General features: G+C 38.2%; 40 protein-coding genes and 1 pseudogene across 114 annotated transcripts in view; 17 read left to right on the forward strand and 24 right to left on the reverse strand.

Moving 5' to 3' along the window:
- Window positions 1-34178: 34178 nt before the first annotated feature.
- On the reverse strand, window positions 34179-75372 carry mctp2a (multiple C2 domains, transmembrane 2a). Of its 2 annotated transcripts, none has more exons than XM_055040623.1 (23): window positions 75297-75372; window positions 73830-74780; window positions 72677-72736; window positions 72480-72591; window positions 69282-69424; window positions 69080-69156; window positions 68840-68954; window positions 68743-68763; window positions 64964-65137; window positions 64158-64288; window positions 63217-63403; window positions 63040-63133; window positions 62847-62949; window positions 62666-62768; window positions 62465-62566; window positions 61238-61312; window positions 60880-60999; window positions 46135-46254; window positions 44831-44872; window positions 39340-39449; window positions 38929-39038; window positions 37766-37863; window positions 34179-35027 (listed from the first exon to the last, which is right to left on the reverse strand). In XM_055040623.1, the coding sequence occupies exons 2-23, from the start codon at window positions 74766-74768 to the stop codon at window positions 34968-34970; spliced, it is 3096 nt and encodes a 1031-aa protein (XP_054896598.1). In that variant the 5' UTR covers window positions 74769-74780; window positions 75297-75372; the 3' UTR covers window positions 34179-34967. The 2 variants fall into 2 exon arrangements, with proteins under 2 accessions (XP_054896598.1, XP_054896593.1); XM_055040618.1 differs by having other exon boundaries at window positions 64964-65140.
- Window positions 75373-79222: 3850 nt separating this feature from the next.
- Window positions 79223-150713, reverse strand: mef2aa (myocyte enhancer factor 2aa). 13 transcript variants are annotated; one of them, XM_055040629.1, is made up of 12 exons: window positions 150479-150713; window positions 125777-125989; window positions 116965-117168; window positions 98760-98891; window positions 98556-98690; window positions 96489-96711; window positions 94212-94271; window positions 88473-88657; window positions 86505-86528; window positions 83853-83982; window positions 83557-83680; window positions 79223-83374 (listed from the first exon to the last, which is right to left on the reverse strand). In XM_055040629.1, the coding sequence occupies exons 2-12, from the start codon at window positions 125828-125830 to the stop codon at window positions 83038-83040; spliced, it is 1608 nt and encodes a 535-aa protein (XP_054896604.1). In that variant the 5' UTR covers window positions 125831-125989; window positions 150479-150713; the 3' UTR covers window positions 79223-83037. The 13 variants fall into 13 exon arrangements, with proteins under 13 accessions (XP_054896604.1, XP_054896610.1, XP_054896617.1 ...); XM_055040635.1 differs by lacking the exon at window positions 150479-150713 and adding an exon at window positions 146981-147153; XM_055040642.1 differs by lacking the exon at window positions 150479-150713 and adding an exon at window positions 143797-143905.
- A 30696-nt stretch (window positions 150714-181409) lies between these two features.
- Window positions 181410-193851, forward strand: ttc23 (tetratricopeptide repeat domain 23). 3 transcript variants are annotated; one of them, XM_055031789.1, is made up of 11 exons: window positions 181410-181714; window positions 182167-182335; window positions 182593-182716; window positions 183306-183465; window positions 183561-183686; window positions 189076-189247; window positions 189361-189466; window positions 190219-190292; window positions 191041-191187; window positions 192798-192880; window positions 193059-193851. In XM_055031789.1, exons 1-11 carry the CDS (start codon window positions 181665-181667, stop codon window positions 193168-193170), a joined length of 1323 nt encoding a protein of 440 aa, XP_054887764.1. In that variant the 5' UTR covers window positions 181410-181664; the 3' UTR covers window positions 193171-193851. The 3 variants fall into 3 exon arrangements, with proteins under 3 accessions (XP_054887764.1, XP_054887743.1, XP_054887754.1); XM_055031768.1 differs by having other exon boundaries at window positions 181411-181714; window positions 190165-190292; XM_055031779.1 differs by having other exon boundaries at window positions 181412-181714; window positions 182167-182320; window positions 190165-190292.
- Window positions 193353-200690, reverse strand: synm (synemin, intermediate filament protein). The gene is made up of 4 exons (XM_055031756.1): window positions 199723-200690; window positions 198786-198910; window positions 196715-196794; window positions 193353-196587 (listed from the first exon to the last, which is right to left on the reverse strand). The coding sequence occupies exons 1-4, from the start codon at window positions 200521-200523 to the stop codon at window positions 194585-194587; spliced, it is 3009 nt and encodes a 1002-aa protein (XP_054887731.1). The 5' UTR covers window positions 200524-200690; the 3' UTR covers window positions 193353-194584.
- Window positions 200691-201224: 534 nt separating this feature from the next.
- Window positions 201225-202798, forward strand: pgpep1l (pyroglutamyl-peptidase I like). The gene is made up of 5 exons (XM_055031858.1): window positions 201225-201349; window positions 201424-201476; window positions 201552-201668; window positions 201967-202193; window positions 202265-202798. Exons 1-5 carry the CDS (start codon window positions 201319-201321, stop codon window positions 202443-202445), a joined length of 609 nt encoding a protein of 202 aa, XP_054887833.1. The 5' UTR covers window positions 201225-201318; the 3' UTR covers window positions 202446-202798.
- Window positions 202725-291661, reverse strand: igf1ra (insulin-like growth factor 1a receptor). Of its 3 annotated transcripts, none has more exons than XM_055031801.1 (21): window positions 290435-291661; window positions 277992-278555; window positions 229938-230238; window positions 228001-228137; window positions 227402-227546; window positions 226072-226280; window positions 224249-224375; window positions 223864-224099; window positions 223622-223789; window positions 223301-223508; window positions 220002-220288; window positions 219774-219916; window positions 219056-219221; window positions 218373-218475; window positions 218112-218182; window positions 217777-218006; window positions 217127-217231; window positions 216134-216293; window positions 215794-215923; window positions 213542-213676; window positions 202725-210241 (listed from the first exon to the last, which is right to left on the reverse strand). In XM_055031801.1, the coding sequence occupies exons 1-21, from the start codon at window positions 290532-290534 to the stop codon at window positions 209716-209718; spliced, it is 4251 nt and encodes a 1416-aa protein (XP_054887776.1). In that variant the 5' UTR covers window positions 290535-291661; the 3' UTR covers window positions 202725-209715. The 3 variants fall into 3 exon arrangements, with proteins under 3 accessions (XP_054887776.1, XP_054887795.1, XP_054887786.1); XM_055031820.1 differs by lacking the exon at window positions 290435-291661 and adding an exon at window positions 250777-250807 and having other exon boundaries at window positions 277992-278010; XM_055031811.1 differs by lacking the exons at window positions 277992-278555; window positions 290435-291661 and adding an exon at window positions 250350-250506.
- Window positions 291662-293458: 1797 nt separating this feature from the next.
- Window positions 293459-304816, reverse strand: LOC129361130 (high-affinity choline transporter 1-like; annotated as a pseudogene).
- Window positions 304817-305198: 382 nt separating this feature from the next.
- LOC129361137 (high affinity choline transporter 1-like) lies at window positions 305199-312130 on the reverse strand. Its single transcript, XM_055031845.1, has 9 exons — window positions 312098-312130; window positions 308787-308977; window positions 308584-308697; window positions 307971-308126; window positions 307589-307737; window positions 307308-307454; window positions 306912-307065; window positions 306512-306729; window positions 305199-306432 (listed from the first exon to the last, which is right to left on the reverse strand). Exons 2-9 carry the CDS (start codon window positions 308968-308970, stop codon window positions 305917-305919), a joined length of 1638 nt encoding a protein of 545 aa, XP_054887820.1. The 5' UTR covers window positions 308971-308977; window positions 312098-312130; the 3' UTR covers window positions 305199-305916.
- A 1981-nt stretch (window positions 312131-314111) lies between these two features.
- cfap161 (cilia and flagella associated protein 161) lies at window positions 314112-321100 on the reverse strand. Its single transcript, XM_055038365.1, has 8 exons — window positions 320515-321100; window positions 318528-318617; window positions 318221-318438; window positions 318073-318154; window positions 316379-316414; window positions 316170-316292; window positions 316005-316078; window positions 314112-314827 (listed from the first exon to the last, which is right to left on the reverse strand). Exons 1-8 carry the CDS (start codon window positions 320584-320586, stop codon window positions 314662-314664), a joined length of 861 nt encoding a protein of 286 aa, XP_054894340.1. The 5' UTR covers window positions 320587-321100; the 3' UTR covers window positions 314112-314661.
- cers3b (ceramide synthase 3b) lies at window positions 320903-327687 on the reverse strand. The gene is given in 15 exon segments (XM_055038379.1): window positions 320903-321250; window positions 321346-321499; window positions 321580-321686; window positions 322492-322620; window positions 322856-322948; window positions 323046-323096; window positions 323294-323351; window positions 323445-323563; window positions 324183-324300; window positions 324446-324622; window positions 326853-326898; window positions 327133-327183; window positions 327435-327501; window positions 327641-327666; window positions 327669-327687. Coding segments are annotated over 15 exon segments (1344 nt in total). The 3' UTR covers window positions 320903-321121.
- A 1934-nt stretch (window positions 327688-329621) lies between these two features.
- LOC129363576 (anoctamin-1) lies at window positions 329622-350921 on the reverse strand. Of its 4 annotated transcripts, XM_055035778.1 has the most exons (30): window positions 350831-350915; window positions 348493-348612; window positions 346748-346885; window positions 346503-346672; window positions 346061-346366; window positions 344540-344635; window positions 343599-343771; window positions 343326-343380; window positions 342359-342410; window positions 342017-342072; window positions 341434-341481; window positions 341143-341207; window positions 340653-340787; window positions 340394-340554; window positions 338560-338642; window positions 338139-338150; window positions 337837-337911; window positions 337680-337736; window positions 337112-337186; window positions 336135-336336; window positions 335707-335818; window positions 335567-335624; window positions 334931-335031; window positions 334327-334490; window positions 334073-334225; window positions 333796-333848; window positions 333045-333223; window positions 332747-332852; window positions 330909-331458; window positions 329622-330820 (listed from the first exon to the last, which is right to left on the reverse strand). In XM_055035778.1, exons 4-30 carry the CDS (start codon window positions 346629-346631, stop codon window positions 330168-330170), a joined length of 3909 nt encoding a protein of 1302 aa, XP_054891753.1. In that variant the 5' UTR covers window positions 346632-346672; window positions 346748-346885; window positions 348493-348612; window positions 350831-350915; the 3' UTR covers window positions 329622-330167. The 4 variants fall into 4 exon arrangements, with proteins under 4 accessions (XP_054891753.1, XP_054891746.1, XP_054891737.1 ...); XM_055035771.1 differs by lacking the exon at window positions 346748-346885 and having other exon boundaries at window positions 348493-348591; window positions 350831-350921; XM_055035762.1 differs by lacking the exon at window positions 346748-346885.
- A 1363-nt stretch (window positions 350922-352284) lies between these two features.
- Window positions 352285-376682, reverse strand: vwf (von Willebrand factor). The gene is made up of 53 exons (XM_055036817.1): window positions 376580-376682; window positions 376409-376460; window positions 376151-376294; window positions 375806-375908; window positions 375498-375706; window positions 374871-374992; window positions 374010-374229; window positions 373817-373939; window positions 373624-373735; window positions 373495-373541; window positions 373270-373406; window positions 373014-373152; window positions 371878-371978; window positions 371598-371793; window positions 371305-371520; window positions 370318-370564; window positions 370129-370223; window positions 369837-369988; window positions 369658-369761; window positions 369445-369583; window positions 369215-369349; window positions 367885-368031; window positions 367647-367787; window positions 367311-367409; window positions 367078-367234; window positions 366539-366706; window positions 366300-366435; window positions 365906-366215; window positions 364115-365264; window positions 363924-364028; window positions 363234-363377; window positions 362954-363097; window positions 362714-362878; window positions 362555-362601; window positions 362293-362470; window positions 361889-362130; window positions 361406-361595; window positions 360935-361276; window positions 360620-360858; window positions 360031-360133; window positions 359878-359949; window positions 359510-359614; window positions 359204-359409; window positions 358980-359129; window positions 358791-358907; window positions 358481-358661; window positions 355459-355499; window positions 355264-355380; window positions 354863-354961; window positions 353100-353228; window positions 352967-353006; window positions 352788-352885; window positions 352285-352633 (listed from the first exon to the last, which is right to left on the reverse strand). Exons 1-53 carry the CDS (start codon window positions 376583-376585, stop codon window positions 352448-352450), a joined length of 8547 nt encoding a protein of 2848 aa, XP_054892792.1. The 5' UTR covers window positions 376586-376682; the 3' UTR covers window positions 352285-352447.
- Window positions 376683-378594: 1912 nt separating this feature from the next.
- Window positions 378595-387646, forward strand: cd9a (CD9 molecule a). 2 transcript variants are annotated; one of them, XM_055032561.1, is made up of 8 exons: window positions 378595-378800; window positions 382727-382829; window positions 382915-383012; window positions 383889-383963; window positions 384479-384580; window positions 384954-385043; window positions 385249-385332; window positions 386366-387646. In XM_055032561.1, exons 1-8 carry the CDS (start codon window positions 378732-378734, stop codon window positions 386429-386431), a joined length of 687 nt encoding a protein of 228 aa, XP_054888536.1. In that variant the 5' UTR covers window positions 378595-378731; the 3' UTR covers window positions 386432-387646. The 2 variants fall into 2 exon arrangements, with proteins under 2 accessions (XP_054888536.1, XP_054888543.1); XM_055032568.1 differs by lacking the exon at window positions 378595-378800 and adding an exon at window positions 381213-381815.
- A 63-nt stretch (window positions 387647-387709) lies between these two features.
- On the reverse strand, window positions 387710-394185 carry bbs10 (Bardet-Biedl syndrome 10). 4 transcript variants are annotated; one of them, XM_055032531.1, is made up of 4 exons: window positions 393754-393815; window positions 392497-392702; window positions 391457-392407; window positions 387710-390098 (listed from the first exon to the last, which is right to left on the reverse strand). In XM_055032531.1, the coding sequence occupies exons 2-4, from the start codon at window positions 392685-392687 to the stop codon at window positions 389324-389326; spliced, it is 1917 nt and encodes a 638-aa protein (XP_054888506.1). In that variant the 5' UTR covers window positions 392688-392702; window positions 393754-393815; the 3' UTR covers window positions 387710-389323. The 4 variants fall into 4 exon arrangements, with proteins under 4 accessions (XP_054888506.1, XP_054888497.1, XP_054888523.1 ...); XM_055032522.1 differs by lacking the exon at window positions 393754-393815 and adding an exon at window positions 394119-394185 and having other exon boundaries at window positions 387711-390098; XM_055032538.1 differs by lacking the exons at window positions 387710-390098; window positions 393754-393815 and adding an exon at window positions 394119-394185 and having other exon boundaries at window positions 391484-391619; window positions 391712-392407.
- A 1384-nt stretch (window positions 394186-395569) lies between these two features.
- syt1b (synaptotagmin Ib) lies at window positions 395570-401941 on the forward strand. The gene is made up of 10 exons (XM_055033061.1): window positions 395570-395719; window positions 396275-396371; window positions 396765-396928; window positions 398719-398900; window positions 399251-399373; window positions 399458-399625; window positions 400111-400278; window positions 400565-400682; window positions 401389-401522; window positions 401604-401941. Exons 3-10 carry the CDS (start codon window positions 396796-396798, stop codon window positions 401808-401810), a joined length of 1233 nt encoding a protein of 410 aa, XP_054889036.1. The 5' UTR covers window positions 395570-395719; window positions 396275-396371; window positions 396765-396795; the 3' UTR covers window positions 401811-401941.
- Window positions 401942-403811: 1870 nt separating this feature from the next.
- Window positions 403812-433299, forward strand: otogl (otogelin-like). Of its 2 annotated transcripts, XM_055041336.1 has the most exons (58): window positions 403812-403956; window positions 404790-404832; window positions 405100-405145; window positions 405414-405492; window positions 405582-405674; window positions 406771-406925; window positions 407934-408055; window positions 408180-408385; window positions 408804-408928; window positions 409399-409505; window positions 409599-409705; window positions 409813-409938; window positions 410019-410127; window positions 410203-410249; window positions 411731-411876; window positions 412179-412305; window positions 412430-412607; window positions 412681-412805; window positions 412890-413099; window positions 413258-413426; window positions 413562-413636; window positions 413807-413850; window positions 414034-414199; window positions 415400-415507; window positions 415692-415830; window positions 416438-416572; window positions 416672-416818; window positions 417096-417215; window positions 417425-417541; window positions 418990-419146; window positions 419945-419971; window positions 420083-420262; window positions 420341-420619; window positions 421010-421127; window positions 421219-421298; window positions 421399-422048; window positions 422597-422774; window positions 422849-422991; window positions 423071-423094; window positions 423903-423995; window positions 424082-424271; window positions 424551-424768; window positions 425004-425145; window positions 425591-425776; window positions 425916-426128; window positions 426222-426326; window positions 427157-427264; window positions 427352-427453; window positions 427529-427633; window positions 427771-427811; window positions 427899-427962; window positions 428072-428250; window positions 428371-428475; window positions 428557-428676; window positions 429739-429784; window positions 430518-430589; window positions 432416-432495; window positions 432629-433299. In XM_055041336.1, exons 1-58 carry the CDS (start codon window positions 403884-403886, stop codon window positions 432827-432829), a joined length of 7650 nt encoding a protein of 2549 aa, XP_054897311.1. In that variant the 5' UTR covers window positions 403812-403883; the 3' UTR covers window positions 432830-433299. The 2 variants fall into 2 exon arrangements, with proteins under 2 accessions (XP_054897311.1, XP_054897319.1); XM_055041344.1 differs by lacking the exon at window positions 430518-430589.
- Window positions 433300-435195: 1896 nt separating this feature from the next.
- ptprq (protein tyrosine phosphatase receptor type Q) lies at window positions 435196-480833 on the forward strand. 2 transcript variants are annotated; one of them, XM_055036330.1, is made up of 60 exons: window positions 435196-435327; window positions 435465-435752; window positions 435860-436077; window positions 436550-436727; window positions 437323-437697; window positions 437782-438087; window positions 439424-439717; window positions 439805-440101; window positions 441686-441816; window positions 442076-442205; window positions 442303-442456; window positions 442600-442706; window positions 443236-443333; window positions 443732-443900; window positions 443991-444251; window positions 444382-444542; window positions 449850-449961; window positions 450570-450678; window positions 451287-451401; window positions 453420-453489; window positions 453574-453773; window positions 453861-454089; window positions 454208-454336; window positions 454419-454565; window positions 454648-454808; window positions 455852-456353; window positions 456441-456602; window positions 456692-456871; window positions 457008-457115; window positions 457318-457599; window positions 458444-458725; window positions 459155-459275; window positions 459385-459539; window positions 459648-459793; window positions 460537-460708; window positions 461940-462260; window positions 463105-463380; window positions 463493-463644; window positions 463965-464106; window positions 466948-467223; window positions 467309-467677; window positions 469313-469422; window positions 469608-469794; window positions 469881-470119; window positions 471063-471132; window positions 471476-471634; window positions 471748-472039; window positions 472147-472220; window positions 472586-472685; window positions 472799-472927; window positions 475645-475671; window positions 475848-475929; window positions 476513-476603; window positions 476724-476800; window positions 476882-477016; window positions 477132-477257; window positions 477892-478037; window positions 478150-478285; window positions 480023-480146; window positions 480229-480833. In XM_055036330.1, exons 1-60 carry the CDS (start codon window positions 435243-435245, stop codon window positions 480264-480266), a joined length of 10512 nt encoding a protein of 3503 aa, XP_054892305.1. In that variant the 5' UTR covers window positions 435196-435242; the 3' UTR covers window positions 480267-480833. The 2 variants fall into 2 exon arrangements, with proteins under 2 accessions (XP_054892305.1, XP_054892311.1); XM_055036336.1 differs by lacking the exons at window positions 435196-435327; window positions 435465-435752; window positions 435860-436077; ... (7 more) ...; window positions 442303-442456; window positions 442600-442706 and adding an exon at window positions 474930-474974 and having other exon boundaries at window positions 443124-443333; window positions 480229-480831.
- A 1462-nt stretch (window positions 480834-482295) lies between these two features.
- On the reverse strand, window positions 482296-523984 carry iqsec3b (IQ motif and Sec7 domain ArfGEF 3b). Of its 2 annotated transcripts, none has more exons than XM_055034066.1 (15): window positions 523255-523984; window positions 513170-513244; window positions 506932-507049; window positions 505617-506018; window positions 504009-504730; window positions 503166-503327; window positions 500832-500954; window positions 493773-493939; window positions 489367-489506; window positions 489112-489243; window positions 488885-488984; window positions 487956-488114; window positions 487762-487854; window positions 487587-487633; window positions 482296-485687 (listed from the first exon to the last, which is right to left on the reverse strand). In XM_055034066.1, exons 1-15 carry the CDS (start codon window positions 523776-523778, stop codon window positions 485268-485270), a joined length of 3384 nt encoding a protein of 1127 aa, XP_054890041.1. In that variant the 5' UTR covers window positions 523779-523984; the 3' UTR covers window positions 482296-485267. The 2 variants fall into 2 exon arrangements, with proteins under 2 accessions (XP_054890041.1, XP_054890049.1); XM_055034074.1 differs by having other exon boundaries at window positions 485540-485670.
- A 1059-nt stretch (window positions 523985-525043) lies between these two features.
- On the forward strand, window positions 525044-534096 carry wash1 (WAS protein family homolog 1). The gene is made up of 11 exons (XM_055030551.1): window positions 525044-525172; window positions 527215-527355; window positions 527964-528075; window positions 528158-528304; window positions 530851-530987; window positions 531090-531225; window positions 531671-531866; window positions 532011-532178; window positions 532343-532501; window positions 532733-532804; window positions 533535-534096. Exons 1-11 carry the CDS (start codon window positions 525165-525167, stop codon window positions 533675-533677), a joined length of 1419 nt encoding a protein of 472 aa, XP_054886526.1. The 5' UTR covers window positions 525044-525164; the 3' UTR covers window positions 533678-534096.
- ddx11 (DEAD/H (Asp-Glu-Ala-Asp/His) box helicase 11) lies at window positions 534080-544123 on the reverse strand. Its single transcript, XM_055030540.1, has 27 exons — window positions 544018-544123; window positions 541594-541954; window positions 541430-541516; window positions 541202-541338; window positions 541056-541113; window positions 540822-540929; window positions 539680-539767; window positions 539380-539582; window positions 539202-539276; window positions 538602-538679; window positions 538483-538529; window positions 538319-538398; window positions 538196-538237; window positions 538038-538105; window positions 537906-537944; window positions 537676-537814; window positions 537396-537530; window positions 537172-537284; window positions 537020-537092; window positions 535898-536001; window positions 535275-535424; window positions 535110-535178; window positions 534921-535024; window positions 534743-534827; window positions 534582-534657; window positions 534352-534506; window positions 534080-534257 (listed from the first exon to the last, which is right to left on the reverse strand). Exons 1-27 carry the CDS (start codon window positions 544032-544034, stop codon window positions 534225-534227), a joined length of 2724 nt encoding a protein of 907 aa, XP_054886515.1. The 5' UTR covers window positions 544035-544123; the 3' UTR covers window positions 534080-534224.
- fkbp4 (FKBP prolyl isomerase 4) lies at window positions 543386-549821 on the forward strand. The gene is made up of 11 exons (XM_055030559.1): window positions 543386-543805; window positions 544242-544386; window positions 544472-544614; window positions 545581-545701; window positions 546941-547097; window positions 547397-547487; window positions 547566-547649; window positions 547749-547934; window positions 548054-548197; window positions 548544-548639; window positions 548752-549821. The coding sequence occupies exons 1-11, from the start codon at window positions 543713-543715 to the stop codon at window positions 548836-548838; spliced, it is 1347 nt and encodes a 448-aa protein (XP_054886534.1). The 5' UTR covers window positions 543386-543712; the 3' UTR covers window positions 548839-549821.
- A 2995-nt stretch (window positions 549822-552816) lies between these two features.
- On the forward strand, window positions 552817-573654 carry b4galnt3b (beta-1,4-N-acetyl-galactosaminyl transferase 3b). 2 transcript variants are annotated; one of them, XM_055036758.1, is made up of 20 exons: window positions 552817-553322; window positions 559616-559665; window positions 559851-559934; window positions 562657-562752; window positions 563329-563419; window positions 563509-563609; window positions 563700-563767; window positions 564768-564846; window positions 564964-565030; window positions 565187-565321; window positions 565449-565558; window positions 565946-566046; window positions 566123-566193; window positions 566283-567474; window positions 568093-568352; window positions 569193-569346; window positions 569439-569511; window positions 569604-569757; window positions 571154-571280; window positions 571564-573654. In XM_055036758.1, the coding sequence occupies exons 1-20, from the start codon at window positions 553187-553189 to the stop codon at window positions 571673-571675; spliced, it is 3261 nt and encodes a 1086-aa protein (XP_054892733.1). In that variant the 5' UTR covers window positions 552817-553186; the 3' UTR covers window positions 571676-573654. The 2 variants fall into 2 exon arrangements, with proteins under 2 accessions (XP_054892733.1, XP_054892742.1); XM_055036767.1 differs by having other exon boundaries at window positions 553237-553318.
- Window positions 573655-575907: 2253 nt separating this feature from the next.
- c2cd5 (C2 calcium dependent domain containing 5) lies at window positions 575908-606177 on the forward strand. Of its 23 annotated transcripts, none has more exons than XM_055026635.1 (32): window positions 575908-576195; window positions 576647-576749; window positions 578000-578086; window positions 578218-578389; window positions 578472-578567; window positions 578746-578901; window positions 578991-579222; window positions 582232-582392; window positions 585346-585570; window positions 585831-585919; window positions 586224-586259; window positions 588398-588506; window positions 591299-591394; window positions 595460-595574; window positions 595667-595765; window positions 595857-595968; window positions 596076-596155; window positions 597419-597605; window positions 597701-597865; window positions 598220-598264; window positions 598615-598755; window positions 598841-598904; window positions 598992-599053; window positions 599149-599247; window positions 599374-599463; window positions 599564-599630; window positions 599878-599970; window positions 600413-600445; window positions 600738-600869; window positions 603087-603280; window positions 603370-603516; window positions 604516-606177. In XM_055026635.1, the coding sequence occupies exons 2-32, from the start codon at window positions 576660-576662 to the stop codon at window positions 604633-604635; spliced, it is 3594 nt and encodes a 1197-aa protein (XP_054882610.1). In that variant the 5' UTR covers window positions 575908-576195; window positions 576647-576659; the 3' UTR covers window positions 604636-606177. The 23 variants fall into 23 exon arrangements, 21 of the variants coding, with proteins under 21 accessions (XP_054882610.1, XP_054882650.1, XP_054882662.1 ...); XM_055026675.1 differs by having other exon boundaries at window positions 600738-600839; XM_055026687.1 differs by having other exon boundaries at window positions 600768-600869.
- A 947-nt stretch (window positions 606178-607124) lies between these two features.
- lmf2a (lipase maturation factor 2a) lies at window positions 607125-614262 on the forward strand. Its single transcript, XM_055036586.1, has 14 exons — window positions 607125-607303; window positions 607738-607991; window positions 608080-608108; window positions 608881-609074; window positions 609171-609349; window positions 609797-609941; window positions 611154-611282; window positions 611365-611470; window positions 611547-611643; window positions 611739-611921; window positions 611995-612163; window positions 612429-612540; window positions 613404-613512; window positions 613650-614262. The coding sequence occupies exons 1-14, from the start codon at window positions 607210-607212 to the stop codon at window positions 614013-614015; spliced, it is 2166 nt and encodes a 721-aa protein (XP_054892561.1). The 5' UTR covers window positions 607125-607209; the 3' UTR covers window positions 614016-614262.
- A 99-nt stretch (window positions 614263-614361) lies between these two features.
- miox (myo-inositol oxygenase) lies at window positions 614362-618949 on the reverse strand. The gene is made up of 10 exons (XM_055036593.1): window positions 618805-618949; window positions 618630-618704; window positions 617442-617522; window positions 617113-617275; window positions 616970-617037; window positions 615995-616104; window positions 615528-615595; window positions 615062-615111; window positions 614837-614949; window positions 614362-614744 (listed from the first exon to the last, which is right to left on the reverse strand). Exons 1-10 carry the CDS (start codon window positions 618820-618822, stop codon window positions 614636-614638), a joined length of 855 nt encoding a protein of 284 aa, XP_054892568.1. The 5' UTR covers window positions 618823-618949; the 3' UTR covers window positions 614362-614635.
- A 1601-nt stretch (window positions 618950-620550) lies between these two features.
- adm2b (adrenomedullin 2b) lies at window positions 620551-627226 on the reverse strand. 2 transcript variants are annotated; one of them, XM_055034281.1, is made up of 3 exons: window positions 627185-627226; window positions 626879-627030; window positions 620551-622712 (listed from the first exon to the last, which is right to left on the reverse strand). In XM_055034281.1, exons 2-3 carry the CDS (start codon window positions 626968-626970, stop codon window positions 622313-622315), a joined length of 492 nt encoding a protein of 163 aa, XP_054890256.1. In that variant the 5' UTR covers window positions 626971-627030; window positions 627185-627226; the 3' UTR covers window positions 620551-622312. The 2 variants fall into 2 exon arrangements, with proteins under 2 accessions (XP_054890256.1, XP_054890245.1); XM_055034270.1 differs by having other exon boundaries at window positions 627104-627215.
- Window positions 627227-630316: 3090 nt separating this feature from the next.
- LOC129365431 (MOB kinase activator 2) lies at window positions 630317-635879 on the reverse strand. The gene is made up of 5 exons (XM_055038635.1): window positions 635414-635879; window positions 632922-633061; window positions 632742-632838; window positions 631784-631908; window positions 630317-631694 (listed from the first exon to the last, which is right to left on the reverse strand). The coding sequence occupies exons 1-5, from the start codon at window positions 635494-635496 to the stop codon at window positions 631456-631458; spliced, it is 684 nt and encodes a 227-aa protein (XP_054894610.1). The 5' UTR covers window positions 635497-635879; the 3' UTR covers window positions 630317-631455.
- A 156-nt stretch (window positions 635880-636035) lies between these two features.
- Window positions 636036-654256, reverse strand: ppp6r2b (protein phosphatase 6, regulatory subunit 2b). 9 transcript variants are annotated; one of them, XM_055030435.1, is made up of 26 exons: window positions 654027-654256; window positions 651510-651645; window positions 651240-651395; window positions 651035-651133; window positions 650599-650785; window positions 649481-649618; window positions 649329-649394; window positions 649075-649187; window positions 648890-649003; window positions 648603-648723; window positions 648338-648499; window positions 647420-647671; window positions 647260-647324; window positions 647064-647179; window positions 646894-646979; window positions 646720-646797; window positions 646540-646637; window positions 646401-646458; window positions 646147-646268; window positions 645472-645617; window positions 645220-645376; window positions 644745-644827; window positions 643258-643468; window positions 643038-643061; window positions 641763-641900; window positions 636036-640460 (listed from the first exon to the last, which is right to left on the reverse strand). In XM_055030435.1, exons 3-26 carry the CDS (start codon window positions 651365-651367, stop codon window positions 640427-640429), a joined length of 2796 nt encoding a protein of 931 aa, XP_054886410.1. In that variant the 5' UTR covers window positions 651368-651395; window positions 651510-651645; window positions 654027-654256; the 3' UTR covers window positions 636036-640426. The 9 variants fall into 9 exon arrangements, with proteins under 9 accessions (XP_054886410.1, XP_054886385.1, XP_054886365.1 ...); XM_055030410.1 differs by having other exon boundaries at window positions 644745-644824; window positions 645472-645644; XM_055030390.1 differs by having other exon boundaries at window positions 645472-645644; window positions 651510-651580; window positions 654027-654255.
- Window positions 654257-657235: 2979 nt separating this feature from the next.
- On the forward strand, window positions 657236-663722 carry dnaja2b (DnaJ heat shock protein family (Hsp40) member A2b). The gene is made up of 9 exons (XM_055037397.1): window positions 657236-657552; window positions 659149-659208; window positions 659513-659739; window positions 659830-659910; window positions 660521-660654; window positions 660773-660969; window positions 661095-661239; window positions 661984-662111; window positions 662207-663722. Exons 1-9 carry the CDS (start codon window positions 657475-657477, stop codon window positions 662393-662395), a joined length of 1239 nt encoding a protein of 412 aa, XP_054893372.1. The 5' UTR covers window positions 657236-657474; the 3' UTR covers window positions 662396-663722.
- A 793-nt stretch (window positions 663723-664515) lies between these two features.
- LOC129364620 (uncharacterized) lies at window positions 664516-669945 on the reverse strand. Its single transcript, XM_055037384.1, has 13 exons — window positions 669812-669945; window positions 669529-669667; window positions 668937-669047; window positions 668557-668676; window positions 667989-668481; window positions 666999-667240; window positions 666624-666918; window positions 666177-666544; window positions 665844-666086; window positions 665154-665336; window positions 664976-665080; window positions 664808-664899; window positions 664516-664739 (listed from the first exon to the last, which is right to left on the reverse strand). The coding sequence occupies exons 6-13, from the start codon at window positions 667113-667115 to the stop codon at window positions 664667-664669; spliced, it is 1476 nt and encodes a 491-aa protein (XP_054893359.1). The 5' UTR covers window positions 667116-667240; window positions 667989-668481; window positions 668557-668676; window positions 668937-669047; window positions 669529-669667; window positions 669812-669945; the 3' UTR covers window positions 664516-664666.
- A 2916-nt stretch (window positions 669946-672861) lies between these two features.
- kcp (kielin cysteine rich BMP regulator) lies at window positions 672862-692437 on the reverse strand. Its single transcript, XM_055039238.1, has 46 exons — window positions 691885-692437; window positions 690438-690964; window positions 689712-689784; window positions 689065-689369; window positions 688811-688985; window positions 686879-686952; window positions 686636-686729; window positions 685930-686012; window positions 685751-685844; window positions 685592-685671; window positions 685382-685467; window positions 685137-685227; window positions 684649-684748; window positions 684450-684535; window positions 683874-683967; window positions 683646-683795; window positions 683448-683554; window positions 683282-683375; window positions 683016-683189; window positions 682829-682911; window positions 682665-682758; window positions 681940-682122; window positions 681680-681850; window positions 681423-681596; window positions 681244-681326; window positions 681076-681166; window positions 680919-681001; window positions 680673-680846; window positions 679439-679618; window positions 679074-679338; window positions 678246-678328; window positions 678062-678155; window positions 676924-677097; window positions 676758-676840; window positions 676547-676667; window positions 676387-676469; window positions 675911-676010; window positions 675613-675701; window positions 675240-675342; window positions 674984-675126; window positions 674523-674695; window positions 674189-674300; window positions 674012-674113; window positions 673758-673922; window positions 673368-673662; window positions 672862-673157 (listed from the first exon to the last, which is right to left on the reverse strand). The coding sequence occupies exons 1-46, from the start codon at window positions 691988-691990 to the stop codon at window positions 672937-672939; spliced, it is 6315 nt and encodes a 2104-aa protein (XP_054895213.1). The 5' UTR covers window positions 691991-692437; the 3' UTR covers window positions 672862-672936.
- Window positions 692438-694339: 1902 nt separating this feature from the next.
- On the forward strand, window positions 694340-703757 carry LOC129363559 (uncharacterized). 2 transcript variants are annotated; one of them, XM_055035729.1, is made up of 17 exons: window positions 694340-694576; window positions 695127-695230; window positions 695316-695530; window positions 696421-696477; window positions 696569-696661; window positions 696747-696833; window positions 696915-697025; window positions 698046-698216; window positions 698350-698440; window positions 698515-698621; window positions 698712-698912; window positions 699716-699847; window positions 700025-700103; window positions 700188-700378; window positions 700960-700980; window positions 701576-702509; window positions 702590-703757. In XM_055035729.1, the coding sequence occupies exons 2-17, from the start codon at window positions 695167-695169 to the stop codon at window positions 702631-702633; spliced, it is 2598 nt and encodes an 865-aa protein (XP_054891704.1). In that variant the 5' UTR covers window positions 694340-694576; window positions 695127-695166; the 3' UTR covers window positions 702634-703757. The 2 variants fall into 2 exon arrangements, with proteins under 2 accessions (XP_054891704.1, XP_054891711.1); XM_055035736.1 differs by having other exon boundaries at window positions 698518-698621.
- Window positions 703758-703850: 93 nt separating this feature from the next.
- On the reverse strand, window positions 703851-708826 carry calub (calumenin b). The gene is made up of 7 exons (XM_055035750.1): window positions 708761-708826; window positions 706713-706955; window positions 706386-706579; window positions 706119-706285; window positions 705975-706035; window positions 705373-705572; window positions 703851-705180 (listed from the first exon to the last, which is right to left on the reverse strand). Exons 2-7 carry the CDS (start codon window positions 706931-706933, stop codon window positions 705076-705078), a joined length of 948 nt encoding a protein of 315 aa, XP_054891725.1. The 5' UTR covers window positions 706934-706955; window positions 708761-708826; the 3' UTR covers window positions 703851-705075.
- Window positions 708827-710951: 2125 nt separating this feature from the next.
- On the reverse strand, window positions 710952-714613 carry gtf3c6 (general transcription factor IIIC, polypeptide 6, alpha). Of its 2 annotated transcripts, none has more exons than XM_055035620.1 (6): window positions 714467-714613; window positions 713656-713736; window positions 713474-713537; window positions 711977-712021; window positions 711769-711876; window positions 710952-711591 (listed from the first exon to the last, which is right to left on the reverse strand). In XM_055035620.1, the coding sequence occupies exons 1-6, from the start codon at window positions 714488-714490 to the stop codon at window positions 711467-711469; spliced, it is 447 nt and encodes a 148-aa protein (XP_054891595.1). In that variant the 5' UTR covers window positions 714491-714613; the 3' UTR covers window positions 710952-711466. The 2 variants fall into 2 exon arrangements, with proteins under 2 accessions (XP_054891595.1, XP_054891543.1); XM_055035568.1 differs by having other exon boundaries at window positions 710952-711594.
- Window positions 713829-746374, forward strand: LOC129363185 (zinc finger homeobox protein 3-like). 6 transcript variants are annotated; one of them, XR_008606317.1, is made up of 14 exons: window positions 713842-713898; window positions 720404-720931; window positions 723245-724940; window positions 725031-725569; window positions 725697-725910; window positions 727959-728063; window positions 728179-728312; window positions 728509-728619; window positions 730083-730233; window positions 730418-735087; window positions 735169-735837; window positions 735927-736673; window positions 736779-736837; window positions 746357-746374. XR_008606317.1 is itself a non-coding variant. In XM_055035152.1 (13 exons), the coding sequence occupies exons 4-13, from the start codon at window positions 723281-723283 to the stop codon at window positions 736041-736043; spliced, it is 8370 nt and encodes a 2789-aa protein (XP_054891127.1). In that variant the 5' UTR covers window positions 713842-713898; window positions 720404-720695; window positions 720797-720931; window positions 723245-723280; the 3' UTR covers window positions 736044-739830. The 6 variants fall into 6 exon arrangements, 3 of the variants coding, with proteins under 3 accessions (XP_054891283.1, XP_054891208.1, XP_054891127.1); XR_008606312.1 differs by having other exon boundaries at window positions 735927-736837; window positions 746357-746372; XR_008606316.1 differs by lacking the exon at window positions 746357-746374 and having other exon boundaries at window positions 736779-739830.
- A 2833-nt stretch (window positions 746375-749207) lies between these two features.
- Window positions 749208-756056, forward strand: si:ch1073-390k14.1 (deoxyribodipyrimidine photo-lyase). 2 transcript variants are annotated; one of them, XM_055039250.1, is made up of 10 exons: window positions 749208-749503; window positions 749747-749788; window positions 750794-751445; window positions 751558-751869; window positions 751959-752131; window positions 752337-752421; window positions 752518-752750; window positions 752841-753035; window positions 753475-753700; window positions 753787-756056. In XM_055039250.1, the coding sequence occupies exons 1-10, from the start codon at window positions 749282-749284 to the stop codon at window positions 754329-754331; spliced, it is 2685 nt and encodes an 894-aa protein (XP_054895225.1). In that variant the 5' UTR covers window positions 749208-749281; the 3' UTR covers window positions 754332-756056. The 2 variants fall into 2 exon arrangements, with proteins under 2 accessions (XP_054895225.1, XP_054895229.1); XM_055039254.1 differs by lacking the exon at window positions 749747-749788.
- LOC129365790 (glycine cleavage system H protein, mitochondrial-like) lies at window positions 756053-758301 on the reverse strand. Its single transcript, XM_055039266.1, has 5 exons — window positions 758132-758301; window positions 757898-757980; window positions 757756-757819; window positions 757265-757396; window positions 756053-756593 (listed from the first exon to the last, which is right to left on the reverse strand). Exons 1-5 carry the CDS (start codon window positions 758280-758282, stop codon window positions 756496-756498), a joined length of 528 nt encoding a protein of 175 aa, XP_054895241.1. The 5' UTR covers window positions 758283-758301; the 3' UTR covers window positions 756053-756495.
- A 1711-nt stretch (window positions 758302-760012) lies between these two features.
- On the reverse strand, window positions 760013-778196 carry fam107b (family with sequence similarity 107 member B). Of its 3 annotated transcripts, none has more exons than XM_055033638.1 (4): window positions 778022-778196; window positions 763782-763935; window positions 761015-761171; window positions 760013-760916 (listed from the first exon to the last, which is right to left on the reverse strand). In XM_055033638.1, exons 2-4 carry the CDS (start codon window positions 763907-763909, stop codon window positions 760797-760799), a joined length of 405 nt encoding a protein of 134 aa, XP_054889613.1. In that variant the 5' UTR covers window positions 763910-763935; window positions 778022-778196; the 3' UTR covers window positions 760013-760796. The 3 variants fall into 3 exon arrangements, with proteins under 3 accessions (XP_054889613.1, XP_054889603.1, XP_054889593.1); XM_055033628.1 differs by lacking the exon at window positions 778022-778196 and adding an exon at window positions 777133-777184; XM_055033618.1 differs by lacking the exon at window positions 778022-778196 and adding an exon at window positions 765119-765956.
- A 14521-nt stretch (window positions 778197-792717) lies between these two features.
- Window positions 792718-805839, forward strand: elapor2a (endosome-lysosome associated apoptosis and autophagy regulator family member 2a). The gene is made up of 22 exons (XM_055038541.1): window positions 792718-792992; window positions 795004-795124; window positions 796756-796945; window positions 797029-797176; window positions 797278-797367; window positions 797864-797969; window positions 798098-798250; window positions 799022-799110; window positions 799201-799381; window positions 799460-799588; window positions 800233-800323; window positions 800411-800513; window positions 800602-800739; window positions 801069-801332; window positions 801430-801603; window positions 801704-801887; window positions 802371-802467; window positions 802576-802677; window positions 802807-802933; window positions 803340-803518; window positions 804099-804267; window positions 804362-805839. Exons 1-22 carry the CDS (start codon window positions 792906-792908, stop codon window positions 804428-804430), a joined length of 2991 nt encoding a protein of 996 aa, XP_054894516.1. The 5' UTR covers window positions 792718-792905; the 3' UTR covers window positions 804431-805839.
- Window positions 805840-808521: 2682 nt separating this feature from the next.
- grm3 (glutamate receptor, metabotropic 3) lies at window positions 808522-851202 on the reverse strand. 5 transcript variants are annotated; one of them, XM_055031439.1, is made up of 14 exons: window positions 851096-851202; window positions 848254-848314; window positions 838485-838541; window positions 833286-833831; window positions 832419-832562; window positions 828642-828911; window positions 827645-828245; window positions 819299-819541; window positions 819014-819203; window positions 817940-818249; window positions 817629-817822; window positions 817393-817525; window positions 814292-814469; window positions 808522-812275 (listed from the first exon to the last, which is right to left on the reverse strand). In XM_055031439.1, the coding sequence occupies exons 4-14, from the start codon at window positions 833595-833597 to the stop codon at window positions 812199-812201; spliced, it is 2652 nt and encodes an 883-aa protein (XP_054887414.1). In that variant the 5' UTR covers window positions 833598-833831; window positions 838485-838541; window positions 848254-848314; window positions 851096-851202; the 3' UTR covers window positions 808522-812198. The 5 variants fall into 5 exon arrangements, with proteins under 5 accessions (XP_054887414.1, XP_054887382.1, XP_054887400.1 ...); XM_055031407.1 differs by having other exon boundaries at window positions 833286-833834; XM_055031425.1 differs by having other exon boundaries at window positions 838485-838595.
- Window positions 851203-903429: 52227 nt separating this feature from the next.
- sema3d (sema domain, immunoglobulin domain (Ig), short basic domain, secreted, (semaphorin) 3D) overlaps window positions 903430-937500 on the forward strand; it is a 34626-nt gene continuing 555 nt past the window's right edge. The window contains exons 1-18 of one of the 2 annotated variants that reach the window (XM_055037146.1): window positions 903430-903688; window positions 912825-913073; window positions 917276-917436; window positions 919353-919415; window positions 919586-919705; window positions 919807-919900; window positions 920819-920947; window positions 923116-923252; window positions 925795-925909; window positions 926103-926172; window positions 926256-926400; window positions 927053-927275; window positions 927529-927617; window positions 927844-927885; window positions 929457-929614; window positions 931908-931972; window positions 932138-932277; window positions 936981-937500. The exon at window positions 936981-937500 is cut by the window's right edge and continues 555 nt beyond it. In XM_055037146.1, the coding sequence (XP_054893121.1) occupies window positions 903562-903688; window positions 912825-913073; window positions 917276-917436; window positions 919353-919415; window positions 919586-919705; window positions 919807-919900; window positions 920819-920947; window positions 923116-923252; window positions 925795-925909; window positions 926103-926172; window positions 926256-926400; window positions 927053-927275; window positions 927529-927617; window positions 927844-927885; window positions 929457-929614; window positions 931908-931972; window positions 932138-932277; window positions 936981-937436 (2583 nt within the window). In that variant the 5' untranslated portion in view covers window positions 903430-903561 and the 3' untranslated portion in view covers window positions 937437-937500. The remainder of the gene's footprint in view (window positions 903689-912824; window positions 913074-917275; window positions 917437-919352; window positions 919416-919585; window positions 919706-919806; window positions 919901-920818; window positions 920948-923115; window positions 923253-925794; window positions 925910-926102; window positions 926173-926255; window positions 926401-927052; window positions 927276-927528; window positions 927618-927843; window positions 927886-929456; window positions 929615-931907; window positions 931973-932137; window positions 932278-936980) is intronic. The other variant, XM_055037156.1, reaches the window with a different exon arrangement.

Consider the following 937500-nt stretch of genomic DNA (forward strand, 5'->3'; position numbering starts at 1 on the left):
TATGTTGAGAAGCTGTGTGTATACCATGACTTAAACAGTGCCCAGCAGCAAGAGTTGAGTGCTGACATTATGAAAGGGTCAGCATAGCCTGTCTAAAGCTTTGATATTTTATCAATAAGGCTTTATGTTTCCACACCTGTATGTCCTCTCTGCTGTAATGATCAACAAGGGGTTGCCTTCAGTCAATAGAGTATTACAGCTTCTTCCCAGGGCAAGATTTGATAAAAGCATTGTCTCCAACCTGTGCCTCCAGTCATCGAAATACTTCAACAAACCCAGTTACTCATTCTTCCCCCCCTTACCATTCACTACAAAAAGGTTAAACTCAAGCATTTTGTATTTGAGGATTTGCTCATGTTTTTGATGCGCTTGAGAACATGAGCTGTGTGGGGTTGGTAAAAGTAGGGCCTCTCCACAGCTTGATTCAGCAAATTCACAAGGGTTTTATGTTTTTTTTTTTTTTTTTGGTTGTTGTTTTTTGTTAAGTATTGATCTTAATGTTGCACTTCATATCTGACTTCCATCGGGGAAAAAAAGATGAGCAAAGAGAGCCTTTATTAAATCAGAGGATCCTCTTTGGAGCGGGGGCATCCCAGTTCTTTCTTCCCCTCCTTCCCACTCTTTTGTATTTCGGGAGCCGTTTTGAGCAAATTATTGACAGCGCCTTTAGGGAAGTTGCTTGCTGAACCTTTAAGTTGTTAGACAAGCATATACAAGAGCCGCACTTGAAAATTCAAAGCACTGTTTGTTCATCTTTGCTCCTTCCACACTTTACCATGTAGGGTGTGTCTTCTTCACAACACTTTTATAGTCATGCTCACTTTTGGGCCTCAGCCTCTTTTCCCATAGGAGCCTATTATCCTTCTTAACATATGCAAAAACCTGCTGGATTGTGCATCATACTCACTTAGGGACTTGACACACTCGTAGCGTGATGCTCAGGGTTCTTTGCGGCCTGTTTAGCATTTCGGTGGGGGTGCTTCTTATTTAGAAAGCTTTCGCTCTCTTCACGTTGAGGGCTTTCATCAAAAAAGTCATCATGAACTCTGAGAGAACATGAAGGACCATACATCTGAGAGGAGGCCTTATTGTTCCCTGTTATAAGTCTGAGCTTCTTGTAAACTCCAGCATAAAAAAGCAATTGATAACTGCTCAAGAGTTTATGTTTTTAATTTTACTTTTCTTTAATTTAAACTTGTACAGCAACCTGCAGAACGTCCATTCCTTTCATTACCTCTATTGCATATAATTGGAATTTTATCTGATTGAGTATGGAACAGCCATCTTTACAATACAACGAATCATTTTTGGCCTCTGCAGAGTTTGATTAGAGCTGCAACAGAAACCCTCAAAAAAAAAACAAAAGGAAGAAAAAGGAGAATGATGCATTTTTACAAATATCTACAGCTGGAATTTTTAAAACAGTTTTTAAGTTAAGTTATTACAATTTCCATTTTCAAAATATAAAAATGTTTACAGAAAGAGAATGGTTATATATTTTCTTCTGTAAAATGTCCAGCGTTTACAATGAATCATAATGACATTTTAACGCGTTATTAAAAAATTCATTGCACTACTAAATGTCCCTGTGCAAGGAAAAGTGAAAAGTATATGCATTGAAACACAAAGAAAAATGTGTTTTTCTCCCATTACTTTTTAAAAACCATTCATTACCTCTCTCAAGTTTGTGCAGAGAGTCTTGCAACGCCACGTTTACAAGTTGTTAAAACCCTTTGGAACATCCACACAAAGTAGCATGTGACAGCAATGTGAAAGGAAAAGATGACAGGGCTTCCCAAATGTTTTACAAATACTAATCAAGACTAAATGTTCCCATCCCCCATTAATCTAGTGATACCATTGCCTCTAGAATTGCAGATTAGCAAATAAACTCTACCTCTGTGTAATTTGTTCTTACAGTCATGATGGAACAGTAACATAAAAAAAAAACAGGAATACATCAGACCACAAATAAAACTTGAGGCCTGAAAGAATTATCCCCATGGTGGTGGCAGCTTCATGATGTGGGGATGTTGTTCTTCAGCAGGAACAGAAAGAAGATGGATGAAACTAAAATCTCTTAGATAAAAAAAATGTATTATGTGTCTCCAAACCTGGTGATGAGAAATTAGCAAAAATTTCAGACTTTCAATGTGTAAAATGTGTAGACATAATCCAAAATAGTTTAATTGTCTCATAGTGTAAGGTTGTTATTAATATCAGTATTAAGTATTAATTCAGGTAGGTTGAATACAACTGAAAGACACATGTTTAGATTTTTTTTTTGTGAAACATTGTGATAGACATCATAATGTATTTTCAAATTCAAAACCATGCCTTACTTTGTGTTGATCTATTAAATTAAGCCCAGGCATGTCCAATTTTGTTGTTGGAATAAGACAAAAATGTGAAAAGGTTCATGGGTACATGGGTACAAATACATTTGGAAACAACAATATAAAGTGCAACCTTAAATTCTTTATTCTTGGATAAGGGAGGGATTTTTATACAGTCTACACACCATTTTCTTATTTCTGAGGAGCAAATGTTGCAACAATTTTTAATTAGATTCAAGGACACTAGAAATCCAACATTTCTTTTTCTTGTCATGGTGTCCTTTCTGAAAGCAAGTGAGACGGGGCACCTCAGCGACTCTTTGATTTCAGCTATGAAATTTTAATTTAAAAAAAGAAAGGAGGGAACATATTGCTCTCATTTAAATCTAACTTTGTTCTTTCAAACTGGAAGATTGGATTTTCTTAATTAAATTATCCCCCTTGTTCACATACTCAAGGGGGCCATTGGCTCAAGGCAGTGAGAAAAATGTGTCTGGGTTTTTGGGGATGCTTGGCTGGGGTAATGCTGGTTTGTGAAGAGAATGAAATGTTTTGTTCTGGTTGGACTCCTTTTTTCCATTCCATTTGGACTCCTTTTTTCTAACTGGACGTCCCTGCTTTCTTCTGTGCTCCTCTGTGTTGTGCCAGCATCAGCCCTGAGCCTCTCACTGAGGGAAGGCTTTGATGTGTCCCCACTGTGCCGCCGCCCCCTTGTGCCCTGATTGGTGGATAGCAGGCGGGGCTGGCAGGGGCAATGTGGGAGTGGATGGGGGATGAAAGGGAGCGGGGCAGTGAGGGGGCACCTGCACACAGAGCCCTGCCTGTGTGTCTGCTTCATCTTCAACTGCTTCCCTTGACCGCAGACTGAACTCCTGTGTCAGCGACCATCACACGGTCGCTGTGACCTCCCTCTCCCTTTCTCTCCCTCACCCTCAATTCATTTTCCTTTCCTCTCCCACCATATATCCCTCTTTTCTTTGGTTCCATTTAGGCTGTCTGCCTTAGAAATGTGTCATGACAGAGTTGCAGATGACAGGTGAAACTCTCTTTAAACAGATTTTGAGCAAAACGCATTTCCTTCTCAATTCAATTTCCAAACCCAATTTTTTCCCTCTTTCAGAGTGTCTAGCATCAATATTGTGCTTAGAAAGTGTTCTGAAGGCTTTTGTAAGTTTTACGAAAATATTACAAAGTTTTTTCTAATAACTTCATGTGTTATGAGGGTAATACTTTAATTTTATGTTCAAGTTTTTTGTTTGTTTGGTTTTTTTTCTTGTGGGAATCTAATTACTATCAGTCTGTGCTATTTAGAATTCACTTTTCACAGTATGCAGTGAGACAAAACAAAAATAGGTGTTTAATTGTTGCTATGGGCTTACACTTTGATATTTGTGAATGTGTTCTGCTTTCCCACATAAAGCTACAGCCATAAACTCAGAAAGGTGGAGAGAGTATAAATTATGAAGAAGAAAGGACAAGAAAACATAGGAAGACTTTTTTTCCATTATGGAAATTATAAATCCAAGAAATTGTGTTTTTCCCAAATATAGCTCCTCCCTGCCATATGGTTCTTTTCAAAACCCACCATAGGCCAACTTAGTGAAAGGAAATCATGCATACAGTATCTTTTATAATGCTTTACAAATATATAATGTAAAGCGTATAGTATGCATTCGTATTAAACCCCTCTTAATCTGATATCCTAAAATATAATTGTATAAAATAATCTTCAAAAGTTACCTCATTGGTAATGTTTAATGAAATTGGCCAGTGAAGAGTAGCACATATTATATCTTTCATGGTACACAGTGGATTCCTGGCATTTGTGGGGATTAAGACCACAACTGCCCACAAAGACTAACATTTGCAAATATTGAGACCCCCTCAAATACACTGACAACTGACTGCCCATTTTTATTAGCAAATACCTTGTATGTATTAATATGCACAGTAGAAAATATCTTAGCACCAAAGCAGAAGCAAACTCAACAATCTTTGTTATCTCTGCTAGTTCAGTCAATCAGCACAAAGGAAAATTAATTGAGCTCCTTGATTCACTCTATACAAAACGCCAGTCCATAATACATCCAGTGGCATTAATCCTAGATATTTCAACTTCTCAAGTTGCATTTCCTTTATTTTATTTCTTAAGTCATGCTCTATGTAAAAATCAGTATTTCTGAGTCATGTTCCACTGTAAAATCTAGAAATCGGTGAGTCTGCGAATAGGCAGATTTGCTCCATGCCAAAATTCTGTCTAATTTATGTCTATCAATTTACACTGAAAGGCTGAAAGACAAAATCACAAAAGAATTGTTCATTTTAAATATAAAAATAAATATTTTCCATGAAACATTAAACGTTCTTCTTGAAACAGAAATATATTCAGTTTACAATGTTTTTCTTTTAAAATAAAAGATTCCAGTTTATATTTGAAAATAGGACAAGAATATAAATAAACAATGGCTGCTATTTTGTGTATTTCTGTTTTATGTCATTACACCAAATTCTTAAAAAATACAACTTGCAGTGCAATCTCATAAAAATGAGGTATGATTGACTCTTGTCAGATGGATAACCTGTCATTCAATAATTTGTCACAACAACATGGGAGTCATGAAAATGACAATCAAATTCACTCTTACACACATGAAATGCTAAACCAACTGCATAACTGCTGTGCTCACTGTAGGACACTCAATTTTCAGCAGACTATTTCTGCTGCATAATATGTACTGAGTAGGAACACTAACTTCTTGCAGGAACAAATGTTTTCTAGTTAAGTTGTAATTTACTATAAAATAGCAAAACAACTAGAAAATTAGTCAAGCTCAGGTAGCATACTGTAGTTCACCCTCTGTAAAAAAAGTCACTTTTTCAGTCATAGAAAACTCAACACTCGATCTCAGCACCATCTGAGATTTATCATTAGTCTGTTTGTGTTTTATTATATATATATATATATATATATATATATATATATATATATATATATATATATATATATATATATATATATAATTTAAAAAATTGCATCTTTTAAAACACTTATCTATTTGTATATCTTAACTTAAACATCAGAAAAAAGCATACAAAGGGCATGTCATGCGTACTGCTTCTTGCTTGCAGAAGCTACATACGTACTCAATTCCCAGGAAACACAAAATGATTAAGATCTGTAAACTTCTTAGACCTGTTTGGTGTACACAGATCTAAGCTGACCCTTTGTAAATGCAGTTGTTGCAGAGGTGACCTGCTTGTAAATGAGGGTCATGGTTCAGGTGCAGGAGGTCATATGAGCTGGCCCAGAGCGTGGATGGGGGCATCTCTGTAGCTGCCATGGCTTCGACCCCTAAATGCTGAACGTGCATTTGATTGTGTTAGGGCCAATAAAGCGTGGTGCTCCAAGGCAACAGAGAGGTCACCTTTGGGTCCGTCGAGATGTGAAAGGTGACAGGCAAGCAGGATCTAAGCCAATAGAACTCAAAGAGCATCTGTCAGATGTCTTCGACAGGAGTGTTTGCTCAGCAGCTAGACACCTTTCATTGTAAAGAGACACGAGTACCCTGTGGATTTTTATGTTTTATGTCTTAAATTCACTTGGAAGTATCCAAACAAGAACTGATGTAAAAGTCTACATTTTGGATTTTTTTTGGATAGCACCATCTTCATATTTACCAGAAATCTTGATGAGATTGTTAAAGAAGTGTAAAATACTTTCAAAGCTGTCTATGCTTGAGAATTTCAGAGCAAAGCATGGCAACACACAGCACTTAGGCCAAATCCCAAAGGCCGTGACTGGCACAGCATGTCCCACATTAGCTCAACCGCAGCTCACTGAAATGGACTCGCCTGAGTGGAATGAAACCCATAAGGCACCACGCACACTACACCAGCGGCTTTATCAAACAAAGATCAATGGACGGCAGTATTCACTCTGAGCACCCAAGCTGCAAGAACAAATACAGTATCATGGGGGAGGGTCTGTGGGAGTCATTGATAGGCTTAAGCTGTGTATGTGTACGTCTTGTCCCCCCCTTTAATCAGGTTTTCCAACCGCAAACACTGGGCGTGAAGTGATGCGTTTCAGGCAGCGAGCCTTTCAGGCAGGACAAAAGGTGGGAGAACCAGTGGGACTCAAGACCCAGCCCTCTCATTCCATGAATGTGTCTTAGCTTTCCAGTGGAGCTCAAAAGGCCTTTGCCCTTCCAGCTGTAAAATTGGTAGACAGGGAGCCTCTACAATTACCCACTTCTGTGAATCCACACAAAACTACAGCGTTTACTGTGAAGGAGCCAACCAACCGCTGTCGTGGAAAACATTGGATTGCGAAGAGAACAGAAAACTAAATATTTTACACACACACACACAAAATGTTTTCATTGAGGAACCTGGCTCAAATAAGGAACTAACATTTTAAATTCCTGAGTTTTTTAGTTTGTATTGAAACAAAAGCATAAGAGGGATTGAGCTTGAAAAATGTGTTCAAGACTTACATCCAAACATCTTGTAGCTTCTCTCTTTGCATGCTGTAAATACTACTAGATGCTTGGATACACATGGAAATATCCTGAATAGATGGAGATCATCTGTGAACAGAAATTTAGAAGTTTTGCCACAGATTCTCAAACTGGTTTCTTGTTTAAAGTCGGTGTCCTTCTGGAAGGTGAACCTCATTATTATGCTCCAGTCTTCTGCTGCTTCTAGCATTGATGGCCCTGTATTTAGCTGTGTCCAACTTCCCAGAAATGCTGTAAATCTTCCATGATCTGCTGAAGAAAACTACCTTCAAAGCATGATCCATTCACCACCGTGTTTCACTGTGGGAATGGTGTGTTCAGGGTGTTATGCACAAAGTATTGTGGTCCAGAAAGTTTAATTGTATTCTTTATATGACATGCTTGCTGTGTCCCCCTCATTTTGAATATATCAACAGCATTTTGCAGTAAATGTCATAATATAGTCATAATAAATGTCATATGAGTCATAATATAACAGGGGTCCTATTATATAACAGGGATCTGTAAGTCCAGTCCTCGGGTGCCACAGTCCTGCAACGTTTGGATGCATCACTGCTCCAACACACCTGAACTACCCAAAAAATGGGGTTGCATTCTTTTATTGTCTTCTTGTCTCTGTCTTCTCAGAACTCCAGTAGGTTTGGCAGAGGCCAGGTTCTGCTGGAGATTTCCTTTGGATATAGATGAGATTTTTCTCTCCACTGTTGCTACATACTTGCTCAGTATGTTACTGGAAAGTCAACAACACTACGCTAGTGCTTCTCTGTGAGCTCGTCCAGGAGGAGTCAGTGCTGCAAGTCAATGACTCGATCCAGTTGAGTCTGATCCAGGTATGTCATTATAAGTTGTCAAGATGCTGACAGTTTAGAAGTATGTATGTCTCTCTTGCTACTAACCAACAGGTTCATCATGTTAATTAAGATAAAATACATTGCAAATGCTTGTTCACCTTTTTTTTCTGCAACTTATTCCATCTCCAAGGAGTAGCGCAAAAATACAACTAAATGATTACTAATTAGAATTGTGGGTGATCTTTCTCAACCTTTTGTAAATTTTCCAAAACTGGCAAACGGCAAGGTTAGAGCACAGGTTCCAGGTGTCTTTGAGAGGATCCCGAAGATGATATGTGCAGTTGACACAGAGCTCATCAGTCAGTGCCTGGCTCTGTTGTTTACATGATACAGACGACTTGCTGCTTATCACAGCCCATGGCTCTCTGTTAGAAAGAGAGAGAAAGGATTGTAACTTTGGCCCTATTGTTTAACAGCTCACAAAGACGGAGGACACAGAAATTATTCTGAAGAGCAGGAGGCACACGGTGGAAAATGACCTTTAACTGCACTTCCTTAGCTGAATCTCATCCAATTAGAGCACTGTATATTTTCCCTAATAGCAGCTGATGAGGCAGGGCGTATGAGCGAGCACGCCCGACTGGTGTTGCTATGCAGCGAGATGGCTGCTTAGCACCGGAGGAGCGCTGGGGAATAAGTGAGCAGAGAGCTTTAATTTGATAGGGTTAGAATCCTGCAGGCTCGAGGGTCGTGGGTCACCAGGAGCTCGTCTCACACTGAATATGAAGAAATCAGAAGTAAATTGCTTACATCTGCTGCCAGTGGCTGTGAAGGCTGTGATTGGCTCCCAGAGGTGTGCACTATCTAACACAGGCAGTGGAAGAGGAGGTGGATGGGGTGGGGGTGGTGCTTGGCGCAAAGACGGGTTGTAATTGGAGTAATTCTGCATTAATAGATGTTAAAAATCCTCCAAGCAGCAGATTTGAAAAGCAATGCCCTCATGAAATGCTGCAAGACCATGGGGGCGTTTTTTTTTTTTTTTTTTTTTTTTTTTTTCAGCCATTTTTTAGGCACTACAATGCAATCACAGCAGCCATCTGTAAAATGCCAATTCCTCTGATGGAAGCACTGATGCCTGTATCAGACAGATGAACAGATAAACAAGGTAAACAATGGTGTCATGTAAAAATTACTTTCTCTCCACATTGTCCACATTCTTGATTGAGAGGAAATAGCATGCTGTATTACAGCCAATGAATAATGTTACATCAGGTCAAAGTTGGAGATGTTCCATATTGCATCCTCAATATCTGCGTCTATAGATTTCATTCTGGCTAACTGCTTTGTTTGTCTGGAATCCATTGTGATTTCTGCCGAGCTGCATCCCCGTGCTTCCACTGCTTTATTATGATTCTCCCTTGTCAGTGTGACACCGTCTAGAGGTTCATGTTGCTCATCACAGCTCCTTACTTTGGGACTGTGTCCAACAGCAAATGGGACAGGCTGTGAATTATCACAAATGCTTTGGCAAATGACACTTCATTGGAAGGTCTTTGTCACCAATTACATGTCTATTAAGAAACAGTCAATCAGTCAATTTGCAAATAGCTAAACCTCCCAGGGCTTAGCTATTGACAGGATGTTGTCAATAATCCATCTGATATGATTTAGATATCGAGGAACAGTGTGATCACCACAGACACTTGACAATTCTGCTGAATGTTAAGAGACGCACTTCTGTGCAGGGCAGTTTAGTGACAAAGAAAAATATTTTGATATACAGTTATATGTCTAAGTATTTTTCTGTTCTGACACCCTTGGCTGACTTATGGTGGGGGTAATTGTCCTACAATGTTGGGGAAAATTTGTTCTGCAACAGGCAGAAAAAGACCTATTACACTTTAAAAAAGAAAATGTACCACGAACAGCATCTGCTTCAGTCTGTCAAAATTATAGAATTACAAGAGGAGAGAAAAGGGGTGGAAGAAGACAGTTGTAATGACAATACAATGGTAACAATAATAATAGTTTTTGTAGTTTTTCTTTTGATATATTTTGTTAAAACCTGAAGTGGAAATGGGACAAAGTTTATGGATATCCACAAAATAATTTAATAACATGTTATCATGACAAACAGAAACAACAGAGGAAAAAAAAACTAAATTGTGCACTTTTTCCCGAATAAAAAGTACAATAAATTATAATTTGAGAGCAAATCACAACAAAATACACTAGTAGAGTTGAGTGTGAAATTTCAAGAGGGAATCTGTAGCTAACGTATTAATCTTTCCATTCTAGCATCAATCCGATACTAATACTTGGGATCGATATTACTAATATTTTGCTTTGATACGACAACCAAAGCCTGGAGGTAACTGAGCACAGACCATGCTGACTGAACATTTGGATTACAAGATCCTCAGGGTAAAGTTTTTATTTCACATCGGTAGCTGCCCGTTTTGTGTTATGTAACACAAATGAGCCACTTTCCTGTCATTTTGTGGCCTCCAGAATATTCCTCCACTGCCACATTTGACTAAACCAAAACGTAAATTGGATGTCTGGCAGACTAATTTGATTTCCCAAAAATCCCTGAAACTGGAAGCCAGTTAGTTACCTCAATTTTTGGACGCTAATATTGTGTTTTCAGCATGTAACTGCAGCTCGGCAGACAGTCCCATCCTAATCAAAACAGTTGCTTCCCAAACGTTATTACATTATGTTGCCATTTTCAGATAAATGACTGTAAAACGCCTCGGCACTGATGTCTGACGCAGAAGCACATTATATTTACTGGCTTACTCTGGTTTCACACAGTCCCACTGTCTCATTTTGGTAACTTATACACTGGAGATAATGTGCTATAAGAGCCATCAGTGTGAATTAAAAAAGCATCTCTTAGCCACAAACTGCATGGACATGGAAGAAATATTGTCTCATCATTTAAAATCAAAATGCAAAATCCCCAAATCCCTGTCTTACTGCAGGTAAAACTAAGTTAATGTAGAATGTTTTTATGCTGCTCTGAAAGCTTTCACCAGAAGGGCAGAAAGAAGAAAACATGCATAACTTCTGCTGGATATGGATTTAGAAACTGACAGAGTTTTCTGACATCGCATGAACTACATTTGGTAAGATGTTTGTAGAAGAAATCCACATAAACAGTACAAGCATTTGTTAAAAAATTTAAACTTGTAATGTTACTAATAATTTGGCTCCACATTTTATTTATTTATTTTTGTAAACAACCAAAACTTCTTATTGTTTTATTACCTAGATAAAAAGGTTGCTTTTTTTTTACTTATGTGGTCATAATTTCTTTAAAAAAAAAAAAAAAACTAAACTAAAAACACTGTAAAAAGTCTATTCGTTTGAATTTTGAAAAGTATTGAGCTGTGTACCGAAAAATGTGTGCAGACTCTATTATTCTCTATTCAATGGCTAATTAAGCACAGGTGTCAAAATCAGAAATTAAGCTACTACCATTGAGTCTTGTGCAATTATCCCATGACGTATATACCCATGATTTGTCTCAGCGATTGTGATAAGTGCATCTTTTCAATTTCCCTCAAACACACAGGAGACTCTTTATGCCCGGGATAAATCAGACTGACCGTACCCAGGATAAGGACCTGATAGTCCTTAACTATCCACCATAATTACCATGACAGACTCATTTAAGATTCTTTTCCATCTCGCAGCTTACAGACAAGAACTGCTAGGAACCTTATGGTACATATAGCTGCATACAAACCAAAGTAAAAATACAAGAAACATTGCAAGGTGGGCTGAATTCAATCCACAGGAATCCTGTTTGGGGATTAGATTAATTAGTCAAAGACTTGGCGGGGGAGTCAAGTACATTGCAGACTCTTTCTATTAAAAAAAATTAAAAATCTGGCCTCTAGAACTTTAAAAGGAATAAAAACAACAGTAAGAAATCAGCTTCTAAATAAACCTATCAAAAATCATCCCTTCCAGAGATTCAAATATATTTTCTCAGTTTAACTTTATTTCTAACATGTGTTCCCTCTAAAAAGGCACAGGTTTAAAAATCCTACTATTCATGGGATTTTTATTTTTTTGGCACATTTGATGATAATATTTCCTTGTTTCCAATTTGATTTGTGTGTGAGAAAGAGTGAGAGACGGGAAAAAAAATAAACAGAAAATCATTAAAAGCAGAGAAATCTCCTGCTCATAAATCAGTGGTGGGTGTTCCAGCTGAGGTAGCTCAATAAGCTTTCCCTTAAACATTGGCCCATGGTAATGGGAATATCTCAGGGTCAATCGGGGTTACGCAGTCTTCCTCGACAGGAAATGAGCTTTTGGTGGGCTGTGTTCCCAAGGTAATGAACAATGTGTGTGTGTTTAATCTCAGCTAATATTGTTATAATAACCGGATGAATTATTAAAAACAAGCAAATGGCAACACTCTAATGACCACCAATGTGACTTGATTTTGTTGTTATTTTGCAGTCTTTTACGCTAAACAGAAGCTTTTGTGTAACGGAGTTGTCCGCTTTCTTGTCAGGATGACGATGTAACACCTGAAAAAGGTCAAAGGTCGATAAGATGCTAGTTTTAAGTAAACTTCCTCGCCTCCTCCTGATGAAATTCAATTTCATGCACACGCTCGCATTTACATGTGAGACAAGTGAGACGTCTTATCTTTGTGCTTTTCAGCTGCTGTAAGGTCATTATTGCTTCAAATCTGCCATAAAGGAGCATTCGTGACGGTGATTGGGGTGTGTGGGGTGGGCGCAGGAAATCTATGTCCTGATATGCAAATTTATTCAAAAGCGCTCCATATTGTATAGCGGCATGCATCTGTCGTGATTGGACAATGTGGGACAAAATGTCCACAGTCAAAGCATTTTGATACTCAGCAGAAGCTAATGTTGAGGGAAGATGGATTCCCAGTTACATTAATGAAGCTGAGGAAGGACACGGCATGCAAAAGGGAAACTTTGGTTAGCCCCTCCCCCCTCTCCTGCTCCATATAAACTCTGTGTATGCTTAGTCCTAAAATCACAGAACAAAATGCATCAAATAAATACTTTATTCATGTGGAGCTGCTTTCTCCCCTCCATTTTGATCACGTCATTCCCTCTGGAAAATTGCAATTAAGTTTGGAGAGATAAAACATGCCAACTACTCTGCATTTCAAGGCTTGATTGGCCTATCAGCTAGTCAGTATGCTGCCATGGTTTTCATCACTGTTAATTGATCCTTTCTTTAATTAATCTGGAAAGGAAAGCCCATATCTCTATCCTGTCTGATCGTCCCCTCTGTCTGTCATAACACAATAAAAGGCCTTATCCCGCTGCTAGTTACTCTGCCTGAGCTTCTCCTTCTGGCTCGTTTCCAAATGGACTATTTATGGCACACCTATCTAACTACAAGTCGGCTGTGTGGAGTTGAATGGCTTGGGGTTCATTAACGGTGCTCTACCCGGCTACTTCTAATTTGCATGCACTGACACCTTGCTTTTAATATGGATGTGAAGGTTAGTGTGAGGCCATGGCTCTTTCTAAACTGCAGCAGTCCAAGTGCATCACTACAGCAATATTTTAGACATGTTTATTCTGATTAAACTGAACACATTTTTGTTTCTGTTTATCTGCTGTTGCTAGTTGAAGTAAAACTTAATTCCATATTCTCATCTAATTACTAATCTGATAACAGAAATAACGGCACAGTGCAGAGAATAAGTGAAAAAAACTGACTACTGGAAATAAAAAATAAAGGAAAGATGAAAAGCTTTAGACATAGTAGCCTTCTGTTTTAAGTGAGACAGCGTTATAAAGCAAGTTTTGTTTACAAATGCACCATAAAAGTTTTTAAATTCTAAATGGGAATAATACTGTCATGAAATGGTGGTGTTTGCGGTGGTGAGGCAGCACGCTGGAGACCCAGGTAAGTGAACGGTGGTGTAATTTAATAACAAAATAAGTCCACAAAACACAGTCAATAGACGGAGTCCGCGGCCAGGCAGCACGGCTGAGCAGAAGCCAGGGCTCACACCGGTAGCAACTGGTCTTAAGGGCGGCACACAAAAAACAACGACAATCTGACAACAATACGACAATCTGACAAACAACGACAATCTGACAAACAACGACAATCTGACAAACAACGACAATCTGACAAACAACGACAATCTGACAAACAACGACAATCTGACAACAATACGACAATCTGACAAACAACGACAATCTGACAAACAACGACAAGGACCCGACGAGGAACAAAGGACACAGGAGGGACTAAATACACTGAGGGTAATCAGGGGAACAAGACACACCTGGGAACAATCAAGGGGAAGACAGGACAACGAGGAGACTCAGGACACAGAAACTCGGAATTAAAACACAGAAAAACACAGAACCTGACAGTACCCCCCCCCCCTTAAAGGGCGGCTACCAGACGCCCAAAAACAAAATTCAAACCCAAAAACCAGGGTGGGCGGAGGAGGGCCAGAGTCCAGAAAACAAAAAACTACCCACAAAAGGTGGGCGGAAACGGAGGGGCCAAGAGTCCAAAACTAAACAGAAAGTGGGCAGAGGCGTCGAGGGGGATCCGGTGGGCGTCCTCGGCGCCCGCGGCAGACCCCACAGGGGAGGTCCGGAGGGCGTCCTCGGCGCCCGCGGCAGACCCCACAGGGGAGGTCCGGAGGGCGTCCATGGTGCCGAGGAACACTAGGGGGCACTGGAGGAACACTAGGGGGCACTGGAGGAACACTAGGGGCACTGGAGGAACACTAGGGGGCACTGGAGGAAACACTAGGGGGCACTGGAGGAACACTAGGGGGCACTGGAGGAACACTAGGGGGCACTGGAGGAACACTAGGGGGCATTGGAGGAACACTGGGGGGCACTGGAGGAACACTGGGGGGCACTGGAGGAACACTGGGGGGCACTGGAGGAACACTGGGAGGCACGGGAGGAGCACTGGGGGGCACGGGAGGAGCACTGGGAGTCTCGGGAGGAGCACTGGGAGTCTCGGGAGGAGCACTGGGAGTCTCGGGAGGAGCACTGGGAGTCTCGGGAGGAGCACTGGGAGTCTCGGGAGGAGCACTAGGGATCTCGGAAGGAGCACTAGGGGGCACGGGAAAAGCACTAGGGATCTCGGAAGGAGCACTAGGGATCTCGGAAGGAGCACTAGGGATCTCGGAAGGAGCACTAGGGATCTCGGAAGGAGCACTAGGGATAGAGGCTGCCGGAGCAGCGGCACGAGGAGCAGTCCACGGAGGCCGGAGCGGAATCCGGCGGAGCAGGAGCAGGAGCCGGAACGGAATCCGGCGGAGCAGGAGCCGAAGCCGGAGCGGAATCCGGCGGAGCGGGGTCCGGCGGAGCAGGAGCCGAAGCCGGAGCGGAATCCGGCGGCAGCCGGAGCGGGGTCCGGCGGAGCAGGAGCGGCAGCCGGAGCGGGGTCCGGCGGAGCAGGAGCCGAAGCCGGAGCGGGGTCCGGCGGAGCAGGAGCGGCAGCCGGAGCGGGGTCCGGCGGAGCAGGAACGGCAGCCGGAGCGGGGTCCGGCGGAGCAGGAACGGCAGCCGGAGCGGGGTCCGGCGGAGCAGGAACGGCAGCCGGAGCGGGGTCCGGCGGAGCAGCACGAGGAGCAGAGGCTGGAGCTGGGACTGGGCTGGCGGAGCAGATGTCTGGCCTGGGAGGCAGAGGTTTTGCATCCCACGCCGCGAAGGCTGTCCGGCGTATCTCCTCTGCCTCCCGCTGCAGCTCCACCAGCGCGGGGTGCGGGAGACGAGGAACCCAATAGTCCAATAGCAGGCCCAGGCGTATCGCGAACCCTGGCCGTCTCAGGGCGAACGTGGACGTGCTCTTTGACTCCTCATACTCCTGGATAGTACGGAGTAGCTCCTCTAAACCCTCTGGGTCCATGCTGAATTCAGCTAGCCTCACCGTATTCTTGGTCGGGTCCTTCTATCAGGAAGTGGTGGTGGTGAGGTGGTGAGGCAGACGCTGGAGACCCAGGTAAGTGAACGGTGGTGTAATTTAATAACAAAATAGTCCACAAAAACACAGTCAATAAACGGAGTCCGCGGCCAGGCAGCACGGCTGAGCAGAAGCCAGGGCTCACACCGGTAGCAACTGGTCTTAAGGGCGGCACAAAAAAACAACGACAATCTGACAAACAACGACAATCTGACAAACAACGACAATAACCCGACCAGGAACAAAGGACACAGGAGGGACTAATACACTGAGGGCAATCAGGGGAACAAGACACACCTGGGAACAATCAAGGGGAAGACAGGACAACGAGGAGACTCAGGACACAGAAACTCAGAATTAAAACACAGAAAAACACAGAACCTGACAAATACTGTAAATTACAGCAATGCTGTACTGAAGACTTGAAGCCATTAAATTCAACCTAAGTGAATTGGAAAAGCACCAAAAGAGGAGGTTTTTCCTGTGCAAAGTTGATTTGTAGGGGTCTGGATAATTACAAAGCCAAATTTCAAAAACTTTACTTAGCTTGTTACTCAGAGGTGGATTTGTTGTTGATTTTTGGATGAGTATTTTGTTGCACAACTGTAACATGTTTGATTTTAATGTCAAACTGATGGTCAAACATTCTCCTGAAGGTTTTTTTCGATAAAGAGCATATTTTGAGATTCCGTTGATTATAGCAAAGTAATCCAGCTTCCAAAGCACCAAATCAGTCCCAGATGATCACACTACCGGTGCCATAAGTGTCTGTTGGAATGATTTTTTCTCTTTCCTGAAAGTTTTACAACAAATGTTGTCAACCAAATATTTTTACAAAAGTCTTGAGCATTTTTAAAAATTGTTTTAGGCAAATATGAAATGGGTTTTTTCTGCATTCCAGCAGGGGTTCTGACCTGTGAACTTTGCCATGAATGCAGTTTTTGATTGACCAAACTTAACTGAGGCTGGTGAAGTTAATAGTCTTGACATGTTTTCCTATGTTTTTTGTGATAATCCTCAAAGCTCTCTTGGACTAAATTTAGAAGGCAAGTACCTCTGTGGAAAGTTTACCAATCATGATTTCTTTTTGTTTTTTATTTTTTATTTTTCATTTGTGAACAGTGTCTCTCACTGCAGTTCACTGAAATTTCTAAGTTTTAGAAATGGCTGTTTAGTCATTTCCATACTGACGTCAGTTCTTTCATTTCTTCTTATTTCTTTAGACGTGTTGCTTTTTGACCTTGATTAGCCTACTTCATCCTGTCAGTCTTGAGTCTTGAGTGAGGCCAGAGTTTGGCTAGAGTTCTTGAGTAAAACTTTTGTGGCTGGTGGAGGGGAGACTATTTTTTGTTTCCCCATAGTTTTAATCCAGGAAAATTTAATCATAAGTTAACTGCTTTTTGCATTTACTCATATTAGCTTTGTCTCAAACTAAACTTTGTTTTATGATCGGAACCCTGGTAAAAAAAAAAAAGAAAAAAGAAAAAAAAGAGCAAAAACAGGGGAAATCTATACGAGGTAATCTACTTTTCACAGTGGTGTGTTTTTTGGCAATGTTCTCGGCGCAGATGAATTAATATAAAACAATTGATTCTGTATTAGCTCATATAAAGGTATGTTTACATGCTTCAATGAGGGGCATGGATGTGGTCTGGAAACATCCAGACTTTTTGGGAAACACTTTTCTTTTGTCTACAAAAAAAGAACAAAATCAGTTGGCCTGTGATGCTCACAGCTCTACCTGCTGTAATGGTTGCCTTTAGAAAGTGTGAAACAAGGTCTTGGCTTTTCACAATGAATGCATGCCTCTTTCTGTGCTCACAGTTAAAGTTACAATTGGACCATGAAGCATTTTTTCCTCCCCTCAACAGACTAAAGAAATGGATGGGAGGCAGCTGAGAAATGAACATGTGAGTATCTGTTTCTGTCTAATTAAATCCACAGAACAGCCTCAAGCCTGCCTCTGCCAAAACTGGAATCAGACAGTTTGAGCGTTGATGTAGCTCCTTTCTATGGTAGCACACTGCCACCTATTGTTCAAAGCACCCTGCTTTGCCTCTGAAGCCATTGTCTTCTCCTTCTCTCTTGATTGCTGAAAAGACAAGTTAGCTGGTAATAGATAACTGATGATAGTGACATCAGTCATGTCTTTTAAGATCACATATCTCTTTTGAAGGCTTCTTTATTACTATTTGTACAACACATGGGCTACCTCTAATGGCAGAAATCTTCTGAGCAGGAGAGTAATGCAACCCCAGCTCTTATGTGTTATCACTGTGAAATGTGTTTTCTTAGTGTGGGATTCTGTAAAGGCCCATTTGTTGTTGTTGCTCTTGAGAACAAAGCAAAAAGAAAAGAAGTGGCAGCTGGAGGAGCAATTTTTGTCCATCAAGGGCTATTGAGAGTTCAATTATTTATCTTGTGAAGTGTTCCAAGGATGTGGTCAGCTCATCAGGGTTATAATGCATGGAGTGAGAGGACATGTGCACAGCGCGCAGGGAGGAGGATGTTGTTGTAGTCTGAGAAAAAAAAAAAAGTCAGCTAAAGCTTGTTTCCAGATACCAGCACTCCCACGCTCTCTGCAGCTAATGAGGAAGTCTTTAGGAATGGACATTGTTCCTATCTCTGCAAGAGAGGAGGACAAAACCAGTGAATCTTAAACACTTGTCAACCTTAAACTGACAATAACTCAAGTAGATAGCGAAGATTTTCTTCATTTCTTTCAAGTTTTCTCCTTTGCAAGCCTACACTGGGAACATCTAAGGCAGCAGATTATTTGCTCTTAAATCTCACGACATTGTGTTGATTGTTTGTTCTATGTCTTTAAAAAGATGTTTTTGATTGCAAAAGACTTGAATTTGTAATGAAAAAAGTATATCATGTACGATGGAAAATAACAGAAAATAATTTGGCATCTTAGCTTGATATATCAAAGCAATTCTTTTTTGAAGAACAACAAATCTGGCAGATTTAAAGAAGGGCTTGATTTGCACATTACTGTCATGATAAACTGATACAGATGTCTGTGTGGTGTCTGAAAATATTTGTATGAGGAGTAATTAATATCTAACAGAAATTAATCAACTCAAATCCTATGAATTTTTATCTTTAAAGATGTATTTGATTCCCCCCCCCCTTCTTAGTCTGCAACTAGAGACTGTGTTATGGTAGAAAGTTTAGATCATTAAAGTAAATTAGCTAATTGTGATTTCAAAATTTGCAATTACACATATGTATTCAATTACCTTCATAAAACAGCACAGAAAATGGCCATAAGAACTGTATGTGAAAGTAACAAAGCCATCTGCAATTTATTTTCTTATTTATATGTAGAATTTCATTTTACACATTATTTTATAAAATACATTTTAGAATTTGTGATGTGAGATCCTGAAGGATAAATCAAAACAGTTGTCTACTTTAATTGTAGTAAGTAAAGCTTTACATGATCCCTTCTCAGTTTATATATCTCATTAGAAGATTGTTGGGTGTGGACCACCACCTTCCTTCATTTCTCATTTAAATTATTATCAGTCTTTGTGTAACACTGCAGTGTAAACATCAGAGAAATTGCAAACACTGATGTGATGTTTTGGACAACAGAACTTAATGTAAAAGTCCACTTTAGTCTCGGCCTTTGAAGATAGTTGTTAGCTTTAGACTGTCAGACCAGCTAATCTAGATTTATGCTATACGAGGCTGCCAAAAATCAAAGGCACTGTTTCACTGCCTTAAATCAACACTAGTCTGAAAAGCATCATGGTGATTTATGCTAGTATTATTTTATGAGCCTCTAAACTATCATCACACAAGCACTGAGCAGTTATTTACTCAGAAGCCAGTGATTATTCAGACAGGAAATGGGATTTGGAGGCAGTGTGGCATCAATGATCTTCCTGTGTGAAACACAAGCAGAAAATAGGACATGTAAGGTATTTCCATTTAAAAATAGTGTTTACTTAAACTGCCACAAAATGTTTGCTTTTTACAATAATTTTATATCTCAGTAATAATCTCTGTTTTTTAGTGTTTTTTGTTTGTTTTTTTGTGAATAACCTCTACCGCGGTTATTCACAGGGTTTTATTAGCCGTCTCTCCTTTTTTCCAAACAAATTCAAGAACTTGCATTGAAACTTTTAAAACCTTTTGAAGAAAGACAAAGTAAGTACAAGTAAAATCCAGAGGATTTGGGGGCAAGTGAAATCCATCATTTGTTTCTTCTAGGGAAAATGGTGCGCTTTCAGAATTTCTGCTAATGTTCATCCATTTCTCCCAGTCAAATGGACTCTGGAGGAGTGACTGATTCTACACCAAACCTAATAATCCAAACCCTGCGCAGTACCAGTCGCGCAGTTTCCAGCGTGCCTATGTTAACGCCATTAAATCACCTCAAAATGTCCACATGATTCAATTTTTTTCCACAGCGGACGACAACTGAATTGAATTTCCCCAAAGTGGCTGTCCATTTCCTGTCTCCGTGTGACGAGTGGCCAAAGCTGCTGGGGGAATTCAGACTCACTCTCGCGTTTACTTAACTCCCATATTACATTTAGTCCAAAGTCTAAAGCAATTCAATAAAAAAAACATATAAAAAAGTAATCATGTGAGAGTGAGCCAAACATACTTTTAAAGCAGACAAATTGCAGGGATTTTACATGCAGAGATTTTTTTATTTGTTTGTATGGCCATGTTTCCATGATGGATTTGTTGTGTGATGATACTTATTCTGCTCCTAAGCAATCAAGCACATTCAGAGTCTAAATTCTGGCTTTGCAGCCAGATGAGGCTGTGTGGCCTTGCACAAGCCTGTCAGTGGCACTCTATAGCATAGCAGCTCTTAGTGGCCGTGACTCTGTGACCTGCTTTTCCGCTCCATCGTGAATAGCTGCTGGCACCTCTCTACAGCCTGTCTGCTAGATGAAGCGCAAGTTTAAAGGGATAAAACATTTTTTTTGGTGCCATTACATTTTTGCTTTGATTATGTTATTATTATATATGCTGTCTCTGCCCAGCTTTTGAACATTTTGACAATGCCCTCTGGGTTCATTCGCAAAAACTGCCATCCTTTTCTGTGGCTCTCAAACGCTGTCTATATAGGAAATGCATACTACCATTCACCATTCAAGAAAAAAGAGAATTTGTGTGGCATTTTACACGTAAATAGTCAAAGGTGCCAAAGAAATGTGAAACCAAATGTGCATGAAGCACAGATATTTATTTGCACTGCTTTTATTTCTTGCATATCATTCAGAAATATGACCTATTTAATCAATACTACATAAAGCCTTAAAAGAATAAAAGAATAGCTGAAGACAAGCTATCACAGATGATTTTCACATATTCTGAGTCCTTCTAACATCCAAGGCCTCTTTGACTATCTGCTTAATCCCCAGCATTTTAAAACTGTGTTTGAAATAAACAATTTAAAGGGAATAGAGTACCTAAGAGCTGAGAAGATGCTGAGAGCTCAACACAGTTGATTGGCAGGTTTTTGTCAGTGAGTCTCTTCCAGTAAGAGGCACCTGCCTTTCAATTCTTGTGGGATCCTCCCCAGCCCACCCCCCCCTACAAAGTGTAGCACAAAAGCATTGTCTTAATTATCCACCACCAAAACCCCTCCCTGTGCAACCACATCTCAAAAAGAATGGAAAAAAAAAAACACACAATTAACGGTAAGCGTTTAGTAGAGAGAGATTATTTACTGAGGCTCATCCAGTGGAGACAGACGCTCAGCGGTCCTGGGAGACGAGCATGTCCATCAGCTTGTGGAAGACCAACAATCCAATTAAAGTAGCAGCCTTTTAGGAGGTCAGTGTTGGCCTTTGATTTTTTTTTTCTTATTTTACTGTAATTTATTGTGTTTTTGGATGCAACAAAATGCACAAAAAGATCAACGCCTCCAATATTTAAGGAGATGTGCAAAACACAGGATTGTGTTTTGCACGGCATTAGACATGCCTCCCACTTACGGCATACATGAAGCCCTGCAGAGTGAACACACACTGCTGTAAATTCAGTAAAAACAATTCAGACATGGCCGCCCACCTAAACTGACAATGCAAGCAAGGGGAGGAATCATCAAAGGAAGAGCCAGCAGGAACACAGTAACTCTGGAGGAACTGCAGAGATCTGCAGTTCAGGTGGGAGACTCTGTTGGCAAGACAACTACCAAATCTCTCCTTTATGAAAAAGTGGGAAGAAGAAAGCCTTTTGTTGGAATAAAGCCATTTAAAGTCCCTTTTATAGTTTGCCACAAGCCACTCCTCAGACAACATGAACGCCCAGCAAACAGTAGGAAGAAGGCGCTCCAGCACATCACACATTCTGGCTCAAATCCCTGCAATGAAACATGGCAGTGGCAGCATCATCCTGTTGGAAATAGTTTTTTTCAACCAGGATAGAGATGGTGATCAGAGTTAATGGTAACTACTCTGCTCAACTACTCATAATTGCTGTTCACTGATGTTCCCAAGGCCTTATTTTTTTCTGATTTATTTTATTTTATTTGCAAAAAGATATGAAACCATACATCCTTTTACTTTTACTTCACAATTATTCATAATTTTGTGTTGCTTCATCACATAAAATCATCCACAATGCATTTAAATTGTGAATGTAATCTCATAATACGTGAAAGTTCAAGGGATGTGAATACTTTTTTGCAAAGCAGCGTGACTACTTTGTTTCAAACGGGAGGACTGATTTTTTATTTATTTTTTTTCTACAACAAAAGAAAAGTGAGGATGTGTCTTTGGCAAGATTCCTGTGATCCCTATTGTATGCTGACTTCACTGCAGACCCTCCAGGCTGAGGTAAGAAAAAAATGCTGCAATTCAAAGAACAGGACTTTACTCGGAGAGGCAAACCAAATGAGAGTCTGGGAGTTGGGTCCCTAGGTCAGCGAGCAGGTGGGAATGAGATGAAGCAGAGCGGGGTGGAAAAAAAAAAGAGAAAGAAAACAGGATGGCAATGTGGGGACGTCACATCTGGGCCGAATTAGAAAAGTAATACAGAGGGCCCAGAGAACTGTTTGAGGATTGGGGAGGCAAGATCGCCTTTCTTTAGGAACAGCAGGTTAGTATGTCAGCGGGGAGTCCAGATGAGAACGATTAGAGTTGCCCTTTGAGGAGCAGGTGCCTCCTCCACCTCTCCTCTTTAGCGCTGAATGGACGGTCATTAATCTTACATTGTCATAAGGCATTTAAGCAGATGATACTTTATGAGCTTGTCAAATCCCCCCCTCGTATGTGGTTTGTTTCAAATGCAGAATTTCCTATGCATGGGCCATTATGAAGCTGCGCTTCATTACATTCAACAAGCCTTGAAGTTGGTGCAATAATCTGGTGCACTGCGATGACGGAAAGAGGGAAAACAGGGCCTCTTAATCATTGTAAGTGGATTACCTCACCTACATTACATCATGGCAGATTCTGCGAACATAAGATGCAAGACTGTCGCAAAGAGAATTTCTCGTGGCCTTAACAATGCCGCCCCGTCGCTTCCAGCCGGAACATCCACTGGCCAAGTCCCACAAAAAGCCAAGACAATGTCTCCTCATACTCTCATAATTCCCCCTTTGGCTCTGTAATGCTCTCCCACCCAGCCTGCTCGGCGTAACAAAGACAGGCACGGTTGGGAATTGATTCAGCGCTACATTAAGTAATCAAGTAATCATTTACACCAAATGTTTTTCGGAGGGAGCACATCAAACGGGCGTAGATGTCACTACGGGGATAGCCGGGCGGGTTGGGTGCGATGGGAGCCTCTGTCCGACTTGGACAGCACATGCTGGAGTCTGGCTCTCGGTTACCTCCTGGAGCGATACAACGGAGTGGAAGATCTCCTCTTTCAAGGCACAATTTCCACCTCATTTCTTCGCAGTTCATTGCAATCCTGTACTCCGAAACAATCCATTCAGTCGCCAGGCTCCGCTCAAAAGAGCAAATCGTGCATCAGCTCGCAGGCAAGTGGAAAGAGCAGCTGTAAACACAGACTGCATGAGAACTGCAGCGTAGGTGTTGGTCAAGATTACAAGGCTCTGGACAGACAGCGATCCTGTTTCACAACTCTAAGATCCTATATTCACAAGGGGACTAGCTTTATGTTATTTCACGTCAGTAGCGCATTTATCTGAAACAGACAAACTTTATATGATGTGCAAGAAACCGAAAATGCTTCTATAAGAATCTAAAGCCTGATGTTTGTAGCAATCTCAGGCCTCAAAGTGAGATGGGGAAGAAATCCAACGCCAAAGGCAGTTAAGTTTGTGAAGCTCTACAGACTTGCTTCAAGTGCATAGTTCACATTTGGAGATGTAAAAACAGTGGGGAGAGAAATAGGATTCTTACATAGCAAGGTTGTTAAAACTAGATAATTGTGCTCTTTCAAAACTGTCAAATACTTGTAAGTGTCCCTCTTTTTATCTAAATATTTGTTTTGTGATCTACAAACACAAATACAGACAATATAAATGAGAAATATTTGATAAACTTCAGCTTTGTGTTTGTAAGACACTTGACACAACTGGACCCATCATCACTCTGCAAAATAACCCACATATTTTTCTAGTCTGGAACTTATTCAGGCATTGAAGCAAAATCTACTTTTTCAAGTATTTTTCATTAACTTGGCACAGCCCAAAACTTTTTGTCTGGCTGGAGCGCATTCCTCTCCTTTCGAAGCAGGTTTGGGATGAAGGTGTGGGTGGCTGCGGATCAGTAATGATTTACAAATAGTAAGTGGAGGAATGAACAAATCAATAAATCAGTAGATCTCTGGATATTTGGTGAGGCAACCTTATTTCTTTATTTGTCTCTGTGTTTTATTTGTTTTCGGCTCTCCAAGGCAGGAGCAGGAATCCCAAATTATCCAGGGGGTTAGGGGGCACCGTGCCCCTGAGCCCCGAGCCCCATAGCAGAGGTAACGTATTCAATGGCCTGGGGCGAGTGGAGGAGAGGAGTGGTCCTGCTGCATACTGATGGCAGAGAAAGGAGCCAGTAATTGGAGCTGTAGAGGAGAAGGGGAGAGAAGGGGAGGGGAGGCAAGCGCTGGGAGATGATGGCTTTGTTTTTCCCTCTCTTCCTGTCTGCACAGCTCAAACTCCTCCTCCCAGACCTTGCTCTTTCCTCACACTCGCTAAGTAGAGATATGGAGAAATTGAATAGAGATAGTTGCTAATTGGTCTCTTGCTGCTTGCCTAAATGACCATGGACATTCTTTTTCATTTGTCTATTGAAACTAATAAACTATGTCTTTCTCCCTGAGTGTGCGTGTGTATTTGTGAATGTGTGTGTAGTAATTCGGGGCCTATAAAAAGCACTGCGCTGTTGAGAAAAAGAGGAAGGTGTGAATGGCTCCTATTACAGTGGTTTTAGGTGTGGTTGTTATTAAGACAGAGAGAAGAGGCTGAGCTCCCTGAAATGCACAGGTTCTTAAAAATACGAAGACACGTTTGTTTATAACATATCAGCGCTGACATAAGCATGTCATCTTAAACACTGTACTGCTTCATATGTTGCAGGTTGTTCAATACTATCGTAATCAGAGCACATCATGGATAATGATGAAAATTATGTTGACAGTTAAAAGTGTTGCAAGAACAGATTTGTTGTTTGTTAACCCCCAAGTTGTTTGGCACATATGAATGTTTATAAGTCACGCGTTGCTTTTCTGATTTACAAAAAACAAAACATTTTATAGACAGTGACTCATCATGAAGTATGAGGTGTTATTCTGCACAGTATTTTACAATAATGTTCATTCGTATCTTCATTGCAATGCTTGTATTTGCCACAAATGCATACATGACAATGCATTCCAATAGGAGTTTCTATGACACTCAACAGCGCCAAGAGAAACATTTGATAAATTTAAAAAACAAAAATTTTCCTGCAGAATTGTGCACTTAGTGTTTTGTCCTAATAAAACAAATTTTTTTTATGTGTTTTATTAGGACACATAATGTCCATGGTTACAGATGAATTTATTTGCATGTGTCCTTATAAAATGAGATTGAAAAAATGATTAGAATTGTTTTGTATTTTAGATTTGGATATTGAAATTTCAAAGAGCTTCTGCCTTTCATAACATAATAAATTTTAGACAGTTATTAGTTAAAGATATTGACTATTTAAAACTACTGATGAACAATTTCTTGACCATTTATAACAAAAAGAATGTCAAATTTTCTTATGTTAATTTAATTGAGAAGTGCTTAATTTTTTTTATGCAGGCGGAAAAGTTTTAAGAGGAATTGTTTTTCTTGTCCTCTTTCAAACAGACCTCTGCAGCAGTAGATAGGTCTGAATTAAAAAGGTGAATAGCTAACTTTGGAATGTTCTATTCATAAAATAAACAATGAGTCACGACTTAAAAGTATATATATATATATAATATATAATATATATATATATATATATATATATATATATATATATTCTGGAATCTATAATATATTTTTCAAACAAAAATCTGTATTCATATGGGTTATACTGAAAATACACATAAACAAAAAAATAAATAACTAAATAAAAATAAAGAATAGAAAACAGAAACCAAAACATCTCCAAAATATTAACATAAGTTAATATTTCTGCTACCCAGAAGTTGGGTAGCAGATGTTTTTTTGTTTGTTTGTTTGTTTGTTTGTTTTTTTTTCTGGAGTAGAAGTTGCAAAGTCTCATTGGAATTACAGAAACTCTGAAACAGTTTCTGGACACTCCAAAGACATTCTCAGCTCAGCTCCCTCCACTATCGTCTGCAGGGTGATATTTTCTCTTATTTTGGAGCTGGAGTGCCACACTTATGCCGAAACTCTCTCAACCAAAGGAACAACAGTCTTTTCCCCTGATTAACTATAAACACAGTTCAATTAAGCTCAACTCAGTTTATTTATGTAGAGCCAATTCACAACAAATGTCACAAAGCACTTTAAAAAAAATAATTTGAATTTAATCACACCAACTGATCCAGTTGATCCAAATGTCATTTGGTCCTAGTTATCAAACAGCACAGAATGCTAAATTCATTATTCAAAAAAATAAATAAATAAAATAAAAAAAGTTTGTATATAATTAAACTTAGAACATTGCATCAAACCATTGAATTGGCGCATTCATTCCTCCTGGACGAGCACGTAGCAACGATAGCTTACATTGCATTGTTCAAGTATTTGCACCCCTCTCTTTATATGGACCATGGGATCTATGTAAAGAAACTCTTAAATGCATGCAGTTATATGTTAATTTATTGAATAATGCACATTTGAGTGTAAAACAGTGGTTTAATTTTGGTGCATCTATTAAGTAAAAGCCTCAAAACATTAGTAAGTCTGAGAGCACCTACTTTGATGTTCCCTTATGCTCCTGCAGCATAAATCACGGAACATCACCATCAGTAAGGAAGGGGATGGAGGTGAATATTTAGCCTAAATACTTTTGGCACATCATCATCACTGGCTCTTTTGCTGATGCAATTAAATGATATGATATAGCTACAAGAGGCAAGTGGCCAAAAAAAAAGAGAGAAAGGAGAAATGAGAAGGTTTGGGGACACGTTCAAGTCTGCCCATCACATGTTTGCAGCCCACAGGTCAGTGGAAGGACAGAAGCAAGAGGAGCTTTCATTTCCTGTCAAAGAGGAGCCGGGAGAAGCTTTCCAAGGCATCAGTCGCAGGCTAATTAGGCCCCGGTGGGTGACAGTGCATCATCATAAATAAAACAAACACAGTTGTGGAGTTCCTGCCACTGGACTCTTTAAACCTTCATCACAGAATAAGCGGTTCCGATGAAACACCCAGCCTAATTACTCTGGTGCAGGGCTGTTATCTTTTCTGCCTCGCTGTAATTGATCCTTTTTTTTTCCTTCCCCCCCGAATGCATTTATGCTTTTAATCAGAAACAAGAGTGTATGCGATGCCTGGGAGCCTGAAGACCTTGCAGGAGTCGATAATTAGCTGCTGTGGTTAATGGGCCTGACTGTGCTTATGTTGTACATGGCTCGGCGGTGTCGTGGCGCGACAGAGCTCGGAGGAGACGGTGCTCGGGGGTGACATATTTGTGATTAGTCTCCTCACTTCGCCCTTGCCCTCCTCACACCTTAGCTTTGTGGATAGCACTGCGAACCTCTGGTGTGAAAAATTACATATATGAAACTGTACTCCCTAATCAAATCGAAACCTCTGACTGATCTATGACCAATGTTGCTGTTTACCTATCCAAAAAGGAAACTAAATCATATTGATGAGAAAAAGTCTGCTGCACTTGAATTTCTGTTGAAAGTCATATATTATAAGATGAAAACATATATAAGGACATAAATCAGCTTAATGACAAAAGTATTCATAGCACTTGAACTTTTTAATAGTTTCCAACTGACAACCAGAAACTACAATATATTTATTGTGACTTTAAGTAATAGAAAAACACAAAAAGTTGCTCATAGTGAGTATATTTGAAACAGGAGATTTAAAAACTGTAGCGTACATTAGCATTTAGCACTCTTGACATAATATTTTAAAGAACCTATTGTCTACTGGCTTTGCAAATCCAGAGGCTGAAACTTTCAAATTGCTCATCCTTTGGCAGACTGCAGAAAGTCAGTGAATGACAATCTTGAACGTCGGCCACAATTATTTTAAATGGATTTAGGCCTGGACTTTCACAAAGCCATCAGAATCAACAACATGCTAAACTTGACCTAAACTATAGTTCCAGCTGCATATTTTGAATTAGTAATACTTAGGACCAATAGAAAGAATGTGAGAAATGCAAACTGGACTTATGGCTTTATTTTAGCACCTTACTTCTTTTTGCACATATGTAAAGGCCAGATTTGTTGAGTACAAAACTAAAAGGTGTCATGTCATAAGTCTCTGCAATGTCCCCAGAGTCACAATGGGGCTCTTACCTGCTTCCCTAATTAATGCTGTCCTTGCCCATGCTGTCAATTTAATTGGATTAGGATGTCTTGTTAGGCTTACAGTTATGCCTAACATTACTGTTAGGCATAACTGTTTTTTTCTGTTTTCAGATTCCAAACTGAAAAGAGCTCAGAGAAATGTTCTAACCAAACTCTTTACAATTCTTCACAACTTCCTCCCAGATCTGTCTGCTGTGTTTCTTGGTCTTCCTGATACTGTTTGTTTACTAAGGTTCTCTAACAAACATCATATTTCTTCAGGGGACAGTTTTATTTATCCTGAGATTAGATGGCAAACCCATGGACTTTTTAGAAATTATTTTATTTTATTTCAAGGAAGTTTGTGATTGTTATGTAATTGTGAAATGCTTCAAAGAGAGTAAATACTTTTGCAAAAAGACTAAACGAACACCTTCAAATTCCACTTTAATGTATCGGTCACTTGTGCTTTAATGTCACGCTGCACATTGTTCAGGTTTTCACTTTGTAATTCAGCCAGTGGTCCCATCCAAGGGACCAAATATCCATATTCATCCTGACCCTATAGAATGTGTCAAATAGAGGTGTCCTAATTGTGTCCTTGATGAAAGCCTCTTAATACTGAACACTTTAACATTCCCGTGTGTGTGCCGTCACAGAGGAAATATGTTTTCTTTTTTTACAGAGACGAAAAAAAAAGAAAAAGGAAAAGAAAAGCGTGGGTCTGTTCGTATCTCTAATGATAGCTGATTCCCCAGGGGCTGGTGGCAGGACTAGCCATGGCTTTAGTAGATTCATCAAACAAAATATGGCGCTCTTTCCTCAGGAGGCTTGGAGTCACGTTGCATTATATCACTGTTAATTATAATGAAATATGCAGGTCGCTTATTCTTTGTATTGTTTCCTGACGGATGTGCTCATGCTAACTATAGAGCACTGATTTAACACCAAATGTTAGAAAGCTTAACAGTTTATTTCCTCTCATTTTTTTTCTTTCAAAGCATCTGTGGGTTTGTTTTTTGTTACCTTTCACAGTTCTATTTTTCAACATATTATTCCAAGAGGGAACAATAAAAGCTGAGTTTATATTAGACTGGCTGCTCCTATTGTTTCGGTTTAAGTATTGTTGTCATGATTTTGGCAGCACACCAGTCCGGACTGACTGGCTTTTGAATGTCACGTGGCTTTGCTGCTGCCAGTGTCAGAATCAAATAACCTCTGATCTGGGAACAGTGACTGTCAGGCCTGCACCTGTAACACAGAGACCTGCAGTCACCTTTTGGACGGCCGCACGTAGACATGCTTTGCATCTTGTCTGCGCTCACTGGCCCAAGCAATGCTCTGGAGACTGGACACGATCCCAGCTGTTTCCTTCATTTTAATGCACTCTGAATAATATTAAAGCAGAATCAGTTGAATTTATTAAGGCAGCTCGCTCCTTGGAGAGATGCTTTTAAAGGCCAATGATTTAATTTCAACTCTTAAAGGCCATCTTCTGGTCTTAATAGTATGAAGAATTATGGCTTTTGCCATGTTTTAACACCATTGTGTACTGTGGGCAGCAGAATGAATTATTAGTAAACGGGAGCCAGTGAAAACAGCTGCTTTTAGTGACTGTTTTTTCTCTCAGTTGTTATCTCTGTCATATTCCCACACCTACTCTCACAAGGACCATCATGCCTGGTTATTATGATTTATATCTGCTATTAGGAGGATGGACAAACAATCCTTGCGTAGATGTACTCATGCAGGGCAAAACAATATCTAGCTGCTGCACTAGTGTAGTTTATTTCTGTGTATACTGTATTTATAAAACCTTGTCTTAAATCAAGGTCAGCATCTGACATATCAAATGTCTCTTTACTGTTTAGATTAGAAATAATTTAAATAATTTCTGTTAGTAGGTTGAATAAGAAAAATTAATACATTTTTTTAAAATAAAAAACTGATTTGGGAAAAATGAACAGTGAAACCTTGGCGCACTCATTTTTGAACAAGAATAGCTTGTTTAAGGTCATGCCACACCACCAAGTCCAGGTTCTTACTAGGCCACGTAAAAAAAAAATCTTCATTTTTATACAGGGCTGTGGTTCTTTGTCCACATTTGATTTTTATGTATTGATTGTTCCACTGATATCATTAACTAGCAATTCTATCCAGATATTGGTTTAAAACACAGAAAAATAGTTACATTTTGCTTTTATGTGCCCTCTGTATTTCAAAATTCTGATCAGGTCTTCATCACTTTTTGCTAAAGTTTTGAAGAGCAACTGTGAAAGATCTGCAAAGCAAACAGAGCTTCACAACTGCCTGCTACAGACAACTGGTCTACACTTTTGCCAGAGTCTTGTTAAGAGTGTCGCTGTTTCTTCAGCCAAACAACATCCGTGTTACTAGTTACTATCGCTGCCAGCTGTATCACTTCTCTTCAGCAACAACTCATCAGTCTGCTTTAAATCCACAAAGATTGGACTAAACTTTTGTTTTTACAACAAGGTCTCATCAAGGATGGTTCCTGTGCTTCTGCACATCTTGTTATTTTGAAGCCATCCCACAGACTCACAATCAGATAATGAGGCGAAATGAGACAGCTGGGATCTTACTCCAGTGAAACTTTGCGCATTAACATGTATCTTGAGGAAGCAGTGTCAAAGTTAACATCGGTCTTTGGTAAATATAGAGTTGTATCCCCTGGATGTGAACAGTTTCAGTTTCAGTTGTTTTCTAGTAGCTTAACTGAGCTAAAACGTCAACAACCAACAAAACTAGCTGTTTGGATTTCTTCACTTTCCTATAAACACACTATAACAGTCTTTCTGCAAGAGGATGGAGCTATCTTGCTCCATACAGGAGAAGATTTTCGGATCATAACGTGTCATCACAGAACCTCAAATACTTCTTTTTTTTTGGCCAGTTGGGAGTTCTGATCTTCCTGGCCCGCTTCTCAGGTGGTACAAGTAGATCTCTAACACTTGTAAGTCAACTATGAGAGCTGCTTTTGTTACTTTGTCCCACTGTGTGCATTATGCCTCTCAGAGAGGAGGTCAGAGAACCTTAACAGCAACGCACATGTAGCAATTACTAACGAGGTGTTGAGAACACAAGCTTATTTAAATGAGGAACTTTTTTTTCTCTTCTTCTTTTTGCTGTGCATCTCCTCGTAAAGCCATGCAGAGCTGCGACAAAGAGAAAGAGCACAGCGTTCTCCCTCTCTCTCTCCTGTTCTGCGCTTGGTAGTTTGACGCCCGCTCCGGGGCTCAACATCAGAGGAGCGGCTGCTGAAAAAACAGGTTGTACGGGTCCTTGCACACAGCCTGCCTGTGGTGCTGCCTGAAGGACTGCCATGGAAACAAGGAGTGTGACAGGCTCCGGGGGGATCCGCCACAGCTGCAGGCACTTCCTTTCTGACAGCCTGATGAAGACATCACTGCCACACCATGCACAACAACAACTACTGGAAGAAATAAATACGATCAAACAATGTTAACTGCTGTGTGGCTGAAATGTTCATTAGCAAGCTTGTAAAACATCCAGGGATTTCCCCCCCACCACATTTGGGGACCATATTGAACAGTGACTTCTTCTAGTGAGATTCCTAAGTAACTGTCCCAGGAGAAAATAAACAGACAAATAATTCCTTAAATATGATTACGCCACGTCGAAGAGGAATTCATACGTGTTTGTGTGTGGGACATATATGTGTAGGTATTATAAGTGTGCACTCACGCGTGAAAAGTCAAATCAACAATTGTTGAAACCCTGTCAGAGTCTTGCCTATATTCCACTGAATATGAATGATGCAGGAAACATCCAAGAGCATAACCTCAGTGTCACAAACTGAGAGATGTGACAACTTGGAGGGAGGTAAATGTATTCCCACAGGAACTCCCAGAATGTCATTCACAGAATTGGCTTCAATAAGATATCTATATGCACGTACGTATACCAACGACATTTCAAAATAAAACTGAAGTGACTAAATCATTTGAAATTAAATGGTAAAGTAGCTGGAACTGCATTTCAAACAGCTTTTTATACATTAAACCAAGAACATTATTTTTTAAAAACTGATAGTGATTTAATTTGTGTATTGTGAAAGTAATTGAAAATATACCAAAAGAAGACAACATAACTAAATACATAATGTAGTTTTTAATTGGTAATCTTATTTATTAAGTGAAAAAGACTTGCTAACACCAAAAGGGCTCTTCATGAAAACCGAATGTGCCACTCTTGGAGAAAAAAAAAGATACAATTTGAGAAAAATGGCAATTAAACTTTTACTTTCCTGGGAAAGTTTGCCACTGTTGCCTGTTCTTTTTTTTCCCCATTTGGGTATGATGGATCTTATTGTGGTCCCTGGAGTCTCAAGCCTCCAGAAGCAGAAAACTTTCACTTGAAATAAATGAAAACATAATTTATCTATTAGTTAATGTAACTAAAAGCCAAATCAGGGACAGACTTTACAACATAGTTTAGGGCATAGATGTTGAAGTGTACCTTTCTCTTTAATTTCGGGAGTCTCGTTAGACCTGGAGAGCTTGATTATATAGTTGTTTGTTGATATGTCAATTAAAAGTACCCGGGGAGTCTTGCTTAATTGGTTTTACCTCTTGGGGACACTTCATTGCGTCCTGTGAGTGCTTGTTCTGTTGTACCCACTCCCTCCTTCCTTTCAGCACAGCCAATACCACCACCACCCTCTGGAGTCAGACCCGAAGGAGCCAAGAATGTTGGAGGCTTTCAGCCTGTGTGTGGGGGGGATTGGGGGGATGGATTTAGCTCCTCAGAAGCTCAGGGTCACCTCCACACCCTCTCACTTTGAAACGGACCCCTGGTGGCAGCTCCTGGGAGATCCGAGTGATGTCTCTATCAGCCTGTCAAAAGAGATAGCCCGGGGCTCCACCAGGTCCCCCTGAGCCAATCAAACCCCTCACAAAGCACAGATGGATGCTCTTTCACCAGCGTGCTGCTCCTGAGGAGGGGTCACCCGGCCACGCTGCTCAGTCAACCAATCAGAACTCCCATTGCAGGGGCCCATTCCTTAGCTCAACTTCAATTATGACAAAGTAATTTTAAGTACATTTGTTTTTACAGATTGGGCTGCATGCACTTTACCTAGTTAAATAGACTTTGGCTGCTGAATGTCAGAACAATTAAATTTTGCTTCCAACTATTCTCCAAAAATGTGAATGTCAAGAAGTGGCTGAACATTTTTAAACGTTCGTTATACATGCAAGAAAACCCCGACAGACTGCATCCGTCACACTCTGGAAAACCATTGCGGGAAGACTGATGGAAAAACCGAACACATCTGTGTCTATGTGTAACCATTAGACCAGGCCAGGTGATTTTAGTGGAAATATAAAGCACTAAGTGCTGAGGATGGAGAGAGAGAGAGAGAGAGAGTACTCTCTGTGAGATGAGCTCTTCTCTCTCATCTGGACCCTGTTATTGTGAGAAGGCAACAAAGCGATGCATTAGGAACCACACTGGAGCCACACGGCTTTGATGTGAGCTCGGTAACCAAGGCACAGCGGTGGTCGGCGTGTGAGCTCAGTTTCAATGGCTGTGTTGTGTAATCAGATGTGTTTACTGTGTATTCACGTAAAGAAGTGGTGTAATCCATCCTTGTTGGGATGGAGTTATTGGAGGAAAAAAAACACAAGAAAAACAAAAGCTCAATTTGATCAAGATTCTTTATTCAAATTATCCATTTGATAGTGAAAAACCTGATACTTTCATGTGAAGTTAACATAAATCATCAGAGAAACTCAAGTGCAAGTAATTAGAATTAATATACATTCAGAACATAAATACATGTTTGTTTCTAACATAGAGTTAGGAAAAGTGGCACCATTAAATTATACATGTAGAAACCATACCACAGATTGTACTCTAAAACTCAGTATTCCTTCTTGAACTAAAACTGATTTTCTGTGATTGTAAAATATAGCATTTCATTACATTAACTGATGAAGGATAAAAAAACTAAATAAAAATATTGCAGTCACTTGTTAAGGTTGTATTGTCTTTATCTTGAGGCAAGTTTTTCAGTTACACAAAATAAGAAAAAAGAAAAAAAAAACAAACCAACCCCGATGTCTTTCATTCCTGTTCTAAATTATTTTCAAAGATGAAGCTTGAGCCTTGCAGAGCTCCCTTTTTCTTTACCTCCAAGCTTGTGATTGACAGCACCATGTGCTGCCCTCCTAGCTGCTGCAGTTCACAGCCCCTGTCAGGGGGGTGGCAAACACACAAGGCAGAGAGCGGCTGGCTGCCCCTCGGCAGCAGGGGGCAACGTTGGGGTGGTGTGGCCGGGTATGCGGGGTCATGGATTCAGCTGGCACTGGAGCATTGTTGTCAGGTGGACTGCAACGTTACGCATTAAAAAAAAGAAAAGAAAAAAAAGAGAAAAGACAGGAACAGAGAAAGGAAGACCAGCCTTTCATCCAGCGTGTCCATTGAGCTTACTTCTTCTTGCGTGGCTGGTTCTGTCCAGTGGGTGCTCTCAGCACACTGTACTGCACCTGTAAAAACAAACAGGAGTTTGGTCAGAGGCAGGTAATCCGAGCTCAGTGGAGCGCACGGTAATGGCTCCCCTGAGGAGAGCTGGTGCAGAGCAAAGCGAGGCAAGCTCGCCTGTAATGAATCATTTTTTAAACACTGGAGCAGAGGGGATTAATCACAGGGAGGAAGGATTTGAGAAGTCAAGGGTTCTATACCAGTGTATCCCCCCTCCTCACTCTGCACCAGAATCCCAATATTAGAAACAGCCTTCAAATGTTGAGATGACCTGCCAGGCCAGTGAGGGAAGGGAAACCTGCATAATCACACTTATGTCTACTAAGAAAAACTTTGTTCATGGTTGCTGTTGATTCTGATGAAAAGTTGGCAGCTGTCTACATCTAACTTTCTTCAAGACTTTGTAAGTCTCTGCAGTTTATTTCTCAGGCTGAAATCAGGGCTGCAGGTCATTTAGGGTCTCTGGTTTTGGCCTTCTACTGGACTCACTGCATAATCCAAATGAGCCTCAGCTCACTGTCATGCATTAGTCAGACATTTTCCCTTAGGACTTTCTCTTCCAACAGTTCAAGCCTGGAAAACGTACAACAGCTCTGGACTATTACCGTCACCACGATGCTTAGTAGTTGGTGTGATGTTTTGTTTTCTTCTAAAATGCTGCTTGTTGAACACCAGATGAGCTCTGGTACACCTTCCAAAGTCCTTCACTTTTGCTTATTTCTCAAAGGTAATTGAATTATCAAGATACTTTATTGCAAATCTGATGCAGCTTTTGGATTCTTTCTGCTCAGAAGTAAATGCTGTGCCAGCCAAATGGCCCATGCAGCATAAGAGCCACCATTGATCAAAACAGAGTGTGACACAAAATCTACAATAAAATAGTATGCATAAAACTTAATTGAAAGTTTTCTAAGATTTCAGCATGTTCACAACCATCTCCTTAATTTTTCACAAAATTAAAAATACCAAACAATCAAAGCTTATGTGAAATGCGGGGATTACAGGTTCAAAATAGGAGAAAGTTGGGATGGAGGGTCAACAATTGGGTACAAAATAAGTTTACAAATTGGTAAAGGACTGAATTGACCCCAAATTATTTTTTTCTCTTCTCTTTCTGCTACTGACATATGTAGAATTGGAATTAATATCAAGTTTCACTTATTAGATCAACTATTTCAGAATGTACCATACTATTTTTCCTTAACTTTTGACACGGGAAAAGTAAGCATTATTTTCCTTGTCCTAATTGCAACCACAATCCAAAGAAGACAAATCACATTGTTTAACAGGAAAAAGAGGCCGTCAGAATTTGAAAACCAGCTTTTGAAGTTCACTTTCCGAGCTCAAACAATACAGTGAATCTGTTAAATAAAAAAGGTAAGAACTCTATGCTAATTAGCCGCTCTCCATTATTAGAATGAGAGATGGAATGTGGGAACAAAGTGACTGCCTCCTGCATCAGCACATGAAACTGTCCTCAGAACTGACAGATGCTTCTTATTTCCAGACAGACACGGCATTGTCAGAAGTCCCCGTTTGAGGCACACTTTGTAGATGTGCAAAGGCACTAATTGCCAAGTCACATTTGCAAGAAAGACAGGAGTCAATTTTCCATCTTTTTGCTGTTTTGTGTCCACACCTATCTGAAGACTGAAGTTCTAAGTCAACAAAAACAAAACAAAAAAAACGTGGTGTATTGTTTGGATCTCCTGTGTATATGATGTTAAGATTATTTTTCACAGGACGTAATGAAACACACGTATGATGAATCTTAAGGGTGCTTTGTTTTTTATGATTGGAGCCATTTTCAAGATGTAGTTTCTCTTTTAAACCGGGCTAAAAAGTATTGTTTCCATGGGATTTGAAAGCGAATCATTTTCAAAGCTCAAACGCCACATCCCAACGGGGGAAGGGGACATACAAAGGATTCCGAATCAAAATGCATTCGCCACCTTGTTTTGCCAACTCAGTCAGCCAAATCTCAAACAACACAGGCTTCCTCCAACATCACAGAGGAGTCAGCGCCGGCTTGCTGCAGGAGGACATCAAGTGTGCAGCTGAGAAACAGAGCAAGGTGAGAGTGCCTTGCCAGATTCAGACTGTCAGGATTTCTTGCTCTGGTGAGCTACCTGCGAGATGAAGGCATTGTGTTGGCACTTCATTTCCTGCCTGCGGAAAATCCTCAGTCAGTGGACGGCAAGCAGCCTCGGCGACACTTATAACAAACCTGACAGCTCTTCTCGGATCCGAGATGTAAATGCAAATGACATATCAGCCGTGGCTAATATGTAATCACATATGACACCCACCAAGACGACCGGGGCTCACGAATATATTAATTGACTCCACCACCCTGAAGTGACTGAGGCCACGTCAGAGTTTCTGGGCTGACACAACAGTCGGAGTTGTCAGGAACTGCCTCTGCCTGCCTGCACTCGGCCAATCGCCGGGTTTTCGCTGCTTCAATCAAACACGCAAAATTGCTAATAACGGACGAGGCTGCAGCCAGATAGCCGAGGAGAGATCTGAGTGCCTCCTCGTTCAGGCACGGCGGTGACTGAGGATGGGGAGTTGCACACTGAGGAATAATTGGGCCAGAGCTGCTTTAAAGGCGAGAGTCCATTAATAATCAAACAAAGCCAGAGGATATATTTCTGCAACACTTGGGAATTGTGGTACAGCAAATAATGCAGACATCTTCAGGGAATTCCATCCCTATCTGTATGTAAAATTGGACCCTTACCTTCTGAATATCAGAAGGCACCCTCTGGAGGAAATCCAGTATTTCATTACTGTCAATACAATATGGGTTGCGCAGTTTCATGGTAAATTTGTTAATGCCTGTGAAAGTAAGCACAAATAAACACATTAATAAATAACGGTGTCATAACAAGCAGTGTTCTTTTACATAGTTATACCCACTAGGGTTTTAATAATTATATCCTAAGATGCTGAGCTGTTTCAAATCAATGAAATTAAATGCAGATGAAAACAACTAAATATGTCATCAATAAAAGTTTGACTTGCAAAAACTTAGCAACTTGTCTTGCATTTTTGCTACAATTTCCAAACTTCTTGTGTATCTGTATTTACTTTACAGATGGCTGCAGAGAGGAGAATATCTCCAGGGCCTTGTAATGGGACCATTAAATTCACAGTTCAGTTCTGTGAGCACCTTAGCATGCAGACAAAGAACCTAAGGACTTAAATATGTGCAAGTAACTTGAAAGACTTGCCTTGCAACCACAGAGATGGGGGTTAACTGGGGAGACAGAGGAGAGTCTCAGATTGTGAGTTTTGTGTTTGATATGTTTTTTTTATATATATATTGATTGTGTTGAAGGCAATGTGGAAGTACTGTGGTTGTGGGCTTATACAGCTGGAGGAGGAGAGCCTGGTGAGGGCAGTGTTACTGCCTGACCACTGAGACAACAGTGTGTTGCTGTATAACTACAGCAGATAATGAGAGGCTAGACTAGGAGCTTACACACTGCCCAAGGACATAATGTATTATATACGGCTTGCTCTTCTCTGCCTTGGCTTTGTTTTCACACAAACCCTTGGTCATGCCTCTGCTGGGCTTTGCTGCATCAGCCCACACTGAGAAGAGTGAACCTCTGCAACTGTCTGATCTATGTGCATCTGCAGAGGTGTAGACATGGCAGAGTTCCTAAATTACGGCACTGCATGAATCAGATTTCCAGTTGGAAACAAACAGAAAAAGTTAATCCTGGTCAAATTTAAAATCTTCTTAGGATACAGTGATTGCAATATTGAATTGGTCCACTTTTTCTTAATATTATTAATAATTTTTTTAATTAAAGTGTGTGATTTCTAAAAAGTAACATAAAAGCATAAACAAAACAAAACACACACACACACACACAAAAAAAAAAAAAAACTTACCCCACACCAGAACAATATATCGTAGTGGGATTAAATACAACAGTGATGCAGTCACAAACAGCACCAGGCAAGCCAAGAATGACATGAATGGCACAGACCAATTGAAGATGCTGTAAAATAAATTTTCAGTTTTCATTAATTGTGAGCCATAATCATCAAGATGAATAGAACATTTGAAATCTACCACTTTGTGCATAATGAATACATGAGTTGGAGCTATATATATATATATATATATATATATATATATATATATATATATATATATATATATATATATATATATATATATATATATATATATATATGATTTTAATCACTGAAATAAATGAAGGTTTCTTCTATAATGTTCTAATTTATTCAGGTGAACATGACTCATCAAAGAAATTGCTCCGTATTTGTGGTCATTACTTCTTGACTCGCTCCCCGATGTTGGCGATTTCCTCCAAAACATTCTGGACCACCAGCACCACTTCCTGCACCATATGTATTTTATCCATCAAACCCTTTTTTCCAGGTTCCTAAAAAATAACAGACAAAAAAAATAAAAAATGCACAGACCCTGGTGAGGTGCATTGCATGTCAAATGTTGGGCAGAGTAGACAAAGACCAGCTTAGCCCTGCCATTGCTATCATGTGTAATTTATCTATTGAATGGTGCATAATGAGCAAACACTGTACATCTTTAGACTATGTTTTTGAAGATGAGACAGACTAGGCGCTCAGGAGCTGTTATCCTGGATGCGATGTAAGATTTCAGCTTTTGTTAGCTGTGCACAATGGAGCTGTTGCACAAGTGCAGCATAATCAAGACTCCAGGGTAAGATGAAAAGTACACAAAATGGCCATCTGCAATCAGGCAGACTAGATGACTAAGGCAAGGAGAGTAGGGGCCTCACAACTTCGGAGCGTTTTCATTCCAGCAGCCTGCACAGGAGCAAGATGGAACATGTTTTAACAAATATGTCAGGTCTGCCTATCTAACCTTAGCCAACATTCCCTCAGCGTGAGAAAAACACTCCAGTCTGCTTTGTGCAGTTAGATATACACTTATTATTCTTTAAGAATGCTTTATGCACATGATCATTTTTTTCTTTAAAAGCACTGATAAAACAAGTATTTTGAATCTGTATTATTTATTTTATTTTATTTATTTTTTAGGGTCTTTGTCCAAATGTAATAAACACAGTCACATCAAGCTGGGGAATAACGTCAACTATGAAGCGTTCCAGGGCAGGGGAGTGTGAGATAACACGAGGAACTCAAGCTAAAGAGAGCTGAGAATCCTCACATCAAAAGGAGGAAATAATGACAAGAATGATGACAGGGAGAAGAGTGGGAGAAGAAGAGTAAGAGGGGAGGGATGAGAGTGCTGGGGAGGGCGCTCGAATGGACCCTAACAGGAGGCTTGAGGATGTCTATGTTTGTGTTACAAGTCAGCTGAAGCCGCAGCCTGTGTGCACTGACAGGGCCCAGACAGAATGCCTTTATCAGAGCTTCACGAGGCAGCCCCTGGGAACACACTGCCTGCCAGCACTGAGAGATTCCCCACTGCTGGGCCCACTCTGCTCCACGAACGGTGCAGGAAGAGAGCAATTCCCACACTAGCGGAACCTCCCCCGCTGGGCTCTGATCTGGACAGACACTAAAGCCTCAGTGCTGTCCAAAAAAGGAAAAAAAAAACATCACAAATATGTTTTCTTCCAGATTAACATCTCCTGGTCTCATCATGTTGAAATACAGACTGTGTTGCTGCATCATCTTGCTTTGCTCTCTACTCTGAAACAAGAGGTAAAGTTATTTTCTGAGCTCTTCTGCAAGGCTGAAAAATGTTGTTAGTCTGATGTGTTTGATGCACCCAAAAAATATGTGTGATCCCTGTGTGAATTGCAAGTACAATACTTTAATTAAAGGCAATTTAACTGACATCACATGGAAATAAAATCAGTATGGCACAGCTGCAAAGCTACCAAAACTCAACTGTCTACTTAAACTTGCAGGCCAGGAAAAGCAACCAAGATGCTCATGATAACTCTTGAGGAACTGCAAAGATCCATGAATAAGACAGGAGAAGCTGTTGACTTGACAGCTATTAATCTTTAGTATCTATATATCTGGCCTTTGCTAAAGAGTGAAAGTCATTGTCATCATGTTTGTTTCTAGACAAACATGGTGAAGACAAACCCTAAAAGAAAGGGAAAATAAACTATGTAAACTTCTCCTCCCACATCACAATTAAACTCCACTTACTATTGAGCTAGCCTCAGTTCAAAGTGTTCAAGTTTGTGGTGGTAGTGTGACAAAATATGGAAAGGTGCAAGGTGCAAAAACACCTTTTCTAGGCAATTTTTAAATCCAGCTTGAAATACAACTTTGGCAAAAGAAAAGCAAATTATTCTCTAATTATAACAAAAAAAACCCAACTGTTTAAAGTAGATCTACTTTGAAACATTCGTCCAGCAACACCTGCGTTACGATTCCCCAAATCAAGTACTACCGTACAAAAATTTAAGCCCTTCCTACATTGATCATTAAATGGTAGTCTTTGTTCCTTCTTTTCTTTAATGTATGTTACTGAGTTCAGAACCAAACAAAAAATACATGAGATCTCCTGCTTAAATAGAAAAGGATGAGTAAACTGGGGATGGACTAAATAAGCTCGAAATTTCACCTGATTAAAAAACCTGAGCGAAATCACATTCTCATTTCAGATAAATTGTAAAAGCTTCCTTTTAAGGTGCAGTAATGGAGAACCAATTTGATCTCCTGCAGAAAGGTAAATACGGTCCTGCAGACATGTGTGCCGTTATCAAAGGCAGGAAATAAAAGCTCATTTAGCATAATTTTAATTAGAATGAACTATGCCAAATTTGAATTCTCAGACTGAATATTTATCTTGTGACTCTTTCAGATGAAAATACGAGTGAAAAACACCTGTGTTCAGAGTGATTTATCTCCTGGAGCTAAAATAAACCAAAGCGTTTATGCTGCAGTAAGGTTTTAGCGTGTTGCTGCTCCCACGATGCACGCCACAGATTATGGGCAGCATGTCTCACAACTGCTTTCAAGGAGACAGAGTGGTGACCGCGGTGTTCGTTGAGAGATGCAACCCTAAAGCCCAGACTGGCACCCCCCATGGCCACAATCCCAGCCCTCGTCCACCCCCTTAACTCCCACAGGCAAAAGCTCTGAGAAGGACTCAAACTCAGACCAGCACCAGCAGCCGGAGGGCAACAAAAAGCGGTCATTTCATCTCCTCTGCTAATTTCAGCTGGAGATCTATGGACTTGTTTTGGTTCTCTGTTTCTTTATGTTATGATTAAATATCGTCTATCTGCTCAATTTATACCCGAGGCCAAAGGGAAGTCACTTTGCCCACACATAATCTGTAAGCTGTCTCCTTCCCTGAGGACAGATTTGTTCACAGGCAGAAAATCTGTTCTGCATTATTCTGCTGCAACAGCGCCGTGGCTTTCGTCTCTCTTTAACGTCATGCCTTCACAAGCTTACTGCTCCAGCAGAGGTTTACATATTTCCCTCCTCAAGGGGGGGTAGAAACATATTTGAGTGGTAATCATAACCTTTTCAGAGGAAAAAACCTTTATTCATATGCTGGAGGAGAAACTAGGAAAGGAACGCAAGGCTTTGAAGTCATCAAATTTAACGCTGATCACTCTTTAACCCCAAATATTTTTTAAGAAGACTTTGATAGGCCGTGTAAAGCTACACTGTTTGATCACTCTGAATGATATCACATTCAAGTGACAGCAAGACCATAACAAGAATTTCAAATAAGCCACTTTAAATTAAAGCTGACAGCTTAAAACAAACACTGGTGAGTGCTTAATTAGTAAATGAAAGAAGATATTTCATTTCCAGGAAGTGTGAAAGGGCTTAGATGGCTCATGGAAAAGCTTTCAAAAAGCTTTAAGAGGCAAGGGTTGAGTTTGCAAACATGTGGCACAAGGAAACCCAGGAAGCAAACACACTGCCATTTCTTACATGTGAAAAAAAACAGATCCTCTACTATGTACTGAAGTTTCAAGGTATGTGGAAGCATGATATTAAATTCCGTGAATCAAGGTAATCCTTGCCTATTTAATATTCATAAAACCCTGCATTTTCTTGTCCCTGCTGTTTGCTTAAGCACCAGTTTTCTTTTTGCAGATAGAAAGTGTGGCTTTGCACCGCACAGACATATCACACAAGTTTCATCTACAAATTAGCTCATTCCTTTCAGACAGGATTTGGTGGATATGCCTTTGTTTTGTTTTTTTTTTTATTGTCTTTTTAAAGGAATCTGGCTCTTCTGTAGCCTCTGGTCATCTGCAGTAGAATATATTGAACGCATTATGGATATGAATCCAGGGCCTAGACACACAGAACAAGGGGTCAACGCTTGGAGGCTCAGTGTTAGTTCCACACTTCATTGCCATAAAACAATAATGCGAAGTCCTGTTCACTCCCCCTGCCCATTCTTTAGCAAAAACAGCGGGATGAGTATAATTGAATGTTGTGTGCTGTGGGAAGTATAATTTTCAGGCTACTTAAAGATTTCCTGTTTTGTTTTTCAAGAGACACTAGAGAGTTGGAGTCAAAATCAAGAGGGGAAAAGTATTAGTCACTGTTGGATCCCCATTTTTGTTAATATGTCCTATAAAAACTTGCTAGAATAACTTACTTGTTACCTTTGCTGGAAATACTGAATCCAAGTCTGTTAAGATATGTCTCTACCACCTTTCCATAGTCTGAAACCGTTGTAAGTCTTAAAAGTGGCTCTTAATTGTATTATGTTTGGACTTTTTAATTTACTTTGAATAATTAATTGCGCACACTGTTTGATAACTAGAATCAATTGCAATGTATGTGTGACTGAATTGAAATTATCTTTCTTGTAAAGTTCCTTGAGATGACATTTGTTGTAAACTGGCTCTATATACATAAACTGAATTGAATTTACTTTGACTGGGTCACATGAATATGCTTTGATCTAAACCATGTCAGTGTATGTATGGCTGCATCTTTAGGGTTGATTCCCTATGTGGAGAACCTCTGCACCAGAGCACATGCTTAGTTGTACAGGTTTGCTGTACCTCCTACAAAACATGCTGCAAACTGCAAGCAAGCCTGCAGCTTTTATTTCGCTTTCTTTTTGCCTCTGTTCTGTAAAGGTCAGAGTTTGCAAGTGTACAATTAATAATTATTCTGTTAACTGATTCTCCAACCTAAGATGTGGATCTCTGCAACTCTTCCAAAGTTTCAAGGACTTCTTGGCTGCCTCCCTAAATATTGCCCACCATGGCTTGCTTCCTTATTATGTAATCCTTTCCCTTTGTCAGATGTTAGACTGGACAAAACTTGAAACACTCCTACCTTCACCACAACTGTACCCCTACCCCGCCAACTGGGTTCCTTGATGTAATCCTGTTCGTTCCCTAAAGCTTTTCAATAAACTTCTGAGGACTCCACAGAACAGCTGGGTTTACATAGTGAATAAATAACACACAAGTGGATCCGTTTACCCATTTGGATTGCATCTACCTCAGTGCAACTGAATTTTATTTGGGGGTATCAGAGTATAAATGTTGTATGCAAAAGCTGCAATACATTTAAGGTCGATTTGTAAAACAGTGCACCACTTCCTTCCAGTTCACAATTTTGACCAACTTTGTGTCAGTTCATCTTGTAAAATTCTGACTAACTGAAGGGTGACCACAATCATGCTCTTGTTATGTGTTTGAATTTATCATTGATGTTCATAAAGAACTATTGTGTATATTTTCTTTCAAAATCTTGTGGTGACAAGTTAAGGAACTTTAATTATATTTATAGTGGAGATACCAATGTGAGAAAATTCAACCAAATACATTTGAAAATTTTAGAGTTAGACAAAATGCACTACCTTTTCGTCTTCCTCTTCGTCGTCACCCATGGCCATGTTCACCTACGAGAAAATAAAGGGTATGAGGTGATTTCCAACGAATGAGACGTGGGCACTGGAGCATTTTTAACAAACACCTAGTAATGAAATTTTCTTTGAGCACATTCACCCCTATTGGGAGAGGCTTGTTTCCATAGAGACTGCATCACAGGGGTGACCTCACACAAAAGGAAAGGTGAAGAAGGGCCTTCCTCGCAAGAGCAATGTCACACCAAAAGCAATCTCTTTTCTCCACAACATAGGCACACAGAAAAACAGAAAGACGAAAGAGGAAGAAAAAAAACATTTAATTTAGATGTTGTTGCCTAGATCACTTTATATCAAGTCATCCCCAACCCTGCTGTGCTGCACACTGTGACATTGCCCCGGTGCAGAGCGGTGACATTGCTGGCCGTAGGGTCTAAGTGGGGTGACACAGTCTCAGAGCTGGATATAAGGGTGAGTCTGGACATTTCCCAGAGATGGCATCTCATCCAGCAGTCACAGCGAGTGGGCCATGAGTTTGACTTTGGGGAGGGTGTGGGAGTGGGCTTGGCCTATGTCTGGTCAGTGAAGAAGGCCTACTGGATGGTGAAATTGAGGCCAGTCAGTTGTGTGAACAGCATTAAACTCAATAGACGTGTAGCGAAAGTATCATTCCCAAAATGATAGGAGGTGAAAAGGCTATGGTGATAAAAAGAGAAGGCCCGGATTAGTAAATGTAAAGATTAACACAGACTCATGTTTTTTTCTTTTGATGGCTTCCCCCTCTTTACTAGATAAATTGCTATATAAATCTTAGTAAGATTGGAGTTGCATACTTTGCCATTACAACTATGCCATTACAATGTTATCTATTGCTGCCTAAGTGCAGTAGGGTCACTATTCAGTCCATTAAAACTGACTTTAGCTCACTTCTTTTCTTTAGCACTGTTTTTATTTAGTTCCTAACACATATTTACTTCAGACATGTCAATAAATCTGTCAAACTAAAATCTACATCATTTTTCCAAAAAGTTCACTATTCCAGTTTATTCTCTCATAGTTCCTAAAGATGAAGGAACTAAAACAGAAATGTAATTAAAGTTTGCTACACTCTAAAATGTAGACTATTATTTGTTGATGATCATTCATTTTGTCTTAATGGCACAAATGTCACTCCAGACATAGCAGGAAGACTCACGTAATATATATGCTGAATGCAGACTGAATAATGTATGGAGTTGATATGCACTGGAAAAACAAGCTTCTATATGGCTACATACTGAAGATTCATCATCACTCACCAGGTCTTGGTTAGAGTTGGCCTTTTCCCTGGAGAGTTGGATGTAGTTCCAGCCGATGAGCAGCAGTAGGAAGAGGGGAAGCATGAAGAGCTCCCAATGCCACACAGTCACCAGGAAGATCTGAGGAGAAAGGAGATGACAGTTTAAAGCAAAGCACGTCATGCTGCACAACACTCACCAAGCTTTCAACAAAACCTGTTCCCTCAAAAAAACATCATAATACGGAACTGATATAACCACGTTGTAAATCTCATGAAGAGCATTACAGGGCTCTAAATCCTCTAAGATTTATTGCCAGTGGCAACAGATTTTACTCTTGGTAGTCTGAAAGTAAGAGGCATTCAACTTTTTAATATCTTGAAATCCTATTTGCTTTAGCACAGAGCTGGCAGCGTGCCCTACTGCTGGAAAGAAAGTACGACATGGATAGGCACGATGCTGTCATTTTAACTTGAACATCAAATCCTCTTAGATTCAGAGGCAGTGATACTCTCTGACAAAGCGCATATGGCAACTGGGGAAGCATGTGCAACCATTACCCCCTCCGTGGCAATGATACTGAGAAAAGTCAAGACCCCTGGTAGAAATAAGATGGCTCACGCTGAATGAGTAATCCTTTATAATTCTGTAAAAGGAGTGGTGCTAAGCACATTGCACAACACCCACTGCATTTCACAGCAGAGCGCTAATTGGACGGCTGCATTTAAACCCATTTACTGACAGCCTAATGAGTCTGTCTCTAACTGAAATGATCAGGAATGTGTGAGGGGGGCATCACACTAGCAGGTTGATGGGGATGAACTAAAAAAGTCCCCCACAGCAAGGCAAATTTTAAAGCTATTATAGTGTGAAGAAGTGCCAACACCTCCAACATATGGTCAACTTTATTTACCAGGCATTTTCCTTCTCAGTTTCTCATACATTTAATATAATCATCACATCTTTTGCAAGAATTGGTCATTAAACTTCCCTGAGTTAGACAAGTTTGAAGATGCCCATAATCATTAGATATTCAGCTTTTCCTCCAACTAATCCTGTGGGTGCCACTTAAGAGTCCACTTATATTTTCCAAACAATAATTGCAGCATAGGTAATCAGCATAAAAAAATAAAACCAAACAAATAAAAACAAAGAAATCATATTTCTTCCAATCTATTAGCCAAAGCTAATTTGATCTAAGAAGCTTATTACATGATTATAGCCATCAGTAATGGAAGAGTGAAGATAATTCAGCTCAAAAGATAAGACAATTTAAGAGATTGTGACACTAAGACAACATGAAAAGTTATTTCCATTTTTTTGAGTTAACAAAACAAAAATTGTATTTCCAAGGACCCACGCTCTCGCTGCTCAGTCCAGATTTGATTTCTCTAAGTTCTACATTTTTAAAAGAAGATGTATTCTAACCTGCTCCTCAAGACAAGGGGAAGCCAAGCAATAAATTTCATAGAATATCAAGTAAGTTTTTTTTTTCCTTTAAAAAACAAAACTGAAACGGTTACATTCAGTAACCGTTCAGAAACGTTTGGTGAACCCAAGATCTTTAAAAAACAAAACTGAAACGGTTACATTCAGTAATTGGCATTTTTTGTATTTCTACTTCCAGAAGGACAATTCAACATATAAAATTGCGTGAAGTAGTGTTTCATAGTTGAGTTTTGATTATGAACTAGAAAGAGGAGGCAGCAAGATCATAGTCAACTTCAGCATCATTAGCCAGCCCCAGAGTGCGACCATATTTCCTTAAAGCACTTGCAACTGATTTAGGTGACTTAGCCATGGCTCATGTTATGTTGTCACGCAAACAACTGAAAAGTGCTGGGGCTTCTTTTAATGCCATTTAGCCTAAGTAAGTCATACCAGCTGGAGTCTAATGAACAACATGAGGCCTTAATTAAAGTAAAAGAGGTTTAATTGTTGTTCACTTTGCAGCTCAGTAACAAACATACTAAGGTTTTACATCAAAGTACCAATTTGAAGTATAGCTAAAAGCACCATTTAATATTAAAGTTTTAGCAGTTCTGATATTTAGGCCTAATTTTTCTGTTTCATAGCAATAAAATGATCAACTTAACACTTGTTAATGATGCATCAGATTTACTTTTCTTACTTATAAAATTTTGGATGTGTGCAATTTCTTTTTAAATTAAATCCAGTCTGAAACCTATGAATAAGGTGAACTGTAATTAAATTTTTTTTTCTTGTTAGATTTAATTGAGATATCCCTTTGTCCATTGATGATATGCCCAGTGAATACACTGTTAAAGTTTAATTATGAACACAAAGTTTCATCGAAACGTTACTTTGAGCAAAAAGTTATTGATTGGCCATCAAGTGCAGATTTTAGGGAGACATTAGTCAATTAAAATAATCGGATGAGTTGTTTAAAATATATACCAGGTACAGTGAGCTGACAGTGGATAGTCCAGGTTGAAAGAGCTTGAGGGTCGAGAGTTGAAACAATATGTCTGAGTTAAGCTTTAAACGGGACGAGAAGCTCTGAGGCCTTCGGGCTTTCAGCAGCAGGCCTGTAAACGGCAGACGGCTCCTGTCATAGCAACAACGTAGAGTTCATGCATTTTGCTCTGGGGGCCACTCTACCTACTGCCAGACCAGGCTTAGGTTCAAGCAGACACCAGGGAAATGTAATACAGACAACACCGTGGCCCACTGCCCTAGGCTTTACCACTGTACTGCTTATTATCCCAGAGTGTAACCTGGGAAACGTTTGGTGAACCCAACATCAGACAGTTACACAGTGGGATTACCACTATGCAAGAAAGTGGACAATATGAACAATATGTTTAGCTAATAGGATCTCATTTGAATTACGTATATAGCAAATAACTAGAGCTGGTGAGGGACGAAGAAGGTAAACAATGAATATGCATGATGTGCAGAGATAGCTGCACTACGTCTCCTCTGTGTTATGAATAACTTACGTCATGTGTTGTCACCTCAGTTCCCATGAGGCATTCTAAAACGACGCTATCCTCACCCCAGAGGAATTCTGCTGGCTCGTGGACAGGTAGCTTGTCATATTCCCAGCATTCTTATATAAAAAAAAGCAAAAAGACAAAGGGGGGAAGTGTGCCTGGAAACTGACATGAGCCCAGCAGGAACGCTGAACCTCCTTGCCCTTCCCGCAAAAGCTGCTACATTAACCACTAAAGTCTAATTGCTTGGTCTCTGTCTTCCTGTGCAAGTCAACAGAGGGAGCCAATTCATTTCTGCCCAGGGAGCCAGCAGATAGAATCTGTCACAGGTATTCATAATCGCCCACTAATGCAAATTTCTACTCACCGTGTTCTGGCTCAGTGGAGAAGATGAAAGCCCACAGAAATACAATGCTTTATGTCTAAACTGAGAGCCCAAATGGAGGGAATAGACCAAAGATGTCAGAAATATCTTCTCAATCCCTCCCTCATGGTATGTTGAACCAGTATAGTCAGGATATATATGCTTTATATTATCCATCCATCCATCCATTTCCTTACACCCTTTTTCTAGTGCGTTTGGGAGGGGTACTGGTGCCTATATCCAGGAACATTTCGGGCGTGAGGTGGGGTACACCCTGGACCAGACGCCAGTGTGTCGCAGGGCAACACAAGTATAATATTCTTTTCTATCATTTCCATGTTAGAAAAGATGCATCTTTATTTGTCAACAAATTTAACACATCAGGTTGAGTTCTTCAAGTGTAAACTGCTGTCTGATCATCCAAGAATGCAATAAGGTGCATCTCAATTAATCATAACACCAAAAGAAAAATCTAAATTTCTCTGTTTCTATTTGCCCAGCAAACTGCCTTGATCTAAATTTCATGAAAAATCTCTGGAGTATGTCACGAGAGACACCAGAGTCAACAATGATGTACATTGACACCTCCTGAAGGCTGATATTAGAGCAACCTGGGCTTCCCTAACATCTCAACAGAGTCATAATCTGACCACTTCCATGACATGAACATGGGTTTGTGAAATTCGTCTTAAATAATATTATATTTTTATAAAAGTCATTAGTTTGTGTGTTCCATAAAATTGATCAGAAATAAACATCTAAAATATGACATTATCTGTAATAGAAGTTTCACTTCTTGTACTGAATTACGATGTAAGATAACAAAAAAAGTAAAATGGGTAATACTAATGATGCATCCAAGTATTTTAGTTTACAGTGCGCATTAGCTAACAAGCACTTATAATTGAAGTGTTGGTATGTGTGTCTGGGAGGAGCGTTTCTAATGTAGGAAACCTCCCTTGGCAAACACCATTTAGCTGAAAAATGTCTGTATGATTATGCAAAGGGTGCCTAGGGGGTAAGGAAAAAAAAGGAGAATGAATTAATAAAACTATTAACACACGGTGGAGGAGATGATGGAGATGCACTCTCCTTAGCCACCTGTAAGCGCTCAGAGAAGGGGCCGACCTCGGGCAGAGCGTCTCTGCCAGGAGGGGTTAAGAACGGCCTGACAGGTTTGTTTTATGGCGCCATTAATATGATTCCACTAAATGCGTCCTGCGCCTTCTCATGCAGATCCCCTGGCCAGCAGAATCCGGTACCTAATAATAAAGCACTCAGCGATTAAAAGTGTGAATAAAATAACTTAAAGCTGAGCAAGCATGGCAGCTCCCACCACCCACACGCTCCCAGGAGAGGGGAAAAGGGATCGTAGCGGTAACAAAGGGACAGAGACACCTTCCATAAAAATTTCCACTATTCTGTAAATTGATTAACAAGGGGTGGCCCCGATCTTCGAACTGAAAGCACCGACTGCCAGACTACAGAGATGCCAAGCATTCTCATTTTACACTATAGTCGGCGAGCTATAAAAACATGCATCACATCAGCACAACACAAATAAGGTTGTTGACGAGCCAAAGAAGTGTAATGCCGTGGCACATAGGTCTACATTCATAACAATATGTGTTAGAAGAAAATTCCACTTTGTTTTTGTGTGGTATATAAAAACAAATACTCTTATTTTTTAACTATGTACCAACCAAAAACAAAAGATTTAATCTTGGCTCTCTGTCCTCACTGTTTCTCTTCTGTTGCACTTGACTTGGAAAGCTAAACAAAGCGAGAAGAGTGCCAGCCAGCATTATGAGGGTCAGTCATGGGGGCTGTGGACGGTTGCCAGATTACGTGAACGCGAACTGAAAGAGTTTAAGACTGACTAAAGGCTGCAGGGTTTGTGTCTCAATGTGTGTGGTTGTTTTTGTGAGTGTGTGAGGAAGAGACAGAAAAAATAAAAACGGAGTGCACATATATTAATAAGCACTCCATTAAAACAATGTAGGACCTTTTACAATGAATATTTTGAAAATTCAACATATTATAATTTGCTTAGTAGTAGGAGTTATAATTTGACTAGTAAAGGTTAGCACAAAATTAAATTCCAAAAATGGATATTCAAAACACAAAGGCGACAATTTGGGTTTAACAGTAGCTTTTCCAATGCCTTTTTCAAAGAGTATTGCCTCTTTAAAGTGGATCAGAAGCACCTTTTAAATTTTTATGCCATGACTTTATGTTATTTCTTTGAAAAACATCTCCAAACATTCAGAATTGTCTTTCTTGTAAGAGAGAAAAAAAAAATATGTGAGTCTTCTTTCACCCAACTGACTAACATTGTGGAGCCACAAGTGCGGTGGGTGAGCGAGTCTTTACTATACACAGCTGGAGAAAACTCCAGTCACCCTCACTGAATAGACTTTAACTATCAAGAACCATGGGCCTTTTGTTTGTGGTTTTGAATCCAAGGCATTTATCTATTGTCATTTTAAATTTGACTAAAAATGCCACAGATTCAAAGAATTAGCATAAAAATGTTAAACAAAAATATGTGTAATGATGTAATTGCTGTCATTTAAAATGGAAAACACATGGTTAATCCTTTGGCTATAAAACTGAAAGGTTCTTTTTTACAGCTAAAGCTATGTATTTGTGTTTTTCATTTCCTTTAGGCAAAGACATACAATAAACATTTCCTAAAAATAGTAATTCTTGCTGCAGAAAATATTACATTTTTTTTTTTTTTGATCTTCAAAATTACCACTGGGAGTGTAATGTGACAGTTTATGACTCACTCAGCTTGCAGGTAAATGTTTTTTTAATGATCAATGCTCTTTAGTTTCTAAATTATCACATTTAAGCAAGTTAAGCAGCAGTGTGCAAGACAATATGAGTGAGGGAGAGGAGGTGACGGAGGTGAAACAAGTGTAGCACTGCATTACTTTGTGGTTCTGGGAGTCAAAAAATATTGTTCACTCTGACATTTCATTAAATCAACTTTAAACTGGAGGAACAGCATGGTAAAATATTTTAGTCGTAATGCTAATAATAATCATGATTGGAGGACTGCTCTGTTTCCATATTAGTTTGTCTTCGTGGTTCTAAACCGGAAACTATATTTGTTAGGCTTTAAAAATAACAGTCTTAAAAGGCATCAGGGGAGGCTGAAATCATGCTTTTATTTTCTGTTTGAGCTGAAACTGAGTCTGCATGAGAGGGTTGATGCTGGGGACAGAAGCGGCAGGCTTTAAAGTAGCTGTAAATGCAGAGCAATGAGACATGTAATTTGTGTTGAGCTCGGGCCAGTGTGGGGGGACAGGCTTTCAGGGGGTGTCGGAGTCAGAGGAAGCGCAGATAAGATTTCTCTCCGGGGCAGGTACAGAGAGCATGTGTGTGTATGCCTGCCTGTGTGTGTGGGCAGTCGCAGTGCTCTGAGCTAACGCTGAATAAATATTTCACATACGCTCAGCTCATGTCTTATCAACTGAAAGGGAAGAACAGAAAGAGGGAGAGCGGGTGAAAGAGAGAACCTTCACTTCACTGGAAACAGACACTTCAGCAAGGTTGTTTGAAAGTGTGATGCAATTACTATTTTGTCATGTTTAAGAAGAATAACGACTTGCTAACACATACAAATGCAAATACTCCATGAGTAGTTTTCTATATCATAAATGTGTATTTTCAAAGGGTGATCTATAAAATCTTAGACTTTATATAAGCTATTTTTTTAAGTTGCAAAACAAAAGATTACTTGCAGCAAAATGACAGGCAAATTCCACAGCTTCAAAGTGCTCCCACACAGTCCAGACCAGCACTGATAGCTCTTTATTGAAGGACTGAGGAGGAGCAGCTGCGCAAGGCACAGCATTAGCATTTGCTCACAGACCCAGTTCTGGTTGTTGTCTCCCTGACTGTCTGACACATCAGGAGCACCAGTAGTGCGAGGCTGAAGCAGGGCAGTCGGAACGGGCCCCCGTGGTGCCTGTCAGTGGTGGCTACACTGACCCCGCACTCCGGCACTGGCCACTAGTGTTTAATCCGTGTCGGGAGCGTTAACACTGAGCGACCTCCTGGGTGACAGATCTGCCATGTGCGCCTTTTCCCCTGAGGAGGTGGGGAGTAGGGCAGAGGGAGGTGGCGGAGAAGTGGGAGTTGGGGGTTTGGGGGAGTGGCATGGACTCTCCCTGTCAGCTCAGCTCACACACGCTAACGCGTTGGGGCCAAGACGGGCCTTGAAACAGCCACACCACACACACGCGCACATGGAAGTGGACAGGTCGCTGCCTCAGCTGCACAAAGAGAGGTGTCCTCTGTGAGCAGGAAGGTGGTGAGTATGTTAAAGACAGACATTGTAATACGGCCCACACACGGAGGTCAAACACAGAGCACACTTCAAGCGGGCTTCAAACAAGCCAAATACAAAACAAGATATAAGAGATAAAAAAGCCACACATTTACTTCTTTTTTCTTTTTTTTTTTTTTAAGTTTTGGTTATATTACACCACAAGCAAATTTACAGTGTTTAAAAGCACTATCAAATAAATATGAAATAACCTACATATTGTGAGGAAGTAAAAATAAAAGCTTATGAGTTGATTGCTTAAGGTATACAAAGGTTTTATGTTATGGTCTCAAAATCAAATCATATGTTCATGTGGTTTAAATTCCTTTACAATAAAATCTCAAACCTAGCATTGGGGAGACAAAGTTTTTTCTTGCTCTCCTGCTGTAGTGCGGCCATACTCCATCACTTCAAAATTTTGTTGTATACCGCCTGTCAGCGGGTTGAAAGAAAGTTACAACATATTACCTTTGCTTGCAAAAAAAGATGAATTTGGCTGCGTGGAAATGTTTGTAGTGCTATTCATCAGTGTTCTAAAATTGCAGTTGCTAAGCTACAAGTGACTAAGTGGCCAGCTAATATCAGCTTATCCTCCCTCTGTTATTCTATGAAGAGAATGCCAAAAACATGTAATATTCTGCACAATATTCATAATAAAAACTACTTCTAAATTTAGGAGGTATAAAACTTTGCTTCAGTGTAGATATTTCCTGCTTTAAACTAAAAGTAAAATAAGTATTATTAATAGCACTGTTATTACAGTAATTGTGACCATGTTCATTTTTAGCAGAGACAGGGATAACTGACACATTCTCATTTTGTTCAGGTGTTTTGTTTTAAATCCTTGTGTAGAAATGGTCAAAGTTTTGTACTTTTTCTTAAAGTTACCATGAGAGTTCACCAACTTGGTTCTGCAAAATACTCAAAGACTTGACTTTTCATTTATTATTTTTTGAAAACTATGGCCTCTAAAAGCATCCAGAAATCAATATGCGCTTTCATCCATTTTGCTTTGTATTTTGTTCAGGCATATATATATATATATTGAAGCATTTAGATATTGTTATCCCATTATTTTCTGTCGGTTTTAAAACCACTATATCCCTACAATACCTATAGCACATCTTTTATCCTATATTTTATTCTTCCTAAGAAAGAAAAAAAAACATGTATAGTTAATTTAGATCTTTAAGAAATTTGGAAATTGGTATCAGCTACAAATGGCCAACAAACCTCGTCAGTGCATTTCTAGTTGTCAAATTGTGTCAGTTATTTATTAATACCACTAATAGGGTGAAATGTCCCCCAGATATGCACTGTATTCAGCCAGCCTCCGGAGTTTTCAACTTACATTTATTTGAGGAAAGCTTGACAATAATACTGTTTTAAATCAAGAGGAAATCTTGAGGGGTTTTACATATTCTCATTAAATAATTCATAGATTTCTGACTAGAAGAAGAAACATACAAGCAATTCTGCATCATTTTTTCCTCCCTCGTAGACACACTCGCACTGCAGAGCCTGTTAAAAAGTGCTACTACCATGACAAAGGAGAGCATAGCCCCCCAGGGACTGAAGAAACCCACTACTCGAAGGCCTTCAAACTTTTTACAAACAGAAAGAAAACAGATGCAAAGCAGAAACATCGAGACAATTCACAGACGAGCCGTGCTCACTAAAAGGCTCAGCCATACTGCAATGCAGCAAGTAACAAAGACACAGATCCAACTCTTACAAAATATCTCAATTTCATGGGCAGTGTTAACAAGGACAATTATGACAACTCCGATTATGGCCTTGATCTCGGCCTGGGCCGGTGTTCTGCCTAATAGAGCCGACCGCAGCTGACTCCACACAGGTGGTCTCCTGAGACCTCTGCAGCCTGATCTGACCCTGTCCTGCCCTCATCTGGAGAGACGGCAAGTCTTTCAGCACCGCTGCAGCTGCCAGGCGTGTTTACAGCTGCGCCGCATCAAACATTCATCAAATGCCATCTTTACAGTGTGTGATGTGAGGCAATCAGCATTTCACAGGCTGTCAAATGATGTCTAAACCACTTGCTACCTGGCAGTGTCAAAAAGAAACACTCACAGGAGGTGTACAGGTTTCTTTTTAGTGTAACTCTTGACAGATAAAGTACCAAATATGCTAAAATATTAATTTTGACTAAATACTTGAAGCAGTCGAACGACAGCAAATCTCAAGATCAGCTTTTAAGTGCAAATGATCTTGTTTTCTTAAGCCACTTTTCACTTCATCAAAATCAAAATTGTTCAAGTTCTGAGGCAAATTGTTCAAGTTCTGAGGCAGATTAATTTGGCTGGCTAATACTCACTTTTTTTAGGCGTTCTTCATCTTTTTAGGGGGGGGTAAGGAAGAAGAAACATGTGTCTCCTGTAGTGCACATAATGGAGGATTTCATTCCAAAGTTGTTCCCACAAATGGCTGCTGTTAGGGAGAAGTAACTGACCTGATCTCTTTATTGGGCTCAAGTTTGGTGTTTTCAGAAGTGCTGTAGCACCATCTACAGGCAGCAAGACAGTGTGCAGCAGAGAACTCTGGGTGACCCCATTCTGCAGTCACTGCTGATGTATAGCACATTTATCTCGCTCAGTCTTAGCGAAAAGCACATCTAAAAGGTGGTTATTTTATGTAGAGTTTTAGCTGTCACATTTTCTCTCTCACAAAGAAGGAAACATGCTGTTGTCAAAACCCTTGAAAAGTGTAGCTCTTCAGCTCATTACTGTGGCATAAACAAGGGGAAGAGAAGTAAAAAAGAAGAAAAAACATGGACCATTTATTGTTTGCATTTGGATTCACTGATGAAAATGTTTACAAAAATGTGCGAGAACTTTGGTTAAATGTTTTTTTTATTGTTTTCTTTATTGTTTTTTTTATTATATTCGCTAATTAGAGATACCATTTTAGAACTGTAACTCACGAGCAAAAAACTTAATGCAACTTTAAAAAGTTAAGTCAAGTGACCCCCTGCACTCACAAACAGCAAATATTTTCACAGATAAACAAAAGCACATAATAGAGGCATAAAACATCAAGCTATATGATTTTTATTTGTTGCCTCACATAAAAAAACATCCTCACATTTCAATGTAAAACCCTTCACTGAAGATAAACCACGGCGGTGATCCTGTATGGAAAATTCAAATGCCTTACGTCCTAACAACAATTTCATAATGCACACAAGAATCAGCATAAACAGGGTAGCACTGTTCTATACATGCTGTGATGAGGTCAGGAGATTGGTCTCTGGGACAGAGTGAAATAATGGCTTTGTTCCTGGTAAAGCACTAAGCATCCCACAGTACCAGTGAGAACAAGAGGGAAAAAAACAAAACAGCAATATATATAATATATATATATATATATATATATATATATATATATATATATATATATATATATATATATATATATATATATGTGCGGGTGCGTGTGTGTGTCAATAGAACAGAAAAGTAGGATTGGCCAGTCTGCATGATTAATAATGTATTGTAATGTATATTAAAGCTAGACCCACCACTGCAGCATTTGCTGCTCCGAGGAGCCCCGCGCTGCCTGCCTGCCACTGTGGAAAAGAGCAGACACTGGTGGCATAATTACGCACATCTGAGAGGCAAGCAGAGGCCATCTGTCAATGTCTGAATCAGTTACCTTATTACCACTGCCTAAAGATGTAAAGATAGGAGTGGGAGCCGCTTTCATTAGAGCGCACGGTGGCATGCTGCTTTAGACGGCTCCAAAACACTATCCTAATTGGAAATGATGACTCGGAGGAGGAGAAGAGACTACATGGTTGACGCCCTAGGAGTGGGCAGGGGCACGACTATGAAAAAGTGGCATGGCACCGGGCTTGTAATAATTGTCATACAACACCTCATTGCTGCCCTTGCCTTCTCTTGGCTGGCAGCATACGTTCTGTTGCAATATTTACATGCGATTTGCATCTTTTATTATGCCAATTGCTAGTCAAGGATATGATAAATAATTGTCAAAGAACTTTTCACACAGTGAACTTTTAGTCTGTCGATGAGTGGCTGATGAATAACTGAAGCAGATTCAATCTGGGCAACTCTCACCAACCACCTTTGACACTTTGAGTACTTAAAGCTCTCCTCATCACAGACAAAGCCATACTCTGACTCCTCTCTCATTGGCTTTTTCGGCATTTTAACTGCAGTTTATAGTTAAGCAGTATGGACCAGTCTGGGAATATTACTGAACTGAGTTCACTCATATAGTAACAATAGCCTGGTTTCACCGTATCACAGTTTAAGCAATTCATTTGCATTTATACTGTTAATGCTAATAAGTGTTTTAAAATAAATGCATAAAATAGCTTTTATTCAAAACAGAAAAGCAACACTGTGGATACAATGATATAAAAGGTTAACATAAAATAATAGCAACTATTGTTAAGTTGATATATGGCAAAAACATGCAATACCTCCCCCTAAAATTTAGTTGTAGTAACCAAGTATCAGAATATCAAATTATTTAGTTCTGTGTGTAGTAACTTCTTAAAAGAGGTGACAATAAAAGCTTCTAAACTGATTTTTTAAGAAAGTATTACATTAATAAGAGTGTACTCATTTAGGGTCCACATCACAAGTGGTCATGTTTTTTTGTTTGTTATTTTTACATCCACATATATTTCAGACAGCCACACTTATTTTTTTATTCGCAAACGAAAAACATTATTAGTGAAGGACTTTACTTAGCCAGCTAAATGGTAGGGCACAGCAACAGATGAGAGACAGTGGGGTTGTGTTACTCTGCACTAAATACAGTCAGAGAAATTATCAGACACTCGAGCAGTTTTTCTTGCATGCCATTAAAAATCTTAAAAGAACATGAAGTGGTTCATTTATTGTTATAAATATTTTAACTGAAATCTTTGCTAAAACAGAAAACACCTGCTGAATTTATAACTAGTTTTGAGTTATAAAGGAAGAGGGAATAAAAATATTATTCCCTCTTCCCATTCTGCTCTTTTGAAAGTAAGAGAACAATTTTGCATTCTATGGTTAATTTGAATCTTAACTATCTGCAGTAGAGCATGTGGTCAGCAGCTTAAGGCCTAGTGTACATGGGAAATTTTTTCTCAAATTGACATTTTCAGAAACACTTGTTTTAACTCAGGACTCTCCAGAAAATTTTTCCAACAGAAGAAACATGTCGCTTGTAAAAAGGCAATTTTAGTTTTAAACAAGTGAAAAAAAATGCTAGCCCAAACATAGCAATGTTAACACTAACTGATTTAGGGATGCTAGTGCAATATAGTGACCTTGAATGACCTCTGTATACTTTTATTAACATATTTAAAATATCAGCACATCAAATAAATTTTCCTGCATGAATGAGGACAAACTGTTAGAAACATCTTTGTTAGATTTGAAGAATCTCTACAGATCTCTACAGCTCAGGTGCTAGACTGCATTCAACTGCTTACAAACATGCAGATGATAAGTTGCTCGTTCTCATTTTGGCCCAGTGATGGATCTTGCTTCTTAAATACACAAATCATGACTGCCCAATTTTTTAGAATGGAAAGCATTTCTAAATCTCTGAATAAGCGAATTTCCCTCGAGGATTAATAAAATGTATTCATTCATTTATATGCTATAGTTGTTTTTCATGTCAGACATAGAAAAATTTAGTGGTCATCTTTCAAACAGCTGACAGGAAGTGTGCAGCAACATGTTGGAGAGGGCATGTGAGTGAGAGGTACTCTGTACTTCATATAAGAGAAAAAAACTTTGGATATCTCAGCATTCTCGTTGGTATCTCCTTTAAAGAACAGCACGAGGAAACATTTTTGTGATCTGAAACTATAAGTTTTTAAACCTTCATAGAAATGACAGCCCCATGCTAATTAACTACTTGAAGTCCAACTTCACTACATCGATAAAAATAAAGGTACAATGCAAGTCTTGTCCTTCTCTCTGAAAAAGCTCTATTTGCACAATGTACTCCTAAAACAGCAGGTGGAATGGAAGTGGAAATGAGAGATTATAGTGTTTTACAGCACGTACACCTTGCCTGCGGAGGATCTAATTATAGGTGGAGAAAGAAGGCCCCATCCCGCTGACCTGTCACCTGTCGGACTGCAATCCTGCCTGCATCCAAGCCTTCCTGTCTGCCTCCGAGTCCCCTGCTATCTGCCCCCCACTCTCTCTGAGCCGTCTTCCTCTTTTTGAGCTCCAACTTTCTTTTCCAGATAGCAGCCTGCCTCCCACACTCTATCCTTACACAATTGCCCGCATTGTTCTCCATCTTCCTGTCTGTGTGTCCGCCTGTCTGTCTGTATGCTGTGCTGTTCTAAAGGCTGTGATACACTGAGCCCGGTTGGTGCCTGAGGGGATTTGCACCTCAGTATCACTGAGCAGGGCTTATAGAATACACCAGGTATGAATTGCATGTCATCCTGAGACGCACTAGACAGAAGAAAGGCGGTAAAAGGAGAGTTTCTTCACACACCCTGTCTGTGACCGCTTCCTCACCCTGACACAGTGCTGGCAGGGCTTTCATGGCAATTGTACACTCTTAATCATGACATTACATGCACTGTGCTCTGGGAGATTCACTAGGTGCTTTCAGATTATTTAAGCTTAGGACCTAAGATCACACACCCTCATTAAAAACAGCTAAACAGAGACATTTAAACAAGGTTTAAACCTCAGAGGCAGACTGTCACTACTCCAACAAAGGAAGCTCAGACTGTGATCCTCCTTACACCATCCCCTGGGTTAGGCTTTGCGAAGAAGTCAGATGCACAAATGCCCAAACCCCACCCTTTCAAATATACTCTAATGTCATCAGAACTGAAGAAAAGCCAAGTGCGGTTTGATTCAAAGGATAAATCACATCCATTGCATACGCACGGCTAAAACAAAGTAAGCCAATGCTGGAGTTTTTTGGGTTTTTTCATGGGAAAAAGACCAGTACAGAGAAAATGGCTAAAGCAAAGATTTGCCTCGACATCTCATTCGCTTGAAAAGAGTTAACGGCGATCTGCAGTGAAACGAGACAAAACTTGCTCGCCTCAAGGCTCGAAAAGAGTTCATTAACATAAGACAATGACTTACCAGAAAGGCTATTAGACTCCGTTGTCTGTTCTCCCACTGAAAACAGCTTTTAATGTACTGTAACGTGTACAGAACTGCTGTGCTGATTTCTCGAACTCGATATATATTCCTGGCAAGGATCTGGAAGAAAATAATTTGAAAAAAACAACAGTTAGAATCATTTGTTACTGAACATATAGTTCATGGGTTTGAATTGCAGTTAAATCAGCCTTAATAATCAAAGACAATTAAACAAATTAGTTTGATAATCATTTATAAAAAATCCTAAATATCTGTAAGTTGGAATGTGACTGTCTTGTCTATTTTTTTCCTAATTTGTTAAGAATAGCAACAAAAAAAAAAGAAGCTGGGAGATCACCTTCTTGTTGAACTTTGGATTTTGCTCGATTAATTTTGCCTCCTTTGGTTGGAAGGTTTTGACCCCAGCTCTGACCTGAGACCAGAACAAAAATTAATGCAGTACTTTTACCACATTCTCTTTATTCCACAGTGTACATTTTGCACTATATATTGTTGAAATCTCAAACAAGGGTCATTGTGACAAAAAATATAAACACCACAATTTTCTAGACACAGTACTTAGCAGTACTTAACGCATTCACACACATGCCTGTGGATTCCATAAAATGAAAAGGCAACAAATCGGAAATCAAGTAAGGTGGTCCATTCTTTTTATTTCTAGCTGCTGTCTCTGTGTGTTGACGTGTCCCCAAGACTTTTGATTTCACTTTTCTTTCATGTTAACATCTTGGATTTAAGTTTTAGAATCCACAATTGGACCATAAATCAGTCTTCCTTTTAGCTTCCAAAATACCAATAAACTAAATGGTAATTTTAGATTATTCATCAGAAACACTGTAAGTAGACTGCACTATTGAGTTTGCTCGCTGTTTCTTTCTGAATGTTTTGTTTCTTATGCTTAGATTATCATTAGGGGGTAGATTTGTTTTGCTAATAAAGTCTTTTTTTACATTTCATTTTTGCACTGAAAAATATATACATTCTAAATCCAGACAATTATAAAGCAGTCTTCCTGTTCTCCTTTAGAGTGATCAAGGTCCCTTATCAGAAAATCATTACCTGATCAGACTGATTGGATTAAGTGTAAGGTGGCTAATTAGTCTGCTTTGGTGGCCAAGATGTAATTTCTCCTAATAAACATGTTGCTCATAATTTGCTAACTCTAGTTTTATTTTTTTTTAAATGCATTATTGCTTTCTGCACTTTTTACCATCAGAAATATTTCCAAGCAACAAAGCTGTCTCTCATAAGCCTGGAAAAATAAAAACGTATCCAGTTGTTTGTTTAAAGTGTTTTATCTCTTTCAGTCAGCTGAGCAGCAATATGCAGAAACAAATGGCAAAGGGCCAGTACTGCCTTACTCAACATTCATTGCAGTTCTAAAAAACTTTGGTCACTCCAGGACTTTAAGAAACAGACCATTTAAAATCACATCCTTTATGTCAGATGTCTGCCTTCCTGTCTAAGATGGAAGAGAGAAGAACATTCCATCCTCCTTAAAACCGAGGGATACCTTTTATAAAAATTACTGATTCATCTCCAACACATTCAAATTGATCCTCACTTTGTTATAGATGACCTCTAGCACCAGTGTGATGGTCCCTTTGGAAGTTCTTTCAAGGCTTTCTTTCTTCAAGAGCAGACACATCTGCTCACCGTTCTGAACCTTTCAGAATTTAAAAATACAGTTAATGTGTGCATTTTGTAAATGTATCTGAGACTGTATTTATATTTAGTGTTTTACACATAAAATTCAGAGACTTACTGTCAGTAAAGGGATAGCTACTTTTCCCAGAAAGTTTGAGGATTTGTCACCATTTTCATCAAAGACAGTCACCTCCACAACATCATGAATGTCCTTTATTGGGCTTTAAAAAACACACACACACCTTTAATATAGTAACAAAAATCCAAGGTGATGGGATCTATTTGAAAAGTTTTCTTACAATGTAAAGGTCTTGTACCACTCTGGATTGACGCTTCTGCTAACAGTGTGAGTTTGAAGTTTGCAGTTCCCAAGTTCAACAACCACAAAAGGATTGCTTTTTCCTGCAAATCGCAAAGGACGTTCTATTGTCTAAGGCAAAGAAGAGGCAATTAATATGAACACAGCAGATGAAAAGATAAATGGATTTTTACCATTAATGTCTGTGGCTGGAAGATCGTTTGCTTTTAGCACACTGATCTGAAGGAAACCAACATCTTGTAAACACTTGTGAGAGTTTTTCAAACTCTGAAAGAAACAAATTGGAATTAAAAAGTAAATGATAACTTGAAAAAGGCCAACATTTTAGTAGTCTTGATATTGTTACATACAAATCTTTCCATCACTGCGTCTCTCTCATCTTGATTCGCCAACGTGGGTTTTTCAGCATCAGAGATGGAGACGCCCCAGCAGGGTCTCAGCGTGACCAGGAAGACCAGCTTGCCTTTTCCGGGGTTCAACACATAATTGTGATCCATTCTTTCATTAAATGGAAGCTTCCATACCTCAATGTCCAACCTGAAACACAACAAGACTTATGTCAGTTTTACGGCTGTCACATTTACAATTTTTGATACCATTTTCACACCGTTATGATTACATTTAAAACAAATGAGTCACAAAAAATATGTTAAAATTACTACTGTACAATACCACCATCTTTTTCAACTATAATTATAAAATTGGAACTTAATTCAAAATTAAGGGCAATTTAAGACCCATTTTGGAATCTGGCTACATTATGGACTTTATAAGATAAAATAATATTAAAGGATATATGTTATATAATATTGCCAATAATTTTTTCAAGAAATATTTGATAGACAAAAAGTGTGCTGAGATCACAGCAAAACGTTAGTGAATAATGGTGTTTGGAATATTAAGCTCAGGTAATAATGCAATGGTCACCAAACACAGATATAATGACTGTAAGAGCTTCAGCAGAAATTTTAGTTCAGAAAGAAGAGTGATTTGTCCTCTGAAGAGGTCAGGTTTGTCTGAGTGCAGTAGCTAGTAGATCTAGCAAACCAGCACCCTATGGAGAACTTTCAAGTACTTTTGTTTTTACTGGGATGGACTCAAAAAACTTTTGTTTATTTCAGAAAATTTGCTTCATTACCTATTACTATCACAACATTTTTGAGTTTTGTAGGTTTTCTGTCTCTAAAATATAATGCTATGTATTTTGGTTTTAAGAGCCTGCAGAGACTGAACAAAATTCCGTAAACAGCAAATGTGGGAAAGTTACCAGTATCAACAAGTAAATACTCACGCCCCCCATGATTCTGTACCCTTCCGCCCTTTCTTTGCGCACACCTCCACCTGTAAAGGCTCCATGACGTCTTCAAATTTATTGAAGTCAAACTGCTCTCTCCACTGGGGATTTGGCTGAATGCAAAGGTTCTAGAAAACAGTAAGGGACAGTTTTTAGCTAATATACAATAACACAAAAACACAGATGCTTAATGGAATGATAGGTTTATCACATCAGGTCTTTGTTCAGCCTGATCCGAATGAAGCAGGAGACAGGGGAAAAAAAGAGAGGTGTGCTGTGTATGTGTATCGAGTTGTGTGAGCTTGTACGGGTACACCTTGGTTGCCACTCTGGGATTGTAAACACTGACAGCTTCCAATTAGAATCAGCTTTGTTCAACAAACAAACAAGCAGAGAGGAAAGCAGAGTGGTTTACAAAGAAATGACACGACAACACGAGACAAGTGCACCATAGAATCATCGGGGGGGTAAGCCAACAAATACAGGTAAGACGAATAGGGCATGCTGGGTATGTAAATGAAGGCAATGAAGCCCAGCACTTTGCAGCACAGTAAGAAGCGAGTGGCAGCCCTGTCTGGTCTAATGAGCTGACTCTGCCATGGCCCAGTGAGCCAAGGTGCAGGTGAGTCACTGACGGCCACCTGCTGGGAGAGAGAAGCTGGGAAGTGGAGAGATAGCAGCTGGAAAAAAAGTAAACCGGAAAGGCTAAAAAAGCAATAGGAATAGGGAGAGTAGATGTGGGAAGAAAAAAACAAAACAATATAAACAAACAACAACAAAAAGAAACACAAAAAAAGGCCAACCTTGCTTTTGTATTTTTGATCCCCAAGGCGGAAGCAGACATAGACGTCACCATGACCACACCGTGGCATGTGTTGTCCCTCCACCAGAGTGACCTGGAGTATGCCTGTCCACATCTGGCTCTTCAGCTGATTTTTTGGTGGGTCATTAGTCCATGGAGTTTGGCCCTGGTTCTGCTGCTGTAGAACAAAAGAAGGTCATGCTTTAAAGAGCCTCAAAGTAAATATCTATTTGCAGCATAATCTCACTCTGATAGTTTAAGAGAATCCAAATTTTAATATTTATTCACTGTAGAAAAAAGGAGCAACAATTTAGGTTTAATAATATCAAACCAAAGAATAAACTCTTGGGTTATGTAACTTGAAAGAAAATTGCAAAGTTGACATGTTTATTGAAGGTTTCATACTACAAAACAAGACAGCATGCTGGTGCTTCGCCTTTTAGTAAACAAGGCAAAACAAACAAGTACAATTGTACAGTGACCAAAATGGCACCATGTATTGAATATTTAATAATCCAAAGCTAAAGTTTAAATAACAATCACTAATTTACAGCAAAGTTAATTTCTTGCACTTTATTAACTAGTTTTTACATTTTGTTTAGTCAAAAATAAAACATCAAGAAGAAATGTGAAGGTTGAAATGTGAGCCGAGAGACTTAAAAGACCTAAAAGAAACAATATTTAAACTGACATTTTAAAAATTCCAGCATATCTACAACATATAAGCTCACAGATTCATCAGCCTTTAAGAATGCTTTTTTGAATGTCCATATTTATCCTCGCCATCAGAGGGAGGAACATAGCAAAGAAAGTTAAAACTTCAAAGTTCATCTTGGCCTCCCCAAGTCTTAATCAAACACAATCAATATGGTGATGGTGGAAGCACTGCCACAAGCAATTTTCCACCAACAATCACAAAAATAAAACATTTGGAGTTTTCTCTGGGCAGCTTGAACTGGAATTCCATGCTTTAAGATTAAAATGTCTCACTCTCTGTGGATTTGGCATGTCACTGATTAAAAATATATGGGAAAAACCCTCCTTACCTAAAGTAAGATGATCTGTGGTTCTGTGACCACCTTTCCCTTGCTAGCCTTCTTAGAAAGTGTGGAATCATTAATTCTTTGAAATAGCAGAAGATTTCAAATAAATATTTAGTGACCTCTGCAACAAAGCCAAAAATGTATTTTAATTTGGTTTCTCAGCAAGATTGTGATCCAAATCGACTGGCCAAGAAGACAGAAATGGTTCACCAGTCGCAAAAATCAATCATCTACCATGGCCATAACAGCTTACTTTAAGGTTTTATGCATCTTTATAAGATTTGTATGTGCCTGTACATAGTTAGAGCTTTTTTTATTTATTTATTTTAATAATGATACTTCCTCAGCCTAACACTTTATCGCGTTAACTTCCTGCCTGAAAGTAGGACAAAGGTTTACATTATATAGGGCTATCTCTATTGAAGCACATTAGCACGTCTTTACTGACATGCAAGGCTTACACCATGGAGGTTTCCAGGAAAGGCAGGAAGAGAGGACCGTCAGCGAACAGCCAGATGTCCCTGGCTGTGACAGTCCCACTCATCACTGGCTCCCAGACTGAGTGTGGGGAGGCAGGACACTTGGCATACTGCAGCAGAGACAGCAGGCAGCAGTGAGTAATGATGCTAACCATACAGCTCTCTCATCAGCAAATTATGCATACATGCAGTATGTATGGCCGGCATCAGAGTTTACTGCACACTGTCTAATATATCCAGACTTAATTTAACAACAGGGTTCCTATATACTTTCTCATGTCAAAATTTCAACTTTTTTACATTCAGATTTCTGGAGCTCTCAGCTCAGATTCATTCTGAATTTAAGGCACATTTTTGTAGAAATATAAGACCTTAAATTTGGAATTGGCAAAACCCACAACTGTATATGGAGAGATGGAACCTTGATTCAAGCAATATTTTTCACAAGTGCCGCTTTAAAAATAAGAGTAGTTTTAAAACACTTAAGAAGATAAAGGAAATAAAAAAACAGCAAACTCTCTACTTGTGCTATGTGCCACAGAGGATGTAGAGAGGAAAGGAGGCCTTGATATGTTTCCATGTTGCAGTTCCCGTGAGGCCATGCAGTGATAGGCCAGGGCTGTAAAAACAAACAGCACAGAGGTTGTGTAGAGCTGACTGTAATTAAAGAGCAGGAGCGTAATCTGCTCTAGCCTCTTTGATTGCCTCTCTCCTTCGGCTGCCCCGGCGATGCCGCTTCAAACGGCCTAGCTGCAACTCCCCCTGCCACTCGGGGGGCCCCTCCTCTTAGCTAGAGGGTCATAACCCACATTGCCACCCAATCCAGAGGGGATCAAAGCATATCTCAGGGACCTGAATTAACATGGAATACCACAGCACAGCCCTATAAATATCAGCCCCTTCAAAAGAAGAGGAACAAGAGGGAGTAGAGGGAGCGATATAAAACAGGCCTCAGCCAAGTCATCCCAAGTGTTTATCTTGGACACATTTCTATCTCAGCGGCCAATAAAACAATTCCACTTAACTGTAAGTGGCCCCTAAAGAGAATCTATTCCTGGTCCTAAAAGGGCTGCACGATTGCTTCCATATGGTGGGACAGCATGGGGACAAGCATGATGAGCTCAGACCCAGGTCCATTTGGCTGGTACCTCAGCACTGTCCATCCACAGCTGTGATATTACATTCTAACATCTGGGTTATTGCCCACCATGCCTGGGAATTATCAGCCCTACCGATCTAAGGCATCTCACATTGGCAACGTGCCTTGAACAGCCCGAGCCCACCACCACCCACCCTTCGCTTTTCCGCTTCTCCCACACGCCCCCTCCTGTTTGAAACACTATCACACAGCAGAGTTTTACTCAGGCACTTGCCATTCTCGGTCTCTGTGGTGGTATCATAGAGGGAGAAAATGATGTACCAACGTAGGGGGAGCTGAGCAGTAAGACCACAATAGGTGTTAAATGCAATAAGATACTGTACGTTTCTCAAAAACAAATCAGGGGGAAAATTCTGCATTGCTACATTGTTAAATTAGCAGGCTGATTTAAATGGGTAGAACGTTGTGTATAGTCCCACTGCGCATCTCTGCCTCCCTTTGAGTATCTTTAACCATCTGCAGCGGATAACCTACAACATTGAAGGAAAATGGCATTCATTTCTTTGTCATCTCATTTCAAATTGAGATTGTCTGCTGGACCATCAAGAGACTGAACAGTGGCAGATGTAGTGACAGCATAGGTGTGAAGATAAACCCACTCGCTGCAGAGCGAGTCCCAAGCAGCAACCCTCTAATTTCACTCTGAATCTAATTACAGTATTGGTGTATTGAAAACCAGTTGAGGGGGAAATTAAACTTTGTTTACTGCTAAACAAAATACTCCTATGGAATACTTAGCAAAAACTTCCGGTGACAAATTCAAGGTGAAATATTCAGATTCTGAAATGTACAAGATTTTGCCACAGTTCTTAATTGCTTAAATACCATATAATCATGGCTAAAAGGTTAATTAAACATCCTCTGAATAGAAGTACATATATATTGGCTCTGGTGAAACAAGGTTACACACAAAAGCCAGGGTCCATAACATACTCATAATTCTTTGTTTTACTATTTCACAGTGAGCTACTGCCCCCTACTGCTTTTGTGGGTAAGAACTTCCCAATAAAAGAAAAGCTTTATTTGAAGAATACTACAGTAATCATACTCAGAACAAATTTAATATAAAATAAAATGTGAAAAACATTTAAGTAGTTACCTTCTTTTTTGGCAGAAATCTCTAAAATAAGAAAAAACATTCATTAGTATTAGAAAATTCAATCTGCAAACATTTTAAATGCCAGGCATATTCATACATTGCCTCTTTTCACTGTAGCATCTCGGAAATTCAAGCGGACTTCGAGAACAATAACTCCCATGTCATCTTCTTTGCTCTTAGGGTCCTCAAGAGGCAACTCGAGTTCATGTGTTCTGGAGGACAGGTTACAAACCATAATCACTTAAGATTATATATATACATATATATAATTATTATTTTATTTTTACTTTTAATTAAATCATAAAATTCACATGAAATGCATCGATCAAGTACTCACTTGTGCAACTCAAGGTTTTTCAGAGAAATAGTGCTTGAACCCATGAAGTCATCAGCTGTGAGATTTTTATCATAGACCTGCAACATTGTTCTAATCTATTTAATACATCTCATAAAAAATAAATGTTTTGAGTTTGAACTGTATTGAGTTAGTAATGGCTACTAATAAGTCTGTGCCTGTGCTTAAACAAAAAAATGCCTACCCGAAGTTCCACATCATGGTGTCTGTCTCGAAGCGGATGAGAGAAGGATTCGTTCCATCGTGGATTCAGGTTCTTGTAAACCACTTTGCTTTTATAGAATTGCTTCCCTTCAATTTTGAACTTCACATATGGATCACTTGAAGCTGAAATTAATTACATAAAAAATTTTCACCACACTAATAAATGAATGTGCAACTTTCAGATAATATTAGAAGGGATATTTTTATGCAAACATTTTCAGAGAGTGTATTTTTACCATGCATATGCACTATGTGTAGGACAATACACACCCTTCCCCCACGACAATTATGTGAGGTACTGTCATTTGGGGGCAGGATGTGCACACCACACATGGCGAAACCAGGAAAGTAGCCGTTTAATTGTCAAAAGAGTAGAAACACTCGCCAGCATGAGGCAACCAGAACCCCAAAATCTAGAAGCAACCAGTGTTAATCTCCCAAGCCTGTTAAGAAAGTCCGTCTGGGAGCGAGGTGGGGGTATCGGACTTCTTTGTTTCTGCAATTGCACGCAGATTGGCCAAAAAAATGAAAGCCAGCCCCATGCCTTCATTTGTATAGAGGGGGAATAAAGGGGTGCTTGAGAGAGCCTGTGGGGAGGCTTGAATCACATGACAAAGGCCCTGTGGGGATGGGCTGTCAGGCCTGTCAGCTCCCCACTCCAAATGAACATCTCGCAAAGGCAGGCAGGACCCACAGCAGCTCCACCCTGCCAGCCCATGACAGGGAAACCTCCAGGCAACTTGACAGGAGGAGAATGTGGCAGCTAGCACGGCGAAAAAGCTCTGGCATGAGTGAGAATGGTGACGATGGAAATTAATGGGGGGAAGAAAGGAAAAAGAGGGGAGAACAAAAACCCCAAGGAGTGGGGGGCTGGTGGTGTGGGTCCCTTTCAGAATATGTAATGACAATGTATGTGCCATTGGTGGCCCTTTGGCACAGTGCTGATTGTTGGGCAAACAGTGCAGAGGCAGGGGGCGTGTATGGGCATTGCATCATCATTGTGCCATCTTGTCATGAAGTGTAAGATCTCAACTAACACACGACGCTGGGCTTAGAGGGTCTCCTTTTACCCAACAGGATTAGAAAAATAAAAGAGAAAATAGCAATAGAGTTGATGGTCAACAGCAGAGTAGCCTGAAACTTTGTAAATGAACTGATGTAATTATATTTAAAACATTAAATAAATATTTTAAATACAATTTAAAACATTTTAAAATGTTTTAAAAATAGTTTAAAACATTTTAAAATATTTTTAAAATAGTGGAAAAGAAATATTCACATAACTCCAACAACTATAAACAGTAATTATTTTTAAAAAATATATAAATAAGTAATGGTTTCTCAACTGTGCCATCTCCTCATGTCTCAACAACTGATCACAATGTGAAGAACACAAAGTCCTTATTTCTTCACCACCTTTTCCAGATAACCAATAAATCTTCTCAGGTTGATTTTGATGTTGTCCAACACGCACAGCTGCTGAGGGCTGTATTTGCCCCGGCCTTCTTTACGGATCTTTGCCTCTAAACATAAGTTTAGATAGTGCTAAGTTTACATCTGAGTTTAAATTTTTTAAAGAAAAGCAAGTCCCCCAAACACTCAAAATATATCAGCAATTCATCACGCTTGAGACCGCACAATTTTTTTCAGTATTTTTGTTTTGCTGTAGTTTTGTTTTTGGCCACCAGAGGAAGCTGTTGTTTTGAAGTATAAATATTAAACTGATCTGAATGGAATCAGAATTATTGTAAAAATCATCATGTAAGGTTTCCCTGTCTTTTCTTCCTTAAGGTAAATATATTTTTAAGTCAAAAATCAATGTATATAAGATAGATACTTTTTAAAAAATTAAGGATTTAGGTCAGGCCTGAGGGGTCAATAATGCACATTGACTCCATGCTTAGTAATCCAGATATTGGTACTGTGGCACTGTTGAAAGGTGCCAAATTCTGCTATAAAATGAATAAGCATTTCCATGAAGCTCATTGGCTGAGAGAAGCATGAAATGTTTTAAAATTCCTGGTGGTCTACTGCTCTGACATTAGACTTGATAAAACACATGGAACCAACAGAAAAACATCATCCTTTACAATAAGTCACACAACAAAGGCATTCTTCCAGGGATGCTTAAAGAAACTTAATTCAGAGGATTAGGATTTCATTAGCAATGTGGAGTAATCATCAGTATTTAATATATTCTGAACTGAATAAGAGAATTAGAATAACTTTACAGACACTATAAATTATTATGTTGGTATTATTGCTAAAGCAGAGCTTTAAATGTAAACTTTCACAACATGTGACCTTTTTTCATTAAATGTTACAAAATGAATAAATAAAACAGAAAAATATATTTTCAGAGTTTGTTTTTACTTTTGGTCCTTTCAAAATAAATAAATAAATGTATAAAAGCTATTCATGAAAAATCCTTTCCTTTTTAAATCCAGCAGGCAATTAAAGAGGGGTTACTACAACAACTGCAGTTTTTGTTTTTGAAATACAGGCTTCCACTGTAGTGCAGTCTGCTTTGTCATACTGGTCTAACTGCATACTTCCTAATGTTTTTTTTGTTGTCATTCTCATAGCAAAGGTGTATTAAAGCAAAACCAGAAAACACACCCCATTCTTCCTAATCACACTAACTCTTTCCCAATATGAAACTTTACATTGTTTTGTGCTTAAACATTACAAATGTACGCAGGTTTTATGCAACCTTCCATTAAGGCCTCACCCTTTAGCTACTACAAATGGCAAAACACAATGGGCTGCATTCCTTAACCGAAAATGGGACTGGCTTCTTTGAATAGCTTGAGCCAGCTGCATCTCAGTCTGCCGTATTGCTGTAAGAGCAGTTTCAAAAAATGTTTGTTTCTAAGTTTAGCAGGTTGCAAGAGAGTTCGAAACTCTCGAGGTAATAAAATACTCGTTTCCATCTGTATACCAGCTGTTAAAGTAATTTACAATAAAGTGTACGTTTCTATTATTATTCTTTAAAAATCAGAAGCGTTTTGTACTGTAGCTTGGCATTTTGAAACGACAAAAAAAAAAAAAAAATTACCTGCTGGATTTTTTTTTGTGTGTTTTTTTACACAGGAAAAGATATTTTTCAAGCGGTAAAACAAGCTTATATTGTGGGTTTGCAACAGTTAAACAATTCTTAAGTACAAATGGTACCTACCGGCACGCCTGCTTCTGGCGACCAGATTCCGACCGTATTTTAAGTTGATGTTCAGGAGGTACCTCTGGAACCGGGAGGGTGTCGGAGCATCAGAGCCTGGCAACAAAGTGTCCTGTGGAAAAACCAAAGTTAAACAAACATGACTATTCATAGAAGCTGCTTGGCATATTTTCGTATTTTAGTGTCCAACTACTCACAGTCCCTTCTGGGTTATTGTCATCAAAGTCATCACCGTCTTCAAATGTTTCTGCAGAGTTCTAAATTAGAAATGTTAAAAATTATTTTTTATTAAAAAATATATTTCTGCATGGAGTTTGTGTTTAAATACTAATTCTCAGAGGTGCAGCATGTAACTTTCATAAAGAATATCTTTCATACATATTTGTTAAAATGACATTTTGTTATGAAACAGATCATCTGCGAAAAGATGGCTCGCTTCCACCTCCTCCCTGAGCTACCATTGTCTTCTGAAGTGGAAAAAAAAAACAAAAAAACAATCAGAGCCAGGAATGTCTTAACACCGTCAGTCAATGCTCCTAAATGTGCGAGCATTGAGAGATGGCAGAGGAGTCCAATTATTTCACAGATTATCTGTTTCATACAATACTATCACAATATAGTGACCATTTCAAAAAAATATGTGAAAAAATTATTTTTAACTTTAACTTTTATCCTAAAGCTGCACATAGAAGTTACATATCTGCAGCTTTAGGGGGCATAGTGTCAACAGTGCATAAATCTTTTTGTTCACATTGCAGGGAGATTTAAACTATACTGTGTAACAGACTTGTAACACGGGTTTGTAACTGGTTTTGTCACTCTACTTCAGAGCTATTGAAGAGCAAAAACGGTTGACATCATATCCCAGCGAAACCTCAGCAGGTCATTGCAAAAACCTACAGAGGATTTTTCATATATCAAAGATTGACTGATGCCGAACAAGAAAAAATTAAGCACATTTCCAAAGTAACAAAGTGAATTAAAATGAATCTAAAATTCAGTTAATAAGAATTACCTTTTGCCATCTCTCATCAATTCTTCTTATTGGCAAAAAAGAAAGTCACACATGCTATTTGCTTGTTAGACCAACTATGCAAACATTCAAGTAAATGTGCTCAAGCTACCATCCCAATATCAAAACATTTGAATTAATTCCTAATTCAAAAGGAAATAATAATAAGTTGGAATGTCTTGGATGAAGTTGTTACTGCAGAATCAGAATATAAGAAATTATTTCTAGTGCGAGCTATTGTACAAATTTTACATTTAAGCTAACAAGAGTTATCTAGCTTGATATACATTTCAACAAAAAAAATGGAATACAAAAAAAAAAAATTCCATATTACTAACCTCCTCTAGAGACTCATCCGGGTTTTCTAAGTCCAGAAGACTGTCATCCATGGACATTCCTCTACCCAGAGAGGAAGAAGACACTTGTTCAATATCTTCCTCATCCCAGGTCGCGGGCCATAGCATGTTGACTTTGTCCTCACTGGGAGTGACACATGCAGAATATAAAGAGAAAGCATCTGCATTGTCAAACTGAGCCTCTAAGGACAGCCTATCTGCAGAGGAGTTTGGCTGGTTGGTTTGTAGAGTCAAGTTTTCTAATGTCGGCTTTTTTGTCTCGAACATCACGGTTTTCTTCCCAATGTGAGGACGTTTTTCTTCCCCCATTGAGCTCGCTTTGGGGAGGATGGCTGCAACAGCATCAGACATCCTTCTGCGAGTATAGGGCTCTTCCTCGGGTACACTCTCCTTCTCCGTCTGGTCGCTTTCTGGTTCTTTAATGGGTTCGAATGTGAACTTGGGTATGTTTTTCTTGGGTTTTTCATGCTCTTGTGGAGAAAAGCCTTCAATATGGACATTCCTTTTGCTCTCTGGGCTTGAGGTCTTCAAGTAAACCTTATCCTCATAGGCCGGTGGAGCACTCAATCTTTTTGGTGATGGATGATCAATGTTATGAATCCTGTACTGAATGTCTGACACTGAGTGAGTGAGTTTCTCTGGAAAAAGTGGTCCTTCATTGACTGACCCACTAGCAACAGAATCTGTATCGCTCTGACCAGGAGAGGTGCCAAAGTTGATGACCTCAGAAGGGGTCCTCAGTGCATCAGTTTCTGCAGAGCTCTCTTCGCCTTGAAGTGCGGTAAGGTCTGGCACTGATATGCTGCGCCGATTGGCCAAATTCCTTGGCTGCTTGGCAAGCAGCTTTTTACGCGGCTTCTTGATGTTGGGCAGCTTAGTTTTTAGACGAAGATTCTCCAGAAATGTCTTTTTGCCTTCCATCTTAAGTCAAACCTGTCGGGAAGTAAACAAAAAATGTGAAAAAGAAATCCGTTTCCCTCACACACTATTTACATAAGAATGATAAGAATGAAGAGATCAAATACATTCCTAAAAGCCCCAAAACATTGATTAAAGAAGGTGTCTCTGTTATCAAAGCAAAGGTTATACGCACATTATAAAAGAAGACTTGAGTGGATTCGCCATAGATTATTTACTAAAGCACGCTTCAAACCTTTATAGATTTAGACTAGTGATGACCGAAAAACTATTTGGACTGTCAATATAGCTGCTTACCGATAATCTTCAAAATAATACTTCTATATTTCAAAGGAGAGACTTTTAACATAAATTTACATTAATTTCATTATTATGTATTTTCCATGTCTTTTTGTGTTACATAATTATTCATACAAGTAGTTATTGTATTTATAGATGATGATTGTTGGAGCCACCCCATTCTACCTAGAAACTCTAACAGAAAAATTAGACTTTTTTCCATCAAATTCAGACAAAGAAAAACTAATTTACCTGCTCAGTCGTCCTCTTCTACACACTTTGACAGAGACACACTGAGTCTCTACAACTTCACAATTTTTGTTTCCTGCAGATATCTCAACTATCCTAACTATGATGAACAACAGGATATGCTTCAGTAGCCATGTCAGTTGATTGGTGGAGAAGCCTCGTGGCTGAAACTAGCAATACCAGTCACACAAGTCCTAGTTTCAGTGACTCAGAGAATGCCACTGGTAAACTTGCCGAGGGCTGTCCAAGTCGCCAATGATGGACCGAGCTGCATATGACTCATAGGAGATCAAAAAGTATCTGGTTGAGTAAATGGAGACAAATGCAGAAAGAGATTACACTGACACCGAAACAGTAAAATGTTTGCTCAGAGTACAGCAGCCTGTTTTGTAAGTCTGCTGTTGATTTGTATACTTGATGGTTTATTTACATATGAGAATTTGTCTGCTTTTAGCTGCATATACAACATGTTTCTTTGAATTGTCTCATAGGTCCAAGTGTTTAAAAATATACTTAATGCTGTAATCTAGCCTAATTCTGCAGCAGAACTGTCCAAAACAATCCCAAAATACTTCAGATTGATTCTGCAACATGACTGAGGCATATGAAATGTCAGCACTCATCTCGCACTCCGTTTCACACAGATTCATATTTGTTTACCGAGGAACACAGTTAGCCTAAGCTCCTTAAAACTGAGCATTTGTGTTTGTTGGGTATAAACTTTAGCTTTGTGTCCACACAGAAGCTAATGCAACAGACCCACTGCTGTTTCCTCTCTCCCTCTCTGCTTGTCTCTGCTCTAACGGTGGAGGCTAACATGACAGCAGATGTGTTTGATTCTGGGCAGAGACTTGTTCAATATTTGCTGATGTCTTAAGGAGATCAGGCCCACATGAAAGAGCCACAACTTGGCGTCTAGTTAAAAGGCAGGTTTTGGTATCGTCACAGGGCAAGATCCCCTACGGCAGGTGGCCTCAAGGCCTGCATATCACACAAATCAAACAATCCAAAAACCTTGCTCGGTTGCTCTACACATGCACACTGGATCTCATCCAAGCCCCAACACAGCTGGTCTCATGGCCAGGAAGCCAAAACATTCTGCATTTTAGGGGAACATGGAAGCACACAAACAACATGCAGGGGAACAGGGAGGTTAGAGGGCACATATTTGTTAGCATATCATTTATTATTTGCTTAATGAATCACTAAAAGCTACTGTAAATAAATATATGTCAGGTGTCGACATTTCTTGAAGTGAAGACCTTTTTTTTTTTTTAATCTAATGTAAGACATACATTTTTTTTCGTCTTAACATTTTGAAACGCCAACTACAGCCTTCTTATAGAAAGGCTTTCACAAACTGAATACTCACGTGTACTCTCAAGTCAAACACTAACGTTTTCCAGCATGAGCTGCAAGCTAACTTTACCTGTTGATCAGGTTTCTGACGTCATAGTGCCGTTTTTATCAGGTCCCATCTCCTCTGAGATTACTGATTGGCCATCTATTAAAAATGCTATTAATGTTTATTTCTTTCGCTGCTTAGCTTTTATGTTTATTTATATCAGCTCACGCGTGGTAGCTTTGGCTTCGACTCCACATTTTGCGTTTTGTTTTGTTTTTGTTATTTTTATTTTTATTTATTTTTTTATTTTAATTATTTTTTTATGGAATATTACCTGAAATTAAATTGTTGTTTCAAAGGATATCTAAAAATGTTTAGCAAAAAAATAAATAAAAAATGATATGTTAGACTTTGTGTTGTATCATTTTTAATCTAATTTAATGTGTAAAGTGCAAGTCACCGCTAGGTGGTGCACTTGGTCCTGTTTTCAATCAATCGTGTGACATTAGCTTGTTTTTCAGAGGGAAACTCGACTGGTCCTCAAAACTTGCAAAGATCACTGCTACAGTCTCAGTTTTATCAGTTGGCATAACAAGTAATGTCTCTGTGAAATGTCTGAAATATATTCAATACTGTGGTAGAAATACTTTTGGCAATGAGAAATCCATCTCATTGTTTGCAATTATTAAGCATTAAAAGTTAATTAACACATTGAAACATGGGTGTTTTTCCTGATGAATTTGTTTTCTCTGCAAAATGTTAGCTGTTGGTAAACACAAGTTTTATAAACCATTTTATACTTTTTCTGAGTAAGGTGGAGCCAAGAAAAATTGTCGGCTTGCGGACAATTTAAATAGATGTAAGATCCATTTAACTTTCAAGACATTTTGTGAGAAAGCCTATTTTAGCTTCAATCAAGTAGTTGGCCTTTTACTCACTCTTGCATAACTGATGATTGGTATAATGGGAATGAAAACACAAAAATCTTGATTGTTTTTCTGAGTGTTTCTAAGCACAGAACTGAAATATAGGATTTCTGCATCTATAGAAGTACTATATTCCCTTAATACTCTCAGAAAACCCAATTTTGGGTCAAAAACACTGTTCCTCAAAAACCCATGTTGTTTGTAACCTTTATTTAACCAGGAAGTAAAAAGACTGAGATTAAAAATATTACCCTGGACTGTTTTATATCATTGTTTTTATGTAAAAAAAAAAAAAAAACTGTACACCCACATACATTTGATAGCTATTTATACTACTCTAAAACATCTGACTCTAATTTCCTATTCAAATTTAACCCTTTACCTAAAAGTTGACTTTTTTTCCCCCATGAACAAAAATATAGAATCGTATGCAAAATTAATGAAAAATGTTCATGGCAACATGAACACTTTTACAGCATGACAAGGATTCATGCCTACCTATTAAAAAGCTGCAGATTATTCTTTTTTACATGTTGTGATGAATGTTGTCCCATCACCTGTAAGTGATGTGCTTTGCAGCAATTGTTCTTTTCCATAGTAAATATTTTTTTTAGTTGTCACCACTGGAAAAACACAAGTAAAACTTCTCAGTGCAACAATGACACGGAAAATATTGGACTTTAAGTATTTCTGCAAGACATGACAGTTAGCAAGCATGTATGACAAAAGGACCTCCCAAATGCGGAATGCAGTTTTGATACACCCATGCTGTTTGTGCCATGACATGTCCAAGTACATGTGGCAAGACCAGGTTTTCACGATAAAATGAAGGATCATAACAAGCTCAGAATCCATGTCATAATTCTCATGTAAGTTGCTTAAAAGTGACATATTTGGAAAAACATAGTTCCATTTGTTTAACTAGTTCATCAGAAGTGCAACTGTAACACTGAGAACTTAGGTTGCTTCCTTATGTTCAATTTTTAATTTGTTTCCGTTTTTGCCTGTTTTTAGACATTGGAAAATACTTTACATTCTTCAGTATTTTTAAACTGCCTTGCAACTGAATGAAAGCATTGTTCCTTACAGACATGTCCAAGAAATTCTAAAGCAAGCATAAATGACTGTTGGCCAGAACTCCTTTCTAACCTACATGATCCAACCAGGAAGCCAGCGACCTACTACGTATACTTTTAATTGTACAACAACGCCTCCTTCTGGTAACAGTGCGGAAATACATAGACGTATGCAAAATCAGAATATACCAAATCTTACCATTGAAAGGCTACTGTATGGTTTCCTTTGTTTTTTGTCGTTTAATCCACAGAAAACCTTTATATTGCAGGTCATTATGAGAAAGTCCTCTGCATGTTAAAACTGCTGCTGTCTTTGAATACTCAATTTGAGGAATAGTTTAGATGTCACTGAAAAGTAAATGTACTACAATAAATATATTGATTCATTACATTTAGTGATCTGTTAACTTATTATTACCATTATTATTTTGTTGACTAATCTTTTTTTTTTTAAGACAAAAGCTCATTTTATTTGTATTGCAGAGATGTTGCAATGTGGCCATTTTTTGCCTAGTGTTTTGACAAAACTTTTGAAAATGCAGCATTAACCAAGTACATAAAGATGAGCAGACAGAGGTCAGATGGAGCATACACTGAGGTGTTTAATAAAGTTGACAGTTTATACTGTTTGGGACTTCACAGAAGAACAAATTCTATGAAAGAGTTGTTTACTTCATTTTATACAGAATAAGAGAGAGAAAAAAAATTACACATGAAAGCCAATATTTGCACTTTTTGTGTAGAATACAAATTTTGTACAACATCTAGCATAGTATCTTAATTGTTCAATAAAAAGTTCACTTGATAATTATTGTATGTTGAAAATAAAATAACACATTCAAGCGAAAACAAAAATGCAGATTAACTTAAACTCTATTTCAATTTTAAAACAAATAATTTTATTATTGGCAACAAAGTCCAGCTTGTGCCGCCAAACGGTCTGAGCACTCAAACCGAAAACAGCTTCTTTAGTTACGTGAACTATTAACTACAGACACTTACCAAACACTTAGTTCTGTTTATAAAAGCCATGAAGCAAAGCGGTGTGCTCTTGCACAGCAAAGTGAAGAAAGTCCTCTTCAGAGGTTCATTGATTACCCTTTCCTTTCACATTCATTAGTTATGCACAATTTGGACGAGGACGAACAGAGCAAATTGTATCACTGTGCATTCACCATGCAATACCTTGTGTGAGTTTGCAGTGGAGAGGCAGGATCTGCTCCCGCCCAGATGATGTCTGCATTGTCTTTTCTTTACAGGAATGAGAATAAATGTGGTGCAATTTCTCTTTGGAATAAGGCATTTCCTAACTGTGCATATTGGTAGAGCAACTACAAAATTCCCTGATTTGTCATCAAGTGCTAAAAAATGTGCTCAACTATGAGGCGGTGCTGCCAAGAGATGCTGATTTCTGTTGAAGTCATTTATTATTGCTATTTTCCTCTGCTGTGTTAAACTGGATTACAAGAAGGGTAATTAAACACTATGGTGTATATTTATGGGTCATAAAGTGTCTCGCAAAAGCAGTCAGTTGAACTTTTCCAAAATTTGTCACATTACAACCACAAACTGCAATTAATTTTATTGGGATTTTGTGTAATTTTTACAAGCTAAACAGTAAAAATTGTGGCCTCAATTTGTATTTGCTTCTTTTTCTTCAGCGGTGAGCTTTTTCAGTTTATCTGCGTGAAATGGAGGAGAGTCTTAATCAGAGAAGCAGCCACTCTGGAGGAGTTGAAGATCAAGAGAACACTACAAAGAGTGCCAAAAATGGCAATTATTGTAAGAAAGCCAGAAGAAGGGCAGGCGAGGACAAAACTTAAGTTTTAGCTCTCCACCCATTATTGTAACAGATGACAGATAGCAGGGCAACCAAAGACATATATCTATGCTTCTACAGGATACCAAGACATGGGATCAATGTCTCTTGAAGTCTGTCTATCCAATCTGACTCAGGTTGAGGTGTTTGGTAAATAACATGGGGATTAAGGTTTATTACATGCCCTCAAAATTTGTGGTTGCAGTCATGGCTAGAAGCAGAAAACACATGCCACACTTTCCAGATTTTTGTTGGTTAATATAAAATAAATTGTCTTGCATTTCATAAGTATTGAGTTGTATCGCTATCTCATGGACAATCTCAATAAAATACATTAAGACTTGTGGCTGTAACGAGACACAGTGTGGAAACGTTCAAGCTGTATGAATACTTCTTACGGGAAAATGAATATGAGGAGATGGCCCAAACGAGATTGATGATAATAAAATTGTAGTCCAGTAACTTCCAGCTGTGGCACTTCAGAATAAGAGGCTAACAGTCTGACACTCTTTCCCCTGACAGGCTGTGGACTGAATATGTTTAGCAATGACATCATAGTATTTATATTTCATATGAAGTGGGGTTAAATCTGCATAGATCTGCAATGGTGTAAACTGTGGGAAGGTTAGGGGGTTGAAGGATGCCCAAGGTTACTAACAAACATAAGACATGCCATGGAGAATGCACAGTGAAATCCATCTCATACAGAAAAATTTTCATACAAATGTGTGCCTCTCAGCAGGAAATATAGAAGTCAGTCAGTGTGCTGTTATCTGATGAATGTGTTATTTCTTTTGAAATAGAGAATTTCCATTCTCTATACAGCCACAACCCTGTTTTTCTCAGTCATTGTTACAGTGTAACACGCAAGCTGTATGCCAAAACAACTTTCAATTTCTTTGCAAATTTCTGGCTCCTATTGTTCCTACTACAAGGTTACAGCACTGTCACTAAATGGGGATAAACTTGTGATAAGATCTCTTCAGCCAATTGGGTTATTACGGGTATATGCAACCACATGTGGGCCCAAATATATGATTATTTTTATCCCAAAGTCACCAGCAGCTCTTACGTGTTTAAATTTGTTGAGTTAAATTCCAAAGGCTAGTGGCAGGATGATCCAAAGGGTCTCAGTGATGGTTTTCATTCAGTTGAGTTAGAAGCAACAATAAAATATTCTCTGTTGTGTGAGATAAAACGGTGGGCTTGAATTGTGGCAGTAACTTCAGCACCTGATGTTAGAGCACAATAGGTAGGAAGAAACCCTATTTCCCCCAGCCTTTTGATCATCCTTCAAAGAACAGAAGAAAAGTTTGACCTTACTTAATTCATCATAGAGTGTATTCAGGGCAAACAAGACAAAACCAATAATCTATAAGCAAAAATTTGTCAGAGTTTATGCAGAAATGACTGAACAAAACCTTGAAATATGGACCAGTGACTTTTTTTAAGGGTCCACTCCTGTAAACTCAGCTGTAAACCACAAAAATATACTTTTTTTTTGAAAACGGTGTACTCACCACCCTGGCAATATATATATTAAAGTTGCTATTTACACAACAACAACAAAAAAAAGACAAAAACGCTTGGCTCATGTTTTGACATTGTACAAATAGAACAGCAAACGCCCATGGCTTTTTGATTTCGGATTCAAGAATCAGCCTTTTGTGATTTTCACACCGCAACAAAGTACGATGAAAAATACAGAGTATGATGAAAAGGAAAAAAAAAGAAGACAGGCAGTATTTGAGCAAACTGTAGAGAGATTACAGCAACTGTACAACACAAAAACCCCAGCTTTGGCTTATTTAACTAATGAACTGTGAACATGTTGGCTTACTAACCAGCTCAACTGGACAGGTTTGCATTATCTTAACTGTATATTTATACACTTAACTCTTTTAAATTATAAAATGAATTATCATTATTGCAATAAATTCTAATGTTATTTTACTTCCCATATTATTGTTTTGAAATTGTTTTAGCCTATTAAAGAGTCTTGAAAGACCTCGACATGATGTGCTCTGTGTCAAAAAATCATATGGATTTTAAAAAAATTTAGAGAGGCCCCCTTTTAGACCAAACTTGAGTGATTGATTGCATTGTTGTATTTGGACATACTTTTTGAAATGAACATCCTATGTAATTAGAGAGTCCTTAGCCTGAAAGCAAGACAATATTCTGGGATTGTTTGCAAACTTGCGAGCACGATAGCAAAACAGCAACTACATGTAAGTGTCTGACTAGACCAGTGGCTACAATATTCTACCGCCTATCGCTTCACAATTTTCTCTCATCTGCAGACGCCTTCTGAACTGCACCAAGTACCTGATACCACCTGCCAGTGTCCGAAATGTATTTAGATTATTTAACCTTCCTGTATCAGTTTTAGAATTGACTTAAATATGCCCTGACATCTTCTAACGTTACATCCCAGAATTACAAATCGAAGTGGAGTTGAATAGTAGAATAATGTTGACAGCTCTAAGGACCCTCACTCCGTCTTTTATCCCCAAGTCTAATCTCTCCCTTTCTCTCTCTCTGTCTGGCTGGTGACTGCAGACCGGATCAGAGCTCCTTATGTCACCCATGTATCCATGCGCAAGCGCTTGACTGACGGGCTCTCCCTGTCCTCGGAGCCGGCAGGGGGTCTTCCAATTCCAAGCGGAGAATGGAAGTCCGCCCGGTGGTCCTCCCGGTCGCTGCCGTCATATGAGCTGCAGGACGAGCTGAGGCTGTCAGCGGGCGAGCGTCCCAGGACTTCCTGCCGGCTGGACCCTTGCTGTGGCTGCTGTGGGGGGAACCCGGATGGGGTGACCCGCTCTCGGGGCGGGGAAATGGGCTCAGATTTGATGTTTATGCTCTGGCTGGTGCTAATGGATAAGTTGGAACCCTGAGGTAGGTGACTTCCACCACTGCAGCAGAGACAAGAGGAACATCTCATGTTCAGTTTCCAAAAAAATACCAAAAAAAGCAGTGTTTAAAGCCAGGGATATGCAAGTGAATGATTCAGAATGATATCACAGAGCACCGTGGGTGTTGCTTTAATGCGAGGGTGTCTGTAGAGTGTGCCTTTGTTTCTAAGTGTGTTACTTACACCAAAGAATTAAGAGCTGCCTGGCCTAGTTGATGCTGTTGCCATGCAGACATGGAGCCCAGAGAGAGGCCGGGAGAGCTGAAGCCCTGCAGGGAGGAGATATCCGCACTGCTCAGCGAGTACTCTGTTAAAACAAAAGCAGTCACACACTCACAAACTGAGAACTAACTCACATTTCACCTTCATAACAGTGTGCTAGCAAGAAAATAGCAGGAACAAGGAACGTGAACTACAAGCGGTCCCAGCTGAGGGGGCTGCTTTCAGTGTAGGGATGAGGGCAGAAGGTGCAGACTCACCAGCAGGATTGTAGGCGGTGGGCATGCCTGAGTAGACCAAGCCCTGTGGGGGCAAGCTGGGGGTGGTAACAGACACAACAGGAGTGGCAAGCGGCTGGGTGGACTGGGAACTGCTTATCCTCTGGGTGTTCTGTAGGACACAAAAGCAAGACGGAGAAAATAAATGCAACAAGTATACCAGTCCAAATCCAGAAACAAAACACTTTGAGCATACTCTCATCACAGAAATTAAAAAGTACTTGAAAATATTCCTTTTTCTCTTAATATTACAGCAGACTTTGCCTAACCACAAGGTGGCAGTGAAGCTGTGCAAGTTAGCAAAATATATAACAGTATTTTGAATTGTACAGTTAAAAATACCAAGTCATAATCAGCATATGTCCATCTCAGTAAATTATAACAGAAAATTCAATTTAATCCAGTGATTAACTTTATAACATTTTGAATTGTATAAATTCACCTCACACAAAAAGACATATTTCAAGTGTTTGGTTGCTATTTTGATGATTAAGGGTCACAGTTAACAAATTCCAAAAATAAGATTCACAGAAAATTACAATATTACTAAGACCAGTAGAAACAAAAATTTCACCCTATTGTGCAATATGTTTATGTAAGGTGAGGTACTTCATGTGGACACAGTATTTAGTCAGGGCTCCTTTTGCATAAATTACTGGATTAATGCAATGTCGTATGCAAGCAGCCTGTGTTCCATCTGAGGTGTTAAGAAAGCCCAGGTAGCTTTAGTAATAGCTTCAAGTATTGTACAGCTGCAGTATCGGTCTCTCATTCTCCTTTTGATTGTCGCGAAAAGGAGAATGAGACTTCGATTCAAGTCAGGCCTTTTGCTGGCTATTCAAACACAATGATACAATCAAAACTAACCAAGTTATCAGAACTTCTGGCAGTATGTGGATAGATGTCAAGTCCTGCTGAAGAACCAAATCAGCCTCTCCAGAAAGCTAATCAGCAGGTGGAATCATGAAGTGCTCCAAAAGTTCCTGCATTCACTCATGAATTCATAAAACACACCAGTAGATAACATGACTCTCAAAATCCTCACTGACTGTGAAAAAGTGGACCATGTGCCACTCAACTGATATGCCAGACTCTGGGGCCTTGATTTCAAAATGAAATGGTATATTTACTTTCACCTGAAAAGATAACTTGGTTTACTAACCAACAGCCAAGTCCTTTTTTTCTTTGGCTAAGGTAAAAAAAAGAATTCTGATGTTGACTCTGGTTCTGTGGTGGTTTAACACAAGTGATGTTGCAGTCAAAGCCTTGAATACTTACATATATATATATCAGACTGTTGCTTCTGAAATTATGCCTCCAGGTGCAGCACACACTTTGTAAATCTCCCCCAAACTACTAAAGAGGCTTTCCGTCAAAATATTTTAATGGCTCCAGTTGAATTTGCATGTTTACATTTTTCCTTCCTCTAAACTTTCTATTAGTATTATTGGATACGGTACTCTGTGGGCTGTCAGCTTTACTAGCAATAAAGCTTCAGTTAAATTAGTCAATGTAATGAACCTATACAATGTTTTTACTTTTGAAATTGAATTACTGAAATTACTTAACTTATATTGTTCTTAAAATTGAAACGTTCCAGTAAAATCCAAAAGTTTAGTCTAAAAAGCACATGTGCAAATGTATTCACAAAAGACATCACAATTATAGATTCCCTGTAAAATCCACCTTTTCTTAATATAGTTTTTTTCCTCTAATATCTCAAACATGAGGGTAAATCCTAATGTGTAAATAGTGAATTGGGATAGAGAAAACTCTCAAGATTTACTCAATCAAATAAACATTCAGAGCACGAAAAGTCAGCGCAAGACAACAGATCGCTTTTACACTCACATAACACCCGAATGAGATGTTGCAAGAGGATAACGCAAATGACACATTTCAATTCCCAGAGTGACGCACAGAGGAGCTGCGGTGGTTTTTCAGTGTAGTGGCTGGCATGCATCCACACAAACACACCTACACAGCTTGGTGCGGTCATGCAGTGAGCTTTGCTGTGAGCTACAAAATGCACACACGGCCTAATAATCAAAAGCAGACACGCTGCAGTTTTTAAAACAATGCTATGACAAACCCTCCGTGTGTAATATAACAAACATATGCGCAGCTGCCAACGGTTGCGTTTGAAGCCAGATTGCATCATAAAGTTGATGGCTTCCTTGAATTGTTCCAACACTATCCGGCCAGATGACTTCACCAAACCCCAAGTATCTCACAGAGTGATTTCATTTTGGATGATGTAATCTTCTCTCCCTCGGAAAAAGAATATATGATTTATGTTTTTCTCATTGCTCTTCGATTGTTAGACATCAAACTATGACTGTAATATAGCAATGTGAAAAGGATTAGCATTAGTTCTCTTTCTATCACACACTCCTGCACACTGAAACTCCTGGTGACTAATATTCACATGTTTGGAATAAAGGAGCCAATTTAATAGGCCAAGGCAGTCTTTTTCACCAGCCAAACTTAATCCATGCAGTGACAAAAGCTGTTGTCTTTTACATTTTTTGAAGGAAACGTGTCTCCTCTTTGAACACTGCCTTCAGTTCAGCATGTGATTACTCGAAGCGTGTTAACATTTCAGCCATTTGCCCAGGCATTTGTCAAACTCACCAAATCCATTTCCTCCTCTTCCGACTGCCCTCGACAGAAGGAAAGAAGAGAGTTACGGAAAAAGGAGAAGAGTGATCAGGAGGGGGGAGAGGTGATAGCTATCAGGATTTTATTGTAAAAGAGACACAACTGAAAGTAAAACTGCTGATGAGTTGTGCCACCAATGCAAAATCTTACGTTTTATAAGCATTTATGAACAGCTGTGCCTTAAAACCTTTAAGCAGAATAAGAAGTAACTTATTCTGATACAGGATACAAACTAAAAACATTCTCTAACATCAAGCATCATAAACTACAGATTGTTTTTTTGTTTGTTTTTGTTTCTGTTCACCCTGACTCCTCTCTGAGCCAGAAAGTAGAAACAAGAAACCCGTCTTCCATCTTTCCTTTGCTGTGGGACACACTGTGAGCAGGCCAGGGCTCCTAATACTCATCCTCAATCTATAGCTGTGGGAAGACACGACAAGGGCGACAAGATATTATCTGGCTCACACCCTGGGCCCATGATTAAGTCTTCATCTACACTCTGTCACACTGAGATGTGATTAATTTAATACCATTATGGCCTAATGACAGGCTGTCTGCAGACCTGCCACGGCAGCCACCTTCCACCGCCTCTATGGCTCAGGCAAGACTGAAGCAACCTCCAGACTGAACCTGTTTCAGATCTCAAACAATTTGTCCTGTCTGTTCTTGATGCATGCGAGGCGCAAGAATGTTCCTTCACAGGAACAGTTCTCCATCACTGAAGCACTTGCAACATGTCACCCCTCTATTCTACTTAACAGTACCTTTGAAGACCACTCATACCATTGAGTCATTACTTCATGGAACCAGTGTTTGTGGCAAATATACTCTAACTTAGACCATTACCTTATGGCTATGACTGTATGTCTAAGGTCTTTGTACTGCTGAAGCCCTTTTTTCCAAAATTGCCCTTTTTTTATTCCCCACCGTCTTCTCATCAATTCTGACTAGCTTCCTTGTTTTCTGTTAGGAAGAGAACATAATGCTGCCACTACAAAGTTTTACTATCAGGATGATCTGCTTGAAGTGTTTAAATCTGCCACAGTGTATTCCAAAATTGGTTGGGTGCTCAGAAGATATGTTTTAATGTCAATAGGTTCTCACACTTGAGCTGTGGATCAATGCAGCTCCTCCAGAGATTTTCTGAACAATGCTGCTATCTATTACATGGCCGGTCAATTTAGGAGGACGGCTGTGTCTTGCAGCCATCTCGAATATGTTAAATTTTGGGATAAAAAATTAGACAGTGCTGCTTGAGATGTGCAAATATTAAAATATCTACTGATATAGTTTTAATAATTATTCTATGATTTTAACTTCCCCATAACTTTATTGTTGACCTGGTTTGTTTCTTGGTCTGTATTGTGCATTTGGTTAATTGATGTTTATTCATGAACCTTTACAGAGAAGCTGCATTTATTCAGAGATTACATGATTAACAAGTGTGGCTTTTGAAGCCAACTGTGCCTTTATTTAAAGGTAACTGACTCTCGGGAGCAGAATACAAATGCATGTCACCCATTTTAAAATTTGTACTGTAAATGTTTTGAAAAGTATGACTTATGTTCCTTCCACTTCACAATTATGCAGCACTTAGTGTTTCCTATGAATACTTTTGCAAAGCCCTGTATGAACCCAGAGTTCATTTCTAAAGGGTTATGACATGTTTACAACATAAGGCTGAAGGAATCTTAAAGGAAGGTTTCCTAAAGTGCAAAAAGTTGATTTCACAGAGAATGTTGCTGTAGCAAGTTTAATGCAGATAAGCAAAGTCCTAAATGAGGTGATAACCTCACTTGCAAACCATGATGTGCTGCGATGATAACATCAAAGACATGTGCAGGGAAATTCTGCACGTGCTTCTGCTATGAAAGTTTTCATGCAGTCTCTCAGTTCCTCGGGCGGATGAGACTGGTGTGCAGCGATGTGCTCTTTACTCACCAGTGGGGGCATCATCCCTTTGCTCGATGGAGGGATAACAACCCTGAGGTCTGGCTTGCGGCTCCCCATTCCCATGTTCCCTCCAGGAGGCGGTGGAGACTTGGTAGGCATGACTTTACCCAGGCCGTTGCCGCTAGGCGTGCTGAGGAGGCTTGGTGAGCCCCTGGGGTTAACGAAGCCGTTCCCTGCAGAGACACATGGCAACAGCAACGCATCATAAAACCAGAGGGCTGTGACTGACAACACTCCCGGCCATATGAGAAACCTCTCACGCCGTCTTGTTCCGCAGCTCGCGTGCAGCATGCAGCGTTAAGTGTTTCCAACCCTCTGGGAAGTTTTAATCGACTCGGATAATTATCCTGCGCGTTTACAAAAATAAAATGTCCATTTCAAAATTGATGAGCCTTTCATTTTTTATTGTGAATGATTACATCAAAGGCAAGTCTTTGCATCTTGGGGATGAAGCATATAGTTCACTGGCAAATGTACTGTGACCACTAAAAAGACACAACTGACTTTACAACAGTTGAATAAATGTTCTGCTATGTGGTTTTGATGTGCAAACAACAGAAACAGTGTCTTAATGTTTGCACCTTGGTGATTGTAGTCATTAGTCATTTCCTTTATTATTTTATTTAAATAAAACATAAATTCACACCTTTTTTCAAAACTCTTTTTCTGTTGCACAAATACTGAACTCCTATAACTGAAGAATTTCATTATTGGTAGAAACAAATACGAGTTGAGAAAGAACATTTTTACAGAGTTCCAGTTCTTAAGAACTCTGTTTCATCTCATAAGGTGCATCTTTACAGACAGCAACACATTTAACAAAACTGTCTGAAACAGGAAAGTAACTTTGAGTTTCACTTTACAAGGACTCACTGTCCAAATGTGTTAAATTGTAGCAATGCTGTGAAACGTCTGCATCTGCTTAGTTTAAACTGATGACATGTTTTAGCACGTCTCATTAAAAAAAACAATCTTGTTCCTGTTTTGCAAACCTACAATACTTTAATTTTGTTGCTCAAGTGCAGAATACTAAATAACTCCTCTGAACAAGGTCTGCAGTTCTCTAATAGAAACTGGGCACCCAGCTGTTGGGAAAACTGAAACAAAGCAGAAGTCATATTTGAAGTTCACTTGGATTTTAAAGGCACTGTGCTGTTAATGTCTGAGTGAAATTTGTCTTTGCAACCAAAGAAATGTGCTTTCATTTCTGAAAACGATGAGAACAAAAAGAAGAAATCACATTATCTTGCAAAATGTCGACAGATCATTAACACTTCAACAAGTTGCAGACTTGTTCATTGTCTTCAGCGGACAGAAACACAAAGTGTGTACACGACAAAGAGGCTTGGGCGTAAAATACATAATGGAACAATGGCCCCCGCTGACTGCAGATAAGGAGAGCAACAATTCATGGCCAAATAAACAGTTATGAAGCCTACAATAGTATCTCACAGCTGAATCAACAGTGTGTACAAGCAGCTATCGCCATCAGCTCTGGCTTTGATCACACACAAGACTTGGCTGCCGCTGCAAGAAAACAGTGTTTACAGAATTAGCAGGGTAAATGTCCAAGGCTCCAAAAATAGCAAGCCTGATTAAAAACAGCCAGGATGTCATTTTGTGGGAATGAGAAGTTAGTGCAAATAGGATTTCATGTAAAGGAATGGGAGGCAATGTGGCAATTTGGCACGTAAAGACCAATCTGATAACAACTAGGGAGCTGGTGTTCAACTCCAGCAGAAGGCTGCACTGAACACAAAACATGAAGTTATTTTTTGAGAGAAAACAGGACAACAGGGATGACAAATAGGCTGTTTTCACAACAGGCATTTTGACTTACAGGAGGAGGGAGCCAACGCTCCCGTCATTCCTGGGCTGTTTGTTTTAGCTCTGGAAATCACGTTGCTGTTGTGATTTGTAACATCACTCCTCATATTATAAATGATTCATGCTCAGCAGGCCAGGTTACTCAAGGATCTTTTTACAGTGCATCACAAAATTATTCAAGCCATTCAAATTCCTCCACATAGTTGGGGTATAACCATGTCTGGGTATTTTACTGTGATTTTAAATGACAGGTTTACACTAAGTAGAGCATAGTTGTAAAATGTTTTTACTATAAAATCTGTAAACTGGTGTACATTTATATTCAGCTTCTTAACACTAGTTGAATTACAATCCACTGCAATCAACTCTGTCAGAAAGCCCCTGAAGAAAAAAACAAAAAACAAACAAAAACAATATAAGAAATCTTGTCAGCCAAAACCAAAACGCCATGCATGGAAGAAAATTGAACATTAACTTGACTACACCATTCAATCACTACATGGTAGTGGTAGCATCATGCTGTGGGGATGTTGTTTTTCAACAAGAAAAGTACTAGAAGTCAAAGTTGGTTTGCAAATAAGAATGAGCAAAATGACAACCACTACATGAAGAAAGTGACAACCTAAAACACAGGCAGTTGTTCTGAGATTTGAATCAAGAGGCTACATACCAATACTCTCTATACGTTTTGCATTTTTATTTGGAAAACATTTTTAAAACTTCATGTCTAACACTGTCATGTAGACTGGAACATCTTTGTTGTGCAGATAACAAGAGGAAACAACTAGGTAAGGCAAATATTATTAACTTTTAATATTCTGAAGGAAAGCATTATGTCAATTCTTTGTTTTGACTTGTACTAACAACCAACATAATTATAGCACTGCTATTGAACTTTTTATACAACAAAACTGTACATGCACGGTAAAAAGTCAACCAAAGAATTCCCAAATGCAATCTTTAATAAAACCCCAGCCTATAAACCAATAGACACCAAAGATTTAATACCCACAAAAAGTTCTCTGTCTGCTTGATGTGTCTGAGGTGTTTCGGTTGTTTTCATTTTTTGCTTGAATGATGTCAGTTGTTCATCTCCAAAACCAAAATGACAGGATGAATACAATGGGTGTTGTTTTTGTTATTGCATTATTAGTGGGATGTATTGCCGGGATCAATTATTATCTTACTCATTTTGAATGTTTGTGTGCACTGACATCACAACTTGAAGGCAGTTTATCACATGGCCATCTTTCATTTTATTAAAAGACAAACACAATTATTTTGCTGTGCTTTTACAAACTGATTTAGGCTTGAAGTTTCCCACTAGACCAGGGGTGGGCACTCCAGGTCCTCGGGGGCTGGTCTCCTGCAACTTTTAGATGTATCTCTACTTCAACACACCTGAGTCAAATGATGAGGTCATTAGCAGGACTCTGGAGAACTTGATTGCATTTAGGAGGTGATTCAGCTATTGGATTCAGGTGTGTTGGACCAGGAAGACAACCAAGAGTTGCAGGACACCGGCACTCGAGGACCTGCACTAGACCATGTTATCTCTGGCATGTGCCCGTAGATGTCTGATAAGGATTGAGTAAGACAATGATTTTAAAGCAAATGCAAGACAGGTAACACGTCTTAACAAACAGCTAAACCTCAAAGTTAATTCAGAGCCAGGAGCCATCGGAACCAACCACAAGTTAAGACGTAGCTTGTTTCCAGCTTTTGCCCTCAATCTTCATCATTCAGATTTTGCCTGCCTTAAATCCTCTGCTGCTGAAACCTGTCAACACTGGAAGCAGTTTGGTTTATGATCATTGTTCTGAATTATTAACATGGTAAGGAAAAAAAGAGAAGGCGGTGGGGGGGGTTATTACATAAGGTCCTGTGTTTACAAATGAAGCCTTCGGTTTTTATTTTCAAGATCAAGGAAAGAAAACACGGTGAGTTATTGTGCCCAGCAACCCACGTGTGCCCAGCAACCCACGTGTGTTTCTGTCAATGAGAAGAAATAATGGAAGCCAATCAAGGACAACAAAACACAGCTTTCGACTAACACAAGCCATGCACAGATCTTTCATTGTATCTCAGAGGAATAATTCTGGGGAAGAAAAATGTTGCATCACTCATCAGGCTGGAATACACATTTCTCATCCAACTAATCATAGGTAGATAAATCAAAACCCACTATAGAAGAAAATGACTTTCCTAAAATAAAGGCAACATGACAGAGACCCCACCCTGCTCTTGCACGATTCCATTAGCCAGTATTGAATCATACAGGGTGAAGTATTTTAATGCAGAAACAAAAGTTCAAAAGCTGCCTTAAAACTATAAGTGAAGTTAAATCAATATTAATTTGACTTTCAGAACTATTTAAAATTATAAGTGAAGCACTTGACATAAACTTATATGTGTAAAAACACAAACATTAAATGCATTAAATCTGCTCTGTAGATACAAGTATTTTGTAGATATATTTCAAAAGCTTCTACTTCTTCCACATCAGACAATATGTTCAGGTTAAAGGTACATTACATGCTCTTTTAAATCTTTAATCTCTACCTAAACATTCAGACCAGATGGGGACCAGCACTTGAGGTTAACTGTGTGTGTACAAGTTGTAGACAGAAAGCACATATTGAGAAATAGAAACTGGCATCCACACCGATGTATAAAATATAGCTTGAAATCAACTTCAAAGAAAAGTTGTGTTTTTAAAGGTGATGATGAGCCATTATCTCTGCCACAGACAAGAACAACAGATGGCTTATTTCAGAAAATTCAGTAGCAGAAAATAGTTTTCAAGTGAATGTGGCCAATAATGCTCACAGTACATGTGAGAAAGAACACTTGAACACCTAGCAAACAATCTAGCAATTAAAGCAGTAATTACTGAACAAGAAGTGCTTGGAAATAAAAATATATATATATATTCCTGAGCATTGTCTTCTGACAGTTGTGACACTGTCTGAGTAGAAATGAAATATCACACAATTTGTCTCCCTTCTGTCCCTTTTGAAACACTTTTGCTGTGCTCAAGACTGTGACTCGTAAAAAATCAGAAGTATGTCAGGAACGGTCATCTGACATGGGGGCCGGTGCGGTTTGTTCTGCTTGTGGCCTCGGCTCCTCTGCAAACATAGTACAAACAACAGCTGCAACATGTTCACACTTTGCCAAATGCTGACGACAACAACCCCCCGCCCTCCTCCTGAGGGACAAGGTCTTGGCCCCAATAAGGAACCAAAACCTAAAATGATCACAACGTTTTTTGATCAAATTTACTCTTTGAAGTCATTGGCCCAATGTAATAGCTCCAAAAGGATGACGTCCGTGTCAAACTATTCTTACCGAATGTCATACTGTTCTATGAGGATATGTTGCGTTTCACCAGCAATTCTGCTGAGTCATAAGGAAAGAGTTAACTGCACCTGCCTCAACAACTCACAGAACACATTTCAGCTATGACAGCCTGTCCGGTCATTGTGTACTAAGGACTTAGTAGGATGACATGGCCAGAATAGCTGCAGGGTTATGCTGCTCTAGGCATCTTAGCCACCTTCTACAGCCTTATAGGGGCCTCCGGGGGAAGCAGATGCACCTGTTAACAGAGGTCTCCATGCAATGTCAGAAGACAACTAATTGCCGTACTTTTTCAGTAAAACGTTTTAGCACAAAGGAACAAAAACAAAGTAAATTTTATTCATGCTTTTAACATTTATTTTTTTGGTTTTGCATGATATAAAAATATTAATTGGCCAATGGATGATCCATTAGACATGGTGACAAGGGTTTTGAAGCAATCTCAAATAAAAATGCATCTACCCAGCCAGTGTGCTAAGCAGGAGGCCTATTGGGCAGAGGAACAGAGAGCTAATGAATGTCTCCAGGAGGACTTACCCGCTGGGCTGGAGCCCGCACCACTTGGCACTGAAAGGTCTGTGGTATCCAGCATGCCACCTAATGAGATGCACAGAGTGGATATGATTAACCATCTGCATCTTTTCTGTAAGCGAGCAGAGCATGTGATGGAGATGCCAGACCAGACGTAAGAATGTCAAGCAGAGCTCATCTTCACAGCACATGAAAGTGTGGTGTCTGTGTCCTCTTGGCAGGGGGGGAATTTTAAAATATATGGTTAAGGAGAGCTACATCAGCATGTTGTTTGAATTTGCATGCCTATAGGAGCTGAATTGATGAGCATAGCATTTTAGTTTTGACAAGACCTTTGTCAACCATTTAAGTGTCCTTTTGGAAAGCAGATTTTCTAACAGTTTTAAAAAGGAATAGATTCTGTTAAAAGACTCTAGGTAGTTGATATCTTAGATATAGTACATAACATTGTACACATTGTAAGTTTCTTCACATAGTATACATACCGATAAGTTATTCCTGAGGACTAAAGCTAATGGGCCATCAAGAAGGGGCAGAGACTAATGTGGATTGCTATTACTTTATAAAAACCCAAATCTCTAAAATGTCATAGCGGTCTAGTCAAAACTGTTTTACAAACATTTATACTATTGCCATGTTTGAATTAGGTAGTTATTTATATTATCAATTGTTCATAGAGAAACTGAAGAAAAGAGGTGGTGGTACATTCATTATCTTCTTGTGTAGAAGAAATAGAGCATTTTCTGTCAGACCAACTCGGTAAGAAAAGTAAAGCTTTTTCAAAAAACTCTAACTGAATGCTGTTTAAAAACTAGTTTTTATCCTCCATTATTTTCTGTTTTGTTTTTTGTTTTTACTTCATTGGAAATTCCTCATCCATTCAGTTTGTTTCAAGTCCTCCCAATTCACTTTCTTGTATAAATAATGATACAGTTCCTTGAAAAATTTTCAAAGTTTAACATGATGTTTGTGAGTAGAATTGATTTAAGCCAATACAAACCAGAGCTGCTCTTTCCACCCACTTAAACCAGCCATTAGCTTACACCTCCAGGAACAACTGATATGGACTTATACCAAATGAGAACATCAAAGGAGTTATTAGGGGCAGGTAAAACATTTACTTTGTTTACATTTCAAACCCAACCTCACTATAAAAATCACTATAGTTTTCCAGCTATTGAAATGTTAGTGAGACGCAAAATGAGAAGAGAACAGTAAAGTGGTGAAAGAAGCAAAAGACAAAAAGAAAATGTTCTGAAGAACAGCCATTTAGTACATGGGGGTTGCTAGCCAATTCTAATGTGTGGTTAAAGCTCATTGAGTTATTTCACACCTTGTTGAGTGCACTTACTCTGTGCGCAGTGCAGAAAAACCTTATGAGAGCCATTTTGATCGACTGAATCAGACAAGTTATACAAGTAGTAGTTCATCTGACATCATTTTTCCACCAAGCTGACAAAGTAAACTGTGACAATGGGAATTTTATAGAGTGAAATATCTACATCTAAGTCTGTATCTCTGTGCATATGTATATGCTGTATATATAGACATCTATATCGAAAGAGAGAGATTTTTGGCAATATTTTTTTCATTCTTTGCAATTTTGTTATGATGCGTAACAGTAGCAACAGGGAAGAGCTGATTAACATGGTAAAAGTTGAAATAATATCACAACTGAAGCCAGAAATCCCAGAGAAGTTGAAAAGGAGGCGTTTTGGATGCAGAGCAGGAGCAAAGAGGGGAGAGAGATGTTCAAACCTTCCCTTCAATCCATCATAAAGGGCAATGTGATATTGTTAGCAAACAAGATGGATGAACATTTAGCCCTGACAAGAACTCAGAAAGAATATAGGGAATGCAATGTAATGTGTGTTATTGAGACATAGGTGCAACGTCTGTCTGCCAGTCCTCCTAATTATACTGTTATCTATCTGTCTGTCTGTCTGTCTGTACCACTGACATCTACATGAGAAAATCTGGAAAAAAAAAACAAAACAAAAAAAACAAGAGTATTTTTATGAGTCACAAAGCTACAGCTAACAAATAGTTAGAGCCCACTAATTAACACAGCATATGTTATTCATGACACAGTCTGGGAATTAAGAAATTAGTAGTACTGCAGATAATCACATTCACTTTTTCCCAGGCTTTCAGTATTTATGCTTCTAAATTAAGAAAGAATTTTATCACTGCCACAACCAGAGTGAGTAGTTGAAGTGAAAATTAAAAACTGAAAACATCTATCGGAACTTGATTCACCACTGAAGAAATATGTTCACTAACCTGCACTTCCTGCACTGGTGGGCCTCTGAGATCCTCCACCGGAGACGACATTCCTGTGCAGGGAGGCCTGCGGAGGGGACAGCATCCCGCTCTCATTCAGCGAAGCTGTTGCTGCTGCCAGGGCCTGGCTGCCCAGATTCCCTCCCGCCTGGTACATGGCATTAGGATTGGACACGGGCACCGCCACATGCATGGAGAAGTTCTGCTGAGGCAACGCCGTGGGCTGGAGCAGGAGACACACAGATAAATATTTACACACAGCACATACCAAATCCAAGTTCTGATGGGAGGTTGACTGTCAGTTCTCATAGCAACATCAACAGACAGCTCCTGCAAAGAAGGGGAATTAAAAACCTAATAAATTTACAAAGATCAGTGAACTTCCCAAAAATGACTAATGTAAATGTGCTCCATTAAAATGTTTACAATCCTCTGCTAATCAATAATTAGGTAGAAAGAAGAAGCTCAACAAACTGGATTTATCTTTCAAAAGTTAATTTGCTTCAAATATTTACTAGAAAACATCAAACTTTTAAAGATGTATTACTCAAGTAATATATTTCAAATGTGTATTTGTTAGTTTTGATTAACAGCTAAAGAAACTAAAAAATAAGTTTCTTTGACAATTATAAAATGGCTAGTGACAAGAAAGATGCTGAAATGTTAACCTATTATAAGTGTATGTCCATGTAATGCACCACATGCATTCCATACTTCGCTGGAACCACCATCAGTGTATGTATGAATGGTGAATGACTGATTGTCGTGTAAAGTGCTTTGGACTCTTCTGACTTAATAAAGCACTATACAAAAGCAGATCATTCAACATTTTTAGCAATAACCTTTTGTGTCAATAAATGTTAACTGGACAACTGTCGAAACAGTACATGTGTAATCGATAACAGAATAAAATAACATATTTATTATTGGATATGTGTCATATTCTAAATTCCTCACTTTTCATTAGAATCAAGCATTAATCATCAAAATACCTGGAAATAAGTAGGTGCAATATATTACTCTGTGTCTAAATTAATCTTTAAAATATATATAAATACTACATTATTAAAATAAAATAACATTTTCCTGATTTTCTCATTTTTATACTTGTGCCTAAATAAATACATAAAAATCATGATCTTTTAAATACAGATGAACTCTCATAGGACCATGACATACACACACACAAAAAACACACAACACAAACAAAAGAGAAAATACAAAACCAAAGTCATGCATTCTGTAACGACCGTGGCATTGCAGCAATCAGCACTTCTGAAGTTACCTTACCTTTTAAAATAAAAATAAAAAACATCTTTCTTCAGAATGTTTTATTTTCGCCACAACAGAAACCAACTGCAGAGGAGACTATAACGTACAAGAATCTCAATTCATTTGCATCGTCTTCCGAAGTGCTGACTTTGCAAAGCCTTGAGCGGAAAAAAACAGGTGCATTTCATCACAGTATCATCCAGTGAGCCGGGTGGGTGCTGACATTAGTTTGTTAATAGCAAAGTAAGAATTTTTAAATAAAATAAAATAAATGGTCGTTTAGTAAAAAGGAATATGTTCTTGCTCAGTCCAAATATTTATGTATTTTTTTTTTATAAAACCCTGCCTCTTTCAAGAATTTTACTGCTTAATGTTATTTTGCAATCTTGATTTGTATTTTTAACTAGCATGCCATTGATATTATAACAGGAGTACTTGGAATACATATTAATTATTTAAGTATTTATAGCACGTTGTTATGTGTTAAAATAGTTAGTGCTCTCTCAAATTTATAGGAACCATCCCCTTGATAATAGGCTGTAATCTTTTTAGCAGAAACATGCAACATTTCATCTGCTAATGAAATGCAATCTGGTAAGGGTGTGCCAAAACATCAGCTGTAAAATAAATCAACTGAAGGAAAAAAATGCAACCCCATAAAAGGGTATTAGTTTTAAGGAAGTGTAGTTCTGACACAAGTTAACTAGAGAGCAACAAAAAGTTAAATAAATAAAAAGGAAAAAAATCCTTTTGTGCCACAAAGCCAAGCAAGAACGTTGCATTTACAGTACTTACGATTTTATGATTTCTCATCATATTATCAAACTCCTCATTAATTTTTTTATACTTTTCTTCTGTGTGAGGAGTGAGGACATATGAGGCATCGGGGTCCGGGCTATCACAACCTCTGTGTTCTTTCTTGTTTAGCGCCTGTGGTGAACATCAACATAAAGACAAAAAATCAACACAAAATAGCAGGAGACAAAAAGAAGTACTTACACCACAGCGCTTGTACATTAAATCACTGTCTTCGCTTAGTTTGCCGAAATGGTCATCCATGAGGGGGCTGTGCCCGAAACAGTCATCAGCATCGGGACTAGCACAGTCATTTTGGCCTTTGTTTCTCAATTTCTGAAATGAAATTGCACAGTTGAACAGACATGGTATGCAAGATGCTTATGCTGTGATTTTTTTTCTTCTATTATTTTTCAGTTACAGTGCTGTGCATAAAAAATAAAAAAAATATGGGGCTTCTTATGCCTCAATATCGTTACAGAGGCGTCTAATCTGAGTGGAAATAAATTCTGTAGGCAGAAACATACAGAAGGAATAATGAAGCACAAGATGGGCGACAGATGGTGTGACTCCCACAGAGGCCTTCTTTAACAGCATTATTGAGCCAAGTTGGGAGTGCACTAAGACGCAGACTTAAATTTTAAATCACATGAGAAGCGAAGAATGTTGTCTGAGGTGCTTAAGACATCTGACCCAAAGTCTGAGTGAACAATGCTTTTAAAAGTCGAAAGGTTGCACACAAATATGATTTTTTTTAAAATTCTTTTTGGTTTTTCGCTCAATGCAAGTTGAAGTTAACAATTCTCACTTCTAAAACCACAGCTGGCACTTCTGGGCTGTCCAATGCTTCAGCCTCAATGTTCTGGTCCAAAGCTTTTTAGTTGCAGAAGAACAAAGGCCACAATGCTGTATTTTTTGACAAATGTTTTATACCTTTACTTAGAGTCTTTCACAAGTCCATAATTAAATAATGACACCACTTAAAGACTAAAAACACAAACCTCAATGCATTTTACTTTTGTTTTAGACAATTAAAGAGAAAATGTGTTGTCCATACTTTTGCAAAGACATCTGACTCAATCTAATTCAGGTGAAATGTGGAGCTATTCTGAAATCTGTAAGTTATGTAATAGCCTTCTAAAATACTTTGATCTAATGCATCCAATTGTACAGCTGCAGATTTTCTTCCAGGATCGTCCTGAACGCCCTTGTCTGTTTTTTCTTTAACTACCACCCATTGCCTTGTTTATACTGAAATAAATTGCATCCCCTCAGTATTCAGGATGCCCAAAAAGTTAGATTTAATGATTACTAATGCTAATCTTTCCATTTTTAAATGATGACTTGAGTGTTAAAGAAAACTCTGAAGGCAGTTGGTTCAAAATTAGTGCATTTAGCAGAATCTGCATATGTACTTTTTATTTCACTTCATAATTATGCACCACGGTATTTTGTTTTGGTTTGTCACAGTAAAACGCATTGTATTGCACTAAAGCTCGTGGTTAAAAGTTGTCAAAACTTAAATTAGTTCAAGTCATAGCAGTACTTTTGCAAAACGTTAAGAATTTGCATTTATGTCAGCTACAATCAGCCCATTGTAGCTGACTTATTGTGTATAACGTACAAGAATCTCAGCTACAATTGGGTCACTCTGATCTGAACTGTGTATAACTTGCATATTATGAACGTTAATCTTATGAAAAATTCAATTATTGTATTTTTTCAACAGATTTAGCTAAGAACCGATTTACAGAGTTAACATCAAATTTAAAGAGTTTGTTGAGTGCACAATGTGGTAACATCACAAAGAGGCTTCTGGCGAGTGAGAAACATGTGGAACAAGTCAACAAATATCCCTAATGTTATGTTCCCATCCTCCCCTTCGTACAGACTCGTCTCTGCTCCTCATTACAGCTCTGAATAGCAGTGTTAACAAGACTCACTGACAGCATATGACAGCTTGTGATATCAAGGAAGTGTACATCAAAAACATGATTTATGTGCCGCTCTCAAGACTCTTCTATCAGGCGGCTACAGGTCCACGGCAGGGCTCTGCCCTGTCTGCATGCTGTCTTGGAGGCCACATCTCTACAGGAAGGTCACCAACTCCTCTGGATGCGGGGGTCGGAGCGCAAGCCAAGAAAGGGAAAACCTACAAGCTCTAATGAGACCTCACTCTCTGTTTCTGGTCCTCATCACCCAGCGACGTTGAAAACGTGTGCATGTGTGCGTGAGTGTATGTGTGTGAAACAGAAACTGTATATGTGGTGCACATGTGTATGATATGTGTGGAAGTTGAAGGGGGTTGGGGGGAGTGCCTCTACAGCTGCTGCATCCTGTGACAAGCGATGTAGGTTTTAGGTTTGAGCAGACAATGCGGCTAACCCAGCTCTGCTCACCACAACCTCAGCATGAGCTGCATTTCCTAAAACCTGTTCCTTGGCTCTGTTAAACTCCTGCATAATTCCCCGACTCTTTATGGCTGGAAGGTGCCAAAGTCTCAGAATGCTCCCTTCACCTCCATTCATTCTGGTGCATGAGGGTTTTTTGAGAGCTGTGTATTTTCGGGGCACAATAAACAATGTTAATATGCATACTGCGCATGGAAAATATGCTGCTGTTTGACAGCTGTGATAGAAAATAAGGAAGTTCAGAGAAAAAAAAATACACCCACATAAGTGTCCACAATGCCCAGAGGACCGCAAGAGAGAGAAGCCCTCTGGATAATGAATGACCATTGCTGTACCACAGATGCATTACTGTTTGGTGTGGTACAGAGCAGAGGCATTCTTCTCATTCTAAGAAAACGCCTTGCTGGTTCATTTCCTGTTTACTAAAACGGCCCTCTTTAGTTAGGGTCCTGAAAGGCCTGTGTTTACTGAAGTCAAACTATGCACTTTCACCACCAGTGAGTCAAATTTCTGGTCTCAACCTGCAAATTTAGGTTTCAACCTGCTCATTATGCGAATATGTTGGTCACATTGGTCGAGATGGGCAGATCTGCTCTGCTTTCACAACAAGTCTGGCCAGGCTTCAGCACACCACACCCATCGGCAAAAGCCATTTGGGGAGGTGTTGTTAGCAGTAGTTTGAGTGAGTCCCTACCAAACCATAGCAGTCAAGGGTAAATCTGTTCATAAGGTTGTTCTGAACAGTTTTCGCTCCATTCTTATTTCTTTTAATATTGCATATAATGATCTAAAATATGAGCTAATCTTTCAAAAAGAACTTGTGAAATATTTCTCCAACCTTTATCAAGTTTCTACTTTGATCTTTGTTGCCTTTAAAACATGTAACACAGACCCAAAAAATATTCAGGCATTATTCAGACATGAATAATGCCTGAATTATAATAATGCCTGAACCAATCTTGGAGGGAAAGAACCAATCCTGTGTCTTTTTAGTTATCTTGAGTAGCACTACTCTACTGCTACAAAATTAAATCAGTTGAAACATTTCTAAAAGAGGACTTACTCATCTGGAGTGGATCTGAGCCTTCAAGCTAATAGATTTCAATTTATGTACCTTTGAAAATAAGTTTAAGAATATCAACAGTAGATGATCAACTAAAGATCCATCTCTCTTGTCAAGTCCTGTTTCCCAAAAATACAGTCACATTAGTCAGCTGATTGAAATATTTTCTTTAGACCTGCAATTTCTCCAGCTTCAACATGTACAGCTTTCTTTTTATATAAGGACGTTCCACATATGCTGTCATGTTTTGGGACACAACTGCAACTTTTCACTACAATCTTCTCATTGCTTAATCAGAACTTTATGTGTTCAACAAAATCAACTAATGATTTGATATCCTTGAAATGCATGCCGCTCCTTCTCACCCAGCCTGACATTTTCCACAGCTTCTAGTAAACGGATCACTGAGTAAGCACATGGCCAAGCAGGTGTACATCTTCCAAACACCTGTCAAGACCTCGCTCCACATGCTTGGCCAATCACTGGCAACCCTGCAGAGACATGACCAAAGCAGGGGGCAGCCCTAAAGCCCAGCCTAACACAGAGCAGGGCTGTTCTCACACATCAGAGCTGTTTGCTGCTCCAGATCTCCGTTCCCTTGTTTTCACATTATGAAACCAGCTTTCAAATAGCTTTTACATGTTGAATGTCACTGTGGGGAATTGCACTTTCTAAAGTATGTTCAGCTATACATGAATAGAGCTCTGACAAGGATTTTTAAGCACCATGTCCAGGAAAAATATGCATGTGTAATAAGGAAGAGACACAAATACAAGAAAACACGGGTCGTCTGTTCATAAGGCCCTAAAAGACTCACAAAGATGGGTTAGAACAAGGACAGCTGGTATTTTCTCAGAGCAGCGTAAACGGGCTACGAAATTTGTTTTTTTTCCATTAATAAATAAAAGCTACACTTCATGCTTCTGTCTATTAGTGCATCAGTGCAGGTCCATCAGTTTGCTTATACTCATACTTCAGTCTTCCTTAAAAAATATTTTCCATCGCACAAGGCCTTGAAGTTCTCTCATCCAAAAGAAAACATCTTTCTCTCATCTCGGTCTGAGCCCTGGTTATTAACCTTGCTGTTGCCATGGGAAACATTCGGCACAGTAATTGCCTCCTTAGGTTTTCAGTTTGGACTCAGGACAGAAGGCTTTAGAGCAGCGTTTGGTAACCTTGGATGCCACTTTGATTTAATTTTAAGATAGACTATTACCTTTAAACAGTAAAATGAGCAATTCAGACAGTCCATATATGTAATCTCAGGTCACAGCACATGATTTTGGAATCTTTTTTTTTCTCTACAATTAGTCACATTTTACCTCATACTTCACAAATTTGCTTAATTTGGAAGCGTGACAAGAAGGACACCAGAAGGAGTAGAGGTAGACATTCCCCATAAATGGAAAACAAAAGAAGGTGACCTGGTGACATTAAATCAAAGCTAAATTTCTTTGCCTACATGGAAAAAATTTTGCATGGTGAAAATCTAATACAGCACATTACCCTGAATACATTGACCCCAAGGTGAAACATGGTGGTCGCAGAATCATGCTTTTATTCTGAAAGGACACAAAGGCTGTTTCTGGCAAGAGTTAATTGATGAAGGAAAGCAGCTAAATACAGGAAAATCCTGTCTGAAAGAGGTTTACAAGACAATAATTAATCTGACATCAATATCTGTATTGGTCCCGATATTGAAAAAAATCTTGATTGAAATCTAGATCTGAATAAAACTAGATGGCTACATTTAATTTTGTAAAATAATACATGTTGCCATTCTTTTCAGTTCACAACTATGTTCTACTTTGTGTGTCAACTGTTCCACAAAATCCCAATAACAGATTGCAGCTTTGTTATAAGTTTTGCGGGGCACTGCACTTACACTGACCTATGACTGGTACGCCACAGTTCAGATACAAACCCACTTCTTTTCAAAGCAACCTGTAGTAATAAAGTGGTGCACATAATGAATATTTAATTCATGCACTGTTGGTTCCTGCCTTCTCTTCAGTACACAAGCTATATTTTAACCAGTTGTGCAGCAGCCAGGCCCCGCCTCGTTTTCCCCTTCCCTCTTTGCTCTGCAGAGCCATGAATTACCCCTTATGCCTGCGTCCACACCATGCAAGGTAGCGTGTTAATCCTTATGACATCACTATTGTGTCCGGGCTGTTCCATATAATGTGCTTATCAAAGGGCTTCTTTGAGTGTGAACGCACTGGGAAATCATCACGGGGAGGTGGCTGATAGGAAAGCTTTTATCTGCTGAGAAATATTTCTTCTCTTACATAATATCTTAAGAGACTTTCACCACCATCATGTTCTCTTTCCCCTGCGGTGATGCAGTCCCCACTTAAGGGGAATAAAAGCCTCTTTGGTTTGGTTTCTATGCACAGTACGGCATGGTCCAGCACTAGGTTGCTGTAATGAAGAAGTCCTACTTTCTCCCTCCATTCCCCACTACATGCTGTGGATGAGAGCAGCGGCCAATAAGACAAGGAGACTGCTGTAATTCCCAGACATATCTTGTTTAATCTCATGACCATTCCACATTACAGAGCGGACTGATACCAGGATATGAGGCTGGCTTCATATCCTTCCTTTAGCACACTCCATTGTCTAGTTACTCAGAGGACAGGAAGCAGCGTGAAGAGAAGAAGGAGGAAGAGGGGGTGGAGGGAGGCCCTTAACTTGACTGTCTGCTTTACATGTTGATGCTGTTCTCTCCAAGCTCTCAGTAAAATTTGCCGTAACTTGGTTAAAAGTTCAGTGATTATAAAGGCAAGATGATTTCAAGAAAGCAGAGAAAAGATGGAAAGAACATATTACTTCCATTTTTAAAAAATTATGTACTACTTAAAATGGCAAAAATCAATAAATGAAAAAAATAGTGCCAAGCAAAGGTTAATGCATCATCTGGCTGACTTAAGAACATATTAACATTATGTATGAAATAATTTTTCATTTTAGCGATGTTTTTACAGATGCGCTAAAAGTTCAAGTCGTGATTAGAATCACGCAATTTTCAGGCTGATCGACCCTGACTGACATACGATACCATGTCAGTCAGGTATTAGACTGCTATAGTAACAACACTTTTTGGTAAGGAAGGTGTTAGTGAGGGAGGAAAACTTAAAGTTATCCAGTTTCAGTTTTAGTGAGGTATTTGAGAATAGAGCTAGGGATGTAAGAATTTCTAAGATATGTGTGAGAATAATTCAGGCTGTTAAAGAGCAATACTTTCTTTAGACAAAAGGAAGTCTGACTGGAGCACAGCAAAGTTGGTCTATCATTCTTTTGAGCTTTCAACCTTAATTTGTAATATAATGTGCTGGACTTGGAAAACATTGGCAGCCCATGGAAATGTCCAAAGGTCAAGTTCAGATCTCAGGCTAACAAAAACTTGAGATCAGAACTTGCCCACAAAATTCTGTTTGGTTCAACTACAAATGTTTTATGCATGGATGGAATATTTTGTTTATTTTTATTAGTTGCTAAAGATTATGTGCATCAAGAAATGTCACTTTTAAATGGAGTCTTATATCACACGTATGTTGTGATTTCACAAAATATGTGACAACTTTTTTGCATGAGTGAAGTAGTCAAAAGAGCCTTAGCTGGTAGACCAAGGAGAGGAAAATATCAAATTAAATTATAAACTTAAAACAAAGAAAAAGCAAGTAGTAAAAATGAAAACACATAAAATCCAAACTGCTCAAAATGAAAAGTGAATACATCTAAAACTGATATCATGTTGATGTACAGCTTGTTGGAACTCTTCACTCTCTTCTTTCCCATCTTTCTTACTCTCTGGTCATTGAATGGATCATTGGCTGTCAGGGCCATTGAAACCATACCCTCCAACCCTGGACTCTCATTCCTGCTGGCCTCTAAAATATTCATAAGGACAATTAGGAGTTCCGATAAGACGAGTGCGGAGGGCCGGGGTAAGGGGAGTGCGCAGCAGAGAGGGCAGGATGTGCCAGCAGGACGTCTGTTCTGCAACACTCTATACCCTGACCACAGACCTGTCCTCATCAATCTGAGACACAGCAGCCACCCTCTTTGCCCCCAGTCAGGCCATGCAGCCAGGAGAGGATGGCATGGTTCCAACAAAACCCCCCAACCTGAACACCCCTATCCCACCAGGCTTTGCTCCATCATCGCCTTCGGGCAGGAGGGGCTGGCCACGCAGCTTGAACGGTAGGAGGAGGGGGGCACAAGGGCAATCTGACTGCTGTTCGAGCTAACTCACATACGCTGTTGTGCACAAAAGAAAGAACTTGATTCAGCCACACAGCAAGGTCACTGAGCATAGACAGAGGACTCATGGTTTGTGGTTCAAATATTTGTTAGTCTAACTTGCATCTCTTTTGGTTGCAAATAGATCAAACTGCATTAGGCCGGTGACCTATTTCATGTGGTTCATGCCACAGATGAACACGGAATTAAAATAAATTATTGTTAAATGCAATTGGACACACTGCAAAACTTTGAATTCAGATTAATTATTACAATTTCTCTCAGACAATAATAGAAAACAGCACTTGAAATATTTAGTTCAGCTTTTCTGGTGTTTGCAGATATTAATTAATCATAATCACATTAGAATCAAAGAATACATTGTGCTGGTTTTACAAAGGGTTTCACTATTGTGTTAAAAATAAGACAAAATTCTTATGGAATTATTATTATAAGTCGTGTTTAGCTCTTACAGCAGCAGCTAGCATGATTAGTGCTACAAGCATGGCTAGCATCACTGAAAAGGTCTTTATGTTTACTCCAGAGAGAGCGTAGAATATTTACTCGGTAAACTACTTATGTATCTTTCAGAAACAAAATAAAGTTTTGGTTTTAGATCATTTTTCATCCCCATCTTCAAAACATTTTCATGCTTCACCATTCTGTCATCAAGAACACGTTGGCTTGATGGTGAAGAGGTTTTAAGAACACAATATATTTTTTGCTTGTGTTTTAGATCTATATTTCAAGATTGACTGTTGTTATGTAAGAAAACAATCATACAAGTAATTTCAGTTCTGGAAAACAAATGGCTTAAAACAACGTTCATTGTTCATGGCCTGTACTGTTGAGTCTCTTTTCATTGTAAGCTCTTTGAAAGACCCTCAGTCTGAAATGAGACATACGCGATGTAGCTGAGAGGGTAGGAAAAAAAAGGCTCTGACGTCAATGAAGCATGACATGTGCCAAGCAAAAATCTCTTAGCAGTAACCTGGTAACAAGCAGCATTCACACACACACGCGCGCAGACACAAACACACACAGACAGCGGGAACATAATAAAACAATGAGATGCAGCACATGATGGGTTTCAAACTGCACACAAAGCAGGCCTGGTAATAGAGTTTAGCCATTCAACAAGTTAAAGGGGACAGGAAAAACAGAAAAGCAGATTTACTCTTCAGTAAACTAGAAAAATGAAACAAAATCAACTTAAGCTCATTATATTAGATAACAAATTTTACAGCAGTATGCAGTAATATGATTTAACTAAACAAAATTTCAACCAAAGGTTTCATTACGCTCACATGGAAGCTGGGTGACCCTTTTTTTCCTCTAAACACTCAGAGGAAAACGAGTCCTCGTCCTATTAAAAGAGGCACTTTGAAACCCAGTGTGTTGCTATCAATGGAACAATTAGCTCTGCCCGTTTTGGAGAAGATTTTTCTAAAAACTCTCAGCAGACAACTTCAAAAAAGATATCAGCTTGAAGATGTAAGGTTGTAGGTTGAGCAGAGAGAAGTGAATGTAGCATTGAAACAACTGTGTACAACTTTTGGTGTTTCTCCATGCAAACTAACATCACCACATATTATATGTAACTAGTAGACAGGCTGTCAAGAAAAGCTCCTGATTCTATTTGCCTACAATGTTTGTGGTCTATTTTTAGACTGTCTAGTACAAAATTCCAAAAATACACACCACTGCTGTTTGAACTGAAAGTATTTGTTTTAACTTGCAACATAACCTAACTCCAGAGCTGACCTGAACTGAAACACTGACCCATGGGTAAAATGTCTTGTCTCAGGTACACTGAACACTGAGGTCACACATTAAATAGGAAGTGTCTCATTTTTACAACACTCAGCCCAGAGGAAGACGTGGTAAAAGGATCACAGAAACATTAACAGTTGTATGTTGCTGCATTAATAACGAATTATCTCAAGAAAAAAAAAACAACAACAAAAAAAACAGCTTAAGCACAGCAGAAAATATGATTCTAGTTCAAAGGATCTGGAGGAATGGATCCAACAAACTCTTTTGAAACACTTTTTAAAGCAAAGAAGTACAGATGAAACATTGACTGACTTTAGAGTACATAGTGATAGAATCCATACTGTGTTGTCAATTTAAAATGAAACAATAATTAAAACTGCACTTGAGTCTTTTGTTTGTTCATCAACTGTATCGTTTCAGATGCGTAACCCCAGACACAAGCGGAAAGCACTGAAAGTAAAGCAGCTGTTTTAACCTCCAAAAAGCACATGTTAACCATAGCTGTACAAAAGTCTTCTCAAACTGCAATGTCTTTTTTAATATCTTATTGTCTATAACTTGCAAAAGGAAATGACATAAATCATGTCTCGCAGTTATTGTTGGGCTTACTTATAGATGAATGCGCTCAGTTTTTGGTATGGTCTGGTTGGCCTTTTCAACTTGTTATGTTTTAGACTTTGTTCATGCATGTTAGGACAGCTAACATGCATAACATAACTGTAACTAAAACATAAGCTTTAAAATGGGGACCATAATCCTCTTCAGGTCCCTCTCCACCAAACAAAAGTTTGAAATGCTTGTTGTGTATTGTGGGTTTGTTCATTTGTCTGTGACACCGATTAATAAAATACCATTAACAAAGTAGCTACGTTTGTTAACAACTGCTTGTAAAACACTCAAAATTAGCTCGTTAAAACGTATTATGATGACATGGGTTAAATAAAACTTTTTAATGATTAAGCATGTCACAAATTGCAATGCTTAAATTTAATTTCCAACTTTTTATGTTTTAGTTTTGCACTACTATTTGAACTTTGTGGTGTTAGTGTTTTTCTTTACTTTTGTACTGCATGTACCTTTTAATCCTAGTCTACTGTCTGGACTGTGTAACTGTGAACTATAAGACCAATAGAGGACTGGATGTCTGCAGGACACTTTGTCAGCTAACAGTCAAGAGACTAACTAAATCACTTGACATCAACTATTAGGTGTTACTTTTACCTAACATTTCAGACACTGTCCAAATTGTTTAAATCGTGTAGCTAACATAATGCTGGCTTAACATAAGATTAAGCCAGAGTTTTTGACCAGTAAAATAAAAGTTTCTATACATATTATCTATTTAATATGAATTTTATCTAGGTTAACAATACATATACCATATAGATATATCAGATTTTAAAGTATATTTATATATCTGAATTGCATTGTTTACAATCAAACTTTATATAAAGCCAGTAACTTGTGGAAGAATGTGATTGTATATAAAAATAAATTTAATATAAGTTCAATAAGTCAGAGAAGCCAAAAGTACACATATATTTTCAGTAATATTAAAAACGGGTAGCTAGACATTTTCATATATATTGAAAGCCTCAGAAAATCAACATCAACCTAATAAATCTATGTCAACAGTGGTGACATTTGATTTAGTTTTAAAGTGGAAATCTCATCTCTGCTGCTTAGAGCTCTACTGTGAAACATAGACAGCGATGGTGACTTTACACTCAGGTGAATGAGGGAAGAAGAGTAAATCCTGTGAAGGTGGAAGTTTTAAAGAGACCTGACATTATGTCCATTTAACCTACTGCTCTAATTCATCAAAAATAAAGTACACTCACAAGTTTATTTCTACTTTTAAATGAAGACTGGGCTTTGTTGTTCACAGCCTATAGAAACCTATCAGAAAATTATGGACAATTTTAATAAATATCTGTAAAGAATTGGAGAGTTGAAGTTTTGGCCTGCCATAATAGTTGTAGGTAATGTGGGCTTTATACTTTAGAATATTGTAAATAAATTGAGTCTGGACAATCCAAAAGAAGAAGGAATAGATGGAATTACAAGAGCAAAACACCAGAAAGACTTGATATCCTGTAAATTAAAGTATTTAAACTGTAACTGAATTTAGACACATTCTATCATTGTGATGAATGCAAATCTAAATAAAAACAAGTTACAGATCACATTATTATAAATAATAAGCAACATCCTATATTGCTTTATGAACAGTGGGGTTATGTCATTCTGTGTTAAATAAGTGCTTTTTAACTTTTTCTTAACTATTTTTGCGTAAATGCTACTTTGAAGAGATCATATTTTCATTTCCTTTGTGTGGCCCAGTTTGTATAACAATGGCATATTTAAATTCTCAAAAATGTTGTCAAGATATAATCTGCTCCATCTAGTTGGAGTGATCTCATCAGTGTGCTATATAATATGCAAGGATTTTTACTCACTGTTCAACAGCACAAATAAACTACATCAGACAGACTTCAGAGTTGACTGAGTGCTGATCTATTAAATATTTGCAAGGCTGGAGCTCTTTTTCTCTACTACATATTTGATCAGAAATTCTGCTGATGACAGGAGGGAATAAATTAAAAAGCAAACAGTGTATTTGTTTGTGCAAACAAGACGGGGGATGCCAAAACACAAGACGTATTAGGTAATGTCATAATTGCTCAGCAGCAGTTGGAGCCCTCTGATTTTAGATCAGCTCATAAAAACAATGTGAGAAGAATTTAAGATAAAAAATAAGTATAAAAGCATAGAGCTTTTCTGAATTCTATTGGGATCCATATTTGTCTATTCAACAGAGATAGAAATCAGATTAATGAAGCGCATGTTTTGGAGTTTTTCTTTCCGTATGCTCTCTCATCTCTTTTCCCAGCCCCCACACCTCACCCATTCCCCAGCCTCCACTTCTAGTGAGCCACTGGCATGAGGATAATTGATCAATCACACTAATTGAAGAGTCTGGACAGCTAGACCACCATAGCAGATGTGCCAATTTGCATTCATTAAGAGAGAAATGAGCCTTAATCACAGCTCAGTCTTTGATTGACGAACATAAATGTCTCCTGTCTGAAACTCATGGTGCCTATTGAGCCCTAAGATTTCAAACAGATTCCTCCCATCCCTGATATTAATGTTTACTTTTTCTTTGAGCTGCATGTCTCATTTAAGGCATTGATTGTTACCCACATCATCTGACAAATATCACGCAGATGATGGAAAACAGTTTGACTCAGATGACATTCAACAACAGTCTGCATTTGCATAAGTTATTAATGCAGATCTTTTCCTAACAAAAGTTGACGCTGACAATAATATAAAAACCTGATGGAAATCACCTGATAATTTTATGCTCATTTCCTCTCACCGTGCTGGTCTTGTGAGACCGGAAGTAAGCCTGTCATAAGAGCACAGACAATTCTCTGCTCTTCTCAGTCATATCAACAATGGCCGAATCTCCCTATGAATGACCTCAGGGATGTTTACTCTCACAAATCATCAGGGTAAAAACACAAAAGAGACCAGTGAAATGTCAATTCTCTGCATCTATCGCAGTCTGGTTGTTTGAAAAAGCCATTGGTATTTCACTGAAATTGGGTTAAAGTCTATTCACAACCTTGATTTCATGCAATTTTAATTAAGTGTTGCCTTAATGTTCATCCCGTGTGCATGCAAACCTGATTAATCCTAACCGGTACAATGTACCTTAATTGTACCAAATTGCTCAAAGAGAGGGCGGAGAGATGCCAAATGGTGCTTATGAAGTTACCATCTTTTTTTCAGACATCCTTCTTTCCATATGCAGGAGAACAGTGTGAGGATTTAGTGCAGCTCAAGCAAAATGTCATTAGTTGTGAGAAGAGAGGCAAGGAAGGCTAAATATTATTAGATTAATCTAATGGCCAACAGCAGCATTTTCATTTGTGAAATACAGAGAATTCAATAAAAGTAATACAATAGAAACAAATGTAAAACCTTTCATATAAAATTTGCTCAAATGTGATGCAGTGGCTTTAAAATTCCACACAAAGCCTGTTAAAATGGTGGGTTTTTGTGACATCCTAAAGATAAATTTTAATAAATCATATTTAATATTATATCCTGTTCAGTTCACTTTTAAAAAATAAACAAATAATGGGAATACTTGGAGAAAACAACAACAGTAACAACAATAACCTAGTTTTATAAACATGCACATTATTAAGCCTTTCATTTAATAATGAAACATTGTATTTGAAAAATTTTGTTATAAATGACCCCAAAGATTTTGCCCTGAAAAGCTAAGATTATCTTTTAATTTAAAAGATAATTTTCATACATAATGAAAAATGTTGGTAATTTAATCTACCTTGACAAGGAGGAGGATTTCAATGCATGAAGAAGCAGTCCCAGACTACTATGTCACTACCACCATGTTTCACTGCAGTCCTTAAATGCATTTCATCAGGAGATAGCACATTTTTCCACAAACTTTCGAAGATTCAAGCATGCCTGGAAAAATGTGTAACCCAGGCATACAGAAAATACAAAACATTTTTATCAGGTATTGAACAGAACTAATAGCTGACAGAAATTTCTGCAGCTCCATTAATGTTGTTGTGGGCCTTCGGGAGTCTCCCTGGTACAATGTCTGTTGTCCTAATTTTATCCTATTGTAGACAAATCTTTTCATTCTGCTTCGTTAAATGCGGTGAAACTTTTGCACCCTTCTCTTGACTAATACATTTTTACAGTGAGATCTGTTGATCCACTATGTCCTCTCTGCAAACTTTATTTATAGCTATAGGATGCAGATTGGTACATGTCCTCCAAATCATTCTAGTAAAGCTAAATCTTGTTCAGGTTAGTGAAATACACAATAAATCATTAGATCTGTAGCCAAGAATACATACCAACTATTGAAATTTCTATTTCAATAGTTGGTATGCAGATTTCAACTGAGAGTTGAAATTTGCAGATTTCAACTCTCAGTTGCCTCATGAAAGGTGGAAAAATATTTAGATTTTTTATTATGGTCTGTACTGCTGTTTTGACTGTTAAAACAGATCCAGCTTCGAACAGAAATGTAAAGAAATAGTTTGATTTATTTCCTGTAGTGTTGGTAAGGTTAACCACACATTTAGGAAAATAATATGAACCTACTGCTCTGCTTTGGACTGCGAGCCAAGTTTGAGACAAAGTCCACAGCCCTCCACTGGGTTATCAAACTGTGGCCAAGGCATTCATCCATCTGTGGAAAACATGGACACTGTTCTCCCACACTGCACAGCTCAGCCTTTATCTACAGATGGTACTACTGAGCAGGAATGTGACCTTTGATTTGGTTTCTCGCACGGAAAAGAGCTTACTGGCGAAAAGAAAAGGAAAAGAAAAATGTGAGAGGGAATAGCTGTTGCCTCCCAAACTGGACAAATGAGCACATGCTTGCAGGCGTGGATCGGATTGGTTTAACCCAATTTAAGAATTTAGATAAGTGTCCACTGTAAGTGTCCCCATGTGAGGCCCATTTCACCAGATAAATGAGGGAGCGATGGACTCTTCCCATCACTACACGTGTGCCAGCTCTTCAGAGAAGTGTACAGAGATGTTTACCATTCTGAAGACGCACTAATTTTGGAAAGATGTGAGAAAATGAGCAATTGGTGAGCAACTGAGCTAAACAGATTGTCGCTGACAAAAAAATGGAAAGATATGTATGCCAATGTTGTCAACTACACTTCTTGGACTTCTTCAATTCTGAACATTTACCACAGACGTAGCAGGCAGAGGTTAGTTGTCCATATTTGCAAAGATGTTTGCTGAGTGAGCTGAGACAACAGCAGCTTGTTCTCTCCTTTTTATAGATAGGGGCCACTTCCTCGAGAGCAGCCAGCAGTAATGAATGACGAATCAACTCGGGGTCACTGGTGCAAAATCATCCCCCATGTACATTCCAGCTCCGCCATGTGCTTCACAAAAGGATACAGCAGATGAGCATGTGTAGAGATTTGGTGCATATTAAAGTAGATATTTTTTTCATGTAAGATAAGGCATTTCTCCCAGTCCATTACTACAGTCTCTCCAAAATATTTTTCCTGACAGTAATGTACATTCTATAACAAGCTGAATTGAAACAGGAAAGTCTCAGTGTGCAGCTCAGATAGAGGGTTAACTAGATTTAGACAGTAACTGCAATATACTGACAAAACGCCACCTGAAGCTGGCACACCATTGTCAATTGTTATTTCAAAGTGGTTCCAGCTGAGAGTGTAAGGACAACATTTAAACAGACTGATGTAATTCTCCTTTATGAATGTATTTTTTTCGGTTTAGTTATGCAGAACACTTGTTTCAAACTGCAGTCCTCAAGGGCCAAAGTGCTGAATATTTTAGATGTCTCTTGTCCTACACCTTTGAATTAAACAATAAAACTGCTTCACTAACATGCAATAAGGTTCTACAGAGCTCTGCTAATGAGCTAATTTTGGAGCCAGACATTTCTTCAGCAGAGCAGATATATCTAAAAGTTGCCGTGCACTGGCCCTTTAGGACTGGAGTTTGAGGCCACTAAAGTAGAAGCAGCCAATACAATCTTACCTCTGCTGCAATGTCATTGTAAAGCAGAGGTCTTCAACTCCAGTCCTAAAGGGCTGGTGTCCTGTAACTTTTAGATGTCTCTCTGCTTCACCAAATGAGTCAAATGATGAGGTTACCAACATAACTGTGGAGAACTTGATTTCATACTGAGAAGGTAATTCAGCCATTTTATTCAGGTGTGTTGTATGACAGACACATTTAAGTGTTACAAGACACCATCCCTCAAAGTCTGGATTTGAAGACTAATGTTGAAAAGATTGAATGGTTGAAAATTAAATATTTATCCATATTCTGAATAGCTGGAATATGCCTCCATTATAGCAAAGGAAGGATAATCTGATTTCCAAAATGGAATAAAGTTAAAGGGATTATTTAGCAAGCAAATTTTAGGTCTATTATTTTTGTGATGCATACACACATATCTAATCACAAACAGTATGACAGTTGATAGATAGAATGACTAAATAAACTTGGGCACTTTGTGAGGTAATTCTACTTTTATTTTGCAAATTAAAAGTATCATGCACTTAGCATTTTTTTAAATATAATCTAAGGTTGAATACTTTTGTGGAAATGAAAGAAATGCAAATGATTGAGTTTGTGTGGCTTTTGGTAGTCTAATGTGGGTTACATGTAGTGATTACAAGTGATACGTTTCAATGGCTAAAAGCTGCTGAAATGTTTTGCTTTCCATTTTCTCTGTGAAAAGTTTCTGTTGCAGCTAGTCATCATGTAAAACAACAGCAACAAAAAACCATGACTGATGCACATGATATTCTTCAACATTTTCTAGGAGGCTTAAGCTGTTTGAAACTCAGACATTTAGTTTAGTGTGCTGTTGAATTGACAGTGAACACCATGATTAAATCAAGAGCTGTCTTATGAAATCTTAGAAAGGCAGGACATCAATATGTGAATGTTTATTTTGAAAGAAGTGCATATTTAATGAGACGTCTTATTTTTTCCATGACTGCATACAGAGAATAAATATTTACATCTTCATCGGGAATACACTGAATCTTTCTATAACTATATAACTCAATATCGAGCAAATGTTTTCTTAAAAAAAAAAGGTTTTAGAGTCACAGCAAAAACAACTTTGTGGTCACTGTTACGTAAGGCATGTGTCCATGTATCTTTTATGCAGGTGAGCCTCGACTCTGCTCAGAGGGCCCCTGATGGAGAAGTGACTACATGAGGATGCCAGAACACTCTTCTGCAGCTCTGCCAAGCAGGTAATTCACAAGCAGAAGCGGCATAAATAAAAGATAATGGGCTGCAGCTGACTTCTTTATATTGCATGCAATTTCACTAATTCCTCCAAGTGAGAGTCTTTTCAAACCAAGGATTCTTGAATTTTTTCCTTTTTTCAAATCTCAGCCATCTTAAACTCTCAAAGTCTGTTAATTGCGCCGCAGCAATACGAGTTCTCCACGTGTAGTGGGCAGGTGGCAGTAAAAACAGTGCAGGCATAGAGCAGCATTCTGCATCTAATAGAAAGTATCTTACTCCACACTCGTAGGGAACTTGAGATAATGGCAATAAAGATTAATCCTTAATTTAACACTCACTGTCATGATTTTATCAATAGGCAATAACATTCATTGTGTCTTCTTTCATGCAGTCAGAATGAAGCTATCGGCCCCTTTAAAGAAAGCAGATCTTGAATTGAAATGATAAAACCACACGTGCCAGTGCAAGATGTTTGGAACAGTATGTGTCCCTAATTATTCTTATTTACTCTGGCTTTAAGACTTTTGGCTGACAATTCTGTACACTGGCATAACAAGTGGCTTACTCTTCCGGTAGTCACCAGGCAGGCAGGAGTTGCCAGGAAACCCAAGTGCTCTCCACAGAGCATTGAAGAATATGCTATAAAGTGTGTTTCTGCTAAAAATACAGCAGCAACTGGTTTGATGACTAAGTGTGCTGAGAAGCTGCCTGGATCCTGAGCTCTAAAGGTACAATATCTATGGGAAACACTGGAGGTCAGCACTGGTGGTCAGGAGCGGCTGTGTGCATGCCTGTGCAGATAGGTTTTTCTTGTCCGTTGACTCACACAAGAGAAGCCGAACTTATCAGGGAGCACAGACCTCCTGTTCCCTATCTGTGTGATGACTAGAAGGAAATTGTTACTTCTTCCTGACTTGTTTATCTACTCCTGCAGTATTTACACAGCAAGCCATGCTCCAGAAATGAACATATTTTAAAATCGGATTCCAGCCCTGAAATTATTAATGTGGTCCCAATCTAATGTGTCTGAACGCAGGTTTTGAGTAATAAATCATAAAGGGGGAAAAAAAAAAGAATTCCCACTCACCTCTACAATGTCAGAGTTGGTTCTGCTCTCATGGGGCTCATTGTACTCTGTGTATTTCAGCAACACTTTGTCCATGTCTGTGCTGGCATACTGGAACAGTTTATTAGAGCTGTTGAAAATGATGAGGGCTATCTCGCAGTCACACAGTACGCTCAGCTCGTAGGCCTTTTTCATCAGGCCGAACTTCCTCTTTGTGAAGGTAACCTGCAGAAGGGACACGAAACAAATCCATCCATCAGAGAGAGAGAAAAAAACAATTTATCTCAATGAAAAGAAGGACCAAAGTAAATTTAATCAAACAGACAAGATGTATCTGTAAAATTTGAACAGGTGTAAATATGTTTTCATACAAACGGAAGCAGAAATTTTTGTTTATAAGGAATAATAACATATTTAAGCAAATGCAGATATACAACCACACCACTGTCCAGTGCATTCAAATTATAATTCGTCTAAAGAATATTAATCAAAATATCATTTCTATGTCATAAAAAAGTCATATAAATATAAATTCATTACACAGAGTAAATTTTTCCAAGAGTTTATTTCCTCCAACACTGAAAATTGTGGTTCATGGCTAATAAAAACTCAAAATTCAACTTCTAAGAAACTTCAATGTAACATATTGACAATAAGTGGATTTTAACCATTCAAGAGCTTAGAAGAGTCAACGGAGTGGGTCGAGAGTGAAGTTTTCACAGTCAGTAATGATTTGAGGGACAATGTCACACTCCAGATGTTGGTGCTCCATGTTCTGTGTCCAGAGTCACCACAAGAAAATGTGTCTCCTGTGACAGGATTTTTTCAGCTGGACTTGCCATCTGCCCATGCTGCCAAAAGTACTGATATCTGTCACAATGCCAGTATAAATGAGAGACCGTGGAGTACTTTCACCAGGAATATGAGACAAGACAAAGGCTCCATTAGAGTAGGATTGGCTTCTATTACACCTCAGCAGGGCCACATGTTGATTTCCTCCAGCAACACCCTAAGGCAGTCATTTATGAAAACAGGAATCCTACTTAAGTTTTTATAAGAATCAAACATAAACATCTAAAGCAAATAAATCAAAATCTTGTGAATTAAATTACTGAACTAAATTGATTCTTTGTTAGGTGCCCCTGTGTGTAGAAGACATATTACTGGAGATTTCTCCAACCTGAATGTGAAAGCCACGTCTATCTATGTAACTGATAAAGATTTTCTGAATTTGTTATTCTTTTTAGACAATATTATTATTGCAGGTCATCATCTAGAGATGTTTTGAATGTTAAAAAAAAAACATAATATCTGCACTCACATAAGATAGAAAAATTTCTAAATTACATTTGACCATAATCAAATTTACAGCAATACTGCAGCAAACAAGATGGCCAGTAACAAGTTCATCCATGCTTTGCTGTGATAGGAATAACATATTGCATGTCTGAAACATCTAGTTATCAGGCCAGAGGTCAGAGTAAGCAAGCTGAGTCAGACCTTTGGCAGCATCACGGGTCCATACATTACTGTGGCCCCTGACTCCATGTACGGAAAGCTATCACTGTAGTGCAGAATAAGCCGTGTAACACGAGCAGTCAGATGGGACTTTGGGTCATACATCACTCTAACAGTAACGCAACCCTTTCTGCAAAGTGATTCTCCGTTCTGTATCTCTGTAGCTCTGTGGTTGCCTCTGACCCATTCACATATGTCATTATGTTACACCACCTCCTTACAGAGAGACTGCATTCATTTCTAAAACCAGAAACTAACTTACAAAGATGGACAAGGCAAACAACAAAGTTGTTTTCTCCTTCAGCTGTTACACACACACACACACACACACACACACACATATATAGAAATATATATAAATATATAGTCTGTACTCCATCATATTTACTGACCTACTAATAGAGGGGTTGAGCAGATGATCGGGCTTTGCTTGACCTTAATTGGCTGCAGCTTCCAGTTTTTCTCTGTTTTCATAACTAATATAAAACACAATGTGGACTGTGTCACAGAGTTTGTCTACGACCGCAGAGGCAGTGGGGTCAGTCCAGCTGTGATAAACGAATTTCAAATTTTCCACACCGCAGGTAATTACAAAGCACCATTATTCCTTTTTGGGGACACAGAAGAGCCTGTGCTTTTATCATTTTCTATTCAGTGTACTAATCTGACGAACCAAATTCTAAAATGACATTTGCTGAACAAAAACCGAACTGTGCATTTTATTCTGCTGATGCTTTTAAGGAGCACATAGCATGAGGTTTGGGAGGGGGTCTCATACAGGACACAACACATCGAGTTTCTGCTCTGTTTCAACCTACTAAGTGAATCTCCCGCTCTCACACCGACAGTAATGGGGAATCTTAATGACTTAAACTAGAATCTAAAGGTAATTTTTTTTATTACAGTAATTTAATTCAAGAAATGATACTCATATCTTATGTTTAATCATTAAACACAGACTGATACATGTGATGCCTTTGTGTATGTTATTTTTTTATGGTTATGGCCTACAACAAATGAAATCCCAAATTAGTTTCCTCAGAAAATGACAATATCACATAAACGATTTAAAAAAGATTTGAACTGCTGTATTGGAGTAAAGTATTTCCATGTGACTTCGAACTTCAGAGACATTAACAATATGCTGCCTTAAATCATCAGTGACTATGGAAGCTTCACACAAGAAGCTTGGATTCTACACCCCTTTATTTCCTAACAAAATAAAAAATGCTTTTACTTTGAGCAACAGTCTAGTCCTTTTTTCTCCTTAGTCTAGACAAGAAATGTTGAATCTGGTTGCAGTTGCAGTCCATATCCTGGATACTTCTGTCTCGTGCTCCTGTGTGAGTCTTTTGAACCAAAGACTCACACAATAGTCCATGGTTTCTGAATCTTCCACAAGCTCTCAAATAAGCTTCACGATCATCTTAAGCCTGTGCACTGTTTTTCTACCACACTTTTTTCACTCCCACTGAACTTTCCAGTAATATGCTTGGACACAGGAGTCTGTGAAGAGCCAGTTTCACTTTGAAAACATGGACTTTTGAGAGCCCAGGAGAACTTGGACTCACACAGGGTAGGTTGACAAATTTACCAGATGCTAACATAATCAGGAAAACCTTTCTGCTTGGGGTCTCTTACAACCTTTGGACTAACTTTGGCTCTGACCTCTAATCTCTTCTAACTGAACACTGGAGCTACCAACTCGCTCATTTGTCTGCTTGCAAATTTGTTTATTTGCCTAACCAACTAGAAAGCAGGGCCTGCCATGTGGGGAAACGATTAACAAATTGTGTGCTCTTTAGTAGATGAATGCTGCCGTTAAGCCGAGGAGATGTCACCTTTCAGCAGAAAGCCCAGGATGAGACACTGAGAGAGGACTTTGTTCCACCTGGATGCATAGCAGAGTGCTGAGCGCAGGGTTCCTGAACCAGGCACAGCTCCATTTTCACCTGAGCAGTTGCTCTGACACCTGCTAATTCTTAATTCTTTACCGCATCCTCAGATATTCTACCTGTACAAAAATTTTGTTTCTGGTAACTGTGACACGAAACATGAATGATATTACTCATCTACAGCTATGTAGTTACATTATGCTGTCTTCATTTGCCTCAGTTTTTCTCATTCTGAACAACTGTCTAAGAAGTCTGGCTTTGTTTCATCAAAGCTCTCCAACATTTGCAAATATAACCTCCATCCACCCCCATCTCACCTCAGATGACTGGTGCGACAGTGGAAAACCACAGACATCCTTGAGGTCAAGTGGGAGGTTTACTGGTAAAGCTTTCCTATGGTTCACCAACTCAAAGACTCCCACAGAGACGCTCGATGTGGTTTAACAAAAAAAACTGAGTCGCCCATATGCAAAAAATGTGGTGCGAATGTAGTCGAGCTCCCTGACTAATCCATGTAATTTTACAAAGAAATGTTTGGCTTCAGGATTATAAAGTTCCACCGTGCAGATCTTGCGCAGCTTACATTTGACTTCTGGGAAGTCAAATGTCACTGCAAATTAGAAGGGAAAGATCACATTCAAACTTACAATAAGCTCGAGTGCTTCCAACTTATGGTCATTATCAGTGAGTCGTGAGGCTGAAAGCTCAAAAACATTCAATTTCAAGATAAGGTGGTATTTCTGCTTTTAATTCACACGTTTTCAAATTTCTACCATCTTCCCAAGTTCCAAAACACCACAAAGAGCTTTTACAGAGATTTTTTTCATATTGGTAGTTTGTTTTAGAGCAGATTACAGGATGTTTGCATTTTTGTCAACGTCTGTATGCAATAGATTTTTCTGCAGTAGTTAGGAGTCTTGTTTCTCTCTAAGGATTTTTTCCTATTTTTTTTGAATGTAGTAATTCATATACACCTTTACTTTCTACAAATTAAGATATTCTAAAATCTGACACAAATCTATACACACTCTTAAAGAGATTCTGCCACCAGAAAACAATACATATACCATACACTGCAGCAAACCCGCACACACATTCACAGAAAACTGATGTGTCAATCAAAGGGTCTATCAATGTCTATCCTTGAGCAACGGTGCCAAGATGACAAACAAGACATCTGGGACTGAGAGTGCCGCTGTGATAGGGGCATGGCAGGGGATGCCTGATTCACTAACACCTACAGAGAGGGCAAGGAGCTAGCAGCCTTATTAGAACCTCATGTCACCTTTGACGACCCTGACGGCAGACAAGAGAGGAGCTTGAGAGACAATGAGATCTGGCACCAGCTGGCAGGGTGACCTGGACCCTGTGGCTGCTGCCCTGGCTCTGCAACGCCAGAGCATGCACGCTTGGGAGACAAGCCAGGGCCACCGTGAATGTCTGCCCTGATCAGATCTCTCTGGGAGAGAGGACAGCCTCAGGATCCCCATGTGGACAAGTGTGGACTCGGAGGCCCTCAACCAGAGGGTGCTATTAACCTTGAAACCTACAGTAGCTCTGGCCGATCATGTACACAGGAGAGGATGACATGCGAGCTACCCAAGTGTTAGCAGGATTCCTGAAAATATTTTGGATTTGGATCAAACGCAGATGATGCAATTTAGGGATCACACACTGGCAATAAGTAGATGTGTTAATAATTAATTTATACATTTAAAAATAAATGCATCTTGCCAATATGCAAATTTCAGAAGAAGAATAATGGTTCTATGTACTGGCATGATTTGCTTTCTTTTTGGACTTGTCATATCTCCTCTCAAATACTTCATTATAAAAGCGTGTAGAAAATGTGAAAGATTTTAAATGTGGGGTGTCACAGGGGCAACCCACGTATAGAGGCCTCAGTCCTCATGGCGGTGGTCACAGGTTCGATTCCCAGCCTTGCAACATTTATCATGTCTTCCTCCTCTCTCATTACTCTTTCATGTTGGATTACTTTTTATTCTGCATATGAATGGAGGAGACTAGCAAACTGAATACAGTTAATTTGTTTGATTTGTATTTCTCAATGTGACTAAAAAAAAACTCCATAATTTTAGTCCTTTGACTATACTCAGTGTTTCACAAGGAAAAGTATGGTTTTTATTCATCTTACTTTCAGTGTTCTAAAACACAAAACAACACATATGCATGATTCTTAGATTAATGTGTGCTTAATCACACTTGCATTTGTATTCATATACTTTTTTTTTTTTTTTTTTTTTTTTGCCATACAGAGACACCAGCTTTATCAGCACAGCTTTACAGACCAAATGTATATCATTAAAAACACTCACAATAAATGTAGTGGTTGTCACACCTAACATTTTGTCTATGTGTTTTTTTTTTATCTATTTTATTTTTTTACCTGTCATGCAAAGAACTTTGAGAAAAGGTGAAAGCTGAGAATCAGGAGGTGTGTTCTTTGTTGCTCCCTCGAGAGTGAGTAAGAGAGAGCAACCCTGAATGTGCCACCAGGGAGCTGCCTTACTGGAGCAAAATCCAAAATGAGCCCCAGCAAGGGCAGGCAACCCACCACCCAGAAGCAAAATCATCAAACTTTTAATGACTTGGACAATTACCCCCAGTGAGCCAGCTTAATGGCATCCAGAGGACATCACTAGACACTGCTCACTAGGCTTCACCAACGTTTACTCTAACTAAGAAGACTAATGACTCCTCTGCACCTCTCCAGCATTATTTCTGCTTTAAAACAGATTCAGACATTGACATGCCCTCCAGAATTTATGCATGGTGGAAAACACCGGATGTGTGGTTGGTCCTTCAGATTCCGCTTAAAGGACAACGATGTTGGACAGGGTTGGACTCTCTACGGCTGTGAGAGTCCCCACTTGAGTGTAATGCTGCCCTTCCTGAGGCTGGAACTGTGTCTGATTTTATTTAGGACTGTTCCTTTAGGAGGAAACACTAATTCTCAAAAGAAAATTGACAAATTAGAGTGCTCTGATTGTAGTAATTGATTGAAAGAAAAGTGAACCTGATATGACTCTTATCTGGTATTAAGGCCAGCGGATGAATTTGGTGCCTTGACATACAGTCCCATCACGTTTGCAGTACCCCGCCATATGCAGTAGGAATTACCCTTCATCAACTACCATTACCATTATTGTGAAATGAGTTTGATCATCAAAGTAATTTTATTTATCGTGACAAGAGCTGCAGTTTGCTGTGCTGTTGGTGCAGTGCTATTGTCGACAGCATCTTGTATGCAAAATGAATACAGCACAAATGGCCTACTTAAGTTTTTTTTTTTTTAATTTAAAGTGCTGGAATAATAAAAGTTAAAAGCAGAGAGGCAAAAAGATTTAAACTGTCTTCAGACACTGAAGACCGCATGCAAATGGCTTTCCCCCCTGGTAAGGAGCATGCCCCAGGGAGGTGGCACTGTGTGCTTTATGGCCCACAGAGAAAAAAAAAAGGAGAGCAATATGCACACATACATCACTTAATACCAAAGCTTTATTTTAGCACAGTAGCCTATTGTCACGGCCAACTTTCTGCTGTGCCAGCTAAAATTACCTAAATGTGAGCTGAATTGCCTGCGTTGTGCTGATTATACACCGAGACATTTAAAATCTGATGAAAATACTAGACTTTTGGAACACATTAATAATAAGCAATTTCTTTTTTTTTCCTCCCTGCACATCCTATTTTGGGTGAAGCAATACAGAAAAGTGTCTGCACTTTCCTCATAAAAACTGCCTGCAATAAATGAATCAACAGAAGAGTTAATTGGCTTCCTCAGCAATTAGATACCAACCTGTTTTCCCATAACATTATCTCCTTCCTGTTTGTTTTAACATCTCACAGGTCTCTGCATGAAGTATACCGACTGAAGCCAGGTGTTACACTGATAATTGAGCCACATTGTATATTCTTTGTGACACATTATCACACCATTTCTTTGAAAATGGTTGCAGAAAACATTCTGGTCAGAGAGGCATTCAAGCAAGCTGTAAAATGCTGCATATTGGTCCTGTTAATGTCTGAAATATTTAAATACAAAAACAAATGTGTTTTTTTAAAAATCGATATTAAAACAGCATCTGTCCCCTAATCTTCATCTTAAGCAAAATTGCCTGTAGTTAAACATTGTTTTCTTGCTGTAGATATCCAAAAAAATCTTGTTTTTATGCAGTGCTTTGCTGTTGAGGATTTTATATTTATCATGAGCGGACAAGAGAGAATTCCAGCGTTCCCTTCCTTTGTGGCCAGCCAGAGCCAGCCCAGCCAAGACAAAGATGGGCGCTGCGTGTCCCTCTGACCCCACCCTGCAAATGAGAGGGTGCTGTGCTACAGTGGCTGCACCTAATTGCTACCAAATAGCTTCAGACACATAGAGTTCCAGCAAAGATGGGGCCCAGCCACGCTGCCAGGACCTGGGGGACGAGCCCAAAAGAGTACCCACAGTTCATTCCTTCACCACGAGGCCCCCTCTGCAGCACGGCAGTCCTGCTGCCTCATCAAGTTCTCCAGTTGAAATTGCAGAGTGGCAGGGGAATCGAGTCTGTAAATACGACCGCACTGACAAAGAAATGTCATGGTTCCTGTTCAACTGGCTGGGACGTTGGGGAGGGAGGTTTGTCTGTTTAGATACACCGTGACAGCTGCTGAACTCTGGTCCAAGGTGGCAAGGCAAGCTGAAGAAAAGGGTGACTTTCAGACAGTAAATTAAAGATACAGATGTATACTGAGAAAATGAAAGATTTTTAATTTTTCCAACATAATGAAATAGAAATTTTTTGAATACTTTTTTACACATTCTGGAAAGCAGTCTGCTTGCATTTTGAAACAACAGAGATATATGTGTAGATCGTAAAGCTAAAAAAAGGTTAATGCTTTAGACAACTCATGTTTTATATGTATACAGCTAAATCACCAAATAGGTCATATTTGACAACACGATATGACACTTTGCTTTTCCATGATTTGTCACTGAAACATTATTTATTTCAAATAATTAAGAAAGTTGTAGAACCCTGTTGTGAGGCTAATAATCATGTACAGTTTTCTTTAATATATTAAAAAGCTCCTAAGATCTTGCCAAAATAACAAAACACTCTTCTGCAAAAGAACAGCAGATTAGCAATGACAGGTGTCTGGAAACCTGAGATGGATTTATTTATCAGCACCTTCTGTGAAACACCTGATTCTACGTTTGTGAGGCAGAAGGTGTGATAAATATACTCACCTTTTTAATTTGACAAATTTGAATTACACTGATTTTTTTTTATTTTTTTTTTTTTATTAATTTAAATATATCATTTAAAAATAAGCAAGGTTTCAGACAGAGAGGTTTGTTCATCCAAATATGGTTGAAATGTTTCGAATGAGTGACAGAATGGTGTTTTCCCACTTACCTGCCTGTTCCTTTCATCCATGATCCGGGTGATCTGTATCTTCTTCCGCCCCATGGCTGTGCCCTTTCCGGTCTCTCAGACACGTCAACAGTATCAAAACAACACACTTTCTTCCCCCACTCCCTAGAACATTGTGCAACAGGATCTCTTGTTGTTTGCTCGCTTTCACTCTCTTCAGTACACTTCTTGCTCCTCAGCACACCACACCACAGTCTGAAAAGAGAGGTAAAAAAACGTAATATTAACTTGACACTCAACGATGTCTCTTTAAGTAATCTGAAGCACCAGAGGGTTCTGTGTTCTGTTCTCAGGCAAACCAAGAAAGTGTTAGATACACATGCAATAATCTCTCCTTGCGCCTGTACTTAACCTTTAGTTCAAGTAACTGAAAGTCAGCAGTACATTTTTGGCAGAGCAAAAGGACTTCAAAATCCAACTAATTTCCTATGGAAAAATCAAACCATGAAGTATGGGCTGATATTTAGTATGTAATTTTGAGATAAATGTACAGTGGCAATGTCTTACAAGTGTTATACCTCTTATTACTGTTGCTGAAACAATTCAAGACAGCAGTGTCTGGATAGTGGACAATGCTTCAGGGTGCAGGGCCAATGATCCTTTTCAAACCTGTTATATTTAGGATCCCGAATGCTTTTAAATAAAACATAAAGGGAAATGCATCTATATTCTAGCTTCCCTAGCTGGTCAACATTCCCAATTTGGAAATATTTCTGGTTGCAGAAAGCACTGACCGTCATGGAGTGAAAACTTTACAGTAGGGGAACAACCATCCATTAAGGTCAACATTGTTTTAAATGTTGGCAAGATATGAGCAGCATTCCTGCCAGATATACAGTGGTATTTTTACTTAAGGTTATCAAACAGTGCGACTCTCATACCATTCTATGCCTGGATATTTGGTTCTAACCCATTCTGGTGTGATGAACTTGTAGCCTAATCCTATTGTGCTAAAACAACACAGCTCTGAATCTTTCCACATTGTACCTAAACATAGGTTAGGAAAAATAACCCAAAGTTGATTTTAACCCAATAACTTTGACTTCATGCTGTATAATTTATGAGTTAGAAAGTGTTTTTACTTTAGATGAGAATTCAATGGTTCATCTGCTTCAGCCGTTTTTGGGGGGTTTTTTTTGTTTGTTTGTTTCCTAAGCAGACCAACACTGACGCTTGCTCTGCTCTTAAGATGATTAAGAAGGTTTCCAGTTCAGTGTTCACATTAGAGTAGCTGAATTCTCCAAGGTTGGTAGAGGAGCCAGCAGGGACGAGAAGAACGAGGGGTATATTCTCACAGGAGCTAGTAACCTGGCCAGTAGTTTAGGGCACAATGTGCCCCAGGGAGCATCTAACAATGCCCTGTCTCTGCTTCTGTGCAAAAAGAGATACTGTCCACTCCCTAGAGGCACATCCATCACTTCCACCTGGCAAATAGAAACTGTCCAAACAACTATCTCCCATACAGTATGAAAACAAATGTGGAAAGGTTAACAACTCCAGCCATGAGATGCAGTCAGCATTTGCGCGGTGAGCGAGACAGGGGGCTGACCTGGCAGGGGAAACGAAAATGACCAGTTCCAGTCACACGCAGTCATTATGGGTTACAGATGAACGGGCATTATGGTGTCTGGCTGTCTGAATCAGGGCTCCACTGTAGGCAAACTTCATTGAGCTCACCTTGCTAACTACCCACACACACTGCTGTCAGAGCCAAGGAAAGGAACTGCATGAAACCCCACAAAGAATTTCATCAAACCACATCACAACAGACCGCAAAATAATGACAATGTTCCCTTTCTTTTGCCAATTGAAACATGCAGACTGACAGCCGTGTTTAAATTAGAACAAGCTTGTGAATATTAGGTGCTCTGCAACAAAAATATTTTTCCTACGGATGAAGTGGACATCACAAAAATAAAAAGTAAAACTAAAAATACAGTGAGAAAGTGTATTGTCCCCCAAAAGAGTCAAGGCATCTTTTATACCCATCCTCGGTGATATATGTGCCAGTTTTCAGGTGTCTGTTAAAAGGCTGAAGGACTTTATATTTGAACATATGAGTTACATCACACATCCAAATACATATGACAGACATTTTGAGAGGAATAGTTTAGCTCTGAAATGCCGAAACCTGAAATCCTGTAGCCAGAGGTGAAACTGTCGCCTAAAGAGGTGCCACATATGGACAGGATATCTCCTTATAATGACAGATTTCGAAAACCTTTGTGAGGGGGTTGGGAAAATATTGAAAAAACATGACCTAAAGTAAGGTAAGACTCCTTAGAAATAAAATGGGATGCTGCGATTAAATAAAAATGTACCGTTTCATGGTTTTCTTCTCTTAGCTTCCTCTAATAAGCATATTATATGTGGAAAAGTTCTGAATGATCTGTCTTGTCCTTTTTTATTATTTTAACAAGGTTGTGTTCCTTTTTGAGTGTCATTGTATTGATAAGGGTTTTGAAATAAATCAGTCAGAATCGAGGTACTTTATTAAAATTATTAAATTTCTTGTCTTTCGGCTGTCAGAGCCAAGCAGCTCAATGTATGAGGCATAGCAGATTGGGCCCAGACAGCCTACATTCACAGATGTGAGATGACAAACCGAGAGGGCCTTCGAACTCCAGGTGTGCCGTGATTCCAGATGATGTCTACTGTGATCAACCCCTCTCAAAATGTAGAGCTAATAAGACTGTTGTCTCAGGGTTTCACATTTTAATTTCTACAACTATGTTGAAAATGTACTGCTTGATTACTTTATCTAAAGAAATATATTAGAAGATTTCATCATACAAATCTTACGACTATATGTATTGCTGCACATTTTAAGCATTACATTACTAATACTTAAAATGTGGACAGAGATGTGATTTATTTAGCAATATACCTATATTATTTATACCAGAGATGTAAATATTAAGAGCTATGTATTAGCTGATTTGTGGAATGCAAAGAACTGCATCTTCAGAGCAATCAGGATTAGACAAAGCATTTCAAGCTCATGGCTAGAGAGCTTTTAAATACTGTAATTTCTAATGCACAATTCTGATTTGTCACAAAGTTATTCACCATCTTTTCTGGAGTATTGAGTTATTTGTTATTGTTTTGGGGGGTTTTTTCCACCACAAATCCAAAATTTAATTTTCATGACTATAATAAATACAATGACAATGAAACACAATGAAACACATTGGTGTAAGTTACATGAATAACATGACATTTTTAAACCCTTATAAAAACTCTGTTGAAGACAAAACCTTTTTTTATGTTTACAGTCCAGTGATTGTATTTTTCTGATAAAAGTTGAATTACTGAAGAGTCTTAAGCATATATGCTGCATAGCTGACTTCTAACACTTCACTGTTGTTACATGTTTTGAGAGCCAGAAAGTGTAAAATTGTATTTTAATCAAGAGTTTCACTGGCACTATAGAAAATCAACAAATTTTCATCCAGTTGCAGACTGAATTATCAAACTACCAAATACTAAGTGTTGACAATGTAAAAGCTGTAAGTCTCTCGAACACATTTAAATTATCAACCTTAATATGGTAAGCAGTATTGAAAAATAACTAAGATTTTAAAAATGGATGCAAGGTCCTGTATTGGCTGTCTGAGTATCGGTACTGAAACTGGTGCTGCAAGACAACTTGTGAAAATTGTTCCATTAAACTACAGCCAAATTTTTGCACCCTCTACTGCAAAATATTTTTTCCTGTGGCAATAACAATTTAACCCAGACGAGCTATAAAAAGAATCTGTATATCATTTAAGTTATAACTGTTTTGAATCTCTACGAAAACAGCAGATATTGTTTTTGTGCCCCACATTTAACCGAAGAAAGGATTAAGTTCAACCTGCATGATCTTGGATTTGCATACAAAACCCTCGAAAACAATCGCTTAGAATGAACTACTCTTAAATCTTAGATGTTTTAGTTCTTCGATCAGAAGTCATGGGAGGAGAAAAACAAAATCAGGAAAATTGAGCCTCAGGGGAGTTGTTTCAGTGAAGCTGTAGTCATATATTGATCTGAATTTGTCAATGGCAAAAACAAACATTTTTATTTTGAATAATGTCAAAACTGTGGAAAGAGTAAAGGGTTTTCACTGAATATTAGAAACAATCTAAAAAATGATTATCTCTATTGTTAGTAAAGCATCATTTCAGAATGCTAGTAGTTGCTTGTAATTTAAATAGTATTTTTTGTTCTGACTGATTACTTTGCAGTCAGTTTATAGTACAGGAGCTCCTCTGCTTACATCACAGCAACATTATAAAATCTTTAAAGTACAAAAATTAGGAAACCCAAAATAACATACTATTACTAAGCAGATTGATTTTAAATTATTAGCACATTAAATTAGTTTTGTGTTTTATCTTTTTTATGAATGAGGTGAACCACTAGGGTCATCATTCAAAGGACTCTTGGATATATTGTATTTATAATCCCAACTGCATCTAACCATGAAGTTATTAATTTACTACTGTTTCTCTGAGATGACAGACTACCTTATATAATATAATGCAAAACAATTGTTCAATCTCAATCCAGGGTGAGAGTTTTTCCTAATCTGGAAATTTCCTAGGAAAATTCAAAGCATATTATGTTTATTTGTGGGTCTAAATTGGTGGAAGATGTTTTAATGTGTGTCTGTGATTGACAACCTTTCCGTGGAAAACTTCTGACTGTTCCTCTCACATGATCCTAGCCTACATCTCTTTTGTGACTCAGAAAAATATAAATACAAATAAAACCTTGAAAGAAATATTTGTTCTGAACTTCAAATTTTCAGATATTCTTCACATATTCTTTTTAAAAAATCACAAAAGGATGTTAGATGGAAAAAAAACCATTAGCCCAGCATCTTTATGACTTGAACATAGCAATCTGCATATAAGACCATTAAAAAGACCTTGGTATTATCCAGTGTACCTGACCCGCTCTGATATAATCACATCTAGCACTTCTGAAAGATGCTTACCTAACATTTGCAACACATAAATCAATGTGCAAAGAACACGTCACCATAGAAACGGCCACGTCAGCTTGACAGAAAGTCAATAACACACGACTAACACAACAAGTCCTGGTCTTACTGAAGTGTGTCCCCTGTTCAGCACACATGCAGCTTGAAGCATGCTACACAAGTAACACAGCAAGATAAGTGACAGGGATGCTGGTTTGCTTTTGTCTCTTCACTTAAAGAAACAGTTCAGGATTTTTTGAAGTCACATTGTACTGGTTTTAAGCAATTGTCAAGTGCAGGTAACACACTTGACTACTCTTTCAAAACCACCTGCAAGCCTGAGATTGGTCCGCCAAACGATAAGACATAACTTTCTTCACTGTTGCCTTACGTAGACTCTAGCATAAAATTACATTGAACAATGGTTTTACTACCACTTGTGATCAATTAAATTATTTATACATAAAAATCTAACTAATTTAGGTGCAGAGCCAACAAGAACTAACAGCTAAAACAACTTATTATTCTCATTAGAGCAAAATGATAGAAAAAAATACATCTTACACAATCTGAAGAGTATGACCATGAACCCGGAGTGAGCTCTAATGCTACGTTGTGTTCCAATAAACTCAAAACAAAGAGCTGGGAATAACAACAAGCTCAATCTGAGAGTGTTAAAGTTTTTAATTAAAAAAACATTCAGCTTTGCTATTTGATGTCCTAAGTGATTAGCTAACTATATGAGCAAAACAAGTAAATAATTTAATTTGCATAGTTACATAGTACTGTGAATTAGTTTACTGCAGTTATCACACAGTTTCATAATGCTCGGCAGCCATATTGGAGTTTGAGACGGGGGTCTGATTTTTCCAGTTGAATTCCAGCTTCAGAAGACTGTTTTTGGAAATACTTTTTCAACTTGGAAAATGTCTAATTAAATATACAATTTGATTATTTCTATGAGATAATGCTATTAACTGAGAAAACAAGGTTATGCTATTGACTTTGAGTATGAGTGTTACCTGAAAAAAAGACTAATATTTACCGAGGTGCTACTTGCTATAAAAACTACTGACATATTGCAAGTCTCATGAGGTCCAGCTAACAAGCAACAAACTAGGACAGGGATATTGAACTAAATTAACTGAAAGTACAAGACAGATTTTTTTTTTCAGTCAAACTTTCGAAAATAAAGTAAAAGCATAGAACATGTATTTGTTTTCTGATTTTGGAAGGCAGAGGGCTTAAAGAACCGGTGAGTGATTACTCAGCCGTGCTGCAGCCGTAAGGGAACATGAATAGGGACAACTGAGGGGAAATTACTAATTAAACTTACAGGGGGGAATCAAGTAAATAACCAAAGAACGACAAAACAAACTAAAACCTGGGTAAGTAATGGCTAAATAAATGAACTGAACTAAATAAACTAAATAAATGAACTGAACATTCAAAGCAACGTTTCCAGCTTAACTAAAGTCCTACAGATCATGTCTGCACAGTGTATGTTAGATTTAAAGAAGCAAAATCTATGCAGCTAAGATGTCTGTGCTTCAGTAAACGTGATGGACACCAGCCAAAGACTGAGCAAAGCCGTGACAGTTGTGCTTCCTGTACAAAAAACAGAGTTAGCCTCAGTATCCTACCACAGGCCGTGGGCAGAGAAGACTTAACTTCCTGCCCCTACACTTCCTGTTATTCAGGACTCTTCTGTGCCCTCAGCAGGGAGAGGAGTCAGGGGGAAAGGAAGAAAGGGAGGGACCACGTCAGGACTCCCTGCCCCGCTTATCCTTCCACTTATTACCTTCCTGAATGCAAGTCCGAGACTAAACAACAACAACTGGCTCATCTCCTGTGGCCACGCTCAGCGATTACAGTGTGGATCATTACACGGGCTGGACAATCTGCACATTAGACTGTCAGCCCCTGCCTTTATAGCAGACAAAGAGAGCTTCTTAGGTTATTCAAACACTCCGCCAGTTACATAAGAATGAATCATAACTCGTGCAACACCAGTTAATATACAGTGAAACAACAAGATTATGACTGAAACACATTTTGGAGAATCCAACTTTCACTTGTTGTAATCCCCAATATAAATTGATAAAAGCATTCAGTGAAATAATCCATGACACCGTTTTTAGGAGTATCAAACTCAAAGTGTCACCGCCGTTACTTCTTTATGATCAGCCTTCAGGCAGTCTGAAGACTCAAGTGAGCCAGCCCTAATCCATAGTTGTGTTTAAAAGGCGCTTTGACATGGCTACAGTAGAAAGGGAACATCCATCTCTTTGTTCTTGTGTTCATCAGGAGGTGCTGTACCTGTAAATGGGGCTGCTGGCCTGAGGGGAGTGGAGGCAAGCCAAGCCTCTCTCGTGTTCTCCCTCTTGCTCTTTTGTGAGAGCGTGCTTATCTCCCTCTCCAGCAGTGAAAGGCAGGATTGTGGCCCTCTCAGTATCACTAGTGTTAATGTCTCCTGATGCTAATCTGACATGCGGCTGATCCCTCAACAACCACTTTCTCCTTCCCTTATTTCTTCTTAGCTCTCACCCTTTCCTTCTCTCTTTCTGTTTCTTTCTTTCCTTTTCACATGATTTATTTCTTTCTTTTCTTTGAACTCACGCTATACGTTCCTTCACCTCCGTTTCCAAGGCGACTAATGAGATATAATTAATAAGAGCTATTGCAAGGGCATTTGAACAAAAAAAAAAAAAATTAAACAAGAGCCTTTGAGAAATGTAAAAGGGGGCATGTCTGCAAAACCTGGAGATTCTGCAGCACTTCCCCTTTCTCTGTAAAGCAATGCTCAGGGTGCCATTTCTCATACAGAACAATGATTTGAATAGCATTTCAAGGAAAGATCTGAATGACTGTGGTATGAATATTGTAGGTGTTAAACTGTACCAGAGATGCACCGATAAATACTTTCTTCAGGTTGGTGCTATTATGCGGGTTTCTTTGAAGTCAGGCTTGTCTTTTAAGGACTGTAAAACATAAAAGAGATAGAAAATATGCTGCAGGTTCTTCAATACAATTTGTTGCTTTTCAATATCAGGAAATTACTTTATCAGATATTATTGCTGAATCTTGTAATCTGGAGTCAATGGTGACTAAGTCACGATTTTCTCAGTCTACTCATTATTTCCAGAAATTAAAATATCTCAATCTTTTGTTAAGAACCTTAGAACAATATACTCATCAGGTGTTCGCATATGAAGTAAACGTCGATCCAACTGTCCAAATATATCGTTGGTCTATAGAAATTGAACATATATATATTGCATTATATCAGTACTTCATGTTTGTGATATTGCTTTGACTCACATTGTATTGACAACATACCCTCTCAACCTGTCTGAATTATATAAAATAAAAAAATGCACTAACACTATCCAGTAGTAATAGTGCAGTGAAAATGAAAAATGGCTGATCAATTGGTGGATCTCTGGACTAATCAGTAAGAACTAGTCAGTCATAAAGAGGTTGCTTTTAGATTCCAATTATACAATATTTGTTCCATGCAATGTCCTACAGCCGATCTGCAACAAATTCAATGAAGATGCAAAAATGCATTGTTCAAAAAGGAAAACTGCAGGGGTGGCCAAAAAGCCAGCATCTAGAGCCTGCACTGAAATGGCAGCCAAGCAGACAGCGAGTGGTTAATCTGCCCTGATGACTGAGAGCTCGTCCAACTCTCCGATGACCCAGCTGTAATCCCACATTGGATCAATGCAAGTTCAAACAATCCTCCATGCTGCTAGCACCTTGCTTGGACTGGGGGATGGTGCTGTAAGACAGGGACCAGGAGACAGAAAGCTACTTAACACCTCCAAAATGACATGAAAAGGGAAGAAAACCCCCCAGGATGAACCTTGTCCCACTAAGAAAACGTTTCATGGTATATGTGTGGGCCACATTATGCAGAGAGCTGAATGGAAATGATGTCGTTTCTCCAGATAAATAACATACATGGATCCAATCTAGCAAATACGAATGACGATGAGTGGATATAACAACCAATAACCAAAGGACATCGTATGCTGACAGCCTTACCAGACAGGCATCCTCCATCTCACTCTCAGAGTACTGTCAGGGGATGAGAGGACTATGCAAGGTGACTTTGACTAAGTGCCTTGGGGGTTTCATGAGAAAACGCCATTGACATTACATTAATTTCATGTCTCTTTTCCAACTGACTTAGAGACACAGAGCCCCAGAAAGCAGGACAAAAAAATGAAAGACTTTTTTTCTGTCCCTTTAAGGCACTGGGAACGGAGATCTAGAGTGACAAATAGGTAAAAAGAACAGCTACAAACTTACTCCTATTTTTAAGAGTCAACAGAGATGGATAAATGCCAGTCAGAAATGTTCCACTGCAGACAAAAATGTTTGGAGCTGATGGCAGATGTTTGCAAGAAAGAGAAATGGAAAGAAGATGAGAAGAAAGTAGAGGAAAAGAGAGTATTAATGTGTTAACTATGTAGAAGAACGTAGGAGAGACAAGACTAAAAGAAGCCCCCCTACTCATCCCATCCCACCTCTGGTAGTGTGCGGTAGCAGCGTTGTAACATAATTACTGCTGGGACACTTCTATTCCCAATGATCCATTTGCGTCAGTCAGGTTTTCAAGCCCAGCCAATGAATGGATTCTTAGTTTCTCAAGGATAAAGAGATGACCCTCACCTAGCAGTTATATCCATTTCATGTAGAAAAGCAACTCCCCTCCTCAAGGTAAATCCCTCGATGCGTGTTTGAGTGAAACTTTCATGAACAGAGAAAAGGATGATAACTTCCTCGATGCAAGGGCAGGGGATGAGTGATGTCATAATAAAGATGATTGCACAAGAAAACAGATAAATCGTAAAGCACTTCAGTTGGTACAGAACGGGTGCACAGCATCCCCTTAATTTTGTTGCTCTGTATAAGTTGCAGAATCAATCTTAATGTATTTCTGAGAAATCCTATTGATGCATTAAACAAGAGTTGGGCAATTCAAGTCCTCGGGGTTGAAGTTCTATATTTTTGGGATTTGTCCCTGTTCTGACACACGTGAAAGAAGTAGATGATTTAACTCCTTATCATGTCATCAAGTTCTGCAGGAGTCTGATAACAAGCCATTTATTTGAGTCAGTTGGAGTCAAGTAGTGAAAACATTAGCACTAAAACACTTGGACGTTCTCACCTGTTTTCAAGGGAGCACTGTTAACCCCTTAACTGTCATTTTCTAAATGTTGTAAGTCAATGGGGCCATGAAGACACTGGGGCCATCACAACAGTTAAAGGCTTAAACTTTCAGAAAGCTTTTCAATATTTACACTTGGGCCTATTATCGATCTTTTTCCATAAACTATGATTGCATTGTATGTGCAATTCAGCAAAAATATTATTATGAAGAAAGTAGGAAATTAAATAAGCATAAACTGCTTGGGGAAGAATGGTACTCCTAAACTCTAAATAACAACCCCCTAATTTAAAAAAATAACTATAACTTTCTATTCCTGTCTAACCTTTCTGACTGTTGAGAACATTTTGCAATCAGCCAGTTTATATTTAGTAATGGACAAATTAATATCCAACAACTTTCTTCATAGCTTGCTTTTTTTGTTTGTGTTAACTATCATCTCGGTGTTAGTTAATAGCAGTCCACATGACCTTTCTGTTTCAACTTAACAAAGAACGAATACTTCTATCACACTTTGCTCTGGTAAATTGTGCTACATGTTACATGTTTACCAGAGTACTTCTATGTTCCTTTTTCACATTTGCAGTCAGAATTGTCCTTTTGGCAGCTGCACACCAACATAAAGATGCATGCACAAATAAAAACTAATGCATGCACGGTCCTAGAGGTTTATAAATTTGCATAAAATTACAGTGTGGTGCTGCTGTCTGATACGGGATGACGGCATTTGTCCATTTGCATGGTTGTCGATCATGAGTTGGACTTCTCACCAGGGAGCGATAGTAATGCCAACCCCATAGGGAGCCACAATCCTCCCCACACACATAAACACCCCACAGGAACCCTACAGTCTGTGTTAAGTGTCATGGCGGGCTTTTGATGTTGCACAGACCGTAGCTGAGAAATGGTAAACAGCAGCGATGAACCAAGATCTTCCTCCAGGGGGAATCCACACCGTGAGGATATTAGAGACCTTATGCATAATGTGTCTCAGCAGTGGTGCATTTACCCAATCACAGCAATAAGAATATGAATTAAAAGCTAGGATACTCATTTTATCTGCACATTTTATTTATTTATGTGTGTGCGTTCTATACTATGTGAGAGTTTCAGCCAGAAGTCGCCTGTTCTTAATGGAAAAAGAAATCCAAAAGTTCAGAATAAATATTTGATTTTCTCTTCCCATTTTTATCTTCCACTCGATGCCTCTTTCCCACAGTGTTCCATTACATAAAAGGTTTATGCAATCTGAGGAGTGAGCATGGCCATGAGTCATAACAACAGCAAAAGGGACTAGCTTTAGCAGCACTGATTTTTCTTTTCGAGAATTTTTATGCCACACAAGGCCTGTTATTCACATTTTACATTTCATCAAAAGTGATGATATTAAAGCATGCACTCTCTCATTTACACAACACAATGTATGGCTGAAAGATGTTGGAGGTCTTCCATCAAAGTCTTTAAACTTTTGGATTTTGAGTAACCCTGATTCAACAAGGTCAAGCAGGAAAGCAACTTTTTAAATTAAAAGTAACATACTGAAATTTAGGAGAAAAATACAAGAAAATGAGCACAGCAAATTATTATTTATTTATCACTTATGGAAAATACTGAAAATAATAACCTCCAATAAAAACATCACGGGAAAAATTAAAATAATTTTTTGCAAGATTTGTTTTAGTCAAAATAGTAAAGCATTACCATACTTGTTGCACAGAGTAGGAACACTTCCTGCCATTCTGCAAATCAATTTGTTGGATTGCGTTCCACTTTCATTTTTTAAACAATAAGGCAGGTAAAGGCTGAGTGACGGTCTTACTGGATCATAGCTGCAACAATTGAACAGCACTAGTTCTATAGCTGTTGTGCACATGTGTGTCATGTGGAAATGCAGGGCTCATGTGAAGTGGAATTTTTAGACCTATGCAAAGAAATCAGCAGACTGGTTTATCTGTTGATCAAATTGATCAAAGGCTGATACACCATTATGTGATTGGTTCATTTTAATTAACAAAATGCCTAACTTTTTTTTTTTTCAATCGAATTTGTCTATTCTTGATTAAGTGAAACACGTAATAAGCTTTTAGGAGAGAGTTACCTGGCAGTGTGCAGCAACAGGTGGGGGCACACCAGCATTGTGTTATATTATACAGCTTGCTCCAGACTTAAGTTCCTTGAATTATATACTTGAATTTGCTTCAAACAAGCCAAGGTGATGGGTGAATACCACTAATGCGTTTGATGCATATCCAACCCAAACCAATGAGCACCAATGAGGAAGCATTTTGCAGCCTTCTTCTAGCTGGAATGCCTACATATTTTATCTGTTGTATGAGCTATAATTAAATGATCAATTTCTACACAATTTATCGTTTGTATGCAGACTTTTTTTTTTTTATACAGTAAATCAATTTCACCAGTAAGTGAGACTAAATCATAGGAACATTCATGGCTGTTGAGTGCAACAAACACTGTTTACCATAATCAGAGTATTTCTGCAGCTCAAGCCCACAGTATTTCACAAATCAGATGATATGTATTAGCTGTCACATGAGCACTGTGTGGAAAACCTGAGAGAAAAACACACGAACAAAGAAAAACCCACAGGCCCTGCTCATCTCTCTGAGAATCTTTTTTGATTCTTTGGACAGCCCTTGGATCTTGACTCCTAGCCTTTTTAGATTATAGCTGCTGGTTCTGAGATCCCAAGTCTGGCGGTTGATGATGAATGTCCCCCTTTCCATAATCACCGTGTACAACGTGAACACTCCAGGCAGCTAAAACACAGGCCGGGGAGTGATGGTGGTGTGGGGAAGGGAAAACAATGTGAAGAACACAGTCTGACATAAAAACAGGACAGCAACAGCTCACTGGTGGAAACACTACACCATTTTCACCTAAATCTGCAGCCCGCAGCACACAGATGGAAAGTGGACAGGGAGAAAAAGGAAGAGGACAGACGGGCTGCTGCGCAAACAGCGGGCAGGCTCGACACCTCTCTCGCAGTCACAGTCACACTGAGAGAGATGGAGAGAGATGGGATCTGGAAGCAGGAGATGCAAAGTCAATCATTTCTCAATGCCTTGGATTCACAAAGAAAGTCTGCTACTGACACGATCATAACAAAACTATACAACTACAGGCATTGAAAAGAGGAATGATAATATTTAGATCACAAGCTTTAGAAGTCAATGCATGATAAAAATGTATACTTCCCTGAAATTAAGCAAGGTTTGAGAGTCAGATTGTAATCTCTTAAACTGCAACTATGCATAGATGTATTACAACATAACCCGGAAGCTCCATGCTTTCGGCTTTCACAAAGCTGTTCTCAGGCGACAGAGAGAGAATTTCAACTGTAAGTCAGATCCATATGGTGGACGAGAGGAAAAAGGAAAGGTGCGCATGACGGGACAGGGGGTCACTTCCCTATTGTGTTCACATGAAGGATCTACTCCAGATAAATGGGAGGAATCACATCCCCCTCAGCTGTCCCGGATCTCAAGGCTTCTCTGACAGACAGAAATCAAAGGATGTTAACAGACCAGGTCTCCTTCCTGCAGCACCAGAACGGTCCAGCAGCTGGAGATCCAGCTGGTATTTCTAGTAGCTCCTGGAGGTTTACTCAATGGTCTTGATATATGAGCTGTGACACCTAAGTCTCACAGCTCTAATTACTATACCAACTACTGATAAACACTTCTACATGCATTATACTTTGTGCTATTGTGGGTAGCGTAATGGGAGGTTGGATTAAAAGGCAATAAACACAATGATTTACAGAGTCTATTTTAACACTCTATAACTGCACATAAAGTGCTTCATCAAACAGAGTCTTGAAAAAGTTTACTCTGTGTACGCTTCAATTGTTTATCTGTTGTTCACTTCATAATCGACTCTGGAAACAGGCCAAGAAGTTAAACCTCTGGTGAGAGATGCTTTAAAGGTTCTCCAGCAGAGCATCAATACAGCAGGGTATATTAGCAATTATGGGAGATCTTTTGATCTTGAAAATGATATTATAATATATTCCTTTGATTTATGTTTTCTTTTCTTTTTTTTACCAAAGTCTCATTAAGATGCAGTTAAAACGCAACTCAGCAAATTGATGTCTTTCTTAACTTGAGTTTTGCTTCATGCAGAATTCAGCTTGATTATCTGGTCACAGCACCGTACGCATCACTGAAATTACTTTAGGTTGAAGAAGGGTATATGGACAACTAAGCTAAATTAAAAACAAGAACTATTTACTCCCCTTTCTCACATTTTGACAATTGCTCTCAGTTAATCTCTGTATGAACATATGTTCAGTTTCTCAAACTTCCATGTTTTTTTGTTGGATTTTAAGAGACAGGCCAACACAAAGAAGAGTAAAATTTTGAGCTGGAATGATGTGGTTTTCAAAATTGTTCACATATTTAAATCTGAATGTGACAGGTATTTTTATCCAGCCTCTTTATCATGACACCCATTTATAAAATTATAAGTGCAATCAATTGTTTTGGAAGGTTATAAAATCAGTAAATGCAGTCACTTTGGTTATTGAGTCTCAGTATGAATACATTGTTATTGTGAAGACTTCAGATGTTGGTTAAAAAAATGTAACACATCAGTGCTTATCAAAATTGACAGGAAGAACATAAAGTACTAATCAAAGTAGCAGCTTAGGGAAACTAAATTTGAAGGAGAAGCAGAGATCCTGAGCTCAGGTGAGCGAATCAGTTGACAGGACATTTAGTCTATGTTTCCCCTACAGTTGTATAGAGTGCTCCCCCGATGCACACACACCAAGTTAGCAACAAAACATTATTGTAACTTCTCATCGTGCTGATCTTACACAGTAAAAAAAAGAACTTTATGGAAACCCTTTGTGACATTTGATATGAAAAAAACTTTTCTTCCTGATGAGGAGTATTTCAGAGTTGCATTTTGAAAACCTTTTTAATGTTTTAAGTATTAAGTATTGGTTTTTATTAATACACACTGAAATTTGTGGGTTTACTTAACAAAGAGCAAAAAAGATTGAGCTATATTAATACTTTTACAACACACTGCATTTTCAGTCTGGGCGATTAAGTTAGATATAACACACTTTGTTTAATTCTGCGGGGTTTTCTTGCAGAAACAAACAGAAAGAGGAGGGATCTTAAATGTGCAAAATGACTTGACTTGTTAAAGTCGTCACCTTTGCTCCACCGCATGCTCCCATCAGTCTGGCTGCGCAAAACCACACAGCATGCATGTGGAGGTTTCCTGCTCATTTAAGAAAGCAAAAAAACAAATTTAATTATGAAGTTAAAGTCAAACATCCTAAAGTTCACAAATACAGCCAGCAGGTCACTTCTTAACGTCAGGTGGAAGAGGTGAAGATGCTTCCTGCTTAGGCATGTTTCAAAGAGCAAACGAGAGAAGAAAATATGGAGCTTAAGCTGCTCTGCCCTGCTGAGCGGCACATGTGCTGAGTGAGCCAAACACGGTGGCTTACCACCTGAGGTCTGAGTCAAGGGCAGGACAGTTGAAAGGTCACTGCTGGCTGTTCTGCCATACAAACAGCACCTCAACGAGTAATGCTTTCACCCTCTGAACCTACATCAGACAGTTAGAGGGATTAAAAAATTACCAGTGTTTATGAGCTTGCCACTGAGCTGTAGTTATACATTTAGGGAGCTAATGGGATATAGTCTGACTTGCACTTGTGTTGTCATAAAAGTCTTTGTTAAAACAGTAAGAATCTTAGCATTAAATAAAAAGAAGTGAGTGTTAGATTGGAAGGTGAGTACTTTGCGCTTTGCACTCTGAATTTATGGATTAACCTCCTACTGGTTGACTAAATATAAAGTAAATTTAGTCAAAAGTAAATTTAGTCAAGTAAATTTTGCTTTCTATGTGAAGTCACATAGAAAGCAAAACCCTCCACTGGAACCACATGACCTCCATTTTTGTTGAAAAGAAGAAGTCTCCTTTGGTGTTTATCAACTTGTCCCACCTTTCCACACAATAATTATTATTTTTTCTTTAGGTCAAGCAGTAATCATTCTGCATGAGAGTTTATTTAGTTTTTCTCATTGGTTTCCTAAAAAGAATATATTCCCATGCAGAAATAATTGAGATACCAAGATAGAAAAGATTTGTTAGTGGTAGGAGAAAATTATGTTCCACAGCTGTCAAACTACACACAGGTTACCATCTGATCTTTATCTTCCTATGTGAACCAAAATAAAGGATTATTTCACTATTTAAAACAAACAAACATCTGGTTTGCATTTGAACATTTCTGGCTTAAATGTAAAATACTGGTAAAAAATCTAAACCAAAAAAGGATATGCTGATTACTTTCAGGCAAAACAAAAGAGGAGCATGTTTAGTTCTTTAGGCAGTAGGATCACCCTAAATTCAGACATACATGATAACTGCAAATTTTAAAGTCATTATAGATTCTGTAAAACACTGTTTTTGAACTTTTTACTCTATAAAAATGAGAAAAGGTGGGGATTTCTTTTGTCTCTATAACACAATTGTGTATTGGCTTTGCACTTTAGTAGTGCAGGAAAACATGACTTTATGTAAATAACATTCAAACATTGCCTTCATGCATGTTTAACATTGTAGCATTAGCTATGTGTAAGCCAGACTGCAACAGATTTCTGAGACACAACATGATGACTTGCCAATTTCTGATTAAGTTGGTTAATAATTAACTGACCACTTGGAGGCCTTGAAATGTAACTATTAGCTGGTTAGGTGATCCTTATGTATGAAACTAATATTTAAAAATAGTGGCATTCAGCATAAATAATGTAACCGGTCCTGATGCAATAGATCACTGCAAATTCCACATCCTTGATCCCAAAACACATGCACTGTTCAAAACAGGATTGTATCAGAAGCGACATACATACTTCAAAGCTGTGACAACACTTGATGTTTCACAAAATCCTCTTCATTTTCTCATATTTAGACCAAAACACTTTTCAGTGTGACACCTTATTTGGGCTATCAAGAATATTGGGAATTTATTTTGTTTGGATTACCCAGCAAGCAAAATTAACTGAAAACAAACCATAATATATCCACAAGCGTGGCATTCACAACCCATAATATATGAATTGAGCTGTATAAGTGTTTAAAAATCTGTCCATATAAGTGCTATAAAATCATCTAAAATCATACAAATATTTCAACAAATCAACTATTTGTTAACAAAACATGTAAGGCGTTGACATATCAAAATAAAATATTCCCTCTTTTGTTTACAAGGAACAGTCTACAGTTAACTGCGGTCCAAAACATTATCTGTGAGGCTCAAGATTCTGCATGTAACCTCCAGGTCTCACAGGGGAATGCTGGAATCTCCATATTGATGACGGAGCTCCAATACACAATGATTCATGTTACTAAGACGCTCCGGTTAAACAAGTGGAAAGTTAAACAGAGACGAGTGTTATCCTTCCTCTGACAGCTTGTTTTATTTTGAGTTCAAATAGTGCCCGAAACTTTTAATTTTACGACTCGTACAAAAGAAAAAAAGGAACGATGAGAACATTTGGCGTCAGGGAGAACACAAACTCTCTGGTCATTTGGCGTCTCACAGCACAATTATCTGACCAAATAACTGAATGTTGCATTTACTTTTAAATAAAGCTCACTTGTGCAAAAGTTCAAATGTGCAGTACGAGACTTATCCAAATGCTACAGCATGTTTTTTTTTTCTATTGTTTCTTTTTTTTTTTACAGAAAAGCCAAGAAATTCAAATAATATGCAAAAAAGCTTCCATTGTACACCATTGTGAGATATCTTGCGAGGGTTTTAAATTTCTTTTTAAAGCTGCAGTATAAAAGAACATCTTGGCTTACCAATCAGTCAGAGAAAAAAAAAACTATCCTCTTTATTGGACCAGAATGTTCTGCATCTATCTCTTTTGTGCACTCAGTGCATCCTTGGCGTGCAGCTCTCTGGTGTTTTGTCCTCCTTGGGAGAAGAAAAAAAATGTCCTGGGAGGAGAGGAGTGGAGGAGAAAGACTTTCACTCAGTGATTCAGAGGCATGGTGTAAACGCCAGCGTTTTCTTTCTGACAACCGGCGTTAATTGCAGATCCGACTCGCCCACACACTCCACATTTCTCCTGGAAGGAGAGGCTGAGACACTGAGATTCAAGAGGGACGAGGAGAGCGGTAAAAGATGCTGCAGCTGCCCATTCCTCACACCATCACCACCTCTCATTCCTCCCTTTTGACTGAGAACTTTTGCAAAGATGCTGACAAGCAATTAGACACATTTGAGGTGACATGCAGGGACTCCACAAATGCAATGTATAACAAGGCTAAGATGTTTCACAAACATTAGTGATCTACTACAAAAGTCATCTTGTGTTTAATAAAATGTTGCTGGATGCAATCTAATAATTCCATCTGGAAGACAGAGGAGTTAGTGCAACAGTTCAAAGCAGGCATGTGAAAGTAACATCTTGTGTGCCTTCACAGTCATCCCTTTGACTAATACTTGACACAAACTGTTAACACAGTATTCATCTCAGCCCAGTAAAAGTACCCCTCATCCACACATTAGACATAAGAGCTCACGTGACGCAGATCATCAGCAACGAGACCCATTACTGATGAGGCCTGGGGCAGCATACAAGCTAATGACTGCAGATTGGATGGTGCTTTAATGCTTTGCTTAAGAAATCACTGGCAACCAGCTGGTATGATAATGTGCATGCCATCAGGATAGTGGTAACATAAAAAAAAGCACAGTAAAAAAACTTGTTTGCGTTAATACTGCTGCAGCAACTCAGGTGGCTTAAGAACTTGTCATTGATTTCACTCTGTGTAAAATACACAGCTTAGTAAAAAATGACAATTTTTACTAGCTGTGCCGAAGCTGACTCTGTTTGCTTTTTATAGATACTCGATTAAAACCAATGTTTTAAAAAGCTGCATTTATAAAACCACTAAAATTATTTGTCATACTATTCCTGTGGTTAATATCCTTTAATTGACATATCACAGAAAGTGCCAGAATGACTTAAGAAAAATACAATTAAAAAACAAAAAAAAATACAATGGGATTGCCCCTCCCCTATCTGTTCCTGCTTTGTCAGACAGCTGCATGTTGGATACAATTTTCCCTCACCTACAAAGTGAGAAGTGAAAGGTGTATTCCCCGTCTGTAGATAGCAGACTGTTGCAAAGCATTGCCTGTCAGCTTTCCACAAGTAACTTACTATACTCTCTTGTCCACAAGAAGACAAACTAATCTGTTTGGAAAAACTTCCACTTGCAAAAAAACACAGACAGAAGGTTAAAAGAGTTCCAACTTCATTCATATTAAGGTGATGTTTAATGCCATTTATCACAAGCAGCCTGGCTTATATTAGCTCATCAGACTCCCTGTTGTAATTGTGTTTAATCTAAAAGTTTGCTTAGCCTGTGTGTAAGTATCAAAATAGTGAGAATTAAATGTTTTTAATCTCATGGTATGATAATCATTATATTAAATTATTTTATTAACAGAAGGGATAATTGATTATTTTCTTAACAAAAGGAAATTACAGCAAATTAATGTTTCTGTAATGTGACACTATATATTTTTCTCAATAAGCTCATGCACTGAAAATGCTTGTTGTTCAATTGTAGTTCATAAAATTACTAAACATTAACAACTTAAACATCTATGACAGTCAAGCTTTAGACACATTTTAAGCTTTTATCTCCACAGTAACAAGTAAAATGAGAACAAGCATTTTACACTGGCATTTGTAATTCAAGCGAATAAAATCTAGAGAGGTGCTAATCAGTTCTTTTTCATCTCCCAGAGGACAATAACGAATAAAACTGAAAAATATCGCAGCAGCTTTTTGCATTCAAGCGTATTTCCTTAACCTTCATCGGATGTGATTTTTAACAAACTCACATGAATGCATTAACAGATATACTTATTTAAACAAAATATGAGAAAGGTAATTTTGATATATTTATTAAAAGAGTAACAATTTTTGTCTTCCTTTTTTTTACATTTGACCTGCTGATCAAGAGCAATTCTTGATCAAGCTCAAATACTGCTCATTAAATAAGAAGACATGTAGTGTGCCACTCCACACTAGAAACAAACATCTGAGAAGGTCAGGTTACTGCTGGCTACTCTCCTCTCTGGCCGGAGATTAAGGTCATCTGGGAGACAGAAATTCACAGAACCACAAGACTATGCTAGAAGCTCTTCACCAAAAAAAAAAAAAAAAAACTGTCTACAACTTCCCACTTGTGATGATAAAATGTGAGACCTTATTTACAAGTGAGAAGTAAATCATATAAAGATCACTTCAGCCACACTTCACTTGAATTAACATGATTAGGTTCAAATCTGATGGACTAGGTTTGTCACCTTATTAAAAATACATAGGAAAGTAACCCCCTTTTTTTTATAAGACTGTCAAATCAACTCAAATATGCACTAAAACCGACTTTATTACACTTTTTTTTATTTTTAAGGGCGGTTTTAATTAATGTTTTTTCCAGCTGCATAACATTAACACACTAATTTGCAGCCAAACTCCTCGTCTGACAACTTCTATTATCACGATCAAGTCACCGTGTGAGCAGGTCTACAGTGGCTCAACGGTGTTATTACATACACAGTGATTACTATTTAGCGACGCTTGTACAAAGCCTTGCGGACAAGATGACTTACTTTGATGGATTTTTTTCCCCCCCTTATAATAACAGTTCGGGAATCTTACAAGAAGCTACAGGAGAACTTATTCCCGGTGTGTAATGAACACAGCCAAACTCTCATAAGTGACAGATATCAACAGCAGCCTTTAACCTCCCACTTGAACATTTTATGGCTTTGACAGCTCACTGTTACTCGCGTGAAACATCACGAGTTTTACAATGTTGTGAAAAGGCAGGTATAGATAGGTGGAAAGATGTGTCCCAAATCCACTCTACGTCTCCCTCTTGCGCTTCTCCCCTCTCCCTGACTGTAGCTTACAGTACCGCCGCCACACTCCGCAACATTGTTTCTATTTCCGTTACTCACCTTTACTCCCGAATCAGTCGCTGTATATAGACACTCTATATCGGTGACTCCAGTGGATAAACGTAATTTCAGTTCACATTTACACGCTGACTGCTATTTTAGGGGGAGCCGACAAACTCAGAAAAAGCCAATCTCCCTCTTGTCAGTGCGAGACTCCTCCCCATCTGACGAGCTGCCTGTCCCTCCTCTGCCCTCCCCGCGGCCCTCCCCTCCTTCCCCTCCCCTTCTCTCCCTCCCTCGGAGTTTTCTCTGGCTCGTAAACTCTGCCGAGGAAAAACGTGCAAAAGGAATAAAAGTAACGTTTACCTTTGTTCACCTATAGCTCTTACTGCATCCACTGGGCGTGTTATTGTAATATAATATGGTATAAAACATAATATAACTTTAAATAAATTTTTACAATGTAATGATATTTATAATATAAATATACAAGTAAAGTCATTCACTTCCCAAAGTTTCTCCTCAGGATTTTCAGTAATCAGTTTCACCAACAACAGCAGTCATTTTGTTTGAAGGCCACGTCCTCAGGCCAATGCTGATCCGCAGCGTCTGTTCAGCATCCAATCAGCAGAAGAGGGCGGGATTTGTGCAGTACGTCACGTGTGTGAGGGAGATTGCCCTGTCTTTGCTTTCACTGTACCTTGTATGTGAAAGCAGGTGCGGGTGAGAAACCACTGTAATCACAGGGGTGCATCCAGACAGTTTCCTAAAGGGTGGTCATCCAGATGGGGGGCAGAGATAATCACTGGGTCGCATACTAAAATCAAAAGTCAATAATATATTTTTCTTAAAATTTATTATCCTTCAATGAAGGAGGTGGTGACATGGGTATCTGCCCTGTTTATGTGCTAAACCTCATCATTCAGTGCTAAAAGAAAATATGCCTTCTAACAGAATCTTTTAACAGCTTAGCACTTTTCTCCATTCTTATTTATTTAATCTGTGAAAAACCTTTAAAGAAACGTCTTGAAAAACTTTGTCCACTTGTTAGAGCCTCATGGTTTCAAGCATGTCAGTAGAAATAATCCAGCCTCACTGTGTTTGTCTCATTCTAACCCCAATTTAAATGTATTTTCCCATTCCTTGTATCACAGATGTAAGTAGCAGCAAAATTTTTAGTAAGTGTATATGAATTACAACACATTTTTTCCACAATTCAGCTAGCTATCTTTTGTCAGTGCTCTGTGCTGTTTTATAACACAGGGAGGACACCCAACTTAACTTTTTTCATAAAACATCTAATTGTCAGTCATTAAATTCAACTTTATTTACAATAGTTAACAAGGTCTATTAAAAATATCCTTAAGTGCTCAGAAAGAAACACTTAGGCCCGATATAGATTATAGAGATCTGAACAGCAACAATCTGTTTTGTGCTATTGATTGGTGCTACTTTCCCTCCTCTGTGCAATGTAAGATACATATAGGTCACACAAGTCTCAGCAGCTTCTGCTTATGAGCAAATTAGGCAGCTTCTTGGTTTTAACAATTTGTACGGATGGATTATGCTCTAACCTTTCATGCTGCTTTTTTGGTGTGTCTTTTAGAAATCTGGAAAACGTTTTGCCTCAACATTAATTGATGTTCAACTTGATTTCAAATTACAATTTGTCGTCAAAAAAAGACATAAGACACAGGTTGTGCCTCAGCAATATTTTCTCCTCCTTTCTTGTGCTTGACATTTCTGCCGTCCTAAATCTAAGAAACTCCAAGGTGCAAGAGAAATTCTTCAGGCCAAGTTATCAATCTTGCCTTGAAGGAGTAGTGTCTCTGACAGGAGCGGTAAAGACATGGCATTTGAAATAACAGACTTTCATACACATTTTTTTTTACTTCCATTGATCTACTGGGCTCTTGAAGAAGGACGGCTTGTTCAGACTGTTTTGCACAGTGACTTATGAAGCTACTCAGACTTTTTCATGTTTCTGTTACATTGTCACTACAAAAGTTAATGCATTTCATTTATTTTTTCTTCTGATTTTACACTATCTAGTACTTGAGTTCAAGGTAAAATGCATATGGTTTTTACATTTTTAAGATATTGTTTTATCAATAAATATTTGATTATGGGACCCATTGTGCCCCATTCAGTCAACAACTTGCAGAACTGTGTTTTACTGCAGTTACAGATGTACATTTTGGGGAGACATGTCTTGAACAGTTTTGCACATTGAGAAACTCAACATGTTCCTGTCTTCTATGAAAAATATCTGAATGTCAGTCATTTTGGATGGAGTGAGCTTTTCAAATCTTGCCACTGGCCTCCACTCTAACCTCTTTCAACAGATTATCCCAAGATACATTAAGGATTTATGCAGCTTCTCCAGAGTTACTGCAGGACTGTTGACTGCTTCTTTGAACAATGCTCTCCCTGGCAATTCATTTTGATGGTCATGTCTTAGTTTGCCACTCTCTTTTTGAAAAATGAATTAAACAGAGGTTGTATAATGCAACAGCTTCTAGCAAGGAGGACTCGGTTTGGAATTTTATGCATGGAGGTTGCATGTTCTCGATCTTTGATTCTCTGAAGGCATTCTGGTTTTCTCCAGCATACTAAGAACGTGCCAAGTCAATTAGTCTGAGAGAATGGAATGTATTTTATTTAGGGGTGTCATAGCAAAGATGAGTGAATACTAACGCATACCATGTTTTCTTCCCCCCTGCGGTGTCGACCCTTTCTTACACAAGATAACTCGCATTCTAAGAAAGGAAAAACAGCTCAATAGTGGAATCTCTTCTCTTTCTTACTGAAGTAACCAGCTTTGAAGAAAGTGGAAACTGCACATGGGTTTTCTGCCATTTTCACTGAACATGTTTTCTCCTGTTTTGTGGCTAGACTGGGAGCTTCTCGTTTTGTAACATGCAGCTTTCCGTGTCTTTACTTTCCAGGAAGTAGGGGGAGTGTGATTGTTCTTGTGCCCTTTTAGACCCTAAAATGTATTTACTCTGTTCTTTTCATCATTTGCACTTTGTTTAAATGTGATCATTCAGAATGCTGTAAAAATTAAGGATTCTTTCTAAGTTGTACACTCAAATTGAGAAAAATTCTGAGAGAATTCCCATGACTACCTTGCAATTTCAGTCTAGAAGCCAAGAATTGTTGGGTCTTTTGGTAAATTTCAAACCCTCATGCTACTTAGCTGTTTTGTTTCTGGGGTTACCATGAAGAAGCGTGTGTGTTAACATCTGCCGCCAACAGGCTCCTCAATGAGGTCACACCACTTGCCTCTTTCTGCATCTTTTAGTTTCCAAAACTGACATTTCAATTACTTTCATGTCACACAATGTCAGAAACATGTCACAGATTCTTACTTTCTTTTCTAAAATTTTACATCAAGACGTAAGTAAGGTTTTGTGCTATAACACACTTGTTTGCTAGACTTATTCTTGTTGGTGATTAGTAAAAGTTGAAAATGAGTTTTTCAGACGACATCTACATTATATTTTTCTTCAAACCCTTTGTAAGAAATCAAAACCTTGTGTAGCAGCAGCTTCTTACCTGTTGTTGCTCCACAAACCGTTTCACAGTCTGCTGAAACCACCACCTCCCTCCTTTATGTGCATTCACTTTCCTTATCTTGCCTTTTAGTTCACTCTACAGCTTTCCCCTTCTTTCTGTTGCCTTTCTGTCTCTCACTCCATTGATCATCCTCAAAGCCAGACCAGCTGGCTTTGAATATGTCCCCTCAAGTCCTGAGAGGGCCCGTCTTCACACCCTGTTTCTGCTCTTGTCCCTTGGCTTCTCTACAGGCAGAAAGCAAAGAGGAGGAGCAGTTTGAAGAGTTGGACCCCTGATGGACGGCGACATGTCGAGCATGCGTTACGTGACGGGACTTGGCTCCGGGCTCCCTGGATCAGACACAGCTGTCATTCATAATTCCAGAAGGTGTTGCTTCTTCTTTCAGATGTGTGAACAAAAACTTTTGAAGCAATTGTAAAATCTTTTACAAGTTATTATGTGAAATTAAGGTCTGGCTAGTTGAGCAAGTTCATGGTGCACAACATGTTTCAATATTCTATAATTTCTATCAGCATCAAGGTACTTGTTGCAGTGCCAAAATGTTGCATTATAAACATAGAAAAACCTTAAATTTTTATAAATTTATCAAGCAATAAAACATCCACGTTAAGAAACAGTTGTTAAATCACCAGCCTGACCCTTTTTGATAGCCCTGCTTTTACAGCTCCTTTTTGCAAACTGGGCAGCACTCTCATTCTATAATTTATAAGGTTAGAGCAAAAGGAAAAAGTGATCTGTGTTCATTTCTCTTTGGACAATTTCTCTACATCAATCTAAACAACTTAACACGTGGGCCAAAATCAACATTTTATTAACTGAAAAGCAGTTAATGATAAATAAAACTGACACAGAATTGAAAAGTAATCTGTACAACATCATTAGTCCAAAATTTAAAAGTCCCTTACTTGCTCCTAAGCCTTGGGAATTAAAAATTACATTTTTGAATTGAGTTCTACAAGCCACACAGTCATTCCAAGGCCCACAAGTTGCAATTTGGACACTTATGCAGGAGGTGAAATGTTCTGGATCTCTGCTTATGTGCTTTTCACCCACAAGTTTTGGATAGTTCAGGGGACCGAAATGGAAAAAGAAAAAAACTGATTTTGTTTCTAGCTTTCTGTTTCAATGTTTGAGTTGGTGTTTTGTTTCAAGATATTATTCTGTAAAAAGATCAAATAATACCACTTTTTCAGATTTAATCTTGTTTAAATTCCTTTTACTTCAAAATGTCTACACTGTCATCAGTCTGGCAAAGTTCACATGACCTTGTCAAAGCAATACAAGCCCACAGCATCACTGATTGTATATTGCACTAATCAAGAAGCACAAGTGTTCTTTCAGACTGTATTATTTTTTTCTTTTTGCCAGATATTCTGGTAGTTTTGTTTTTTTTTTTTTTTTGTATTTTCTGTAATGTGACCAAAGAACATTGTTTTAGCTGAAGCCACAGTTCATAAAGATCCACATTTTAACATGCACTGTGGAAATTCAGAAATACACACCACTTACTCTCCTTTCCCTGCATGGTAATAATTAGAATCCAATCTTGTTTGCCAATTTGTCTAATTATTTTAAACTTTTTTAACCAGAGTTCTGATAGTTTGAATGGATTATCAGCTATTTTCTTTTAGCTTTTCCCTGACTGACTTATGAATGAGTACATTCTTTACTGCATGGCATATTATCGTGTCTTTTCCATCTTGAGTGAGTGGCTAAGAGAAATGAAAAAAACTTCTTTGCCATGTCTTACGTAGCCCACAACGTCATGGATTAATACCTAAAAGTTCCCTGACAATTTATTTCAGGACTTGTTTGTGGTACAAATGAATGATAAAATGAAATGATTATTTTTTTTGATGTATTTCTTTAATATGTTGATATTATGATATTATGCTGCTGTATTAAAAGAGTGGTTGATTTATTCTAAGGAGATTTTACATGTTTTTAAAAGGCTTGCCAATAATTGTGAAGGGTTATGTATGACACAGTAAACGATGAAGCCTATTTCAGCAAACTGTGGGGATGGGCAGCATAATGGTTTGTTCCAGCAAGGCTTTGATGCAGAGCCGACAGCTGGCATTTCCAACATTGCACCAGACCACAAATAGACCCAGACACTCTTTTCTGTCCAATTAAAAGTGCTTTCAGCAAGCTTAATTTTAGAATATAAAAGTCAAGCTTGATCCATAATATTAGAGCATGGGAAAAACAAGATATTTAGTCTGGAAATGAGAAAGTACAATGGCTTGTGATTTTCTCAGTGAGTAAACTGATCATCAATCTAAAATAACATTTCATTAACCAAGGTTGATTAAGAAAACTTTACTGAAAATCCTGCAAGAATCCAGCCCACCACTTGCTGCTCATTTATATTAACTTTAATATGGACTCTCTAAAAACACCATGACTTTTACCCAAAGAGTCAAAATTATGCTCACCAACCACAATTCAGAGAGCTTCTTTATAAAATAAATATTGACCAATTTAAGTAATGCTTTAAGATTAATTTTAATCATGTCATGGGTACAAAGTCCTTGAACAAAGTTGTAACAGAATCAACACCAGCGATGTGTTAGATAATCAAGATGGAGGTCTAAAAATACTCCATGAATCACAGACTGAAAGTCTTCTCTCATTACCCGCTGTAATTAAAAGTAACCAAGGCCTCCAAGCTCCGAATAGCGCACAAGTGTTAGGGAGTGACACTCGAAATGTTGCAAGTTTCCTGAGAAAAGTGGAGCAGTGAACTGGAGCTGTGCCTGCCCCAAAAAATGTGGCTCAGCAGAAAGGAAACTGTTGGAAATGTCTATGAGAATAAAAAGTACCAGCCACAGCAGATCTTAATGTATTTGTTAAGTTGTATTGTGTTAAAAAGCTAACTTATCATTTTGCCTTATGATGTTTTTGACTTGTTTCATTTCTCTTCTGCACAACTTTTGACTCTGGCGTGAGTGTCTGAGCTCTTCCCGCGGCGTGCAAAAGTCTTCATGACAAGTTGATGATTTCTCCTGAGATTACCAGTCCCCTGGGTTTCCTAATGCATTCGCCTCTGTTTATCACAACGCTCAAAGCTTATCAACTGCAAGGGGAAGTCTTCTAAACATCCATCCCGTCTTGTTTGCTTGATGGCCTCCCTCATCCCCCCAGCATACGTGCTGAGATTCAAATAATAACATAAGTTCTTTAATTATCTGCCAGATTCACACGAGTTCATAATTCCTTTTATAAAATGGAGTTTCTGTCAAAGTGAGCTCATTAAAAATTGAGTGAGGTCGGGAATTAAACCCCTCTTACCATTATTCATTTTCTACCTAATTTCAAGCATTGTTTAATTAATCACCTGTAATGACTTAAATTATTCACAGCCTGAAAAGTTGCTGACTGAAATTAGCAAATTTTATACTGACAGCTATACCAGTGCATCTCAGTAAATTAGAACAAAATCATCAAAAGATTAATTTATTTATGTATTTTAATTCAAAAAGTAAAACATATTTCAGATAGATCTATTTCAAGTGCTTATTTCCGTTAATTATGATTGCAACTTAAAGCTAATGAAAATATCACATATTACATAACAGAAATATTACCTTACACCTATATCTTTACTTGGCTAGGACATCTTTTGCATGAATTTTGGCATTAATCAACGTAATATCTGTTGCTTTCCTGAGATATTAAGGAAGATCAGTTTGCTTAAAATGGCCTTCAGCTCATCCGTGTTAGACCTGGTGTCTCTTATCTTCCTCTTGATAAATACCCATAGATTCTGTGTCAGGGTTAGGTCAGGCCAGATGGATGGCAAATCAGGCACAGTGATGCCATGGTAAAAAAGCAGGGATAGATGCTTTTGGGAGTGTGTTTCTAAGTTCCACTGGAAAATAAAATCAGCATCTCCAAGAGCTGTCCTGATAGATGGCTATGCTGACTTTGCACTAGATACTCAATGGATCAAGACCAGCAATTCACAGGTCCTCAAATCATCACTATAGAAATATCTCCCTGGATCTCAAGCAACTTGGATTTGGTGTTCATATGGTGTCCAAATCCAAGTTAAATCTAATCTGTGAATTAAACTTTCAAATTAAGTACACAAAAAGGATTTTTATCTGGAAGGACGACTTCGGACCTCTGAGCAACAGTTCAATTCTTTTCCTCCTTGGCCTTAACACAAGAAGGGTGATGGCTATATTCACCATAGTGCTCTGAGTCTAGATGCAGTCCAAATCATATGAATCTCTCTTAAATGAACGGGCTTTAACACACAAGCCTCTCAAAGTTGTGGTTATTCCAATTGTGCAGCCTTACCTAATTTTTTCCATCCATTCATTGTGTGAATAGAACTCTCTGTGATCACTTAGCTTCTTGACCTATTATGGCACTGTCCTCTTTTTGGAGAGTCAATGACTGTTAGACAACTATTAAGAGACAAATCTTATCCATTGTTGTTTAGGTCAAAATGCATGTATAAAATAGCTTTTTAATGTCCCAGTAGTACCCAAATAATCCAGTAAACTGAATTATGAGTTGTCATTGGTCATTAGCCACAATCATCAAGGTAAATAAAAATAAGCACTTCAAATAAATCATTATGTGAGTAGAGAATCTACATGTTATCGAAGATTAACTTTTTCTACAATACTCAAATTTACTGAAGCATATCTGAACTATTTCAGTTGCACAGAACAATTTTCTAATATTGAATGCCAGTCAGTATATTTTTGGGAGAAAGTCAACCAGATTCTGTGGCATTTAAATGGTTTTCCAGCGGATTTGTTCTGACGGTACATAATACTGAGCTATCGTTTTGTACATTTCACTGTTGGCTACTTTCACAGATTTTCTGACATGTTGATTGCGTCATATGCAAAAATGTGTCTGAATGTGTCTGTGTAAGTGTGAGTTTCAAGCATTGGCAGCATCGGTGAGCAGGTGCCATCACTTCTCATTCCCACCATTTACAGTGAAAAGACATGTCGAGGACAGGCTGGATTAGGAAAGTCTGCGAAAAGACGTGTGTGGGAGAAACCACTCTAATTTTTGCCTTTCAGCCATTTCTCTTTTGCATGCGGGTACAATGACAAATCAAGCTATGCTAATTCAGCTTGTCAGGTTTTGTTTGTTTGCTTACCAAGAAGGCAGAGGATACGAGAGTCTGCTGTTGTGACATATGGACACATTAAAAAAAAACAAATGGGGGGGGGGTAATTTCAGTACCAGAAGCTTCATTCCTTTAAAAAAGAAGTTAAAATCAGGTCACAAACTAGATCTATTTGGTATTACAGTGAACTTTGGATGAATTTTAAGGGTGAACATAAGGAGCACACAGTGCAAAAATCCAACTGCCAGTATAATTTAAGAAAAAGAAATTGGGCCCAAAAAGTAGTCTTTAGCATTTTTTAACAATTGGTTTTCATGTTTGTTTGTTTGTTTGCTTGTTTTAATACCATATATATGCTCATCCTGCAGCTACATTAACACAGCATGTCTTGATGTTCAATTAAAACTTTTTCTGTAGTCGACTTTTGGAGGTGTGAGGGGGAAGGGGGCTACAGAGAACTATTTACCGACCTAATATTTATGAATTATGATGCACACGTCACATCAGTGACCTAAATGTATGTTAAAATGTAACAATAATGTTTAAAATGTGGATTCCTTAAAAGAAAAATAATACACGTCCAATTTAATATAACATATGAAAAGATTAGAATTGGCCTGTTCAGATATCCACAAAACAGTCGGACATGGGTAGTAAATGGGCTAAAAAAAAATATAATTGCTTGCTGTGTAAACATAGCCTAATACTGTTTCAGGGAGAACTCTAAAAGCCTTACCTTAAACTGACAGTTGTAGTTACGGCATGTTCTTAGGTTCACATAAGCATCGTAAGAAAAGGCAGGCATAGACCTTGAAATATAATTCAGAATTCATGTTGTACAAATGTGCTCAAGAAAAATCCAGAAATCTTCTGGCTAGTGCAGCTGAGAAAGTCATGAGAGCGCATCATCACCCGGAGAAAAGACCATAAGACGGTGAGGGAAAGCAAGCCTTTGTTTCAAGGATTTCACTGAAAGACATTGCCATCATCAGCTTTCTTTGTTGCACACTTTGTCTCTCCAGATTTTGTTGGTCTCCCGAAGGTAAATAGAGGCTTGACTCATGGAGACACATGCAGTTTTTCCCCACAACAGGTAATAAATTTGCGTGTCAAGCCTGTGTGTCACAGATTAAACATGCTTTGTTTTGGATGATTTATGAGTGCGGCTGCACTTGGCGGCAAGAAGCTGGAGGTTTGATGGCGTGGAGGGGGTAGCAGGTGAGTCAGTGAGTTGGTGAGTGTCAGATTTGTCTTACAGGAAGACTGATCTGTAGCTCCTCTAAGGGTGCCCACTGCAACACACACCTATGTCATTAATCACACACAGACTCAGAGTATGGGGTGCTTTGTCTTCTCCTCCTTTCACACCAATGCTGCAAGCTGTCACTGTCCTGAGAAAAGCTTGTTTTTTTACTACTATAATAAACTAGAAAAAAAATCTATGTTCCTTCTTAAATGACAGCCAAAAACATGTAAAGTTAACATTTTTAAGCAGTTATTTTGTTAGCTTTAACTTTTTACAGAATTTAATATCTCCCAATGGAATATGAGACCCTGAAGTGGACGACTCCTTTACCCATCCCCTCCTTGAATAAGGTTACCTGGATATACAGGATTAGGATCTTTCAGTGTCCTCTCGAAGAAACCGCTGATTCAGCAGGCAGCGCAGCTAAAAGCATGTTGACTTATAATCCGAATGCAGCTGACTGCTGATGTCCCACTTTCTTCTGATTGCACACACCGCCTTCTTCTTTTTGCAGGCCGAGTTTGAGAAAATTAATCACAGGAGGAGTAGCAATAAATCCTCTTTAAGGACTGGCTTGGTTTTTGACTTCAAGTTGAACATCATGGGGAAAAGACAAACCTGTTGTACACTTTTGAACCCTTGTTAACTTTAGTCCCTTTAATGTGAATCTGTGAGGCTAACAACTAAACATCATGAAACAATGAAGGCTATTTTGGCATAAAAAAGAAAACTTTTGTTAACTGTCAGCTTTGTGGTTAGAGCTCTGTCTATTCTCTTGTATTAATTGCATTTATTTCTTCTTGGTGGAGTAATTATCAATGTCTCCAGACGTTCCCTTTGATATCTGCCCATTTCTGTTTATCTAAAATGTGCCAATTTTGTAACAAATTGACAACATTCTTGTGCAGTACATGTACATGTTGATGTGAAACTACTGTGGACTGTATTCTGACAGTTCCAAGTTTATGGTTAACCCTTTCTAACTGAGTATCGTATTTTTTTTTCCTTTCTTTTCTTGGTGATAATTTGAGTAAAATGGATGAAATTATGATGTAAAACAGCAAATTTATCCCAAACACACATCGAAACTGGCTAGGGGCTAGAACAGGCTAAAAATCACATTTTTGGGGATACCTTCCCGAATCCTGGCCTCAACGCTATTTAATATATCTGAATTGTGTTTAAATGAAAATCATGTCAGAAAACTCTTAGCCAGTTCTGCTAAGCTAAATAGCCAGGGAATATTAAGTTTGTTAGTAACATCAAACTGCATGTTTCTAGTTAACAAAATCAACTTTAACGTTTGATACATAAGCCTTCCTTCAGTAAATATTTCAAGCTTAGTTGTATGCTCATCCAAAATGGAAAGGCAAACAAAAATCCAAAATGCAGCTCATGAACACAATTTTAATTGGCAAATAAGAACAACTCACAGTTCCATTTTTGTCAGCAGGAATGATTACAGACAGTGGCAAAAGTCCCAACTTAGGTCTAGTTCTATTTTTTTTCATTAAAAGAAATATTTGAGACATTAATGGAAAAAATAATCTGCTGGAAAGTTTTGCAGAAGACGATCTTCAAACACTGCCATGTAGTTGGTTGCACTCTACATTTTCTTCTCCAGGATGAATGTTTTCTTTGCACTAAAATATGGCCTAAAATTAGCCATCCACCATTGATATCCATAAACAGGTCATTTCTGACTCTGACCCTAGGTGGCCAGGAAGGATCATAACGATCTGTCAAAATAGACCTCAGGTTTACAAGGCATGCTTTCAGTGTGCACGGCTAAGCATGTGAAGTATATAATTGCGCACACTGTTTAACATTTATTACATTCAGTACACCATTGCGGTTTGTTTACCATAACATACCTAGTAAACAGAGTTAATGTTCCTGAGTAAATATTTGCTGCACTATATCAAATTCAGCTCCCAAATTAAGGCTATCAGAGAGGCCAAATAGGGTCATGTGTGAAATAACAGAGTTGTTAGACTGTTCAGAGCTCAATACACAGATTGCCCTATCTCAAGAGTGGTTCAAGTGTTTGCACACAGATCTCTGCTGCCTGCGGGCTTATATATCACACTGTGCCTTATTAAGAGCTTTTATAAAATCTGGCTTTCACAGTCCCACATTACTCCACACTTTCAAGGCAACAGTCTTGAGGACCTCAGATTGCACGCACACCCAGCTAAACATTTAGTCCCCTTGAACGTACTGGGTCTGAGTACATGTGTGAGGTAGATAAAAGGCAAGGAAAGAACATTTTTGATGTCTCATGAACCTTGAGCTAATCATGTTTGTGAAGAATTGTTGGATGTCACGGCTCAATGTGATTCAGTCAGTTTTCACCAAATTCAATTACTTACTTAGGCCGCAACATTTCACTATACTTTACAAAGTTCTCATAGTGACCCACATTCAAAATATTTTTTGCCCTTTTAAAATGACATTTGTAAGCATATTTTGCTGAATCCAAGTAGAATGCATGGTATTTGTTCCGCAACGCGAGATCAAATGTCAGACAGATGAGCTATTTCCCTTTCTGGAGTAATGAGCAGCGGCCGCAGAAGCATAAATTAATTATCCTGAACTGCATGGTATGACTTCACTGTAATTGCTGAAACTTGTGATGTGATTCTGGGTGTAGCCGGACTCTGTCCCATTCCTACAGCTACCAAAATAGAGAACTCTATTTTATTACAGCATGCTGGGAATTCCCCACCATTTCCTTGTGCTCTTGACCTCCCACCCTCCATTGTATGTACAAGGAGAGGGTCTTAGTCTGGAGTGGGTCAATGCAGCTCTGCCAGGCTGACAGATCGGCTCGTTGTGCCCTCTGCTGCTCCGTCTGCACTGTGACTCCATTGTTCTGCCCTCTCAGGTGGAGCCCCGCAGCAACTCCTCACCATTGTGTCTGACAGACCAGCAACCTGATACCATGGCAGTTTTGGCGCCTGTCTGTGTCCCTTTGGAATAATGGTGCCATTAGTTCTGAATATACTTGCCTGCATTTGTTTGCATTTGAACATAATTTTTGTGCATATCACAAAACCAAAAGAGAATTATAAAACAAATAATATTTCTGTCAATTAAGGCTTTGTTTCTCCAGTTGATATTTTTGAAAAACTACAATTTTCTGATACATTTACAGTTGCTGTCACTTTTTAGCTATTCGTTTTTGATGACAAATGTTAAAATCCTCCTAAAGACTTTCAACAGTTTTAACTATAAGATACAGCAATGTAGAATAATATCTAATAACTTGTACGACTTACTGTTTGGTGATCACAATGTATTTCTCTCAGTCAGTTTTTCTATTACAAATGCATAACAGCTTACTTGTTGCATTTGTAGCTGGGAAATTGGAAAATTCAGCACCAGAGTGCAAATAAAGTGCATCTTTAAAAATAATAATGAAGAGGCCCACTTTATGCTTGCGTGCTACCACCAGCTCTGTGCTCAAAACAACCACAACAATAAGGCAAATTTTAAAGTCTTTTTGGAACATCTGTAAGTAAAATCACAAAGTACCTCATAAAGGCAGAGAAGTAAATTAAAACATTATTGAATTAAAACATGATATAAAAAACAAAACCCAAAAAATTAAATGCAGCATGCACTGCTTATTGTTGCAGGGTCAGTGAAGAGTTGGTGCCTATCTTCAGACTATAAAACAAAGAACAAACAGCCATATACACTCACTTAAAAACAATCATAGGCCATTTAAAGTAACAGACAGTTTTTGTAAGCCGGCCTAATCAGGAAGAACACACTCACACACAGGCAGAAAATGCAAACTCAATGCAGAAAGATTGAGGCACGGGTTGACCTAGAATCTGAACTTTTTTGCCACAAAGCAACATCACTAATGACTACTCCACTGTCTAGCCCTAACCGATGCACTTAAATAAAGATAAATAAAACAACATTTGAAATGAGCTCAAGGAAAAGCTTGTGTGAACAATTTCCATTTGTGACTATATTAATTTAGCATTAGACACATTAAATAAAAAAATAAAAAAAACTTTTTTGGCCAATTGCACCGGTTTTCCAGTTTGGAATGGTACAATCTCTTTTAATCCCAGTATGATTTACACCAAAGCCAGTCTTCTGACTGAGAAAATCTAAGGCCCAAAACTGCCCTGAGTTCAACATTCAAAGTGACTCCGTCTAATCAAACCAGGGGCACAAGTCCCCTCAGTGTTTGAACACATAAGAAATAATTACGTACTTATCACCTTGTATTGGTACTAATAGTTAGCATTGAAATAAATAACAAGCATGCTGCTTTTTCAAACTTGTAACTAGGCTGCTCTGGTGTGGTGTCCTTTTAGACTAACTCTGTCATCTTTGTCAAATTAAAAACTGGCCTTATTATCATCAATGCTGAAGTTGCCAAGGTCATCACCCTCTTCTGGCTTGGTGTGGACATTATGGTATTCCTGAGTGGAATTCTTGCAAATTTGGCCAAGATTCAACAAAAGCTTTTTAATAGTGTTAATAGTGGGGAAACAGAGGTCTTAATAAGGACATTTAAAAGTGAGTAACTTATGTGTTTACTACACATAAACAATGACCGTCTAGGTGCTACTAAATAGTGCTCTTTTTTAGCAGCACACTGTACTACAACTTTACTGAAAGGAGAGGAAGACTGACATCCACAAAGTAATGGAAAAAGTGAGATAGAAGAAGCCTACAGCACAGACACAACACAACAGGCTGTGCACATCAAAGCGAGCCCCAACCTAACTGAGCATGCCGTTGTGTGTCACTGAGGAATAGTCCCCTTTTTATGTAACACACAGATGATTAAAGAGTTCAACACAGCAAGCAGACTAATGACTCCACTGGGTTGCAGGGGAACTCATGAGAGAAGAAGGCAGGGGCCTCTGGAGGATACTTTCTGAAATGGGGATAGGTTCTAAAATATACAAATTTATTCATCAGAACTCAGTCTTTTTGTGTCATGGAAGTGTACAGATGTGAGTGTGTGCAGGTGGCAGAGAATGAATGTGAGTGAAGACGATGCAGGGAGACGAAGATGTGAGAAAATAATTCTGTGAGTTTGACGGTATCTGCCTTCTGAGAGCAATAAAAGATCAAGAAAACCATAACAACTGCACTTTCAAAAAAAGACAATACAAAAAACAGTTACAGTACCATAAGCACAGGTTTAACTTCTTTTTTTTTTCAGAAGTGTGTTATTAGATATAAGTGTTCATGATGTGAAAGAGTTAAATCTTAAAGTTTATAAGTAAACTTTAAGATTTATATAGACATATATAGTATCAATATTATATCATAGCAATCAAAATCTTTAGTTTAAGTAACTGTTTGAAGAAAAGGTTTACCTTAAGCAGTAACTATCCCTTAAATATATTGTAGCTCTGTTATCTGCCCCTGCTACCAAGTGATGAATTTTTTTTTCCCAAAACAATCCTGAAACATTTAGCCTAATTTAAACTGGTTGCTTGTGAAGTTTAGAGTCAAATTGTGGAAACTGTTGATTTATTTGAAATTAAATGGGCTGCCACAGGTCTAATTATTATCTTAATACATTTGTGCAGGCCATGAGTTCTTTGGTCAGCTGATCACCTGCTGCTCTATATTTTAACTTCTTCTCTAAGACAGACAACTGGGAAATACAAATGAAGATATGAATATCAAAACTTTATTGCTCATGCATGTGGAAAGTTGATTTTGATTTTCACCTGTCAAAGAAAACTGGATGGTCCAGAGTATGACATAACTTTCCTCTCCATGTGCACTGTGTCCATATTCACTGCATAATATACATATATAAAAAAAACATTTTAGAAGGTTCTTAATATCTGTATTATTTTAATCTTTTTACAATGACAACATAATTTCATATATTCTGCATGTGTCATTAAGTGTGTTAATTTATTAAAGTATATCCAATATTTAATGTATCCACTTACATTTTTATATTTTCATTTCATTCTGTAAACTGCCTTTATTTCTGTTTTACATCCATATGAGCTTTTGTAAACCTTCTCATTGCTTCCGCCTTTCAGAAATAGAACATAATACCCATGGCACGTATCACTTGGAGGAGGGGGTCTTCATCCATTGTATAAGGCCCTGAAATAGTAAATGCAAATCCACTAAAATGGTTACTCCTCATGAGTACGATTCAGCAGGGATGACAACATAAACAATGGTGCAGTTAGTTGTTAAAACCAGCTGCACAGTGCTATTGTTAGGATTAGTGGGGGTAATCTCCGGGCTGGAAAAGCTCACAGCGGAGACACCTGATCAGAGAGAGTAGATAAGTACTCGTTCCTCTTTTATTCTGGACTGTAATTGCGAGAAATGTTCAATATTGCATTTATTTAACATATTATACTTTACTTGATTTGATTAAGTTTTTGGTAAATAGGGATTAGTAGTGAGATTCCAACAGAAAAATCAAGTAGCAAGATTTAAGAATGTTCTCAGAAAAACAATCTGGATGAAAGCTGAAACTAGTAAATAAAATGAAAGTTCAAAGGAGAATAAAAAGCAAGACAAAAAAGGAGTGAATGCTTGTGTTTGTCTGGATGGGCAGAAAGCCTGCAGAGCATGGCAGGAGTCCTGCATCTGACAGCAGCTGTGGCCTCAGTTTTGTATCTTAAGGTGGTGCCTTGACTCCGAACCAGTCTTTCCTTCTCCATCTCTTTTCAATCAGAAGGGACCATAAATTATTGTCAGTGGTAATCACAGCTGTCCATTGTGGGCCTGCTAAGGGCTCCCAGCCTGTCCTGGCGCATTAAGTCATGCTACATGGTGGCACCTCTGATATGGGCAGTGAGATGGACCTGCTAGCAAGCTTAGACACATGACAAAAGTTGAGTGGATGTGCCAAGAAGTATCTGTAGCAAATGATGATGACCTGCAGGATAGATATGATTAGGCTGGATTTTAAACCAGCTCAATTCAGGGGAAAATGACAACTTTGGCGACATGTCAGACACATAAAGCTATTTGTTTGGGAGCTGAGAAGCATAGAAAGTAAGTCTGGCTTCTTTTGCTTTGATCCTGAAAATAGGATTGTGAAATATTTTTATACTCTAAAGCTTTCTATGACCTGATTGATCACCAACGTGACTTAATAATCCATCATTTTCATGGAGATCTTATCCATAAACATATAAAAAACAAGTGACTTTTGAAACTTTTGTATTTTGATATCAAACCGACATACAAACACTGATGCATTGAAATGTTCTCTATCCTAATATAAACAAAGGGTAGTTTTTATGTTTGAGAAACAAAATGTCTCATTGTTCTTGGGTATTTTGCATATCACTGACATGAATAAATTATGGGAATTTATACATTTAGGTTTCAGTAACAGTCTATTTGAAACTTTAGAACACAATATAATGGATTTGTTCCTGATAGAGAATATTGGGTGAAATCATTCTGATTGATAAACTCCTTTTGGATATTCACTAAATGCTTTTACAGCTTTACCCCCAAAGTCATAAAGCATATAAGCATATCCCCCTTCCTTCTGAGCTCGGAATCATCTGGTTCCTTTGGCAAGCTGCCAGGCGGTTGTGGCACAGACTGTTTTTCACAATAGAGCTGTTTTTCTTTTTTTTTTCTGTGAACATTCTCAGCATGGGATAGCACACCTTCCTCTGGCAACACACTGCTGTCAGACCTGATCAGCAGAGAGCACCCTTCCCTTTCAATTAGCCTTGCCTGTCCAAGAACAGGGCCAGGAGCACCAGCACACAGCCACACGGGCCGCCAGTGGAAGGAACAGCAAGAAGAACAGGTGGGAGAAGCAGGGAGAGCTTCAGAAGTATGCCCCAAAACTCCAAACGGGGACTGAAATACCCTCCACTGTTGTGCAGTAAGTCCCTGTGTAGCAGGAAAGGCCTTGCCATTGAACGACACAGTAAACAGAGGCAGGCTCTATGGAAACACAGCCATTTGGCACAAAGGCAGGGGATGAGATATGGCACCAATGAGGCAGATAATTCCCTAAATAACTATATCTTCCCCCGCGTGTGCTATCACAGTGATGAAACGTGATAGTTTATGTGGTGTGTGAATGGGATGCAGGAGGAAAAAAATATGCAGGAAACAATCCATAGTGCTATTTTGGAAACAACACACCACAGTTTATAAGCCACTAATCAAGAGACAAATTAGAGGTTGTTTGGAGAACCCGTGGACAGCGCTGAAGGAGCTCGAAGAGGAGTGCTGGGAGTGAAAGAAGCTATGCCTCTAGGCTGTTTATTAGAAATGCCACATCCAGGTGGGATTTGCTGAGTTGCACCCTAGCCAGCATCTTCCTCTCAGTGGAAAGAGCCTGAGGAGGAGGATGGTAAACATGAGCAGCTGTAACACAAGTGCATGTTGCATGCATATGCTTGATTGGATGTTATAATGCTCCTCACAGGAAGCATATATCGAGAAGGTCAACCTTCTGAATACCATAAGCCGGTTCAGTTGATCATCAGCAGCGTCTTTACTTGTTGCCTCTCGTGGCGTCATGAAGAATTAAACCAGAGTTCAGTCCAACACAGCCTTTGTTGTTGCATTAATGACACCCTCGGTGAGTCTCTCTTTCTGCTGCTCTTCAACAAATCAAAATCTGGGAAATCGTCTACATATCTGGATTGATGCAACAGAGTTCCACAAAACACACATTGAATACACTCCCTATTCTCAGAAGCCAGTAAGGGAAGTAAACTCCTCAATGATTGCATAAGCACAAAAGCCATGAAAAGTTGTTCAAGGCACAGTCAGTGAAAATCCTTGTCTGTTTATAAGGTCAGTTTCCACTACTAGGTAAAACTAGCTTCTGTCTTATTTATGTCAACATTAAACAGATATTAAAGTTAAAACTAAATAAATATCAAAAAATATGTGTTTTATGCATAATTTGGTCTGGTTCAATAAAGCATTATTACAAACTCGCAAACTTTTTCTGACCTGCTTTTCATTAAAACATTGTCAAAAAATTAACCTTCAATGTAAAAAGAACAAATATTTCATTACTGTTTCTTGAATGAAAATATGCTGTATAATTCTGATAATTGTACAAAACAACCCTTTTTATTTGCTGTTACATCAGTCAAGTCACAAAGGAGAAATGTTCCAATGCTGTTACAATTTGTAATGTTTATGATGAGCTGCTTTGATGCAACATGGATCATGCTTTTCTGTTTACTCTTTTCACCGTGAAAAATCAATAATTAACTCTTCTGAATATTGTCATTTGCTGTCAAGACAACACAAGAACAATAAACAAATAATAATAATGTAATGCTTAACATAACACTTGTTCAAATGGAGTTCTCCTGTTAAAATAGTAGTGGACATTCTCATTATTATCTATGTCACCACACAGTCTCAGTTTTAACAATTGTTAGGAAGCTTTGTTCTTTGTTCAAATTGGGTCTGGAATCTGCCCCAAAGCACACTTTCAAGCAATGCCAAAGCCTGAAAATAATACTGTTCTCTCTTAGCTTTGGTTCCATATGTATGCAGTTCAATCCATATGTAAGTGAGGATGTGACTCCATTCCTTTGTTCTTTTGCCATTCATGAAATAAATCTGCAGAGGGTGTATTGAAAAGTTACAGTTATTCTTAGATGAACTAATATCCTTTTTGAGGGAAATGCTGCCATACCTTTCTTTACAATGATCACAGAGTTAAGGTCAACATACAGTTTTGGTGGTGTCCTGTAATGAGCATTTAGCCCAGCCATAGTGTATGTTAATGCAGATAAATATAGATAGTTAATTCTATTAAGTAAACACTGCAAACCAATTTTGGCCTAAATGTAAAAATAAATAAATAAATATCTGAAACAACTGTCATTTAGTGTTTATGACAATCACCAATGAGGTTTTTTTTAAGCAGTTCTGAAGAATTTCAGCCAACTCCGCTTCGCAGAATAGTTTTAACTTTGGCACATTGGGTGATTTTTGTCCACGTATACCCTGTTTAAAATCTCAGTCACATTTATGGACAAACTCTTACTCTGCAATTTTTAAGCTGCTCAGTGCACTTACTTGTACACTTTGGATATTTGCTCTGCTGCATACCCCACATGGATTTGAGCTTAAAGAAGCAAACTGATGGCCGAAGATTTCACTTCAAGATTATTGGCTAAAGAGAATAATTCATGGTTGCATTGATTTATCAAAAGAAGCATTTATATCACACTGCACTTCCTTTTTCTGCACAAATTGCTAAAGTAACTTTCATTCACTTTCAGTGAAAGGTCATGATGAAAATAAATAAAATTATAATATACTGCAAAAAGTAATGTGTTGCTGGTAAATTTTTATATATACAATCCTTATAGAATCGAATATTCTATAACTAAATCATGAAATTGGAATCCTTTTTAATCAAAGCTCTTTTTATTTGATTATAGTTACATTTTGACTGTAGGACACTAGTAAAATCTACTAGTTTCTACTTTCAAAGCAAAAACCTTATATTTCACTATTTCCTATCTCATATCACATCAAGTAATTCAACCAAACATGTAGATTTTCTGAATAGTTGAAGACCATTGCCATCCCTTCTGCTATTTCCAACAGCAGAAGGGAAACAAAAAAAATCAAAGTTGAAAAAAAAAATTCAAAAGAGAAACAATGTGATTCAGAGGGAAGGGCAACACCCTTGTTTCTTCTCCTACTGAACTATAGGATGTGGACCCCTTAGGTGAGCGCTGTTGTCAGCCGGAGACAAACTGCAGCTCCTGGGAGTGCCCCAGATCTGACAGAAACCTTCTCCTCCATCAGTCACGTCATCTGAGTCAGTGAAGGAGTCTGTGCCCTGCTCGCGGTCACACCAACCAGGAGACACAAGCTGTTCCTCTCCAGGTGCTCATTAATGTACTTGTCCTTGATAGCTTCACCATACAACAACGCAAAGACAAACACGAGCCCGCCGTGTTCTAATTACACTGCTGCTTGCAGACGCTTACATGGACGAGCATCATACATTTCAGTGGCAGAATAAGAAATGTCACACAACTGCAGACGCTCCTCCACTTTCACCCGCTGTTTTTCTTTTCTTTGTTCAGTTTCCTCCACACTGGTGGCAGAGTGGGGGCTGAGAGGATTGTAATACAGAAGTAAAGAGCAAATGTAGCGCTATGTAAAGATGGTTAACGCCTTTGAAGTTGGGGACGTCAGGGACAGCTTATTATAGAGGCGGTGCTGGAGTGGAGAGCTTCACTGACGGAGAAAAATCATCAAGCCTGCACATATATTAGCATATGGGCCTAATTATCATATGAAACCAAGTCTCCATAACCAGCCTTGGCCTCCAATATGACTTTCTATCCATCTATATTATCACCTACCCAGCTGAAAAGTAGAGAGCATATATGACCCTGGTATTGTCTTATACCTCTCCGCTCTGTGGCTTGCTTCAATAACTACCATGCCTCCGATGTTCCTTTTTCCATTCTACAGTTAAGCCAGACAGTTAATTATCCAGTAGCAGGGAGGCCAGGTCTCTTTGCTGGCTGAGATAACGATATGCTTTGCTGGGCAGAGAATGAAGAGGGCCGGCCCATGGGGAACCAAGCTGATGTCAGGCAATCTTTCAAAAAAAAAAAAAGGCCCAGGCAATTAGATGCACCACTGCTACCAGGGATGACTTGTGTTATTGAAGATACTGGATAGCCTCTCTAATGGGGGTATTTAGGGCAATTATGATAAAGATGTCAGGGCGACCTCCCTGTGACTGTTGCTTTTACTCGAGGTGCCTCTTAGTGCAAGATCACAGAGCAGAAATAAGACTAAAGACGTGGCCAGTCCCACATGGAAGTCTAGCCACCAGCAGAACAGCACTTAAGACTCAAGTCTCATGTGGAAGTTACTGTCTAGAGGTACTAAATGGGCTAATCTGCCATCTTAGTTGTGATTTATGGGAATTTTTGGGGCTATTATGACAGTCTCCAGAAAGTAAACATACCATTGCTCAGTTAAAAGCATAACGCCCCACAGATTTGTTTCCACTTCACAATGTACCTATTTAGCTCATTCATTCCAGGGAGACATAAAGCACTGTTATTATTTAATGGACCAGGGAAGATGACCAGCAGGAAGGAAGCAGAACCCCGCAGAGGGACCTTTTATGTGGCTACTGTAACACTCTCTCCTTCCACCTGAATTGTTTTGATGCCCACATTCACCTTGACCATCAGATTTCCGTTTGCAATATCCATTTATTCTTGAAATTGCAGCTCAGTGACATAATAATAATAGCTACTGGTCAATCTATACAATTTAAAAGCAGCCGGCTCATTTAGAATTTCAGCATATGCCATGCACATTGCTGGCATGACACTAAACACAGACTAACTAATGTTTGAAGTCAGTTCAAAGAGCCAAAAGTAGAGGAAAAGAGCAACGTGGATCCTGTCTGTGTCTTCCTTCTTTATTTAAAACAGTCAAACAGCTGGCTGGGCTCTCACAGAGACCTCGTGATTGTTTTTAACCTATGTCTGTGGATCATAAAACCTTGCTCTGTGCAATAACTTATGAGGACAGACAACAATCAGAAAATAGCAATTTCATCATCCAGATGAAGGACAGATTTACAGTCAAGCAGATTTGCAAGAGTAAATATTTCAGTTGCTCATATTTCAGTATGGCAACCCTGTTCCTCAGAGATGACGGTAGAGGAAATACACTTGCAATAATGTTGAATTTGTTGTAGTGCAGTAACAAAGCTATATTACTCAAAATGAGCGATACGTATTACACCGATTCACCAAGTGATATCAAATTTAAAACTTATTACAATATTACAGCTAATGATAACCACATAAAATACTTTATAATTTGGAATATTATGTTTTTATCAAGCTCTGGTCTATCAAAGGGAAGTCATACACTTTATATTTGCATAGAATAGATAACCTCCCCAAAGATCATAGCCACAATGTTATGTTGTGTTAGCTTAGCGTTCACCGTGTGAACGCTAAGCTAAAGGAAAGTTAAGTAGACGAAAACAACAAGGTAGACAAAAGGTGCACAAGCTGCAGGGATAACCACAGCCTTGGGAAGATTGGAATATAAGACTCATTCAATAGTTTACAGGAGGTAAATAGACTGTAGATAGAGCCAGATCTTCAAAAGTCAAAACACATTTATGTATCTACAACATATACAATTATTAAACCACCTGTGAACCACGGAGGAAGAAAAAGTGCTTGATGGCAATGCTGGTGGCATTGTCCGTCCCTCCCTCCCTCCCTTTCTCCCTTCCTTCCTTTCTTCCTTCCTTCTTTCCTTCTTTCCTTCCCATAAATTCCCTCAAGCAGAGTCAGTGTCTGCCCTGCTATCTCCTTGCCAGTGTGACATGCGCCCAGGAAAAATTCTAATCAGATGCACAAAGCACCTCAATTGACTTCAGAGAACATTTTGTGGCACACTGACATAAATTTTGTGAGATAACTTGACAACTTTTTCAACATATTTGTGGATGCTAGTAGTGAATATCTATTACAATTTTAAATGTTGTGTCATGATCTCTAAGAAAATGGAAACATGTAGATTTCATTCTAAAATGTTGGGACTAAATACAAATTTAAAGGTTGTTAACATTGGGATGTTTACGGAGTATACTGTTGACACTAGTGAAACAGATGTATAATTCAGTTCCACATTTACATCAACTGATCTTATATGAATATTTGTAAGATATCCACACCCTCTCAATATTATTTCTGTGATATACCTTCTTGCATTGGTTTGTTCCAGATCTTAAGTCATTTACCAGTGGCAGGTGTATTTACAGAAATCACTGCAACATGCAAAACATTCCCATCATGATTGAATATTTGAACTCAAGCTTCACTCTAACTTGTGTTTTTTGTTTTTTTGTTATTTTTAATCAGGACAAAAGAAAACAGAAAATTATAATTTTGCCTCAAAAGTATCCTGATTAAATTAAATCCAGTGACAGTATGAGTTTCTATTTTGTCTGAAACAACATACAACATGGACAAATTAAATGCGTTACTTTGTGTATGATTGCTGTATATTGTTACACATAGATGTTAAATTTAAACACACAACTTTTAGCAAAGCTGGCAGTTAAAACACCAGAATTATAGGGATGCTGTAGTGGAGCAGGAGTTACATACAAGCCACATAAGGAGGCCTTAGTCCTCGACTTGGCCATCGCAGGTTCGATTCCCAGCCTGGTGACCTTTGCCGCATGTCTTACCCCTTCTCTCATTACTTTCCTGTCAATTCACTATCAAATAAAGGCCACTAGAGCCAATGAATCCTTGAAAAAAAAACACCAGAATTTTTTTCAAGGATAAAATAGATAAAATGTAAGAAATAGTTTTTACAGTATATATACCAAAAATGCAGTACCATATATTCAGTTAGAACAAAAATTAAGAAGTCTATAGTGTCATTCTCCTCATATCCTCATTTACATTGGGTTCTAATTATATTGACATAACGCTACCCACATACACTAACATGGGGCGTCGCTGGAAAAACAACCAATCAATCAGGTCAGGTTTGCCCTTCCACAGCAACAAGCCCCCGTGCTTCCCAGCCATCAGTCACCACCACCTTTCTATGTCCTCTTGCCTGATTTTATGGCATCTCTTTTACTCCACAACAAAAACAATGACTTACGATGTTTGGATGAAAGTCGTTTTGCACCTTTTCCCTTTTCTTCCACTGCATGTGAATCACAAATCCACATTTTGTTTTCCTCTTAATAGCTGAAAAATTACCCCGAGAATTTCAGAAAGTAGCTGGCATGTAACAACAGTTTAATAAATAGGTCAAAAATGAACACTACTTAGGATTTTTGACCTATTTATTATTCAGTTATTCTCTCTATGTTTTGGCTCTCCTGGTAGAGATGTATGACAGAAGAAATTTAAATTAATGCTCTAATGCTTTAGCATAATAGTACCTCCAAAAAGTTGTTGTTTTTTCTCAATAGTACAAATGTTATCGTTACTTTAGTATCGTTCCTATATTGTTATATTTTAATTTGCACCTTTCAAGTCTGATATTGTTTGGTGCCAAGTGTGAAATAGGTAAATAATTTATTCATAAATTTATTTGCTCTCCTCATCCAGTCAGTTCCAGTTGTTTTAAACTTTTAATTATTGTTTTTGAAAAGTAGCAACATTTTTATTGCTATTTCCTGACTGTAAAATGTTAACAAAAATCAGCCATAGTTAAAGGAGAGAAATGTTCACTTATTTTTCCCATATTCAAGAGATGCTAAGGCTGTGTCATGTCATATTTACAGTCATGAAGCCCAGGAAGTCATGACTGTTGGATTACTAATTAAAAGTTTCAAAACACACCATATCTACCAAAGAAATTTTAGCTTAGAGAATTAGCTAAATTGCTTACATGTGGAGAAAAAAATTGTGTCATAGAGCAAAGGAGTTGGTAACACTTCATTTGACGGGTTGTGAGGAAGACTGTCATGACTCTGTCATAAACATGATATAACACCTGTCATATTTATGAGTATGTCTTCATGAATATTTATGACTGTTGTTATAAAGTGTCATTCAGTAAATCATGACACTTTTATTACAAAGTTGACATTAAACAAAATGTTATGACAACTTTTCATTAACAAAGAAATTATGATCCGACATAAATTTATTGCAAAAATATTACTAATTAAACGTTAAAAATTATGTAGCTTTATAATATTAAAGCTAAAGCTTAATCCGTAATACTTTTATAAACACATTTATGTCAGATCATGATTTCTAGGTTAATGACAAGTTGTCATAACGAAGACAGTTTGAATAATGTCAACATTGTATTAAAAGTGTCATAATTTACCGAATGACACTTTATGACAACAGTCATAAATATTAATAAAGACTTAATCATGGTCATGACAGGTGTTATATCATGTTTATGACAGTGTCACGACACTCTTATTCACAACCTGTCAAATAAAGTGTTTCTGAGGATTCTAACCTCAGTCTTCGAGAGCTAATGTCCTGCAACTTTTAAATGTATCCCTTCTTCAATTCAGCAGAATCAAATGGTTGAATTATCTCTTTAGCATGCCATGAAGCTTGGCCAAGGTCTGGTGACAAGTCATCCATTTGATTCAGTGTTGGAACAGTGTTGGTACTAAGTTGAAGGACAGTAGCACCCTATTCTAGAGAGTCTAGCAATACTGCAAAATTAAACAAGATTTTTTGTCTTTGTTTTAATTTGTTTACTTTATTTCAAACAATCCATTCACCCAATGCAATTTTTACAAAATATTTCCTCTCTTACTCGTCTTGTGTAATCACACTTCTGTTATAATAAATGGAAAATTAAGAGTTGTGCACCAGGCCTCAAAGCTTGATGTGGCGAGAAATGACAGCGTGACAGAGTGACTCTGTGCTGTAGTAGAAGAGGATCACTTTGGCTCCCCTCCACCTTCATACACACAAATGTCTCATTATAACATATGAATCACTTTTTACAGATGCTGACTTGAAGGTGAAGGTGGAAATCATGTGGCACCTAGCAGCGCAATTGTATGTTTACATCAATAAGAGTGGAAAAAAGTCTCCTTCCCTATTCCAGATCCTTCTCTCAACAGTTTTCGTCCCCGTCTGTCGTCAACAGAAGGACAAAGAAATTAAAAGCAAACAAAGAGAAAGAAAAAAAACAGGAACTGCCATCTCTTCATGAAGGATCCAGAAGGAGTTGGAGCACTTGAAAAATAAGGTCTAATTTGAAGGTCATATAAAGAGCGCCCAGGTGGTACTGCGCAGGAGGGGGGCTTATGAACAAATGCAAAGGGAGATGCTTGGCTTGCACTGCTGTGAGGTACAAGCTCTCCTATACTCTCCCTGGTACTCTTCATCAATCTCTCCCATACACCACCAGCTTCCACTGACCCACATAACACAGCAGGAAGGAGGAGGTTGCCTTTCTTTCATCACTGAAACACAAGCTAAAGCACAACTGAGCCAAGTCACCCAAGGTGTCAAAAGAAGTTGTAAATCAACAGGTACAGATTTAGATTTTCTCTTACATTTAGAGTCAAAGGCAGGTGAGAAAGCACAATTTTCTATCACTTCTATTTTACATAAACAGCTCTGGCTGAACGCACTCAAGTCTGAAGCAACATCTCCAAAGAGAGAGCATTAGAGCTCCTGCAAGTTAACAAAAGACTCAAAGAGTTCTGAAGGTCATCAAAGATATTTTAAAAAAATATCAAAACCACCTCATTAATAGTTTTTGTCAAACCAGCTAATAGAGTCAGCTTAAATTGGATGTGTCAAAGAGTTGGCAAAAAAACAGCAAATACTTGTAAAAGTATATCCAACTTCAGGTCAGCCACATCTTGTTATGTTACAGTCACAAATGCATCCATCTTAAAGCAATTTCATGTGATGGATCAAAGCAAAGCAGCGCATAATTGTGAGACAGGAGGAAAATGTTACATGGTTTTCAACAATTTTCACAAACAATCCAGAGAGTCTGAATTCTGATGCATTTAGTTACCTCGATGTTTTATGAATCGACATATGAAAAGTGAGAGGCATTTGTATCCGGTCTCCTTTTATTCTAACACTCTTAATAAATTTCAATACAAACAAATGCATTTTGAAAAAAAAGTCAAAAAATGTGGCATGGTATTTGTTAGTTATCGTTCTAATTTAAAGGCCTAAACCGATGTCACCAGCATCATGTATGTGCACAGTGCTGTGTGTATCTGACCACAGTTTTATGCATTTGCTTTGATGTTACACCAAGACAAATGATCCACCATTGAAGATGTCTTGCAAATAGCTGCAGATCCTTGTTTTAGCAGTTGAAGCTTGATTGCAGACCGTGGAATGAGATGAAACCCCGCACTATGCATATTCTCTTCCTACAATGCAGCTAAAACTGCAATTATAAAGAGGAATATACATCCTATCAGCGCATAAAATGCAGTTATTGGTTTTAGCCTGCTATTGTCTGAACAAAGAATGCCAACATCACCTCCAAAGCAGTCCATAATCTTTGAATGTGACATTGAATAGAAAAGAGAAGATCTTTAGCGCCAAGACAATGCCGGATTTGTTGTCTGCATATCCTTCAAGTGTTTAGCTAAGGATAAACCCAACTTTGAGTCATTCCAAGTTTTTTTTTTTTTTTTGAGAACGATTTACGTTTGAACACGAAGCTCTTGTTGTACAAAGCACTTGGAACTGAGAGGAGCTGAGGGAAAGAGAGCTTATCTCGTTGTAATGCAACTATCACGTCTGTGCTGTGAACGGCTTCAGTCAGCTCAAAGGAACGGGTGCCTAGCTTAAGTGTCTGGTTTTGTTTTTGCCTCCCTAACAATGGCATTACTTGCACAAATACTTTGATTATTGTATTGACTTCCATCCCTGCAACAAACCTAGCTTTATCTGAAGTGCAGCAGCTGGGAAGACATTTGCATATTTGCTGTGAGTCAGGAGAGGGGAGCTCTGTACTACTTGTTCAGTTGAATAGTTATGATTAGTATTTGAACAATTACTGTCAGAAATTTTAGTGTTCTATAAAAATCCAATAAATTGCTGCAAAAGGAACACACAGATCCAAAAACATGGACACATTTGCTTATGTGACAGACACAGAAATACCGTGTGACTGATCTGGCAGTGCTCTGAACAACATTTGTGAGACCCGGACTTCATGTTCATTGCCGAGGGGTGGGCGCCTGTGGGTTAACTAACACAGGAAGTGGGGACAGCTGTCTAAAAGATAGGTGCTAGTTTGTGGTTTTAACAAATAACTGTGACATATTTGCCAAACACAAGCACAAAAATGATTGATGCTTACTGCTGATTGAATTTAACTGCAATAAAACTTTGTAGGTCTTCGTTCTGCTGCGAATTGGCCCCATAAACTGCTCTCCGCTTGGCAAAGATATGCGCATTCCTGTGCAGAAAGCTGAAGCTGAGGAAAAGCTGTAAATTTACACATTTTGGTGAATAATCTTCTTTGATTCATTTCTCCATTAAAACTATAAAATACAATTCCATGAGACTCATTAAAACTTTTGCATTATTATAATGTTAAGAAAAAAGTTCAAATCACGGAACTTACTGTCTAAATCACACCTACTGATTTTGCAAACAAAATGAAAACATTGGATGTTTTCATCTAAAACAGGATCAGTAGGAGATTATTGTTCATTATTCGTCACTCATATGGAGAATGTCTTGCACATGCTGAAAAAAATGTGGCTTCATGTGTTGGGGGCTAGTGACCGCAGAGCTGTGTGGCTAAAGTTCAGTTTGCAACTAGAGGGAATCCACCCGTGTTAAGAGTCAGAGGTTTCAGATGCCATTCAGCAAACAAGCAGGTCTTCTGTTTTACAAGTCAGCCTTGCCAAGGGGTCTCAGAGCTGAAACAGGAAATGCTACTATAGCGCGTTTGATAGCAGTTTTCCACAGTGAAACATGTTGACAAATTTAATTGAAGTAGCTGAATGTGTAATTTGTTTTTGATCCATGTTTCTGAAACTGTGGTTCCAGGAGCACAAATGTACCTCAGACAGACGTTAGTTGTACTCTGAAGACATTTTGCCATCAACTATTGCACTGTGTGATTGTGAGATAAATGTAGTAATATTTTCTCAGCTGCACAGTGGAGCTTGAAGTAGAAACTAGCAAAAAGATGAGTTTAAGTGCAATGATGTCAATCACAAACAGTTTGTGGGTCTGTGGGAAAATAAACCCACAAACGCATGCCAGTGTATGAGAAAGGGCTGGTGGCTTATTTTTCGCTTTTTTATTTAGCCCCAAACACAGCTCTTGGTTTGACATCACATCAGACTAATGTCTGATGTTCCTATAAGTTGGAAAACAAGTGGGGTTTGTGAAACAATATATTGGGTTCCAAACACAATGTACTTGTCATTAAAGATTTGAATACCACTGTCCTCAGTACAGTACGTGCAACGTTAAGAAACACCAGTAAACCACTCAAACTAGTTAGCGAAGCACAAAAGAAGAAGTCTTTCCACAATTAAAAAAAAGTAATTTATGACTGATGTGTCTGAAATAGAAAATTGTGAGGCTGGAAAAGCATATTTTGTAGAGTAAGCATACATGAAAGGCATGTTTGTCTCCCACTGCATGCAGTCTGTAAAGTAGCTCCAGCAATAGGTGGGCAAGAAGCTCAAGTAAAAAGTTACTCAGAAAAACACTTTAAAGAAAATATCGTAAAACTGAGCAGAGTACAATGTGGCAACATTTCAACATATTGTTAAAATATATTTAATAATTGCATTTTTATTCCATTAATGTTATGATAGCAACTCCTGTTTCCACCATGTTTGTGATGGGAACATGGTGGCAAAACAATGTAACATAATTTTAAAGTGGAGGATGACTTAAAATCTGAAAAGGTATGGTTTCCATTTGTTTTCAGCCATTCTTCAATCATTTCAAGCCACTCCAGTGCAACCAGTTGCTTTCAGAAGTCTCCTAATTAGTTAAATACCATCCCATTCAAGTAAGAATATTGGTTGCAAAGATGCTTTTCTCTCTAATAAAAAAATATTTTGAAAATAACTATCTTTAAGTCAGTATGTTTAATACTGGCTTAAAAGTAATTTAATATGAAGCCCCAGTTTCTGTATTATGAGGGAAAGTCATTGAAATTCATTGAGTGAACTGAGTTACTGCAATCACAACATTTTTTTATTTGATGAAATGGTCCTAAGACCTGGGGCTAGAACACTTTTAAACTTTCTATCTGTGAAATATTGTAATTTTTTTTTCTTTCAAGATTTACAGTGCATTACTTTATAGCACAACCTCAAAAATGGGAATAAATGCACAAAGTTTGAGACGCTTCTGGGAGAAAATCTAAAAATGTTCAACAGCTATTAATACTTTGGTAAGACACTGTTAACAGTTGCTTAAGAGTGTGACAAACAGCCAAATCACAGCTCAAATATGTATATTTATATTTTCTCTGAAAAGCATATTGTTTTCAGTAATCTGCAAATTTACTCAGAATACAGCAGGAAATTGTGCTTAAAAGACTGGAGGTTGGCAAGGGTGAAAAATTTTAAGCACTACTACTCACCCTGCACCTCTCATCACACACCCAACCACCCACACACACACACACACGCACGCACACTCTCCTCTTGAATGTCTGCACACACACACAAACACTCAGATATCAGTGAAGTCTGAGTGACTCGATCCCTGTCACCGGTTGCCTGCTGCGAAAACAGCACCACCCCACTCTGCTCACTCCCCTTCTCTCTCGCTCTTCCTCCACTCTGGACGCCAGCCTGACATACCAGACCTCGTTCGTTAGCGCATATTTTTACCCACCGTTACTAAATTAGGAAGCCAGAGGGAGCAAATGGAGTGCGGCTGCCAAGGCTGAAAAAGAAGGGTCTGATCAGGCCTGGGTTTGCTGAGGGGCCCATGCCAACCCCACCAGCTTCATTAAGAGCCACTTGGGTTTCAGAAATAGAAGCCCAACAGGGACTGAGGCCAAACAGATCCCTGGATGGCCAGCCAAAAACTCATGGGACAAACAAACAAATAAACGAGTTGTCTCAAGGCCTGCCAGAACCAACCGGCAGTGGCCATCCCAAGGAGCCAGCAGAAGTTATCTTAGGCAGACTCGCACACAAAATGTGCCGTGACCCGAGTTTAAAAGTGGTGATGCTGCGTACTCTGCCAGCCCAGTACAGAATAAATTAACCTAGAAAACTGTCTCCGGAGACCAATTTCTCAAAGCGGCCACAGAGACATAACTTCTTGTTTATGTGGCGTGGATGTTGGGCACTGATGTGAGAAGGAATATTTTTACAAATAAATGTACATTTCCTCTACTTTCTCTATGAATATAATGCAGCTTTTCTGTGAAATCCAAAGATGCTTTTATAGAACGAAATTCCTCATTTTTGTTTCATTCTGGAAAGATGTCAGTAATTTATTCAAGTAAAATTTTCTTCAATTACCGGTAACTATTGCAGAAAATAAAATTTAGGAGTGAAAATAGGAAGAACTGTCTTTGAGTGACACCTTTCATCCTGTGCTCTACACTGACTTCATCCTATTTAATAACCTTCCTTTATAATAACTATAAACATACTGATTTAACCCTCTCCAGGCAGGTGTTGCAGATTTGCAACAACTTAGCCAGTCTTTGCAAGTAATTTGAGCCTGAGAGGGTTAACTACATGCATTTTACAATGGATAGGCTAAGATTAGAAACTGCCACCCAAAAATGTTCACACATTCTCCATCCTTACCGTTTCCATATTTAGTCACAGACGGGTCAAGGTTTTCACAATACTTGCAAAATTGTATGTATATTACATTGACCAAAGCATTTCTTCCAGTAGAACTAACATTAAGATTTTGAAGTGGCCCAGTCAGATACCCAACATGAATCTAACAAAGAATTTGTACAGTGAGCTAAGGATCAAGGGGACGGCTAAAAGGCCTTACTCACTAAAGATAAATCTCATATACCAGTAGAAGCAGCCAGAAAGATGTTCAGATACGTTAACCATCTGGGGCCCCCTCAGAAAAAACTTTCACTAAGGACCTTTAAGATCCAAATGTCTCTTTTTTCAAATAAAAGAGGGAAACTGATAAAAGTCCTATACACCATGTTCCAAATTACTATGCAAGTGATATTTTCTCAGATTTTCTTAAATGGTCAATGCAAACGATGGTCAGTATAATTTTGTACTATTACAGTATAAATCAAATTTTACTGAACAAAGCTCCCCATGAGAACAGTATTTTTTTAAAAAAATAAACTCAAAATGCACCGTTCCAAATTACAACAGATTTTCTAAACATTTTATGGATAAAAAGAACTGCAAACAGTCATTCTTTGACTGTGCAGCATTAAGTGGTCACATGTACTATTTCAATCAAAAACATCTTAACAGACCAATGTTTTCGATCTGACCGAGTTACATGTTAACATAGGACCCCTTCTTTGATATCGCCTGCACAATTCTTGCATCCATTGAACTTATGAGTTTGTCGATAGTTTCTGCTTGAATTTCTTTGCACAATGTCAAAATACCTTCCCAGAGCTGCTGTTTTGATATGAACTGCATTGCACCCTCAGATCTTCTGATACTCCAAAGGTTCTCAATAGGGTTGAGGTCAGAGGAGGAAGGTGACCACACCATGAGTTTCTCCCCTTTTATGCCTATAGCAGCCAATGACATATTCCTTGCAGCATTCATTGTCATGCATGAAGATGATTTTGCTACGGAAGGTACAAAATCCCAACCACCCACACACACACACACACGCACTCATTTTCACACCTTCAGAGACTCAGAAGGGGCCTACCAGTTCTCTCCCCATGATTTCAGCCCAGAAAATGACTCCATCCACCACCAATCCCCTACTGCATCCATCTGGACCATCCAGGGTTGCACAGCAGTAATCAATGAACAAATCTGTTTGAAAATGAATCTTTGTGTATGGCTGGGCCCACTGCGACCGTTTCTGCTTATGAGCACTGGTTAGAGGAGGCCGAATAGTAAGTTTGTGCACCACAAGCCTCTGGAAGATCCTCCACCTTGAGGTTCCAGAGGCACTAGCAGCTTCAAATAACAGTTTGCTGCCTTACAAGGGCATTTTAACAGCTGGCCTCTTAATCCGATGAATTTGTCAAACAGAAACCTTCCTCATTCTTTCTTTATCTATACAAACCCATCTTTGTTCTGAATCAGCCACAAATCTCTTCAGAGTACAACAATGCTTCATTTTTTTAAAAAATATCTAATGTTTTCATACCTTGTCATACGGCACTATCTGATGATTTTCGTCAGCAGAGAGAACCTTTCTCTTTCCCATATTGCTTGAAACCTGTGGCCTGCTTAATAAAGTGGAACATCCTCCTTAAGTAGATTTTCTTTAAAATATGGTTTCCAAACACATCTTTTCCCCCTGTCATTAAGTTTCATTTGTATTTGACGAGTTGTTTTTAAGAAAAAATATATGACCAACCTATTACACAAAAAATGGGGAAAAGGTAAAAGGTTGTAAATGCATTCGTATGGTACTGTAAATGATTTTGATTTCAAGCAGTGTGTGTGTTTCTTCTAATAATACACAGGATTTGAAATTAAAGTCTGGGTAAGTTAACAGTTATCAATAGATACAACATTGTAGTCCTAAAAGCACTGCTAAAGAAATAACATCCGAGAGCATCATGTGCTTCAAACTACACAATAGGTGTTTAATAAAACCATCACTTCATAAAGATCACAACACTGACATAATTCTTCCCAAGGAAAGTGAGGGAGACAATTACATTTGTGTAACTATACTGACATCTTGTGGAAATAAATTGAATCACAACATTTGAAAGATTTATTTTTCGTGTTTATTTACATTGGCCTACCAATAAAATAATGATCATGATCTGAAAAATATTATAACTCACTTAAAATCAGATAAAGAAAAGGCAAAGAAAATGAGAACAATTTTGGTTCCACATGCCAAAAGCTTCGGAAAGCCTTCAATCATAACAGTTTTGAGCTGTCAGTGTTCTTGAATGTAGCCCACTTCTTTGTGCTTCCGTAGCAGTGAGTTAGCCACTGAGTGGCTTCAATAAGAGACTATAGGCGGCGGCGGCTGCAATAACAACGGATATCCTCAATTATAATTCAGAAGCAATTTATGTTTAGGACCTATTAACCTAAACATAAATTGATGCTGTTTTATATCAGTATACAACAGCTGCTGGACAACAGTCAGCACAAAAATCGGCTCTGGCAGTGTAACCACGGCAACCGCCTTCGACGTTAGTTTACGATGGAAGACGATCAAGCAGAAAGAAGAGAACGGAATCATTCCTCGACTGCGTGAGTATTCTTCCGATGTTTCTGACGGATCGCCATAATACGTTAAAAATTGTAGTTCTCCAGGCAAACGGGAGACTTAACAGACATGGCAAAATTCATGGAAACAATCCACTGAGGAAAATGGAGAAGAAAAACTTTAGCCAAAAATGCTAAGACAAAGAGACGTCCTGCAGTTTTGTGTTAGAGAGACTTTGGTCAGGCAAAATATATATATATATATATATATATATATATATATATATATATATATATATATATATATATATATATATAAAGACATATTTATTTTACCTGAATTTCCTGCACTATAATTGTTTTTATTTATTTATTTATTTTTATTGTGCGCCGTACTTGAGTACAATTTTTGGATACCCACTTCTGCTTGTAAAAACAACAACAACAAAAACTATAGCATTGTAATGCCAATGTGTTTTCTTCCACCAAATATTCAGGTCCCTTGAGAGTAATGAAAGTACCAACAGTGGTCGATTCTACGACAGACCTACAGAAGCAAAATATGACAAGGATGAGTTTTTGATGATGTCTCCAGAAGAAAAACTCAAACACTTCAGATGTAGAGCTCAGACAAACGAGGACAACCAGAAGGTAACAAGACGAAATGTATGTATGCTCTCTCTCTCTATATATATATATATCTATACAGATATATATATATATGTGTGTGTGTGTTTTATGTGTTTAGAACAATTATGGAGCGTGTAAAGAAATAATTTGAGTCTCAGCTTCACACTATATATTTTTTCATATAGATATGTTAAAGGAAAAGATGTATTTGATTGTTATGATGAACAAATTTTTGCCTCACGTTTGGTGAATTAGACAAATGGCTCTAATATTATTGAACTCTGTGTGTTCAGTTTGATGCGTGCATCCAGGACTTGGTGCGATGTGTGGCTCTGACACAACTTGTGTGTGGGGAGAGACAGTTAAAACTGGCACAGGCTCATGCCAGGCTGGCTAAAGCATACTTTCAATTCAAAGGTAATATTAAATGATACCTTTTGTATCAGTGCAGCAAAAGAGTGATTGCATCCCACAGATTTTTTTTTTTTTTTTTCTGTTTTTGGTTGCATAAATAAATGCAGAAAGCAGTTTTTAAATGATTTGATTTATTATGCAAAAGGTATTCATACATTCTTAAACTATTTTTTTGCGAAGTAATTAATCCCTAAAACAAGTAGCCACCTGGCAATAATTAGGAATTTGCTGTCAGCCTTTCACATTCTGTGGAAGAGTTTAGGTTCACTCATCTTTCTTGAATTATTACAGTGAATCTACATGGCTATGGTTTTCAAACATAAAGTCATTCCACTGCATCATTTAAGTCTGGAGTTGAAGTCACTTCAAAATCTTTTCTTTGTTTTGTGTCAAAAAAACAAACAAAAAAAAAAACATTTCACATAAAGCTTTTCCACTCATATTTCACATCAGTATGATAAAGTTCCTGTGTGATTGTCAAATCATTCGTCAACTTGTGCTTTTTGTTTCCTCTTCCAAACACCACATATGAATTATTATCAATAATAGCAGTTTCTTTTTAATAACAGCATTAATTCTGCTTTATTTTTAGGTTGGGGACTCCAAGCCCTGGAGCATTTGGCATTTGCCAAAGAGTTGCTTCTTTTTCGCTCCTCTGTCTCGGCCTACAGTGAAGATGAAAAGCTAGAGGTTCTCGCATGCCATCTAAGCGTGCACCTCACAAAGGGCGGGGCTTCACTTCTTACAGACAAATATCCTTTAATAAAATTCTGGGAGGTCAATAATACAAACTGTATGGTAAAAGTAAACTCAGAATAAAAGTTCAAAAAGACCTTGACCTTTCAACTTTGGAGGAGGCGGTTTCATCTTTCCAGGAGGCAGAGAAAGTTCTGATGGAGCTTTATCAACGTGGCGTTATGGACCTGGAAGAGAAGATAACGACTCAGCTGGAAATCACCAGCGGTCTATGCAGGTACAAGATATCGAGAAGAGAATCATGTATGTGTGTGGTTTTGTTATTTTTGGCTGGAGAATACAAAAAATGGTTTCTTTGTTGTTTTCTAGCTTTTACATTAAAATAAAAAAATATTAAAGTGAAACTCACCCCCAAATCAACTTTTGCTGATAAACTGATTATTATTATTTTGGGGTTCTGTCTTTATCTTTCTGTGCAATTTTTGACATTTTTGTGCACTTCTTTTAGTTCTGCATTATTTGACCTAAAATCGCCTCACTATTTGCCTCTTTGGTCAAATGGTTCTTAGGCTCTTGAACGTTCATGCTGGTTGCAGCAGTACAGCTTGATACAACACAACACTCTTCCTCCCTCCTCTTTTGCCCCCAGCCATTCTCTGGCAAGTCTGGAGTTGGAGTAGCAGTATTGCAATGGCAACTGGCGAGCATTGATCAATGACCTTTACTCGGTTTTACCAATATGAGATTTATTGCAATGTGGACACAGAGTGGCATGAGTCTCATGTGCTCTAACTATTTATCACTATTTTGAAAAAAAGCTACTAGAGTTATCTGAAAAATTTATAAATCTAGCAACACAGTGAATATGTTGAGAACGTTGCTTCTTTCGTCCTCCTCACAGCTCTACTCGGCCCCTCCGCTCATCCCCTCACACTTGGCCATGTTTCTTGGCTCCGTCCACCTTGCTGGAACTTTTCAAAGTTTGCCAGGGTTTGGGTTTTGCTTTCAGAATGGGGTTAATTACACTTTTATATAAAAAACTGTTTTATAATTACCTACCATATGTGTATAATATGAACTACTGCATGTTTTATTAGTGTCCTGAAAAATGATAAATTGCTTATGCATTAAGTTAATAATATTGGTTTAAGATAAGTTAAACCTCACAGGGTGGTTGATAAAAAAAATAAGTTATTAAATCCAGTGGAAGGTTCAGGTCAATATGGGTAAAAATATGTACATACACATGAGTTTTTGATGCATGTAATTGCGACTTTTTTTTTAAAGAACAAAATAACGTATATAGGTAAATAGTTTATGTAGCCACTAGATGGCAGTATGTTACTGCAAGTTGGAAGGCGTGTTTGGCGAGTTGCTGTGTGGCATAGATGTTTGTATTCGCATTCGCTTGAACAAAACTTTAATTTTCCTCAAGCTTTGGTCTCTAATGCTTGCAGATGCTTTTGGGTGGGTTGCTGCATTTGTATTTAATGATTAATAATGTGTTTTGTTTGATATGATTTGGCTTCCATCTTTATTTTTGAATCTTAAACCTCACAAAGCTTGTCTGTGCATTTTTCTTTTTTTTTTTTTTAGGCTTGTGCAACTTAACAAATGTTGAATTTACGTTTTCTTGCTTTGTTACCTTTATTTATTTTTAGTTAACAACAGAGGTACCAAAGCTGGTATTAAATGCTCAGGAAAAGATTAAAGCATTAAAGGATCATGGTGGAGACAGCGAGAATGTACATCATGAGTTGCATAGTGAGACAGTCTGTTGTGGTAACATAAGATATGGCAACCACTTGTCACAGTTCAGTCCACTTGGGATAAAGATAGTAGCACAACTGGAAAAGAATACACAACTGTTTTCTTTTTTTTTCTTTGTTTTTTTTTTTTTTTTTTTTTGCATTACTGAATTCGATTCTCTTTGGAGAAAAGAGAATCAAACAAAACATGAAAAGCCCTGGAGAAGTCTGATCTTTGTCCCAGCACTTTTATTTCAGCCAAATATTGTAACTCTAGTTCATTGTGTCCAAATTAATTGGTACTGAAGTCTTAAATTTAATCTTTGTGAATTTTAAATTCTGGTGTAAAGTTCTGTTTAGAGACACAAAGCTATCCTGACAAACAAATCCTCCTTGTTTACTCTCTTTCTATAGTTATTGTCAAAAACCTCAACATTTCAAATGCTAAATAACCTCCAAAGAGCATCAGACGGATTTGTTTTTTAGGTATTTTGTACACAGTGTACCTAGAATTTCTTTAAACCTATTGAGGAATATGAACTAACTGTTATAATCTGCTGTGTAAGCTTACAAAATAAAAGAATGTGTGTGGTCTCTCTTTTTGCAATGATTGTGTTTGCAAAAAGATTTACATTCATCCTAGTACTTAATGGTGATCCTTACTTCAAGTCAAAAGCTGTGTATATATGTGAGCTATACTTAGGGGAATTTTTAAATGATACCATCTTTATCTGTTTCTGAGAGTCAGTGTTTGTTGACATGTGTGGTTGAAAAAATGTGCAGACTGGCTGGTGTGTGTAAGCTAGCTAAATCTCCTTTGTTGGATGATGACTAAGAATTTGGCACGGTGCTAAAAGCTCTGTCAGTCAACACTGTTGTGATGGAGGGGAATGTTCCCACAAAAGCCTGGAACAATAACGTAAGCTCCGCTCTATTTGTGAATCCTTGTTCCAAATATTCCATGAAGTTTCAGGTTCAGCCTCAAGGTGTGCTTTTCCAGCTATTAGGATGTGATTTACTGTTCAAAATTTTAAAAAACCAAGATCAATACATGTTGTGAGTCGGAGCATGTATGTATACAGCCATTGACTTAATCTTTCCCCAAAATACATAACCACATAATCTCATAATTTCATTATTATGTGATCATAATAATAATATTATAGCAACAGTTATATTTTACTGAAATTATCTTACATGGAAAATATATGCAATGTACTATCTTTATTAGACGTTTACCTGCGGGTGGATGTGCCATATAATCATGGTCCGCAGTAGCATCTTCAGCCTGGCTAGCTTTCTGAGAGAGGACAAACTGCCGTTTCTTAGTCCTCTCAAAAGCAGACTCTCTCATTGCCGGTGCAGAGAAGTTATTCCAGGCAAACAGGGAAGGAACAGCTCCACTTTTAAGGCGGCTGGTGGTGGATCCGCTAACAAAATCCTCCGATGTGAAGTGACGGCTACATACGAAAGTGCTTCCCATCTTTATGCAAAAGTCGGGACTTTCATCTCTTCGGATCGCCTGGATCCGTCGGGAACGCATGATATGACAGATAAGGCTGTTTTCTTGCCCCACATGAACAACCAGGGACTGACCAAAAACAACTGCGGCGAGACTGAGTCATTTTCCTAGCCTTTTAATGCTAACGCTACAGCCACCGGAAGTTGTCCAACTCCACTTCCGCTTTAAAACCCGGAAGCGTGAAAAAGGTCTATTAAATAACTTTTGACATGTTTTCTGTCTCTCTTTTTTCTTATTACTTGGAGAGAATAAATCAACTGGTTCTCTCATCAGTGACTTCCAAGTTTGCTTTTTACGACACATACAATTTTCATCAGTCTGGATGTACATGATTTATAGCTCTCCAGATGTATTAGAACAATTTTTTGTGTGTTTTGTCCCTCTGGTTTGTTTCATTTATCTAAGGAAAGTACAGGAAAACTCACATCAGCCATGTTCTGGAAACATTTACAAACAGAACACTGTGGCTTGCTTGGCAGCACATGTACACAGTCTTACTCCCTGCTTTTTGGCCTCTTGATATTTTTCAATACAATTTGTCATGTTGCCTTCTGGTCAGGAAGGATACAGAGTGAATGAAAGGATAGAAAGACCTTGTTTTACTTTGCCCATGCTGACAGATGGGAAAGACTCAATGTGAGAATTTAGCTGTAGCTCCAGCCTGTGCTCTGCCATAATTGGATCTGAAGTTAACTTTAATGGGTGGGGACCTTCTGCTGCCCATCAATTCATGCAAGTGTAGTCAAAAAAACATTGGAAAATTTGAAGAAATTGGCTTTTATACTGTAATCTGCAGATGCTCCAATGGATCCAAATTCATTCACTCCAGAGAATGAATTTGGATCCATTCCATGCTTCAGTCAACACTGGCAAGCATGGAATCTTGGTCCCCCACATTCTGGCTCTACTGATCAAAGTGCCTTTGATCAAAGCTTTTATATAACAAGTGTCATACAAATGGATTTTATTCTAAACTTTCACTTTTGTATCAGATGACCAGAAAAAACAGAGTTTCTGTAATGCTTCTGTTAGTAATGAAGCCAAACACTGTACAGCTCTGAGTCTTTTTCCCTTCCCCTGCACTAGAGCTAAATTAAATTTAGAGTCCATTAGATAGTTTGAAGCTGTTAACGCTGTAGCTTTCTGGATGCGTTGTCCTTCTGGTGGTTAACTCAGCCTTCATATATCACTGTGTAAAAGGAAATTACTTACAAAAGAATGGGGACCTTAAGAAGAACAAATAAACCAGGAATTATAATAGATGCAGTTCACATTTCTCTTGTGCCATTTGGTCCAATTCCAGATGTGCTTAGGTGGTTTCCACTGACTCACCAAGAATGTCCCCTAATTTAGGCATCCTGGAAGAAAAAACCAAACACAGATTAGGAGCTGTGCAAGTCAGTAACCTTCAGAGGAAACAGCTGGAAAGTTGGACTGATGGCATAAAGAAAGTATACAGGGTTGTTTCTCTACTTACAGTCTTTAATGGAACACTAATTACCTGCAGAATACTACTCTGCAGGATGCCAGCTTGTCTGGACTATAGTTGCTGTAGGAACCTGATTTAGACTTATAGTGATGACACAAGTGTTATTGTGTACTTTCAACTAAAAGTAGGACAAAATGTGAATTTAAATTTTTTAACAGTTTTCTTTAAATATATTGCAGTGAAAATGCAGTTACCTCCCTTCAAATTTCTTCAATTATTCATTTATCATTCTAAAATGTTTCAGAGCACACTGCCATCTGAAAGGAATCTGTATGAGCATATTCTAAAGAAATTAGGGTACAGAAGATACACAAAGTCATTGATACCCATCAATCTGGAAAAGGTTACAAATCTACTTCCAAAACCTCTGGACCTCAAAGGAACTTTTATCCATATAGAGAAAACATGGAACCTGAAGAAGAATATCCCTCGGTTTGTGATGTAAAGGTTTAGTGCATGTTTGGTGCACATGGGGCAATGATTTGAAGTACAAGTCCTCTTGTGGTTTCATCAAAGTTTGAGCTTAACTGTAACTCTAACAGGGACAAACTTAAATAGTTTATCCATGTTCAAAATCCCTCCTGTCTAGATAAACTGAAACAAATCTGTAAACAAGAGTTTTCCAGAATTCCCTCACAGCCATGTGAAAGACTCATTACCAATAGTTAGTTACTAATGCTTGGTAGTAGCTGCTGCTAGCACAGGTGGCACAACCAGTAGGTGAAGGTTTATTTTTTTGTTTTTAGAAATATTCTGCAAGGTTGGTGTGGAAAACTTTGCCCTTTATAAATTATAATTTTAAAACTTTGTATGAGAAAAAAGCAAAAAGAGAGGAAATCTTTTCCACAGCATTGCAGAATTTCCACTCCATCATTATGGTTACATCGCAAGTGTGTTTGTGTTTCAGAGTTTATGCCAGGCAAACTCAACCAGAGGAGGCATTAAGCCAGTGTGAGAAGTCTTTGGACCTACTGAAGAATTGCAATAAGCATGAGAGGATGTGTGCTGTTTATAAAGACATGGCTACCATTGAACAGGATAGAGATCACTTGGACAAAGCTATAGATTATCTCTCCAAGGTCAGTAAACTTCCTTTGATCCCTTTTAGAACTTTGTCAACCTTTGTTATGTAATCACCCTTCTTATTTGGTGGTTAGTGATCTGCCTTGTTTCACTTGGTTGCTTCTGCTAGGCACATACCATAGCTATGAGTCACAGTCCAGAGGGTCTGGAGGGAGCTCAGATCTCCCACAGCCTGGCCATGATCCTTTCTGCTGCACCAGACCAACATCACAATGGTGAGTGTGTTGATAGAAACTGGCTAGGTCTGTCAGAAGGGAAGGACTCAACGAGGCCAATTCGAATTTGAATATAATTGATTCCCCAATATGCCAAGTTCTTTAAGATCATTTTTTTAAAATTAAGAATCAGTTTGAAATGAACATAAGCCATATGGACCTAGAATGTATGTATAGAAGGTTCTAAGTGACCCAGAAAAATAAAATCATTATAAAAACATTTTGAAAAAAAATATTTCGAGGGATACTTCTCTGCTATAGAGAAGAATGCTTTAAGTAGCTTAATTCAGGATTTTCTTTAAGAACTTTTTCCTGTAACCTGTTTTGTTTTTTGATAAGTAGCCTATCAGAATTTCTTCTAAGTAGGCAGTTGCTGAGGTTATCTGCATTACCTTCTGTCTTAATCTGATGTTATGAGAAATATTTTGATCTGTCAGTTTTATTTTAGTTGGCACTCCTTTAAAATTCGTCCATTGTTTGTGTTGAGAGACCCCAGCTGTGAGAGACATGGTTTGGTTCTGACTTATAGGCAAATGCAATGTAAAGTCTAATGTCTGAAATTATTTTTGTTGTTGAAAAATCAACATCAATATCAATTAATATATTGATATTGGATGCTTATGCTAGGATGCAAACTGCAAATCAGAGATTCTTCAAACTGTTGACTTGAATGTCTTGTTTACTTCATGTTCCTGTAGAAACTGCGGGTCACTATTTTGAGCAAAGTCTTCGTGCTTACAAAAACTCTGTAGGTCCACTTGATCCAGCTTTTCTTGCTGCCCAGGATGACTTCTGTCGATACCTCTTGATTAATGGACAAGAGAAGGTTAGAAACGGTCTTCATAACACTATAACTCCTGTGTAAAACATACAGAATAATCCTCCACATGCAATTTTGATACATACATTGCTCTGAAAAGTATTTGCCCCTCACAAATTTTACCTGTTTTTCTACTTTTTTGTCACACTGATATGTTGTTGGACATTTAACACATTTCATTATCAAATAGATCATTTGAATAAATACAAAATGTTGTATTCAATTGACTACAACATTTTGATGCAAACCAACTCAAATGCTCTATATACCCTTTGGCAGCCTCTGGGGTGAATAGTTGATGGGCTCTTAGAGTAAATAAGTGGCAGGCCACAGGGTCCTCACTTTTCCATGTGTTTCCTCTCTTTGATTCTCATTGTAGTTTCTTGAAGTTCCAAAGTCTTACAAAGGGCTGTCTATCCATTTTCAGATGAATGGATGTCTATAACTTTGGTTTTCATCTATTCTTAAGAGTTCTTTAATTTGAGGCATGAAGTGTTACTTTTTAAGATCTTTTGGACTTCTTCCTGTTAGCAAACAAGTTTTATTTAAGTGATTTCTTGAGTTTTCTTATAGGAAATAGGCATATGTGCTGGTGGTGAAACTGAATCACAAACTTCTTAATCACAGTAACTCCATAATTCTACAAGAGGAGATGGTTTTGAAAGATTTTCCCTCAGTTTTTCTTAATAAATTGAATCACAATTTGAAAAATGTTGTATTTTATGCTTATTTTTAACTTGTACAATATCAACAGAAATGTGTGGAGATCCAGAGAGCCTCCCTTGAGTCTAAAATATCTACATTTGGTGACCTGAGCTCTGAGGTGGCAGAGACTCTTCAGCTGATTGGAGGCTCTGCCACTGAGGGCCAGGTGAACCAAGCCCACAGGACCATGACAAAGGTAATCATGTGATACATTGCATACAATTTCTGTAGAATTGTCAAGATAGGAGAAGGTGACATAGAAGGTATGTACGAGAATGTTATAATTACTGTCATCAAATATGACGTTCGTATAAACGTCGTTTGATTAAAGGTCAAGAGTCTGCATGTTTAAACACATTTAAACCAGTAAGATGATGACAAGCCAGTCCAGAATACACACAAACAGTCCCTGTCATTTTGAGACGAGCTATTTCCACTGTCTCTGAAGAGCTGAATGTTATCAGAGTTATAAGCTAATCTTGGAAGAGGGCAGTGTGCAGAGCCAACTTCCTTGGTGTAAAATATCACACAGAGTGACTTTGTTTTTTCTCAGTCTAGATAGATACTGACAGATGGGCAACAGAAGTTCAATGGCAGTTCGCTATCTGTTGCAGATTGACCCCAATTTGTTAAGTCCCCTGAAACAAACCTGGAGTTATTGTGCATATTTCCATAAATACCTACATATTTTATTAATTTAATCGATCTTTATTTTTATGTACGATAGTTTCATTTACTTCATATTATGTAATGAGTGGTGTCATTTTTACATACGGCATGGCTGCAGATTTGCTGTATGAGCTCACTTGTCCCATCATGGTTAAGCTCTCTAAAGGACCTTATATGATTCTTGTAAGAACGTGCCTCTCGGTGAAGCACCCCGGTTGCTATGTTGTTTTGTTGTTGTTATCTGAGCAAAGAGGGGGTCCAAGAATGACAGGGTAGATCAAGGCTCACTCTATCTCCCCCCACGTCGAAGTTGTAACCTTTCTGAAACACTCTAACCCACAGCGGATATGTCAGCAGGAATTATTTTCCAATGCTGTCATCATGAAACTGCTTCCAGTCTGATTGAGTAACTTGCTTTTGCAAAGGACCTCTGGCCTATACAGTGGATAGAATGCAAGGGAACGTCTAAAAACAAAGAACAATAGTTCATACAGACACAAAGTTGACTCCACCTCCTTCCTCCTCTGCAGCATTGCTGAAAAAAACAGCCTTCCATTACATCAACCTTAGCAACCGTAAAAACATTCAAAAGGCCAAATGGATCTCTTCCAGATTAACACTGTTTTGCTTTCCCCAGTACAGAGGGGAGCTTTTCCCTCCCTCTTTCCTGGTTTGAAACATTTGCTTCTTATTTATAATGACTGCAGAAAAGAGAGTCAAGTTTTTTCATCATATGTCAGTTTATGTTATCATATTCAGATGTTTTAACTTTTCTCTACTTTCAGTTTGCTAAAAGATTACTTTACAGATCTGGACAATACCTCTGTTTTCTCTTCGTTTGTTCTGCCAGATTACATACTGTAGAAAAATGTGGCTGTCTCACCGTTCACTCTCTCTACCCTTGAGATTACTGAAGCGCTATCAGTAACAAGATGACAGATCCATCTTGTTTCATTTGAATCTCTGAGTGGTCAGCACAGGTGTTATGTAAACTTTGGACAGCTACAGGGGTTATTTCGGTATGTTTAGTGCTTCCAGTATGTTGCTAGGATGTCAGTTTATTTCCATCCAGATTGAGTTGCACTTTTATTTTTTAACTACCTATATCACTTTCATTGTTTTATGTTTCAATTTTAGTGCTTGGATGTTCACAACTTGCTGTATGGTCCTCAGCACAAGAAATCCAAAGCAGTACAAAAAGCTGTGGACATGTTGGCAAGGTAACTCCTGGAGACGAAGATTAATTTACTGCTACACTGTGTTAAATTTTAAGACAGAAGTGGATTTAGTTTGATTTGTTCCCTTTAAGGTATTCTGACTCTAAAGAATGGCGTTATATACGCTTTAATGTTAATAATTTTATGTTAGTACATCAACTATGTCATGTTTGCTTTTCAGGGCACCTGAAGTTGTTAAGAGACAACAGCAAAGAAGAAGACAGACAAAATTAGACATATTTCCAGTTATACCACCCAGTGGTAAAATTGATGACTCTACATGTGATGCTTGAAGTCTCATTCTTCCCCACTTCACCTTTGCACAAGGTTATTGTGGTACCGCTAAAGGTTGAGGCAGTAGTTAATATAATTGTTTGTATTTTGTTAATTCAAATTTCATTTGCTAGTGTTATGTAAGCAATTAGTTTGTCTGGCCTATTATGTGAATCTACTGAACAATAATACACACGAAACATTCCAACAATATATATTTTAATATTGTTAAGATATTCATCAATGAAATTCAGAAAGCCCCATCAGCCAAAGCAGTTGTATCATTTGTTTATCAGAAATCAATAAAATCAAATGCAAATAATTTTGTTTGTTCCACATTTATTAAACATTGACTCATATCCTCTTTATAAATCAATAGATTTTCTATAAATTGATCTTATTGAATAAAATGTGTTGGCACATGGTATCCAGATACCAGTTTGCATGAAGATGTAATCCAAATGTATAAATGTTAATAGAGAAACGATCAGAAAATATGTGAAACCCGGATGTATCTCGGCACTTAAATGCAACAAATCTCTCTTCTTCTAACAGATAAGTGTGTTCATGCTAAATATCTCATATCTGTGCTACATAACATAATGACAAATTGCTATTTTGTGAGTGAATTGCTGTGTAAAGTGTGGTAATCAAACATGCTGAAAATGTCTGAAACAAATAAACAGACTGAATGCATTGAACTCTAATTCTGCCTTGGCAAACAGCACACAAGACAACAACCCCTTGTGAACATTCAATGCCACTAAGCTGATGATCCAAAAATAGTCCTGAACACTCTCAGGTCAGAGCAAAACTGAATCCCTCATGCCAACACTGTGATACCTGACATATGTGCACAAACATACACAATATGTCTCGCAACCATATTATCACCAATGGTGAATCATTTGAATTTTTGAATGTGTCCCGCTTCTTCTAATTATTGCCTTCATTTATATGTAGATACATTTCTTTAAAGTTATTGATTAACTTGACCCCATCATCATGGTAAGGTGCTCAAGCCACAAGTAGTTCCAATCTGCAAATGGTGCACAGCACCCATAACTCCCAGTGCCATGTTGATCTGTAATAAGTGCTGATCCAAAAGATTCAACAACATGGCACATGATGACTGAGTTAGTGGTCTGCTGTAAACTGTGAAATAGGCTTTTTAAAGCACCACAAAGAAGTTTAATACCAAAAAAAATAAAGTGTATAATCCAAGCTATATGAAAGTAAAAATGAAGTTAATACAAAGAATGTAACCAAAATCCACATTTGTTATTATGGGTTGACTGAGGTTTGTAGTCCTAATGTCACCTTGTCCACATTTGTATGTCATTGTTAAAACATCTGTTAACAGTGCCACTGCGATGTTGTATAACAACTTATGTATAAATTTGTACATTTTCTAAAAAAAAAAAAAAAGCCTGATCAGTCTTCTAAGGGCCTTTCAAGGTAAAGTGTTGCAACTCTTTTTTCAGTAGAAATCTTCTCTGGGTTTTCAAAGAGTTGGGACTGCACTGAGCTCTTCTCACCATGGTCACCCTGCTCCTCCAGCTGGAAGGTGAAGGACTTTTCTGATGGTTCCAGTTTAATGTGTTTCTCAATTATTTTAGATGCTGACTCGTCAATGCTGCCAAAGCCTTCAAAGCCCTCTGCATATGCAACCCCCTCTTCTTTGGACACTCTGATGCTGTACCCTGAACCTGCTCCTTCTTGGAAGGCTTTTTCAAGATCCAAGTTGGAAGATCTGAGAGCTTTCATTATCTGCTCTTCGGAAATATCATCTCCTTCCTCCAACAGCCCAGAGTCTTCAAGGGTTTGTGAGACATTTAGCTCTGCAACTATAGTCATGGTTCCATTATCGCTTGACTGCTCGACTTTTTTGATTGCTACGTTTTGTGGACTTTCGCTGCTCACTTTTGTGAGAAAAGCCAACTCTTCCCTCAGGGGACCAGACACTGAACTGTGTAGTGTCTCCAAGGCTCCCTTCAGCTGCTCTTTAGGTTCCAAAGAATCCTCTCTCAGGAACTCAAGTATGGATTCTTGCACTACAGGCGATACCCGAACTTCTTCTTCAATTATGCACTCTGGAAAACTTTCCTTGGGGAATGAGTGATTACCTGACTTGTACTGGTATTCCTCACTTTCCTCTACTATCACTTTTCTCTGGGGCAGACTTTCGTCTTGGTAATACCTCTCATCAGACAGATCATCTACTATGCCATAATGGCCATATGACATTATTCCTCCACCATCTTCAGTTTCAGAAAGGTTTTCATTTGGTGTGGACACAAAGTACTCATGAAACTCCTCCTCATGGGAGAAATTAGGAGATTTGTTTTCTGTAGAGAATTCCTGAACATGCACAGATCCCCCACTGGGCTGGTCGGTGCCTGTTTTGAAAGCTATTGTGGCATTATCACGCTTTTCTTCTTCAGAGTCATGACTTATGTTTTCCATCTCCTCAATTTGGAAATATCTTGAGGGCTCATAAGAACTTGATTTTCTTTTAATTTCAGCTTCAAGCTCCTCATCACTGAAAGACTCAATGGGTTCTTCAATAATTTCCACATTGACTGACTTATTTTCCATGTTTCCTCCTCCTTGAAGACTACTTAGAAGGTTCTGAATCATGTTTCCTGTTGCTGTATCTTCTATGTCCTCCAGTGATACCTTCTTCACACCCTGGCTCAGGATTTCATCCAGGGTGGAGTCCTCGGAAAGATCTATCTCTTCTTCAAATTTGGACTCCAGCACAATCTGTGTCTTAGTGGTGCCGTCTTCCTGCTCACTTTTCTCCACATGATACCTGACCTTAGAGTCTCCTGATGAACATGCCTTGGCTTCTAAACCTGCAGGTTTGATCACTTTCTCAATAATCTCTTCTACAGATAAAGAGTCCAGTATCTTTTTTTCAGTTATGGGTTCTGCCTTCTCTTTGTCTTTGAACTCATCTTGAGCATAACCTTTCTCTTTCTCATTGGACACCTGCCTTTTGCTTTCTGTGACAGTTTGAGCAATACTTTTTTCTGGTGGTGACACCACTCTTACAGATTTTGTCTCTGGTGAAAAACTGGCTTTGCTTTCAGAAGGGACCTGTTTGAATCTCATGCTTTTCTCCTCCGCTACCGTTTTCTGTGCAGGCTTACTTATTTTGTTTTTATCCTGGCCAATTTCGGTACTGGTAGTAGGCACGGAAGAGGCAGCACGAGCTTTGTTGAACGAGATCATATCCCTTCTGGATGCTGGACTCTGATGCCGAGCCCTTCCTGCAGCTGAAATGGGAATGACCCTGGAGGGACTTATAGACCCAGAATAGGTCACAGGTGGTCTTCTCAGGTTTGTTGGTGATGCATACCGCATATCGACATGTCTTCTTGAGGTTAAGGTTGAGGTTCTTGGAGAGTAATGTTGGGCAGGCACCTTGATGTCTAAGCCAGAAAAGAAATAATTGTAAAAAATTTCTGTATTAAGTGTGTTGCAAGCAATCTCATTTATCACAGTATAACATTGATAAAAAATAGCATTTTTACTGCAAATACTTTAATGGTACTATACCTATTATTCTCTCTCTTTGATGTTGGGTCATCCTCCTGTGAGCATCTTGCATACCAACTCTTTCACTTTCCAGGAGAGCCCTGAAGACAGACAAGAATAAATATCTTACATGAGTGCAAATGATATCAATGAGAGATGTCAAGGTGTTCTGCAAGGTTATGACTTCAGGACGAATACCTCACAAAGTGATGCACATCATTTAGATCTGCCATTTCATCCCCCTCAAACTGAATTCAAGACTTACAGAATGGTATGTATCCTGAACCTGACCATATAGGGTAATAATAATAATAAAGTTATGATGCTAAGCCAATGTTATTTAAAATGTAAAAAAATAAGACATATTGTATTTAGCTGAAACGACTTACCTTTCCTTGGCCACTCTTCAGGAGTTAGCCAACCAAAGTGTCTCTGAAAAGAACGACCTCTCTGGAGCTTGCCTTTCAATAGACTGACCTAAAAATAACAACTACAATGTTTGGCTGTCCATGCTCTATGCTATAAATCCCACAGCAAAAGCTGACTCGTGACACTTACAGAAACACATGGTGCTGTTGCCACATCTCCAAGGGAGTGTTCTGTTTTCCAAATGTTTTATACAGACTAGATTTCCAAGCAGAGATCCATATAAAGTCATAATGACTGAGTGGAGGGAGTGTGATCATTAATCTTGTGAAGGCATTATTTGTAATGTATCGATACAAATTAGGTAATTATATTACAGGAAAATGTACTAAACATTTGAACAAGAACAGCTGAATATCTACAGAAATACACTTTTCACCCCTGTGTTAGGGGTACCTGTTCAGCTGCTTGTTAACACAAATGTCTAGTGATTAAATCACAAGGTAATAGCTTAGAGGATTTTGGCTTTTATATGATGAAAATACAAATATTCACCAAAAGAATACCAGATTGAAAAAAAATGAGTGACTTTCAACTGAGACATTAAATTGCTTGGGTTCGACATTGGTGTAAACAATATGAACACATTTTGTTCTGCCATGCATTAATGGTTTGCGCTGCTGGTGGCGTGACGGTGAGATGTTCACTTGGCACAATTGAAGCCCCTTATTTCCATTTGACAATTGTTTTAACACCATGGCATACCTATATACTGTTGCTTTATCTCACAAAGTTTAGCTCTGGTTTTTAGAACATGACAATGAATTGACTTTACTCCAGTGGTCTCCACAGTCAGCAGATCTCCGTTCAGTACAGCACCTTTGGAATGTGTTCCTGTCCAGGCCAGGAACACCCTGGACAGGTCACCTGTCCATCTCAGAGGAGATGCACAAAATGACTGACAAATTGAATGTTAATTTGAAAATTAAATTGTCGGTATGAACCAGTGCCGCTAGAATGTTTTTGACCCATAAGTCAAAGAAGCACAAAGAAGGTTATTTTTTGGAATGTCTAGAGATCCAGAAATACAGTCTCAGGTTATTAGGTGAATAAAAAAATTATAACCGTGCATACTCGTATACTGGCCCAGTAACTGAAAAAAAATAAAAATAAAATAGACAGAAAATGTGAAGTCTGTACCGGGCTTCTTGCTACAAAGCATGGATGGCAACCGTCTTTCCAGCAGGAAGTCCCCTGTGAGTCATTTGTTTATGCAGGGTGGCCAGATCTCTGGTCCAAAGAGCATGACACTTAAAGTAAAAAAAACTTTTTTTCTGTTTTTTCAAAATTCTTGATACACCTAAAATTTACTCTCCAAAGGGAAACCTTTATATTTGAACTGGGTTTATATTCACATGTATTTTTACTCCAAATTATATTTGACTCTGAAAAAAAATTTACTTGAAGGAGTAATTTCTTGAACAACAGTTTTACTTTTAAATTGTCATTTTCAATGAAGATTACATTACTTTACCCTTTTTTTTACTATAATCTACTTTGCATTAAATACAGAAAAAATATGGGGCCTGTAAGCTAGTCTTTTTTCATCAGTGAAAAATAAAAGTGTTGAAATAAATAAGAATCTTCTACTCAGTGCGAATATTTAAACAAAGTCATTATTTGTTTAGAATTTGAAAACAGACTTTAAAGCAAAGTGATTCATCACCTGTATGCTGCCACCTCCATGCCCAGATCCATTTTCACTTGGAGAAGGTGCTGATGTTCCCTCATTTTCTCTTCCATTGCCTCAGCCAGAATGTTTCTCTCCTGTTCCAACTGCTCAATAAGTATCTGAAAGAGAAAGAAAAAAATATGTTTCCATCATTTTAGTTAATTATGATATTATTAAAATCTTTTTATGGCTATTTATGTTGCAGTCCAGTTCATGCAAAAACAAATAAGAACACAGTGAGTTAATCACAAGGTAATTATCGTCTAAAAACTGGGTTTATTTTTTTTACACTTATTTTTGTTGCACTGAAATGCACAGTACGGCCATCTTGTTTAAGCCCCCAAGACCTTTGGGAGTCTAGTAAGGATTTGTCAGTCTGACAGCTAATTGGTTTAAGTGGCTGAAGTCATTTAGCAACTGTAAAGTGCTTTGGAGGAAGATTGTGTCCTAGCGTTTTAAGCCTTTTACCAAGGTCAAATGTTACATGCAGGATCCATATTTTTTGTACATATTTTACCTCAAACTTAAATTAATTAAATCTGATATTTAGTCTGAAACATGGACTTTGGTTTTGCATTTCTTATGTATGAGACAACTATTTTGGAGTTCTTCAGGCTTATTCATGTCTCACATATGCATGATTTATTTGTTGCAGGCACTGAAAGCTGCAGCTGCATCAGAGCCATAATGGACTGTGGGTGTGGCTGAGGGACCATGCGGCCTCACCCCTCTCCCCTGGCTTGTTGGAATAAGCAGCAGATTCTTCAGTTTGAATTCTTTGAAATTGTATATTGCTTTTTATTTTTTGTTTATTTGTTTGTTTGGTTTTTGTTAGTTTTTTTTCTGGGGGGATGGAGGGGAATTGAACAAATAACGCATTTTTAATCTTGTTGATAAATGTTTTTTGCAGTTTTGTAACAGACCAACTCACCTGGTGTTCACTTAAATCCACTCGGAATTTGTCCTGCATGTGCATGAGCTCCTCTTCCAGGCGCATTTGAATCTGGCCCTGTTTTTCCGCCTCCGTGCGCAATTTGCCCAGCTCGGATGCGTACAGCATCTTCTCCTTCTCTAGGTCGCACAGCCTCGCCTGGTCCGCTTTGATCGACTGCTCCATCTCCTCCACTTTCTGTTGGTACATTTCAAACGTCTCTATCCATCCCTCGGACAGCCCGCGGGCGTACTCCTGCACCTCCTCAACGGAAACCACCGGGGGCCCGTGATAAGTTTGCGTGATGATGGGCACGACCCGAGACTCCACCTGATGCCGGAGCTTGGCCGTCTCATGCCTGTGCGCGTCTTCTAAGCGCTTGTACTCGCTCTCCAGTTGAAGGAGCCGCTGCTGCAGGTCACTGTTAATTTTGTGCGCCTGCTGCAGCTCCTTCTCGCAGCCCTTCAGCTCGCCGCTGATGTCCCTGCACGCCTCGGTCTGCTCGCTGCACAGAGACCGGGCCGTCTGCAACTCTCGCCATAGCTTCTCCCTCTCCATCTCCGCCTGGGACTTCTCGAAGGAGATCTGCTCCACCATTCTCCTCAGATCCTTCATATCTGCTTTGTACCGCTGCTCCCATTCCGCCGTCCCGCTGCCGCGCTTCAGTTTGTTAATTTCAGCTATAAGATGCGCGTTTTCCTGCTCCAGCTGCTTGGTCCTGGACAGATACTGAGCAAGTCTGCTGTTCAGCTCTTGCAGTTGCTGTTTTTCGCTGTCAAAAGTTCTCTTGAAAGGAAGCATCCTGATCTGTTATAATTAAAATTTGGTTTAAAAAATGCTGCGTGCAGTTGGGCTATTTGCGTGTGCGTCGGTGGGCTGAAGTGTGATGTAATTTGCGATCGGTGCCCTTTGACAAGTGCAGGAGGAGGAGGGCGGGTCCTGAACGCATCACAGTCACAGGAGCGTCCCAGGCTCTATGGAACGCCTCGGTCTGTGGCCATGGCAGATGTGACGCTGCATTCATGTGCAGTCACAAATATGTACAAACAGTTGAAGCGTTTTAATTACCGTGTTGCAGAAAATGTTTCATAGAGATCTTTAGGTATATTTTTAAGAAAACGTGCCTTCTCCTATTTCTTATGATTGCAGTAGCCTACTATCATTCATTATTCATTTGCAATATAGCATTTTTTTCTTTCAATGCTTAATCAATAGCATTAAACATTGGTTTACATCAAATATTAGATGTTTCAATAAATTATAAACCTTTTGTTGGCAATTCTATTATAGCCTATATATGTAGCCTACATATAAAGATACGTAGGCCTATATTTAAAAAAAGAAAGTAAGTATAGGCCTATTACTAAATATCTGAGTAACGATCTACAACTTTGCATTTCGGTATAGCCTACTTGTATATTACCCAGGCTCCTTTTGTCATTAGTTTACCTGAAGTACATGAACGCACCACTACACCACTACTTCAGTTATTAAATGGAATGGCTCCTCCTGGCGGACGCATCGTAACTTACGAGGAACATAAACGTTTCCCCCTTGTTCACTCTGTTTACTACCCTCTATTAGCTTGGACACGCTATGAGCGAAAGAGAAATTGTTGTTGTAACAGGTAAAACAAGAATTTTCTCAATGATATGTCCACTCTTCATGCTTTTAAAAACACGTGTTGAATACACTTTGAAGGGTTTGGACCGTTCAGACAGTTCTTGGTGAACCCCAGCTGGATAACAGCCCAGGTACGGGCTAATGTCTGCAAAATACACTCCTGTTTACCTCTGGTTCATTTTAGCTGTGCGTTTCGTTTACCGCAGGGATTAAAGTTGGCCGGAATGGGACAGCGCATCGATGTTTACATCAAGGAACTGCCAGTGAGCTACAGTTCAACCCAGAGGATCATTGCTGAGCTTTGGCAGACCCTTAAACCAAAGGTAGACATTTTACACACCTAAAAAACCTAATAGAAAATCATCATGCAAAGCATTCAGAATGCTTTGCAGGTCTGTACTAATTTTTTTTTTTTCAATATAAGAGGATATTATATTGATAGTTGTTGGCGTTATTTGCCTTGTTTTTTTTTTTTTTTTGTTTTTTTTGCTCCTTAGGGTAACCACAATATACCTATGAAATAAGACATAACACTGTGTGTAATTTTTGCTAGAGTATCTATAGAGAATGCACATTTTTGAAACACAAGGAGGTGAATCGCGTTTGCATGCTTGTTCCCAGTTTGCTGTTCACCTGGGCATAGCCAGAGGTTCCAGTCTTGTCATTTTGGAGCAAACTGGTAAAAACAGCGGCTACAGCACCCAAGACTGTTGCAGCTGCTGCCCCACAGATCACCGCTGCATTGAAGGCGGCCCCGAGAAACTGGACTCTGTTGTTAACATGAGGGCCATTTCCAAGCACTTTAAGCAAGCAGGGATGGATGTGGTTCATTCTAGAGATGCTGGCAGGTAGGCAGCCAACCCTTTTTCTGATCTGCATTAACAGACGCAAATAAAAGGCCATGCTTTCTTCTTTTCAGATACTTGTGTGATTTTGCTTATTACTGCTCACTGTATCATGGTGAGAGGAGAGCAGCTTTCATCCATATACCCTCAACTGGCAGCTTATCCTTGACTGAGAGACTGGTACCTCTTTTGCAGGAAATAATTGCCATGATGCTTGATCAGCTGGAAGAAGCAAAATATCACTTGGAAACGTAGGCAGATTTTCACTCAGCATGCCTTGAACTTTTCCACTATTGTCACATTGCAGCTATAGTGTGGGATGATTCACTGAGATTTGAAATGACAGGTTAACAAAAAGAATCTGTGAACTTTATAACTGAAATTTTGCCACAAAATTGATTTAATTAAGCTCAGGGCCATTTCTCACTTCATGAATATGCTTTGATCTAAACTTATCTTTTTTGCTCAGTCTCAAGTATTTTACAGCCTTCCAAGAGGATCTTGTATGCAAAAAAAGGAAACAAAAAAGCATAGTTCTCATTTACTTATTTATTCAAAATTTCAGAAAAAAGTAAAATACAAGAAATTCTCTTATACACATTTTTGAGACGGCTTGTCAAAAATACACCATCTCAGCTATAATTGTGAAAAAACAACTTTGAGGCCTCAGATACAGAGCTTAAAAAGAAGACAGACTAGAGAAAACAGTTTGATTATTCTTCCCCCGTCAAGTTATGAACACAGAATTTAATAAGTGTAGTAGCAGTAGAAGACCAAGGCCCCTCCGAAGGTTTTAGGAATGCAGATGAAATAAAACAAAAACAGACATGTGTGGATCGATACACCTCAAACCTAATTATTGCAGGAGACTGCTGTGTTGCCTTCTCCATAAACCTGATGTTTTCTAATGAGAAAATTGAAAAGAATGTAATTATGATTATGGTTACAGTCTACAGTAAATAAAAGAGTGACTTGTGAAACTTTAAATTATCTTTTTCTAACTATGTTGTTCACTTGTTACCTGAACTACCCGTAATTTATGCAACATCCCTGTCCTGGCTCTGTCCATGTTGGAAATGTTACAGATTTGACAGGTTTCGGATCTAATAGTAACTGGTAGCTCCTCCCTCAGCATATCAGTGACTGCTAAGAACTGAAAAACAAAAACATTTAACGATTTCTGGACAAACATAAACACACAGATATGTTAACATCTCGACCTTTTTTGCTTGTCAGTGGTGGTTTCTGTAAAGAAATTCAGCAGCAACTTGGCTCTTTAAAAAATATGAAAAGATTGTTCAGTTGCATGATTAAGAGGACTGAGCACCAAACTTTTACATTAAAAGTTACCCTGTGGGTAACTTCTAATTTGAAAAAAGGAAAAAAAAAACAACCACTTTCGTCCAAGTCCATCAACAAGCCAATGGCCATGAGTAAAACGTGCAGCTGAGGCTTTGAAGGAGGTTTTGAGGTGTTGGAGCTGCTTCGCTTCCTTGGACAGATAACATTTTTGGTGATGCTGTAAGATCCACTGTGGTGACTAAACTGGCAGCACTAAAAGTGGTGTGTGTATAGATACAGTGGAAACACAACCCCTGTTAAAATGCCTGCTAATATGTAAAAAGTGAAATCATGATAAACCATATCAGAATGTTTTCCTCCTTTAATGTACCACAAACTTGAAAAAACAAACCAACAATCTGGAGGGAAGAGAGAAGAGCACAAAAGACTTTCCAAGGTTTTAGATATTCCATCAAGCGCAGTTCAAAGAGTCAACATGAGGTTGAGAAATCGGGGCGTAACAATGACATTACCAGAAACTGGGCAACATCTGAAGTTAGTGGAAAAACGAGAAGAAAACTGGTCAGGAAGTCTGGCAAGTACTGACTGTGTAGCATGTGAGATGACGATCTCCTGTGTTCTTTATGTGTCTAGGCTAAGGAGTAGAGTGACAAACTGGAATCCAGTCCAATTTTTCAAAAACACATTTGACATTTTCCTAACACATGACATGAGGGGGGGCTATGTTTTTAAAAAGGTGTTTATAACAAACAAGGCACCATAGTAAAAAAAAAATATATGTATATATATATAAAAAAAAAAAAACGTCATACATACTGTGATGCAAAATGGTGGTAGCGTCATGCCTTGAAGCTTTGATTGAATGGTCCAATACAACATAGTTTAATGGGGACATATTTACATTCTAATAGTGTTTTGAGTGGGTCACTTTAGAGAGGGTTAAAACTCTGAAATGGTTTATCTTGGTCCAACTCTTGAACATGTCAGAAATCTGGCATTTTACCAGCGGCGTGTAAACGTTTTATATCTATTGTAATGTCTGAAAGATCAAAACTAAGAAAATCACATGGACACAACATTTCTAATTGATACATGACAAAGAACCACATGGAGTTTACAGAAATGATAAAACTAAATAGTGGCTTTTTAGCTCTCTGCCACTAATCATTGAAAAGTGTTTCTTATGCTTACAGAAGGTAGAAACAGGTACAAGGTGAGATTTTCCTTTTTCTTAGATGCTTTGTGTGAAACTACATATCTGTCCTTGTTACATTCACAACACTTATCGATACTTCAGGCAGAAATTAAATGCTGTCGGTTTTGGAATAAAGTAAAGGTTTTAAAATGGCATGTCACCTGCAAGTCGAACCGCATATATATGTAGTGTGTTTTTTATTTATGTCATTCGTGGAGGTAAATAAAACATTTCCCTTTCGTAATATTTCCTGTGTCATCTTTTTAAGATTTCTTTAGAAATACATTTTCAATGAGATTCTGATGGTTGTGGTTTGAGGATTTGAAGGTTGTGACAACAGGTCGGAACTCAGTGGAGATGGAATGTTTGGCTCTATTTCATCACATACTGATCCACACTGGTTGCTTATGATCCAGCTGAAAAACAATGACGTTTTGTCAGCCTTGTGGTGTCTTTATTCTAAGTTTGAGACAGAAACTTGCTTTTTTTTCGTAAAACCAGTCATGTGGGCGTTCACGGGCCAAACTCATTCCACCTTCTGTCCCAGTCTGCTTCATATGAGGTTTTATCTAGAGATCCCTGTGGACTTTTTAAAAATTTAACTAGGTGAGGTTTCTCCTAAATTTTAAGAGTGAGATGTATTTTTTTTTATACACACATTTAAAAAGAGTGAGGTAGATATATGCCTGAATGGAAAAAAAAGAGGAAAAATAAAAAAGTACCCTCGCCATAACATCAAGGACAATGCATACATAAAATAATAAAAATAATAAACCAAGTTTGTACTTATGTATGGGGCGTTTTTACAGTGATTTTTACTGGTATTCAAAAGGAAAATACAACAATAAATAAATAAACACTCCTACAAGGAAAATAAGTTTAAGAGGAGAAAAAATAAAATAAAATCACCAGGCAACATTAGAAATCCTTCAACACACTTTTTACTATTCAGCCATTTTAAGACCTTTTATTTTCAATTGTGACATTGAACCTTGTTCCCTTCCCTGGACTTTAACCCATCCTTTATTTGGCTTTCAGATGCGGCTTTTGAACTCTCATCTTGAAATTTTGATACTAGCAGGAGTGATGTCATTTTGTGCTTGAGAGGATAAAATGAAAATTGCAAACTTTAAATGCTTAGACTATATGGTTGACATATTTAAGGCAAACGAGAGAACCCAGTTAGCCCTATTTACTGGGGATTAGGCATGAGATGGATGGGTTTACAAAACCAGATCTGGTCTGAAGTGCCGTCTTGTATGTCGGAGCTAATCCTGACTTTGAAAGGAGGCACAGGGAGGGAAGGTTCGCTGTTAGAGACCAGCAAAGGGAAGGGAAGAGGAAACTGTTTCACTTTAGAAAACATGAGAGGGATGACTTAGAAAGGGGCAAAAGGTGAGGCAAGTAAAGGAGAGGAAAGTGTGTGGGGAAAGCAAAGCCTTTACTTTAACCTGAGATTAAATCGTACCTAGGGGACAACACTAGGCACAGTGCTAAACAATAATAATAGAAAAAAAAACAAAGGGTGCAGAAGTACAAGCTCACACATCGAGCTAACATGTTCATCTCTAATAATTATATATATTGACAAAACAACAAGAGACATAGTCTTTAGAAAAGGCAATGAATGAAATTTAGTGTTACTCAAAATCTTGAGGGGTAACTTTTCTCTTTTTTTTGTTTTAAACAGCTTAAAGATATAAAAAGGGACTGCTGTGGAGATCATAAAATAGCAAACCTGAAGGATTTCTCTATATATAGATATATTTATATATATATAACATCCAAAAAGAGAAAAAGAATAAAATAGCAGCTTTGTTCTGTACAGACATAGAGGCAAACATTTTTAAAAGTATAAAAAAAGCTTTATTGTATTTTTTTTAAAGTGACAAAACCCAATGATGTGTATAAAAAATTATTCTGCAGTCTAAAATGCAACTGTAAGACCTTTCCTGTGTGTTTGAAATGCAAGAAAGACCAATAATGACCATTTTTAGAGACTTGAACGTTTGCCTCTAGGCTACTAAATCTGATCCAACAGCCTCTTGATTGATGCCTCCAGTTTGTTGCTGCGGTTTTGATAGCACTGGATCTGAACACCGTTTATCTCAAAACTGTGAGAAAATAAAGCAGGGTGATAAGCTGGGTTATCAGCTCTGGAGGACCAATGATTTGCACTGAAGCATATTTCAAACTAAAAAATCGGCTGAGATAGTAATTCAGAGTTGTTGTTTTTTTTGGACCAAACATATGTGAAAAGGGATTTTCCTGAGGTGGAACAAATTTTTAATTGTGGATATTTTTTACCCCCTGCGAAAAAAAAATCTATTTTATAAAATACACTAATCAAAATGGTACAAGAACTTCATTTTTTATCTAGATTCAAGAACTGCAGGTACAATTGGTAGTTGAATGCCACTAGTAAATTATAATCAAATTTTCAAATGTTTCATAACATGATTTCAGTGCATCTGGACCATGCTGATATGTTATATTTTTTTGGTTCATTCTGTCAGAAGCCCCATTTTTACATCAGTTGGAAACAATGTAATGTCACAGCTGTACTTTCTCTTTGTTAAAGAGCACAAGCTATGCTGCATGATGTGAGGCATGTTACAAATACTAGCACAGCATTTTTCTCTCCTGTTTATATTAATTCTGTCTTATTACTGAGTTTCAGCCACAATAATTTTGGGGCTCATTTGAGATTGCTTTGTGAACTGATTGTTTAATTGATTAGGCGTAAGTGGTTTCTGGTAATTCGACTTGGGACTGGGTGATAAATACGTTTTTCTACAGGTTGTGACAAAGGTGAAAATAACTGCCCAACAATTTAGTTTTTAGTGACAGATGCTAAATTAACAAATGCATAGGTTTGCAAATGAAAACAGCGGTGATAGACTTGAAACAACTCTGACATTTTATCATCTGGGTTTAGGGAGCCATCAGCTCATTGCAACAAAAGCAGATCACGTTTTGTTGAAAGCTAAATTTTGGCTAATGCTCTTGCGAAAAAGGAAAGACTCTTTCCTACTTGAGGGCTGCAGCACAAAGATCCGTCAAGGCACCGTGTCTTGATGGGAATGTCTAAAACACAACACTAGGCAGCCCGCAAACAAAAGTAATTCTACATGACCTTTCTCAATACCATGGTTAGGAATTTGATGCCTTTATGAAACAGCCTCTTTAAATTTTTATTCTGCTATCTCTTAGCCTGTCCCAGCTGTAAATATTATGCTAAACATTGCTTGCATAATCAGTTTCTAGATAGATCGTACTGTATTGTTAACTTGTAATGATTTTTCAGAGATTTTCCATTTATTTCCCATGCGTTTAAATTGCTGATGTGTCAAAGCATGTCTGGTGTTTAAACAACTGTGCAAACAGTTGTTTATTCAGATATTTTGTGTAGTAGTTAAAAATTTTGCAATCTTGTCAGCTGTCAGTGGCAACAGTGATTTGTATTTTCCCTGTAATATCAATTATCATGTCTTTTGCAAACATAGTTGCCAGACAAGTATAATCTTTTCAAAATGAGACCAAAATAATATCTTAACCTTTGGAGCCAGACTCGTTAAGTCATTTCCAGTGCTGGATTATATGAGAGGACAGCTGCAACTTTCATTATCTTGATAAATCTGAGTTGTTGTTTGCCACTGAAGTCAGAGGTTGACCGTAATTAGAGTGATTACGAATGAATTTACATGTCTCGCTATCTAGTGCTGTAAATCCTAAAAATATAGAAATACTTTTACATTTTATCACCCAGCCCTGTGTCTTGTTTTATGCCTGAAATATGAATTTTTAAAACCTTGATTTACTTTTTGTTTAATTAATGTGGAGGAATAAAATATTTTTAGATAGCAGTTGCTCAGCAGTTGCTAGTTTGCATTTATTAATGCAATGACCCAGCAATGCATACATGTGGTTATTTTTAAATGTAGAATTGATTGGAGTGAATATTGTTCTGAAGTACTGTAGTTTTAGTTTCAATGTTTGTTTTTGAGGATGTGACTGTGTAGTAACAGATTTACAGCCAAAATGATTTATTTATTATCAGCTTTTATCGCTATCAACATAAATAGCACAAAAGAGTGTGATCCAGTGCAAAGTCTGCATTCTCCATCGCCAATCACAATATTGTGGCTGCTTATGACTTGACAGTCACTTCTTTAAGTAGAGTCTTGTACTTGGTATTGTGTTTGGGCTGGCTTCTGCTTATGATGTGTTATTTGACCCAGCATAATCTGGAAACCCTTGCATTTAAATTTAGTAAAAACATTCTAAGTTATATGGCAAGTAATTTTTTTTTTCTTTATTGCACAGGAGGATTTGATTTATCATTAACTCTGAATCACAGTCTTCAACAAAAAAGAGGACACCCTTAGGAGACTGAAGGAAAAGCTTGATTTGGCAAAAGTTTGGCAGATACAAAACAGGCCTACCAATTTAACCCACACCTGAAAGGATCACGTAGAAAATAATAATATTTAAGAGTCTTATTTTTAAAGGAGATGTTGCCACACAACATGAACCCGGCTGGCTCACAAAAAGGAGGCGCTTTACCATAATGTAGAGAGAATGATCGAATTCTATAAATAGACGCTCAATATATTCATCACATCCTCTCTGAAATCCTCAGGACAAAAGTGCTCTTCTGTTGGTTTTGCTGGCAGATATGCTAAAAAGATTTTTTCTTGAGTTCATGTAGAAGTCTGTGTGCCAATATACATCCTTATGTTGGTTTCCTTCTTGAAGGGCTTGTATGTAACAATGTAGGCTGCACAGGAAGGAGTCCCCAGTGTGTCTGAGCCACCAAACACCACATGCCACAGCAGGTTTCTGTGCTGTTTTACCGTTCTCAGAGTTTGTGTTCTCTGGTCGTTCCATGCCTTAAATGGAGTAGAGAGCCCATCTACTGGCACACAGTAGAAACAAAGTAATTTTCTTACCTCGCCCAACTCTCGTGAAGAGACTGAGAGGTTTTTGTTACCCTGTGTGAGAGGAAGAGGAGATGCTGGACTGATATCAGCAGGCCGACGACTGGGGCAGCGGTAACGCCCGCTCGTTTTTTCTGCCTCCGTTCATGTGTGCGTACGGCTCCAACTCATCAAAGTTGGGTCGCAGGACCACCACAGGCCCGTTGGCCAAAGCATGTCCTGAGTGCTTGTCCAAGCCCTGTCCCGAAGACGTCATGGCCGAGGGCAGAGGCCCCGGTGGCGAATGGGACACAGATCCTAGTAAGGGAGTACTTGGGCCTTGTAAGGGAGATAACTGCTGCGAGGAAAGAGGTGACCTGCTTCCCATGCACCCAGACAGGGGAATGCCAGCAGCTGAGGGTTGCCTGGTAGATACAGGGTCCAGTGGAATGTTCTCCATGTTCTCCACCTCCATGTCGAGCTCCTCCATGTCCGGCGGCTTGTTCTCCTCACTGTAGAAGAAACTCACCTCCTGGAAGTGGGGATCCAGATCCCCTTTGATGCTGCTGATGATCTCCAAGAAGGACGGACGCATCTTGGGGTTGTACTGCCAGCACATCCTCATCAGCTCAAACCTGAAGGGAGCACATCATATGAATGCCATGACAATTAAAGAATTTGCTCCTTAAATTTTGAACTTTTGTAAAGAGAAAAATCTCAGCCACATGTTTTATTTTTGACCTGATAACACCACTTTGGATTTGGTGTTGTGGCAGAAATAAGTAATATGGTCCTGTGAAGTAAATTTTCAATCAAAGTTGAGATTCATTTTGCCCTCTGACAATCAAAGCAGAAAGAAATGTGAACAAGTGCAGATTTATGGAGAATTTTGCCAAATTAAAATGCATTATATGTGTGCAAAGAGAACAGAAAAGTGCAAACAAATTTAAAGAACTTTACAAAAAACAAGATTATTAATGCTGCACGATAAAATAAGATTCCTAAATTACACTTCAGTGTCAGAATCCAACATTTTTTGCAAAAACCTGAATAATGAGACAGAGTAAGTTGATGCATAGAATGTTTTAGGGAGAGAACTACTTGCACTGCTGTGGTTTAAGCAGTTTGGAGGAATGCCTGGATGCAGCGTTTAATCATTGCGAGACTGTTTCTCACCAGCAGGTGGCAGGAGAGACTGACATTTTAAAATTTTTGTCCTCTTTTGACATTTAAGCTCAGTTTGCTGACGTGTTTTGATTTTAAAGTTGTGTACAAACAAATTATTAAAGTTATATATTACAGTAACAAGTTAGAGATTTACATAAATAGTCTTAGCTGCTGTTTTTCCATCTTTTTCTACAGGTGTGAATACAAAAAGCATGTCCCATCTGTTATAAATCTGCCTTTTTTTAATTCACTCAAACGCTTCAAATATGGTAATGAGTACATCTCCTCTCCCATAATGTCTAGTTTTCTAACAAAGACTAATCTTTGGTGCAGAGGCATATTGACACTGCTTGTAAATTTAGAAGTTAACTTTATGGCTGCTTCAAAGATTTGTAATTTTGATGTTTTTCTACCACAGCACAATGCGTGCAGTTAGATCCGTTATGTAAAATCCACTCAGTGGAGCAGTAAGTCTTCCTTCAGGTTGCTGTGCCAGGCCAGCAACCGAGCTTTGGGAATGTCAAAACAACACCATAAAAAGAGAGAATTATTACAGTTTTGTGTGGTTCTGCACCACATGCCGCAACTTCAATTATACACAAACAAGCTAAGAATACTCTCTAAGGCTCACTGACATAAACACCTCAGCCATCTCAGGCTCTGTTACCGCTGTTCCCCCTCAGTCTTGTTTGTCTTCTCTCCTTGAGGCCTTCTTGGCGTTCAGAATCAGTCCTGCAGCTAGGTGCCAGCTGTTCTACTCCCAGAGAAATTTGAGGTAGAGCTTGCCTAAGCCCAGGTCTAACTTTTTATTCTGGAGAAGCAGAGGGGATGGCTGACTGTTTTTTTTTTTGTTTGTTTGTTTTTGCCAGAATTGCAGGAAGCATCTCAAAGTTGACATGTGATGTCCAAACCCACACAGAGGAGAGTACTAATGAAAAGAAATCTAATACTTTCGGCTGTGCTGACACACCACAGTAACCTGCCTTCTGCTTCGCCCAACATCTGGTGTCTAGTACACTTGTTGATACTAATTTATAAAACAGGTTAAAAAGCTGACTTCTTGTCAGAATCTTGTCATTCATGCTATTAGTGGAAACTCACTTCTAACCTGTCAAAATTAGAGTTGTTCCAATTGTATATGCCATGTAAATGTAGCCTCAGCTATGCTACCTTATACTTTGCTGTTTATTCCTTCTGTCAATGTTTTGTTTAGCACTCGGCTGGTGTCCATTACTATCCTGAAATTCCTCACCAGGGTTTATCAGTGCTCATCTCAGCCAGTGTTTAATTTCAGGCACTGATCAAATAACACAGGGTCAGTGATGCAGATTTTAAACTGTTGTGACCAATAAGATGCTGAGTGTCACATGGAAATACGGTGGAGGTATTGCACTTGGTGAGCCCAGGTTGTCGCTCTGTACATCTCTGTTGCACTGAGATTTTTTTTTAACATATTTTGTTCATAGCTAATATAACTATGGGCCCTCTTCCAGTCTGGTGACCAGTTTTTAAGAACAATCTGTCACTCTGTCATATCATATCTATAGACCATGGAAATAGTTAATAAATATGACTATTTATTAAAGTTGTTAATCCACCTTTAAATTTGGATTGACAAATTTAAAGTTTACTGAAACTCATAGACTTGATAAGAAACACAAACATAATTTTAAACACATTATTAGAGCCCTACAATGCCGCAAGCAGGTATAATGGATGAAAAATCCATAATAATTCTACTGCAATAATAAAAACTGATTTATTTTAAGTTTTGTAATACATCTTTTACAGAGTTGTCAATAAAAATGACTGGCACAATGTAGTCTCTTTGGTTCGTATCCCAGCTTGAAAGAAGCTACTTTAGTCTGTAGGCAAGTTGTGTGACTTACAGCTACATGAGGAATACTTTGCATGGAGACGTTGAAAAACATCCAAATATGACTCATCTTACTGCATGTTTTCCTCCCTACTTCCACTTTGTGTTATCCCATCTATTCATCACTATTTGTCTAAATGTCTGGCTTCAGTAGTCCTCCTCAAGTCTCCTTTAAAACACCAAAGCACAGGCGGCCATGAGCAGCGGCCTGACTCCACTGCATGCCGCTAAAAGACAAAAAAAAGCTAAGCCCTTACTCCAGCACCACCTCTGAAACACAATCCACACACTCCTGTAATCAGGACAAAACTGTTGGGGCTGCCATAGAAACCAGAGGTTTGTGCCTGCACAACACTCAGCCCTATTTTTTGTTCTGCTTGCGCTCTTTCTAAGGTGAGGTCAGCCATGTGGAGCAGCAGGGGAGAATGCAGAATGCCTTCTTATTGAGGTCAAAGAAACGCATACAGCGTGTGCAGCCCTACATGCTGAGAGTCATCAGTCTTCTATTTCTGCCTCTCAAAAAGCAGTAATGTTTTCACAAATAAGTCACAAATATGTTAATGGCTTCTGATGCGCTTATTCCTGTTGCTTGTCCCTCTCAATAACGATTCCCACAGGCGGAATGACTGGCATTTTTCACACACCGGTTGTGGCATTCCTTCTATGGGCCGATATCGACGAGTGAGGAGGCTCCCGGCTACCAGCTGACCGTCTAAGTCATGCCGTCAACCGACTGTTTTTAACCGCTGACGTTAATGTCAGCCCTCACTGCAGTGTACGCACGCGGTATCTCTTACCCTTAAAACCTCAACCTAAAATAGACACGTGGTAAAATATTGACGGGACAGAAGAGGCACAGAGAGCAGTTCATTCTTTCAATCACAAGACTTACAGCATGTCCGGGCAGTTGTCGGGTTTGTCCAGGAGTCCCCCTTCCATGACAAAGCGCAGCACTTGCTCATTGGACATGCCCTGGTAAGGCTGTTCAGCTAAGGTGGCGATTTCCCACAGCACAACACCAAATGACCTGGAGAGTTACATCAAAAAACAAACATGAAACCAAAGGTTTTGTTTCTGGAGTTTAAAAAGAAAACGTAAAAATTCTTCCACATTCTCATTTAAAGTCAAATAAATACTTATTAAACTAGTGGGAGTTTTTGTTTTCTTGTTTATTATAGAAAAAATACACTGCAAATTGACTGGGATTAGCTGCAAGCTAATCTCTGAAGGATATTGACTACTTATAACCTCTAATCTAATACACTATTAAAAAAAATATCAGAACTACACCTTTATGAAATAAAAATTTATTCTTGCCAAATTAAATAAGTAGAACAGAGATCTTAAATAAGGCAAGCATGGGCTTGATATTTATTTGGAGCAAAGAATGAACAGAATGTGAACATCTTCATAAAATCTCGATAGAATGAATAGACAATTTCTTTCTAGCTCAAAATGTAAAGCACTCTTTCACCAACACTGGTGAATAAATATATATATATATATATATATATATATATATATATATATATATATATATATATATATATATATATATATATATATATATATATATATATTCACCAACAGTCAGAATTAATTAATAAAAAATTAATAAAAAAGAAAAAACAGTCAGCGTTGTTGGTTTGAAGCATAATGCAAACAAAATTAAGTTATATTTTTGTCCATCTTAAATCCTGCCCTCTTTCCAGCTCATTCTTCAGACTGTTTTTGGTTATGAGAATACCAAACAGACAGACCTACATGTCCAAAATATGTCAACAAGAAATCATGAGGGTAAACTGAAAAACAAGTCTTAATATAGACTGTTTACAAGTCTAAATTTAAGTTAATCTAATTCCTGATGTGTTTGACAAGTTTAGCTAAGGTTTTTTTGATGAAGAAGAAAAAGAAGAAGAGAAATTGTTACTCAGTCACTTATTATATGCGTAGACCCAAGAAAGCATCTGGGTTTAGATTTTTAAACCTACTGTCCCTCAATACGAACAAGAACAGGATTCTGTCTTGAGGCTCATATTGTTCTAAAAATAAATATTTTAGCAAAGATATTCTGTAGGGTTTACCAACTTTCTCCTGGTGTTTTTGGAGATTATATTTAGCTATTTTGCTCTTTCAAAATAGAGGACTACAAATTGTCTTCTATAACCAATTGCTTGATGACCATCAAGCAGTGACTAGGTTAAAACTAATTTGTACAAGAAAGAAATGCATTATAAAACTTCAATAAAATTGTGACTGTTTTCTGTTTTTTAGTTTTAATTTCTTGTTTAATGTCTTAAGTTTTTGTCTTGTATGTCTGCTTTATTTTGTGAAACACTTGTTTAATTCTGTGATAGGTGCTGCTATATAAACAAATATTATTTTCTGTAAAAGAAAATGTTTGCATTCACCTAATGTTTATTTACTCTTTGAAAGTCTTATTTTCAAAGTGTTCCTTCAAATTACCCAGATTACAACACTCTATATGTTTCAGGAAGTGTTTCTTCTCTTCTTATTAACACACCACTCATGAAGCCCATAATTGGTTTGTCCCACACTAAACTTTAACATCAAAGAGGAGCAGGATGTAGTACACATGATGTGAAGGTGGGTTTGTGGTGTAAACACAAGCTCTCATTTGTGAACATCTGGAGCAGTTTATACCCACTCGTGCAAACTAATCCGTGGGACACTTTGAGTTGGGGAACAAAAACTTGCAGGGGAGCTAGTAAACAGTGAGACTGCCACAGCGGTAGAAAAAATGTGAGATTGCTGTAGGCTCAGAAATAAAAAAGAGAGATATAGTGTTTTGTAGAGCGGAAGGAATTTGCAAAGAGCAAGCCAGCAACCTAAATAGAAAAAAAAAAAAAAAAAAAGAAAAAAGGTTTTGATGTTTTGGAAATACAAGCTGTCATGGCAGGAAACTCATGTTCAAACTGTTGAGTGAAAATCTTGTAAAGAATCCTGGCTGTGAAGTGAGCTGTAGGTTTATACAGTTGTGACCCCACAGCGTGAACAGTTTTAGAGTATTATCCAACACAAAGAGAAAATATGCAGGCGGTTTAAAGCCCCCAGATTGAAGCAGGTTCATACATGTATGAAGGAAGGCAGTCTTGTGTTTGTGTGAGCAGTTTGTTTCCATACCAGACATCAGACATTGTGGTGAAGACGCCATCTTTCAGTGACTCTGGAGACATCCAGCGAACTGGCAGCAGGCCCTTTCCTCCTTTTCGATAGTAATCCGTCTCATAAATGTCTCTGGTCATGCCAAAATCTGACGGAAAACAATGCCAAAAAACAAACAGTTTGGGGGAGCCACTAAGTATCGCTTCAGAGGAAACTCCCGAAAGCAAAACATTTCCCTCTCACAACCTCCCCCTTTCTGCCTGTCTACATTAAGACTCCACTGCCTTAGGCATTCACTTAGAATCAGTTCAGCCTTGAGCAATCTGGGAGAGGAACTCACAACATTTATGAGACCCACCTCCTATCTTCACCGTGAAGTCCTCAGCTACCATGCAGTTCCTGGCAGCCAGGTCTCTGTGGACAAACTTGTTGGCGTTCAGGTAAGCCATGCCGTCTGCAATCTCCCCCGTCATCTGGATCATCTTTTTCAGCGGGGGCAAGACCTGAGAGGTGGTGTTCTGTTGCACAGCAAGACGAGAAGATGATGAGACCTCATAAGCAGCCCCAATGCTTTTAACAAAATTAATTTTATCCATTTAATTAGGCTGTTTTCAGAAATTTAAAACAAATTTCATACATCTATCCACAAAGTCTACATTTAGAAAGCTATTAATATAAATATTGTTCTGATCAGAATGATAAAATAAGCCCTATATTGTGCTGTCCTTGTTTTTAATACTTTATTAAGGCCTTATGCTTACAATATACAAAAACTCAGATTATAAAAGTTTTAAAAAACAGACAAACTTAACAAAACAGCTAATTGAAAAAAAAAACTTGCTGTTCTTTTACCTGTTTGTTTTTTTTTTTCAATTTGGCTTACTTTCAAAAATTGAATCCTCAAAAATTTTCCACAAAGGTCAGAGTTGATGCCACATCTAGTAGCTGTCCTGTCAACAGATACTCCAGCCTGAGCTCTGGACTTTTGCAGTTCCTCCAGAGTTAATATTGGCCTCTTGTATGTTTCTCTGACTAATACTCTACTGCCTGTCCTGTCAGTTCAGGTGGTCAGCCATGTTTTGCAATTGTCTCATATTCATCCCAATTCAGGTAATGGATAAGACATTAATCCATTACCTGATTCAAGCTCAAAATATCATTACCCTTATCCCACTGTAAAATTCTCCAGTAACTATATTGGTGTGTCTTAAACACTAAATAAAATCCATGGTTTGTGTGGTAGAAAAATGTAAAACGGTTTGATTTTCATTTCTTTACCAATGTACTACTACAAATTACCTTCGAGCCCTTGGTTTTTATGTGAATGCATTGGTTGGGAGGCATTGCTTACTTCATTACGAAGAGAGCGGAGGTGGCTCTTGAGATCCCCACGGGTCATCAGCTCCATGATAACCAAGGATGGCTGTCCCTGAGAGACCACACCCAGCAGCCGCACCTACATGTCAACAGCAGCAGAAAATAAGTCAAATTCAGAGAAACCAACATCATGTTACAAAGCTAAAATATTCATAATATTATAGTGGAATTGTAATGCATACTTAAGAAGCACACAGTTTATCTTTAACTAGCTCTGAAGATCACAAAAGGAAAAACAAGCTTTTACATTATTCAAAGTGAATTTAATTACGGAGCCCTTGACTTTTTATCAGTGAAACATGAACAGAAACCCGTGGGAGCGGCGTTCTAAAAGGGGAATCTTTACCACTTCCATTTAACGCAGTTAATGAGGCTGTGATCACATTGATGTGAGAATGTAAAGAATCTCCAGGAGGCAGTTCCTTTGCCTCGGGCTACGGCTGCAGAAAACTACAAGCTCCGAGTCCTCATGCCCTGCTGGCCTCTCTCTCCGTTTGTGTATATGCAGATTAATTAGGAAGTAATGATAATGGTGAGCACTGTGACATTTCCTGATCCATTATGAAGTTATTCTTAACCATTTGTCAGTGTTTTTTCAGCTGTTTTATCATAAGTCCACCTTACCACATGATGACAGTTGAACTCTTTCATCACGGACGCCTCGTTCAGAAACTCTATCCGCTCCCTCATGCTTGCTGACTCATTCACCGTCTTGATCGCCACCCGTGTCTCAGGTTCATCCTTGATGACGCCTTTGGCTGTGCCTTCGTACACCATGCCGAAGGAGCCCTGCCCCAGCTCCTTGTGCATGGTGATCTTTTCCCTGGCTACCTCCCACTCATCCGGAGTGTACACTGCCGCAGCAAAAAAAAAAAAAAAATACGCCGGGTCAATCCAACATGCACAAACATCCAAACAGTAAAGCTGAGAAGTCGGGGAAAGAAGTTTGACATTCTTACTTTCAGCCGCACTGACGTACTCTGGGTTGACAGATGCATAAAGGACTCCATTCCCAAGTCTGTTGTTGCTTCTGGAAACACAAGGCCGGCTCAGTGAGCTGACAAGCAAACTTTGGTTTCTGATGCAATATTTAATTCTCAATAGGACGTCTGCTCTTCCCCAAAGGGGGATCTAAATGAATACACCTATTAACTCTAAATAAAATTACTCTCATCATTACGCTTCATGGGCAATGCAGCTTAATAAGTGGAAGCACTTGCCTCTTTTTGTTGATGATGAAGAGAATGGTGGTGAGGCTTGCGACTACGAGAGTCGCTATAATGGGCAGGATGATGACCAAGTAGAGAGTCGCAAGATCATCTCCTGAGAAACAAAATGAAGAAAAACGACAGCTGAATTTGGCGTATCTTTGGAAATTCTACTTTTATTTCAGAAATTCAATTCAAAAAGTAAAACTTAATTCATTACAAACATAGTGATACATTTCATGCAAAAAACTACTGCAATAAAATATTGCACCAGATGAATTGCGAACAATTTTTTTAAGAATGAAAATGACCAACAAAAACTGTGTCTATCCTTGATCTTTTCGCATGACTCACTGCACACTGCAGTGATGCAGTGATTCAGTAATGCAGCAGTAATGCAGGTAAGCTGCACAGCATAGCAGATCGCTTGCCTCCCTAAAGCTTCACTGAATGTGGAAATTTCACACTGAATCAACCAACTTGGGATTCTGTGTCTCTACGCTCTTCCTTAGGACTCTCAAATCTTGATTTCCAAATAAAATTATACAATTCAGACCAATGAGCAACAGTCTAATAATTTTTGTCATTATCACAAGTAAGATAGTTGTGACATTAAAGTTCTGCATGGGCTAAGGACAAGGAATTTTACTAGACCCATGCACACATAATCTTAAAATGTTGTAGTGTTGCTTTACGTTTAGGTGGAGGCACGTAGAAGTAGATGCTCTCTGTCCATGAGCCATTTCCTGCCAGAGACGTGGCTCTCACTTGAGCAGAGTAGTTCCCGGAGCTCAGGATCGTCAAGCGAACTCCATTGTAGTCGTGGTACTGCTGATGCGACACACACGTATGCTTTTCAGGCTGGGAGAAAAGAAATTAACGGGTCACTTTTCGTAAAACACAGCTTTGCATGTTTACATCCTGATTCACTTTCACAGTGTATTATTTTTTTTACCTTTATTTTTCACTATACAGCGTTGTGGAGAAAACAAATGTTCTACTTATATCAGGGTTTAGGTTCTGGAAGACTGATTTCAACAGTGGTTAAGTTTCAAATACGGTGGAGGATCAGTGTCGCTATTGGCCTGTTTCTCTTCCAAAGCCCCAATAAATCTTCACAAAGTGCACAAAGTTAAACACTTTGAAATACAACAAGACTTGAAATAACATTTGGTGACCCCCTAACAGAAACTGTAAATGGGATCCAGGACTGGAGGATTTAGGAAAACATTTTGTAAAAAGGAAAGATGAAAGATCACTCACTCTGTATCTTGCAACTTGCAAAATGTTTTTAAAGACTAAAAGCTTTTCTTAAAGTTTTTTTTTTTACACATCCTTATCAGAGGTGCCACTAAACATGGCAAGCAACATATATATAGTAAAGTGTCTGTAATTATACCCTGTCAGAATTACCTCATTCCCCAGACGGTACTTGATCTCATACATCAGAATAAGTCCGTTAGGTGTGACGGGCTTTGACCAGTGCAGCACCACACACCCCTCAATCTTGTCACACATTTCATAGACAACCTTCCCAGGGATGTCATCTGCTTTGGCTGCCAAACACATTTATACACACAAGACAATAACATAACTATCTTTAGATTTTTCACAAAACTCACAAGATTGTCCTCTCCTTACCAGCAGGTTTAGTCCTAGAAAAAACAAAAGCTCCGATGCTGCAGTTGTAGCCCAGGTCCTCGTTGCAGGCGTGGATTTCAATAAGGTACAAGGTGAAAGGCGTTAGGTCAGAGATTTCTATAAATTCTGCTGACGTTCTGTCATCAAGGAAGGAATATTCAATGACACGAGGGATGACATTTGTGCTGTTATCCACTGAGCCAAGGCTAGTATTGCCCTGACTGCTGTCGTGAAACTGAGTGTTGTTAGCAAGACCAAAAAGGTCTCTGCGACGACGATCTGCAGGTCTAAAACAAAGGAACAAAACATGGAAAAAAAATTGTAAAGTTGGGCAACAAAATAAATACCTTATAATTCCACTTTTGCAACTGTGTTTTATTAACTACCAATGCTTTATGGTCAAAAGCTTAATAAGGTTTTGCCGAAGTATGCTGGTTCTATTAGTGTTTCTATGGTCTCCAATGAGTCTTAGCAGTGCTTTGTCAAAGAATGAGGTCAGATGGATCATTGCAAAGTGGACAAAGGAAAAAAAATAAATGTTTTTTCCACATTACTTAAAAAATAATATGAAAAAAAAACACATAGTTTGTGGACATGTTACAATAAAGAATAAAACCAGCCGGAGAAAACTGTCCTGACAGAAATTTTTAGTCTTCATTTCTAACGCTCAGAGCTCAGTTGTACACAGAATGTTACAGATTTTTGACTCTCAGTGCCAGAATTCAGATGATAAGCTGCAGAGCCTCCTGGAACTGCACATCATCACCACTGAGGGTGGGGAGGTGGTGACAGCTGTGAAGGCAGCACCATCAGTTGTACAAGACAGACAACGGGACATTGAGTCCACAAGTTAAACTTGTACTGATCTCAGTTGATGAAGCAGAAACAAAAAGACTTACTTTTCCGTTACTTGGAAAAGTATTTTAGCTTTTCCAAGTATATTACATTATAAGAACAATGTTTTTTTATTTTTTTTAAAGAGATTTTATGTGATAGACCAACACAAAATAGGAGACAGTTGGTATTTGAAAATCCAATAAGGATTTTCAAAGTTTTTTTTAGAATTGAGTATTTGAAAAGTGTTGTATGTTGTTGCTTCTGCCCTATTTGCCTTGAAACCAAAATCCAGCACAAAACAGATCCAACATGCTGGAAAGGTCAGGGATAAAAGCTGGGATGATGCATAAAGCAGGGTTGAGGTTTGAAGCTGGATCTCAAACTTCATACATCTCACTGAGCAATGCTTAATCAATCCATCATACTAAAATGAAGAGTAAACTAAACTAAGTGAGCTTACAGGAGCTGTGAAGTACAGCTTCGCTTACCATTCAACATCCCTACAGATTGATGTCTCTTCAGCAGCCGAGCAACCAAATCCCAGCACATGAGTTTCGCTTTACAATACATCGTACATATAAATAAACAGATATGGGAGTGCAAATAAAAGCATAGACAAGAGTCGAACTGACCCTGATTGACAGTCACTTTTAAAAGCAGACACAAAGTAAAATAGGTAATAAAAGAATCATATAAACGTAACTAAGAGAAATATCCTTAGCTGACTGAAGCAGCTTGTTGCATTATTTGTTCTCTTCCTCCCGTTTGGCTGATTATCGAGAGAGAGCGAGAGATTGAAACAACAAAGTCGGACGGGGCAGTCATGATTAAACATTAAGGCTCCAGTGAGTAAAGCAAATTAGATGTGGCAGCATCCAGGAAATCCCTATCAATTCATCTGTATCTATTCATCACCACCCACGACAGCAGGTGATTACAGTAACTAAACGCTCCCGTCTGCCGATGACAGGTCTTTGAGGTCTCTGAAGCAGATACTGCCAAAGCATTTCTCTTTTTCATCCCGTCTCTCCTCCTGTAAATTAGTCTGATAATGCTACTTTGCTCACTGTATATCTTCCCGGTGGGGACTCTTCCCCCTTTCATTTAAATTCCAGATGGACTCCCTGTACATTTCCTGGCAGCTGTTTGACTCCAGAAAAAAAGCGTCTTAAACAAAGCAAGCATGCAAGAGGAGCCGTGGGGTGGTGGGGGAGGAGGAGGTGTGTGTGTGTGTGTGTGTGTGTGTGTGGGGGGGGGTGTGTGTGTGTGTGTGTGTGTGTGTGTGTGTGGGTGTTGGGTACGGGGGGAGGCTAAATGGAAAACATTTCCTCTCCTTTCTGTTTCTTTTTTCGAGGACGCTCTTTTCCCCCCTCCTGGCGACTAAACACTGAACTTTTGAAGAGAACAAAATCCTCCCGGATTTGGAGTAAAATAGTGGTGGCCCCATTACAGAGGAGAGCCTGTGCACACTTTGGCTGCTCAAGGCAATGATTTTATGCTTCTTAGAACAGTAGAGCTATATAAATCAAACAAAGCAAAACATGTTCAGAGTGCTCCATGTCCCAACACTCCCAAGGTCACAGTTCACAACTAATACAGCATGAAGCCCTGGAAAGTGTTCAGGTTAAGTTCATTTGATCTATTCAGTTCCATTATGCTTGTTCAGCCTACCTACAGACACAACCCCTTTTATTTCAATACCCCTTGGTACTAATTGTCTTCAGAAGTCACTAATTAGTAAACATACAAAACACCATACATTAAAGAAAACTAATCGTGTGCTGTCTCTTGCTTCTCTTGCTTTTTTTGCTTTTCGATCGTGTAACTGAGGCAGAAATTCACTTTCCAGCATGATAGTAGCCCTAAGTATACAGTCAGAGCTACGGTTAGAATGGCCCAGTCAAAGTCAAAACATAAAGGCACCTGAGAATCTGTGACAAATAAAAAAATTGTGTTCACAAAATCTCCCCGTACAATGTCAATTGAGATAGTTTGGAAAGAAGACTAAGCATCGAGGCAGACAGTATCTAGATGTGCAAATGAGATAGAAACATATCTCAAAATGACTAGCAGTTCTAATTACAGCAAGCATGATTCAACTTGCTTCTAAACATAAAATGAACATAAATTCCTGTCACGGCTTTCAAATATCTTTGGTGAAAATCTTTGAAACTGATGTTCTGTCCATTTTGCAATTATACACCACATTTTGTTGGTCTGTGAAATAAAATTCAAATACAATCAAATTTGTGTTGTGTTGTAAGGGTTGTGAAGGGTTTTGCAAAGCACACCTAAAAGTACCTATTTTCTGTAATAGTCAAAAAAGCAACTGAAAATGTTTTAGAACACAATTTGTCAATTGGTATCCAATCCCAATCCTACATAGTTAATATCCTGCAATTTTATGCATTCCTGGTCCACATATCTTTCCTTCAACAACCAACAAGCACAAATAACCTTACCTTGGAAGAAAGATGACATTATGGAGGAAGTTCTCAAAAGCTTTTAAATAGTAGTGGTCATGCTTGTTCTTATCCTTTTCTTCGGAAGTGTTCTGGCAAGGACAACACTGTTCCATTTTTTCCCCAGGCAGGGTAATTTTGGGGGGGGTTAGGTGATCTTTCCCCTCTGTGGGCTCTAATGATGGGCTCCGGATTGGTAACTTCAGCTCTGTTTGAAAAGTAATACCAATGTGGAACGACCTTTAATAAAAGGCAGTTTTCAAGTCTCTCAAGTTCAAACAGCAACAATTTGCATATTTCATAGGAATTTTGTGTAATAACCTTTGGAGCAGTAATTATGCTTGTAGAGCTCCTGGTCCTCATGCTGCCGCTGCCAGCGCACCAGGTAGTAAATGTGATTGCCATTGGGAAAAACTGGAGGTGACCACTTCACTAGCAACTTGGTTGAAGAGTTGGCATATGCATGGGCATCTTTGGGCACAGACGGCACTGTAACAAACCAAAGTCATGTTGCGTTGTCTGTGATCACTGAAAAAATGAGAAAGACTGCTGTTCAGACTTACATGAAGGTCGCGTGCGGATATAAATGATGTCGCTCTTCGCCCCAGAGATGTGTTCGTCCTTCATCTGCAGGGTGGTGGCTTTCACATAAATGGCGTACTGGGTCCAGGGCTTGAGATATTGAAGAGTAAATTTGGGATCTGTATTTTTGTCCTGTGGAAGGTCTACGTCCACCATGTGCCAGCTATTGGAGCCACAGCCATCCTGGCCATCAAACTCTGTGATATTCTGGGAAGGTCTGAAAGAGAACCAATTCAAATCTTTGGTACAAATATGCAAAATGTCAAATTAGAATTTGGCAATCAAAAGTCATGACACACCCTGTACAAACCGATGTGTGATGAGGGGTTTTTTAAAAAAATTGTTATGAAATTGTTGAGCACTTACGACTCCTTGTAGTAGACTATGAAGCTTAAGAGATCTCCACGGTCGGAGACTTGGTAGCGTTCCCACGTCAGCGTGATCGTGTTGCTTGTTGTAATGTTAGACTTGAACTTCAAGGTGTGACTTTCACCTGTAATGACAAAGCAGACCCCCCTCTCCCAGTTAGACAACTTAAACTGCAATATGACTTGTTTCTCAGCTGTTTTTCTCAAAAGTCTCAAAAAAGCAAGAACTCTGGACAATAGAACAAAAGCACTCTTTATCTGATTATAACACTATTTGCAGTACAGCTTCATCACTTATCTGTAGTACCCTGCAAAACATTTTCATATGGTATGGATAGAGGCTAGTTGGACAGGCTTTAAAGAAAGATTAAACTGCTGCCTCACACTCCACAGTTTTAAAATTGCCCGTGTCAACTGGAGCTTTGTCAGAGGAGCCTTAAGGAGACTGCAGCAATAGCAACTGTAGCATTTGCAAATAATGAATATATTACATCAACTCTCCAAATTAGAACTAAGCAACCATGGAAAATAAAATCACTGCTGATGAGAAGTGCATTGGATTTCATACAACTGGAGGAGAAAAACACAAATCCAAAAAGCATGAAACAAGCACAATGTAATTTAGATGAACATGAACTTTGGCTGATAAAACAACACAAGGAAGAAAACAGATGTGGTATCTATTAATTTGGGACCAAACATCTGAAATTGCAGGGCGTTTTTTTGTGAAGAACAGCTGAATATAGCTGTAATGAGTTTAGCTCAGTCTCAGTTTATGTATGGCAGACAACAGGTGCCATACATAAACTGTACAACCCATAATTATTATTTATGTGCCTCTGTGCTTCTTTAAAACAACACTGAAAGAAACTGGACAAAAAAATAGTTCACTTGATGCATGCTAACTAGCAATTAAGCAAACCAAGCTGATTGCTCAGGAACCCCCCTCCCCCCAAAAAAACCGTGTTTTAGTTAAAAGAAATGCAAACCAAACTAGGCATTGCATTATATTATGGGAGAAGAAATTAAAAAATTCATTTAACCTTTTCAGGTTTGTAGTTTTAAGAAAATATAAAAAACACATCCTCCTTTGGATGATACCTAGTTTAAATAACATGTTATTTGCTCACACAAATTCATTCAAACATGACTTCTCCATATATGATATGAAACTGAAATAAAGGCAAGAAAGCAAAATCATCATGTAGGTTTGAAGAAGGATCCAGACATTTTGTCTCAGAAACCTTAAAGACAAAGATCAGGGAAAAACTCTTGGACAAGAAACCTTCTTGAGAGAAATCTAAATCACCTAAAAGCTTATTCATAAAAAAAATAAATAAAAAAAAAGTCATAATCACAATAAATATATGGAGTCAACCCAGATTTCTCACTGCATTGCGATTGCACAAATCAAGCAAGGTAGACTTACGGAGAAAAATACCCCTAAATGATTATTACTACTAATTATTTTGAGTTGTTGAGAGTTTAATTTGAAACTAAATTACAAATTTGATTAATTGCACAGCTCTAAGGCAGTTGGATGTAGTTATAAGCTAACCTAGAATCCTTTTAGTCTTAGCTTTTCAGTTATAACATTAGCTAATGTAAAACAGGCCAGAAGTCTAATCTCTGGTGTTCTTGGTGATCTAATATGGATTATTTTTTTAGGCTTTCCAGGTCACAGAGATATGCAGAAACACTGGAATATCCTGTCATGCAAGCCTCCTTTAAATAAGTCCTGCAAAATGAAAATATGACTGTAAGGAGGCACAATATGACATTTTTAACACATTTTTTGACTTCAGCAAAATGTTCACTCACAGCTGGCCCGTTCACCATTGTAGCGGAAATCACCCTCTTCTGGCTTTACAGTTATGCCCGTTTTTTCCCACATGGCGTGAATCTCAGACTTGCAGAGCTTCGGGTTTCCACGGAAGAAGAGACGCCCTGCCTGAATAGTCAGGTTGTGCTGGGTCCAATTCCACAAGGACTGCAGATTCTGGTTGTTGACGGCGGAGAACGAATATGTGCTGATAATGAGAGAAGATAAGCAGACGATCACAAACATGTTGCAACAAGTTATTTTTCTTAAGCAACTTGTGTGTAGCAACGGACAGTTCAAATGGTAATGAAATATCGTTAAACGTAACAGTGTTGTGCACCAAAATGGAAGAGCATAAATATGGGCTCCGAATCGTGTGTCTTCCTAACAATGAGTGTCATGTCAACACTATTAGCAGCAGCGGTCCAAGCATAAAGGTTCCAGAGGGAAGGGAATGTCTGCCATCCTCAACAGCATTCCTTGGAGAGAAACTTAACACCGGGAGAAATGATAACAAGAGGGACACAAGGCTTTCCCATGACCCCCTCAGCTAAAGAAAAAAAGCTCTGCTCTGGATCTAAGGCTGCTGCTGATATCCAAATAGAGACATTAGCAAACGTGAGCCTTTCCAGTCTGCTTAGTTGCCACTTATAATGTTTTCAAACACACATCGCTATCTGGAACCAGACACGAAAAGCTTAGTACGAAGGTTAGACTAGCCTGATAAAAACGAGTCCCTTGTCCTATTCTTTTTCCTCCAGAGGGATCGTGGTCTTTACTGTTGAGAAATGATTTCTTCCTGGAGGCGTGGACTGTATGGAAGTTTTAAATTTTACCCAATTGCTAACATTTGTCTGTGACGTATGCGATGCTCCAATTCGACACTTACCGGAAATTGCCTGCACTTGTAAACTACCATCCTCTACTGCAAAGCGAGAAGTACTAATCCGAACGAGGAGGCTATTAATGTTAATTCAATATTTGGAAGCGTGATCAACATGGACAGAAAGAGTAGAAAATCACTGTCATTGTTCACAACTTCTCTCTCTATTTGCTGACTGGCCTAGTTTTACTTCAATAAAAGTAGTCTTTTCCCTCATTATAAAATGTTTTTGTTGGTTTTAAACAAACATCTACCCAGCCACATGTAAAAATGGATAAATAATGTTGATATAAAGCTGTTAAATGTTTGAGGGCTCCACACACATTAATGCAAAAGTAAAACACTGTTTTTGGACAGTACTGATTGCTGCCTGAGACAATGGAGAACATCCTTTGCTCTCGTATTTTTAAAATTGTGCATAGATGACCAGGTTCACACAGCCTTACTCTTCAATAAGCTCCTTCCCGTTGATGTATCGGAGGCTTTTGAGGAAGGACAACGAACTGAGAGAGTGAGAGTGTCGAATTTTCACATAGCCCATCACTGTCTGGATCAGTCCCATGAAGGTCTCCAGCTCAGAGGCTATATTAACTGTAAAGAGTAGATACAGAAAGCAAATATGCACTGAAATTATTCCCAGATAACCATTGCAACTAAACCATATGAAAATGAAATGCAATTAAACATCTTTTTAAAAATTGACAGCTAGAAATAGGTTATGACTGGATTGATTTAGGGAGGGCTGAATATATATGCACACCACACGACTCAGTATATATATTTTTTGAAATCATGTATTATTTTCCGTGCAATTCACAATTATGCATTACTTCATTGACACAAACTCTCTAATTCTAGAAAACAAAGGCAAATATACAGAGTGAGAACATAATGTCTCTACAAAACAAAACAGAGACAATATGTTTTCTCCTCAAAGAAAAAAAAAATCCTCTTTACTGTGCTCAGTTACTTTTGTAGCATTTCTAGAATTAACCACCAAACACTGCTGTTGTGTAAAAGAGCACACGGTTTTAGAATCACTCACTTCCGTTGCGGATGTTGATGACCAGATTGCCTTCGATGACAGTGCACTCCTTCAGGGACTGAGCAGCATCCACAGAATCAATAACAGACGACGTACAGAACTTGTCACACAGACCATTGCAAGCGGTGCACAGCATGCTGCACACGAGAAAGCCAAAAGGAGAGAAAAGGGATTGGGGTTGGGGAGAAAGGAATTAATACAAAAGAAAGAAAGAACATCTTTTTTGTGACATTTTCTACCTCGCACTGAAATAATTTGTCTTCTCTCAGCCCAAAAGCATTCCAGAGGATTCAGGCAGATAAATTCAGGGAATGATAAAAGGTCACTTCTCACACGGACAGTTTAATCTTTTATAGAGCCTCAGCTGAACTGTTTCGTGAGAGAGTGACTCACTGTTTCAACCTTTGAGACAAAACACATGCAATGGCTAGAAACAGATTCAGCAACTAAGAGACAGGCCCAAAAGACAAATCAGCAAGAGAAATAGTGAAAAATGAAAGTTTTTTACAAAAGTACTTACACCTTCACTGTATTTTTTGGAAACTTTATGTGACAGATCAACACAGAATAAAATATTATAGTGAATGGAAGGAAAAGGGCACATGGCTTACAATTTAATATGTGTTGCTGCAAGTAGGGGAGGATATGGGTTGGACCTGGCAGGTCCAAACGTATTGTGAGGGTCTGCAGAGAACATTTGGCAGAGACTCCTGTCAAAAGGACCTTCAACTCCCACCCCCGGCAGAACTTTGAACACTTCCCGGGGAGGCGGGGGACCTTGAGTTGGAGAGGGCCATGTTCCGTGCTTCCATTGTTGAGGTGGCTGACCGGAGCTGTGGGAGCTGTAGGGTTACTTGTCGTTGCAGTAACCCTACAACCCGCTGGTGGACACCTGCTGTGAAGGACGCTGTCGAGTCTTATCAGGCCTTTTTGGCCTTTGGGTCTCTTCCAACAAAATATGACACCTCTGGTCCACCATTCAGCATTTCAGGAAGGTGAAGCAGCAGTTCTCTCTCTATATTCAGGATGTCATGGATCAGTGGACAGAACACTGTGAAGACCTCCTCAATCTCACCATCAGCTCTCCTAATGACAAAGTGTAGTCTGGTGACCTGGGATCAGGCTCTTCAGTCGCTGAGGTCACTGAAGTGCTTCTCGTTCGCAACATCCCAGGGGTTTATGAGATTTGCTGTGCTGTGGGATTGTGTTGGTTTATGTGGCTCTGTAACATCATGTTGGCTACCACCCCAGTCTGCAAAGGGGGACTGCAAGAACCACTTTTTTGACTTGTATTTGTAAAAATATTTAAAACTATATGTGAATTACCTCTCACTTTGCAAATTTGTGCCACCTTCTGCTGGTCAATTACATTAAGAGATTTAGTGCGTGTGACAAGTAAAAACTGAGGACAAAGTTCTAAGTTCTGGGTTTGCATGCAAAGGAAGTAGAATAAGGTGTCCCTGGTGAGTGTTTGTAAAATCTACCAGTGGTGTGAGAGTTGAGAACAAGGCTCTGTGCTGAGGACATTTTACTGTACAGACAGTCTAACCATGAATCTTTAATAGTTCAGCACCATGTTAACTTCCTACGTCATGAACTACTTTAGGAAAAGATCCATGTTAAGAGTTGGGGTTAGGTAAAGTTCAAGTCAAGGATGCCTTATGCAAAGAATGTATAATGCAGAAGTGCTTATTGGTTACAAGTTCCTTTAAAGTCTGAATACATCAGTGTAAGCACACACCTGTTCATGGGAAATTTCACCAAGAAGCAGTTCTGTGTGAGATTCAACAACACAGCAATAGAAAAGAGATGTTGTTCATACCTTAAAAGATTCTTTGGCAAGGCTGAGCCATGTATTTAAAAATCATATATTACATATGTCACCTCTCTTGGCATTACCCCGTAATAAGAAACAAGTCGGAGGTGTGTGTCCTTACCGGTCAGTTTCATTGCGAGTGAAGCCAGAGGGGCAGTCATTCATACATTCTCTGTTGTGGATGACAAAGGGATTGTCGTTGGAGAGGTGCACTTCAGAGCACTCCCTCTTGGTGATGCAGCGCCAGCCCTCGAACATGAAGGTGCCTTCAGGACAGTCCGACACACAGCGACCCTCGTGTTTGTAGTGGACGCACGCCGAGCAGGCCATGTCGTTGTTGGGTTCGGAGCAGCCTCCCAAGCACTGACTGTGGCAACACTCCCCATTGTCCATACAAGCCAACTTACACTGCTGAGGACACACTGTGGTGGACATAGACATACATGAGAAGGAAGTTAGTATTAGATGAAACCAAAAAAAAAAAGTTGGCACAATTAAACAACAAATAGACAATGTCAGACAATCTGTGGCAATAGCCTAAGTAAATATTTTTATACTGCTTTGAATATCTTCTAAGCTTGTTTTATGTCACTGTACTCTAAATGACATATATGTTTGAGAAAAAAGAGATGTACCATTGTAAGAACAACAAATCAGCTACACAGACAAGTGTCAGTGATGTGACATTTCTTCAACCACTTTTCTCACTTTTTAACCTAATTTTCAAATATATTTTGATAAGCTCACCATTTCATATTATTTCAATGCTGAATGGTCCCATATTAGCATAAGATCACACTTTAATTTGCTTAATTTCTTTTCAATATTACTTAACGTACATCATTAAAAGTTACAAAATGTAAAAAAGAAAAATCAAATGAAACGTTGACGTAGTTTATTGACAAAATCCCGAGCTTGTATTGCCACAGTGCTGCCACTATTATAATGAGAGCAATTCTGATGTTTGGCTCATTCCCTTTACAAACATGAAGAAGGAAGAATAATCAAAAACATGCCTAACTGGAACCGCTTCACTGTCACATCTGTAAATCTGCTTGTACATGCATTTTTTTGATATGAGGACAATCTTATCCTTTAATAATGACTCTCTCTACAACTTATTGTTTGGAGGTTAGGGACACAACAAGTAAAAAGGGTTTTGTCAGTTAAAGTTGTGGGAACTTACATGTTGCAAATGACATGGAAAACCATCAAGATTAAAGTAAAATGAAGACATTTTTTTATAAAAATGGATGCATATTTGAACAAAAACAAGGTCAAAAATTATCATGAGTGTTGCGATAGCTTCTGAAACCATTACTCCAAAATAAAGCATGGACATCAGCATGGGAAAATGTGTAAAATTCAATATTTTTTTCCTATTAGAATAAATATTTAGCTATAGGACAATAAAGGCTTGAATAAAACTGTTTCTTTAAAGCAAGAAAAATGGCATCTTTCCTGATTTAGAGAAAATAAGTTTGGGCTGTTTCAAATTAGGTTTGAGCAACAGAACTATTAAGATGTTCCTCAGTGTTTACTGAACATCACTGAGAACAGAAGGTATGCAAAACTAAAGCAGGTGATTGACAATTAGTTTTTGTAAAAAAAAAAAAAAAAAAAAAAGTCCAACCTGAACCTTGAAAGGATTGAGCGTACACAAATTACACTTGATCTTTTCTTTATTTTTTTTTATTTTTTTAAAAGCAAATAAGTGGTGTCAAAAAGTGTTTTCTGGTACACAAAGACCATGTTGAGTCACACCTTCTGAAGAAGGAATCACTTTGGTTGTTCTCTAAGTAGATGGCCATATGAAAAAGATCTTCTGTTCTCATATGGATGAAAACAGAAGTTCTTCAAACATTAGCATGCTCTAATTGTTGTCTTAATCACAGATCAAACTGTGTGGTTTTCTTTTCATATGGATGCAGCAACACAGAAAAACATGATGATATTAATTGTGCTGCAAAACCAAATTTTCCATGTGGCCAATAAGACTAAACTACATTGAAATAACAGATTTTCTGGTTACTTAGAAACTGCGTTCATGTTCAAAACAAACTTTTTTTAAAATCATTTTCCTAAAGTATGTTGTTGACTTTCTCCCAACCCTCTATAAGGTGAATTATGATGTGCATGTGATGCATACATGCCCAACCTGCTTGGTTTTACAAGATTTCATACAGATCATAATTTAGTTCAGACTGTAAATCAGTCCAAGACATGTTGCCCGTTATTGTGTATCATCCAATACAACAATCCAGCAGAACAACTGCGCCAAGGAGCAGAGCCAGCTGTACTGCCGTTTCACAGTACAGCTTAGAAAGATATCAATCACCTTCACTCCCATTCTCAAACACTTTACGTTTTTTTTCTCCTTACGTTCTGTCAAATTTAACAATACTGAGGTACAAAAAAACCCAAATCAGTTTCTTTAGGCAGTTGTAAACTTGTTGTTATTGTCTTTTTTGGTCTTAAAAGTTGAGTTAGATAAAGACTAGTTTGACAAGTTTGGTAGCTGTCCAGTTATTATGGATTAGATCCACTGCAAAAGCCAAAGACTTTTCTTTTTTAAACAACAGCATCAGATATCAACACATGCTAGCTCTCGCATAACAGCTGGGATCTGATTGGAATTACTATGCTGACGTTAGTGCGGTCAGCTTAGGAAGAGTAGTGTTGCACATTTGCAAGCGCTGAAGGAAAAAAAAAAAGAAAGACAGAATGGGGTTCATTTTCTTGGAAATCTACCAAAAGGGGGCAGCCAAAGCAAACTATAATGAGCCTTCTCCTTAAAGGATGTCTGCTCCCTCAGAATCATTTTAACAGATTCCTCAATGCGGAAAAATTCCAAACATGCATGTCTTCTGCCAAAGGAGAGCGGAGCAGGAGTGGGTGGGGGGGATCACTGTCTTAAATCCATATAAGTCAACCGGGTTTCGCTGCCCAACCAAACAACCCCATGGTATCAAGGATACAATCTCCTATTTATAGATGCTCCTAATGCAGGCCTATTTCCACACTTCTGCTCACTACACATAGCTATGCAGGTCATTATAGGTTTCCACCTCTTTAAAGAAGTGGGACTTCCTAACAAGGGGTTCCTCTGAACGGTAGACGTCAGCGTCCCGGTTGTTCTCTAAGTAGATGGCCAAGAATAAACATGATGCATCAGAAGGCTTGAGTTTCAACCATGTGTAAGTTCAGACAGTGTTGTGTTAAAAAAAAAAAAAAAAAAATGCTGAAAGATGGGACCTCAGACTCAAACGGTGGGAAAAGAAACCATCACTATAATCTGAGCCAAATACGTCAAACTGCGGAGAGTGGGGGTAGGGAGGTTCAGCATGTTGTTCTCCTCATACAGTAGTTACACAACTCCTCTCCCTCCTGCTCTCTCCCTGAGCAAACACAGCCAGGTCAGACACCAAAACCCAAGCATCAGCTTGCCCCGGCTGTTTACCAGAGCGCTGCGACACAAGGATCGACTGGGTACATTTCATCCATAGTAAACAAGAGAAGTCTCCACACTCAGTTTGCTGCTGCTGGTAAATATACCAGCAGCAGAAAGTGACTGAAGGACAGACAAGTCTATAACATCAGTGGTTGTTATCCCAAAAGGTGGCAGGACTATGTGAAGAATGTCCAAAATGTTGGAGGCCACAGAGTACTTAGATAAGTTGCCATAGGAATTAATATTAGCTCCCAGCTAAATAGTATGAAACATTTTTTTTTACCAACTGCCTACCAGACTAACCTTGAGTTCTTTATTTATAAAATAGGACTTTTTAGCACAGATCGCAAGATTCCAACGCTGTCGACTATCAATTGCTTGATTTCTTCTTTTAATAAGGTCTTTACCTGCTACAACAACATCCACACTTTAATCTCTGGACACTGTCACAGGAGTCCTGTATATTTTGCAGATGCAACTGTAAATCTAACAAACCTGTCTCTTTTTGAAGAAAAGGGGCTTTATTCTGGCAGTCTGCTGTCATTAACTTTAACATCTGACATGCTAACTGAGTCCTGCAGAGTCCGAGATGGAGCTCTTGGGGTTTCCACAGCGTCTTGAAGTGCTAAAGGGTCTGACCCTGAGGTGAACTTGGTGGGATGTACTCTCCTGGGGAGCCTCTGACTGTCTTAAATGACTTTTAAAGAATAATCTCTCTCATTGTAAAGTGCTGCACAGAAAATATCCGAAAATGTCCTCAAAGGGATATTTGAGGATTTCCAAAGCGAGATTTTTGTTATGCTAAGAGCAACTAATAATATATCTTATAAGCATCTTAGTGTCTTTATTAAGTGTACATCCTGATTAGTTGGCCATGGAGGATATAGCCAGCAGCTATGCAGATAGAGGCTTAAGGTCAAAGCAGACTTCTACTATTTTAAAACTCTTTAAGTTTCAAAAACGTCATAGAAATTTCTGCAAATGCCATTTTTTAAATATTTAAACTACTATCATATTTGCATATGTTCCGTTATGAACTTGAAAATCAATGATCATTTACACAGGAGCTGGAGGTAGGAGGCAGTGTCCCACCAAAGAACTTCCTGTGTGAAACGGGTACTGAGAAAGACGCATTTATAGTATTTACATTTTCCCTGCATGAAAAGCAAGGAGCTATTAAAATCAAGAAATTTCTAATTACTTAACCGCTGTAAACGTTTTTATTGTATTTCTCAAAAAATATGCTTATTGTATATTACATACAAGGTGCATCAAAGAAAATGCACAAAATAAATGATCAAAATGCCAGTCAGACAGTCACATCAGTCAATGTCAATGATAAAATCTGACATACCTTACTGACTATTAAAGCTTCAATATATTTTACTGTAAACAGGTAATAACTACATGTTTGAGAAAAACTGGGAAAATGTAAAAGATATGAAAGTTATTCTATTTCGTTTGCTCTGATAACATTAATACAGTGTGAGGAGAGCAATCTGTTCTCCATAAACAATATCCATTTACCTTTGATTACACCAAGAACAGTAAATACTCTAGAGCAGGTATGCATGACATTAGATAAAGATATTTTTACTTTCAACATTTCATCATTATGTGATGTGGGCATCAGTTTAGACACCATTCAACAGACTGAATATCTTATCAATATGCAAAGTTTAAATGCATCACAATTCAAGATAATAACCAAATGAATCTTGGTTTCTAAGCATTATGATCAATACACATTCTAATTTAGTGATATGTTGAGTAGTCCTCACTTTAAATTGATTCTAATTTCTAATTGATTGTTTTTGTGAGAATTAATTACTATTATTATGTTGTCAATATATTGCACGGCCAGTCCAGGACATCTTTATGTCAAAGGTGAAGTATTAATACATATTCTGAAGCTACAAAGGAGCAATCTGCCAAAAGTTTATGTAGAATTGCTCGCTTGCTGTTGAATTGAAGTGCGCAATATGTCTATGAAATAGCTGCAAATGAAAGGATGAAGATACCAGTGCAGCAAAGCACCTCATAAAAATTCAAGTCATGCCCTGTTTGCTTAAGTGCATGCTGTCTTAAGTAGTCTGCTACACACTGCTTTCACGTAGATGCTGGCGACATGTTTACTGCCAGCATGCCACTGCCACATCTGCACGCGAGGTGTGATGTGCAAATAGAAAAGATGCTCGAAATTACACAGTTTTTCTCGAACTGAACAGTTAGAGGTGTCAGTCACAGTAAAACACAAAAAAGGCCTGATGGAAGATTAAATGTTTCATTCTTCGTGGCACGTCAAAGCGCAGCATGTTTTTCCCGTGTCATAGAAGGTAAGTAGGAAGCGTGACAGACTGTTGGGAAGTCATTCATTATTCACACTGGGACTCTGGGAGTGAGGGAGAGAGAAAGAAGAGAGTGCAGAGGAGAAGAAGAGGGAGGAGCTAGGTTTAAATGATTGGTATGTGTTGGACCAATAGTGGCCGGGCAGGGGAGGTCCTAATCCCAGTGACTGACATGTTATTGAGTCTGAAGCAGAGATGGTAAACAAGTCCTCTCTTGAGCAGGCGTTGGGAGGGGGAGTCGTAACCATAGTGATTAAGCATTGCTTTTCCACGGATTCAGAGGAACCATAACTTACGGAAAACCTTGAACAGTTCGTCACAACGAGCTCATGCCACTACAAGCTTTCATGTTGTTATTCCTGCAAATACGGCTGACATTTCCATAGAGGATTAGTTAATTAGTTCTATTTGTAAAAAGACAATATTCATTTGTCGTATCCTGTATCCTGTATTTTATTCTATTATAATAAAATACAGGATAATTCATCTACATTTAACTGATAATTTACTAAAATACAGTATTTAAAAAAAAATGGGAATATCACTGCTGTGATTAATTTGCAAAAATATAAATAGTAGCCCCCTAAAGATTTCTTCTCTTTTTGCTTTATGTACCACACTTACATGCTTCAGATAATCAAACAAATGTTAATAGAGAGAGAAAAAATGTTTTAAGTTGAGAAATTCAAAGAAATCCGGCTCTGTGTGAAAAAGTAATTGCTACCTAAACCTGTTAAGTAGCAGGTCACTCTTGATGGAAACAACTTCTAATAAACAACTGCACTAACTAGCAATTAGTTTTGTTTACATTACTGTTACCGCTCTTCTTTGCAGAGTTGTTTTAATTCAGCCACGTCACAGGCTTTACTTGCAGGAAAGGCCAGCCACAGCATCAGATTTTAGTTCAGACTTTAAATAGGCCCTTTTTAAATCTTCATTTTGTATCCTTATTTTGGTTCATTAATTAGTTAGCTAATCAGAAGTAGATGTTCTGCTGGGCTTTGAATCACTGTCCAGCAGCACAGCCCAACTGCACAAAGCAAATCCAGACCATCGCACTACAGTTTGAGTTTGAATTATGTTTTTTTTTTCTCCAGATCCTGAATTAGTTTTATTCCAGATGCAAAGGGAACACACTACTTATCGACGCCTCCATGTTTAAAGCTTTGTAAAACGGGCCGAGCCTTTTGTGTGTTTCTTTGTTAATCATCTCTGAATTTCAAACTTTCAAGGTTGGAGACAAACCCATTACCCCTAATCTATACCAACATATACCCAGCATTTCGAAGGTCCAAAATCACTGTACTTTTTATTTTTTTATATAATTTTAAAGTTTGTATCCTGATCTGAAACATTTAAGTGTGTCAAGAAAAGCAGAAAAAGCATCTGTATGGATGAAGATAGAATTTCACAGTCCTATAGGTCCATTAAGACTTGATTAGATTTATCCCCATTTCACCCCCCTTCCACAGTCTATTCCCTCTGCTGACCACCACACATGCTCTGTGAGGACAACAAGAAGCTGAGGTCAGGTTACGACGTTAGTAGAAGAGGTAGCACAGCAGACATGCAGTAGCAAACATCAAGCCCACTACACGCTACTGCAGATAGGATCGTGGGCTGACTCCTATCACCATCCAAGCCCAAGTCCCTGAGCTGCACAAGTCCACATCCTGATCCGGCAACCCGATCTTCCCCAGGAGCACCCCTACCCCAACCCCCGCACTGGTGGATCACTCCAGACACTTGTTTAAACCACATCGGCCCAGACAAATGAAGAAAAAGATGCTTTCTCCAACTCACAGCCAAAGGGAAACCGCATCACAGACTCGTAGTACTGCTACAGTGATAACAGTCTCAAGTGCTGGGATGGGCTGATTTAATCTAAGATTGTGTTTTTCACATTTAGGGCTTCGTTCACCTGCCTGAACGAGTTCAGCCAGATTTACCGTTCTGCTGACTGGAGTGGGTTTTATTTGGAAGGCGTAAACGAAACGTGATTTTCTCATGCGGACAGCTGGCTGAGATGAGATGAACTGTGCACAGAAATGTGTGTGACTGTGTTTCCCAGTCTCTTCCACTCCCGTGCCTTCTAAAGAGCAGCAATGTGTTTTTCACACAACTATGTGCTGGTCTGTGTGTTCAGGCATGCGTGGCATTTCCCCCCCTCACTTGAGCTCAGTCACAACAACAACAACACGCACACCTTCCTTTTGGGCCTTAGGGCTTGGTCCAGAATGCAGCTGCTGTTGATTGAGTGTAGTTACTAAAAGGGCAAAGGTATGCAGCACCTCTACATCTGCCAGAATGTTGAGCTTTTGTCTCTGCAGAAAAGCATTGCTAAAACACTGGAAAATGTGACTAAGATTGGTTTGAATAAGTCTGTTCCAAACATGGTGAGGAATACAATCCTGACAGATGTTCTCATAATCTTTGGCACTAAAATCTAAGCAAAATCAAATAGCACTGTGAATGAATGAATCTGTTCTCATCTACAATAATGTAAAGAAGCTGGTCAGGTAAAAACTGAAAGACTGTGTTCAGCACTGATTAGAGAATTCAAATTGGATCAAGCTGTTTAAGTCTATTCGGACCTGACTTTTGCATGTTGGAAATACCTCCCTTTTAGCTCATTTCTCCATGGAGTCTTATCTGCAGCTGAGATGGCTCTCGGCCGCAAAACCCTTTGTTAAACCAGGAACCTTTCCAACTTATTTTGAAGATTGACACAGGCTGTAGACCCTGTGCAGCATGAAGTCACAAGAAACTGCTGTTCTCTCAGCTTTTCCCCTCAGTGTTGGTGCTGCCTTGGTTAGCAAAACAACATCAACACTGAATAACCAGAAGAGTACAGAGATTCAAAATGTGTTCCTGTATAGATCATCATCAAAATATTAGAGTTTCCAAACAGCTGAGGACTGTTTTGGATGCAATATTTGCAAATTGGTATATTCACTGTTTCATAAGTTTACATTTTGTCGAAGAGATGTGTATTTTGACTGCTGCATGGAGTCTTACTGTGATAGATGCTCACACCTGACACAGACTTTAGCACCTGGGATAGTAAATGTAAATAAGGATTTGAAAGATTTATAGCGACACACGAGAAAGAGAGCAGTGAGAGAAATGTAGATAAATCACAGCTGATATCATTGTCATTATAACACGCACATTGCATGATTTTTTTCAATAAATACAGACCATACAAATCTTTCCATTTTCTGACTATACATTTAAACCATACTAATGATTTAATGAATGATTAACTTATGATAATATCTTTTAAAAAGGAATGTTGTATGTATTGCCATATGTATATGACATAATTTTCCGGTTTCTTCTCAGCGATGAGACAGCATTTTATTCTACTTCAACTCCCACACGCTAACAGAGTTTTATTAACAGGACATGTTCTTCAAGTTTTCCTTGCATATTTTTAGGTGTTTCCTTTGTTGAAAAATGTTTTTTTAAAAATACCTCACTTCCGATATTTGCTTTATTAAATGCAGCATGTTTCCTGGCAGCACCGTGTGAGCTTGGCTGTTGTTGTTTTTTGTTCTGTTAAATGGGTAACTGGTTGGGAAATTATGAGAGAGCGCTAAAAGGACCTCCAGAATAGGCAGAGTCTTAAAAATACGACACTCCAGAAAAACATAAAATTAACAACTTATCGCTCAGTTTGCCTTTGGTTCCGGATATTTGAAGATGCGGTGAAGCAGCTCAGCGGAAACCTTCAGCCTCTAATAGCAAACACTAATTTCTCATCTACCGCAGAACTTCAACAAGCATCTTTTTGGCTCCTCTTGTTTCAGACAAAATGTTTCAGGAGACCACATGCATCACTCTGTTTTACATTTTTACTCTGTCTTAAAAAGTTAGCCTGTAATCGTCAGAGCATCCGAATAGTGGTGGCTCAGATGCCAGGGCCTATTTTTGTAAATGATCATGTACAACTTTGCGACAAATGTTGCCCAGTTTTTGTCTTGGCACGCTGTCTGGCACCGATACTCTCTGCTGGCACGACGTCTGGAGCTATAATGACACATCTTTCTTTAACATCGACTTCAAGGAGGTCCTAGTTGTGCATAAAAATAGCAACATTTTGCCTTAAGCAAAATTTTAAATAAATAGCGGGAGAGTTTTTTACTCACTATTTATTCCAGTTTTAAATTTTTGTTATCCTTATAATAAATTACATTTTTTTATGTACTTTAAATATGTAAATGTTGCCAGATAAGTGGCACCACCAACACAATTTACATAGTAATTTCTGTCTAAATGCAGTTTTCATGTTCTCAAGTAGCAGCGATTGGCTGGTGGTACACACAGACCACAGTGATATATTTTTGCTCCCTTGTTCTTTCTTGAACATGACAGTTGTTTCGCTTTTTATGGAGAAGTGAAATTTAAATGTACACGACCCTTGTAAGGAGAAATAATGTACTTTGCTTCATGTACTTTACATAATGTATTTAATGCGAGACTGTAAATTAAAAAATCTCACAATAATTAATTTGATTATTTAACTCCAAATGTACAACTTTAAGTTAATTATTGTACAGACAATAATTAACAAGTTCTTATTTTTGTTATTTCTGATTATTAGAAATTACAACTAATAAAGGCCTGAATTAATTTTATCAGAAAATTTGAATATCAATTACAATTTACTGAATTATCAAAAATAAAATGAATAAAAATGCAGAATTTTTTGTTATGGTCGTGCAACTCGAAACTTGTCAAGCAGACAGTTATGGATAATCTATGGATAAGCAACAAAATGTTACTGCTAAAAAAGTTGTATGCTTACCAAAGTCAGTATCAAAGTTTATTGATGGACAGTTGAGTGGAAAGAAGAAGTGTGTTAGAAGAAGGTACACATACAAAATGGACAACAGTAACTTTAGCCAGATTGTGACGCACAGCATATTCATGGCATGAACTGCAGCTGGAACCAGTGATTCAAGATCCACACACAGACATAGTCAGATCTTAGGCTACAGGTGTTGCATTATATGTAATGAGGGGTATAGGTTTTAGTCTTCCCAATGACTGTTTAAACAATAGCTTCTGCACTAATAATATATTTTTAAAACATTTTATTTAATGTACTTTACTTTTCTGAGAAACCGTATTAGCTGGGAGCCTCAATAATAAAAATTAACAGAGATAAACACATCAGTCTGTGTGCAATGAATCCATAATAATGTGTTTAACTTTTTAATGATAACAGCAAAAAGCTTCATAATGATAATTTGATTTACTGAGATGCAAAGAGTTAACAACCACTACAAGTCATTGAGATTATTCTCTTTAAAGTGATAGCTTAAAGTTTCTCTACAGGCACTCCAGCTAAAGTTCAATAACCTGATGATAGAGTCCCTGGCAGCATCAAACAACACCAAGGAACTACTAAAAGGTTTTCAAAATCATGAGAGATTTTTAATTTTCTTTCTTTTCAATGTTGTTTCTAGTTCCAATTTTCTCTATTGATAAAACATCAAAAGGACTTGCAGGAACTGCATGGTCAGGTAAATAAATGAAGCTCTCACTGTCAACATGCAAAATGTTAAGGCCAAAGAGGAGTGACTGGTGATGAAAAATACTTGGCAGCATTTAGCACTGACCTGGCTTTTATTTGATCTTTTAACATCAAAGACTGAATCTGAATACAAAATGTGCAGGCAAAGTGACCTAAAGCGTCCCTTTTTATTCAACAGCAAGTCTACGCAGCACAGCAAACCATAAACTTGGAAACAGCTTAACCTTATTAGAAATCAGATAACAGCACTATGCATCTGGATAAAGGTTTGAGCGTAAGAAAAGTCACTGCTTACAAGTTCTTGAATAAACTGGAAGTTATGTCAACTTTTGGTAAGTTTTACATACAAGCACAGCATGAACACAGCTCTGTATTTTCAACCTAAGTTATGGTGTTAATGAGATTTTACCATGACGCAAGTCTCCAATTCTCTTCTGGCCCCAAAGACAAACACTGTAGTCACTCAGCAGAATGCTGAAACCGTAGGAGTGACGAACTGCAGGCCACAATCTAATCTCTACCATATTTGGTTTGGGACAGATGCAGATCAACTACAGTAACAACTATGAGCTGGACTCAAGGGCTTCAGAAGCCAGGCATAAACTGTGAGGTTGGGTATCTGCAGGATTTGGACAGGTCCATGATTTAAAGTTCAGAAGTTGGAGAGGCCAGTAATGGAACAAAGTGTCAGAGCGTGGATAAAGTTTTTCTTTTGTCTTTACTTCCACAAATAGCAAAAGGGGACAGACAATATGGACGAAGCAGGACAGCTGATGAGCTTTAAATGGTCCTGGACTTTGTAGTCTGCGGGTGATGTCATGATTGTATCGTTTATCAATGCTTTTTTAAAACATTGTCTTTACAAAATGGGCAAAGAGGTTATTTATTCCACCTCATTTATTTCTCTAAAGACCGCTTGTCTCTGCCTTACCATCTTATACATGTTCACTTTGTTTTGTCCCTTTTTACCTTAAAAAGTTCAGTCTGAGTGAGAGAGAATGAAACAACATCCATCCATCCACATATTTTTGGTGTGGCCTTTTGGTTTGAGATGCATATGCACTGAACAAATGCAGTGCTGTTTGAGCTCCAAGTGTGTAACTCCATATTCCACCACAAAAGTGTCAAAACATATGAAGCAGCACTTCAGTGAACCAGCATGGGGGATACTTTGTTTGGCCTGTGTGTGTGTGTACATTTTTCGTTTTCAAAAAAGAGCCACGTTCTACTGGAACTTTATTCCTGTTAAAGGGGAGTTTTTTTTGTTGTTGTAATTTTACAGCATGTATACTTGGCATGAAGAATTGCTGTAAAGTCAAAGACACAATGTGGTAATTGTGCAGGAAGAGTGAATGCTGTAACTTAATGACTCGATGCAATCTTTTGAAATTAATTTGAACTGTTTGATAACTGGGATCAATTGGATTTTATGTATGACTGAATTGAAATGACTAGTTTGTAAAGTGCCTCAAAACATGATCTGTTGAAGACTGGTCTCATATAAATAAACTAAATAACTGATGAAATCGGGCCCTTAATCTCTACAGTGCCATATTTTGATGCCAACTCCTCTGCTATGTTTTCCTAAGAGCAGTTGGAGTTCAAGAGTATGAATTATGTAACAGCTTTTGATAAGAGACTACACTATCGCTGGACATAAATATTCAAATAATCTCATAGTTTGACACATTCAGCTTACAATGTATTTAGTCAACGCTGGTGAGGAATTGACGGGAAGCCAAACAAAAAGTGGCCTTTATTTTTACTCTACAGAGAGCCATTATCACAGTGAGCCTTAGGAGAAGCATGTGGATCCAGGGCCAATGGTTGCAGAAATCAGGCCAATTCAAATCCAGACAGGAGCGATACAGTACTTCTATTTTCCAAATAATTGCAGGAGTTATTGTAAAGGGATTGCATCATTTTTTTTTTTGCCACATAAGTCCTCATGTCTGAAAAGTTCAGAGGCCAAGAGATAGAAGTGCTGTTCCGTCCATGATCGCATCCCTCCATGAGAGATTAGCTCTTAGTCGGCTTAAGGAGGAGTCAAGGCACGCACTAGAGGCAAAATGTCATCCCTGCACTGCAGGAGGAAACACGAGATAGGAAATGCAGATCATCATGAGGTGATTCAGGAGTGATGGGCAAAAAGGGGTGGACAGGTTTGATATATTTGATGTAAAGCAGTTCAGAAAAGCACAATAAAAGCTGTGAGGTACAATGTGTGTACCTCACACATTGTCCAATGTGTGAGGTACACAAGAGTTATTAATTTAATTAATAACTCCACCTGTGTGATCATTCAATGAGAATCACAGCACTGAGGGAAACAGTACACAGGCCAGAAAAGACAAATACCAATGTTGATGCAGGTAAATGGGCATAAAGAACAAGCTCCCCTTTGATCACATCAAGTGCTAATCCCCCACCATGTCAAACATAAAACTTACAAAAATTATCAAAAGAAAATTGCCACATTTTCTCCCCCACACCCAAACAATGGACTTCATTGTAAAACATTATGGTGCATTCATAGGCAGAGGGTAAAGGCAGTTTAAAAATAGTGGGCTTTCAATCTTTCTCTCAAGGCGGCAGACAACCCTAACTCTCTCTCTTCGTCTCTCTGTGTCTCTTTCTCAGTCATCTGGGACATCCAAACAACATCATGGTGTTCTTTGAACTCCCTGCTGTTGCTACAAACTCCAAAACAACTCAGGAACTCCAACGGAGTGAGCAACACCAGTTTAACATGTTTTAAGAAAGAAAACAGGACGTCATTCGTTCACTTTTTAAGAAATAACCATTCCTCAAACAAATTTGTGGAGTACTGCATAAAGACGATACTACTGCACTCCAGAAGAAGCAGAGAGCTGTTATACCACTGCTGTTTGCAGCTTCAGCTTTTATTAGAGCCATTTTATGGGTTTTCTGTTGACTGTGAATGTCTTTGAAGCAACCTGGACATCAGGAAGTTAACCAGCTGGAGGAGGTTTTCTGTTTCATGGTTTTAATGAAATACAATATTCTGTAGTCAATTTTATCACTGTACATATAAGTATGTATGCAGTGAAACTTTTACTCTTTGCTATGTCACAGGAGACCATATTCTGAATCACAGCATATGGGAACAGGATCAACATTCAGATGTACAACAGCAAAAATATAAACCACATAAACTAAGCAGTAATTACTATTATTATAAAGAAAAACTAGCAGTTTTGAGTCCCAATAAACAGGCTTTCTGACAGAGGGCCTGAGAGGAGTTTTACTGGGAAAGTTCATGTTGTGGATTTGGTTCCCCCATCTTTGGGTCAGAGTGGAGCTCTACTGAACAAAATAGCACATGTGTGAAATGCCTATGCAAAAGATACAGCACATCACCCCAGTTCTAAAGTCCTTACACTGGCTCTCTGTAGCTCAGAGGATAAACTATAATATACTTAAAAATCACTGAACGGTTTAGCTCCACAATACATGAAAGATAAGCTGTGGTTATACCAGACTTTCAGACCTCTCAGGTCTTCTGGTTCTGGTCTGCTCTGCCCAGAACCAAACATGGAGAACCAGTATTCAGCTTCTATGCACCACAAATCTGGAACAAACATCCAGAAAACTGCAAAACAGCTGAAACACTGAGTTCCTTTAAATCTAGACTAACTCAGTTGTTTAGGGTTGCTTTTGAAACATAATTATGAAACATTAATCAATAATTTGATGTAAAATGACGATAAAATGTAATGTTGTTGACTGTGTGCTCTATGACTTTGAATTGTTGTGTTTTTGTGATGGAAAGCATTTTGAAATGCCCTGTTGCTGAAAGGGCTGAAATGCCTTTCAGCAAGGCATTTGATTTGATTGAAAAGGCTAATGCCTTTCTCCAGCAGTCATTAAAAGATAACTGGGCCGCCAGACCGTATTGGGGTAACAACCATGCAGTCATGCATCCACACACTCATATCTAAGGGCAATTTAGAGAAGCCAATTAACCAAACAGTTATGTTTTGGACTGCGAAAGGAAGCAGGAGTACCAAGAGAGAACCAATTCATACATAGAGGAAAACTTCATGCAAAAACACACACACACACACACACACACACACACACACACACACACACACACACACACACACACACACACACCACACACACACACACACACCGCACACACACACAACACACACACACACACACACAGGATGCCGTCCAAACTCAGGACCTTCTCTCTGCAAGGCAACTGTGCTACCCATTAAATCACTGAGCAGCCTCTTTTTCTTAGAAAAATAAAATAAGTTACCAAATAAAACAAAACAAAAAAAAAAACATAACTAACTGATTTAAAAATCAATCTTAGAAAATCTCCTCTAATTATACAGCTGTGGTTGTGGCCTTAAGTGGCTTGGGTAAGGGCATACATATTGAATTAAACATTTCTTGTCCTCAGTTTTAAACCATTCCACAACAACCTGATGGAAAGAGGAGGAATCACACCTGTTGGATCAGTGATTTCCACCAGGCTGCCTTCCAATAAACACGCACAGTCACACGCTTCCCAACAGCTGGCGATGGATCGACCAGCTACATGTAGTTAGGGGACAGATAGCTGGCTGAGAGAGGGAATGGGAGCCCACAGCTCAATCAATGAGCAATCAATCACACACAGCAAGAAGGAGCAAACACAGGAAACAGGAGGCCATATCCTTTAACTACCTCTCAAAGGAAAGCCATCAAAGTGCCGCCTCTGACTCTAGGCTTTTTTCCACGGCCAACTATTACTCTTGTTATGACCCCTCTCAGAGGAGAGTTCCCCGTTTCTGTGTGTGTGATTGCGGCAATTTGTTGCTGTTGGATCCAGAAAACTCGAGCAAAGACGAAGCAGAGATACTTGTTTTTGGTCCAAAAATTCAGAGAGAGAAATGTATTCCACATTTTGTCTTTGTTAGCAACTCAGACCTTTTACAAGTATTTTAGACACTCCTCTGAGTTTTTTCAAATAGCAGAAAAAAACACTTAAGCAACTGTTTAAAACTTAAATTTGCTGTAAAAGTCTCCAAATGGAAAACTTGGTTGAAAATGAAAAATATATTGGGTAATGCAAATGTTTTCGTTATACGAGACCACGCAGATAGCATTTTCAAACTAAGCCAAAAAGAGGAGAAGAGCAGCTTCAAATGATTAAAAATAGAGCAGTTGGACTTGCCTAAAGTTGGACCATATTACTACTACCGAAGTTAAGCCACTATCTTTGGCTGCAGAAATGTGTGACGTGTGTTTTCCTGTCAAAGAAGAAATTCTACATTTATTCTTATATGAGCATACATACTCTACTGCCAGGTTTCTGTTCCATGTTTCTATTTCGGTTTGTTTTTACAGTTTCTATCTTCCTTTTTGATGCTTGATATATTTAAAAGCACACTTGGTTTATGTTTCATAAATAGCAAATATAAGCACAGCTTTTACTAACAGTAGGTTGTTTTTTTTAGTTGACAGATGCACAAGAAATTTGTTGGTGTCAAGAATCAGAGAAGGTTTTTGCTCAATCGGCCCTGACCAGCAACCGGCCAATCAGAATTTTTTTTTTTTTCCTTTTTCTTTTTCTCACTATGAATGCTGAAGGCAGCTTGAACAAACAGGAACAATTTTCAGGGTATAGAGTTCTACTGAATGAAGAGGATTAAATGTTATCTATTTCAATATGAGTGAGGTGCTTCAAATAGTCAGTATAAGCACAAAGATGTAAGAAGCTTTTTAAAAAGCAAGTTATATTTTCTACAAATATTCACTCTCTAAGTTACAAGAGAGAGAGCACAACTCTGATATCCAAGGAATCTTTGGTCCTTGAATATCACCTACATTTTGTTTTGTGGAGAGAGTGTAATCATTTTGGCCATCATCTGCCGGGATAACAGCATCAGAGCCAGTGACTTAAAGACATGACAAAAGAAAATGCATACATTTTCCTTTTGGATTAATTAAGTGAATTGTATTTGAATCTATCTACTTTACCGTTGTCATGGAAAATGCTAGATTTGGAAAAAAAAAATGTTGGAAATCTCACAGATTAGGTAAGGTTGTACATTCTTCAGAGGATACAGACACTGTGGCTCTTCATTTAGTGCTGCTAATCACGTCAAAGGAAAACATGAATTGCTAAAAAAAAAGCTTGAAAATTTAAGTCTGTAAGTCTGAAAAAACACATTTATGTGTTGTTGTTCTAGTATATTAATGCTCAATTTTCCCCTTATTTGTCTTATGTATATCCATATCAAAAGAACTAAGATGTTAAGACGATAATGTTATATGTATTTTAAAAAACTGCTATTTCAATGCAGTTTTTCTGCTCCCAGTAGTTAGGCAAATGTTTTTTGAAAAAAAGCTGTCAAGAAGGCAGGAAAAGCTCAGTTTACTCTACATTTGATAACTTAATTCAAACATTTAAAAGGTTTCTCCTGAAAAAAATAGGGAATTCGGCTCCTAGTGATCATTAAGAGTAATGTCTTTATTGAATATAAATATTCTCTTGGATACAAATGGACAAATTTTTAAATGTGTAAAAGTGCACATTTAAAATAAAATGATAATAAAAAATCATGTTATCTTTTCATTTCATTCTTGAAAAAAACAGGTAAAAAGGAAAATGTACATACAAGATATAATGATAATAATAATAATAATAATAATAATAATAATAATAATAATAATAATAATAATAATAATAATAATAATAACAATAATAATATTCTGGGTGTTTTAATAATAGTGAGTAACAGCACCAGATCATTTTGAGCCTGATTTTGCTTGTAAGCATTCATGTCACATGTAGGGATAATTCAGTTCACCTAAAACTGGGGATTTGCCAACTCCCAGTGTGCATAAATTATTGGAGAAAAGGGTGACTGGCAGAACTAATGCGCACAGTGAAGAATAATAAACACAAAGGACATCCTTGCTGCCTTGAGCTGCAGTGACAGAATGCCCTTCTGTCTTTACTGTCACTGTGAGTCAGCTCTCATTACCTTTAGAGCTGGATGACCCGTGTTCTCTTACTGACATATGGTACTTCCTACCTACTGCTTCATAGACAACAGTTAGATGATGGGATGCCATGGTGACAGAGGATGAACTATCCTTGACCTCTTTTATATCAGATTAATTCTGTTCGTAATAAATTAACAATGCTTCTTCAGATCTAACAAGCTCACATCAGTGTGTGTTAACTAAACTCACAAAATGATTCATCCACTGGTATAAGATAGTTGAACAACAGTGTCATACATTGAATCAAAGTGTATGACACCAAGGAGTTGACCCTTCTCCTTGGACCCTCTTTCATGCACCTTGCAGCAATGAGATGCATGAAGGAACGGATGCTGCAGGCTAATCAAATATGCACAGGAACTGAAGGACAGCCATGCCACCATTTTTTGGGGGGCATAACAATTGACATTGGACAGATGACAATGAACTCTAACAATCAACATGTTAAAGCAGTTCAAGGCCTCCCTATGCTTCCTTTGAAAAGGAGACAAACGATACATGTAGTGACCTCAAGAATCAAAACACTGCAAAGTCCAGCACTGTGTAGACATAAACGTACATCTAAGGATGCAGCTTTATCAAGCTGTATCGGCACCACTCTGAATTTTGCAGCTAAATTTCTAATCTGCTTAGACCTGCTGATGACTATTTTAGTTAATGTGAATCACAGAAAAATTCACCAAAAAATTGGGGGGTTGTTGAAATTGATTATCTAAAAGTGCTTTTGAGTTCTTGACTCAATGACATCGTTCACATTAAACAGTGTTGTGACTATTATGACCTGGCAGGCTACATGGCACATCCACTGAGGAATTTTCCGATCCTCTGATCACCAGCAAGATAAGCCAAGTTTATCTCTGATGACAAATCACAACTCTAAAACATATCCCATCTAATTAAAAACCTCTTCATTTATAAGAACAACCTGGATATCTTAGTGCTGGAGAAAGAGAAAAATGTTTCGTGAGCTTCTCCATTAAACCTCTGGAACACGAAGTAACAATGGATTTTCTTGTGTGATGGGACAACAACAATATCACTATGACAACACAAAGCTGGATCAGGAAGTCTCTTCACTGAAGCCTTCAAAGACGTTAAACAAAGCGTCAAAGTCGTCCTGTTTTCTCACCGACCTCACAGCAAAACTGTGGTTGCTGCTGTGCATGCAGCCTCAGGTGGAAGCACAACTAAAACCTGGTCTTTTGTTCCAGACTGCAAAGTGTTTCATCAGAGGCACTTACAATACACACACTCGCACAGCTAAACACACATATACTCAACTCCACCACAAGATCCTCTGAGCCGCGTCTTATACACCCACACACATGCACCAAACACAACCTGACCCGCCTCCCCTCTCCCTCTCTACTTCCTTCTTCGTTCCTAACACTCTGCCTCACACCCTCATTCATAAAATGGCCGCTTTGCAATTCCAGCTGCTGGCATGGAATTTATGGATGAGGGGTCAAGGGCAGCAATGGGTCAGGAGGGTCTTGCTACTTTTGTTTCTTGTTTTTTTTTCCCCTCTCACTCTTTCTCTGTCCATCTTATCCCCAGATGTGTCTGACTAATTCCTGTTGTTCATGTGTGCCAGTCTTCCTCAATTTGTTTCCTTCCCTCTGCCTTCCTCCAATAACCTGATACCCTGGTGGCCTCGGAGAGAAACTGAAGCTATGTGTTTGACAGAAAAAGGCTGTCGAAAAGCAGTTTGGGGGCAGGAGTAAAGTGCTGGAGACTCCTCCTTAGAGGCCAGGGAGAGGGGGTACGGGGACATTCTCAAGTTCTATCCCTTGAACACGAACTCAGTGTTCCTGCAGTTTTACCACATCACACAGACTTGCATGCTGACTCATGTGCCAAGTTTTTTTAAGTGGCATGAGGTTCCTTTTTGTTGTTTATAACATTCTTAAAAGAGATCTTTTTGTCCTCTAATGCAGAAACATTTTGAAATCTATGTTTGAGGAGCACGTCAATCAAACAGGACAAAAACAATACGTTCAAAATCACAGCATAGCTTAACAGTTGGTGTCAGTGTTTGTCCTTCTGAACGTGACAAAGACGTGCATCTGTCCCCCCAGTCACACCCCCCTACAGCGTCTTCTGATGTACACAAATTAAAACACACTCAAGCAAGAACTGCAGCTGCCCCTCACGCACATGTGCACTCGCCTCCTTCTTCCTACTCCTCCTCCTGCACACCCAAGCAGATGAGGGCACAAGCACAAAGGAGAGAGAGAGGTAAGAGCTGGGGTCGCCTCGGGCTGGAATGAGTTTTCAATTGAGGAGCTTGAACGACACCTTGGCTTTTGTTATAACATCATGAAAAGCAAGCATGTTTCACATGCGTGTGAAACACTCGCATGCGTAAAGGCGAGGTTAACAATCGCTTTTAGAATAAGGCCCTGGCCAGAACAGCAGCATGCGGCAGTTTTTAGACACATGCAACCCAAGCATCTTCAATTAGATCCACTTAGTTCTACATTCTCTAAAAACTCTTCTAATGTTATCAGAGCAACAAAATAGTGGAGATCTAAGACATTTTGCAATTAATTACAGGCAGATGGAGCAACCGATTGCAACAGACCTTTTCCCCAGTTCACTTTGGACCCTTGGAACTGTGAGAAGGTAGAAGTTCTTTAAGTAAAGATAGCGATATCCCACAATATTTTAGTTATTATAGTTTAGTAAGTATATTGATAGAATTATAAGAACTACTTAAAGCTTAAGATGTACACCTGCCATGTCCTCTCATAAAAAAACAGAAGAGGTTAAGAATTTCTGAAATATGTTATTCATCTAAAATCACATGGAGCGATAGTATAGAACAATATCAATACACCTTCATAAATGATGATATAATCTAAAACCATATTGTTTTAAAGTCTTATTCAAAATGTGTGTCCACTCATTGTCAACAGCAGAAAAGGTCACAGTAACCTTTTACTACAAAGATCATTTATGCTGGAAGTCATTACTGAACTCCGTAGTAGAAAATAGTAAAAGACACCAGGTTTCTTTTCATGCACCAAAAATAGTCTCTATCTTGGAAATACTTTTGGCCCTCATATTTTGAAACAGATGTTGTTGTGGATATGAGGAAAGCTTCAACTTCGACTGAAGGTAGAGTACACAACACAGTTTATGCTAAGGCTAAAGCAGATAACTCCCATGGCAGTAGATAAGATGACCTCAGCTGTTGTTTGTGAGCATAAAGTTTATCAGCAGAGTAGTAAGAAAATATTTGTTTTTTCCTACTGAAGTTTTACTTTATTAGGTTCTCTATCAGTCCACTGTCGATGTGAAGGCTGTCAGAATTTTATATTTTGAGTTGCAGTTATTTGCAACACTCGTTTATTGTGGCCACATTGGGCTCACCAGAGACCTTTTAAATCCTTGCATAGGATTTTGGTACCACCTTTAGACATCAGTGTGAATTCATACGTTTAGGTGTGTGCTATTCATCAATACTTTAGGTCTCAAAGTATTCATACCTAACAATTCCTAACAAGTCAATTTCCACTCACATTTTTGTAAAATATACAAATTTTATTAATCCAAAAAGAGGTGTTAAAAGAAAGGGGTTAAGAGTTTATCAATACAAAAAGGGACATTATGGTTTGCAGTGTATCATTTATGAATTACAAATGTTTTAGCTAGAAAACAACGACATGCTGCACAGACATATGTGTGTGATTTGTTTAAGCTCCAGTTGTATCATCAATGAGCTAGCAACGTGATTACTACTGTTGTTCAGCTACAAGCAGGATTTTGCTTTCACTCTCCTCTGCCCACATGTCCCAACCCACGCAGGCCACCGTCAGCCCACCCACCAGCCGTACTCCGGTCACTTGCTTGCTTGCATTTCTATCCTGGCTTCATTTCACTCAAAATTTCCACAGATGGGCAAAGGAGCTGTGTGGATGCATGTTCAACTTTTAGTGTATGTACATCAGTCGCACCACAACTTGGTGATGAAAGCATCTGATTTGGAGTTGAGGGACACAGGAGCTGGGGTTTGGGCAGGGGGAAATGCTGCATCTTTAGCCGGCAGTGCAAAGAAGGGTTAGCGGTAAACAAATGCACTAACATCCAGGCTGCTCTGCTTGGTGTGGTTATGGCTGCCTGGCTATTTATATGTGTCCCTCCTTTAGAGAAGGAAGCTGCTCCTATTGGATCCAGATGTGAGAGAAAAAAGTGAACTGAAAGGTGATGGCAGGGATGAAACAGAGGTTGTGCTCATGTGCTGCTATATATATATATATATATATATATATATATATATATATATATATATATATATATATGAAAATTAGCAATATGTACTATAAGATAGACAAAGACAAGATTTCGATCAGCCTTTTAAAGAAAAGGTATTTTCTCCATGACTCATTATTATAGCAGAAAAACCAATAGAGGGATTTGTTGGATTGTGCACCTTTTTGTTTTCTCTGCAAAAACCAGGCATGTCTTCATTTTTAGGATGCAGCATTTACAGATACCAAAGATCCAGTAACTTCTTTCATGCTGTCATTTTTTTGACACTGCAATTCCCTCCAACAGTTCAGAGGGAGATGTACTAAGAAATTCACTGACCAAAATCAATTGTTTTCATTCTGATTTCCTTCAAATAGTGATATGTAGATCAGAAACTCACATTTTTCTCACCAGTAGGTGCCACAAGGTTACTGACAGCATCACTCTTAACTCTTATTGAGTGAAACACAAACAAAAGTGAGTCCCACGTTTAAAGAGAACACACAACTATTTAAAAAGAAATTAAATGATTATGATGGGTCATGTCTACAGTTCATACAAGGTTTAAGAAAAGCAATAGATAGAATATAGTGTGTGAAATACAGATAAAATACCAGCTTTGTATTTGTTTTGTCTTTGTTTTAAAATATAAGTAAGCCATTGTTTTTAAAATACATGACTGCAAGAAAAAAAGTATTTGCAATGTATCATTTTAGTGTCATAATTAAAAAGAAATTGGAACTGAACCAATCCTGAATGAAATAAAAACAGAATTCTGATCAGTCCAAGTCGAACTTTTTTTAACAATAACAATTTTTGTTCTTAGTAAAAAAAAATCTATCCACTAGGCATTTCAGTGGAAAGAGTAAACACATCTGAATTGAATAACACTTTAAAAAAGTCACACAGTGAAAAGGAAAAATGTAGGTCAGATGAAATAACTGTATGGATCTGCTTCTGGAACTTTACTTTGCATAAAAATGTTTCACTGGCTCGAGTGGAAGTGCATTGGTGAGACGTGGGATGTGGGATGGAGCAGGAAAGGTAAAGCACTCTTCTGACAAACTGAGGTCAAGGCCTCTGTAATTGGATAGTCAGCAGCTGGTCACAAGTCAGCTATGAACCCACTGATCTGCTTGAAGATCTATAAATGGATATTTAGGCTGAACTATCTGAGATGTACAGATGAAGACAAAGTGTGGGAGGATACAGAGGAGAGTTCTGAATAGTTTCCCTTTAAGTAGCCTAAAATGACAGAATCTCTCTTCCTGTCCATCAGTTTCCAAGGATGTGACTCTTAATACTGTCACATCTGGCTCTACCACCCTCTGCACAGTTAATGGGATACAGATAGGGATGGCTATTCTAAGATATTACATACTGATCACTTGATCTGCTTTTGCGTTAGATATAGCTGGCATGAAGTGGTTGACGTAAGACACACGCGAAATCACCCACACATGGGTTGGTTGCGGTTTTGGGTCATGAGGTCTGAACAAGAGCCATTGTGGACCGCACTACCCAGCAGCCACACTGGCTAGGGGCTCTGCTCACCCCCTGATATAGCTCAAGTTTGTACACTGACGTCAGTCCACAAGCAGCCCGTGTGACGTCAGCATGCGTGTGCTTTGACCATAGCCATGACATGGCTTCATGCAGCGAATGCAAGGAAGACCGAAGGAGAAGAGTACGCTACTGATGTCATAGCCATTTGCAGCACCCCCAAGGCCAAAACCAAGATTGGTGTTTCTTAGAACAAGCAAGATAAGACTTTTGCATTTTGTTATGCATATTTGCCGTCACCCTAATGGTATAATTATATGTCTGCTCTCAAATAACTCCAAAATGCCTGATGCCCACAGTAAGGCTAGTATTCAAATAAAAAAGCTCTGGCTGGTTGACCAGCAGTTGCTGGCTTGTATTTAAAGAAAAAAGTTAGGGTTGGCATAGGGTGGTGAAATGCATGTAAATAATCTCAGTTGAAAGAAGATCATCAGATTGGATAAACAAGTCAGATTGGATACAATCTAAGTCTTGCATTTCTCTATTTGTTCATAATGATGATTTAAAACTACTGTTTTACTGTTCAGTTATAGATAGCCTGTTATTAAATTATCTAATAAAAGAAACATCCTCATCCGGCATTAACTGTGTTGTCTATTTAACAAATGTGCTAGTTAAGGTTGTGTGTTGATGTTGTTGTGGGCTATTTAACCTCTAAGAGCATCTTAGAATGGATCTATCTGTATGTCTTTCTTCAAAGGTAGAGAATAAATTGCCCCAAAATTGTAATCTTCCTTTCTGTGTCCCAAACACAAAAACACCCATTCTAAAGCACATTCCACTGATCCCCAAGAGCTGCCCACCGAACCCTCCCGGTAGCCACTCTGCTGGCTCTCAACGCTAAGGCCACCCGCCGTGAGGGAAGTGGAGAACGGCCTGGCATTCCACAAGCCTACGTGCAACATAACACAACCGCTCAACAGCATGCATAGAGGGTAGAGGGGCATGGCCGGAGGGAACGGGTGCTTGTACCCTCAGAGTACACCCTGTCACATTCAATGACAACAATACAGACAGATTTGAGGAGAGCACGCTTCGGCACAGTGTGTGAAAATGAAAATCCTCTGTGGTTTCATTGGAACATCTGTTGCTACTGTTCTACTAAAAAAGCCCCTGCACCTGGAAACCTGTCCTCAACATGATCAAAACAGGGACTGCAGACCAGTAAGGAATGAAGTGGGTCTACTGGGTCTAAGTCAGTAACCAGACAGCCCACTCCTCTCCTAAGCTTGTGTGGCCAGCTGTCTGTCTGCCTAAGCTTTGAGAGCACATGCCTTACACAGTTCAGGGAGGGTGCAGTGGAGGCTAGTAAACACCCCTCCTATATTCTGCACCAACCGCCAAAATGAAATCAGGAAATATTTGGCTTCCCTCATTAAAATCTCAAGATGAAAATGCGTATTTTTATCTTCAGAGCTATCCAAGGTTCAAGCAGAAGTAAAAAAAATATATTTTTAGTGCTAATGTTTAATCTTCTAAATTTTGGATATTATTTTAGACTAGAGGCCACCACTATAAGATTTTCGAAGTAAAGAGTGTAAAACTCTTTACTTTAAGAATAGGTGGTAAAATGTATCCAATATTGATATGAACGATGCACAAAGAGAATGTTGTCACAAAGCCAAAAGAATGTTTGTATCCAAGGTTGAAGTGTTATCTTTACACAATGATGTGATGGAGTGATGGTGTACCGTCTGCCAACAAGAACGTAAATCACAGATGTTAGATTCTCAATTCCTACTTGCACACAGCAAGTCGGCTTTCATTTAAAGCTCTGATGAACCCCATTTTTCTAAAAGAAAAAACAAAGGAAAACAAGCTATTCTTATCTCACGGAACCAGTTATGTAAGAGGGTACTTAGAGCACCTTGTTGAACAGGGGTGTACACAGTTGTTTTATGAAGATTGCTTACTGTTGCTTACTGTCGCTGGGTAATAATGACCACAGAAATTCTGTCGATCTAATCTGTAAAATAACAAAACACATTTATTTTCCTAAAAAAAACTGCACTTTCTGACAGTGAGCTCTGTATCTGTCTGACTTGTTGCTAATGTGTATTCTTTTTTTTTCGTTTAATTACATTAACACTGTCAACTATTTCACTTCTGTGCACTTAAACTATTACATATCATTTTAATCTAGTTTGAGTATGGAAGCAAATGGAAAAAAAAAAGTTAAGTCTCATGTATCTTTTAATTTATTACATGATCTTTACTATTCTGATTTTACATGATCACCCCCATCCCACCCGATCAAACCAAAATAGCTGATTAATGAGCAGTACACTCATTAGATATAGCAAAGCAATGATAGAAGTAGATTAAATGATAAGTAGCTGATGAAAGAAGGTTCACTTCAGTGGTTAGAGATTTGACAGACATCATTGATAAAATGACATGTCAAAGAGGCTGAGGTACAAGTCAAGCTTCATTTGAAGCCATGGTTGCATTGCTAAAGGAAACATCACTGTGATACTTGGCAGGTTTGTGTGAATAAAAATGGAAATCTTCTTTGTTCCTATGTTGCCAAACCAGAGTGTGAAGTAAAAATTGAGCAGCACTGCAGTTCTGTCAAAAAAAAAAAAAAAAAAAAAAAACAGAAACAATGCACAAAGTCAGATGAAGTTCCCCTCTGGTAATTCACTTGTTTAGGCTCCTTCCTTCCCTGTTCCTCTCATTTTCACAGAGAGATAAATGACTCCATTAGTTGTCTTTGATAGATCAGGGATCAGCCTTGGGCACAGGATGTGATAACCAGGGTCATTGACTGCAGCAGTGCAAGCATGCCTATCTCCAAATGAGAACAAGAACTAAGGCAGTTCACACTCCTTGATGGACAATTTGTCCCAATGTAGTCAGCATTTATTCTTGCAAGTGGAATACATGAAAGAACATGGCAGTGCACTCTTAACCCCACTTTGTCATTTGGGCACATGGCTGTTTTTGGTCAGAGGTGAACCCCATGTTCTCATATTGCTGCAGCTGTCAGAGACGGGCCAAAGGATCCCACTGAGAAGACACTTATCTGACTATCTCACACAGACATATTTTGTTTGCATGCATGTGGGTAAGCTGTGAAGTTGTAATGCTATGTGCAGGTCAATGAATAACTGTGTCAAAACAGCCACAGGTGTCCACAAGTGGTATGTGCTTTTAAAACTAAAGGAGCTTTTTATCATCACAACAATCAGGAATTAGATTTGAGACTTGCACAAGAATGGTGTCGGGGGATTAGGGTGTGGTGTATTGTCGTATTAGAATTTCTAAGGACTTGAATTAAAACCTCATTGACTGTGGAAACTTCACATTGGAATTCAAGCCTTGGGCACAGGATGTGCATCTTGCATTCTGAGCTAATGCTCAAATAAGCTGAGAAAAAAAAGTTATTGACTTCCCATGACACTGAGCAGCATTCCAGTGATATTTTTGGTCTTTAACCCAAGTAAGACGGTTCTAATTTTCAGCTGTAGTTCACACCTAATGAATCTTATCAGTTTTTTGATTAGACCATCTCCCATATTTCTCTCAAGGCTGTGCAGGTGCACCGTTTATTACCAAGTTTTTTCCTTGCTCTTAACTTCCCATTTGCTTGGATACAGTACAGTTTAAACAGCCATTTTCTGATGCCAGGATACTTTGAGTCACATTAATGAGTTTTCATTGGACAACTGTTAGTTCAGCAGTCCTGGCCATGACTGATCAGGCCATTGCATGACCCTAACAAAAAATGTATGGATATATTTATGTAATAATCTCAAAAAGTAGTCTACTCTTTATAGTAGATGGATTTTGAGTTTTCATTAGCTGTACATTTTCTTCATTTGTATTAAAAGAAATAAACACTTGATATACAAGTGTTTGTTTTGTTTTTACATAAATCTATACTAGATTGTGTATATAGTACTCAGTCTAGTATAGACTGTGCACTATAGAGTATAAATGAATTAATTCAGTGATATTTTAACTTCAGAAAATAACAGCAGTTCTTTAACACCCAAGCCAAGCGTGAACACAATCCATTGGCATGTTCAACTGTAACTAGTCCAAACTTGAAGGAATTGTGTCAGAGCATAAAAGCTCAAAAAGTAACACAGAAGATTAGCTGTATCCCTGGTCCTATTGCATGTATTAGCTTTTACAATACAACTCAATAATATTATCAAAGACCGAAAGAAACAAGGAAGAAAAACGTGACATCACTAATCACGGTTACAAGGACTAAGAAGCAGATTTTTCTAAAAATACTTAATTTGCTTGAGTTTTATTGGCTGACCACCAAATGTTGGAGGAGCTTAGTGAAAGTGTGACGTGTGAGCAGCTCATGTACCTTCACACATTCTTTATTTGGGCTGTTCCTGTAGAGCCCCCTGTTAAACTCACAAACAGGCTCAAAAGAGCTTAAAGGAAACCAAGGTTCCAAATTCGTACTTGAACATTTATAGACTTTTAAAGCAAAATAAAACAGCAAAAGCGTTATGAAATAGAGCTCTAATTGTCAGCATGGGATCTTTGGGACTTGTTTTACTCTTTTGTTGTTGTTTTGTTTGCTTGTTTTGTGGAAGAAGCTGTTATTTTGTTGAGTAATCCTGTTCTCACTGATGAGTCATTTTAATTATCAGTAAGCAGGCTTAAAGAGCAACACCAAGAGATGGTCTTCCAGGTCAGCAGCTGCTTTTAGTAGAATCTGAAGATGGATAAGAAAACCTCCTTCTTGAGAGAAACAGTGTGAAAGAAAGCGAGCCAGTTAGTGCCAACAACTTTTCAGGGCGCTATAGAGTAGGCCAGAGTTCATCAGACAAAGCATGGAATGAGGAAACAATAGGCATTCTTCCAGATCTCCCTGCATGGGTCAGACAGTGAAAAGAACAACGCCCCCCACATGCTGTGTCCTATAAAAGCACTGTCTGTGTTTTGCACAAGCTTCAACTACCAAGCATCAGGAACAAGAATTTCACGAGGCAGACATGACATCATCAAGAGAATAATACCAACGCTGTCACAATATGTGAGATGGATTAAGCCTGAGTCAATAATCAACTGACTCATTTACCAGAATCCGCCCATTGCCTGTTCTCCAGCACCCTTCACTCCAATATACCATTGTATCCATTTTTCTTATCTGTCTCATTGCCAGAGGAATCTTTAGCATGTAACAAACAATGTCAACGGAGAACTCAGTCAGCAGGATTAGCTTAAAATGACAGCAAAATATTACAGAAATAAAGTAAAGACAGTAAAAGTCACTGTTATCTTATTGGAAGATGCCTGGTTAAAGAACCGTTAAGTTTATTTGCAGCACTCTGCAAATAAACTTCAAATAAATATTAACAGTTGACCATGTTAATAAAAATGTATAAAAAATTATAAAAATTAAAATTTCATTGTAACCGGCTAATTTCATATTTTTCTTTAACATGATGGACTGGAAGTAAAGACTTGAAGTGACATAGAAAAATGTTTCATTCAGGAGTGAATTGCTGGTGTCAACTGAGAATTTCAGACAAACTGTATCTGTTTTATGTAGAAAACAGTTGCTAATATTTCTCTTTGAACACAATGAATGAAGTTATCCGCTGTTTGCCACACCAGATCTGGCTTACAGAAACTACCCTGAAAAGTCATTATACAAGCTTTCTCATCATTGCACATTTTTTTGTTACTGGAATCATTGGATAATATTTTCTATTTAGAATTGTTCTCTGTTTACAGGAATACAAAAAACTGGATTTGGATTCACTACAAACATGGGGTTTGTGGTCTTTAAATGTAACTGTATTTGGTCATGATCAGGCCCAAACATATTCACACTCATTTTCATGTTAGCTGTGTATACAGATAGACAGCCTAGTGTTCAGGTTTAGACTGTAAAGCAGTGAGTAATAATTTGATCAGTTTTGATAAGTTTGAGCTGAATTTAGAACTTGCTCCTGTAAACCATCAAATGACAAGTGGGTGATGGAGGCTCTAAAAATATCAGAAGAATGAAAAATATGAACCTAATAAAATTTTGCATTTCCTTTCCAAAATCATCTGCATGCTCAACTTTCATTTGTTTAAGTACAGCCATTTATATCAAAGCACATTATTCCTGTTAACTAATATTTTGAGTCTTTGATGCATTTCTTTGTTAATGATTTTGTGTAAATGCAAGGAGGTTATGTAACCATGAGTACTTCAGCAATTGTGGTAAACAGCCATTTAGAATGTCAACTAAGGCTATCTCCAGTTCTGCAACTGTTTTAATACACAGGTGGAAAACTAACCCTGCACATCCTTCTTAACACCGGATTAAAACAATGATGGTGGTGGAATTGCCAGCAGGCAGGGAGAAGTTCAATTCAGGGCAATCTTGCATTAAAAAACTTATTAAAATCTTAAGACAGGAAAACAGGTTCCCCTTCCAGCAGAAAAATATACAATCAAAGTTAAAATGAAAACATTTGCATCAAAGAATAGTCAGGATAGCCCAGGGAAAGTTCAATTAAACTGTGATACTGTGATAAAATTCTCGTTCCCAGGGGTTTTCTGTCCCGTCTCACTGAGCTCAAGCTATTTTGTGAGGAAGATTGTTACATGTATCTGAAGATCTGCAAAATTCACAGATAAAACATATCTGTGAAGCCCTACAGCAAAAAATGTTTTTACAAAGTATCTGGTCAGTAGTATTGAATACAAATTCATGACACACTATTCAGATTTTTATTTGAAAATAAAAAAATGGCAAATTATTTATTTTTCACTTCAAAGTTTTATGCCCCTTTATGTTGATCAAGCATGCAAAACTGCAACAAATTATATTGAGGTTTGTAGATTTAACTTGACAAGATAAGATAATGTACAAGAAGTATTTGCAAGGTACTATACCTACTGTTCTACTCCACTCCAAGTTGAGGAGATAAAATGTGTATATTTGTGAACTTAAAAGACCACTATTGATCTTTCAGAGGTGGTTATGAATACCAGAAGTAATTAAAGGAGTTTTATTACACATTGGAAGCAGGGCAGATGCAGCACAAATGAATCAAATCCTGCTCTGAACGACTGTAATTGAATCGAATCATGAGGATCTGCCAAGAACTCACAGCTGTACAGTCTCAGGGAGCATCACACTTGAGAAAACTCAGTTAGCAGGTTTATGATCATTTATTCAGTATTTACGGGCACAAAAAAAGAGAGAGAAACTCAGTTAATGGAGAGGAAAGGCTACTCAGATGAGCAATAAAAGATTCTGGATCTAATAACACAGGGGGCTTTACGCTCCTATTACCTCCAAGAAATCAATTCAAGAATGATATCAGAGAAATATTATCTGGTTAAATAAAACACAGATGAAGGAATATCTCATGAAAGAAATCTATTTAAGCTTTTAATGCAAGTTCAAATTCACAGACAATTTTAGAGAATGATGTGAGTCTTAACTCAGGGTCACAGGTTTAACAGTGAGTCAAATGTCGTTTAATTGCTACATATCCTTTGTGATTCAGCTTAGATAGAGTCAGAACTACTCCAGCAAACTGTTAATGGCACTTGTAAGTGGCCATTGGCACAAAAAGCCTAATTCATTTCTGTTGAAGAGAGAAGCTTAGTCAGAACAATGACACAAGGCAGCAAGGGTATGAGGCAAGAAGTCTATGATCTTCACAGTTAATCAAAGTCAGGGGCCATCAGGAGGGGGATTGTGGAGAAAATCTAACAAAAAACAGAAAGATAAACACCAACGGTAGATAAATTTCTACCAGAAAGCCTAATTCTCTGAAGATGCCCGCAGCAGACCAAAGATGGGGAAGGATGCCAAAACATTAAGTGGAAACTCACTAGTTCAACAGTCACGGTCTGGAACCGTTTTAATAAGCTGGAAACTATTTCCAAAATAGTTGATGGTTCCGATGCAGAACAGAGACAAAGACCTGCATTGTAAAGGCAGAGCATGTATTTTCCTTCGCTGATCAAGTTTGCTGCCAAGAGGCAGAGTCCAGGCGACAGTCTTAAGAGCAGTCGCTGCTGTTTCTTCAGGCCCCACCTACTGCCCCACCTCTTTACACACAAACACAGTCTTTTTTTTTCTTTTTTTTTTTTACCACAAAGGCAGACATGCAAGACCTCCTCTATCGAACATTAGGACTGCAAAACATTCCCAAAAGTGGCTCGTCTACTCTCTTTCCCGAATCAGTCTGCAGGATGATAAAGTTAATTTGGGCCATTTAGACGTTCAGCATTTACATGAGAAAGTTCAGCAAAACCACCAGAGATTCTTGGAATGGGTGTGTCAGTTAGTTGACAGGAAGAAAAAAAATGAAAGGAGTGTAGAAGAAAAAAAAATCACATAAAAGCACATTTCCCAGCAGGATTGGCTTGTGTTTCATGCTCGGACAGCGGCCCTATACTCCAGTTGGCTTATTCAGACACAAACACACGTTTCAAGAAAAAACGTTCAAGAGCTTGACAGCTCTGCTCTGTTTGTACTTCAACCGGAGATGATCAGTTGAGTCCTAGTTTAGCCATGTGGTAAGATGGGACCCTGCAACTGTGTGGACATTTTTGAAACCTTGTTGCTCAAGGCCTTGACTTGAGTCCCCCACACACTCATTCTCTGCTTCCAGTAGCTGGCCTGTCTTAGCCCGCCTAGCTTCTACTCACGCCATAAATCAAGGGCTTCATCTCCGATGTTGTACTTAAAGCGGGGGAAAAAAAGAGACAATGAAGGCGGCAGAGGAGGATCTGTTAAGCCGTGTTCCGAGAGGCCGCTTCCTCCCACTGCCTCAGAGCCAGAGGTTTTAAACACACGCTTATGTGTAGCGTTTTCTTGACAGCCGCAGGCACTAAGTGATGGATGCCGAGGTGTCTGTCTCCATGGCAGCGCCGGAGAGCATGCCGGGAAGAGCACGCTCTCCCGGCATTACTATATTCTGAAACCAGAATATAGTAATGACTCTCTTCGATCTTCTCACGATACTATCAAGAACATAGATCTTGAAACATAATAAAATGAAAAAATATATAGTTACAAGGCATTATAAAAGTATTAAGAGCTCAAATCTTTTCATGATTTGTCAAGTAGCAACCATAAACCTCTCTTCGTCTTATTGAGATTATAATTTTAAATTAAATTGATTGTACTATACTTGGCAATTTCCTATAAAATTTGTTCTGGATTGATTAAGTAAACTGACTGAATAAACAATCCTTTACGAAATAGAAACATCACTAGTTATAACACATAATTAGATTAGAAAATACAGACAGTTGTAAGAAAAATATATATAAAAATGGGAAAAAAGAGTTATACAAAAATCTATATTTGAAAAATAAAAATGCCTGAAAAAGGAAAGAAGGAAAAACAGGTTGCTCTCTCATTTATGGAGTCTCACACTTCTTTGTGCAGCGGTCAGTGTTTGGACTCCCTAAACACTGGACCTTTGCTGCACATCTTCCCCCCTTCACTCTCTCTGTGCTTTTCTTGTCTGAAATATTCAAGACCAGAGGAACCACAAAATCTAAAACTAAACAAAATCAAAACCAAAGATAATAATAATATTTAAAAAAAAACATGCAGAAAAAATAAAAACAATGAAAAAATTCATTACAACTTCATAGTACATGTAGCAACATGGTCTTCAAATGCTTGCTATTACTTTATGAATAATACTTCGCATTAGCTATTCTCATCAAAAATGAAAATAAATGGTTTTGAAAAATGCTTTGATTCAAGCCTTGGAAAATTACTGCATCATGTGAATAAAGAAGACTAACAAAAATATATTAGCTTCAAAATGCTGCAATTTGCTAAATGAATGTGACTTAGTGAGCTGTGATTCTGCACAAATATCCAGTATATTGGTATGAAAACTATACACTGAAAAAGGGTGATGTACATGTCTGCTCATGCACTTTCCAGCTGCTAATTGATGTTCAGGTTGACATAAGTGGTGTAGGGTTTTGTTTTTTTCTGAACACTAAGCTTGGTGTTTTGAGTCAATCTCCATCCCTTTAAAAGGCGCTGTTGACAGAGGGCTGTGCCATAATGGCAAAGAAAAAAAATAAAACAACCTTTTGAGTTGGCTCTCAAACAAAAAAGAGAAAAGAAAAGTTATGTAAATATTTAAAAACAGAGACTCAAATCAGCTTTTGTAAGTTTCCAATAGAAACGTTTTGCATTCCAGAAAAGGAGACAGACGAGTTTATCCATGTAGTAAATAAAAAGTACAGAAAAGGAGGAAATGAGAAACTGAGCGCTCTTGTTTTCAAAGACTTGGAAAAAAAAAACTAATATCAGTACAAATACGGGGAATAACAGATTGGTCTTTGCTTCTTTTTACATTCTGTCTACCTAACACCACTACTGCACACATACTGGATGGGCATTTTTAATACATCTCAGAAATGAAACCAGAGGCACAAAAAAACAAGCTGGAGAAAGTCAAAGCAGGACAAAATGTGAGGGGATTTCCTGAACAGGAATGATCTGTGTCATTATCCCATATACAGGAAGGGAACAAGAAAGCTAAAAGGTCGGCATGATAACACCATATATTATGCAGGCAGGTAGATGGAACGTAACAACAACCCTCTAACAAGCAAGTGCATGTCTGCTGTGGAAATCTGCTAACAACAACAGGGCACACAGGAGCGGATAACGCCTAACAAGGGTTAAAGATCGAGACAAACATTTAATTCACTCCCAATGTTGAAGTAGACACGTTGAAAAGCAGAAAGTTAACGGGAAAAAAAAAACAGGCACTTAATAAAGTCTGACAGTAAAACTGAAAAATTGTGAGTAATAACATGTGATGACAATGTTTATATGCAGCCGGGAGGCTAGTGCCTTTCCTGTTTTTCAGACCGCCTGAGAGAGAAAGAGCAGGTTCCTGATTCACAGTCAAGCACAAACAAGCCTAGTGAGCTTTGTTTTCTGTAACTGATGCACTAACAGGAGCAGGCTGGTGGGGGTGATTCACACCGTACTTATGTGGGAAGGGTCAGTTCAGAATGGATGGTTTTCAACCATTGCCTTCTCATGGGGATGGAAGAGATGAAAGGTACCAATGTGGCTCTGCTCTCTTCCGACCCGCATTAAGCCTTTTTTGTCTTTTACTTCATCAGCAGAGCCTGACTGACACAGGAAGATGCACAGTAACACAAAACACAGTCAAATCTGATATTTCACACCAGACATCTTTTAATGACTCCCAGGGTAAATGCCCACATCACCCACATAACCCACATCAAATAGACTTTGCTATCTCAATATCAGATATCAGTATTGAGCAGAAAAACCTTCTCTGGTCTCTGTTTTTGAGGAAACTGCCAAGTTGAGCTATATAAGTGCGAATGAAAAGAGACAGATATTTTGCTTTGACTCGTCTCTTTCATTCCAGTTTATTGGGAGTGAAGGTTGGTGCTTCTTGTAGCATCACATCAGATAAAAAAAAAAATCTAAATAAATTACCAATATCCCTCGTCTAGACTCAACGCTTGCCAAAGCAACAAATCTCTCTGCTGATCTTATTATTGGGTCAGCATTGCGCTGTCATCCAGGCAGCCTAGGGAGGTTACGGAACAAGAGTAACAAAATCGTCCGGTCACCTTACTTTACCCCCATCTGTCACGTCAGAGATGGCAAAATCTTTAATGCCCTGTAAATCTAAAGCCAATTTAATGAGGATGAATGAGGATAGCGACAGCTCCCAGGTGACATGGCCTTCCCCTCCTCTCAAGCAAAGACAGAGCTGCAGAGGGGAGCTCCAGAGACCTCTATATTTATCTGACACAGTAACAAGCTGCTGTCTGACTGCCGCATGGTGCGACACGGTTTGTCTTCATCAAGCCCTTCTCTAACCCCCTCATCTCCATTCACTTTATTTTTTGTCTGATCCACTGCAGCCAATCATGAGGGGTCCACCACTGACCCAGAAAGATGTCATCACCACGAGAGTTGTCATGAATGACACTGTATTTACGTCCGTGGCTAAGAGGGAGAGACATACGCAAGATTCTGATCGCTACTTCACACTCCATTGGATTCCTCCACAGGAGGAGCCATATTTCAAAGCTGAGAGCAATAATTCATCGTGGGCCAACCCGATGTTAACAAAGCACCAACTGGTGATTATAGAGTTGGAGTGGCCCATTGAGGCGAGCAGCCAAGGAGCTGCTGGTCTGCCAAGAGAGCCATGCCAAGAGGGCAGGCGAAGTCAGAGCAGACTCAGCCACCTGTGCCTGTTAGGCCGCGCGCTGACAGCTACGCCGGCCTTCAAAATCCCACCCAAACAAGATAAACAGAGAAGGAGAGGCTCAAGGTCATTATTATTGTTACTGACAGAGAGCAGACATACGAGACTAACGGAACAGCACCCCATGTTAGTAAATTAACACCGAGGACAAGGACTATTATATCTACGATATTGTAGAAAGTCACAGTGGTATAAAAATATATACACATTTTTTATTACAATAATTGTTTACATTTACAATTTTTTCCATCTTTACCAGAAGAAAATGTTTATTAAGATTTGCGACAATCCTAAAATAATTTTAATGTCAGACATAATGGGACTGAACGAGAAAAAGAAAAATAGGCCTTAGTTTGGGGATGATTGCTAGTTCAAATAAAAAAACAATTTGTTTTTCGTACATCATTTCTATCAAATGTAATTATGTAATCTGCAGCTTTAGAATAACCAGAACTCGTTATAAACATGTGTTTTTATAATAGTTTCTAGTTTAAATGTCATTAAGTCAGACAATTCAGACAGGAAAATTAAATTTGATTAAAAACAGGAAAAAGTTTATTTATTTTAGTCAACTGTTTAGTCAACTGCACATAAACACATGCAAGCACAGGAACAGTCCGACCTTTACTCTGTTTCACTCATTTTTAAGTAACATTTCTGCTTCTATTGCACGTTTTCCTGCACTGCACGCATACTGTCTTGTAAACTGTCTTTTTAATGTTCAATACACTTATGTAAATTTAAGAAAAATATCATTCTATCCGCACAATCCTTGCATTGTCAGTATATTTTTATGTCTACCTGTTTTTTTCATGTTATAACCTTGTGCAATATATTGAGATTATGATTATTATTATTATTGTACGTATATTTTTTTTTAAACACATGTTTTTTCTTTTCTTTTATCTTTCTAATCTTTTGCATAAACCTACATTGAAATGCAGCAACCTGAATTTCCCCAGTGGGGGACAATAAAAGAAATGTCTATTCTATTTATACATCTAATTGTTCAACATTTATCATTGTGTCTCATAGCTTTGAGACAAAACACAGTAGTTTTGCTTTTTTCTAGTTCCAGAGAAGCCCAGAGATCCTATCCTTTCTTTTCTTTTCCTTTCTTTTCCTATCTCTTCATCCATCAAGTCTGTTCCGCAGTGTTGAGCATCCAAACCCTTGTTTATTGTGAGCTAACTTCAAGTACTTCCATACCGCTTTGGCAGTGGATCAGTTGTTTTATCTGCCATGTTTGGTTCGAAGGTGTCGCTCAGACGACAAATGACATGAGTCAAAAAACAAACTAATGTATACAGCGCACTCATGAGCAACCAGAAGATTCGTTGTGCTCACAGCAATGGAGACGAAAACAGCTACAACTCGTCAAAAATAGAAAGTGAGTCAAATGTTTAAAAAAATGATATTGATGGAAGGGTCATTATCAATAGTAAACATCATTAATTATGTTACTATTCACAGTAGACCAACCATTATAACAAAGTATCTGTTTCCAGGGACCCGTTCTAAATGAACCCTCCCAGATGTTCCCAGGAGAAAATGATCCTTTGGACAAATCAATCTACAGCTGGTAGCAGCATGTCTGCTCCAATCCACAGAAATATCTTCAACACTATGAAATACTAACAACAGAATCTCCACAAAGTTAAACATGTCACAACATATTTTGAGTAGGTTAGCAATTATGAATCAGAGGGATTACTTCTACATGAGTCGTAGGAGTCTTTCACAAAACAGTTTTTCAATATGCCCACAAAGAGACGCCACTCTTCATGCTGCCTCCGGCTGTTCATAAATCACCAATAAAGCTGGCCATGTCAAACACCGATCTGAGCGTTTATAAACGAAGCATCACACAAACAAGGCGGCACGGAGTGGGACTGAGAGGTGTATTGATATAAGTACTACAAATAAAATGTGTGTCCGATATGTCCTCTCGTATTATTTTCAAAATAAATGGCTAAAGAACATGGTGAACCGCCACCAACCTACCATGTCATTACATTAATCAGACCTAGATAGTACGAAGACTTCTTCAGCCTTCATTAAAGTGTTTTTCAACTTTAAACTTTGCTTTTTTTTCCGTCCTTGAGTGGGCATGGTAACTTTATTAATTATTCACAGTAAAAACAACACGAAGGACCATTTGTACAAAGTTGGCACAATTCAAACTTTACTTGGAGCAAACATAATGCAACTCCTCATGCTAGCATAAAGGACAGAAAAGAAAACTATTTGAGGGGAAGTGCGTGGTTGTCAAAGGCATTTCATCTAGCTGTGTAATTCATGAGGTTTTCTTTGTAATTTTATGATGCCCTTTCATCTCCTCATTGTGCACATGCTACAAAGAAGAACAGACAGCAGATCACTGCTGGCACGCCGAGGCGTGTTCAGTATGCCTGTCACAGAAAAAAGTTAACCCAAAATACACAGAGAGACACAAGGAATAAAAGTATAATTCACCCTTTGCTAAGCAGCCACAAGATACAATAACTATAAGCTACAAAGCCATTATTTTTATGTATCCCCTATATGATGCTGCCTTTTTATGACCAGAACCATTTGATAAGGACACAGTCACATTACATCACTAACTGAGTTGAGGAAAGTTTTTATCCTTCACCTTTTTCACATTGTCACAACCATAAACTTCACTGTACTTTACTGGAATTCAACCTTGTGCACAATATCAGTGTAGTCACACTGCTGTTCTCTCTGCAGGAGACTCCTTGACCAAAAACAAAACCTTTAACCAACTTTAAGAATGAATATAGAGCAGAGATGAACTGATTTAAAAATTTTGATTGTTGCCATCATCCAATATTAAGATTGCAGAGATTGTCAATTTACCATTTTAATACATAATATGCATATTTGCCCAAAATCTTGACACAAAAAGGAAAAATAAATAATCTTGATTCAGTTAAACAAACAATAATCCTGTATGACATAACTATCACTGTTACAATCAAATGCCACATGATCAACCACCTACCATGTCCTTCCTGAAACGCATTCAAAACTGGCAAAAAAAAAAGAAAAAAAGAAATGTAAACATCAGATATTAATACAGGTACAGTTTTACTTTTTGTAACTGAGAGCGATATGTCAAAATATTATTAGCAACCAACCAATACCGATGTTTATGCTGATATGCGTTGCATTGCTGTTTGTGGTAAAGATGCTCTTTACCACAAACATAACTGGGCGAAAATAAGGAGCAGTATTTCAATGACCTCAGTGAACCTGACAAACTATTCTGGCAGAGCAGAATACTCTCCTCTGTCTGCGGCTCGCCAGTGGACATCCTCACTTCTGCAGGAGAGATTTGTCAGCATGAGATTTCTTTTTTCCGCTGTGGTATTAACCCATGCTCTCAGAGCTTACTTGCAGGCATGGCACATTATCTCCCAGGAGTCTCTGCCAAGGCAGCCAAGCTGTGAGTAAATGGCTGCTCTGGCCTGATCTGAAGAGAGAGAGAGAGTCAGAGAGAGAGAGAGAGAGAGAGAGAGCTGGAGTAGGCAGCAAGTCTGAGGTGCCATTTAGGTGCCAAGGGGAGGCACAGGAAGCAGCCGAGGGCACACTTCTTTCTCACCTCTGTGGGGGGCATCACAGAGAGGTGGCACTAGACTTCACCCTTCCCTTCCTGCAGTGCAAAGCAGGACAGAGAGGAAGCCACAACACAGCCTGAGCTGGAGTAGGGGTGGTGTTACATGGAAGTTATAGTATTCATGCAGATTTATGAATGAGTGGTGAGAGTAAAGGATGAGTCACAACTTCTGTACTGCACAGCCAGAAAGCAGCAGGCAACCTATCACCAGAGGCAATGGGTGGCTTAAATACATTACACACACAACTTGATCTTCCACAAGCTTAAATGCGTTCACACTTACACATCATGAAGGCTGGCAAAATAAAAACAGATATTTACATACATTCTATTTAAAATTATAGCTCTTTTTTCCTATTATCTGTCAGTAAAGTAATGTAAATTCCTCCTGGTTAGACTCAAGAAATTGTTTTTTTTTTTTTTTGCCAAATGCCAGAATACCGAGAAACTTTTAAAGATATTTTCTTTTATATTCATGTCCATTAGACATATTTAAAAGAGTCTAGTCAAAAAGCGTAACATCAAGTAGATACTCTTATAACATTTTACATGAAAAACATTTGCAGTGGATGTATTTTAATGTAACTCCTCAAATACTCTGAGGAGTTACATTATTTGAGAACCAAAATGCCATATGTTGTACTTTCTTTTTTTATAGCCACTTGCTTTTGGTAAACTGTCCTTGCTGAAATGAATCAAAGGTGCAGATGATATAAACAAAATGTCTAGACGGTCACTTTGCTACCCATTTAGACCGGGAGACTCCTGTTAGTGAGTGCTGACTGTCAAACAAAGGCCACAAGAGCCGAAGAGTCCAAACAAAGAAAAATATTAAAGCAATATCCCAAGACATTAGTTAAGTTCAAGACTGGGAACAAATGACACCAAGCTAGTTAAAAAGTGGCTTAAAAACACCAGTCAAATGTTTTGGAGTGGCCATCACAAAGCCCTGATCTCAGTCCTCTAGAAACGCATGAGCTTAGTTGAATAGGTGTGTTTGACCAAAGCGGATTACAAACCTGATTCAATTACACTAGTTTTGTCAGGAGGAATGGGGCCAAATTTCCAGAAAACTATTGTGAGAAGCTTGTGGAAGGCCACCAAGACCACAAGTTAAAAGCCAAAACAAGCAAGCAAAAGAAAGGAAAAAGGAAATGTATATGAACTTGCAAGTTCATAAAAATTATCTCTCATTATACTAACATTTTGCTAATGGAATCATGTTGGTACTCCAAACTGACCTAAAACTATACAAATTAATTGTAAGTGGAGAAGAAAAAGTTGTGTCTTTTTCACGTGTTACATACCTTTATTCATTCTTTCTGTCTTCTTTTAATGTCTGTATGTGTGAATGCATGTAAGCCTTATAAGCATTGGTTGTGTGTGTAACATGTTTGAGTCATCCAGTACCAACAGTGATAGGCTAAGTTATCTCGCTAAAACGGAACAACCTGGGTACTTTAAGCAGAAGGGAAAATCTGTATTCAGTGGGCTTCCTTGTGTATCTGGATGAGAGCACAAGTGTGTCGGTCCGTCTCTTTGGATGATGGCAAGAAGTCACACGAGTCCTATTTTGGTCAACGGAGTTGATGAGAGGAAACCTTGGAAAAAAGGGGCTAATTTGTCGGTGCCTTGAGAGAAGACCTTTATAGGCCACAGAGGACATGAGTCGGATAAACTCGCACAGGCCAGCCATCAATGGACAATACAGACTGCTGTTCAGACATGGACAAGAACACACTGTGCGACCATGTCATCATGAATTGGAAAAACTGTGCCAGCTCACAAGTTTAATCCCGCCAAAGGAAGGACACTGTTAGCAACATTAAATGTTAGTATTAGTGGTCAACGTGTGTCTGTAATTTTTCCACCACACACAGCTTGAGAGCAGCAAGACAAATTTCGTATTTTACAATTCTGTATTTACAAGAAGCATATAACATATTAGAAGTGTGGGGCAAGAAAAAAATAATATCCAACCCAGCCTCTCAGGAAGTCCAAATGCAACCAATAAAACAAATTAAGGAGAAAAACTATTTGTAACCGAGCAATGTTCCCCCCTTATTTTAAGAGAGCTCATGTTCTGAGAACCCAGTGAAGAAGGTTTTTGTTTAAGGCTAATATATGACGAACTTCTATCATTTCTGAAAGGCATCCAGAAGCAACACATGCAGCAAAGGCCCTGAAGAGGAATGGCTGGAATGGATGGTTAGAGGATGGAGATGAGATACATAAAAAGAAACACAGAAACCAATGCAATAAATGTGCTTGACTGTGGGTTAAAGAAACTTAGAATTGACTTTCCCTGGATTTGACAAATGTGTCACATGCAGAAGCATGATGGAGCATGTATTTGTCTGCTAGAGTTACATATATATGTATGAATACATACATACATATATGTTCACAATGGCTTGCTAATGACTGTTGTTTGCATCTAACTTTGCTTCCTTCCCATTACTAAATTAAAGAGCCATTTAGTTATTTTTTAAGGAATCAAGATTCTACTTAAGTTCAACTGTCTAAAACACTTAAATTGGTCAAAGCTAAATATTCTCACATTGAATATATTTTTTTAAAACACAGTTTGATGCTTATTGAATATTTATTTTATTAAAGAAAATCCTAAAATTAGTTTTTTTTGCTGATATTTTTGGCAGTTGGTCCACCTCGGATAGGGTCCTGCTCAAAAACCTCACTTCTTACAGAAGTCCAAATTAAACAAAATTTCCTTGTGGATGATCTAAGAATAAACTGAACATATTTGTTCAATACAAATCCATGAAATTACTTCATCTGTGATTGGAACTATTTACATAAAACTAAATTATATGGAATTGAATGCAGGTTAAAAGTTAATTGAACGAGACTTTTGTGGCTGGTGAGTTGTATCAATCCGCCTTAGTTAAGGTCTCCATAATGAAATGTCTTTGCAGTAATAATGCCTGTACACCTTTCTCCTTCCCACAGAGCTGCAGTTATACAGAAAAGAACAGGGAACAGTGTGTTGCATTTAGGTGTGACAGAGGTTGATCAACATCTGTACCATCTTTAAAGCATTAATGCTGGAGCCCCAGTATTTCTTAATGAAAGCAAAAGCAGGCGAGCAGAAACAGCGGATGTATGGGCACTGAGTCATGGCACAAGATGTGCCCCGAAGAAAGCACCATACTACAAGTCTGAAATTTGAGCTCCTTTGAATTTCCTGTCCCTGAAACCGCAGGACTCTGATAAGGTCCAGAGATTCCACTAACTATTTTAAAGCCTTCTGTTATCTGTGAACTGAGCCCACCCAGGTACTTTTAAAGGAACAACAAGTCCAGAAAAACAAAGAATGGACCACAGATCAATCTCTTTTACTCATAATTGCAAATAGAACACAAGCAGTTTCTGTATGACCAAGCACAGACAGTCTTCACATACCGCCTGTGTGGTGCATTTCCCCCTCTTTATCCCCTCACACGTGCAATGAGTAAGCCAAGAGGAATTTCTGCCTTATATCCTTAAAGGGGCAGAGACATTTTATCCAACATACATTTTCTATTAGTAAACATCATTCTGGCTTTCAGCAAGTAAAAATTAGCAGCACTGAAATCCAGCTTATTCTTTGTGAGATAAAAGTTAACAGTAGATTTTCGATTTTCAAGAATAGAATTTGGAATTTGGGATATTTTCTTAAATATGTTTTTTTTTTTCCTGAATATTTTTAATTAATAAAGTGTTAATAAAAAATAGCAGAGTGGGCCACATTTGAAACTCAAAATGCATCTTTAAATAAGGACATAAAGAAACATTGAAATCTTTCTGTGATACTGATTGGGTTTTTTTTTGTTTTGTTTTGTTTTGTTCTTTTTCGGTTTCTGAATTCCAACTTGAAACAGCAAACTTTGGGCTTTGAACCTCATAGCATTAAGGTATCACTTTCAACACGGCACATCTCACAAGTTCCTTTGCACGATGCAGCCAAAGAATTCTGCTGGGCACTTATTTGCCATATGATCTGCTATCTATAGCAATACAACAGATTGCATTAATAAATATACAACCCAATGGTGTCCAAATGTTATCATGAGACTTTCTTTCCACTTTCTTTCCATTGTCTTAACATACTGCATCTTTAATTTAGCAATGGGAAGGAAGCTAAGTTAGATGCAAGGGTTTTCATTTTCTATTTTTGTTCAAAGACTGCAAAGTAACTGAAAGAAAAAGGAGACAAATTTTTGGTCTACAGCTGCAGCCATTTCTTGCACACATTGGACAGCAAAAGATGTAAAACAGCTAAGATAGGTCTTTCCAATTGGGGTGAAAGACCTATCTTTTTCTTAACAACAAATTTGCATAACTAGAGATGCATCAGTCTACTTTGCAATCGACTGCGAAGACAGAATAGTGTACTTGTTGAATATATAAATATATATATTCCAATATATATATATATAACATTGTCTAGGAAAATAAGTTATCTTATAACAAGTAGTATTTTGATTGGCATAAATAAATATGTTACACTTTGGTGATGTATAGTTTAAGAATCTTCTATACGTATTTCTTCAGCGCGTTCACAAATAAACCAACGGTATGAAAAATTCGATAGAAAGTTGCTTCATTCCAATAAACCTACTTATTAAGCCAAGGTCAATAAATTGTATCTTCCTCCTCCTGATATTCAGTCATATTCAATAAATTCAAATAAAAATCAGAAGTTTATGTATTTTAGTAACACAGCTCACAAGTAAAACACATTATATCAACTAATTGCACATAGACTGATGTTTTAAATCTTTTTTAAGGCTGATAATTTCTTACTTGCAGCTGTTTAAAACATGACATTTAAGATTAGAATATAACATCAGACCAATTAATAATAAGCATTCTGAATGTCTCATGAAAACTATGTGTGATACCGCCATAAAGGTTGTAATTTTAAAAAGCCACTTTTAATCTGACAAATAAATCTCATCGGAACCCGTTTTAATTTATTGAATGTGGCTGTAGTGAAATCAGGAGAACAGAAAAGACAAGAACAAGTCATGAGTCAGGCATGTTTTCTGCTTCCATTGTCTTAAAGTATGTTAATATGCAAACATGCTGCTTACTGAAAAGAAAAACTTTACATAACTGGTATTCTTTTGCATGAGATAGCCTTAACTGAATGTGCCCTCCAGCATACCAAAAGTTAATATTTGATTCCATGAAGAAGAAATGTGAGCTCTGTGAGAACTTGTGAATCAGAGAATGTGTGCCTCCCTGTGGAGCTATGAAGACCAACCAGACCTGAAGCAGGGCAGGCATATAATAAGACACAATCTGCCTATCTGACTAGCTGTCACAAGTCTTTTTTATTTATTTTATTTTATTTTTTGCAGAGGGCAAAACACAGACACAGGCCATACTCCTTTTAAGTCCTTTGAAAAACACTAAAAGATTCAGGGGCCAGTCAAACAAGAGCGAGAGAGAGAACATCTCTGACAAGTTCACAGTGAAAATATCTGACAGCCGGGGTTGTTAGCCTCTGATAAGCCCTGCGGAAAAGAGTGAGGTGAAAATAGAGCAGGAAACACCAGCAGAACCTCTGACAAGGACAATCAGAGATGAGACTAAGTGAAGTGGAGAGGAAGAAAATGAACAGACACAGTGGGGAAAAGAAACGGCATTGAAGCTAAAGGAATGGATGTTTCAAAAACGAGGAAAACACAAGCAGGGAAAGATTGTTCTCAACAGCTATCAAAACTGCCTTTCACTCATAGACTGCAGTTGAGTCTGTATACTTGACATTTGTCTGACATTTTTGCCTTTATGCCCTTCCTCCTGTGTAGAACCTCTCAGAAGGGGCCTCTCTCCGCATCACTGCTTGCCCATTTCTCCAGTCCCCATTTAGCAACTAGTTGACTCCCACTCACCTTCTTCTAACATTAACCTGGAATATTCCCCTCAGCTCCACATTACCATTAACATTTTCTAATCTAACACAAACCAATAATGTCTAAAGACCAGAAGAAAATGAAAGAAAAAAAACAACTTTTTTTTTTTTCAGCTCTGAAGAGAACTTGAAGCCCCAGAGGCTACTGTAGTTAGCTAGCAGACAGCGCTCCTCCTCATGTAGTGTAATTAAAGAGAAGACCAGGCTGTATTGACTAGAAAACCACTGCATGCCCTTGAAGGAACATCTGTACCGGAGAAAAACAAGGCAATTATACAAAGGGGTAGAGAGGGGAGAAGAGCGCTCTACAGAGGGAAAGTTCCAAGAAAACACACCATACCTAAAAAAAAAAAAAAAAAATCCCAACACAAATTCTAACATATTAAAGCACAACCCAGTTTGATTTTAGCTTCATTCTGCTGCCTTATTGCATAAAAAATGCTTCACACTGCCTCTATGCCACCCAACCTTTTTTTTTTGTTGTTTTTTTCGTATCCAAAGTGTAGCTTCCTGAAAACCTTTATCTGCGGTCTTGATACCTCAGGGCTCTCCAGATGAATGTGTTTACCCTGAACTCAGCCAGGTCCTTTGAGAGAGGCAAACTGTTCTAAACAATACTCCTGCTCTCAGGTCTGTTGTGTGAGGAAAAACTCTGCAAAACACCACAAAATAATCAACTTTTCAAAGAATGAAATTGTGTGACTATGCCATTCACAATGTGAGAGTCTTTATGAAACTTTTTTTTCCTTTCACAAAGGGATTTAAACACTTTTATTTTACAGGGTCAGTTGTGCACGAATTGAGCAGCTGATAACATTGCGGGAAACTCCCGATAGATAAACCCGTCCAAGAATAAACACAGACAAACAATAAACGCTGCAGAGAAAGATGTGGTCACAAGGGGAAAGACGCAGGTTTTATTTCCACTATTTGTTCTGCAGGTTCCCACAGAGACCCCAAGTTTGTTTGTGAATCTAAACTGACCCTTGGAGCTGCACACAGGTCTTAAGGGCAGTAAAAAAAGAAAAATATGATTCAGGCCTTTGGTATCTGAGGCAACGTATTCCCACTATTATTTAACGAATAGTTTCTTACAAACACTTCTGCGTCTTTTGTCAAGTAACAACTACAAACCTCAATGTATTGGGTTTAAGTCAACAATCTTGCCATTCATCTATGAATGAGTACTAGCTGTCCTTTGAACTGTTGTGGATCTGTGCAGATGACTAAAACATGTAATTGTTTACACTTGACTTTATTTTAGGGTATTAAGAGTAAAAAGGGTGAAACACATTTGAGTATTATCCTTTTTCAAATGTTTACTTGTAAATAATTTTTTCTTTTACTTCTGAGTGGCAACTACTAGACTATCGAATAAGACTCAAATAAAATTTATTGAATTATGGTGGTGTAGCAAAACAAAATCTAATATGGATTGAAGCATGTTATGTAGCTTGGAGAAATAATGAAAGCAGAGTATACTTTTACATAAATATTTTTAGAACAGAATATCTCTGTATCTTTAAGTTTTGGCACTACATGTCTGTTTTGACTCCACATGTGGTACTCAATGTCAAACCTAACGTAGTGTCAGAGACCTGTGGTCACATTTATCACCTTGGGCAACAAGGAGTTTCAATGTACTTTCAGCAAGTTTTGTTCAACTTAAAGCATATGTTGTCCTTGTTCGGGTGCCATCAGTGTGCATAACTGTCCATCAATGTTATCTCTATTTGCCTTATTTGCTGTTATATGACCTCCTTCTGAACTACTTTAATGAAAAGTGGCCAACCCCACCACTGGGCTAAAGTTCAACAAGGACAACCCTCCCCCAGATCCTTCAATGAACCCCTTTTTTCAAAAATTTCTAAATGTCCCTCTGGCAAATATTTAGCTGACATGCTCCAGACTGCTAGACTACCTCATTTCTTGGCAGAGCTCCTTTAACCTCAACCAAGTATGTCTCCTTCATACCTGGTGCTGTGTATTGCCGCCATCCTTTCCTTCATAAATAGCCTGATCTAAAGAAAAGGTCTGTGCAACGAACAAAGAGGAAAATGTTTGTACTGTCTGACCAAAACAAAGGAAAATCTCTACATTGATTCATTGGATTAAGTGTTGAAGTTCCATGCAATTGTAAAATGTCTGAAAGGCAGTAAACTTCAAAGATCAAAGTCATTCTTTAATTAAAAAAGCAGAAATTGGTTTACCTTTCTGACAATGCTTCGATGTCCAGCAGCGGTAGTCATTGTTGCCTTTGACCAATGTCCTCTGACATGTAGGGCTGTCCTCCATTGTGCCTGGGCAGACATCATCACACTCCTTCGACTTCTTGTTCCCAGTTATAACATTATTAACATTGCTGTCCATGATCAGAGACCAGTCCACCGTGTCCAGGAAACAGAGCTCTGGGTTCTTTTCAATCTGCACTGTCCCACGGGTGATGTTCATCAAGTTGTAAAGGCCAATGTCCTTTAGGTTGGTCATCTCATAGATCACCAAAGCATTTCCATATAAGAGATTACGGCCCCGAATGACGCTCAAGTTGGGGAAGAGCGTGCTGAGGCTATCCAGGCCAGGAACGCGGAACAGCAGCAGATAGTCGGTGATGACGGTCAGCTTCGGGAAGCTGAGGGTGCGGAAGACCTCTTGGTTGATGTTGCTTGTCTTTTCATTGATTAAAACGATTTGTAGGAAACCTTCCAACACTGTGCAGTTCTCAAGAGCCTGGAATTCACTTATGTAATTCCGGATGTCAATACTCGGGCTACAGACTGAAAGGGAAAAAAAAAACAAATAGATAAATGCATTTCTGAATTGATAACAGTATTATTGGTAAACTGCAAGCATTCTACATGTGTAGCAAAAAAAAAGAAAAGAAAATAGGGTCCTTATTCATGATTTTATTTCAACAATTAAAATCTCCAAAGTTAACAACTATTTAAAGGCAATTTATTGAATTGTGGATGGATAGATGGTTGAAAGGACAGATAATGAATAGATATTTGCATGGTGAACTAATGAAAGGATGAGTGGATAATGAACACTGAGCCAACAGATTGATGGACAGAGGGAAGATAAGAGGTATGACTGTGGAACAGGATAGGCCATGTAGTATGATTTTATTTGTATAAATTATCTGTCTTTCCATTCATTCCAGATCTGGAACATTCTTAAAAAAAATTCTGCATTTTCACAGCCTTTGCAGAAACACTGAAAAAAGGTAGTAAAGCTACTTGGCCAGATTTTAAATAAGCATGTATTCATTGACCAAAAATAATAATTTCATCAATCTTCTTGAAGCATATAATCCTTATATCAAGACAGTGAGCCTGACAGAATGTTTTCTCGCTTTCTGGAAGCCTGTGTGCTGCACTAGGACATCCTCTTTCAACACTCTGTAAAAAAAGGTTAGTTTGTTCTCAGTAATAAGAAACTATTAGCAGAGCACAGAAACTCTCACTTATTTTCCCACTGAGATGCACAAGTTAACAGGTTCAAAACTTCTTTTTTGTATAACCTCAAACACAGCACCTGTGTTTTACAGTAAAATGCTTTGTCTTTCACCTCAGATAACCTCAATGTGTACATGAGCCAATTCTCTGAGCTCGGAAAACAACACTTGAAACCACAGTGCTGGGAGCGCCCACTGACAACATTCACATTGACCTTTTATTTTTGATGACAATCAGCTCTGCCAGTAAACATGTAATTGGTAAATGTAACTATGTGCCGCTACATCAAATGCAAATCTGAACTTTCACACTTAAATAAACATAATCCTTACCCATAAACCTTAAACTTGTCTCGATCTGCCAGCCAAATTCTAGCTTTGGTTGTACTCAGGGATGCCAGGCTATGACATGATCACTTCTGATGCTACCTTCCAAGCACGCAGCGATGCGTGAACAAGTTTTGACAGAGAAGCAGTGACAAACTTCATGCCAGAAGTTCCATAATAACAACAACAACAATATAAACTTTTGAGATATAGATTTAATGTAGTGACATCATCCAGTTTCCCAGGCATAGCCAGTGATCCACACGTGTTCGCCATATGAAGAGACTTTTCTTTTAATGTTATTTCCAAAAATGCTGCGACTACATTAATATAAACAAAAACAGATGATCTACAAATCATTCTAACCTTACATTTAAATTCATCATGGATCAGCCTGACTGGTTTATTCACAAATGTGCTTCAAAGCAACCCCACTGTTACTGCAGAGTGCTTTTCCTTTCCTTTGTTGAGTGTGGAGGATGTGATATCCAGGTTTACAACATATTTACTTGTAAAACTACAGCTGTCTATTGATCAAAGTCCATTTCAAAGTATCCTTTTCCATCTGAGAAAGCGATGGCCTTTCTAGGACTGTTTGGAGTTTCCCATAATTTCCTTAAATTTGCTTAGGAAATAGGTGCATTGTTTTCCTGATGTAAATATGAGACATAGAAGAGAGACGGTTTGTAAAGTGTCTTAATGTCAATATTATTACCTTGCTTAGCTACTCAGATGAAACATTTCCAGTAAAGTTTTGTTGTAATTTATTTGAAGTTCTTGTAAATGGCTTCTCATGACTTATTCAGGCTTCTTTTGTGGTTGCCTCCTTTTTTATCTGTTCCATCACAAAGAGCCATCACTGTTTTAGTAATCTTGAATTGTGGTTTCAAGGGAGGCCCATGAACGACTGACTGTAATTAAATCAGTGTCTCCTAAAATATTACTTTGGATAATTGCAAAGCAGATGGAAAACTACATATAGGTTCCAATTATTATTATTTCTTTAGATGAAAAAACATGAAGTGGGTTAATCCAGAGCCACTCTGAATTACCCACATTTTCCTTTCTGATCAGAATGTTAACTTAGGAAAGGTCACGTATTGCTATCTTGCCCATTATTAATGAGCATATACTCATCTAAAATGCATCTGCTGTAGTTATCAGATTGTAAAGGAGTAATGGGTTTGAGTAAAAGAACAAGAAAAATCTTTAACTAAATGTTTTACAAAATACATTCAGCTTGCTACAAGAGTGGAAACTGAAAAAACTTCTTATTACAACTTTTTGCCATGCCACTCTATAGAGTGACACATATGCAACAAACTGATATTAGCTGGTTAATCAGTCGGCCTAGATACTCTGGTGGCCAGGCTGCAGTCAGCTGCTTAACAAGACATTTTAAGCTTCCCAGCTGTAGTTTTTATAAGAGGGAGGCCTGGGGCTTATTTAGTGTCCACACAATGACTGTCCATGTTTTGTGTCACCAGATTTTTTTTCTAAGCAGCCTTGTTATGTCACATATAAGTAAGGGAAAGTGTGGCAACCTTCTTTCAGCCAGCTGGACTGCAGTGCTCAGCACCAGGTAGAAGAGGGAAAATTCTAGCTGAAATTTTCACGAGCTTTGAATTCTTTTAAAATTGTTTTACATCTCATTTAGAGCAAGCAACCCATGCCTGTTCTACTCATAAATTTACTTTTTTTGCCTGTTATAAATTGTTTTTGTTGTTCACGTGTTTTCAAAGTGCTTGAATGAAGGAAATTGCACAGAAAGTAAAGTGGTATATAAAAAAAGAAGAAAAAAAAAACACAAGACCATAAATTATAAGCGAAAAATTATAAATTAAATCTGGCCTCTGTAACATTACTCTTTCGCATATGTACTGTTCCAATAAATGACGCTTTACCACTCTTTGTAATAACTAGGAACAAAACCAGCACAGATTTTAGGTCGTATTTTACATTATGTCGCTATCGCAATCAGAATAAACATCCAGATGTTAAACATTTCCTGTTGACTTTTTTTGACATTTATCATTTTATCAAAGTATTTTTTATTATCATTATAATTATCAATGTTAAATGTTTTATATTATTCCATCTTAATTTCTCACTTTAAATAATCTATATCTTAAATCTTCTATTTTCAAAGTTCCCACACAATATTTATTCACTTAATGCAAAAACCTTTTCCTTATAACTCTTTATAGTTATTCCAACAACTTTAGTCTGTTAAGCTTAAATGTTGGACATTTAAATTACTATCGCATTTACCTATCCTTTATTTCACAGCAAACAAAACATTATAAGTAGTTTATCTGTTAAGTGGAGGTGTGAATAGTAGAGAGAACATTGTTAATTGTGGTCTGAAAGGAGGTTTAGTGATTGGTACAGGAAATGCCTTGACATATGAGCTCTTTGGTTAAACCTGTTATGTTCTTACAGAAGCTTAGGAGGCAGCCATAGTTACACTGCTGTAGTCCCTGTCCAATAAAAGTCTTCAAAGTATTTCTCTGATCCTTGTCATACTGTGGAGAAAAGCAGATAACTGAGCTGCTTTAGTTCAACACAAATGTTGTACCCATGGAATGATTTTTTTATTTTATTTTTTTTTGCACAACAATGATAATGGAAGTCTCTCATGAATTATGTTTTCTGTGTAAATACATGCATTCAATCTACACATCAAAATCACTGTTTTATGTGCTTTGCTTCAGCCTTTTTGCTTAAAAATAGAAGTCACATTGTTTTTGAAGGGGATGAATGGGTTACATTAGCCCCCGGTGGGATGTTTCACTTGCCCAAATTTAGAACGGAAACAATTACTCCCGAAGAAAATAGTATTTGCCTTATCCAATCAAAACCAATGCCCCTGGGCTCCACATGTGAGCCATCGAGCTGCATGTCTTCTTTGTTTCATTGAGAATTTTCTTCCAGCTTCTCCAGCAGCCGGGGAGCGAAGGAGGAGGGGTGGAGCCACTCCAATACAAAGGCTAATTTGTTTGTTAGTAAAGAGAAGCTCTGGGCTCCACTTCCTGATGAGGGCATTAATAAAATCAGGGGGCGTCTGGCCAGCGGAAGATAAGATTTCAGCCAAGCCAAACTATGGAGAGGCCACACGGGTACAGAACTCCTGCAAGCAGAAACTGCTACCTTCTGAATGCGTTTCTGAATGTTGTGAAGACTCTTGAAAAAGAGAGGCTGGAATGGGAATACAACAAGGGAGAGGAATGACACAGCCTTCCTCTTTGTGAGGCTCTTATTCTGCCCATTAGGCATGTTAAGTAGCAGGAATTCCGATCATTTTCTCACACAAAAGCTTGAGAAAGATTTTGCCTCCAACTGAGGCTGCTGGCTTTCCTTACTCCACTTGTTGCAACAAAAAAACACTTAAAGATAATGTAGTTACCGTTATTACATTACATAAAGGCATATGTCAGCCGCCCTGTCCACACAGACTGATATCCTGCATGCATGTGTCCGTCTCTTCCTCCTGGGCCTCTTTGCTCTTCACACTGCTGAGTAAACACACATATCTGCACAGCGTAACGGGATCCATGAGCTTATGTTTATGATTGATAAACCCTGCCCCTCACCTCTGTGGAGATGTCAACACGCAAACACATACACAAGCGCACCTGCACCAGCACACACACAGGCAAACATGACCCCGCGCACCTCCGTTAAAATTAAACCACGACTCTAACAGCCAACTCTTGCTGAATCCATAGAACATGCCAGGCTTGTAAATAATAAAATTTATTTCGCACTTAGATGGAAAATATTACTTTCACAGCATTTGCTTGTTTAATTATTCTAAGAAACATACCACCTGATCATATTATATTTTGTTTATTTTTCAACTGTTAAACTGTATTATTTATGAAATTTGTAGTTATGTTTTAGTTGAAGCAATGTGTTTTGTTATTTTTGTTTTTTTACAAACACAACATTTTGAAAACATGGAAATTGAAAACCATGAAACATGGGAGAAAAATTAGTAAATGAACGAGCAATCTGGAAACACTGAGATGGAGATCTGTTAATTCCAGAAAAGTTTACTAAGATTCTTCTTCAATGACATTGCAGTCATTTTTAACCTCAGAAATTTGAGAATTTACAACACCTACACAGAGGACATTTTAAACCCTTACTGGGTCTCTAGTCAACTTGATCAAACACATTAAATCAATGTTTAATCATGTAAGAAAGTTTGGTCTGTAAAGTTAATTTAGTTGCATAAAAAGACATCACTCAGTCTGTCTCTGCTAATACTAATTCTGAGTGTTTTTTTTTATCGCTAACGACTACAACACTTACAAATTCACTGTGTATTATATATAATTTCTCTATATATAAAATTATGAATCACTAACCTGTAGCTTATTTTCACTCAAAAGTGAATCACAGTTAATGCTGCTGGTTTATCAATTTATGGGCCAAGAATGTTTGGAGTTTTAACTTATTAAATGTAGTTAATGAGCCAGAAAGTGTTTCATATGTAGATATTTAGATGTATCAGATTTTCTTTTAAAGATTCCATGAAGAAAATTAAATCTACAGTTGTAAGAGTTAGTGTCACTTTTGTTTTAACAATAAATAGAGCAAATCTATCACTAACACTGCAAGGCCACTAGATCCACAGTAGTCCTTGTTAAAGCTGCCAGAAATCACATAAAAACAAAAAATGAAAACTAAATGTATATTCTTTGAAGTCTTGCATATTGTTTAGAAAACAAGCAATTCCACCTTCTTCATGGCAATGAAACCAAATATTTTGCTCAAAATTTTAGAAAGCAAACAGATTTCAAAACTTCACTTGAAGAACAATGATTAGGATATTGACTTAATATCGTAACAATTTTCATTCCCCTTTTTTGGGATGATGATAAAATTAAGAAGAAAAGAAAATACAAAAAACATTATCTTTTTGGCTATTAAAAAATTATGAAAAAAAAACAAGCAAGTCATGTGCTATAAAATCAAAAATTCAATTTCAAAATAGGCTACATTACTACACCACTAAAATTAAGCACTGTACACGTACATAGCTGCACTGGATCAATATTTGTTTTTTAAATATACTTCCATGGAATTTTATCCTGGTAATCCTTGCTGCATTTACCAGCAAGAATTTAACTTGAAATCGAGCCAGAAAGCACTTGTTATGCATGTCACGTCAACTTGCACCTGTCACATCAACCGGCTCTAATCCACCGCATACTGGAAGTCATCTGACCAGTGTTCTGGTGGGCCACTTCCCCTCAGTGGACCCAACTTCAAACACTGTGGCTCAGATATCACCGAAACCCCAAACAGTAACTCTACACTCATCATAACAAGTCCCAAACAAAGACTGCCTCTCACTCAGGAGGGCAGGAGGCGAACAGCATTACAAGCTGCAATGACCTGATTTCTATGAAATAGTTGCTTTGATAATAAATCAATAAGGAGAAGGGTGCTTGTGGGTTGACAGAAATCAGAAAAAATGAAGAAAATAAAAACTGTTCTATTCATTATGTTTCTATGACATTACTTAGCACTTTCAGGCAGTTTTTAATTTTTTTTATTTTTTGCAAAATCCCATAAATATTAAGTTTTTTTCCTGATAAAAAGCTATTTGTGAAAAGCATGAAGTAAAACAAGCTATTGAACAAATATTAAGGTGTTATAATCCCTAGAATAAGCTAGTTTACAACAATTAGACAAATGGAATTACTCAGGATCCCTTAATCTAGAGCTATATAAACAAATTTACTTGTCGTTTATCCTTATTACAACAACTCCAAACCACCGGTGCCCTGACTTATAGGATGCAACAAAAGGATTTGTGGTACAGATGCACCGATCCAGGTTGGCTGGTGACAGCCAGATCAAATGTATAAAGACTTTGTTTTTCACTTAAACAAGTCAGTGAATGGATCATATCACAGGCAATTAGAGCAAAAGCAAACCATCAATGAAAGTTTCTAATGTGATTTAATAGACTGCATAAATATATAGCAACTCGTCTCAAACACTTTAGAAAAGTCTGTTTGCTCGTTCACACTTATTTCATATTTAAATAATGTATGCTGAATTAAATCCAAGGATGTACACAGATTTAAAGTAAATTAGATACGTTCCAATTGGATCCTGGTCATAAAGACGGTCAAGCTGAGTTTATTGTGCAACTTGGTAAAAAGAAATAGGTCCAGATTTAAAGCTACGAAGCAAACTGTGTTGATTCACTGAGTCTGCAACAACTGCTCTTCTGGTGCAAGAATGTGCCAATAGAGGACAGCCAAAAATGTAACAATAATAAAAAGTAGGATGGTCAATTTTAATTGTTTTCACATACATACAATATGTATGTTTAGATGTTTTTGTTTACTTTTTCTGGTTCATTTTGTAAAATGTTGCTGCAAGAGTCTTGACTGACACAGAGAATATGGATCACACCACAACAATCTTTAACTCACTGCAGTGGCTCCATGATTTTCTACAGCTAGATTTTGAAATCATATTAATGATCTCTAAGGCAACCTCTAGCTACATTTCTACAGCTGTTTTTCAGGTTTAAACCATTTCAACGACACAATGCAAGCAAGATGGAGTGAATACTGCAACTCAATGACTCAGAACAATCTGCTGGGTTTTCTTTGATTGAAAACTTTAAACAATTTGAATAATCCCTTGAATTTATAAACATTTGATTTCCATCTGAAAGCAAAGAAACGTCAATATGTTTTTGCCGAGGAATCTGAAATTGTCCCAGAATACAACAATCATTGCATCTCAAGATAGCATTATCCTTGAACGTTTTTATGTGCAGACCACTTATTTGATAAGACAGGTGGCATGCAATCAAGGAGCTAACATTTACAATCATCATAGAAATTGTAAAACACTCTACAGGCTATTAAACCCACAGCAAATGATGATACGCACACGGTTGGACGGAAAAACTATAACTGAACAAATACACTGACATGCCACTTGAAATTCTGCGTTTGATTAAAGCTTTGCAAACCAAACCTCAGCTGGCAGACCGGAAGAACTACGGGACAGCGTTTTCACTGGATGCTCACAAACCAGCCCAGTGACACACTTTCACATTCATACCCAGGGGCATTCCACTGACTCAGACTAACACACCGAGTTATACACAGTAATCACAGAGATAGAAGGCCACCCAGCCAGCGTGGAGGTCTTATGTCACCACTGTCACGAGGCAAAACGGGGCACCTTGGATGACAGTGACAGCAGTCATAGCTGAGGTACGTGCCCTACCAGAAAAAGGAAGAGCCGACCCGCAACAAACCCAACCCAGTCGGACACGAGAAGAGTACTTGTCAAACACGATTCCCAATGATGCTTGATCATTTGTCTTTGCCAATCCAATGTTCCAAGGCGACAGGAACAGGAACATCGTTGTGGCCTCGTGAGACAGGACAGAGAGTGCCTGTGCTCTCACAACCTCTGCACCAGTGCTGCTGGTGACAGTTTAAGAGCTGCAGGTGGAGCTGCCAAGTGATGAGGTTTAGAGCAGCTCAGAAACTGAAATCAATAAAACCAAATCCGAGTCTCCTGCAAGTGTTTTATGTATGACTTCCAAACACCAACTATTTTCCCAACAGTCTCTCTCTGCTCTCTTTTAAGAAAAAACAGCTACGTACTTGAAAGCTGTGGCATGGAAAGTCTGTTGCGGTGAGTTAAAAGGGGGCTTAATTACATTTTATTAGTGCGGACAGATTATCAAAACGAACAGAAAAATTTGAACCCCAAATGGAGCTCTGAGAGGTTTGTGATTTTCCGCTAAGTGATGACAGCAGCTGGAAATTCTGAGGCTCTCCAGCCCGAGTAAAGTAAACACCATCTACCAGTGGTGAATCAGTGACACGGCTCCTTATATTCTCTGCAGGCTTTTGTCACCGAAGTTTCTGTGCTCTGGAAGGTCTGATGTATTATACAGCACAGAGGCTCAAGATCTAAGAGCGACTCCCTCGCTCTGAGACCTCCCAATTGCACTCACAAGCCTTTCAGGGAACTCAGAGAGGTTCAAAGAACGTGGCTAAGGTCGGGCCACTGGTCAACAGGGATGAAACCATGTTTTTTTCTGTTCTATTTGGATGCTAATATAGGTTATACTGCCTGTCCCCTTCACATGCAAAGATGTTTCCACTTTAAGTAACAAGGGAATTGATGTGATGGGGTACAGCGGGGTAACATGCAGTGTTTGTGTTATGGACACAAGCACAATCTCTACGTAGAGGGCAGAACGATCCACCCGTAGAAGTGCTTAATGAATGAATAATGCCTGCTGTTGTAATAACTTAAAATATGAGTGAAAGTAAGAGGGAAGTCCTAATAACAGAGAGAAATGCAGCCTCAAAAATTACAACTAAATGTACTAGTTAAAGAAAGCCACTGACGCATTAGTCCATCAGATTGTAATAGACCTGTTTTGCCCTGATTGACTACGATTGATACTAGAACATCACATTTCTTCTTCTTCATTAAATGCGTCAAAACTCAAAATAAAAACACAATTTCGATTCCATAAACATAGGTAATAAAGCAGCATGTACTTATATGCTTTTTAGTTTAATAAAAATCTGAAATACCAGGTAAATACACTCCTTGGCATTTCTGCATTTTCAACAATGTTTATCAGAGAAGTTAAACTGTATAAATATAAACAGTACTGATGAACACTGTTTCAGTATTGGCTGCTCTTTGCTAAACAAAAATGGAGCACATTTTTCTTCTGTCAGATATACATTAAGAAATAAAAATTGTAATGGTCATAAAAATATGAATTGTCGTGTCAGACCACAATCAAAACTGGAAATTGGTACTGGCCATCACGATACTGATCGGCGTATTTCTTGCTACACTGACTCTAATAATTAAAAAATAATCTGCAGCTAATTTTTTCTCTTTTTTTACGACATACGTAAGGGGGGAAAAAATAAACAAAATCTGAATGAGCAAGAAGAGGCCTGATCAGTGCTTCCCATGCAGCAATGACTTAATTTTTATTTTTTAAAGACTGAAGCAGGGGTGAACTTTTTGCTTTTGTCTAAAATAGGGCTTAGGGGAAGAAAAGCAAAATTAACAGGACGGATCTCAAAGAAAACCAATGATTAGAGTTTGCCAGGCTGAGCTGATCGATGTATCCCTGAAACTGAACATATTAAGATCAGACAAAAAGCAAGAAATTGACAAATAATTTAACATAATAGTTTAATTACAATTAAATGATTTTGTTTTATTTTTAGCATAGTACAGTGTTTTCCAGCACTGGAAATCGGGTCTCCTTTTGGCGCCGCAAATCAAGAGTAAGATGATGACTGCTATCACTTATACAGCTGAAAGTAATGCTCTACACCAATAAAATCATGTCCCAAATGAATAGACACCCAGTTTTCTGCATCGTCCTGCAAGAAATAGAGGCGTTTTGAGTCTCAACTAAGTCCTTTAAATTTTAAATATAAAACCTATAGTTCACCATGATTTTATGGAAGACATTTCTACAGAGAAGAGGCTTTAAATCTTTTGGAACACAATGGAGGTATCGAAGAAGAAAGAGGAATAACAGAAGGAAGAAGAAAATGTGGAACACAAGAAAAACACAAGAAAGAAGGAAGTAAAAATGGACTTGAGGAAGGAAGACAGGAAAAAAATAAATTACACATGCAAGGAAAAAAAACAAGCAAGGAAGAAAGGCTGGACCAGAAAAGATGGACCAGGGAAAGTAGGAAAGAAAGAACATAAAGAAGCAAAGAAGCGATAACCTGTAGAGACAAGAAAGGAAATAAGAAAATTGGTTGGAAGAAATTAAAGAGGGATACAAGGAAAAAAGGAAACTAGTAAAGGACAAAAGGAAAGAAGGAAAAATGGAAGTCATGAAGAAAAGTGATGGCATATGAACCCTGCATCACTCAAAAACAGTCAACTACGATTAAAGTGGAGCCCTGCTTTTAGAAAGTGAATCAACAACTTGAAGAACTTAAAAATGTGCAACACGTTGGATAAGTTCATGTTTAAATATGGCTTAGAAGGTGAAATCACTAAAACGTCCCTAAAATAGGTGATACTCCCCCCCAGCGTTTTCTTGCCATTTCCCAGTGTGGCATACCCTGTTAGAAAATGTTTCCATAACAAAGTCAAAAGAATTGCCCATGTCTGTGACTGAGAGCCACCATCCATCTCTTAAGCTTAATTAGCACAGAGCACACAGTGTTAAAAGTCGATATGGAAAACAAGCTGCGCTCTGAAGCTGCTCGAGTTAAACATTCATTGACTGACGCACAAAAACAAGAGGATAACTGGCTTCTCAGATACAATTTTCAACGGAAGATAAGTGTAATTTCCTTCGCCTGTTTTTGCAGTCATATAAAATAAATAAATAACAGGGCTAGTAGAATTGTCTGATGAGGGGGTGGGGGGGCTTGTTGTTGTTGTTGTTGTTTTTGCGCAGCGACGCACTACGAAATGCAAAATGGCCACATGGTCGTAGTAACCTTCAGCTCTGCTCTCTGGATCCATCCCTCTGACTTGTGCGCCTTCAAAACAATGCGTCGGATGCCGCTGTTGGATTTCCTCCCTTTGGGTTCACGTTGAGAAGAATGCATGGGCTTATAAAATAATACTACGTTATTTGGGTTATCTATGTGGGCACACATGGTGTAAACACACTGCTTCAATAACAGGCGCGCGCCAAGCCTACACTGGCGTATTTAATTCAAAATAATCTTAAAGTAATAATTTATTCACTGTTGATACATTAAAAAAAACTGTTTATATTGCTCGCAAAGATTACAAGCTTTCAGACATATTGAGAGTGGAGGAATAAATAATAGCATTTACTCCATCCATCCTAATACTTACTCTCTCCATGAGTGGATCGCACGCAGACAGAAGAAAAAAACAGCAGCAAACCCCAAAACAAGGTCAGGCTACCCATCGATGTTTCTGCTCCCACGTTCATTATTTTCCTTTCAAAAAACGCGAAAAAAAAAATCTGAAACGAAATAGCAGGTCCGTACGCGTCCGCCCCCCTCGCAAGAGATCCTGCACATTCAAAATACAATCAGGAATTAAAAAAAAAAAAAAAAAAGGAAAAATAAATGTCTGTAGCCCGAAAGGCTACTACTCTTTAGCAGCCTCCAAACGTGCGTGCAGATCTACTTAAAAATATAAATAAATGCGATCTGATTGGAGAGGGGAGGCGTTTTTGATCGCAAAGAAAAATCCCCAAAATGCAGTCTGCTATTTTCGCCGATCACTGCACACTTTGGCTGGTGTGGCACGCGGGCCAGTGATTTTCCTGGATAAATGATGGTAATCCCCATCTTCATTCTCCATTTCTTAAAAAACAGCAGTGCGCCTCCAGTGTGTTAAGGCCTGGCGTGGAAAATAAAAACACAAGTCTGCCTAGATTATGATGATGATGATGATGATTATTATTATTAATTATAATTCCACAAGCAGCCCAATAAATCGTTCACAGCATTCCACTCGTGAACAAGGCTGAATGATGAAGAGGAGGGCGAAAAAAAAAAACAAACAAACAAAAAAACAACAACACACGGACAGATCCACAGGGGTGGTGGCTGAGAGGGGCTGAAAAATGAATGAAACCCCCCACCCCTCTCCACCGTTTTTGCCTATTCCATCCAGCAAGCACAGGCTATATAGTAGGATCCCCGCAGAGCAGTCCCGGCTCGGTTTGGAAACCAAATGTCTCCCGTTCGCTCCTCTCGGACTGATCCCCCTCCGTCAGTCTGGGTTTACAGCTGAAAGAAAATACCAGACTTGTGCCACGCAAGAGAATGGATGTGCAGCTAGACGAGCTCGGCTGGGGTGGGAGGGAGAGCGTGGCCACGCAGTTGCCTTTTTTTACGAGTGATTCTTTTCTTTTCCCCCGTTTTTGTTTCTGCTCTGATCCCCACGCCAACGTGAAAACAACTAAACAAACAAACAAAAGAAAAAACAACGCAGAAAAAAATTGATAAAATAAAAAATAGTCCGGTTGCGCGTAAAATCCAGAGGATGAAACGGTTCAGACTCGCCCTCGGTTCGCGCAGGCTGTTGCGGGTCTCAGTCCCTCCGTGGAATCGCTGCTCCAAACAAGAGTCGGCGTCTCTCACACAGAAAACACATAGCTTTACGGATGAAGTGGGGAGCGTCGTGAAAACCCGGAGTGGATCGAGATCCAGATCCCAAAAGAGCACCGCGCCAAACGGAAAACAGCACAGGTACAGTGGTGAGATATTAAAATATCGTCAAAAGATTCTATTGTATTCTTATTTCTAAAAGTGATCGCCATAGATAGTCGTTACAGATAGAGCTGAATATTTCAAATTTATTTCTGGCCATTTGAAATTAAAACCAAACTTCAGTGTCTCTGAAAATTGGAATATTGTGAAAAAGTGTAATATTTGAATTATATGGTAGCACACCTTAATCAGGTGATAAACTCAAAGCATCTGCAATTGCTTCATTGTGCTTTCTCTCTCAGTCTGGGTCAGGAGGAAACACAATGATGGGGAAGAATCCATATCTTCCCCATTGACAACCTCAGCAAGCCAGGAAGCCACAAAGGTCACTGCTAAAGAAACTGGCTGCTCACAGAGTGCTGCAGTTTGGTCAAAAATCCTCTTTCCAGATGGAAGTCAAATTTGCAATTCCATTTGGAAATCAAGCTCCTAGAGCCTGGAGGACGACTGGAATTCATGCTGGTTGAAGTTGTATGTTTTATGAAGCAAACTGATCTTTCCTGGAACCCACAGTATTATCAAGGCAAAGATGAGAGACACCAGACCCAACAAGGCAGATGACCTGAAGGCAGCCATCAAAGTAATCTGGGCTTTCATGACAACTGAGTTGTCATGAAAGAATGGCATGGCATTGTTAATAAGTGCAACGATGCCTTGCCATGCAATTATTGATACAAAGCCGGCAAAACCGAGTAGTAAATGTTTAGAAATGAACCTGGCAATTCTGTTTAAAATATCATTCATATATTAATCATCTGTAATATTCCAGTTTTCTGAGACTCTCAATATTCAGTTACACAATTACACAATCAAATTAAATCATATATGACTTTGTACCCCCAGAATAGCTTTATTGCAAAGCTTTTTTTTTCCCAAAAAAACATATTTTGCATGACAAGATCTTATCATTATGAACTAGACAAATTGTCTCATATTGGCTGCATTTTGTCAGTAAAGTATTCACCTATCATCTCGCACTACTTTGGAACTGCAAGCACAAAATAACATCTATAATTGCGTATCGTCTCATCTTAATTGAATCAGAGTGGGCAGCTTTTAACAAAACACTAAAGACTAAAAGTCAAAACTAACATTTTTATTTACATTTGTGAATCAGAGATCATTAAAAATATGTGTTGTGTCTTTGCTTTGCAAATAATGCCAAACTTCCCTATTTTTCTGGATGTTCACTGGATGTCCAGGTTGTGTCAAGCAAGCTGTGCAGAAAACACAGATTGCTGAAAGGTTAGGGAGAAATGTTGGTCTGATTAGTAGAAATGGTATTCATACCACTTTGGGTGGGGCAGCTCTCATACACACTCACTCTTAAAGTCATTTCAGAACCACTAATTAACCCAGCATGCATGTTTTTGGACAGTGGGAGGAAGCCCCACAGCCACTACTGGCTGCGTAACTTAACGCCGAATAAATGGAGAAAATCGGAAGGCAAGGGACATTCCTCTAATTTAAAAGAAGTTTATTTGGTCAGGAAACAAGGCTCCAACAAATGCAGAACTGATTTTGTTTCACACATAACAGAACAAGAAAGCCCCAGATTTAAATTCAGCTCTGATTGACAGAGCTCTTGTTTATTCACATAAAAACTCAGGAGGAAACAAAAGCAACCTTTCACGACCTTCTTCTATTTTTATTGTAACAAACTTTTGAGGCATTCTTTCAACTTCTTATGCATCATCACATAAACCAGTTTCTTAAATAACTGTAAAACCTGGTCAGCAGGTAGAGGATTTTATAGTATGGTGTGACAATGGTTTTAATTGACTGAAGTTTTCCCCGTGAGTTTTCTCTTTTCACTACCATCAGTAGTGAAAAAAGACAATGAAATGTTCGTAATGACCTGGCTGTTAGAAAAATGGTCAATTGGTGTGTAAAAACCGGATTGATCTAAAAAGTCTTACCAGACATTTTGCTGTAAAAGATTTTGAATGAAATTGTTTCTTCAACAATCAGATTATATCTAAGGAATTTGGCTTCATTTGCTGCATGAATAAGGACCTGATCAGGTGTTTGTTTTTTGCTCTTTGTTTTTTGTTTATTTATAACATTTCCATATGAATATATTATCTTCTAATACCACTAATAGTAGTCGATAAGAAAGGAATAAATAAAGGTTATATAAAACTTTAGGTAGAAAATAATGCTGTTCACTGAAGGTGAGGGGAAAATCCCAAAAAGGAGCAACAACATTCTCTTCTTGTAGAAAATATGATGGTTTTGTGGATTTGGTTTGACCCACTGTTCTTTTAAACAGTACAGGTTTTCAATTATTCTTCACCACGGCTAATGTTGTTAGCTGTGATGTTCTTCAGTTCAAGAAAAAGGAGAAGCATACTCTGCATTGTACTACAATGAGTATATTACTGGTTTCTTCCTCTAAGGGGAACTCTGCTGCCAGCTTCTGTATATTAATACACATGAGCTGCAAATGTTGATGTGTAATACCTTACACATTGCAGAGACGTCTTGCAAAGTCTCAGTATCTTTTGAAAAGACAGCTATTTTAAGAAAGACTCAGTTATATTTTGCAATAGCTGGTAGGTCCATTTCCATTTTACACTATTGCTACGTAGAAAGGAAAGTGGAGGATTACAGCTTTATTGCTTGATTAAATTTGGAGAATTTTGTTGGGGAAAAAAAATATAAACCATTTTCAATATTGAGTTATTTAATGCACAGAATACACTAAAGTGACACTGAAAACCCTCCTTGTTGGCGTGAAGGAAAATCTGGCATGGATCTCTGGCTTCAACGGCACGACCAACTCTCCCTTCATCCCACACAAACAGCAGAGACATCGCACTGTGTTCATTCTGATGCCTCCATCCCGATACAGGTTTGCTTATAGTTTTTTTTTTTTCAACAGAAGAGAAACTCAGCCAACGAGTCTAATTTTTAGATCGCTTTTTACTACTGTCTCTGACCCTGAACCCATTTAAAAATAACCGTCATAGTTTCCAGTTAGTGTTTCGGTTGTGCCCCCTGCTGCTCCACCAAGCACGTTACAAAAAACGCAGACAATTTTCAACCGATCCCGGGAAAACGAAAAAAAAAAAAAGTCACAAACCAAGTCAATAATGTACAAACAGGAATAAGTAAAAGAAAGAAAAAAAATTAGTTACAATGCACAGTACTATAAAATGTCCAAATAGGAAGTAGAAAATGTAAATGTGAACTGTTCAGAAAAAATATGTTTATAGAAATGAGAACACCCTTACAATTATTATGTACACAATTTGAGCATTGTGAGCTTTTTGTGTGTGACATCTAAAATTATTTTTACTTTGAATGTACAGTAATAAGAACATACCAAATCAAATCTTATTTGTGTAGCACTTCTCAGCAGCAACAAGGCATTTCAAAAGTGCTTTACATCATAAAAACACAAACTCATTGAACACACAGTCAACAACTGAAACATTACATTTTGTAAAGAGTCATTGTTATGTTTAACAATCAACATGTTTGTTAAACATAATAATCAATGAAACACTGATTCAAAAGCAATCCTAAACAGGCAGGTCTTTAGCTTAGATCATTTAACAACAGATCACAGTTAAACAGTTGGAAAACCATCAACTTGCTGGGTATTTTCATGCAAGCTCTAAATTTTGATGAGCACCCTTGAAGTACTTTGAGAATGTTTTTTTTTTTTTTTTTTGGTACAGACTGACAATTTCATCAAGACTGACAAAACCAAACATTGATTCATTACAGCTTGAACTCCTCTGGTTGAGACGTTTTAAGAAACTCGAAGTGCTTTACTTCTCAATTTACCATCTATCTGACTCCTGTTCTCACATGGCTTATTTCCTATATCTGAGCACCCATAATCAGATCTCTCCAAGTACAAGCAGTTCAAGAAAGTCACAGTTGAAAAAACATTCTAAGATAGGTATGACCTCAGAAACTGGCTTGAAAATACTTGTAGGTGATTTCTTTTCTTTGTGCAGTAGCACTGAATAATAAAGCGCTGTGTAACATACCGAAACTGATGTCTATTGGGATGGACATTCAACTTTTAAAGAAATCCTGCAATTTAATGATAGAAAAAATTTAAAATACTACCACTGGATATACTTAAGCTTATGCTGAGAGCTATTTTTCTAGACTGCTATGAACATAAATTAATATTTTTGATGGAAAAGACTTCCTCCCTTTCTCTGGTTTCATAAGAATGTTCATCTCATCTGAAACCTAAAGCCCAACAGTGTCAATTTAGGAGTCTGAACTTCATTGCTTTTGTTTAATAAGAAACCAATATGTAACAAGTATCATTTAAATAGCAAATTTCCTCCTTTCTTACTGATTTAAAAGCAGAAAAATATCATGTTCATTCCAATGGGCTTGGGGTCTGAGGGCATTAATTGTGATAAAATTATGCAATTAATTTTGCTGCTCAATTTAGTGTGGTTCAGTTAACAAAAACATAAGCCCTAAAACCAACTGGGAATTTCAATCAAAACAGACATTGGTGTTTGCAGGTACTTTCTGTTCAGACTGACTGACCTGAAACTGGATTTTTTTGTAAAAAAGAATCAACATATTAGCTGAACAAAAGTGCTTTTCATAACTTTAGGGTTTTTATTTAACCTAAAAACAAATTTTAAAAACCTATGCTTTCCTTCTACTTTGAAGGCTTTCATGCTATACATCATGAAAGCCTAAAACATACACTGAAGTTTGTGATTGGAAACTAGAAATTGGAACCATTTATTCTTCAATGACTGCAAAACAGTTTTCTTAAAAATAAAAAGGTAACTACAGATGGAGTTGCCTTGACAAATCACAAAACCATCGGCAGCATGTTTAGGCTTATTCTTTGGTTTACATTAAAATTTAGTATGGAGAACTTGGTTCATTTCCTCACTAGAGTCAGGTGCTTCATCCTCCTCTATCTGATTTTTCTTTTTAAAAACCTGGAGAAAATCCCACGTATGAGGAATAAGTTGGCGAACAAAAACCAGCTTCAGCAGACATGAAACTGCTAGAATACTTACCACAGAAAACAACATGGCAATAGTTCTGTAAGGAAAGTACTGTATGATCACATTATCCTCCTCCCTCAACCAGGTACAGGAGAACAGGAGGGATCCCAAGTATGGCTCCCCGTCAGTCCACGCAGCAACAAACCCACCACGAAACCAGAAAAAGCACCATAAGTGTTTGCACGTTGGAAGTGGAGAACACAAAGCAGCTGTGGGAAAATCACACAGTATAGAGCAGATCTCCACTTAAAAAACCAGAGAGCGGCCACACTGTCATCTCCAAAAGCCAGACCTGTTCCAGCCAGGCCCACGACCAGAACCCCAATACGGATTACCCACTGGAGCTCCCTCTCTGAGGCCTGCAGGGGAGGAAAGACAATAGCAGATGATAAAAACTGAACATCTTCATTTGATGAAGGATCAAACTGAGATAAACCCACCGTTTTCCTCAAAGTCGTCTTGTATACGTTTTGTGTAAACATGGACGCAGAGGATAGAAGCACAGAGTCCATGGAGGACATAACAGCTGCAGCTATAGAACCAATGCCGAGCACTGCCACCCAGGTGGGTGTGAGATGTTGCAGAGCGAGAGGCAAGATCTTCCCTGCATCTCCACGCTCAAAAGGAGGGGGAAGACCGTATGCAGTCTGGTTCCAGTCTTAGGGAGAAGAGGAATACATACAGTTGGAAAAAAAAACCCAAAAACACTTATATGCACTGTATAAAGACATCTAATCATTGTTTTCTTTACTAGCTGTTATGAAATCAAACATTTTTTTCCCTGTTATATATCAGTTAGAATTATCTTTTTTTTTTTTTTTATCAAAAATTCCAGAATAGAGGGGGAATTGTGTAGAGGACACAGACAAGTTTTGCAAACATCCTAAATATTTGATTTCAGTGTGTAGAAGCAGAAATGGTTTTGATGGCAACCTCTGGACCATCAAGGATGTAGGTTGACCCCTATGTTCTAGAGCTGGGATCTCCAACTGTAGTCTTCCCAATCTAGTGTCCTGGAGGTTTGACACAACGCAGCTGAGTCAAACAACTGAATTACCTGCTGCTGCCGCCATGGCACCAATAACAACTGAGGGGATTCCTGTGATAAAAACTGTCCCAGCAGCAGCAAAACAGGTGACCTGAGCCTGAGCAGAGGAGGCTGCAGAGAGTATTCTTTGGTACAGAGATTGATATGACAGTCCCCCTAAAGCCTGTAAAACACAAAACAGATTGAGCTTACCAAATTAATTTACAATTATCAAGGAATGTTTGAAAGACTCCACTTTGTCAAACCAAACTGAATCTAAATGCCGACTCAACATCCGTGCTCAGGTCCAACACTGGGAGAGAGATCAGCTGAAAAATAAAGGCGAACAAGACAAGACTGCTGTTCCTCAAGCTGGGAAACAGTAAAGAGAAAGAAGCATACCAGCTGAGACTTATTCACCATCACATTTGCCAGAGTCTGCCTGATTCAGATACAACTTTACAACACAGAAATGGCTCTAAACACCAGCTCTGGATTCTGTTATTGAAGCAATAGTGGTTCCTCATCTGGCAATATTTAACTAACCCAACCCTGGTCCTCAAGGCAAACTGACCTGCATGTTTTAGATGTTCCCCGACTTCAACACATCCCATTCAGATGACTGCAATTCAGCAAAACCCAATTAATCAGCCATCAATTGAAATCATGTGTGCAGGGGAATACCAAAAATGTGTGCCTTGACGACCAGTGTTGGAAAAACACTGGATTAGACCTTGACATTTGATTGTCTGATGGTTGACACACCATAAATCGTTTACCTTACCCATAAATTCAACCTTTTGGATCATAATTCAACATCTTTTGCAAACATATTAAAGCATTTGTTAAAACTGCTTTTATGTGTTTCTAACTTATTAAAGCAGACTGTAAACAAGCCAGTAGGTAAGAGGATGTGTGGTTGGGACATACCGCTCATATAAATAGGGGGGATGGATTGCTCAACTCCATGTAATGACTTGTAGATGTTTTTGGTGACACATTGCAGCACAATCCATTAACCTCAGAAGTGCTTAATTTAAAACATGATTAACCCCAGTCCAATAACAAAATGATCTCACGCAGAGCTCAAAAAAGACGAGATGAGGAGACAGTTCAACAAACAGCATACATTGATTCAACATTAGAATTCAACCACAAAACATTGATTCAATAACATTTCTTCAACATTATTTAATTGGCTAGAATTGATCCACTGTCAATTGTCAACATTAACCAAAAATCAACCTTTTTGAACATAAATCAACATTGAATTACCATCTCTTCCTATTTGGGAAGCTTCATCACAAATTTATACTGTCAGTTATAAAATAAAGGTCACAAATAAATTTCCAGGGATGCTTCATATATCTCAAGGCATGGGTTATAATTAAGCATATTTTATTTCTTATGCAAAACTACACTGACTGCTGTCATTCATAGCCTTAGCACATCTTAATAGCTTTATTGTAAAAGGGATTCAATGCAAAAATATTTACTCTGGTGTCAATCTATCAAAAACAAAACCCTTTATTTTGTAAAGGGAAAAAAATATTACTTCTCATACTTTGTCTTCAAAAAGTGAGCTACTGTTTAACTTGCACTATGTATATTTGTTGGTGTCTAAATTAAACTTCTTTGTATTTCACCTACAAAGCTGCTTGACCTAAAGTGAAATGTATGAATTTATTTTTGTTGTTGTTTATTTATTTATTTATTTATTTATTTTTACCAGCAGCAGCATCTCATCAACCCATATTCCAACATCTGCCAGCTCCAGGTGTCCCATCCATGCATGTTCATGTGTTTGGTTGAGTGGGAATGTTTGTGAGATGGCAGTAACTGCTGGACTAAGCACCATAAAAGGAACACAGATCCACTGAAAAAGACAAAACATGGACTTAGTAAAAATAATTAACACTGTCAGATTAGCGCATCAATATTGAATTTTCTTTAAGCCAATTTTTTATTTTAACTATAAACTTTGAACTATTTCTAAATCCTACTCTTCCTATTTTCCGTCATATAAACTATAATCTATGTTTATTTTTATCTTTATTTACCTTACTTTTGTCACCTCTAAGTCACAGGCAGCAACTATAACAATACAACAAATGGAGATAAAAAGCAAATTTAAGACATAGCATTGTTGCTTGAGTTTTAAGATACTGGTTCAGTAATTTTAGTTATTCATTTCAACGTCACATTACATTAATTTTATTAGCAATTTTATTTAATTCTTAAATTGGCCTTGTGAAAATTTTAAATAAATGTATTTGGTGAACTTTTTGGTTTATTTTAATGCTGTGATTAACAAATTGTTACACCAGTTTTAAATGTAGATTTAATATAACTTACATCATACCTGTTAAAACTCAATTCCTTCTAGAATTCTAAAATTACAAAATACCTTACGTATTTCTGTGTTGAGCATAAGAAGTACTCTAAAAAAGACTGAGTGACTTATAATATTTAATAGATTGACTAAGGACTGGGACGTAGAGCCCATCATATTATGTCTTATTAAAGAGTAAGAGGTGGCATTGCTAACTTTGAAAAGTTTTCTAAATTCCCCAAATCTCAAAATGCTTTTCAGATGGTGGAACAGAGGATCTACTTGTTCCACAAAAAGCTGCCTTTGTGCAAAACTTTTCTTGAAAAAATAAAAAGAGATTTTATATGGAATCTGAACAGGTATAATTTCTTACCTGCAGAAATAAAAGCCAAACTTTGACTTTGACTGAAGCAGGTTTTTAAGAAAAAAGAATAATATAATCAGGAATGCCACCTTTCTATTAATCAAATGGCATTGTGCTTTATTAATTAATTTGTATTTGCTTTGTAGACCTTTTTAATTTCATTCATATTTTCTGAAACTAAAAGTTCTATTAGGGAGGATTATTGGAAATTTGTGTAGTTAAAGTGTACAGTTTTTACATAGTAATACTTAGAATGTATTATTATACAAATAAGCTAATATGAAAATAGTTTGTTTTGCTTCTTACCAGGCTCACAAAAATAAAGCAAAGCTGGAAAATATCAGTGTATGCAACTGAGTAGAGGCCTCCTAAAAGTGTGTAGCTGATGGAGACAGCTGCTGAGATGATGATGCAGAGGGCAGTAGATAATCCAAGAATTATGCTCATTGTGCCACCTGAAACAAAATCATAAAATAGTTAGTTAGAGATAATGTAATCCAAAATTTTTTAAAACTGACAACAATATTATATTCACTTAGACTTTTTCTTACAAGTTAAGAATAGTTGCACCTCAAAATATTGAACACAGACAACAAGAATGATCAATACTATTGTCACAAAAACTATGCAAGAAAGTATTAAGAATTACCTTGTTTTTAAATTACACATTTTGTCAAAAAGAAAGAGACAAAGGGTTATTTACCTAAAGCAGCAAGGATGCAGGCAACCCATAATACATCACTGAACAAAGCAGGAAGCATAATTATTGCAGTGAATATGTTACCATAGCGAATCTGAAATGGGTCCAGCATTGTCACGTAACGCTTTGACCTCATAGGTCTTGCAAAGAACAGTCCACCTAAACCCAAACATGAAGAGACAAACAACATTCACAAAGCTAAATTTGTTTAGTTTTTAAACAAAAGTTTATAAGACATGTCTTCTGTTTAAAAACATAAATATGCATCCTCCTAAGTTCTACTAGAGTTCTACGTAAGCATTGCCACCACCTCTATCCGTTCACAATGTAAAAACTGATTGACCAAGAAGAGATTTAACCCCAAATGCTACTCTGGTCAGATTTTACTGCTTTGGATTTCACTAAAAAACTTCAAAGTAAAGCTCTATGGAGTGAGAGTGCAAGGCTCTTTTAATTGGTTGAAGATTCCCAGTATTATATTTCAGCAATCTCCCCATTAAAGTCACCCATAATTATAATTTTCTAATGCTCGTTATTTTAACAGATTGCACAATCTTGTTGCAAGCACTGACATTTGGAATCAAAACAATAACATTTAATGGTTTTGACCAAGACTTATGGACTTATGTAAGTGTAGGTCCCAGTTTATTACTTCTCTGTTTGTAGCAGCAACATTCCTGCAAGAAGCAGGAGAAGTGATCTGTACAATCAGAGGAACAATTAGACTTAAACTGCATTGCATTTGAATCATACATGGCAGATCAGGGTAGTTAAAGGACTATGGATAATTAATTATTTAGACTTCACTCAAACATTATCCTTCTTATTAGTAGTTTGATAATATATTCATGCCAGTCATGCTAACCTTCACTTGTGTGTCATTATAAAGATGTAATACTGATGGGTATGTTTACTTACTCAGCAAAAAATTTAGAGCAAATGCAGGGGGTCCCAGTGCCCAGACAAGACCTTTTGAAGGTGAATAAACAGTCTCAGCGGTACCCATAATGTAACCGCCACCGACCCAGGTTGCTAAAAGCAAAGAAAAAAATAAGAGGATGAGAGGAAAACATGAAAAGAAGCATGGAGCATATACAATAGTTACCCCTTTCATATTTAAAATCAAAGACTACCTGTCATGGTAAAAACACCAACCAGGACACTGATGTTGCGCCCGCCAATGATGGCGATTTCGCTCGCTGGGCCAGCACATGTCTTCTCCACTTTCTTGGCTTTTCGAGACCCCCACACTCCAATTCCCAGGATTAAAATATAAAAAATAATGACAGACACAAGTCCAGGGACATCCACTGCCATGATGATTCTGGTAACAAGACTCTTGTGCACAACCTATAATGACATTTATATATTTATATTAGGGCCATTGTAAACAAATATTCTAGTAATCAAGTAATCCATTGATTATTTTTGTGATTAATTGAGTAATCGAATAAAAATTTTTAAAAATAAAATATTGATAAATACACACAAACATTTCGATAAACATGAAATTATTGTTGTTACTGAACAATAAATCTGATAGCTTAAGGTGAGTGAGGCATTCAGCAAGACAATATGAGGCTACAACTGAGTTCCTTTGTGATTTTCTATTGAATTCGGGTCTAAATAGGAAAGTTGGAACCTCTTAGCAAAATGTTTACTCATGACTGAAGAAGGGTTCTGTTATTTTCACCTGCAGATTTTTCCCCCCACCAAAATAATATCATTCTTCATGGAAGCAGTTTTCATATAGTCCCTGAAGGAGAAACTTGTTTCAGTCCCCACTTCTGAATTAAACATTTAAAGTGAATGGAAACAGGGGGTTGGTTTAGAAACTTGGATAATGCATTTGTTACTGACGGCCTCTTCAATCCAATAATCAATGCTATTCATTACATTTTCAAACATAATTTACAATTCCAAAGCATCCATTAAACTCGGACTGAAAACTGTGGGTGGGTCGTTTATTTTTAGGATATGTGCCAACATTGACCTTTACACAAAATAAAAATGACATGTTATCAAAAGGAAACTTTCAAGGAATAGCGTGAAGGACAAAAACGTCGGCGAATCTCTCTTATCTACATTTGATTTTAATTACAACCCCACTGCAATAGCAGCAACAACGGTGTGTTCCCATATTAATATTTTCACCTTAGATTTTGTTAACATGCCTTAACGTGTTTTTCTGAGCCACTTTCAAAGGTAACTGAGCCGCAGGCGTTACTTTAACACCTGCTTCTACACCTGTACTGCTGCGGTGGAGACATGCTGCTGTGCAGAGCTGCGCAGGTTTGTGTTAGAATCATGCCAGGATTCTTAAGATTTCGGCAAGGTATGATATTTATGCAAAGTTGAGCATAATTGCTCAACATTTAATTTATTGTTAAATAAATTAACAATAAATTAATTGGGTGTGGTTAACGTTACCTTTAACCACACCCTCTCCTCCCAACCACACCGTCCCTCGCTCTGATGGCTGCCTGGGGGGAGGAGGGTGTGGCGCAACAATTTCCATATTCTACAGTCCAAACCTTGACAGGTGTACGTCCTCGTAGCATCGCTTATGTTGCAAAAGGATTTTGCTGGTGTGTTCGCATCACCGTCAGGGACACATACATTTCCAATAAGATGGTCACTTCATCCACCGAACCTGTGTCTCCCCTTTTTCCTGCAGACTAGTGTGAGCCATTTTGTTTCAGCAGGCAGAATGTCAAATGAGCCACGCGACACAGTTGAAAATGAACAGAAAGGGAGATGAGATATTGAAACACGCGAATGTGATGCAGTTGAAAATCGACAGAAAGGGAGACATGCAGTGGTACCGAGGAGTACCGAGCAATCTGTTGACGATACCACATCCACTTCAACCCACATGCTCTTGATTAAACCCAGACAGTAATGCCAAAGTGGGGATGAGTGGCGTTTTCATTATATTTTTTTTATTTCTATTAATCGACTACCGGAGGGAGAAGATGAATTGGAATGGAAAATACTGGACGTGGCTATACTTGGAGTATTTTTTAATCGGATAAACTGACGTGGAAGACGATTATAAGAACCATAACATTAGACAAAAGTCTATTGTTATTAGTTTAACACACCACAAACAGCGAGTCACAATCGCCTTCTGCTTCAACACCATCGCATCTCTTTCAGCTACGAAGACGAATAACTACCATTATGAGGTGATTCTAAATATAAGACTAATTCTGAATGCCGGTACATATTTTTTCCTCTTAAATTTGTCATATTGAAAGCCCTCCTTCCTTAGCCAAACACTTATTTGAAAAGAAATTGGGTTTAACTTACCTCCCCATAAATAATGTATGAGGTACCTCAGAACCCGGTCTTGCAAACAGACACAGTTGGCCAACTTATAAAACTGTCTGAACAGGAAGTGTTCTGTTCAGATCAGGCGGCACGCGAGAAGGACCTATCTGCAGTAAATAGAAAGGGGGAGAAGGAGGTCGCTGCAGCAAACAGAAAGGGGCGGGGACGAACCACTGTCAGTCTCATACCTTCTATGGAAATGGGACTATTGCATTCCGGAAGTGAAGGGGGCGCTATTTTCACAATCACTAGTATAAATACCTTAAAGAAGCGGGGTTAAGAAGTCGATTGGAAGAAGTTTGAGGTTTCCCCACTGAAGATAAGCATATTACTTTTATTCACAATGGAACAACCACAAAGTCAGCAAAAGGTATTTTCTATCTTATTAAAACTTTTTTCACAGAGTAAATCAATACGCTTTTCTAGATTAGGTTGAAAATGTAATTGACAGCTGTAAACGAGTGAAATACGTAGTTCGTACATGCAGGGGAAGGCTAATTTTAGCATGTAGCATAGCAAATTATTTCCGTGCAGGGCACTATAGAATAGTAAGGGTGTGTCAGAGTGGGAAAGAAGAAGTAAATGCATTTCAAAAATAAAAATAGAAACGAAACCTTTAAAAATGTTTAGAAAGCAAAGTACAATTAACAATGGCTGAATATGCAGTTGAACATTGGTATAATAAAATATGAATGTATAATTATAAGCATATTACTTTTATTATCTTTAGGTTATGAAAACTATAACTGATAAAGTGGAAAATAAGAAATTGAAAAACACAAACCTTTGAACTTTTCTTTTGCAAGTAAAAACAAAACCTTGCTTTAAATGGAGAAAAAAAATAAACCTTTCAATTTGAAAATGCAGTTCACACACTGTTCTTTTTCTTGCCATTAGTTTTACCAATATCGTTATTGCATTATTGTTTCAAAAAAAAATCTGTGATTTTGTAATTACATTGTAACAAATGCAAATGTATCAAGAAAAATATCAACAAACCGAAATTTCAAGAATATAAACTTTTTAGGAAACATGTTTATTATACTTTAACACAAAGACATTTCATCTACTTAGACTGTATGTTTTGGATTCAGTTAAACTAGTAAAATCTAATAAAATATTTACTTAAATCCTGATGGTCTTTCAGTGGAGATCCCTTACTTTGAAAGAGCCAATATGTTGAACACCAAATAATACAATGTTTTTTTTTTTGGGATACCATTTTTGCTTAAAAAAAATAGTGGTTTAGTTCCCTAGATAAATCACAAAAACAACTTCTGGTCAAAAATTGTGTGTGCTTTGACTTATTCTTTAGGTTTGAAGTTTAGCTTAGAATTTAGTATGGAGAACTTGGTTCATTTCCTCACTAGAGTCAGGTTCTTCATCCTCCTCTATCTCATTCTTTTTTTTAAAAACCTCCAGAAAATCCCAGGACTGCGGGATAAGTTCATGCTCAAAAACCAGGTTCAGCAGACATGAAACTGCTAGAATACTTACCACAGAAAACAACATGGCAATAGTTCTGTAAGGAAAGTACTGTCTGATCACATTATCCTCCTCCCTCCAACCAGGGTACAGGAGAACAGGAGGGATCCCAAGTGTGGGCTCCCCGCTCAGTCCACGCAGCAACAAACCCACCACGAAACCAGAAAAAGCACCATAAGTGTTTGCACGTTGGAAGTGGAGAACACAAAGCAGCTGTGGGAAAATCACACAGTAGAGCAGATCTCCACTTAAAAACCAGAGAGCGGCCACACTGTCATCTCCAAAAGCCAGACCTGTTCCAGCCAGGCCCACGACCAGAACCCCAATACGGATTACCCACTGGAGCTCCCTCTCTGAGGCCTGCAGGGGAGGAAAGACAATAGCAGATAAAAAAACACAGTCTCTTTAATTAAAGTGGATTCAAATTGTCTACACACACCGTTTTCCTCAAAGTCGTCTTGTATATGTTTTGTGTAAACATGGACGCAGAGGATAGCAGCGCCGAGTCCATGGAGGACATAACAGCTGCAGCTATAGAACCAATGCCGAGCACTGCCACCCAGGTGGGTGTGAGATGTTGCAGAGCGAGAGGCAAGATCTTCCCTGCATCTCCACGCTCAAAAGGAGGGGGAAGACCGTATGCAGTCTGGTTCCAGTCTTAGGGAAAACAAGAGGAGGTTACCAAGGCAGACAAATACATGATGGCAAAGCTGAGATTTTGGATATATTAAAATGCAAAACAGAAAACAGACATATCTATGGTGCTATGAAATGTACTATGGTCAAGATTAAAGAGTGTAACGTGTATTGTTTTCTGATGTAATAGTGTCACAGGTCACCTGCAGCAGAAGCCATCACTCCAATGACAACTGAGGGGATTCCCATAATAAAAACTGTCAAAGCCGCAGCAAAGCAGCATATCTGAGCCTGAACAGAAGAGGCTGCTGAAAGAATTCTTTGATATAGAGCTTGATAAGACAGTCCCCCTAAAGCCTGCAACACCAACAAAACAGGATTAGAAAATTAAACTACTTTACACTTATCACACCGACCATTTCTCACTTCATGCGAAGTGAAGCAGAACTGGGTCTATATATTAACAATATGTCTTCATATGCACTGTACTCTTCCTTAAATGATAACTAGAAAGTAATTATCAAATAAAATAATTTTACTGAAAATTGGAGGTTATTTACAAAAGCCTAAATATGATTTTATTGCACATAAATTTTTACCATAAGAAGCATGTCATCAACCCACTTTCCTGCAACTTCCATGTCCAGGTTTCCCAACCATGCATGTTCATGTGTTTGGTTGAGTGGGAGTGTATGTGAGATGACAGTAACTGCTGGACTAAGAACCATAAAAGGAACACAAAGCCACTGAAAGACAGATAAAAAAAATGGCTGTCTTCCAAATTTTAGCTCAATCTGTAAGATTGCAGTTTCATATTTTTGGCCTTTGCATACATCTCCTTAGTTCACTTTTTATTCCCACATGAGCTCAAAATTCTTACCAAGCTGACAAAAATAAAGCAAAGCTGAATGATATCAGTGTATGCAACTGAGTAGAGACCCCCTAATAATGTGTAGACAATGGAGACAGCTGCTGAGATGATGATGGAGATGGTAGAAGACAACCCAAGAATTATGCTCACTGTTCCACCTGAAAATCAAAACAAATCACCCACCAGTTTGTTTGGACAGACCATCATAGCAACATTAACAAGATGCAAGATTATTGGCAAGATTACGGAAACATCTGAAAACCAAAAGCGGTAAATAAAAAAAAACAAAAAAAAAACAAGTATTTTATAAGTATACAGACAGAATTATAGGATAGTTATTTTATTCACATTACACATCATGCCATTAAGATGCAGAAGAAGCTTTATTTACCAAGAGCAGCAAGGATACAGGCCACCCATAATATGTCGCTGACCAAAGCAGGAAGCAGGAGTATTGCAGTGAATACTTTGCCATAGCGATTCTGAAATGGGTCCAACATTGTCACATAACGCTTTGACCTCATAGGTTTTGCAAAAAACAATCCAGCTACAGAAAGAACAGAGAGAAAAACAAATTTGGGGTCTGGGCATGGCTTCAATCTTAAAGTCTGGTCTCAGTCATGATCCTTCTAATTAGTGAGAGTTTTTGTAAAATGACTTTCTCATAGGTAATTCTTCTGACAAGAATGAAGGGTCAAGATGGCAAAGGCAAAAATGAAACGCATTATAGTACTTCCCATTAATTAGTTCAGCAATATCTCTACAAATGAAAGTCTTTGGTTTTTAACTAATCTTACAGATCATACAAATATTTAGTTTTTTATGCTGCCTGCACAGAATATTTGGAAACATTCTGTCAAGTACATGGACAATAGGAGGAACTTTATGTGACCTGGTAAAAATACAAGCTTACAAAATTTAATATTAGGCATGTGCAAACAATAAAGGAAACTATAACCTTCAACTGTGCGTCATACAGAAAGAATTTGTTTTTGACTACTTACCCACAAAAAAACACAAGACATATGCAGGGGGGCCCAGAGCCCAGACAAGACCTTGAGAAGGAGAATAAACAGACTCAGCAGTTCCCATAATGTAACCACCACCAACCCATGTTGCTAAAAGTAAAGCACAGAAACAATGTCAGTGGGTATGAAAACACAAACAGTAGTTATAGCTTTAACATATAAAATGAAACGCTCTCCACCTGTCATGGTGAAAATTCCAACCAGGATGTTGATGTTGCGGCCACCAACGATGGCAACTTCACTCTTTGAGCCGGAGCACTTCTTCTCCACTTTCTTGGATTTTCGAGACCCCCAAACTCCAATTGCCAGGATGCAAACATAAAAAACAATCACAGAGACGAGTCCAGGGACATCTACTGCCATGATGATTCTGGTCACAACACAGATACAATGCCTGACTCTTACACATGTTTTAATGTGTAAAACACAATAAATAGCACATGACTTTGATAAAACAAAACAAAGCTTTTTCCAATCTGTCAGTGGTGGTTTATGGTACAGATTATGAGATCATTATGATGTCCTGAGATCATAATAATAATAATAATAAAATAATTGTTTTGTTTTTCGAGGGGTGAATACCCACAGGGGATCAGAAGGAAGGAATCATCAAGAACTCCCACTGATTGGAGCAGAAGATAGTAATTTAAACTTCAGATGCGTAATACTGTCATCTCCTGGAGCAGTTACCGCTTGTTTTTTTTATTTTTGTTTTTTATATTGATAAAAAGCTATAAACTGAATACTCCCTTCATCCATCTACCTGTCAGCTTGACTTCAACATGTTATTAAAACTCTTCAAAGGCTGCAAAGGTGAATTGTTGTAACGCAAGTTTTGCTTACAGCTTCAAACAAATGAGTTCATGTCATCCCTCCTTCTGGGTTCACCACAACAGTAAAATTTAATCAATAATTTAACTGAGAAAATTGTGAACCCACACAAAAAAGAGAGGTGAGGGTGGGGGGGGGGAGGGGCTTTGTTCACGACAGTTGGAAAAGAAACAAGAGGCATAGGCCCAGGTGGAACTTTTTTCTCATGAACCCTGTATCTTAAGCATCCATGGGAGAGAGATTGTTTCTAATATTTTTAGGCTTAATGATTTTCCACCAGGATGCTTTATTTATTATAGAACTTCAAAAACAATGAGAAGGCCCTAAGGAAGAGATTAATGCTCATTCCTTTATTAAATAAAATTAATACCAAATAAATTTAGGAGGTAGTTTAGTCAAGCAAAATATTATACCCATTTCCCAGTAAGGATCATAAAATCATTCCATCTCTTAGTGATGTTGTTTTATTTTTTTTATTTTGAATTAATTGCAAACTGAGCAGAACAACTTTGCTGTTTCGGGATCACAACTTGCCATAAATGATGAAACCAACAAATTTCCTTTGTTGGAAATTTGTTGTAACAGAAAATCCTAAAGGACAATGTTCAGCCATCAATTGGGTTATGCAGCAGGGTAATGCTCAAAAGATCATTCAAATCTAAACGGCTCATAGAAAACAAAGGGAAAGTTTAAGAAAAGACTAGTAAAGTCTGATTAAGATGCTATTCTAAGGTCTTCAACAGCCCTTTCACTTTTAAAACATGTTTGATGTGCACTATTCTGCAAAGATAGCCATGATGTGGGACAGTGATGTGAAAGACTTGTTCCGAATCAACACAAATGCTTTAGGGCAGATGATGAAGCTTATTATAGCTCACAGTTGCTTTGGATTGTATTTTTTCCCCGAAAGAATTAAATAAATCATTTTAAATGTTCTCTTATCTTTTATCTTTCTGTGACACTGAAGTTTGTGATAATCAGAAACATTTGTGACAGAAAAGCAAAAAGAAAAGAAAAATCTACAAGGGAGAAAACACTTTTTCAAAGCGTCGTAGGTTTGGAGACAATGGCCAAAAAAATAAGATCCAAGAAGACTGGACCTCACAACTTCAAAGTCTTGAAGAATCTGCAGTTAACATATCAGGGCCAAAAATCATAACACACCTTCTGGTGTGAAGAGGAGCCAATAGATTAACAGGTACAGGCAGGTGCAGTACTGATGTTACACCTCTATTGTGTAAGGGTGAGCTATGCTAGTTTTAAAGCACAGACAAATTTGGAAGTCTTCCAGTTACCTTCATCACAACAAGGCAGTGGTTCTCAACTGTTTTCTGTCATGCTAGAGCACATTATTTTCAATTAGTCTATCTATGACGCTGATGTTATCAACTGTCTTTTCATTCAACTTTTGTTTATTACTTGTAATATCAGAAATACATTCAAAAATGCAAGTAAACAAATTATTGAATTACTTGAAATGCAATAAAACAACATTCCCTTAGTGTACACAGGTTGTGCAAAGGATGCATCTTTAGATAAGACATACCTCTAACAATGCTGTCAGTGGTAAAGAAAGGCAATGGTAGCCAACATTGGCCCCCAAACTATTTGAGAAGCACTTCCCACAGACCAAGGAACCATATGAGGTTGGACTGGATGCCACAGAAAATTAACAAGGTGTGGGTGCTGATTGTTGCTTCCATATACAAATGTAGCTTATCATGCAAGTTGATGAAGAACATCCCAGGGTGTTTGATGTGTTGTACATCCCGGAGTTCACACCGCCGACATTTGAAAATACAATTAAAACTGAAAATAACCAAATTTTGAAGACCCGACCTCACAAGACATGCAGTCAAGTCATGTCTCGTCTACATGTCTTGCTTGTTTTTTGTTGTTTTTTTCACCATATACTGTATGTTTATTATCAGACTCAGCGGCTGATTCACAGAAGAATTTGTAGATGCTAAATGTTCTCATTCTGAATCTAAAGCCAAAGGTAAATCTATTCCTAAAATAGTTTAGGAACTATTTTATTCCTAAACAGTGTTTAGTTCCCAAACACTGTTAAATGCATGTGTTTAAGTAAAAACCTGCATGGTGCCCTGAAGGTTAGAGGTCAGAGAAGGTTCATTGGGTGTAAATTGTTCAAATCTTTTGTAGTTTTTGGTAGGCTTGCTCTTTAGTAGTACACATAAGAATCTATAGCAGAAATGAAGCAAATGATACAAAAGAAAAAGTGGAGGACTTTGCTTCCCATGGTGTTTGAGAGCCTAGGGGGACTTTTTCCTTTGAGCGCCTGACAATGTGTCAATGCGCTGTCCGACTGAGAGAAAGAAGGAAGACCAATAGAAAACCACAGAACCTGGCTTTAGGAGGCTTATCTCGTCCTTCTATTTCTTTTGCCATGTGTTTTTATTAAACTGCATGCAACGACAGAAATGTACAATTTGCTCACTTAACGCTCCTTAACATAGCTGCCTGTCACGGCGTGAATTCATAGCGAGTAACAAAACGAGGAAAAAAAAGGATCATAAACAATGATTCACCTGTCTAACTCTGCTGCCAGTTATGAATGATTATTTCTGTGCAGGCTCTTCGCCTTTCTGCTCAATCCGTCATCGGAGACTTATTTGGGAATAAATCGGGTAAAACTCACCTCTCAGTAAAGCAGAGATCCCTCCTCGCTGAAACCTCGCTCTTATTAACTTGAACTAGTTGGCAGGTTGTAAAAACCGGGATGTCATGATGAGTTCAGGGCCCCGCCACAGAGCGTCGTTATGTTCAGTGCGCCTTTTCATATTCGCTGACGCTTCAGTTCGCCTTCATCGTAAGTCGTTGCACAAATATGTGATAGTGCACAAGAAGTCACGCTGCTTAGTTCACAAAACCGAGACAAAACGGATATTTTGGGTTCCACTCAAAGAAACCCAGTAAAAAAGTAAAAAGTATTCTATTTTACTTTTTTACTTGAATGCACCTCGCAGTTGGAGGCGATGAGCCAGTTTGACTGCTACCTCCGACATATTTATAATTGGATTTTGGTAAAATTTCAAAAGGTTCAGTAGGAACAAACAAAGATATTTTTAAGAGCAATTTTGTGTGGGTCGGCACAGTTAAATATAACTTACAATGTGGTTAAAAAAGTTTTTAATGTGTTCAAGCTGCAGAACCAAAAATGACTAGCAATGCTCAAACATGTTTTTCTCATTAAGCAAACCATTGAGACGCTTAAAAGTTAAATAAAAATGTAAAATCTCGTACACCTTTACAAAGATGGAAGGCTATAAATAAAAACAAGTTTTAATAAGTGACGCCACTTGATAAAATTTCTCATAAATATTGATTTATTGGAGTGACTCACAAGTTATGTGTTATTTAAATTATAACTTGCTAAGTTGCTTTATGTTCAAATCTTTTTAAAATTTGCCAACAACCCAGTTGCAGTGTTTAGTCCCTGAAAACTCTTCTCAAAGTTGAAGAGCTAAATATAATTGAGAGATTTGCTATCTTCGACAAAAAAAAGTTTAAGTCTATCAAAACAATGTAGCCAGTTTTAATTTCCAAGGCATAATGAGGCAGTTTATCAGCCAAAGTAATAAAAAAATAAAATAATAAATAGTCTGATTTTTATTGTTAATCTATTTCTTCCTATTGAACAGTGAAAGTAAATAATGTTACATGTATTTTGCTTTAAGTATTAAGTTATTGGATGTTTTTTTATATTAGGGTTAGTGCTACAGAGCCACAGTTAGCTCCTCTCTTCAGAGGCTCTGATGAAGCCTGTGCTGATCGCAGTGCTGCTGTTGCTGCTTCCACACTTAGGACACATTTTGTTCTAACAATGGCTGGGGTGGACCTAAATTCATTTGTATTTTTGTGCCAGAAGTGAGAGCAGGATCACATTTGAACTATTTTGTCAATTTGTGAAAAACACTGCATCTCTTTAAAGCTCTCGTTTCTGATAATGGGCCGCATGGCAAACCACCCAGGGCAGCATCTTGTGGAGAGCAACATAAGCTGCCTGAGCACCACCCGCTCCTACTCTCACAACCGGAGGATCTGAATCTGAATCTCAGCAGTGCCTAAAGTAGAGCACAATGAAAAACTTTGGGTGTGTTAGGCGAATTGAGGGACACCAGAGAGATGGTTTGCCCAAACCGGCTAGAAACACCTAGCTGGTATGTGCACTGCTCAGCTTGGGGCGAAGTGCTTGCATTCCAAACTAATTACACATTCCAATTTTACTGTGCGTACAAATGCAGCTTTGTAAATTTTAACACTACACGTCATTGTTGGATTTCCCATCTTCCTCTACTGCCTATGATGTACGGATTTTTAATGATATCAAACACTGGGCAAAAGGCAAATAACATTGGCCTCAAAATCACCAATGACTACAGTTACCTGTTTGAGAAACATGAGTGAATTTCAGTTTATACGGAATTAAGCAATTGCTCTATGACTATATCTGTCACCAGTCAGTATATTCTAGACCAAATGCTATGGAAAAATTCCACTTAACAATTGCAATGGAAATATTCAGCTGCTTCATCTTAATAAGGGAAGAGACAGTGCATTTAAATCTGGAGAGACTCATACAGAGAAGAAAATAGCAGTTAAAGGATTTAATGGTACAAGATCTTTGGCGCTTGGACCCGACAGAAGACTGTGCCGAGGATCACTGCGAGCAGGAGATCGGCTCGGGCGAGCTCGGGATAGTCTTCCCCGGGGACCGAAAACTGGTGGTGGAGTGGAGCCCGGAGATGGAGGAAGTGCTTCTGGAGGAATTCCATCAGGATGAAGGTGGAGATGGGGAGGAGGTGGGTCAAAGCGCGGCTGATGAGCAGGCAGACCCAACGTAGCTTGAACTCTTGAAGGCGTCCTTGAACGATGATTGGCTGTAGCGGCACGGCGGTCCGGTCCTTGCTGGCTGCGGCGGGGTCGTGGTGATTAGATGATGTGGAGAAGCTGGATCTAGTCTCCCAGCTTTAATTTTCGCCTAGGCTCCATATGACAAAGCGTTAGTGCTGGTTTGTGGTTGTGAGTATCATAGTATCATATAACCTTATCACAATGGTCAGAGTCCAGCCTCGAAGCTTCTTACGTATCAAGTAAAAGCACTGATTCAGTTAGAAAAGGTCGTTTTTATTGTGGAAATTTCAGGTATTGTTTATGATGTTTGTGCCCATTACAATTAAATTGGAGGTAGTGACCCGGGGTCTAGGTGGGCTGCTGGACGTGTTCTAGTTGCAAGTGCCTCAGGAATAGAAGCCCAACCCCAGCAGGATCACAAGTACCCAGGATCCAGAAATTAACATCTTGTTCAGCTCTATGGGTGTCCAGGAATGTGTGAGCGACCACTTCATATTCTCTGCCGTAATCTGTCCTGTAAGGAAAACAAATCATTAAACATTTGGTTAGAGCAAAAATGTCTCAACTGCCAAACACAAACTTTTGGACTCACAGTATGACCCCTTAATCTTCATCTTTCCAACACACACAGAAGAAAATTGTAGAGGAAGTTTAAAAAACATATAGCGGTAAGGAGAACAACAAACAACAAAACTAGTTATGTCATTACACTGTATTAATGCACCTTTGTAACTCTGAATAGCATTGTAAAATAAGTCAGCAAATAATTTTACTAAACAGTGTTTGAACTGAATACTTGACCCATGTTAGGTGAACTGCATTCAGCTGGAGTTTAATTACTGTATCAGTGAAGTAGCATAGAGGAGATGAGCGTTTGCCAGTTCTGAAGTGCTAAGGAAGCTTATATTGCTTTAATAAAATCTGACCTCTCACATTCATCAAATCTCCATGACAACCATGAGACTTTGCCTGCATATCCATCAGTTGTGTGATGCCAGATAGAGGACTTTACTTTCCTAATTCTGACTCTCATAAATGTGAACACATGGCGTTCGGACAAATTCTTCTGGAACTTTGGCTAGAAAAATGTGCTTCCATCAATTTCCTACTGAAACCTGATGTTTGTTAAAACCCAGAAACTGAATGTGCACCAAAAGTACTGGTGTACAGATGTGTAGACACACATTAGTTTAAGCACATTTCCTTTGCAAATCCCAATCAAATTCCACATTTGGACACACCTTACTTTACATATGCAAGAAGGTGAAAATAATTCATGTTTTTGGTTTGGGTCCATTAGGAAATCATCTTCAGCTTTGCTGTATACTTTTCAAGGCAATGATACATACTAATCCAATGTCAAAGGATCAATGCCAAATCAAATATATCTGAATTCACCCTGTGGGTATTGCACAGTTCTGCCCTGGGCCATATTCTAGATCTCAAGTTGACCAAAATGTCTTTCATATTGTCAACAGTATCCCTGTATGCTCTGCAGGTGTCGCCAAAGGGACAAGTATCTGTAGATTTTTTGTGTGTGTGTATGAAAGAGATGATGCTGCTGTAGTAAAAGCTGGATTTTCACCAGCAGTGTAAAACCACCACCTGTGAAATATCAATATCCCATTCAGCTGGAGTTTATAATAAAAGTTAAAAAAAAAAAAATAAAAAAAAATACAAAGATAGAATACCAGAGAAGCTTTTCACTCAGAACAGCAAGGCCTTCATTTGTCATGCAGTGGACGACCAGCACCTTCTCGTTAGCCTGCAAAAACATATAAAGGGTAGTTTTTGTTTTACATAACATTTCACATGCTGTCTTCAGTAGTGCACGTATCTAACTGTTAATAACTTACAGGAACTGGCAGACCCTCAGATTCAAATCTTTCCTGGGGGTCAAAGTGCGATATTTTCCACCATGACAAAACACTTAAGGTGTCATCCAGATAAACGTCTTGGAGTCCAGACTTCTTTGCACGCTTTAAATTAAACATAATAGGTGATAGATGCACATGTTTTCATCTCAGTGATTTTCACTTATTATTTGTGATAAATGTGGATGTACCTTTAGGAAACGCGGTTTATCACTGGTCAAGTAAAGCTGAGGCAAAACATTAACAGAAAAAAAGCAGTGATCAAATGACAGATTAAAGATAGTGTTCAAGAAGAAATGTTGACTTTTTTTTCTGTTTTTTTTAACAAAAAATAATACATTCAATGTTTTATTTCTGGAATTCTCTTTTTTTGTGTTAAGGAATTTTGCAAAGAACATTTTAACCTGCAATAAGAAGACTTGTAAATATTTTTTTACTTTTAGGTTAAAAATTCTCAACAGAAGCTCCAGAAAGCTGATAAAGCCCACTTAGAAAGTAAGCTAACTTACTCTATAAAGAGCTTGTTCTGTTCTGCACTACAAGGATTTGTAAGGCAGAGTAAACTCCTGTTTTTGTGTCTGACTGGCTGCTAAGAGATTACTCAAGGCTACCCTGCAGGTGGTGTACAACTAACTAAATTATGAATGAGTTCAAGTGCAACAACAACCATTTCCAGGTGAAACGAAGGTCAATAGAAACTTTACCTGACTTCAGGTGTTAATTATTAAAAAAAACTTTTGTCACAAGGCACTTTGTTCTTGAATAAATTTGCTCACAAAATATGTATATTTCCAAGAACCTGAAGATAATTACTTTTCTACTTTCCTATAACACACCAAAATTAGTATTAAGGACCACTCTCCTGAGATCTTTACATTATATTAAATATATTACAGGACAGTGTAGAAGAAAATGAAACTAAGCTGCTTTTGTTTTAACTTACTTGAGATGAAAGTATATAACTGATTTAAGTCATGCGTGATGTACGTCAAACTGCATCCTGATATAATCTGTGTTTTCTGTGTTTAACACAGAACAGAAAATGAACATTTTAAATTTAACTTATGTGGAAATATTATTTCCTGAGGCAATAATAACTCACTAAACCTCATTCAGCTCCTTCTTAACAAAATGTATGAGGCCTGTAGGATTGCATATTTGACCAGGTCAAAATTATTTACCAAAGTCAAATAAAAATTGTACATTATCCTGTTAAATGAACTGAAAAAGGCAAAATAAAAGTCAAAATAAGAGACATGAAAACCAGCACAATTCCCTTTTGAAGCTGTAATATTGTGTGAGCTCAGTTTAGATTAATTTTCTTGGTTAGTAATCTGCTCCAAACTCTAATGATCACAAACCAGTCCAAAAACTATAACTTTGGGGATTTTTTTTTTTACTGCCACATGTTTACAATATTGTCTTTCAAGTTTGTTTTAACTCTTTTTTTGCATGTATTGCTATCTTACTAAGGTTATTGCTTTTTGCAAACTTTTTAATGGTCATTTTTAAAAATAAACATCTAGAATTAAATTTAAATGAAGAATTACTCATCAATTTTGACAACTCGATACAATCAGCTGAGCGGCTGTAGATTTTTTTTTTTTTTTTTTACCAACTCCCATGATAGAGTGAATTTTACTAAATTTATAGCAAGGTTGGATTTGCAATATGTGCAGTTGAAGTTATATCTTTTTTTATGAATAGACCACACTGACTACATATTCTCTATATGTATTGCCTTACAAAACTTGATGACATCTATTGAATGCCATCAAAGCATCATAACTTTCCAATCAGTTCAGATACACCTAGATTTTGTGAGAACATGTACAAACCAACTAACACTAAAACAAATAAAGCTTCAGGAAAAGGTTTTACTTACTCCTTTGGCAAAGCCACTTGTTGTTCTGAGAGCAAAACTCTGGTCAAAATGCAGAGTTGATCCTTCAGGACTGCCATCAACACTGCACCACACAGACAATGTCAGCTAGGTGCTCACTCTTCAGTTTCTGTTAAAGTAATTTTCTTACCTGGTGATGATAAAAGCAGTGCGAATACAGGGTTGAATTCCTTTTCCTGCGCTGAGCCCGCATGGTAACTTAATGCTCGGCGTGGGTGTCTTTATCACATTGTCGACATTGGCGTTGATGCTGAGAGCACTGTGCTCCCTGTCTTTTCCTCCCACATTCACCAACATCACAACATCTCCAAAACGTACCTGTCCGTTGACTGTCGCAGAGAGATTAACCTGCACATAAAAACAGACACTCTCATCACCACTGATGCCTGTTGTGCATCTGTGGCTAGAGCTTTTAAATCAGCTTAGATTTATGTTACCGGCTCCAAAATGTTTTGTTTGAGAAAGTCCACTTTCTGAGAAAGAAGCTCTCCCCGCTCTCTCTTGTGAAGAAATTCTTTTATTGTATCCTGGAAAAACAACGGCAAATAAAATTTTTCTCTGCAAGCTGTTATTTAGCACTACAAACTGTGAGTTTTTTTTTTTTCATTATCACAATGTCTCAAAATAAGAAGAGATAAGTACTTGTTGCGAGAAACATGCGCCAGTCTTCTGACAGACTGGGAAGAGCACAGAGAGAGATAAGAGAACTATTTTTACCTCTGGTCAGCCCAGCATTTCACTGAAACTTCCCAAATAAGTCTCCTATGACGGGTTCTCTGGTCAACAAACACTCTAAGTTTGTTTAAAACTTAGAGCGCTCTTTTGCTTATATATTTTGCTTATATATGTAAAAACTCCATTATGTTTTTTATGGTGTACAGCGCTTTCAACTGCTTTGCTAAAATGTGTTTTACAAACAAACTTGATTTGACCTGACATATTCTATTTCTAATTCCACAGATGTCTTAAAAGTACTCTTAAAATGTAATGTTAAAAAGTTTTATGTGACTTGACTTTCAGATAGATGGTAAAATATTAAGCGACATAACACAGAATTTTCAACAGGAATAAGAAAAAACCTTTAAAAGTATGAAACTTGAAGAGAGAAAAAAATTCTGAACAAATCAACTCATTCACAAAGCTTTCCTGCTCTCCCATGTTCTTCTTTTTTTTGAACACCAGCTGAACATTTTTGGTCATTATCAGATAATTATGTTAACTAATTTCAGCCAAATAATTTCTGATGACAATTTAATAATAATGTGAATACTCGTTATATAATAACTTCATTTAATTGTTTTTTTAAGTTATTGTTTAAAATAACTTGCTATTTCAAAATACAAAACTTTGTTTTGTATTCTGAAATAGCAAGTTTTTTGTGTGTAATTCTCCTCTAGATACCTTCTGCAAAGATCCAGCAGATGTTGTTAAGCTCAAAATGATTCATACTCATGGCATTGTCAAATTCAAAATAATTTCTATTCTATTCAATCAAAAATGTATCACTGAGAATGAGGTGGATCTCTCAAGAATAATAAAATCCATTAAAATTCTAATTTGAAAAAAAAGTATTGTTTTTATCAAAATTTTATTTTACTTTTTCTTCTTTTGTCTTCATCATCTTCTTATCGTTGTTAATATTTATTTGAAAATTTCATGCCGAAAATTATTCCATCTTTTTTTTCAATGGAAAAACCTTTCTTTGCATTGCAGCAATCAAGCTCTTTTTATTGCGAGAGTGTTTTGCATGTTTCCAATGTTTTCATAATTTATCTTTAGGACAAGCTCCAGTCATTGAAGTTGGAAGGCCTCTATGCCATTTCCACAAAAATTCTTTTAGCTTTAAGTCAGGACTGTTAACATCCTTTCTAGTCAGAAGAAACTTGTTGGTCAAATTTAAAGAAAATACTTTATACCTATATCTACCACGAGCATGAAAATTTTAAAACTTCATCATAATAAATGACTAAGAACTTTAGGGTATTTACCTTCTGCTTCCTGCTTTAACCTTAGGTCAATAAATTGATAAAAATAAGTCAATTATTTTATATTGCCACACAAGGCTATATAAGACAACAATAAAAGCAATTTGATGCACTGGATTTTATTTTGGGGTGTAAAATTAAAGTGGAGTAAACACAAATGTACACTTCATATTTGTATCAATAAAACATTTTCACAACTTGGTAAATCAAACTGAGTTTAAAAGAAGAAGAAGAAGAAGTATTTAGGAGACACTTTGATCATGCACAAATTAAGCTATGAGGTTAACTTTCATGAAAATGCTAAATGAAATAAATTAAAACCCTTTTAGTTTACTGTAAATTCTAAACTCTTATTTTCATGTTTCTTACTGATTTAGCTAAACTATGTCAATGTGACGGCTGGCTCAGATAAGATGTCCTCATTTTCTTTTCTACAAACCTCCTTTAGGACCAGGTCTTCTACCCAGTTTCCGATTTTCACCTTAGGCTGATACAGTCGCCGATAAGTCATTTTGACGATAGCTCTGAAACGCTAACAAACACACAAACGCAGCAGCCAGTATGCTAACAGATTTCGATAACCATAGCTTTAAGCTACAAGCGGTTTCTATAGAGACGGTTTCCCTAGGTACGAGCTTTAACCGCGTCTCACCAGCTGCCGCTAGGGGGCGTGCTGGTATTACACATGAGGACATCGATCTTTCATGGCCTGCCTTCCAAACAATTAACAAGACACAAATAAATACTGATTTGCAGCGTTCTGAGAACACCAACACGGTCATAAAATGTGATAAATACACAAAGTTTGATCAACTGCTGCATGAACAGGTTCATATAACTTCAAGTGTCAAAATCAGTCTTGTATTTTTTTTTTTTTTTTATGATCGCGCCAATTTGTACCCTCATAAAATACAAGTAAACTCATGAACGAGCTAATCCTAAGTTTTAATTAGGGCTAAAATTAAATCACACTATTTATGTTCCTTCACAGTTCAGTAGAAAGTGTCCATCTGTCATGGGTGATGCTCCTCTTTTCTCTGTGTAAGTCAGTGGCCGTTAGCTCGATCTCTGGCACCATTCATGGCACCATTAATATGATTCATTTTGCGTCTTATATTCTTTTGCGAATCACTGTCGTCCTCCTCTTCATCGCTCCGAACATCGCCGTCCAGTTGCTGGGTGAAAACATGCCACAGAGAAGATTTAGGACCAAGAGGCAGACATTTAGCCAAGAAACACTGCACTTACACACAAACCATTTTGAACACACCTTGTTGAAGACAAACTTGTAAGCCATTCTTGTTATTAGAAAAGCCCAATAGACATGTAGAATTTGTAGAACCAGTAACATGACGTTGAAGAAATAGTAGCCAAAGAAGGGGTCAAACCTCTCCATTGGGTACACCCATGTACAGTGGATGAGCCTGTAGATGTACTTGTTATTCTCCCTTAGCTGTCAGCTGTAATGTGCCACACAAACACATTTTTTTTTTTATTTACTCACCAAAAAGGAAAAATAACAAGTCTTGTCACCATGAAGACAGTTGTAAATATCACAAACATAACATTAGCAGTCTGGTCCCATTTTGCGTAGTTAAACAACTTTCCTCCCTGTAAAAGAAGCAAAGACAGGGATAAGAGCCTTGTTTTTCTTGGAAAAAAAACAGAGAAGCAACAGAATAACAAGTATACTTTTACTTCAGGAGAAATAACAAAGCAGACAGGGAGTAAAGGGAGGAGAATAGATATGCATCCCAAACCTTTTAGATTTTTATTAATAAAAAATGTCTTTTTCCATCCACTTCCCTAATACACATGGCTATATGTTGATATATTGGTAATATACCTGATATTGATGACTATTCTAGGTTCAAGTCCCTTAGTTTATAAATTTATAAGTAATAGACCAACATAATGTCATGCAGATAAATATTTTTATCCATCCATCTAAAATTGTATACAGTACCAACTTTTGTTTCTAAGACATTTTAGGCAATTACATTATAAGCATATGTGTTGCAGCTTTCTGCTTTTTAAAGTATTCACAGATTTAGATAAATAATAATAAAAAATACAAACAATTTTTACTGTAAATTGTAAAAAAACAAAGTCTGTTATGTAAATAAACAGGCATTATTGAGCCTGCAGACATTTGTTATGGAAAAAACATGCAAATTATGGTGCATAAGAGAATGCATCTAATTTTTATACCTACGCTGGTCCTCCTATTCACTTAGTCATGGCTCTCTTTGTTGTTTCTTTGTCAAACACATAAATATCTTCTCATTGGACTTTTGTTTCCCTGAATGTCAGACGTAGACAATGAATAACCACTGCTTTATCAACAAACAGTCTTTCTTATAGCAACAACTATAATTCAGAATCATTGCAACTGGAACATTACAAGAGCACTGACCTCAAGCAGTATGTCAGAAGAGTCGTGAACAGCCATCACAAGAGTTCCAATGCGGATGTAGTTAGAAATCCAGGAGAAACTCAGAAGTGTCAGTGTGGCTACATGGTGAATCACCTGCTCTTTAAAGTCCTGCCAGCATGCAAACCACAGGCTAACATTACTCCATTTTGTACAACTCTAACATTGATTTTATTGAGTCAGTAGTGGTATGTGCTACTCTTTTTTTTCTATAAGTCATGCAATCCTTCAAAATGATCAGTTTATGAATGTAATAGGAAATGTGATTTAACTTCAATATAAAATCCAATAATAGTAAACAATAAAGATTTGTTAAGTTTGTACTTCAGCACACTTGTATACTCACTTTTCTTTTTACATCAAACGTTAGGCTGAGGAGCAGAGAAAGGTAGAAGCCCATTTCCAAGGTATAATACCAGTACTGTGATGGGAGCATGGACTGAAGGAATATTTAGCAAACATAAAACATTTTCATGAATCACGCTGTTTACACTCTTGTACAGCCTATGCTGGTACAAAAAAGGGAATAGAGTTACCTGTTTAGGAAATTCTGCCCAAACCTCTTTTAGATCATAAAACCAAGGTTTCTAAAGTCGACAACAGGACAAAGAAGAAAGTAAGAAAGAGCTGAACCAAAAGCAAAAAAAAATATTGCTTATTTGCTTGGTAACTTGTGGTCTTTGGATTTTACATGTTTGCCCAAGCAGCTTCTAGCATAATAACAAATAAATTCACATTAAAGGTGGAAAGCGAAAAGAACAATAAAAAATTTCTGAGAACTTACATCGTAAAGGGCGAAAAGTCCTCCAAGGAATGCACAAAGATAAAAGCTGCATCTCCAACTGGCCGAACACAGGAGCAGTAAAGTTAAATGTTTACATGGAGACACTTATTGTCCTACTAGTACAAAAATCTTTGTGTCCACATCCACCCACCTGGCTTCACAGAACCTCTTCCGAAGCCCAGGTCGATCTTGATTCCTCCTCCTCCTGAACCACACTTGTACTCTCCTTTCTGGCCAGCCTATCTTCTTACACAGGGACCGAACATCAGCCTGAGACACAAAGCAAACAGGTCAGGTGTTCAGGACACAATCAACAGCAGTTGTTTGGGTTGGCTACATACAGAGACACAAAAGACAAACAACAATGCAGACATGGACACTTCACTCCAAAGGTCAGTTTCCGTCCAAATCCTGAACTGTGAAAGGAAGTCGCAATCACAAGAGAGAACTCGAGCATGGTGGAGATAATATGACAAGCAAAATCACTGCCAAAAGGTCACTGTCTGGGACTTGAACCTAAAATAGTCTTACTGCTCAGCCAAACAGCTCATGAATTGTCTTTTTATCAACAACATGTTGTATTTGCATATGAAGTTTATCTTTTTCATGATCTCAGACTTGAAAATATGGCAAAAAGAAAAAAATATTTAAGGGATAAATGCTTCAATACAACACTGGAGGTTTATTTTAAAACACCTTATTGAGATTCTTAGTCTCAATATATCTTTGTTGCTGTATTCGAGCAGCAACATTGTAAATTTACTTTCTTTTTAATTTCTTCCACAATAAGTTCTTTTATTTATTGAAAAACATCAACAAAAACTACAAAGCACAACACATTTCTGCTTGTGATTTAAGTGTGTAAGAAATAAACTGTCTTTTAACTTACCTTTGAAGGATTCCGGGTTTGGCTGTAGAAGTACTTCTCCAGGGTTGAGTTTTGCTCAGCTGTGAGACGTACCTTGTCTCTGATCCCTAGAGCATCAGCTAGTGGTGTGGCCAAGAACCTGAAACAGTATACATAGCTCTGTGACCCTTCCTTATAGCACAACAGCAACAGCTTTTTAGAATCTCTTAGATAATAATCCCAGTATATTGAAATTAGACGATGGTGCTCTCAGTCACGATTACTCTTAAGCTGTGTAGTCTTGCCTTTCAAAGAGGTATCTGACAACTAGCAGGCAGAGAGCACAAGGCACAGCTGCATAAAGTTGAGAGGCTTTGGCATAAGTTCGATCTTCTTTGTCTTCGAGATCTGCCCAGGAGACTTTCTCTGGAAGCCACAGACGTTCCCACCATAGCCAGTCTTTGATCGTCTGCAACATGATGCTAAAAATTTGGAGGGAATAAACAAAAACAAAGCAAGCACAAGTTAAACAATACTTATTGTGGTCTTCTTTTTACATTTTTCTGGAATAACATAAAGAAAGCATTTTTAGGGAGAAGACTATACTGGATTCATAATTATTTTGTTATTATGATTTTGTACAATTTTCAACATATTTTAAAAAATCTGACCTGAGGATTTAATCAATCAGAACATAAAATTACATTTTTTGTTTTTGCTATATCGCATATTTTGGTCCAAATAGATTTATGACTGAAAAAGGTCATTTCTTCTTTTTTTAAATCCCAAATCAGGAAGGTTTATCTCAAATCCATACAAAGTGTGGCATGTATATTTGTTTAGTGTCATTCATGTGTGCGCTCATTCAAGGTACTTTGCATCAATATAAGGGAAAATTGGTGTAGAGAATTACATTAAAGACAAGAATGACATTAAGAGAATAATTATAAAGATTCAACACAAAAGGAAAGAAACTGTGAAAGGCAATTTCATACAGAACAAATAGCTATAAAATAGTGGAAATTAACAAATGAAATAATCTTTGAATTTCATGTGAAAGATGAAGTAAACATATTTTCAGTCTCAATTTAAAAGAGCCATTTATTTCTGAATTTCTCATGTTTTCAGGAAGTTGGTTCCAGGGCTGAGAAGAATGCAAACAATATATTGCTCTCCTTTGTTTGGATATGTTCTGATGACCTGTAAAGTTCAGATGATTCATAGCCTAACCTTCCATGCTTTATAGATTATTGACAAGATTTTAAATTATATTCTTTAACAAACAGGGAGTCCTTCCAGTCAGTGCAGGACTGATGTGAGATGATCAGTTTCTCTCTCTTTTTTTTTTTTTTTGGTCAGGACAAGTCCTTGAGCTTATTGTTTACTCATGATTCCACAAAGAAAGTACATATGTTGGTGTGACTGAGCTTTTTCTGTGGCCGCGCTTTGACTCCGGAATCAACTCCTAATTAGTCTTTGAACTACAACTGAACTTCTCCCTTTTTAAATTAAAACTCAAGACACTTTATTTTTAAACAAGGAAGGCTTTTAATGCTTAAAAATGTGGTGGCACATTTGTTTTTGTCTATTATGTTTGCTTCGTTTGGTTTGATCGACCTTCTTTTTAGCCTGTTGATGTTTTCATTTATGTATTGATTTTGGTCACCAGTATTGAAGATGTATAAATGATTGCTTCATTGACTGACTGAGTGATTGAAGGTTGCACCTGCTCTGTGTCCAGTTTTGACGACAAACCCTTTATCCTGGCAATGATTTTTGAAAGTGGCAGGTGAATTTTGCAGTAGACTTGATATAGATTGTAAAAACTAGGACTAAATCCATGACTTGTTGAGTATGGCAGAATGTAGAATTCTAGCCTTAGCATCTTTGAAATCAAAAACAATTCTGTAATAGCTTGTGGTCATGTGGTGACAAAAAAATTAAAAGCTGTATATTATTAGCACACATATGGAAAAAATAAAATATTGCGTGACTTGGCAATCTGAACTGGGGGAGCAAAAAGATGTTAAATAAATCTAGTGCAAGAGCTGAGCCTTGAGGAACCCCACATGTGATTTTTGTTTGTTCAGTCTTATAAATACCAAATGAGACAACATAATGTGACTCGGGCAAAAATAAATAAATAAATAAATCACTCCCACACAGTAGCAATCAATCCCACTCAATTTTCCAGTCAGTAATCCAGTATGCTATGATCAACTGTGCCAAATGTATTACTGAAGTCCAATAATAGTGTTTATATGGGTCACCATGATCACTGGCAAGTTAAAACTAGAAATCAGCCTGTAATTATCTATTTTTGAGGCATCCAGTGATCTAGAATAAGTTACCAAATCTATGCGGTTAGAACCTGAAGTTATAAAAGAAGCCAGCAGTCTGGAGACAGAGAACCCCACCAGATATCAAAGGGCAATATGATAAAAAAGGTGAGGAACAATTCATTGAAGCAGAGATTAAAGAGAAGTAAAGTCCTTCCTCTTATGGACTCTGCCCATAACAAGAGTACAGAAAAAATATAACAAGCTAATTAAACAAACTGGCCTTCATATCTGAATTCAGGGCTTCTTAACAGAACAGACAATATGATCAATGCTTAATTAATTGTATTTACAAAGGCAGTATAAGCCGTATGAAAATGTCCCTGAAGCTCAGCAGTGGTTAATAAGTCGGCATGGGAAAAGGCAAACCTACCTGCAGGCGGTGTTGTCTTGACAAGTTTCAACAGTGAAGAGAGAAGCTGAAGCAGATATAGAGTGGGTTACCAGGTCTGATGAAAGTCAAGAAAAACACTACGCAACTCAAATTGCTCTTTACATAATCATTTCTCTCACAGTAAATCTTTTAATTTATGCTCTTATGTCTTTGATGTTATTGTTCTCTTCACTGACTTGAAAAAAAAATATATATATATATATCAGCAGAAAGAAATGAGCAGCATAGCAAATATTAAACTCAAGATTCACACACTTACCTTTACGCTGTGCCCAGAGCAAGCAATGCTGGGTGTTGTCTGGGAATCTGTCTGAGTGAGGTCAGTCTATTACTCATCCCCCTCATATACTGCGCTTAATAACATGAGATAACAGTTCTGTTAGATCCGAAAGCATTCAGGCTATTAAAAGGTCTCTTCAAGGAGAAGTAGGAAATCAAAGTAAAAAAATATTTGCTTGAAAATTAGTAATCGTCCTAATCTGAACAACGTGCATAACTGTGCTTGGGCTGTCTCCAGTGAGCATGTCAAATAGATTAGTAGATCTGTGTTTGGTTGCTCACCTGATGAAAAAGTCCTGGGTCCTTCCCTCCCACGTTGCCTGCTCTCTTGATCACACCCTTGTTGTTGCTACAAGTCGTTTGAGATGAGAAACGATTAACAGCTTAGTGCTCTTAGAACATTTTGGCAATAATTCTTTTAGTTTGCAAAGACTAAACTGCAACAAGTCATCTAAAGGACAGGATCAGGATCGTTTGCGTACCCTCACCTGCAAGAATTCCCTTGGAATGCCAACAGCCCCCACAAAGGCCCCATTCACTGGAGGGGCAGCAAGGGAGGAGGAGCCAAGCGAGAAAGAGGAACTCTCTCACACAAGAACAAAGAGTGAAACATCATGCTGCAAAGATAGCTACCTGAGTTAATAATAAACATTTAAATGGAGATTGAGCTACCCTGGGTGCGGCACACAGTCTCCAATTTCCTCAGTCTTTCTCAAGGCGAAGGTCATTATCAGGAACTAGTTTATGGCTTTATTTTGCGAGGTATTAGTTGTCTTGAACATACAGCTAGAGGGATATAAAAGTACAGCAAGTCGATGATACTCAGAGATTTCTGAGTCTTTGTTTTTTTTAATCTGAGACACATTTTGTTGTGTTATACCTGTGCCAGAGGAAGGCAACACAGACAACAAATGTAAGGCTACCACACATCTATCTCGACAAGAGGCTGAAAAAAAACTGCAGTTCATTTAATTTAAACATACACATTTTTATCTTACAGTGTGATGTATTTCAAGTAATTATTTCCATTAAAGTTGTTGATTATTGTTTCAGAATTTATAAAAATCTTAAAGTCAGTTGTTCAGAAATTAGGCTGTATTGCAGAAAACAAAATTTGAAGGATTTCTAAAGTCATAATGTTATAGTACAGCAAAATTAAAGTGTATGCAACAATGGGAAAATCTTAGATATTCTCCACCAAGAAAGTAAGCAGCAAAAATCCATACAAGAATCACCATTTTGCACAGAGAACAGTATTGAATCATTGCTGAAACGTTAAGCAGAAGGGAAAAGAGTAGTACGAAAAGTGCAAACGCATGAGTGATTGCACTCATACGTAAAATGCTTGAAGTGGTCAGTATGGCAAGACAAGTATTGATTGAGTATTTAGTCCATTTATCATTCAGAACATAATCTTTAGTAATTGAAAGATAAGAATAATCTTGCAATACTGGAGTAGGAGAAACAGTATGGTAAACAAAGGTGAGCATGGAAGAAGATTGGATATAAGCTACAACTCACATTCCTTGTGTTAGGTTCCTCCTAACACAAGTCATCTTCTAAGGTTAAAGTACATTTTGAATTTAATTCAGAAATCAAAATTCAAGTCTTAAGAGAGAGTTAAAAAGACAATCTGAGTTACTTGAGTATAATTGTAGCCTTTTAACACCAGTGAGGACCTTCGGCAACAATGCTGTCCATATAATGTTGGTTTGTGGTTTTAATGAGTTTATTTATCAGGAAATCTCAAAGCACTTCATGCTTTGATGAGTTTACTTTAAAGCACGACTCGTCACCTGCCCACATGGCCAAAAGTATTAATTCCTTCTGTATCACCATATTTCCTATGAGCTTTATTGGCCATCAAGCTGGTCTAACCTAGCCTCAAAGTATGGTTTCCTTGGAAAAACTGGATTTTTGTCAAGACGAAAGTGTGAGATTCAACAATGCCGACGATCTGAAGGTTGCCATTAAAGCAGTCTGGGCTTACTTGAGACCTCAGAGCCGCAGGTTCTGTGCTACACTGCATGGAGGCTCTACCTTACTAGTAGTGCACATACTTTACAGTATTGAAAATCCTTTCTTTTTTTCTTCATCTTTAATATTGTGATTTTCTGTGAAACTGAAAACCAGTTTTACAGGAAATCACATCATCAGGGAAAATCATTATTTCCAGGAAAATGAATTACGGTTTAGTTGTAACAAAAAAGTTTCTGAAATAAATCACCCTGAGTAATGACTTTGTATGATATGAGTGTTAGTTTTTGAATCAAAACTTTAAAATAAATATCATAACATCTAATTTAATAAGATGAATTTAATAAACAACTGATAAATGTATGTTACTTTTAAGCAGTTTTTTTTAAGTTATATTGGTGTTTCAAACAAAACAGCCCCTTTTGTACAGAACAACACTTTAGTGCAAAACAGAATAAGCAATGTCAAAGACAGAACAAAATGAAGAACAAATCAAAAATATGTGGTTGTTTTATTATAATTTTACATCTTTTATTTATCAAAATCTCTGAAAATAAACAAAAACGCTACAAGCAGAGCTCTTGTTTCTAGGTGTCACCTTCCACTGGTCTATACAGTAGCATTGCTGCATGTGTGTAAAACAATCACAATAAAAAATATATGCAAATAACAACATCACTGCGCCTTATGAGATATGCATGTGATTAAAATAAAACAACTTTCAAAAATGAAGTAAAATAGAAATAGAACAACTTGAGTCTTTATTTTTCATGGCATAAAAAAAAGAGTTTGAGGAACTTTTCTCTTACCTCTTCAGATCTAAAACACTTTTTGATATAAAAAAAATTGATATAAATAGTATTACATGTGAAGTTAAAAGATATAAAGTTTGTCCATTTGACCTGGATGCTCTCTCTTTAGAGCCCAGGTGTATGTAGGTGAGAAGGGCAGCAGGAAGGATGCAGCCTCAGGCACAAGCAGAAGAGGCTGATCTGGTCTGTTCCCCCTGCAGCCTACATCTCCCACTCCTTGGTCTCCCTATACAGGAGTGTTATTGCGTTTCAGTTCACTGGGTGATGGTGGTATGCGGTCTCCAAGCTTCACGCAACTGGACGAATGACTGAGTCCTGTGGTCGCCTCCTCGGGACCGGGTGCTCTCTGCCGGGGAGGCAGAGTGGAGCCGCGGGTTTTGCCCCTGGAACGTGGCAGCTGAGGTGGAGGGCCTTTCAGCATGAAAAGTTCACTTGAGGCTTGGGGGTGTTGGGTCAATGGTGACTGTGGAGATGATAGGGACAGGGGGCTGTGCAAAGGAGAGGATGATTTCGGGGAAATGGAGCACAAAGGAACCAGTGGAGTGACCAAGGGTTGCTGCTGGAGCTTTGTGAGGCTGGTGGATTGGCTCGGCCGGGGCAAGCTGTAGCAAGTCTCAGCCACTCTGTAGCGGGAAGGAAGGGTGGAGCATCGGGATTTTACCCTCGTGTCTGGCTCTCTGGGGGGTGGAGCAATTAGAGTCAACATCCGAGTTTCAACATTTGATTTTGTAATGTCTGGCCTGGAGCCTCTCAGACTCTGGGATGAGACTCTTTGGGATGAGGGATGGGACGTAGGTTCGCTGTCCTTCTGTTGACTTTGCTTGGATTCTGAATGAGGAAGCTCTTTTTTCTCAATCATGCTTGATGAAGGCTCTTCATCTAGACAAATAGAAAAATAGAAACATATCAGAGCACAACATAAGAAGTGTCATGTAAATGATAAGCAACAACAGTTTTCTCTTCTCACCTAACAGGCCCAGCTCACTCATGAAAGAGTCTAAATCCACAGTAAAATTTTCCTCCTCAGTTGCCTTTGCTTCATAAACTTGATCTTCATTGCTCTGTCTGCTGTCTTCCTTTTCTTCTTCATCCTCTTCCTTCACTTCTCCACTTTCTTCCTTTTCTTTACTTTCCACCTTACCAATTTTGTCACATTCTTCACCTTTTGGCTCATCATCCAAGTTAGTTTCATCCTCTTCAAATGATTTATATACCTCTGGGTTGGTATCAAACGTGCTAGGTTCATCCAGACTGATCTCTACCCTCACTTCTTCCTCTTTCTCCCCCACTTGGCACAAGTCCTCCTCCTCTGGTGCCTCCTCCACAACAATGTCTATGTTGGCAGGAAAGCAAGGGCTTGAGGATTTTTGGGAGAGAGTTTTGGCACATGCTTCTTGGTCTTGTCCAAGCAAGAACTCCATCAATGCCATGTTCTCTTTTTTTAGCTGTTCCCGCAGTGACCGTGGGACATCTGGGATCATCCAAGCCACCAGCATACTGAGGAACATGGCAAGGTTCTTTAAGGAAAAAAAAGAAGAAACCAAGCAGTTTTTCTTTTGTTATTGTCATGCTTTTGTGATAAACTCAGGCAAAGTCCACACTTGTATCCAATTAATAATCTGAGAGAGGATAAGAAAAGAGACACTACGGTTCCTCATCTTATCTGATTTTGCTCAGAAGAAATGACAAAAAACTTAGTTTTGAAGTCTGAAAAGCTATTAGAGACATATTTCTAAAGACATGTGAATCTGAAGCAAAAGTTGGTTCTGCAATCTATTCTCTTGGGTGGATGTGCTGAATAGAAAATGCATGCTACAGTTTTCAGATTTTTATTTGTAAAAGAACAAAAACAAAAACCACATATTTTATTCCTCTCCTAAATTATGTGTTGCATTGGTTTATGAAGTTAAATTTCACAAAATTGCATTTTGAACAAGTGTAACATTGCATAACATGAAGTTGTTGTAGCACCATAAGCACTGCATGAATTCTCTTCATCCCATTCCTAATCTTTTGTTTAATTGGTCACTGAGAGTTAGATAGACTAAAATCCAGGGCCAGGAAAATCTTACGCAAACACCATTAACGTAGAATTGTCAGACAGGAGCCAAGTTTCACCAAATGCACATGCTGGGAATTTGCCAGAAGGCATTGAATTAAGCTTAGATCTAAACCGGCTTAATCCTCAGGTGTGATCTGTTCTAACTGACCAAAGACTGAGCCATTACCCATTTGGCCACAATTCAAATAAGTTTGTCTGGAGAAAAGCAGGAATTTCCCTTCATTGCTTTGAAGCAAACACTCAAATCAAACTCAATAATATGAGAGCTAGTGGTAGGAAAAAAAAAGAAGCTTTATGAAAAAAGATGTCAAAGCTCTAGATTAACCCAGTTAGCTCTTGGGTCTGAACCCATTGGAGCATTTTTGTTGGTACCTCGAAATGACATTCTCTTTCCAACCTGGCTAAGCTGGAATATCCCTGGCAAGAAGAAAAAGAATCTCCCAAAGGAAGCCTGCCAATATAGTAGGATCACTCCCCAGACTTTAGGCTGGCCTTGCTGCCAAAGATACTTAAACACTTGATTCCATCAATATTAAACTAACAATAAATGTAAGAATAGGTAAAAATACAAAGAGTAAAATTGTTTTTTGGAGATAATTATTAAATAACCTGACTGGCACCTAAGAAAACTCTATTTCAAATAAATGGTAATGAATTCATAAATTTAAAGACAATGACCTCAGAAGTCTGATATTAAGTATTTCAAACTGAAATAACCATTTAGCAAAACATTTTTTTGGTACCTGGAAGAATATTACAAAAGCCAGTCGAGCAGCAAGGACAGACCAGTACTGTTTGGAGAAAGTGTACGCATCCGATGCCCATGGTGGATCTCTGTAGTCCTTGTATCTAATAGAGAAAAATTGAATAAACAAGAATCTTAGCTCACTGCACCTAAATGCAAATATATTCTGGTAATGGTGCTTTGCTCTCAGCAGGATCCTGAAATCCTTGCCAAATTTTACAGCAAAGGAAGCCTTAAGCTTCTGGCTGAGGGATTAAAAGAAAGATCAAGGTCAAGGTTAGGAGAATCACTCTGACCTGCACATGGAGACACCGGTGATGAGTGTGGTGGTTGGTGCTGTGCCAGGAGGAAAGTTGCTGACATTAAAGTAAGACAGTGAGTGCTCTGTGTAGCCACTCATGGTGCCGTTTCCACTGTACATGTACTGGTAGACCATTCTTGGAACAAACTCTGATGTGAAGGAGATGACGAATGCCTTTAAAGACAAACATGGAGGAAAGGTTTGACACACTGCAGTTATGGCTGAAACACAATGATCTGATTTTATTTTTCAAATGAGGAATCCGATACCAATTCAATTTTGGGTTTCGAGAGATGTCATAAAACAACCACCTATGAGAGCCCTCAGTTAAGAGCACTGCGCGATGTAAAATATCCACACAGCCAACAGAGAATCTACCTGAAGTGTAGGTAGGAAGTGAAGGAAATAGCTCCTTAGTTCATGGTGAAGTCTTGTCCAATGTACTATTTAGAAAATATCTCCACTGTAATCTCCTTGTAAGGTCTTTAATATTAGAGGACATCAAGAGTATCCAGATGAAAATAAGTCAGAAAACAAAATATTTCATCTTTTAGCTTATTGTGTATTGCATTCTATGCCAAGTCCAAATTAACATGTTTGAAGTTGTTTTTTGTTCTGGCAGTTGATTTAGAGTGTAAATACATCTGCAAGTTGTCATCTTAAAAATCTATGGAAATAAACATGTAAAATAAACCACTGATGACAGGTTACAGACAGAGAGTCAGAACAGACACATGCAGACTTACATTGGTAATGACAGAGAACTTGCTGATTCCACACAGAATGTTGTACCAAATCCCTGGGAACAGCATGCATATAGAGACAGACAGGGAAAGAGAAGAGTGTCCATTCATATGTGTGAATGGACACAGTGGGTTTTTGGGTTATGAAAAAGATATGTAAGTTCAGCATGAAAAAAAAGAAAAAAAAGAAAAATGAAGTGAATACAATGAACTACACATTATTTCTACACATTTACAGAGATTGAAAGAAAATAGGTCCTGATTTAAAATGATTCTGTACCTATATCTTTACACCTGACTGCATCTGGTCGCCGGATCTCTGTGACAAATTTTGCAGCATCCAGCCGAATCTCAATGACGTTGTTGAGCAGAGCAAGTGCAGGTGCCAGTGGGAAGGAAGCCACAAATAGAGAGACAAATCCATACTGGATAACTGCGTGAAGTATTGAGACACAAATATACATGATTAAAATTACATTGTGCTGCTGAGATTTTGTGAAAATCAGTGTATAAAAGAGACAAAATTTTACTCACTCATCTCCATGTACTCTGGACTAACACCCTCAAATGGTTCAAGAGCAAAATCTTTGTCAAACTGTTGTTTTGGTCTTATCTCTTCTGTTTCATTCTCCTCGTTCTCTGCCGCTCTTTTCTTTCCCTTTTCTTCTTGTATAGTTCGATACATCTTTTTCATTTTACTAACAAAGTGAGCATAAATAGGACAAAGACAAAATAAAAGTCAAAAAAGAAAATTTTCACAATAGTCAGGATGTTAAGGTGTAAATGAAAACATTATGCTAATTATTTAAAATTTTATTCTTGTTCAAACATATGGATTTAACAACAAGAATTGTAAATAGGCTGTGTGACCCAAAGTTTTGATAACAGAGGCCCTAATTGCTGATTACCTAATTTTAGTGGAATGTGAACTCTTTTGTTTTTTTCAGAACTACAACAGAACTTGTGGGTTCTGAAATGTCTACAGGAAGTTATAGAAAAGCAAGGTGAACTGAGACAAGCTTAACACCCCACTCAGAAATATTTCAAATATCTTGTGAACTGTGTTTTAATTTAACCAGAGCTTAGTAAGCTATTATAAAAATAAATACGGTATGAGAAGACACTGGTGTATACGTACGGGATAAGAATCTCAAAGACATTGTTTTGAATGAGCTGTTTTCCGAGCATAATCATGCTGAGCTGGATGCACAGCTCAATGAGGCAACCTGGAGGAGCACACTGTGGAGAACATACACATACATTCATCAGGATTGTTTAAACCACAGTGTCTAAATAGAATTTATTTTCAACCAGTAAAATAAACTGGTTTATACACATTTAATTATTTTGTTATAAAAGCAAAGTCTTGGTTGTTAAGCTAGTACTTTACATTGTAGCTCCAAAAAAAACCTTACTGAAAACTTATGATATTATGCATACCACAGAATCAAATGTGTAGAAAGTTGCTGCTTAAGTCTAATTTAATTAAATTTGCATATGTAAGTACATAATTGACACAGCAGATACACAAAAGATTAAAACCAATAATAACCTCTCTTAAGTTTACAAATTAAATTAAATTCCCTTGTAATTTTTTAACTATATTTAAAAGTTATATAATTTTCAAAACAAAAAATATATATAAAATGAAAACTTTTTAAAATTAATGCCAACCATGTTACAACACTGTTGTGGCTTTTACTATTACTTTACAACAGAATTCCTGTTTTGTGAGAATGTACCAATATTAAAAATCAGCTACATATTTCCCTACCTCCTCCATTCTGTAGTCTCCAAACACGTAAACATAATCACCGGGCCGCCCAGCAAACCTGTATGAAGACAGGACCAGGTTAGTTGAATAGGACTTAAGGCCGAAAGCAGATAATTGAGAAAAAAAAAAGTGACACACACCTGCCCTTGAAGAAGGCAACATAGAAAATAGGGGCAAAGGCGTTCATGGATTTCAGAAAGAAAGACTTAAAGATTAACCTTTCTTCAAACTCTTCCTCTGTCTTTGGAAGTTCTGTTGGAAATTGGACAAAACAATTACCAATATATCAACACTACAATCAACACTGATTGTGCAATAAACTTATAAAATATAACTATCCAACTAAATTTCCTAAAATTGTTGATCACCTAATTTTAGTGGTAATCAACAACTAAAATTAATCTGTCAGTAATGTGGGCTAATCTCATAAATATGCTGGCTGATTGCTACACAATTAGTGTTTGATTCATTCCTCTGAACTGTCTCCTTTTAAACAAATGCCTCATAGGAAAACCATTGGGAATTATTAACTATCCTTGATTAGTGGTTACTCTAACAAACACATTACCAAGCTCAGTCAGCCACACAGCGATTGCGCCATAGACCTCTTCCAATACCAGAACAACCAGCATGTTGAGGATGATGCCTGTGGTGGTGACTGTCATCCTCACACTGGCCTTGGCTTCTGGATCCGGGTTCATGGACCACACACTTAACATGCAGATGCGATAAATTACCACCCCAAACACTGCAGAGAAGGTGACAAAAATCTACCAAAGAAATAAAACAAAATAAAAAGGTTAAATAATACCAAGAGAGAATACAGCTACAGTTGTAGAGCATTTGAACTTATTTATTCTGTGTTGCGCCAAAGTTATAGGCAAAATTCTTCAAAGTTTCCATAAGAAGCTAGACTTTATTGTAATCTGTCAAAGAAGTTTTTTGAGTGGATCAAAAAATAAATGACTCCACTAATTATTATTGGAAAATGGCATTGGTTAATGCAAGAGATAAGGAGCATATTTTAGCCAATAAAAGCCAATATTATTTAAAGATTTGTTTAGATAATGAAAATGAAATAACACTAAAGCAGAGTCCCAGGGAAAGATAAGAAAAAAAAGCCTATCACTTGTATACAGTGTATTTGTTGTGAAAAAAAAGGTTTTTACTCTTGATAGGTTTTTTTGGGTTTTTTTTTTATCTCAATGAAAGATAGGTTAAAAAAATTTTTAAGATTTTAAGAAAGGACAGGTCCTTGGAAGCTAACAAATATTGGCTGACCTAACCTTGAAAGACCCCATATATGGATGAGTTTGGAGAAAACTAAAATGTTATGCAGACAAACCAGTAGATTGACAGAAGTGAGAAAAATAAAACAACCGAATTCTGTGAACTACCTGCAACGTCATGAAAAATAACCATAATGACCCTCTGTCTGTTAATCCACCTCATCCTTCTGTTAATCAAAAGATTAACTAGAGGATCGACAAAGAGACAGATGGCAAATGGAAAAGTGAGAACATGAATAGAGTCTGAGTGCAGTACCAGCAGCAGCAAGGTGGACACATTGATGACGTAACCTGACAGGTGATCCTCAATGTCCAAGGACTCGGGCTCTGGCTGTCAAGGCAAAGATACATGTTACGTGGATGCACAGAAAAACAATTGTTTCAGATGCATCCTTCACGTTGCATCACAGTCTGTGATGGGTTGTTTGTTCTGCATAGACACACACAATGTTAACAGTGGGGAGGGTACATGTTTGCCATCTGAAAGGACAGAAATCTCCTCCCCTTCCTCCACTCCCTCCTCCTCTTTATGTCTCTGTCAGTAATCTGGGCTAATCTCAGGCAGGTAATCTTCTTTGGACGCAACCACACACAGCGCAGAAAGGGAAGTTCATTATGTACAAACATAATGTCATGCAAGCAGAATTAGTTCACAGTAACTTTATTTTTACACTCACAATGTAAACAAACAGCACTGTTTGTCTCAATAACAAAAGCTACATTTCACAGTTGAGTAATATTAATTTAAATAGGTAATTTATATATGTATCTATGTGCTTCATGAAAAGGGTCCATCTTTTTTTTAATATACAGTTTAATGGTACCTGGGAGGCCAGCATTTGGTCGGTTTCTCCATCCACACTTTCTCCAGCTTGAGTCAACTAACACAGAGGGTATACAAATTTTTTGATGTTAACAAATAAAATTTGCCTTAAGAGTTCAAAACTGAACAGAGATCTGAACATTTAAATGTAGACTTACCTTCTTTTTAGCTTGTGCTTTCAATTTAGCTTTCTTCTCCTGAAGAGCTTCTTCATATTCAGGTCTCAGCTCATCCTGCAGTATGCATCCAAAAACATGCACTTTAAAATACAATCACCATATCTTGAGGATTTACATTTTGCGATTTCTGAACATTGCTAGACACTATTTTGCCATTCCAGAACGTGTGTGTATACTGTAGTTTCATTTTCAGTGTATCCACATTTCCAGTGATTATCTTGTTTTTTGTCTTGTTTTTCTAAAATCTATTTTGTTCAATTTTTTTATACAAAGTTTCCTACCTGAACTCGCTCCTTCAGGCATCAAGAGACACATTAAACACAGAGAGAAGAGTGGCGTTAGTTGGGATTGTTTGTGCTGCGACCTTGGTATGTCATTTTATCCACCAACTGTCCTTTAAGGCCAGGACCAATCCCATTACTGTGGTTCACAGAGTAACTGTCTGGCAGCAAGCATTTTGGTTTGTTAGGGGAACTTAAAGGTCAAGTGCTAATGAGAGGCTTCCAGTAAAACCAGTTTTCCTTTTGTGCATGGCTTGGGCCATAAAATGATCTCTGTCTGGGTTTGGACTTTAACAAACTCCAGTGCAGAAACACAAGTATGATAATTCATTCTTAAGTGACACAATAAATATATAAATAAACATCTTCTTATTACAACCACATGTGTCCACAAATGGTTTTCTTGAGCCAACTTCATTACCTCTTCATGTTCCAAGCTTGTAAGGTCCCACGAATGCTTCAGACACATCTGTCTCCTTTTCCAGTGCTCAAGAAAACATGCAGCTGCAGGACAATACGCACACAGAATAATTTTTAGAAAGAGACAAAAATCAATCTTATAATTTTGTCATTTACATCAAGCAAACAGAATGTGAAGCTTAAAAACATCTCACTGGACTGGTGTTTTCAAAAAGCATTAAAAGACAAATTATTCTCTTAAGTTAAGAAACAAGCAAACATAGGTGAAAAAATCTACTTACTTGAAACCTAATTAGAAACTATAGTTTCTTACTTTAAGACATGCTATTTTTATCTGATTTTTATGGTATATTACATTTTGTCATGTTACCACCACAAATGTCAATGTTTTCTATTAGGATTTTATGATAGTGCAGCACAAGGCAAAGCATGTATGGAAAATGAACATATGGTTTATTTATTTTATTTTACAAAAGAATATTTGAAAAGTGTTGCATGTTCAGTATTTCTTTAATTCAGAAGTCAATACTCTAGAAACATCGTATAAAAACTGCAAAGATTTAGAGTGTGTCTCTACCAGCTTTGCACATCCAGAGACAAAACATTTATACTCTTATTATACTGGATGGAGAGCTTCTATAAACAGCGAATTTCAAGTCTTACCACAGATTATAACCGAGACAGAGGTCTGGACTTTGCCTGGGCCACTCCAATAAATGAACTTGGCTTGATCTAACTTATGATAGAAGTGTACCTCTTTTCCTTTCTCAGTTTTCTTTCAGGATCAACCTGTTTTTAAATGCATCTATTCTTCTTTTTGTGTCTATCTAATGAAATTCCAAAAAAACAGCTTTAAAGTTTGTGGGTCCAATGGTACAAAAGGTGAGATAGATCCAGGAGTGAATGCTACATTTGGTGGTTCTAATGATAAATGTGATCTGACAAAATCTCTTGAACTAACAGTAAAGTAACAAAAAAAAAATTGCATAAAAATTTATTTAACGTATGTTCTATATGTTTTTCGTCTCCAGACGGTAGCAAGTTTTCACAGAGAGCCTCACAGTCATTGAACCAAATTAGACTGATGCAACTATATGATGTAGACAAGACACTAAACTACATGATAAAGTATTGGCATTTAGATAAATTCCCTGCAAGACATACATTTTGCCCACTATTAATAAATATACAGCTATGGAAAATGTAGGAGACCACTCAAAATGATCGGTTTCTCTGATTAAACTTTTTATAAGTATATGTTTGAGTAAAATGAGCATTGTTTTTTAATTCTATCACCTACTAACAACATGTTAAATTTGATATTTCTTTGCAGAAAATGCGAAATGGTCAAAACGTCCTGGATGCACTGCTTTCAGACCTCAGAAAATGCAAAGAAAACAAATTCACATTCATTTAGAAACAACATTACAAATGTCTTAACTCAGGAAGAGTTCAGAAATTAATAATTGGTGGAATAACCATGGGTTCAGTGCAGTGGTCTCTTATTTCTTTTCCAGAGCAGTATATGTACACTGCTCTGCTGTATATGTCACACTTTGTGACTATGCCGTGGTGAAGAGTAATTAGATTATCCTCTTAACACCTTCTCTCTGGTTTGCAGCCAACATAAAACTAAAGGGAGCAGACATCTTCTGTCCTGGATCCTTTTCAAATAATGACCTGTAAAAATTATTCTCGTTCAAGTCTCTTTTGTAATCTTGATCAAACAATGAGTTGAAGGTGTGGGAATCTTTCTGTCTTTGTTTAGCTAGTTGAAGTGTGTGCTGCTTTTTAAAGCATTCAGAGTGAAGTCTGTAGTTGGTGTATATAGTTACCCCAAAGGGACATGAAGATAGCAAAGAGAACAGTAGCTCCATTGTCGAATAGGTATGAGGCTTGGGCCAAGGAGCATACTGAACTCAGACGCCAGTAATCACACACGGCATCACACAGTGGACACATTGTGATGTTCAGGTTGTCATCACATGTCTCCTGACTGAAATATGAGTAGAAACACATAGCAAAGTTTGTTACTTCTCTCTCTCTTTGATTAGACTGATTAGTTTTGATGAGCATTGACAAGTGTTTGCCTACCTTGGCACATTGGTATCTACGGTAAGTATGCCATACAGGAAGACAATGATGCCCAGCACAGAGGGTGGAATGAGAAGCTGAGTATAAACACCCAGCCAGGCAAAATATAACCCAATTTGCTCTCCAAAGTACTTCCTGTAAACATGGAGACAGAAGGTAAATCAGCTGCCTTCATCAGCAGGATTCAACTTATGTTGATAGGAAAAGCTACAAATCATTCTTACAGCAATCATCAAACAATAAATAAACTTAAAATGTATTAAATATAAATCTAATAAGATCTTCACTGGAATGTATCTGAGCCTGTCATAAGGCATAATTTGTCATTGAGTCTTAAATCATCTTCGTAATGTACAGTAATAATCAGGGATATTTAAAAAATATTCGCTTTCTGTAATACTGTAAGTGTATTTCATCACAAGCATTCTGCAAACAGCAGTCACAACTAATAGCTGAAAACAAATCGTAGTTTGCTAAAAGATCTTGTTACCTGATCAGGTCAACAGGCTGATATTTGAACATGACTCCATAGTTGGCCCACTCTTCATGAAGCAGCTAAACAACAACGACATACATCATACTGGGTTAATGTACTCATTTATGTCTGGTATTAGGTTCAGTTAAAAAAAAAAAGCTAATGATTGTCTCTCAGTACCCTATTGTAATGTTTTGAAAGAGTGACACAGTATTTTTATCTTGACGGGGTCTAAAGAATGTAATCTACCAATTACCTGCAGACATTTTAAGGAAGACAAACACCACTGTTGCCCCTGTTACACACCTGTCTTTCGTTTCGTTGATCTTTTCTTCCTCTCCGTGTGAATGGACCCTAAAGAAACGCAGGACTAGAGTTTTATCTTATGCATGTAATGTAGCAAAGTTTGTTGATCATTTAACACACCCTAGTAAACCCCTGCTTAGTCACAGTACATAATACACCTATAACTACAAATTATTTGTGAATTTTTAAAAACTATAACACAAGTGCAGCTTGGGAAGCTAAAATACCTAATCACAATGCTACTTCACATGCCATTGGTTGCCAAAGCATTCAGTCCAGGTGCACCATTCATTTTCCTTGCCACTAATTGACTGTACCCCAAAAATGGAAATAAGGAAAGACTGTAGACATTAGCTTCCGCATTAGTTCTAAGGCGGTTTCCTGCATGTATTAATACACACAAAGGTACATTTTGAACTCCTAAAACATACAGTCAAATCAGGCTGTTGTGATCCCTATGCCCAGTTGGTCTACTGTTTATGTAATTAACATTAAGGTAGAGGTAACATTTGCTAAGAAACAGCATCATGTGGAAAATACAAAACAAAAAAAGTTGCTTAATTCAGGTTTCAGTTTTACTTACATCATGCAGTGGAAAGGCAGAAATGTAAACACCTCGAGCCAGTAATGAGCTGATGCCTTATGACACAAAAAACAGAGGATCACAAAATCTGTTTGGAGACCACTTGGAATAAACAAGGAAAACATATAAGATTTCTAAAAAGTTTTTAGGCACTTGATGCATATCTTGACACATTCTGATACCATATTGCCTGTTTTGTTGCTGGTTTATGGCCAATAAAATAATTTGGGGTTTAAAGATTTGGAACCATTACCTTTACAACATGAAAAAGCTATGTTCGACTGTGTTTGTTTTATGAATTGCATTCCCACGACAACTTGGAGAGACACTAAATCCACTCACCTGTGGTTTGGCAAGTGCGTGTGCAGGTAGTGCGTGAAATAATCTCAGCAACCTAGAAGCAGACATAGCATTAGTCACCTATTTAAAGTAAATAAAAAATTTCCTGGAACTTAAGAGGTTGCTTTCCACTGACTTTTTCTTGACGTAGCGGACACTTTAGTGCAGTTTACTGGTTAACCTCATAAAACTTACTAGATAATTTCCAAAGATCATCAGGTCCTTTCATTGAACTTGCCAAATACTTACAGCACTTTAACTTAACATTCAGCTATTTAACTGATTATTGCTAAAATATTCCTAGAACTCAGTAGATATTTTCGATTACTTTCATGGAACTTTCATAGAAGCTTATCTGGAATTTTGTTAGTTTCTGATAACTAATTTGCTTTCTGAAAACTTTGTGGAAAGGAACTGACCTAAGTTCTATAAAGTACTTGATAAGACCCCTAAAAGTTACAGAAAATATCTTGTAAATTCCATGAAAGCAGCTAGCAAGTTGTGGAAATGTTCATCACAAAACTGCCTCCCAAAAATCTCTAGAAGTTTCAGATATAATTGAGTAACTTCAAAAAAGTTCAGTGAAGTACATGGTGAATTTCATAATAGTACCTATTCGTTTTATGAAAAGTTCCTAATACAGTAAGTCCCATGAATATTACATGAAACTTACTGTATTACATGAATACTAAGAAAGTACCTTATATGTCCCTTAAAGGTGCCAGGAAAGTTATGTCAAAAAACAGCAGTCTAAATCCCAGTTCCTGATAGTACCTTGTAGATTCTATATCAGTAACAAGTAAGTATGATATCACAAATGCCTTGTAAATACAGGCATTCTAAATAAGTTCCTGGAAAGCAACCTCTTCTTTCAAGGAAAGTAAGGACTATAACATTCGACTAATATTATGTAGTTCTACAAAATACTCTTAATAGATGACAGTTGCGAGAAATCATCTCGTAGACTCACTATTCTGCTCCGTGTTGCGTTGTCAAATAAAGTTGCTGTTGACTTGATGTCATACCTGCAGGAAATTACAACATTACAAACATAAGCTATCGGTTGAAGTAGAAATATATATTAAATTTAGATTTGGCATTTGGAAGTTGTGGACATTGTAGCAGAGAAAGCAAATGACCATTGAGAGATTTTGATGTTAGCATATTGTCTAAATCAGCAAGGTTACATCAAATCACGTCTAAAACACATCAAGTCATGGAAAGAGCTTGTTCATGTACTCACAGATGGAGCTTATCTCTGATGAATGAGTGTTTGAGAGTTTTGAAATTGACACGTGACTGGGAGTCTTTGTGGATGTCGTTGTCAGGGACATCAGGCTGAAATGGTCTGTTTAGTTGGGAGATGACAGTATCCCACATTCCAGCAATGCCTGTCCTTTTCCGCAGTTCACATTTCTGATCAAAAGAAACAAATTAAAAAACTTTGATCACTGCCAGTCAACTGGATTTTATAGTTCCCTACAAAGTAGACATTCATTAGCTGTAACATTATTAACATGTACGTGTTAATTATGTATATGTTAATGTATATTAACATATGTTAACATATTAACGTTAATATATGTTAACTCTCCAGGTAAGTTAACCTGGTGAGTTGCCCAATTATATAATAGTGCATTTATAATGGAAAGGACAATTTGGACTGTCAGAATTGTTGGCTAATATATTCCAATTGTAATGAAGTTGCATTTTAAATTATGATTTAATATTTATCAGAATTTAAAATGGGACAGAGCCTCACACCGAACACAAATGACATTGTCCATAGTGCCAAAGGTCCCACAGTGCAAGAAGCACCAAAGACAGGAAATAATAAAATAGGCATATATTGCTTTGTCACCTACAATTTTTCCAAAAGCTAGATTTCCTAATATCACGCAGCCTGATTACCAACTATTTTTACCAGTAATGACGAGTTATCTTCAAATACATATGCTGAGTTAGATGTCAAAATTATATTTTTCTTCAAGTCAGAATTCTGGCTTTCTCAGAAGAATTACAATTTAGCAAACTGCAAGGTGTTGCTCTCTTTTCCTCACAGTGGTCAAAATATTATGGCGTATCAGTCTATTTAACTCTTCCTCAAAGTGAAGATCTGCAAATGGCCAAAAAGTGCTGAATAAATCTAATATTTTTACCATTAGGAGAGTAAAACAGACTTACCTTTTTCACAGCTACCTTGATCTTCTGTAACTCTGCCTCACGACTGAGAATTGACCATGGGATGTGCAGTCGAATGAAGCTGATGCCATTTAACTTCTACACATTAAGACACACATGAAAATGGGATAAAAACAAATATGGAAAGTCATGTTGACCCATGATGAGCCCAATTCAGTACCAAAAAAACACACTGCTTTTGTCAAGTCATCATAACAAACTTGATATTTTCACAGTTTGCTGATCTGGAGTAAATTACAATGCCAAAAAGGACAAACATCCAGAATAACCTGAAAGAATGGATTGTATGTTTCCAATAATCTGGAAAACAATTTGAAGTCAATCTTTCTCAGTAAGAGAGATTATTCATGAGTGAAAAATCATTGAGAACAGCTGCTAATCTTTACACTACTCAACGTTCCTGGAAATTTGACCCACGGTCAAATACAGCAATGCTCAAATAAATGTCAAAGTTGTATATCTCAATTGCAGACTTTATGGAACTCAGATACGTAGTATGTAGGTCTGCAGTCGAGTTAACTGAAAGACTTCTTGAAGATCTTTTTTTTTTTGGACACCCGAATACAAAGTCAAGATATCTGATTATAATAAGCTGTGTTATTCTTTGAAAAAAAAAAAAAGATTATCAGTGAAAATACTTTATTTCTATTATGAAGCATCCAGGAAAGAGATGAATTAGGCTTTTTTGCAGTTGCAAACTCTGTTTGCCGTAGGTCAAAGAAGAGACCATCTGTCTAACATTTCAAGCTAAAAGTCAATTGCAACAATGACTCTAAACTAAAGCAATGAATCTAAAACAGAGTGGCCAAAAACAGAATGAAGGAATTGAGTGACTTAGTTCAGAAATCCACACCTCAAAATATATACTATTTTCAGAAAGGACAGGTTTAGATAGCTTTTTCCTATAATAAATAAAAATGTCTTTTTTTATAACAGATAATTTTTGTTTGATGAGAGAGAACACTAAGTGCAAAAAAATATAAGACATCTGTTGAGTGTAAAATGTTTTCACTGCACTGAAGATGCTGATTGTGTATTTACAATATGTTAACCATAGATAAAATAAGAAAAACATTCTTTGTTTCAGAGGCTATAGATTATGTAAAAAGTAACACCTATTTATTAAAATAATATTTGATTTTGTATCCATTACGTACTTGTTGTCAAATATATTATTTATTATGTACAATCTTTGTAACCACATACAGGAATCCTAAAGAGACTCTCAAATGGAATTCCCATCCAGTAAACAAACTTCTCAGTAGTGAATGACTCTCTAAGAAGGTCTTGTAATCCAGCCCTTGGCTCAAGTTGCTTACAGTGTTTTTAATCTGCAACCAAAACAGCAGCTGATTTAATACATGAGCAAATGGTGTGCAGAGACTGACACGCAAATCACAAATTTTCCTTCAGAAAGAGAAAAAATGCATTCATGTAAACACGCTGGAAAACAAGATGCAAAAAGATTGCATGTTATCAGAGTAAGGACATACGGTTACCTACTTCTTTGTCACGTTCAATCTGTAGTCCAGCCTCCAGCAGACCTGCTTCAAACTCCTCCCTCATCAGAGCTTTCTCCTCCTCAGTAAGCTTTGAGTCTTCCGCATCCCCTGCTGCTCCCCCTGCCTCCCCAGATTCTGCTTCTGTTTCCAGTCGAATCGGTAGAATTATTGGCAAATTTCCATTGGAAGAAATGGACAATCGGGGCTTAGAGCTTCGCCTCTTTTTGTATTTATAACAAAGTACGTAGTCCACTTTTCTCTTGCCATCAGCAAAAAATAGTCCAGGCCCAAGATCAATGCCAGACTCCTAACAAACAATCAAGCACATATTTAGGTTATGATTACTAAAGCATGTAATCTAGAAATAGGGGGAAAAAAAAGTTAAACCATTTTTTAAAAGGAAAGACAATCTGTTAAAGATTTATTCTCAGCAGTAATCTTACCGGTGGTGGGGGCTCACTGCTGTCAGGGAGGGTGACAGGTCCTCCATTGGCAGCATCAAGTCCAAACCCAGACAGAGATCGCGCCAGTGACACAAGCTTTGCTGAGTGAAAGGATGATGACTCACTCATTGCTTTGGTGAAGGATATATGCCCTTTTCCGTTTCATCCCTCTGAAGGAAAGAAAACAGATTTTTGTTTTTCTTTGAGCCTTAAAAAGTCTTTAGAAGTATTAAAACCGTCCACACCTTTTATTGTTGTTGAAAAATATTTTTTGGGCCATTTTTACTTTTGGAGATGAGCTTGAAGTCCAGTCTTCCTTGCCAGCATCTTAATCTTAAGCTCCCCATAAATTCATTGTCAGATTCAGCTCAGAGTTGGCCCACCTCAAAACAATAAAAATGCTTATAGTAAAAATCTGAATTTACACATACATTTCACTTTCTGTCAGGCCCTCAACGTCTTATGGCCATCCTGAAGGTAATAGCAAAATGCTTTTTGTCTTTGAATCATGAAAACACAGGTGGCCTCAACCCAAATTAAGGCCCTTAATGACACTGACTGAAGTCAAATAACCATAAAGTAGCAGTAGTAATAAAAGGACAGGAAGAATAAACAAAAAATCTCATTTGAAAGCCACTGATTCTCACATACCACAAACATGTCCATTTACACATTGCAAGGGAACACCAAATGGAAACGCCATTCTTAAGTGAAAAAAACCCAAGAATGTCATGTCAAGCTTAAACTGTTGAATATGTGTTCTACATGTCCTTGAGTGTAAAAATACAGCTTCAGGATGTCCAGAGCTGCTGAAATGTTTGTGAAGAGAAGATTTAACTGACCATCCCTCTCAACTCAGGGTCTTTGTCTGTGAAATGATGAGTGTCTTTATTATAAAGTTCATTCTTTAAAATAGAATGAACTGTTCGTCCCAAAAAAAAAAGGGTTTGGACTTCAAAAGGATATCAATTTTATTTACACCATCTACATCATTCAGTGTAGATACACAGTGGTAGTCTGTTTAGGCAGCCATAAAAACTAAAGCAAATTTAATCTGTTCTGTCCATGTCTTTCACTAATTGAAAGCCACAGTCAGATTAAGCAGTGCAGCACAGTGAAACCCAGATAGCACAGCTTCAATCTGCTGGGGTAATTTGGTCAATGGGCTCATTCTGCAAAGAATGAAATACGTTCAGAAATTCTTAAGCATTAAACTATGAGAAGCAGATGGAAATCCCTAGATTTAATTCTACCGAAAGAAAACATTAAGCATGGTTCAACATGGCACACAAAAACGACAAAAATTCCCAGTTTCTCAAATATTTTTAAAGATCCAACTTACTGTAACACTAGAATTCAAATTCAGAGCAGCAATTAAGTATACTTTCTTTTATTAATTATTTAAAGACTTTTACAGTCTGTTCACATGATGCAACTGAGAAAAGTCTTTAAAAAGCTTTCAACATGAATGGAGATGATCTAAAAATAGTGTGATGTATTAATAAGACTAGAAGGGATGAACTAATCAATGAGCCATTTTTTGTCGATAAGCTCTAATTGGTAAAGCACTGAAAAATATGCATTTATTATTGTATCAAAGCAAAGAACTCCTAAGATTTCCAGTCTATGAGAGATTCGTCAAAATCTGATTTACTTTTTTTAATGTTTTGGGAAATATTGATTAAGGGTTATGGATATTTCCTTTGGTGCTTTACTGGGGACTATCTTGAAAGTAATTTGTTTTTGTGGCACTTGAAAGTGGTCAAATAAACTGCCACACATTTATTTTCTCTTTTATGTCTTTAAGTGCTTAAGGGGAAAAAAAATTGTATTTTAATCATCTTTTAATGGTGAAGTGATTTTTTTTTTTTTTAAACAATCTCAACAAAAATATGTGTTGTTCTGTCTGTTGGAACTGAAACCAAGAAATTCCACAAACTCAAACGTAGAATTTTCAGTCAAAAATTATGAGGTCTGCAGAGGCACTTACTTAAAATAATTGATGGTGAGAAGAGCCTACAATCTGACAATACTCAGTTATCCACACACATAATGGTCCCAGGCCAGGCCTGCACATAATCCGTCCGTCCTTTTGAGAAACCAGGAAAAACTGTGAGACATGTAAACACAACAACAATCAACCAAACTGCATGTTGACAGTAAGCACATTGCTTTGCCTGTCAATCCTTCTACACATGTGCACCAACTTACTTCATAATCTCAGTTAACCAAGCATTAGGAAGCGCAGTGCCAAGATGCAAGTGGAGATTATTTATCCCCTCAGACTCAACCCTTTACACCTCAGCACACTGAGATGGCTGCGGAAGGGGTTTTAAAGATGATTGCTTGTGATTCGGTCTGTTTCAACTTGTGTTGTTGAGACCCAATGTTTGCATGCAGACTCTTAGGTGGGAGAATTTCATTCATTCATTTATTTTCCACAAGAAGTCCAATGGAGGTTCTGTATAAGATGGCTTTAGCTTCCAATAGAAACAAGGGACTCGAGGTATTTTTGACAAAATATCTCAGTTTTTTGCTTTGTTTTAGTTTACATTTTATTTTCTTTGATTTATTTACTTTATTCATTTGGCATTTAGTATCTTTGTGAACTTTGTGAACTTCGTATTGATATTGTTCTATCGCTACGCTTTCTGCCTTTTTTATTCTAGAATGTTTTACTTTTTTTATTTTTGCTTCCTGTAGATCTATATTCTTAAACTATGTTTTATGCCCATAGAATGTAAAATTCAGAGATATATTCAATGACAAGTTTATTTTATCAAAAGTATTATTTTGACCACCTGGCAGGAGTTTTGCATTTGGAATATTGCTACCGTTTCAAAACAATATCTGCAAATATCAATTCTGTGTTTATACATTTACTGACTTCACTCCGTTTTAGTAAAAGTTGTATTTTTTAGACATATTTATGTTGCTTTCTCATTGTGGTACAGAAATATGTGTGACAATTCAATGCATTTTGATACTGAAGAATGTTGAATGAATTCGAAAGCAAATTACGCTGTATTAAAAGAGAGCGAGAGAAAGAGAGTGGGCGAGAAATAGAGAGAGAGAGATAGAGAGCTGTGTGTTTAACCCATCTGCCACACATTCCTTCTTGGAGAGCAGAGGTGATTGACCCAGAAATTATGATACAATTCCTTTAGGCAATGATGCTCGTATTGCTTCTTAGACTGATAACACTGATGATGTACGTCATGTCACATTAAATTCTTAAGAAAAAAAAGTGCCATGCTAAATTTACTTTTTATTTTTCAGATTGGATACTCTTTTTAGGTTTACACCCCAGGGAAATTTTTCTTAAAAAGTGAGTTTTGTTAACAAAGACCTACTTTAGTGCTGACTTAGTAATTTCTGATGCTTTTGTCTCAGCTGCACAATTGTCTCCGTCACAATTCATGCTAGTTGTAGATGTTTACATGAGTATTTTGTCCCTCCTTTGTTTTTGATTTTTGTAATTAACTTCACATTGATTCTAAAATTTGTGATAGTTTTAGCTGCATGTGGGACCCAAAATGAATTTTTCCTCCTGACATTTTTTTTTTCACAACTGCAGTTTCTTATTTTGGTTTTTTAGTGCTTAAAAGGTACAAATTGCGTTCAGTGTTTATTTATTTATTTTATTCTGCCCCGTGTTCGTTTTGGAGAAGACACTGAGAAGAGTGCGCCACTGCATGTGCGCCTCAGTACGAGGCTTAAAAGCTTGTAAGCCTGCAGTCAGCGCAATCACAGAGGCTGGACTGCACTCTCACACTGACAAACATGAACTGCATCACCAATTCCAAGCAGATTACACATCCTGTTTAAAATATATTGATGTGTATCATCGCATTGTGCCATAGCAATAACACTAAAGCATGTATGTAGAGTTTGACAGAAACTACATTCACTCTTAAATGAGGTTTTTGAGAAGTTTGACAAAATAACAGTTAGGCCTATGCTCCACATTTCATAATGTCCACCTTGGCTAATTAATCCCAAAATAGATGGGATTAATTAGCTTGTTTGTCAAGCAGCGTGATTAATTAAAAGCAACAGTTGTACGCATATATGGATGGGTGGAAAGGAAAAAAAAAACACTCTTAGCACTCCGTTATACCGCTTTGGAGGCAGCATTTAGTAAACATTATAAACCCTGAGTTATCTTTATTTATCTCTCTGGCTAAGTAAAGATTGGTCATCTTAAAGAAAATGATGTCTACGTAAGATGACGCTGCCAGAGCACCACGGGACATAAAAACTCCAAAAGATGCGGGGGGACAAGTTAAAAGCTCCTAATATCAAAGAAGAGTAAACAGAAAACTCACCAGTATCCAGGCGAAAACAGTTGTTTGTTAGGGGGATAAATGTTAAGACATGACACCGCCCGAAGCGCTGAGATGGTGGACAATCCGCGCGCGCTCTCGCAACCACTGGCTTATTGCGCGCGAACAGAGCGGCTAATTCCCCGAGCAGTCCACGCAGAGGAGAAGGAAGGTGTGGGGCATATTACTGAGCCATGATGTGTGTGTGAAGCAGCAGGGAAAGAAGAGCTTATAGGTGATCAGACTCTACTTTCGCTTCCATATCTATCTATCTATCTATCTATCTATCTATCTATCTATCTATCTATCTATCTATCTATCTATCTATCTATCTATCTATCTATCTATCTATCTATCTATCTATCTATCTATCTATCTATCTATCTATCTATCTATCTATCTATCTATCTATCTATCTATCTATCTATCTATCTATCTATCTATCTATCTATCTATCTATCTATCTATCTATCTATCTATCTATCTATCTATCTATCTATCTATCTATCTATCTATATCATCAGTTCCATAAATTGTTAGTTCTGTTGCTAATAACTATTTTTACAGCCCCCTTTAACCAAAAGGTCAGCAGTTATTATTGTACTTCATTTAAGAAGGATAAAGAAAGGACTATTCCAACACAAGCCCACATCATTGTCCATCCTTTAATGTACTTAACAGGGGCCAGGAGTTGCTTTTCTACAGCCAGACTTTAATAGACTCATCTGTTTAAAGCATAGGGTTCAAGTAAAAGTCCAAGTAGGGCTCACCAAAACTCTTACATGTCCACATTTATGATGGTATGACCAACAAAGCTTTTGCTATGACAACTAGTTACCATTTGCTGTACTTTTCTAAATATTTCAGTGAGCGATAACACCGCTATTACATTTATTATAAAGCCTTTTACACAACTTCACCAGGATTTCTATTAAATGTGACTGGAACGTATAAGTTAAATATATTTGAATGAAAAAACTTCAGTTTAAAGATTGCAGTAAGCCTATACCACTTCTGTGTTGGGATGTTTATTTGACCAAATTAAAATAATCTTAAATACAAATAATACTAGAGGTAGGGCTGTACAGTAGCTTAGTTGGTTGCACTGTCATAGTCTGCAATATTAGCTTCTTTCTGCATGAAGTTTGCATGTTCTTCCATTCCACGTGTCGGCTTCGTCCCAAAGATACAGAAACATAGCTGTGTCATTACTCTGAATTTTTATTAGATTTTAATTTGTGTATGCATGTTGTTTTTCCTCTGTGTCTCTCTGTTCCCTTGTGGTGGAATAGCAACCAATCCAGAGAGTACAAAGTCTACTGCCCAATGACCCCTGGAGAATGGCACTATTACCCCTACAATCCTGCAAGGACAAAGGGGTAAAGTCAATGGATGGATGGTTGGTTGAAATATCACGCATCTCTAACTTATGTAATATCATAAAAACACCCAGCATGAACTTTTACAAACATATTTTAAAAACAAATCCACAATGCAACAAGCTAAACTTGCAGAAACTGTGAGGTTTGTTTTATTAGTATAGTATCTGTGTTTCTCGATGGGTACATTTTGCTTGGTTACACACAAAGCATCTACATTCAGCAAACTGTTATTGTCTCTCTAATTGCAATGTTTGGAGACGCAGTCGCATGTCGTTACAGACTGGACAGTGTGGTGGCTGCGTGTGCCATTGGCGCACAAGACGGGCACGCTGAGAGGCTCTGTCTTCACGGCGGCACAACACACACACTCCTGCTCTACGGCAGCACTCTGCAGGGAGTACATAGACTTGCTGCGACATTTGCCCTGAAAGACAGACAGACAGATAAACAGGATTGACTCATGCATAAGCACCACGGGCCAGATTGAACAGGTGGGAGAACGAAGGAAAAAAAACAAACTTTAAAGGCCAAACCAAGGGCAGAGTGGCAGAGTGTTAAATCTGTCTATCGTGTCTCACCTCACAGTAGTGCAGCTCAATCTGTTGCTCTGATTGGCAGTCATCCACTTTGACATAGTTGAGTGTTCCCGCCGTCCTGCGGCACTCTGGCTCATTACCTGTGCACATGTATTTTTTTTTTAAAATCTTATTATTCAAATTTTCTCATAATAATCCAGTCTTGAAAAAGAATCACTTACAAGTCTCACAGCAAGTTTTACCAATTTGGCTGACTTTGCCCTGTCAAAGACAACACACAAGTAAAACATTTGAATGTAACTTAGTGTTGAGAAAGAAAGAGTAATTGTGTAATTAAAGGTCATGGAGCTGTACCCCTTGATCTAGGCAGGCTTGGCGGTTAAAAGGAGGGCAGGTGGTCTGTTTGGTCTGCAGGACAAGATCTCCTCTGCTGTTCACATCACAAGCATACAAGAAACAGCCATCCTCATGGGTTGAGTTGACCTGATAAGTTTATTACAGATGTATATAAGATCAGGCGTTTTGATTCATGTCCTTTCCTATAAACAGTTCATGTGCTTGTTGCCTACACCCCTAAGGTTGTTTTATGTCTTTAAATTTATGTGAAGAAGGAAAGGAAGGTGGCTTGCAGGAGAAGCCACAGTGGAATGAAAAAAGTATTTGCTCCCCTACATATTCCTTTGTTTTTAGCTTTTCTGTGAGAATTAAATATTTCAAATCATCTAAACAAATTTTATTGTCAGAAATAGTAAAGTCTGTAAAGCAAACAGAAAAAAGCAGTCAACATAGGACAATTTTTGTTACACTCAGGGTAAAAGCTGTTTAAACCAACCTGCCCCTAATTATGTAGTGTAATAAGTTCTTTGTCACTCATACCAGAAGAATTTTGGCCAACTCTTCTATGCAGTATTGTCTTATTTTATCCAAACTGAAGCTTCTTTTCTTTTTTTTTTTTCTTGAACAGCTTGTTTAGAAATCCCACATCTCAGTCGGACTTGAATCCGGGTCACTCCAAAATCTTCATGTTGTTTGCTTGCTGATGTGCTTTGGGTCATTGCGATGTCCTGATCCTTAAGACAAGCCTGTTACAGGACTGGACATTCTCTTTCGGAATTTTTTAATTTTTCCAATAACGCAAGTAGACTCTGCCCTGAAGAAGCAAGTCATCCCCCTTTTCATACGTAGATTCAGATTTGGAAGTTTGGCTGTTTTTGCTACTTTGACCTCTATGATGTACCAAACAGTCAGTTTCCTGTCCCATTCTGGTGCATTATGACAGGAAGAAGATCAGGAGGTGTAAACATCTCCACATCTGATTTATGATTGAGCAAAGACAAACCTTCACTGATTTTCCTGTTTGTTTATTTTTTCCCCGACAATAAAATAATTTCTATTGTAAATGTAAAACTTAACAGATAAAAAGGCTGTAGAACATTAATAGGGGTTGTTGAACTACTTTTAGTTGCAATGTGGTTATGGTGGAAGTTGTAAAACTGATGCAGACAGTAAATAATGTCAAGGAGGTGAACATTAAAAGTCAGTAAATATAAATCAAATAAAGAGCACAATTCTGCAGGGCAGAGGAAATGTGCACAACAAATTGTGAAGCTGAGATATGGAGCTCTGGGAATAAAAATTTAGGAAATCATAATGGACAAACGACTACAGCACTGTAATAAATTTTAAGCCCTTTAACTTATAAACAAAAGTAAAAAAGCTGTCTTAAAAATATGAGTGAATTCAGCTTTCAGACATGAGTTAAATCCCTACTGACAAGCTTAAAACAGTCAGGAGAACAGCCTACATCTGTAAGTTCAACTTGGAAAACACATAAACCTGCTTTGAGTAAACAACTCATTATAGCAAGTTAAGTTGGAGAGATTAAGTAGGTACATTTGACCTATGGGGACTGTCAGTTTTACTGTTATCTCTCTTTCATTCTCCTCTTCAACTTGTTTTTCCAGGTGTGAGTGACAAAGAAGTGGGGAAAAACATCCAAATTGAAAATGTATTAAAGCAAAAGGTTTTAACAAACAAAACTTTATCTAAACATTTTTTTGTTTATTATATACTATGCAGTGCATATATTGACACCATCTTCTCCGTATAATACCCACTTGCAGACTGGTAAGTTTTCCATCTGGCTTCTGTATGAAGCAGGAAGTGGCAACACAGCGCCCACAGCAACTGTCTTCCTCCTTCTGCATTGCGTATCCCTTGTGAAAAAATAAATAAATATAAAATGTTAGTTGTTATTTTAATGACATCACACTGCAATTTGTGTAATTTAAAAAAAAGATAGATCTTTGATTTATTTTCTGTCAATATATCATGATCTGAGTGAATCATAAAACAATGTTAAGGGCAGCCTCTGTTTAATGAGGAGCAGAGAGGAAATGTAGCCAGAGTCTAAAAGCACCTCTTATGAAAGCAATGGACATTTGAGTTTATTAATAAGTTATGTAGAGGACGGGAAAGAGTGATGGTCAAAATGGAAAATGATGACGTAAGGAGTTACCCTGGGGCAGGATGGACAGCTGGTTCGCTTGCACGACAATTTGTATTTCTTCACTGCTCCGTTCTCCACTGTGCACTCACAGTGTGTGCACATATCCACCATCACTCTTTCGCCTGCCTTTATAAATACACATATAGTATTTAAAACTAGAGTACAGAAAGCGCTGTCCACATTTCATTGCTGTGGATGACTTACCCCTATCACAGTGTGATTGAGAACACAGGCATCCATTGGTGCTGGTGAGAGAAGAGCAGTAATGCATATTTCTTTCAGTTCTCTGAATGTTATGTCAACTCTGTCAATTCATAAGGAGTCTAAGTTACCTAACTTGATCCGTAAAAGCTATTTAAGAGGTCAAATCAGGATAACTGGCTTTAAGAATGGAGCAATGAAACGGAGACATCTGCAGGACACCGCATGCCACTGCAATTTAACCAGGCGAGTTTCAGTAAATTAAATATTTTGAGAAGATATCTAAGACCATTTACATTTTTAACATGCATTAATTAAAAATAACTTTAATTAATTTAGTGACTTGAAAATTATAACCAAATATATATATCTTAAGCAAGATGACAAAAAACAGCGAATTTGATGTGCAATTTACTCTGCTTTTACACCCAAGGTACATAAATTTAATGAGCATAACCTTAATTTTCAATCCCACTATTAATATACTAAAATTCCTGCTTTCCAGATAAACCTTATTAAATAGCACATTTTTTAACATAGATTGTCTGAACATGCTACAATCCCCTTTCACAATCATATAAACAAAAAGACTTTTGTTTACTGATAAACATGTATGTATGCTGTTCCATTAGATCTGGTTTAGAACTTATAGTAATTCAGAAAAAGAGCATTACACCATTATTCAGACAGGTGCTAGTAGTGTGATGATCTGAGGCAGTCTTATTGTTTCATGACTTAAACCACTTGCCGTATTTTAAGGAGGCATGAATTCTGCTTTCTTTTAGAAAATCTTAAAAGAGAATGTAAGGCTATGAGTTAGGACTTTAAGCTCAAACGAAACTAAGAGACAATAATCCAAAGCACACCAGAAGGATACCTCTGAATAAAAAAATAAGGTTTTATTATGTTGTTGTTAAAGTCTGAATTCAAATCCTGCTAACTTTCTGAGAAATGACTTTTAACAGACCACGAAAGATCCAACACCCTTCAATGTTTCTCAATTGAAAAGTAATATTGCAAAGTAGAGTTCTTCCTCAGGAATAACTATTGCCAGTTAACTCAATTGCTTGATTGCACGTGTGGCTGCCAAGGTTTATACAAGCACTACTTATGTTAAACTGGCCATTACTTTTTTCACTGCACTGTAATTTTAAATCTAGTATGGAAAACAAGGCATTTTAAGTAATTGGGGCCTATTCAGAGGGTTAATGTGTAATATCGCGAAATAATTTGCCTCTCTTAACCACTATTGGAGCTTTGAATGAACACTCGCTTTGGACCCACAATGAATCATCGAATAGGGTGGGCCATGAAGGACACACCAGACTCATCCTTCAAATCTTTTGAAAAGGAGGATACATTTGAAGGCCGCATTTGAAGGAGTCTTCAAATTCGGACAGGCCTTGTTGCCGCTCTATGAAGTAATCGGCCTACAAATCCGGCCATCGAAGGATGCAGTCTTTGAATTCCAGGTTCACCTCGATGCAGCAAACAGAAAGAGGCAGGGATGGACCACTGTCAGTCTCATACCTTATTTGGAAATGGGACCATTGCACTTCGGAAGTGAAGGTTGCGCTATTTTCTATATTATCTGCTGCCTCCCGTTTTTATTTCCTTTTGAAATTTGTGATACATTTTCACCTTTAGGAAGGATTTTCTCTCTTGGCATGTATTTGAACTTCTCTCTTTTGTTTTCTTCAGCACAGTTCAGTTTTTAATGAGTTCTGTAGCTTTTGCTCCTTAGTCACATCTTTTTGGCCTCTAGTGGCATCTGTTATTTAGTAATGTAATACAACAAGATTACTGAATCAGAATACAACAGTTACATGAAGAAACAAAAATTACTAATAAAAACACTAATGAGGTCATTTACAGAGCAGCATTTCAAAAGAGCTTATGTTTTATAAACAATAATATTACTTCTTTTGAATTTGGTGTTAAGAAGCCAGTATTTTATTCTGGTAATGAACTGCCAAAAATGTATAAATCAGATTTTTAGTTTTGTATTGAATGTTTGTTTGATATATTCAGCAACTATAACAAAAAAGAAGTAACTTTTCTGAAGAAATCACTAACAGCAAAATTCTTGTTATAAGATGAAAAGTATTTCAAAAGAGAATTTGAACAATAACAATACTTGTTGTTAATCTGTTGCTAAGAAATTAGCACGTTTTCTGGTAACCAAATGCTACAATTTTAACATCTGATTTTTACTTTTGCAAATTTACAAACTGTAAATTTCTTGTTTCTAAGCAGATAAGCAGTATTTCAAAAGAGCTCATGTTTTACAAACAGTAATATTACTTATTAATTTGGTGTTAAGAAACACAAATTTTATTCTGGTAAAGAACTGCTATGAAGTAGAAATCAGATTTTTAGTTATGGTTAAATGTCTGTTTTATAATATATTCACTAACTATGACAAAAACAAAAAATTACTTTTCTGAAAAGTCCACTAACGGCACAAATCTTGTTATAAGATAAGTAGTATTTCAAAAGAGAAGAAGAAGAGAAATATTGTTATTTTTGAACAATAACAATATTTGTTGTTCATCTGTTGCTAAGAGATGGCCGCCCTTCCTGGTAAAATCAGAATTTTTATTTTTGCTAAATTTACCAACTGTAAATTTCTTATGACAAAGCAGATAAGCAGTATTTCAATATAGCTTTTGTTTTATAAGCAATAATGAATTTGGTGGTAAGAAATGTAAAAGTCAACATCAGAAGGCAGTGCATTAACATTAGCACAAACATTAGCAATGCACTCACTGCCCACATTAGCATTAACTTTTCCCCTAAAATAAGCTTTTTAGCTATTGTGTTTATCAGCCACTTTTAGCACAATGAATGGAGGAAGTCAATGTAAGACAATATGCTAGTTATACCTCACATGCCACTGGCAGCATTTAACATCAGTTTACATCAGCTACACAAGTCATTCATTTGCAGTTTCACAGATGATCAGAGTTCTAACTCATATTTTTTGCCAATGTTTCCCTGTATGCGTGCGCGTGTGTGTGTTTACCACAGTGGCAACGGGGGCAGCAGTCCTGAGTGTCACAGCGAAGCTCACTTCCCAGCAGACAGCTTGTGGTCTCCATACTGCCACAGCTGACATTGGTTGTAGAGATAAACACCTCGTCTTTCACTTTCTTACACTCATGTTCCACACATTTATTATGTGCAGACAGCCACCTCTCACCCACCTACAGACAGAGGAAGTGAAGCAAACCAATCATAATATTCTGCATTATATTTGGGGGGAAACCACTGATTCTTTTCAGTAGAAAGACAAGGAAGCAAAGTTTTTTAAAGTATTTAAACAACCTTCATACCCTTCTGAGCTTTCCTCCAGTGACTGTGTCCCCTCGCATTGCTCCCTCAGTCTCTATGCAACTGGCTGGTGTACAGTCTCCACAGCAACTCCCTTTTCTCTCAGTGTATGTAGATCCCTTAAATGTATTAAACATTTTTAGAAAACATTCATTAACTGTGCATATTTTTCACACTTAGTGTTCCCTGACCACAGGACAGTTCCGATTGCAGACTGGTGGGCTGCACTGGGCGACATGGAGCGATGTGTCTCTGTCCTGCAGCTCTGTGCATCTACACTTCTCGCATCCTTCCTCCCACTCGCTGCCCACTGGGTGAACCACTCCACCAACCACACACACCTGGAGGCACACATTGGCCACACAGAAAATGAATCCTCCAGCGTGTCCGGGAGAGCCACATTCAGACAACTCACCTTGTCAGGTTGGCAGAGGATTTCTGTGCAACCGCAGTCATTGGTAAAAGATGATGTGACAAACCCGGTAGGGCAGGAATGGGTGGAGTTCTGGCAGTTACATGTACATTCAAAGGAGTCACAGCACTTTGTCTTTTTTGTGGACAGCTGGCGGTGGGCTGGACAGTCAGGAGGGTCTTGTTGGGAACACTCTTCCTTTTTGCACACTAGATCAGAGAGAGGAAAGAGTGGCATAGCAAAAAAATTCCACCGAGAGTGCCATCTGTTCAATGCTTGCATGTGCTATAAAAGAGACCATCAGCCTACCACACTCATGAATAGGCTGGCATTCGCCGGGGTTTTTCAGAACCACTGTTTGACCGTCCTCACAGCGAGGGACATCAGGCAGATCACAGCTCACCAGATCACACACTGAGGTCACAAGGTGAGACTGAGGTCAGCAGTTAATACATTTGTCAAAACCATATTATTTATGGGGTATTCCATAATTAATTCATCATTAAATATTAGTTGGTCTAGAAAGGTCTTAATATCCATGCTCTTCACAGAAGAGTTTGATATTTTGAGGATACCATTTCTGTTTTCAAAAGTGTATCTGCGCTACTTCTCTTATTTTGAAACATCCCATGCTGAAATAAAAACATATTTTTATATACATGAATATGCATGCATACCGCATTCGTACTCAGGGCAGCATTTGGATTCTTTCTTCTCCTGTAGGATCTCACAAGGTCCGCACACTGGAGCTGAACACACAGCCATGCTAATTAAAAAAGCTGACAAAAGTTTAGCTGATGAAGCAAGTGGAAATAAAAGTAAATAAGAACCTTTGACATCATTGCATGGCCTGGCAGTGCAGTTGATATGTTGCTGGTCCAAACACATGCAAATCAAACACGGGTTGTCATCTGGCACCCAACTTTGCATATGCTGTTTAAACAGAGGGAAAGCATGTTTTTCTTCCATTTAGAAATAAACAGCAGAGGGCAGTAGGATCACACATTTGGGATGTGAACTTTGCTGTAACAATACCTAATGTTCCAGCGGTGCAAAAATATTATGACAAGATACAATTACAGTATTATGGGTGAATATTGTGGTTACTATATCTATTGCAATCAAACAAATGTTTGTTGATTGTTATCTTCAGAACTCTTCAATCAGAACACTTCCTTGTTTCAATCTTTTTAACCCACCTGCACATTCCTTCAGGTTTTGAACAAGAAAGACAGCTATTTTCATCCAACTAGGCAATCATGCTTTTTCCTACCTTAGTTTGAGCTTTCCTTTACAACTATGATATTGCACAGATTAAACCAGGGATTCCAATGATCACTAAATATTTCGTCCAGTTTTACCATATCTTAACGATGTCTGATTTTTCTTGGGCTTTCAGTCATATCCTTCATGTATCACCTCATATGTGTGTCCTTGATGATCCACACACTGTCTGCATGATTCTGGAGAGATGCATTTTCCATGATTCAAAACCTTCCCTCCAGTGCAGAAGCAGCCCTCAGTAGGTGTCTCCATACACGATGACTCGTTGTGCCGCGTAGTCGACCAGTCGCCTGGCAAATTCTGTATGCTGCCACAGTCCTCCACACATCCTGTCCGACATGCATCATACTCCATAGAGTTTGGACAATGCAGTGCTGCGTCGCACAACAGAAGAAGGAGTTAGGATCCACCTCCAAAGGTTAAGATGTTTGTAGTAAACTAAGGACTTACGGCAAAGATGGGGGCTCCTCCAATCCACACACACACCACTTTGTCTACAGAGGCGTGCATAGGCTGATATTAGCTCACACACATCTGACTCATCACACGCCTGTTCCTCACACTTGATGAGGAAAACCTGGACAGCAATATAGGCGTGGCATTTTTCAAACACCTCAGAACGTAAGGCTTGACATCCCATCGCTACTCCAGACACGCACACTGCCTTCCGTTTGGGCAAACACACACCACCATCTGCGGCCACAGTCCAGTCTGAGATGAAGGCCGGCTGGTTGGTGGTTGTGCTGCCATTACGGAAAGACAGGACATTAACCTTCGCCTCCCCACATGCACCTGTGAGAAAGGTACAGACAACACAGCTCAAAAGTAACACGGCCAAAACCAAAAGGGACAGGAAGAGACACTTTTCGCTTCCAATAGTTTGCATAAAGCTGTGAGCAAATGGCTCGCCGGTTCTGTTACCGCAGAGTCCAGCAGTGTGCCCACTGGTTTCCGAACTGAGCAAGGTGATGGTAAATTCATTGCTCTGAGGGGTAAAAGTCAAAACATAGCCTTGATCTGATTTCAGCTGCAGCATCACTCCTCCGTAGCGTACCACCTCCAGACCAGAATGTCGCCAAGGCAAGGCAAGCTCTTCTCGACCAATCATGGCCTGTTTGTGGAGAGAGCAAATAAAAGCTTTTGGATGAAGTGCAAACATTTTGATAAACTACAAAAAGTCATTATTTTCTTGAAGTAAGAATCAATAACGCAGATTGATTCTGTATTGTCAATGCATGGTTTTGAAAGCTATGCATCTTTTTCCATTTTCTACATAATTATACATTCCTTTGACTATGCAACACATATACATAAATAAAATTAAGGTTCTGTTTTAAATTGAAAATAATTGAGAAATAGAATTGTTCTAACTATTGTATTTCAAACACATACTGTACAGATTACCGTAATGTCATCCTTCAGCAGCAGTGTGTATGGTCCATGGGTCACCTCCATGGATTTCATGCAGATCTGGCTGTATTTTGTTGAGTCTTGACAAGGTCCAGTGTGAAGTTTGACCTCTGAGCCTTCACTGTTGCCTTTACTGATCGTTAGAAGTGTATAGGAGCACAATCCCTCTTCTTCCAACCTGAGAGCCAGGCCATCGAACCTCACTACGTGGTTGGTGGAGCTGCCCATACATATGCCTATATACACACACAAGGAAAAGGGGGAAGAAGGAGTCAAATATATGGTCCATTTTGGCATGGGATGGTTGCCCTTTTTATTAACAGTTAGCAGGTGGGAAATAATGTGCTTGTTATACACAGAGGCAAAATAACAAAGTGAAAGTTCTTTATTACACATACAAGGACATTCCCAGCGGCAGCCGCAGGCCTCCTCCACTCTGACTGGGGGCATGTGGTTTCTGCATGCTGGCGGCTCCAGTCTATCACAGCTGATTTTGTGATTCTGAACTGTCACCGCTCCACTGGGGTGGCACAAGAGAGAATGGCAGCCATCGTCAAGCAGCCATGATTCACCAGGCTGCAACAAACATACGACTGATTACAGAAATGATTACAAGTAATTGTAAATTGGCTTTGAAAATGATCCAGCCATATTACAAACCTTCCTCTCATTTCCGTTGTCATCAACACACACTCCTGGTGGACCAGCTAAAAATAACCAAGCACGCATTTTTATTACTGCCTTCAGTTATTACTATAATCTAAAATGCAGACTTATTTTCTACTAAGAAGAAAAAAACTGTTCATGCTTGGTGGGCACCTCTGCAGATTCTCTCCATGTAGCTTTTGTCCAGAGTTAAAAATATTCTTAACTGGTCCATGTTGTTTAGATGCAGAGTATTGTCTTGGTTGCCGTGATGACCGAGTACACTAAGCTCATTGCTGTCATAGTTTGGTCCAACTCCAATGGGGAACACTGACACACCTGGAAAGTGACTCCAAGCAGTGAGACTTTGTCATGTCAGAAAGATTTTAATTGTTTTAATAGTACCCAGATTACCTGCTGCAAGAGCCTCATTAGCTGCCTCTTTAAGATCATCAGCTGATTTTTCTGTCATCACCATCACGACTACCTTCGGGACACCTACTCTCCCACCGCTGACAGATGAGATGGATGCCTGCACAGCGAATTTTACAGCTGACCCTGCAAATGGAAGGAACAGTTAGTGTATGTCCAGCTTGACCTGTTTCCAGTCACCTCCAAAACCCTCAGATGCCAAACAATGGTTCCACGAGGAAACTGATGTCCTCATGACTGCACAGAGGTTGATGTTAATTACCTAATGCAGGAGCTCCAGCGGTCCTGGTTGGGATGCTTTCCACCTGCTTGAGAAGGTCTGACTTGCTTTGATGACTGGTCCACTTGAACTCAGCTGTGTTTATGTCTCCGTACTGAATTAAGCTGACCTGAGTGCCACCTGGTCCTGCGCATGGAAAAAAACAGTGAGACGTTTACATAATTGCCCTTTTTTTGTTTAAACTCAATACCATTTGCTCCTAAGTACTAAAATAGTTGGACTATATTCAATCATGATAAATAAATTGAGCAAATTAACTCAATAAACAATAAATAAAAGGAATAAGATAAAGCATAGGATTCCATGTGTGTTTATTACAATTGTAGATGTAATATTATTTACCCAGAATATGTCAATTATAATTGAAGAACTGTGTATGTATAATTTAATAATAATGTTTGGCATCCTGGAAATACATACCTCTTCATAAATTTTCAACTACTGAAAATAGTTTTGAAAGTAATTTCCTTTCACAATTTGTTCAATAAAAAAACTTGCTATTCATAATTACAAACATACAGTAAAGTTATTTATTGTTTCTGGAGATGATTTAACCTGTGAATTTTAAGTAATCGGATGTTTTAAAATGTCTCTAAAGAGGAGAAACTTTTATAACAGACTGTTATGATAACAGTTATCTCTGTAAGTACTGAAGGAACGCGTCACACCCACCTATATCAGCATTACTAATGAAAGTCCTGACAAAGGTCTTCATGTCCTCAAACTGCTCTCCGGCCTTTAACAGGAACATAACATCAAGAGGCTTCTTGCATGGCACTGTGTGATGATACATTGTTATGTTAATGTGGCTGACAGACCTCTACTGGAAAGATACTTGAAAACTAGTCCGTTTATGATACAACCTGTGAGTGGCAGAGTGGAGTGAGTTGGGATGATGAGGGGTGGCAACGTAGGAGAGAGGGGCCTGACTGTGGTCTGTGTGATGTTGACCACACGATGGACTAGAGACGTCAAACGGCCGTAGTCCTCAACCATCATTGGACGCTGAGGGTGGCTGAATTGCATCAAATCCGTTTCATGCACCTTTGGTCCAACACCGATGGGATAGACACGTGTTTGGGCGCTTGTAGTTGATGGACGTGTCACTGTATCAGTGGGGGGATTTTCAGTCACAAGAAAGACGAGTTGAGGTGGGGAGGGGACATGAGGAGGATGAACTGTAGCCATTTTCTGAAGAGTCATAGTGACAGCTGCTCCGGTGTTTGTCTTGCTTCCTCCTCTCCAACGAATCTGCCGCAGTCGTTGCAACAGGTGCTCTCTCTGCTGCCTCAGCTCCCAGCGGCTGATTTCCACAGTGACTGTTACAGAGTACTGGATCACTGTGATGCGGATAAATTCTTCCTTTTCTGTCAACTGAGAGATGACTTCCTCCAGAAATATTAGAGACTTATTGAAGTTGCCCTCACCAACAGAATCAGAACCTTCTATGATGAATGTCACATCTGTGGCTGGAGGGTAGTATGGTGGTATTGTGGCGGTAGGAGACAGGCCAGAGGGTGCAGTGGATGCCAGAGTGCTGGGTACATGTTGAGCAGGTGTTGTTTTCATATAAGACACAGGGGAAGTGGTGGGAGAGGCCTGACGGGCTTTACTTGGTGTAGGTTTTGATGTCTCTGGTTCCATCCCCAAGGTGCAAAGGTAATCTGTTAACTCCAGTAGACGATCAGACAGTTCACCTGTGCTGCTCAGCACATAGGCCCTGTTGTCTGGGTTGGCCTTGGTGATGTCATTAATCTGACCCATGTTGACACCAGGACCAAGCGCCACTGTCAAGGTGGTGATGGCTTTCTTACGGAGCATCTTCACGATGGCACGGACGGGTCGAGGGTTACCACTAGCGGTCAGGATAATTGCTACACGGCCAGCATTGTCACGCTTGTTCTTGTCATAGATGTTAATGGCAAGATACTTGACAGCTTCATCCAAGAACGCTACATCTCCCCCTGTGTAATGAAGCTCATGCACAGTCTTCTTAAACAGCCATTTCTGAACCTATGGGTTTCAAAAAGCATAAGAAACAAGCATAAGGCAGACAGGTCTGAATGTTTCATATGTCATTCTATTGAAAAGTATCTTTATATACTGTGCCTTCATCTCTTGAGGATGTGGCTCCTCTAATGTATTGTGTAGTTATACTTGTTGCTTGTGCTGCTTTGTCTATCACACTTCTTTCTTCTAAAACAAACTTTTCAGATGTTTTGTGAACAGCCAGCTTGTTTGGTTATAACCCTTGGTGCATCGCATCACTACCCAGGGACAGCACAGGCTCCCATAACCATCAAGCCATAACCATCAAAATGGATAGAAGTAGACACTTGTGAGTAAAATCCATGAGCTTTATGTTTTGAATTGAAATACTGAACTGAATAAAACCTTTCTTTAATATTTTAATTTGAGAAGATTCATCTGTATTTGTTGGAAACATAACTCTTAGTGTTAGCAATTGAAATTGATTTTAACACTTTTTGTTGGCTTTTTGATTTTGGGTTACAAGTTCATCTTTTTAACATGTTAACATGTTAAAGTGATAATAGCTATGCCAGTAGGTGTAAAAATTAAGCTGTTTTGCTTTTGTTTTATTCTGTATTCCTAAAGCCATCAGTGATTCACATGGTCAATATTTGCTACTGTACCTGCAGGTCATATGTTTTAACTCCAGAGTGGTAAAGCAGCACTGTGGCTCTAGTGTGAGCTGAGCCCATACGGAAACGTTCAACCACTCCGACTATGAATTCCTTGGTGGCTTGAAATTCATCTTCAGTCAGTGCTTCTGATCCATCCAGTAGGAAAGCCAGATCCATTGCACGGTCACACATGCCCTCAGGCATCAAGGTGGTGAAAGGCATCGTGGTAAAAGTGCCGTAACTCGGTGTTGGTATGGGAGTGGACAGCATGTTGAGGGAGGCGCAGTCTTCACAGCTTAGAGTGTTGTTCTCACAGTGGCTTTTATAGGAAAAAATAGATTGACTTTAAATGAAGCACACTTTGGTTCCATTTTATAAAACTATTTGCTATTCTGTACATTACCATATTTTGCATTGTGTTGGGTCGTCATGATTCAGGATGACCTTGTTCCCATGGGAAATCCTCTGACCCTCGTGGATACAAACCTGACACTGAGAGGGATCTACGCATTGCATTGCCACCTCATCAAGAATTTGACCTAAACAGATTAAGTTTAGACTGACACTAAATCACACTATCGTTATCGTTACAATATCATTGTATGTTTGATTGTAAAATAGTTGTATGTTGTGTCTTGGCACCTGGTGGGCAGTAAGCGTGGCAGCCTTCCACACACGTCAGTGAACAGTGGAGGGGATCAGGATGCTGGCAGGTAATTGGACAGGCAGGTCCGCAGGTGTTATACCTCCACTGGCACAACTCCTCCGCTGTACCTGCGACCTTAGGGTTCAGCTCTTCACAGCTCATAGCTAGGATTTAGTGAAACAACTTTAGTTCAACACCTTCATTTTAGTGAAGGTGTTGATTCTAAATTTGATGTTCAAAAAGACAAGATTCTAAATTTGATGTTCTTAGTCTAAAGAAAATCAGTCAAAACAAACTTTGAGATCTGTTTTGCAGATTGACTGAAATCAGAAAAAATAAGAAAATCACCTAAAAAAACATATACAAATGCAATTATATTGACAAAGATGACACAAATAAAAAGTAGTAGAAATAAAAAAAATGTCCAAAAGATTCTATTCAGCTTATCCAATCTCTTACCAGCTTCTATTAGAAACCTCTATAAAAAAAAAAAAATGAGGACATGTATTATCAGTTTGATAATACTTTCACTCACGGCAAAGTTCATTGGATCTCCACATGACAAACACTCCCTTCTCTGAACAAGCCTGCGCGTAAGCAGCAATGGCGTCACAGAAACATGCACAATCCCCCACAGACGTACATGAGCATGCTGCCTCAACACACATCTCTACATACGCCTCTGCATCCACCTGGAGACAACAGAATGAACATTAGAGGAAGGAAGTGTTAATAATGAGCAACTTTGGAGCTATTACTTTCACATACCTGGCTGTTGCATTCTTTGAAGAGCGGACCAGTAATCACACGACATGATTGCTCCACTGTAACCAACTTTACAATGTTGTCACTGCAAGGAGCAAGCATCTGAATATCCAAGAGGAAACATACATCAGCAGCATGTATTACTTTGTTTATTAATTGTATTCATTGACCGATAGAAGGGAATACTTGAAGTTTTGCAATGTAACAGCAAGTATCTTGGGAAGCTCATTTGCTTTCAACCAGAAATAATTTAGGTTTATTTAGATGTATTGTCAATCATTGAGTTATTAACATACAGACTGTACATGTGCAGAAATAGTGTAAACCCCTCAGCATTACCTCAGTTACATCAGCACAGCTTGGAATGACTTTCCAGGAATTGCCAAAGTGTGAGGCATCCACCTCCAGCTGGTTGTTACTGCTCATCAAATCATTGTTGACATTTCCATCAAAATTCCCACACAGACCACAGACCCGGCCCTTCACATGATAAAGTAATCATGACAAAGAAAATTGTATGAATTAAACAGATGAGAGTAAATCAGTTCAAACTGAAGTTAGACTAATGCAGTAGTACCCGGTAGGAAGCTGAGATGTGAACAAGGAGGCGAGTTCCTCTGTCCCAGCTGAGGGAGATGTGTTTCCCCAACATGACGGTATAAAACTGACCAGATCTGACAATCTGCACTTGGGAACTTTGCAGCACAGGCCTCTTCATCGTCACCTGGATGGATGCATAGAGGACACACAAAGGTCATGTCTGAGGCACTTTGGTTAGGATATTTGCAAAGGGGCTGAAGAAAATTAAAGTATAGGAATCTATTTAATGTTATGAATAAATATATTGAAAAGTAAGCAAAAGGTTTGATATTGTGAGGTGGATCTGAATGTAGTGGGTTTTGCACATTGTAAGATTTGTATTTTTTGCAGTGCCCTGTCAAAGTGCTCATACCTGTAGAACAAAAAAGCACTTATTTTTCTATCATTAAAACACATATTCACTTGGATTTCACTGGGAATGTTTTGCAGTTGAACAACTTAAAGTGACACTAGACTGTAGCGAAAATAAAACAGAAAATAAAACAGTACATATGGTACAAGCTACAACCGAGCTTTTAAGCTTACATGCAAAATGGAAAATGTGGCCAAATCTAGCATTGCACATCACCTTGAATGCATCATTTACACAGTGAAACATGGTGGCAGCAACAGACTGTGGTTTGGTTTTCCAAATGACTCCAAACAGACTCCCAGAGATACTATGAGGACATGTTGGAAATGTCAAACTCTAGTTCAACGTTTCACAACTTTCAAATCTATCCCTGTTCCAACACACCTGAGTCAAATGGGTGTACTGCCTCCTCAGCATGCAGGTAAGTACTACAGAGTCTTGCCAATGGTCAAAAGACACATTGGTCCATAATGCAACATTTTTCTGAGTTTTATTTATATTTATTTGTTTACCATGACTGATTTTCCATTTATTTTGTAACCAAGCTCTACTTTACATTAATCAATCACTTTAAATCTACATTTATGTGATTAAATATGAAAAGGTGTGTGAGTTCTGGAAACTTCTGCAAAACATTCCATGAAATTCTTGACATAAAGAGACTTAAAAATTTATGGGAAATATAAATGAAGAAAATGAATAAATAATAATAATAATAATAATAATAATAATAATAATAATAATAATAATAATAATAATAATAACCTTTATTTAGCCAGGTTTCTCCCATTGAAATCAAAAGATTTCTTTTACAAAAGAGACTTGGCCAAGACAGGCAGCTTACAGAGAGAGGAAAAGAAGACACAATTCGACTTTTTTCCAGGTCACAGTTAATACCGCCCTAAATAATAATATCTATTAGTAGGTTTAACAGTTTGGACTATTTGTGTGTTACCTCTCCATCCTGCATTACAATCAAGCCGCCATGGTAGAAGATAGAGACAGCTTTTGCACAGCGATGCCCGACAATTCCACACGCCTCATTCTCCACCAGCACTCTGAACGAGCCTTCGTCTGCGTGGCACATATCCTGTTCATAGTATAGGTGGAGAAAACACACTGATCAATACAAATTTACTAAGATCCAGCTTACAGCAATCTGGAGTGGGACTCTTTGCATTATACCTGAACCAGGACATATTGGCATAGGCCAGGAAAGGAGTACTTAAGGCCATCAAATGTGATGTAATGCCCCTCCCCCATGGTGCGGCACACACCATCACACAGCTTCTGTGTGCAGCGCCACTTCCTGTTCTCACACACACTGGAAAATATAGGAGAAACATGTCAAGCAAACTGCTTAAGGTTTTCCTTGTTATTTACCAATTGTCATTATACCAGGTGTTGCAGTCAACGGTGATACTCTGTCCTGCGGAGTACGGCCTGTTGTTATGGTAACAGGGACACTGCGCTGGTTGGATGCAGTCTCTGCTGTGGCGTACCTGAAATCAATCCATCAGTCAATCTCTTTGCTCAGTTTAAGTGTTTAACCAACAAAAAGCAAACACAACACTTACTGTGCCGGGTGGACAGAGGCAGCCAGGGAAGCAGGCAAGACTCACACATGGCAGGTCCAAATTCTGGCAGGTCCTGGCACACTCCAATCCCCTTTCACCTGAACTACACTCTGCACGAACAAGGGGAGGAGGGCACTGGGCTGACCGTCGCTCTGCAAACAAAAGTTCATTATATAGACCAAATAATTCTCAATTTTGAGGAAAAAATAAAATAGTGACGCCCAAAAACATGTTGACTAATAGAGAAGTGCATGACTATAAGTAGCAAAAACAGAAGAATATAAGAGAGTACCTCTTGATGGCACTGTGTCATCATCATAGAAGAGGTCAGAAAGAAATGATGTAATCTCTGAGGAGCTGCACTGCATGGCTCCATTCTCACAGTAGCTGCAAGGTCAAATATAAACAACTATTATTATAATGCGTTAGAATCATGCATCTTCTCAGATCATTTTCTACAACTGCAGATGGAGTCACATACCAAATGCTGTTGTGATCAGCATAGACGTCACTGGGCTTATACAGCTGTCCATCGTGGAGGCAGGGGCACATGTCCGCAGTCACACACTCACCAGAGGGGCTCAGGTATTTCCCAGCTGGACAGAAACAGCCCTCCTCACACACTCTCTCCCCCTCACAGCCAGGCTCAGCGCCCGAGAGAGAGCGGCATGTCCGCTCACATGTACTTCCACAGGCCTCGTACACCTGACCGCCAGGACATTCCATCTCTGAGAACATCAAATCAAAAGGAAATTTACAATTCTTGGTTAGTTTACGTTTTTCCCCATCTCCTTTTTAACACAAGAGTTTTAACAGTGAAAGAACCATTACAAGTTTGTTGATTTTTATGTAAAAGTTGTTCACAAATTCACTGTACACACTGACTATTAATGTGTCACAATGTCTTAATCTTGCATGGATGCATGTACATGTATTGACTGATGAAAATTCATCTTTAAAATCAGCCAAACTCCAGAGAAGTTGTAATAGCTGAGTTAGTCAGTCGGGCGTCTTTTGATCATAGATTGTAATACAGTTTAAGCTTGTGGTAGCTTCCTTTGATCAACTTCATGACAACATAAACAAACACGGTTGTTGGTGACAAAAGAGATGAAGTTTGTGAATGAGTAACGTATTTCAGATGAACATTCAGATCTTAGACTCCATGAAAATGTGGCTGAAGAACCTATTAGGACCTATAAGTTAGACTATTTGACTACAAATAATATTTGTTTTTAGAAAAAAGGATTTTTGCATTTGCAAAAAGGTAAGTCAACTTCAAACACAGAGAGATTAAAATGTATTTTGTGGCTGTATGACTTCTAAGAATTAAGCAACATAGATACATGACAGTGTCAAAAACATTGCTCTTTCAGTTTCAGAAAGGATCCAAAGCAAGCATTACATCAAATGTTTGTCTTAGAGACAACTTTGAATAACTGGAAACTGAATTCAAAATGAAAGTTACCACAGAGTGAATGGGATCTCCAGTTGAGGAGTACTCCTTTTGCAGAGCAGGCTGCTCCATAAGCAGACAGAGCCGAGCAGAGGCACTGCTCACCGTCTCCACAGGCGCACACATCATACCGACAAAACCGCTGGAATGGAGCAGGATTCACCAGAAAATGGCACGAGCTGAACACATCTGACATGATCACTGCACACGTCTCTTCTGCATAACGCACTGGAAGGGCCAGATGAACATATGTTGATATTTGTTATTTTTAAAACAACGGGATTCAATGGATGCGCAGATGATACCTCTTTTGGGATTTGTTGCACATGGATCAGTGTCATGCTTGTGAGTGGATTCACAATCGCCATTGATCCTCCAGGCCTGCCCAAAAGCTTGGGGACTTGCTTCAACCAGTCCAGAACCAGACAGGAAGTCATCGCCATGGTTTGCATTGTAGTTCCCACACAGACCACATGTCTGCCCTGCCCATCGTGGCCCCAGCTGGGAAAGGTTTACAGGATTCAGTACTGTTGGCTATTTGAAACGTTACAACAGCATTATCACTGAAAACATCTATAATCCAACCTTCAGAAGAACACGACCCCGACCGTCCCAGTCCAATCGAAGGTCATCACCAAACCTCACTCGAACAGAAGACTGCGACGATCTCGCAATATGCAGATGGCCTGTAAGATTGCATACATAACAAAGTGTAAATGTGAACTCAAAATAAATGTAGGCCTTCAGCTTTGGGAGAACTAATGTTACTCCTAAAGCTCGTCCCAGAGTGAAAAAAAAATCCCCATATATCTGAAACATATTGATTAGCAATAACACAGAATATATACACCTTCTACAAAATGCAAATGTGTGACAAATCAGAATGAAAAGCAAAAAAATACATTGGGTAACATATATGCTGAAATGAGTGCAATTTGCTTTTACATTGAGAATGAGTGATATATTACAAAAAGTAAATAAAAAATAGGTTGTCTGATTTTGATTTGACCTGTAAAATCAAGCTTAAGTAGTGGAACCTGTCTGACAAAATTAGGTAGACTAAAATTTCTCTAGAAGCTACACATATAATGTCTTGATTAAAAAACAAACAAACAAAAACAGATGGTAAACAGTCACCACCTAACACACTAGAAAAAGTTACAAAGCCATTTCAAAGGCTCTCGGACTCAAGTGAACCACAGTGAGATCCGCTGTATAGATAGGAAACATTTGTGAGCTTTCTGACGGCTGGCCAATTAAACTTATTCCAGAAATACATTAATGACTCATCCAGAAAGACCTTAGTTAAAGTCAACATTTCTGATTCAGTTTTAAGAAAGACATTAGATGTAAAGTGACACCAACAAAAGCACATAGAGTGCTTGGCCACATAAAGTGCTTGACCACAGGCACTTTATGTACTTGTGGCCAAGCAAATACAGTGAGAAAGTAATTACTTTCTTACATAGGAGCAGGTTAGGTTTGGAGCTACTCCTTCATTAAACAAAAAACACTGATTTAAACAGCATTTTGTATTTACTCAGAGAATCTTTGTTTTATTTATTGATTTTTATTTATGATGATCTGAATCATTTAAGTTTGACAGAAAATAATAATCAGAAGAAATTTGTAATTGGGCAAATGTTTGATCACACCACACTACAGCATGCTTTGATTGATTGTGAAATGCAGTTCTCCACCCACATACCAAAAATACACACCATGATTCATTGGTGTCTGGATGTCTATACTGTTGACAGACACAACTCCTCCATGCTTCAGCTTCACTGTCATGTTCTCCAGAAAGGGCAGACTGAGTGTCACTGAGCGTGTGCACACAGCATCCTGATCATCTGCACACTGGAACATAAAGCAACCAAAAAATGTTTCAAACTATTCAAACCTGTTTTTGTCAGGTGAATGTTGCATTACAGCTAAAAAAAAAAAATCAAATAAAAACGTAAAATCAAGAATTACCTGCACATTCTCAATGATGACAGAAAACCCGTTATTTGTGCAATCCTTTGCCAGGAGATACTGACAGTGACCAGTGAAGGTGAAAAACTTGTTGTCAAAAGACTTGAAGTGAGACTGCCCAACAACTAAACACTCACCTACACAAAAAAGGAGATTTAACACCTGAAATTGGCTCCACAGAATGTCAACAACATACTTGAATGTGGTGCTGGACATGTGTCTCACCGGGGCAGCCTTCATTGGTACATTCCCAGGACCCGTGGCGGCACACACTAGAGTGGCAGATAAGATATTTGAGTAAAGGATAATTTGGATGCCTTACATGCATATCTGTGCGTGCTTACTGCTCCTCACCATGTATTACAGTCCTGAGAAATGGTAGATCCTGGGGGGAAATGTCGCCCCATGTGTGTGCAGGAACATTGAGATACCTCCACACAGCGATTCCCATCCAAAACCTTTCCAGCTGAAACACATGTACAAGTCATGTTCCTGCTGGCAACACTACAGCTGGGGTAAGAGTTATATTTAGTCAGTGAAAGCTTACTGGGGCATGTACAGCCATCCACACATTCCTCCTTGCAGACCTCCTGTATGTTGAGACTGTGGCAGGTTGTAGAACAGGGTTTGGTGCATTCACTGTACTGCATACCAATTGGACACTTGGGAACTGCAAAAGCACATGGTATGTTTTACTTTACAAACTTTTTTATTGCTTTTTTCAGATTTAACAAACTTACAGCACCGGCTCTCTTCCACCCAGCCGTGCAGGAGCACCCCATGAGCATGGCATGTGCGAGCGTATTCCAGTAAGAAAGGACAGGAGCAGTCTTCTGGGTTTTTCTGGTCACAGTAGCAGGCCTCTGCCTGACACAGAGACAGGAACGCATCGGGAGAGACCAGGTGGGAGCAGTGGAGAAAGACACTAGAGGTCTGCAGCACGCTGCAGCTGGTCAATACCTGCACAAATAGACATGCAAATGATCAACTCTTTCTGTTTGAATGGAAAAACTACACGTACCATTTATGTTTTAGGCTTCATGCAATTAAGGCTTTCATTTACCAATTTATTTGTTACATTAGTTATTAACAAAATCTTGTCTTTTTTATCTTCGGTTGAAATGGTACATTCTCTGTAAGGCCAAAAATACAAACATAAGATGTATCCTTATAATGTAGGGATATCATAACAATGTTTGAGTGAAATTATTCTAATGAAATGAGTGACTTGAGTGAAATGATCTACTTCACAAATCAGATGTTAGATAATTACATTGTACTGAACACTGTTAGTCCATTATCATCATTTATTTAAACTCCATTTAAAACACAATCAGTCATTTTCTTCAAAATGACTTATCATGTGTGGTTAGTAATGATAATGATTTGTCAGTCGGGATCTTACAAGTAAAAGTCAGCTCATTTCTTCTGAAGTGATGTACACTTTATGAATGTTGCAATAGAGGAAGGGATTTAGAAAGGGAAAGACATAATCATGTGGGGAAGTTCAGATGGTGTTAGACTTTCCTGTTGTCTTTCCACATTCCTCTTGACATCAAGATTTAGTTTAATATTCTCAGAACTGCTCATGTTTGTGTTACCGCTGCAGTTCCCTTTGTACTGTTACAGGATTGGGTGGGATCCGAGACGCGTCGACAAGCCTGGTCAGCTCCCTTCATAGCCCAGGAGTTTGCAAAATCATAACTGTCCTCTGTCAGAAATCCTGAAAGCACACAAACATGAAAAATGACACTCATAAGAGCTGACAGATTCTCCTTAATCTCATCCTACCACAAATGTCTTTGCTTGCTTTAACCCTGTTATCTTTTCCTGTACTCAGTGGCTACTCTTCCTGTTGCTGAGTTCTGGTGACTCAAATCATTTCCTAAATTCCAGTGATATTGAACTCTTTCTTGTTCAGCTCCAAAACTCCCTGACATACAGGTGACTTCCAATTAAATATCATCAAAAAAGAGACTCTATAATGAATACATTTATTATAGATAGTGATATATTTTATGGATTTATTTAGTTAATTGTTTAACTGCTTTTGTTTGCAGCTCATGAAAACCCAGATTCCACTTCTCCTAATTTCAAACTATTACATGAAACAAAATTTATACCATCCATTCATCCATTCATTTTCTTACTCCCTTGTCCCTGGTGGGGTTAGGAGGGATCCTGGTGCCTATCTCCAGTGAACGTTTCGGGCGTTTCGATGCACCTACCCTCCTGAGCAGTGTATTCATCAGATGGGATTGCATTAAAGTTGCCGCAGAGACCGCAGGTGCGATTGGAGTGGAGTTTGGTCAGAGTCACGGCGATATTGGCCGCATTATCAATGGTGACAGCGAAGCCAAACTCTTCACTCCAGAGTTTATAAAACCCAAGCTCTGAGCCCACAAACACAGCATGAGATGCATAGGGAAGAGACAGTCTGTGAAAAGGAAAATTTATTTGAAGCTGTTATTTCTGTCAGTATCAATGATTTGATGATTTTTTTTGTGTGTGTGTTTTAGCTTTATTATTTTTTCACCTTTTTCCTCCTTGTGAAAGCTGCCCATTTACAGATAGGTGCAACTCGAAGGCATCCCCCAGAAACAATGTTATTCCTGTTCTTTTGCCATTGTGAAAATCACCTAGAGCGATCCAAAGCATATGTTTACATCAATGATACAGCTACTTCTGCATAAAAAGAATGACATTGGAATTTAAAGCTAATAATGAGGGTTCCTAAATAAAAAAAATACCATACATTCTGTATCAAGTAATGTTTAATATAGCACTTGCTATCAGTTAAACAGGAAATGAATGTTAAATTTTAGTGGAAAGCCATTAAACTTAACAGTTAACTTAAATAAATTGTCTTCATGTTACTCACCCAGCAGAGTGAAGGAGTGATAGTTGCAGTCCCCAGCCAGAAGGTAGCTGCAATCTCCTGGAAACTCATATATAATCCCATCAAAGGTGTGAATATGATGTTGTCCGAAAAGACTGCATCTCCCAGTTATGCTTGCCACACAAGCTGGACACAATAATATCCAATGAGTATGAAAATAGCAATGTGCAACATTAAATGCAGGCTATTTTATAGAAAGTGAGAGTTAACAGAAATGTAAAACTTGATATATACACACACCAGTAAGCTGGAGGAAAACAAAAAGTCCTTGCAGATGCCTCTTCATGTGCAACTGAATTAAAAACATAAAAGTAACTATCACAGTTATTTACATTATTGGCATTCCTTAATTATTAACAAATATGCAGGTTTGTTTAACAAGCTCTTCCTCAATTCTCAAACTAGTCCTACCTCCATTGTTCCAGATGCCAGAAAGGGAAAACAAAATTCAGAACAAGGGGGGAAAAAATACACATTCAGATGTTACATAGTCAAGCGATACTGTGATGGTCAAGAACTGGTTTGGTGGGAAAGATTTGCAGCTATTGTAGGAGATTTGTTTTATAACATAGACTGTACCCCCGCCCCGCTCTTGTGGAGTTTCCCTGAAGGCCACTCCCCTCACCAGGTTATGTCAAAAAGGAATAGCATTCTGTCTGCAATGTGGTGCCTGCAGACTGACACCATCAAATAAACTCAGCAAGACAATGCCAGGATATGCCTACTGATCGCCGGGCTGAGTGATTAGTCCACACATAACGTATCTGTGCCAGCGCCAACCCAAACAATAATAGTGGAAAACACTCTCACCAGAGATATCTCACGCAATAACACTGCGTCTGCAGTGCTCCATGCTTGGACACTTTAGTGGATTGCACCAAAATCTCACATGAACACTGAGAACAAGTGTTGATAAAAGCTCTCAGGTCAAACGGTTGGCAATTGTGTAGAATTTAGATAAAGAAGGGGAAACTAAATATTCATTTCTGCCAAAAAGTCTCTCAAATGTAACTAAATCCATTGTGTGATCCATGATTGCTGAACTTTCTGTTTTTTATTGTTTTGCAGGACCTTATACAAACTTGACTTTGTTACATTTGGTTTAATTTAGTGACTCACTGATGTTGACATATGTTTCATACTATGTAAATGCTTCTTATGTCTGAGCATTTACATAGGAATTAAATGTTCAGTAAGTAAATAAGTAAATGAGATTCAATTGTTTGATTTGAATAAGTAAATCTTGAATGATTATAAAAACAACAACAAAATTTATTATAAGATATAGTCACCATTCAATGACTAACATTGCCTACGTATTCGTATTTGGTGTTACCTTTGTCGTGATGTCACAACATCATTGCATTTCATGAAAAACATTTACCCATTCATACATCAATTGACAATCTGAGAGTTAAGTTTCAAAGCTCTTTGAGTGCTAATTATTGATTAGGATAATTAGAACATGAGTCATGCCACAAGTTTCATTTTTGGCTTCAAACATCAGTATCTATGAGTTGTGTACTTTTTCATCAGCACAGTAACTGCACAGGAGTTCATGAGACTAAATAATGTTATGTCTCTCACATTTGTGTCACACTTGTGTTAATTTGAAAGCAGACAAGCACATCCACATGATGTGTGAGAGATGCACTCATGTGGCAAAAGTACTTTTAAACCACAGATATGGTGAACGTTTTTCTTCTTGTGAGGTTAATTCATTTATTTGAGATATGTTGTTCTTGGAGCTGACTTACTAAGTTGATCACAAAGTATTTAAAAACAAAACAAAGAGAGGCTACAGTAAAAAATACTGGAAAGCTGAAAGACGTTAGTTTCTAGATTATATGTAATGGCTCTGTAAAATGCTGTTTCACGTTAGAATTATTTAGTCTTCCTAATTATTTCTATAATTAGATGCATAAACGGTCCAACTCTGGTTTCACAAGGTGAACAATTAACTGCTGTTAGGTTCAATGCAGACAGCAAAATATTAACGTCAAGCTAAAAACAAAAATAGAATGCTCGAGCACCATGTTCATTCATGTGCAGTATATTAAATGCATGAACGCGCATTTCTTATTCTGGGAGAATTGCGTCATCGCACCTTCCGGGCTTCATTTTGTTTTGTCACAGAAAACGCAAAAAGCTGCGACAGCTGGCTTTATATAAGCTGCATTTAAAACAATGGTTTAAAGTGTATTTTAGAAAACTATAGGGTACTATAGTTTAAAAAAATACTGAATCATTAAACAGTTTTAAGAAAATGTCAAAATGATTGAAAAGTCTCACAAAATATGACACAGAAACGCATTTGGTGCGTCTGTTTGCTTTTCCAAATTAATTTAGGAAATTAAAAAGAAATGAAAGGTTTTAGTCTCGTGGGGGCGGACCACTACATGCGCGCACTGCACAACGAGCCAGCGCGAGCGCGTCGACGAATTCCTGTTTAGTCCGCTGACTGACTGACTGTTATTTAGAGGAACCACTTCTCTAGTCTTACCCTCTATTTTAACACCTATTCCGTTAAACAGTCGGGAGGATTTGAAGCAGAGGAATCGCCATGGCAGCGCTGTCGGGTGGAGAGAGATGCATCAAGTATCTGATGTTCGCCTTTAACCTGGTGTTTTGGGTAAGTGCGAGGCGAGAAAACATTTATTCTCACTCGCGTCGTGCATCCTGTTGTTTAAGAACGCGCGCGGAAATGCGGGGGGCTTCACGTGCGCGCGGAGTCGTATGAGAGCAGGTTACTAGACTGTGACTGAAATGATAGGGGTGTCCCCAATCGTGCAGAGCACCGAGCGGGTCTTAGCGCAGAGGTATGATACAAAGCACTGACCGCTCACACACACTCGCGCGCGCGCGCGTAGAACCCCTCACACACGCGAACGTGCGCTCAGTGTTTGTGGATCGGTCTGGAGAATAATCCCCAGTGGCCAAGTGACCCAGTTCCACGATGCAGCGTATACTTTGGACTGTGCCTGCGTGACATTTTAATAAACGAGACCAAGTAAAGATTACACAGGTGATCCATGATTGATTTTTTAATTCGTCACGTTGTGTTTAAAGCTGCAGCCGTGCGTTGGTCGTGGGTAATTTATATTTGAGACCCACGCCTGCAGGGTGTGTCGTGTTTTATGTGAATGTGGTTGTAGATAGATGTTTTTTCCCTCTGAACATTTCTAATTTGTGAAGCTATTTATAGTGGTAGGAATAGCCATACATTAGTGGGAAGGCAGGGATTTCCCACCGTGCGTGCGCGTGGGCCTTCATGCGTATACGTGTGCTTCGTATGTATTTGCAAATGTTACAGATTTTCTTCTTCTAAAAAGCAAGTTCATTTTATACATACATATATATATATATATATATATATATATATATATATATATATATATATATATATATATATATATATATATATTTATATATATATTTATATATATATATATATATATATATATATATATATATATATATATATATATATATATATATATATATATATATATATATATAATAAATTCCCTTCTCACCCACCGCGGGTGGTTCTTATCCTCTGAGCTCGGGTCCTCTACCAGAGGCCTGGGAGCTTGAGGGTTCTGCGCAGTATCTTGGCTGTGCCAAGGACTGCACATTTCTGGACTGAGATGTCTGATGTTGTTCCTGGGATCTGTTGTAGCCACTGCTCCAGTTTGGGGGTTACTGCCCCGAGGGCCCCGATGACCACAGGCACCACTGTGGTCTTCACCTTCCAGGCCCTCTCCAGTTCTTCCCTGAGGCCCTGGTATTTCTCCAGTTTCTCGTGCTCCTTTTTTCTGATGTTGCAATCACTTGGTATTGCTACATCTACCACAACGGCTTTCCTCTGATGTTTATCCACTACGACAATGTCTCGTTGGTTCGCCATTACCATTTTGTCTGTCTGGATCTGGAAGTCCCACAGGATCTTAGCTCTGGTGTTCTCCACCACCTTTGGGGGTGTTTCCCACTTTGATCTTGGGGTTTCCAGTCCATATTCTGCACAGATGTTTCTGTACACTATGCCTGCCACTTGGTTATGTCGCTCCATGTACGCTTTCCCTGCCAGTATCTTGCACCCTGCTGTGATGTGCTGGACTGTCTCAGGGGCCTCCTTGCACAACCTACACCTATATATCTATATCTATATAGATATATATATCTATATCTATATATAGATATATATATATATATATATATATATCTATATATAGATATAGATATATATATCTATATAGATATATATATATAGATATATATATCTATATAGATATATATATATATATCTATATAGATATAGATATATAGATATAGATATATATATATAAGATTCTAAAGTACACTGGGTAAATTGATTTTAGTTTGTTTAAAACCTCAGATCGTCATGTGACTGCGGTTGTGTCATAAAGGGGAAGTGGGAGAACGATCTGAAAATGTTATAATCAATTCTTTCAACATCAAATCAGAGGAAGTTAAAATGTTCACCTTTTTGTGGCTGTCAGAACAAGGCTGATGTTATATCTCTGGGATTCAAGCCAACCTCTGTGAGCTCCAATGTCCACATATAGAGAATACATGAAACAGGGGTGAGTCTGACCGGTAGTAGGCAACCGATCAAGATTATTCCAGGAGAGCATCAACAACTCGTAAAGGGGAACTTCAGGTACCTCAGCTACCTCAGTTCAGGTCATAATTCAGTGACACAGAAGAGGCTGGGCAAAACAGAATGCAAATAATCATCAGAACACAAAGAATTACATTTTCAAAAATTAAAGAAATAACTTGATGACCCTCACAGCAGTTTTGGCATTCACATTGAAAAGCAATTTTGCAAGGAAAAGTCGTTTAAATTGTGACATATAATATTTTGACCTCACGTGAGTTTTAGTATGTTTGGAGAGTATTTTTACTATAATATACAAAATCATCAAAACCAATGTTGGCAGAGTGGAAAATAAAAAGGACTGGAATGCTTCTCTTTGGGGGCTGTCTTTGGGGGCTGTCTGTTGATTTCGGGCCATAAGCAGATGCTTATGGCCTGATTTAAGCCATTTTTGTGTCATATTTTGTGAGACTTTTCAGTCATTTTGTACCTCAGACTGCCTCCAGTTTCAGACCATAACAATCAAGCTTCTCAAACCAGGATAGTCACGTTCAGTTTGACAATGGAGCAGTAAATATGCTGCCAAGCAGGCATCTTAGAAAATGCTCAGAAAATGTTGACGTGCCTGAACAGGAACCCTCTGAAATGCAGTGGGACTATTAAATGCCCACTGCATTTGTATGTGTGACTTAAGCAAATGCCATTTTTAGACAACACAATGGAAACACATGTGGAAACGTAGCACAATGAGTTGGAAAAACACAGACCAGTCCTCATTTGATTAAACGAAGTGTGAAGGTTGCTTTCTGCACCTGCTCTGCCACTCCTGACTGTGTAATCAGGTGACTTAAGGTGTGGTGTCCCAAACGTTTCTTTCCTTTTACCCCACGCAGTTCAGCTTTCTGTTGGGCAGAAGCTAAATTCTCAGAACGGTGGATTGGCTCATACTGAGTTACTATGGCTCTTCCCAGGGGGATCAAGTGTTTAAAATATCTCATATTTATCTTCAACTTTATTTTCACGGTAGGTGCACTTTATTTTTCTACATTGTGAGAAAATATCAGACGGAGATGTTAACAATATATAGAGTCAGCCATTTTGCTGGAGTATACTGAGACCAAAAAGAGGTTTAGAAGCAAAGCAATACATGCAAATCAGGTGGGAACGATAAAACCTCACAAAGCTGCACTTTTCTCACTGAAGAAAATACAAGGTATTACACTTGCAAAAGTCAAACGTTTACTCGTCTGTCTGTACTCACATAGCTTCTTAGTGCATCACAATGTGGTCATCTTGGATTGGTAAAACATTCATTCTTTCAAGGACAATTTAAGCCATCTTTTCTTCACAGTTTGAGAAATAGAACTCCTGCAAAGTGGTCCCGGATGCCAATTTCTTGTAATTGTAACATTTATCATTTACCATGCAAATATTACATTCTTATTCTCTCCTTATGTGACTCTTAGCGTAGAGGTGAACTTATATTCTTAAATATATTTTCAGTTCTTTTCATGTGTGTCTAACAATATATAGACCTGAATCAATATACAAAAGAGACTTTAGGAACGAGGCGTGCTGATTAAATGAGCAGTTTGTGCAGTGGTTTCATCATGTACCATGTGTATTTACCACAAAGGACTCTAATGTTTACGCAGGCTTGTAAACTAGCACTACAGAAACATTTCTGAAGCCTCAAGAAGAAAAGAAATGGAAGAGAAAGACTTTAGAGAGGGCATGTCAGAGCAGATTTCAGCACAGCTGCTTGGACTTGTTGCAGCTTGTTCTGAAAGGCACCTTGATGTCAGGAAGATTTAAGATATGCCCTTAATATGGACGAGACCATTATATTAAAAGCTACAGTAGAGGGAAGCATGCAGTGTTAATTTAGTGCTAATTGTAGCATTGTGTTAACTGAGGTATGTAATGTGTGTCAGCTTGCAGGCACTGCTGTACTGGCTATAGGTCTGTGGCTGAAACTGGACTCGAAAACCAATAGCCTGTTACAAGGAGAAGATTCTCCATATGTGTTATACTCAGGTAAGACAGATTCATAAAATAACAGGCATGCCTTAAAGTTTGTATTATGTGAACTCATTCATGCCCTATGTCATATGATGTTTAGGTGTTTATGTCCTGATTGCCGTTGGAGCGCTTATGATGGTTGTGGGCTTCCTGGGATGTTGTGGAGCAATCCAGGAATCACCATTGATGCTGGGGCTGGTTTGTAGCACTTATTATAATTTTATTACCCCCCTATGGCTAAATTGGGCACCAAGGACAATGGGTATTTTGCAATTAGGGTCTTAAATGTGTAAACAGATTTGTTTTTGATGAGGAAATGAGAAAAGTTTCACTTCTACCATCAGATGCTGCTTATGTTTAACAACAAATGTGTAAATCATCAACCAAAACCTGAATATAAGATAAGCAAAGCAAAGTGATAATGCAACAAGCAAATATGTGATTATAAATTGATAACTAACATATTTTTCCAACACTATGCATTAGCCCATTTAATTAGATTGACACAGAACATATCTGTCATGCTCGGGTGAAGGAGAGTTGATGAGATAACTTATTCCCCAAAAAATTACAGATAAATTCTGTGTATACTCAGAAAAAGAGATAAAAATCATTTTTAAAAAAAGAGATAAAAATAAGTATTTAGTGACAATTCAACCTTTTCATTCCATACCTAAGTAGCAGCATTCAAAACAGTAATTTCCTTATATATAGTCAGGTTTACGAACCTTTGCATCCAGGTTTTATATATTCTTTTTTTCACAGACTAAATTCAATATCCATAACTTGTGAACTCCCTATTCAAGGTATGAGATATCTGCTTTTATCATTGTTTACTGAATTGTCTCAAGGCCACAAGGGAGTCAGTAGATTTTCAGTGCTTGCTCCCGCCTTCTTACCCAGTGTGGTCATAATCTGCTTGCACTAAATCTCACTGGAGGAGGAGCTAATGAAAACTGGGTTTGGCCACACTCCACTGCCTTTGCATTGTGCAAATGCACATACAATACCAGCACACAAGCATGCATGGAAGACAATCGTCAGCTGAGTTTAATTTTGTATTTCTCTGTGCAGTTCTTTTCATTCCTGCTGATCATATTTGCCATCGAGATAGCAGCTGGATTCTGGGGATTTTCAAACCAGAACAAGGTAAACTAACGACAGTGTGTTTTCAAAATGGATGCCATGATATTTAAAGACAGAATAAAAGTAAAAGCAAGAGCTCTTCAGATACAGGGGAATCTCAGTTTATTAGATTATCATTAATAAACTGAATTACTGCAGTAATTCAGTTCAGAAAGCAACACGTTAGACAGATTTATCAAATACCCAGTTTATGTATTTATTACGTTAGACCAATGCAAATACTTTTAAATGTGAAAATGTCATGTTATGGTCCACACAACAAGACAACTGCTGACATGACAGCTCTCCAGCCGACACTGCTGGCCACAAAAGGAGATTGCAAAAGAAGCTGGTTGGTGTATTCAGACACATTGAGTCATTGAGTACTAGGTCTTTATTTTGGGTAAAAACACAATTATTTAGTACAACACAATGGACAACAAATAAAGGTTATTTTAAAAACATGATCAAAAATGAACATTTTTGACTTAGTTGGAACATAAGTTTTTTAGTTTACCATGCTTGTGGTTGGGTTGCAGGTGTTGGATGTGATCAATGGATTCTACAGACAGACATATGAAGAGTACGATAAAACAAGAGATGAGCGCCTAAAAGAGACTCTGCGTCTGATCCAAAATGAGGTGAGACATGTTGGACTTAATTTTCTCTGACTGACAATTATCTGGACCAATGCTAATTTATCACAAAGAGGGGATTTTGCAAATAAATGTTTTACCTAAATTAGATGAGTGTTTCTTACAGCTGGAGGAGAACTATTATATCTCAGTTGTGTTTTTGTAAGACCTGTAGCTTTATCTGCATAACTATGAAAATGAAGATACAGAAGCTAAAATGGAAAATTCATCAATCATATCCTCAGCTCAGGCTTGCTGGGAACATTTCCATGATTCCAAAAAATTGAGAACTAAAGAACAAGCCAGTATTTTACAGTATCTCTTCAAAACACATAGACTGATTAGGTTACATTGCACTATGTTATCTGTCTGTTTCCAGTTATACTGCTGCGGTCTCAAGGGTAGGTTGGGAGAAACTCATCCTGATCTTTGTCCCCCGGCAGAAGATCTTGAGGTGTTCATTATTAAGGTAAAACCACAAGCTTAATTTTCCAACAAATGTTTTATCTCTGTTGTGACTGTATAATTTGTGTTATTAGTGCCCAAGTATTGTTATGGAAACATCTGTTTGCAGGAGTTTGCACAATCTTTGGCTCTCTTACTTTTATCGGTATATATCGTGTTGTTGAGCATGCTGTAAAGCAAGGGAAATTAATTACTCCTGTCTATTACAGAGCTGTCCTGATGTCATTGACGAGGTGTTTAACTCCAAGTTACACATTGTTGGAGGAATAGGGATCACCATTGGGGTCATCATGGTGAGTATGAGTGGGGTCATTAGTGACACATTTTAATGTCACTAAAGTGTGATTAAGCAATCACATTTCAGTGACACTTGTTTCAGAAGGGTCTCCAACTCAAGGCACTGGAATCACTATGCAAAGTCCCTAGGAAATAACAAAAAGTGTTTATTTTAACTGAAATATTCACATAACAGGTTTCGGGAATAGCACATGTTATTTAATAAATTTATTCCATTGTATTTTCCTTCAATATGTAAAGTAAAACAGGTATTGATGTGGTTAATTTACAGTGACTTGCAGAAGTGTTAATACCACTTCTTACATTTTGTATGTATGTGCAATGTATGTATGTCTGCATGTGTATGTGCAATTTAAGCTCAGTATGAATACAGCTGTTCTGTGAGAGCCTTAATGTACAAGCAACATCATGAAGACCAAGGAACACAACAGAAAGGTCAGGGAAGAAGATAAAGTAGAGGGTCAGATGTTTCACAGAGTCATTTTGGTTCACATGTAAAATACAGAAAACTAACACCCTTAAATTGAACACACCACGTTAACAAAGAAACTTGGTGGCGGCATCAACATTATGCACAGGGGATTCTTTTCTTCAACACAAACAATGAAACTGGTCAGAGTAGAGGTAGCGACAACAATCCAAGACATACAGCCATTCACAGATATGGAAACATTCACACATACTTTTCATCTAGTGAAACTGGTTAGAGGCATATCTCTATAAAATGTGCAGCTGCGATTGTGGCATCAGATGTATCTACAAAGGATACATCAAGAACACATGATAAGCATGTCATCCCTTTTCAGATTTTTATTTGCAAAAATATTTTGAAAACCATTTTTTCTTCACCTAACAACTCATCTTGACTACATATTGCTTCATAAGCAATATGTTTATCACATGGCTTGTTTGTAATTCTAGACTATTTTAATCAGAGAGAGCCAAATAATTCAGCCGATTGCAAAGGTAGCAGATACTTAGGAACAGATAATACACACACATAACATACCCTTTGTATTTCTCCAACAGGTGTTTGGGTTGATCTTTACCATGCTCCTGTGCTGTGCCATCAGGAAATCTCGGGAGGTGGTGTAACACCCACTGGAAGTCATTTTTAATATTGCATGATGTCGTTCTCAGAGTCTCCACTGCCAACAAAAATAGATCACTGCTTTTTAAGGAGGGTGCTAACCTAAGCTAAAGAGGGTTAACCTAATTTTGAATGTAGAGAATGTGAAGGTGTGATACACTTGATTTTGGTCAATCTGGTTTATTTACGTACAGGGTTTTAAGATTTGTGCTACGACACAGCATAAAACATTTCGTACTAACCTTCTGGTCAATGTTTTTTTAATGTACAGACTGGCCTTTCTGGCACAGTAATGATCAAGTTCCAGCATTGAGCCAAATAATTTTAACAACATAGATATATGTAAAGCCAAAACAAATTCTATGGAGACTAAAATTAATGTTTTTTTTGTTTGTTCTGTTTTTTACAATGCTACAATTGGCTTAGTTTATAAATATGGTCCAAAATGAAAAAAGAATTTTGTCAGTAAACAGATTTTGGAAGAATGTTTGCTTGTTTGTTTCTGAGCTTTTTTCTCCTCTTTTATTTAAATGAGACCAAAGCTAACCAGATGCTAGAAGACGTTACCTCAACAGACAGAGTTCATGTCCCAACATATTTTCACATTCTCTCAGTATATCAGTAAATCAGTGACATCTTTGCTCCTAAGATAGATGCAATGTTTTTACTATGTCCATGTATGGAACGGGTGCCATCTGCGTCAGCAGCAGTGTAGTACTGAAATGTGTAAATTTGTGGTTATTTGAAATCAGCATTTGTGAGCTTCTAACTATCTAAGCGAAACAGCATGTCAGTGTGTATTGATGATATTGATTTGTCGATGGCGACCACTTTAGATATCATGCTAATGGAAACACTTCAGTGCAACACAGAAGTAAACAAGGCAACAAAACCGATGATGGCTAGCAGCAATGCCAAGCTAAAATTTATGAGATATTTGTGATTTAAACAAGCTTGGTGTAACAGTAGCATTCAGCTCCATTTTGTCTGTCATTTATTTTTTTAATTTGTCCCTGTTTGAAACGCCTTCTTTGTTTTTTTCAATTTTTGTATGTTTTATATTTCTGTTTGTAAATTTTCAGATTCTTGCTGTGTATATGTCATATGCAGTTTAAACATTTTGCAGTGTTGTCTTGATTTGACAGAATAATTTCATTTATACACTATGCACTGTAACGATGTTAACAAGAGCCAAATACAATAAAGTGATTTAGGATGAATTTGAGGATTTTTTTTTTTTTATCTGTCTTGGACTCACAAGCACATATTCCAAAAAATAACATTCTCACAGGTTGTTTTTAATCATGATACCAAACATTTTTATGATAAGATACCATACTTTTCCATACTATTCCCCAGAGTTTCTAGTTTTTTGTGTTCACTTGGAAAAAAAATCAAGTATTAAAATTCAACATGAATTTATTGTAAACATGTCTGCAGTGCAAATGCTTTAAAACCGCAATTTTAAAAGAGAAGGCAGACAAAAGGAGGAATAAAAGGGACATGAAAAAGGAGATATGGAAAATGAGAAAAATCTGTTACAGTATGGAGCATTCAAAGTATGTATGCAAAGTGAAGAATGCAAAACATGAAGGAGGCCGCTTGGAAGAGATTCTAAGGAAGCAAAGATGAACACATGAAGGAATGAGGGAAGGACTCAAGGGAGGGTGGGAGAAAAGGCATTAGGACAGAAATGGAAAGAAGGATGGACACCATAAAGTAGGTTAAAAAACAGAGACTATTTGACTTTTTCATGTTCCCAGATCTAAACAATGTAAAATTCAATTCAATTCTTTTTCCAGACTCTGCTGGAACTCTGTTTAATCGTATGGACACCAAACATGAATAATTTACTACTTCACTGCCAGGATTAGAAAAGCTGAGGTGTCCTGATAGCACAATAACATTTTCAGTTTGTTCCCTAGTGTGCAGAGAGAGAGAGAGAGAGAAAAAAAAAACACCCACTCCTTCAGCTTTTTCCACTTTGATTTTGGTGACAATCAACAGTGACTCATGGTGATCATAAACAAAGAAAAGAGCTGCCTTTGATTAAGACAAAGTGATTCTGAGTCACTTTGTCTTAATTAAATTGTGGAAAATTTGTCTCAAAAACTAAGGATGCAGAAATAACAGTAAACAGAATGTGTAATAGATTAAGAGTCTAATTAAAATCCAGATGACTCAGTTTCTCCCAAAAGCAGAGGTGAAAACAGCATTTGTGTTCCTTTGATTACAGTACAAGGAAGCAGTCTATGATTTGGCTGATGAAAGTTGGGTGCTGCCAAAGCCCCACTATGTAGATAAGGCTGATTGCAAAAAGGAGAGTACCGGTACTCACTTGTATGGCCATGTTTCTGTGCTATTACAACAGTGTGTTTCTTTTCTTCACACCAAACTGTGATGTTCAAAGGAATGTAGGAGAACAAAGATAAGAAAGAAGCATTTTGAAAGACAAATAGTGACGCAGATGAGTTTTTCTTTTTTCCTAAGAGTAAATTACTTCATGGACGTATTGTGCTGTGAAAACAATTTCTTCTGGGTTTTTTCTTTTTTTGGTCATACTTAAATATTTTAAGTATGAGACAAATATGTCACTATGTCACTTTACTCTGTGCAATGTGAAATTACAAGATTTTTTCCTTATTTTATATGTTTGGCAAAACCTTATCTCACTTCATTCGTTTCCCTATAAATACAGTCATCTCTTATGTTTTCATTTACATATAATAGATTTTCACAGATCAAAAGCATTAGTCTGACAACACTGCAATGAACTATCAAGAAAAAACACATTGAAAAAAATGACAGTGCAATTATTTCATCCAAAATTAGATGTTCTTTTTCTGAATGTTGCCGTAAAAAGTGCATTTCTGGTTTCCAGTTAGAGCAACACAACATCAGTCTTCAACCTCGTCCTCTGAGCTTTCTGAGTGAGCATTCAGGGAATTGTGGGACTTTGTGTGTAATATAGTGTGTGTCCGCAGCACCATGTTCATACGGAGCAGAGTTGTGAGACACTGCAGCACAGCCAGTACCAGCTGATACTTACAAGAGACGGATTCAAGGCCCAAGTCCAAAAGTTTTAATGACATGTTCCCCTTTTTACAAGAGCATAAGTTTAGTTTGCCATCTCCAAGAGGACCTTCGGTATGTATGAGGTTTGTGCTGAGGGCTTTGGGTTGTTTTGGAATCAAAGCCGTAACCCTGGTTTGTGCCTGCAGGAAATGTTTTAGGTTGTGAGAGTAAATCTGCTGGGGCACGCTCAACAGGGCCTTTGCCAAGAGCTGGGAAACTGCACTTGTGTTAACAGAAACTGAGCAACTGTGGCCATATTGATGAAGGGCACGGTGCAGCAGAAACTCAAATGTCCCACCAGCAGATATTACACAACCTGTGTCTATCATACATTTTTGATGAAGATGCACTCTGCATGCAGTTTCATTACTTATATTGTCTGCATGTAAAGATCTGCATTTTTCTGATGGGATGGTTTTCTTTAGAGCCGTCTGAATCTTGTGCAAGGGCTCCAATGCTGTCAGTAGCATTCGAAAGGCGTCTTGAAATGCACATGCATGCTGATCAGCTTGACCTTCGCTTGGGGCACAAATCACCAGGCTACAAGGTTTAACTCTGAGTCTTTCCTCACAATCATGGAAGTCCAAATGAACGTATCTGTCAAAAACAAAATGACAATAGTTAACCTGAATGTTGTACAGTAGATGACAATGTCTTGAAACGTTACACATATACAATGAGTTTTTCTCACATTCTACAATGTTACATTCATGAAACATTAATGTATATTTCACAATAACTCTAGGTCCTCCTACTTTTTTCATGCTGGACATTTTAGTTTAGCAGTAGCAATAGATTAAATGACTTTTAAAATTGATCATACAAAGTAATATCTAAACTCAACAGTAGAATCGAACTTCAATATAATTAATGAGGTTGTGTATTTATGTTTTGTGTCATAAAAACCTTGCTTTAATTATATTTCTTTTTGCAATCAAATCATAAAAAATCAGTCATTATCACAGGGAGAGAGAGAATGCTGCCAAGCCATGAAGAAGGAACACCAGGATTCCTGAAAAAAGAGGAAGTTCCAGCCTGCAGGAAGTTTTAAAGAATTAAGTCTAAACACTTTGAGTAATTGAATAAGAGCCAATGCAAAATATTTATATTAATACTGTTTTAATGCTGAATCAGAGAAGCTGAAAGAGGTTATAGATGTGATTTTGAGAATTAACTTGAAATGATGTGGAATGTGTAACAGCAATCAAAGATCACTGATGTTGTGTTGGTAGATATTACATGACAGATAGAAAGGAAAAGGAAGAACTGAAAGTAGAGCAAATGTGACTGGTCTGTCCTGGGCACAGTCCAGGACAAAAGAAGAACCAACGGAGCAGAGTTTACTGATCAGGGAAATAGAAAACAGTTGGAAGAGACTCAGATGGCTGAGAGAAGGCCTGTGTGTGCAGGCGAAAGGATGGCCTTGAGCAGGCCCAGAACAAAAACACAGACATCGCATAATGTCTCCAAAACAAAGTTGGCTCAGTCAATAAAACTAGCGTGGCAACAGTGCTAGCCAACGTGATCACGTTCACAGCGTGGCCAACGTGATCACGTTCACAGCGTGGAAACCCCTTTAAAAACTGATGAAAAAGAGGAACTGTTGGTTGGATCCTCCAGGCAGCTTGGAGCCAAAATCAAGACAAACAAAGAACTCTGCAGCTGAAGAAGTGCTCCACCTCCTACTGGGACACATTCTTCATCATCAAGCCAAATAAAATTTCTCTTTGGTTATATTAAGATGACTGATTTTTTTTGTCATATTTGATTATTTCTGTTACTGAATAGAGCTGTGCTGACCCTTGCAAACACTGCCTTTAATAATAAAATATTTAGCATAAACCCTACAGGATATGGTGGACATCCAATTAATGTGTCACCTCAAAGTTCTGTGATAGGTGCAATTAATCATGGTGCTTGACTTTGAAGAAAGAACCTAAAATATATGCACCTACCTGTGGGCTCCAAGCAGTAATGGTTTACAGAAAGTCAGTTTTGCAATATGCTCTGGATGAATCCTCCTGCAGTCTGAGATGGGTGTTACCCCACTTAGCTGCGTAAACAGAGAAATTTCTTCTTCACTGACACACTCCACAAGGCACATCCCTGCCTGTGTTGCTGCAGCCAGGACAGCAGAGGACTGTTTCAGTGCACACAAAAGGACAGAGACACCAAAACTCTGCAGAGTTGCAATTATGCCCTCCACTGACCTTTCTGTCCAAGAGCTAAAGTGCACAATACCCCTGTCCTCTGTCACTTTGTCTCCACAAAGCAAATCAAGTACATCTCCTGTGTTGAGTAATTTCGGCTGCAGGTATCCATTGAAAACTACAGCTTTGAGTGGCTGCTTTCTTACTTGGGGGCAAAGCGTAGCAAAGTCTCTGTGAATTATCTGCCCTTCAATCAAACGTGAGCAGCTGACAGGCATGCCTGATACTTGGGTATGCAGTGCTGGGAAGCTGTTATTTAAAAGTTGAATGGAGAATGAGGGTTGGTCATCTGCTACCTTCCAGTGACTGAGTAGTTCACAGAAGAGGTTGCGGAAAAAGTCACAATACGCATAGCCCAGGCGTGTGTGAAAAAACGATACCAGAAGAGTTTGAAAACTGAGATTATGTTGTGTTTTCACTGTGAAATTCTCTAATGAAACACAGAATCCATGTGGCAGCACATTCAGCACAATGAGTTCATCCAACTCAGTCAGTGCAAATTCTAGCAGTCTGTCAGCCAAGTGCCTGGCAGTGGCAGCTTCTGCTGCTTTTGTGGAGTTATGAGGCTGAAACATATGAGGCTCCTTAGTGGTTGTTGCATGAATTATTCGTAGTAATGATGCAAGCAGAAGAACAAAGGTTTTGGATCCATCACCCGTTATTGTGCTGTGCTTCCAGGCGCACCTCACCACCATCCTAAGAAAAAAAAACAAATAACATTGCAGAACAATTAACAATTAACCAAACAGAGCAGAACTATTCACATTTATGCCATTTGTTCTAACCTGGCCAGTGGGTGATCCAAATGTAGTGCAGTGAGTATGCGTTTTCCGCTTCGGCTCAACATTACTTGTCCTGTATCTCTTGTGAACAACACCTGTCCTCCTTCAGGTCCAAAACTCCGAAGGATGATGGACTCCAGTGCAGACACGGTTTGTAAGACGTGATTGAGGTGGAGTTGCTCCAGTGGCACCATCTTTACACGCTGTTACTGAAAATTATAAAGAGGGAAGTGCTTTAACTTTAGATCCTGGATTTGTAAATTCACATTAGTCATCTTACCTTCAAGCTTTATTCTAAAAAGACAAGGTTTACATTTAGATTAGGTGTTTTTTAGATTTAGTATGCCATGTACTGAACACATCAAGAAAACGTCATAAATCGTCTGTGCTTGGTCAAGAATAAATCAGAACAAAGCAGACATATAATGAGTAGGGCTGAGGATGGTTTGTAGAACATGATCTAATTAAAGGATCTGGGACTTCCTCCCAGACAGTCGATCTGTCAGCTTTGAAAGAAAACCCGAGAGGAATACAGTGGAAGGAGTTGAATATCACCTTAGAGACAGTAGTAGGACAAATCAGGATGAATGGGAAGGCATTATTAATGACAGCAGAGGCTTAAGATGTGAAAAAATGCAATGTGACAAAAAGACTTTCAGTCAAAATGCATCAAAAATAAAGGGTTTTCTTTTTGAGTTGAATATAATATAATATAATATAATATAATATAATATGCATGTCTTTTGCTGCTGCAGCTTATGTGGAGTCCAAACAGAGACCATGAATGTTTGGGGACAATTATGGAAATTCCAAGAAGAAATCCTTCTGTCAGGTTTCAAACTCAGGCAACAGTGTCAACAATTGTACCACCGTGCAACTAATAAATTATCTTATTTCTTGGGATTTTTAATTATCTTTATTAAGAGTGCCAATAAATGTGGCTAATACTGCTTAAAATACTTTCTGAAATGTAAAATGTACAATATCTTTAAGGTATGTGTAGAATATGGATCACCACGATTAAGAGCTATCTAATCTTTATTTTTAAAAAGCAGAGAAAACGTTCACAATATAATATAGAACAAGTTTTACGTCGTCTCAATTGAGTCATAGGGTCAAGTTTTGTGATATTGAAATTTTGCTTCAACTTAAGAACGCATGCAGTTTCACGATTGCAAATATAATTTTAACAAAATCTTTGAATCAGTTTGTCGATAAATAAACATTGAGGAATCCAAACTAAATTTTTCTTGTATTCACCTTAACATTTAGATGAGTTCTATAGAGAGCACGGTCTTTGTTTAAAACAGCGTTATTAAACAAACACGGTTTGTTGTTTCTGAAACAAACACTGTCTGCTTAAGACCGGAAAATGAAAAACAAATAACCACAGTTTCGTTGTGAATGTGTGAGCAGCTAATCCTGCTGCCTCGAAAATCATTAACGATGAAAACTCGACGGCAACGAAAGACTAACGGTACCACGGTAGCATTTACAAGCTAGCTCTTCACATGACGCCACCGAAAAGCTTCACAAGCGACCTTAAATTTATAAACTACAGTTATAAACACATAATAACCTGAGTAACTTAAGAGAAAATAAATAAAATGAACGAGAAAACTCACACGCCAGTCGAACAGGAAGGATTTTTGTGTTGCCTAGAAACAATCCTTACTCTTTGATTGATAAAACTCGCCTCAGAGTAAATGATTGCCATCTAGCGGATCAATGAGGAAATTGCGTGACTTTTGTTAATTTTTTATCCCCCAACTCTCGAATATAATGAACGTATAAATACTATTTTCTACAGGCTTGAAGCACACATTAATAATCTTACTTTACACCGCCCTTCTTTCTCCACTAAAAGTTTCCATTAAATTAGATTAAATTGAATTAACTTAAACTAAAATAAATTAAGCACAGTTCAGTTCAGTTAAATTAAATTAAATTAACGAGCAATTTGTTGCTTGTTATAAAGAACTGTATAAATATTTCATTACAATCTGTATTTAATTTTGTAATTTTAATTTGATCAGGATTACAGTGCCCTGCAAAGGTAGTCATAATCATCGAACCTATTCAGATGTTGTCATGTTCAAGCGTAAGAATATTTCATTGGGTTTTGTGTGATTGAGTAATTTAAAGTAGCGAGGAATTATCTGGTGGAAGGAAATGATGACTTGTTTTCAAAATGGTTTGCAACTAAAATATCTTAAATATGATTTAAGGTATTTCACCCTTTTCATCACTGGGTCCATGAGAACACTACTGTCCCCAAGACAGTTATAGTGTTAAATGTGTAAAAGTATGTTTAAATTCCTGGCTTCCTTGTAATTTTGAAAAACGTTTCCATCACCAATCAGGATGTCTAAGAAGTATCAATGCGAGTCTGCAGACTTAGCAAAAAGAGAAATGACACTTTAAGATGCAGAAAATTTTGAAAAAGAAGATACACAAGAGTATGTTTCTATGTGTTGTTTCATCTGTTTTATCCCACAGGAGGCGATAAGTCAGCCCATTCCCTTGACCTGTCTGCTCCCCTTTACATCTCCTATACAGTAACACTGGAACGTCAAGGTGAACTGATCAGCATAGGAACCTGATCGCTATGTTACTGCAGAAACCCCATCCCAAGCTTCTAAATCAGGCTACAACATCTATACATATAATATGAGGCAGTTCTGCAGCTTCTACTGGATGTACACATACACACGAACACGCACAGCTGTCCACGCTGAATGTAAATGCCCTCCACTGCTGAACTCTCAGTATGCTAACGAGCTTTAAAAAGCAGTGTCACTACTCTAATGAATATGCATCAGAAGCCCGGTGAGGGTGACCTGTAGGGATGGGACAAGAGGTCTCGAGAGGTGGGGCGGCAGGAATGCACACCGCATCTCTCACGAGACCTGATTGGACAGGAAAAAAACATATTCACCACAAAAGAACACTCACGATCTCTCACATCCACACATCCTCAAATAAACACACACCCTCAACCCTATCATGCCCCACCCTCCCCGTTGTTGCCTCTTGATCCAGCTACACACACCTGCTCTGCTTTGGTTGATGTCTGAAGACTAGTACGATGTAGAACTCCAGGGCAGCGAACTGATCCACACATCAGAACATTTCTTTTTGCTTCTCTGAGTTCTTCAACTTCCCTCAACCTCTTCAAATATTGAAGGAACAGAAAAATCTGAAATTTGGACATCTTTTACCACAGGTATGGATTCAATATTTTTTTTTCATTATATCATTAGAAAGCCATTGTAACAATTTCAGAAAATGTATAGATTTACAAAAAAGTGCATGTAACAAACCACATAAATGAGATGTAAGCAGGCCTGCACCAAAAATGTGAATATGTTTAAAAAAATTGATAAAAATGACAAAGACTATATGTGTGATTTCAGATTCAACAGCAGATTTTTAAGATTAAGAAAAAAAAATTGTTTTATAGGTACAGTATGTTGCAATCTTTGCTACAATGAAGTAGTGCAGTTAAATCAGGCATATAAAAAGGTGTAGTTATTTTTATTTTATTTTTTTTTGGCAGAACTTACACAGATAATCAATTTCATCATTATAAAAGATGCAGTTTAGTTAGTCTAAGATATAAGTAGCATTTATCAACCCTCATTACTGACTTGAAGCTCAAAAAAATCCTTTGAAAGTGAGATAAGTGTCTGCATGGATGTGCTGATTCAGCCCCAGATACTCAATATCTGTGATGTCTGCAGAATTGAAAATAACAACCCAAAACATTTCCTGTGCTCAGGAGTCAAGTTTTGGCAGCACTTATTGCACTGGCGTGACCTTGGCACATGACTCTGACCTCTGGCAGCTGAGCGTGGAACAGCGGAGATCCACACGTGGTGCTTCACACACTCCCTACCACCCTTCACCAGCCCCCCCGCCCAGCTGTACCTCTTTAACTGCATTTCAGCAGCTTTGGCAAAGACAGCAGCTTTCATATCCTGTGTTTGAGTGTTTTTGCAATGCCAGCAGAAACAAGAGAAGTTATTTGACACTGGTGTCTATACTCCATTTATAAGCACGTTATTACATCAAATATTTGATCAACACTAAGGAATCTGTCGGTGATCACACCGTCTGCGCTGAAGGGCTCTTCAAATTATGTTACATAACACTACACACTTTATGAGATTTATAGCTGTGGCAGTCTCTGCCTTGTTTGAAAGGTGATGTTGCAGATTGGTGCTGAGCCTTTTTTTTTTTTTTTTGCACTGTTTTCATTTTTCTGACAGTGAAGTCCCTGATCTGTCACTGCGACCGATAATGAATCGACAAGCTGCACCAAGTACCTCATTCAGCCCCACTAAGATCCCAAATGCAGCAACTACACCGGGCAAAAACCAAACTGGAAGCCACGGTGCCAATAAATTCATGAATGAGCTGCGGAGCATCCACAGTGAGTGGAATGGATTTCCTTTGGATCACAGTCGTATTTCAAAACTATTGTTGTATGTCAGCACTTGTGAAAAGGACTAGTGATCATTGCTTTTGCTCCAATATGTTAAATATTTAATATACTACTTAAATACACGATATTGGAGGAAGTAAATGCCTGGATTTTGCAACAGTTTTAGTAGGACATCCTGGAAGCTTTCAAAGGGGAAGGTAGATTGGAGCCACAAATAAATCAGAAGCCATAGTAGAATTTTATTAATTTTTATAATGCAGCTTAATATTAAAGGTAGGTGGGAGACAGCAGAGAGTATATAAATTATAGACATATAAATGTGAAACCCAGGGAAGAAAGTAATAAAAATATTGACATTAAAACTAAGAATAACAAAAATAAGTAAATAATTAAAACATACTCTCCTATCTTATAATAATGATAAAAATACATATGAATGTCTGTCTGGGTATATGGCAGGAGGGAAGAGGGCTTGTTGCTGTTTTTGCATACAAATTACAGGAGATCCGTATTTATCTACACCACAGCTTTAATATTAGGTTTAGGCTCTGTCAATATCAGTGTAGAGGATCTACACCCTTTCTGAAAAAAAGTCTATCAAGATGACAAATTTTTTGGAAAGATCTTGGAAAAAAGAATTACTCCAATTGTTCCTGTGACTTCACCAGGCTTAAATGACAATGTAAAGCAGTCAGTGAAACAGACCAAAAACAAGTACGATGTGCTTAAGGCCAAGAATTACATAACGTCAGAGGTGCTGCAATGATATTTTCAAACAGCCTTATATTGATTATTCAAGTGTAAATTGGGGTAATTAAAGCACCTTATTTGATATGTGTTTCTTCAAAAGAAAATTACCTCAGATGTAATTTTTGAAAAAGCTTGCTTAGGGATTTAAACCATTACGACTCCTTTTGTGGTTATTTTAATGTAGCTATGAGCAAATAAAGTGGTGACAAAGTGAAAAGATTGAGGGAGCCCGGGGAAATCTTAGAGTGGAGAGGCGAACACTGGAAATCTGTTTTAATGTGCGTGACCTTCAGGCGCTGAGGCAGCACAGCATGAGAAAACATTATGCCACCATGATCAATATAGTCACTTGAGACAAGGAGTGCCTTGGAGACCCATTATCAATTAATGGTGTTTACTGCTTCCTCCATAAAGGCCATGTGTTATATAAATACAAAGTCATAGATAAATGCTGTTTAGAAACATTCTAAAGTTCTCTGGGTGCAGAAAACATGATAATGAACATTTTTTTTCTACTTTCAGAGCATCATTGTGAATAGGAATTTTATTTTAGATACATTCAATTTTTTCAAAACTCAGAACAACTTATAGAGAGATTGTAAATTATTTACTACAAGCTAATAAAATATTTTACTCAGCAAGAATAGACACATTTCGCAATAATCAAGATGCAGAAAATCAGAAAAATTTACCTTTTCTCAAATTCACCAAAGAAAATATCTAAACTGATCTACAATTGTCATAAAACATTCTACAAATGTATTACCCCAAAATCTCATGGTAATGAGTTATCAAAAGATTTTTTAAAAAGTGTCAAGTCGTCTGCAAAATTTAGCACTGTGGGAGGAACATTCATAAGTCCTGTAATCCAAACTTTATTTTTGTTAAGTTAACCAGGGTGTCCAGGGATGTCTAATTAGAAATTTTTTACACATTTTTACCTGTTAAGAAGGTAATGTTACTAAACTGGACCAGATGCAAATGCTTTATTATTTTCTCCCATACATTTTATGTTTGTGATTCTGTAGAGCCATCCTGGGCTGCAGCTGCCCTTTGCATCGTCAGTTTGTGCATGGTGCTGTCATGTGTTCTTTGCATCTGGAAAAAATGCTTTACAAAGAAGGACAAGGACAAAGAAAAGGACAAGAAGAAAGGAAAAGAGAAAATCAAGGGAGGTTTTGACACTGAAATGGATGGCGGTCACAATGAGGTAAGCCAGCGCACAACAAACACATTCACGGACAGTCACCTCATGCAGACACATTGTCCTTGTAATGTATCATAGCCCTGACGTCTGGGTCACCCAGGACGAGTTAAACTGTCAGTGCACTCTAAGACTAATGGACATGCTGCCCATCGCTCATGTTAAATGTAAAGTTAAGGTGAAGTGATGAAAGTTGCTTTGAAGGAGATGACTGCCTTATCTGAACAACAAATGTCTACTGTTACATTGCTTAATGCAGAAAAATAGCACAAACTAGTCCGTTTCCATGTTAAAGAAAAGGCATGTTTAAATGCATATTCAGCACTTATGTTGAATCTGTGTCTGTCTGTCTGCAGCCCACAAGAGATGAAACAGTCAAAGAAACAGAGATTTCAAAACATGAGCGCAAGGAACTCATGCCCGAGGAGAAGCTCGGCCGACTTCACTTCACATTAGACTACAACTTCACCGAAAATTCGGTGAGTTTCTGCAGCTGTTCAATCTTCCAACTGGTTATCAGCTGTGTCTTCATCCTGCTGCCATCCTCTGTGTTCACGCTCCAGCTAGTGGTCGGCCTCCTGGAGGCATCAGAGCTTCCTGCAATGGATGTGGGAGGCAGCTCTGACCCTTATGTTAAACTCTACCTGCTCCCAGACAAGAAGAAAAAGTTTGAAACTAAGGTCCACAGGAAGACGCTGGAACCACATTTCAATGAAACCTTCACATTTAAGGTAAAACATTCGAATAGGCAGCCTATTTAAAAGGGCTGGTTTGATAATAATAGTGCTGACATAGTCTACTTATGTTTTTTTTTTATTTTTTTTTTATCAGACATCATTTTTCAGATCATTTCACAAATGTTGGTATCAGTAACATATGACCTGAATAAATTCAAGATGGAAATTTTAAATAAGAATTTTATGAAGTAAGTAAAGCAATCCAAACCAATGTGAGCCTTTGGGGAAAAAAAAGTTGCCCACCTTGCCAGCAACAATCACTATCAAGTAATAACAGGGAGGTTTTTACATCACCATGGAGAAATTTAAAATTTTGAGCCATCATAATTCAACCAAAAAGACACATCAGACATTGAAATTTGTTTTATGATCTGAAACATTTAAATGCAACAAAAAAAAAAAAAAAAAAATAGAAGAAAAGGAGGTTGATACTTTTTTCACAGCACTATAGCAATGTGAATTTTTGCTCTCCTGTGAAGGTACCATATACGGACTTGGGCGGAAAAACCCTTGTGATGACTGTGTATGACTTCGACCGATTCTCAAAGCACGACGCAATTGGGGCAATAAAGATACCGATGAGCAGTATAGACTTCAGCCAGTCTCTGCAGGAGTGGAGAGATCTGCAGAAGGCTGAGAAGGAAGAGGTGGGAAGATAACTTTACAGAGATCATTGCACTTGGATCTTGAAATTATGCATAATGAAAAGCCTGAGGGTTTTAAAAATGACCTGTTAGGGAAAAATCTTTTTTAAAAGAAATCATTTCTGTTAGAGCAGGGTTAGGTTAACCCTAATCAGACAAAATTATGCTAATTTAAATTATTTGGAGTCCAGCTGTTCTAAAGCAGATACCTACGACCATTATATTAAAATATCATAAAATATCCATTATCTGACATTCTTCCAACTTGATCTTCATGTTTGTGAATCAGAGCGAGCGGCTTGGAGACATATGTTTGTCCTTGAGGTTTGTTCCAACTGCAGGGAAACTGACTGTGGTTGTCCTCGAGGCCAAGAACCTGAAAAAAATGGATGTGGGTGGATTATCAGGTGAGCCTATCTGCAGAGTTCATGCAAATTTTGCATTTTAAAACTGCAATTAACAGTAAATGCTTTCCGTTAATTACTAATGAATAATGATGCCTCTCCTTTACAAAAGTCTCAGAAAATAGGAAGTTCTGTGATTTGTTTAGCATCTAGAACCTGTTGAAATTCAAACTTTTGGGTCCAATTGAAATCCAGAAATGAAATAATCCACAGGATATAGGTAATGAGATTACTTTTCCTTGCTGAACTTGTCTTTATACAAAAATAACACAAAAATCAATGAATTAATAAGGTGAACCACAATTCAAGTTGTGATGTGGCTGAACAAAAATAAACGTCAAAATCTAAACATAAATTCATGTTAAAAGCCTTTTCTTCGTAAGAAATCCAGATTTTTATGTTTTGCACATTGGGATAAAGAAAAAATAAAGCCTAAAAACTTTTTATCGTATTTACCCAGACTTGGAAAATAACAAAATAAAAATTCCAAACTCTTCCTGACTTTTTAGGAACTTTGAGTTCATCTTAGATTCCCATCACTAAAATGTTTTAACATTTAAAGTAGCTGATATGGGTCAGTTCATACCACTTGGATCTTAAATAAGGAATCACTACAACTAATGTTGCTTTTCATTGATAGAGTTACAGAACGGGTGCCAAGCTTTTGGTCTGCTGCTTTAACATAAAACACCCCTGTTCTCTCTTGCAGACCCATATGTGAAGATCCACTTAATGCAGAATGGCAAACGACTGAAGAAAAAGAAAACTACTATAAAGAAAAACACTTTGAACCCTTATTACAATGAGTCATTCAGCTTTGAAGTGCCATTCGAACAAATAGAGGTACGCTAAAGCGGTATTTGGGGATACATAGACGTGAATAATGTTCAGCATATAATTCTTCTGCATAAACTTTCTTTGCAGAAGGTGCAAATAGCAGTGACTGTGCTGGACTATGATAAGATTGGGAAGAACGATGCCATTGGAAAATTGCTTCTGGGCGGTAACAGCACTGGGACTGAACTGTGCCACTGGTCAGACATGCTGGCCAACCCACGTCGCCCAATAGCCCAGTGGCACAGCCTTAAATCAGAGGATGAAGTCAACTCATTACTTTCCAACAAGAAATAAACCAGTATGCAGGAAAATCAACGATTCATTTTAGGCTTATTTACCATCCTTCCTTTTATTTATCTTCCCAACTATACTAACCATGTAAATATTTTTGTTTAAACATATATGTTAAAATAATTGATTGTAAGATTTTTAGAGTTACTTTTTTATGCTTCATCTTAAAGATTACTTAAAAAATACATAACTATATAATGTGCAATAAAACAAAAAGATAAAACATTATGTTACATCTGTTTTATGTTCACTGCACTAACACACAAAATCCACCAGTAGAGGGAGACAATTTAAAGTTCTTCAATGAATGTTTGACAAAGTAACACCTTCTTACCTTCTTACCTCATTAGGCAAGAAGAGTTGACACAGCTATAACATAATAAAGAAAATGTTCCAGCTTACATTTAAGGTGCATTCTTCTGTATGGGCTCTATAGATGTCTTAGCTTAATTTTGAATAATTTGATAATCTAATCTAAACTTTTGGTGAACTATACATTGAAATGACGAGTTACATATATTTGTTTTCCTTCAACATTTTCTTGTTATATTTTAGATGGGTATTAAGCATTCACTCACAGTTCTGTTCTGTGTACATTCATGTCAAATTATTTGTGAAAGTTGTGACCACATTTCATATAAAGTATTTTAGGATGAATACAGACATTAGATTTTTATATGTTACTTTTTATGTTAGCATCTCATAAAAGTAAGCAGTTGAAAACGGTAAAAATTGACAATAAAACACAACTATCCCAAACTACCAATATTTCAAACTTTTAACACAAAATAAAGTAAAGAATTAAGAATTAAAACCTCACAAACAATGTTTAAAAAGAAAGCTAATTCATACATAGAATCACTATAACTTGATATTATTTTGAAAGCAAGAAAATTATATGATAATGGTGATGGTATATGAAAGAATACTATAACTAGATTAAACACATGTATCTTTAGCATACTCTGGTAGCCTACTTTGGTAGGCTAAAGATAAGCTAAACATAGAAGAACTAAATCTTTAGTCACTCATCTTATGATGTCACATTGACAACCATTTGTCAAAATGGGAAAAAATAATATTTTCTTACTTTAAGGAAATACACCCTTTAATGAAGGCAGATGTATCTTGATCTTCATCAGTCATATAATGGCTACAAAACATTTACTGGCCTCAATCTGCCTCCATCTATCTTGCTGCTTACTCTTAAAAGCATCACCATGCCAAGCTGCATTGATGCAGTAATTAATACAATAGCCACAAACGGCGTGTATAGATTGTTTTCATAGACTAGACCAATATTGTAGAAAACTGAATTCTTGGTTTCATCCTCTATTAGGTGTAACAATAAATAATAAATAAATAAATAAACAAATAAATAAATTGATGCTATGTGCAATCTTTTTTCTATTTTTTTGCTTCTTGAATAAAAGTACAAAAACAAATACATTTTCAAAATGTGCTACTCGATGTACCTGTAAATGAAAGTTAGACTGGTTAGAAATGTCTTACAACATACTAGCTAGATTAATAGACTCATTCATAATTCAAAAATAAATACATTATTATGGAAACTGAAATAATTTTCTTCAAATCAAAGAGAAATCTCACAGTGTTGACAGTGTAATGCCAACACTGTTAGTAACCGAGTATTTGCTCTGCTCTTATGAGGTCATTTCAATCATGATATACCAAAATATGACATGTAGTTGGTTATTTAGCGTTTGTCCTCTGCTCAATATAGGGAAACTAATGCTCTTGGTCAGAGTATCACAGTCACAAAGGCCTCCTCCACAATTTCCCTCCCTAAATCACAGTATGAGAAAGCTGACCCGTGCAGTCAGAATGGGGGTGTTGGTGTAACACAGCGCTCACTGCAGGCTCACCTGTGCACACGGGTGTGGACAAACCGCTCGTCATCCTCCCCAGGAGGGGCTTTCGTCTCCTCCAGGTGGCTTTGCAGGTGCAGCTGGGTTTCATCCCGCTTCCTTCTTCCAGATATCCTAAACCCTTTCCTCTTGGGACAGCTGAGATGCACCGTTAACGTTTCGGTGGGACTTCCTTTCGACCTCTGAGATGAACGTAAAGTGGACAGTGAAAGGATTTCTTCTTCTTTCGTTTTCAGTCTCCCACTTGCTGTTACTTGAGGGTAAGTTAGAGTTTTGCTTATCCAGAATGTCATCACCCAACACTGCACATTGTCATTTTTTATTCCATTCGAGAAATGATTTTAGTTTCAAGTTTCTTTTTAAACGGCAATACTTTGCCTGTCACTTTAACATGAAATTAACTCAATTAGAAGTGACTTGTTTTTTTTATACTTGTCATATAAAAAAACAGCTTCCTTAACTTTCTTCCACAAATTTAGATTTATTTCATCCAGTCAAATTTGTTTCTGAAAGGAAATGATAAGGCATCTGTCAAAAAAATGAAATAATGCACACAACTGTATTATCAATTATTATTAATCAATTTCAGTCAAATTTTAATTAACTGAAATTAAATTTATCCATGCTTTAATTAATATGGATAAATTCCATGTCAGTAATTATTTTGCTTTAAAATTTTAAATAATCAATGGAAAACATACGTTGGCTTTACAACAAACAAGTACTTTGGTTATTTTTATAAATGCTGTTCTCTCGTCTGATTGCTCCAGTGTGAGGTTTGAAGGTCTCCTTGCCATCAAACTGATCGTTTTCTCCCTCTTCAGATCCTTGTCAAATTAAAGTCAACATAGGGATTGGGTCACTCCAAAGCATTGTTGTTACTGCTGTAGCTTCCTGTCAGACGGAATGTATTGCTGAAATTAAAAGATTGCCTTAAATCTTTTAACCTTTATTGTAACATTTTTTATTGCAAAACTCAAAACTGATTTGTCTTGCACACATGTCAGCCTATGAAAATAAGTTTGTTTTTAAAAAGGAGCCTCACTTTTTAAGATTTAAAACTCTAATACTGATGTTGTGTCATTTTATTTAGGAGGTCAGAGCCGACTTTCAGTGGCAGAGGGAAGATCACAGAGGTAAATGAAAGATGTGGAAATGTTTTGTTGTGGGTTTTTTTTTCCACAAATGATTCCCACCCAAAGCCATAGGAACTCCATGATAAATGCATGCTTTCAACCAAGACAATGTGTGTGACAGAACCTGATTGAATGTGAACTTGCATTTTTTTGTGTGGAAGGCTTGAGTGAAGCAGTTTGGAGACTGGATTCAAGTGGTGTAAAGTGCACTTAAGTCTCCCCTCTGACTGTTTCTATCCACTAATGTGCATGTTTGTGTGTGCACAGGAGGGCTAATGCACTTCGGAGGAAACGGGATCTCCTTGGGGAGGAGGTTTGTACACTACACCTAAGAGAACCAGAGGAGGTCAGGGCACCCTCATGCGCATAACACCTCATCAGGCACAAAGCCGTCTTTGTAACCAACTGGACACAGTCACAAACACGCACACATTTCACCCACTCAGTCTGATACAACTTTTAACTTAAAGCAGCAGATACACAACTGGTGTAGCACAGAGTCAGTGAGGCTGTTAATGTATGAGAATTTTTACAGGAAATGATCTAAATGTCTTTTGTATGTTGTTTTTTTCCCCCCCAAGACATATAGGCCATTGTTGCCAGAAAGCTCACTGTCACGCAACGTTTTGCACAACTATACAGCCAGAGATGAATCTTCAGGTAGATACGATCTAGAAATTCACCCTACGTTTACAGAACATAAAACTCTGTGAGGAAAGAATTTCAGTTTGTCTTTCTGTCTGTCTCAGAATATTGTGGCTGCCTTAATGGAGGTTGGTGTCAGGAGGACAATGTGTGTGACTGTTCTCAGTTTCAGGCATTGGGAGACCGCTGCCAGATCAGTAAGTCATTCACTCGCATCTTCACACATTCATATCTTCCTCTTATGTCAGCTCATGTTCGTGTCTGTCTTGGAAATGCCTTCCTAACAGATTCAGACTTTATGACAGCTGCGATGAGACTCTTTCGAACATTAATGATCTAAACACTTAACCGTTGCATTTAGTAGAGGTTTCTTAGTCTGTTGGTATTATTATTTCTTGTCATAATTCCAAACCATGTTCAAACACACCCACTCAAAAAGATCTGCATAAAAGATATGACCAATAGCTATGAGGTTTAGTTGCTAAGTCAAGGGTGACAAAGTTTGTAGCCTTTAAATTTGAATGTAATTTCTGGTTCTGACCTGTAGGCATCCATCCAGATATCCAAGTAAATATTCTTTTTTCAATTTGAAGAACTAAATTCAAGACTGTATTTCTAACTGAGTTCATTGAAAATCGTGCGTCCACCCAGCTATACATTGAGATTTAAAGTCTCACGACTTACCAAATACCTGCCAAGAGCCTTTTGAATTTAGGCTTCAAACATTGGATAAAAAAACAATGAGAAAACAATGAGAAGCCTGGAAATTTGAGCATACAAAAGTGTGAAACGTGTAGGGATGCAGTTGGTGCTAAAATTAACTAAGTTCTGTTGTGATCTATGAAGACACTTCGATGTTTGACAAAAAAGTTAAAGAAAAATGCAAGTTTTGTTTAAATATAATTGTCAAGGTTAAAATAGTTAACATACTTAGGAAGCGTTTCTGATTGAGACACAAATGAGTGCCCAAAATACCACTCACTGATAAAATTACAGGATGTGAATCACTGTAACCGCCATCCATGCTCTCAGATTATGGGAAGGGTCTTGAGCAGCATTTTGGCAAAGCAAGCCATGGGGATTTTCCAGCAACAAAGGGCTTTTACAAAATTCAGGTATTCGTTTTCAACTGATAAGTTTAATTAAATGCAAAATGATGAAATATGATAACCAAGATCAGATGATGTTTGCCCTCTCAGTTTAGTAAAAAAAAAAAAAAAAAAAAAAAAGGACAAAAAAATCCTTCCTCTTACAAGAACGATTTCCAAATTAATTAAACCGTTGTCTTGCTAGTACCTAACCAAGGCCAGACCAGAGATGGGATCTGCAGGTCGTGGGGTCAGCATCACTTTGAAACATTTGATGGGATCTACTTCTTCTTCCCTGGAACCTGCTCTTATATTCTGGCTCAGGACTGTCACTCATCTACTCCAGAATACACAGTGTGGGTAAGGCCAATATACAACAATATTTAATATTCTGTTATTTTGGTGTGAATGAAAATGCTATGTGTTGTATGAGGTATTTTAAAGCAAAATGCCATAAATTTGAAACAAAACATACTAAAGAACCTTTTACTTGGGTTTTGCACATTTTAGCATCTTTCCTCTTGTCTTGTAGTATACAAAGACAAATATTAAATGGTGGCTAAACTTTCCCAGTATTTGAACTTTTTACTCATGCCAATCACTCCTTTAATTAGCATCTCAAATGATGACAAAATCACTGAACGGTAAATGTATTTTGTTGTTTCTTTAATTCTAACAGCAAAATTCACTTATGCATTTGTGTGAATACAGAATGAGAGATGTCATATATTTATGGTAATCCTTAATATAAAAATGTTATGCTATGATAAAATGGAAAGGTCTTAACAGTTATCCTGTAGAACCGTTGAGTCTGTCCACAATGAGAGTACCTCACTGAAAGTCATTGCTAAAGGTTGTTGACCGAGTGTTGTATGCAGGTATTTATTTCAAAAATCTGTGGAAGAAAAAACATGGAGCAGAAATAGTGGCTGAAGCATCATGGTAACCACAGCCTTGAGTAGATTGCAAAGCAAAGTTCATGTCGCATTTAATGTGTTGCTATTACATATCAGTGTGATTATTATTACAGTAATAGGACTGGACTGCTGCTCAATACTCTAAAGTAATTTTGTCTTTTGAGGTTGAAATCATTCTGCCACATTTATGTTGAAATTTTTCCTTACAGAATTTTTATGCTTTATTCTGTTTTATATATTTTATATTTTATCTTTGTGTGAACCTACTTTCATTACCTGTTGCTTTGCTGCAGTTGCACAAAAACTACAGCAGTGGAACAATAAAAAGGAATGTCTAACAATCTAACATTAAAGTTTCTCCTCTTCAATTCCATAATTAAAACAAACTCTAGCAATAATCTAATGCATTTAAACCCATCTCTCTGGTCCATATTTTTGCTTGCCTTCTCAGATTCACAATAGCAGAGCGTGCGAGGGAAGTGTGTATTCATGTCCAAGAGCTCTCAGTTTGTTCTTCCCAAACGAGGAGGAGATCCATATCTCTGGATATCAGGTGCACCAGGGAGGCCGCAGGTGTGAAGAGAACAAAACAACCTAATAACATTGACCAAATAAATGCCAAAGCCATCAACGTTGCTCAATGCCTGACAGTATAATTTGTGGCTCTTTCATTTTGTTTGTGTTCATGAAATGTCAGGTTAAGTTTGCCTCAGACTGTAGGTGGGGTGTTTATAGAGAGACTGGCTGATTACCTGCTTGTCAAGAGTGTGTTTGGCTTCTCTTTGGCCTGGGATGGAGGCTCTGGCGTCTACCTGAAGATGAGCGAAGAGCACCAGGGCACCCCTTGTGGCTTGTGTGGGAACTTCAACCACATTGCTGGTGATGACCTCACCACTGCTCGGGGTAGGACTGGGCAAACTGGCCCCTCATCCGTTTTTCTCCTCACTCAGCACCCACTCAGTGCAATTATTGTTATTATACACTCAGCGCTGATTCTGGTCAATTATAGAAGGGGTGGGACTATCATACACCAGAACAGAAAGAAAAGAACTGTAACTTTGGTTCTAAAAGCCTAGAAGAAGTATGAACATTTCCTCATATGGCCAGTGATTTTAATAATGATCTGTTTTTTTGGTAGAAAACTTTCAAAAATAATTAGGTCAAACCCTAAATATCTAAAATATAGACATTGCAATGCCAAGTTTTGTTTGAATTGGCTTTTTGTTTTACGGATGAGAAATGAACATGTACTTGTCATTTTCTAAGCTCTTGATATGAACCTGTTGGTGACATACTGTCATGTGTTCACTCTGCATTTAAGGCATTCGAACAGATGAGCCTGCGGTGTTTGCTAACAGCTGGACAGTGGACCTTCCTCACGAGAGAGCGTGTCCCTCTGTAGACCTGGACTTTAATGGTCCTTGCCACTCTGAGTCAGACATGGATGTAAGAACCATAGAATAATGTTTCAGCTTTGTATTTGTATTTTCATTGTAATGTATTTTATTTCCTTTTTGTATAAAAACTGGCAAAAAAGAACATGTTGAGTTTAGACATGGGTTGCTATGAGATTGTGATGCTATCATAACCTTGAGGACAAATAGCAGTGCTTGACAATATCACATTATTAACACAAACATTTAAACGAAAATGTCCAATATGGCCTATTTGTTTTTAGGACAGAAAAGCAACAATTAATTTATTAGTTGATTAGTTTCATGATAAAACAGACAATCTCATTAAAAATAAAAATTGGCCAGAGAAATAAAATATTTGCAAGTCCATCTTTCGTAATTGCACAAGATTAAAATTACACATACAGGTTTAAGTAAATTTGGGTCTTATGTGTTCAACATTCAGGTAAACTAAGCCGTATGGTTTCTTTCTAAACTTTCTCATTCTTTGCAAATCTGCAGGATGCCATTGAAAAATGCAGTGCTCTTCTTTTCTTTCCATTTCTGTCCTGCCACGAAAACATCAACCCAAATCCCTTTGTTGCCAGCTGTGTCTCTGACCTCTGTGTGTAAGTCATAACCCGATCACAGCCAACTGTATGCATTCAAAACTTTTATTTAAACAGAATCTAAATTATTCCAAAATGTTCTCTCTCTTTTAGGTCCGATGATGAGGAAACATTTTGCCGAGCTTTGGTTGAATACACCAGAGCCTGCTCACATGTTGGATATCCTGTAAGAGAGTGGAGGGACAGTTTTCCATCGTGTAGTAAGGGTCCTTCACTGCTTTCTACTGAGACACCTGTTAAATAGACGCATCCTCTCAGGCCCTCATGTGTCATTGTTATTGCTTGTTTCCTGTTTGTGCTATCACAGACGATGGCTGCGAGGAGAGCTTTGTGTATAGAGACTGTATCAGTTGTTGTCCGCCTACATGTACATTTGAGAAAGAGTGTCTGGGAACCAACCTGCACTGCCTGGATGGTTGCTACTGCCCTGATGGTATTTTAAACCAAATAAGAGGATGGCTTGGTCAATAAAATAAGACAAGATAACTGAATATAAGCCCTCTTTGCACACAGGTCTCATCCTACAGAATGGAACATGCATCCCTGCATCTCAGTGTCCTTGTGTTTATCATGGAACTTCTTATGTGCAAGGACAAGTGCTTCAACAAGGCTGCAGTGTCTGGTATGTGCGAACCGTCTTTTGTTGGAACATATGACATAATTAACTTGCCCATTACCTAATTGTTTTTTTTTTCAGTGTTTGCATGGGAGGAGTGTGGAATTGCACAGAGAATAACTGCACAGGTGAGTCTACTGATCAGGAAATTCGATAGACATGTGAAAGAAATTAGGATAACCTACTGAATATTTGTTGTTTTAATAGGGAATTTTCACATAACAATATCTAACTTCATTTTTTTCTGGAGGACAAACTGAACAACTGGATTAAACAAACCAAAAGGAAAAAAAAATCTAATTTTACTGACTAGACAAAAAATGTCAAGAAATATTTGTATTCTCACTTTGAATAAAGTTTGGACATCGTACTTTCTAATGTATTTTATTCACCCTATTTTGTTAAATTAATTTTGCTTTGTTTATCTCACTCCTCACCTACAACTGTGAAATATTTGAGAAGCTACGTGAATGTACAGCCTGTTTAGCAGTATAATATTATTACCTGGTCTTTGCATCTGTCGGAAAATTATTACTTTTCTGAAAGCCCTTTGATGAATGTTTTGGGTCATTGTTATGTTGCAGGATATAGTCAGGTTTCAGCATTCTTCTTTTCTTTTTAATGCTGATCCAACATTGATTCAGAGGAGAATTCATGATGAATCTTATGATTGTGAGCTGGCTTGGTTTATGCCAATTATGTTTTTGTAATGATGTCTAAGTAATTTTAATTCAGTTCAAAGAACATTATTTCACAAGTACTGGTCTTAGTCTATGTCCTCTCTGACAAACTGTCAACACTTAACCAAGACAAGCCTTCATATTTGGCTGATTTAATATTCTTTTGAGAAATTCACTATTAAACTCATAAACTGCCACTCTTTTTCTGAAGGCAATAGACAGATGATCTAATCCTATCATGAAGTTCTCCCTTTTCAACTCAAAGGTGAACTATAATTTTTGAGCTTCAAGCAGGGACTACTTCCTTGAAAATATCTGCTTTTATGGGAATAAATTCATTCCTATTTGGAAATGACACATTTTAATTAAAATTTTGTGAAAATTTTAGAAGGTTTTTTTTTCTTCAGTTTTATTTATATCAATGGATTTTTATAGTATTGTTAAAATTGATATTGAACATCTATATGTCCAAATACAGTGAACTTGCAGTATTCCTTGGGGTCGAAGACTGCAGGCACCTCCAAATAGTTAAAATGTGTGAATCCCAAAAACACTATTGATAAAGATGTATAAATATCTATTTTTCTTTTATAAAGAAGCCTTTTTATGGAGCTTATTTGTTCCCTCATTCTGGGAAAGCTGTTCAGATTGAAAGACAGTGCTTTCAGTTGTCTACTTTAATAGGTCACACTCCATAAAACATAACATGCATTAAAATACATAATGAACACCGTCTTAAACTGTGCAATTTTTGAGCTGATTTATGTTCTACAGAAAAATACACAAATAAGTGAATCCACCAACACTTAACCAAGAATAGGTGTGGCTGTTAAGAAAAACACACTTTTATGCTATCCTAATTTTTTGTGATTGCGAGCAACAATTAAAGGAGATTAAAAAAAGCTATCTTTCTATTTTTTCCGTCACAGCTGAGTGTTCAGTCGTAGGAGACATGTTTGTGACAACATTTGACGGCAGGATGTTTCTCCAGCCGGGGGCGTGTCAGTATGTGCTGGCAAAGAGCCGAGGCAGCAGCAAATTCACCATCACACTGCAGTATACCACCTGTGATGAGGTAACACACTGTCCCTTACATATGCAGAATAAAGAACTATACTAAGAAATATATTTTCTTTTCCCTTTTTTTCTAGCTGATTGAGACAATTGTCCTGTCTTAGCAAACTTCCACATCCACACTTGTGCTTTATTGTCTGGACTTGTCAGAGCCAAACCCAGTGGTCATGTCGCCATGTCAGCTATAAAAATGTCTCTTTGTATAGTTTATTTTAAGTTTGTGGATATTACATAGTGCAATATAGTGTATTTCTGTGTATGTTCTTTACTTGACTAGTATTTTGTCACTCTGTTTTATGACAGCATCAGCTGTGCATTCAGTCAGTGACAGTGGTATTGGATGAAGATGCAAGTCATCAGATCACCTTGACCAGAGAAGGGGAGGTGATAATCGGTGTCAACCCATCACCCACCCTGCCCTATGTTGACGGTAGAAGCTGCAAATAAATAATGACATCAATTGAAACTAGAAAAAAAAAAACCATTGCAAGTATATAATATTTTAGTTATGGAACATAACTTTTAAAATCGAATCATTTTCTCTGGATGTACAGATGCAGTAAAGGTGCACAGACTGACCTCTGTGGTCACACAGCTAAAAACAGGGACTGGTTTACGCCTGCTTTATGACGGCCAAGGAGGGCGGCTGTACTTGCAACTCAGCAGCCAGTGGCATGGACACACGTTGGGACTTTGTGGAACCTTCAACGGAAACCTACGAGACGATTTCCTGTAAAGATGTTCTATCCGTATGTATATAAATGTCAAAAATGTTTTTGTGAACTTTATTTGGGGTTTCTTGCAGGTCTCCAGCAGGGATGATAGAAGGTACTCCTCAGCTTCATGCCAATGCTTGGAAAGTGTCGTCTGCTTGTGTCGCTCCAGTTAATCTGCCCATTGTAGACCCATGTGAGATGAACCAGCACAATGGTAATTCTTTTCACAAATTTTGCTGTTAAAACTTGTCTGTTCCTGGTCACTCAGTCCATGATGATCTTTTTGCATGTGGCCCAGCATATTACGCTTCCCAGTGTGATGTGCTTTTGGAGAGTGTGTTTGCTCCATGTCATGGCTACATTAGTCCAAACATCTACCAGCAGCAGTGCCGCTACCAGGCCTGTCGCTGTGGGAGCAGCTGTCTGTGCACTGCACTGGCTCACTACACTTACCTCTGCTCCAAACATGGAGTCGACGTTAATTTCAGGTCGCACGTCTCTGAGTGCGGTAAGGAGCCATCTATTTTCTATGATTTTGTATGGTTGAAAGCCATAATCATCAACATTAATAGAAGAAATCGCTATTCTTATGTGTTTAATCAATGAAAAAGAAAAGTTTTACTGATATTTTATGTTGAGCTTTGTTTGTTGTTGCTGCTGCTTTAGGAGTTGTATGTCTTGGAGGAATGCAGTACCACTCATGTGTGTCTTTCTGTGGCCGATCCTGTCGTGCACTTGCCAACATCGAGACCTGCAGCCCAGCTGACTGCGCTGAAGGTTGCGCCTGTCTAGATGGCAGTTACTATGACGATGTGCGCAGGCGCTGTGTGCAGTTGTAAGACTGATGTATCTCCTAAACTATTTCTAAAAACAAGTGATTCTGACTGCAACTGAGAACTGGCTTGCACCAGTTATTTTCCTGTAGGTCAACATGGAAAGCATCAAAATAATGCATTGAGTTTCTCATCAGGTCACAGTGTCACTGCTACTCTATGGGTGGCGTGTCGCAGCCAGGAGAAGTGACCTTCAGTGCATCTGGCCCTTGGTATGTCACAGCTGCTCTCTCCTATCTCCACATTGTCATTCCTTTTCTTTGAGAAAGAATAAAAGCTTCAGTGACAATCAAATGATGAAGCTATTAAACTACGATTGTGTTCGATAACATTATTCCCTTTCACAAACACTTGATTCTTTCTGTCCCACGTCCTTCACTAGCCTGTGCAGAAATGGAAAGATGGAGTGTGAGCTAGAAGAAAAAGGTAACCTCTCTGCTCCCTTCCTTCTCTTGTTCACCCCAACAACAAAGTGCTATGCATTGCTGGCTGTAATCAAGAGCTTCATTTCTGAAGTTGAAGCTTGTTTCTCATGACTGGCAGCTGTTGATGAAGTTTTAAGCAACTCCTGCATTGATTTTGCTGAGTGTGTGTTTCTGAATATTGTAGAACCAGACAGCGTCGAAGAGGGAGAGTGTCCAGAAGGAAAAGTGTATCACAGCTGCACGGAGCAGAGAGGAGGCGTGGCTTGTGCACCAACCTGCCGTAACCTGATGTTGAACCTCACCTGCCCACCCAACACCCTGTGCATACCAGGCTGTGTTTGTCCTCCAGGGTAATAGAAGGGATTACCTTCTTCCAGTATTTTGCACAATTTTTTACAGGCTATGATCTGTGAAATGATCCATTACTGCTTTTCATAGACAAACACAAATTACATTTTATCAGGATTTTATGTGACAGATAGACCAACACAAAGTAGTGCATAATTGTTGAAGGAGAAACATGCATGGATTTCAGAACTTATGGACAAAAGTGTGACATGCATTTTTACTCATTACTTTATTGAACCATATGTCACTACAGTCAGTCAGGTTGTGTCCTAGTCAGCTTTTTCCATCTATAGACTAACCTTTGTGCCAATTAACTTTGTACTTGTAGTACAGTGTAGGACTCTACAAGCATCAGTTGTTCTGTTTCCTTTTCTACGGTATGTCTTAGGTTTATAACTGGGTCATTCTAACACATGAATACCTGATCAAATTTCAGTTCTCAAACATGAAGTTACTTGGGCCATCTTTCATGAAAGTGTAATTTAGCAGAATAATTGAAATCAATTTAATTGATTAGGTGGAAGACAGTGAATAAAAGAACAATTGATGATGGCCTCATGTTGGAGTTGGATCTTAAAATAACATCAGGCAAACTTGACTTCATTCTAGTTTCAAGTTTGAATTCCATTGAGATTTGTTAATGATCAACTCATCGATTGATCTAACTTCTCTTTTTGTTCACTAATGTTCTGGAACTGACTTCTGACAGTCTAAGCAAAGCTAAATTTATCTAGATATTATTCACTAACAGAACCTGTTTGTGTATTAGATAATTTCTGGTTGTGTTGCATTTTTGTAAAGCTATTGAAAGAAAATGGGGCTGGATTTGGTTGCTTTAATAACAAAATATGATGAAGGGGGTTTGAAAACATTTGTGAAGCACTATATGTGTGGCACATTACTATCAATGAACAATGTCTGCTTACTATCATGACAGTCATTTGTCCTAATGACCACTGAGTCAGTTATTATGATCTTGTGTAAATTTAATTTGTTCATCACTCAGCCGAAAAGATTTTGACCTCTATTAGATTTCCTGGATTTAAAAGGCTTACCAGCGAACATTAATTAAAGCAGTGGCTGCCTGGAAGCTTATCTGAATCTGTAATCAATTTTAATTAATGAGCTAAAGTGCAGCATTAGGATTTAACATATTTGCTTGCAAGGTGTGTGCATTCCACTGGTGTTTTATCTGTTGGAAGGCTCGTGCTGCACCAGGGGGAATGTTACTATCCAGAGAACTGCCCCTGCGTGTGGCTTGGACTTGAATACCTGCCTGGACAAGTTGTGGAAACATCTTGCTACAGATGGTAAATATGTCACCTGTACTTGTTATTTTCTCTCTTTAATGTAGTATATATTAATCACTAAACCCTCAATTGTAGACTAATGGTTCAAACTTAAAATCTATTAGAAAAACAAACTCATTTAATTCACACATCTGCTCCATCTTTTTCTCCTCTCTGCTCTTCACTGGTGCACCTGTTCTTCAAGTGTGTGCCATCGGGGCTATTTCAACTGCAGCTACTCTCCATGTCCAGCTGTGTGTACTGTGTACAGCGACAGACACTATCACACCTTTGATGGCCTTGAATATGACTACCAAACCGACTGCCAGGTCTACCTGCTTAAAGTGAGTCTATTCCGCTTGCATCACTAATGATACAGGATTCTAGCAGTGAGTTAGCATGTGGGGAGGAACATCGTTTCAGCATTTCCTGGCCCCAGCCTGATTTGAACCTGGGAAACAAGATCTAAGGACATTTCTAATCTGAAAAGAAATAGTTGGTTTTAATTAGAGCAGATTAAAGTGTGTTTGTGTGTATTAGTGGGTGGGTGAGAACGCAGCTGGGTGTGGACCACAGTAACGCAAGCAGACATTGAGCAAAGCTGAAAGTGATACAAAGAAACCAGTGTTCACATCAAACCCCAGGGCTCCTGCGCTCCCAGGGATATAGAATTAGAATTAGCAGAACAGACATTCTGGTTCAGACCCAACCGACTGCTGGCCAGTGCTCAGGCCTAAAAAAAGAATTGGGAAACAGGTCAGATTTGCGTCTCAACACTATTTCCTTGTGTTGCCTGCCCCACATTATTCAAATTGGACAAATGCTTTTGGCTTTTTCACAATTCTTGACACACAATTAAAAAAATTTTACCTGTAGCTGCTTTCTGAATAAAGTCAGACTGGAATGAGAATAATCGCAGGAATAATATTTTTTCCCCTCCTCTCTTGCTAGAGTGCTGGAGAAACCGAAGTATCCATTGTTGCCCAAAACAAGGACTGCTATGAGAGCGGCATTGTGTGCATGAAAATACTGGTCATTCATGTGGGACTGACCAAGATCTACTTCACTGACAACTCTGGCAATCCAGTACACTCTTTACACACAGAGTAACCGTTTAAACTTTTTCAAAGAACCCTGTTTATTTTTTTATTTTAAATTGTGTCGCATATTTTACTCCCCTTTTAGAGTCCTTCTACTGTCGTGGGTCGAGGGTCAGAGTTTGAGATCTGGAATGCAGGTTACTACACCGTGGTCCACTTCTCCAGTCAGGATCTGACCATCCTCTGGGACCGCAAGACCACGGTGCATATAAGAGCTGGACCCCATTGGAAGGTGTGAAAAAAGAACATGTTCTTTTTCAGGTTTCAGAATTTCTCAGGTTTATGAGAATGTGGTCTAAATCAAACAGTGTGGAATGAAAATTGATTGTTAGATTTGTAAGAAAAATAAAAAAAAAAACATTCACAATTATGCTCTACTTTGTATCAGGCCTTCCCAAATAAATCCCAAGAAAATACACTGAAGTTTGTTGTTTTAATGTGAAAAAGGTAACGGAGTATAGAAACTTTCAATCCTTACTTCTCTTTTTGTGTTTGTTTTTTTCCTCCAGGGTCTCCTCAGTGGCCTGTGTGGAAATTTTGACAGTGTGACAGTGAATGATATGACCACATCTAGCCACATGGAAGTCAATAACGCACAGACATTTGGAAACAGCTGGGCCCTGGGACAGGTATGACTCAGCTTATCCATACTGCATTGATCTTTCCTTCATCTCCTTTCTTCTCTCTGTCTTTGTCTATAAACGTCTCCCTGACTCGCTCACTTCTCCCTTGTTCCCTGTTGCTCGTGAGCTGGTCTCCCTCGAGTCCACTGTGATATTTAAGAGTAATCAGACACTTGATCTCCCTCTGTGTGTGTTTAAATGTGTGTGTGTTTTAGTGTGAAAGTGACTACATGGTTGAGCGACCGTGTGAACGGGACTTGGGGAGACAGCCGTACGCTAAGAGGGAGTGTGCTCTCCTCTACAGCGACGTCTTTGCACCCTGTCACAACGTGGTAAGTGCCACTAAAACGGACACAGTCACCAACTCACATTCATGCAGAGTAAATGCTGCAGTGGAAAGGTTATCTGGCTTGTAACAGGGGAGAAGGGGTTCAAAAGGGGTTATGGGAACGACTCTTAACTGATTCCCGGCAAATACACTTTTTGTTATTTAAGAGATAAACCGCACACCAGCTGCTAGGCTCCACAATCTCTCTCTCTCTCTCTCTCTCTCTCGGTGTCACAATTTTTTTCTGAGATTGAAGTACTGTTTATTTGTTTATTACCAGTAGATGGAGCCATGTTTGCATAAACAGAAACAGACTATGGGCCATGAATGTGAATGTGGCACTTACCTTGCTTGGATAACCAACCAATTAAATGCAAACAAATCATTTTTAAATAGATTTGCTTCTTGAAAGATGAAAGAAAATCCTGAATATTTGAACATGGAAGCTCCTCTTAGTGCTGAACGTTCCTATCTAGTTCAAATCTGTGTGGTCATGGCAATCCTAATTGAGCAAATTTTTTATCATTAACCAGGTGCATACCGTCCACAGAAATCTAAACTAAAATTGATTAAATTTTAGTTTAATCATTTTTCAAATAAATTTTTAATCAATTTAGTTTCAATGTATATTATTTGGATTTTATGTGCACATGTACATTCCCTGTTTAAAAATACTCACAGCACCTGTTTGTCTTGTGTTTGACATTGAATCAAACTTTACTTGTTTTAGGTCTGCTGTGTTTAAGAAACATTACTTCTGTTGACATGCAGCACTGGCAAAATATGAATTTTTATTCTAATACTGCTGTTATCTAATTCATGTCTACAGTCTACATAATATTAATATGTTGTGATGTAATGTAAACCAGTGGTTTCAAAAATTGGGTTTTGAAACTCGCAATGGGTCATGAAACAACATGCATTACCATGTCTATAAAAAAGTCAACAAACAAAAGATTATCTTGGTTGTTTCATACCAGATAAGAACAATGATGATAATTTCTTTTATTATGATGTTATTAATTATATTATTTACAATGCATGTGCTTAAATAATAGCTATCTTCCAAGCCTCTCCTTCTTGTTTTTGCAACACTAACAAGTTTAGAAACTACCCTACCCTAACCCAGATTAAAGTACTATGGGATGAAATGTGCTGCTTAAGTGAATCATAATACTTGCTGTCAAAGAATGAAGGTCCAGTTAATCTTGCCTGGGGTATTTTGGCTGTTCATCTTAGCACCCATCCGATATATTGCACTCGAATCCGACCCACATTCTCTTTGTCCTGATATCACATCAATCCTTTTCCTCTGAATTATTAAAAAACTACTCATCCCATAAACAAGACCTCCCCCAGCCTCTCCCAGAGAGCATTGGCCTGGTTCAGTCTATGATTATGTGTGTGTTTCTGTGTTTGTGACCGTGTATGCTTGTTGTGTGTGCCCTTCAGGTTGATGTGGCCTGGTTTTATAGGAACTGCCTAACAGACACTTGCAACTGTAACCGCGGGGGAGACTGTGAGTGTCTCTGTACGTCCATTGCTGCGTATGCACACAAATGCTGTCAACAGGGGGTCACGATACACTGGAGATCTCCCTCTGTGTGCCGTGAGTATGCTCACATAGACAGACCGTAGCAAATGTTTAATTGCCATACTTCTTGAATATTTTCACTGTCTTCAACTTCAATGGATATTATTTGGATTTTATGTAACAGATAAAAATGTTTAGGGATTGTTAGAGCAAACTAACCATTGTTTTTAAATATTGTTGCATTTTAACTTGCGCCATCCATCTATATTCAGCCCCAATACTTTCAATTGTTATTGAACTGTATGTTTAGTTCCTTTCAACCTTTTCCTACAGTTACAGTAGTTGCACTGGAAAGAAGAAAGCCATTATTGTAAGAATGTCATATGAAGTCTAATTTGGAGTTTTCCAGTAGTCATGTGGTGATCATATCAAACATATGAAGGAAGGTGCATTGGTCACATAAGGTAAACATTCTAATTCTTGGCCTACATTCAAAGGGATATGTGTAGTGGAAAAGTAACTCTGTACACGTAGTACAAACTTGGTGATGGCAGCATTGTGCTATGGGAATGCTTTTCGACAGGGAAGTTGGCCAGAGTCGATGGAAAGATGGAAGGAGCGAAAAATAGACCAATTCTGGGCTGAATAGAAATTAAAACAGTTTTCAGATTTTTTTATTTTTTTATTTTTTGGAAACCCATGCATCACGTTTCTTTCCATTGTAAGGCATGCTTTGTGTTGCTTGATAACATAAAATCTTAATAAAACATATTGAAGTTGGATGTGAAAAGTTCGAACAGTTTAGGAAGAAATTGTGAATTCTGGATGTTGCTAGCTCTGAGATTTTAAACACTTCTGAACGGTCTCTTTCAGCCTATGACTGTGAATACTATAATCAAGGTGCGTACAAGTGAGGACTTCCTTTTCTTCTTTTGTTTATGTGTTTACGTGTATTCCCAGAGGGGTTGTTGTCAAACTCATTTCCTGTTATTCTGCCTCATTTCCCCAAAGAGCTCGGCGATGGCCCATTTTCTTTGGTGAGTGCTGTCTTTAATGACACCATGTTTGGAGTGAATCGTACCAGCAGCACAGTGTTTCCACTTACAAGAGAAAGACCGGGACAGTTGCCAGCTCCAGGCATTATGTTCAACTTTATGATCACAACAGGGCTATGGAGGAACAGGACATCACGTAAGCATCCACTGCATAAACTATCAGTTGTTGGTTTTGTGAAGGTCTAAATTAATCAGAAATGTCTTTTTTTTTCAGGTGTTCCTGTAGTTTCCCTTGAGTCTGCAGAGAGGCCAAACTACTTTCTCACAGTGTCAGGACGCAGCCGTCTTCAGTTGGAGCAGTGGAGTCGAGGGCCAGAGTTTAGCCGAAGAGCCACCTTCATCCAGCACCAGGGTCTGTTTCTACCAGGTTACGCTTCATTCGAACTGGTCAGCCAACCTGGAATCTTTCTGACGCTCACACGCGGAGCGGCTCGAGCGCAGAGATACGGCACTGCGGAAGGCTTCAAGACCAGCAGCAGCTTCACACTCGAGGGTCAGGACATGCTGTTGCAGTCACATGAAGTTAACTATTTTGGAATATAATATGAGACACAAAATGGAGCATTGTAAAATGTTAGATATACATAGTTTTCAAAATGCTTTTTTTTTTTCAAATAAAAATCCAAGAACTGAGGCATGCTTTTGTGTTCAGTACTTTGTACAGAACACAAAATACTGAACACAAGTACACTATGCTGTACTTTGTAGACCATGTCATTATATTTTAACATCTTTTTGGTAATTTCTGCTGAAAATTTTTCTGCTGAATTTTGTGGATCTGACTCAAGCTTACATATGCAAATTGTTATTGGGCTCACTGTCTGTGCACCTATTCAAACTACACAGAAAAGCTAACTAATATGTTTATCATTTGTTTCTGCAGACAGTCCTTTTGTTATACCGTACCGCATGATGTGTGAATGGCGTTATCAGGCTTGTGCAAGTGCCTGCGTACACACATGCAGTGATCCAGATGCAACCCGCTGCCAGTTCCTGCCTCCGTAAGAAGCTTGGCTCAACTCGGGCCCTCGCTGTACTACCAACATAATCTATGATCAGGTCTGGCAATGCAACTGTTTGTGTGTGTTACAGGGTTGAAGGCTGTTTCCCTCGCTGTCCAAAAAACATGGTGCTGGACGAAGTCACAAGACGCTGTGTCTACACAGAGGACTGTGAGTGCCTCAGTGTCTCGTGTTCTCTGATTTTGTCTTTAAATCATGTAAAAGGTTATGGTTTCTGGTGCATTCATGTGTACTAACTTGCGTCCTGTAGGTGTTACCCTCCCCTTAACTCCAACACCTTTTGCATATGTAACACGGTCCAACAGAACCACTACTCCACCACCAACTCCAACTACAATCACAAGAGCAACAACAATGTCCTCCACTACTGTTAGTCCCACCACATCTGCTCCCACCACCACCACACCGACTGTTCCCACCACAACAGTGACCACTGAACCAATCACTACTCTGCTTACAACAGCTCCAACCACAACTCCTGCTTCTACTACAACCATTGTTACCACCACTCCATTTGAGACTTCCACCCACAGTACAACCGTAATGACCTCCACTCCAACCACAGAGATCATCTCAACTACTCCCTCCACCTCACCCACTACAGTCCCTACAACTACTCCCGAGGTTACCACACCAACTACACCTCTTGTGACGTCCCCAACCACCCTGCCACCAATGACCACTGTCATCACAACTGTCCCCACCACAACTGTACCTGAAACCACACCCACTACACCACAACCAGAAACAACAATCACCACAGAGATTTCCACCCCAATGGAAACAACCACTGCCCTTCCTTCAACTGAACCCACCACTGTTAGCAGCACAGAAATAATCACAAGCCCCGAAACCGAAGAAGTGTCTACCAGGATTCCTTGGCCCACTGGTCCATGTACAGTAAGTGTTACTTCTCGAGTTAAATTTATGCCTATAGACAAATAGTCAATCTTGTTGACAACATTTTCAAATCTAGGTTTTTTCAAGATCGATGCATGTAATAGGTGTCTTCTATATCTGAGTAAGGCTGAATGGATTAAGCTCCATTCAGCCTTATTGTTATCTCCTCAGTGTCTCGTGTTCTCTTGAACACTAAATAAACCTCTGACTTATTATAAAAACTCTATGTATAATTCTTTTTAAGTAGCATCTTATCTGGCAGTAAGAAGCCACATAATTTATGGTTTGGTATTGTGAAAAGATAATTTATGAATCCCCAGAAAGAATATTTGGAGGAAAGCCAAAAACTGAGACTGTTGGCATGATTTAGTCATTAAATCGTTTATTTTAGAAACACAATGAGCTTCTATGAAGTGTGAACTTGCATACATAGGAATATCCTGTGTGATGTCATGTTGACACTAAGACAGCTGCTTAAAAAATAAACCATTTAATGTTAAAAAAAAGAAAAGAAATAACCACCCCAAATATGTAAACTGTGCCCACAGCCTCCATTCTCCTACCGTATTGATGAGTGTGCCGAGCTAATTTGTTTCAACGGAGAGCTGCTCTTTCACAACTCCTCTCTCCACTGTCGCTACAATACGGCCCCACCTCAGTGCAGTCTGCTGGGCCTGCCTATCCTCATCAACACAGACCCCTGTTGCCCACTGTGGCAGTGTCCATGTAAGTTTTGTTGTAAATTTTAGAAGAAGAAGAATTGAGTCACCTTTTTCCTGAAAGCTCTCTCTCTCTGTCAGGTCGCTGCACTGTGATGTCAGATCTACGTGTGATCACATTTGATGGTAACAATGTGGCCTTGTATGACAATGGTTCTTACATTTTGGTTAACCTGCCGAGAGAGATGATTATTGGTACAGTGGAGAAATGTCCAACCAGCCAGGTAAAGTATCAAAACATCTGAGAGAAATAAATTAAATTTGAAGAAGTTGTCTCAGGTTTATCCTTTGTTTTGCTTTTAGAGCGTAAACTCCATTAGACGAACTGTAAGTGAACGACGTCATCTGCCAGCAATTACATCTGCTGCATCTGGGCAAAGGCAGCTAATTTCTCTCTGCTGAAATGGTTCCAAGTGCCATGCAGTAGTTTTCATACCCTTGTCACAATGTGTCACATTAAAACCGCAAACTAAAGTGTACTTTGATTTTATTATTATACACCAATACAAAGTATGGCATGTTTTTCATTTGAAACAAAAAGGATTCCAAAGGGTTTTGAGAAATCATTGGGTGCATTTCTATGAAGCTGCTTTTACTTCAATTGCGTCTGTATAGAACAATCTTCAGTAGTCACCTCTTTGTTAAATAGAGGTTGTTTTAGTTTAAATACAACTGTTCTGTGAAGGCTTGAAAGGGTTGCTAGGAGCTACTTACCAAACAATGTGAATGAGTGGCAGCAGACAATAAAAGCACAATACCCTGAACTCCATCCCCAAAATTAGATATAGTGGTGCCAGCATCATGCTGTGGGGTAGTCGGTTAAAACTGACCGAAATGGATTTAATTAAAAACAGGCCGATACTAAAAACAAAAATTGTTATAGCCTTCTACATATTAGATACTGTAGTGGAGGTTCACCTTTCAACATGACAATAATTCTAACATTTATCAGGGCTTCAAGGCTGTGATTTATATCAAATCACATATACGAGTTATAATTTACATCAGAAAAACAACAAAAAAACATTTCACTTTCTGAATATATCACGTAATTTGAGAAAAGATTGAATATGTGTAGAAACTTTTGCAAAGCACTGTTAATGTCATTGCCGTCTATAATTTCCATTCTCCACAGAGTCCTACTGGTGGTACATCTGGTCTTTGTTTCAAGAAGCTTAACATCACTACTTCCAACTACAGAATCATTATCAACAGACTTGATCGCAAGGTTCCCCTCTTTACTTTATCTGATGCACGAGCAACTGTTGAATTTTCCTTCAGAAATGAGTGATTTTTAATTGTATGTGATTGAAGGTGACAGTGAACTACAGACCTGCTAAGCTCCCATTCTCACGTCACTCCCTTTATGTGGAAGATACAGGCAGCATGTACCTGATCCACACACCTGGCAGCATCAGCATACAGTGGTATCATAGCACAGGGATTATGGTGCTGCAGTACAATGCTCCAAGTCATGCATTCATCCCCACTCGTGGCCTGTGTGGTGAGTCCATGCACACACACAATGCTCATCAGCTCCAACCTCATTTATCTAAGTGCTGTTTTTCAGCACCTAAAGGCTTAATGTCTGCACCGCTGGATCACATTGACTAGAGCCATTATTGAATGTGACAGTTTGAGATTCTAAAAGCCATTTAGACACATTACACAGTTCCAGACAGGCAATTATCTCACCTTTAGCTTTCTATTGCTCACTGTCTAAGCAGCAATGAAACTTGAATGCACCAACAGCAGCAAAACAGCTGTCTGTCCAATCTGCCAGGTTGCTGTGATGGGAATCCAGAAGATGACCTGAAACTCCCGAACGGCACGGTGGTCAGAGAGGTGGGAGACATGATGCTCTTTCTGCAAGCGTGGAGAGTCCATTTGACGGATGAGACCGAACACACACGCAGGGTGGGAGACAACTGCACCACAGGGGACTGTTCCACCTGTCTTTCTATGCTTACCCAGAGAGCCTTCACACCATGTCATAGCAAGGTACTATCAAGGCTCCACACAGTATTTCACACAATTCATTTTGAAGTAGGTGCTGACTTAATTTGAGGAATCAAAATGGACACAAGTCAGTTTATAAATTAGGCAGATGACAATTGATTCCAAATAATTTGCCAAACATTTTATGTAATTAAAGTGATTTATGTTGTTATTTTTTGGGGGTTTTTGAGAATAAAATGAATACATTATAAATTTGACATCTAATACAAATATGCAGGTGCCTCCAGAACAGTTTTGTGACATCATGTGGGCAGGAGACTTGCATTACAAGGATCATCAGTGTGACTTTCTGGCTGCTTATGTGGCAGTTTGTTACACACACCAAGTCTGCATCAGCTGGAGGCGGCACAATTTCTGTCGTAAGAACACACAGGCAAATAAGTCTTATACAGTAATTTTCAAAAGTGTTCCTGCCTCTTTATATTTACTGTTTAACCACAATTTTCTGTGTTCACAACAACCACAAGCATCAATGTGTTTAATTGGAATCTTGTGACAAAACCAACACAAAGTCAGACATAAGTATGAACGTCTGTTCAATCAGATTAAGCTTTGAGTATTTCGCAATGTAGAATTGCCAAATGTTTCATTTTAGATGTGCAAATCTGGCAGATGCATACACAAAATGACTTTAAGTTGTTATTGCAGCAAAATGTTGCTTAACCTACTGTTGACACAGGGGGTCTAGTAACTTACAGAATGTGGAAAAACCCACTTCATATGAATACTTTTGCAAGGTACTGTATGTGTAAATTTGTGCTCACTTATGTTTCTCTGATTGCTCACAATCCTGTCATCTTGCAGCATTAAGGTGTCCGCCTGGTAAAGAGTATCAACCCTGTGTAAGCACCTGCAACAGCCGCACTTGTCTGAACAAAGACTACTACGAAGAAACCACCTGCTCTTTCATCAGGGAGGAGTGTGTGTGTCGCAGTGGAACCATCCTGCATCGAGCCGACTCTCCCTATTGTGTCACTGAAGATCGATGTGGTGAGTGAACAGGCTTGTAAAAGCATTCTTTGTGATGAAAATGGCTCTGTCCAAGATTCTGCTGTACTTTTATGCTTTATAAACATATGCATTCCCATACAGTCGCTGTTCTCTATTTAATTAATTGTGGTTCATTCAGTCTGCACAGACAACGAAGGTAACCCTCGGGCCCCAGGAGAGGTGTGGAACGGCTCCACTCGAAGCTGTTGCCTGTACAAATGTATGGAGAACGGCTCTGTGGTGGCGGTCGAGCCAGACTGCAGTGCTGTCCCAACTCCGCTGTGTGAGAGGGAGGGAGAATATGTGCTAGATGTACTGGAGGAAGGATCCTGTTGCCCTAAGAAGATCTGTGGTGAGTTCATTATTAAAGTCAAGAGAAGTACCTTTGGTACTCAGAGGTCATTTTTCAGTGAACTCTTATATTATTGTTTTCTTTGCTTGTCAGAGTGCAACATGACCATCTGTGACAGTGAAGCTCCTCCTTGCGATAATGGAAACAGGCTGGTCATTGGTTACAGCGCACTATCCTGCTGCCCAGAATACCGATGTGGTAATATGCCAACTTTATTTCTGCCTTCTTTTGAATGATTTTGCTTCAAATAAAATTCCTTCGTCTCGGCTGATTTAGTTTTCAGATTTTCATAACGAATGTCATATCATGAAAAGCGGATGTAATTCATTTCCAGCTATGCAGAGTTCAGCTATGCAGAGTTCAATTCAAGTCAAATGCAACGGATCTAATCTGATTCAGATCAAATTACTTACAGTAACAAAATAACTTCCTTTTAACAGTAAGAACCAGAAGCAGAAGCAGATTCTGTGGGAAGTTTTCTACAATAGGGGTTGAAAGAACTGAAAGCAGACACTAAAATACAGAAACACTGTTCCATTACTTTTTTAAGCAGAGGAAGCCAAGGAACACAAAGAAACAGAAAAACACAAAGCCATGAGTGAGAAAATTGAACATTACTCAAATGAGTAATTGCAGCAATATCTGGGCTAATTGCTTTTATCCAGAAAAGATAGTACTTAAGTACCAAGCCAGGGATACTCTCTATTGGAAATAAAAAACAAAGGGCACTCAGTTAGTTCAAACCATGACTCCTTTGACCAGAAAATAGACATCATTAAACTTTGAATCACAGGATCAAGGAGAAAAATTAATTAAAATAGTTAAGTTAATGCCTGTAATAGGTTTGTTTATGGCCTCTTCCAGAAAAGTGACAACGAAACACAGAAACACCTGGGTAGACATGCTGTCTGTGGGCAGGAAAAAACACAAAGACATTTCAAAGCTGTTAGTAGCAAGACTGGCAAATAATTCATCAAATGAAACATGTATTTGCTCAACCTTCTCCATCTCTGCCTTATCTTCCTCAGAGTGTGACCCTATGGCGTGCCCTCCTGTCTTTGCTCCTGACTGTAGAGAAGATCAGTTCCTTGTCGAGGTCAGGGGTCAAAAATCCTGCTGCTACTCTTACCTTTGTGGTAAGTTGTAATTGCCCGTCAGATTTGACTTATGTCATTATCCTTCTATAAATTAGTCGTGTAATTGTCCATTTTCTGTCCGAGTAGTATGTGAGTCATGCATTGAACCCATTCCAAGTTGCTCTCACGGAGAAATTCTGGCTGTCGATCCAAATTCCACCAACAGCTGCTGTCCTCAGTACCACTGTGGTAAGCATTTTGGCTTGTGTATCCGTGTGTATTTGTGTCTGTGTTTTTAATACGTTTACCCACGTTTTTTCGCAGCGTGTGATGTTAATCAATGCCCTAAATCATCTCTGAGCTGTGCACCTGGTCTCTCTTTGGTTGAAACTGCTGCACCCGATGACTGCTGTCCCCAGCATCACTGTGGTAAATGGATGGCAACATATGCACTTTATTTGTTACTTGGCTGATATGCGCAGTTGTCTGAAGAGTTGCTATGCTTGTCACGTATTTATAAAGTTTCACACGACTGCTCTCTTTAACTTTGTTTCCCTTATGCACAGAATGTCAATGTGAAGACCTCGCTCTCCCCATATGTCAGCTGGTAAGTAAGCAAAGCGCTGTATCAGAGGTCGCTTTTCGCCAGAAAGCAAGCAAATTCAGTTAAGTAAGCACTTTGTTCTTTACTCAGGGGGAGGTGCAGGTTGAAGTTCCTGACAGCAGCACCAACTGTGGCTGTCCTCAGTATGCATGTCGTAAGCATAACCTCTGCTCAAAGGGTCAAAAGATTCAAGTTACAAAAAACAGACTTTTATCATTTTCATTATGCTCATATATGACATGTTTATTTGTATTAATTTGTAGAGAAAGCTGAGGTGTGTCTTTTCCAAGGAGTCACAGTTCTGGGTCCAGGTCAGTCCCTGGTCCAGTATTTTGAAGGAGAGCTGTGCTACACTGTCCAGTGTCTTCCTTACAAAGACCCACAGACTGGCTTTTATGCAATGGAAATCACCTCTGTTAACTGTTCCCAAAAGTGTGGATCGGTATGCATGGTGCTTCACAACATATGATGGATCATATCAATGCTAACCGCAATTCTGTGGTTTTTCTTCTCAGCTAGGGTAAAACTCCTGTTTATTTTTTGATTCACTTCCTGGTCTTAGCACCAGGCATATGTCCCTTCTACAGACCCTCAAGTGTGCTGTGGCTCCTGTAAAAACATCTCTTGTACTTTCACCAACGAAAATGGGACAGCAGAATTTTTCACTGTAAGAACAAGCAAAGCTGCATGTGCCAACCACTCTTTCATTGCAGGGTCTTTTGAAATGTGCTATTGTGTTTGTGTGCAGGCAGGGAGTTCCTGGGTGGAAAACTGTACGCGTTATGATTGCGTGGAGACAGCAGTCGGAGCGGTGATACTTGCATCCGGTGTTATCTGCCCTCCTTTTAATGACTCAGAATGTATTCAGGTCAGAGCCTCTAAAATCTCATATATGTTGTTGGATGTTTCTTTAAAGGCGTGTCATTGTTTTGTATGAGATTCAGAAACAGTCTATTTTATTTTCTACCCTGATAAAGATGTTTCAAATCTTTAAACAAACTTGTTCATTGCAGTGGAATAATCTCATTCAGAAAAAAAAAAATATTCAGTTGGGAAATTATTACATTTAGCAAAATCACAGATGCTCTAATTATTGGTACCCCCTAATCGTCCTTCTGATTAGTAATCCATGACTTTCTACCTCCCTGTGGTATAATTATGTTTTGACAAAAATGCCTTTAGACCCTCTTCAAAATTAACGAGATAAGCAATCACTTGTGTTTCAAACTTCAAAAGTTGAAACACTATATATATATATAGATAGATATATATCTAGATCTATATAGATCTATATATATATATATATATATATATATATATATATATATATATATATATATATAGATCTATATATATATATATATATATATATATATATATATATATATATATATATATATATATAGATCTATATATATATATATATATATATATATATATATATATATATATATATATATATATATATATATATATATATATATATATAATTTCAACCTCTGATATATATATATAAAATTTCAACCTCTGCTTTGACGATCAAATATGTGGTCAGCACAGAATTGGTTCAAAAGCACAAAGCCCTTCTTATATAGCCATATTAGTTTCCAAGTTCTAAATCCAATGAAACCCTAGTGAGATGCGTGTGTACGAATGATCTAGAGATTATGGAAACAGAACTAACCAAAGATCCTTCTTCTTTATCCCCCAACCTCAGACAATGTTACAGGTGAATACTGATTCACGTACTGTTGGTAAAAGTGACAAGGTTTCAGAAGTAGATTATTCTATGTAAAAGAAAAAAAGATTAGTATATTTGAGATCTTTTATACATCTTCACCAAAGGTACTAATTAAACTGTATGTTACTCTAGCTTCCTTTGAATAAACTCTAAGATTTTTTTTTTTTTTATCCTCTTTTCTTCTTGCAGAGTGGGGGTGTAGTTCAGAGCTATGTTGACGGCTGCTGCAAGACATGTGAGTCTCCAGATTTATTTGGGGCTGCTGGTAATGCTTTGTGCAGCTGATTAGAGGGGTGAGTGCTTTGTTGCCTGGCAGTGGAAGGGGTTATTGGCTGAATGGTTGATGGTTTGGCGTTCGTAGAGGGTGGAGATGACGGCTGGCAGCCTACATTTCAAAGGCCCCTGGGCTTCCTCAGGTGACCTCAGAAACTTCTGCTCATATTTAAAGCGATAACACGGCTCAGGAAAAAAAAAATGGGTGAAAATGTAAGAATAATGCTGATAAATTTGGCTGAAAATAAACTCTGCCTTGTAAAATGTTTTCTGAACAAGAATATTTTCTGTCTTTGTGGATTTAGTCTTAAATAAAAGTGGTGTCAGTTTTTTCTTTTTTGTTCAGCATTGCACTTTCAGCTGCTTGCCTTCCTTTGCAGTGTCCTTTTAGTTTTGTGTTTTGGGCTGCTCGACGGTGAGTGTTTTTTCCAGTGAGGATGTGCGATGGTGAGGGTTAGGGTTCACCCTGCGGAGCTTTGTAGTTCATTAAGTGTTACTGTGCGACTGTGTTACTTGGCTGGCTGCCTCGAGTTACCTCCCTGAAAAGGAAAACATTTTTGTGCATGCGGTGACTGATTTGATCCACAGTGTGTGTGTGTGTTACATGCAATTGCCTTTTTTTTTGAATAAGTCATAACTTGTGTTCTCCTGACGCCATTTGAACCGGACGACTGCGGCCCTGACGATGTTCCCAGGTTCTGGACTGGGTGTTTTACCGTTTACCGTTAACCCTATAACACCCACTGGTAGTACTAACTGTGATACAGGTACCACCACTTTGCACTATTCCACTTAGTTACTTTTTGACTTATCTCTGACATTTATTTAAATTTTTGTTTTGTAAATTTGTGTGTTTAGTTTAATTTATCTTCTTTTTAGAAATGCGATAAAAAGAAATTGTCATTAAGTTAAATTGCTAACATTTTTTAGAAGTAATAAAAAGTTCTAGTTTTGCATAAAGAATACCAGAATTTAGCTATGTATGACTTTTTTTAGAAGATTAGTCAAACACCATTCAGTGGTTATTTGTGAAAAGTATATTGCCTCCCCACCAGCCAAGTGACAGTCAAAACGAACACCTACTGCTGGGCAACAAAAAGCCCTTCTCTGTAGGAAGGAGCCAGGATGTGGGTGCAAAAAGTTGCAAGAAATGTCAATCTCTTGGAATAATGTATTTATTTATTTATCGATCAATTTATTAGAACAATTATGTGTTTGTAGGCATGGGCTGTAGTTGTAGGCAAACTGCGGTACTTACAAAAGTATTGCAGTGTTGGAGAAGGGACTCTCTGGAGTGACAGGCACTAAGCTGTGACTCCAGAGAAGTTTGAGCCTAATTATTTTCATGTAAACCAACAATTATTCCAATGAATGTCAAAATTATGTAGCAGATTATTAAATAGTAATTGATCCTCTGCCTTTCATTACTTGTTAATTTAAATTTAAAACATACAGTTGAAAAGAGTACACAATAAAAATACATTAAATTTAATTGTCATGTCTCCTAATGGTTACAGCACCAGTTCTAGCTTTAGCTCTAAGAGGCACTACAAATCGATTTTGTACAGATGCACATACTTACGGCATATTTATGACTGCAACCAAATTATTCTCACCAGTGAGTCACATTAAGCCCCTTAGGTTGAGTCACAGAAAGTCACATGCTCAGGACAAACAGTGCGAGGATTGTTCTGTCCCATGAGCTGCACATCACTAAATGCACCTTCTGTGGATGAAAACATCTGGTAAATGACTTCACAATTTTATCATTTACTTTTATTTTTCAGTAAAGTGGAGAATAGTCATTCTCTGTCCTCTCTTGATAAACATTTTCCCTTAAAGGACATTGTTTAGGACCATGTGATAAATATCATCACTGTTCTGAGTGAATTCATTAAATGGAATTACATGACAAAAAATATCTTCAAATTAAAATGTAGCTTCAAATCTTAGGCCTATCACCAAAAAACACACCTGAATGTTTCACATAGTAATCAAGATTAAAAGTTTGCAAGAGTCAGTCCAGTGTTCTTGTTGTGGACCATACATGTAACAAAGGCACACCGCTTAATGTGTCCTGACAGCAGTATTGACACTCATCTGTCTACCTCTGTTTAAATCCTGGCCATATTTTAACTGGTGGAATTATGTTGTAAAGCAAAAAAAACAAAACAAAAAAAAACACAGAGCATTAAAGAGAAGCGCAAAGTGTCGTTCGTTAAGGACAATTTATGTATTACTTTGGTTATCACACCATCCTTGTCTGTTTTTCATGACCATAAATAACTGAATTTGTCTCAGCAAACATGGGAGAGTTACACTTATCCTTTACTCCAATAGCTTGAAAAAGCTTTGCTCCCTTCACGACTGTATTTGACCTCTTATAAAATAAATTTAAATCATAGGAGGAATACACCGGAGACAATTTAACTAATTTATTTTAAATCTAACTTTTGAAATCCTAGGTATTACAATGACACTGGTACCAGTTCATGCCTACACTTCTATGGTAGTTATTTGATCCAGATTTTTATATGATTGGTTTTGACCACTTTCTGATGTATGAATATGAACTCCCTATCAAAATACCCAGGTAAAGAGGATGGAAAGACATGTAAGCGTGTGGCCATTCGGACGACCATTAGAAAGGACGACTGCAGGAGCAACGCACCAGTAAGATGCACTAAATGAAACACGCAAATATAGAATGAGACGTAGTGATTGGTGAAAAATATTTTTACATAAAAGCCATGTGTTCCCAACTTTGCACTTGTGTCCTCATCAGGTTCTGCTCCTTTCCTTCTAGGTTACAGTGTATTCATGTGATGGAAAATGTCCATCTGCCACCATATTCAACTTTAACATCAACAGTCACGCAAGGTTCTGTAAGTGCTGCCGTGAGAGTGGACTTCAAACACGGACCATCTCATTGTACTGTTCTCGGAACGCCAGCATGGTGGACTACAACTTCCAGGAACCTCTTGACTGTTCCTGCCAATGGAACTAGAAATACGATTAAGTGTTTGACCAATACAAAAGAATTTTTTATGGGGTGCATTTGAATTAATATTGTAAAACTGGCCAACCATGAAAAAAACAGCCATTTTTCTTTTATTTTCTTTTGTTTTTTTATGATAGCTGACTGGACAAAACTGATCTTGAGTAGCAGTTTTGATAGAAAATACTGATGTGAGACTTCCAGTAGTTTTGTCTGCACTTTAGCTGTCTATTTTATTAAAACCCACTATGTGAGTCCCTGTCAGTTTTACTTGGGCTTCCAGATTAGTTGTACATTTTTTCTGCATATCAACAGCTAATAGGTTAAAACAGCAGTTCCTACATTGACAAGCTGTTTATTCAGATTATAAAGTGCATTTGCTTTGCATTATCTGATAAATATAACTTTGTGGTGTGGTTCTATAGAAAATTTAAGCTGTTGTTTTTTTTTGTTTGTTTTTTGTGAAGTAACTCTGTGTAATAAAGGACTTGATAGTGCTTATGTCTCAGTTAATGAGCCCAGATGACACTTTTTACTTCATGCATCTGCTTTATTATACACACACGCACACTCACGCACACACACCCCCACACACCCACACACACACACACACACAGATATATATATATATATATATATATATATATATATATATATATATATATATATATATATATATATATATATATATGTTCCAACTTAGCAGCAGCAGAAAACATGTGTTTTATAATTTAACTTCTGAGAGGTCATTATTAAGTGAAAGTTGCTTTTTAATAGCAGAACATCACAGTTAATATTTCTTTTTTTATCTGTCAATTATTTCTTTCTCTTTTTTATCATTACTGTCATTCAGTATGGGTCACCAGTTCTAAGCCAAATTATTCACATTTCAGATAGGATGACAGGATGACATAAATTCAGCAAATTTCAACTTTAGAGGCTGAATAATATTGTAAAAACAATACCTGGACTAAATACAGCATTTTCCAGCGAGGACATTCCAATCCCAACGCAGCTCAGCACCCTGTGTCCTCCTGGTTGTCATGGTGAATTGTTTTTAATCTCAACAAGGAGGCAGGGTGAATTGGCTAAGACTAACAAATTCTCAAACTCCCACTTTCTTGTATGCATCCTCCACCTCCTCTTTTTTCTCCTCCTCCAGCTAATGAGAAACGTTTTGCTTCTTGTGTAAAACTTTTACTCCTTGTACATGCTAAATTTAAAATTTAGATGCTGCATATAGATAAGTTAGAACAAAGTGATAGCTTCCAAACAGTTTCAGAAAATAAATCATTCCACCGAGGAGACACAGGAGATGCTTACATACAACAACTTTGGGTTTTCATATAAAGGCCATCAATGGCTGAAAACACCATTCTTGGATTGGATGGATGAAGGCACTCTGCTCTAGGTGATTGATAATGAAAGGAGACTCTTTTGTGGGATGTATGACATTTTAAAACCAATTCCCAATGACTCAAACAAAGCATTTTTTGCTGCTTTGCAGTTTATGGCAGGTAAGATTATTACGTTTATAGATGTTTGTGCTTCTTTGCCTCAAAATTTTCTAATGTCAAAGAATTAGTTTGCACTTTTTCCAAGTTGTTTTTCACAAGTTGTGAACCACATGTTTTGTGTGTAATTTTTGTGTGCAATTTCTGTGGACATATTTGATTACAAAGCAGTAAATAATCAGCTAAAATTGTTCTGAAAGAGCTAAATTAATACTAATTCTGAAAAGGACCCAACATACCTAACACAGACATAGCAGATTGCTTGCTTAACACTGAAAAATGTGCTGCAATCTGTGAACTCTACAACAAAATAGGATTATAAAATGAAAAGTGAAGACTGGGGGGAATCAATCTGGGGCTCAAATCCTAACCTTGCTGTTTCCTTCTCTGCTCATTATCTGTGTGATTTTTGTCAATAGAGGCTGCTAGTGCTATAAAATCTTAAAGAAAAACCTATTTTTTCCTTCTACTCCACAATTACATACTACCTTGTGTGAGTCTATCAAATCAAATGTTGAAATAACAAAGTTGTTGTAATGTAGTGGAAATGTGACAAACTGCTCAAGACCTTTGCACGGCTTTGTACCAATATTTACTTTGTGAAAATTGCAGGTAGTTTTGTTGACTTGTGACCAACGTTCACATCCTGTTGAGATTGAAGTGGCATTTGAATCGTTCCCCTCTGACTCAGAGGTAGACAGCTACACAGCCACCTGCAGCCCTGCAGATAGCCCATTGGTAAGAACAGCTATTTAAAATATGGAATCCAGCATCTCTGTTTGTCACATTTACACGTTTTACGATGTGGTATTTTAATTTCTTAATCTCTGTCTCAGTATTTTTGGCAGATCTTCTCTAAGCACATTGATCGCTCAGCATGCTCTCCTGACTGCAGGATACGATTGCATATGAGTGAAGATCATAGGAGGTATAGTATCGTGCTGAGCGCAAAAAGGAATGATTCAGTGCTGGAGACAAAGAACTTTCACTTCAGTGAGTGTCTCTAAACTATAGATTTAAATAAATGTTTGCCTCACATTTAATTGGTTTCTACACAGACAGTCGTTTTCCTGTTAAATAAGTTTAGTTTATTTGTAAAGATGAGGTTAATCATATTGTTGTCTCCCCAGTTCCGGTATCCCTTTCCTCCTTTTGTGCAACAAGCACCACCTCGACTGCCCAGCTGAAATGGGAACCACTTCACAGACAGCAGAGCATTTCCACCTTGACTCTACACAACATGCACACACAGTCTGTCACTCGAATCAATAGCATAAGCTCTTCAGCGATCCAGTCCAAGTTAACAATAAAAAATCTCCAGCCTGGCACACATTACATGGTTGAAGTCATGGTGGCCATTTTCCTCCCTCAACCTGGCATCACATTAATGCAGAAACTCAGGATTTTTATGGAAACAGGTACTGTACTCTCCAAGAAACACAAGACAGCAGCTTTATCTTCAGACAGAAAGCTGACTGTTAGGAGGCTTTCCACTGTACTCCAATCTGATAATGTCTGGCTGCAGATCAGTGTCCAGACGGCTGGTTGGCCAATGGGAGGAGTTGCTACACCGTGAGGAGATCGGGTTTGAGTTGGAGTGATGCGATGAGCAGCTGCAGACAGCTGGTGGGGGAAAGCCACCTGGCTGACCTGAAGACCATGGAAGATCTGCTGTTTGTATCTTCTTACCTTCAGAGCGACAACAACCTGCTGCTGCTGTGGACAGGTCTTAATGACCAACAGGTAACCAGTTTTACGTAAACATGGTTCTGGAATGTGGATAGTAAAAACATAGGTTTGTTAAGAAACCTACAGCTTTCTTCACATGGAGATTGAGTGTCTTACAGTCCCTCTCTATAAAATCATCTAAGTCACAGCAGTTGTAGATTTGCATGTCTTGCTATATGTTCTTAACTGGACTTAGGTTCTCAAAGATTATTTCTAGTCAGTTTAAGCACAAAACAAGCACTTATTTTCTTTCAAAATATCAGCTATATAAAATTTAATTACTAGACATTTAAAAATTTGATGCTGCCATTTTGAAAGCATCAAAAGTAGTCACTGAAGTTTTAGTCAGCAGGTAAAATTAGTTTACTTTACAAACTGTAAACGCTTCATGCCATCAGTTCCTCCTTAAAGAGGAGGTTTGTTTTTGATGCATTAATTAGTGGTTAGGTCTATTCAGCACATAATGTCTACCCTCATCTCCCAACAGGAGGAAGGCCTCCCACTCTGGTCTGATGGTTCGCCATATAATCAAACAAACACAATGACTCTACTGCCAGCCAATCAGACGGACTGTTTTGCTTTTCAGAGGAATGCTACAGGAACAGGATACTTCCTGACTCCTTTCTTCTGTGACATCACTTTGCCATTCATCTGCCAATACCAGAGTAAATTGCTTACACAGTACATCTCTAGTAACCAGATCCTGCTGATTCTATTGAATGTCACTTAACGATCTGTATCATCATTTTTGCAATTTTCCTCTTCAGATTTGTTCATGCTTGTTGCTCGTGATACTTACATTTATTTCCATGTCAGGAATTGAACAAATTTGGGGGAAAAAAGCAATGATGCCTATGTCTGGAACCTGAAACATAGGCATCATTACATGATAGTCTCCATCCAAGACAAAAGGAGAGACAACAAAGTCTTCAGCTCCAAGTTGATTTTAGTCTAAACAAAACATTCAAATAATTATTGTGCTCCAAATCTTACCAGCACACTAACACACTAACTCTCATGTGGTTGAAATGTTTTGCTTCAAAAAGTTTGTTTTGAAATGACCTATGACTCTTCTTTGATTTATTTGGATTATGTTGTAGTTTTTTGTAGTTTTTCTACCTCTAAAATATGATGTGTATGTACTTTGTGTCACTTAGAGTTAATAAGAACTAAGAACAACACTTAGCTGTAAAAGGATTAACTCTTATGTGCCTTAAATGCCACTTTAGTGTTTCATGTACCTATTTTTCCATCTAACAGCTCCTTTTACTCCTGCATCATTTTCATTCGACCTGGCTCAGGTGACAGACCAGCATGTAGAGTTTCGATGGAGTGACTTTTCACCCCTGCTCTCTACTCAGCCTTCATCTTTTGAGATATTCCTCCAGTATAGAGAAAGTGAAAATGCCCTTTTGGGTCATGGTGAAGAAGATGGATGCAAGGAGTCAGAGGGGAAAAACAGGAAGAAAACCCAATTGAGTTTCAGAAAAACAGTAAAAGTTAAGATTCTTCACTCCTCCAGAGGGGTAACTGTGACAGGTTTGACCCCGGGGAGCATTTACTTTTTCACCCTTCAAGTCTCTCACCATGCTGGCCCCAGCTGGATTTTGGGACAAATACAGACCGCATACATGAGTGAGTCAGCTGACAACTTATCACAACATACGTAACAAACTCATTATGCAAACATCTCATAAAGTGGAATATTTATGCCTGCAGGGCCGCTTCATCCTCAAAATATTTCTGTTGGATCAATAACAGCTGGTCAGATTACTTTACACTGGATGCTGCCGAGCACTCAGTGCACAGCTGGGTGGGCATTTGCTGTACACTGTGAAGATGTGTCCTTGAGACAGGAGAGAGGAGTTAGCAACATCTCCAGGGTCTATGGGACCAACAGGAAGTGGTTCTACACAGCTATGATTGGAGGACTTGATGCCTACACAAGATACAGAATTCAAGTCTTCACAATTGCACAGTTTGGAATATGGAGCTGTGGTCAGGCACCTCTAACTGTGCGCACTGGTAAGCATGTTTGAAACAAAGGCAGTAACTGTTACAATTTTTAAAGATTCAATGACATCTAAGAGTCTTTTGTGGAAAAAAAATTGTTTAAAAAAAAATTGTGACAGCTTTAATATTGCTCAAAAGCACTTCAAAATACTATGATTGTGATTCTTGGAAGCAAAATGTCAAGAACTGAGGGATGACTCAAGAGTTTTGCACAGAATTTTATTGTAACATAATGGATATCTATCCAGAATTAAATTTCTTTACTTTTGAATTGTAATTATTGCTTTGAGTAATGTCCATGTTAAAGAGGGTCTTTACAATTTCCAATCTCAAGGTTTGTAAACCTTTGACCTGCAGACTTTAGCCAATCTAGAACAACTATATTGTAGAAAGACATAAAAAACACTATGTATAATATTTTTAGTCAAGCCACAGTGATGTGTTGACCACCAATCACTAGAATCAGGGGAAATGTGTTGTTTGTTAGAGGATGTCATTAAAACATTTTATTTTTACTGTTATTTTATAATAAGAATATTTGATATATTCAACTGCTATTACTATTTTAGTAATTAGCATCACAAGCATAACTACAAAACAGTGCCTATAAAACGTATTTTGATCATAAAATTTAAAAAATATCCTCTTCAATTTCAAGCTGAAAAGTAAGTTCTACAAAATTAACTTAATCTTTAAACAATTAACTCAAAATTAAATATTGCATAAATGTTCATATTAAATGGTATTTAGTGGATGCACTGTCCTGTGACAGCACAGGGTGGTTGTGGATAGGCCTCAGTCAGACTTGTGTATTTAAATTGTGCAATGTTAGTCCATTCTTCCTTGGCTCTGTCAGGTTGCATGGGATCTGCTGTGAACGGACCTTTTCAAGTCCTGTCACAAGTTCTCCATCAAATCGAAGTCAGGGCATTGACTCGGCCACTCCAGAATATCCACCTTGTTGTCTTCAAACCCTTTCTGTGTAGCTTTAGCGACACGCTTCAGATCATTGTCTTGCTGGAAAATTGCCTGTCAGGATCTTCCTACATTTTGATCATGATTGATTTGTGAAAGAAACATGAGGATAAAACATGCAAGAGGGCAAGTACTTTTTATAGGCACTGCATCATTAATTTTTTATTTTAAAAGTTCTTTTTTCTTAGCAAAATCTTACACTGATTTTTTTTTTTTTTTTTTTTTTTTACTAAATAACTGCAGTCCAGATGGAAAAAAAAAATCAAGTAAACATTTTCAAACAGAGTTTACTTTTAGATATTTACATTTTCTTATGGTTAAATTTACTGTTGGGGGAAAATAAATAGAATAATGCTTTATTTGTATCCCTTAGCAATAAAGCCTCCTGCTGATCTGGTGATGTTTAGCAAGAATGACAGCCTGTCAGCTTGCTGGATGGTTCCACCTAGCAGTCCTCCAGATGCATATTACGTGACAACCCAATCGTTTAATAGTCCTGCTTCTTCTTCGCTATGGATAAACGACTCCAGCGCTGATGGACTCAGAAAAGATGAATCCATTTGTGTTAATTTGGGCACATTTACTCCTAGTCACACATATGAAGTAGCAGTCGTTGCCATGAGGGGAAATGACAGAAGCGAGAGGTCCATTACTGTCTACACCACAGGTGAGAGAAATAAAAATACAACCCGTGATAATACAAGGCATTTTTAAAATGTGTTTTTAACTCCTGTGTTTGTGTTTGTGGATGCAGCTCCGATGCCTGTGCAGGTTGCAGTCCCTCTTGCTGTGGGGACAAACTACACGCAGCTGTATGTTCTGCCTCCACGGGTGGGTCTGATTGACGGGGTCAAAGTGTGTTCGTGTCTTGGCGTTTGCAACAGGACATGTAAGGAATTGTGTGCCACTTGTGACTGGCATTCCCTCCCCGCTGGCATTTTCATTGCAACCATCAACAACCTTACTCCAGGATCACAGTACCAGCTCAGTGTGTACAGCACTGTTAAAGAGAAAGTGGGGCCACCATTCTACACCCGTCCCATTAAAACAAGTAAGTTGCCTCCCAGTGATAACAATATTTAGGTTTTTTTACTTTGTGTGTTTTTTTACTTAAAAAAAAAAAAAGATGACAAGACTTATTTATTTGATATTTGATTTCACTAAATCCTTTTCAGAGTAGAGAACCTTCCCAGTCAATATTAATTTACTTTTTTGTTGTTGTTTTTTTTTTCACTTTGCCATTAGTGAAAAAAACTTCTAACAAAATGAACAAAGCTTTATGGGCAGGTGGGAGAATTATATAAAACTTTTTAAATTTATGTCATGATACAATAATATTCTAATATCAAAAACATACCTGGAGTGTGGTTTTGATTCTTTCATGTGTGTTTGAGGAATATTTGAATCTCAGAATGAGGGTAGAATCATAGTGTGGTGCTCTCTTTCAGAGTTGGGCTTGACCTATCTTTTTCAGAGTGGAGAGAACTTAATGTTTCATCATACATTGGTATGCTTTTAGGCAACTTTGTGAATGAGTCTTTCCTGTCTAAAGTGACTGAGCATGAAGCAAGATTCAAAAAGACATGGATATGCCTGTTTGGTCCACCCAACTCAACAGAACACCTTAGAGATTAATTGCAATGGGAAATGAGAGTTTGTCCTTCTTGTTAAACAGTCTGAGCGCACAAATGCACTTCTACAGGATCGATAAAAAATGTCCATAAAGACTCTCCAACACCTTGTGGAAATTGTTCCAAGAAGAGCTGAAAATGTTAAAACTACAATTGGATGGCAAACTTCTTACTTGAATGGGATTCAAGTGTGCGCAAAGGAAGTCAAGCAAATATGTTTGGCAACCGAGTGTAAATCATTTTGGAGTTAACACGTAAAACTATAGTTTCTGCATAAAAGCTTGACGTGTCTTTGTTGAGACCGGTGAACTGTCACAATATTTGTCAGTTCCATTAAACTTAAAAATCTCACCTATCCTGTAATTAGAAAGAAGTCTCATATCATATGAAATTAATTGTGATATGAGACACTTCTTTTTGCAACATTTGATTGATACTGTGACATTTGACTGAGATTAAGTGTCAAATCAAAATCTGTTTTATAGTTTCTACGTGTGCTTTCATGACAGCTAAATAGAAAAATAAATTGCACCCGATACACTGTTGTCACCATCCATATTTGGCATCAGTCTTTTTTTTTTCTTTTTTGCATCATCATTTCATGCAACTGTCACTAACCAGATTTAAAATTTAATCTGGCCTAATCTTGGGAGCGGATCACATCTGCTTCATATCTTTGAAGATTTGGAGTTTAATGATACATTGATTTAGAAAATAATAGAAGTCTGCATTTTTTTTAGGTTTTGCTACGCATAGTAAGGCTTAGCAGTAAAATTTACAAGATATGTCTTATTATAAACCATGGGGATGTTTCACAGACAAAATGATTTATTTTCTTTAAACATGTAATAAGAGTAGTCCTTAACATCACTCATTTTGCTTGAAATCTTGTACAAAAAGTATTTATTCTCTCCTGTTTGTGTGTCCTTTCATGTTTTTCATTGTGTTATAAGAACAAGTACAATGCTCTAGTGCATGTTTTGTGATAATATGTTTGATTTTAGGTCTGGTTCCACCTAGCAGAGTGAGGGAAGGAGTAGTGACAGAAACATCCATAGAGCTGCTTTGGGATCCGGCACCAGGAAAGGGTCAGAGCTATGAGGTCATCTGCCACAACTGTGGCCAGGCACTCAAGGTGAATAAATAAATTAATGAATGAATGAACAAATAGAAATGTAAATGTTTTCTCATGTTTGGAAGCAGATACATCAAAATTTATTATTACCCACATTATGCAATGCCCCTTTGGTCATTGTTGGATTGCTATGATTAGCTGATTGCATGTTTTTATGCATAACATTTTAATATGGACACCAGTACAATGTTTTGTTCCTCGGTAATTAATGCGCTACTGTAATTATTACAGCATTTGCCTATTGATTTGTGTGTTACAGGTGCAGAAGGTATTCAGTCAGAGTGCAGTGTTTTCTGATTTGATACCAGGTTCACTCTATCACTTTGCTGTACGTGCAGAGAAGGAGTCCTTTGCTGACAGTTCACCGGTCTCAATCAATATCACTGCAGGTAAACACACACGCACATGCACCCACGCACACACACATTGTAACAGTTCATCTTTCTTTTCTATAATGACCACATGCTTTGCTTTTTGATGTGGCAGTTCCTGGCCAAGTGGAGGTTTCACTCGTCAATAAAACAACATCATCCATATGCATTAGCTGGAGTACCGCCAGAGGACTGCTGAGCTCATTCATTCTGTCTATCAAAAACACAACAACCATTCAGGAGCTGATCATTTCTCATCAGGAACACAGGCCAGTCTCTTCTCATTCTGCCACAATCAAAATTAATATGAACCCAGAGTTGTTATCGCTGACTGAAACCTGCTCCTGAAAAGACTGACTGCCAAAGCAATGCATGTGTGCTCATGTGTGTGCTCATGTGTGTGTGTTTGCAGATCATACAATTTCCAAGGTCTTGTTCCTGGGACTAAGTATACGATTGAGGTATTTACCATCAATGGGGAGAGGAGAAGTAAACCTTCGACTGTAATTCTGTATACACGTGAGTTAAAATGTGTCTGTAAAAATCTGCAGGTGTCCTGCAAAGCCCAAAATGATGTATACGTGTGGCAGTTTTTGGCTTTAAGCAATCTTGAGATTTTACCAACATGTTTTGTCTGACTGGAATTTAGAATCAGAGAGAGAATCTTTGGAGGGAGCTAAAAATTAGGGTGATGTAAAGAAATTGTTGAGGCTTCAACAATTTATCTTTATCACTAAAGATAAATTGTTCAAATTGTTCAAATTGTTCATGTGAAAACATGGGGAAAAATTTAGGAGTTGTCTGTTTGCTGTAATCTTTTTTTTTTTTTTTTTTTTTTTTACAAAATTACATCATTTTTACCTTTTTATTATCTTATGAGAGATAACTTTCATATTCTAGCCAATACAAACTTTTTGGTTCAAGGGTGATCATTTTAAATCTAAATTTGCCAGAGGTAAATGTCTGCCTGCACACTGTCTGGCAAACTTATTATTTTTTGCATTTTCATAGTTTCAGTATCATTAAGAAACATACTTCTTGTCTCAAGTTCCAGGGATGCCAAAGCAAGTGGTTACATCGGAGCACCCAGTGACGTCTGTATTTGTGACCTGGAGGCCACCAGCAGGACAGGTAGACAAGTACAAGGTGAGATGTTGAATCTGCCAAATCTGTCCAAGAATTCACTTGCATTTTACAAAAGATAATCCAACTTTATGACTTCAAAAAAAAAATAATCCTGGCGTACTTGATATTTCTAAACATCTATGTCAAAATATAATACTCAGCTGTGACCTGCATTTATTAAGTGGTTGTCAGGTAACCACTGTTGGCACACTAAGGATCTGGTTACAACCCTTTAGAGATAAATGACATTCAGATTTAGCTCAGAACAATAACTAAGCACAGTTTTGAAAAATACAATTAAAGTAAAGGGGGATTGTTCAAAACATCTTGAATCAAGAATTCACAAAACTAACATTTTCATTGTTATTTATTAAAGATTATTTTTAATAACATTTTAACACTGACGGTCTCTTCGGCAGCTTGCATCTGGTCTCTTGTCCGTGGACAGGGAATTGTGGACTGGAGTGTTTGTTGAGAGCACAAGCTATGAGATCAGAGAGTTGATCCCGGGGTCAGACTATGGTGTCAGCATTCAGAGTATCCTGGGCTTAGACAGCAGCCGTGCAGCAAAGAGAGAGTTCAGCACACGTAAGCAACAGAAATAATCTATCGTCTATATTTCAGGGCATTTCCCTAAAAATATTTGGAAAATTTCCTAACTTCAGATTCGTCTTCCAGGCCCTGCAGGATTCTGCCGACTTCATTTAGATAAAGTGGATTCTTCGTCCATATCTGTGCATTGGGACGAGGCGCCTGGAGAGTTTGACTTTCACAGATTGACGGTGGCCGGCGCTTCGATCACACAAACACTCATAATACCAAAAGGGGAGCAGGTTGCTGTGGTTACAGGGCTACTGGATGGCTGCAGCTACAATGTGAGCATCAGGAGAGTGAGAGGGGAGACAGCAGGAAGTGCTGCTTTTGTGACTGTCACCACAGGTGGTTATTTCAAGGGCTTCACCAATTAGACTCCCAGTTAATCATGCCCAAACTCAACGAGTCTGTGTTAAATTATAGAAACATTCTCCTCCACTCTGACTCTGTTTCTTATTTTTCTGTTTCTTATTAGTGCCAAAGCCTGTGAGAGGTGTCCGGTTGGTCAGCATTTCTGGACGGGCATTCTCACTACGCTGGCTGCAAGCAGAGGGATGTGTAGATCGCTACCAAGTTAACTTGGTGCCAAACCATGGCAGAGTGATATTTCACCCTGCCTATGATGGATACATTCAGGTACACACACTTTAAATGAAATCATAGGAAATATGCAGTCTTTTTTCTAGTAGGACACCATCAGGATGGTGTTAGCACAGTTACTTTGCTGAAAGTTAAGGTTTCAAGTACTTTTTTTTTTTTATTGTGAGAATTTAGTAGCATCTCCCTATGTACATTGAAGCATCTCTCCTCCCATTCAACCAAGTCCCACCCCATACTGGCTGCCAGGTATCCAGTATCTCCCAAAATGTAACCTTACACACCGCACACATACATACACACCCATGGAGACAAAACACAGTGCAGGGTTGAGTAATGGATCACATTATTTATTAAGTTAGCTTCATGAGCTCAGTTCTGAATCATTCATTAACTTAAGCAACTCTCCCAAAAGAGGCAAAGAGACAAGCGGTATAGCTTTAGCTTTGTGCCAGTCAAAGGATTTACTAAAATTTTGGAATATCTCAAGATCAAGATATTATTTTCACCCAATGTCTGGATGATCAATGCTTTAAATTGTTCTCAACTGCTAACTTTTATTCTCTAAGACTGGACACAGAGAAAGCCTCTCACCGGCTGTGGCTAAACAAAAACTAACTCCAAAACTCTGCAATATGTTGTTCTTCTCAGCAATTTTAATGCTCACAATCAAATTCGGAAAGGTGTATTCACAGGTAAGAATTCCCCTATTAATATCTGCAGTTTTTCACATATTTCCTAATTTGCAAATTACAGTTTTACTGAAATGAGTTTTACTGAAATGTGAAATGTTTTACTGAAATGTCACAGACCAAGACCTCATCAAGTACAAGATTTAGATAGTGTAAGGACAATGTTTTTGACATTGAGTTCAAGCCTTTTACTTTGATAGCCCGAAATATATTCAGTATAAACAACTGGCCTCAAAAGTGACTTAGCCCGTGTACACCTCAGGTTTGTTAGGGAACATTGGAGAATAAAACAGATAGACACAGCAGATAGGTCAGGGATACAATAATAGAGTGATTAAATGAAGGATCAGGATATGCCTACATGTATGGAGGACCAAAACTGACATAATTAGAAATAATTAATTTCTAATTAATTCAAATCATAATGGAAACTCATAAGCTGTACATTTGTAATAAAACAATTTAATTGCCATTCCTAATGTGTGAATGTTCTTTATAAGTGAAAGTAATTTCCCAACCCAATTAAAAATACATGGCAAGACAAGTTCTGTTCACATTTAGATTTTATTTAGATTTTTCTTGTCCTTTAGTTTTGTTGTCTTCAAGAAATGTATATTTTGTTTTCCCTTTGCTGACATGTGCTGTCATCAAAAAATTTGTATTAATTTTACTTTTCCTTACATGTGTGTTTTCATCAAGAAATGTTTTTTCTTTTTCATTTCCCCTAAACATGCAGGGGTTTTTTCAAGAAAAGTAAATATTTTGTTTAGTGTTTTCCTAAGACAAGCCCTCCTTTTTTGTCATTGCCTCCTCTCCTTTTTCTAGTTCTCCTTTATCTGGTTCTCCTTTTTCTAGTTCTCCTTTTTCTACTTCTTGCTCTGCTCCGTTTTCTACTTCTTTGGGTGCACCTTTATTTTAATAAGGAGATGTACCTTCCATGTCCAGCTCCTACTATTGGCCAATAAAGCTTTGGGACCAACGTCAATGCGTAAGACAATGTGGGGCATTTACGTCTTATGCAGTTGCTAGGTGCTTTCTTTACAGGCCACAGAACAAAACAAACTTTAGCATTGTGTTATTATTGTGTTATCGACTGCAGTTGGATAGTGTTTCAAGTTGGATAGTGGAAATTCTAATATCCGTGGAGCAAGCAGCTTTTAGATCAAGGTTGATCTGATTTATGAACGCTAATTTCAACCAGCCGTTCTCAAATTGTTTATCAGTCATTCCAAAATGGAAACTCATATTTTACATGGATTTATTATACATAAAATTAAGTATTTCAAGCCTTTATTTTTTTGTATTTTTATGGAAATTCAAAATTCAGTCTTTCCAAAAAATAGAATATTGATTAAAAATGTTCAGAGCATAGCACTGAGGCGATCACCCTATGGCTGTGCTGATGTATTGGAAGCCCAGATTGCTCTGATAGTGGCTTCTGCGTCATTTGGGTTATTGGCTCAAATTTTTCTCATCTTCCTCTTTGTAACACCTCAAAGGGTCTTTATTGGATTCCAGGCCAGGCCACTAAGCTAACCAATCAAGCGCAGTTGCATGGTCATTAAACCAGTTATTGGTACTTTTGGGAGTGTAGAAAGGTGAAAAGTCCAGTTTGAAAATTAGTTTAGCACCTTAAGAAAGCTTCTCTACAGAAGGAAGAAGGAAGATCTATAAAAGTCCCTCATAAATGGTTGTGCTTACTATGTACAGTACAGTGGACATGGTACATCAAATTACACACAAAGAAGGAAAGTGACTTTTGTAAACCTATGAATCAATGAAAGAAGAAGCATTGTTTTGATGACGTGCTGAAGTGGGAGAGTCAGACAGCCGTTTCTTCAAAGAGAAACGGCTGATTTGTTTTAAGATATGTTTGACATGCACAACATTTTCATATCAAGGGAAGGTAAAGTTTCTTGATTGTGCTATGAAATGGCTAAGATATGCTTAAAGGTTTTGATGTTCAAAAAGGTATTTTAATCTGACAAATCAGCCTCATTGGACAAATTTGAATTATTTGAATATAATTGTACAGTTCAAAGTTTTTCTTCAGTCCTTCTCCAGATCTCCCATTTTGTTTTCCTCTTCAGCAGGGCCTTTTTGAAATAAATAATATTCTTTTATCTTTTACAGTCTTCTTCCTTCCTAGTCTTAGGTTATGCTTCTTCTCCTCATAGATCATAATATTCCAAAACATATTTTATCTTAAGATAGAGCTGTTACATACAGAATGTTCATGTAGGTACTAATTTAGAAATGCTTAGTTTAAGTGTGGTTGTTTAGATCTAAGAAGGGAATATTGAAATACTGATTACTCTTGGTTAGAACATTAAAAACAAGCTACACCTGAATTGGTGCAAATCTTATTTTTTTCTACAAAGCTTTCCACTTATATATTGCCAGCTTCAATATCCAGGCCTAAGTGGGCTCTGTAATTGAGAATGTATGATGGTCATTTATTTAAATACAAACTGCAGCTTTTATTTTTGATCATTTTAACATTTCTTTTCACCAGTCTAAAACACACCCAACCTAGAAAAGAAGAAACAAAATACTAATAATAACTTTAACAGCTGATCTGATCTTTATTTTTTTGAAATATGTCTTTTTTAATTTATGCAACTTTTAACCTCTTCTGTATGCAACTTAGAATGAGTTTATTATGAGCTTTACACACCATCAATGCAGTACTGAGCTCGACTAAGTCAGAAAAATTTAAACTATGAAATTTAAGAAATGTTTCATTGGATTATATGACAATAATCTGATGTGCTTAGAATTTTCATATTGAAGCAGATAGGTTTTAAAGATTTTTTCTTTGTCACATTAATTGTAATCATGCAAATGTTATAATCTCAATTAATGCAAAAAATCTTATTGATAAAAGAGGAAACTGTAATTTAACCAACCTGAATAGGTGATTGCCCCAAAACCTGAAATAACTGGTTCTGTGATTGTTAACAGTAAAAACTATATTTACTGTAAGCATTTGCAATGAAGTCTGTTTTATAATATTTCACATTTCTTTTGGCCACTTTTTTTTTTTGCAGAGTTGTTTTAATTCAATGTTCATGAATGTTTAATAGAATAGAATAGAATAGAATAGAATAGAATAGAATAGAATAGAATAGAATAGAATAGAATAGAATAGAATAGAATAGAATAGAATAGCATTTATTGTCATTGAACAGGATTCAACGAAATTCCTATTGCAACTCCCGTGCAAAAAGTCAAAGGTGACAGCAATGTCTCTCAATCAGAATGATCATCTTCTAAATATGCTGAAGTTTAAGTGGTGACTGGACCCGTGATACACAGGCAGCAAGTGTCTCTTAAACATTTCAATAAGAATAGTTGAGCAGGTATTTAAAGGAACAAAGGGATAATAGGCAGGCAGGGAGCAATGGGGGAAAAGTGGAGGATGGGAGTAAACAGTAAAATCCAGCAAGGAGGGAAGAAGAGAGAGGAGTTTAAGTACTGTGGAGTCTGATTACTGACCAGTGACAGGTGACAGATTGGAAACAGACTGCAACTGAGAGTGGAAGCCAGACCGGCTGATGAACAGAGAGAGTGCAATGGTGTGAGAGGAGCAGAGGAGGAGTAAACAATGTGGGGAAAAGGCAAGACAGAAATCCAATAACACTAATAAACAACAAACTAAATGCAAAAGAAGGAACTACCACAGAGAGATCAAAGCATCAGTTAATAAACAAGAGATAAGAAAAAAGTAGGCAAGGATGACAGAAACAGAAAAGAAAGAATAGCTCAGACTGAGCACAAATAAACAAAAACTGATCAAAAATGCAAACACTAGAAAAACCCAAAAACCCAAGTTGAGCAGGTACTTACATCATCTAGATGTTTTTTTGTTTTTTATTTTTAATTTACAAAATTTGGGGGGGTTATGGACAGTGGCTTTCTTCTTGGGGTTTATTTATTGCTCAGTGTCTTTCTTATTGTGGAAATATGACCACAAGTGAGACATGCAGGGCTTTAGATGTTGTTATTGGTTCTTCTTTGACCTTCTTGATTAGTTATTGATTCACTCAGATAGACCAAAGTAGTGGGATGGTTTCCCACGACTTTGTGTTTTCTCCTCTTGCAATCCTCTCATTGCACTTCACTAAAGTCTTAAAACTTTAAAATTTGCTTTGTAGCGAGTTCCAGACTGCTGAAGATCAATGGGTTTGCTTCATAACTGTTTTTGAATTTCTTTTCACTGTGTACTGATCTGTTGCTTTTGTGACAGTTTTTATCTATCTCATGTTATCCGAACAGTTCTGTTTTCGACTTTTCTTATCAGGACCCAGTAGTAACATAAAACTCAGGTTTTCCAAGAGAAGTGGAATGATCATTTATCATTTATTCATGATTTAACAACTTAACTGAAGAAAAAAAAATAGCATCTTGTTTTTACACCGGTTATGTTTAATAGCAAAATTGGTTTAATTAAATAATGAAGATTTTGAATTGTGAAATATTAATTCATCATTTCGTAAATCAGAACATCCGCACACAGACAACACATAGTATTTTTGATTGACACAAAAAAACATTTAGAAAATAACACACTGAAACCCGAATGGTACTGCAGCTGTAGGATGTCTGCATGCACAGACAGCAGAGGACCAGGTGTGTTTTGTTGTTTCCACAGGCTGACGTGGTGGATGTTAGTCCTGGGACACAGTACTCGGTGACGGTCTCTGCAGACTCTTCTTCTAAAAGCAGCTCTGGAGTCAGTCGCATGATCATTACAAACGAGAGTGGTGAGATGGTTTTACAATCAGTGCTCATTGTTGGATTTGTCTGATTTATTTAAGTGGTTTCAAGTACAATCAGGCTCTCCTCGTGTTGTTGCCCTGCTGCTTCATTTATTCGCTGCACATGGCACACACACGAGGCAAACGGATGAAGTTGAGCGGTAGAGAGTGCATGAGGATGTGTGCACTTCCTTCACTATTTAATTCCTTTTAGGTAACTTTAGCCGGAGCTTTTGAACCCCTGGATGAATGCGTCTGGAGTGAATGTCAGTGAAATGGCACTGCTGTGTGAAGCCCTATTCATCAGACTTTAACCACATAGAATGTACATGTTTAAACTCCCACACACACACCACCTCCACTAAGACCAGATGAACTACTCTAAACAAAGCTGGGACTTTGTCAGTAGGCTTTGCTGTAAGGATACTAATCTTTAAAATTTGCACCAAACACTTTCTAGGGACAGTAATTTATTAGAAAAATTGAGAGTGTATAGTTCTAACTACATACTTAACTTTGAGACCCAACTTGAGTTAATTCACATCTGGGCTTGTTAATGACACACTGGGTGCTGCTGTTCTCCACTTCACACGCTCTTCCTTTCTTTCCTGTAGTTCCCGGTCCTCCGCTGACCCTTGAAGGAGAAGCTGTTGGTTCTAATGGGATTCTGCTATCCTGGACCATGCAATCAGATGCAAACAATATCGATGGATATGTCATCAGGTATTTTTTTCCCTTCTGTGTTACTGAGCATTTGGTTGACATACATTTTTATTTTTCTAAAATCCAAGACACTATTTGATGTTATACACTTCACCTGCTTTGCCTGATGGTGGTGGTCAGAGGGTCTGGTGGTTCTGGTGCATGGCACTTCTGTTAGCTTGCCCCAGGGCAAATGTGGCTACAATGTAGCTTACCACCATTGGCATATCAATGTGTGCGTGAGTGGCTAAATGTAGTGTGACGTTATTTGGGTCCCCAACACGGTTGTTGAGCTCAATCTATCAGATTATATTTGCAGTGTCAGGAATACTTATTGCTTTCTTTAATAAACAAATACAATGAAAAATTATGCATTTGTTGTGTGTGAAAAACCATATTTTATAGGACTACTTACAGAAGATTTATTATAAATTCAATTGAGTTCAAATATAAAATAGAATTCTTAAAATGATCACATAAAATGATATCCAGTGGATCGGCAACTGCTTCACACAGCAGTAAGATCATCTTGGAAATCCAAATTATTTTCATTTTTGCATTTTAAGTTCATGCTTAAAATGAAATACAGAAATGTGGCATTGCTAAAATGATGTTTGATTTTTTTATAGGTACAAGGAGGTTTGCCCGTACCCCGATCCCTCTTTCACACAGGTGACCAAGTACCTGGATGTACCAGAGACATTGATCACCGACTTTACCTCAGGTTCAACATACCATATCCAGGTAAGAGGAACAATGTTTTTATCATTTGTAGATTGATTGATTTTGAGGGACATGAACATAAGACAACATTAACAGAAGCATGTTTGGATTAGTAGAAATATATCAAACTAATTTAAAAGTATGAATTAGCCTTACTAGTTTAAAGATGTAACTATTCTTGTTGCCTCTGTTCAAACATTCCTGGGAATTGCCCCACTATACTTTTTTACTTTCCACTGTGGCTTTGTGACAGAGATCACAAAAGGAGCAGTCTATCCTCTTGATCTGGCTGAATGCAGGTAATCAAGCCTGATTGCATTATTAATCAAGTAAACAGATCTATGGATCAGCCCAGGCTCTTTCCACTGCCTGTTGTCACTGAACTTGAATGTGATCACGCTTATTAGTTTTCAGAATCCATTAACCCACCATGACCTTGATACAAATGGACGCAGAGATGACACACTTCCCGCACACGCAGGATTTGTTTGAGGGCTCGCATGGGATTATGAAAGTGTGTTCATGTATTGGGTTACTACACCTCCCCTGCATTTGTGTTGGCTCTCCAATTTATGAATCCAACAGAATACAATTCCTACTGGATCTCTGAGAGGGGTTTACCAGTTCTACTAGCAGAGGTTATTCTGAAGGCCCATTAAAACATTGTTTTGTTTATGGAAGCAGAAAAGTGACACAAACCACACTCCCTTGGAGTGTTCATGTTCTCAAAAGCTTTTTAAATTTTGCCACATTGCAACTTATTCTACATAACTGACCAACACAATGTAGTGCATTATTTGGAAGTGAAATGAAAATGATACAAAAAAAGTTTCTTTGGCTTGTACTGTCAGCCCCCTTTACTTGGAAACCCTAAGAGAGATAACTAAGGAAAAACAAATATAATAAAAAAATAAAAAATAAAATAAAGGACTCTGTGAAGTCTTGCTCGAGAACAAACAGTATCATGAAGATCAAGTTTAAAGCACAGTTAAGTTATAAAGCAGTACTGATAAATCATTCATAAACTGAAAGACTTTGGAGCAGGTTTTAAGCTACCAAGACATGTTTGTCCACCTATTGTGAAACATGGTGGTGACAGCAACATGCTGTGTGGCTGATTAGCTTGAGCAAATATTGTGAAGTTTGACAGAATTGATGATGGATGGAGTTAAATACAGGGCAGTCATGGATGAAAGTATGTTAGAGCCTGCATTGTCAATAGACAAAAGGTAATGCAGCTTCATGGATGTGGAAGGCAGGGAAGCCTATCATGCAATTATCATAAATTAATGGACTTTAACATAAGTTGCAGTTTTAGTGAATGATTTATAGTATTTGTTTGTTCTTAAGTTAGATTTTCTTTTATTTACTGGTTTGGGGTATTAACGCAAAACAAGAAATAAGAAAACTGCCAATGACCTCCTGAACACCATTTCTACTCTCCACAAAAATAAATTCCCTAGAAAAAGCTCAGACAGTTTTAGCTGAACCTGTCCAACCCCCTGTTCACAGTTTTTCCTTTTACTCTCAGGATGCAGATTTGCTTTAAAAAACCATAGAACCAAAAGATTTAAGAATTCATTTTTACCTGTCATCACTGTCCTTTTAAATATTTCAAGTGACTGCCAGTAGTTATGGTTTTTATGTTCTTGTATTGTGTATTCTGCGGTGTTATTTATTCTACTACTGTGTTTATTTATTATTGGAGAATTTATTTTCACCAATAATGGCTGGCTTATTACAGCCAGCAGAATTTTATTTTCTGCTGGCTGTAATAACAATTGCCAATTCAAGGTCAAAGAAACCTTGACCTTGAATTGAGTCTGGTGGAGGTTCACCTTATCAGCCTTATGATCATAAACACACAGCCAGACCTACACTGGAATGATTTAGATGAGGAGCCTGCATTATACTGTCAACTGCCTAGAAAAATTGCCTCCGTGAGTCTTCGAAAAATTATTTAGACAAAAAAAAAAACAACAACATAAAAAAAGATAAACAGAAGGATATTTAACAGTTACAATTCTCTTTCTCTTTAGGTAGCAGCTATGTCTCCAGCTGGGACAGGGCCTTTCAGCAAACCTTTGTACATAAAGACATCTGAGTCACGTGAGTAGTAGAACATATTCTGACCTGTTTTCATCCAAAATGAAACATGTGCAGTAAACTTGTGTTTTCATGCATTCCCTGCAGCCCCTGGACTGGTGACCAATCTGACGGCGTATGCTCAAAACCACACTTTCGTCGTTGTTACCTGGTTCCTGCCACACCGCATTAATGGCCTCATCACAAAGTTTGCCGTCAAAGCAAAACATGCTCGAACGGGTCAGACGGTCCGCATACTGGAAGTCAACGCAGAGGAAATCATGACTGGAGCTCTCCCTCACTGCAATGTACTAGATCATTCTGGCACAAAAAATGGATATATCCTCAAAAACAATTCTTCCCTATTTAATTTATTCATAATTTTTTGTCTTCAGGATGCAGCTGATATTTTGTCACGAGCAACTCCCAGCCCTTTGGAGATAACTGCATCGTCTCCAGCCATTACCCTCTCTGCTGTGCCGCCGGCAGCCTCTTGGAATGTGCCCATATCAGTAGGAGTAGATCAGCTGCGGCCTTACACAGCCTATCTATTTGAGGTTTCTGCATTTACATCTGATGGAGAGGGACAAGTAGCCTCCACCATGGTCCGCATGCCTGAATCAGGTGTGGATGAACAAAAAAAAAAAAAAAAAAACTGCAGAATTGTTGCATATTTGACCATATGTCAAATATCGAGCAGAATTTCATAATATTTCTGTTCTTTTGTGTTTCATGATGACAGCACCCGAGGATCCACCTGAAAACCTTTTAGTGTTGAACAGGACATCCAGGTCAATTTCTGTGTCATGGAACTCTCCCAGCAAGATCACTGGAAAGTTCTCCTATGTGCTTTACCTTTATGGACCTTCAGGTTGTTTATTATTTTAAACATTTTATCAAATTCGCACATGTAAACAATTAACACAAAACATATGCTTCTTTCTTTTTCCCAGGTTTTTTGTATGACAACAGCACATGGGATATGCGTTTTCTTTTTACTGGGTTGACTCCCTACACAATGTACAGAGTAGTTGTCCGCGCAAAAGCTGCAGGAGAGGTGGGACCAGCAGCTCAGAAGGTCGTAACAACACCAGCTGAAGGTAAAATGCGCTCTCATACCTGTCTTCCATTCTCGTGAAAGCTTTCACAGAAATAAGTGAAAAAGCTTTTGTTCTTTTTCAGCACCAAGCGCTGTGCAAAACCTGGAGGCAGTAGCTGAGGATTCAGTTTCAATTCGTGTTAGCTGGAGAAGCCCTGCACAGCCCAACGGTCCCATAACTCAATACAGACTGCAAGTCCTGGCTGATGATACTTTGCTGCAGGACATCACCCTCATATCAGGGGTAAAGCAAATATAACTCTTTCCACAACTTTTTAAAATCTGAGATACTAGCAACTCAGTCCTTCAACATAAAAAACATTTGGACGGTATTAACTGTAAAACAGCCCCGTTTACATGATTTTAAAATGTAAATTGTGCTTAAAAAAATGGTGATGCTTCAGTTTCACATCATATATGATAGCTCAGTAAGTAGCTGCAATAATGAAATGCGCTTTGTTCACTGATGTGTCTCCAACAAGCATCTGAGGCCTTCAAAGAACAGCTGGATTTGCATTAATATTAATTTATACACTGGTGGAGTATAGTTCCTGAGTAGGTAACTTCTGAAAGTAAGTAGTTGCACTGAATTTATTTTAGGGTGGTTAAAGAGAAGCAATAATAAAGTATGATTTTTATATATACATTTTCTAAATCATACAGATATGTACCACTTTGTGTTGGTCAAGTACATGTCCTCTCCATAAAATAAATTGTGATTATAATGTGCTAAAAAGTGATGTAAATAATGAGTTTTTTTGATCTGATATTTCACTGTATAGCTACATGTGACTGTACATGCTTCATCTTTTCCTTAAGTTCAATAAAGACATCATTAATTCACCAGATAACTGGTTTTGTTCTACTGCTAAAATGTCTATTTAGATAAAGACTAAATCAGCATATTCTAAACTTATTTAAAATATTAAATATTTTAAATTGTAGTGAATTAGTGCTCCTGTGATGTGTTAAACATGACAAGTTAAATATTTTCATTGACATAAATGTCAGAAAAATATAAGTTTTACAATTACTTCATTTTCTTTAATTGTATTTTATTCTGACATTCCCTTTACATCTAACAGATGTTTCTTGGGATGTATTTAAGTGCAAACCTACCTGTACATTTAGTTTTACTCCTGGTATTTAACTTCCATTTCATGTAAATATGTTCATCAAAAGCAGTAAATCTTAGCTATTATTCCAAAAGGATTCAATGGATGCACTCATCCATTGAATCCTAAGTAAAATTTAACTTTTGCATCTTGCTTTTCTTTCTTCCCTCAGAATACAACTGGTTCATATGAGAATAAAACACTTCCTCCAAATGTCGACAACACTCTGAGGCGTAAAAAGAGATCTGATGAGCTCAGTCCGGTCACGTCTCCACCGACTTTCACGGCTACAGTTTCAGCCCGCACTCCGCCCACTGGAATGACTGCCTCCAGCTTCACTCGCTCAGACAGCAGAAGCACTGATCACACTGCCAACACTGATTTTCAGCCTACCCTCCACCTTGCACTCGCCGATGAGTCCAGCCCGGGTTATGATTCAGAAAGCATTACTCAGTCTTTTGACAATGTCAGCTCTAGGACGTCCGTTCTGCCTGTGACTTCTGTGTCACATAATACCCATCCACCCTGGCTCACGGAGCAGTCACACACAGATGTGGTGACCTCATCCACCTCCGCCTCGGGTTTTACTCCAGGACAGCTGCGCCTGTCCACACGTGATGTTTCAGTTACTGGGAACATTTCAACACGCAGTGGAGCAGTAACAGGAACTCCAGGTGAAACACTGCTCCATATACTCTAATGTTTCACTTTACTTTCTATGTACACTCATGAACAACATGTGCTCCCTATATCTGACCCAGGTGTTACCGTGAGAAAAGAAGTGGTGGACGTCTTGTCTGAGGAGCTTTCGTACTTGGTGTTGGATCTGAATCCTTTTACTGAATATGTGTTCAGAGTCACTGCCTCCACCACTGCTGGGGAGGGACCTGCTGCAGATATCACTGAGAAGACCAGTGAGCAGGGTATGAACAAAAGGAGGGAGCCCTGTTGGGAGCCTGGTCTAAATCTAGAGTTTCTTTACCTGCAATAACATCTTGCATTTTCTTTCTAGTTCCCAGCTCGGTGCTTGAAGTGTCCTATCAAAATATAAGCTCCACATCAATTCTTGTGAATTGGGTCCCGCCACTCAATCCCAATGGGCGTATCACACATTACAGCGTATACGGCCTCAATCTGCGCAGCAATCAAGCCATGAAGTGGGTTACTAACACCACCAGCATATTAATAGCAGGTACAGAGTTCATTCCATGAGAAAATACCAATATATCGTGCTGATTTTTCTTTTCAAGACTGTGTACTTTAGAGTCTGGAGAATATATGTCAATGCATGTTTTTTTTTTCTTTTTTTTGTCTGGTTTGATGTTTAGATCTGGACAAGTATACGGGCTACAAGCTACGTGTAGCTGCATCTACAGCTGTGGGAGAGAGCACTCTGTCAGAGGAGGATGATGTTTTTGTCTTTACTTTAGAGGATGGTATGAAATAATTAGACACACACAATTTCTATCTAATTTTCACTGTTGAAAACTTATTACGCTATTGCAATAAAAAAAAAGAACATCAAGATTTTCCTTCTCAAAATTTCAAGGATATTGAGTGCCTGGATTCTCTGTTTGTTATTTTATCTAAAAAGTTTGAAATCTTCTCTGGTTAATATGCTTCCTATCTTTTTCACAGAGCCAGACTCCCCTCCTGAAAATCTCTCAGTGGTTGAAACGAGTCCCTCTACAGCCACTTTGACCTGGTCTGCTCCAGAGAAAGCTAATGGAGTGATCCAGTACTATGAGGTCTTCTATGAAAACGACTCCTACTTTGCAGTGATAAATACCACTTCAAACAGAGTAACTCTGACCAGCTTAAAGCCATTCTCATTTTACAACGTGTCTGTGAGGGCATACACTCGTTACGGCAACGGCAACCAAACGTCCGAAACGTTGAACCTGCTGTCTGGAGAAGATGGTGTGTTGAAAGATGTGCAGTAGTGTTTAAGCTTCTTGACCCTGGCCATGATTTGTCATTTTATAACTTCCAACTCCAATTTTTATTATTTGGATATTATTTGATGGAAAACAAAAAACAAAATAGCAGAAAAAGCAGAAAATGTATATTTTAATTCTTCTTTGCAAAGTTCTTCGGGCTCAGTTCGAATGGATAAACATCTATGCAGATCTATGTTATGTCTTGCACAAGATTTTAAATCTCAACTTTGACTGGGCCACTCTAATGGGTTGGTGCACGTGGGTGCTCAAAGTCTGGCCTGTGGGCCATTTGCAAGCCCATAAAGAGGTTTTGTGTGGCCCGTTATTGCAACTTTAAAATGGTACAAATCTGAACTGCCGTCACAGGCAATTAAAGTCGGTGGACACCTGCTGGGGCAATAGTTTCATTGATAAATACATCTTAAAAAGGAAAGTGTTTATCTTTTATGAAACTCGTTTTTGTTGTCATTTTAATTTCCTAGTGCCCAAATAATAAGTCATCTCTGGAAATCAAATTCTTCTGTCACCAGCAATACTTTCAGCTCAGTGACTTTGATCCATGTAGCAAAAAAAAAATGGTTCTGTGTCTTTGCCTATGCTCGATCCACCTTGAACTGTTTTCCTATTCCAAGAAAAAGACAATATAAACTATGCTCTCTACTGTGACACGTAATCCCAATAAATGACATTGAGATTTGTGGTTGTAACATGACAAAATGTGAAAAGGTTTAAAATATACAATCCCTGCATGGCAGTTTCCACAAATACACACATGGAAGAACAACGAGAAACTATATCAGACCCTGTTTGTGTTCCATCTGTAGTTCCAGGCAGTCCTCCATATGGACTTTCCTACGAGTCAATCAGCCCCAGTGAGGTGAATGTGTCATGGTCCGCTCCTCTGCAGCCAAACGGCGTTGTTACTCACTACAGCCTGGAGCTCTGGAACTCCACTCATCGCCTGAACCTCACCTCACCGGCCAACTCCCTCCACATCACCCACCTGAGGAAGTACGCTCAGTACCGCATCGTGGTTCAAGCACACACTCGAGCAGGGCCAGGAAACTACAGCAGCGAGCCACTCAACATCACCACACTTGAGGATGGTGAGAGGAATGGGCAAGGGGGCTGGCAATGAGAAAAGGGGGTGGGGTTTGGTTTCACTTCCAGGTTTTTGTGAGATGACATCTCCTCTGACTGATTTGTTCAGAGGCCATCTGATCAAATCAGACCTTTTTGCATGGGTTCTCTCCTCTGTTGCGTCTCTGTGCTTCAACTAACACCAATGTTACATCACAGGTTTCTCAGCCTACAAGATCCCTGTATGTCTCATCCAGACTAATTGTTTCAACAAGAAGAACAAACTAACAGTTTTTGCATTTCAGGAGAATATTCCATTCCTCTCTTGGTATTTTTCTTGGAGCAGTCACAGTTTTCTTCCTTGCACCTTGCCAAATCTTTGAGAGGTCATTGCACCTAACTTCTCAGTTCTTGTTTGTCGTGCATCACTCGAAAGTTTTTCTCCTGCATCTCAGCTCCAGACACCCCCCCTCAGTTCCTGCAATCCAGAAAGTTGTCTGACTATGAGGTCGAACTGTCATGGGAGCCACCACTTAATGCCAACTCAGAAATACTCTACTACATGGTCAGAGTTTGGTGAGTCTGGAAATCACAATTGCTCATTTTATTTAAAAGTGAGAAATTGGTAAGAAAGAACTTGACAGTGTGGCATGAGGATTTTTTTGCTTTTTTTTTACTTTGTTAGGAATGAAACTGCTGAGACGTGGCAGAATGTGACAGAGACATCTGTGGTTATTAATGTGGACTCAGAAAGTCGCTACAATGCCTCTGTCTCCAGCTGGACCAGACTGGGAGACGGAGGAGTGCTGATCTATATCAGCTTTTCCACCACAGAAGCAGGTACTGCAGCCTGTGACAGCTAGCTTTATTGCTGCCTCGCATACAAAATGAACTTTTCTTTGTGTATTTCAACGTGATGTTGGGTCAGTCTCCTGTCTCGTCTTTCAGAGCCATTTGACCCGCCACAGAATGTGACGGTTGTAAATGTGACCGCTTCCTCTGTCACCTTGATGTGGCAACCACCGACTGAACCAAATGGAATCATTGTGCACTACACTATTTACTACACCGACAACAGCACTGTGATAGAAAAGGTAAATCACAAGTTTTAAGGCTTTTGGTAGGGCAACTTAAATTTAAAGTTCTCCCCTGCTCAGCGCTTGGCTGCTGTACGATTGGGATGAATTGGTTTTTTTTTTCATGTTTTCCTAAATATCTTTTTCTTTTTTCAGCATTTTGACTTTGTAGAAAAAGCTGCAGGAGGTCACAGAAATACCTGCCTTGCATTAACTAGTTTTATACTTGTTCTCTAATAGACCCACACAAAGAAGTTCACAATTGTGGAAATAAAAGAATTGTGGTATTTCATTTAATTTTAAATGTAATTAAATATAATGCTGAATTAAAGTTGTTCCATACGATTTCTACTTTTAAAGAAGAGATAAAGCAACTTTTCCCCTGATCTGTCCTCTTACCTCTTCAGAGTTTAGGATGTTTCTTAGTGATCTTAAACACATATCTGAGTCTTTCATAGAACAACCAGAATTATACTGAGTTAAAATACACATGTTAACTTTCATTTAAAGAAGCAGTGATGGACATTTGTCATTACCTTCGCTGTGTACATTTCATGCCAAAACACTTTTCTAATTTCTTCTTTTCAGCTTGTTCCATGACTCCAGAAAGAAAACCATCTCATTTTAGAAAGGATGACAAATTCAGCTTGTGTTGATCAATACGTTTCTTGTTTATTTTTCACACGTCTTTGTACACAGAATACTTTGTGCAACTGTAGAAATGCCTGACTCAGTTTGTGGAAATAACTGGTTTTCCACAGAGAGTTCGAGTGTCAGACTTACCACCCCGTTACTTCCCTAACTCGCCCTTCATCTACACCCTGACTCGACTGATCGGAGGCAGCAACTACACCCTCTGGATGACTTCGAGCACCATACAGGGCGACGGAGGGGTCCAGTCAGAACCTATAAACCTGCTCTTACCAGAAGACGGTCAGTCAGAAACACAAATATACCACAGTCTGCATATATCTGCATAGAATTATAAAAAAGAATATCAAAATACCTATTTTATATTCCATTTAAGGCTCAAAAGTATGAGTAATAATTCACAGCACTTCTGGAGGGCAAGTCTGCACTCTTTTTTTCACATCTCCTCTTACCTTGAAATAAAATTACATAAAAACTCTGCAATACAGAGACTTCCAGGCAGGCAGTAACTGGAGATAACTGTTAATACGTCAGACTGTTTGGCTGTGACAGAAAGGCATTTTATGCATGACAAAAAAAAAATAAAAAATGAGGGATTAAAAAACAAAAAATAAGAAAAATACTAACTTTGGAAGAAACACAGAACTGAAAAGGTTTTTGAACATTTATTTGATTTTGTGCTGCCAAAATTATGTTTCCATAGTGAATCAAATTGGCTATATTTCTATTCAATATTTAATTGTGCTTCTTTTATTTTTGCTTTTTTGCTTTTGTCTAGTAAAAATAAAATGATTTTCTAGGTTTTTATGTGATTTTGGGAAAAATGGTGCAGACTGCCACCAGACTTTGTTTAAAACAGATTTTGCTGCCATGCTGTAATAATGACATTTAGTTTTTGAAATATTCTCTGTCTCCATATGTTCATACTGACCCTGTATCTCTGCCTGTGCTCCAGTTGCTCCACTATCAGCCAAACATCGGACCTCCAGGGCAACTTGTCCCTCCTGCACAGCCAAGCCCAGCAGGGGCTCACTCACCGGGTCATAGACTCTTTATAACCATTTTTTTTTTATGAGCTTTGATATTCACTTGATTTCCCCTTTATTTACCTTTTTTCTACTCTGTGTATGAAAAAGTGTTTCCAAAGGAGCTGAGAAGAACAGGATGAGTATTTCTTTTTATCTTTCCTTCTTACTTCACTAAATTTTCAGTGTGCAACTTTTATTTCAAAGTCCCCCATGTGCATATCACATTGCGCTGCTGATATTATACAGTAGCTGAATTTCTGTAAATGCAAATTTCAACTGTTTTGATAAATGTAAATGAAATTATGACTACTAACTTGAAATACTTTACATGATGCCCTAACCGGTTTGCTGTTTATTTCCAATGAAATGCTGTACTGTGTTTTAATGACGGACACCTTCATGTTAATAAATTCTTCTTAATTTTCTTTGCTGTTTTAAGTAGCGTCCAGTAAAGCTAACACTGTTTTATATGTTTCCTTTTGCAGTGCCAAGTGACCCAGTCTCAAACCTGACAGCTCAGATCTTCAGCTCCACGATCATCATTGTGAGCTGGGATCCTCCCACGGAGCCAAACGGCCGTCCCTACTACATCCTCACCTTACAGGAGGCTGGCATATTCCCAAACATGAGCAGCCCAGGGACCGTGGCTGTGAACAAGACCATCAAGCAAACCACTACCGACAATGTTTTCCTATTTACCAGACTGAGGAAGTATTTTCCATATGTACTGACTGTTACTCCAGCAACGGGAGCTGGACCTGCCTACAATCAAACCAGCACCATGTACCTGAAAACAGATGATGACAGTGAGTATAGTTTATTTTATTATTTCAACATCCAAATTTACCATATGCATTCTCTTTTATGGAACTCATCTGTCAAACTGGTATAGTGGAAACCAGAACTTTACATAATCTGAATAAAAATACTTTTTTCTCACTGTCTGAAGTGAAAATCGACTTCTCTTCTTTTAGATTACTTACAGTGATCAAAATTATTAACATTTGCTTAATGCCAGAAAAACTAGTGAGAACATTTTCTCGAGATTGCTTCGTAACTCTGTCCCAAAAGTATTTTGACCACTGAAACATTTTCACATTTTGTCGCATTACAAATACTAAATGCAGTGTACGCTACTTTGATTTAGACAAATAAAAAGTTCCTAAAATGTGCATAGAAATAAGTATACAAAAGGTTTTGCATTTGCTTTCAGCCCTTTTACTGTGACATCCATAAGTATATTCCAGTGCAACCCATTGGATTTAGAGATCTTCGAAGAAGTAAATAGTATAGATGTGTGTGATTCAAACTCAGTATGTAAAAAAAACAAGGGATAAGCCAAGTTTCAGATAATTTCAAAGTTGCACCTTCTATGCAAATAACAATATGTGGAGGAAAGTGAACTCTGCCTGGAGCACATGGAGATATTTGATGGTAGTAGCATCATGATGTTGGGATGCTCTTCATCAGCAGGGACAGGGAAGATGATCAGGATGGATGAAGCTACACAGTTCACTATATTTCTTGTAATTTATAATAATAAAATACAGTATAATTTGTGGTTTCAATAACAAAACGTGACATAGCAACACTATGCTCTACACTGACATGCAGACAGCAGCAATGATGATTGTATTTTTCTCTCTTTAGTTCCCAGTTCTCCTCCATTGCTGTTGTCAACTAGAAACCTTTCTTCCTCCTCCATCGCTGTGGTGTGGCAACGCCCTCTGGAGGCTAATGGAGAAATAACAGAGTACACCCTCACTCTGTCTGGACCTGGGGGCACAAACACAACGCAGGTCCCCAACACATCTGTCATCCTCACTGAACTTGCGTCATTTACGGCTTACAACCTCACCATCACAGCCTCAACGCGTAAAGGCGCAGGGCCCAGCCTGCTTGTACAGCTTCACACTGATGAAGCCGGTCAGTTAGAAAGCAGATCCCAAAGATTTCTATAAGCCTGAAGTCAAGTTAATCATTTTCTATTTTGATTTTTTTTTTTTCTGTACTGTGTCTTCTGAACTTTTCCCTCCAGGTCCGTCCTCCCCTCCCCGCAACCTGACTATATACAACCACACAGCCGTTTCCGTGTGGTTGACCTGGGAATCTCCTCTGGAGCCTAATGGAGTGGTGATAAAGTACGGATTCCGGATCCAAGACCTCATCACACAAACCGTCACACATCGGGTACTGTTAATTTCACACACTGAAAGCTTCTTCACAATAACAACAGTACACACACACACCCACACACCTACACACACACACACACACCCACACACACACGCACACACACACACACACACACTCCACAGAACCACTGAGGAAGAATGCACACGTACGTGGGGTAATTTCACACTCCACGTATTGCTTTGCGGTAATATTATCCTTAAACGCATGCGTGCATTTCTGTGCTGATACACTGATCTTATCCACTCCATCAGTGAATCTGGATATCTTAATCTTGTATTTGTGTTTTATTTGGTTGTGTGTTGGAACAAATGCAGAATTCCTCTGGTTCGTCGACCACAGAGCATCTGTCAGGCTTCAGGCCTCACAGCTCCTATGAGATCAGTGTGTACAGTTACACCAGAGTGGGCCATGGGAATCAATTCAGCAGCCCTGTGACCTTCACAACCAATGAGTCAGGTAATACACACGCTGGGGAAAGTCAAACAGATCCATGTCCCTGCTCTTTAGTGTTGAAGTTATAGGATTAAAGATGGATATTTAATTCATTTTTGCTTTAACAAATTACATCTTGGGGCAAATAGGATTTTAGCAATAAAAATTGAGATCTAACTAGCAATTTTTGTAAACTGGTTGCAACTGAAGCATTTATAATTAATGTTCTAATCTTGATCAAAGTGTTGGAAAAAAATGTCATTTGTAAAAATCTTTTCCTTTCTCTATGAAACATAGATGTCTGTTTCTCTTCAAAATGGGAAAGCTCCAAGAACCTTATTTCTAAGTGAGGCAAACTTGATCATAAATCTGTGAAAATTATAGCTTGCCTAAACTTGTATATACATAAATATAAAATCAGTAACTTCAAAAACTTAAAATAACTGGAACAGTGTCAAGCCAGGCTGGAAGAGAACCTATTTTTATCTTTTCAACATGCACAGTGAGGAGGATGGCAAAATAAATTTAAAGAAAAATCTTCAAAGCTCACTGTTTGAGAGAATTAATGATGAACACCTTCTCTAATTTTTAACGCCAGAAGAAAGTGGAGTGCTTCCTCCAGGTCAGGGTCTGCTTTAAGTGGAGGAGTTTTAATATCTACCTTGTTCCTTGATGTTAAGGTACAGCAGGAGATGGTTAGACAGATTGGAACCTTTTCTGCAGTAATGGGAGCACAGCTGTGATCTGTTGTGGTGGGAAAAAAACTGCTGAAAAAGAGCAAAGCTTTTGATTTGTCTGTCTTTCTGCATTCTACCCTTCAAAAAAAGTGAAGGCGTGGATGGATAGACAAAGCATTTAAACTTTATAGCTTGAAGTTGATTTACAATACTTAGATTTTCTAATTATTTAAATACAACTTTATGTTTTGCTTTAGTTCAAATATGGTATGAGAGAGAGGCCATGTCTCTTACTCACTCTTTTAAATGACAAAGATAAGAGAGCATGGAATTTAAGTAAGGCAGATGAGAGTTGATTTCCATTAGGCACAAAATGGCAACAAGAAAACGACTTGCCTAAACTTTTCTATATCTACAATCAGAATAGAAATGCAATATTCAAAAGAACTGTAACTGTGGGAATTAAGGTGAAAGCTAAGTTAACTTTGTGATCATGCACAAAGAGAAACATTACACATAGAATAAAGAAGAAAAGAAACAGAGATTTAATGTTGATGTAGCAGTAGAAAAATATTACTGCAATAAAATATGTATTCATCAAAACTTTTAAAACTCATTTCTATGGGTTCAAATAGATGTGAAGTGCTGTATGTGAATTTTGTGTCTATATGACTGATAGGACACAAAATTCTTATCAGAATAAGAATTTTGCTAAATTCTTTCTTACTTCTGACAGAAGTAAGAAAGAACTTCCAGCGATTATCTTTCCAATAGGTGTGAGTCAGCTCTACAATGTATGCAATGCACATAAAGGTAATAGCCGGAAAATACTTCCAAAAGTTTCTCTCATAGAGACGCGATAAAGTGTTTGCTCAAAGTGCAAAGAAACATTTGAGGTCTGAGTCCACCCAAAAATTTGCACTTCTGCGGCTTGGACTCTCGGTAGCTGGTATTTGAGACGCTCTGATCCTCTCCACTTTTTCAATCTGAGAGTAATCTGACACCTTCCACGATACGAAAATGTGTTTTATTAAAAGAAGTCTGGTCAAAAAATGTAATATTGGCTCTTCAGATGAAGAGATAAAAGTGGTATCCAAAAATAGCTAAAAGTATCTAGCATCCACTGCAACTGGAAAAAGTTTAGTTGTTCATAACAAGTGGCAACAATTATCTGTTTTTTAGGACAATGTGTGAGGTTAAAAAAATCCTTGGCAGTTGTGGAACTTTTTTTCTCATAAAAATGTAATTATTCTTGGCAAAAAATAAATAAATAAATAAACCCTGAGTCTTTTTCACAGTGACATTTAATAATTTTGTGTATGCAGAGCTGATGGGTAGAGGGGGCTGATGATGACAGCCTATCCCAGCTGTCACTGAGAGCAGTGAACAGCCAGGGAAGATTACAAATCCATCACAGGGCCAAACATGGATACACACAATACATGGTTTCTCGCTGTACAGTAAATCAGGAGTTACATATTTTTCACTTTAAAAATGATTTATACCATTCAACCTTTGATAACAGAATTCATTTAACATGTTTAGAGATAAGAATATTTAGAAATTAAGAGCAAGGGAAGGTTATAAGATATATATCCCAAGCTTTGAACACCTCAAAGAGCACCGTTCAATCAAACATCTAAGAATTCAAAGATTATTGCATGCAGTAAGTGTTAATCTATTAAGATGTAAAGGTCCACCTAAACGTACTGGTCAGAGAGGCAGACATTGGTCAAAGAAGAGCCTTGAAGTTTTTAGCTGCAATATGGCAAGATGTGAAAATGTGAAAGTCTTTGAAGGAAGACACTGCAAAGAAGGATGTTTGTGGAGCTGGAGATAAAAATGAGAAAAATCTTGAGGAAACCAGGATACATAACCCAGAGGGCGTCCTTGTTGTGAAATTGTAGAAAAAAACATGAATCACATGAAAATATTCAAGGATATTAAAAACTAATCATTTTGGTGCTACAACAAAATTAACCATAATATCAATATATACAGAAGTAGTTGCAATCAATTTAAAAATTATATGTTTAACATAATTAATGTTTAGGTTAATTCATAATAATTATGGACACCCTTTCAAAATTTAACACTGATGCAGAAATATGGTTGACCTAAATAGAGCTACTAAAATCTATTGAAATTAATTTTGGCTTCTTGCTCTCTTCTGCACCTCTCCCTACAGTCTCAGATGCTGTAGGGAATCTATCCTGCTCAGGACTGAGCTGGGATTCTGTTGAACTGTCCTGGGAAGTTCCATCCAACCCAAACGGAGAGATCCTGTTCTATGAGATCACAGCAGAGGTCGACATGCAAACCTTTACCCACCAGGCTTATGCACCACAGTACAAGGTGGCCGGGCTGTCACCAGACCAAGAGTATGCATTCACTGTAGCTGCGGTAAACTCTGCAGGATCAGGAGACAGCCTGAACTGCACAGCATTCACCCTTTCTGAATCAGGTTAGCCATGTTAAGCATTTTGTTCTTCATAAAAGTAGCCTGTTTGTTTTGTATTTGAAACTAACTCCTCTTTGTCTCCTAACAGTTCCAACTGCTCCTCGCTTCCTGTCCATCTCTGAGGTCACAGCAACCAATGTGACACTTCAGTGGGCAGCGCCGGTCTCCGTTCCTGGCCAGCTGAAAGAGTACCATGTTGTGGCACAGTTGATTTCAGTAGTTTGCGAACCAAACACACGAGCTACTGTCCTGCCAACCCCAGAGGACAGCATGGCCTTGCACTGCGTGGAGGACAATTTTAATGTGTCAGTGAATGCCTCAGATGGTGCCGAAGAAGACAATGTCATCCTCCAGTCCCTGGCTAAATACAGATACTATCGCTTCAAAGTGGCCGCTGTGACCAACGCTGGACCTGGAGAATATGCAGAGTGGATTTATGCACACACCCTGGCTGGAAGTAGGAACACACACTATTGATGTGACCTTTAAGTGTTGTCTAATTAGACTTGGTAGCTGTACAAGGCGTATTTGACTAATACATTTTGGATTTGCACACAGACAGATGAATTAGATTACAGAGAATGTACAATTTTCTTTATAAAAATGTGAAGAAAACTAATTCAATAAGTAGGCTTTTTCTCACTTCATAAGGTCACACCTGAAAGTCTTAACATGGTGTAGCATAATGCTTTCCAACAGGTTATTAAAAATAATCCTGCAGGGATGCATCTTCATATTGCTCTTAAGCTGCCCTCCTTCACCAGGTTTAATATTCAAGCTATTACTACATCAATCTGTGTATCTAATTTTAAATCTACATAGTGACATTGTACCGCTGACCTGAGCCTCTATCTTTATCAACATAATTGTGCAGGAAAAGAATGTGTGGTTTTCAAAACTTATAACAAATAAAAGTTTGAAGCATGTGTTGTGCACTTGCATTCAATCTCAATCAAATTAGATGGAATCTTACCACACACTCTCAATTGGTTTTAATTGTGGATACTGGAAAGAGCAGGACGACATGCACATTAAAAAAAAACAAAAACAAAGAATGATACTCCCACTTTAATTGGTAATGTTTGGTCAACAAGATGTGCATTGTTTGTTTGTTAGTTTTTTTTCTAAAAATTTACTTGCAGGCAAAAAGTGACATTTTGGTCCTATTTAACCAGAGCGCCTTCTTCCACATTTATGCTATGTGTGGAAAATGCAAACACAACTTTCTTTGTGCTTCATTTTTTGCAATGATTTTCTTAATGCTGCTCTTCCAAAAAGACAATGTTTGAGGAGTGTCTGAGTATCATCTGTCTTTTGAGTTTTGGATCTCTGCAGTTCTGATTAATGCTCTCCTTACCTGGCCTACCAGCTTTGATGAACAGCAGTTTTGATGGATTTGCAGTTTCACTGTTATCATTTTCAGATGATAGATTTGAACAATACTCTGTCAGACATTCAAACCTTTGGATGCTGCTCTGCGCCTAAAACAGTCCTTCTCAGAACAGCTAGACTTGATTAACGTAAACATATGTGATCTTTATTTAGTATTTGCATGATTTCTGAATGATGTTGAAGGGCCTGGATTTTACTTAGGGGTATCAAAGAAAAGACGTCTGACAAGAAATGCATCCCACCATTTTTTCATTTTTTTTTTTTTTTTGTAATGCAAAACCATTGTTAAAACTATTTTACTCTTTTCCTTCCACCTTACTGTTATGTGCTTCTTTATTTTGGTCTATCATTCAAAATCCCAGAAGTTTGTGGTAATTACATTAGAGAATTATCAATACTTATACAAAGCTTGCAGTGGCTAGAATACCATGATTTAGTCGTCTTATTTTGGCAAACACATTCTGTGTCACAGCCTGCATTACCATAATGACTTTACTACCTGATATATACTTTCAGAATTAAATAATGTACCTCCCCTAAAGGCACTAAGGCAAGCAAAGCAGTTTGCTTACTCGGAATCCAATAAATGACCTCAATATCTTTGATTTTGTTTTGTCCTGTGTGATTAATGTGTTTCCAGTCTTATATGGAGCCACTGCATTTCAGATAATCACATATTTTCCTTATCTCCTCTCCTTAGACCCCGATGCTCCACCTCGTGACCTTAAAGTGACCTCAACCTCCACCAGCCTTCAGATTGCTTGGGAGGTTCCAGCTGTTCTCTCGGGACCAACTTCATATCTTGTGCAGGTCACCTTTCTGAGCCATAACCTCTGTAAAATCAAAACATGTACCTAGTTAATAATAAATTATGTTACTTGGAAAGACAATTATTGGCTTTTCTTGGTCAGAGTTTTAAAGCATCAAATGAAGAACAGATTATTGCATCAAATGACAATACATAATAACCATCATGAACTTTGTTGTTACCTCAGGTGGATGGTCCTGGTGTGAACATCTCAATAGTTCGGGTCCCGGGAGAGTTGACAACAGTCTTTGTGACAAACTTAACAGCTTTCAACCTTTATGCCGTGACTGTCACTGCCTTCACTGGTCCAGTAGAGGATGCCGGCAGAGATGGGAAAGCTGTTGGGCCGATTGTCTTCCAGACGCTGGAGGAGGGTACGGGAGTGAAGCCCTATCATGTTCCTTTTTTTTGCCTTCTTTCTCTGCTTTTGCATCATGCCTTATTTTTATTTTTTTTACAGAGCCAAAAGATCCTCCCAAAAATGTGACAGTCTCTGCTGTCCCAGAGAGAGTGAACCTGGTCAGGGTGAGCTTCAGTCCCCCCGAAGAGCCTAATGGAAACATCACTGCCTATTACGTCTTTGTGTATGAGAAGGACCAGTTGGTGAAAAACATGAGTCTTGATAACATCCATGGAGAACCAAACATGCTGTTTGCTTTTGTGGAAGGCCTTAAAGGAGGACTCACCTACAGTATACAGGTGAGAAAAATCTCATCTCATTTACCAAGGAGTCTGGAAGAGATTTGTCATTTTTTTTTATACTTTTGTATAATTTAAATCTATTAATACAGTTCATACATGCTTTTCTTAAATGTCTTCATAGTATGCTTGATTATATGCTCTGGGGTTGCTTTGCTGCAGAAGAAACTGGTGCACTCAATAAAAGAAGTCCACCAGCAAAAGAACATTATTTGGAAATATTGACTCATTTGAAGACATCAACCAGGAAACCTGAACCATATGGCAGAAGTCATACAGTTCAAAGGCAATGTTGCCAAACACTGAGGAAATTAATGTAGCCATCTTTGATTTACTTATTTGAAGACATAAATAAGTAAATCTCTGACGTATTTTCTTTTCCACTTCTAAATGACCTAAAACAAGAGAAGTTTGTTCTGACTTTACTTTAGACAGGGAGACAAAAATCTATATGTGTCTTCTTTATCCATCCTCATCTTAATTGTATTTTGTACAATATCCTTTCTGAATCAAGTCCACAAGTGAAGCAAATGGCAAGTTCAAAAAATAAATAGAAGTGGTTGGATTTCCTCATGAATTCCCACCTGAGTGTCTTGTGTTGGGCATGGGATTAAAATCTGTTCAATCAGTCACAGTGCTGTTTTCTGATGTGTGGAGACATGTTGGTTTTTATCTGACAGCAGGGAGACAATGATCAAAAGTTTATGTTTTAACACAGCGGAACTCTTTCACTCTTCTTCCAGACCATGGTGTGTTTCCGACAGTGAATGCGCATGTCATGGGTCTGGACACTCACGCTTTCATGAAGCAGCAAAACCCCCAAATCATGTTTTCCACTTCCTTAAACCTTTTGGGGGCTTAACTTAGAAATGCTTTGACACCTTTCTGTGCTTAGTCTCTCTCTGCTGTCTTCCCTGATTTCATGTGTCTGTTCTGTTTGTAGATTGCAGCAAGAAACGGGGCGGGCTGGAGCCCCCTCAGTCCACATGTTCAGATAACTACAGGGATTAAAGGTACAAGACCTGCAGTGTGCTCAACAGTGTGTCTTTTCTTTTTGTTCCAGTGATTTAACAAAATTATGTTGCAGAGTTGTAGCTTAACAGCAGGTTTTCTGGAGACGGCGCATTATGACACCATTAATGTGACATTAGCTCTGTAATGAAGGCAATTTCCATGTTATGTATTTCATCTTTTGCTGTAACAGGTAAAACCTCACAGACGCAATGGTTCACCAGATAATAGTGTGTGTGTGTGTGTGTGTGTGTGTGTGTGTGTGTGTGTGTGTGTGTGTGTGTGTGTGTGTGTGTGTGTGTGTGTGTGTGTGTGTGTGTGTGTGTGTGTGTGTGTGTGTTTTAGCCCCATCCAAGCCAACCCAAAGACCCCAAGCAGTGCTGGGCCAAGGAGGGGTTGCCATGGTAACCCACAGGAGCATAACCATCCACATGCCTGCCTGTTTCTATAGTGACAACAACGGACCAATCGCAAAAATCCAGGTCATCGTGGCCGAGTCAGGGGGTATGACAGTAATCACCTTTTAGTTAAATACACTTGAATTTCTCCTCTTTTTTTATTAGAGTGCACCATAAAAAGCTCACACTCATCCACTCTCCAACTTTATTATGTCACAGTGAGGGACAGCGAGAACCTGACCAATTGGAGGGGAGCCTATTTTCACCGACCTGCTCCTTACCTCACTGACGCGGGGTTCCCCAACCCCACCTGCTTAGCGAGGGACAGGGCAGCAGCTAAGGATATGCTCATCGGAGGCGGTCGCAGTGTGTCTGGAGATGACCCGTCACTGCTGAGGCACAACCACACCGTCACAGAAACCTACATGATTGGAGAGGACGACAACTGCCTGAGACAGAATGACACAGATCATTTCTGCAACGGGCCTCTGAAGGCAAACACTGTCTACGTGTGAGTGCACTGGAAGCATTCTGAGCAATACAATATTTTAAAAAATTGAAATAGGTTTTGGAAGAATAAAAAGCTCCTGTTGTTCTGCTGCTGTTTTATGCCAACAGGTTTAAATTCAGAGCCACGAACATCAACGGCCAATACACAGACTCTGAATTCTCAGAGCATATTAGAACTACAGGTAGGTCTTAAGAGAAGACCAAGAAATAATTATTCATCTTAAAAAGAACTGAACTGAAGTACTGTGCAAAAAATTTAAATACGCCCTAATTTATTTAGAGTGTGCCTCCAAAACCATAATAAAGCAACCAAAGTCCAAAAGCAAACTTTAAACGACTTTCTTGAACGTGATTGAAGTTGCACATCATATTCTCAGTTCACTGTGAAGAAAGAGGTTCACATATTTCATTGAAAGCCCAACATTGTGATGAAATTCATTCTAATGTTGGGTGTATGTGAAGTTCTGATTACGTGAACTTCACGTAATTCATGTATTGTTCTTGCTTGTTTTTAGGTTGCTTTAATGATTTCTCTCTCCCTTTGCAGCGGACAGACTACTGACCAAAGAGGAACAAATCATCCTGGGCGTTTTGCTGTCATTCTTTCTGGCTGTGTTCCTCATCCTTCTTATCTGTTGCTCAGTAAAGTGAGATCAATCAAAAGAATATAAAACGACTCTGTATAACATCACCACCACACGATTTGAACATGTCCGTTTTTTTCAGTGATAGTAACTGCTCGGTCGACATTTGTTTCCAGGATCCATCAGCGTAAGAAAGAGGGCGGGACTTATTCACCCAGAGAGGCAGAGATCATAGAGACAAAGTGCAAATTAGATCAACTCATTGCTGTAGCAGATATGGAGCTGAAACAAGAAAAACTCAATAGGTAAGCCTTTGTTGGTTTTAAAATAGAATCATCACTTTGCCAATTTATGTAGAAGCAGGCTGTTCAACTTTACACTTGATTTAGCTATGCAAGACAAGATTCCAAATCTATGTGAACAAGGTAAAAACCCTCTTTGCTGCTGCCAACTTGGTGTGCAACTCCTGTCAGCGTAGGATCATCTAGCGGTGTTGAGTTTGTTCAAAAAATAGACACAGGAGCTGCAGCGGCAACAAGATACAACACAGCATTGTGGCTTTGTAATTTCCCTTCCCCTCAGTTCTCTGCAGAACAGAGAAATCATTCTGTCTCCTTTATTCCCAGTCAATCTCTGCTACAAAACAGGAATCCAACTTTTCAGCCTCTTTTCTTTGCTTGCAGAGAACAAATTGTCCCACAACTTGGTGGAAAACGCCACTAGCAAACATGGATAATTAACCAGTGAAGTTATTATTTTTGGAATTTTTCATATTTTTTAAATCAACCTTCTGAATCTAAAGTTTCAATACTTCAATACCTTGAATCTTAGTACTCATATCCTCCAAAGCCATCAGGAAAGTCAATAAAGATTTTCTATTGCAAACATTTCTATAAAGCCTTATAGTAGAGTATTACTGTGGAAAATAATTTCTTCCTGTAAAAGGCTCCAGCTGTATTTCAGTGTGATTTATGAGCTGTCCCACATGCATTCATCTGGAGGTATGTCCACAGATTTTCAATTATGCCCAGGTCAGATGAAAAGGCAAAGCCTACAGTGGGATTTTTATTCCACTGTAGAAGCTATTTTATCTTCTGTTACCTCCCATGTGTTGTTTTTGGCTTCCAGAGTTCTCTGTTATTTATTGAATGTGTCCTGTGAAATATTCCTATGTCAAAGGATCCAAAGGATCATTTACCAGTCTCGCTGCACTTTGCCATCTTATTCTGCATAGATTTGCTCAGCAGGTTAATTATGTTTATTTTCACATTACTGGATTCGGCTTGAGTGTGTTTATTTTTGTTGTTAAGAAGCTGTATTGTTTTGACCCATTAGTTAAAGTCATACATACCTTTGCAACGTTAAATCGGTATGTCACTGCAAAAACAAAATCTGACCAAGTTTTTTTCTCTGGTTTCTAGTGTAAATATTTTAGCAAAGTTGAAATAAAACAAAACTAACTTGCAAATAACTTCCCATGAAGATATGAAAACTTGGATTGCACTTTATCTTAACTTAACCCAGTAAAACTTTGGCTTTGATTTGCATCCCAGTCATTCTGAGGAGCTATTCTTCAAGGACGTTTTAACTGTTGTCACTTCACCTCAAAACACCCATATCCAGATTTCATTTAGTACTTGGGAGTAGTTCAGGACATTTATTTTAATTCAGAGGACAAAGTGACGTAATTATTATCACAGAGTCATAAAGTCAGAACTTTTTTTTCTTCTGAGTTGATGATTTACTTCAGCAGAAGACCCTGATTAAATGTTTGCAGGTTAGATAAAATATACAAACAGAAACATATTCTTTCCGCGTTTTTGTGTCAATCATTGAAGTAAATCAAGTTTTACTTCAATGATTGATCTGTAAATTTGATAGCTGCTCACTTCAAATGAGACCTCAAATGATTATTTTTTAGTAGTGAGTCTAAAAGCCTGCTGAACTTCCCTGATTTTTTTTTCTCAGAATCCTCTTTTATCTTTAAGAGTAGAGGGATGATAGCAGGCGACTCATCTGAAACATTTGGAATGACAGCTCTTCCTCCACACTGACTGTTCACTCATTTTTCATACTGAAGGCGTTTCACTGTACTCATTTGGGCAGCGTCTCTTGTCTCCTCCTCTCTGATATGACCAGAATATTACTGCAGCTCTGACAGCACAGTGAGATCTGTTTAAACGCGACTTGTCTCGCAGTTAAAGTAACACACCTTTCCTTGTCACTTCCCAACTCTCCTTCACTGCAGACGTTTACATCCACTCTCACGAGCTGTCTTTCTCTCACTGAACATTTGTCTCCCACCAGGTATTCCTCCTTCTTCTTTAGGCGGAAAGAGATTTATGTCATCCAGTAAGTTGGGTGTTTAGTGTGTGCGTGTGCATGTGTGTGTGAGGCTCATTTTGGCATGTTTGCATGTTGTATTCTTGTTTTTTTTAATTCCCCATAGAGTGTGTTTGCGTGTATGCTTGTGTGTGTGTGTGTGTGTGTGTCATCATGTTGCCCATTAATGCTTGCGTCAAACCGTCCATCTGTGCAGTTTTAGAAAAGCTTTTGTGGAGGCTGATAGTTCAATGAATCAGTGACATCAGTGTTTTACCAACTGCCTGCATGTTTTCCTCGATCCCTACTAGAGGGATGAACTGCTTTGCTGAAACTCTTCTCCATAAAACCGTTTTAATTTGTTTATGCAGCCTCAAATCGCTTGGAAGACAGGAGGCATAAACAGTAAGCTTCATCAACTGTTGAAGATCTGAGTAGATTCCACAGGAAAAGACCTGCTCACTTTTCATGTAACTGATCATCACTATCATTAGGATGAAATATCAAGGCATGCATCAGTGTTGCGTGGATTTGATTTCAAAAAATGGTTCAACCCTCTTTCCTAAAGGGGGTTTTCTAAACACATGTCTTGGTGTACTTTCTGCTGTGAGGATTAGTTAAATTTTTATGGATGGCGATGCCAAAGTGTGGGCTGCGATCATTGCATTAATTTGTTTATTTTGTTTCTATTTTTGTCCAGGCTGCTCAGCTACAGGAAGTCGCTCAAGTAAGTCATCTTTTATAAATGATGCGAGCATGCACGCAGCAGCTGCTGGAGAAATCAGCATGTACTTCATGGCTCCACGCCTCTCGTAACCTAAAATAAGTTGACATAGAATGGTGCATTGTTGACTCTTTCTGTCGCTCGCAGTCAGTGCATTTCTCTCCCATCGTCTCTGTCAGGCCTGTCAACAAGAAATCCTTCCTGCAGCATGTGGAAGATCTGTGTGCCAATGACAATTCAAAGTTCCAGGAGGAGTTTTCGGTAAGTGTTTGGCTAAAACCCAGAAAGGCCCGAGCCCTGCATATGTAACACCTTGCAAAAGTGTTCATAAATCCTCTACTTCTCCTCATTGATTCATGTTTCTTCGACATATTTAAATGTGTTTAATTTGGATTTTATGATAGAGTAACACAAAGTAGTACATGCATAAGGCATCATGCAAAGGATGATTTCTAGAATGACTTCAAATACAGAAATTACAAACCGAATTGCTGATGGGATTCTTTTGCCAAACCTTGAGAAACAGGTAAACATGAGAAAATATTTTGAAGGGAAAAGATTTTGGATTTTCACATAATGTTGCTTTTCAACCTTGCATGAATGTTTGTGTTTCCTTCTCTTCACCAGGCAGCAACAAAACCCCAAAACCATAAATCTTACCTGGCTGCACAAACATCTGAAGCTCTCATAGATTTCCCATATTTAATGTCTCAATTAGTGTAATCATTTTTAATGAGACAACTCAAGTTAGTTTTGTAAGGCTCAAAGTAATGTCCCGGGGAGTTTATGTGAATGCTAATGTGAATGTGTTAGATTTATTTTTTCTTGTTAATTATTCCTCCAGGAGCTCCCAAAGCTGCTGCCGGACCTGGCCACCACAGACGCCGACCTGCCATGGAATAAATCCAAGAACCGTTTCCTCAACATCAAACCCTGTATGTGGTTAGACTAGAAATTAGGCCTGAGTCTTATTTTCTGTCCCATTGTGCCTCTGCAGAGCTACATTTCACACTGTTCACTGAACATTATTTTTTTCCTGTTTTGTCTGCATTTAGACAACAACAACCGAGTGAAGCTGCTCTCAGAACCAGGCATGGCAGGATCAGACTATATCAATGCAAGCTTTGTCTCGGTGAGCTATCGCTACTAAAAAAACTCTCATAAACTCTGATCAGAGGTCTATTTTGAGGACTACAGTCTTTTTTGTTTGCAGGGTTACTTGTGTCCCAATGAGTTCATAGCCACTCAGGGTCCTCTGCCCAGCACAGTGGCTGACTTTTGGAGGATGATCTGGGAGACAGGAACCCGCAGTGTTGCCATGCTCACACAATGTTATGAGAAAGGCAGGGTGCGTGACAGAAATCAGAGTACAAGCAGCATTACGGCTCTTCCCTCCATGAAGGGATAAACTCTTTTCTGAAGATCTGACAAATGCTTTGTGTGCTGCGCTGTTGACATTTCAGATTCGGTGTCACAAGTATTGGCCTGAGGACAACAAGCCAATGACGGTGTTTAGTGATATTCTCATCTCTAAAGTGTCAGAAGAAGTGCTTCCTGATTGGACTGTCAGAACACTGAAAGTAGAAAAGGTAGCAAAGCCTCCTGAATACAAATACACGACTCTTGAGCACACACATACATTGCTCTCCAAACGTATAGGTACACACGAAACAACATTTGTGGAAAAAGCCTTCTGACTTTGAAAGGTGGCAAGATAAACTCTGGCCTTCATTTAGCTTTGTGTGTCACTTTTGAGTTACAGCTATGATTGTAGATAAGGGTGACCTTTAACAAGTAGGTCCTTCCTTGCTGATATTTTTTTGGATGATGAAGAGCAACACATATCAAAGATTCTGAAATAAATTTACAAAAACGGTAGCAGCGAGATTGATTTAATGGAAATTCTTTCCCTGTTTCCTGGAGATAGGCACCCACGGTCCTTGATGGTGAACAGATAATCTGGTGTAAAAACTTTATATTTTAGTGTAATCCTACATGACATTTAGCAGAGTTTTTGCTCGACTTTAGCTAGTATTGTTGTTATTCGTGTCAACACAAGTCAAGTTTATTTGTGTAGCACATTTCAGTGGATCAAAAGGATTTACACTGGTTAATTATGTCACTTTCTTTAAGCCAAACAAAGTGAAATTTCCTAATAATGAGCCAAGTATTTAACAAGTTACCCCAATTTTTACACTAAACCACATCTATTGCTCTCTGCAGCATGGTCACTACATTTTAGTCAAGCACTTCAACTACACTTCATGGCCTGAGCACGGGGTCCCAGAATCCTGCAGCACCTTGATTAAGTTTGTCAAAGCTGTCCGAGCACATCGCCAGGACAACTCCACGATAGTGGTCCACTGCAGGTAGGATAAAAGGAATAGTTTGAATATCCAACAGCACATTCTGATTATAAATAGAAGCAAATTCCCAGATTCTGGTGTAAGAGTGATTTTGGTTTTCTCGTTGTTCCCTCAGTGCGGGTGTGGGAAGAACAGGCGTGTTCATTGCTCTCGATCACCTCATTCAGCACGTCAGAGATCATGACTTTGTGGATATTTATGGGCTGGTAGCTGAGCTGCGCAGTGAGAGGATGTGCATGGTGCAGAATCTGGTGAGTTCAACAGGGGACAAAAGCTAGATATCAGCTATTTGGGTTTGGACACCACAACAGATACAAAACTACAAAAAATGTTGAAATTAACTCTGCTAAACACAAATTAATGAATCCACAACCAAGTGGATCCTAAAAAGAAGGAAAAAAAGTTGTCTCCCAACTGAAATTATCTGAACTGATTTTACCACATCGATGCCACACAGCTATACGGTTGCATAACACGGATATGTTAATAGAAAATAAGTGGATCCACATGTGGTTGGCTTCAATCCAAATTGTAAATGCCCTGGTGTTATTCTTAATAAAAAAGATTTATTTTGTATAACTACTAGAATAATCTGCCAGCGGATTAGGGGTAAATGCAAAACAGCAATCTCCTTCTTGTAACAGCATGATCCCATCCAGAAATCACCTCAGTGATTACTGAAGTGATTGCCAGGATTGGCACGGTGCCTAATGTGGGATCCTCTGCTCATTTTCCTCGTGTCATCAAGGTTTTCTCATGTCTACATTTTCAGCATGTTTCAATATTTAGATTCAGGATTGAGTCCCGCATGGACTGTCAAAACGAAACCTACACATATGACTCTTTTAGGCTGTGTTATACAGTGCCTGACATAAGCATCTACACACCTAGACCGTTGTCACATTTTGTCACAATACAACAAATTGCAGAGCAGGAAACCAGCAGGAAATATACAGAGCCAACGTCCCTGTAACAATCACCTGGTTTAAATGTAGTCTGGCTTGAATTAAGTGTTTTGGGATCCATGATAAACTTGACACAGTTTCTCATGGATCCCAAAATACCACAGTAGTTCAACATACCACAGTAGCTCATCAGCACCTCATTGCCTAGGATTGAAGACATCTAATTAGTCTGCCTCGTCATGCAGGTCAAAAGCATCTTAAAAGACCTTTTGAGCCAGGACCCTGTCTTTTCACCACAAAGAACGACGACACATGAGGCATAATACACGCAGCTCAGAAATAGTTTCTGTCCTCACGTTGAGATGACTTCTCTAAAACAACTCCTGGCCACGCTGGAGACCCTGACAACCTGTTAATGAGTTTAGTTTAGTTCTAAATTTTAACCCTGTATAATTTTTGTTGTCCATCAAACTGCTTTCAACTGCAGAACCTCTCGACGGTTCCTAAAAACATTCTTCCTTTCATAACGACAAAATATTATATCATTTATCTGACAATAATCAACATGTAAAATATTCCAAGCTTTTGTCCATAAAGACAACCTGTTTGACACCTTTTTGTTCACAGAATGAATGAATGCACTGATTTAACTCCACTCTGCTATTATTTCGAGCTCGCACCTTTCAGTTAATGATTTAATTTCATAGGATAAGCAGCTACATGACATGACCATTGTGTGTGTTAGTTAGTTACACCCACTGACGAATTACTTACCACGTAGGAATTTCTGCCACCAACATTGGTTAATCTAGTTTGTGATTTGGCACTGATCACTTTCTCTTTTCTTTCTGTGAAGTGTTCAAATTTGGTTGAGGATCTTCATAATACTGCACAAATCAGTTCTAACAGATTTGTGTCCAAAGCAAATAAATCGGGCAACATGAAAACATTTATGCACACAGTGCATAAACCATTTTTGCTTTATTGTCAAGAGAATATTGTGTTCAGCATCTGTTTCGAATCAAAGTGACAAAGTAACATCTGGTCTGAACCATCATCATCAGCCTGTGTTTGTGCTGTCAGGCCCAGTACATCTTCCTCCACCAAAGTACTCTGGAACTTCTGAACAACAAAGGCAACAGCCAGTCCATCTGGTTTGTTAACTATTCTGCTCTGGAGAAGATGGACTCTTTGGAAGCCATGGAAGGTAAATAATAAACATAAATATAAGAACCCAAACTTCACACAACAGTGTTGTGCTCAAACAAAAGATTTGTGTTGGTTTTCAGGTGATGTTGAGTTGGAATGGGAAGAGACGACCATGTAAACCACTGACTGGAGGAAGATTTCTAAGAGCTTTTCTTGGACCATAGGATCCTCAACTGGACCTCCACCCTGTAGACAAATGTAGATGATCAATAAAGAGGAGCTGAAAAAGAATAAGACTTAGATGTTCCACTTCAAACCCTTTTCTCTGTCCAGTTGTTACTTTCTTGCACATCCTGTCTGCTCGTTTCCAAAGACAGGAAGAGAAACTTTTGGAGGAGCTATAAATATCAGGAATGACATGGCCAGAAAAGAGAGCATGAGCTTATTGTGAGACTTCAATCTTATCTGTTCACCTACAGGTACTCTGCACATCTGCATTGCATTACTTTAATGTTACTGTTTTTTAAGAAAATTTATCAAGCCAAAATGGGATTTTGTGATTCTCTTTGTAACTTTGTTTGCGTTCAGGTATTGTGTATGCTTTTGAAGACTGATTTGCAAACTCAAAGCATTTACTCTTGCCTTGATACTTGACAGTAAAACTTTTCCCCATGGACTTGCTGTCATCAAATGTTTATTAGCTTTTGATATTAAAAAGAAACATTTTAAAAGTAAAACTTGCCAGTGCTGGTTTCAATTAAATTGGGGGATGGGGTGTTAAAAGAGGTTATACCATGCTTTGGTTGGTTTTTTTATCTCTTGAGATGACTGAACAGATTTTGATGTAATGCATCTATAAAATAACAAAGTCAAATGTCTACATCAAACCTAAGTTGCTTTTTCCCTGGGACTCAGCCTGAATATAAGTCTTTGATTTAGGAACAATGCCATAGGACTCCTACACAGTCTACAAGTGTTTGTTATTTGATTGACATCATGACCAATTAAACCCTGGGGAAGGTGACTGAAAATTGGTGTGGCTGTTCACAAAGCTCCCAAAGGATATTCATGAGAAGTTGAGTGAAAAGAAAATGCATGGAAGGAAAAATGCACACAAAATATGACCAAAAACTGTAAAGAAAATTGTAAAGAATAGTCCATTAAAGAATTAAGGGGAGAGTGGTGCAAAGTTCGGATAGAAGCTCATTCTGCATTTTATTTTAAATTCAAGGTTTCTGAATCTAGAGAAAGCATAAAGAGGCAGAGAATCACAGTTGATGGAGGACGTATGTGATGTTTCTACAGTCAGTAATGATTTCAATTATTCACTAGTGGAAGTCCACAGATGTTTGCATTTAAGACTTTATAGTCGGTGTTCACATGTTAATCTTCCAATTTTCATTATATTTTCAAATTTTATGCCAACTTAAAGTATGTTTTAACCCAAAAACACAACAGGCTGCTGGATGACTGACTGTCCTAACACCCAACCACCAGGCTCAGCAAGTTTTCTGGGGGAAACCTTGGACATTATTGCCTCACAGGTGAGAAATTATGTATTCATGTGGGGTCAAAGTTTAACTGAGTGGCGTTCTCTCTGTGTATTCATGGAGTTTCTCCAGGTATTCCAGCTTTCTTGCACACTCCCAAAAAACATGTGAAGACTTAATTCCAACTTGTTCATAATTACATGTGTGAGCTTGTGCAGGGTTTGTTCCACCTGCGTGCCTTTTTACATTAAAATAATGATTACCGGAGCAGAGCTATTGATAAACTCTCCTGAATAAAACCACTGAGGTTTTTAGAAGTAAAAACTTCATGAATGTTCTGTCAATAAAATAGACTAGGTGTATTGGCTCATTTTAGGTAGGTTGCATTTGTATAATTGTGAAACAACAATAAACTCTGATAAGTTTCTATTTAATTTAACTCAACCTCTGTCACGCACTTCGACGAAAATAAAAATCCACAACCATGTAATGCAAGATTGAGTGGAATAATTCAGACCTGTTTGACTGAGATTTGCTATTATCTGGCTGTGTTCTCAAATGAATTAGTTTACCTGGTGCACCGGGATGACACGGGAACACCGGCGCAGACCGGTTTCCCATTAGCTTCTTTATTCCACCAATCTTCTTCCACACCTGGTGCAAAATTATCCTTCAAAAACTCGGCGAGACTCCTGAAGCACACAAAACAGCCCGATGCCCGAGAGTAAAAACTACTTTATTCTTTCATTTTCTCCAAACAGAAAAGCTTAGAAATTCCAATAGGAAACACATTGTTCTTTAAGAAATTTCCTTGTTAGAAATACCGTGAGGATGCAAAGATTAACTGACGGTGCTGCACAAGGAGGATGCAGATTTGGTGCGTCTCCATGACAGCCACAGAGAGAAGAGAAGGGAAAAGAATGGGCGAGAGGGAGGAGAAAATGACATCAATCAAACCTAACATGCTCTGACAATAATGAAACAAACATAGCATCGAGCTCCTGTTGTACTCTTGAAATAATAGAAAAAAGAAAACAAAATAAAATCATCATGCTTTATACTACAAGCCAGTCAGAGTTCATAGTAAACAAAGTGGGGTTGCTGACTTGATAAATCAAGCAGTATATTTAATCAGAATTTGTTGTTTTAGCAGCTATGTGTAGGTCGTAAATGTTTGTGTGCGCGTGTTCGTGTGCGTCTGTGGGTATGTGTTTTACTGTATGTGTTCACCATTACAGGATAGCCCTTTACACACCTTCACAGGTGCCACTGCCATCTTTTAGTAACGTTGTTATAACATGATATGACTCTTTAATGATGGATCTAGATCAGTAACTAAACTGTTTACGCTACAAAAAACTGCCTGTTTCCCGACTCTCATAAGGGGGTTTGCATTTAGGACACCCCCAGTAATAAACGTGAATAGTAACTATAATAACTATATTATTCTTTTTTTCTTTTAAACTAGATTTTTCTCTGTACAAATACATACGTAGATACACACACTGGGCAAACCGATCACTTTTTTTTCAGAATAAATCTATTTCATCTATTTACAATATATCCAATATATTCTGTGGTGCAAAAAGACTTAGTGATGTGCTATATATACCGGCTCAAGTCAGACACCATCTATGCTGAGCAATCAACACAGTGATGAAATAAAGAATCATTTCTTAGACATCTTCAGTTTTTTTTTTCTCCAGCTGAACATTCGCAGAAATGCATCTCTGCTTGTGAAACGATCCAGTTATTTAAGGAAAATATAACAGTGAAAACTCTGAGGTATCTACCCTGTGTAGCATCATTTCAAGATTTAATAATAGCGCTTTTTCTGGGCTTTTTTAAGATATACTCTAAATCCAAAAGTAACATGGGTATGGGTATTCACACTTGGTATTCACAGGAGTAAATGTACATGAGAAGAAAGGCTTTGTGAGCGCCTGTTTTAGCCTTGTTTTGAATGAATTATCGGCCCAAATCCCAGTGGCCCACGAGTAAGCAGCCTGAATACACATGGTGCACACACACTTTGCTCTCTGTGAGGTGCAGATGCAGTATCACATGTTGCAGTGCAGCAGTCTTTCCCGTCAGAGCAACAAACCACTGAATACAAGCAGCAAGAAATGAGACAGTTTTAGCAAAACACACAATGAAGCACAAAAAGATGATTGTCATTGAGAAATTTTTTAGATATTTTTTTGGGTGAGTGGGAACGACTTTGCTTCTGACACTACACCTCATCAGCTGATGTATTTTTCCCCTCACCCATTCCTGCTTTTTTCATACATCTGTTTTGCTTGCAAGAAAATCAGGAATAGACAACCAAATATCTTACCTTGCAAAAATATTCATGCCTGAAGTTTTTCCACATTTTTTATATTACAACCACAAACTCCAAGGTATTTTATTGGGATTTTACACTGTAGACAAACACAAGTTACTGCATAATAGAGCAGTAAATGTAAAATGTTGGTTTTCATTTTATATTTTATGTTTATATGAAGGAGTTAATAATTCCACCTCAGTATTAATACAACAATCTTACAGCAACAGGACAGAAAATATGTGCAGAAAGACGCTCTGGTCAGATAAGACCAAGTCTAAACCTTTAGGCCCGAATATAAAATTATATGTGAAATACCAACAAACTATCTCTCCCTAAGAACACTGTCCTCACAACAAAACATAGTATTGGCATCATTGTACTGTGAGGATGCATAATTTTTTTTAATCAGGAACAGGGAAGTTGGTCAGTTTATAAGCATTGATATATCTAAATACAGGAAGAAAAATGGTGTCTATTCTCTAACACCATTACCATTACTAAATGGTAATGGTGTTAGAGAATAGACAATAACAGAATTGACCCTGGGAGAACCATTTGTGCTTGAGAATGGTCTAGTCAAAGTTCAAACCTAAATCCAATTAGGAATCTTTAGCAAAACTTTAAAGCTGATGTACATACATGTGACTTGAATACGCTTGGACTATTTCATAAAGTAAATTTGATCAAAAGTAAATCTTACAGTTTGGATCACATCAAAATGAGGTATAGCTACATATTTACGCAGAACGCTACAGAGCAATGCAAAAGACATTACATTTCCTTCTGCTTTATAATTCTGCATCACTATGTAAAATCCCAAGAAAATAGATTAAAATTTGTGTAACCAAGCTCAATGTGAATAAATTCAAGTGATATTAGTACTTTTCAAGCCCCTATTAACTGGTATTTTTTTCACATTAGGCATCGTTACTGAAAGATTTCCTGACATTCACTCCAGTAAAGATCCACACCAATGAAGAGCAATATTAATATCCCGAACAGAAAACAGTCCTTCATTCTTGTCCTTTTAGGACAGATTTTCTTTCGCTTGGTTTCTTGATCCGAGCTTGCTGAGACATTTGCCTGATGGCTGACATTTAAAAATGCAAACAAAGCATACTTCTTAAAAACTGGGAAATGTAGACAGGCTACATCATTTAATACTGGGTGACATTTTGAAGACAAAAGAAGTAAAATATGTCTTTCAGAACCACTATTAAAGCTCACATTCAAAACAAATCACATAGTTTTGTCAAGTTCTATGAGTAGATTCTTGATTTTCCTTTTCCTTCAATATTTTTTGCGTTGACTTGTGCTACACCGACTTTGTGCAAGTGTGAGGATCAACTTATTATTTTTTTCATACAATGCTGCGCGAGCCGCTGGAGTTGCGCCGGCGGGTGAGGGGCATGGTGTGGTGGAAGGGCATGGGCGAGTCAGGAGGACAGAACTGGTGGGGGTGGTTGTAAGGTGGAGGAGGAGGCGGCAGGGGCGGCTGGGGTCCATCTCCCTCTCTGACTCGGACGGGAGTAGACATGGCAGACTGGATGAGCTGATGGGTCGCTGGGCCTTGGCTGAGAAACGCCTCCATCCGTCCCCGTCCGCTCTGGTCCACAACAATCACCTTGACAATCTGCTGGCACTGGATGAGGGTCTCTGGGCGGAGCTCTCCGGCCTGGACGGGGCTGAGCAGGGTGGGGGGTGCAGCCAGGGCCAGGGGTGCGGACTCAATGCTGGGCTGGCTCAGCTGATAGGTCTGCAGCCTGTTGTGAATTGACACCTAGTTTAGGAACAGTCAGAGAACGCATGAGGAGTTACCAGCCTGAACGCAGCCTCTACGCAGCCCTCTGGTGTGTTAATGCACATGGGCATGCAGGCATGCAGGTGGTAGCATGCAGTGCGAGCGCATGCAAAATTCACACTCTCTCATGCTGTCCCTAATCTATTTACTAAATCTACATTTTTATTTCATTTCTGGTCACAATTTATGCAAACACCAGGCCGGGAGGAGAAAACAGGGTTCGCGGGGTAAGACGAGATCGTAGGCAGAAATTTCAGCAGGAACAGTTCGGGTTTTACATATGTGGGTGTGCCGTAATAGAAAATGAGTGGCAGAATGATAGGTTTAGAGATAAAGGAGTATCAGGAGAGGAAAGAGGCGACACCGAGGGCAAGGTGTCTCCCTAACACAATAAATTACAATTCTAAGGGGCTAAGCGAAAGGCAGGGGAAAAGAGGGAAAAATGAATAAAACAAGGACAGAACTGCAAAAAAAAGAACAGATTCATCTATATGCCTAGGTTTAAAGAGATGGTAAAGGATTTTCTTTCCAAGAGGTTCTATTAAAAGGCTATATATACAGTTAATATGCTCCCAGTACTCTCTTGCTATCTTTATTTAGTATAAATCCACTTCTATTTTAAATCCAGTGATTTTGTAGTAACACAACGCTGTTGCTGCAGAGCAGAAGCCTCATTTTCAGAGGTCATTAGTCATTGCAATCTGTCTGGGGTTCAGTTCCTGAACTAGGGAACTTTTCTGCATGTTTCCATCCCTTTACTCTGCCTATCTCCATGGCTACAGTGAATAAAGTCTATGAGAATCACACACTTTCTTAAAAACACCTTTATGACCGTTCTATTTGGTGAACTTTAAAATGTCGTTATGTTTGCATTAAGCGGGTATTGACACAATCGCTGACCATTTACGCAGAAAATTGGTTTGGAGGTGATACATTATGTAAAACATTATGAGAATGTAATGTATTAAGGATCTCATACAACAGCAAAGCTGTGTAAAAAGTGAAAATAGTGTAACTTTTTAAGTGAACACAAGTTTAGGGATTTTTTTTCAATGCCTTGCTTTTCTGCTTGATAACTGTTCTGACCAGAAATGCTTTAAATGTTCCGTTTTAGCAAGCAGGTTTCACTGGATCTCTCCTCCAACTTCCATTTCCTCTACAAATAATCAACTTCTCTATGAATAACTGGCCAATGAATACATGACATCAGCTTAAAGTCCATAAAATATCAATAGCCTAACATTTTTGAAATTGGAATTGTCTGAAATTGTTGAGGTCTCTTTTTGGTCAAGGCACCTGTTAAACTATTCACTAGCTTCGCTCTCCAAGGCCATCTGATCTGGATTTTTATTCAGTTAAATCACCACCAGCGTTAATAACTGTTTATAACCTTTTAATAGAAACACAGTTACAAAATCCAGGACTATCACTTTAAAGGAGGAGCTAGTTCCACCGAGACCCAACAACATTAACACATGCACCTATTGACTTTTACAGAGTCAGGCTTATCTAGCTTTGTCAATGGTATTCCAGGAGCCAGTCAACCTTGTGCTGGCTCACATGGGAAGTCTGGCAGGTTTTAGCTGGGATGTCTGAAGGGCTGTTTTGTAAGCAGCGGCTGCTGGTCCACTTATCAGAAACAGAATGGGACTGTTTGCAGCGCTACTACAGAGCCACCTCTTAGCAGCCTTTGTAGGTTTGTCTGTATAGTAGTGATGTGCTGCAGGCAGTGCTCTTTTAAAGCAAAAAGCACTCTCCTTTCAGGATGAGGCACAGTTCCTGTCTAACTGCATATACGCACACAAACACACGCAACATTCACAGAGCTGAATATGCAGATACTTACCTGAGGGAGACGAGAGTAGCTTAGGCACTCACCTCTACTGTGTTGTTGTTGCCAGTTTTATCATACACATCCTGTTGGCCTGTGGAATGAAAATTTATCTCTGTCAGTCATCCGGCATATATGTATACTAAAAACCAAGGATATTATATAGGGACCTGACATTTAGTTAATGTATGACTCATTATGCTACACAAGCAAAACCAGCACCTGAGGGAGAGCCATGTCCCATGTGTGTGTCCATTTGCCCACCATTGGTGTGTAAGCCATGCAACTGGATCCCTTGCTGCCTCTCCAGTTCCCCTACAAGGCAAAACAGGCAAATACTGTTGTCAGCGCCTGAAGGCGCGCCATGGTTTTAATCAAATGTCCATGTAATGAGAGCAGTGTGCTTGTGTCCTTACACTGAATGTGAATCTGCTCCATCTCGTTGACCTCTGCGATCGCTTCTCTGAGCTCCTCTGCAAACTTCCTGAGCTCCTCTCCGCTGGGAGAGCAGAAACTAACCAGCTGCTTCTTCTCTGAGGTAAAGGGGCTCATCATGGTAATGCCGTGAGCATAATCTGAGTAAATACCACAAGAGAGAGGAAAAGGAAGAACTTCAATTATATCCATGGGGGGGGAAAATGTGCATCCTGCGGACTGTTAAAACTCAATTCAGCTCTGTTTCAATTTTCTAAAAGACTGCAGCTAATAAAACACCCTTAGAATAGACTTTCAAATCATGGGGTAAAAAAAGATACAGTCTTGGACACCAGATTGGGTGGGGGGCTAAAAAAATAAATGTGCTACTGTGCAACATCAGTTCATTGTTTTGTAATTGCTTGAAAGCACATGCTAACACATTGTTTGGGTTCTTTTAAAAAATGCAACATTTTATTTAAGATTGCAACATTTTGTGTGTTGTGGATTCGGCTGCTGCTGAAACTCACATGTTAATCTGATCATAAACTCTTTCAACCAGAAATTAGAGCTAAAGCAGAACATTAATACAAAGCAGCCCAGACATTTTGGTCCCTTGTCGATTTTCTTTGCTCTATTGTAATTTATAAATGTTTTCTTCAGCTTCAGACTGGAAGGTTGAACTATTCTTTCATTTTAAATTTAACGTTTAAATCAGTTACAGTAAAGCACTCTTACTGAAGGATATTTACCACAATTTGATAGCAATGTGTGCCATTATGTATTGCAATGAACCCTCACAGTCTGAGTGCTGACACTGACCTGAAAGAACAACAGTAAAATGGACAACTTGGCAAGCTCAGCACTTTTTGTGCTCAAAGCTAGGGCTTGTAATGGGAATAAATTGCTGCAAAGTAAAGTAGCATCTTACACTCATTGCTGAAGAGGTGAAACTGCATTCCCAGAAGACCCATAGCTTTGCAGAAAGTGTATGAAGCTGAGCTTTTCTTCTTGGGACACAGCTTCAGGATCTGCACACACAAAGATAGTAAACTCTCCTTAATCGCATGCTGGATATCAAACCATATTTCCTATTGTGCACATGACTGCATGCATGCTCACGCACACCAGTGTATCTCTTTGAAGGTCAATCCTTACCAACAGCAGGTCATTAAAGAGGAACACCTCCCTTTGGAGTGCAGACAGTTTCTGTTTGTGAGGTTTGTTGGCATCGGGAACCTCGAACAGACGGCAGCAGCATACCAGCCGTCTGTGGGGCACAGCGAGGACCTGAAGGAACAAGGTTACAGAGACGGAGAGGGCGGCTAATGTAAAACAGACTGCTGTGAGACAATTCAAACCGAACGAGACATGATTAAACTGAGAAGGAAAGAGGAAAAGCCTGATACTGACTGTCTTCAGGCCCAGGATGGACTGCTCCACACGACTAACATATGTGACGTGGTCTTCGTTGGAGCGCAGCTCTCTCTGCTGAATCCTTTCATAAATGCCTGCAACCATCTCTCTGGGGATATCTGCTCCATCATCCACACCTGAAAAAATGCAAAGGCTCATTCAATGCTGGAGTGGTTGTGATGAAAAAAAACGAAACAAAACAAAAAAACTCACATGAGGTTCTGATTCCTTTGCTCTGTAGCACAGAAAGCTTCAAAGCATCAAATCAGAAGCAATAAATTTAAATTACAGTCTTTAAAATGTATTTTATATGTTTTGAAACCCTCTAAAGCAATAAATAATTATACTAACTGGAGCAGAATTTTGTGTACTTCTCAAGTCTGCAGCGTGTCCTTGCTCATTTTGTGTTGCTGCTATGCAGTTGAGAGTTTTACTGAGGAATCTGATAGCAGTAATCTAAATAGATTAGTGGCGCCAATGCTCGACTTTTGCATAGAATCCTTCACAACCAAAGTTACTAAAATTGCTTTACAGGAGAAGCATTAAAAGGGAAAGAACATTAAAAAAAACAAGAAGTCTCGCATTGAAAGAAAAATTCTGAAATGCAAATTTGAAACAATTAAATACGTAAAACATCAAATCAAACTGACAAGATAATCTTTGACCTTTATAGAAAATTTAAACAAAGCGATTTCTGCATATGCTGTGTTTTCATGTTGTCTGCTCCAGAGATGAGAGGAATAGAAACTAAATACTGCCTCCTTTTATGTGATTCTGGTCTAACGAACACCAATGAAGAAACAGCAACCTGGTGATATGAGAATCCATCTAGAGATTTAAAAATCATTAACAAAATTTTAATCTACCTCATCTGTCTTTTTACAAACAGGGAGACATTGCACTGATTTAAGTTGTGGTGGGATATGATCTATTTTTCTGTTGTTTTGTCAGGATCTTGGCAAGAACATATTATATTTGCCCGATTCCTTTTTTTATTCACAACTCTAAAGACACCATTACAATAATATAACCTACAAAAGTATGCATTGGTTTTTCTTTGTCCTGACAGAACATCCTGTATTTTTGGAAATATGGTTTACAATGAGTATGTAGATTCTTCCAGAAGAACAAATGGGTGTCTTGCATTCTCTGTGAACCTTGTCCAGTCTGTCAAACCAAAATATAAAGTTGTTTATCAACAGCAGATGTTTAGATGTTATTCAGTTTCTTTAGTCTCCTAATTGTTAAAAGTATTCATGCTCTGTCAAATGAGTATGTTGCTTTATAATTCATTGATGTATGAACCTCATAAAATGTATAGACATGAATTTGCATTATTCTGTAATTTAGAAATTGCAAAGTTTGCTACATAGAGAGTATTTCTACTGATATATAATGTTAGCTGAGAAAATATAGATATAATTTTTATTCTTGAGGTATATGATTGCAACTAGTTTTAGCTTACATATACTTTGCATTTCATTATGTTGTCTAATGGAGTGGGGAAATTTTAATTAGAATTAAATGTAAACATGACCACACATGTCACAAACATGCTAGACTGATCAGCTTTTTCAGGCTTTTAGTAGAAATTTGACCAAGAGGTGAATGAAATCAAGCAAACAGGACTTTAAATAGTTTAACATAAAGAAAAAAGTCTCTTCAGATCTAGGGTGCTGTTTAAGTAGTTAAATAAATGATACCAAATTGAAATTTATGACCCATAACAGACGATGGCACGATCTGCAGGAATTACTGCACTGAGTATTGGATGTTTCTATTTGTTTTCTGCTTCTATGTTCTGTGTTGTTATCGCCTATTCTACTTTGTTTAATCTTGCTTTTGTTACTATGATTGCTTTTGTTTTACCTTTCTCCTCCAGTCATTTAATTTAACTGCTGTCCCTCACACACCTGGCTGTTGTTTGCTGATTGCCACTCAGCCATTCTTCATTTGTTTTTAATTATCTCTGTACAAATTGTGGCAAAATTCTTGGGCTCACTGCCAAGCAGTTTTAATTGTTTCTTTTCCTCCCTAACGCCCGACACATTATGGATTACCCTCTGTTTAAAGTTTCTTTTGATTTTCCTTCAGCAGCAGTGTTGGCTTCCCAGTTCCTTTTTGAAACAGAATAAAATTCAATATTTTTTCCACCCATCTTCTGCATCATCATCGTTTTTCATTTTCACCTTAGCAGTCATCTGAGCTTTCCTTTTTGGCCGATACTGAAAGTTTTGATTATTCATACATTGTGGCCGTGAATCACTTTCAAGGGTAACTGGATGCAACAGTCATATTGACAGTTAATAATATGAATGGATTGAAGACAAAATAGTTTAGGTTCCAAAAATTTAAATGCTGTGAAAACATTTCAGATTTTTTATTACTCATTTTTGAATGAATAGATTCTTCATTTACTCTCGTGGATGAAATGTTTGGTAGTCGAAAACTTGCATAGGCATATTTCACCCATTGCCAAGCGCCTTACACAGTCACCCAGGCAACAACACAAAAGAAAAAAACATAAGTAAAAAAACAAACCAACCAGGCATTTGGCATTGAAACTCACCTATTTTGCAAACACACAAATGTGAAAATATCATAAAGCAGGTTGTTTTGTGTGCTGTATCATAACATATGAATAAAACATTGAGTGGAAGAGAAAGAGTGGAAGAAAAAGGAGCATCAGTAACAAGCCAAACTGCAGCTTTAAGAGCTTTAACAGCCTCGTCACTACATGTAGACTGGGCTGGAGTCAGTTCATCAAGAGCAACTACACACAGACCCATCCAACACTTGGGCTATAAATGTGGCCTTCCTGGTGTCAAGTCAACACTGTCTTATCTGACTAAGGAGAACAAGAACTGAACTATTTCTCAGTGGTCCAAAATCCCCCCAAAAAAAGCATTCATTTGGAAATCACTGTCCCAAAGTCTAGAGAAAGAGTGGAGAGGCACAGAAGTCACAGAAGCTTGAAGTTCAGGCCGAAGTTTCAGTCAGTGATGGTTTGGGGTGCCATATCTTCTGCTGGTGTTGGACCACTGTGTTTTCTGAAGTCCACAGTCAACACAGTCACCAACCACAACATTTTTGATTACTTCATGCTTTTATTCTGCAAACCGCTTTATAGAGATGCTACTTTCCAACAGGACTTGCCATTACCCACACTGCCAAGGTTACCAAAAGCTATTTTAATGACCATGCTGTTACTGTACTTGATTGCTGCCAATTTGCTGACAAGAGGGAGATGCGAGACTCCAAACCCAATAATGCCACACCATACTGAGGCAATAATTCATGCAAAAGAAGGCCCCACCAAGTATTAAGTGGATAGAAAATAACACTTTTACAAAGCCTTACTTAGCTGTTAAAATAAATTTTTTATTGATCGTATATAATTTCCAAATTTTCTGAGACATTGCATTTTGAATTTTCATTATCTGTCTTAAGCATCATAATTATAAGAACGAAGTACTTGAAAGATTTAACACTATGCCTAATGAATCTTAATATTTCAATTTCAATTTCTGAAATATTGTAATTTTGGAGCTGCACTTCTGTATAAATTATTCTGAGGACAGGGAATTATCAACACAATTTCAAATTTGTGCAAGCAATTTGCACAATTTGCACAAGTTTGAAGATGCTTTTTTCCTTACCTGGTTCTAACTGTACAATAGAATATACAATTAATTATAATTAATTAAGTATAATTAATGTGTATTATTTTCTTTTAGATTGCAAGACAAAAGTTGTTCCAGCTGTTGATGCATGTATCTGTTCACCTGCGGATAGACAGCATTAGAAGTTTCAGGTAATTCAACAAAGGTGATAAGATGTTTCTGGAAAACTAAGGATCACTATCATTAAATCTGTCACTGAGCGAGACTTAATTAACTGCACCGATTCCAGAGCAGAGTCAAGGATATCAGAAATCTCATCCTGCAAAGCTGATGTTTTTCTGACGATAGCAAGCAGAGGCAGGCATCCACAGCCTCTTTGAGTAATTTATTTCAGTTCAAGAGGCCGTCACTCAGAAAACCGATAGTAAGGTTGATATGAGGCAGCTTGTTGTAAAGCTTTGACTTGCCCTGCCCTCTCCTCTTCTCTTCATCTTCCTCATCCTTCTTCCTGGCATTTCATTTCAATTAATCTCCTCCACATCAACAGTCGAGTGTTTCAGCTGTACATCTGTGCACATCTGGTTTCTATATATATATTTATATCCAATCTAAAAAAAAAAGATTTCTGCTCATAAAACCACCTGTCATGAAGTGTGAAACTTGCATGCTGCTCATTATACCACCTCTGTTCACAAGATCCTATATAGCGCAGAATCAATCTCACAAGTGTGCACTAAGACACACACAAACAGATGCAGAACAATAAAATCGAACACTGACCTCTCAGATTGCGGATGAAGTCGTCGAGCCCCATTTTGCGATGCGGCTTGATGTTGGGGGAATACATGTCGGTGTTGAGGAGGACCACAGCGAAGGCCAGGATGAAGATGGTGTCTGGGTTGTGAAACTGCTGCACCACATCAGGGTTACACATACAGTACCGCTGACTGATGAGACAAAGAACAGAGAAATAAAGTGTGTATGACTTTATTACAGCATCATCTTAGTATTTTGTGTTTTATCACAATTATAGGTGGTGAAAGTAAAGTCCATTTAGGTATGATTCACATAAATATGATTGTTGATTAAAACATAAATCTAAAGGGTATTAGTGATAGTCCAAGGAAACACGAGAAGGTCCAGGGGCAAAATATGATACAAAAAATGTGGACGTATTTTGCATTCTATAAATATTAAACATTTTTTGCTTCATCTACCTGCATCGCACTGTCCTAAACTAAAAAATAACTTCAACATTGAACTTTCTCACATAATTATTTTATGACAATAATGATATGTTCCTACAACGCTTTTGTAGGAACTTTACACATCTTAATAGTATGTCAGACAGCATGATGTCCAGTCAACATACGTTGTCAAATGGCTGTACACACAGCACAAACTGACAGGTGAATAGCATACAATAGGATTTTAATGTGCTGTGTCACATCAGGATTGAATCATTCTACACAGCCCGCAGATTTGCAACATGCAAGCTTTGATTGGTAAAGTATAAGATATGTGTGTGTGGGAAATAGAATCTCCCACACACAAGTGTTTTAAATCGCATGCCACAGAGTTCTACCTCATCATTAATTAAACAATATCAAGTCAAAATGAAGAAGTCTGAAAAAACAGGAATGCAACGAGAACCATAGAAGGTGGGATCTCTCTTTTTATTGTGATTGTAAATTGTTGAAAAGTAACCAAGCTTGAATTAATAACTATTTTAAAATATTGGACTGACATCCAACTGACAAACCTGATTTTTTTCCCTGTGCAAGTATTTTTTCTATAAAACATTTAAACTTCCACTTTGCATAGTTTTACATCAAAACATACTAGGCTTTTAATTATTCAGAGATTAACTCAGAAAAAGTGGCAAGCATTTTCTCTTTGAAAAAGAATATAAGTAACAATTTGTTTAAAATTAAATGTTGTGTTGTTGCTGGGATGGTGTGACATCCCACACGTGTCTCCCATTTATCAAGAAACACCAGAAAAACAATAACTTGTGTAGAACAACAGACTTGCAATGAGTTATGCATTCCTCGAGAAGATTTGTTTTATCTTTCATTAGGATTTGTCAAGTTATCAATCATGCTGCACACTCCGTTAGAACTGATAAACTCCACTTTAGGACACATTAAAAGAGCACTTCTCCATGTATGTTCACTGACTGACTGTAGCTTCTGCTCACATGGAAGGAGCAGTCATGAGGGAGACTGACAGGACGGAGGAGGCTTTTGACAGTGCAGAAGAGTTCTGCCCCAGGTCAGGCAATACTGTTTGGAGACATTGAGGCTGCATTTGGACTTTCTTTACCCCACTGCTGCCCACGGGCTTCACAAACTCTCGTTTCCACCTCTCCATTCCCCCAATAGCTTTCTCTCCTTACTGTCACAATAACTTACACAGTGGGCCATCTCAGTAGTGGGAGGCTTTTATCTTTATAGGCAGACAGGATGCAGACATGGAGAAAGCCCCTCTGCTCCAAAGAACTATGTACTTGTCAAAGCATGTGCACCTAAAAGCTTGCATCTGAGACCTCTATAACCACAAAACAATTTCCCACATCCTATACTAGATCTAAGGCCATGGAACATATAGGATATCAATCAAACAGTCTTGCTCCCCCTTTATTTTAAGGGAGCTGCTTCCAGGCTCAAACATCCCTGCAGTTATAAAAAGCAGGCATGCAGAGCCCTAAACAAAACTCCTAATGTGCCAAGTTGATGCAATTCTGCAGCAATTTTGGAGAAGCGTGCACATGCAAAAAGACGTGTGCACAGATGTGTAGGAGCATTTGCGAGAACAAACTGCGAGCGAATAAATGAAGTGGTAAATTCCGTCTGTGCATGGATTCGTGTTTCATTCACACAGTTCTAAATCTTATGTAACCAATTTATTTAAACTCAGGCTCCTGATCTCTTAGCTTCATATCTGCACATAAAAGTTGCATGCCAGCTGGCACAAATACCACTTGGTATAAAAAAAAAACAAGAGCACAGCAACCCTCAAACAGATGACATAACAACGGTTACGTAACCAACGTTGGCTTGGATGTCTAGCTTTCCTGATTAAAAAACACAACTCTATTTCTGACCTGAACTCACAACTCCCATTTGCATCCTGGGGAGTGTGGTTTTACATCGCTGATGGCTTTGTAATTTGCGCCAACAGGCTCAGGGCATATGATTGAGTGCAATGTGATTAACTGATGACTGCAGTGGGTGTTCTGATTGGCCATCAAATGGGAATCAGAGATCATTTCTTTCATTCCTAGGAGGAAGAATTCACTTTAGAGAACAGATACAAGCGGTTAGTGCATTCTTACTATAGCAGAGTAAAAGTACGAGACAACAATTAATTGGTTCTTCCATCAAGTTTTAGTTCAAACCAACTCCTATGCGACAAATTGTTACCCCTACAGTCCCAATCAAAGTGTTTTTTAAAAGAAATACCAATCTTCTTATTAATCTTGTTTTCAGACATGGGAAAAAATTAGCATTGAGTTCACTGCAAGGACAGTGCCTTGCAGCAATATACACTATATATATATATATATATATATATATATATATATATATATATATATATATATATATATATATATATATATATATAATATATATATATATATATATATATATATATATATATATATATATATATATATATATATATATATATATATATATATATATATAACTAATCTAAGAATATCACATCTAAATATGGATTTCTTTGTCCATTACTGTTTGCAACCTAGACCAAGTTGAGATAGATTTGATGAAGAGCATATGTGGCAAAACTTAAAAAGAGTTTTTAAGTTTTGCCAAATATACTTCATTCATTTTGTCCTTGGATCTCTGCAGCTTCTTGGACCTCGTGGCTGCTTCATTCACCAAGGCCAAGCAGCCAGATTAAGTGGAAGGTCGTGCCTTAGTAAGATGTCTATGAAGGAAGAATTACACATGAATGAATGCTACCTATAAAATAGGCAATGATGGATGCTAGCTGCTTGAATTAGATTCAGGGATATCATAGCAAGGGGGCCCAATGCAGAACTAAAACATACCTTTTTTTATTTATAGAAAATTTTGCAAATTAAACATCTAATTCCTTACTACTGTGTATTTGTCTATCAGATGGAACCTTTGTTAAAAAAAAAAGAAAACCAAACAAACAAAGAAACAATACGATCCATGCTATAAAACAACAATAAGCTTTTGATAATACTGTAAGCTAAAGCAAAAAGACACTGTTTAGGAGGCACAGAACAACCCAAAACAAAAGATTCAGACCATGGCAAATAATGCTGTACACACAACCATGCCTGATCCCCACACAGAGTGGGAGATCTCGCTCAAACCCATTTATAGAAAAAGCAAATCTGTGGTCACAAAACAGCACTAAACTACAAATCACTCTTTGCCAGAGAATGGAAAAACAAGCCTGGTGAACATTAACAGCTTATTTTTTAGTTCATTAAAACCCAAAATAAACAAATTTTTGTGGATCAGCTGAGTTTGAGCTTGTTATGCACAATGCAGACTGAAACGAAGTGGTGGGCGTGCGCTGATTAGCCAGGGCTCCAGTGCAGAGGGAAGCAGAGATGACATTTAGAGATGGTTCTATAAATTCACACAGACACTGAACAAACAAGATGAGACCCAAAAAGAATTTTCCGACAATTAGTTGCAAAAAAATATATTGCAATTTTCTAGTTTTCCAAGCAAACTAGAAAAATGTTGCATAAATTTTCAAAATAAAAATAAAATGATTTCATAGAATATATTCTCAGGTTTCAGTTAACAAAAAGCCTGTTATCACCAGTAGCCACAAGAATTTTTGTCATAAACAAAATAGTATACTTCATAAAGTCAGATCACTATGGAAGGTGATTTTGTTTGTTAGTGTTAAAACAGTATTTCTAAATTGTCACATTGTTTTTTTTTGGCTTGTCATTGTGAAAAAGTAGTTGCTTGACAGAGTTTTTTTCTTTTTTCACTTTCTGTTACTTCTTTTATTATAAAGATCAACAACTTTTAAAATTAGACCATGACAAACTAAGCTTTGAATGTGCAGATTTTGATAATAATGCTTGCTAAGGGAAAAATTCATTCCAACCATTCTGGCTCTTTATGAAATTTACCTCCAAATCTAATAAATGGTATGTAACCCTTGGTGTCAACAACCACCATCAAAAAATTTGGTACAAAAGTAGCCTTTTATATCACCGCTGATAATCTTTGATGCATTCTTTTTGGCAAATGTATTGATATTAATCAATAGAGAAGGGTTATATTCCTGCAGAGTCAGACCAGTAGGTATAATTTGGCTCATTCTCTTACTGCATAAACCACCAGCTCTAGAGCTTAAGGTCACAAACTTATGGTCAAACATTTTCCTTCAGGTACAGAACAGAATTCATGAACAAATTAGTCAACTGTTGTTTTCAAAATTGAACTCTCCTATTAGACCAGGTTGGCTTAGCTTGCTTTATTTGCCCTAATAAATTAGATCATTATTAGGAAACTACACCATAATTATTGTTAAAATTGAATTAGTTGTCAGAAACATTTAAGTGTGAAAAAGCGAATAACAAAAAAAAAACTCCTTCAATACATGTTCACAATATTGCCCTTAGAGCCAATAGCATCAATTTATAGTTTTTTAAAAAAGCAATAGACTTAAAGGTCATGCTATGTCAGCCTATCCTACCTCCATCTAAATTGTCAAATAGTTATAATTGACTTGAAAACAGAGAATGTTGAGTAGATGCTAAAACTGTAGGTTTTCTGATTCTCAGGCAAATAGATATCTGTAAAGTTAGTGTGATATTTACCAGCTGCTCCATCTGTTGTTTGTATTATTTTAGAACTGTTTGTACAAACTAAGCTGGTAACTTGATAAAAAATCATTATGCAAAAAATCATGCCAGTACTCTCATTACATGGATGTACATGCTGATAAACATAAAAAGCACACGGCATTAGACTCTTAAAGTTGGAATATGTGATAGTAAGAAGTTTGAATCAGCAAAAAGAAAAAAAAACTGTAAAGTAAACTGTAAACATAACACATAAGTGATGCAGACAGGTGTAGGCAGTCTACTAAAGGGCAGGGCAGCTGTGATGGTGATCATATGCCTCTGTCCTGTAAAAGGACATCTTAGTTACTGAGTTCAAAGGAGCAATGACTCAAGTCATGTCACGTTTTTGACATATTCCTGAGGGAAAACAGCAGCACATCAGCAGAGACACATTAAATTTTCTCAGCAAAACTAAGCTATTACTCTGCAAGAGAAAACAACAACCAGCTTTCTATTGCATTTTCAGTCCTGAGGATAGTATTTGGATATCGCAGGAACGCTTCAAGGACAGTTGAAGCCAGGGGATGTAGCGCCAATTGCAGCTTCTGCTTATCTGTTTTTCCCTCAAATTATTTTCTGGCTAAAAGGTACGCAGACATAAAAAAAAAAAAAAATCTTTCCACCCAGGGGTTTTGTTAAAGGTAAAACTGGACGGTTCAAAGGAAGAAAAAAACGGGAGGACGATATGGTGTAGGTCTCTGATGTTCATCTCTAAATCACCTTTGTTGATTTTGTTGGGGTTTTCTTCGGCACTGCCGGGCCAGAGTCAAAAGTGATGAAAAAAAGCAAAAAGCCAAACTGAGAAAATACAACCTACTTGCTCTATAATATCCTGCTAATGTATTGACACCTTGTTAACTTTTCACCTCAAACTTCCATTTAGTTCACTGAGATTCTTTCTGATACAACTGATTAGATGGAATATTTAGTAGGATTTTGTCCTAGTGCCATTTATGCAAATACTCCCATTAATATTTTGGTCTGTATGACTGACATTCACTACCGTTGTAGTAGTATATTTAGTGCTCATTAAGCTAAACTGATAAAAAGGGTGAGCAAATTCTGCAACAATTTTGTAATTCCATGTTTTTCTGATACAAAGGAGCCGAATATAAATCCAGCTGTTCAGAAAATTTTTATAGGTTTGATAGAGAACGAAGGTAAACAAACAGCATCATAAAAATCCTAATGATACAGCCAGGGCTAAACTGGAATGGTTTGGGTCAAAACATGCTCTTTCTTTAGGATGGCAAAGTGAAGACCTACAGCTGAAATGGCATCATAAAATGCTCCATTCAGGTGAGAAGAATACAAATGGTATACAAATATCAAGTAGTTTGTGTTGGTCTATAATATAAAGTCCCAAAAAGCGATATCTGCAAGACAGCATGATAAAAACTTTATAAACATGCAGTATTTAAAAGAATCTGGTTAAAATTAGGATTTGGACCGGAGGTGTGTTTCAGGAGAGAAAGTTGATAAAACAAAGCATCTATTTTTGTCCTGATGGAACACACACTCTGATTGCCTGCAGTGCAAGTCTCTGTTGTGATTGGCTTACAATCAGAAAACACTGCCGCGTTTAGTCAAAGGTTACAGGCAATCATTGTAATTTGCTAATGATACGCTGCTTTGGTGTCATCAGAGCTTGCCGTAATGAGACAGCAGAACTAGTTAAGTACTTTGTAAGTCTAAGCAGTTGGCCTATTAGTTTGTCACTCTGGATACTCAAGGCACCCTCAAGGCTGCACGCAATATTGCAAAATATGCGAGCTGTGTTACATGTCGCTGCTTTCTTGTTCTGCATATGCTGCTGCAGGCACAAAGTTGACTCATTATGTGGAGCTCAGAGAGCCCTTAAAAAGCCCCTCTCAGTCACGTGTTTAACTTTGCATCAATTTACAAAAGCACAACTTGTTTGTACGAGAACCCTGACTGCGACAGCGATTGACGGCTCTTACCTGAAGGCTTCGATGAGCCTCTCCACCTTCTGTGCTTCTCCTTGAACTCGAACGTGAGCCTGGAACTTTCTCAGTGCTTCATCAAGTTCCATCCCTGAGAAATCCATCTCATCCACCACACAGCTATCGAGAGGAAAGCAGAAGGAGGCTGGGTTTAGTTGTTGTCAGTCAAAGAAGTGTTTTGAATTCACAGCAAGCTGTGTGTCAGAGCTGATTCTAAGTCTCTCTCTTTAGAGTCATATTTCAATTACAGATCTTCTGACCTGGAAGATGCACATGTCAACACACACAAATATAATGCAGAGAAAAGTTTCAGGTGACAGCTTGAGATAAGTACAAGGAAGAAAAATAAAGAAATTCAAAAGGAGAGGGGGCAAAAGGGAGGCACATGAAAGGCTGAAGGCAGGCTATGGAGATAGCAGTAGTACATACTAGAAACTCCAAGTGTACATTAGTGAGCTTCTGCATATCACATATGTCTGTTTGACTCAGTGAACGAAAAGTGAGGCTGAGTACTTATGAGTGTGTTCAATGCAGTGACCTATTTCTGTAATCTCTACAACAACCTCAGCAAAAAGCCCCTCCATCCTGGATCTCTGAACACTGATTGGATGGGTGAGCAACCACTAAGTAACAACAGGCATTTACAGATGTGCCACACATCAGCAGAACCCTGTTTGCTACATGTGAATCTGTAGACGACATTTTCATAATTCCTTGCATTGCTTAATCAATCAAAGTCCCAGAGACACAAATATCTTAATGAATCTTTTATCTTTGAACTTTAAGCCCAGACAAGAAATAAAACGGATAAAATCTGCCTTTACCCTTGAAGTAAAAGCCAGAACTACTTTGAAGGAGCCGGAAGGTGGGATGAATTTTATCTACTGTTGTCTCCCAGATTAGCCCACAATCACTGAGGATCCAAAATACAGCTGGATCAACCTTTAGCCCCTCTCACCACTCCCCCCTTTTTTCAAACTAAATTCAGTTTAAAATCATTTGCACTGTCTTGTAAAAGTATTTATCTTTTAACTTTTTCATTTTACATTTGAAAACATAGCTTTGTTTTTTCTGTTTTAGGTAGTAGTTCAGTACTTAATTTTGAAGTGGAAATTACACAATACAAAAATTCATGGTTTTCATTTTTTGTGTTCTTTATATAATGAATTCAACTTGGACATAATCATCTGATTGGAATAAACCATTCTTATCAGATGATTTAATCTAAACTATTCCAGGGTAGTGTTTGCTGTGTGTTCAGGGTAATTCTCCTTCTGGAAGGTAAACCACCTGTTTTGCAGTCCTAAGAAAAAAAACGTTTTTTCTTAGGACTTTTCTTTAATTATGTATGGTTTCACTCTGTACTTTAAGACATTGTATTGTCCAGGTTTGGTTAGGAGTGAGAGTCCAACTTCTTGTATTATTTTGCTCTATTTTATGAGCTTGTCTTTTTATTTCTGTCTTTGTTTAAGGTCAATTTTAGCATCATCCCCTAGACATGCTTTAGGTTACTCCTGTACTGTTTGGTAATTGTGTTTATTCACTCATTTAATTGAATGATCGGTCCTCAGTTAATCTGAGTTTCCTCCTTTTCTTTCAGCTGCAGCCAATTTCGAGTTAGAATCCAAATCATTGTATTCTGTAACCATCTCACATGCGTACAGGTAGCCAGTTTTCAATCATCTCTTGTCAGTTTCTTGTGTAATGTTATGTCCACAGCTTTGTTCCTGTTCAAGGCAGCTTTATTTGCATAACACATTTTCAGCAAGGAGACTATTTAAAGAGCTTTACATGACAAACATACAAAAACAGAGTACACTGCAGGTGGAACAATGAGGGAAAGTAAAAAAAATAAAAAACTGGGTCTACAGATTAAAATTACTGATGTTTCAAGTTAAACCTGGATTTTTAAAGAACTAAGAGTTTAATTATATTTTCATCTGCTTTAACTGACATTGAAACAACCAAGTTTTTTTTTTGCAGGCTGACTGCAATTCTAGTTTTTCTTGCAGCCCTGCCACAATCACCACATAGTTTTATGGAGTGCCCATCAAATTGGCATCCTATCTACAAATTTGTCCACTTGAGCAGTGAATAGCTGTAGGTGTAGGTTTAAAATTGGCATCTTGTGTTCTTCTCTCAGTTCAGGTGGATGACCATGTTTTGGTAGAATTGCAGTTGTGCCATAATGGTATATTGAGCACGGCTTTGTGCAATGCCGAAGCACAAACACTTTCCAGATTTGTTTTTGTTGGTGTCTGAATGCTGTTGCAAGGCACAATGCATGTCTCTCTATGCACCATGAACTTTAATTGACTACAGTGCACTTACTCAAGGACATCCCTGTTGAATTGCAGTTTGCTGTTGCCCAGGAACTCTCCAATCATCTGTCGACTGAGACCCTTCCTCTGCAGAAGGAAGTGTGCCACACCTATAGCCGTGTCCGGGACAAAACCACGTGTGATCAGGAAGTGGATGCCCCTCTCGGGGTTCCTGGCACCACCAAAACCAGAGAAGCAGAAGAGTGTTAGAATTAGCATTGTGTGTTGTCGTATTGGGCTTTCAAGTGTACATATGTAGGGTTGTGTGGGTGTTTGTGTGTGGGTGAGACAGGAGTTGTGTTTCACTGTATTTGGGAGTAAATGAGCTTAATATGTGTGAGTGTAAGTGTTAGAGAGTGTGAGTAGAAGGGAGTACAAACTGGGAAAAGAAGCATGCACTCATGCAGAAAAGCTGTTAGCTCATGACTTTGAGATCAGCTCGCCTGTCACTGAGTTCATTTACTTTAATTTGTATTAACTAATATTAAATGAAGGCCCACCATAGAATCTATTTTTAGAACCAGAGCAGCTCTAGCATTGTTCGTGGCCTCCTCCACTGCCTCTAGTATTCTGCTGCATTTTGCACTCCACTTTTCATCCCCATCCTCCTCCTGGATGTTTTTTAATTTTTTTTATGGACATCCCACAATCAGAAGATGCGACCAAACAGACGCTTCCCCTCGGTAATTACAAGCAATAATAATAAGCTGCTGTTCATAAGTATTTTAAAAGGTTGTTGGGAGTTTGTTCAAAACAAACATCAGGGCTTTGAAGTCAAAGCCAGAGGATGGGGAAATATTTAACATGTTTTTATTTTGTCACAGAGCTTTATATGAACTGTCAGCCCACTCACACGTTGAACAGGTTGAGTCCGATCCTGTAGAGGCGTTTGCGATGTGTGTCGGTGGACAGGGTTGGGGAGCGACAGGAGGCTGGATCCTGGCAGCGGTCCCTTGGCAGAGAGACAACAAGGGCCTGCAGGGAATCCGGACTCGGACCCCCAGGGACCTGCTGTGGATGAGTGTAGTGATACTGCTGGTACTGTGTGTAAATTTGAGCAGGTTGCTGATTAGACTGCACTGAGGTGGAGATTGACGTGGAGGTAGAGGTGGAAGTGGAGGACTCCAGTCTGTCTGAGCTGTTTTCCCTCTCCAACCCAACCCCTGCTGCAGCTGGTGCTGCAGACCCCCTCCTAGATCCCGGATCGACCATTTCCAGCTCCTCGCTGGGCGGAGGGGCGGGAAACTCGGGTTCCTCCATCGATTGCCCATCCCCTCCTCCGCCTGTCCCAGAAACGGAGGGCTTCCTGCTGCCTGGTTCTCCTCCATTCGCATTTCCCAGAGAGGTGGTGGTTGTGGTGGTCGCGGATGAGATGGTATAGGAGCTATTGCTGTCTATGTGAACAGTTACATCCCTGAAAGCCATAAGCAGGGAACTGGCGCTGCGGGGCAGGCCGGCACTTTCTGCAGCTGCACGAAGGGCCCCGGGGTCCATCAGAAGTCCCTTCCCCTCTCCTCCCTCTGACAGGCTCCAACCACGAAGAGCATCATCGATGGACTGAGCCAAGGAGTGAAGCTGCAAGGGCAGTAATAAGAAAAACGCACATTAAATCACCAATTCTGTGTGAGGTTGTCTGTGTTGAACTACAGAAAAGTTCATAAGTTCAGGCTGATAATTAATGACTACTGTAAGGCATGTCAGGCTGTATACCCAGTGCTGAACATGCTATTATATCAGCAAGGCTCCTGGTTTAGTAAAGGGTAATTTGTGGCTTGATAAACTTGACATTATTTTACATTTTCAGATTTTAATCCATCTTTAAGCACACTAGAACTCTCGTGTACAAAACACAATAAATGTTTGAAATATGTAAAATCAAGACCCACTCTCTTAGCTCAGGGTGAATTGCTGCACATAAGACGCGCAATGTAAAGTCATTATCATCATGGCACATGACATATAAACTTTGGAGCAAAAGGTAAACATTTACCACAAACTGTCTCTGGTAAATCCAAATCCAACCAATCAAATAGGTTGGATTTGTGTTAAAGACTCCCGGTGATTCAGTGAACCACCTACAGTTCAGCTTTTGAGTGTGAAAAACACTGTATGAATTCCAAAGAACAGATCCTAGTGTGCTCCTGAAACTTTCAACACCAAGCAAGGATGGTGAAACACCATGTTTTGCAGAAGGGATCACACCCAGAGAAAGAATAAGATTCTATACATTCAAATATATTGATTGACTAGGTAGATTTCAACACACTGCAAATTTTAACAAAACGGTTTGCTTATTTTAATAGATTTTTTTTCTGAGTCAGAGGTATGTTTCATTCTTTCATTTTCCTCCATTACGTTCCTGTTGAAATATTTTCAAGTTTCTGAGATTCTTTCTTCCTCTGGCATTTGGTAATTTCCATAAGTTTAAGATCTTGTTTTTATCTCAATAAAGTACACTGACCTGTTCAGAGAAGCAATCTTCCAGCTGTGTGAGTGTAGGACCGGATGTCTGAGATGGAGCCTGACTTGGAGCTGATGATGGGGCGTTTGCTGGGGCTGACGCTGGTGACGGGGGAAGAGATGTGGAGCGACATGGAGGTGGAGGAGGAGTTTTTGAACGTAAGGGAATCTGTCCACCTCCAGGATGCAGAGTGTAGCTGTGTCTCTGGGCCGCATTCCTGCTCCGGGATGAAGGGCTGGGATGGCGCAGGGAGATGCGGCGAGGCAGCTTGCTCTCTGACAGCGAATTGCGGATCTTCTGGAAGTTCTTGCTGAGCTGGTACTGGCGGAAGGCCGTCTGGATGCGGCGCGCTGCCCGTCTTGCGATCAAATGGCCTCCATATTTCTGCTCTAGCTCCTCTATCTAAGGGCACAGGAAGGCGGTGAGTGGGAGTGAACACATCAAACACCTTTAAATTTCTTAGAGAATCATTGAAAAACATTGCAAGAGTGATAAACCCACTGAAACATGTTTTAATGATTCATTGGCAATCAAACACACTGCCTTTTTCGATGAGATCAAAAGAGCCAAGAGGAGCCCTGAAATACACACTCACACTGTTCACAGAGGTTTCCTTCTCAATTATATGTTGGCTCTAATTGAAGTGGTGTAGGGCTTATGGAATCATCATCCTACTGCATATACTTCATAGTAAGGATATAGAGATGGACCGTGATACAATGAGTTGAATGGGGGAGAAAAGTACGCCTATTTGTTTGCAGCTCCACCCAAAAATCTTACAAGTTGTCAGAACTTCACCTCTAACATTTCCAGAGGAGCAGGAAGCAGGTGAGGCAGGAAAAAAAACAGGGAAACCTCACAATATGTCTGCTGTGTGTCTGGTCACACCAAGAGTGGATACATGCACTCAAGCACCGCAGCAGCACAGCAAGATGCAACAGCAGACCCTTCAGTTGCTTGCTATGAGGAATAAAGACATCTTCAGCCACCACGAGCAGTTATTAGCTGTTACCATGACAACCTAGCATCTCCCTTTCCTCTGTTCCTGTCGCTGTGGCACTCAGTATCCTGGGTGTTCTTTTTTATGTCAACAGAGACGGAAATAGATCTAAATAGGAATCTTTTTTGTCAGGAAATCTCTCTCTCTCTCTCTCTCTCTCTCTCTCTCGCACACACACACACACACACACACCCACACACACACACGCACGTGCACGCACGCACACCTGCTCATGTTAAACAAGGTAGAGCTGCCAGCAGTTTTTCCTCCAAACCCTGTGATTGAGCATATTGATCCACTAGAGAAAAGGCATACCTGTTTGTTTTTGTTCTCCAAATTGATCTCGTACTCGCTGGGTCCCTCCCTCTTCAGCCCCTTCACTTCATGTCCTCCACCAGAGGACGTCCCATCCTCCAGGCTCAGGATCTGTCCGCTGCAAGGGAAATAAGAGCAGAGAGATTTCAGTTCCTCCCCTACGACCAAATATATTCACTCTTTACAGAGGCCTGGCCTTCAGCTCTGTGGAGTGGGAAGAGATTCATAAATTAGGTAGAATGTGGACTGTAATGGCCTGAGGGGCAGATGACTGACTTTCCATGTCCACTCTTATTTGGTCAGAGTTGTGGCTCCATTGCAAGTTGCAGGCACCGGCTGAATACAAAAAAGCTGACAGCATATAGAGTCCAGATTCAAAGGCAATATCATTACATCAAATTTTTAAAATTATGTCTAAGAGATGTTAATTGATAAACTAAAGTACCTACCCAGGCTTTTGGCACACAAACTTTTTCCAGGCTTTTTGCACAAGAACGTGTAAATGCTTTAAATCTAATGAAATAAATTCATTTATGGGTGCAGTAGTATATTGAAATTTTGAGTGTGTGGTGGTGGGGGGGAGGGAGGATGCAATATTTCCATCTATCCATCCATATTCCTTACACCCTTTGTACCTAGTGGGATCAGGAGGGGTGCTGCCTGTCTCCAGTTAACGTTGCAGGCGAGCGGCGGGGCACACCCTGAACAGGTCGCCAGTCTGTCGCAGGGCAACACAGAGACAGACAGCGCAAACAACCATGCACGCACACACTCAAACCTAGGGAGAATTTAGAGAGACCAATTTGCCTGATGGGTGGGAGGAAGCCGGAGTACTCAGAGAGAACCCACGCATGCACAGGAAGAACTGTATGCAGAACTGAGCCACTGTGCAGCCCAGGATGCAATGTTTTGGTTTTGGGGATGGTGAGCAATACCAGAAGTCATAAGTGGTCTTGAAAGTATGTAGCAATACAGCACCCCAATACTTTAAAGCAGATCATTAATGTATTGCTGTACTATTGTTCATAACAGTAAAACTCACATTCACACACTGATGAATCAACTCTGTTGTGTTGAATGTTTTTGGAACAGGGGTGTGCTGCGTAAACATTAACTTACAGAGCTCTTTTAAAATTTTCATGGGCTTGCCTCATGCTCTCCTTCAACAGCTGGACAAAGGTTCCCATCTTTATCCAGTGAGACTGCCATCCACAAATAGAAATATCATATTTAGCAGTGAAACCCTCCAGTGTTTTTTTTTTTTTTATTTTTTATGTTTCTGTGTATATTTTTGGCTATGGCCAAAGTGACGTAAAAGCTTAGATGCTGTGGCTCAAGAGAGTTTTCAAAAAGAAAAGCCTTATGCAGCGTATTGCTGCAATAAAGACGTGTAAATTGTAACTTGTGTTTTTCCTACAATATTCTTACGCCAAAGGATTTGATCTCTTTTATTTAGTACTGATATTATGCCAGAAGAATCCAGAAAGTGTCTGCACCACTACTGAATCAAATAGAAAGTTTTACTCTAACTTATATAAGACATTCAAACAAATAACTCATAGCTAAGACTTTCCACTCATATGTGAATTTCTTTTCTTTTGCGATGTTTCCACACCAGCCTTGCTCCACTCTCTGTTTTTACTATTAAGATCGAGGCTAAATTTATGTATGATCCTCTGAAAGCTAATGTGTTTCCATAGCAATGACATTATTGGCTGAGCATTTCGTTCTCTATGTGCTACGTGGAAATAAAAAGATTATTGGGGAGGCTTTTTCCCGTGTTGCGCTGTTGGAATTAAGCTTTCAAAAATACTGCAAACAGGAATGCCATGCCAATACAGTCAGGCGTGACTCAGAGAACAAGTTAGGGGAAACCTTAATCTGACTCCACCGATACGGGGGACTTCATATTCATGACACTTTGAATTCAGCAACCCAGAGTGATCCAGAATAGAGAACATTCATACATACCAAGAATATTACAAGAATACACCAGTACCACCTGCCTACTTCAAAGCGACCTTACAAATTGAACGTCTGTTCATGCCAAGATTTCCACATCTGCTAAACTGAACTACATGAAGTTGAAAACACACACCAAAAAGAGATCCAGCTGATTTTGTGGGGTACTTATAAAATTTACATTTTCTCAATATTTGTCATATATTACATAGATTTTATGATAGTGAAAGATGGAGGTGGCAGCATGATGCTGTCTGATGATGTTGTCTTATGTTTGTCTTAAGCAATGAGACAAAAGCAGATCAAAATTGAAGGGAAGATAAAAACAATGAAACCAGCGTAATTGTAGAAGAAAACCAATTATAAACCTATTTTTAAAATTTATGACAGAGGCAGAAACTCACCTTCCATAACAGCAACCCTAAACATACAATGAGATCTAAAAAGAAAATTTTTAATTTAAGGGATATGATCACTGTCAGATATGGATTAAGAGGTATTTTCATTTAACTAAGAAGTTTATTTTTGAAAGGAAATGTAACAAACATCTTCTAAAAATACAATCAGCTAATAAAGAATCAAATGTACATTTTATTGAAGTTATTATTTGAAAAATACATGACATGTCAAAAATTATACTTTTCTAATCAGTCAATGAAAAAATATTCACTGGCATAACAGCCATCAAATTATTCAAAATTGTTTTAGCATTTTCAACTGGTATCTTACAAGTTATCTGTGATGATGAACTCTAAGTCTTTAAGGCTGGAATGCCTCTATACCACCACTTTAATCTTACAGTCTTTCTCACATTTACATCAAGACCCTGTGTGAGCCATTCTAAAATGTTACTATTACTTCCAAGGACAAGAAACATGTTGGCACAATTAGAAAATCACACTTAAAATTTGCTCGGTATATAATTTTGGACTCCATTATATATTATCCAAAGTGCAAACAAAAACCCACTTGAAAACTTATAAAATATACAGTATATGCTATTAAACATGTTCAATCCAATCTGACTGAACTTTAGTTATTTTGCAAAGCAGAAAGAAGTGCCAAAACATTTTTAGCTCTAGTTTAAGAAGAAGGTCGTTTCACAAAGTATGGGCTCAGCGAGGCACACCAAACTTTTCAGATTTATATTTATAAAATTAACAAAAAACATGTTTCCTTTTTCTTCACTGCACAATAAAGCTTGATGTATCACAAAAGAAATCCCTGTTGCTTGTTGCTTGTGACTTGACAAAATCTGAAATGGTTAGTACAGTATAACTGCTCATCTCAATAGTGAAAAGCAGATGTGGAACACAATCACAAATATCACATCAGAGTTTAAATTTAGCTTCAGAACCCAGCAGTGTCAAGGGTGGAGTAGGCTGCTCCCTGAGGTCAGCCATTTTTAATCCCAGACACAGATGGTACAACATTCTTTTACATGGTAGCATTATCAAAATTCTGCGAAAAGTCATGTAGGGTTTAAGTAATTTGCCAGCATAACACAGCAAAAACCCTAATTCTTTTAGGCCTTCCAGTAATCCAGATGTTCTCACACACAAGGATCCCTTTCATCTTTGCAAACTTCTTTCTACATAGGAATGGGATGAAAAACTAACTTTCAGCACAAAACAGCTCTGGAATGGACAGATTTATGATCATACCCTGAAGGCTTTAGGATTGTATGCACTCACAAGCGTGAATGTGATGCGTGTGGAATCTCCGTGCTGGCCGGATACTGCTTACTCCGATCATTTTTACACGAATGGAACCAGAGCTAAAAACAACAGGGGAGAATTAAAAGCCAGCTCATGCTTAAATAATGAGTGCATCACTTAAGTCCCTCTTTGTTTCCTCTGATTGCTGTGAAATGAAGTATACTGCAGTGTCTCTCACTGAAAGTTGGAGACAGGGCCGAAGAGGCTAAGTTGACTGTATCCTCTGAGATAGAGTCAGCGAAAAGAGCCAGAAAGAGGAGAGCAGAAAGTGAGATAACTACAGAAAAGTCAGAAACAGCAAGATAGTTACAGGCTGGCTATTGGTGTGTGCACGCTGGAGGCTGTCTCTATCAAAAAGTCTATTAAAACACTGCCATGCCCCAGCGCTGCATCAGAATACTTTAGAGTACATTAGAATACATTAGAGGGTTTTAAAGCAAGACCTGAGCTATTAATGCATCTGGCCAGGCAAGAGTCTTGGCGATGATAGGGGCACTGTGCGCACTTTCTCCAGCAAATTATATGCAGCAACAAACACAGAGAGTACACATGGCAGCACAGGCGTCATCAGGGGGCGAGATAGAAAAACCTTTGTCAAATTGTATCATTTAAAGCCCTACACACCCAGGGGGTGATGCACACCCACACACTTATAGGTTGGAAGAGAGAAGGGTATGGCAGGTTAAGCTAGAGGTAGATCTCATGGCATCTCTTGGGAGGTGAGTGTGCACTGATGGCTTTAGAGTGTGTAGCAACTGTAGAGACGGTGAAGGATTGTAACCAACACACAGCGTTCATCTGATGATGATGATAATGAGACTGTTGATAATAAAGAACTGTATTGGCATTAGAGATCCACACCAGTCTCATCTCAGCCGAGCGCCAGCTGCCTCTGTCATTTCCCCATCCAATCAGGACCATGTGAGTGGAGGAGTTAAGTTGTTATATCTTTACAGAAAATAGAGGGATTCCAGAAAGACAGACAGATGGTGATATTGAGGAAAGAAATGAACTTAATGGGGTGGGATGAGGTGGAAATAATTGCGATGCAATGATTGCACAAGACGTGGTCTTCCAAAAAAGCAGGCAAAAAAAGATAAAAACAAGAGAGAGAGAATAAACAACTATATATGAAGATGAAGCAAAGCAAAGAAGAAGAAAGGCGCTTATTCAAGCCTTTAAATGAAAGTTTACACATTCACACTTTTCCTGCAAAGCCCACTCAGAAACATGCTGTTAAAATGGCTACTGGAGATGCTCCAGTAACTATGGTAGAGATAACTGTTGCATCACTTCAGGGTTGCCATGGTTGCTTTGATAGCAGCAATATAATTTCATACATCATACCACCTCCTCTTCTGTTGTCTTTTTGTGAGTTGCTCTTGAAGACGGTGAAGCTATAAGTTTGCTACACATTCAGCCATGTAGATGTACTGCTAACCCTCAAAATTACACCACTTTGCACTGACATATGGACCAGTTCAGCGCTACACAGTTCCCATCAGGAATGATTAAAAGTTTTAACTGTTGATGTGACTTGATTACTCAGTTGCTAAAAAGGTTCATTGAAAGTATTTGGCAGACTTTTCTGCAGAATCACTCACTCACTTTGGATATAGTTTATCATCTGTAAATCTACATTTTATAAATCTTGTGTCTACTTTTATGCTATTTTGTTGGCAAAAATGCAAGAGAAACTGACATTTATTTTGTTTGCTTCTTTTTCCCCTTTTTTTCATTGCATACCTTGAATAAACTTTTATCGGTAAGTGTGAATTCATCGTGGAATTCAGAAAAAAAATTGACAGCATCCATATTGATGTGGTTTGGGAAAAGGACAAAACCTGAGCTGCTATTTTCAAACACCTTCAGCAATCATTTTAAATCAAGTTGCTATTAAAACCATATGGTATTGTCAATGTATTACAATCCTATTTTCAAATCCTAACGATGTTTTCTGAAGTTATTGCATAAGCTACTACTTCTACCAAAAATAATCCCAAACAGATTTGCCTGGGCACAATCCTGTCAGTTAACCCCAGCATGCATGAACCTGCAGTACAGCCCATGCTATTACTATGAACTGAATTAAGACCACAGAGAAAATGTAAGAAAGAGAGAAGTTTGTTTAGATAAGCAAAATCAGTTTGAATTCAGACAGCATAAGGTGCCAATGCATTGGCAAATCACGTAACAATTTAAAGCGATCCCATATGAATATAGCATTAAAGTGGCGATTGCATACAAAAACCTCCAGGAAGAAAATTTTAAATATGATAAAAAACTTAAGCTCTGTAGACAGTCAGCTTCATCGTTCAGGCCAGTAACCATCATGGCTTTGTATCCATAAGAGTCAAACTCTAACTCAGGCACATAAAAATGAAAAAACCTTAAACTTGTGCAACTTAAATGCTTCAAAATCAATGTCAAAATACTTTAAAAACAGCACTTCTGCTGCAATACTTAAAAATGTCAGGTGATCGTGTGCCTTTTGTGATGTCATCAACCCAACTACGCACATTAGAGAATTAGCAATTGTCCTCCTCAGCTGACCTCACCTTGATGATCCTGAGGTATCGGCCTCCGGATGTTCAGGGGCGGGGCAGCAAAACTGATGCAGCACGGTCTCACTCCTGCAGAAGGACGAAGGAAAAAAGCAGAGGTCAGCAAAGGAGAAAGAAAAGGAGCAAGGCATGCATGCAGAGCTGAAAGGACAAGTTGTCATTCTGTCTGTCAATAATGTATGTTCAACATTCCTCTTTAGTACCCAAGACGATCACTTTTAACAAACACAAAAAAGATCCTAGAGAGTCTCCCTTCTTGCTCTTTGGATTATTGTATCATTACATTTTACAGTGAGTGACTGATCCCAGGGCAAGTACTCTATGTAGGTCAAATCAAGGCTGAGAAAGCTTAGAACGGGTGTATTTATATGTTTGTGTGTATGTGTCAGATCAGCTGCGATTTAGCAGAAATCCCTGAACCCAATCTGGAAAGATGCTTGCTCCAGCTCTGCTTCCTACTTCCTCCTCTTCAGCTGGCCTTTCTCATTTGTCTCTCATACATTTTACATTGACATTCATATTTTAGACATTATGCTGGAGCTCTTATCTGGAACAAGAAAAGAAAATGCATTTTTAAGCAGCTGTATGGATTGCCTTCTTTTAAATGCAGGATGCCCTATAGTTTCCATTTCTACAGATATAAAAATGACAATCAGCATTTACAGATTTTTTTAATAGGTATTATCTGGGCATCAAGAACATAAGGAACTTCTTTATTGTGTTGAATAAATGCAGTGTTGGCTATACTACAGTTGATTTCATGACTTGGTTCAGATTAAAGCTCATGACACAAAGTCACAGTGACAGGCAGTCAGAGTCGGCGCAAAATCAGGAGTGACAGTCTGGGCTATAAAAAGCCACCTTTTCACAGCAACTTCTACAGACTTAAAGGGACCTGGATTTTTTTCCTAAAAATATCACACCCTGTTCACCTTGATTGTATCAGCTACCTAATACAAGATCAATGGAACACACACGTGTGCTTTTATAAACTTTAATCATTATTTCTGAACGCATTTCGTAATTTTCTTGAATCATACCCCTTATGTTATTAGTTTCCTGTCTGAGAGCTTACAGAAAACCTCAGAACACATATGCTGCCTCCTAAGGTTTGGTTTCCACACAGTTAGTTGTAAATGTCGCAGAGATCCTTGGCTGCAAACATCCACGAACCTGACTTACTAGTTTTTAAATCTCAGGAACAATTTCTCAATCGTGATCTATCCAACACATAAGCTTCTGAAATAGTCTTCATTTCACACATTCAGAACACAAAAGTATCAATGAGATTTTTTATGTCAAATTGGGGAATCAGAAGAAGGAGAATCAATAATACTCTTTTGGGTATTATTTCCTATGCTAGGCTAAATAATAAAACACTGCCATCTCTAAATTGTCATCGCAATAGAAATGTTTTACATTTTGTTGTTTTATAATGAACTTCAATAAAAAAAAATTTTACCTAAAGAATTTTGGATAATAGGGAAATGAAATGATGTTTTTCTGTGACAAATTAGGTCTCAACAGGGTCTCTTTATTTATATATATATATATATATATATATATATATATATATATATATATATATATATATATATATATATATATATATATATATATATATATATATATATATATATATATATATATATATATATATATATATATATATATATATATATATATATATATATATATATATATATATATATATATATATATATATATATATATATATATATATATATATATATATATATATATATATATATATATATTATATATATATCCATTTTCTGTTCGGGAGGTGCTGGTGCCTATCTCCAGCTACGTTCCGGGCAAGAGGTGGGGTTCACCCTGGACAGGTCGCCACCAGTCTGTCGCAGGGCAACACAGAGACAAACAGAACAAACAACCATGCACACACACACTCACACCTAGGGGGAATATAGAGAGACTAATTAACCTGACAGTCATGTCTTTGGACTATAGGAGGAGAACCCGGAGAGAACCCACACATGCACACGGAGAACATGCAAACTCTGTGCAGAAAGACCCCAGGCTGGGAATCAAACTCAGGACCTTCTTGCTGCAAGGCAAGGCAGCAAGAAGCTGTGCCACTGTGCAGCCCCATATTACCATATACTCAATTCAAAAACAATTGAAAAATGCTGCTAAATTATTGGATAAATAGACATGCAAGCTCTACATTGTTTTAATCTTTTTTTCAGGTTACTCAACCAAATTGGAACAAAGTGCTACCATACTCATTGAGCTTTCAAGTGTTTTAGCAACCTCTCATCATTCATATAACTTCCTTGAAAAAATACTGGTTCAGAAATGTGAACTGAGAAGTTGCTGTGGTGGCGCAGGGTAAAACACAATCCACATGGAGGCCTTGATCCTCAATTCAGACGTCAAAGGTTGAAGTCTCAGCCAGAAGACCTTCGCTGCACGTCTTCCGCCTCTTCCGCTACCTACTTTCCTGTCTAACTAGGCTGCCTGAGCCAAGAAAAAAAAACCTTTAAAAGAAATGTGAACAGAGGACACTGATAGTACCGTTGGGGGCATCTGTGCTTGCTGCAACATGTTTTGCATTAAGATGGTATTTTAGGCTTGAATAGCTTCACTGATAGACCAACTTCTTTTTGCATAATGTAAATAGAAAACTCTTCACCAGCATCCCATCAGATCATTTATTGAAGGTTCTATCCAGCATATTATATGTAATAAAAATGTGAATCACTGTGTAAAACTTTGAATTAATAAAAAATAAATGCATTACCTGCCTGGCCCTAGTTTTTAGATGTGCAATAATGGTAGAGACAAACGTAAAGGTGTCCTGTTAAACTGGAGTGAGAAAAGGTTTACAAATAATTTACTAACGGGCCTGAATACATGCGCTTATTACCTTTTTATTTGGAAGAACATCCTCGCTTGCTCTCGGTGAAGGCATACGCTTTTTTCCTCTGTTCCCTCCCTGCATTTGCCTGCCCTGCTTGCTCTGTTTTTGTGCTGTCTTTTCTATATTTTTGGAGCCTTTCTTTGCTCATCCTCCAAATTTACAAATTATGGCTCTGGTCAACCGGTCTCTCAATGCACTTTATCAAATTTTCTCGACTTCCAGATACCTGGTTTAAATTTGTGACAGACTTGGCCGAACAAGCGACTGTTGGTGTGGACAGAGACGTAAGTTGGATGTGAGTCTTGCTGAGACTCGCAGTCCACTAACAGAATGGAATCGATCTTGGAGAAGTTACTAATTTCAGCTCAGTGGAACAACCAAACAAATTTGGATAATTGGGAACTGAGATATACCGGAGAGACTTTAGAGAAGATTGAAATTTATCATTTACCCGACGTAGATTATAAAGGTCTAGGTCGGGTAGACCTCTATGAGTCTACCTTTTGTATCTGAATTGGCTTTCCCTGTGCTGCCTAAGAAGGGCTGCATATTTCCAATCTCCTTGAAGATATGTAAACATAATGCTCCTTCCCATCTCACCTTTTATTTTATTTTATTTTGTCAGAAAATGTGGAGTACTCACTTTTAACCCAGAAAAGGAATTAGAACAAACTTGGAATCCAGACTCTACAGTTGTACTCTACAGTTTGTATTTTAGAAACTGTAGAGTACGCACTATAACACAGAGAGACTCTTATTATTGCAACCCAGGAAAGGAATTAGAAAGAAACTGTGAAGTTGTCATTACTTTTACAAATTTAGAGCACACTTTTAAAGTCCAGAGAATACTTACTATTTATCTAGCATCCCAGATGTACAAAGGATACTTACTTACTTACACTTATTTAGCAACCCAGAACAGGGAGTAGAACTTGGAACCCAGAAAAACAAGTTTAGTAACTACTTTTTAGACTCCTAAACTCCCAACCCAGAAAAGGAATTAGACCAGAGGATACGTACTTATACTTCTCTAGTCACCCTGAATAGGAGTATCTAGTTTATTTTCTTTGGATCAACGTTATTAGCTATTTCTTCTCTTGCTCTTTCTTTTGGTTTGCTATTTTGTTTGTATTTCCTTTCAAATCCTGTAAAGCACTTTGTATTGTCTTTTTGCTGAAAATGTGTGATGTAAATAAAATTACCTTTACCTTTAAACTGTTACATGTTCGTACCTCTTCACATTGTCCTCTACGTCAGCTTGTCAATCACATAAATAAAAGATTAACACAGTGAAGTTTGTGGTTGTCGTGTGATAGAATACGGAAAGGTTCAAGCAATATGAATAATTTTGCAAGGCACTGTAGGTTTGCTTTTTTCCATTGACCAGATTGGGCAAAAACATTTTTAGTACATTCAAATTGTGTAGCCAAGCCAGTCAACAGGACCAAGTCAAAGATTTAACACTTTTACTTCGTCTGGAAACATTTCACACAATGCAGATTTGGAAGCTAATGATCTCCATGTTCAGCCGATCCCAACCAAGAGCAATATTTCACAACAAATTCCTCTTTTTTTTTCAACTGCTCACAAATCAAATCAGCAAATGTAGTAGCCATCGAAGAGGCGATGATGTGCTAATAGTAAAGTTGCATGATGTAACCCAAAATAAGTTGTCAATTAGTGACTGATGGAGAGATAGGTTCCTCACAATTTGACATTGTAGGGAAAAATAGATTCCTTCTCTTTGAAGTGCAATTTTGACAGCTGTCTTCACATGTTGCCGTGTGTCGCTTTTGTGTAAAGACACTGAAAAAAGAACAGGCCTTGTTCTGTATATTTGGAAGTTCTTTTGAAGCTGAGACTTTCATCTAAAAAGATCCAAACCTTCTGCACCTCTGTGGTATACGGGTTTTATTTTTAAAGCTTTTAAGGGCTGCTAACATGTCAGTGTGTTAGTTCAAATTTAAATAAAGGACTGAGCTCTGTGTTGCTGCACAAGGATACAGTCAAAGAATTTTCTTGAACTACTGCATACCTGCTTTCTTTTCTGTGGATGTTCCTTTGTTGCAAAGAGCTATTTAATCCTAGGTGCAAGTTTGTTCAGCTTATTTGGAAAGAGATGTGTCAAAGTGCATGAGAGCCAGTGCTGCAGTTTAGTTTGTGCATGTATAGTTTTATTTTTCCACAGGTATTCTGGGTCTTGCTCTTCTCTTACTTCTTCATCAGAAACAGGGTACATTAAGTTAATGGGGTTTGCATATTTTATTTTTTCCTTCGTTTGTGCACCTCGTCTCACTTTTGCTCTATGAGGTGGAAACTCACAAGAGACCTCATGATTACTTATTATCTCCACCCCTGCAGACACAGAGTACTTATGCCAGAGATATCGCAGTAATGCTGCAAGTGGCAAAAAAAATGCTCATTTACTTCCTTGAACGTTCTTCCTATGAAAACACAAGGTAGCTAAGAAATCCACAAAGCTTCCTAAAACAACACTCTGTACCATACGAGTGTCACCAATATTCTAATTAGTGTAAAAACACAAATGACTGAAGTATTGTTAATGTGCAAAAACAAATTACTACCTAGAGCTAAGTAAATAAAAAAAGATGCCACAAAGATTTATTAGTATAATTTTTTATGCTTTGTCATATCTATACAGATTTAAAAGATAATTCTAATTTTGTGTGCTTTAAAACCTGCTTCTGGGCAGCGTTTCTTACCTTAGCATGAAATCAGTCTAGCTTTTTTGTCCCCGTTTCAGAAGATTTATTGCAGGTTTGTTCTACAGCGCTTTGCAAAAATGTCCATATGAATTCTAATGGATTTATTATGTTCCAGATTAAGCCAAGTTATTCATTGTACCTCTGGCAGGATGGTTAGTCATTTTTCAATTGGCAGTTGATCCTCTACCCTAAAAAATGATAAGTTCATTGCTCTCTCTAAAGACAAAACCCAACATCCCAAGAACATGACGTTGCCCTCTTACCCCATGTTTCACAGTGGGGCAGATTTGGTTAGGACAATGTGTAATATCAGTTTTCTACCAAAGGTTATACTTTTCATCAAAACGGTTTCATGCTCTTTTTATCTGACCAGACCACAATATTCTGCATGTTTGCTGCATCTCCTTCATTGATTGCATCCATCGTCTTAAGGTTTTTTCCATTGGGACCAGCTCATTTGGAGCGCACAACCATAGCTGACCTGTCAATCTGAGTTGTGGATCTTTACAGCTCTATAGTTTAAGTGGATGGCCGTGTCTTGGTAGGTTCGTAGCTGTGCCATACCTTTTCTATATTCAGATAACTGATTGAAATGGACTGAAATGTTAAAAGCTTTGGGCATTGTTTGGTAAATCAATTCTATTCTAAACCTATCCATAAATTCATCACGGGGAAGTCTGGTTTTTATACTTAAATAAAGTTACATGCAAGTGCACTAATTGTAAATATTTCTGTTTGATTTTAATTTAGCATCAGAGTAAAGTGACTGCACTTTACTCTGATAAAATTTTGCAACCACAAAATTTTAGATACATTTTGTGGTTGCAAAATGTACCTAAAATTAATTAAAGCTAGCGATTGTGTTGTTATATTAGGGATGTGAATAATTTGGCAAGACACATGAAGTAGATACAAGTCGCATATGTCTTTTCAACAAATCCTTAGAAGTAAATTAAAAGATCCTGTTATGCTGTACTTTTTTTTTATGTTTAAGTATAAAATTAGAGAGAATGTAAAAAACAACAGAAGTTGAGAAGTCAGCTTCTGCTGTTCTGAAGACGCTAAGCAGAACACAAGAAAAAACACACACTTTCACTGGCTCCATCTGTCTTCATGAGAAACACACACACATACACTTATGCACATTCAACTCGAACGCTTACAAAAAGAACAGGTGAATATTTTAACACTACATGCATCCTGCTGTTGGCCCACGTCGTCTCCCTCTCAGAGCCCTGTCCTCTCTGCTTCATCACTCTCCTGTGTTGCTTTGTTGCTGAGCTTTTACCAGCGAAGGTCAAGGAGAGAGAGTAGGGAAAGTTAAAAGAAAAAGAGTAGTGTTGCAAAAAGACTAGCTCTATTTGGACTGGGAAAAAAAAGCTCATGTGCCCTTTTCGCTGTGTCACAGGCTGCCACAGCCAACAATGTCCACACTGCTTGTTTGTAGGTATTGCAGCCAGAGGAGAGAGACGCCCCACACGCACCCTTTTGAAAAATTTCACTTCCCTGGGGTTTGGTCTCCCGTGGTACCTGTCTCACTCCCTGTGTAGTGAGCTTCCCCACAACCCCCCCCCACACCCCCCCACCCCCACCCCGCCCCCCTTCACTCATTCTTAATTCATCCATCTCTCTCTTATGGAGAGATGAATGAATGGATCAGTTGCTTCCTGATGTGCTGGTCCAGCCTAGCATCACCCTCAAGCTTCCTCTTGTAGACACCTCCAAGGGATCCATCAAAGAAAACAACTGAGCATGCATCTCTCCTTCTCTTTCTCTCTTTCTCTTTCAATCTCTGCTTTTTTTTTACCTCCTGAGAATGGCTGATTACTGTTCGCTCCATGGGCTAAGTGGGGCAGATAGAAGACTCAGCTGGAAAGAGACAGAGAGAGAGAGAGAAAAAAAGAGTGATAGAGAGAGAGAAGCAGACCAAGTGGAGGAGAGCGTCTCCTCTCCTCTCCTCACACTCACGTGCGCTGACAACACTGACAAAGATGCAAAGCGCGCTCACTGCCAAGCCTGAACGCTGCTCACCACTCGGCATGTCATCCTTTTGTAACGCTGCAAAACACTACAATCTATAGAGACAGAAAATATCAAATAAATAGATACAGTAAGATGTGCGAGGCATGCACCTACATAGGGTTGTACACGCAAGCTCACTGACACATTCAGGAGTTGCAAGAGGAACATGCTGAGACAAACTGACAAGAGGAATAACAAATCTGATCCTCAGTCATCTGCAGGCAGAATACAGCTGGCAAGGACGCCAAGGTGAAAAGAACCCCACTGCCTCCATCCCAACCCCTTACCTGACGGCGTACACTGAAGAAAAGGTAAATCCTAGATATGTACTTTGATGCAAAATGTTTCAAGTTTACAGAATTTGGGGTGAGACTCAGACTTGCCCATTGTTCTTATCTTCGTACTGAAAAATCTGGAGTCAGTGGTGGTTTCTCTTTCATATGAGGAGCCTCTCTTTCTGCCACCCACCAGCTAAAATGCAAGCAACTATCTGAGGTTCTGCATGGGAGTGGGTGGTAAAGTTAATGCAGCCTTGCAGAAAGCACCTAATATTGTCTCCCTGTCCTGTTGCTCTTCACGTGCACAAAAGATATAGAAAACTTGTAACTGGTAACTTGTACTTTAACTCGATTTGTGTGCTTTAGATGAAATAATCCTGAGCTCTTCTGCAACACACAATCAAGGTGTGTTTCATGTCAGGCTTGACATGAAACAAAAGATAAATATATGGGGAAAAAATATCTCCTGGCCACAATTGGGTATGGTGGAGAAGAAATGATTCTACGGGCTTGTCTCATTTCAAAAGACACAGGAAACCCAGTCTATGAAAGATAACATGATCACATTCGACTACTGGGAGTTTCACAATAGAAAAACTTGTGGCCTTTTGCAAAAAAACGGGTTGTCATTGTTTTTTTTTTTTTTCAGAGAAAAACAGTCCATAACATATTATCAAATCAAAGAAGAAACCGTTTGTTGGAGACAAAGTTAGCCATGATCTGTCTACAAACTTAATTTTTACGAAAAACCTCTGGGTGAGCTGAAGAGAAGGAATCAAGAGAGAAGAAATAGGTTTGTGGATGACCTAGGGTGATTGTGCAAGGGGGAAAGGTTAAAGATTCTCCTCTTTCTCGCTGAACATCATACAATTAGGTTCTTTTGCCTACTTAGAAAAGCTATAAAAGTAGTAGGGATGCCAATAATTATAGCACTAAAAGTATTGTTGAATGCTAGTTCTTGGTGTATTTTTTACACTGGCTGATGTTAAAGGTTGAATATTTCTAATGTTTTGGTTCTACTCTGTTGCAGAGGAGCCCTATGCTGCTGCTAAAATTATTAATTTATTGATAAAGCTTGTTACACGTCTTTGCCAGAAGCAGCAAAAAGCTAAAAAATAAATGTCCTTGTCTGTATAAATTTGACTATCATCTAAAGACCTGCCAGTTAGTGTTTTATTGACATAGTGGGGTCCTAACTCCAATTCCAGAAACCACTGCTGAACAACACACAACTCACAGTGCAGGCATGGATTATAGAGCATTAGAACAATTTCAAAGGTGTAGTAGTGAACAAGCACATAAAATCACTAATTCCTTTCTAAAGCTTGTCCCCTCACATAAAACAACTGACAGAATTTTGGTTTTCCTCAGTGGGGGTCTTGTCCCACAGAGACCAATCAGGGTCCCCATGAGGAGACCAGCAGTAAAAGAGAGCATACATAACAAGAAAATAGAAACATGGTTTCATCTCATTAGACGATGCTCTGGTGCCAGTCAAGATAGGGTTGTGTGTGTGTATTGATGTGAACATGTGTCTCAGCAACATCAGAGAACCCCCCCAAGATCCCGTGAGAGTTCCCAGATCCCGTGATGTGATTAATGTAGAGGCAGCAATACCGCGGACAGTGGTAACTGGAGGTGTCTCATCACCCTGCGCTCATGTCTCCAACTGACAGTGACAACTCGTTTGGCAAAGACACGCGTACACACACGCACACACGCAGATGCTGGCATGCACGTGAACACGCACGCGCGCACGCGTAAAGGCCTACAGCTGTTTGTTATGTAATGATTCAGTGATCGTGATCCAGTTTCTCATTTAAATAATCCACATATTTCCTCTTCGTGGTGCAGTCCTTGATCGACACACAGCCGAGAAACGGAAACCTCCGTAGGTTAATTAAACGCCTCTCAATTCTGCGTGCACGTGCCTACACGCACGCTCCTGGTTGCATGGTTTAAAGAGGATGCCGCACATACACAATTTGCTCCATGCAAAAAAAACAACAAAAAAAAACATTCGTTTTAGAGAACTTAAGAAAGCAGGCGGTTTAAAGTTTAAAAAAACTGCATCTGGGCCTGTTGCTAAACACCTGATCCCTGCTGAAACAGGCGCGACACACGCAAACAACCATATTGTTTACTTACTCAGATTGCCTTGCCAGGGTCAGGGATCGACAAAGAGTTGTTGGGGTCATCGGAACCAAAGATTTGCAACTGGGGCAACTTCCGCCGTTTTCCGACTCACTCTCAATGGGGGAAATCGTAGAGGGGTCCGCTGGGACCAACTGCATGTCCCCTGGGTCCATAGGTGGGGTATGTGGGGGCTGAACTGCAGGAGACACCTCAACCAGCGCTGGTGTTGCCGCATGTTCTGGCAGAGACCCCGTCGTTGTCTTGAGCTGGGGGTCCTGCGGGTGGTGATGATGGTGAAGGCAACTGGCGTCCGGGAGAGTGTGATGAAGATGATGGTGAAGGTAAGGGAGCTGCTGTTGCACCCTGACGTCCCGCAGGTGCCTGTTCTCGCCGATGAGCTCGTCCACCCGCCTGTCCAGCTCCTCTATCCGTGCGCGCTGGGTCTGGATGAGACTCTGCTGGTTCTGCACGATCGTGGTGAGCTCCCGGAGGTACAGAATCGCCTGCACCGGGTTTTCTAGCAAACTGGAGCTCATAATATCCGAGATAAGTGGGAGGAAGAGAGAGACAAAAAAAAAAGCTGGACTGACAGATGGAGGGACACAGGAGACGGAGACACTCTTGTGTGCGGACGAGAAGGTGTGAATGCCCTTCCGCTCCTCTTGGTTCTGCTCGGTTGTAGATGTAGCTGTACCGACCGAGCCTGTCTCCTCTTCTCCGGTCGTTTCCCTCCCTCCCTCACTCCGACTCACTCCTACTGCGCTGAGTGGTGCTGATGAGAGGAGCCAGATCCAGATGTGACAGGAGGGAGGGGTGGCGCTTGGAGGCGGATGCGTCATTACGCACGAAGACATGAGAGCAATCCAGAGCAAGGACGCACCCTGTAGGTGCAAGAAGTTCCTGCTGACAAGTAAAAAAATATATAATATAATATAATATAATATAATATAATATAATATAATATAATATAATATAATATTTTTTCTATTGTAACAACAGAAATGTCTAATTCCATAAATTAGTTATTAATATGTTTATTGTTTGTATTGTGAGACACATCACATAATATAGTTTTTTTTTTGTTGTTTTGTTTTTTCAATAGCAATTTTAGTAAATATATTGAGCAATAAAAAAAATAGTAATGCTTAAGCTTATCTGGGCCAGTTTGGTCAATCCAAAGTAGTGATTACCCAGTGCTTTTTACTACCAGAGTATTTTTTTAATCATTTTAAGGATGTGCAGGCTACATCCATGTTCTGTCTTCCTCCCACAATCTAAAAATATGCATGTTAGGTCATTTGGTCACTGCTGTCCTGTGATGGACTGGTGAGTGTCCAAGATACTCCATTTCTCACCCAGTAATGGTATTTTTCATAATATCAAGATTGATATGGTATTTAGTCTAAAGTTTAAAAAAGGGAAAATACAAACACAGAAATTAACTCCACGGTCATACTAGCTTTAGCTGTGACCATTTTATAAGCAAGAAATCACAGTATTTTGATCTTCAGATGAAATATAAAAATGAATAAGTTTGCATTCAAATGTTAAGAGTTTTTGTTATTCATCGAACTAAATATGTGACACAGTTGTTTTTACCTTCGAGTTGAAGAGGAAAAAAAGAAGTGTTGAAAAGATGCAAACTAAGACAAAATCTCAAAGATGAATTTAGCATAACTCAGCCAAATAAGCTAAAGAACGGCTAGACTAAGCCAAAAATCTACGGCTAAAGTAACCAACGCGGGACCTCAAAAAATAAAATCCGAGTGACCGCGAAGGCAGCACCACAGTTTCGTGGTCATGTGATACAATGTTGCGGAAGTCCAGATATTGCGTCTCGTAAAATCAAGCAGCCGTGAAAGAAATAACCGAAAGCTTAAGCTAATCATCAAATATATCGTTCGTCGCCGTCAACACAACTCATGGTCAGGTAAGAATGTTATTTTTTAGTTCAGCGTTAACCGCAACAAACCGTATGGTGCTGCTCTGGGTGCTGCTTTTTAGCAAGTCCAGGAATAGCTTTAATCTATTTTTGTGTTATTTACAAAACAGCAGAGACACTCTGAGTTTATTTTCTACAAGACATAGTTGACAAAATCATCTTGGGCGACGGAAGTAGTAAATTACAAGATAAATCTGTAATATAACGGCATCAAATAGGCTGCAGATCTACACTGTAGTATATATATATGTCATGTGAGAGTCAGCAGAGTCCAGACAAATCGATGACATGACACCAGAGGAGAAAGTCCAGTAATGAATGCTCGTTTCATTGTTACGTTGGGATTTCATTTATTCTTATAGACCTTAGATCGCTCGATGCCGTTTTTGTGGTGTAAGTACATCAAATAAAAAAAAAATAAAAAATGAACTCAAGAGGTTCAGATTATTCGCTCAAATATTTTTAGTACAGACAATATAAACACGACACACAATACTTTGCACACGTTTTCATTCAACCGCCAAGCTATTAGCCAACACCAATCAATACTTCACAAAGTCACATAACAGATTCTCAATTGATTGCATGTGGTCTATGTATTCAGCTGTTTTTACACATAGATATACCATAATCCAAACTATACCACTTTAATGTTTTGTGTATTTAATGTCTTGAATTGTATCTGTAAAAAATAAAAATAAATTAAACAGAAAAGCTTAGTAAGAAAAACAATTCAAATGTAATATATCTTACAAATTAAGATAAAGAAACAAAATCTTAAAGCCAAAAATGAGATAATGCAATTATTAGTTTACTGAAAACATAAAATGGACGATTGTAGATACTTAAAACAAGACTTAAAGAAAATGTTCACAGAGAACTTTCAATAGATTGTCAGATGAAAAATATTTATGATTTTTGTTCTGTGGAAGTTTGCATTGCCCTAAAAATTATTAAAGAAATCTAGTCATAACAAACATAGTAGGCTCAAAAGGTGCAATCACATCTACTTCAAATCTTCTGTCTCCACAATATTGTAGGTTGCCGTCATCATCCTAATTTGAAAGATCAGTGTATGCAATTTCATATAAGTCAATTCTTGGATGCAATGTTTTAGTGTCTGTAATATTTCAGGTACCCTGCTCTTAAACTCTACATCCCAATTCTGTATTTGGTCAGTTGCCCTTAATGTTCACACCTGATCTAAATCTTACTGGTTGAGATGATAGATCTCAGGGAGAGTAGAGGAAACATTGTGATGATGAAAAAAAAAAGAAAGAGACTAGTTGATATAAATCCCAGTTGATATAATCAGCAAGTATGCAGCAATAAAACTGCAAGGTCATGTTTTTCTAACATTGTGCTCAAGTTTATTAAGTGGACACAGACGGTCAACAAATAAATAAATAAATAAATTTCCATAAAACTGTCTAACACTTACATATTTCTGTGAAGGTGAGACTATATCATTTTAGGTTCAGTGTTGTTTTCTACATATATTCCAAAAGCTGGCTGTTTGCACCAGGGAATCTCTTAATATCTGCACAGAAACAATACAAATTTGACATTGTCTCCCAGCAAATTTGGTACAATCAGGAAAAGGAGTAGTATTAGGAAATAGTCAGTATAATCAATACAATATTGGTATATAACCAAATAGATAACATAAATTGTTGACATTTTCTTTTGACCAGTTACATTTCAGTTTTAACAAACCTGCTTTAAAAAATGAGTGGAATGCTCTACATAAATAGAACGATTCCATTTATAGCTGAAAATGGAATTGCTACTGTACCACTCCATTGCATTAATTACTCTGGAAATGTGCTCATTTTCTCCAAATATCACACACACCTAACATTAATCATATTTCTTCTGGTTTAATTAATATCTATCTTGTTATCGCCATTCCCCTGAACAAACCTGTCCAGTTTAATAGCTCTTGAAATGGGAGACAAAAGCAACAACAGAGCTTGGTTTCATTTCCCTACAAAAATAACTACCTTGCTGTTTGCTGCTGTTTTTTTTAGAATGACACAGAGGCACTGCCTGGAGGGCCAGGTATACTCGGTGCCTCTCGTTCAGCCTGAGCTGAGGCGAGAGGAGGCTGTTCTTCAGATTGCAGATGCATTGCTGTACTTAGAGGTTATTTCTACAGACATTTTCAGAAGGTAAGCAAGCAACACACGTACACACAGACTACAAATATAAATATAGTTTATTTGTTTATATGGCACATGTGTGCAGCATCACAGTTTTCCACATTTGAGTTCAGAAACAGACACGTGGTTCAGATCCGGTGTTATTAATCATTAAATTTTTTAATTTTTATTTTATTTATTTATTTTGTTAGACCATTTAATAGCCAATTTTCACAGTGAGCATAAAAAAATTATACAGCTCTTGGAAAAGTCTCATCAATGCATTGAATGGACTGATGTTAAACATTACGGCATCTGCTAAAAGTAAGCTGCTATGGATTAAGATGCCATTTTCTCTAGATTGCACAGTTATTAAGCAGCAAATGTTTTACACCAGATGGTCCTGTTTGGCACACTGCGACCATCGGCTTCTCCTGTAATTATATCACAACACATATTTATAGCTGGAAAGACAGGGAATTGTAGTATCAGTTACAATGTGGCCTGTTTGTAGTTAGCAGTGTGGGGACTTTCTTAAATTTAGCTTTTATTGTATTTCTGCTGCCAGTGGTCTTACATTGTCTTTAAAATGATAGAAAAGTATAGTATTGTTATGTTTGTGTTGATGTTGCTTCCAGGGTCTCTGAAAGTGTGGAGAAGAACCGGCGTCAGCTCCAGAGTGTCTCTGACCGGATCAGACTCGCTCAGGCCCGTGTTGACAAGATTAAGGGCAGTAAAAAGGCCACCAAGGTAACATAGACAAAATTACAAGTTTTATACCTAGATTCTCATTGAAGCATCACATAAAATCCTTATAAATCTACGTGCTAAGGTGTTCTCCAGTGCCAAGTACCCTGCCCCAGATCGACTGCAGGACTACTCCTCCATCTTTACCGGAGCCACAGATCCTTCCTCTCAAGTCCGGCCTCGTCGCAAGATACAGAATAAACTCCGGCCTTTTGATGAGAAGGCCTGGCAGGTGAAAAAAAAAAGTTCACTGCTGTGCTTATTTTGTTGTGAAATCCATTTATTTTGAAATAATCGATTATCACCTAAAAAGAAAAGCAGCATTGCCACTGCCAAAATCAGCATGCAAAATCAAGCCGAAGCCTACAAACTCTTGAAGAGTGTGGGGTTTATTTAAATTTTTGTCCAAAATGCGATAAGCATTGAGAACATCTTATTGAAAATGAACATTTTTGAACTTTAATCTAATATCTGATATATTATAAGCCAGACTTTGTGGAAATTATTATTTCTTCTTTTAATTTTAATAAATTAAATTAAATTTAATGAATTAAAAGAAGATGATGCTATTTATTTTTGATTTTCCACTTCAAAATTAAAATTTGTGTTTAACTTATTGATGAGTTTTTTTAAGTTACTGAGCGTTACTGAGAGAACTCAAGCAAATTAATGCTTGTCAGAAATAAAAAGAGCAAGAGCCTTTTAGATTGATGTTTTAATCTGCACTCCAGTAAATAAAGCATTAACAAAATACAGATGTCATAGCTCACAAACTGGTTTAAAGAATTTGTGTTTAGTGTAGAATAGGTTCAAGAGGCAAAAAAAAGCACTCACATACTCACACTGCGGAACTGGAAACCATCCCACCCAGTTACATTTTTAGCTATACAAATATTCAAAATTCTGAAAAAAAGAGAGAAATATTTGACTGGAAATGTGTATTTTGTAATTCTAAATTTGAAGGATCTGTGCAGAAGAGATGTGTTTGTGTTGTGTTCACCTCGGCTGTTTTTTTACGTTTCCTTATGCTTTTAACATGACTTCACACAGTGTTATGAATACACTGTGTACACTTTAGCAGAGGAATGTATATCTATTTGTATACATTCATAGATTCTTCTTGCTATTGTTGATGCTGGAATTATGTGACCAATTCAGACATGAAGTTTAACACAGTATCTTATAAAGAGATATAAATACTTTTATATGTACAGATTAGATCTTGATGTTGGTTCTGTGGGTTTCTGGCCTTGTGGAGAAAGAAGACATCAGGGCTAATCTCAACTTTTTATATGTATGAAGGCTGCAGGACAAAATTTCTCTAAATTCTGATTGAGATTCAGAAATTTGAGATTGGGAATGTTTTATTGTCAGTTTCAAGTCAAAGAGAACTGAGCCTAAGTGTGCAGAAAGCCCGTAACAAACAGTTTTTATCCACAGTTTTAAGGCTTTTTTTGCAGTGTGTGTGCTGCTATCTTTACTCTTCTGATGTTGTTGGGGAAACACCATCTATTTCCCTCAGCTCATTTATGCAGCTTCCCACATCCACTGTCACTGTGGCAACCAGAGAGATGTAGCTTTTTACTTTGGTGGGAAAAGAAATGCTCGATAAGCTGAGCAATGATGAGAAGAATGAAGCTGCCCATTTAGCAAGCTCACAGCTGGTCCAGAACATCTGGAAATATAACAACATCTGTGTTCAAGCAGTATTCTAGTGTCTGTCAAGAGACTCCGGAGTCTTAGGACCCTTCTTCAAATTTTGTACTGTTATTTGGGTAAAAAGGACAATAACATGATCCACTTACTGATCATTAAGAGATAAATTTCCAGATATTTTTGTGTCTTGGCGGCTGCTTGATGTTATTTTATAATGCTGTATATGAGACCTGTTAAATAAATGTCTGGTTACTGTGTTCTAAAATTGCTTAGACTTATCAAAGACTTGCTTTGATAAGCCTCCTCTCCTAACCCCTGCCTGTCTCATTTTAACTCCCCTCCAGGCATGAATTTAACCAATCCAATGTTCGATGAAAATAAAACATGCTTTATATATTTTCCTTGAGAATACCCTTTCTATGCCTTTAAATTACTCAGAAGGAACCCCACTTTTTGCCTGAAAGAAATGTATAGTAGTATGTAAAGTAGTATAGTAGTTAGTAGTGTCTCCTCAACAGGGTTAGAAAAAAACTGAAAAAACCTCTGAAATTTCTGCTATTTGACATCCCCTTCTAAATCCAGATCCCAGGTCTCATTCTTTCCTTGTCAGAACCTTTGATGCAGGTTATTTTGCAACCCACGTCGTTAAATTTGTCACATGCTGTACATGGAGTACATCAGAGGCTGTGCGCGCATTGACAGGGAAAATCGACTGTAAATGCATGAGAGTTTGTGTGTCTGTGTGCGCTCTGCTCAGTAGAAGCTCGTGAATAATTTATACCGAGCCCCTCCGTTTTTCCTGCACCATCTCAGCAACCTTTACAAAAATCCTGCATATTTTCTGCTGCGTGTGCTTGCTCTTGCAAGAGTGTAGATTTTTGTTTGTGTGAAGGATTTGTGTGTATTTGTCAGCCTGAAGAAAAAAAACCCACTAGCAGTTGTTTCTAGTGCAGAAATGAATTATTTAACATCCTCCAAAAGAAGTGTCCCTTATAATTCTCGCTGATTGAGAGTGTGTGCGTCCTTTAGCAGAGGGATCGTCGTGGCATTTGTCATTCTAGTTGCTCAAGATTTACACGTTCCTCCCCACACACACACTTTGTATTGATCTCTCCCCTTCAGGAGAAGTTAACGTATTTCCCAGTGTGCGTGAGCAATAAGAAGAAGACTGAGGACGAGACGGAAGAGGGATTGGGCAGTCTTCCGCGAAACATCTCATCCGTCAGCTCTCTGTTGCTCTTCAACACCACAGAGAACTTGTGAGTGAACGGAGGCGGACTGGAATGTTTTCTGCTGTAACGGCTACACAGATTTAATGTTATTGCCGCTGCATCTTTTAACTTGTCTTTTGTTTCTTATAGATATAAAAAGTACGTGTTCCTTGACCCTCTGGCTGGAGCCGTGACAAAAACACACCAAACTCTGGAGACGGAAAAGGAGGAGAAACCATTTGATGCCCCATTGTCAATTACAACAAGAGAGCAGCTGGAGAGACAAGTATGTGTTGATCAATAGCGGCTCGGCACATTACGACCACAAATCTATCATGTGAATTTCACACAACAGGCCAAAATAAAATGGTGCATAAAAAGTGGGCTGTGTATGTGTTCATCCCTTTTTATCTTGATACCTAAAATAAAATCTACTGAGATTAAATATCTGTAAAAAGTCAAAAAAGTGGGGATAACTACATATGTATGCCACACTTTTAAGATTCAAGAACACCACATATCCAATTCTTTGTATGCACTACTGTAGATGGAACTTTGCAAAATCCTACTTGTATGCATTGAGGTTTGTGATTGTAATGTGGCAAAATGTGAAAAAAATGTGTAGAAATTTGCTTCTGCAAGTTCCAGCATATCCAGTATTAGGTTGATTTTTTTTTTAATGTGCAGGATTGCCTAATCTCTTAGTGATGATTTTTCCCCCTCTCTAACAGACAGCTGAAAGTTATTTTTACGTGCCAGACCTGGGTCAGGTGCCTGAGATAGATGTGCCGTCCTACTTGCCTGACCTTCCAGGTATTGCAGACGATCTGTCATACAGCGCAGATCTTGGACCTGGATTTGCCCCTTCTGGACCCACTCTCAACATCCCAGAGCTGCCCTCCTTCTCTGGGGAGGGCGTTTCATCAGGTGACATACCTGCCCTTTGAACGCTTGCTTGATTGTGTCTTAAATTTATTTGCATTTTTATTTTTTATTTTTTTGCCTGCCTCAACTTTGGGCCATTTTTTTTGTTTTTTATTGAAAAGCTAATTTTATGTTTTTTTGTTTCAGGCCCTGAGCTCCAAAATAATCTTCCACCACCCCCACCTCCTCCCCCACCCCCTCCCTCTGAGCCTGCCCTTCCTCCCACTGCTCCTGCAGGAGCTCCTCCTCCTCCGCCTCCTCCGCCTCCTCCTACCACAGAGATCCCCGTGGAAGCTACTCCAACGCCAAGCTCAGGTTGGTTACATCCGAGCTCTTCACTTTGAGTAAAAACAGTATTAAAGTGATAACCCTCCATTTCTACTGCAGCAGGAGAATTTAGTTTATCCCTTAGCTCTAACCTAACTGATATTAATGAGTGAAGTTTAACAGGCTGTCCTCACTGTATGCTCTGACTACAGGCCCAGTGTCTGGCGCGCCGAGCGAGGTAGTGCAGCCATCAGATGGGCGCGCCAATCTGCTGGAGTCCATACGCAACGCCGGGGGCATCGGCAAAGCCAAGTTACGTAACGTTAATGAACGCAAGATGGAGAAGAAGAAACAAAAAGAGCAAGAGCAAGGTGAGGGACTGCGAGGGGGTCATGCATGTTTCATCAATGACTTCAGGATCCAATCTAGAGATGGGACGCACCTATACTGCCACAGTTCAAAGTGACAACTGAGCCAAAAATTCTTCATAGTCCTGGCAGTTTTAGATTTATATTTCATTCAACTAAAGTTTGATTTTTGATAGAAAATTTGATTTAGAGGCAGAATTTAAGTATCTACTTGTCTTTTTTTTTGTTATTCAGCTGTTGGAGCAGCATCTAGTGGTGGAGACTTTATGTCTGATCTCTTCAATAAACTTGCCATGCGCCGGAAAGGTAAGAATGTGGAATGCGCTTTACTTTATTTACCCATGAATATCCCATTACGATACTGCATTTCTTCTGCCCAAAAGACTTGATAAATATAATATGTTATACCAACAATATGTTATGCATCAAAATATTTTCAGATGTCATCCATGTGGAGTCATGACCAGATGCCTTTTTAAACATAATTTTCCAGATGACTTCTATTTTATAGTAAGGCTAACAGTTAATGGACATATTAGTCATTTTGCTGTTAAGTACCATGTTTAAGTGTGTCAAAGAACTTCAATCTATGCTGAAGTCTATTGTAACTTGTACAAATTTTGGAAATGTACAAACAATAATTTGTCACAATAATAGTTAGCAAAAAAATATTATCTCCCAAGATTAACACAAGTAGGGAAAAAAGGTGGTCCCATTATTCACCTTGTGGAACACTGCTCTCCATGTGATCTAAAAAACTGGGTTCTCCCATTTAGTTTGAAAACCAAATAGATCTTGTATTTTGCTAACTTTGTATAACTCAGTGAGAGATTTACAAAAAACAGCAATGTTACTTGTAACAGCTCTGATGCAAGTTACTGTGCTGTAATCTTAAAACCTGTGTGGCTTAAAATATTTTGAAAATAGTTTCTCTTGTTCATTTTAGAACAAATATTTCAGTTGTAATTGACAATGAAATAAATTTCATATTAGGTAAACCAACGATGATGACAGATTGGATGTTCTTTTTCTCCAGGAATATCGGGGAAAGGCCCAGCAGGTGGAGAGTCGGCTGAAACTCCCGCTGGTACCGGAGGCGCATTCGCCAGGATGTCGGACGTCATCCCACCCCCACCCGCCCCACATTCAGCAGCAGAGGATGACGACTGGGAAGCATAACATGATGGACAATGATCGGCACGGAACATCCTTTTTTATTGAAGAACTGGCATTTTATTTACATAACGCAAAAGACATAAATATCCAAAAGGAAAAGAAAAAAGCTGGCTAAATAACTTAAGACATTTGCAGCTGTAATGAAATAAATATAAGATTCAAATAACTTGACACTTTTGATAAATTCCAAATATCTAGACAAGCCTATGAAAAAACTATTTAGGCTTTGAACTAAATAACACTGTCCTTAAAATATTTACATTTTTCTATAAGAAGTCATCATCGCTGTGTCGGCCTAGTAGCACTTAAAAGAAAATAGCTTTCAATCGCTAACATGACTAAAACCTCAGAACATCTAAGAACATTCTGATCAATGGAGAACCTGACATGTTTAAATGTAAAATAAAGAGAACAAAAAACAATATTGCTGGTAGTGATGGTGTAACTCAAAGATAAGAGCTTTATGAACATTTCTCAGTTTTCTTTAAACATTACATTTTGTGCAGCTTCATTCTTTTTCAAGCTGTTGAGAAGCTCTATGGGAGACAAACTACTCCTGTATCTGCCTTTTCTCCAGGAAGAACTAGGAAAGCAGAAAATGAAAAAACAGATATTATGAACTTGTCTTCGTTCAGTCAAGACGCAACAAACTTCTGAGCTCTTTGCTTCATTCTCACCTTCCGCAACGCAGCAAAAGCAGGGCCGAAGCTGGAGTGTGTACTGGTGCGATTCTTGATCCACGCGGGGAGTTTAGCGAGCGTAGCGGGCCGAGCGTAGCGCCTGTCACAAAGGACAATGGAGGAATAGTCGCCTCTGTGTCGGATGGCTCTGCCTTTGGAGAGAACAAACATGTTAACGCCTCCTGAGTAACAAATATTGTTTTTAATTTACCCTCTGTAATCAGTACCTATAGACTGGTTAACAGCCTTCATGCAGAGGTTTTCTACCAATGCCTGTCCAGGGTTTTTCCCATGGCTGTGAGGCTGCAACATAGAAATAAAATCATTCATCTCTCTTACAATATTTTACCTTAAATATAACAATTTTGGATTGAAAGAAGAATCTGACCAGGTGTTTGTCAAGATACGACATCTTTTCCTGCAGCTCTGGAGATTTGATGTTGGGATACGGCATGCCAACCATCACCACACACCTGTAATCATATGCACAAACACGAATAATTAACTTTTAATATTCCAGGCCACGTACAGGAGCTTGCTAACTATGGGGTTTGTGATTAACACACCTGCCTAGGTCATCAGAGAAATTAATGCCCTCGCTCATCTTTCCACCGACGACAGAGAACAATATCGCTCCTGTGACTCCTCCCCGGATGTCCGCGGCACTCCTCTGAAATGAAAGTAGTTGTGAAGTCTCATCACAATGACAGAATCACTGACGATCATATATCTGCCAGGTGAGAAGTTCACGTTACCTGGATACAGCGGGAAAACTCGTTTAGCACCTGCTCTACCTGGTTCGCCTTCTTTGGCTCCTGGAAGATCTGAAAAGCGATTGTGAGAGATTTAGGTCTTTAATAAAGCTGTGCTTTTTTTTCTTGCACTCTTCATTACTTTTAAAATATGCTGCTGGTTTATACCTTTTTCTTATTCCCCAACCGGGTTAGTGCACCGCTGGCCTCCCAGTGAGAAATGATTCTCCTGGAGTATTCATAAGAGGGGAAGAAACACACAACCCCGCCCGGAACGACGTTGCAGATGTTGGAGAGAATGCGTCCCATTTCGTCCATCTGTTAACAGAAGACTCCTGTTAATCCTTAATAGAACATACACAATTCTATTTATTATAATTTATTTGGAAAAATGTACTTTATCACAAAAGATGGACCAAGTAATTGGCCGGAGATTAAAATCGACCTATTTTCCCTTGAAAATAAATACTGAAAAAAGAAAAAACTTTTTTTTCCCCCTCTCTAATCAAATTCATTGACACAAAGAGCTTCAACATTTCTCATCTGTGAACGCATCAGCCAATAGCGAACACTTTTCTTCAGTTTTCTGAGTACGATAAAAAGGTTAAGGACATGCACTTTGATGCATGAATGGAGAACATGTAATTTCTATTTCTGATGGATTCGAAACCTCTACTTTTATCCATGATCCTGCAGCACTGTTATCTTTTAAGTGTGTTAACCTTTAAAATAAGTAAAAACAATTTAAAGTGTTAAAAGTTGTTAACTTATTGAAATGTGTCTGTTTGTACCATTTGAGGAGAGTCTCTGCTTTGAAAGGTAAAATCCAGCTCCTGACCAGATGGACCGGCACATAAGACAAGAGGAAGAATGTTTTCTGGAGGAATCACGTGGCCTGCAGATTTCACAAGAAGTCAAATAAAAGGATTAAAAAAAGATACAAATTAACCAGGATATTTTGAGGATTTACAATTGTGTGACAGCTAACTGTTGCTAAAAGACAATTCTTATCTGTCATGAAAACATTTCTTTATTGAAATCTAAACCTCTTTTAAGCCAATTTCAGCTTGATTACTCTCAATCCCTCCTCTCCGTATTGTTCTAGTTATAAACCAGGATTGTTCCACTTGGATAACCTAGTCTGACTTGAGCTTAAAGTGAATTAGAAACAGCGGACTATGGATTGTTCCCAACCAATAACTCAGCTACAAGTGGAGAGCAGCTGGAATATCTTGATGTCTCATTCCAAAGTGATAGGGTATCAAGAGGATGGTGCTCTGGTTAGTTTAAAAAAAAACATTTTCAAATACTATCTGCACTGTAGCAGAGAGGTGGGTCATAATCAAGAGAACCAGATCACTGATGCAAGGGGCTGAAATGAACTTCTTCCATAGCATGGCTGGTCTCAGCCTTAAGAGCCCTACCTGCCTACCAGATCTATTTCAGGGTAATTTCTACCTGCTTTTGTCTAATTTGCTCCTGATTCCTGTAATGTAAACGCTGGGCAAAGAAAAACTACCGCCGAAAACGATCTCAAGCTCTGTTCCTGCACCTTTAGAGCTAGAGAAACTTGATCATCTGGGAGAAGATCAGAGTAAGGCTGCTGCTTATCCACATCTAAAGTAGGACTGCCATCATCTGGTAACTTAATAATTAGATTTTTAGACTAATGTAACTTAAGCAATAAAATCATTTTTGATTTGTAAATACATAAATAATAATTGGGGCTTATATTTATTTTACTGTAAACCTGGCTCTTTAAGTGCAGCTTTTTGTTTCTCGGGAAAAGACATTATTTTACTTAGATAGCTGTTATGAACAGAATTACGCATAAACAGAACCATTAACATAAAGAGCGTTATCAACAAAAGCTCAATAAGCTGTAGTGGTGTGAGAGAAAAAGAGTGACTCACCACAGGAAAACTCTGTGATACGCTCCTCCTTCACTCCGGCAGAGAACAGTAGCTCCTGTTTGAAGTCTGAAACCTATACATGTATATATTTCTTTAATCTTAAAATCTCCACCCAACCCTTTTATTTCCTCCAACTCTCAGAATCAACTCACAGGCTGCATTGTTCCCCCAGCAATGATGACTGCTCTGCACTCCTTCAACACCTGGGCAAAATGGACTGCTGGATTCAAAAGAAGGAACTTGATGCTGCTCTCCGACAAAGTGCCTGGGTAACAAACAAATGGACAGTCTCACACAGGGGCAGTTGAGCCTTTGTATTTGATTTAAATCTGTGACATAAATCAAACACATCTCCAAGGTATGAAAAAGCAAATACCTTGTTTCTGTAACACCACTCTGCCATCAGTGTTACTGTTGGTGAGAGCCAGGAAGAAACCCTCCACCTGCATCATAGGAGATGCGGACAGCATTTTGTCTGCTTCAGAAGCCCCCTGCTGGTCTGCTGAAGGAACTGTTCACAAAAAAGTACACAGCGTATGATAAAAAATGAGCAAAACTTACAGCTATTTTCTGTGCAATACATGGTCACATGCAGAAAAATAACACCTGTAATGTTTCTTAAATGTCCATAAAACGACTACAAAGAGGAAGCTAACCTGGTGCAGAGGTGGGGTTGCTGTTTAGGGCCTGAAGGTAGCGATTCAGGCCTTCTGTGCGACGGTTCTCCTTGTTGGAGCTGCTTTGGGTGTGCAGCGTTACACCAGAGCCGGCGTACTTCTCCACAAATCCACCCAGCTGCCAACAGAGGTTGAAAAGTTTTAAAAACTTAAGATATTATAATTTTTATTTGCATCATATTAATCAAACGAACAAAAGAAATATTTACCTTCCTGCTGATCATGCTCTTTTCAAAGTACCTTTGTAGCTAAGATAGGAACATCAGTAACATAAAGGTGAATTATTTTGGTAAAACTGAACATCCAACATGTTGTTAGGCTAAAGAAATAACTTTAACTACCTTAAACAAGTTGATGTTGTCAATCTGAGCTTTGAAGAGGAAATTGTTAATAGTATAAATTTCAGTCCCTGAGGGGGAAAAAAGAAAAAAAAATTCTAGTGAGCAATTTTTCAAGGTTTCTCTAATAACTATGTTACACATGTTTATCCCTGACTGACCTGCTTGTGTAGTCTGACTCTGCGGATTCTGTCCAACTTTACCTGGAACAGGAAAACAGTGAGAAATTCCAGGATTATTATTAAGAACCCCAAAAATTTTACTTGGAAATTGGAGACACTCACCTCCCAGCACACGGATGAGTCCCTCTACCACAAACAGAATCTGTTTGATGTACATCACGTTCTTCGCCTTTAGTCTGTTCCTTGTGTTTGAAACAGGTGCATATTAAATAAGAACAATGCAAGATAAAACTGAATGTATGATTTGATTCTGTCTCAGCACTCACTTGTAGCGGTCGGCGTACTGGGTGAGCTGGGACTGGGTGCGGCAAAGCTGCAGAAAATTCAGACGTTAGGAACATCGAAGCTGAGACCGTACATAATTGAGACTTAGAAGGAGTTTTACCTGCGCTCCGCTGAGCTCTGCACTGTGTATACAGGAGAGAGTGTCACTAAGGTTGTGCGCTTCGTCTATGATCACCACCTGTTTTTAAAATATGAAGTTAGGCATCCTGGTTGCAGAGCCCTCCAGACTTATTTAAACTTTAAAATAAATTATTAGTTTATTATAGTAGCAGAATGTCACACTGACAATTTCCTCTTTGATTTCAGAAAACTGAGTCAGCAAGAAAAACAGAAAAAGTTCTAACAGTTATTACAAAAATGTAACTGCACACATTTAATTTATTTATTTGGTTTTTTTTCATCATTTACTTCTTCAAATTATCAGATTGTTCAGATACTTTTAATTAGTAATACATGACATTGTTTGTCCCTGGGGTATGATTATGAGGGACTCCTCAAAATGGGAAATGCAATGTAAAATGAGTTTTGTTTTGTTTTTTATAAAGATGCAAGCCGATTTTCATACATCAGGAAATGAAGTTTAAGAGCTTTGTAAATTTTAACAGCATTGCAAGTATTTCAAATGTAATTTAAAACGCTTTTTAGGCTAAGTTGGTTATAAATAGTTAAAATATGCTTCAGAAATAAGGTATAAACATACCTGTCCCTTTAGCTGGACACCTGCTGCCCTTCTTGTAGCTTCATGAAGAACCATCTGATAGGGCAAAACGACCAGCTACAAAAAAATAAAAGCAAAAGATGCTGCAAGCAGGTCTATTAAATCCATCTCTACCTTTACCGGTAGAGAGGATTAATGGTGTATAAGTGGATAGATTTACCTGTGCAGGTGGGACAGCAAGACGCGTGGAATAATAGGGACATGCTTTTGTTTCCTTGCCCAGCTTCAGCAGCTGCTCTATGTCCTGCACCGTCCCCAGAACTTCATCCCTCATCTGCTGCAGAGCCAGAGCTTTGTTGTAAGGACACACACTCTTCGGCGGACCTCTCTTACGTTTTGCACCGTCTTCGTGGGGCTGCTTGTCTGCAAAACAAATAAAGAAATGAGGGAAAAAAATAAACCAAAAAGAAAAATACCTTACTTTGAGAGTTGAGTAATGTTGTGGCTAAATGGCTCTCACCGTGTTTGTTTTTCTGCATCTCCATGCAGCGGTCATTTATGTGCTGGATGCTGCCCAGCCGCTGGACCTCTTCATTAACACACAGATTCTGCAAAAAACAGGATGCAGCTGGTCCTTTTGCCCTGTTTTCCTTGCAGCAGCAAGGAAAACAGGATCAAACTTATGGGCAACCTGTCTATTTTTGTTTTGTAATTATGCTTAAAAAAAGCGATCTGTTTTAACTGAACATGACTGTTAAAATAAATTTCAATTGTGAGGGTGCAGTAAAGCATGTGCATCATTAAGCTGAGGTGCACACAAACACAACAGGAAATTTGCTTTGTTACACTTTTATTTTGAAGATTAGTTTCTTTTTCTTTTGACTTCAACTTCCTGTGGGCTAGCTTCATTGAGTGCACATGTGATGGCAGCCAGGCCAGACTTTCACCTGGAGGGAACTCTCTAATTATCCATCTTGTTGTGGCAGACTATCGGGTGAAGCTGAGGGATAAAGTGGACTGAAACTTTTGTTTATGCTTTTTGTTTGTTGTTTGGTATATTTTCAGTATAAGTTGTAGTCAGTTAAGAGTGTGTTAAATAATTTTCTTCGTAATTTGCATCAGGGCAAAAATGTGAGACGAAAGGAAAATGTTGATTTTAAACAAACGCAAACTACTTCTTGTTAAGTCCCTTTTTCCAATTCACCTACATAAAATCCACTGCAATAACTCCTTGCATAAATCACCTATTTAATAACAAGAGTTCCCCTGTGTATCAGAACGGCTACCATAAATCTAGCTGTTCTGTGAACGTCTCAGAGGTTCAGAACACTATAATAGTGAACAAACAGCACTGTAGAGAAAATTGTTGAGAAGTTTAAAGGAGAGTTAGATTCTAAAATTGACCATTCTGGTCTGTGTGGTGGAAAACTAAACCTCCAACATAACATTCCTCAAATGTCAGACTATAACAAGCTGCCATATCAGTTACAGTAAAGTAAATAAAAAAAAAAAAACTGCCCTGCAAAAAGCCAGCCGAAAACCTCTCGAGTCCCAGTTTGTAAAGGATGAAAACCCAAACTATACCAGTTACCATGCTCAATGTTATTTTTTTAAAATATTACTTTCTTGTAAAAGGGTGTGCTTGTGTGTGTGTACCTGTACCTGCCTAGAACCCAGCGTGACCAGACTGATGTTTGTACTGAAGGGGCTCTTCTGAACCTCATGGACAAACTGGGCCAGCTGGGAGTGAGTGCGACTGCAGTAGTAAATCTGCAAGCAGAAAAGTTCACACTCACATCAGAATCAAGATTTTGATTCTGATGTGAATCAAAATTAAAATAGATCACGGCATAAACGTGATCTATTTTAAGATCACGCGTATGCTGACTTTGTCACCTTAGTTACATGCTCTTCAACCAACTCCTCGTCGTCCTCATCCTCACCTCCGAAGAATCTGGTAAGCAAAGTCACCTTGTTTTAATCGCCTTTTCAGGCTTTTAATCATATCTGTAAGAGTGCAGTCGATGAAAGCATTCACTCACCTGCTCTTACACTTGGATTCATCATCACTCTCATACTCTGCAACAATAAGCTCCTCGTCCTCCTGGTCTCCTGGCGTCGAAGTTTGTTCCTCCTTACTGACCTGAAGCAGCTTGAATGCCTCATCGTCTTCACAGTTCTGAGTTGAGGTCACAGTTAAACATTTCCATCTACCTGTATGAAATGTGTAAGGATGGATTCTGAACATGGGGCTCTCCAAACAGTCTTACCTTTCTTTTACTTGCATACTTTAGATGAATATTATTTCTGATCATCTCCATTCGCTCTTCTCTCTTTTTCCTCTTCAGCTCCTCCTCCTGAAAAAAAAAGCTTCAATTATATTAAGAAGCATGAAAAACAATTAAATAAAAGCTGCCATCTGAACTTCCTCCACCTTTAACTTTGACACCAGGTCACGTTCAGCCTTCTTCTGGACAAAGTCGGTGATCCAGTCGGGCTCTGCTGACACAGAGCTGCTGCTGGCTGATGGAGCAGCAGAGGCAGAGAGAGATGCTTCTCCTTCCTGCAGCAGAGCAGCGGCTTCCTGTCTCTTCTTCTCCTCATAGTCTACCAACCAGCTAAGGGCTCCACATATGAGACTTAAAGACTTGCCTGTTCCAGTTGGACTCTCAAAGATGCCCACTTTGCCTAGGTCCAGGGCACTGTAGAGCGCTTTCATGAACTGCTCCTGGATGTTGTAGGGCTTATAGGGAAAGGGAAATGAGTCCCTTCCATTTTCCATGCTCCTAAAGTCCCTGCAAGACAAAACACATAAGGATAAGATAGAGCCATAAGCAACAAGGCATTACAAAAGTGCTTGATAGGATTTAAAAGAAAATGCAAACAAAATAACAAACCAAAGGAAAGAGCAAAAGAAGAAAAAGCTAATAATGTTGAACCAAAGTAAATAAACTAGATATTTCTATTCAGTAATCCTGTACAGACTTGTGTATGTAAGGTTGTGTTTCAAGTACCGGTAAGTCATCCTAATTGTTAGTGATGTGATGATCCCAAAAGCAGGTATCAAAGCTTTTGGACTGGTGCTACATCCTGATGGAAAATTAAATCTGTATTTTCAAAAAGCCTTGTCAGTAAAGAAGAAACATTGAGTGCTCTAAAATATTCTGGCAAATGGTTGCTCTGATTTCAAACTTAATAAAACACAATATTTGAAAATCATACAATAATATCAGTAAATATTGCTGTGAAGGCATCACTTGCCTTGTCTTTCTCTGTGTTCCCAGTGTTTGGGGGTTCTTCAGTATTTGTAATGCTCCAGACTGAGTATCACTGCTGTGCAGATTTGCCACAGAATTTTTTTATTGACATATTTATCTGAAAATAGCTGACCTTTTGTGGCATGACCTTTTTGCTAAAGGTATTAGTGACAAAACACGCCTTTACATTCCTAGCGTTCAACATTTTATGGAAGACTATATTCTTTATTTGTCTTTAGACGTAAGCCATGATCATCAACGTCAATCAGAAAAAGGAACCAGTGTAAGGAATTAATGAGACGACTTAATTAAGATTCGCCTGTAGATGAAGGCATTTCATGTCTGGGGCCAAACCAGATATGATATGTCTTTCTTTGCATTCATGGTTGCCATAAATTCAAAGTCAGACACTATCCTGTTTCCAGGAAGAGATTTCCTCCTACCATTAAATCGTCTACCATTCCGTGTCTAACAGTTCATTCGGAGTTAGTGGATGGGACATGTGTCACTCAGAAAAGGCTCACATTAAAAGTACTAGTAATAAGTAGCTAAAAATACGCTTAATAGTTAATCCCTGGATCTTGTCGCATATATTATATATCGGCAAAGTAGTGAACTCACCACAGGGACGAAGTTTCGAAACGTCCTTCGTTCAAATCCCGGGTTTTTAACAACCGCGCCAACAAACAAGAAGTGGTCACAAACAGTGGCCAATAGGAGGGGGGATAAAAATAGAAGCGCATGTTTTATTATATAATAGAACTCATATGGGCGGGGCAATTATAATACAAGCTTTAACGTGCTCGCTTTATGGTCTGTATTACAATTATACAGAATATAAAAATTAATTATGATATTTAAATATAATTATAGATATAAATTGTTTCCAAATCTTGTAACTGTTCAATTTCTTTGGCTTTGCACCGCCTTTGCGGTATATAATGGTACAGACGTGAAACGCCACCCCACAGCGCATTCGTCGCTGTCGATTCAGGTCGACTGTCTGGAAAGTTCTCTGCTCTTCTAATCGCCTGTCAGCTGCCCAACGTGAACTGGAAGATGTCTGTCTAACACCACAGATAACTGGGTTACTGGGTGGTTGTTTGAAACCCATGATTGTGCACTTAATTTCCAACTGCAAAAAGGAAGAGAGGAACAAACAGCGGGGGAGCGAAACGAAGCCTTTTGCTGCTACTTGTGTTGACGTTAGTTGTTGCTTGCTGCACTTGGCGTGGTTGGTAGCAAGTGTCAGTTCGTGCTGCGTTGTAGGGATAGGGGGGATCTGACCCAAAAACGATGACTGCAGAGGAGCAGAACAGCGAGGGACAAAGCACCATGCCAATGGAAGGAGAAGACATCACACCAAAGAAAGATGGAGGTGTTTTAAAGGTAAACGAACTGGTGCTTTTTTACTCCTGCTAGAAATAGCTAGGCTAATGTTAGCTGTGTGTAGCCTGTGTGACGCACAGAATTTCAATGTAAATAGGACGTACAAGCTAGCCACAGTAGTCGTAACAAAACAGTAAATCCCCGTAATTTTGCATTGCATTCGCTTTTTTGTGTCATCTGATTATTGGGTGAAGGTGAAATTTAATACTTACAGTGCAACAGCGTGCATTTCCAGAAGGATCTGATAGTCAGTCTGTCACTGCTGCGCTGAGATATTTACGCTCCATACAGGAGAGCAGTCCTGAATGGATTTCTTTTAAAATAATCTTTTTTGATGTACAGAATCTGAACTGTTCAGTGGCTATGCAGGACACAGACTAAAATTTGGCTTTGGACAACAGTTTTCCATAACTTCTGCAAATGTCTCTCCTTACAGCTGGTGAAACGGGAAGGCACAGGCACAGACTTCCCCATGACTGGTGATAAAGTGTTTGTCCATTATGTGGGCACTCTCTTGGACGGGACACATTTTGACTCGAGCAGAGACAGAGGAGAGAAATTTTCCTTTGAGCTGGGCAAAGGTTAGTCTCCTATCTAAAGGACATCAATATTTCTCAGTTATAGTTGCACAACTATCAGGGTTATTTAAGTTCTCTCCCATTTCAGGTCAAGTAATTAAGGCATGGGATATTGGCGTGGCTACAATGAGAGTTGGAGAGCTGTGTCAGCTCATCTGCAAGCCAGAGTATGCTTATGGATCCGCAGGCAGCCCACCCAAAATACCTCCCAAAGCCACTCTTGTTTTTGAGGTAGGTTGACTATTTAAGGAGTCTTATTTTATATATATTCAGAATAGGAAGAAATTGGTGTTATATTATCTTGGTATGGTCATTTTTTAGTAAAATATAAAACAAAATTTAGACTGAAAATGTAAATAATGATTTTATTGCTTGATTTAAAGCTGAAAAGAAATCTACTTACATGACACTGCTGAATTAAGGTGTTGTCTATAAAGGTTATATTAATGTTATAATATATATGTTATTTTTTTGTACATGGGCTCAAGCAGAATTCTTAAATGAGCAGCAGGTAAAGGCTTCAGCTGTCTGCCAGGCCGATATTACATCTTTTGCCGTTCTGTTCTTTTAGCAAGAAAGCTTTTAAAACCTTTGAGTTTAAATATTGATTGTTTTTTTGTGTGTGTGTGTGGGTGTGTGTGTGTGTGTGTGTGTGTGTGTGTGTGTGTGTTGGCACATGTGAGCATTCCTGGTAATGAGAACGTAGACAGTACTTCTGAGAGAGCCTTTAATGATCTCTCCAGTTCACGTAAATCCCTGACAGATTTTAATGCTCCATTATATTAAAAAAATAATAACAATAATAACAATTGACCTGTTTTGCTTTGTCTCACAGCCTTATAGTGAATTTTGTCTTGATATTGTTTCCAATAAGGTCCAACCAACTAAAAATCTGTTTTATTTTAATAAATCTCATTGAAATTTCTTGTACTAGTTTTTTAATCTAATGATTTAAATAAGTTATTTTATTCTCTAAACCTTGTTACTCTACGCTTGTTACATACAGTATTATATTAATAGGAATGATAGGAAGTCTTCTTGTTATTTTTCATCTGACTGTTCTTTTTTTTTTACAAACTTTGGTGCCCTTTGAAACTGTAAACTCACCTGTGCCTGGAGTGGACCGCTTCCAGGTGTTCTTGCTTATTGTTGGCCTGGAAAGTCAAAATTTAAATTTATTCATTTACATAAATACAGGTGGAACTGTTTGAATTTCGCGGGGAAGACATAACTGAGGAAGAAGATGGAGGAATCATTCGGCGTATCATCACTAAAGGAGAGGGTTACTCCAAGCCCAATGAAGGAGCTGTGGTGGAAGGTATCATTTGAATGGTTGATCATTTTAATGACGGAAGTTAATGTAACAAGACATATCAATCAAAATCTCTAATATGTTGTTTTATTTGAAATTGTACATCTTAAGTTTCTGCTAAATAGTTTTACCCTAACAGGGTCATTCTGCTTCATTCATTGACAAATCGAGCAGTGTGATGGATTTGTTTTTTGAAAAAGAACATTTTTAAGAGCTGACCAGATTTTTAGAAGCGTGATAATCATAGTTGTTTTGAATGTACGGAGCTAGATTTGATCAAATTTATGAACCGCGGCAACACGTGGCAACACATGGCCGCATGCAGAAGCGAACAAGTATATTCACATTTTAAAGGTTAGCTGATAGTTGGCTCAGTATCCACACTTGAATAGAAAAATCCTTTAAAGTAGGTTGTAGAACTGGTTTAGCTACACTTTCAAGACCAGTGAGAACTGCTGTGGGTGGTACATATTTCAGTAACCACAGTTTCCAACGGATTTCAGCCTTTACCTAAAACAAACTTAAAAGTAAATTCCATGTTGAAGTTGTAGATTAGACTCTAACAATGATTGCATTTCTTATTTTAAAAGCATACATCTGAAACATTTCTCAAACGTCTGTGAGTGCAGATCACATCATACATGTGTCTAAACACGTCTGTTCGTCTTTACATGTTTGGTTTACTGTTACAAATCACAAACCAACCATAAGACAGTTCATCTAGAAATATAAATTCTGAACGGTCACATCTGGGCGCCAGGCTGTTGATGCAGATCATTTAAAAAAAAAAATAATAATTTTCAGAAGAATAGTTTCACCAATAGAATTGTGTTTTTGTTAGGAAAAATATACATACATATTTTTCGTTTTAGTTGGACAATGATTTACTTTTTTGTGTCTTTAAATATTTTTTTGTTTTATTAAAACCTACTTTGGCGCACAAGTTTAGACCCAAGTGATTTAGACATTTGTCATATTGCCTCTTGCATGAGGGAATCTAATTTTTACTTAAAGATTGAAAATTGTCGCCAATTTTTTTGCCTGCATCTTCTTTGTTATTGGCCCACTTATTTCAATGTTTCACAAATGTGCATGTGTTCACAGTCTGAAACTCTTTGAGTTGATGACCAGCTGCACAGCATCACTTAAACACAGTTTTTATTGATGACCCCTCAAAGAAAGCCCTGCTTTATAGTACACACCCCCCAGGTTTGTCACGAGTTAATCCCAGTGTTTCTGTTTCAGTCTTTGTTCAAGGTACCTGCGATGGACGTTGTTTTGATGAGAGGGAGCTGAAATTTGAGATTGGGGATGGAGAGAGTTTTAGCTTGCCCAGTGGTGTGGAGAAAGCCATCATGGCCATGGAGCAGGGAGAAGAGGCACTCTTCATTATGAAACCTAAGTATGATTATGTTTGTTAGTTTAGCTTGTCTCTCGTGTAATATTGGTACTGTTTATTGCCTTGCTGCAAGAAGGTCTAAGGTTAAAATCCTGGCCTGGTATTTCTGAATGGAGTTTTGCATGTTCAGTTTGTACATTAGTGGGCTTCCTGCCATAGTCCATAAACATGACCAGAGGTTTGTGGTATCTAAATTACCCCTAGGTATTAGTACTAGTGTATGTGTACAGTTTAACATAATCAACAGTTAAATTGATTATGCTGCACAAAACCTTTTTGCTACATCTGTGTTTGTTTTGTAGTTACGGCTTTGGGGGTGATGGAAATGAAAAGTATTGTATTCCTGGTGGCGCAACGTTGCAGTACAAGATTAAGCTAACAGCTTTTGAGAAGGTAAGTATATCACAAAGATCTGTGACAGGTAGTTGTTGATCAAGTTTCTTCACATTTGACTTATTTTTAATCTAACAGGCTAAGGAGTCATGGGAAATGAACACAATGGAAAAGCTGGAACAAAGCGGTATCGTCAAGGAGAAAGGAACACAGTGTTTTAAGGTACATTATGTTTGTTAAAAAGCCAAAAGATTTTATTCTGGATTTAATTACTCCATGTGTCTTTGTTATGTATTCTGACCTGGGGATTTTCTGTTACAGGATGGGAAATACAAACAGGCATCTGTGCAGTACAAAAAGATTGTTGCTTGGCTAGAGCATGAGTCTGGCTTGTCGGACGAGGATGAAAAGAAGGCAAAAACCCTGCGACTGGCTGCACATCTGAACTTGGCCATGTGCTTCCTTAAAATGCATGAGCCAAACAAAGCCTTTGAAAATTGTGACAAGGTATTTGACTTCTCTTATTTCTGAAAGGGAAGACTGAACAGATGTCTTTCAGATGAGGTTCTTGCACAGATGAGGGAATTGTTTAAATCTCAAAAAGACCCCATCATTTCCTGTTGCAGGCCCTGGAAATGGATACTACAAACGAGAAGGCTTTGTTCCGACGGGGAGAGGCGCTGTTCGGTATGAATGAATTTGAGAAGGCAAGAGATGATTTCCAGCGAGTTGTTCAGCTGTATCCTTCCAACAAAGCTGCAAAAAGTCAGGTATAATACCTAGTACTAATTCCTCATAAAGTTTTGCCCATTTTTGCATTAAAATAACTTTACAAAATTAACTAATTGATTATTTCAGTTATCAGTTAATCACAATTAGTCCAATTAATTGTTTCAAGCCTAATAGAAAAGAGATTTCTTAAATCTGCCTTTTAAAAATCAGATGCAGTGTTATTAAGGAAGCTGTCAAAAAATATTTGAAAATTTTGAATTTTATATCAGTGATATTATAAAATTATCGGTACTGCAGAAAAATATCTTGCAACTTCAACTAGTTTCCTTTTTGGTGCTTACCTTTAGTTTTGTTAAACAGCTGGTTATCTCCTGGTCAAATTAGGTGATGCTGTGTCAGAAACGCATTAAGGAGCAGCACGAAAAGGACAAACGCATCTATGCTAACATGTTTCAGAAATTTGCAGAAAGGGATTCAAAGGTGAGGACCTTGTTTTTCGTACACAACTGCCAAGTTGCCACTAGAGGGCGGCATAAATCACCAAAAAGCGACCTGGAGATGCACTAATACAGATATTTTTCTTTTTGAGCAGAAAGAAGCAGAGAAGGTGAAACCTGAGAGCAAGGAGAACGGCGAGGAGGCAATGGAGGTTGAAAATGGGGAAAAGGAAACTCAATGAAGTGAAAGCATAGATGAAGATGCAACTGTTATTATGGTTCAAATGTACTTAGACTTTTGTAACCGGCCATTTATGTTTTAAGGTATGATTGTGTATATATGTATATGCGAGAATGAGTGTCACTGAGAGCACTGACCTCGGGCGGGTCTTTGGCATGTCACTGTGTCCAGGCTCTTTGGTGTGGCAGCTAGCTGAGTGAGTGGGGCTTCTTCAGCTGACAGCACTCTGGGAAATGGATTTAATAAGTTGATTGTGTGCCATGACCTTTGGCTCTGAACACATTCAGCCCACAGCTCTGAACTGTGCATGTGTTTTTTTTTTTTTGTTTTTTTTTTTTTTTTTTTGTTTGTTTGTTTGTTTGTTTTTGTTGGAAAAAATGTGGGTAAGGAAAAAAAATGCATCCCAGGTGTTGCGTGCAGAGTTTTACAACCCGTCAAGGGCTCCGCCATTTACCCCACAACATTTTCTGTCCCATATTCCTTATTGTTGCTGTTCATCCGAGCCTCCTCATGGGCCTACTGATCAATTGTTGCAGCACGGATGATTGTGTTCATAGAACTGGTTTGGTTTGAATGTTAATGTCATTAAGTGTGTATGTAGCACTGTGGATTGGAAATGTGATAAAACGTCAGTCTGGGCTAGTTTACAGACTTCGATCTTCTCTCAGCAAAATTGTGGGGTTCCCTTAAAGCCCTTGGGTACAGGACTGTTCACTTTTTCTTCGAAAATATTGACTTTGTACTTTTTTTTTCTAGTGTTGTGCTTGTGATTACTGTACTGTTCTCAACAAAGATTTATAAAGTAGAATTGATAAAGCAACTGGAATCTGTGCATAAACTCTTTGCATTTTAGTCAGCAGTGCCTACATGGACAAAAGCTAAAGTAGATGCCGAATGTAAGATGAGCTTTTTTTGAGTTTATCTTTGTTGGGAAGTCACTGCTTGGTGTGTCCTGACAGACTTATAATAAACTGTTCACTACGAGCTCAGTATTTGTGCCTTTTTTTTATATCTTTATGTCTCAGTTTTGAGGTTTCCTGTGGTACTTTCCTTTCTCTTCTTTGCTTGATTGATATCTCCTTACTCTAAGAATTGTGAGAAACTGTTAACAGTAGGAGCAGCTTTTTTATGCCTCCCACAGGGACCTTTGTTCAAAGCTTAAAATAAGATAAATATGTAATTAAAACATTCTCAATATTCACATATGCACAGAACAATTTTCCATTGCATAGAACAAGATTTACAGGATGGGTCATGTGCACAATGCAATATTTACAAATGAACACAGCAAGACTTGTATCTTTTGTGCCAAACACAAATATATTCTGATTTACAAACGGGTCTGTGGACTTCACTGCTTTTTTGTGAGTTGAGACTCCTCTGACATGGCTCAACCCACAAATATGTTTCACCAACCAAGCATATCTTTGTTTCAGCCAATCTTAAGAACATGCCATGTGGGAGTATAACTTATGTAAAATCAGTTATTGAAGAAGAAAGCAGACCAAAATTTAAAAAAAATAGCCTTCTGCAGCCATGGTGAAGTACAGTCCTCAACATGGCTTCTGGCAGCAACCGTGTTAAGTGAAATATCTTAACATAACTTGTCCCCTTGTTATGAGAAGTTCCTTTATTATTAATGTTAAGTTTTATTGTGCTATCTATCAATACAAGTTTACAAGCTAAGTGAGTGAGCTATGCTTTGTGCTTCTGCATGCTGATGGTGTCAGGCTAATGTCTTTCCATATAGTTGTACTTCTTCTGATTAAATTAATTATTTTACAGGATCTGTCATCCCAAGCTGAGGTAGCAGCTCAGGTTTTTGGGCTATTATTGACCCTGGAGCTGACCTTGGTCCAAGATAATAATAGCCTTTGTATATTATGGAGAGTTATAAAGCGCTGGTCCTTGAATAAATTATTATATCAATGTATTATTAATTTAATTCAAATTAAATTTCTTAATCTGGGACCTGAGTCCAAATTTCATACCACAAACAAACAAACTTGTATGACAATTAAAAACTCGTTGAATCAAAGAATTTTTAAGAAAATTCTTTGTCATTTTTTTATTGTAATCTTAACCCGAGAGAGAATACAGCAGTCGGAGCCGAAAGCAGATGCGCTGCAGTCAGTGAAATCAGCACAGGCAAAGCTGAAGTTGGTCTCCAATTTGAAGCTTCTGATTCTGCATTTAATGGAAAATCTAATAAAAACTCAACTGACAGCAAGTGGAGAAAAATAAATATTTATTTCTTTGTCTGGAATCAATGAAGCATAAAATCCTTCTGATTGCCAGACAGACTCCTACATTCTGTTAAAGAAAGTGGTCCACAAATACTTTGTCCCCAAAGGACAAAGTCAATTACATGTATTTGTAAATATTGCTTTGTGCATTTGTGTATTATCCTGTCCATTTGTGAATACTGACACTGTGTCAGTTACATACTTATGTTTCAGCCCCTTTAAACAGTGTTGAGAAGGGGTGTTAGACATATTGACAGTATTTTAAAAAAAATACTACTATAGTTGCACTGTACATGTTTGAATGCTGTTACTTTCACCCTCTCTTTGCCTTCAGTTACTGAAATTTTGGGGGGTTAGATTTGAAACTTTTTGGTGATCTGTGAATACAACCATTTGAGAATTTGTTGTTGCTACATTTTGTTCTCAGTAGTTAATCTTAACCAGTATCCTCACGGTTATTAAAATCTGTGATTCTCTGCTCTTAATTTATTAGGTTGTATTGGCTTAATCTCTCAGTATTTTCTATCAACGTCCTTGAAAATAAGGACCACGCCTTGTGATCTGTTCAGTGAATACAATAACTTACTGGCAGCATGTTGTCAAACAAATCACTCCGGTATTGGTTTTACTAGCACAAGGCGTTAACCTGCTTGCCTTTGTTAAATCCTGAGGCTGTATAATGAGCCTTTCCAAGGTTGCACCTGCTTTAGTTGGCAGGTCAGAATCTTTTTTTCCATGGATGAACTGGAACTCACTTGATCCCTCAGCTTTCTCTCAGGGACGCTGGCATCATCTTACGGAAGTGTTTTTTTTTTTTTTTTTGTCTTTCCCTGCCTGTTGATGATAAGCAAGATAGACTTGTTTTGTTCACGGGTAAGGAATGTATATCAATACTGGCCCAGAAGGGAGTGTCTGATTTCTCTCTTCTCTCTTGTTTAGTTGCCGGAGTGTTAAGAAAGTCTGGGTTGCTTTAACCCTTCAGGTTGTCTGCTTTGTTGGTCAATCAACCACAGTGATTCCATGTTTATGAAAACATGCATTTGTTCCAGGTGCCAAGTCATCTATACAGCTTGTAAGCAGTGGGAAGTATGACGTTCCACAACATTTCCTGGTAGACAGGAGCTCTGGTGTTGGTCTGACTCTCCTGGAGTCAGACCAACACCAGGAGATCGTTGCACTGCACTGCACTTTTAATCTTTGAAGAAACTCTGATCCATCCACGACTGCCTGATTGTGCATAATCTCACTTTGCACAGATTTAAAAGTTTCCTTTAGAATAAACCGAAGCAAATCAACACGAAGCAGAAGAATGGGCATAAAGGAAATACGTGTGGCTTTACCTGTAACAGGTAGATAGATATCTTGATGAAGGGTGGGGGTTTTCCTACCTGGTTGGCTTCTACTCATGTTTACTCCTACCTTACCCACTCAAATCAAGCCAACGCTAAACAAGCATGTAGCACTTCCGACGTGGCTTTTCAAAATAATAAAACGTTAAATACATGCGTAAAAAAAATCAAAATGATCATTGAAATGTATTCATTTTGTTGAATAACCGGTCAATAAAGAGTTTTTATCCCAGCTCAGTGAGAATAAAGCGCGTGGGCCGGCGCTTCTGTAGAAGCGCCGGCCCAGCTTCCTGTCACTCTGCGTCTGACTTGATTCAATTGAGACGGGGATGAAGCTGGTGTGAGATTTCACTCCTCGTTTGTTTCATTGTGCGCTTCAGTGCGTGGAGGGAGCAGAGGTCAGCGCGCCAGCGGGACGCCCTCCCCTGATTCAGACCTACAGGAAACCCTCTGAAATATTTAGATGACTAGGAGAGATCAGTCCAGATCACCGGGTGACGCAGGTCAGGATGTTTTTGTTTGTTTGTTTGTTTTTCTTGGATGAGAGCCGCCAGTGGACTCTCGCACCGGGATCGCTCGGGCTTTCAGGAGCACTGAAGTAGCCGCGCTCCTCCCGGGAGCAGCTGGCCGGCCGCCTGCTTCTCTCTCTCTGGAGGAAGGGCTCCTGGAGTCCCGGGGTCTCCCCCTGATCACAGGGCGGGGGGGTCCGACGGATGAGTATCTGTTCGGGAGCTAATTTCGTCCCGCAGTCAACATGATCACGGAGTTTTTTCCCCTGAAGAAGCTGCGGCGGAATGGCAAATATTTTCTGTTTGTGGCGATTCTCCTGGTTGTGCTTTTGGCAGTTTACCACGAGATGGTTGCTGCAAGAGCTTGGAGCAGTCAGGTCGGTAAGTTGGGACTCAACAAGTTATATGTGTCTTCAACTTTTTCTTCTTCTTCTTCGCTTTTGCTGCAAATTAAAAACAACCTGCATGAATGTGCAGAAATCTCTTTAATTAGATTTGCGCATTTTGCTCATTGTCACTGCGCATCTCTGGACTTTGTGATGAGTTCTTCTTGAGTCATCTGATTTCTGTAAGGGCTTAAATGATTGTAGAATACAATTGGATGATTTTCTGATTCCAAGAAGCTGAGTTATTATTATTTGGAAAATTACTCATGAAAAATTCAAATTTTTAACATGTCACAATCTATTATAGGATAGACCAAACCAAAGTAGTGTACAGTTGTGAAACGCCTCTAAACATAGTTAGAGCCATCCTACCAAAGCTACTTGAAACGCCCCACAATACTTACAGCTGAAATATACTTCTACTATTGACAGAGAGGGACTGGGTACAAATGTATGCCACTCTTTTCAGATTTTCATTTCTAAAATATAGTGTTTAAAACCACATATCATTTTCCTTCCACTTTACTACTTGGAAGTCATTTGTGTTGGCATGTTATGTGAAATATGTGAAAAATCTCAAGTGGTTCAGGTATTTCTTGGTACACATTGGATGACAGGGTTGATTTAAATAAATAAAGTAAAAATAACAAAGAAAATGTTCACAGTTGAAGAAATCTTGAAGGGTTTTATTAAGATTAAAACTTATAGATTTTGAGTTTGCTGATCAGTGTCAAAATCTGTTTCCACGTAATGTCTAATGCAGTAAGTTTCCTTTACCCAAAAAGTGCTTACAGCAACTCAAACCTGTCATTGTGTTAATTGAAAACCAGAGCGTAAGGTAGATGAAACAATGCTACTACAAAGATGTGGGTATTTTGGTTCTTCTGTAGAAGTAAGGAAGGGTTAGGCAAACTGTGGGGTCAGAAGGTCAGCTGAAGCTCAGAATGCCTCTCTCAAACCACACATCCTGTGCTCTTTTCTTTATTTTCACCTCATGTCAAAATATTCTGCCTCACTGTCGCAGTCAGCAAACTGACTCGAGAATGTGGCTGTGGCTGCCGGTTTTCAATCTGACGTGTCCCCACAATAAAAGAAAGAAATGTATGGTGCTCATGCTTTCAACAACACGTATGAAATGAAGTTTGTCGGGCTGCACGTGCATTATGCTCCTCGACAGAAGCATAATTTGGAGAAATGTGATGGAAATTCTTGTGATTTGGCTTGAGCTGAATCATCTGCTATGCGGACTGTGTTAGTGCTTATCTTTAATGCTTCAAAATGAAGGCCAGGAAGCTATCAGTTTTGTGCGGTGTCAGGTTATAACTCCAGTTAAGGTATCAAAATTAGACAATTGGCTGCTTGAGGTCTGATTCATTTGGAATTTAATAGTTTGATAGCTGTTTATAATCATTCATTTATCTACCCATCCGTCTTCAAGACCATCTGATCGTTTGTTCTTCAAGTGACATTTCCCATTACAATCTTTGATTCTTTTTTATTGGGCAGTTAGAATGGAAACCATGTTTTAGAGAAGATTGGCCTTGCGATCAAACAGAGCCGACACGTCATTGTTTATAAAATATACAGAAAATAAATTGTGTCAAGTCGATTTCATAGGTATTTTTTAATGGCATTAAAATAACAGCAACTAGTTTGGGATTGACAACGTCAACTATGTATCTGAGGTACTGATTAAATTCCTTTAGTTCTGACTATTATCTCTTTGGCCATGAGATATATGCTGACTGTGGCCTTCTTAATTAAGTCAAAGTGTTTCATTGTTGTTGGACAGTTGTTCTTAAGAATATGTGGTTTTAAACATTTTTGGGTTCTTTTACAAACAAAAATCTGAAAAGTGTGGCATGCATTTGTACTAAACCCCTCCCAGTCAATATTAGAAACAATAGTAAAAGCTAATGGGATCATGTGTGAAAGCATGGGGAAAGCGCTTCTTCCCACAGGGAGCTGGACCCAGACATGGATTAAGGGCGTGTTCCGATGGAAGGAGAACTCAGGGTGGACCTTGACCTCAGTGGAGGGACTATAACTGCCTTCCTGGCTGAGACTCTCAGGCTAGAAGGGCTATGTAGTATTAAAAAGTCTATTATTATTAGGGCACCCCGACACCTCGGAAGGAATATAAATACATTTCAAGAAAGTATGCTGCTTGAAATGGAGCATATTGTGTTTGGAGACAGACTTGGTTTTACTTCTTCATTAAGTTATAGCATTCCCTTGTTAGACAGACTTTTGTTCTTAGGATGAAACTAAAATTAGTGTCTGCTTTTAACTGTAAATCGATGCTGGTTATAATGTTTACATAAAGTTTATTTTTTCTAATGTTGAAGTGAATCAGATTAACAGTTGTCGGTACATTTGGCTGCTGATGATCCATGGCTTGGAATTAGAATGATTGAGATGGCAACATTAAATATTGCCAATAAAATGATGCTAAACGGTGCACATTGTAATATGTAATAGTTATTTTCTCTACAGATGTTTTAAAGTCAGGATAAACTTCTTTCCAATGTCCCTGGGTTTTCAGTACTAATGACATTACTTCAGCTTGACTTTTGGTAACAAGTTTCTTCACTCCAGGAACCCAAATATGACCTTCAAAATCAAATTAAACATCAATCCTAAATTTTAAAGTCAAGTTATCCCTTAATTTACTGACATTTCTAAAGAGAAATACATAGGGGCTGCTTCCAAACTGAAAAATGACCTTGGAATGTAAACTTCTAATAGTGTTGGGAAATAAGTCAATATATACAGTGATAGGCAGGTGATCAATATCAATAGAAAATATGTCCAATAAATGTTCAATAATTTTACTGAACTCCGTTACAGAACCGTAAAGCATTCTGGGGGATGTAGGTAGAAAAAAGCTGAAGAGCTTCTCATGGCTAGCTAAGCAAGGTTGGTGTTATCGACTAGCTATGCGGTAGGTTAGCAACAACCATTTGAGTAACTTGTGCAGTAACAGTTTCAGGTTTCACTTGAAATTAAACAACCTGGATTAAACAAGAAAATGAGTACAACAGCTTGAGAGAAAACTGAGAATAAAACAGAAAAGGTCACGCCTCCATTTTTGTAGTATTTCAACTATTTGAAACAAAAAACGAAGTTATATGTTTTTCAGCCTTAGCTTCTGACTGACAGTCACACATGCCATGCAAAAGAGTATCTTCATTGCATAACAAAAGATAAAATATTAAGCTTATTTTATTATAGAACCTGTTTGAAAGCTAAATTAAGCAACACTGCAAACGGCTTTCATCACTTCTACCCCAGAGAACAAACCTATGTAAATTAGCAGCGCAGGTCGCTACGGGATCGCACACATGCCCAGGGTTTAAGATATGACTCTTTAAGGAGTAGTTTGTTTTTCCCTCATGTGGGTCACACAGGCTCTTAGTACAGATAAGTTAAGAGTGCTGAAGTTAATAAAGTCCTAATAAGGAAACTAGTAGGAAGATTTCTATGTGGTAAACATTCCAGTTTTTTTTATTTATAAACAGGAAAAGCCATTGTGAAGGCTATGGAAAAAAAAACATTGCACCAGTCTGTCTCCTGTGTCATCTATCATTTTGGTATTTGCAGTTTCCTTGGAGAATATTTTGACATTGAGTGTCTGTATTTTGTAATATTCTGCACACTGAAGGAAAAGTGTAAACTGCATAGCTTACAGTTTAAGACTAAAAGCAGCATCTCTGGAAAAAAATACAAATTGATTATGCTGATTTAGAGGTTTTAGTAAAGGTCAGAGAAAACTTTAGGGTTCAAAAGTAAATTTTAAAAAATTAAAAAATAATTGAATATCAGTTGCTGTCGTACTCTGTCATCTCACTTTCAAGTTATTCTTCAGCATCTTCTCACTTTTAACCTTCAGTAAATTGACTATATGTGGCTGCAGATTACATTTTTTTTTTCTGAGATATGTGCATGATGTTTTGATTGATGTCACTTGTCTGCCTTAAAGGTATTCTGAAATACCAGTAGGCTAATTTCACTGGCAGTTAGTCAAACCTTTGAACAAGATTTAACATGTACGACAGAAAACTTGAAATTATTTGAGGTATTTCTCTCTTAGTTATCTTAAACTTCCTTTAATTAACTGCTCTGTTTTACATATGTACTAATTTAGTCAAGTGGCTAATTTCTTGACCTATAAAGCACAACACACATCTTTATATGAAGGCCATGTTCTCTCATCTTTCTCATTTTGAAGAGTGAAATTTAGTAAGGATCTCTGTGTTGCATCATATTTATACCCTCAGGAAACAGGCAATTATGTAAAACCAGTTGCACATGTTAGTGCTCCACGCTGTAGATTAAAAGAGGAGCAGATACAGGTTTGTTGAGTTGCATTTGCTCTGCTACATATGGATAGTGAAAGAGTTAATCAGCTCAATTATAAACCTAAACAAATAAAAAATGCATTAAAAAGTCCTTCATTACATTGATCCTGCAGAAATTTGATGTACTGCTAATTGTGACACAGAAAACAGTAATTTATGTCTGACTGTAATTAATTGTTCTTATAGTTAATTTTAAATTCTTTTCAAAAGTCTTAACTTGAGATGATACTATCATCATAGCAGTATATATATATATAAAAAATACATTTATTTTAAGGCTTTTGTGCATCTTTACCATGTGTTTCTGTAACCAGTTTGTTTTGTTCTGTTCTTGAGGCTTAGCAGGGATTTGCCTCTTGTGGTTAATTCTTTGAGGCTGTGGGTATGATCATTAACCAGCAAATGTGCACACCTTCATCACAACTCACTAGACTCTTGTTTTTCTTTTTCTTTTTTTTTACCATGCAGAACATTTTCCACTAGGCTTGCCTACTTAAACAAAGGTATAGCCTGTTTTTCCTCAAAAATAGGGGATGGAATAAACCTTCCCATAAATATTGCTTAGCCAGCAGCAGCTCAATTATCTGGCTTATGCACATAATCTTATTTTGGTTATGAATAATATACAGCACCCTCCACATTTGTTGGCTCCCCTGATAAAGGATTTAGGAAAAATAGAAAAACAGAAATCCCTCTCAATATACAATTGTTATGACTTATGCTATTTATATTAATGGGGTTAGTAATAATTTTATTTCCCATTGAAACAAAATTCAACAGGAATTGAATTCCCATTTAATTCAATTGTGGATAGATTTAAATTCATTCATACATGTAATTCTAATTACTAAGAATATTACCCCTGAATTTGAACATAGGGTTAGTTAACTGGCTAATGCTAGCATAATGAATAATAAATTTGATGTGACTCTGGGCCTCCCTTCACAATGAGAAAGAGAAGAGAAAATGGCATTTATTAAGGCAGAAATGACAACATGAAAACAGCCACTTGACTAAACCAACCAATTATTGTTCTGCAGTCGGAACAATAATTGAAAAGTTAAGTGTCTTTACTTTTCAGAAAGACTTTACTTTTATTGCAAAGTTCATTGCTTTCATTGCAGACATTACTGCAATGGAAGATAAGTTTTTCTGGAGATGTTAATAAACAAGATGAAGATGTTTAAGATCTAGCGTTTTCAATATGGTGTATCCAGCATAAATATGAATCTAAAACCTTCCACAGAAATAAATATAACACTGCATCTCAGAAGCCTTTTGACTTTGACTAAATGCTTAATAGGAACTTACATTTTACAGCTATAAAAAGTCACTATGGAAAAAAAAAATCATCAATTATAAATCAGATTTAGGTCAGACTATTTCTCCATGAAAATGCTTCTCTTTTTCTTAACCGACACTCCAGGGTTACCCGTGATGTCATAATTGGCCTCCACATCTCAAGTGTGTGTGCTTGGAGAGCTCCACCCTAGTGGTAATGACAGACCTTCACAGGGACTTCAATCCCAGCTCACTCTGTTACCACAGTCATAAAAATCCAAACAGTGAGGGCCTATTTTGAAAGACACTATAATTTCAGAAAACATGTAGGAGGTCAATGAGGATAACTCTGCATCGAACTTGCCAAAAGCACCACATACATTTGCTAAGTTTAGGACTGAAATGATTGACATTGAAATATCCTCAGCTGTAAATATGAACACGGGGAGACTCGCTTAAGACTCCATTGGAAATTTAATAGAAAAAAGTGAGTGTAAAAAGTCTAAAACAGACTGCAAATCAACAACTATTTTAAGCATTAAGCTTGCTGTTTGTGACTATGCCAGTGTTTAGTTTTATTTTGTTTTGTTTTTTTGTCTTTCTGAACATGCATTTCTGATAATCAAGTTTTCCTACTTTTCTTCAGGTGTGAATCCTGACAGCAGCAACTGGAGGAGAGCCATGCTGAATCAAATGGTAAGTGGAGTGAATAGGAAAACAAGAACTTGCATAAATAAAGGTGATGCAAGACTGTGTGTGTGTGTGTGTGTGTGTGTGTGTGTGGTGTGTGTGTGTGTGTGTGTGTGTGTGTGTGTGTGTGTGCAAAGAGGGGAAACGAAGAAAGCAAACAAAAGCTAAATATGGCTCTTTGTGTTTTCTAGGGGAGAAAAGATGGTCGACCAGAGTGGGTGGAGGATCCAGACTCTTGGAGGTCCAGCTTCACTCCACAAGCATGGAAACCAGAGGTGTGCATGCGTGTGTGTGGATGCGTGCGTGTGTGTGCATGTGTGTGTTTGAACGTCTGGGGGCTGCTTGCATGCTTCAAAGTTCCAGCTCACCTCTTTTGAACTCTAAATCACCTGCCTGGACTTGCCCACTTTACTCCCAGCTCGGTGCATTTCCATGTTTAAAGGGTCGCTCCTGCAACAGTCTGCAGGAGCTTCCACTGCTTTGTATTATCATGCTTATCAGATTTCCCCTATTTTAAGCAGGACTGGGCTTCAGCCAGCTGCTTCACCTCATGTTTCATGTCAGTAGTGCGCTATCTGGCCTTACTTGCCAACATAACCATGGTTTATAGTAATAGTTCCTGTTTGCTGTGTTTTTGCATGTGGTTGGCTGTCCTTTTTTAACCTTCTTGGGTTCTACTAATTTCTGTTATTCTCTGAAATCCGTTTTCATTCGTTTTGATACATAAACTAAAAGGCCACTTTTTGCACAAATCCAGATTTGAAAGTTTGACTCAGTGAAAATGCAAATGTTTTGATTAGCAAAAAATAAGAAAATGTTGCCTTTAATTTTATATGTATTACAAGTTTTAAGCATCAGTGAAGAATTTGGGATGGATTTATCCCTCACAAAAAAACTTTTGGCTTTAAAAATGTGTGAAAAGTTAAACATTTAAAATATACCCATCCAGCTGAGAATATCTTGTGTTAATACAGTTAGGCATGAAAAGTCAACAAAATCTTGTTGTTGTTTTTTTTTTTCTTTATCTGAATTTGCTGCTTCAATACAATTTTAAGGCTTTAACTTATATGCCTACGGAGTTTAAAGGCAAAGCATATACAGTATAGATATATTAGACATTGTCAAATTTGTATGGAAAGGGTTTTTTTTTTTGCTTTCAGTTGTATTTCCACTGTGGTGCCATTTGTTCTGTTGATATTCTGACATCAAGTGATTAAGTGACAAATACCATATGAGTCTGAAGTGATCACTGTTTCCAGCACCTTCTGTGCTTAAATGCAGTGACAACAAAGGAACCTTTCCCGAGGTTGTAAATTGCTGGTGCTATAATATGTATCAACAAGAGAACCTTTGTTTGAGCTTTAATGGTTCCTTAAGCAGGATATTTATTTAGAAAGATCAACAGTGTGAATGTATTCACACTAAATATGGACTTAAAGGGATGATAAGTTGTGGATTAAAGCTGCTTGAATTCATGTTTTAGCAGAGGAAAACCCTCTTCGATAACATTGCATTTGTAATTACAAGGTCTATTTAAATAGACCTTGGAACATTTGATACATTTTTTTCAGATCTCAGTTTTCCACAACATTTTGATTATTTCTGCTTCTTTTCTTAAAGTCATTCATATTTCTGTAAATTAAAATATGTTATAATTAGAGCTACACAATGCACAAAATAATTGTAAAATGATCATATCAATGTTTTTAATAAAACAATTCAATAGGACTTAAATTTAAATATAGTTTTAACATATGCATGACCTGGGCTGTACCAGATTCTAAAATGACTGGCAATTAATTCAAGCTTAAACTCACACAGTACAGATTCAACCATTTTTATGTTTATAAAGAAAAAAGATTGATATTAATTAAAAATAGGAATGTTTGTGGAAAATTTAATACACCCCCAAATTAAAACTGTATGCATTTTACAAGCTTTTATCTTAATGAAGCTCACAGTGGAGCCTAACCCTGAACAAATCTCCACTTTGTCTCAACAACCGTGAACATAAGACCCAGTCTATACATTGTTTGACTTTTGTCTGTATTTTACGTCATCTCTAAACATACGTCGATATGAATGAGAGCATGTTAGCCTGTTTATGGTAGGTCATTATTGCAAACCCTGCATAATAAAAAGTTCCATAAAACAGGAAATTTGATAGCAGTCAAAGTAGCAGAGCCTGTTGTGAGACCAAAACAGTAGTTTACAGATTACTGATTAGGAGTATGGCTTTAACAGAGTTATAGCTGGCAAACTTTAATGCTGAACAAGTGTTAATGAATAAACTCCTGAACAGTACCTTTGACACTTAAAATATGTAAAAAAAACAATCTGCATCAATAATATTGCTAAGTTTGAAGCCTGAACCTCACACCAACCTTTATCTGAATATGTTGGTGGCAGCAAACTGCCCATCTTGACCACTAACGAAACCGGATTAACTACACACTCTGATTTGGCCCTCAGTCCCGGTGTCTTGTTCCTGGTATGTGATCGGCACGCACACAGATCAGATAACACAGACCCTTCGGCAGATGTCACAGAGGTGTATGTTTACAGGACATCTGGGCCTCGACTGGCATCCAGCAGCTCCATTGTGGGCATATAGTATTTTACTTTGTACTCACTTTGGATTGAAATTTAGAAAATAATTTTTCTTAATGCTTCCTTGTACTATTATATTCCTTTTTCTATTAGCCGACTTTGCAAGACGATGTCTTTTCAATATAATATTTATTTACTGACAAAGATTTCGCATGTATAATGATAGACTACTCACGTTCTGTTACTAATAATTTGGTTTGGCTTACCCATTGAATAACACGTGGTGGTCAAGATGTTGAGTTCCATTGTGCTATTTAGCACCATCTGAGGAAGTGCGTACTGTGTTTTTTAGTTTAAACGCTGTGGCCAGATGGTGATGTGTCCTGCTCCTGCAAACACAATGCTCTGTTTATATCACTGCCCCCGCTCTCTCCTCTCGCCCTGCAGTTTAAGGGACAGGCCAATCTGCATGTGTTTGAGGATTGGTGCGGCTCCTCTACCGCAGACCTGCGCAAGAACCTGCACTACCCCCTGTATCCACATGTGAGTCGAGCTGTTATTACTTAATCAGTAATTTGATATTACCAGTATAACTTCCCAAACATGTTTCTCCTGTTCCTGGTCTTCTCTTCCTACTTTGAGCCAACAACGAGTCTGATTTACTGTTCTCTTGTCATTCCTTTTATTAGTCCAGGACCACATTATTTTTTATAATGTAACTCATTGTGCTTTTTTAGCTTTTTGTCTCATAAATGTACAGCTAGATAAAAGGCCTATATTTTCTTCTTTTCTTTTAAAGTTATATGTATAAATGTATTTCTTTAAATTTGGAAGCACAAATAAAATCTTTTTTCTTTTTTTTTTTTAGAATAAATATTTTTTTCTGGATCCTATTAAAAGATCCCAAAACTCTTCTATGCACTTTTTCAGTAAATTCTCCAATTCCTTAATATTTATGTGGGACAGAGGAGAGTCCTGAGCAAAGCAAACATACTCATGTTTTTGATCAGGGGCGCATTCTACACCGACATACAAAGTCCTCCTGATCCTGGTCTTCTCTTCCTACTTTGAGCCAACAACGAGTCTGATTTACTATTCTCTTGTCATCCCTTTTATTAGTCCAGGACCACAGTCCAGAAACTTGCTGTTTCTCCTCAGTGGACCAACTATGGACTCAGAATATTTGGATATTTACATCCATATACAGATGGTACAGCCTTTACTGTAACATTTTGCTCGTTCCTTTTACAACCCATGCAGGCATACTAACAGTGCCCTTCATTTTTATTCCTCTGTCAGGAGACTTTGTGTTTGCAGTGAGCTCTGATGACAGCTCTGAGTTTTGGCTCAGTACAGATCAATCCCCGCTTAATGTCCAGTTGCTGGCGTGGGTCGGAAAGGTATGAATGTTTGAGGCCTCCTAGTTTTTAAGTTTCTTTTTTGTCACAGCAATCCCAGTCACATCTGTTTGCACATATCTTTTCATCCAGACCGGTACGGAGTGGACGGCGCCGGGGGAGTTTGAGAAATATGCCAGTCAGACCTCCAAACCAGTTAGGTGTGTCAAAAATACAGGTTGTCCGTTAATGCTCTGTACTATGACTCATCCAAAAAAAAACAAAAACAAACTTAATTTCTTTCACTTGCATGTCAGACTCGTTCCACTGATTTTATTTCCAGACCTGACGTAGCTCCATCCCATTAGTTTCTTTTGCAGCACTGTGATTATTTTTATTTTGCTCGTCTATTTGTTTTCTCATTTTCCAACAATTTATTCTGCATGAAATAAAAATAAACAACTGTCAAGCATGGTAGAAGAGGGATAAGGATTCATATTTCTTTCTCAAGCCGCAGGAACTGCACTGTTTGCAGTCACACCTCTGAATGCTAACGTATTAGTCAAATGTGAGGCTTTCTGTTTGACAACTGAACTTTGGCCAAAGTGGGTCATGCAACAGCACAATGATCCCAAAATAGGATGGCAAAAATAATCAAGTGAAGACAGTGGCCCAGTCAAAGTCAAGACCTCAGCATGATTAAAAAACTGTGATGCCACATGAAGAGAACTATGCAAGAAACAAAAGAGCTGAAGCAGTGTGAGCCAGAACTTCTCCACCGTGAGAAAGATTCATAGTCATACAGAAACTACTTCAAGCTATTTCTGCTAAAGATGGTTCTACAAACTAATGAGTCATTTGGTACTTATCTTTCCTTGTGATTGTAAAATATGATGTACACATGTTGCAGTTAGCTTCAAAAATAAAAATAGCTTAGAATAAAATATACATATATGGTGAATAAACTGGTCTTAAATGATCATTTCAGATGAGTCGTTTGATTCATGCAGAAAAAATTACGCCTGTTAAGTCAGCTCCAAGAAGTCATCACTGAAATGGAGCGATAGATTTTAATCTGACCATAAAAGTGCGGTCGCATTTTAGTAGAAAATGAATCTTGCAGTTCAGGTGTTAAGATATACTATCTCTCCATAGAAGTTTATGCTTTTATGATTTTTTTTTAATGCGAAAATCCAAAGAAGAATCCTGACTGTCTTCCAGGCTTTCAGCTCAAAAGAGATACTTTTTTGAAGTTATTCACAAGCAAAATGACAGAGGGACTGACCATGTGGAGGTGGCTGTAAGTGTACCACACTCAGATCAAGTGATTATGTATTTTCCAAGAATCAAGAGCCCTTTTTTATGTTGGTATCAAAGTAGAAAGTAATGTTTTTTGTTTTGTTTTTTTGTCTTCAAGTGGCAGCTATTGGACCACAGCTTCAGATTTACGGTTATTGAGTCGAAACACATCTCCCTTTATGTTGGTGAGTTCCTGAAATGCATGAAAAGTTCATTCTATTTGTTCATCATAAGCGTGGTTGAAAAATGATACCATATACTTTGGATTTGCATACTGGCTGAAAACTGCAAGTCATAGGAAACGTGACCCACTTCTCTCATTCGAACTCTTTGTCCTGCAGATGAGTCTGACTTGAGGATGAGCTATGTCACCCACATACCACAGACAGCTGCAAGTCATGAGCACACCTCCTCAAAGCAGCACAGTGCTGCAGTAGACATGCTGAGGGAAGACCCGAGAGACACACTCTACCAAGGTGAGAGACGTCTCGAAATGGCTCCATTTCCTGTCAACCCCGGATGCAAGTGTTGAGCAATTATTTTCTCATACCATCAAAGCAAAACATAATCATGATGCAAATCTGCTTGTTGTTTGTTTTGCAGTCCATCTGATAAACAGCAAGTTCCTACAAGGCATTCTTCCTGACTGCACATATAACCCTAGCTACATAATAAAAGACTTCCCTCTGCTTCGTTACCAAGGACTGCAGTTTGTACGTTTTCATAAAGTTTGGAGAAGTTATGTTTACCTTACTCTGCCTGTAATACCTTCCCAAAGTATTGGTACCCTTTAAATATGTTTTCTTTTTTATGTTACAAGTACAAGTTTAATTTATTTTATTGAGCTTTTATGTGATTGAGTTGTGAAGCAGAAACAACATATCTGCCTCAATTTGACTACATTTTGGGGTTCTCATTTTCTGATCTTACTCCAAGCCTAGTTCAGATTCCTTATGAAGTCTAATTGGCATCTAAAAATTCAGTTTTTTTCTTCATGTTCTATCTTGGCTATCCAAGATAAACTCCATAGTTCCTGCCTTTCTAATTGTAAACGTGATTTGCTTCAAGGGTTTATGCAGTAATTGTTTTTTATTCCACAGGTTCAGATGTCCTACATCTACCCGAACGACTACACCCGGCTCACACACATGGAGAGAGAGAACACCTGCTTCTACCCAGAGAGCTCCTACTACAAAAAGATGTGAGACCCTGGTATAAAAATATCATGGCACAGGTGCATCTCAGTTAATCAGCAATGATCTTATGGTTTCCACCAGGTATGGTTTCTCTAGGTACATGAGATTTGACCGCCCAGATAAACACAAGAAAGAAGAAAACAGAGACAGAGGTATTTTAGTTTTTATTTTTATTTCAACTTGCTTGCATAATCAGACAATGTCATTCTCAACTTCTGATCTTGCTTTTGGTGAATGCCAGATTTTGGTTTGCAGAGAATAAAGTCGGTCCATGAGGAGAAGAAGGACAGCTTTGGCTACGACGCCAACCACAAAGAGAAGGAAACAACAGCAGACCAGATGAAGAACAATGTTTACCCAGACTACGGAGATGATTATGATGATTATGTGCAGAAACGCCGGCGCAAACTTTTCTCCTTTGCCACAAGAGGCATTGATGATACACTTGTCAAATCTCCTGATGAAAGACGACGCACAAAAGACTTTCAGAAAAGAAAAGAAAAGGGTGCTGTTCCACAACCTCAAAAGGAGGCAGACAAAGCACCTAAAAAAGTATTCAAACAAAATCTGCATCAAAACAGGACGGAGTTGAAACACGAAGGCTCAGTTAAAAAAGTAGTACCGAAAAAGACAAAGGTTAGATCAGCAAAGAGACAAAAAGTCAAAACTACCGTAAAACCAGAGCAAATTAATTCTTCAGCGCTTATTGATAATGGAGAAATTAAAGCAAAGCAACAGGTAGCTGTTCCGCAGCATCGAAACTGGAAACATTCAAAAACAAACCAAACTGAAATCCAGAAACTCAAAAAGTCTCCAGTTGAAAGCCAGGACAGGCAAAAACCCACTGCAGTAAACAGGCAGACCCTTCCAGAGACAGAAAAGGTTCTCCATCCATACATCAACAGTCATTTCACTACTACAAACAGAAATGGCAAGCAGTTTATCGGAAAATCAAATGAAGTGGAAGCTGATTCCAAAAAAGCTCTCCAGAAAAAAGAGATAGAGCTGAATAAGCCTTTACAACAAGACCTGAATAATCACATCAATAGCGATAAAATGAGTACTCGAGGAAAAACATTTAAAAAGAAGTCTTACTTGAGGGGAAAGTGGGATCATGCACAGGAAGAAGATGGTGATCTCAATAGGACTGAGATCAGAAGAAATGCAACCCAGGGAGATTCACATTCCATGTGGGAGCAAGAAGGAGACATGGCTATGGATCCTGATGAAGAGGACCTCACTCCTGCGCCAGTTTTCGATACTCATGTCAACTGGAACCAGACCTTCCAAGTTAACCACCTGGACCTGCAGTCGCAGCGTTCCGACTGGATCGACCTTTCCTGCAACGTCTCCGGAAACCTGCTGCTGAATCCCAGCGATGCTCTGACTGTTGTTTATGCCTTCATGGATCATCTTAATGAAAAGCACAAGGGGTAAGCAATGGTTTGACTTTTTGTATATATTATTCATACTTGCCAGCACTTCAAACAAGAAACTAAAGACTTTTTGTAGCCCAACTTCAAATGAGATGTATATTTAACTCCTAAATTGTTACCACAAATTTACCATATACTTCAGTTTGATTTACCCACAGGATATGTCAGTATTTTTTTCGGTCATTTTGTTGATTATGGCTCACAGCTAATGAACACTAAGTTACAATAACTAATTATTTATGGCCCTGACAGTAATTCAGTAAGACTGCTGACTCACTGAAACACTCCACAAAAAGACTAGACAATGAAAGGTTAGTGCTAGAGAACAATGTACTATGAAAAAACAAGTTTGACTTTGCCATAGTCATTTGGGTGTACATGTTTGTAAGAGTTTCATTATATTTTTTTGGCATGATTCTTCAAGTAAGATGTGTCATATATTGTTCGTTGGAATATCCAAATATATATATTTATTTTGAAAAGAGAAATGATCATTTAGCCTGCAATTCTTTTATTTTTCTGCATTATTTAAGATTTTTTACTTTGAATTATTCAAAGTTTATTTAATCTGCATATTGTCCTTGACATATTTATCACCTTTGACTGTGCATGCAGGCGATTCACATTGGTTCGCGTGCTTAATGTGGTTAAGCGTGTGGACGGATACAGGGGCAGCCGCTACCTCCTGGAGTTGGAGCTGAAGGATGCCAATGGCCAGCTGCTGCGTCTGACGCACTACATCTACGCTCTGATTCGCCACAACCCGCAGCGCAACCAGGACTTTATCTTCCAGCGCTCGCAACCTCAGCTCGTTTTGTGCAACCCGGTGGGGTTCCGCTGGAATCCCGATGCCACTGTTCATTTCATAGTGCCTGGTAAACACATCATCCTCTTATTCTAAGACTGATAATGAGCTGCTTTTTAGTGATCTGAGCTCATTTTGTGTTTACTTGTAAAAAAAAAACAAAAAAAACCCCCACAATATCATAAGATATTAATTGCCAATTGTAACACTTAAGTGAAGAATTTTTTTTATTAAAGGCCACATACAAATTTTATAGCCTAGCTTTATATGGTTAGCATTGGTTGTAGCTCATTATAGCTATTTACTTCCACATCCAAATTTGACGAATATACTTAAAAAAAAGAACATTTAGTACAAGTTAGCTGAAAACATAAAACTAGTTGAAAGTGACAACCTGGTAGCAATCAGATTGACCATTTCCATGCCAGTGTGGACCAGTGTTATTCTAAAATAACATTTCATTGGTGTCCTCATAGGTAAGTCAGGATTTAGCACAGGTAATAGTGTCAGCATTGTTTCTTTCAACAACTCTCACAAAGACAGATTTTTCGGTATTAAAAAGTCACTTGAAGCTAAGTTACGTACTTAGCTTTTCAAAGAGATCAAAATACATAGAATTTCTAAGGTACAATAAAATGGCACCTGCAGTCAAATACTCTCTTTTTCACCTCAAAATACAAATAAATTTATAGCTGATTTATTGTGGATAACAGAGCTTGTTGTTTTAGTTGCCACCTATTGTCAGTGATTATCTGAGCACAGTATGGATGTTTTTATCAAGAATGTCCTTTTAACATATCTGAAGAAGTCTGAGTTGATTGATGCATTCAGAGTTGGGAGTTTTTTTTCTTATTTGATTTGCCGGAATATTGTCATATGGTAATTTTGGTTGGTTTTTGTGATTTTCCAGTTAAAAACCAAGCCCGGTGGGTGCAACAGCTGATTACAGATATGGAGGAAGTGTTCAGAGAAACCGGAGATTCTAATTTTAACCTGATCATCACTGACTATGGCAGTACAGACATGGACGTAGAACAGGTTCTGCAGAAATCTTCACTTCCCAGGTTTGTGCTTATCTGTGTTATTTTTTTCTCTCCATTTCATTGTGTGAAACCTGTTTTGTGAGATGTGTACCACATCATTGTTGGTTTAACAGGTACCAGTATGTGAAGCTGAGTGGGAACTTTGAGCGCTCGGCTGGTCTGCAAGCAGGAATTGATCTAATAGATGTGAGAACTGCAACAACACAGAAAATGAAACACAACGTTAAATGTCTTTACAGAATTCTGGTTGTAAGTTTCCTCTCATACTTCTTTCTCAGGATGACCACAGCATCGTGTTTCTTTGTGATCTTCATATCCATTTCCCTTCTTCAATTGTTGACACAATCAGGAAGCATTGTGTGGAGGGATTCATGGCCTTTGCTCCCATAGTCCTCAGACTGAACTGTGGCAGTACACCGTCAGACGCCAGAGGTGATGTTTTTCAATGACTGTTCACCTGCTCCTGTAGCTTTGCTGCAGTGAGTTGGTTTACAGCTGTTTGAATGCCACATTGCTACGGATTGTAAGCCAACTACTACAATTAACCCTAAATAAAAAACTGCATTTTCACACAACTGTCAAAGTGCAGTTGTGTCTTGGCTCTGTAATTCATCAGATATAAATATAAATCTCTGAGCAGCTGTTCAAGATGTCAGTCACTGGCTGTGTCTCGTTTCATCTTTGCATTTTCACAAAATAATACTTGATATGCATCTGGAGTAAACACAATCAGTCAACATTCTGCGAATTCTGACATCCAGCAAAAAATCCACTAACAGAAGAAAGGATCTTCAGATTGCTTATCGTCATCTAACAAATCAATCTAAACAGGACTTAGTATTTGTTCATGAATTAAAATAGCCATAGTCTGTAACTATAGTGAGCGTTTATCCCTTCTATATAAAGCTTGAAAATAACTATTATCCTAAATGGATTGATGAAAGAATAAGTTTTAAAACATGTGAACATGTCAGAGAGGTGAACTGCTGAAACTTCTGCTTGAGTAGAAACATTTCCAATATGATGAGATTATTAATTCATGATCAATCACAACTATTGCTGTCAATTACATTTAAACCATTAAAAATTGAATTTGTTTTTTTTTTATGCACATTTTATATTTTGCAATATATTGAGCTATATTTAAACATTGTGACATTTTGCTTGTTTCTCTTCTGAACACAGATTTTATCTAACTAGAGGAACTACAGCTATGTTTTAGGACCTTGTACTAGCAACCTAAATTTTAAACAGAATGTACTTTTATGTGTTTCATATAATTATATGGCTTAATATAATGTTAATTGTATCCTGGTTAGTCCATTAAAACAAAACATGTTAATGTTTTTGATGAACAGAAACCAAACCTCTTTAGAGATGCTGTGGTTTTGGAGTTGGTTAGGTTAGAACTTCCACTTCTGCTTGACTCAAACTATTTGAGTCAAGCAAGGGAGCTCTTTTAGTTAAAGAATGAATCATTAGACCATAGAAGTCAGAATTTATATATTTACATGTTGTCAGAGTGAATTAAAGGACTGATTTAGATTTTCAGCAAAGAAATGTGCACTTCAGAGATCAGCTACTTCTCAAAATCCTGTAGGTTTTTTGTTTTGCAATGGGCCACATGAATTACCTGTTTTCATTAAATCCTTAAGAAACTTTCTGTGTTTTCTTTCTTCTAAGACCTGCATGAAATGCATAGCGCATAAATAAACATAGAGTAAAATTATTAAATGAGCCATTATAAATAATGACATAGGATATATAATGGTATTTTCTGGAAAACCGACAACCTATCCACTAATGAATGTAATTCTTGGTCATGCAGGTTACTGGGAAGTGAATGGTTTTGGTTTACTGGGGATCTATAAATCTGACCTGGATGCCATTGGAGGAATGAACACTAGGGAGTTCAGAGAGCGATGGGGAGGAGAAGACTGGGAGCTCCTCGACAGGTCTGTTTGTTACTCTCTGAGGATTATTTTTAGCTGCAATTTATTACATTTTAAATACAGCATCAAGCATGGTTATGTGTATGCACTTCTTTCTTTTGGTGTATCACATAAAGTTCAGATAAAATATCTAGAAACTGTGGTTGTAACCTCTGAAAATGACAAAAACTTTAAGTATGAGTTTTTTTAAAAGATGCTGTGTGTAATAAAATTTTTTATCTCGGTTTGTAATATTTCTATTTATATATTAATTTAAAACTTTCCACGATGCTGCTCTATTCTTTAGGATCCTCCAAGGTGGGCTGGAAGTGGAGAGGATCTATTTGAGGAACTTTTTCCACCACTATCACTCTAAACGAGGCATGTGGAACCGGAAGATGTCAGCGAGCCAAACGTGACCGCACCTCAACCTCGCCATTTGTACAACTGTAGCAACCAAAGCACTTTAAGGCTGGACCGCGCTTCCCGCCCCCAATTGTGTAAAAACCTGCTGATTGTCAGAGAAAGAGACATTAGATTGGTTCCTGAATTCGTTCACTCAGGCTGCATGACGAATGTCATGAATGTAGTGACAATGGAGCTTATTGTCACCCAGATGCTGCTGCTCAGAGTTTATTCACTGGATTTGCTCCTGACTACTACTACTGCTGTAGCAAATGATAAATGGTACCGACTGCAAGTCCTCACTGTTCACTGTGCTGCCTGCTGAAGTACCAATCTGCATCACAGGCTGCAAGAAAATAAATCGTTCCAAAGATGAAACTGAACTTAAATACACTCCAAGAATGTATGCAAGAACACACAAGTGTCCTTTTTTTCAACCTTGCATATAAGTGAACTGGTAAAAAGGATGGGAAAAAATCATGTTTGGTTTATATATATCTTAAATACAACTGTTCTTTATTTTTATGGATGACAGATGTCATATTTATAAAATCAGTTTCTCGTTTAATTTTTGTTAAACATTTAGCTTTTTTTTTCAGTCTCAGCCATATACCTCAGTTTGCTTATTAAGTGCCCTATTTTTGTTGTCATCTTATTGTGTAGATTCCAATCAACTCTGACAAATAGATGTTTGCATAGACAAGTTCTTTATGTATTTAATTTCCAGGATTATTTTAATTTCATTCTTGAAATGTGGATGTTTTTTTTTTATCCAGTACAGAAATAACTTGAATATAAATCACAGGCTATCGATCTGATCCTTGGTTGTAAAAGGATTTCTGATGACTATGTGGACATTGTTCAGATAACATCTGAGAGACTATTTGGTTGAAGGACCAATATGTTTTTCTGAGCCTTAATTAATGCTTATTAAGTATGGCTATGTTTAGCATATGTGAAAAACATGAAAGAAAACAGCAAAATTAAGGTTATTTATATCCTTGGTGATATTTGATGTTCTTTTACTCTTATTAATCATTTTGTTGTGTAATTCTTTTTTTTTTTTTTTGCAGATTATAGAAAAACATTTTTATTGTAATACAGGGTTTCTATCCAAACTGTAAAAGTTTGGAAATTTGAGTATTTTCAAGATTGAGTATGAAAAACTTGCAAAATTTTTGTAATGTCTTGTGTTTTCTCTTACCAATTTCAGTTGTCAGTCAATTCATCTATTCATCCATCCATTAGGTTCCACATTTAAAGCCTGATGAGTGCAGAAAAAGTTAAAAGATTTTTCATTAACTTTTGTATTTATTCAAAGAGAGAACTCCCGAATTTGTTTCAGAATATATATGGGATTTTGGCACAGAAAAATAAATGGGAGCCTTGTATAATGTGTAAAATGAAGTTTACAACTCCATTTACATTTTTGGTACACATTCCAGTTTAACTAGAGCTTTGTGCCACTCCGATCAGTGCCTTGAATCTGATGGACATCTGACTGTTAAGCTTGTCATGTCGGCCAGTAAAGACGACTTTTCGAGGCTGATGCCAGAAATTTGCTGGTTTTCTTTATTTATAATATTGAAGATACTGTCATCTTTTGTTTTTAATGTTATCTTGGCCTCAAAGGTTGATCTTTTCCTTTTTGTTGCTGCTCATGCCTAACTGTTGGAAAAATTCTAAGTTTAGATGTAGTTATTTTTGCTCTATGCTGGAAAGACGTCTTTGTTGTCATTTTGTTTTTCTCCTATTGTCTCTTCTTCTCAGGGACGTGTTACAATGCCTTGACAAATCCCAGGGGAAAACTTAAATAAAATAAATAAAGAATAAGGTTTCAGTTTCTTCGGTAAACCTTAAACTTGAAAAAGAAGATATTGTGGCTGAATAATATTACCATGCACTTTAAAACTGGATTTTGAAGTTTGTATTGGGGCATGCACTCCATTTATTGCAGTCACTTATGGTTTGTACTTGATTTTGTATGTCATGTTTCAACACAGTAAAGAGCACAGGAAACATCCTTGATGAAACCCAGTGATCAAACTGATGGAGTGTAAAGTTGCCTTGCCAAGTCATACTGTGGTAGTAAATCCTGTTTCCAAAAAGGATTTTCAGTTATAATTGATGGAGCTTACCTACTAAAAGTTAGCGTGGAATGATTGTTGGCAAGACGTTAGGCAAAAAGATTTCAAAACATTAACTGTTACTTTTTCCAAACTGGAGTAAAGTGGAATCTACAGTATTAAAGTAAACATTATGCAGTGACATTCTGTCATCTTTCCCTGAAATCAAGAGAAGCGTTTATTTTGTATCTCACTTTAAGTGAGAAATGTTTTAACCAGTTTATAATCAAGGTTTCTTTCCTAAATAGGAATTTATTTATGGTGATGGCTTGTTTGTTAAGTAATAAATAAATAAATAAAAATACCCCCAAACCTAAATGTGTTCCACCATTATGTATGTTTTATGTATGACTGAAACAGCAAACATGGATGTTCTTCCTTCTTGTAGTGCTCACTTCAAATGTGACATGCACTCAAAAGTGCCAGCCTTTTATGCAGCATGCCACACCCTCTGAAGAAATAACTGGATATACCTGCTGGAGCTGCAACAAACAGAAGAGAGGGCATGTCAGTCTGAGTTAAAAACTACAGTATTTTAGATGTAGGTCTTACAAGTACATCTTAGTAAATTGAAATATTTGTCAGATAAAAAGTACCTTTTAAATATTAAAACCTATAAATCAGCATAAAACATCATTTTTTAAATTAAGCCCTGACGCAATATTCTAATCTAAGCATGCATGTTTGAGCGAGTTTCAACTCAAGCATACCTTATTTGAATTAACAAGTATTTGCAATGTAAAGAGCACGTTTCAGATTGAACATGCTTTACATTTGTAAAGTCTCAACAACTTATCTCAACAAGTTGTTGAGATAATTCTTTCCTTAGAAAGAAGTGTGTTGGAACAGGAATACACAAAATATGCAAGAGAACATGTCCCCAGGGCTGAAACAGGAAAATATACTGCAGCAACATTGCCAATGAGCTAAGGGATGTTTTTCCTCACAAATTCATTTAAACTAATTCTAATTTCTAAAATGTGATTTTAAAACTTCAATTGACCCAAAATCTCTTCTGTCTTTTGTTCATTTTTCACTTTTTTTTTATTACAGCACTTGCTGAGCCTTTGAGCCACCTCAGACATGATTTATTTCTGTGAGATCTTTGGCAGATTTTGCAGGATTCTTATGACCCAGCTACATAGGGTATATAAGAAACTAAAAGTACATTTCCAACAATTATTTTTCAAGATAATCTGAATGAGTCATCTTATTTTCATTCCCCAAATTCTTAAAAGCTTGTAATTTTGTAGAGGCATAGATTATTAATCTATTTTACCATACAGCCTTTTGGTATAATGTTCATTTTCTATTTCGTCATTTTAAATAATACAGAGACATGTATTAGGCATGAATTTATAACGTATTAGTTCTCTCTAGTGATACTTCCTGTCATGTACAAGCATGCATGTACATGACAGTCCTCACAGCATTCTTCACAAAACAATATTCAAGATGGATTACAGATTTCCTCAGTTTTTGCTTTTTCTTCATACATAAGTGTTTCAGATTAAGCATGCTTATTAACTTGAGCAAATACAGTAAGCAGTTTTAAATTGATTTCATTCATTAATACAAAAAGCCATCAAAACCAAACTTACCCTTTGAGTAAAAAACATTTGGTTTTGTTTATTGGTATTTGAGAAAGGTGTAAAATGCGCAGACTTGTATTTAATATTACTTTTATTTGCTATTTTTACTAAAAGCAGGGCAATAAACAACATAATGCAATATTTTATGATATGCATTGTCGACAACACATTGATCAACAAAAACAAACCACACATTTTCAAGGTAAATAAAGACTCCAGACGTCTTTCACAATTACACAAAAACGTTTTGCCTTGTCTGCTGATTGCTGCGCATGCCCTCTGCAAACGATTCCGCTACATTTCATGGACACAGTTTTTTTTAAAAGTTTTTAACAATGACAAAGATGTACGAAGATAAGAAACATAACTCAGAACACCGGCTGTTAAGAAAGACGTCTGATTGCATATTTTCAGAATGAATATAATAACCGCATGGTCATATTGTAATAATTTTCTGTTTGTACCATTGTGACATTTGTAAGAACGATTTTATTGGGGCGTACGTGAAAGCAGCACACGGTACCCTTAGAAAACTCATTCATCACGTTAGCTGTCATGCTAGCCGTTGTCATCGCAACCTGAAGTAAAAATTGTTACCGCTCCTGAAATGTAACGTAATTCACAAACCCATGTGAATGATTATATATGCCAGTGGATATCGCCAACACTTTCCTGCGTGGGGGACTGGGAACCAACATGTCGTGTTATGGGAGAAACACGGAGGTCAGGCGAACGGTGGACTGTCAACAACAATAATGTCCGTGTGAAACGACTCTGCCACCACTGCAATTGTTCCTTCTCTATATTATAGCACCGGTAAGGGTATTGTTGTTCACAGTGGGAGTGTGAAGGGTGTTTTGTTAGATATGTTGTTTTGCAGGGGATGGTCATGAAAACATGGCCGATCAGGTAACCAGAGCTAACGAGCTTCTGACTGCAATGAAGTTACCCTAAGTGGCTTTCAGGCTAGCCTTTTTTGCTAACATAATCAAGCTAAGTTGTTGGCGCTGTCATGATTATATAGGGGAATTTGGTGTTTACAGTCCGATTGTGTGTCATGCTACATTCTTGGAATCGCTGAGGAAAGTGAGCTTATTTACGTATGAGGTTGTAAATTGAGAACACGTTTCTATGTACTTCAGATGTTTTGTAATGACTAATCTTCAGTTTTACCACCGTTAATGTGATGACAGCAGCCTTGGTTAATTCCCTTGTCAATTACAGGCTTATGCTCGCATTTATTGTTGTTATTTACGTACCTTTACAGATCAAATTAAACCATGCCTGGGAAACTAAAGGCCAAAATCGTGGCAGGGCGCCACTTGCCTGTAATGGACAGAGCAAGTGATCTGACGGATGCCTTTGTTGAGGTAAAAGATGATGCTTTCACTACAACTTTATGCTTTTCTATCGAAAACAACACAATAATGATGTATGTGGAAACATACATGAACATTATAAAATATTTGAAACAAATACTAGTTTGTTTCTGGGAAATCTAATCAGAAAAAGTACATTCACCCCTCCTTGCCCTGAGGTAAAAAGCATAATCTGGAAAGCTGCAGGTAAATTACATGTATAATTCTGAAAAAATATTATCTTGAAAGGTAGTGACACATCGCATGCACTTTGGTTTTTTATGTATGCTTTTCTAAAAACGTGTGATTCAATACCAAACAGCAGCACTTTGCAAAATGTTTGCTTAGTTTTGGATTTCCTGGACATCAATGATGGTTAAGATATAACATGTAACTCCTTTAAGATGATTTGTTCATGTTTTATGCATGTTGTGTGTTTTGTAATATGTTTTTCTAAACATTAAGTTATTTCATTTGTCTTGTACAATATGTTACAGATGATGTATCTTGTTTTCCTAATCACTTTATTGCCTTATTTCCCATGGATGATGAAATTAAGTTTTGCCCCTAAATTTTTATAATCCCCGTTTCAAATATACAACTTTATTGGGATTCAAGCATGCTTGTAATAATTAATAACTTAGTTAACTTTCCGGTTACTTGTTACCAAGCTATGTTTTGATTAATTACCATCAGGATAACTGCATACAACTATATTATTGATGTCTGTTTCTATTAGGTAGGAAAGTAGCTGTAAGCTAATTAGCATTTGGTCCATTAACGTTTTTAGAAAAGCATACATAAAAAACCAAAGTGCATGCGATGTGTCACTACCTTTCAAGATAATATTTTTTCAGAATTATACATGTAATTTACCTGCAGCTTTCCAGATTATGCTTTTTACCCCATGAGCAACACAAGAACTGTTCCAAAAAATAGTTTGATGGTGCTATTTATACACAGTTTTTTTCCTCACATGAATAAAACACCAGGGCTTTATATATTTGTTTCTTTCTGTAACAGTAAGTCTAAAAATAATAGCTGCAGCAATTATATTGCATGTAAGTAACATTGGATTTCATTATATCCTTCTTATTTTAAATAAAAGAGAATTAGAATATTATAGCAAAACATATTGGGAATTATTTTAAATAATATGCAAATTTTATTTTACTTTCAGCAAAACTTGTTTTCTTTAATGTGTTGCAGAGAGTTACTTAACTGGACTTTTAAAAGAGATCTTTCCCCTTTAATCTTTACAGGTCAAGTTTGGAAATACAACCTTCAAAACTGATGTTTTTCCCAAGTCCCTTAATCCACAGTGGAACTCTGAATGGTTCAAGTTTGAGGTAAAATAGATTTACGATTAAAGCAGATTAAATGTATCACATCCTTAACACAGCTTTTATAAATCTGAATTGTTTGTATTCATCTTGACTTTTGTTTTCTTCCTTCTCCTTTTTCTTCTGTCACTGTGCAGGTTGATGATGAGGACTTGCAGGATGAACCGTTGCAGATCACAGTGTTGGACCATGATACATACAGTGCTAATGATGCCATAGGGAAAGTTTACATTGACATTGATCCTTTGCTATGTACTGAGGCTGCTTCTATCATCTCTGGCTGGTTCCCCATCTATGACACCATACATGGTATAACACTAAACTTATGTGAGAAACTTATAAATCCAGAGTTTGAGCTACTTCTTACTATGTTTGTGTTTTTTTCCATTAGGAATCAGAGGAGAAATCAATGTCCTTGTAAAAGTGGAACTGTTCAACGACTTGAACCGTTTCAGGCAGTCGTCTTGTGGGGTCAAGTTTTTCTGTAGTATGTTTTTTTACTTCACAAGACATCTTAAAATGTAATTTATTTACACAGTGAGACTGCGAGCTTTAAGCACTGCCAGTCTTAGAAATCTGTTCAAACTTGAATTGCAGCTGAAGAAAAGCTTTGAATTGAAACACATTTTTTCTCAGCGTTCTTTTTGTCCAAATTCCACCTCCAGCCACATCTATTCCAAGGGGCTACAGAGCAGCCATGGTGCATGGGTTTGTAGAAGAACTGGTGGTGAATGAGGACCCAGAGTACCAGTGGATAGACCGCATTAGAACCCCTCGGGCTTCCAATGAAGCGCGTCAGAGACTCATCTCTCTCATGTCTGGTATGAAAGTCTGAAACTAATCCTCTTTGATTGGGAATAGGAAGAATTTAGATTTGTTAACATCACTGTGTGTTTTCCCCCTTGCGCAGGAGAGCTGCAGAGGAAAATAGGGCTTAAAGTTCTGGAGATGGGTGGGAATGCAGTGGTGGGCTACCTGCAGTGTTTTGACTTGGAGGGGGAGTCTGGCCTGGTGGTCCGGGCCATAGGCACCGCCTGCACTCTGGAAAAACACAGCTCCGGAAGCCTTGTGAACACACACACGCATCCTAGCACAGCACCTGCTTCTAATGCCTGCAATTCCCCATCAAAAGATGGAAAGGAGTGAGTATAAACCCAGAAAAAGGGCATGGACCTTACTCTGTTTATGTGAGATTGTTCTGCAGATCAAGTTTGTGAGAATGACGACAGGCTGTGTGTGCATGAGAGGGAGACCATGTGGACAGAATGTACTGAATGCTTTTTTTTTTTTTTTATTGTCCTTTTTACAGCCCTGTGTGTGTCTCAGTATTAAGGACTCCCCTTTATGTTTTATGTGTGTTATGCTGTTTATATTGCATTCTGAAAATAATGGTGCAGAACATAACCTGAGACACACACATGCACATTACACATAAAGCCGTCCCCTGCCCCTGTCCCTCTCACCTCGTCCTCTCCTTTAATCTGCTTCTGCTTGGCATTCTGCTCTGCTTCTGCATGTTTATCATTACAGTGATAAATATTTAGCGCATGTGTTTGGCTCTGCTTTTAACACTGTTCTGTCTTTGTCTGGTTCTGATTGTCTTATTCTCTTGGCTAGTGGTTTTTCATCTAGCTTCCACTGGATCAGCTACACTTGAGTGCATGCGTGCTTCTGATTTGCATCGGTACTGCAGATTTGTGAATGTAATGATGAGGTACAAGAATATCTTCTGGTAATGATTATACTGATAATATACAGATTTAACAGTTTCTGGTGAGGGTAGCAGTCTGAGCAATTGAAAAAAGTCAGAGAAACGTTTGATTGTTGTAACAAATAAATATTCCTGTTTTGTGAATCAGCATTTTTGTTCATTATGGTTTTTATTTTTATGGGATGGAAATTAAAAGCAGGCAAACTTGCAAAAAAAGTAATATCTATTTCTTTTCTTTAGCTACATTGTCAGTGAATCACGCTTATTAATAGTAATAAAGGGATGTTGTTGAAACATTCTGTAAAAATAATTTTGTAGAAAGAAAATAATTTAAATCTAAAGTAATAAAAGGAATATTTTTGCGACGTTTTTAGAACACTTATAGTGTTGATTATGTCAGTATTTCACCATTTACTAAAATGAATCCATTAACAACGGATTAACTAGACCGTTTTAAAACCTTTATTAACAGATATTAAAGATTTCATTTTTGTTTTAGTTCATCTAGTCTGAGATGTTGATATATTTGTTTTAAAGTATGATTTTCTTCTGATCTGGCTATAAGAATTTCATTATTTGAGAGAAAAGTGTTGCAAAAGTTTTGGCCAACTTTTTTATTATCTTAAATTAGAGGTGCCCCAATCAGCCCGATTGATATGGTAATGGACCATTTTCCTTTGATCAGCTCTGATTGGTGAACTAAAAAAAAATCAACTTTAGAAATTATCAAAATCAAAAACTTTCACAAGCGACCTTGAGGAAACTCAGGGTCGCTGGTACTTGTAATATTTTCAGCATAATTGATCAACCTTGATTTAGAAAAAGCAATATATTACTGTAAAAAATGACAAATTTCTCAATTTTCTTCGTGTAATCTGTCTGTGTTTTTCTCGTGATGATTTATCTGTATTACAGAGGTTTAGCTGTCAGTATGGAAAAAACAAAACAAAAGACAAATAAAAAGATAAATGTTGGAAGGACATCTCATCTTGTGGTATGGAGCAGACCAAAATGTCACTTTAAGATATTGCTGTCCAACATGAATCTGAAACATTTGATCAATAATTTATTCACTTGACTTTGATAAACAGGCAGAAGTATTGTTTTTTTTTTTAACAGGAAATATAAAATTAAATGCAACACATTTTCTTACCTTTGGAACAATTTTTTTTGAAAACCGCCAACTTGTCCTACATAGAGTTTTTACTCCATCCATTTCTGTGTTATCTCTAAGCAGTCACCATTCCACACATTCTATTTTCAAAAATAATTAAAAAAACCAGAATTTTCAGGATGTAATTTGCTGTTTACCAAACTTAATATTAGTATTGCAGGAATAGAAATATTTAAAAATAATGCTTTTAATAAGAAGAGTTTGTTTTAGCCATTTTTTGTTTTATGCATCCCTGCTCTGTATGACTGAGTAGCAAAGACGAGTGTTATGAATGAGTTACTCGTTGCTTTTACATGACTAAGTTAGAAAACAGTGTCTGTGTCAGTGGGGTAAGCTACTTTCTTCCTTGCTTTTCATTACCTTCTGACCTTCTTTTTTTCCTCAACTGCAGTGTTGTGCTGGTTCTTGTGTGCGCTTCTTTTACCCCTCTCTCTGCCCACATTTGGATTGGGACATTTCTTAACTATGTCCAAATCGGTCTTGCGTCCTTCTTTCTCTTTTTCTCTTTCTCTCTGTCTGTGTGCTGATCGGCCCAGGTCTCCCCTTGCCCATGGATGTCGCTCCACCCACAACAGTCCAGTGCATTCAGCCTGCAGCTCCCAGAGACTGTCCCAGAACTTTTCTGTCTCTGTTCCCACACTCATCTTCACTGGTACGCAGAGGCAAAGAAGGAAAGCAGTTCATGGGAACAAGACAAAATTTAAAATAAAAGTGTTTTTAACTGATTGTTAAAAAAAAATAGAAATTTTATATTTTGAATGAGAGCACTTTACTGGACAGATCAGTCCCAACAAAGGCAAAATAGAACCTTCATTTGATAAATGACAATAGTATTTTTTTTTTTTTTTTTTTAATTGTTCATCATGAACAGCAGGATCTTATTGGTTTTCAGAGGAAGCGCCTGCTGCGTCTCTACATTCCCCTGACCTTTGCTCCACTCTAATGGGACATATGCTTCGGCTTGTCATCCTGTTTTCATTTTCTTATATAATGTTTTTTTTGTGTTTTGCCACCTTGCTTTTATTGTTGTGTGTTTGCGCGCCTTTCTTCATGAGTTCCCCTTTGCTTTTTCTGTTTGCTTTTTAGTTTCCCCGGCCATCCATAGCACACCGAGAACACACCTCACCCAAAGCAAACATGTCACACATTTAATAGAGTCCCCTTCCCTACTTAGGAGCAACATTACTCATATGATCACACACAGAGGAACGCTCCGAGGGTGAGGCGGTGACTGACAAGTATGCGTGTGTCATGTTCTCCTGGCAGGCCGGTATTTGGTGAGGATCTGCCCTCGTCCTCCGGCCCGCCTACCCCTTTCCGAAACCTCCCCACCTCCTCTTCCTCTCCTCCCCCCTTCTCTCCCTGCAAGCCATGCAGTCGTCAGTCCTCTTCATCAGACACAGACCTCAGTTTGACGCCCAAGACGGGTAAGAACACTCTGCCCATACCCCTCCTTCATTCTCATCATTCTGTACTCCTAACACCAACTTCTGGTGCTGCTATGGTGATGGTTTTTGTTTATTTTGTTTATTCATATTTAATTCCATGTTTGCTTACACTTGAATTTTTGTTCTTTGCACTTTTTTTTATTGTGAATTTTGTTGTGAATGTTTGTTTATTCATACCCTGCTTCCCATTTGTCCTCAGTGGCCTGGTGTATCTTTCAGTCTTGCTATACGAAAAGTGTATCTACAGTGTGAAGATGCACCAGATCTCTGTTTTAGCTTTTCCTAATTTTGTGATGTTAGAAGTGCTGTGTCTCAAGAGAGGGCTGTTTATGATTTGAGGTAACTTTCTCATCGGCAGCTATTAAACTTATGCCTGATTCCACTTCCAAGGTATAGCAAGGTCAGAATTAACATAAGCACTTCAATTTAGTGTTTTTCCTTAAACTTCCTTTATGAAGCACCAGAGATGGCACAATGTTTTTATATTTTCACAGAGTGAATCCTGTTCAGGTTTAGTCTTCATGTACATGCTTGCTAATCAAGATGCAAGTAGAAAAGCCTCACAAAAACCATTTGCCCTGTTGGTAAAATCCGATCAGAAAATCTGATCAGAGTTTCCCATTTTTCAAGACAATGAAAGTCCTGCATTGATATTGCAAAGATCTGCTAGGACAGCAAATACCATCAGCTAATTATTTAAGTAACTGGCATTCAGGCTCTCAATGTTAGTAACTGCTCAGTGCAGTTTAAAAAAATGTTGGTCAAGTGGTAAAGTCAACATACCCAAGCAATAAGACAATAGCACTGCTAAATATTTCATTCATACGACATCTAGGAACATTATCATGTGTCACATGATGTCCTAACTGTGCATTCACTAAGGATTTTAACCCATTAAACAGAATTACAGTAACTTGCCGGCATAAATAGTCTTATCCACTGGGGTACATAAAAGGTTATAATGCAATGATTCAGTCAGGCTCCAAAAATAACTGTCATAAACTACATCGAAGGTTTTTATAACTCATAAAGCCTCCCATTATCCACTGCTCAATAAAATCCTGACTCATGAGAGAATGTATTTTATCTGTTTACAAATCTATTTTTTTTTTTTATTGGCAGTTGAAAGTTGTCCAAGTAACAATGCTGCTTCAGAGGCAGATCTTAGTGGTGAGCAATCGCAAGATACATTGCAATCAGACTATTAAAGGAATGCAGATATGCTGGTTGGTCTCCATCTGTCCTCAAATCATCTTAAGTGTCTGGATTTAGTGAGGCACAATCAATTTGCTCAGGACAGGGCAAAAAACTACATACAACTTTTTGACTGCAGAAATATTTTTTAGTTGCAATAACCACAGGCAGTTATGGATTAGCTACATTAGAAGGTCAACCATTATCATCTCTAAGGTAATTAAGAGCTTGGATGTGTGATGTAAAAATAAACAGCCCAGCTCAAGCTCACCAAAGCCCAAAAACACAGAATACCAGACTGAGGAATAAACAGGTTTACCTTGGAATACCTGTGATAAGCTAGTGATAATTCTGTATCATATTTTTACATCTTCCTTTCTGATGTTTAGCAATGTGTACTATTTTCTCTTAATATTTGAGGATTTAACATTTAAACTTAATTTATATATATATATATATATATATATATATATATATATATATATATATATATATATATATATATATATATATATATATATATATATATACATAAAATGGGAAAAGTTAGTACATGTTCCTTGTATATGTCAAAATATTATTGTTAATATTTATTATCATTGTTAAGTTGTAAGAGTTCTAATGTCACAATATAAGATAAATTTGCAGTATTATATGTAATACTTTTGATTTATTTTTCAAATAAGAATAAAACAATATTTTTTAACTATGGTGAGCCCATAAGACCATGTTATTTTTTGCTGAAGGTAATAATATCAGATGTTATACTAGTTCTGATGGTATTTCAGATAATTGCATGATTAATTGATTCCCAGCATTAAGTCTGATGAACCCTCTCACCACAGCTGCCTCCAGACCCTTCAGGAGTGGACCAGTAGTCCTTCAGTGTTCATTCCTCCACTTTTTATTTTTTTCATAATTCTTTCCTCTCCTTTCTCCTCTGTTATGTCTTTGTTTTTCTTGCTCATTTTCCTCTTTGTCCTCAGTATTCACTTTGACCCAGATATATTTGGACATCCAATTATTAATGATATTATTGGTCTTGAATAATTCAGACGTACAAAAGACAAAACAACCATAGATTTTAGAACTTAACCCAGAACTACATAATTTAAATAGTTCTGTATGTTCAATTGATTATTTGCATTAGTTACTAATATTCCTAATCTAAAGCTCCCTACTTAAATGTGTCCCCAGAACATATTTATGTCAATGTCCAAATATTTCAAGGCCTAAATGTATCATTGTTCCAGTTTCATCATTTTCTGTTCTCAGTTCCACTGCCTGAACACAAAGAACCTAAGAATACTGAAATTATAGATCTTTATAGATGAATCAGTAATCTGTTTTTGATTTCAATTGGAATCTTTACTTCATTGAAGTAAATTATTTTTGTTAATGCACTTCTAATTTTAGATGTCTCTAAAGTTTGAATTGAAATCTCTACTTCATAATTGATTTAAAAAAAAACAACCTGTGAAATCATGACAAGTCCAGTCATAATTTTTACTGATCCACCTAATCAGGGCAGTGGTTCCAGTTTAGTGGATCTATGGCATCCTGACTTTTCATGTTTCATCTCTCTCTCTTTCTCCCTCCATATCTTCACTTTTTTCTGGCACAGTCTGTTGTTATGCTTCCAGCCACTATCGTTCCTCTTTCTGTTCATTCTCACTGGATCTGTTTTTCTCTGTGCACCCCTCCATCTTTTTTTTTTTTTTTTTTTTCTGCTGGATAGATGAGTCCCAGTCAGGGAGACGCAGGCCAGGGATCTTCCTCTGCCCCAGCTCCCCCATCCTGTCTGCAGACTCATTGTCCCTTCCTGGTTCGGGTTCTGTAGGCTGTGGTCACAGCTCTGGCTGCAGAGCGACCACCCCGTCCATGCCCTCCTTCACCCACTCAGACTCTGCCTTGCTGAGAAAGAGCGTGTCCTTCACTGAGGACCTGCTGCTGGCAGCCTCCGGTATAGTAGGACTGCTGTGTGTCCTTAAGTTACTAATAGAACCGGGTCGGCAACGGCTCCGGGTCACAAACAGATCCTGTCCAACAGAAACGATACCCCTGCATGTCCACAACTTTCTGTAAAGCAGTAAAAGAAAAACACTTTTGTTATAAAATCAGTATTGCTCCTATGCAGTAATCACCTGGCAGCTTGGTTTACTTTCTGGTGGGTCCAGACATGTGTTGTGTGAAAACTGAATCCAGTTTGCTTTCTATAACCAGGGATGGGCAGCGGTGGCAGCGCAGGGAAGGAGGCTGGACCGTTGAAGACGCTGTTGAGGCAGCAGACGCAGACTGCTCTCGAACAGAGGGTACAGTGATACCAAACACTCGTGCTCTTTCTCTCTCACATGTTTAACACTCCTGACTTTTTCCACATGTTAGACATCTGAGACTTTCCTGTATACTGCAGAAAGCTAAGCATGTCAATTGATGCTTTAACATTCAATTTGTGTTGCAAATCTGCTTCAGATGTCTGAGTGCTGGGTCACACGATACATTTCATTCTCTGTGAGAGATTTCTCATTTGCACTGGTAACGTATATAAGTGGTGTGCCCTGTTTAAGACCCAATAATGTTCACTTTTCTGTCCTCTTGATTACTCGTGCATCTCAGGGAGCATCCTCCTCTGGGTTATTGTTAAACGCCAGGGTATGTCCCATCAGTGTGACGCTCGCTCGCTCACTCCCTACCTACCTTTTTTTTCTTTTCCTTAAACACCCTGACTAAGCTGATGGCCACCACCAAGCAGTCTCAGTCAACTCCTAACCTGACCCTCCTCTGCTGTTTGTGGATCTTCCCAGGGCGGTGGTGGGTTGAGCAAGATCTGAGTTTGTCATTTTTGCTCCTTTTGCTCCCACCACACCCAAATAGTCACAGGCATGTTGGACAGAGGGTCAGAAGCCTAAGAGTTGGCTTTTCTTTAAGTCTGATGGGGTGTGTCGTGTGTGTGTGTGCGGAGGTATGTGTGTATGACTTTTACAGTCTTTATTTTTAAACACATCCAATCTTTTTAATTTTTTTAAGTTACCTGAGTGAGTATTTTCTAATTTATTTTTGAGTGACATCACTAACCCTATAGAGATGCACCGATCAGAATCCTGTGGCCAGTTTAACCTGCCAACATCATTCCCAGTTCTTCCTGAAGATAAGAAATCAATACAAGATCAGCTTTCAAAATATATTTATCGCCTTTCTGGTCTGACTGGCTTTTAATACTTAGATTTGGTGCAGAGGCAATGTCATGCCGTGTGTGATAGAGAACCTTGACTGTTAATAATTTTCTTTATATTTAAAAACAACAAATCCTGTATAACAGGATTGGCATTTCAAACTGAATGTAGCATTTTTAATGACTGACATTTCTGAACAGGCTACAGTCATAAAAAAATATGTCTCAAGAGGTTATGTTAATATGGATCATTAATTTAAATTTTAACTGCAAGAACATTTCAGTGAAAAACATACATTAAGAAAGTAACTATAAGCTGTTGTACAAAGATTCGTTACTAAGTGGAATACTTGTTAAATCTTTGCCAAAGGGCTCTAGTCTGACTCCCAAAGGAACAATAAGAAATCTCTAAAAACCTCAAATGACATCAAGGGGCCTAAAGCAGCCTTTTCGAATCCTAACCCACAGGGGAAGTCTTTATAAATGACTCTACATGTTTATATTTCATGTGCATGAATAAAACCTTTGCTCTTTAAGAAAAACATGAAGGCCAGACTAAAGTTGCCAAAATGAATGTAGACAAAGACCAAGAATTATGACAAAGTTTTTTGGACAGATAGAGAACATGTTTGGCCAAAGTAAAGAAAAAAAAACTCATAGAAACTCTGAAACAAGAGTGCTGGCAGCATCAAAGATCAGAGATGCTTGCTGCAGCATGATCTTGTCAGCTCCCCTATGTTAGAACTCTACATGACATTTATTGAGAATCAGACAATATGTAAGAGTAAAACTAAATAAATTATCCAAAATATGAAACAAAATCCATCAAGGACTGGCTGAGACATAAGAAAATAAAACAATTCTTAAACTGTCTTGGTGCATCTCTAATATTCACCTCATAATTAACTTCTTGCTCTGAATGGGAGAAAACATCAGACAGTTTTGTTGCTATTTTGAGATTTTTTTGGGCACAAAAGAAATTAATTGTATTCCTGCCTGATACCTGCCAGAACCTTTCATCTCATACTGATCCTGCATGATTGGAAATCACAACTTTCCCCACTTTCAATATGAAGGAATGCCAATGGTAAGGTTTTCCAGCTTCCTTTGTGTTTGAGTGCATGAATTTGCAGCATAATTGGAGGCAGATTACCGGTTGCCTTGGTAATGGTCAAAATCGAGCATGCCATCAGTCGTTCTGATCCTAAACAAAATCTAACACTGTGTGTCAAATCCGAATTTTTGAAATGCCTTGACTTCAACTGTTTCTCAGTCCTTTTCAAATTAGCTTATTTGTCTTTGTGGCTGTAAGCTGATATTGAGCAGGTGTTGAGCTCTCTGGGTGAAACATTTGCATGTTTAACCCAGAGACATGCACACCTAAACCAACTCTGTTTTTACCAAAGTCTACATGCAACTCTCAAATATTGGTTTTAAAAATAATAATTTAGCTGCAAAGAACATGGAGTTTAGGTGTTTCTTAGGTTTATAAAATTACCTTAACATTTGAAACAATAAAGCTTTATAATAAACCTAAAATTAATTAGATGTTAGTAAAATAGTTATTTTTTTCTCTTTCCAAAATTGACAGATCTGCTTCTTTTTTCTTAATCAACAGGAGTTCCCCTTCTTCACCTTGACTTCTTTCCCGCCGGGTTTTCTGGTTCACGTCGGCGGCGTGGTCAGTGCTCGTTCTGTTAAATTGCTGGATCGCATACACAACCCTGGTGAGTTCACAGCAATTCACTAGAATTCGAATGTGGCTTGCCTGTTGTAACAGGATGTGAGTGCACTCCTCCAACGACCGAGTGTGTTATGTCTGGTCTTGTTTTACCTGGCTGATACTCAATGCTGCCCATGGTCCTGCTATGTTTTCGGTTTTCTTGTGTATGGTCTTTGTGTCAGAAAAAAAAATGCGTTGAAGGAAATGTTTGAGCTCTGAAACAGGTGAAAGTTGCTCCTTGGGGTATGAATGCTATGAGTATGAGTATTTTGATGAAAACACTTTGCAGCGTAATACATTGTCACTTGTCACAGTTTATGTATGTGGACAACTTTCACCTCATTTTTTTGTGTTTGTGTGTGTCCAAATGCTCTAGTGGCTACTTTAGCTGTCATACAATAGTGGTGCATGGCTCCAGATATTGTGTTGTGTAGTGGTGTTGGCTGCAATAGAGTGAAGTGATGTTTCTCTAATATGCTCTCCCACCTTGAGTGTTTCAATAGGTTTATCATTTTTACTTAACTTGGTTTATATGACACTAAAGAAAATTAGAGCATCCCGTTCATTTGTATTGTTTAATGTTGCAAAACGTGAAAAAACATTCTGGTCCTTAGCATCTTTTAGGTGTGATTAATAACACTTTTGATAACCTTCAACATGTTTTATGTTAACCCATAAAGCACAGGACATTTATAAAGAATGCTAAATTTAACAGTATGTTGTGGAACTATAACTTTTGATATTTCTTTGCAGTATGAAATTTCTGTTTTAAATTGCTTAAGTTTGGGTTTCAAACTTCAGAAATTTGTTTGTCTGCCATTTGCTTTTGCACAGTATTTTAATCATGATACGGTTTTAAATTTGGCTTGGCCAAATGAAACAATAATTTATTACGTTGTATACCCACATTTGTAATTCAATCTATAAAGAAGGGTTTATGGTTAATTCAATGATTAAAATGGGATCTGCAGAACAAGTCCACCGCATTTAGCTAAATGTGTAGCAGATTATTTATCTTCCTGAAGAGTAAGGAACTCTTTAAATATTCCGAAAAGAGCTTACTTATGTGTAGGAAATGTTAAATCGAGCTGTTTTATTTTGTTTATGGCGTTGTGATTACACACACTTGGATACCATCAAAGTAAGAAACAGCAGAATATTTTTACTTTTTCAAGATGTCTGTTCTTAATGTTAAATATAATTTTGGTGAACAGCTCTAGGCTACGACTTAAACTTATTCTTCATAAAAACTAAGACTATGCTTCTGCTTTTTGACTTTATTTGTCATTAAATAATGGCACAGTGTACTTAATGTGCTCGTATTCAGCTGTTTGTATTTGCATCATTAAAGATTTGATGTAAGGACCAGATGTTTTTTCTCTATCCAACACATGTAATGGGAATAAAATCAAAATTGGCTTTGACTTTGAATACAACCACAAACCTAAATGAGAATTGGCTTGATGGCTGATAGTTTTGATGATTGCCCAGTTTGTCTTTGATTCCTGAATGATTCGACAAAGTTAACAGATTGGATGGGCATTTTTGAAAAGTTTTTAAGAAGTCCACAGGAGACCTGAAAAAAAATACTACTTATGAAATTTGCTATCCCACTTATTATATTGAAATAAACTACTATTATATTTTATATTTTCTTGTTTCAATGTCATTAAGGAGTAGGATCAACAATGGTGTAAAATCATTCATGTATAAAACCAGCTGTAGATTTTAAGCTCCTAATAAAAAATGTTCTCGATGATTATTATTTCTCAATTTTATTTTATCCTACTAGGAACATATACATTTAAGAAATTTAAATTTGTCATGTAGCAAAAATGAATCAAGAAATGAAGAGATCAGGAGAACCACTGGAGAACAAATAATATAAGCTTTAAGACCTTTTGTGGTACTTGACTGCGATTCATTCATTCCTAACATGTATTACCATTTATATACACTCATCAGCCACTTTATTAGGTATACCTTTCCAGCAGTGGCACACAAAGTGGGCATGCACTATATGCATTGCACAAGTGTACTGGCTGGAAAAGGATTTCTAGCCAACATTTTCTATATTTAACAGCTTTGTGCATGTGTAAATGATGTAATCAATAACAAAGGTGCAGCACTCATTAGACATCCCTCTGCTCCTTCACCCAACTCTTCCTGTTGCTCTAAAAGTTGAATTATTGTGGCGTTTTCAGAGGGTTGTGTTGAGCGTTCATGAGCCAAGCAAGCAGTGTCGTTTTATTGTTGTAGTCATTGGCACTCCATTGCACAATTATTATTTTCTTTCATTTGAATCATATTATCATCTCGTGACACAAAGCTTAAGATGGAGAGGCAGAAACGAAAGCTGGCACAACAAAATGGAAGAGGGAGAAAGATAAAGATGTTGTAGGGATGAAAAAAAAATCTTTTCAAAGTGGTTGAAAGATGGTAGGTAAATTATGACGGTGTATAAAAAGACTGATTTAAGTTACAAGTAACATGACAGGTCACTGTTGTCCTGGAACTATGTGCTGCATGTATAATATAATAGATTTTAGCAAGAAAAACATAAATTCTTTTTTGTTGTTGTTCTGACATTCAGACAGTAATCACTTTTTTAACTATGGTGAATAATAAAAGAGATAAATAAAAGTTGGCAGTGATGCAGTTAATTTATGGGTCTTCACTTAGTTCTTTAGTTCTGTTGTAATATATCTGATTAGTCTGATGAGTAACTATTCTTCAAGGAGATTATTTAAAAATAAAATATGTTTTTTTTACATGTGATTTGTATTTTTTAAACAGACTTAATACATAGTTCACGGCATTCAATTATGAGGATGGAGAGAATGAAGAAAGGAAGACAGAGAAGAGGTCAGGACAGACAGTGGAATGTAGCAGGTTGGTCTAATACTAGGTGAAAGTGTAGGAATATCCTCTTATTCTCAAGTGATTCATTTTAAAATACTTTTAAAAAATTCCTTCGCGATTTGCGTTAGTCATTTCTTCAAAGCTATTAAATAAGGCTTGTTTGAGCATAAGACTAAGCAGGGAAGAACACAGGCATGACCCAGTTAGCAGTGATCTCTATTGAAAACAGTGTTGCATGGTCTGTTTCATTTGAAGCAATTGTTGACAAATGGGTGAGTACAAAGGGACATGTAGCATTTTAGTTGTAACATTTTTCCATAGAGTCCAGGCTGTTGTTCAGATGTCATAATTTCACATTTCCACAATGTCCTATTATACCGACTATATTTCTTCATACGCCTAAGAAAGTGCATACTTGCACTCCCTTCTTACCAGCACCAGGTTGGACCCTCAGTCTTTGTACCAGCCTTAATGCTTTCAAAAGGCTGTCAAACATTCCTCATGCAAAGATGTTCTTTTAAATTGAATACTGGTGACAGTAGAGACAATTGGAGCACATTGACATACATGTTTGAGAAAATTCTTTTAGATTTTTCTGGGTGTAGAAATTAAAGTATGGGCATGTTGCTGTTATAAAGGCAGTAATGTAGTCAGAAACAATACTCTGTCAGGTACCAAGTAACTTGAAGTGGAAAGTATACTTTAAACACAACACCCCAAACAGCCAGAATTGTTTATACAAACCCGGATGCATCCATTCATTATGTTGTCAGAAGTAAATGCTGAGTCCACAACCCCTAATAAAGACAACATTAATCAATGACTCTTTTAAATTAACTTAATAGCTGGCAAAAAAGGAGAAATGACTATTTACAATCTACATTTAATGATATATTAAGGAATGCTGAGCTTCTAAATTAGATGGAGAGTGGCAGGGATTGCCAAGTAAATTCATACTCAAATAGTCACAAAACTGTCATTTAAAAAGTGGCATGCTTCACATTGAGTATATTCACTATAACATCCTGTCTTTTAAAGGGTGGTTATTTGAGTTGTTTCCTTCCTATCACATTAAAGTATCCTGACCATTCTGATCTGACCTTCAACATCAACAATGCATTTTAATTTGTGCAACTTCTATATTTCCTCTTTTGTCAGATCATTTTCTGTGAACCCAAGAGATGGTTGTACAGGAAGATTAGCCGCTTCTTAAATACTCCGACTGGCGTGTCTGGCTCTGGCAAACATCCTACATTAAAACTAACTTGCTTACCATTTGTGTTAAACAATTTAAACAACCAGTATACCTTTTAGAAGTGGCAGATGAGTGTATTGGGTATTTATAACTTAAATACCCATAAAGTATTTAAATGATTCAATTTATTACATGAACAGATTTTAGGTAGGTGAGCAATAAAGTAAGGTTAGATCAGCTGCTACATCTCCCCATCAAGGTTATACTTGGTCTCTCAACACACTTGATTTAAGCAAATTATCAGCATAAAACACCAGCATTTGTAAGAAAAACATCAGACATCATCTGTGTGATGTGACCTCAACTAGAGTTGACTCGTGTTGCATGCTTTGTTTTGTATCGGATCGCTTCTGTTCTTTGTCTCTTTATAATTTTAGCCAGTCCTGAAGCTTTGTAACATCTCCGTTCCTCATGAGTCTCCCTTGAGGTAGTTTCAGTAGCTCTGACGTTAGTGTGTCTTTGCATTAGTGATTGTGGAGTGCTGCTGTTGTGCTGTGCTTGTTTGTTAGACTGTCTCTTCTGTTCTCTCTCTCTTCTGTACTAACGGTGTGTTCTGGCCCAGCCTTGGGTAACACGCGCTCATACAAACTGCTAGACTGGAATAGTGTCACTGCAGGTATTTCCCCCTTCCCCCCCTTTTACTGCTCTCACTCCACTAGAGTGATGGTAGCTCAGTGAAGTTAAGCTTGTTGTGCCTTCTAAGTTGTCAATTCAATCAGCATAGACGAGCTAGCTTAACTATCTACAGATGAATCAACAAAAACATCCATAGCCTGATGGCTAAAAACTGAATTCACTGAGCTGCCCTCCTCCTATCTTGATTCTTTGTGAGTGTGTGCTGAGCTGAGCATGGTCTGTGTTGTCACCCCATCCAGCCTTGCCTGGCTACCCCACTCCACATGCGCGCGCAGACACCCAACTCATTGTGCTGCACATTAGAGCTCTCCCTTGACGTTTTGCCTGGCACTGTTTGTGATGCTTCCTGAACTGGCATTGTGGTCAAACCTATCTAGACCAGAGGAGGTTTAGGAGGTTTACTCTGTGACAAAGAGCCATCTACTGGGCATGTTCATCCCTGCCTCACTGGGCCGTATTCATACTGAGAGTGAGCACGGAAGGATGGATGGATGGAGGGATGGATGAATGGAGGCAGATTGACTGTATTGATGAAATATATTCTGTATATGATATGTATGATGGGAAGCGCTATGAGCTTGAGAAAAGCTAGTTCGGATTTGACAGACTCTAGTGGATGAATATGGCCCTTCTTTGGCCATGAACGTGCACATGGCCATGAGTGTGCACGTTGGTGAGCCTGTGCCTGTGGCGACATGCTGCTGCTACTGCTGGTTTAAAGGAACCCACAGTTGGGGGTCTGATGCCTGACCATCAGTCATTATTCTTCATCTGTTTTAGTTTGAACACTCGTTCTTCTGCCCTCACTCATTCCTCGCCTTCATCTCACGGTTAAGTTTCATCTGCATGTTGCCCTCCCAGGGAGTGATGTTGGATGGCTCTTAGGTTTATTTATGTCTTCTTTGTTCATTCAAACGTGTGTGAAAACAGTCTCTCTGCTTATAACTGTTGGACTCTAACACAAAATGTCAAAAATACGTGTATAAGAAAACCTCACGAGACCCTACGAAATGCAACTTTTTTTTGTATTAATTGCTTGTTGCTTATTTGTACAAGTTAAACGGCTAAGTCATAATTTTGACTTCTTTCAGAGCTCCCGGGATTATCGACCAGTTGATTTTCTCTGCCACATAATTTAATTAGGATTAGGGGAGAAATACACAACTTTCTCCCAAGAAACAAAGTTACCCTGAACCTGAGTAACCCAGGCTGTTTGTGCATTTCAGTCAGGTGTACAGTTACCCTGAGTAAAATACCATTGGTTTATAGTACTTTGGTATTCACACAACCATTTCCATAAAAAATGTGAAACGGCATCTTACACCTGATATTTTTTATATTTTTCCAAAATAGTTACCATAATGGAACTATATAGCGATATTGTATGTGTATTGAAAATATAGATAAGCTAAAGCAAATTATAAAATAAACACCTGTAAGCATTTTTATTTCATAGCATCTTCTCTTTTTGTCATTTTGATTTTTAATCAGTAAAAATCTTAGTATAACAGACGCATATAAGCTACTTAATTAGTCCGGCTTGCTGCTCAGGTAACTGTCCAGCAGTCAACTGCTTGAGTAATCGTGGACACTTCTTAACACCATTGTTTACCTTACTGCAGAAAATCACACCACAGTTTATTAACACTTTCTCTCCAAGGCTCAGGGTAACACCAAAGTCCTACACCCCCTTAGGTTTTAGGTTCACTTACTAACCATATAATCTGTTATTTGGGGGTTTTTTGTTTGTTTTTCTTGTAATGGCATATTCTATGGAAAAGCAGAGGGGTAAAAGTGGCCTCAGAAAGCCGTTCTGTTTCTCCTAATAGTGAAAGAGAGTGATGAGATTTTAGAGCATGTGTATTTCCACACATGATATAAAACACCTTTGATTCCTGGTCAGGACCTTGACAATAACTTCATCATCCCCTAATTCTCACCAACCATTTTCACTTTAACTTTGCCTCACAAATTGACTATTGGTTTCTGCTTGCGTAGATGCACCATTCAACTCATAAAACAACAGAAAAAACTAGTTTCTGTTGACTGTATGATATTTTGTGTAAATTAATGAGGTTAGATTGGATGCAAACTCAGTCTGACGTTACCTCAATCCCAGTGTTTAGTTCAGTTTTGAAAAACAAATCAGCTCATTCTTACATGTTCTATGAAAGCTCACTGAATCACAATTTTGTGTTTTGCAGATGAACCTGAGACACGTGACGCCTGGTGGGAAGAGATTCGTCAGGAAATAAAATCTCATGCCAAAGCTCTTGGTTGCCATGCTGTTGTAGGTTACAGTGAGAACACAAGCATCTGGTATGTTGTGTAAATGAAATAAGAAAAATGTTGTATTTTCATATTTTATATTCATCATGTCTCACTTTTGACTTTTACTTTTCTCATTACAGTGAAGAGGTTTGCATTCTGTCTGCATCAGGGACAGCCGCCATCTTGAATCCTCGGTATATGCGTGAAGGCTGTCTTGACATCGGCAGCAGCGACCAAAGGTTGATCGAAGTTTCTTGGTGTAATTTTAGGTAAAATCTTGTGGACTTTCATTGCTTAAACACACACGTTGTTTTTTTTTTTTTTTGACAGGTTCGATGATCCATCACCTCCAAGCTGTGGCTTCTGTCACATCCCGTATGACGAGCTCAACATGCCATTTCCTGCCCAGCTCACATATTGTTACAACTGCAGGCGGCAAAAGGTAGCAAATTTCTTGTTTCCAAAAATATATCACCAGCGATTGAGTTTTACTTAACCTGGTCAAGGAATAAAAAGTGGATAAAACGCAAAATATTCCTTTATTTTAAGGTTCCAGATGTGTTATTCACAACAATCGACTTGCCAGCGGAGGCAGCTGTCACAGGGAAAGGCTGCCTCATTCAGGCCAGGTAAAACAGCTCAGTTGTCATACTTATCTGACATTTTTTAAATGTCAGATTCAATAAATAAATATATATATATAGTGCAAAATATTTGCACTATATATGCAAATATTTTGTGCAAATATTTAGTGCAAAATATTTGAGAGAAAGAAAAGAAGTGTGGTAGAAAAGGAGAAGAAACACAATAATGAAGCATCTGGTTTGTTGTAAATCTAAATATACCAGATGTGGTATGTTGTAAATCTCTATAGTTTAGAGATTTATGAGGTGTGGCTGCTGTTAAAGCAACCTGAGCCTCCTTAACACCTCAGCAGACTCATGCAAATTCATGCAAAGTTTTAAGTATTGAGTGCATCTAACCCTTAATGTGCAGTACATCAACATATTTTACATTAGGGAATTATTTTTTGGTTATCTGAAATTTTCTACTTTTTAGGAAAACTAAATATAGGATTTTTATAAGCTCCATAGAATAAATCTATCTGCAAATTCTACTTTTTAAATTTAATTCCTAAAAGTCTTTAATCTGTTGGTGATATTTGAATTTGCTATAATGCACATACATGTGAGTGCAATGCAGATAACTTTCTGGTCATCTTTGAAGAATAAATTATTTAAGATGAATAAAAATAGCAGAAAATGCAGTTACATAAAATATATTGGTTAGGTTTTGAACAGTGTCCTGATTACCTGTTATGTGTAAGCTAAGCCTCTGCATTTGCACTAATATCACATAATATATTTCCTGTTCAAAGACTCTGTCTAGGCTGCAGTCTGTATCAGATTCAGTCACATCATTCCATATGTACTTTTGCACCAATTCATTCTGCAGTCTGTATTGATTCACGCTGTGATTCAGGGAGTTATTGGAGCTTCAGTGAGTAGAAGAGACCAGACCCTTAAAAAATGCTTTTCATTTCCGACTGCCAAGACTGCAGCAACTTTTCATTATTTCTGATCTGTATTCATATTCAGTCATACATATAAGCAGATTTATCTCATGTTTTTCTATCACCTTTAATTTGATCTAGATTTACTGCAAAATGATAACTTGAGCGGTAGCCAAATAAAAAAGGAAGACAGGATATTTGGGCTGTATAACATGCAGGATAGAAATAGATATCTAGATTTGAAATACACTATATTGTTAGATTTCTTTACTTCTCAGTTCTATACTCAAAGGTGAAAAAATAATAATTTTTCATAATAAAATGAATGATTTATAAGTCTTTAAGGGCACCCTAAATGTCATTGATTCTCACCTTCTAGACTGTGTCGTCTGAAAAAGAAAGCTCAGGGAGAAGTGAATGCGACCGCCATCTCAAACTTGCTGCCTTTCATGGAATACGAGCTGCACACTCAGCTGATGAATAAGCTGAAGCTCCGGAGTATGAATGCTCTGTTTGGTCTGCACATACAGATCAGCGTCGGCGAGAACATGCTGCTGGGTCTTGCTGTAAGACAACATTTGATGTTGAATTTGTCTTGAAAAGTCATTTACCTACATGGCTGACCTCTGTCCGATTTAGAACATATGTTCTATTTTTACAGTCTGCTACAGGAGTGTACCTGACAGCTCTGCCTGCGCCCGGGGGGATCCAGATTGCTGGGAAGACCTCCGGTGACCTGAACAATGAGCAGCACATTCAGTCCATCCAGAAAAGGATCAATGACACCATTGCCAAGAACAAGGAGCTCTACCAAATAAACCCTCCGGTAAAGCGCCGTCATGTTGACTGTGGACTGTAGGAGTTCATAGAGGGTGATCTTTGTCTTTGCTGTGCCAAAGTAGATTTTCAGAAATATTTCAATATGCATGCAACCACATTTAGTTTATATGTAAAACATAACTCTTTCATCTAAAAAAATCTCACACCAACATATATTTACATGAAAAATGTATTTGATTTTTTAATGACAAATCACACCAAATGCAAAACATGAGGCAATTATCTTTTTTTTTTTCTTCACTTTTGAGCCAATAAATGTTTGTCTCTGTGTGCCTGCTCTGATTTTTTTTGTTTTGTTTGAAATCATGATAGACTTCTTGTCTCTCTCTGACCATCAAAGAAATTATTTGCTCTGGACCCTGAGGTGTTCTGCAGCACAAACCTGGTACTGAGCATGCTGGATTTCAGCTCTGAGTTTCAGCAAAGCATGAGCAACACTTCACTCAGTTAACCACACTAGAGCACCAGTGCTGTAACTGTATAACAACTCTTAACTGGAGATTTGTGAACCAAATGATGAGTAACTCTCACCAGATCTACTCACCGTACCTTTGGATATTTAATATTTTTTTGTTTGTTTTTTACACAAGGTCTGTGTGTGTGTTTGTATCAGCAAAGCTGCATATGACCAGCATGTAGTGTCACTAACTGTGATTTTAGTCTGTGCAGTTAGAACTGATGCGTCCTGCAGGTAGCAGTTCTGCGGTCAATAATTTCCTGTCTGTTTGCTTACAGGAGCTGACAGAGGAAGGAGTGGGCTCTCCGATCCCTGAGCCCAGACACAGATCCCGACTTTTCCGCTCGCATTCGGAAAGCTCAGATGAAGTGACAGAGCTGGATCTGTCGCACGGCAAAAAGGATGCGTTTGTCCTGGAGGTGGAGTAATGCAGAAATGATGACCTGTGTGCTCATGTAAATCTGTCGGAAGCTGAAACTGTTTTTTTTTTTCTCCTCCTCCTAGATTGATGACACAGATGCTGTGGAGGACATCCACTCGCTCCTCATTGATGCATCTCCCCCCACAGGTTTGGCCTATTACTTTCTGTTGCAGTTGCATCTTGTCTGCCCCCTCTCAGATTTAAAGGCATGTTTGTGTCCATTTTGTTTTCCAGGTTTCTACACCTGCAACACTGAGACCATGCCTGGGATTTATAACTGGACTACAGCAGTACAGGTAAAGAGCAATTTAAACCTATTTAAAGTGACCTAGAGATGACGCTATATCTGTTTTTGTACTGTTACAGAATTTATTTTAATGTTATATTACAGATGTTTACATCGGTTAGGGTCCTGAGGTTGAGCAATGCTAACCTTTCTAACCAAAGCCTGAACAAGATCTTCACTGACCTCTGTGAGAATCTGCTGAAGGTAAACGACCAACATTGATCTAGAAAAGGGGTCAGCAACCGTTACAACCCTAAGACGCATTTCTAACTCCGATCCAACTAACAAAAAATAGTTAACAATTTTTATTTTGTCTCTGATTTGTTTCAGAGTTTTTATTTCAAGTTACGCGCCAATATACCATGCTGTCTTTGTCATCTCAACTTCACTGTAGCAGTGCCAGAAGAAGAGCTCATTCAGGTGAGATATTGAAGGCAATCTCTGGTTTATCAGAGGAAATGATCTCACTGACTTTACTTTCCAAACAAAATTATTATGAATTTCTTCTTTTTTTGATTAGGTTTCGGTGACAGCTGTCGCCATGACGTTTGACAAGGACCAGACTCAGGAGAGGTTTATGACCAAAGGTCTGTGATTAAGTGTAGAGTGCCTTGTAAAAGTACAAGTATCCCTTGAGTTTTATTTTAAAACATATGTTCTAAAAAGGTGGCACCTTTACATTTCGTTGTTCTACAATCATTTTCATTTCATCCCTCAAAGCTCTGAAGCTGAGAGGGGATGTAGGGAGGGTATTTTGAATAAAATGCATGAAATAGCCCCCAGAACATGGATAAATCCAGGCGACATGTGGATAACGGTGTCCATTCTTGTCAGGTGGGAATGAGACCGAAGAGCAGCTGCAGTTTCCTATGGAGTTGTGCGCTGACTCATCATCCACCAACGCTCAACCTTCTTCCAAATTTTCAGGTACTTTTTAGTTATGTTTTGCTGGTATAGATTGGGTGGGGTTTGGGTGGAGTTTTGCTCTCTGAGCTCCTCATCTGCCTTACTTCATTAATGCTTCAGGGACAGTCTCTTTATTCACCCCAGCTGCAAAACTCTGCCAAAGTCAGCTGGTTGTGGTTCATTCAACAGGTAAACAAACAGTAGCACCCCTCTGTGATTTGTTTGCTCCGTAAAACTAGATGGCAGCGTTGAGGTTTGGTAGAAAATGTGTCAAAGCTGTGAAACTTTGTGGTTTTTATTTACACCAAACGATCCGAGTGTCAAAATCGAGGTGCAGAAGTAGATTTTGTTGAACTTGAGTTGCTGGTAAGAGGAAAAGAAAAAATGCTGAACACTGATTGATGTCTACCAAGTTCAGATTTTTGTTTATGCGTGTGTGTGTGTGTGTGCGCGCGCACGACAGGTGTCCCAGAAAATACCATTGTCTCATCCCGAGGTAAGCCACCACCTCGTTTCCTTTCTTCCCTTCTCCCCACCTCCCTGCTACCGAAACTACTACACTTGTCATGTTTTGACTTTTTATCCTTTTGTCTCGGACAGTTTTCTTAAACCGCTCTCAAAAGCCTCATTCAGTTTTGTTCTTTTCTGTTTGTTTGTTTTTTGTGTCTTGTATGTTTTTTGTTCTCTTTTCTTCTTATTGTTGTTGTCGTTGTGTATCTTCGGTTGTGGGTTGCGTGCGTGTGTATTTTTTTGCGCGTGTGTTTTGTGTGCGGGTGTGTTTTCTCCAGCTGCCTCCGTTGATTACGGTTCCTTTGCAGACAGATGCAGCACCTGGCTAGAGCTGCTTAGGCTGAAAGCGCACACCATAAGACGAGGATCAGTTAAGACAAGTAGGAGGACACAGTCTCTAGCACACTCTGGTGATCATACCCACAAATACAGAACACAGTTTCACGAGCAGTTTTGCATATGCCGATTCACACTCACACACACACACAAACATCACCCCTCCATGCATGCCGGTGGGGAGAGACGTAGCATTTTTCAAATCAAAGCACTGGCTATTCAAATTAGTTTTACAAGCTCACGTCCAGCCCCTCTCAGAGGGATCACAATCAGCAGCTTAGCTTGAAAATGCCTGTAGCCATGTGAACCTTTCATAATTCCAAGGGCAATTATCTTTTTGCACACACTATGCAGCTTTTCCCCCCTTTTTGCACTTGTGTAAAATCTGCATGGAAACTTCCTTTGATTTCACTCTGCATTTGCATCAGCGAATCTTCTGAAGTTGAGAAAATGTGACATGCTTTATTGGAAAAACAGGTGCATCTCAATAAATTAGGATGTCATGTAAAAGGTACTTTAATTCAGTTATTTGGTTCAAAAGGTGAAAGCAATATATAATAAAAATTCGTTACATACAGTTTTATATATCGGGCAGTTTTTTGTTAATTTTGATGATTAGAAATTACTGCTAATAAAAACCTGAAATTCAGTTTCTGTGACATACTTATTACAAGTCCAGTAAAAAGTTAATTGCTGACTTGGCAATTTCCCCCTAAAAGTTATGTCCACACACTCCCCTTGCATTTCTTTTAGAAAATGTAATTGATAGTAAAGGTGGTTTTTCAGAATGCTACAGTGAAAGAAAACAAGTGTTAGGGTTAAGAAAATTATTCTAGATATGTCAGTCTGTGGTAGCTCTTGTAGAACAGACTCCAGCTGTTGTCTATAGATTTTTTTTTCCTTCTCAAACTTTTGAATGGATTTCCCCTTTCAATCCCTCTTGCTTATGCATCACACCTTTACCTTCCATGTAACTTTCCATTAATATACCTAGATACTTCGGTCTTAAAATTCAGTTTATGACCTTTTGTGTTTGCACTTCTTATGAAGGAGCCCTGTCTGCTGTTCAACTAATTCAACAGCCACAACGTAGTATTTTTGTATTTTTATGGTTTGTCATATTCAAATTCACTGAGTTACATTTTGAGTTTTCATGACCTGCAAGCTCAAATCATCAAAATGAACAAAAATATATACATTGCTCTGTGTATTTAACCTATAATATGAGTAACTGAAATAAAATTACATTTTGATGATGTGCGTAATCTACTGAGATGCACCTGGAGGTGAAAACGTTTAAACAAATCATCATGGTAGGACAGGGGGCAGTGCTTCTCTACAAGAGCTAGTTTGATTTTCAGTCCTGTGCACAGTGTGTGTAATGTTTGGCTCTGAAGGTTCCTGGTTTGACGGATGGAAACTTCATCAGGTAACTCTGCACTACACAGTGAAGCACCTTTCACTCTCTGGTTTGTGTACATGTGCTCAGCTCAGCTTATAGCTGTCTCTGTCCGTTTCCATGTCTCAAGCCTCGTTCACAAATACCAAAGAATTAGAACAATCCTCTCATGATATTTCACTGTAAGCACTGTATTCGCACCTGTAAACAGCTGTGCCCAGGTCTGTCTGTCTGTCTGCAGACATTTTCTGTCTGTCTTTACCTCAGTTGCATGACATGCACGGCAGCGCACACTTTCCAAGTGATTGTCTTGACGCTGTACACCGAACACGTACAAAGCTGCATTTAAAGTCATGACATAATAACAATGCAGGTGAGCTCAAAATTGTTCATACAATTAGGGTCTGGAGATAATTACAAAAGAGGATCAATTTCACTTGTATGCAAAATATTGTTTGGTTCCTGTGCTGACTAAGAGAGGCTTAATATTTATTCCTAAAAAATGGAATTTGTGATTTTGGCTCTTATTAATTTTAACACAATGTCTATTATATTTTTGACATTTTGAGAATGAAAGACTGAATGTTTGACGTAAAGTGAGGTCATATAAATCAGGAATTTTCCCTGGGTTTGAACATTTTCTGCTCTACCTTTGTATCAGTGTTCATGCCCTGCTGTACAAACACTAACCCCGTTGCATTTTTGCATGACATCACTCATTTGTGCATCAAAGTTCATTTCTGCTTTTATATTTTCCATTGTCAAGTGGTTACTGGTGTCTCAGTTCCCGTCTTGTTCTCTTTTTTTGCCCTCCTGTCTTCTCCTGTGGTCTTTTCACATCCTTCTCCTGCACTTCTGCTTGGCATTGTTCTCTCTCTCTCTGGACCTTCAGTCTCGTCTTTGGAGCACTGCAGTCCGCTGACGGAGGGACGCCCCCGCTCTCTGCGCTCCAGCCGCTCCTTTGGAGGCAGTTCTGTGACCATGGTGAAGATGACGCCACTCTCTTTCCTCCCGGGGACCCGAATCATAAAATACCTTGGAATCATCAACATGTTCTTCATCAGAGAGACCACATCCCTACGAGAGGTGTGGTTGACGCTACAGGAGGTTATTGTGCTGCCCTGTGCCCACTGGGTGTGCTTTTTGTTGCATGAAACGTGCTTGTTTTTCTGCAGGAAGGTGGAGTTAGTGGTTTCCTCCATTCGTTCATCGCAGAGGTGTTTGCGATGGTTCGAGCCCATGTAGCAGCTCTCGGTGGCAATTCAGTGGTGTCCTACAGCATGAAAGATTGTGTTTTAATGGAAAATCCCAACAAGAACCAGGTACCCACACAAAGACACTAATGCACATTTTATGCTCATATGCTGAAAACCGTAGTTTATACATGCCGGCTGTAGCGTATTAGAACAGTTTTAGTTAAGGAGCATGTATTGCTAGAACTGGAAACACAATCTTGAGATGATTGTGAAGAAAATTTGGGGGAAATTTAAAAGATGTGTACTACTGAGGTCCATTAATTAGTGGACAGAAAAATGTCACTGCTTGCTACAAACTGAGACATACTAATGAGTCACATTTCTTGTTGCGTTAGCATGACGCCATGTTAGGCATTTGGTTTTAACCCCACTTGCCCACTGAAAGTCCAGCTGGCAGTGGAAACTCTTGAATACGCCGGACTTAACCCCACAGTGGAAATGAGGCAATAGGGAGCCAAGCAATCTGCTGCTGTCGGTCACACTGTTTCATCAACAATGAGCAGCATTTTTGAGCACTGCATGCGTCTTATGGACCCGTTGATTTCATTTTAGATTTAGGACTTGGGCTTTAAAAGTAATCAGACTTGCTTTTAATGACCGTGATGTCACTGCACTTGATTGACCACCTAACTGACCTGAACTAAACCCCACAATCAATCTATGGGATAGTGTCAAGATAAAGACGAGACAACGCAGCCCCAACAATGCTGGAAGGTTGAAAGCTGCTGGGGTTAAAACTGGGCTTCCTTAATAGAGACTGGTCTCCTTCAGTGCACTATGCACTGTATTGATCCAGTACATAGTGCATAGAGAGCCCTGACCAAGTAATGCATGTATATACTCAACAGTACATGAGCATGTTTTCAGTAGGTCATTTTAGCAATCCCTTTTTTTTTTGTATATTGGGAAAAAAGATAAAAAATTTCTTAACAGAAAGTGATACATGAAATATTTCACTCTGTGTATACAGACAACAGGTTTTACAATTTAAATTGTATTACAGAATAAAATACAACTAAGACAAAACCATATATTGCTGAGTCTACGTTTGATCCATCTTTTTAGGCTCAGTGCCTCATTAACGTGAGCGGGGACGCGGTCATCTGCGTCAGGGAGACGGACCAGGAGCCCATGACCTCGATGACTAATATCGGACAGACTTGTCCAGCTGATGGAGCGACATGACTCTGAGACAGCTGATCCGATTCCACCAGCAGGAAACACTGTCAGAGTGAACACACTCTCTTTAAGTCTAGCCATCCAAATCTGTGTGAATTTATATTTGCCTTAAAATTCTCAAAGATCCAAAGGTGTGTAGATATAATATTAATAATAATACAATAATAAGAAGAAGAATAAAAAACAATTACATGTGCTGAAAACAGTGTATTATCTGTAAACATAAGTGTAATATCTTTTCATGTTTGAAAAGATATTGATGTGGTTCTTATTGGTTGAACATAACCAAAGGGGCGTCTAAAGAAGCGTTTCTCTTTACTAAACCCATCCGCACTGGGATTCGACCACAGCAACACTGTTTCGGCCATCTCCTTGTGTTTTGTACACAGGCAGCTATAGTTAATTTGTCCGTCTGCAAACCAGAGACTGAATTTCAGAGGTCATGCTAAAAGGGATGCAAGCATTTACAAGCAAACCATTTATATGCAATTAGATTCTTGCAGTGTTTTGTGTAGCTTCTCATGCAAGTCAAGTGTTTCCATTTCTAAAGAGTTCTGTCTCTAAGGAAATACAATCCAGCCTGCAATAGGCATTTGGAGCCAAGACTTCCAACGTGCAGAGGAAACCCACAGCATGTTTTGTTTTCATGGGAAAGTTATCCAGTTTTAAGGTTGTCTAAATTTCTACTGGTATAGATAATTGTCACAGTATTGTTATAATTTTTATTTCTTCAGCAAGTGTCAAAAAATAGTGTAACAAACCAGTTTTGTTTTTGTTTGTTTGTTTAGAATGGGGCAAGTTACTTTGAATAATTAAACAATATTTTTAGATTAAAGGTGTAATATGCAAATATTTTAGTAGAATAAGAATTTTCTTGAGGGAAATCTGTTCCAGTGGCTAATTTGTGATTTTTAAGTTCTCTTTTATTTTCAAATGTAAAAAATCAGGTAGCAAAGAAAGCATGATTTGCATTTCCTTCTGGGTGGGATATTTGGGATTTATATTAAAATAAATAAATAAAAAATGGGCAGTTGGGATGTACCAGACTACTTTCACAGGAAAAATTCAGAGGTCTAACTAAGGCATGAGGCTTGCAAATCTTAAATCATGTTCTCTATCACCTGTGTCAAATTTCACGTTGCCAAGCTTCATCGCCGCTGCTTTGGCCCTCGTCATTTCAAGAGTCTCTCTGCTGATCTGTCCGGCATCTGGATAAGCATCTTCTAGAGTTGGTGCCACCTAAAAATAAACTCTGTAAATATTGTGTACAATCAGATTTGTTTTTCTGTATTTTTCTAGCATCAAAGAATGAATTGTGATGCCTATGCAGGGCATTCCTGATTTTAATCACTCTGTCAGAGATTTAAAGGTACTCCAATCTGTGTGATCAGTAGTTTTGTGATCATTTTTCTGTGTTGTGGCTAAAACTTGAATGTATATACATGGATGCTTTTGCTATTGGACTAGCAGCATGCACAGCATCTCTTTATTGCCATGAATCTGTATGCTCGCCTGGTAAGTTGCACAATAAACTAATGTCAAACCAAATACCTGTTTTCCTTAAGATATGTTGTTTTACAATAGTTTTTATCACCATTTATCATTTCCACATTTTGTCACATAACTGCAAGCATTATTTGGATGTGATGAAAGGAAGGGGAGACTGATAGTAATCTGAAAGGTGGACCATGGATTTGTATTCTGCTTCCCAGTTTTAATGCTGTGGAGAATCACCTTTCACTGCAGTTAACTGAAAATTTTTTGATGCATCTTTCTACTAGCTTTGCATTACACATTATCAGATTAGACTTTATTGCTCCTCAAGGGGAAAAATATTATTTGTTGACAAGCTGTTCCATCTCCAAAATGTTAAATATTAGCAAACACAACCAAAAGTCATTTATTAAAAACAATGTGAACGTTATCTCTTTGCAAAATAGCTCAAGTGCAAATCTATCTGTGGACTTTTGCATTGTTGTTTACAGAGAAGTTGATGGCTTTTTACACAGGAAATAGAGGCTGGAGGTGGTTGGCCATTAACCTTTCTGTATGAAGCTCATACTTTCAGTGTGACCTGACAAAGAAGCCGCCCATTTGAACTAAAAGACATTGTAAAAATGTATAAAATAGTGTTTGCTTTAACCACAAAAATATTTGGGATTTTACACCTCATACATCTAGAATATATTACTATTTTGTTTTTTTTTGTTTTTCTTTCTTTTTACGTGTTCTGTTGTTTTTTCTCGTTCTACATTTGTACTAAATGAAGACTCCTGGATGTCTGCTGAAGTCCAAAGCTATTGTTTTTGAAAAGGTTGTGAGAAGTAAGTAATAAACCTCATTCTAACGTCAAATAATACTCCCAAAGGGTCACACGGGGTGTGAACACTGCTTACCCATTTTACACAGGGGATACTTAAACGCAAGGAGCAGCAGCGACACCTCGTGGCCGCTCAGGTGATTTCAGAAACCTTTCCCGTTTAATACGTGTCTCCCGCTCGTCAAATCCTGCTTGCAGCTTCCTTCCTGCTGCACAGCGACGAGCGGCGTATGTGAAAGAAAGAGCCTCGGCGGTCAGACATGGGGGAAACTATCCTTCCTCGGCGCCTGTTCCTCTGGTGCATGGCGCTCATCTACATGGTAGCTTTTGTTTCCCTCTACGTTCAGATACCAGGTGAGACTGCAAGAAGCCATCTTTCCCTCTCCCTCTGCTTCACACACCGCGTTAGCATTGTTAGCTGGAAAAAAAAACTTCCAGCTGAGGCTTTCTGTGCTGCGCCTGGAAACTTCAGCTGTTCTGCGTACTGAGCTAACTTGATGAGCTGCAGAGGGAAATCCAACCTGTTACACAATATGGCCACATGCTGGATGTGTTTTTAAGCACGTCCATAGCACAACTTTTACTAAACAAAATACGATTGCAGCATGGAGATGAAGTTCCAGAAAGTTCCTTCATGACTCCAGATTTATATTCCACAATACAGTTTCAGCTCCATTGCAGACCTGCATGCTTCAGTTGCACGTGTCGAGTTTGAAATATCAAATTCAAATGCACAAATTGACAACAGAAAAGTTAGTCCCAGACTAATCAACATTCCTTGCATCCAGGTCTGTATGGGAATGATGGGCTGCTCCCCGCCCGCTGGCAGCTGCGGTACACAGGGAAACCTCTCCTGGAGCAGCTGCTGACCTCTCCCACCCTGCTGTGGCTGGGACCCCGCCTGGGCCTGGACACCCAGACAGCCATGGAGCTGCTGTGCCTCACTGGAGCCGCGCTGAGCCTGGCAGCCACGCTGCTGGAGCCTCTGAGGGACAGCCTGGTCTTCTTCTGCCTCTGGGCCTTGTACTTGTCTATGTACCAAGTGAGTTTGCGTTGGCCTTAGCCTCCTTTTCTCTTTTCTCTGGCATAATATTGTTTTTAATTTGCCTAAAAGTGTTTTTCTATTACAGGTAGGCCAGGTGTTCCTTTACTTCCAGTGGTAAGTGTTTTTGACTCACAAACTCAGCACAAATCAGAGACGGATGATGAAGGAAAAGGATTTAATGTTTTTTCAAACTCAGTCAGATCGGATGTGGAATTATCTGATCACTCCTTTTCAAGTCTTCCCATAAATTCTCAAATAAATATAAATCTGGACTTTGACTAAGCCAATCTGACAAACACGTGCTCTTATCCAATATGCTTTCCAGCTTTCTCTGGGTCTATCCTGATGTTTGATGAACCTCTGCTCCACGCCCAAGTGTCTTTCAGCCTCTTACAGGTTTTCTTCCTGTATTGACCTGCATTAAGTTCCAGCTTTCCTCCCTTTAACTCTGACTTGCTTTTCTGTCTTTGTCTTTGTTTGGAGTTAAAAAAAAAAGTTCTGATCTGTGTTGGTACTTCTCCACACCGAACGTTTTATATGTATGCAAAAAAGTATGCTGTTTAGTTACTTGGTTGCAGTGGCTTGTAATTCAGCATCCCAAATAAACATGCTGCATGCCACACTTTTTATATTCCTAATATGTTGAAGCTTGTGATTGTAATGCACAAGCATTACCTTACTTTAAGATGTGCAGGAAAATGCAGTTTCAATTTTCACACAGTCTCTACAAAAAACAGCCGGACGCTGCTTTGTCATCACAGTGATGTTTGGCTTTGCTGCTGTGCAACAGAACAACAGATAACTCACTCGTGATGAGATCTGCTAGTCCCCTCTCTCTCTGCAACATTTCCTGCTTCCTTTTTATGTTATTTTTTCCGCTCTGCAGGGACAACTTGCTGCTTGAAACCGGGTTCCTCTGTATCCTTGTGGCTCCCCTGACATTAATAAGGGGATCTCGAGCGGTCAGAGAGCACGATTCTGTGACCTTCTGGCTGATTCGCTGGCTGCTCTTCAGGCTGATGTTTGCCTCAGGAGTGGTGAAGCTCACCTCACGTTGTCCCACGTGGTGGGGCCTCACAGGTACGAGTTTTCGTTGCACGAAACGCTGCAGGTGTTAACGAATTTCATTGGAAAATCTGTTTGATGGGTTTTGCTTCTTGTGTCTGTGTTGAACAGCTCTGACATATCATTATGAAACTCAGTGCATCCCTACTCCACTGGCCTGGTTTGCCCACCAGTTACCAGTCTGGTGGCAGAAGCTCAGCGTAGTGGCAACATTCGTTATTGAAATCCCTGTACCGTTTCTCTTCTTCAGTCCTTTACGACGGCTGCGACTTGCCGCCTTTTATATGCAGGTGAGTAGAGAAGTTTGAAATGGCATTCTTGAATTCCTACTGAGAGTCCAGATATTCATTGATTGACTGTTCTCTAAGCTAGAGAACAGTCTAGAGAATATTTGCTGCTGCTAAAGTCTAGTTGTTCCAGCCTGAATGAACATCTGATATTCCTCCATAGAAACTTTGATTTCCTTTAAGGCAAGGTTTAGCATTTGCATTTTCTTTTTTAGCTCAGTTACACAGCAAATGGCCAACATTGGGACTTCTTCACTCCGTCAAAACTTCCACACCGGAGGGTGTTGTTGTCAGTGGCTTATTAGTTGTTCATGTACTAACAAGGCAAATATTAGATTTTTCTTTTTTGATGAAAATTGTCCAGTTCTGATCACAAGCAGATTTCTCAATGCGTTTCTATTAAAAACTATGTTTTGTTTGTAAATTGGACTGTTTTTGTTCTTTGTGTAGTTGCTTCTTCAGGTGCTCATCATTTTGTCCGGTAATTACAACTTTTTCAATCTGCTGACGGTGACCCTCTGCCTGTCCCTTCTGGATGACCGCCACGTCAACTTTTGGCTCCGCAAAGCAGACAAGTCTGGAGATGAGAGCAACGGTATATGCTGGCAATTCTCTTGTGTTTTCTCCCGTGGCTAACCTGCAAAGCATTTTTTATTTTTTACACTTTGAGAGGATGTGGAACATTTTGAAAGAAAGCATTTTTTGTAGGCGGATTATCTATCAGACTTGAAAATCTATAATTAAGTTTTCAATTTTTAGAGAAGGATAATATACAGTGAGTCCGGAAAAGTATGAACTTTGCTTTCATTAGAATACCTTTTATCACCACTATGCAAAAAAAAAAAAAAAAAAAGAGAGAAATGTTGAAATTATTGGTGTTGTTCCATGTTCAGTACACATGCATAAATATGTCTCTACAAACATGTATTCATGTTTAGGAAGATCAGTGATCATGACTGAAAAGTAGGGAGAAAGTACTGTTTATAACAGTACATGGAATTTGAAATAACCTTTCTAGCTTTAAAAATAGATGAATTAATTGAGAACAAACATATTTTAGGATGGAAAAATTTAGCATTGGCTTTCTACACTTTTTTTTCTGTGTCCTAAAGATCAAAAGTCTAATAATGGCTAATAAATGTAGGGGACTTAACATTAATGTATATATATTTGATTCAAAAAAACTTAATTGTGGCATTTTACACATCATATTTTGGTGTTTGACATTTTAACTTGCAGTAAACTACACAGGGTTTCTGTCAGTTCTTGATTTTAAAAAAAATCTATATTTAGTTTACATAGCAAGTTTTCTGGGTTTTCCCCCAGAAAACTTGCTATGCCCGGTGGTTGGGGCACTAGGGCAGTCATCTAGGCACCTGCCATGATTTTAAGTTACAAAAATTAGGAAAGTTGACAGAAAATTTGTGAATATCAGTTATGCATTACTGGAAGACTGGAAGATTAATACCTAAACACCAGTTATAAAGTCTTAAAAAGGCAATAATCAGAAAAAGATAATACATAAACAATGCTAAACCTGGTGGGGCAAAAGTACATGGTAGGAAACCCTGGTGTAGAATACTCCTGTCCAACAATTGTATTTATTTTGTTCCAGATTCCAATAAGCAGGACATATTATTCTCTATCAAACTCCAAAATTTGTAAATTGTTTTACTGAAAGATTTGTCAAACCTACAGATAAGACTTAATTAGTATTAAATCAAACTCTGACAACCTTTTTTTATTTTTCTTCCAAGATGATCAGAAATTCTACATTCTACTTATTTGTTTATTTTTCTCTCCATAGACTCCAAGCTGTTGCTGTGGCTTTCTCGCTTAGTGGAGCTGCTAGTTTGGACTCTCATGATCTTTGGAACAATTATCTGCTTCGACCTGCAGGTGGATTCAGACAAAAACACTGTTTCATCGCGCACAGGTCGGTAGCTCTGCTTCAGTTTCCAAGAAACGTTTGGAAAGATTTGCACTTCACTGTTTTGCTATTCATCTGACTTTTGCAGCATTCACATACCACCAGTTTAACCAGTTTCTGAAGACTGTCACCATCCCCTGCATCTGGATCGGAGTCCTCTCACTCACCTGGGAGTTGGTCGCATCCATGTTCAGGTATGTAACGTTTCTCTGTTTTTGGATCTTTGTCATTCAAGTTGTTCATCCTACTTTAATGTGAATTCATGTGCAGGTGTGCGTGCATCTCTAGCTCTCTGAAGCGGTTCTGGGGGATGATCCAGTGGACGATGTTTGGCGCTGCTGCTGTGTCGATGTTTGCAGTCAGTCTGGTGGGTGCTGGAAAATCAGAGTTGCAGGTTGCAGATATTGATGGTTTACAATATCCAGCAGAATCTCACTGTGGTTTTCTCTCCCTTATTTTCAGGTGCCTTTTAGCTTCATAGAGTATGAGTCTCACTCCAGGTTGTGGCCAGGGGTGCGTCAGGCGTATGGACTGGTGGATCGCTACCAGCTAGTCAACTCCTACGGCTTGTTCAGAAGGATGACGGGAGTGGGCGGGAGGCCAGAGGTGGTCATTGAAGGGAGCATCGATGGGAACACATGGACGGTGAGGTGATGGTTTAAATGGGATTCGTTCACAATATGCGAGTGGTTTACATGATTCTGATTTATCCTTGCAGGAAATTGAGTTCATGTACAAGCCAGGGAACGTCAGTGCGTCTCCCCCTGTGGTGACGCCACATCAGCCTCGCTTGGACTGGCAGATGTGGTTTGCAGCTTTGGGGCCTCAAACCCAGAGTCCGTGGTTCACTAGTCTGATGTACCGACTCCTGCAAGGCAAAAGAGAAGGTGCAAAACCCTTTTGAGTTTTTCACAAATGAAAACTGAAACAAATGCAACTGTTTTTTTGTTGTTTGAAACTGGGTCAGATCTGCATCTGCTTAGTAGTTTTCATTCTCTGAAAGAAATCAGGGAATGAAAGCATGAATCCATAGAAAGATGAAGCTGTTTTCTTTCTGAAATTGTGTTGAAATCCCTATAAAATCAGGATTAGATCAGAGGAATTTAACAAGGAACAAACGGTTCTCTTACAGTTTTCATTTTGCTCCTGTAGTGATTGAACTGATCCAGACAGATGTATCCAAGTATCCATTTCACGAGGAGCCACCTACCTACCTGAGAGCTCACCGCTACAGATACTGGTTTACTGAACCAAAGGCCGATGGGTCAGTGCTCACCATTTTTCCACCAGCACTGAAACATTACAGCCACATTTTGATGTGGCTGTAATGTTTCAGTGCTGGTGATTAGTGATTAGTGTTTCTTACAACACTAATTCAACTCCTTGAACCTTTTTCCATTTCTTAAGTTATGGTGACAAACGTTTTTTAGGCTTTTTTTTTAAGTCTGTCACCATAACATGGACTTTTAATCTGGATTTTATGTGATAGACAAACATAAAGTTCCACATCAGTGGGAAATGAAATAAAAATGAGTTTTTCACAAGTCTGGGATTCCTAAGGAATTTTTCAGTAGTTTCCAGATCTTACTTTCTTCTAGACTTTATTCCTTATTGTTTCTTTGTTCTTTCCTTATGCCATATTCCCATTTCATAGTTTCTGGATCCTTATGTAAACCCTACCTGCAGCAGAAATAACTGTTTTTTTTTTAATGCAATGGACTTACGGTTAATGACTGGGAAGTTGATGTTAGAAAGGTAGGACATTTTTGACTTGAACAATTGTAATGCTTTGTCCAAATTTGAATTCAGCCCCTTTATTCATGAGTTGTTGGTTTTTTCTCATAAAATACATTGACATTTGTGTTTGTAATTTTATAAGCCTTTTGCAATTCATTTCTTTTCAGTTTTTTGATTGCACAGTTGTAAAAATCTAAAAAAGAAAACTCTTATTTTCCTCAGACATTTTGCATAAATGTCATGTCTGAAAGTGCAAACGCTTAAATTGTAAATCAAGACTTGTTTTGAGAAGTCTTTTGTGTGAAAAACATTAGGAAATCAAACGTAAATCTTTGCCCCATGTGTATTAATCAGAATAATGAAGCTTGATCCATGTTTGGATCCATGCAGATCTTTTCCAGAGCGCTGGTGGAGGAGGGTCTATGATGAGGAATTCTATCCCAGAGTGCACTTAGGCAACACCTTCTTGGAGGGCATGCTCACTCAGTTTGGATTAAAGGTACTCCTGTCCATAAATGGTTACGATCACTGAAGAAAGACAAACTATAATGGCTTCCCCACTTCTTTCAGTGAGAGACACAAAAGCCTTTGAAGGTGAGGCAAATTTTTATAAATTTTTTTTCCTGTTATCTGCAGGACAAATCAGCTTCACGTCAGGTTTCCAACACCGCTGTTGCCCAAGCGGTGAGGTGGGTGCGTGCTCAGGTCAGAGGCGTTCCCGCCCTCACACTCATCTGGACTCTCATTGCCTGCAGCAGCACCTTCTGTCTGCTCCAGGGTTTGCGCGGCAAGACCAGGCATGCAGAGCAGACTGCAGTCACCAATAAGGTGGACGATCTCCACGAGGGTGGAGATGAAAGCTTGTCAGATCATTCAGAGGAAAAACAGGCAGAGCAGGATGAGAGTGAAAAGAACACTGAAGATGAAGAGGAGGAAAATGAACAAAAGGCAGTCAGCGAGCATGAGGATGAGGATGATGATGAGGAAGTTGAAGAAAGATGAGAGCCATGACAAAAGTTTTTCGAGAAATTTCAGACTTTTGATCACCACCTGCCTTAGAAAAAAAAAAAGCCAGAGGACATTTCTGCTTCCTTATCTGCCTCCACTTTACTGCAGCTATATTTCTAATGCTGAGGAAGAAAGAAAATATTCCTGGTTGCTGAAAGCAGAAAATGGAATTCAAAGTATTGAGCTCAGGTTTGTTTTTTCAAGGGAGTAAATGTATATCACTGCTGTTTTCTGTGTTTTTGCACCTGTTACTTTGTCTTTCTCTGTGTACTGAATCATGTCTAGCACCTTCTGCTTTTCGCAAATACTTAGGTATTATTAGAAATGAAATGCCACAGGAGACATAGCAATAGTTTTTATTTAGATTTTTTTTAACTTGTCAAAATACAATAAAACAAAAAAAAAGTTTGTACATGCATCTATAATTTCACATAATGCATCTAGTCTCATTATGTGAGACTTGAGGATTCATGTTGCAGAGATAGAAGTTTCCAGAAGCAAAAGGTGATAATCAAAAAAGCACTAAGTCCAGCTTAAGTGTTGATAAAATGTTGAATTATTAATATTTACATGTTATAGTCATGTAGCAGATTTCTGATGTCGATGCTGCTGTTTCACCACTGAAGCACTTCAGGACAGTATTTATCGATCAGAGACTGGTAATAAGGCCTCAGGTCGTCAACATTGGGTAAATCTGTGGTTTTGGTGTACAGATCGAATTTGCTGCAGAGACACAGAATTCAGAGTCAGGTCTCACTAGTCAAATCCTCCATTAGTGAAATGAGAGGGTGTTTCTGAAAGAGGAATATACCCACTTGAACTCTTTGACCCAGGGCAGCATCTGCAGGTCTTTGTCGTTGCACAGGTGGGTGTAATCTCCGTGAGAGTGCCAGGGGTAAAAGGAATGGAATCGAATCATGTACAGCCCCTGTGGACAAACACAAATGAAGCATTCAATCAATAAAGACCTTGGAATTGATACAAACCCCAACCTGACTGCCAACCGCTGAGGCGATCACTTCATTTAATGATTCACGCACCTCCTCTGGGATGGAGCAGTTGTTGAACTTTATGACTCTGTAGAGATACTCTGAAGGAACAAAGAACAATGTCAACGTAGAAACATGACTTGTATTTCACTTCACACTTTGCATTTCTAAAGTTTGACCCCAGACAGTAAGCTATGTCCAGATACAGTGAGGATGAGGACTTTTAATATTTCCTTCCCAGCAATGTAGTTTATAAAAAAAAAAAAACTTACTCCTGGCTACTGCTGCTGTTTTGGCAAACATCACCATATATTACTAGCATAAACAACAACTGCATTACAGCAGTTGTTGTTTATGCTATATATTACAAGAGTAAAAACAGTTTCTACTAGCATAACAATCTCTAAGCAGACTGCTCCGTCTTAGAGAACAGTCTAGGCAGTTATCTGCAATATTTTTTATAGCATTTAAGATATTGCAGTACATCATTTAAATCAGATTCAGTAAAGTTTCTTACCATCATGGCCCCAGGACATCATCACTTTGTCAAGGCCACAGTTGGGTTCATAGATCCCATATTCAGTCCTAAAGAAAAAAGAAGAAACTGATGCTGGATCCTATTTCCTCCACTCTCCCTCTGTCTTAGTGCTGCTTTGTGTTTCTAGGAGGATGTCACAGTTGATCCTGTGATGACGAGTGTGTGAAGTGTATTCAATGCACATCCTGTATTGTCCACAGTATACACATTCCATTTTGTTTCTGTTTCACTCACAACTTTGACAATGCAAGAACCGCCTCTGGATATGATAATTATTGTTCTAACAATGACCCAGTCGACAATCACAATGAAAAAAGTTGAACATAGTTGTACTGGAAAATACCATTGAGCATGTCATACGATTGTACCGTTGATATTTAATCTGTGAAAAATATTGACATTTAATTTCTATTTAAGCAGTAAGAATTTAATCTGAGAAAACTTACTTGTATTTTGGGTTTTTCTCATCTGGGTTGTCCTGGAAGGTTCTGTCTCTGAACACTATGGAGTTTTGAAATTTGCAGCCCACAGGGAATGTGTCTCCTACTACAGCCCACTAAAACACACACACACACACACACACACACACACACACACACACACACACACACACACACACACACACACACACACACAGTCACCCGCCACAAAATGATTTATTCAATGTGTAGCTCAATAAGAAAGAATATTAACTTTGCTGTACAGTGCTGACATTTTTCTTTTATTTCTTTTTTTAAATTTAAGGCCCAAACTTTTTGTGTGTTGGTTGACATTCTATATGACAGTAGTGCATAATTGTGGAAAGAAAGATTTCCACAGTTGGCTTTTTGGCAGCGTCTCGTTCCCTGGCCTGTCTTGGTAGGTCTTTTGTTGTCATTGTCTTTTCATTTTATGATGTTGGACTGAAAAGTGTTTTGTGAAATGTCAAAGACTTGCTCACGCTAACTCTACCTTGGTCTTCTTCACAACATTATCCCAAAGCTGTGTGCTGTGTTTCTTGGTCTTCATTTTGCTGTTTGTTCACTGGTGTGTTCTAAATAAACCTCTGAGGTCTTCACTAACAGCTGTATTTATACTGTCATTAACATGAGGGGCTCCTTTCCCTGACTAGTTGAGTTTTGAAAGCAATTGAATTGGATTTTATTACGTGATATTTAGTTAAAGGGAGCTCAAAATTGGTATGACACTTTTTTATTACTTGCAATAAAACTTTGAAAATAAGTTTTGTTACTCTCTCCAATGTTTGTTTCTTTACACTTTATACTCATCCATCACAAAATGTGGAGAACTCTTTTTTTATTAACTTATATAAATTCAAATAAACTCCAATTTACCTAGACAGCAAGTTTGACTGAAGTCAATATACAAGTCACAATATAGTGCAGATATCTTAAAGCAATCTAGTCAAAAGACTGTCATACCTGCGGCTCATCCCACAGGGCCAAGATTTTCCCAACATCATGGATCAGCCCCACTAGCTGGAACCAGTCTGAGGTGATACAGGGTAATCTGTAAGCTTTGCCCTGGTCTATATGCTGTCATTGTTTTCCACTTTAGAAGGTACCTTTGTCTGGATGTTCTTTGCGGATGCCCTCAGCAGTCTGGAAGGCATGGAAGGAGTTGGGAAAGTCGACGTCTGGATCCGACTCGTCCACCAGCTGGTCCAGAGACATGATGGCGTCCATCATTCCCATCTGAGAGTGGTTGCAGTGGGTCCATTCAGCGTGCTGCAGAGGGTGCAGTATGACTACCGGTAAGGCTTTTATATATATATATATATATATATCTACATCTAGGTTTGTAACTTGCTGGAAATGCTGCTGAAACAAAATAAGTTTGAAGTAGAAAACAACTGAATAATTAGTTGTTGCTGTTGGCCCCTGTTTATTTCACCTTTTGCTGGACGAAGTCCACAGTCTGGTTGGTGTGCATCATACTGTATGTTTTAAAGACTCTGTTGAAGAGACTTCCATCCTGAAAAGACAGGAAACAGTTCCTCAGTATAGTTCACAACACCGATGCACCATCATCCATTTGAAATATAAGGGATTGAAGATTCTGGAGAAAAGAGAAGTTCCTCTTTGACACACTGGGCAATTTTATTAAGTAATGTAATATTACTGTTTCAACATTTACATCAACAAGTAAACTGAGTCTCCTCATCAATAGAAAATCTCATTTTGTCAGAAATCAGAAATGTATAAAAATACACATACATATATGTTTTATGAGAAAGGTAATTTCTTAGATTTTTTTAAATACTTGGGTAAATTTCTTGAACAAATTGACATTTTTATGTTTGTACTTTACAACAATATAATGTTCAACAGGAGGTTTAAGAAAATTAACCACTTTCACAGTGATGTATGAATCTTACAGTCTGTACCTGTAGCTGATAGTTTCAAACCATATTCATAAAATCTTTAATCTGTTTTTCCTATTTTATTAAACTAAATTCTAAACCATTCCTTAATTTAGATCCCATAATTTAAACATATATAATTTTCTCATTGGTTCTCTCTGGACATCTACAAAAAACAAACTCTTAATCTGCACTTTTCGTAACTCTTTCGCTGAACGTCTGTTGGAGATTTTCAGTTTCAATAAATTTGAATGCTTTGGCAATAACAAAAATATTATTTGTAGTTCAGAGCATGATTATCACTCCAAGCTTGTTTTTGAAATATAAAAAGCTGCATCGGTGCTTTCTTATTTTTATAATACTTTCCATATCTTAGATTAAATTTAATGATAATCTTTAAAAGGGTCTTTAATACCACAACAACATATTTTCTCATTTCCTCTTAAAAATGCAAGTTGGAATTTTGGTTTTGAACAAAAATTTGTATTACAGCATTGTTAACTAGATGTAGTTCAACATAATTCTGTGTTTTAAAGAACTTAACTTACTAATGTATTTACTTTCTATGCACGGCCAATGATCCAAGTATTATTACAAAACAAAAAATGTAATATTTTTTTAATGAATGTGTTGTTAAACAGCTGTCCCTGTGACCTTACAATTATAAACCAATTGATGGATAAATAGTCGTTATAAGCTAAAGGAAACCTCAAACTCACCACAAAGTTTCTGTATTCTTCTTTCTCCTTGGAGTCTTCTAAGTTTGGCCGATATGCCAGCGATGGATCCGGTCCCTGCATGTAAAATCACAAATAGATGTTATTTAGCCCATAACTTCCCAGAAGTTGTGGGCTACATCGATACATACATAGATAAAAAAAAAAAAATCCTTACAATGTTGACCACCCTCATGACTGATGGATGTAATCACAGCAGATGTGTTCAGGTGTGCTGGTGCTGGTCCTCTGGAGACTTGGCTGCTTGCTCATATATATCCTCCTGGTTCCGACTGCAAAGTGTCTGACCTATCAATTTCTTTATAAAACCCGCATGAAGTGTACACCCATGTCCAGTCACAATTTAACCAACCCTTACCTCACGGGGTACCTTGTGTGTTGAACGTTGGCCTTGTTTGTGTGTTCAACACAGCGTCCACCACAGGAAGTTTTTCCTTTTTAGAGGAATCAGCAGAGTACATGTTTGGACACGTGGAATGAATCAGCAAGTTTTGGATGTACATATTATTGGCATCAAAATAATTGTTTTGATTCTTCATTTTAATCAGTGCAGTAGAGTCTGCTTATCAGAATCTGCTCAATCTGCAGTCAAATAATAAAAGAAAATTGACTGAGATGACAGAGGGCCTCTTCTTTTCTCCAGAGTTTAATTTCTGGGTATTGACTCAGTTACGCACAGAGAGAGTCCTGACGACATTTCTCTGTATCAGAGGTTCTCATTATCTTGGTCAGCTGTTTTAAATGCAATATGCACATAGATAACATGGACTAAATAGTTCAAACAGGAGTCAATGACCCACTGAATTTGTAGTTTGTTGTCTGCTCCTTACAGTCAAGGACAGCAAACGTCCTTTTTGGCAGCAGTCCATATTGGTCACCAACAGTTTCCAGCACTAAAAATATGTTTAAACAGCTGTGAGGAACGTTGTCATGGTCAATTGGTGTCTGTTCCTTTGTTCGGAGTCAGATCAGATGTACATACAGCAAATATTTGACGTTGGCTTGAATTTTGTGTTTTACCTGCTCCAGATAAACATGTTCTGTTTGTGGGGTCGTAGTGAGCTGCAGCCTGTCCCTGCAGATAAGGTGCACTGAGGACAGCGCACGACTCCAACACAAGTTCACGCAGACACACTCACCCATTCATGCACTGGACCCCCAGAAAAGAACTTATGCATGCAGACAGATGGTCCTGCAAAGTTTCTGTGAGGTGACAGAATTTTTCACTTTATTGTCTTGCAAATGATCAATAATTTATTCAACAATTTCCATTTATGCTTTGATTGTGTGTTAAGATTTTTTGCTATCCTGAAGGGTCTTTTGTAACCTCTATCAGGCTTTCTTCTGGGATTGCTCTGTTGGCCATCAACAGTGACCAACTTCTCTGTTGGTCACAGAAGTTAATTTCCAACCCTTACCAGCTGAACTAAGGGTTGGTCTCTGAAAAGTATCCCCACAGCATCATGCTTTCATCTCTGTGTTTCCTGGGCAATGTTGGGTCCAGGATGACGTGCAGTGTTAGCTTTTTGTCTCACATACCATTTCATGTGTAGGTCAAAAAGTTCTGCTCTTGGTACCTAGATTGAGGCAAACTGCATATGAAAGTTATTAATTAATTCTTTAAATAATAAAACACATAATTCTTCCATAAAGACCAGAAGCTCATGTGTATTAATTCCCCTGTGCAGCTCCACCAAAGTTACCAGACCACTCTTGATTGCTTTGCTGATTGAAGCTCACCTGAAATGGCTCCCCACTTTAGGAGGTGAACAGCAATAGGTAGGTTTGAAGTTCTGCCATTCTCTTTCTATTTTAAAATGACCGATTGAACAGCTCTGCGAAATCTAAAACCGAGCAAAAGTGGCTCTCAAAAAAGGACACTTGAGGAATTTGTTCAGTAGTTTATTGACATAGAAATAAAGACCTGCTTTTAAAATTAATGCTTACAAAGTGCTTTTGTGTTGTTCTGTTACAGTTTAGAGCAAAACTGAGTCAAGACTAAAGTGACTGAACTCCTACACAGAAACAGAAGGGACAAAAACAGACCTCAATTGCAGTAATCCCAATTAGGCTTCTTTTAAAAGCCTGGAAATAACTACTACAAAAAAGACTGCATCCCACTCTGTTACAGTTTCTAGTCAGTACTTTGATACATCCACTGTCCTCTGTTAGTTCTGAAAGTTAAGACAACCTTCAGTTTCTGCTGAGAAATCTGCAGAAAGATTAGCAGCATTCGTTTTAGTTGATTGAGTTGTGAGCGTTTGGAGTGAGAGGTCATTGTGGCCAGAGGTTGTCCCCGCTGCTAAAGCTGCTTGTTTGCACATGGAGATTAAAGTGCTTTTTGGAGATTAGCGCTGAGCTCACTCAAGTTCAGACAGCAGGAACAATATTGATGCTGAAAGCTGATGTTAGTCAGACAGCTAAGTTTGAGAAAATAGTCTGCTGACAAAATATGTGTTAAACTTGGTGAAAAAACCACACGATTGTAGAATTTATATGTACTTATTTGTAGTATTTACTCTAAAAGGACATTAAGATAAGGCACGTTTTGTCATCTAATTGATTATAATGTATGATCCTGGTGTTTTCTGTTCCAAATACAGTTAATAATTGTGAATATCTGATGATTTCTGGTAAATCTGTATTTATCACAGTTCAACTAGCATAAATGTCACTGGATTACCTCAAGCTTCAAAACAGAAACTAAGTCTATGAATTCATAAAATAATGAATGATTATTGCTGCTTTATATTTCATGCATCACTAAAATTGAAACCATACTTTGAACGTTATGCTGAATTAAAAGGTAAGACTCTTAACTCATTGTTCAAATGTGCTCAACAGATTTCGTTTGGAGAAAAGTTGACATCTGCAGATCTTTGGTTTTGGAGAATAGCCTTTCCATCATTTTACATTTTTTTGTGGAGACAGTGGTAGGAGCTCTGCTCTGAAAGAAGAAGTGTTCAATTTGAATAAAATCTCTGTAATATTGCAAATGCTTAATCCAAAATGGCTGATTGGTATCACAAAAAGTTCTGATTGGGATATCTGCATGGACGAATCTTAACTGGCCATCACATACCACGGCTGATTTAGAAACCATAAATTTGCCTCAACTTGTCATGAAAAACACAATTTATTATAAAAGAAACAATAAACTGTGAGTGCCCCTGGTCTTTGAATCAAGACTGGACACTTCTGGCTTGATCAGGCATTTCCTCTCCAATTTATCCTTTCTTTAGATGTTAATGTTAATTATATGTTAATTATAGGAAGCTGGGGTTTCCTGCCACTTCCCCTCATCATTGACAAAGAAAAATCACAAAGCATATGTGACACACCACCAGTTGGCTCTTTTTCTCTCAGGAACATTTGAGCAATTTACAGATTTAGTTCTTAGGCCATATTTACCCTTTGTTTGTTTGACATCTAACTCTCTCACAGCATTTTTTTTTCTTCATAAATTCTGTAACATTCACAGATCTAAAGAAATTCCTCAGTGAGAACAGTGCTATCAAAAAGTCACTGAAAATTACTGCTATAACAATGAACAAAACTCTAAATGGAGAGGGTAAACATGAGTGTTAAGTTTTCCATCTGTGGTCCAATGGAAATGAGTGATTTGGAAAAGCTGTTCCAGTACGTCTCTGATTGGAGGTGTGGTGCTAGCCGAAGCTGTAGGGGCTGCGGGGGTTAATGGGGGACAAGTCCTCTCTGCCGTTCTGTCCAATTAGCTGGTAGAGTCGGTGGCTGAGGTTCTGCACCTGACAGGTGCCAAGAACGCACCTCACCCTCATCAGATGACCGTGGCCCCTTGAACTTCCACTGTTGGCATGACGACGACCCCGTGACCCTCGCGATCGCACCGGTTCCACCGGCAGCGTCTTATTGTTTCTACGAAGAAGCATGTCAGACAACTTTGATGATGGGTCTCTGTGCAGTGGGGCCCTCACAGTGTGTTGTGTGTTTTCCTGTGGAATTTGATTACTGATGGCAGCAGAAAGATCAGACACACCTGGTGGAGAGTTGGGGTAAGACGCTTTATAGATTCTGGATTCACCTAACCTGAAAAAAGAGGAAATAATACAGAAGACATTTTAAATATATTGTTTGTTTTTTTGTTTTTTACAAATGGGAAATTAATTTATTGCTATTCTTTATTTAAAAAAAAAGACCTATGTTACTATTTCATTGTTTCTAGTTCTACCAAAACTATCAATAGAGACAGTACCAACAAAAATAATTCACAATTGAGAATAGTTTTTAGTGTAGGCACTTTTGCCTACACTTTTGTTTCAAAGGAAACAAATGATTATTTATTTCCTTTGTAATTTCTTAGTAAATAGTTGACATTTCCCTGAGGCTCAAATATGGGCCAGCAACCCCTGAAGTTTGCTCTTCTTGCTGCACCCAACCAGACTGGAGTGGTTCAAACCGACAGACCTGAGAAGCAGCTGACGCTACTGTTTGCTCTGTCATCAGCACAGCTTAAAGAAATTATTATGTCGAGTTAATCAACGACAGCATGCAGCTGATGCATTTCAGAGGAGCAAAGAGGGAAAGAACAAGGAAGTTACAGCCATGAATACACATTATAGATGTTGCAGAGGCTCCAACACTGTTTCCCATGTGTGTCTTTAAAGCACTCATTTTCCCACCTCCGTGCTGACTTGCAAAGTTTTTGTCTTCAGTCATCACAAGATACGGTTTTCTTTTTCTTTAGACGTTCAAGAGTTCAAATGCATAAGTCACATGACCTTTTAGAGATTATGCAATATCCAGAACACTTGAGGAAAAATTGTAACGACATAGAAAAGTTGATTATCGTCACAAAAGTTATGTATTTGAACCACAATAGTGGAATTCATGTATATTGCTTTGCTAAAGTATGCACACAATTAATTTCACTTTAAACAAAATTTAAGAATGATTGCTAAAGATTTTTCTGTTTGGTTGTTGCTTGTAAAAAGTGGGCAAGAAAACAGTTAGTTATCCAGCAACTAATTCCAGCTGGTTTTCTGATCACTCCTCTGGCTGGACACCGGGCCTCCACACTGCCAACACAAATGTAATCTCTCACTGTGTGTTTCACTGGTAAAAGCAGTTTTAAATGGTTTCAATGTGTCCTAAATGGATAACATGTACCCAATTCCATTTCTTGATAATTGATTATATTGTTAAATTGCACATAAATGTAAAAATACCCACACTTTACACAAACTATTGTATTATTTAAACGTATCAAAAATATGTATATTATCTTTCTACCCATCTAAAGCACTCCAGAGCAATTATGTGGCTAAGCAGCCACTTGTAGTTGACCAAATGTGTCTGTGGATCATGGGAGTCCCATTTGTTTTTTGGAGTTATGTAAGTTAAAATTAAATAAAGCTGGTTCAAATTTATTATGCGTACAGAGTTATGCGTCAGTTGTAAAAGAAAAAAAAGTTAGCCAAAAGAAATGAAAGGTAATGAAAGAAAAATTTGTTTCTGAATGTTCACAACATTTCTTGTGGGAAACATTATGTTCTCCTGGATAAGTGAAACACTATTAACGTCATGGGTTTGACCTCATTATTTTTAATGAACACATCTTCTTGATCCTTTGATCCGTCTACGCACATCATAAGTTCTGTTTATTCTTTTTGTCTAGAAACATTATTTTTTTGTTTGAGGCACAAAATAAACTGAGCTGTTCATGTGTAAGAAACTCTTTTAAAGTGCAAAACGATGCAGAACTGGGATGTTTAGGAAATCTGAAGCTGTTGAAAAAAGACAAAACAAGCCACACACAAAATACCGGATGGGTGTAGTAATGCAAGTGTTCATGATTTTAAATGTCCATTTAAGAACTTGTCACTTAAAAGGGAAAATATATTTTCTAACCATAAAACCTATGAATACTGAAAATATGAAACAGAAATGCTTTCTGCATTTCTCTTTTTAGAAGTGAAAAAGTAATTTCAAAAGCAATGTTTCACAGGGGAAAATATTTGTGGACGCATCTCTCTTAAAAAAAAAGGAAGGAAGTGAGCATCAGGTATCTCACCTAGATCTGCAGTGTAACATTGCTGGTTAGAACCACAGAAGAAAGTCAGTGTGAATGTTGCCAGAATTATTCAGGTTTTGAATTACAGTTATTGTCACAATAACAACCATTCACTCCTGTGGGGGACTGGATTTAGAACATAAGACTTTCATGTCCCTCGTTTGCGTCACCAAACACTTTTCCTGACTTCCTCATCCTTACTAATGACTGATCACTGAACATATCTTCACTTTATAAATTCAAAACATTAGATGAAGATATTGTAGTGGGAAAAAAATCATTTCTGGAAGTTTAGCACTTTGACTTTCATGACACACCCTACATGTAGTAATAGAACCCAAGTGAAACAGATGAGATATATTTGAGACTCCACAGGGCTTTGCTTGAAATTTCAGGTTCAATGACATGTAAGTTGAAGTTCTTGACAAGGTTTAGAAAATCACTGAATACGTCTAGCTTGTTGTAAAGACATATCCTCTTCCTTGTTAAAAATAAAAACATCCACCAGTTCGAATTGTCAAAAATAATCTTACTTCCTCTCTTCCTGTGTGAATTTTGGAACAAATAATGTGAACCAATGAGGAGACAGAGATCAAAATGAGCTTCACCAAAATTTCTCCCATGGTCCAACACAGCAAGAGATTGTCTACAAAATGAGCACACATCAGCATGCTCACACACTTCCCTTCCTCTACTCCTCGAAACTCTTTTTGCACAGACAAAACTTTGAGTCTCCATCCGATTCCCGCTGTTTCACAATGAGGTCCTCCTTTTCTCTTGCTCTTTACCAGCTTCTTGTTCTCTTTTGGCATTTTGGATAAGTGGCAGTGTGATGCAATATCAGCCTGAGTTGAATAACTGTCAGATGTTTTTTTTTCTCTCCTCCACATCCAGGGGTTTGTTATTAAGGTTAAACTAGTTTACCTTGAATTGTCCTGCCTGACTTCCACATTGTCTTGCTCTTTGTGTTTATATTGTTGTAGATTCCCTCATTGCGACTGCCAGGGTGAAACTTGGCCCCTCGGTATGTGAATGTATTCCTGCCCCAAATCCCACTAAATCACCCTCACCTCCATCTCTACCTCCTGCTGCAGAGACAAATAACCTCGTTCTAGTGGTGGACCCTTTTCCCACATAAATGAATGCCAAAAAGCACTAATGTACTTCATTTTTCACCAGCTGCTGCTCTGAACTACAATCATGAGTGCTTCACCTTTTTAAGGGGCAATTTTATGTATTTTCCAGGTACATAGTGTCATTTTTAAGCAGAAATTAAGTAACTTTGTCACGTAAATTTCTTAAAAGTTTTTTTAGAAACATGACCAGAAATTTGATGTCTTGAAATTGGGTCTCTGTCTTTTTAAGAAGCTTCTACTTTTTCCAACATTCTGCTTTGAGCATGTCATGACAACCATGCTTCTCATTATGTCATTAACAATTGCTCTTAGGAACGCTGGACTGAGAAGTTTGCATGATGAGCTCAGCATTTCCTCCGCTCCACCAGCTGTTTGCTAATTGCTGCAGACTCATCTACCTCAGTCTGACGAGGCAGAGGGAGAGACTGCTTAGTACAAATAGGCAGCGTTTAGCAAGCATTTTAGCACCCCCTTAATGGCTGCCAAGGGAGATTGAAGCATTCCTCATGCATGAAAAAAAATCAAAGCGACACTCTGGGGATGTTTTTGATGAAGGAATAATATTAAAGCATGATATAAAGCTCAAAAAATACTATTTGACATAATATCTCCCTTTTAACTCTAATTATAAAATTTCAGACAGACTCCACAGGGCTTTGCTTGCAGGTTAAGTGTTGAAGTTCTTGACAAGGTTTAGAAAATCACTGAATTCAATTGAATGAACCTAAGTCTACAAAATAGCAACAAAACAAAAACAAGTGAATATTTAAATACATTATTATTATTATTATTATCATTATTATTAAGCAACACTTATCATCCTATGTTGCTACTTCTGCTGATGTTAAAAGTTCACAATAATCTTGTTACATAAGAGCTGTTCTTTTCCAAAGTCCAATTCCATTACAATTAGCTTTGTGTTGAAAACAAAACAAGACTTTAGCAAATAAAAAACATGATTTATGTGTATTTGCTGTTTTTGTGTGAGTGCAAACAGTAATCTGAATTGCTTTAAGAGCTTCTGATTCAAGAAAGCAGAGGGTTACCTGTGTCTGCGAGCTCTCAGACCCCGGGACTGGATCTCCAGAGGCAGGAGGCTGAGCAGCAAGCACAGCCACAGCAGAGGGAAGCCGGTCATGGCAGCAGAGAGGGGCAACCCTTCCTGTAGGAGGTAGATCTCAGTAGAGCCAGGTAGGATCTAAAATGAGAGTTTTTTTTTTTTAAACAACAAAGAAAACAGTCAAAGCAAAACTGTAGATTATAAGTCCTACCTAACAGGTAAAGAGTTCCGGATTGGCTTTAACGAAAGTCAGCATCATCAGGTGAGTCTGCTGCGTCCTCTGAGCACTGACCTGTTATCTGACGTGAGAAGTCAGTACTTGATTGGAGTGCTCTTTGGGAACAACAGGAGGGTTTCTCATTTATAAATCCACTCTGGAGAAGCAGGAGGAGGAGGGAGGAGGGAGGCTTATTCTCTTTCCTCCTCAACAACCAAAACCTCCAATAATCTAATTAAACTCCCCTTAAAGCTCCAGTCTTCTCATGTGATAGTAGTTGGAGCAGAAAACCGTGTGTTGCATTGTGTAAATGTGTAAGCCTGAGTAATAGGACCCCTGAAGATTATTTAGAGAATCTAAAGTTTGATTTTATGTCAATTCTTTTGGCGTTATAATGCAACTGGAAGATAATTGTGTAATAGAGAAATTTGTCATACTTAATACTTAGATATCCTTCATTAATAAGCATATTCTGACAATTAAACCCATGCAAGACCTTTTACAAAATCAAACAAAAGTCAAAATAAAATTAAAAATATGGAAAATGTAACTTAAGTGCTGCAGGAGGACAGAGTTAAAAATGAAAGTCTATTTGTTGAAAGAAAGGCTTAAAATCTTCTGAGGTTTGATGAAAAGTGCCTTTACATAAATTATTTATAATTTAGATATAATTTGGTAAACTTTTATTTCTTAAATGGCCTCTTAACTGTTATGAATACACATCTGGAATGAATTCTCTGAAAAAATAACGTACCAAAAGTGTAAAAAGAGTCAGATGTTTGTACCCCTTCAAGCCTTTTTACAATGTTTTTTCCGAAGAGGACAGACATTTTGACATTTATAAGGTCAGCAGCAAAAGTTGACATTTAACTGCTGTCCTCGGCGTGTTTCAGCAAATAAAATTGAATGAAGTGATTTCAAGCAAATTCATTTCTGAAACCTCTTTGTTAAAACATTTTCAATTTCGTTTACTGCTTTGTAACGTTCTCCTGTTGAGTCCAGCAGCGCTGGGATTTAGTTTGGTAAGACCAGCTCTCAGCTGATGATGCTTTCAGATGATCTGTTTGTAACTCACATGCACCTAACCTGCAGACTCACGTGCAACTAAGGAAAAAATACTCTTACACACTAGAACAGCAAAGAAGGTTTTAGCTTTGCATGAACTGATTGTGATGAACAAAGAGTTCAGCTCTGAAGCAACCTGCGATTAAATTCTTCTCTCTTTATTTTTACCATGAAAGAACTTTTCTTTTCTGCGAAGGAGGACACAGAGGAGAACATCAGAGTCTGAGTCTAATTAAAGGACTCTTCTGTATTTTGAGGTGGCTTCAGATCTTAATTAAAGAACTGTGCGGTGAGAGCGCTCCTGTCTATGACTCAGCAGTTTGCTGTATTAAAGTCCAAGCTCAGTTTGCAGCCTCGACTCAGTCCAGCATGTACATTAACACATCTTCAACCTGCCTGGAGAACAAGCCTGGGAGTGTGTGTGACTGCAGGTGTGTGCAGTCACACACACTCCGTACAACCCACATTTATCCTTTCTCCCTCTTTGAGTCCTTTGCAGATAAAACACCATGCAAAGATTCAGTTTTCATTACAACTCAGACTGAAATCAGAGACTGTACTTAGGTATCTCTGCTCACTCCATTTTTAATTTAACCTTTTCACTATTTTTCCCCTGATTTCCTTCTCAAGCCTATAATACCAGCTACATTTTACTCCTAGTAAAGATAAGATGAAAAAGAAATTAAATAAATGAATCCCTTTTTTTTTTTTTGCAATCTCATTCTGAAAATTCAATATTTTTTAAAGGTTTTATTGGCTCTGGTGGCCTTCATATGACGGGAAAGTGTGTAATGAGAGAAGGGGGAAGATGTGCAGCAAAGGTCGCGAGGCCGGGAATCGAACCTACAACAGCTGAGTCGAGGACCAAAGCCTCCACATGTGAGTTGTGCTTAACTCCTGAGCCACCACAGAAACCCTTAAAATAGTATTTTAGTAATAAATAAGCAAAACTATGAATAACTTTGACCACCAGGTGCTGCTAAAGTGTCTCTGATGCGATCATTTTTGTGTTCTATAAACCAACCATAAATCACCATGCTGTATTTACAGTTGATGTAATTGCGTTGTGTGTTTAAAATCATCATGACTAATATAAATAAAGGGTTGAAACATTTATCTTTATGTCATTAATCAATGTAATGTGTTAAATGATTTGAGTTCTAAAAAGGAACTTTTCAAAAATCTGACAATTTTGTGAGCGGGTTTGTATGCAACAGTGAAGTTGTAACATTTCACTATTTTTTGTTGTCTGTCATTCCAGTGTAAACCAGAACAATTCATAACTCTCAGAAGGAGAGCCTCAACCCTGGACTGGTTCCATGCTGAAGAGTTCTGGCAGAATGATTTGGATTTTTGTAAATGTGGTGTTTTATTTTAAGATGCAATAATTATTATTTGGTTTTTTTTCTCATACTTGACTATTAGTATGATGATAGTTTTCCCATTTAAAACATCTTTGCAATGTTTTTTGGATAGGTTTTTGTACATTAAAGTGTTCTTTTGAAATGCATTACTCATTGAGGAAGTAAAGAAATAAAATTAGATCGCTAAATGAGTACCTGGACTGATCGACCTGCAGGTTACAGCTGCATGGTTTTGCTCGCCCCTTAGTGGTGATATAAGAAATTACAAGATGACCAGTTAAAAGATGTCCAAACGCTTTTGATTTATTATTGAAAGAGCAATCATGTTCATGTTCACCTTTTTGCAATATATAATTTTTGTAAATTTTCCATGTGTTTGAAAGCGTTGTGATTTAAAAACATATTGTTAGTTAGAAAAGAAAACTGATGCATTTCTATTGGTAAGATGACCAACTGCAAGAGCTGTATGTAAAAAAAAAAAAAAAAAAAAAAAAAACCACCTAAACAACTAAAATTATTATACTGTTAGAAATTGCTACATTACATTTTTAAAAAGACTGTGGTAAATTAATTAAAAATACTAAAATAAGATCCCTGGTAGTATTGCACAGCTTACAACATGTAACAATTACATTGTAAAGGGTCATTTGGAATGAAGTATTAGCTAATATGTGAAATTTGTATCTACTGGGTTAAGATGTGGTGAATGAGAACGTTAACATAGTAAAGTGAACTTAAGCTTTTCTCTCTTTGATATGACGACAATCATTTCTTTCCAGAAGTTGCATTTCTTTTATTTTGCATTCTTTTAAAGTATTTTTTATAAACTTAATTCATGCAAATCAATCAACATCTCACCTGTGATAGACAGTTACAGTCTATGAATAATGTTTTACAACAGATAACATACACAGCTTAAATGTCTTTAACCTACAGTTATGCTGACCACGTTTATTTTGCAAGATAACTAAGCAAAAGGTAAGAGTCAAAAACAGATTTTTTCAAAATCCTTCTTTTTTTTTGTCAGTGGCACAGACAGGGTAAAAATAAGCATTATGCATTAAATCACACATTTTTCAAATGTGTAATTTGAAAAATACACATTTGTGTTTCCATTTTTCTACGCTTCAACACTAGAGAAAGAAAAATGTTGAAAACGTTGATCAAAGTTTGAAAAACTTCCCCATTGTGGGGCAATAAAGGAATTTCTATTTTATTTTTCATGGGATCTTGGTAATCAATCAGGGTTGGATCCTGAAATGTCTCAATAAACCTAGGATAAAGTGGTTTGTGCACAGTTACATAAAAGATGAATGGCACCACTTTGAATTGTTTTTATGCTAAAATCCAAAATCTGGAATTAAAGAAACAAAAGGAGAGCAGAAAAAAAAATCTGGTATCCTCCACTTTCCAACACCAAACTTCACATAAAAAAATACTTTTAATAAAAAGCATTCAGTCGCTCATCATATCACAATCTTTTAAAAAGATTGAACAAAATCTTACTATGCAGAGATGAAAGTTCATAGTAACTACAGCCACACTTTGCTCTTGTGGGGCCTGAAGAATCCTAGAACAGCAACATTTCCATTTGGCTGGCCACAATTAATTCTTGAAGTAACATTTAAGTTGAATATTACATGAAAAAAGGTATGGATGACGACAATAAAATAATGCACAGCTATGGTAAAAACCAACATGCAATATAGATTTAATGATAAAAAAAAAGACAATAACTGAATAACTGAGCTCCCAACTGGAAGCATTACTCTCATATCATCTTGGCATTTTACATCTTCCAGACTTGTCTTAAAAAAAAAAATCTAAGCTATGACATAAATTGGAGTTCTGCAAAGAAGAGTCTGATATTACAGACTGAAACCAATAAATAAACAATAGCGGGGAAATTTGAGCGTTTCATCTGTGCCGCTCCAGAGCGCTAATAAGGTCCTGCAGAGGCTTCATGTCTTCAGGCTCCAGCAGCGAGTGCTGCTGGCAGAAAAGAGTCAGGTGGGAGAAAAGAGTGTTGAGGTGTGGGTGCATGTCCAGAGCAAGAACCTCACTGTAGTGAGACCAGTAAATGTGAGCCAGGGTCCTTAAAAGCAGCAGGAAAACCTTCTGAACCAGGAAGATGAATCCCGTCGGAAAAGTTGCACCTGAAGTAAAGAAAAGAAAACAAGGATATTAAATTCCACCTGGATGAAGATGTGTGGCAGAGCAGCATAAAGATATAAGTGCGAGCTACCTGCTTTAGTGGGGAACACGTCTTCATCAGTCAGAAGCTCTTGAATGTAGGACATGGCGTAGTCAAAGTAAAGTGGAGCAGAGCATTTCAGTTTCCTGCCGTGGTCATCAATCCAAAAGTAGACCCTGGAGATGGGAACAAAGACCCTCATGAGGAGGTGACATATTGTGTCAGATGGTTCCTTCTTCCCATTGAAATGGTGCTAAGCTATACAATATATTGAATCACAGTATCTAAATACTCCATTCAGTTCAGACGTCTGCTGTGGTGAAGACGTCTAAATCCAGGCATTATTGGTTTGTTCCCTAGATCACGTTTTAAATGGATTATTTGTAAACAATGTGTTTTAAGAGTTATTTTTGGACAATTAGACAATTTAATGATTAAAACACTTGGGGTTGCTTTGTTGTAATTAAAGTTTTTTTTCTTCTTTTTTTTTATTCATCCTATAAGAGCTTCCAGATACCTTTTATTAAACTGTTTTGTTGTGGTCATTTTATATGCACATGGTTCATTATTATGTCTCCAGAGAATATTCACAAACATAAATCACTGTGCTGATGTTGGAGCCACTAGACGCCAACATCTTTAACTCTCTGGTATTTAAATAAATCCTGTTCAATTTCAATGCTTCAGATTTTTTGATTCTTTTAAGAATTAAACATTCACTTTAAGCAAAAACAGACATGTTCTATAAAGGGACAGATGTTCTCTTTATCTGTATAGTTATAGTTTAAGATAAATTTGAAAATAGCTATGTAAGAAAATTTACATTAAGACCATGTAAGAAAATTTATTTTCTTACATAGTGATTTATTTCTTACATAGTGATTTATTTCTACTCTTTTGTTATTTTGTCTTTAATAAAGCCTTTAATAAGCCTTTAAATAAGCCGTACCATGTCATTTTTCACCTTTAGCCACTCCACATGGCTGCAGTGTAATGCTCAGTAACTTACATGTTGCCTGGTCCGCAGGCAGTTGGACAAGTGCTGGGAGTGCAGAACTCTGACATGGCGCTGGAGAACAGGTTTATGTGCTTGAAAAAAGCCACAGCTGAAACACAACAAACATGAATACCAGTAGCCATGTTTTTTCCTGGCATCTATTGTAAAACACAAACATCAGCTGAGACTCACTGTTGCTGGCCAGCCACTCTGCTTTGTCCATGCCAGGCGGCAATGATATGAGGGCAAACATGTTGGCGTCTGTGATCCTCTGGCAAGCGTTTTGCCGCTGCAGATACGGACACTCCTCCTGGATATTGTTGTTGATGCCGCTTGAGAAAACAGCATAAAGTTAATGAAGCGAAGGAACAAAATTAGAAAGACTGCAGAATGGTAAAATACAGCCCCGTAAAACAACCAATGGGCTGGAGGATTAGTTAGTCCTACTGCAGTTTGGAGATAATGCACTCGTCTGTCTTGAGCCTTTTGTTGCTGGCTCACACATCAGGAAAAACATAAAAAATACTGCAAAAACAGCAATACTTCAGCAGTTAATGCAATAAAGTCAATCAAATCAGGGCTGCGGTAATTACTGTTAATGAGGCCGACTGCTGCAGTGGTCAGGGCTGCAGAGAAAATAAGTGGATGGAGTAAAGCTGTGAGGCTTTGCACCATGCACCACTTCCCAGTGTTGAGAATGACATTGGGACATGTTTGGAGTGTCTGCAGGAAATGCTTAATGCAAATGCCCACATTTTCTGGAAAGCCAAACATGGCAACGTAATTTGACTATTTAAAATAGGGGGATAAGTTTGACTGGCCTGTTCAGAGTCAACACTTTTCCCTGAAACATTAGTGGGGAATTTTTTTAAGTATTTTAAATCCTTTTTATACTTTTCATTTTTGTTTACAAATAATAATCCATTTTGTGGTTCTCAAAATGCTGTTATTCAAAAGGTTTTCTAAAAAAAAAAAAAAACTTCACACAACAATTTGCAAAGTTTAAATAACTAGACAACCACACTTTTCTTTCACATATTTTCCAGGTTTTAGGTATTTTACATTTATATTGATATAAGATATTAAAATCCACCACTAAATTGTCAGATATTTCTGCAGTGGGCAGGATTGAAATAAATGTATTTGCCAACTAAAAGCAAGTAAAGAATGGGTAGTAATTTATATAGAAGGGCATATGAAAAGGAAAGAAACCAAATCAGGGAGAGAAGGAACAAAAGGTTAGGGAGGAATGAAACAAGTGACAAAAATAAGGATGTAAGGAGTGGAATAAAAGGAGGATGCACACAAGGAAGGAAACACAGGAAGAACACACGAAAGGAAATTATAGGAAGTTGGATAAAAGAAAAAGAGACAGAAAAAAAATAAAGAATGAAAGGAAGCCCACCACAACATATGTTGTAAAGACTTACTAAAGTCAACAAGGTGGGTATGAAGAACAATAGGCAGGAAGGTCAGAGGACAGGAGGAAGAAGATAAGATAGAAAAGAAGGGAAACAGAAATAATCTACCGGTAACTTTTCTAGACTATATTGGAGTCCTGAATTATATTTGATTAAGTGACTCCTGTTATCAATTTATTTAAAGGTATCAAAATGATGATGGCTAAATACATCCAAGCTAGATTTTCAGATTTTAATAAAAAAATGTTTTAGCCTTTCCTCCACTTCACAATAATACATTATGTTGGTTTCTCTTATCAAATCCTTCAAAATATATTGAAGGCTGTGGTTGTAAAGTGACAAAATGTGGAAAAAGTTTCACTTAAAAAAAAAAAACTATACTTCTTTAATATAAGTACAGGGAAGAATGCAGCTGCCATGCAGTTTTCAAATGTCCACACACACAGCAGCTGAAGGTTTACACGGTGACCTTGCCTTTTCTGATAAGGAAAACACTGTTCTCTGTATGAGGTTTCACTCCTCCCCCCCTCCGGTCCGGTGTAAATATGTGTGAGAGAAAGGTGGCTGGGGAGAGACAATTTGCTTAATGGTTTAAACAGGAGGGTTTTTTTTGTCTAAAGGTATAGGCACTGGGGTGAATAGTGACATTGAACAAGGTAAACATTTGCTATGCGTGGCACAGTAGCACAAATCCAAGCCAAACTCCTCTAATGTCCACAGGAACTTCTTATACCAACATCCTGCTCTTCTGCAGCTTCACGGTGTTAACTTAATTACCAGCTTCCTGGCTACCGATTGGCAGCACACACAAGCACAATGAACCCGGAGGCCATTCGTAATGTTATGTTTGTGTGTAAACAGAACCCCCCAGCACCCTTGACAATGCTGCACCTTTGCTTTTGGCCATCTGGTCACCTTTCCGTCAGCCGTAAGGCTGAAGTTAATGTTCTTCAGCACAGACAGTAGGCTGGGAAACTAGGAGCAATCATCTTCTGGCCAACATGTGTTACTGGTGTAAGAGAAACCCACAATCACTGATGGCATCACACAAATATGCGACACACATACATTTAGTTTTGGTCTGGAGGGCATTCTTCTGACCCATGTGTAGTTTAGTTTTTGGAGTAATAATAATAGTATCAGTTTGTTCAACATTTGGATTCATTAGAAAAGATCAAGAGAACAGCAGAAAGAGAGAGAGCGCAGGAAAGGATATTCAATTATATGTAAACCAAGAAGTAGGTAAGAGGAAATGCAACTTACAGTTTCTCATTGTGGATGTCAGACGGCTGAGGAGTCTTGGTGTCTACCTTTGTAGCCGAGGGGTAACTGTGGCAGCCCCCCATGGCGCAAAGCTAAGAGCAGAGCTGTTTGCTGAGCCAGCCCCACTTTTCCATCCCAAACACACTAACCCACAAACTTCTGCACACTGTGGGCAGCAGCATACGTAAAGTCCAGCTCCAACACAAACATACCTCAGCAGCTTGCAAACAGGCTCCCACAGCTCCCACACACACTCCAAATAAATCCCTTCTTCAAGATGTTTCCCAAATTATAGTTGGGAGTTCAGGCAAAATGACGCTTTCCAGCTGTCTCTTTTTTTTTTGCTCCACTTCTCCAGTGTCAGTGTGTTTATGTCTCCTTTGTCTGGAGCCCCACACCCAGCAGGCTCCTCCTTCTCTCTCCGTTCGAAGCAGACAGGCAGGTTTCTCTACAACCCATAAAAGTACAAAACAACTCCGCCTTCCTCCCCACCCACTCGCTTCACATGAGTGAACGCTTCACATAAGTGAACGCTTCACAGATGAAACAGCCAGGTACAGATGACAAACTAATGGTGCAAAAGTTTTTTTCAAAAAAAAAAAAAATTAGAAACCTGCTGGAGAGAAGGAGAGGGTTAAGAAGCAACTGGAGAAGCTGGATGTGTGTTTGGTATATTTGCGAGAGTTATGTAGGAATGCGATGACAAGTGGCGGAATGGAGACACACACCCGCGAATGATATCTAGATAAGATTACAAGATGAAAATAGCTAATACGAGACGTGTAGGAGCACCGGAAAGGGGTCCGGAGCACAGCTTGAAATAAATGAGAGGCAGCTTTATGATGGAGAGGATATGAGGGTGTAGCACAAATGTGGATGAGATGCAACCTAATCCACCTGAGCCTGAAGTAAACAAGAATGTGGGAGTCCTGTTCTCCATATCATGGCTTTGTTTGCTTTGTGAATGAGTCTTACAACAGGCCCCGAGCGGTGAGTGAGACAAACGGACGCTCAAGTTTCTTCCTTTTTTTTGACATGTTTATTAGGTTCATATCTGAATGTACAAGCTAAATAGACAACAGGTAACAGACACGATACTCCCAAAGGAAAATAAAGGAGAAAAGGAAAGAAAACCCACCAGCATCAGTTCACTTTACAAAAAAAGGCATTTAACAACACGGCTGTCTTTGCCAACACTTTTCCCAACATATACACACACACAGATTCAAAAATAAGCTAGAGTGCAAGAAAAACTCTAAAATGGCCTCAAACTATAATGCCTTGCAAAAGTGTTCATATTTCTTGGAACTTTTATCATGGTGTAAAAATCTGAAAACCATAATAGGCATTTGTACTCATCCTCCTTTACTACCTTTTCCAACTTGTAAACTATGAGAAGTCAACTATTAGTACAGGTCTTAGTTGCAAACTCAACAAATGCTGCCTTAAAGAAAGCCACTGTTAAAATGTCTTGCTTCTTGTTTGCTACATGCCAAACAGGACACACAGCAAACATGTGGAGCAAAGTCCTGTGGTCAGATGAGGAGAAAAGCTGAACTCGTTGGTCAATATATGCAAAACCACGTGATGGAATACTATCACTGAACACAACATCACCATCTTAAACTATGGTGGTGGCAGTGTCATGCTGTGTGGATGTTAGTCTTTGTTGGGAACAGACAGATGAATCTAAATACACTTTGGAGGGAGCTGAAGATTTGAAATGGATGTTTATTTTTTAATATGATAACAACTCATAACATAAAGCAAAACGTCTTTAAGAAACAGTGGCTAGACTTGAAATTTGTTGAGAAAAATGGACAATAAATTCAGCCACTGGATGTGCAAAGCTATCAAAGACAGTCCCCAAAAAACGCAGCTGTGTTGGAAGCAAAAAGTAGTTCTGCAAAGTAAAGATTTAGATGCACCGAATGTAAATGCACTCCACAATTTTCAGATTTTTCTTTGCTAAAAGAACAGAAAGCACAATTTTCTTTCTGCTTTACAAGTATTCAACAAATTATGTTAAGCTGTCATAAAATCCCAGGAAAACACACAGATGTTTGTAAAATGTGCTAATGAAAAAGATCAGTGAGTATGAATACTTTGCAAGGCACCGTTTATACTAGATAATGGGTAAGTATTTGTTTTTTCCACTTTGGACGTATACCCAAGGAGGTAAATGAGGCTAATGTGCAAACTTAATGGCACTCAAAATTGAACCATATCCTACCACATTGCAACATACCCGTTATACCCAAAGACATACAAACACTGTGGGTCCGACGTGGTTTTTAACTTTCATTAAAGAAGGTTTAAAATATTCCGACCCTGTACACAGCTATTTGTTTTTAACCCCAAACCTCAATTTCTGAGAACTTCAAACAGCTCAAAAGTCCTGGACAGATAAAAGTGAAAAGTTGTAACCTATTCTTCAAATACTTTCTTTTTGACTCAGTCTATCCGCTTTTTCTGCTCTTAACTACACCGTATGACTTTGGGGGAACACAGACGGGGGACCAAAAAGAGGCTGCGCTTGATAAATCTCAGCTATGCCACTGGAGGGAAGCCACACTTTGGCAGAGACCACTGATGAAAAAAAAATGAAAAAAAACCCCCAAAAAACTACAGTATCTACATGGTTTGCTTTTTTCAAGTCCAATTCCCCCTGCCTCTTTGAGGAGGGAGTAACAAGATGGCGCACCTCAAGTACAAATCAGACATGTCCCTTAAAAAAGTGATTTCTTTTTCAAAATAACTATAACAATCACTCAGGAGACATTTATGCAATTAAAGTCAACTCCTACCCTGAGAAAGAGGACAAACAAACAAAAAAGAAATAAATTATGCGGTTTATAACAACTTAGACCAAGTTTTTGTGTTTCTTATATGGAGTTTTATCAAGCATTAGACTGGAGCCCATCTTAAAAGAACTGTTTTTACTGTTTTTGAGATAAAACATTTAGCCTAAGACACCCCCAGTTCTTTCAATCAAGGAGTCGTTTTATGTATGCAACTGTTCAAAAACATATCAGTTTTTTTAAACTTATGACCTCTACTCTGTCACTTAGCTCCATTATCAATTCAAATTCCTGTTTTGAACAGACGCATTGTAATTTGGTCCTTTTATGCTACAACTGTGTATCAGAAATTACTAATATATTTTAGCCATGGCAAATAAGTTTACTTTTGTTTTAAATTTTTGGAAGAAATATTTAGATAAGTGTGAGAAAAATATTTTCAAATCTCATCAATTTGTGAAAATTTACTAAAGTCCATTGCATTCTTTTTGGTTACTCATTGACTACCAATGATTACTGATTATGATGCATGATGAAAGAAAACCAAAAATATAATTTGTTTTGAACTATAAAATCTTTTTCCTTGCTGTAGACTATGTAACATACAGAACATTATTTAAGTTGCGAGTTGTTAAAAGGGATTTGAGACACCCAGCGATGGGAATGAAATGTCCTGCTAAAGAAGGCAATATTTCAGTATTACAAAATACCTAAATGGAAAATGACAGAAAAGATCAAAACCTTAAATTTAGTAAAATAGGCAAAAAAAAAAAACAAACAAAAAAAAAAAACAACCTCAAACTCAAATAATACTTTTTAGGTTGTTTGAGTTCCGAATGACTCATTTTCTCCTCTGAATAAATCTTTCAAGTTAAAAGCTAAAGCAAATGTTTCACTCTGAGAAATGATAATTAAAAGAAACAAAAAAACTTGAGTTGTACATAACTAGAATCATTTTTACGGAAGACGTCCTGCAGACTACCGACATGCATTCACATCATGCTCAGTCCTATGCTTCTATATAGGAAGCAAGTAGCAAAGAAACAGGAACTGATGCTGGCCCGTCAACAAAAAACAGACATCATTATTGCCTTTCAACAGAACACGCACACATAAATACACTCGCGCACACTGCAACCTGCAAAACAACCTCATTTCCATACACTGGATTTATTCCAAAAATAGATATAATAATGTTTATATATAATGTTTACATTTATGTTACGTTTACATAATACCAAGAATAGCCACAACCTAATACAGGTTCAAAATTCACAATATTACATTGAAACACCTCTGGAGGGTGGTATGAACGGGTATGTGCACATCATCACCATGTGCTCTTTTTTATTTTGCGTTTTTTTATTTTTCTTTGCATGTGTTCGTGGATATGGTTGTTGATACATGTGTGTATGGAACGGTGTGTAAGTGTGTGTTACACAGGTGTGCTTTCTTTGTATCTGCATACCTCTCCTTAAACCTGAGATTACGCTCTGTAACAGACAGAGCTCGACACACACACAAACACATGGCTACAAACACATGTATGCAAAGCACGCACATACACACACACACTTCTAAATTATGGGTTTTTCAGAAGTGAATTGTGATTCTCTCAAAATCCAATCCTCTAAATGCAAAGACCATTTCTTTCTTAAGTGATTACAGCTAATGAAAACAGACATGGAACAATTGAAGCAGCAAAAAACAAAAAATTACATTTCTTATAATAAAATGTCCGTGTTTAATTTTCTAAAGTCAGAGGTGGTGAAACTGGCAACTTGTCAAGCATCTTGGCTGATTTTTACAATGTAGCTCTCGTTTCTAAAGTGTAAACAGTCAAATCCTGTGCTAGAAAAACAAATCTGTGTGGCTTGATTTCAAGAGCAAAAAATAGACCCAAATAATCTAAGATTCTGAGTTAGAAGAAGTTGAATTTAGCTGCGTGGCACGATGAAATGCTCTACAGTATCCTCGAAGCTCTTTAGTTGTAATAATGTCATGAAGGCGCATATAAGACATCAATACTACCCATGGGTGGATGCCTACTTTCCAGCATAAATGCTGTTTGACCCCAGAACAGACGATCTTTATTCACTTACATGTCTTCAGACAACAAAAGGGCTTTGGGGTTCTGCTAACTGGAAGCAAAAAAGGGGGCATGGCTGCGCGTTGAACAGAAAGGTGGGAAAGGTGGGCCTGTGCTGCGCTGCTAGGCCGGTCCATTAGCAGGGGACTGCATCTCTCTGTAACGCAAAAAGTAGAGAGAACATGAATTTGAAAATATTTTTTCTAATGTGCTGCTGGCTTACAACATGCAAGTTCCTAAAGAGAAACATTTAAACTGCTGAAACTTTGCACCAACAAGAAGAGGAAAAACGAATGATGGATTATTTTGTTTTATTTGTAGTGGTTTTCCTTTATGTTGTGGAATAAAACTGCTTGGCAAAGAGGCCAGTTTTTTTAATTAATCAATAAATTAAGACAGGGAGGCCGAGCAAAGTAATGGCTTGCTTAACTAATGTGTCATTACTGGTTATTATTCCTACTAAAATCAGGAGGCACACACATTCCAATAATTTACTTTGGTCGGATCAGGTCCAAAAAAAGGCATGTTTCTTATTTCAAAAAAATTTTTTTCAAATTTTTTTAACACAGACGGAACCACTGCTATTTTGTTATAGTAACATAATAAATTAAAAATCTAATTAATTAAAGCAACATGTTCACTTTGTCTTTACGATAGGAAAAACAAGCAGATCAGGTTTTGGATCAACCTTTGTGTGCAAACAAATAATACCCAATGCTTGCCTTTTCATGACAATATGGGTCAGGAGGTCAAACTGACAAGTAACTTACAAATCATTGTAGGAAATGTGATTTTTAAATATTTCAAATATTAAGAGAACATGCTAAGTTAACTGTTACTTTTGCAAAGGCCATGTTATAAGTACAGTAATTTCTCCTTTTGGTAAACAAAATGCAGCCAAGAAATTTGGCCAGACCAAAGTGATTCAATTACACACAATAATTCATCCATTAAGACAAACAATTACCAATTATAGAACTATGCACCACTCCTGTTTCTGAAGGACTGTGTTCCCACGGATCGGCGCATTGCTGAGTTTCACTGAGCAGCACAACATGATAGAAGCTGGTTTCAAATAGAGAGGACGGCTGCAACCGTGACCACAGACTTAAGTGTAGTTCCTGATAAAATGCTAAAAGCTTTCATTACATATAAGGATTCATAGAACATATTGTTCATATTTATTCCATATTTATGCCTCAAATCCAGATCAGGACTCAAAACTATAAACGGATTAATATTACCACTGATTGTGTTTTAATTTTTACTGTATTAATGTTTTTAATAGCCTATCAAGAAGAGACAAGGATGAGTCAGGCTGACATACCTCCACATCGAGATAAAACTGTCTGGCATGACAGACAGCAGCTCTACTCCTTATGCATTTAACAGAATGCAACCTTGTGTTTGCTGATCTCACTGTGTGTACTGAACACCCAAGCAAAGAGCAAACACTCACTGTGTGACAGCGGCCGACTGGTCAGTTGGACTGGCGGTTGTAACTGTGCTAGATCCATTTCCATGTTTCTTTTCTTTTTCATCTTCTTTGTCTTTTTCCTTGATTGACAGTCCATCTATAGGCACCATATCTCCTTCACTGAAAAACAAACAAAACAGTGTGTAGGTGAAATAAAAAAGATCAAAACACTGTTAAGAAAGTCTCTTGTACAGATTTTTAAAAACTTTTTTCCCCTAAGCTTGCAGTGACATTAGAAAGTATTAATATCTCCTGATCTTTTTCATATTTTCCCATTTAAAAACTGTAAGACCTCCAGGTGCTTTATTGGGATTTAATGTGACAGACCTTAACAAAAGCAGTGTGCAATTGTGACGTGGAAAGAAAATGATACACAGTTCTCTGAATTTTTATAATATTAAAAAACAAAGTATGCTGTGCTTTGATTCAATATATCCAAAACTAGATTTTTGCAAAAGCATCTTTTGGAGCAGTTATACCAGAAAGACTATCTGATTTTTTTTCTTACCATAGTTACACATCATGAAGGACAACAACACGGCCTGTTTAGATGGATGCATGCATCTTTGAAGGTTTGCTACACTGCTTTCATTGAGATTTTTAAAATAAAAAAAGAAAAAAAAATTCTTTTGATTCACAATAATGCACTACTTTGTTAGTCTATCACATACAATACATTAAGGTGTGCGATTGGAATCTCAAAAAATGTGGAAAAGTTTATGGGTTATCAATGCATTTATCATCTTTACTGGGCCTTCGTTTCTAATGCGCTCATTGTGCAACACACACAGCTCAACATAATCAGTAAGTCTGCTAGGGGAAAGTTTGTGTTCATGTTCTTTAATTTAAAGTAGCATCTAATGAATTATAGCATGCTCTTTGGTGCACTGTTAGTCATCTCCTAATGAACCAATCTGTTAGAATGTCAATCAACTGAAATGGTGGCACTTTGCTGACAGCATGCTATCTGACAGACTGTTAGTTGTGTGCAGCTCTACACAAAAACACAAAGTTCATAAGTCGAATACAATCTCAATCTCTTCCAGCAATAAGCCACATGTTCTGGAGAAAACCTTAAATAAGAAGTGTTTTGGATAAAAGGTCGGAGGTTAGTACATGTTCTTTGTGAGTTAGAATTAACAACAATGGCAAAATTTAAATATTACTCCACATCCTGGGAAATGCAACGAGCAAATAAGAGCATTTTAAATCCATCAGGACGACATTCCATACGTTGCACAGGCACCTACAACATACCGCTTGAATGCAGGTCGGAAAACTCTGGAAGGAAGGGGACACGAGAAAGGAGGGGACAGAAGGTAGGAGAATGATAACAGGGACAATGAAGAGGTAAAAATTGTGAAGAAAAGAAATTTTAGAATAGAGGGCAAAAAAAGTCTCCGGGTGGAAAACGGCAAGACAAGGTGGAAACACCAGACAGAGCAGCTGCTTCTTCTCTGTGCATGGGAATGAATACCTTGTGAAGACTGCCCTCCCATTTTTGGCATCCACAGTCAGCCGGATAGTCTCCTTCCCTGCACCTGTGGTGATGGTCTCAGTGGTAACAGTCTCACTGGAAGTGGACTCTGTCTTTCCTTCCTCTTCATCGCTGTCTGAGCTGCTGGAGGAGGAGCTGTCCGATGCCACAAGAGGAGCTTTTCTTGCAACACAAGCACTCCACACACATGCTGCGAAGACAAAAAAAAAAAAGTCTGTCTTAACCTGAGATTTTCATTTAAAACAAACCAAAACAGCATAGTCAACATAAGTTAGATAAAACTACATGGCATCAACCAAATGACCAATGACACTTTATTTCAATCTTTTCTCAGCTAAAAGACTTTTAGCTGGCAGAAGTTTCTAAGTTTCTGACTTTTTCCTACTCCTTTTCGAGCGCGTTAAAATTATTGTGGTACAAAACTATGTGTCTTTTGCATTCTTTTTTTACGTGTGTGATTTCATACTTCTGTCATATTTGAAATAAAATAATAATAAATCACTGGGCCACAGTGACTTTTGGCTTACTAATAATCTACCACTAATCTAAGCAAAATTTCTGATAACTTCTGAAACAATGACTTCATTTAAATCAAGAGTAAAAATCCACTTGACTGATTAACTGGAACATTGATCAATACAACGTTTGATATCTATTTTATGGTTTTTATTCTTGATGTTTTTGATAACAGAATGGCAAAATATAAAGTTGGTTGCTTGTTCCAAAATCGGTTAATGTTTAATGTTTTTATGGTGTAAAACTTTGAACAAACACTTTGTCAAACTAATGACTAAAATGTGCTAGAAAAATAAAAATGACAGCTCTGTAAATAAATATTTCTGATCCACAAGCAGAGAGTGACAGGAAGCATTTGATTTACTATGTACAGAGCTGGGCTGTTGAAACTAAACACCAGCTACCACAAGTGAGAGTAACAGTTTTGAGACAGGAACATTTTGTTTTTCATCAACTTTATAGCTTCAGTGTTTTTAGACTACACTTTTCAGATGTTTCTACAGTAACTGGAATTAAGTAATAAAGATTTAATAAGTTCCAAAAGCTTTTGCTGAAACTTACATCATGTTTCTCTAAACAGTCACTTAGTTTTTACTTTTCCCTTCTGACCTGGTGCTTCATCATGTTGTAAAAAGACTGTGGTTTATCGCTCCTGAAGGATGTTTTGATCTTTCTTTCATGGAAGTAAAAAACATGCTTCAAAGTAAGAGCAGGTTTTTGGAGCATGTAGCAATCAGTAAAGAGGGTGATAAAGTTTCTTAGCATCATGCATTTGAGTATGCATGATGCATTTGTGTATGCATGATGCTATGTGGCTGTGCTAATTGTTCTTAAGATGCTGTAATACTGAAGCCAGAAAGTGCATAACCACATGCATAGTTGCACAAAGAACCTGTCAGGGATTATATGATTCAATTGATCATTTTAACAGCCATTCTGCATCAACTCACGGTTGGGGTTTGGTTTGGTGCTGTCTGAACCACTGAGGTCCGAGTCCACAGGAGAACTGCATCTGGGGCCCGTTTCAGAGCTGCTGAACATTTAATGATACAAACATAAAAGGATAATTTACATGAATGATAACTCAGACAAAATTTTTAATTTAGAGTCAATTTGTGTCCTTCATAACCTTGTCACAGTGCATATATTTCTAAAGGAAAGTACATTTTTTAACAGCAAAATTTCTGAATACCAATAGATGAAAAGACAAATCAGTTATCACAAATGTGAGGGAACTAATATTACTGGTGTCAGTTTGTAATATTGCAAAAAGATCCTATTTTAACTTACCAAAATTAATGACATACAATATTTTTTCATATTTAAAAGCTAATGTAAAATTTGTAATTCAGTTCAGGTGAGAAGCAAAATGAAGGCATTTCTAAAAAAAATTACTTCACTATATTTCAAACTAAGAAAACTCACCAACAGAAAGGCTGAAAATCTGTGAATTTGGCCCACCCTTTATCTTCCGTCTCTGTTGCAGCTGGCTGGGAGACCGGAGCGTCCCAGGGGGAAACCGCTGCTCCAGCCGCAGGAGCTGTGGAGTTCACTTCTCCAAAGTCTGCAACCCAGTCAGAACCTGATGAAAAACAAAGAAAAAAAAAAGAGTATAAGACACCAACTCTGATGCAATGTTATACCGTACAAATGTTGCAACATACACATATATCTTACTTGGAGGTGCACCTGTCTGGCCCTGGCTTGAAAACGGATCAAAGTCGTCTTTATTGTCTTCCTCCTCAGAATCAGAGTCTGCAGGTCTGTCAGGAGCATCGGTGCTGGAAGCTGCTGTCCTCTCACACATTTGACTGGCTGCTTGGCTTTGGGAAGAAGGGGAGCCACCGAACCTTATCAAAAACAAAACTATATACTTCAATATGTCTACGCAAGCTAATACAGAAATTTTGTATTTAGAATAAAGTATTTGAAGGCTTTCCTACTTTGTAAGTTTCAATGTATTTCGAGTGAATTTTATGCGATTCATCACCACAAAATAGAAATAACTGGAGTAAAAAAAATATGCAAGTTTTTAATCTTTGTTTGCAAATATAAAATTGACAAAACACGATTTTCTTCCAGCATCTTTACATCTAGCATCTCCATCCGTCTTCTCCTCAACGTGGACTAGCAGAAGAAAAGCATCTCTATAGAACGATGAACTAGAGGAGCTGATGTGTTTAAGATAAAGTGCAGAATCAGTTTTCTACCACAGAGTTTCACATAACTTTTTTTCTTCCACTCCAAATTTAAACATATCTTATTTAACTGTTATAAAACACTATGATGTTTGTGGCTAAGGGAACACAAATATCAAGAATTGTACAGAAGTTAATAGAGGATTCTGTCAACCTGTTTCTTGACTTTGTTTGTGTTGCATAGTTGATTTCTTTTTCCTCCCATATGTCTTCTTCTTCATCATCAAAGGGCTGAATCCTTTCCTTAGAACAGGCCTCAAACATAGCTGAGTTGGTCTGCAAAAAGCAAGGCTGCATTTTCAATATGGTATCAGGAGTAAGTATTCTCTTTGATCCCAAGAAGTTTGAAAAAAAAAAAAAAAAAACGCAAGAAAGATCAAAAGGAATGAACGATATTAATACACTCACGGTGTCATGGCCTGCATCAATGTTGATATTGATCTCAGCAATCCGGTCAAATGTTGCACTGAAACGATGAAGCATCACCCAGTCAGCACACAAAATACTGAGCTGATTGGAGCAAAGAGAACAGGGTCAGTTCATTTACCCAATGTTGTCGTCATGATCCGTGAACTCATCGTCATTAAAGCCAAACTGATCTACAAAGTTAGCCGTCATCTGCTGGATCTGATAGTCTGAAAAGGCCTTAAAGACAAAACCGCAATAATCAGAGCACAATGGATTGTGAAACAAAAGCAGAATATTTAGTCAGCTCATTCATATATACCTGCTGCATTGTCAGCTCTTTAGGGAAGGGGCTCTCCATGTCATCCTCTGAAGAAGATCGAGGGTTTCCAGTACCAATCTAAACGCAGCAGCATGGATAATTTAACTTTCTGTATTTGAGTAAAAACAGCTACTATATACTGTAGCTGTTCTATTACCTGGTAATAAAACTTACCAGGTCTATGGTGTTTTTTCTATTGGTTTCTGACAGTGTGTGTTCCACAAAGGTTTCCCAGCGCCCTCTGTAGTCCTCTGGCAGCTCTGCATCCAAGAGGACAAATACTTTTAACATTTTTGCGTGAATGTTTACAATTAAAGCTTTGTTTGCAATACTATCAATCATACCTGCAATAAGGTCACTGATTTGAGTGTGAACTGGGCCTTTTTCCAGGTTGTGCACCACAGTGTTGGCAATCCTCGTCAAATGTCCCATGTATCCTCTTCTCATGCCACCTTCTGACCTGACCGAACACATAATACTTTTAAAATCTGGTTTTATGCTTGTGATGCAAAATTTGATTATGATGCCAAAGGTCTTTACTGGATTTTATCATTCTCCTCCCAAGCCTCCAGAATCCTCTGGATAAGGTGGCAATGTTGGAACAACTTTCAAGAGAAAGAAACATTTAGATAAAATAAAACTCAAAAAAAGTCATGTCATTTAGGTTGACTAAAAGATATCTGGAAACAAAGAGACCTACATGAGTCACCATTAAGTTGTAGGCAGAGTTTTCAGAGGTGACTGAAGGTTCAGAGGTGACTGAAGGTTCAGAGGTTGGGGCCTCACTTGTATTTTGCTCTTGAGGTGCATCTGGAGAGAGCTTGGGTTTATCCTGGGAACTGAAGTCAGGCTGCAGTCTCATTTCATGGGCACATGGCCGGACGATGGCAGCAACACAAAGCTCCACTTGAAGGTGCAGGAAGTTGTTCCAGTTGTACTTAAAGAACAGGTCCTGAAAAGGGCAGACATTTTACATCTGCCTTTGTTTATTGTGCTGTTTTTAAATCACTTTGAATGACCTTGTTGCTGAAATATGCAACACAAATACACTTGGCTTATATTGCACAGTATTTGAACAAAATGTGACCAGTTTAATTATACTTTTTAATATATTAAAACAATGAAATGATTCTAGGTATTTTTTTATTAGCTGAATGAACCCTTTTCATTTCTATTTAAATTGTGACAGACACAAATTAATTCATCGATACAAAGTATTTGTTCAACTGTTGCACATTTGAACCATGATACTGAAATCATAACATTCTGTCCAATAAGCACCTGAAAACTACTTCTAAATTCATGAATTGTTTATTCCATAGTTTTTGTTTGGGTCTGTATATCTAGGTCAAACAACAACAAATAGGTGTTGTATAAATAACATTCATCTAAATGTGATAATAATGTAATTTAGAAGGATCAGGGATAATTGTAGGTTTTCTGTTTTAAACAGAAGCAACCAGATCAGGTACTTTTATTAAAAATGTTTGTGTATAAGTCATGAAGCTGTTAAAAGCCTCAGGCTTTTACTGGAGGTCATCAAACTGTGAGACTCTCCCAGCAGCTCATGCTTAATCTCCAAAATTTGAAAATACTGTGCAACTACAATGTTTCTCACCAGAAGGAGATCCATAGCATTGAGCCTGCAGAGCTCCTGAGCTACGACTGCATGGCTGGCAGAGCTGGTGTAAAGCAGAGAGGCCACGAGTCTGGCCACATGCAGGCGTGTGTTCCCCAGCGGTTCTTCCAGCACACCCAGAGTAGTCAGCATGGGATCTCGCTATAAAATGCATAAACGGCAGAGACTTTCAGATCCTATACATAGCGTGAATGTTTTTGGTTACTTGAAAGACCTATGAATGATCTTTTCTGTGTTTCTGTACCTTAGGTGGTTCCAGAAGTAGCTGGTGAAAGTGTGTCAGGTGTGGTTGAATAGCCAACAAAATGCTGCTATTAACGGTGTAACTTCTCTCAAACCCCTGAGCATCCATGACACCATCCACCCTGTCACAAAATGGAAGTTTAAACAGATTTATAAATTAAAAGAAAATAACAAAAAAAAAAAGAATACATAAAACACAGATGAAACAATCAGTAAAAATAGATTAAAGTTTAAGTAATAATTTGAAAATATCTGAAAATGCTTAAAATGAAATCAAGAGTCTCTTACACTGGCCTACGGATCTCCAACAGGGTCAGAAGAACTTGAATCCCACTGACAATGCAGCTTTCAGCCCTTTCTCCTGAAAACATATTCTGAAGTAGCTGCTCGACACACTCCTGCCTGTAAAAACACACCGGAGCATGCCATGATCTCCACAATCAGGTCGGTGAGAGTAAAAGTTTGTGACTTACGATTCCAGCACAGTGAGCAGCGGGTCGGGCTGGGAAATCTCTTGCAGCTGACTGGCCTGATCTCTGCTGAGACGAATGATGTCACACAGTGTCTGAGAAGCATTTGTCTGCCTCTGTGTAGAAAAAAAGAACAAAAAATGAAGCAAAGATATTAACCTTTTATTATTTTTCTTTCCTAAAAAAATAATTTTAACTTTTACTCAAAAAAAACAAAACAAACAAAAAGTAAATAAATAAAAACTTTTCTCATCTACCTCTTCATCTCTCTCAGGGTGAATGAGCTCTATGAGTCTCTGGGCCAGTTTCTGTTCATTCAACCACTAACAAGAGCAAATATTACAGTAAATGACACAGCAGAAAATATTTGGATTAAAAACATTGTTTGATAACAGGAAGCTTTGCTTACAGTGAGGGTCTCAAGCCGAAGTGGAGGTGGCTCCACACAGCTGATAAGGCGTAGCAGCACATCCATCATGGCAGATGTATCTATATGCTTCAGGACCAATGAAAGGAATCCTTCCTTTTTTCGCAGGAAACTGATGACCTGCACAGCACAGACATCAAACAAACTGATGTGACAGCATTTTGATGATGTGCAGAGTTGTTCTACACACATAAAAAATTAACATGCTCCATTGGTCCTTAAAGCTGGATTATACCCAGCATTTTCAAGAGACACCCAATGGTCAGTTGTAAAAGCCTTTGAAAAAATGTTACTTGAGAACCTAATAGACAAGAAAAATTTTTGCATGATTGCAAGATGGCAGGAAAAACCTACATATTTTTTTTATTTCACTCCCCCCCCCCCAAACTATACTAAGCATTTGTATTTAGCACCACCTAAACAAAAACTTGTCAGAGGTTGACAAAAAAGATGGGAGAGTGTGGAGGAGTTTCACCTTCCAACTATTTTTCCAAACAAACTTAGTTTAGATGTGCAAAGTTGCAAGCAACATATTCACAATGTTTTGCTGCACCACTGCAGCAAAACATTGTTTCAGCCAGGTATTGCTCCAAGGGAGTTGAATACAAATGGAAGGCATTTTTACTTGTAAACCATGTACTCTTTACTGCAACATTGAAGTTATGTGTGACTTGGTCCATCTCATAAATTCTTAATAAGATATAAGGAAGTGTTTAGTTGTAATGTGCCAAAATATGAAAAAGTTTTAGGGCCAATGCAGTAAACAGTGATTTCTAAAGTAAATGTTTTCATGTAAACACAAATTTCCATGTGAAATACAACATTTTTTTCAAGTTTCTTTAGCAATGTTTTATATTTTGGAACTGCTGGATAATTTACCAAGCAGACCTGGGCTTTCAAAATGAAACATAATTTGAAGGCTGGCCCATCTGGATGTTCACATTTCAACAACGGCAAAACTTTAAAGCCATTCCAGGTGACGGTTAATCTCCCTGTGAGCATTTTCATTTAAATGAAATTCAATCACAGGGACTCAGAATGTAGCCATCTCTGTCTATGATTATCTGCATTATTGTTTTTTGTAGGAGTGTGTGTATTACCTGCTCAGTCTTCCGTGCTATTAGATTCCCAATTGTCTTGCTGAAGAAGGAGGCCAGCAGGGGGTTAAGCGGAGATGGCTGCTCCAGGAAAGCATACAGATTTTCTAGCAGAGGTTCCTCATTGCCAAGCTTATCATTGATCACGCCTACATCACATGTCAGCAGCTCACATGCTATGTTTGGATATCTGAAAAAAAATTTTAGTAACATCAATTAGCACATTGAGCACTTTAGTGCAAAATGTATGCTTAAATAAATATGACTTTGATTAATTTGAACTGTTTTGCCTTTTTAAATGCATGTGAAAAGTTTAGTGGTGCGATATCTTTTTATTCAACCCAAATAAACTTGAGGATAAAGAGGAAGGTAAGCAAATACATTACTGTGTACAGTCAGAAAAACTTTGCTTTTCCCTGCTTCACATAAAAACACTCACTTGAAGCGCTTGGTCTCTTCTGCGCCAGCAGGGGGTTCTGTTGTAATCAAACGCACTAGCTCTTGCATGCATTGGTCCTGGCAGAAGAACTGGAGGAGTCTGTGAATCCATCACAAAGCAAAACGCTCAAGACAGCAGAGGCAGAGAATGTCAGCTTAAAAGTCGCTTTAGAGTGCTAAAGCATATAGGGAATCAATAAATATACCTCCTGTTTTGGGCCTTGCACTCCTGCAGCACGTCTTCCTCGTCCATGAGCTCATTGAGAGTGACATCCTCCTTGTCTAGCAAAGCCTCCAGATGAGAGGATGTGTGCAAGTCAAACTTCCAAAACATTGTTGGCGTCAGCAGATCTAAAACTTGGCTGCCGAACAGAGAGGGATGAGGTATGAGGCTTAGGAACATAGATTATTGGCAAGCACATAGTCCCACACTTGAATACATTTTATAAACAAACAAATACTATAAATTGTCTTACAGATGAACAAGGAAGAGCTCTCGTTAAACAGCCATCTGCCTTATGATCAGAGCCCGGACATCAATCGACATCTGCAGATTCACATATTCAAGTCACTCAACAACAGCAAACACAAGCCGAGGAAACTGCCTTTGACCTGGTGAGGAAAGGGAATTTAGAAGACAGGAAATAAAGTCAGTAAGATATTCTCTCTGTCTTTAAGCTGAAACAAGGCTGTGTCAGCATTCTTCTGAGGGAGAAGCAGGAAGCATTGATTTTGTAACTGAATTATCAGTGCCTATTTGTATATTGATATCACACGGTTTACTTTGAGGTTTCTCTGAGACCCATCAGCAAATGCTAACAGGCTTCGAGACTGATAATGAGAACTCTTGGAATAAAACAAGAGAGCTCAGATAAAAATCAGATTAAGGGAGAAGACTCACTTATTCACCTTGTGGGATTGATCTTAAGAAAACTGACAAGAACTTGGTGCATACAACAAGTATTTCACAACCACAAATAGCTAAAGCCTCTAAATGCAATTATCTTCTAAAAGAGATATGTACTACACACAAACTGAGGCTTAAAACAATCATTCAGGGCTGTATTTGCTTTTAGGCAACAATAAAAACATAGCTACATAGAAAATGGTGTACAGAATTGTACTACTGGATATCAGGAATATCAAATATAAAACTAATTCTGTTATGTAGCAAGCAGCATGGAAGAAGTGAGCTTTTTTATATATTTATATATATATAAAATCAAACATATACTCTCAAATAGTTAAGTTGCAGATAGCTAACCGATTCAAACACAAGATTTTATCATATTGCATTTGAGCCAAAGCTCTGGCGATGTGGATAAAAGAACTGAAATAAAAAGCTGACAATGACAATCATCAACTTTTGAACCCAGACAAAAACGCTCCTATTTATATTTGAATTTCCCATCTAAATGGTTTCTGTGCATATTCCAGTTGTAAAATTAGTAAGGGCCATACCTTGCCTTAAATAGTCCTAATTTTAAAGCACAGCAATGAGAAACTGATATAGCAGACAAAAATTGTGCTCAAGTGGTAGGGTTACTTCAAAAATATTATTATTCAAGCATAAGAACAAGCAAAACAACTTCAAGTAATCCTGCTGTAAATGTAATTTATTACTATCCAACTCCGACTGCAGCACAGAATCCAATCTGATGTCATTATGCTTTAACTTACCCAAACAACTTCTCTCTTTCAGGCTGAAGAGCAACTGAATTTATTTTTTCTCTCTGTATCCAGCTGATGTTGACTGCAACAGTGGTCATATAGGAAGCAGGTACACACACTTTCATATAAACTACTCAGATTTTGTTTCTACATCTGTCTGCCAGTTGATCTTTTTTGTTGAAGTAGCAGTTGATCATGGTCATGCAACATGTTTTATGAGTCTGTGGTGCAATGCACTGTAGACTTAAGAGTTAGATAACAATGTGGATTTAGCAACAAAGGTCATGTCAGAGAGAAAGTTGATGTCCAAGTTCAGGGCAATATGTGTTATTGCTGAAAGATGTACTAATGCACAGCACAGGAGCTTGTTGAGCAAAAGACTGATTTAGTCATCAGAGCATATACCTCCTCAAAATTACCACAAACACAATAGACTGTCACATGCTTTTTGCAAAGCAATGCAAACTTAAATAGAAGACAGTTTAAAATAACACAGTTTTGCTTCTATATAAATTTTTATCTTTGACTAGAACACTGTATTTAAGGATTGGCGTTAGAATAAACAGTTAATCTGCCACAAACAGATGCACTCCCAAGAACTCCTGATTAGTTGCTTAATGTGATGTCATTGTTGTTTTGTGAGTGTAATTTTTAGCCAACAACTTCCAACTAAAAGCCTAAACAAATAGTAAAATTGGCCATTCCACGTTGATGCGAAAACACGGTCTGGTTGATTTTACTTAAAGGTCAGCTTGGTAGTTTTAACGAGCAGTTTCTGTGATCCGATATGAAATTGAGCTTTTCCCAAAGGTGCAAAAAAAAGAGAGGCATTTTTATATGAAGCTAAGACGAGAAAAAGCCCGAACATGCTCAGCTTTCGGAGGCCTTTCAAGCACACTGAGTGCAGCTGGAAACTGTTAATTATTCCCTAAAATATTGAACCAAATCAGAGCACCAGCAACAGCAGGGAACATGTCCCTCAGCTAATCATACAACTTATCTTTTTCAGTGTGACCCATCGTTTAGCCACGGCGTCTTTTCACGCTTACCTTTCGTGCACGTAATAAAGCAGCCCGCTAGCACAGCCTCATTCGCTCTGCCGACGCTACAAACTGATTTAATTCGGTGGAGACGAGGTGCATTTAGATCCTCAGCTAAGATAGAGCTGTTATTTATCACAGCTGCGGGCTGCAGTGTGTTGTGAGACAACGTCCTCCTAGTTCAGACTTAGCTTAACGCCAAGTTAACGCAGCTCGCTCGGCAGCTCGAGAAGTCTTTATTATCGTGGACGCCGTTTCTTCCGAAACGCAGCCGGTTCTTACCTCTGTGTCATCTCTTCACCCCTCGTTATATGCAGGCCGAACGGCAGGAATTGGCGACTTCGGCTGTCAGGTCACTGTGAGGCCCGTAGCAGCCTATAAAATGCGTTGCTAGCCTGACATCCTACTACCCCTTTCCTGGCTGCAATGTCATTTACACTCCGTTACACGGCGGCCGAGAGGATGTGTTGACACACGAAGCAGAAAAGCTGCTTGAAATTTAAAAATGGCGACTGACTAAGATGTCATCAAATGGTTGGCTGTAAATCAAACATAAGTGTATTTTATTATTGTTATTTTTATTATATATGTATATATTTCTCCAGAGGTGTTGCTAGTAGCTAATGCAACGGAGGACGCCCCCTTTCTTTTTTAAGCAGCAATGCAGAACAAAACAAATATTTTAGTAAGTAGTTATACGACTTTCTTTTTTTTTTTATCAGAAACCAGTAAAGAAAAAATAAATAAATTGGTGCACTGGTGGTGCAACGATAACGTAGACAATTATTTTACAATGATGCACTTGCTCAACACTTTTATAAGTCCTAAAGCCCTCTTTGCTGCAAATAAACCTCATGAAGATTTTGAAGACCATGTTTTTGCACTCTTAGTCACACCTGAGTTTTTATGCTTTCTTTGATTTAACATGAAACAACAAGCTTAAGCATATCTGCACTTTCTTTAGCAGTCATTCCACTGGATCTCAGTTACCATTTCCCACCATCTCCAGTGCTTTTGATATTAACACTGAAAAGAAATAAGCTGATCATTTTGTATCAGGGCAAACATGAATTGTATTTATTTCGCTACTTAGGCTATTTGCAATTTTTAAAAATCCCTGAAATCTGATCTTCATGTACAATAATCCAAAATCTACCCAAAGTTGTGTGTTTTTTTAGATTGTAACGTTTTTCACAATGAGAACCTACATTTCCATTAAAGGACTGGGCTTATATTTTTACTTCAGGTTACAATTCACCTGACCTTCCTCAGTGTTCACTGTCTTCAGCCTCATCTGGTTCATTTTAAGTTTTTGTTTACACATAAAAATGTAAAGAGTGTTACTTCAACTGCAAATTTCAATCAATAACTTGCTACAACTTTATTTTGAGTCGTGTAGATATATTAAATGAGAGAAATGAACTGTTGCATCATTACTTTGCCAAACGTAAAGTTAGATCATTTGGGCAATATTCTATGACTAGTTTAGTTGCAAAGGATATTTTTAACCACACAACCTTTGACAGACTATCCAGTTTATCTTGATAAGTAATTTAGAACCACCATCGCTGTTACCTTCTGCCATTTGTTGAATACTAGACCTTTTTCACGCATCCGGGTTTTATAAAGCGGATGTGGGGTTGGACAACTTCCGGTGGCTATAGCGTTAGCATTAAAAGGCTAGGAAAATGGCTCAGTCATATTTATAACTATTTCATATGAAATAGTTATGTTTTTTTTTGTTTATACTAGATATTGTAAATTGTACTTGATTTGTTTTCCTTGCAATTCAACTTAATACAAAAAGAAAGTCAAGTATGCTGCCAAAGTGTGTTTTAATTGAATATTTTTTGCAAAATTCTAGAAATTTAATTTTTTTACATAGCATTACAACAATTAATATACAGAAATAATTTTGTCTGCAACACAGAATGGGCCTTGATAATTTGCCAAAACACAACAGTTGTGCCAGATTTGATTGACAGTTCCTATTAAAGTGAGAGGCACCGGGGAATCCCAGATGTGGTTGCACTTTGCTCTAGCGATTGCTCGCTCTACAATGACCTGCAGCCAAGCAATGGTCTGAGTCTCCTCTGTCTCTTCCTTGCTGAACTGACCAGGATGACTAAATGGTGGAATGATGAGTTTGGCTCCAAGTTGACACGGACATTTGGAGAGAACTTCAGAAATTTTTGAGGCATTTTCGTAGCCTTTTAATGCTAACACTATAGCCACCGGATGTTGTCCAACCCCACATCCGCGCACAACCGCCCCGGATCCGGGCATGCGCACAATTGCCCGTGCTCCCCGCATGCGCACAATTGCCCGTGCTCCGCGCATGCGCACAACTGCCCGTGCTCCGCGCATGCGCACAACTGTCCGTGCTCCGCGCATGCACACAGTATCCCGTGCTCCGCCCATGCGCACAACCGCTTGTGCCCCGCACATTCACACAACCGGCTCCGCGCATGCGCACAAGCGCCCGGCCCAGCGCATGCGCACAACTACCCTGCCCCCGCGCATGCGCACAACCGCCAGGACCCCGCACATGCACACAACCGCCCGGACCCCGTGCATGCGCACAACCGCTCGTGCCCTGCGCATTCACACAACCGGCCCAGCTCCACGCATGCGCACAATTGCCCAGACCCCGCGCATGCGCACGACCGCCCGGACCCCGCGCATGCGCATAACCGGCGCCGCGCATGCGCACAACCGCCCGGGCGCCGCGCACGCGCACCACCGCCCCGCCCCTCGGGGCCGGGGCGGGGGCCGGTTTTCTTTTGAGTGTCGCTTATTACTCCATACCCTGCCACCGACTGGCCAGTCTGTGTAAGTATACAATACAGAGCAGCTCACACTGCAGTAAACTATTTTTTTCTACATTATGACAAAAATAGAGGTAACATCGATTAACAACTAAGTGTTAAAATATAATTGTTAGAAAATGTATATAGTGTGTTTATGATAGGAAAAAAAAAGTTTGAAATCTGTTAAGAACAACATGCATCACTGGCTATTTTCTAACCCTAAACTATTGTCCATGTATTAGTCCTAAAAAAAAATCACATCCAATTATATATTCATAGACAATTGGCTAAGGCTTTGCTCCTGCTGAAGAAACAGAGCACCAAACATGACACTGCCATTACCATGCTTCGTTGAGTGTGATGCTCTTTTGATCCTCAGTGTTGATGTTGCACTAAACCATTTAATTGTGGCCAAAGCTTTCAACGTACAACATACAAAAATAAATAAATTAAATACCCTTTAAAAATCATTCTTTTGGGAAGCCTCAAAAGTATTATTTTAGCTGAGATTTTTTTTGTGTGTGAAATTTGTGCAGTTATAGGTCAGAACAAAAGTGCAAATAGTTCTTAAATGGTTTGTCTTGTTCGTATTCTTCTTACATCACACAAACCTGGCATTTTGACAGAAAAGTATAACTCCTGTACATTATCAGTTCCATTTCAGTCTACGTAGAACTATTTTAAATGTATACGTTTTGGAGAGAAAAAAAATGCTAAATGTAATTCAACAAACTTTGAAAGTTCTGAGTAAGTTTATCATAATTCATACATGAATGGGTTAAAATGGTCTCCGACCCTGGATATAACTGCGAAGAAGCATAGTAGGTGGATTAGAATGGACGACCAGCCCCAACCGGTGAACCTTGTGTAGCTCGTCTGATTCACCGCAGAAGCTCCCACTCTGGTAGCCGGTTAGCACCATGGCGAACGTTGCGGACACTAGGCTATACGACATCCTCGGAGTTTCACCTTCTGCCTCTGAAAACGAACTAAAAAAGGTACGTCTCTTCTAAAACGAAAACAAATAACTCGGACTCAGGAGGAAAGGTGAAGTTGACGAGTTAAAAGTGTTGTTTTGGCCTAAAAAGAACAAAAACCAGGGTGGGAGTAAGCTAGTTAGTTTACTGATTTGAAGCTAGCCTCGAAGCTTCTAGCATGCTAGCCAGCTGAAATACTCATCTGCATCACGTTTTTGAGCATGAACCCCGGTGATACTAAAGAATTACCCTATAAAATTGATAATGTTATCATTCGCACTTGCATTCTAAGATTGTAAATTCTTTATTTTAAACAAAAAGTGGAATACTCTACTGATAGAGGTTGCCGGTTAAACCAGTTAACCTAGCTATGGTTGTTTTGCTAATCTTGGCAATTGTGTATTAAATATATTTGATTAAATTTTTTCACCGATATTAAACCTAAGTTAATGCTATAGAAAAAACTTGTGTTGGGACAAATGCAGGTTCTGTAAATGGATATGAGCGTGTAGCTGTGGTCACTCCACGGCCTTCTAGAAAACCTCGTGTAACTGTAGCAACCAAAACATACATTGTGTACTTTCCTTTTACACGTTATCGATCTAATAGCTAGCTTATAATTGACATAAATTTGGATGAGAAAAAAGAACTTTAGTCAGAGCTCCTCTGCTGTTTTCCTCTTTCGATAACTGATAGAGATATTTTAACATGGGGCTTTGAAATTCGCTTTTCCACAGTGACCGGTTTTCAAAGTCTGCCAGCTTTCAAACGATCAGCTCTGGCAGGTTAATTAAGATATCAGCTTTTTTTTGTCTGTTGTGTCAAAAATTGCTGAATTTTGTTTTGTCCCCTTGCCCCTCATTGTTAAGGTATGCTGATCTAATTATTAATGCAAAGTAGCACTTTGAGCCTCTAAGAATAGAGTTTTGGACCACAGTATATATACACACAAATGTAGGTAAATTCTTTTATTCAATTTTAAGGTCAAATTTACCTCTAGTTTTAAGTATTCTGATATATTACATTTGGTATGACTGTTAACTATTATTCTTCACAAATAATAACTCTTATCTAAAATAGTTTTATAATTACACCATTGTTTTTATTTTATCTTATCTACAGGTCTTCTCAAGACATAATTAGAAAATTAGGATACTAAAAAAAAGCTTTATTTTTATCAGTAATAATTACCTAGAAAAACAAAGATGGTATGTCTCTTTGGGCTGGTGGAGAAAGTAAATAAATCCTTAGAGTTGTGAAAGCTGATAAGCTGGACATAGCTAATTTAATCCACTTCATCAGCTGTCTATAAATGTCCAAAGCATTTTTTCCAACTACGGCTCCTGAAAAGCACAAGAACATGTATCTGCCACAAATCCAAATGTGTTACTCTATTATTGGTGAAGCTCGAGCCGATTGATGAGTCAGAGATGATCTGGCAAATTCAGCAGTCAGTCAACATAACTCTATGTAGGAACATATAGAGCATAGTTGACATTTGATAACATTAGTAATATGAGCAGTTGATTCATTGAAATGAAATAAACTGTTAAGTCTCTTGTTCAACAAGGCCAAGTCACACATTTTTTTTATTTTTGAATTTTTTGTTTGTTCCAGGCTTATCGGAAATTGGCTAAAGAGTATCATCCTGACAAGAATCCTGATGCTGGAGACAAGGTATGAACCTGTAAAACATTTAACACCATATTTAGGTGTTGCCACAAGAAGTCAGTTTTAAAGTAGTCATCTGAAAACTGTGACCAATATGTAAAACTTCACCTAAATAATCAAGATTACACACAATTTCAATTGATAATACTAGGTGCAGATGATCACTACAAAAATAAAACATTTAAGTAAATTAGCACAAAATAATAAGAAAACAAGTGTATTTAGATCGTTTTTCCTTTTGTAAAGTGCATCTGAAGTTTTGATATGTTTAATTTATTGAAATACTGAATTTTCTTTATTCTTTTTGCAGTTTAAAGAGATAAGTTTCGCTTATGAAGTCTTGACAAATCCTGAGAAGAAGGAGCTTTATGACCGCTATGGAGAGCAGGGTCTTAGGGAGGGAGGCGGCGGCGGCCCCGGCATGGATGATATCTTCTCCCACATTTTTGGCGGAGGACTCTTCGGGTTCATGGGCGGCCGGGGAAATCGAAGCAATGGAGGCAAGAGGAGAGGAGATGACATGGTGCATCCTCTGAAGTGCGTATTTTACATTTTCCAATTATTTTGACAGCTACAGTAAGTTGTTCCATCATTACATAATATTCTCTGAAACCCTTTATGTCTCAGAGTTTCTCTCGAAGACCTGTACAATGGAAAAACTACAAAGCTGCAGCTGAGTAAGAATGTGTTATGTAGCGCTTGCAATGGGTAAGTTCATTTGTTTCATTTTACATTTGTAAGCCTGACTGTTTAAAACCTTTCTCAACATCTTTATAAATATATAGAGCTCCATAGTTAGGACAGTAACTTTTTTCTTCCTCCATATTTTTCACCTTTCAATTTTTTTGAACAGTTTCATTACAAAGATTGCATTGGTCAAATGCATATGAGAGAATCATTGTTGTAATCAACATCCAGGGCTGTTATTCTCTTAATATGATAACCTTCAGATAAATAAATAAAAAACTGTATTATTTCACAAATTTTTATGTATATTATTTTATCAGTTTTTTAAATTTTTGAAACAGAAAAGCAACAAGCATTGATTATGATGGTTATATTACATTATTGCTGCAATAATAATATGATCGACATGTATTTTTGTATAAATTATTTAGATACACAGCTACAACAGCAAAACCAGAATAATCACCTGCTCATTTCTAAATCAAGTGGTCTGTTCATACAGAATAATCTACATATTTTTTATTCTCTTCGCAGAAGAACGTACAATTTCAGTTTTCTTAGTTTATTTTTAAGAGTGTAATGTGTGGAGTACTGATAATAATGTTGCTTATTTGTACCTTTTGACTTGTAGACAAGGGGGTAAGGCAGGAGCAGTACAGAAGTGTGTGACATGCAGAGGAAGAGGAATGAAAATCATGATCAGACAGCTGGCTCCAGGGATGGTGCAGCAAATGCAGTCTGTCTGCACCGACTGCAACGGAGAAGGTAACACTTCAACACAAACACATTTCCCAATACCCTACAGAGATAAATGATGTCAATAGAAAACCAGAGCCGTACTTTTTTTTTTTTTTGAAAAGTATGCATGTGTATTTTTGTCCAGGCGAGGTGATAAATGAGAAGGACCGCTGCAGAAAGTGCGAGGGTCAGAAGGTTTGCAAGGAGACAAAACTTCTGGAGGTTCATGTGGACAAAGGCATGAAGCACGGCCAGAAGATCACATTCTCTGGGGAAGCTGACCAAGCACCAGGTGTTGAACCAGGAGATATCGTTCTGGTACTTCAAGAGAAAGACCATGAGGTAAACTCAAAACATTTATAACTGACCTTTTGTTACTGCTAAAGGTTTCGAAGTTAAATCATCATTGCTCTGCTTGATAAATCTTTGCCAATAAATCAAATTGAAAAACGTTTTAATTTAAACAGGAGTTCCGACGTGATGGCAGTGACCTTCACATGGTCCAGCGCATTGGCCTTGTCGAAGCTCTGTGTGGCTTCCAGATCACCATCACACACTTGGATGGACGTCAGCTGCTGGTCAAATATCCACCTGGCAAAGTCATCGAGCCAGGTAAAAAAAAAAAAAAAGTATATCTCTTGCCATCTGCAATCTTTCATATAACCCTGAACACACTACAGCCAGGGTGGTGGCAGCATAATGTTCTGGTGATGCTTCAGCAAGAATAGTGAAGCTGCCCAGTTAATGAAAAGATCAGAGGCGCTAATACATATCGCTATAAGATTTACATATCAGCTGAAATTGACAATTATTATTTTTTGTTTCACATATACGAATGCTACCTAATGGTGGCGTTACCACAATTTTTACTCCAAATTGTTCCTTTTTTAAAGCAGTTATGAGAGACGATGGCGAAACCTTATACTGCTACTGAGCAAGTTACTCAACAGGTTGTTGCTAGAAAACAACAGTGAGTGGCTAGTTGATGCCACCAACCTTGCTTTGCTGGCCTAGACGGGTTGAGAGGTTTAAACTCTGCCTGCAACCCCCACAATTATGTGCAGTTGTGGAGTTCATTGAAGTTGTTGAATATTCTATCAGATATATTTTCTCTTTATATTAATTATTTGTCTATTGTGATATATATTATTGATTTATTGTCCTGCCCTTCAATAAGACTTTATTGAAAAGTTGCAAGTGGCATTTTTATGAGAACATCTTGTTTCTTATATATTCAACCCTTAACTTGAAGCTTTGTATGTGTTGCTCTTAAATTACAAGTTCATGCAATATCTAAGATTCTAAATCTTTATATTTTCCTTCTGATTGATTTTAAATCACTTTTTTTTTCTTAAGGGTGTATTCGAGTGGTGAAAGGAGAGGGAATGCCTCAGTACAGAAATCCATTTGAAAAAGGAGATCTTTACATCAAGTTTGATGTTCAGTTCCCAGAAAACAACTGGATCAGCCCTGAAAAACTCAATGTGAGCTTCCATCGAAGAACTTCTGCATTTATGCTCTTTATAATGAAATGGTGTTCAGAGATATCACTTATTTGTGTTTTTGATGTCTCTTTAAGGACTTGGAGAACCTTCTTCCAGCCCGAGCTGACAATCCTGACATCGCTGCAGATGCTGAAGAAGTTGATCTTGCAGAATTTGACAGAAGTCAAGGGTCTGGCAGTGGAGGCAGGAGAGAGGCGTATAATGATAGTTCTGATGATGAAGGGGGCCATCACGGCCCCGGGGTGCAGTGCGCGCACCAGTAGAAGGACTCATACATAGACTTTCACATAAACACCCTTCAAGTTCCATTGCTAGCACTACTTGAGACCTGATGCACACGCACACACACACACACGCGTACACACACACACACACTTCTCTTTTCATGCCTCCAGTGATAAGGTGATGCACAAAATCCCTTATAAAAAGTAAATAAGGCTCCCCCCTCAGTTCCATGGTTCCAACACCTCCCCAGAGATCGCAGTTGAGTGATGAATGTTTTTTAAGTTTGTAAATGTTTCCAGAAAGGAAGTCTGTCTTCATCCTAAGCTTTATCTTTTTTCTGTGTACAACAGTCGAGTCTACAAGCTGCAAATATTGACTATTTTGAGTTGAGGTGTGATTCAGTTATAAAGGAATAGATGCCAGTTCTTGCCGATGAGCATGACCTCCCTTTATAAAATTATATTCAAAAGTCCCGCTGCCACATAAGCTAATCTGATTAGATTTCTAAATATTTAACCAACCTCTAATTAATATGATAGTTTAACTTCAGGTTGTACTATTGTGTGCTGAAACTGTAATTTGCTTGTGCTTTATTATTATTATTTTTTTTTTTTAGGTTTCTAGCTGTTGCAAACGATTTGAAAACCCTGAGCACCTGACACACCAATATTGTTCTTTTTCCCTTTGAGTGAAGTATAAACTTCTTTATCTCATTGGTGTGAATGTTTGCGTGTTTGAAACGACAAACCTTGAAGTTATGCGTTTTAGACTTGACACTTTTGTTTTAAATGCGGTGGCTCAGTGCTGGAGCTTTTTCGGAATGTTCTAACTTATTTCTCTGGTTGGTGTTGCTGCAGTCAGATTGGACATCAAATAAAGTGAGAGTAGGATGAAAAAAAAGTTTCTAGAAAATCTCAAATGTACTTCTTTCCCTCTTCTTACTTGAACCGCATTGTAGGAAAACTGCTTGGCACAAACTCAACCTTCTCTATAGACATCTTCCTATTGTACGGTTACTAGCCAAACCAACGTCCCATCACACGATACAACATTTTCATTCTCATATCTGTAAATAGAAACAGTACCAGTTAATGGGTCCATTTAACGTTTACAGAGGCGTCATTCTGCAGCTACAACACTTTCTCACAGAATTAAGCAATGGTCAATTTATAAATGTAAACGTTCTCATGAAGAAAGTTAACTGGAGCCACTCTTGGATGTTTACATGCACCTCTCTGACTCATTGTGTATGTAACTTTGGCTTCTTGGGATATTGTGCACAGGTGAAGGGGGTTATAGTGAAATTTCATTATTGTTAATGCTTATGGTTGTCAAAGTGATAATTAAAATGTATATTAAACTGCATATGTGAATCTCAGTCTATTCAGTCACAGTCCACTGACTTAATTCGTTTTACAAAGACGGAGACAAGTCTCGAATGAAATCAATAATTGTACCCAAATGCGCCGTGAACTTTGAAAATGTTTATGAAGTTAAATGAAAACATTTTGGCCCATGCAGATTTTTTCTCTTGCTTCTTTGGTAAGACTTAAAGGCGTCAGATCTTCAAACTGAATTCATCCTCAAAGATAAACTGAATACACAACATCAAGTATTTTCTCACGTTTAACAAAAAAATAAATGCCTGAATGATTTCTGAGACTGGCATGAAAATCGGTGGATTGACGAATAAAAAATTGGAACCTTTTGGAATGTGGCTCACCTGAACACATTATTTTCATCCCAACAGTTTACCATGGTGGTCTGTGTGGCTGCCTTAACGATTGGCTGTAATCTGTCAGGCAATGAATTCTGTTCTACAAAATAACTATTCTTTTGTGACACAAAGTTCAACTTCTTTTAACCCAGGTAAAAGTTTTCAAGTCCATCTCTGAATTGTTAAACAACAGCAATAATCAGAAATTGGAAGTGAACTATGCCTGGACGTGTTCTCAAAACCCCTCCTATGTGGATTAAAGATTCTGGAAAGAACAGAGAGCAAACATTTCTTTAAAGAGATTTAACATTTCTTGTCATTTTATGGAATTGTAAGCAGGTAGCATTTAAAACTAGGCTTTTTAGGGGCACATTTTCACATGTTTTTACTGTTTGTAAAAAAAAATTATTGAACTTTGTATTTTACCCACATTATCTTTGATATTAAATTACGGTAATCTGAACCATGCATCTGCTATGTAAAAGCAAATTCAGTGACATTGTGAGGCTTTTTTACGGCACGGAAATATTTCTTTAATACTTTGCGTTAACACTGATAACGCTAGGACCAAACAACTTAAACCATCTGTAGATCAGCTTGCTTCATCTTCCATCTCGTTGTTCACAGCAACAGGAGCGAGAAGTTCCTTAAATCCTGCAGTATTCCTAAAGGATGCAAGAGCATAGCAATTTAAAACTGCTCTTATTGTTTACTTCAAAGCAGTGCTGTTTACCTATCTCTTTTTGACTGCATGATATAGGAGCGCTCTCTTCTGAGTTGCTCCAGTCGCTCTTTCACAACAGTCTTCTGCTGAGTCTTGTCCTCCTTCAACACAACATGTGACACCGTAATTATACACAACGTATCAGACGTTATAGTGAGCTTCGAGTTATTTTGTTACCAGCGGTAGATCTTGCGTGAGATGCTTTAGCCTGTCTGTGTGTTTAAGGCCAAGCAGGTCTTCTTCTGCTTTTCTGTTGAGGATGATGGAGAGACGCTCCTGAACCTGAAAAAAACAACATTGGTGCACATCTGTGTCTGAAAGGCACTTTCAGTGTCTTTCTGTTTGCGGCTCTCACCCTAAACATCTGTCTCTCTTTGTCTCTTTGGTGTTTCTCCTCAAACTTTCTTTGCATGTCCACCAGGCTGCGCATGGTTCTCTCTCTTTCCACTGCTGCCACTTGATCTCTCATCAGTTCTTCCTGTTCCAATTGAGCCGTTTCCAACATCGTGGTTCTTCCAGAGAGACTGGACGCTATCTGCTACACAAACAGATATTTATGTGCTGTCAGCATGAAATCAATATTAGCTGAAATGAAGACTTGAAAACTTTTTGTGTAATTATGCTTCACTTAGTGACTAAAATAAATTGATTTTTAATAATTTCCTAATTTATTTAGTGGGAGTGTGTGCTTTACCTGTAATTTACCAAGGGACGTTTAACCAAATTTTAATGAGTTTTAAGTATGTATGTATTTGGACCTGTATTTATAGCCTAAATCATATGCACCCAAAATTTGTTTGAATAGTGTGTTGTCTGGCACCCCATTTTCTGTCACGAAAGAAAGGCGACTCGTGCCAACTTTTTTTTAAACAATGACATTATATTAAATGTTTAGGCAGTCCATCTTAAAAGTAATTTCAGCTAAGTCTTTAACAGCTTCAGTGAACATGCTATTCATGGCCATGACAGTATGTAAACGTCTGACTGGAACTGTGCCAGTGACAAAGTTATGCACTGTTGACAAAACAAACAAAAAACGAATTACTGTTGATTCTTGAGAATGAATCATTTCCTCATTATCAGAGAGTTCTGACCCTCCGATGTCCCAGAGTTCAGACTCGTTCATCTCTCTGCTGGTGCTGACCATGTGACCAGATGCTCCATCAGCAATGCAGCCGAAGGAATCCCTAGAAACACGCGGCTGTACCTCCAGCAGGTTTTCTGCAAGTGAGCGTGGATCAATTTCAGTTGCAGCTTCTCCTTCACTTGGTTGGTCTGGGATTGGATTCTGGTTCAAGGCCAATTAATTAAAACAAAGGAGGAGAAAATCAAATACACAACAGTGACAATGTAATTTGGCATGCTGCTAATGCAGTACCTCTACTTTCTTCAACTGCTGATCTGCAAACTGTGTATCATACTCAGCCAGAGTGTCCACCTGTTTGCTGTCTCTCTTTTGATCCTCATCATATTGCGTGGACTGGGCTGGGGTTCCTAGACTGCTCAGGGTGTCCTGACACTTTTGAGCTTCTCCATCTCCCTCCTCTGCCTTATGGTCTGCATCATCCTCCAGAGGTTTGCTCCAAGCAAGGGGGATCAAGGATCCCTGTTTATCAAAACTCTCAAGATTTGTGTTTATTTCTTCTTCCCTACCTTCTCCAGCCTCTGGATTTGGAGCATTGGCCTGCGCATCAGGCACACACAGGATCTCCAAATAGGGTAGCTCCTCCATGATTGCCCCACAACCTGAATGTATCCAAACAAATCATAGCCTCACCTTTGGAAGTGTGCTTTCTGGTTTTGATCGTGCTTGCGATGCAGATACCTGAGCAGACTTCTTGTTTAGCAGAACCTCCAGGAGTTGGGACTTCTACACGCTCCCTGCTGTGTTCATTAGTTAAGTCAGTAGTTGTAGTGGGAACTGATTCTGCATAAATGTTTTCAACTTCTTCTGTGCAGGGTGATTCAGGTGTGATCTGCTCATTGTTGATGTTTTCAGTCAACTTAGAGCCAGGGATTAGAGGATCATCAGACATCAAGAGATGGAGCAGGTTGGAGAAGCGTTGGGTTTGTAATTCACCTTCATATTTTTCTCTCAGAGCTTGGGCTGCCTGTGAATTCTAACAAAACATACCCTGTTATTATGTCAGTTATCATGCCTTAATATTTGTCCCTTGCACTGGACACAGGCTACACTCACCCGATGCAGGAGCACTTGCAGGAGTGCTGAAGCTTGGCCCTCCTGAAGCTCCATCAGATGCATCAGAAGGAGCAGGTTGCAGTCCTCCAGCAGAGATTGCGACCATTTTCCCTGCATCTGAATGCTGGTTTGCTTTGAGCTGTTCTCGCTTCCATTCTGTGTCTGAAGCTGAGCATGGATTTGATTTAGTCTTTTTATGCATCCAGCCCTCAAGGAGATTTGGTCGGCATCAAAGCCACCATCTGCAAGCCATAAATAAGATGTCAGAACTTCAGGAAGCCCATTGAAGAACTTCAACACTAGTTTCAATGTTTATTTGGTATCATTTTCCTGTCAGAACATACATGTCACCATGTGACCCAAACTATCACCCAAAGAATTCAGGAGAACTGGTTACAATGTTCAGTAGCAACCCAGGAACTATAAAGGCTAAAGCCAGTTATAAACTGAAAGATTCTGAAGCAAATCAGTGTGAAGTGACATCATTTGTTACACCTGCATGAATTGAAATGATTTAATCCAAGAAGGAAGCACTGCTTATGAAAACGTTCCTTCAAGCGAAATGTGTAGCTGCTGGTAATTTAATCAACACAGCAGTTGCCTTCTGGAGAAAGAATTAATTTTTTTAAGAGAGTGCCAGAAAACCAATGCATTGAGATGAGCGCTTACATTTCAGATAAAAGAAAGGATAACATATCGGACTTGATGACTATAAAGCTTTCTGGTTCCTCTGAAATGTGTCAAGGAATGTGTCTGGTTATGCATTTGAGCCTGTATTTAAAGCTTTGATTCATAAAAAGGTGGGCAAAATCCACAAAGTATCTAAAGTTGTGCACCTAATTATTATGGAAGATGGTTATCATTCATTATTAAAATTCTAAAACTGATTCATATAAATGAGGAGTGAATGTAAATGATGAGGATTCTAGCTAGTTGTAGCAATGAGCAGAGAGGGAAAAAATACTGGAAAGAAAACAAACCAATACTTACTATCTTTTGGAGGTATTGCGCAGCCTGCCTCTTGTAAATCCTCTAGGGAGATCCTGTGCAGCAACGTGAGCAGATGCTTCCTCTCCTTTTCCTGAGTCAGCACAAGTAGCTGTAGCTCTGTCCTCTGATAAAGTTTGAGTTTTGTTACTGATAAGAAAATAATCTGCAGCACTTTCTTTTAGACAAATCTTGCACCCCACAAAGCATAACATTCTTCCTGATGATATCTAGAGATAAGACTTACATTGTGTAAACCATTAATGTTGAACTAATCCATACAAAAATAGACCTTTAGCTGATATCAAAGGTGCAAATAAAGAAACAACTGTCCTTCAGATGCTTGAAGTAAACAATAGAGAGAAGTTATCTGTTGTCTGTAGTTTGAAATACATGCTGTGTTGTTTCCAAGTCCTCCTTTCCTTCCTCTCCTTTGTCTTCATTCTGTAGCAGCAGAGTGACATATTCTGCTCTACATGGACTGAGAACCTGTGGCCTAAAAATAAGGAAGAGCTGTAAGAGTGCCTGCACAGAAGGCTGGAGACAAATCCTGTGGGTTGTGTAAACTCACCATGACTCCCAGGATTGACGAGATGCCAGCAGAGCTCTGTGAGATTGTTTTTCCCTCTGAGCTCTGTAAATCGCCAGAAAGACATGGAGACACAAAAGCCTCAAACTTTTGTCACACAGTCTGGGAAAAAGAAAAGAAAAGTGAATTAATTCCTGTCCAGGCAAGATCTACATATATCCAAGATTATGCAAGCAATATAATTTGAGTTTTTATATTACTATTTTTTTCTTTTTTTTTTTTAACATTTTGTCATGTCATATGTTTCCTCTCCTTTTGTTATAAGCTCTATGAATACTTTTGTAATGTGCTGCATGTGAGTAAAATGTATTTGCAAACAACTCCTCAAAAAAGAAGTGCATGGATAAAAAGTCTGTTGTCACCTCTGACCCAGGACTGTCAGCTGATTTTGTTCTTGTTGACAAAAAGTGTGCAACTCATTCAGGAGAGCAACTGCTGAACATGATTCTTCCCTTAACTCTGAACATCTTGTTCTGCAGGAAAATATAGACATATACAATAAAAGAAAACTTATGTTTCTTAAAAATGAGTCCAACAGGGTTTTACCTAATTTTTACCATCTTTTATTTTGTTTTAATGTTCTAAAAAATTACCCAAAACATATTTTTTGACATAAAATACCATAATTCAATGAATTACAACATTTTAACATTTCTCCTTATCAAATAATAAATCATAAAAATAAGAATTACCCTCAAAACTCGTAAAAATTAGTAAATAAACTAGCATTTTTAATACATGCCAATCAGAATAATGTCGATATTTGTCACAACCATGGATAGATGTTTGCATGATATGCCATCAGATTTAAATTTTAACGCTATCCTCACAGGTCAGATTTCTAATGATTTGGTTTGATTTCTGAGGGGAAACATGCTTTCAATTCTGGAAACTGGAGGAGAGAACCCTCCAGTGAACACTGGTGTATTTACAAACTTTGTGGTTGTGGGTTACTTGTATATCCTGAACGCTCCAGGCAGGAAAACCAAGCCCAGCATGTCAGCAGACTGCAAAACTTCCTCGGCCATAGTTTCCAGTGCCTCCACTTCCTTTCTCTGTTGCCAGGGAAGCAGCATCTCCCAAACACTCTGGGCTGAGGAATCACCAGAAACAGATGTGAAACAGGAACACATTTGGAGCACCATGCACAATGCTGACAAAGTAATCGTCAGGACTGGGAAGTCACAGGCATTATTCGGGGTTATTGTGAGCTCAGGTCAGAGTGACATGCCCTTACTGTAGTGCTCCTGAAGCATTTCTGTGTAAAGCAAGCGAGTCACCACATCATATTTCACTTCCACTAGAAGGAGGACATCTGACAAGGAGACAGAGCCCCATGTCTGACCCCTGAGGCCCAACCTTTGGTTACACAAGGGGGAGGGCAAAATGCTGCTAATGCCCTCTGATGCCAACCTGAGGAGGAACAAAGACAATTAGACAACAAAAATACATAAAAGAAGCACATCATTACATCATGGACGAAAAGGGTTAAATATTTTCGATGGTACTTAGACCTTGTTGTTCGCAGTAGAATATTCAGCAATGTCCCTAAATGTAAAATTTGCAATGTCTATATTGCATCATGCCTATACTGTCACTGCAAAAGAGAATCATTTTCAAAACATGCTGAAGCATGCTCACCTGGCCCAGCACTGCTTGACGGCTTTTTGGAGCCTCTTCAAGCTTGTGGCTGTTTGGCGGAGCTGCTTTTTTTCCAGCACTTTCTCACTCTGTGTATCAAATATAAAATTTGAGAAATAGTAGAGCAAAAAAAGTGCTGGCTTTCTGTCCAAGACTAGTTGCAGCCAGTCACTTACCTGGAAAATGTCTTTTTCAGCTGTTTGTGGCTGTGGGAGTCCTGACACAGAGTTGAAAGTACTTCTTAAAAACTCTGAGTCATTTCTTTGGGGTAACTTTTGCAACATCTGATGAAGATTTCCACAATTAAGAAGCTGGCAGTCCCAGTAAAGCTGCAGAAATGGCAACTCTTCTTAGTACCAAATAAAAATATCAGGAAACAGATCTATACAAAGAAAGATGAATTATTGTACCATTTCATTCTTTTCCTTCGCCCTTTCCATTTCAAGGAGCACATCCAAAACATTTGCACCAGTACAGGACCAGCTTTTGTGTCCTCCTGCAAACTAAAACACAAACAGTTCTGACAAAAAAGTATTGTTGCATGTTATTTTGTTGTTTTGTTTGTTTTTATGATAAAAGGTAAAAATCATGGACCGGTAATTGTAATTCATCAACTGCAACATAGGCGATTTAAAGCAATATTTAAGCTATGTGTATCATAAATAAACATCAATCATCCGTTCTATCAAATAAAATAGGTGCATGTAGACGGGTCAGGGTGAAGAGTCATTTTCCTTGATTTTACAAATCTTGTAAAGTTTTCTTGATTGCTAATAAAAAATCTTAGCAACATTTTCACAGCATAGTTTTCAATCTATATGCTTCATTGTAATTTTGTCTGTCACCTACATATTTCTACTTCTTAATACATGTTGTCTGCCTGATGTGTGAAAACCCCTTTGAAAAGTAACTGAAAACTAAAAAAAATGTCAAAGCCTAAAGACGATTGAGAACATTTCAGGAGGAAAGTGAAGTTAACATAATTAATGGATGACAGGGTTAATCCCTGAAGTTACTCTTTATGAATAAGTAATTCTGTATTGTGTATTCATTCTTCTTTCTTTGCTGCATAATAAAATACTTGAATTACTTTCAGTGATGTTCAGTTGCCCCAAGTTTATAGTATTCTGTGGGGACACATGAGTAAACTGCTGTTTGTTATTAAATATAAGAATTGTTACCTTTTTCATGGCTGCATCAGCTTCACTTCTGCTCGAGGGCACATGAAACATTTTGCAGAAGAGAATACTAATGTCTTCAGTGGAAAACTCTGCTCCAGCAGACATGCCGAGACACTGGTGAAGAGCAGGAATAATATCCTGCAAGAGTACAAGCTAAGACATTTGCAGGAAAAACAAACGTAGCATTGACACAGTGATGAAACATCTTACCTCCTCCATGTTTTCCGCACAACAGGCTAATGAATTATACAGAATATCGCTAAGGTTACAGCAGCCGGATCAGTTCGCCAAGAAACAAAAGTGCCCGTGTTTATGGCACAGGGAGACACAGCAGAGTGAAATGTGACACAAAAACACAGAAAACAAACCAATTCTCTTGTACTGTACCTCATCTGTAATGCCAACATTCAACACAAATTAATTTAACATATTAAATTAATTTTTATGACGCAACATCGAAGAGAAAAGAACTTTTCTGGCAGAGCTTAACTTACAAAAAAAGTTAATCATCTTAAGATATCTTTTTTGATATCTTAATCAAAAATAATCTTTTTTTTTATATTATCTTAAGATATCTTTTTTGTTAAGCAAAATTGTCCTGGGACATGTAGACAACCAGCTATGATATGCCTGTAGGCAAGACTGAATGCTTGTATAACAAAATAAATAGTAACGATAATTTAAAAATATGTGTTCCTGTTAATTTGTTGTTTCCAGGCTCTCATTTTTATGTTATGTATGTTTAGTAGTTAATGTTGAATGTGTGGGCCCATGCAGAGGAGATGCAGAGAACTGCAAGTGAAGGAGATCCCAATGAAAGAAAGAAAGAAGGAAATGAAAGGACATAAGAACAAATACTTTTACAGCAAAACACTGATTCCTATTGGTCTCATTAATGTAACTTCCTCTAAATACCTTTGCAAATCTTTTCGGATGAAACATTTAATTTCTGTCATCTGAATTGGATCTTTCCTCAGTTATGTGAGATACAATATATTAGGGACAAATTGATCCTCAAACAGCAAATTAATTTGAAAAGGAAACAAAAATAATGGTCAGAATTTTATTTATTTGAAAATTACAAAATGAATTGAACCTGAGATTATGCAGCCCATGGTACATACAGTCAGACTTTGCACATTTGTATCTGTATGAAAAACAAGTGCTTTTACTAATGTTAACACTTTTGAATATTTATAAAAAATGCCTCGCAAAAGTGTAACCCTTAGTAGGAAAAATATCTGTGGTTTAAGTATTCAGTGCTAGTTATAAAAACACAATTATCATCAGTCAGTATGTTTACATCTTTAGACAAAACACACACACACACACACACACACATACACACACACCACACACACACACACACACACACACACACACACACACACATACACACACACATATATATATATATATATATATATATATATATATATATATATATATATATATATATCAGATATATTTTGGGGCCAACAAAGAGGCAGCAGAGTGAGCTTTTGTGCATCTTTGTAGACATGAATCAATAGTTGTAGCATCACAAAGCGCTGCCATGAATGATCTTGGGGCATTTTTCTGGCTGGATGCAGTAGTTGTTATGGAGAACCAGTCCAGCAGGACACTGGCAGCCTGGGACACAGGGCTTGAAGCAGTGGCTCTCTATCACTCCCAGTGGTACGTCAACATTAAAGCATGTTACGGGACAAGGTGGGCCGCACTCGTCGAACACAAAGCCTCGCTCCGCAGGACAGCCCACAGCTGGGGAAGAAAGAGGGAAAGAAACAAAATAATGAGAAACAGGGAACAATGTGATGTCTGTTGTTTTAAAGGATGGACGTATCTACCGAATCTTACGGACACCTAATTTATTGATTTGCAGTCAAACAGCGAATGTCTAAAGGCCCTGAAAGCTGTCCCAAATCATTTTTATGACTGAGCAGGAATGATTAAAGATTACATTTTACTCACCACAGAGTGATGTGCTCCTCCACTGCAGGATGACTCCTGCTTCTCTGCACTGGCTGGCGTAGGCCTCCAGTGCGTCACACAGACACTCATCAGTATTGGCCCCACACGCACAGAGGTCATAGACACAGGCGCCATACCACGGTTCAGGTGGAACGACACGGTGACAGGGCTTGAAGACTGTAGACTTGAGAACTTTACAGCGGGCGTTAGCCCCTTTCCTGGCCTGGTATCCAGCACAGGGATCGACATCTTGTCCAGGTCGACAGGATAAGAGTGAATGGTTTCCATTTGTCGTCTTAAATGAGAGGTTTTATATGCAAGTTAGACAACCTGCTTTTATATGACAGCCATTTTTGAGTTTTATATGTTGATTCAGTCTATTAAACATACTCTCCAACTGTTGCCAAAGTCAGATTCTGAGGTGGTGAGTTTGCCGGTGGACATTTGGAGGTCATCCTGGGGATACTTGTTGAAATTTCCACAAAGTCCACAGGTGCGTTCCTTGTACGAGCCTGGCACGCTCACTTCCAGGTGTGAACGGGGACTCCACAGCACCTGGAAGGACCACCAGATATATAACCCTGTCTTTATATATCGAACATTATTGATTGAACATTTACAGTAGATTTGAGGTACAACTGTACCTTTAATCCAATGTTAGTGTTGAGGAGGACAGTGTTGGCTTGCCGCTCTATAAAGATATACGGCTCTCTTAGAAAAGGCAAAGTCACAACCTCATCATTCACCTGAAGAACAGAAGCACAGTTGAATGAACATGTTTGACAAAAGTTTTCAACTTTCAGCTTTTTGAAAACACAAACCTTCACAACAAATTCTTGGAGCAACTGCACAGCAACACCACTTATAAAGACGGTCACCTCCTTAGTCCAGGACACTCCTTTACGCCCACGATCATCATTTGTAACATGAACACTGCACAAAAAATAATGAGTCACTGATATTCTATTAATTCTCTTAACATATTTCTGATTCTGCTCATTTTGCCCAGCCTGTCAGTATGAGTGTAGAGCCATGTCTCTGAAGGCTTGTCATGTTTTCATCAAATTCCCAAAAGGTTAACTGCATGCTGCTCTTTGTGGGATATTCAAGGCTTGGGATATGGGTCTATGAATAAAAAACTCATCATCCTCTCACCTGAAGTCTTCATCTTTACAATCCTTTGTCAGGATATATGTGCATGTACCCTGGAAGTGAAACATACGTCCATCGAAGGTGCGGTAGTGAGGGTCACCAAAGGCGATGCAGGTTGCTGGACGAGGAAGGCAGTGTGGACAACACAAACCTGGAATTACTGCAGGCATCTCATCCTGTCAGCAAACAAGTAGATTAGGTTTCACCAGAGATCACTAATGCTTTAGTGATCAGTAAAACTGCACAAAATGACGATGGATAGCGGGTTCAATTACATTTAAACACTTTTTACAAAAATCTAGCATTTTTGTTTTCGAGACCTTGAAAAACACGTTCAAGTTAAAGCATTCAAAAGGATTTCAGGAACACAAAACCGTGTAAACTGTTGACAAAATTATTTGATTTTGCAATAGAGATCTTATGGGAACATTTGTGGCAAAATGTTATACCACCCAAGTACTCACTGCTGCACAGGTGAGAGGAGGACATCGTTCACTCCGACAGTGGACGTCTCCAGACACACACATGCAGTTGGTGCATTCATCCACCTGCCAATGTTCATCAGACTGATACTGGGTTCCTTGATACAAACAAGACTCCCTTGAATCTGCAGCATAAGCACACATAAAAAGAGATTTCACAAACATACACACAAAAGACTAAAATGAGACATTCAGCATGCAGTGCAGCAGCAGCCATTTTGTTTGCTCCCTCAGACACCTTGGCATTCGTTGCAACATTTTCCTGGGAGCTTCACTTGTGTTTGTCCATTCACACAGACTACAGGAGGACACTCTTCAGTGCTGCACTCAACATGGCCCAACTGGTGATACATGTAAAAAGAACACAGTATCTGGGTCATTACAATAATCATTACAATGATTAAATCAGCACACATGAGCTCTACTAAATTGCTCTGAAATTCAAGAAGGAACCAACATTAAAGTTGCTCAATGATTCAATGATTTCTTAGTAGAAGCACCATTCTGAAAATGTTCTTGTATCAATTATTGTCTTGATGTGGTCTGTTGCCAATTATATTTCTATGCAGATGTTAGCATACAGTAAGAAGTTTAAATGTTGTCTTACTTACATTACAAACACATGTGACACAATCATTATCGCAGTCTTTCCAGCTGGCGCCATTAGCGAAGCGCTTATCCTGACCCTCAATCAAGCATTCTGCAGAAAAAAAAAACAAGATGCAGAATTATGTGTAATACCTGAAAGATATTACAAATACATACATTATGTGTTCAGCTATAATGCATTCTTGATTATAGCTGAACACAAAATGTTCAGCTATAATCAGGTGATCAAATTGTGTTGTGATCAAAATAGGTGATCACATCACCTATTTTATTTGATCAATTTATAACATGAGCTCTCACCGTTGCACACAGGACAGCAGGAATCTGGGGGAGTGAAATGTTCATCACTAGGGCAATTTAGCGTTGGACATGGTTGCTGCAGGCATGTCCATGTCAGGTCCTGCACAGAAAAAAATGTTAGTTCAATACCTTTGACTGTGACAAATACTTGTTTTAAAAAATCTTTTGGAATTACTCTGATATTAACTCCCTCTTTAAGGTTACAAGAAAATGTCATATGATATTCTACTGTAAGTTCAAACAGCGTGAAGTAGCTTGCTTAGTATATCAGTCATAAAATAAAATCAAAATGACTTTTTTGGATGGAATTGAGATTGTCAGACTTGGTAAGATATTTGCAGTGCAAAAGTCACCTGTTTTGTAATCATAGTGTACTTGTGTAAATAAACTTTATGGTTGTCACATAAAAAATGTGTAGTACTGTGTACTTTTATCTCCATATTGTACCTGTGACTAAAGTGTTGCAGCTATATTACCTTGCACTGGCAGGTAAAGCAGGGGTCATCTGTTGCTAGCACCTCGTTGCCAATCAGTGTGTTAGTACAATTAGTGAGAGGCTCTAAGCACAAAAACACATGTCAGAGGCACTGATCAACAGTGAAATAACAGTTTCTTTTACTAAATCGTAATACTTACGTGCACAGACAGGACAGCAGGAATCTGGTCCTGAAAATAGGATGTTGCTCTTGGGACAGTCTACTAGGCTGGGACACTGCTTCCTGTAACACTTCAGGTGTTGCTGTCCATCAGGCAACACCTAAGGACAAAATAGATTGAATCTCACCTAGATGGATGGATGGATGGATGGATATAACTATAACTTCAACATCCCAAAGTAATTTTCTACCTCACATGTGCAGATCTGACAGGGATCATTGGCAGGATGGAAACTGTCCCCTGGACCGTACACTCTGCCCTCAAATATGCAATCTTCTCCAAAATCAACAAGATATCATTACCCCAAAAGATAAAACATGTGACAAACAAAGAAAATACCAAGTGAATTTGCTCACCGGCACACACTGGACAGCACTCGCCAGGCACCGTCATGAAGTTGACACATGGCGATACGCAATGTACTTCAGAGCAGGTGGTCACTCCATTCACACACATGCAAGTCATGCAGGGGGTGGAATCTGCAAACCAGCTGCTGCCCTCCGCATGCTGCTCTCCTCCATACATACAACCTGAAACATAAAAACCTTTATAGCACAATTTAAAAATTTAATTTTAAAAATATATCACCTTCTGAGGCCTGGCAGGCCTCAGAAGGTGTTCTGAGGTGTTCTGAGGCCTTGTTCTTTTATAAAACTTGAGTATTTATTTATTTATTTTAAAATGAAGTCGCTGTTTACCAGACATTTTTATTTAGTTTAGCCAACTAAACTAAATTTAGGCAATTTCTGCGTTTTGGGAAAGTTCTTGAGAAACTCCTAGAAGGCAACTTCTAATTTCAATTATAGTCCCAGGTTCGGTCTGAGAAGGCACCTGATAAATACTGAGAAAATTAAATTTCCCCAAAAAACGATCAACTCTACGTTCTAAGAACAGAGTCTCCTCTGTCACCCATTATGTTCCAGAAAGAGGCTGGTTAATTCTGGAAAAATAGCTGGTAAATTTTATGAAAGTTTATGAAAGTACATGATAAGTTTCAGACAGTAATCTTAAGACATACCTGGTAAGTTGTGGAAAGTACTAAAGAGGTTCCAGAAAGTAACCTCAAAGGTCTAGAAAATACCAGTTAGATTATGAAAACTGACTAGATGATTTCTAGAAACAACCCCAAAACTTGCAGGGAAGTAAGTGCTTGATTAGGATAAGTATCTAATTAGAATCAGGAAATTACTCTAGAAAAGTAACCTCTAAGCTACGGGTGCCCAAAGTCGGTCCTCAAGGGCTGGAATCCTGCATGTTTTAGTTCTCTTGTTTTAGTAACAACCTTTTCAGCATCTCAATGTTCTTCTCAGGCCTTCTAAGGAGCCATCATTGGACCCTGGTGTGTTAAACAAGGGAGAGAACTAAAACATGGAGGATGCCGGCCCTTGAGGACCGACTTTGGGTGCTTGAGTGAGCTTTGCAAAACCCTGTATTCTGAAATTCTTCCAGTCTTACAATACCCATTATCTTTATGATTTGATTTGTTTTTTTTACCTCTACAGTGGGGACAGCAGGAACCTGGATCTGTCACCAGGTGAGGACATGACAGCTTGGGACACTCCAGAGGTGAACACTGAACCTCACCTTTCTGCAAGATTAAGACAGAATAATATTTAAAGGAAATTATATTGACTATATTGTAAGATAAAGAATTGGAAGCCAAACTCAAAGTTGAAACCTTGCAGGTGCAGATGGAGCAATTATTTGAACTCAGGGCCCATGTCTGTCCATCAGTGTACTTGTGTCCATTCAGCTCACACACTGAGATCACAAACATAGAGGAGACAAAGACATAAGGACCAGAGAGGAGCCTGATCAAAAAAGCTTTATGATTTAAAAATTACTTCCGAATGAGTATTCAAATTTACTTATTAAATACTTGGGGAATTAACATAAACTGCTGGCTTTGAAGTGAACTTTTATAAATAATCTGTGTCATCGTTCTGGCAAACAGCATGTAGACAAAATAGTCTTGTGTTATATCAATATGACCTTTCTACATTGTAGTCTTAATTTAGTAAAGCCAATCAAACAATTAGGACAAAACTGACTGACATCCTATATGTAGCGTAAATCTGCCTTGACAAATCTGGGCAACCATCTCCTCCATGTAGAGAGCCTAAAATGCCAAAGACATAACAAATAAAAATGGCACTGCGGATGGTAAGTCATTACATTTCACACTTCCAGGCGATCAGTATGTATATTGTATACTCATGAAGGCATGGTTGAAAATTCACAGATAGACTTCTTGCACTTTGAGACTGAATAAAGCTAGGACAATTTGGGATAGCTACCAAGTTTGCAATTGTCAAAAAGTATTTGATTGAACTGTAGGAACATTTAAAAAATCCAGACATGAAACCATAAACAAGACATCCTAACTTCTCAAGTTTTCTTGAGGAAATTGCAAGTTTCTCACCTGATGCCATAGATTTGGTGATATATTTCCAGGTTGAAAAGCAATACAGAAATAACTCAGTGCGTTTTTATCCAAAATCATCACCTGTGCACTCTGGGCAGCACTGTCCTGGCTCGGTAACGGGCTGATCGCATGGTGTCGGCGGACAGATGACAGAAGCACAAGAAACTGTTCCTCTGACACAAGTGCAGCGCTCACAGGGACTGGACATGGATGCAAAGGTGTGACCTTGAGTGTGCACAACACCCTCATAGAAGCAGTCATCACAAATAGGACAACAAGTATCAGAGGGGATGGGATGTAAGCAGTGAACTGGACAGGATCTTCTCTGACAGGTCACCACTTCATCCTGATCAGAAGAAAGAACGAAAGAGGAAGGTGACAAAAAGAGGAATTTGTTCAATAAAATAGATGGTTTGGTCATTTTATGCAGAAAATGTCAGACTGACCAGACAGGTGCACGTCGAGCAGGGATCAGATAGTGATGTAAAGGTGGAGCCAGACTCGTGCTCCTCACCCTGATGGAAACACCTCCCTGTGCAGACAGGACAGCACTCCCCTGGAGGCATCACTGGGTCTCTGCAAGCAGTGCTTGGACAAGATGTTTGAGCACACACCACACCACCATCCTGTACAAATAAATAAAGAGTAGTTAATATTCTTAATTGTAATACATTAAAATTTTGAAATAGTGCCTGAGGTGGTACCGTTTCTTTGTTGTAAGGTAACTGACAATTTAGCTCTATATACATCAACAAAACATTTTGAAATGCTTGCAAGAAATATGTCAGATGTTAAAACAAAACTAAAACCCAAAGCAATGCAAGCTTAAAAGACCACACAAAACTAAGATCAGATCACCAACAGTGATTTGTAGGCAAGTAGTAAGTTGCTGGGATAGCAGACCCATCATCCACCTGTCTAATAGTGGGTCCATAACTCACTCAGAGGAGTTCAGGAGAAGCTCATCTTGTTCTCCCCAACATCCTCAAATACCGTCCTCTCAGTTTTTCAAACAGCTGCTGACTGGAAAATACCTTGTGTTAAAACCCCAATCCAAACAGCTACACAACAAGAAGGAAGCTCTAAAAAATGTAGTTGAATAACATGGAAGTCACTGAAGATGTGGCCTGAACTCTGGGGAAGCTGATGGGTTGGCAAGATTGGGCCCAAGTCATGTTGCATTCAAACGTAAATAATATAATTTCCCTAGGATACAACTGAGTTTCAGACTGATAAATATGTCATTCACATGCAAAAACATGTTGTCCTTGTAGGATACAGTTCCTCCCATATTTCAAAGATTCTCCAGGAAGGGGAAGCATTAACATTATTGTTATGCTCATGTTGTTGAAGAGCATCAAGATGAAACCTCCCCACTTGGAGTCTTTGTTTCAGGTTGGCTCAATCAAAACTGTTCTATTACATTCCCAATATAATCTACTTCAACTCATGAGTTAGATACATTCACTAATACTTCATCTTGTAAAAAATAAGAAGAAATGGATGATGGAGATGTATAGAGAATAACTCCTAAAAGTAGTGCAATTTTAGTCGTTTATTTAATAAAGTGAAAATGGTTGAAACATGGTCAAAATAGCACAATTGTTCTTTATCTAAATTCCACCAAAAGCCCAATTGAAAATGTACAGAGAGGTAAAGTATTCGCCTGTATGACAATACCAGACAGAAGCAGCTCTGACAGTGGTCTTCAGGATGTGGGAATTGCTCTCCATTGGAGCAGCCCCGCCCATTGAAGTTACATCCATCACACACTCCACATGCACAACCATCCAGAGCTGGGTGTGCACATGGTGCAGAAGGGCATTTTCGGGCCACGCACACCACCTCTCCTCTCTGCAAAAACAAAACATGTAAAAAGAGCCCTGAAGAGTTTTGCATCAGTCGAACGGATAACAGATCACTCACTGAGCATGTGCAGTCCTGGCACTCCTGTTCTCCCACTGGCAAGACCTGGCCATCAACATAGGTAACACCCTGGAAATGACAACCTACACACACACACACATAGTGATGCGTCAGTCAGTCAGTCACTGAGCTGTGCTACATAACATAATATGGTTACCATCACAGATGGGGCATCCACATGGGCTGGTGACAGGATGAGGACAGGGAGCTGCTGGACATGGTTTCCTTGAACATCTCACTGAACCACTCTTTAGGTTGAAAAAAAAACAACAACTTATTAATGAGAAATAAAAAACAACACATTTTCTTTCAGTGAGGTTGGTACCTGACATGCACATTGAGAGCAAGGGTTTCCTGGATCAGGAATGGACTGTCCATTGACCAGGACCACGCCGTTATAGAAGCATCCTGACAAATCAAAGCATGCAGACTTGATCCCATTTATTACTAAGAGAACAGATGTACAATTAAAAATAGGTGAGATTCGAGGAAAAAAAAACACACTTTCACATTCTCCGCAGCACTGCCCAGGTGGTTTGTAAGGGTGGCTGCAATCTCCATAACAAGGTAACTTAGTGCAGGTGATGTCTCCTCCATAACAGTAACACACACCACAGGGGTCTTGGCCATCAGCAAACTCGGTACCATCAGGATATTCTTTACCACGAAATGTGCATCCTTTGAGAAGAAAATTGAGACGTTGCTCCAAAAGCTGCTCCTTCTGCAGAGTGTCACTACTGTTAGAGGTTTTATTCTCTTACCTTCACAGGACCTGCAGCAGTCTGTCCGTACTGGGTGGTTGCAGTTGGATGGTGGACAGCGCTTTCTTTCACACTGCACAGAACCTTCCTGACAAACGCAGACAGCGCACGGATCTGAGGGATCCTCCCAAGTCTCTCCATTGGCTCGCTCTTGACCCTGGTGCAAGCAGCCTTCTCAAAAGGATTCCACAGATAAACAAATCTGACATAAACAGTGGTTTGTTTCTATCTTGCAACGTCAGGAGATGGTGAATGTGTACCTTCGCAGGTCCGGCAGCAGTCCCGTGTAATGGGTTGAGAGCATGGAGCGGAGGGGCACGGCTTACGGTGACAGTGAACTGACCCGTTGTTGCAGGCACATGTTCGGCAGCTGTCAGCCGGGTGGTAGAAACGTTCCGTGTGTCTGAAGGACCTTTGCTCGAGCAGGCAGTCTGATGGAGGATCTGAAGCAACATATATATAAAAACAAATGGCATAAACCTTCACGCTTCATGTACTTGATGTGAATCACGGCATGCTAAGATGAGCCAAAAGAAAAAGAATAATGATCAAATTAAAATCTATATTTGCTGTAAGGTAATAATTTATCTATTAAGCAAATGGTTCAGCCAACATAGCAAACACACTTGGTGTGAATAGCATTGTGCAAATGTTTTAAACCACTCAAAATGTTTTTTTTAATGCAATTGCTCAGGAGCAACAGACTTTCTTGTTGCGTTTTGAACTGGTCTCACATGTTCAGTCAGGTATTCATTGAGCAAAGTTTTCTCAATGGGAGGATTTGTTTCTCACTAATAATAGACTCAAGTACTCAAAGGCATGAGTACTTGAGTGTAGAGGCTGTTGTAGGTCCTGAAATGCTTCTCTGAATTTCATAGTTTGTCCTTAAAATTAATGTTTGTCGGTTAAAGTAGACAAGTGTTGTAATGTTGTGGCTGATGATAATAACAACACATTTGCAACTCTGGTTATTTCACATCCTTACCAGCACACTGTGGGCAGCAGTCTCCAGGGATCACATTAGGATTGGAGCATTGCAGTGGAGGACACCTCCTCATTAGACATTGGACATTTCCATTCTGAAGCACAAGACAGACAGTTCAGTTTTAAGATCTGCTGTCAGTGAGAATTGTGTGCGTTAATTTTTACTATGCAGCTGCATGTCCTGCATTTGTCCGTTGGATGGGGAAAGTCTTGTCCATTGGGATACTCCTTCCCAGCATAGCTGCAACCTAGAAAGTAGAAAGTAAGTGGATGAAATCTTATTTAATTATATTTATTTTTTTAAATTTACTTTGAGAAAAAGAATGTAACTTTTTTGTTAAAAAATGTTTACCATTGCAGTTATTCTGGCAGCACGTTCCAGGCAGAGGAGCGTTACATCGAGGATGGGAGCAGTGTGTTTGATGGCAGTCAATCCTTCCGCTCACACAGGTACACTCCTCACACTCACTCACAGGGTTAGGAAAAGCCTCTCCGTTCACAAACACACGATTTTCAAAGGAGCAGTCTGGCAGTTAACAACAAAGAAGGTAATTCCGATAACTCAGACACAGCTGCAGATCAAGTTTTTTAACATTAACCACCATCTAAAATAAATACCTGGACATTTAGGACAGCAGTCTCCAGGACGAGTGTAGGAATTAGTGCAGTTTAGTGCAGGACAGCCCTGTCTTTCACAGCGAACGCTCCCATGCTGAGGAGAAGATGGGAATTTGTCAGCAGGAATAAAGGAAGAAATTGTTCTGTTCGGTAGTTAAACACTAACCAAACAGGTACATATGTGGCAGGGCTGGTCAGGGGTCGTAAATCTCTGTCCGTTGCTGTAAATTCGATGGTTGAAAGTGCAGCTGTCACAAATTTCACAACAGGAACCTGAGACAAGGAGTTGTTTGAAGGTTTAAAATTTACTATGAAATATTTGCACACATCCAAAGAAAACTGTCTCCAACATGCCAAGTCTTACCTGGGATCTTGCTGGGATGCAAACACTCAGCGGATGGGCACTGTACGTTTGAACATAATGTCTCCCCATTCACACAGGTGCAACTGGAACACGGACCCTCTGGTTGCCATGTAGAGCCGTCTTCGTATTCTACCCCCTCCAGCACGCATGCTACAACACAGAGCAAGATGCTCACTAATGCGTTGTAGCTTTGTGTATGTGTGAGACTGTGCGCTTGTGTAAAATTACCTTTGCAGACTGGACAGCAAAGATGAGGATCAATGGTGGGATTAGAGCACTGGACAGGAGAACATTTTTCTTCATAGCAATTTACATTTCCGGCCTGGATCGAAAACACAAAAATTTCACATATTCTTTGTTTAATACAGTTTTATAGAGCATATTTATTTGTGGCAGCTCTTTTATACATATACTTAAGACATTGAATAAACCAGTTTGGTAATCGCTGCAACCCCAAACCTGGTTGAGAATGTATGGACTGTGTCTAAAAGCCAAGGCACTGCAAGAAAACCAACAGCTCTAAATGAAGCATACAATGGCACGTTTATAAGAAGATTGGTCATACAATGGCACGTTTATAAGAAGATTGGTCAGGTATCTAGCTGAAAGCATGTTGATGGCTAAATGTAAACGTCTGTTGAGAATTATATAAATATAAAGTTTACATAATATATACACAGAATATACAAAATGTGTATTTTATATACACATAAAGACAGTTTAAAAAGTCTATCATATATTACAAATTTTGGCAAAAAATTCCGAATTGTGTAATTTCCTCTGGTGCATGCGACACAGACTTGCCTTACACCTGCACTGCAGGCAGGGTCCACTCCCAGGGGGGACAAACATTTTTCCATCAGCATACACTCTCTTGTCAAACTCACACTCTGCAAACACAACAAACACAAACCCCTATTTTTTTTCTCAGGTTTAAACCAGATGACGTGAGTGTTTACATACCTGCAGGAACGACATGACATGACAGATTTTTTATTCTGACCTTTGCATATGGGACAGCACTCTCCCTTTCTCCTGACTGGATGACTGCAGTGTACTGTGGGACAAGAGGCCTCCATTCGTTCACAAGACACCTCACCTTCCTAAGAAACAGATCAGAGATGGGATTAAATGTTGCACATGCTGCTGCATGCTGTCACATATCTGTTATCTAAAAATGCATGACATATCAAATTACAGCATTTTTAAAAAGGTTTTGGTTCACTTAAACTCATCAGAAGATAAAGTACTCTGCCAAATGTAAACAAAACCCAAATGTAATCATTTTTAGAGCAAATTTACTACCATAACACAAAAGTGCAAGGATAAATTATTGAAAATAATTTCATAAGAAAGAAAAATAAACCTCTGATCTTTTTGTAGTTTGGAAGCTATAGAGTGCTGGAATATCATTGTTCTAGAGCATCAATTCTTTTTCCAATACAGTTTCATAAGGATCACATAACAAAGAGAAAACATATTTCCACTTACAGAGCAGCGGCAAAGTAGGCAGGGATCGGTCAGGGGTGAGAACTTCTGACCATTCACGTAGACCTCTGATTCATATTCACACTGTTCACATCTACAGATCACACAACACTCACTTTTAGATATAATTTTTTTTTAAAAATGTGAGACGAATTGTTACAAGCTGTTACCTGAACATTTGAGATCAATAGATGAGCTGACACAAATCAAATTTAAGTAATGTGCTTAAGTTTATGAATACTTGTTACCGAGGGCAACAGTCACCAGGAGGATGCACGGGGCTGCGACACGTCAACGTCGGGCATTGAAGAGCTGAACACACTATGTTTCCATTCTAGTAGAGAAAAGGAACATGTGTACCTTGTAGTCACATGTTCCATTAAATATCTTCATATTTAATGAGGAGCTGTTCATTAATACAAAAAAAAAAACTGTTCATTAATACAGATACCACATACCTCACATGTACACTCCTGACAGCGGTCTCCAGTAGGAATTACAGCTTTGTTAGGGAACTCATGTCCATTCACACCGCAACCTACATGAAAGACACATACAAATATACACCATCCTTTCTTAGATTACAACTACAGGTAGAAAAAATAAATAAATCTCACCTTGACAAACTGGACAGCAGCTATTAGGAGGAGGAGCAGAAGGATGCTCACAAGGGGTGCTGCACTGTTCCCTCTCACAGTAAACATGACCTTCCTAATCCCAGAAGGAAACAGAAATTACATAAGATAAAGACTGGAAGTAAGCTAACGCCAAGCAGATGGTTATTTTTGAACCTCACCAAACAGGAGCACAGATCACAGGGATTCTCTGCTGACCTCCATCTGGCTCCGTGGTCGTGCCTGGCACCAGAGTGGGTACAACCTGCAAAGACACACTTGAGGTTTTGGTTCTTCTACTTCCAAGCATTTAGTTTGTTAGAAATAATATGCAGATCCTGGGATTAGTGTTGTTTTTCAAAGTAGAAAAATATTTTTATAAGCTAGATTATTAGAAATTGTGTATCTAGTAAATGGCCTTTATTGTGAAGTGCTTTATCAAGTTTGAGGACTCCAAAGTACTTTACACAGCAATCTATCCCTGAACCACTTATCTAAATATTCACACAATGAATTATGTACACATCATAATTGCGCTATGTCGGTTTTATATTACATTTCTTACATTTCCACATCTTCTTATGTTAAACTATAAATTTGAATATATATTCCTGGAATTTTATGAGATAAACTGAAATGCAACACTTGGTTTTGTGACGTCTATTTCTTTAGAGAATCGGAGAACAGGATGAAACCTATTGACTCTTAAGACGGTAAAGTATAACATATAATTCACGAAGCTAAAAACTAATTGCTTTTAGAGAATTTATTTTGTACCAAAGCTTTGCTTCAAACAAAACACACTGTGATAAAATAAAAATCCCATCATAAGAAAAACTAAAGTGTAGAATTTGTGTTGCTTTCCGTAACCATTTTGTGCGCAGTCACCTCTGCATTGTTGACAACAGTCTCCAGGCACCGTCTCCTGCACTGTGCAGTCCACTGAGAGGCACGGCAGCGGAGAGCACTCCCTGTTATCTCCCTGGTACCGACAAGACATTCAGAACAGACTGAAGAGGGCCAGTACATCATATTTGTGTGATGCATTGACCCAAAAACAAAACAGACTCTATGAATAATTTTCTATGATGCATTTTCTTTTGTTGTCAATGCCGAGTGTGAAAGTCTTACCTTACATGTGCATGTCTGGCAGCCATCAAGAACTTCATAGGATACATTGTGAACTTTATTGTCTGTCTCACATCCTAAAGATGACATACACTTTTAATGTTTGAGTGTCCATCTGAATATTCCAGCTGTTCGATTATGCAATGGTTAAGAGTATAACTGCACAACTTGGTAAAATAATAGAACCGCTTTGTCCTCATCTGCCTCCACAGATTTTGTTCACCTTATGTTCAAGCATACCAGAGACAGGCTGTAAAGCTCTATTAGGACCATAAAGTTGCCAGAGGCAAAACAGGCCCAAAAAGACATTTGTAGAGGTTTCCTTATAAAAAGAGAAGACCATTGCTCTACTAAGGGCGCTGAGAAAATCTTGTGAAAAAACAAATATTGCAGCACATCAAAGCCCTCATCAAATGTCATTTCCACTCAGCTACGATATTTCAGCAGTTAATTACTTTAATGACAGCACTCCAGAGGACAAAAAGTATGTGTTTGTTTATGTGAGCTGGCAAGAACCACAGAGTAAGGCATGGGCTAGAGGGGCTGCCTACTGTGCTAGTAGCCAAAAAGACCTGTCCTCGACAAAAGCATGCAAGATCAAAGTATGTGTGTGTGTGTATATGTGTGTGCTGCCTATCAGTTTGGTACCACTGACTCCTCTAACCCCCAAGAGGAGGTAATTTAGGAAAAAGATTAAGGGTGAGAGATAGAGACAGCCAGATCCACATAACCAGCAGAGCTAGAAAAAGACTTTCATTCTGAACAACGAACATCATCAGGACTCCTACTGTATTCTAATTAAAAGAGTCAAATTGTCTGAAAATCAGATTGCATATGCCCCATCGGTAAATGTGTAGGGATGCAATGCTGGATCCTCTAAATAAACTGACGTTTAAGGTTTAATTTTTCTAATCTAAGGAACATTGATTATGGAACATTCAAATAGTGTTTGAAGCATGCTTTAAGTAGTTCTTAATGAAAATATATATGTTAAAAGTTCAATTTGAACAGCTAATACAGTTTACTCAATAATAATTTACACTGTGCTTGTACATTTTGATGATAATGATAATGCAACAATGTTTTATCAGTCTCTCCCAAAATAATCTTTTGTTATCATGATTTGACCTCATATCAGTGTTATTGTCTCTGACATTTGTGTAGAACTTCACTGCGCTCACAAAAGCCCAGTTCAGGCACTTTCATCCAACAAAGCAGCAGTTTGTTATTCTGACAACCCGTCTGGGTCTAATAATTAAACCATTTAATCACTGAAGAACGTTGCTCTGCTGTTTTTAGATTTTTCTCGTTTTAAATTTAACTGTCATCTGAAGGTTTTTTTTCAAACTTCTTATGTAAGATTCTGATTTTAGCATACCATATTTCCAGTGTGGACCTCCAGCTGTGAGTAGCTCTGAGCAGTTCTGCTTCACCCCAGTTGACTCAGAATTAAACCCAGATGTACACTGTTCTAAAACTGTAAAATTGTTAACAGTAACTTTTATAACAGACTGAAGTGGGCCAAACAACATATGTATGATGAATTGACCCATAACAATTTGATTAGCCAGAGGACAACTGGATTCATATGATTTGAAACCAAATCAACCATCCAGACTGAAATACTTGCTTAAATACTGTGTTGGTGTGGGTGCTAACCAGTACTGTTATATATATGTATATAATTCACAGAGCCATAAGAAATTGGACAGCTTTTGGAGCTTTTTTTGTGTTTAAGTATCCTGAGTTTGGGGGGATAGGTGCAATGAAACACGGTTTGGGGTTGAAAGATCAACACAAAACATGCGTTTCCAGTCTAACAGTGATATAATTATTTTAGGCAGCCAGTCCCCTACAACTCAACAGTGGTTTTAATCTGGACCACTATAAAAAAAAAACTTCAACGTGCATCCTTGGCTGTGAGATTTAAATTACCTCCGTCACTTTTGCTTGTTTGGCATGTGACCTTTCCAGATGAACACAAACACACAGTGTTGGGGTCAGCCTGCCAGCGCTGGCCGTCCTCCACTTCGTGTCCCTCCCATATGCATTGTCGCCTCACGCACTCACATCCCTCCAGGTAGTTTACACGGGTTTGTAGATCTCGATTCTGCTCCAGACCAAAAAAAGACAATTGTATTAGGTTTAATACTTTTGAAAAAGTAAAATATTTTGGCTCTAATGATCACCTGTGCTTTGACCATATCCAGCATACGGGCCATCTCCTCCAGCTTGTTTTCCAGTACCCCCAGTCTGTCCACTCTCTGCTCCTGAGAGTCAGATTTTACCCCATAAGGAGATCCTGGAGGCCCCAGAGCTGCAGCCCTCTGCTGCTGGTCTGCCTGGACGTTCCCGGGATAATGGTCGGTTTCCTCCCATGGCCTGTTGTTCGTTTGATGTTTACTGGGTGAACCATCATGCTGCAACATTTGTCTAGTGTCAGTTATGGAATTTGGACCATGTGTGTCTTTGTAATGAGACAGAGGCAGGTCATCTTGAAGAGGAAATGGGCCATGTGTGGGAGAAAAGAAAAGCAAAAGATTACTTTTTTTCCCTTCTTTTTCTTAATGAACAGAAGGAGAACTCTGAACCCTAAACAAACATCCTGGAGATCACAAAATGAAGATCCACACAGGAATAACAAACAGACTGGCCATGGAATGTTTTAGTTAAAAAGCTGGTAGCAATACAAGTAACAGCAAATTAACAGGCTGAACTAATGAGAGAGAAAAATATGTTATAAAAAACAATCAGGGGGATCCCAGAGCAGCCAAAGGCAAACTACACACTAAATCCTGTCAGGAAACATATTTAGATTTACATTAAAAATGTTCACCTGTAATGTTGTCACAGCTCCATGGACGTCTTACATATGCTTCCAGTGATAATTCAGCTGTTTTCAGATATCCCTGCATAGAAACGAAAACCATTTTTAATGTTGTATTTTACAGCCTCTTTCTGTGTTTATTACATTTTATGACGTCTTTAATATTTATGCTTGCAGCATGTGTCTTCAATCACTCAATATCAGAACTCCTGGAACACAGAAGACAATAAAGTAAAACTAAGAAAGTAAAAATAACATAATTATCATGGAAAATCAATCATGCACACCTTGAAACTTTTCACGTTGTGTCATGATCCCAAACAATGTGTTTTACGGATGAAGTGTGACAACAAGGAGCTGTTGTTGAAAGAAAGCTATGAGAGTTTCGCTACGTCATGTCGGAAAGACAACAGACATGGGGAGCTGGTCAGAGTTGATCAGAAATGTAAGGAGCATGACATGCAGAACATTTCTAGAAGAAGACAGGCATGCAAAAACTTGAGATTTGTAAGGAGGTTCATCTAGCAGGACAGGGACACTGAAAATAAAGCTAAAGATCGAAGAGCTTTTTTTATATCAAAGCGCATCCATGTGTGTAAGGGGCCAGACAAAGTCCAGACCTAAGTCCAAGTAAAATTCTTTACTTTGTGTTGGTCTGTAAACAGATGTGATGGACAAAACTTTGAAGAGAATATATTATTGAAAGGGTCTCTGCTATATGTGGATGAAACTCACAATAAATTTGCTGTCTTTTTTTCCCGGTGTGCTCCCAAGAGCAATGACAACATCATGTGGAATGCGCAAGCGGATCCTGTTTTCACTCTTTATTCCTATAACAACAGGTTCTTGGCAATCAGCATAAAATACCAATCTGTCCGGCTCCAGGCTCACAGCCAATTGCACCCATTCGCTGCCACGGATGGGATTTCTTTGGGGAAAATAAAAGCGGGCAAGTGATACTGCAGCAGATTGGTAGTCCAAATGCAGAGAGTTATTGATGGTGGAGGAGATGATTTGGAGTATAGGTGAGGTCGCTGAGGAGAGAGAAAAGAGTGTAGCACTGGATCCTGGTGCCTGACGTCCAACCAAATGCACTCCAATGCTGCCCTGAAAGTTGGAGTGCAGGAAGCTGGAGTATTCCTGAGGGAGGATCAGGTAAGATGCTCTGTGACGTATTTTAAATGTCACGCCGTTTGGACTCTGCAGTCTGGAAACACCACTTCTCTGCTGAGATACGTTTACTGCTGCTAGAAGGTCAATTGCTACAAAATGAGAAAGGAGAGAGGAAAAAACAACATGAATCTATACAGCATCAGGACAGAATGACGACCAGGATGTCAGTGAGCTTTATGACAGTCTCATGTCTGCTTCATAGACATCAGCAGATGATTATGATGCTACAAGGCTGATCTGTGAGCTTGGAGGACAATAAACATCATGTAAGAAAACATTTCCACTGTCTAAAGCTGTTCCTATTTAATAAACAGGACCAGTGGAAGCAGATGTAAATGTCTTGCACTTTACAAAACTCTGACAGTTGTCTTGTCAGCAGGGATACCTTGAGGGGGGGGAAATCATAATTTGGTGTTGAAATATCGATTCAAAATGATCTCATTTGCTATTTAAATTGATAATAGATTAAATTCTAATCGGTAAAATTTATAGAAATACCTCAATACATGCACCCATCTGTTTGCAATCAATCTATGAAGATACTTCCACCTTTTGAGTTGAATTATTGAAATAAATTAAGCCAATAAGATAGAAACCTGTGCACTGACAGCAGTCTGTCACACACAGCAGTGGACATAATGATACATCTCAATAGCGCGTGTCAAATTATAAAATATTTCAGGCTCAATAAGAGACGTTGACCTTTTACATCTACATTGCAAGTAATGACTTGGATGCAACGCCTGATGCATTTTACAAATTATCTCAATGATTTATTCCAACATTATAGTTGGGCATTATAGTTCTTTGGATGAATTTGCTTTGCATTATCAATTAAATCAAGCATTATAAAGATAATATACTTCTTGTGTGACTGCAAAGGTTTTAATTATTTTTCTTAGCGCGTATTCATCTAATATTAAAGTTTCACACGTATACTGACTTAGATATTTATATATATATTTATTAAAAATCCGCTATTCGATTGCGACTCATGCAGTAATCTCACCATCTTCCCGGTTCGGGGCAGAGTGTCCACGCAAAAACATCACAAACATCCACGGCAAATGCAAGTTGAGCAGCAGCAGCGCCGTCCTCAGTTTGCTGCTCTCCATTCTTCAGGATCAAAACCCGACCAGCTCACATGAAGAGCCTGGCGCGCATTGTCCGTTTGGCCCGATCAGATGCCACAAAGTGCAAGCTGGCACTTCTCAGCGCTCCTCCGCGGGCGGTCAGACCTCTCCAGAGAGCGCGCGGAGGGAAACATGAAACATCTGGATCCAGGCAGGGCGTCGCTCCACTGCAGTCTCACTCTGAAACCCCCTCGGGGCCTTTGCTTCACTGTTTGCAGTCAATTGAAGCACATTAACTACTTTTTGTGCATGGGCTTTTGTAAAACGCAGGAAGGGGGTGAAAATGTAGAAATGTAGGCTTTTAGGTCAAAATGTTCAGGTGCTCAATCTGTGGGAGGTCACTAAGTCCTTATCTCTATGCGTCTCTCAAACAGGGATGTCTCTGAGTATATTTTTGTCTTCCCTAGTTTTTTTTCTTCTTCATCTTTGTTTTCCCCATTTTTTTTTTTTTTTTTTTTTTTTTTTTTTTTTTTGCATGAGGGGAAACAATTTGAGTCTGTAGGATTCAGTGGTGTTGATTTCCTATAAGACCCCGGCGCTGGAAATCAGCTAAAACCTGGTCTGGAGACTGGAGGGGAGTCATTCTGAAGAAGAATATGTTGAGTGAATGTGTGCACAGGCAGAGAAAAGACAGAGGGTGGAGGTAAACACAGCCTGATCTCACTGCTTTTGAAAGCAGTCCCTGAGTGCATCCCACTGTGCACCAAACCTCGTCAGTCTCCACAACAATTCTCCCGGATCTTCTTGACCATTAGAAGCCCTCAAGAAGCAACTCTTAGACTTTACTGGTATTAATGTGCCCATATATCTTGATTAAGTATTGTGTAAGGATCGTGCTTTAAAAACCAGTCAGGTGTTTCCTTTTGGATTCCCAAGAGCAGAGGTTCTGTTATCGCTCTGTTGTCAGATTGTTTTCTCACAACATCCACTGCAGAAGATCCATACAATACGGTCGGACCCGATCTAAGATCTTCCCACTCTCGTTCCACATACCAAACAAAACCTCATCTGTGACTCATGCCTCTTTGTCTGTAATAACAAATTCACCCCCTTCCCCACAAGGCTCCAGAGGGTGCATGTTTTCCAACATAGATCCTTTGAAGAGTATAATGCTTTTAGCCAATGGGGGCTGATTCAGAATTTAGATAAAGAGGTAGGTTAGAGATAATGCTAGAACTTATTGTAGAATCACCGAGAAACTCTGTTTAAGAAAAAAGCTTTACAATACTTTTCAGTATTTTGCAAAAGCATTCATTCCCCTTGAACTTGTTCCTACGACTGCAACCTTCAAATTCCTGAAATTTGCTGCAAGTTCCTCTGGACATGTCACTGATGATCTCCAGCAGTTTTCTGAAGCTGAATTCGTAAATAAATATGACAAGAATGACTTTTTGTAATACATAATTGTAACCAAATGCCCATGTCTCTATTACTCACCACTTTAATGTCGGTCTGTGAAATTAATTCATTTATCACAATAAATATATGAATGTTTGCAGCTTAATGTGACTAAATGTGAATAAGTTCAAGGGGTCAAGCATCTCTCTCATCCTTTAGCCACATCTCTGCTGACATCCAGTGGTAAAGTCTAGTCACAGTACATCAATATGCATTTCCTTTTACTCCTATGATGCAGTCACCGAAAGTGATGGATCATTAAAAAAAAGACCAATCTGTGAAATCCATGTCTGGAAAAAAGACACACAGTCAATTCGACCATTTTACTCCCTCCAATGGCAAACCAGAACACTTCAGACACTTCAGTTTTTTCCCTCTCACAAGTCTCCACTAACCAAAATATTTCTACGGAGCCAGACGACAGCCATTTATCACAGGGTTCTTTCAAGATATGTGCAGACATGTGTTTTGTGTCTTTGTGTTTGCATGCCTGTGCATGCTGTGACAAGAGTGTAAAGGGATGTAGGTTAATCTTCACAAGATAAACAGCCGCCATTTGATAGCTAATCCCTTGTCAGGCTCCATTAGTTTGTCACATGCTGCTAATTGACCAAATCCAGCAGGCAAAGGCTATGTGAAGTACATACATAGACGTTTGTAACAAGTTATCGTGAACAGTGCCTTGAAATAGGCATTCGTTGTAAATAAAAAGAAACAATGCTTTGTTATGGAGCTAGATGTAAAGAGTCTCTTGGCTTTAAGAGGTCAAGTGATGGACAAATCCCCTCCTTTCACCTCTGGCCTGATCTTTGAACCTATAGTCAGGTTCTTGCCACCTCTAATCTGATTGGAGTCTTCACCAGATAAAGCTCCACCTTCAGTTTTCAGCCTCTGAGCTGACGTTTATCCCAGGTCACACAGCATAAGCTGTCGTCTGCTCTTTAATGTGTAGGAAGCCTAGTAGAGGAGGTGGGGGGTTTAGCTTGTGTGTTTGTGACATGCAGTTTAATCTTCAACTGGCCATTATATATTCCTGAAAGCATCTTGCTGCCTTTGCTTCCCATTTCTACTGGCTTTTTAGTGTTTCAGGGATCAAAGATGTTGGGTCCATCACAAGTCAGAAGAAGGTGGAGGCTGACAGGAAAGCCGCAAGGGATTTGACAAGAACAGGTCAGTCAGCTCAAGTGTTGTAAACAGTGTAGACGGTAGCACATCAGACGCAGATAAGTTGGGCCAGTAGCGGCAGGCAACCGGACGTTTATCTCACTCCTGCTGCAGAGGTGTTTTATAGACAATCTGAATGTGATTACAGTTTCACTCCAACAAGCTGGATAAAAGGAAAACAGATAAGTACGCAACAGATATTCCTGATAAAGTCAATGAAACTGGGCAGAGCATTAAAACATAAAGTGTGAGAAATAAATAACAAGAAATTATTATTATTATCTTTAGAAATCAACAACATATACTGTGCCTAGTTGCAAATGAAAAGTTCTGAGCAAAGAGAATCAGCAAGAACTGTAAATTCAGAGCAAAATAGAAACAACAGAAACCCATTTAGAGAGGATTTGAGAAAATTATGTTACAGACAAGTTTGTGTTTTTGTCCTTTTGGATTCCTAATCTTAAGATGACTCTTAAAGCACATGTATGAGTGTATTTAGTAAAGTTTGTTGACAAAAGATGGACATATATCATTGCTTAGTTAATTGTATTTGCAGTCTTTGCTCTCTTTACACAACGAGAAGAAGCTCCTGAGGAATGGCCCTCGGGGAGGCAACTCTTTCAACTCTGCTGGTCCTGCTAAGTCTGCACACAGTTGCAGGTATAGCCAGTTTGCATTCAAGATTTCTGAGATAATCTCATAACGACACATTTCCTAAATCTCTGCTTTTGTTTTTGTTTGTTAGGTATGTCTGGCTGGTCTGAATGCTCAGGTGGGCAGGACGTGTTAACAAAAATCAAAGAAAACAGCCTCTCAGGAGACACTGTCGCTGAGTTTGTGGCAAACTCCGACCCGAAAGGGGTTCGGTGGAGTCTGTCTGGGAGGGATGCTGACTGGTTCTACTTAGACGGAAGAAACATCCGGCTGAACACGTCAGCTGAAAAAATCCTTGACCGAGAGGTAATTGGATGTGTTTCCATTAACGGTACTCAAGCAGTTTTGCGACGAGCTTAACAGAAAATACAATTAAATTGTAATATTTGTTATTATTGCAATCTTAATCATGATATTTATGATAGATTGGCATCATAATGAAGGAGCTGTCTGAAATTTTGAAGAAAACTGGCAAATAAAAATTCCTCCAACCTTGTCCTCAGGCCTCACATGTTATTTTGTCAAATTGCTCCCAATCAGCTGCCTTGAAATGGTCCCAGTTGAAGGTCAACCAGATTAGCTGTTCTTCCCTCTGACTTTCATCTGACAATTTATCTAAAAAAAATGCATGATGAAATAAAAGTTATACATTTCCTGAACAGATTCTGTCTTTTAATCTTATATCTAGAAAAGTTTTGTCGTCACAATGTCACTGTAGTTTTTAACTTTTGATGCCTTTCTGTCTCCAAGGTGCATCACTGTAAATGTATTACTTTTAATTTCTGTTGTGACCTTCTCCAAACAGTTACCTTTGTAAAACTTCCTTTTCATCAAATGAGCCAATCTCAGAAATGTATTTTTCACTGATAGTTATTTTAGAGTGAATGCTGAAATTGAATCAAAAGGTGTAAAGAATTATTATTTCAGGGTTCCACACTTTTTCTGCTTTTACATGTTCTTTTTTTATTTTCTAGAAATTTAGCATGGTTTATTTTGTTTGTCCTTTAATGTGTTAATGTGTTTGTGTCTGTTTCGATCCTTCAATTGTTTTCAGTTGATGTAGGGTTAAAGTTAATAGTTACATTTCATTTTGCACAAGGATTTAAAGTCCTTGTTAATGTTGAAAGTGTCACAGATATTGAAATTTAAATACATTTCTATTAAATGTGTTTCAACATTTGTCCTTTCTCTTCCAGGCTCTTGGTCCGGTCTTAATGGCGGAGTTATCATGTTTTGAGGAAGAGATGTTTCAGGTTCACTTTAAAACACTTTTCTCTTTTGTGATTCTCCTTGTGGTAATCCGAATTAAAACCTGAACGTGCCTGTGTTTTGGTTTCCTTGTAGACTGTTTACAGAGTCATGGTGGAGATTCTTAATGAGAATGATAATTTACCCATGTTTTCAGAAAAAAGTGTACAATCACTTACTTTGAACGAGGTATGAGCACAAATTTAACCTTGCATTTAAAGCGATCTCTCAGGTCAAAGGTGTTTATCTGCTTATCTGTCTCTGTTTTATCCAGCTCACTCCAGTAAATACTGTGGCTTTTACTGTCCAAGCCTTGGACGCTGATGATGATAGGATACTTTACTCAATTGACCAAACAAGCGTAAGTTTGACATTCGAACCATTAAAATGAATAAATACAAGAGAATCCAGTCGTTGACTGTAGATTATGTTTGTGTTACAGCCTGATGCCGAGTACTTCAAGATTGATCTGCCAAATAGTGGTGAGGTGATCCTTTCCAAACCGCTGGATTATGAGACCAAAACTCAGCTCACTGTCACCATCTACGCTTCTGTTCGTAACATTACTACTACTATTTTTCTTCCTCAATTAATGTTTTTAGTTGATTCAAAGCAGTATAGGCTTCTTAACCCACTCAGTTGAAGAACTTGTGATAAAGCTTTTCATATGCATTCTCTGACAGTCATGGTCAACACAAAGATCCAACTCATATGGGGCTTTTAATTGTACATTTGAGATGTTCTGTTCTCCAGGTTGATTATACAAAGAACAACCTTTATGATTGTTTTAGAGAACTATCGGCTAAGCAGCAGTACAAGTGGCATAAAAACAGAGAACAACTGCAAGCAGAATAGCCTCATGCTGGCCACCAGCTTGTTTACACATTGTACAGCCAGTGTGGCTCTGTACGTCTCTCTCGCATGAGCACCATGTCAAAATGAAACCCAGAAGTATGTGGAGTTGAGGTCAGGACTGCCGGCAGGTCATTCCATCCTCTCTACCTCCTAATTTCTGGAGGCAGTCTATGACAAACCCCACTCTGTGCTAGCGAGCAGCAACATCTTCGGAGTTCTGTGTCAAAGAGTGGGTTTGATATTAGTTTCAGAATTTCATCTCGATAGCTCTGCACTGAGATTACTCCTTGTGGTGAAATACCACCACACACCATCACACCTACATACTTAACTATACAACTAAACCCATAGAAGCATTTTCTTCACAGATGTGATGCTGTTTAAGGGCAAACGAACAAGTTTTCTGAATAGGTTGTTTGATTGCCAAGAAGAATTTCTACAGCAAAGAAAAATTGAGCAAACACAAACATTTCTACTTTTTTTTTTTTTTTTTTTTTTTGCGTGTCATATTTGGGTCTGCATATTTTTCCTAATCCGTATCCTGAATGAATGATAGAAAATTCAGAATAAATTCAAATTTGTGCTTAACTAAGATATGAGTTCATCTTGAAACAGTTTCAAAATACCATTAAAAGCCACAAGAATATGTAAATGTGAACTCGGTTAGGCCACATGTCTTCTTTGAACAATGTATCTCACTGGCTGGTCTTTGTGGCAGGAAATGAACACTGCTGAGCACTACAACACCAGCACCAATGTCAACATCCTGGTTCAGGATGGAGATGACCAGTACCCACAGTTTGTGCCCTGTGTGCTGCTGTTCCAGGATGAGACCAGTCGAATCTGCACCAGTCCTGTGTACATGGTCAATGTCACAGAGGGAGAAGAGGTCAGCTTCTCTTTACCCTTGTTCAAATATATTTTTACCTTTTTTAATGTCACATATTCAAACATCTAATAACCAAGTGATGGATTTCAGATACATCTGATTCACAGTGCCACAAATGTATACCACATTTCAGGATATTGTGCTGGAATTTTCTCCGGGTCCCATTCATGCAGTGGATGGAGATAGAGGTGTCAATTCCTCCATCAGCTATGCCATTCTCTCAGGTATATCACATAATAAAGTAGGTTTAAATCTGAGGTGTGTAGATGTCACATAAGCGATTCTGTAACTGTGTCAGAAGATGAAGATGGGCATTTCAGTATCAACAGAGAGACCGGTGAGTTGAGACTAATGAAGGGTTTAAAGGACAGACTCATAACTCCTGTTGTGCATCTTCAAGTCATGGTAAGATTTGTTACCCCTGGAAATTGACCGTTTGTTCAGGATTTGCCCGGCCCCACATCACTCTTCCATGGTTTTCAATTTCGTGTGCAGGCGTACCAGGACGATGATCCCAGGAAGTACTCTGTTGCGACAGTGCTGGTCAGAGTTCTGGCAGCGAACCAGTTTCATCCAGAGTTTGAGCTGCCTGAATATTGCGGCTTCGTCACAGCTGGGAAGAGTGCAGCCTCTCTGGTCAATACATACGGAAGCAGGGCTCTGATTTTAAATGTCCAGGACCAAGACTTTGACAATGTGAGCTCTCAGGCATGCCCTCGATGCTTTGTACATGTACTCACATCCCTCAAACATTTTCACATTTTGTTATGATCCAAACATTTTGTATTTTTGCAACATTTCTTGATAGACCTACATGGTTCTCAATTTATTTATTGCATGCAAACATACCCATTTTGCTCTTTTAAATAAAATCCAGAGCAACAAAAACTGTATTCAAAAGTTTCTAAATAAAGTGTAGAGAAATATTGGTAAACGTTCCCATAAACTATGTAGAACAGTGGTCCCCACGCCTGGTGCTCAGGGCTCACTGTCCTGCATGTTTTAGATGTTTCCCTGCTCCAACACAGCTGATTCAAATGATTGCATTACTGCCTTTGCATGCCTCCAATTTCTGTAGAAGATTATTAATCATCCACTCATTTAATCCAAGTGTGAATGAACCTAAACACAAGGACACTGGAGGCTGCAAAAGACATGAGACAGTGGCAAAGGTTCACTTCCCAACAGAACAAAGAATCGAATCATACAGTCAGATTTACATATTAGAGCAGCCTTGATCTAAAACCATATGATGATTTTTGGCAAAAAGGTTATCATAGAAAATGTATGCTTGAACCTTCACGAATCCACATTATTTTATGTTTGTTTATCACAAAATACTCCAATTAAATTTATTAGATTCGGTTGTTACAGGACAAAATGCGTCCTGCAGTGCTAAGCACCATACAAATTCTGCATACATGATGAAATTGTCTTTTTGTTTCTGCGACAATTGAGTTTTGTTTTTGTTTTTTTCAAACAAAAAAAAAAACTCACAGGGTTTCAATCCAATGGTCTACTTTGGCCTTGGTGCTACATCCAACCACACTGATATTTACCAAGTTACACAGAGCGGACTCCTGATCGCAAAGACCAGTCTTCTCAAGCCAAAGCAGAAGCACATTCTGGAGGTGGGCCTTGCTTAACTTTTATGCTGCAAACTCTTAAATAAACTTAGACATAGTTTTTATTTTGCAACCAAATAACAGTTTCTTGTGTTTTGCACAGCTCAATATAAATCTCACAATCAGGATCTCACAAATGTATCGACAGCATTAATGTTTTACAAATTTTAAACTCATTTCCAGGTTATGGCTGTAGACCAGGAATCCGGTGACTCTGCTTATTCTACGGTAGTAGTGGAAGTGTTACCTGAAGGACAACTGAGTAAGTTCCCAACAGTATCAACATTTCTGATGAGTCTGCAGGCCACAAACAAACTACAAATGTTTGTTTTTATGTGCCGTGCAGTCCCTTACAGTCCTCTGGTAAATGAACGCCTGACAGGCTGCACTGTGGGCAAAGGACTTTTCCTGAGCATGGTGTTCCTGGGTGCAATTGGCTGTGTCCTGTCTGTGTTGATGTGGTTGAAGCGGAAACACAAAGGAATGAGAGACCCGCTGGAGAGAGGCTGTGTAGCCCAGGGCAAGCACCCCAATGTGGTGAGAATATTTTGTTTTCCTGTTGCCCGAGTGATGAGTAACAGAACGGCCGGGGAAGAAAGAGATGCCAGGCTTGCACATGTTATCATTCATTAAATACTATAGCTAAAGTAACAGAAAGTGCTCCTTGGCATCAGAATGAGAGCTAAATGCAGCTAACGTCCATAAAATGAATCATCCATGTCTCATCTACTGAAGCAGCACCAGCATCTGGGAAAGTTACTCCCAGAAGAATAGAAATGCTCTGTTGGGTCAAGTGATTAAAAGCTTACACGACTCAATTTGCATTGAGTCTTCTAAGCCTTCACTATAATGGACAAAATCTTGAAAAGACAAAATTAAACCAATGAAAGGCCTTCATAAGGCCACTGGAACTGATTCTGGTAATTGGACCATGATATTCAGAGTTAAAGACTTCAGTCACTTTAATGCTAATCCAAAACTGTCTACAGAATACTAAAGTAATCTGAATTTGAGCTTTCCAGTCCAGTTAAGTTGACAGCTACATCAATGCCATACTATTGTTAAATTCAATCGAAGTATACGTATGTTCTGAAATTTGTTGTATTTTGCTCCCACAGAGTTTACGCTGGTTCCAGCTGGTAAGTTTTTAATTAAGACTAGTCCCAACTCTTTTCCTTTCTTTCCTTCCTTTTTCCCTTTCCTTTCATTCCATTCATAATCCTTAAATAATACCTATTTGTGTCATAATTCATTACAACAGTTCAATCCATTCTTTAATTAACACAATTTTGAGCTTTCCTATTTCTACTTTTGTAGATGTACATTTACACCATTGCAAATCCATTTTTTAGTCTTTTCACTGTATTTATTGCCATAATTTTCATAAATTATGGCAATAAATACAAATTAAAAATGTTGAAATATTTGACAACATTTTTTTCCGGAAGCTTGAACAGTTAAACCCTTTTTCTTTTGTTTTTGTTCAGGTCCACATTGAGCCTTTACGTTCTTATGAAACATAAGAGATTATGGTCCCAAAATAACCAACTCTCATTGGTAGATGTTAGTTATTGAACTCAGAAAATCATATTTCATATCAGCAGAAATTTTAACAAGACATTTTGTCATTGATTGTCTTAGCATGCATGAATCACCCCACTGGCAGGAGGAATGAATTAAACTGCTTAATGTAAACACAAGCGGCTGACTCTCCCCCTGTCGGTCCCTCCTCAGGTGAATCATCGTACTGGCATGCCACATATGGAGGAGGTATCCTTCCAAAATGAGGAATGTGGTACCTGCAATCTTTCCTTTAGCTTCCCAGACAAACCAGACAGTGATACCACAAAGGATGTTCCTATCTGCACAGGATCCACTTCACCAACAGCAGCTGGTGTTACTGAGACCCCCGCTCCCCTTCCCACTGAAAGCTTGCAAAGTCCTGTGATTCTAAATAACAATGCTTCTAAGGCCACCAAAATTTCCTGTGGTTCACCTGACTGTCACCCTCCCAAGGAGGATATGAGCCCAACACATGTGATAGATGCTGACAGGCTGCCAAAGGGAAATGCTGGCCCACCGTGTGACGTGACCTCAGGGCCTTCAGAAGAACAGTCTAACACTGATTTAGAGCCAGTAACAAAGGAAGACTTTAACCCTTCTCCTTTAAATGAGCAAGATGTGGAAACAAGCGCCTCAAACAACCTTGCTGAGCCAGCACCCTGCCCCTCCTCCCCATCCAGCAATGAAATGACTTCAGCAAAAATGGACAACACACTTCCAAAAACTAATGAGCAGATTCTCTCACATTCGCCATCACTGTCACCAGCACTCCCCAAGGAGACAGGTACACCTCCTTCCACCCCGGAGCACGGCCCTTTAAAAGCCACTTTGGTGCACATAGCCACATCCCCAACTGACACCCCTCCAGATTCTGAGTCAGAGTCATTCAGAGTCTGTCCAGAGGGAACAGGACAGACTCTGAACGCTGAGGCAGACCAACCCTCCACCTCCCTGGACCACATATATCCAACAGAAGATGTCGGAAGCCCATCTCCGGACCGGAGGCCCTCGACAAACTCAGGAAATACCTTCAACAGTCGTGGAGAGGAGCATGAGGATGAGGATGGTTTTCTAGGTGATGATGATGTGGACAAAAACAGTGACGGTAAGAAGCTGCTGGAAGTCTGATCTTTTTGTAGGGCCTTTATAGTTAGAGTAAGAAGTAATTTGTTGATTTTCTTACAGATGCTGAGAGTGACCGAACAGAGTTCAGAAGATGGAGCAGGTGAAATAAATATGGATGGTTAAGAGCTGAGCTAAGCGTCAAGGAAACAAAAAACACCGGACAGGTTCTGCTGAGAAATGGATTACAACCCAGTCAGTACTAGAAGAAATAAACATCAAGCAACACAAAATCAAGTGGAGAAAATGCACAATGCTTACTCTACATATTACAGTCTGTTTAGATAACATTAACTAATGACAACCTAATGCAGTTGACAGGAGGTATTTAAAGAAATTTGTTTTGTCATTGTGACCGATTTTTTTTTTTTAAACTTCACCAAATATTCATACTTGTCAGTGAATGACTACTGACCTTTTTCCATGTTGGCTGGTTTCCAAACTTTGCGTTTATGAAGTCAGAAAAAGCTTTTAAATGTAATATTTGTTTTTCAACTTTATTATTTACCTCAAGGTTTGTTTTACATTAATGTGATCATAATATTTCTTTTATGAGCAAAAATATGTTAAAAGTAAATATATAAAATATATATTCATGTTTAATTTTATTATTTGCACATGTTAAAACTATTTGTCCTCTTTAATATAATTTGCAAACTATGGTTACCATTTCATCATGGTTGTAAAATGATTTGTATGAAACATTTAATTTCAGGGCATTAATAAAGCCTTTGAGTCTAAAAAAGTGTTTAGTTTACAGTAACAAAAGGAAGTTTGTGCCGTTTATAGGTTTTAATCAACACATCAATAGTTGCACTTTAACTTAAAGATGTATAATTAATAACCCCTGATGTTTATCTTGAGTGTGCTTGGATAGGTAGATCTAACCCATTCCCTAAAGCAGGAATGTTCCCACTATAAGACAAAGCTGCTCAAGCTTTGTCTTACAGATGCTGAGAGTAAAAACCCAGAACTACAAGATATAGAAATTTGCCTGAACTTGTGTGACTTGTTAAACTTAGGAAAGTTCACCAATTGTTTTGTCATTCACACAAATTAAATGAAATGTTTCTGCTCTTTGTAACTCAAAATGCAATACAACGATGAACAAGAAATTTAACTCGATTGTTTGAGTTAAATGCTGATGACCTGAAGCCAGCCATTATATTTCTATGTTGTCAAACATTTTCTTAACAGAAATTCTAAAGTTATCTTTAAGTTTTTAGATGACAGAAATATAGAAGTGTCCGAAAGTGAAAACCCAAATACTATACTTTATACAACTGAGTAATTAAGCAAGATAAAAGAAGTAAACAGAAGTCAATCAATTTTATGTTTTATTATTGAGACTTTGTTCTCAGTCAAAAAACTTTAACCTGATTGTTAGAGTGCTCAGATTGCAGGCCATTGACTTATTTTCAGTAAATTCACAAGTCAATTGCCTGTTTCTGCAGTGAGCAGTGTAAAAAATAAAACAAATTTTCAAACATCACAGAAATGATGCAATCAAAGACGTTATTACCAGTGGTTATAGATGTTGGTAGTGATGATATAAGCATAACAAACATATGAGAAAGGAAAACTTTGAGGGAAGAGTATTTTTCCCTTCACTGTTCAAAGATTTTTGCTTGGCACACAAGTGAGTTAGTAATTCAGCTAAATCAAATAAAACTAACATAAAACAGTATAGCAAAATCAGTCATCAAAAATACAAGTAATATATGTACACACTCACATGCGCACACAATTGAAATGGATATGAACAACAATAAAAAATAAAAAAAACAAGAAGGGAAGCAGCTTTGACGATTTAACCAACAGTCTATATAAAGCCCATCTCGGATCAGCTAGGAATACATCCTGTTTTCTTTTAGATCGTGAGGTGAAACAGCAAAGGCGATCCAATCCAAATACAGATTGAATTCTTCAATCTGAATTCAAATTGAATCCTTCATCTATTACAAAAATGTAGTTTATTCATGTGAACCAGAAAGTGTAAAATTACAATCACTAAAATGCTGTATTGCACTAAAGCCAATGGGTCGGTGCAGCAACTGGAATTTCATGTGTAGTTCTGGTTCTAAGCAACCACATTACAGATAACCACATGTTTTCAAATAATGTGAAGTGCTGAAGGACATCTGAACTAGAAATTAGTATCTCGGTTTCGGCTAAATAATACAGCCCAGTGCATTTGAAAAAAATAAACTCTTCTGCAGACTGGAAACTTATACTTGGTGGTTTGTAAAAATGGATAAACGTGCTGTAGAAAATTGCAAGTCCAGCAAACAAAAGCGAAGAAGATCTCACTCGCCAAGTCTCTACAAAAAAAACAGCATAATCAAGCGAAACAAGAAAGCGCAATGCACTGACCAGGCTCTATGTAGAATGTTAGAGTGTGCACGATGAGACACATTCAGAAAATTAAATAAATTATTGTCCGTGGCGTAGGATTAGGTGAGCTCATCCCGCTTCAACACTGGGTGGAAGGAGTCATCGGTGTGGTGAAAACACAAGACGAGCACACAGTCTGTGGAGGCAGCTGGGTGTTAGAACTCGTCGTGTCGAGTCAGAGCCTCCCCGAAATCGGTCGCCTGGCTGCCGACAAATAGATCATACTTATCGACAATCTCTTCCTTCGTCAGACGGCCATCCTGCGGAAGAGCAAGTCATACAGTTAGTATATTTTGTTTTTTGTTTTATCACATAAGTGGATTTAGTTATAACAGAATGTCCTTTTAGAGATTGTTAAAATCACAATTAAAATTTCATTTTTTATACACGAGCTAGATCATTTTAACTTGTACTCATGTTTTGCTGAGGGATTCCTATACTGCTTTGCATACTTTGTCTGCGTCTGACTCGTATACGAGATGCTTGGCCTCGGCCTCAGCATGGTCGTAGTCACTAGGTAGGATCCAGTCTCTGGTCTCCTCCTTGTCCATCTTTCCGTCCTTGTTTCTGTCTCTGAATTCAGTGAACTGTTCCCTCTCTGTCTTCACCCACTCGGGTTCTGTGTTGTCTCCATCCTGGTTGTACATGTCTCCTAGAACCCCACACAACAGAAAAAGAAGACAAATATAAGAAATTAAAGGTGATAGTGTGGAAAATACAGAATTCTCTTCCTTCGCAGAGAGTGAAGCATATCACAAGCGGCCGCAGCGCCATTCTGAGTTTGTCGCTGCGCCAGAGAATGAAACAAAAGTCACAATATAAACTGTAGTCATTTTCCTGTCTGATAAAAGTATCTATGTGTCATGTTTACCTTGGTTCATGCTGTACTTTGGAAAGATAACTCATTCTGTCCTCACTGATCTTTATAAATATCAGCAACTTTGTGTTGATTTTTAATATATATAGATTCAAGTTTAAGGGTATAAATTCTATTTTAGGGATCTGTAAAAATGTTTTTTGAGCAACTCGATATTAGCAGGCTGTAAGAACTCACCTATATATTCATCCAAGTCAATCAAACCATCGCCATTCTTATCAATGTCTTCCATAGTTTCCTACAGAAGAATTAAAGACATTTAAATACATATGTAATATATCATTAATCATCTGCTAAGACCTGTTAAAGTAAATCACTCACCAGCACCACAATGTCTTTCATGTGATCATACTCCTCGGGGTGAAGGAAAGCTGTGAATTCCTCCTTGTTGGCTTTCGTGTTTTTGTCAAGGTCGGCCATCTTGAATCTCCTTTCATCTCGAGCCATCATCTGCCTGTAGCTGAAGCCATCTTCAGGATCGGAATCATCTGCAGATCAAAAGCCAGGAATTTTTTTAAACTGTTAATCACATTAGTTTTTATATAAAATGCATAAAACATGTAAAATGAATAATCCATGGAGCCATACCAAGAACATATCCATACGTAGCATTCTTGTACTCTTCCCAGGACACCATTCCATCCCCATTGAGGTCGTGGCTCTTCCACTGACGATCCACATCGTCATAGATCCACCTCTTCTGTGCATGTTTAATCCACCGCTTCATCTCCTCAACGCTCACAAAGCCATCTTTATCCTCATCTATGCGGTCTACCAACATGCTGCAGAAAAAACAAATTTTTAAAACAAAATGATTACAATTTAATGAGCTTAAAAAAATCATTGCTAAGAGCAAGGAACAGCGTAAAAGGTTAATGATGACTGTTAAAAAATGTATGTTCGTAATGATCTTACCCAAGCCTCTCTTTGCTTTCTTCGGGCGTGAGTTGGTCAAAGGTCTTTGCCTCTTCTTGTCCCAGAAAGGCTTCATGATCATAGTCAAAGTTCTCAGCATCATCGTGCTCCTTGTTGCTCAGAGGGTCATCGTGGTGGACGCGGTCCTTCTTCTCTGTCGGTTTGCTGGTGGCATAAACCACGCAGAGAGCGAAGCACATCACAAGCGGCCGCAGCTCCATTCTGAGTTTGTTCGAACAGTCACTATGCCAGAAAATGAAACAGAAGTCACAACATAAGCTGTCATTGTCATTGTCCTGTCTGATAAAAGCATCTGTGTGTCATGGTTATCACTTGGTTCATGTTGTACATTTATAAGATGATAAACACTCTTTTCCTCACTGATTGCAGCCTTTAGCCCAATACTGCATAAGGCAGAAGTTAATTACTCAGACTGCAGACAAATGCTAAAGCTACTGCAAATCTTTTTTAGCTGACGCAAGCCCCATTTGTTCTACTTTTAGCATATTGTCTGTGAAATTAGACCCGTAACCCAAATAAATTCAGCACACATAACTGAGCAGATCAGTTGGCCTTAGTAAACGTTTTAGCAAACAAGCCATCTTTGAGAATATAAGATGGAGATTCTGCTGCATTCAGCGTACATTTAAGCTCACATTCAAAAACACAAAAATAACTCTCAGGCCTAAATCCTGAAACTGAGCAATACGATTTAAAGTATCAGCAACACTGAAAGACTTGTGTAGCATCTGAGCATTGTGGGGTGAAGCACATATCTTCAAACAAAGGCATCTACTCTTTAATCACTTCAAATTATAAACAGCAAAAGCTTGAAGTTACTTTAAAAATGCAACCGAGATAAAAATTAGATTAGGAAAATTTGAACGACTATAAAAAAAATGCTTAAAAGAATTTAAAATAATACAAAGTTCAAGTATGTAGATTAAAAACAAAAAAAGATATAGCATTTAAACTACTGACAAACCTGGAGAAATTATTGTTGCTTAATTGAAACAAAAAACTAATTTTCTTTGGAACTTTATGATGGTTCCATGTATCATAACACATAGAACCATAGTAGTATTACAGAAATATACATAAATATTTGTATATAATATTTGTATATGTGGGAATATGCAAATACTCCCATAATTTGTATATATTCAACAAATATGTTGAGCAAGTGTGTTTGAATAATCAACTATTTTTGGCGGTCGGGACAAAAGCTATTAATTTTAGAGACGTCTAATTCAGATCAAGTTCAGTACTGTAGTAACACAAAACGTGCATAAGAAGCAAGCATCAATAGCCACTGTGACCACAGTTAAGTACAAGAAATTCAAAGTAGAACGAGTCACATTCAAGGTCAGAAAAAGAACCCGTCATGTTAATGTGAAACATCTTGATGGGGAATTGTCGGGAGGAATCTCCCTCCAGGATCAATTCAGAACAGTCTGCAGTTTTCTGCCTTTGTTTCCATCCATCTGTGTAACCAGCCTATTTCTACAGCATTGAGTTTAATGATTTACATCTTCAGAGCAACACATATTTTTCATCTACTTGTTTGCTCACTAAATATTAAGTTACAAAAAAATAGCATCTGCCATTTTCTCACACCAATATGAGCTGAAGGTTTCAGTTGCTTTAGATATGGAACTGTAAAAGCATCAATATATGAAAGGAAGAAATTTTTTTCCTCTAACTGCTCTTCATTGTGGCGATTATAGATTCGCCTTCAGTGTCTCCATAATGTTTAAATCGTTCTCATTCGAGCACTTCAGGTCGCTTTTTGTCTCTACCATAATAGAGTAGTTAACTACAGACCGTTATTGCTAATCAAAGCAACAGTGACAACATCATCTATGTTGATCCAATCTGGCTAACGCAGAACACCGACAGTTTCATCCTCTGTCCTGCAGTTTTCCTCTTGAAACTCAAGACAATAAGCCTCCGTGATATAACTCATTCAATCTTTCGAAAACCGTAACTGCATCATTTAACTTCTCCAAAACGTTTATCTTATTCAATTTGTGATCAGGAAAACTCACCGGTGTCTCCCAGGGAAGTTCGTCGTTGACGCTTTAGGCCCTCCCCTAGGAAACACACCCGTGCACTTCCTGTGAACAAGCGAAAGCCTGACGAATCAGGTTTCGAGAAGCCGAATGTGATGTCGCCGGCTGATTGGTCCACTTCAGGAGAGCACCGTTGATTGGATTGGCCGAAAACCGCCACGTCCTCAAAGTCAATAACATTCAGTTCATTCATAAACTGACACTACTGAGGGGACGATTCTCTGGAAATAAACTTATTACTTCATCATTTAACAAGAAATGAATAAAAATAACACGAAATAATTAATATATATTTTTTATAGCTAAAAAATTTGCATACAAATTTGTTTAATCAATTCCATTTGTAAACTTTACAAATAAGTACAAAACTACAAAAATAAAAACATCAATGTACTAAAGATATTCACAGTCAAAATAATATAAAATTAAAATGAGCAATGGAATTTTGTCTTGCTTAAATAAAGTAAGTAAAGTAGCATTGTTTTTAAATGTAATTTGTACTTTTTATTTATTTACAGTTAGGGCCAGAAATATTTGGACAGTAACACAATTTTCGTGAGTTGGGCTCTGCATGCCACCGCATTGGATTTGAAATGAAACCGCTACAACAGAATTCAAGTGCAGATTGTAACGTTTAATTTAAAGGGTTGAACAAAAATATCTGATAGAAAATGTAGGAATTGTACACATTTGTTTACAAACACTCCACGTTTTAGGAGCTCAAAAGTAATTGGACATATAAACATAACCCAAACAAAAAAGTTTTTTCTCAATATTTTGTTGTGAATCCTTTGGAGGCAATCACTGCCTTAAGTCTGGAATCCATGGACATCACCAAACGCTGGGTTTCCTCCTTCTTAATGCTTTGCCAGGCCTTTACAGCCGCAGCCTTCAGGTCTTGCTTGTTAGTGGGTCTTTTCTGTCTGAAGTCTGGATTTGAGCAAGTGAAATGCATGCTCAATTGGGTTAAGATCTGGTGATTGACTTGGCCATTGCAGAATATTCCACCTTTTTGCTCTCATGAACTCCTGGGTAGCTTTGGCTGTATGCTTGGGGTCATTATCCATCTGTACTGTGAAGCACCGTCCGATCAACTTTGCAGCATTTGGCTGAATCTGGGCTGACAGTATATCCCGGTACACTTCAGAATTCATCCGGCTACTCTTGTCTGCTGTTATGTCATCAATAAACACAAGTGACCCAGTGCCATTGAAAGCCATGCATGCCCATGCCATCACGTTGCCTCCACCATGTTTTACAGAGGATGTGGTGTGCCTTGGATCATGTGCCGTTCCCTTTCTTCTCCAAACTTTTTTCTTCCCATCATTCTGGTACAGGTTGATCTTTGTCTCATCTGTCCATAGAATACTTTTCCAGAACTGGGCTGGCTTCTTGAGGTGATTTTGGGCAAATTTAACTCTGGCCTGTCTATTTTTGGAATTGATGAATGGTTTGCATCTACATGTGAACCCTTTGTATTTGCTTTCATGGAGTCTTCTCTTTACTGTTGACTTAGAGACAGATACACCTACTTCTCTGAGAGTGTTCTGGACCTCAGTTGATGTTGTGAACGGGTTCTTCTTCACCAAAGAAAGTATGCGGTGATAATCCACCACCGTTGTCTTCCGTGGACGCCCAGGCCTTTTTGAGTTCCCAAGCTCACCAGTCAATTCCTTTTTCCTCAGAATGTACCCGACTGTTGATTTTGCTACTCCAAGCATGTCTGCTATCTCTCTGATGGATTTTTTTCCTTTTTTTCAGCCTCAGCATGTTCTGCTTCACGTCAATTGAGAGCTCCTTTGACCGCATGTTGTCTGGTCACAGCAACAGCTTCCAAATGCAAAACCACACACCTGGAAACAACCCCAGACCTTTTAACTACTTACTTGATTACAGGTTAACAAGGGAAAGGCCTTTTGAGTTACTTGCAGCCTTTAGAGTCCATTGTCCAATTACTTTTGGTCCCTTGAAAAAGAGGAGGCTCTGCTTTACAGAGCTATGATTCCTAAACCCTTTCTCCGATTTGGATGTGGAAACTCTCATATTGCAGCTGGGAGTGTGCACTTTCAGCCCATATTATATATAAATTGTATTTCTGAACATATTTTTGTCAACAGCTAAAATAACAAAACCTGTGTCACTGTCCAAATATTTCTGGCCCTAACTGTATTTGCCAAGTTGGAACAATTTAAACACAAAAGACAAAACTATTTCAGTCTAATAAATTTTAATTGTCACAATTGGGAATAAAAATTTATAGAGGGACCTCCGTCCACTAGCCTATTTGTTACTATTTACTTGTTACTATTCTTCCAGAGACATAAACAATAGAAAATAGAGGTATCCGCATCTGGTAATGAGCTTCCTTTACAAGGGTGCAAGGATAATATTTGAGGACTCTTACACCAAATCCTGACACCAGAAAAGAAAAATCATGAAAGAACATCAAAAACATCCGACATCAACCAAAACGTATTCAATCATTTACACTATGCAGCAACTATTAGTTTGAGGATATTTTTGAAGCTCAATGAGGAGGAGGCATAACTGTGTCTTCCAAAATTAAGTAATTGATTTTATTCTACAGCAGAACAAAAATCTGCTGTAGAAGTGCAAAAAACCAAAAATCAAAGACAAATTTATTATTCTCACACAGAGAAGTCATAATATGAAATGTCTATCTCAGTCAACTGTAGAGTCCTCCAAATCTGTGTTGTTCAGAATTTCTTCTACTGTGCCAGGAGTCTTGTCAGTTTTGCTTTCATTAGACATGCAGTTTGTATCTTGTTGTTTGTCATCATGTCCCCCTGCTGGAACAAAAGTAACAGTTTTGTTATGCAAATACGAGACTTTAAGTTGGGTAATTCAACTAATAAAAATAGATAATATATGCTCCATTGTGCAAAAGATAAGCAGAAACACTTGCATAAGAGATAAATCAAAGCAAATATTTTCTCAATCTTAAACAAGATATTCTATCTGACCTGCAATTGTTTCATCCTCCATCTTTTCAGTGAGAAAGATTCGTTGCATCGTCAACTTCTTAACAGTGTGGCACATGTATTTGAGGCCAGGGCCGCTGTGTGCTTGTCCTGCAGGTACAAAACAAATTTAAAAAAGCACCAATACATTGAGCATATCTGACTCACAGTAAAACTGTTAAACAAGAAAATCATTGGAGCTGATTCTCACCTTTTCTTGGTGCCTCTTCAAAAAGTATGCAAGTTCCCAATGCATCTAAGGCAAAAATGATAATATTCTGTGTGAATTTTATTTTATCTTATATTTTTAGAAGATAAAATATTTGACATTAGAAAAAAAATCACGCAACATTCTCTATTAAAATGGGTTTTTTTTAATGAAAATATGTAACACCTTAAGGTAATGGGTGCAGCATGTTGGTTTAAATTAAACAAGAATTAAAGAAGGACTTGTGATTTGTATCAAGAAATTGTTGTCAACTGAAATATTTTTTCAGTTAAAGATTGTCCAAAAGGAAATTAAGGCCACTTAAGAAATTAAGGAATCTATTTTTTTTTCTCAAAATACTGACCTTTGATTTATATTCTTTATTCTTTTCTTATACATCAAATTGTATTTTTTTATTTACAATATTAGCATCTAAGTTCCAAGCAAGAAAAATATAAACAGTCATGAGAACAAGATAGCACACCCTTGCTAAGTGTAAAGTTTTAGATATCAGGACAAAAGAAATATCCACCAGGTTATAAAATGACCTAAATTTTATACATATTTCACCATACAGTTTGTTGCATTGAAAGGCAACTAAGCCAAAAGGGAAGCCTGCTGTCATCTTTGGTTCTTTCATAATGGTTGACAAGAATATTAACAAGTGCTGTTGATCCGATACACTTGTTTAACAAATCAACAGCAAGTGCAATGCATTAACACGGGAAGCGTTATAACACTGTTTATAAAAATTGGATTCATAAGTGAAAGATATATGAGACAGTTATTGCTCTTTCTTGTAGTAGATAAATTAGCAAATTCATATGACAGTCAACGAGTTTGCAACAAATCCCAAGAGCTCCATCTCAAACTCTTTACCTCTTAGTGCAACTGGAACAGCACAGTGTGCTTTGAAGAGTTGAAGGAGAAAGCTTCATATTCCTCTGAAGAATATGATAGTCCAACCCTGACTATCCAAGCAGCATCTGAATAATCCACAAAATATATGGTACTAACTTCTTTTAATAGGTAGAAATATCTGGTAATAATGCAGAACTTCATGTTGGATGAAAAACCAAATGGAGAATTTCAGCAAAGACGTAAGACAAAGTGGGAGAAATTGCCTCCACAAGGACCTGATGAAGTCATAGAGAAAACAACTACTTCAAGTTACTGATTTGAAAGACAGGACAAGAAGAGGAAACATGGTTATTTTACACACACAGGTTTTACCAACTTGGCTCCACCTTGGTATAAGACACTAAAGAGAGCAACTGTAGTGTGTTTTATGTACTACGTTAATTTTAAATAATGTTAGAACCTGGACCAGATTAATTCTATTATGTCCTGATATGTAAATCAAAATAGGGGCACTTCCTTTTATATTGATTAAACATTAGATTGAGAATAATGGATTAAAAACACTGAAAAGACGTCCTGTGAGTGGTGTTAGGTCTGAAAATATTTCCAGGAAAAGAACAAATCAAAATTTGGTCTTACCTTCATATTCGCCTGCAAACACATATTGTCCAACTTGCATCATTGGCCTTTCACTATCTATATCCTTTGTCACATATATATATATATAAAAGAGAAAGATCAAACAGCTGCACAGTGATCCAAAGTTGGTCGAAATTAAAATTTATGTTCATAATCCACACAATAAATAACCAAAAACTCACCAGTATCTTACATGTGGTCCGACACTTGGACAGAAAGTCATTGTTGATTATTCCAGAGAGCTCCACCACGACCAGCTGCTCCTGAAGGCAACACAAAATCAGTGAATGATGCTGGAATGTTCAAACTTTTAGTTAACAATAACTGCATCTTTTAAAAATCCCACATGTAGAATGAAACCAAGGAGACATGCAGTTTGGGGATCAAGCACTAAAACCACACTCGAGTCTGATCTGCAGCTTCAGGTTTGGCATCTACCAAATAGTTATTTCACATATTTTAACTGTCTTTGATTGTGTTTAGTTCAAAGTCTAAAATACTGATCTGAAACATTTAAACTCTTTGCATTTTCTGTAAAACAGTGCATGACTTGGAAAAACATTTTTGAATTTGTGAAAACAGAAAATAGGGCACCTTCAGCCCCTTGCATTAAATATTTGACAGAATATGAAATGCGTTTAGAACAATTCAGTTCACGCGCAAGCATCTCAAATAGTTAACATTTTTAGCGGATTAAGTTTTAAATAGTGAAATTGTAAATGAAGATGGAATACCAACTTCGGCATCGTGTTGTAAAAAAAACATGCTAAGAAACATTATTTGTTTGGCTACAACAGACAGCAGAATACTTCTTATGTTGAAACGACATCATTTTGAATATCATCATCTAAATACCATCAATAACATAAATAAATAATTCTACAAATCTGACAAACTCAACAATTTCCTGTGGCTAACTGGTTAGCTATGTCAGGCTAACAGTGTGGCTATTGTCTAAACCAGGCACGCGAGCACCATCATTGTTTTTACTACCTCTTCTTCCCATTCATCTTCCATCTCCAAACACCGAAAAATGAGCAATAGTGCCACAGATTACAGTCCAAACGCCTTATTTATTATTCACAACCACTATCTTAATTTTGTCGTATGTACGGTGGCCGAGAGAGGACTCTAGACTGGCTCCTGTCAGTTCCGCTTTAACTCACGAGAGGGCACTGTTGCTTAGTTTTTTAGGAATACCTGATAACAGCCAAATATATTAAAAATCTATGTACAGTGCCTTGCAGAAGTGTTCTTCTCACATTTTTTTTTTTAGATTACAGCAAAAAATATTAATACAAATCATTGGAATTTTATGTGATAGACATAAAATTATATCACATAAAATACTGCACAATTGTGAATTGAGGGAAAAATTATGTATTTTATGTAAAATGTTTTCTATCTATCTATCTATCTATCTATCTATCTATCTATCTATCTATCTATCTATCTATCTATCTATCTATCTATCTGTCTATCTATCTATCTGTCTGTCTGTCTGTCTGTCTGTCTGTCTGTCTGTCTGTCTGTCTGTCTGTCTGTCTGTCTGTCTGTCTGTCTGTCTGTCTGTCTGTCTGTCTGTCTGTCTGTCTGTCTGTCTCTTAAAAATTTGATTCCTCTTTCTCTAAATATTGGCTAGCTGTAGGCACTCTGGTGTACGCCCAACATTATTATTATTATAAATGCCTTACTGCAGTAAGCCACAGCCACGGTGATGAGATGATATGAGATGATATGAAATAAGACGATACTCCTTATTGATCCCCAAGGGGAAATTCATCTGTCCAAGGCAGGGACTACAAAAAATAAAACGAATAACATGTCAAACATATTTGAAAATAAACAAATGACTCATGATAACAATAAAGGGGAAACAGTCACACAGACAAAAGGGGGTCTGATCAAATCAAATCAGAAACAGAGTTCAAAGAGGGATAATTGTCCTTGTGAGCAGATACAAGCCAATACCTGTAGAAATATATTAACGAAATATGTTTTTCAAAAATGATTTTCTGAATATAAACAAAAGTGCTACAAGTAATAATTTGAAAAGAAATACACACAGTCCCAATTTGAACATCGAACAAATATTGGCTGGATAATATCATTCCAGTCCAATCAAAATATTTTCAAAAGTTTATTTTTGGTCCTTCATCTGATGGAAAACCAGTTGATAATAACAAGCCTGTTCAGAAACAACTTTATTAGGGGAAAGATGAAAGAAATAACCAGTTAGCCGAGCTATCGTGAGGCCTTCTGATGTTTCTTTAACATTTGAAGCATTCAAAAAAAACTAAATTTTCAAACATTAAAATGAATTGTCAAACAAGACTGATATATTGATAGGTCAAACTGCAGTGGACCTGTTTTTGACAGCCTATGACAAAGTCAGCATATCACCAGGTGCTGACGCTGAGGTTTAACAGGAGAGCCTTCCTGCTGCTGCTATACATCGGCATGTTCTTCTTCTGAAATTATCTGAAACCAACTCTGGATTTATTACCCAAATGGGAGAACTTCAACATATTGTTCTTTTCCTGAGTTTTCTAATATTTTGTCACATTACAACAATCTTCATTGTATATTGTTGTTATTATTTTACTGTGATAGATCAACAGTGCATAACAGTCAAGCGAAAGAGAAATGAAAATCTCCCCACATATTCACTTAAGTAAATAGACAGGAACAAGCAAACTTGTCTTCAGTTTGATTCCAGATATTTAGAAGACATGAGGAACAAGCTCCTGTAACCAGGTTCGATAAAAAAAAAATTACCTTAAGACCAAAACAAAATGCTGGGAGCGCAAAACTAACTCTGTATTTCACGCTGAACACAACAGAAGTTGAAACTTAGATAAGCATCCCCACATCATAGCGTGAGGATGCTTATCCTTAGCATGGACAGGAAAGTTGAATAGAGTTAATGAAATATAGAAGCAGTCAAATACAGGACATCCAAAACAGAACAAATTGTTGTTCATACATGTGTATTATGTATGCTCAGTCGGCTTAAACGAAGCCGACTGAGCTTAGAATATGCCTGTGTTCCTACCGGGTGCAAAGCCGGTAGGAACACACCCCAAAAGACTTGCAGCTTTAATTGAAGTAATAATTAGTTCTCCAAAATAATCTGTCAATCAGCTAATGCAGCTATAATCTGACAAAATATGAAATATCAACAAATTTCCAAGACACTATATTTAAAAGCCAGCGCAATAAAAAGTAACACTCCATGTAACACTTTTATGAAACAAAAAATATAAAGCACAATATGACGGCACTTTATATAATATTCTATGTAACTAAAACATAAACGATTGGTTCTCTGCAGCGGCTACCCAGGTGCCGTAAGCCTCAGCAAGCGTTTGCTTTTGCGGCCTCTAAATACCTGTGCGGATGAAGCGCAGGTTGATGCAGGCAGTGCATCGCCTTCAAAGAGAAACGGGAAGAGAAAAAAAATACCATTTAAAATCAGAATCAGGGAAACCAAATTAAATTGGGTGCAAATCCCCCATGTGCATGCTCCCTCCCCATTTCTGCCCTATCATCTATCTCTGGACCATGGAGGGGTTGTCATGTCGACCAGCCCACAAGTTACTATGACAACGGCTCGGGGGGGAAGCTCTTGCTAGTGAGGTTATTGCCTCCTTGGGGAAGCAAGAAGGACAGGTGGAATGTGAGCTCAGACAAAAGGACCTACAGACACCGAAGAGCCGCTGAATGAAGGGAGAGGTCAGGCTGGAGGATGTTAACTGTGAGTTTGGGTGTTAACAATTAGAACAATGCGGAACACGACTCGGCGTGCAAGTCTGCAGTCGTACAAAAGTTCCTCCCTGCTGGACACAGCTTGTGCCTCTTACTGTACATGATGTATTACACTTCCAGTTTGGTGTCACACCCCGGGGCAGTTAGGGAGTGGGGGGGTTGGAGCAAGGGCGGGAGTGACATTAAGGACCCTCCAAGGTGTCAGATGGGTCCCCAGTTTCCCCCACTTTTTGTCATATAAATGTCATAAAGACAAGTTTGGAGTTGGAAAGCTTTTCGGCTCTGCCTGGGGGGTATCACAGTGGTTAATTGCCCCATTAGCACTGACAGGGTAAATTGGCGGAAGGGGTAACTATATATTACAGTGAAAACAACAAACCCCTGGCACACACCTGAGGGCATGGCAACACCGTGCCTGTTACAGCACAATCTGCTTGTGTGAACAATATGTATGCGAATGCAGCATATTCACAAACCTTAAACGTCTTCAAATTCTGTCACATTACAACAGAAACCTCAGTGTATTTCAATGGGAAGTTTATTTGACAGACCAACAAAAAGTAGTGCATAGTTGTGAAATGGTAGAAAAAAAAGAAATTATTCTAAAATTGCCTTGCAATAAAACTTTGAAAAACAAAAGTTGTGTGCCCTTGTATTCAATCTCTCTGAGTCAATACTTTGTTGAATCAACTTTTTCTGAGATTTTGAAAGTTGGGAACATGCATCTACCAACTTTGCATGTCTAAAAATAAATATTTAGCATATTTTTTGAAAACATCTCAATTTCAGGAAGAAGTAATGGGGAATGTCTGTGAACAGTAGCTATTTCTATAGATTCTCAATTCCAGTTAGGTCTGGTCTTTACTGAACTATTATTCTAAGCTGTTCCTTTGGAGCTAAAGCTGTAGGTTCAGAGTAGTTGCTGGAGGGGGAGAATTTTCTCCAACTGTTTTTTTTTTCATTTATACCTACCCATAAATTTCGACTAACTTCCTTGCCTTTTGGCAAAAAACAACAAAAAAAGATTTCCCACAGCATCATGCTGCCACATCATGATTTACTTCAGGGCTTTCACTGTGGAGTATCAGAGTAAGATTTACATTTGTAAAAAATATATGAAAACAATGTATTTTTTTCTTTTAGTCCATCTGGTTGCACTTAGGTGTATTGATTATAACAAAAAATTTTAATGAAATATGAAATTTGTTGGAATGAGACCAAAGTGAGAAAAGCTCCAGGGATACTTTTGCAAGGTGCAATAATAGCTATAATAGTTTTAATTTAAGTAAAATAGCACAACAACGTGTTTGTATTGAAACCTGATCTTTGTGTGTCTTGAATTTACAAACTCTGTAAATGTGAACCAATAAGAAAAGATCTGTGAAAAGTGCATCAAATGCATAAACTCCTTCATATACCTATGGGTAAGAACCACGTCTGCCACATATTCCGCACTTTAAATACGTCCAACTGCGTTTTGGCATTAAAAAAAGGGCTAAGAAACATGATTGTTTGCAGAATGATGTAATATGTTTTGGTGAAATTCTAATGAACCAACTGCTTAAAGCCAAATCTTTTACAAACAAAAATATCACAGCCTACAAAGCCAAGTACATGGAATAAGCTTCTATACATCTGGGTTTCTTTAAGGATTTATTTATTTATTCATTTTGTAGTTTTATTACTTTATTTTTCAATTAAAATTGATAAAATGCCATATCCTCATTACACGTGACTGAAGCGCACAGCCAGCATAAGGAGCACCATTCACTGTCGTGGTCTTCTGTCCCGAAAAATGACAAATTGTCTCCGATTTAACGGCAGCCATAACAAGAGAAAAATCCATGTATGCCTAAAGACAACAGTGCAGGCAGTGATTTATGGTTTTGATAACCTGCAGTCTTTGATAGAGGCCTCCGCCAGATCATCACTTCAAACATAGTCGAATCCTGAAATATTTATATGATGTCTCACAGACGCGCAAGACAAATCATTTGGCGCTAAATTAATTGGGGAGAAAAGGAAAAGCTGAGTTTTTACACAATTACAGTTGAACATTTAAGTCACGACTAAAATATGCAAACATATTTATATATTAGACTATTTCCTTGTCTAATATAGCCTATGACCTTGCATTGCTGTATGTTTTACTATTAACCTTATGTGAATACCTCATGCTGATACCAAATATTACACGTTGTGTTTCCTCATAGGTCATTTTGCCTAATCTCTTTTACGTTATTTTTTCTAAATAACAAGAACTTTAGGAATAAAGAAAGATAAAGTAAAAAATGAAAAAGAAAGAAAGAGACAAAGCATACGGTCTGATCTATTTAAAAAAATGCAGTTTGTGCCACTGAAATATATGGACGATCGACAGATTGCACATCCAGCGTGAAATTCACAATAGCATTATCATAACAATGAAGCTGAGCAGCGAGGACCGGCGATCGGAGAAGAGGGGCGAAAAAGACGCCTAAAGGTCTTGTTTGAGGACAAACGTTGGAATGGACACCCACTTTTTACGTTTAATGATTTTATTTTCAGGCACATGGAACTTAGATCAGAAATGTAGGCTGTAAAAAATGTAAAAAAAAAAAGAGAGAGAGAAACAGCAACTCGTATAAGACACGTTTTAGACAATCGCTGTCTTCTTTTGATTATCTTTTTTTTATATAAATGGTTAATTTTGGGGAAAAAAAATCATGTTTTTTAAGAAAACACTTTGAAAATGTAGCTATGGCACAGTTAGAAAATAATTAGGTTTATTATATGTCCATAATCATGGGCCTTCCCTTGAATGTTGCGTCGTATCTGGAGTGTAAGTGTCAATATGACATCCTAAAAAAAAAAAACATCCTACGGGGCTTGAGATCGTTTTTGTAACATTTTGTTGCAGGTCGGATTTGTGGTTTTGAAGAATGTTTTTTTCTCCACATTGTAAATTCTATTGTCTTATCGTGTTCTATTTTCGTTTTTTTTTTTGTCAGAGATCAAGATTTTTTTCCCCACAAAAATATATAAAATATTCAACATTTCATGTTCGTGTCATTCAAGGAATAAAGCTGAATTTTAATCCACAGGTTAAAAATAAATAAATAAGTAAAAGTCATAATTTAAGCTGCAAAATCTAATACTTTCCATATTTTTTCGTCTTTCCAGGCAGTCTGGAGTGGCTCTCCGCCTCTCTCTCTCTCTCTCTCTCTCTCTCTCTCTCTCTCTCTCTCTCTCTCTCTCTCGCGGAATCCTATTGATCCAAACGGGCTAATTAGCGGTGTCTGCGCAATTACGCACATGCGCACTGCGCATAATCTCAGCCATTTTTTGAAGGAAACTAATTAGCAGGAATAAAGAGCCAAGTGTTTTTTCCTCCCCTCAGTGATCAGAACTCATTCTACCTCTGGAGCTCGCACAAACCCCTCCGTCCCCATCTCTTCTGTTTACTACAACCTCTGTATGTAGCTTTAATTACACTGTTGTTTGGAAACAACTTGGACCCCGCTGCTCCCTCTCTCTCTCTCTTCCCCACCTTTTCTTTTTTTTCCCCCCCTCCAGATTTTTCTCTTCTTGGCTCCGTTAAAACACAGCAAAGGATCATTCATAAGGAATGAACGGAGACTCCATGAGATTGCTTTCTGGACTACTACATATTCAGCGCGCGGAGCTTTGTGCCGGAGTAGCTGCAGAAATGTAAGTGTTGTCGCTTGTTTACGATGTTCCGGGGAAGCTGAGGGAAGCGAGCCGGCGGCCCGAGTGGGGGAACGAGAAGGAAGGGAGGCGTTCGGTCAAAGCAGCCAGTTCAATTCTCGCGGATCAAAGGTTTTAGTTGTTGTGTTCGCAAATCAAATCACCTGTTACCGGCCACTGGACGCGACCAGTCTCGATTCAGTTTGAACCACCGCGGTGGAGGAACACAGCGTAAACAAAAGCAGAAGTAAAAGACTCGGATAGTCGGTCCGTGAACTACTCATGCTGCCTGTCCCGGGTTTTCTTCTACCAGGCTCCCCTTTTGCAACCCAAGGTTCCGGGAGGGGAAGAAACACAAAAAGAAAAATCAGAATACATTTTAGTAGTTTACCTTGAGGCTGGTGTTTGAATGTGATCCACCGGGTCTTTACAAAAGTAATCATCCAGCAGCTTTGACTCCATGTCCTTTAATTATATATAAAAAAGGAAAATAAAGTAAATCCACACAACTCTTCTGTCTGGTTCTGATCGCCCCTCATACCTCTGCCTCTCCTTTCTGTGTTGCACGCTAACACACACACACGCACGCACGCACACGCACACACACTCTCTCTCCCCCCCTATCCCCCCACACACACACACACACACACACACACACACACACACACACACACACACCATCTAGGGAACCTAGGCATTTTATTTTTTGTTGCATGTTTTGGCATCATTGTTGGACTATTAAGCAATAACTAACTTGCAATAGGCATTACTATTTGAAGGCTGATATAAAACAACCTTAATGGGGTTGTAATAAGCTCATGCATGTTTAATTTCAGGTGAGTGTACTTAATTGACATAATCAGAATCAGAAGCACAAAAGGATGAGTACTCATTAACACACACCATCACAGAGTCACACACATACACCCATTGCTAAATGATGGTTTCCCGCACTTGTGATCAATACAGAGCCAGGAATGCTTGTATAAATAGTTACATTGCCGATAGACCCCGGGTTATTGATTGCAGTGTAAATGAAAATCTTTATCAGATTAGAGGCTGTTCTCAGCTGCTGGCAGGCCCAGCTCGGCCCCCTCGGTGATCACTGGGCAGGACAGTGGACAGCTGCAGTGGGCAAGGGTCTGTGGCCTGTGACATAAACACAGTGCATTAAAGCACTATCAGGGTACCGATATGAGCCATATATCTTGGAGCTGCAGAAAGAAATGAGGGGGTGGGGGCTGGACACAGAAGAGAGGACTGGGGGTGCTTAAGAAGGAAGATGAGGGGGATGGTTGGTTGAAGGAGAAGGTGAAAGGGTAGATGAAGGTCTCACCTTGATTAAAAAAAGGTCAGTGATGAGATTGTAAGACACAGATAGACTAACAGAGATGGATCTGTGTCAAATGGCATTTCAGTTGTCAGTCAGGAACCTAAGAGGGAGGAGGCCTCATCTATTTGTAGGGCATCTATGAAGTAAAAAACAAAAATATATCTAGATAAATTGTTTTAATGACATCCGAAAACTTATTTAACATTATGTATTCATAAAATGTCATTCATGTTGTACTTATTAACTGGCAGGGAAGCTGTTTTACATTATGTTGTTTTACCTTTCTTATGAGATGTTCTATTATGAATCGCAAATATATAAACTGGGTGAAAATGAATAATTTTCCTCTTGAAGTCCAGGACATCATATTTATATACATGAGTATATATTTTGAAAAAAAACCCCGCTTTTATATAAATATATATAATACATAAAAAAACTTTAAAAAAAATTCATTAAATTGCTTCTATTTTATTTAGACAAGTAGAAAACCTGGTCAATTTTAGCAAAAGCAAGCCTATTGGAAAGAAATGTGTATAGAGTTAACTAATTAATTCTAAGATTCTGTTGTCTTACAATACATATTCATTGATGCACTCTAAAGATTCTAAGCCATTATATTAATAGTGGCTTTAAAAACTGTCTATCTTCTGGGTGGCAATTCCATGGAAGCCCTCTAGCTCTGAAGCATACTGTTCTTTATTTAATCCTATCCTCTGAGGAATATTATAGACCTCCTCTGTAGCCTTTACCCGCATTCCTCTACCCAGTTTAGCACTCATGCTATTGATTTTCCCATTAAGGGCTAACACTAACCCCTGGGTAACCAGCCTTTGGATTGCGCACTGTGAATGTTGTATTGAACAGATGCTATCCAAGGAATCTAATCAATGACTTCACAGTTATGCAATTTTATTTAGATGACTCGTGTGTTCTCTTTTTCCAATCTTTCTGTCTATCTCCTATCTATCCAAAATACACAGGTGGTCTGGTAATGTGCGGCAGCTGTAGCCTTTGGTATGGACACCGGTGAGGGAGGAGGAGGGGATGGAGGGGGGGGAGAAGAGAGAGATGCTGACCTCAGTCCCCAGGCTATATCTCTTCCTCTCCTGACCCTGGCAGTCATTCCTGAGCAGGGGTCATCCTCTCATACCTCAGCTAGGGCCCCTGCCAAAGAATCCCTGACCCCGCCTCAACAGGGGAAGAAGGGCACAGAGGGGTCCAAAGCTGGAGAGGGAGGTGAGCAGAAAGAAGAATGCCGACATCTTCCGGAGAAAGGAGTGCATCAAAAGCATGCGTTTAAAGAAGACTTTGGGGATGGATATTCATCAGGGCACAGGAAAGAAGAAGAGAAGGTACATGAAGTTGTGGTAGAGGCGTCACATACACGGGACCTCCCAACAGCACTCAGCAGCAGAGGCATGGAGGAGGGGAAGGAAAAGGAGGAGGCCATTTCAAACCAAAGTCAAACCAAATCCAAATGTTCTTTATTACCTCAACAGAGCCAGTACAGCTCTTCTTCCAGCACTGCAAAGGCCAGTGGCACACTCGACAGCAAAACAGCCGCCTCTCCAAAGTCCTCCCATAGTCCCTCCTCTTGTCCAAAGCCCTTCCATTTTTCTTCAGTCTCTCCAAAGCACTTCAGTTGTCCATCATCCTCTTCTGCCCTGCTGAGCGAGAAAGAGGTAAAAGACATTAAGGGAGATCAGGGCTGGATTTCTGGGTTTCCACAGAGCTTTAGATCCCAGCAGTCTTCTATGGCTTTTCCACTGGCAGGTACAGATCCTGTTGGTGCACCCGCAGAGGATGATGTGCTGGCAGGGGTTCCTCACTCTTCCATTTCTAATAGAAATGGTGCCAAAGCTCCAGAACCAAACGACGGTCAGTTAGACGCAGGGGTGGATGATGAAAAAGACAAAGAAGAACAAAAAGAAGGTGTCCCTAAAAACCTCAACCAAGACATTTCTAATAACTCCCTGACCAGTCACATGACAATAATGCACTCACGCAATTCTTGCAAAACTCTCAAATGCCCAAAGTGTAACTGGCACTACAAGTCTCAGCATACACTACAAGTTCACATGAAGGAGAAACATCCAGAGACAGGAGGCCAGTGTGTGTGTGGCACCTCTGGGGGAAAGTGTGTCTGTGGTGGCGGAACACAAGGTCTGTGTGGGTACTGCACTTCGGGAAAACCCCATCCTCGTTTGGCCCGAGGTGAAACATATGCCTGCGGCTACAAGCCCTACCGCTGTGAGGTCTGTGACTATGCTACTTCGTCGAAGGGGAACCTTAGCATTCACATGCAATCTGATAAACATCTAAATAATGTTCAAAATGGGGGACATGCAAATAGTCAAATGCAAAGCACTCTCAGTACCAACAACAGCAACTCATCCAGTGGTCACCCAGTAGATGAGCAACCTTACAGCAAGCTCTCACTTGCTATTCCAACACCCACGGCGCAGCCTGCTAAAATCCCATCACCTGCTCACTCCCACTCTCATGGTAAACGGTGGCGATGTGATGTATGCGACTATGAAACCAGCATTGCTCGCAACCTCCGCATACACACCACTAGTGAGAAACACACGCACAACATGCTGCGGCTCCAGAGAGGGTACTACCTGTCTCACTGCAGGGGTTTGGCCCCACATCTCAAAAACCTACAAAACACAGGTGAGGAATATGTTGCTTAATATATCCTAACATAACATACTTTAAACATGAGATTCTATAAAGTGCGGTAATGGTTTTACTTCCTTTTAGGTGCTGAGCTTACCTTGAACATGCGACTGACTGGTCAGCAAGTTCCAGAACAACCAGTCACACTTGGGTCTACGCTCACTCCGTCCCCCTCTCCCTCCCCATCTCCTCCCCCAGCCCCGTCTATGTCTCCTACTGCACCCCTCTCCCAGGGCGTGTTCCAATGCCTTGTCTGCTTGTGCTTTTCTTCCGACAGCTTAGAGTCTGTAGAGAAACACCTGAATGCTCCCCGCTCTTTGCCTCAGTCTGAGTGGTGCTCCCTTGTTGCAGGTGGTTGCCACTGCAGACTGTGTGGCTATACCACCCCTTTGAGGGCCAACTTCTCCTTACACTGCCAGACTGACAGACATCGCACCCGGTACCAGCTTGCTGCTCACCTCCAGGAGGGCGGAGACAGAGGTCAGGAGGGCGCCTCCCTCATTGCTAAGGGCAACCCCATCCAGCTACGGTGCAACCTATGTGACTTCGTAACAAGCAGTCTGGAGAAGCTACAGGGACATTCTCTCACTTCACAACACGGAGCGAGCTTTCGAGTGTACAAAGTAAGGCACAGAAACACATTTGATTGTATTCCTACCAAAATCCTTTATTTAAATAAATTAGCATGTTGTTTTCTGATAGTAATAATCATAATAAAAAATCCATGTTTTCTTTCAATCTCAATTTTAGTTCCTGCAGCAGTATGATGGTGAGGTTGATGGAGGTTCATGGCTGTTCCATTGTCTTCTATGCAACCACTCCTCCTCTTCTAAACTTCAAGTACTTAAACACAGTCAAATGTCAGCCCATCAACAAAGAGAAGGGCTACTTCAGCTGCAGCCAATGGGTGGGGAAGAGCTGGCAGCCATTTTTACCATCAGAAAATGCCACCGTGGCATCACAGGTGAGACTATGAGTTGTGTGGGTAGTCATGCTGAGATACTCACTTTAACTTTCAATAAAAACCTAATTATATCATAGTAGAGTTGCAAAAGGCTGGTAAATTCAAGGCAAATTTCCATCAGAAGTTAAAACAACATTAGGTAACTTAAAAAAAAAAAAAAAACGTTTTTATTTTATTTACAGCATGAGGGCAGGTGGTCTGTCAAGTTCCTCTTCCTTTCCCTTTCGGAAGTATACGTCTAAAGGTTGTTGGAGAATTATAGGTAACTTGAATAACAATTACAGGAAATAGGAATAAACATTTAAATACACACAGAAACTGGAAATTACAGCTTACAGTTCCCACCTTACTTATCAAATAACCATCTACTTTATTAATACATTGTCATGTGGCATTTGCAGGTTAATTGTGATACTTTCAAGGTACACATCTGTATTATATGTCAATATATGGATAATATATATACTGTACGACACATTTACATGACATATGTAATTCAATTACTTCACTCTATGATTGAAAATGAATACTTTTGAGTCCAAATAAGTTGCCTCAGTTGCATTAAGCAAGGTGTGTGTAAATAGAATAGAATTAGAATAGAATTCAACTTTATTGTCATTGCACTGTCACAAGTACAAAGCAACGGAATGTAGTTTGCATCTATCCAGAAGTGCTATACAGGATATAAATATTTATAAACAGGTGTATACAGATATGGCGTATAAACAGAGAATAATAGTGACATGCTAAAAAATAAAATGTTTTGTATAATTATAAATATTAATATAACAGATATTCCCAAGTGTTCTTGCATAAAATCCAGATGTTGTAATACAGATCAGATCAATTTGGTAGTAGTTTTTAAAGTAAACAGCCAGATAGTGCAGAGTATTCTACCTACTTTCCATTTCTCTGTGGAGAAAGTGTGTGAGTCTAAAAGGCTGATATTACTGATATTAATTATATATTAGTTGGGCTCCGGTAAAATCCGAAGTTCTACATAGATGTTGCTTTAAGTTTGTCAACTGTGGCCTTAAAACAGTGATACTTTAACCCCTAAATCAGCATGATGATCCACTAAATAACATGAAAGTCTTTTTGAGGTGACACTTGGGGGTTAATAAGCTTGTTGGGTAGCATTTCTTTAGCTTCCTTGCCACTGTATTTTTAGCTAAAAAATATTTTCAAAAGAAGAAAATTAGTTTTCTTGTAAGCAATGAAAAAGTGGAGTATCCCTCTTTCAGCAAGCTGATCTGCAGTCCTCCAGTCCCTCCAGGTTTTTTTTTTTTTTTTGATGACTTCTAATCGAAAGCCCTCATATCCAGAGAAATTGGGTTTGAAATCCTAGTTTTTTTTAATTATTATTATAATTTTGGTATATCTTGATACTGGTAACCTGCTCATGACTATTTTAGGGTGTCTTTGATTTAATGCTCTGAACCATTGCTGACTCCAGAGGATAAACAGAGGATTGAGATGAAAACAGTGAGAAAATGAGCAATGGCTGTTGCTGGGATATTGATCAAACAAAGCGATTAGTCAATACACATCCTTGTTATATCCCCAATCACCCCTGACAACAGCTAACTAGCACCTGCTAATCAATGGACTAAAACAGATCAGCTGGAAAAAGACTGTGGGAGGCGGAGATTAGTCGTTACTCTACAGACTGCTTAAGATGAAATGCTGTATTTATATTGTCTGGAGTGTGTGGACTGCGTAACCCCTGAAATAAGTAGTTCAACGCTTCATTTGTAAAATGAATCTATCCTTTGATTTGATTCGCTGCAAATTAAGACTCATTGAGACGAGATTGTGTGTTGCCAGTCCATTTTAGGTCTACTCCACCTCTGAGAGAATCTAATGCAGAATCAATGTGTGATCAATAGAGTTTGCAGCCAAGCAAGAGGAATGAAGTGTGGTTCAAATACATTGGTCTTTTTGAAAGGTGCTGCCAGGAGAATAATATACATGCAATTAGCCTGTTTATTATAGAATATTACATAAGGCAGTATGTTTGCATATCATAATTACTTGTCCTGTCCTAGGAGAGCTTATTGAGGACATGGAGAGTTTCAGTGAGACCAGCACTGATCCCTTGGACACAACCAAAGACACAAGTAATTTAGAGGCAAAGATTTCTGAGGAAGCAGGTATTGCTGCTCTTACAAATTCTTCAAAGCTTTCACGCATAGCTCAACTTATAGAACAATTGTATAGTTCACAGCAAATTTAAGCCATTTTAAATGTGTATACTTTTACTTGAAGCAAAAACAAAAGAAGAACAAGACAGAAGAGATCCAATGCCTCCAGCAAAGCGGTCGTCCCCTGTATATGAAGAAATGGAAACCTCCATCCCAAGCAAACGCCCCAGAATACACCAGCAAAACGAGAACCAGCAGGTAAGCAGCTGAAATAGAGTTTAATAATTTGAAAGTGCTCATGCAAATAAACATAGCATGAAATAAAGAATGCAATAAATGCAGTGGTACATTATAACACTTCATGGACACTTAACATGATGCCTTTTTTGTTATTAATTCTGATAAAATAGACACATTTTTGCGCCTGTTCAATTTTCTTATTTTTCTCTTTCAGACTGTCCAATGCCCATTGTGCCAGGTTAGACTCCCTTGCTCACACCTTCGACCTCATCTAACACACGTACACAGTGTGGCGCAAGACTGCGTAGACAAGCTGATCAGTACGGTAAGCGTGTGCAACTGTGTATGTGTTTTGCTTTCATTCATCAGGAAGTAAAATAAAACGAGAAGCTGAAGCAATGGGGGATGGTGGGGGACGATTGAAATGAAGGGAGACAATTCCATTAAGAAGGCACCAGAGAGAAAGGCAGGCGCTTTTTTTAATGCATGTTTAAGTAGCTCCTCGCTATCATCTTTGATGCAGCCGCGTGTTCTCTGTGGATGTGTGTGTGTGCATCTTGCAGAGTGGAAAGAGAGTAGGTTTGAGTGAGTGAGTGTAGGAAAAGCCAGTCTTTCTATAATGCATGTTTAAGTAGCCCTCTATTACCAGAAGTGCAGTCAAGCTAAAAAAGGGCCCCCGTGCTTTTTACTGTGTCTCTCCAACTAACAATGACCGGTCATCTATCCACATCACCATCCTCCATCTTCCTGGCCTGTATGCTAAGTGGCCTTTGTCTCTTGCTCTCTTCCCTCCTCTTCATGACTGCTTTTTTCACCCTTTCTCCCCTCTGCTGTCCCCCCCACCCAGATTCACAAATCACTCTTTTTCTGCAATTTTTGTCCTGCCCCTTTCCTGCTGTCTCTCCCAAGCCCTCTCTCAATTTTTTATGCATTACCCCCTCCCTTGCTCACTGTCTTTCTCCAGAGCGTTTTTTTTGTGTTCTTTGCCCCCTAACTTTCTCCCTCTCCTTGCTCTATCGCTTTTTCATATTCTACACCCCTTTGCCCCCCCCACCAATCCTCTGTCCCTCCACACCTTCCCCTCCCTCACTCTCTCTGATAGTAATTGAGGTTCATTAATTCAGACTGAGGTGATGATGGCCATTATGTACCTTGCTTTCCAATTACGCTCTCTAGATTAAGTCTGACCTTCAGTTTTCTCTGCAGTGTGTATGTGTGGTTGTTCTTCTCTTTTGCAGCTATGAAGCTGTTACGCAGTGAAGACTTGTCATGTAAATCTCATCTTTGGCTCTCTGTCCTTTCCTCAGGGTGGCTCGCTGTTTGCATAGATATACTATTTACCCTCACTGCTTGAAGCAGAGAGGATGGGGTTTCCTATATGACGAATTTATTTTAAATAAATTAATTATTCAGCTCAGTAAAGTTTTATTAAACCCTTGAGGCATGTGGTGTTGGAACAGAAGGGCAGAGACACATATCTCAACCATGTATTTTTATTAGCAAACTGATGTGTCTTGCTTCTTGCACTGCTATAGAGGGAGGTGCAAGATTTAACAATATGTTTGAATGTTTTATGATATCGTTATAGTAATCTCATGCGTCTGTCTTTGTACAACTCGGCATTTGCTTGCTATTTTACTCTTCAATGAGACATGTTTTATTCATATTGCTAGATTAAAAAAGCACAGCAATGCCAGAAATTCATTTTATTTTCACTTGGTAAATGGCCTCTTAGAATGCCTGGAAATTAGAAACAATGACAACTGATAATGTGTTCCTCTTTTCCAGGTGACACTATCCATGGAACAGCTTGAGCCTCTGCTGGAGTCAGAACCACAGGATTTGATTACTAACAACAATCCGAACACTAAAACTAAGAAGAGCAATGATGCAATGTGCTCCCATATTGCAGAGTCTGTTTGCTCACAAAACAATAAAGGTTGGTTAAACAATGTTTAGAACTGTTTAGAACTCTTACAGAACATTATTTATTTTTTTTTCTTGAAAAAGAAACATTTTCAACATTTTTTTTTTGAAAAAGAAAAAAATATGTTGTTTGCTTATACTCATAACTTTCTTCTGAACTGAATTTTTACAATCATCTTTTTTGATGTATTTCACAGGTATCTTAGTAGAGAACAGCGAGGGAGATGTTGCCGCACCCAAAGATGTCACAGCACTGCTCACCCCACCCCTAGAAGACGCCAGTCACCCCTCAAATGGCACTCTGGCTCCTCAGTCCCCAACTCAGACACCTCCTTCCTCTCCACCCATCTCCCCTCCCAACGACCCCTCTCCCCTTTCGGATCGTCATGGTTACCGGTTTCGTTGCAGCAGGTGCAGCTTGGCATTTCCCACTCAGGAGAAGCTCCAGCTGCATTGGCAGTACCATGCCATGAGGGCGGCGACAGAGTGCCCCCTTTGTTTGAGACAATGCCGCAGTCAGGAAGCCCTGCAGAGACACATTCAAAACACGCACTCGCAACAGGACAGCACACAGGGACCGAATGCTCTCTTAGCACCACACACTGTGCCATATATGGAATATAATATGAATTCAGTACAACAAGATTGCAGTTTATCACCTCAAGTTGGAGAAGAAGCAGGAGAGGGTGATGATGACAAGACAGATGAAGAAACCCTTGGCATTGAGGTGAGGGAAGAACAAAAAGAAGATAAAGCTAAAGAGAAGGAGGTTGTCAGTGAACCTAATGGAGCTGAGGAGAATTCAACTGAGCTTGAGAAAGGGTCACCAGAGGAGGTTGTTTCAGAACCTAGTTCTAGCCTTCTTGTTAAGAAGAGCTCAAACCCAACAATGGATCGTTATCTAGATCCATCCAGGCCTTATAAATGCACCATATGCTCTGAATCTTTTACTCAGAAAACAATTCTTCTGGTGCACTATAATTCTGTTTCTCACCTCCATCGTGCCAGAAGAGCCCTGCAAGACTCTGGTACAAATTCTACAGCTCCTGAGGTCCCTCGTGGTCCAGATCCAAGACCCTATCGCTGCCGATTATGTGGAGTGGGTTATAGCCAGAGTTCTACACTGGACATACATCTTCGCTCTGTTCTTCATCAGACTCGAGCTCGTGCTGCCCAGAATTCAACAACACAGACTTTAGAGTCAAGCTTAGCTCTCCCAGGGTCAGTTCCTTCTTCCACTGCCCAGGTTGCCGCTACCAGAGAGGAAACATCCAAAAGTTTGCCTGTTGCCAAAAACCCTGATGGGATAAGTGTTTCAACGTCATCTTTAGTGGGCTCTAACTTATGCACTGAGACTCAACCCACCCTCTCTGATTCAGCAGAGTCTCAGCAAGCAAAAAAGAGAGTGGCAGAGCTCCTTGCATCGAGAAATCAATTGATGTTACTACAGCAGCAACAGCTAGCTCAGGCACAGGTCCAAGCTCAACTACAACAGCAAACAGCACTCCTTCAGTCCCAGGCAATCCATCACCTTCCCTTAGGACCAGAAAATCTCTTTAAACAGCACTTTTCACTGGCACCAGATAACCTGCTTTCCCTTCAACAACAACTACTCCTTCCATTTTACTTGTCAGATGTGAAGCTTAACCCAGAGTTAAGTGTGAAGAACCAAGATCTTGGTCTTGAAATATCTTCTAAAGTCATTCCAGAAGAACAGAGTAAGACAGATTCTAAAAGGGAGTCCGAGTCAGAGCAGAAACCCAACCCAAAACAAAGTTCAAATACGACTGTTAACCAGTCAACTGACTATTCACTAAGTAAAGCAAATGTTGATGTGGTCTGCAGTGGGTCCTCCAACAAGCAGAATAAAACAGAAATGGAACAAGATAGTTCCATTTTTAAGGAAGAAACAGATGAGCTTCATGTGGAAAAGGAGAATCACAAGCAAGAAGTAGCTTGTTCCTCATTTACTCATCTTGGGTCAGAATGTCCCCCTCCAAGAGTGCCCTATGCTGCAGCAAATGGGGAGCCTCTACGAGCTTTGCTCCAGAGTTATGGCTATGAGCTGGCCCTTCAGTATTTACAAAGCAGACACAGACACCAGCTGCAGATTATCCAACATGCTGACATAAACCAGGTGGGAGAGTATTCAGACCAGGAAAAAAATGAATTTACTCTTGCACAGACTGAAAAAATGGAAGGATGGAATAACAATTGTCAAGGGACAGAAAGCAACAAAGACATAGATTTGAAAATACAAAACAAAGATTATTTATTTCCAAACACAAAGCAAAAATGTTGTGAAACTGGAGAAAAGTGCAAAAACTGTGGCAAGCTGTTTTCTAATGCCTTGATTTTAAAAAGCCACCAGGAGTATCTTCACAGAATGTTGTTTCCCACAGATGCTCTGGAGAAATTTTCCAAAGAATATAGACTACAGTATGACCAGATGTACCCCCTTGCCGAGCATAAATTGGCTGAGAATTTAGCTCTTTCCACCCAAGCTGCATCTTCTACCATAAGCAAAGAACCAGAAACCCCAACAGACTCTAAAATTCAAGTGAAAAAATTGGACTCTTCACCAATTCCACCACTTTCAGATCCAATAAATAAAGCAAGTGCTATGACAAAAGATCAGAAAACAACTGTCTCTGCTATAACAACTCAGTCTTCTCCTTCTCAGTCACAAGATCTTAAACAGCAGGAGGTTCCGATCCCTGATACATCTGGTGCAGCTACATCTCATTCTACAACTCCAATAACTCTACCATTGCCTAAAATACCTATGCTTCCTCTTTCCTTGTCTCAGCTTTCCATACCCCCATTGTCCATACCGAAGCTTCCTCTTCCACCAATTCCTTTTCCCATGGAGCTACCACTCATACCACCTGTTGTGATGCAGTCTATGGCTCTCCAAACTCAGCCATGGTTAGACTCAACCATTAACCCTGATCTGGCTAAACTTTATCAATCTCAACTTAACCCAGCACTCATTGGGCAACAGCCACAGCTTAGCCCAGCTTTGATTGCCCAGCAACCCCAACCCAGCTCAGCTTTATTAAGCCATTCTCCACAGCTTAGCACAAGTTTGCTTGGTCAACCACAGCATAGTCAAACAGGACAGCAAAGCCAAGTTAGCCCATGCACACCAGAGCAACACCAGACTAAAAGAACCAGGACAAGAATATCTGAAGATCAATTGTCTGTTTTAAAGAAACACTTTGATATTAATAGTCTCCCCAGTGATGAAGAGATCAACCAGATGTCTACTCTATCAGGTCTGCCTCACAAAGTAATTAAACACTGGTTTCGCAACACACTATTTAAAGAGCGCCAGCGAGACAAGGACTCTCCTTACAATTTTAATAATCCCCCAACCACAGCACTGGATGATTCCAGAGAAGATATAACCAAAAAACAGTGTTTGACCCTTTCTCCATGTTCACTTTCTCCAGCCCTTTCTACCAACCCTTCCCCACAACACCAGATGATAGAAGAGCCCCAGAGAGGCAGACGCTCCTCCCGAACTCGTTTTACAGAACAACAGCTGGAGACTCTGCAGGGGGTGTTTGAGGCCACCCCTTACCCCAGAGAGGAAGAATATGACAGGTTGTCTGCTCTCTTGTCCCTTCCTAACAGAGTTATTGTTGTGTGGTTCCAAAATGCAAGACAGAGAGCTCGCAAGAATCAAGACCGCGGATCAGATGATGGAGCAGAGGGAAAGAACAATCTTGACATCAACAGACAAAGAAATGGTTGTTGCATGACTAATGCTGATCATCAGGATAACAGCTATGAAGATGGAGGACAAGTAAACCCTCATAATGAAAATTCAATGGATTTGACATATGAGTATTACTCCCACCCTGATTCACCTTCCCTTGATTCTTCCATTCACTGCTCAGACAATGAGCCTCACACAACCAAAAGTGAGCAAACATCTGCTACAAAAAAACATGAAGATAAAATAACCTCTACTCAGGCTAGCACGAGCCCAGCTTCTGTGAACAGTCAAACTACACCTTTAGATGCAGATGCACAACACAAAGAAGTCCTTCAGACTTTAAAAACAGTATCTGAGGCACCACCTGAAAATCTGGCAGAAATGTCCCAGAATTGTGCTGCATCCACTTTACAACATAGTACAACACAAATCTTGACTAATGCTAAATCAGACCAGGAGACCCCATGCAGTCCTTCAAGAACCCAACCTTGTGAAAACATTGCTGACTCATCACCAAGCCCCTCCTCTGTTCCAGAATCAGAAACAATTCAGCCTTGGACACCTGATACAACACCTTGCCTATCAACTGACGCCCAGCCTCAACCCCCAGCAAAATTCCAGTGTAGTCTCTGCCCAGTGGCTTTGCCATCCTTTCAACTGTGGCAAGAACACCAGACTAGGCATCTCCTGGCAGCTCAGTCCCAGGTACAACTTTTACACTCTGGATTCACAGACCGACCCATGCCTTACATGATGCTTCATCCAAACCCAACTTTAGTGGCAAGTCAAATGCTTTCAGGAGCCATGTCCCAGATACATCCCAATCCCACACATCCTATGATTTCACACTTGAACAATATCCAAATTAAGAACACATTCTCTAATCACTCTAGCAGCACCCTTAACAATTCTTTGAGTCCCACAAAGCAGAGTTCAAAACATATATCAGAGACTAGTTTTGAAGGCCAAAGAGGCAATCGAGAGGTCGAAGATGAGCACAGGAGAGATAAACGTCAGAGAACTACCATCACTCCAGAACAGCTTGAAGTGTTATACCAGAGGTACAGTTTGGACTCTAACCCCACCAGAGGAGTCCTTGAGAGTATTGCACGAGATGTGGGTCTCACAAGACGTGTAGTTCAGGTATGATTTAAGTGATGAGTAGTAAATTGTTTTGCTTTGTTGACTATGCCGAACATTAAGAAATCCAATGTTTTCTCACAGGTATGGTTTCAGAACACACGGGCAAGAGAAAGAAAAGGACAGTTTCGGTCAGTGGGGCCAGGATCAAGTTTCACCTTGGGTTTGAACCACCTGCGTTGCCCATTCTGCAGAGCTCTTTTCAAAGTTAAGAGTGCTCTTGATGCTCATATGAGATCACGCCACTGGGCAGAGGCTGAAAGAGCAGGCTACAACCTGTCAATAGCCAATGGATCCAGTGGACAGACTGTGATGGCGATGACATCTGCCACAGAAAGACCAGGTCCATCTATCTCCTCCACCCCTGTCCACAACCCTGGCTATGACATGATCAACAAAGAGTTTAGCTTGAAGCCACCAATGGCTTCTTTTCCTTCTTCCGCCAACCTGAAAAATGCAGAAGAAGAGGATGAATACGAGGATGATGATGACGACTACCCATGTGAGGAGAGTTCCAGTGTGGTCGACCAAGGTTCTTCAAGCCCTGAAATATCTGGAGATCAAGGCTCAGATTGGAGTGAGACACAAAGTCAGCAGCAACACCACCACCATCAGCAGCAGCGCCAAAGGACACAGATGAGTCACTTCCAAGTACTTCAGCTAAAAAACTTCTACAGTAACCACCGCACACCAAACCGTATTGAGTGTGAGACGTTGGGCCAAGAGTTGGGATTGCCCCCACGTGTGGTCCAGGTAAGTAAAAAGCAACCAAATCATATTAAAGATTAACAATCAAGCTTGTGAAGTTCAGTATGTGAAACATAATGAAAATAATTTTACAGGTGTGGTTCCAGAATGCCAGAGCGAAGGAGAAGAGAGCCAGGAGCTTGACCTCTGACACTGCTGAGAGGGAACAAGCTGAGCTTTCAGCCAGAGCAGGGGAGAGAGACAGGGCTTAGAAAGGCAGACTGCTTCTTTCAAATATGTTCCCAGCAAAAGCCCTCCTCCAACGTCTGACTCCACAGATACCGCATTGAGTCTACTGTCTACTTGCTGCCAAACCAATAACCTGAACACTCCAAAGATGCAGAGCCACACTGGCCCAAAGAGAAACTCTCTCAACTAGTACAGGAGAGCCCAAACTAAGTCTTTCCTCTTTTCATATTACTCCTTAACTATTTCCCAGTCTGTCCTTTCTTGTTGAAACACGCTCTTCTCCAGTATCCTTACTACACCAAACTCCATCTTTATATGAAAAAAAGAAAAAACACCATGCCACAGAGGCCAAAGAGCATTCATCAAGTATGTGACCTCACTGCCCAGCTAGACCTGCAGTCTACCTCTCAGTCTGCATGACAGACTCACAGTGGGCCCTCCACCGGACATTGCTAGATAACTAGCTGTGTAGCATGTAGTTCCAGTCTGGTCAAGGTTGGAAAATAAATTCTTAAAGAGATTTTAGTGTAAATAGAGACCTCCAAAAAGAAAAAAAAACTAACAAAAACAAAACAAAAAAAAAAAACTTGAAGAAAACAAAGCAGTGGAAATGGAAGAAGGAAAAACAACTGAATAAAATCCTTGAAATACCTGTGGGTATTTGCATAGAGCTTTTGTAAAGACTGTCTCAGATTCCAAAGCTCATAACCAAAATTTTATATGTCTTGTTTATTTAGTTTAAACATGTTTGTTTTCAGTAACAAACTGCAGAGCGGACGTCTGTATGGTGAGAGGATGAGATCTGCAGCTGTCAGAGGTAATGTGAGTACCAACAGACTGATGTGGTGCTATAACGCCACTTCACCCTCCCAAAAGCCAATGATAAGTCTTCTGTTGTACATGTGACTCCTTGTATGTTCCTTTAGTGGATAACAGCCCAAATAGCACAGTATGTAAAGGCCAGTTTGTCCCAAAAGGGGTAAACTATTTTTTATAGCACTCAACCATTATACTGTATATGAAAACTCTAACCAAACTCGAATTTACATTGTGTGTGTTTAGTAATAGTTTCTTTATATAAAATCTTATGGATTGACACAAACTGTCTTGCTTCAATATAACTGTGTCATGATAATGAAAAGATTAAGACAAGCTTTCATATGTTCAGGTAAGGTAAATTACTGCCTTTCCATTTTATTTGAATATACCAATGGCTTAACAATGTTATGTGATTAATGTAAAGCTTTCTATGCTCAGATCAACATGGCTCCTCCTTAGATGTGATCTTCTAATAATCTGTTTCTAAAACAAAAGAAGCCTATAGTTATAACCTGGACAAAACATTTCAGGAAATCTTCACAAACATCTGTGCATTTCAAAGATCTGAGCTTCTCACCTATGGGTGATAGATTGTTACAAAAAACTATTAAAACTAAAGTGTTTAATAATTTGAGCGGTAAATGTACAGTATTTAGCTTTTGTATGGTTGACTCGAGACTTCATTGGATGTTTGACACGTAGCTCTCTTTTCCACATGTACTGAGCTTTTCTGCAAAGTTGAGGGGGAAAAAAACCCCACTTTGGATGTTATTAATGTTATTTTTGTACTCTTAATTTATTTGTCTCCTCCCTTCATGCCTGATTTTAGTTTTTTCTCTCTGTTTATTTTCTACCAGTCCTTATTCTACCTGTAATAATGATAATATAACAATAATAGCTAAACAATAATTAATGCTTTAAGACAAAAATCCAAAGACGTGATAATACTTTAACCATATGAACTACAAAAATAAGCGCTACTGTTTACTTGATGATGTACTGCTGTTTTTAAAGAAGGAAGGAGTCCCTGTATCTAAGCTACTGTTTTCTGCCTCTCATAAGCACACTGGAGACTGTAACCAAAACCCCAAACTAGAGCCATGGCAGTCTGTAATATAGCGGTTGAAGAGTTTTACTTCTCTTAAGAAATGTTGCATTTATTTTTCTTTTATACCATAGTGTTCAACTTCAGCCCTTAAGGATGTCCAGTTTGCTGCTAATGTACTGTAGTTTTTAATGATATTGTAGAAAGATGCATGCTCTGATCGCTTTACCACTAGGCTTTAATGACTACAAACTGTAATACCTGTGATGCTGTTGATAAAATGCTCCTCTGTCATTCTGTTCAAATGCAATGCAGTCGAAACCAGATGTTTAGAAACATTATAAAAAACTTATTTTTAAAGTTTCTGAGATTCCATCAGACTAAACTTTTTTTTCTTCAAAATTAGGTTTTATACATTTCTGTAGTATCTGCCTTTAAACTGAATTATCTGGGCCATATATTTTCGGCTTCTTTCCACAAGCTTTTCACAATCGTTAGCTGACATTTGGATCCATTCCTCCTTATGAAACATTTATAACTCAAGTCAGGTTTTTAGGTCACCCAGCTTACTTCCACCTTTTCAACTCTGCCCAGAATCTTTCTGTCCCTGAAATTAGGGTTTTTTCTTACTAATTAATTTGTCTATATGAGTGTAGTCATTTTCTGCTTGGGATTCCTATTTATGTTCAACCCTTAACTTTGTCTTGACATGTTGCTTCAAAAATGTTCGCATCATGTTATTTTCTCATAATGCCTTCTGCTTTAATTAAACCAGTCTCTCCTGCAACAAAACAACCACATAAAATGACAATGTCATCTCAGACTTCACAATTTTAAGCCTCCCCCTTTTTCCTCACAGTGTAATTATGACCATAATAGCTAAAAACTTTTAAGCAATGTTAGTCTTATCAGACCACAGAACATATATTGCATGGATCTTGCACCCTTGAATGCACCAGACATCTGGAAATCCACAATTATTTTCTGTATATCTTGAATGATTCCTTCAGTTTTTTTCCATGAAGCAAACAAATTCTCTTTCATTACTCTGGCATTTGGCAAATCCAAGCAGTTTTTGTAGTCCTGCTGAACTCAAAGTAGCAGAGATTTAGTTTGATTAAATGTCAGACACTGAGAAAAAAAAAAGAAAAAAAGTCAGCCATCTTTTTTCTACAACATATGAAAACATCTGGTTTCAACTGTAGATTTGTGGGGCTCAGTTCCATCAGGTTTCTTGATCAGTATCGTATAACTTAAAAGACAAAAATAGATTTCATGTTATTAGGATTTTTTTGTCAGGCCTCCAGTTTAAGATAAACTTTATTTGGGCATTAACTTCTCAGTGAATATGAAGAAACTGCAAAGATGTTTGAAGGAGTTAAGCCCCAAAACTTCCATTTGTATGGTGTCTTTCTGTGTTGCAGTCTTTGGTCAGTAAGTCCAACTCAAACAGTTTTGCTGACTCCGACTGACTTCACAGCCAAGTTTCCAAAGGATATGGACTGAAAAACTCTTGTCATGTTTTTGTTCTTAAACTAACCAATGTTTACGACAATACCAATGAGCTTTCTTCTGTGCAGAAATGTGCATTCCAAATACCACCAAGGCAGTTTTTTGTTCTATACCGATGATTTCAAATTTAATTTTTCTCGTATTCTCTTGATCGTAGTGACTGTAAGATGTACATATTGGAGTCCTTTAATGATGAAGAGACTCTGTTAACCTTGCTGTAGGTAAAACAGTTCTTTAAATTTTGTTTCTGGATATGTTGTTGCCATAGTGATGACCAAAAAGATACCTGTGATGTGCACCTGTCCTAATGTCCTGCTCCAGTGGTTTAGTGTGTCTCTATTCTATCCCCATCCCAGTTTTCCCATGTTGTTGTGTGTTTCCCTCTTCCCCCCCTTCCTTACTCCACTGAGCTAAATAAAGTCTGCTTTGGTGCATGCTCTGGTGTCATCCCTTTAGTCTCACTTAGAAAAGTCATTTTATGAATGTTGTTCTGTGTAACGGTATCAGCTCTCTTATGGGTCTCTGGTGCTGTGTTTGGTATTGGGGAACATCTGGCTGAAAAGCATTTGGTGTGCAGGCGTGTATGTGCGTGTGTGTGTGCGTGTATGTGTGCTCAGTGTGGAAGGCGTTTCGTGAATGGAGTCTTGACCTCAAGGGTCACTTCATTAATTACATCTCTGACATTCAGCCAGATGAGTTTCCTTTGTGACTAAATGATATGATGAATATTAACGACCTGGGATGAATTACATTGCTGCTCCTGGTGCTGATGATGATAATGTGTTTTACGACTCTGGGAGAAAGGGGAGGAAAAATTGCATACTGCAGCACCTTTAGGACAAACTGATATTCATATGAAACATTTCAAAGAGAACACTGTAAGTCGGTGGATTTTTAAAAATTTTTTTAAATTTTCTTGTGAAAAAAAAAGAAAAAAAAAACTTTCCAAATGGTTGAAACAGCAACACTGGAATGTTGTTTTTCTCTCAGTCACAAGTCAAATCCTAACTGGTATCTGCCTCATATTCTCTTGAAAGAGGGCTGTTCATTTAGCTGCTACACAGAAATGCGACAGCGGAAAATGTAACCGTGAAGCTGTTATGATCTGATTGTGGCTGCAAGGAGGGAAGACAAAACAGATACATGTGGAGAACAAAAGCAAAGTAAACACACAAGAGGGCTTTGAGATAGCTTCCTATTGGATGATAGCCATCTTAGAAAGTCATCGTGATAAAGTGATCCCCCACCATTTCTCCTTCTCCCTGTCCTCCCCTCTTAATCAAATGAGCACCGTGCAGCTGGTGGGGTTGCGGCAAAAAGGGGGTACAAGTGCATGTGTGTGTATGGAGCGTAGGTGGAAGGTGGTGGTGGGGGGCTTTGAGGGACGGCGTGAAATTATTGCCTGCTGGTTTATATGTGTCGCTGGGGGTAGTGGAATAGAGTAGGGGGTTGGGGATAGGGTTGAGGAAGGGGGGGTAATGTCATTGCCTGCTGGTGTATCTGTGGTGGGGGCTCATTTAGATTTAGATTGGTTATGTGAGGAGAGAGCTTGAAAGGCCAGCTCATGTTTATGCATGAATCCCAAAGCATGCTGCGGTGGTGGAGCCCCGACTTAAAGAGACAGAGCTCAAATGCAGACACACCTTCTGCTTCTGAGGATAAGCTTTCATTTGAAGGCATTGGACTATCAGATAGAACTCAATAAGCACATAGCTGTAAAGTTGTTTATGCCATTTTTTTCTATCCATGCTTTTTTTTTTTTTTACATATCTGTCCTTCTTTTAATTGAAACAAAATTCAAATTTAGCTTTAATAAAAGTCAGTGTCACCAAACACCGCCTAACTGCGTTGCAGACTGTCGCCCTGGTGTCTCCCACAGCTGATACATAGCTTCCCATATTACACTCAATCATACCTCAATAGTAATCAGTAAATGTCTCTGCAGAAGAGTTTGTTCAGCACTTCATCAGGTATAAAGTGGTTTTTATTTGGAAATGTGGTCCCTATCCATCTTTTAAATGACTTTTTAATGGTCATCACACCATCCCAATCAATCATGTTGTAGAGCTAGCCTGCAAGTGCAAATACGCTATTTATAATTCCTCCATTCTGCTTAAAAACTGACACTGCACCTTTGTAGAAATAAAAAAGGAATAGTAGTTTTTTTTAATTATTATTCCTGCTTCTCTTTTACTTATTTGTTAGTTCTCTAAAAACTATACTGCTTCTTCTGAAAAGTAGGAGAGGACAACTTGCATATTTTTGTTGTGACCCACACTTTGCGACCCCTTTCCATCCCTCCCACTACGCTAAACCAGCCCCCACATCACCCCACTGGCAGGCGGCCACAGAACTTTACATGTATAATGAGATACAAATACGCATCAGCAGGAGAGTGTCTATGCCACGCGTCTCTGTGTGAATATTACTCACACTTATTAGCTGGATTATGTTAATCTTTACACTCTTTGCTCACAGACAACAGACCCTCCGTGATATTGGGAATGGGGTGCGGGGTGGTCTTGCCAGTGAGCGTGTGTTGCAGTGTGTGCATGACTGTATGTATTTGAAAGTGATTGCCATGTTGCCAAACTGATCTCCATTCAAAAAGGACGGGCTAATTATATCACTTATGCAAATGAGGAATGCACACTGACGTCTGCATACAAGCCAAACATGGACATCTTGGACACCTCGAACAAAAAGAAACTGCAAGCTTAGGATGAATTTGCTCCTTTGCGAATGCGTATTCCCCATTTTGAGTACATGAATACTTAACATTTATTGTCTTTTTCTACTCCTATTTCACACCTGTAATCAAACCATTTTATACTCATGCACTCAAGCCATGCAGTGTGAGTTTATTTCTCCTTGTAGTTAGACATTTTAATTATGAAATGTATAATAATTCTCAAATTTACTGTATTACTTACATGTTTATTTTCTGAAAAAAGTGTATTACACAATATTATGGCTTATTTTGACTGTGATTCCCATTTGAGCCACATCATTCTTCTAAAATATTTCATACTCTGGTAGTTTTGACCATTTCAAACCCGACTTATTAGTTATGAAATAGAGTCATCTTCTGGGGGAAGTTTTACATCAGCAACACATCAGTGTGTACCTATATAGGAGGTGATTTGAACTCCCTTTGACAACCAATAAATATAATTAACTTTCAACTCAAATTGTTGTAAAATAATGACATGGGTCCAATTAAGAATATTTACCAGCAGGACCTTCAGTAAACCTCCTTTGTTTGGATTAGTGGTCATAATCTGTCATATTTTATCAAATTCCACAGGAAACACTGGGGTGAGAACACTGTAAACAGAAATAGTCACTATTGTCTTATTCCATTTTAAAAATAACAAAACTGTATGAGATAATGTGAAATATGAGCATTTTTTATGACCATTTCTCATCATTATTCAACAAAATACTTTACAACTTTAAAATGTATCACACAACGTAATTTCCATATATGAATCTGTTATAGAAATAAGACCTGGGGCCACTGTCAAAACCAACAACTTAAGCAATAATGCTGGTATATTTTAATTACTGCAGTCACAATGACCATTTTCCCAGTCGTAGACTATCAGTAGAGAGTAGAGACGTAGCTTAAATCATCTGTTGTCAAACTAGTTACACGAAACGAACGCCTGCTGGTTCAAAATAGATGCACCTGAATACCTGAGACATTCTTCCACCAAAAATACAACAGTACGAAAACATGTAGGGCAATGTGACAACATTGAACAAAGTGGCACACCCTCTCACTAAGCACTACATGTCAATCTTTCACAGCTTTTACATAATACACAGTATTTGCACTTTTACATAGTCGACTGAGGAAGGAGGCTGGTCAAGCTTTCAGAGGATTATAGCCCAATCTCATTGACTGTTATTGGAAAGTGTCCAAGTGCATATCCTCTGATTAGTCCTTTTTCAGACTGATACATTGATAGTATCCCTGTTGGCATGATTGATTGAGCCTGACACATTTTAATTACGTTCAAATTAAATGAATCGGCTGGCAGACTATAAAACATTGCAGTTTAATAACGAGCCCGACTATTTTCCTTTTTTTTTCACCCCCTTCCTTCTTCCAATCCCATTTTGTTGGCCCGCACCAAATAACCTCTCTCTATTTAATGATATGCAAATGAATTTTCATGAACCCCATGATCCTATGCGATGATTAAACTGAGATGACATTAGCTGCCATGCTGCTGCCACTGTCAGTGTTTCTGTCTGCCTCCTTTTCTTTCCCCCTATCTCTACCATCTCTCTCCGTATCCAGCCAACTGGTGATATTAAGAGGTTCATTGTCGTGATTCCCTTGAGAATTTTCTTTGTGAGAGATGACATTCTGAATATCCAGTGTTGTTTCAGGGAAGTTTTCCCCCTGGCAGCAGCTATGGAGCTTCATTGCGTGAGGTGTTTGCTCTCAGACAACATGTGGTAGTCGTGCAAGCGCTGAAGAAATCCATGTCAGAACGACACACAATTATTGCAAGACAGTAACATGAGAAGAACATTTTTGTAGGTTTTCACATGTTTTACATTTCCAGCTTTCCACTACCATCATTCCTTTTCAGTCCGTATCCAACTCCACCTCTGCTGTCGCTTATTGTACTCCATTTGCATAATGAAGCCCAGGCTTAATTAAGATCCCACTGGAGTCTGGAGCCAAGGATGAAGAAAAGACGGATCGAGGAAGAGTGGAGGGAGGTGGGGGCTGGGATCAAGCGTTCTATGGTTTATCCGCACGTGTCCAAATAGGAGGCGCAATTTAAGGGGGGCGGGGGAAGAGCGCTGACGAGCGATTAAATCACTAATTATGATCGGCTGTTAGAATTAGTGTGTGGCTGTTAATTAGCTGCAGATGAGATGCCCAGACTGTTGCCCGCCCTTGATGACTCCAGCAGCACCCTCCTTGGATGGCAGTGGAGAGACACAGCTTGACACCCTGGAGATGATGCCAACACATCCCTCCCTTTTTACACATATAGCAATCTGAGGGGATTTCCCTTTAAGAACATCCCAGGTGTGTGAGAGCAGGAAAGAAGCTCTTCATCATCTCTGTCCACCCACTCCCACTGTTCTTCGTAAAGCACAAATTCCTTCCACAACCTTTACTTCTTTTGCTCATTATTTTCCTTCCTCCCTAAGGAAAAATGGTAGATTCACGTCTCTTCATTCCATGTAATGTCCAGCAACATTCCCTTCAGTGCAGCAGCTGGCACAAGGTCAAGTTGGCATCAAGGCAATGGGCTTCTTGAGCCATCCACTCACAAAAGCTCCATTTGTGAGTGTAGTTGTACCACATTGTTGCTATTTTTGGGCTGCAATTCTCCACCTGCTAGTACAACTTTTGACAGCGCCTGTAAATGCCTCGTGGTTTTTGTTTGGTGTGATGCCATTTATCTTTGTAGCCTTTCCCTTGAAGTAATGTTTTTGCCAAAAATATCCAAGGCTTTTGAAATGTTCCGCTCAACATATGGATGTTACGGTTTGCAAATGCTTTGCCTTGGCAGCATGCCACCTTTCTTCCATTGCCCCGAAACCGTCAAAAGATGCCATCACAACCGCTGGCAACCGCTGCCCGGGCACTTCCTCTTGTCTTTGTCCGAGCAAACAGTGATTAGAGGCAAATCCTCTGAGGTGAGTCCCTTTGTTTTTGACTGCAACAATTCTCCGCCATCTGCTTTAAGTGCTTCGGGTATGCCATGAGGACAAACTGGCACACTGCCCGCTGGCTGGCACGCTGTGGCTGGTAGAGACGGGACGAAAAGTCGAAATGATCATTGCATTTTCAGAATCCATCGTACATTCAGAGCAGATGGTCACTTTTAAAGAATCATTCATTTACATCTTCAGCATCCTTTTATGTTTTGTCATTCATTCACATCTGAGTCATTCTCTGTAAGATGGTATCTCACTTACTTCAAAGCTCCGCTTTACCCGGGTCTTTTCCATATCGTCCTTTTCCCTGCCCGGTTTCCCGTTCATGATGCCCCACTCTGCCTGTGCCAAGGTGGCATCATGGAAGCACTGTGGAGGTCTGTTTCTCCTCGTCTTTCACTCTTATTCTCCTCGCCCCTTCGCCCATGCCCATGCCCGCCCCTGCTTCAGTCCTGACTGGATGGCACCGTGCCAACCTGCCACCGCCATCGCTCTCATTTGTAGTTCATTCTTCCATTGCCCTTCCCCCTGTCTCTACATTTCCGTCCCACTTTCTTCCGCTAATTTCATTTATTCACTTTTTAAATCGTTAACTCTCTCTGTTTATTACATATCATCGCCCACACAGCCAACATCAATTCACTGAAACATTTGGAACTTTTTTTTTTGGTCTCGTAGAACCGACACAAACTGTCTGTCTCGATTGTCATCTGGAGGGCTATTTTAGCACCTGAAGGAATGATCTCGGTGGATGCCCTGCAGGTAATTACAGCTGCGGTTACTTATTCCACAGAGACAAGAGAAGGACGACCAAAAGCCCTGAGTTTGGAGAAAGCTGTGTTGTTTTAATTAACTTTTACCAACCCCCTCTCTCTCCTTGCTTCATTTCACTTCTCTAAGAGCCCTGAGCAGGTTGCGCTTGTTCTCACCACACAGCATTATGATTGATGCGATTATCAGTAAAATTGATTGTGTACCATTGACCTCACCCACTTTACGGAGATGACCTACGATCCTTTGTTTTTCCTCTTTTTCCCCCCCACTCTTTAAATTCTGTTGTGTCAAACAAAAGCTGCCAGTGGTGGTGAAGCTATTAAGCAAATACTCTCATTATAACACAAAACATAATGAATATGTAAATGATGTGTGTAATTTATGCATGAAGGGAGACACTTCTCCTTTTTTCTAGCCGCCATTGTGTTCCCCCATTTATATCCACTTTTCCTTAAAAATTCACACTCACGCCAATATTCTTTTTTTCTTCAGACCACATCCTGAGCGTGAATCCACGGGGGACCTCTGAAGGTTTTATTCTGTTTTTATCACATTTTTCATTGCTTTTAACTATGGTGTGCTCTTTCTAATAGCTTCGCTGACTCGACCCATTTTTCTCCGTTTCCCTCTTTTAGCTCACAATCTATCTTCTCCAAAAACAAACATTTGGAGCAACGCATTAAACCAACAACTTTGTTGATACAAGGTTACTTTTTCCTTGGAATATCAATGTTTGAAATGAGCAAAATAACAAAATTGTGTTATTGCTCACATCTGCATCTGAATATGTCTTTCATTTGCCCTCATGTGACTACATGTGTTGATCTTATTGTGTGGTCCAAACTGTGTGGCATGTCCTGATAGACAGAGAGTAGCCTGCTCCTGTCTAGGATAAACACCTATAATACTCCAGCTCCCCTGGCAATCACCATAGCAACAAACCACGGTACTCACGTGAGTTGCATAATAAGATGTTCCCCAAGACCACAGACCATAAAGCAGAGGCAAACTAGACACCTGCAGCGATGGATGTGCAATAGAAAACACCCAATTCGAAACTATAAGCCAAATTCAACGCAGATCCGACTACTTATCGATAATCTTGAAACGCCTTGTGCGCCTTTTTCCGTCTCTCCAGTTCTAACAGGTGCTGATGAGCTGCAGTCAATGATTGTAATGAGCTATCGATCACCGTGGGAAAACAGAGGGACAGAGAGGGGTGAGGGAGGCAGGGGAAACAAGAGGACATACAGAGAGGCAGCAAGAATAAAAAAGAAAAACTGTTTAAAGCTCCCCCAGATAGAATACCAATACTTTCTTCAATCAAGCCCACGCATCTTTTTTGTTGTATTTAAACATGGAAGTTATGGGACAGTGCTTTCTTTAAAGAAGAGATGAGGGAAACTCAGAGCAGCTTCTGCACTTGCTGATTTAAAGATGACCATGCAGACATGCTTGTCATGACCGACTAAAGATGCCAGTGAATGGCACTGACGCAGTATCTCTATTTTCCTCTTCTTTTTTTATGTGTGTATGCGGTGTGCATAGAGTGGAAGGCAGACAGCTTTAGGGGAGGGGGAGGTGCGTTTGCGTGTGTCTGTGTGAGCGTTAGTCGTGTGTGTGTCGGCTGGCGTTTCAGATAATGAAATGCAGCAGGGAACAAAGAGCTGGGGGCCCCTATTCTCTGTGCTGCAGCTTCATTTTCACTCCTGTCAGTCTATGATTCTTCCATAGCTTCTTTCTTGTGTACATGCAGGTGTGTGTGTGTGTTTATTTTTATACGAGCTGCTTGTGTTGTGTACCTGTGTGTCCCGCCACCCTCCTCTTCCTGTTAGCATTCTGCATGGCAGATTCCCCTAATGTAATAACTGTGTCTGCATGTCTAATTTACAGCAGGAGAGAGTAAATAGCCTGTGGTTAATTACAGTACGTGTGTGAGTGTGTGTGTATATGCACACACACGCGCATGTGTCGACATGCACGTGGGTGTGTCAGGATGATTTATGAGTTGCAAATAGCTACACCACTGCCCCGTTTCTCCTCACTTAGTTTTTAATCTGTCTTTCCATTAATTTTCCTGGAGATGTTATTATGGTTTTATAACACTGTGCACGAGGCTGCACGTGTGAATGCGCGTGTGTTTGTTAATGAGACAGAGGTGAGGACATTTTGTGTGCATCCAGCCTTACCTGAGGTTGCACTTCTTACATTTTGTTTCCTGCTGTCCATTCGCCTTTTCCTCTCCTCTGGTTGCTTCATTCACTCTCTTCATTGAGAGTCGCAACGAACACAGATCTTTATTGACAGTACACGGTGGAACATGGAAACAGCAGGTCAATCCGTTTAGCCCAAGGGCCGATACACCAATTCACCAATTTGTCAGTGTTAGTTTGAGGGAGAAAAGCAGCTAATCTCTCCTCTCTGCTCTCTATTGATCACACACTTAGACTCCACTTCTCTGTCTAAACACTATTGATTCTCCCTCTCTCTCAATCTTTTTCCCTTCTTCCTCTCTTTCTGGGTTGCCTTCCTCACATACCAGAGCTCTTGTCCCTGCTCTTCACATGGAAGTTAGAAAAAAAAAAAAAAACTAGGCCCTTGATGCTGAAGTCTAAAGTCACATTTTTTGATACTGCTTCTAATCTTCTTCTGTTTTTTTCTTTTTTCTTTGCAAGTTGGTCTACAAGTCTGGGAACCACCACCCCCTGCTGCTTGTGTTCAAAATTTGCACGTTGTCTCATTAGAAAAATCAATTACTTAGCGACCCTTAAACAGCAGGGAATGCAGACCATGATTAAAAATTCACTGCTGGGTACACTGTCTCCTGGCTTTGTTTTTTTTTTTTCTTTTCTTTTTTGTTTCTTGCTTTCTCATCACAGCGTGCACAACGGAAAAGGAGCAAACCCTTGTCGAGATTAAAGCTTTGCAAAAAAAAAATAATAAAATGAAAACACAAAGGACATGATTTCACAGCAACATATCTATCAAAACTGAGTTTGATTGTGTTTAGACTTCTGGAGCCCACGCATGAACTTTCTGCCTAACTTGTTAAAATCAAGAACAGCTCAGAAACAAGCAGAGAGAGTATGCTGCAGACAGTTACTTTTCTAAACCATGAATTCATCCACCTTCTATCTAATTAAAGAAACGTAAATAAGGAGTTCCTTCTGTTACTCACACGGCGAAGCAGTTTCACTCGACTTTTTTTTGTCTGCTTTTCGTAACGTTTTTGCTCCCTCTACTGGTAGGGTCGACTTACTACATAGGTTATAAAACACACACACACATGGCTTTTGTAACTACTAGTCAGCTGGTGTTTGGTAACGAGAACTGGTGGCAGAGAACTTCATGTCCGCCAGTTACATTTCACTTTAGCGCAGTTTTACGTGAACTGCACCGTCACTGTTCTCATGTGAGATGCCGCACTCCGCCGCCGGTGACCGAGCTGCTGTCAGGCAGATGCTGAGGGAGGTGCTGGCGGGTCGAGAAGACCCGGAGGGCTTCTTCGCGATGTGTGTGTCCATCCTGGGGCACCAAGAGACGCGGTCACAGTTTCCGTCCATCATCAAGCCGCTGTCTACGGCCAACATCCGGCTGCACTCCGTCCTCGGTTCCATCTACCAGGGATATTTCTCAAAGGTCAGTGAGGGAACACAGTTAATAAATAAGTTAATGTCATTAACCTCGGAGCAAAATAGTTTAAAACTTTCCAACAGTAGTTTACAAATTTACAACGTGGTAACATCAAACTGTGTTGTTAGTTTTGATCTTTTTCATCGATTTTTGCTTCATAATTATCAATATTCTTGCTTGCTAAAAAAAAAGTTACCACTGATTGAGGCTCGTCAATAACATGTATGTACAATAATGTTTTTTTTCAAGTATTATTTCAACACAAATGAGGGAATAGGTGTAAAGTGTGAAGTAAGTTATACGTTATTTTAAACTTTTAATGTTTTCGCTTGTTTTCTGTTTTTTTGCATGTTTGATTTGAAACAAATAAATCTAAAAAGTGTGGCGTGTCTTTGTATTCAGTCCTAATCGATCAGTATGTCGCAGAACCTGTTTCATGGTATGTCCTACCTGTCAAACGGTTAATTCAGATTCTCCCATGAATTGCATCTCATCATAAATGGCATCATGCAGCTTGCTTATTTTTGTGTTTAACTAAATGTGTGTATTGTGAAACTTTTTCATGAGTAAATTTAGTCATGTGTCAGGTGCTACAGTCAGTTTTTCTGAAAGTTTCCTTTGGCAAACTGTTTTTCTGACGTCTGTCATCACCTTAAGCATCTATTGGATTTGACAGCACAATGGTCTGAGTCAGAGGTCTGCAGCTACAGTCCTCAAGAGCTACTGCTATGCAGCGTTTAGATGCATCCCTGCTCCAGCACATCTAGATCCAACAATTGGGTCGTTACCGGGCCTCTGCCAAACTTGATGGCATGCTGAAGAGATAATTCAACCATTTGATCGAGCAGAGATCTATGTAAAAATTGCAAGCGATATCTCTTGAGGATTTGAGATGGAGATACCTGTCTGGGTTGAATTTGGAACATGCCTAAATTAAAAATTTGCTCAGTTAAGGTACAGTGTATCTAGGATACTGTACCTGATACTTTGAGGAACAAAGTCTCCAAATTTGGGGCTTAAAGGCACATATCATTCTTGCTCAACACACCTAACTAATGAGTCATTACCAGGCCTCTGGATAACTTGAGGAGGTATTTTAGTCACTTGAATTAACTGTCGGAAGCATAAAACACCTACAATGTATATATCAGTTATCAATGAACCTTAATGATTGGAGCCAAACACTTCTGATGTGGTCCTTCAAAAAAAAAAAGTAGTTATTTGTGCATCGTTGTTTATGCAAATATATTTTTGTTTTCATTGAACACCAACACTTTCTTGTATTTTTTTTTCTAGACGGAGGATGACGACCTGGAGTTTGCTCTGGCTCTTTCTCTTCTGGAAATGAAGGATCAGCAGATATCAACCCCGAACCAATTGCCCCCTCACCTTGGAGTCGGAGGCAATGCAAGCAGTGTTGCACTCAACTCAAATGCAAAATCTCAAGTAAATAGTAGCACCCAACAAGAAGATGCGCCTGGCAGAGAAAAGAGTGCCTTTGTGGCGCAGTCAATGTCCGGCAGTAAGGAAAACTTCAGAGAGAACCAAATTTATAAAAGTACACATGTTGAAGGTGTTGATGACAAATCACTTGGAACAAGCCAGGCTCTTTATGTTCCAGATTCCTCTACTTCATTTTCTATTCCAAACACAGCATCCGTAAGTGGCCAAGTTATGAAGGAGGGAGATTTGAATCTAACAAAGAAACCGAAATGTTCTAAAAATAGGCGGCAACGGCGAAAAGCAGCTGCCCAGCAGATTGTAGGTTTAACCCGTTCTCCATCAGCGCCACCACCTGTTTTACTTTGGTTCAGGAGAGACCTTAGACTCTGTGATAATCCTGCTCTTATCAGATGTCTTGAGTTGGGTGCACCTGTCATTCCTGTCTTTATTTGGAGTCCTGAGGAGGAGGAGGGTCCAGGGGTCACCCTTGCTATGGGGGGAGCTTGTAAGTTGCCCTAAGACTCAGATATTTTGTTTGTGAAGTTTCAACACAGCTGAAAGTTGATACAATCTTAATCTCTAGTGTATTCACTAACTAAATGTCCTTTATGTAACAGGTAAATACTGGCTTCATCAGGCTTTGTCTTGCTTTTGTGCCTCCCTGGAGCGGATTGGCAGCCATCTCATCTTTATCAAAGCCAGTGCAGATGGGAACAAAGACGGATCTTCACTGCATGCGCTGAAAACATTAGTAAAGGAAACCGGGGCACAAACTGTAATGGCTAATGCTTTGTACGAACCGTGGCTGAAGGAGAGGGATGATGTGGTCTTTTCAGCCCTGCACAAAGAAGGAGTTGAATGTAAAATGTTCCACTCGTACTGTCTCAGAGATCCGTTTTCTGTCAGCACAGAGGGCGTGGGGCTCAGAGGTATGTACTGACAAAATTCACTATATTATAGCTAAAATGAAATGCAAACATTTTGATCAGGTTGTACTTTTTTTTTCTCTGTGACGTAGGCATCGGTTCAGTGTCTCATTTCATGAACTGCTGCAGACAAAACCCAGGAGCTTCTCTAGGTGTTCCTCTGGACCCACCAGTGTCTCTTCCTTCACCTACCTGCTGGCCACCAGGTGTCCCATTGGACATGCTTGGTCTCGCACGCATGCCACGCAGGAAGGATGGCACAATTGTGAGCACAGAAACTAAATAACTTGTTAACAGTTCAAAAACTAAAAAGCCTCTGCTTGCCCTGTCTCTCCTTTTAGCTGGAACTTATGTCTTGGTAGCTTTTCAAATGAGCGACGGTGCTTACATGTTCAGATGATAAATTGAACTGGAGAGATTTTCAAAGGTTTGCAGTTGTAATGTGATGGTGTTCTTATTTTTGTCTACAGATTGACTGGGCTGAAAACATTCGCAAGTCCTGGGACTTTAGTGAAGATGGAGCACACGCCCAACTGGAAGCTTTTCTTCATGATGGTGAAGTGTCTCTGTGTCTATCAAACATAAATTGCATTGCAGTTTTACTTGGAAAGCTATTAAATAGTTGCGTATGTTTATTCCTTCAATTTCTAGGTGTGTATAGATATGAAAAAGAGTCAGGCAGGGCAGATGCTCCGAACACCAGCTGTCTGTCTCCCTACCTGCACTTCGGTCAGCTCAGTCCACGCTGGCTGCTATGGGATGCCAAAGGAGCCAGGTGTCGACCCCCAAAGTTCCAACGGAAGCTGGCCTGGAGGGATTTGGCTTACTGGCAGCTAACACTGTTTCCTGATCTGCCCTGGGAATCACTCAGACCTCCCTACAAGGTTAAGATACACTGTTATATTAGCACATTATCATTGTATATAATTCTTTGTATTAGTTGCAAAGAATTATTCATTTTCTGTGACTTGCAGGCTTTACGTTGGAGCACTGATTGCCGCCACCTAAAGGCTTGGCAGAAAGGTAAAACTGGCTACCCTCTAGTTGATGCAGCCATGAGGCAGCTGTGGCTGACAGGCTGGATGAACAACTACATGCGACATGTAGTGGCATCTTTTCTCATTGCCTATCTTCATATGCCTTGGCAAGAAGGCTATCGCTGGTTCCAGGTAAGCATCTTGAAGATGCAAAAATGTTTTCTTATGTTGGGAACTTGGCCCTGGGGTTTAAGACCTGGAAGAAGACGCTACGAAAACCGAGGAATGAAATAACTCAGCAGTTGCATATTTTAGCTCTGAGGAATGAGGTATCCATTCTGGTGAGGTGAACAAGGCAACAAAATATTGTGGTTCATCCACCAGAAGTGGCTGATGATGATGCTAATGTATTTGTAGCTTACAACTTTGTAAGGGCTATTTCATTGGTTTGTCATAAACTTGAGCTGCATTTGATCAGCTCTGGTTTTATGCTTAGTATTTAGAAATTTGTAAACCTCCAGAACTCAGCTTTGAAAAACTTTTATTCTCCCTACCTTTGACTGGGAGAAACATGTATAACATTAAAAACCTAAAACTTACTGAACTGCATCAAGCATTTATTCATGTTTAGGACACCCTCGTGGATGCAGATGTTGCTATCGATGCTATGATGTGGCAGAATGGTGGTATGTGTGGCCTGGATCACTGGAACTTTGTGATGCACCCAGTTGATGCAGCAATGACCTGTGACCCGTACGGCAGCTATGTCAGGAAATGGTGTCCTGAGCTTGCAGCTTTGCCAGACGAGCTCATACACAAACCCTGGAAATGTCCTGCATCTATTCTGCGGCGAGCAGGTGAGAAATTTATCAACTGTTTTTAGGTTGAACAACTTCTGATTCAGGGGCCTTTGCTCACTTTCATATTTTCTGTTGCCTCTTAGGTGTGGTGTTTGGCCAGACGTATCCTGAACGAATAGTTACCAATCTAGAGGAGCAGAGGAGCAAATCTCTACAAGATGTAGCTCTGGTGCGCAAGCAGTTCCAACAGTATGTTGACAAGCGCTCAGGCTGTGATTTGGTGCCTTTGCCCAAACGCCTTCTGTCTGAGGCTCTAGGTGTGTCTCAAAGGGACGGGGCTGTGGTGTCGGAGGGGAAACAGTTCCTGCTGCCTGTCATCACCCGCATGGAATTCAAACACCAGCTGGAAGACCCGGACGCAGATGCTGCCTCAAACCCTTATAACGCAGTGCTGAAAGGATATGTGAGCCGTAAGAGGGACGAGACCATAGCGTTCCTAAATGAGACGGACTTTACAGCCAGTGTGATGTACGAGGGGGCACAGAGACAGGAGAGACTGGAGAGGGATTACCGCAGAATGGAGGGACTCCCTCCGGCTCCGTCAAACCGGGGAAGGGCCAGAAGGACTCCAACAGCCAAGGACAAGTTCTCTATTGTCCCCGGTGGTGTCATCGCTTCAAGGAACTGAACCAGAGAAGAAACATGAAATACTTCCAGGATCGAAGTTAGAAAATTGTACTGTTAAAAATGTGCAAGTTTAGAAATGTACTTCTCTTGGTTGGGTTTTAAAACATTGCTGGTGTATTTTCTAAAGCTGTCTCCACACGCAGCTTCCATCCCTCTACATGCACACTACAATGTTGGTTGAGATTGCAGTTGACTTATTGTACTGCAAATTTCTGTATTCAAAGAAAAAAAAAGTCTTTGAAAACTTTTTCACATTTTTCTACATTAGAACCACAAGGTACTGCAGTGGGATTTTATATAACACATCAGTATAATGCAGTGCGCAACTATGAAATCGAAGGAAATTGATGCATACTCCTTTGATTTGGAAATGTAATCTTATTCTTCTTTGTAAAGTAGTTACAATGAAGAGAATCTGTGACAAATTTTCTGAGGTCCAATTTTCAGGTTGCCACAGATTTTTAGTTGGATTTAGGTTTGAACTTTGACAGGGCCATTCAGACGTGTATATTCTTTGATTTAATCTGTTCCACTGCATCTTTTGCTGTTTTTAGGGTTGTTCTATTTTTAGCTTCCCATAGCTTTTCTTCCTGGAAAACAGTGATTGCCTTTGGCTCCATTCACTTTCCCATCAACTCTTAACCAGTTTCCATATTCCTGCATCCGCAAAATGAAGCCACCACTGTCATCCACCCTGAGGATGGGATGTTCAGGGTGATGTCCAATATTAATTTTCAGCCATGCATAATGTACATATTGACCAGATAGTCCAGTTTCGGTGTCATCTTCTTCCACCTGCTGTCTGCTCTTTGTCTTGTCACTCTTCTTTGGAAGGTACAACTATTTTCCCAACTGACTTATGGATCTCTGCTGCTCCATCAACGTTAATAAGAGCTTCTTTGTTGCTTCCCTGTTTAATAGAGATTTTACCTGGCCAGTCAGTTCAGGGGGACGGAGATGTCTTGAAAGGTTTGATGATGTGTCAGTGTGAACAATGCTCTGTAAAATATCGAAATCCTTTAAAGTCTTCCACATTGTCCTTAAGTATTCCAATTTGATATTGGCCTTTATGATGCTGTTATTTCTCTAACAAACCTCTTAGACCTTCTCAGAACAACTATTTATACCAAGATTGAACACAAATGGACTCCATTTAGCATTTACACAACTATTGAAGGGACATCGAATTTCATCTGGAAGCTCCCAAAAAAAAATTAAAATGTGTATCATTTTAGTGCCACAGAAAGTACCTGCTACTTTGTGTGAATTATTCACACAAAAATATGATTGAATATTGAGAACTTGTTTCCTACCTCCATTGGTATAAAAGCTGCATATTTTTCAATCAAAAATTCACTAAGCTATTATATAAATTCACATACTTCTACCATAGTCCCTGTTAACCAACAGATGCATCTCTTCCTAATGTGGCGTTAAAGCCTGAGCAGTTTATTCCGTTGTCAAATCAATTATTAAAGCCAAAGCTGCCGTGTTTCTCCACCCATCATCTGCTGCCGGGGCCTGCTGGTTGAGGTGGTTATCATTTTCCTGTCTTGTTGCATTTTGGATCAAGTATTTTGTATGTCTTATGTGATGCTGGAAGCTGGTTGTTTCTCTGTATGACTTGGTGCAGCCACAACAACAACCAAAGATGTACAAACTGTAAACCGATTTTGCTTTTAATATACCGTCTGAAAGTTCGGAAATAAAATTCACACAAACTCAATGAGTAAGGAAATGTTTATTTTTTTCTATTACACAGGTACCATATCCACAGTGTTCACAAACCAAATTAATACCATGAAGACCAAAGTGCTTTTTAAGTCTACGTATACAAAGGCTGAATTTCAGGTTTGACTGAAATGCTTGGAATCTTTTTTTACTTGATTTCTTTTTGTCAGCTTAAAGATTGTGTAGCTGTAAGAAGTGAGGATTTTTAGTCAGTGCAGACTGAGAGGTCCCCTAAAGTCAGTCGTTTTCAGTAGGTAAAGAATTTCTAAAGTTCACATTTCTACAGCCCGGGCACATCAGCAGTACAGAGCTGTAAACCTTTGCTGCTGGATGCTAAGCATTGTGATGGAACTGAGAGGCACATCAAATGCTCCTCCCTGCCTGTAATGATGGAAATAAAGCAGGAGCATAATAATCGTTAAAACAACCCAAAGTTAGTCCTCAATAGAGTGGATGTATCTCTCATATGCTGCCTCGTCCATTAGAGCGTCGAGCTCTGCGGGTTTTGCAATCGTCATCTTCATCAGCCAACCTAAAGAAAATCAGTGCAAGATGTGATTTAACAATGAACAAGCTGCACGGGTTTGCTTTTTGAGACACGAGTTAGAAATATTTCTTCAATATGTAAAACAGTAAAGTTCTTAAAATATATTTCAAGAAATTAAGAAACCCAAGACATTTTTAGTTGGCATTGCATTTTTAAAATTATAATTCAGAGCAAATTATATTTTTATTGTTTTTATGTCAAACTGGCTTTTTTAGGCTTTCTTAGAAGTAAAAAAAAGTTTTTATTATTGCTGGTAAAAGGATATTTTGTACAATGCTGCCATCTATTGTCCAACAAAAGAATCATGTGGCCTCGAGAAAAACAATATTTAGTAAAAGCAACATTTGCTATTTTTGAGATATGTTTTTTTTGTTTTTTTTTTTTTGCTTTGCCTGAACACAAACAGCAGTATTACCTAAAGCTAAACTGTCAAGCTTGTGTTTCAGAAAAGCACATTCATCTGTTCAGTTGAGCTAAATGTTCCAGTGTCATGGATTGGTATGTTTCACATCATGAGCCGAGTAGCAATTTAGGAATTACACATTTTAAAAAGAAACTTGACATACTTTTTCATTGAACACAAGAACTATCTCCTTTTCACATAGCTTAAGGCGTCAGCAAGACAGACATGCATGTCAGTTTGTGAGCATCCTCACCATCTTTATAGCAGGATTTGTTGACCAAACCGGGGTTGTCTGCCAGTAGTGTGTTGACCTCTACAACTTCTCCAGTCAAGGGTGAATAAAGTTCACTTGCTGCCTTGACACTTTCCAGAGCTCCAAACTCATCTGAGAAAATATATACATAAATGGTTAGTCTTTTTAGAATTATTATTTTCATAGCTTAGCTGATTTATTCATTAAACTTTGCCATGTAAGCTCATTGACATAGTTCAAAAGCAATATGTCAAGTTTAGATCATTGACGTATCTAAACTAAAATGACTCTTTCAAGAACCAGCATTATAAACAGTCATTTTAACCATTTACCAGAAAAGTCTTCCTCTAACAGAGAATTATAATTTTTTTGCAATTTATCTGGTGTTTTCTATGAAACAGTGATGTGATGTTTTAAAAAGAAAAAAATCACTGCTAAAACTGTCCAGTGTATGCAACTGGGTTCACAAAACCATGTAGAAAACTTCATACCCTGCTGGGCAAGCTGTGTTCCCACCTCTGGTAGGCCACAGTAGACTACATCCCCCAGCGCCTCCTGCAAGTGATCAATAGCAGGGTCAAAGATCACTCTGGAATCATTCACTTCAGGGCATGTGGGAGATTGGAAACTTACTTGTGCAAAGTTGCTGATGCCGACTGTACCTGTTCCATTATCTTCTACTCGAATCCATTCGTGTTTGTCTGTGAATTTAAGTGCTGTAAGACAAAACAACAGACTCTGTAGTCTTTGGTGTGTGTGATAACCACACATGTAGCAGAGCTGACATTCTGCCATGTCCTTTCCCCCTCCTGTTGGTGCTGCTATGCAGAGTAACGAGCTAGTCTAAACAAATCCAAGGACAAATACCTGCTGATAATCGGCTTGAAGAAGCTAGTGTTCTCCCATTATAAGCTGTAGGTGCCAGCCTCAGAGGAGAGAGCAGCGGCGAGCGGGTAAATAAAGGCCAAACTGTGGAAAAGTTGAAAGAAAATGAGCGGAACAAACCACAGGCGGCCATCTCTGCCGCTATCTGATGAGCGAGGGACTCCACTTACTCTGCGGTGTCTTAAGAGACGTCAAAGGCGCTTTGCTGCCATCTACTGGCCATGGTTGAGGTACAAGAAAACATTTTTTTCTTTCTGGAATCTAAAACACCTAAAGTAGATAATTGTGTTTTGGTTGATACTGCTGTATTAAATGCTGACACATATCTGCATTTACACATGTAAATTTTACCTTGAACTTTTGCGGCCACCAATGATGAAAACATTTTCCCGATTTCAGAACTTATTTTACACTCGTTACTGCAAATTGGATTTGAAATGCTATTTTTTTATTTATTAAAATATAGGTTCATCACTAATATTTAATTGATTACTCTTGTTTTATTTGATACTTTGTATCTAAACCTTAGATTTAATTCCAATTTAATAGAAAACTCAATTTTTGAAAGGTATTTTTTATTCTACCCCAAATCCCAAATCCAAATCCAAGCTTAATGAAGTTCTTCAAATGTTAAGTTCCATATTAGTGAACAAAAATTCTATTATTCTATTCTTCATATATATATATATATACCACCAGCAAATAACCCAAGTGGCTGATATCAGTAAATCCTACCAATGGCTGGAAAAAGCTGGACTCAAGGACAGCACAGAGGCCCTCATCCTGGCCGCCCAGGAACAGGCCCTAAACACCAGAGCAATAGAGGCCCAGATCTACCACACCAGACAAGACCCAAGGTGTAGGTTGTGCAAGGAGGCCCCTGAGACAGTCCAGCACATCACAGCAGGGTGCAAGATACTGGTAGGGAAAGCGTACATGGAACGACATAACCAAGTGGCAGGCATAGTGTACAGAAACATCTGTGCAGAATATGGACTGGAAACCCCGAGATCAAAGTGGGAAACACCCCCAAAGGTGGTGGAGAACGCCAGAGCTAAGATCCTGTGGGACTTCCAGATCCAGACAGACAAAATGGTAATGGCAAACCAACCAGACATTGTCGTAGTGGATAAACAACAGAGGAAAGCCGTTGTGGTAGATGTAGCAATACCAAGTGATTGCAACATCAGGAAAAAGGAGCACGAGAAACTGGAGAAATACCAGGGCCTCAGGGAAGAACTGGAGAGGGCCTGGAAGGTGAAGACCACAGTGGTGCCTGTGGTCATCGGGGCCCTCGGGGCAGTAACCCCCAAACTGGAGCAGTGGCTACAACAGATCCCAGGAACAACATCAGACATCTCAGTCCAGAAATGTGCAGTCCTTGGCACAGCCAAGATACTGCGCAGAACTCTCAAGCTCCCAGGCCTCTGGTAGAGGACCCGAGCTCAGAGGATAAGAACCACCCGCGGTGGGTGAGAAGGGAATTTTTATATATATATATATATACACACTATTTTACTGTGAACATAATTGATTCAAATCTTATAGTTGTGATGCATTAAAACAAAATTTTTCATTTCCACTATAATGAACAGTTGTGTGTGAAATCAAATGGAAAGCCAAAAGTGTTCATCAGGCTATTGACTTTTTACGGCTACTTATTTGGAATTAACCATTTTCTATATTCACTTATTCCTTGCAGGAATACGAGGGATTGGTGTCCTATTCAAAGTGAATAGAGGAGACTGTCAACTCAAGATTGTTTGGCTTTGCGTTCTCTCCTGTGTTTAATTAGCAGGTTCTCCAAATACCTACCTTACATGGTTTTACCCACACAGAACACAAACATGCATGTTAGCCAAATAAAATGTAAATTATTTATTAAGTAACACATTTTTTCATACAAAACAATAGAATATATAAAGAAAAAAATCCCTCTTAGGCCTAGGAGTTCTACTATTGCTTAAAATTGTATTAGCTGAGGAAATAGCATGTACATAAAAAAAAAAAAAAAGAAAAAAAAAGCATATTTTCATACAACCTCACACTCCCTTTGTCCTGTTCTGGCTTCATATTGCCATGCTGTAAAACAAAATAAAACACAGAATGACTAAAAGTGTCCTCCCCTACACCTTGGCTAAAAGCTACCAACATAAATAACAAAAAGCACATTTGTTTGGCTTTTATTTTACACAGCTTTAAGAGTCCATCCAGTGTCCACTTTTTGATTTTTCTATGATTGTGAATATGAGCAACAGAAACAATAATGACAACACTGATAACAGGAAATGGAAACGACAGCTCGCAGAGGAGAAAAAAAGCAAAGACAGATTGGGTTTGGTTCATTTCCTCCACTAGAGCTCATTGGAAGCTTGCTGGCCTGTGTGGAAATGCGTGTAACATGTCTGTGTTAGGTGCCTCCTGTGAGTGGGGGTGCTGCGTACTGCTGGACAGGAGCGAGTGCTGGCGGTCCATTGCAGGGAGAAAGAAGGGGTTGGGGATCTTTAGTCTCTAAAGTCTCTCTCCTCGCTGCAGGAAGGAACAGCTGGGTAAGGGAACGCCAAGAGGCTCATCACCGTGTTACCACAGACACAACACACACTCCTTGGCTTCTCAGTCAGCCAGACCCAGACATCCCGGCCGGATTTTAGGTGGCTTGCTCTTCACCGCCGGCTTCCTGCTTGGTGCGGCGCAGGTTGCCCTTCATCTTCACAAACTCAGGGGTGTTTTCCTGCTCCTCCTGAATTTTCTGCTGTTCCAGTTCAAGCTGGACAACGGAAATAAAGAAAGCAAATAAATCAATGTACCATTAAAAATGAACTTGGAGAGGTAAAAATGAAATTGGTTATATGTTAGAAGATTTACCTGCTCTAGTTTCTGTTGTCTTTTCATGAGCTCTATTTCCAGGTCGCTTCTCTTCTTGTGAGCCTCCTGCTCCTCCTTTTGGGCCTTGATAACTTGTTCTCTCTTCCTTTTCTCTAGAACCTTCTGGAGCTCTGGCTTGTTCTGAGGAGCAAGGCCCCTTTACAACAGAAAGAGAGAGCAACAAATCAGTAAGAGACAACATGTTTCATAAACTAAGCTTAAAAAAAAAATCTGTGGTACTACAAGCTTATGGAATTTCCGGGCCACAATTTTCTAGGAGATTTATTCAGAACAGATGAACATCATGACCTCGTTCTAGTTAGTAAACTATATCTGTGTTACATCATCTGGATTACATGATGATGTTTCAAAAATTCTGATTTTAAAGCAATTGGAGATTGTGCCTGAAAAACAAAAGTATTCACACCCATTCAACTCTTTCACATTTTATCCCATCAGCACGAGCACGAGCTTTAATTATGTGCTAATTAAAAAATTAGCACATAACTGAAATTAATAAAAACAATATATTGTTTTCCAGAATCTCTGACAAATGAAAATCTGAAAAAACTCAAAGTCCATATTTACTCCCTTGAATCAAGCTTTTGTAGTATTTTGGGGTATGTCTTCATTAGCTCTACAAATGCTGAAAGTAATGGATATAGACTTTTATACACATTAAAATTTTAACATTTTATTTCTATGAAGAATTATTTTTTCAATGTGCATTCTTGTTCTTCAACTTTACAACTAGGCATCACTTTGTGTCAGTCACGATAAATTCTGACAACACATAAAAGTCTTCAGGTTGAAAAGTAACAAGATACTCAAAAGTTCTGCAAGGCACTGTAGTTGCTTGCTTGTATAAACTATCCCACTCTTCTCTCAAATAAGCTAAAGGGAAACTAAATGACTAAGAAAGTCATCTTAAGAAAATGTGAGATCGTTTTGCCAAAAGGAACAAAGTTATGTAATCTACCAACTTCTCCAAGTTAAAGAAAACATGGGGGAGGAGAGCTGAGATTGTTAAACAGAAGAATAAGGAGAGAGACTGACTGGAAAAGAGAAAAACAACACACAAAGCTCCCACAACAAGCCTGTCACTTATTACTGTGACAGGCTGTGCTTCATAATAGTTCAGCTGTCATTTTCATTTAAAAACCTTCTGATTCAGATGATCAGATTTCTCTCCTGACCGTTTTCTTTCTGAACTGAATCCTGACTGAAAGTCTTTCTACCTGCCTACCCAGTACAGAACCAGCAGCATCTTAATTAAATGCATGATTAGATCCTACAGATTACATAACTGGGCTCAAAATGTTTCAAGATGCAGCGGGAGTTAATTTACAAAAAGACGTCACTTTCTCGAGAGTCACTGCTGCAGTTAATCTGCCTGTTTTTTTTATGTCTTATGAAAGCACTTAGCAATGCTGAGGCAAAGCATTGCTAAGCAGATGATAAGAGACGTGACTGGGCAGCTTTAAGGTTTCCAGTACAGACAGACTGTAATGATGCTTACATCACTGCTTTTACATAATCAGTAGCCATTCAAGCCCCCCTTCCCACCCGCACCCTCATCCAAGTGCACATCTTCTAACAAAAAGGGACTCGATTTCTGACATTCTCACATTGCTCTTTAAGGGTTTGCGTGGGGTAGGGTCACTGTCACCAAGGTAGCAGAGGAAGAGAAAGGCACTCAGCTGGAGACTGTTTTGTAATCTTGATTACATAACATGTTTTTTTTTTCCTTTTCTTCTTTACCCATCTATCCATCCATGCATCTATCCATCCACGCACCCCTCCCTGCCTCTCCTCTATGACTAATCCACTGTGAAAGCAACATTTCTCTATATCAGAAAGTGCTAAAAGCCCAATCAAACCATTTTGTCTCCCCCAAAAATCCCACTTCAGCCTCTCTAGACCCATAGAAAAAATATGCTGCACCACTTAGAAAGTCGACTTAGTATTACAATTTTTTCCCCCACTAAATCTTATTGTAATTTCATTGTTACAAATTGGATCCCAGTCTTTGACCTGTTCAAAGACAGAGCAGGGATGCTGTGATGGAGCAGCTGTCAGCATCATGAGTATTTACACTGCTATTTATAGCTCAGGCACAAAGTGGCCACTGCTGCACAGTGAGAGAGAAAAAAAAAAACATTCAGTGCTGAAAGGATAATCACAGGTGCTGGAACATGTGCATTTACATTCACACAGAAGGGCACTCATATTGCCTTAAAACAACAAGCAATCAGGTGCTTTTACATTTGCATGGGACTTTTATGTAACTATTTTTGACAATACTTTTTTTATGTAATACTTCTGGTGACAGTTTTGCGTATTAAGCCAATTAACGATGCTGCTAGAGGTTGAATCAGTGAGCTCAGCCAAAGTGACACAGCAAAAGCATCAGCTCTGTGTGCAGATGATTAGAACACCGGCAGGGATTTTAACTGGATTCAGTCATCCTCCATTAGTAAGGATGAAACTAAATTATCGAGGATATGGATGCAGTCTAATGTTTTTTTCCCCCCGTTTAGTGATTGTTATGGCATTACCAAGGTAACGACCAACTAGAAAGTTTTACTGAGCCATAAATAAATATATCACTATCTGTAAAATATGCGGGATTCACACTTTGATATATTTTATTGCAGTCACAAACTGATAAAACCTATTCCAACCCACAAGCAAGTAGATAGGAATGAGGGCATTGAAAAATGAGAAAAAGAAAGGACTGGAGGCTTTTTTTTATTTATCTCCTGACCTCTTCTGGTTCATAATAAGCTCTCTGTGGAGGTCCTGGTGGTTTCGGGAGCTCTTGACTGGATTAATCAGCTTTTTGGGTTGGATGAGCTCATCACAGTCTCCCTCCAGGTAGTCCGGTTCTGCCATGACACTCCTTCCAGGATCACAAGGATCTGCAGAGACAGAGGACAATGAGAAAATGACAAGTTGTGACACGTCAAGCAGGGAAACAGATTTAGATACAAGAAGAAAAAAAAATAGCAAACTCATATTAGCAATTTTTGGACATTAAGGTTTAAAATGATTATAATATAAACTGATAAGCGAAAAGATATACTGATAATAATGATATAGGTTGTTTTTGTAGTTTAAAATAGGCAGATTTTTCTTTTTAGTTTACTTAAATTATAGACATTTTAAAGTTGAGCTTTCATTTATGGTCTATTTAATACAATAACTCATACCTAAATAAATGAAATGAGTATTCAATAATCATGCTCTCTAACAAACCAGAATCCTGCAACCACATCATAACAATTGTGTATAAATATCAGAAAGAAACCCCTTTAAAAAAAAAAACAACAACAAAAAATCAATCTTTTCAAATTCTAATGGAAACCTGTTCCGTAAACTCTGACATAAGTTTCTGAATTGACATCAGGGGACTCGATGCTGACATTACATAATGGTTCCAGACTGAGTGAGGTTGAACATTTCATTCTCCTGTCATGTGGTAAAAAAAAAACATCTGCAACCCCACTAATTTACCCAGACAGCACATAATTAGATACAAATCAATTTTGATGTAGATTTTAAACTCCAGATGTTCCTTATGGACCTTTGGCCAAGATTCATAAACTATACAAAATAAGGGCTATTTAATTCCCACATATACATAAATATTAAAACATAAATATTTGATCAAGATCCATAATTAACAGTTTTATTCTATAAAAAACACAAAACAAAAAAAAAACATTTAAAATAAAAGTTTTTTGCATACTTTTAGGTGGAAGTTATGCAATTTAACAATTACAGGCACAGTTGGTGTATGGGAAAATGTTTCTCATTCATCAAGCATGTTATAATCAAGCATGGGTAGATTTTACTGCAAGTTGGATTGCTAGCCTTATCAGAGTATGCTTAACCTCATAATATCTAACTTTTTATTGAAGCTACTGTTTGCACATCTTAAATCTGGACAGATAGCTCAAAGATGCTTAAGGAACAGCATAAAAGACAGTTTCCTCCTTTAAAATGTATTAAAGCATTACAAAAGATTTAAGAAATTCACTAATAAATACCATAAAAATAAAGTGTACAAACTGTACAGAGCTGTTTTCTAAAGTAACTCACCCTGCAGATGAGGAAAGACAGGATATCTGAACATGGTCGCCATCCTGGCTTATTCTGATTAAAAATCTGTTTTCCAGGAAAAAGAATTAAAGCACGTTGTGTTTTGTCAGAATGTTATGAGCCTTGCGTAGAAGCAGAGCTTCGTCCTGCACAGCTGTCTCTGACTGAGCTGGTTGGAGTCCAAAGTCTGTTTTATAGCTAGCTCTCTCTCTCTCTGTCGCATACACACACCAACACACACACTCCGTCTCTGCTCCCGCCCTCATTTGTTCTGTCCCCTTCACTTTCAATAGACATCTCTACCAATCGATTGGGAGCAATCCTTCAACAATAAGGAAACTATTCCTGTACTCAGTCATTGATTTATACAACAAAGAACTGTTGGTGAGCACAATACTGGAGATGGTATTAAAAAAAAAACCTTTTAAAAGAATATTTAGTCTAACGGTGGAAAGATAAGATGGAAACATCTTTCATTAGCAGACAAAGTCATGCACATTTCTGTTCCCAGGCTGGCTGAGGAATCGTTGAAAACCAATAGCATTTTTGTTGCCAGTGATTTCAAGATGTTGCCTTGTCATGCAGCTTCTAATAGGTCACAGTCTGTGACCGATGAGGACAGACTGAAAACAAACAGTGAGCGGGCCAATCACAGCCGGTTTCAACCAATAACGCGTTTCACTACACGTGCTGATAACAAGCATGAGGGGGGGAGTGTATCCACAAATTCAAAACATGGCCTAGATTTAGAAGACCAGGGTATTTATACACAGAAACCACTAGAGGTCAGTGTCACTGCATCACAGCAACCGAATCATGTTGGTTACATAACAAAAAAGTCCAACATGAACAAAGCAAGTTAAATTATAATATCATTCTTCTAAACAGAATTTATGCTGTGAGAAAAACAACATGTTTCAGTTGGTCATGATAATTTTTTTGTTGTCTATGACATTTCTTAAATGCCTCAGTCAGAAATCTTCTGCTGCATTTTCAGCAAATTCATTACATAAAGTTTTTATAAACTATGATGAAAGTAGCAGTGATGGAACCTGAGCTTCATCACTCCTCAGATGGACCTCAGGCTTTAGATGATGGCTTTGTTTAATGTAAAACAAAAAGCCAAAATAAACCAGATGTTCAAGCAAACCAATGTTTACTTCAATAAGAAAATGAAATAAATGAAAGTGTAGAAAATTTCTATAATTCGCAGCATGTATGGGGACAAACAGAAAAGCAAGAACAAATGAGAGCAACTACTTATGCTGTGTTAAGTTTACATCTGAAGACAGGACTAGAGAATGCATCCAAAATAAAAAATGAGGTTTTAAAAATGTTTGACAGGATGGCACAACGTGGAAAAATAACATGCCCTTTACCAACACTTGTAATAAAACTTTGGGAACCACAGCTTTAAATCAAAAAAGCGTTTATTACTATGTTTAGAACATATTACATCAGTTGCCAAAAACCAGGCATCTCAACTCTTGTAATTAATAATAATGATTAAAAAAAAACACGACCGCCTCTTTGTAATATGAGACATTGTGGTTACAGGATAAACTGAGATGTGAGGTGTGGATGTGTAGCAGTTCAGTAAGTTGTGAAGTACATCCTGGGTGGTTTATGTTAATGCAGAGGGAACTTAAAGACCAGTAGTGTTGTCACGGTGTCTGTTATAGCGTAACACATCTGCTGCTACTTCCTCTGTGCCCCAGGGAGAGAGAGGAAGTAACATAGGGAGTTCAAAAGGAACCTGCACCCTCAAATTGGAGCGATTCTTAAAGCCAGACTTATAATTAGATGTTTAAGATGTTTTATTTTATGTCCCTTTTGGTGCCCCTTAGCCGCTAGAAACAGCAAAGTCCATGCAGACAATTTATGATGGCTTCTTAAGGCATCTTTTATGCTTTGTGATGTTTTGAACTGCAAAATGTCCCAGAAAAGTTTGTATTTGGAAAATATAATTTCATTCAACTTCTCTAAAATTCAATCCATGCATTAATAAAGCAATATATGATGCACATAAAACTGCAGATGTTGTGGCTGAAAGATTACTTCAGTTTCCAGGATTCCATTAAAATAGATTGTTTATTAGTTTTGGAGACACACCCTAACTACAGAGACGGGCAAAAACAGATAATGAGACTTTCAAAGGGACAATCTCCAAGATATCCACGGAGAAGATAATTCGGATAATTTACTATGCTCGAGCATTCAGAGATAAGACAAGATGATTTGTAGGTTAAACCAATAGAATAGAAACTAAGACGAAAAAGTGGGTCAAGTCTGAGTTCAGAAAAGGAAGTTTAATTTCAAACCCTCCCTTCTGTCCTCCCAATGCTCAACTGAGATCTTGTTTAAAACTTTAGAGTTTAATGATAGAAAATATCCTATTTTTATATATCCTAATTTCTATCAAACAGAAGTAGAAGGGGTAAAAAAAACTGTTACAAAACATTCATCCAGGGTGTTTCTAAATAACATAATTCTTCTGTTCATGCATAAAATTTAAATAAGCAAAGTTGTTTGTTAGAAAAGGAAGTAAATCAACAGTCGTTTTTGCATTTGTGGTTGTGTGAAAATATGCCCAATGATTGCAGTCTGCATTAGAGTTAATAGAAGGGAGCGATCTTAGAGGGGCAGAGTGCCTGTGCTGTGCCAACTGATTGCATCATTTGTGGTCAGCTCAGCTGCATAGACCAACAGCAGCTTACATTTATCATACAAGCTTATTTCTGTGCTTCTTAAAGTGGCGGTAGAAATACGGTACTATTAATATTTTCATTCGATTTCACAGCTCTAAAGAATGAGTGATAATTGAAACTATGTATGACTTAAATGTTAAAATGAAATAAATGTCTTTAGAAAGCTGTTTTTGAAATGGCTATTTTAGATTAAAGTGTTTTAAGTGTAGTAGTTAATCAGCAAAAAAAGATTAACCTATATCAACTATATCAAGTTTCTCAGTAATGAAAATAAATAAATTAGTATATAGAAAAAGCACCACCAGAAATAACCCAAGAAAAGCTATAGATTACACAAACTTCTTAAGTGATTGTTACGGCTCTGATCATTTCAGTTTATTTTTATTCTGAGTGGTAGCTCATGAAATGTGTTAACTTAAAAGTGGGTAAAGTGAAACGTTGCCATTTGCACACTGCATCCAAACTCAAAAACTGATGTTTGATTCAATCAGATGGGAGGACTTAGTCCACCGTTTTAAGCCAATGTGAGAAAATAAAATAGTTATGTGCAAAACATTAATTTTAGGATTATTTTAAAGTACTTATAAAACATGTAATACAAAGTGTCTTTTCACTTCCATGGAGTTTAAGCACACTTCCTTAACTGACTCCTTTGTAGACTGCTGTCTGATCAGTGCAGCTCCAACACTTCAGTGAGAGCCATAGCAGACACTGTGGAAGACTTAATTTGCCTAATCTACCCCACAGATTAAACTTCAGTGCATAATGCAAAAGGCTCTGAGCTGATATAATCTTTTAGCTTATAAAATACCCTGGAGTCTTTAGCTTCTTGGAGTAGGCCAAAAAAAGTCCTTTTAACTTTTCATGCAGCTACCAAAACTTTTTTTTAAACAAGACTTACAAACATTTGCTCTGGGAGGTGAGAACATTGTATAGTTGAGTAAGTTGTGTGATTTTAGACTACTGAAAGGATAATAACATTATGCTTAGGGAAGCAAAGCAACTAAGCATCTACTTGTTTAAAATCTACCAATTTGGCACCTTCCCACACTTTTGTGCATTGGTATCAATACTTCTATGCTTCTACAATGTTATTTACTTTAACTAAAAACAGCAAAATGTGGGAACTCACACCATTTTTAGTTTGTTGACATCAACCAACAACTAGCCATATCTTAATTTTTTAATTGAATTCAAAACTATATCTAAATACCTACAGCACATCTTTGTCTTTTAGGTGCTGTAGACCTCAGGGGGAAAATGAATCAGTCAAAACAGGGATCAGTAAGTCAGATCTCAAAGAAAACCAGACATCATCATCTGCCTGTTTGGAGCATTTTCACCAAAAGCAGAAGCTATTGGATCCATCTTGAGCTCTGCAAGTACATTGATAAGAGTGTTGCATGACATTAAGCAAACATAGCGTTATCATTGTGCCATTACATTGTGCAACAATGACATCAGTTGAGGCAAAAGATCAAGAAAATTGCTAAATCTAAGAGGAAAGCACAATTTTAATGCATAGCATTTGAACTAGTACTTTTAAAACATCACATCCCTGTAAGTTTTATTTGTTGTTTATTATATTGTGCAACTAATTGATACCATGTTTAGTTGTAAAACTTTAAATCACTTTGGAAAGTAAACTGTCACATTGGCATAATGCACATATTGAGCAAATCATGGCTGCTGAAGTTTGTATCTACAATGCATTCAGAGTTGCACTGAGATCCAATTCAACCAGCTGAACAGAAAGTTTTATAGGGTGGCAGAGGTGAGTGACATAATTTTGATTTAAATTTGGTGCATTTATATGTCCATTCTGAAACTGATGAATGACAAAAACGAAAAGGCAATCTTTGCTCTCACAGAATATCCGTGATTGGAAGGAAGGCTGAAAAAAAATAGATGGAGATGAGAATCTAGACTGGCCATATAAAAACTATGGAGACACAAGGCAAGAAAGTTTCAAAAGTCGATCAATAGGAAGATGAAGCAAGGGAAAATAAATTTTATGAGGGAATCATGTTGAGATCTCTGCCAGTGTAGGCAGACTGGGAAAAAGGAAAACACAAGGCCCATATTGGCCTTGTATTTGTCTTTCTCAGTCATAAATGGCCCTTCTTTTCTTCCTTCTACAGATTTTCAGAACAGAGAGGATCAGGGTAATGAGAGTAGTTTGTGCCCCTCTTCACCATCTGAGCCCACAGTTGTCTTCGAGGAAACGGGGACAAACAGAACAGCAAAGGGTGGGGTTGAGCAGTCAGCTGTCATTAGTCATGAACACATGGGAGACCACACCCACATTGTCAACCACATAGTGAAGATTTTAACAACCAAAGCATTTGTTTATAGAGGTTTTATGAGAAAGAAACACTTCTGTGACAGAACACTGAGTGGTAAACAAATCAGGTTAGAACATGTTTCACACGTTTTCTATTATACTTTCTCAGTCCCTTGCTTCTCATCCCTTCTCCGTCTTCCCCTAATCTATCCGCCTACCCACTCACAGATGGGAAGTCCACCCCCTCGGGGGAAAATGCGTCATCAACCCCCCCGCCTTAAGCAACCCCCACCCCTTATTCTTTCTCTCCCTGAGGTGTCACATACAAACTGTCCTCCCTCTTGCTGTGTGCTACAAACTGGACGGATCCGGCTACGCATCTTCCAGCCTGTCCGTTAATGAAGCAGCCAATGAGCCATAAATAAGAGGAGGCCCGAGTTAAAACGCACAGATAGATGGCCTTTTAATTGACAGTTCAGGAGGGACACGAGGAAGGAGAGCAAGAGTGTATGCGAGTTAGAGTCCTGTATAAACTCAACGAGTGACTGAGATTTGAAGGCTGAGCCATAACAATGAGATCATTTCCAAGAATCCTGTGCTCATACATGCTCATTCACAAGACTACCCTGTGAAAACCCGACCCAGAAGAAATGTGGCTGGCTGTTTATGTTTATGTGAGCACTACTCTTTTGGAGATTACTATAAGTTTAGGATTGGTTCTTCAAAATATAGTGATGTCTTTGCCTAATGTATTAAAAGTTAAAGATTTGGATTTGGCTATGGAATATTGCAAATTAAGGGGTGTGAGGGGGTAGTGAGAGAAATATGTCTCCTCCAAAGCATGCTTGGGAGTTTGGGGGTTGAGATCTGTTTTGCATTTCCTGCCTTAGAGTTGGGGGGGGGGGGTGAGGGGGGGTTGCAGCAATGGAGAAGAAGAACAGGGGAATTCTGTGGGCTTCGTCATGTACTGACCTCTACAGAACAGCCATCTCTTCTCCCACATTGCAACAATGTCACCGGGGAGATGAATGGGGTGTGGGAAATTTACAGTCTGATGTTTTAGGGTTCAATGAGCACTGACAAGCAAATGCGCTGCAACACCCACAGTAATTAATTGTGCCATGTGACAGTTCAGTTTCCAGCTGTGCAGTATGTTTATGTCTGGAGATACATAAAGGATTTAAGGGGCAATAAGGCAGCTTTATAGCGAGCTCTGGAAGCAAGCCACATTATGGCCTGCTGGTAAAGAGCAGTCAAAGCATGCCAAGTTCTGCGACTCTTAGACTAACTTCAGACAGCAAACTGTTGCATCAGACTTCACATGCAATTTTAGTTTTTCTACTGGATCTGGATTAACTAAATCTTCGTGCCAGTGCATCATTCCTTACAAGATGTGCTGTTAGGACTTAACAAAGCTTTTAAATGCAGACTTAGTAGATGGTTTGCCTTAATAATGCACTATGTAGTGGGATTGTTAATGACTTGAGAACCACCATCAACAGATGTTCTCTAAATCAGTGTTTCCCAACCCAGGTCCTCAAGGTGCACTCCCCAGCACGTTTCAGATGTTTCCCTGCACATTGTATTTAGTTGATTGCAGTTCAGCAAACACCTGTCAATTGAAATCACCCAAGCTGAAGCAAGAAAACACCTTTCTGCATTCCTGTTCATTACAATAAGATTGAATAATGCTTCAGCTCTTAATTGTATAGCTGAAGAAATTGCCCATTTCAAGTGTCAGAAAGCCCTTAGGGGAAAAAACATGACCAATGCAAAGTCTATACTTGATGCAGATCATTTTGTTGCTGGTCATAGAGTAATACTAGAATTTGAGACGTGTTATACTTCCAGACTCAAAGGTAAACTTTACATGAGTTTCATAAACATAAAGGGCCGTTGAAAATTAGGAAGAATTAAACAATAACTGCAGAGAGTTCAATGTGACTCCTTTGTTCCCGTTTTTGTTTAACCTAACAGCTTTTTTTTTAAAGGTCAACCGCAGCGCTGTTTTATTGCCCTATTATATTTATAAAAAAAGGCAAATTTTGCCCACCTGCCTTTTTTAAACCCATGTTAGTGCTTTGATTTTTTTTGTTAACTTTTCTGCAAAATACATTCTTCTTTTGTTGCTTTTCTTGACCAAGACTTCTTTTGTGCAGAGGATACAAGTTCAAATATGCCTAAAAAGACTTCATTGAGTGTTTTGACCTTTATAAACAACCAAGTATAGAGTGCACCTAAGTAGAGAGTAAGAAGTTATCTTCATTCAGAGGTCAAGAGCATTGTTAAATCAGGTCACAAAGTTTTGAACGTGAAAGAGATAAAAACTCTACTGTTCTACAGCACGATCTGTAAACTTCTGATAACAGACCCAAGAAAAAGGAACATTTATTTATAACATTACTTTATCTCTAAAGAGACTGAATGCAAACAAAATTTTGTTCCCCAATTAAACAAGCTTTCACATTTGGAAATATGACTTATTTTTATGTTTAACTGAGCTTTTTGTGGTTTCAAATGTAAATTAGTTAATAGTTCTTAACTGTGTTAACTTTTGTTTTAACCCCAAACAAAAGTAAGCAAAAAAGTTTAGCCTAAACCTCCTTTATTAAATGTTTTCATAGCCGTGGAGCATGTTGAGTATTTAGGTATTGTAGCACAAGGATAGGACCTTAAAAACATGATTTTTCAGGGGAACACTAGAAAGTCAGTGCTTATTATCTCTATTGATATTGCAAGTATTTCATACCCATCAATGGAAATGCAGATGTTTAGGAGTTGGTGACACCTGGTGTTGGGGGTCTCTGGTCTTACTCTACAAAACGTGTTGAGTTTTTTTTAGTGCTGGTTCTATCACTCCAGAAGAATTTCATTCATCTGTTTAGTCTGACTGCAACCACATGTAGTTTTTACATGAGCAACCATGCAGGTCTCTCAGATATGATCACATGCCACAACTTTACCTCCTGTTGATCAAATGTTTCACAGGTAAACATAATTTAACCACAGCTTTTTCTAAAAGTCAAAAATAAAACTGTTTGGCATTTCAGTTCAGTTCATTGCTGACTTAAGTCATTTCACACAATGGTTTGTGTGAAGACTGTACAAGCCCTACAGTCAGGCAGATTACGGACAGAATGCGATGGATTCAAAAGGCACAGACATGACTTTGAGTCACACAGAAGGAATGTGATGATCCGGCACACTGATTATTGCTGTGGGCACACAACAGTAAGCATGAACAGAAACAGGAGCACCCACATAGACAGAGTCGTGGGAGTCAGACTACTAGCTTAAACACTTGTCCTGAATAACTGGTGAAGGGTCACAGTTTGAAAGAGAGGAGGATGGCTGAGGTCACAACTGTGAGTTAAATACAAAAAGCTGTTCTGTACTGTTTCACAGCTGGCCCTGACACATGCTCCTGTATGTATATATATTTAGATTTATTGAGAACAGGTGGATTCATCTGAAGTCAGATGAGCATGACAACTGCATTGAATCCAGACAAACAGGAACAACATTACAAAAACAGGTGGACTTTGATGTAAACATTTGCTTAAATATTTCATATCATTCTTCTAACTGCAATACTAATGGACAGTGATGAAAAAGCAGTTATGCCACTTGAACTTTTTCACATTTTGTCATGCAACGGTCACAAACTTTTATGTATGTTATTTAGTAAAGGACCAACACAAAGTAGAACATAACTATGTATCAGAAGGAAAATATTAGGCTTTAAACACCTTTTTACATTTGTCTTAAGTCCTCCTCAGGAAGGGCTGGGTGACAAAACAATCTATTGTGATAGATGAGATCAAGGAACTCTGATCTAGAGTTGCATAGAATTCTGGGGAATATAGTTGGACGTGTGCGTCGTCTACCCCAGAGGAGAAGAAACAGGGCTAGGCACCCAACTAGCTCTTTAAACTTGCCATCAATTCATGTTGTGGGAAATGAAGGAATTTGTCATGAAAAATCTGTGCAATAAGGAGCTCGACTATGAAATCTCAACCATCCGCCGACAGTTCACACGGAGCCTGCGCAATTCACAGAATACATACAGTATTCCTCAGTTTTCAGAGCAATTTTATGTTTTGCCACCATGCCCCACAATTGCTTAAAAATAAAAAAAAGAACAGGGTGGAGCAAAAGGAGAAATGACTACAACAGCTCAAGAGGAAATTGTGTATAAAAGAGAAAAGGTCATGTAACTAGTTTGGCAGTATTTTGGATGTTCAAAACTAATATATTATCAACTGATAAGAAATGTTTATATTGTGTTATGTTTTTAGCCAAATTGGCAAATAATTCTTTGAACCTCCTCGTGCAGCTATTTCAGCTGCCTGTCCTAAAGATTGATATTGATAATTCCGGTGAGAAGGGGTGTGAATACTTCTGATGGATGGTATACTTCTCTTGCCATGTTGTGTGTTGCTTAGGAGTGAGTTAGGAAAGAGTCTTTGTTATGGCTGTGTCTTCCAGTTCCAGATTCAAAGCTTTGTGCTTAACTGCTGTTTTTCTCCTCATGGAGCACAGTCCCGCCCTTCCTTGCTGCCTACTGGCTGAACTCAGCTGGGACCTCAAATCTGATTGGCTGTAGGGCACACCGGGGAGTGGTAGGAAGGTTCTCCTTTGTTTACATGCCAGCAGAGAAAACCCCAATAACAACTGTTACCTTGAGCAACCAGACAAACCTTGCACACACACACAAAAACAAGAAGTGGGCACGTGCACACAGACTGTGAAGACACAAAGAAACCAAAAATCAAGATTCTTTGTTCACTCAGATTTGGTGCCTTACAAAATACAACATAAAAGGACATGAACAATTATAATAGTATTTAAAAGAGAACGTAATGACGTAGGTTTTTAAAATCCGCATTCAGCTTTCGCTTGCAGTGAATATACCATAAGAACTGAAAACGTCAGACTCCTGCCTTCTGAATAAGAAAGAGAACATTTGATCTAGCTGCCTGTTCCTGCTTGTACATGAAGTCATAAATTTAGATTCTTTCTCACAGTACTTACTCCAATATAAGCTGAATTCAGCCCCAACCTTCCCTCAGTCTAACAAGCCCTGAAGAGGGAAGCATTTAGAGTCCACGTGTGGGCATGATGCAAAACCAGCAAGTGCAGTAATGGCGCTTTATTGTGATTGAAGCTCTGACATAAGAGCAGGAAAATCAATGCGGTTCTCTTGGAAAGATCACTGTCTTTAGGTGCACACATCCATGCCTTGGCTTCAGTACTTTGTATGCATGCTGCATATCTACTCAATAAGTTAATCAGCTAAACAAGTCACTGCATGCCTGGCTTTTACATGAATTGTTTGACCCCACTCTCTGCTTCGACATGCAAGCAAACACACAGAGAAGCCTGGCCATCAATCAATTCCTGGATTGTGATCATCTTGAAACCATAGCAACAAAACTGCACTAAAGTAAACAGATTCTTTGAACTGGTTGAGGTCTTATACATTTCATCACTTGTATTTGTGTTGCATCATGTCTCAGTCAAACATACAAAGTAGAGATGCACCAGTAAACCAGCCAGAGATTGAAATGTGTAAGGTCTCTTAAATACCAAATGATGCACAAGTGTTGATGATCCTGTAATTCCTTTATTTGTTTGATTCAAAACAACTACCTCCATCAAAGAAAGTTGAAGCAATTATTTTTCCTAATTTCTGTGTTATAATCATGAGAAGAAAAAAAATGGAATTGGTAGGCCAAGTGTCAATTAAAACTGGAAATCAGTAACGGGGAGAACAAACTTGATTTGTGCATTTCTACCACAAATGTGAGGCCTGCTCACAGATCTAGTACAGCGGAAGGAAACTAGAAAGACATAGTAAAATCATGTCATGATAACAAATCAAAAGGTGCCTTAATGTTCTACTCAAAATCTGTAACTTGACATTATAGAAGGACAAGACTTCTATTTTCGAACTTAACTAAACCTGCTTAACTGGTTCGGGGAAAAATGAGCAATGATGAGCAAACTGTCGTAGAAAAATTTAACAGTTTGATAATTGATGACATGGTGTTATTACATCGTTTCTGCAAAATCTAGTAGCTGATCAGCAGACAAGTTTAAGTTTGTAATTTTATGCAAAATCTATGCAAAGGTTTGGCATCAACCATGCAAGTTTGGTATCAGTAATGAACAGACTTTTGGTTCTCAGTTTTAACTGATGAAAGAGGAACAAATGTCTGCACACAAAGTATTTCTGTGCCAAATCAAACCAACAGGCAGAAGATGTGGGGTAAAATCAAAACCACATTTATACGCTCACTTATCAGAGAAGATCAAAAAAACAAAAACAAAAAAAAAACAAGGTAGTTTTCACTGCCGGCACGTAAAATGTCACCAAAAATCTTAAGTTCAGAGCTTCACCCTAAACATTCACACATTACAGTTGGGGTTTGCATTGCAGGTTGTAAGGATCAGGGCCTTCTGCTGAGCAATGGAAATGTTATGCCCTCACACAGATCAGCTGGGCTATGGTGGACAGAATCAACACGTGTGGCTGCTGGTTATATGCCTCTTGTGTGCACACGCACACACACCCCCGCATATACACACATTCCCTACCTTAAAACTTCTACTTTTTTCTTGAGGTCACATTCCCTAACCTAAACCCTAATTCTGTGCAAACACATTCACCAGAGCCACAAATGAATGCTTTCCATTTTCAGCTAGGAAACTATTCAGTTTCATTCACATATTTAAATTCCTTGGAGTGTAGTAATAATAACGGAGCAGACAAGCAGTTCGGCTGAAAAACTCCCACCTATCACACGATGACAGCATCTGCCTTTACTGGAAACGCAGGACAAGCAAGATACGCTCGTAGAGAGAAACAAGAGAAAGGAGAAGGAAGAAGGGGGTTCAAAGATCAGAAAACAGATGTAAATCGTTCAGCAAACTCCTCTCCAAATGACTAACACATGTGCGAGAATTTCCCCCCTCTTTTTAAACACAGACGAAGTGCAACCATGCTGCTCAAAACTTACTCATACCCTCTTCTTTTGCTACTTCTCCCCTTATAATCCAGATTTAAAACTACTTCCCCTAGAAGTAAGTTTACCAGTGTTTGCAAGAATGTAATGCCCTGAAGTCTCCACCCAGAAAATACACAGACTCTGGAACCAGCTGGGTTCCCCCCTCCACCCCTTGTTTGCTCAGTGTTAAAGTTTGACAGAACTCACAGAAATTTCACAACTTCAAGACAATGCAGAAGCTGCACCTGACAGTTGGTCAGGCTGCCTGTTGACAGCACATGCTTGCCAACTCTGACAGGGACCAGTACTCATTGCTTTGTGAAACACACACGCCACTTGACTAACATGAATCAAAAATAAACCTTTTATGAAAAATATGGGTGCATATTTTTCTGAATATAGTTTTATAACTGACCTCCAACTAAACGAACAGAGTTAAACTATGATTCTACATCCTATGTTTATTAATGTAATCTCTATGAATCTGCCTAACAGAGATAGTAAACAAGTGAATTTTCCTCCATTCATTTCCCCCCTAAAGAGTAAACTGCTATCCGGTTTTGAGAAATATCTGACTGTCTATATGAGCTGAACATTAACAGCCCAACGTGTTTGTGCTCTACTGTCCCGCGTTTCTAGTCCTGTGCCGCAACAATAGCAGACAATGAAGCAAGAGTTTGTGTTTTGCCATCTCATTCTCCCTCTACTCCATCCAAAATCGTTACTTTTTGGTTTTTAATCTCCCCCCGGCCCAAAACCTCCGGCGTCTTACTCGGTATAGCGACGGGGTGGGACAGACAGCTGAAACGTGCTGCTTTTGTTAGTGCGCTTGTAACACAACCCCTCACGATAGAGGAAAAAAATAAGAACCACAGACACACAGACACACACACACACCTACCTCAAACTAGAACCCGACGCGACTTTCCCAACTCTGCTCGTTTATTATTTAAAATGACAAAGTGGTTCGAGCACCATTAGTGCGCCTCCGGAACACTTCTTCGGCTCGAGGTGTGTCTCCTTTGGCGAAAACTGTTCAATAGCTCGAGAGCGCACCGCACACACGGACTCTCAGGCAGAACCCATAGAAATTGTAAATTTAAAGTAAGAGGGAGGGGTTCTGTGACGCAATCAGCTGACCCCGCCTCCTTTAACCGCTTCTTTTCTTTCATCTGCTCGCGGGTTTAGATCAGAGGGGGGACCCCACGAGCTCAGGGCGGGGCGGAGACGAAGCGCGTGCAGCTCCAACAAGCAGCTGTAACTGTTTGCAGGAAGCCATAACAAATTTTCTGTGAAGCTAAATTTCAACCGAAAAGTTAATGTATAAAGCGTGATATTATAAAGCTCGTTATTGACAGACGCTTTGTTTTGATTTGTGAATTCATTAGCTCATTTTATAGCTATGGATGCTTTTTTGTCCCAGTCTGTACATCTGTGTGAATGATTGAAATATAGTTCCTAAAATGCTCAAATCTCATAGATGTTTTAAATCAACTGCATATTATTTTTCTGAGGGGAAAAAAGTGCACCACACTCTATTACCATCAAATATGGTTCTAATTCTCATTTAGACCAGATGATTTATAAAATATATTAGAGACCTCTTCTCAAACCAAAGCATATCTAAGGAATCTGCTTGCATTTGCAATAATTTTACAGAAGACTTGGATAAAGATATGAAAAATGATTTCCCATAGTTGGTTGTCATAACAAGTATGATGTCCCTCTTTCAGGCAGGTAGAGTCTAAATCTAAAAGTACTTTTAAAACAGCAACAAACAAACAACAACAACAAAAATAAGTAGGATCGCAAAGGAAGTCGATTTGCAGTGATTTAAGATTAATCAGTTCATATTTGAAAAAAAATGAGGCATTTTTTTTTATGTTTTGTTTTGGTTATACATCATTCTATAACGTCCTCCTAAAGTTCTCTTGATTGCTTTGGAATCTTCTGAAACTAAAAGAAAAGGCAACATTTACTTTAATACTTGACTACAAGCCAGTATTGTTTTCTGGTTCGAGATTTTTTTCTGCATTTGAGTTATTTGTTTGCCCTTCTCTTTGATTACAGCAGATCAGCCTACTGCTTGTTGTTGCCATTAACTAAATATCCAGAGCATTCTGTGTGATAAAGAATAATCTTCTTACCACTCAGGGGTCTTTGGATCTGCTTATCCACCACCCTTCTGTTAAATCAGCTCACTGAAACCCCTAGTTTTTATCATGAGATGTCGCCTCAGATTGCTTTGCTTATTTTAGGGGCAAATTGACAAGAAAGTGCTCCTAGAATACATTTGCTTTTGTTTCAAACTCTGTTGGGGGAACTGAGGAACTTTCTGCTCAACTATAATGGCAAGTTTACTGGAATGAAAAGAAGCATGAAACAACCCAAGGGAACTTTAAACTGAGCAAGACGTAAAGCATTCCTATGTAACTTCTCATAACTTGGGAGAGGGCTGACTAAGAGAGTTGTGCTAAAACAATAGCATGAGTCATGGAAAGGGTCATCATCGACACAGAGGATACTCCCTACAGTGACTACCATGCAAACAACTACTCTCAAGCAGGAAACAGATGTGCAAAAATTTAGGAATGTGTGTGCATGGAGATAGTTGCGCTCTAGAATCAAAATGATTTCTAGAAAATTACAAACTTACAACAAACAACTGTCTACATACCAGTTTCTTGTTCCCCTGTATTTCTAATCAAGCTATGTTATGTGTGAGGAAGTTTGCTTATTGCAATTTGGGTGAGAAAGTACAGGGTTCGTAAACATACTGGTTTGGGGAATGTACTTGGGGAACATCACAGGTTTTATTGTTTTGGAAAGAGTTTGATTGTTGCTTTCAGTTTTGGACAATAAACAAGCAGCTACACACCAGATGAGAAACTATGGAAACTTCTGACAGAGCCCTTAAAAAGCTTGAACTCAGACTTACTTGTTGAACCAATGTATGCAGTGATATTTGAAATAAATGATGCCTTCCTTCCACTGTGTGCTATTCTTTCACAACATACTGCATATTAAGGTCTGTTGTACTGTGACAGAATGTGGGGAAGTTTGTTGGCTGTTGAAACGTTTCTAAAGTACTTCATGTTATAGTATTCTCATCAGTCCTTTATAGGTAAAAAAAGTTTTTAAAGCTATATCAGAATGTGATGCAGATAAAACTATTGCTACAGGTGGCACAAACCACTTCCTAACTGCAATTGCAAAAGCTGTTTTGAAGTGGCATGAAGTGGAAGAAGTTTGAAATGAAATGAAGTGGAACAAGTTGATCAGCAGAGACCTTGCGTTTGTCAGTTTCTTTTTGTTTCCAGAAGAGGTTTCACAACGATTTCATTGAAGATTCAGGGAAGTTTTACTGTGTTTCCTCTGAACCACAGCAGCTTGGCTGTGACACATCAAAAGACTGATTTGAATAAGTGAAAAAAAAACATATTTGTTTGTTTGACTGAGTGTTTGAGCATAATATTCCCTATTTACTGTAAACAATATTCTGCCTGGGTCTTCTGCTCCCAGTGCTTGGTTGGTTCCCCAAATTGGCAAAAATATTTCTAAAGAGTGATTTTTGAAAACTTTTGAGGAAGCAAATGTAACAAGCATAAGTTCCGATCGCTGTCTTCTTGCTCTCTAGCAGTAAAAATATCTTTGTCTAACGCAGATATTTGTGTCATTGTTCCATGTTTCCCCAGGGTTTGAGCAAATGTTTGCATTAATGATAGTGTATGCGCAAGTGCCCTTATTTTTCTTTTGATTGGACGCTCCTATTTTATGACTGCAAATAGGATATTGTTGTTATCTTATTACTATGGTGACAGAGATCATTCTGTAAACACAAGCAAGCCCAAAGGCAAACCAATTTCTGTGTTAGTTTTTTCCAGTAAAACTAATTAAAATCAATGTAAATACCTAAGAAATGTGTGAAAAACATCTCAGAGCAATCTCGCAGGTAGTCAATGCAGATAAGTGCACAGCTAAGCAAAGGAGCTGTTGTAAATATTTGCATGTAATTGTGGTGAGTGTAAACACCACCCCAGCTTGTTTGACCTACTTATGAATGGCTGGGTGTTTATAGCAGTGGCGTAGTCACCACATATATATATAAATGCAGGCCAATAAAAAGTTCTTTGCAGAATCTGAGATGATCTACAATTGAAAAAGTGAAAACAAAAAGAGGAAAACACTTCCACTTGTTCTTGTTGGTAGAAAAGCAACACTTTTTGTTTTTCTACCATTTCCTCCCCGATGTACAACAGAAAACAGCTGAGGGAGCATGGACACAAAATAGAAAACTGCAAGACACTCTGGACTTAAGTAATGCTCCATATGGTTTAATAGAAATTTCCAATTAGTTCCCTACAAGTTAGGTCATGTCTTTCTGCATTGGTGTGTGTTGCAAAGAGGGTGTGTTTAAGCTTTGCATGTTGCTTTAATAAAGTTGTTTTTAATATTAAAACTGAATGACCCTCCCATTCTTAATCTGTCTGTTTTGGAGCTTTCCAATGCTTGAGGTAATGTATTCAGCCTTTGCTGCTTTTCCCTTACTTCCCCATGAGTGTTCAGCCAAAGTTCAGATAATTCAATCACTGCTGGATGACTCACACCAATGTCCCTTTCCCCATAGATACACTTGAGAATAGAGATAGACTAACAAACACATACACACCCAACATTGCTTGCTCCAAGTGGTTTGTGAGGTCAATCCTGCGTCAGCCTCTCCATTTACTTGTCAAAAGATATGTTCTCCAGATTCATTTGCCACTTCCCCTCTGTTTCTCTTTTATAAACTGATGCGTATTGATGATTTTTCATTATGTATGCACAATTGTGTGCATTCCCTTTTTACTCTGTGCAACTTGATATACCGATTGATACTTTGTTCACTTTATATGGATGGTTACTGGAATAACTTACTCAGTGACCACATTTTTAGGTAGCGTTTGCCAGTAATTGGTTAAATGGACTTCCCTCTCAGACAGGTTTCAATTCAAGATGTCAGAAAAAATTATTAGATGTTTAGGACCAAATGGACATAATGACACGTCACAACTGCTTCAGATTTGTTTACTAAAACAGCTTCAAAATTGGTGTTGCGTTGTTTTCAAGACAATTGAAGTTCACCTCAGAAGCATGTGTTTTTCTTTTCCACACAATTTTATCAATGATGTCACACAAGAATTGAAACAAAAAAAGTATCAGTCATGGATGAGCAAATACCGCTTTCTGCATTTGCATGCTTCCTCATCCGCCAGAGTTTGCATGTATTCCGGTGTGAAGCCAGTGATCATATGCAAACATTAGAATACAGTAAAGTTAACAGTTACAGATCTTTGCATAGTTCTAATTGTTACATGTCAAATAATTCAGATTTATTTTTCAATGAAGAAGCCTTCCAAACACAAAATTATAGTAAAAATAACTTTTTCTTGAAAAAAATGGCATGTAAAGAAAATTATAAACCAAATATTAAGTAACATATAACTTAATATATAGTATTAAGACAATATTTGTATTCATAATGTAGTACTGGGATTTTAGCCCTGTTGAGAAAATGTGTGCCATGCTCTGTTTTTTGCCTGAAATGAGCTAACGGGTTTCTTGGATTGCCAGTATCACCTCATAAGTCAACCATAAACAAAGTAGAAACTTGAAATACTACTGGTGAAATGTACTGGAGAAAAGCCCAAGACATTTTTTTTACCTCCCTGTGATTGTCCACTGAGCACTGTGTGTTTGTGTGAATAAGCTGCAAAAGCAGGATTTCCAACACAGAGAGCAGGAAGACCCTTCCAACAACACGGACAGACCATGACTGCAGGAAATTGAGGTCAGTGTGACAATTGTGTGCTTGTGTGTGTTTCTGTGTATGTGAGAGAGGGACATAGAGGAGGTTTTGTACTTCTGCTCCCCCCGGTGCATCATAATCTCCCCTGCTTTATCCTCAAAAGGTTGTGGGGGGGACAAAAATCCTGTTTGTATTGTTTGAAATTTTCTCACTGGAATAATGGGGGTGTGTTAGTCAGTTTTCCTGAGTTCATTTTATCACTGTAGCATCTCTCAGAAAGCCAGATGTAACAGATGTTCTACTGTTTTAGCTTTGTCTATATCTGTGCCTGTGTATGTGTGCCCCCATCATAGAGTGACAGTTAAAGATGCTAATCCTTTAAAAGCATCTAATACACTGTTCTAGGTTAGTAAGGCACTAATCTCGGTTGTGTGGTTTGATTATCATGCTTTATTCTGGATGTTTTCCCTCCTTGTTTCATGCTGATACATTGTTACCCCACTGACTGTTCACATAAAGCTCCATATATACACATTAATCTAGAAGATTCACTTTATCCAATTTATAGCTGGAAGAAATTTGGAGGGGCAAGAGGTATATGTTCCCCTTGGTTAGACCATATATCCACAAAAGATCAAAAAAGAGACAACTTGACAACCATGTACTTTACTCTCACATTCACTCCTAAATCTAGTTTGAGGTCAAAGTAGCTTACCTATGACGCATATTTCTGGACGAGGAACTCACATGGACTCAACAACAGCAAGCATAACACAATTTAAAAAATATTGAGGTTTCTGAAAGTGCAAAACATCTATAACACCCATATTTTATTTTCACACTAATTCACAGTAGTTCAACACATACAAGTTTATCTGAAGCAGCAACTTCAGTATTATCTGTCATTCTTCAATGAGATGTTCTTTTCTCCCTCATAAATGTCAAACCTTAAAAGGGATCTCAAGTGTTTGCAATTATTTGGTAAATTATTTTGTAAAAGTTGGATCCATGTGAATTAACATTAGTGTGCATAAGTAAGATAGATGTATCATTTTATTATTTCAAAAATAATGTATTATTTATGTGTTCTTGAACACTTTTTTTTGTTTCTGTCTCTCCAACTTTTCAGCTGTGTGGTTGGTTTGGTTTTGTTTATCTGTGCCTCTGAAAATGCAGCTGCCTCTTCACCTCTACGAAGTAAAGAGCTCCAGATAACTTTATATTTGATCTTTACTTAAAATTTCTTCAGATCTGTTGTCTATTGAAAACAAAACAGTGAACTGGCTCAGATGTTTTGGTATCGCAACAGTCTTGAGGAAATTTTCCAATTTACCAATTTACCCAAATCCGGGTAACTGAGAATTGTATGTCAGTGATTCATACTTTTGTACAGAAGGTATAATTGGGACAATATCCATTCTGCCAGTAAACATTCAAATTTAAGATTGGAAGGAAAATATTAAACAAGATCCAAATGAAATATTTATATGTTATGAAATCTAATGAACCAGATGCATTCTTTTGCATCTGAAATTTTGAGAAACATTTATTCTGTGCAACTTTACAATATGTTTACAATAAGTTTTAAGTGGATTACTTTGATTTCAGAGATAGATAAACCTTCCTAACACCTCCTCCATATCCCTTGATTGTGATGTTTGTCAAATGGATGTAAATGTAAGGCCTGCAAAGCTTTCATTACTCACTGGAAGTCTTCAGCCACAGCCTCAAATTCACACTAACAAAATGAAGACCTGCACAGATACACAATATACACACTCAATCAAATTATTAATCGGCCACTCAGCTCCATCATTTTACCCATTTATAGTTCTCCATTCCGCCCATTGCTCTGCCCCGAGACTCATTCCCAAGGTAACCGCCAGCACTCAACTCCTCCCAGACATCCAGGCAAGGTGGGAGAATGCACACACAAACACACAGAAGGACTCGCAAAGCTGTACACACAGAGTATCTGCTCTTTTCTCTGGACCAGGATTTACAAATAGACAGAAAAAGATTTCCCCAGTCCTTCATAAATGGTCATGTAGTGCAGCGAAAAAAATCTTCCATAATAATATGTTGGCTCACAGGGAGCAGAACTGTGTGAACTCCAACATTTTCACTCCACATAAAAATCTAAGTTGCCCTTCCATTATCAGAAACTTTTTCCATTTTCAAATTTGCACGACATAGCTCCTGTGTGAAAGATACAGAGTTGGATAAGAGAGTGGAAAGTAAAAAAGGAAGAAGCTTGCATTATTTTCCATACCTGATAACCCCCCATCCTCTGTCTCCCTGTTATCCGACCTGTCAGCCTCGGCTTCCTGGAATTCTGGTTCCTGAGAAGAGCATGTGGGAAGAGAATGAAAAGGGATGCTGTCAGTCACTGCAAGGTCATCACTGAATAACAAAGACATTTATCTAGTGGACACAACACCTCAAAAAGTCCTTGACCTGAACTGTTCAAGTAAAATGAAACATATACTGGGTTCCTACACATATTTCATTTTAAAATTCCAAATATTTCCACCCAATTTCTAAAGTTTGTTTTGCAGGTTTTATAACATTCTGGATACTTGAATAAATATTTTTTACATGGAAAACAGTTGAACAGGAGTCTTATGATCTGTATATTGTACAGACCATGAAGTGGCACAACTCTTAAATTGGCATTCAATTTGTGGAACAAGGTGTAGTCAGTTCATGGCTTTGCAGACTATCTATCTAAAGCAGGAGTCCTCCAATATAGGTCAGGACACCATGTCTAACTGGTGTCCTGCAACAGTTAGACATGTCCCTAGTCCAACACACCTGAATCAAATGGCTGCATTAGCTCCTAAGCTGAGGTCAAGTTTTCAAGAGTCCAAAAAATGACATCATTAAAAGTGGCAGAACACCAGCAACTTGAAGCTTTTAATTGAAAAATCTGTGAACTTTGCTATCTTTAATCCATTTATAATGTGAAGATACACAGATTCTGTAGTTCTTGAATTTAAAGTTATTTAGACTCCAACAGATAAAATACATTTCTTAGTCTTTTATAACACACTATTACATAACAATGTAACATTTTTAGATTCTCACATTTCTTGTTCCCATACTTATCCAAATATGGAAAATGCTAAAAGAAAATTGCACAAGACTTTTCAGGGCTGTGTGGGAATGGTGGATAAAAATGTGTTAATAAAGAGGTGAAACCATTGTACCGAAAAATCTATAAAATTTCAAAAACTGGTATGAGAAATAACATTTACATAGAAAAGAGAAATACCCAGTAAATTATCTTATCAAACAACTTCGTACCTGTTATGGCAATAAAAGTCCCACTCACCTTCTCATTATAATCATTGACAAAGAGCAAGAGGATGCAGTGAGTGGCATTACGAAAGTCATTGATAGATTTTATGATGACTGACCACCAATTAAAAATGCATATTAAAATCCTTGATTGAAACGTGAGTATTTTTGTAATGGTGAAGAGCTACTGTAGAATTCGATGACTACTTCATCCTTTCTGTGTTGATTGTGAAATTTTATTTAATGCATTTTCTTTAGAAGTGACATTCAACTTAATTTACCCCTACACTCCTCCGTAATCTTTTTCCTCAGTAACAGTGCAAGACATTTTTTCGATGATTGTTGCATGAGATTTTAATTGTTCTGTAAAATGAGTTGACAGACATTAAAAATCATACGAACAGCACTTTTATTCTCCTATGATAACATGGCCACAGCAGTTCAGCAATTTAGAAAACATCAAATACTGTATAAATTGTTGCAAGAGGAACTTTTTATTTTGAGGAACAATAAAACCATTGTTACTGTACATTTGTAATAATCTGACTGATCATGTGGGAGCAGAATTTGGATTGAGGAAGTGTTGTATAAAACTTGTCCGGGTGCAAATGGAGGTTGAAGAGATAGTCATACTGTGAATATATATACTTTACTGATAAGAACACACAAGCAGAGATACAGACACCAAGCCCCAAAGATCAAATAAACTGGAAGTCTAAACAAGAAATCCCAATGAGTGAATCAGAAACTGTAGAAACGTTTACTACTCAAAAAAGCACTGCTGTGTCATGGTTTTCTACTCATGTCTTTAAATTACATTATTGTCACTTTTATCCCCCTTGAGCACTGCAACATATTGGACATTAATTTTCACCCTCGGGTTAGAGTTAGTAAAGCTTTAGGCTGTGTGTTGTCAGCTCATATAGGCTGCTGCATATGGTTTAATCAAATCAGCTTATCTGCTGTCTTTAAACCTGCTGTTAAGATCAAGAGGAAGCCAGTGTGGATGTTGCACATGATTGATATTTGCATACTTAAGTAAAACTGTTACTGCCAGGGGAGTTTTCCGGCCACAAGGTGACAAAAATGCTTAAATAACATTTCTGTAACTCACTGTAATTCAGCACAATTGTTGCTAAATGGAGTCAGCTCTTGGAAGTTTCGTTCAAAGTTTGAACGAAAGTTCCTTTTTATAAAAATTGATTAGCTATGGTAAAATGTAGTTCAGGTTCTTGAAATGAAAAAAAAAAAAAATAGAAAACAGTTAAGCTGCTGTTTGATAGCCCCCATTTATGCACATTGCGTTTACAGCACATTTTTTTTATTCTGTTTGCATAATAACCTAATAAGATAATTACACAAAATACATGTTCAAACATCAGCTGATAAGAAATAAAATAGCCTGTTTCAATCTGAAACCCCCCCTCCTCCTACATCTCATTCTCCTGGAGTTTCCCAAACTGATCAACTTTATTGATTATAGCCCAAGGACACAGCTTGCATTATGCGTCTTGGATTAATAAAGAAACTGTAGCGGTACTGGACTAATTGGTCCAGAGATGAAACTCACAGCAAAAATTGTTTCATTATTCATTGTTGATCAAACTTACAAAACACCAAAAAATATCTCAACCACCTGTTACACAACCGAGCAAAAAAAAGGATCACCTAACGTTTTGAAACTCTACTGACTTTTCTTACACACCACACACCACTAGCACAAACTAAAACTATGCAACAAACTTAAAAAATAAAAGCAAAATAACAGTATGCTTTTGGTTGGTAATGACGTTGATGTTTGTTTGTTGTTGTTTTAGTTTTACATCAATAGTTTGTAGAAGCTTACCTTTACCTGATCTGTTTTATTTTCTAAATGTCAGTACTTTTTTTGTTTTTATGTTCTTCTTTTATGTAAATGTGGCTTTTGGCAAGCCACATTTACAGTGGCTTGCCAAAAATAGCAACATCCCTTTAAGTTTTTCACATTTTGCATTGTTACAACAACACATTTCAGTGTATTTTAGTGGGATTTTTATCTGACGGAACCAACCATAACATGGTGACGTGAGGTGAGGTTCAAAGCCGGCGGGGCACTGACTTTATCATAATCACATTTACAAATGTGATTATAACAGAAATGTTATTTAACGCATGTTATTGCGCACATGAGGAAATTCCGCGCATGCGGACAAAGCTGGAGGGGAAAAAGACAATTCTTTACGTGCTGCCGCCGTAGAATAATTCCGTTGACTCAATCAAACTTGGACATGTAGACATTACATGTATGGCTGTATGGCTAGCTCGCTGTTACTGTCTCTTACTCTACTCTTGTGGAGTCACAATGTCTGGGATCATGAGCTCCCCCTGCCGTGAGGCAAGAGAACTGCCTGCCTCGCCCAGAATCTGTTCTCTGCTGTTTCTGATCGCTCCTCAGCACACGAAACACGTTACACACAGTTAATGACAAAAACATTGTACATTATGTAAATAAGCGCAATGATAATAGAAGTAAAGAGACGTATTCATAAATTTTAGAAAGATCTTAAACTTATGATGTCTTTGTACTCATCCATTTTCTGACACTTCTCAGTAAAATCAAATGCAAACAAATACCTTCAGAAGTCACCTAATCAGTGAAGCAAACCTGTATGTAATTTAATAATACAAAACACCTCTTTTTATGCAAGTTTAAAAAGTATAGCAGTATACTTTTTATAATATTGTGTTAAGAAAATCAGTTAAGGGTTGCACAGGAGACTATGGCAGAAGTTAATCTCTTAGTAGAACAAATACTATCACATATATTGATAACTATTCAAGTGTTAAAATTAAAAATACATAATCTGGACCTACATATATTTTTTGTGTTTCAATGTTTTTTTGTTTTTGTTTTTTTTTATTCATGTTATATGATTGCTTGTTTAGAAGTTTTGGCATTTTTTATTCTAAATTTGCTTTTCATACTTATTTTCCATGGAATGTGAGATAATGACAACATAGTAGTCACAGTCACAAACAAACACACCTACAAAAAACAGATGTTAGGAGAGATTGTGGAACTCAGATCATATTGATCATGCACTCAGAACATATTTCAGTGAGGTCCTATCTACAGCCACTGAACTCTCTAACCACAGAATGGAAACTCTAAGCTTTACAGTTTCACTCCTGAAAAAATGGCTGACTTTGATTCTGTCAGTTAGACTTCCTCAAAAAGCATAACCTTTCCAACTTTGCACAGAGTTCAAATGCCATCTTGTGGGTACATGTTGTATTGCAGTGAGAAAAAGCTACACACAAAATATGAAACACAAATGTAATCCTAAAAAGTACAATTTATTTCACTGGGGCTCAATTTGTACATAATGTCTAAGAAATGAACTTTTTATTTTTGCTAAAGCAACTTAAAGTTTAGGACTTTCTTACCTTTGGCCATCTGATAATTATGGAAGGTCTTGGGATATGTGAGTATCTCTGCTCCAGTTCTGGACTTGGCTCCGACACCAGTTCATCTTCTGAGCTCTCAGAGAGGTTAGTGCCTGTTGGAGGAGACTCAAAATATGAATCTTCACCTTTATCCTGCAAGTAGCAGCCAGAGTTTGACTTGGTTGCATTGAGGTTCCTGCTTCTTCTAGAGTTAGAAGACATACAAGTGAAAGTCCTCTGTAGCTGTTTATGCTGCTCTTCCTGTGTGCTGCTGAGTGTGGTTTCTGCTGGTTGAGATGTGACTGGGTTGGCTGCTGAAAGTCCATTGTTGTTTCTGTTGTCCACGGAGCCATTTGACTCAGCAGAAGGTGCTGAATCAGTGTTAACATCAGAAGAGTTACCAAAACAATGGCCTAAAGATGAGCAGGGAAGTCCGTGCATGCTTGCAGAATGAGAGATGACCACAAGAGACAAAAAGGTAAGTCTTACTTTCATTGACATGAGGTGGATACAAGAGACATTGAATGTCGAGGCACAGTTAGTTATCCGGGAATAGCTTCTGCCAAATAAAAAAACCCAGAAACCTTCATATGAGGATTAAAAAAATACATAGAAAGTTTGTATAGTCCATCAAAAATGTATTTCAATAAAGACTCTCTTGTAGCCTTAATATCCTCAGAAACACATGGTTACCCTGGTGTCCAGACACAGACATAATCCAAACTTATCCTTGAGTTAAGAAATTGTCTCCCTTCTTGTACACTGCTTTTCTGTCCTGCCTTGACTACCTGCATCCATTTGAATTTCTTTAGGCTTTTATGTGTTAGCTGCTGGGTGTCTCATTACCCCAATGGGTAGTTCCTGGGCTGCTATGAGTCTGAAAGCTGGGGTGGGCCCACATGGTTCAGGCTTAGACTCTGGTTACCATCTGATTCAGGGTCAGTTACTAATACACTTGCCCTACACTTCACCAGCATTAATTAATGAGCTCATCTGATCACAGAGCTGTGGCCTGGGCTGTAAAGGTTATGGGAGACTTACAGATGGTTGAATATGAGAGCTCATATTACAGTCAAAAGCTGTAAGTGATAGCCCTGAGATGATAAAGAGAAAGGAGGAATGAGGGAGGACGAGAGGGGCAGATAGGCAGACTGGCATCACTCCTCACAGAAAGAGTGAGAGAGGGGGAATTCGTCTGCCATTGGGTGACTGCTACTTAAATATTCATACAAATGCGTTGCATCAATTGTTTATCAAGTCTGGTTTACTGGTATATATCTATTTTTTATAAGATATGTGACTAAGTATAATAATAATGGCTCAATACAGAAGATCTCACTTGCTTTGCACACATTTTTTTCATATCTATAACATTCCAATGATATTTTAAAAAAATATAGAAATTCTAAAAGTGTGGTATGTATTTTATATAATACCCCTCTTTAGTGTAATACCCCTAAATAAAATTAAGTGTAACAGACTAGACTACCTTCTGAAGTAAATTAATTAGTAAATAGAGTTCACGGGAAGTGCTTTTGCTCAGACCTTTACAAGAGAACAATGGTACACAGACAGCATAATAAAGAAGAAACACAACAGACAGGTCAGCAGTAAAGACTTTGAGATGGATAGCAGTGCTAGTTTACAAACCAATATTCAAAGTTTCGAACATCTCATGAAGGACTGTTAAAGCCTTCTTTTGAACATGAGAAGGGTACGACTCAACAACAAAACCTGCCAAAACCTGGTTGTTCACAACCTTACAGGTTGGGCATAGAGAAGACTAATCAGGAAAGCAGCCAAAAGACAGATGGAGAGGCACAGCTCATGTGGCAGAGTTTGTCACCAAGGCAACATACACATCAATCCTTCATGGAAGACCAGCAAAAACAAAGTTAACATAAAAAAAAGACTGTTTGCCTGAAATCCTCCAGGGAAAATGTGGTAGAATGAGCTCTGGAATGGGCAAAATGGGCATCCATTGTAGAGTTGCAAAATTGAGAAAATGAGCAACAAGCTGATAGTTGCATAATGGTGGTTATGTGATAGCCTGGGGTGTTTTGGTGCTTCAAAAATTTGTTGGCATTCTGTAACTGACGAACACACTTAGGATTTGCAGCTAGGCTATGATCCAAAGCCCACAATCAAGTCTGCATCTGAACGAATAAAATAAATAAATAAATAAATAAATAAATAAATAAATAAATAAATAAATAAATAAATAAATAAATAAATAAATAAATGGCTCAACAGATACACAATCACTCTTTCAGGAAGTTAAAATATCATTGAAAGGTAAATTAATTTCAGAAACACATTGCATGGATTAAATCCCCACAGAAGTTTACAAGAATTTATTTCTGTTATTATTATGATGGTTGCTTGCATCAAGCCAATATGAAATATTAATTTTTAAAACAAAAAGGCGAGCTTCGTGGAAAGAATGTTTAGTGCTTTCTGAAAAGTTGGCATTTTCAAGAACTATTTTAATCTGACAAACGAGCCTCATTTGAACACATCCTAATTTCTTGAGCTGTGCTGTGAGCTGTGTGAGCGCCACTCCTTACTGAAGTTTGACCGCCCTCTGGTGCCCATTTTTGTGAACTACATCACTTAAGAATTTGATGCTAGACGTCCGACTCTCCCATGAGCGCAACAAGCACAGTCCAATTTCGGACTGTTTTTTCAGTATTATAGATGGCCGAGTTAAATGTGCTTTTGAGCCTTTATCTTTCCACTTTAGAGTCACAGACCAAGTGTCCAAAACAAACCTAAGGCGCTCACAATGTGAAAATGGACATTCATCAAGTTAGCACAAATGCGCCTCGTACAAAGCGTTACAACATCTTCCTTTCAAAAATACATTATCATAATTTTGGTTCTTCGGGAAAATTGTGGAGTCTACATCAACATAAATGTTTGTAAGGTTAATTATACCTCAAACAGGCAGGTCAGTTTGCAAAATAAGAGTCATCCTTGCTGTTCGCACTTATCCGGCTTTTATTTTGACATACGAGCGGAAGTGGTGTTCTGCGGAGCCCTGCTCGTGTGAGATGAGAGCCAGCCCCAGGAGCGCACACAATCTGAGGAGACTCGCAGGTGGAGAGGCCGGGTTGACAATCCGCCACTCAGACAGGCGACAGAAGCAGGTGTCGACCCGTGGCTGAGCAAGCGCTTTACTCGCTGCTTCCCTTTATAGACAATCCTATTGGATCGAGGTCGTTGTTTTGATTTCAAAAATTAAATTTGATGCTTCTCTCCATGATCCACAATGCGGTCCTCGGCTCGGTTCGTCGCCCGATGCGCTCTCATCCTCTTCTTCATTGACGGATCCAAAGGACAGAGGCAGTGCACTGAGGTAAGGCAAACAGCGGTTGTCCTGTGGGCATTTATAGTGATGCCAAACCGGACAACTAAAAATGAAGACCCATTGACTAGTAGTGGCTACAAACAAACAAATCAACTGATGAGCGAATACGATTAATACGATGATGACATATTTCCGGGTTAGTTTATGTGATGTGTTTAAGATAAGACCCTTGCAATTGATTTACATCAGATGGCCGGGGAACCGTGGATCTTTACAGATTTATTTCCAGCGGTTTTGTTCAGCAGGGCACGCATCCATGTTGAGGTCTGGGTGTTGAACTTCACCACTAAGAGCTGTTGAGGCTGTTATCAGTTTCCTGCATGGACTGGCCTTTCCTTCCCTGTGCCTCTGTTTTCCCTCAACACCTCCTCAGAGGAGGCTGGCAGCACAGCCACGCATACAAACAAACACCAGATCTGCAACATTCTTCTCAACTACTGGGCTCAAATGTTGCTCCTATACTAGACATAGGAGATGAACCTTTACTCCATGGCATTTAATTCTCTAAAGTAACCTTGATTTTTATATTGTTACATCACTATACAAATGTCTGTTTGAAAAGAAAACAAAACTCTGAACTTCCATGAATTTCCTGTACATTTTTTGTTTTGTTTTTTTGCAAAGAAGAACAAAAACCAGCATGGATGCTTGTTTCCGTCTTAATTAAATCATAATTTATGATAAAATTTAATAAAAAGAAACACTGACTGTGATGCATTGTTTCATATGGGACAAACTGAATCTGAAGTGAGTTTGATTAATTTATAGAAAATTCTAGCTAGTTGTTATGTTGTTAGGGATGCACTGATTTACCAGCCATTTGATTCATTTGTGCAGATTTCCTTAATTTTGGGAGATCAGCGATTGGTCAATTTTTACATGTGTAGCCAATCTTATCTACATTGGCAAAGGTCTAAAATAAACCACTGTCCTCTGCTCTGCTGTGGGAAAGGTTTGATTCATAGATCGGCCCACCAGGTCATGTGTGCACGTTTACAGTTAGCAATATTTACCCTTCTGTTGCCAGGTCAGCAACTTGGTTATATTAATCAACATTTTATTTTTTATTTTTTTTTATAGCACATTTCAGCTACAAGGCATTTCAAATTACATCATAAACACAAAACACAAAGGCATGCAACATAGAATAAAATACCAATTTTTTTTTTTTTTTCAGACAAAAAGAATAGATATCAAGCAGAAAACTGCAGTTGGTGCACCCCTAGTTGGTGTTGTTTCTGCTTTTTTTTTTTTTTTAAAAAAAACTCCTATATCTGGGATCATTCACACCTACTCAGTGTAAAAAGAGAAGACTGGGGTTCACAGTAGCACAAGTCACTAGAATGCAACTATAATCCTGATTTACTTTTTGATTTTGTTTTAAATCTTTTTTGGTATCTTGCCTCAGATTTGCTTTATTTTCTTTATTGTCGACTTATTTTCACGTTAGTGCTATTCACAAATGATGGGCTTTATCTGCTGTGGTAAGTTCTAATAGTAGGCCTCCCTTCTTTGTTCTTGCAAAAACTGAAACAAAACCCATGTCCATGAACATTTATTAAATGGGTTTCAATTTCGTGTTGAATAGTAAAACCGTTGGATTCAGTGGGGAAATGTCTGGATGTCTCTACAAACAGTTCCTGGTAAAATGCCGTTGTCCCCACTGCCATCTCCATGGAGATAGTATGTTGTGTGTCCCATATTGAGGAGGGGTCAGAGTTGCACAGATAACAACCAGAGCAGGCACTCATGTCTTCTAAGCCAAGTGGACATGGAAAGTGATATCAGTGTTTGTTGCGACTGCAGCAGCACTCTCTTGCCGGATATTCAGAGAGAGGTGACTTAGCACTCTCCTTTGGGTGGAGACCCCCCTCCCTGAAGACCTGCCTTGGCCCCCGATTGGTTCTTTGTTTAGTGCTATGCCTGTTGTGGTGTGTGAGCTCTTATGCAGATGCTTTCTTTCTTTCTTTTTTTTAGTTTTGTTTTTGTTTCTTTACAGACTGACTATTATTATGAGTACACAGAGTGTGACAGCACAGGATCTCGGTGGAGAGTGTCCATCCCGCAGAATCCCGGGTCCTGCACTGGACTACCACAACCCGTGAGGGGCACAGAGTGCAGTAAGTTGGGATCATGTGGAGTGTATGCTAACACTTGTTTTTGACTATATTTTAGCATACATTTGTGAGGTTGTTTAGAGAATCCACAGTTTTATCAATCCATCATTCCTCATCTTTACTGTATAAAGAGTAACACAGTAGCTCTGTTGCATTTCGAGAAAAAATAACTATATTATTTGTGCTTTGTTTATTACTTTGTGGCCAGATCACGTATTTATAGAAGAACCCCTGGCCTCCAGCAAGTTAGTAGGACAGGCAGTCTTTTTGTTACTATTTAGTATCTATTTATGATGCCATCTCATGCTTTGATGGTAAGCTAATAAAACTAAGATCATGTTACTTTTGTGTGAGAGTTATTATATATGCAAGTTGTCAGTGCTAATGTTTTAGCAGCATCTGTTGTAGGTTGATGCGGGGCTGGTGCCTTTGTCCAGATAGTGGTTATGGGCTCAAAAAGTGCCAGGCACTCATGTGCCCATAAAGTGCCCATAACCACTGTGAAGGTCATGTCAAGGTTATGTCATAATGTTGCAATTTAACTTCAGGCATGTTACAGGTATCTCAGGCAACTGGCTACTGAGTTACGTATTACTCTGTGTTTGAGGCTGAAGCATATGTTTCTATTTCTGTAGCAGCGATAAAAACTGGGTTGTTTCATTACAGATTTAATGTTTTCAACAAAATGCGTAAAAATAGCTCCATGTTTCTCAATCTGCCCTGACATTTTAAAAAGTATGGAATCCTTTTTAGTGGGAGCTTGCGCTCATGAAAAGCTTTTTACAGTGGAACCAGGAAGGTTGAATTTAACTATGTAATGAATGCGGATCTTGAGCAAGGTAGTAATGGTAATGTTTTAGATTCATCTAGAACCTGTTTATCCTGTGTTGTTACATAACTTAACTACTGTCTGAATAACTATCTCAAACATAATCTTTTGTAACGTTGCATTGACAAATGCTATACAAAAAGAGCAAAACCTTGTTAGTTTCCTTTCTCATGCTACACAAAATGGAAGGTAACAAAAATGTTCTAAGACATACCCTTATGGTGTCCTTATGGTGTCAGATGTTTCTGCAGTGTAGGAAGACTCTTACTTTTGTTTTGTCTTTGTTTCCTTCTTCCTTTCCAGCTTTCTATTAATTTTACTGAAAGAAAAAACATCCCCTGTGTTCACAGTAGTTCATAGGATCCACATTAGCTGGCATAATTCTCACCCGGTATGTCATCAGATTTATTAAGTGCCATCTAGCCTTTTCACTCACTCTTGCTAGTCAGAGGCATATGTTTCTCACACTTCCCAAAAAAACATTGTTGGCTTCAATTGTTTTGTCAGTAAGCCAGATCAGGTATGAGGAAAAGCTGACACTGTCAAACAAACCCAAGCACCAGAACTTGATGGCTCTGGGGAAAATAGCACAGAGATAGACACAGTGTGTAACAGGATGTAAGGATTAAGTTCCTCCATCGCTGCAGTGCAGTAGTGATTTGCACCGCTGTTTGTCTGTCAGCTTTAGTCTGTCTCAGGGTATCTGACGGTAGCATAGTTTAGGGGGAAAAGGCTGAAAAATGATTTATATATTGGACATTTCTTCTTCTTCATCTCATTTTATGTCCTTTTTTGTGTTCCCTAGCCTTCTCATGCAGAGCTGGGGAGTTCCTGGAGATGTCTGCTCAGGAGTGCACCCAGTGCGCAGCAGGAAGCTACTCCCTCGGCAGCGGTATCCGCTTTGACCAATGGGATAGCATGCCTGCAGGATTCAGAAGCGTGGCAACTTCTCTGGGGAACGATCCCAAAAGAGATGCCCAACCTACCTGCAACAGGTTACTAAGTAAAAAAAAAAAAAAAAAAAAAAAGCATTGCAACCTGTACAATACTTTTACTCACATTGTTCGTTTACTTACAGTTCTTCCTGGGTGCCTCAAGGAAACTATCTTGAGTCCAACAGGGACGAGTGTACAGTGTCTCTTATTTATGCTGTTCACTTGAAAAAGCAGGGCTCTGTCAGCTTTGAGTATCAGTATCCTGATAAAAGTCTTCTGTTTGAATTCTTTGTGAGTAACCCACAAGCTCTTTCTTTTAGTACAAGCGTGTCTCAATCTTATTAGTATTGATTATGTAAGACGTATTATCTACTGATTTTTTTTGTGTGCAGATTCAGAATGACCAATGTCAGGAGATGGATCAGTCAAGTGACACAAAGTGGCTCCAGCTCACTAATCATGGAGAATGGGGAACACACACGGTAGGTGTTTTTGGCAGCTTGCCCCGCTCTTCTAAAATAAATGCTTTGAGTAGCAAACTGTGGGTGGATACAAGGAGGACACTAAAGTGCAAACAAAAGGCTGTTTGCAGTATTTTTCCACACAGATTATAAAACCACATAATTCATTTGGGTTGATCATAGCCCTTATTTCAAATTGTTGAGTGTGAGCAAAAACACTTTAAACCTGTTTCAAACATATCTGTTAAATTAGTGTTTTTTTTCTTTAAAATATGGTGTTAGGCATTCATTAAGAGAAGGTTGTGTGGCAGCATTGCATGTCATTGTACATTCTTATCCATTAATTCTACTAATTTGTCGACACTTTCGAACCATTTGAATAGATACCACAAGGATTGCATGAAAAAGTCAGTCAATTTCAGTAATTTAACCATCCGTGTTAAGAAAATCTAAAGTGCTTGCTGTAAACACAGACCTTGTTTATGGCATTATGGATGATGCATAACATGTATTCTAGGTGAACTTGAAATCTGGCACCAACGTCTTGTACTGGAGGACAGGAGGTGTTGTTATGAGGTCCAGTGTTGTGAAGCCTGTCCTGCTGAAAAACATTCAAATTGAAGGTCAGAGAAGAGTGAATTTCTCTGTGCTGGTTGCATTTTTGTTGTGTAGAAAAAGTCAATTAAATTAAATTATAGAAACATATCCAATATTAATTTTTTTTCCCCAACCTGTCTTTTCTATCCAAAAGGTGTTGCATACACATCGGAGTGTTTTCCTTGTAAGCCAGGGAGCTTCAGTCGCGTTCCGGGCTCGTCAACATGTGAATCCTGTCCTCGGGACACGTACTCTGGCCACGGAGCCAGTTCATGCACCCCATGCAACACTAGCACTGAGTATGCAGGTATGGCATGTTAGGCATGCAAAAACCTAAGATATAATTTTTTTACTGAAAGATTTGCTGTCTTTTTCACAAAACCCCTCTCCACATAATTGAGTTTTTGTATTGTTCAGTGAATCCGAAAAGTATTCACAGTGCTTCACTTTTTTCATATTACGATGTAGCCCGAATCCAAATCAAAGTTTTTTTTTTTTAAAGAAATCATGTTAATGTAAGTATTTACAGTCTTTGCCAGGAAGTTCAACATTTTTCAGCGGGGCAATGAGCCGAAGTGTGTCGCCAAGATCTCAAAGGAGTGACTTGGTCCTGGACTGGCCAAGTCAGAGTTTTGACTTGAGTCCAATTGAACATTTCTGGAGAGAACTGAAAATTGACGCACATATGTCTCTCATTCAACCTCTTATAGCTTGAGAAGTATTTCACAGAAAAATGAGTGAAACTTCTTAAATATAGTTGTGCTAAGTTTGTGCCATTATATGGCAAAAATGGATTTACAGAGTATTAACCTCCTAGTTTTCTGTTCTTAATAAATGTATAAAACACAGAAACATTATTCCACATTGTCATGACGGGCTAGTTAGAATTTTAAGGTTAGAGATAAATTTAGTTCATTATCAATATAATTTGAAAAAAATCTAATTTTATTTAGCAGGAATTTATGGCAAACTGTTCTGTACATATAAAATATCCTGTTAGAAAATTTTCTCTGTTTTTTTCTCTCAATTTTTCCCATACTAATGCTTCTGCTTTGGATAATCATATTTGACCTGACAGAGGAAGGCTCGTCTGAGTGCAAGAGCAGACCTCCATGTTCCAAAAAGGACTATTTCCAGATTCACACACCATGTGACCACGAAGGCAAGGTGAGGGAGAAGTTGACCTCTGTCAAACATGCTGATTGGGCGTGTTATGTTATCTCACTTTGAGATCTTTGTCATTTTATGTAATGTTAGACACAGGTCATATATAAGTGGATTGAGCCCAAGATCTGTCTGGAGGGCATCTCTGGAGCAGAAGCGCTGCCTGAGAGTGGCGAACAGGAGGAATGCCCCCCCTGTAACCCTGGTTTCTATAACAACGACACAGCCACCTGCTCCCCTTGTCCAACCGGGACGTACTCTGATGGGCTGAAACGTAAAAACTTGTACATATTTTTTTCACTGTCATCCTGCGTTATCTTAGCTGTACTTTTTAACATTGTTCATTTTCCAGCGTGCCATCAGTGTCCAGCTGGTACTGAGCCCATCCTGGGTTATGAGTATAAATGGTGGAATGTTCTTCCGTCTAACATGAAGACCTCCTGTTTCAATGTGGGCAACACTAAATGTGACCATATGAATGGTGGGTAGTCTTGCATGCTGTTTTTAATCTAGCGTTTTAGTCGACTTGGTTTTTTTTTTTTTATTTACCATTTTAACATGTTGTGTTTTTTATTGGGATGCTGGACATTTCATACTTTTTCAGTTTTGGTGATTTCCTGCTGTGCTTTTCAAGTTACAGAAAATGAGCCATCTAGCACATGCATGCTTCATAACAACTAACAACGATTCTTTACAGATCATTGTGTTGAGTTCTTTTGATAGATCTTGGATCCAAATTCAGAAAGTCCAGCTAAAAGGAAATGTACTTTTAAAATCTTCAGAAAATAATGCACAATTTAACTACAGGTGAGATTAGACCTTTTAATAATTGATCTCAATCAAGAAAAATAAGCAATGTAACCTGATGTATTTCTATTTTGCACACGTTTTTATTTTTTGATCTTTTTGTCACACAAACACTCATGAAATGATTGCATGGTCAGGTACAAGGACAGGAAAGAAACAAAGTCACAATTTTTAAAAGAATCTCAAGATAGCCACGTGACCTATTAAGACAAACCCTTTTGAAAAATGACAAAAAATGTCTACATCTTACAGCTATGGTCAAATTTGTTTATTAAGAACAGATAAGATAAACTAATGTCTTGTTGATGTCTTTTTCAGGTTGGGAAGCAGCAAGAGATCATATTCACAGTGGAGCAGGCAGCTCTGATAATGATTATCTCATCCTTAACATCCATGTTCCTGGCTTCAAGTGAGTGCAGTCATATTGTGTCCCCAAGCTCTCCATTTCCCCCTGTTGTGACTGATTCCACCTATTTGTGTTTGCATTGACCATCAGGCTGCCTACATCAGTGTCGAGTCAGTCAGTGACAGAATTTGGTCGCATCACATTTGAATTTGAAACCTCGTGCATGGCTGACTGTGAGTTCTACTTCATGATGGTGAGAGCGCCTCCGAACACAGCTGCGCTGCTCTGTAAATGCATAAATGTATGCTTGCAGGGTAATTTTTTTTAATGTTCACTTTTAGGACATCAATAGGAAGAGTACCACAGTTGTGCAGTCATGGGAGAAAACCCAAAAAAGACAAACCTACACACAGACCATGTCAAAAAATGCAGCGGTTTCCTACACATGGGCTTTCCAGAGGACAAACCAACCTTCAGATGTAAGTACAAATACACAGTTTTACTCAGGCTTTAGAACATAGTCACCAATATGGAAATTACTACTGGTTTCAATAAAAGTCCTCTTTTTTTTATGATATATTCAAGATGCCACATGTGGAGAGAGATTAAACGGGGAGATTGTATTCACGTGCTTTTATTTCTAAAGATATATCTTGGTTTTCATAAAAATCTATTAAGAAAGATATTACATTTATGGGTCTCAACAACAACAATAATAATGACAATAATAATAATAATAATAATAATACAGGTTTGTCTCACAAGTAAGGTTCAATGGAGGACCTTTGACACTGTTTTGCTCCTTCAGGCACGTCGGTATGTCAATGATGTGGCGCGCATCTTCTCCATCACTGTGACCAATGCGGTTGATGGTGTGTCCTCCAGCTGCAGGGCTTGTGCCCTCAGCACCCAGCCCTCCAGCTCAGCATGTGTGCCCTGCCCACCTGGACATTACATAGACACACTCACCAGCAAGTGCTTAGAGTGTCCTCGCAACAGTTACCTCGAGCCGCACGCAACGCCGGGTTCTGATGCCTGTAAAGCCTGTGGGCCAGCAAGCCGGAGCGATAAGGTTTGTAAGCGGTGCAGATTTATGTATCATGCTGTTTTTCTATTTCAGGACGCTAGAGGAGAAAACTAACCATAAAAACCATGTCTGTACTTTCCAGGACCACAGACTGTGTTACAGTGACTGCCACTTTACCCACACAGAGGGCAATGTCACGCTAACTTTTGACTTCAGTCCCCTTGGCTCAGCAGGATCGCTCATGAATGGCCCAAAGTTTACCTCCAAGGGAACCAAGTATTTCCACATGTTCAACATTAGTCTGTGTGGAGGACAGGTGTGCACAGAAAAGCCCAAAACAAAGTGTCAATAACGCAGTCAGTTAAAGGCGTTTGTTCACAGATGGATTCCTTTTGCTGTTTTCTCTCGTTTTTAAGGATCGCATGGCAGTGTGCACAGACAACACTACGTTGCCAGGTTCCAGCTCCCAGAGCGAGAAAACCGAGGGATCCAGCACTGTCAAGACCTTCATCTGTCAGTCAACAATAATCCCAGCAAGCAGACAAGGATTCCATGCTGCGCTCTCTTCGCAGTCCATTAACCTGGCTGACACCTTTCTTGGTAAGTGAACATTGGATTACTTAGTGTGAAAACCAGCAGCAGTCAAATTAAATAGAATTGCTGTTTGTTTCTTCTTCTGCCCTTTTTGTTCCCTTTAAAAGCCAACAGAAATGCATTTGCATGTTGGTCCCTATACAAGTGAAAGTGTAATGAAAACTCAATCTGCACATAATATCAATCCACCTGATGTCTAAACTTGTTTATCCATGTGATGAATAATTCAATGTCATGACGGGCATTGAATTATCCATCATTTGGTGAGAGGTGAAGTTCACCCTGGACAGGTCACCAGTCAGTCGCAGGGTCACGCAGAAACGCAGGACAATCAACCATTCTCAGACATCCACTAATAACTAAGACAAATGTAGCGTAACTAATTAACCTGGAGCACCTGGAGAGAACCCACACATTCACAGGAACGACATAGAAACTCCATGCAGAAAGACCTCAGGGCTAATTATGTTTTTGTTTTTTCTTGCCCAGGTGCAACTGTAGATGATAATCTTGAAGGAATAAAAGCAAGACCAGACTTGTTTCCTCCGAGGTCCAAGAAAGTGCCTGATATTAACTTCTTCTTCAGGTATTTTTGTCATATCAAATGTTTTTTTTTTTTTTTTTTTTTTTTTTTAAACTCAAACTGAAATATAGTATAATGTATATTTCTTCTGTATTATTTTTTTCTCCTAAGATCTTTTGAGGGAACTTCCTCTTGTGAGTCGGGTCGGAGTACAGTGGTGACTCTTCGCTGTAATCCCGATATGAGTGCTAAAGGAGTGCTGTCCGTTCCGAGGTATTATTTTTCTCTTTGGCTGCATTTTATTTCAAGCAATACGTTTGACCTTTATCATTGCTGTTAAGATTACAGCCTGAAGAGTAATGCTGTTGAAGAAGTAACATGGTCTTCTTTTGGCCATTTCAGTCAGTGCCCTGAAGGAACATGTGATGGCTGCACTTTTCATTTCTTTTGGGAGAGCTCAGGGGCTTGTCCTACATGCACAGTGAGAGACTATCATCTGATAGAGGGAGTCTGCAAAGGAGGACAACAGGTGTGTGTGTGTGTCTGCTGTCATAACATGAAACAGTGGAGAGTTTTTCTTTTGGCTCTTTAGTTAGACATATTCAACTTAAGATATGAAAGAATCGGGATGCTGTGGTGGTGCAGGAACAAAGCACAACCCATGTGTTGAGGCCTTACTCCTTGTGGATGTGGTCGTAGGTTCAATTCCCGTCCTGGCAACATTTGCCGCATGTCTTCCCACTCTCTTGCTACCCTCTTTCCTGTCGAATTACTTTCAAATAAAGGTCACTAGAGCCAACAAAACCTAAAAAAAAAAAAAAGATATTAAAGAATCTACATCAGAACAATGAAACACAGCTTTAATCGATGTCTGTGCCTTTTAGGGTCCTGACATGGCTTTATGTAATTCTGTAAATATATTTGTTCTTCCTCAGGACATGCTGTATGTGTGGACTGAGCCAAAGCTGTGTATAGGTGGCGTAACCTTGCCTGACAAGAAAACTGTGCCATGTCAGGGTATGGAGTTCTGGGTTCATCTTGGTGCGGGGACGGGGATCGTCACTGCTCTGTTGCTCGTCTGCCTCACTTGCTACTTTTGGAAAAAGAATAAACGGTACCTGTTAATGTTCCCTTGAGATTTCTTTCATTTTTATTTTCCTGTACTTTGACCCATGCTTCTCTTTTGTTCATTATTCATCATCATTGTGGTTCCCTCATGTTCTGTTTTTCTAACTTGACTTCACTCAACTGTTTTATTTCCCTTAGATTGTCTTTTTCCCTTTTCAGCTTTTTTTAATCAATTTATGTTGTAATGTTTCTTCTTTTTTTCTTTTGTCTTGCTATTTTCCCATTTTGTTTTTTGCTTACCATTCCTTCGTAATCCATTTGTCCTTTGACCTTTTCACAATTTTTTTTGTTTTCCATTTCCTTTTTCTTTTAAATATCTACTCATTTCTGCTTACTCTTGTTTCCTATTTTCTTTTTGTCTCTCTTCCTTCAACCCATCTTCCTTTGTTTCTTTCTCATTCATTTTTATGTTTATTTTTTGTTGTGTTTTCATGAATCATTTTTGTCCTTTTTGCTCTTTCTTGTTTCTTTTTTCCTTTGTTCTTCATTTCCCCCTTGTCACATTAGCTGTTCATTTTTTACACATATGCTAATCTGATATTTATTCTCTTTCTTGTCTCTGGAAGGTTGGAGTACAAGTACTCCCGGCTGGTTATGTCTGCCAACAAGGAGTGTGAAATGCCGGTTGCTGACAGCTGTGCTGTGATGGAGGGAGAGAATGAAGGAGACATGGAGGATGAAGTTGTGTATACCAAACCTTCACTCCTAGGAAAACTCAAAGCCATAGCGTCCAAGGTGAGAGTCACAGCATTGTCACACAAAGAGTTGTCTCACTATGATAAAAGCTTTTAGGCAGCTGCAGAATCAACACTTTTGCTTCTGCTTTCAGGGGAATGGAGAGCGTTATGAAAATGTGCAGCTGAACTCATCCCACTCAAAAGCATTGGTCTGGAGTTAAAGCTGTGTGAATGAAAGCTAAAATGAGGGAAAACACTTTCACTGGGTGGTCCACTTTGAAACTGCCCCTGTCATAAGCTTTGGTACCTGGAATACAACGTGTGTGTAAACATGCACAGATGAAAAAAATACATTCTTCATGTAAAGCCAGGTTCAAAAAAGTCACACCATCATGGTGGCCTTATTTCTTGGTACAACAGAGCCATAGTACTGTGACACAGATGTGTAAGACACTTCTAGCATTTTCTGGCTCAAACTTTAGTTGGAAAATGTGTTTTGAAGAGCTCAGGGTAATACGAGGACCCATGTGAGTTCTTGTTCAGTTTTGTGTATATTTATTTAATTATTTGTAATTTTTTTTTCTTTTTATTGTAGAGATCTTGATTTCAAACACACAATGACTATAGGTGCACTCTCTCATCAATTTGCTTTGGTCTACAATAATGACTTTCTCATTTTGTTTGTTTGGTTTATTGATTGTTTTGCTTTGTTGAAGAAATTGTACTGGAGAGATAAAATAAAGGATTGAAAATGAACATGCTATATAAAACTGTTGAGATTGTGCTTCAAATAAAAGGCATATTTATGTAGAAATTGACTCCATGTTATTTCATTATCAAGTTTAAAAGTCGTCTTATGACCTCAGCTACGGAGAAGTCTGTCAGACAATGGTGTGTGTGTTTTAACTTAATAGCGAATTTGCCGTGAAGTTACATTGGTAAACAATTTATTCCAAATGAGGTGATCAATATTCCATTGATTTAAATGTGGTAGGCCTTTCCTTTAAGTGTAAGGAACTGTGACAAAAATGTATGTTTTGTGTCTTTCTGCATTTGTAAACTGTAATATGCTTTTTTTGAGTATCTTCAGTGCCTGTTTTTATTTTCTCTCTCGATATTTAATTCACACCAAAACACATTCATCTGGTAAACAGAACCTGTCACCTTCCCGAATTAAGACTGCACATTTCCATTGTGCTTATCAGGGTTGTGATTGTTCAAGCAGATGAACACCTTTGGGCATTTGAAAATTGTTCTCAAGGATGAACATGACTTGTGAAGGTCCACTGTTCCCTTCCTCATATCATATTTCTTTAGATTTACTTTTTGCTTAAAACAAGTCCACATAGTTCATATTCCCATGCGATTGACAACATACATTTAAACGTAATTATTTTAAAATAAGCTTACAAAGTCATCTGAGCTCTTTTGAGGTTTAAATGGAAAGTATGGAGCACTGGGTGGCATGCACATGGACATGATTGGTAGCACTAAGACACTCCCCATAGTTGTGGTTGGTTGTTTTTAGCACTGGGAAAAGCCAGAGGAGCTCAATTTCTTTCTTTTTTTCTTTTTTTTTTTTATCACAGATTATCTGTCTCATACTGCCAGGGCATAGTGACAATTGTAACAAGTGTGTAAACATATTTTTTTTTTAATAAAAGTTACATATTGCTACTTCAGGAGTGACAAGATCATTAAACTGTTGAAAGAAAGTCAGAAGCGATTCCCTTCGCAGTTTATCACAAGCAAGTGGGAACACAAACACGTAGAAGTGGGTGCTCTGGTCAGGTGAATGTTTTAAAGATAAATAAAAGTTTCACCTTTATACAAAATTCTGTGCGATGAAAAAAAAGAAAAACTAAATGACATTCTGAGCACCTCCTTCCCTTCATGAACCCAAACATGGTAGTTGAAGCACTATGTTTTGATCACCTTTCTTCAGCAGGGACAGGCGAACTGGTCAGAACAGATGAGGAATCCTGAAAAAACCCTGCTAGAGGTTTAGGATGTGGGGGAGGGGTTCAATTACTTCAGAATTAATGGACAATTAAAGGTGCTGATGCTTGTGGCCCATTGTGAGCATCAGAAAACAAGTAATAATATTCTGGAACAAGTACAAATGTCTTTAAATGTGCAACGTTTCAAGAGATGCCAAATAAAAAGAGACTTTCAGTTGGAATTGTGGTGAAAAGTGGTTCTACAAAGTAAAGATTCTGGATGGCAGCCTATTTATCTGGATTAGTCTTTTTTTTTTCAAATCTTGCACCACCTTTTGTTGTTCTATCACATAAGATCCCAGTAAAAGTACATAAAATGCAGAAAGGTTCCAGAGATGTTTTCCAGTGGCTTGAGAAACATCTTTGTTTTGCGCTGCCTCTCTCCATTTTTTATTATGCAGCTGGGACCAGTGAAGGTGCAAGAATGGTGCAGTGATCCAAGCCAACCACCAGAGGGAGATCACTAGTAAATGGACAGTCTCAAAAGCAACTCCTCTGTTTATGTGAACTTTAAAAATTATGATGTAACCTTAAAGGATTATTGAGGAAAGAACTATAATTAAACCAATATAAAATACACAAATAAGATCAACACTCTGTACTTTAATCCTAAAATTACTTTTTTAATATAAAAAGTCAAAGATTTTGCTAAAACTGGGCAAAAAAATCTTTAGCTTAATCTTGTATTCAACTTCTTCTTCTTTTTTTAACTACTGTCACCCTTTCTAACAAACTGGTATTCAATACTGGCATGTATTTTCCAAAACTGGGGATCTCTCCAGTAGATGGTTTAATTGGAGTGCCATTACTTGTGGGAACAGATGAAGAGGAGTGTTAGAGACATCTTTAAACATTTGCCAGCAAACTCTGTGAATAGAGCCTATGTGTGTTTGTGTGTGTAGGTGAAGGTGTTGCTGATGAGACAAATCTACCTACACATTTCTCAGCATTAAGAAAGTTGGCTGACCACAACACTGCAGAGAGAGGGATGAAGAGACAACAGGAGATGTTTGCTTCATGGTATTTATTATGATGTCATCACAGCCTCTTTATTGCACATTTCATAAACGCGGGGTCTATTGCTTTGTGACCAGCCAGTTTCAGAGTTCAGATCGGCATCCGCTTCATTTTGTCTCCTGAGATCCCTTCTTGTTTCAAAGCCCAGAGGCTAGGGACACATTCTGTTATATAGAAGGGGGCTACAGCATGGAGACCTTTGTAAAAGCACATGACAGTTGGCAAGGTCTGAATAGAGGAACAGTGTCCTTAATAGATGGCTGCTTGAAAAGAATATTCATGAGGAAAACCAATTAAAGAAGTCTTCAGATTAATTTATTAGGGAGATGAAATGATCATTTCCTCAAGGTAATGAGTATTGAAGGAATGCTATTTCTTTACATCTGACTTTTCAATTTAACTTCCCAACATTCATTTCTCAGATCCTTTTGTCTGACATCCCTCTATCGCTTTTCTAACCTCGTCGAATCAGCCTCCATGACATGTGCTTCAGGAGAGCGCTCCAGTTCAAGTGTGAGCCACCAGTCTGTCGCTCTGGCTCTGGTGGTCTTGGCTGAGACCGAATCAGTCACAAGTTTCACACACGGAGCGGCGACCTGGCTGCACAAAAGGTGGTGAGGGAAAGGTTGAAGGGTGAGGCGGACTGTGAGCGAGAGGGTCAGAAAAGAGTGTGAGACTGTTGTCTTGGACTGGTCTCTGGACTAAATGATTGGAGAACCAGGGTTAAGTGCTCTGTTTGTGTGCCCATTAAAAAGCCGTGAGTACAGGGCCTCACTTAGCCCAATCTCATTGGGCTCTGCCAACTTGGATCAGAACCACAGACCAGTTTTTTTTTTTTTTTTATATCTCTCTTCCTTCTGTTCCTCTTCACTCAGCCACTCATCACCCTTTCTCCCAGCCCTGCTGACAACTAAGACATTCCAGCATTGAATGTGTTGGTTGTGGTTGTCCATAACAACCTGTCATGTGGTGTGTATCTTGTGAGAGCAGGACCACAGAGTGAATGGCTAAACCTTCTTCTAACAAACACAGTGAATCTCTGAGATGCTTTGAGCTACCATAGAGGCGCTGCTGACTTCTGGGCTGTGGGAGTGCTTTACATAATCCAGCAGTGGCAGCAGAAGCATCCCTCTCCTCTGCCACATCGCTCTCTCCCGCTGCACTCTGCACCTCACAAACACACCCCAATGTAGGTCGCCTCCTCCTGACACATCCTTTGAAATTTCTTTCCATTTATCATTCAGTGTAATAGTCACGGGAAGCAGTGCAAACATGCTGACCAGTCAAAAGATGGAACCTCTAAAAGTTCTCCAAAACATCTGTTTTTTTTTGTTGTTGTTGACAAAACAGCTTTTAAAAAGTGATTCTGATCATTCTGTTGAAAACATCAAATGTAACAGTCACACTTTATTTTAGACAGCATATTATATGTAAACATTTAAGATCAGTTAATAAATTACTACTATCTCTAAATTCAACAAATATTTTCAGGAAAATCAAACGACTGAAATAAAATTTTAATAAATTACTCCACTATCTTCAGCTATTTAAGTTTCCTCCTAAGAAGCTAATACATACTTTTGATTGAATTTATTCAATAATCTTATTAATACCCAACAGAGAGGCTGCAGTCTTTCTTGTCACATTTGCATCTGCATGAATGACCTCATCTTTTTTTATGTTATGTTATGGATATCTGTTCTACTCTTAACGTCTTTTGTTAGCAGCAATCAGCCAGCAGCTGACAGAATGTGCTCTGTTTCCTCTCCTGAGCCTCTGTGGGACTGCCAAAGCCAGCTGCTCCACTGTGCTTCCCAACGTAAACACATTTTAACACTAGCTTGTAAACTGCACACTTCAACAAGTCAAATACTCACTGAATTCCTCCTAATGATGTCGCCTATCTGTCTACCCCTCACCTCGCTTTCCTTACCTGAAGCTACTGTGTTAAAAGCAGGGGGAAATGGAAGTGAATCTACATTTTTAGAATATTCCTGTTTTTCTTTATGTCAGACTGGAGAAAGCCAGTTTAAGTTTGTGATTTGTCGGAGTTACTGATCCATTACACTAGGTAAACAATCAATGGCACTGGGCTTCACATAAAACAAAGTTGTTGCCTGAGTGGCATGGTTTTCTTTTTTTTTTTCTTTTTACATTTACCAAACAAAGACTTGGAGCTGGTAGTGTAAAACTGATCTCTAGCAACATCAATCTATCAAACACACATTAAGGCACATAGCCATATTAAAAATATCACCACAGACGGTATCTATGGGGTATGAATCTCAAGCTACTATTCCCCTAGAGGTGGAAAAATTCAATGTGTGTTCAGCAAAATGCACCCTTTTCCTTCATCAATATTTTTTGCAAATTAAGAACTCGATGTTCATACAGTGGTTTGCAAAAGTATTCTTGTGACTTTACAAACATAATATATCTTATTAGGATTTAATGTAATAGAGCAACATAAAAATATATGTTATTATGAAATGAAAGAATAAATATATGAGGTTTTCAAAAGGTTTTAAAGTGAACACACTTTGCTTTACTGAACAAGTTAGGGTAGACCAATGGGCTTTAAAAACATGTTCATTACACAAAATCATTCTCAGATGATGAGAGTTTCTCTGCCTATTTTGAACTCCTTTCACAGCTGTTTTAGGGTCTCCTCTCACTTTAAATACAAATAAGGTGCTGCTGGCGGCACTCCTCAATACGGTGTTTACACTCACACTTTATACACATTAAAATGGCTGAAAGCAGGTGTGCAATCATACATCTTTGACACCCAATCAGACTTCAAAGCAGAAGAAGCGGAGCCTCTAGCGCAACCATCAAGGATGCATAATTTCTGGGGGTATGTCAACAACAAAACACCTGTCTTGTCCAGCAGCCATTGTCCAACACACACAGCAATAAAACCAGCTGACCAAACATGCTAGAGATCCATTTGGTTTGCTTTGTAACAATAAGTGAGCAGTGATCACTTATTGTTACTTAATAATCAGGAGGTTTTTGAAACAACTAATTTTCCAGACACCAAGAAACATTAACTTCTTGTCCCAGAAAACAGGTGGGTGGTTTTTTTTTTTAGCATTTTGGACTCGGTTATGAGCACCAAAACATGTAAATTTTGCTTAATAGGTCCACTTTGGAAGCAAAAATCTGAAATATGTGGCATATACATACACACAGTCACTTTAAAATGCTCCCAGTGAAAATTCAGTGCTGTAATTAGTAACTTTAGCCCTTTCTGAAGAAGCTATTAGTAACAGTGGACAAGCTCCACATATCTGTTGCTCGGGTCTGAGAATCTTTTGAGGAGGTAACTGTTACTTATCCAGCTCAGATCCAGCTCTTATGGAATATAGACAAGAAGTAAGCACTGTTGGGGAAAGCTAGTCAATTTAATGGGAAGATGAATACAGGTGATTTCAGGGGGATCTTGAATGAAAACTTGTTTGAGGCTTCAAAACACTTCAGACTTAGTTTGAGCTTCATCCTCAAGCAGACAGCAACACTAAACATATAGCTAGAGCTTCAATGACAGTCAGAAGACTTGACAATTGCAGCTTACTGATGATACCCATTCGGTCTGACTCAATTTGAGCTGCATTGCAAAAAGCAAAGAGCAACACTTTTAGTTTTCAAATGAGCAAAGCTGGTGAAGATATACACCAAAGAATTTGATTGATGCAGCCGTAACTACAACGAAACGTAGATCTACAAGTACAAGTCAGCAGAAAATGCATGAAACACTTCTCAAAGGATTTTTACTTGTAAAATCCTAAAACCTAGCATAATTTCCTTTCATTTCACAACTTTCTGTTGCTCTATCCCATAAAGTCCCAATAAAATACACTGAAGTCTGTGGTTGTAACAGGACAAAATGTGAAAAGGTTCATGGGATCTGAATTCTTTTGCAAGGCACTTCAATTACTGGGTGAAAAACTGATTTATTTTTGTTCTTTGGGGCTTACATAAAGCATTAGCAGTACTGTCTTTTCAGTGAAGCTATTCATTGTTATTATTAATACATCACAGCAATCTTTAAAAGACACAGCATTTTAGGAGTGGGCGTGAAAAAGCGATGCTTTGCTGAACACACGTCTGGAATTATGGCCATTTAGATAAAGGGATCCCATAATTAGAAAATAGGAACATTTGTATCAAAAGCAAAACATGTTTTTCTGCCAAAACATCCACAGAAGGATTTTACAAAGATCCAGAATACAACAAACATCTATCAAGATGCAAAATGATATATTCTCAAACAGAAATATATCACTAAATTTAATGAATGTCTCTTTTTTACCCTTCCTTTCCCTTTCAATTTCTTTTCTGGCTGTTCTAGTTTGTCCAGTTTTAGCTTTTCTTCCACATTCATTCCAGTGTCACATGACGTTTAACATTGTGCTGTTTGAACCGTCAGTAGTATAATATACAAATGTACAGATCCACATTAGAAATGCATACACAGTTAGTTATTACAATGATGTACTACAAAAAAAGCATGAGAATCAAAAGTCTGTGTGTATTGCAGTGAGGCAAGCAGAGCCACAAATGTGCATCCAGATGGAAGGACTCAGTCCCCCTACCATGTTTAAGCTCATGTCTATTTACATTGAAACAAAGCTATCAAAAACAAAGGTTCCAAAAAATTCCTCCTAAAAACATTTTTTTTTGTTCTTTTGTTTCTCTACGTACAACAATGTTGATTCCATGTATATACATCCCTAGAAAATAATTTAATTATAGTTACACACTTTCTACATTTGTGAAACAATACAGTTCTAGTCCACAGGGAAGGCGTTTGCTTGTATTCAGTATGTGTATTTGTCTGCGGGCGTGTGTGCGTGTGTGTAAAAGAGTGTTTGTGTGTAAAAGGGGGGTAAAACAGAGCCGGGGTGAAAAATGTTCGTTATTTGGCTAACAGTCGCAGGGGCGGGTTTAGAGAGCGGACTGGATGCTGTCACAGAGAGGAAGTGGTCGAGTCAACTATTTCTCTCCCATTGCACACTGTTGGGACGAAGTGGGCGCTGACAGAAGCTATGAACAAGAAGGAACAAGTTGATTAAAACACAAAGATTGATAATTAATCAGCAAAGAAAACATTTACTGGATGGGAACCTTGTTTCCCACACTCTCCACACTCCTATTTTGATCTGTATTATTATTTTAAATTTGAGTGATTAAAAAAAAGAACCACTACTACAAAGTTTAGTGCTTGCTTCCAGCATACTTACATAATCCTCTATGCACCTTACAGGGATCAGTAGACCAATTTTATTGTACTACTACACTGTAGGTGGGTAAATAGCAATAAAGATTTATCTTATCTTGTACTACTTCTCATTCATTGCCCTAGGACTAGTACTAGACGAGACGTCTTCCTCCCACCTGGACAAATCACTATATAGATTTTGGATAAATTAACATACAAATGCTCTAAAAAATTGAGTGGGTGAGTTCAATGGTTTCTTTGGATTTTGGCTCCACTCTTGGCTGCCTTCTACTTGGTTCCTTATTTTTGCTTTTCTTTTTCAATCAACTTTTGACCTGAAAATGAAAACAGCTTCGTGGGCTTCAAACTTGAACATTTGAAATGTAAAATTTCTAAAAACACATTGAATTTCTCATGAAAGCTGCTGGTCTTACTCATGTCTCATAATCACTCTGCAGTTTTGAGAAAGAAAATGCATCTACTTCAAGTGCCCTTTTAGTAAACTACTCTGGTTTATGGCACCATCCTCTCTATAGGCCTTGTTGTTTTATTCCTGCCTGTTTGATCAGCTGTACTTCATTCTGTGAGTTCTGTCTGCAGTGTGTGTCAAACTGATTGACAAAGAAACTAGGACATACACCCATCAGAAAAAAGTGAACTGCTTCTGAGACCAGAACCAATCAATTTCAGCGCCACTTCCTTCCTGAGGTACAGCAAGTGCGCAAATGGCGCAAACTCTCCTCTCTTCTCTGATGTCCTACACATCAGCACTGTTTATTCCCTGTGGCCACATGAGAAAAACCTTCCACTTTAATCTTTTTACTTTTTGTGTGAACAAAAATAATAGTAAAAATGTTTGTGAAAACCATTTATTCCCTTCTATGCTTTAATAAATCTTGTGTGCAAAACTTGATATTTGCCAATTTTATAGAAATTGATGATCAATATTTCTGTTTTAACAGAACGCTTTGTTCAAATTAAGACAATTGTAAACCCAAATCCACGTGATGTGATGTATTTTTGTACTCAAAGGAACAGTCAAAAATGTAAATGCATTTGTCATTGGTGTGAATGTGAAATTTATTTTAGTCTTGATAAATTTACTGGCAAATCATAGAGGTGGTTTCTTTACATTCTTTTCCTCTTCAGAAAATAGAAACATTTGTATCAAAAGCAAAACATGTTTTTCTGCCAAAACATCCACAGAAGGATTTTACAAAGATCCAGAATACAACAAACATCTATCAAGATGCAAAATGATATATTCTCAAACAAAAATATATCACTAAATTTAATGAATGTCTCTTTTTTACCCTTCCTTTCCCTTTCAATTGAGAGATGTTCAAAAAGTTGATGAGAGCTACTCCAGGAACTCAGTTTTAACCTGCTTTATGTTTTCCAGAACTATTTTAGGGGTCATTGTTGGTGAAGGAGACACTCAGTATAATACCACCTTCACATTGACTGACAGTTGCTCTTAGATTTAATAGCCTTCCTGCGACTCCTCCAAACTCTCTTGTCATTGTGGCCAAACAATGACAATTGTCTCCCCTGACCATAAGATGTTCCCTTAGAACATATTTGTTAATAAAATGTAAAATTTTGTTATTGTAATATTTCATTGTTGTACAATTTTCAGTGAAATAGAGAAATGGCATAATGAAAAACATGTATTTACATTTAACTTTGGATTTTACTTTTTTGAAAAAGAACATTGGTTAGAAAACCAATAACTTTAAGTAAACATAAAATGCTAGTAATTCGGGATTCAGTACATGGAATCCTTTTGAACAGTGAATGCCAAACAAGCCCATCTGTCACAAAAAATAAAAACAACCTACCATGAGATGCGTATGTCGTGGCAGCCCCGCTGACACTGAAGCGGTTGAGGTTAAGACGGTGGTTGGTCACATTCTTCTGGGGCTGAAACATGATGATGTGGACCTTGGGCGCAAACATACAACCCAGGACTACAAAGCCACTTAGACTGACAGAGATACACATGGTCGTGGTTTGAACCTGGAAAAAATGATAAAAGTATCATTTGAAATGTTGTAAATAAAATTTATGCTTGTTTAAGTAGCTGTTGACTGCACAGTGTAAAAACTATTAACACCACTGAAATTATTTAATAATTTGCCATGTTATAACTTTGAAATTTGAGATTTCATCAACACAAAATAGTGCATAATTGTGAAGCAAATGAAAATCTGAAAAATGAGCCATGCATTTGTATTCAGCCTTTGTATCAACAGTTTCCCTCAAAAGGACCCTCGTAAATCTCCTGAGGAGAACAAAAATTAAGTCTTTGGCTTGCATGCAAAACAAAATGTACTTCTGAAAACTCCTGGTCTAAATTACTCTAATACCATATTCAGGGTTAACAATGGTGGCAGGAATATGGGAAAAACAATCTACCATGTATTTTCCATTTCACAATAATGCTGGTCTGTTGCAGTAAATACAATGAAGATTCTGGTTGTAAGTTTGCCTTTCAAAGGTACAAATACATTTGCAAGGCACTTCGAACTATTTTAGATAATCCTATTTCTTCAGTATAGTTTACTGATCTCTAAAATAAAACATTAAAATGCTGCTAAACAGATACAAGTGTATCTGACTTCTAGTCATGAATACAGCCAGTACAACACTAGAGTACAACTCTTCAGATCTCTTTACCTTGCACCAGTTCTGCAAATAACAATTACTGAATAGATCAATAAAGACTTAATCAACACAGAACACAAAAGCCAAACTTAATTGTCTCTCGGTGCTCACTTTAAGTTTGTCCTACGTGGTTCATTGTGTAAATCGATGCTAAGTACTGTCCCAGTCTCTTGATCACATGTCTGCAGAGGTGTCTGCTGCATGCTCTGTTCAGGCTCCCCTAATCACTGCTCTAAGTATTACAGCAAGTAAAATCACAGCACAGCTGAGTACATTCGTCAGTAATCAACAATTCAACATCTCCTCTGTTTATGTAAATATTTATGAGTGTGGGAGGACATTATGTCTGCGCTAGACTAATCTTTAAGAAAGATTTCTTAGAAATATTCCTGTTTTTGAAAAAGACAAAGTTAAAGAGGCAGACACAGCAACCCCCCAAAAATGGTACTTTTATTGAGGGGTCAAATGGGCAGCTCAGACAGCACCACTTCTGCCATGCCCCTTGAAACACACTCTGTTTGTGAACACGTCTACTTAAGGTGCGTAGATGCACACTCAGGATTTTTGCTGTTCAGAAGAACACTCATTCGTCTTTGATGGTAAGTCTGGACATGTGTCAGCAGTTTAGCAAAGCCTGTTAGTCACCTCAGAACAGCAGAATTGGGACATCTGCGGATAGGATTAGCTACAAATTAAAGTTGCCACTGCACCTGTTTATGTTTTTCTGTTACCTGACTGTTTCTGTCAATCATACTGAGTGAAAAGGAGCTGCAATAAGGCATAGCTAGAAAGTAGTGATTTTTTAAAATATTTATTTTTAGCTTTAAAACTATCTTTATTTACAGATTCATCCTTCCGTTATCTGACACGCCTGTCCTTGCAGGGTCATGAGGGGGGTGGTGTGTATCTCCTGCAGTCAACAGCCGAGAGGCGGGGTAAATTCTGGACAGGTTGTCAGTCCATTGCAGTATTTACAGATTTTAAAGCTAGATCTCCTCAGTATTATTTTGAGGTTGTACTACAAAAGACTTCGACATTAAGAATTTTTCCCTTTTTTTTTGTTGTAAATCAACTTTGATAATTAATCCTTCTTGTATGTGTGGGGGAAACTTATGTGCAATCTAATTTCTTACATTTTTTTCAGCTGTTTTGCTGTCACTGTTAGCTTGTTCTCTATGGATTGAGAAAACTGGCACTAATAAAGACAGAGAGGCTCAACCAATTGCTCCTATTTTGAAACACTTTACAGTTACCCTCTTTCTATGCATAAAGACAGAAGGTGCAGAAGTGATCTTAGATGAAATTTACTTTTGTTTTTATTAAAAATCATACAGAGAACTCCTGTTTGTGAGGTGCTTCTCAAAACCCTAAACAATAACATGTGACTAAAGAAATTATGTCAGAATAGTTTCTACATCAAAAGTGATTTTGCAGACAGATTAAAAAGAAGTTACCTTTTAAATCTGTCAGTCAAATAGATCACTTTAATCTATTTGGTTCTCAAAAATGTATGATTGTGAAATTACTGCATGAAGTATACTGCACTAACTTGTAGTTAAGTGGGAACAAAAGGAAACATCTGCGATTTTCTGAAAAGAATTTAAACTACTTATTTGAGTACAAAAAATGGGCAAAAATATTGGTATACTTTGCAAGGATGGATAGTAAATTTTAACTTTTGTGACATTCCTAATAATGCTTTTTGAAAATCCAGCAGCACAGCAGGTCAGTTTTTTCCTTTCTTCCCTTTTTCTCCTTCTGTACCAAAATTACCTCAAGCTGTCAGCTGATGTCCATAACGCAAACAGTTTTGGTCTTGGAAAATATCAGGTAATTTGCTCTAACTATTGTGTGCATAGACATAAATGAATAGAAATGAATAGGCTTTCCTCTAGATACATTCATAATACCTCACTTAAAAGTGAAAAAACTGCACTGGTGCAGAGAAGCACTGCTTGGTGAAGGTTCTTACATTTAACAGTAAGAATAACCTGTATGAATACGCCCTTGGGGGCAGTAGAATCTTTTACTTTTTGAATAAATTTTAAAGAGTTCAATACCAAATATTGGTCTAGGAAGGCTTTATTTTGTTAAATGAAAAATATGAATAATTGAAAATGAGGTTGCCAAAAGTGCGATAAATTATTTGTTTTGGATTGAAAACCTTTTGCTTCAAAAACTGCAGGTGACTAACTCTGGATTCAGACATTAGCTGTTTTGTTTCGAATCATAATTTTCAGCACTTTAGCATGCCTCTCCGTGTGTCAGAAAATACCCTGTAGTCACTGGATGTGACATAGAAGATGGGGAGAAAGGCCAGCCAAATTATACAAGTCGTATACATGGTGAATCCAATAAACTTGGCCTCATTGAAGTTCTCAGGGCACTTCCTGGTCTTGAAGGCATACCTAGAAAAAAACAAAAACAATATCTAACGTCTGAAACACTGAATGAAAGGATTGGCAATCAATTTAGCTGTTGGTCACTTTCTTAGACTCCAACACAACCTACACAGTACACAAGATGACCAGGAGCACATCGTATCCCAGTGACAGCAGCATGCTGGAGTCTCGCACATTACACTTGAGGATGACAGTCTGTCTTCGTTCTGGTAACGTAAAGCGCCTAGTCCCAGGAACCTCCAGCAGCAGCCACACGGAGACCATGACCAGCTGGACAGAGATCAGACTCAGGCAGATAAATACCTGACAAAGAGAAGAAAGAAAGAAGAATTAAGGTCACTGAGTTTCTCTGTGTCTCAGTTCCTCTCTCCATCCTTCTGGCTGATGCAGATTGATGGACAGAATGCAGAATTCACTCACTTGAGAGAATGGGCTAATGAAGCGCGGCCTCACTGCGCCCGCTCCATCTTTCACGCCATTGAAAATTCTGGCGATTCTGTTGGTTTTGGTCAGCAGTGCAGAATAGCACACAGCAAACGACGTGCCCAGGCCGAGGCGCCGCAGGGCACATATAGCCGGAGAGGGTTTGGCCAAGAAGAGGAAAGTCATGGCATAGGACATAAAGACTCCAGAGAGGAGAATGTAGCAGAGCTCTCTGCCTGATGCTTTCACCAATGGTGTGCTGTTATGTCTGACGAACACCCAAACCACCAAGCCAGTGCACACAAAGCTGCAGAGGGGAAGCATGAATCAGACAATCAATGGTGTGAACATACAGTAGAGCTTATGTTGCGTATGTGTTGCTTGACTGGAAATGTTAGAAATAATAAGGACAAAAATATTCTGTAGTTGGCATTTAGAGGAGGAATGGTCATTGTCTATTTGCTTAATGAAAGCAAAAAGTATGTACATTGCCTTAAAAAGTATTACTTGTCTCACTGTGTTATGTTAAAACTTTGACATCTTTTATTTAAATTTAATGTTATGGACCAAAACAAAGTTGTGCATAATTATAAATTATAATTATAAAAGTGATACGTTGTTGCAAAAATATGTTTTTCTTTTCTATCCATCTTCCTATCAACTTGTGATATATAATTTGTGGCAGAACTTCTTATGTAATTAATTGCTTTCTTCTGCCACTGTGAAGTAGTGAACATGTGTCATAATATTTTCCATACTTTATGTCTTTACATAGAACTATATCTCAAACGAAATATTAAGATAAAGTTATAAAAAAGGGAAACAACTCATCTTTATGTTAATCAAAATCCAGTTAGTATTACTATGTTTAAGTTTCAAAAAGATATGATCATACTTTAAACTGGGTTTATAAAAAGAAACACCATTCAGATTTGTTTGAGAAATATTTCGGAAAGCGATTTTCAATTATTTTATTTAACTTCTGTTTAAATTTGCATTTCTAAAATGTATATCTATCTGTTGGCAAATTTGCATATATTTCTAAAAAATGTTTTAATCTTTTTCACTTACCCAACACATGCAATGGTAATAGGACCAATGGCCCAAGCATCTTCCCACATAATGTAGTCCTCAGGAAGATCGTAACAGGATGTGAGGTCATCAGTTGGCCACTGGCCGGGAGCGCAAGGCGAGCAGGTGAACTCGTCAGCCAGGTATTCATGAGGCTCACACGCCGTACAGATCCAGCAGCAGTACTCACCTGGGGAACAATAATATGAGAAATGTGTGGGAAAATGCCTATAAAGTCAATGCAGCTTCACTTTGGCAAAACAAAGTTTGAATTCCCTCTCCTACCTGCCTGCATTTTCTTCATTTCGTTTCGCTCACAGGGGTCGCTGCACTGTGAGGTTGGGAGCACCTCTTTGGGCCAACGAATCAGATCGCTGTTCAGACTCAGACTTTCTGCCCACTCACCTACTGGCACGTAACCATAACGTTCGCCAGAACGCTGGTAGCTAAAGATGTTGTATCTGCCCATGCCGTCCCCCTGGGAATCAAACTTCACTACCGTCTCACTGCCTGGAGGGGATAAAGGGGCTGTGGTGGGGAAGAGGAGATGAAAGATAAGGAATCACAAACAAACAATGCATTAATGCTTGCTGTACCTAATCTTTTTAAAAGCAGCTGTGGACACCAGATATTAAACAGTGGCTGCCTTGGCCTTTGAGTTTGGAAATAATTGAAGGCCATTCAAATTCTGTTTTTATTGTTGAGAACCAGACAGTTTCAGATATTAGCAAAGAGGCTGCAAGTGCCAGTGACGCTTGATGATAAGCATGTCATATTCCTCTCCAAGGTACCATAGGGATACATTCGCTGGCCTAATATCTTATCTGATCATGTGTATCACCAAAGGCATCGTTAAGCCTCTGTCTATAAAAACATATAGTCATAAAGGCACAGAAATAAAGACCCTGGGCAATGTAATAAGTACCCACTCATTGATGGAATTAGCCTGTGTCTCCTCTGCGAGGGAGGCACACTGCTGAAACTGCCAAATTGGTTTGTATACATGTTGTTATGAAAGGATTACCATCTACCCCCAGGATGTGGGAAGAAAGGAGATTGTAAAATTGGCATGATGCTGAAGCCATAAAAAGGAGAAAATGACTTTGGACTGGGAAAACAGTAACCTGACGCATTGTTGGCAGTATCCGACCTGATAGTGCTGACACTTCGTCCTTTTGACTCAGACAAAGTGTGTCTCTCCCACAATGCCACATCTGTCCCTATTGCGGAGCAATCAAATCTATGTTGCTGACACATAGAGATATGTGTTATACAGTGCAGCCTGTCAAATGATGATGCGACTGGGGATAGTGCAAGATATGCCAGGTTTTTGATTCCTCAATGTACAACAAGACTCTCAGCCCCTCAGTAGATAGATGCTCTGATAATATGGCAACGCCTTCCTAGTATCATTCTGTGCTTGGGTTGACAGAAGAATTTGCAGGTCAAATTCAATTTTTATACATACAGAACGAGATCAGTAGGATAAATCAGAACAGATTGGAAATAAGCCTTCAGATTGTCTGTGAGGATGTGCACACAAACGCATGTGGGAACCCTATTAGGTTGTACTTCCAGTGTGATAGCTAAGGTATTGCTCTGAGCTCAGTGGGAGGCTGTGCTGACAGAACGAAAGCCTTGACCCTGCTGTTAGCTTGCGCGTGCATGCGTGTACACAAGCATGTAGAAATGGGTGGCACTGACAGCAGCAAAAGCCATCCAATTGTTGTGCAAGCTCAGTGTGTTCAGAGAAGAATGGCATGTCAGATGGCAGCAGAGGGGGTTAGCGTTTATGAAATCCATAAATCACAGAGACAGCAAAACCCTTTATCTTCCTCCTGCCTCCCCTCTGTCACAGGAAATTCAAAGCGTCAAGTCTTATTTGAATTTTGGGGCTAAATGGTTAGTTGACAGTTAAATTATTTCAATAAGAATGTGGAGATAATATCTTAAGATGAAGAAGAGATATCAATCATTATCCCAGCTGCTGCCATATAATAAAGTCTTCAAAATAACACAGAGTAATAGGTAAACCAGGCTATTTTCCAGTGAAAAACACAAACACACTTTTAGCAAGACTTTCCTGCCAGCCAATTATCAAAAATATGTGTTGCCAGGACCTTGGATATGTACTGAAGCCAAATGAGCTGTATGTCAGTAATTACATGTAAAGCAGCCTGAAAGATTACAGATGCCTCTGATGGTCCCTTTCAGCGTTGTCCTTGAATTACCTAAAAATCGGCGAGTAAATAGATTGTTAGGACTCCCGACTTCTTATTGACTGCATGGAGGTGGATATGCTGAGTTCACAGAATGTGTTATCAAGAAAGTGTCTGCGAGTGCAAGTTTGAGCCAGTGAAATTCTCTATGACTCCTCAGAGTGGAGAGACGTACTGGAGGCTGATGGTAGATGTTTTCTCTTTGAATCTCAACTCAGATTCAAAGAGGATTCAAAGAGGATCTTTGAATCTGAGTGAAGAGAAACCTACATTGCATGTCAGAGGTTTGCATACACACATTAAATTAACTTTTATAACATATTCCACATTGTCTATGATATAAATTTTAAAGGGGTTATGTAAAATCAACTTTTTTAAGCTACGCATTATGTTATTCTCTCATAAAAACAGCAATTATGAAATACCTGGTGCTGAGTTTGTCATATGAACTATTTGTCAGTCTAACACTGCTAAGAATGATTGTAAATGGCATAATGAGAAACGTTGTTGTGATGACGTGTTGAAGGCAGGGTCAGAAAGAGCATTGATGATGCTCTCGCGTTGCAATCTGACTACAAAACTGATTTTTCCAAGAATATGGAAGATGAGGAAGTGGGTGGGGAATATCAGAGAGTTTGAATTGTATTGAGTAAGTGATATAGTAAAGGTTAATGTGAACTCTGACAAAGGTTGCTGAAATAATGCTTGATACATGTTGGTCTATCCAACTGATTTGCGTGTAGAAGATTTACAGTCTTGTGAAAGCATTATCTGACAATGTCTGGAAACACAGTCCAAGATACCTGAATGCAAACAATCCTAAAATAGGGCTTTTCTCTGCAAACTTCTTATCGTCCACTGGGACACTCTCAGCGTAACCCAGCAATAAGGCCTTTTTGTTATCTGCTTCTTTACTGATGTTCAGTCTTGACTTCAAAAACTCCTCAATACATCCATATCTGCCCGACAGACATCTACTGCCTCCTCAGAGTAACCCTGACCAGCATGTAACACTACAGGTTGAGGCTCTCCTAATAGAGAAAGAAGACAGCATGCCAGACTGTTGTCCTGCCTCAGACTCTGAGTGTGTGTATGTGAAGCTTGTTAACTATGTTGAAAAGTTTCCAATCAAAATGAAGTGGGACAGGTCTGTGTCACATTGCACGTCTGAAAATGGATAAGTAGTTTGCTTTTTGTATTTTTTAATTTTTGGATTTTAGTTTTTTCATTTGCCACATACAATTAAGCCAAAATGACTCATACCCCTACTAGGACTTAGAAAGTTATTTTCCCAAAACACTGTTTTCTGACTGAAAATGCAACAAACGTCTCTCAAAATATCAGAAGACAATGTAGCAAATGTACCAATTATGAAAAATATACACTGGTGTGTGTTTTTTACGTTAAATAAAGATGACATTTTGAAAATGTGTTACATTTACAAATTTGTTAAAGTACACTATGTTCTGACAGTACGAGGTCAATACTGGCCTGTGAAAGAAATCAAATGAGACATTACAGATGCTTAAAACGCCAAGGTAAAGTCAACTCTTTGTAACAGTTTTGCTGGATATATGTAAAACACGCAGGACACCAGTCTTTGGGGACTGGAGTTGGACACATCTGGCTTAGACTATTCATCGACACAGTTCCCTGAACACACAGTGTAAAACAAGCTCAGAAGAGCATCAGGTTAACTCAAACATATATAGTCTTCCCAAATATATATGGCAGGAATTCACAAACTGAGGATCAGGTGTGTTGACTACTTATAATGATCAAGTAGTGCAGGGTAGCACAAGAATGAAATCTAAAAAGTGAGACTAACACATAAAAAAGCAAATACAATCTAGATCAATTCCACATGACAAAAAATAATAAACAAAACATTAAAGTCACTGCTTTGACAAGAAAAACATGATGATTTTGCAAAACTATCTGAAAACCTGGACTGCACACCGGAGCAGTTGGTTGTACCATTGCCTTGCAGGTTCTGGGTTCAAATCCCATTCTCGGATCTTTAAGCGTGGAGCTTTCCAGAGAAAATTTCGGCTTCCTACCACAGTCACAAGGTGCATTACCCGCTCACTGCCGGAGATAGGCACCCCTGCAAGGATACCTGGGCTCAGATAATAGAAAGACATTTAAAAAATCTATGAAGACCAAAAATTTAACAAAACAAAATGGGACAATTCCAAAAAGTAGCAAATGCCATTAGTTTGGAAACCCTCTGCATAAAAACATCTCTGAAGTGAGACACTTTAGCAATTCTACTAACTTGAGAAACACCTTATTATTCTGGCTTAATTAGAAGCATGGTGAAGACAGGCTTTTCATTCAGAAGGTGAGAAATTAATTATGTCCTCAGCCATGAAGGGCTAACGCAAGGCCCAAGAGGGTATGTTGGTGTTTAAGGCAGGGAGACAGAGAAGGCAAGTGGTCTTTGGAGAAATAAGTAGGAATAAGTCATTTTAAAGGGATGAAGTGAGAATTTCAGAAACTCATTGAAAAAATAATTTTCTCTTTTATTTCACAGTGCGTGTCTGACACAGACGCATCCCTCAGCACTCGTGCATAAATACACGAAGATGCACTCGTATGTCACAAATGAACACAAAAGCGAGATCACATTAGCTTTTTGTTCTCCCAGCAGATTCAGTCCCAGAGGATGGAAATGTTGTCTGGGTCATACTGCAGAAGGCCACAAGGGAATGAGAGAGGACAGATAGGAAGGAGAAAAGGAAGTCTGGATTGACGAAGGGACGAAGGAAAGCAGAGTAGACCTAAGGCCTGAGTGAAACAAAGATGGGTGAGATAGCCAGGACAAAAGAAAGAAACCTTCAGCCAAAAACAGGAGGTTCTGGGATGGAGAATGGGCCGAGAGACAAGATAAGCGCAAGAAAAGAAGTAAAGTGACAAAGAAGGAGAGACAGGTGAATACAAGTGTAAAAGAGGGGAAATACCCCAGTGGAAGTACCAAAAACCACTGTCATGCTAGTAGAGATACAGGTGGAAGGAGGAAATTCTTCAGAGGTAAGAATCAATAAAGAATGGATGAAGGAAGGATGGAAGGACAAGTAAAAGGAAAGGGTGCCGGAACATACCGGTGTGGAGAGACAGCTGAAAGAAGGAAAGCAACCTTGTGAAGTCTGTGTGGGTTGAGCTGTTTCTGAATGTAAAAAAAAGTAGGATGTTTTCTAGGTGAGAAATAGGAAAGGAGATGGAGCGATAGAGGAAAAAGAAGGATTAAAAAGCCAAAGAAATAGCGACAAAAAGATGGAGGTTAAGAGACAGAGTCAAGTGAAAACAAGGCAGAGAATGAGTGAAGGTTGTTCACTTGCATCTGAACGTCGCAGTAAGCTCTGTGCTCAATATGGCCCTGAAGGCACACCGCCTCTGCTAACACAGACGTATCACACACACACACATGCACACGCACACACGCACGCGCACACGCTCACGCACACAGGGCAGAAAAGGGGGAATATAACATCTATCACCACTATTTGAACAGAGACTGCATGCATGTGTGTATATACTGATCTGTTTGCTGCAGATCGGGGAGGTGGGTGGGAGTTGAATGATGGCTCTGAGAAGTGTGTGGGTTGGGGGTGTCTGCAATTCCATGCTGGCAGAAAAAAAGCAAGCATTTCAAGTTGGCTCTGTAAAAAAAAAAAAAAAAAAAAAAAAAAAAAGGAAAAAAAAAGCTGACTGTTTTGCAGATTCCTGTCTATATGTCTTTTTGGCACATGTTTATCCGTGTTTTTGTGGTTGAGTCATGTAACAAGGGCTCATAAAAAATGCACAAAATGCACAAATCTGCCCCACTGTCTGCTGCTAGTTCTTTCGGAGCGGTTCCCGTGATCTACCAGATCACCTCAACAATTGGCAGTAGAGTCGGCTTTATTACCATAGCAACTAGCTCGATGAGACTAGATGAAGAGAGCTGCGACTGAAAACACTCTCCTAACCAAACAACATGCTGCATCAGTGCGTCACATAAAGTGTCAGGGAAACACAACAAAACAACCTCATTACAGTAAAAGACATTGTCCACTGTGCTGTGAAAGAAAATCCACAAAAAGAAAAGACTTTAGCACATGTGGGATAAAACTTTGATGCAATATGAAATCTGTGTGTGCATTAGATCTATGGTGCGCTGAGAAGTTCTGGTTCTCCAGTTCTGACAGAGAGCACTGCGGATAGTGATGCGGCAGCTAAACTCCAACACTCCTCACCTTCTTTTCCACTCACTGTATCAGCTATACAGAGCAGTGAGAATGAGTCATTCAGGGACAGCCAACAATTGAAAATAAGTGCTGTCCTATTCTACTCACTTAAACCGAATCACAATCAAGCTCTTATAGCTATAGATTCTCTGAATGAATACATCCGTCTCATAGACTTGTTTGATAGGTAACGGGAGAAAGAGACAGCAACATAGAAAAGTGAGAAAAATCACATTTGATCTTCTTGATTTTCTTCCAGATCTACACCATAAACATCCTTCACATGAGTAAAGTATGACATATCCTTTTACTGTTCAATGGTGGAACAAAGTGAAACATTGTTTTTATTTTTTATTTGATTTTTTTAAAAACAAAATTACACATTAAAAGTTATTTTGCTATTTCTTATAGACCCATAGTTACTCTTGGATGTGCTTTTAATTGATTTTTTTAGGACGACTTCATTGGCTGCTGGCTCTTTTCTGGTGTGAAAAGAACCAGGCACAAACTGGACGGCTTCATGTGTGACGCTCTTTTTTTCTAAATATGAAAGGAAGTAGTTTAGTTAAACAAACTAAATAAATATAGTTGAATCTTTGACAACTCTTAAACCAATTATATAATATAAATTTGGCAACTTCCAAAAAAAAAAAAAAAAACATTAAGGACGATAGCGTACCAAAAACAAACGGTGCAATTTACTTTGAATAAATAGTACCCTGCACTGCTGCTGAATGGAGTAGGGATCTGCATTGGTAACTTCCTATTGGTGCCAAACTACAGGGTTGCAGTTAAAACTTTAAAATAGTTGGACCGGTCAAATATGAGCTGAAAAATTTTCACTGAAAAGAGACTACTGTACTTTAAAACAGTGAAAAATTTATGAGGCATTCATTTTATTTGTAAAGATAAAAAGGATGGAATTTAATAGTTTTTTGTATTTGCATGAAGACCAACAGATTAAGATGAGAAAATGTAAAAAAAAAACAACAAAAAATGGCTTTCTCACTTTTTAAAAAACTTAAAACAAGAAGGATATTGATTTATTTGTGCTTTGTAATTTTTTTTACAATTACTATGCTACTTACCCTTTATAACATAAATGTATGATAGCTACTAAAAAATTCCCTTAATCTTTGAACAGAGACTGCATGCATTTCACTTGTGCTTTACTGGAGGTGATGTGAGGTAGTTCAATCAATATTGCAAGCAACTATCTAAAATGGAGAGTACTGTTAATTTTTATGAAATTTGGTCAACTTTATTTGTGTCATAGTCTTTTTTTTTATCTAACCAAATTTTCATGATGAGAACATTTCAAATAAAACCGTGTTCTTCAGCTGACGCATGATGTCCCACTCAGGATCTGCCGCAGCTCTTGTTTGTTCACTCCTTGCTTCTCTCCTTACTACTTTTTCTCTCCCTTCTTTTCACCTTACCCCAAACTCTCTCTTCTCATTTTAGTCTGCCTGTCAGTCTTATCTGTAAGCCCCTTTCTCTCCCCCAACCTTCATGGATGATGCCATTCCCTCGTCCTCTTTCCATCCCTCCTGCTCACTCTCCCCAATGTCCCGTGGCAAAGCCGCTGTTAATGTTGTTTGCCAGGGTGTTTTGAAGTCTGCTTCTGGTCACGGTTGGTGGGGGAATAAGCACCTCTAAACCTGTGTCAGTCCCTGAGATGCAGCAGTTTATTTATAACACTTCCTTTGTGCGTGATCTGTCAGTCAAGCCAAACCTCTGTCTCCTCTCTCTCGACTCTTCAGAGACTGACAGACAGACAAGCTGCATGCTATAGGAGCTATTATAACACACACACAATCTCATTAGTGTAAGAGAGAAGAATATGGCTCACGGATTAACTGCAGCTCTCACTCCTCAAAGCAACTTTGTAGTGTCGTATCAATTACGCATGGGTAAAAGGTGTCAATGGCAAGCTGGCTCTGACAATACATAGCAATTAAGAGGATTTGTTTCAGTACTTTTCATGTTCTGTGGCATAGAAGATGGACAACAGCCATGTGTTCATTAGAAGACCGTTAAGCAAACACTACACTCACATTCCTGTCTATTTCTTCTTATCTTGTATCCTTCCTCTCCAACATTTGCTTCTCTTTTCACTTCATCCACTCTCTCCACCTTATCTGGAACTCGACACTCTCTTCACCATGCTCTTGCTCACTTACCTGTGAAGCTGACATTAAGAATGTAATCCCTGTAGAGTCTGCGCCCATCCAGGGCCTTCATGCTGTCACACAGCTTGGTGGTGTTCAAGCACAGGCTCCGCTGCATGTTGTGGAGGGCACGGGCCATGGCATACACTGCATTCACCACAAACATGATCTTGGACTCTGGCTCGAAATACCTCTGGTCCATCGACAAGTTTTTGTCACACGGTGGAAGAGGTGTTCCCCCGAAGCCTAAGCCTCCAGCTCCCAAAGAGCACTGGAAACGCTGCTCCCAGAAGTCCCTGAACCAGGGATTTCGGTGGTTTTTCACAGGGTCCAGACTCAGGAAGTAGCGGTTAAAATCTGGTATAGGGTTTGCTGCCAGTTCAAGTGTGATAGCTCCTTCAGCAGTTATTTCATTTCCCTTGACAATGCTCTCCTGTGCACCCCAGCCATCACTAGCCACCCAAATGAAAGAGGTGTTAATCCTGGCTGCAGCTGCAATCAGCTCTCTGGCATCATCACTGCGCAGGAAAAGGACGGCCACGTGGGCATTTGGCTTCTGGAGGAGTTGACGGATTACAGCCTCGTAAGACTTCTTAGCATTTGAACGTCCCACCTAGAGAAAAACGAGAGATTATGGAGTGAAAACCCCCCCGAAAAACAAAATGCTTTTTCCATTCTGATGCTATTTGCAATCGGTGATCATCATCATTTAATGGAGGAAAACAAGCAAGAAAATGTGCTTAAAAGTCTCACGCTATTATTCACCTCTGTAGTAAATGACATAAAAAATGGGACTGTTAAAGCACTCAGAAAGAATTCTTAGAGATAAGCTTTTATTTTCTGCCTCAGCACTGATAACACAGTAATTTTAACCCCAATTCAGAAGAACAGGAGATAAGCCATAAAGGAAAAATATGAGAAACTTATAAATCTAGCACCTTTGTGAGTCTTTTTGGTGCAGTGAATATTTAAGATTTGGATTCTAAGCTATTTTTGTTTCTTTCATTACCTTCTCTGAAGTGGCAATGCAGATGTTCCTCATTCGTGCTTCCTGTTCGAAGGCCTCTATACCAGTTTCACCATAATCTCCCTCTGATGCCACAGTGGACACGTATGTCCAGTTAAAGAACCGGAGGATCTCTGCCATGGCTTTGGCCTGGTAGAAGTCAGGAGGTACAGTGCGGGCAAAGTAATCATAGCGGGTTTTATCGCTGAGCTTGGCACTCGTTGAAGCATAGCTTATCTGAGGGATCTGAAAGAGCCTGAGAAGATTGGCAACCTGCAAGGATAGACAGTAGAGTAAGGCATACATTTCTAACGTACTACACGAAATTACTGAATGAACACACATTTTGACATTCTCTGTGTCTGTGATTTGTTTTTTTTTCAACAAATGGTCATGCAAACCCATGAGGGAAACAGTTTTCTTATAAACTTAATTTACATCAATTATGTTTTGGTGAGGTGTCAACAAGGAGCCAGTTTCTTTTGAGTTAGTTTTGGCATATGTACCATCACTCTGTATAGACAACTTCTGCTCAAATACTGCAGCAATGGTCGAGTAATAACATTACTTATATTAATGTCACGCTACATAATGAAGATTCTCTTTCTGCTCCTGAAGATTTACTCACCACATCATGCAGAACATTTGAAACAGCTAAAAGTGGTGGCTTGACCTACTTTCAGAATAATCTATCTAATATTTTGGGGTCATGCATAAAGTGCTGAAATTTTGTTCTTAGATGGCCTAAAATATCATATAACATATTGATCTAATAAGAACGAAAAATATGTGATTTTTAAAAAAAATCCAGATCTGTAGTAAACTAAATAAAATACAAAATGAAAAATAATTATTTGATAAAATATCCCTCTTGATGTATAAGTCTTTTTTCCCCTTCTTGCCCCATCCACCAAATTGTGATGCCCTGAGTCATGAGCCTTTTCGCCCGTATGATAACACACCAGTGATGGGAGAATTTCAAAAGAGAAACACACACTTCAAAGAGGTAACAGGACTTGCTATTCTATAAAACCCCCTTCATTTCCTCAAGTTTATACATAGTAATATGGTTCTTAAATATGCCAGCATACATGGCAAGATAGGTAATAGTGTGACAGCAGCTTTAAGCTTAAACAAGCATTGCGGTTAATATTGTAATATTGAAATTTGCTGATTTAGTGAACTTCTAAACAGCACAAGTTTTGCCCAGAGCGAAAAATAATCAATTGCTGTGAAATATTCAAAGCATGTTTTTGATAGAGGAGCAGAATCCTAATTGAAGCGGTGTTTGCAGCTTCAAAACTCTTCTTGTGTGCATTACTCAAAATGTTTTTGATTTCTACGTGTGGAGTCAAAACCGTGAAAATCCAGACCTTCAAGTAGGTCTGAATTTCCTTTATGAAGAGGATGATGTTAGATGTTCAGTAAATGTTTCTGTCACTTAGTTGTTACTTTTGTGTTATTCGCATTTTGGAATTAATTAAAATGAATCTTTAATCAATCGTATAACTGATGTCCTTTGGCTAAGGGGTCAGAATAAGAGTACATTTAATCGAAATTCTCTCCCAATCTATAAATTAAATAGCTGAAGTTGGAACTATATTTTTGTGCATTTTGCTTTATTCTGTCTTTTATTTTCTCTTTTTTATGTTGTTACTTGGGTTACTCACTGAATATTGTTCGCAATTTCATACTTCAATACAATTTTATTCCATTCACAAAACACCCGCCAAATGTGGAAACTTAAACATAACTGTATAGCAGGGATGCAACTTTAGTCCTTGAGAGCTTCTACCCCGAAACTTTTATGTGGGTCCCTTCTCAAACACACCTGAATCAAATCAATAGTTCATTACCAGTCCTCTGTAGAGCTGAATGGCATGTTGATGAAGGAATTAATTCATTTGACTAAGGTATGTTAGAAAGGAGATGCATCTAAAAGTTGCAGGATACTGGCATCCTGCTGTACAGCATCCATAAAACAGACACAGAGATCATTAAATGGTTTATAGTGTCCATAACATTTGCCTTTCATGATGATTGGAATCTAGTCATGCTCTCTCCATAAATCCAAGCACATGATCAAATGCAAACAATGCAAACACAGCTGCTACACACGCTCATGCTGACAGACTCATAAATATACAACATAAACCTGCACGCACAAATCAACAAACTACACAGAAATGTTGCGATTTCTTCAGTTTAATTCTTCCAGAGTGCATCGCTCTAGGTTTTTCTGTATCTCATTCATGGTGCGGTTGATGAGCTGTTTTGACAACATGTCAAAATCCTATTAGACTAATAACACAGCTCAGTAGATGGCACGCAGGTTGAAATCCACGCAAACACTCTTAGACACACTGCCACAGTCACACTGATGTCTGCTTTTAGCCATCCAGGAAGGTTTCATGAGTTTAACAGCAACAAACGGTGTTGACTTAATTGTCACTAAAGGTCACATTCTGCTCTGCTCTGTCAGGTGCCAGCAGACAGTGACAACATCTACCAACACGGTTTATCTGAGGGGACATGGCGAGTTCACTTCACTTTATTCTCGTGAGCAAGCAGGGAGGGAAGATAGTAATAATGTGGAAATAGGTCGAATGTGAGAAAAATGGAAAGAGGAAAAACAGAGAAGTGGAGTGATAAAGCATCAAAACATAGGTACACTTACTCGTGATTTCAGAAGATGTAGCATTGAGCAATACCTGTCAACTCTTATTCTAAACTTGAACTTAAAAGAATTATGTCTTTATGCTAAAAATGGGGTAACTTTAGGCTACAGAGGCATAATTATTTCTGCGAGTAAAAATATGCATGACGTGACTGTATAAATACATTTAGGGAAATATAAAATGAGTAATACCTGGATGTGGCTCAGACTCCAGCACAGGCGCACTAACATAAACACACAAACTAAGGATGCATCCACACACATAAATGAAGGTAAATACCTTCCAGGCATTGAACTGCATGGTTCAACATAAAATAATTCCATATGACTTCATTAAGAAGCAAGAGACATACTGGCCAAGAACAGAGGCGTAGCTAGCTAATCTTTAAAGGACGGAGACCAGAAAGTAGGGCAGCGTTAAGGTCCTGTGAATCACTCTCACACCTAAAAACATACGTTAAAAATGGCAAAAGCAAAAATAGGGGCAACAAGAAGAAGGTGAAAGGAAACAAGGTATAATAATGGTTAAGGAAGGACAAGAGGCAGAGCGCAAATGTTGACAATGACTGCCTCAGGATGGAGGAGGAGGAGAAGGGGGCTGAGGTCATCATAAACTGATCTTTTCCCTAACAGCCAAGGGGAATGCCTGTGGATGCACATAAAGACAACCCACAATGAAACAGAACAAAGCAAAGATTTGAAGTACATGAAAAGACAAATGCATAAAACAGGAGAGAGAGGGATAGAAAAAGAAAAGGGTGAGGAGACTGAAAGACAGTTGCTCAGATTAGGGATTTCAGAACTGATAGGAGGAGGCTTTTCTGCAGTCACAGAGGAGTAAGAGAGAAAAAGGTTTTATGCTAAACTATGTAAATCACCCAGCTCTGTGACAAGAGCAACAGGAGTTAGGGAAACACAGACGAACATGCTGACTGAACTTGATTCAAAGAAATATGCATGTGCACGCTAACTAACACACAATCAGACCATGGGAGCCGGAATATGTCAGTTTCCAAACCCTCAGGGTGGTATACAAAAAAATATCAGGAATGTGCTCACGAAGTGTTGAATATGTTGCTAATATTAGTAAATGTTAGTTTTACCTGTATGGAAACACTGCTATAGGATCCTCCGATGACCCCTGCGATGGCAAGAGGGCTGTCGTCCTGCAGAGCGTAAGATCCATCAGGACAGATGAACTCTGTGTCATCCACCTTGGTGAGGGAGGCTCTCACAAACTCCAGAGCCTGGAAATCAATCAGAAATGGTTTTCCATCTCTTTGAACAAATGATTATCAATATATGTTCAGGGCTTTCAATGTCTTCCTCAGTAAAGAGGTCCGTGATTCAAATTAGATCCTTCTGAAAACAGTAACAGAACAAGTGCCTGACAGAAGAACCCCTTGAACTTTTTCACATTTCATTATATTACAACCACAGACTATCTTTTTGTTTTATCCGATTACTCTTAATCCTAAGAGTAATCAATAGATTACTCGATTACTAAAATATTAGTTTACAACAGCCCTAAATATATAGTCTTTTTATTAAAAGATAACAATTGCTGGAGGCAAAGTGCAGTAATCGTTCTTGTAATTTGGTTCATTTTCCTAATAGAAAATAGTTTCAGTCTGCCTCTTTCAAGCATTAACATTTATCTTCAGAGACAAGAACTTTGGCCCATTTCTGATGAAATTTCAAATAAGCGAGCCACAGAACACTTGAATATGTAGATCTAATTCGACCTGTTTTTCTCAGTTCAAATTGGATTTGTTGCACTGTTTTGCAGATCTCTTTTTTTGCTTATTTTCAGCTGTAAATGTCAACTGATGCAACTGAAAACTCTACACATGGGATGTGCGCTGACTATTTATCTGCACAGAGGCAGAACGCGTGTTCAAAACATACCCAGAAACATCCAAAAATTACAAATATACTGATGTCTTTGAAAAGCAATTGAGCTCACCCACCTGCTCTAGCGCATATGTATCTCTTGAGCAGGTGTCAAGAATGTGCACCCCAAGGGAGACACCCGGCAGCACAGTGCTGTCCATGTTGATTCTGTCTATGGCAAACAGCATGGCCTCCAGCCTCTGGATCCCTCTGTCTTCATTCACACGCCCACACTCTTCCATCCCAGCCCCTTTCTCGTGCACTGGAAACAGCCCGCCGAGCACCAGGTCGCCCTCAATGCGGATCTCACGGCGGGACGGAGGTGGGTCTGCCAGCAGGGCGCCTTGACACATCATGACAAAAACTAAAGAGGGAAGGTGGGTCACCATGTTGGGCTCAGGGAGGACTTGGATTATCAAAATGTGAGGTGAGAGCAGAAGCAGAGGTTGAACCGGAGGAGAGCAAGAGGGCAGAGATTGATATTAGGAGTGAGGGGCAGAAAACGCAGAGGGTTTGAGTCAAGCTGCGGCCGTGGATGTTGCCGTCGTCTTGTGGCCCATGGAATGGTCAGGAAGTGTTGAACTGGACCAAACATGAAGGGGCAAACCATCTGGGCATCAAGTCTCCTTGAAGGTAAAGGGGAGAACAGGGAAAAGTCCTAAAAAAAAATCCCATTTAATATATAGACTTCACAATAAATTGCTATTAGTACAATGAAGCATGTGGTGGGGTTTGAGGATGTTGTTAACAACGGCTCAAAGACATTCGTGCCTCACAGCAAAAACTCAGCCGTGTGGAATATCAAATTGCTTAGAGGTTCTCCCTACCCCCTGCCCTATTGCATCACTCACAAAAACTTTTTGTTCAGAGTATGTGTGTGTATGTGATTGCAGATTTTAGCTGTGTTTGTGCTTCTGGTTGTGACAGGATACGCCAGCTTAGATGGCTGGTTGATACATGAGCCCGGTATTTTCATGCCACAGATCAGAGAAGCTCCGCTAATCTGATCTCCCTCTGAAAATTTCTCTCCTTGCCCATGAAGTTTTATGTTTTACAGTTCATGCGTGCATGCGTGTGTGTGTGTGTGTAATATTTATCACTCCCACTCTCCCCCGCATAATTAGAGTGTGAGGACTGAATAGATTTTACCATGAAAGATGCTATCTGACAACAATACGGCCAACAAAATCTGATGCTGCTGAGCACAGCTTATGACTCAATTAAGGCTGAGTTTCAACAGCTTTGCTGCCCATCATTTCCCACCTCTTGTTCAATCCGTTAATATAAAATATTTATTTATAAAACACAAATTTTCCAACACTAAAAAGTCATTGCAAGGCAACATTCATCCATTATTTGACTAGAATATATTTCCCCTGCAAATGGTTCACTATTTTTTTTTTAAAGTCATGTAAATCCTTGATTCAAAGTGAGGAGCAGAAATCTGCACATGGTGCCACAAATGGGAACGGAGGATCACTCCAGTTCAAACACAGGGTGGGTTTCTGCTTCCAATCAACCCCCTTGTAGCCAGTTGTAATTATTCCCCTGAGTCCCTGAATACTTTTGATGTTTTCCTGTAAAATTCAGTTCAAGGGATGATGTACCTGACTTCCTGCAGTCCTGCATTTAGGTCATTTACCCAGCACAAGAGATTTTGACAAAATATTTGAAAATGTTCTTCTATGAAGAAGTTTACAGTACAACACACTGCAACAGACTGATGAATTTATGCAGAGACATTTTGTCTGTACATAAGAAAGTTAATCTGAAAGATAAAGAAACTTTTAGACTTAGACTTAGACTTAGACTTGACTTTATTGATCCCTTGGGAAGACTCCCTCAGGAAATTATATATTTTAAACAATATGCTGGAATTACCAAATTTTGGACACGAGTCAGATCTTGTGGCTTTCACTATTACATTTCACTATGAGGAAGAAAGGTCTAACTTAAATACCAGTAAAAAAAAAAAAGATAAAAATATTGCAATTTCTGAAGATGGTAGCTTTTACAGTTTTAACATGACCTCCAGAGTTTTTAATCTAAATATAAATGATTTGTCTACATTAAGATACAGAACAGAAAGCGTTTTACAGGATGAATACATCTAATTCCATTAGACAAGAACATTATACTTATTTCGAGAGAAGAAGAATGTTTCTAATATACAATTTGGGGTCATTTTGGGATAATTTTGAAAGTGTTAATTATTTTAATAATTATATTCATTAGATCAGTGGTCCCCAACCTTTTTATTACCGCAGAGCGGTCAAGACTTGGCAATTTTGCTGCGGCCCAGCGGTAGGGGGGGTGGTCAGATAATGCTTCAGCATGTTGGTGTTCCCGCTAAAGCCTTTTGTTTAGTTTTTTTTTTTTCCCGATTTTCCCTTTACAACAATCTTACAATGTCTTTGCAGTGTGTGGTGTGTTACGTGGTGGTGTGCTGATTATCCCCGATCTAAAATTGAGCATTTTCAACATTGCCTTGGCCCTTTTAACTCAGCCTGTGGGTTTTTTCCCTGACTGGAAGCGGAACACAACCTGTTGAATGTGATACGTAGCTAATCAGAAAGAGCGGTGATGTAAGAACGGAGGGGAATCCCAAGCAGCTGTCTTTTATTGCTTAAAATGAGTCCACAAACTATCACTGTTTCTACATCGTCATCCGTGTTTGATTATTTACTGGATTTTCTTCTGGAATCAGGATGTTCGTGAGAAGAATTGGATCGGCTGGACACACAAATCGACCGAACCTGTTGTTTATCGGCTTGGGTCATGTGAGGTCACAGATGTTTGGAAAATCGGCTGACAAGCCTTAAATCGTGCCGTGTGAACCAGGCCTAAAACTCACGAGCTCCACTCCTCTCATCTCGTCTCACTGCCCTAACACTCTCCTGCTCTGGCCGCTGTGGTAACGTTTACATATCCCTTCAAAACAAGATACAGATGCGCCACAAAAAACAAACATTTAACTTTTGTGAACATTTTAAGTCACAATAATGACTAATGGGAGCCCTGAGCTTGTTTCTCTGCAACGAGACGGTCCCATCTGGGAGAGATGAGAGGCAATGACACTCAAAGTGTTGCTAATGCTCAGCCTATTTGGTCTGTACATGGTGAAGCAGTTTGAAGCTTCATTCTCTCATTAACATCCGGTCTCCATATCGTGCAGAGCAGCTTGGACTGTGGGAATCACCTACCGGGATAAATCCATTCTCCTGTCTCTTCTCTGGGCCTTTTCCCTTCGCAAAGAAACTTTCCAGAGACATCTGATCTGTTTCTGATTCATTTTGCTGCTTGTTGGCTCAATGTTGGCACAGAAGACGTAACCAAAAGAATCCGGCTAAAGTATTCTCAAAATTAACGATTCTCCAGACTCAAATAATACATAACAGGGAAATATATAATTATTTCTTGCACAGCCCGGTACTAATTGGTCCACTGCATTAGATGACTTTCAAAACTCGAGCAACCATTATTTTCTTAATTAATTAACTTTAGCAAACTCTACTAACACACTCAAGAGTACCAGTCAGACATGTTTTTTTGGCTGAAATGGACTTTTTAAATTTTTTTCTTACAATAGGTACAATTAAACATGTTTTATGAGAGAGAAGAACAAGTCAAAACGAGCAGTCAAGGGTTTGAGAAAATATTTACTTATAAAAAATTATGTTCTCCATGATTGCTTGTGCTAACTGTTTCCTCAAATGCCTTACTGACAGTATGATTATTATACCAAATCGCATCTTCTACAAGTAATGTCCTGAAAAGACTGCCAAACAATATGTAACATTATTTTTATCATTGCCCCTAAGGTTCTCAAGGAAATTGAATGTTTGCTTCATTATTACCTTATTGAAGGTGCAAGAGCGAGTGGATTGAGAGAGACAACATTGTATGAAATCAAATCAACAGAAATCCATTTCAGAGTCCAAAAAACTTCATTGCTCTCTACAGTACTGCTGAATATAAATCACAGCAGCTTTGGTGTGTGTGAACCTTTTTATTCAACTGCAAATATTTTTTGTCTTTATTAAGCCAGTAAATCTAGAAAAACTACTGATCTGTCACTTTAAAATTTGATTGATCAGATGGCAGGATAATTTTCCAGACTTTCTCATTCCAAAGCTACTCTGAATGGAGTATCATTTCTAAATCACTTTTTGTTTGATAAGGAATTTTGTTTTATGGATAGAGTAGAATTACGTTCACACACTAAAGGCTATCTGAAACTATTGTAAGGTTTAAATATTGATTTGCAGCCTTCTCTACTGCTTTTTGACAGATTTTCCGAATCGCTAAAATATATTATTAATAAGTACATTAAAAATTATGAAACTGTATCTTTGACATTCCATTCCCTTTACAAAAAGTCAATTACATTCAACAAAATAAATTCCAATTAATCATTTTTATCAAGCAGTTCAGTGAAGTTCAGTTTACTATTTAAATTGGTTTAAAAAGTTTTCTACCTAAGTTTGCCCAGTGGATTGCAACAAGTTATTAACTTGCAGCCTTCTCTCCTCCTGAACGAGCAAGTAGCAATAATGGACAATCGCTTGCATTTCGTTGTTGCCTTTTCAGCAATCCCTCAGGGCGAGCGTGCAAATACTGTGATGCTATGAATTTTTACACAATGTTTCTACATTGGGTATCAGCACATGGCTAGTTGTCTTGGTACCATTGTAGTTCATACAAATTACAAATGAAATTTTGAGTAAATTTTCAACATCTTAACTTTTTTCCTTTCCTGCTAGTTTTAATTAGGGTTGCAAAGATCACTACACCAGAGATTAGAATAGTTTTTCAGTTTTTTTCAGTTTTGCCATAAACAGCTCTGAGTGGCAGGTCAAATACGGAATAATCTCTTTTTTTCTATTCATTAGATGCATTAAAACTGAGGACATCCACCATTCCAGTTCAACAGACTCGTCAATAAACAAAGTGTACTTTGATACACTCCTTGAGTTTAATTAAAGATAATCTAAAAGTTCAGGATATGCTCTAGTGCATAAATTGGGAAAGTTTCTCAATTGATTCAAACCTACTTCCTTTGTCAGGTAGTCTGAAGCAAGCTTGTTTCTTTTTTATGAGTTACAGTCTTGAGGAAAAAAAGCAAGATCAGATGTCAACGTAAGCTGGAAATTGATATCGATTGGTAAATGCCTCAGCTAGTTTTTTAATCGAGCTTTTTTGTATTTTACAGGAGGGCTATGTTTTGGAACAATGTGCATAGACTTCTGCTTCTAGTAAGTGATTAGTTGCCTTACCAGATTTGAGAAGATTAGAAGAAGACTGCAGCTGGCACATGGCATCACCTCAGACCCCTTAAAGAGATGCGTAGGACACACGGTGGATTAGCAGCAGATCTGCAAGGATGACTGAAAATAAAATAAAAAACAAGGAAAGTGGAGGATGTACTACTGACCTTTCTGCCAGGGAGTTATTATGCAGAGTAACATCTGACAGAAAACCCGATTTCCCTTCTGACCTCCCTAAGACAGTGAGCCAGCTTCATACAGAGTACGGCACTCATCTTCGGGTTCTCACATTTGTTTCCTTCCTCAATCCCCTTTTTGCTTTTTCTTCTGTCCTTTCTTTTTTTTTTAACTCATTCTATTTATTTCCACCTCCCTTGCAGCCTCCACAGCCCTCAGTCTCCCCTAACAGGCACGGCTGCGGTGGATGACATGTATCCAGCTGAGAGCAGCTATACAGGGTCGATGGACCATGGTACTGAGAGGAGAGATAGCCCCGCAACTCTGTGTGTTTGTATATTTGGTCTGTTTCCACCGTGTATGTGCGAGTGTATGCTTGTTTATTGGCCTACTGTGAATCCAGCAGAACTCACAGATGCAACAGTAACGTAAACCTCACAGTAAGGGAAGATACACTATGGGCAACTGTGCGTTATAGGACTGAATATAAAAAAAAATGTTTTCGTAAAGTGAAACTCTTACATTTTAAATCTTTACATATTTATTTCTGTCATTTTGTATGGTTAAATACAATGAAAGGAACATTAGCACATTATTACCTCTTGATAAATGTCTGAAAAGAGGACTACCTTTACTTAGCCCTCGCTAAACAATTACATGGTGTCCTAGACTTCACTCAGTCTAAAGGGTGCAATGGGCTGTGACCATTAATTATTCACAAAGTACATTTTAAGGGGGAAAAGCCTGATGATCCATAAATAGGACAGAAGGATACAACAAACTACAAAAAAAAAATAATAATAAGTGGGCAGCAAGACACACACCATTAAGAAACACAAAGCTTTGGCAAGTAGCTTTGTGTGTGTGCCCTGCATGTTTTAGTACTTGGCTTACTTGGGTTAGAGCCCTTTTCATTTACCAATCAAAGTCAATAATCAGGTTCTCCGAGCTCAGCCTTTCCTCTATTGATTAATCAGTCTACTCCGTGAGCAGAATTATGCCCAAAGGTTAAAAGCCATGCCATGTTAGAAACATAAAAATCGACTCTCTTTGGTTTTGCACAACACTGAAATTTGTAATATTAAATTGCATTCATTTTTGCTTTGCATGGTCATAATTTCGCACTGCAGAGTGTGCAATCCACATGCTGGGACAGATAAAGAAGGGCTTTTAAAATGGAATTATAATCAACCCCCGCAAGAAGTGTTGTGCTTCAGGGCCACGGAGGCTAAACTGTGCTCTCATGTGCAGTTCGTGCTCCATAAGTGTTCTCCACTAAAGGATTTTAGAGCACTACACAAAATTTAGACTGCATGGGAGCATCCAGAGTGAATTATTTGCTTCACTTTTGACCCCCCAAAAAACTCATTCAAAATGCTTCGGAACACAAGAAATGATTAATTAACTTAAAAATGCCCACAACCTTTACCTTCTCACTAATGTTCAATTAACTGATTTGACTTAAAACACTTTCAATGTAGTTTCACAACAGCAAATTCAGGATATAAAGTTAAGAAGCATGAGGCAGCATATGAGTTAAGCCTTTACTCCTCACAAAAGGTGAGAAAAAGAGCTGACATGTCCAGACATGCATCAATAAACACATATGGTGTTATGCTAGAAATACATACTCTGCACAAGTTTGAGATGGGATTTATGTCTCTTTGAAGGGAGTCAGATTTTGTGCATCTATTTCTTTCTAAGAACTTATTTTTATATGTTAATAACTTTTTTAAGAAGCAAGCGTGCTTCATGCTGCATTCATGGCCCTGTGAAGAAATTTACTTTTTGATGAGCTTATATGTCTGCAGTATTTGGAAAAAAATAAAATAAAATCTGTCTTAATTGGTGATTCTTCTATTCACTGTTGTAATATTCACTCAAAAGTAGAAATGAACAAATCAACAGGGTAATTTTCTGATCATGATTAAAAAAACAGCTTCTCAGCTAATGACCCAGCAGCAGTTTGGAGAAGCTTGAATGACATCGCTAGCTGCCCGTGAAACCACACTGTGATGTATGTCTTTTTTTTTTTTTTTTTTTAAAACAGCAATTCACACCTCCAACCAATTATCCTACAGCCCATTCCCACACAGTCTACATGTCTATCTTACCATTTTTGTCCTGCATTGCCATGGAAATGGCCTTTAAACAGATATAGACAAAAACAGGTTCCAGAGTGAACATTTTGCCCTCACGTGTTTGTGACGTTTTGCCATCAAACCTGACCTCTTACCCCAAATGTGTCCAACACATTACACATAGCAACAACAATGATGGATTACATATTCGTGGATGTGCTGCAACTGCTGCAAAACTGCTGCAAAAAGTTCTTCAGTACCCTACTTTGTTATTTGCCAGTCTTGTTTTCTTGTCATGCTTATCATGTACCTTGTGTGAATGCTTTTTGCGCATTTTCCGTATTTGGTGCCACTTACATGTCTTGGGAAGTGAAAACAGTGTTGTGGGCTGTTCTCTGTGTTTCTGTGTGAATGAAAAGAAAATCTGAAAATGGTCCCCTGAGGATACGCGGGTGTTTTTGAAACCAGTAACCCCGTTTTAGAAAAAAAACATTATCTGCAACCCTTACAATTCTCAAACACCCATCACTCTGACACCCTGCCTCCACTAAAAATCATTGAGTAAGATATAAATAGGCTCTTTCAATGACAGAGGACCAAGAAAGTTCCAGGACCTGATAGTATGTCCCTCTTCTGCTTGACAGCCTCATCTTCTCTCAGATCCTCAACAAGTCTCTGGAGCTATGTGAGGTTCCCTCCTACTTCAAGCATTCCATCATTTTCCCAGTCCCCTAAAAGCTCACCATCACAGAATTAAATGATTACAGGATTGTTGCTCTGACTTCTGTGCTCATAAAATCCTTTGAGCAACTGGTGTTGAAATGTGTGAAGGCAGGCCCCCTGGTGGAACCACAGCAATTTGACTACTGGGCAAACAGGACACAGCAAATGATGCAATCCACTTGGGACAACACTGCATTCTCTGCCGCCTCGATGATTCAGTGATGTAGATAGAGACAAGTTTTTTTTCCCCCAAACTGGCATATTTGTTTGAGCTGTTCAGGGGTGAACCTAAGGCTCTGAATCAAAAGTGGGTTTGAGGTTAAGGTCATAAACTGATGGCTGGACATTCTTTTTCAGGATTTTCTGCTAGAGATCAGATTTCAGAGTTATAGAAAGTGGTTCAAGTTCTGAAGTTGCAATGCAGCACCAGACCATAATACTACCACAACCATGTTTTACACTCTTTATGATACTCTTTTCTGAAATTTGTTACATACCAGATGTAATAGGAGGGATATTCACCTTTTTTTTCTTGAGTCCACAGAATGTTTTCTAAAATTCTTGTTTCTTTGAAAAGCTTCTGCAAGAGTTGTAATTTTGGTAAGATCGGAATTTTCTGCTAAGGATATATTTTCAAATAAAAACAGGAGTTCTCTTCTGTTTCTTTTCAATAGGTCCTCTCTATTATTTGCTGCAAAGAAATAATACCCTCAACTATTCAGGGCATTCTGTACATTCTTGAACAATTTGATAGCTACATACTTAGCATAGTTAGTTTGAAATACAGTGCATCACAGCAAAGTCACAAAATGTGATAATAACAAGAAGTATTGTGACAAATACTGTGGAAAATAGGAGAAGAAAAACTTAGGCATAAACAGCATGGCCTGTTCTTATTATACAGGTATTTCTTTAAATATTGTATACAACTTTGAACTCTGCATTAATTTTGTTGCTCTTTCCATATTTTGTTAAAAAGGGCATAACATTTCTGCGCCACAAATGTGATCCGAGAGCCTGTCTGTGTTTGCTACTGCAGGAATAACCACAGTACAGCCACAGTGGCTTAACGAGGCATTGTCGTGACGATTCTCTGAGTGAGAACAGTTTCGGTCTTCGTTTTCCTCACACTGTGTATTCCCTAAGTTTTGATGATCCTCAACTCGTTTGACATGACTTGGATAGAAATGTCTGTTCAGCCTAAAAACAGACCAGTGGTGGTGAAATGTGTGGAAGCATTCATCAGGACCACATTTCATCGTCGTAAAAGATGGCAAGCCTGTCAGATGGAGAATTACGCCTCTGTGGATGGAATCTATCAACTTAACTGTCATGTAATGACCCTGGGAGTTATCGCGACACATCAGTCAACCTTGCCATGCTACAGGTCTCACTGCATACTACTTAAATTATGTTCTTACACACACGCTGGTCTGTCATCTCTCAGGTTGATATACGGGGGTGAGCACTAACAAAGGAGGGAAAAATGGAGAACAGTGACCACAGCCATCTGAGGAAGTTACACAAATGCATATAATCGGCTTGTGTGGACACAAAAGCCTCTTAGACAGAAATAATGTTGGTTGTTTTGGGTTGATTCAGATTAGGTAGTGATGTGTAAAAACCAATTACTGCAGTCATTGCTTTGTAATTATTAGAATTTAAATAATTTTCCGTTTTGCACTTCACATTATTCCGGGATTTAATTTTTTCATATTCATATTTAGTTGTAACAGTCATATTTAAGCCACAGCACAATGGCTTGGAGCTTTAATTTGAACCTAAGCGTTTTCATTTGTCAGGAAGTGTAATTATTAATAGTTGTTCATTTATGTAAACATTTCTTGGTTATGATGAAAAGAAATCATATAATATGTTTCGTAATATGTGTTACAGCATTTATTCATGTTATGAATCTAGTCTTTTTATTAATTTGGTAATTTTTGCATTTACGCAAGTCACTTCACACAATAATGAAGACAAACCGTATATAATTTCTGTTAATTCTTAATGTTGAAGCATAAGTCATTTTTTAATACCTGATTTTTGTCTGATCAATATGTCTGCCAATTTAGCTGAACAAATATTTGTGAACAAAATACATTTTCTTTGATTTGGGACAACATATGTTTTCATAAAAGTTAAATTCAATTGAGGAAAACCTGACTTTCTTTAATTACAGAGTAAGCTACTATGCAAACACTACATATACAACTTAAGATTCAAACGACAGCAGCTTTAAAGGAGAAGTAAAAGCAGGCTATTTATCTCCAAATGTTTTGTGTTTTATAAGCAAATTCTTTGAATGATGTTAGCAGTCTTTTTTCATCAGGGTTGTAATTGAAAAGAAAATATGCTGTTGGTAGAACATGGCGAACCGAGACAGAATAAAGTGAAGAGCTGGGAATGAATCTAGAAGAAACAAGGAGCCAACACAGTATCGTTTTCACTCCCGACAGTAAGGTCATGACCAACTGCCTTCAAGCTGACAAAGTGTAACTGCTGGTACCAGCTCTTACTAGGAATGCATTTTTACTTCTTGGTAAATACTGAGAAACAACCAGGTCTCAGTCTTCTTTTGCAACACAGAGTTTTAGGGACAGGGTTCTAACAAAAATCTTTTTCTGGTGAAGATGTCAGAGGTTGTATGATGACAATTCAGTAAGCTATCTAAAGTAATCATGCAACAGTGTCTCAACTGGAAAAAATAGTCCAGACTTTGACTAGGCCGATCCTTTAACAAGCCGTTTCATACCTATTGGAAATGCGGGTCTGCTTTCATTAATTATGCTGCTGCACAACGTGCACTTAGTATTAGTTGACAGCTGCATGTGTCAGGATTTTCTGGTGGAGAATAGAATTTTTAGTTAAAATCAGGCCTGGAGTACTTTAGATTTTGTTGTTTGTTTATGGCCTGCAGGATGAGTCATCGTTGCACTTTTGCAGTTATTTTTGGTAGGGTTGGTAGTTCTGGGAAGCTTTTCCATTTTTCCATGTTTTCTGCATTTGTTCACTGATCTTCCAGAAAGTTGGAAATTGATTTTTTAACTCGACTGAGAGATGTCAATAACTTTGCTTCAGTCTTTACTGTTAAGGGGACAATGTTTCACTTTTTTGAGATCTTTTAGTCTACTTCATATTGTATATTGGTTCTGTTGAAGTGATTGCCTGACTGTAGAGGCTAGACAGTATTTTAATCTGAGTGAGGATACTGAAACTCACACCAATTTTCAAAGAAGTGTGATTATTTACAGCTACTTTATGACTTAACAAAACTGGGAATCAGTATGACACTAGTATATCTTGCAATGGTGATAATATTGGTAAATATTTGAATTATGATTTTGATTATGTGATGCGAGATGGCTGTTTTTTCTTCCAACAACCTTTGGCATCCCTGCACATTAAAACCCTCAATCATTGTATTTATTTCAACCAGAATAACAGCGCATTATACCATGTTAAACACAACTTCATATTGAAAATAAAACTGTATAAACTGTCCAGCCCCAATAAAAAGCTCTAATTACAGTTTAAGCATTTTTCTAAATACTGTAAACTACATTGATTACTTCCCAGTGACATTCACAGCTCACATGCAGTGTGTAGCAGATGCCCACACAGCAGTGAGCAAGGAAAAGCTGAGCGGTCTGATGGAGAGGGTTCGACCTGTTCATTAACAGTGAATATCCAGGGTACTTACTGTACCAGATGCAACAGGGAAGGAGGACTAAAAGGGCAATTGTTGCTTTTAATCTATCAATCACAAGGGAAAGATGGTGTTGATGTTTAGAGGGAAAACTGTTGGACAGAAAAATTTAATAGACAGAAAAGGTCTTAGAACTTTAGTGGAAAATTCTGTTTATTTATGTGTAGCCATTATTTTCTACTTGTTGATCAGGAACATAGTTTGTGTGCTACAGCGGTTTATATTTCTGCCAAATCTAAAGTGGGGAGAGAGCTGGAGCTGACGGAGCGTAATGTAATCACTTATGTTGGAGGTAATTTCATCAGTTATGACATAAATAAACCAACTCAGTCAATGAATAAAACAATCAAACATGTAATGTGCAACTGCGTAACCTCTGACATTGCTGAGAAAGATGTGGACACCCACACTGTTGGTGTTATGCTTACTACAACAATATGAGCTCTTCTCTGCTGCAAACTGTCACACTATGAAGGAAAGTAAAACAAAAAACAATAATCATAAAAAATAAATAAAAAATCAAATTCCACAAAGTGAATTTTAGGTGCTGGTTGTATTTTGAATTTCCAAATATTAGACAATTGTAGAATTGTTGTCTCATTGGTGTCCCACTAGACATTATTAAAAACTGGGATTAAAATTGCTAAAAGATGCACCCGTTGACTTTTAGTGAAAGCTTTTGTCTTGATAATAAACAAATCCTGACCACAAAAGCACCTTTCACTATCCATCTCACCATCACACACATCCTTACATACGCTCACACATTTTTTCTCCTCCAGATCATCATTTATTAAAGAGTCTGATCTGTCGCAGACACACACCATCACAGCTGTACATCCCACTGCCCTTTCACTGCCTCATCCCCTGAGTGGACGTATGAATGTGTGAGTGTCTGTACTTGTAGGAAACAGCAGTGTGTCACTGAACAGACATCGTGGTGCATATGCTGTGCGTGTATGCGCGTGTGCACGCAAACCAGGATGTGTGAATGTTTTGTGTGGGTTTGTGTGCACAGCTCAGTGTATGTTGTGACTGTAGCGGATGATGAGAGGCGAGCTGTTGGAAACAGCAGTCATTTCCAGACACCTCCTTGTTTCCTCACTGGAGCAGAACAGTGTAAGGAACATGTAGAGTGCAGCAACAGTGTTTTAATAAAAACTTGGCAAACAAAGAACTTCAACTGGCCTTCAAAGAAAAAGCCTTCAAAGACACTTTTTTATTCAGAATAAAATATCCTTTCCCTTCAACTAAAGAATAAGTATTCATGTCTATCGTATCATGCTTTGCAATGGCATCCATACTTTCTCAATTTTACCATTACAATAGTCAATGTATTCATTGGGATTTTGTGTACAGTAGTATGTTATTAAGGTAAAGTAGAAAAGTTCAGATGTTTTTCAAATATTTTGATATAAAATGTAAAAATGTATGGTGTGCAGTTGTATCTTGTCTTTTTGAAGTCAATACCTTTACTGCAGATGGAAAATGTTGGAAAAGATCAAACAAAAATAAAATCTTCAGTTGAGTGTTTTAAAATATATATAAATAGAAATGTTTATTTTATTTTTTGCTGCATTTGTTGACTCCAGTAACCAGTGTCTTGTTTTTGTGTACTTTCTAAATTTCTGGAATGAGTAAAAAGAAGATACAAGCACTTTTTCGAGTCAGCATTCTGTGATGTTGAACTCCTAATTGTCTGAAATACATCCACCTCAAGACTGAAATTTTGTCCCTTTCCAATTTGAAAAATAGCCCAAATCATATATACGTACATCACATCATATCACATTTTTGAAAATCATTCAAGTCCTGATACAGTTTTGAAGTTTGAACCGTAACCTGTTCCACCTAACAAAGAGACATGCTTTGATTGAACTATTATGTTATAGGTGTGGTTGTGTTTTTAGGGTAATATTGTCCTTTTGAAAAGATTAACCTCTGCCACAGTCTCAAGACTTTACCAGGTTTTCATTTGGATTTCTATGTAGCTTCCTCCGTTCATCTTTTCACCATCACTAACCAGCTTCCCTGTTTCAGCCCAACAACAGCGTTCCCACAGGATGGTGTTGCCACCACTCTGTTTTGAGGAGGGGATAGTGTGTAAGGTCATCTGCACAGTTTAATTTCTGCACACATTCCATTTTGAGTATAGGCCAATAAGGTCAATTTAATGTCTGATCTGAGCACATTTTTTCTTTCACTTTATTTTTACATGTATGTCCTATGAAACTACAATCACAATTGATCTCTTTTGAGAAAATGATTTCTTTTTCTTCTCTTTTGTTTTTTCTGCCTTCAAAAGCAAATCAGATTTGTGACATCACAACTAAACTTCAATTGGGTCTTTGACTAAAACATAAATGTTTTTTCAACAAATTTGTCACTCTCAGCTGTGCCCCTAGTAATTCAAGAGTTACCAGGGGCCTCTTAACTTCTTCTCTGACTAATGTCTGCATAAAGCATTCTCTGAGGCCTCCTACGGCACAGGCTTCCACAATCTCATAATAATGAGCTAATATCTATCATTATGAGATACCTATCTCGTAATTATGATATAGCTTGAATTGGCTCCCTGGCGATACAAGGATATGAATGAGTCAAAATTGGCTTGATAAAAAAAATTATGTTGCAAATATTATTGAACAATAGTTCAGAAGTAGTTTTGCAAATCTTGTAATCTTGCAAGTTTTGAAAGAATCCTAAAAAACTACAAAAGGGCTTTGTCAAGGAAAAAATAAGACATGGAATGAGACCTGGAGTACAACTGCCTTTTAAGCATGAACTTAAACTAAGGCTACAGAACAATTAACATTAAATTTTAAATATTAATGTTTCTCTCTGGTAAGTAAAAATGAAGATTACACTTTTACAGCTTAGCATTCTCAAAAGTAAGTGCAGCTATATCTATTCTAAGGAGTCAGTCAATATCAGAACTACAATCAAAACAGCAATCTTTTGCAAACATCTACTTAAACTGGTTCCCCTAAAAGTGTTGAAGAAGTTTGTTTTGAATGGTAAAAGGAACAGGAAATCCTTCCAGGTTTGGTTCAGTTCATGTTTTAGAAAAGGTGAAACAGTCTCCTACCTGTTTTCTTAGTGTGTCTGAGTCCTGTTGACTAAGCTGGTGTGTGATCCCATGTTTTCATCTTTCAAAAAAAAAGAACAAGAAATGAAAAAGACATATATATACATAAACATTTCTAGACAATTCAGATCTTTATTTATACTTAAAAAAACTCAGCTTTTTTAAAGTTAGTAAAATGGACAGTGGGAGAAAATGCTTCTAAATCGGTTTTTTGATACACCTGTAGAGCTTCAGCTGTTCTCAGTGGCTCTCAACCTTTAAATTAGATTGTTACTGAATGATACATACAATGGCACAGCTGCTGATTGATTGTATGTGTGCTTTCAGATTTGTTGTCCTTTCTCTGTCACAGTTGTCATGGCAGGTTTAACAAAAGGCTTTAGAAATCACACAGAATCGATTATCCTCTGCTGAAATAACAATAAAAAAACAAACACTTTTTATTACATATGTTATTAAATAAAATGTGAAAAAACTTGGTTTGATTCTCAGTGATATACAGCCTAAAGAAATATATGAGAGTTTGTGACTTTTGAGTCTGCAGTGGATGACACAACTCTGGTGACAGAAATACAAGAAAGCCTAACTCCGTTTCTTATTTCAACTTTTTATTTGACCAAATAAAAAATGTGATTCACATATCATAAATGAAAAACAAATGTATATTGTTTTTCTTTTTCTTAAATTAAAAACACGTTTTTGGACAGAAGTATGATTTCAGGCGGCTCAAATAAGTACATGAACGAAGTCTTGCTCCTCACTTTTCGACATGAACAAGGTAAGGTAAAATGGAGATCTTGACATTTTACCAGAATATCTTAAACTTAGATGACACAATCAAATGTCAGAACACATATTTAATTATACTTAGTAGATCAGAGACATTACTAATATGCTTCAATTCCAGCTGTAGTGGAATTAAGCCTTTCAGGTAAAGCTACCTCACTTATCCTGCATATCCTACAAAATAATATCTAAACCCTCCTTATACAAAGTAGCTTATAAAATAAAAATGACAGTGTTACAAAACGTGTACTACTGCATGCATGGTATTAATACTGTAAATGCTGGGGACTGTGCTGTACGCAGTCCAGTGAAAGAAGCCATGTCAAACCTACAAAGGCATTTCTGCTCATGTAATCACAGACGTACAGTGATGAATAATCTCAAAAACAAGTACATATAAATACTAATAGAAAACTGATTCTTTTTTTCAGCTCACACATGCAGATACGCAAACAACACAGCAACACACTGAAAAAGCAAAAATGTCAAGTTTTGACAAGGCCACCAGGTTTCCACCCATGTCTCTCAATGTCTGACTGCTACACCAGGTTTGACCACACAGTGCAGTTAAACACCCACCACAACCCTTACAAAAACACAAAAAACATATTTTTTTAAGCTCAGGAAAAAGTACGGTAATGGGTTATTCAACAAGTTACACAACCAGGTAAGGACATTCATTTAACATCTGCCTGCAAACACTGCAATGCATTTCAGTGTGACTCAAAGCACAAAATCAGAGGTACGACAATAAACTAATATTTAAATGCATAAATGGAAGCTAGAAATACAAGTATTTAAAATTGTTTTAAAGAAAGTTTTAATTTAATATAAGCAAGGTGTACAGATTTCATTCACCGTGTTACAAAATTCATCAATACATGTTTTTCTTATTGAAATGAGCTTTAGAAATTAAGTTTAATTAAATGTCTCTTTTTTCACTCTTTTTTAAAGATAAACAAATACAAAAAAGAACAAAAAAATCAGCTTCGACTCCAATCCTGTTTTGTTATAGTGAAAAAACGTCAATCCCCACCTTTTTCTCCAACATTTTGCGCCACTCCTGTGATCAAGTCTTACTGCAAAACTGTTTAAGCAAAACAAAAATGGTTTGATTTCAGCCTCAGCTGGCAGCTTCACTCAGAAGAAGCTGAAGCTGATCAAAAATATCAGCATCTACATGGGTGGAGCAAGGTAGAACACAGCTAAAGACAGTTGTGTAATGCAAACAAATGGGCTCACCCAGAACAGTTGCATACTTTAGGAACATTTGAGCATATTGAAGTGGACTACCCCCACTGCAGGTAAATGATAAGGTTTATTTGGGAGGAATCACTGTGGACCACATGTGTTTTCAAACCTTTAACTTCACGTATTTATATTTGCATTTGGAAACCATGCTCGTGCATGAAGGAGTCCTTGTCTAAAGTCAGCAACATCGCATTAGGACAGCCAGATTTTGCAGTCCTGGTCCATGCGCCTGTCCTCTGGCGCAAGGCGCGGGGCGGCTGTTGGGAGAGTAACGCTGCTGATAAACAGTTAGCTGATCCGCTTCTCTGATCCACCTGTACGCCTGCCTTTAGAAGCGCACTCCCCCTCCCCTGTCTCCCTATGGGACGCCTAAAGCTGAGGGACATGCCTTAGAGCTGTTTCTCTGAACCCGAAAAAACTTCAAGGTGTAACTAAAATACGCAACTGCAGATACTCTTTGTTCAGCCCCCCTTTTATCTTTATCCTCCATCTCCTGCAGATATTAGCTTCGAGGCTCCCCCCCGCACCCCCCCCCACACACACCTCTCCATCACAACCTCTAGATCGCTATCTGTATCTGATTAAAAGAAAAGCATAAGAAGTACGTGCGTGCAGAAACAACTGGGTGTTCAAATCCTGCGCAAAGTTCAAAGCAATTGCTTCCCACCAAACGGATGGCTGACGCGCACTTGAACGCTCTCGGACTGTCAATTTTTCCTCTGCACTCTGTCGCCCCTAACCTGTAATCTTATACTGCTTCACAACAGCCCGCCAGTGAGCAATGTGTAAAAAAATTTGGACCTACCTTGAGGACTTCAATCCTTTTCGAGGGCTGCGCACAAATCTTAAGCCTCTGGAAGTTTGACTTAGTCTACTCCTGATCCCTCGGAGGAGTCGCACTGAGGGAGAGGATGGGCGCCACTGCTCAGCGCGCCAGCTCCGCGGACGTGCGCGTGTATGTATGTGCAAGCGCACGTGTGAGAGGACGCGCGTGCACGAGGCATATAGAGAAAGTGAGTGAGAGATAGAGAGAGAGAGAAAAAAAATGAGAGAGAGAAAGAGATTCGGGAGGGAAACAACAGACGTGGAGAGATGTAGCCCCTTGCCAAAGGATGCTTCAGTCTCCTAGCAACAACAATCGATCCAGCGAGAAGACATTTTTATTGGATAAAAAGATAACTTAGCCATTCACGTCCCATAGCACATGTTTACTTCTCAGAACAACAACTCAAGCCTTAGTGAGTAAGGTCCAAGACTGATGTAGTTCAAAAATAGGGGAGGCGGTGGGGGGCTGGCAGACAGATGCTTCCGCAGGTGAATATCTTACATGCGTGTGTGAGGTGCTGAATCCAACAGCACCTCTGCGTCCTTGCATCCTACAAAGCACATCAAGCAGACCAGAAATTCTTATTCATTTTTTTCTTTTTCTTTTCTTTTTTTTTTTTTGCTTGAAGCAAAAGCTCCATTAATGTTTTAACACATTATTACACTCTTTGCGGTCAGTAGAAAAATAAGTGGGGAAACTGCATGCTGTCCATGCTCCAACTAAGTCAAGCACGTTTCAAGACCACAGCTGTGTTCCTCAGACAAGAGGAATGTCCACCTTTAGAGCTCATCACATTCAGAGATCTTCAATACAAAGTAGGATACGTTTTAAAGAGGAAGGACATGCATGGCTTTTAATTTTTTTGTGTGTGTGCTTTGTATTCAGCTCCCATGAGTCAAGGATTTTGCAACCACCTTTATAATAAATGGAAGAGTTTGCTCTTCCAGAGACCAAAATGTCTTCCCATCTTTCTTTGAAAAATAGCTGAAACTCAGTCAAACTGGATGGAGAGGGTCTGTCAACCCCAGTAACCAGATCTAGCCTCAGACTCTCAACTGTATTTAGGCCAAAGTAGTGAATCCATTCTAAGCCATTAAAACTGACATGGTTTTCATAAACCATTCTATGTCAGCTCTGGCTCCATTATTATTGTGCATAAAGGGGAACCTCTTGTCTCAAGTCCTTTTGCAACCTTGAAAATCTCTTCTTACAGAGCTGGGATGTATTTTGTTCCATGTAACTTTATGAACAACATGTTTTTTACATATCTGTTTAAACTGTTACAATATCATGACAGACTAACATGAGATAAGTAAACCTCCCTGCAGTCCTACTGCCATCTGCAGAAATACACTTACCTCCACAGCATGACACTACAACTATTGTGTTTTATTTGCATGGTGCAGGTTCCAGTTGATAAAGAGTGTTAGCTTGCCGCGATACAAAGTGTTATGCAAGAAGCCAAAAGAGTTTGGTCTTGTGCAGCTATGGGTCTCATGTGGCCACTCCCCTGATGGGAGTGTGGCAACCTGTAAACATAATTTCTTGCTTCTTTCTTTCAACAGTGGTCTTCTTCTTCTCTTCCATATAAGCACAAATTGTAAAATTTATGAATACTTGTTCTGTCAATTTATCCATCTGACCTCTTGATCTCTGCAGCTCTTCCAGAACTACCATAGGCCCAGTCAAGTGACCTCCAAACACTCTGTGGTATTTTAAGTACATCAAAGTATGCCAGACTTTTTTAAGGTTAAAACCCTCGTAGCAGTTTCCCTCCATTCCACAGTTATGACATTTTAAGAAGTGAAAAAAAGAATACAATTTAATTAAAATAAAGAGAAGTCTAAGTTTGTAACATACCAAAATGTGAAGAGGCTTAAGCGGTTTGACACATTTTGCAAAGCAATGTTAACGGCTCGCCTCTCTCCATCCACATGTTGGCTAACACAAGAAGCTCAAGCAATCTTTGCGGGGGTTATATGCAAAAGCACGCAAATCCGTGTACATCCGCAACCACACATCTGCACTTCTATACTCAGTTTGTATGATTATGCTGAAAGATTCATTAGGATGCAAGTATGCAAGTTTGAAGCTGCTATTGAACAGAAAATCCTCTTCATGCATGACTGAGTCAAAAAGCATCCTCGCTCTCTTTCTCTCTGCGCAACACAAATGCACATCACAATCTCAAACACACACACACACACGCACGCCCACACGCACACGCGAACACACACCCCTGCACACAGACCAAGTCTCAGACTAGAGGCCTGATTTATGTATTGTAAAAGTTACTCAAGTGCTTAGACATACACCATGTGAGGACTTACTTGGGGTCCATTTTTGATTGCATTCAAAGACCCTGGTGTGTTGTTTTGTCTGCTATGTATGCAGATGTCTTGTGGCAGGAAGTTTTGGCTGAGATGTTTTCAATGTATATCCTGCAGGACACCATATGGTATAGAGAAACACTGCCGGGAAAGATATTGATTACTTCACTGAAGGAGTAGACGGGTAAGAGCTTCCACTTCACACCTCTGTGACACACTCTCACACACACATATGAGAAAGTGAATGTGGGAATCACACACACAGACATGCACACTTCTCACTGTTTCCACTGTCAATCACAGCTTTCTAGGAGCTCATCCCTGGTCTCTGCCGTTCCAGCTCGAATATGCTGGCCGCTCTAATAAAGGCCTCATTGTCTGCATGGCATGCATATATGCAAAAAGCCCAGAAAGCCAGCTTTGTCCCATAAGGGTCGCTCAGCGAGAGAGCTTTGTGCCTTTCCCCATAGAAATACTGAGAGAGAAAGAAAGAGGGAAAGTAAGAAAGAAGAAAGAAAGAAAGAAAAAAAGAAAGAAAAGGATGAAGGAAAAAATTAAAGAAAGAAAGAAGGAAGAAATCAGTGTGATAAATACAGGCATCCTGATAATCTGAAACTATTTCCACTGGTGAGTTGTTATGTGTGTATATTTTTGGGCCTGCGGAAGAATTTAACAGTCTGCTTCATAACGGTGAACTGCTCCAGCCCAAACAACAGGAAGAAGGTCCTCTGGGATTTTGCTTCCTCAGTCTTTGATTCCCCACAGATTGTTTGTATCCTCGCATTAATAGAATTAACCACGCTTCATTTCCCATGGTCCTCTGTCCTGTCCTGGCCTTATGACGGATGAAGACTTGCAACAGAGGAGTGAGAATGCTCAGAAGTGTGCAGAGTATCTGTCAGACAATAGGTTTAGTTTGGATAGAAACACAAATAAATAGCTAATGAGAATTATTTGTGTTTTAGGAGTTTTTTTGTGGGCATTTGATGTGAGATTTGAGAATTTGTGCCACAATTTGACCAAAAATATGAACAAAAGCCAAGTACCCACTTCTGAATTATGCAAATAAAGCAAACCTTGTCTAATAGTGTTAAAGGATAAATAAATATTCCTTTAATATTTTATGAGAAAATTAAGGTGAATGCATTCATTTGGTTTTCAAACCAGGAGAACTGAAATTTTCACAGGAACAGATTAGCACAGTTGTAAACCTAAACGTCACCGAAAGCTGCACATTTATATCTTTTAATGGTTTTAATTGTATTAGAAATATGTAGTATATGTGGAAGGCTCCTGAAGGATTTGGCCATTAACAACCCAGTTGAAACTTGGTTCAGTTAATCAATGAATGAATTGTACTTCTATCAACCTACCTGTCCAAACAAAGTTTAAGAAAAATTCTGCATGACATACTGTTATCTCTCGGAAAGTTTTGTAAAGAGACAATTTACACAATTTCACAAACGAATATGATCTAACTGGCAGATAATCTCATTAAAAAAGAAAAGCAGTCATTCCAAAGGTCTACATGAAATTATGAACTGAAGTTTAAAACCCATTGTCTTTGTAGAAAGACAAGCAATCAGTATTTGTTGTTGGTTTTCTCTCTTCCTATTGGTCTTGACATAATTTCCTGTCGTTTTTGGCAAACAGCTGAAACAGAGAAAATCCCAAAAAAGAAAAAAAAGCACCCAGTTACAGCAGAGACAACGCATGCCGTGGCAATTAAATAAAAATACTTTCCCTAAGCCATTTTTAAAGCCCTTTTTCAAAGGCCTTAATCTAATACTATAGTTTATAGTATTTGATGAGGAAGAATATGGCTGAAATTTACAAACAATAGACAACCCAAAGTGTGAAACATAGCAAAGGAATGGGTTTCATAATGTTACTCCTGCATGATTCTTCTTTACAAACAAATATCTCCTTGTTTGTGAGAAGCCTAATTAAAAGTGCACTCTGAGGCTGTAGCTTCCATCAAAGCCAATATCCTCTCTCAGAGTTTTTAAGAAGGTTATCTGGACTAGCTCCAAAGTTAAATAGCTTCCTCTTTTATCTGTCCCATGGCTCCATCAAGTGTCACAAAATCTGGCAAGAGGATTTTTGGGGTTATCTTGCTGAAAAACAGCATGGAACGCATTCCCTTGCCTCAGTTCCTCACTGGCATAAGAATTATTTGTTATTCTAGAAACAAACAACACATTTGTCTATTATTTTAGAGACCAAACAAAACATGCAATGCCTCACAAAAGTAATTACACAGTTAAATTTTTTTTCCCATTTTTTTCAAGCTTTTGTATGATAAACCAAAACAAAATATTGTACTTTATCGCTCTCCATAAAATGGAAATGAAAAAAAGAAAATAAAACAAAACAACTAAAATTGTTTTGAAAAAAAGAAAACCATAAAGTGTGGTGTGCTTTTATGTGTAATATCCTCCTTTCTAATACCATAAAACTCAATGCAACATTGTGTCTTCAGATGTTTGCTAAAGAACATTAGTATTTCTTTATTTCTTTAGTATTTACGAAAGAACAGCATCGTAAATGGGGGTTTAGCCAGATTAACTTTTATCAGCTGTATAGTATGCTGTAATGTCAAAAGACATACCTCCGCCATTGCTTTGATTCTTTTATGCATGTTTGAGGAATGCTTGAATCTTCTGTGGCAGCTATCTGCCGGTGGTAACTCTCACAGAGCGCCGCCTATTTCCACAGAGCTCCTCCTTGGAGCTGCAGTCTCCAGCCGAGCTTCTGCCTGACAGAGCACACCTCAATGCCCTTTCTTTTAAGTCATGTTTTATGTACAGCAGCTTTGTCTGTATGACGTTTTAATGATGGAAAGCACTTTAAACTGCCTTGTAACGTAAATGTGCCATACAAATAAACTTGACTTGACATATCAACTGAAGATGAGAATCACTTGATTGTGCTACAACCAATACCTCTGGATAACGTGATCATAAACGCTTTAGGAGGAAGAATGCGTTACTGGACAAAGTTTCATTTCCAGTTTTCCACAAGCCACCATGTTGGGGGCCACAGCAAACAAGTTATTTTGTCAAACATCGCTTAAATGACATTTTTGTGCCTAGGATGTCATCTCCATGGTGGTGACAGCACCAAGCTGTTTTCTTCTCTTTCTTCAGTAAAGACAATGAAGATCATGTGAATTACTGGGAATATAGACAGACATGAAAGAAAACCCTGTAGAGGTTGCAAAAGATTAACAAAAAAATTGAGACTGGAGCACAACTTTCAGCAGAATTCCAACTCTTAGGCAAAAAGCTGAGCTACAATGAAGTAGCTTAAAGTCCACTGATGTGTTAGAATGACTTTGTCAAGTCAAGACCCAAATCTGATTGAGAATCTGAGGGGAGGTATGAAAACTTCTCTCACAGAAGCTTTCCATCCAAACTGATTTAGCTAAGGTCGAAATAGATAACAGAATAAATCATAATTATGTTTGATTTATGCAATTAGATGTAATTGCTTATATAAGTCAATTATGTAATCAATATTATAGAACTTTTATCTGATTTGAGGGACTTTCTACAATAAAAAATGGAACAAATAAAAAATTAATAAAGTTTCAAAGTGTCAGCAAGTTGTTTTTGCTTCTTCACGTGAGTAAATGACAACAGCGAACTAAAAATGTTATAACCTTAATTCTTTGAGGAAGTCTTTCACTGTTCTACTAAAGGTTGAAAGAAGTACACAATTTTTTTGTATTAAATGTCCTTAATGTACTTTAGATGACAAAATAATAAAATTTGTGTCTGAGATGGTGCATTGTGTTTAAGCTGTTTATAGCTCCTAACAGGGGGCTGGTCTCTAATTATCCTAGTTACGGAGGCATGGCCAACAGACTGCAGGCCACACACACTTCACTGAACGAGCACTGACCTGTCTACTCTTCATCTGCTCACCAGTCCCACACAAACACAAATGTATGCACACACACGCTCACTCTTGCATGCACACACAAATTAAACATTTTGTAAGTGACTCATGTGAACGACCTTCTGTCCAGGGTGCTTTATACTTGAACTTTGTTTGCTGCCAACTTCTGAGAAATTAGATGGTCTTTGTAATTGATCAATTTCTTTGATGGAAAAAACAAGATTGTAAATACAAAAGGGTAGCACATAATTGCTTGAAATTGCAAACAATTTGACAGACTGGAATGCTTTGAATCTGTGTCTTCATATTTGTCTTTATAGGTATATTTATACAGAATCATGTGTAAGTGTATTTGTTATACAAAATCTATAAAGTGCAGTGCATCTGTACTGCATATGAAATATGTACATTTTTTGAATTCATGAATCATCTATGTCTATTTAAAATGTGTTTACTTTTTTCATACCATACCCATTCTGCGTATGGTATGTTTTTGGCTTCTTCACTGAGCTTTCTCACCACGCCCACAATTCATTAGTAATTGACCGCAGCAGCCTCACTCATTAAACATTAACGGCCTACTGGTGAATAATTGATTAATGATATGAGGCGATCTGCAGCAACATTCTGACAATAAGAGTGCATGGATGAGCTGAAGGAGAGGCCTGAACAGATGATACTCTACCTCCCAGTCAGTCAGTTAGTCAGTCATAAAACAATGCATTTAATCTTTGCTTAAGTGTATATGGCTCTCCTATCTTTATTAAGCTTGCTCTTAGGCTAGGGTTTTACAAGCTATGGAATTTTTCGGCACACACTACAATTTGTGCCAATTAATGTAAAGAAAAACCTTAACACCGGACAGCAAGCCAGGAAAGCATTATTATCGTGTTTGTTTCTAGATTTGATGGAGCTACGTAGCTGTAGCTGAGAATGCGTTACCCTTGTAAAGCCTGATGCAAAAGCAAACATATTTAAATTTTCCACCTTCTGAGTATGGTGAATGCAGAAGGATTTAAAATCAAACATTTGTTAATGGGAAGATGGAGAAACTAAGAGATTTTACTTTTGGTGGAGAATATCATGTACTGAAAACTGAACAGTCCTCTGAATCATAATTTGGATGCATAAATATTTTCTATGTTGACAATCTTTCTTAAAAACAGCCACCCATATTCTCAGAGAGCGTGATCATTAGCAGATTTGAAGGATGCAGTTATTTTGCTTAACAGGTGCAATGAAAAATTAAAACGTATCGAGTTACTTTTCAGAAAAATATAACTAAATATAAATAATATTTGTGCCTGAAATGGTGCATTGTGATTAAGTAGTTTATACCCCCTAACGGGGGGATATTAACAGTTGATAGCTTTTATCTCAAAAGGCTAAAGGGATCTTTCCTGAAGGGAACACTCATTGAAAATGATAACTATGTTTATATTAAAGTTCTAAAAGCCTGAACAGATTTCTCTGCATCTGTGAGCCGCCTGGACCATGCTTACTCACTGCACCTGAATCCATAAGTTCAGCTGAGTCCTGCACTTAGTTGTGTGTGCTGCAGTCTAATTTCAGAATATTTCTTTCTTTCCTCAACAGGGTAAACTGCCACTCCTCTGTTTAGACTGCATGTAGATTAACACAACTTCATGCTGTTTGTAAAATCAATTTAATTCTGTTCAATCAAAAACTTAAAATCATCAGATATGATGACCGACATGCTTCTCCTTTTACCGTGCAAATATTGTATATTGCCAATAAAGTCAATTTTGACAACTGCAGGGAGGTAAGGTGGACAAATGTTGCTTTTAGTTCTAATCTTGAACAGGTCAGTCTTAATTCTATTCTAGTTTAGATCAGTCTCTTCTAAACAAGTTATTTAATTACTTACTATTTTTTGTGCTTAGTTTTTTTTGTGTTGAGATTTGATTTGACAGTTTCCCTATTTATTTACTCGCCATCATCTCCTCTGTCGTTCGTCCTCTTTCTCCTCAATCTGCCTTCTGCTCTCTCCCCTCACACCTGCAACCCGGTAGCTAATCAACCACTCATCTCTTAACAACAGATTAACAGCAAATATTGTTATTGTAAAAAAAACAACAACATGCGGTTTCTCCTCTTTTGACATATTACTAATTTTATACCATTTAAAAAGAATTGTGCAATTGGTGAATTTTGCAGGAAATTAAAATGTTTTTTTTTTTTTTTTTTGTCATTGGTGGCACATATATTATAAAACAGACATTCGACACACAAATTAAAAAATCTGAATTGTACCTTTTGGCATTTTTTTACCAGTAAAAAGCATCCAATAACACCAAATTAATAACAAGTAATACTAGAAAATGTCTGAGGAAATTTAAACGGGGCCTGCCACAGTGTGCCCGTCGGTTGAAACCCAGTGTTGTGATGCAAAAATTTGCATCAATGCCAAACTAATCTACAATGTAGTCAATAGTTTGTGAAGAATTACAAGAATGAAATGTTGCATATATTTAAATCTAAATGCAATCAATAATTATCTATCTATATGAAACTCCTACATTGCGTTATGATTTTCAGCCATATTGTCCAACCCAACTTTGAAGTAATTGAACACATTGGTCCTGTCATTTGTCTTTGAAATTCAGCTTTGTGCTTAGCATCCCTACTTATATTTTTAGTGTTTCTTCTGGTCAGCATCATCAAGAGTGAGATTTTCAGATACACTTTTGGCTGTTTCATTTAAATAGTACAGAAATCATTTTATCCCAGCCCATTAATCTCCCATTTGGCTAATTATCACTGTTTCTAATTACAAAGCTTTTAGTTGAAGTGCTTCCTCTGCCTGTGCCTCCCTTTATTATAATTTTTTTTGGTCTTCCACTCATCATCTTCACATTGCCAGTCACAGTGAGGACTCATAGTGAGGAAATGCTTAATGAGCGACTACTACAGCTACAACAAAATGATTAAAATGATCTTGAAATAGGCGTTTAACTCAGCCAATCTTTACTCCTCAGCAGAAAGTGACATTGGATAAATTTTTCTGCTTTCCTATTAAAGTACCACCCCCTCTTTTTTTTCCTTTTTAGCAGATGCCTTGGTTGGAGCTGGCTGCACATGTCTGGCCATCAAGCTGCTATTTCTGCCCGTGCCAGTCGCTCCAGGATTGCAGCTATGAGAAGAGAGCTTTGAAGAGCTGTCCAGGTGAGAGCTTGGCAAAGGCAAAGTGTTTCCGCTCTTTCACAACACAGAGTGCCCTTCGAGGACTCAAATTGCCCTGCAGTGTTATGGATAATACTCAAATCCCCACTGAAATTTCACAAAACACACATGCAGACATACAAAAAGCCCATTTGCAATGCAGACATACAAAAAGCTGGTTTGTGAGTTTGCCTACACTCACACTCTTCCAGGAACATAATTAAGTTCAAGTTAAAATGTAAGATTGAACCATAGAGGAAAAGGGGAGGAAATTTGTCTCAGACAGCATTCCCTCAGGGCTGTTTCAAACAGACTGGAATAATGATGATAAGAAAAATAATAAAAATCTATAAGTCTATTTCTCTCTCTGGATTTAAGTCCTTCCCTTTTTTCATTCTCATTTATTTTTACTTTTTCTTTTTGTTTCCATCAGATTATATACTGCAGATTGTGAGAGCATATGTGCTTGAGTGTGTGTTCGTAATTATTGGTATCAAAATTTGCTGAGTTGGTTTCTTTGTCCAACCAACTCTGTAGATACACAGAATCTAGTGAAAGTTAATTCCAAGGCGGGCTCAGTAGTCTAAAGACATTGGAGTAATCTTGTGCAGGACTGATGAACAAAAGTTTATTTCTGTCTGTCTCCATGTATGTGCTTTGCACCAAGTACAACCCTCACAGACCTTCTTCTTCGCACCTCAGAAATGGATGGTCATGAAGTCTCTCTGGTGTTTGTGGAAAGCCTATTTTTTGAAACTCTGATGTCCTTCATAGCAACTCGCGAACAGCTTTGTTTGAGAATTATTTTGCTGGCCATGTCCCTATGCATTGCTTGAGGAACAAAAACAAGTAGAACAAATCAAGTGTTGCACGCAAAAAAGCGTTAAACAATTTACATGCACAACACCACAATTTAAAAAAACAACTAGAATCAAATGCAGACAAAGATCTTCTTACATACATTTTAAATTAACCCCTGGAATCATTTGCAGCCTGTATGTTCACAAAGATGCAAATTGCTTCTCCAAGAGAAACACTGTGGGTAATAAATCATTTCCCTCTCACGTAATCTCAGAGATGACAAACTACATATATCTCAGAATGCATTTGTTCATGAAAGTATGCATAAGCCTGATGACATAAGTTTTTTTCATTTTTTTTTTCATTTCAGTTGAGATGGTTTGTGTGTGTGTAAATACATCAGCAAGCTTAGTAAAAGGAGTGTGTGAACTGTGACATCAAGTCCTGGAGCCACAATTTTAAGCCACAGCCCCAAGATTGCCTCTTCACTTATTAAGTTAAACAAGCCAGATACTCCGGTGCACCTGGTGAGCTACTGTGACATGATGATTCATATGCAGCAATGCATTTCTATTAAAGTCTAGTATTAGAAACATAGTTAGTCATATGGTAAGATGTCAATACAGATAAATACTAAAAATTCTTTGAGATTTTTTCTCAGGAAGATATCAAACCCAAAATTTACATACACCAAACAAAAAGACACATGCATTTTTCTCAATGTCTGAAGTTGAATCAGACTAAACTTCTCAGTTAAAATGATCAAAATTATTTATACTTGCTGAATGCCTGAAAACCTAGTGAGAATGTTTTTTTAAGAGATTTTCTTGCGATTTTCTTTAAATTCAGAAATGTGCAGGTACATACAGAATGATTAATGTTCTTCAGATGATGATGTCACCGCTCCGATTCACTGATTGGATAAGACTTAATTTGGAGACACACTTATGAAAGTATTTTAAGCCCATACCTGGATCAAAGAGTTTTTTTTTTTTTGCTTGACACAATTGAAAAGCCAAATGGATTCAGCCAAGATATCAGGAAGAGACTTGTGGAGCTGCATAGTCCTCTTGCTCATGCTTCAGTGAGCCAGACTTGGTTTGGTGTGATTTAACTTCAGACGGTGAGAAAACATTTGCAGGCATCTTTCTGTTCCATTTATGTAAATATATGGTTTTAACTCTGACTTTCAAGTTCCCCCAAGCAGATTTAAGGTGTGTGCCCAAATAGATAAAAGGTTGAATAAAAAAAAAAAAAAACGTCAGCATGTCTTTTGTTTTATGTCCCAAGAACCTTGAATCTTCACCACTGTGTGTAGACCGTAATCACAGATTTTTTTTCATTTGTTTTTGGGCAAATATTTTCCAGGTGATACATGTGATTTATGATTTTACTACTAGAGATTCTCACTGCAGTTAGACAAATATATTGATTAAAGCTAGGCTGTGACATGAACCATTTTTTACGCCAGCATACAAACTAAAGTAGCAGATCCAAAGTCAGTCTCATGCCTAAATTAGAGCACTTAGTAGCAACACATTGTAAACGAGCCTTAATGAGTTTCCCAGCCTTTATTTTCTGCACTATTAGACAGCCCTATGGCAGTGCTGAGATATCTGCTGCTCCTGCTGGGGCTAATATCCTCTAACCGTCATGATGACACTGCCACCAGGCATTGAAGCTCACAGGTAATTGCATGTGCTCAAGACACACAAACAGACCTAAGTATGAATGCACAAGACATGCAGGAGACATTGCAAAGAACCTGCTCTTCACAGATTACAACAGAATTATACTTTTGATAGCCTTTGACCACCAGACATGTGCTGGGAAAAACTGGCACTGCCTATCACCCTGAACATGCTGCTCCCATTAGGGAACATATAAGTGGCAGTATCATAATAAGGGGATACTTTTCTTAATTAAGGACATTTTTCAGACCCAGTGGACTGAACAAATGGATTAAGCTAAAGACAGGGCAATCCAGCAACAAAACCTATTTTAGGAGGGAAGAACTTTTACTGTACAGCAGAAAATTAGTCCTAAATACACAACCATAGTTACAATGGTTAGATCAAAACTCGTTTGTTAGAAAGGCATATTTAAAGTCTATCCCTAGCCCTTTTTTAAAAATCTGTTGCAATCCTTGAAAATTGCAGCTTAAGGTTGCTTTCAATCTGACTTAACTTGAGTCAAAACTTTCAGTCGCTACAGGTACAAGAGGGTAACGTACTCTAAAACACTTAGAGCTTTGATCGCAGCAAAATGCGACTAAATATTGACTTGAGTGGTGAAACCAAATTGCAAGCTACAGTTTTAGGATTTTATTCATAAGAAAAATGTAAAATTAATTAATCTTTTACCTTAACTTTGTTTTAACTTTTCATATAAGATCCAAATAAAATACACTATAAGAGCCAAATAAAATACACTGTAGTGTGACCAAATGTGAAGAGATTTAAGGGATATGAATAGTTTTATAAGACGGTGGCAGCTTATTAAATATTTTGTGTATTAATAATTGTTAATACATTTTAATAAAACACTCCCTTTCCTGAAGGAGATTCACAATTTTTAAAGTGGAACATAATTGCTAGTGTGTGTGTGTGTGTGTTTGTATGTGTGCATTTATACAACATTAATAATCTCATGACTCATCTGAATACTTAATCTCCCTTACAAAAACAGCTATAATCATCATCCAAAAAAAAAAAAAAAACACTAATAAAAAAACCCCATCATGCTCATATTTGCAAATCTGTCAGTCCCCTAACAACGTTTGCCAGGAAGTCATGGAGATGAGTTATCCGAATGTGGGACGGCATAAATTAATCATACGATATTAAATAGAGTGACAGATACTCGTATCAGCATTTACATAAACAGAGTATAAGTCGAAACATTGTAGCTTAAAGTATTGATGATGCTAAGAAGTCAATTTACGCTTTTTACTTCCTGTCATCTTTTTATTCATACTAGCACTTATTATGAAGTAAGTATAGGATTCACTTTTTAGGTTATTATAATAAAACTGATTGCTGATGATGCTTGAACTGCACTAAATTATGTTCATGTTCACGAGCTTCTCAAATGGAACCTGATTTCAGAATACTTTTCTTTTTTCAGAGAATTGTCTAGGCAGCACAAAAAGCTTATTTCTCAGGATTCAACACAAAATATGACACTTTTATTAGACTATGAAAACTAAGAGCTGGCAAACATTACATTATGGATCTTCGTCCATATGTGACCATCTATTCCTATTCATTTCAGACATGCTGGGACACAGCAAAACACTTTCAGGATTTCTTCCAAATATCTCGACTTCAGTCTCTAAATGTTTAAAAGTTTCAAGTTGAACCAAGTTTAACCTTCTCTCCTAGTTTTCTTGTGTTCCTGTGATCACATTTCAAACTTTTCTCCAATTTTGTTATACTGAAATAAAGAGGAAGAATAAATCATCCACAAAAGTTAATTGCTGTTTTCTAAAAGACTAATACTTTGCATTCTCTGAACTGTTAGAAGTGAACTTCATTTCCTGCTATTTTCAGTCTCATAAGACTTTTAATATACAACATGAGGGAGATATGAAAAGTAATAAAGCAGTTGTTCTTTTTAAACCTTTTATTTAATTTCACACATTTCTTCAAAATTTATGTTGGCTTTCAGGAATTAAGTAGTGCGTTTGGATTTCTTTTACGGCATCTTGAGATCTATCTCAATCTTTTTCTCAGACCTGTCTGTTAGATATTTTTTAGTATTATCATTTTGTTGCTACTTTAGTTTATATTCAGTCTAAAGTATTATTGTGATTTTAGTATAAACTGACCTGGAGGTTACGACTGTCTTCATGCGAGATAGTAAAACTTTATGGTTCTCAGACCCTAAAGTTTTCTCTGGTGTTTATCTACCCGGTCTTAGGTGACAGTTTGACCCAGAGCTGAACTGGGCTCAGATTGTAAATTAGATATCACACCTGGAACTGAGTTGTTGGTCTGTTTGTGTTAAATGTTTTACGACCTCTGTTGTTTGATGCTTTGACAATAAAGAGGGAGCTCACGTGAAAGCAGATCAGAACTCTCTATTGACCAGCCCGGAGGGGCTGTTGATCGGGATTTCTCCTTCTGCAGAAGCCTGACCATATTTAATTCATATACGTTGTCTGTGGTTATTTTATTGTAGGTTCGAGGAAAATACCTAACATTTATTGGTGCCGAAACCCGGGATCTCTCAACCCCCCGCTGTCAGGCAGAGGAAGACGCCTGAATCCGTGCACGGCCAGAGTCATTTGGAGACCTGGAAAGAAAGACCCAGGAAGCAAATTCTTCGCTGGGCCAGCGACACATGTCCGACTTTGTCTGTCAACGGCGGAGTGACGAGATCCGACTGGACAACTTGAGAACTACGGAAACGTAGGTGAATTAAAAGGTTATTTATTTATTTTTTTTTTATTTTTTTAAGGTTTGAGAATCCTTGTCAAATGGCGTTTTGACTAAAGCTCTGAGGTTTGAGAATCCTTGTCAAATGGCGTTTTGACTAAAACTCTGAGGTGTGAGAATCCTTGTCAAATGGCGTTTTGACTAAAGCTCTGAGGTTTGAGAATCCTTGTCAAATGGCGTTTTGACTAAAACTCTGAGGTGTGAGAATCCTTGTCAAATGGCGTTTTGACTAAAGCTCTGAGGTTTGAGAATCCTTGTCAAATGGCGTTTTGACTAAAACTCTGAGGTGTGAGAATCCTTGTCAAATGGCGTTTTGACTAAAGCTCTGAGGTGTGAGAATCCTTGTCAAATGGCGTTTTGACTAAAGCTCTGAGGTTTGAGAATCCTTGTCAAATGGCGTTTTGACTAAAACTCTGAGGTGTGAGAATCCTTGTCAAATGGCGTTTTGACTAAAGCTCTGAGGTTTGAGAATCCTTGTCAAATGGCGTTTTGACTAAAACTCTGAGGTTTGAGAATCCTTGTCAAATGGCGTTTTGACTAAAACTCTGAGGTGTGAGTGCCCTTGTTAAACGATGTTTTTAACTAAAACTCTGAGGTGTGAGTGCCCTTGTTAAACGATGTTTTTAACTAAAACTCTGAGGTGTGAGTGGTTCCTTGTCAAATGGTATTTTGGCTAAAAATCTCAGTCTTGTTATTACTATATGTCATTGCTGGTTTGTGTGCTGCTTTGTTGATGTGTGCGTATGCGTGAAAGACTGTGTGGAGGTTTAAATACGGCTCTGTATTTTACCTCATATAAAACAGTAGGGGGTAAGCAGCAAACCTCTTGTGGATGCAGAGGCAAGATTCTCCCACTCGAAAGAGTTGAAGTGGAGAATACCACAACAAGGTATTTTTAATTGCTGGCCTACTGAAAAGATCTCCAGTTCATAGAACTCCCTAGGAGTTAACAAAACTGGACTAAATTTTAAATAAATAAAAATTTGAAGCCAAAACTGCAAGTGATTTGTATAATGGAAAATGCAAATTCGTGTAATTCCTCACTCGTTGAGGGCCCCGATGGGGATGAGAAATACATGCTGTCCAGATTTCCTGGTAGCTTGGTATACATAAATAAAATAAAAAAAATGGAAAAAGAAATATAAAATAGATGAGAAGCTAAAAAATTGATCAATGGAAAAAAAAAATTTGGAGGCTCGTCCGGGATTCCTTACACACACGCCGCTGACGGAAGGAGTATGACGCGCTGAAATCTACCGGTAGTCAGGTTCTGCGGACCTGTTTTGAAAAGTCCCGGGGGGTAACTTCCTCGCTGGGCCAGCGTTTTAGGTCACCTCCTTCTGCCAGCAGCAGATTGCCGGAATACAAACCGAGAAAGAGCAGGAATCAACCAAGTACTGGACTAAATAGAAGAAATATGGTATAGATGGCGTGTTGAAAGTAAAACAATAGAAAAACGTGGTGTGTAAATTGGAAACAAGCGCTAGTTCGAAAAGTGGTACCAGACATCAGGAAAATATTGGTTGTTGTTAGAGCCTAAAATAAGTTTGAGATATCTCTTTTTAAATGTGCACATTATTTAAAACAGGATCCTGAAGAACACTGTTTAAAGGAAGAAAATAAATAAATTAAAACATGAAAAATGTTAACCAAAAATATTGGAAAGTTTCTGAAGCTTCAGTAAAATTTAATAAAATTAAGTATAAGTTGCTAAACAATTTGAGAAAAGCAAAAAGATGAGGACTGACTGATAATCGATGACTGATAAAAATTTTGACTGACTACATATCTGACTAATCGTTTTGTGTTCTGTGTTTCTGTTTGTGTTCATGCTGGCGTAAAAGAGTGTGATTGAAAACTTTTAAATAAATAAGTAAAACAAAAGGAAGTCCAAAAAAGTGAGGGAAAAGAAGGTTAGGAAGATATAGAGTATTGGCAAATAAATAAACAAGGATCTGAATAAATAAATGGTTCAGTAAATAAATGAAATAAAATAAAAGGATGATCTAAAAATAAAATAATAAAAAATGCGTTGCATGATCTGAAGATGTTAGAATATGAGTAAACAAGTGCACCAGAGTCATATAATGAGACTTCGCGTCCCAAATTAGATGAAAAGAATGAAATGGAAATTGATCAAACAAAGGAAACTTACCAGATTTCCTATCACTAGATAACATTAAGCCTGAAATTAACCTATTGGTTAATGGGAAAAAGATGACTCTCTTGTTTGACTATGGTGCATGTGGGACACCTTGTAGAGAATCGGTACTAAACTTAAATAAAAGAGATGATTAAAAGCAACAATGGAAAGAAGAGAGGGTTGCAAATAAAATAAGAAAATAAACATAAGAAATAATCCGAACAAAACAAGAAAAAGCAACAAGTATGTTTATTTAGACTAGAGAATGATGAAGCCGAAGGGAGGAGTTGCAATCCCCGTTTACAACAGCAGCTCTGCAACTTCTACCCCCACTAGATCCAATTGACCACCATATGAAACCTCATCACAACACTAGTCTATGTTAAGGAGAGTAACAAATCTAAAAATAAGCAATAGAAGACTCCCAAATCTTAAAATTAGGTGAAATAAAAACATATTCTATGGTACAACCCTAATGGAGCAACAGATCAGTCTCCACATGTGTAAGGTTTTCATCCTTGACAGTTGGAAAACAGAACAATTAGGAGTTTCTCCAGAAATCCTTATTAGCTCTCTTTCCTGCCATAAAATCACCCCTCCAAGAGGTGAAGGAAAATTCATGAGGTGGAGGTGAGGATTTGTCTTGTGGTCTGACAATAGAGATTACTCAGACTAATGGAGTGACCTTAAATGTAAATTGTGAAAACTAAAACTGCAAAGGATTTAAATAACCTTTTTCCGTAAGGAATAGACCTTGTTTTTCAATTTTATAGTTTTGTTCGAAACCAAAGGTTATAGGATGTTGTAGTGATGTTGCTTATTCTCACATAAGGCAGGTTATGATGCAACTTTAGTTTCTAAATTCAGGGAGTGGATCTGTTGAGAAACCTTAATGACTTTTCTTTGAAACAAAGGCCCCTCTTAAGGAGTTAAGATGCAAACTGGCCACAAAGTTCATTTATTGGATTCTCCAAAAGACATTACAGCTCTTAATGTTTTTTGTTTCTGTGTTTGGGAAAGCAAATGCTTTAGGTGTAATAAAAAAGATAAGCGAAGTTTTAAACATTTCACAACTGAAAAGAAACTAATTATGATGTTCTTTAAACTATAAAATGAGCCTGTGTTGCTGATTGACCTGTTAACATACAGGAATTATTAAGTCAACAAAGAATATCCCCTAATAAAATACTTTAGTAAATACTATAAAGATAAGCTGCAGTGGGTGAGAGAAGAAGTAAATTATTTGGGACATACACTTTCTGCTGAGGGAAAGCAGATACAAAAAGCCAGGAAAGAGACAATTTCTGAAGCACCTAAACCAGAAACTAAAAAGCAAATGATGTCATTTCTCGGACTTTGCGATTATTGCAGAGCCTGGATTCCACATTATGCTGAAAAAAAAAAACTCAGGTTTTACAGGATTTGATTCATGGCACCCCAATGGCCATGACTGATAAAATAACTTGGAATCCAGAAGCTGAAAAAAGTTTTACTGAATTAAAACAAGCACTGATGCAGGCAACAACTTTGATTCTTCCAAATTAGAAAAAAACCTTTGTTCAAACTGTAGACTGCAGGAATGGATTTATGACCTCTGTGTTACTACAAAATCATGGTGATAAGCTAAAACCGTTAGCTTTCTATTCAAAAAGGTTAGATCCAGTAGCACAGTCTTTACCAGACTGTGTACAAGCAATATGTGCAGCAGCATTAGCAGTAAGCATGTCGGCTGACATAGTTTTATTTCACAAAATGGAGCTGTTGGTTCCACACGCTGTAGATGTTCTACTTTTGCAGAGCAAAATGAATTTGCTCTCACCAGCACGACACCTTTCGTACACGGCAATACTTTTATCACAACCACATATTGTGATAAAACGTTGTACAATTTTGAATCCAGCTACGTTGCTTCCATTACCTTGTGATGGAACGCCACATAGCTGCCTAGAAGCTACAGAGCACTTGCAGCTTCCTAGGCCAGATCTACAGGACACCCCATTAGCAACGGGAGAAGTCTGGTTTGTTGATGGGTCATGTTCAAAGGACCCTATTGGTAAAAACCAGACAGGTTATTCTGTTGTTGCTTTACCAAATGAAATAATAGCAGCAGAAAGAATTTCCAGCGCTTATTCTGCACAAGCAGCTGAATTGATTGCTTTGACAAGGGCATGTGAATTGGCTGAGGATAAGCACTTGACAGTGTTCACAGATAGCCAGTATGTTTTCTCTACACTGTTTTATTTTGCTAAACAATGGGAGCGTAGAGGAATGACAACATCTACTGGGAAACCAGTAACACATGCATCTTTGCTTAAAAATTCTTTGCAAGCAATACAACTCCCCATTAAACTAGCGGTATGTAAATGTGCAGCTCACACAAAAGGACAAGGTGAAGTTTCAAATGGGAACAGACTAGCTGATAAAATTGCAAAAGAAGCTGCAGCAGGGAAACATGGGAAAGGAACTTTCTCAGCGCAGACTGAAGAAGAACAACACATGATAGACAAAGCAGTGTTTAAAGACATGCAGGACAACGCACCGCAAGTTGAAAAAAGGATGTGGATAACTAAGGGTGCGAAAATTAATGATGAGAAAATTTTTGAGGTTAATGATAAACCAGTCATTCCTAAATCTTTATTTAAAGCAGCAGCAATATTGAGCCATGGTGAATCTCATGTCTCAACAGGGGGGATGGTAGGAATAACATATGGCTTTATGGTTTTAAATTCCTATTCAAAAAATTTTTGTAGGGCATGTCTAATATGTGCTAGACATAAGTCTCAGGGAAACATAAGGCCCAAACGAGGCAGGTTCCCAAAACCATCTTATCCATGTAAAACCATGCATATGGATTTTTATTGAACTTTCACAAAGTGGGCCATATAAATATTGTCTAGTGATGATTGATGCTTTTCCTAAATGGGTTGAAATAGTTCTAGCAAAGCATGCAGATGCTTTGACAGTAGCTAAGGCTATTTGTAAACTATTATCCCAACACATGGCATCGCGCAAACTGTTTATAGAACGAATAGTACTGTGAAAAGCAGATTAAGAAAATGCACGGCAGACACTAGCCGGCTCTGGCCAGAATGGTTAGATTTGGTGAAACTCTATATGAGGATCACCCCGACAGCTGATGGTCTAACACCGGTTGAAATAATTCATGGGAGAGCTTACAGATTGCCTCTGTTTGCTCCAGACTTACAAAAAGCTGATGAAGAACAGACATTAGCAGATTATATGATCAGGACCCTTAAACTGAAGGAGGTGTCCAGTGCAAATTTACTGCCTTTTGATTCTCTTCCTGCACAGGAGGCCGCTCCGATCGAGCCAGGTGACTGGGTCTACATAAAAGTCATCAAACGAAAGAAACTGGGCGAGTCCACAGTGGGAAGGACCGTTCAAGTGCTGATGACCACACCAACAGCTGTAAAGATTGCTGAAAGACCCAGCTGGATACATCTCAGTCACTGTAAGCTGCAGAGAGTGTTAAACCCCTAAAGTTGGAGTAGAGAGGAAGGAGAGCTCTTTTGAGAGCTTCCGGGCTACAAAGGGGAGCTACATTATAGTTGTAGTTCGTCTCAAACCCGGTGAAGAAACGCTAAGATTCTCACTCCTTTAGTTTGGGGGTTCTCACATCTCTGTACGTCAAGCAGCAATGGGGACTCCATATGACAGATGGATTTTCTGCTGCGCTGTGACTGTTGTATGTGTTTGTTGTTTGGTGAAGGAAGCGAGCCTGAGTTCCACCCACATGACTACAGTACCAATCTTTGGCTGAAAACTGATGAACAGAACTGCCTATGAGGGACATGCTGTGAACTGCTATGTGTGTGCGCAACTGCCGGTTTCCATACACAACTCAGGTCTCCGACCAGGTAACATTGCTGACGACAAACATGTGTCTCTATGTTCTAAGCACTAGACCGCGGCACATCCCACCACCAAGGGGAGACAGACCACGTGAGAAGGACTATTCAGCTGACCTCCGGATGGGAGAGGCAGTGCAAGGACTGTTTCAATTTTTAAATTGTTCACTGGCAGACGATGGACGTTGCCCTGGCACTTGTGTAACAGAGTTTACACCTACTGCGAACCGACACAGGATTTCATCGACTGCACAGCCTGCAGGGGTCAAAGGGCGACTCCACACTGCAAAGTCTGGAAGGAAAACCCGATTGTCAACCTGCTTCAGGAGAGGAGTTTCAACATCACGCATAAGACTAAGAGGAGACAGATGACAACACTGTGTAGCGCCATAATGCCAGGAGATTATGGCTCTCGGATATTAGCAGACTGGAAAGCACAAAATGATCTACACACCCGCTCCAAGCGAACAGCTATGCCAGAGGTCAAAAGATGGGGAGGCCTAACAACACATACTGGAGTTCCATGGGAATTCAGGATTTGGAACGGCGGAGAAAAATTCATGCAAGGTCTTTTTCCGTGGGTTGGTCTAGGAGAGATTTGATACCATGTTTGAGATAAGCAGGTACGGATTATTACGACTGATCAACATCACATACCAGCTGGCCAATGGCACCATGAAAGAACTGACTGAACTGAGAAACATGGTTATGCAAAACCGTGTTGTCCTGGACTTTCTCACTGCCCCTCAGGGAGGGGTCTGCAAAATCATTGGCCCAACCTGGTGTAAGATTTAAAACAGTATGTGGCAAGTAGAAACACGCGGCTCATCCTCTTTTGATTTGTTGTCATGGCTCACTTCTGGACCTGGTGGTCCTTGCTGTTAAAGCTTGTGACACCTATTCTGATTGTGTTAATTCTATTCTGTCTTTTTACGGGTTGCATTATTCCTTGTCTACGAAATATGATATTTAAAACAATTAACACGACTGTTATTAACTATCAGCTGACAAAGGCATCTTATGAAATAACTGAAGATGACTTGTTCCAAGTTTCTGACGATTTTCTGAACAATCATGAATTTCTGTAATCAATAAACAGATGAATTCATTTGCTGAATGACTCCTACACCGAAAATGTGGGAACAAGTGATGTTTAGGATGAGAAAACTGCATTTGATTTTTTACTGTTTATTCTTTTGTTTTTTCATGTATTTCATTATATTACTTTATTCATTATGTATTCTCTGTGTTTAGATTAGTTTTTTATTATTTTCTTTATTTTCTTTTCTATATTTGGCTTCTGCATAGCAAGTTTATACACATAGTAAAATGATGAAAAGGGGGGAATGTTAGATATTTTTAGTATTATCATTTTGTTGTTACTTTAGTTTATATTCAGTCTAAAGGATTATTTGTGATTTAGTATAAACTGACCTGGAGGTTACGACTGTCTTCATGCGAGATAGTAAAACTTTATGGTTCTCAGACCCTAAAGTTTTCTCTGGTGTTTATCTACCCGGTCTTAGGTGACAGTTTGACCCAGAGCTGAACTGGGCTCAGATTGTAAATTAGATATCACACCTGGAACTGAGTTGTTGGTCTGTTTGTGTTAAATGTTTTACGACCTCTGTTGTTTGATGCTTTGACAATAAAGAGGGAGCTCACGTGAAAGCAGATCAGAACTCTCTATTGACCAGCCCGGAGGGGCTGTTGATCGGATTTCTCCTTCTGCAGAAGCCTGACCATATTTAATTCATATACGTTGTCTGTGGTTATTTATTGTAGGTTCGAGGAAAATACCTAACACTGTCAGTTTTTGAAATAACCAACAAGACCAGGACAAGATCTACATAATTCAAAAGCTAATTCTGAGCGCGTTTTAGATATTATTTAAAATAGGCAACACAGTGTCAAAGCTTTAAAAATTATTTCTAGTTATTCTTAAGAACGTCATAGACCATATTTATTATACAATCTGGTCCTTACAGAATTAAATTCAGCATGTGTTGGTTATTCCCTGGTTTTGCATGTAAACACTTTATTAAAGAATGCAACATTTACATTTTGACACAATTCACAGTTAATATTTACATTTTAAGAAATTTCAAATTCCAAATGACAAAAAAATATGATTATTGACATCACTGGACCATTGCTTGCATGATTGAGAGTCTGTTTTAGCAAATACTTTCATCCTTCAAAGCCATTCTGGGTGACCTTTGAAAAGATTTATTATGTTTGCAGTTTATGTTTCACTTCTGTCATTTAATGGCTGTTCCATATTTGTGAATTAAGCATGTTGGTATTTTATAGAAAGGAGCCTATGTGCAGATGATAGGTAAATGGTGGAGGGATTACTGCAACTGTAGTGAGGTGGTTAAGGAAGTAATAAATGTTGCATTAGTACAACTGAATGCACCTTAATCTGAGGGTATTTTCACATCTTATTGCTAATCTTCTTAGAGAAAAAAGCAAACAAAAAGCCATTCTTAGCCTCATGGAAGTAGAAATGTTCAGCTTCAAATGTTGATTTTGTTGTCTATTTTGATATGAAGTTTTTCTCTCTGACCTTTTTTAGGAATTCTTTACCCATCACAGCACCATCAGATTGGCATAGGAACTGTCAGTCATTCTGAAGCAACCTTTGGCTAAATGATAATGTATTACAAAAAGGCATTGTCAAAACGATTATAAGATATTAATTTTAAGTACTGAATGGCTGTATATTTACAAATGTAACTTGCATGATACATTTGCATAAGAATTTTGAGTCAGAGACTATTGTGTTGCACATTAGTCTAAATTCTAACATTTTATCTTTTGTCGTAGTACAAATGGAGAGGAAAAGAAACAAACAGGCATTGATTTCTTGCTGGAATCTTGATTCCTGGTCCACTACCTATTTCCGGTTTTCCTTCCATCACACTGCAGCTAATGGAAAACACCTGTGCCATTAGTGAGTGGTCATTTCTGGCTCGGGCCACATCCTGGGTAATTGCCTCAATTTCACAACTAAACATGACTAAAATCAAAAATGACTCAAAAACTAAATAAACATGGAACACATCAAACTTAACTAAACCCAAAGAGACAGAGGGAAAAAAAAATCAAAATATGCATGTTACCCTAATGATCACCTTTCTGCATATATAAATATTCTGAAGTTAATTGAAATATAACAGCAAATAATTACTTGATGTTTTATGTGTCATTTTGTTTCATCACTATTATTATTTTTTTCGGTTTAAAATGGGTTGTTTAAATTGAGAACAGCCTGGGACTGCCTTTGCGTTGATTGTGGATTAGTTTACCTTTCGTTATTTTGCAATGGAGTGTTTAGAAAGTCTCATATGCCCATATGTATTTATGTGTATTATTTTTGCATTTGCTCAGTTTCTTCCCCACCTTTCTTTCATTTCTTTTTGCCGTTACCTCAGCTCTCCTCATTCCCATCTCCCCTCTCCTCCTTGCTGAGTCGAGGGCAGGGTAGGGGGAACTGTCTCCTCTTTGAGAGAGGAGCAGTTTGATCTCAGAAAAGTATGGGGAATCTGGATAGCATACCTTGCTTTGCTTGAGGGAATCTGGCTTTATGTATGTGACTGTGCAGACGCCCACATGTGTGTCTACATTAGACTCTAGAAGAAGATAAAAGCTGCTACCTCGACACTGCTCAAATGTGCTAAGTAAAGCTACAGGAATAGTTTACAATTTTCAGCTGCACATGCAGCTTAGACTTCAGAAATCTCTCAAACTGCTGTCGTGATGAGTCATATACATCACATGTCCTCATCCTATTACCCACAAAAATATCCCTTCTATTACTGCATTGGTGTTTTAACTTGGACCTTTTTGTTAGATGGTGGATTGAAATCCAGTGAGCGATAACATAGCAATAAATCATTACATCACAGCTTGGAAGGCAAAAGATAAAGAGAAGATCACACCTAAAGATTTCTGTGCCACAATTTCTTTTCACTTCAGTTTAGCTACAGAAATTGTTCAGTTTTTCCGAGAAGTAGAATAAATCAAATGCAATGTTTGTCCTTGATTTTTTTTTAATGGCATTTTGTCTTCAGATACATGACCTCACTATTTGATCAACACTCATTATTTCCTGCTGTTATGCATCTTTCTGAATACCTCACTTCCCACACATTTTCAAATGCTATTAGATAACCAATAAGTTTTATCTCTCAGAAATATGTATTTCTAAATGTATGGAGCTTTTAGACTAGTCAGTGGCTTTTCCCCCTCAAAGGCGTGTGTGTCTTGCTGCTGTTATTGTTTATTCCTGTGCATTTGGTACAGGAGTAGGAGATGTGTGATAGAAGTGCACTAAGCATCAAGCCAAGAGTTGCATGTTGCTGGATGGATGTGTTGTCAGATGAAGCAGACAGAAAGTGGGAGACAAACAGAGACAGAGTTGAGAGACAGCATTGAACTGAAGTAACCCTCCAACAGTGTCTCACACTTTGAATTTAACAAGGATTTACCTGAAGTTTAACTTTCTTTGTGTTGCAACCTGAACTTTTTCTGAATATTGAAGCTGTTTTAAGATAGAAATGCAAGTTACTTTCTGCGGCTTTCGTATTTGAGATAAACACCTCTGTTAGAGGTTGAAGCTACATGGTATACTTACTGAGCAGTAAATTGTCATAGTGCGATGCTTGAATGACAGCTATAAGTCATTTTTCTTTGATAGAAGCTGTCCTGTTTGTCTATATTTTCAAGTGTTCAAGATTCCATGAAAGTCAAAGTCTTTCAGTAGACATGCCAGGAAATTTTCTGCCATGCCAGGGAATTATTTTCATTCTCCAAGAGATTCAACATGAAGGTATACATGAATTGTGTACCTATAATTTTCCATATGGAATTTTTTTTTTTTCTGGACTTATTTGTTGCTGATCAACATGAAGTAATGCATTCTGGTTTAGTGGAATAAAAATAAAAATAGCAGTTTTGTTTTCTATATAAACTGCGAGAAGTATGATTTGTGACTCAGTTAGACAAAATATGAATAAAATGACAAAATATGAATAAGCTTATGTGTGCGAATAATTTAGCAAGGCGCTCTGCATGAAAGGGAAACATCCAACATGATCCATTCTTATATCTGTGGCAGAAATGTTTAATTTTTTAATGTTTTAATTCACTTTAATGCAGTTTTAGAAATATCAGAACACTTTTCGAGACATGATACAGAGTGACGGCAGCTTCAACAAGTCCAAATCTGACTTATTGGTCCAAGTTCTGCTTTGACACCTCGACTGAAGGAAAATAAACACACCCCTCACTGATTTATAAGTTTTCAACCCTGGGTCAAAGCCAAATTTTTATACTTTTGGGTTTTTGAGTGACTTCAAACACCTAATTGTATGCCCTAAACAAAAATTTTATTCTTTTTCCCTTTATAATAAGTACAAAAAATTAATACAACACAATCCTTTTTCCAGTTGAATATAAGTATTTCATACTTTTCTAAAAATAAGTAATGCACTATTCTTCAGGATGACAAATAAAAGTCAGTTGATGAGTGTACTTTTGTGTTGAGCTGATTTACTCTCCCGCACAGCTCTATGCACCTTTCATTCGCAGTGGGGCTTCTTTGCATAGCCTTGATCCATGACTGAAGGCTGACTTCACTCTACTGTGTCAGAGCTTAAGGTGTCGCACAGGCACTTTCTTTATCTAATTTTACCTCACATTCTGCTCCTTCTTTTGTACAGGCATCTAACTCTTTAAACTTGAAGCATATGTCATTCACAGTGGACTAACCTCACCTTGAAATGATCAGTTCTGCCTCTTGTCAGTGATTGCCATGCAAAAGACATATTACAAGCTCAGCAGTAAATTTCATTTACATTCAGCAGTCAGGACTCTGATCTTTTCATAAAAGTACAGCAGCTATGGTTATGGATCTGTAATGATAATGAGAGGAAAGGAGAAGGAAGTCCCTTCGTATCGTTGCTTATCCGGTGTTATTTGGCAATCTGGGGTGCACCATTTAACACCCCTCCCCCCCTTAAGTGTTCACAAAATACCACACAGGTGTGCTCTATTTTTAGCTGAGTGTTTTTCTGTTTGGGTTCTGCTAAAAGGTAGTGAAAATGAACACGCACACATTGGCACCCAATCACACACACCATTAAAGAAAGCTGCTTATACATACTAATAGAGTTACTTCATCTGTCTCTCTGAGTGCAGTTTTTTTGTACAGTTTCGTTCATTTGGCTGGATGCTGACATATGGACAGCTACAGTGGATGGGATGAGGTACATGAATAAATACCACCAGTTTATCACTAGCAGCATGCGGTCCTGTTTATAGGCAGTCTGAGGGAATTCAAATTGACTCCACTCTGGCTCTGACTCCAAGTTTCTATTGTTAGACCTCAAAAGATTGAGTACCTTTCTCTTCCCCCTTCACGCTACTGACTACATTTCCTAGTTTCTCCGCTCGTCAGACTTTCCAACTTTCTGTTCATAAAAAGATGTTGAATAAAATTTATTCAGAGGAACAGACTTTAACACTTTACAGTCACGGTATAAACCAAAAGTAATGCTTAATTTACAAAAGCATAACTTACCATAACTCATGATCATCCATAAATAGGAAAAGTATAATTTGCTTATACTGGTGACAATGAGAAATTAAGTTGTCGAAAATACAATAAGAATACTAAAAAAAAAGTTCATTTTTGGAATGACCTCTTGTGGATCTTCCATGATTTTAATTAACTTCAAATTGAGTTTCCTTTTGGTCCATGCTGTGTCCTGTGCACCATGTTCTGTGACTGTCCCCTGACAGGGTCTTGATTGTTCTTATCATTATTGCCTGGCTTTTCAATTCAATGTTGGTGAGAGCTTTGAATCTTATCTTTAGTTTGGAGTCTGTTCTTTTGTTTATTGCAGCTGGGATTGAGTCCTGTGTTTGCGTTTCTTCTGTTTGTTTAGTTAGTGTTTATCTCTTGTTTTATTTTCAGGGGCTTTTCCATGGCTCATGTCCCTCCTGTTCATTTAGTAAAGTTTGAATGATTCTTTTTAGGTTTTTGTTGTTGGTCATTTACAATGATGCCCTGAGCTACCATCATCTCAACTCACCCCACATAATGCTAATAATAATTTCTTTTTGTTTCAGAATTTCTGGCAGATTTTCTTTTGATGTATGGTCCTGTTTTTTGTCAGTTTTATCTTCAGCTTAATTTTTTTTTTTCAAATTCCTTTTCCCTGATTTTGTTTTTGTTTTTGCTGCTGATTTTCAGTTTGAAAAAGATGTTTATTTCTGTCACTGATTCATCTCAAGCCTGTTTAGTCTTGGTATTTGGGCAATCTTCCATTATATTACATGAAAATCTTTGCAGCAGGGTATTTATACAGTCACCTACTAATCTGCTTCATAAAAATCTATTGATTGGGATGCAGAGGTCATCTTCACCACATCATAGAATAGAGTTCCTTGGTGGTGAAATTCAGGTGTAGAAGCAGCAATGTGATATATAGTATGAAAATATGAAGGAAAAGACTGTACCAGGAAGGAAAAATTTAAAGAAACACAATAGACATTTGTTATAAATAGAAATAGAATGGACAACTCATTGAAATGTTAAAAAAAAAACAAAAAAAAACTGAGTTTTGCATTCTACTTGCCATTTAAACAATGCTCAATTGGACTGGTGTTAGTTTATTTATAAAACATTCATAGGCAAGTCCTTCTTAGCTTTTTTCATTACTCAGCATTTCCAGCAGCTGGTTAAGCTGAAGTTATGCTCTGGTGAGTTCAACACCACAGTTACCCCAAAGGTAGACCCCAACTCTTAATCTGGTTTCATGTCCCTAATTTGTCCCAATTACTGGAATAAGCTGGAAAAAACAATACCCAGAAAACATTTTAACAATGAGTGTTTCTGATCAGTGCACATGGATGAATGTCATGCATCTCTGAATGAATGGCATTCATTATGTATTATTATCTTTTCTATGTGTTTTTTTAAACTGCTTAAGAGTGTTTTTTTTCAAATATGATTGAATGTCCATAATTTGCTTCATAAATAAACCTAATATAGCATATTGTAATAATAAACACATAACCCAGATGTTGAGAAGCTACTGACTATTTGGGAACAATGACAGAGTAAAATCTGAGACATGTGCAAGGGGTTTGTCTCTCCATTTGAGCCCTGAAAATGAAAACAATTCAAAATGCTTAAGTCAAGAGCCAAATTAAACCTTTTATGTCTTGAAAGGTTCACTTCGTTCACTGCTGTTTTATGAATGGCTGTTAGAAAGGGTGAGCAGAGGGCAGTAAGACGTTAAATTCTTGACAAAGTTGAAGGAACAAGGTATTGTCAAAAGTAGAGTAGTTGGCCATCATAAATGAGAGAAGAAGAAAAATAAGGGATAGACATGATCACAGGAGGAAGACAGCTGTATGAATAAATCTAAATCTGAAAAACAAAACAAAACAAAAAAAAAACTCCACAGTAAAAATCACAAACACATTTATGGTAAAATGTAATTAAAATTGTGTATTTTATAGGGTAGAAAGTTTTTTTCCCCCCTTGTTGGACAGAAATAGGGAAACTCCGAAATGACATTGTCATGACTATGTGACAAAATGGCTTGAACCCAAAAGGGGCACTGTCCTGTAAGGCTGTTTCACATTAAGAATTTATTCCAGAATATCTATTAATCTGCACAATAGCCTGCACAAGTCAAATATTTATTAGCTCTGATTAGGAAATTCATATTTTAGATGTGACTGTGTCTCATTCTTCTCAGCTCATAAATATTCACATCATTCTTGATGATAACTCCAGAAGATGTGAGACGAGACAGATTTTCTCTGTCAAAGATTAGCCTGTCCAGGAAAGTAACATATCTTTAAAAGTTTGTTTGAACTTTATTTCACTGAATGTAGGAATAATTGCTGGATGAATATGTGGGACACTTGTTTGCATTTAGTTGAATTTGCAGTCCTGGTGGGTTGGAATATTTTTGCTTTTACATTGTGCTCTACCTTGTCTCATGGTAGTGTCTGTGTGTTTGTAGTAGAGATCAGAAGAGTTCACATACTCACCACCAACTGGTTAACTGGATGAGTAGAGGAGGAACAAGGTGGGTAACAAATTTAATTTGTAGTGGATTTGTTACTGTGAACAAACTACTAGTAGCATTTTGTTTTTGGAGACTACAGACACCTCCAATTGTGTGCTGCACAGGTCATGGGGACTTTCTTTTTCACTCTTGGAAATCTCCTAAGACACTCAACCACACAAACACAGAGAAAAAGCAAAGTGATGTGGTGTTTCTCCTTGTTGCTCTATCCCAGTATTTAAACTACCCTTTGGAGCAGAATGATAGAACATGACTTTGCAAAATACTTCTAAAAGTTCACATGTATCAACCAATCAAGAGCAGAGGAGCTGACTTGGGATATTAGAAATTTGTGAATTGAAAGCAAAAGAGAATTCAGAGTATTGGCCAGTCCACCATGTGTCTAGTGGGTTTAATGAGCCACTCTCCACACACTGAGACAGGCTCACAACACTGAGGTTCAGGTGTCAGCTGTTATAGCTTGTTGGTCTCATGCAATTAATTAACCATTCCTAGTAGGTTTCATAAAGCTTTTGTGTTTTCACCTGGTTAACTTCATCTTAAATTTACACTTGTAGAATTATTGTTTGTCTTATTGAGAACTTTACCTGACTGCCCTTTAGATTTGTTCTCTGCTTTTGCTGCGAGGGAAAGTGTTTGACCTGTAATAAGCTAATCCGTGTGCAGCCTTGGTGAGAGACGGTGTTCTCTCAGGCTGAACCATCACTGCAAAGTCGCCTCTCACTTAATGACTTTGCGCTTCATGGAAAAACCCGGCCAAGAGAGATTACATATAAAAAAAAGGCAGAGAGAGAAAGAAGGACAGAAAAAAGACAAAAAAAAAAAAAGAAATGCAGGGAGAAAGCGTGAGGGGTGAGCAGTGGAGCATGTCAGGTCTACTAAGGCTGTGTAAATTGGTTTGGACTGGTGTTGATCTTGATTACTGATTGCTCTTGCGACTGTTCTGTCCAACAAGTCCTCCAACCTGAACTAGGAAAGGAGATTGTTTTCCATTCCTTCTTTGATTTGACCCAAAGATATCTGATGACATGTATTAAACTATCTTATTTTTTAATTTTTGGTTAAATGTCAATATAATAAATATTTACAGTTTGTGTAGATTGGCCATATGCATCAGGTCCAGTAAAGAGAGATTCAGATTTTCTTTCTTGTATAAAAAGAGCTAATTACTTCAGAAATGAGAAAGATAAACACATTTACTGTACAATGTTTTTTTTTTTCTCAAGTAAAAAACATGTGGGGTGCCTTACTTCTTGTAATAAATTGTTCCAGTGGGAAAATAAAATTCATTATTATAATGTGAAAAGTTCAGGTACCTCCCATTTGTCTCTTCATAGATTATTTTGCAGAATAGAATAATTTATAAACCCTTTGACAGCTGATGATTTACAGTAATTGTGTGTCATGTGGTCAGTGTTTACTGTGTAAGAATAGGGTAATGTGATGATAGCCTAGTTCTGATATTGGGATTTTTCCCAAACTACTGTTAGAACTACAATAAATGGGAACATTTAATGTAAATTAGAGCCTTTAGGAATATTTATTAGAATATATTGAAATTCTGATTTAAAGTAAGTACTTAGTTAATTAAATATTTATCTTCATAATTTGGTAGAACATTTAAGAAACAGATGTATAGTGGAAACTACATGGACAGGAAATGTTAAGCACTTGAAGTTATTAGAACACAATAAGGATTAAATGACAGCACTTGAATACGCTTTCATGTTAAAACTCTTCTTTAGATTTTGCAATAAGTCTTGCTGCATATTCATGAATTGGTCAATTTTGCATATTCAAAAGTTTTTCATTAGTATTTTTATTAGGATAAGAAACAACTTGATGCCAGAGGTGACTAGACGGTGGCAAGCAATTGCCACCGCTGCCCTGAGACATTCTGAAAGAGGTGAGGCTGCCATGCACTGACACCATTGGACTGTCTGACCACCACCAGCAGGCAAGCCGGGTAAAGTGTCTGGACAAAACGAAAGAGACAAACAGAGTGAGGGATCGAACCGGCCACCCACCACTTACAGGATAAACTCCTACCCCTGTTGCTCCCAAAGTAATCAGTTTTACACTTCCTTCTTGTTCCTTGTAAATTGATTTCTTGGCAGCAAGTCAACCATGACAACACTGAAAGTTTGCACTTTAAATTGTGGCACACCAAGATTTTAAAGAGAGGTTATAATCTGTTTGTGTTACACAGATTCTATAAGAAAACAATTGAATGTTTTTCTTTCAGAAACTCAATTTCTCAAAGTTACATTAATGATACATTGGCATCTATGATTTTCATGTATATAACTTCTGATATTAACTGCCATTTGTCAATTGACAAAAGCAAACTGTTCTTGAACAGATTAGCAACCTCAACAAATATTCTGCATATTAAAAATGAGCAGTAATGTGGTACTTTCTCAGTTATCAGTCACAAAAATGTGGTTGGTTGTGGATGATCCATGCAGACAAAGGACATCAGAAGTGGAGCAAATACAAGTTTAATAAAACAAAATGCAACTTACTAAAGGAAAGTAGAAAATCCACAATCAATAATAACTGAAGATACAAATAAAAAAATAACAAAATCTGTACCTCAATGAACTGTATTTAGCAGATGAACCAGTAAAGAACATGAAAACCAGTGATCTTGTCCTATCTCCACTCTTGACGGAAGAGACATTGAATTCAGGTGAGGTAATCAGGGAATTAGGAACAGCTGGGGAAAAGAGCAAGCAGGGAGATTAAGAAAAGATTAATAATTAACACAAAGTTGGACTACACCCAAAGAAAGTACAAATCAGACAGGAAAAGACTAAAAGTTATGCATGAGAATTACATGCATAACTGGCACAAAGAACAAGAATAAACTATCTCCAAATGAATGAACAAAACCAAACTGACAGCAATAAACAGTTGAATATGGCAATGCATTTTCTAATAATAACTAATCCAGAAATAATTAGAAGACCTTCAAAGAAAACCAAAACATTTATCTTTCAGTTTGCTCTATTTTAATCTGAAATTACCCCTAAGACAAGCAAAGTAATTATTAAATATAACTAAATAACACCTCAAAGGTGCAACTGTGATGAGAAATTGTGTCAATTGAGAATGTGGAACCCCTTGATGCAAATATGTTTCTGAACTTGAAAGCTAAACAAAGCCAGGTCTAATTTCAATATCAGATGCTTAGGTCCTGTAACAATGCATTTATTATGCAAACAGGTGTTGTTAAAATAAAAAGACAGATCAAGATACTGGTAACTCTATAAAATGGAGTTCTTACTAAACAAATTAAATAAGTATTTCCTTTTGCCTTGTAATTCCTTACCCCCTTTCTTATTCTCTGCCAATTACAGACTGAGTGGAATCAGTTTTGTCTCGTCCTGTGACCCCTAAACTCATTCTCATGCTAAACTACTTTTCATTTGCTAACGATGTGGCAAGACTTCAGTCAGCAACTCTGAATATGCAAACAGGGTTCCAAAGGTAGAACAGGTTTTATGGAGATGCGCCTCTATCGCCGTCGCTTCCGCTTACTCGCTCTTCTCCGTTTCTGATGACCCTGGACTCCATACGTACAGTAACAGTAATTTTTGTGAGTTAATTTATTTTAGTTGTGTTTGTATGTGCTGTTTGTGTGTGTGTCTGTTTGTTTGCGTGCTAACCTCTCATTTAGTCACCCCTCATTTGGTCATTATGTCCACTAATGCAGAGTATGCATGGCTCTACTCATAATCACACTTCTCTGATATGCAAAACAAGCTCTCAACTGCACCTGGCATACAGACACACACTTCTCATCAGCAGCAGACTCCTCTCTCTAATTTGCTTCCTGTTGAAATGTAATTGGAAACTACTCATTCAGACAAAGTGCAAAGGGTTTTTTTTGCTCAATGTGGCTGTGTATTTGTATGGAACAAAGCCTTTATTCTGCAACAAGACACAACAGGGAATTGGAAACAGGAAACAGGCTACAGATGGAGATAATAGAGTTGGTACAGGTGTGTTAAATTTTGCACATGCAAAATAAATTTGCTATTGTCTGCATCAGCGTTGTGCAAAGGACCCTAAACAACCAGCACATGTATTAATTCAGTGAAATTACTTTCAATACACATGGTAATTAATCATTTTGCGACTATTCATATTAGTTCCAATGTCCTAAATTTTATGCGTGTGTGTGTGTGTGTTTGCGTGTCTGCGTGTGTGTTTATCTGTCTGTGAGCACAAGATAGAACAGAAGGTGTGAAAAGCGGATGTGACCACAGGCTCCAGATAAGACAGCCAAGCCTGTCTATCCACAATTCTGCTTTTGCCCGTCTCTTCTCCTTGACTAAATCTAAATAAGATCAGTTGGGTGTTTAAAGCCCTCTCAGCGGCCAAGTCCTCACATCTCCTCCTAATCGATTCAGCACATAACAACCCCTGCATTTTATTCAGTTAGGTTGCAACTTCGGTGGTGGAGCATTTGGATCTATAATGTAGGACAGTTTACTTTTTTTTTTTTTAAAAAGAAAAGAAATGTAAAAGAAACCAGAATATCTCAAATTAACTTAAAAAAATAAGTGTTAGGTTAAATGTAAGATGCTTCATGATGCCTTTAGATTTGGCCTCAGCATAAGCATATAGTCCCCAGTCACTTTCTTATGTACCTTCTTACGTACGTTGGACCTTCTTTTGTCAGCAGTCTCATTTATTATGACACAAGCTAAAGACGATGTTGGAAACATTCCTAATTTGTTTGCTTTCACTTCACAGTATCATATAACTGCAGCAGATTTTTCAGCTGTACATCCTTAAATCTCCCCATCCTCCCCATCTCAAAGATGCTCCAATGGACTGAGACCAGGTGACTGTGGAGTCCACTGATGTGCAAAAAACCTATTATTGTGTCTTTAAAATAACAGTCTGAGATGGTGCACATGGGACATTGTCACATGGTACATTCTTTTCCCGGTCATAGTAATGGGTATTCTGTTGCCATAAGTGGGTGGACACTAAGATTTACATTGAACTAATGACCTCACAGCCTGAGAAAATCTCTGTTACTACCAAAACCTGGAACTGTTGTTACAAGACAGATTAGACCCATTTTTGACTGACTGAATGTTGCAGCTAAAATCAAGACTAACTACTTTTTTCCCTCTAACTTGTGAATTTAGGTGAATTGGTGTGATTTGTAGCCTTGGCGTCCTATTCTTAGTTAGTAGGGTTGGCACTCAGTGTGGAACTCTGTAGCTGTAGCCAATCTACTTCATTGCTTATGCTGTCATACATTCAGAGATTGTGTGTTGTTAGGAACAAGTGGTTGATTGAGCTGCTATGGCATGTCTGTCATTTTGAACAAAATCTTTTAATGATCTCTGACATTAATAAGGTAGCATGGTCCACCCAACTGCCACACACTTGATTCTTCATTTAACCGAGAGTTGGTTAGGTATAAAAATCTCAGTAGATCAGCAGTTTCCTTCCACATGATTAGTTTATTCAAAATTTATGTAAAAAAAAAAATTATGAGGTGTATGTAATAAAGCAGCCGATAAGTGTAAATTTAACGTGTCCTTATGAAGATAAACTAAATATATTTGGGATTATGGTCCACCCTTCCCCATCCTGTCCACATTGTCTTTCAGTTTGTAATATGTGATATCTTCGGTGGTTGCTCTGCTGCATGTGTGTCATATATTGAAGCAGAAATAAACCCCACATACCTATCTAAAAAAAGGTTGGGAAGGGACACATCACCATGACAACACAGGGAGGAGTAGAATGTACGCCATTAAAAAGATGGAAGCAATGTTGTGTATCTAAGTCTCTCATTTCGGCGCAGAGGCAGAAACATATACCGTATGTGTGTAGGGATAAATTATCGCACACTCGCATGCATGCAGGGGAATATACACAAGAAATACACACACACTCAAGCGCCCTCCCAACACACAACCATGTGATGTGCACATGCTTTGTGATCCATTTAGTCTGTGCTTGCCTACTTTGCCACAGTGATGACAAACTCAAGTAATTTCTTCTACGTCTTTTTATTCCAGTTCAGTAAACTCTTAAACAATTCAGTTTGAACTTTGATTACTTGCTGCTCATTTGCATAATTTTGGTTTAAGCCCATAAGTCCTCTGTTAAACAGAAATAGGGTGACTCGAGGAGAACTTTTAGCTGTTTAGAAACAAGTTTTGCATTTATTTATTTTTTTTTTTGCCATAGAAACAATTTGATGACTAAATAGATCTACCTTAGTTATTGAATATATATATATTTTTTTACAATAATTCATCTTAAATGAATTATTAATAATTTATATGCTGATCAAACTGTGGTAAAATGACACTTTAATGCTATGTCAAATTTTTTCAATCACAAAGTTTGTCAGAAAGAGTAAAAAAAATAACAAAGAGTTAATAGTGTCATCTGGTGGCCGTGTTATGTATTGAAGGTTTTATTGAAAAAATGTTCTCTGCTTGTTTACCAGTTTTAGATTCTCCCAAAGGGAGTGCATGAAATTTTCCCTTTGTTGTGCTTTGATTTCTATTTATTTATTTTTTTAAGTTAGATGCCAAGAATCTTTTTAAAAATCTTGATGTGTCTGTATGCACATGCACACAGGAAAAGACTCGCCCACTCACACAGATGCAGGCCTAGGATAGCTGTATTTTTCTGTGACATCAAATTTATTTAATCAATTCTACACAAGCCCCAGCTGTCCAGCATGAAGTGTTTCCCAATTATCTTAATGTGATTTGCTCCCTGCTGTTGGGTGCTAGTATTCTGATTACGATGTAATAAGATGACGCCGGGTGAGACACGCACACACATTCTCATGAACACAGACATGCACATTCTTTCTCTACGGTGCTCTCGTGTCACAAGATAGACACCCTTAGAAGCGATGGGACAAGCTAAGCCAAAGAACTGGGGAGAAAAAACATAAACCAAAGGAGAATAGGTTTGATAGAATGAAGAAACAGGATGGAGGTGGGGTACAAAGAAACAGACAGACAGTGCACACACCCACGGCTTCACTATTCTCAAAGCAAAACAGCACGTCCAGCAAAAAGGCAGAGCAAATTTCATCCTAACTGTGTTGACAGGGTTGACGAGACATTAAATGCGCATTAGGCAGGGGGGATGTCACAACCCCTATTGGGCAGGCAGAACATAACAAGACAGAGAAAGATGACAGATCAGTATATCAACACAGGGCCCTGTGAGTTCTCATGAATCCCTGCAGATAGCCCCGACTCTTCCAGTTCCTCCCTTCAGTTTAATCCTACACAGTAAAACACTAAAGAGAGTTCAATTTTGACACCTAAGTGACTTTGTAAAGACTGTCCGAACTCGACTCAGGCTTTAACATGACATCAAGTAAGTGGTGGTGAAATGTAAGCTTTATGTGTAGTGTATCACGGTTGAAGCAAAAAGCAGAGCAGTGAGCCTGCTGTCATCAGGGAGGCACAGTGACAAACGAGAGGAAGGAGGGTTAAACTACGGAGAGAAAAATTGTGGTTCTCTTAGGTATTCTTTAAAGACCAAAACAGAGGGCATGGCTTGAACCCCTGAGAGGCATCCTTCCTTCTGACTTATCTTTGGAACATGGTGCCAGAGGAAAGAGGATTAAAATTTGTTGCTTGTCTGGTTTTAGAGCCTTGAGGCTACAGGGACAGGTAACGCAAATAGCCAAGAGCCCTGAAGTTGGAAAAGGATACCGAAGCAAAACATAGGAGATGAAAGAGCTTGGTCAGATATTATCAAGTTGCTTGTGTATAGCAATTAGCAAGTAGATGTGTGTGAATGTGAGTGTTTCTTATTTATTTGGAGAAAAGGGGGCAATGTCTGTCACAATTTGACAAAGTTGAAATTGTTGTGTGTTAAAAAAAAGGCAGCACTTGTTTAAACTAAATTAGGTAGATTGTTACTTTACATTGAGTCAACTCTATTAAAGTGTTTGACTTAAACCGTTTCACATAAGATCACTTTATCTTAGATGTGGAGATAAAGTGATCCATAACTTTATTTTATTTTTTTTCAAAATAATAAAATAAAGTTTTATTATTTTCAAACAAAGTTTTTTCAAACTTTGTTTTGAAAAACAAACAACAACAACAACAAAAAACTTAAAAATAAAATAAATAAAAATGGAAATTGTGTTGTCTATTTATATTTATACTTAGTCCTGGAAGGCAATCATCTGTAAAATCACCTTTCAGTGCAATTACAGTTAAAAGTTTTTTTGGTAGATCTTCACCAGCTTTCCAGATGTAAAGACAATAATTGCCACAATTGGATATTAAGTAGATCTGTACTGTGAAAAGGTCAGTTTAAAGCACAAATGATAAAATAATTACATGTTTATAGTGCTTTTCAAGTCATACCATAATGTTTTACACTACAGCCATATTCACCCAATTACACTCAATAACCCAGTTGATTATTACACCTGAGCTGTGGATTTCAAAAGCTTTTCCAAAGTTATTTAATGGCCTCTTGTTGACTTCTCTGATTAATGCTCCTCTTGCCCGGTCTGTCAGCCTGGGCGGAGACCCATGTCTTAGAAGGTTTGCAGATGTGCTACATTTTTTCCGTGTTTGTGTCATACATCAAATTGCGCTCCTCAAAATTTCTTCTGCTTGGGACATTATTTCATAAGCCAAGTATGCTTTAAACTACTTCAGAACATTTCTTCTTGACCAGTTCTGTGTTCTTCATTCTCAATGATCCTGTAAGTTACTTGATATTTTCTAACATCCCTTAAAGATTTTCAAAGATCAACTATTTATGCTGAAATTTAATTAAACTGAAGTCGACTCTAGTGCCAATTTAGTTGCCTTGTAGAAGCAGTAATTGCATTTCATTCTTTAGGGACATCAGAGGAAAAAGGGTTGAATACAGGTCCATGTGAGGTCAAACAGAAAATAAATAACAATATAAATAACAAAATGAAAGTAAATGAACTTTTAACAGCTTTTTAGGAGAAAAAAGCTCCTACAAGTGTCCTCGTCTTTCAAGCGTTTTAAGACATCCATTTAGGTTGTTTTTGTGTCAAAAGGCAAAGAAGTAAACAAGGAAAGAAATGCATTCAGGAGCTGCTTCACAATTTTGGTATTTACATCAGCAATGCTTGAATAGAAGGCCTGAAACTCAGAAGTTTCAAGCCTTGAGGCTTTCAAAAGCCTAAATGACTTGACCTGTGAGGCTCAACATAACACCTTAGAAGAAGATTTTGGATGATTGCAAGATCATACCAAACATCTACTCAGTTGGGACTGAAATCTGTGGTTAAGAGCCTGTTGAGAAAACAACAGGCTCACCTCCAAGATATTAGTCACAGAGGGACTCTGACAAGAACTCCTTTGTAGACACTGTTTGGCTTTCGGCTTAAAGTATTGATGTTGTCTTCCATGAATGACAGGATCTTCCAATAAACTATATCTTCCAGATCATCAAACACTAGATTTTGAGATATTTGTCTAAATTACAATGTTTCATCTGCAGAATATAGATCTTGTGGAATAGCCTTTATAAAAATTGTTAATGTGATATACATATTTCATATTGTTTGAGGTGTGTGCAGCTCACAGACGTCAAACACATAATCAGACTATTTCACTAACCAGACATCAAAGGTTTCAGTTCTTTTCTGGCTCCATCTGTCCTCTCACTCCTTTCAGTCACTCCCCAGGCACTGGGTCCTTTTTGGGTAGTCAACGGACCATTTCCTTTAAAAAGTTATAGTAAAATTTAGTGGTCTCAAAGGGAAAGTGAGCTCATGAAACAATGTTGGTAACAAGAGAGTGGGAGTGATGCTCAATTCTTTCCAAGTGATCCTTGAAAGGAAGCTGTGAAGCACATAACATTTTCATTTGATTGTTTAAACATTGAAGTTCAATTCATAAAACCTTTCTTTTCTCATTGTGGTTGGTAGCCATTAATCTGAAAGTGACTTTATACAGGAAGCTGGTGCATTTACTGAACCTTTTGTGTTATAGTGTCCATATGCAGAACACTCCAGGCTTATATTGTTAATAAAGAATACAATAGCTGATTCTATAGTGAGTTCTGAAGACTAACAATTAAAAGGGGAACTTTATACTATACCTGCAACAGTATAAAATTGGAATTGTATATATTAAGCATATTGTATTGAATTCTTGAGTTGGTGTGTTGAAATAACAAACATTTTATTTTGTTATAGTATAAAATAACAGACATGAACATGGAGTGCAAAAGACATACTTTTATACCAGAATAATCTTAACATGCTTAAAAATTTAGAAAAACGGATCACATGTCCTTACAATGGAAAACACTTTTGCTACTTAATTATCAAAGCAGCCACAAAATGCTCCAGGTGAATATGAATTGGTACAAAACTTCCCATTTCAGACAGTTGTATATTATACCAGAAAAAATAAGGATGAAAAAACTAAAACTTCTACCTTTCCCAAAAAGAACAATTTGGGAAAGGAATAAATGTACCTGTATCCTTCCTGCAGAGAGACAAAGAAAGAAAAAAAATCTATGATAAACAACAAAAAAAATGAAGTCACATTTGCTTATTTGTGTTTTTTAGAAAGACACATTGACTCACAGGCCAGTGAAGTTCAATACACACTGGAAACAAACTAAATTAAAATTAAACTATACATTTCAGAAAAAAAGCACAAAGGGCAAAAGGGCAAAAGGGTCAAGTAGTAAAGAGCAAGGCATGTTAAGCTTTCAGTGAGAGAACTGCCAATGATATGTTCTAACTTTGGATACATTAGATCACATTGCATTGAATAGAAACACTTGTTTTCTTATGAAAGAAAACATAATAGTTCAACATGTGAACTATTATGTGTTGTTTTTCTTCTTCACTTCTTACTTTATAGAAAAATATCATCTCAGATATTCCATAATAAAAGATAGATTTTAAAGTCCTTAAGGTTTTCCTAAACCGTTGACTGAAAAACAGTTTTTAATATTTTAATAATACTAAAATCAGTATTTGGAGAGGGCAAGGGACTGTATGATTTTCTACTTTCCTTGTAGATACATTACCTGAATTCATGGCAAACAGGAGAGCGGAAGCAAGTCCTGCACTGCTCAAGTGTTATTCTCTTAATTTTTTCCAGACTATTGAATCGACAGCATGTTTTCTCAACATGCTTATTTGACCTGACAGTAATGGCAACATTATGAAAACAATATCCTTCATAAGCAAATAATGTTACCTCTCGACCTCTTGCATGGTAGAGGGGTAAGATGAAAGCTTGGTGTGTCTCAGGCAGTGATATGGTACATTCACTGCAGCTGCCAGCTATGTCCTTTTTAAGAGTCAGGAGAAAGAACAGAAATGCACACGAGGCAGTTGGTGAACTTCAGTCAGAAAGTGATAAACAGCAGGAGATTGTGCATCTAATGAGCTGTCTTCTTTTTTCATGCAGCCCATGTGTCAGTTAAACAGGTGTGATGTATCAAACTGCAAATGATTTCACTTGAAAACTTGAAAGTCTCATTCCCTGAGAAAAAAATGATTTTTTTTCTTTATTTCTGGTGTGTATGGAAGCCTGCATCTGTGTGGTGTGCCTGCATGCACATGGAGACAGGAAGCTAATCAGCTGCAAAACATTCCATATTAACGTGATATATTACTGCAGTGACGGCTAAATCTGATCTTGTAGACTGTCTGCAGAAAGAATTAATCTACTTCAGTTCTAACTAGTGACACATGTTACAGGCATTAGGATAAGATATGTCCTCAATGCTGTCTAATTGTGGTCCTCTTCTGCACCCTGAATACATACAGTGTAGATTTAGTCGGCTCTTTTACTTTGAATTAATTGCATAATTAGAACCACATATTACACATGTCAAAGTAAGCATGGAGTTTGAAAGAAAATTTAGTGACAATGCAAAATAACCGAATGACTGAATGAAATACACAGTGTATCTAAAAAAAAAAACTATGGGAGAAACTGAAAGCTAATACTCAGACAAGGGCAAAAGGGTCAAGTAGTAAAGAGCAAGGCATGTTAAGCTTTCAGTGAGAGAACTGCCAATGATATGTTCTAACTTTGGATACATTAGATCACATTGCATTGAATAGAAACACTTGTTTTCTTATGAAAGCAGATGAAACAGCTGACTAGCCAAAATGCCAGCCAGCTGTTTCTGGCAAGCATTAATGTCTTAAATTATTTCAGTGTTTTACCAGTTACATAGTCTTGATTCAGTGGTTATGATGGCAACACAAACACCTTGGCTATGCAGCTTTCCGTTATTTCCAGATTTCAATCAAGGAAAAAAAGAAAACCTCTTGTTAGTGAACTAGAAACAATTAATACTTTCTTACACACTCTCATACATCTTTACTGCAGTATTCAGGTGACTCCATGGTGGACACATTGTGACTGATTACCAGCCTCAAGTTATTGCTTTCTTTGAATTTTCTGGTTTTTAACTCTAACTTTCTGTAAAGATCCTTGCCCTTTTTTGTTGCCATTAATTCACCAGTTAATGTCATGATTCATGCTGGGGTCTTCCACCCACTAGAGATGAGACTAGAAACAGTTCTGCAGCTGGTTTGACATAGAGACAGAGGTGAAAGAAGACATGTCTTTAATTGGGTTGACCTCTTCTCTTATTTCTTGCATTCACTCTAAGTGTGACTATATGTTATATATAGATAGTTATATGCGCAGATCAGTTCTGTCTTTGCACAATTAGTATTTGCTCAATTTGTGAGATTTATATTGGTGACAAAATTATATTTTCTTGATCTTTGCCCAGCAGTGGTTACCTCTATATGGCCTGAGATTAAGAACTATTGCTGAAGAGATCAACAACAACAAAAAAATTATTCTGATTTGCAATATTATTTTCTTTCATGTAGTGGGATCACTTGAATCCCAGACTGCCAGACGACTGGCAGTTTCTAATGCACTTCATGCAACTTTTTATCTTAGAGTAGCCACCTGCACAACTTGTGCTTTTGGAATGAAGAGAGTGAGCTGTGGAAAATTATCCCTGAAGTTTGCAAGTATGAACTGACTTTGGATTCACTTGAGATTAATGCTTTTTCGGCAATATCTCAAGAAAGAAAGTGGCGGACAGACAGACATGGAGAGAAGTTTCAAGTTTACATATGAAGCTATCTCTGTAATCACAGGCCTTAACTTTGCCTATGTATATATATACATATATATCAGCTCCATTGGTGTCCTTAAAGTAATAAGAACACCAGTGTCCTTTTTCAGAGTCAAGAGAAAGTGTCCTTAAAGTGTCCTTATTACTTTAAGGACAATGGCTTTGCATCATTTGTCAAAGTCAGATGGTGCAAAGCATATTATGGTATGTATCACAACACTGGGTTTTGTAGATATTACAGAGGAACTAGTCTTTACTCGTAGAGTATCGTCTCATTGCACAACGTGTAACCTTTATATTTATTTTATATGACATAGTTGAAAATTAGGGACCTCAAATAACCTTGTTAGTTTGCTAATTGCATTTCCCTTTTTAAGAGCCATATGGTATTGGTTTTGGTGGCATTGGTCCAATCTAATGAAAAAGAAAACCACACAGATTTATAACCACCTCCTAACTGAATCTTGAAATTGACCCTGTGATTTGAAAGGTTAAAAATTTACTGCAAGCAACCACAAGCTCAGCTAATGACCATTACTGGAAATGATAAGCAGATAAAGGGTTTCCTATTACAAACTTTATTACTCCTTTTCTTTTTCTTAACTCTGTCCTGTTTCTCCCCTTCCTCTTTACTGCCATATGAAAGTGTCAAAGTCAGATGGTGCAATGTCAAAGAATACTATTTGTTGTTTGCAGGAGACGACATGAAAGGTCGACGTGGAGCACACCCAAAGGATTGTTTCAACCATTGTTTTTATTTGAACTTCCCACATCCTACATTGCAAAACTGTGACATTTGTCCTAATTCAATGAATTGGAGGACAACCATTCAGACTGAAGTAGTTTTAGCAAACATAATCTAAAAAGAATGTAGGTACTTCAGGCAAAACACATATGATTTAGACAAAACAAAACATGTTGAAAATAAAGTTGTTGAATTACAGAACCATACATAAGGTCGCTTTGCAAATAATTATCTTGGCCACAAAAACCACCTGAAATTCACGTAGAATTCCAGTATAATTCCACATGCTGCAACTTGGCAGTTACATGGGTTTCAAGATCACTTACCGAACACATATTTGCTACTGTTCTCCACACAGCGGTATTACTGTATTCATGCAATGAGCTGCTGAAGATTATTGTTGCGTGAAACAATTTAGTGTTACCAGGCTGTGACAGTGTGCAGCAGAGAGGTGTGCTAACATGGTGCAAAAAGGGATTTGTGTCACAGAGAGCGAAAGTCCACATTTAGAACTGAGGGCTGCAACTTTATCTTTCCCATATGCTACTACACTTGCTTAGAGATGAACCTGGTACAAGTCATTTCCTGTTTCAGCACCAACACCCTTTAGGTTAATGAGTGCCACCGATGAGGGAAACCCTGCCACCACTCCTACCACATTATTCCAGTTTGTCCAATTCCTGCTTTCACTTCACAGTGACTCATTGTACAAATCATTCCTCATTTCCTCTGCAGTAAGGGTTTTGGCTCTGTGGTGGCAGTCAGAGTGTACCAGACAGCAGCTTAACACAGCACTCATTATTGCCTAATGGACGTAAAGGTGTTTTAATGGCCAGGTCTGGCCTGTTCAGCTGGTCATTTTCCATCTGCAGCTTTCTGTGAGGCCTTTATTACAAATGTTGTTTGAGTTTTACACAACTATTTACAGATCCAGATCCATGCTCATACACAGCCTGTCAAACCAACATGTGTCTACGTCTTGGATCTCTTGTAAACTACTGAATAAAATGTCTTCAATTTTATTAACTCTTCTAACTGCTGTAAATTGTTTCCAATTTGCTCAAATTGGTCAGTTTAGTCTACAGTTTATAGAGGACCTGAATGAGTTATAGAGTCACCTCAGAATGAATTGTGACCATATTAGCACAATAATTTTCTTTAACAGTGGAAGGGCTCAACAGTAATAAGAACATTTTGGTATTTGGGTGATTAACTGTTCTTAATTGTTCTCAATTATTTTAAAATACGTTAATAGAGTGATTTATTGCTGCCAGAAAACCAACCTCCCTCTGACATCTATACTGAGTGTACTAAAGTGAAGCACTGAGATTGAAAACACACCTGAGGCAGACTTTGGGGATATGGGACTCACGCTTCAGTGAGCGTGCACATTATCATCAGTATTTTCCTCTGAGACCTTCAGGAAGGTCATGTAAATGGATCCTATTGTTGTAATGAATGGGTGCAGAAACACAAGCCCAATATCAACAGTCTGAGTGGTGGGGGATCAGTGGAACGTTAAAGAGGATTAAAAGTAGCAGTGCAGTTGATGCTAGCTTGTATCAGTAACTTGATCACAGTCCAACTTTGTTTCTAGTGTTAGCATGTCTCCTCCAACTTTGTGTGAAGGGTTAGCAGCTTGAAACAGAGGACAGCTGGTGCTTGATTAAGTTTAATGAATTACATACTTTCTGGTATTTCCTTTGAAAGAAATCCACAAGCACCATGGGAAAACAGAAGAGGGGTTATTCTTCAGTAAGCAAAAGTTTCATTGGCACATCAGACTGTCCCCAAACCTAAATATTTGCAGCATGACAATGAAGAATACATGGCAATATGAATGTATTTCACATTTTGATTTAATTTTCTGTCTTTATTTATCCTTCTAAATTTTCTGTGTCTGCTTACGTTTAATGACCATGGTATTTAACACGACTTTAAACGTAGTTAAACAGAAAAGAGTGCACACAAATTTAGAACAATCAAATTTATTTTTCTGAAATTCCAGCAAGTAAATAGTGTGTTCATACACACTGTTGTTTTTTTTTTTTTTTGCTGGAATCAGGTCAACAAATGTTTGCTCCAGTGCGCTGAACCTCAGCTCTGTTTTTGGAAGTAACTGGTCTGTGTTTATGAATGTGGGCCCACCTTAGGGACGAGTCCCTCATTTAGTGAACTTAGATGTTTGGTCATGTGTGAGAACTCTGTTGTAAACCCAGCGTGATCAAACTTATCTGCAGTTGTCTCGCATTTTTAGTCCTTTCCCACACTGTGATTGCTTTTAGATTTAGATATGTATCGAAAGTGTTGGAAAAGAAGAAAAGTGAATAATGGAGAAATGATCAATCTGCTGCTGCCAAAAGTAAAACTATGCAACAGAAACTCAAATAAGTTTCTTGAATAAGTTTCTGTTGCGTCTGACCCATATAGAAATACAAATACACTACATACTACCTTCTTGTATGATAGGTAGTATCATATAAGATACTACCTATCTTATATAGCTAGTATCTATATAAGATATGAGATGAAATGTAATTCCAGATCACATTCTAGAATATTTGTCTTACAGAGAACTGAGATCTTTACAAAGTATCAGTTTATGGGTTCTCTCTCTCTTGCTTTTTTTTTACAGTACCAGTTACTTCATCTTTTAAAAATTATTATGTTGGTAGATTTCTTAAAGGTTGGGTGAGTTGCTAAAGTACTTCATGCACTCATATTTCCTACTTGCAAAATTCAACATTTACCCACACATATGCAGCATGAAAAAGTATTGACCGCCAAAAAGTTTTCTTTAGGTTTTTCATTTTTTGCTATCCGTTTTTGCTTCCCTTAAATGTTTCATCATCTATAAAAGTGAAACTCCAAGAGTGCATTGACAGCTCATCCATGATGTAACAGAAGTTGCCCAAACAATATCTGAAGCACTACAAGCCTTACCTGCCTCAGTCAAGGCCAGGATTGGTGTCTACAATTGACCTGGAAGAACACAAAGGCTCACACACATCTTCAGGATTATTGTGCCTCAATGCCAGTTTGATATTTTACTTACTGATGCATGTTTGACATCCTGAAGGTCTCATACTCTTCAGACATGTTAATAAGCATGCAGAAAGGAACAGATGTCTTTTTTGAATTAGCAAAGGTTTCTGTAATATGAGGTGAGATCTGTCACACATTTATTTATCTGTTAATGTTTCCAAACCTCACCCAACAAAAGGATAGTCGAGATGTTAAAGTCATCGTCTTAGATTTCGGCCATCATATTTCACGTGCTTCCATTTGTTTTTACTGAACAGTCGTCTTTTAATAAACACTGGAGATAAAATTAAGAATAAAAATGTCAGATTTTTGAACTATTACTAAAGACTCTGGATTTATGCAGTCCAAACTGGAAATGGAGGGAGGAGGTCTCCTTGATAATTTAACACAGAACACAGCTGGACTGTATCACACAGACACACACAAACACCACTTACACACGACACAGGGGAGAATGTTGTTAGATGTGTGTCATTGAAAGACTTACTGACAATCTGAGGTTGCATGTCTACCTTCTACCCCTGAGGGTCTAATTCACACTCTATTCCTCTTTGTCTTTCTTCTCTTTCTTCTAGGAAGCACCGTTGGCTAACCAGATGAGATTCCCAGATGTTTTTTCCCACAAGGGAGGAATGTGAAGACCTGTCAGGATTTGGGACAGATGTCAGATGAGCTATTTAATCTGGATGCACATTTTATGCAGTGTGTCTGGATCTGATGTAAGGAAAAGCATGACCTAACTCACAGTTGTAACTTATGTATGACTTGGAGATGGTAAAGGTGTCTGAGCATTAATCTCCAAAATCCCCTTTCCATTTTAAAGCTTAAGCATCTTGGCTTTTTAGTGGACAGTTTTCTTTAGAATATTGCCAAAAAAATAAAAACAAAAATCCATAGTGGAATTCTTCATTTACCAAGTGGACAAGTTGATCATTTAGAACATGTGTAAGATAAGATGTAGCAGTAGACATAAAAGCATTACAGGTAGCATATTTTTTCCTTAATTTGTGCTTTCTAAGGATTTCACCATTTGAACATTATAAACATTAAGAATAACTCATGATAGCATTTGACAGCATTCAATACATTTCTTTTTCCACTATATATTAATTGTGTGGTATATGTACAATGCTGTGAAAACAGTTTGTCTTTTTACAGAGGGGAATAGCTATTTAGCTAATACAGCATTTTAGAAACAGAATGCCAAACATGGTGTTTGCAGTGTGATGGCGTTGGGCTGCTTTGCTGCTTCATGACCTAGTAAACTTATTCCAGGAACCATTAATTCTGCTCTCTAACTTAAATTTATGAAGGTGAATGTTGTCCAGCTGTGACATAACAATTTACCACAGGACAAAAATCCAAAGTCAGTCCACTTTTAAACTTCTCAAACTAAAAGTTTTGGAGAGACTTAATTACAGTCTGTTCTGAAATCCAATCGAGATGCTGTGGTCTGACTTTAAACAGGTCATCCATGCTTGAAAATTCTCCTCTTTGGCTAAATTAAAACAATTCTGGAAAGAAGAACGGGCCAAAATTCTTCCACTTAAATGTCAAAAACTCATTGCATTTATAGAAAACGTGGTAGATGTTAATTTGTTTTTATCTTTTGAGGACAGTTGCTTTTCAAGGTTGATTTGAAATCTGTGTATTTGCTTAAAGTTTATATGTGGAGATAAGAGAGCCAGTATTTGTTCAGCTGTGTAACAGAGTCAAATAATAAAGACTATATATTGGGTTCCTCAACAATATTTAGTCACAACGTAATTGACTTTCTCAAAGCAGTTACATTGACAAAATCAATGCAAATTTTGTTATAGTGACAAAAATATGGCATCATAAATTGTCTGTGTATGCTGCCAGACAATTGTTTTAACTCAATTGTCTGGCAGCATGTAAAAGAATAAAACAGCCACAGTGTGTCAGTTGAATCTTCCAGATCCAACTGATATATAAGCAACGTAAAAAAGATTGTGTCCCATCTTGCAAGCGAACTTGACAACAAAAACATGAATGAATTTTACATGTTGGTCAGGTTCTCTCATACTAACTCTCATATCTCACCAGCTTGTACTTCAGACCCTTTTTCCTAACTACTGAGACTGTGTCTGAGCAACCTACAAACCTGTACGCGGATAAATAAATAATCCCATGCTCTGACACTTACTGCACACTAACAGATTCCAGAAAAAAAAAAAAAAAAAAGAAAGAAATGTAGGTAGTGGAAAACAAACTGACTTTCTCACCAACATCTCCTTCCCACTCTCTGAGTTTATGTTTTTGTTGCAGTTTCAGGATAATGGGGCAGTGTGTTTTGTATTTACCTTTGGCAGTATGGCTTAGCGAATTCCAAATGTTTCTTTTGAAGTATGTGTGTGTGTTTGTGAGAATGCCTCTAATTGGACTCTGGGTTTATTGTTCGTACAAGACTGTGATGTTAGGCGCTTCGATTGTTTGCCTCCCAGTTAGAAAAATGCAGTAACCATTGTTTTCTTTCAGTCAGTTTATGTGCACCTGTTTTTATTTCTCATTTTGAGCCCTCAGATCAGTTGACACATTCATATTTGAGTATCAGGCTCCAGAATGCAAAATATATGACACATTTGAATCCACTCTTTGATAAAACAATGTTTTACTCTACAAACAAAATGCATGATTTTGAACCTAGAAAGATCAAGCAACCAACAAAGTGTCTTCTAATGACAGTATATTACAGAAGCCTTGATCCTTGAACACCCTTACATTAATAATGCCCATTTCCAATACCCCAATACACCAATTGTGACATTTATTCCTTTGTACATCTGCTTCTCTTCTTGTATATTTCAGTTGTCTGGACCCTTCATTCCTTGTGACATATCTAATTGATGGCTAATAAATGATTCTTATCCCTATTCATTGATAAGACACAATCATTGACAATTAGCTCTGCTCCATTTGTTTTAGAGTAGGACTAGCCTGTTGGCAGCTCCTGTTATTGAGATCAATCAGTTAAAGTGTAGCACTAAAGCTTGGAGGGCAGCATGCGTGTTTGTGTGTGGGTGTTAAACTCCATGTGTGATCAAGCCTGGATGACTGCCCTCTTGAGATCTTGAGCGATTAGTGTGGAAATTACTCTCAGATTGCTGTGCATTGTGCCCCATAAACTGCATGTGTTCCTGTGCAAAAGGCCATCTCCCCTCGGAATACACACAGGCATGTAAAAAAAGCTGTTTCCTTCTTTAAACAAAGAAGTATTGCAAAGTTGCTAATTAATGGCAAATAATATGTAAATTCCTGTACTCTTATTTCATTCCAAGAGGCCCTTTAGCTGAGTCAAGACTAAAGGTTAAACCTGAGTATTTTACCAGCTGACAAAAAGAGAATATAAGCCGAACACTATAACATGATATTTTTGCTCTTACTAATCCAAGAACACATATTTCGCAGTCACAGTTGGGCTATTTACTCTTAAAAAAATACCATTGCAGAGAAACCTACACTCCCTGGATATCTGTAATCTTCTGCTAACAGTTAGCTCCAACAGTTTCATAGAATGAAAATTACTTTCCAGACTGGTTAGTTGTTGGAAACTTCTGCAGCTTCCCACCTAATCCAGAGTTAACATTGGAAGCGTCAACACAATTGGACATTGTGAAAATTACTGGGGCTTCTTTTTTATAAGCAAAATCACATGATTTTACCCTAATGTTTAGAGAAGAATTGCCAGCATACTTTGCAAAGAAAAAGGGGAAAAGAAACAGTCTCTAAATTTGTAAAACAGGCAGGGTGATACTCTAAGCTGCAAAGTGTTAGTATTTGCATTAATTTATCTCCTTAAAAAAGGATGAATACACGTTCATACATGGTCCCCGAGCATTTAATGCAACTCCCGGCTGAGTGGGCTGGGATGAAATAGACCTAAGCTCCTCTTTATAATTTATGTCATCATTGGTGCTCATCACTAATAGTTTTGCTATTGTGCGTGTGTTATCCTGAGGAAGTGCACACCCTGACATTGAAAACGGTATCCTCCCAATCGAGTGGGAGGATAGTGTTTTAATAATCTATAACCTATAATCCTCTCGAGTATCTTGGAGGCAGTCACATCTGCCAAAGAACACACCCAAGATTGGAGCAGCAGTGGGTCATAAAGGTAAGAGAGAATTATGTCTGACTTAACGTGAGCTGGAAACATTCTAACTCTCTTTTCTTGGTTCAAAGATCAAAGCTTTGATCTCATGTGGAAGGATTTCTCTGTATTCTTGGCACTGACCATTCCACAGCTTGCGGTTTAAAAAGAATGGACTCATTCCCTCCTGTGTGTGAATACATATAAAACAGCCAAGTTCACATAGGAATCACCTCTTCTGTCAACTCCACACTTCTGTCTGTAAGTTTTCTGGTCAGCAAAGGTATTCCATCCTGCAGTAAGTTGTTGCCAGAGCTATATATCTGTTCTCAACATTAAGTAAGACCAGTTTAGCTGGTCATGTTCTTTGATTGGGTATACATAAATATATTATCATACATAAATTAAAACTTTTGAAGTAATCAAAGTCTTCAGGATTGTCATTTATTTTAAAGAAATCTAATTCTATGAGGTTAAAATGTCTCAAAATGCAGAATATCATGTCCTGGTTTAAAGAAATTCAAGAATATTGTGACATGGTGACAAAGTTATCACTATTGCTTCTGGATACCAGCAAAGATACAGTGAGAACCTTTATCCATAAGAAATTAGCTAAAATTACTTCAAGAGTTTATCCACAAAAGAACATCTATCTCTCAGTACAGTGACTTCTGAGTGATTAAAAAACCCAACAATTTGCAAAATGAAGGTATTGCTATAATACAGACAAAGTGTGGACATAATTAGGTTAAGAGGCTTTGATGGGATATGTTTAAAAATTTTCAAATATGCTTGAATCCAAAATAAATCTGCAAATAAAGTGTTTTAGAATGCAAAAATCTGATAGATACTGCTAATCTAGTGGCAGCTGTTGTACTTTGTTTGTACTTCTGACTGCGCCTTTGTTTCTAATCACTAAAACTGAAGGTGCAAGGACCTTTCCAGAAATAATAACCACTGCTTATTGATTTCATGAATCTCTCCGGACCTCCAATCGTATTTTTCTGCTTTCTCTTATGTTTTATCATGCTGTTTCATCACACACAAAATACACAGCAATAAAAACTCGATTCAAAAGTTTGTTGGCATTTAATCAACTCAATATTAACAAATTATCCAATGTTTGTTATTGCAAAACAGCTCTGTGAGATTATTCTTGTATGACTTTGACTTTATTGTAAAGTTAAACAAATTTCAAAGGTTTGTCCGGGTCAAGAAAGCAAACCTTTAATAAAGTTTCCAGTCTCATTAAAATGAAAGCTAATTACTGGGAGTTCTTTATAATAGTCAATTATTTTCTAAAACAATAAGGAATTATTTTGTCCCCATATGTTTCTCCTCATATTTAGCTAAGTAAAAAAAAAAAAAAAAAAAAAATTGGAGCAAATACCTGGCTGGCAGAGGTACAGATGCCGAGGGGCCCCTCCCCTTCAGCGGCAACATAACTGGGAGACTGCCGTCAGTCTTTCCCGGGGCGAGCCGCCACATAACCTAATAATCCATCCTTCTAAAACACACAGCAAGGCTCACAGCGGACCGGGAGTTCAAGAGCGCTTGAACAAACACTGAGGGGAGTGGAAATATCTCGGGGACGTGTTCGGTGCATTCTTCCTTCACATGCGAACTTATGCAAGTGTAGCATCCACACTGGTGCTTTATTTTCTTGTGCGTCTGCCAACTTCAGAAGAAAGAGAAGCGCTTCTGCGGGCTTTTGTTGCGCATGAGAAGGTGAGTGCGCTTTCAGGTGAGATGAAAACCGCATCAGTTACCGATCATTTAAACTGCTTTGTGCCGTTTTGAAAATATTAATTTACCTAAGACATGCCTGTGCGTTTGTTGAGAAAACGTTGCTTCGCTGTGGTACAGTTTCAAGAGCCGCTGCACGCACGTATTGGCCGTTTTGTTGGCGTTGAACATTTTGTGATTATTAGCTAACTTAATCAGTTATTTTAAACGTTGTCTTAGACTATATGAAAATGTCTATTAACCAGTTATCAACACTATAACATGTTGTTTTCAACTACGTGCAGTTGTCTACATGTTTAACTCAATAAAGGTTTTTAGAAACAAAATTCTAAAACCTTTAAAAAAGAAAAATACTTTTGGATTGTTGAAAACCTATTAGATATGTAAAGCAAATAATTCAGCAAATAACTTTATTATTATTATTATTATTATTATTATTATTTATTTATTTATTTATTTTTTATTTTTTTTTTTCTGTTTTCTCCAAAACTGAAAGAATTACCTCTGTGAATCGTGGCTCATCATCCAGGGTGGGATGACCTGAGGGGGCGCCATAAGTTGTGTTGCAAACAAGTGCCTGATTCTTATTTTGCGGTCCAGTAGAGTTGTAAGAGAGTATTAATTTACACCACAGGTGGCTGTGGAGATGCGGATTAACAACACTACGTTAAAGGGCTGCTTCTCTTTTTTGAGAAATCTAGATTGAATTTGATCATTTGTTGTCCATTACGTAAGTCCTTAGAATGGTCAAATCTCAGAATAATGTAACAGAAATTATTTGTATCTATCTGTCCATCCCAGCCAGCTGGATATACTTCTTCTTTTTATAAAGTATAAATTCTCAAACAATTCAATATGTTTTTTTTTTTTTAATTTCTTAATAGCTTTGATTTGAAAATTCAGTGGTGTGTGAGTATTACTACAAGTTGAATTGCTGGAGATGACATATCTGCATATTCATTCTAAATTTTAATTTAAGCTGTCCTTAAATTATTCAGTGACTATTGTGTTATATAAAGGTATATGTACTGGCACACTGAACTAACACCACTCACTTTTCGTTGAGTGCATTAACATACAACAATGGACATAGGCTACTCACCAAATAGAGGTGTCTATATTTTATGGGTTCAGTGAGTCACTCCACTCACTGTCCATCTGAATTTGATCCAATTCCTTAGAAGGAGCTTTTTATTGAAGGGAGTGTTTTGAATACAGTGATAAAAAGCTGATGAAGGAAGGCAGGAACAGGAAGAACTTACTGCTGTGTGAGTGTTGATTTTGCTGGCTGTGTTTCAGAGTTTTTGGTCAGCGTGACAGGGATTGAGAGGAATTTCTATTCAGGCCAAAAGAATAGAACTGCTAGTTGTCCAGTGTTTCTTTGTATCCTACACTATTTACATATTGTGTCATTGAGGTGTTACCAGTTGAAAACTACTGTTACTGTCAGAAGAAGGTCAGATTTGAGACAGTTGCAGAGATTTTAACTTTTCTGAAGTTCTGAAGTTGCAGAGATTTTAACTTTTCTGAAGTTCTGAAGTTGCAGAGATTTTAACTTTTCTGAAGTTACTGCCGTATAAATTAAGGGAAATGTGTGTAAGGAAAATGCTCTTTCCTCAACCACAATCCTCAGTTTTCTTTTGGTTTTTATGGCATGTCTGGACTGATCCAAAATCTCTATCCATATGTGATTTTAATGTTAGTGTACTGTTTCTGTTATGCTGAGGCCTTTGTTTGGACAGTGATGAAAGCAGACGGAATACAATAGTGTTATGAAGCCAACAGATTTTATAATTTAATGTGTTATTTAAACATGTTATTGTCACAATGGGAGCTTGCCTGGCTTTATATGGTTATGGATTCCAGAAATCCTCATAAACAAAGCAAGTGAAGGTACCTAATGTTAGTATGTGTAATGAGTCTACAGTAACGGTTAGGTGCCAATGACTTGCAGGCAGACAACTTGGCTGACTTTGGCCTCTTTGGTGTCTCTCTATTCTCCATTTGTAAATGAATTTTCTCGAGGTTCGTGTGAACATAATCTGTGCTGCTTCGCTGGAGAAATACAAACAAACCACAGTGGTACTTTTGAGAGGAGATGGTGCATTGCATGCATGGGTGTTTCCCTGTACCCCTAGGCAATCAGGGGACAAGTGAGGGCACTCCTATGTGTCAGTCACTGTTGTTGTGCTCAAATGCTTCCATCAACCTGCCTGTAGGATGGTATTAACTAATGCTCACAAAAATGTCAAAACACACAGACACTTCTGCACATTCTGCACTGCCTATGACCTGACTGCTAGGGTCATAGGCTATTCAGAATGTGGAAAATTACTTGATTTGTTGTCAACCACCAACAAGCCTACCATTATGTTTATCTATTTTGTCAGCTTAGTTACCTGGTTCTATCTCTGTTTTTATTAACCCTTGACTTTTTTCCAGTCAGTAAGGTTTTTCTTTTCATTACTGAAGAGTGGACTCACAAATCAAGTATCACTTCAAAACCCCCTGATGTCCCTTCTCCAAATAAAAATACATGAACCCCTTTTTGAATCAGCAGATGTGGAGTGGTTCTGCCCAGTTGCAATTTATGTTGTCTGGAGAACTAATTCACAATAATAAGCATAAAGGGCGTCTCAAATATAAGGGACACATACATCACTGTCGATTTGGGGTATTTCGTTACCATAGTATGCAGTTTTCCTGTGGCATTATATTACTGCTGTTTTGAGATAGCACATTTAGAGATGGACAAAACATGGACAGACAGAGCCTAAGGGTTAGAATTTGATCCATATCGATTCCGTTCAGTAAAGAGTGCTTGTGGCATTGGAGTAGTATGCACAAAATTTCAAGAATAATTATATAATTATCATGTGTGGTTGATTATTCTATGTAATTCAATACATGTGTTTGTATGCTGCAAATCTTGGATTACTATTCAAAATACATTCATATACTTATTGATTGTAGATTGCAGTGCAGTCCTGAGTCAACAATGCTTAGACTTCTATAAGAGAGGCAATCATATATAAATTAACCAACAAAAAATAGGAAGACAAATTTCTGTAGGACATGCTGCCTTTTCTTAAAATAAATTAAATAATTAATTTAATCATTTAGGGAGTAATTTCAGATTTTCTTACCTCAAATGTTTTGCTCATACTTTTGCAGAGTACTTAAGTTTAATGTAACTGTGTTTTCAGCTTGAGAGCCTGACTTTGTCATCATCTGCATGTTTAGGAGTTTAATATTTATGTGCAAGTGGATAATCTGGCAATTTTCTGTATTGAATTATTGTATCAAAACATAATTTCCCAAGAGAAACACATGCTCAGTTAAAACATCAAAAAAAAAAAAAAACGTTTGTGGCCATAAAGTCATGTGCTATGAGTAGACTAGACAGTATAGAAAGAACCAGAGGTGGGACCAGGACATTATTTTGAATGTCTCAAGCAAAGATAGTCAAGGCAAAGTCAAGTCCCAAGTTTGAAACTTAGAATTTCTATTAAGTCTTTTGTAAAACAATCTTGTAACTATCAAGGAAGTTCAGAAACTGAAATAAGCAGTTACATTGACAAAATCAATGCAAATTTTGTTATAGTGACAAAAATATGGCATCATAAATTGTATGTGTATGCTGCCAGACAATTGTTTTAACTCAGTTGTCTGGCAGCATGTATTCAGCATGTACCTGAAATACTCTCCAGGTATGGTTTTGATGAGGGGATAAAATTATAACATAACAAAAAGCTCCAAAAAGTCAATTTTAATAATAATGCCCTTTTTTAAACTAGACTTTTTCAGAATAAACCCTCAGTAAAAATGCAAGACTTAGTACACGGACTACAGTAAACAGTATATTTATTCTCCATATGATTTACCGACACAGATCTCATCAAATATAATATCCATCCTCTGACAGAACTATAATCAAAATAATGCTATGATTGAGGTGCAGGAGGAGAAAGTCTTTCTTGAGTTGAGGTGAAGAAACCACTTTCTGAAACATCCACTTGTAATCTTGACCAAATAAGCTGCACGTTATTCTTGGATGCACTTGTTGGGCTGGATTTAAAATGGTGTGATAAAAATAGCATACACCTTAAAACCAAACAGTACCATTAAATATAGCCTGGAGAATACTTACCAATAACATAAAGTTAGCTGAAGTCAGCCAGCTCATCATCGCAAAAGAAAGGTGATGCCTTCCAAATTCAATTCAAGTCCCAAGTTGTTAGTGTAAAAATCCAAGTCAAATCACCAGTCTGAACATTTTTTCAAGTCAAGTCCAAAGTCATAACATTAATGACTCGAGTTTGACTCGGCTCCTGGTCATGTGACTCAAGTCCACACTTCTGGAAAATGCGAGCAAGTTGTCATACAAAAGTTGCCAAGAACATGTTATTATAATTTATGTCAGTGTGAGCTTTTCTGTTGTGAATCATACTTAGAAATATTGATCACGTTTTCAATGTTTACTTCTTCTCTGTAGATAGTTAATTCTCAAGCTACACTTTAACTTGACAATTTTCACACAGATTATGTGTGTTGTTAACACTTATTTGACAGAACTGAGGTAAGCCCGGTACCCTCAGAATAAATGTTGTGAACAAGTTATGGAAACAAACCCCACAGTGCTATTTTCAGTCATTTCTAGTCTTCAGTTTGTTATTGGAAGTTAAATAAATGACTACATCTCTGATATAAACTGTTTATTTAAAGTGTGATGAAATAAGGAGTAAGAGCTTATCTGAATGAACTATGGCTTTTACAGCAATCTGTAATCAGAGTGATAGTCCAGAGAACAATTGTTGAAACACTGCATTTTACCGTTGAATAGTTTCTGGAACTTACAGGTTACTTTTACAGAATTTAAAGGTTACTTTCTGGTAATTAGCAGGTTATTTTATAAAACTTACAAGGTACAAAAACACAAAACAAAACTGTTACATTCTTGTTTAACAAAAAATTTAACAGTTTAGAAACTCAGAAACTCATGATTTCTGAGAAAGGACCCAATGTTTTCTGACTAGTTGTAATTTCCATGAAAATCCATGAAATCCTACAAAGGAGTTACTTATCCAGATTATTGTGTGTTCCTATTTTGGTCATTTTACTTTGCAAATTAATATATTTTTTTCTTTCCGCTTGCATCTGGGTAGTGGCATCTGGTCTATGACAATTCAGTGACGTCAAGTAATACCACGACACAATAGAAATGTAAATAATGGAAGGAGTAGAGAAAAACATCTTTTCAGGCTAGAAATACAAACTGTTTTGAGTTAGAGTAGGGTTACACTATACACTGTGTGCTGGCGACAAAGTGCTGTTGTTACAGCCTTGAAAATAGAGGAGACAGAATAACATGCTGTAGTGCAAAGATGAGAGAATGTGAAAGACCCTGTGTGGAGGATGAAGTCATTCCCAATCAATCCCAAAAAAGGCTTGATTGCTGATGTACTGATTGCAGCTTCCATGGAAATTTACAAGCATTACTTCAACAAGAGAAATAATACCTTTCAAAAATGTTTGTACTGTATTTAGATTATTAGTTTCATGTCAAGTAATATGAATTAACATTTATTGTAGACATTTTTACTGCCAATTGTAAAGCTGAAGAGGTTGGCTGGAGAGTAAAGAGGAAATTTTACCCTCAGATATGTTCGACTCTCCCTTGTTGTCATTTTTGTGTTGAGGCTTTATTAACTAAAGTAATATTAAGATAGTAAGGTTTTTTGTTGTTGTTAAAACTATGCCATCACTGTTGGTAAGTTACAAAAAAGTAACCGGTGTACTGGATAAAAGTACTGTGTACTTTCCAGAAAATGTTTGCTCTGAAATATAAATTCTAATATTCAGAAAGTAACCTCCTGCAAAGTATTGATACGTATCATACAGTGTTATCTAGGTTTCATTCTTAATTCCTTTTGAACACATTTGCAAAGCCTGTTGTATTAAGGTATCTTCAATTTACCCAGGGGGTAATTGGTATTATAGCCAGAAGAAAAAGCATTCAACAACGATAAATAGAGTAAATACAATAAAAAAAAAAAAACATCACAATATAGGCATTAAAACATAACTGCTGACAGACACACACAGATATGGTGTGTGTAGCATGTGGTAGTCCTACATTTGAGACATGAGACATGAACTCACACAGACTCACAGGGGAGTTACATGCTTGCTTAAATGCAGGGTTTAAAAAGATGACTGACTATTGCCAAAAAAAATAATTTATGTCTTGAGAGTTAGAAACAATTACCTATGTTGTTCTGCCAGGTCACTGCCTGTGGTCAGAGAATGAAGACAAATAGCTCTGCTAATGCACTCTGTCCTGTGGAGATGGAGGGCCTTGATAATAGCGTATTAAACAGGGCACCTGGGTGTTGCTAAATGCCTCATTAGGGTGAGGCATTTATTAGGGGGTGTCTTTGTGTGAAAATGCCTGTGGCCAAACCATCTGCTGCTTTCTTGTGTGGCAATTTCTGCCACAAATATTATGTATTTATTAGATTCTGACTGTGTCAAAAAATCGAAACTATGCAAGTTGTGCTTTATGGTCTGTAGCTTGATGTGAACTCAACTAAAAAACATTTATATTTCATGTAGTATCTCTAAAACAGACAAATGTCTTGTGTAAGATCAAAAGCCAGCAAGCAGTACTTGGCTGGCAGGATCAAATCTGTCACCATCTCTATCAAGATTGTTTCCCATCACCCCCTGCACAGTCTGCCAGCCATGCTGCCAAAGACAACAGGGACTGAAGTAGTCAGGAAACAGCAGTGTTGGCGTAACCTACATGGTACAAGCCATCTGTTTTTTTTTCTATTTCCCATGTCACCCTTACTGTTCTCATAACTCTTCATCTTTGTTACTCATAATACTAGATTTTTGTTTGCTTATGGTGTTCTGTGTTTTTTCATGCTTCTTTTCACAAAAGATCAACTGTTTTTAACAGATCCTGATGTCACAATTTGTTCAGCTTGGGCATTCTTGCAGAAGTTGGCTGCACAGGTCTGTACTCAAGCTCTCAAAAAATATCCATTTCTCAAATGCTTCTCACTTGGATAAAATCATGTCATTGTTTCCCTGGAAATACTGTAGAGGGGATAAGCTTTGCCATTCACACCATCGCCATTGTTCGCAAAGTGCAAATGCTGCATGGATTGAACCCTTCTCCATTTTCCTCCCTCTCTTTGCTAATCCATCACAGGGAACTCTGTATCTGTATTTCTAACCCTAGAGGTGTGAAGTTGTCTCAATTTGTCATCTTAAGTAAACTGCAGTGTGTTTATCAGGGCCTAATAGTCTTTGGTTTTAAAGCACCAGGAAAATTGGATCAATGCCACTTTGCCCTTGTGAGCTTAGAGTACATTAAACAGTAAAAACACACAGAAAAAATCCGCTCTATGATTAAACTTTAAAGACCAGATGACAAAACAGAAGGGCGAAAGTAAAATAACCCAATATAAGATCTAATTTCCCAGCTTAAGTTTTCTTTCTTTTGATCATGGACTAAATATATGTATTTGCATTATGTAGCTCATCATGAATTATTCAAAAGGTGCTGCATACATATAAAAAAAACTTTGTCCTTGAAAGCAACGGTCTTTTATTGGTTCTCTGTGCAGTCCGTCCATCTGGAAGAAGCATGTTTCCTTTCAGATGTGTAGGTTACATTTGCATCCAATCTATTAATTTAGCTTGACATTGTTTACAGCCTTGTTTGACAGGTTGATGTGTGCAATCTGCGGTGGGTGAGGACGGAAAGTAATGAGGGCTGCTAAAAGGTCAATGGAGGAGGTTTTCTTGTGATCTACTGATTAATTTCTTCATTATTTGTCTGCTTAATTGGAAGTCGTATGGCTGTAACTGTAGGAGCTGAGTTCTAGTAAAACTTGTAACGCTGAGATGGTATTCATAACGGGATGAAGGTTTATCATGGCTCTGTTATACCTAACAATGAAAAACATTAAATTAGGTTGTTTTATAGTTCTACATTGAAGAATAGAAAGTGTTAAAAGACTTATTTTCAGTCTTTTTTCTAACCCACCAAATTGGTTTATAACTTGTAACCGAAAGTTTGATTATAGTTATCCAAGAGCATCTGGGTCAAATAAATAACTGAGGTTTGACAATTTTTCTAGAGATGGGAACTAAGTGTTGTATCATTTTGTCAGAACTTCAGTGCTGAGCGTTTCATTAAACAAAACTAATATGGTTTTTGGTTTCTCAAGAACTACACATGAACATGGTTTAACAAAGTTGATTTAGTTATAGGCTACATGGAACATGTAACATGTTAGACCCTGAACTATATGCTAAAGAGTGAAATCTTCAGCACAATGCTTTGCATTAGCACCGCAATTACATTTCACTTGATATTGTGCAGCCCTTCTACAAGTTTATAAATGTCAAAGAGTTGTGAGTTGAGTTGTGTGAAAGCATTTTGTCAGTTATTTTATCCACTTGTATTTAACTTCCTCCTCCCAAAATGTTAACTAATTTCTTATTGTTAAGGTGTTAACCTTTTCTTTTAAAATTTGTAACTATAAATTAGATCTTTTACTATCCATAGTTATATAAAACAGTGCTGAAGTCTGCAAATATTCAGCCAGAAAAGTTTGAATTTTCCTACTGCTGGTTTCTCAGAGTGTAAATAAAATGATACATGTAATGTTTCTCCCTCAAGCCTCTTTAATTGGCTACAAAGTCCTCAACAAGTCACATCTAGTCTTTTACTTGGTGAAAATGAACTTGTTACTGGGTCATCAGGCAGTAATGAATCTGTATGCAATAAACAGAACATGTAAAGGAATAAATAAGATATCTGTGTGAACAGGAAACAAAGAGAGAAGCTGAAACAGGAATGGCCTGTGGCAAGATAGCAGAGTGTAGCTGTTTGGTTGGTGTGACCTTTGTTTTGAGCAAGTGCAGTAAAAGAACACAAAAGAAAAGCTATTGACATACAACAGCTGATGTAGGATGAGCAAAGGAAGGGGAGATGCTTGATGGGCTCCATGGTGAAACAGCTGAATGGTAACAGCAGATACACATCCTTTGTGAAGTTAGATGACACTGCAGATTGCTCCACCCTATTGACTCTTTCTACTGGTCTCTCCTTTCAGATTTGAGAAGAGTGGAAACAGAAAAAGGTACTGCACGCATCATGGCAACAGAAGACTCTGGAAATAAGAGGAAGAATAAAGCTTGGACTCTGTTTTTCTTGCCTGTCTGTAATTATGGCAGAGAAGGACGAAGGACTTTTGTTTTGTTCCATCCACTGGTTCTGTTTGTGGGGCTGATTTTGTTGGCCAGCCTTCCTTTTGGAGCAAGCATCAAACAGAGCGTCCCCAGAGTCAAACTCAGCTACAGAGGTAGGAAGTTAAATATTTATATGTCTGTTGATTTTATTGTCATTGCATATTTTCTATTGTCTTACCAAAATCTGTGCTTCATCCAGGTAAAACAATGTAAAATTAAACTAAGTTAATCATCTGTCTCGTAATGTAATATTCTTTTCAACTTTTCTTTGCATAAGCTTATTGATCAATGGTCATAGAAATAAAAACAGGAAAAAAAAGAAGACATGAACCATATAGAGAGGATTGTTGCAAAGTATCACAGTTAAGACTCACAACCTGTCATGAATCCACTTTTGCCAGTTAAATGTGTGCTCACTTTTGTTATAAATAATTTGGGGCTCAAGGTGTTACAGTTTAGTTTTGCGTTGCGTTGTAGTTCAATCAATTCTTTACTAATAAGTTTTCACTTTTATAATTATTGATTGAGTTATGTCTGCTACATGTTCATGTAGCTATCAAAAGGACTTCAAAGGCTAAAAGGAATACTGAGTTAACAGTCTCAGATTTTGGAAGCTGCTACTAAGGTGATAGCTTGCCTGAAAGATGAACTGACATTTGAAATCTTCCTGTGAAAGCCTTGCAATGGTCGTTTTGTGGTGAAACAGCATAGCAAATGTCAATCCCTGCTTGAATTATTGTAAAAATGCTCGTGACGAATGCATTGAGGTAATTGAGAAGAGGTGCTCTCACATCTGAGGATGTTAAAATATACATATTCTTGGAAAAATTCTACTTATATGTCGCCTGAAGCCTCAGTTATGGGGACACACTTACAAGCACTCCAGACTGCAGGATATCAAACCTGAATGGCCTTGTCTGGTGAAACATGCAACAGTTGATTATAGCTATAATGCCCAGAAAAAAGTGTTTTTGAAACAAAATACTATTGCTACAGTTTTTAAATCTACATTTTAGTTATCTGCTACAGTTTATGTTGATGGTTCTGTTGTTTAAGAAACAGCCTTTCCATCTCATCTCTAATATAATCTCTCTCATATTATCAGTCATCTTTGTTCATGCATTTAACCTTAAATTAGGTCAGTTTACTTTATGTCACTCAAGAAAAGCAAAAAAGGGACTGCTCTCTTAAAACCCACTCTAAACTCCAGTGCAAACTTTACTTCAAAGTCCTCATCTGTCATTCAATGTGCAAGCTGCAAAAAAAAAAAAAACCTACACAAATGAACTTCAGTCTTGCTCCATAAAACTGAATCCCCACTGTGACCTGAAAGTAAACTCACCCTGACTTCAACCTCTGGAGGCTCTCTTTAAGTTAAGGCTTCGAAGCCCTAATGTGGCTGGGAAGAGACATGCACGTGTGTTTTTAGGAATCCAACATAAATACATTCAAGTAGCTGCAGGAATAATGACTGCAATGGACAGTGTTTTTTTAGTACTAGGGGAAAGCATTTAAATCTGCTCTTTGTCTTATTTTATGTTTCTTTTAGCGGAGTTAATATATGATTAAATTCTAATTGAGATACTTTTATATTTTATCTTCTTTTTTCTCCTCAGCTTTGTGAATATGACTAACTTCAGAGTTTATTCATGCATTTAATTATTAAGAGGGCTCTTGTAGCATGAGAAAAATTTGCAGTGAAATGCCCATGTTTGGCTTTCTTAGCCAGCATAACCAAGGCTTAAATAAATCCATCAAAAGCAAATCCTTACCCCAGCACACATAGCATGCACATGGCATCATCATCTCATCGGTTCATGCTGGAAAAATGCAACACCAACCAGCAGTGATCACTCATCAAACATCACATCACATAAACCCCCGCACCCCCTGCGAAAACACAGCCTCAGTGAGTGAAGGGTGAAATGATCAAAGTGAAATCATCCCTGTTTGAGTGAGCATCTTCAAAACAAGAACCTTCAACTGTTTGAACTCTACCTGGAAAATCCCATACTGATAGACAGGTTTCAGCCATTCGTAGTTAAGCTGGCCTGGCTCTCTGCTAATACAAAGGGAAATCATCTAAACACGATGCCAATGGTTCTAACTGTTTTATCTGCTGCATTGTTAAAATGGAATTTCCCCAAACTTTTAATTACATCCCACCACACATTAAATGTACCCACCCAGCCCCCACAAAAAACAAAAACCAAACTGATATGTCATTTTTATCATAAATGTTTGTTCTTATTGGTATAATAAAATGGATTTGTAAGTCAGGTTTTGACATTGATGTAGTTGTCATCCACTGGGGTAGACAAGGTTTCTGTCTCTTTATTGGTAATCCATAAAGCAGTGAATGCAAGAGATGCCACAAATTAGCTCATGAAACAATTCTTATAAGTCTGCTGGAAGATGAAGGAGTGAACCATGAGCCACTTGCAATACATTGTTGGACAGCAATTGCTGTTTTGTTCAACTTAATGACCAAAACAGTGAGGACATAGCTTTTATTTATAACTTAAATTTAATCAGATGTGAATCATCTAATTATTGTCAAAAGTGAGCCAAACATATGTCGGCATCTCCATTGCAATCATTATTGTCATTGTGACTGGAGTGGAAGGGTTACGTTAATTACTGTTAGATATTTATCAGTATGAGTTTAAAAGAATCAGTTGAAATAAATGGAAAAAATCACAGTAATTGTAGCCTGCATAATTCTCCATATCAGTCTTTGACCTTTGGCCATTCAACTTATTAAGCATACCTATATCACAGCTTCTCTAAATGGCAGTTGGGGAGCCCAACAAAAGTTTATCAGGTTGCTGAAGGCTAGGTGTGGAGCACAACACTGATGAGCAACTGCCACACACTGTTTCAATAGACTCATGGTGCTGTGTGTTTACAGAACAGATTACTGCTAACCAGAGGCTAGAGGGTCTAATCTCTCTTTGAGGTTTAGACTACATGGGGCATGAAGTGTGTAGGAGAGCGATATGACTATGTGGAGGGTTTTGTACCTGTGAGCCTGTATATGAGGAAGACATAAGGCAGGATGGTGTGAAGGGTTCCCAAAGTTCAAATATTGAAGGTTGCTAACCTCTCCAATCCTTCACACCAAGAGTGTAATCACAATGTCAATCTTTTCAGAGAGACTCCCACAGGACGCCCCTGCTCTGAAGTGTTTACTCAAGGCATGTTGCTATACTGGTGCACTGAAAAGAGCTTGGTGATGGAAATGATTTCCTCAGATCAGGGAGATCAAAGACTCAGTGCCGAGACCCACATGTAACTGTGTTCACCACCCAGAAATCCCTCTGTAAAATGTGCTATTGATATTGGGAAGCCACGATGAACTGTGAAAGCAAAATGCAGTTGAAGCGAGATAGTAAAATAAACCATCGCTATTGAACACTAAACTACGCTGATTGTTTGTTGTTCAGTTTTCTCCGAATGCCAGAATTTTAAGATACATGTTTAGATGCATTTTAGTAAAATATCTGTTTTAGAGATCTTTTATTATTTTCCATGGAATAAGATTATTAGGATTTCAAAACAAACTGGCAAGCCAGGATAATGGCTCTGACAACTTTTGAAAGGTTAATTCATAACATTTAGTTTAAACGTGAGTGAAAAATGTGAAAAATACCAACCTCAGAAGGAATGCTAAAGACTGTTTGATGATGTTGGCAAAAGCATTATCAGCCATAAAACAAATTATTTATTGAAATATTTTGAGAAGAGAGCACTTTCCAAAATACATGGCATCATGAAGATATAATATAATGTGTTAATATTAAAGCCTTGCATGATGTAATGGCTGAGCAACATATGATTGTCATTCCCTTATCAGCTCTGCAGCCACAGCTCATGTTTATGATGCCTGGCCATTTGAAAAAAGCAAATTTCAGTGAAATACACAATCGCCTGAAATATCTGCTTTCACAGTTCTGCTTTGATTTGAACTGTTAGGTGCTTTGTCCTGAAATGGTATTGCAAGAAAGTGGACAAGAAGGCAGTGGTAAAGACTTGTGCATTTATCACCACTGTCAATATGTCAGTTCTTTATCACCAAGTGTAGCCGGAGTGTTGAGCCAAGGTGGATTAAGTAATTCCAAGATGAATTCGACACATTGTGTTTTTCTCCTGATCAGGCAACTCTGTACTGGTCGGCAAACAATAAGCTTAACAATGTTCCTCCCCTGAAATGTGGACTGTAATTTTATCCAAGATGGTAAATTTTTTACTTGTAAGTAATGTGTTTGCAAAGAATTTTAATCTCCCTGTTCGTCTCTTTCTTGTCTTGGATCAGAATTGCTTCAGGCTGGAAGTATCCATCTGTTTGCGAGCCCTGCTGATGGCCTGCACTCCCACTCTCTGCTGGTGGATGAGGAGAGAGGCAGTCTTTTGCTCGGAGCTAGGGATCACATCTACCTGTTTGACCCGGACAATCTGGGCAAAACCCCAAGGAAGGTAACAGCTATACAGAAGAGAAATATACAATAGGTAGAAGGAGACAGAATGTCTGAAATCTGAACTAGAATAAACAGATGCTCATTTCCTGCATCGAAAACATTGCTTAGGAAGACTTCAAAGTATTTGCAGGATGTTCAACCACTCTTTGATGCAGCAGTAATTGTAGAAAATAAATTAAAGCATGATTGCTCCATTCAAATTATCTGATCTATTCAGTTTAGGTTCTCTGCTTGGAGACACTTAAAACTCCATGACCTCAGTTATGTGCTGTGAGTAGGAAAATGGAACATTCAGTCATTTAGTTTCATCCCTTGACACGTAAACCTCTCCTACCATTAAGTGGGCTGACGTAAGGCACGTTTTTCCATTCTAATTTGGCTGAAAAGCTCTCAGGCATGTTTTGTTTTAGAGAAGCGCTCACCTTTCAGTCAGCAGCAGTCTGCATCTGTCTGTCTGCTGAGGTCAGGGTCGCCATGTTCGAGGGCACATGCGTGCACACTCTCCGACAAATGCATACATAAACATTTGCCATGTATGCACACTCGCCATTATGCGTTTACACAAACATATGCATTCAGATGGGTGCCATATGTTAGAGACTGTGGATGTGAGCGTGTGTTTATGCAGCTGAGGTTGATCCATCAGTGAAAGGACTGTTTATTTGATCTTTATCAAGTTGTTCTAACTGATAGTCATGCTTTCAAAGTGTTGCCTTTCTGGTTGCCTCTTGGGCCATCGATGGTGATACTGAAGAAGATATGAACCAAAAGTTTAAATCTCTGAGGCTTGTGTGATTAGCCCAGACTATGACTGCGATTCCTACCTGCATACATAGTGTTTCTGAGAGGAGACGCAACTGAAATAGGATGGACAGAAAAGAAGCATAAATATTAATGCTTGTTCTAGGTGTTCCTGCCTTATTGTTGTTCTTTGGTGCTCGGAAAAGTTTTACAACAATTTTTATGCTTGTGTAGAAGCAGTGACAAAATCAGGTGGGAAAATACTCTGTATATGCTTTGACCCCTCAGTTAAACCTTCAGAAATGCACCAATTGTATTGTAACACTGTAGTTTCTGTTTGAATTCCTTTTCTATGAACACTATTGACAATAGCTCTCCTTGGCGGAGTTACAGGAAGTAGCAAACAAAGCAGATAAACCATTTATCTGCTTAGTTTGCTACTAAGCAAATGAAGTTATAACATATGTATGAACAAGGTGGGGAATATTGAAAGACTATTGGAGAAGGGCTCTCTGTCTTACCAGAGCTTCAACCATTGATATAGGTCAGACCTGTTTTTGTTAGATTTTTGAAGCAATGGGAGTAGGAATAATGTAAGACTTAGTAAGAACACAATTTTTTAAAGGCAATTCAGAAAATGGCAAAATCTTTAAGTAGATTCTGGCTTTGACCTTTGCTTGTTCCCTCTACTGTCTTTCATGTTGGCTTTAGGTCTGTAAGCAAAAAAGAAACATATGTCTGGCTTTAGCCTGTCTGGTGTCAGAGTTCAGTCTGCTCTTGTTTTAAGCCTTAAAAAGCCTCTAAAAGGGCTTCAAAAGGCTCTTTGGTTGCACTAAAGCTGACATTAGGTTAAGGGGTCAAGACTTTTCTCAGTTCTCCATTTTAAAAAGGTCTATAAAATCCTATATTTTGTTTGTTAAATAGCCAATATAGATAAACGACAAAAGGGAGAATCTGCATTCTCCCTGTAAAATGTGTTCACTGTGTTTGTAGACTATACAAGATTATTGATGTCATTGCAGATTCATTATGATGTAATTACTTTATGTGGCTAAGATATGCAGATTACAATGCGAATGACAACATTGAAACATATTCATTATGGGGCTTAAGTTTCATATTTTGACAACATTGTTGAGCCGGAAAACCACTCACATATTTATCTGTCATTAGATCCACTGGCCTGCTCTGAGAGACAGAGTTGAAACATGCAAACTTGCTGGGAAAAGTACAAATGTGAGTATTTTCATAAATAAATAAATAAATAAATAAATAAAAACTTTTAATAGAATCTTCATTCCTTAATTTGTCCACAAGCTGTTTTGTAAATTTTACATGCTTTTCATTATTTTTATTGTCCTTCTGTACCTCTTCTTTCCTGTTTTTTCTGTCCCTGCTTGCTCTAGTTGGAATGTGCTAACTTTGTAAGAGTGCTCCACAATTACAACCGGACACATGTCTATGCCTGTGGGACAGGAGCCTTCCACCCCACCTGTGCTTTCATTGAAATTTCTGGGCAGAGAGAGGTAAAGTATTCATTTGGGTGAATATCAAATGAAAATTCCTTGGCTGTATTTCATGGGTAGTGTTAAATAGTTTTGGAATATTACTCTCTTTTAAACCACAGGATGGTGTTTTCCAACTGTTGCCTGATACAGTAGATTCTGGCAGATTGAAGTGTCCTTTTGATCCATTGCAGCCATTCGCTTCGGTCCTTTCAGGTAAATAACATCCATTTTGCAATCTTCTACAATGAGTCATTTTGACAACATCGTTGTATATGGCTGCAGAGCCATATACTTTCATGCAAAACTTTGCATTCCATGTGTATTTTCTAAACTGTCTTCCTACAAAGGTTCTGTGTTAGAAATAAACAAGTTGATGTTTCTCAGGGAACAAGAAAGTCATTTTGCTGACAGCCATAAAAAACAAATGTTTGGCAGCCTTTCTGCCATTTGTTGCATATGCTAACAGAAACCTTTCTGCTTTGCATTTTTGGTTTACATAAGTTAGACACCAGACGAAAGAAAGCAGCTTTTAATGAATACTCAAGTTTTAGACATGTTCCAGTCTAAAACGTAATTTATTTTATTGCCATTTTATGACACATATGTGCACTAAATCCATTGCATGTTTCAATGTGGATATGGTTTGTTCACAGTGATACAGAGCTAGTTTTGCCACACATAGCACTTTATATGTTGGGCAAAAGTTTTAACTTTGACTCATCCTGGCAGAGCATCTTCTTCCACGCATTTAGAATATCTGCTACATGTGAGCAAGCGTAATTTAAGACTTTTTAAGGTATTGTTTCAACAATGACTTGATTTCTGTCACTCTTTCGTCAAGGTCAGATTTTTGGAGTTAACAATAATACTTACCCTGTTGATATATTATTTAACCTGAGCTGTGAATTTCTGCAGCTCCTCCAGCTACCACTGAGTTGCATCTCAGATTAATGCTCGCTTTTTTTCTTACCTGTCACATTAGATTCTACTATCAGCCAAGTCTTGGTAGTTTTGGTCCACCCATGAAATATAACAAAATACATTAAAATTGGTGGTTGTAATGACGCAACATGAAACAGTTCTAGGGGTAGGATTTTTTTGTCAATAAAAATAAATCAAATATCTCTCCAGATCAGTACCTGTATGTGGGCACGTCATCAGACTTTCTGGGAAAAGACACTACATTCACACGTTCCTTAGGTCCTCCACCTGATCAGCACTACATACGCACAGATATCGCTGAGGACTACTGGATCAACGGTATGTACATCTTTGCACATCTCCACATTAACATGCAGAGTGCACTCAAAACTTGTTTGCTTTTTTATAACACTTCCAGCTTTACCGCAGACACAAAGAACCGCCTGTAGCCTCAAGATGATTATTGGCATTCCACAAAAAAGGAAACAGTCTACTTATTCATTTCACTGGAACTTTTATATGAATGCCACAACTGAACAGGGGCCACACCTACAGGGGAATTTACAGTTTACCACAGAGTCCAGAGTCTGAGTCAAATGCACACACACATAAAAGTGTGCAGAGTCACTGAGCAGGGAGACCTCTCTGCATGTGCGTCTTCAGTTTTAAGTGTTTTACAACCACTGACAGACTGTCGTGTATCAACAGTTGTCTCCAGAATCTAAATCTTTGCACATGGTCTCAACATTTCACAACCACATGGTCAGGGATGTTTGGACTAATTTTGTCTGTCTTGGCCTCAGTGTCTCTTGGTGTGTGTAAACAGCTTGTGCTGGTGGTGGGGTAGACAGACAGCACCCCATCTCATTGAGCGTCTCTCTTCCTGTGAGCATGTGCAACGTCTTCCCAGAGCTGCCTGACTAAAATGACCTCCTGTCGAGCATGTTAGAAGCAGTTTATGAAGCTGTTCAACTTGGGGAATCACCCTCTGATGTTTGGCTTGGCTTAAAGACATTGAGCTAATGTTGATGTACTGACACTGAAATGTTAAAACTTTTTGTCCTGTCCCTCCTCTGAATTTGGATAGAGATGGAAACATGCTGTTTCCATTTATTGCACCAAGCACAGTGTTTATTAGGTTTGTTCAAGCTGATTAGTGTTTAGGACTTTACTTTATGAAATGATTAAAACATGAAATACAGAAAACATACTTTAGATAAAAAACAACAAAAGAACAGCACAAACTCCATTTTATTTAGCCCTCTATTTCCCTTCAGTCATTGTGATTGTCACACCACTTGATTTTTTGCACCACATTTACATTTATTGAAATTGGTTGTCTGCAACTGAGGGCCTCTCTCTTTAACCAAAAGTATCATTAGGACACAATGAATAGAGTGAATAAATTTGGATTTATGATAAACCAGAGATCATACTTTTTTCAGAATAAAAACATTTTTTACCTGCAAGTACAAATGGTAGTCTGAAGCCTGGTGTCATAAAAAACTTTGAAATATCACAAAATAAATGTGTTGATGTTTTTAAGACTGCTGTGCATTAATGACACTAGTGAGAAAAATAGTGTAGTGTGCCAAGAAATCGCTTTGTATTGTCATTAGTTAGGAATACATGAGATCAGAAACTCTGACAAAGGTATAAAAACTTGTAGAAGGAAGAGATACATTCATTTTGAAACTACTAATTGTAATTATTTTTTATCAAGTTCTGTAATAAAATCACTTTTTCCAGGGACACCAAGCCATTTATTTAAAATGTTGGTGTGTTGGACACTCACATTTTACAGTTTTCTTTTAATTATTTTTAACTGTCTTTGGTATTAAATTTGTCCTTTGAACAAAAAAAGAAAAATATTTAACCAAACAGAGAAATGATCAGGACATGTGCTTAAGTTATACATTTATTAGACTACAAAAAATAATAAATGCAATTCCAATTGCAAAGAAGGGCTTGGAAATAATAGTTGGTTGGATGCAATATTTCAGTTGAATTGCTTTCAAGCTCTGTAGCTAGCATAATTGGCCAATTGGATCAACCCTAATTGCCCTCAGTTCCCACACCTAATGCATATTTATAGATGCTGAGATGCTGGAGACCATAGAGAGTGGTCAGGATCTTATGTAATGGTAAAGAAAGAAAAGAGCCAGAAAACTGTGGATATGTTGTTATTGAAATTCAGTTTTACCTTCTTCACCTTCTCAGACATTGCTAAACAGGCTCGTATTTAAATAATGCTAACTGAAATGTTCTTCAAAAAAATCCAAATCTTCTATCCATTATTTTATTTGTATATGCACCAAAACTCTAGATGTTTTAATGGTTGATAAAGAGCTCTGCAAGGCTTATGCTAAGTCAAGGGAAACAGAAATGAACTGTTACCATGAGGTGTACTGTAATTTAAAAAGCCACATGACATTAGATTTAATGGAGAAACCATTACCAGACTCTTATGTTCTCTCTTCCTTCTTTCCTTTCCTCTGTGTCTGCAGAGGCCAGGTTTATTTCTGCTCATCCCATTGCTGACACTTACAATCCTGATGATGACAAAATATACTTTTTCTTCCGTGAGGTGTCGTGGGAGGGCAACGACAAGAGCATTCTCTCCCGAGTGGCTCGTGTGTGCAAGGTGAGATATTACTTGAGGAAAGTGTGGACAGTGGGAGTTTCTCAGAAGAAGCAGCACAGTGCCATGCAAAAGTATAAATTTCTTTTGAAGCTGGTACAACCACAAATGTGGTTGTTATCTATCAATAACATTGATAGATGTTATTGATAGATGTTGGTCTGTCATTTTTTTCGATAGACCAACAAAAGATTATGCATATTTTTAAAATGGACATAAAATTATTCATGGTTTTCAAAGATTTTGGAAGGATCCACTTTTCGAATTTGTTTTCTTGCTAAATGGCTCTTTTTAGACAGACGTTTGTGCATTAAAAACTCTTATTTGCACAGGTGGGACCTGCGTTATTACACTGACCATTTAATGACCAATGCAACAAACCAATCAGTTTATTAGTTAGTTATGCAAATAAAATTGTAAGATCTTATCTTTGAGGATGTTAACAGTCAACTAAGTTTTGACTTCACAGCAAAGCAATTGTAAGCTTAGAATGGCATAGCACATATTTACAACTGGGGACCTTAGTAAAGCACTCGAAGTACCATTTGTCACCACAAATGGAATTCAGTGGTTTGTAATTAGCTTTCAAAGATTAATTGCTAAAACTCGAAGGAACAGTTTTCAGCATGTTTATATCTTGGCAGACATCTTTAAGGCAGGGAGAAAGGAGATTCTTTTGAATTATGACCTTATTTGATTCTTTTTTCCCTATCTTTTACCTTGGAGTACTTCTTTTTTCTTACCTTTACATTCCTTATTGGTGGATGACTATTTTCTCCTATGTGAAAGGACATTCTTAAGGGCCCTTAAGATTAATTCACTTTGATGACAGTCACCTTGTGAAACATGTTTCGTAAGTGCATGCATTTTTCAAAAGGGGACACTTACCTGCATTCTTGTTTTTGAATGTATCCTATCTGTCTTGTATAACACATCCACTTACCTTTCCATGCCCCACTTGAGGACTCCAAGCAAAGCTCGGTCAAACATTGCAATTTAAGGAAAGTAATTGATATGCAAAGATGAGACATGAGTTGTTTTGTAGAAAATGCTTTCATTTCAGAACTCCCTTCCAACAAGCTTCACTTCTATTTTTTCTTAGTTTCTTTTTAAATACGAAAGTACATAAAGGATCTCATCAGTGTTAACTGATGAGATCCAAGGCCTTTTTTATTTTTATTTTTTTAAATATATATTTTAATTCTTAAATATACAGCAGTTCTAGGAAAGCCCAAAGTGCCACAGTATAATGAATGAATAAATCGCTACAAATCTATACCAGAGGTAACGAGGTCCAGTCCTTAAAAAGCCCCTATGCTGGTGTTGACCGTGCTATAACATGTAGATGCATCCCTTCTCTAATGCATCTGAATTAATTTCTGGTCGATGAGGCCTGTGCAGAGCTGCATGACATGCTAGTGAAGGAAATCGATCATTTGATCCTGCTATGTTGGACATGGGTATCATTGATTTAGCGGTAGTTAATACGACTTAGAAATTGAACATTTGCAAATGAGTAAATAAATATGTCAGTGTATGTTATATATATATAAATAACTTAATTTGTCTCATAAAATGTATGTAAAAGTCCGAATATTAAAAGTCCGAAGGAATTTTACTCTTCCTTCTTCATCCGTCACCATGAAATTAACATTGCCTCCCTAATTAGATCATAACATCTGCAGAGATGTCAACTTCATTCCAACATTTTTTTGATTTATTTGACAGTCCTGTTCTGCAGCTCAGAATGCATTTATTTTGACACCAGCACTACCCACTGCAGTCAACAGGTGGAGCTAAAATTTGATTGTGAGATTGTACTGTGATTGATTTGCTGTGCAGGTTATTATTAATAATAAAAATATTATTATCATATAATAATAATAACAACAACACTAATAATAATAATAATAATAATAATAATAATAATAATAACAAGAATAATTATTATTATTAGTATTAATTATTATATAGTAATTATTATTATTAGTATTAATTATTATATAGTAATTATTATTATTATTATTATTATTATTATTATTATTATCTTTTTTATTTTATCCATCCATCCATCCATCCATCCATCCATCCATCCATCCATCCATCCATCCATCCATCCATCCATCCATCCATCCATCCATCCATCCATCCATCCATCCATCCATCCATCCATCCATCCATTTTCTCGCACCCTTGTCCCTAGTGGGGTCGGGAGGTGCTGGTGCCTATCTCCAGCTGCGTTCCGGGCGAGAGGCGGGGTACACCCTGGTCAGGTCGCCAGTCTGTCGCAAGGCCTTTTTTATTTTTATTTTTTTAAATATATATTTTAATTCTTAAATATTTAGGGCAATGCACAATAACCATTTAAAGAACCATGAACACTTTATATCAGTATATCCAAATGTGAAGCAATACATTAAATTTACATTAAATTAGGACTTTGTAAATTATTGAATTATTAATCTGCGTATTAGATTATGACATTTTTGGACCTTCAGACAATATCAGACCATGGTTTTTTTCACTACTTGCTGTTGTGTTTCAGAATGATGTCGGTGGCCTTAGGAGTCTAACCAATAAGTGGACCACCTTCCTCAAAGCCAGGCTTGTGTGTTCAATTCCAGGACCAAATGGCGTGGACACACACTTTGATGAGCTCCGTAAGTGACTATGTGATTCAAAAGTGAGTCAGGACAAAAAAATGACTTTTATCTTCTAACAGTGTTTTTTCCAGTGAGCAGTTAATTTAATAAATAATTGAATTAGCATATGCAGAGTGGTAGAAGTAGCCACTACAGTAATAGTGTGTCATTTAAGATAATCTTTGTGCTTCTCTGCATTTTTTTTTTGAAGAGGACATCTTTCTGCTCCCTACCAGAGATGAAAAAAACCCCATTGTGTATGCAGTCTTCTCTACTTCCAGGTAACTCACGTTTTGTATCATGTTCACAAACTTCTTCTTTCACCCTTGGCTTACATTATTCTGTATTTGACCATTTCTTTCAGTTCCATTTTCCGGGGCTCAGCAGTATGTGTATATAGCATGGCAGACATACGGGCGGCGTTCAATGGACCATATGCCCACAAAGAGGGGCCCGACCACAGATGGGTGGAATATGAGGGGAGAATACCATATCCTCGTCCTGGAACCGTATGTTGTCCAACACATAGATAATTACAGAAAGAAAAATTGGCTATTTCCTGGCTGTAGATGTTATTTGGACAAGTTGGGGGAAAGCTGTGGGAAAACACCCCACAGCTTTCTTTTAAATTACAATGTCATAAACATTACCTAATTTAAATGTTGAGGATTAAAGGGTGAAATACTGAAGAAGCTGCAGGGTATGCAGTGTGTATCATCTGCTTACTCAGTGTCATTACAAATGATCTGACCTTGGCTTTCATGAGGTTATACGACATGTTAATCAGGTTCTCATTTAATTTGTTTAAGAATTCTGATCAGGACAGTGAACAGGATGCTTGGGGGATTTGGTGCTTTATAAACCTCAGGTGCACAATTGAGTGAGGGCTCAGAATGAGCTATGGCAAACAATAAAGCAGGGCAGGGGGATTGGGGATAAAGGATGCGCAGATGTTTCACATTAGATTGTGTCATGCAGTTGTCGTTTTTATCACTAGATGGAGACATACATAAGGAAATATGAAGAAAGAATGTTTTTAATAGTTCAAAATATATCCAACAAAACATCCCTAATAATAATAATAATAATAATAATAATAATAATAATAATAATAATAATAATAATAATAAAAGGGGGAATAATTTTTCTTTTGTTTTTTAGTGCCCCAGTAAGACATATGATCCAAGAATCAAGACCACCAAAGACTTTCCAGATGAGGTGATCAGCTTTAGTCGATTCCACCCCCTGATGCACCACTCAGTTTACCCTCTGGGTGGTCGACCGGTCTTCACACGTGTCCGAGTGGATTACTCCCTGACTCACATTGTGGTGGACAGGGTTTTGGCAGATGATGGGCAGTATGAGGTCATGTTCTTAGGAACAGGTGAGACTTTTTTTTAAACACCAGAGGGCAGTGGATTACATAGACGCAGCAAATGCTCATGTGTATCAACAAGTAACATTTTTAGCAGTTTAGGACTCTCTCTGTTCTCTTTGTGTGTTCTAGACAAAGACTCATCCTTACTGAATATAAAATCACCTGTACACACAATGTGCATGCCTTGCATAAGAAATAAAACCTTTGAAATCAAAGTTATACGATTGATTTCAACCCTTTATTTCTGCTTCTGCTGCAGATGCTGGTTCTGTTCTGAAGGTAGTGAGTATCACTCAAGATAACTGGTCAACAGAGGAAGTAATTCTTGAAGAGCTCCAGATCTTTCAAGTAAGATATACAACTTGATCTTGGACATACAAATATAAAAAGATTTGCATTCAGACATATTCTAGTAATCCTGTGGTTGCTAATGAAAGAGCTGTCTCATAAAACCGCAACCTGGTTGCCTTGTTTTTCTAATTGTCAAGCCTCTTGTATATTCAACATTACCTATTATATTTTCTTAAACCAATGCAGCAATGTTTTGAGGTGTTTTTCTATCTTGTTTGCCCAGGTTTCATCTCCCATCTTAACATTGGAGATTTCTTCTAAAAAGGTACATCACCCATGTTGATCTCACAGCCTTACATCAGTGTGTCTGCATAACATTTCTGTTCGCCCTGTCGATAATTCACACCTCATGCATTCCGTATGTCTCATGACGCATGCCTAATGTGTCACAAGATTAGCTTTTTTATTTGCTCTTTGTTCACACATGCATTCAGGTTGACACTGTGTTAGACTGTCCTCATTCTCCTGCAGCTCTTTCACTCTTCCATGTAATTGCATTGGGGTTAGAGGTGTCAGTAGACACTTCAGCCCCAATCACAACCGCTATTAATCCTGAACACTTTTTGACCTGTTTGTGCCAGTATGTGCCTGCCTGTTATTGTTTCCAGACATGTCAGGCCATACCCTTCAAGTTACATTTGTTGACATTTTGAAGCTAATACGAAATTGTAACATATGATTGACAACTAAGGAACAACCTAATGTTGGATACAAAGTGCTTTGTTTTGTATTTGTGCTTGGTTAAAAAAGTTACTTTAGTGATGCCATTTTTTCTTTGTAATCACCACAGCTTTTGACAGAAATAACTCATTACATTACAGAGGAAAAAAAGTGCTTTCTTATACATCAGTAGTAAATTTTATCTTGGCCACAGTTTTTACAGTTATCAATAACTGTCTGGCATAATTCTGGTGGAAATATTTAACCACTGGAGTTTCATGCCTACGACCATCATCCCATAGATAACAACCAATAAATATTAAATATTAAGGAAACAATATTATCACCTATTTGTCTTTTCCAAGAAAACAGTTCCATAAATTTCAGAAATATTACACCATGAGTTGAAGTATATATTAAGTTTAAGTCAAATTTGTGTTCCTGCATATCTAAAGATTAAAAGAGTTATTACACTTTTCAGCTTCTGACACTAAATCACATTTCAAACCTGTCATAAATTTCCTGATTTTACAAAGTCCCCTGATATGGGAGAAATATTCCCCCAAACACTGATCATTTCAGGTCTTAACAAAATGACTCATCGAGCATTTCAAAAAACTTTTCATTTTCAAATATAACAAACTGCCAGTGTAAGTAGATGCAGTTATGGGAATATCAGAGGCTTACAGTGTCATGACTTCAAAATGAAGACTAACAAGAACAATCAATAAAATAATATTTTCAAATCAAAAAACATTTTTGCTGCTAAATTACTGAATGAAATACACATCAGCTAAAAAACAAAAACATTTAATTGTGTTTTACTTGGTTATTTAGGTTCTTCAGCCATCAGGATGGTGCAAAGTGCTGTTTTCCACATTCAGCTTCTAAGTGTTTCAGGAAACCTGGATTAGTCACATAACTTCGTAAAAAATATCTTATCATTCTTCAATGGAGCAAAACTGATTTTAGGATGTAAATGTCAACACTACTCAGTTTTTTTCCATATATATAAAATGTCATTTCAATGTGAAAAGACAGCTGTTTAAGTAAATTACTGAAAGGCCCAAATTAACATTGCAGTTATGCCAAAAATTACTGAATGTTAACATCTTACAGGAACCGTTTGTAACTTTTTTAAAACAAATTCTACAATAATTCTGTGTTTCATTTTAGCAACAATTATACGTGGGTTCCAGGGAAGGTCTCGCTCAAGTTTCTCTCAGCAGATGTCACCTGTATGGCCAGGCCTGTGCTGAATGCTGCCTGGCACGAGACCCCTATTGTGCGTGGGACGGACACACATGCTCCCGATATGTCCCGGCATCTAAGAGGTGGGACAGAGAGGAAATGAGATGCAGCTGTGCAGCTCTTTTATCTTTGTGGTTTTACAAAATGTTGTACAAACTGATGTAGCCATTTATAAACAGGTTTATATATATAAAAAAACACACAAACCAAAAGGAAAGATACATATCTTAATTACCAAAGAAAATATTTCATTATTTGTTTCTATCTATATATTGAAAATTATAGGCTATATAAAGTATCAGATTTACATGGATGAGTTTGAAGTATATGTGATGAAATTAAAAGCAATATGTAAATGTAAACATTTAATGTTCATATGTATTTTTTCTGGTACTTGTTTGTGTCCTTGAAATAATTGTTGTTTAGCTTGGGATTTGCTAAAAATCACATGTTGTGGTTTATGTTTTTATTAGATTTTTTTGGTACATCCTAATTGTTTTGTAGAGGGAAACTTTTTTTCACGTGTCTTCTAAAAATGATATGGTTAGAATTATTTTGTCGCCAGAATTTATGCCGCCCCTCCTCTTAGTGTCTCTATTGTTAAACAAGCTGTGTATGTTGTTTTCCCATATTTTTGTTATTTGTCCTTTCATGCATGTGTCTAAAATCTACAGAAACAAAACTCAACAGTTATGGGTCACACTGCCTTATTATTAGACCATGGGGGATGCTGTTTTTGTTTTGGAATTAGCGGAGGCCCTGCTTTCTTGGTTTGCCGTGATCTTTGAAAGTAGATCTTAAGTGATTATGTGCTACAGATGTCCCAAGAGGAAGTGGAGGAAGAAACAATATAAACTAAAGGAGCCCAAGTGAGCAACATCACAAAAGAGGACAAGTAAACTCTTGTCTGGTGTGAAATTTCAGAATTATTTCCTGTGAAGCTGTTCGAGAGAAAAAGAAATATATTTAAACGTATTGAATTTAAGGTAAAAGTAATATATACATTTCTACCTCAGGAACCTTATCCAGAACCCAGAGTAGTTTCCACTGCAGTTACAGCTGAAAAATTATCACTGTTAAAATGTTCCCCATGAAATGGGGAACACAGCTGTATTTAAATTTATCCTTTCCTCCTTAAATTAGGACGTTTAAGTAGGGAAGAAGCATGTCCAATGAAAAAAATGTTTTCCATAATATATTTCAGTCATATAATTTAAAGGGCTCTATGGCTCATATTTTGTGTTTACTTCACCTATAAATCACAAACTTGATCTGTTTCCTTTTGTGTTGGCATTGAAAGTACATTCCTAAATCAAAACAATGTTTGGATTTTAATCTGTTTATGTTAGAATGATTTACAGTATTTAAACAGTACAGAATAGTACACCATGATAATCTTCATCAGAGGTTCTATTAATCTTTTCTGTTCCAAAAATGCAGTCAAACTGGAATTCTGGATTTATGAAATACATTTTACTTCATAACAGAATTGAAGTCATTGTCGAATTGACTTTGATATTGTCCAAGAATCATCCATTATATTTTTCCCCCTCAGATAACAGGCTTTTACACATGTAAGAGGGGACATTTCCTATTTTCCTCTGGCACTTGACAACACTACTCTGTTACAAGTACAGAGCGGGAAGACATAGAGAAGCCTCTGCAGTCAACAGATGTAATTTAAAGAAACCACACCAGCAGTCAAAACTGAAACAGCAAAAAGACTTGAGCAGACTAAGTGTTAATGGTAAATAGGTTTCTAGATTTGAAGATTCAGAGTAACATAATTCAACCATGCCAAATCAGAATACAATTAAATAAAATGCAGCTTCTTCAGGAAAGGAAAATACAGCTGCATACCTTTTCATAAATAATAAAGGAAACAAATTGAGCTGTGAAAGTGGTTTTTATTTTTCATTCTGGTTTGGCATCCTTGCCTGGGGTCTTACAGCATGGGATTTGCTTGTTCTCCCCATGTGGGTCCTATCCAGGTACTCTGGCTTTCTACCATAATCCAAAACATGACTGCTAGGCTAACTGGTCTGTCCTAGGCTTGATTGTTATGGATTATCATTACATGACTGCATGACTGTGCACAGAGAAGCAAAGACATCTAAGAACTGTTTGTAAACCAAAGATAAGTTATGTAAAAAAAGCAAAAAGGGATGGCAATAAGTAAATCTGTCAATTTAGCTTCATCAACAAATGTGTCCATTTGTTGATGATCACTGCATTTTTCTACTTTTATGCTTGTGAAATTTACATTTCCTATAACACCAAGCCATAAACTACAAGAAAGGTGCAAATCATTTTTGTACATTCATAAAGCTTAATGAATGTAGATGTGTAGTCATTGTATTTGTCTTTGCTTTTCAGACGTTCCAGAAGACAGGACATTAAAAACGGAGATCCTGCCATTCAGTGCTGGGACACAGAAGACAGTATGTAGACTTTACGCCACTTGGAGCCGTATGCTACAGATCACAATGACAATGTTTCTCTCTATATACATTATTCACTTGTGTGAATTACTTGCTACAATGTAGGTAGAATAATTAAAAAGATTCACAGTTGAATAATTACCTATTTTCGTTTCATGTTTTCAGGTCATGGAGGAGGCAATGTGGAGGAGAGAGTTCTTTTTGGAGTTCAGAACAACTCCACCTTCCTTGAATGTACCCCAAAGTCTCAACAGGCCCAAATCCGGTGGTACATGCAGAAATCGGGATCTGAACGGAGGGAAGAGGTCAGTGCTCATAATAATCCGCACATTTTTGCTCAAACCAGCCAAACACTCTGGCATGAACAGTTTAATGTCTTCCCAACTTACGCCTCTTTCTCTAAGATTTCTGAAGATAGCCATTATTGCTTTTTTTGGATGTACCTCAGTTCTTTTTTCTTTTTCTGGTGGATCAGAAAGCATGGACGGTATTGGGCCAAAGACAGTTATTGCTTACATAAGAATGTTACAGTATCCAGAAACTTTATATTAGACTGTAACCTCACTGGCTCTGAAATCTGAGTGTGAAACACTTGGCTACAGTTTTCATTGCTCCCTGTGTAGCTGACGTTTATGGGTGTTTATGACTTTCCATAAATTTTTTGCACCTTTGCTGTCCTTAAGGGAGGTAAGGAATGCCTTACTTTAACCAGACGCACCCAAACGGATAATGAAGCAGAAGTGAAATGTGCAAAATGAAAGTAAATTTTAATGAACATTTTACTGCCACGACTTATTTTGTCAATGGTATGTCTTGCTGTTTTTACTAGATATTTGCCCGATAACAAGTAAATACTGAACCACTATCACTGATACGAATTCCGATATTTTTTTCAATTTTTCAATTAATAATTGGGTGGCTTGACTTCAGTTAGTTATTTGTAGTTGTAATAAATATGTTTTAGGCAAATACAAACATTTTAACTTTAAAATGACACAAATAGAAATAGAATACTTTTTTTTTTCAGATTCAGTAAGATTTTTTTTTTCCTGCTACCTTATTATATGACTTTAATCAGTATGATATAATGACAACTCTGGTCACATATTATATTGTGAAAGCCGAGAGAGACAGAGAGGTGTCCTGTTTGTGCAGACAGATTCAAAATGAAACTGGCAATTTAGCTTTATCAACAAATGGGTTGAATTTAAAAGAAAACATACCTTTGTATTCTTTGAGCACAAATATTATAAAAGTATGACATCCTGGTAAGATGTCACATTTTAATTTCTGTGTATGTGTAGAAATGAACTACTTGAGGAAATTCAAGTAAATTGCTGAGTATTTCGAAGATAAGCTGCACATAAAAGTATTAACCTCAAACCACTACTTACCTTGGTACCCATATTGATGTATAAATTGATATGCCCAGCCTGTCCGACAGATAAGAAACTAATCATTTGGATTAGTTTGACTGAGACCAATGAGGCACAACTCAGAACAATAGAAAATAAAATTAATTGAAACCTACCATGCATAAAATATTTTCCCTCTGTAAAAACATGTTTTCACATTAACAACAAAGATGTCCTGTTTAGAAAAAATAGTGTAGCACCTTTTCTAAGGAATTGAATAACTAATATTTTTAGAAACCAATTGACTTGGAACATGATAAAAACTCCAAAGAGGGAAAAGGGGCATACTTAAAAGAGCTATTATTTTTAAGTAGAATATATATATATATATATAAAAAAAGGTCTGACGGGGAAGCATTACAGACTTTGTATTTGTTAACGAGAAAGTCCCCAAAAAATATATATATATATAAAAAAAATATATATTTCTGTTTAGGTAATATATACATATATTACCTAAACAGAAAACTGTTGTACAATGACGGAAATGCCTATTTTAAGAATTGCAGACAAGAAAAATCTAAAATGTCAGAAACTACTTTGCATGCAAAGTATTTCCACATCTGAGCTGTCTTTGGCTTCAAATGCGAATCCAACAGCTGTTTTTCAACTGTGTCCTGAAACTCTTGGTCATAAAAATTTAAGACAAGCAGAGGTGCAAAGAAAAACATGAGGTGAAAAAGATGATTTAATGTGTAGAAATAGATTCATTAGCTATAATTTTCTTCACTTAGGTAAAGATATGCTTATTCAGTCCTTCTTTCTCCTGTCCAAAAATTTAAAGTCTTGTTTCTCTCATTGTAACTTACACACTCCTCATCTCTGACTCCAATTCGCTTTTTTCTAATTTATCCTTTCAGCTGCCTGCTTTTTTTGCTTTATGTCTCAGGAGAGAGTCTAAGTCCAGACAGGTGCAAATGACTTGCAGACTGTGACTAAGAAAAACACCTTGTTTTTTGTCTTTGGTGTGTTTGTCTGTATGTGTGTTTATATTTGCAACCCCACAGCGGAAACCATAACAAAACACTCACTATGCACAGCCATGTGTTTTAGGGTAGTTAGCACAACGGGGTGTTTCCTCTGTTTTTGTCTAAAAATGCAGTGATAGGTGACCTGTTGCACCAAAGTATTGGTATCTATGCAAAGTCTTCCTCTGAAGGTCTTTCAAGTTATAGAATGAAGTAAAGATTACATGAAATACATAATATTTATTCAAAGAATTGGTTAGTTTTGCAATAGTCAAATTTATTTTGTGTTTTATTATCATAATGTGCAAATTAAATATTTAATGCAACAATAAATTGTTTAAGAATAAAATACTAAAACCTTCAGACTAAACATACAGCAATCATTTCATGATTGAATGTATGTATATTTATCTGATTAAATTAAACAAGGAGATTTCAACAGAAACAAATCACATACTGTATGTTAGAAATTTTAAAAATGACCTAAGTCCAGTAAAAAAGGATTTGTAACCCAACATATTGTGGCTATACCTCAACCATTATAGGAAGAAAATCTTGACTTGACAGTGTGTAGCAGCAATGTCAACAACATGTCACGTGGCTCATCTTGTAGATGAGCCACGAAAGTTTACTGCTAAACAAGCTGGCTGTTCACAAAGGCCTTTATAAAAACACTTCAAGTGAAAGGAAAGGAAAATTAAGTGAAAGGAAAAAGTGAAGATCACAGACAATTACATTCTTGAAAGGATGTAATTGTCAAACTGTTGGAAGTTATTTAAAAATGTTGTAAAAGAGACACTGAAATAAGAAGCAGACCTCAGAGTTCTGACACTTCCAACAGCCGAATCATTACTGTCAGGCACATCACTGTCCATTTCAGAGGCTTTAACCATAACAGAAGCAGCTGCAATTTGTTTTGTTTATAAAATTCTTATCTACAGTATTTAAGTTTAATATTTTTCTCCTTCTCTGATTTTGCTATGTTCTCACCAATTCCCACTTTAAGCCTTTCATTTCTATCTCATCCTAATTACCTCACTTCCTATCATCATGCTGCTCAGTTTATAGACTTGGTTTTCTTGTATTTTTCACGTTGTCTAGACTGCTTCTCTCTGTGTTTTCCCACTGTGCTTTGATGGAGACATCCTCAGCTAGCTGCAGTCTGCACCACCAGTATAATGCTCACGTTCCTTATGTGCTCCCTTGTTTTTATCACACCACTAAGGTTATTAAAGATATTAACTGAAGAAATGCAGCTGTCATACTCACAACATCACAACAGCACGGGTGTATGTTCACCTCCTAGCGTCTGAAATATTTTACGATCAAGAAATAACTAGTGAGAAAGGCATGGAAGATGATAAAATGCATGCTGTGTGTCTATTAAATCAAGGCATGCCATCTTTTACAACATGTGAATTTAATTTGATAATTAAGGTGTCATGGTAACTATAAGAAAACACAAATATGCATCTGGGTGTGCCTTCATTGCAGAATTGTTACTTTTATGTGCTGCATTTCCATTCTATTAGAGTGGCTAAATCACACACCATGATACAAATATCATGCAAGCACATGTGGACAAAAACAAAAACAGACCATCTGGGTGAGTTTAAATGTCTGGCGCTGTTTTTTAGTCACAAACGCCTTTTTTTCAGACTGTGGAAAAGCTTAAGAGACCCAAAATGAGGACACAAACACTGAATTGTTTTAAATTGAAAAATACTTTTACATGTTTGGAAAAAACTCATGTTTTGCCAAGTCACTGCAGTGTATTGGAACACAACGATGTGATGGAGTAGGTAATATAACACGTTGCAGCCCTTCAATCGCTGAAAATATGTATGTATTTTATTGTGATTTATGTCACATACCAACACCAATCAGTGCATAAAGATTTGGTAAGTGGAAGGAAAAATATAACTTTGACATTCAATGTTTTCTTTGTTAATACTCCTTCATGGTCATTTTAACACTGCTGCATTGCTTTAGGTGGAGACAGAAGCAACACCACTTTGTTAATCGTCTGGAGGGTAAAGAACGGCAGAATCCTAAAGACTGGGCTGCTGTAGATGTTGAGGTTTCTATTCTGACCTCTTGGATTAGTCATCAAAACAATGTTGGATCCAATTTGGTGGGCTTGGCGTAAAAATTCCCCACTTTTTCCAGGTTTTCTTCATTTGATAATAATGGCTTTCAGTGATTAATTTCAGTCCCAAAGCCTTTATGACCCTTCTAAAACTGAGATTGGTCATAATGTGACTAAATTTATTTTTATTGTTTTATTATTTCTTCAAATCAGGGCATATTGCATTGTGTTTGAGATCTTTTACCATTGTTCATTATTGTTTTCTGACAAATTCTATTTAAGCAGTATTTTGATCTCAGGTTGTTGTTGTCCATTATAAATGTAGTTGGAAACTCATTAGTGTATCACAAAAGCAAACTTATAAAAATAGATTTCTTTTAAATTACATACACTTTCAAATTTAATGCCATATTGAGTGCAGTATTTTTTTTTTCATAGCAGAAGAATTCTTGAGTTTTCTTTATTTGGAAACAAATGTGATCTTTTCATCTCGGTCTCTCTAATGAGTCACTGTCATGTTTCTTTTTCCCTCCCAGGTCAGGCTGGACGATCGTGTCGTCCACACAGACCGAGGACTTCTAATTCGCTCCCTTCGTGCCTCTGATGTTGGCATATACTTCTGTGTGGCTCAGGAACACACACACTTCACACACACTCTCCTTCGTCTCACGCTGCAGTTTCTCACACATGGACAACTTGACAGAAAACCCAAGCTCAGTGAAGATGTCGCAGAGCTTCATCATACTGCAGAGGCTCGTCAACGTTACAAGGACTATTTGAGAGTAATGAGCTCTCCCTTCCACTCCTTGGAAGAGTACTGTGATTCACTTTGGCTGGATAAGAGGGCACTCAGGGTGAGAGGGAAAAGTTTAGGACATGGCAAATGGAAACACATACAGGACATGAAGAAGAATAGAAACAGGAGACACCACAAGAACAGAGAGGGAGACAAAGAGAGAAAAAGCCAAGAGAGAGTAATTAGAGCAGTGTGAAGGTGAAGAAGAAGGACAAGACATAAATATTTTCATAAACAAAGTTTGTACTGTACATTTAAAT

Source organism: Poeciliopsis prolifica, unplaced genomic scaffold (assembly GCF_027474105.1).
Source record: "Poeciliopsis prolifica strain line A6 unplaced genomic scaffold, Auburn_PproV2 SCAFFOLD001, whole genome shotgun sequence".
Taxonomy (NCBI): Eukaryota; Metazoa; Chordata; class Actinopteri; order Cyprinodontiformes; family Poeciliidae; genus Poeciliopsis; species Poeciliopsis prolifica.

Bases quoted from the DNA above. Each gene is read 5' to 3' on its own strand.
- mctp2a (XM_055040618.1), bottom strand. From the start codon at position 74,768: ATGGAAGGCAAAAAGACATTTCTGGAGAATCTTCGTCTAAAAACTAAG. The intron at 63,404-64,157 runs GTGAGTATTTAC...GTTGTGTTTCAG, and splicing joins GGTACAGAATCATGGGGGGC to GTTGGACATTGAGGTATGGA. The intron at 37,864-38,928 runs GTAAGTTTTTTT...TTACTTTCACAG, and splicing joins ATATATTGTTCTGGTGTGGG to GCATTAACAAATTTACCATG.
- mef2aa (XM_055040629.1), bottom strand. From the start codon at position 125,830: ATGGGGCGGAAGAAGATACAGATCACCCGGATCATGGATGAAAGGAAC. The intron at 86,529-88,472 runs GTGAGTAAAGAG...TGTCGAGGGCAG, and splicing joins AAGGGATGATGCCCCCACTG to TCGGAAGAGGAGGAAATGGA. The intron at 83,375-83,556 runs GTAAGTAACACA...TCTCTGCTGCAG, and splicing joins GCAGCTCTTAATTCTTTGGT to TGGTGGAAGTCACCTACCTC.
- ttc23 (XM_055031768.1), top strand. From the start codon at position 181,665: ATGGAAGACGATCAAGCAGAAAGAAGAGAACGGAATCATTCCTCGACT. The intron at 183,466-183,560 runs ATATCCTTTAAT...TGACCTTTCAAC, and splicing joins GCTTCACTTCTTACAGACAA to TTTGGAGGAGGCGGTTTCAT. The intron at 190,293-191,040 runs GTTAGAAACGGT...CAATATCAACAG, and splicing joins TGATTAATGGACAAGAGAAG to AAATGTGTGGAGATCCAGAG.
- synm (XM_055031756.1), bottom strand. From the start codon at position 200,523: ATGCTTCCTTTCAAGAGAACTTTTGACAGCGAAAAACAGCAACTGCAA. The intron at 198,911-199,722 runs GTGAGTTGGTCT...TTTCTCTTTCAG, and splicing joins TGGATTTAAGTGAACACCAG to ATACTTATTGAGCAGTTGGA. The intron at 196,795-198,785 runs GTGATGAATCAC...GTCTGTCTTCAG, and splicing joins ATGGAGGTGGCAGCATACAG to GGCTCTCCTGGAAAGTGAAA.
- pgpep1l (XM_055031858.1), top strand. From the start codon at position 201,319: ATGAGCGAAAGAGAAATTGTTGTTGTAACAG. The intron at 201,350-201,423 runs GTAAAACAAGAA...TACACTTTGAAG, and splicing joins AGAAATTGTTGTTGTAACAG to GGTTTGGACCGTTCAGACAG. The intron at 201,669-201,966 runs GTAGACATTTTA...GCTTGTTCCCAG, and splicing joins GGCAGACCCTTAAACCAAAG to TTTGCTGTTCACCTGGGCAT.
- igf1ra (XM_055031801.1), bottom strand. From the start codon at position 290,534: ATGAACGTGGGAGCAGAAACATCGATGGGTAGCCTGACCTTGTTTTGG. The intron at 223,790-223,863 runs GTAAGTCTGAAC...GGTTTGTTACAG, and splicing joins TATCCGCACGCGACCTTCAT to TGCCGTCTGTGCCCAAAGAT. The intron at 213,677-215,793 runs GTATGGAAACAA...GTAACTCTCCAG, and splicing joins ACCACAATGTCTGATGTCTG to GTCATTTGGTGTTGTGCTGT.
- LOC129361137 (XM_055031845.1), bottom strand. From the start codon at position 308,970: ATGGCAGTAGATGTCCCTGGACTCGTCTCTGTGATTGTTTTTTATGTT. The intron at 307,066-307,307 runs GTAAAAATTTAT...TTGGTGTTGCAG, and splicing joins TTGATGACATGCTTCTTATG to GCTTTAGGGGGACTGTCTTA. The intron at 306,730-306,911 runs GTGACCTGTGAC...GTTTTCCCTAAG, and splicing joins AGTGATGGCTTCTGCTGCAG to ACTGGAACCAGACTGCATAC.
- cfap161 (XM_055038365.1), bottom strand. From the start codon at position 320,586: ATGACTTATCGGCGACTGTATCAGCCTAAGGTGAAAATCGGAAACTGG. The intron at 318,439-318,527 runs GTAACATAAATC...TTTTATGTGCAG, and splicing joins AACAAAACATTTTGGAGCCG to GTTAATCTCTCTGCGACAGT. The intron at 316,293-316,378 runs GTACATCCACAT...TTTAATTTAAAG, and splicing joins ATAAACCGCGTTTCCTAAAG to CGTGCAAAGAAGTCTGGACT.
- LOC129363576 (XM_055035785.1), bottom strand. From the start codon at position 346,631: ATGAGTGAGTCATCATCCTTTCACTCAGCAAAGCTTGTGTCACTGGCG. The intron at 335,032-335,566 runs GTAGGGAAATAT...TGTTCTCCACAG, and splicing joins GAGACTACAGAATGGAGGAG to TGTGCTCCTCCAGGTTGCCT. The intron at 334,226-334,326 runs GTGAGTAAAATT...TACTTCACGCAG, and splicing joins TCCAGAGTACATGGAGATGA to TTATCCAGTATGGATTTGTC.
- vwf (XM_055036817.1), bottom strand. The intron at 359,410-359,509 runs GTAGGCTGATGG...TCTCTGATCTAG, and splicing joins CCAGCCTATTCATGAGTGTG to TGTGCAAAAAGGAAGAGTGT. The intron at 355,500-358,480 runs GTAAACACACAC...TTCTCTCACCAG, and splicing joins CTGCCCCCGTTGCCACTGTG to CACCAATGGATGCCTGTGTT.
- cd9a (XM_055032561.1), top strand. From the start codon at position 378,732: ATGGCAGCGCTGTCGGGTGGAGAGAGATGCATCAAGTATCTGATGTTC. The intron at 383,013-383,888 runs GTTTGTAGCACT...TTCTCTGTGCAG, and splicing joins CACCATTGATGCTGGGGCTG to TTCTTTTCATTCCTGCTGAT. The intron at 384,581-384,953 runs GTGAGACATGTT...GTCTGTTTCCAG, and splicing joins TGCGTCTGATCCAAAATGAG to TTATACTGCTGCGGTCTCAA.
- bbs10 (XM_055032531.1), bottom strand. From the start codon at position 392,687: ATGGTGCCACTGGAGCAACTCCACCTCAATCACGTCTTACAAACCGTG. The intron at 392,408-392,496 runs GTTAGAACAAAT...TTTTTTTCTTAG, and splicing joins TTGGATCACCCACTGGCCAG to GATGGTGGTGAGGTGCGCCT. The intron at 390,099-391,456 runs GTAGGTGCATAT...TGTTTTTGACAG, and splicing joins TTACTGCTTGGAGCCCACAG to ATACGTTCATTTGGACTTCC.
- syt1b (XM_055033061.1), top strand. From the start codon at position 396,796: ATGAATCGACAAGCTGCACCAAGTACCTCATTCAGCCCCACTAAGATC. The intron at 396,929-398,718 runs GTGAGTGGAATG...GTGATTCTGTAG, and splicing joins TGAGCTGCGGAGCATCCACA to AGCCATCCTGGGCTGCAGCT. The intron at 398,901-399,250 runs GTAAGCCAGCGC...GTCTGTCTGCAG, and splicing joins TGGATGGCGGTCACAATGAG to CCCACAAGAGATGAAACAGT.
- otogl (XM_055041336.1), top strand. From the start codon at position 403,884: ATGAACGTAAAGTGGACAGTGAAAGGATTTCTTCTTCTTTCGTTTTCA. The intron at 421,128-421,218 runs GTAAGAAGCTTG...TGTGTGTTACAG, and splicing joins CGCTGCCAGTTCCTGCCTCC to GGTTGAAGGCTGTTTCCCTC. The intron at 427,265-427,351 runs GTAAGTTGTAAT...CTGTCCGAGTAG, and splicing joins CTGCTACTCTTACCTTTGTG to TATGTGAGTCATGCATTGAA.
- ptprq (XM_055036330.1), top strand. From the start codon at position 435,243: ATGAGTGAAGATCATAGGAGGTATAGTATCGTGCTGAGCGCAAAAAGG. The intron at 472,221-472,585 runs GTAGGTCTTAAG...CTCCCTTTGCAG, and splicing joins AGAGCATATTAGAACTACAG to CGGACAGACTACTGACCAAA. The intron at 472,686-472,798 runs GTGAGATCAATC...ATTTGTTTCCAG, and splicing joins CTTATCTGTTGCTCAGTAAA to GATCCATCAGCGTAAGAAAG.
- iqsec3b (XM_055034066.1), bottom strand. From the start codon at position 523,778: ATGAGCTCCAGTTTGCTAGAAAACCCGGTGCAGGCGATTCTGTACCTC. The intron at 503,328-504,008 runs GTGAGTGGGCTG...TGGTGGTGCCAG, and splicing joins GGACTCAACCTGTTCAACGT to GAACCCCGAGAGGGGCATCC. The intron at 489,244-489,366 runs GTCAGTATCAGG...TTGTTCCTTCAG, and splicing joins CCATCCTGGGCCTGAAGACA to GTCCTCGCTGTGCCCCACAG.
- wash1 (XM_055030551.1), top strand. The intron at 531,226-531,670 runs GTATGTGTTGAT...CCTCTCTAACAG, and splicing joins GAGAGCAGCTGGAGAGACAA to ACAGCTGAAAGTTATTTTTA. The intron at 532,805-533,534 runs GTAAGAATGTGG...CTTTTTCTCCAG, and splicing joins ACTTGCCATGCGCCGGAAAG to GAATATCGGGGAAAGGCCCA.
- fkbp4 (XM_055030559.1), top strand. From the start codon at position 543,713: ATGACTGCAGAGGAGCAGAACAGCGAGGGACAAAGCACCATGCCAATG. The intron at 547,488-547,565 runs GTAAGTATATCA...TTAATCTAACAG, and splicing joins AGCTAACAGCTTTTGAGAAG to GCTAAGGAGTCATGGGAAAT. The intron at 547,935-548,053 runs GTATTTGACTTC...TTCCTGTTGCAG, and splicing joins CCTTTGAAAATTGTGACAAG to GCCCTGGAAATGGATACTAC.
- ddx11 (XM_055030540.1), bottom strand. The intron at 539,583-539,679 runs GTGAGAGCCATT...TTTGTTTTGCAG, and splicing joins GATGCAGAAAAACAAACACG to ACAAGCAGCCCCACGAAGAC. The intron at 538,238-538,318 runs GTGAGTGTCTCC...TTCCTGTTCCAG, and splicing joins ACTCATCCGTGTGCTGGGAG to GTAAAGTTGGACAGAATCCG.
- b4galnt3b (XM_055036758.1), top strand. From the start codon at position 553,187: ATGATCACGGAGTTTTTTCCCCTGAAGAAGCTGCGGCGGAATGGCAAA. The intron at 563,420-563,508 runs GTACAGCCTTTA...TTCCTCTGTCAG, and splicing joins TTTACATCCATATACAGATG to GAGACTTTGTGTTTGCAGTG. The intron at 565,322-565,448 runs GTGAGAGACGTC...TTTGTTTTGCAG, and splicing joins GAGAGACACACTCTACCAAG to TCCATCTGATAAACAGCAAG.
- c2cd5 (XM_055026635.1), top strand. From the start codon at position 576,660: ATGCCTGGGAAACTAAAGGCCAAAATCGTGGCAGGGCGCCACTTGCCT. The intron at 595,969-596,075 runs GTAGCAAATTTC...CTTTATTTTAAG, and splicing joins ACAACTGCAGGCGGCAAAAG to GTTCCAGATGTGTTATTCAC. The intron at 599,054-599,148 runs GTAAAGAGCAAT...GTTATATTACAG, and splicing joins ACTGGACTACAGCAGTACAG to ATGTTTACATCGGTTAGGGT.
- lmf2a (XM_055036586.1), top strand. From the start codon at position 607,210: ATGGGGGAAACTATCCTTCCTCGGCGCCTGTTCCTCTGGTGCATGGCG. The intron at 609,350-609,796 runs GTGAGTAGAGAA...TTCTTTGTGTAG, and splicing joins TTGCCGCCTTTTATATGCAG to TTGCTTCTTCAGGTGCTCAT. The intron at 612,164-612,428 runs GTGCAAAACCCT...TTGCTCCTGTAG, and splicing joins CCTGCAAGGCAAAAGAGAAG to TGATTGAACTGATCCAGACA.
- miox (XM_055036593.1), bottom strand. The intron at 617,523-618,629 runs GTGAGTTTGAGG...CTGTCTTTTCAG, and splicing joins AAGAATACAGAAACTTTGTG to GATGGAAGTCTCTTCAACAG. The intron at 614,745-614,836 runs GTGGGTATATTC...GTGTCTCTGCAG, and splicing joins CCCTGGGTCAAAGAGTTCAA to CAAATTCGATCTGTACACCA.
- adm2b (XM_055034281.1), bottom strand. From the start codon at position 626,970: ATGACCGGCTTCCCTCTGCTGTGGCTGTGCTTGCTGCTCAGCCTCCTG. The intron at 622,713-626,878 runs GTAACCCTCTGC...CTCTTTTTTCAG, and splicing joins CTGAGAGCTCGCAGACACAG to GTTAGGTGAATCCAGAATCT.
- LOC129365431 (XM_055038635.1), bottom strand. From the start codon at position 635,496: ATGGGGGGCTGCCACAGTTACCCCTCGGCTACAAAGGTAGACACCAAG. The intron at 631,909-632,741 runs GTAAGTTACTGA...TCCCATCTCCAG, and splicing joins GCCTGCGGACCAGGCAACAT to GGTCTACTTTTGGATTGATG. The intron at 631,695-631,783 runs GTAGCTCGCACT...TCTTTACTTCAG, and splicing joins CGTGTTCCCCACTAAAGCAG to GTGCAACTTTTCCGACGGGA.
- ppp6r2b (XM_055030390.1), bottom strand. From the start codon at position 651,367: ATGTTTTGGAAGTTTGACTTGCACACATCCTCTCATCTGGAGGCTTTG. The intron at 647,180-647,259 runs GTAAAGACCTTT...GTGTTCGGTCAG, and splicing joins GAGGAGAATGATAAAATCCA to GTCAGAAGGTGGCATGAGAA. The intron at 646,980-647,063 runs GTATGATTGATA...TCTTGGATGCAG, and splicing joins AATCAGTGACCTTATTGCAG to AGCTGCCAGAGGACTACAGA.
- dnaja2b (XM_055037397.1), top strand. From the start codon at position 657,475: ATGGCGAACGTTGCGGACACTAGGCTATACGACATCCTCGGAGTTTCA. The intron at 659,209-659,512 runs GTATGAACCTGT...TTCTTTTTGCAG, and splicing joins ATCCTGATGCTGGAGACAAG to TTTAAAGAGATAAGTTTCGC. The intron at 662,112-662,206 runs GTGAGCTTCCAT...TGTCTCTTTAAG, and splicing joins TCAGCCCTGAAAAACTCAAT to GACTTGGAGAACCTTCTTCC.
- LOC129364620 (XM_055037384.1), bottom strand. From the start codon at position 667,115: ATGCAGGGAAAATGGTCGCAATCTCTGCTGGAGGACTGCAACCTGCTC. The intron at 666,919-666,998 runs GTGAGTGTAGCC...ATGTTTTGTTAG, and splicing joins TGCAAGTGCTCCTGCATCGG to AATTCACAGGCAGCCCAAGC. The intron at 664,900-664,975 runs GTAACAAAATAA...GTTGTGTTGAAG, and splicing joins TCACGCAAGATCTACCGCTG to GAGGACAAGACTCAGCAGAA.
- kcp (XM_055039238.1), bottom strand. From the start codon at position 691,990: ATGGAGAGCAGCAAACTGAGGACGGCGCTGCTGCTGCTCAACTTGCAT. The intron at 686,953-688,810 runs GTAATTTAAATC...TGTCATCTTTAG, and splicing joins AACAAGCAAAAGTGACGGAG to GATGTGAGACAGACAATAAA. The intron at 684,536-684,648 runs GTCAGAATAAAA...TTGTGTTTGCAG, and splicing joins GTGCTGTCCCATATGCAAAG to AGTGTGAGTTTGACAAGAGA.
- LOC129363559 (XM_055035729.1), top strand. From the start codon at position 695,167: ATGGCCCTCGGGGAGGCAACTCTTTCAACTCTGCTGGTCCTGCTAAGT. The intron at 696,478-696,568 runs GTTCACTTTAAA...GTTTCCTTGTAG, and splicing joins TTGAGGAAGAGATGTTTCAG to ACTGTTTACAGAGTCATGGT. The intron at 699,848-700,024 runs GTGGGCCTTGCT...ACTCATTTCCAG, and splicing joins AGCAGAAGCACATTCTGGAG to GTTATGGCTGTAGACCAGGA.
- calub (XM_055035750.1), bottom strand. From the start codon at position 706,933: ATGGAGCTGCGGCCGCTTGTGATGTGCTTCGCTCTCTGCGTGGTTTAT. The intron at 706,036-706,118 runs GTGAGTGATTTA...ATTCTTCTGTAG, and splicing joins TGAAAGACATTGTGGTGCTG to GAAACTATGGAAGACATTGA. The intron at 705,181-705,372 runs GTATGCAAAGCA...GCTCTTCCGCAG, and splicing joins ACGAGTCAGACGCAGACAAA to GATGGCCGTCTGACGAAGGA.
- gtf3c6 (XM_055035568.1), bottom strand. From the start codon at position 714,490: ATGGAAGATGAATGGGAAGAAGAG. The intron at 712,022-713,473 runs GTAAGACCAAAT...TTTTTGCCTTAG, and splicing joins GTTTGCAGGCGAATATGAAG to ATGCATTGGGAACTTGCATA. The intron at 711,877-711,976 runs GTGAGAATCAGC...TTGTACCTGCAG, and splicing joins TGAAGAGGCACCAAGAAAAG to GACAAGCACACAGCGGCCCT.
- LOC129363185 (XM_055035308.1), top strand. From the start codon at position 723,281: ATGGACACCGGTGAGGGAGGAGGAGGGGATGGAGGGGGGGGAGAAGAG. The intron at 725,911-727,958 runs GTGAGACTATGA...GTCCTGTCCTAG, and splicing joins ATGCCACCGTGGCATCACAG to GAGAGCTTATTGAGGACATG. The intron at 728,313-728,508 runs GTAAGCAGCTGA...TTTCTCTTTCAG, and splicing joins AGCAAAACGAGAACCAGCAG to ACTGTCCAATGCCCATTGTG.
- si:ch1073-390k14.1 (XM_055039250.1), top strand. From the start codon at position 749,282: ATGCCGCACTCCGCCGCCGGTGACCGAGCTGCTGTCAGGCAGATGCTG. The intron at 749,789-750,793 runs GTAAGTTATACG...TTTTTTTTCTAG, and splicing joins GAATAGGTGTAAAGTGTGAA to ACGGAGGATGACGACCTGGA. The intron at 752,132-752,336 runs GTGAGCACAGAA...TTTTGTCTACAG, and splicing joins GCAGGAAGGATGGCACAATT to ATTGACTGGGCTGAAAACAT.
- LOC129365790 (XM_055039266.1), bottom strand. From the start codon at position 758,282: ATGGCCGCCTGTGGTTTGTTCCGCTCATTTTCTTTCAACTTTTCCACA. The intron at 757,820-757,897 runs GTAAGTTTCCAA...GATCACTTGCAG, and splicing joins GCATCAGCAACTTTGCACAA to GAGGCGCTGGGGGATGTAGT. The intron at 757,397-757,755 runs GTATGAAGTTTT...ATATTTTCTCAG, and splicing joins AACACAGCTTGCCCAGCAGG to ATGAGTTTGGAGCTCTGGAA.
- fam107b (XM_055033618.1), bottom strand. From the start codon at position 765,161: ATGGCGACCATGTTCAGATATCCTGTCTTTCCTCATCTGCAGG. The intron at 761,172-763,781 runs GTCAGGAGATAA...TCTGTTGTAAAG, and splicing joins CTTATTATGAACCAGAAGAG to GGGCCTTGCTCCTCAGAACA. The intron at 760,917-761,014 runs GTAAATCTTCTA...TCCGTTGTCCAG, and splicing joins GACAACAGAAACTAGAGCAG to CTTGAACTGGAACAGCAGAA.
- elapor2a (XM_055038541.1), top strand. From the start codon at position 792,906: ATGCGGTCCTCGGCTCGGTTCGTCGCCCGATGCGCTCTCATCCTCTTC. The intron at 799,111-799,200 runs GTGAGGGAGAAG...ATGTAATGTTAG, and splicing joins CATGTGACCACGAAGGCAAG to ACACAGGTCATATATAAGTG. The intron at 800,740-801,068 runs GTAAGTACAAAT...TTGCTCCTTCAG, and splicing joins GGACAAACCAACCTTCAGAT to GCACGTCGGTATGTCAATGA.
- grm3 (XM_055031432.1), bottom strand. From the start codon at position 833,597: ATGGTGACCCACCTTCCCTCTTTAGTTTTTGTCATGATGTGTCAAGGC. The intron at 828,912-832,418 runs GTAAAACTAACA...CTATCCTTGCAG, and splicing joins ATAGCAGTGTTTCCATACAG to GTTGCCAATCTTCTCAGGCT. The intron at 817,823-817,939 runs GTGAGTGAATTC...TCTCTTTGTCAG, and splicing joins TCATTAGCCCATTCTCTCAA to GTATTTATCTGCCTGAGTCT.